This window comes from Pipistrellus kuhlii, unplaced genomic scaffold (assembly GCF_014108245.1).
Source record: "Pipistrellus kuhlii isolate mPipKuh1 unplaced genomic scaffold, mPipKuh1.p scaffold_m20_p_5, whole genome shotgun sequence".
Taxonomy (NCBI): domain Eukaryota; kingdom Metazoa; phylum Chordata; class Mammalia; order Chiroptera; family Vespertilionidae; genus Pipistrellus; species Pipistrellus kuhlii.
The window spans coordinates 53,867,526-54,925,140 of NW_023425551.1; the positions used below are offsets into that span (position 1 = coordinate 53,867,526).

A 1,057,615-nucleotide genomic window follows, 5' to 3' on the forward strand; every position below is an offset into this window, starting at 1 on the left:
TGGTATATGGTTACCTTTGGAGTGGAAAAACAACATTTTTATAAAAATTTTTAAAAAAATCACCATCTACATTGGAAAAAGAGGGATGTGATATGCAATGACAAAGGTGGCCCAGAGACCATGGCGGTGGGATGGGATGGGAGTAGTGTTAAGGTGGGTGTGGGAAGGGAACAGAACAAGCTCCTCCTTCTGGTTATTTTCTCCCAGTTCTCAGGAAATTCATCTTTATAACTAAAAAATAATATGAATGAAGCTACTTTGAAATGGAGTCAGAGCTGCCATCCCAAAGGAGCTGCCTTGCAAGTCTGATACCTCCCACCTCTGGAATGTTAAAACGGGGCAAACTAACCTACAGCGGCATGGTGTCTGCAAGGATCGCAATGAAGCAGCTATTGTGACTATCACACAGATGGCTACAGAACTGAAAATTAAAAACATTGTTCAGAATTAAACGTCACTAGGTTAGCTTCTCTGCACCAACAGAAGCGTCTTCCTACTAATAAGACGCTTCCCTTTCCCATACATACCCCTTGTCTTTGTCTCCTAACCCGAACACTGTCTGGGCTTCTCTGCCTGAATCAGTGCTTTCCGAGTAACTATTCCTTTCTAATCTCAAATAAATGCTGATGCCTCTAGCTTTGGCCTTTTATTTTTAGGTTATCAATACTGAAGGAAAGACTGGTGCTTCGCAAGTCTGAAGCACCTCATTTCCTCTGGAAAATGAAAAGAAGAATGGATCTAAAATGACACATTTATTCTGGAGAAAACAACACCTCCTCCAAAACCCTAACATCTCTCAAAGGGCGGGGGGGAGGGGGGAATAAAGATATACAGATGCAATCATTCTCCATTTTGTTGCACACGGAAGGCAGGTGAAGAAATCTATGCAGCCATCCATACTATGGCCTGCTGTTCAGCATCCCCCTCAATCCCGCAAAAAAGAAAGAAAAAAAATTGTTTCACAAAATAGTCAGAAGCAACATTGGATTATGACAATAAGACAATCACAGGTGACCTGGAAATGGGTTCCACGGAGCCCTTCAAAGGTTAAGCCACAGCCCACGCTGCAAAGAGAACAGAAGCAGGACACAGAAAACAAAAACGACTGGAGGGCGATGGAGGGAGGCCGGCGCGGCGCTCTCGCAGTGGCAGCCCCCGACGTTCCCGCAGAGGTCGCAGGAGGACAGCTTCGCTTCGGAGTTGTAGCTTCTCACCGCGCATCTCCCTGTTCAAAGAGGAGGACATCGGTTTACACGTCGCCTTTGTTTGGAAACGCTGGCTTTGCCAAAACTTAGAAGCATTTCAATACGCTTCCCTGAGTTTTCCATTCTCCCTATAATTCTATTTTTTCTTTACAAGAAACAACCAAAAGGCTCCAGAGAGGCCCACACGGCTAACCAGGTCCAAGTGGGAATCAGAGCTTTCGGTCCAATCCGTGCACCACCAGCAGTTGCCGGCGGGGACGGAGAGCATGGCTGCTGCTGCAGGACACGCGCCCTGGAGCTTGGTGGAAACTGAAAGACTTTCAGTTGAGGGTTGTTTCACCTCCTCCAGAGTTTCTTTTAGGGCGATATTGTCTGTGCACTGGAGTGAAGTTCTGATAGTGAGAACTACTGAAAAGAGATATATGTATGCTGTGTGTTAACTATAACTGAAAAATAAATTAATTTTTTTAAAAAACAGAAACAAGATATTTACCAAGGGCTTTATTTAAAATTACAAAAATATGAAGAAAACTCCACTTATGCAATGCCTTGTTTCAATGCTTTAAAAACGGTGATTTTCCAACTGGTGTGCTGCAAGAATTTTTAAAACATGCAATACCTCTCTATTGAGTCCGGGGCACTGACCTCCTTTCCTTACATTGCCAAATAAGAAAGGACAACAGGTAATACACCCATAGCTGTCCAATGTGAATGAATCAAAACTATACCTATTTTTTTTTTTGTCAGATCAGCAAAAAATTTTATTTTGGGTAGTGCTGCAGAATTTTAGTAATTAGTTTATGTGTGCCATGAGATGAAAAGAAATGAAAATTGCTGCTCTAAAACATTGAGAACATAATCTCTAAAAAGTACTCAGCTTTGATAAATTTTATAGGATAAGCTAGTATGAAACAAACTATATAAAGCACTTATAACACTCTAATGAACTCATTATGAAACAAATTAATTTTTATAATTTTCAAAAATATTCTATATTCAAATTTCTTCCTGACTATTTAATTTTTTAATGTTATAAATATGTTTTCTAACTTTAGGATTTTCAAAAATGAGATGGTAGGCTTTTAAAACTCTGATCCTTCCCAAATATTCCTTTAAAAATGTGCCCCTCAAATAAATTGTTTTCCACACACAAAAATAAATTTACATAGACTGAACCTCTTTTGTTTCTTAAAGGTTGAAAATGTTCTCCACACACCTAAGAAACATCAATTGGGAAATTTTGCAGGTTAAATAACAAAGTTGGATAACTAGGTACTATCCTTGAGTCTCCATGGCATATCCCATCCTTCTGGCAGAAAAAAATTGGTTCCCCAAAATGCCCCACAAGGACCTTGTAAATGATCAGTTGTCTTCATTTAAATGAAAAGCTTACCTCCTGCTCCCCTACCTCCTACACTTCCCCTAACAATACCCCCCACCACAAAACCAATTCAGTTCATGAGCACTTTGAATAACTGAATTAATGAGTGAGTGAATGAATGAAGGGATGGATAGGTGGGTATCTAGCTTAACTCCTAAAGTAACAGGAACTCAGAACTCACTTACTTGGTTCATAGTAATCCACTATGGACACAGAAGCATCTTTTATATTTGAAACTTTAAAGTTTCTCACAGTAGGGATAGCAACACAGAACTGGCTTTCATTTACCTTGAAAAACACAAAAGACTTTTAAGAAAATGGCAGGTTATGTGTTCATGAAAAAGTAAAAGATATTTCTTTTCCTTATCATTTTAGGAAACAGATACAGAAACTAACATTCAGGGAGCACTTCTTCAGGCCCTGTACTCTGGTAAGCACTTTATATAAATTATCTCTCATTTAATCATAAACTATCCTTACAGGAAAGGTATTGTTCTTACTTCCACTTTGCTGAGAGGGATAGATACTGAGTGGTCAAGCAGCAATCCCAAAGCCAAATGCTCTGAGGCCCTGGTGCCTCACCCAGCCTCCCTGCCTCAGGCAGTGCACCCACAGCAGTTCCTGCTCAGAGCTCACAGCAGCCCCTCATCTGGAGAAAGGCCCTCAGCTCACAGGAGCCATGTCTCCCCGTGAGTGAGGTAACCCTGGGGTGGGCGGGTACACCGGGTAGGCGGAGCACCCCACAGCCAATGACTGATAGGAAGTATAAAAGGCCAGCCTCCTTGCTTCTAAGAGGGACAGCTTATGCCAATTTGGCAAACAAAATTGGTTAAGGAATCCAAAATTGATAAATGCCTTCAAACATTCCATCATATACCAATTAGCAGTAAACAGAAATTCAAATAAATCTGTCAAAACATAATAGACACTCACATCAAGATAACTATTAACAAGAACATCTCAGGTATAGGACAAACTTCAAAATCAATTATGTTATTAAGTAAAAACCTTAAGTTTGTTCTTCAAGTTCTAAATCAGGCTGGTGGCTTTCAGGGAGTTATTTAGTATATGAAAATTCCTGAACAGCAACAGAATCCTAGAGATCCCGAATTCATTTTAACAGGTTTTTAACCAGAGTGATTTTTGAAGTCTCAAAACACTGAGAACATTCAAGAACTAGCTTTTTAAAAGTAGATATATTGCTAAAGCTATATATGTCTGATTCATATTTGGCAAAACTGGAATAAGAAACATACATATTCCCCCCATGTAACATGAAATCCTAAAAAACACTTAGAACTCAATTTCAATTCAGAAATTAGAAGGAAAGACCAGCGGTTTTGAGACATAAGTAGAGTCTTAAATTCTTCACTTACATTATTCTCACATATTTTATGCACCTTATTCTTGGACCCATAATTTTCATACAGCAATGGGAAGTATGTATGAAAATTATGTATATAAATAATATACATAAAAAAATAATATACATATAAAGACCAAACCTCTGAATATATTCTTTTATTATGTAAGCACCTGACATAAGTGCAGGAATATTAACCCATTTGGGATTTATTAAAAGCTTCATAAAAGCATTTTAAAACATGTAATTAAAGCTTTCATCATCAGCATTTAAACGAATACGTTTAGCAATTCCCTGAGGCAGGAGAGGAATTCTCAAAGTGAGATCTGGACTTAATTTTTAAAATTTTAATGTGGCAGTTTCTATCTATTTTACATCTGGCATGAAATAATGATTTGGTTATCAATACTTTCATGGGGGTCATCATTAACAGCAATACCTTTTAATTAAACTAATTCTACCATGATGTCTTTTTAATGAGAACAAATATAAGGTTGCTGTGTTAAAGTCACTCAGGGACACAAAACGCTGAAATAACAACTTAAAGAAAACATGCGTAAAGTAAGGGAGACTCTGAACACAAGAGGCGGAGGCTCTGTACATGGTCACCACTATGAAACAGGTTTCACTACTTACAGAATCCAAGTACAGGTTGAGTTTCCCCTGATCCCACTCCACTTTCTTCACCATCTCGCTCAGCGGAATTTTGTCTGAAGGCACCGTGAAACCGCTGAGCAGGTTCACTTCCATGAGGGCCATGCCACTTCTTTCTGGGCCCAAAAACCTACATCGAAAGGAGAGGAAGGAAGAAAAAACGAAAGCTGCTGGCACACTATATTCACAGAAAAGTTAAAACGGCCAAGTGTCATTTCAAACATTACTATTTCGTTCCAATAAAAATCACAGCTGGAAAATGGTAAAACAGGTAATCCTTTCCTTCCAGGTGTGAAATCCTTATCCCCTCTCAACCACAGGAGGCATAATGGTAGAAAGGGGTTCACCTCGCAGACAGTGTGAAATGCCTGCCATGGAACAGGCCTGGGTAGGGTGTGACAGGTACAACCTAGGTGCCCGTTCAGCAGGCGACTCTGTTTCCGAGTGGCGACTCCAAACTGAACCGCAGCGTTCATTGTCTCAGAAGCTGACAGCCCGAAGGGTTCTCGCAGGGAGCCAGGACTGACACAGCGTTCGGGCCACTTCGCAGCAGAGCCGGGCCAACTCTTTAGCAACCCTGCCTTTGTCCAGTTTTACATCCTTCCCTTTGTTCTCCCGCACACTTGGAGCACATTTTGTGTTTTCTTTGGCCACATGGAGACAGTGACAAGAAAGCTTTCTCACACGGCCTCGTTCCCTCACACTGCTGTGCACAATGTCAGCATCAAAGCACCTGGGCACCAACAACGTTTGTCTCCTTTAAAGTAAATATTTTTCTAACATGAAGAACTGGCGAGAGCTTTCTGTTTGGACCAGAAGGAGCCCAGCGTGGTTATGGGAAGGAGAGTGCCTCCAACATGAAAGGATCACAGCATCGTTAAGCGAGTTCCTGGTGTCCTTTCCCATAGCAAACCCCAGCGGGGCTGGCAGAAAATCTTGCTTTTTTAGAGCAACGAACTAATGACCGGTGGAAAAGCCATCCAGTACAACTCTGACTGCAGCTGGCTCAGCAATCCCAACTATTAAGTCTCTTGATTCAAGAACTTTCTGCCTGGCCGGTATTGCTCAGTGGTTGAGTAGTGGCCAATGAATCAGGAGGTTACTGGTTGGATTCCAGGTCAGGGCACATGCCCAGGGTTGTGGGCTTGATCCCCAGAAGGGGGCACACAGGAGGCAGCCAGTAGATGATTCTTTCTCATCATTGGTGTTTCTATCTCTCTCTCCCTCTCCCTTCCTCTCTGAAATCAATAAACAATGCTTTTTTAAATAAAATTTAAAAATAATTTAAAAAAGAACTTCCTAAAGGAGGTGCTCTCAAACTTGTATGTGCGTTAGAGTGAGCGGAAAGCTGAGGACCCCAGCTTCACAGACCCCGCCCCACTATACCTTTGAGTGGAGCTTTTTTCCTTATTATTAACAAGTTTCTCAGACACTTTGGATACAAATCAGTTTTACAAAAACCTTACACGTACTTCCAAAAGCTATAAGTGCCTAGTTATCCACAGTGAAGACCTTCTAAATTGGAATATTTTCACTATCTTCATTGAACTTGACTGCTCTTATAAAATTTTGAGTTAAAAGTATAACACTCACCCTGACTGGTTTGGTTCAGTGGACAGAGTGTCGGCCTTTGGATCAAAGGGTCTCAGGTTTGATTCCAGTCAAGAGCATGTACCTTGGTTGCGGGCTTCTCCCTGGCCTGGACCCTGGTCAGGCCTCATGCAGGAGGCAACCAATTGATATGTTTTCTCTCACATCCATGTTTCTCTCTGTCTTTCCCTCTCTCTTCCACGCTCTCTAAACATCAATGAAAAAATATCCTCAGGTGAGGATTAACAAAACTTTTTTTAAAATAACACTGAATACTACATATGAACCTGGAAAAATTGCTTAATATAAAAATTACTACCAACAAGAAATAACCAATTTGAGTGTATTAAACATGATTGGTTAATTTCCAGTTTCATCAATTAGACCTGAGTTTTAATAAATTTTTCCATGCAAAGTTCCTATAAGTACAAAGAAAACTTGTAAATAATGTTGAACTCGTTGAGAAATGCATAAATATTATTAGCAGTTCACACATGTCTAGTTTGAAATCTAAAATGTAATATATAACAAATCTTTGTTCAATGTACTCCTTCTGTATTGATATAGTTAGATATCCATAAATAATTAAATCTTCAAATCTTTTCTTTTTTAAAGAAGAAAGAGGAGAGTTAAACAGATACCAACCTTGTGCATACATCCAAATCCACATGATTGATATCATCTTTATTATTTTTTACATTAACATCTAAGTCAAAGGCTTGTTTAATTAGGAATGATGTTTGTCTTGTGGAGGACTCTGACTCTTCCACATTATAAAAAACATTTAGCTGTAAAAATAACAAATTAGCATTAACGACAAATTAGCAATAAATTACCATCATTATGTTTTCTAAATGTTAAGTAATGATTCTCAACTACATTCACAGTCTCCAACCTAGAAAAAAATTTAGTTTTACTAGCTAACAAAGTCTCATTAGTAACAAATACTGTTATGAAAGTTTATTAGCGGTGATTTTTAAAGCTGAGAAAAGTTTGCTAACATTCCAAAACAAGTGTCATAGACTATCATGAATGATAGTCATGGGTATTGTTTTTTTCAAAGAATGTAAAACATTCCCTATTGGGAGAAAGTGAAACTATTGCCAACTTTCTCTCTTTATTATTATTATTTTTAATCCTCATTCAAGGATATTTTTTTCCATTGAGTTTCAGAGAGTGAAAGGGATCGGGGGAGGAGAGAGAGAAACATCTATTGGCAACTTTCTTGAGAGTGTTCACAAATTTCTAAACTCTGCTACCCAACTGAAGTCATCTTTCACACAATGGTACCTTAGAAACTCTAAGATAAAGCAAAACTAAAATATCTAAGAGCCTTGGTGGGACAGAAACCTATTCAACTGCTCGGGAGCCTTGTTTTTAATCATATATTTTTCAGAGATGATAAAATAAATGACGGTTTTCAAGTTAACTGGGTCTTTTTCAGCATATACATACTCTGTGTCTGCTGTGTGGACACTGGGGAGTAAAACCAGTGTTTTATTCAAATGGATCCTAAGATCAGAAGCTTGGGAAAATTTTGTGAGGTGCTGTGTGGACACTGGGGAGTAAAACCAGTGTTTTATTCAAATGGATCCTAAGATCAGAAGCTTGGGGAAATTTTCTAGACCTGCCTCATGCCACATTGTACTAAAATCTAAAGTTTTTACCTCTTCCACATTTTTTTGATCCAAGGTTCATAGGCCTTACTTATTGCTATGTAAGTTGTACTTTTTTTCTGATTATACTTAAATCACACTCACACAGAGAATTAAATCTCTAGTACCCATTGTGGATGTATATACAATACTATTAAAAATCCTTTCTCTGAGCCTTTATCTTTTAAACCTAAGATTTCCAACTTTTCATTCTGCCACTCCTAGCTCAAACCCTTCATCCCCTTCATCATTCTTGTTTTCTCACCCTAGAAATTCTCCAACTCTTTAACTACAACTAAAATTATAGAGTATTTTTGAAGCAGTTGAAGGAATGGTTTCATAACTTTGGAGAAATGATCTCTATTACTTTCATCATCCCTCTTCCAGTGGCATGCAATTGTCCTTTAAGAACCAATATCATCAGGACACAAACAAGGACTATTAAATTTGACCTCTGGGACATAAGTAATGCCACCTATAACTAAGTATTAAGGTTTATGTTTGGCCCACAATAAAGTTCAACTGCTCACTCAGACAACTTCAAAAGATCTTGCAGCTTATTTCCAACAGCTTAGCCTTTTATTACTCAAAAGAAGTTAACATTTACTGTAAAATTGAGAGGGTTTTTTTTTGCCATTCTTTTTCCAGGGCCCTTAGAAAAATATCAACTAAAGGAAATCTCAACATTTATTTCAGTGTGACCTTCTTTTTGCAATGTTTTTCTCCATCATGAGCAGTGCCTATTGGTCCCTACCTTTTGTTTTCTGCTTGTTGATAAAGACATAGGACTGATGAATATTCTGACCAGTAGGTGCCATATTTACCGCTGTGCCCTTCAAACATCAAGTAAAAATCACTTGGCTTAAGGAATTTGTCTACATTTGGTTTATCAAGAATGAGTTCCAACCAAGTTGGAGACTTAAGTATACTTATGTAATTTTTCAATTGTATCTAAAATATCCTGTGTATTTACTTTCAGATTTAATGTTTGCATTGAAAGATAGTTTAGGAATGAGAATTTTCACCTGGTCTTTGTTAGTAAAGACCAATATAAACTCTTTACTCTTTTTTCTTTCAATTTTTTTTCATTTAATACCATTTCTTTTAACTGTGAACATTTTCCCTTGATTTTTAAAAAACATTCCCTTGTTCTGAGTATCAAAAAAGTTAATCTTAGAATTATTTGGAAGTTCCTAAATTATACCTGAGCTTCTGCCTTACTTAGCAAATATATTGCAAGCGTATCTGCTCTCTTGTCTAGAACAACTGTCCTGTTATTTTAAAAAGTCCATTTTCTCTATAATAGCCTTTTTTCTTTCTTTTTTTTTTTCTTTCTTTTTTTTTTTTAACTTTTTCAGTAAATTTTTCAGGGTTTGTTTGGTTTGTTTTTCTAATCAAGTACACTATCATATACTGTATTGGGTTTCTAATGAAATTATTTTTAGTTCCTATGATTTTTGTGTATTATTAGTATAATAATTATTTCATCCTATATTTCATCCTGTATTTTTCATGCTACTTTCATTTTATTCTAATCCCTATTGCATGATAAAAGGTAGATTTCTTTGGATTTTCTTCCTGTACCAGAGCATTAACCATTTCATGCTCTAGTACAGGACATATATCCTATCTTTGGGGCAATTACTTGTAATGCCATGTTGACCTTTATGTTGTTTGATGAATATTAAGTTGTAAGTAAAATGCATATTTATTTATCAAGTCATAGCATTAAAATTCTGAGCTCTATTTTCATAAAACAATGTGGGAGTTTCCAACAATTCACAGGAAGAGTGTTGGAGGATTTCCATCCTCACTTCAAGCTACATATAATAACCAAGAAATATTTATCCAATAGAGATTATCAATCCACAGAGTTGCTGTTACTCTCCAGTTAATAACATCTCTAATAGTGATTTATCTTGCCTAAATCATATAAATGAATCATTAAAGATTCTATACATAGTCTAAATTAAAGATTTAGCAGTGCCCCAAACCAAAGAATTGTTATAGCAAGTCATATTTAACCAAACAAAACCAAAGATTATCACATACCTGACACATAGCAAATCCGAAACCATTTGCGGAAATATTAACTTCGATAGGATCTGTCACAGCAAGCTGAATAAAGGTGGGGGGAGGAGGGAAGCAAGAGAATAAGGCTAATTTTCCATATGTAGGTCCTTTCAAGTAGCATAAGAGGTCAGTGTGATTCCTCATTAGGGATACAGAGTGAGCAATCTGTGGGAAGCTTAAGAACTTTACAGGGCCTCACACATCAAAAGCTATGGGTCAACCATGACAGAGGTGAATTAGAGAAAGCAGCACCCACTCTTCACACACCCTCACCTCTGCCCTTTAGAAAAGCACATTAGCACTAGGGGTAGCCTGCCCTTCTGTAAGGGGAAAGACAAGAGACAAGCCAGCTCTCTCCGCTGACCTCCCTTAGTCAGTGCTTAATCCCTTGGTCATGCTGGAACCCAGTGACACATCCTCATTGCCTATGACTAAGTTTACTCCTTCTTTTCCTTTGCCATAACCCCTCTTCCTCCATTTCCAGCCTTGAAAGTATTACCTTCATCCATTACCCTCAAGTTTCCACAAGGTTACTCAGGGGGATAAGGTTAGGGTCTAGCATAGGGCTTTTTTCCATTTCAAAGTAAGAATTCTATTACTGGTTTTATCAATTCTCTAATGAGGCCAGGTGGGACAGCTGAAAAGAACATGGTCTTTGAAACCATGAGTTCAAGTCGTAGCTCTATTATTGTTTTGGAGCAAGTTCTTAACCTCTCTCAGCCTCAGTTTTATCATGTGTACAAAAGGAGTGAAAGTACCGTATTTTCCAGCGTATAAGACGACCCCCTAATTTTACAGTTAAAACACAGGCTTAGGCCTATATTCGCTGTATAAGACTACCTCCCACTTCCGAGGCAACACCAATTCTTTTTTTAATAGACCGCCTCTCTGATTCTGGCCAATCTGAGCAGGCTTTTTACTAGAACACAGTGTCGTCTTATACACCAGAAAAATACAGTATCTGCTGGAGGGAACTTCTTCGTGTTGGTTTGAGAAATAAGTGCAGTTGCACATGTAAAGAAATTGAGCACGATTCCTTCAAAAAATGGTATCTCAATGGGTGTTCATTCTGGTCCCAATATGAAAGTGTCCATGTTTTCTCCTTTTCAAAGTTCTCATCCCCTCCTCCCTTCCCCAGCTCAGCAAATTCAACCCAAGGAGTATACTCCTTCCTCCCAGTCTCTACAGGGCTCTGGGAACAAGTCTTTGTTGAAGTCAATAGGACAGCGATAAAACCATTTTCTACCCTAAGGAGTCACCTCCACAGAATTTTAAATAACCACCCCTTGTCCACACCTCTGCCGTCTGGAGGAAAAATAGGTTCTGTGGGTCAACGTGAAACTTTACAGGTTTCCGTACACCAGACGCCAGTATGGTCACTTGCATATTTGTCCTTTCTGTGTTCATCAGGGCTGCAAATTCAGACAGGGCCTTCAAGGCCACAATGGTGTCCTGTTGAAAAAAGAAAACCATGTGTGCATATAAGTATATATCAAGGTCTTCCAGGAGTAAATACAGTAATGTTTAGGACCCCCACTCCTAAACTCTACAGACATCCACCTTCCTTGAGAGTGGAAGTCTCCTTTATTCATTTTTTAATCTCCTTGAGAGGCTCAGAAAATATTGGCTGGACAGAACTCACCGTCTACATTATCAGTTACCACAGATGGAAAAATGGCTAATATAGACGGGGAACTAATTTATTCCCTATAAATATCCAAGGTGATGCTTATATCCATGATGAGAAAAAAATAAAATGAGTAACTTAAACCTTCGGCTTAAATTACTTAACTTTTAAACTGTTAAGTAATTTCATGAAGTCATGAAAAAAAGCAATTGCATGCTTCCTAAAGCTATAGATGGATGGGCAGGCGGGCGGATGGATGGATGGATAGATGGATGGATGGATGGATGGATGATAAATTAAAAACTGTCATGACTCACCTGGGTAGATGCAAAACCTCCCAAGTTGTTTCTTTGCCTGCTCAGCCACCGCATAATCGGGATTCCCTCAGCAACCTGATGCTGCACAATGTGTGAAAGCAGCGCATAGGCTGAGACTTGGATATCCAGCGAGCTGGACTGCCAGGACTCAGAAAGTCCGGACACCGATGACACCCAGAATAGAGAGCCACCTGAGAAGACACATAGACATTCTTTAAGTTGTCAGCTGAGCCTGAGGCACTAGCAGAGTACCTTTGTCCAGGTGTCAGCAGAGGCGGGTCTAGATATGTAAATCCAGTAATGCTAGGACCTAGTTAAGAATGCAAATAAGCTCTTTCGACCCTATAAATACACCTGAGTGGCTTGGGGGGATCGCCTTTGCTGCCTCTCCATCAGAGAGGTGGCGCCCACCTAGTGCCCAGCTTGATGAATCTATTTCTGCCTTCTTGTCTCTTTCTTTCTCTAATTTCTTAATCCCCAGCTCCTCCACTCAGGAACCTGTCATTTTCCGTGATGGACACAGAAAACAGAGAAACAGCCCACCGCATTTTGTCTCCTGCAAGAGAAAAATAATGCCAGAATGACCAATGACAGAAAAACTGCATTTTATACCATTCAATATCCTTACACGGATCCAAGCTCAACTTGGCTAACATAAAATGATTTCTATTGCTTTATATGTGTATATGTATGCCAAACAAAACATGTGTATTTAAACACACACATGCATGCACAGATATAAACATGTACTTCTATGTCACTTTTTAAATGACTGACACATACATTTTCATTCTTTCCCTGTTGGTTATATGTGAGGATGCTTTGATGAAAGTATTTTTCCAAAGATATCCATATGTTGGGCTCTAGACTCAACAGCTACAAATAAAAGAAAAAAAACAACATACTATATCCCAGAAAATAATGTACATAACTTTTCTGACCAGGCCATCACAAAAATATTTTAGAATACATTGGAAAGAACTCTGCTCTGGGAATCAGCCATTAACCAACTCTGTTATTCTGGAAAACCTCTCCTTCTTCATTATCTGAAAGTTGGTGTTATAAGTTCAAAATCCAAGCCCTCAAGAAAAAATAAGGGACACTGTCCAACTAAATAATCTTCCTAGAGATATTTCTACTAGCCCCTGGAGGAGAATCCTATTTGGTGCCTTCTCCCTCAAATATTACTGTTTAGATGTTGATTACACTTGGGTGGAATATATAATAACTACCCCCTAGCCAAGCAGAGAAGAAATGTCAAGGACTGCTTCAGCCTCTGTGCAATAATCTTTATCCCCAGCACAACAAGGTGATAAGGATTCAATCTATTAATGCTAACCCTATCTAATAAAGAGGGAATATGCTAATTGACCCTCACACTATTGCAAAGATGACAGCACCCACAGCCAATAAGGAGGGAATATGCTAATTGACTGAAACGCTCTCAAAGATGGTGGTGTCCATAGCCACAAGATGGTGGTGGCCAGTCCCCTCAGCCACTCTGCATGCCTGCCTCCAGAGTCCCCAGTCCCCTTAGCCCTTTAGTCACCCAGGGCCAGCCCAAGGCACAGGCAAGCCTCAAATGGCAGTTGCCCAGTCTCTCAGGGTCTGACTGAGGCGCAGGCAAGCCTTGGATTGTGGCTGTCCAGCCACCCAGGGCCACCCGAGGCTCAAGTAACCAGGGCCAGCTGAGGCTTGTGCTGCCGTCAATGGCAGCAGCAGAGGTGTGATGGGGTGTTGCCTCTCACCCCTGAGGACTCCCAGCGTGTGATAGGGGGCAGGCCTGGCTGAGGGACTGTCCTCCAGGGCATGAATTGTCATGTACCAGGATTCTAGTAATAATAATAATACAATATTTTTTACAGTCTCAGAAGTCTCAAAATACTTTCTACAATTATCCCTTCTTAAATTAACAGAGCTTTGAAACAGCTCTGTTTCAGTCCACTCATCTCCATATCTATCTATACATTCACAAGCGTGCACGCACACACACACACACACACACACACATGCACACACACGCACGTGCGAGCACACCCTGAATCCCTGACTGTAGAGGCCATTTGGGAAGTGACAACATCTGTAGGTTTGTCCTGCCATAGCCCCTAAATAGTCCCCATTCAAAAATATATATATCCTATCCATAATTCACTAACAACATTTTCTTTTGGCATTTGTGTTTCTATTAATTACTATTGTGGTTCCCATTTTTAAATATGTACCATGCAGCAAGCATTGTGCATTACCTCATTTAATCTTCACAGCAACCCTTAAATTGATGTCACTCCAATTTCATAGTTCAGGAAACTGCAGCTCACAAAGGGGAGTGGCAGAGGCAGAATTTGAACCCAAATCTCTCATAAACCAAGGTCTTAAAAACCACTCAAGGCCATTAAACCAGCAGTGGTATCAGAGAACTACAAAGGTAACTGACATCTGGTAGGGTATATCTAAAAGAAGAAAATACCTATGCCCCAAAATTCTCTGGAGAACTCTTAGGGAGAGTAGAAGCAACATGGCCATGTCATAATCCTGTGATCTCTTCTGTGCTTCATGCTTCATCCCATTTAAAAGATGTAAATGTAATCAACTTCATATCTGGCTTACAAAACTCTCACATAATTTATACATTTCCTAGTGCCCAACAGTCTAATAACTTCCAATGGGACCTGCGCATTACCCCCTTTTAAAAATATATATTTTTATTGTTGATAGTATTGTAGATATCTCCCATCCTCCCTCTCCCTTTACTCCCAACCACCTAGTCCCTGCCTACCCCACCCAACCCCCTAGGTCTTCACTACCCCACTACCGTGTCCATAGCTATGCATATACCTTCTTGTTCTCCTCTCTGAGTCAGGATATTCAAAGCTTCCTTGGCTTTAGGACTCTCCAGAAGGGACAGCGCATACGTTGTAAGAGCCAGAGTATAATTGTCTGAGATTCCTCTGAGGAATTCAGACTCCAAAAAGTTGATAGATTTCTTCAGATCAAGATTAGGCTTGAAAGAAAAAAAAAATACATATTTTACCATTCAAAATAACCCCAAAAAGTATTTTCAAGCATTTATTCAAAAAATAATTTCAGCATCCACAAAGCACCTGACTTTTGTCCTAGGCAGTGGGAATCAATAATGATCGTTGACATTCATTAATTAGCCATATTTTTACTCTCTGAACCATAACACTACTTCTCCGTTTTTTGGAAGTCAATAGGCGCTGTGCCTTTGAGAAAATAAAAAGTAGAACGTTTGCCAGGGTTTCTCCCGTTGGATAGCATGAATTCAGATGCAAGCATACAATATAGTTTAAGAAAGGTATTTCTCATATGTGATCTCAGGGGTTGAAGCTCTAAATTCAAGGGGAAAGTTTCTCTTCTGCACGCCTAGACCTGGGCTAGGAAAATAGTAGGAGCTTTATAGAGGGTGGCTGGTTTTGATCATGTGAAATGCAGTCAGCATTAGGCAGTAAAGGCATCAATCACTGAGACACAGCTCTGGAGTGAAATTAAGCTCATTAGCATAACTTTCCACGTAGATTCATTCTCCACCAGACATCCATGTCCATTTAACACGCTTTTTAGAGTGTGGGTGTACTTTGTACTAAATGAGCAGACACTGTAATTGCTCCATAATATTTAAGAATTTTTTTAAAAAAAATCCTTCATAACCTAAATTTAATAAAATGCTCTCCCAACTTTTGAAGAATTGTCTGTCCCCTAAGAAATTAACCTTTCCAACAATAAAATAGGAATTGACTTACCTTACCAACAGCAAGTACAACAACATTTATCCTGGAAAGCATTTTTAGAATTCTCCTACTTACTCTGAGAAAGTGGGTCAATATTTTTATTTTCAGATTTTGGAATGTGGTCACAAATGCAAAGCAAAAGGATGCCCAAATTCATACTTCAAACGTGATATAAAATTACAAAACTCCCTGAGTTTCCAGACACATATTGGACCTGTCCAAACCTACCTCTCCTGTGATTCCCCATCCATCATTTATGAAGTCAAAGATGAAATACCTGATACTTTCTGTATCCCAGGAGAGAAGTCACAATATAGGCTGTAAGCGTTACTGGACTTTTATTGCCACCTTGAAGCTCCCTGTGGATCACTCTTCCTGGCTCCCAAAATTCACCATTGGATTTCTGATGTCCTTTGAGCCATTTATATGTTCTGTGTAACACATTCTTATCAATATCTATATAAGAATCAGCTTCAAGGAAACATCGTAAAACAAAGGCTGACAACCTTGGGGGAAAAGAGAGAAATGACGTGAAATATAATTAATAAAGTCCTCCAAATAATGCTAAGCAAGAAAGCACCAACAATAGCAACACTTTTTTCCCCATCAGAAGAGTCGACAAAGGGAGAATCACCGAAGAAGAAACAAAGGGAAGAACACAACAAAGAGGTCACACAAACAACTCCACTGAGCTGGGTAGACCTAGTTCCCACTTGAGTGTGATCAAGAAATTTCTGGTCAACTCACATCATCTCAGAATTAAAAAGGAATTTAGAAATCATCTAATACAGTCTCGCTACTTTATAGATTGACATTTTGACTGAGAATTTGATATCCCAAGAGAGTTAAATAAATGATCCAAGATTATTCATCTTTGGACTGTCCTACGTATATACCAAGGATGAACTTATTACATACTTCTCTCAGCCCTAAAGATATGACTAAAGTATATTTAGTTCACAAACTGCCATACTTTTAAGTAAAGAAAATGGATGTTTTCTTTCCCAGAGGACAGGAGGCGGCAAATTAAAGTCTAAGAGCTAAATCTGTTGGGCCAGGTCTGCTCTTTGTGCCAAATACAGCAGAGTCTGTTTTGGGGGTTGTTTTCTTTACCTCTCACCCTCTATCCTACATCTAAAAAGTTGTTTTAAATGGATAAAGAGAAAAAGAGAGGAAGGCGAGGAGAGGGAAGCATATGCTACAGAGACACCATGTGGTCTATAATGCCTAACTCACTTACTCTCTGAACCTTTACAGAAAAAGCTGGCTGATCCCTACTACAGAACACTAAGTATTGAGGTGAAAAGAACGTCAAGCAATAAAACACTGAAACCTTTCAATTTTTAGATCTATATCCTTACTCATGCCATAAGAAAACTTGAACCAGATCTGTTTCATCCTATAAAAAATGTAGTGTGGTAAATATTACTAATATTCAATAATATCCAGTTCCCTTTTACTTTCAGGGATTCACTTTCTTGCCTCCCTGAAGTGATACATGGCCATGTGACCAGCTTTGATAATGATAAAGTGAAAAGAAATGTTACACCCCGGCTGAAGCATCCAATTGCCAGGGCTGCATATTAACGCCTGAAGCTTCCCAGGTGAGGTGAGATGGTGGCAGCTGAAGCATAGACTGCAGTGCCCCCTGCTGGCCAATAATAGAAATGCAGCATGTGAAAGAAAGAAACCTCTGTTGTAAACAAGCTACTGAGATTTAAGGGGTGGTTAGCATAGCATGCCCTGTCCAACCGGACTGATACAGTCTTTTTCTGAGTGAAATATATAATTGAAGGTAGTAAGGCAAAAGCAAGGAGAGAGAGCAATCATCCAAAATCAGCCATGCAGAGATTCCATTCTGGAGGAAACTCTAGATATTCATTACTTAATCCCATACACATAAAAATAACATTAAACAAACTACACTGACTGCCTTAACACAAAATTCATGTTGATCATATAAATAAATAAATAAATAATGTCACAATCACTCGGTATTTCTAACTGAATTTTCTTGTCAGCCCTACCATCATCGTGTGGTATTTTTATTTTTGCTTTTTCCACCAAAAAGAAGACTTACGACCTACCTTTTCTAAACAAAAACACTTGCTTTGTTAGTGTTTGAAAATCATATTTAAAAAGGAGAATCTCTTTCAAAGCCAGGCTATGGGCAAAACAGCCTCAGAGCCTATATATACAACACATCTATCAATTTCATGGCCATTGTGACCTAGTGCGGGCCCATTCCATAACAAGGGTTTGTTCTGTTAGCAAGAACACTTACCAAGTGCTCCCGGAATGGTCATCATTCCCAAAAGCACTGAAAGAGCCATCATCCCTTTGAAAGAGAAGTTCTCTCTGGTAACCTGAAGACACCAAAATAGATCATCAATGTAATCAACTTGCAATGACTGCAAGTTTCTAATCATGCTTTCATACTGAGGAAACATGGGCAGAGAATAAGAAGACAAATTCAAATCAGCAACTAATATCAAATATTTTCCATGTTAAGTCCTGTAGAAAATGTAAAATACCAAAATGCAAAAAATAACAACTGTGATAAACCCAAATTAAAGTAAATTCAGAAGAATACTGAAACATAGACAATAATTCTAGCCACTCAAAAGCAAGCTAATTAAAGGCAGAGTTTTGTTTAACTCTGGAGTTTCCGGTCCAATGCTTTCAATACTTAGTCGCCTAAAATTGCTGGACAGGTAAGAAAAAAATCTAGAGTTTCAAATTAAAGTTTAAAGCTAAAACAGAAAGTAAAAATGCTTTTGCATTTTAGGCCAACAACGAAGGGATTTGGAGAAAGGGAGAATCGTAAAATAACTGAAGACAATGCCTCTAAAATTTTTGGCCATGGACAACTGAGGTAAATCAAAGACTGATTGGTCTGCTCAATTCTAATTTCTCACTTAAGAAAAAACAACTTGCCCTAACCAGTTTGGCTCAGTGGCCTGCGAACTGAAGGGTCCCAGGTTCGATTCCAATGAATGGCATGTACCTTGGTTGCAGGCACATCCTCAGTAGGGGTGTGCAGAAGGCAGCTGATCGATGTTTAAACTCTCTATCCCTCTCTCTTCCTCTCTGTAAAAAAAAAAAATCAATAAAATATATTTAATAATAATTTTTTAAAAACTTGATGGTGGTAATGAACTCATTATTGAAGTAAATTGGGGAGAGGGTTAAGGTTCATGTGTTTGCTTTAATAAATAAACAGTTATTTCATATTTGCAAATAAATGATTAAAAATAAGAGTCACATGTTTCGTAGCTGCAGAGTGATGCCTGTAGGTCTCAATGACTTAGAAATCATAGGCCCAAAACTAAAGACCACCAAACAACCCACAGCAGACATACTTGCTAAAAATGAAGTTAAAATAGCAATAACTTATCATTAAACATCAAGCATGAGCAATAGCCAAAAATATTTCCAACTCCAGGCATTATCAATGATTCTCTAATAACCAAGAATTCTTCCTGGAAATGACAGGGTTCCACCGCAGGCAGGTGAGGGCACACACTACATCCTTGCAGCACCCATGTAGAGCTGAGCAACCATGATCATTTGTAACATGTTCAACTTAATCCCTAGTGAAGTCTAGTAATAAACGTTTTTACTTAATCAATACCACATTTTAGAAGCTTCAATAATTATACAATAATTATTCATATCTGATTAACAAAACATAACCATTAAAATTTTAAATTACAGTTAACCTGATCTTTCCTTGCCCCAAACTTTTCTCCATGAGTCTTTCCACAAGAAACCCTAGATCTGAGTAGCTGACTTAGACTACAGGAAGACAAAACATTCAGAAAACAAGACTGTCTCATGGTGACCTTTAAGACCGATGGTAAAAGAAATATATCGATAGATACCATTTAAATGATGACAGAATTTTGCTTAATTTGAAGAAGGAGATACTGGGTTATAAGTTATATGTTTAAAACTAAAATATTATGGCACAGCAATTAAATAGCCAACCTTTATCCAACACTGACTCTGGGTCAGGAACTGCTCAAAGCCCTTTCAGGACCCAGGCAATCCTCAGGACAACCCTCTGATATAAATGCCACTAGTCTCCCTTTTCAAAGATGATAAAACTGGAACTTGGATACACTATGTGCCAGGTCACACTGCTGGTGGGTATTGAAGCTTGGCCTTAGCCAAGATCTCTTTGTCGGCAACTGCTGTTTCCTATTAATTCAGAGACCTCTTTCAATGACTTACGTATGAAAAGTCCTTAGCACAGCACCTTTCCCATGGCAAGCTCTCAATGAGCAACAGGTATCACTTCAACCCCCCAGTTATTTTTCAAAATTGGTCAATTTGACTACAAAACATTTTATTTTAAAATTTTCATGGCAAACACACTATTAGCAAAGTTACAATAAAAGATCGGTGATGAATTAGAAGAAAATATTTGCAGCACATAAGAGAAACAAATGCCTAATATCCCTAATAACAAAATTTATGTATATGTTTATATATAATTATAATATATTTATTCATATATAAAGAACATATTTAAATTTAAAGGAAAAATTTTTAGATCTCTTATAGTAAAAAAATAAATAAAAGACCAGAACAGACATTTTATAAAAAAACAAAGAAAGATGGACCTTAATATGTGAAAAGTATTCATCTTCATAATAGGCGAAATGCAAATTAAAGCTACATTGAGATACCATTTCTCACCCATCATATTAGCAAAGATTCAAAAGCTTGACCATTCATTCTGTCCGGGAAGCTATAAGGAGACCAGCCCTCATCATTGTTAGGGGGAATTCAAAATGGTATAGGAAAATGCCTATACCTTGTAACCCAATAATCCTACTTCTAAGAATCCATCCTAAAGATATACCTCCAACAATATAGGCATATTCATGCAAAAGTTTATTCATTGAAGCATCATTTGTAATTGCAAAAATATTGGAAATGACCTAAATGCCCCCAAATTAGACTCTGGTTGAACAAAATGTAGTGCATACTCACAATGCAGTATTATGCAGCTGTGAAAAAAGAACAGGTGCTATTTCTCTGAACTTAAGTGTACTAATTTGATGGCTATATTATTAAGTGAAAAAGGCAGTCTAAAATAGCATATATAGCATATAACCTTTTGCTTAAGAAAAAGAACCAAGAAAACAAAAAGAAACTAGAAACCAATGAAGTAAGTTACCTATAAGGATAGGGGGAAGGGATACAAGAGTTACAGATACCCTTTGCATATACCTTTCAGAACAGGTTTGACTTTTAGAAGAATTGTTCTACATATTCAAAAAATCAAATAAGAATGAAAAAAAGTTAAACTTTTGAAAAAAACAACACAGATTAGATCTCTTTTTCAGAGCTAGTCAGGGATCACAGAGGAGCAGAATAATGGTCTAATATTCACAAAAGAAATTAGCAAAAGAGTCCAAGACATTCTCCCTTGATTTCCAATTCAAGACTAAATCTACCATTCTGTGAACTCAGTCTGGCAGAGGAGACGGGAGGGGAGAGCAGGAGAGAAAGAAGAGGAAAGGAGAAAAAAGAGGAAAAGAGAGGAGGACAAAGAAAAGGAAAGATTCAGGGCCCTCCATCATTACAAGAGCTGCTCCAGTGAAAGGAAGGACCCACATGGAGAAGACGACCACGTGACTCCAAGCCCCAAATCACATCAACAACTGCAGTTCCAAGTATGAGTTATTGTAAAACCAGTCAGAGAGATGAGCTCATGGAGATGAGATCAGTGCTTATGGAAATTACCCCTCAGGTGGCTGACCTCCAGCAGTCCCCATTAATATCAACAACTAGCACCATTCTTCCACCAGGGGCAGCCAGCCCGGAGGAGGGGGAGGACTCGCGGACAATCTCCTGTTGGGGAGAGCATTTCTGGAGTTAGTTTAGATAAAACCGAAAAGCTAAGCCACCAGCCCTGCTCCGTGGTGAAATAAAGGAGAGAATCAGAGCCTGAAGAGAGGAGCGCACATGGCTCTCCTGGAAGGAGTCTCCTGTGACGTTCCCTTCCTCGTCCTAACCCACCTGTGCATCCTTAAAGAGCCCTCAGCTGCTAGTCCTCCAAATCACCCATCCCATAAGCAGAAATGGCACTGTTGGCTCAGCTGTAATGACTATCAATACAATTCCATGTAGTCACCCAAGCTGGAGGCATTTAATCATGATAGGTGAGAAAGGCAAAAGCGTGTTGTTCCCCAGAAGTTCATGAGGAAATAAGAGTATAACCTTTAAGTTCAGAGTTTTATGACTAGTTCTTGAGTTCGAAAGTAATAATACCGTATAACCAGAATTAACAGACACTCTGACAAAATACAGAAGAAGTCCAGAGGTCCACATGAACTGTCACTTAGAAAGGGCCAGAAAAGATGCATACTTACTGGGCCATGACTTTTCTTTTTGAAATAGCCACAAATGTAAAACATTTACAATTTATCATAATAAATATGAAAGCACTGTTCACAGAAACACACAGAAAAGTGACGTTCTAACGGTATTTTAATGTGGGTTACCTCAAATGTCAAAATTGCATACAAGCCAAAACTGATTTGGCTCAGTGGATAGAGTGTCAGCCTGTGGACTAAAAAGTCCCGGGTTCGATTCCGGTCAAGGGCATGTACCTTGGTTGAGGGCAAATCCACAGTCGGGGGTGTTTCTAAGTCTCTATCCCTCTCTCTTCCTCTCTGTAAAAAAAAATCAATAAAATATATATATTTTTAAAAATTGCATACAAAAAACAAAAGTTGTAAAATCAGCTCCCTGTGACTATATCAATCACTTTCTGTAAAAAAAAAAAAAAAAAAGCTGGTGAAAATATCCTCTGTACTAAAAGATAAGTAGTCATTATCAACTCCCTTCCTCTCTCTGACATGAAATGGAAGATGAGACCTTTCCCAGGTTTTTCAGTAACATCTTCCCATTCTCGTGATGGCCAAATGCAGCATCAGACTTCTGAAACCTACTTTTCCTCTGATTTTATTTCAATAGAGAAAATATAATGTGTTTTCAGCTAAGCCCAGTCTGAGTCTCATTTGAAAATCGAGCTGCAGGCGCTAGGATTTAAATATTTGAGGAAAACAAGTGTCTTCAATCTCTAATTAACAGATTCAGGCCTTATCAAAAACAGCTTTCATTTTACGGTTCTATTTTTCTTTTGACAGCAAAAGACACTTCATTCAATGATGTAGCTGTTGTTTTGGCTAAAACACAATGGGTCAGGTTACAGGGTTCTTGGGCCAAGCATGATTTAAGTAAAACAATGCGCTGTTCATAAATGACATTTAAATAATATAATCATGACTCATGCCAAAGCCACGTTAATTTCGTAAAAAATAAAAACAACAACGGTATATTTAAAGAACTTTGGCAAATGTGATGGCAAAAGAAAAAACAGTCTCTGAAAATGAGACGCTGATTTCATAATGAAAATCATTATAACAAGAAGTTTCTGTCCTTCGCTTTGAAATGTGATTCAGTTCAGCGTGTGAAATGGTGCCTTTGGGGGCGTTCCACTGTACAGACTTCCATCCGCCACTCCACCAGCTCCCAAGGCAAAACACTGAAAGCACTGGCCACGATTCCTAGCTGATAGGAACCTGCCTACCGTGTTGACAAATAACCACTGCATTGTGGGAGAACTTGAGAGATCTCCGAGACCCAATCTCCACATTAGGATGTGAACCTAAGGCCACAGAGGCCAATGTTGATAGTAATGTGTTCACCCATCCTGCATTTAGTGAAGCGCCAAGATAGGGACAATGGACAAGATATTAAACATGGTCCCCACTGTCAGGGAGCTTACCTTGTAGTGCAGGAGACAGCTAGATTATAAAAAGAATAAAAATAAAAAATAAAAAGGGGGGATGGAAGATATCTATAATACTATCAACAATAAAAATATATTAAAAATTTTTTAAAAATAAAAATAAAGCCAACCGATGTAGCTCAGTGGAACCAGGAACCAGGAGGTCACGGTTTGATTTAACAGTCAGGGTACAAGCCCGGTTTGCAGGCTCAGTCCCCAGTAGGGGGCATGCAGGAGTCAACCAAACGATGATTCTCATCAGTGATGTTTCTATTTCTCTCTCCCTCTTCCTTCTTCTCTGAAATCAATAAAAATGTGTTTAAAATATGTTTAAAAATAAAAAAACAAGATAATTTTAAATAATATTGTGTGGTGAATAAAAATGAAATGGGATAATATAAGTGAGAATTAATAAATGGTCAGGAAAGACCTCTCGGAAGAAAACACTACATGAGGGAAGAGAAGGAGCTGGTCACAGGAAGATCTGGGGGAAGAGCCTCCCAGGAGAAGGAGCACAAGTTTGAAGGCTCTGAAGCCCCAGGCGGGGAGCCAGCGGGGCAGCATCAGACAAGGTGGGGGGTGGATGCCAGGCTGTTCAATCGGGGCCTTGAAGGATAAGGCTGGGAACCCACTGGAGAATTTTAAGCAAGGCAGTGACATAATTTTGATAATTTCAAAAAATCCCTTTTATAATATGTGGAGACGGTGAGCACAGAAGCAGAGAGTCTATTAGCCCCTGGAGTGATCCAAGGCGGCATCGGAAGGGGAGAACCAGCCATGGGATAGACAGAGGGGAAGAAGCTCCCATTTGTTTTTAGAGGGAAATGGACCGGATTCACTTGCTGACTTTAGATCCTAACTCTGTAGGTAGATGCAACTGATGGCTGCTGCAAACTATCATGTCGTCTTCACAACAGTCTAGTTCCCACATACATTCCTCTCGAAACCAACAAATTAAATTTTGAATACAAGTGGGAATCTTGTCTTCTCAAGGTTAAATTATGACCCTTTCAAATACATTTTACTCATCTCCTTAAATACAACCATGGTGGCAATGTGCAAAGATCTCCTTTGAATTTAGCGTGACACACACTTCGATGCCACAGAGAGCACTCTGAGTTCAAATCCCAGCTCTGCCACTCACTTGCCCTAGGACCCTGGGCAAGTCAGTTAACTTTTCTGTGCCTCTGTTTCTTCATCTGTAAAAATAGATGGATACTACTAATTGTGAGCATTAAATGAGATATTAGATGTCAAGTGTTGAGAACACTGCCTGCCACATAGCACGCTTTCAACTAATGATCCCCGTTGGTATTAGCAAGTTGCAGACACAAAGTATCTGGTGTCTGCAAAACAGTAGGAGCCTCTCAAGGAGTCAGGGTAGAGTCACCACTGGTGTGCCCTTTTCTGAGAGGGGTCCAGCAGGGCCTCCCACACAAGCATCTCTCTCCTCACCCTCTGCTCGCTTTTTTACTTGCACTGAGAAGGTCCCCACATGGGACACCACCTGTGGGTCTGTCCAGGGGATTCCATGAGCGGAAAGGTCCTGACTTCCTCTGTGCCCGTGGCACTAGCAAGGGCTAAATGTTTAATGAGTAAGTGAACACTCATTCCTTTACATAGCTTTACATTTCATGTCCCTTATGAAAACACAAACCCCTCCCAAAACCAAACCCTTAACAAACACCTGAGCAGCAATCAGGAAAACAATGAGCTGAAGACTCACACTCCCAGCACATTTCAGCACCATGTGGTCCCACGGTCACATAGCAAAGACACAGCCTGCCTGTTTTGAAAAATGGTCTAGCATGAACTCTGCCTTTAAAAAAAATAATAAATAAAAGTATGTTTCTAGCCGAAACCAGTTTGGCTCAGTGGATAGAGCGTCGGCCTGCAGACTGAAAGGTCCCAGGTTCGATTCCAGTCAAGGGCAGGTACCTTGGCAGCATGCACATCCTCGGTGGGAGGTGTGCAGGAGGCAGCTGATCGATGTTTCTCTCCCATCGATGTTTCTAACTCTCGATCCCTCTCTTTCCCTCTCTGTAAAAACTCAATAAAATATATATATTTTTTTAAAGTATGTTTCTAAAATGCTTACCTTGAAAGGGGACATATGTAATACTGTCAACAATAAAGGTTTTTAAAATAAAATGAAATGCTTACCTTGTCTCATAAATGAAAGGGCTTTTTCTTTTAAACTCTCTGTCAGTTGTTTCTTTTTAGTTAGATAATCCAAAACATAAATATTTGGAGCAAAGCTTATCATGTTCTGTTCACCACAACCATAAGGCATCTGAATCAATGAGGTTAAGCCATGGATGGAAGGGCCAAGAATATCTCCTGAAAGCACAAAATGGTAACACATTCAGCAAATACCCCATACCTGGACCTGTTGGCAGCGAACAGACTTGCATAGAACAGAGTAGAAATTTTAATCAAGAGTTTAGGATGATTGCTCCAATATGTTGCTAATACAGTGATACTGAACTTGTAGATTACATGACAGATTAAGACACCTTTATCTCAGCTAAAGATACAGGCATACTTTAGACAACAAAATACATTTTAAAATAACTATTGAACAAAAATGTCAAGAATTAACCATAGCAAACCATCATTCTTATATAGGAAAGAAACAGTTTTTTAATTAATATTTTTTACATAAATAAAACTTCATTCTGATTTCTTTCTAACACACTACAAATACTAGAGAAATAATTTTTTAAAAGATAGAAATTGTAATATTTTTCAATATGCTTTATTTAGCAGCAACGAAGTGGAACTAACAAATAGAAACATTTCAATGACTTTCAGGGTCAAAAAGGTTAGAAATACTCTTCAAAGATAGTTACAGAAAATTAAACAAAATGTGATTAAAAGACTTCTCTCCCCACATTCTAACACCATGACTCAGGGAAATAAGTAAAAATTCAGAAATATAGAGGTTGAGTTCTAATTCTGCCCCCATTGAGGTTGAGCTATATGGAGAAGAATATTCTTCTGTGTAGTTTAGAAACATACTGTTTCAAGTTCAAAAACCTAATGAAAAATCTGATCCTTTTAAAAAAATGAATCCTAAAAGAGAGGAAGAACTCTTTCTTATGAGTAGGCTGCAGTCACACTACCGTGTGATGTCAAACTTTATATGTTAACATAAATATCTAAATAAAGGTTATATTATTACCACTGCAAGTTCTGTTTCTAATATTCAGAGTGAACATAAACATAGACTTTCAAAATTCAAAGAGCAAGCTGATATTCAAACATTCTGGGCTACCAAATAGTCTTTTTAAAATAAAAACCATATCGCCGAAGCCGGTTTGGCTCAGTGGTAGAGCGTCGGTCTGTGGACTGAAAGGTCCCGGGTTCGATTCCGGTCAAGGGCATGTACATTGATTGCGGGCACACCCCCAGTTGGGGGTGTGCAGGAGGCAGCTGGTCGATGTTTCTCTCTCATCGACGTTTCTAGCTCTCTGTCTCTCTCCCTTCCTCTTTGTAAAAAATCAATAAAATATAGTTTAAAAAAATAAATAAATAAAAATAAAAACCATATCAAAATAAAACTTGAGCCAAAACCAGTTTGGCTCAGCGGTAGAGCATTGGTCTGTGAACTGAAAGGTCCCAGGTTTGATTCCAGTCAAGGGCATGTACATTGGTTGCAGGCACATCCCTGGTAGGGGGTGTGCAAGAGGCAGCTGGTCAATGTTTCTCTCTCATCGACGTTTCTAGCTCTCTATCCCTCTCTCATCCTCTCTGTAAAAAATCAATAAAATATATTTAAAGAATAAATAAATAAATAAATAACTTGAAAGGCCATTCTCTACCTCAAGCTTAAAAGAGCACGTCAATGACCCTCGATAGGTTTGTTCCAATGTACAGGGTGATGGTTTGGCTGAAGTACAGGCTGATGCCCTAAATGGTGTGGCTCAGTGGATATAGAGTGTTGGCCTGGGGACAGAAGGGTCCTGAATTTGATTCCGGTCAAGGGCACATGCAGGAGGCAGCCAATCAATGATTCTCTCCCATTATTGATGCTCCTATCTCTCTCTCCCTCTCCCTTCCTCTCTGAAATCAATACAAATATATTTTAAAAACAGAAATAGATAAAAATGAACAAAATTCAAGGCTCTTCCCTTTGTGTGCATATGTGGACTGCATCCTCCCAACATTCCCCACACTGCAAGAGATGTCTATACAGAATTTATTCCCCTAAACAAAGAGTTTATTTAATTCCTTTTAAAGAGTTATATCTGCCCTAGCCAGTTTGGCTGAGTGGGTAGAGTGTCAGCATGGTGACTAAAGGGTCTCAGGTTCAATTCCAGTCAAGGGCATAAGCCCGGGTTGCAGGCTCATTCCCCAATAGGGGCGTGCAGGAGGCAGCTGATCCGTGATTCTCTCTCATCATTGATGTTTCTATCTCTCTCTCCCTCTCTCTTCCTCTCTGAAATCAATAAAAATATATTTTAAAATACCTTTTTAAAAAGTCATATCTAAGGTCCCAAAGAAAGTCGTCTACAGAGGAATTGGTTACTTGGGGTTATAATAAAAAGCATTACACTTGCAGATGACATGTAAAAGAACCTCTGAGAAAGTGCCTAAGGTCCTAACACCTTGAAAACCGAACCATTTCGATGTCACTAATCTAAACATTTCTTTAGTTTGTTAGAAAGCACAACTATATAAACAAAGTGTTTGTGTGGAAGATCTCTTTAATAGTCAATACAAAAGTACTTTTCAGGCATCAGCAGGAGAGCAGGAGAGGATGCCTACAGTCAGTGGGTAGCTTCCTACTGTAAAGGTGGCTTGTGTCCTGCACAGACAGCTCCCCTAAACAGCAGCCCTCAAACTCCAGTGCTCAGAATATACCTTCCCTAGCCTTAGCCAGTGAGATTCTGACTGAGGAGGTAGGGAGTAGAGCCCAGATATTTGTGTCTTTACGAAGTGCCATAGAAGATTCTTTTATTGTCGGAACTTGGGAGCCACAGAAGCCAGAAGTTCTGTCCATAGAAATAGCCTCCCCCTGCAGCCACATTATAATGGGGCCTTACTGCTCAAAAGTAGCCTGCACACCAGATGTATCAGCATCAGCTGGGAGCTTGTCAGAAATGCAGAATCCCAGCCCCAGCCCCAGCCCACTAAACCAGGATCTGCCTCTAAACAAGAACCCCCAGGTGATTCCTATGCACATTGAACACTAGAAGAACTGGTCTAGGAAACATATCTTGCTAGCCTTCCTATTGTGAACTTGCTAGCCTTTCTATTTGGTACCAACTGAAAACTTCTTGCAACCTCTTCTTGTTTTAACTGAATAAGAAAATGCGGTACATCTACAAAGAGATGAAAACATATATTATCATGTACAAATGAACCAGTAGTGATGGAGATAGACTCTATTCTTACCAACAACAGTGATCTGAACTCTTTCACTGCCTTCCACTGTATTGGGAGGAAAGGAGAAACTCAATGTTTTCTGTGTAGTTTGCAGCTTGTCATTCAATTCCAACAAGACAGATTGTGAATATATTTTTTCTATTCCTTCTCCCTGTTGAAACAAAAGCAATATAAGTAATGTGGTCCCTACTCATCAGTTTACCAGGAACTGTACACAAATCATAAGACAGACATTTGGCCTGTTGTGTCTACAAGTGTGTACAGTTAATGCCTACCATTTCTTGATTCTTGCTTCAAATCTGTTAATAAGTGTTTATTTTCTAGTTTAGGCAAAACATTTCATGGAATGGTAATGGAAATGACAAAGCAGAAAATGAAAAGGTAATAAGAAAAATCTCTCTGAGATAGGTTCTATTATTACCCAAGAGAGAAATTAAATACCTTTCCCAAAGTCACACTTGACAGAGCTGGGATCTGAGCACAGGGCTGCCTCACCTCAGAGTACCAGTGCTTACCCACTATGCTGAGTGGTCTTTTTGTGTATAATGTGTTCTCTAAAAAAAAAAAATCTACAAAATCTCTCCTACCTGTGCTGAGGAAATTCAAAATTCAAAATCTACATGTCCACTTAGCATGATTTAACAGGATCCCATTGTAACACAATTTGTAAATGTAATTGACTACAAAAGAGACTTGCTTTATAGTCATACTATAAATGTATCTTTTATTTATTTTAATCCTTACCCAAGGATATGTTTTTCAATGATTGTAGAGAGAGAGAGAGGGAGAGAGAAAAACATTGATGTGAGAAATGGATCAATGTGAGAGAGAAACGTCAATGTGAGGGAGAAACATTGATGTGTGAAAGAGAAGCATTGGTGTGAGGGAGAAATATGCTTGGACCAGGAATCAAAACCGAAGCCTTGGTATGTGCCCTGACCAGGAATTAAAAGCAAGACCCCTCTGACACTCTAACCAACAGAGCTACACTGGCCAGGGCATTCATATTATAAATTAAAGAGAGGCCCTAGCCAATTTGGCTCAATAGATAGAAAGTCAGCCTGTGGACTGAAGGGTGGCAGGTTTGATTCCTTCAAGAGCACAGGCCTCGGTTGCAGGCTTGATCCCAAGCCCTGGCGAGGGCAAGTGTAGTGGGAAACCAATTGATGTGTCTCTCTCACACTGATGTTTCTCTCTCTGTATCTCCCCCCCTCTCTTCCATGCTCACTAAAAATCAATGGAAAAAAACATCCTCTGTTGAGGATTAACGAGAAATAAAATAAAATATACAGTAATTAAATTAATTAAATAAATTTAAAGAGGAAATTGGCAAGTACTTCCAAAGTATAGTATATTTGTACATATAGATGGGGGGGGGGGGGGAATCATTAGGCATTACCAGAAGGATAGAGAAAGTGAGCTTGCATGTCTTGCCAACAAAGCTAAACAAGAAAAACTATCTTCTGTTTCCTTTCCAACTATGTATTTCCATTTCATTTATCTGAAACTCCAGCCACTTACCTTCACTAAAACGTTCTGGGTGACAGCATCAGAAGCAGCAGGTGAAGTAGCTATGACTGTGATAGGAATTTCCCCCAGATGTTTTGGATTGACTGGGAAGGTAACAGTCACCCCATCCTCACTGGGGACCACAATGGTCTGCTGATACCCTGTGACATTGACTTTATTTGAAGCAATTAGAATATCATATTTGTCACTTTCCTTAATGGTCACATTAACCTGAAAGAAAAATTATCAAAGATTTTGTATAATAAATACTCCTCTGTAAAGTGTTAACAGTATTACTATTTTAAGTTCTATTTATCTGTGAGGCCCAAGACTAGAGAAAGATGAGATAGATCCAGTCAAGGAGAGGATGAAAGGGTACCACGGAAAACTTCATTGCTTTCTTATGCTTTCCCATCTACTTCAAGATATGTGGGGAAAGGGTGCTCTTCAGAACATTAATTTCTCTTGTTATCTGAAGCCTCTGAGTGGTAAGAAGGTGCCCAGAAAGGTTATTTGTGTCATGGTTTGCCACCAGCCTGGTTTTACCATCATTCTGGGACACTGGTCTTCCTAGAAAAACCTGAGACCAAAGGATGAAATGCTGTGACATTCATTGAGAGTCTCTGCTAAAATTATCCCAAGGAAAGTCTGCCCCAGACATTAGCACTGAAGCATATACTGGTGGTCAACTTTGTAACATACGCCAAAGTTGCAGTCCCATCAAAATGAGCATTTCTCTAGGCCTTGCATGTTGTGACTTGTTTTCCCCATTTACTTTCTCAAAACATTTTCTGTAAAGATAATAATTATTATTCCCATTTCACAGATGAGGAAGACTACAACTAAGTTATTTGCTGGTAAATGGTAGAATGGAATGCTGAGTCCTGGCCTTGGACTCCAGAGCTTAGGAGTCCATGTTGACTAGACAAAAAACTAAAGTTTTAAAACAAAAATCGATTTGCCTAGCCAGCGTGGCTCAGTGGTTGAACACCAACCTAAGAACCAGAAAGTCACGGTTCGATTCCCAGTCAGTTGTGAACTCAATCCCCAGTGTGGGGCTTGCATGAGGCAGCCATCATTGATGTTTCTCATCATTGATGTTTCTCTCTCTCTCCCTCTTCCTTCTTCTCTGAAATCAATAAAAATATTTTTTAAATTAATAAAATAAACAATTTACTCTATGGACATAGTGCTTAAAGAGATGACAGCATTTTCGTGAAGTACAGCTAATAAGGTAAATTACATATTCCTACTTACTCTGGGGGGGGAAAATAACCAATCATTTAGTTATGGACACAACACAAACAGTGAGCCTAATCCTGCCTTCCAGGGAACTGACACACTAAGGAGACACAAGGCACATGGCTCAAAACACCAAGCCCTGGAAACAGACACCCTGAAAAATTTGTGAGGACAACACACGGAACAGAATGGTGAGGAAAGGCATCTTAGTTTCAAGCCAGGTCTTGAATGGAATAAATTCTTGCCAACCTCACTGGGCAAAGAGTGGCAATGACAAGCGGCAACACATTCTAGATGTGAGTCAGACTAGGAAAAACTGCAGACGGCAGGAAAGAGGAAGACCTGCCCCAGAGACAATAGGGAAGTTATGTGGCTAAACTGGGGGGAAATGTGCTGGAAAGGTCGGAGAAGGGATAGAGAATGCTTTATCATGTGAATAATATCCCTAGATGTTAATAAGCAGAAGAAATCACAGCCCAAGGATGTTTATGCTCATTCCTCCAGAATGGATAAAGGGCTTAGATACCCAGAGCCTGAACACTAACCAAACCAGTCCCTACACGTTTCTTCCTGTAGTATAAGTGGTTAACAAAATCTTTCATACATTACCTCAGTGGGATCTTTCAAATAATTGAATATGGTTACTTCCAAAGCAAATTCTTCCCCTCTGATCACAGAGTAGGGAAGATTCAAAAAAATGAAAAATGGCTGAAAGACTTGCAGCTGGAAAAAACACAATGAACACATATTTTATTCATATCGAAATGCTTCACATTTTATTGAATTAAAAGCAAATCTCACAAAACCTAGGAAGCTTAACTTCACATAGAAATGTCCACTTGCCTATCAACATACAGCAAATGGCAGCTTATCACAAATGAATACGGTAAATTGATTTGATTTATGTTACCTAACGCTAGACTTTATTAAGGGCCTACTAGGAACCAGGTACTTTACCCACATTAACTCATTTAATCATTACAACCTTAAGAGGCAGTGTTATCCTCATATTTTACAGAGGTTAAAGAGGAAGCTCAGAGACCCTGTAACTAGTATAAGATCATAGTGCCAGTAAGTGGATCCCAATGTGTGTGGTGTCAAAGTCAAGTTCCTCTGCTACTGTGTTATACTGACTCCACCATTCTGCTTTAGAAGCCACCAACCAAATCAAAGACTGTTTCAGACTCATGTGCAAAGTCTAAATGATGGGTCTGCCTACTTCTTATAACTTACATATGCAGACACCTGTACTTCCTCATTGGGGACTTAACTCCAATACTGTTGGCCAAGTCCTGCAGGAGAAACTGAACCTTCCCCTGCCTCTAAGGAGAAGCCTCAATTCCTTTGAGCCCGTCGTTCCCACTGGCAGCAGGATTTCCCTCTAGAGGTTGATTTGGGCATCTGTGGAAGTGTCTTAGGTTGCTACAACATTTGAAGGAGCAATTGGCACTTAGCAGGTGAAGGCCTGCAAGACTCAGGAGTCCCAGACAACTAAAAATGGTCCCATGTCTCTCATGAGTCTTGAATGTCTTTTCAGGCATCCATGTAGACAATGTGCCTGCTTATAAGAACCTGAACTTACAACATAATTCCAACATAATGTAAAGCCAAAACATTTTTCAATGCACACTGAATTTCTCATAAATACAACTGTTTTAGAAGTCAAAAGAAGACCATACTTGTTTTGTTTGTAACATTGCTAAAAGTTGTTCACAGTTTCAAAAATTTATATCACCACAGGCAGCTAAAACAATACAAGTATGTCAACTGCATCTCTGTGCATGATAGAAATATTTAAATATGTTATGTCTTCTAATGCAGCTATGCCTGCTCATTTATATCCTGAAATATGTATTATTTTATTATACATTACCATCCTTTTATTTCTCCTTAATATATCACTTAGTGTATCGTATTGATTTTCAATTGAATATGTAAATATAGTATATATTCTATGAATTTCATTTTTATTCGTAGAGGGACAAAACAAAATATCTGTTATAAAAAGGGGCTTCAGCTACGACCAAGGATAGTTATTATATTCCTCTTGCCAGTGACTGGTTTAGGAAGTGACCCGTGATGCAGTTTAACCCAGGAGATGTGAAGGAATGTCTGCCTGGGCACATCTTGAGAAGTTCTGTTTGTCCTTGAAAGAGGGACACACAGAAATATTCCCTGTCTTCTGACCTTTGGAAGTGTTTGGATTTGGTAAATAGTAAACTTTCTATCCAAATCTTAATATGGATCCAGCATATTTAGTAGCTTAATACAACTCACATTCTTAAAAAACCCCAAACACCTAGGGATTTCTAAACCGTGGTAAACATCAAAAGCAACCCTTTTTTTTAATCTATTGAGGAGTTGACACTTTCTTCACTTCATGACACTGTAACATTTATAAGCAGCATTTTAATACGCTACCTCCACTGGAGCAGGTGTTAGTCCAAAACCCAAGTCCTCAGAGACCACAAAACCAGTAGCTACCCAAGAAGTGATAGAATCAGGTACAGTAACTTCAAATTCTTGGTAAATCTTGGAACTGAAGTCAAGAAAAATATAAAAATCACAAAACCAAGAACTGATACATTTCAAATTAAGTAACATGAGCTAAACCATTTTTTGGAAGAATATTAATTCTTCAAAACACTTACATATCTAAAATTTTTTAAGATTTATACATAAAACAACAACAAATAGGTCATAATAAGACCATACTGATCCATATTAAAATAAAAGCTTTCTACAGTGTTTATATCTTAAAGATGAACGTTATTTTCATAAAATTTTGTATATATATAATAAGTATGTTTTTTCAAATAACTTTAATTTCATCTTTCAATTTGCATAAAAGATTCCGTAAATAGTAGACTATAAAACACGTATAGATTTCATGATTTACCTGTTCGGTCATCAGACAGGTAGCACAGGGTTTGTCACCTAAGTGAATTCCTTACTCCACTCACACCCATTTCCCTGTGGCTCAGGGCAATGTATAATATTAAGAGGAGTCACAAAGTAGAGAAGGTAACCAGGGGTGCTCTTCACCCCAAGGCAACAAATATACTCAGCAATTTTTCTATAATGAATCAAAAGACTTCAAATAAGTTTTTTAAAAAAATCACCCTTCATTAGCGATGACTGCCACAATTCACATGTGGCTTTACTAAATACTATACTTATTTGCAATCAAAATCACTTCGAAATAAAAACCTCTTGGTCTATTTAGTTCTTAATCACACTCTGTTTGTACTTAACAAAAAGATGGCAAAACTTCTTTAAAACTAACACTAGACAAAATATACATGGGCAAACAACTTTTTTACCCCATGTTGGTGTCTAGCCAAATCCAAGTCTCTGGAAAATCTTTTCTGACACGTGGATTGTCAATTGAATCAAAGTCATAGGAATCTCCCATATTTCCATCATTTCTCCCGTTGTACACCTCATCAAATATACCGTCATCTAAAAATAAACATTGGCAACTGTAAGGGGGGAAAAATCACTCTAAACAATGATTATAAACAATCCACAGAATCACAGCATCTCTCAGCTGAATGGGATGTTAGAGTTCATCTTGTCCAATCCTCTCATTTTACAGATGAGCAATATGAGAAATTTAATGACTTGCCCGAGACCACCTGGCCAGGTACAACCAAGGGAGAAATTAAAAAATAAAATTTAAAAAAGAAAAGACCTTTCCTGCCTCTATGGCCAATATCCCCAAAACTACTGACAGTTCAGTTGCTAAAAATTCAGTTAAATCACATTTTTAAAGCTACCTCCTTTTTTGCTATTCTCCTTTTTTTAGCTCTCTAATGCTGATCACCATTGCCTATGCTGGCCATAAGATGCCACTAACTTTATTCTTATTTTTAAAACCATATTGCCACACAGACTCTGGGTCACCTATCTCTATTCTTGCAACTCATCTATAAGTCTAAAATTATTTCAAAATAAAATGTAAAAAAAAAAGTATACTATAATAGGTATCAACGATGCAAAAATGAATGTAATGAGCTCCACTCTATGGAGGAGGGAGACAAATAGAAAACTGTAGCAAACTAGCAAACAAGAACAGTTAATTTTACACAGAATCTGGATCGTGAAAAAGAATATGGCTATGGGGGAAATTCCATTTTGCATTGTTGTGGCCATTCCATTTTCCTTCTGTCTCCAAATAAAGAGTATCCCATATGGTGAGGGGAAGTAAATTAAGTACAAAGGCATGTCCACAATATGACAATTAGTACTAGGCAAAAGTGGCATACAAGGAGGGGGGAAAAGAATGGCTGGGTCCACATTTTTAAATATACAAATATCATGCTGAAGGGTTTGGACATAATCCTTTAAGCAAAGATGACCTATAGAAGGTTTTCGATGAGTTTGAAACATGCTCTAACCCATGTTTTATAAGATAACCCTCCCCTCAGTGTGAACCACGGTTTAGAGCTGGGGGAAATGGAAGCGGGCAAAACTGTTAGTTGGGAAGCCACAGCACTAGCCAAGGAGGCACTGCTAGGAGCCTGAGACCAAAGAGAGGAGAGGGAGGATGATGTCAGTAATTCTGTTCTGTCTCCTGTACCGCATGACTGGATGAGCTCTGTGTGAGCCCAAGGCACCCTGCACTTCCCCCATCAGCACACTCTTCTCCCTATGTGTTGCTTTGCCCCACGAGACCAAGTTGGAAGCTCTGCTGCCTCGTACGTGATAAGCATGCAATTAATATCATCACTATCTTTTGAAGAATGAATGAACAAACTGGATTTGGGGGATAATATTATAGGTAATTGTAGACTTAGATGTGTCAAACAAGTGTTAAACATTTATATGCTTTTGAATTTAACCTCACAACAACCCTGTAATACAAGTAATATTATTAGTCTTATATTTCAGGGAGAAAACTGAGGCTTGGAGAACTTAATTTATTTTCTCGGTCATAAGGTCAGAATTCAAAGCCAGAAGTATTTGGTGGAAAATCCTTTTCTTAACCACTATGCTGGCCCACACCTGACAAGAAGAGAAGGTGAGTTCTGAGGTTTCTATTTGGACATCTGAGTCAATAACGATTTAATTAACAGAGATGTGAAATCATATCAGTTCAAGGAATCATATATCAATCAAAACATATTAAGGAAGAGTGAGGTTGTAAGAAGAGACAATATCATAAACTTGGTCTGTGATATATTGGATTTAAGGTAATTGTGGGGCATCAGAGGGATGCATAAACAGAGGGGTAAGATAAAGTTGAGTTGTTCCAAAGTTGAGTTTAAAAAACGATGTCATGGGAGGGTCTGAGGAAGTATTCTACCAAATTGAGTCAGCATATACTAGTAGTCCAGGCCAGAAATAGGAGGAAAACAGAGGCAAAGGAACCAATAACTCAGAATAACAAGAAGACCAAATAGGATATTTAATAGATTTTTAAGGGATTGAGAGAATATACAAGGCAGAAGGATAGGCATTTGAAATGTTAGGAGTGGAGCCGTGTTCAGGTGATAATATGACCTTGGGTGACTATTATTTCCTCAATGGTGATCACAGGACAGCACAGATTAGATGGATTGACCACATGGACATTCAAATCTCCCAGGATGACAACAGGAGTAAGACTTTGAATCTTTTGTGAGAGCATTGAGATAGAGAAAGGGAATGGAAAAGTTGTTGACCTGAATTTTGATTAAAGGAGTTATAATTAAAACTTTATGAGCTTCAAATAATAAGGAGCTCTTAACTGAAGATTGTTGAACAGTGGGCCTTAAAGTAACTAAGAAAAAATAGCCAAAAAAAATGCCCTATGTTACCTACTGATCCTGATCCAAAGGAGAGAAAGATAAATAAATGTTTATTTGAGAAGGTGTCTCAGGATACAATCACTAGTAAGAGTATCAGGTGTTTTTGTTGTTACTATAAAAATGTAGCAGAGAGTTCTCAGAAAAAGGTAAAGGATACAGGAAGTATTACTAACAATAGGATGAGTATTACAGTGGGCATCAAAAATTGAAAAGATGAACAAAGATGTGTTAAAGCTGAGACTGACAAAGAGTGAATAAAAAAAGACGAGATTGCTTGAAAGGCTGTCTAGGATAAGTAATTATATGAAGGAAGCTAAATGAACCATATGTCTTTAATGTCATAATGACTCCAAAAATCTTTGAGACTATAAAATTACCCTTTTACAATAGTTTCAGGAAAGAAGCTCAGGTATGTAGCAAGAATCAACCCAATGCCAAAGAGCTTGGTGTGGAGAAACTCAGAACATCTGACAGAAATAGGAATTTAGGGATAGAGACTGTGACCTTTCAAGATGATATGAGTGTAACTTGAAAAAAAACAGAACTTCTAGAATCATTTATTCTTATTTATGCATTTCCTCAGTCAAAATATTTCATAATTTCTTCCTAAAAGTACACTTATTATTAGCTGAGTGACCAACTGTATTTACCAATCTAGGGAACTAGATGTGACTCCACCAGGAAGAACTCAGATTGATGTGATGATGATGTGTGTCTGTGTGCACACATACTTGTGTGTGTGTGTGTGTGTGTGTGTGTGTGCACGTCAGTATACTTTACTAGAGGCCTGATGCACAAAATCCGTGCAAGAGTAGGCCTTCCTCCCCGAGGCTGCCCACACCAGCTTCCCTCGACTTCTGGGACTCAAGCTTCACTCTGGCCACCAGCAGGCACCAGGAACCCAGGCTTCCCTTGCAGCCCTGGCTTGGTCTAGAAGGATGTCTGGAAGGACATCTGGTCTAATTAGTATATTATGCTTTTATTATTATAGATGGTGAATATTCTAGGTGGAGATCAAAAAGCTAGAGAACAAAACTGTTTCAAAAACATATTGCTCCTTTTATCTAATTCCAAAATAACATCACAGTTTGCAATAAAAATTGGAAGCATAGGATTTTCCAATATGTCCAAAAATGTCATCATCTGAAAGAATGACAGAGAGCAAATGGAAAGCATTAATTTCAAAGAAGCCCAGTTAAAGATTCCATGTCATGCTCAGATGTACTCCTAAATACATTAAACTCCAAACATTTTAGGATACGAGAACAGAAAATAAATATCACAATATCCATGTTCCATATAAATAATGTTAAATAGCTGAGATGAAAGACTTAAAATATTTGAAAAGCATTTGGTCAGGTTTTACTTACAAACACCATCAATGGAATCCTTCCTAAGGCTGGCATCCGTCAATACCCAGAGGCCACATTCCTAGAAAGAATAATTAAAATTTTCTCTTAAAAGGTTAATACTATCTAAATTGCCACAGCACTCTCCCACACTCGCCCTCACTTTTGCTCATTTTTTATGGTAAAGTCATTTTTTTCACTCTTGCTCACTTTTGAGTGTTTAGATATGTACTTGTGTATACATTCTCATTCTCTCCCTCCTCTCTCTCCTCTTTCTCTTATATACAGACAGATGCACACACATACCCACATGCATAACAAGTCAATGAAAGTGATATAAAGGAAAAAAGTATTTGTTTAATGACAATTCCTTTAATTTCTATAATAGCGAGTTTTTCCATTTGCTTTTAAAACTGGAAGGATGATTCTTTCCACTTCAACTTACATTTACATAACACTCTGTACTTCAGCAATGCATTTAATAAAGGATTAATACTTTATAAATTTAAATCATCAATTCTAAAAGTGGTTGCAAGAGTAAAAATATTAATATAATTAATCATTTCAACTAAACATACCTGAAAGACTGCAAAAGAATTCATGAACATGCCTAAATAATATCCCCTGTTATAAAGTTCCAAATCCTGGACCACCTAAGGAGAAGATAAAATATATGGAATGGATAGATTCATACAAACCTGTTCTGTGCTGTGCAACATTTCTTATATGTAATTTAGATAAGACACGGCCAGCATACTTATCAAATTTGAAAATGACACAAATGGAAAAATAATTAATATGTAAATGTCTAGCTCATGATTCATTCAGTCAAAATCACATTTCTTATTTAAACTTGTTTTTACTCTGTTTACCAATCAAAAGTTCCTAAGAACTATGGACTTGAGTTTTTCCCAAGAGGATTTAAATGTCTACTGGCTGACAAGACCAACACACAGAGGTCAGCATTAAAATGACCAATATGTTTGGCAGAGATAAGCAAACTAAATTCAATGGTTAAACTAAGTTCTGCAAAATATCAGTTAAATTTTTTTTTTAAATAATACAAAGAGAAAATTCACAAATGATGAAATACAAATTACTAATAAGCAGAAAATATAGTCAACTTTGTTGATAAAGCAATACAAATTACAACACCCATGAAATGGTTTTGCAGAGATATTTGCATGTATCACATTAGCGATGTTAATTTTTAAGAGCAGTATTCATTACTAGCAAGAGTGAGTAAAATTGGCAGTTTCTAAAATAGTTAAACACAGAATTAGACTAGGCCTGGCAATTACACTCCTATGTATATATATATACTCAAAAGAACTGAAAACAGAGACTCAAAGAGATCTTTGTATGACAATGTTCATTGCAGCATTAGTTACAATAGCCAAAAGGTACAAACAACTTAAGCATTCATCAACAGAAGGATACATGAACAAGATGTGGTATATGCATACAACAGAGCATTATTCAACAAAAACAAACAAAACAAAACAAAACAAAACAAAACAGAAAAAACAGTTTTGATATAAGCTACAATATGGAGGAACCTTGAAGACATTATGTTACAGGAAATAAGGTAGACTGAAAAGGACAAATATTGAATGACTAGTGGCCCAGTGCACACTAGTCATTGTGCACAATGAAAGGATATTAATTTAAAAAAATATTTTACGGTAATATGGCTATTCACCCTTTCTCAATAACAGACCAAATTCATGATTGACAATGACAGATCAAAACACATGCATGCGGTCAAAGCCGGTTTGGCTCAGTGGTGGAGCTTCGGTCTGCAGACTGAAAGGTCCCAGGTTCGATTCCGGTCAAGGGCATGTACCTTGGTTGCGGGCACATCCCCGGTAGAGGGTGTGCAAGAGGCAGCTGGTCGATGTTTCTCTCTCATCGACGTTTCTAGCTCTCTATCTCTCTCCCTTCCTCTCTGTAAAAAATCAATAAAAAATATATTTTTTAAAAAACAAAAAACCCCCCTGATAGTTAGGGCCTGATATTCCCAAATATTTTTTTTAAAATAAAAATTAAAATAAATAAAAATTAAAAATTAAAACATGCATGCGATTGGCACCAGTGAGACCTTTATTGTATCACGTATGCACAAGTTAACTTAGCCTTTAATATTCATATATATATATATATATATATATATATATATATATATAATAAACTTGCTTAATTAGACTTGCTTTCTGATTTAGCTAAACTTTTTCCAGCCCAGTGAAGCACCCCAACTCCTATTCCAGGTAATTGTCAGCAACACAGCAGTAAATATCAAGATGAAGCACATTATTATGTAGATAACACAGGGAGAACAAAGGGTAAAATATTTAACTGTAACAGTGTTTGACTACATTCTGTGTAGTGAGAAAACCTGAAGTCATTTTCAAGGTCACTATTTCTTCCTTCTTTTCAGTTGCGTCAAATTTCTAAACTGTCTAAATCTCTGTTTTCTGGCTAATGAAAAGAAAATGGGATCCTCCCAGTCTCCTATCTACCTACTCTAGGATTTCTGTGAGAATCAAATGAGATGAGGCAGGGGAAAACACTTCACATTTTGTTACAGTGTAAAATGTTTCCACCTGGCTATAAAGCAAGTCGTGTTCCTGGGCTGAAGAAACTCCAAGAAGGCTGGTCGCTAGGGAGAGGAAGCTGGGTGTTTTTATGTGATGTTATTTACCCGGTGCCCATAACCACTGGTTCAGGATGGGCTGGGCTGTGGGGCACATTTTGCACCATGGGGTCTCAGCAGCTTAGGCTGCAATTTGGAGGGGTATTGTTCTGAAGTGGTGGTGGGGCCTATGTCCCACTTGGGAGAAGCCAAGTGTTGCTTTGTGGACACCAAGTCCGCAGTGTCATTTATTGTTAAATGGCCTGTCACTAGGGAAAGGAAGCCAGGTGTTGCTATATGATGTCATTACCCAGCGCCACATAAGCCTCTTTCTAACGTAAGGACTAAAAAGCAGATCCTAATTTATTTGGAAGCTTTCCTGGCTATTAACTTCACCTGAAGTGGAACTAATGAAATTTCTTTTAGATATCTGAAGTCATGCAATAGTTTCTCTTTCACGTGTATTCTTGTAATAAGACACAGCTAAACTCACATTTTCCATTATAATATCATTTGAGGCCTTCATCAGGTACACACTTTTGTCAACAGCTAAAATCCCCATTATCGACTGGGGCTCTGTCACAGAGATCCTCAGAGAGACTTTCTCAGATGGCGTAGCAACAGGTTTACTCCAAAATAGGTTTATCTAAGAAAGGGAGAAAACTGGATTGATTTCACTGGTTAAAGCATCACTTACCAATAATAGAGGTATGCTTCAAAATCTAGCAAAAATTTTACAGTTGCCATGACTCAGAGATCATTCTGAAATCATACATATGCCTTCTCAAGGAAAAGGAATTTTAAAAAGAAAACTTTATTCCCACAGTGTTTGCAAGTGATGGAACTTCTCACAAAGCCAGAAATCTAAATTACCCTTCACTTCTCTACCTTTCCTCTTCCCCTTCACCATCCCTCACAACTCAGCTCCCACCCAATGCTAGAGAGAAAACAGCAGTATTACATATGTAGTAACTAAATGTGAAGAGATTTAAGCACAGTTCTAGAAATGAATATAAGTTTCTCATCAGTTTTGTTTAATGCTACTTTTCTAAAGAAATATTGCATTTCTCAGACTTCACAAATATCAAGTTTTCTTATAAATATCATTACCTGAAACCTTACCTTATTTTTTAAATCAAGTTGAATAGGAATTTTTAGAACATCATTTATAATTTCCCCATCATCTTCAATATAATACACAATGATACAGGCTTTTGGAGCCCAAGAATTTTCTGGTATTAAAGAGAAGGTTGTTGAATTTTGCTTGCCCACAGCCATCAACTGTCCCTTGGCTATTACCTGAAATACATAGTAGTTGAGTTTCATTTTATGCTAAAGCTAGTGATAATTTCAACTGCAGCTACATGTATCATGATTTTAACTACACACACAAATTTATTTATTTATTTTAAATTTTGGTATGGGTGAGGTGTGTTTTTTTTTTTTAATATATATTTTATAGATTTTTTTTTTTTTTTACAGAGAGGAAGAGAGAGGGATAGAGAGCTAGAAACATCAATGAGAGAGAATCATCTATCAGCTGCCTCTTGCACACCCCCTACTGGGGATGTGCCCGCAACCAAGGTACCTGCCCTTGACCAGAATGGAACCTGAGACCTTTCAGTCCGCAGGCCGATGCTCTATCCACTGAGCCAAACTAATTTCTGCTACACACAAATTTTTTACTTAAACCAACTTCAAAGTCTATTTGAATGTCAGAAAGCCACCCTGACCAACACAGAGAGTATATGTAGGTTGGAAAATAGAAAAAGAATAGACAAAGCAACACTGGCTGAGCCAACAGTAGCAGTTTCACCAAGAGTCTATTTTTTGCATTATTTACAATAGCCAAGATCTGGAAGCAACCTACGTGCTCACTGGTAACAATGGATAAAGAGGATGTAGTGTATATATACTGGATATTAGCCACAAAAAAAAAGAAATCTTGCCATCTACGACAACATGAATGGTCTTAGAGGGCATTATGCTAACTGAAATAAGTCAGACAAAGAAACATACCACATGATTTCATGTATATGTGGAATCTAAAGAGCAAAACAAATAAACAAAATAAAAAGAAACAAACTCATAGATACAGAGAACAAACTGATGACTGCCAGATAGAAGGAGGATGGGGGATGGGCAAAAAGATGAAAGAGCATAAGAAGTACAAACTGCCAGGTATGAAAATAGTCATGGGGATATAAAGTACAACATAGAAAATATAGTCAATAATATTGTAATAACTATGCATGGTGTTAGATGAGTGCTAGGTTTGTCAGGGTGATCACTTCATAAGGCATATAAATGTCTAATCACTCTTTGTACACTTGAAACAAATATAATAGTATATGCCAACTATAATTTAAAATAAATAAATAATATTTTTAATTTTAAAAAGTCTATTTTTGAATGGAAGGAATACAGAGCATCTTTGGGAGACCTGGATTAGCAAAACTACAAGGCTGAGGATAACAATTTTACTTTCTTTTTTGTTTTTCTTATATTTTATAATTTTCTACAATGAAGATGAGGGACATATCTAATAGGGAAATTTAAATTTTAAAAGTTAAATTTAAAATGTAATGCAACATTTCATTACCCATTTTAAATTGGAAATGCAAATATAGGCAAGGAAAGAAGACGAGATATTGTGATTACAGTATAAAAAGGACAGGCTAAAAAGTGTGAGGCTGAATTTTAAAAATAAGTAAGTTTAGCCTGGCCATTGTAGATCAGTGGTTGAGCATCAACCTATGAACTAGAAGGTCAGAGTTTGATTCCCAGTCAGGACGCATGCCTGAGTTGTGGGGCGTGCAGGCGGCAGCTGATCAATGATTCTTTCTCAACATTGATGTTTCTATCTCTTGCTCCCCTTCTCCCTTCCTCTCTGAAATCAATAAAAATATATTTTTAATTAGTATGTTTAGTCTAGACATAAGGTAGACACGATTTAAGATGATTCCATAATAGATCACAAATTTAGATTCTATAACAGATTACCATGTAGCTGAACTCCTTCAATTGCTTGTTGCCTCTAACCACCAACTCAAAAGGTAATCCCACCTAGAAAAAAAACATCTCAATTAATATGTACATATTAATGTCATGAGTATAATTATATTGTACTTATCAAGTGATTGTAAGCATTACCTTTATATTTTCATCTCTTGTTTTTAGCTGGATGTATGTTTTACTAGGAGACTTAAATACACCGTTAACCAACAGGTAATTCTCACTATTTAAAAAAACGGCCTACAACAAAAGAAAAGGAAGCTATAAATTTTTATTTTTAGCAAAACCTTGAGAAAAAATGCACCCTGGTGAACAATTACTGAAAAGTAAATGTACTTTTACTTTTTTTTCATGCAGGAAAAATACATTCCCCAGACACTAGATATTTATCATTTCATAGCTTATACTATAAACAAAGTGATAGCTGTAAAACACAGAAGAGTATCTTCATCATCATGATCTAAGATAAATAAAAACATAGTCCTAACTTATTTCAGAAACAAAGATACATTATTGGAAAACACTGTGAGAAGGGAAAATGATATGAAAAAGGATTTCTTTCCTTCTCTCCACAAGACAGAGCTCATTTACAAGCAAGAAATCATATTTGGCTCCTGCCAAAACATAATTTCAAGTGATTGAGAATCAACCTAGACTGGGAGTTTGGGGATTCAACTTGCTATATTTTACTGTGCTTTTCAACATGAATGAATGAGGAAGCATTCAGTGTAACCTTGATTCACTGTCATTAAATTATTTTTACACTTTCTCCCATTTTTAGAAATAGTAACATACCCACTTCCTGTGCACTTTGACCTCCAGCAGATTGATTACAATTTTAATGATGTTACAGCGGTAACATAATGATGGAAAACAGATGGTACCTTTAATTGTAGCTTAGTGGAACTGGCCAGGATTGGGAATTCAATCTTAAAGATTCCATTCTCCGGGATGGAATAGTTTAGGATCTGGGAAACTTCTATTTCCTGATTTCTACTTTCCCATGTCCTCCCGTGCTCTGTAGAGTTTCTCTGTGTCACCATTATCGTTACATTATTCATTCTTTCTTCAAGACTCAGTTGCTTGTCATCAAAACGTGTTACCTTCACCTAATAATCAAAACAAAACAATTTAAAAAACAGGTTACAAGAGAAGTCAAGAAGCCTGGCTGGCATGGCTCAGTGGTTGAGCATCAACCTCTGAACCAGGTAATGGTTCTATTCCTGGTCAGGGTACATGCCCAGGTTACTGGCTCGGTCCCCGATAGGGGGCATGCAGGAGGCAGCTGGTCAATGATTCTCTCTCATCATTGATGTTTCTATCTCTCTCTCCCTCTCTCTTCCTCTCTGAAATCAATAAAAATGTATTTTAAAAAGAGAGAGAAAGAAGTCAAGGATTTAAGTTCAGTTGAACCCAGTTTCCATCAATACTATTCCTATAAGTTTAACTCTCAAAATTATTAGTGGCACCCTAACTTCCAGATTAAGTGGTCTCTCCCTCCGATGACCACTGATGACTCCCTTCTTAATATTATAGCTTCTCTTACCTTCAGCGTCTCCACACTATCTCCTTCACTTCATACCCCTCTTCCTCCATCCTCTCAGTGCCCTTCTTGGTGTCTTTTACTTCCCACTAAATATGGAGATTTGTCAAGACCAAATTATCAATGATCTGTTATTCTGTCTTCCTACTGCCATCCACACCTCACTCTAGAGCTCATGTTCAACACCTCTAATACCCTGCAGAATATTTCTACTTGTATATCCCTGTCATCTCAAATTCAACACATTTAAAACTGAGTAACCATCTCACCAGTCCTCTTTTTACTAACACCACAATTCTGCCAGACTTGTTTCTGAATTTTCCTTCCCTTCCCCCACCTCCCAAATCTAATATATACCAAGTCTTGTACTGTACTTCTCTCTTTCTCCTCTCCACTCCCATATCCACCACCACCATATCCACCACCAAAGGCTGCCATCCTCCTGTACAGGCCCTTGATCAGTCTCCCTGGAACACTGCTTCCATGCCAGGGTTCTTGTTCCAGCATTAAGAAGGGTTCAGCAATCTGGAGAAAGGCTGTGCATAGATTAAGTAAGAGTCCAGAGATAAAAGATAATTTTAAAAGGCATTGGGTTGGGGGGGGGGGAGGGGTCAGAGGAGCCTGGCTGAAGAAACCAGGTTCTCCTTGTCTCAGGACCCTTGCTTTTTATTAACACAATTTGTCCTAAGGCAAGGTAGAGATAATACACTTCAAAGGGTAGGGTTTCTGTACAGAAGCATTGTCAGATTGGGGAATAGCCTATAGCTGTTTAGGTGTTTGGCCAGTAGGAGGCAACAATATGTAGATTAAGATGCCCTGAGCTGTCTGGCAGCAAACAATCATCCTATTCAGATTTGGGAGAAATGCCTTTAGCCATTCCAACAGGTGATTACATATGTGACTCAGCCCTTGTTGAGTCCCCAAATTCCATCAACCTTTTGATGAAACTCTTGCAATTATGACATGCTAGAACTGACTTCCAGCACTTCTACTATACCTCTCCCACATTCATAGGCTCCTAGACTCTTCACTACCTGGAGCATGAAGTTCAAACACATATGTGAGCCATTTAGGATCCTCTACAATTCCTTAAGCTCTGCCTCCTGTTTTCTTCTTGACGATTCCCAGACACAAGTTCTCTGCTGCAACTGTGTAGTGAAGTTGTGTCTCAGCTCATCTTGCCCTCCAACTCCCAACCCCACACCCAAACATTGAAAATCCTTGTTTGATCTTTTAACAAACAGCTTAAAGTTTTCTCTTCCACAGAGCATCCCTTTAATGACCCTCCTCCATATCCCAAAGCCAACTCTTCCTCCCTGAGCTCTCATTGTTGAGATAGATAGATAGATAGATAGATAGATAGATAGATAGATAGATAGATATAATTTCAGAGAAGGGAGAGGGAGAGATAGAAACATCAACAATGAGAGATAATCATTAATTGGCTGCTTCCTGCATGCCCCCCACTGGAGATTGAGCTCGTAACCCAGGCATGTGCCCTAACCAGGAATCAAAACTGGAATCCTTCAGTCTGCATGCTGGACCCAACCCCGGCCAAAATCCCATGGACCCAGGCTCATACTGGTGGAGTTCAGAATGTAGAGAAAGGCATCCAGAGACTCAGAGACTGGGAGAATAGGGGAGCTGGGAGCCACAGCGGGCAGGGTCTACAGTTGTGTGCAAGTGAGTGCACGCAGAGAGGTCTGACCTCGGAGGTTACTGTGGTCTCTCCATAGCGGAAGGAGTCAGAAGCTCCAGACTACAGAGACTCAACTCAATTCCAGGTGAGCCCCTGGGGCACTCATGCTCTTGCACAGGGAATCTGGACGTTCAGGTGGAAACTCAGGGGAGCCGAGGAAGTCAGAAGTCAGTCAGAAACTCAGGCCAGCGCACATGGGTAGGGCTGACGGGAGGCCAAGGCTGTCAGCTCAGCCCTGAGACTCCACCCCATCCAAGCTGAGCATAGAGGCTTTTGCAATTTTGCAAGTCTGATCCTCTAAGACTAGGCGTGTCGAACTCAATCAGAGAAGGGGCCAAAATCTAAAATCCAGCCTAAATCGCGGGCCGAATGGTTTACTGAACAGTCATAAACTGTCATTGTGATGGAAACGCAGCGGAGTGCAGTGATGACAGCGCGGTGCGGGCCACATTGCAAGGCCTGGCGGGACGGATTTGGCCCACGGGCCTTGTGTTTGACACATGTGCTCTAAGACTGTCTCATACAGAAGGTATCCCAGAGTAGACACAGCTGATACTCACATCCAATTGGCCTGAAGGTTAATTCTTCCCAGGGATACCAACAACAATCAAGACTTAACTACAACAAGGCTGTACACGTAGTCCACAAAGGGGAGCACCAAGGGTATCTACCTCAGGTAAGTAGGGAGGCTGACCCACTGGGCCATATAGGACACCAAACACACAAAGAGATCCTACCAACTCTGGGAAGCAGTGAAAATGCCAAGACAATAAAATAGATCTCAAACAAAAGAGATGGAGAACAAAAGGCTGGATATAGAGTTCAAAACCATGGTTATAGGTTTTTCAAGAATCTACTAGAAAAGGCCGATAAATTTAATGATACCCAACTATAAATTAAACATAAACTGACTGAAATAAAAAATATTATACAGAGATCCAACAGCAGACTGGAGGAACACAAGAATCAAGTCAAAGATTTGGAATACAAAGAGCCAAAAGACACTCCTTTGGAGAAGCAAGAAGAAAAGAGAATCCAGAAAGTTGAAGATAGTGTAAGGAGCCTCTGGGACAACTTCAAGCATACCAACATCAGAATTATGGGAGTGCCAGAAGAGAGAGTGCAAGATACTGAAAACCTATTTGAAGAAATAATGTCAGAAAACTTCCCCTACCTGGTGAAAGAAATAGACTTACAAGTGCAGGAAGCACACAGAACCCCAAACAAGAGAAATCCAAAGAGGATCACATCAAGACAAATAATAATTAAAATGCCAAGGGCAAAAGACAAAAAGAGGATCTTGCCAAAACCAGTTTGGCTCAGTGGATAGAGCGTCAGCCTGAAGACTGAAAGGTCCCAGGTTTGATTCCAGTCAAGGGCGTGTATGTTGGTTGCAGGCACATCCCTGGCAGGGGGTGTGCAGGAGGCAACTGGTCGATGTTCCTCTCTCATCGATGTTTCTGGCTCTCTATCCCTCTTCCTTCCTCTCTGTGAAAATCAATAAAATATATTTTTTTAAAATTAAAAAGAAAAAAGAGGATCTTACAAGCAGAAAGAGAAAAGCAGTTGATTACTTATAAGGGAGCACCCATACGACTATCAGCTGATTTCTCAACAGAAACTATGCAGGCCAGAAGGGGGTGGCAAGAAATATTCAAAGTGATGAATAGTGAGAACCTACAACCAAGATTACTGTATTTAGCAAAGTTATTCAGAATTGAAGAGCAGATAAAGAGCTTCACAAATAAAGAAAAGCTAAAGGAGTTCATCACCACCAAACCAGTAATATATGAAATGCTGAAAGGTATTCTTGAAGAAGAGGAGAAGGAGGAGGAGGAGGAGGAGGAGGAGGAGGAGGAGGAGGAAGAGGAGGAGGAGGAGGAAGAAGAAGAAGAAGAAGAAGAAGAAGAAGAAGAAGAAGAAGAAGAAGAAGGAGAAGAAGAAGAAGAAGAAGAAGAGGAAGAAGAATTAGGAGGAGGAGGAGGAGGAGGAAGAAGGAGGAGAGGAGGAGGAGGAGGAGGAGGAGGAGGAGGAGGAGGAGAAAAAGAAGAAGAAGAAGAAGAAGAAGAAGAAGAAGAAGAAGAAGAAGAAGAAGAAGAAAGATAAAAATTATGATCAACAAATACATATATATCAACAAGTGAATCTAAAAATCAAGTGAATTAAAAATCTGAGGGACAGAATAAACTGAATATAATAGAATCAGGGGCAAAGAAAGGGAGTGGATTGATAACTAACAGGGGGGAAAAGGTGTGGGGGTGCAGGAAGAGACTGGATTAAAATTGTACACCTATGGATGAGGACAATGGTGGGGGGGAGGTAAGGGCAGAGGGTGGGGCAGAAACTGGGTGAAAGGGAGCTATGGGGGTGAGGGGAAGAGAAACAATTATAATAATCTGAGCAATAAAGGTTTATTTTAAAAAAATAAAATAAAAATAAATAAAAATCTAATTAAAATTGAATAACTTTGATCAGCATCTAATTTCCCCAATGACTTTATAAAGACTTCATTATAACAACCCAAATCTAACTTAAATTGGTTATTAAATAAATTTTGAAAAATTACCTTTGTTGGAAACTACCTTTTTAGAAAAATTAGACAAAGGTCATTTGGAAACAATTCTATATATTTCATGAGCTTAAGTTTTCTTGAAAAGCTCTGGAAAAAATATTATTTTGCATTTTGTTTCATTAAGTTGAACTTAATGCTTTCAGGTCACTGATAAAATATTCCAACTTACAGTGGCTGTGTAGTTGAGAGATGGCTTCAAGATAGTAGCATAACCAAAGAAATCAATGTTGTACTCATGCTGCTTGAAAAATACATGGGAGCTTGCATTTCTTGAGATACCTGTTTTGGAAATGGCATCATTTAGAAAGCAAATGTTATAGGTCACCAACAGCTTCTAGCCACCCAACTTCCCCATCTGAGCTAATTCTCCAAGGGGTTAAGATATCAGGGCACAGAAACCTCATTCCCACATCGGCTTCTGTGGCTATTCTGTCCTCTGTGGGTCCCATCTAAGCACCATTACTGCCACCTCTCCAGATTAAGGCCACTGACAGAGTAGTTTTTGCTCTTTTGGGGGATTGGTGAAAGCTGTTGAAATAGCAACAGAAAAATCCAAGTAATTAACCTTTATTTAATTACTAAGAGAAAACTCTCTGGGAGCACCTGTGATTTCAGACGATATTAAGTGATTTAAGAAAAAAAAAAGAAAAGAAAAGAAAAGATGGTCAGCTAAAAAGGTATGCCTTTCCATGTAGTTCTCACGCTGAAAATAAAGAACAGAAATGGAAACAATTACAACTATCTATTACATGTGGTTGAAGTACAGACTTTTATAGGAAATAAATTCCCCTTCATGGTGAAAACATTCTGCACACTGAACTAATGAACAGTTGTGACAATTTCAGCATTAAACAGCATCTTTAGAAAGGCAGTGATGTTCCCAAACAAGCATGCTAGTTATAAGATGACAGAGCAGCCATGGCCAGCATAGCTCTCTCACTTCTCTCTCTCTCTCTTTCTCGTCGCTCGCTCTCGAGCTCGGCTCTCTCTCTGCCTCTATCCCCTCTAGGCTCTCTCGAGACTTCTAGACCCCCTCTCTCAAGGTCCTCTGATTCTCTCCTCCCTTCGCTCGCCCCTCTCCTCCTCCTCCTCTCCTCTCCTCCTCTCGACCTCCCTCCTCTCCCGCTCCTCTCTCCTCTCCTCTCCTCTCCTCTCCTCTCCTCTCCTCTCCTCTCCTCTCCTCTCCTCTCCTCTCCTCTCTCTTTCCTCTCTCTCCTCTCTCTCCTCTCTCCCCCTCCCCCTTCCTTTCCACTCTCTAAAATCAATGAGAGAAATATCCTCCATCGAGAATTAACAAAACAAAACAAAAATTAAGAAAGATGACAGAGTAGCACCGCATAAATAACATTACCTTCATTTCAGAGTCTACAAACCTGTAAGTGATTCTGTCACCGTGGCTACAATTGATACCGGCCCAGGGGGTGGCAAAGATTTGTGTTCAGAAAGCCCATCTGAAAAATCCATTACCTTTTTAATCTCTTCATCATTAAAAGAGAAGTTTGCAGATCCACTTATCTGTTTTGTTAAAAATATATATTCAGTTTTATTGTTCACTTTAGCAATCCATATTTTAGAAATAAAACTCAAACTAAATCACATCAAACAATGTGATGGCTCTGATTTGACTCTAATCACTCTAAAGGGGTAAATTCTCACTTATCCTATGTCAGAAAGCTCTTTTTTCTTACACTCAATTATTTTGTTAATTCGGTGCAAATCTAATTTCTAGAAGAAAAAAAAAAGCTCATAGTTATCCCCATTACTAGTTATAAGACATCTGTAAAAGTTACCTCAAATGTTTTTGTAATGTTTTTCTTCGTGCCCCAAAAAGATAAAGGTGAAAATGTAAGTGTTAGGTTTCCTTTCACAGGCTTCCCATATGTATACCTGAAAAATAATAAATGGGTGGAGGGGTTTTACATTTCCAATTTGATATTATCAAACTAACAAGTAAAAATATTACTTTCAATAGCATATACTGGCAACCCAACTTAAAAGAATTATATTAAAATATACTCTTACGCCGGGACCGGTTTGGCTCAGTGGATAGAGCGTCGGCCTGAGGACTGAAAGGTCCCGGGTTCAATTCCGGTCAAGAGCATGTACCTTGGTTGCGGGCACATCCCCAGTAGGGGGTGTGCAAGAGGCAGCTGATCAATAATTCTCTATCATCGATGTTTCTAACTCTCTATCTCTCTCTCTTCCTCTCTGTGAAAAATCAATAAAATATATATTTAAAAAAATAAAATAAAATAAAATATACTCTTACTACAAATTTTCAAAACTAAGCATAGCTAAGAAGTGTCCTTAATAAATAGCGATCCTTGAAATTAAGTCTCCAACATAGGAAGACTTTTAACTACACCACCGCCCAGCAGTTCCCAGAACACACTTTACCCAGACTCTAATCAGCTCAATGATTAGAGATAATACATAAGTGGAAGTAACAATTTTCTGCTCAAAGATTTTTAAAAGATTATGAAACTTTTTCTTAATCAGAAATCTGGACTGACTGGCCCATTAACCAAATGCATGCCTAGGAGACATCGCGTACACCAAAAAAACAATTGGATTTCAAACCCCACTCTCTACCCTAATTCTGTGATAAGACCAAACTCATCACCCATACAACTCAATTTGGTTCATTCCAAATAGCAGGCTTTTGATTGGGTATAAAGCTCTCTGCTGTGCTACATAGAGCTTGGAACTGAAACTTTATGAACTCCATTGATTATGCACTTGATCTTTCAATAGTATTTATTAGATACCTACTCCAAGACTAGCACTGAACTGGGGCACCAACATCCCATGACTTTAATATGTTCGTTGAAACTGCAATCACCATGGTTCATCGCTGCATGCTTCAATATTAATCTGGAGGACTTATTAGACCAAACATGCTAGAGCACTGAATGGTCTCATGGCTCTCAAAGATTTTTTTCTTCAGGAAATTTTAAAATAAGAGTACAGTGGGGGTTTTTTAATGCAAAACTAACTTCTTGAATTAAACCTCATTTCTGCTGCTTGCATTCTATGTATTAACTTTATCCCCTCTCATGATGAGAAAGTCACTTGTGTGAAGAAAAGGCAATCTTTAGTAAACCATTTTATTGCCAGAGAACCTTTTTTAAATGTGTTTCCTGGGTTCCATCCATGTCTATGTGAAATGTTGAGCCAAACTTGGATGTCAATTTTGGTCTGCACTATATAAATCAAACAGCAGCTCCTGCTTCCTGAATCCATTAGTTAAACACAGAAACTGTCTAAATCAACTCAACTCAAACGTCAATGGTAAAATGTAGCAACTTCAAATTTAAGAATAAAATAAATCAGTCTTCAAATGATAACAGTAAAGTTAGTGGAAACCTTGGTTAGCAATTTCAGTATCAATTTCATTCATTCAAAAGAGAGTTCTCAAAACCTAATCTTGCTGTATTTTATTAAAGTTTAAATAAATGCATATCTATATTATGAGAACATTGTATTTTAAAAGAATTATACCACATAAGTAGTACAGGGAACTTTAAAATCCAGACATAATTTAAAGTATTCTCAGACACGAATATTTTTTTATTTTGATTTAAATGTGAAGCAGATTTAACTTTCCAATCTCCAAGCTAATTATAATAATTGTAAAACAAGGATACTGGCAGTTATTGTCCTAATAGAATCTGGAAGCATTTGGCATACATTAATTTTTCAGAAAGTAGTAGTTTGACAACATTTTAAAAAGCAAATCAAATATATTCTTTTTTTGGAAAATAGTCATAGCACAAAAGGTTTACAAAATGATACCTAAAAATTTGAAACTTTTAGTATAATCTGTGTTTATCCCCATCCTTTTTTTTATGTCATTTCTAGGATACAAATAAACAAATTCTTCAAAAAATAAATGCATTTTAATAAACCTTAGGTTAAATAATATTTTTTAATTTCTACTATCTGCAGGAGTTATGAAAGTAACTATTGATAGATGTATGCTATGTCATTTTCTTCATAATTCTCTGGAACCCACTGTGGTTAGTGTAAAAGAATCTATTATTTATTTTAATAAGGTGGGAATACTGAGCAAATGTTCAAGTTAAAAATTTCAAAACTAGCCCTAGCCAGTTTAGCTCAGTGGATGGAGCGTTGGCCTGGGAACCGAAGGGTCCCAGGTTCCATTCGGGTCAAGGGTATGTACCTTGGTTGTGGGCACATCCCAAGTGGGGGGGTGGGGGTGTAGGAAGCAGCTGATTGATGTTTCTCTCTCATCAATGTTTCTGAGTCTCTATCCCTTTCTCTCTATCTTTGTAAAAATCAATAATATATATATATATATATATATATATATATATATATATATACATACACATATAGTATTTCAAAACTAAAAAGAGATTGTTAACCTTCTTTGGGTAATGTGAAATGTTTTGCACATTAACTATGCCTAGATGAGACAGATGGCTACTAGCAAAAAAGCAACCTAAACCTGGCTAATATGGCTCAGTGGACTAAGTGTTGTCCCATAGACCAAGAGGTTCTGGATTCAATTCATGGTCAGGGAACATGCCCAGTTTTTGGACTTAATTCCCCAGTAGGAGACATGAAGGAGGCAGTTGATCGATGTGTCTCTCTCATTGATGTTTCTATCTCTCTCCATCTCCTTTCCTCTCTATCTAAAAATCAATAAAAACATTTTTAAAAGGTAACCTAAATTGTTTATCATTTACTCATAGAGACAAATATAACAACTATTATGAAACATTTTTAAATCATCTAATAATAACTATCCAAGTGGTAAGATAACAGAATTCATCTTTCACCAAAATACACCCAAAAAGCAACTGGATTTCAAACCCCACTCTTTACCCCCTAATTTTGTGATAAGACCAAACCCATCACCTATACAACTCATTTTGGTTCATTCCAAATAGCAGGCTTTTGATTGGGTATGAAGCTCTCTGCTGTGCTACACAGAGCTTGGAACTGGAACCTTATGGACTGCATTGTTTATGCACTTGTTCTTTCAATAGTATTTATTGTATTAGACAGCTACTCCATGATCAGCACTGTACTGGGCACCCACATGCCGTGATAAGCAAGAAACACACCCAACACCTTCAAAGAGGTGGACTAGCAAACAGCCGTACTGTGTGACTAGAGCTATGACAGGTATAAAGATAGAGGGTTAGGGGAAGTGGCCAAGCCTTGAAACAGCCTATGTAAAGGCCTACAAAATAAATAGAGAGGACAACAATGTCAGATCTACAAAGAGGGAAAAGGTAAAAGGAGTTTCAATAGCATGACTCAGGGCATTGAAAAGCAGATTGTAAGGGGCTGAAGAATGACTGGAATGTAAAGAAGTGACAAATGCAACTCTAAGTAGGCTGGGAAGAGAGGGTGGTTTTTGGGAAGGAGACAAGAGATTCAAGGGAAGGCTTGTTTCTTTTAATGATAGATATGTTTAAATACACAGTGAAGATGCTGCTAAAGAACAAAATAGAAGAAATCAAGACACGGGTAAAAGAGGAAGTGGGATTGGGAGCCTCTGATAGGGGGCAGCATCCAAGGCCTAAATGGAGGGACACAGAAAAGAATCTCCTCTGAAGGGAGAACAGATGTTGCTTTCATTATAACAGACACAAGATCATCATCTTCATCATCATTTCAATCTCTTCTAGGACACAGTATTTATAGAATAGGTCTATGCCAATTTTTTAAAAATATATTTTCATTGATTTCGGAGAGGAAGGGAGAGGAAGAGAGGGCAATGTCAATGATGAAAATCATTGATTGACTGCCTCCTACACCTCTCACAGGGTACCGAGCCCTAAATCCAGGCATGTGCCCTGACTGGGAATCGAACCATGACCTCCTGGTTCATAGGTTGATGCTCAACCACTGAGTCTATGCCAATTTCAATAGACTTAAAGAAGACACTACTGGTCAGAAGGTTGCATTAGCCTATTGCAAAGTTGTAAATTATATCCTGTCTGATTGAAAGCAAACCTTCCTGAAACTGCATTGGTAGGCCTGAAACTCATGGCAGCTGGAACAGGGGAGAAGTTTATTTCTATGAGAAAAGGGACCTGGGCCTTCGGATGAGGACACAGAAGATCACACTGCCCTGGGACAGAACTACCTTCCTTTGCCATAACCACAGACATCATCTCTAGGCAACTGAAGCTTGAAGAAAGGAGACTTGGAATGGGTTATTATCAGAACTAGCCAGATCTGAGGCCTTCCAATGGCAAAAAGAGGCTCACTATCTACGACAGACAAAGCAAACATACTGAAAAGGTCTTGATGTGTGAACTTCACTAGTCTAGAATGCCGAGTGGCATTCAAACATTAATCTACATGTTGAGATGAAGTTATTTTATACTTGTGATTAAATTCCATAACCGGCTGGCTTTAAGGAGATTATCCTAGATCATCTGATGTACCTGACTCAATCAGTTGGAAGGCCTTACAAGCAGACCTTAGACTTCCCTAAAGAGGAAGAAATTCTTCCTGTGGACAACTTTAGCCTATGCCTGAGATTTCCAGCCTATCCCTCCTGACAGCCTCCTCTACAGATTTTGAATGTGCCTAGCCAGCCCTCACATTCACATACGTAAGCTAATTCCTTGCAACAAATCTTACTATGTTTCCCCTACTCATTCTACGTCTATGATAGAACCTTGACTGCTAGACACAGTAAGGAAAATGATGAAAATACAATGTGGTGAATATTAAAGGAATGCCAGAGAACCATCACAATTACTATGTCACTCTCAGCCATTCGTATTTCAAAGAGGCTCAATAAATGAGAATCAGGATGAAATGACAAGGTTTCTTACTGGGCTAGGAGAAAGGAGGGTGTGGCTTCAGGAGTCTACATCCCCTAAAATTGTATATAAAATTTTCTGAAGTTACCAAAGTTAAGAGCCACTGTTTTAACTAATTGTATTAAATCCCTGGCAAAACACTGAAAAGCAAAAGCAAAGATTACATATACTCACCCTCAACTTAACCTATGCAAACACTGATGGGCTGTGTGAATTTGCACTTACTAGGTTTTATAAGCATTAGTCAAAGAACTCAAATTAAACCCAGACAGAGGCTTAACCTTCAGCCAAGATCAAGGGCAAGATAATAATGATGTAAAATGCAAGCACTAATATGTTTTCTAAGCCATAAAATCCATCCACAATACCCAAGTTCGCTTTGGAAGCCACTTCTTAGTTGAACATGGGCAGAAAACCAACTTGGTGTATAAATCGGAGACATGTTTTTGCCATTGTGTTGCATAAACTTCAGGTGATTTGGGCCAGATAGAATCTCCTTAGAAAGTTTTGGCCTGTGGACTGCTTCTGCCAAGAGACTCAGGGCCCCTCACTTGCCAGTGACACAAACCCTTACGAAGAGAGGAACATGGCACTAAGATAGCAGTGAGATGAGCTCCAGTTTTTATCAGCTACTGTAAATAAATTCTGAAACTAAATAAATTTCAAGGAAAAAAGCACAGATATTGATGAAACAAAAATAAAAGCTACATTATGTACACATATAACACCTTAATTTAAAAAATGGAAAAAAAATAAATAAAAGCTACAAGAGATCAGTCCTAGAGTTACTTGAGGGCAAACCCCGGCTACACTTTTGAGAACCACTAAACTGAGCCTATATTTTTTTTAATATTAAGTCTGGATATGTCAGGTTCTTTTTTTCTCTTTTTTTTCTTTTGTTAAATGTATTGAAATGACATTAGTTAATAAAATTATATAGGTTTCAAGTATACAATCTATAATACATCATCTGTATACATCATTGTGTGGTTACCATACAAAGTCAAATCTTTGTTGATTACCACTCAATTTTCTCTACCCTTCACTACCTCCCCTTTTCCTTTGGTAACCACCATACTGAGTCTTGAGTTTGAGTAATTCTAGTCTGGAACTTTGAGGATGCTTCTTGTCTCAGCAAAGCCAAATGCTTTGCTGTTCAATCCAATAAATCAAAATCACAGAAGTCTCTGTGTACCTATGCTGAAATGAATAATGAGTGTGAATTATTTATTCATATGCTAATTGCAATCAGACAACCAAATTCTTCCCCCAAGAGTCAACCTCCATCCTTAACAGAGAAAAAAATTAGGATTTAAGAAGAGGTAAATCGGCTCCATCCATGCCTTAAGAATGAGGAATAACGGTACTTAAAAAAAAAAAATCTTGCATAATCTATAATGTAAATCCCTTGATTAATCTTGGAAAAACACTAGTGTGTGGAAAATATTTCAGGACCAACTTGGACACAGAGAGATGCAAAGATCTGTACAGACGTGTTCTATGCTTAATTGTTTATTGTAGATATTTGTCTCCTGCCCTTTGAGATATCTTTTGTTTTTTGTTTTTAATATATATTTTTATTGATTTCAGAGAGGAAAGAGGAGAGGGAGAGAGATATATAAACATCAGTAATGACAGAGAATCATTGATTGGCTGCCTATTGCATGCCTTCCACTGGGGATCAAGCCTGCAACCTGGAACCAGAATCGAACCTGGAACCCTTTAGTCGCCCAGCTAATGCTCTATCCACTGAGCAAAACTGGCTAGGGCCCATTGAGGTATCTTAATAAGTAGAACATTGTGCTACTATTCTGTGGTATATGATGAGTTCTCTGTCATACAGTTTTATAAGTTTATAGTCATGAAAACGGATACTCACTTTGCTGTGACAGCACCATTTAAACTCTTAGAATTCACACGATAATATAATGGTGTCTGCAGAGCAACTTCCCACTTTGGTAATACTGGGGGAGGAAAGAGTAAATATTTTAAAGAATCTATTTTACTATCATTTACAGCTTGACAAAAATCACAAACAATTGCTCTAAAGGAGTTTATAATTGGTACTATTTGAAATTAGATTATGATCCAAATGAATGCACATTAAGGCTTAGATGAAAAGCACTTTACCCAAAGTCAGAAATCCAATGAAGCTAGTGACTAGACAGTGACAGTGGGGGCCAGTGGAAACTTCCGCTGGTGGAACCTAAACTGTATTTAAAACACTAAATGGGAATGCATCTGAGTGCTATAAGACCAGCTGTCACCCATTAGTGTGCCTATAAAACACTTCCATATTGTTTGGTAAACAGCTGCTTCTAGAGCAGCCCCTTTCCTCATATCTTTTAGCAATTTGGCTACTAAAAGCACATCCTGGGGCCCCAAGTCTCTCCTTCTTCTGGATGATTCCACATATGCAGTCATAGATGCCTTGTCTTTTGAGACAAAGGCAAATCTGGTGACAGTCTAATGTAACCAAAGACAAAGTTGTGTAGTAGAATTTCTAGTTAAAAGGTAAGATATGGCTACAAAATTTTTTTTTCTTGTCACAGGTACTGATAGGTAATTCCAAAATTAGAAACCTCTACTTTAGTCAGCTTTATATAATTAAGATATAATATGTTTTACCACTATTAATACTATCTGATATAAAGAAATCCCCCAGAATATACAATTTTTGTTTTCTTTCAGTTTACAGAAATATTTTTTTTCTCTAACTTCACTGACCAAAGAAGTAGATTAATCTCATAAAAAGATCCTTGGTGTGCCAACACACTCCTGGACTCAAGACCAATCTAGGATTGGAGAGTCAAAAAGCCATATTGTCACCTGTGACCTTCCTCCAAGGCTCTCCACCAACAAAGAAGTTAGGGGACACTCAGAGGTAGTTTCCTTAGAACAAGGAAATTCAAATATCTCCTCTTCAAATATCATAGGCAATTAATTCCCCACCTCCACTAGACCCCACTTAGCAACATACCACAACCCAGCACCACCTCTATATATGTGAAGTGAAAATAGCCTATAAAAACCCTGGCCACCCAGACTCATTCTTCTAGATCAAGGCTGTCAAAAAGAAATAAAATATGAGCCATACAGTGTAATTTTACATTTCTAGTAGCCACATTTAAAAAGGAAAAAAAAGTGAAATTAATTTTTGCAATTTTTTAACCCCACATATTCAAAATATAATCAGTATAAAAATGTATTATTCATGAATTATTTTTCTTTTTTCTTTGTGTACTGTCTTCAAAAATCTTGTGTTTTACACACCTGGAGCACATCTCCATTTGGACAGGTCACATTTCAAGTGTTCAACAGCCACACCTGGTGAGTGACCCCCAAATTGGACAACAGAATTCCAGGTCAGGGGTCAGTAAATAATGACCAGCAGAAAATAAGAATGTTTCTTACATTTTTAACTGTTTGTGGAAAAATCAAAAGCAGAATATTTCATGATGTAAAAATTACTAAAATTCATATTTCTATGTCCACAAACAAAATATTATTGGATCATAGTCACATCCGCCTTACATAGTTTTTGTGGCAGAGTTGAGTGGTTAGAACAGAGACATATGGCCCATAGAGCCTAAAATATTACTATCTGGCCCTTTATAAAAATTATTTGCTATTCCCAGTTCTAGTTGATCATGAGACTTATGTGGCATGAGCTACAATAAGGCTGAACCACAAAAGTATAAGCAAACTATCTCCAGAATTTCTAAAGCTGAATGAAACACAATCTCAAAAAAGTGACACAAATCATATAAAAAAGTTTGTGTATAATCTCAAAAAAGCTATTAAAATTAAAAATAATACTAGATCCTATGTGTTCACTCTCGTCTCTCCTTTCTCTTCCTCCACCAACAAAATGCTTGGCTCACACTATTTTTATCTATGTGTGTCTAAGTGCAACATTCACAAATTTTTAAATATGTATATTATGATCAAGACAAAGTAGAAAAAAATAATTGTGCATAAAAGAAATAGTCTAGCATAATGGAACTATAGGTGATCTTTTTCCTCCTTTATTTTTCATTATGACCTTTAATACCTTTCACTTTTACAAAGGAAAAAATGATTAGATCTACAAGAAACATCAGGATTTTACCTCCCCTGGGATTTTTAATTTAAATTACACATTTTTTGGAAATTTCCCTTATTTCTGTGGAAAGTAATAAATGTGTTTTCCTTCCAAATAAATTGAAAAACTCTTACCATATTCTGCAACTTGGAATAACAGATGATATGACTGCTTCTATTGGGAGGAAGAAAAAAAAGAAAATATATGAGTTCTTATTTGATTATTTTGCTTGCTTACCTCGTAAAAAGATTTTGGGAGAATTTAATGCATTTATAATTATTTAATGAAGAAAACAGTTTATTTTCATTTGCAGAAGTTTATTTTTAGTCATCTACATATGAAGTCTGTGAGATTTTATGAGTTTTTCTTGCCAATTCACTAACATAAAAAAATGACGTGACTCTATAATTCACTGTAGATCATTTAAACAAACTTCTTCATCTGACTTCCCTCATTTGTGAAATGAGGCAAGGACAATATGCCAAACTAACAGGAAAGGACTTCAAATTGGCTTTGGAAATCACTATCAAAAAATGGAGAAAAGTAAGTTATACATAATTCAAGTACTTATAAATAATCAAGGATACAAAATCATCATGGACCAACATCTTCTACTTTCCCAATTACTGGGATTATTTTCTAGTGTATCCCTTACATCAATACATTCTACCTTATTTTAATAGATATTGTTAATTATTTTCTTTTCTACAAAAGAAAAAATGTGGCCTTTTTTCTAACTCCTCCTATTTCTGTCTGTCCATTCTAAATCATATAACACATTAAATAGAACTACTTCAAAATAGTTAAGTAATTTCATGAATAAAATCAGTATTATAATTCTGATTCCCTAAGTTTATCAAATAAAATACACAGGTGCAGCTATAAAAAAAAATTAGCTTTTTCAAACATCATCCTTGGTTCATCTAAAACAACTGTACAAGTTTTTTAATCCTAAAAGAAGGATATAGTTCATTTCAAAGTATAAAACAAATGTAACATATGCTAACAAAATAGTTGTCTATAAACATTCAGTCTAAAAACATGTTCAAGACTTCTTCCTTGTTTTCTTAATGGTTCTCTCTTTCTGATCCTGAAATGCTGGCCCTTCCCATCCTAAGCCCAATGTTCTTCCCACTCTCCAGCTCCTTAATGAGCTCATCAACTGTTAAGGTTTTAACTGCCATCTCTATATGTCCCTACATAGCCATGGCTTGCCCAGTCCTCAAGCCAAAGATTCTCACTCAACTCTCCCTCCTAGACATCCCCACCTGAGCGGCCTACAGAATGTCCTGGACTTCTCTATCTGGATTTAGCCTCCACTGGGCACCCTTCCTTGATTGCCTCTTCCCATGTTGTTAGATGGACCTTCTCTCCCATAATATCATCTTACTTAACACAATATATTATCTTTATCGGCTCTGTGTCCATCTCCTATAATACAATACGAAGCCATTAAGAGCACAGCACCCAATTCAGCATGCCTTCGATGTCTGTTGGATTGAATGCATGTGTATATAAATGAACAAACTGGGTTCCTGTCCCCAAACTGGTTCTTAAAGCGTTCATCAGATTAGCCTCAGTTAGTATACAGTATCCCCGTGTGCAGTATTCCCTGCAAGAAATTAAAATAACCTTATCATGAGCAGAGTCAGACTACCCTGAAGAGGCACGGCCATCTGTCAAATGACCCACAGAATAACCTCAACTCTCTGCCCTGCATTTGGAAGGAATAAGGATGCCAAGGAGTGAGAGAAGCCAACCACATGGAAAACTGAAGAAAAGGCAGAAGGAACATGCTTCTTTTCAATGTCATTTTTAATTGTTCCAATAAATCCAAAAAAAATCATTTTGTAACTGAGTGCTGACAGTGTGCTTTGTCCCAGGCAAGGTTTTCCCAGGCTGTTTATAAGTGGTGAAATGCAATTCAAAAAATAAATTATTTGGCTGTCCAAGGGGCTTGAGAAGCAGAACTGGATTTTGTAATTTTCAACATATTGTCCATTAGGCAACCAGGCCATACCAATTTTCATGAGTTTAGTTACTTTTATTTTTTTAAAGAAATATTTTATTAATTTTTTACAGAGAGGAAGGGAGAGGAATAGAAAGTCATAAACATCGATGAGAGAGAAACATCGGTCAGCTGCCTCCTGCACACCCCCTACTCGGGATGTGCCCACAGCCGAGGTACATGCCCTTGACCAGAATCGAACCTGGGATCCTTGAGTCCACAGGCCGAAGCTCTATCCACTGAGCAAAACAGGTTTCGGTGAGTTTAGTTACTTTTATAAAATATTTTTACAAAACATATAATCAAGAATGGTAGAAAGTACTAAACTATTTAAATTAATAACAATTATAAATGTATGCCATTTATAACCACAAAAACCCTGATAGTGAGAACTTTCATTAGTCCAGAACAGGGATTTGCCAACTTTTTCTATAAAGGACCAGACAGTAAATATTTCAGGCTTTGCAAGTGAAGGGGTTCAGAACAGCCCTCCCAGAGGTGTGCCACTTTGGCATGAGAATTATTTTGAGCTAAAGGCAACCAAGACCCTGTGAGCTCGTGAGAAACTTTTTTTTTTTAATATATTTTATTTATTCTTTACAGAGAGGAAGGGAGAGAGATAGAGAGTTAGAAACATAGATGAGAGAGAGTCATCAATCAGCTGCCTCTTGTACACCCCCTACTGGGAATGTGCCCGCAACCAAGGTACATGCCCTTGACCGGAATCAAACCCAGGACCCCTCAGTCCACAGGCTGATGCTCTATCCACTGAGCCAAACCGGTTTCGGCTCGTGAGAAACTTTTACCTCTCCCTTAAAGAATTTAAATTTGGGGCCTTGCCCATAATAAGAGTTATTACATGAAATAAATTTCTATGATCTATCCATAGGGCAGGGTAAACTTCTAGTTACTGAACATTGGCTCTTCTTAGCATCCAGCAAATGACCTTCCTCCCCTCTGTTGCTCCAAAATGCTTTACCTCTTAGCTCAGAGGTCACAGACACCTCATTTTAACTTTCTGTGTCTGGAACTCTTACGTGTGTGGGGTTCCCATAGGTACATATGTAATTCAGTTTTATTATTTTTTCTTGTTAATCTTCCTCATATCAATTTGGTTATTAGACCAACTGGAAGAACTTAGAAGTGTAGAAGGAAGTTCTTCCTCCCCACATAAGCTATATGGTTGCTGTTGCTACTACTGTTCTCTGCCATTGGAGTGCAAAACCCAGAGACAATGGGTACACAAATGAGACTGTCTGTATTCCAATAAAAGTTTATTTACAAAAAAAAGGGGGGGGGCGAAACCAGTTTGGCTCAGTGGATAAAGCGTCAGCCTGTGGACTGAGAGGTCCCGGGTTTGATTCCAGTCAAGGGCATGTACCTTAGTTGCGGGCACATCCCCAGTGGGGGGTGTGCAAGAGGCAGCTGATTGATGATTCACTCTCATCGATGTTTCTAACTCTCTATCCCTCTCCTTCCTCTCTGTGAAAAATCAATAAAATATATTTTAAAAAGAAAAAGAAAAAAAAAAGGTACTAGGCTGAATTTGGCCTATAGCCAGGATCAGCAAACTCTGACCTAAAAAGTAAAATTTAGTCCAGACAGCAAGGCTCAGTGGTTGAGCATCAACCTATGAACCAAGAGGGCACATGCCCAGGTTGCGGGCTCAATCCCTGAGAGGATCGAGGGAAGGTGGTCGTGCAGGAGGCAGTCGATCAATGATTCTCTCTCCTCATTGATGTTTCTCTCTCTCCCCCTCCCTTCCTCTCTGAAATCAATTTAGAAAAATATATATTTTTTTAGAAAAGTAAAATTTGTCTCTAAATTGCTCTATGTCAATTCTAACTGAACTAAATTAAATTTGACTAACCGTGACTAAAAACATGCAGCAAAACCAACCCGAGGCCTTTAGAAGGAAGTGTGAGTTTCACTTACTGAACAATTTCCCTTCAGCTTTAAAGAAACAATCTGCTTCAAAATGAGTTTTATGTTTACTCTAGCTCATCAACTCCAGCTTGTGCTCATTCACTCTGCCAACAGCTGGAGAGAGAGGCTGACCTGAAGGCATAAATACTTGGGCAGCGTGTCTTTTAAGCAAACACCTTTCCAGGAGAGAGAATATGTAACTCATCAATGTCTTCTGAGTTCTTTCCCCAATATGGTCACTGCTCCATGGGGAAAGCTCTCCCTTAGAAAACCAGCTCTTGGAACAGACTGAGGGTTGCCAGATGGGAGGGGGTTTGGGAGCAGGGTGAAAAGGTAAAGGGACTGAAAAGTACAGACTTAGTTACAAAATAGTTATGGGGATATAAAGGACAGCATGGGGAATACAGACAATAATACTGTAATAACTATGTATGATGCCAGGTGGGTCCTAGAATTATCGGGCAGGGGAGGGAGGGGTCACTTTGTAAATTATATAAATGTCTATAACTATACTGTATACCTGAAATGAATATAAAATAATATTGAATGTCAACTATAATTAAAAAATAAAATTCTAAAAAAAAACACATTAGAAATAAATAATATATTAAAATCTTCAACAATAAGAGAAAAAAAAAAAACCTGCTCTTTGGCACATGTATTCACTTTCCATCTGTAGTAGATGTAAGCTATTTCAATTAGATTTCCTAAACAACTTCTAAAACAGGAATGGAAAAGAAGAACCAGGATGTATTCTCGGTAATCTCTGCAATTTCATTGTCTCTTTATCCCTAAGTGAATAGTGGATTGTGGGAGCGTATGTATGGAAACCAATCAGATGAAGGGGAAAGGAGGGGAAGAGAAAACTGTTTTTACCATCCTCCTAAGAAATACGCTCTGACTAGAGTGCAAATAGGAGATGTGAATTACATCCATTCCAGTTACAGAATTTCCCTTCTCTGACCATGAAGCCATCTAACTTGAGAGGGTTTCTATTTTTAACAAACTTAAAGAAATATGGCACACTTCATGACCATTAAAATAGATGTGTGTGTTTTTAAATTCTGAGAAGCTTCTCTCAACTCTTGCTGCTGGAATTAAAAAAAAACAAATGCCAGAAATAGAACTGAGGTGCAGGATGGATTATTTCTGTTTACACATTTAGAATCATTTCAATTTCCCAAAGTCTGCTTTAGCATTAATCTCCACTGTCTGGATTTAATTTTTATTTAAAGACAACTAAAAGGACTGATTTTTTTTTTCATCCACACATAACAGAATGTTAAAATAGAATAGCTCAGACTCAGTGTTGGCTTTGTCGCCCAAAACAACAGATGGCAAGGATATCCACATTCCAAAGACAGGAAAGACTAGCATGCAGGACTTGTAAAGGGGTTTTCAAACACTAGTTTTGCAACGCTCAGCCAAAAGCACCAAGATTAAAATAAATTAGAAAGGAATTTTAGGAGAAAGCTTCTGATGGGGTAGGAGTCACACACACCCCATCCCCAGGGATTGGGTGGACACTGCTCTTGCCCCTTCAATCATAGGACAGTCCGGAGAGCTGGATGCATGTCCCTTGAGCATCCTTAAGTTGTCAGTAGGCAGGCATTGATGTGCCTGAACAACCTAAAGAGCAAATACTGCTACTGACCAGCTGCAGGGACAGCTGAGCTAAGGGAGTGTGCTGAGTGGGGTAGTCTGCACATCCTGACTTTCAAAGAGAAAGAAAGTATGAGCATTTCTCCCCAACTAGACAGGAAAAAAGAAAGAGAGAGGGAGAGGGAGAGGGAGAGGGAGAGGGAGAGGGAGAGGGAGAGGGAGAGGGAGAGGGAGAGGGAGAGGGAGAGGGAGAGGGAGAGGGAGAGGGAGAGCCAGCGAGCCAACCAGTAGGGGGCTTCCTTCTCTCACGATCAAAACCAGTCTCTGGCAGGGTAAGGCAACCTCAGGAGATGGAAGCTGGAAGTGAAGTGTAGATGCCCAGAAGCTGAAGGTGGAGATATGAGCTGCCAGTTGGAAGAGACAGATTTAAAAAAACATCAACAATTCTTGGGGTGAGAGATACTCTCCCCCCTTCCCCCACCCCGCAGAAATGAAGGGGTGCTCTAAAGAACCCGCAATGGAGTCCTAAGAAGGAAAAGTGTTAGTTTTATAATAAATGCCTGCAGGCCTTGAGAGGTCTGATGCCAGATGACAGCAGAATCATACTGAACTATATTAATTTGCCATTTCCGTAGGACAAATATTGGCAAATTCATATGACTCATTCCTAGAGATCAAGTAAGAATTTTTACACCGCACCTGTCTTCCCTCCACCCAATTCAATCCTGGGCGGGTCCCAACTTACCTCAGTGAGTCGGGAACAAGCAGCCAGACTAAAGAAGAACCAAGCTGAGAGAAGAAGGCACTTAATTTGATCTACTGGACGTATTAGCCACTGAGTGTACACTGGTTTGTGTGTGGGCATGTAATAAAAAATGACAGGGTCATGTATTCCCAAAGAAGAACCAGGAAAAAAATGGTGGGATGTGCCCTACATTTCATTCAAGGATTAGAGTAGAATTGCTCCCCAATAACAGGACTAAACGGGAGAAGAATAATGTGGTATTTTATTGTACTTGTTGAGTAATATCCGTTCCACCTCACAGTCACACAGCGATAACGAGGTACACCCAACGGTATAGCCATTCATGTTAAGGCTAGGGATACAGAGACACCCTTGTTTAAAGAAAAACTGAAGCACATTAAAAATTTTACCAGTTTACTTCGGCAAAAAACAATTGGAATTAGGCATTGCCAAACTAGAAGTGGTTAGGAGCACTAACCCAGCAAGCTCACAGAGAGACTTCTATAGAGAAAATATGGAAGCAAAGTAAGGAAATTATTGATTGGCTAGAGCTTAAAGCCTAGCCAGCTGTCTGTAACTGGTTGTCTTCCACATTTTTATATCATTAGCTTGAGGCATTTATTTGCTTACTTCCGCCACCACAGCATTAGTGCCACATCCATCTAATGGCCTCCTTGTTCAATTAATTTAACACCTTTTACTCCTCTTCCTTCCTCTCCAATCACAATCCAGTCAGTCACTAATCCTAATGATTCTTCCTTTAAAGCGTCTCTTTCATTCATCCATTCCTCTTTGGATTTTGCTGCTCCCCTAAAGCAGTTTCCTATTGCCCTCAGACTGTACTATTATAACCCAACGTAAAAAGTAGTCATACATTTGTTAAACAAAAATACTCATCTCCGGGTTGTCTCCCTGACTTCAGTTCCTCTCCCTTTCATCACCCCACATGCTATAATCTTCCTAAATTCTTTCTTTAACCATGTCAAACTATTGCCTAAAACTCCCTACAAAAATCAATAAGACAACAAATATTGGTGATTTCTTTTATTTGGGTGTTTATCATAAGTGTGTCATTCTTCTCATTGAATAATGTTTGGGTGTTTTTACACTGAGCATGCTTCACTTTTATAATCAGAGGAAAAAAATAACAGTGTAGATTTTATAGCTTTTATAATTCAAGATGCTCATTCATGCACATTTTTGTTTTCTTCTAAAGTCTTATATGAAATTTAGAACATTGAAACTCAAAGCACAGTAAATGCTTTGGAGCCCCCTACTGTCTATAAAATGAAATCTAAAACTTTAGCCTGATATCCAATACCCTCCAGAGCTTGACTCAGCAACTCTAACAAGAAATCACAATGAAAACATTGTCAGTAGATGTGTATTGACCAACTTGGAGAAAGGGTAGATATGCAAAATGACTGAAAATGTTTGTGACTATTTACATTGTCCTTTCCTTTCCCCTTTAGAATCTAAACATCTGTCACTTTAACTGCAGCTGCAACATAGTTCTCTAAGAATTTCAACCCAAAGTGAACATCAGGATCAACTGTGGTAGGTGCAATAAGTGGAGAGGCCCAGTTCCCACCCCAGAGCTACTGAATCAGAATTAACAGGGATAAAACCCAAATATAACAAATGCATTCATTCATCCATCCCTGCAACAGGGAATTATTGCATCTACATGCCAGGCATTGTGCTAGGTGATGGAGTTACACCTTCCTGTCATGGAGCTTTTGATCTAGTGGAAAGGAAGATATTTATCAAATAACCACACACATAATTACATAAACATAAGTAAAATGATAATGAAATGAATTAAAGTGAATGAAACTCATTGGGGAATTATGAAATCTGAAGATGAGGCTGGAAAGTTAGACTCAGATGAATCAGGACCTTGTGTGGGTCCTGGTAAAACATCTGGATCTTTTCCCCAGGGCAATGGAAAACCTTTGGAGAGCTTTTTGGGTTTTGAGTTTATTTTGTTGTGGGTTTTTTTGTTTGTTTGTTTGGTTTTTTTGTTTGTTTGTTTTTAGAGAAAGAGGAAGGAGAGGGAGAGAGAAAGAGAAACATTGATGTGAGAGCAAAACATCGATTGGCTGCCTCCTGCATGCCCCTTACTGAGGATCAAGCCTGCAACCTGGGTATGTGCCCTGACTGGGAATCAAACCAGCAACCTTTTGGTGCAAAGGATGATGCCCAACCTACTGAGTCATACTGGCCAGGGTGGGCTTTTGGAGAGTTTTAAGCTGTGGGATAATGTGATCCAATTTTAATGTTTAAATTACTTTTGCTGCTGTGTAGAGAAATTACAAAGAGAAAGAGTAACTTAAGGAAGACCTATGAAGAGATATTGTAAACATCTAGGGACAATGTGGCTTAGACAACAATGTTAGAGTTGGCAAATTGCATGATATGGCTATCTTGCCACAATGTTTTTTTAAAAAGGAAAATAATTACACTGATCGATAACGGCTGCAGCAGAGGTGTGTGCCATGGCCCGTGGAAGAACAGAGAATGAAGTACTGACCTCTGCCAGCTGACACGCTAAGGAATAAAATTCTATAACCAATTCCTTCCTCCTTCCTCGCTGCACATGGAAGTAAGAACCTGAGGTATTTCTCAAGAAAGCAGTCTTTTAAGAGGAGGCTAACAAGTGTCCTGGAAGCCATGTCCACATTCCACTGCTTTCTGATCTATCACAGTTTGCTTCATGCTTTCTGTTGGGCTGTCATCACAAGCCAGGAGGGTGGACCAGATGCTACTTGTAGAGGGCTTCAAGGACAAGCGCTGTCCAAACAAAGATGTGCTCTTCTGCAAAGGACAACTGGCTCCAGACAAGCCTGACAGCAGAAGCAAACTGACCCAGGCAGCAGCCGGGCAGCAAGGCCGGGATGATAAGGAGCATTCTGAGCAGCTAAAAAAAGGATTGACTGCTGGCACCCCACCCCAACCTTTCCACAGCTAACTCAAGTGGACATAGCTGCCATAAACAAAGGAACCATCCCAATGAGACTACTTCTGAATTACATCATAGCCCCCTTGTGTAATGCAGGCTTCCAAAGAGGAATCCCAAGCCTAGGAGCTTTGGAGTTTTCTACCTTCTACTTCTTGTCCCCCTTCCCCAGCACTGGCTCCAGGGTGAGGTAAGGACTGAGAAACGACAGTCCGTTGCGGCTAGAAGAGACCACAAGATTATCTTTAGAGTTCAGTGGTTCCCAAGCTGACTCACCAGAGAAGCTGTTATAAAAATTCAGATTATCCCCCAAGAACTGATTAAGTCTAGGGCGTCAAGGGGCTTTATGTAGCTGCTCATCTGGAGAGGAAAAGTAGCTTAGAGTTTCACCGCTAGGGTGTCCAATGAGTAAATCAGGACCCTGGCCCCAGTTCTGTACCTTTTCCACTGCCCAGCACTGCCTCTCAGGGGAATGGAGGGAAATGAAGATGCCTGGCTGTGAGCACAGTCAGTACTCGTCAAAATGGGGTCCAGAAAGCAGAGGGCTGGTGTGGCCAGATCTCTCCTGGCTGCCAACAATATTAGCCTGTCTTTTAAAGAGCCTATAAAATTGCCTTCTAATAATCTGGGGTACACTTTTTAAAATCAGAGATGTAAGAACAGTTGTAACTAAATCTGGTATATACCTATAAGGGAATATTATTCAGTCTTGAAAAGGAATGTAGTTCTGACATGCTACAATATGAATGAATCTTGATGATAGTATGCAAAGTGAAATGAGTCGGTCACAAAAAGGCAAACACTGTTTGATTTCACCATATTAGATACTGAGAGCAGTCAAAATCATAGCGACAGAGAGTTGAATGGTAGTTGCCAGAGGCTGGGGGCAGGAGAAATGGGCAGTTATTATTTAATGGGAACAGAGTTTCAGTTTTGCAAGATGAAAAGAGTTCTGGAGATGGTTGCACAAGAATGTGTATGTATTTAATATCGCTGAACTGTACACTTAAAAATAGTTAAGAAAGTGAAACTTATGTGTATTTTACCATAATTTTAAAATTTGAGGGGACAAAAAACTATTTGGAAGAACCAAGGATACCAGTCAAGAAATAGATATCCCCCCTCCAAAGATAGATTGATGTGTCTATCTCTCCCTCACCCTTCCTCTCTCTGAAATCAATAAAAAACAAAACAAAACAAAAAAACAAAAAACAAAAAACTTTGTAAAGAAAGAGCTGGGAGAAGTAGAAGAAGAACAAGTACAATCCCAAAGCAGAAAGAATTATTCACATTCAATGCAGGTATGCAAATTATGTATATGCACAAGTAGCACCCCTAAAAAGTCAGTGTTCTCATTAAATTTTATTAATTTTAAGAGGGCTTAAAAATAATATCAAGAGTTGTTCTGCTGAAACCGGTTTGGCTCAGTGGATAGAACGTCGGTCTGTGGACTGGAAGGTCCCGGTTCAATTCGGTAAAGGGAATGTACATTGGTTGCGGGCACATCCCCGGTAGGGGATGTGCAAGAGGCAGCTGATCGATGATTCTCTCTCATCGATGTTTCTAGCTATCTAACCCTCTCCCTTCCTCTCTCTGAAAAATCAATAAAATATATATATTTTTAAAAGAGTTGTTCTGCAATTTAATTAAAGTAGCATTGTAAAAAAAAAATACATGTCTATGAAGATATAATATATAAAGAACTTACTATGCTCCACCATCAGAGACTATACATAATAAAGGAAATGCAAAAAATAAAAATAAATAAGAAGAAAAGCCTGAGCATTTTACTAGCTAAAATGATTATTCATCATTAAAAATCCTGAAGGTGAAAAGGAATACTTGAAGGTCAAAAGCAATTTAAGTAATCAGTAGATTAAATGGCTCACACATACTTACTGTATAAATGTTACATTGTAGAAGTGCCAATGAGCCCAAGTGCACTTTGCCTAAAGGATACTAGTGGAGTGACTTAAGAATGTCACTCTGATTATCTGCATAATCACTACAAATCAAAGCTCTGATAAGTCCTGTATTTTTTTTATAAATTGTCCTTTAGTAGTAATAGTAGGATCATTCCATATTTTGTCTGGAAACAAAATGTGATTTCCAAACACTCACCTGAAAATAAGTGTTTTCCCCTCCCTGGGATTAATACTAAGAATTGTCACTACCTTAGGAAAGAAAGAGAGAGAGAGAGAGAGAGAGAGAGAGAGAGAGAGAGAGAGAGAGAGAGAGAGAGAGAGAGAGAGAGAGGGGCGCGCTATAATGTTGTACTGTTTAAATAATAAAAATATTTCCACCATTATTAATGGCTAAAAGAAGTTCAATAATAAGCAATATACAGTGCATTAATGCTGTGCAGAAATCAAGAGAAGATAAAAACCAGAGACAAAGGCTAAGTTGGGTTTTGCTTCTCGTAACATTTCTTTGATTATACTGACCTCTAGTGGCTCTTAAAGAATTTTTTTTTCTCTTTTAATAAAGGGCTTATTCTTGGTTGTATGCACTAATATTACATCACCTGGGGGAGAAATCCTTTCATAATGTATATAAATCACATTGTGCATTTTAAATACCCTTCAGTTTTATTTTTTTATTATACCTCAAAACTTGGGGGAGGGATATTATATCACCAATAATAAGTACAATGATCTACATGCTGTCTTTAAAAGAATAAGGATGATTATAGAATGTGGAAAAGGGCAAATTATATTTAGTTCAAGACACATGAATACTCTAAAGCTTTAATATATTCATTTAATAAATATTGACTTCTTTGTGCAAAGCACTAGGTCCCAGGGGTACAGGGATAAACAAGTCCCCAAGACTATAATCTATAACGTGCCATCAATTCACAGTTACCTGAATGAACCAACACAAGCACAGAGTTATGGGAATGACTAGAGAGGTTCATTTATTTTATGATGACTGGAGGGCAAAATCAAGTTGCCGAAATAACAGTGAAAATCAGTCTTCCAGAGAATAGCACAGAAAGGGATAAGACAGATAAGGCTCTGGGGTAAGTCTGATAGACTTACGGGATATGTGTCTAATGCATGAAGTGCAAGGATAAAGGTAGCACTTAACTGAAGATGAGGGCTAAAGAGGTGGGCAAAGACCAAATTTTGCAAATGTTTTTAATTGTTTTAGTATCTAAAATTTTCTTTTCTTTTCCCCCTACCTAAGCCATATGATAGGTCAAGTACACAAACCAGAAATTCTATAAATCTTTCCACCTACAATCTTACATCTTATAGAACTCTTTTACCACTATTTTATCCTCTTCTTTCTCTCCTCTTATACTTATTCTGTTCACTATTCACTGAACAAATTAATCACTCAGATGCCACCATTACCTGAGACTTCCCGGCCTAGTCATTGCATTGGGTGGTTTCCAAATGGACAAGTGATGGACACCTGACCCAGGGAAGCCCATCTACTCATGAAGATGCTTGCTTATAAAGCTTTAAGGACAGTGTGATTTACCTGAGCCAATGTGACCATTCCAGATCTGGACCAGAGAACACCTTAAAGGTTGTCAGAAGTGTCTGAAGAAAATGGAGCAGACCACAAGAGACAGAGGGAATACCTGGCCCCAAAAGCATCGGTGCTCATCCTTACAATAAATCCTCTTTATCCCAAGGTGGTCTCAATGAAATGCCATCCTTGGAGGCACAGATGGACCTCGGTAACTCAGCACCTTACCATTCCACTGCCCTCTGTTTTTTCTGTCTCTGCTGTGTCATTTAACTTTTATCATATTATTCTTCTCACCATAGGAATGGTCTTTGAAGACAGAGATCACATGTTTAGCTTCCTTGTATTCAACATAGCACTATAAGCCCTCAACACATATTGGATGGATGGATGGATGGATGGATGGATGGATGGATGGATGGATGGATGGATGATGGATGGACAAACAAAAACAAATTCCTAAAGACTTTATAGTGAAATCAAAATGTGGGAACTGAGAATAAAACCTAACTCCTTAAACTCACAATCTGCTTACTAATCCTCAAACCCTATCATTCTCCATACACTCCAAACCTCTCCCAAATCCCAGACACAAGAGGCTCTCTGCCTCTATACAAATCCTCTCTCCTAAGTCTCACAAACATCTGCTCTTTCCTCCTTCTCTACAAGTTCAATTGTCTACTCCCCCAGCACCCATCACCCCTGCTCTACGTTTCTATAACGCCTTGTACATGCCTCTACACATTCTCATTTCCCATCTGTCTCCCTTTCCTGGCACAACTTCTCCACAAGCCCAGAGTGCCCTTCATCTTTATGCAGATGCTCAAAAAACAGGTGCTAACTAAGGTGACGAGTTCTGCTTTTAGGATGTGGTTCCAGAAAATGTTAGCCAAAGGAAAAAACTGTTTACTTTTTTATCAGTCACTTGGTACTTTTACCTTACCTCAGGTCTAATGCTAATGAATGCTTGTTCCTTCCAATACAATGGTTCTCAGTGGAGAAGGGGAGGGCATTTCCCCCCAGGAGACATTTGGTGAAGTCTGGAGACATTTTTGATTGTCACAACTTGGAGAGAGGGGAGACCACCACTGGCATCTAGCGGTTAGAGGCCAGAGTTACTGTTCAATGTCCTCCGATACAAAGGACAGCACCCATGACAAAGAATTTTCAGCCCAAATGTCAATCATGAGAAGCCCTGTTTCAATAGAATATCTTTGAAGCTCTTATTCACAAATTTATGTTAGTAAATTCAAAGGGAAGCATTCCATGGATCTTCAAACATCACATGGTGATGCACAGGAGAACACCTGAATCACAGATGGTGTTCTAATGCCCCTGCCTGGTTATATCCCAAAGCTACAGGAGTTAGCAGCAAATAAAGGAAGCAGGTGGAAGAGCTGGGGGGCGGGGGGGGGGGGGGGGGGGGGGGGGGGAGGGACCGGGGAACAAAAGATGGATGTGGCTGTTTAAATTCATTATGTTTTATGGAAGCATGGAACAGAGTGTGGAATCTCTGGGGGAAGGTGGGGGAGGGTAGGTGGGTGGGGAATAATCAACCAAAGGCCTTGTACGCATACATGCATAACCCATAGACACAGAGACTAGGGTGGAAAAGGTCTGGGGCAGAGGGCGGGGGGTGGGCTGAAGGTGGTCAATGGAGGGAAAGGGGCCATATGCAATACTTTCAACAAAAAAAGATTTAAAATAATAATAAAATTAAAAATAAAGTCACTGTGTTTTAAAACAAAAATAAAAATAGGAGTCATCATTCTGAGACATAAAATTTGTTAAATAATACCTATGTATTCATTACTTAGTTTTAAAATACTCAATATATGCAACAAATAAGTAAAATTAACATCATTTAATCAGTTTTATACTAAAAGGTGAAATGTTTTAATCTAGAAACATTACATCATAGAAAAAGACAACAATAATTGACATTCATATATTATAAGTTAACCCATTGAAAAACATAGTAAATTAAAAACAAACCACTTAAATTGTCGGGATGTTCAGATTAATGTTTTTCTGTTCATTGAGTAAATGACTTTGGATATATTTCCCCACCTGACCTACTTAAATCAGTTTAATGTTTTCCCTAAAAATATATTTATACTCACATTGACTTGAGCTCTAATGAACCATTCACCAAGCATTGGATGGGAAGATAATTGAAAAGTTTTTGAAATGACTCCAAGGTTACCTTTTTCTGACAACCACTGTTGGATCAAATTGTACTTGGGGTCCTACAATGAAAATCATACATGTTAATTATATAAAAGCTGCCTGTGTACATACATACACTATCTACTTATGAGCAATCCCATCAGCATTGATGTTTTGTTTGTCCCAAAATATGGCACAGAGATCATTTTTTTTACAAAGATGTCAGTTCTATACCACTAAATAAGACAAATCAAAGTTTCTTCTTTGCTCATATTCTCCTGAGAATATCTTGATTCTTCTCAACCTTTTAATTCCAAGCATCATGTTTCTTCTACATGAAACACTACAACATGCACATCAGCAAACCTGTCTTGTTGTTGTTTAAAAATATTCCACTATACAGATAATAGGTCTTAGACTAGGGGTGTCGAACTCAATCAGAGAAGGGGCCAAAATCTAAAATCCAACCTAAATTGCGGGCCGAATGGTTTACTGAACAGTCATAAACTGTCATTGTGATGGAAACGCAGCGGAGTGCAGTGATGACAGCGCGGTTCGGGCCACATTGCAAGGCCTGGCGGGACGGATTTGGCCCGCGGGCCTTGTGTTTGACACGTGTGTCTTAGACTATGTGTCAGACACTCTGCCTAATCATTACCATTCATATATCATTCAATCACTAAAATTCTCCTTCAGGCAGGATTAGCTAAAAGTATAGTTGGGAGAAAACTGATGCCTAGAGAGGTTAGGTAAGTACTCAACTATAAGCGATTAGCATGCTCCAATATTATAACACTATTAGAGGCCCGGTGCATGAAAATTCATGCACTGGAAAAGGGGTCCCTCAGCCCAGCCTGCCACCTCTCACAGTCTGGGAGCCCTCAGGGGCGGGAGGCGACCCAGCGATCAGGGAAAGGTGACACCCCCATCACACCTCTGCTGCTGCCACTGCTGGCAGTACAAGCCTCAGCTGGCTGTGGTTACCTGAGCCTCAGGCTGCCCTGGGTGGCTGGGGGGTGGGGGTGGGGGGTGGGGGTGGGGGTGGGGGGTTATGGGGTTGGGGAACTCCAGAGGCAGGCACAAGGCAGGGCCGGGTCTTCCTGGGGGTGGGCCCAGCCTTGCTGCACACCTGCCGCCCCAGTGGGACTGAGGGGACTGGGTGCAGCCATCTTGTAGCTGTGGGCACCACCATCTTTTAGGGCAGGCAGTCAATTAGCATATTCCCTCCTCATTGGCTGTGAATGCTGCCATATTTGTGACAGCGTAAGGGTCCATTAACATATTCCCCCTTTATTAGATAGGATTACATAGTAGAATTCATGATTCAAGCCCATTATCTTTTAATTCAATAATAGTGTAGCCCAGGGGATGTATGAAAAACACTTACTTATTCCTATACTCTCCCAGACAACAACCCCCTCTCACACCATTCATCTAGCCAAACCAGCAGTCATCCCTGATTCCTCTGACATTCCCAGCCCTGTCATCTCTGTGTCTTTACTGTCTCCCTAATTTGTCTGCTTTTCATCCTCCCATACAGCCACCAGGTCCTTGTTTTCTAACTACTGCAAATAATCTCTCTCCTCCATTACATCTTCCCCACTACTAGCAGTGTTATCCCTAAACACAAATCTGAGAGACTGAGGCTAAGTGGCAGAAATAGTCGGCACAATTCCTGGTATATAATCAGCAGTGAATAAACAGCGGCTATGATCATTCTCTTAGACCACTAGGTCACTAAACCTTTTGTGTTTACCTGCAGAATGAGTCCTACACTACTTCGCAGTTTACAAGGCTTAGTAAACCGACCCTTTTTATATTTCTAGGCTCATCTTCCTCCAAGCATACAGATTTGTTTGCATTTTATCCCAAAAGCTCATGCATCTAAGCCCCTACAATTGCTGGATGGAATACTTGCCCTTCCTTGTCCAACAGGTGAAATAAGCACATGTCTGGCCTCTAACAGGCAGAAACGACCGCCTCCTGAGAAGTCCCTAGGAATCTGGAGTTTATCTCTCTGGAGTTTATCTTACTCTTTGAAGTATTCACTAGCTACCTGGAGGGGTGAGGGCTGATATTTTGTTTGTTACCGACTAGATTGTGAACTCCTAAGAACAGGGGTTAAATACTTTCCCTTATTCTCTGTCCTTTAACTAGAATCACTGGGTTTAGTCGAGTTATTAAAAGCCAGAAGAAATCTCTCCCCCCAAGTGAAGGAGAAGGTGAAAGTCAGGAGCAAGCACAATGCTGAGAACTGAGCAGCCAGAAACTAATTGTTAAAAACCAAAGACCAAAAAGCCCATCAAGAATAAGCAGGTCACCGTCCTTGGCTAATTCCTGGAGTAGGCATTGTAACCAGCAGCTGGCTCTCCTCTGCCTGCCCCAGCTCGGTGCATGGGAGGATTACGGAGTTAAAGGCTCAAAAACAAAGGAAGAAACACAAATAGCTAATAAATATGTGCTGTCTAATAATTCTTTAAAAAATGCAACTGAAAACAATGCAATCCCATTTTTCTTTTGTCAGACTGACAAAGATAAAAAAGTAATAACGAGAACTCCCAGGGCTATTGAAAGCATAGGGGAAGGAGTGTTTATACTCTGCTGATGTGTTACTTTGGTGAGGCTGCACATTTCTCCCAGGTGGTGCCATGGCCCTACAAACCAAGGAAGTCTGAACTGAAGGCTTTGATGGCTTTGAATATGGAGGATCTGGAAGGTTGGCAGTGAATGAGATAATCCCTCTGATTTCTCAAGCCTGTGTTGAACCTACCCCTGTCACTAACAGGCAGACATAGAGAATGCAGAAACACCAGTAGTCTTTGCACAGCACATCGAGATTTCAACAGGCCATGCATGGTGGCATCACAGCAGAACCCATCATTTGCAAGGGATCCACACAGCCAGTGCCCCTGTCTCAGTTAGAACAGCTTCACAAGGAGAAGCTGGAAAAGCCACCCCCCGCCCCCGCCCTTTGAGTAACATCTAGATGGCTCTGGCTCTCCATCAGCTGCTTCCACAGCACAGCGCCAGCTGCCTGTGCCAGGCTATCTTGAGCAGTGCACTCCCTGGCAGAAAAATATGTCTGCAGGGAGTATTTCTGCCACTCCCTGGAGTCCTGGAAAATGCACACACTGACTGTCCAGCATGTAGAATTAGAGAAGCTGAATCACTTAAACAAGGTGCCCTCACCTGGCCAGGAAGGAGGTTCTGGTTTAACCACTGCTGCTCCAGGTCAGAATGCCACGGCACAGTGAGGACATGTCCCCATGCCAACATCTGTTCCCTCATAAGGTGATTCACCTGTGCCAAGAGTAACAACCTCTTTCAGGAACAGAGGCCAAGCTAGAATCCAACTGTGCCAGCTTCCATCACAGTGTCCAAGGCACTTACTGCAATAGTGTTAGGCCAGATTGGCTGGAAGAGACCAAAATTAGGGCAGAATTGGACAAGCAAGGCTCTAAAACCTCTTTCCTTCCTGAAAAGATCTGTTACTGGGTCAGAAAAAAATGAATAAGACCCAGTGGTTTAAAAAAACACAACACTGAATATTTGTGATATGCAATATAGCTACATCCTACGGTCAGTCATTCTTGGCTGAGCAAGATGGGCCCCAAAAAAGTCAGCCGGGAGAGAGAACCAAGATGGTGGCGTAGGCAAATGCTTGTACTCGCTGCCTCCCACAACCACACCAAAATGACAACTAAAATACAGAACAACCATCACCCAGAACCACTAGAAAGCTGGCTGAGTGGAAGTCCTACAACCAGAGAAGTAAATCAGAAAGGGCACTGAGACTGATAGGAAGTGCAGAGGCTCAGAACAGCTGGTCCAGCACCCTTGTGTGCTGCTTTTTTAATCAGGAGGGAGATCGCCTCTGCAGAGGCCACCAGGAGGAGCAAGGGGTCCCAGCCCCACACCAGACGCCCAGCCCAGGATCTCAGAGCTGGGGAAAAAAGTCACTACAGGCAGTAAGAACTACAGGCTGTAAAAACCAGTGCAGATTGGGGCTGAGTGATGGCTACTAGAGATGCAGCTGCTCCTCTTAAAAGGCTGGCACCATGAACTGAACTTACAAGCTCCAGCTTCCTCTGAGTTCCAGTGCCAGTTAAGGCTCTGAGGAACCCAGAAACATATGAGGAGAAATCGGACTGTCTGGCATCAGGGCAGGAACTCGGGGGAGGCTTTCTTCCAGATGGAGATGCTCGTAGTAGTCGTGTTCCCATGCTGGGACCACCCTGGTGCAAGGCTGAGTGGCAGCCATTTCTGTTTGCCCTGGTGGTTCCCTAAAACCCCACCTCACTCAGTTTACAACCCCAACCAAGCTATGAGCAATGGCTTTTGCATATGAATGGCCTGTCCTTTCTCAGGTTAAAGACCTATCAAACAAGTTGAAGCTGGGTCAGGGAGCCCCAAACCTATCAATAAAAGGCCCAAGACCAGGCACCAGCACCACCCTACCTTGCTTCTCGTCTGGGCACTTCCCAACCCCATACAAAGAGGAGGAATCTGCAGATCTCTCTGTAGCTCCTGCTGGGTGGCCCCAGGCAGTGGCTGACTTTTCACCTCCCTGGTGACCCAGAGCCAGTGTACCCAGTGGTCAGTGTGATTACAACTCTACACATCCATAAGCAACACACTCAAGGGGCAGACTCAGTGAGCACCAAAGCCCCACTGAAGCAAGTCCTGCTCCATAAGGGTGTCTTCTGCACAGCAGCTCTACCACTGTAGTCCCCTCAGCCAATTGGCCTGAAGGTCAATTCTTACCAGTGATACCAATAGCAATCAAGGCTCAACTACAGCAAGACTAAGCATACAGCCCACAAAGGGTGCACCTACAGTGTCCACCTCAGGAGACTGGGGAGGCTGAGCCTCTGGGCCCTATAGGACACCTACCACACAAGGCCACTCTATCAACTCAAGAAGACTTAGCAGCTCTACCCAATACATAGAAACAAACACAGGGAATCAGTCAAAATGCAAAGACAAAGAAACATGTCACAAATGAAAGAAATGGAAGAAAGCAAACTACTAAATATAGAGTTAAAAACCACAGTTATAAGGTTACTCGAGAATCTTCTAGAAACCTCCAAGGGACTTAGTAAGACTTTCAAGGACCTTAGTGAGAATGCCAAAAAATGGAAAAGGACCAGTCAGAAATTAAGCATACACTGACTGAGATAAAGAATAATATACAGGGGTTCAACAGTAGAATAGAGAATCCTAAGAATCAAATAGATGATTTGAAATATGAGGAAGCAAAAAACACCCAACCAGAAAAGCAAAAAGAAAAAATAATCCAAAAAGATAAAGATAGTGTAAGGAGCCTCTAGGACAACTTTAAGCATACCAACATCCAAATTATGGATGCCAGAAGGATAGAGAGACCAAGATATTGAAAACCTATTTGAAGAAAACTTCCCCTACTTGGTGAGAGAAATAGACTTGAAAGTTGAGGAAGCACAGAGAACCCCAAACAAGAGGAATCCCAAGAGGAACACACCAAGACACATCATAATTAAAATGCCAAGAGCAAAAGACAAAGAGAGAATCTTAGAAGCAGCAAGAGAAAATCAGTTAGTTACCTACAAGGGAATGTTCATACAACTGTCAGCTTATTTCTCAATGGAAACTATGCAGGCCAGAAGAAAGTGGCAAGAAATATTCAAAGTGATGAATAGCAAGAACCTACAACCAATCTTACTCTACCCAGCAAAGCTATCATTTAGAATTGAAAGTCAGATAAAGAGCTTCACAGACAAGAAAAACCTAAAGGAGTCCATCACCACCAAACCAGTATCATATGAAATGCTGAAGGGTATTCTTTAAGAAGAGGAAGAAGAAGAAAAGGGTAAAGGTAAAAAAAATAATAATAATAATAATAATAATAAATAAATAAATAACAACAAAGTGGCAACAAATACATATCTATCAACAACTGAATCTAAAAATCAAACGAATGAAAAATCTGATGAACAGAATATAATCGTGAATGGAATAGAATCAGTGGCATGGAAATAGAACAGACTGACAGTTCTCAGAGGGAAGGGGTGTGGGGGTGTGGGAAAAGATTAGATAAAGATCTTAAATGCATGTATGCATTACCTATGAACACAGACAATAGAGTGGTGAGGGCCTGTGGTGGGGTGGGGACCGGGTGAAGGGAAGCTGTGGGGGAAAAGAAAAGAAGGACCTCTGTAATAATCTCAACAATAAAGGTTAATTAAAACAAACAAACAAAACAAAAAGAAGTCAGCCAGTAGCCATCAGATGCACTTCTCTATTTAGCCTGTAGGTGGTGCTGTGTAAGGGGAATACAACTGTCCAAGTCAGGGGCTCTTGTTAAACCAAGTCCCACTTTTTTATGAGAAATTTTTCCAAGAAATCAACTCAACTATTCCTCATTGAATAATGTAGAAAGCATCACTGTCTGATGAAGTCCAGCCCAAATGATTGTTTTCAGATGGAGGAGTACAGGGTGTGGGCATCCGCATCAATGCTATGACCTGGCCTCTGCAAGTTACAAGGAAGGAGGCAGTAGACTTGTCTTATGTCTCAGCCTCACTACCTGGATGCAGAGAGCAGAGTATAGCCACTTCCCCTTCATTGTTCCCAAATACTTTGCGTTCCAGGTGGAATTTTAGTTTAAATTCCACTCCCCTGAGCCAAGAGTGCCACACATGGGCCACGCCAGTAGGATCTCTCAGGACCAGAGGCAGCAAGAGGAAGGTCTCTCTAACTGTTTCTGGGAAAGTTGAATGTGGCAGGTGAAAATTAGAGATAAGAGCAGAAAGAATCTGCAAATTAAAGGTTTCAAAGGCAGGTGCTAGAGCAAAATAGAGAGGCAAAACTATAAAAATGCACGGAGCAGCTGTTCAGAAGGAGCAGGGTTAGCTCTGGGTTAATGGCTCAAACAGGCACTTTATTCAGTGCTGACTTTAAGGTAGAAGAAAGAAAACTGGATGTGTAAGCAGCTAAAGACAAGCAGGCATTTACCTTTACCCATAGTTTCTGGCATAGACTAAGTTCTCAGTATATGTGGATAAATGATAAAAGATGGTGCGAATGGAATCCATAAAGCCCTGCTCAGAGAGTCATGTGAATTTAGAAATGCTATTCACTATGATAGCCTACTTTATAGATACTCCAATACACAGCAGGGGCAGAAATTCACAGAGCCGCCAGCTCTGAAGTAATCCTAGTTTAATCCACTAAGTATGCATGAAGCACCATGCCAACCAACGTGCTATTTACTACAAACACACCATGGCTTTAAGTCTTGTGTACACATGTTTCTTTGCTTGATTTTTGTCTGTTCAATTAATAACAAATAAACTAAGAATAGAAAGACACTGAACTAAAAGCCTGACTTTACCTCCTATTCTGTTATTCATCAGAGCATTGAGGGTAACCAATGTCCCAGATTCCTGGGACCAGGGACTTTCAGTTTTAAAATCAAGAGAGTCCCAGACAAACGGGGACTCGGAGTTGGTTGCCTTATTTCCATGTTACAATTTAATGTCTAGCATTCTCCTTAGCTTAAATATAGAAACCACATCCAGCTGGGTCTCAACTGTCTTCATCTTGGTTCTCACAGGAACACACTCAGTCTGCTAACCATGCTACCTCCAGATAATTGGAGTGTTCAAGCACGAAAGGACCAGTGACTCCCTGCCAAAGGAAGCTCCTACAATAATAATAGCTGACATTTAGTGAGCATGTACTACCCTGTTTTTCTGAAAATAAGACAGTGTCTTATATTAATTTTTTCTCCCAAAGTTGCTCTAGGTCTTATTTTCAGGGGATGTCTTATCTTTCCATGCACTAGGTCTTACTTTCGGAGGATGTCTTATTTTCGGGGAAACATGGTAGGTGCCAGGCACAGTTCTAAAGGCTTTACTTGAATTATCTCACTTAATCCTCACAAAAAGTTTCTCTGAGATATTATTATACACTAGTGGCCCAGTGCACAAGTTTTGTGCACTCGTGGAGGTGGGGGAGGACCCCCAGCCTGGCCTGTGCCCTGTCACCATGCAGGAGCCCCGTGATCCATCACCCCAAAGAGGTATGCCAGAGCCAGGGGAGGCCTGCGAACCCTCAGCCAGGCCCACAGCGGAGGGGCTTCTCCATGCACTTGCAGACTCTCGGGCTGGTGCAGGGGGCAGGGACACGAGCCACATGTCTTCAGGCTGGCACAGGGGGTGGGAATGCATGATAAGATAACATACAAAACTTATAAGAGAGTTTCAGTAAGATGGCTCGAACTCCTCCCTGCTGGCATCCCAACCAATTTGCATATGATGCTATTATTTGATAGATTTTACAGATAAGGAAACTGAGGGTCAGAGAGCTTAATTAATTTCCTTAAGATCCCACAACCAGAGCAGTTCCTTTTCAGATTTATGTCATATCACATTATGCTTCTACTCAGAATTCTCCAGTGAGTTCTCATTTCACTCAGAATAAAATGCAAAGTCCATGTAAATGGCCAACAAGACCCTGTAAGACCCCTCCTCCAACCCACTTACCTGTATCTCCTAAAACGGGTTCCCTCATTCCCTGGGCTCAGACACACTGTCAGCGTGTGGTTCCCCCAAAGCTCCTAACAAGCTCCCATCTCAGGGCCTATGCATGTGCTGTTCCCTCTGTTTGTATGAGCTCATTCTTTTATTTCCTTTAGGCCTCTGCTCAAATAGTATTTCCCTGACAACCCAATAGGAAATAGCAATCTCTCTCTTTCGCTCGCTCTCTCTCTCTCTCTCTCTCTCACACACACACACACACACACACACACACACACACACACACAACTACCTATCTGTGTGTGTGTGTGTGTGTGTGTGTGTGTGTGTGTTTCTATTGTCTATCTTCCAACTGAAATATAAGCTCGATGTCAACAGGGACCTAATCGGTTATGTTCACTGCCCTCTCCCAGCACCTGGAACAGAAATTCAATAAATGGTTAACAAATAAATAAATTCATGAAGAAGCCAGGACTGGAACCCCAGCTCCCCCTCCTAGAGAGAGCATTCCATGTTGGGAGGGAAGCTTGTCCATGGGGAATTCTAAGATAACGTGTATGAAACTTACAAGAGAGCTTCAGTAAAGTGGCTCGAACTCCCCCCTTCATTTCTGTCTGCCACTTACCATAATTTGAATGTTTACAGGGGTTTTGGAAGGTTTGAAATCTGAGAAGAGTGTAACAACACGAAACTTCACTTCTTGCTTTGGCTTGTACACGGTTTTGTCTGTTTGAATGAAGACCGTCATTCTCTTGCTGTCAAATGATAAGCGTGTACTATTAGAGAATAAAAGCTCATTCGGTGCATGTCCAGTTACATGGAGCTCATAGATATCATTTACACTGTCCATAGGTAACTAGGGGAAAAAAGAGATCAGACATATCAAGGTCTCATTATTTTACATCAAAAATGTTTTTAATTATAAGTAGAATTTTAAAAATGCAAATACAAATATTATCGAAAGTAACTGCAAGGTGTACCAGAAAAAGTAATTGCAAGGTTGAAACATTTCATCCTAGGCACCTAAGTTAAACAATTTGCTTTCCTTTAACATCCTGTACTTTGCTCTCCAGTTAAATCACAGGGTTCCTGGAATGTGAGACACATCCCACAGCTCACGCTCAGCTGCCATTTCCTATCCCTAGTGCAAACTTTCCCTCTCTGACAGACACTGTGGGTCAGAAAATCTATTATCCTTCAACATTCCTTTCCATGCCACCCACCCACCTCCAGGCCATCAGTCGGTGAAAGGCACATTTGCACAAGATTTGGGCTTTTGCTATCCTCTCACAAGCTCTGTTCTACACACTTCTCTTCCTACACCTTGTGCAGTATGTGTCACAGTCCTTTTACTATTCCTAGTAACAGAAACCCCACTTCCTGAATATAATTTCTAATAAAGCTTTCAATAAATATCACTATTGCTACATGCAATAGAAATAGCATTATATTAAAGACACATATAAAATGTCAGGCTTAGTATTTCATATAGTTAAGACTTAAAAGAATAATAGTAGCCAAATTTCCAGTTAATGAGAGCTCGGATGGGTGCAGTTTATACTAGCATTATTGGAACAAGTCCAAGTGCCCTTATCCTGTCTAAATGCCTTCTCTTCTCAGCCTTTCTGCACTTCCGGTGGATGCAATTGCAGATTTCTTTGAGAAAACCGGAAAGCTACTGTGCTTTAAGCTGTGATTCCTGAACTTAAACCCCACCCCTTTCTGCTAGGACAATTCTACACAAAATTTATTTCAGTCTTCTCACTGGAATACTCTTCCAATTGTGTGACATACACAGACACGGTGGCCAACATCTAATGTTTTAGGTTTCATTAACACAATCTAATGTTTTATTGTCACCAAGACTCTCCACTTTTGCCTGCTATGCCCCCTCCCTTACCTCCACTATATTTCTTCATAAGGAAAGCACAAGCATAAATAGCTAAGAAACATAATAGCTATGGAATATAAGTAACTTTTATAAGGTACTGTTTGGGAGGAATAAATCCTCAAGGAATCCTCCAAAATGAATGTGGTTTCTGAATGTGCTTGACAAGTAACCTTCAGGAGGTAATGGGGGAACCCAGCTCATCAGTAATGCTGACCCTCCCTAAGTATGGAATGTGTCAGGGTCAAAGTCATCAGTCATCTATTCTTAGAAGAGTAGACCAAAGCGCACCTCTTGTTGGATGCTGTGCTTTACTGCACATTAGTGTGAAGCTCCAAAACAAAGCACAGTGATAAAAGTACAAACTTCCAAATCAAAACTGTGGGAAGTAGGATTGGTTCACAAATAACATTTATTCATCAGATTCTATGACTCTCTCAACAAAATAACAACCCTTTGCATTTCTGTATCAAAGCTGACAGCTCTGTGACATCCAGTTTCCCCTCCAGGGGACCCGCACCATTATGAAACAGACACAGTGACTTATCCCCTTTTCCAGGGCCAGGTTCTAGGGTGAGGTGTGTGAAGCTCAGGTATAAAACTTAAGGGGGTACCAAAAAACTCGGTAGTAAAGATAAATAACATTATTTTAAATAGTTTAACATATCCAAAATAATACAAATAATTCTATTATGAACAAAAATGAAATTTTAAACTAAGACAGAAGGAGAAACAAGTAAACAAGGGCTGCAATAGAGGTGGGGCAGGGAGCACATCAAGGGATCAAGGGAAAGTTACTGATGTTTCCTTTTGCCTCAGATTCCAACAGGCTCAGCATGGCTCTCCCCTGTTCCAGGATGAGGAGACTAGGGATGGAGCGTGAATTACACACTCAAGACTGTAGGGCTCATTAAGGCAGAAGTAGGACCCAACCAGCCCAGGTTCCTTGCGCTATTAGTCTGGGCCAATTTCCTTCAGTGGAGTTCTCTATTTTACAAGAAGAAAGTCTTGCCGAAGCCGATTTGGCTCAGTGGTAGAGCGTCGGTCTGCGGACTGAAATGTCCCAGGTTCGATTCCGGTCAAGGGCATGTACCTTGGTTGCGGGCACATCCCCGGTAGGGGGTGTGCAAGAGACAGCTGGTCAATGTTTCTCATCGACATTTCTAGCTCTCTATCTCTCTCCCTTTCTCTCTATTAAAAATCAATAAAATATGTATTTAAAAAAAGAAAAAGAAAAAGAAGAAAGTCTCTGCTACGAGTTTGAAAGGCCTAATAACCAATCTCCCTGAAGGAAGATTATTCTAACATAGTCTGAAGGTGCAACTGAACTCAAGCCAATTTCACAAGGAATTTAACTGGATACAAAAACCAACAAAGAGTTAATGTAGTTACGTAGTTCAGCGATGAAATGCACATTTCTGAAAACAAAAACATTTCAATTGATACTTACGGATGGAAGAATAAGTCTGTTGAAAGAGCCTAAAAGGGAAGTGAAGGAGGGGGAAAAAGAGTCATAATTTGAATCTGAGGGTATAACACAGAACTTGCAAGACTCCCCTAAAATTCTTGATGTGGAAGGAATCATAAGTTTATTTGGTCAAACCAACACAACGTTGTTAATGCCCAGAGCACCTGAAAGATTATCACTTATCTTTGTGCCAAATAATTAAGGAAAACTGGGCCAGACTTAAATGGCTATTACTGGGTGAGCCTCTTAAAAAAAATTAGTAAGTTTTACATCACTTTTCCATTATCATTTCTGTTGGCATGGTTGCTGCAGCTCCTGGTGCTGTTTTAATATTATACACACTTGAGCAACGCTTCAGAGAATCTACAGAAGAAATCTGGGGTTTAGTTCTTATTTCTCATACCCTCCTGATAAAGCAAGAAAAGGAAGGCATTAGTTATGTCAGTGGTGAGCTGGGACTCATAACTGGCTCATTAGTATTAGAGTAATGCAGATTTCTTTTTTTCGTGTAACGTTTCTAAACATGGACTGTTAATTCAACTTGTGTCATCTTTTTTCATCAGATCCATTTATTTCAAGGGAAAAATTGTTTCATGTTAAAAATAAAAAATTACTTATCGAAAGTTCCCATTTAAGTGGCACAAATTTAGAAATGGTGACAGAACCTCAGTCCCTTCATTCACTTAAGAAATATTTATTAAGGAACCACAACAAACAAGACAAACACAGTCTCTCTCCTCCTGAAGGCCACATGTGTCTAGCCCATGGGAACAGAAAGTAATAGGACATTGGACTAAAAATGTTTTGAAAAGAAGGAGAAACAAGTAAACAAGGGCTGCAATAGAGGTGGGGCAGGGAGCACATCGAGGGATCAAGGGAAAGTGCCTAGAGAAACTGAGCCACAGGCGTGGGTTGTAGGAGGAGAAGCCAGCCAAGTGAGGAAGGAGACAAAGTGTTTCCAGGCAGAGCCACAGGAAAGGCAGGAGTAGAACATGAGTCTCGCAAAGGAAAGCTCTGGGTGAGAACCGGCAGGGAGAGGGGCGTAAGGGTGAGGACAGGATCATGAGAGGCCTTTTAGACACGGTGAACCCTCTCCAGGACTGTCCCAGGTTACACTGCTATCCTAGCACCCTAAGTTAGCATTTTTGCTGGACCTTTTTTTGGTTGGCCAAATATTGAAGCATTTTGAACTGGGAGGAGATAAGAGAAACGGTCAAGTGGTCAGTTCTAAGCTTCATATTTTGTTTTATTATATGACAATAAAATCTTGATATGTTCACTTCAAAAAAAGAAAAAGAAAAAAAAGAGATTGAGAAGCTCTATGATATTGTAGCAATTAAACTTGGTGAAACATTCAAAAGGACCACAAACAGAGGCAATTCACTTGACAAGTTTTGTCTTATAAAAATATTTGTCAAAAGAGTCATGGTACTCTACAGGCAAAATGACAGACCATATGAAATACTTGGGCTGAAACACTTAAACATTTCAATATGGAAATAAGACTTACTGTAAAGCTACAGTAATCAAGAGAGTGTTGTATTGGGAGGGGGAAGAGTAGAGACAAATAGATCAAAGGAGGAGAATAGAAAGCCCAGAAATAGACCACCTAAAATATAGTTAGTTGATCTTTAACAAGCAGCAAAGGTAATACAATGGAGTAAAGATAGTCTCTTCAACAAATGATACTGAAACAACTGGACATCACATGCAACAAAAATGATTCTAGACACAGCCCTTACAATCTTTACAAAACTTAACTCAAAATGGATCATAGACTTAAAGGTAAAATGCAATACTATAAATTCCTAGAGGAAAATGTAAGTTAAAAATCTAAATGGCCTTGGGTATGATGATGCCTTTTTAGATACAACAGGAAAGACCTAATGTATGAAATAATTGATAAGCTAGACTTCATTCCAATTAAAAACTTCTCTACAAAAAAACAATGTCAAGAGAATAAAAATTTTAAAAAGCCAGACTGGGAGAAAATATTTGAAAAAGACACATTGATAAAGGATTGCTATCCAAAATATACAAAATACTCTCAAAACTCAACAATTAAAAAAAACATATATTGATTAAAAAATAGATCAGCCTAGCTGGTGTGGCTCAGTGGTTGAGCATCAACCCATAAAGCTAGAGGTGACTGGTTCAGTTCCCAGTGAGGGCACATGCCTGGGATGCTGGCTGGATCCCCAGCAGCGGGCGTGCAGGAGGCAGAGATAATGTTTCTCTCTCATCGATGTTTCTATCTCTCCATCCTGCTTTCTTCCTCTGAGATCAATAAAGACATATTAAAAATATAAAACTAGACTTAAAAAAAATAGGTCAAAGACATGAACAGAAACTTCACTACAGAAGATAAACAGATGGCAAATAACATGAGATGTCCCACATCACAAGGAAATGGAAATTAAAACAACAAGATACCATTATATACCTATTAAAAGAGACAAAGTCCAAAATACAACACCAAATGCTGACCAGGATGTAGAGCAATAGGAACTCTCACTCATTGTTGGTGGAAATGCCAATGGTACAGCCACTTTGGAAGACAGTTTGGTAGTTTCTTACAAAATTAAACCTTCTCTGCCGGAACCAGTTTGACTCAGGGGATAGAGCATTGGCCTGTGGACTGAAGGTCCCAGGTTCGATTCCCGTCAAGGGCATGTACCTTGATTGCGGGCACATCCCCAGTAGGAGGTGTGCAAGAGGCAGCTGATTGATGATTCTCTCTCATCGATGTTTCTAACTCTCTATCCCTCTCTCTTCCTCTCTCTAAAAAAATCAATAAAAAATATTTTTTTAAAAAGACAAAAGTTAAACAACTGATCACACAAATACCTTTAAAAAAAAATTAAACTTACTCATACCATATACTCCAGCAATCATGTTCTTGGTAATTTACTCAAAGGAGTTGAAAACTTAAGTGCACATAAAAATATGCACACCGGTATTTATAGAAGATTTATTGATAATTACAAAAACTTATTTTTTTAATTGATCTCAGAGAGGAAGGGAAAGAGAGAAAGCAAGAGAAACATCAATGTGAGAGATCAGTTGCCTCCCGCACACACCCTGACTGGGGATTATATCCACAACCCATCTCTACACCACTCCTCTCCTCTCAGTGCTTCTGTCCTTTTATTGTCTTACGTTGACTATTGTAAAAGTTTCACAGCCTAGAGAGCCTGCTGGTGTATGTTGATGTCACCCTCTCTCAGAGGTTCAGAATCTGTCATCTCGGATTCCTTTTTCTCTTCAACTTTATGGCTGTTATCCTCAGAACCTGATCTTCTCCCATAATGTTTCTCTCTACCCTTAGTTATATTAAGCACTGCAGCAGTGAAACTAATTTTAAAATAACTCATGCTATACAACAATTTCTGAAAAGGATGTATGAAAAATAGAAAATTTCCCAACTCTCACATCAGTTCTTCACTGTTACGATACATTTGAAGTTAATGTCAAGATTTGAAAAATTCCTCTTCAAAGCAAAGTAAAACAATAACAACATCTAAGGCTGGGTTCCAACTCCAAGATGATGATTCAAGTGCAAGAGGTTTTGTAGGGAGGGGAGGGGAGGGGAGGGGAAGGGGAGGGGAGGGGGGAGGGGAGTTGAGGGGAGGGAGGAGGGAGGGGGGGGGGAGGGAAGGGAGGGAGGGAAGGGGAGGGGAGGGAGGGGAAGGGGAAGGAAGGGAAGGAAGGAAAGGAAGGAAGGAAGGGAAGGAATGAAGGAAGGGGAGGGAAGGGGAGGAAGGGAAGGGGAGGGAAGGGAAGGGGAGGGAAGGGGAGGGAACAGGACTAGGGAGAGGAAGGAGAGAGAGAGAGCTGCAGGCTCAAGAGACGTCCACAAGGGGCACTCAGAAGCAGCCATGGCCCTTGCGAGTTGTCCGGAGTGGGCTCGACCTTCACCAAAGGAGGGGTGCCTCCACCCAGGGAGGGGTGCCCCTCTGGCAAGGGGGCCTTGTTTAGCTGATGTAATCCCCAGAGGGCGCTGGCCCTGAGAGTCTGTGGCAACACTCCCAGAGCTTGAGGCAATGAGCCCTTCATCCCTGAAGGGCTGTATCTGGGTAGTACAGCAAGGCATCCATCACAAAGTCCCACAATGAAATAAAACTAAAAAAAAAAAAATTAAACTGCAGTGAGCTGCACGCCCCAGAAAACCGGCACCCTCAATTATTGAGAGTTATTTATTTTTCATTACTTTAGGACACATCATCGGGGTTGACTATTTTGTCAGCCTAGTGACCGGAGGAAACAATATGCTTCCTTTCTCTCAAGGCTGACACATGTCCTACCTCCCACCACTGGCAAATTACTAAGTAGGAGGCAAGGGGCGGGGCGGGGGGAGGGCAGTAATTTATGTTTATCTAAGTGACACCAGGCAAGGCAAAAATAAACAATAGCCGTGGGTCTACAAACCAAAAAAATAGTAGTTTGATCAATTGGAGGGCAAGCATTTTAGCAATCAAAATCAGCTCCCTAGATTTGGAGTGCAGGAGACACCATTTCATAGAACTTTTCTTTTTAATGCAACTCTTAATAGTTAAATCTTTGATGGATTTCATCACTAGTGAGAAAGTGGAACCACATGCCTGGGTCCCCCTGCTCTGCCACGTGACCATGTCCATTCACAGACCCAGGGAAGACAGAGGGAGACACAGAAGCTGCCCCCAAAAGCTAGCGTGTAGGGGCAGGGATGCCCACCCACCCCTGACTCTTGCTGGCTTCAGTGACTCAAGGATGAGGAGAGAGATCCCACTTAAGGCCCACGCACTGCTCTCATGTGTCCTTATTAAAAGGCCAACTTTGAGTACTTGACATTTTTTTTTTCGACTTGTTGCCTTCCCTCTAAATTTACAAACGCAGCTTGGAATCTCCTAGGCAATTATTAAGTCTTATTTGAAAGTCCCAACATCCTGGCAATAACGTACACCGTCAAAAACATAAAACTGGGGGTGGTGTAGACGAGGGATAGTAATCTCTTTCTCTGCTGTTGCTAGGTTGAGGATGAAATACACAGTATTTACAAATTGTTGTGAACTTTCCTCTCTCTTTTGGCAAGGATCCACTCAGACACGGGAAACAGTCACCACCCCACTAAACAGTGTGCATGGCACTCTTTGAAATCACCAAGAAAAGATACACTCTGCTACACGAAGTCTTTCTTACCCCGACTTTGTAAAACTCAGATCATTTTTGTGTATAACCAGGAAAAGTCCATCTAGACCCTTCAGACGCTGCCTCCTTCCCAGTGTCACCATGCCACTCAAAAGAAACCTTGTCTTAAGGTTTCACGCTTGGCACGGCCTGAGAGCTGGCCTTTTGACTTACAAATAGAGTCAATGCTATTTTTAAATTGTGTAATAAGCATACACAAAAACTAACCTTTCCTTAACTTTTTAAACACACTCTCTAACACCATATGCCGCCTCTTCTGACATCTGTGCTCACAAAATAGCTCTGCAGAGAATCGCTGGAAGGAAGGAGTAGTGTGTAATTGGAAATCCACTAGGTCCAGGAATATCCTCTATGGAAAGAAAAAAAAAAGATTTTCTACAATCTATATGCCTGACTCAGTATTTACTGTTTATTTCTTTTTAGCAGCTCTCTGCTATTCAGTAATGTACCGTATAGTGATATACTTAGGTATAATACTTTTAAGCTGGAAATTTTGACCTCTCTACCAAGTTATTAAACATTCTCTCATCATTCAGCAATTTCTTTGATTGCAATGGACAAAGTGGGGGGGAAATGGTGTTTCCACCAAAATCCATGGAGGATAAAACCTTAAAATATAATCTTTCTGCTTCACAATTTAATGTCACTTTAAGAGGTAGATAACTCATCAGTGAACACAAGCTATACAGAAAACACAAGTATTTCAAGCAAAATGAGCCAAAAATATCTCCTTTGGTCCCTTACATACTCTAATTTCTTTCTCTCCTGCCTCCCTTGTTTACAAATACCTCAATAAACATGAGTTGCATAAATGACCTTTTTGTCCCATTTAGACTGCTGAGTATAAATTGGGGCAAACAGAAGCCCACTAAAATTAAAATAAATAAAAGAATACAGTATAAACTAGATGTTCGGTTCAGTATAAAATGAAAAGAGTGAAGCAAGGCTATGGGCTGCTACATGCATAGGGTAGTTATTACGGCGGGGGTGGCAATCTACGGCCCCTGGGCCAAATCTGGCCATGACTGTTTTTTGTATAGTTCATGAACTAAAGATGATTTTGCATTTTTAATTAGCTGGAGGAAATAAAAAGAACAGTATTTTGTGGCACACGGAAGTTACGTGAACTCCGAAATCAAGTGCCACAGGTAAAGCTCCGCTGGTACTCCAGCACACTCGTTTGCTGTGTGCGCTCCACGGCTGCTTTCGCCACCAAGGGGAAGCTGACTAGCTGCCACAAAGACCATAAGGCCACCAAAACCGACAGCGCTTACCCTCTGGCCCTTTACACCCTTATAGTATGGTTCTCTTTTGAGGGAGACTTCTTCCTTCCACAAGGAACACAGAATAAGGTTGAAGGCCCACTCAAGTCAGAGTCAAACAGCCATCAAGAGACCTGACCCCATGCCCCAGGCTTGAGGGAGGCATCAGTACTAATATCTGACACTGGGAAACGTCAGATACAGCACATCTACACTCTCAGGTGTTCCCATGTGCCAGGCACTATGATAATGTTGAAAGGCAGTACACTAAAAAAGCAAAGAGAAATGGGTGAAATTATTTTTAATAACACATTTTACTTAACCCAATATATCTCAAATCTGATCACTGAATATGTAATCAACATAAAAATTACTGAGCTTTGGTGAATTTTTTGTACTAAGCATTCAAAATCCAGTATGTATTTCACACACACAGCCCATATCAATTTTTACGAGCCACATTTCAAGTGCTCAAAACTACATGTGGCTAATGGCTGCTATATTGGACAGTGCCATTTTTTGTGGTTATTGTTGTTTTCTTAAGTTTTTTATTGATTTTTAGAGAGAGGAAGGGGGAGAGAGAGAGAGAGAGAGAGAGAGAGAGAGAGAGAGAGAGAAATATCAATAAGATAGCAAAACATTGCCAAAACCGGTTTGGTTCAGTGGATAGAGCGTCAGCCTACAGACTGAAGGGCCCCAGGTTTGATTCCAGTCAAGGGCATGTACCTTGGTTGTGGGCACATCCCCAGTAGGGGGTGTGCAAGAGGCGGCTGATGGATGATTCTCTCTCATCGATGTTTCTAAGTCTCTATCCCTCTCTCTTCCTCTCTGTAAAAATTCAATAAAATATATATTTTTTAAAAAGATAGAAAAACATCATTCAGCTGCCTCTTGCACACGCCCTGCCATGCCTGGGCATGTACTCACAACCCTTTGGTACACGGGGATGAAGGCCAACCAACTGAGCCACACTGGTCATGGCTGCACACTTTTAAAGTCTCTCTAAGTCTCACAACAATGCTCTGAGGTAGGTACCATTATTATTTCCATTATAGAAAAAAATAAACTGAGACTAAGTGAGATGAAGTGACTTGCCCCAAGGCCTCGTAGGTAGTAGCTCGTAGTGCTAAGGGTTCAATTCCAATGTGCCTCCAGGGCCCCCATTTTAGTCCCCTGTGTTCCCCAAACTGTACACAACAGACCCAGCTAATTCTTCTGAAATATCGATATTAGTCCAAGCAAAACCTCATAATCTCTTCCTGTCCCTCCTCTGTAGCTTAGTGCAATCTGGTGTTAGTATTTGGATGCATCCACTCTTCCATCCTTTCTCTCTTATCCATGTTGTTACTACTTCTGTCCCCTATATAACCCTGTAGGCAATCATTTCTCCTCAACCCAATGGGCTCACTTGCAGCTTCATACCACAGTCCCCATTCTCATGTCCATGGAAGACACAGCTAATCTGTCTATTCCAATAAACCCAGACTTGATCTTAAAACTGTCATTAGCACAGCACTCCAAGCAACCTCTACCATCAACTCAAGTTGCCACATGAAATGAAACCTATCTTTCTTCCCTAAGAGGATAAGAACTTCATGTGATCACCAAACATTTATGCCACCCAATATTGTGCCAATATACAATCTGGGCCTAATAAATGTTTAGAATTCTCAAAATAGTAAATGCCCTGTCTTAACTAATTATATTCTTGAGGAGACTTAATACTTATTTCAGTGGAACTTAATTTATAATACAAAATCAATTCTGCCAATTACATTTTCTTAAATGTAAATTCTTAGCATTGCCTTACCAAAAGGAAGTTACTGAATGCTAAAATAATAATAATAATAATAACAATAATAATAAATAAATAAATAAATTTTTTAAAAAAAAACAATTCTTGCCCTGACTGGTTTGGCTCAGTGGAAAGAACATTGAACCTGCAGATTGAGGGTCCCGAGTTCAATTCTGGTTAAGGACATGTAGTTTGGTTCCGGGCACATCCCCAGTGGGGAGTGTGCAGGAGGCAGCTGATAGATGTTTCTCTCTCATCGATGTTTCTAGCTCTCTATCTCTTTCCCTTCCTCTCTGTAAGAAAATCAATTAAATATATTTTTTTTTAAAAAGTACATACAATCTTCCTCCTTGTTTATTTCCAAGCTCTTTACCACTCTGATTTTCAGATTTTAATTCTTTGAGAATTAAAGACCCACAGACCTTCCCACTACCTCCCTCCACCAAGTCTTCTTCGATCAATTTCACCCCCACCCTTGCAAGAAAAGCAAGTCAACTGATGGAATTTTCCTAAGGAAAGTAAAGAATAGACAAGACAGAGTAAGATCAGGACCCAGTATAATTATTTCCTTCTCAAGTTTTATCACTGCACCTTTGGTGTGATGGTCATCTTAGCCAAGACCAAGATGATGATGAGTTACAATTCCACTTCTTACTCATTCTGACAACAATGGAAGTAATAAAATACCTCCCCACCCCAATCCCTCAAGCTTCAAGTGAGGCAACCACTGAGGGGAAGCATAATTTGTCAACCAAAAATATGCCTTTTAGTATATTGATTATTTTAAGCTGGTTATTTTTAAGAAACAAAAGACTCAGATAGACACTTCAACCTTCCCCCTAACTGCCTAAAAGAACTTAGACAGAGGAGCTGCTCCATGAAGGAAACTAGCGTCCTGGGTAACTAGCTCACTTGAATATTAACTTGGTGTGACAAACAGAGAGGAAACTAGCAAGGCCCATTTGATCCCATTGTTAAAGATGGCTCTGCACACATTTATTTACCAATCATTCTCTATCTCTAGGTGAATGGCCCCTCTGCCCTCTGAAGTCCCCCCACACTTCTCCTTAGCTCAAGATGATATATAAGCCTTGACTGCTTGATCTATCTGTAGGTCTTGTATTCTTATGGGACCCCTCATATGTACATATGTAGTAAGTTTCGGATCTTCTCCTGTTAATCTGTCTCATGCCAATTTGATTACTAGTCCAGCCAGAAGAATTTAGAAAGGTAGGAAGGAAAGTTATTTTTCCACCCCCACACTGCCACCATAAACAGCCCTTTTCTCTTCTGTCCTCTGTGCTCCTTCCCCCACACCAATCCACGTATCAGCCTTTGCCTTCCCATATCCCACTTCCCATAGTCCAGCAGGGACCCAGGTTAGGGCACCACCAGGAAATAGCTCCAATCTGTGCTTCTCTCTCCAATGAGACACTACATTTCACGTTTATTCCTGCTTCCAATAAAGAGATGGCCAATCTGTACAATGTAGAGGCAGATAGATTAACTATGGCAAAGTTTTCCTAAAACCATTTTTCAACTTGATTCTTCATCTCAAGTTCATATCTCAAAATATTTCTTCCCTTTCTCATTCTCTTCTATTTCTTTTTTAATCAAAGAAAAAGTATATTTTTGAGGATAATCTATTCACCTGAGTTCCTAATCTTGATCTCACTACCTCTTACACATAAATTATCCACATCTCACTTTTGCATCAACAAGTTTAGCTCTCTAACTATGCCTTTTAACAGACCTCTCTCCTTTCAATTGTCAAACTTCTGCAAAGAGTGATCTACACTTCCTGATTATATTTTCTCACCACCTATTTATTATTTAAAACTCGGCTTTTCCAACACTTGACTTAAAACCAATGCCCTTTTCTTTGTCTTCCTCTTCTCTGGCCTCCTGGGACACTTGGCACGATTAAACCCTTGGTAACTTTTTCTTCCCTTGGTTTTTGAGATATCTTACCATCTTCAATCTATCCCTGTTCCTGGCTGCTCGCTGTCTATCCATTTCATTGAGTTCCTTTCCTCTTCCCAAGCTTCTGTCATCAGTCTTGTTCTTTCCATGAGCACTGTCACGCATTCCCACCGAGACTTCTAATATTGTCTACCTCTATGAAACAATGCCTTAAACTCTCTCCCTAGCTCCAATTTCAAAACTATCCATTGGACACTGCCTCCTGGATGTCTCCCCAAACTTACATCTAAAGCAGAACGTTAGTAACATCTTTTCAGAAAACACACTCACAAATCTCTATCTCCTTCTCACAACTTCACTCCCAGCCATCGGCTCTTTTTTCTGGCACACCCTGCCCTTCTCTGGGCTGGGAAATAACTGTTCCCACTAAAGGCCAAAGATGTCAGCAGAGGTGGGACATTTATGAATGGACATTTGTATAGCTCTCATGTAAAAACAGTACCAGGCACAGGGTTACACATAAGCAGCACTATTTACAAACCACATTGAATTTTTTGTACAAACAATAATAAAAACTCTCCAGCCTTCTGCATTTTAAATATTATATGTTAATCTTCTAAAACTTCTGAACTTCCTCAAATGCCTTCCTTCCTTTTATTCCCCACCCCTCTTTCATTCATGTTCCACATACAACATGTAATAAATATTATATTAATGGGGAGAAATGTCCTTGGGGAAACAAGTAGTTTCAGCATTGCAAAGTCCTCTTAACAACATAAAGCAGTGATTTTCAACCACAAGAACTTATAAAACATATAATACCTGACTATTTAGTCAGAGGCACTGACCTCTTTTCCCCTTAGGCTGTCAAAAAAAAATGACAACAGCCAATACAATAGCTGTCTGATATGAATGAATCAGTTATACTTTTTTTGGTCAGAGCAGCAAAAATATATATATTTTTGTGTGTGTGTGCTGCAGAATTTTGGTAATTAGTTTATGTGAGTCATGAGATTTTTTAACAAATAGGAAATCACTGACATAAAGAATCAAACAGTAACTCAGCCCAAATTCTTAGGATCTAATTTCTATTTCCACCAAAACCCTCAGTGAGTCACTGGGACAGTGACTCATTCTGTGTAAGAAGAGGAGCTGCACATGTTTAATTGGAGTTTGAAGAGTCAGTATGTTCACTTTCAACTCACTCAATCACTGATTCATAATTAAACCCAAGTTTCTCTACTGTTTAAAATTAACACCAATGTTTAAGATCGGGGGCTGCTTGAAAGACAAATTCGGGAGTCTGGGAGGGGCCTGCTCTCAGCTGCCCTGAATCATCATCCACTAGCAAAGGCACGCCTCACTCTCAGGCTTTCCCGTCAAGAACAGATACACAATGTTTATTGCCTGGGAGGACATCAGCCAGCTTTGTGTCAAACTAGCAATCTTATTCTAATGTTCCTTTTTGTTTTTCAAGTTGCCTATAAATAGTTCCTCTGAGTCTTTTTTCCTTTCTTACTTTTTTTTTTTCCTTTTATATCCCTTGATTTTACCACCTTCTCCCTACACGCTCAGGTTTCAGTCATGGTAGGATTCAGATTCTGTCTATGTTTGTTTGACTTAGACTTTTACTTCATTTATTCGGTTTTCCTCTGCAATGAAATTCCATCTTACAAACACATTCATGCAAGCCCCAAGCTATAATTCAAGGGGGGAGGGAGGGAACAAAAAAAACAAAACTTGTCTTCCTTTCAAAGTTTCTTTTTGAAACAATTTTATGTTCAACTTCATTAATTAATGAGTTGAATAAATTTTGCACATGTTTTTTAAAAAAAAAACTCTTTAGATACTGAAGGACAGCTGTTCTCATTTTAAGGTTTCTAAGAATCACTTGTGGTAAATGCATAAAATAAAGTTTAGGTGGCCAGACCTTATCCATGCCTTGAAGGGATGGGTGGCCACAAATCTATATTTTTAATAAGTACTTCTCCAACTCTGAGAAGCACAGCCACAGAATTTAATGTTAAAAGGCTCCCACCCCTGCTGCAGAGCCATTAGTCCATAAAGAGCAACTCCCCCTTGAACTGAATTTATGAACTTGCACAAAAAATGCAGGTAAGCATTTTAAAACTCCTTAGTTAGCCTTATTTCCTTCCATATAAAAAAAAAATCAACGTTTGCAAATACATCCTCAGTCTTACACACAGCTCCAGATGTTAGGAACATTTCCTAGAGTATAATGCAAATAGCACAAGACTGCCAATTTGGGGACCTGCGATAGGCTTCCACCCATGAGCGATTTCACCTTAGGCAAGTCACCCGACACCACACCTCAGCCTCCTCAGCCATAAATTAGGTTATTGCATTGCCTAATCTCTGAGGTCCCATCCAGTTTGAAAATTTAAGAGCAGAGCTAGCACTGTCTCTTGCGATTCTTTGGATTCAAATTATATTTCATTAGATCTAGGGCTAAAACTCCTACCAGCAAACATGAAAATGATTTCAGAGGAAGATGACTGATACAACACTGCATTGATATGGCAAAGTAAAGCAAACAGAAACTATTTCATGCTTTTCCAGGCAGTAGAAAAACCTTCAATTCAGAACCAACAGAACCAGCTTCTAATTCACGCTTTATTATTCACTGTATTAAGTCAGGAAAATTAATTGTTCTCTCTTAGCCTCAGTGTAGTGCCTTTTTCATAGGGTTATTGAAATGAAATATTGTGCAGAAAGTCCCTGGCACAATGGGGAACCCAAAAATTAACACATTAAACCCCTTCCCATTCTCTCCTAGTGATGTGCCTTTTGTAGAGTTCCCAGTCCAAGATCGTCGCAGTAGGCAATTAATAATTGCCTCGGAAATAATGGGTGCAATTCTCTTCTAATGACAACAGCTACCATTTTCTTAAATAATTCCTATGTGCTAAGGACTTTAAAGGTGTTAGCTCACTTCATCCTCACAATAACTGTCATTGCAAAAGGCAGGAACTCCCATTCTTCAGATAGTAAAACTGAAGCCTATTGAGATTACGACTCTCCAATGCCACATAATGAAAGGGCATTCATGTCACCTGGCTCCAGAACACAAGCCCATCATATGTACTCCTATTTATACATATCACACACAATAGCAAAGACATGTGAATGAAGAGCCCACACTCCTGAACAATAATCCTCATGTAACTACAAGTTTAGGCTGAGTTCTACTAGCAAAGCTGCCTGTGTGAACCTGTCCTGGGAGATCTGCCCACACACTGTACTCATTAATCTACTCTCATAAAAACCATGGGGCTGATGTTGATCTATGAGTTATGAAATGTATGATCAGGAGCTTTGTTTCCACCAGAAAGCCATCCAAACTGAATTCAATGATTTTATTTTTTAAGTTTTCAGCTAATATCTCAGTTTAGGAACTATTGATTTCCTACCATTACTGGATCAAGATGGAAAATAACATACCCGCAGAGACCGGTTTGGCTCAGTGGATAGAGCGTTAGTCTGCGGACTGGGGAGTCCCAGGTTCAATTCTGGTCAGGGGCATGTACATTGGTTCCAGGCACATCCCTGGTGGGGGGTGAGCAGGAGGCAGCTGGTCAATGTTTCTCTCTCATCGACGTTTCTAGCTCTCTGTCCCTCTCCCTTTCTCTCTGTGGAAAGTCAATAAAATATATTTTTTTTTTTAAAGAAAGAAAGGAAGGAAGGAAGGAAGGAAGGAAAGAAGGAAGGAAGGAAGGAAGGAAGGAAGGAAGGAAGGAAGGAAGGAAGGAAGGAAGGAAGGAAGGAAGAAAATAACATACCCCATAATCAATATGGAACAGATAGAAACAATAAAGGATGAAGAAGAATTTTTAATTCTTAAAAAATAGAAGGTAAACACCCCGTTAACTCTCCAAGATTTTAGGGCAAAAAGAAAAAGGAAGTTAGTAAAAGATTTAAAAGGCGAAAGATTTATACGATCTGAAGAGAAACCAGAGTATAAAAGTTAGTAAAAGATTTAAAGGATACAGACACACTCAGAGAATACACCTTACCCCAATCCATCAATGAGAAGTTGGAAGAAGTCTTGGCACCACAAATAAATGGTGCCTCCAGACCAGAAGGCACTGGCCAGGAGATGTCCTACTCTTTTATCCAATGGAACAGTAGATCACGAGCCTAGTTCTCTTCACTACAGAGATGATAATGATGAGATTGATAATGAAGGTGGCATGATGGTGGTGGTGCTGATAATGACAAGTACAGCTGAATGTATGAATATCACCACTTAAAGGCATTAATACATCTTTAGAGAACTGTTTTTCTAACGGGTTTGGTTGCTCAAAAAACACATCCATAGTTGATCTCCAATAAATGTAGAATGCATTAAAAATGAATCAATGAACTCAAAGTAATCCATGCTGTTGGTTCCAAGGATAAAAATGCAAACAAAAGTTTCCCCATGTCTATAAAAAAAAAAAAAAAAAAAAAAAAAAAAAAAAAAAAAAGAACTCTTCCTTGAGGATAAGCCATGCTTTTTTGCCCTTATTCTACAGTAGCTATTACTTTTTGTGGCACAAACTAAGCAAGAAATGCATTCTGGTTATGGTGAAACCCTGCTCTGCTCCAGGAATTTCTAAGAGTAGGACCGCTAGAAACAGCCACTCAGAAACAGTTCCCACCCTTACCCAGTTCTGCTAGAAGATGAATCTTTATTAAAATCAACCTTTTCTTGGAAGGCCTAAGAAAGAGATGAAATAATCAGACCTAAAATGTATTTATTTTTGTTTATGTAATTAAGAATAAAAATGAATCCTAGGAAGGTCCAGACCCCATTAGTTTAGAAGTCCTCTTTTATCTACATATAGTTACAACTGGAAAAGTCAGATAAAGCAAAGGATGTGAAAACAAGAAGGAAGAAATGTCTTGATCTGTAACTCCTCACATTCCAGGAAGCATCTGTTCTGAGAACAATGACTCACGGACCTCTGATAACAGAATAACATTCTCCTGTCAAAGAGGGACTAAGCTCCTAGCACTGTGTTTTCAATGAAAGTGTGTATTAACAGTCAAAAAACAACCCCTGGAAGAGCAAATTTTCTTTCTTTTTCAAAAACCCATTCTGCAACCAGGATAGTGTTTTCCCACCCAGTCTTGAGCACTTTAGCCTTCCCAGAGGCAAGTGACAGACTCTCCTCCCAGAAGGAAAATCTAAGAATAAAGTTAAAAACCAAGCCACAATAACATGCATCCCCAGAAAGGGGACTGATCATGGAAATTGCAAAAAAGATAATGCAGGAGAATAAAAGTATGCAAACGTCCAAGCAAACCCCAAATATTTGTCAAAATCATCCAAATCTGCAATACAGAAAAAAAACTGTCACACATGTAGAGCCAAAACAATAATTCTTAATAAATAATAATAATAATAATAAAATAAAATAAATAATAATAAATGTGGAATTACCTTAAATATTGTCTACTGTGACTTAGTATTTCAATATTTTTCTTTAGCCATTATCGTAAAACAAGGATTCATTCATTTTTAGAAATAATGGTTCAATAATGAAAATAGAGGTCTGTCTTCATGTAAAAATGAAATGATGCTTCCTGCAACTTCTTCTTCAGTATTATTAAAATTATATATTACTTATAATATAAACAGCTGTTGTTTACTGAGTGCCTAGCAGGTGCTAGATACTGATTTTAACTTGATAACTGCCCTGGGAATTAAATTTCATTATTCCCATGTTACAGATGAGGAAATTGAAGCTCATAACAGTTAAGTAATCTGCTCAAGATCACACAACTAGTGCTAAGACTCAAACTCAGAACTTAAGCTCTAACCAACATTTCCTTTTCCAGGAAAACAAAACTTCCCTTTTTCCTGACATTCTCCTAAAAAGACAAAATGGCCTCGCCCTTGCACACATTACATCTTCCGGACTCCCATCCCAAACATATACACCTAGTCAATCAACTTCCAGTGGAGAAAGAACCACAAACATAGGTCAACTCTGATTTTATCTCATTTCATGATGCTGTTAATTCCTCTATGCTGGTAGAGAATAGATATTTACACAATGAATTACGGTGGAATCCCATCCATCCTTCATTATGTGCCCTACAAAATTTTTTTAATATAACTCTTAACATTTATAGGAATTTGTGCCTCAATTTCTGGCCACTGACTAAATCTAAACATGCTTCTGGCTAACAGTGTTTATATTTAAGTGGTAGGATTATGGGTGATTTGGGTTTATTTCCTTTACTTCCAGTGTTTATTAGGTTGAAAGTACTGACCATATATTACTCTTTCAATTAGAAAAATATACAATAAATGTTATTTTGATTAAAAAATATTTAAGTATTTACCCCCTAAAAAAATTATTTTTCCTTTGAAAAATATTGAAAAAGAAGATATTCATTGACCCAATTTAAACCTGGGCCACGTAAGAACATAAACTTGAAACAAGAGATGTAGGTTCTTCTATAAATGGCTCCCACTTTTACATGATCATTTTTCTTACTTTAAAAATTAAGAAACATTTCATAAAACTGGATTTTAGCTCTGTGTCGCTCTTCTTTTCCTTCCCATAGGCCTATTTAGTAAAGTACTCTACACCCAATAAATATGGCTTAATGTCAGACCATTAGTTACATCCATTTCTTCTTTAGGGCACACGTTCGCCTACATTCCCCAACTCCTTTGTAAATGTGGCCATTGGAAGAGGAGCAGAAGTTATATGAGCCACTTCTGGATCTAGCCCATAAAAACCTCTCCACATGAGAAAGCCCATGCTCTTTCCCTGCAAACTTGGAAGCTACTTGTTTAATGATGATGGAGCCACAAGATGGAAGGAACCTGGATCTCTGAATTGCCGCTTGGAAGAACACCCAAAAAACACCATTTTGGAATTTATGGAAATAACAGTTAAAAATATATTACGTGAGCCATTCCAAATTTGAGGTTTCACATGGCTTTATTAACAGGTGGGGTCCCTCAGCCTGGCCAGTGATCGGGGCCAATTAGGGCCAGCTGGCCAGGGGAGTGGGGGGGCAGGGGGGAGAAGGGACCATGGAAGGTTGGCTGTGGGAGCACACTGACCACCAGGGGGAAGCTCCTGCATTGAGAATCTGCCCCCTGGTGATCAGGGCACCTCATAGCGACTGGTTGATCGGTCATTCGGTCTACTGGTTGCTTAGGCTTTTATATATATATAGATTCCAATTACCACAGAAGAAGGGTAAAACTCAATGCTTTTTATCTTACCTTTTTCAAAGACTCCTTCTGCTGCCAGAAGAGAGATGGTGCTGTTTGCTGCCATCTTGACCACCTCTGCCTTCACAGTGACCGGTGAGGGGCTGTGCTCCGTGAGATGCACCCCAACAGTAACATTTCCTCCAGGCCTGATGCTTCCAGGAACTGTCAACAGAAACGTGGGCCTAAAGAATTCCCAAGAAGAAAAAATCCAAAGTTTTTTATCCTACCATCACCATTCTTTTGTAATCCTCAAATTTTACAGACAGTGAGACAAGACCCCCTATATTGTGCCAAATGCCATTGTTTCAATTAATATTGCCCTGCTACTCCATCTAGCAGCTGCATTGAAATGCCATTGAGACAATCATTCCCATAAATTAATTTTAATGCAGTAATTCACGTACCACTAGAGTAGAGTAGAACCGGTGTTATTACTTCCAAACTACAAACAGCACAGGCTGAGCCTCCATGCAGATGGATTACACTGGGGCGTGCAGAAGTTATTAGCAATGTGCAAGCCTCTGAACTTCTATTTCACAGATGACCTCATCCCAGTGACTTTTTTTTCTTGGTTCAAACTCACACACACACACACACACACACACACACACACACACACACAGGCAAGTACATACACACAGATTTTTGCCTGTTTCTTATTCTAAACTTTATGTTTGGGCTTTTGCCCAAGAAAAGATCTAGATCTAGATCCAATACTGCTGATTGCAATATACCATCAGACATTGAACTATCAGTGGTAAAACTTCCAGGTGTAGCAGAGCTTAAAAGTTGCTAACAGCACTGTCTCTGCCGAAGCTAGGGGTTAGGGCTCAACTACAAAAACCTTGAGGCGTGGGGCACGCTCCAGTATTTGGGTGCCTCCGTGGCTACCTTTCTACAGTGCCTGCACCTTCACCCACACATCAACCACCCAAGACACACTTTGCCCAAGCCAACGGTGGAGAAAGAACAAGCACCATTTGTCTTTGGGTGAAGAAGGCAGGCGCATTATTTGGGAGCAAACAGCTGAGAAAAGTGTAGAGGCAACTTGGACGAAAAAAATGACTCTCTTTAGAAAGTAGTGATGGCCAGAGAAACGCTTATTAAACAACTTCTGATGAAGAAAATAACTATTTCATGGAAAACCAAGCTTTCCAGAGGAAAGATGGGAAAACCACCAGGCCAGTGCCTAGCTGAGGGCTGCCGCTGCTGCACACTCTTGCTGCTCCTCCCGCAGCCCAGCCCGGGCCCAGGACAGCCCCGCCCCGCGCCCCGCGCCCCGCGCCCCGCGCTCCTACCCGGGGGCCGCGGCCAGCGCGGCGGTCCACACGGTCCACGCGCAGAGCAGGCGGGCGGCGGTCAGGAGCTGTGGGCCCCGCATCTCCGCAGAGTCTGCCTGGACAGCCGTGGGCTCCTGGGGAAATCCGCGGGCACTGCGGGGTGTGGCTTCCACCTCCTCCCTGATTTTTTTTTTTTTTTTTTCCCCTCCCTGACTCGAGCAGAACCGTCTGAAATGGGCGCGCCTAGAAGCGGAGTGAGAGATCTAAATTGAGACCGGACTGGGTGGCTCCACCCCTCCCACCCGCACCACCATGGCGCTTCTCGCTGCTCCGGCAAACATCGCCACCACCGAGCCAGCCGGGTCAGAAAGCGGTCTCCAAACCTGGGCCCAGCATCCCTGCTCCCCGCCGAGGGAGCGCAGCGCAGGGGCGCCCACTGCCCAGCCCTCCCCGGGCTCCCCTGGCTGGGTGCACTAAGCGACCTACCAACGCCGCCGCCGGGAGGGAGTAAACAGGCCCATCCTTGGGAGGAAAACTCATAGCAGCTATGTGAAGTGGAAAGAAATTAATCACGGTCCTCAGACTGTGAGTCAGAATTTTAGAGAAATGGCGCGCACACACACACACACACACACACACACACACCCCAAACAGGGGTGTATTTACTGGGTAGTTGTTTCATGTACATGCATGTGCACCAGGGAAAACTTTATTACCTTAAAACAAAAATCGATATGTACATATATTTGCGTCGCCAGAAAAATGTGGTTTGTCAGCTTATAAAAGAAGAATCCTGGCACATGCAGGATTGAGGTGTTGCTACGTGGGACTCAGGGAAACAAGCGGGGAGATGCTTTACACCTTGGGCTGTGTCTAGACACCCTTGCCATTAGAACGGTAAAGCTTGCAGCAATCTGCATGAACTAGGACGCGGGTAGCTCTTCTGTTGGAAAGAAGACTAAATAGCTCCCGGTACCCAAGGTTACTGATCTCCAGTTCCTCACTGTCCTGGCTCGTCAGCAGCTCCTTCCCCAGCAATTTGGCACTGCCACCATCTTCAGATGACTCAGAGTTCACCATGACTACACCATAAAGGCAAGGATCTGCCAGAAACTGTTCAAAAACAGGCACGTTCAATCCCAGACAACTTAAAGTTTCTAAGTCGTGGAGAAAAGTTCTAGATAGTGACTTTTTCATACGGGGCAACATGCAAAAGGAAAAAGGGGCAACCAACGGATGCCTCGTGGCAAACTTGTGTGCTAAAAGCGGGAAAGTAGCACCTAGACAAACTGTGGTTTTTGAAACCCAGGAACTTACTTCCTCCCTTTCCTGTCCCACCCATTTTCACCCTTTTGGAGGTCCCTCATGTTCTTATGTCTCCTACAGGCAGCCTATCTTTAATGCCCAACTTCCTGTACCCGCAGGGCGTGGGTATGGGGCAAAGTATATAAGTGGATCCTTGGGTACAGATCCTGTTTCTGAAACAGCTGTTACTGCTGCTAATCTGGTTTCCTTATCTCTGTAGTTCAGAAAGGAGGACCAGGGACAAGTGTGAACCAAGTATCAAAGTTTAAATCAGTGCTTCTTGCACTCTTCTGTGTATGACAATCACATTAAACTGCAGGCGGATTCAGCAAGTCTGAGATGGGGATTGAGATTCTGCTTTACTTCACCTTTCGTGAGCCACAGATTATCTGCAGGTAGAGGTAATTTGGGGGCACTTTGATGAGAAGAGGAAGCTGGAGAAAATTCTTTTCAAGCTTCATTTTATAAGATGGATCAATAAATTCAGGTTTATTCTAGAGTCGGGCAAATGTAAGAGGGAATCAAAAAAATTCATTGGTAATGTTGCATTCTAAGAAGACTTCTAGAAAGGCTTAGAAGCACCTAGTTGTTTTGTAAAATTAAATACGTACAGATTTTAAATTGATGCAACACATTTATTGAAAAGTCTATGCAGAACTTTAGCCATGTGGATTTTCATAGAGATGAAGCTATTACATGCTTTGCACAGAATAGCTTCTCAATAAAAGTTAGTTAAAAGAATTATTGATTGCCCTAGCAGGTTTGGCTCAGTGGATAGAGCGTCAACATGCCTAGGTTGTGGGATCGATCTCCAGCAGGGGGCATGCAGGAGGCAGCTGATCAGTGATTTTCTCTCGTTGATGTTTCTATCTCTCTCTCCCTCTCCCTTCCTCTCTGAAATCAATAAAAAATAAATAAATAAAAGAATTAATGATCTTGCCCTAGCTGGTTTGGCTTAGTGGATTGAACATTGGCCTATGGATAGGAAAACAGTTAAAGGATGCCCTACTAGTGGTCGGCAAACTGCGGCTCTTGAGCCATGGTTTGCCACTCTATTGACTAATGAGTTTGCTGACCACTGCTAGGGAAAAACACTTAAAAGACATTTTAATAATGTACTAATGTTTTTAATCTAAGTCAAAACTTCTGGGTAAGGGTTATGCCTTACGCAGTGGTCAGCAAATTCATTAGTCAACAGAGCGGCAAACAGGTTTGCTGACCACTGCCCTAGCCAGTTTGGCTCAGTGAATAAAGCATCAGCCTGTGAACTGAGGGGTCCTGGGCTCGATTCCGGTCAAGGGCACATGCTCAGGTTGCAGGCTTGATCCCCAATGGGTGTGCATGAGATCAATGATTTTTCTCTCATTATTGATGTTTCTATCTCTCTCTCCTTCTCTCTTTCTCTCTGAAATAAATAAAAATATTTGTAAAAAAGAAGAAGAAAATAGATAAAGGAGTTCATCATAAGCAACCAGTATTACAAAAAAAAAATAATAATAATAATAATAATAATAATAATAATAAGAGGGACTTGAGAAGGAGAAGGAAAAGAAGAGGAAGAAGAAGAAACCAAAATATTATACCAAAATGGCAATAACTACATACCTATCTATCAATAATTACTTTAAATGTAAATTGATTAAATTCTCCAATTAAAACACATAGGGTGACTAAATGGATAAGAAAATAAGATCCATACATATGATACCTAGAAAAGAACCCCTCAGCCAAAACCGGTTTGGTTCAGTAGATAGAGCATTGGCCTGCAGACTGAAAGGTCTCAGGTTTGATTCTGGTCAAGGGCATCTACCTTGGCTGCAGGCACATCCCAATTAGGGGGTGTGCAAGAGGCAGCTGATCAATGGTTCTCTCTCATCGATGTTTCTAACTATCTCTCTCTCTTCCTCCCTGTAAAAAATCAATAAAAAATATATTTAAAAAAAAAGAAAAGATCCCCCCTCAGATCAAAAGGCATACACAGACTGAAAGTAAGTGGATGAAAAAAGATATTTCATGCAAATGGAAATGGGGAAAAATGCTGGGATAGCAATACATAAGACAAAATAGTTTTGTGGGTTTTTTGTGGTTTTTTGTTTGTTTGTTTGTTTGTTTTATTAAATTATTATCTGTGTACATATTTTACTATTGTCCCCCCCCCTCCCATACATACCCACCATCCCCAGAGTTTTGTGTCCATTGGTTGTACTTATATGCATGTATACAAGTCCTTCAGTTGATCTCTTGTCTCCCCCAGATCTCCCTCCCCTCCCCGCTGTAATTTGACAGTCTGCTTGTTGCTTTACTGTCTCTATATCTATCTTTTGGTTCATCAGTTTATAATGTTCTTTATTATCCATAAATGAGTGAGATCATGTGGTGTTTCTCTTTCATTGACTGGCTTATTTCACTCAGCATGATGTTCTCCAATTCCATCCAGGTTGCTGCAATGATGAGAATCCTTCTTTTTTATGGCAACATAGTATTCCATTGTGTAGATGTACCATTGTTTTTGGATCCAGTCATCTGCTGACAGGCACCTGGGCTGTTTCTAAATCCTAGCTATTGTAGATTGTGCTGCTATGAACATAGGGGTGCATATATCCTTTCTGATTGGTGTTTCTAGTTTCTTGGGATATAATCCTAGGAGTGGGATTACTGAGTCAAATGGGAGTTCCATTTTCAGTTTTTTTGAGGAAATTCCACACTGTTCTCCACAGTGGTTGCACCAGTCTGCATTCCCACCAGCTGTGCACGAGGGTTCCTTTTTCTCCACAACCTTGCCAACACTTGTCGTTTGTTGATTTGTTGATGTTGGCCATTCTGACAGGTGTGAGATGGTACAGCATTGTTGTTTTGATTTGCATCTCTCAGATAATTAGTGACTTTGAGCATGTTTTCATGTGCCTCTTGGCCTTCCTTCTGTCTTCTTTTGAATATTCTATGTAGGTCCATTGCCCATTTTTTAATTGGATCATTCATTCTCCTTTTATTGAGTTGTATAAGCTATCTGTAGATGTTGGAGATCAAACCTTTATCAGTGATAACATTTGCAAATATGTTCTCCCATACAGTGGGCTTTCTTGTTGTTTTATTGATGGTTTCTTTTGCTGTAAAAAAGCTTTTCATTTTGATGTAGTCCCATTTGTTTATTTTCTTTTTAGCTTCCATTGCCCTAGGGGCAGTATCAGTGAAGTTCTTTTGGCATATGTCTGAGATTTTGCTTCCTGTGGATGCCTCTAGTTTTTTTATGGTTTTCTGTCTTATGTTTAAGTCCTGTATCCATTTTGAGTTTATTTTGGTGTATGGTGTAAGTTGGTGATCCAGTTTCATTCTTTTGCATGTATCTGTCCAATTTTCTCAACACCATTTATTGAAGAGACTGTCTTGACTCCATTGTATATTACAGTCCAAGCCAACTGTAATCTCCTGTGCCTTTGTCAAATATTAATTGAGCATAGTGATTTGGGTTGATATCTGGGTTCTCAATTCGATTCCATTGATCTATATGTCTGTTCTTGTGCCAGTACCAGGCTATTTTGAGAACAGTGGCTTTGTAATACAGCTTGAAATCTGATATTGAGATCCCTCCTGCTTTGCTCTTCTTTCTCAGGATTGCTGTGGCTATTCGTGGTCTTTTATTGTTCCAAATGAACTTTTGGAGAGTTCTTTCTAGGTCAGTGAAATATGCCATTGGTATTTTAATGGGGAGTGCATTGAACCTATAGATTGCTTTGGGAAGTATGAACATTTTGATGAGTTGATTCTACCAATCCATGAACCTGGCATGTTCTTCCATCTGTTAGGAAGAGAGTGATGGCATAAAGGTAGGGTTGAGATAGAATAAAGCGTTGGAGAAGGAAAGATAAATTTGGACTGTAGAACAGTAATCCCGAAATAAAAATAAATAAATAAATAAAAATAAACAAAAGAAAAGATAAAAAGGGTAAAATAGAAGTAGTAATAATGTTGATTATGTATACATTAAAAAGGTAAAATCAAGTGAGGAAAAAGAAAAAAAATAGTTTCTTGAGTAAACGTTGCAAATAAAAAAAAAATTAAATTAAAAAAAATAAAATTTAAAAAATTTAAATAAAATTTGCAGTAATGAAAGTCATTCACTTCCTCTATTATTCTGTTTGGCACGCCTGTTTCCCAGTCTGGAAAGTATTGCAGTTCCCTGGGTTTCACTGCTCCTCTGTTGTAACCCTGTCCTGATTTTTAGCAGGTCTTGCTTTGATTTTATTATACTAGGGTCAATTTGTGATTTAGCCTCTGGGTGGCAGTGTTTCTAGGTTGACTTCCCAGGCTCTAAAGCCTCTCCAGTTTTTTTTTCCCCCCTCTGTGGCACTGATCTATGGAGGTGGGGAGGGGGCAAGTCCGAGCCAACTGTAATCTCCTGTAATTCTCCGATATCCCTCTGAGTCACATCCAAATGTGTTGCTCTTTAGATATCTCCCCTATTAGGAGCCCCATCCACTTTCATGGGTGACACCCGCCTGTTACGAAGCGAGTCCCCAAGAGATGGACCACCGGAGCCAATTTGATTAAGCATGCTAGAATTTATTACAGATTCGAATCTGGACTCAAACCATGGCTGACGCAGCAGCCAGTAAACACCCAGGTAAGAGCCCCGATGGAGGGGCAGTCCCTCTAGAGCGCTCACACAAAAAACACAGACAAACACACACCTACCGCGGCCAGTCAGGCTCTTCAGAATGGGGGTCCCTCATGGTCCTGGCTGGGGATTCCAGTCATGATCCCCAAGGACCACCAGGGAGCCGAGTCCGATGCAATAAACAAAAGAGCCATCTCTATGCTAGCATAGGCTATCCCACTCATGCCGGCAGCATGGCGGAAGAGAGCGAATTTCGCCCAAACCAGGAGTTTTATTCAGGTCGGTGATGTCACTGCCTCGGCTAACCCTGATTGGCCCCTCAGGACAAAGAATTGGCCAATCAGTTATCTGTTCCTAAATCCTAAAGACTAAATTCTAAAGACTGGGGACAGCCTGCAGGGTTGGTTCCCAGTCACACCCTGCTGAACATTGGAATATGGCCCTATCTTGCCCATAATACAAAAGCAGAACTAAAGGTTATCTACAGTTTCTACCCCTGAAGCTACTGAGTCAGTAGGAGTCAATCTCCTGCAACTACCCTATTGTTCAAGCAAGTAATCGAAGGTCGAAGTCAGATAGCAAGGTTAAAATTCAAACAGCAGTTTTTACCCAAGTATGAGTGCTACCATATTTCACCGCCCAACAGCCAGGGGCTTCTACTTGTAATCACCGCCCCTGTCCTCCAGTTTCTACGCGCCTGGCGCAGGCTTTTGTCTTCACTGCAAGCACTCACTCACCCTCTCCCCGAGAAGTCTGACCTTTTCACCGTGCGGTGGGGCACTCCTGTGAGTCCAAGTGTTCGCACCACCTGGGATCAGCGTTCTGGGGGTCAAAGCTGCTTGGTAGTTGCTGCAGCTGTGGATATTCAGGCCTTTGACACGATCCAATTTCTCTTCAAGATGGCGAGATTTCCCCGTCCAAGCTGGTAGGTAGCTCCGGAAAGGGACCCAGCCCTGCCGTGGATGCTTCCCTGTCGGGGGCACCCTAGTCAGCAGCCCCCCAGTTTTTTCTGGTGTTTGCTGTCTCTTGGCTTGCTGATAAACACTCACAGCAAACCCTCAGCTGCTCTCTCTTTCTGCTTCGGGACAAGGCTCAGAGTCCACCTATCTATCCTTCCACCATTTTGTATCACAGTTTTGTGTGTTTTTTAAATAAATCTTTATTGCTCAGATTATTACAATTGTTTCTCCTTTTTTCCCCCATAGCTCCCTTCCACCTGGTTCCTGCCCCCACCTCGACCCTTACCCTCCCCGCCTCCCGCCCCCCCCATTGTCCTCATCCATGGGTGTACGATTTTAATCCAGTCTCTTCCTGCATCCTCCACACCCCTTTCACCCTGATAATTATCAATCCACTCCCTTTCTTTGCCCCTGATTCTATTATACTCACCGGTTTATTCTGTCCCTCAGACTTTTAATTCACTTGATTTTTAGATTCACTTGTTGATATATATGTATTTGTTGATCATAATTTTTATCTTTTTTCTTCTTCTTCCTCTTCTTTCATCATTTTATATAATACTGGTTTCATGGTGATGAACTCCTTTAGCTTTTTCTTGTCCCTGAAGCTCTTTATCTGACCTTCAATTTTGAATAACTTTGCTGGATACAGTAATCTTGGTTGTAGGTTCACTTTGAATATTTCTTGCCACTCCCTTCTAGCCTGCATAGTTTCTGTTGAGAAATCAGCTGATAGTCCTATGGGTACTCCCTTACAGGTAACCAACTGCTTTTCTCTTGTTGCTTCTAAGATTCTCTCTTTGACTTTTGCCCTTGGCATTTTAATTATGACGTGTCTTGGTGTGGTCTTTTTTGGATTCCTCTTGTTTGGGGTTCTGTGTGCTTTCTGGACTTGTAAGTCTACTTCTTTCACTAGGTGGGGCAAGTTTTCTGACATTATTTCTTCAAATAGGTTTTCAGTATCTTGCACTCTCTCTTCTTCTGGCACTCCCATAATTCTGAATTTGGTATGCTTGAAGTTGTCCCAGAGGTTTCTTACACTATCTTCAACTTTCTGGATTCTCTTTTCTTCTTGCTTCTCCAGAGGAGTGTCCTTTAGCTCTTTGTATTCCAAATCTTTGACTTGATTCTTGTGTTCCTCCAGTCTGCTGTTGGATCTCTGTATAATATTTTTCATTTCAGTCAGTTTATGTTTAATTTCTAGTTGGGTCTACCTCCAGCTTTGGTGTCACAGAAACCTGCAGGAGAAATTACTATCTTTCACCCATTGCTGGGCCCAGAATTAAAAAAGCTCAAGGAGGAGATCCTCTGAGAACTAGAAGAGCTACAGCCCCCATTGCCACCCCACACCCGACAAATCAACTAGCAGATCAATAACAATATGGGCAAATGGCCAATCTGCCTCACACATTGCCCAACCTTCAGACAGTAAAAAATATAGCTCTGCTATACTGCTCCCTTGCAAATTCATATAAATATCTCTTGCAGACAATACCAATTCAGAACCATATAGAGAGAGGAATTCTGACAAATTTAGCTCCATCTTGGAAAAGTCAGCATAGTATAAAGCTACCAAAGCCTATGCCTCACCAACTTGGCATCTCTATATACCCCGTTAAGCCATACTTAACTTCAAAATAAGACAATGGGAAAATAATGCTTTCACTTAACCTCATATAACCAAAAACAACCTAACCCTCTCTCTGAGAGGATTTAAACTCCCTTTAACCACCTTTGGATGTTGTTCATGACTCTTCTAGCTTTTCTAGCTGAATTTTCTTTTCATATTCTGTAACTTCAGTACTGAGACATTAACTCATGTTAGAAGGTAGAGGAATGAGTGGGAGAAGGGAAAATATTGGTTAATATATAAATAAATATATTTATACCAAAATAAGAAGGAAATATTGTACAAATAACTATTACAGTCCTTATTTCTGCTAGTGGTGGCATGATAGTAGATGGTATTTATAATGACCTTCTCCCTCTACCAATTTTTGTGCTCTTAGTAAGACCTAAGCCAGTCTTCACACAGTGGGGTGATCGAAATCTTTATTCCTGAAGGGTCTGGGCCATTAGCAGTCCTCCTGGTATTGTTTTCTATTGATTTGAATCACAGGACCTGGGAAGAGTAAAGGTGTCACAGGATATCTTCTGCATTCCAGAAATACTCCTTACTTCCTTTGTATCGTGACAACTCCTTGACAATCAGGATCATTCAATCATCCAGCCAATAGAGAAACCCCTTCTTTGGCTGTTGATTCACTGGCATAAGGAGCCCCAAGTGGCCAGGTAGCAACTTCAACTTCCAGTTTAATTGAATCATCCCCAGTGGAAGCGTTCCTCTCTTGAGAGCTGAAACCTCTACACCAGTGGAACCCAATGTTGCAGGAAAGAGAAGCAAGATTTTGAGAAGTGGATCACTGTGGTTAATAAAGGAACCACTCTGCCTTATTCTCAGACCAGTGCAGCTGGCTCTGGGAGAAACACTGAGAGAAACATCTGTTACTGATTTAGAACATATACCACTTTTTAATTTTTAATTAAATTCAGATTTAGTAACATTTCAGAAATATTATGTATGAAATTAATGTCTACTTACATTCATCTCTATCATAGAACTATTTAAATAAAGTCCTGCCAAAAAGCACCACGATGTTCCCTGAGAATCTTTTTTACCTTACTCAAAGGCGGAAGAGGAAATCCCTGTCCACTGAAAGATAAGGAATGATGTTGAAATTAACAAGGAGTAATAATAATGAGGCTTACTATTAACTTTCCTTACAAGAGTCAAGATTTAAAATTGGAATTCTCTGTCCAACCAAACTGTCAAGTGAGTGAATATAGAATAAAAACACTTTCAGAAATGGAATGGCTCAAAAATTTTGTCTTCCACCAACTCTTTATAGGAAGTGATTTTAGAAGGACATAGTTAGCAAACCAATGAAATAAGAATAAAGGAATATAAGATTCAGGGAAATGAAGAGAGAAGTTCCAACAGTAAGAAGAATTCAAGGACTATGCCTCAAGGGGTAAAAAGAATCATAATAGAATAAGGACTGTAATAGTTATTTGTATTTCCTTCTTGTTTTGGTATAAATATATTTATTTATATTAACCAATATTTTCCCTTCTCCCACTCATTTCTCTACCTTCTAACATGAGTTAATAATAGTTAACCTTATGTTACAGGTTATGGATATGCAAGGAAAATTCAGCTATAAAAGCTAGAAGAGTCATGAACAACATCCAAAGGTGATTAAAGGGAGTTTAAATCTTCTTGGAGAGAGGGTTAGGTTGTTTTTGGTTGTATGAGGTTAAGTGAAAGCATTATTTTCCCATTGTCTTATTTTGAAGTTAAGTATGGCTTAAAGGGGTATATAGAGATGCCAAGTTGGTGAGGCATTTAAAAAATTTTTAAAAAAGGCAATATAAGTGTTGGAGAGGATGTGGAAAAAATGAAACTCTTGTGCATGCTGAAAGGAATATTAAATGGTGCAGCCACTATGGAAAACACTATGGCAGTTCCTCAAAAAATTAAACATAGAACTACCATATGATCCAGCAATTCCACTTCTGGGTATATACCAAAAAAAATTAAAAGCAGAGACTCAAACAGATATTTATACACTTATGTTCATAAAAAACATTATTCACAGTCCAAAAGGTCAAAGTAACCTGTGTCCCTTGATAAATGAATGGATAAACAAAGTGTGGCATATACTATACATACAATGGGATATTAATCAGTCTTAAAAAGGAAATAAATTTTTATACATGCTGCATGCAACATGTTTGAACCTTGAAGACATTATGCTAAAAAACATAAGCAAGTCACAAAAGGACAAATATTGTCTGATTCCATTTATATGAGGTGCCTAGTGTAGTCAAACTCAGAGAGGTAGAAAACACATTTTTTTTTTTAGTGGTTCCCAAGGCCTGTGGAGAAGCTTGAATAGAGTTAATGTTTAATGGGTAGGGAATTTCAGTTTGGGAAGATTAAAAAGTTATTGAGATGGATGATGGTCATGATTTTACAAGAATGAGAATATGTTTAATTCCACAGAATTGTACACTTAAAAATGGTTAAAATAGCCCCAGCTGTTTTGGTTCAGTGGATAGAGCATCAGCCTGCGGACAGAAGGGTCTTGGGTTCGACCCCAGTCAAAGGCACATAACCTTGGTTGCAGGTTTGCTCAAGTCAGGGCCAGAGATCAATGTGTCTCTCTCACATCAATGTTTCTATCTATGTCTTTCCCCTTCCCTTCCGTTCTCACTAGAAACCAATGGAAAAAATATCCTTGTGTGAGGATTAACAAAACATTTAAGAATGGTTAAAATAGTAAATTTTCTGTTATGTATCCTATACTATTAAAATAATAGCAATAATAGTAATAATAACAGAAGGACTCAAGTAGGTGGGGCAGAGGTGGAACAATATGGCTGTGAGTTGATGATTATTGAAGCTAGTGATGGGGGTATATGGAAATCTATTTACTTTTCTATTTCTGTGTACATTTGAAATGCTCCATAATAAAAATATTTTTGTACCAAAACAAATAAGCAAATTCCATTTAAAAGAAGAAAAAAAAAACTAAACCAGAAAAATGGCTATTAATACTCACCATAAAAATGTTATCACAGAGCAGAAACCAGTTTGGCTCAGTGGTAGAGCGTCGATCTGCGGACTGAATGGTCCCGGGTTCGATTCCGGCCAAGGACATATATCGATACATTGGTTGTGGGCACATCCCCGGTAGGGGGTGTGCAAGAGGCAGCTGGTCGATGTTTCTCTCTCATTGACGTTTCTGGCTCTATGTCTCTCTCCCTTCCTCTCTGTAAAATATCAATAAAATATATATATTTTTTAAATGTTATCACAGAGAGAAAATTATGACCAAAAATTTTGTCCCAAATTACCACAGCCTAAGTAAGATATCTAGTTGAAATCTCAATGAAGAGATAGAGAGCTGATGGAAAAATAAATTTTGAACCAGAAATGCCAAAGAAGAAACTTCTCAGTTTAAAAGGAAACGGATAATTGAAGGTTAAGGGAGCTGTTGGTTTTTATTATGGGTATCTAATAAGTCTTGTAGAATTAGTTGAGTTTTTAAACTATGTCTATATAGAATTTTTTAAACACTAAATTTTAATTTAATTTTTTAAATATATTTTATTGATTTTGTACAGAGAAGAAGAGAGAGAGATAGAGAGCTAGAAACATCGATGAGAGAGAGAGTCATCGACCAGCTGCCTCTTGCACACCCCCTACTGGGGATATGCCCGCAACCAAGGTACATGCCCTTGACCAGAATCGAACCCGGGACCTTTTAGTCCCCAAGCTGATGCTCTATCCATTGAGCCAAACCGGTCTCAGCTAAATTTTAATTTTAAATGTGTGCTTTTTAAAGGAGGCAGAGCCAAGACTGTGTCAAGATTTCAAAACCTGGCCAACGTTATGTAGACACCAAAAGTTAATTGTCACATGGACTTAATACTTTTGCTTTGCTCTGTTGCCCACATTTTAACTTCTTGTTTTCTCTTTGCTTTACACTCTCAGTGTTCACTTTTGGTTTGAGGTCACCTGTGGAGCCACCTACTTGCCTTAGAAATGAACACTATAGGTTGGCTACCAAAAAGCTATCTGCTGTATATATCCTGCTGCTATATATTCCTTTGTCAGAGAGGCTAGAAAGCTAAAATATGCCTTTGCAGGCTCATTCCATTAAGCTGTGGCAATGTGACATGATTTTGCACAATGAGACTGCAGAAAAAGCATTCTCTTCTTAAGTGAAAAGGCAACACCTCAAGAGAGAGGGTTCTTGCCTCTTTCACTTCCATTCTACCCAACACAGGCATCAGACCTTGCAACTCAGAGGATGAAAGCCACTGGAGGAGGCAGAGTTAGAAGGAAAGTTTGAGAGCACCCGGTCCCTGAGTGCATGTGTAAGCAGCTGGAGCAGCCCTGGAATGCTCCAGGTGCCCCCCCTTCCCCACTGATCCCACCTGCCTGAGCCAGTGCCATACTCTCAAGTCCTCCTAACCTGGGACTCTCCCCTGGTGGAAGCTTAGCAAGTCACTATTCCTCAAAGCTGTCCTCTGTCCCTTCCCCCTCACTGCCTGTTGAGAACACAAAGCTAATCTTTCAAGGATGTCTGCCTCCTCAAAATACAACAGACCCCTGAGGTCAGTGACTTCCACCAAGATTAAGACTTCTGGGCATAGAAATCAAGTTTCTCACCTTTCTTCAATATTTTTTTTTGGGGGGTACAGCATACTCTCCCACTGTCATATTTGAGTCATAAGTAATGTCCAGTCAAACTTCAGGAAGAAGAGTACATTTACCCACGGGTAGTAAAATGGGTTTGCTTGTTGAATTTCTATCAAGTTACAAATTTTTACAAATAGAAATTGTATAAGGAAAAAGGAATAAAAACAACCTATAATAACAGAAGCATAATATGCTAATTAGACCAGACATCCTTCCAGACATTATCCTTCCAGACAAAGCTGCAGCGGGCAGGGGCTGCAGCAGAGGCCCCGGGCTACAGTGGGCAGAGGCCGGGGCCAAAGCCCTTGCATGAATTTCGTGCTTCGGGCCTCTAATATAACACATAATTAAATAAGTCTGTATATATTGTTTTTATATATTATCCATACATATACAAACCTAACGTGCAAAGTGTCCCCTTAGGAGTTCAACCGACCAAGAGTTTGATCGCTCACTGTGACGTGCGCTGACCATGAGGAGGCGGCACGGAATGAAGAAAGGCCCTGGCCAGCATGGGCAGCCACGGAGGGCCCTACCCATGCACGAATTTCATGCACTGGGCCCCTCATATCTGTACAATATGTTTAGAATATAAGTCAAAAATAGTCAATGTGTAAAAATAAAAAGGACTTAAAAAAAAGTAGAAACGACTCATGAACACACCCAAATCCCTGGGTTTGTAGTCCCCAGTTTTACTTCCTTTGATCACCTGCCTCCAGACCTTAGACTTACTTCTGATATCTTGTCCAACCTGGTTTCATGTGCTTTTCCAGGCAGTCCCACCTCAAGATTCTCCCGGAGCCTGTGTTCATTCATTCACATTTAGCTCGTTTTGGCTTCTGCTCCCCTCCCAGGGTGAGCTCATCCCAGCCACACAGTTGCTTTTCTCAGCTCCTTGCTTTCACAGGAACCAGATAAACACTTTGGCTTCCAGACAGCCTGTCACCCCACCACCAACTACCAAACTAGTCTTCTGTGTGGCTTCTCAATGAGAGAAATGATATTTTTTTCATTTTAGATATGCTAAGAAATTAGATATTAATGAGGATTTCATTTCAGATGCATCTTTTAATTACTGAAATAATTTATTGCCGCATTCTACCTTTTTCTTTTTAAAAAAATATTTTTTATTGATTTTAGAGAGGAAGGGAGAGGGATAGAGAGATAGAAACATCAATGATGAGAGAGAATCATTGATTGGCTACCTCCTGCAAGCCCCCTAGGGATCTAGCCCGCAACCCAGACATGTGCCCCTCAGCCGGAATCAAACCTGGGACCCTTCAGTCCACAGGCCAATGCTCTATCCACTGACCCAAATCAGCTAGGGCTGGGTTTTGGTTTTTATTCCCCTTTTATTTTTTTAAATTACCTAAGTATGACCCATGGATTAAGAGTCATCAAAATTGTATCCAATGACCATCTTTATTAAGAATTCCTAGCATAGGGGGTAGAAGCAGGCAGGGAGCAGAAAGGAGAAATATGTAGTACTTTCAACAATAAAGACTTTAAATTTTTTTTAAAATTCAAAAAATTTTCATTCATCAATAGGGTGATGAAGGCCTGGGGTGGGAGATGGAGTGGAGGAGCTAAAAAGAGTCAATGAGGGGGAAAGGGGACATATCTAATGTTATCAACAATAAAGTTTGGGTTTTTGTTTTTTTAGGGTTTGTGTGTTTTTTTTAAATTAAAAACAGCCTGCCACCTAGTGGTCAGAGCAATTGATGCAATATGTTACTAGGATTCTCCACTGGATCTATTACACAGTCATGTGCCACTTAAGGAACATTCTGAGAAATGCCTGGTAAGGGGATTTCGGCCTTGTGTGAACATCATAAAGTGTACTTACACAAACCTAGATGGTATCGTGGTGGGCAGTTAGACAGACATGCGCAGAGCAATGGGCCAGGTACCAAAGGTCACCAGAGTGGGATCTCATCCCCAGGGTGACCTTTCCTCCTGTAGCATGTCGCTGGTCATATGGTTCAGACCCTCTGACTTTTTATCCCTAGCAATGACATCTAGGCCTCAGTTGTAGTTCATCTCCAGGCCAGAAAAGCAGCAAAACCAGACAAGTAAAACCATGACTGGCCTCAATACCTGCTGCATTGAAAAATGATGCCCTGCCCTGGCACTGATCAATAAATTAGTGGAGACCCTAAAGGACAAACCTAGAAAGCTGGTGGATATCCCACTGAAATCTTCAGCTGGCACTTCCCTAAAATCTCCACCCTATAACCCCTAGGACAGAGGCCTCAGCATGCCCTCCCTCCGGGGAGCATGCCCATGCCTGTCCTTTCCTCCTATTGGAATGACTAAACTCCAAAACACCCCAAATCTGGTGAGCTCCCAGGTGTTTGCCCAAATGAGTCGAAAACTTATGTCCACACAAAGACCTGTGCACAAATGTTCCTAACAGCTTTATTCCTAATTTAAGGTGACCAGATTTTAACATTGGTAAAGCAGGACACCATTGATTGGGGGGGGGGGGTGTGATTAAAAATTTGGCCTATATGTTAATAGCATGAAAAGACATAAGTCCTTCTGCTAATGCTAATTTCTTTTCTTTGTCCCCATAAGTTGTTTTCTGAAAAAAAAATCCTGCATTTTGGAGGAAGATGCAGCAGTATTTAAATATCTTTTATGTTTCTGTGTCTTCAAGTGCTTTAAAATATCATTCTTCCTGCCATGCCAAATGGAAAATTTACCATTACATTTCTCACATTTTATCATGTAATCACTTTTGGTTTTTTTGATAAAGGGAAATTCACTTCTTAGATCATCGTTGATTTTGCATCTTCTTTTCTTACTCATTATGTTAAAAATCTAAAAAAAATTAAAATTATATTATAAATTATTATATAGATATTGCTTAAAAACACAGTAGGTAGGTACATAATTATATGAACACATTTTATTTTTAGTTTATAAATTAATTTAATTTGATGGTTATAAAGTAACTATATTTTTAAAATTATTTTACATTTTAATCCTATATTTCTTTCTAAATAATAACAATACTAACTTGTATTATTTTTCCTCTGAATTTGCCATAACGTAAGTCGTAAGTGTCACTTTCAAGGCCGGCGCTAGACTTTTTGCTGCCACTATAAAATATAAATAATATGAGCACTGTCTGCTAAATTCAAGAAAATTTATGTATTTATGAAATAAATTACTTACCTAAATTATCTGAATAGCTGATTTGTAATTACATCACTTGTTTAACTAGCTTACTAGCATGCAGTACCATGTGTATCATCTAAGAGACAGTTACAAAATGTTTTCGTCGTTGCCAATCCCAAAAAATGCCAGTGTTCATTAAGTCCAAACAATGGTGGTCGAATTCTAACAACTGATCAACAATGTGAACCTTCATAAGCAGTTCTCAATAATCAGTTCTCAACAATTATTTGTTATTATTAAAGTTTAACATTATAAAATTAACAAAAATAATATAAAACTCATATCCTGGCTAAATAGCCACATGGCCGCCAAAAACCATATATTCCCTTCCCGTTCTCCCTCCTTTCCTTAGCTTGTCGTGCACTCTTTCCAAAAATCAGGACTTTTTTAAAACACCGCGGGACGTGAGACAAATTGTTCAAAATCGGGACTGTCCCACCAAAATTGGGACATCTGGTCACCTTATCCTAATTGCCAGAATTTGGAAGCAGCCAAGATGTCCTTCAGAAGATAAATGTATAAATAAATTATGGTACACCCATGCATTGGAATAATATTAAATCATTAAAAAAATAGTTATCAAGCCACAAAAAGACACAAATAAATTTAAATGCTCTTTTTAAAAAATTGGTTTATTGATTTTAGAAAGAAACAAAGGGAGGATAGAGAGAGAAAGAGAGAGAGGAACATTAATCAGTTGCCTCCCAGGAATCAAACCCTGGTATGTGCCCTGACTGGGAATTGAACTGGCAATCTTTTGAAATAGGAATTTTAGGGGTAAAATAGGACAGGCTTAGGAAATTTTAGAAATTAAGGGGACCATGGAAAGCACAGGGCAAAAGAGCAGCAGAAGGTACATTTTCATAGAACAGGGAGGCTAAAAGGCTACAACAGGTACATTTCCATAGAATGAGGGAGCTGGGAAGAGAAAAAGAAAAGGAAGACCTTCATCCAAAAGAAGAAGAAGAAAGCCCAAAGGAAATAGGAAAACAATAAGGAAACGGGGAGGGATCTCATGTGACCCATATGAGGTTTAACCTTTGAGCCCAGGAGTTACTACGGTAACCAGTTCAAGGGAATAGTGACCAATCAGAGGGGATATCAAGGCTCCAGGATCTGCAGCCTTCATAAGCCATAGGGAAAAGGAACCCAGTGGGATCCTTTTCCCCTCCCCACTCTGTGGAACTCTTTCCTCTCCCCACATGGGTTCTTCAATAAATCTCCACCTTTGCTAAACTACCCTCTGTCCTTGGATTCATTCTTTGACTCCAGCGGAAAAAGAATCCGGTTTCCAGTTCAAAATTTTCGTTTCAAATTGGTGCATTGGCCAGGAATTTCTCCATAAGTCAGTCAACCCTCTTTACATCAAATGGTGAGTAGTCACGGAGTCTGTCCCTCTGTCCCTTTTCTGTCTCTTGTATGATTTTGGAGGCTGACGGCCGCCCACCAGCCATTTAAACTTGGCTGCCATCTAAAAACCAGGCAGAGAGAGAGAGAGAGAGAGAGAGAGAGAGAGAGAGAGAGAGAGAGAGAGATTGAGAGAGAGAGAGACAGAACGCGAGCCAAAACCAAAGCGGGCATGGATCAATCAAGTAAAGGCCACTAGGGCGACTGCCGCTACAAAAAAAAAAAAAAAAAAAAAAGTCTCCCATGGAAAGATAAACTGGTGCCGGCTCAGGTTCGAGCAATAGGATTCGGGCAGTCGCAAGTCAAAGCTCGGCCATTGACTAAAGGAGTGCTTGGGTCCCTGCCCAGCTCCAAAGATGAAAGAGGCAAATTCCTCTCCCCCTGGTTGGAGAGTTTCAAATGTCCTTCCGTGAGTGCAGGACCTCAGGACCTCGCAGGGATGTCTGGGTTGTTGAACTCTAAAAGACGTGCAGGGGCCTCGCAGAAACAACACATGTAATTAAATTCTGACCTGTCCAGGGATGCAAGTAAGGTTGTCACCCAGCATTCCAGGTCCTCCCGGATGTCTTAGACAGCTAGGAGAGAAACTAAGACACGGTCCCCCCCGCGCCCCGCCCCCCAAAAAATCCAGCACATTTCTGACCCACTACATATGTCCACTCCCCTGGCCCCATTCCCAAGCAGGGTTTAATTGGAGAATCATCTGCCTTTTCTTCTGATTTCTATTCCAGTCAGGTCTAATAGTATCCAGCCAAGACCTCTGCCTCCACGTTCCAGCTCCCACCAAGCTTACCTCCTCAGTCTCCATTTGTGCAGGCCTTTATAGTAAGGGTCTTAAGGAGAAACTTCTAGGCAAGAGTTAAGAAAGGGAGGGCCAGCTAACTGTTTTCCACTACTTACATAGGAGCATGGCCTAAGTCTTCCCATCAGGCATAACAGGAGTGAATCACAGCCCTTCGCCACCACCACTGTAGAGGTTTTAGCCTTTCAGAGAATTCAGCGTTACAGGCAGACACAGCTGTTCAGTTAGCCCATTAATGACTAGGTAACTCGCCTCTAGTCTTCATTGTGATTCTGTAAAATGGTCACGTACTCTCGGGAGTGTTCTTAAAAGCCTCATTTTCACCATGTTTTCATTTCCCAGTCCGTCATTTGAAATTTGGGTAGATGAGACATTTCTCACAATTTAGGGACACGTCTGGGACTTCTGTACCCATGTGGAGGGAAAGTCTAGTTCAAAGGGAGGTGCCCGACCTGATTTTGGGGGGCCTCTTTGCCTGAGCCCCTTCTCTTCATAGATGCTATAGAATAGTTCCCAGATGGTCTTTCTTTAGAAAACGGTGAAAATGATGCAAGGGGAATATATACAAGACAAGCCACATGGCCAAAATAGGCCATTGAAAGAATGCTGAGGTTCCTGGGAGGGTCAGTCCCCCAGAGCTGGGACAAGAGACATCGCTTTTTTAATGGAGTGCTTTCTGGAGTGTCCGTGGATTGTGCACACTTATAAATACCATGAACAAGAGTGTTTCTATTGATGTTTCCTGTTGATGTTTGAATCAATCTGTTTAAAGATAGGGAACGTCCCACTTTGCTGGGGCCCAGCTGCTTGTGGACAGGGTAAACATGTGGCTGAACATGTGGCAGGGTTTGAATCTTGAGAGTCTTTTTTTTAAATATATTTTACTGATTTTTTTTTTATAGATAGGAAGAGAGAGGGACAGAGAGCTAGAAACATCAATGAGAGAGAAACATTGACCAGCTGCCTCCTGCACACCCCCCACTGGGGATGTGCCTGCAACCAAGGCACATGCCCCTGACCGGAATCGAATCCAGGACCCCTCAGTCTGCAGGCCGACGCTCTATCCACCGAGTCAAACCGGTTTTGGCTCTTGAGAGTCTTTTTGTCTGCAGTATGCCTTGGTTATTGCTTGTTTTGCCAGCTTATTTTGCTCTTCACTGTTTTTATGAACATAGAAAGCCCTCTGTCTCTGCTCTGTGTAGGCTTTGTGCCACTCAGAACCAAAGGTTATTTTACCGTGCTGGGTTAGGAATTTAAGATTCTAAGGCTAATTTGAAAGTGTAAAATTTGTGAAGGTTACAGATATGTTAGCCCAGACCACTAGCTAAAGTTGTAGCCTGCCTGTGGGTGATAAACCATTGTCTTCCCCACCTGGAGAAGTGAGAGAGGGAAGGGGGGGGGGGGGGGGGGGAGCAGTTTTATTCAGACAGTGGCTTTTGGTTCCAAAAACAGCGGAATAAGAGGCAGCACTGGCCAAACCTGTGCAGGTGCTTAGCAAAGAAGCAGGGTGGGGGAAATTTACAAAGCCCTGTCCAGCATCCCATCCATTAAGCATCCGGTAGGCAGCTTAGATATTAATAGGAACCAGGGACCAGGTGGACCTCGCCTGCCTCTGATATCAAAAACCCTAGCAGACTGGCCGAAGTGGAACTGAGGCTGGCTAAGGAGCTTGGGGGCACGGCAGCAAGGGTATGGGCAGACGGTAGACTTGTCTTCCCTGCGTTTTCCCTGTGACATTCAAAGTATATTGTATCTTTGACAAACCATCCAGAACTGAAATATCATTGCTGACATGTACATATAAGGAACTGTTTGACATTGAACTTAGGACTCAAAAGAACTGGTGGGCTCGCCTCTCGCTCCTCTCCCAGCCGCAGCCCGGGGGCAGAGCGGGACGACCACGTTCCGCCGCAAGCTGACAGCGCTCGACTACCACAACCCCGCTGGCTTCAACTGCAAAGATGAAACAGAACTTAGAAACTTCATTGTTTGGCTTGAAGACCAGAAAATCAGACACTACAAGATTGAAGACAGAGGTAATTTAAGAAACATCCACAGCAATGACTGGCCCAAGTTCTTTGAAAAGTATCTTACAGATGTTAGCTGTCCTTTCAAGATTCAAGATCGACAAGAAGCAATTGACTGGCTTCTTGGTTTAGCCATTAGACTTGAATATGGAGATAACGCTGAAAAATATAAGGACTCAGTATCTGATAATACAAAAAATGCTGACAATGCAGCAAAAAATGCAGAGCCATTGATCAATCTGGATGTTAATAATCCTGATTTTAAGGCTGGTATAATGGCTTTGGCTAACCTTCTTCAGATTCAACGGCATAATAATTACCTGGTAATGCTTAAGGCAATTCGCATTTTGGTCCAGGAACACCTGACACAGGATGCAGTTGCTAAAGCAAATCAAGCAAAAGAGGGATTGCCTGTTGCTTTAGGCAAGCATATTCTTGGTTTTGACACAGGAGATGCAGTTCTTAATGAAGCTGCTCAAATTCTACAATTGCTGCGAATAGAAGAGCTCAGGGAGCTACAGACATTATTGCTGATCCAAAGACAGACCACAGACTGGGGAAAGTTGGAAGATGAATCTTTTAGGATTTTAGCCTCTCACCTATTTAGTACAGTTGAGAACCATGCACACCGTGGTATGTGTTTCAGAATCACACATCACATTTTCAAGGGAAGAATCCCAGAAAATTGACTATGTTGTAGAGATTTCCATCATTGCTTTTTCTTTAATAAAGTTTGGGAAAGCGGGGTGTGTGTGTGTGTGTGTGTGTGTGTGTGTGAAGAACTGGTGGCCCAGAAAGAAGAAACTCACTACTGACTGATTCATTTGCCTCTCAGCATAACAATTATGGCTGGTCTCATTTTTGGTTCTTATAAGTGTATTTTTTTGTATCATATGATCTCACGAATCTAGGGGAAATAATGAACAACATAAACTGATGGACAAAAATAGACCCGGAGACAAGGAAGCATTGATCAGACTGTCAAAGCTCAGAGGGAAGGTAGAGGAGAGTGGGAGAAAGGAGAAGAGATCAACCAAAGGCCTTGTATGCATGCATATAAGCTTACAGACAACAAGGGGGTGGGGGTGTACATGGGAAGGGTTTTGGGTGGGAATGAGGGGATGAGGACAATTATGTGATACCATAATCAATTTTTAAAAAGTATATCGTATCTGTGATATTACTAAGATATTAAAAAAAATTTTCATTTTATTTTTTAATTTTTTTAATAAACCTTTATTGTTCATATTATTACAAAAGTTCCTCATTTTTTTCCCCCTCCACCAGGTTCCTACCCCACCCTCTGCCCTTTCCCCACCCTCACTTGTCCTCATCCATAGGTGCACAGTTTGTGTTCATTCTCTTCCCGAACCCCCCCACTCCTCTTTTCCCTGAGAATTATCAGTCCACTCCCCTTCCATACCTCTGATTCTATTATACTCAACAGTTAATATTGTTCATCAGGTTTTTTAATTCCCTTGTTTTTTGTTTGTTTGTTTTTGTTTTGTTTGTTTGTTTGTTTATTGGCTTCCAAAGGGGAGTTTAAGGTCAAAAGGAGTTTCGGGTGTACCCAGATCCTATTCATCAAAATCTGGGTAAGCTCCTTATTTTTTGGTACAAGATTTAGCATATCAAGACCTGGGTGAGTCCAGGTCCTATTTGTTCTTCATTCCAAGCACATGGATTAAGAAATCAGTACTGATAAGAGGATTCTGCCAGTACCCTCGGTCTCAGCTGATAAGAATTAAAAGAATGTCCATGTGCCTTCTCAGGCAGCTCTCTACATCTCACCCTTTTTTACTAATTAAAATAAAATTTAAACATCAATAATAGGGCTCTAAAATTAAAAACAATTGCAAACAATGCCAATGCAAAAACTAAAACACATACATGTAATTTTCTTTTTCTTTCTTTTTTTTTTTTTTTTTTTTTTTTTTTTGCAGTTTGAGTTTTTATTTTACAGATTCTTAGTCCAAAGATTTTAAATTAGAGAGAATTAGAAGCAAAAGGGGAGAAAGGACAAGTGTGTGCTGAAGAAGCCTTCTATGGTGTTCTGCAGACATTTCGCCTGGCCGCAGCCCCCTGCCACAAAGCTGCTCTTCGGCTGCGCTCCGTCTGTTCAGTTTCTACAATCAATGCAGTCAGAAGGACAGGCCAGTAGCTTCTCATCAACTCAGAAGGTCTTATTTTTGAACTTCACCCTCACAAAATCCACTTCTCATTATGCCCAGCCAACAGAAGAAAGTCATTTTTTGCATGGCGGGAGTATGAAGCTTCGTGTGTGCCCTTGGAGTTGTGGCAGCCCTGGGGACACCGCTGTGGATCAAAGCCACCTTCCTCTGCAAAGCAGGGGCTCTGCTAGTCAATGCCTCAGGCAGGAGCTGGGGGAGATGCAGTGCGGGCTCTTCCACGGAGAGGGCACGAGGCAGTGCGGACTAGGAACACGGCCCTTTCGGTTCTCACGTGAGTAGCAATTGCATTTCGTACATGTTATTTTCAAAACTTGAATGTCAAGAGCAAAACTCTGGCTATTAAATAATAACAATAATGCCAATGCAAAACAACAAAACGAGAAATCAGAATTATGGACATATTATTATTTTTAGCTACTAAATGAGTCTCTTTTGTTGCTGATGTAGATTTACTCAGAGTCCTTGGATTTGCTGCACAAGACTTTGCAGAAGACTGGAAGCTAACAGATGCTAGCATGAGCAGGAACATGATTAAAGAAGTAGCTTCCATTTCAGTCTTTAATTTCTTCAGATGACTCCATGGTGGCACCTCAGTCCCTTGCGTAGCCTTCAGTTTTCTTCTCCCACTTTGCTGTCGTCTGGGCAACTCTCAGTCCTTTGGGGTAAAGGGACACAGGAGCTTCTCTGAGTCCATTGTGATGACAGACCTAACATTTTGTACCTGAATTGGCTGCATTGCTCCTTTTTTCTTTTCATTTTGAACCCAGGGTTCGATGCCACAACACTCTGGGTCTGGCTGCTCTGGGCCTGGATGCTATTCCAGGCCTGGATGCTGCTCCGGGCCTGGATGCTCTGGGTCTGGCTGCTCCGAGCCTGGCTGCTCTGGGCCTGGCTGCTCCAGGCCTGGCTGCTGCTGCTCTGGGCCTGGCTGCTCTGGGTCTGGATGCTGCTCCGGGACTAGCTGCTCCGGGCCTGGCTGCTCCGGGCCTGGCTGCTGCTCCAGGCCTGGCTGCTCTGGGCCTGGCTGCTCCGGGTCCAGCTGCTGCTGCTCTGGGTCCAACCACTACTACTCCAGGCCTGGCTGCTCTGGGCCTGGCTTCTCCGGGCCTGGCTGCTGCTGGTCTGGGCCTGGCCGCTCCGGGTCTGGCTGCTACTGCTCCGGGGCTGGCTGCTCTTGCCCTGGCTGCTCTGGGCCTGGCTGCTGCTACTCCGGGCCTGGCTGCTCCGGGCCTGGATACTCTGGGCCTGGCTGCTGCTACTCTGGGCCTGGCTGCTCTGGGCCTGGCTGCTCTGCGCCTGGCTGCTGCTACTCCGGGCCTGGCTGCTATGTGCCTGGCTGCTGCTACTCCGGGCCTGGCTGCTCTGCGCCTGGCTGCTGCTACTTCGGGCCTGGCTGCTCCGGGCCTGGCTGCTCTGAGCCTGGCTGCTGCTGCTCTGGGCTTTGCTGCTCTGGGCCTGGCTGCTGCTGCTTCGGGCCTGGCTGCTCCGGGCCTGGCTGCTGCTGCTCTGGGCCTGGCCGCTCCGGGTCTGTCTGCTGCTGCTCCGGGACTGGCTGCTCTGGGCCTGGCTGCTGCTACTCCGGGCCTGGCTGCTCCGGGCCTGGATACTCTGGGCCTGGCTGCTGCTACTCCGGGCCTGGCTGCTCCGGGCCTGGCTGCTCTGCGCCTGGCTGCTGCTACTCCGGGGCTGGCTGCTCTTGCCCTGGCTGCTCTGGGCCTGGCTGCTGCTACTCCGGGCCTGGCTGCTCTGCGCCTGGCTGCTGCTACTCCGGGCCTGGCTGCTCCGGGCCTGGCTGCTCTGAGCCTGGCTGCTGCTGCTCTGGGCTTTGCTGCTCTGGGCCTGGCTGCTGCTGTTCCGGGCCTGGCTGCTCCGGGCCTGGCTGCTCCGGGCCTGGCTGCTGCTGCTCTGGGCCTGGCTGCTGCCGCTCTGGGCCCAGCTGCTGCTGCTCTGGGCCCGGCTGCTGCTTCTCCGGGCCTGGCTGCTCCGGGCCTGGATGCTCTGGGCCTGGCTGCTGCTGCTCCGGGCCTGGCCCCTCCAGGCCCGCCGTTCTTCCATTTCTCCAGCTGGTCACATTCCAAGAGTCCCATCGGTCCCTCACTGCTCCCACCATCACGTTAATTGCTGATTATCAACTACCCAGTATCTCCCTCCCGTGGTCCTGGATGATGGATGTCCCTCATATACTAGTTTCAATCTTCAAATTGTTGTGGGAGTGGCACACCAGCTGCTCACCCACTCCGCCATCTTGGTTTCTCCTCCAATCAGTACTCTTGTTTGTGATCTATTTTCTTGTCTCGGCATTTTTGCCTAAGATATAAAAATTTAATGGCAAAATTGAAAATAATTAATTCTGTAAAACACACACACAGATTCAAAGCCAAGTTCAAATAGAAAACTTCCAGTCAGGGCAAGCATGATAATTCTCTGTAACTGCCAGTGACATTCTGGAGGTTTTACATTTCTTTTATTAGGACTTATAAATTGTTTTTAATGTGTTTTTTTATATATATTTTATTGATTTTACACAGAGAGGAATTGAGAGGGACAGAGAGTTAGAAACGTCGATGAGAGAGAAACATCGACCAGCTGCCTCTTGCACACCTCCCACTGGGGATGTGCTCGCAACCAAGGTACATGCCCTTGACCGGAATTGAACCCGGGAACTTTCAGTCCGCAGGCCGATGCTCTATCCACTGAGCCAAACCGATCCCGGCTGTTTTTAATGTTTTAATTCACTGTCTGCAATAAGCCACATGCCACATGTTATATACACAAATTGTTGTACTAGAAGGTTGTTGTCTCAGAATATTATAAAGCAAAGATTTTATCAATTGCATTTTAAATAAATCTATAACCATGCCACTATTGAAATTTGTCATTGGACAGTCATTGCCTTACTTTGGTGCATTTAAGTCTTTAGAAAAAACCATGGGAAGGACTCTGACTTACTTTAAATTGCAGGCTTCTAAGCAGGTCTTATGTTTGAACTAAAAGGTGTTTATAAAACTGCAGGAAGTAATTAATTAGAAACAATAACTAAAATATATGTTGCCACAACCACTTTAGCTAGGGTTCAGGATCTGAAGAAGGTGCTGCGCACAAATGAAAACACTAGACAATAAATATGAATTTAGAAGGCATGGGGGGCCAGGCAGAAACTTTCCTCTAGTGGAGAAGCTCTCTGACCGCCCGGTCCCATCTGCTTTTATTCACTTGAATACACATTTGCCCTTTGGAATGCATACAGGCATATCAAAAGTAAAGTTTGTAAAAAGTAAAAGGATTATCAGGTTAGGGGACTGCCTTGACCCATTTGGTCACTAGCAGGGCAATGTTATGGTGATTTTCAGCCCTTCTGAATATCAAGGTCCATTGGCCTTCCAGTGGGACTTTTTTCACATCATAGTGAGCAGTTGAGTGGCCTTAGCATATTATTATTTGATTGATTTAATGGCTGACTGGTCAATCAGACACTTAGCACATTAGGCTTTTATAATGTAGGATAGTATGGTAGTGCTCAAAAATCACGATAGGGGCATATATAAGGGACACAGAAGTCAACTACAAGAGCTCCCCATCACCTAACTAGAACAAGTTGAGCAAGAAAATAAATAGTGTCATGTTGGATAATAACCAAAATATAGGATAAATAACCATGAGTCCATACCAATATTAATAAATGATTGAATAAATAAATAAATAAAGGCAAATAGACAAATCTCCCATACAAAAGAATTCTGCCCCTCAGAGAGGTAGATCATAACTCCCTACCCCTTAAGTAGAGGCAGCACATACTTCCTTCCAAAGAGAAAATTATGGAAAGGGAGGAGAAGAAAAGAGTAACTTCACAGGATGGAATACCTGGTAAACACTATCTCAGGCCTGTGATGAAGTTTAATGTCACCAGTGATAATCATCAGTGATAGCATATGGACTGCACATTCCCTGCAGTTATATAATGAGAATGACACCACCTCTGTAGTCTTCCTTCCCTCAAAACACATAACCCCAGTCTAATTATAATAATAAAAAATCAAACAAACCCAAATTGAGAAATTTTCTACAAAACCTACCAGTATGGTACAAAATTGTCAAGGTCAACAAAATAGGGAAGTCTGAGAAACTATCACAGAGGAGCCCGAGAAGACACAGGTGCTAAGTGTAATATAACATCCTGAATGGGATCCTAGAACAAAAAAAAAGTGAAAATTAAAAAAAATCTGACTAGCTGAAACCGGTTTGGCTCAATGGGTAGAGCGTCGGCTTGGGGACTGAAGGGTCCCGGGTTCGATTCCAATCAAGAGCATGTACCTTGGTTGCAGGTATATCCCCAATAGGAGGTGTGCAAGAGACAGCTGATCCATGACTCTCTCTCATCGATGTTTCTCTCTATCTCTCTCCCTTCCTCTCTGTACAAAATCAATAAAATATATTTTTTTAAAAATCTGACTACAGCATGAACTTCAGTTAATAATCTATCAACATATGCTAATTAGTTATGACCAAAATCAATGTAAGAGCATACCAGGTCAGACTAGGCAGAGTATGAGAATTCTCTATACTATTTCTGCAACATTTCTGTAAACCTAAAACTTTTAAATAAAAAGTGTATTTTTGAAAAAGGATCTTCCCTAGTTTGAAATGTTTATTCCCTGGTCCAAGTCCTATATAAACCTAACTATTCAAAGTGTGGTCACAGGTGAAATTGTCAGGATCTCAGCCCACCCCAGATGTACCAGTCAGGGTTTCCAATGAAACAGAACCAATTGGATGTGTAAAAGAATTATTATAAGAAATTGGCTCACACAATTATTAAAGCTGGCAAATCCAAGTCTACAATGCAGGCCACCAGCCTGGAGGTCCAGGAGATGTGTAATATACCCTGTTTCCCCGAAAATAAGACAGTGTCTTATATTAATTTTTTCTCCCAAAGTTGCACTAGGTCTTATTTTCAGGGGATGTCTTATCTTTCCATGCTCTAGGTCTTATTTTCGGAGGATGTCTTATTTTCGGGCAAACACAGTATATAACTTATCACTGATGATTATCACTGGTGACATTAAACTTCATCACATGCTTGCGATAGTGTTTGCCAGGTGTGCCCTGTAAAGTTCCTTTCTTCCCCTCCCTCTCCAAACTTTGCTCTTTGGAAGGAAGTATGAGCAAAGGTGGTCTGAAAGCAGTCTGCTAGGACAGTGGTCGGCAAACTCAGTCACAGAGCCAAATATCAACAGAACCATTCAAATTTGAGAGCCATTTTTTTTAAACTTAAACTTCTTCTAACACCACTTCTTCAAAATGGACTCGCTTTTGCTGTATTTTTGGAAGAGCCACACTCAAGGGGCCAATGATCCACATGTGGCTGGAGAGCCGCAGTTTGCCAACCATGGTGCTAGGACATGCCCCCTTGCTCAGAGTTGGCCTTCTTGCTCCACTCACCCCTTTAATTGCAGTCTACCCAAGTTAAAGAAAGCAATCTTCTTTTCCCAAAACTTGCTATTTTAAATCCAAAAACACCCTCCACGTTGACACACAAAATTTATTGTCCCACCAGACCTGATAAATCTGAATCTGCACTTTAAAAGGACCTGCCAGGTGATTTCATGCATATTCAAGTTGAGCAACATTGCTCTACAAGGCTCCTAAAAAGCTGGAACCTCTTCCCTCAGAGAGTTTTAGATCTATATGGTAGTAACTCAGAAACAAGGCCTGATTTGTTGTTTTAACCTGATAACTTTCCTAGCATTTATTGATCTGGAGGTTAGGGGTATAACCATGCATAAACCCCAGCCCTCCATGTTGGGGGCAAGGGTGGCCTTCCCATTTGTTCTCCACGTGGATCTCATCAAACCTGATCTAGTTCATTGAATCACTGGCTTGTCTTCCCTGGCCACCATGAACTCCCCAAGGTCATCTACTATATATATATATATATATATATATATATATATATATATATATATAGTGTATGTATATAGTGTATATATAGTGTATATATAGTGTATATATAGTGTATATATATAGTGTATATATAGTGTATATATATAGTGTATATATAGTGTATATATATAGTGTGTGTGTGTATATATATATATGTATATATATATATATATATATATATATATATATTTGTCATTTTCCTTACATATCTTTATTACCCACAATAACTGAGGGTCAGGACAGAGGCCCCAGGTCTGTCCCACCCTCACCCCCACCAGCCCCCCCAGACAAGCGGGTCCTCCTTCCTGGCTCCTCCTCCTGCGTCAGCAAATGCCAGGGGAGGCTGTTGGGAACCTCAGGCCTGTCGGGCACAACACCTATCGACCCGAGGATTCTATGGGCGGGATCCTAGGACACTGCCGAGATATTGGGTTGTTGTGACATACAAAAGCGGCCATTTCATGGGACTCAACAGGCTTCTAGGGGCTTTTTCCTTCTCAGAAGCTACTTTAGGGACAGTAAGCGGTCCCAGGTAGATAGACAGGAGCAGGGCTGCTAATATGCAAGGCCATTTACCGCCCCTACGTGAATGTCACATGTACACCATCCACTTCCCAAATCCGAGCCAAACCCTCTCCTTAACGGTGCGCGACTCAAGTGCCTTCCCCGCGGCCCCATAGGGGTGGCCGGCGCCCTCCTGGGGCGAGCGGAGCGCAGGCGCATTGTTCCTCCGAACCCTCCGGCTGCCAGCCCGCCCGCCCGCCCCCAGCCCCCACTCCCAGAATCCTCCACTCCCGGAATTCCGCGGCCACTGCCCGGCAGCCACAGCCAAGATGGCGGCGGGGGCGGAGCCAGCGCGGCCGCCTCGGGGCGGGACCGCGGCGACCGGCCGGGGCTGAGGGGCGTTGCCAGGCCGGGGGCTGCCCCCGGGGTTCGGCTGTCCGGCCCGATCGCTCCCCGGAGGAGCCGGCAGATCAGCTGCCCGCTCCCCGGAGACGCCATGAGGTCGCCGGTCCCCGGCCAGTCCCCGGATGGTGAGCTGGTCTCGGACAGTACACCCCTCCTGCAGGGCGCCCCGCAGGCGGAGGCCGGTGAGCCGCGGAGCGATCGGAGCGGGGGAGGCCCGAGTGCCCGCGCCCTCGGTGTGTGGGGCCAGAGCCGCTTCGGCCGAGGGGGTGGGGGGGGGGCGGGCGGGGTCCCGAGGGCTGGGGAGCCGGCTGGTGGGCGCCGGGGGCGGGCGTGGACCTTGAGGCCGGGTCCGGTCCACAGGAGTGGGACCTCGGCAAGTGCAGCCCCGCGGGGCCCGGGCGGGGACGTGCTGGCACCGCGGGCACTGGGCTGCTGGCGAGATTTTCGTAGTATCGATCGGGGGTGGGTGGGGTGGGAGACCCCCTGGGGGAATGAACTGGGGGAGAATCGATAAATCAATGCAATCGATAAGCCAAGGGGCGGGCGGAGCACCCCGTGTAAGAGCGATCCGGGGAGAGAAACCTGCAAATGGACCGGCCGGACGGAGCTGCTGGCGCTTCCTCCCTGTTGTCCCTCCAGGTCTCCACGTCTGCCAGCTTGTGGTCTGGTAGCTCCTTGGGCGAGGAAGGGAGACCAAAAGGGAAGCTTATATTTGTGAGGACGCGGATGGAAATGATTGCACAACCCAGCGAATATCTTGAAATTCTGCAGTAAGAGATTAAAAGATGCTGCGCGCTGTTATTTCCGTCTTGACATTTAAGTTAGGGAAACAAGTTGGGTTATCCTCAAGATATATCTGTAAAGTTCCAAGGTAACTTGCCAAAGGTCTTTGCAACAATTAGAGACGGGGGGATACTTCGCAGCGCATCCTCCCTGAATGGGGGTAGAGGGGGAACAGTAAGATAGTGTGCTGTTTGATATTTCTATAATGAAACTTCTTTAAAAGTAATTAAAACTAAAGAGCAAAACAGTTGGCGTGCCTTCGGTCGTTGCAAAGAAGTGTGCATAAGAAACAGTTGAATTAGAAATTTGACTTTTCCTGATCAAGAATAGTGTATATATAGTCCTGTAGTATCTTTTTTTTTTTAATATGTTTTATTGATTTTTTTTTTTATAACAGAGAGGAAGGGAGATGGATAGAGAGTTAGAAACATCGATGAGAGAGAAACACCGATCAGCTGCCTCCTGCACACTCCCTACTGGGGATGTGCCCTTGACGGGAATCGAACCTGGGACCCTTGAGTACAGGCCAACACTATCCACTTAGCCAAACCGGTTAGGGCTGTAGTATCTTTTTTATTTAACTTTACCAGATGGCAGCAGTAGAGGTGGCAGCGTTATAGTTCCATCTGGCAGCTGGGAGCTTGTTTTGATGGATGTTCATGTAAATACTGTAGCACAGTGATGTATTTCCTGGCAGTTGGACTTAGTTCCATAAATTGATTTCCACCCCTCCCTCCCTCATGGCATATAGTGTTAGATTTATATAGTTTTCCTCTGTAAAGTAATCTAGTATGGAAATACAGAAATAAATGTCATAATAAAAATATTCCCTAGAGACTATTAAAGTCTGTTGCAATTTGGGAGGAGATATTTCTCTCTGTGTGTGTGTATAAAAATTTAGCTCAAATATTAAACATCATTAGATGTCAAGAAAATGCAGATTAAAACCACCAGTCACTATATACCCACTAGAGTGGCTAAAATTTAAAATGCTGAAGATACCAAATGTGGATTAAGACACAGAGTAACTAGAACTCTCATTTTGCTGGTAAGAGTGTAAAATGTTACAACTACATTGGAAACTGTTTGGCAATTTATTTGAAAGTTAAACATATATTACCATAATATAGCAGCTTTATTTTTAATAAGAAAAAAAAAAACTGGCAACAACCTAGGTATCCATCAACAGGTGACCAGATAAACCAATTGTGGTATGTCCCTACAATGGAATACTACTCAGTAATAAAAAGAAACTACTGATAGCCAAAGCCGGTTTGGCTCAGTGGTAGAGCATCAGCCTGCGGACTGAAAGGTCCCAGGTTCGATTCCGGTCAAGGGCATGTACATTGGTTGCGGGCACATCCTGGTAGGAGGTGTGCAAGAGGCAGCTGGTCAATGTTTCTCTCTCATCGACGTTTCTAGCTCTCTATCTCTCTCTCTTGCTCTCTGTAAAAAATCAATAAAATATATTTTTATAAAAAATAAAAAAAAAAGAAAGAAACTACTGATAATACTTGTTAAACAATAACCTTCCAGGCCAAAAGTTTTTCTGAAAGAAAGGTTTTATTGAGCGATATGCTAACCAGGAAAAGAACCAGGTGCTGGGACATACCGTAAACCATCAGCAATAGAGCGAGGTGGGAAGGACAGAGATGCTGGTTGGCCTGGCATTGATAGGGCTCCTTTATGCAGTGGTTTTGGAGATGAAAAAATAAAGGTGCAGAGGTAGTAGTGGTCTGATTCATGGCTAGTTTGGGGATAGGTGTATTATCCAAAAGGAAGAAGTATTTATTGCTTTTGGATTGGTTGTGGACCACAGTCCAGAGAGTTTATGCATAAAGCAGCATGCCAAGTTATCTGGTGGTGGGCTGTCTTTTTAAATGAGATAAAATAGCCACCTAGGAGTTGATTCATAGCTTCAACATACATTTAGGAATATGAGCAGTCTTTCTATTAATTGATAAATCTTCCTCCTCCATCCTCGTGTACTAATTAAAATTAATCTGTAATAACAGAAAGTAGATCACTGGTTGCCTTCAGTTCTATTAACTGATTAACCTCCCTCCTCATCCTTGGGTATTTTAATTTTGGACATCTAGAATTGGCTTTAGGTCATTCCAAAAGGAATGCCTCAAGAATTTGTTTTCTCTTATGAATGAAAATGTTATACTGAAGGTACATGGGGAACTTTGTCAAATAAAGAAATAATAGCTATATTCTGTTTACATATCCAAATTATTAAAATAGGTGTAAAATCGCCAGGAGTCTATAAATTCTGATGTGCTTTCATTTATAACTATAATTGGTTATTTAGGGATATTGTGTTTTGCAGAAAGGACTAGATTCCATGTTAATTGCACTGTAATCAAATCCATAACCATGTCATTATTAAATTAATTGGGCAATATTAGTTAACAAATTATGTAAGTTCCAAGTGCACAATTCTACAATGCATCATCTGTATATCACATTGTATGTTTATCACCCAAAGTCAGATCTCCTTTGTCATCATATATTTGACCCCTTTTACCCTTTACACCCTCCACCCTCCTTTTCCTCTGGTAACCATCATAATATTGTCTCTGTGTCTGTGTCTGAGTTTTTGTTTGTTTATTTTGTTCTTCACATGTTGCTTTTAGTTTTGTATCCCATGTGAGTAAAATCATATGGTCCTTGACTTTTTCAATCTGACTTACTTTGCTTAGCATAATATTCCCAATATCCATCCATGTTGTCCTAAATAGCAATATCTCATCTTATGGCTTAGTATTCCACTGTATACATGTACCACATCTTTGTCCAGGCATCTATCAAGGACACTTCAGTTATTTCCATTTTTGGCCACCATGAATAAATGCTGCAATGAACTTAGGGGTACATATTATCTTTCTGTATAAATATTTTCAAGTTTGTCAGTCTTCATTCCTTAAAGATTTCTAGAATGTCTGTTTTTCTGCCAACACCATGTTATTTTGATTATTGTTGATTTGTAATATAATCTGAAGTTAGGGAGTGTGATACCTCTGACTTTTTTCTTAGGATTGCTTTGGTTATTTAGGATCTTTTGTGGTTCCATACAAATCTGATGATTTTGTTGTTGTTGTTGTTCTATATCTTTACAAAATGTCATTGGAATTTTGATAGAAATTGCATTGAATCTGTATTTAGCTTTGAATAACATGGCCATTATAACTACTGTGTTTCCCCGAAAATAAGACATACTCCAAAAATAAGACCAATTACAGGTTTCCTTCTGAGTGAAATATAAGGCATCCCCCCGAAAATAAGGCCCCCCTAGGCTAAACATGAGAGATTTGGCCCACTGATTCTGAAAGAAATGGAGTCACAAGAAATTCACCAGGAAATTCAGGAATTGGAATGTTATGATGATGTTCCAGAAGATGATGACATGATTGTCATTGAATAAATGAGTAAATTCTTGATACAGTAGGATTCAGTTTGTCTGGTTTGTGTTGACAACTACCGTCCTACCGTACTGTATACAGGTAATAAACTTCCTTTATTTTCATTTAACAATAAATGTGTACCGTATTCTTCTTCATGGAAAAAACAGACATCCCCTGAAAATAAGACCTAGCGCATCTTTGGGAGCAAAAATTAATATGAGACACTGTCTTATTTTCGGGGAAACAGGGTATGTTGTTTCTTCCATTCCATGAACATGTAGTATATCTTTCCATTTTTTTCTGTCTTCTGTATAAGTTCTTCACATCCTTTGTTAAGTTTATTGCAATTGATAAGTGAATTGTTTCCTTTTTTTCAAGTCTTTTTCTAAAACTTTAACAACGGATTTTTGTAAATTTTTTCATTAAATTATGTTCTATATATATTCACTTTGCACTTTCATGAAAATAAGAATGTTTAGAAAAAAAGTATCCCTTCCACATCAATACATACAGACCTAGGGAAAAGTCCCGACCTGAAAATCTACCTCCTTAAGTGCAGGGCAGAGTAAGATCAGAGAATGAGGCTGCCACTCCACTCTGATAATTAAGCATTTATTAAAGGAAACTTACATATGTGGCACGTTTGGCAAGATTAAATGGATCCCTGCACTGCTTGGCATGTGCTGGAGAACTATACAGAACAAGACAGGATAGTCACTAGTACTGGTAAGTGACCAGTCCCAGGTACAAGTGCTTTACATGCTTGACTGAGTGAGAACAATGGCCTCTTCCAGGAGCCAGCATGTAGCAGCAGTCAGGGGAGGGGTGGTGATTTACATCAGAACATCAAGTACCATCAGACTGTCTCTAAGAGGGGTTTGCCATGAGCAATCTCCATTCTGGCCCAGTCCAGCTAGAGGACCTGGCATTAGTCACATTATGGAACAGTGTAGACTCCTCCACAATTCAGAATTAGTTTTTTTAGGTGTGGTGCCTGAAGGAGTAAGTCTTTAAAGTCCTAAAAATTTCTCTTTCCATATGTTTGCCTACATTTACATATATATATATATATATATATATATATATATATATATATTATCAATTTCCTACAGAGAGGAAGAGAGAGGGATAGAGAGCTAGAAACATCGATGAGAGAGAAGCATCGATCAGCTGCCTCCTTCACACCCCCCACTAGGGATGTTCCTGCAACCAAGGTACATGCCCTCGACTGGAATTGAACCCAGGACCCTTTAGTCTAGGGGTGTCGAACTCAATCAGAGAAGGGGCCAAAATCTAAAATCCAGCCTAAATCGCGGGCCGAATGGTTTACTGAACAGTCATAAACTGTCATTGTGATGGAAACGCAGCGGAGTGCAGTGATGACAGCGCGGTGCGGGCCACATTGCAAGGCCTGGTGGGACGGATTTGGCCCGCGGGCCTTGTGTTTGACACATGTGCTTTAGTCCATAGGCCGACACTCTACCCACTGAACCAAACTGGTTTCGGCTGTTTGCCTACATTTTATTTATCTTTTATGTTTGTTTCTGGAACAAGCTGATAATAAAATTAGCTGTGCCTCATCTATGCCTAAGTGTATGGTTTTGTTTTTCAGAAGAGAAAAGCTGATAAAATGTTAGTTATAAAATTGTACAGCACTTAACAGACCTTAGAAACCAGCTACCACCTACTGGCACATCCTTTCATACATAAACTAGTGGCCTGGTGCATGGATTCGTGCACATGGAAAGGAAATTAATTAGAAGAAATATTTTAATATTGCTATTTGCTCTGTCTCTATAATAGAAGTGTCAACAAAATTCATGATCGACAATGATAGATAGAAACACATGCGTGTGATGGGCGCCAGCAAGAGCTTTATATGTATCGCACATGCATGAGTCAATGTTTATTTTTAAATTGCCAGCATGCATCATATGAACCAGCTGGTTGGTCAATTGGACGGATAGATGGACAGTCACTTAGCCTTTATATATATATATATATATATATATATATATATATATATATATATACCCGAGGGCCAAAAAAGTTAAGTTCCCAATGATTGCATGAAACTCTATTAATGACTAACTTGAATTCTGGATTTTAGTCCCATCCTCCTTCCTTGACACAACACTGCCACATTTGTGTTATCGATATATTTGAGAAATTCCTGTTTGCAAAATGCTTCCTTTTTACTTGATCCTTAACAAAATTAAAAGTTTTCCACTTCACTAGGAATAAGATGACATGGTTTTAAATTATGTATAGTGCTTCTTTATTGCTAAAATTAGGATATGATTCTTTGGTGTTAATAATTAATACCTCTCAGGTATTAATTAAATAACAAAATTCTCAGTAACCTTACTGTGGTTTGCTTCTCAACTATTTGCTTTAGTACTTAGGCCAGCTGATTTCAGAGATGTAGACCAAAATGATTTGGGAAGAGTGGCTCAATGCTGATAAACAACAGAAAACAGAGTTTTCTAGCTAATTTAGGTAGAAAGAAGAGAGAGAATTAGATAAGGAAGAGCAAAATGTCCCCTCCCATTCATAAAAATTCTTTATTCCTCATTTTCCATTAGTTGAACGTTTACTTTTATATGAATGAGATTTGTCTTATATACACTTAAGTGGATTTTCAAAATACTGTTACACCAAAAATGAGCTCATTCATGTTGAATAAATAAGCTTTAGGGCTTCTAAGACATCTGTTTGTGCTTAAAGGCAGAGCATAGATTTGGAGCCAGATCCCAGGTCCGATAATTAGTTGTGTGAGTTATCTAATCTCTCGTGTTTTCTTTATCCATAAGTCAGGGAAAATAATACACCTGATTCATAGGGTTATTGTGAGTATAAGCTAATAGAAAGTGCTTAGAATAGTGTTTGGCACATGGTATTTTACTATTAGTATCATCATAATTATCATGATAAGTAAAAAAGACCATTTGGATTTTATATTCCTCAGAGAAGCAGGAATCCACAAAATGAGTGTTTCCATTCTTCACTGTCATGCTCTGTAGGAACTTGTGATTTTCTAGCTTAAAATATAAGGTCTTATGTGCTGGCAAAGATCAACCATAACAGGAAATTGATTGGGGAGCTAGGAAGGCATAAGGATTTATCAGGAATTAATTACACATAAGTCAGGGTAAGACCAGTTGTATATTACCCTTTTTAAAAGCAAAGCTTATGATATCTATTTAGATAGGAAATATTTTTAAATGTAATTTCCTGGCCAAGGAGGCTCACTAGGTCCAGTGCCCACTCTCATTCGAGAAAGCCTTCATCTTTGCATGGGTCAGTGCCCCCTCGCCATGGGTTTTCCATCTCAGTCTCATCCTCTCCCTGTTAAGAATTTACATGCCCCTCACCCAGGCCCACACTTCCACACTGTCCAATCCTTCCACTGTGAATAAATGCTTGACATCCTCGGGTTTTCACCAGTCTTGCCTCACCACCTGTAGCTCTTCTCCTCAACTGGAACCTGGCTTCTGGGCATACCACTCTCACTTTCCACTGCTCTCTCAAGAAGTGGTAATTTTCAATTTTCTCTTGCCTTGTGGAAATTGACAAGATCGATGCCTCCTTATTCCACATTGATGCTTCTAGACAAGTATCCCCACACTCTGAATGTCTTTACCCTACATGGTTGTGTCTTGTATCCACTTCCTGGCACTTTGCTTCATTCATCAAAGATTTGCCATCTGACACCCCTCCATCTTCTACAGTATTTCTTGCCATTTTCTTGAATGACTTCTCATCCAACACCATCTCCCCTCAGTTCTCTGAACTTCTACATGTCTAATGACTTCCTTTCCTCCTGTCCTCATAGAGCTTTTATATTCTATTTTCTTGCCAGTACTTGAAATTCCCTGCCCTTCATGTTGTTACCACCTCCATCCCAGTGCCATGTCTTCTTTCCCAGCGACTACCTCTGAGCACAGGTTTGCAATTCTTTAAGGTCACGCACTAGGGCAGATTGCTCCTGCCGGTTTTGTATGGGTATCTACTCACTTGGCAATCTTGTATGTTTCACTGGGAGCTTTACGACTCTACTCTGTGCCCTGACCAGGAAATGAACCAGCAACCTTGTGGTACATGGGACAATGCTCAACCAACTGAGCCACACAAGGCTCAGTTAACCTTTATATAAGCAAACACACTTGGACTAGTGTAGTGCCAGGAACCTAGTAAGTACTCAATAAATATTAGTTATTTTTATTATTAAACTCAATACCCACTTCCCCCTCACAGTTACTACAGTGCCATATCCAGCCACGTCAAATTATTTGAAGTTTCCTGCTCTTCCTTTGCTTGACTTTCTCACTTCCTCACTTCTGTACATACTGCTGTTTTTGCTTACATTGTTCTACCTCCTCTAATCTGTCCCATGACTTTTTGCTCATTGGCGAAGACTCAGTGCAAATATACTTTCTCCAAGAGGACTTCCCTAATCCCCCCCCCCCCCCCCCCCCGCATCCCCAAATACACACCACACACAGATTAATGTCATTCTTTTGTCCCTTGTTACACACGTAAGTCTTATTGGTGTAACTTTCTCCAGGGTCAACAGGGAAGGAACTACTTTACTGCTCTACAGTAGTTTATTTAATCACACAAAACTCAGTGAGGTGGATGGTGGTCACCTCATTTTCAAGCTGAGAAACCTGAGAATGAAAACTTAACTTCTCCAAAGATACACAGCCAGTGAAAATCAGAACTGAGGTTCATTCCCACGCCTGCTTCATTCTAAATTAGCCTGTTTTCTTTTAGCTACACCCACTCCACATTTCCTAAGTTTAAATCATATTTGAGAATCTGATGTTTGCTTTGCTGGGTGCTCTGTTCGATATGCAAGCATGATTTTGCTTTGAACTTGATTTCAGTGTATCAGATGCTCAGTGGATATTATGTTCTTTTTGTCATGCAAGCATACTTTCATTGGATCAATTTCAAACATTATCCAAATTCACAAGTACATTTTGCTTTATCACCATACTTTTTTGAAATGAAATTTTTCTGATTTGTAATCACTTTAATCCGGAGGGACATCTAGAGTGTGGAGGTGCCATCCCCAGAGGAGAGAGAGAGGTCCTTGCCCCACACCAGGTCCTCAGTTTAGGGTTTCAAAGCTGGGAAGAGACATCCCCATAACTTCTAGCCGTAAAAACCAACAGAGATTGTTGCTGAGTCACATGGAGGTTGCTGGAGTTCCAGGCAGTTCTGAAACTGGACAACGAAGGGGTCTGGACTATCTGTCACTATTTGAGCCAGACAGAGACAGGATTGAATCATATATGCACATTTATTCCAATACTGCCAGCAGTATGGGAGAGCAGCAGTTCATCCATGAAAATCTGTTCTGCATTCCCCCATAAGCTAGATGCTTATGTTGGGTAGGACAAAACTTATATGGGGAAGTAGGCAAAAGAAATAAGAATGGGTATGCAGAATGAGTATCACAGGCATGGGGAAGTAGACAATGAAGACTGGGACAAGACTCCTTTGTTTAGTTAATAAGGTTTTTAATCTTTCTGTGATAATAAGCAGTTCTCCAATGACAGTGGACTGCATCCCAAGATTAATCCCTAGGTCGAAGGTTGACTCCTAGGTCCCTGAGGCATACAACTCCTAGCTAGGTGAGAATGTGCTTCATTTAATTAGAACAAAATAATCAAGGTTAACAGAACATGATTAAAATTTTTATAATTATAGTTAGTCTCCAATATTCTATTTCTGCCCCTAATAGTTCCTCTTAAAGGTCCCATGCATGGACTTATTCAGACTTACTCCCTCTGAGCTCTAGCACTTAGGCATTAGCTTGAAAAAATCCAGGGACATACAGGGAGGAAATAAATTGTCTGACATTAGCAAGAACTGGGAGACAGCTTTCTCCCAGACAAAAGTAGTGACAGAGGTCTTTGTTCCTCTGTTGAGACCTCCCATGCCACAGTGCTAAAAGGCAGTTGCGATATCGGAGTTTCCATCAACCTTGTTCATACTGTTCATCCCACCATGCTGATTCCCTGAGATCCTGCCCCATCCAACTTGCAGCCCACCTAAACTATTTGCAGTGGCTTTTCCTGGCTCAGGCTTTAGACTTTCCTAAAATCTCTCAAACAAGTAGAAGCTATACTCAATTTGCCCCATACCTCTTGACAAGTTGATGCCTGGCCTAGCACTAATAGCAGCTTGCCAAGGTTCACAGCTTGGCCTCTCCTGGGCACCTCCAAGCCCAACACAAATAGCAGCAATCTGCAGATGTTCTGTAGCTCATGTCAAGTGACCAAGTAGGCCACAGGCAATGGCTGACTTTGTACCTCCCAGGAGGCCCCAGAGTCAGTGCACCCAGTGGACAGCTTCAGACCACACCAGATTACAACTCTACCACATCCACCAGTGACACACTCAGGGGCAGACTTAATGAGCACCAAAGCCCCAATGAAGCAAGTCCTGCTCATAGGGGTGTCTCCTGCATAGCAGTTTTTCTGCTGTAGTCACAACTTGTCCTCACAGTCAGTTGGCCTGGATGTCAATTCTTCCCAATGATGCTAACAGCAATCAAGACTCAACTACAACAGGACAGTGCACACAGTCCACACAGGGGCGCACCTAAAATGCCCAGCTCAGTTGCCTGGGCAGACTGAGCCACTGGGCCTTACAGGACACATTACACAAAGCCACTCCACCAATTCCAGGAGAAATAGCAGCTCTACCTAATACATAGAAACAAATACAGGGAGGCAGTCAAAATGGGGAGACAGCCGAAACCAGTTTGGCTCAGCGGTAGAGCGTTGGTCTGCGGACTGAAAGGTCCCAGGTTCGATTCCAGTCAAGGGCATGTACCTTGGCTGCAGGCACATCCCCGGTGGGAGGTGTGCAAGAGGTGGCTGGTCGATGTTTCTCTCTCATCAATGTTTCTAGCTCTCTATCTCTCTCCCTTCCTCTCTGTAAGAAAAATCAATAAAATATATATATATTTTTAAATGGGGATACAAACATGTCACAAGTGAAAGAGCAGAAGAAATATCAAGAAAAAAAATAAATGAAAGCAAGCAAACTGCTAGATACAGAGTTCAAAACAATGATTATAAGGATGCTCAAGGAACTTAATGAAAGTTTTGAGGAATTTAGTGTGAATGACAAGGAACTTAGTGAGAATTTCAAGGAATTTAGTAAGAACATCATAGACATGAAAAAGGACCAGTCAAAAATGAAGGATAATTTACAGTAAAGTAGAGGATGCTGAGAATCAAATCAGTGATTTGGAATATGAGGAAGTAAAATACCCAATCAGAAGAGCAAAAAGAAAAAATAACCCAAAAATATGAAGATAGTGTAAGGAGCCTCTGGGACAACTTCAAGGATACTAACATGTGCATCATGGGTGTGCCAGAAGGAGAAGAAAGGGAATAAGAAATTGAAAACCTATTTGAAGAAATAATGACAGAAAACTTTCCCTACCTGATGAAAGAAATAGATGTACAAGTTCAGGAAGCAAAGAGAGTACCAAAAAAGAGGAACACAAAGAGGCTCATAGTTAAAATGCCAAAGTTTAAAGACAGAGAGAGAATCTGAAAGCAGTGAGAGAAAAGCAATTAGTTACCTACAAGGGAGCGCCCATTCAATGATCAGCTGATTTCTCAACAGAAACTGCAGGTCAGAAGGAACGGGCAAGAAATATTCAAAGTGATAAAAACCAAGGACATACTACTAAGATTACTTTACCAAGCTGTATCACTTAGATGGTCAGATAAAGAGCTTCATAGACAAGAAAAAGCTATAGGAGTTCATCACCACCAAACCAGTATTACATGAAATGTTGAAGGGTATTCTTTAAGAAGAGGAAGAAGAAGAAAAAGATTAAAAAAAAAACAAAAAAACATGAACAATAAAATGGTAATAAATACCCATCTATCAACAATAGAATATAAAAATCAAACAAGGAATTTAATGAACAAAATAAACTGATGAATAAAATAGAACCAGATTCATGGAAACCTGAAACAGACTGATGAATCTCAGAGGGACGGAGGGAAGAGATTAACTAAAAAACTTATATGTATACTAATAGCCCATCGGGCAATATCTCGCACAGTAGGCCGCCGGCCGCTTCTGCGGGAGCCGGCGGGAACCGCAGCACTGCTGGGAGCCGCACTGCTTCCACAGGAGGCTGCAGGCTGGTCCCCCTGTCTCTGTCCCTGTGTGCTCTGGCTGCGGGGGGCGGGGCTAGCCCTAGCTGGTATGGCAATGAAGCACACTGCCCGCTCTCAGCGGCCACCCCCTCAGGACTGGGGGACTCCAGTGGGGCTGAGAGGACTGGGCGCCATCTTGTGGCTATGGGCGCCACCATCTTTGTGACAGAGTGACAGTTAATTTGCATATTACCCTTTTATTAGGCTATGCATTACCTATGGACACAAACAATAGGGTGATGAAAGCCTAGGGAAGATTGGGATCAGGTGGAGGAGGGTAGTGTGTGTGTGTGTGTGTGTGTGTGTGTGGAGTGGGGGGGGGAGGGTTTGAGGGGGAATGGGGCAGCATCTGTAATTCAATAAAGATTTTAAAGATGAAGAAAGAGGAAATATGTGCATAAGCCTACAATTAGAGTTAAAAATAGGCCAGACTTCTCTCACATGATCCTTCTTTCACTGGCACCTCCAACTTACTCTGTCAGCTTTTTTTTTTTTTTTTTTTAATATTGCAGTACATTCACTTATTTTCCTTTTTGCTGTGGTCCCCGTAAGCATGATCAACTGATCAGTTACCATAGGGGTGTCGAACTCAATCAGAGAAGGGGCCAAAATCTAAAATCCAGCCTAAATCGCGGGCCGAATGGTTTACTGAACAGTCATAAACTGTCATTGTGATGGAAACGCAGCGGAGTGCAGTGATGACAGCGCGGTGCGGGCCACATTGCAAGGCCTGGCGGGACGGATTTGGCCCGCTGGCCTTGTGTTTGACACATGTGAGTTACCACATATGCTGCAATTTCCACGGATTCTGCAAGTTTTTCAAGTAAGAAATTTATCAAGGGGAGTTTCCTGCCTTAGCCTTGGCAGTAAACTTTTTTTTAAAATATATTTTATTGATTTTTTACAGAGAGGAAAAGAGAGGGACAGAGAGTTAGAAACATCGATGAGAGAGAATAATCGATCAGCTGCCTCCTGCACACCCCCTACTGGGAATGTGCCTGCAACCAAGGCACATGCCCTTGACCAAAATTGAATCTGGGACCTTTCATTCCATAGGCTGATGCTCTATCCACTGAGCCAAACCGGTTTCAGCAGCGGTAAACTTTTTGTGTTATACTACATTTACAATGAGATCGTTACTAGTCAGTAGTATACATGCTATGCCCTTGTGAGTATTCAAGAATTTATTGGCCATGTCTTAGATAGTTTTTTAGAAATAGTGATGCCATTAAAACCCCTCATCTGTTTTTCTCATATTTTTGCCAGCCGGTAAGAATTGGGTTCACTATTGACTCTGGAATGGAAATTTTTCTGAACCAAGTTGATAGAGCTATTACCTCCATGTTTTAAGAAATTTTTACAGGATATGCTTGCCTGTGTCGATTATTTATTAACTACAGATACAAGGAACAATTCTTTTTGACAAATGTTTTTAGATATGCTTAATCTGAGAATATTCTGAGAAAAATATTCAATATTTACCTCAGAAAAGGTAACTTTTTTAGTAATTTAGTCAATACCATCTATTATTCTTTTAATTAAAGTTTTTTCCCAATCTTTTATTTCAGCTCCAGTGTGCTGCTCTGCTCGTTACAACTTAGCAGTTTTGGCCTTTTTTGGTTTCTTCGTTCTCTATGCATTACGTGTGAATCTGAGTGTCGCATTAGTGGATATGGTTGATTCAAATACAACTTTAGCAAATAATAGAACTTCTAAGGAGTGTGCAGAGCATTCTGCTTCCAATAAAGTTTTTCGTAATCAAACAGTAAGTACTATTTCTTTTTTAAAGCAAGCAATTTTAATCTTAAAATATATCTAAGTAAAAATATTGCAAGGTCTTTCTTCATCCTACAAAAAATCAAAAACATTTCTTCATGTAAATTCTCAATCACTATCTTTTGTGTTTTCCCAGGAACTGGTTGGACAGTAACTTATAACTAACTTTTGCTATTGTGCTGTAATACTGGTAGCATGTATAATATACCTTGATCTGTTTGAAAAGTTGTCATTTCCTCTATAAACATATTACCCTTAAAGAAAATGCGTACAGGGGGTAGCCAATCAATGATTCCCTCTCATCATTGATGTTTCTCTCTCCCTCTATCTTCCTCTCTGAAGTCAATACAATTTTTTTAAAGATGGAAGTACAAAAATTACAGGAAAAACGAAAGTCTACTCAGACCCCCTTCCTAATTGCCTTCAGATATTTGCAGATACTGTTTTTTGTTTTTTGGTTTTTTTTTTAAATAAAGACAATGGGAGTACAATTGTCCTTCAGTTAAGAAGGAAAAAACTGGCAAAATCTTATTAAAATACAACTTAAATGTTTGTGTCCTAAGAACTCAGCTTGGTAACCATCAGGTTGGAAGCTCCAAAACATGGTCAAACGAATATGGGCTAAACTATTATAGGCAGAGTCCAACCAAACTGCTGCCAGTCCTTGAGAAAAGTGTAACCTAAAATTACAGTGGCAATTGTGCCTAATGTTCCAATTAGATTAGATCATTTGAAGGTGCACTTAAAAGCAAAGACTTCCAAATCAAATAGAATGAAATGCCTCTTTTTAAATATTGTAGCTGTAGCCAAAACCAGTTTGGCTCAGTGGATAGAGTGTCAGCCAGCGGACTGAAAGGTCCCAAGTTCGATTCCAGTCAAGGGCATGTACCTTGGTTGCGGGTACATCCTCAGTAGGGGGATGTGCAGGAGGCAGGTGATCGATGATTCTCTCTCATCGATGTTTCTAACTCTCTATCCTTCTCCCTTCCTCTCTGTAAAAAAATCAATAAAATATATTTTAAAGAATATTATAGCTGTGAAACAAAGAGAAAACAAACTAGTGTCACAGAACTCATCCCAGTAAGGTGAAAATCGTTAGGTGGTTATTAAAAAGAGGAGGGAGTAAATAAAATGGGCATTAATGGGGTTAAAACAAAGCTTTTACTATGGCACTACAAAAGGCTGGATGGACCAAAGTGGCCCCTTGTTAGTCCTCCAACATTAAAGGGCCTTAAACAAATCTGTTCTATTTACCCTAGTTTAGAAAACTTTAAAGTCAAAAGGCAGAGATTACAATGAGAAACCTGACCAGCAGTCATTTGGGGCAGCAGTCAGGCTGGTTATTCAAGTTAAAGATTGAAAACAGGGCCGAAACCGGTTTGGCTCAGTGGTAGAGCATTGGGCTGCGGACTGAAAGGTCCTCTGTCAAGCCCCGCCCACCAGGTGGGGGGCATAGCCTGAGGGCCCCCATCAAGCCCTGCCTGGTGGAGGGTGTGGCCTGGGGTCCCCTGTAAACCCCTACCGAGCAGGGAGCAGGGCGGCGCATCCTGAGGTCCCCAGTCAAGCCCCACTGGGCAGAGGGCGCAGCCTGAGGCCCCCTGCCCCACCCAGCACCATGCAACCTTAGGTCCCTGCTGATTGCTCCTTAAGGCTTGTTATGGGAATTTATCCTCCACTGTGGCTGCTGCCATGTTGTGTTATGGAAATCCCGCCTCTGCTGTGCGGCCACCAGCTTTGCGATGTGTGATGGTCAATTTGCATATTCCCTCTTTATTAGATAGGATAATTTTCCCTTTCTGTTTCTAAACCTTGTGTGTGTGAGGTCTCTGATTCCACATGTACCGGTATGTGGGTTCTCACACATAAGTAATTAAATTTGGTTATTTTCTCTTGTTACTTAACTGTCTTATGTAGATCTAATTATTAGAAACTGAAAGAACCTAGGAGGGTAGGTTCTTCTTCCCTCACACCAGAAAATTTGATTGTTTATGCGTTGCTAAGTAGTTTTTATGTGTCGATTATTTAATAACTCTTTTACTTATAAAGCTACTGTTGTAAGAGAACTTAGATCATCTAAACTACAGGATGAAAAATAAGATCAGATCAATTTCTTAGGACATTCTTTTCTAAAATTTATACATACCTACACTAAGTCATTTAAGTCACTTTGCCTGGCTTATATTATAGTGGAATTGATCATTGTATTTATAATTTGTTCAGAATTGAGTTTTAAACACTTTAAATACAGTCATGTGCCACTTAATGACAGGGATTCATTCTGAGAAATGTATCATTAGGTGATTTTGTCATTGTGTGAATGTTATAGAGTGCCCTTACACCAATCTGGATGGTATAGCCTACTACACACCTAAGCTATATGGTATATGGCCCAGTGGTTGGCAAACCGTGGCTCAAAAGCCACAATTGGCTCTTTGTCCCCTTGAGTGTGGCTCTTACACAAAATACCACATGCGGGCATGCACATACAGTGTGATTGAAACTTCATGACCCATGTGCAGAAGTCAGTTTTCGGCCTGGGCAAGTCTATTTTGAAAAAAGTGATTCAAATACCAAGTCACACTCAAGGGGACAAAGAGCCACATGTGGCTCGCAAGCTGCAGTTTGCCGACCACTGGTATAGCCTATTGCAGTGTAGGGTTCTTGGCTAGACATCCCTGTAATGAAATACAGATTAACAGGAGAAAAACAAACAAAAGTTTGATAGCATGTCCACTTCCTTTAAACATGAGAGAACTCAGGAAAACTGAGTAAACTGCCAAAATGGCTGAAGCCACTACCTTAAAGATCATCTTCAGCTAAAGACAAAGGAAGATGTTGGGGATCTAGGGAGTCACTTATTTCCATTCACTTCTAGAAATTGTGTCTGTATCATGGTGACTCACCGACCTTGTAGGAAGTTTGCTTGTTTGTCAGTCTAAAAGGAAAAGCAACTTTGTCAGTTCAAAAGGGTAAGTTTGTTATGGAGATTTAAGTCATGTACTTCTTCACTGAGATGAGGTCATCCCCACCTTCGAGGTATAGAGAGGAAAACACCCTTACAAATGGAGATATCTTAAAATCTAAATGTCCTTTATTTTATTTTTGTTGACACTATTACAGATGTTCTCCATCCTCCCCCCGCCCCTTTGCCCACCTCCACTCAGCACTCCCACTTCCCTGGCCTTCATCACACTGTTGTGTGCAAAGATGGGCTATGGATGTAAGTTTTTTGGCTAATCTCTTCACAGGGTAACTTCTACTTGGTTTTCAGAGCTTCTCCCATATATGTTATTTAAAATAAAGTTAACTAGCCTAACATAACCCTTATGCCAAATAGACATATTTGGGGGTTAACAAATTTTATTCTCCTTCAGTTCCTAGGCTATAAACCTATAGAGCATGTACTAAATGCTATAGGCAATTGTAACACAATGGGAAGTATTTGTATAATTTGTTGCACTACAGAGTCACTAGGCAATAGGAAATTTTCATCTCCGTTATAATGTTATGGTACCACTTTACTATATGTGGCCCCCTATTGACTGAAATGTCATTATGTGGCACGTGACTGTATTTTATTTTGCTTATCACACAGGGAAACAATACAGGGAGAAAAGCCTGGTGTCCTTTTTTATGAGTATATTTTCATCCATTTTCAGTGCTCACAAAGGAGCCAGATCACACTTGGGTGAGTCTCCTCTGCCATTTACAAATGAAAGCATTCAAGCAAGAAAGGTTTTCTTGCCCAAGGAAGCACATGTACAAAAAATCTTTACATTTGACTTAACTAATATTGCTAAATACATATTTGGGTACATACCACCCACTTTCACCCATGCCAACCTTTGACATATAACTGTATAACTAAAGTCCTAAAATTGTACAGATATGGTAATTAGGGATTTGTTTTGTATCTTTCCCTTTGGCAAGTGCTTTTGCTGATCTAGCTACTTATCTTCATCTGCCTTATAAAGAGAAATCATGGAATGGTTCTTGACACATTGGCTCAGTTATACAGCTATTAAAAATGTCAAATATTCAGATCACTTATTAAATCTTAATTATTACCTTACTGTGTGCTGCTACTAATAAAACAACCTTTTCTATTCACATGAAGTTTGTGGCTTGGTTTAATTCTTGTTCTTTTGTATTGTTCTATATGTTTATTCAAGTGCTTGGTCTGCATTGGGGAGATTTTAATGATCCATATTTATGTATACTAATATCCAACATTAAGTGAATGCTTAGTATGTGTCAGGCCTTATTTTATGTGCCTTTTTATTTCTTCTTCCAAGAATATAATTGAATCCATTAAGTAATAGAGCTAGCGTGGAACCCGGGCCTGGCTTCAAAGCTTGGCACGGTCATTATAGTAGCCTATTTAGTAGCTTTCTGGATTAAGCCTGTGCCTCTTTTTGAGCCTTCTTTGTCCTGATCATTACAAAACCTCTGCAACTCATTCTGTAATCTAGTTTCATAAAATAACAAGCCTTCTTAAAGTTTTTGTCTTTCATTATTTTCTGTTCACTTGTAGATAAGAAATTGCATGCCTGTGTCATGGTGACTCACCTACCTTTTAGAAAGTTTGTGTGTTCTTCAATCTAAAACCATGGTTCAGAATTACATTCTTTATGTATTCACATGCCAGTAAGATAAAGGAGCTGTTTAATGAAGGTCTTATAAGTTTGGTGTTTTTCCCCCCCCTCCTACTCTTTATAGGGTAAAAGATACAAATGGGATGCAGAAACTCAAGGATGGATACTTGGTTCTTTTTTTTATGGCTACATCATCACACAGATTCCCGGAGGATATGTTGCCAGCAAAGTGGGAGGGAAACTACTGCTAGGATTTGGGATCCTTGGCACTGCTGTCTTCACCCTATTTACGCCCATTGCTGCAGATATCGGAGTTGGAGCCCTCATTGTACTCAGAGCACTGGAAGGGCTAGGAGAGGTAATTTTTTTCTCTCTTCTGGTTTTATTCTTACTCTATATAGCTTTCTTGTCTTTTTAAAGATACCATTCTTAGATATAAATATGAACCAAAAATTAATATTGGAAAATAATAGGGATTTATTTTTTTACTGAGAAAGACGATTAACTAGAAAATAACCTGAGTAGATTTTCTTTATGGTCAATAAAGTCTCAAGTGAGAGCATCCTGATATTGAAAGTTTTACTGAAAGAGTAGAGAAGACATTTTCTAGGAGATTTTCCATAACTCTCTCTTTTACTTTAGGAGCTAATAAAATAAAACATTTAAGACAGACCTCTGTAACTTTTGTCATAGTTTATCTCTGCTGCACAGATCTAAAACACATTTTACACAATAGGTTATTGAATTACTACCTTTTTACTTTTAAATTTGTTACTATTCAAAGAATTTCCTCTTTATCATTTGTGGGGGGTTTTTCTGGTCCTCTAACCTAGAGAAATTATTTTATATAAGTTTCTTTGTTTCTGTGATTCTTCTGTTTTTCTGTTGCTTTTATTTTATTTTTAAATATATTTTATTGGTTTTTTAGAGAGAGGAAGAGAGAGAGAGAGAGAGTTAGAAACATCAATGAGAATCATCGATCAGCTGCCTCTTACACACCCCCTACTGGGGATGTGCCCGCAACCAAGGTACATGCATGCCCTTGACCGGAATCGAACCCGGAACCTTTCAGTCTGTAGGCTGACGCTCTATCCACTGAGCCAAACCAGTTTTGGCATGCTTTTAGAATTATTATTAATTTTTATGTCTTTCTACCTCCCCTCCTAAGACTTTTATCATTTAAAAAAATTTTAATTCCTTATCTGTTTTCCTTTTCACTTTTCCTTTGAATTTCATATTAGTACCTCCATCTTTAAATAAGGATTTTTTGTTTGTTTGTTTGTTTGTTTGTTTTAACTTTCTTTTAACTAAACCAAGGCATAGGTTAGTTTTCTCTCTCTTAACACTTCTCTAACCCAAGCAAAATAGTGGCCTCTAGATTTGGTGTAGAGCATGAAGGTTATTTCAGGTAGTAATGTATTATGTTATATTAGAAAACCATTAACTGGAGTCATAAAAACAGAGTTTGAATAATACCTTCACTGTGAAAATGTTAGGTAATGTCTAGACTTCAATTTCATAATTTTTTAAAATTGGGACTAAAATACCTGTCCCAGCCAAAGCCGGATTGGCTCAGTGGATAGAGCGTCGGCCTGTGGACTGAAGGGTCCTGGGTTCGATTCCAGTCAAGGGCATGTATTAAATACCTTGGTTGCGGGCACATCCCTAGTAGGGGGTGTGCAGGAGGCAGCTGATCGATGTCTATCTCTCATCGATGTTTCTAACTGTCTATCCCTCTCCCTTCCTCTCTGTGAAAAATCAATATATATATATATATATATATATATATATATATATATATATATATATATATATAAAATAAATAAATAAAATACCTGCTCCATATTCAGTCAAGCTCAAATTGGATAATGATTGCTAGAGTACTTTGAAAAATGCCAAGTACTAATTTAAGCTTTGATCACTCATCTGAATGTTTTGTCCTTATCAGATAGAGATGTACTAAATAAATCCCTCTTGACTAAAATAAAAATTATCCTTCTATTACCAGGTTCCTCTTCTCCTTACCTAAGTAGATTATACTTAATTGTAGTATATTTTCTCTGTCCAGGTATTGAGTCTCCTTGCTTCATGTATTCTCATATTTTAGCATATTGTCTTTTAATGCCATTAATTTAGCATTATAGTATATTGATTATATTACTACTGCTATCTCAAGTGACCATTTTATTTCTGAATAGAATTTAAGTTGTGTTTATTCTGAGGTTCTTTTGTCTTTCTTGTTCCTCCAATATGTATCACATGTACATTGCCTCGTCCATAAAATGAGGTCAGCATCTTTCATCCTTACCATCTGATTCACCATAAAATATACCTACATTGTTCCTAGGGTTTTATAATAAAGTTTTCCACAATAGAATCTCGGTTGACATTTCTGAATGTCTTAAGATTTATTATTTCTTTAATGACTCCTCCTTTGCTCCATGACACAGATTATTACCTATTTGGAATGCTGCCTAAGACATTTTTGCTTCTATAGTATTTCTTTTTTTTTCTTTTGGAAAGAATCAGCAGAAAGTACAAAGTAATAAAGCATATATTCTCTCCATTAATTATAGCACTAGTACCATTTACTTTTACAACAAACATGCAAGATAGGGAGTATTATCTCTGTTTTACATATAAAGAAACTGAAGTTCAAGGAGATTAATTGAGACTACACACACTGTAATTGAATTTATTCTCCTCCCCCCAGACCATTTTTTTTTTTATCAATTAAGATCAACTTGAATTTCTTCCAGTATCCCAAAGTATTAGCTCAGTATTTTTAAAGTTATATTGGTGCCCTAGCTGGTTTGGCTCAGTGGATAGAGCCTCGGCCTGCGGTCTGAAGGGTTCCAGGCTCAATTCCCAGTAGGGGGCATGCAGGAGGCAGCCAATCAATGATTATTGCTCTCGTTGATGTTTCTATCTCTTTCTCCCTCTCCCTTCCTTTTTGAAATCAATAAAAATATATTAATAAAATAAAATTTAAAAAGTTATGTGTTGCCGGGACCGGTTTAGCTCAATGGATAGAGCGTCGGCTTGGGGACTGAAGGGACCTGGGTTCGATTCCGGTCAAGGGCATGTACCTTGGTTGCGGGCATATCCCCAGTAGGGGGTGTGCAAGAGGCAACTGATCGATGACTCTCTCTCATCGATGTTTCTAACTCTCTATCTCTCTCCCTTCCTCTCTGTACAAAATCAATAAAATATATTAAAAAAATAAAATAAAATAAAAAAATAAAAAAGTTATGTGTTGGTAACCTCTTTATTTCATTCAGGCCTTTAATAAAGTGAATGAGTAAAATTAACCTTGAGAGGGATCTTAAATGTCATCATTCAGTCCATTCTTTTAGATTTATTGTAACCTTTACCTTAGTCCTCACATCAGTTGGTAGAATTCACAAATCTTTGTTCAGATTTTGAAAGAACTTCATATAAGGTATTGTCACTTAACGCTATAAAGGCATTTCACTTTATGGAACTGATTCTGGTTTGATACCCAGAAATTTCTCTTGCAATAAAATTCAACTGAATTTAAAACATTAGCACAGCTAACCTTATATTTCATCAGAAATATCCTTCTCCCCTCCTCAGGGTGTTACATTTCCAGCCATGCATGCCATGTGGTCTTCCTGGGCTCCCCCTCTTGAAAGAAGCAAGCTTCTTAGCATTTCATATGCAGGTGAGATAACTATTCTCTTTAAAAATTTTGCTATAATTGGTTATGTATATAACAACCTTGGAGAAAAGTACCTGCATGCCAGCATCATATAGTGTCAGATGCCTCCTTTGGGGGGAAATTAACTTTTGGGAGTATAACTTTTTCATTTTTTTCTTTGGCTCAACTATATAAAGCAATGTGACTTAACTAATGTTATTTTATAGTATATTGATTCTATTACTACTGCTATCGCAAATGACCATTTTATTTCTGAATAGAATTTAGTTTAACTAATGTTATCTTTTTCATCTACCATAATTTTTTTTTATTTTGACTTTTATTATATAGGATATCTGGTATGACTTTCCAGATATCCTATATAATAAAAGGCTAATATGCAAATCAACTGAAGAGCAGAACAACTGGTCACTATAACATGCACTGACCACCAGGGGGAAGATACTCAATGGAGTAGCTGCCCCCTGGTGATAAGTATGCTCCCACAGGGATACACCACTCAGCCAGAAGCCCTGAGCCAGGTTCAGAGCTGGTGAGCACAGCAGTGGTGGCGGGAGCCTCTCCCACCTCCATGGCAGCGCTAAGGATATCCAACTGCCGGCGTAGGCCTGCTAAGCCATCAGTTGGATATCCCCCCAAGAGCTCCCAGACTGCGAGAGGGCATGGGCCAGACTGAGGGACACCCCTTCCTTCCCCACCCCCGCTCCCTGTGCATGAATTTTGCGCACCAGGCCTCTAGTTGGTATTGAAAATACTATAGGTTTTTTTGTGGGGGTGTTTTATTGTTGTGACCCACAGGTTGAGAACTGCTAGCCTGAGACCATCAGAAAACACAGATATTTACATTACAATTCATAACTAGCAAAATTATAGTTATGAAGTAGCAATGAAAATAATTTTATGATTGGGGGTCACCACAACATGAGGAACTGTATTAAAGGGTCGGAGCATTAGAAAGGTGGAGAACCACTGTTCTGTTAACTGAATTAAAACTTTACCTGACTGCTTTTAAATACAGTAGTTGAGAAAGGCCTCTCTGTGGTGACTTACAAGCTAAAATCTAAAGGTTAATAATGAACTAGTCACGCAAAGAGAAAAAGAAGATCATTCTACCATCAGAACAACATGTACAAGGGCTCTCAGGCAGGAAATACATAAGGGTTCAAAGAAATGAAAAGTCACTATGGGCGGCTAGAACATAATGAATAAAAGGGATATTACATAAAAGTTTAGAGAAATAGACAAAAGCCAGATAATATCAGACTTTATAGGCTATAGGAAAGAATGAGGATTTTTATTTCCAAAATATAATGCGGAGACATCAGAGGGTTTTATTTTTTTGTGTGTGTTTTTTCAATCCTCATCCAAGGAAATGTTTTTATAAATTTTGAGAGAGAGAGAAAGGAAAACATCAATTGGTTGTCCCAGGGATCAGACTCACAATCTAGATGTGTGCCCTGACTAGGAATTGAACCCACCACCTTTTGAAGTATGGATGATGCTCCAACCAACTGAGGCACCCTGTCAGGGCATAGATATCAGAGGTTCTTTATCAAAAGAGAAACATGATCCAATTTATATTTTAAGAAGATGATTCTTACAGCTGTATAGAGATTAACATGAGAAATCTGATTATAAGTTCAGATACTATCTGTGATTCCTTTTCACCAGTTGAATATAGTCTAACCTCAAATTATTAGTCAACATTTTTTACACTCTTTACCACTTCATGTCTAAACCACATCCAGCACAGCCAGTGGTGAACTTGAGGAGGGGTGGCGAAGGATTAAAGAAAACAGCCCCAGTTGGGGCCAGATGGATCACTGTGCTTGGATGAGGAAACAGTGACACAGCCTGTAAGCCGAAGCTTTATTTTATAGTCAGATCACACAAGATAAAACAAGGACAAGATGTTTTCAATGTTCTTGCAAGTTTCAAATCGGCTTCTTTCATGTTTTTGTCATTCTCTGAACTCTTATCAAGCTTTGTTTTGGCAGCACCTGCTGCACCTCCTGCAGCCCACATCTCTTAGCTACCTAGGACTGCAGGATCGCACTATAAGGTCAAGCTTACAACCATAGCCTTTGGCTATAACCATGCTGGGAGGGCTTTGCCTTCCAAGCTGGGACTTGTATGTGACTTTGCCACAGATCAGTCCAAGGCTTGATCCTGTCTGAACTCTGTAGCCACTCTCCACACATGTCAACTAGCCTATGCCCAGGCACATAGTACTTGGAATGGAGAACATATTCAATAACTATTCAACTTGTTTTCCAGCCCATATCTTCTTTTCCTTCACCCAAAGTTCTCAAATCCACTCTGCTTTTCTACTTCCATGCCTTTACTCATCCTATTACAGCTCCCTCTGTATCTTCTTTCTTACCTTGTTTCTATGGGACCAAAGTTTACCCATCTTTTCAAGGCCCACTGCTGCTGCTTACCTTTTCATCTATCTTATATTTGAACTTTCATTTTGCTCTGTGACAACACTTTAACATCTATATATAAGCCTAAGCGACTGAACAACTGGTTGCTATGATGCATACTGATCACCAGGGGGCAGACATTCAATGCAGGAGCTGCCCCCTGGAGGTCAGTGCACTCCCACAGCCAACCTCCTCGGCCAGCCAACCTTCCGTGGCCCCTTCCCCAGGCCAGCTGGCCCCGATTGGGATTGGGTGAGACAGCCCTGATTGGCCCTGATCACTGGCCAGGCCAAGGGACCCCACTCATGCATGAATTCGTGCACAGGGCCTCTAGTATACTAATAAGACCACAACTTGAGCCAAGAAACAATATATGACTATTTTAGCTCCCATCGTATCCACTAAAGTGTCTTGTGTATGGCAGTTAAAATTAATTTTATTATTTATTTCTCTGAAACAATTGTTTGTAACATATTGTGGACAAATTAGATTATTATAAGTTTTCATTCTTATTTCATCAAGTATGCTGCTCTAGGTTATGTTTATCAGCTTTAGAGATCACCTTTGAACCTCAGATACCTGGATTCCTAACACATGTGACATTTACCCATTAATATTATAATAGGTCTTATATTGATAGATGCCTTCTAATGCAATAGCTACATAGTGGTAACTAATGGAACTATATATTAACGTATACGTTTTACATATTGTGGATTCTCTGGTAATTGATTGCTTAAGAAAACGGATTGTTTGTATTTACATGTGACTAATTCAGTTCTTGTAGGATCTGAATCATTCTTTCTCTTCTCCATTGTTACCCATCTTCTTTAAGCAAGAGATGGGTAACAAAGCCTTTGCTCATCTCTCCAAAGTTTACAAAGTCTTTTTGTTCTAGGAGCACAGCTTGGGACAGTAATATCTCTTCCTCTTTCTGGACTAATTTGCTTCTATATGAATTGGACTTATGTCTTCTATCTTTTTGGTAAGTTCGTTGAAAAATTTAACCTAAATTATAGTGTAACGAATCCAAAATGTAATAGTAGTCCCATAATTGGTTAAAAATATATATTCCGCCGAAACCGGTTTGGCTCAATGGATAGAGCGTTGGCTTGCGGACTGAAGTGTCCCAGGTTTGATTCTGGTCAAGGGCATGTACCTTGGTTGCGGGCACATTCCCAGTAGGGAATGTGCAAGAGGCAGCTGATCGATGATTCTCTCTCATCGATGTTTCTAACTCTCTATTCCTCTCTCTTCCTCTCTGTAAAAAATCAATAAAATATACTTAAAAAAAACAAACTATATATATATATTCCAACTCACTGAAGTAATCATCTCCAAAATCACAAAACTCTAAAACATTGATAACATATTTTTCAAGTTGATATGGTCAAAATGATCTAGCTGAGTTTTGACCTGATATTAGTTTGGGGATATTTCTCAATAGAAACTGCTGTTGAATCTAAGACTTAAATGCTATACTTATTATCAAAAATTACTATATTGAATATTATTGAAATGTATATTTTGAAAATTTTGTTCTCAAGCAAGGTAGGATGCTTTCACTTGTTAGTTTTAATTTCGTTCCAGGGCCTTTTATTTCTCAGTCTCATTATCATAATGATACATGTTTTCAACAAATTAGATTGCCACAAAGACATTTTATGCAGAACATCTATCTGCAGTCAAAAAAAAAGAAAACCAATATAAAACAATAATGGATACCTGTAGAAATAATAGCTTGTGGAAATTTATATTTTAAAAGGTTCACCAGCTTCCCCTCTCTCTCTCTCTCTCTCTCTCTCTCTGGAGCACACCCATGCCTTTTCCCTTCTCCTTCTCTCTGCCTTTTTTTTTTCCTAAGCTCAAGGGCCGTCTTTAGTTTCTGTTAGTTTTTGTTTGTTTTTTGTTGTTTATTTGGTTTTATTTGGGGGGGGGTGTTGTTGTTTTCTTTTTTTCTTTTTTTATAATTCTTTATTTTTGAAAGTATTGCCTATGTTCTTTCCCACACACACACACACACCATTGACCCCCTGCAGCCTACCCCTGCCCTCCACCCCAGGTCAAGGGCCCTTCTTTTGTCTCTAATTTGTTTCCTGAGCCCACAAAGCTCAGCTGGCTCACTGCTTCTACAGCTCACTTCTTCCACCTCTGACTTCCTAAATAAATTTTTGCAAATAAATAAATATAAGATTTGTCTGGTATACTCTGAAAGGCAGAGTTATATGGTCAAAAGTTGTTCTCTTCAAAATTTATAGGAAATTAATACAGATAGCAATTATCCCATTAAATAATTATGAGAGGAACTTGAAATAAAAACTAAACTGAAACCAATATACATTGATTTTATAATTACATATTTTTTTCAACACATGTAAGAATTACTGTTGGTGTGTTCTAATTTTATTTAACTATTATTTTTCTATTTTAAGGTATTGTTGGAATCATTTGGTTTGTTTTATGGATCTGGTTAGTTAGTAATACACCAGAAACTCACACGACAATCTCCCACCAGGAAAAGGAATACATTCTTTCATCGTTGAAAAATCAGGTATTGACTTTGGCATATTTTAAAAATAATTTCGAAACTTTTTTTCTTCAGAATTGAGATACCAAATTTTTTTAATCATGTTATGCAAATTAGATTATAAATTTTATTCTTATGAGTCTGAATCATTCAAGATCCCAATTTTTAACAGATATTTTTATTGTGCATGCTCTAGGAAAAATGGAACAGGCAAATTAAATAAATGTTTTGCCGGAGAAATTCTAATTCTCTCTAGCTTAAATCTATGAAACAATTTTTAAAGTTATTTTAAACCTTCTAGAGCAGCAGTTTTCAACCTTTTTCATCTTATGGCACACTAATTACCAAAATTCTGTAGCAGACAAAAAAAAAATATATATATATATATATATATATATATATATATATACACACACACACACACACACACACACACACATACAAAAATATATATACATATATACATATACATATATACACATGTGTGTGTGTATGTGTGTGTGTATATATATATATATATATATATATATATTGCTAATCTTACCAAAAAAAATAAGTATAATTTTGATTCACTTATACCAGATAGCTATTATTGTGTTGGCTCTTATCATTTTTTGATAAAATCTTATTGATTTTAGAGAGAGAAGAAGGGGGACGGAGAGAGAGAGCGCAATATCAAGTGGTTGCTTCCCGAGTACAAGGACCTAACCCACAACCTGGGCATGTGCCCTGAACAGGAGTTGAACCAACAACCTCTCTTTTGGTGCATGACACACCACTCAAACTGAGGCTCACTGGCCAGGGCAGCTGTTGACTTTTTTTTTTTTTTTTTTAATTTGACAGTCTGAGGGAAAAAAGGTTAGTACCCCTGACTAAATATTCAATATTGCATGTTTTAAAAATTATTCTGTCACACTGGTTGAAAATCGCTGTTCTAGAGTAATGATTATCAGGTAAATCTTAAATTTGTTTTCTTTTTAATTAGTAGAAAATAAAATGTGTTACTTATTAAAGGAATCTTATAGCTGCATTCTAAACGTTAGATTTTAGAAAACTAGTATGTTTTTATCTGTACTTTAAATGAGTGTGATTTAGTGATGATAGCATATTTAATAGACCTGTTTGCCCCTCTACAATAGATTATTTAAGAAAAATAAACATCTTATTAAAGCTAGATTTCTATCACTTAAACACAGTGGCAAGTCAGAAATAAAATCTGTCATAATTTAAGAAATATTCAAGCCATGAAAACAAAATATTTGGCCTTAGCTGGGTTGGCTCAGCGGACTAAAGGGTCCTGAGTTCAATTCAAGGGCATGTACCTTGGTTGCAGCTCTGCCTTGGTCAGGGTGCATACAGGAAGCAACTAATCAATGGATTTCTCTAACATCAATACTTTTCTGTCTTTCACTATCTCTAAAATTAATGGGAAAATATCCTCAGGTGAGGATTAAAAATATATATATATTTGCCTTTTGGGGAGAATAAAAGTTAATCTGAAATCATTAGGAAAAATTTAAATATATTCCTTTCTTAGCTTTATTAATGGTTTATTAGTTTACTTTATTAGTTTAAGAACATAAAATATTTCATTTGAAACTTTTGCCCAGTAAGTTAACACTTGATATTTTCAATGTTTATAGAAAGTATAGGCAGGTAGAATTTAAACATTTACACATTTACATTTCTTTTAAGTTTTTAAATTTTGCTACAAGTGTATCTACAAACTGCTGAACTTTAGAAAAATATGGCATATCTTGTTCTTTGCCAAAGGTCAGCAAAAAATTAGAAGAAATCAGTACTGTGATAAGGAAAGTTACTTTGAGATCTTAGTGTCCTTCATGATGTTAATTAAATGAAACACCCACTTTTTCCCTTGGAGAAACCAACAAAAAAAAATGTAATGCCATGTTAACAGGTCTTGCCACATAAAACTTTATATGTTTGTAACATTTTCTAGGCATTACTGGGCAACATTGAGCTTCTTCTATTATTATTTTCATGGACTTATGAAACTTTTTAGTTTTAGATTTTTTTCAAAGCTTTCTCTACTTGATGTGTGTCTAAATCTGTCCATTATCCAAACCTACGGTTAATTTGTCCTTTCATACGCTTCAGAAAGTAGAATATTCAGAAGCAAGATGAATTAGAAGGATTAAATTTCAAAGAATCCCAAACTGCATTCTTAAATCAGATGATGTCATAATTGAAATGTCATCAAATTTTTCATGAAACTTCACCTTTAAATCTTGGATCCAAGAGATCTAGATCTAGATCTGCTGTACTTTATTCATTCTTTAAACATTTTTTGACAATTTACAATGTCCTAGTTTCTTTGTCAGGTACTGGGAGCTTAAAAAATAAGAGAAAGAAAATGAACAAGACATGGTTCTTGTGGGATCTGTGATCTCCAGAGGGAGACAGACATGAATGAATGGAATTTCAATATAGTGTAGTCTGCATGATGCAGTGCTGTAAGACAGACACATAAGCTCTGGCTTGTGTAGCTCAGTTGGTTGGAGCATTATCCTGTACACCAAAAGATGGCAGGTTCAATTCCTGGTCAGGGCACATACCCAGGTTACAATTAGATCCCATACTCAGGAGGCAACTTGTGGATATTTCTCTCCCTCTCCCTCCCTTCCTCTCTTAAAGTCATTACATAAATTAAGTAATGTTTAAAAATAACATCAGGTGCTCAGGAAACCTTTGAAACAAAGAAGGCAGGGGGCCTCAGCCAGCCTGGGACATGTCATAAGTCCTCTGGTGCCAGTGCCCACCCCCTCTTCCCAGCAAAAGATCTTCAAGAACATACCTGTAGTTGAACAAAATTGGGTTTCTTGGTTTGTTTTAGTGAGGGAGAAGGCACATCATGATGAACCATATGCCATTTCAGTGAGAATTAGGAGCATGTTGTAATTTAGATTTGCATTCATTGACTTTGGGAAGGATTTAAAGAACTACTGTCTTGGTGTTAGTATCAATTCTATAAGTTTTTTTCTAGAAGGTGGGGCTAAAGCTGTTAGCCAGGAGAAGGATATGTTTGCTCCTTTTTTGTGATGTATAGTATTCTTATTTTGTTTGTGTTCAAACATAATTATAGAGTGGTCTTGTTTTTGTCTCATTCCACCATGTTTATAGAATGGCTTTGTTCAAGTTCCGTGGGCGAACACCAGGACCTAGCTCAGGTGACAATAGCCTGGAGATGCTTTTTTCTTTCTCACTAATAAAAGCTTTATATGATCAATCTAGAAAGGGAAATTGGAGTTAGCCCGACAAACTGGGGAAATGAGAGATGAGCAGGCATTCCAGGCCAAGTATATGGTGCAGCGAAGGCAGAGGAGACAGGGTAATATCTCAAGAAGTCAGCAGTTAGGTCTGGCTAAAAGTAAAAAGCAAAGAGCAGCAGAAGATACAGGGGGTAGGCAGAAGTCAAATCAGAGGGTCCCATGTCTCACTGAGGAGCTCAGATTTTATCTTGCAGGCACTGGGATGCCATGCATTGTTTGTAAACTTGGTGACAGAATGAGGCTTGCATTTTAGAGAATTTACACTGACAGCTGTGTGGAGAGAAGACCTGAGCCAGATGGGCAAGGTTCCAGTTAGAATGCTTTCTTACTTATTACGCTCAGAAAAAGTCAATACTTGTAGGCAGAAATGTGATTTCATTCTTACATTTGGTAGATCTTACATTTATGGCAAATATATAGTTCTAATTCTGATTTAGAAATTATTACAAAAAGAGCAATACAATTTTCAGGGCACTCTACAAGTATACTCCCAAAGCCAGCTCATAACTAGTGAGCTCTATCCTAGTGAATGCTTTAAGATCATCAACATCTCTGTTTTAAAGATCTCTTTTTAATAAATTATAAAAGGCCGAAGCCAGTTTGGCTCAGTGGTAGAGCATCGGTCTGCGGACTGAAGGGTCCCAGGTTCTATTCCGGTAAAGGGAATGTACATTGGTTGTGAGCACATCCCCGGTAGGGGGTGTGCAGGAGGCGGCTGGTTGATGTTTCTCTTTCATAGACATTTCTAGCTCTCTAGCTCTCTCCCTTCCTCTCTGTAAAAAATCAATAAAATATATTTTTTTAAAAATAAATAAATAAATTATAAAAGGACATTACCACTTCACCCATAGAGGTTTTCTTTCCTAGAGATCTCATTTTTTTTCTTTTCTTTACATAATTCTTGAGAACAGCATGTTTTTATAACTGTTTTTGTTTTCCTTTATACCTTTAAGAAAAAGTATACAATTTGGCAACACTATTAAGTAAATGGGGGCCTTGGTTTGAATAATTAGTTGCTATAAATTAAGAACATCTATTGCATGCAACTTTTTCTAAATCAATTTATTGTTACTTGCATTTGACAGGAAAATGTTTTTTGTGAAGTTGTACATAGAAGATACTCAAGTATTTGTTGATGGCCTTACCCTTCATGTATTCTAGAAAATTAACACACTTTACAACAAATAATTTTTTTGTAGTTATCAGAGTAATATGTGCCTTGTCTTCCGGTTACTGCTGGAGCTGGTTCACAACTGCCTTTAGGGTTTGTTGCCAGGACCGTGATTTGTATTTGTTTTACCCAATGCACAGGTGTGTGAGGCTCCTTGTAGGTCCCTTGGCAAATGGTGCTGGATCCCACAGCTCCCACAAAGGCACTTTGTCTATAGATGGATGCCAAATGAGTCTAGAACATCTTATTTGGCCATCTTGCTGATGTCACTCTCCACTTATAGCTGGTCTTGGTTAAGTAGTTCTCAAAAAAACATCAGATTATCAAAAATTCAGTTAATATTTATAGGCTGTGAAAATATACTAGCATGGCTAAATTTGCTTCATTTTTGCTTAATTTGTACAAACAAGATTATGCCTAAATACTCTTGGAATGCTATTATCAGGACCATATATTCTTCTAAAACAATACTGATAAGCCTGGCCAGTGTGGCTCAGTTGGTTGGTTGGAGCATCTTACTGTACACCAAAAGGTAGTGGTTTCCATTCCTGGTCAGATTGTGGGTTTGATCCCCAGTTAGGGAATGTATGGGAGGCATGTAATGGATGCTTCTCTTTCTCTCTCAAAAAAAAAAAAAATTGAAATAGCCCAGGAGGTCATGGGTTCAATTCCTGATCAGGGCACATGACGGTGCAGGCTCAATCCCCAATAGAGGGTGTGCAGGGGGGCAGCCAATCAATGATTCTCTCTCATCATTTTTTTAATTTTATTTTATTGATTTTGTACAGAGAGGAAGGGAGAGAGATAGAGAGTCAGAAACATCGATGAGAAAGAGTCATCAGCTGCCTCTTGCACACCCCCTACTGGGGATATGCCCACAACCGAGGTTCATGCCCTTGACCGAATCGAACCTGGGACCTTTCAGTCCCCAAGCCCCTCTATCCATTGAGCCAAACCAGTTTCAGCTCTTTCTCATCATTGATGTTTCTATCTTTCTCTTCCTCTCCCTGCCTCTCTGAAAACAACAAAAATATTTTTATTAATTAATTAATTAATTAATTAAAACATCACTGTCACTACATGCAAGTACATGCAGCAGGAATCTTAAAATTATTACATATTTCACACTAAAGTTTCTGTTTCTGGGAGGGGGGAGTACATTATTCAGAATTTACTTAGTTTCCAGAGATCAGATACATTTAAACATGTACTTTCAACACAGAAGTGTGATTTATTTCCTTTGTGGGTTTCAAAGCCATATAAAAATATCTATGTTCCAACTCCCTTTAAATTCTAAAATCTCTAGACTGATCTTGACCTTCCTCTTGTCTCTGAGCTTTTCAAGCAGTAGGGGTGGATGGGGAAGTTGCAGACCTCTTTTATCTCTATAACTGTAGATGACTTCTGCCATTCAAAGGGAATGATTGGGCTTGACATTATCACCCTAATTACATTTCAATTTTTCTTCTAATCTGAAAATGGACTCTATTCTATCTAATAAAAGAGAAACACACAAGTTGACTGTACCACCGCTACACCCACAAGCCATGCCCACACAAGCCAATCAGGAGCAAGTATGCAAATTAACCCAACCAAGATGGCTGCAGCCACAGAGCTAGAGCAAGCAGGGGGCTTGGGTTTTCCCCAGCGATGGAGGAAGCCAAACTTCCCATCCACCCTGGCCTACCCTGGCCTCCACTCAAGGCTACAAAGTTTCAATTATAGGAGATAAATAAATTCCAACAAAAATGGTGGCAGACACAGAGTTGGAGAGAACAGGAGGCTTGGGTTGCCCTGGCAATGGAGGAAGCCAAGTTTTCCACCCGCCCTTGCCTGCCCTAGCATTAGCTCAAGGCTACAAAGTTTCAATTATAGAAAATAAATAAATCCCAGATACCAGGGCATCTGCTTGGGTCACCAGGGGCTGTGGCCAGCCTGCAAACCACCACAGGCCCCTTGCCCAGGCCACCCTATGCCCCAAGGGACCCTCCACCCTGATCCGGGATACAACCAGCCAACCCCCACCTGTACACCTGGCCTCTATCCTATCTAATAAAAGTGTATGCAAATTGACCATCACTCCAACACACAAGATGGCTGCCCCCATGTGGACATAAGATGGCTGCCACAAGATGGCCAGCAGGGGAGGGCAGGCCTGCAAAGGAGGGCAGTTATGGGCAATCAGATGAGCAGGGGAGGGCAGTGGGAGGGACCAGGCCTGCAAGGGAGGGAAGTTGGGGGCAATCAAGCCTGCAGGGGAGGGCAGTTAGGGGTGACCAGGCTGGCAGAGGAGGGAAGTTGGGGGCGACCCAGCCTGCAGGGAAGGGTAATTGGGGGGGAGGGGGGGTACGACCCAGGCCTTCAGTGGAGAGCAATTGTGGGGAACCAGGCCTGCAGGGGAGGGCAGTTAGGGGTGACCAGGCTGGCAGGGGAGCAGTTAGGCATCAATCATACTTGCAGGGGAGTAGTTAGGGGGTGATCAAGCTGGCAGGCAGAAGCTATTAGGGGCAATCAAGAAGGCAGGCAGTACACATATAATACCTTAATTAAAAAAAATGAGGGGGGGGGGGAAAAGAAGGCAGGCAGGCGAGCAGTTGGGAACCAGCAGTCCTGGACTGTGAAAGGGATGTACAACTGCCCATTTAGACCCAATCCTACCGGGTTCACGCCTAAACGGGCAGTCGGACATCCCTCGAGGGGTTCCAGATTGGAGAGGGTAGAGGGTACAGGCTGGGCTGAGGGACACCCCCATCCCCATGCACGAGTTTCATGCACTGGGCCTCTATTTACTGTGTAATATTTTTAAGGAGTTGGTTTAAAAATCTGAAATTTACTAATCAATGCTGATAATGTGTTCTAGGTGGGATTTTGGCTAATAAGTACAGATATCAACATAGCTGTAGCTTATCCTAAATGCATCTGGTTGTTTGTTTTTCAGCTTTCTTCACAGAAGTCAGTGCCATGGATATCCATGCTAAAATCCTTGCCTCTTTGGGCCATTGTTGTCGCACACTTTTCTTATAACTGGACTTTTTATACCTTGTTGACATTATTGCCCACTTATATGAAGGAGATCTTAAGGTTCAATGTTCAAGAGGTAAGAAAATATAATCATATGCTTCCTATATAAAGTGCAGATTTTGAACTGCACACAGAATTTGTTTTTATCTATGAAAACTATTTTTATCTTAAATTTTACTCTAATATACTAAATTTTAAAGACTTGTCTTTTTTGCTTCACCATTGTTCTTTCTTTTTTCAGGGAGTGTAAACTCTTGATTTATGGTATCTTTTGGCTGGGACCCCAGTAACCATAAAGTTTTACTAATCCCTAGTTACATGCAAGATATCAGATCTATGTCCCAAATTCCTTTCAACTCTAAAACTTAAAGTGGCACCAACATTCACTTCTACAAAGAATCTCCCTGATGGTCTAGTGGTTAGGATTTGGCGCTCTCTCTCTCACTTCTATAAAGGATGGTAGCAGGACTGCTGGCAGCTGAGGAAGGAGTTGTAAAGTGCAAGGATCTTGTGCAGAGGCTGCTCTGCAGCATCATTTAGGATTGGAAAAGTTGTAGTTATAAAGCAGTATAAGAAGGACCTTCCTGTAACTGCCAGTTCCTTTGAACTCATCAGTTAAGGTAGTTCCTATTATCTCTATTTACAATGATGGTTTTTGCCTTTAAAGAGACTGAGGAAAAGCCTAAAGGGAAAGAGGCACAGTGTATAAGGAAAATTGGTGGTATTTTTGCTTTCAAAATTAAGGATAAATTAAAGACAATATAAGAGTTAAAATGATAAAACTCTTAGAAAGTATACATCTCTGTGACCTTGGACTGGGTAAGTTTTTTATATATAACACCAAAAGCACAAGTAATCAAAGTAAAAAAACTAGATAAGTTGTACTTCATCAGAATTAAAAACTTTTGTGCATCAAAGGACACTACCAAGAATTCAAACCCACTGGAGGGGAGAAAATATTTGCAAGTCACATATCTGATAGGGGTTTAGTAACCACATTATATAAAGAACCCTTACAACTCAATAATGAAAACACACCATTTTTTAAATGAGCAAATGATTTGAATGGACATTTTTCCAAAGATATACAAGTGGCCAATAAGCCCATGTAAAGCTGCTCAGCATCATAAATCATTTGGGAAATGTAAATGAAAACCATAACCATATGCCACTACTCATCTATTAGAATTAAAAACAAACAGAAAAAACAAGTGTTGAGGATATGAAACCTTCATACACTGCTGGTGGGAATGTAAAATGATGTAGCCACTGGGAAAAGAATTCATCAATTCCTCAAAAAAATGTAAACAAAGTTATCATATGACCCAGTAATTCCATTCCTAAGTTTACATGAAGAGGATTGAAAATATATGTCCCACAAATACATTTACACAAATGTTTGTAACAGCATTACTCATACTAACCAAAAAGTGGAAATAACCCTAATGTCCATCAGCTAGAGAAGAGACAAACAAAAGGTAGTATATTCATATAATGTAGTATCACTCAGCCACAAAGTGAAAGATAGCCCTCGTTGGGGCCCAAGGCAGGCCAACCCAAGATATCCACAATGGCATAGTGATTATTTCTAAGTGGCAAAATCACTTACAAAGCATATATTCTTTCTGATATTCATAGCAGCACAATTTATAATAGCTAAGTTTGAAAACAGCCCAAGTGACTATCAGTAGATGAATGGATAAACAAGCTGTGGTACATTTACACCATGGAATACTATGCAGCAGTAAAAAAGAAGGATCTCTTACAATTTTGAGATAACATGGAGGTATCTGGAGAGTATTATGCTAAGTGAAATAAACCAGTCAGAAAAAGATAAGCATCACATGGTCTCATTCATATGTGGAACATAATGAACAAAAACATAAAAAAAGCTGTTGAACAAAACAGATCCAAAGGCAGAGGAAGGGAACAGATGTGGGTGGGGATGGGTGGGAAGAGATCAACCAAAGAACGTGTATGCAGATCTAAATATTCCACTGAGGTTTCTTTTTGAGATTTTCCTTGGAGAACTATAGAAATAATGAAATATCAATAGCTGGCTAGTAATTACTGCTGTGCACTTAATTGCCTTTATTTTTTATGGAATTTTTAAAGTTCTATAATGAGAGAATTTAAAATAAGAATCTTTTACCTTGCATTTTCATATTTAAAAAGGCATTTCCTTTTTTGAATCAAATTTTTTAAAAATGTGAATAAAGTTTGACAATAATTCTCTACTTAAATAGATTTTTATTGAGATAACATTAATTAATATTATATACGTTTCATGCATACAATATTATGATTTGATATTTGTATATATTATAGTAAGTTCATCACCAAAAGTCTAGTTTTCATCTGTCATCATATATTTGACCCCCTAAAAGCCTCTTTTTTTACATGGATTTTTTTCTTGAGAAATCAATTTATTACATTCATGAAATGGCCTTTCCTTAGAATAAGGCTAGCTTTGTATTTAAAATTACAATCTCTCATTAATTAATAATTATAAAGTTTTTAATCTCTTGTTATAATCTTGCTTTTTCTTTTTTTCTTTTTTTTTCTTTTTTTTTAATATATTTTATTGTTTTTGTACAGAGAGGAAGGGAGAGAGATAGAGAGCTAGAAACATCGATGAGAGAGAATCATCGATCAGCTGCCTCTTGCACACCCCCCACTGGGGATATGCCCGCAACCAAGGTACATGCCCTTGACCGGAATCGAACCCGGGTCCCTTCAGTCCCCAAGCTGACGCTCTATCCATTGAGCCAAACCGGTTTAGGCATAATCTTGCTTTTTCGTGTAAGTTTAGTTTCATTAGTTATCCTACCATTTCTTTTTTTCCCCCCCGTTTTTTTTCAATTCTAGCGTTCGTATTTCTTACAACTCAGTGAGAGTCAGGGCAATATCTATTAACCTATTTTAGATATTAATATTTTGGGATCAATTTTTTAAATAAATGAATACAAGAAATTTTATCCTTGCACAGAAAGCTGAATAACAGTAGAAGGTACTCATGGAATGAATAAATGTTGAAGATTTTAGTAGTTTTAGGTTGATGGGAGTTTTTAACATTGGAGCATTATTTTTTTCATATGTTTTATTGAATTTTTTATAGAAAGAAAGGGAGAGGGAGAGAGAGTTTGAAACATTGATGAAAGAGAAACATTAATCAGCTGCCTCCTGCACACCCCCTACTGGGGATGTGCCCACAACCAAGGTACATGCCTTTGACTGGGACCCTTGAGTCCGCAGGTTGACGCTCTATCCACTGAGCCAAACTGGTTATGGCTAACAGTGGAGCTTTAAGGGGGGAAAAAATGGGAGCTTTAAGTGGAAAAATTCAGTAACTCTGTGAATTATCAGCCTTATCGCATTAGGGAACAAGACCAAGATCTGAAAATTCATTTCTCTACTTGTTACAGCTTATTCATCTGTAGGATTCTGCCCCAAGTAACAATAGATGTAATACCACTATGCAGAAGTCTAAATGTAATAACATTTAAAGAGGAAATTACACAGCATAATACTAGAAAGAAACAAAAATTTTCAGGTACAGCCCTAGCTCGTTTGGCTCAGTGGATAGAGCATTAGCCTGCAGACTGAAGGCACCCAGGTTCGATTTTGGTTCAAGGACACATGCCTGGGTTGCAGGCTTGATCCCTGATGGGGGACATGCAAGAGGCAGCCAATCAATGATTCTCTCTCATAATTGATGCTTCTCTCTCTCTCTCCTTCTCCCTCTCTGAAATCAATGAAGATATAAATCTATATATATTTTAATGTCCTCAATTATAGAAGAACTGAAAGCATACAGCATCTGAATACTGAAAACCACAAACTATGATGAAACATTTTCTTAAGCACAATTTAATATAAAATATTAAATTTTTCTGGTCTGCACCAATGGTGCTTAAATGGAATTATTGTAAGATTTAATTATTGCTGATAAAATATCTTTCTGCCTTTTTTGTGTTTGTAAACACTAGCAAGAGTATCCATCTCTCTTAGATTATAAAAGCATTTGTATTTGTGGGTGTTTTTTTGTTTTTGTTTTTTGTGTGTGTGTTTGTGTTGTTTTTGTTTTGTTTTTTCATTTAGTCTTGGCACTTCAGACTTATGCTGAGGAAAAATGAATACAGTAGAAGAAAAATTTCTCTTATTCTGAGAAATTAATTTACAGAATTTGTGATATCCTAAAAAGTTGTCAAGTAATTTCCTACAAAAATAACACATTTCCATAATTAATTCTGTTTCATATCCCCTGGTGTGTGATAACTTAAAGAGGGGAAAAATAGTGTTTCTCAATCATAGCCTTTGTCCTCTGCTCAAAGTATGTGCTAGTGCACCACCACCTGAACTAGATGGTGTTCACTTAAGAATAACTTGTTAAGATATATATTTGATTTACTATATACTTTCTGTATCTGTTTTATTTTATAATACAAATATTTTAAAAATAAATGACATTCAAGACAGAAACTTCTGTGGGGAAAATCCATACTCTAATAGAAAGACATCTTCTCTCAGTGAAGCTACTGCCCAAGTCCCAAAATAACATTCAAGATTGCCTTGAGCAGATTGGACTATAGTGAGCCCTGGTTCCCTTTGAGACAGGATCTGAGGGACTGCGTTGAACTGAATCCCAAAATTCTTCTATAGACCAAACTTATTTACTATCTATGGTAATACCTGTTAATATGCTAATTAGACCAGACGTCCTTCCTTACGACCTTCGGACAAAGCCAGGGCTGTGAGGGAAGCCCAGGTCCTGGGTGTCAGAGGGAAGCTGGGGGATGGAAAACCTACCTTTAGTACCTATATAAAATTAACAGTTTATTGCTATGGATTTCCTTTGTTTTTGAGTGTTGAATGTGCATATGTGCACATGCGCACATACGTGTGTGTGTGTGTGTGTGTGTGTGTGTGTGTGTGTGTGTGGTGTGTGTTGGTTCTTCCTCCCATCATAATTAATTCCGTATCTTCTTATTCTTCCCAGAATGGGATTTTATCTGCAGTGCCTTATTTTGGCTGTTGGTTATGTATGATCATGTCTGGTCAAGTTGCTGACTATTTAAGGGCAAAATGGAATTTTTCAACCGTATGTGTTCGAAAAGTTTTTAGCCTTATAGGTAAGTGATATGAATCAGGTTTTGTTTTGGCTCGCAATTATTTACTATGTTTACAGTGTAAACTGAGGTACAAATGATAATATTAGTCATTTATTTTGTTCACATAATAAAACATTTTAATGCATAATTCTGTAAACATTCTGGGCACTTACCACTGAACGTTGCTGTCCCGTTTCACTGCTTGCTTACTTCAACTCTCAAGAAGTTATTCCACATCTTTAAGTGAAATAGATCCCTTTAGATTATAAAAAGGGGGGGCTTTCTCTTTTTTGGCTTTCTGTGGACCTGCTCTCTTCAGTATGGTAGCCACTAGGCAGATATCTCTATTTAAATTCAGTTGAAACTTAAAAATAAGTTTCTCAGTTGCAGTTTCAGTATATACAAATACAACAATTCTATTCTCACAGAGATAGATTGCACTGCTGTAGACAGAAAAAAATGGCAGCCCACTCATAAGTCCTTTTCTGTTACTTGTATTCTATGCTTAACTGCCTGAATAAACTATGCATATTGTTTGCAGTTGTTAAGACCTAGATGGAATGTTTTTCTAACTTTATTAACAGCCTAACACTTAGTTTATTTTCTTTGAATTTTAAACTACACTCTGTATCAGCTATTGCCACTCTCTGGGATCATATTTTTCGTCTTCTCTTCTTGCTCTTTTCTATAACATTGTAGAACTTTAGCTGAGTCTTGGTCACATGTAGATTTAATGTCAATGCATAATGATATTTTACTTTTATATTGGTTGTATTATGCCTATATGTTTTCCACAAATTTTTTCATGAAACTATTAATTTAAATTTAGAGTCTTCTAGGAAATACAATGTTTCTACAGTAGGTGGCAGTAATGTCCAATCTCAGATTTATACTATATTAAGGTAGAGCAGGCAAATATTAATGCTGGGGCTTCTTTTCTTTTTGTAACCTTTTACTTCAGGAATGATTGGACCTGCAGTATTCCTGGTAGCCGCTGGATATATAGGTTGTGATTACTCTTTGGCTGTTGCATTCTTAACCATATCAACAACCCTGGGAGGCTTTTGCTCTTCTGGATTTAGCATCAACCACCTGGATATTGCTCCTTCGTGAGTACTAATAGAAAGATTCTCTGTGATTAAATTATTCTGTAATTGTGGTAAAATATACATAATATAATATTTATCATTTTTTAGTGTACAGTTCTGTGGCATTAAGGGCATTACCACTTTGTGCAACCATCACCACAAATCCATCTTCAGAACTTTGTCATCTTCCCAAACAGAAACTCCCTAACCATTAAACACCAACTTCCCATTCCCCCTCCCCCACAGTTCCTGGCAACCACCATTCCACTTTCTGTCTCTTTGAGTTTGACTACTCTAGGGATGATTTTAAATTCTTGAAGATGTTTTTAAATTTAAATTTCAAACTACCATCACCTTTGTACACACTGTTTCCATAAAAACATTACATAAAATACATTATAACTGCTGCTGGTCATACTGAGAAACTTGTTTAGTTATCTCTTCATTTCTATAACCATAACTTTTAATTAGAGAAGTTGATGGGTTAAAGAACTGAGTTTATATATCAGTTACATGTATATGTATTTAAATAGCTACAAAAAGTAACTGCATAATAGTGAATTCTACAGGATATTATTTAAGTTTATATTATTGATACAAATAAAATTGAAATTGAAATAGAAAATGTAATATATCCTGATATTAGAAAGGAAATAATAGATCTAGATTTACCACACTAATTTATACTTTATAATCTAATCACAGTCCTAAAATGGAAGGGTCCTCTCAAGATTCAAAATTCCAATGAAAGTTAAAGTGCCCAAGTCTAGAGAGCTTATTCTTTCGTGTGACTATGAAGCTGATAGTTGCTCATTTGATAGTGGTAACTATTTGTCTTAAGCAGTAATGTTTTTATTAGTAATTAGAAATTTGTAGGAATAATAATTGCTTATATATTGACTACAAAATAGCCACTCATTTTACAGAGAAAGTGATACCTTCGTGAGTCAATTATTTCCATAGTTTTCCATATAATTAAAATTGACTTAAACTTTTAAAATATATATTTTATTGATTTTTCACAGAGAGGAAGAGAGAGGGATAGAGAGTTAGGAACATCAATGAGAGAGAATCATCGATCAGCTACCTCTTGCACACCCCCTACTAGAGATGTGCCCGCAACCAACGTGCATGCCCTTTACCGGAATCGAACCCGGGACCTCCCAGTCTGCAGGCCGACGCTCTATCCACTGAGCCAAACCAGTTTCAGCTAACTTAAACTTTTAGAATAAGAAACTAACAGTTTCTTATCTGAATCCTTTTCTATAATTGAATTTAGATTTATACTGTCAGAATCTGTATTTCATATCCTTAATAAAGTCTCACTTGTGAATGAAGTACAATTTTTAAATTGAGCACCTGAGAGAGAAAAGCTAAAATAAAGGTTATATATAGAAAATGGGGAAATAACCAGAAAAGAAAACTTAAAAAGGAACCACCAGAGAGATAGAGGAAAATCAAGAATGTGGTATCAAAGAAACCAGGACTATCCAGTCTTCAATAATGAGATCTGGATGACAGATAAAGATTTAGGAGTCATCAACATATGAGTAGTAGATGAAGCCATGGGGTTGGATAAAATTACTCAGCAAACTGATGAGAACCTTGGGAATCCATTAAGTGAAACAAGAGCCTGATGCAAAGATAAGTGATAAGAAGCAACAAGAGAAGGAAAATAAGTAGAGGTTGGGATCCCCAGAGGGAGGGCTTGATCAGTAGTGTCAGGTGCAGCAGTAGGTTGAAAAATCTTAACTGTTAGTCTTTGATTTCTCTGTGATATAGGAGTCACTAAGAAGGGTGATAGGCAGAATAGACTTGAGAATGATAAAGGTTCAAAATAGCTACTAAAAAGAAGTTACTAAGAGCTCAAAGGGATTTTTGGCATTGGTGAGGATCTGCTGAATTGGAGATTAATTTTATACTCTCATTGTTGTACTAAATTGTTATTTCTTTCTAAGGCATTCAGCAGCCCATGTGTAGGATTGAAAATGTGCTGTTGGATTGATCTAGGCTTGAGATTTTAATGAGCTTTGGGTTGATTAACAGTCAAAAGGGGAATTGGGAATTGAGAGTTGGCCACAGAAGAGATATAGGCTGTTATCTCTTAGTTACTTTTAGTTAAAGTAATAGAAGTCTTAATTCAAGCTGGCTAAACAGCATACACTATTGATTCACTTTAGTGTAAAACCCAAAGACTTCAGGCAAGAGGTGCTCTCCAGCTGTCTGCTAACACTCTTTTCCACTCTCTACCTTGCCTTTCATGATAGTTTTATCCTAAGGCTGGATCTGCATGTAAATTCACACAAATGAAATGATTGCCAATAACAACTAGAATTACATTCACATTAAGCAAGAAAGAAAAAGGATTTGTTCCTTTCCCACCCATGGAAATAAGGGGTTGGGAGAGGGCTTCATTTTGATTGAACCAAACTGTGTCACATATTCACCCTAAACCAATCCCTGTGGTCAAGGAAATACCATTTTACTTTAGGACAGTGTTTCCCAAACTTTTTATTTTTTGTTTTTTGTTTTTGTTTTTGTTTTTGTTTTCCAAACTTTTGACATATGTGTACCCCTTCTATAATTTTCGTAATGCTGAGTACCCCTCGTACTCACGAGAACGTAGAATTAAGCGTAGCTAAGCTCGGTGCAGTGCATATCCCCACTAAACTCCGGTGCAATGCGTACCCCCACCAAACTCTTCCCATAACCCTGGGGGTACACATACCACACTTTGGGAAACACTACTTTAGGACAATCAACACCCAGCCCTAAAGTTAGAGGTGACGGAGTCAAAGCCCCTCAAACCTCATGGGAAAGGATTCTGAGGAGGCCATTAGTAACATATATAAAGGACTCACACTGAAGATGAAGCACCTCAGGCGCAGAGGAGTCAGACTTTTAAAGTCGCAGCTAGTAAATGGTGGAGCTAAGATTTGAATCAGATCTTCCACCTCCATAGTCCATGCATCTTTCTGCTACATTAAGTAGCCTTTCAGTTATTTATCTGGATGATCCTAAATATTGATCATTGTAGAGGAACTAGAAGTTATTTTGAGAACTCAGAATAAAGAATTCTTTCCAGGGAACAGACACATACTCTGGTTGCCTCAGTTACTGTGAGTTTGTTAAATGATGAAAGTGGATGCTGGAAAAACAAATGTGCATGGTACCTACCTTCTAATAGTGAGGATTAAATAGAGCACACAGACACTCACACGTAACACTTAGCTCATAATGTAATAAGTGCATTTGCACATGATTCAATAAACAACTATGATTTTATGTCAAATTTTGAGTCCAGGGTCACAAATCAATCCACATAAAATATTAAAAGGATGATTGATGAGCTCTTAGAAAAGAAAATATTGATCACTAAGGAGCCACCATTGAGTGTCAAAATAGTAAGCATAAGAGTCAAAATAACAAAATAGTCTAATATCTCAGTGTCATTTTTAGTTTCATATATAGAGGAAACAGTATATTTGGTATAGCAGGATTTCAACAAGGTCTCCCAATGTATCCTTTTGGTCAGGATGGGAAGAAATGCACAAGATGTACAGTTATGTAGATTTGCAATTATGAATTTTAATATCATTGCAAGTTGATTAATATATTTAGTCATTTAACTAACACTGTGCCAGGCACTGTACCAAATATTGAAGACACAAATATTAAAGTAACGGCCCCTGCTTGCATCTATAGGCATATACAGACTTGTAGGGCAATAAGGTCATGTCCTGAAGTGTGTACTGAACTACTTGCAGGTAGGGTCCTGAAACTGAGCTCCAAGCATTAGCTGAGTGGTTGAACTCCACATCTTTTTTCTTTTTTTTTTTTTAATTTTTATTGATTTCAAAGAGGAAGGAAGAGAGAGATAGAAACATCAATGAAGAGAGAAAATCATTGATTGGCTGCCTCCTGCATGCCCCACACTGGGATGGAGCCTGCAATTGGGCATATGCCCCCGACCAGAAATCTATCCATGACATCCTGGGTCATAGTCGATGCTCGACCACTGACCCACACTGATTAGGCCAACTCTACATCTTAAAGATCCTGGTCTAGCCCTAACATTTTGTGGGTTTTATAAGTTCAGAAAAGACATTTATCTTTATATCTGCAACACTAAACCATTTAGTGACAAGAATGGTGTCAGCAAATAGTCCTAGAAGTTAGAAGAATGGTAAGTGCCTGTAGACCTCAGGTAAGGAAGAAAGTTGTATGTGCTCTAAGCTGATGGAGGCACCAGATGTATGGCTGTGATCAACATATGTACATATGTGAACAACATATGTAACTTTTAAAATTATGCAGCTGTACAATTGTAAATTAATCTTATCAAAGGCAAAATTATTTCTCTCCCTTGCATTTTGATTCAACTCTTCAGATGAGCTTTTGGTTTTCCTACTAGAATTTCTTTGTTCAAAGCATACTAGCTGCTTCTAGTTCCCTGTGTCTTGGTTAACTGGGGCATTCCGTGTCTTATGACCATGTTGTTGCACAGTTGCTTTTTGTCTAGTGGATAGCACTGCAGACTGGAGCAACACTTGAGGACCACTGACCAATAAGCATTCAGCACTGAGGCTTGTGGTGAAAAATTAAGCATGGGAAAATGGGTCTTTCTTACAGATTGAACTCAGTAATGGCTACGTTTTTAACAAGGCAGCATTAGAAATTATAACGTTAAAATATTAAGTACTGATTTAGAATCAGACAAATTGGATGGCATTTTAGTAGTCTTTCTTCATAGAATGAAAATAATCCTCCTCATGGAATTGAGTTTGCTATTCAAATGAGGGTGTGTGTGTGTGTACACAAACAGATATAAATTTAGAACCATGCCTGACATAAGTTTTTTCAATAAACAGTGCCTATTGACATATAAATATATACATGGTATTTTCTAAGCCTTTTCTTCTATAGTCTGAAATAGGGATTTTTCTATGGATGGCTTTGTTGCCCAGATTCAAGGGAATTGGGTAAGTTTTTAACTATTAATGCCACAGAATTCTAGTACTCCAATAGCACAAAATCCAGACTGAGTCCCTGCACCACGTTTTTTCCAAGCAGTCATCAATCTTTCACGGCCCTGCCAGGCCGAGTGTAATATAAATACTTGAATGAGCTTCTTGGTGCTGACATTTAGAATTTCACAACGTTCATCTGCACTTAATATCTGTCACTGAAAAGATCTGGCAGCATTGCTGTCAGTTCCTCATACTGCCAAGGTGTTAATGGGTTTAAAAAAAAAAAAGGCCGAGACCGGTTTGGCTCAATGGATAGAGCGTCGGCTTGGGGACTGAAGGGTCCCAGGTTCGATTCCAGTCAAGGGCATGTACTACCTTGGTTGCGGGCATATCCCCAGTAGAGGGTGTGCAAGAGGCAGCTGATCGATGACTCTCTCTCATCGATGTTTCTAACTCTCTATCTCTCTCCCTTCCTCTCTGTACAAAATCAATAAAAAAATATATTAAAAAAAAAAAAAAAAAAAAAGACAGGTGCTGCCAAGCTTGCTTAATTTAAGATACACTCCCTAACAGGCATCAGCCAAAAAAGTCTGTGCTACATGGTTTTGTTATTGTATTCTGTATGCATGAGTTTTGAATATAAAAATTTATGATGTTCATAGATAACTGAATTAGATTCAGGATTTTTTTTTTTTTATTCAGGCACTGTATTAATCAGCTCAGGCAGCCATACAAAATAGACTAGGTAGCTTAAAAACATGAATTTATTTTTTCATACTTCTAGAAGCTGGAGTCTGAGATCATGGTCCATGTTCTGGTGAGGACTCTTCCTGACTTGCCAACAATCTCCTTCTCCCTGTCTTCACATGGTCTTTCCTCGATACTTCCTCAACACAGAGCAAGAGAGCATCTCTCTCTCTTCCTATTCTTATAAGACTCAGGGCACATCTTCCTCTTCATCTGCGGAAGTGTTGGATACAACTAATCAATGTGTCTCTCTCACATCGATTCTCTCTCTCTCTCTCTCTCTCTCTCTCTCTCTCTCTCTCTCTCTAAAAATCATTGGGCCTTAGTTGGTGTGGCTCAGTGGATAGAGCATCGGCCTGTGGACTGAAGGGTCCCAGGTTCGATTCTGATAAGGGGCACATGCCTGGGTTGCTGGCTTTATCTCCAGGAAGGAATGTGCAAGAGTCAGCCAATCAGTGATTCTCTATCATCATCGATTTTACTAACTCTTCCTCTCTAAAATCAATTAAAAACATTTTAAAAAATAAAAGTCAGTGGGGAAAATATCCTCAGGAGAGGATTAACCAAAAATTTCTAAATAAAAAGAGGAGAGGTATTTTAGATCAGTAGTCTACAGCTGATGTATTGAGGATCCTGAATCCTAATAGAGATAGTATTATGCCACTTTAAGGTTATATAGACTAGGCCTGGCTGGGAAGCTCAGTTGTCTAGAGCATCCTCCCAATATCAAGATTGTGGGTTCTATCTCTGGTCAGGGCATATATAAGAATCACCCAATGAATGCATCAATAAGGGGAACAATAACTTGATATGTCTTTCTCTCTCCCTTTTTCTCTCAAATCAATCAATTAATAAAATATATTTTAAAGATTATACATACTAATAATCATCAAGCTTCCTTAATTTGACTGGAATTATATTTTATAATAATCTTGAATATCATAAAAATTAAGAGCTCTAATTGGACTTTTCCTATATGTAGGTTATTTTTATGGCAAATAAATGCCATTTACTTGATTAATTTTTCTTTTTTTTAAAAAACCCTTTTTGAATTCAGAGAGGAAGGGAGAAGGAGAGAGAAAACACAGATATTTACATTATGATTCATAACGGTAGCAAAATTAAAATTACAGTTATGAAGTAGCAACGAAAATAATTTTATGGTTGGGGGTCACCACAACATGAGGAACTGTATTAAAGGGTCGCGGCATTAGAAAGGTTGAGAACCACTGATCTACAGGATAAAATCCTAATTCCTTCAGTTAGAGAGAGTACAATAAAAAAGGAATGAACTACTTATCCACACAACTTGGAATGATGCTCAAAAACCCTAGTATGTAGCTTAAAAGGTTGCATACAATATGATTCCATTTATAATAAACTTTTCAGGAATTGTCATCCTTTGGAGTTGATGCCCAAGGCTGCCCCCGCAGTCAGGGCAACCAGAACTCCCTGAGTGAAGGCCTGGGGAAGGGGCAGGAAGGGGGGTCAGTGGGTTAAAAATAAATAAATAAATACATAAATACATAAATAAATAAAGGGACATCTATAATACTTTCAACAATAAAGATAAATTTAAAAGATAAATACAATAAAAACCCTCCAGCCACAACTGCCCTCCCCTGCCAGCCATCTTGGCCACCCATATGTGGACACAAGATGGCCGGTAGGGGAGGGCAGTTATATATTTTTTTTAACTTTTATCAAGCTCTATATGATTTTTACACATTTCCATATGTATATTACAGTTAAAAAAAATTTTCATATACGTGGTGGCATGTGGGGGAGTTCAGGTGGGACCACCAGATATTTATACATATCTGTGAACCCATCAGTGACAAGGGAAGTGATTTGTCACTAACGTGTCCAAGGTCACATAGGTGGTTAACAGTGGAACTAGGTAGGAATTTTTAGGTTTCCTGATTATCAGCTCTATGATTTCTTTTAGAAAATGATATGCATTTCATTCTTTTTAGGATAGTAACCAAGATATTGGCTACGGTAGCCTTGTTTAGTCTATATGCAAACTTTATGTACTGGAGAAATCAACAGTTCATTAGCATTTCCCAAACACAGGCAGGAATTCTTTTAAGGATTTGCATGTAAAGATAGATAACATCCCGCTCCCCTGAGATTTACCTTTAAAATAAATCATAACTTTTTCTGAGCTTGTTAAAAATGCATTTTCTATCACACACACACACGATAGACCCAACTTGTCTACTTCTGGGACAGTATGAAAGGATTTCAGTATAAGTAGATATATAATAAGTGGAACAAGTAAGATGTAAAATAGATGTTCGGAATGATCTCATTTCTATAATAACATATTAGAAATATATAATAGAAAAAAATAATTAGGATATTTACCAAAATGTTCATGTTGATTATATATAGAAAGGATTATAGATAACTTTATTTTTTTCTTAATTTTTTTGTTTGTTTATTTTCAACAATGAAATAAATTGTGTGATCAGGAAATAACTTTTTTAACTTAAAAAATGTAAGACATATCAAGCTTCCTGTTTAGATAGGCTCATGATGAAAATGATCTCTCAGCACTTTTCTATATCACTATAAACAGGATTTATTTCAGTGGCCATGTTTAAATAATGTTAGAATGATAATTAACTATTGAAATGCAAGTTTTCACCAGCTAAACATTTCAGTAATGTCCTGTTCCAGTAAGACATTTAATTTAAAGTTGCATAAGAATACAGCCTGGGAGTGGTATAGGTATCTACTGAAAAAAGTTACTTAAGTGTGTGACACAATATAAACCTCTATGAAAATTTTCCTGCAGGTATGCTGGCATCCTTCTGGGCATCACAAATACATTTGCCACTATCCCAGGAATGGTTGGGCCTGTCATTGCTAAAAGTCTGACCCCTGAGGTAAGGAGATAATCCTATATAATAGATGTAATAGCAAATTGACCATCACTCCAACACACAAGATAGCCGCCCCCATGTGGACACAAGATGGGCAGCAGGGGAAGGCAGTTGGGGGCAACCAGCCCTGCAGGGGAGGGAAAGTTGGGAACAACCAGGCCTGCAGGGGAGGGCAGTTGGGGGTGACCAGGCCTGCAGGGCGGGCAGTTGGGAGAGACCAGGCCTGAAAGGGAGGGCAGTTGGGGATGATCAGGCCAGCAGGGGAGGGCAGTTAGGAGTGACCAGGTTGGCAGGGGAGGGCAGTTTCGGGGAAGCACGCCTGCAAGGGAAGGCAATTGGGGGGGGGGGGGGGGGGGGACCCAGGCCTGCAGGAGAGGGCTGTTGGGGGGGATCTATGTTGTAACTCATTTATTATCATTGCTGGATAGTATTCCATATGCCTATAGTATATAAATAATTAAAAGTCAAAGTGTGTCTGAGGTTCAGGTTTTGAGTTTGTTTTTTTTAATATGTTTTTTATTGATTTTTTTGAGAGAGATAGAAACATCGATAGATATTAATGGATTTTTGTCTCATGTACTATTTGTTGAATCAGTTGCCTCACTCCCTACTAGGGATCAAGCCTGCAACCCAAACATGTGCCCCGACTGGAATTCGAACTGGCAACCTCTTGCTTCCTGGGTCAACACTCAACTGCTGAGCCACACCGGCTTGACTAAGATTCATTTTTATTACAAACAAAACAGCATTTTCTAAAAACTGGTGAAATTGTTGTTAAAAAGCCAACTAGGAGCTATGTGAAATTTCTGGTACAATTGATTGCTTTTAAGCCGCTCATTTCCTCCAAATAACACTAAGGTGTTATTTTATCCCATTAATGACACAGAGAAGCTTTGTCTTAGGAATCCTAAGAAGTTATCGTAAATATTTCTTTCTGGCATACAATGTAATTATTAACTGACTCCTCCTCTAGGGTGTCAACACACTATTGGCATATCTAAATATCTAAAATTTATGATGGATTTCTAAGATTCTTTTTATCAAAACACATTCATCTCAGATAAGTGTAACTTAACCACACAGTGCTCCTTTCTTCAGGTTTTTCCTTTTTTCTTCAGTAAATGACCTCATGCTAACTTTCTACTGCCTTTTCTTTTTCTCATTGCCAATTCTACTGGAGTGTGTGTGTGTATGTGTGTTTAGTGTTGCAAATGTTGCAGTCTGGTAAGACTGAAATTATAAAAATCCAAAAAATGATTGTTAAAGTTAGTCACATGACCCATAAATTTAGATGACTGCCAGATGTTTTTATACCAGTGATTGTACATTGAACAATTGTATTCTTTTATCTCTTACTGACAAATCCAGTGCATGTCCTGTTTTATGTGCCATTCAAGAGCCATGTGGAATCTTTCAGGCCAGGCCTCAAACTTGAAGGCTATTAATTCATCTTTACTTGGTCTGCTTCTGACCTTTCCACCTAAGAACTTGGGAGATGATATGCAGATATAATACTTGCCTAGTAATGTATGACTCAAGTACATGCCACACATCTCTAGTGAACATTTTATTGAAGTATAGCACGTATTTTTAAAATGCACAACCCTAAGTATACAAGGTAGAGCGGTGTAACCAGCACCCAAACAGAGCATTGCCTCCTTGCAAAGCCCCCAGGCACCCCCGCCACCAAGAGCACCCACTTTCCTGACTTTAACATCAAAGATTAGTTTTATCTGACTTTGAGCTTTATATAAATGCTCCATATGTATCTTTTTGGATCTCGCCTTTTTTAAAAAATATAGTTGTATTGATTTCAGAGAGGAAGGAGGTGGGGGGGGGAGAGAAAAAGAGAGAGAGAGAGAGAGAGAGAAAGAAAGAAACATCAGTGATGAGAGAATCACTGATTGGCTGCCTCCTGCATACCTCTGACTGGAGATCCATCCTACAACCCGGGCATGTGCCCTGACAGGGAATGGAACTACAACTTCCTGGTTCATAGGTAGACGCTCAACCACTGAGCCACACCAATTGGGCGTGTCTGGCTTCTTGTGCTTAGCATTTTTTTTTTAAATATATTTTATTGATTTTTTTTACAGAGAGGGATAGAGAGTTAGAAACATCGATGAGAGAGAAACATCGATTAGCTGCCTCTTGCACACCCCCCACTGGGGATGTGCCCGCAACCAAGGTTCATGCCCTTGACCGGAATCGAACCCGGACCTTTCAGTCCGCAGGCCGATGCTCTATCCACTGAGCCAAACCGGTTTCGGCTTGTGCTTAGCATTTTATTTGTTAGATGTATCTGTGTTGTAGCTCATTTATTCTCATTGCTGGATAGTATTTCATTGAACAAATACATATATCACAATCTCACTGCTGATGGACATTAAGGTTGTTTCTTTTATGAATAATGTTACTATTGTGTTGGTCTTGTGACCCCATCTTTTTTATAAAGTGAACAAGAAATTTTCATGTGCATTTGTTCTTTCTTTCTCTACAGAACACTATTAGGGAATGGCAAACTGTTTTCTGGATCGCTGCTGCTATTGATGTATTTGGTGCCATTTTCTTCACCCTCTTCGGTAAAGGTGAAGTGCAGAACTGGGCCCTCGATGATCACCATGGACACAGACACTGAAGGAACCAATAAATAACTGTCTCTACTCATGTATTTTTGCTTATCATGTACCCTAAAAGTGCCTTTGATATTTTAATATGTAAGCATTCTATATATAAGAAAAAAATGTATGTGTATTAAATTTTTAAGGCTTGTAATCATGAAATGTCACTAGGGGCCAGATTAGTAAAATGAGCTATTTTTAATTATTAGCAACCTGTATGCTGGAATTCATACTTCAGGGTCACATACCTGGCTGCAAGTCAGCAATATAAAGTAGGGGAATTCTATTTATTTTAAGGGCCATACTTAGGAATGAGCTAAAGTGGACTCTTCTATGCCCTTGCTTAATTAAACTAGATAATAAATCTCAGGTCTTGGTAAATACCAATTTTTATCCACTTTCTTCATAAAAGTTATTTGTCATCAGCAATCCCTGACACTTAGGTTGCAAACTTTAGCATCTTCATGGAGCTGCCAGCCTTTCCATGATTCAGACCGGCAGCTGGGCTGAGGGAAGCATGCCCAGGCAGCTGCCAAGCAGTCCCTTCCTCGGGTCAGGGACAGTGCCCAGCGTTTACCAGAGGCGGCAGCCAAGCCCAGGCTCAGGGCCAAGTCCTTGGATGGTGTTCTTCCCCCGGGGCTGTTACCGTGTAGATAAAGCCCCGAGGAGGCAGAGCATTGAGATCTGAGAGGCCACAATGGCTCTGAAGAATCCTCCCAGGAATGTTGATTGGCATGCAACCTGTGAGAGTAAAGCCTGATGCCCAATTAACCACAAATGCCATCCTTGATTAAAACTGCCTTTGAGTAGATCAGACTATAAATCCCAAGTCCTATGTTCTATGAGCTGCACCAGCTATGGTCCAAATGGAAAATCCTTGTTGCAGTTTAAGGTTAAAGTGACTTTTAAAGACCATGTCTCCTGAGACCAGTGATAATGTAAAGGTGAAAATCATCTTTCTGCTGATTTCCTGAAATCATATTTTTCCAGTTTATCCTGGGCCATCTTCCAGTGGATTTTGAAGATACTTTGAGGGCTTTTATGTGATTTAGAACTTAGTTTATGCTATATGTTTATTCAACACTACCTGGAACATTTTAGTATATGTGCTGCCGAAGCGAGCACATACCTGGAACATTTTAATAAAACTGCTTAATGTGTAATATGATGTGAATAATTTCTATAAATTTATTTTTAAATTTGTAAATAGCTTTAATTTGCAGTGGTGATATTTCTTTTATAAATCATCAAAATAAACCTTTTTTCACTTGATTTTTGGATCTGACAGTTCTGATACTTTCTAGTGTCCACAGTGGCTATTTTACACCTTTTCTGCTATATTCCTAAAGCCCCCCAATCTACCTCTGCTTGCATCTCTGCCACACAGATAGAGGCCAATTAAAATAGCAATCAAGCCCTAGCTGGTTTGGCTCAGTGGGTAGTGCGTCGGCTTATGGACTAAAGGGTCCCAGGTTCCATTCAGGTCAAGGGCACATGCCTGGGTTGTGGATTCAAACCCCAGTAGGGGACTTGCAGGAGGCAGCCAATTAATAATCTCTTCTCATCATGATGTTTCTATCTCTCCCTCTCCCCTCCTCTCTGAAATCAATAAAAATATATTTAAAAGTAAAATAAAATAGAAATTACTATTGCCATTGGCCTGCCCTTCCTAGCCCACCACTGAATCTATCCTGTCTTCCCTTCTCTAAGACCTTGCTTCAGTAATTCCTTTTTAATTGCTTCTTTAATCTCTACCTCTTCTTGGTCTTTTCCTTCTGTCTCAAAGACAATCTTCTCTAGCCTTTAAAAAACAAAAATTCAAACTCTCCTAGGGATATGTACATGCAGAATATCTTGAGAATCATTCTCAAACAGAATCAGTGGCTACCTCTGGAGAGAGAAAATATGCAGTCAGCAGTAAAAGGAGAATAAATTTTCACTTGGCCAAAAGTGGCAGTGGTATAACCCAGTGTTTCCCAACCTTCTCTCATGATGAGAATCACCTGGTGGAGTTGTTAAACCACAGATTCCCGGATCCCAACTAAGAAGTGCTAAACTAGAATTTTTGGGAACATATAGTTAAAATTGTATACTTAACTAGTGCTCTAAGACAGATTTTATATACAGAGCACTAAGTTAGGTATGCAATTTTACCTATATGTTCTCAAAAATTCTAGTTTAGCACTTCTTAGTTGGGATCCGGGAATCTGTGTTTTAACAACTCCACCAGGTGATTCTCATCATGAGAGAAGGTTGGGAAACACTGGAACCTATTCAAATACATCTTTTTTTCTTTTTTCTTTTTTTTTTTTAATCTGTTGCTCAAACTCCTACATAATCACTATCAGGTTTTCAACTTCCTGCTGGACATCTCCAACTGGCAATCTTCTCTGTACCTAAGACTTGTTTAAATCCAACCTCACTCCCTCATCGCCATCCCCAATAAAAGAGGCTGTTCCTGCCACTCTTTCCTGTTAAAAGTTTCATTTCCGCAGTCACTTAGGCTTGGACCCGAAGTTATTTATTCTTCCTCCTTTCTAGACCCCCACCCCCAGTCCTGTGTCTAATTAACCACCTGTCTTTTCCATTCCAGTTTTTCAAGTCTCTGGAAGTTTTTAATCCCTCTGCCATCTCTCCTAAATAAGATTCTTGTAGCTTTTGTTTCCACCGGGAATGGAAAAGTTAAGTGGCCTCATCGCCTTTTTAGTCAAATCCTTCTCTGCCCAGCTTCCCACCAGTGCTGGTTAATGCTCCCAATACTCATCTCCCTGACCGGGACTTCCCCAGCCTGAACCCGCAGCCTCCCTTGGCCTACACAATAAACCCCTCTTCTGAGCAGCCTCCGCGCTCATGCCTGTGCTCAAGCTCCTTCACCCCCACCTCCCACCACACCTTGTGACAGCTGCATCTGGCTACTTGACACTGCCCCATGGCTCTCCATTTCCCCTCCCCTTCCAGACCTTTTACTGAGTGTATTCCTTGGGCCTGAAAGGCTGATCTTCATTCCCACCTCCTTCACGACCCCTGATTTCTTCCACCCACCCTGATTTAGACGTAGTTTCTTCCTTTGATCTGATGAAACACTATATTTTTTCTTTATTTTAAACTCAAGGACTCGGGCTCAATTATGAGAAAGAATTCTATTCATTCATGCATTCAGTCATTCATGCATTCATTCACTCAAATGTCTGTCTACTCTGCCAGGCAACAAGGGCACCCAGAGATGCATTTGACATAGTCCTTTCCGTCCTCAGAGGCCTCCCTGGCACTCAGTCAGGCTCCTTGGCCCCCTTTCTCCTCCATAGTTTCTCTTTATAATGCATGTGCAGAAGAGACTGGGCCTTTAGTTTATCTCCCAACTAAAAGCCCTGTGCACAAAATTTGTGCACTGGGGCCAGTGGGGGGGGGGGGGTCCCTTAGCCTGGCCTGCGCCTTCTCACAGTCCAGGAGCCCTTGGGGGATGTCCCAACTGCCAAAGAGGCGGGAGAGGCTCCCGCCATCCATGAGCCTGGCTTCTGGCTGAGTGGCGCTCCCCCTGGGGAACACACTGACCACCAAGGGGCAGCTCCTGCATTGAGTGTCTGCCTTCTGGTGGTCAGTGCGTGTCATAGCAACTGGTTATTCTGCTGTTTGGTCAATTTGCATATTAGCCTTTTATTGTATAGGACTAGAAGCCCGATGCACAAAGATTCATGCTAAAATGGGCTTTCCTTTCCCTGGCTGCCAGCACTGCCTTTCCATGCTGTCCCAGCTCCTTTCCACTCAGGCCCCACCTTCCCACACACCTCAGAGGCCCCGAGAGACAGGGGTGGGGCAGAATGCCTGCATTGTCACCATGGTGATGACACAAGCGTCCTGCCCCCCCCTCACTTGGCACCTGTGTATGCAAATTAACCACCATCTTTGTTGGATTAATTTGCATGTCATTCCTGATTGGTCGGTGGTGTAGCGGAGGTATTGTCAATTTACATGTTTGTCTATTATTAGGTAAGATTATATTCATCTTGAGCATCTTGAAGGCATGGTCCATTTGATTCATCTCAGCATGATATTCCTCATAACTAACTATATATGCTTTGTCTTATATTTCAGTGGTTTAATATTTAGAAAATAACCCTTTATTAAACAGACAAAAAATTGAATTTGAAATATATAAATACACCTATATGTATGTATATTCTTATATTCATGTTGTTTACTAAAAAAAAAAAAAAAAAAAAAAAAAAAAAAAAATGTGCCAACCCCTTTGAGTGAAGAAATGCTCACCTCAGAATGTTATGTGGCAGTTATTGGTAAGCGACTCTGAGAACAGCTTAGTTCCAACAGGCAGAATACTTCCCCTCCCCGTTATGCAGCTGGTACTTACTGAGCATTCCACATGGGCCAGGCTTGCTTCTTTGCACTTGGGACACAGCCATGAAAAAGCCACTCCCTTTGCTCATGGAGCTCACATTCTAAGTTATCCAGCCTTTGAAACCCTGCACGTCAACCGTCACTACCCGCAGAGCAGTCTGCTCCAGAGGGAATGGGCATGCCAAGTGGCCTGGTGAATCAGTTATGACAGAAATTGAGACACACGCTGAAGTCAGCAGTTTGTATTAACCATGTAATGTCTTTCTTACTTCAGCCTCTGTTTCATTTTTAAGAACCAGAAATCTATCTCCTCTCTAAGGGCAGCTTATCATTGCTGTTCAAAATTATATTCCCCCAATAGAAAAATACTGACAGTATTTAAACTGGAAGCTGGAAGAACACCACAGGACATGCCTGATTCCTCTCAGGAAAAGCACGGAACTGCCTGAGATGAATAGAGTGGGACAAAGTAAATGTCTCACTTCAGTTCAGGAATAAATTATCTTTCTCATGGAAATGGAAATTAAGGTGGACCACAGAGCCTTTTCAGGTGCCTATGCCAGTGAGAGCAACCATAAGCAACAAAGCAATGACCAGTTTGTGCTCTAAGAGGGCGCTATAGAGAAGACTTCCTAGGAACTGGGCTATGGAGCCCGGTGAGTCCTGGCAATGCCAAAAAGAAAGGGGATGGAACACAGTTTCTGGCCCCCCTTTCGCCCCCCCACCCCCTTTCATGTGCCTCGCGGAGGAAGAACACGGGTAATTTTCCAAGCGCCTGTTTACTTTCACTTTATCTTGGTGTTGGGGAGGAGGAAACTTAAAAGGTCCACGTCACCGCAGTCCTGTGAGAAGCCATTACTGCTCCACTGAGCAGGAAAGGCATTGCAATGCCCCTTTCCCCCACATGCCTTCCCGCCGTGGCAGGCTGCACGTGGGGCCAAGGGGAGCCTACTGTCCTAAACATTGCATTAAATCTATTCTGATTTTTGTGCTTTTTTTGACAGAAACAACAAATATGCTAGCATTTCCAGCAGCCTTGCTTCTCAGGATTGAAGTTGGTGCTCCTTGAGGCACCCAAATAGCCCAGGTTTTATGCATTTTACAACTTCAAGCTCACTGCACAGCCTGAAACAGGGGCACCCCACAGAGGCTTGGTGGAAATTGTGGGCAGCCTGAATGGGGTCTACAGCCTGCTCTCTCTAATGCTCAGGAACTGCTTTGTGTGAAGTACTAGCAGGCTGCTAGAAAAAATTCAAGCATATATAGTGTGTAACCTATACAATATCTATTATAATGCCCTTTTAAAATTTTTCATTGATCGAATGATTTTAGAGAGAAAGGAAGGAAGGGAGGAAAATATCAATTCGTTGTAATATTTATGCATTCATTGGGTGATTGTTGTACCCTATATGTACCCTGACCAGGGATCAAACCCGAAACCTTGGTGTATCGGGATGATGCTTTAACCAATGGAGCCACCTGGCCAGGACATAATGCCTGCCTCCTTTTCCTTTTAACGCCAAGGTTCAGAGGTGTGCAGTGCTTTAAGTTGTCTGTCATCAACAGCAGGAAGTTCATCCTGCGGTTCACCGTCGCCAGCTACAGAGAATCATACAATCAATATGATCGATCACAACATTGTGTCGCACTGTCACATAGTTACCTCACTCAGTACTAAAATACTCCTGACTATACAGGGAACAAGCCTAGTTAAAGCTGGGGTTGGAGACACATTCTCTGACTGCTAATGGAGGGTTTCTGGCCCTTACAGGGACCCATAACCTGGGCTCCCAACACCAACTTCAAGCGAACCAGCACACTGGCTCTACTATTATGTTAGACCAAAGAAAAATCCCTCAACAATTATGTCGCCAGCACAAAATCAAATGACTAAAGGACAAAGCTGCTTCTTATTAAGAAAACAAATTCTACAAGAAGCCTGTGCATCAGAGTGCACTGAAGATTTTTACCTTCTCCCGGAATAAGGTGTGAGTTAGCCCTGGGCCCCAAAGCAACTCCAGCTGAGAATTTGTTGTACTATTATCTTAGCTCCATGTATCATATTAGGGGAATATTTGATTATTCTATCTTTATTCTAGAGTACTATATTTAAAAAATGCTTTCTATAAACCTAGGCATGCCAAAAAACAATTTAGTTGCTTCTGTGGGAAAGGAAAAAGAAAAATGAACTTATTATTTCTACTAACCAGTTTTCTCTATGAAAAAATCAATAAAATATATTAAAAAACAGAAAACAAAAAAACACTTGAGCCCTAACTAACCAGTTTGGCTCAGTGGATAGAGCGTCGGCCTGCAGACTGAAAGGTCTCAGGTTCGGTTCCAGTCAAAGGCATGTACCCTGGTTGTGGGCGCATCCCCAGTATGTGCAGGAGGCAGGTGATCAATGTTTCTCTCTCATCAGTGTTTCTAACTCTCTATCCATCTCCCTTCCTCTCTGTAAAAAATCAATAAAATATTTTTAAAGTGTATTTCCCAGATACTTGCATAATTTAGAACATATAACAAATGCATTAGATAGTGACAATGCAGGAGAGAAGAGTGAGAGGAGAGAAGGAGGAAGGGGGAAATTAAAAATAAGACTGTGGGCTTGAACTAAACATAAGGTTCTATGAACAGAAGCGTAGGAGACAAAAATAATTTTCAAGTGGGCACTCTGCAGGTGTTGAAGGTGGCCAGGGGAAGAACACTTCTCTTTCTGATTTTAACTCTTCTGCATTCTTTATTTTCTTACAATGAATATGCATTACTTAGATAATTAAAAATAAAAATGTTGCAGAAGAGTAGGTATTGGGAATATTCGGGAAAGGTTCATAATATATTAGAGTGTGATTACATTTTTTTTTTTAAATAAAAGCTCTATGGAGATATAACTCACATACCATAAAATCACTTTCTTTAGAATGTACATTTCAGTAGTTTTTAGTATATTCACAGAGTTGTGCAACTATCACAGGTCTAATTCCAGAACATTTCATCACTCCCCAACCCCCTCCTGCACCCCCAGAGCCTGCCACCACTAAGCTGTTTTCTGTCTCTATAGATTTGCCTGTTCTGGACATTTCATGCAAATGAAATCATAAGGCATGTGGTCTGTGTGCCTGGCTTCTTCCTCTTAGTATAACGTTCTTTTTCTTTCTTTTTTAGCATAGCATTTTCAAAGTTCATCCATGTTTTAACATGTACCATACTTTGTTCCTGTTTATTGCCAGATAACATTCCCATGGATGAATGTACCACTTTTTGTTTACCCATTCATCAGCTGATGGCCATACTGGGATTGTTTTCTCTTTGGTAGTTATGAGCAACGCTGACATGAACATTCACGCGCAGGCGTTTTTGTGTGGGTATGTTTTCAATTATCCTGAGTATAGTGATTCCATTTTTGTTTCAATAAAATATGCATATGGGGGGAAAATGGAATATATGCATCAAAATGTGATCAGGAATTATTTCTGGATAGTGGGGCAATCAGCACATTTTTTTTCTCCTTTGTGCTTTCTTATTTAACTTTTCACAAATAAAAATTGGGTGTTCTTTTTGTTTTGTTTTGTTTTAAATCAGGGGGGACAATACATTCTTAAAAATAAAAATAAAAAAATCTCAGGGTGAGCCTCCAGCCCCGGAACTGGCACGGGCACTCCAGGCCGGGCGCCCTGCGCTCCTTCATCACTCCAGCCTCACACCTCGGCGCACAGGCTTCTGGCTACAAAGTGGCCCTTGTTGGTACTCGTGTCAGCGCCCGGCCTGGCCGGTGACCCACATTTGCCTGCCAGACTCAGACACCGCTGGAGGGGGCCACTCAGTTCCACTCTTCTCCACTTCCCTCTCCAGCATAACGTCCATCTCTTTCAATGTAAGGATTTCCTATTTTAAAAATATTTTTTAAAGAACCGATCACACACACACACACACACACACACACACACACACACACCACTGCGGTGTCACTGCCCTAAAAAGCACCGCCAGGCCGCGATCCTGTGCCCCGGACCCCGCAGAGAGCTCCGGATGGGCGCCGGGCGGCGGCCCTGCCCGGGGCGGAGCGAGGTCTGCCTCCGGGTCTGCCTCCGGACCTGCCTCCGGAAGCGGGTGTGACTCACGGCCGGCCGGCGGGTGAGTCAGAGCAGCGAGGCTGGCTCTTCCCGCGGAGGAGATGGTGCGAGAGCGGCCTTCCGAGCAGTCACCCCGAGAACACACGGACAGGAGACCCGCGGGGCCCCGCGACCTGCCGCGGCGGCGTCTGCACCTCCCGCCGCGTCTGCACCGCCGGCGGCCCGGGCGGCGGGGCTGCCCGCAGCTTGCAGCAGCGGGACACTAACAAGTGTGACTACTTTTTTATCCTCATTTTTCTTTTCACCTCAAATGCAGAACCAGCTATTAAGATTGCAATAAAAGGAGCCGCCGAAATAGCTCAGTTGGGAGAGCGTTAGACTGAAGATTGCAATAAAATAATGAGAGTTTTTGAAAAACCCACAGGTGCTGTGGGACCCAAAGCCGGGGCCTGGGCCTCGTGCCCAGAGCCAGGCCCCCGCGGCCGCCCCTGCACCCGCCCCGCCCGCGCCCGGGCAGCACCTGCCGCGGGTTTAAATCTCCCGGGAACCCCTGGGAAAGGCCCCGGCAAACCTGCTCCCGCCGGGAAGGGCTCGCTGGAGTCGGGGCGCCAGCCCGGCCGCACGGGGTGGGAGCCCCACGTTCAGGCAGAAGCAGGGGGGATGCTGTGGCCGGAGGCCTGGAGGCCAGGAGGTCGTGTTTGGGGAGGGCAGTGTCTCCGGCAGGATGTGCGGGCTCGGGGTGCCTGCCCGGCGGTTTCTCTGCAGGAAAACGGCAGCTGCAGCCAAAGGAGAAAATCAAGCGCGCGGTGAATACCCCGGTTTTGGTCCTGGCGTGTGTGCCGGTGCCCGGGGTGCAGCCGTCCTGGCCGGGGCAGGCCGGCCCCAGGGCCACCCTCAGCGGGCCCCCCCCCCCCAGCTGCCCCAGCGCTTCCAGGGGTCACCCCGGATGTTCTCTGTGAGGAAAGGGGGCACCGCCTGGGCGTCCAACCCGCGCTGCCAGGGAACCTCGCCGAGAGTCCGCCCCACAGGGCTCCCTGCCCAGGACAGCTTCCTGCCAGCCCCAAGGCCCAAAGGCCATCCAGACTCAAAAGGTGCCCCTCTCAGTCTCTCCCCACCTCCAAGAACACACTCCCCCTCCATACGCTGGCATCCCAAACCCCATGCACTCACACATGCCAGTCCCTCTCCTTTCCCCTTCGCTGAGTGGCCTTACCATCCAAATCAAGACGGTTAAGAGGGATGAATGCTGCTAGTAGTCACACCTGCCTGGGGCAAGCAGGATACTGGTGTGTCACGTTGGGGGATTTGAGCCATTTATCTAAATTGAAAAAACATTCTTCACTCCTCACTCTCTTCCAATGAAAGGAGGGAAGCAGCTGGGACCTGTTTGGCTCAGTGGATAGAGCATCAGCCTGCAGACTGGAAGGTCCCAGGTTCGATTCCGGTCAAGGGCATGTACCTTGGTTGTGGGCACATCCCCGGTAGGGGGTGTGCAAGAGGCAGCTGGTCGTTGTTTCTTTCTCATCCATGTTTCTAACTCTCTGTCCCTCTCAATTCCTCTCTGTGTAAAATCAATAAAATATATTTTAAAAATTAAAAAAAAAAAGGAAGAAAGAAAGGAGGGAAGCAGGTGGGTGTGTTTTTAAAAAGAAGATAAAGCCCAACTCAGCACTACGTTTTGGAAAATATCCTATCTCGTTAGGAACACTTAGACCTAGGTGGTGTGTTTTGCCCACTTCTGTTAAACACTTGGAGACTTATTTGTAAACACTGCGACAATTTCCGTGGACATCAGTAAAGCAGAGCTGCTGCTGGTACATCTTGCATGGGATGCGGCACTAGCCTCACCATGCCGACTGACCGGACAGCGGTATTTCTTCCCGAGGGCTTCTCTCTGTGCATTACCTTTATATGTGTTTCGTTATCACTTCCTTTGGTACAGCTTTTGAAAAAAATAAAGACTTTTTTTAAGCAGTAGCATCTTAGCTGCCCACCCATGTACAATACAATCAGTAATCGCCAAACAATTTTTAAAACAAAATAGCACGTGCTATGTGCATACACTATGCGTTCTAAACACTTTCCATACATACACTCATTTAACACTCCTAATGACCCTACAAAGTAGAGTGTCGTCATTCCCGTTTCACAGAAAGGGAAATGAAGGCAAAGGAAGGTTTAGAAGATTGCCCAAAATCTTCCTCTAACACTTGCACAGATGGGATTGCCACCCAGGATTAGAACCCAGCCAATCTTCTGCCAGAGCCCATGCACTAACCCTGTGGTCGGCAAACTGCGGCTCAAGAGTCACATGTGGCTCTTTGGCCCCTTGAGTGTGGCTCTTCCACAAAATACCCCGTGCGGGCGCACACATAAAGTGCAATTGAAACTTCGTGGCCCATGCACAGAAGTCAGTTTTCAGCTCTGAAAAGAAATTAAAAAAAAGAAAAAGAAAAGAAATTTCAATCGTTGCACTGTTGATATTTGGCTATGTTAACTAATGAGTTTGCTGACCATTGGTCTAGGACAGTGTTTCCCAACCTTCTCTCATGATGAGAATCACCTGGTGGAGTTGTTAAAACACAGATTCCCGGATCCCAACTAAGAAGTGCTAAACTAGAATTTTTGAGAACATATAGGTAAAATTGTATACTTAACTTAGTGCTCTGTATAGAAAATCTGTCTTAGAGCACTAGTTAGGTATACAATTTTACCTATATGTTCTCAAAAATTCTAGTTTAGCACTTCTTAGTTGGGATCCGGGAATCTGTGTTTTAACAACTCCACCAGGTGATTCTCATCATGAGAGGTTGGGAAACACTGGTCTAGGAGATGTGCGAACTGGCTTACTGAAGCTCATTTGCTAAGTGCTGAGGCATGTGTTTTACTGCTGCCCATTGCTCTTTAATAAATGTTTCCCTCACCAGTCCCCAATGAAGCTGCTACTAGGATTCCCCCAAGGGGCCCCATAGGCCTTTAGCAGTGTGTCCCAGTCTTATTTTCCTCTCACCCTCAGCTTCTGCTAAAGCAAAACTCCAGTTTACACTCTCCTGCCTCAGCATTTATCCTGTGCTTTTCCTGCCTGTGCTTTCCCCTCCACCTAGAATGCCTTCCAACCCAGTTCTTGACACTTGACTTCTTTTCTTGAAACCCCATCTCCCTTCAAGGCCCAGATCAAACTGGCATTCCACTGTCACACAGACAGAATCTCTCTCTCCAAAATCTTTATGAGCAGCACCGGGCACATGCCTCCATATCTTATCTCTCCTCCTCAGTCAGCAATTTTTCCCCACAGCTCATTTCCACAGAAACAGTTCTCAGGGAATGTATGGCCCCACATTGTTTGTACTTCATCCATCCTGTTGGTTAAATATCTGCAGAGAAAAATTATGTATTGATTATTTCAAAAGAGAAAAGATTCCTCTTTTCGAAAGAACCATGATTTTATTCAGGTATCTCTCTATCTCCCGTTCTGGAGGTAGACTGTTTGAGCCAGTGTGACCCAATGAAAATGTAAAGTGAGTTTAACTTTTTCAGGAGCCACATTAACAAAGTAAAAATAAGCAGGGGGAATTAATTTTTTTATTATTTTTTATAAATCTTTATTGTTCATATTATTACAAATGTTCCTCATTTTTTTTTCCTCTCAGGGGGAACTAATTTTAATAATAAATTTTATTTAATACAATATACCCAAAATGGTATCATTTCAACATGTAATCAATATAAAAAACATTAAGGAGATATTTTACTTGTCTATGTAAGAAGGACAGAGAAAGAGAGGGGGGCGGTTTGGAGTCTGGTGAGTATTTTATACTTAGAACATATCTTAATTCAGACTAGATACTTTCCAAGTGGCCAATGGCCACATGTGCTGGTAGTTGCTATATTGGACAAAGCAGTCTGAGTCCTTCAACAAGGCACTCCATGGCCACCAATCTTGGTCCCGGAGTGGAGGGCTGCAGACCTAAGATGGCTGCTCAGACGGAAGGAGGAGCTACAGGCCCGTCTGGGAGAGGTGTCTGCCTGGTGACGGGGAAGCCTGTGAGTCTGACTGACTGGCAGCCTTAGGAACCGTCTTGGAACCACGAGGGTTAACCATGGGTTTAGAGTGACACCAACATTGGGGGTTTGGGGACTGGGTGAAAAAGATGAAGGGATTAAACAAAATAAAAAATAAAAACAACACATAGACACAGACAACAGCATGGGGATTACTGGAGGGAAAGATGGGGAAGGTAGAAAAACAATGGGGGTTGGGGGGAGAAGAGATAAGTGCTGATGGAAGGACACTTGACTTGGGAAGTGAACACACAATACAATATACAGATGACGTATTCTAGAATGGTGGGCCTGAAACCTGTCAACTTTTATTAATGCATGTCACCCCAATAAATTCAATATAAAGGTTAAAAAGAAAAGAAAAAAAAAGAAAAAAAAATGACCCCAACATTGAGGATGGCAGGAATGTGAAGACAGAAAAGCCTTCTGTCCTTAGTGGCACCGAATTTCATTTCCCTTTTGTGTAAGCCAGACCGGGACAGAGTTTTCTGTAGCGGCCAAGAGCATCCCGACATCAGAGGCAGCCCTTGAATCCAGGTCTTCTCTAGGCCCAGACTTCTCCATCAGGTGTCTCTCACGATTGGCAGGCCATTCTTTTGGACCCCGCTTAGATTCTTTCAATCGCAGGTGGTTCCAACTGCCTGCGGGTTAGACATCAAGATCCCCAAAGATGCTGGTGCCCATGAGGCCTCACCCTCCAGGTGGGTTGGTGCAGGCACAGTCAGCATCTGGGGTACAGAAGTCCCCTCTCAAGGCAGCCGCGGCTGCACTGCATTCTCGAGTTAGCCAGTGCTTGCCCATCTGCCAGGGCAGGCATTTGTCACACCGTTTGTCACCTCCCCTGGCATCCACAGACCTTGGGGCTGGCCCAAAGCTGGACTAGCACAAGCCCTTTGCCAGCAGGCAGCTCAGGAAGCCACCCTTTCCACTGTGCTGTGGCAGCTTTTTCTGGCAGGTGCCAAAGATAGGATTAGGTATCCCAGGCCAACTGCTGGTGCCAGGAATTTGGCAGAAAGATTGGCAAGAGCACTGACAACTATGGGGCCGTAAACTGAAGAGAAGCAGCAGCAAGGAAAATGGACTGGAAGAAAATGCCACCATGGGAATGAGATCTAGTAAAATAGCTGATGAGCCCAGGGCATCACACTGTGCCCACAAACCCTGTATGAAGGAACACACTCTGAGTCACATGGATTTTACCGTTCACTTTCTTTTTTTAAAAATATATGTTATTGATTTTTTTACAGAGAGGAAGAGAGAGGGATAGAGAGTTAGAAACATCGATGAGAGAGAAATATCGACCAGCTGCCTCTTGCACACTCCCTACTGGGGATGTGCCCGCAACCAATGTACATGCCCTTGACCAGAATCGAACCTGGGACCTTTCAGTCCACAGACCACGAAACTGGTTTGGCTCTATCCACTGAGCCAAACCAGTTTTGGCTTACCGTTCACTTTCAATGCACAGGTCTTACAAAGAACCACGCCTCCCTCCCATCTGATTTGGAGAATATGCACCTTGCACCAGTTGGCGAAAATCTGACACGTGGGACCATGAGATGAATGGACTAGAGATCTGCTGCTTGGTACTAGCGCACTGGCGGGCAAGTCACAAGGTCTCTTTGAGGCTCAGCCCCTAAAACGAGGATTAGCACATCACTCTCACAGCTTTTCGAGGCCTGTGTTCTAAAATGTATGTGAAACCCCTTGTAAGCTCAGAGTACTATAATATAAATGTTCACTGTTATAAGAAAAAAATAACTCTGGCCGAAACCTGTTTGGCTCAGCGGTAGAGCATCGATTTGCGGACTGAAAGGTCCCGGGTTTGATTCCGGTCAAGGGCATGTACGTAGGTTGCGGGCACCTCCCCGGTGGGAGGTGTCCAGGAGGCAGCTGGTCGATGTTTCTCTCTTATCAGCGTTTCTAGCTCTCTATCTCTCTCCTTTCCTCTCTGTAAAAAATCAATAAAAAATATATTTAATAAAAAAAAAATACCTCTAATTGGTTTTTCATACTAAGAAGCTACTACCTCCTTAGTCTGGTGGTTCTGAAGAAGAAATGACAAAGATAATGTTTTTAATGAAAGTACATGTTCTTACAGCATTTATTCCTTTCACCTCTGGTTCCTGAATTACAAAGCCAAACCTCACACTCCTGTCCTGCACACAGCGGGGGACTGGAGTGATGGCTAGGTCAGGTTGCAGATCCAAAAGGTTTACTAAGACTTAGAGTTTACACATCAGGGGGTCACCCCCAAAACATTTATAGCATCTAATTGCAAAACCACCTCCAGGGTGTGGATCCAAGTCTTGTTCTCTGAAACATTTCAAATATTGGAAAGTACAGAAACATGCAGGACACCCACATTACCATCTGTTAAATCTGAATGACAGTCACATTGGTGTCATTTTATTTTCTATATGTTTTAATGTTTGAAATGTCCCATAAAACAACAAATTTTAAGTCAAATATCCACATCTTCTCTTGGATGCATTTTTTAATGTCCCAACCTTTCATACATTTATTTTTCAAAATGGAGTTAAGTGCTGTTCATTTGTATCTCTGTGATATTCTGAGGTGACTTGTGTTAAATTACTTACCACACTTCATTATAACTTCTCCTTATCCTAGGTTGTGAGGTCTTTGAGGGCAGGAATCAGGCCCATCATCTGTCTTCTCATCAAGCCTCACACCTGTCATATTGTAGGGCTTAATAAATGTCTCATAAAATCTAAATAAATTGCCCTGGCTGGTTTTGCTCAATGATTAGAGCATCAGCCCATGGACTGAAGGGTCACAGGTTCAATTCCTGGTCAAAACACATACTTCAGTTGCAGGATTGGCCTGGTTGGGCCTGTGCAGGAGGTAACCAATCGATGTGTGTGTGTCTGTGTGTGTCTCTCTCTTCCCCATCCTCCCTCCCTTCCACTCTCTCTGAAAAAATCAATGGAAAAAATATCCTCGGATAAGGCAAAATAAATAAATCTAAGTAAATTAATATGAATGAAAGACTCTGTTTCTCTCTAAGCCTTCACCAACACCAGAATCTTCTCTGCTCCCCAAGACTGCTTCTCCTCCCTTTTCTCTTGTGTTAGACATACATTGTTCTGAATGTGATAACTCTGCATGCCTAAGAAAAGTCAGATAGCCACATTTCAGAGAAGAACCGAGCTTTGATTTAAGTTGATTTACATATTGCTATAAACGAATATTTGTGTCCCCACTCCCCCAAATGCATATGTTAAAACCTAACCCCCAATGGGATGGTAATTGGAAGTGACTAGTTCATGAGAAAAATAGCCAATGAATAGTATTTTATTTATTTTATTTTTTTTGCTGATCAATTGGTTACTTTATTAAAAGAGGCCTCAGAGTCTCATCAGCTTTTACATCAGCCTGCCAAAATGTTGTCCAAACGATTCCAATGAATAGTATTAATGCCCTTACAGAAGACACCCAGAGAGCTCCTTTGCCACGAGAGGACACAGTGACATGACAGCTGTCTCTAAACCAGGAAGAGGGTGCTCACCAGACGCCAAATCTGCCCAGTGTCTTGATGTGGGACTTCCCAGCCTCCAGAACTGTGAGAAATAAATGCTTCTTTCAAGCCATCCGGGCTATGGTTTTCTATTAGAGCAGTTTGAACGTACTAAGACACGACACTGAAAATGCAAAAGAAAAGGCAAATTCAATTAGGACATCATTCTTCCTCTAGATCCGTGTTCTGCAAACTGCAGCTCGCGAGCCACAAGGGGCTCTTGTGGCCCCTTGAGTGCGGCTCTTCCACAAAATACCACAGCCTCGGCGAGTCTATTTTGAAGAAGCGGTGTTAGAAGTTTAAGTTTAAAAAATTTGGCTCTCAAAAGAAATTTCAATCGTTGTATTGTTGATATTTGGCTCTGTTGACTAATGAGTTTGGCGGCCACTGCTCTAGACATTCAAGTCTATAAACATAAATTTGGAAAATAGGGCAAATTTTTAACATTGATAATCCAACAAATTAGTCCCATAGCATGTCTCCACATTGCTTGAGAATGAACCCCCACCCCCTTTTTTTAAGAACACATTTTATTTACTTTTATTTTTTTTAATATTTTTTAAAAATATTTTTTAATTGATTTCAGAGAAAGGAAGGGAGAGGGAGAGAGAGAATAGAAACATCAATGATGAGAGAGAATCATTGATCTGCTGCCTCCTGCATGCCCCTCACTGGAAATCGAGCCCACAACCCAAGCATGTGCCCTGACCAGGAATCAAACTGTGGCCTCCTGGTTCGTGGGTCGACACTCAACCACTGAGCCACACTGGCTGAGTGAGAACAAACTCTTTTGATAAGATTCCTGTTTTCCGGTCAAGGGCATGTACCTTGGTTGCGGGCACATCTCCAGTAGGGGGTGTGCAGGAGGCAGCTTATTGATATTTCTAACTCTCTACCTCTCTCACTTTCTCTCTGTAAAAAATCAATAAAATAGCCGAAACCAGTTTGGCTCAGTGGATAGAGCATCGGCTTGCGGACTGAAGGGTCCCGGGTTCAATTCCGGTCAAGGGCATGTACCTTGGTTGCGGGCACATCCCCATTGTGGGGTGTGCAAGAGGCAGCTGGTTGATGTTTCTCTCTCATCGACATTTCTAGCTCTCTATCCCTCTCAATTCCTCTCTATGTAAAATCAATAAAATATATTAAAAATAAATAAATAAAAATCAATAAAATATACATTTTTTAAAAAGATTCCTGTCTTTTTCTTGTTATAGTCATGATATTCAACTAGTATGACTGAAATAAGGTAGTGAGTAATGTGTACCTACCATCATTCTGTGAGGTATCGAACTTTTTGATCACCTCCACTGCCCTTTCTCATACATATTTAACTGAATGCTAGTTTTCAGTTTCATTAGAAACAAGGGCAGTTGTCTTTAGGGTTAAAATTAATAGGCTGAAAACCACAATGTGTCATCACATACTTCTTGAAATTTCCCTACTTAATAGCTAGACAATTTGTTCAAATGATATCCAGGACCAGAGCTGGTAGTTCTGGTTACAGGTGCCATTGCTTTATTTGATGTCCTTTTTTATCTTTCCTGTCCCATCTGCTGCCTCTCCCTTGCCACACCCTGCATGGCAGCCCTGCTGAGTAAGTCATTCTCTTTCTGACCGCCTCACCTTTACATGTATTATTTCTTTGGCCTCATTAGAATGTCTCTCATCCTCCAAGTCTCAGGCCCATTGTTGCCTCCTTAGGGAACTCCTCGGAGAACTCCTGTCTCTATTTCAATACTCGCCTCTTGGCTGGAAGGATCCACTCCCGCGTCTTGACTCGGGAGGACCCTGACAGCCACTGCTGGCCTGAAACCTCAGTCTGCTCATCTTTGTCGTTCTAACACCAAGTACGGCTCCTGACACCGAATCCATCTTCAGTGAACGAATCGCTGAGACCGAACAGATAAACAAAATGAAGGAATGTGGCACAAAGCTGCGTGTAAAATCATTTGCTCACATGTTACGAGGGAAGTTACGGTGGAATGGTTAAGTACAATGCAAAGACACACAAAGAAAAAGGACTTAACCAAGGATCCACGTAGGTTAAACGGGGAGACGGTGGGTTATGTGTGCTGAGCTGGGCTGGGCCTCCTCGCTGGGGCCCGTGGCCTGCTCAGTGCCTGGCGCCCTGTGCCTGCAGAATGTGCAGAAAGCTCAGTGCAAAGGGAGTACTTTTTACTCTGAAAGCCTGCTTGCTCATTGTGCCTCGTCTGCCTCCTGCTACTCTGTTCCCAGATCGCTGTTTCCACACGTTTTCCTGGGATTGTAAACCAGTGTGTACATTAGGGCGAGCAGAGGGGAGAACAGCAACACCCAGGAAGCCAGGGGGGAGAGAGCAGATTACATAATGAGGAGGCATCCGCGAGATGAGCTACGGCTAGGATTGTGCTGGAGCCACAGAATTCATCCACCCGCGTTCCAAACCACAGTGCAAGTAGGAGAGCGGCCTCATGTCCCATTTACAAGTATGAATCCTTTCCAAGTAGCCCACACTCAGTGCAGCGGCATTGTTAGTTTATAGAGACCTTATGACATCTAAAAACATACTTACTTGTCTACTGTACTTGACAGGCACATAAACAGACTGGGATACTTACAGCCCTGTGAAATGACTGAGAAATAACCTCTTCGGAGAGGACTTGAAGACCGGCAGGAGCCGAAACCGGTTTGGCTCAGTGGATAGACTAGGGGTGTCGAACTCAATCAGAGAAGGGGCCAAAATCTAAAATCCAGCCTAAATCGCGGGCCGAATGGTTTACTGAACAGTCATAAACTGTCATTGTGATGGAAACGCAGCAAAGTGCAGTGATGACAGCGAGGTGCGGGCCACATTGCAAGGCCTGGCGGGACGGATTTGGCCCGCGGGCCTTGTGTTTGACACATGTGGGATAGAGCGTCGGTCTGCGGACTGAGGGGTCCCAGGTTCGATTCCGGTCAAGGGCATGTACATTGGTTTCGGTCACATCCCTACTAGGGGGTGTGCAGGAGGCAGCTGACCGATGTTTCTCTCTCATCGATGTTTCTAGTTCTCTATCTCTCTCCCTTCCTCTCTGTAAAAAAATCAATAAAATATATTTGAAAATAAATAAAAATAAAAATAAAATGAAGACTGGCAGGATTCAGGCCAGCCAGAGGCTTGGGCATGTGCAGAACTGGCCCTGCTCTGTCTTTAGCAAGCTGCTAGGTTTCTGAGTCTAATCTCTAAGACATGATTTGTTCACCGGTCACCATGTTCAGGCAATGGTTCTCCAAGTGTGGTCCAGGAACAGGAAGAATGTGCATCACATTGAATTCGTAAAATGCAAATTATCAAGCCCCACTCAAATCAACAGAATCAGAAACTCTGGGGCCCAGCAGTCTGTGTTTGCACCTGACCTCCAGGTGTTGAGTACGTATCCTGAGGTAGGAGAACAGCTGCCCTAAAGTGCTGGGGGCTCAGGCAGGAGCTGCAGAGTAAAACCCTGAGCCAGAGCCTGTTCATCCTGGCGTGCACAGGATTTGGAACCAGACATCCCCAGTTAGCCTGTTGTATGAACAGCCAGGGGAAGAATCCCCTTTCCACCTCAGCGCACAACCCTTGGCCATGCAAACTCTGCCAGTCCCACCCCCTTCTCTACCTCCGCTCTGCTCCCCCACATCACTCATGGTTCACGCATCTTCTAATCTACCCTCACGCCGCTGACCTCTAAGCAATCTCCAGATAAGACGTGTAACAGACCAAATGAATGCAAACGGAAGCATTACCTGTGCCCTTTGTACCCTGCTCTCTTACACAACTGCAAACGGCCACAAAACAGGCTGAGCGCAGGGAAATCAGACTCCACCCTGAAGGCGGAGAAGGGGCCGGGGACACCTCGGGAAGGCCTCTCTCGGTGATCGGGGAGGGCCTGCTGGGAGGATATGTCATCCTGGCTCCCTCCAGGTAATAGGAAATAAAACTATTCAAAGCCAATCACAGTTTATGGGTTAAAATAGCTTGTGGAAATATTGCTGTGTGCTACATTTATCTAGTACTTTAAAGTACTTTTTATGTTTTATTTTACTATTTTATCCTGAGGTTGATGTTATGGCATAGGTTTTTAAAAATCAGGCATTACCCCTAGCCCGTTTTGCTCAGTGGATAGAGCATCAGCCTGCGGACTCAAGGGGCCCAGGTTCGATTCCCGTCAAGGGCAGGTACCTTGGTTGCGGGCACATCCTCAGTGGAGGGGGTGCAGGAAGCAGCTGATTAATGTTGCTCTCTCATTGATGTTTCTAACTCTCTCTCCCTCTCCCTTCCTCTTTGTAAAAAATCAATAAAATATATGTTATAAATAAACAAATAACAGAAATTATCATTACTTTAAAAGTTTAAAAAAAGTTTTGGTGAGGTTCATGATGTCTGCAGCTCAGCTGTGAGGAGCTGCATTAGATCAGGTGGTTGGAGCAGAGGCCCTCTGGGAGGGTTGAAGCCGGTCCCTGCACTTGAAGGCTCCCTATCCTTTTCTTGGTGTAGTGAACTCCTAGGCATTCTTCAAAACCTTAACTTGCCGAGGAGGTATAATTATAATTATATTCCACAAAATATTATAATGGCTTCAAAATACTTCTGTAGGAGAGGGGGGTAGTAGGCGGGGATAAGGAGAAAGAAGACTGGTCATAGGTCAACAGTTGCATCTGATGGATCAGTGCATGGGAAGTTGAGAGTGGGGAAAGAATTAGATTATTTCCCCATTCTTTCAACTTTTGCATGTTTGAACTTTTCCATAATAAAAAGTTAGAAATATATGTATATAAATAAATATTTTAAAATAAAATATTTTAAAAAATAAATTATATATAATAATAACAATAATGGTAAACATTTTGGACCAGCACAAAGAATGGAGCAAATGCCAAAACCGGTCTGGCTCAGTGGATAGAGCATTGGCCTGCGGACTGAGAGGTCCCAGGTTTAATTCTGGTCAAGGGCATGTACCTTGGTTGCGGGTACATCCCCCATAAGGGGGTATGCAGGAGGCAGCTGGTCGATGTTTCTCTCTCATTGATGTCTATCCCTCTCCCTTCCTCTCTGTAAAAAATCAATAAAATATATTTTAAAAATAAATTTAAAAAAGAATGGAGCAAATGACTCTTACTGGAAATGCTGAGAAAGGTAAACATATGTATAGTATAATCTCTGTGCTGGCCCAAATGTTGTTGTTTTTTGTTTGTTTATTTTATATGTCTATCTTCCCTTTAGAGTCTAAAGAGTGGAAGAGAGGGAAAGACAGAGAGAAACATCGATGTGAGAGAAACACACAGATTGGTTTGCCTCCTGCATGCACCCCGACCAGGGCCCAGGCCAAGGAGGAGCCTGCAACCAAGGTGCGTGCTGGGACCGGAACTGCCTTTGGTCGGCTGGGCGACGCTCTATCCACTGAGCCAAACAGTCCAGGGCTAACTTCTTTTTTGTTTTGTTTGCTTTTTTTGTTTGTTTTTTTGTTGTTGTTGTTGCTAACTTTAGACTGACGACTTTTTTAATTCAGACCCTATTGCTCTGTATCATTTCTCTATATATCTTGTGGCTTAGCACACTCTCCACTAATTGAGCAAATGCAAAATTGTCCCTAAATATATAGTTTGTTAACCTCTAATGGGAGCATAGCCTCAAAGAACAGAAACATTTGATGTTTAATGGCATGCAATAAGAGTGATATTGTAAACTCCAGTGTGGTTTCACATTAGAGAGCCATAAACACTTTCTTGAACCTGACTAATGAATAAAGAGCAAATCAAAAGTGCTCAAATGGCACACTGCCGAGTATCTGTTGAAGGAGGACTGTAGGCGACACCATCTTGTTCACAAGAAAGCTAGCATTCGCAAAAAAGCTTTAGCAAAATATTCGCGCTACTTTCTCTCTCTCTCAAGCTTCTCTACAGCAGTGCTACGGGCCAGTTCCAAATAGGGTGGGTGCTTCTGCTGGCCAGCGAGCCCTCTCCCCGTCTGCAAGTCACAAATGCAGGCTGGAGACGGACCGTGGGATACTGGCTAATTTGATTATCCTCCTGTTAACAGCTTTCTTCAAAATGCCGTGGCAAAACTAATTGTAAGCAGTGCAGACTTGCATATGGCTTCCTATTCTCCCGGCAGATTTATATGCAGGAATCCCACAGGCCTGAGGCAGGAATGTGAGCTTAAATGGCAAACATTCTTTAAATGTCTGTGGACCCTGACCCTTCCCTCCTCTGTCTCCTAGTCTTCAAGCCACCCAATCTCCTAGTTGCTAGACTTGCCCTCCTCCAACCCTTCAGCCAAAGCAGCACCAAAGAGTAGCAATGCTTCTTATACTTGAATATCATACAAATCATTTGAGATGTGGCTGAAATAAAGCTCTAGATTCAGCAGGCCTGGGTGGGGCCTGAGATTGTGCCTTTCTAACAAATTCCCAGATAATACTCTGTTGCTCCTGATCTGTAGACCACACTTTGAGCAACAAAGCTCTACAATAGGCATCAGCAGACTTTCTGTAAAGAGACAAATAGCTCTAACTGGTTTGGCTCAGTGTATTGAGGTCTCAGGTTCGATTTCAGGCAAGGGCATATGCCTGGGTTGCGGGTTCAATCCCCAGTAGGGGGCATGCAAGAGGCAGCTGATCAATGATTCTATCTTATCACTGATGTTTCTATCTCCCTCTCCCTTCCTCTCTGTAAAAAATCAATAAAATATATTTTAAAAATAAAAAATAAATTTAAAAAAGAATGGAGCAAATGACTTACTGGAAATGCTGAGAAAGGTAAACATATGTATAGTATAATCTCTGTGCTGGCCCAAATGTTGTTGTTTTTTGTTTGTTTATTTTATGTGTCTATCTTCCCTTTAGACTGTCAACTTCTTATTTTGTTGGAAGAGGGAGAAGGAGAGGGAGAGGGAGAGGGAGAGGGAGAGGGAGAGGGAGAGGGAGAGGGAGAGGGAGAGAGAGAGGGAGAAGAAGAGGAAGAGGGAGAGGGATAGTAAAATTTAGGCTTGTGGGCAGTAGGTTTTCTGTTCACCCACATGATTCTGACATTATAGCATAAAATCAGGTGGATAGCCCTAGCCAGTTTGGCTCAGTGGATAGAGCGTCGGTCTGCGGACTGAAGGGTCCCAGGTTTGATTCTGGTCAAGGGCATGTACCTGGTTGCAGGCTGCTCCCCAGTCTGGGCCCTGGTCAGGGCTCTTGCAAGAGGCAACCAATTGATGTGTTTCCCTCACATTGATGTTTTTCTCTGTCTTTGCCTCTCTCTTCTACTCTCCCTAAAAAAAAATAATGGAAAAATATCCTCGGGTATTAACAACAACAAAAAAAGGATAAAATCAGCCGGGACCAGTTTGGCTCAGTGGATGGAGAGTCGGCCTGCGGACTGAAAGGTCCCGGGTTCGATTCCGGTCAAGGGCATGACCTTGGTTGCGGGCACCTCCCCAGTGGGGGGTGTGCAAGAGGCAGCTGGTCAGTGTTTCTCTCTCATTGACGTTTCTGACTCTCTGTCCCTCTCAATTCCTCTATGTGTAAAATCAATAAAATATATTAAAAAAAAAAAAAAGGATAAAATCAGATAGACAGCATGAAACTGAATGGGTGTGGCTGTGGCTGTTACCAAAAAAGGGGATCAGCCAGGAGTGGGTCTGCCTTGGGCCGGCAGGTACTGGGTGTGCTCTTGACATCAGGAGGGCAGATTTCACACAGACCAGTGATTTTGAGAGTACATTTATTAAAGCTGCGACAGTGAAATAGGAAGGGCTTAGGACAGAGGAAGCAGCAGAAGAGAGCCTAGATGGGACTGCTTTGGTTCTCTAAGAATGTGATAGGAAATTGTTACCATTGCAATTAGCTGTTGTTAATAATAGGAAACGAGCAAAGGAAAGGCCAGACATTGTGAGCATGGCCAGCTGGGCAGCGTCACCAGGAAGCTGCAATGTCACAGACCCCAGGGAAGCACCGGTCCATTCCCTGAGAGCACTGGGAGAAGGGGCCCAACCGAGGGGGGATGTACACAGGCACAGTGCAGTAGGGTGAATCCAGGCACATAAATGTCTGAGACATCCTCCAGTAAATGTCTACAAAAATTCCTTTTCTCATGACATCAAAAAAAAAGCCCACTTCTGCCGAAACCGGTTTGGCTTGTTGTTCCACTTATTTATGCATTCATTGGTTGATACTGGTATGTGCGCTGACCAAGAATCGAACACACAATCACGAAGGATCAGGACAATGCTCTGACCAACTGAACTACCTGTCCAGGGCTGAGGGTTTTTTGTTTTGGGGTGTGTGTTTTTTTTGTATGTGTTATTTTTTAATTTCAGAAAGAAAGGGAGAGGGAGAAATAGAAACATCAATGATGAGAGAGAATCACTGATCTTCTATCTGCTGCATGCCTCCTACTGGGGATTGAGCCCGTAAACCCAGGCATGTGCCCTAACCAGGAATCAAACCCTGAACTCCTGGTTCAGAAGTTGACGCTCAACCACTGAGCCACACCGGCTGGGCAGGGCTGAGGATTTTTAAAAGCTGGGAATTTAGGGGAGATCTTAGGGAAAGTATCTCAATAAAATTTTCATCCATTTTATGCAGATAAATCTGACTCTGCCCATTTCAACGACAAAAGTAGGATTAGGAAAGGGAGTTGCTCAATAATTTTTATTCCAACTGAAACTGGTTTGGCTCAGTGGATAGATCATCGGCCTGGGGACTGAAAGGTCCCCGGGTTCAATTCCAGTCAAGGGCATGTACCTTGGTTGCCGGCACATCCCCAGTAGGGGGTGTGCAAGAGGCAGCTGATTGATGATTCTCTCTCATCGATGTTTCTAACTCTCTATCCCTCTCTGTAAAAAATCAATAAAATATAACTAAATAAATAAATAAATGAAAATAATTTTTATCCCAGAAACTGGATTTGTGGGGGGACTTTGAAGAGTAGAAGTCAGATTCTTTTTAAATATATATATATATATATATATATATATATATATATATATTTTTTTTTTTTTTTTTAATTGATATTTACAAAGAGGAAGGGAGAGGGACAGAGTTAGAAACATCGATGAGAGAAAAACATCGATCAGCTGCCTCCTGTACACTCCCTACTGGGTATGTGCCCACAACCAAGGTACATGCCCTTGACCGGAATTGAACCTGGGACCCTTGAGTTGGCAGGCCGACGCTCTATCTACGGAGCCAAAATGGTTAGGAAAGAAGTCAGATTCTTTTGACTTTGGCTTTCTTTTTGTAAGTAACATTTCTGGTTTCTATTATGGTTATAAGCAGTGGTGATTAGTAATTCTTAAAGGAGAGAGGTAGAAAATTTTGGAAACTGTTCACTCTCTCATTTTGTGGAAGGCAGTTAGACAGACATGAGCACAGCAAGGATAGTGGGCCAAGTACAGAGGTTACCAGGGTGGAAAGCCCCAGGTGCCTAGCAACAGGACAAGCAATTGTAGGGTGGGACCTTGCCCCAGGCTGATTTTTCCTCCCCTAGCACTTCGCTGGTCTGGTGGCTTCTACCCCCTGACTTTCCTCCCTAGAGATAACATGTGTGCCTCAGTTGTAGTTCAACTCCAGGCACAGATAAGCTACAAAACCAGCCAAGGCTGATGTCCAAACCAGCTGCTTTGAATAATGACCCCTTGCCTGGTGCCAGACAGTTAATCAGTGGGGACCCAAACCTGAAAGGACACACCTAAAAAGCTGCTGAATATTCTATTGAGATCTCCGCCCGGAACTGTCCCTAAAAATCTCTGCCCTTAAAACAAAGCCCCCCCCCCCAAAAAAAAAACAACACACACAAACAAACAGAGCGCCCAGTGCCCTCTCCCTCTCTGCCTTTCCCCTTTTCCTCCACCGCCTCCAGGCTCAGTACCATTAGCTTCCTCATCCCCAAGGGCCCTTCCTTTACCTCTACCACTTCTTCCCTAAGCCTATTTCTTCTAGGAATTACTTTTTTTTTTACCCCTATGATTTACCAAATAATAAATGTCCTCTTACAGTTTGGGTCTTGGCTCTGAATTCTTTCCTAGCCAGAACCCACATACAAGAATCAACCTATAAAAGCATGAGTGGATGGAGCAGCAAGTTGATATTTTTCTCTTTCTCTTTCTCACTTCCTTCCTCTGTCTCTAAAATCAATTAAGTTATATTTACATTCAAAACTAAGCCAAAAGGGTTAGGTAACCATATTGAAAAGAACTTAGAAAAAGAGAGTAAATTTACAAAGCTGAATGTTGGGAACTTGCCTTTTAGTTCTCTAATCAGATAGCAACATTTTTTGAAGAGTCAAAGAACTTCTGCTGTTAGAACTAGTTAAAAACATTTAAATGAGCTGAAACCGGTTTGGCTCAGTGGATAGAGCGTCCTTCTGTGAACTGAAGGGTCCCAGGTTCGATTCTGGTCAAGGGCATGTACTTGGGTTGCGGGCACATCCCCAGTGGGGAGCGTGCAGGAGGCAGCTGATAGATGTTTCTCTCTCATTGACCTTTCCAACTCTCTATCCCTCCCTCTTCCTCTCTGTAAAATATCAACAGTAATAATAAATATATATTTAAATAAAAACATTTAAATGAGATTTTCACACGTCTAAGAAAAACCCAGACTAGAGATAGTTAAAATAATCCCCTTTTACCTGAAAATGAGCACCGCGTGTGGACCCAAACTTAATTTCCCTGTTAATGAGAAGGGTGCAGGCGAGGTCGCTGCGTGGTTTTCAATCCTTGGGTGTAATTACTCAAGAGCAGCTCAAGGGCGGCCGGCTGGCTCGGCGGGACTTTCTCCAGGGGCGGATTTAGCGTCTTCCTCTGTGCTCCGTAGGCAATTAGAGCAGGGCTTCAAGCACAGACTGAAATATTAGTCTCTAGGGTCACGCGGGGAATTATCAAGGCCACTTGGCTGGAGGGCCGAGTGCCTCGAGTGCCTGGGCCTGCCGTTTCTCTTCCCTTCGCAGGATGTGCTGCGCTGCCCATTGTCTGGGCTTTCTCCATTCATGCTTAGAGGACACCGGGCCGCGTGGCTGCAGAGGATGCAAATGACTCTCAGGATCCTTCCCCAACACACGTTAACATGCACGTGTTTTCCTGCTTCTGTTGATTACAGACTCTGGTCTCAGATAGTTTTTTCTTTCTTCTTGTGTGTAAATATAGCACATAATGAGGTTCCTTTTAATAACTAAGAGGTCTGGCTTCTTGATGAGTGGAAAGAAATTATTATCCAAGACCACTCTCTAAACTCGAGGGGATCTCTCCGGCTCTTCATTATTTGCTCCAGGGGAAACGGAGATTTAGAAAACTTGTGACCAGCTCAAAGATGCAGGCCTGGCTTTCTCCTTGCCCCATAGGGATGTTAAAAATAGCAGTGGAATTATAAAGAGGAATCTCAGCCCTCAGGAGAAAGAGGCCATACATAGCCAGTGTGGTCTGTTCTTACAAAGCAGGATCAGACAGTGGCTCTTTCATTCCAGCAATGCCCTTAGCTGCTTCCCTGACACAGGCTTCACAGTTGGTGGGACAAGATAGGATCAGCAAGGAAAAGAGAAAAACAGGGCAGAAGGGGGAAAGAAACCTAGAGAAACTGGTTTTACTTTGTGTGTGTGTGTGTGTGTGTGTGTGTGTGTGTTTACTATTCCCAAAAACTGTACCTAACAGTGAAGAAACAGAGATATAATGTCCAACACTACTCTCCCTCCTTTTAAAAATATATTTTATTGATTTTTTACAGAGAGAGAGAGAGGGATAGTTAGGAACATGGATGAGAGAGAATCACTGATCAGCTGCCTCTTGCACACCCCCTACTGGGGATGTGCCTGCAACCAAGGTACATGCTCTTGACCGGAATCGAACCCGGGACCTTTTAGTCTGCAGGCCTACGCTCTACCCACTGAACCAAACCGATTTCGGTGACTATCCCTCCTTTTAAGTGGTTTGGGGTGCTCCCCACCACAGATCTCTCCCTTCTCATACATATGGTTTTAAGTTTACTCACTGACTTAACATGGGCAAACCTGAAAATACAAAGTGTGTGTGTGTGTGTGCGTGCATGTGTGTGGTGGGGAAATCACCTATCCACATCCCGTTTCACTAAAGACAACCACTACTAACATTTTAGTATATCTCTTTCTAGCACTTTCTTTCTTTTTTTCTTTTTTTTAATATATTTTATTGATTTTGTACAGAGAGGAAGAGAGGGATAGAGAGTTAGAAACATCAATGAGAGAGAGTCATCGACCAGCTGCCTCTTGCACACCCCCCACTGGGGATATGGCCGCAACCAAGGTACATGCCCTTGACCGGAATCGAACCCGGGACCTTTTAGTCCCCAAGCCGACGCTCTGTCCATTGAGCCAAACCGGTTTCGGCACTTTCTAGCACTTTCATACTAGAGGGGGGAAAGGAAACAAAAGAGGAAGGAAAATGAAATGGGAGGGACCAGGAAAACATTTACGTCAACGACAGCATTATTAAGTGCTGAGAGCTTCCTGCTGTCTGTGCAGGAAGGTCAGGTACCTAACACAGCGGAGCCAACTAACACGATGGAAGGTGAAAAGAAGGGAACTGGGTGTTTTTGCGTTTAAAAGTGAGCTGTAAATTTCTAACCCGGGGACTGATATTATTTACATGTCTAATCTGGAAACGCTTGCTTCCCCTAACAACCCGAGTTCAAGGCTGCCCACAGAGCGACATCAAAGTGGAGTAATCGATGCTGAGAGCTCTTGGCAGCCGCTGGAGGAGAGCGTGTGGGCGTGAGCAAAGACCTGAACAACGATGCCGAGCGTTTTTTCATGCCTGAATGTATATAGAATTACTCGGGAAGCTGGTTAAACGGGCAGGTTTCCAGGCCCTTCCCCAGAGATTGTATCCAATTGATCTGAGGTTGGGCAGGGCCCCAAAATGTGCATTGTAAGCCTGTATCCTGGGCAATGCTCCTGCATATCCGTCAGGGACCACACTTCGAGAAACACTGCATAGCATTAAAATGAGCGATAACTTGAGTGTAAGGAAGAATTTCTTTTTTATATAGGTGAAGGTTTACTGAGAAAGTCACAAGGGTAGAAGAAGTGACCCTAGAAGGAACGGGTTCAGGACAAGTTAGGAAGGCAAAAAAAGGGGCCCTCAGAGCTTGGGAGAAGAATAGACAGGAAAGGTAAAGGTAACACGCCTGGGGGGGTGGGGGGGTGGTTACTGGTTGAGAGGGAGAGTGGGAAAGGTGTCAGCATTCTCCAGGTCCTGCTTCAACAGGGAGAGCACCAGGAAGAATTTTTTTCAAGTGAAATAGCGTTAGAATTGTGACCACAGGACTTTTCAGAGCCTTTACTAAATAATGTTCACTATTAATATTCCAGTGGGGATAGTATGTCAGATATCTCAGATTTCACCAAGAAAGCCTTTTTCTCCCCCTAGGAACATCTTTGCATCAATGTTTTGTGGAACATACTTGGCATTGCTGGTTTATTTCAAAATCATTTTCTTTTTGGATGCTCCAGTAATAACACATAAGGAGAATCAAGAATGTTCTCTTTGGTTTGTTCCTGTACATATGCCATTCAGCATGGTACTGATGTATGGAAATTCCAGTGTAATCATTGTAGGAAGAAAATATTTTAGATGAATGGGAAAGAAGTTTTACATATCTTGCTAAACCTTGCGGGGTGGTAGCAAAAGGCTTTGGAATCCATCAGATTTCCCTCCAGTGTGCTACTAGTTGCAGATATGTGAAAGTCTACTGTCTCAGAATCCGTTTCCTCCCAGCGGACGGGGGACAACAATGCCTATCACACTCACAGGCACTTTTGTGAAGATTAAATGAGTCAGCATTTGTAAAGCACCTGGGATACAATAACCCATGTTAAACTCCCGTTATCAAAGTTCACCTGTGTAAATAGTTTACTGAAAAAGTGATATGCCCATAAAGACTATTTTAGTGGTGAAACTTTCATTTCTTTTAGGATCAGATAGCAAAATAGAAGTCAGATGGGAAGGGATATTTCAATTTTACTAATATGACAGTTGAAGTTTTTGCTATAACATTATCCCTTTCCTTATTATTATAATGCCTCCGTTTAAAAATGTAAATATCAATAATGGGCCCTAACCAGTTTGGCTCAGTGGATAAAATGTCGACCTGCGGACTGAAAATGTCCCAGGTTCGATTCCTGTCAAGGGCATGTACCTTGGTTGCAGGCACATCCCCAGTAAGAGGTGTGCAGGAGGCAGCTGATCGATGTTTCTTTCTCACTGATGTTTCTAACTCTCTACCCTTCTCTCTTCCTCTGTAAAAAATCAATAAAATATTTTTAAATGTAAATAATGGAATTACTAACAGTCTATATTTTACAGATGAACTAGAAAAAGGTTTACTAACAATGTAAATAAAATTGAAACTAAAATCCATTCCTTTGTGAGAACAAACATTGATTATTGAGGTTTACATATAAGGTGGTTAACTTCTTGGGGTAACTACCCAATGTCTTTATTTCTAACAATAAAAGGCTGTTAGGACTTCATCGGCTTACAAAAAGCAATGTTGGGAAAGGTTTGCTTCCCACCTTCCCACCAAAGGAAGTGAGAAATAGATGCCTTTAAAAGATATTTTTTATTTGTACTTTGGAATAGTCTTCGATTTACAGAAAATTTGCAAAGAGAGTACAGAGAGTTCCCTTATAGTCACATTCAATAGAAGATTTGTTTTTAAAAATAACCTAAGCGCTTTGTTATACATGAACATTAATCACAACATTCTGGTAACATAATCTTGTCAACTTTGTTGTTTACTGGCCACCCTAGGCGGGGTTTTCTTTCTCCTTGTTCTCTCTGTACCAAAGTTATCTTTTCCTATTCCCACTATATCTTGTGACAAAGCTCTGTAGGGGATGACAATGCTCTTAGCGCCCTTCATTCTAACTCCTGAGGGTTTCAACATGTAACAATAGGTAGGTGACTAAATACCTTGGTGGAAGCATGACATTGACCCATAAATGACTATCATTGCTGACCACCAAGGGACTCAGTTAAAGGAGCTAACAACTAAAATTTAAGTGGGAGACATTCTGTTCCTTCCCATTCTTCCGTAAAGAACCCTTAGATGTCTTTTGTCATGTCTTCTGGTGACTAACTTAAATTATTTCTGCAGATGACTTAAGGATTTGCATCCTTAAATAAAATCTATGCTGCCCTGGCCGGGCAGCTCAGTTGGTTAGAATATCATCTGGATACACAAAGGTTGTGGGTTTGATAACCAGTCGGGGCACACAGAAGAAGCAACCAATGAATGCATAAATAAGTGGAACAACAAATTGATGTTTCTCTCTCTTCCCCTACCTCTCTCTCAAATCAATAAAACACACACACACACACACACACACACACACACAGAGTCTTATAGATCAGGTTGTCTAGTATGAACTTCTTACATCAGCATGGCTTATTGGCAATCCACATTATTCTCATTATATTGATTCTAGCAATCACCATTAGTACAGATCATTAAATCAGGAAGTAAATATGTTATTTTTCCCATGTTAACTCTTTATTCCCTTAATGGAGGGGCTTGGACTCAATAAAGTGAGTGGTAGATGGGGGAAAAGAATTGCTTTGGAGCCAAGCAGTCACTTGCCACTTGCCACTTTGAACAACTTAATTTCTCATTAGCCTCAGTTTCCTCACCTGTGAAATGGCTACACTATCTATCTCATTTGATAGTAAGTGACAGGATTTGGAACATGCCAATCCATCGTATGGCACTTTGGCATACTGAATATTTTAAACTGAAGAAATGTGAGACCTCTGCTTTCTTCCCTGAAGCAGGCAGGAAGACCCTCTTGTGAGAAGTGCCTTCTATATACTTGCAGAAAAAGAACATCTTTACATCCAAAGACAGAGGGATACTGGAAGAACCTGAATGAACAGGCCTGGCCAAGATTCCCCTGGTTCATTACCCTTGGTCTATACCATTTTGTCCTACTATGCGTGTGTTTTTCACAACTTTCCACTCTTCATCAAACCTAGTATAAAAACATTCAGATTCAACCATCCTTATCAAAGCTCTTGTGTCACAAAAAATTGTTTGATAAATCTATGCATAGTTCTTCTGTTAATCTGACTTTTGTCAGTCCAATTTATAGGACTACAGCCCAAGAACCTAGATGGGTATAGGAAAAATAATTTTTTCCTCCTCTATATTAGGACAAAAAAAAAATGCTATAACATATAATTCAGTGACTTGTAGCAAATGGGTGTGTCAATGAATTAATAAATTCATTATAGTTTCTTGTATATTCATCTTGTCTTCCCCACTGAAATGCAAGCTCCTTTAAGGTAGAATAATTCTTTTGTATGTCCACGGAACTAGCACAGTACTGTAATAAATTCCAATCGACTATATTACTGTGCTCCCATTCTCCAAGTTGCCAACCAGTTTGAATTTTAATAAAAGCTGCTCTTGAGGTGATATTGACTCACCACGCTCTCAAACAGTTGCAACATAAACCACACAAATTGAGTAAAGTTTCATCTCAAAAACAACAACAGCAACAATAAAAGCTCTAGCTATTTAATGAGGTTATTACAAAACTACTGTTCGTGTCCTGGAATAGTTCAACACTGATGAAGATAAAGTTAAAAAGTGATTAAGTGGAACAAACTTCGACTACACTTGGGGGTAAAGAGGATGAGATCATGCTTAATGTGTGACCAGAAGTGTGAGTGACTTCAGAAAGAGCTTTCGGAAAAGAATAATTAACAAGACTGTTAATTAAAGTGCCATCTGTAGTCTCAAAGAATAACATCTCATTAGCCTGAGGAAGAGGTTGGTGTTTGATCCGTCCTTTCACTATTCAAACATGAGTGGGACTAGACATTCTAAAAAAATGTAATGATAGTTCACAAATTGTGAAACTCAATGGGCCTCCATGAGATAGAAGGACCTCAGTGCAAACAAAAAATTAGTAAAGAGCAAGAGGTAGTGAAACTGCGATGGCCCACAGGCCAAATCCGGCTGTTTTTGTTGGGCCTGAGAGCTAAGAAGGATTTTAACATTTTTAAATAATTGAAAACAAATTTTTAAAAAGGTTAAAATTTTATGACATGAAAATTATATGAAATTCTAGTTTCAGTATTCTTAAATAAACTCATAATTGAGACACAGCCACGCCCAATCATTTACATATTGCCTATGACTGCCAGGGAACTACAGTGGCAAAATTGAGTATGTATTGCAATAGACATCACATGGCCAGCAAAGCTGAAACTTCACTAGAAATCAAGTTTGCTAGTCTCTGGTATAGGTTAAAGCGGAAGTTTAAATCGAGTTCAGTAAATGACTTGAAGTAAGATTTGTTATTCTTAATACATCGTTGATATTTTCTATTGGATTTTATTGAATGGAAAAGGATTCTGCTTATTTCTACATGGCCTTAAAGGGAGGGAAGCGCCTATGGCCCCTCCATCACCGCGCACTTGGAGGCGCAACAGGGCCTATGAGTCTCAAAAATATAAGGTTATCCTGCTGAAACCCGTTTGGCTCAGTGGATAGAGCGTCGGCCTGCGGACTGAAAGGTCCCAGGTTCGATTCTGGTCAAGGGCATGTACCTTGGTTGTGGGCACATCCCTGGTGGGGGGTGTGCAAGAGGCAGCTGGTCGATGTTACTCTCTCATCAATGTTTCTAGCTCTGTCCCTCTCCCTTGCTCTCTGTAAAAAAATCAATAAAATATATTAAAAAAAGAAAAGAAAGGTTATCCTGACAAATGTTTTCCATAAACTTATCATCGAGGATGGCTGTGAAAAAAGTCACTAGAAGCACAGCTGCATGTAATGCGCACATAGGTAGCTGCAGATGAATGCTCAAGTCTTTAGCTAAAGGTTAAAATAAAATTTATTTATTGCTTTACGTGTGGCATGCAACATTTTAGAAGAAAAGTGAAGAATTGGCCCAGAAGATATGAATAGAAGCAAATGATGAAAATTAATGTTATTTGACACTGGTCACCTCACAATAAATCATGTAGAAAAAAAAAGAGATTCTATACAACACATTGTTTTTATATTATTTGATGTCTGAGGACACACTCCCATTTTTCTTCATTCTCACACATTTCCTTTACTTCTGACACCAGATTTGTAGGTGTTCCTGACACTAGCTGAGTGTCCTACAATTCAATTCAGCTCTGACGCTATCTGCCTGGGGTTAGTGTCAAGTCCCACAAGACTACCCCTGGCTTCAGAGGCCTATGGCCAAGTCAGATGGTCACTTCTGACCGACCAGCCAGAAGAGTTCTTATGACCCCCTCCGTGGGGCTCACAGAACTTAGGAAAACACTTATGTTCACTGGCTTATTACAAAGGACCTAGTAAAGGACACAGATGGACAGCCAGGTAAAGAAATGCAAAGAGCTGGACACAAGGAACTTCCATGGCCTCTCTAGACACATCACCCTCCCAGCTTTTCCAAGCCTTTAGGAATCCAGAAGCTCTTCAAACCCCATACTTTTTGGATTTTTATGAAGGCTTCATCATGATGATCAGTGATCATTAACTCAATCTCTAGTCCCTCTGTCCTTCCCAGAGGGTGGAGGGTGGGGCCAAAGGTCTAAGTTTCCAATCATGGCTTAGTCTTTCAATCCACGAGCCCACCAAGAGTAGCCTCATGAGAACATAAGACACTCACCCTAGCTGGTTTGGCTCAGTGGAGAAAGCATCAGCCTGTGGACCAAAGGATCCTTGGTTCAATTCTGGTCAAGGGCACATACCTCGGTTGCAGGCTCCTCCCTGGCCCCAGCCCTGCTTGGGGCTTGTGCAGGAGGCAAACAGTCAATGTGTTTCTCTCTTAGATATTCCTGTCTTCCCCTCTCTAAAAAATCAATGGAAAATAGCCTCGGGTGAGGATTTAAAAAAAGAAGAAGAAGAAGGTAAGGCTCTCATCACCCAGGAAATTCCAAGGGGTTTAGGGAGCTTCGCCAGCAGAGACCAGCACATAGGTTTTCTACTATTTCACACTTGGTATCATACTCAACTGTCTACATGTTTATATGATTGACTTGCATGCAGGTTACAATGTAGTATGTATCTCATGCATATCTCATAGTCATATCTCCAGCACTTAGATCAGAATATGGTAAGATTAATCCCCAAAGATAGGTAAATGAAAATTCCTGAACAGCTATAAAACATAACTTTTAAGAATCTAATATTAAAAATTATCTTTCTGGTAGAAAAATAGAGGTTACCAGATCCTATTGGGGGGGGGGGGGCGGAGAATTGTCATTTAATAGGTATGGGATTTTGTTGGGGATGATAGAAAATTTTTAGGTAGCGATAATAGTGATTATTTCCCAACATTGTAGATATATTTAATGCTGCTGAATTGTACACTTATGGATAATTGAAGTATAAATATATTGTTTTGTATTTTTACCACAGTAAACCCTACACACACACTCCCCCCAAAATCTCTTTCTGGGTTTTTTCCAAAGCATGATTATTTTCCACAAGAAATAGGTTTCCTACCTGACCCTGTGCTTTGTGTTTAGCACAGAAGGGAGAAAAGAGGTCAAATAAAAAAAATAAACATTTTTATGGTTGTTTGATTATATCTTGAGGTAGTAATCAATTAGTCTTCAATTCTCAAACTCAAACTTCACAACTACAAACTATAAAACAAATTGACACCAGGACAAACAAACTACCCCACCCAACAAATCAATCAGGAACCTGGAGAAGTGCAGCAGCGATGAGAGAACTGTGACTATCTCCTTCCTCCTACCAGATTCTAAGAACTTTCTTTCCACCACTGTTTATTAGAAAGGGCTACTTCAGCTATCTGGGCCTGAAAACTGATAATGTGACTTCTAGCAACATAGTCATTACTTAAAAATCTCACCAAAACATGACTGGATACTGAATGGGTTAAATTAAGTATACATGGGCAGTGTGTATTTTGTGCACACTTTGTCAACGATAAACATAGCTGGACGCTAACTAAAGTGCTAAGGACAGGTTTTAATCAGTAATATATCATTATAAATAGGGAATAGTCCAGTGTAAACTGAACTTAACTTCGATTTATACAGAGGTGACTGGGCCTTTTAAGGGGAGAATGAAGGAATAGGTGGGATGAGGGCTCAGTAGAGTCAGGGAAATGAAAAACATGGGAAGGGTATTGGCCCCTGTGAAAACCACCTGGGTTTGTTAACTGGCACTTAGAGACGTTCACAAACTTCCTACCATGTCAAACCTCCACCCTCATGACCTAATCACCCCAAAAAGGCCCCCACCTCCCAATACCATCAGGCTGGAGGTTAGATTCCACCATGTGAATTTTAGGGGACACACTCATCCATAATAGTTACCACACAATTTAAGGTTTTCTTTTCCATCCATTTCTCTATCTACAAGATAAAATAAGTGTGAATCCTTATTATAATGTGTGGAAAGTCATCATTATTACTACAGACAGTGATACCTTACCCTGGCCTAATACCGGCCACATCATTCCTCTGCTCGAAATCGTTTCCTGGCTCTCTGCCTCATTTGGAGTAAATATCAGTCTTTATAATTAGCATCAAAACCTATGTGATCTCCTTTTCCTCTCCGTTCTTCCCCTGGCCACTTCTGCAGCACGCCGAGTACATTCGCACCTCAGGGGCTTCCGCTTTCTGTTCTCTGCCTGGGATGTTCCTGCTCTTCTCCACATGGCTTGCTCACAGGTCGTATTATTAGAGAAGCCTTCCCTGAACACCCTATATAGCACACTCTATCTCAACGTATGTTCCTGGACCACAGCGTCAGCCTCACGTGGGAACTTGTTAGAAATACAAATATACTGATGATTTAAAAACAGACAAACATACAAAAAACATAAAACCCACCTCTCCCCATCAGGCTAATAATCTTTCCAGCCTGATGTTTGTCAGAAACCATAGTAACAACCTCAAAAGAACTGAGGGGGGAAAAACACCTGGTCCAACCCCCTCATTCTCATTCTACAGGTGAGGAGAATTGAATGCAGAAAAACTGAGGGACCTGCCCCCAGCCAGTCCGTGGCCGGGAACCTGAGTCCTCAGAGGTTGTTATCCACCCCACCCCCGACACTTTCTCACTGCACTGCTCCTGATAACCTGCAATTTACCCAGACTCTCCTCAAATCCGTTCAGAGTTTCACATCTTGACCATGCTGCATTACCAGGATGTTAATAACTGATAATTTATAACCACTGCACAAAAGCTATGGCAAGCCAAATGGGCATCGATATAAACTCTGTTAACTACTTCAGTCTATAATAAGCATGCCTTTTCATTTCAAAATGGAAATAACTTATATTCCCATACTTATATGATAAAAAGTTGATTACTACATGCTTATATAAAAAACTTTTATTATCACCTAGACACTTAAAATGTTAAAAGTACATATTTCCAGACATTTTACATTAAAAAAGTAATACAGCCCAACTGGCATGGCTCAGTGATTGAGTGTCGACTTATGAATTAAAAAATCAAGGTTTGATTCCCAGTCGGGGTACATGCCTGGGTTGCAGGCTCAATCCCGGGGGGGGGGGAGTGGTGGAGGGCATGCAGGAGGCAGCCAATCAATGATTCTCTCTCATTATTGATGTTTCTATATCTCTCTCCCTTCCTCTCCAAATATATTTTTAAAAAACAAACCTGTATCACTAAGCTTCTGTATAGTTAGAAAAAAAAAAAAGTAATACATATAGGGGAAATAAATGGTGATGGGAAAAAAAATAAAGGGAAAAAATAATTAAAAGTAATATACATTCTTTCCCCCCAAATTCAAACCTGACAAATATGTATAAAGTACAAAATAAAAATACCCCTTCTTTACCTCTGCCCTTTCAGTGAGCAGAATTCTTAGATGCCCCCCAAGATCTCCTGTCTTGGTGTATAGGCCTACATAATCCCTGAGGCTGTGGCCATGATGGACTTTATTACATAGTACAATCACCCTTGACACAGGAAAACATCGGAGTGGCCTTGATCTAATCAAATGAGTCCTCTAAAATAAAAGTTTTGTTTTTTTTTCCTGGCTGGTGACAGAAGAGGAAGTGAGAGGTATGAAGTGTAAGATTAGGCACACTCGAAGATAGAAGGAAATTCCAAGAGTCTTAGTAACTCTGTGCCACACACTGGGAGAAATGTCAACTGTGTATTTCTTATTATCAATCACAGTATCACAGCAACCCGAATGGGTCAGACGTGGGCTCTTCCCCTTCGCCCTCCGAGGAGAATGCAGCCTGGCGATTCCAGCCTGTGTTCGCAGAGCGGAGTAACCATTCAGCCTGGGCCAGACTCCTCGCCGACAGAAACTGTGCCGTAATTGTGTTAGTTTTAAGTCGTTGAACTTGTGGTAATTTGTTACACAGCAATAGAACATGAATAAAAACCCAATCCGGCCAAAACCAGTTTGGCTCAGTGGTAGAGCGTCGGCATGCGGACTGAAAGGTCCAGGGTTCGATTCCGGTCAAGGGCATGTACCTTGGTTGCGGGCACATCCCCAAAGCGGGGTGTGCAAGAGGCAGCTGATCGATGATTCTCTCTCATCGATGTTTCTAACTCTCTATCCCTCTCTCTTCCTCTCTGTAAAAAAATCAATAAAATACATATTTAAAAAAAAAAAAAACAATCCTACTTCTGAAGAGGTAATTACTTTACACACTTTGAGGTTATTTGAAAATATCCCTTCCCAGATATTTTAATTCATATGTAAGTACATGTTTAAATGAGATCGTTGCTATCATTTGCTTCATGTTTTCTTCATTTTATATGCTGCTGGCATCTCTCCAGGTAGCCCTTGGGTATGTTTTTTTTAAGAGTATTCGTCTGTGGACTGAAAGGTCCCAGGTTTGATTCCAGTCAAGGGCATGTACCTTGGTTGCAGGCACATTCTCAGTAGGGGGTGTGCAGGAGGCAGCTGATTGATGTTTCTCTCTCATCGATGTTTCTAGCTCTCTATCCCTCTTTGAAAAAAAATCAATAAAATATATATTTTTAAAAAATAAAATAATGTTCCCTGCCCATGGGTATTTTTTTTATAGCCACAAGTTTAGTGTTGAGTAAAAACTTGCTGCTATAGACTGTTTTTACTTATTAAGCATTATCAAAAATCTAGGAATGTAGCTTAGTAGTGATCTTTATATATACTTAAATGCACATAAACTAGGGTACAGTTATTGAAATTTGGCCTATTGATTAAGCAAGTACTGTTTCTAGATATATTGTAAATATCTCTTTTGGAAGAATCTCAGATTTTTCCTGAGTTTTGTCAGAATAGCTTTTAAAATCAATTTGCATGAACTTTTTTAAACCTCAGAAGCCCAAAACTCTCTTAAAATCTCTACTATTTCTTACCTGAATTACTCAAAAGTCCAAAAGTATGGTCAGCCAAAACTCGTAAACAACCAAGAAGCCCTTCAGACATCTTGCTATAAGCATCTGTGTGCTGGAATTTGTGTGGACACGTTTTCAACTCTCCAAGGACTTTTTAGTTTCTATTTACCCATTCCTGAAATTTAATGAGATTGCATAGCCAGTCATCAAGTAGGATTAACCTGCCAATAAAGTGTAACTCAGAGAATAAGTATTACCTCACCTGCTCATCCCTCTGTGGAAATGGAAAATGGCTCTCAGTGGAAGGCCCTTTGAAAAATGACACATTCTAGAGAGAACTGAGCCTGCGCCTGCCCGCCTGGCCGAAGAGGAAAGTGCCTCCTCCTCCATTCTGGGTCTGGCGAAATGTCCTTCACCATTGCCCGAGCTTAGCATTTAACTGGCTTTTCAAGTCTTAAATTCATTCCACAAGCATTTGCTGGTACAAGTGTGTCCTAATCAGAGTTTGAGATTGTAAAGATGGACTTGGGGCTTTCCACAATAAAAACCTTACACTGTGTTTCCAACTTTGTTTATTCTAGAACAGGGTTTCTCAACCTCAGCACTGCTGACATGTTGAGCTAGAATTACACATAATTCTTTGTTGCATGAGGCTGTCCTGAGCACTGTAAGATACTTCACAAGTTAATGTTTCTTTCATCAATAAATTAAAACAAAGTAAATAATAATCATCTTATTAAAAAATATCTCCAAGTATTAATAATTATTTCCTGGGAGAGGTGGGTGAAATCACCCCTGGTTAAGAACCACTGTTCTGGAAAAACACAGGATTACTGAATTTTCATTAAACAAACCATGAATTTACATATATGGAATTACTGGTTTTCCACCTTGAATGACAGTACAAATCCTTTACACCTTTTAAGGCCCATATCCCCTGAGGGTTACCCAGGCACAGGGAATCCAGCAGTAAGCCATATATATGTATATACCTGCTTTCTCCAGGCCTGTGTGGCTGTGGGTAGGGAAGGATTATTAAATATTCACTATAATCCATGTATAAGTACAAACTAAAACAAGTATCCCAAAGAAAGACAATAAAGAAATGTGATCCTATAACCATTTATGCAAAGGAAATAGTTGTAGTTTGGGGGGATAAGGGAGCAGAATGTGAGGAGAAGGTGAGGGCATGCTGCTGAGGCAGGGATGGAGGGAGATCTGGAGGACCAGTCAGATTTAATAGAGGTGAGGGCCTCACCCAGGCCCTAGTGAGTGGATCCCCAGACACTGTTGCTCTGCAGGAATTGACAATCTAAGGGAGAGAAGGTCATGTCAAGAGTACTTTCCATGCGGCAAATGACAGGCAAGACATTGCAAAAGGGATGGAGAAGCACAGAGGAGAGTCCTTAGCCAGGTCTAGGGGTTCAGGAAAGAGCTCTAGAGAATGTCGCTCTCACGCCCCTGGTGTAGAAACCCAAGATCACAGAGCTCATGAGAAACAGACCCAAGCCTCCAGCCCCCATGCCACGTTCTTTCCCCTCTTCAGCTTCCTCCCTGCAGCACTTCGCTCATTTCTCCTCTTTAGCACAGCAACGCTTCCCATAATTCTGGGACAGTACATGCAATTTTGCTTAAGTACTATTCCATTCCGATTCCATGGGTCGAAGGTGATTTGGAAAACTATCGTGTTTAACTACATTATCTAGCTGATTAGAAAGAAGGTCAGCTCCTTGTCAAATACTACTGAGCAATAAATGCTTAAGAATAGTTATCAGCCAAAACCGGTTTGGCTCAGTGGATAGAGCGTCGCCTGCGGACTGAAGGGTCCCGGGTTCGATTCTGGTCAGGGGCATGGACGTTGGTTGCGGGCACATCCCCAGTGGGGGCTGTGCAAGAGGCAGCTGGTCGATGTTTCTCTCTCATCGATGTTTCTAACTCTCTATCCCTCTCAATTCCTCTCTGTGTAAAATCAATAAAATATATTTAAAAAAAAAAGAATAGTTATCAGTTTTCTCATTTATAAACTGTAAGGATTAAATTAATATGCATAGGCCATCAAGCACAGTGATGATCTAGGTATGAGCTCAGCAATAATTACTGAATGAGAGGATGACTGATGGGTGGGTGGGTGAAAGGATGGAGAAATAGGGCCTATGTTTGTTCTCAATGAGCTCTCACAGTCCTCACTACCCCCTACTTGTTTCTAAGTCAATCCCAGTGATAAGTGTGGTCCACTCCCCTTTCAGGCCACATTAAATGTCATTTTCTATTTGCTAAGCAGACATTAGGGCAACAATGTCCAGAATGTTCCCTGCCCCCACTAAGGCTTTGGTATAATTCTCATTCCTAGTCGAACCTAAACAAACAAACAAAATCAAATAAGAAAACATAGACCAAAATAGAAAGAGAGAGAAACCAGGGCCCATTAGGAGGGCAACTGGAAAACACATGAATTTTAGAATGATTTTTAATGCCAAAGGAAGATTTTTAGTTTATCCTTAAAGTGAAGACAACATTCATGTATCAGTAGAAAAAAATATACCAACAGTGAAATATATTGTATTCCCATATTCCCCTCTCCATTCATTTAACAAATGTTTATTGACCATCCCTCTGTGCCAGGCACCAGATTTCATGGCAAAAAAGAAAGTCTACAAGGTCTCTGCTGCCATGGAGTAGAGGAGACAAAGCTGAAACACTAGCCAAGCGAATAAGATAATTACACGTTGTGACAACTGGTAAAGAGGAAACAAAGAAGGGGCTGTAATGGAAAATAACAGGGAAGTTTCCCAGACAGACTGCTCTGAGAATACAGCAGATGGAATGGCACCTGAGGGAGCAGGTAGAACCAGCCGTGCTTGAGTCCTGTCCTTCGCTCAGCTTACCAACTCCTGGGCCATTTATGCTGTAAAACAAGTTATGTGAGCAAGATATTCCTGCTCGGATTGCTTCATCTCATGATGATAAAAATAAATTGCATTTCCCCCAATTTTCTTAATTTTAAAAAATATATTTTTTATTGGTTTCAGACAGGGAGAGGGAGAAGAGAAAGACAGAAATACCAATGATGAGAGAGAATGATTGATTGGCTGCCTCCTCCCCACCCCCACTGGGAATCGAGCCTGCAACCCAGGCATGTACTCTGATCGGTAATTGAACCAGTGACCTCTTTCTTGGTTCATGGGTTGATGCTCAACCATTGAGCATACCGGCTGGGCTATATATAGCTCAGTGCTCTTTACTGCTGAGCCGTTTTCTACTGTATGGGCATACCATCACCTGTTTATCAAGTCACCTGTTGATGGACATTTGGGTTGTTCTCAGGTTTGGGTGATTACAAATAAAGCTGCTATGAACATTGGGCCCCAAGTCTTTTGGACACGTGCTTTAATTTCTCTTAATCAAGTCATAGAAGTAGTAATATGGTAAATGTATGTTTAACCTACTTAGAAATTGCTAAACTGTTTTCTTAAGATACTGTAGCATTTTATATTCTCGCTAGCCATGTTATTTCCAACTGCTTGCCCAAAGTGGGTACTATCTTTTTAATTTTAGCCTTTTTAGAGTGTGCATAGTGATACCTCAGTGTGATTTTTATCACCTTAATTCATGAAGGATATTTTCACTAGATAAAGAATTCTGGGTTGTTCAGGTTTATTTTTTTTCTTTTAGCACGTCAAGATGTTGTTCATCTATCTCTTTGCTTCCTGCTTTCTGATGAGATCTCCAGTCATTTCAATCGTTGCTTCTTTATATGAGCTCCTCTATTTTCCTTTGAGAAGAAAACTGAGCACTTTCAGTTTTCTTCTCAACCTTTGTTTTTTAGCAGTGAGACTATGATGGATCTAAGAAAGGTCTTTCTTGGGTTTCACTAAGTAAATTGTCTCTGTCCTTCACCAATTTGGGAAATGTTCAGCCACTATTTCTCCATAATATATTAAACAATGTAGAAAAAAAAAAGTTCTACATACAGCTTTCACTTACCTTTTGCAACAGAAACTAATCTGTTGATGTCTGACAGTGAGGATCATCTTTCCACAAAAATACAGAAAAACTCTTTTTGAGTCGATCAGTTAAAGATAGCACAGAGACACACTAACTCATCTTTCATCTATTCACAGGTACTGTTTTAGGTGTTGAGGACAGAATAATGAACAAAACAATAATAGTTAATTCTTAGAGAATGTAAGGAAGATTTAAATATATATATGAGGATGGGCAGCCTTTATCTTTAACCATGTGAGTACTAGGCCAATTACTCATTCTGACAATTTTCCTTATCTATAAAATTAGTGGGATTCACTAGATGAAAACTAAACTCTCTTCCAGCATGGAGAGTTTATGATTGTAGACCTTGAGAGCAAAGGCAGGTACAGGTTAACTAGAATTAACAAAATCAAATATGGAAATAACATATATAATAATAAAAGTATAATATGCTAATTAGACTGGACATCCTTCCAGATGACCTTCCAGATGCAGCCAGGGCTGTGAGGGAAGCCGGTGCCAGCAGCCAGGGGAAGGAAGGCCTTCCCTTGCATGAATTTCATGCATCAGGCTTCTAGTAATACTATAGAAAACAGGACAGTAATTGCTATTCCAGAGCAGATCCATATATTATATATATACACACACACACAGACATATATATATATATACACATAAATTCATGGGAGCATGGGAGCTCATCAATAGTTTTTATGCATGTGATGGCTTTCAGATTTTTATTTTTGATTTTGAATATGTGTTAAAAAAAGAAAAGAAAAAGAAAGTGACCTAATAGCTTACATAGTGCTTCCCCACTTACTGAGACTTGGTTTTCCCTTTTCATTAATGACTATGTGACATGCTGTTTCCATAACAATCATATAAAAGAGTTGTGTGTTTAAAAAAAAAAAAAAAGAAATAAGGCTGCAAAGTTCTTTTTGCAGCAAAAGCAACTTGTCAGTAGATATACCGGAAGCAGATGGTACTAGAAAAACAGAAGAGATGACATAGCAACAATTCAAAATATACCAAATTAAAACATTTTTTAAGGATGGAAATTCAATCTTAAAAAATACAAGGATATGACAGGACTTTAGAATTAGGAGAGACTGTTTATGCCGCCTTTGATTTTAAAAAATCCTAGTTTAAAAATAACTTTTTAATACATATCTCACTTCATAATATTTAAAACACAATATCTTTAAGATCTAAAAATGGAGCTGATAAGGAAATTAATAAGTAACCCTAAAATGCAGAGATGTAAACACAGAGATCAAAGCAAGGTTGTTGTGGGCCCTGGCTGGGTAGCTCAGTTGGTTGATAAACTAAGATTGCAGGCTGATCTCAGGGCACAAAGAAGAATCAATAAATGAACGCATAAATAAGTAGAACAACAAATCAATCTCTCTCTTTCTTTCTCTCTCTCTCTCTCTCTTTTCCACCTCTCTCTATCTCTAAAGTCAATAAATAAAAAATAAAATAAAGCAAGGTTATTATGGTATTTTCTTAGTAAAGAAACTTCATTCTATGACAAGATTCTAGTTCACGAGGACTCTCAAATAACAAAAAAACAAAATAGCAAACAACAATTAAGATTTATTGGAGGATTATCAGGTGCTAGGCACTGTGTTAAGTATTTTACATTGATTGTCTTATCCTCACCACAACCCTAGGGAGTAGGTATTATATTATTATTGCACTTTATAGATATGAAAACCAAGTTCAATCACCCTTGAACTTGGTATTCTACTGTTAAAAAAAAAAAAGAGAGAGAGAGAGAGAGAACTAATAGTACCTATTTCACAGAACTCAGAGAGGTTCAATCACTTGCCAGAAATCCTATCGCTAGCTGTGGCAGAGCCAACAGGGATTTGAGTGAAGGCTTTCTGACTGCCTCACTGCCTCCCTCTGGAAGCACTCCTAGTTTACTATATACATAAGGGATAAAAACAAACAAAAAGGAAAAAACAGAAACTCCCTGCCAATTGTTCTAACTTGGTGCAAAAAAAACATGCTTAGCACTTTTCTTATCTAATTTTCATAGTAGTCTTAGGGAAAGGAATTGTCATCCTCTTTTTTATGGATGAGGGGGTTGGAGCTTAAAGAGGCCAAATAACTTGCCCAGAGCCATTCAGCCAGTAAGTGAGGGATCCAAGATTTGGATCCAGATCTGCCTCTCTCTGAAGCCCCAGTGGTTTCACATGCCCCTGGGAGGCTGGTGCGGGGAGGGGTGGGAATCACAGAGAACACCCCAGACCATTAGTCTGTTCTCTGTACCTGTCCTGGGAGGAGCAAAATCCCTCTCCCACTTTTCAAGGGCAATCACTCAAAACACTCATGCTCCAAGGTTTCTAATCCTAGCTTCGCTTAGTACTTCTTCCTTCCCCACTCCCCTCCTTCCCCACTCCCCTCCCCGCCGCCCCAGCCTGGGTCTCCAGGTTCCAGCATTCACACTCCCCTGGAATCATTTACTGTTAGTGTTCCCCCTCCCACCTCTCCAGGGCCCTGCTACACACCATCCAACAGTGATTGTGTTTTGTCTCCTCAATGTTTTGGGAACCCTTTCATATCCCGCCTGGTTCAGGGTTTGGGTTCTAGAAAAGGGCCACATGCAAATTAAAGAAAGTCTAGAAGAAATTTAATCAGGTGGGAGCCCATCTCTAGTGGGAGGACTGCCACTAGGCTCTGGCCTTGCTATCCCTTTTATTGAGGCTATGGGATACACCCATTTCCCTTAAGCAGTTTTGAGATACACCGATAGTCCTTAGGCAAGTAATAGGCAGATTATCAAATCAGTAAGGATTTACATGATTCCAAAATGGGGAAGTTGCCTCAATTACCATAGTCTCAATTAGATAGGGAGTAGTTGGCTCTGACCTTTCAAGAGTTTCAAGGTTAACCAGCCTTTTACATCTTTCTATTAGTGAGACAAGGATCGGTTTCCGGCAAATGTCTGGCTAAGTACCTGGCACACAGTAACTGCTCACTGAATACTGATGATGAATGAATCAAGACTGACTTCTGAAGTCCTGTACAATTACCGACTGAATGCCATCATAGGAAGTCCCTGCCAACTTAAATAGTACACACACACACACACACACACACACACACTGTCACATGTATTTGTGAATCTACAGTTTTATACTTAGTGAAATGGGCCAAATAGTACTCATTACTAGAACGAATAATGATAATTGGTAGAGTAAATGTCTATATTTTGAGCAGTTTTCTTTTTTTCATTTTTTTTTAAAGAGTTAATGATTATTTTCTAATTATAATATGTACTAACATTTGTAAAACTGGTCTGTATGTTCAGGTACATTTTCTGACTTCATCCTAGTGGTCAGTTCTGTGAAATAGGTACTATTAGTGCTCTCTCTCTCTCTCTCTCTTTTTTTTTTTTTTTAACAGTAGAATACCAAGTTCAAGGGTGATTTATTCCAAATCACACAGCTAATAAATAACATTGCTGGAAATAGACCGTAGCTCTTTAGTCCACTCTTCTTTCAATTATGTCACCTATGAAGACAGAAATACTGAAATGCTGTCTATAAAATGTATATTCATCAAAAATAGCAAGGAAAGGCTAACCTTTCCTTCATAACAAATGAAAGAGCATCTAACCTGATAGGCACTGGTTTAGAATCATGGGAAGAGTAATAGAAATACCTTTAGTTTCCTTTAACTTCCTGGCATATTCTTCAGACTCCTCTAAACCCCTAAAAGGAAAATAACACTTCACTATATAACCCCTCTGCAATTTTTTACTATGTACATATATAACCTGTTTCAAAACTTCCTATATAATAAAAGGCTAATATGAAAATTATTCCCTCGACCAGGAGTTTGACCTGGAGTACGACCAGGGTGGGGCATCTGGTGAACTGCCAGTGGCCCTGCCCCCAATTGGGGTGGGGGGTGGTTGGAGGCAGGACCTTCCCACCAACCGTCCCACGTCCCACGGCCTGCCCAGCCAACCTCACCATAAATTTGTGCACCAGGTCTCTAGTTTAGAAATGAAAAGATACCAATGAGTTTATTTTCTCTACTCTCAAGTTGTCACAAGGCAAATCAATTGAGAGCAGGTGTCCAAAAAAGCTTATGGAAACACAATTTTAACTAGATAATTGAGTGCCCCCACGTGATTTTATGTCATTGCATGACATTAGAATTGTGAAGTAGGTACTGAGGCTTAGTCATGAGCAGTCCTGTTACAGATGCACTGAGAAACCAAGAACTACTGGCTACCACAGCTCTGTAAGCAGAAGAACTGAATGCCTGGTTTCCTGACTTCAATGCTACTACTTAGACCAGCTAGAAAAAGTTAGGACTAGCTCTCTGGTCAGATCCCTGGGTTCTAAAGCTGCTCTGCTAGGGCCTCATGTACTCACAAGAAAAGCACTCCAAGAAGTATTAAGTGAAAAAAGCAAGGTAATATATTGTATTTTGCCATTTTGTGCAAAAAAAAAAAAAAAAAGTGAAACTTTAAAAAATAGTACTATGTCTGCGTTTGCTTATTATACATAAGCTATCCGTTGCCTTACAGGTCCCTCCATCTGCAAAATGAGAGTGGTGGGTCCATTAAATACTGCAAATGTTAGACAGGAGCCTGGCACACTGAATGAAGTTCCATTTTACTTGGATTCTCAAGCCAAATATTCCTTGGCTTAATCATATTCTAAAATAGCCTTTAAAAATCACTTTAGAAATATTTTTTTATTGATTTCAGAGAGGAAGGGAGAGGAAGAGATAGAAACATCAGTGAGAGAGAATCATTGATGGGTTGTTTCCCACACGCCCCACACTGGGGGATGGAGCCCGGAACCCAGGCTTGTGCCCTGACCGGGAAGCAAACCTTGACATCCTGGTTCATAGGTTGACCACTGAGTTACAAGGGCTGGGCTTAAAAAATAATTTTTAACTGGCACAGGCAAGATGAAAACGTGGCAAACCACAGCAAAATGTAATTACTTAAAGCTGCTTTAAATTAAGCCCAATAGGATGGGGTGGAAACCGGGTGGAGGGGAGCTATGGGGGGAAAAAGGAGAAACAATTGTAATAACCTGAACAATAAAGATTTATTAAAATAAAAATAAAATAAATTGCAGAAACCGGTTTGGCTCGGTGGTAGAGCGTCGGTGTGCGGACTGAAGGGTCCCAGGTTCGATTCCGGTCAAGGGCATGTACGTTGGTTGCAGGCGCATCCCCAATAGGGAGTGTGCAAGAGGCAGCTGGTTGATGTTTCTCTCTCATCGACGTTTCTAGCTATCTCTCTCCTTTCCTCTCTGTAAAAAATCAATAAAATATATTTAAAAAAAATAAAAAAATAAAATAAAATAAATTAGGTCCAATAGAGTAATTAGCCAATACTGAAAGATGCTTGGTGAATCACAATTACAGATATCAAAGAACTAGTAGGGTTTACCTTTTTACTAAGTAAATTAATAATTAAAATACTTAAAAAAAAAAAAAATAGGGTCTTGCATATGTTCCCCTACAATATATTTTAACAGTTTGCTATTCTAAATAGTATGAGCAACTTTAAGAAAAAAATCTTAAGCAAAATTCGACCTTAGGTTTTGACCCAAAAGGACATTTCACAAGTCTCAACAATATTACTGTTACCGTGTTAACATCTAGAAGGCATTACTGTTCTGCTCTAAAGTCGTAGGGGGAAAGGATTATGGATTACGATTATGTGCAAAACATAGGGTCAGGGGAAAAGAGCTTTAAAAAAACAAAAACAAACAAACAAACAAAACTGTATTTGCTCCAGTCTTTGAGTCCAAGCCACGCAAAGGAAAACCGCCCCGCACCCTGGGCCACGTGGGGCTCAGCCTCCTCCCGGCGCTTCCTTCCGCACTCGCAGCTCCACGGAAAGTGACCTCAAGGCGGGGGCGTGCTCGGGGGCGGGCCGGGGTGACGGGGCTCCTGGCCGATCGGAGCCGGCGGGGCTCCGGTGCCGGGCTCCACGGCGCAGGTCCTGGCCCGCCCACGCGTGTCCGAGCGCCCGGGAAGCGGGGACCGCGCGGTGGGGGGAGCGGTAGCGAGGGCAGGGCCGCCGCCTGCTCCGGGCCCGGAGCTGCCCGGGACCCCGTGCCCGTCCCGCCGCGGCCCCATGGAGCCCGGAAGTGTGAGCACCGCCCGGCGGCAGCGGCCGTGGCCGGCGTCTAACCCCGGCTCCCCATATGGCTCCGGTCCCCGCTCCCCACCCCCGGCCCCACCCTGGCCGGCACCGCGACGCGAACACGGGCGCCCACGCAGGGGTGCCCAGGTTACTAGGAAAAGGCAAGGAGGAAGAAAATTTGCGAGGGACGCTAGGGAATAAAATACAGAGGAAAGGTTTTTGTGGCTAGAAAAAGATGTGTGGATCTAGGGAAACGCTTACATGGCCTAGTGTCTCACATGAAAACTATCTCGAAGTTAAACAGAAGGCTAAAAACCTCTTGAGAAAGAGAAAGACCTGATTTTTATAATAGAAGTTTGTCTCTACAAAGAGGGGTAAAACAAGAAAACCTAAGGCAGGCTATTCCAAAGGATTTCTTTCCTTAAAAGGGGGGATGGGGAGGCATCTGATGGTGAGAAGTCGCAGAGAACAGACTGGAACTAGATCCTACAATAAAACAGAAAGGAAGCACACGTTTGCTTTCGGCTGCTTCCCCATTAGCTTTGCTCTTCCAACCTGATTGTGGATCCTCTCCAGCAAAGCGCTTCTTTTGCACATGCCACAGCACCGGACACGGCAGGTTCTCCAACATTTGTCAATGGACTGGCTGGAGGTGTTGCAAAGATGTCCTACACATACATGGACGGGGACATCTCGATCGAGTGATTAGCTGGTTTTAATAAAAAGTGCTTTCCTCCGAGGACTGTTTCTGAGTCTGCCCCCTTGGCGACCAAAAAGGCCCCATCCGGGCGGGTTTTGGGAAGCAGTGATTGCCCGCGGGGTGGGTCCCCCCGCTGATGCCGGCTCCACATGAGGTCATGTGGAAAGGCTGAATTGGAGCATTCCTTTTAGGTTGCTCACGCGTGCAACCCAGTGAGTGTACACTAACTGGGGGGAAATGTACCACGAGGATGACACACCATCGGGGTCCCTTTAGTGTATTAAAACTTAAGAGGTAGAAGGAGGGCAAACTGTTAAGATTCAAGTCGATTCTACACGGAAAAACGACTGTGGGGTGAACGTGCGACACGGGCTTTGACGGGAACAAGGCAAATGCCCCCCCCCCCCCCCCACCGTGAGCATATCCGCGGGGCCTGCGCCCATGGGGCCGGTCGCTGACGGTCCCCCGAGTGCGGCGCGCGGGGCTCCCGGCTGGGAGGGGCGCCGGGGGCGCCGACAGGGGAGGAGCCACCGCGTGGGGCTGTGCGACCCGCGGAGGAAGCAGCTCCCGCGGTGGCCCCGGCCCCGACCTGCGGGAGGACCCAGGTGAGCACGGCGGGCGTCTCCATCTCGAGACCACACGGTTGCAGTTGGCCCAGGAACGGCAGAGGGGCGATGCCGAGCGTCCCCGCCCCGCCCCGCCGTCCCATCCCCCAGCCGCTGCCGAGAGTAATTCATACAAAAAGGGGGGGACTCGCCTGGGCCGCGGCACGTCCCAGGGACCGTCGGCAAACTCCCACCAACCTAGGATCCGGGCACTGCGCGGCCCCGCCCCCTCGCCCCTCGCGCCGGCCGTCCCCGGGGCCGGGAGGAGCATGCGCGAGGCGACGTGTGCTCTGGAGTGGGCGCGCGCACCTCGCCCACGGTCCCCGGACGGCGGGCGGGGGGAAGGGGCGGCGCTGGCGCGGGGCGAGCTGGGAAAGGCTGTCGTGTGCTGGCCCCGCCCCGTTCCCCGAGGGTGGGGGCAGAGCCGTATATAAGTGCCGTAGTCCTGCCGGACGTTCTTTTTCGCAACGGGTTTGCCGCCAGAACACAGGTGAGTGCCGGGCGTGGCCTCCGCGGGCCGGGCCTCCCCGCCGGGAGCGGGCCGCGGCCTCGCGTGCCGGTCCCCCCCCCCGCCGTGCCACGGTGCCCCTGGGCGCGGTCCTGCGCCCCGGATTTCGGGCTGTAGGGGGTGTGGGGGGGCTCGAGGCCTGCGCTTGTTTCCCAGGGGCGCCCCGAGGCCTCGTGCTGGCGTTGGGGCCTGGCTGGCGCGCCGTGCCCCGCCGCGTGGGAGCCCCGCTCGGCCTCCCGGCTCGGCCTGGCCCGCTGCCCTAAAGCCGCGGCCATCTCAGTTCCCGGAGAAAGCGCCTCCCGTCGGGGTAGTTGAGCCGAGGCGGGTGGGGATCTCGCAGGTTTTTTTTTTTGGGGGGGGGGCGTCTGGTTCGCGGGGCCCGGCGGCGGGGCCCGCCCGGAGCACATGGCCGGCGGGCAGCGGCCCCCGAGGGCGGCGAGGAGGAGCCGTGGCGTGCGCCCGGCACCCACCCACCCCGCCCGCCCGCACCAGTTGCGTGCGCGGAAAGATGGCCGCTCCCGGCGCCGGGCAGGGACTCAAAATGGAGGACGCGGCCCGGGCGGCGGGCGGGTGGGTCACCGCACAAAGGAAAGGGCCCTCCCGCCGCGGCCGCCGCTGCTTGTGACCGCACCGGGCGCCGGCCCGGCACCTGGCCTTCCGCTCGTGGCCCGTGGCGCCGGGCCGGCGGGGGAGGGGCCGTGCGCCATGGAGTTTCCCCACTCGGTGGGTGGAGACCGGAGTTGGGCCAGCTTGGCGTTGGTTCTAATTCTCCTTGGAATTTGCCCTTTGGTTTTGGGTCTTGGCTTATTGGGAAGCCTGGGGTACCGGGGTTTAAAAGGGTTTTTTTCTTTTTCTTCCCTAATGTAGGTGTCGTGAAAACCACCATTAACTCAAACCCAAGATGGGAAAGGAAAAGACTCACATCAACATCGTCGTCATTGGACATGTAGATTCCGGCAAGTCTACCACTACCGGCCATCTCATCTACAAATGTGGTGGGATCGACAAAAGAACCATCGAGAAATTTGAGAAGGAGGCTGCTGAGGTAGGTACATTAACTTGGGTCATCTGAAGTTGCCCGCGGGTACATTAAGGGGCACATTTCCCCCCAAAATACTTCTGCATGGCATATATGAGTTTAGGTTTGGGCTAACATGCATCGAATCGCTTTGCTCTAACCATGTTCCGAGAATAAGGGAAAGCTGCCTGCGTTTTAACAGTTGTAAAGTGGAATTGAGCAATTATGCCAACTAGTGGAATAAGGAATTTCAAGTTGGAATTTGAGCATGTCTTAGTTACCAAGTAACCATTCTTAATCCTTAAACAGATGGGGAAGGGCTCCTTCAAGTATGCCTGGGTGTTGGATAAACTGAAAGCCGAACGGGAGCGAGGTATCACCATTGATATCTCCCTGTGGAAATTCGAGACCAGCAAGTATTATGTGACCATCATTGATGCCCCAGGACACAGAGACTTCATCAAAAACATGATTACGGGCACATCTCAGGTTTGTAGAATTAGTAATTCTTTAGGAAATAAACTCTGGGTCTGTTACACTGGGCTCATCTTTTTTTTTTTTTTTAAAGACCTTACATTTAGTATTAGTATATGGTCTTGTTTTCTTTCAAAGGCTGATTGTGCTGTCCTGATTGTTGCTGCTGGTGTCGGTGAATTTGAAGCAGGCATCTCCAAGAATGGACAGACCCGTGAGCATGCCCTTCTGGCCTACACTCTGGGTGTGAAACAGCTGATTGTTGGTGTTAACAAAATGGATTCCACTGAGCCACCCTACAGCCAGAAAAGATACGAGGAAATTGTTAAAGAAGTCAGCACCTACATTAAGAAAATTGGCTACAACCCTGACACAGTAGCATTTGTGCCAATTTCTGGTTGGAATGGTGACAACATGCTGGAGCCAAGTGCTAATGTGAGTTTTAAGACAGTTGGAAAAGGCATTTCAAAGAAGCTGGCCAGGTATGGAGACAGGTAATAGTAATTGATAATCTTGTGTTCTTCAGATGCCTTGGTTCAAGGGATGGAAGGTCACCCGTAAAGATGGCAATGCCAGTGGAACCACACTGCTTGAAGCTCTGGATTGCATCCTGCCACCAACTCGCCCAACTGACAAGCCCCTTCGCCTGCCCCTTCAGGATGTCTACAGAATTGTTGGTAAGTTGAACATTAATATCAGAATGTGACATATGCGGGAGGCAATAATTTCTTCACAAGTATTTACAACTATGCCTAAACATTTCAGGTATTGGTACTGTCCCTGTGGGCAGAGTGGAGACTGGTGTTCTCAAGCCCGGCATGGTGGTCACCTTTGCTCCAGTCAATGTTACAACTGAAGTAAAGTCTGTTGAAATGCACCATGAGGCTTTGAGTGAAGCTCTTCCTGGGGACAATATGGGCTTCAACGTCAAGAACGTGTCTGTCAAAGATGTTCGCTGTGGCAATGTGGCTGGTGACAGCAAAAATGATCCACCAATGGAAGCAGCTGGCTTCACAGCTCAGGTAAGGCTAAATGTCATGTTTTTCCTCCCAAAGCCTTAAATGTCTTGAGATTCAGGAAATAAATTCAAATCCTTTTTCCAAGGTGATTATTCTGAACCACCCAGGCCAGATCAGTGCTGGATATGCACCTGTGCTGGATTGTCACACAGCTCACATTGCTTGCAAATTTGCTGAGCTGAAGGAGAAGATTGACCGTCGTTCTGGGAAAAAGCTGGAAGATGGCCCCAAGTTCTTGAAATCTGGTGATGCTGCCATCGTTGATATGATTCCTGGCAAGCCCATGTGTGTTGAGAGCTTCTCTGACTACCCTCCTCTGGGTAAGATTGAGCATTTTACAGCAATTACACATTTTACTTGATATGATAAAAATTATTTGTTTTGTGTACTGTGTAATGATACTATGAAATTTGTTTTAATAGGCCGTTTTGCTGTTCGTGACATGAGATAGACAGTTGCTGTGGGTGTCATCAAAGAAGGGGACAAAAGGCAGCTGGAGCTGGCAAGGTCACCAAGTCTGCCCAGAAAGCTCAGAAGGCTAAGTGAATATTACTCCCAACAACTGCCACCCCAGTCAGTGAGTCTTAATCAGTGGTGGAAGAAAGATCTCAACTGTTTGTCTCAATTGGCCATTTAAGTTTAATAGTAAAAGACTGGTTAATGATTACAATGCATCATAAAACCTTCAGAAGGGAAGGAGAATGTTTTGTGGACCATTTGGTTCTTTGTGTGTGTGGCAGTTTTTAAGTTATTAGTTTTTAAAATCAGTACTTTTTAATGGAAACAACATGACCAAAAATCTGTCACAGAATTTTGAGACCCATTAAAATAACAGTTTAATGAGAAACCTGTGTGTTCTTTTTGGTCAACACTGTAATTTTCTGTTATACTTTTTAGGTAAAAGGCTTCAGAATTGCCCATGATCTATTTCCAGTGTTATATATCTTCTGATAAAACTTAATTGGGTAGTTCTGTTAATATTTTTCTTTCCTGGGTGGGAGGGAACTTTAGGGTTTTTTTGTGGGGATTTCCCCCTCCCCCCCACTGAATCACCCATCTCTTCATGATAAAAGCTATGGGAAATGGGGGGGTCTGTTGGTGTAACACTAAATAGGTTAGGACAGGTAAGCAAAGAGTAACTTTGTGTTTGTAAGCTAGTTTCTGAAGGCCAAATTCTGTAAAGGCCATGTGTTAACATGAAATTTTTTAGTTACATCAATATTGAGTAAATTTGTTGGTATGTTAAATTAGTTTTCCAGTTTTACTGGAATGTGAATTCACATTTACGAATGTTGAGGTAGTCTTAAAAACCTTAAGCGAGGTTTGAATAGTATTGAGCACTGTCTTGCTGCAGTTATTGTATCCAAATTCTAGGAAAAATAAATTGATGCTGGAAGTTGAGTGTGTTTTGTCACTTAAATGCTGTTTAAAGTCTACTTCCAATAGGAATTTTCTCAAGTTAGAGAAACAGTTTGAGGTATGGTGGCAGAGTGCTCTAATTTGAAACCAGAAAATTTTGCCCAGTGCCACTTTAAAAGATAACCTTACTGGAATAGTTTCTAAAATGACAGTTGGATAGAATGTAAGCACTTTTCAACTAGCTGGGGTAATATGCTTGCAGTGATTGCTTATAGTTAATAAGTTGATATATGCTTGAGTGGCAGCCATCTAGTTTTTTAAAAACTAATTTCAGAGAAAGGGGGGGAGAAACCTCAATGATGACAATCACTGATTTGTTGTCCTGTGTGGTACCTCATTGGGGATTGAACCCACAACTCGGGTATGTTACCTGTCTGGGAATCAAACCCATGACCTGGTTCACAGGTCAGTGCTCAACCACTGAACCACACTGGTCGGGTTTCTGATCAAAACACGTAGAAAAGTAATTCCATGAATCTAGAAACTTTAATTCTTTGTAATAGTATCCAGCTCAAAATGGCAAAATTAGACTTGTATGTTCTTAATTGTATCCTGTTAGGAATTTGTGAAGTTTTTAACCTTTGTTAAAATTTTATATTTCCTCCCCTTCCCCCATTGACCTCCCACTCAAGCCTTGCCCTAGCTGGTTTGTCTTCTGTCTACAGACAGAAAGGTCCCAGGTTTTGCCAGGTTGCTCACTTAATCCCCAGTAGGGAGGGGGCTGGGAGGAGGCAATGATTATCATTGATATTTCTCCCTCTCTGAAATAACATTTCTAAAAGTAGGTAGGCCTTGATAGTATTTGCTGAGACATTTGAAGCATGTGAAAAGGCTAAGATTCCTAGTTCTTGAGGGAAGTAGCCCTGTTATTTGTAACTTGTTTGTACAGGTGAGGAAAATTGTCCAGTTTAAGTGGTAGCCTATACAAGCAAATTTGACACAGCTGCAGGATCTAAAATAAGATTGTTCCAGCCTTCCTCGGCAATGTTTTAACTGCAGAGACTTTGAAAGGGTAGGAAGGAGGGTGACCAGAGTTGAGGAAAAGTTTAGTTGCTAGCTTCCTTTCCACAGAATCTATTGTGTAGGACCCACTGTAGGCTTGCCAAGACTATTGCCTGGTTTTGAGCACCACCTGCTGGCTGCTGGTCACTACAAACTAGTTTTACATTCATGAACAAAGTTATTTTTGCTCTGAGGTTCTACACTTACGGCATTTCCTTGTGTTTTCATCAATGTAAAGACCTCAAAATGTTGTTGAAATTTGATTCCGGGAATTCTGGTGTTTTTCAGGTGTTAAACATGCTGTCTTTAAAACTTAACATTTCTAAAATATTTTTATTGATTTCAGAGAGGAAGGAAATGGGAGAAACATCAATGATGAGAGAACCATTGGTTGCCTTCTGCATGGATCGAGCCCGAAACCCTCCCCCCCCAAGCCAAACATGCTAGAGCTTTTTTAACATCTTATGCCCAGTTATGTGAAATAACTGGGTTTTGATCGCTGTAAAATAATTTATGCCATAATCTTCCATAATTTACCTCCCAAATCTCGGGTGCATTAAGAACTCTATCATCTGGATCAAGGACCTAGCCTGGTAGTGACAATTTATTTTGACCTAACCTTCAACCCAGTCTCTATTTTTTTAGTCTGATTTCTTAAGAATGCATATGGTCTTTTTCAACATTACCCTGGGGTTTTATTTTATTTTTTAAATATATTTTATTGATTTTTTACAGAGAAAGGGAGAGAGATAGAGAGCTAGAAATGATGAGAGAGAAACATCGACCAGCTGCCTCTGCACACCCCTCACCGGGGATGTGCCCGCAACCAATATACCGTACATGCCCTTGACCGGAATCGAACCTGGGACCTTTCAGTCCGCAGACCAACGCTCTACCACTGAGCCAAACTGATTTCGGCTACCTTGGGGTTTTAGTGACAGCGTTTAGATCTTCCTGTGGTGGTTCTAGAAGACTTAGTTCAATGAGAGATTTTGATTTGTAAATATTCCTGGCTCTGATCAGATTATTTGCAGCTAGCAAAGTTACCCCATGACACTAATAGACAACTAAAATCACCTTAGTTTTTTAAATACTTGATATTTAAAAAAATTTTTAGTCCTCACCCATGGATATTTTTTCCATTGATTTTTTGAGGGAGTGAGGGGGGGTGAGGGAGAATATTGATTGGCTGTGCCCTGCACACCCCCCTACTGAGAATTGAGTCTGCAACCCTGGCATGTGCCCTTGACTGGAATTGAATCTGAGACCCTTCAATCCACAGGCCTATGTTCTTTCTATCCACTGACAAACTGACTAGGGCCAGAAGCAGTTTTCAACACAGCTGCTCATTTGAGTTTTGTTCTGCCCAGTAGACTATGCAGACCAGTGAAGAAATCTTGGTTTTCAGTAATTTTCAGTATGGGATGTAAAATTCCTGAAGCATATGGCTAGGACTATCGCTTTAATTTTTATTGAAGTTTATCTTGGTATAATTTCCTGTAAGTTGAGCACTGAGCTAATGCCAAAAGGATTTTTTTCTCTTGGCTGTAGTATTCACAATTCCTGAAATGGCAACTTGAGAAAAAAGGTGTCGATTTCATGTGTGTTAACATGTTTTAGGTTGATAGTCAAATGCTAGTTCATTTGTCATGAAGTGCTGCAGAAATAAATCCAGTCCAGAAAGTTGCATTCTGGAATGAGTTTTAGATTCTGGTGATTGAGAGAGCCATTTCAGATGAGAGAAGAGGGGAAATAATAATTTTTTTTTTTCTGTTTACTTTCCTAAAGTTTTCTCTGATCTGTGTTTGCTTTTCATAACTGCTCCCTCCCCCCCCAAGCCCTTAGTTTCTCCCAAATAGCATCAAAGTCACTGACCAACCTTCATTATTTGCAGATTTCTGGGAACTCATGACTGGTTAAAACAAGAAATGAAGCATAACTATTGTAAACTAGAGGTGCCGTGCAGTCTGGGAGCCCTTGGGGGAATGTCAGGCCCCCCCACTCCTGCTCCCGTGGACATCCCTATGGGAGAGCACTGATTGATCTTGTTGAGATAATTTTGAATCTCGAGCCTACTATCTAGAATGTTAAAATGTGGGCTTTGTCATTTACACATCTGATACTTAGAATTCTGTTTCTGTAGTTTTATTTAAATTATTGGTTACTACTAAACAAAATAGGTCCAAAAACAGACAAGCAGGTATTGCACTAGAGAAATGTTCTTTGATTATGGTACAGCCAATTGCAAATTCCCCTAATAAAATTGCATTACCAAAATTATCTAGGTCATATCTATATTATTATTACCAAGACTATAATCTAGGTCATTTCCCACCATTTTATCAAGGTAATCATGAGGAAATTTTTATCAAATGTTTGGTAAAAGCAAGGTGAAACAGGTGATAGCTTTAAAATTTAACTATATATATATATATATATATATATATATATATATATATATATATATATATAAAGTAAGAAAGTCTAAAGTCTTTTAAAATCCCCTCAAGTCAACTTTGAATATATTCATTGAAATTTAAGTTCAAGGTGGGAATAAAATCTCTACTAGGAATTTAAATTTTCTATGTTAAGCAATTATGGTTTCCCTAAAGAGTTCAAGTAGTTTGGGCTTTCTGTCAAACTTTATGCTTAGAATAGATCAAAGCAACAGCACATGCAGTTTGGATAATGCTTTTAACACAATCTCCTTTGAGACATTATCTAAAATGTAGGATATTGATTTGATAAAGCAGAATAGATTTTAAAATAGCCATAGTCCAAAAAGTAGGTAGTTTTGTTTATTCTGGTGAGAGTAACTGGCAGCAAAAGCTGACAGAGACAGGGTGATGTGATCCTGCAAGTGTGGTTTCCAGAAGTCAAAGGACAGATGGTCATTATAGAAAAATCATAAAATATTCCACTTGGTTAAAATTTCAGTAAAATCATGTGATTGAGAGAATATCCTAGTTGGTAAAATGTTTGGTAAAAGCAAGGTGGAGCATGATGGAATAGTTCTCACCCTCTGGTGACGCAGCTGCAACATTTTCTGCGGTCTGGGTTGTAGGCATTAAGTACAAGGACTGCAGCTATGTCATTGCAAAAAAAAAAAAAAAAAAAGAGTGGGGGGGCCTGACAGCCTCACCTTAGCTATTGTCATACTTTGTTGATTGACCCTTTGGACCTCTGTTGCACCTCCTACAGGATTCTGCATAGAGCTGACAACTCAGTTAAATGTCGTATGAGAAATAAGGTGGCTTTTATTACATTATGGTTAGATATAGAAACTTTCTCATAACCAAGTCTTATATGAAAGGGAATACATCTCTTGGAACTCAGTTTCTCATATATAGAACTGTTCATAAGTGTTTTTCTTCAATGTCTACCTGACTGAAGTTTATTAAACTGCCCCACCCTTGAGGTTGTTCTTTGTGAAACTGGAAATATAGAAAATCCAGTAAGTTTCCTTTCATTGTTTGAAATGTGTGTACACACACATACGGAGTCTGGTCTTGTAATACAGTATAGTCTAAAAATGCTTTCTTTAAAATTTAGGCAGTGTATTTTTTTTCTATATCTAATTGTACTGTTTTAAATTTGGATTGTCGCCGGGACCGGTTTGGCTCAGTGGATAGAGCGTCGGCCTGTGGACTGAAAGGTCCCGGGTTCAATTCCAGACAAGGGCTTGTACCTTGGTTGCAGGCACATCCTCAGTAGGGGGTGTGCAAGAGGCAGCTGATTTATGATTCTCTCTCATCGATGTTTCTAACTCTCTATCCCTCTCTCTTCCTCTCTGTGAAAAATCAATAAAAATATTAAAAATAAATAAATTTGGATTGTCCATATCTTAAAAGGCTATAGACCAACTATAAAAGAGAATTCAGAGAACTACCAACATAAATAAATATTAAAAATGAATTACAAGGCACGGGATTTAAAAAAAAGCTTTTTGCCCTAGGAACCTATTAAAATTTTTTTAAATTGATTTTGTTAGAGAGAGAGAGAGAGAGAGAGAGAGAGAGAGAGAGAGAGAGATTTGTTGTTCCACTTATTTGTGCATTCATTGGTTGCTTCTTGTAAGTTTCCTGACTGGGGATCAAACCTGCAACCTTGGCATATCGGGATGACACTCTAACCAACTGAGCTACCTGGCCAGGGTTACAAATATACCATTGTCTTCAGGTATACCAAGAGTATTTTAAGTTGGCAGAAGATGCTGTTCAAAGGGAAATTTATTCTAAGTCCCCATTCAGCCTCTAAGCTCTTGGTGAGCTATAATGGCTTGCTAAGCACAGCAATTCCACAAATACTTAGCATGAACTGAAGGTTAAATAAAGAGAAACAGACTTATAGATCATTTAGAAGGGATGGAGAAACTTATCTGGTGGAGGACCTCTGGTCCTTAGGAAAAACAAAAACAAAAAAACACCACTAAACATTGCAGAAAGATATTCTGAAGACCCATGCTCAACAGCTACTTGCAATTATACTTTAGTCATATTACTTAACAAGCTACAGCATAGGAAGATATAAACAAGACTTGGTTTTTAAAGCTTTAAAACATTACTTTGAGGAATACATTGATGTAAAAGAAACCTAATGTATTAGAATTTTTCCATCAGGATGTAGTGCTATTCAAATAGATTAGTCTTTTTTGAACACTTTTTACTAGGATCCACAGTAAGTAATATATATTTTCTATTACAATACAGTATAAGCACACCCTAGTTTATGGCCTCTAAGACATTTTCAATTGGAAGTCACAAATGCTGCCAATCATAATTGTGAGAATTAGGGAATGATTATAGAGCATATACCAATTTAGAGATGATAAAATACAGGAAAAAATATGCATTTTAAAATTGGTGAAGTATAATTTGTATATAAATCACTGAGACAAATTTCAGAGTATAGTACTTATACTTTAGCCTATACTCGTCCAGGCAGACATTAAAGTGACTTAAAGCTTGCATTAGAAAATAATTTGGTCTTGTCCACAAATCACTGCAGCCCACCTCTCATCGGAACAGAGTGACTTCATTCAACTTAAATTTCTGTAATAGAATGCAAGTTTAGTTTTCTGCACATACAGATTATTTGTATTCTAGGTTCCTGAGCCAGCACACACTGTAAAATTAATTGCAATTTAGTTTCTGCCAAAAGCAGCTGAGACAATGGCTATTTATTGAAGCATGCTAGTGGTTCTCACAGTTGGCTAGGCGTCAGAATAACCTATGGAGCTTGTTAAACACAGATGCCAAGACCTTTCCAGGCCAAATGAATTAGAATTGCTTGTAATAAGACTTGGCCATCTACTTTAATAAGCTTTATGGGAATTCTGATGTCCAATCAGATTTAGGAATCATTGATCACGGGCTTGCCAGTCATACATTCCTTTAGTTTTTGTTTTTACATAATGCTTATTGATTATATGTCATACTAGAAAATTAACCCTTGGAAAGTGTACAATTCAATAGTATTTAGTATCTTCACAGAATTGGACAACCATCACCACAATCTAATTTTAGAACATTTTCATCACCTTAAAAAGAGTTGTCTTTTTTTTTTTTTTAATATATATATTTTATTGATTTTTTACAGACAGGAAGAGAGAGGGATAGAGAGTTAGAAACATCGATGAGCGAGAAACATCGATCAGCTGCCTCCTGCACACCCCCCATTGGGGATGTACCCACAACCACAGTACATGCCCTTGACCAGAATCGAACCCGGGACCCTTCAGTCCACAGGCCAATGCTCTATCCACTGAGCCAAACCGGTTTTGGCAGAGGTGTCCTTTTTAATGGCAAAGAAGCCACCCAGAAGACTCCTTCCACAATTCAGTCAGTTTCACACCTCAGGCCTAGGCCAAATGCTAGGGGGATTGCAATGAACAAGATTGGCTTAAACTTTGAAGATTTACCTCCTGCACTTAAGAAGGGAGTAAACAAAACCACGGTTCTTTTGGCAAGGCAGAGGGCAGTGGACAGACATGGTTACTGGGAACTCAACTGGCAGTGTTTATCACAGGCAAGTTAGCTAATGTCTCCAAGTCTTGTTTCCCTTGTCTCTGGAACAGAACGGCTTTGTTATGGGGTTAAATGCAATAATGCATATCTGGCACACAGCAAGCATTAAGTAGTAGCTACCTTTATATAAAATCACTAATGAAAGCATTATTTTCCATAAATGGCTTTTATGGCTTTTAAATGTTTTTATTGATTTTAAAAAACATATTTTTATTGATTTCAGAGAGGGAGAGATGGAAACATCAGTGATGAGAGAGAATTATTGACTTGCTGCCTCCTGCTCACCCCCTACTGGAGATCAAGCCCCTCAACCCTGACATGTGCCCTTGACCACAATAAAACCTGGGACCCTTCAGTCCGCAGGCCGACGCTCTATCCACTAAGCTAAACTGGTTAGGGCAGGTACATAGTTGTTAATATTTGTGTCATAAATATTTTTATTCTCTTTATTCAGTTAAGTTTTACTTTTGCCATCTCTTACCTTCAGTAATATTCATTCATTCATCCATTCATTCAAAAAATGTCCCTGTCCTAGCTGATTTGGCTCAGTAAATTCTGCGGACTGAAAGGTCCAAGGTTCAATTCCAGTCAAGGGCACGTCTGGGTTGTGGATTCCATCCCCAGTAGGGGGCATCCAGGAAGCAGCGATTAATGATTCTCTCTCATCATTGATGTTTCTATCTCTCCCTCTCTCTTCCTCTCTAAAATCAATTAAAAAAATTATATTTTTTCAAAGCATGTCCCCTGTGTCTATAATATGCATTACCTGCACTCAAGAGGCTTTTATCTTGTTGAGATTAAGGTAAGACAGATCTTAAAAATAAGGCGGAATGAAGTCAGTGCAATACTACAAGTGCTGTGAAGAGGAAGCCTAAAAGGAACAATTATCTTCTCTGTGTGCCTTCCAGCAGAAGCGGCTCTGTCTGCTCTGAATGAGCCTCTAGTCACTTTTGGGGGCTTTCCGTATTTCTGACCACTTCCCTTGGACAGGGCATTTTCTCAAAGTTAGTATTTTTTTGAAGTGGAAAAGCCATGCTATTCCAATCTAGGTTGAAACTCAAAAATGGAAAAAATATTAAAACAATCAGTAATAAAATCCAAACTCTTGGCTATAAGGTAACTATAATTCAAGGCTATGATGGTTTAATTTAGCATAGGTCTCTATCTTTCTCCTCCCTTCTGCCCCCATAATTTTACAAATGTTTCCTGTCTCCTAGCTGTTTCCTCTTTTGATTTTGGTATCTGATGAACTTTAGTACCTATAACTATTATATTAGGCAATGTGGTCTGCAGTGGGTAGAGGAAATCACAAGTGTGACCAACTTCTGACTATTCTCATTTCTGGGAAGTTTCTATTAAATAGCTGGACTGAGTAAGGTTACATTGTTAGCTTATTTCTTCCTAGGGCATCCTAGTCTATAGCACTTCTGGCAAGCAGCACTAGAGAAAGGCTGTTTTGAAAATATTATTTCAGGTCAAGTAATTTTGTACAAGCTAATATATTTTAAATTGCAGATTTGAAGAAGTTTTACGTTCTAAACTAAATGGAAGAATGTATAACAAATATTTTTCATAGAACATTTTCAGTGAGAGTTACTATTGTAACAGAATTGCATTACAAAACTTAAATTTCTTTATATGTGTAGTGTCACTAGCCCAATTAAAGCTGTCAAGAAACTCTCAAAGCATTTAAGAACTTTCTATATCCTCAAAATAAATTTTTATTATATTTCATTTCATTCAATGAGCACTCCATTCACTGCTTTTACTCTTCTATTTAATCAGAAAAAAAATAAGTTTAAAAACAGTGGTTTCCTTTCTAGTGTTAAACAATTACCACAAAGTACCTTGAAAAAATATGTAGTATTGTTGTAAACATTGCCTCTGCAGTAAGAATTATGCCCAGAATAGCCATGATAACTAAAATTAACATTTTTTGAAATTGCTAAATCAAATATCAAGAATAATCAGTCATGCCCTAACCGTTTTGGCTCAGTGGATAGAGTAGGGGTGTCGAACTCAATCAGAGAAGGGGCCAAAATCTAAAATCCAGCCTAAATCGCGGGCCGAATGGTTTACTGAACAGTCATAAACTGTCATTGTGATGGAAACGCAGCGGAGTGCAGTGATGACAGCGCGGTGCGGGCCACATTGCAAGGCCTGGCGGGACGGATTTGGCCCGCGGGCCTTGTGTTTGACACATGTGGGATAGAGCATTGGCCTGTGGACTGAAAGGTCCCAGGTTCGATTCCAGTCAAGGGCATGTACCTTGGTTGCAGGCACATCTCCAGTAGGGGGTGTGCAGGAGGCAGCTGATCGATGTTCTCATCGAGGTTTCTAACTGTCTGTCCCTCCCCCTTCCTCTCTGTAAAAAAATCAATAAAATATATTTTAAAAAATAAAAGAATAATCAGTCATGTCCTAACCCAGTGGTTGGCAAACCATGGCTCTCGAGCCACACGCAGTTCTTTGGCCCCTTGAGTGTGGCTCTTCCACAAAATAATAATTTTTCTATTTTATAGGAATTAATCAACATTCATTAATGTACAAAGACAATTACTGATGAGGATTTCCTGTAGAAGTACAGAAATCTTATTAGTCAACTTTCACCCTCCATACTACATTCCAATATTGGAAACCAATTGAATGATTCTTGATAATTTTGTGTTTAAAATTTTTAGCCCTAAGAATTTGTGAGTTCTGAAATTGCCTCCTAATCTAGTATAACCAAATGGAAGACTGCTAATTTTCAGAACAAGTTGAAAAACAAGAGTTTTAATTTGGTACATTTTTATTTTATTTTATTTTATTGATTTTTTTACAGAGAGGAAGGGAGAGAGAGCTAGAAACATCGATGAGAGAAACATCGACCAGCTGCCTCTGGCACACCCCCTACTGGGGATGTGCCCGCAACCAACATACATGCATGCCCCTGACCGGAATCGAACCTGGGACCCTTCAGTCCGCAGACCATAGCTCTACCACTGAGCCAAACCAGTTTCGGCCTAATTTGGTACATTTAAGGGACAAAATCCTTATGAGTTGAGTAAGCAAATCTGCAAGCTAAGATTTTTTTTTTTTCAGCTTTAGTTTTAGGTCCACTTTCCTCTCAAAGAAGATGTTTTTTAAAAATATATTTTTATTCATTTCAGAGAGGAAGAGAGAAGGGAGAGATAGAAACACCAGTGATGAGAGAGTATCATTGATTGGCTGTCTCCTGCATGCCTCATACTGAGGACTGAGCCTGCAACCCAGGCACGTGCCCTTGACCAGAATCGAACCTGGGACCCTTCAGTGCACAGGCTGACGCTCTTTCCACTGAACCAAACCAGCTAGAGCTAAAGATGATTTTTAAAAATGGATATTTAGAGAGAGAAGAAGGGAGAGGAAGAGAGAGCAAAACATCGATGTGAGAGCAAAATACCAAGTGGCTGTGCAACCTGGGTGTGTGCTCAAACTGGGAATTGAATCATCAACCTTTCAGTACATGGGACATCATCCAACCAACTGAGCCACACCAGTCAGGACACTATATCTCTCTTTAATGGGCTCTGCACAAAGTTATATTAATAGGTATATTAATAGTTATATTAATACACCTGAGAGAAAGAGTATAAATTAAGAGTTTGTAACTAAGCACAATGATAATATCTGTCTTCTTCATTAATGACAAAGCCATAATAATTAATAAGGTTTTCTAATAGAAATACTTATCTCCTACCTATACTCTTACATTGATTATGTCTCTGATGAACAGAAAGCTATAACTGTCTCTTTTCAAGTCTGTCTGTATCACATTGACCAGTTTTGGGCAACTCATTCATAGCTGCCTGTCTTTGTTGAATGGTCTTCACAAATCTGAGCAGATTGACGAGGGCAGCAGGTGTCACTCCAGGTATCCGACTTGCAGCCCCAATCTATGAATTGAAACCACAAGAAAAACAAAGTGAGCTACGTCAAATAAAATTTTCCTTCCAGTGACAGTAACAATTTTAAAAAACAAATCTTTATTGTTCAGATTATTACAATTGTTCCCCCCCCCCCCAGCTCCCCTCCACCTGGTCCCCACTCCACCCTCTGTCCTTACCCCCCCCCCCATAGTTCTCATCCATAGGTATATGATTTTTGTCCAGTCTCTTCCCGTACTCCCCACACAAACACCCCTTTCCTCCTGAGAATTACCAATCCCCTCCCATTCTATGCCCCTGATTCTATTATATTCACCAGTTTATTCTGTTCCTCAGATTTTTAATTCACTTGACTTTTAGATTCACTGGTTGATAGATATGTATGTTGTTCATAATTTTTATCTTTACTTTTTTCTTCTTTTTCTTCTTCTTAAAGAATACCTTTTAGCATTTCATATAATACTGATTTGGTGGTGGTGTATTCCTTTAGCTTTCTCTGATCTGTGAATTTTTTTTTATTAAAATATATTTTATTGATTTTTTACAGAGAGAAAGGGAGATAGAGAGCCAGAAACATCGATGAGAGAGAAACATTGGCCAGCTTCCTCCTGCACACCCCCTACCAGGGATGTGCCCACAACCACTGTACATGCCCTTGACCGGAATCGAACCTGGGACCTTTCAGTCGGCAGACCGACGCTCTACCACTGAGCCAAACCGGTTTCGGCAAATCTGTGAAGCTTTTTTTTATCTGCCCTTCAATTCTGAATGATAACTTTGCTGGGTAGAGTAATCTTGGTTGTAAGTTCTCACTATTCATCACTTTGAATATTTCTTGCCACTCCCGTCTGGCCTTCATAGTTTCTGTTGAGAAATCAGCTGACAATCTTATGGGTGCTCCCTTGTAGGTAATTTTTTCTCTTGCTGCTTGTAAGATTCTCTGTCTTTTGCTCTTGGCATTTTAATTATGATGTGTCTTGGTGTGGGCCTCTTTGCATTCCTTTTGTTTGGGGTTCTGTGTGCTTCCTGGACTTGTAAGTCTACTTCTTTCACCAGGTGGGGGAAGTTTTCTGACATTATTTCTTCAAATAGGTTTTCAGTATCTTGCTCTCCCTTCTTCTGGCACTCCCATAATTCTGATGTTGGTACACTTAAAGTTGTCCCAGAGGCTTCTTACACTATCTTCAACTTTCTGGATTCTCTTCTCTTCTTGCTTCTCTGTAAGAGTGGCCTTTTCCTCTTGGTATTCCAAATCTTTGACTTGATTCTTGCGTTCTAGCCTGCTGTTGGGTGTCTATAATATTTTTTTATTTCAGTCAGTGTATGTTTAATTTCTAGTTGGTTTAATTTCTTTTTCATATTCTCGAGGGTCTCATTAAATTTATCAGCCTTTTCTAGGAAATTCTTGAAAAACCATATAACGGTGGTTTTGAACTCTATATCGTCTTTTGTTCTGCTCCATTTCTTTTGTTTGAGATCTCCTTCCTTTTCTCAGCATTTTCGCTGCTTATGCAAAAGCAGCTGTGTGGAGCCTGGGTGGGTTTGTAGAATGTGTGGGGCAGGATCTCAGGACATCACTAGGCTGGGGTATTGCAAACAACAATGGCTGCTGTCAGAAATCTCTGCTTTTCAGCGTTTCCAAGTCCCTGCATTCCTCTGCAGAAGTCACCCCTCACTTTCAGACCCGATGGCCGACAAACCAGCTTCTCCCCATAGGAGTCTGGGTCCCCGCATGACCCCAGATACTGGATTTCAAAGTGATCGGGAGCTTGTTTCCCTTCTGACTGAAAAAAATCCGCGTGCCCAGTTGCCCTCCACCAGCCCGATTCGAGTGCCTCCGTACCTAGGCTTTTTAGTGCTTGTGCTCCTTTCTTTTTCAACCAGCTTTCCTGTGGTTTTGGGTGATAGACATTTTGTCTTTTAGTTGTAGTTTTGAAATTGTTGTGCGAGGTGGCAGATTAGTTGCTCACCTACGCCACCATCTTGGTTTTTTCGACAGTAACAATTTATATATTACAATTTATAAAATACTTTCAAAACTATTACCTTAATGTTTTCAAAAATAACTATAAAATAGGTAATGTTATTATCTCCCTTTTTAAAAATATATATTTTATTGATTTTTTACAGAGAGGAAGGGAGAGGGTTAGAGAATTAGAAACATTGATGAGCAAGAAACATTGATCAGCTGCCTCCTGCACACTCTCTAGTGGGTATGTGCCTGCAACCAAGGTACATGCCCTTGACCGGAATCGAACCTGGGATCCTTGAATACGCAGGCCGACGCTCTATCCACTGAGCCAAACTGGTTAGAGGCCCCCCCCTTTTTTTTTAAATGGGAAAAATGAGGCTTAGCGAAAATAAAATGACTTGTCCAAGATCACATAAATAACAGATGTTGGGACACTTACTTTTTCTTTTCATTAAACTAATGTAACATCCCTAGCAGTGTGTTGGGCAGCACCCTATAATTAATCTCAACATTTCTGTGTTGTATTTTTATAATGAAATATATAAATATTAACTCTAAGTGATGTAATGACTAACCCCAGGCCAATTCAGGTCAGTTTTGCCACCAAATGAGTCTACAACAAACATTTATCAGAGCTTTTTGTATTTTAGAACTTGAGTAAAGGATTGTGAGCCTGATGACCAGTGCTATCGAACTGAATTTTCTGTGATAATGGAAATTTTCTATAACATTTGCACTCAAAAAATGTATGTCCAACATGATAGCCACTAGCCATATGTAACCACTGAGCACCTGAAATGTGGCTAATATGAGTGAATAGTTGAATTTTAATTCTTAAAAATTTTAATTAATGTAAATGGTCTATTTGACTAGTAGCCATAATACTAGGCAGTATAGCCTATGACTATCCATAAAAATATAACCCCCAAACGAATAGTATATATAGAGGTATAAAATTTAAGGCTTATTTCCATGGTTTCCATGCCTATTGCTAGGAACAACATGCCATATTTATGAAATCACTCCTTCCTTTAAAAATCATTAAATATTTTTGTTCTCTAGCCTGTCTGGCTCAGTGGATAGAGCGTCAGCCTACAGACTGAAAGGTCCATGTTCAATTCCAGCCAAGGGCATATACCTTGGTTGTGGTACATCCCCAGTGGAAGGTGTACAGGAGGCAGCTGATCTATGTTTCTCTCTCATCGATGTTTCTAACTCTCTATCCCTCCCCCTTCCTCTCAGTAAAGTCAATAAAATATATTAAAAAAAATTTTTTTTGTTAAATGCTCCTTTTTTGTTATGAACCACTACTAAAAACAACAAAAAACCCATTGTCATTAAACTATGAGACACCAACAATTTTGAAGGTACAACTTAGCTTTTCAGAGATGTTAAAATGTATGTCTTAGAATCAATAAATACAGCCTGTCAGTCTTTTTTTTAAAAAAAATATATCTTTATTGATTTCAGAGAGGAAGGGAGAAGAAAAGAAAGAGATAGAAACAAGATGAGAGAGAGAATTATTGATCGGCTGCCTCCTGCGCACCCCCCCACTGGGGATCGAGACTGCAACCGGGGCATGTGCCCTTGACCAGAATCGAACCTGGGACCCTTCTTCCACAGGCCGATGTTCTATCCACTGAGCCAAACCAGCCAGGGCCAACCTATTAGTCTTTAGCATTTTTATTAGAAGTTCAATACTATACACAACGAAGATTTTTATGGACATTTACAGATGTGTGTCTGTATGTGTACAAGCATGTAGCTGCACATACAGGTGCACACGCATGCACACACACCTACACACATACTTGGGCTAAAGCATGGGGCAGGAAACCTCTTCGGCTCCCCTTTCTCCTAGTTGCTCTCAAGGCCACACTACTGAGTCCCTAGACAGGGAACCGAGAAGTGATTTGAAAATCACCAAATTATAATCGAATTCTTGACTTGTGGTTATTTAGACTAAGATTTTTCCTCTTAAAAATATATTGACATCTGTCATAGAAAGAGATACTGAAAATAAGAAGTTACTTTTTTATGATGAACTAAACCTTAGTTATATGATGATGGTAACTCCAGGTTTAAAAAAGAAAGCACCGTGGAAACTAAAGAGAAAATAAACAAATGGGATTACATCAAAATAAAAACTGCACAGCAAAGGAAACCACCAATAAAACAAGAAAGCCCACTGCATGGGAGAACATATTCAACAATGATGTCAACAATAAGAGTTTAATCTCCAACATTTATAGGGATCTCATACAATTTAACAAAAAGAACATAAACAATCCAATAAAAAATAGACAACCGATCTAAATAGACACTTTTCAAAAGAAGACAGAAGGCCAAGAAACATATGAAAACTGCTTAAAGTCACTTATTATCACAGAGATGCAAATTAATATATATATTTTATTGATTTTTTTACAGAGGAAAGAAGAGATAGAGAGCTAGAAACGTTGATGAGAGAGAAACATCGACCAGCTGCCTCTTGCACACCCCCTACTGGGGATGTGCCCGCAACCAACGTACATGCCCTTGACTGGAATTGAACCTGGGACCTTTTAGTCCGCAGACTGATGCTCTATGGCTGAGCCAAACCGGTTTTGGCAGAGAGATGCAAATTAAAACAACAATGCGGTACTATCTTACACCTGTCAGAATGGCTATCATCAACAAATCAACAAACGACAAGTGCTGGTGAGGATGTGGAAAAAAGGAACCCTCGTGCATTGCTGGTGGGAATGCAGACTAGTGCAGCCACTATGAAGAACAGTATGGAGTTTCCTCAAAAAACTAAAAATGGAACTCCTATTTGACCCAGTGATCCCACTTCTAGGAATATATCCCAAGAAACTAGGAACACCAATCAGAAAGGATATATGCACCCCTATGTTCATAGCAGCACAATTCACCATAGCTAAGATCTGGAAACAGCCTAAGTGCCCATCAGCAGATGAGTGGATTAAAAAACTGTGGTACATCTACACAATGGAATACTAGGATGCGGCAAAGAAGAAGGAGTTCTTACCATTTGCAACAACATGGATAGAATTGGAGAGCATTATGCTAAGTGAAATTAGCCAGGCAGAGAAAGATAAATATCACATGATCTCACTCATTTGTGGAATATATGAACAATATAAACTGATGAACAAAAAATATATCCAGAGACAGAGGAACATCAATCAGACCGTCAAACCTCAGAGAAGGTGGGAGTAAGGGGGAGAGACCAACAGAGGGACTGTGTGCATGCATATGAGCCTAATCAATGGACACAGACAACGGGGGGGGGGGGGGGGGGCATGAGTAGGGGTGTAAGGACATATATGTAAAAAATAAAAATTAATAAATAAAAAAATTTATAAGAAAAAGAAAAAAGCAAGCACTGGCTCTAATTTTTAACCTATTCCTATCCACTGCCCGTTTTCTTACCGTCTGTGGGCGACTGAAATGTAGCTTCTCTCGAACTTCCTGGGACAAAGACACATCCCTGAGAGTCAAATAATCCAGGTCTTTCGGCAGTTGGAGGGCTTCATCTCGCTGAATGTCCTTTATTTCTTGTTGCTGATGGAACAATACTGTTTCATAAGTGGCTGGTGAACAAAATAAATTATGTCATGATAGATTACATTAACAAGTTACATTTTTATAACCTTTTATAATTTATAAAGAGCTTTTGCTGCATTATCTCATTCAACACCATGAGAGAGGTGGGGTTACCTGTTCCCTTTCGCAGTGCTGGTGAGAATGCAGACTAGTGCAACCACTGTGGAGAATAGTATGGAGTTTCCTCAAAAAACTAAAAATGGAACTCCCATTTGACCCAGTGATCCCACTTCTAGGAATATATCCCAAGAAACTAGGAACACCAATCAGAAAGGATATATGCACCTCTATGTTCATAGCAGCACAATTCACCATAGCTAAGATCTGGAAACAGCCTAAGTGCCCATCAGCAGATGAGTGGATTAAAAAACTGTGGTACATCTACACACTGGAATACTACACTATGGTAAAGAAGAAGGAGATTAAAGCTAAAATAGAGGGAATATCTAACATATTACTACAATATCTGTCTGGTAGTTTACTGACTGGCCTTTCACTTCAAAACTTTGGAAAATTAAAAGAGAAATTGTGTTTCTTCTCATGCAAATTTTGGTGGAACATCCCTCAAAAGGCTGTGGGTTTGAATTTTAAGTCCTAAAGGACAGATGTTTCTTCAAGAAAATGTTTCTGAATTATGAACATATAAAGCTGTATTTTTTTTACGTAAAGCTTCTCAAATAATTTAAATAAGGTTTTACTCAGACATAAAGTTAAAAAGGTAATTCAGCCATTATTTTATAATTAAAGCATTTTGTTCTTAGAAACATAAACTCAAAATGTATTTTAAAACCTAACCTGAGGTAGTCACTCTGTCCTGTTCAAGAAATGTTTTCTCTGAAGGTTTTGGTAGCACCTGCTTCCATCACTTGTCTGGTAGCCAGAAAATCTCAGCCTGGCTCTGCCAATGAATTGCCCTCTAACTATCGGCATGTCATAATCATTCTGGCCCTCCATTTGTTTATCTAGAAAATTTAAGGGCTAACTTAGATGACTTCTGATGGTCAAAGGGTGGTTGTGAAGTACACAGGCTTTAGACAAGCTAGATTCAATCCCAGCTCTGCCACTCACCAGTTGTGTGTTTTTTGGAAAATTACCACTTATCTGTAAAATTAAGGTAATAATGCTAATACCTATTCTTCATAGGACATCTACAAGTATCAAATGAAATAATGCACATAAAGGGCTTACTACAACATTGCAAAATAACAATATAGTACAACAAATTGTAATACAACTTTATGACTCATGAATAGACAAGGGATAATTGGATATAAATGAGAAAACATATATGTTAAAGTATATTTAATCTTTCAAATATGTATATAGCAAAAACATCAGAGATAATATAAAGAATCTGAAACCGATTTCTGCCTTTAAGAAACTTAAAAGATCCTCTAGTGGAAAAACTGTGAAGTAACTAGAAAACCACTGATATGTCTTATATTTTAACCTAGTGTGGTTTCTTTTAGGCCATGGATATTAATTAAGAGTCTTTATTTACAAACAAGTTAAATTATTCTGGATTATTCTAACCTGAACCTGGTGATTTACTGGACAAATTAAGTTGCAAATCAAGTTAAAAATGAAGAATTTAATCACCTTTTTTCAATGCTAGGATCCTAAACGTTCAATAAAGTAATTTTTACTTAATACAGAAATCATGATATCGAAATAAAAGGTATTACTTCTTATACATTAGTACACTACTAGTGTCTGATTATTTGAAAGAATGATTCTAGAGTTTAAATGGGTTTTCTTTTGTTGCTAGGCTTTTGTTAACTTGCATGGAGGGACGGCAGGCAGCATTTGGGTCATCCTATGAAAGCAGCCAAAGCGTAGCAAGTGATAGGCCTCTCTGGAACTGATAGAAGATGCCACTGCTAGCAAGAATGTAGCATTCTTACCACATTCGCTGGGCCAAGGAGCTTTAAAATCCTTTCCTGTTTGAACAGTGCATCATCATCACCCAATTTTTCCTACTATTCTCCCCATTTCATTCTGTTACTTGCCTTTTGACCCAGATAATTTCCACCCCAGGAAAACACTTCCTCTATCAAAATACAGAAGCTGATCTTATTCTCAGTATTTTTATGTTTGAAATTTTTCATAATGAAAAACTTTTTAAAAGTCTTCTGTAGCTTTGAGGGTCAATACACTGACTCAGAGTAGGACCCAAGAGTATGGATTTCTTTGCCTGATAAAATAAGTAGTTATTGGTAAAAATGTTCTAGTATACTGTCAAAGCCAAATATAGTAATATTTTTCTCATTATTAGAATATTATATGAGGAAACTGTAAAAAGGAAGTTCAAGAAAAAAAAAAAAAGAGTTGTTGCTTTTTTCTTTAAGGGATTTACAGTAGTAGTTCCTAAACTTGAAATGTGCACTGTAATCACATGGGGATCTTGTAAAATGCAGATGTTCACTCAGTGGGTCTGCAGTGGAGCCTGATAGTCTGCATTCTTAACAAGCTCCCACGTGTTGCAATGCTCCTAACCTGGGAACTCCACTTTGAGTAGCACAGAGCCTAACACTATGCTGGTCCTATGATAATAATGGCTCCTCTTAAAATAGAGCTCTGCTGTCCATTCATAATTTATACAAACAGCAAAGAGATAATATATATAGGCATCTTAAGTAAAAGAAGTATTTCTACCTTCTATTTTCAGTCTTTCAGCTAGCTCTCTACATTGAGTGTACTTCTTCAAGGGTCCTGGAACAGCCTTTGCCAATAACTCCAGGTCAACTTCCTCATACTTAAGAACATCTAGAGCTCTGCAAATACACAAAAAATTCATTAACAAAGGGGCCCATACAACACAAGACAGATTAAGAACAGGATTCCTTGGAAATAATAATCTCAGAATAAATAATATCAAGACAATTAATTTTTTCCATGGACAGTGAATAAATGCAGCAGCATCTGCAACACAGAACCTCAATAAGATGTGTGTGATTCTCCCCAACTCCCTTCCCTTATCATGAGAAATGAGATGTTGGTAAAGTTTGCATTGCTATAATCCATTTGTCCTTTCTTGTAAGGACAGAATATCTTTTGATAAGAAGGGTTTGACTGAATTCCGTAAGAATTTACATCTAAGCCATAGCCATGTAACCCATGTTCTGTAAGAGAGTCATCCTTTTGCATGCTCGGATCCAGCTGAAGGAAGTCTCCTGCTTGCTCCAAGACTGCAAAATATTCTATAGTTTCTCTCATTTTGTGTGGTTTTCACAATGCCCCAATCTGTACAATTTCCCTATATTTACTGACATAATTCATTTTATTTACTAACTTTGATCTTTCTTTCTTCTTGTTGGTTGTCTTTTTAATAAATGCTGCCCACCCAAAACCAATTAAAACAAGTCATTATCAAATTAACAGGAAGTCAGACCTGCCCATCTAGGGGTCCCAAGTACTCCCAGGCTTCCTACCAACCTTCTTTAAGTCCATTCTATTATCACAGTCATGCAGATGTCTGACTCATCTATCCCTCAGGAAGCCTGCTCTAGGAAAGTCCAGAAATTCTGTCTCCACAGGGACTGGACAACTAATTACAGAGGCCTCAGCAGATAAGCTACACTGAAGCTATAGAACCAGATGCTCCAAAAGGGTAATTGTTATCAATTTCAGAAATTACAGAACACTAGAGGCCCGGTGCACAAATTCATGTATGGGTGGGGTCCCTCGGCCTGGCTGGCAATCTTGGGGCTGTCTTGCCCAGTTGGGGCCCATTGTGGTTGGCCAGCCAGGGGGAAGAGACTGTGGGAGGTTGGCCGGCTGCAGGAGATTGGCTGTGGGAGCGCACTGTGTTGAGCGCCTGCCCCTTGGTGGTCAGTGCATGTCATAGCTATAGGCCAGTCAAAATGGTTGCTTAGGCTTTTATGTATATAGATAAAAATGGAATGCACTTCCTAATGACTAACCCCAAAAAAGAGTTACTTTGGAATCAAGTAGGGTTGTGACCCCGAAGAAGAACCCTTGACCGCTGAAAGCAGTTTAGCTCAGTGGATAGAGTGTCAGCCTAGGGACTAAAAGATCCTGGGTTCGATTCTGATCAAGGGCATATACCTTGGTTGTGGGCACATGCCCAGTAGGGGGTGTGCAAGAGGCAGCTGATCCGATGATTCTCTCTCATCGATGTTTCTAACACTCTATCCCTCTCTTTAAAAAAAATCAATAAAATAGATATTTTTTAAAAAATCTGCTTTGGATATGCTTATCTTTAAAAAACAAACAAACAAATAAAAAACCTTGACCATCTAACTTATTAAAAAAAAAAATAACCCTTTTTTTTACAAGGCTTGGTTCACAGGTCTAGACTTAAGGACATACTCTGAGTCAAGCCTAAGCCTCAAAGTACAGAGGTCTGGCACACTTCAACAGAAGATCAGAGAACTTCTGAGCCACCTAACTCATTAATAGGTTTTTGTGTAATCTTGACAAGAAATGAATGTGCACATGCATTTGTGTATCTCTCTGGTTAAAGTGCCTGCTCAACCCAGCTGGTGTGGCTCAGTGGTTGAGCATCAACCTATGAACCAGAAGGTTTGATTCCTGGTCAGAACACATGCCTGGTTTGCAGGCTCAATCCCCAGTGAGGAGTGTGCGGGAAGCAGTTGATCAATGATTTCTCTCATTTTTGATACTTCTCTCTCTCTCTCTCTCTCTCGCAGTTGATCAATGATTTCTCTCATTTTTGATACTTCTCCCTCTCTCTCTCTCTCTCTCTCTCTCTCTCTCTCTCTCTCTCTCTCTCTCTCTCTCTCTCTTCCTTTCTCTCTGAAATCAATTAAAAAAAAAAAGCCTGTTCAAAGTCTGGTTCAACTTGTCAGTGCTCAGCACAGAGCCTGGCATGTATGCAGTAAAAGCAATCAAAGTATTTTGACCAACTTTCTATCTTTTTAGTTTTATTTACTGAGGATTGATAAAGTGAGTTCATTTAGGATATTAAATGTCAACATAATCAAAATATAAATTTTTAATATAAAAAACAGTAAGTTAAAAAGAAGTAAATTCATTTAGAGATGCTGAATGCGAGGCTATCAATATTGTGCTGAAATCAAATACGGGGCACTGGGACCCTGTTTCCTCCTTAAGGGAAAGAACAAAATTGAAAAGGAAAGCATTTGACCAAATTACTTTTTTTTTTTTTAAATCACCTTAATCATAGGATTTGTTGGATAAAGGTAAAATTGTAGCCTCCTTTTACATCTTCTTATCATCAATTAGCATTTTAAACTGAGTTGAAAACAATCGCTCCCCTGCTTTCACTATGACCTCAAACATATTAGTCATATTTAATGCAACTTCTAATTATATAAATTTGAAATAGTGTGATATTTGATCAAAACAAAACATAATGTCATATATTCCTTGTGCAAAGTTTGAAATAATGTGTAACTTCCTAAATTTAAACAAACAGCCATAAAATTGAGTAAATACAATTATGAACTATGTTTATACTATCTGTCAGTGCCACTTAGCTGGTAAACAAATATATCCATCAACCTTATTTGTGAATCAAGCTGTCATTCCTGTGAATGTCTTTGATTTGGGTGACTACTATGCAGGTTATTTAATAATTACTGTTACTATAATTAAAAATCTGTTTAACAGCCAACCTCATACTCAATGGGCAAAATCTAAAAGCATTTCCTTAAGATGAGGAACAAGACAAGGGTGTCCACGTCCATCGCTCTCATTCAACATAGCACTAGAAGTCCTTGCCACAGCAATCAGACAAGAGAAATAAAAGGCATCCAAATTGGAAAGGAGAAAGTAATACTCATTATTCACAGATGACATGATACCACACACAGAAAACCTTAAAAACCTCTCCAAAAAACTGTCAGATCTACTAAACCAATTTGGCAGAGTAGCAGGATACAAAATTAACATCCATAAATCAATAGCATTTTTATACACCAATAATGAATCCTCAGAAAAAGTAACTAAAAAAAAAATCCCATTTACCATTGCAACAACAAAAAGATAGTATACTTGGGAATAAACTTAACCAAGGAGGTAAAAGACCTATACTCGGAAGAATTTAGGACAATGAAAAGGAAAGAGAGGAAGACCCAAAAAAGTGGAAGCATATACCGTGTTCATAGACTGGAAGAATTAACATAATTAAAATGTCCATATTACCCAGAGCAATCTACAGATTCAATGCAATCCCGATTAAAATGTCAATGGCATATTTCACAGATCTAGAACAAATATTCCAAATACTTATAATAATAATAATAATAATAATAATAATAAAAAGACCCTTAATAGCCACAGAAGTCTTGAGAAAGAACAAAGTTAGAGGGATCACAATACCAGATATCAAAATATACTACAAAGCCACTGTAATCAAAACAGCCTGGTGCTGTCACAGAATAGAAATCTTAGAAATTGACCCATGACCATATAGCCAATTAATATTTGACAAAGAAGGTAAAAGCATACAATGAAATAAAGATAATCTCTTCAATAAATGGTGTTGGGAAAATTGAACAGGTACATAAAAACCAAAACAAAACAAACTAGACCACCAACTTACACCATACACAAGAATAAATTCAGATTGGATAAAAGACATAAATGTAAAACATGAAACCATAAAAATCCTAGAAGAAAACATAGACAGTAAGATCTCATTTTTACCGATACATTGCCTAGAGCACATGTGTCAAACACAAGGCCCGAGGGCCAAATCCGTCCCGCCAGGCCTTGCAATGTGGCCCGCACCGCGCTGTCATCACTGCACTCCGCTGCATTTCCATCACAATGACAGTTTATGACTGTTCAGTAAACCATTCAGCCCGAGATTTAGGCTGGATTTTAGATTTTGGCCCCTTCTCTGATTGAGTTCGACACCCCTAGCCTAGAGCAAGGGAAACAAAAGAAAAAATTAACAAATGGGACTACAACAAACTAAAAAGCTTCTGTACAACAAAAGAAGCTATCAACAAGATGAAAAGGGAGCCCAATGTATGGGAAAACATACTCCCAATGATACATCTGATAAGGGTTTAATTTCCATAATATACTAAGAACCCATACACCTCAACACCAGGAAGACTAACAGCCCAATTAAAAAATGGACAAAGCACGTGAATAGACATTTCTCCAAAGAGGACATACAGATGACTAACAGGCACATGAAAAAATGCTCAAAGTCACTAATCATCAGGGAGAGGCAAATAAAAGTGACAATGAGCTATCACTTCATACCTGCCAGAATGGCTACTAATCAATAAATTAATAAACAACAAGTACTGGTGAGGATGTGGAGAAATGGGAATCCTAGTACACTGCTGGTATAAATGCAGACTGGTGCAGCTACTGTGGAAATCAGAATAGAGGTGTCTCAAAAAACTAAAAATGGATCTGCCATTTAATCCAGTGATCCCACTTCTGGGAATATATCCTAAGAATCCCAAAACACCATTCAGAAAGAATATATACACCCCTCTGTTCATGGAAGCATTATTTACAATAGCTAAGATCTAGAAAACATCCCAAGTGTCCATCAGTAGATGAGTGGATAAGAAAGCTGTGGTACATTTACACAATGGAATACTATGCATCTGTAAAGGATATCTTACCCTTTGAGACAACATGGAGGGACCTAGAAACTATTATGTTAAGTGAAATATTTCAGAGAAAGACAAATATCACATAATCTCACTTATAAGTGGATTCTCATGAACAAAATAAACTGAAAAACCAAACAGATCCAGAGACATGGAAACATGTAACAGACTGACAATTCTGAGGGAAGTGGGAGGGGGAAGGAAGAGATGAACCAAAGAACATATATGCATATGTACATAACCCATGTTGAAGGTCTGGGGAGGGGGCTAGAAGAGGGAGGGGGGACAAAAAGGGGACATATGTAATTCTTTTAACAATAAAGATAAATTTTAAAAAAATAAGTAGGGAGTTTTTAATGTCTCTCTGAAATGATCTCGTTTTTTTTGTTTTTTTAAAATATATATTTTATTGATTTTTTTACAGAGAGGAAGAGAGAAGGATAGAGAGTTAGAAACATCGATGAGAGAGAATCATCGATCAGCTGCCTCTTGCACACTCCCCACTGGGGATGTGCCCGCAACCAAGGTACATGCCCTTGACCGGAATTGAACCCGGGACCTTTCAGTCCGCAGGCTGACGCTCTATCCATTGAGCCAAACCGGTTTCGGCATGATCTCGTTTTTTTTTATAAATTCTGTAATTTGTAAGTTCTGTAACTGATATTAAAAATGCATACCTGATAGATACAACTTTACCCATACTTATAGAAGCCTCTGGGATTAACTTTTTCCATTTAGAACTTGAAAACTCAATGGATTTTAACATAGAAATGCCTTCTTCTAAAGAAGACTTCATCCAAGAAGCTCTTTCATATCTTTGTTGGGACACACAGCCAGCTTCCTTACACCCTAGAAGAAGGCAGGAGAGAACATGAGAGAGGTCTGAGAGAAGAGTAAACCTGGTTGGCAGACTCAGCGAAGAGTTACCTCGGAATGTGAGGCGGCTGTCAGCATTATCAGGGCGCAGTGACAAACGGAACTCTGCTCGGCTGGTAAACATTCGGTACGGTTCGTTGGTGCCATGTGTGGTGAGGTCATCAATCAGGACTCCTATGTAGCCTTCTGTCCGGCTAACAACAAAAGGAGGCTTGCGTCTGACCCGAAGACTTGCATTGATTCCAGCTATGACACCCTACAAGAGGACTGAAATGTTTAAAAGGCCATTATGAACTGATAAAAAGCTGTCCTGTTCAGAACACTACCTAGTAAAATAGCATGGGGCAGCAAGAAAGCAGGCACTGCCAGAATGGATAGACTAGAGGTAGAAAATCTGAACCTTACTTAGAAACAGAATATGGGTTATGTACCACTTTACAACACTATGATTCATTCAATACATGCCTAAAAACTTTTTTAGCCTTTTCCCATTTATAAAAAGAATAAAACTTCCCATTTAATAATAACACATGATCAATTTAGTAAAGTTATTTTAAAAGAATAAAGACACAAGTGTTTTTTTTTTTAAATCCTATTGCATACAATAACCATCTCCACATAACCTGAAACAGAAATGTCTTCTATTAGTTATGCATTGTATCTAAGATCTATATAATTATCGTAACACATTAAAAGGAGGAACACCAGTTAATTAGTCCCTTTCTGTTTACATTAACATTTGAACAAACCCTTACTTGGGCCGCAGCTTCCTCATAACCAGTAGTGCCATTTATCTGTCCAGCGAAGAAGAGCCGTTGCACCAAATGAGTCTCGAGAGAAGGAGTGATCTGACGGGGGTCTAAGTAATCATACTGAACACCATAGCCTGACCAAAGAATAATGGTACAAAGTAAGTAAAAACAGAGCTGGACTTGCCTCAAGGTAGAGGTGCAAATATTATCATTAAATGCTATTCAAAAATGGACACAGACACTGAGGGGGATGGGGGAGGGCATGTGCTGGAGGGTAGGGGAGGCCGGGTGGAAGTCAATGGGGAAAAAAGGAGACATAAAATATTACTATTTGTAATACTTTAAACAATAAAAGAAAAAAAAATGAAGACTATTTTAAATGCCAAGTTGTTGGGCTTTGTCTTCTGAGGCTCTAAGCAGCCCTGACTGCAGTTACAACCTCTTCTATCTGCTAAGATGATGCTGAGCTCCTACTGAAGGGCGGCTGTGATTCTCTTTACCTGGCTGGATCATTTTAGCTTTCTCCAAGCCTCTGATGCATGTGATCATTTTCTCTTGTAATTCAGCTGGCAGCGTCACAGATAACCCTTGGGGGTAGATGAGGTCAGAATCTATTCCTTCAGGTTCCAACCAAACCTGATGTAAACGGTTTGGAAAACGCAAAACCTTTGATTCAATGGAAGGACAGTATCTAGAAAAGGACATTGAAATTAAAAAATTTAATTGAACAAATGAAAGAGGCTGGCATCATTTCTTAAAGTAACTGAGCAGTCGCACTTTCTCCTTACCGGGGTCCTTTTGTAGTTTCCTTAATGTGACTATTAAGATGCAGGTTCTCAAGGATAATCTCATCCACTCTAGGGTTGGTGTGAGTCAAGTAACACGGCAGCTGATCTTCTGGCTAAAACACATGAATTAGTTATAACACTTTCGCCTCTCTACTAGTTTGCTTCTTATTCAAATAGACTGCACACATAATATTGGATGATGTTAAGAAATGATGTTTTTGCTGGATGTGATAATAGTACTATGGTTAATTCTTATATAACATTTTTATCTGTTAAAGACATATAATGAAGTATTTATAAGTGAAATGATGAGATATTTGAGATTGTTGATGAAAATCTGCAAGAAGAAAATATTAAGGGAAGATAAAAACAAGAATGCCAAAAAAAAGTTATTTGTTGAAGCTGGGTGATGGACACACAGATTCATTATACTATTTCTTCTATTCTCTATATAAACTTAAATTTTATAATAAAAGTTTTAAAATACATATTCCAAGAAAGTATTATCACAATTTATATTTTCCAAAAGCAAAAATATAAAAGTGAGTTTTCAAAAAAGAAAAAAACACACACAACAATATTTGAAGCCACTCATTAGGATAACGCTTACAAGAAACTAGAACCATTATTATTAGTCCTCAATTCTAAAAACACAATATACTTTTTTTTTTTTTTAATATTCAAAAGACAAGGCAAAAGTAACCTGTACTCTTAAAAAATGTCAGTATTGTACAAGACTGAAGAATTATTTCAGATGAAAGAGAGATGGCCCTAACCAGTTTGGCTCAGTGGATAGAGCATCAGCCTGCAGACTGAAGGGTCTCAGGTTCTATTCTGGCCAAGGGCAATGCCTGGGTTGTGGGCTTGATCTCCAGTGGGGGGCAGGCAGGGGGCAGCCAATCAATGATTCTCTCTCATCATTGATGTTTCTATCTCTCTCTCTCCCGTCTCCCTTCCTCTCTGAAATCATATATATATATATATATATATAGATATCTATATCTATATCTATATCTATATATATTTTAAACATCGTTTTAATATATTTTATTGATATTTTACAGAGAGGAAGAGAAAGAGATAGAGAGTTAGAAATATCGATGAGAGAGAATCGTTGATCAGCTGCCTCTTGCACACCCCCCTCTGGGGATGTGCCTGCAACCAAGGTACATGCTCTTGACCAAAATCGAACCCGGGACCCTTCAGTCCCCAGGTTCTATCCATTGAGCCAAACCGGTTTTGGCTGAAATCATAAATTTTTTTTTAAAGAGAAATGATGATTAAATATATGATCTTAGATTGGGGAAAAAAATGACTGCTATTAAAGGACAATACTGGGATAATCAGTAAAATCTGACTCTGAACATAATATCAGACTAGAGGCCCAGTACACAAATTTGTACACAGGTGGGGTCTGGCCAGCCTGCCCCAATCAGAGCGATCAGGCCAGCTGGCTGGCCAGGAAGAGGGGCCACAGGCAGTTGGCTGGCTGGCCCTTCCTCCTGGTCAAACTCCTAGTTGAACTCCTGGTCGAACTCCAGATCGAGGGGACAATTTGCATATTAGCCTTTTATTATATAGGATAATACTATTGAATCAATGTTAAATTCCCCAAATTTTATCACTGAATTGAGGTTCTATAAGAGGATGTTTTTGTGTTTAGTTGAGATACAGACTGAACTATTTAGGGGTAAAGGGTCATGATCTTTGCAATTTGCTCTCAAATGTATCAGACAAAAAAGAAGCGTCAGAATGAATGTGTACTGGTGAGATAGATACGTTTGTCAAAATCCACAGACTGTATGACAGCCACAGAGAGTGAATGCAGATGTAAACTTTGGACCCTCTGTGTGATCATGATGTATCGATGCAGATTCCTGGACTGTGACCAACACACAATTCTGATACAGGATGTCGATAGGATAGTGGAGCAATGGAAGGCTCTGAGTGTGCATGGTGCATGTGCCTGAGCGTGTGTTGGGGGAGGGAGAGCAGCAACAACAACAACAAAGTATGAGTGTGTAATCTACTGTTTTATACTATATATAAATCTATATATAGACATATAGGTATATATCTAGAGAGAAAGAAATATGATAAATTGCCGAAACCGGTTTGGCTCAATGGATAGAGCGTCGGCTTGGGGACTGAAGGGACCCGGGTTCGATTCCGGTCAAGGGCACGTACCTTGGTTGCGAGCATATCCCCAGTAGGGGGTGTGCAAGAGGCAGCTGATCGATGACACTCTCTCTCATCGATGTTTCTAACTCTCTATCTCTCTCCCTTCCTCTCTGTACAAAATCAATAAAATATATATTAAAAAAAAAGAAAGAAATATGATAAATTATTAACAGTGGATGAATTTCAATGGTTTGTAGGAGATTATTCTAGTTGCCTTGCAATTTTTCTATAGGTATAAGATTGTTTCAAAAAGTTTAAATAGGGCCAAAACTGGTTTGGCTCAGTGGATAGAGTGTCAGTCTGCGGACTGAAAGGTCCCAGGTTCGATTCCGGTCAAGGGCATGTATAATACATTGGTTGCGGGCACATCCCCAATGGGGAGTGTGCAGGAGGCAACTGGTCAATGTTTCTTTTTCATCGACGTTTCTAGCTCTCTAACCTTCTCCCTTCCTCTCTGTGGAAAATCAATAAAATATATTAAAAAATAAATAAATAAATAAAGAGCACCAGCTCCTCTCTCTCTCTCTCTCTCTCTATATATATATGTATGTTTAAATAGGCAAAGTTATTAAAGAAATAACTTAAGAACATATGGGAAAATGACCCAATCAGCCAAATTAACTAATCCTTTAAAAGATCCTTTTTTTTTTTTTTTTTTTTTGCATTAAGTAATAGTGATATAAAGTGCATTGCTACTAGGAGAGAGAGAGAGAGAGAGAGAGAGAGAGAGAGAGAGAGAGAGGGAGGAAGAGAGAGAGAGAGAGAGATATCACAAAAGAAAGAGAGAAAGGGAAGCAGAGAAGAAGGATGTGTTAGGCTATACAGACAGTCCTCAAGTTACGTCGGACTCGATGTATATCATTTGGTGCTACATCGCCATCTCCCATTTATTTATAAAAAAAAAAAAAAAAAAAAAAAGATGTTCCATCATTTTGACGTATGTTCATATATGCCTTCATGTTGTTATTTATTTATCACAAGTAAAGGTCAGGAATTGTTACCTTTTAAAATTTTTTAAAAATATATATTTTATTTCTTTTTTACAGAGAGGAAGGGAGAGGGATAGAGATTTAGAAACATCGATGAAAGAGAAATATCAATCAGCTGCCTCCTGCACACCTCCTACTGGGGATGTGCCTGCAACCAAGGTACACACCCTTGACCGGAATCGAACCTGGGACCCTCCAGTCCACAGGTTGATGCTCTATGCACTGAGCCAAATCAGCCAGGGCATCTTTTAAATTTTTTTAATGTTTCACTTCATTACTGCTGTGTATGTGCTCCATGTGAGTGATGTAGGTGCTTATGTGGGTGGGTTCCAACTTACGGCCAAAATTGCGTTACATCGCGCGGTAGGAACCATAGAAACCATAGGAACTAATCTCTGACGTAACCCGAGGACCTACTGTATCCTTCTGTGAATGACCAATATTTATCTGTAAAGCCAGATTTTCATAATTACTTACCTTAATCCACACTGTTTCATTAATAAAGCTGAATGGTATGGATGGATTATCTGGTGTTTGCTTGTTTAGAATGCTGAAATTAATGGAGTCTTTGGCAATTCGGGGTGGAGTCCCAGTCTTCAATCTTCCCACCACAAACCCCAACTTCTCCAGAGTCTGAGCCAACCCAATGGAAGGCTGGTCTCCTAAACGTCCTGCCGGATGCATCTCCAATCCAATTACAATCATGCCTCTCAGAAATGTCCCAGCAGTCAGAATCACGCTGTCTGCATATACTTTGCTTCCATCCACTAAAGGATAGGAAAGACAGTAAAAATCAAGTTCTAATTGTTACTATGGATCAAACTGAAATGTGACTACGTTAGAACTACAGAAAAACTTTCTCTTTAGAAATTTGAGAAATAATTTCAAATGAGTAAGAAGGCTACATGTTATCAATCTCTAGAATCCAAGAAAGTTGGGAGGGAGAACATAATGTACTATCATCTATTCACATGTTCCTAAAATTATACCAGCACTAAAAAAGATTAAATCAATTGATTTTAAAAATTAATTTAGGTAAGACTTCTGGTTAACAGTAAATCTTATAGACTACCTCATATAATTCCTTCTTCCTCCTGAAACTTCAAGAAAATGAAATAAAGGAGCAAAAGGGTATAAAACCACAAGGACAATGAGTGGGAGAGACTTGTCAAAAGATGAGACATTTCAAAATATTTTTAGAAGACAGAAAGTGGTTGGAAAAGTGATAAATGACCTCGCAAATGGGAGAAGACTGTAAATCAAGAATCTGAAGAGAATACACCAATGAGGATGAACTAATTAGCCCTATAAAGCCCAGGAAAAGGGAGAACTGAGGAATGTAGGAATGAAGCTTAGGGCTGAAATAAAGAGAAATATTGATAGATGGAATCTACACATAAAGGTTATATCCACACACAATTCCTTACAGAAAATTTAGGTTTATTCTTTGGGCAATGGGGAGTTACTGTTTAATAGAAATAGTTTCAATTTAGGATGATGAGAAAGTTCAGAAAGTTGAGGAAATAGATAGTAGTGAGTTCTATAATATTGTGGATGGACTTAGCAACACTCAATTGTACACTTAAAAATGGCTAAAATGCCCAGCTGGAGTAAATCAATTGGTTGAGCATTGTCTTGTGCATTGAAAGGTTCTTGGGTCAATACCCAGACAGGGCACATACCTAGGTTGTGGGTTCAATCCCTGGTTGGGGCACATATGGGAGGCAACCAATCAGTTTTCTCTCTCACACTGATGTCTTTCTCCATCTCCCTACCCCCACTTTCCTCTCTTTAAGCATGTTCTAAGGTAAGGATATTTTTTAAAAAAGGCAGACCCTGCCAGAGTGGCTCAGAGGTTGATTGTCAACCAGAAACCAAGAGGTGAATGAGCAAGAGGCAGACAATTAATGATGTTCCTCTCTCATCGATGTTTTTATCTCTCTATCCCACTCCCTTCCTCTCTCTTTAAAAATCATTAAATACACATATTTTTTTAAAAAGGCAAATTTTATGTTATGTTTACTTCCCCATTTTGCTGGACTATATCTTTTAGTAGCTTCCTAAGAAAAGATGCATGGGAAGTAGGTTTTGTGAGTCTTTGTATATCTATAAATTAATATTCTCCCCTTAAACTCAACTCTGAATTTGGCTGAGAATAGAATTCTAGTTTAAATCATATTTTTTCCCCTGAGAATTTTTACTGTCTTGCTCCATTTTCTAGTTTCCAGTTTTACTGTGAAGAAGATCAGTGCATATTTACTTAATTTTTTTTTTGTATATGACCCCCCCCTCCCCTTTCTAAAAGCTTCTAGGATCTTGTATGTGTCTCTGGTGTTCTGAAATTTTAAAATGTGTGGTCTTGGTTCATTCATTATATACTAGGTGTTCTCCTGAAACTAGAAATCTGTGTTGCAGATTAAAAAAAAAGTTCTATTATTAAGCCTATAAAGTAGACAGGTTAAAAAATAGCATTTAAAGATAGGAAATTAAGTAATAAAAACATAAATAAAGGTATAAGGTCTATACTAACAAAAATAATGTAATCATTAAATTTGCAGAGGATAGAAAACAGAATAGAGAAAAGGGAAATAAATTACTCATAGTGGAAAGTCAACAAACACTGACAGGAAGAAAGAAAAGATTAAGTATAGTATATAAAATTATAGTTATTAAAATAATCACCAGAACAAAAATACAAGCTTCTAAAAAAGAAACATAGTTCCCAGATGCAAAGCAAACACAGACTGTGTTTTTTAAAAAAGTACAGGTCAGTGTATATAATATGCTGTTATGTGAAACATACACACACACACACACACACACACACGAAGATACACGTATATTCACAGATAGAAAGACTATCCAAGACACTTAGCAATGCTCCTGAAGAACAACACTGATTGGTTGGGGGACAGATGAGAGAGAGACCATCTTTTCATGCTATGTTCTTTTGTCCTCTTTAAACTGTTTACTATGTATATATGTATTCCGCATTTTAAAAAATTAATAAATCTGAAATTTTATAATAGGGAAATTAAGTTAAGATCTTTATTTTAATTATATTTTTATGAATTTCAGAGAGGAAGGGAGAGGGAGAGATAGAAACATCAATGAAGAGAGAGAATCATTGATCAATGCCTCCTGCATGCCTCCTACTTGGAACCAAGCCCAAAACTGGGCATGTGCCCTGATCGGGTATTAGAATTGTGACCTCCTGGTTCATAGGCTAATAATGCTCAACCACTCAGCCATACCAGCCAGTCTCAAGATTTGTATTGTAAATGTTGAGATTCTCCAGCACAGTTCCTCTCATCATTTTTTTAAAATAATTTTTTAAATATATTTTATTGATTTTTTATAGAGAGGAAGGGAGAGAGATAGAGAGCTAGAAACATCGATGAGAGAGAGACATAGACCAACTGCCTCCTGCACATCCCCCACCGGGGATGTGCCTGCAAGCAGTGTACATGCCCTTGACCGGAATCGAACCCAGGACTCTTCAGTCCGCAGGCCGATGCTCTATCCACTGAGTCAAACCGGTTTCGGCATCTCTCATCATTTAAAAAAATATATTTTTTATTTATTTCAGAGAAGAAGGGAGAGGGAGAGAGAGAAACATTAATGATGAGAATCACTGATCATCTGCCTCCTGCACACACCCAACTAAGGATCCTGCCCGCAACCCAGACATGTGCCCTTAACTGGAATCGAACATGGGAACTTCAGTCTGCAGGCTGATGCTTTATCCACTGAGCCAAACCAGTTAGGGGCTATACACATTTTTAAATTCTACTTGATTTTTATAAAAGTTAGGTGCATGTGATATTTTGATTAAAAAATTAATACATAACCCTTTTAAAATATATTTTATTGATTGATTTTTTACAGATAGGAGGGGAGAGAGATAGAGAGCTAGAAATGTCGATGAGAGAAACATCGACCAGCTGCCTCTTGTACACCCTCTACCGGGGATGTGTCCACAACCAACGTACATGCCCCTAACCAGAATCGAACCTGGGACCTTTCAGTCCGCAGACCGACGCTCTACCACTGAGCTGAACCGGTTTTGGCAATACGTAACCCTTTTAAATATAAAACATATGCCAAAACCGGTTTGGCTCAGTGGATAGAGCGTCAGCTTGGGGACTGAAGGGTCCCTGGTTCGATTCCGGTCAAGGGCATGTACCTTGGTTGCGGCCACATCCCCAGTGGGAGGTGTGCAAGAGGCAGCTGATCGATGACTCTCTCATTGATGTTTCTAACTCTCTGTCCCTCTCTCTTCCTCTCTGTGAAAAATCAATAAAATATATTTTTTTAAAATATATAAATGAATAAATAAATAAATATAAAACATAATAATCTTATAAATATAAGCTTCAAAGATTTAAGATCAGAACTAGAAAAAATAAAAAGTACAACAGAAAAAAAAAAACAAGAGAAAAAAGACTCAATTATTCAGGCTAAAGTCCTACGGGTGGTACAGATGAGCCCATAATTTGACTAAGCTTCACAAATGCCAAAATGAAAGAATTCTGATCTTTTTATAGTTTTCCTCATTCATGAAGAGAAAACACAACAATCTCCTAGAAAAGTAAATATCCCCATATTCTGCTCTAAAATAAATTGCTTACAGGGAGTCTGATACTGTTATTATCATCTATAACTAGTACATACCCAAAACAACACCACTGACGCGGCATTTCCCAGTGTGCTCAGGTTCTGGTTCTGTAAGTATAAGATCTTCTACGGCTCCCTCCTGAACAGTAAGCAGTGGTGTATTTAGGATTTCTTTCTGTCAAAAGAGAGTGCAAGTTGAAACAACAGTTAAACGTTCACTACTATCTCTCCTGCTTTCGTGCCTTATTCTCACCTGCATGTTCTGTTTATAGAGTTTCCTATCAATTTGAGCTCTCAGACCCCAAACAGCTGGTCCCTTACGCCGGTTTAATACTTTGTAATGTATACCAGACTGGTCACAGATTCGGGAACACAGGCCATCCAAAGCATCCACTTCCCTCATTAAATGCCCCTTTCCGATACCACCAAAGGAAGGATTACAGGACATCTGACCTAAAGAAACAGACAAAATAAATTTATGAGCACTTCGCAATACGGTAGTGAGTGCAATAGAAAATTGTTTGTACAAGTGGCTAGAATCAGCTCATGTGATAAAAAATAAGAGAGTTGAAACAAACACTAAAAAGAAAATTCCAAAGTCCCAATAGGGCACAATTCAAGCAATCTGGAAGACAAACATTTGCCTGTAGTATCCTTTCAATCTTTTCTTTGATGCATATTTTATTTCATTAGTTTGCCTTTTCCTTTAAAATATGGTTTTTGAAATCTTTACCTCATGAAACCTTTCCAAATCAAGAATACTTTAAAGTAATCTTGGGAGTGGTCCACTGTTATTCAATTATGTCTTCTATAAATGCCATCTCTATTTTCTTTTTTGCAGAAATAATTAAATTATAAGTTTCCTTAAAGTAAAAACCATATTTTATATCTCTTCTTTAAAATTTCCTAGTCTTTTTTTTTTTTTTTAATATTTTATTGATTTTGTACAGAGAGGAAGGGAGAGAGATAGAGAGTTAGAAACATCGATGAGAGAGAGTCATCGATCAGCTGCCTCTTGCACACCCCCTACTGGGGATATGCCCGCAACCAAGGTACATGCCCTTGACCGGAATCGAACCCGGGACCTTTCAGTCCCCAAGCCGACGCTCTGTCCATTGAGCCAAACCAGTCTTGGCAAATTTCCTAGTCTTATTTGGAGGTCTGGATATTGCTACTCATCAAAATGACTTACCTTTATTTTTTTTAAATGATTTGAGAGAGAGAGGAAGGGAGTGAGAGAAAGAGAAACAGAGAGAGGAAGAGAGAGAGTGATAGATATCAATTTGTTGTTCCACTTATTTATGCATTGTGCCCTGTCTGGGAATCAAACACAACCTTAGTGTATCAGGGATGATGCTCTAACCTACTGAGCAACTGGGCCAGGGATAATGATGTAGCTTTTAATATCCATTATATATCAGTTAATTTTACAAAAATTTCTGAACCCCACTAATTTCTGACATTTTCTTAAACTTTGACCCCCGGAAATGAGTCTCCTCCTACACAGAAAAGGGAAAAAACAAAACACTTAAAACATCAAAAATTATTGAAATTCCACTACTTTCTTTTTAAAAAAAATATACGTTTATTGATTTCAGAGAAGAAGGAAGATGTAGAGACAGACTGAAACATCAATGATGAGAGAGAATCATTGATCGGCTGCCTCCTGCATGTCCCACAATGGGGATCAAGCTTGCAACCTGGGCATATGTCCTGATTGGGATGGAACCTTGACCTCCTGTTTCATAGGTTGATGTGCAACCACTGAGCCACAATGGCTTAGCTCCACTACTCTTCTATAGCCCTAAACTAGACAACTTCTAGGCCCTTTATTAAATGAGTGTAACTATATTACAAGCCTATTTATAAAATTTACATTTGTGAAGGTCAAATGCAAAGGAATCCTCATCTTTTTAAACTGCTGAAAACTTTTTCTCAAATATCAATACATGCCTACAAGGAGCTTTTCTCCTTATAGGCATAAAAGTTGAATAAGTCACTCACTCTCTTTTGCTTAGTCCTCAAAATTTTTCACAACAGAGAACTCCAGGAAGCCAGCATTCATTCCCAATCGTTTGGAGTTGGAATAAGATCTAGTGATCATCTGGGCTCTTAAATAGAGGCTACTAACATCCCAAGTGTGGCACCAGTACCTGAGGTGGACAGTGGTAGTAGAAATGTATAAATCAGTAAATTTTTCACTGTACTAAAAAATTTAAGTCAGCTATGTAGAAAAGCTGATGGTAAAACAACAGTTAACAACTGACCACTTAATATGGGCCAGCCATTATCCCAGGAGAGTTGCACGTACACTGAGTGGCCAGATTATTATGATTTCTGAACGTATAATAATCTGGCCACTCAGTGTATACCCTATAAAAGGCTAATATGCAAATTGTCCCCTCCACCAGGAGTTCGACTAGTAGGCAGGCTGGCTAACTGCCCATGTCCCCTTCTCCTGGCCAGGCTGGCTGGACCCCACCCATGCACGAATTCAAGCACCGGGAATTATATATTAAAGGCCCAGTGCATGAATTAGGACACACCTGAAGAGTCCCAGGATCGATTCTGGTCACTGGAACATGCCTGTTTGCAGGTGGATGTGCAGGAAGCAGGCAATCAATGATTCTCTCTCATCATTGATGTTTGTATCTCTCTTTCCCTCTCCCTTCCTCTCTGAAATCAATAAAGATATATATATATATATATATATATATATATATATATATATATATAGAGAGAGAGAGAGAGAGAGAGAGAGAGAGAGAGAGAGAGAGAGAGGGGGGGGGGGAGGGAGGGAGATTAGGCATAGCCGATTTAGCTCTGTGCATTAGAGAATTGGCCTGTGGACTCATGGGTTCTGGGTTCCATTCTGATCAAGAGCATGTACCTCAGTGGAAGGCTCTATCCCCCGCCCTGGTCAGGGCAGGCACGGGAGGGAACCAGTCACAAAACGAGGGAACAAACATCCAGCAGAAACATAGAATGCAACAAAAGGTAGCATCCTTCTTCAAAACAAAGTTTTGAGAAAAAAACACAGCGATCATTTGTAAACGATCACTAATAATGTTAATTCCCTCTTTAGCCAAAGCAACAAGCTAGTAAAGGCTAAAGGGCAATGAAATCAGAAGCTATCAGCTAAGTAGAATATTCTGTTTCCCCCTTTCCGAAGGCACCGCCCCCCACATCCTGCAAGCTACTGTTTCTGTCGGCGGCAGCACAACCCGCGGTCCCGGCAGAGCCTAAGCCAGAGTCCTGACCCGGCCCCGATTCCGCGAGACACGTCGGGCCCAAACCACTGACCCCAGGATTCCCACCAGCCTCGGGGGAGGGAACAGGGGGCCACAGCAGGCACTGGGAGGGGGAGAGGGGGACTGATTATTCGCAACCCGCGTCCCACGCCAAGCTCCACAGCGGCTGCCGCTCACCGATCGTGTCCACCCGGTGCGTGAGGAGCAGAGTCCGGGAGCCGCACCGCGCGGCCGCCGCGGCCGCCTCCGTGCCCGCGTGCCCGCCGCCCACCACCACCACGTCGTAGCGCGGGGTCCCGGGCGCAGCGCTAGCGCTGTCGCCGCTGAGCCGGGCCGGCGGCGGGACGTGCTGTTTGGCGAGGGAGGCGGCGACCCAGCGCCCGCAGCCTCGGAGAGAGAACATGGCTGGAGGCGGCAGAGCCCGCCTGACTCCACACCAGACTCGAGCAACGCGCAACGGTAAAGGGTAAAGGGCACCGGAGGGAATCTTCAGGGCGCAGCCGCCTTGCTCTGACGTCACGGCGCAGCGCGTCTCCGTCCAGCGTCGCCGCTGATTGGCGGTTGACGCGACTCGACTGGACCGGCTCCCAGACACTGGTGGTGCGTGGGCCGCGCACCTGGGTCGTGGGCCGGGCAGGTTGTTTGACGTCCCCGTGGCTCTACAGTCAGAGACTTTGATTTATTGTTGCGTTTCTTTAGGCTCTCATTGATACTTTCTTTCTTTTTAAAAATATATATATCTTATTGATTTTTTTACAGAGAGGAAGAGAGAGGGATAGAGGGTTAGAAACATCGATGAGAGAGAATCATGGATCAGCTGCCTCTTGCACACCTCCTCCTGGGGATGTGCCCGCAACCAAGGTACATGCCCTTGACTGGAATTGAACCTGGGACCTTTCAGTCCACAGACCAACGCTCTATCCACTGAGCCAAACCTGTTTCAGCTGATACTTTCTTTTTTTTTTTTATAAAATATATTTTATTGATTTTGTACAGAGAAGAAGGGAGAGAGATAGAGAGCTAGAAACATCGATGAGAGAGAGTCATCGATCAGTTGCCTCTTGCACACCCCCCACTGGGGACATGCCCGCAACCAAGGTACATGCCCTTGACCGGAATCGAACCCGGGTCCCCTCAGTCCCCAAGCCGACGCTCTATCCATTGAGCCAAACCGGTCCCGGCCAGCTGATACTTTCTTAAATGTGCCCTGACTAAGATGACCAGAATTTAACATTGGTTAAGCCAGACACCATTGACGGGTGTGGGGGGTGGTTGTGGGGGTCGGGGTTCTTAATTAAAAATTTGGTCTATATGGAGCAACAAAAATATTCATAGAACGCAAAAATATATTTTTAAATTTCAACGTAAGTACAATTTATAAATATAATAAATAAAAAACTATGTATAGTATTATTTTATCCTTTGGCATAGTTCTCATTTGAGTGATTTTTTTTTTTTAGTAGATTGTTGTCGTTGTTTAAAAGGTCATGAAATTTTTCACAAGAATTTGAAATATAATTAAATTATATTTCACACATAAAATGGCTTTCAAAGTCTCAACACTTAATTGTGATTTTTCTGATGTCCACACTTTATTTACCGTAGAAAAAATGCGTTCATTCGCAGCATTAGTTCCTGGTAAGGACAGCGTGTATTCCACAGTTCGAACAACTGATCAACAATGTGCACTTTCATAAGCAGTTCTCAATAATCAGTTCTCAACAATTATTTGTTATTATTGAAGTTTAACATTATAAAATTAACAAAAACAATATAAAACTCATATCCTAGCTAAATAGCCACATGACTGCCGAAAACCGTATATTCCTTCCCGTTCTCCTGCCGTTCCCTAGCTTGTCGTGCATTCTTTCCAAAAATCGGGACTTTTTTAAAACGCCGCTGAAAATCGGGACTGTCCCTCTAGTCACCTTAGCCCTGACTGAAGGTGGAACCTGCACCTAGGTGTATGGAGAGAATGCTCCAAGCAACTGAGTTACCCAGCCAGGGCCTTATTCCTCCCCCCCCTTCCCCTTTTCAATTCAGCTTATCATCTTCTAGTATATGTTTATTGGCTGTTTCTCCAAGCCAAAATATAAGCTTCAGGAGGGCAAGGATCTTTGTTTATTTATCAATATATTCCAAGAGCCTAGAATAGTAGACACTCATGTATTTCATTAGTGACTAAATGAATTACTGAGACAAACATGAAACATTAAAGGATAAGATGTAAATCAAGTAGGGCCCTAGCCGGTTTAGCCTGTGGACCTGAGGGTCCCAGGTTCCATTCCAGTGGAGGGCACTATCTCGGTTGCAGGTTCCTCCCCATCCCCAGATGCTGGTCAGGGCGAGTCTGGGAGGCAACTAATTTATGTGTTTCCCTCACAATGGTATTTCTCTCTCTTCCATTCTCTCTATAAATCAACAACAAAAAATGAATCTCTGGTATTATTTTTCCTCTAGATAAAGTCCAAGATTCATATCAAGACAACTGAAAAGTCATTCCCTCTATGATCTGGACACTGGTTGCTGCAACAAGATTGAGCAAGGAACAAGTTCTCCTTTGACAAGTCAGCAGTAGAGGTATTTAACTCTGGTCTGGTGGATTGTTGCTTGCATGTTTTTTGGTTAAGCAAACACCAGTGGACTCTTAAGAACTTAAGAAATGGTTGGAAATCAGCATTAAGCTATCTGCAGAGTTATTGACTGAGATCCATGACAAGCAACTGGAGTGCTTGGAGGAGAAAAATAGAACCATAGAGCAGATGTCCTGGGAATGGAGTAGGCAGACCCCTGGGCATCCTGGAAGACTGCCCAAATATACTTCCAGTTTTAAGGAAGTGGATTTCCAAATTTCAGCTTCTAGTTTATTCTTCCCTAAAATTGGTCAGCTTGCTAACAAGCCTATCCACCCAACAGTCCTTCCATTTTACAAAGGAAAAATAAATGGATAAAACTTATGAATAAACATCTTTCATATTACAATTCTAACTAGGGCTCACTGCCCTAGGGTGTAAGAAAACCACTTGTACTAAAGAGAAGGATATATCACAGTACTGGATTCAGGGAATCCTCTTAAAAATTTAATCCATTGGCAGATGAATGAATAAATAAAATGTAGTATATACATAGAATGGAATTATTCAGCCTTAAAAAGGAAGGCTGACATAAGCAACAGCATGGATAAACCCTGAGGACATTATCTTAATTGAAATAAACCAGCCATTAAACCATAAAGACAGTGTGATTCCACTTCCATGAGGTACCTAGAATAGTCAAATTTATAGAAAAAAGGTAGAAGGGTGTTTGCCAGGGCTGGTGAGAGGGGGTGATGGGGTGTTATTGTTTAATGGGTACAGAGTTTCAGTTTTCCAAGATGAACAGTTCTGGAGATGGATGGTAGCGGTATTTCATGTCACTGAACTGTACACTTGAAAATGGTTTTAAAGAAGTAATCAAGTCTTTTTATACCCAAGGGGTTCCTGTCTCATATGTATTTATATGAAGGGATTGGATTTAGAAATGTACTTTTGAGATACTACATTGAATGAGATACTCTGGAAGTTGAACAGCCAAAGCAGTATGGATTATTTAAAATATGCAGTTTTTTTTAATGGGTTGTTAAGAACCAACGGATAAAACTCATGAATAAGAACTTCACACAATTTCTTTAAGATTGTGTGTCCTTTTAAAGAGTCAGAAAGGCTCTCTGCTCCTCCTGTTCATCAGCCTCTCCTCCTGCGCAGTGCCAGCCGCAACCCAGAGACACAATGATGAAGGTCAGCGTGAATGGATTTGGCTGTATTTGGGGCCTGGTAGCCAGGGCTGCTTTTAACTCTGGCAAAGGGGATACTGCTGCCATCAATGACCCCTTCATTGACCTCAACTACATGGTCTACATGTTCCAGTATGATTCTACTCATCGTAAGTTCAAAGGCTGAGAACTGTAAGCTTGTTATCCATCTTCATTTTCTAGGAGTGAGATCCCTCCAAGATCCAAATGGTTGGTGCTGGTGCTGAATTTGTTGTGGTGTCTGCTAGTATGTTCACTACCTTAGAGAAGGCTGGGGCTCACTTCAACTGTGGAGTCAAGAGGGCCATCGTCTCAGTCCCTTCTGTGGGTGCTGCCGTGCTTGTGAAGGGGAAGGAACCATGACAAGTGTGACAATGGCCTCAAGATTGTCACAGTGCTTCCTGCCCCACCAACTGCCAAGGCCATCATGGCAACTTTGGCATCGTAGAGAGACTCATGACCACAGTCCATGCCATCACTGCCACCCAGAACACCAGGGATGGCCCCTCTGGGAAGCCGTGGTGTGATAGCCGAGGGGCTGCCCAGAACATCCTCCCTGCTTCTACTGGTGCTGCCAAGGCTGTGGGTAAGGGAATTCATGAACTGCGTGGTAAGCTCACTGTCATGGCCTTCTCTGCCCCCACCCCAATGTGTCGGTTGTGGATCTGACCTGCCACCTGGAGAAAGCTGCTAAATGTGATGACATCAAGCATAGAGTGAAACAGAGGGGCCCCTCAAGGGCATCCTGGTGATACTGAGGACCAGGTTGTCTCCTGGGACTTTAACAGTGACACCTACTCCTCCATCTTTGATGCTGGGGCTAGCATTGCTCTCAACGACCACTTTGTCAAGCTCGTTTCCTGGTATGACACTGAATTTGGCTTCAGCAACAAGTTGGCAGACCTAATGGCCCACGTGGCCTCCAACAAGGAGTTAGAGCCCCCCCGGACCACCGCCTCAACCAGAGGAAGAGAGACCCTCAGCTGCTGGGGAGTCCCTGCCCCAAAACAGATCCCCAACACGCTTAGAATCTCCTGACTTTCACAGTTTCCTTCTCAGACCCGTGAAGAAGGGGCGGGGCTTAGGGAGCCCTACTTTGTCATGCACCATCAAAAAGTTCACTGCAGCCAGCCAAAAAAGAATCAATTAAAAATAAATATTTATTACAATTACAGTAATCATAATCTCAGCCGTGTAAAAGACGAACATTTACTATTTCACATTAATTTTAAAAAGTACCCTTACTTAAACTTACGTTGAAAAAAATTTGTCAGCTTCAATGGGCGAGAAAGCTTGTAGTTTCCCACAATTCTTTTAGGTGGCTTGCCAGCAAAAGCGTGGGGCTGTCAGTACTGCTCAGGTTAGCACTGGAGCGGACGTGAGCATCTCTGCAGGACCGCGGGCCGCCCGGGGGCGGCGGGGCGTGGCTCCAGGGTGCCCTCCCGCGTGGGGTCATATTTCCTGCGCGTGCTCCCTGACCGCGGCGCTGCCTTCCCGCCAGACTTCAAGTTCTAAGTTTCATTTCCGTAACCAGCCGCGACTGCAGGTTCCTCTAACTGCGGCCTTTCCCGCGAAGCTCAGTCAACTTTCCAGCAGCAGCAGAGCGCCAGCCATGGATCCTCGGAGCGGAAAGGCGACGCGGATAGCTTCCAAGATTTCAGCGCAGAGCGCGAACGGCGCCCCGGCGAAGCCCACCCCGGCGAAGCCCACCCCGGCGAAGCCCACCCCGGCGAAGCGCACCCCGGCGAAGCGCATCCCGGCGAAGCCCATCGAGCGTCCCGTTGTACCCGAAGCTGCCCAGCCCAATGAGCAGGAATGCAGCTCCACCGGAGCGTCGGGAAACCAGCAGAAGAAGAGCGCCCCGGGCTCCCGGGAGAGACCACAGGGACGAGCGCGGGGTGCGCGCTCCGAGAAGGCCCCGCTGAGCAGTGAGGACACAGTCGACGGGCACACGGAGCCGGCCGCGGCTCCCGGGCCGCCCCTTCCCAGGGCTGGATCTCGCCCAAAAGGCGGTGCGTGCGCCAAGAAGGCGCCTCTGAGCGCCCAGGTTGCCTTGGATGGGCAGGCGGGCCTGGCCCAGGAGCTGGACTCGCCCCTTCCTAGAGCTGGATCTCGCCGAAAAGGGGGTGCATGCGCCAAGAAGGCCCCGCTGAGCAGTGAGGACACGGTCGACGGGCACACGGAACTGGCCGTGGCTCCCGAGCCGCCCCCTCCCAGGGCTGGATCTCGCCGAAAAGGGGGTGCATGCGCCAAGAAGGTTTTGCTGAGCAGTGAGGACACGGTCGACGGGCACATGGAGCTGGCCGCGGCTCTCGAGCCGCCCCCTCCCAGGGCTGGATCTCGCCGAAAAGGGGGTGCGCGCTCCCAGAAGGAGCCTCTGAGCGCCGAGGACATCTTGAACGGACAGGCCATTCTGGCCGAGGGGCCAGAGCCTCCCGCAGCCCCGGAGTCGCCCCTTCCCAGGGCTGGATCCGCGCGCTCCGCTGGCGAGCGGAGACCTCCGTCCAGACCAGCGGAGGACGCCGGCCAGGACCCGCCGGCTGCAGCCTCTAGTCGGGGCGGGCGGGAGGCCGTGCTTGGCGCCTACAAGCTCGGGGCGGTGGTGGAGAAGTTGAAGCTACGCCGCGCAGAAATCTCAGAAGCCGCGAGTGTTGTAAACCGGCTCGAGGACCACCTGCTACGAGGACTGAAGAGCGGCCAGTCGGAGTTTAAAGGTGTCGAGGTGCTACACACTGGGAGCTACTACGAGCAAGTGAAGGTGAGCTGCCCTAGGCGCGCGGCCCGCGTCCTCTCCCCTCCCCTAACCTCCCATAGTCCCCGTCTCCTAAGGTTCCTCACCTTCCTTCGGAGGAAACTCAGACCAGTTCTTAGGTTCTAGTTAAAACGACGAACCGAACCTCTATTGATTGCTAGCCACTGTGAAGACACCATTTTTGGGGGAATTCAAATGTAAAGCAGACCTGCATTGTGTTTCTCCAACAGTGCTATGCTTGGTAGTTTCTTTCTTTTTTATAAAGTTTTAAAATGTATTTTATTAATTTTTTACAGAGGGGAAGAGAGAGGGATAGAGAGTTAGAAACATCGATGAGAGAGAATCATGGATCAGTTGCCTCTTGCACACTGTCTACTGGGGATGTGCCCGCAACCAAGGTACATGCCCTTGACCAGAATTGAACCTGGGACCTTTCAGTCTGCAGGACGATGCTTTATCCACTGAGCCAAACCGGTTTCAGCTATACTTGATAGTTTCTGGTCAGGTTATGACTTGGATGATTAGGAGTGTGATCTGCGAAATGTCCACAAAACTTATGTATCTAAGAAACTTTTTTTTCTTTGAGGATGTCTGTACTGCAAAGGAAAAATATTTTCCGTCTCTCCTTCCAGCCCCTGCGGACCTACTCTTTCTCTCAACTTCTTATTCAGATGTTATGGGGAGCTCCCAGTGAATGATGTGAAAAATAAATTAAGAGAAAAGTCTCCTACAAATACTAAAAAACATTCTTCCTAAATACACATCAGATGTAACTTTTTAAAATATATATATTTTATTGATTTTTAACAGAGAGGAAGGGAGTTGGATAGAGAACTAGAAACATCGACCAGCTGCTTCCTGCACACCCCCTACTGGGGATATGCCTGCAACCAATGTACATGTCCTTGACTGGAATTGAACCAGGGACCTTTCAGTCCGCAGACCTACGCTCTATCCACTGAACCAAACCGGCTTCGGCCAGATGTAACTGTTTTTAAGGGTGTACTCCACAGCTCCATTTGTCTGTGGGTGGTCGTCATTAAAACCATCATTCCATTTTAGGAGCAGGTTTCTGACTAGGGTTTGTTTCCTGATCAGCGGCAGTGATGAAAGTGTCTTATTCTTGATCTTAAGGAAAATGTTTTTAGCTTTCCCCTGTTGAGTCTGATGTTAGCTGTGTGTTTGTCATATGTGGGCTTTTATTTAGTTGAGGTATGTTCCCTTTATTCTCAGTTTATTGAGTTTTATCATAAATGAATGCTGTATTTTGTCAAATGCATTTCTGCCTTTTTTTTTTTTTTTTTTTTTTTTTTTTTTTACTCTCACACATTTACTCTTCCAAATGAATTTTAGAGCCTGTAACATTCAAAAAAATATCCCAAATCACAGGAACAGCATGAACGAACAGGCTGGATGGAGAGAGCCAGAATTTATACGGGAAACTGGTGTCATTTGGGTCAACTTACAGAATGCTGCTAGTAGGCCTTCCACGGACACACTTAGATTTTATAGGTCGGCCCTCCTATCGTCTACAAAGGACAACTGCCACTTTCTCTTCTCCGTCGTCTGCCCGCTGCAGGCTCAGCTGGGCCAGGACTTCCCCAAGTAACGGGGAGCCCTCGGCTAGTTTCTGGCTTGAACCGGATTGCCTGGAGTCGGCCCCTTTAGGATGTCATAACCTGTTGGTTTCTCAGAGAGACCTTTACCCAGATGAACCCGTCTCTTTCTAATTTTAAAGAGTTTTAATAAGGGATAGATTGTAAATTCTGCCAAATGTCGTTTCAGCATCTATAGAGACTATCACCAAAGGTTCTCTATTGATGGAAGCTGAGAAGAAGGCTGGTGAGCAGCCGCAGTGCCCCACTCACATGTCCTTAGTCCCTGGGCCAGGACCCGAATTCTTCCGGAAACGCCCGGGGAGGCTGTGAGGCCGCCTTCGCTTGCCCAGGCACAGGGCATCCTGAAGATGTGCCAGGTCACACCTCCCCCATGGCTGGAAGGGGCTGGCGGGGACCGTGGTTTGCAGAGGACAGGAACCAGAGAGGAGTCTGCAGGGGGGAGGGCCCCACACCCTTGCTACCTTCCCCCAGATCACACGCAGACCAGGCACCCAGTCTGAGCTGGGGATTCTGCACCCGAAGTGTCCTGACCGCTGGCCACGTCGGCCTCCGGGGTGTCCTTCCGCCACGCTGCAGCCCCTCACCAGGGCGTGCAGGCCAGGGAGCACTCCGAGTGGAGCCCTCACAGGAAGTGGCGAGTCCTTCTGCTCCTCCACCTGCTGCCAGCTCCAGCTCCGGGCCCCCATTCCTTCCTCGCGGCACCCCTCTTCTCCTGCTCGTCACCCCGGGACACAGTCCTACACGAACACAGGGTCCCCTAGGATATGGCCATATAGTTTTTATCCTTCATTTTGCTTTTCACGTGGTGTATCATAATAATTGATTTGCAGATATTACACCAACCTTGCATCTCAGGACTAAATATCACTTGATTATTCTGTATGCTCTTTTTAATATATTGCTGAATTTGGTTGGCTAATATATATATTTAAATATATTTTTATTGATTTCAGAGAGGAAGGGAGAGGGAGAGAGAAACATCAATGATGAGAGAATCATTGATTGTCTGCCTCCTGCCCCCCCCCCCCCCCCTTACTGGGGATCTAGCCTACAATCCAGGCATTTGCCCTTGACCTGAATCGAACCTGGGACCCTTCAGTCCATAGGATGACTCTATTCACTGAGCCAAACTGACTAGGGCTGGTTTGCTAATATTTTGTTGAGGATTTTTACATCTATGCTCATCAGGGATATTGTGTGTGCGATGTTCTTGTCTGTTTTGGGAATGAAGGTAATGGTTACCTCATAAAATGAGCTTGGGAGCCTTCCTTCCTCTTGAATTTTTTTGAATAGTTTGATAGGATAGGTGTTAATTCTTCTTTCAATGTTTGGTAACATTCACCTGTGAAGCCATAGGTACGGGACTTTTATTTGTTGGCAGCTTTTTGAGTACTGGTTTGATTTTGTTGGTACTAATTGGTCTCTGCATATTTTCAATTTCTTGATTTAGTCTTGGAAGATTCTTTGTTTCTAGGTATTTATGCATTTCTTCAAAATGATCCAATTTGTTGGCATATACTTGTTTGTGGTATTTTCTTACAGTCCTTTTTTTTTATGATGTCAGTTTTCACTTCTCTTTTGTTTTTTGTTTTTATTTTATTCACATGGGTCCTTTTTTCCCCCCTTCTTTTAAAAAAGATACCTTTTTACTGACTTCAGAGAGGGGGGGGATAGGAACATCAATCTTGATTGGTTGCCTCCTGCATGCTCCCTACTAGGGATGGAGCCTATAACTGGGGCATATTTCCTAACCAGGAATCCAACCTCAACCTCCTGGTTCATGGGTTATAGCTCAACTACTGGGCTTACCAGCTGGGCTTACTTTTTTTCTTGATGAGTTTGGTTAAAGGTTTAGCCATCTTGTTTATCTTTTTAAAGAACCTGCTCTTGGTTTCAGTGATCCTTTATATTGTTTATTTTTTAGACTATACTTTGTTTATTGCCACTCTGATCTTTAGTATTTCCTTCCTTCAATTCACTTGGACTGTTTGTTGTTATTTTTCTAGTTTCTTTAGGTGTGTAAGGTTAGATTGTTTATTTGAGATTTTTTTTGTTTCTTGAGATAGGCCTATATTGCTATGAATTTCCCTCTTAGGACTGAATTTGCTGTATCCCATAGATTTTGGGTCATTTGGGTCATTGTGGTTTCTTCCTTGATCTCATTGTTTGTTTGTTTTTTAATTTATTTTTTTAATTAAGATATTATATGTGTACATACCTTACCACTTGATCTCATTGTTAACTATTCATTGTTCAGTAGCATGTTATTTAACCTCCATGTGTTTGTGTGTTTTTCAATTTTTTTCTTAATAGTTTGTATCTAGTTTCATACCTTTGTGGTTGGAGAAGATGCTTGATAGCATCTTTTTCAATCTTTTAAAATTTATTGTTACTGTTGCATGGCCTAATATGTGGTCTATCCTAGGAAATGTTCCAAATGCACATGAAAAAATGTATATTCTGCTGCTTTGGGGTGAAATGCTCTGAATATATCAATTAAATCCATCTGGTCTAATGTGTCAAGTAAGGCTGCTGTTTTCTTGTTTATTTCTGTCTGAAAGATTTAATTTATAGTCCCCAGTGTTCTCACTGTGTTCTTTGGTGTATGTAAACAGAGAAAATGCAATATTTTTCTCTTCCTCTTCTTACAAAGTCACTAATCCTGTAAGATTAGAACCACACCCTCATGATCACATTTAACCTTAATTACTTCCTGAAAGTCCTGTTTTCAAGTACAGACACATTGGGGATTAGGGCTTCAATATCTAAATTTTTGGGAGGACAGTTAAGTACACAGCACAATACATCTAAGTTTGGACTAGACACATTTCATGTGGTCAGTAGACATATGGCTGCTAAGTGCCATGTTGAACAGTGCAGTCCAATAGCTGTACCTGAAGCTTATCCTAAGTAGGGAAAGACTTGTGGCATTTTTAATATAGTAAAAACAAGCATTTATTATAATTGCTTTAGTTATTGTGAGATTGGAAAAGGTTCTTTGAAGTTTCTACAAATGCTTCTAAGACACTATTATTGTACGTGACTTGGAGCTCACACTCACTTGGGTGACCAGTAGATATGAGATAGCCCTTGTGCAAGTAGCCAGTAGGTGAATACACACATTTTTGACATCACACAATGATCTCAAAATTGTAACAGGAGGGTGGCTGCAGTGTCTCTTGTGATGTGAAAGGTAGATCCTTGCAGGTCTTTAATTTTATTAAGCTTTAAACTTAGAGTAAACCTGGTACAGATTTTAAAAGCTTACATGATATCTTTTTGTTGTTGTTAATGCTCGCTCACCAGTGGATATTTTTTCATTGAATTTTAGGGAGAGTAGAAGAAAGAGGGAAAGTCAGAGAGACATATCAAAGTGAGACAAACACATCAAGGTTGCCTCCTGTATGAAGCTTGACCAGAGCCCGGGCCTGGTGGGAGCCTGCAACTGTGGTATGTGCCCTTGACTGAAATCGAGCCTAGGACCCTTTGGTCCACAGGCTAATGCTCAGCCAATGAGTCAAACTGGCCAGGGCACATGATATCATTTAAATTTCTTTTAAGCCTGGCCAGCATGGCTCAGTGGTTGAGCATTGATCTATGAACCAGGAGGTCTCGGTTGGATTTCCAGTCAGGGCAAATGCCCAAGTTGTGGGTTCTATTCCCAGTGTGGGGTGGCAAGGAAGCAGCTGATGAATGATTCTATCTCATCACTGATGTTTCTCTCTCTTCTTCCCTCTCTGAAATCAATAAAATATATTGAAAAATAAAATAAAATTAATATAATAAGCTCTGGCCAGTGTGGCTTGGTTGAGTGTTGTCCCGTGCACCAAAAGGTTGCCAGTTCCATATTTCGTCCAGACATACTAGTATGCCCAAATTGTCGGCTTGAACCCTGGTAGGGGGTGTACTGGCTGCAGCCAATCATGCTTCATGCTCACATGAATATTTCTCTCTCCCTAAAAAGAAATCAATTAAATAATATTTTTTAAATTAATAAAAGTGTCTTAAAGTATAGAAATCCCATATACATATTATGGTTAAAAAATGAGTATAGAACCTACAAACTAAAGCCAACACTTTCCCAACTCCACTGGACCTATTAGGAGTCTTGTTTTTAAAAATAAGGTTTTAAGAGGAAATCTTAAGAAAAAAATTGCAATTGCTTGGAAAATATTCACAAGCAAACATTTCACTGCTGTTTTTACTTTTTCTTAGGTTTCTGCTCCTAATGAATTTGATATTATGTTTACACTGGATGTCCCCAGAATTCAGCTAGAAGAATATCGCGACAGTGGTGCTCATTACTTTATGAAGTTCAAAAGAAACCCCAAAGGAAATCCTCTGAATCAGTTTTTAGAAGGGGAAATATTATCAGCTTCTAAGATGCTGTCCAAGTTTAGGGAACTCATTAAAAAAGAAATTAAAAACATTGAAGGTAAGATTTTTGAGTGAGTTTTGATCCTTGAAGGTCTAATCATACCTACTAATTGCCTATGTATATTGCTCTCCTAATCTTTCTTGACCTCGCTATAGCACACTATTGACCACTACCTCCCAGAAACAACTCTTTGCACTTGATGTTATCCTACTTCATTTTCTTGGTATTCTTTTAAAATGTTGATTGGATCTATTTTTTGGTCTCCATTGAATATGCACTTGAATACGTTTTTATTGATTTTTTGAGAGAGAGGAAGGGAGAAAGGTAAAGAGATAGAAACATCCCTGGGAGAGAAACATCATCATTTGGCTGCCTCCTGCACATGTCATGATTGGGACTCAAACTGGTGACCCATACTGGCTGGGATAGGTTTGTATTTTTAAGTGTTTACTCTGGCTTCTTTGGAGAAGATATTATAAGGAAGCAAGTGAGAAGATTAGAAAGGAAAATATTTTAATAGTTCAAATGAAAAGGTGGGGGTGAAATGGGGTGCTAGGATGGAGAGAAGCAGACACATCCAAACTGCAGCAGTGCTTGCTTCTGGATTAAGTATGGGGATGAGAAAGAGGATGGAATTGAAGTAGGCTCCCAGGTTTCTGGATTAAGCACCTGTGTAGATTGTGCCATTTACTAAAATTGGAAGAACAAAAAGGAACGCTTTGGGGAATGAATGAGGAGTTTGGCTTTGGATATCTTAAGTTAGATATCCCTGTGATATGTTAAAGTGAATGTGTCAAGTAGTTGGATGTGTGTTTGGAGTTCAGAGGATACATTTGGGGTACATGTCAACATATATGTGGTTCCTTTGACAGAGTGTAGATGAACTTATTCATTAATTTAATCAATATTCGTTTATTATCTAATGTGACAGATGGTCTAGATATTTGGGATATGTTAAGGAACAAATAGATGAAGACTCTCACTCTTCTGTACCTTATAATTATGTAAGAGCAGATATGCAATTAATGACAAATGGAAAACACAATTATCATGTATACTAGAGAGTAGTAAGTTCTATGGGGAAAAGGCTAGCAAAATGAGAGGGATCTGGAGATTTAGGAATAGGAAGGGGGAAATTATAATGTTAAGTAGAGTGGTTAAGAAGAGGATCCCATTAGAAGTTGGGGAGAAGAGAAGGAATGAAAGGAGATTGAGTAGTTTTACAGGAGCAGTGGTCAGTGTTTAGAATGCTGCTGACGTCCAGAAAACCGTTGGATTTGGTCTGTGGTTTTGTGAGGATTATTGTTAACCAATTTAGTAGTTGACAGATTATGAACACACAAGAAAAAAAGGGGGCAGGGGTGCAGTAGAGACAGCATGTGTAGGTAACTCTAGAAAGTTTTGTCTGCAAAGGAAGTAGAAATACGGGTAAGGCCGAAACCGGTTTGGCTCAATGGATATGTGCATTGGTTGCAGGCACATCCCCAGTAGGGGTTGTGCAAGAGGCAGCTGATCAATGATTCCCTCTCATCAATGTTTCTAACTCTCTATCCCTTTCTCTTTCTCTTTGTAAAAAAATCAATAAAATATATATTTTTTAAAAAGAAATATGGGTAAGTAGGAGGAAGCAATATAGCACTAAAAGAGAGGTATGTTTTAGAATGAAGGACACTGGAACCCTTTGTATGTGGAGAGGAGTGATCAGGCAGGGAGGGTAGTCCACGGATGCAAGAGAGGGAACAACTGAAGGAGCGAGGTCTTGAGCAAGAGAGGATCCAGAGGCAGGTCCAGGGGTGGCCTTGGAAAAGTGAATGGATATTTCCTCAGTGGTACTAAGAGGAAGAAGGATAACCTGGGTAGGAGTGGGGGAGGTTTGCAGATTTGATGATAAGAAAATGAGAGTGTTCTTTAGGATTTTCTCCTTGGTGTTCTTTCTCACTGTGGGCCCTTCCAGAAGTCTTATCTGGGAGTAGTCTTTACTGTTTGTACCCCTCTAAATCCCAAAGCCAGTACTCTCACGTGGAAGTCTTTCCCAAATTTCTGACCACCATAGCTACTTTCCCAGTGGCCATCTTCACTTGGGTATCCTATAGGCACCTAGTGTTCAGCGTGTCTAAAATGAAGTTCATTTCAGCTCAACCCTTCTTCCTCCTGCTTACTCTGTATCAGCGGTCGCCAACCTTTCGGACCTCATAGAGACCACAGCGGTCAACTGGCGACGGCCAGTGTGGTGGTGGTAATGACAATCGTCATGCTGTACATTAGACGTCTGGACTCACTCTACCTAACTGCAACTTTGTTCCCTGTGACCAACATCTCCCATTTCCCCCACCTCTGGTAACCACCATTCTACTCTGTGGCTTCTGCTGTTTTATTTTATTTTATTTAAAAAAAAATTTTTATTGATTTTTTGCAGAGAGGAAGGAAGAGGGATAGAGAGCTAGAAACACTGATGACATTGAAACATGGACTAGCTGCCTCCTATATACCCCCTTTCAAGGATGTGCCCTCAACCAAGGTACATGCCCTTGACTGGAATTGAACCACAGACCGACGCTCTATCCACTGAGCCAAACCGGTTTTGATGGCTTCTGCTTTTTTAGATTTCACTTAGAAGTGAGGTCATGCAGCATTTGCCTTCCTGTATCTGGCTTATTTTCTCCAGGTTCACCCATGTTGTCACAAATGACAGGATTTCTTTCTTTGTTAAGATTAATATTTCACGCATATACAGATATACCTCATTTTATTTCACTTCAGTTCATTTCACTTCACAGATGATGCATTTTTTACAAATTGAAGGTTTGTGGCAGCCCTGTATTGAGCAAGTCTATTGGTGCTATTTTTTTCCAACATGCTCAGATGGTGCTTCAGCATTTTTTAGCAATAAAGTATTTTTTAATTAAGGTATGTACATTGTTTTCTTAGACATAATGCAAGTGCACATTTAATAGACTACAATACAACATAACTTTTGTATTCACTAGGATACCAAACAATTTGTGTGACCTGTTTTACTGCAATATTCACTTTTTAATTACAGTGGTCTGGGACTGAAGCCACAATATCTCCAAGATGTGCCTGTGCATACCACAATTTCTTTTTTAAATATATTTTTATTGATTCCAGAGAGGAAGGGAGAGGGAGAGAGAATCATTGATTGGCTGCCTCCTTCACAACCTGGGCATGTGCCCTTGACAGGAATTGAACCCAGGACCTTCAGTCCACAGGCTGACACTCTATCCACTGAGCCAAACCAGCTAGGGCCATATTACAATTTTTAAAAAAATATATATTTTATTGATTTTTTTTACAGAGAGGAAGGGAGAGGCACAGAGAGTTAGAAACATCGATGTGAGAGAGAGAGAGATATCGATAAGCTGCCTCCTGCACACCCCCTACTGGGATGTGCCCGCAAACAAGGTACATGCCCTTGACCAGAATTGAACCTGGGACCTTTCAGTCCAAAGGCCAATGTTCTATCCACTGAGCCAAACTGGTTTCGGCCATACCACAATTTTTTTTATCCACTCATCTGTCAATGGATTCTGAGGTTGTTTCCATATATTGGAAATTGGATATATGGATTGCTATTGCCCTCTTTTCCAGGCTTCCCTCCAAACTGCCATTCATCAACTTAAATGAAAATCTAACCAAAGCACTCCCAAACCCAATTTTCAGGGACTCCCCATCATCATGCTAGACAGATTTTGACAGTACCGTCCCACCATAATACATATCAATGAATATTGGCTAAATAAGTAAAAACATTTTGTGTTGTGGGGTCAGTTTCTGCTTTAGAACTTATTTCCAACTTAATACTCTATAGATATCCAACAATAGTTATGCTATTTTTTCCTATATTTTCAAGAAAATTAGATTGCTAAACACTTTTTTTCCTTTTACATGTTTAAACAGATATGGATATCATTATGGAGAAGAAGAAGAAGGGGTGTCCTGCTGTAACACTTCTTATTAAAACACCCAAAGAAATATCTGTGGATATAATCTTGGCTTTGAAAGTAAAAAGCAGCTGGCCACGTAGTACCCAGGACGGCATGCCCATTGAAAACTGGCTTGGAGGAAAAGTTAAGAAAAGTCTAAAACTACAGCCATTTTACCTGGTACCTAAGCCTGCAAAGGAAGGAAATGTTTTTCAAGGTATCTTAAATGTGAAGGTTAATTTAAGAACATACAAAAGAACTGTTAATGTTATATACAAGGGCAGTAAAAGATTGATGACTGCTGTTGGCATTTTAAGAGTCATCAGTTTGGTGAGTGATGGAATTGAAAATGGCATAATTGTAGAGGTAACATCAAATACTGAGCTTTAAAATGTCTAGTAGACCACATTAAAATGTTACCTCTTTTATTTAAAACACTAGAGTAGGGGTGTCGAACTCAATCAGAGAAGGGGCCAAAATCTAAAATCCAGCCTAAATTGCGGGCCGAATGGTTTACTGAACAGTCATAAACTGTCATTGTGATGGAAACGCAGCGGAGTGCAGTGATGACAGCGTGGTGCGGGCCACATTGCAAGGCCTGGCGGGACGGATTTGGCCCGCGGGCCTTGTGTTTGACACATGTGCACTAGAGGCCCAGTGCATGAAATTCGTGCACGGGTAGGGTCCCTAGACTTGGCCAGTGATCAGGGTTGATTGGGGCCTTCCTTCCCCCAGCTGCCAGCTACCAGCTGCTGGCCAGGGCCTTCTTTTGTTCCACGCCGCCCCCTGATGGTCAGCGCACATCATGTCATAGTGGGCGGTCAAACTCCCAGTAGGTCAAACTCCCGAGGGGACAATTTGCATGTTAGCCTTGTATTATACAGGACATTTTTATTGATTTCAGAGAGTGAAGGAGAGGGAGAGAGAGAGAGAAACATCAGTGATGAGAGAGAATCATTGATTAGCTGCCTCCTGCACATCCACTCCTGGGGAGCAAGCCTGCAATCTGGGCATGTGCCTCGACCAGGGATTGGACTGTGACCGCCTGGTTCGTAGGTTGATGCTCAATCCCTGAGCCACACTAGTCAGGCTTGTTTTTTAATAAAGAAAGCAGTACTGGCCTCAGAGTCAGACTGCTCTCTTGCTCTGGATCCTGAGGCTTCTTGTCTTAACTAACTGTGAGATCGTGGGCTAGTTACCAAACCTCTCGAAACAATACTTTATTCACATTTCCTTAGTTTTTACCCATGTCCTTTTCCTATTCCAGGATCTCATCTAGGACACCACAGTACATTTTGTCATCATGTCTCCTTAGGCTCCTCTTTTTTGTTGTTCTTAATCCTCACCCACAGATTTTGTTTCCCATTGATTTTTAGACAGAGTGAAGGGAGGGAAAGAGAAACATCAATGTGAGAGAGACACATCAATTGATTGCCTCCTGCATGCACCCCAGCCGGTGCCAGGGATTGAACCTTTAACCCAGGTACGTGCCCTTGACTGGGAACTGAACCCATGACTCCTTGGTAAGCAGGCCGACACTCTGACCACTGAGCCACACCCACCAGGGCTCCTCTTGACTTTAACTGTTTCTTAGCATTCCCTTGTTTTGGATGACTTTGACAGTTTTGAGGAATATTAGTTAATTATTTTGTAGGATGTCCCTCATCTGGCATGTGCCTGATGTTTTTCTTATGCCTAGACTGGAGTTCTGGGTTTTGTAGAGGGAGACCAGGGAGCTAAAGTGCCATTTTCATTGCATCATTTTAAGGATACATGCCATGAACATGACTTAGCACTGCTGATGTTGACCTTGATCACCTGGCTGAGGTAGTGCTTGTCAGTTTCTCCACTGTTACTCATTTCCCCCTGTTTATACTGTACTATTTGGAAGGACGTCTCTGTGCACAGCTCACACTTAAGGAGTGGGGAGAGTATTGGCAAGAGCAGAGTATTTACTCCAGCTTGGCAAAAGCAGAGTATTTACTCAGATTTTTTTGAATTCTGCATGGGAGATTTGGGCTGTAATCCAATAACACTTTATTAATGTTACTGTTTCATTTGTTCCAGCTTTGGCCTTTAGGAACACTTTGAGTTGGTTCTGTGCCCTGGGACATGTCCCATAATTGTGGGGGTGTTTTGTTTGTTTGTCTTCATCATTAACTCACTTTCTGGCTCTACAAGATGTTCAAGGCTCATCTGGTATATTTCATGTATTAGTCCTAGAATCTGCCATTTCTCCAAGAAGTTTTGGTTCCTTTTATTGGAGAATGTACTAGAAACCACAGTCCAGGTGCTATGTGTATGTGTGCTCTGATAGGAGGGTGTCAACCCTCTCAGTTAGAGAAACAAGGGAATATAGGTAAGTACATGTACTAATCCTGGTACATACACATATCTATAAACTAGAGGCCTGGTGCACAAATTCGTGCTGGGGTAGGGTCAGGCTGGCCTGCCCCACTCCCTGGGTGAACTCCCGGTCGAGGGAACAACTTGCATATTTGCCTTTTATTATATGAGATATTTTTATATGTAACTATTATACCTATTGTATATGTTGTTATTCATGAGTTTATACTGTCTCTAATTATGATCCATTATCACATGGATCATTCTTTCTCTCCTTGCTATCTGTAGCCTCTCATTCCAAAAGTGAAAAACCTGACTCCCACATCTGCCACCTATATGCTTAATTGTACAGTTCTAGTAAGAACATACTAGTATAGTTATTTCACAATTGCAAAGCACTCCTCCACAGGAAACAGTTACCAACTAGAGTACAGAGCTAATGTACAGCTCCTTTTGCCTTCCGTCTTACATACCCTATTTCCAAAGTAACTTAGGTCCACACCTTTTGCTCCCCCCTTTCAGAAAAGTTGTTTTATACATTTGTAATGCAGTTGGAGTCCCTTTTCACAGTCTGCATTATTTTTAGGATCCCTTGATCTCCTAAATGATTTTTTGAACAGTTTACATATATTAAGATTTACTCTTTGAGCTATAAAATTCTACTGGTTTTGACAAATGCATTGTATCATCCTTCTACCCTTCATAATAATTTCACTGCTCTAAAATGTCCCTTCTGCTTCACTTATTTAACCCTTCCCATTCCAAACTTCTGGCAACCACTGATCTCTATAGTTTATCATCTCTATTGTTTTGCCTTTTCCAGAGTGGCATAAGTGGCTGACATAAATGGATATATATAGCAATGAGCATACCAAGCTCAGTACCACCTTTTACACATATCCACTGTCCATATATTATATAGCTATTACTACACTCTTTATTCTGTTCCATTAAAATCTTTGTCTACCCTTGCACTATATATATTGTTATACATAATGTGTCTTTAAAAATATATTTTATTGATTTTGTAAAGAGAGGAAGGGAGAGAGATAGTTAGAAACATCGATGAGAGAGAGTCATCGATCAAGCTGCCTCTTGCACCCCTCCCCCCCACTGGGGATGTGCCCGCAACCAAGGTACATGCCCTTGACCGGAATTGAACCCGGGACCTTTCGGTCCCCAAGCCAACGCTCTATCCACTGAGCCACACTGATCTCGGCCATAATGTGTCTTTATAAGTCTTGGTATTTGGTAGGGCAAGTTATCCTACTTTATCTTTCTTCATGAGTATTTTAGATATTTTTGACCCCTTGTATTTTCATGAAAGTTTTCATATCATCTTGTCAAGTTCTACCAAAGCATTTTTTTTCAATATTGATTGAGAGTACATTGAATCCATAGATATATTTGATATATTTATAATAAGGAGTTTTCCAATTAATGGATAAGTGCATATCTCCTTTTATTTAGATTCTCTCTAATACTTGATATATTTATAATAAGGAGTTTTCCAATTAATGGATAATTGCATATCTCCTTTTATTTAGATTCTCTCTAATACTTCTTAGTGACATTTTAGTTTTCTCCACTGAAGTTTTATATATATTTTGTTACATTTATTCATAGGTAATTGTAAGTTTTTGGTCTGAAAAATTTTAAACCAAAAGTAGAATGAAGAATTTACTAAACTTATACATATCTGTCACCTAGCTTCTTTTGTATTTTCTTCCAACATAGTTGTATTATCTATCAATAATGATATCTTTGTTCCTCTATTTCCAGTGCCAGATACCTTATTATGCTTGCTAGGATAGCCAGTGCATGTTGAACAGAAATAGGGATAGCAGACATCTGCTTAACTCATTTCAAGGGAAAAACCTCAGCTTTTTACCTTATATTATCATGTTGCTGTGTCCTTTTTAAAATCTGTCTATCAGATCAAGTTGACAGCCAAATTTAAATTGCCAAGGCTTTAAAAAGAAAAAATGACGAATGAGCTGTGGCTGGTTTGGCTCAGTGGATAGAGTTTTGGCCTGCAGACTGAAGGGTCGCAGATTCAATTCTGGAAAAGGGCACATGCCTGGGTTGCAGACTCCATCCCCAGGAGGGGGCCTGAAGGAGGCAGCCAATCAGTGATTCTCTCTCATCATTGATGTTTCTATTTCCCTCTCCCTTCCTTTCTGAAATCAACAAAAATATATATTTTTAAAGTGATAAATTAATGTTAAATTTCGTTACCTACACATTCTCCATATTTTGAGATCATGTTTCTCCTCAATTCTGTTAATGTGACAGATATATTGATTGGTTGTTAAATTATAAACCAATTGTGCATTCCTGGTATAAAACCAACTATATAGAAAAAACCAAGATCGCAGCCTACGTGAGTGCCTAAACTACCCCCTTGCACAACAATTTCAAAACAACAACTAAAAGATAGAACAGACATCATCCAAAACCACAGGAAAGCTGCTGAGTGGGAAATCTACAACTAGAAAGGAGAGAGGCTCATGGATCAGGGGAGCCGGAAAGCTCTGAGGTAGGGAGATGTGCGCACAGAGAGGAAAGGCGGACTAGTGCCTGGCTGGCAGAAGGGGAAAAGGAGCCCCCAACTGCACTAAACCCCAACCACAGCCGAAAGTCGTGGACCCAGGCTCATACAGGTGGAGTCTGGACTGTAGAGAAAGGTACTTGGATATTCAGAGACTGGGAGACTTGGGGTAGCCGTGAGTCGCAGCGGGCAGGATCTAGAGTCGTGCACCAGTTAGTGTACGCAGAGAGGTCTGACTGCGGATTGCCACTGTTGCTCCATAGCGGAAGGATTCGGAAGCTCCTGACTGCACTGAGCACTGATACCCAGTTCAGAGCGAACCCCTGGAGCACTCACACTCTTACAAGGGGAATCTGGATTGGGAGGCTGAAACTCGGGATCCATGGAAGGCAGAGGTCTGAGGCACATCCACAAGGGCAGGGCTGATGGGAAACCAAGACTGTTGGCTCAGCCCTGAGACTCCGCCCCATCCAAGCTGAGCACAGAGGCTTTTGAAATTTTGCAAGTCTGATCCTATAAGACTGTCTCCAATATAGAAGGTATCCCAGTGTATACACAGCTGATACTCACATCCTGGAGGTCAATTCCTCCCAGTGATACCAACAACAAGCAAGACTTAACTATAGCTGAAACCGGTTTGGCTCAGTGGATAGAATGTTGGTCTGCTGTCTGAAAGGTCCCAGGTTTGATTCCGGTCAAGGGCATATACCTTGGTTGCGGGCACATCCCCAGATTCTCTCTCATTGATGTTTCTAACTCTCTATCCCTCTCTCTTCCTCTCTGTAAAAAAATCAATAAAATATATTTTTTTAAAAGAGACTTAACTACAACAGGGCTGTACATGCAGTACACAAAGGGGAGCATCAAGAGTGTCTATCTCAGGTAACTGGGGAGACTGACCCACCAGCTCATATAAGACACCAAACACACAAAACCACCCTACCAACTCAGGGAAGCCGTAAATATGGGGAGACAAGGAAACAGATCTCAAACAAAACAAACAAACAAACAAAAATGAAGGAGAACAAACGACTTGATATAGAGTTCAAAACCACGGTTATAAGGTTTTTCAAGAATTTCCTAGAAAAGGCCGATAAATTTAATGAGACCCTTGAGGATATGAAAAAGGACCAACTAGAAATTAACATACACTGACCGAAGTAAAAAATATTATACAGAGATCCAACAGCAGACTGAAGGAACACAAGAATCAAGTCAAAGATTTGGAATACAAAGAGGCAAAGGACACTCCTCTGGAGAAGCAAGAAGAGAAGAGAATCCAGAAAGTTGAAGATAGTGTAAGAAGCCTCTGGGACAACTTCAAGTGTACCAACATCAGAATTATGGGAATCCCAGAAGAAGAGAGTAAGACACCGAAAACATATTGGAAGAAATAGTGACAGAAAACTTCCCCCAGCTGGTGAAAGAAATAGACTTACAAGTCCTAGAAGCGCACAGAACTCCAAACAAAAGAAATTCAAAGAGAACCACACCAAGACACATCATAATTAAAATGCAAGGGCAAAAGACAAAGAGAGAATCTTACAAGCAGCAAGAGAAAAACAGTTAGTTACCTATAAGGGAGCACCCATATGATTGTCAGCTGATTTCTCAACAGAAACTATGCAGGCCAGATGGGAGTAGTAAAAAATATTCAAAGTGATGAATAGCAAGAACCTACAACCAAGATTACTCTACCCAGCAAAGTTATCATTCAGAATTGAAGGTCAGATAAAGAGCTTCACAGACACAAAAAAAAAGTTAAAGGAGTTTATCAACACCAAACCAGGATTACATGAAATGTTGAAGGATATTCTTTAAGAGGAAGAAGAAGAAAAAGGTAAAGGTAAAAAATTATGAACAACAAAAAGACATCAAATACATACCTACCAACACGTGAATCTAAAAATCAAGTGAATAAAAAATCTGAAGAATAAAATGGACTGGTGAATACAATAGAATCAGACACATAGAAAGCGATTGGACTAACAATTCTCAGGGGTAAGGGGGTCTGAGGGGTTCGGGAAGATATTGGACAAAAATCTTACACCTATAGATGAAGACAAGGTGGGGGTAAGGGCATGGGGTGGGGTTGGGAATCGGGTGGAGGGGAGCTATTGGGGGTTGGGGGAAGAGGAACACCTGTAATAATCTGAACAATAAAGACTTATTATATTTTTTTGAAAATCGTACATATGTGGATGAGGACAATGGGGGGGTAAGGACATAGGGTGGGGTGGGAACTGGGTGGAAGGGAGCTATGCAGGGGAAAAGGAGAAACAATTGTAATCTGAGCAATAAAGATTAAATTAAAAAAACCCACAACTATACAATAAGATAGCCCAAACTTAAAAGAGTTAGCCATGGTAAACTTGGAGGAAGGGGAGAAATCTATTCTTACATAAACTCTCGCAGGGAATAGAAATGTTCCCCAATTCATTTTACATGAATACCAAAACTTGTAAGGATGGTATAAATTTTTTGATCAATTCATTCAAATTATTGTTATTATTATTTAAAATATATATATATATATATATACACACACACAATATATATATATATATATATATATATATATATATATATATATATTTTTTTTTTTTTTTACAGAGAGGAAGGGAGAGAAATAGAAAGTTAGAAACAACGATGAGAGAGAAACATTGACCAGCTGCCTCCTGCACATCCCCCACCGGGGATGTGCCTGCAACCAAGGTACATGCCCTTGATCGGAATCGAACCCAGGATCCTTCAGTCTGCAGGCCGATGCTCTATCCACTGAGCCAAACTGGTTTTGGCTCAAATTATTACTGAAACAATATATTAATAAACTGAATTTAGCAATATGTACATCTTAAATAGATAACTATATTAAACAACCTTCCCCCCCCCCCCCCCTAGTTTTTTCCTATTTTGGTCCATTGTTTGCTTCAAATGACTTCTTTTAATATGTAATTACATTATTTCATTTCTTTGGGTCTATATCTCCCTAGAATTTTTTTCAGAATGATATTTTAATGAAGGAAATTGTTTCAATATTGTATTGTTTATATGTAGGCACTTTGGTTAAATTCTCTATTTTTTTTTTCTTTTGGAAATTAAGAAGAAACATGGCGGCTATCCTTCTCTCACATTGAAAAGGACATTTTGAAAAATCACGGAGACTCTAAAAAATGCTGTGAAAGTAAGGGAGTGAAATGTTGCAGGTAACTTTCTTATTTTGTTAATTAGTGGCTTTTCTTTGGAATCTTTTTAATTGACTCCATAGATCAGACCTATAGGTGGTCATTACTGAGTTGAGTCCTGGGGGCAGCACATGGCTGGACTGACCTGGAATATTATCTAGAGAGGGTGAGCATGAAACCAGGGAAGCCAGATCCAGGGGACCAAGGAATGAGTGCTGTCAGAAGGCAAGGCCAGGGACTATAGTCCTGAACCTGGATCAGATCGATGTGTAAAGTAGGACAGAACAAGAAGTAGGGCAGAAAGGACACTAGCCATGATTAGTCATTAGACACTGGTTGTGTCTTAGTATTCTGGTTGCTTCAAGGTAATGAATATTAATGTCACATAATGGGAAGGTGACAGAGGATCAATCTTTTTTATACCAGTTCTGCTTTGAGATGGGTTGGCTGCATTGAAGGCCATTTGAAACAACTAAAAGATGGGTAATTCTTTTTCTTGGCAGCATACACACCATAAAAAAGTGAGACCCTAGCTAGTTTGGCTCAGTGTATAGAACATCAACCTGCGGACTGAAGGGTCCCAGGTTTGATTCCAGTTGAGGGCATATGCCCAGGCTGCAGGCTTGATCCCCAGTAAGGGGGTGTGCAGGATGCAGTCGATCAGTGATTCTATCTCATCATTGATGTTTCTCTCTCTCCCTCTTCCTTTCTTTTTGAATTAAATAATACACACACACACACACACACACACACACACACACACATATATATTGAGATTGGAAAAGTATTGTTCATTTGAGTTTATAAAGTTGTCCAATATAAGGGTCACAAAAGTTAAAAGGTCAAAACAAGAATGTCCAACTTGCAGGCCCAGGAGGTTCTTTTTTTTTTTTTTTAAATATATTTTATTGATTTTTTACAGAGAAGAAGGGAGAGGGATAGAGAACTAGAAACATTGATGAGAGAGAAAAATCGCCCAACTGCCTCCTGCACATCCACTACCGGGAATGTGCCCGCAACCAGTGTACGTGCCCTTGACCGGAATCAAACCTGGGATCTTCACAGTCCGCAGACTGTTGCTCTATCCACTGAGCCAAACTGGTTTCGGCACCGGGAGGTTCTTTAAAGCTTCATGTACAGGTTTTGAAACCAGTGCTGAGAAAATTATATTGCTGGTAAAGCCAAGTATTTTTAAAAACATAAAATTTTGTCAACTATGAAATGATTGGATGAATAATGTAAATATTTATAATCTATCAAATAATTTGATGAATAATACAAGTATCTGCTAGTTTTATAGTTGAATTAATCCTGATAAAATATTTAAACTAGGAATGGCGAAGCAGGAAGAAAAAAATGTTTTTGAAACTTCAAAGAATGTATTGAAAAAATAGAGTGACTAGAATTATATTTATATATATCTTTGTCTTTCTATGTATTATAATATCTGTATTGTTTATTGTATCTTCCTGTAAGATGCCTAAAGCTCTTTGTGGAATGAAGCAGGTTGTAAATAAGTAAAGATAAATGGTTTTCTTTTTTATTCAACAGGAAACGCTGTTTACAACTAATGAAATATCTTTTAGAAAAGTTGAAAGAAAAGTTTGAAGACCGAAAGGAACTTGGTGAATTCTGTTCTTATCACGTGAAAACTGCCTTCTTTCACGTATGTGCCCAGAACCCACATGACATTCAGTGGCGAGACAACCTGGAGCTCTGCTTTAATAGATGTCTGGAATACTTTCTTCAGTGCCTCAAGACACAATGTCTTGAGAATTTTTTTATTCCTGCAGTCAATCTATTCTCTCAAGATAAAATTAACAGGATAAGTAAAGAATTTCTGTTAAAGGAAATTGAATATGAAAGAAACAATAGATTTCCAATTTTTGGTGAATTTTGAAAAAAAAATATAAATTATATATATTTAACTTATTGTTGTTGAGAGTATTACAGACGTCCCCCATTTTCCTCCCTTTTGTCCCCCTCCACCCAGCTACCATCCCGCCCCAGGCCTTCACCACACTGTTGTCTGTGTTCATGGGCTATGCTTATGTGCATATAGGACTAGTGGCCTGGTTAGTGGATTTATGCATATTGAAAGGAAATTAATTGGAAGAAAGATTTGTGTGGTAATTAAGTTACCACAAGAAATTACGTATCAAAATAGTATATATAATATCCTATCTAATAAAGAAGGAATATGCTAATTGACCCTCATGCCATCACAAAGATGGCAGCACCCACAGCCAATAAGGAGGGAATATGCTAATTGACAGTCCCACCCTCAAAGATGGCGGCGCCCACAGCCACAAGATGGTGGCACCCAGTCCCCTCAGCCCCCCAGTCCCCCAGGGCCAGCCTGAGGCACAGGCAAGCCTCAGATGGCAGCTGCCCAGCCACTCAGGGCTGCCTGAGGCTCAGGTAACCAGGGCCAGCTGAGGCTTGCGATGCTGAAAGTGGCAGCAGCTGAGGTGTGATGGGGTGTCATCATTCCCTGATCACCAGGTCACCTCTCACCCCTGAGGACTCTTGGACTATGATAGGGGGCAGGCCAGGCTGAGGGACCCCCCCTCTAGTGCATGAATTTTCATGAACCAGGCTTCTAGTCCTATATAATAAAGAGGTAATATGCAAATTACCATCACTGCAACACACAAGATGGCTGTCCCATGTGGTCAAACATGGCTGCCCCCAGGTGGACATAAGATAGCTGCCACAAGATGGCCATCAGGGGAGGAAAGTTGGGGGGGACCCAGACCTACAAGGGAGGGAAGTTGGAGGGGATCCAGGCCTGCAGGGGAGGACAGTTGGGGGGGACCCAGGCCTACAGGGGAGGGCAGTTGGGGGTGACCAGGTTGACAAGGAAGGGCAGTTAGAGGTGACCAGGCTGGCAGGGGAGGGAAGTTGGGGTGACCAGGCCTGCAGGGGAGGACAGTTAGGGCCACCAGGCTGGCAGGGGAGCAGTTAGGTGTTGATTAGGCTGGCAGGGGAGTGGTTAGGGGGTGATCAGGCTGGCAGGTAGAAGCGGTTAGGGGCAATCAGGCAGGCAGGCAGGCAAGTGGTTGGGATCCAGCAGTCCTGGATTGTGAGAGGGATGTCCCAGATTGGAGCAGATCGAGAGCATGCAGCCTGGGCTGAGGGACACCCCCTCCCCCTGAGTTTTGGGCACCAGGCCTTTAGAAGTATTATAAAATTAAAACACGTGTGCAATTGGCACCAGTGAGAGGTATATATGTATTATGCACATGCAAGTCAACATTTATTTTTAAATCGCCAGTGTGCATCATATGTACTGGCCAGTTGGACAAATGGACATTTGGTCACTTAGCCTTTTATATATATAGATAAGTTCTTTGATTAATCTCTTCCCAACACCCTCCACCTCCCACCTTCTTTGAGATATGGCAGTCTATTCCACGCTTCCATGTCTCTGGCCCTATTTGTTCATCAGTTTATCTTGTTCATTAGATTCCACATATAAGTGAGATAATTTATTTTTAAAAAGAGAAGAATTAGAGTGACTATAATAATTGAAATGTTTGGCCCTGGCTGATTTGGCTCAGTGGATAGAGCATTGGCCTGTGGACTGAAGGGTCCCAGGTTCAATTCTGGCCAAGGGCACCTGCCCAGGTTGTGAGCTCAATCCCCAATAGAGAGTGTGCAGGAGGCAGCCAATCAATAATTCTCTCTCATCATTGATGTTTCTATCTCTCTCTCCCTCTCCCTTCCTCTCTGAGATCAATAAAAGTATATATTTTTAAAATGTTTCAGATTTGTCACTGTAATGATTGACAAAAGTGAATAAATTATTATTCTGCTCTGTTTGTCTTAAACTAATTAATATTAAAGGATTGATTCCTTTGAAAAAGAAATTAGTCAACTAATAAAAAACAAAAGGAGTATGTAAAATCTGAAAGCTTTACCAGATTGGAATGATAAAGACAAAATACACAGTTACCCATCACCTTCATTCATTAAGCACTTACTGAACACCACTTTTCCCCAAGCACAAATGTGTGGACGGTTGCAAGAGACAATATTAGAAATGACCATTGCCTCCAAAAAACTGGTGGGCTTTGTTCAATATACAAATATATTTGGAAGCAGTGTCCTATCCCAAATATTAGGATAGATAAGAAGGAAATGAGCTAAAACCGGTTTGGCTCAATGGATAGAGCGTCAGCTTGGGGACTGAAGGGCCCCGGGTTCGATTCCGATCAAGGGCAGGTACCTTGGTTGTGGGCATCTCCCCAGTAGCGGGTGTGCAAGAGGCAGCTGATCGATGACTCTCTCTCACTGATGTTTCTAACTATCTATCTCTCTCCCTTCCTCTCTGTAACAAATCAATAAAATATATTTTAAAAAAATTTTTTCTTCCTCTCCTCTTTAAAAATCAATTAAAATATTTTAATAGTTTGCTGTTCCTGGCTGGTGTGGCTCAGTGGTTGAGTGTTGACCTGTGGACCAGGAGGTTATGGTTCTATTCCCAGTCAGGGCAGATGCCCAGGTTGCAGGCTTGATTCTAATATGGGATGTGCAGGCGGCACCCAATTGATGCCTCTCTGATTGATGTTTCTCTTTCTCTATCTTCTCCTTCCTCTTTCTCTAAAATCAATAAACACATTAAAAAATAGTTCGCTGTAGAACAGTACACTGTGTTTCATTTGCACTAACCTCATGTTTAGTGTCTTAATCTCTGTAAACTGACTTAACCTCATTTTATGAATTTAGTGTAGCCTAAGTGGATAATGTTTATGAAGTGTACAGTAGTGCCAGCCTTTATATTCACTCACCACTCACTGACTCACCCAGAGCAACTTTCAGGCCTGCAAGTTCCATTTAGGGTAAGTGCTATGTAGAGGTGTGCCATTTTTATCTTTTATACTATATTTTTATGTTTATATAACAAATTAGAGGCCCAGTGCATAAAATTTGTGTGGGAAGGGGGGGGGGGGGCGGTCTGTCAGCCAGCCTGAACCCTCTCCAATCTGGGACGTCCCTCTCACAATCCAGGACTGCTGGATCCCAACTGCTCGCCTGCCTGCCTTTCTGATTACCCCTAACTGCTTCTGCCTGCCAGTCTGATCACCCCCTAATCACTCCACTGCCAGCCTGATTGATGCCTAACTATTCCCCTGCCAGCCTGGCTGCCCCTAACTGCCCTCCCCTGAAGGCCGGTCACCCCCAACTGCCCCAACTGCCCTCGTACATCTATGGATGAGGACAGTGGGGAGGGTAAGGGCAGAGGAGCGGAGCTATGGGGGGAAAAAGGAGGAACAACTGTAATAATCTGAACAATAAAGATTTATTTAAAAAATAATAAAATAATAAAATAAATAACTCTTAAATACTGCTGATTGCAGTAAACATACTAACAAAGCGTAGTTAAGGAAAACAGGAATTTGAAAGACCATGTGTCATTCAAATTATACCTCCTATAAGAAGGCTGAAACTACTTTTCAACATAGACATTAATAATGAAACTTCTTGGGTTTTCCTTGGGGTCTTCCCAATTTTTTTTCCACTTCTTTTTTCAGTTTATTTGCCTTATACCTCTCAGCCATTGATACAAGCTCCTCTGGGATACTCTGAAACCATTAAATATGATTTTATTTTATAATTGAGAATATTCTTTTAGTATAACAGCTTTTCCATAATATACTGAAATGCCTCCAAACCATTTCAATCAGAGCATGTCCAGAACTGTTTACATGACATCTTTCAAATGTGTCTCTGCATATTAAACTCTGAATTTATCTTCAAGCTATAAAATCAGGATGATCTTAAAAACACCCATCATTGTAACTCTCCCATTTGTATAGTCCCCCAGTTGCTTCCCAAGTCCTTTAACTTGCCTTACCTGGTACCACTTTCTTTTTGTTCTTTCTCATCTCTAGGCCTGAATATGCTCCCCTGCTGGAATGCTTACTCCATTCTTCTACAACTCTCCTAACCCACTGGTTTCTTCCTCAGCAGGGCTTTCATCTCCATTTTATTAGTGGCCATAATTATATAATTTCATTGCTCCTCATCTTTGCTAGGCTACAGTTCTCAAAACGTTTTTATTTTTTTTTGAGAGAAAAAGGGAGAGATGGGGGAGATGGAGGGAGATGAGAGGGAGGGGTTGGGAGGGGGAGAGGGAGGGAGGGAGGGAGGGAGGGAAAGATTGATTCGTTGTTCCACTTATTTGTGCATTCGTCGGTTGCTTCTTGTATGTGCCCTGACTTGGGATTGAACCCACAACCTTGACGTATTGGAACAAAGCTCTAACCATATGAACTACCTGGCCAGGGCTCATAATATGTTTAATTACTTGTTTAATATCTGTCTTTTCTGGTAAGCAGTAAGTCCAAGTTAAGAGAACAAATGAAATTATTTGAACATATGTGATATGAGGTAGTGTTCTAATCAGTTTTATATTCTTACCTGATTTGCTCTTTCCAGAATGTTAATTAATTCATTGGCAACCCTCCAATCATTTCTAGTGATAAGGGTAATTGACACTCCAGTCCTCCTTTAAGTGGGAGAAAAACTCATGTAATTTTGATTTATAACTTATCTTCATTATTCGTTTAGTAAAATAAAGCAGCTGCAATAAAACCTCAACTCTTTTCACAAGCCCAAATATGAATTATACATCAGATTTTAGCATCATTTAAACAGCAATATGGAATCTAGACACTCTGCAGTTTGTAACGTGTTTAAACAGCACGTTACAAAGGGTCTGTGATAGTGGTGCTTTGGGGAGAAAAGGTCCTCTTACTTACGCCAACTTGGACAAGAGTAACCACTGGACATATGACACTATAGATAAAAAGCTAAGGGTGGAATTATAAAGTTACATGCAGCTAACCACAGAAGGGTCTATTGAGCCAGAACAGTTTAACAGAAATAAAGTAGCAAAGCAGGTTTTAGGGTGACTCAGACAATTTATAGGCAATAGAATAAAACCATTTATAGTCAAGAAAACAAAACAGTTTTCTAGGAAAAAATGTCTGTGAGGGGATGCCCAGCCGGCGTGGCTCAGGGTTGAGTATCAACCTATGAACCAGGAGGTCATGGTTCAATTCCTGGTTAGGGCATATGCCCAGGTTTAGGGCTTGATCCCCAGTACGGGGTGTGCAGGAGGCAGCAAATCAATGATTCTCTCTTATCATTAATGTTTCTATTTCTCCTTCTCTCTCTCTAAAATCAATTAAATATATTATTTGTAAAAGTCTGTGAGGGGAGTAATGAGGATCCAAAGTTGGCTTCCCATGGGTAGACTAAGCTTACTTACCCTGCTCTTCCGGTGCGCCCTACTCTGTGCACATACTCCTCAATGTTCCGGGGAAAATCATAATTATAGACATGTGTGACATCATGGACATCAAGACCTCGAGATGCTAAGTCAGTAGCAATCAGTATTCTCACTTTACCTAAAGCCAAAAGAATATATATACATTTTTGCATAAAGCAATCCAAGACACATCAGAAAACATATTTTCCCCTAATATTTAATCAGGTGAAGTATTATCATCTTTAATATTAAAACACTGAAGCATAACCCATGGACACAGACAGTAGGAGGTTGAGAGCATGTGCTGGGAGTGGGAACAGCTGGGGAGAGGTCAATGGGGGGAAAAGGAGACTAATGTAATACTTTAAACAATAAAGTACTTAAACTTTAAAAAAAAAAAAAAAAGGGGAAAACCCCCCAAACACTTAAGGTAGTGAAATTGGGAAAGGGATATTTATTTAGTCTTTCTTGTTAACTGCTGGCAAGTTACAACACAGTAGATACTATGGAGGAAATGGTCCCTGAGTCATCTGAGCCATGTCACAAAGATACATGCATCTCAGGTAAATTAATACCATGTTTCCCCGAAAAATAAGACATCCTCCGAAAATAAGACCCACTAGGGTAAACATGAGAGATTTGGTCCACTGATTCTGAAAGAAATGGAGTCACAAGAAATTCAGGAATTGGATTGTTATGATGATGTTCCAGAAGATGATGACATGGTTGTCATTGAATAAATGAATAAATTCTTGATAGATACTGCAGGATTCACAATTTGTCTGGTTTGTGTTGACAACTATTGTACTACCGTACCTTATACAGGTAATAAATTTCCTTTATTTTCATTTAACAATCAATGTGTACCGTATTCTTCTTCATGGAAAAATAAGATATCTCCTAAAAATAAGACCTAGCGCATCTTTGGGAGCAAAAATTAATATAAGACACTGTCTTATTTTCGGGGAAACAGGGTAGAAATATCCCCCATTGCAAATTGTTGCTTTGACATTCAGCTTTAAGCATTAAACCTGAATTTGGTCAGTCTTAGTCCGATTAGTATTTAGAACTCTAACAAGTATAGTTTTGACGTCTGTAAGCTGAGGACAGATCTTAGAAATGGGTTTTATGAAGAGGAGCTGTCAAGCAGCCAACCACATGCATTGTCTTCATTTAAAATGCAACAAATAGTAATTAAATAAATGTACCTGTTTTAAAGTTTTCTAATGCTTTCTCTCGATCACTCTGTTCTCTGTTGCCATGCAGAGACTCCACTGATATATGTCGGAGAATCAGGTCACTTGATAAGTGATCAGCACTGCAGCAAAAGATCAAGTCAGTGACTTTAAGTGCTTATTCTAATAGCACCATCAATTCACTATTTTACTTCTAGTAGCATATCCATTCTCATTTGAAAATAGGATACAAATAGAAATAATGCTAAATAAATCTATGATGACTAAGGATGTAAAAGAAAAAAAAATACCTACACAGCTTTTCTGCCGACAAACACTATGACTTTGTCTTTGGGAGACATGCTCTCTAAGAAGGTTTGGACATGAGATCGTTTCTCTTCTTCTGTGGTGACAATTATATTTTGTGTCACAGTACTTACAGCCTAAAAGATTCAAAGATCATAGTACATCAACATTGATAGGCAAATCCCATACCTCCCTGGCTCACAATAGATTTTATTTCACATCATTGGTTAATGCTTTAATAAATAAATTGCCAATAGGAAAGAGAGGAGGTCCTTGCAAAACTATTTCTATTCAAGGATTTGTAGAGAGGTTGGAAACTTTTTTTTTTTTAAATATATTTTATTGATTTTCCACAGAGAGGAAGGAAGAGGGATAGAGAGCTAGAAATGTCAATGAGAGAGAAACATCGACCAGCTGCCTCTTGCACACCCCCTACCGGGGATGTGCCCACAACCACAGTACATGCCCTTGACCGGAATTGAATCTGGGACCTTTCAGTCGCAGACCGACGCTCTTTTAAAAAATATTTTATTCCCCTTTTTATCAAATGTATTGAGATAATACTGGTTAACAAAATTATACAGTTTTCATGTGGACTGGATACTCTTGAATCTTGGCAGATAGTGCTGAAACTATTTGGTTACCATTGTAGGAAAAGAAATACTCATGGTGTGAGGCTAATCTTCAAAAACTAACATGAATGTAGCCCTTAAGGTAGCCCTTTTGAGTATAGCCCTTACAACAAAGAAAGAGTTTCCATTCTATGAATATTTTGACAATTTAATGCAAATTTTAAATATCATTGGTACCATTTTGACCCAGAGATAAAATAGATTTTAATGGTATTTAATAAAAGGAAAGAGCCAACCATTTATTCTGCCTTTCATAAAATCTAATAAAGTGAGCCTCGGCAAAGAGCCATTATTATTACTAGTGACTGAGTAAAAAGGGGAAAGTTTCATTAATGATTAAGTGAAAGGTCAATTATAATTACTAAGAGAAAGGCAGCCGAAACTGGTTTGGCTCAGTGGATAGAGCATCGGCCTGTGGACTGAAAGGTCCCAGGTTCGATTCCGGTCAAGGGCATGTACATTGGAGGCAGCTGGTCGATGTTTCTCTCTCATTGACATTTCTAGTTCTCTACCCCTCTTCCTTCCTTTCTGTAAAATCAATAAAAATATGTTTGTTTTTTTTAAAAGAGAGAGAAAGACAAAATAATGTTATAATGGAAGAGAAATATAATGGAGATCTTTAGTTATAAATTGTATAATTACTAACATCATCTGAAACCACTGATCTATCTTAACTTCACAAAAAGAGTACACCAGGTTTAAGTATATGCAAAGATATTGACCTTGTTCAGAACCTGATTCTAACAGGGTTAATAAAAATGAGACACCAGGAGCCAAAACAGGTTTGGCTCAGTGGATAGAGCGTCGGCCTACGGACTGAAAGGTCCCAGGTTCGATTCCGGTCAAGGGCATGTACCTTGGTGGCAGGTACATTCCCAGTGGGAAGTGTGCAGGAAGCAGATGATCGATGTTTCTTTCTCGTTGATGTTTCTAACTCTCTACTCCTCTCCCTCTCTGTAAAAAGTCAATAAAATATATTCTTTAAAAAAAAACGAGACACCAGGAAAATAGAAACACTGACTGGATATCCTATGGTATTAAAGGATTATTAAAATTTTAGATATACTATGGTATGCTAAATTAGTCTTTTAGACATATATGCTGAAATATTTATAAATAAAATCATATTTATCTAGTATTTGCTCTAAGATTAGGGAGTGGGCAGAGGAGACTTGCTAAAACACGAAGTATATTTTGGAAGATGGTTTTACTTTGGGTGGTAGACACACAATGCAATATACAGATCATGTATCACAGAAATGTACACTTGAAACTTATACGATCTTATTAACCAATATCACCCTCAAAAATTTAATAAAAAATAAATGTGATAACATTTTAAGCAATCAAATAAAGTTCTCCATTTGCATTGGAAAATTTTTTTAATAGTTTTTATTGATTTTTAGAGAGAAAGAGAGAGGTATAGAAAGATAGAAACATCAATTATAGAGAAACACCAGCAAATAGGTGGCCCCTGCACACTCCCTCAACTGAGGATCTATGCTGCAACTTGGGCATGTGCCCTGACTGGGAATCGAACTGGTGACCTCTTGATTCCTGGGTAGATGCTCAACCATTATGTCACATGAGCCGGGTTGAAATATTTATATAGGAAATATAGTAATAAAAAACCAACTTACAACTAGGTCCAAAGTACCAACATATACAATCATTGGCTCTTTCAAATAAGATTGTGAAAGCCGACGGACTGCACATGGCCATGTTGCACTGGAAATAAAATTAAAAAGGGGGGAAAAAAGATATACAAACATTAAAAATTTATTCTAAATCAAACATTACTAAGTTTCCTAAGAATGTACAAACCAAATTGCTCATGAAAGACAAATTTAGTACTTTTCAATAAGACAGATTTTACAGAAAATATATGCTTCACAAAGAATTATACAACTTTAGTGATACTACTAGAAGAAACCTTCAAATATTTTTTTGTTTGTTTTTGTTCATCTTCACCCAAGGATATTTTTCCAATGATTTTTATGGAGAGTAGAAGAGAGAGGGAAAGACAGAGAAACATTGATGTGAGAGAAACACAGCGATTGGTTGCCTCCTGCATGAGCCCTGACCAGGGCCGGGGCCAGGGAGGAGTCTGCAACTGAGGTATGTGTCCTTGACCGGAATCGAACCCAGGACCCTTTGTTCTACAGGTTGACGCCTTATCCACTGAGCCAAAAGGGCTAGGGCTCAAATATGGTTAATATACAGGTTTATAAACCAATGGTAAAGAAGGTTTATACCTTAAATTCTAATATTTGAAAAAAGTAAAATGAATTCAAGTGTTAGATTTCTCTTGGCCTTTATTTTTTAAAAAGTAAAAACCTTGTATTTTTTCATACAATGTCAGCAGGCAAAACTAAGTGCTATGCCAAAAAATCATTTTAAGTGTACTTATGAGAGGATATACAAATTCAAATGTTTCTTAACCATATGTATCTATATACTTTCACAGAAATTAGATGGGAGGATGAGTAAGAAAACAAAGTGAGGGCCCTGGCCAGTGTGACTTAATTGGCTGAATGTCATCTTGTGCACCAAAAGGTCACCAGTTTATTTATTTATTTATTTATTTATTTCCTAGAATTTTATTTTATTTTTTATTTTTATTTATTTTTTTAAAAATCAATCTTTATTGTTCATATTATTACAAAGGTTCCTCATTTCTTCCCCCCTCCACCAGGTTCCCACCCCACCCTCCACCCCCTCCCTATCCCCCATTGTCCTCATCCATAGGTGCACAGTTTATGTTTAGTCTCTTCCTCCCTCCCTTTCCCTGATAGTAAATCCCTTTTCAGATAGTAAATCAGTTACTTAGCATTTTCTCATATCAATAATACCTCCACATGCCCAATGATACACTTCACACAAAAGACATTTCCAAATAGGTCAACCAGATTCATCCAGGCCCCACCCAAGGCACTCACAGATCAACACCCCAGCGCTACACTAACTCAACACATCCAGATCTAAGCCTTCATCACTTGATTCAGCAGACCCCCAAGTTCCCGCAAAAGTTTCCAGCCATGTCTGAGAGGCAGCCGTGGGGCAGGGGCAGGCGAGGAGCGAGCTGTTCCGGGCCTGGCTGTTCCGGGCTTGGCCTCTGTTGCTCTGGTCCATTCCACAACCAGCTGCTCCGGGTCTGGTCACTGCCGCTCCCGACCTAGTTGCTCTGGACTTGGCTGCTGCTGCTCCAGGCCTGGCCGCACCAGACCCGGCTGCTCCGGGCCTGGCCGCTCCCAGCCTGGCAGCCGTTGCTCTGGGCCTGGCTGCACCAGACCTGGCTGCTCCGGGCCTGGCTGCTCCCAGCCTGGCAGCCGCTGCTCCGGGCCTGGCCACTCCCAGCCTGGCAGCCGCTGCTCCGGGCCTGGCCACACCAGATCTGGCTGCTCCGGGCCTGGCCGCTCCCAGCCTGGTAACCGCTGCTCCGGGCTTGGCCGTATCAGACTCGGCTGCTCCGGGCCTGGCTGCTCCCAGCCTGGCAGCTGCTGCTCCGGGCCTGGCTGCACCCGACCCAGCTGCTCTGGGCCTGGCCGCTCCCAGCCTGGCAGTGGCTGCTCTGGGCCTGGCTGCTCCCAGCCTGGCAGCTGCTGCTCCGGGCCTGGCTGCACCAGATCTGGCTGCTCCGGGCCTGGCCGCTCTCAGCCTGGCAGTTGCTGCTCTGGGCCTGGCTGCACCCGACCCGGCTGCTCTGGGCCCGGCTGCTCTGGGCCCGGCCGCTCCGGGCCTGGCCGCTCCCAGCCTGGCAGCCGCTGCTCCGGGCCTGGCCGCTCCCAGCCTGGCAGCTGCTGCTCCGGGCCTGGCCGCACCAGACCCGGCTGCTCCGGGCCTAAGGTCACCAGTTTAATTCCTGGTCAGAGTACATACCCAGATTGTAGGTTTGGTCCCATGGAAGGAAAATCTCAAATAAAAAAAATGTTTTTTAAGAAAATGAAGTGAAGAAATTTAGTATAGTTTATCAAGTATATAGCACTTTTTTATGCTAATAACACAAAGGAGAAAATGGTTTACAAATCACTTTGCATTAGTTTTTATTTCTTTTTTAAAAAATATTTTAAAAATTGATTTTAGCCAAAATCAGTTTGGCTCAGTGGATAGAGCGTCGGCCTGCGAACTGAAAGGTCCCGGGTTCAATTCCAGACAAGGGCATGTACCTTGGTTGCAGGCACATCCCCAGTAGGGGGTGTGCAAGAGGCAGCTGATCGATGTTTCTCTCTCATCAATGTTTCTAGCTCTCTGTCCTTCTCCCTTCCTCTCTGTAAAAAAATCAATAAAATATATATGTTTTTTAAAATTGATTTTAAACGAGAGGAAGGGAGAGAGAGAGAGAAATGTCAGTTGGTTGCCTCCTGCATGTCCTGACTGGGGATCAAGCCCAAAACCTGGACATGTGTCCTATGAGGAATAAGATCATCAACCTTTTGATGCCTAGGATGATGCCCAACCAACTGGACCACACTGGCCAGGGTGAGATCACTGTGCATTTAAGTAACAATCAGTGCTTCCTCAGTTTTACCTTGGGCAAAAAGTACTCAGTAATCCACTGTTTATCCCTAAGGACAGGAGGTCATTTATTCAAATGTGAGACCCCACTATGAAGCATGGCCTTCCTTTTAGGAGTCCCCTCTATGTTTTTATAGAAATCTCTATCTGTAATTTAGGAAACCAAATAGTCCTTGTTACACTGATACATTGAGTTGCTATACTAAGTGATGACATATCTTTCACCTAAGGATTTCAAAATACCTTCAAGAAATGCTCTAAAAATCCTGTGGGGAAATCAACCAAAGAATGGAATTATTCCACTGATTTATATGTTGTAGGCTAGCAATTAGTTATATACCTACCTTGTCATAATAGTCTGCCTGTCTGGGCGCACATCCAATAAAATCTTCATTATCTGTGGCTCAAATCCCATATCCAGCATCTTATCAGCTTCGTCTAATACCTGCATTAAAAATGTGGCTAGATTAGATATGAGAGGTAGGTAATGTGTATGCTCTTATGAATAGAAAACTAAGGTAATTTTTTCTCATTTCCCCTATTACCTAAACCACTATTTTAATTTCTCCAGAATATAAGCAGTTTGTGTTTACAACATAAATTGATTTATTTTTAAGTTGGCTAATAGTTTCTAAATCTATTTGATGAAAAAATTGTATCTAAATATCCATGTGGATTTTTATTTTCTTTTGTACTTATCTACATTTTCCAACATCTATAAAAAGCATTAAAATAAAATTATCTTAAAACCCTACTTTAACATATTAGAGGAAATGAGAAATGTTCCTATGATTTAAAATTATTATAGCCCTCGCTGATTTGGTTCAGTGGACAGAGCATCAGCCTGTGAACTGAAGGATCCTGGGTTCGATTCTGGTCAAGGGCACATGCCCTGGTTTTGGGCTCGATCCCTAGTTGGGGGTGTGTAGGAGATCCTATCAGTAATTCTCTCTCATCATTGATGTTTCTCTCTCTCTCTTCCTCTCTAAAATCAATAAAAATATATTTTAAAAATAAAATAAAACCATTATAAAATGGACAGTCACTTGAAAAGAGTATTTTAATAAGAGTTCAGCTCTTCCAGTATCCCAGACCCCTGCTCCATGATTACCAAGTAGGTTATGCTTTTCAGGTTGACAAAATTATTCATTTGCAGGTCATTCAATCTTCCAGGAGTTGCAATGATGATATCTACACCTTTTGTCAGGTCTTGTATTTGTCCATTTCTATCTCCACCACCATATATACAAACACTTAAAAAAAAAAAAAAAATAGAGGTTCATGTTCAGATGCCTTTGGAATTGCATGCCCCTTTCTGAGAACTATCAACACCCATCAACCCATAGTGGTGTGTCATAAAGAGCCATCTTTGCATCACTGTTATTGACACCACCGCCCTGGTTACAACTATATTGAGTCAGGGATAATACCTGACCCATGCTGAGGTAATCAGTTTCTTAAAATGTGTGAAAAATAATGGGAACATGTATAAAGCTACAAATGACAAAGATGCTGATACAGGCACAGATAAAGAAGTGACTTACTTTTTAAGGCCTTTATATGAATACTTAGAACATTCAGCTTGTACTTGAAGAGCTAATTCCCGAGTGGGTGTAAGGACTAACATGCCGGGGCCATTCCTTTTCTCTCTAGCTCTTTGGAGAGAAAGACAGACTATGAAAGTACCTGTCTCAGATACACGCACATTCATTCAGTGCTTTTGCAAAAAAACCCACGAGCCCAAATAGATGCCTTTTCATTGAATATGGCCAATGCTTTCCTATGTCAAACATTCTCTCACACAAGTGTACTGAACATGATAATTTAAATAAATTGTTCCCCATGTTTTATCATTAAGACTTTTGGTAGCTACTATCTGTTGCTTCTCCAATATGTTTTGTCAATTCATACTGTCACCAGCACAGTGAAAGTGTATTTCCCTGGGACTAGGCATTACCTCTTGACTGATGCAATATGTCAAAGAAACTTTAAGTGAATTCTTGGTATCCATGTCTATTAAACCCCTGGAGAACCCAGCTGTAGAAATTCTTACACTGGTTGAGAATCGAGGTGAATAAATCCAGGCATTAAGTAGGACAGTGTCTTCCCTGTTCCAGTTTGGGCTACTCCTATAAGATCTATTCCTTGTAGAACTATTGGCCATGCCTGCGACTGAAATAGAATGATAAATGGTAAAATAAAAAGTGTATTTCTTTGTGTCAAGTGTCCCTCCTATTGAAGACCCAAACTTCATTCAACAAGTATTTTCTGAGTGCTAGAAGTGGTAGTGCAGGAAGTGCTGGGGGAGTGCTCTTAAGAGACAGTTGCTCCCTGGTGATTTAACTTTTAACAGATATTGTTTGGGGGGAGGTGAGAGGGGGGAGGGGAGAATGGTCAGTGAGATATTAGAATTAAAGGATTACTCAGCATACCTGGATTGGTGTTGGTTTTTGAAAACCTGCCTTTTTGATGTTTTCCATAACTTCAGGGTAACATTGAAAGGCATCCTCGAATCTACAAGTAGGATTGGGGATAGGACGTTTCTCACCTTCTTTCAAGTCATCACACACTATATTGTAATTTTCTTTCCTTTAAGGGAAAAAAACAAACACAGAACAAATATTATTGGTTTTGGTCACTTTACTCCCCAGGCCAGAAAATTTTCCAGTATTAGTTCAGGTCATATCTAGAAATTCAATTGCAACTGATTAAAACCAAACTGTTAGTACAGTTACAGTAAATTGTAAAAACTAAGAAATATAAGTGAGCACATCTTTTTTTCTTATCAGAATCATTGCAGAAAGGAGGAGGAAAATTACATTGTCTATGTGAATGAGCCAATGGACGTTTCATGGAAAAGTTAAAAATATAGCCTGAGCCTGAGGCAAGGGGAGGGAGTGGGCTATAATGGATCAATGGTAGAAAAAAGGGGATTTGTTATGACTTGTTACATATGTCATTGAGGACCTTATTTGTGTGCAACAGACAAAAGTAAATGGTATTTTCAAGGAGACCATAAGGCATTGAATTTCAAAATTATTGAGCCAAGTATGCCATTATTTTAAAAGGAGTTCTACAAATCTTACTTTGAAATGCTAATTTACCTTTTCTGAGGTGAAATATTCTTCAGTTAAGGACTTGGTAATTTTAGCTGAGACTTTAAATATATTTTTGTTTCTAAAATTTAACTGGCAGAATTTAGTTTTCAGAAGTGCTCTCTGAATGTCAAAGTATATTCCTATTTTATACCTAAATGTTAACTTTTATTGTCAGAAGACTTCTTTTATACTTAGTAAACTGACAGAATTTTTGATAATATTGAAACATTACGTTTTATACTTGAAATAAACTTTTAAAAAAAAAAAGGAAAAAAAAGAGAAAAAAGAAAGAAAAAAGGGGACATATGTAAAACTTTCAACAATAAGGATTTTTATTTATTTATTTATTTTTTTTTTAAAGAATAGAGCCTGAAAATTATGCTTCATGGTTCAAAATCAGATTGTCAAACACTGGAGGGCCTACAATGTTCCATACACATTTCCTTTTTTAAAAAAATTCTTTAAACTTTTTTCTTAGAGAGGAAGGGAAAGGGAGAGCAAGATAAACTTCTGTGTGAGAGAGAAACATTGATTGGTTGCCTCCATTATGCATCCTGACTGGGATCCAAGCTGCAACTTTGGTATGTGCCCTGACCAGAATGGAACTGATGACCTTTTGGTGCATAGGGTGACGCTCAACCAACTAAGCCACACTGGCCAGGGCTTTATTTATTTATTTAAAGCTCAAAAAGCGAGAGAAAGCAAGATGACAGCATAAGGTAAACACCTGTATGTGCTGCCTCTCACAACCACACCAAAACTACAACTAAAAGACAAAACGACTATCACCCAGAACCATGAGAAAGCTGGTGGAGTAGAAGTTCTACAACTAGAAAAAAAGAAAGAAGCTCATTTAGACCGTGTAGGAGGTGCAGAGGCACAGAAAAGCAGAGGTATGTAGGCGCTCGAATCAGGCTGGTGACTGGTGTGTTGTTTTCCTCAAATGGAAGTGAGATACAAACTACCAACTGCTCTGAAGTCCAGTTTCTGGCAAGACTCTGGGGACCCGGAATCCTACAGAAAGAAACTGGACTGTCAGGCATCGGGTTAGAAAGTAAGGGTGACTTTCTTGCAGAGGTGCGCTCAGGAATCATTGTTTACTGTGCTGGGGCGCAGGACTCGGGGTTGTGGAAATGCGGAGATGCAGAGATGGCTGACTGGCAGCCAACGCTGTTTGCAATGTCCTAGAGATTCCCCGAGACCCTACACACCCAATTTAAAAACCTACCCAAGCTGTGCACAGTGGCTTTTGCATATGAAAGGCCTGCCCTTTCGCAGCTTAACCTAACAAATTGCAGCTGGGTCAGAGAGCTCCAAAACTTCCAAACCCCAAACAAAGAGGAGAAATCTGAAGATCTTGCTGTAGCTCCTGCTGGGTGGCCTCAGACAGTAGTTGACTTGCCCCTCCTTGGAGATCCAAGAGCCAGTGTACCTAGTGGTCAGTGTGAGACGACAACAGATTTCAACTCCTCACATACATAAGTGACATACTCAAGAGTACCAAAGCCCCACTGTCTCAAGTCCTGCTCCATAAGGGTGTCTCCTGCATAGCAGCTTTCCCATTATAGTCACAGTGGGTCCTCACAGCCGATTGGCCTGGAGGTCCATTCCTTCCAGTGATACCAACAACAATAAAGGCTTAACTACAACAAGACAGTGCACACAGCCCACAAAGCGTCCAACTCAGTGCACACAGCCCACAGCACCAAGAGCGTCCAACTCAGGTGATTGGGGAGGCTGAGCCACTGGGCCCTATAGGTCACCTACCACACAAAGCCACTCCATCAACACAGGGAAGCAGCCAAAATGTGGAGACAAAAAACATGTCACGAACGAAAGAAATGGAAGAAAGCAAACTACTGGATATATAGTTCATAACCACAGTTATAAGATTACTCAAGAATCTTCTAGAACCCTCTGAGAAACTTAGTGAGACCTTTAAGGATCTTAATGAGAATGCAAAAAAAAAAAAAAAAAAAAAAAAAAAAAAAAAAAAAAAAAAAAGGAAAAGGACCAGTCAAAAATTAAGCATACACTGTCTGAAATAAATAATAATATATAGAAATCCAACAGTAGAATAGAAGACCCCAAGAATCAAAGCAAAGATTTGAAATATGAGGAAGCAAAACACACCTAACAAGAAAAACAAAAAGAAAAAAGAATCCAAAAATATGAGACAGTGTAAGAAGCTTCTGAGACAACTTCAAGCATACCAACATCCAAATTATGGGGGTGCCAGAAGAAGAGAGCAAGATACTGAAAACCTATTAGAAGAAATAATGACAGAAAACTTTCCCTACCTGGTGAAAGAAGTATACTTACAAGTCCAGGAAGCACATAGAACCCCAAACAAAGGGAATCCAAAAATGACCACACCAAGACACATCATAATTAAAATGCCAAGAGCAAAATACAAAGAGAGAATATTAAAAGCAGCAAGAGAAAAGCAGGTAGTTACCACAAGGAAGTACCCATATGATTGTCAGCTGATTTCTCAACAGAAACTATGCAGGCCAGATGGGGAGTGGCAAGAAATATTCAAAGTGATGAATAACAAGAACCTACAGGGGGCGGAACGAAGATGACGGTGTAGGTAAACACACCTGAACGGCTGCCGTACACAACAATTAAAAAAAACAACTATAAAACAAACGTCTATCCCCCAAAAACCAAGGGAACACTGGCTGAGAGGAAGCCCTACAACTAGACTAAAAGAAAAAGAGGAGAATCCAGGGCACAAGTGCTGAGAAATTGAGGTATTGGGGGCGCGGATGCGATATGGGCTGGTGGCGGTGGATCCCGGCTGGCAGAGGGCGGTGCTTTCTTCAATCCTTAGAGAGACAAGCACCCGATCTCTCTGAAATCCAGTTTCTGGGGAGAGGCTAGACTGTCTGCCATCAGGTCAGAAAGTGGGGCTGGCTTGCTTGCAGCTGGGACACCATCGGCGCCATTGCTGTTGGCCACGCCCCAGCCTAGTGACCTGAGACTCCGCCCCTCACAACACATCCAAGCTCCAAGCAGCGGACTTTGCATATAAATGGCCCTCTCTGTTGCAGTTTAGCAAAATTGCAACCTGGGGCAAACAGATCCAAGGAGGACAGGACTGTAGTTCACGCTGTAGCTTCTGCAACAGTACTGGCCTCAGATAGTAGCTGAACTGCACCTCATTGAGACCCAGAAACCAGAGTTCTAGTGCTCAGTTTCAATCCCTTACACCCATAAGTGACACATTAGGGAGACCTTCATCAGTGAGCACCAAAGCCCCACTGAAACAAGGTGTGTCTCCAGCGCAGCAGTTCTTCCTTTATAGACACAGCGGATCCTCACAAACAACTGACCTGGAGGTCAGTTCCTCCCAGTGTACCAACAAAAATCAAGGCTTAATTACACCAAGACTGTGCACCAAGCCCACAAAGGGATATAGCAAAAGCGACCACCTCAGGTGATTGGGGAAGCTGAACTACTGACCCCTATAGGTCAACAACCACATAAAGCCATTCTGTCAACACAGGGAGGCAGCCAAAATGAGGAAACACAGAAGCATGACACGAATGAGAGAGATGGAGGAGAATAAACTAATGGATGACACACAGTTCAGAATCACATTTATGAGATTATTCAAGAATCTTCTAAAAACCTTTGAGAAACTTGATGAGACCTCCAAGAAGCTTGGTGAGACCTTCAAGGACCTTAAAGAGAATACCAAAAAAATGGAAAAGGACCAGTCAGAAATTAAGCATACAATCTCTGAAATAAAGAATATACAGAAACTCAACTATAGATCAACGTACCCCAAGAATCAAACCAAAGATCTGGAATATAAGGAAGAAAAAAATCACCTAACCAGAGAGGCAGAAAGAAAGAAGAATCCAAAAGTGTGAGGATAGTGTAAGGAGCCTCCGGGACGGCTTAAAGGATACCAACATCCGAATTTTGGGGGTGCCAAAGGAGAGTGAGGAGGATATTGAAGGCTTAATGGAAGAAATAATGACAGAAAACTTTCCCTACTTGGTAAAAGAAATAGACTTACAAGTTCAGGAAATATACAGAACCCCAAACATGAGGAATTCAAGGAGGGATACACCAAGAAACATCATAATTAAAATGCCAAGGGCAAAAGACAAGGAGAGAATCTTACAAGCAGCAAGAGAAAAACAGCTAGTTACCCTCAAGGGAGTACCCATACGACTGTCAGCTGATTTCTCAACAGAAACTATGCAGGCCAGGAGGGAGTGGCAAGAAATATTCAAAATGATGAACAACAAGAACCTACAACCAAGATTACTCTACCCAGCAAAGCTATCATTCAGAATTGAAGGTCAGATAAAGAGCTTCACAGACAAGAAAAAGTTAAAGGAGTTCATCAACACCAAACCAGAATTACATGAAATGCTGAAGGATATTCTTTAAGGAGAGGAAGAAGAAGAAAAAAGTAAAGGTAAAAATTATGAACAAAAAGACATAAAATACATACCTACCAACAAGTGAACCTAAAAATCAAGTGAATAAAAAATCTGAAGAATAAAATGGACTAGTGAATATAATGGAATCAGGGACATAGAAAGAGATTGGACTAACAATTCTCAGGGGTGAGGGAAGAGATTGGACAAGAATCTTACACCTATGGATGAAGACAGGGACAGGGGATAAGGGCATGGGGTGGAGTTGGGGATCAGGTGGAGGGGAGCTATGGGGGAAGAGGAGGGAAAGAGGAACACCTGTAATAATCTGAACAATAATTTATTAAAAAAAAAAGAATCATAGAAAGGGAGTAGATTGACAATTCTTGGGGGGGGAGGGGGCATGAGGGGTGCAGGAAGAGATTGGACAAAAATCTTACACCTATGGATGAGGACAGTGGCGGGGGCAGGGGGAAGGGTGGGAGGATGGGGGGAGGGGAAACAGGTGGAGGGGAGCTATGGGAGGAAAAGAGGAATATCTATAATAATTTGAATAAAGATTTATTTAAAACACACACACACACAAAAAAAAAAATTTTCAAAAATGTTAAGTGGGAATTATTCCCATTTGGCAGGTGAATATTAGTTACTTGTCCAAGGTCTGAACCCCACTCCAACATCTAGAGTAACTATTGTTTCTGTTTTATTATCTTATTTTTATAACAGACTTAGTAGAAAAAAACGCTGCCATTAGGACCTTTAATTCCAGATAATAAGGATTAAAGAGTAAAAAATTATTCTAATATTCAGATATCAGATCAATTTCTTTTGATTTTCAGTTGCAGAAATAATTCTCTATAACTGCTATTCAATACAGCAGGCATGCCCTAGCCAGTGTTGCTCAGTGGATAGAGTGTTGACCTACAGACTGAAGGGTCCCAAGTTTGATTTCTGGTCAGGGCACATGCCCAGAATGAAGACTCCAACCCCAGTAGGGGGCCTGCAGGAGGCAGCCAATCAATGATTCTCTCTCATCATTGATGTTTCTATTTCTCTCTCCCTCTCCCTTCCTCTCTGGAATCAATAAAAACATTATAAAAAAATACAGCAGGTATCAACAACATATACCTTCTTAAATTAAAAAATTTCAAGTAAGCCGAAACCGGTTTGGCTCAGTGGATAGAGCGTCGGCCTGTGGACTGAAGGGTCCCAGGTTCCATTCCGGTCAAGGGCATGTGCCTTGGTTGTGGGCACATCCCCAGTTGGGGAGTGTGCAAGAGGCAGCTGATTGATGATTCTCTCTCATCTATGTTTCTGACTCTCTTCCTCTCTGTAAAAATCAATAGAATATAAAAGAGGGGAAAAAATTTCAAGTAACCTCTGGCTGGTGTTTCTCAGTGGTTAGAACCCTAGCACTGAAGGTTTGATTCCTAGTCAAGGTCATTAACCTGAGTTGCAGAATTGATCCCCAGCCCTGGTAGGATTAGGTGTAGAAAGCCACCAATCTATGTGTCTCTCTTTCCCCCTCCCTCCTTCCTTTCCACTCTCTCTAAAAACCAATGAGAAAAAATATCCTTCGGTGAGGATTAACTAAAAAAGACAAAATAATAAAAATAAATAAGTAATTTAAAAATTCAGTTCCTCAATTATACTAGCCATATATATTTTTAAATATATTTTTATTGATTTCAGAGATGGAGGGAAAAAGAAATATTGATGATGAAAGAGAATCATCGATTGGCTGCCTCCTGCATCCTCAGCTTGGGGATAGAGACCGAAACCTGGGCATGTGCCCTAAATGGGAATCAAACCGTGACCTCCTGGTTCATAGGTCGATGCTCAACCACTGGGCCACGCCAGCCAGGCTGTAGCCCTAAATTAAGTGTTCAATAGCTATATATAAATAGTGACTATTCTAGCAGATACAAATATAGCCCATTTTCCATCTTTGCAGAAAGTTTTATTAGACAGAAATGCTCTAATATATATCAATAGGTTACAAGCAAGTTTTCATTTTAATATGAAAGGTGTAGACTTCAAATGCAATCATTTCAAATCTTTGCCTGAGTTAATTTAATAACATAACTATATAAAATACTCATTTGAAGAAGTAATAAAGCAACCCACCTCCAAACGTCTATTTGCCCTGGTGACATTGACCTTGTTGTTTCTGACTCCATGTAAAAGTTTTTCTTAATTGGAGGTAAATCTGGGACAAAGATGAAAATTCAAATTTTGATAAATAATGACTATTTACGTTTCATTGACACTTAAAGTAACAGAAATCAACCAAAATATCTATCAAGTTCATCCATACAGTTTTAGACAATTGTTCCACACTTTGTCCAAGGGTGTGCAGGAGGTAGCTGGTCGATGTTTCTAGCTCTCTATCCCTCTCCCTTCCTCTCTGTGAAAAATCAATAAAATATATATATATATATATATATATATATATATATATATATATTTTTTTTTTTTTTTTTTTTTTAAAGATGAGGTAACTTCTGAGGGTAGAATAAGAGAAATATAGTTTATTTCTAAATAGTAATAGGGTAAAAAAGATAAAATCAATTTACTATATTTGAGAGAAGCTTATACCACAATTTTGGTTTGTCCTTTAATTACATTTTTCACACAAGAAATATCTTTAATTATAAAATTAAGTATAAAAGAAGCCATGCTTTGCAAGACACAATGATCACAGTTGATTAATCTTCTCTCAAATATAGTAAATATATCACAGACAGGAAGGGATAGAGTTGGTAAGTTTAATATTTTAACTTCCTATTTATAGCATAAATCACAACATAGAAAGTATCATGCCCTCGGAAATAATTGCAGCATTGCAAATTTAACTATCATTTTTCATAATGATCTTATTACTAAAAATAACATATTTGCCGGGACTGGTTTGGCTCAGTAGATAGAGAGTCGGCCTGCGGACTGAAAGGTCCCAGGTTCGATTCCAGTCAAGGGCATGTACCTTGGTTGTGGGCATCTCCCCAGTAGGGGGTGTGCAAGAGGCAGCTGATAGATGATTCTCTCTCATTGATGTTTCTAACTCTCTATCCCTTTCTCTTCCTCTCTGTAAAAAATCTATAAAATATAAATAAATATTATAAATAAATAAAATCTGGAGGTTTTAAAATAAAAAAATAAATAAAATAAAAGTAACACATATTATAGAGGATAAAAACCTCAATTAAGAGAAACACCAACACCACATGTAAATGCTACAATACAACACTTGCCTGGCTCAGTGGTTGAGCATCCACCCATGAACCAGGAGGTCACAATTAAATTCCTGGTCAGGGCACATGCCTGGGTTGTAGGCTTGATCTCCAGTAGGGGGCATGCAGGAGGCAGGTGATTGATGATTCTTTTTCATCATTGGTGTTTCTGTCTCTCCTTCTCCCTCCTCTCTGACATCAATAAAAGCATATTAAAAAAAGAATACAGCACCAACCTGCCCACTTTTTTTCCTCCCATTTCAAAGCATCTTCTCGAATTTGATCCCAATCAAGTAGTGGCTGATCTTCTGTAATAACATTGTCATCTGTCCTTACATCTCTTCGACAAGAAGGTTGGAATGCAACAACATCTGTTAAAATATTTTTACCTAATATTAGTTTCAAAACAAATCCTACCAATACAAAATCCTCAAAACCATTTTACTATTTTGTGTTTTAATAACCTGACAATAATGTGTGGAATATAAACATTTAGAATTTTAATGCTACAGTACCATGACAATTCTGGTCATGGTTTTTGTCATCAGTTATCTACTTCAGATTTATGAAATGGAAAAGAAAATGTTACTTATTGGAGAAGTTAAATAGCCTGAGAGCCTAGTGTCTACTAATAAATCACACATATCCCTTAATTTTTACTGTAATCCTGTGAGCTGAGTATACTCCAGGTTAACAGGTGAAGAAATGGAGCTTTAGCCCTGGCCAGAGTGGCTCGGTTGGTTAAATGTTGTCCTGTGCACTGAAAGGTGGCTGTTTCAATTCCTGGTTACAGCACATGCCCATGTTGCTTTTTCTCTAGCCCAAGCAGATCTGAGATTTTTAAAATACCAAATTTATTAGGCAGTTTTCAAAGTCAGTCACGTTCCAGGGAAGAGACCATAGAGACAGGAGGTTAGGACTAATCTTGCCCTATCATTAAGAGAAGTATGTTTAAAAGGCTAGTTTGTTTTTTTCCAATCGTCTGTAGCTAAAAGTAAAACTGCTAGGCTTAACCAAGGAGGTTACGTGTTTTCACTTGAGGAAAATGTATCCTGGAATTCCACAGGAAAAAAGCTCTGTAACAGACTAGATTTAATTATGGCAACCTAAAGCTTTATTATCAGGAAAAGCATCAGCTATCACATGGCTTATAATGCTGAATGAAATTTAAAAATTTTTTTACAGGGCTTTAGTGGGCAAAAATTACTTACCAACTCTGGGTTGTGAATTGTAATTTTGTTGTTTTTTAACAAGATTATCTATCACTGCTTTTGCTTTTGCTTGCATTGTCTTGCTACCAAAAATTTTGATTTCTGCTTCAGGGCACCCTTTTATTACCTAGATTCAAGGGAAAAAATTGGTGTGATTGAAGTCCCCTTGCCACTTGCCCTCCAACAGTCACTCAAACAATATAAGAGTGTAAGTAAGTATAGTACTGCTATCAATCAGTGTCTGAGATATATTATGAAAGGCTTTCATGTGGAAAAGGTCATGAACACACGTAATTTGCATTTTAGAAAGATTGCTCTGGCCACGGTGGAGGATGGTTAGAGGACCACCACGGGAAGCAAGACGCTTCAGTTCGGGAAGAATGCCCCAAAGGATGGGATTTTCCTGGAGAAATACAGGCAGTGGAAAGGACTTAACGATGATGGGTGGGCTGTAGATTAATGAGAAGTTAGTAACCTGAGGTTCCTGGGCGGAACTTGGTGAGTGATGTGGCTGCTTACTGAGACTGGGAAACAAGGAACAGCTGGAGATTTGAGGAATGGGGGTCAGGAAGGGCATTCAGTTGGTCCCCAGGGATCTCATTTCTTCAGTCAAGCTTATCTCTAAAGATTTTTCTACCTCCACCCTGGCCAGGATGGCTCGATTAGGCGTCATCCCATGCACCAAAACCTTGCGGGTTTGATTCCTGGTCAGGGCACATGCCTGGGTTTCAGGCCCCATCCCTGGTAGAGGGTGTGCAGGAAGCAGCCAGTTGACTTTTCACTCACAACAATGTTCCACTCACATAGATTTTTCTCTCTGTCCCTCCCAACCCCCTGTCTAAAAGTTAATAAAGGATTTTATTTTATTTTTTAAAGATTTTTACCCCCATGAGTCAAAAAACTGAGACCTGGAATGGCCCATAGCTTAGGTGAGTTCTTGAAAAGAATGGTAGTATAAAGAGCTTTGGCAGCTTATCTCAGTTACCTTCGTATGTTAATAACTGAGCAAAAATGAGAGTTATGAATGAACTATGCATTTCGGGATCTAAGAACACAGATCACATACCTGTATTTTGGTGTTTGTTGTACTTTGGATGTCTTTTATTTTTGACCCACCACGACCTGTTTTTAAAAAATAAAGGAAAAAATTTTTTTTAGCCAAGTTGAAATCAGCAGAGGGATATACCTACTTTCCTCCAAGAACCTTCTTTAGTTCTTTCCCAGATCAAACAAAGGCTCCTGGGTGTCCAATAATCATTTTCAGTTTGGGAAAAGGAAAGCAAGCATTTTCTAATCCAAATTTTGGTGAGTGGAAGGAGGCTCATTTTCTAGATGTAGATCCTGAGGATTCATTAGCAGCTCCAGCAAACGAATTAGATCCAAGGATGTGGAGAAATTAGAACCCTTACACACAACAACTCAACAACAACAAAATCCAATTAAAAAAGGGTGAAAGGTCTTGCTTCAATAGACATCTCTCTAAAGAAGACATACAAATGTCCAATAGGCATATGTGATAAGATGCTGAAATCATTAGAGAAATGCAAATTGGAAATCACAATGAGAAATTACTTCATAAGTGTTACAAGGGCCATGATAAAAAAGATAAGTTAAAAAAAAAAAAAAAAAGATGAGATGAGTGTTCCGGAGGATGCTGTGAAAAGGGAACCCTTGTGCACTGTTGATGTGAATATAAATTGGTGATTGGAGGAGCCACAACAGAAAACAGTTCAGAGGTTCCTAAAAAATAAAAAATGGAATTATAGTATAATCCAGCAATCCTACTTCTGGGTATATATGCAAAAGAACTGAAGTCAGGATCTCAAAATGCTATCTGTACTCCCATGCTCATTTCAGCTTTATTCACAATGGCTAAGAGATGGAAACAATGTCAATGTCTGTCAACAGATGGCTGGATGAAGAAAACATGGCATGGACACACATTGGAAGTTTTCAGGAGAAAAAAGAAATCCTGGCATTTGTGACAACAGGGATGGACCTTGAGGACATTATGCTAAGTGAAATAAACCAATGATGAAAGAACAAATAGTGCACGACTCTACTTCTATGAGGGATCTAATGTAAGCAAAGTAAAATGGTGATTGCAAGGGATGCGGGATAGGGAAAATGGAGATTTGATGAGTAGGTTCAGCCATGCAAAATGAGAACATCTAGAGGTCTACTACATAAGATTGTTCTTACCATTATAATTTTGTGCTGTACACTGCACACTTAAAATTGTTATGTGTAAATTAAAGTTGTATATTTATTTTGAATAATTAGAGCCATAATCAACATCAATTGTTTTATAGTTAACAATTTTGAACTGTACACTTAAAATTGTTATGTGTGTTATAACCAGTGAGCTAAACAGAGGATGCCTTAATCAGTAAGCCAAATTTTGGAGTCTTTTATTACACCAGCGGGCGTAGAGGAATATTGTTTACAGAGTCTAAGCAAGCACATGGAAGCTTTTCCCTTTTATACTCTTCCCAGTCCTTTGTCTTCCAAATATGGAATACACTTCCAGACCTTTTGCAGGCCTTGCTTATAACCTGAGCTTGTAACTTGAGTATAGTACATTTCAGATAACTGGAGTATGGGAGTAACCAGGGATGGCAGTGGAGGTGCTTGTAAGGTCAGACAGCTGAACTCACCCTCCCTATTATTCAAGTAAGCAAGCGTGTTTTACAGAAGTCAAGAATAGCAGGGTTAAAATTTCAAACAGCAGCTAAAACCGGTTTGGCTCAGTGGATAGAGCATCAGCCTGAGGACTCAAGGGTCGCAGGTTTGATTCAGGTCAAGGGCATGTGCCTTGGTTGCAGGCACATCTCCAGTATGGAGTGTGCAGGAGGCAGCTGATTGATGTTTCTCTCTCATCGATGTTTCTAACTTTCTATCCCTCTCTCCGCCTCTCTGTAAAAAAAAAAATCAATAAAATACATTAAAAAAAATTTCAAATAGCAGTTTTTACAAAATAGAGGAAACATGAACAAGATGGCCTATGCTTCATGTGTAAATTCAAGTTGTATTTACTAATTTTTAAAAAATATATTTTATTGATTTTTTACAGAGAGGAAGAGAGAGGGACAGAGAGTTAGAAACATCAATGAGAGAGAATCATCCATCATCTGCCTCTTGCACACCCCCTACTGGGGATGTGCCCGCAACCAAAGTACATGATCTTGACCAGAATCGAACCTGGGACCTTTCAGTCCGCAGGCCGACGCTCTATCCACTGAGCCAAACCGGTTTTGGCTGTATTTACTAATTTTTTATTGTTTAAAGTATTACATGTCTTTTCCCCCAATTGAACTCTTCCCGTCACTCCCTCCCCCCAAAGTTGTATTCATTTTTTTAAAAACTGGATCTAGAACCAACATCAAGTTGGTGCTCTGGAGCACAGTGTTTGCATTTCACAGGTGCTCAGTAAGTGTTGAGAGAGCTTAAATGATGTTTATTGTTAACCTAGTAGTGGCTTTCATTTGTAGAGCATTCTTCTTCAGATCTTTGAGCCTGAGTCACCCTGAGAGGTCAATTAAACTCTGGCTGGTCAAGTGCTAGTCTTATATTGCTCTATTTAATAGCAGCCTACACAATCTGTCCTCCCCCCCCCCCCCCCCAAACAGGTTAAAAAGGGGGTAAAGCAAAATGTTGGCTCCCATACTTATTGGTCAATTGTTGGAACTCATCTTCAGACTTGATGGCAATAAATGGAGCAAATCTAAATTCCAATAATTTCTAAGTGCTTTTCAAAAAAGAATTTGTAAGACTCAAGGGATTCTAAGATGCCATTTTCAGCAGAAAAAGCATATTTAAGTTAAACTACGTACAAGATACGGCTAATGATCTGAGTTGCCCGACATCTCCCACCTCCTTATTTGTGGTTAATGGCTCCATCTGGTGCTCAGATTGATTTCAGCACTGCTGTGTTGTTCATTTTTGGGTAAGCCGTCAAAGGCCTGATCTTTCATTCCAAAGATTTCCGAAGTCTTCTAAAAGTTTGCACTCCCATAGGTCCTCAGACTGAAGGGTCCCAGGTTCGATTCTGGTCAAGGGCACATACCCGAGTGGCGGGCTTGATCCCCAGTAGGGGGCATGCAGGAGGCAGCTGGTCAATGACTCTCTTTCATTGTTGGTGCTTCTCCCTCTCCCTCTCCCTTCCTCTTTGAAACCAATAAATATATATTAAATAAATAAAAATGTTTTAAAATACAAAACTAAAAGTTTGCTCTCCCTACACAATGTCTTTTTAACCATCAAAAGGTGTGCCAAATGATTTATCATTCTAGTACCAAAAGATAATGGAAATATCACCAGAGATGCTCTTGCCCAGGCCCCGCCCCTGCACAGGCCCCGCCCCTGCCCAGGCCCCGCCCCTGGCCCCAACCATTCTCCTCTCCCGGCCCTGCCCCCGCACATCCATCCCCCTGCTCTCACCGATCACCACGCCTACGCAGTCGTTCTTCAGTCCAAAGCAGAGTGGTGGTTCCTGGGGGTCATCCGCCACGGGCTGCTGAGGGCTGGAGGGCTCCCTCCAGTCGCCACCTCTGCCGCCCCTGCGGCCTCCTCTACCTCTTCGATTCGGCTCCTCCGTGGGCCTCCATTCCTGAGTCTGGGGCACCGCCGAGCTCCGCTGAGAAGCATCGACCCAGGAGAAGGCGTTGGCGCCTGCTTCTTGCCTAGACATGGTGGCGGGAAGGAAACCCTGCGCCTCCGGCGTCGCTCGCGGCCGGCCCGCACCACCGGTCCGCGCCGTCGTGCGGCCGACCTGCCTGGGCGTCCACGCAGCGGCTACTTAGGGAGCCCGCGCGAGGCCCGCCCCGCCCCCGTGCCGGGCCTCGTGGCCTCACGCCCATTGGTGGACGAGCGGTGGTGGGCGGGACACTCACGGCTGGGCCAATCTGCTCTTTTGATCGTGTGAAAGAACCGTCGGTGCGAATCCCTGCGCCTACTCTGCTATTCCTTTCGAGGCGTGGGCGCACCCGAGGCCGGCTTGGCGCTTTCCCTACTGAACCCCGAGGCTGTTTTAAGCCAGGCTCTCAACTGGCCTCACTTTCACCACCTGGTCCTATGCGTGCATGCAACAGCGGAAACAAAATGTTGACGAAACAGCAATTACCATTGCAATGTGAGCAGCACTCTGATGTAATCAAGTCTATATTAGTTTTCAGAATGTTGGGGGTCATCTACACATTCAACGACCCACAATCTTAAAATCTCGGGCCTGAGAGATGTGGCTTCAACACATGACCTGAATGAACTACCTGGTGTAGTTTTAGGACTAATGAAATAAACTGAATAAATGCTCGAGGCACCCCAGTCATGGCAGCCTGGCTCTGCCGCTGGGCATATTATTCCAGGCAAGCAAGCCAGCTGGGACTGCTCCTGCTTTGATGAGGATCTTCAAATGGTCTGAACAAATCTCATGTCAATCACCTGTCAAACACGGTAGACATCGATTAGGATGCTAGGAACAGTGGTCTGTGTCCAGGATTGGAGGGGGGGGGGGGAGTACTACACCTTCAGATCAAGTGCTGAAGTCACATCTTTCAGGTTCATCCAGGATTAACTGACGTGAAATTAACTCTAACTCTTAATGTGATAGGACAAATAGGATTACAGTGCAATTGGAGCACCCAGGAAATAGAAAAAAGGATAAATGCGCTATGTATATAATCTCTTTTCTCTGACCTTTAATCTGAAATGGATAATATGAATGAACTTTACAAAGGAATTTTATTGATTCAATTTGCAAACATTTTAAGTATTTTGCATCTGTGTTCATAAGAAATAGTTTGTGATTTTCTTGCAATGACTTCATCTAGTTTGGTATTAGTTCAATGCTGGCCTCGTAGAATGAATTAGGAAGTTTTCCCTCTGCTTCTATTTTCTAGAAGATATAGAAAATCGGTATAAGTTTTTAGCCCTAGCTAGTTTGGCTCAGATGTTAGAGCGTTGGCCTGTGCATCAAAGGGTCCCAGGTTCAATTCTGGTCAAGGGCACATGCCCAGGTAGCTTTTGCAGGAGGCAGCCAATCAATGATTCTCTCTCATCATTGATGTTTCTATCTCTCCCTTTCTGAAATCAATAAAAATATATTTTAAAAAAGAAAACTGGTATGAGTTTTTAAATGTTTGAATTCACCAGTGAAACATTTATGTCTGGTACTTTCTTTTTGCAAAGTCATTAATTATTGACTCAATTTTTAAAATAAAAAAGGCACATTCAATATTATCTGTGCTTTAATATAGTAATTCATTTTGTTCTCTCTTCCTGTTTAATATGAACTCTATTTACTTTATGTCTAACATGTCTCATGAGATAATATCTATGCTTAGTTTCATTTATCTCCATTTGTTTCTTGTGTTCTCTACATAGCAGACTTTTTAAAAAATATATTTTATTGATTTTTCACAGAGAGGAAGAGAGAGGGATAGAGAACTAGAAACATCGATGAGAGAGAATCATCTATCAGCTGCCTCTTGCACACCCCCTACTGGGGATGTGCCCGCAACCAAGGTACATACCCTTGACCGGAATCGAACCCGGGACCTTTCAGTCTGCAGGCCGACGCTCTATCCACTGAGCCAAACCGGTCCCGGCCATAGCAGACTTATTAAAATAGCAAACACACATGGCAATCTACATCTTGAATATTAGTTCCTAATTTTCTTTCTATACCATGAGTCATTTTTTAGTAGTTCTGGGTTGAAGTGCTCCTTCCTGAATATTTGATTTGGAAAGATGATTCTTAGCATTTAGTCAGAATATCTCTTAATTGCACCCCCTTCACATTGCTAGCCATCACAGTGGCAGATTTCTTTGATGCAGTGGTGTCTCCAAGTACATTATGGGGCAAGATATCCCAGAGCTCACAGGACAGACCAAATCACACAGTTATTGAATCAATTTAAAACATTCAGTGAGAAGCAATGAAAAGAGAGATGGAATAAGTTAACACACATATTAGGCTACAGGCAGAATCAAAAGACGATACTACATGAATCCTGTCATGCAATGTTCATGTCTTTGCTGCATCAGCCTTTGGAGTTTGAGGGAGGGCTGAAGGAAACAGGTACTGTTTAAGTGGAGATACCCAAAAGCATGTATACCTAGCCACAGCTCTAACTTGCTAACATGCTGAGCAGCTGTGAATTTTATCTTATGTCTCTGGGCAGTGGAAACATCAGACCAAGATGGGTATTACCAAAGGTTTAAGGCATGAACATTTGGTGCCCTGTGAATGTTGGGTATTATTTGTTTTTCTACAGCAAAACTCAATCTTTTTGTGTAATACAAAAAACATACTTTATATTCCATTTACTTCAATAAGAGCAAATAATTCCCTTCTGGTCCCCAATCTAGGCAGAAGTAAACTTTGCTACTTTCAATTAAGTCAAGCCATGGTCCCAGTTCGATAGAAGATGTTAATTCAGCACAGAACTTTGTTGAGGCTCAGAGAAGGAACAGGTGATAAATCAGGGGCTAACATCAAGAGAAGGGATAGAAAAAGGAAAATGAAATAACAGGTCACTAGTGAGTTCATTACTAAAGTGAAACAAACAAACAAAAACAAAAAGACTAAAGTGAAAGACTAGGAAATTCTTTTCTAGAAAAAAAATGTAGTGGGAAAAGTGACTTAAAGAGGTCAAACTGAGCGAAAAGCAACAAGAAAATGGCGAAGTTACAGGTTAATACTCTGGAAGGGAAATAAAGGGACATGACCAATGCAAGTAAAAGTTTTATTCTGTAAGCATGGATTAAAAGCAAGTGACATGAGCCCAGCAGGTGTGGGTCGACCCATGAATCAGGAGGTCACAGTTTGATTCCGGGACAGGCACATGCTTGGGTTTCGTGCTCAGTCTCTAGCAGAGGGCTTGCAAGGACGCAGCAGTCAAGGATTCTGGTCACTGATGTTTCTATCCTTCTTTCCCTCTCTCTGAACTCAATTAAGAAAACACCACACAAACGTTTTTGTTTTTTTTTTAAATAAACCTAGTGACATTAAGTTCCAAACACAAATATTATATCAAAGGTTTCCTGGAAATCTAAGTTAATTAACCAAAAGTAATCTATGAGGAACTCCCCACCCCCCACCTAACACAGAATGTAAAGACTGTCAAATGAAATGGCTCAAATTAAAGGATGAAAGCAAAATCCTATCATATCTCCTTTGATATTCTCAAAATCCAAAATGGCTTCCCTCATCCTCCACCTGAAAAGATGAGAGAAGGGGCTAGGGTGCAGGTGAATGACCCACTAGGAGCCAATTTCCTCATCTGAAAAGGCAGTGAAGAGTCCATTCAGCTACACCACTGTTTTCCCAGGTCTGAAGGACCCTGAAACCCCCCTCTTCCAGCCAAATAAGAAAACACATGAGTCCTATTACATGCATGGTTAGGAAAAGAAGTAATTTTAAGATGGGGAGCTTTTATACTCATTCGTATTTCTTAGAGAGGGGCTATTATAAAGATTGAGGCCTATGTACAAGAAGAGAGAGAAATATAGTTGTTAAAGGAAATGCTCTAGCAGATAATTTTGTTAAAAAGCAACTTTAAGGTTATAATCCTATTGCAGCCTTCAAAAGATTAATAGATGGAGGGATTCAAAGAATACATTATAAAATATGAACATTTAGTCCCTAATTTTGAAAAGGAGGAATGGAAAAAAATTGGTTGTACCCTTTATTCAGTCTTTGACACTCACAGTATGGCCACTAGGTGGCTCCAGATGACTTTTAAGTAGATATTAGCTAACCGTATCCATAAAACCATCCATCATGGAACAGACAATTTTTTAAAAATATATATTTTAGGAGAAACAAAGATGGTGGCATAGGGTAGACACCCGAATGCAGCCTACCACAACAAATTTGAATTTAGAACTGAAAAACAGGGGAGGCATTGCCCTGAAGCGCTGGATGGCTAGCTGAGAGGAGGCTCTGCCATCTGGGAAGGAGAGAGAAGGCACGCTGAACCTCAGGAACTGTGAAGGCACAGAGAACTGTGTGCGCGAAAAAGCGCTGGCTTACTCCTGGCGCGGAGAGGGTGGGCGGGCTGAGTTTGCTACTGGCTTACTCTCGGCGCTCGGAGAGGGCGGACAGCTAACGCGAGGCTGGGTTTCTTGTTCAAGAGGAAAACAGAATCAGCCTATTGCTCTGATAGACGGCCCCAGACCGGGAGAGGCCAGACTGTCAGGCAGTGAGCAGAGATCTCTCGGAGGTGTGTGAAGCCAGAGGCCATCACTGCGGGACTTGGGAAGGAGCCAAAGGGAAAACAAAGTTTGTCTGCACCAACCTGAGACTCCGCCCCATCTGTGGCTGAGCTCTTTCTCAGAGGCTGGCTTTCTCTAAGGAGGGACTGGCCGGAATCCAAAGCTTGTCTGCGCCTTTACTAAAGAGGTGCGTGCGCCTGCAACCAATCTTCCAAAACTCTCTGCGAACAGGACTTTTCTAAGGCGAGACTGTCAGGGAACCAAAGATTGTCTGCGCCACCCCGAGACCCCGCAATATCCAAGCGGAGTACAGAAGCCCTCCTAGCTGAGACACTGCTGATTCTCACAGCCAATTGGCTTGGAGATCAAAGCTTCCCAGTGATACCAACAATAAGCAAGGCTTAACAACAAGACTGCACACACAGCCCACAAAGGGCTACACCAAGACTGTCCACCGCAGGTAACTGGGAAGGCTGTGCTACTCTGGCTCTACCAGAACACCTAGCACACAAAGCTATTCCATCAAATCAGGGAAACAACTAAAATGCAGACAAGAGGAAGGACACAAAGGAAGGAGATGGAGGAAAAGAAAAGATTGGACATTGAGTTCAAAACTACAGTTATAAGGTTATTCAACAATATCCTCAAAAAGGGACCTATGAGGATATGAAAAAGGATCAACTAGAAATGAAGAAAACATTGTCTGAAATAAAAAATATTACACAGAGTCCTAAAACCAGACTGGAAGATTGCAAGAATCAAGACAAAGATTTAGAACACAAAGAGCCAGAGGACACTCCTCTGCAGAAGCGAGAAGATAAGAGAATCCAGAAAGTTGAAGATAGTGTAAGAAACCTCTGGGACAATTTCAAGCGAACCAACATCAGAATTATGGGGATTCCAGAAGAAGAGAGAGAGCAAGACACCGAAAAAATACTGGAAGAAATAGTGACAGAAATATTCCCCCACCTGGGGAAAGAAATAGACTTACAAGTCCAGGAAGTTCGCAGAACCCCAAACAAAAGGAATCCAAGGAGGACCACACCAAGACACATCATAATTAAAATTCCAAGGGCAAAAGACAAAGAGAGAATATTAAAAGCAGCAAGAGCAAAGCAGGTGGTTACCTATAAAGGAGCACCCATATGATTGTCAGCTGATTTGTCAACAGAAACCATGCAGGCCAGACGGGAATGGCAAGAAATATTCAAGGTGATGAATAGCAAGAACCTACAGCCAAAAATACTCTACCCAGCAAAGCTAACACTCAGAATTGAAGACCAGATAAAGAGCTTCACTAATAAAAAAAAAGCTAAAAGAGTTCATCACTGCCAAACCAGAATTATATGAATTGCTGAAGGGGGTTATTTAGGAAAAGGAAGAAGATAAAGATAAAAATTATGAACAACAAATACGTAACTATCAACAAGTGAATCTAAAAACCAAGGGAATTAAAAAAAAATCTGATGAACAATATTAACTGGTGAATATAATAGAATCAGAGGTATGGAAGGGGAGTGGACTGACGATTCTCAGGGAAAAGGGGAGTGGGGGTGCGGGAAGAGACTGAACAAAAACTGTGCACCTATGGATGAGGACAATGGGGGATGGGGAAAGGACAGAGGGTGGGATGGGAACCTGGTGGAGGGGAGCAATTGAGGGGGGAAAGAGGATCACATTTGTAATAATCTGAACAATAAAGATTTATTAAAAAAATATATATATTTTATTGATTTTTAAGAAATATATATTTTATTGATTTTTAACAGAGAGAAAGGGAGAGAGATAGAGAGCTAGAAACGTCAATGAGAGAGAAACATCAACCAGCTGCCTCTTGCACACACCCTACTGGGGATGTGCCCACAATCAAAGTACATGCCCTTGACCGGAATAGAACCTGGGACCTTTCAGTCTGCAGACCGACACTCTACCACTGAGCCAAACCGGCTTCGGCTATTTTATTGATTTTTTACAGAGAGGAAGAGAGAGGGATAGAGAGTTAGAGACATCGATGAGAGAGAATCATCGATCAGCTGCCTCTTGCACACACCCCACTGGGGATGTGCCCGCAACCAAGGTACATGCCCCTGACTGGAATCGAACCAGGGACCCTTCAGTTTGCAGGCCAAGGCTCTATCCACTGAGCCAAACTGGTTTCAGCGGAACAGCAAATTTGTTATTATCTTAAGTCAGCATTGATGGGAAAACCTTATAAAGACAGCTGAGGTTATTTTCAGATTATGATCACCTGTCAACAACATAATCCTTAAAAAATTACAAAGATGGGACAAGACCTGAAACCAGAGCCTCAAGGACCTTTGACAGTGATTTGCTAAATATATTCTTACAACTTTACTTTCCTCATTTTAACCATTTTTTTCCTATCAGTGACATACATTTTGATGTTATTATTTGGTACAAAAATCGGTATTTTGTCTTCTTTATGCTTTGTAACATTTTTCATTGTATAGAGAGATTTCACCCTTAGAGTTGAAGGTTACAAGAAGTGGGAACAGCCGAAACTGGTTTGGCTCAGTGGATAGAGCGTCAGTCTGTGGACTGAAGGGTCCCAGGTTCGATTCCAGTCAAGGGCATGTACCTTGGTTGCAGGCACATCCCCGTTAGGGGGTGTGCAGGAGGCAGCTGATTGATGTTTCTCTCTCATCGGTGTTTCTAGCTATCTATCCCTCTCCCTTCCTCTCTGTGAGAAATCAATAAAATATATTAAAAAAAAAAAAAAGAAGTGGGAACAAAACTTTGCAATGAGAAATTACAAAACCAATTCACTCACGTACTTTTACTGCCTGAACCCAAAGCCCCTCAGACTGGTTCCTCCAGGGCTAGACAAAGAAAATGAAAGCAGCTCTAGCTGGTTTGGCTCAGTGGAGAGAGCATCGGCCTGCAGACTGAAGGGTCCCAGTCAAGGGCACATGTTCAGGTTGTGGGCTCAATCCCCAGTAGGGGACATGCAGGAGGCAGCTGACCCATGATTCTTTCTCATCAATGATGTTTCTATCTCTCTCTCCCTCTTCCTTCCTCTCTGAAATCAATAAAAACATATTTAAAAACAACGACACAAATGTATTTTTTTTTTTTAAAGAAAAGAAAACGAAAGCCTATGATCCACTGGAAGTCTTTTTGATAGAAGAGTTTTAATAACTTGCATTCAGTCACAGAGCTAGAAAATGTTGGAGCCAGAATCAAAACCATGCCCACCTCCCACTCATCAGAGCCAAATTAGGAAGCCTTGGAGATAACAGAGGGGCAAAACTGATTCATCTTGGCAGATTCTGCTAACTTCTAAAAACCTTTTCGTTTTGAAGCTGGCATGCGATCAGCAAGTAAAACTCAAGGCTTGCCAATTGTAGGAAACTTAATATGGGGTCTCTGCATAAGACTAGGACCCCAGATAACTATACTTCCAAGATGAAACTAAAACAGAATTAAATGTTGCCATTCAGATGAAAATGTCAAAGAATGTAGTCTTGACTTTGCCTTTTTCAATTATGTCTTGACCTAATAATTAATTACTACAAACCAGTCTTGTGACTAACTCATTCTACATGCAAGAGTCTGAAATTTTCCAAGCGATAATGTGAAGTGGCCTTGAATACATCTTTGAGAGAATGGCTCAAGCAAAAAATTATCATCTTATAAAAAGATGACATTATCTCCCTACCTAATGCCAATTTAAAAAAATTAACCCCAGGTGGTACAAGGGTTTAAATGTTAAAATAGAAACTTTAGCATTCTTAGTAGAAAGTATAGTGGATATTTTTATATCTCTAGGCAGGAAAGGATTTTTTGAAAATATATCTTATTGATTTTTTTACAGAGAGGAAGGGAGAAGGAGAGAGTTAGAAACATCGATGAGAAACATTCATCAGCTGCCTCCTTCACACCCCCTACTGGTGATGTGCCCTCAACCAAGGTACATGTCTTTGACTGGAATCAAACTTGGGACCCTTGAGTTCAAAGGCTGATGCTCTATCCACTGAGCCAAACCGGTTAGAGCAGGAAAGGATTTCTTTATTTTCTTTTTCTTTCTTTCTTTCTTTCTTTCTTTCTTTCTTTCTTTCTTTCTTTCTTTCTTTCTTTTCTTTCTTTCTTTCTTTCTTTCTTTCTTTCTTTCTTTCTTTCTTTCTTTCTTTCTTTCTTTTCTTTTTAACAATTTTATTAAGTCTGAATATGCCAGTGGTCTTTTTTAAAAAAATATATTTTATTGATTTTTTACAGAGAGGAAGGGAGAGGTGAGAGATAGAGAGCTAGAAACATTGATTAGAGAGAGACATCCACCAGCTGCCTTTTGCACACCCCACTCCAGGGATGTGCCCGCAACCAATATACATGCCCTTGACCAGAATTGAACCTGGGACCTTTCAGTCCGCAGACCGATGCTCTATCCACTGAGCCAAACCAGTTTTGGCAGGAAAGGATTTCTTAAGCAAGACACTTACTATAAAGATTGATGAATTTGCTGAAACCGGTCTGGCTCAGTGGATAGAGCGTCCACTTGCGGACTGAAGGGTCCTGGGTTCGATTCCGGTCAAGGGCATGTACCTTGGTTGTGGGCACATCCCCAGTAGGGGGTGTGCAGGAGGCAGCTGATGGATGTTTCTCTCTCGTTGATGTTTCTAACTCTCTATCCTTCTCTCTTCCTCTCTGTAAAAAAATCAATAAGACATATTTTTTAAAAAGATTGATGAATTTGACTACATTAAAATTAAAAATTTTATTCATCAAAAGACAAACTGAGAAGACAATTTAAACTAGAAGATATTGAGAATACACACAACTCTCAAAGGATTAGTAAGAGATTGAAGAATACATTAAAGAAAATACTTTCACATATTTATATCCTCAATACTTGTGTTTTTACAATGCGCATTCATTATTACGTGATTTTTATTTATTTATTTTTATCATTTTTCTAAATCTTCACACGAGAATACTTTTTCCATTGATTGATTGAGAGAGAGAGAGAGAGAGAGAGAGAGAGAGATCTTACTAGAGATTGAGCCTGACACCTGGCATGTGCTCTGACCTGGAATCCAACCAGTGATCTACCTCTTGGGACAACACTCAGCCAACTGCGCCACATTTGTGTTGATTTTTAAAATTAAATTGAAGAAGTAAAAACACCCACTAAAGTTAGATTCAACTCCTTCTCTTATACAAATTATCTATGGTTAACTGTTGATACCTAGATAATGTGGATGAGGGAATTTAGTATACTAATACTATCTCCCTTATACAAATGATCAAAAATTTCCATTAAAATGATTAAAAACAACAACAACAACAGCACAAAGCTAGTCGTAAGAACAAAACAGTGGGTACAGCAGCTGCTATCTATTCTAAAACAACTGCCAAATAATATTTCTAGAGATGCATTAGAAAAAGTATACAAACATGCATGAAATGGTATAGACCAGCTTCTGGCGAATGATATCCTGTGGAGAGAGAAAGGAAAGATATTCGAGTGATATCTATTTTAAAGAAGAGAGAAGTGAGGCAGTGTGGGAAAATGTTAACATATTGCAGGGGTGTTGTTCATGGGTGTTTGTTATATAACTTTTTGAATGTGTGAAATCTTTTATAATTTAAAGTTTTACCCAAAATTAAAAACATCGGTAAGAAATGTACATCCATATTAGCTGTTTTCGGATTTTGGAAATAAATGGGATTTGTCTATACTTGCTACGTATTCTATAAGGAACAGCTTTGACTTTTATATTTTAAAACGCGAAACACTTGCTTGAATGATTTAGAAGTAGTAACTAACCAATCAGAAGAGAGCAGGAAGCAGAAGAGAGAAAGAAGTAGATTCAATGAGCCTGCCCTCAGCCTGATTTACCTGCCAACCTCTGGAAGGTGGCTCAGAAACCTTAATCTGGGCACTGAAAGTGATTTCCAGTCAACGTAGTCTCCAATGCAAACCACACTGTTCGCCAACTCTGGCAGGAGCCGTGGAGGCCAGGTGATGCCTGACTTGTACAGATGCCCGCTGAGACCCAGCTGGAGCTAAACAAAGACTAATTCAAGGTCCCAAAGGAAGTCCTGGTGATTGACTCCAGGGCAGGAAGCGCCCTACAGAGCCTGCAGGGCCTGGGCCCAGTGCCAATTGGGCTGGGGATGGGATGGGGGTGGGGGGTAATGCCCGGAGGGGCGGGGCTGCACGGAGACCCTATAAGGGGCACAGGCTCCGCGTGTGATTGGTTCTGGGAGAGCCACTGGACCTGGCCCTGGAGCTGCAGGTCCCAGCATGGTGGACCAGCCAGGGGCCGTGGTCCAGGAGGACGCATGGATGTCCGCCCAGGACCTGGACCGGCTGCTGAAGATGCCGCTCCCACTACCACGGGTTCGCACGCGGCCCTGGTGGTTTCCTGAGCAGGATCTGAGAGACCCTTTGGTGTTTTACCTGGAGGCTTGTCTGGCCGAACCCATCTTCGGTGAGCGAGCCAGGTGTGCAGGTGGCCTCGTCCCCTCCAGCCTGGGAGAGGCCGGGCACCTCCCTACAGCCCTTCCCAAACTCCAGGGCCACCTTTATTTTTTTTTTAATATATATATTTTATTGATTTTTACAGAGAGGAAGGAAGAGGGATAGTTAGAAACAACCAACGAGAGAGAAACATCGATCAGCTGCCTCCTCCCTCCCTCCCCCTTCTTCTCCCCCCCCCCCCCTCCCCAGGGATGTGCCTGCAACCAAGGTACATACCCTTGACCGGAATAGAACCTGGGACCTTTCAGTCCTCAGGTCGACGCTCTATCCACTGAGCCAAACCGGTTTCGGCCAAATCTGCATCCTCTACCTTCAACCATGCCACCTCTCAATCTCTCTCTTCCTGTTTAGGCAAAAACGGAGCCATGATTCCGGAAATAGAGTGGATGAACCAGGTCCTGCTGATTGTGGATACCTTGAGCTCCGGGAGCGTAATGGAAATCACCGTTTTCGGGCAGCCCCGGGCGCAGAACAGGGTGAAAAGCGTGCTCCTGAGCCTGGCAGGACGACACCGGGAAAACCGCACCCGAGGTGAGGCTCTGAACCTGCCTGGGGAGGGGGCCCAGGTGAACCGCCTGGCCGCACCTGCCTCCTTCCAGCCTCTCCTACCTTCCCCATAAACTCCATCAGGCTGCAGGCAGCCCCTGGGCGTGCCTTTTTGCAAGTCCCAGTAGGACCTTGGGGCAGTAAGCTGAGATCTGGCACATTCAGGCCCATCACTGCCCGTGTCAGCCTCAGTGTGATTATACAACTATTTCCAGACCCAAGTTCAGAACCTCCCCCCAGAGAAATGGTGTTGCCAGCACCCCTCCCCCTACTCCCCTCCCCCCTGCCCGCAATGACGGAGTCATTTGAAACAGCGAGCATTTTTGTTTATCCAGATGAGAAGATGAAACAACTTGAGAAGTTCTTGAAGGCATATGGGTCACCCCCTCCGACTCCCAAGTCTCCCCCTCTGACTCCCCAGGCTCCCCGGTCTCCTGTGGCCTGATATTGGCAGGAGCATGATGAGACCCACCTGCTCCTGCTCCTGAAGTTCAGAAAGAAGCAAGTGTCCTTACATCTCAGCTTCTTTCTTCCTTTTGCTGGATGGATGGTGGTTTATTCTGATGTAGATGTGAGTGCTGTGTAATAAAATGATCTTCCTTGTTGTCCACTGGCATAACAATCTTTGCTCACTTAAAATTAAGCAAATTTACAAATGATTGGCAGTTCATGCATCTCTTTGTGTGTGTGTGTGTGTGTGTGTGTGTGTGTAGCAGAACCTCAAAGAATTGAGATAATGCTCCAGAGGAGGGAGGTTTCTCATCTATTTTTATGCATTGTAATCGAAGGAGGTGACTAGGTGAGTTACATGAAATCCATTGGTGATAGATGAGAGAGGAGGGAGAAAGCAAAGGGGAAACCTTTGGGATTGGATAAAAAGTAAAATGATAGACACTTAAGTGGGTGGAGGAATAATTAACATGATAACAATGAAGAAATTTGTGATATCTGTCCAGGAGCCCAGACGTGTTAGGTTGTGCCCAAAGGGGTCCGGAAAAAGGAGAGTTACAAGTTACTGGGACATTTCAAGGATATGTTAATTATAGATGCAAAAAGACAGATAGGCTCAGTTAAGGTAAAGGTTGACCTTGTCAGTGAAGATACCAGCCTAGGAGGTGACCACTGAGCATTACTGCTTTTAGTTAAAGTTTAATTTCAGACCATCCTTTGTGGTTACTTTAGGTCTCTGAGTTTTCAAGACAGCCCTGCAGGCCTCCCCTGAGCTTATCCAGCTATCGTGTGGCCCATTTTGTCCACACATTTCCCTTTTGGTCATAAATCAAACCAAAGAATTCATGCATGTTTTTTAAAAATATATATATTTTATTAATTTTTTACAGAAAGGAAGGGAGGAGAGTTAGAAACATCGATGAGAGAGAATCATCGATCAGCTGCCTCCTGCACACCCCCCACTGGGGATGTGCCCGAAACCAAGGTACATGCCCTTGACTGGAATCGAACCTGGGACCCTTCAGTCCTCACGCTGAGGCTCTATCCACTGAGCTAAACCGGTTAGGTCCATGCATGTCTTGATGTTCAGGATAGATATAAGGCCTGAAAAGTGGTTGTTTTTGTTTATTTGTGGGTGTTTTTTTTGGTCTGTTTATTCGTTTCTACCATTTTGAAACTACTATCTTATGATTTTTATGGTGTCAGTCAGGCCTTCATGCACAGGAAGTAGAGATGTAGGGACAATATGCTTTGGACTTTTGTTTTGCAGCATTTGTTCTCAAACTTGAACATGTGTGTAATCACCTTGAGAGCTTACTAAAAGTTTAATGCTCCTCAAGTGATTCTGATTCAGTCCATTGGGCCCATGAATTTGCATTTCTAACAAGCTCCTCAGTAATTCCAATGGGCAATTCTCCTTCAAGGCTCTTAGAAGCTGTTGTGCGTTTCCTTCTGGAGGGGTGCTTCCCTCTCCGCACACGGGCGGGTGTTCTAACAGGAAAGCTAAGGCCATCAGCGTTCATCCTGCTGGGATTCACCGGAGAACTGTGATCCCGGGCACTTTGTCTCACAGAAGGTGTTCTGTCCCCAAGCTGGCTGGCTCTGCACCCCTTCTCAACCCCGGCTTGCAAAGGTGTCCTGAACCAGGGGATTTTTCTATTACCAGTGAAATAGTTATGACTAAATTGTGCAAAACAGACTTAAAACTGTGCTGTCTCCACTTTCAGGAAGCAGACTTCTTTGGGGGGGAGGGAGGGAGTGGCCAAGAGCTCTGTGGCTTCAGACGCAAAGTTTGAGTTGATTTAACTCATGCACTTTCTTTACCCCTTAGGAGTAAACGATTTTAGCTGTTTGCAAGGGTTTTTAAACACACACGTGTATTTTAAAATATGTCTGTGATTACAAGTGATGACCATCATATTCCTAGTTTGCTTCTCAGTTTTGGTCCATTAGAACTAATATTTTCTACCCCTTCTCAATTTTTTTTTGCACGAGAGAAATTGTTATAGGTAGTTCAACCAATTATTTTCTGTGTGATTTCCCCTCATCCTTACTTAAAAATGTTTTGTTTTTAGAGGGAGAGGGGGAGAGAGAAACATCATTGATCAGCTGCCTCCTTCACGCCCCCTACTGGGTATCACGCCTGCAACCCAGACCTAGAATCCAGCTTGTGACTCTTGGTGCATAGGCCGATGCTTGGCCACTGAACCACACTATTGGGGGCCTCAGCCTAACTTTAAGCTTAGGAACTCCTGCTTTCTCTTATTCTGTAGAATTATTTATTTTAGGGAGAGAGGGGAGAGGGGCAGGGAGAAATCCACAACCTGGTATGTGCCCTGACCGATAATCCAACCTGCCACCTTCTGGGACCATGTGCCAACCAGCAGAGCCTCACCAGCCAGTGTATTCTGTAGAAATCTGATAAATATTCCTGCAGGTGTTCCTGTTGGGATTTCTCAAAACCCTCGAACATTTTGGACTGGTATTTGCAGGAAGAGGGTTATGCTTAAAATTTATTCCAATTTCCCCCAGATTAATAAAAATTAAATTATAAATGACCCTGTACTTCTTACCTCCCACTACCTCCAAATATGAGTGTATTTGGAGACAGGGCCTTTAAAGAGTTAGTAAAAGTAAAATAAGGGTATAGGGGAGGGCCTTTTCTCAATATGACAGGTGTCTTTGTAAGAGGAAGAATATGGACACAAGATAGGTTGAGCACAGAGGAAAGACCATGTGAAGACAGCAAGAGGGCAGCCATCTGAAGACTAAGAAGGGAGTCTTCAGAAGAAACCAAACCTGGAAATACCTTAATCTTGGATTTCTAGTCTCCAGAACTTTGAGAACAATGAATGTTGCTTAAGCCACCCAGTCTGTTTTTTTTTTTTTCCCCCCTCCCTTCCCCTTTCTCTAAAGTCAATAAAAACATATCCTCAGGTGAGGACTAAAACAAAAACCCCTGATTATACAGGTGCTTCAGAAGGAGTCGGGAATATTTTAAGCAAGGTTTTCCTAGGTGTCTAGAGAAAAATTCTGATGAAGGTAAATAGTGCAGATGTCTATTAACTAAATTGGAGGTATGAACGGAAGTACAGAGGCAGACATAAAAGCCAGCCTGTCTCACACTCCACAGTTAAATCCTCAAGGTTTTCCAGAGACTCCACAAACAACTGGAGTTGTACTGTCCACACTAAATTTTTCTGCCAACCAGTTTACCTAGTCCCCCCATGTGCACTATTCACTGTTCTCAGCTGTCTGCAGTTTTTGATTCTTATTTACAATTCTTTTGCTTTTTGGATGATTCTTCAGGATTAGGTCTAGGTTATGCATATTTTGGCAAAAAATACTAGATAAATCATATTGTGTTCTCAGCACATCCCATTAAGAGGCACGGGTTTTTTTGTGTTTTTTGGTCCCACTGTTAGTCATATTTTAAAGGGCCCTGTTTTGATTAAAAGTATGGAGTTGAGAAATTCTGGTGAGGGGGAAATCCAGAGTCAACCTGGCTTAAATGTTGTTTAAAGAATAAAAGGATCACTAAAGTGTACCTTAATGAAACAATATTTTTGGAGTTCCTCTATGCCTTTTTCCTCAACCATTTTTCTATTTTAATAAGTTGCTTCATCTGGGAGGAAAAATGAGCAAGAATGTTGGTGTAGGCTTGCCCTTCTATAAAGTGAACATGGTTAAAATATTGGGGTAGATAATGAAAAAAAAAACTTTTAATTGACACATGTAGACAAAATAGATTGGTGACACTGAGTTTGGTTAAGTATAGTGAAATAGCTTTCATACCATGTAGTGGGAAAATAAATTGGTATGGCCATGTTGTAGAGCAGTTTGGCAGTATAAAATTTTAAAGGTGCTCATTCTTATGAAGTGCTGGCAATTCCACTTCTTAGAAAGGCTCCCATAGACACAGTGTGTGGCAGAAGTAGGCCCTAGTGGAAAATAATAATGCAAGAATAAACGGTTTTAGGTGCTCACAATTCTAAACCTACTTTTGCCACACCCCAACATGGACACAAAGGAGAAATTCAACACAACAGTTTATGACTGAGAAATTTGGGGAACTAATCAACCAGCAGTAAGGGAAAGGTTCGAATGTATTCATACTGAGGAAAATCAAGTTACCAGAAGAAAAAAGTTATGTGCAATTATGTAAAAGTACAAATCAAACAGTTAAAAGTGATTTCTTATAAAGGCAGATAAGGAGGAGTATAAGATAGGGACTTTGGCCCTAACTGGTTTGGCTCAGTGGATAGAACTTGGGCCTGAGGACTGAAGGGTCCCAGGTCTGATACAGTTGGGGGAAGAGAGAGCATGTACCTTGGTTTCGGGCACATCCCCAGTAGGGGTTTGTAGGAGGAAGCTAATCAATGTTTCTCTCTCATTGACTTTTCTAACTCTCTATCCCTCTTCCCTTCCTCACTGTAAAAAAATAAATAAAATATTATAAAAAATAAAGATAGGGACTTTGATCAGTAATCTTATAAAGGAGAGAATCTGCAATTCTGGTCATGTGGGGACTACTTAAAGGGGGGGCGGGGATCAAAATTGAGTCTTGTTATACTCTGTAGCCTCAATTGAAACTTTGAGTCTACATTGAATTTGAGTTTTGAATAGAAGTACCTAGGATTGAGCTTTCGCAGCCACGTGTGCCTGCCCATCTCGCCCAGCTGGTTCTCGAGCTCGCCCCCTCCCCACCCGCAGACCTGTCCGAGCTCAAGAGCTGCGGTCCCGAGTACGCCTCCTTTCTCGCGGTTATGGGCTCCTTGGCCGCCGTGATCTTCAGCGCCTTGGGTGCTGCCTATGGTCCCACCAAGAGTGGCACCGGCATTACGGCCATGTCTGTCATGCGACCAGAGCTGACAATGAAGTCCATCATCCCAGCGGTCATGGCTGACAGCATTGCCCTCTATGGCCTGGTGGTGGCAGTCCTTATTGTCAACTCCCTGAATGAAGGCATAAGTCTCTACAGGAGTTCCCTCCAACTGGGAGCTGGACTGAGTGTGGGCCTCGGTGGGCTGGCAGCTGGCTTTGCCATTGGCATTGTGGGTGACGCCGGAGTGCAGAAACTGCCCAGCAGCCCTGACTATTCGTGGGCATGATCTTGATCCTCATTTTCGCAGAGGTGCTGGGTCTCTATGGTCTCATCGTCACCCTCATCCTCTCCACAGAGTAGCTCCTCTCTAAGCCCACAAGCCACAGGATATGATGTAAAGATCACCCCCTCCTCATTGGGGGTTACAGGTTTGAATGTTTTTACATTAACATCACTCCAATTTTAAATAGTTTATTTTATAATAAGAACAAAGATAAAATGTATTTACAATAGGTTATTAACTATTTTTAGAAGAGGCAAGAAAATCCTAGGTACTTTTTTTAAAAAAAATAAATCTTTATTGTTCAGATGATTACAAATGTGATCCTCTTCCCCCCCTCAATTGCTCCCCTTCACCAGGTTCCTACCCCACCCTCTGTCCTTTCCCCATCCCCCATTGTCCTCATCCATAGGTGCACAGTTTTTGTTCAGTCTCTTCCCCACCCCCACTCCCCTTTTCCCTGAGAATCGTCAGTCCACTCCCCTTCCATACCTCTGATTCTATTATATTCACCAGTTAATATTGCTCATCAGATTTTTAAATTCCCTTGGTTTTTAGATTCACTTCCTAGGTACTTTTTTTTCACATTTTATTGGACATGGCTCTGGGCCTGGTAGGCCCAGCTCATGGCCCCGCAGCTAGAGGACAGTGGTTCCATACAAAAAAAAAAATAAAAAAAAAAAAATCTCAGGGCACACAGTAACCCCTCAAAGCAACACTCTAAAGATTATTATAGTCGAAACCGGTTTGGCTCAGTGGATAGAGCATCGGCCTGTGGACTGAAGGGTCCCAGGTTCGATTCAGGTCAAGGGCATATACCTTGGTTGTGGGCACATCCCCAGTAGAGGGTGTCATTCCAGAATGAACAGCCTGATATACATGCACCAGGCAGCTGTCCTCCTTACTCCCACTGTAAATGCACAGTGTTTTAGTCTCCATCGTCTGTTGCCCCACCCGCCCTGTACCATGGACATCTGGGCCCACTCATCATCACCCATCCAGGTCCCCCACTCAGTGAGGATGGTGGCTTCTAGCCACCCCACCCATTTACCTGCCCTAGAGTGCTGTGTATAGGGATCAATTCGAGTTGTCATTTTCACTAGATGTTTATTTATAAAGATTTGACCTGTTTGTATGTCTGTGGAGCAGCCCTGCAGTCTCTGACCTATAATAATCTTTTTTTTTTTAATTAAATATATTTTATTGATTTTTTACAGAGAGGAAGAGAGAGGGATAGAAATTTAGAAACATCGATGAGAGAGAATCATTGATTAGATGCCTCTTGCACACCCCCTACTGGGGATGTGCCCGCAACCAAGGTACTGTACATGCCCTTGACCTGAATTGAACCTGGGACCCTCAGTCCACAGGCCGACGCTTTGTCCACTGAGCCAAACCGGTTTCGGCTATAATAATCTTTAGAGTGTTGCTTTGTGGGGTTACTGTGTGCCCTGAGATTTTTTATTTTTTTTGTATGGAACCACTGTCCTCTAGCTGGGGGCCATGAGCTGAGCCTACCAGAACCAGAGCCATGTCTGATAAAATGTGGGGGGAAAAAGTACCTAGGATTTTCTTGCCTCTTCTAAAAATAGTTAATAACCTATTGTAAATACATTTTATCTTTGTTCTTATTATAAAATAAACTATTTAAAATTGGAGTGATGTTAATGTAAAAACATTCAAACCTGTAAAGAACTTTTGTGTTTGAGCCAAACTGTCCACAATTGCAGGGAAGCAGTAACTCAATGGGTTGGGATAATGCTCCAGAGAATGGAGTTTTTTGTTTTTTTAAAAAAATCTATTTTTATACATCAAGGAAGGGACATAGGTGGGTTATGTGAAATCCAATGGTGATAGATTAGAGGTGGGAGAAAGAAAGCAGGGGGGGGAACCTCTGGGATTGCATAAAAAGTGAAATGATAGACACTCACTTAGGTGGATACAGGAATAATTAACATGATAATGAAGGAATTTATTGTATCTGCCCCAGGGCCCAGGGCCATTAGGTTGTACCTCTAGAGGTCTGGAAAAAGGAAAGTTACAAGTTACCCAGACATTTCAAGGATACTAGTATGTTATTATAGATGCAAAAAGATAAGTTCAGTTAAGGTAAAGGTTGATCTTGTCAGTGAAGATACTGGCCTAGGACCGTGGTTGGCAAACTGCGGCTCTCGAGCCACACTCGGCTCTTTGGCCTCTAGAGCGTGGCTCTGCCACAAAATACCACGGCCTGGGCGAGTCTATTTTAAGCTAGAAGAAGTTTAAACAATTTGGTTCTCAAAAGAAATTTCAATCGTTGTACTGTTGATATTTGACTCTGTTGACTAATCAGTTTGCTGACCACTGGCCTAGCACATTAACTACCCACCGTAAGTGCTTTTAAAGTTTAATTTCAGATCATCCTTTGTGAAGTTTGCAAGACAGCCGTGCAGGCCTTCCCTGAGCTTGTCAGGTTAGCGTGTGGCCCCTTTCATCCAGTGACCAATATTAGTGGTAACCAAAGGCCTGTGACAGGCATACCACTGCCCTGATCTTTAAAGTGAAGTTCTCTTTAAAATTTTTCTTTTTAATCCTCATCTGAGGATATTTTTCCATTGATTTTTGTTTTTAGAGAGTGTGGAAGGAGGGGGAGAAACAGAAAGAGAGAGACATATCAATTGGTTGCCTCCCACATGCACCCTGACCAAGGCCAGAAATCCTGAGTAAGTGGAATTGAACCCCGGACCTGTTAGTTCGAAGGCCTAAGCTCTATGCACTGAGCCAAACTGGGGCTCAAATTTTTAGGGCCTTAAATTTTTTTTTGTGTCTTAATTTTTAAGATGTTTTTACTTTAGAGAGGAAGGACACGGGAGAAAAACATCTATGATAGAGAAATATCAATTGGCTGTCTCCTGCATGCCCCCTACTGGAGCCCTGGAGCCCCAAACCCAGGCTTGTGCCCTGACGGAATCCAATGAAACTGACCTCAGTCGGTGCATGGGAGGATAATCAGTCCCCTGAGCACATCAGCGGGCCCCTTGATTTTTCAAAAATGAAAGCTTTCCTAACACTGAGATTGGTGTTTGTTCTTGTTTTTTAATCCCAGCATCCAGCTGTTAACAGTTTGCTTCCTTCTAGCAGGCACCTGGTGTTGGAGCTGCCTGGAACCAGAAGCCAAATCTGACAGTTGCTAATTACTGCTACAACGGCATTCATAGTGTTATCAAATTAACATGTTCAACACCTGAAGTTTACACTGTATTTCAAATATTCTTCAATTTTAAACAGTGACAAAGGGGGCTCCACCCAGGTTTGGAGAAGTCTCCAAGGGAGGGCAGACTCCTTGACCAGAGGGGCCGCTCAGCTGGCAAAGCCAGGTGTGTGCGACCTCTGTTCGCCAGAAACCCAACAGGCCTCACCTGCCTGTAAGATAGAAAACAGCCTAGAGCAGATATTGCCTCCTCGCCTTCTACCTGCCCATTAACAGACAGCAGGCAATTCAATTCTTTATTAAGGACATTGATTCTTTTGTTACAACTTTTTAGATTTGTGTTTGCAAACATTTAACATGGGGTGGGGGTGAGGAGGGGAAACCAAGAACAACCCACACCACCACCCTGTGCTCCCCCCAGCTTCTGCGGCAGAAGCAGGACCAAGCATAGGTCTCCAGAGGGGGTTTTTCTCTTGAACCTTGCTGGCTCGCACTCCGGGGCCCCGAAATGCCTTCATAACCTGGGAACGGGGACCTGGGTAGTGGTGGGGTAGCTCCGGGCCGCCGCCTCCTAGACTGTGTTGGGGAACAGCTGGGTCGCCACCTCGCGGACAGCATCGGGGGAGCGCTGTGTCGCCTTCTCCTGGACAACATCGGGGGACCGCTGAGTCGCCTTCTCCTGGACAGCATCGGGGGACCGCTGAGTCGCCTTCTCCTGGACAGCATCGGGGGACCGCTGAGTCGCCTTCTCCTGGACAGCATCGGGGGACCGCTGAGTCGCCTTCTCTTGCGCAGAATCGGGGGACCGCTGTGTGGCCTTCTCCTGGACATCGTCAGGGGATCGCTGGGTGGCTTTCTCTTGAACATCCTCGGGGGACCGCTGGGTCGCCTTCTCCTGGACATCGTCAGGGGATCGCTGGGTGGCTTTCTCTTGAACATCCTCGGGGGACCCCTGGGTTGCCTTCTCCTTGACATCGTCAGGGGATCGCTGGGTCGCCTCCTCTTGCACATCCTCGGGGGGCCGCTGGGTCGCCTCCTCTTGCACAGAATCGGGGGGCCGCTGGGTCGCCTCCTCTTGCACAGAATCGGGGGGCCGCTGGGTCGCCTCCTCTTGCACAGAATCGGGGGGCCGCTGGGTCGCCTCCTCTTGCACATCCTCGGGGGGCCGCTGGGTCGCCTCCTCTTGCACATCCTCGGGGGGCCGCTGGGTCGCCTCCTCTTGCACATTGTCGGGGGAGCGCTGGGTCTTGGCCATCAGGGTTCTGTCGGGGGAGACCTGGACCGCAGCCAGCCGGACTGCAGCGGATAAGTTCCGCGGCTCGGCCTGGTGCGCGGCGTTCCTGTACGAGCCTGCAAGATGACCAGGTGAGGAGGCACCTGTGCCCCCACTCTCCCCCCACAGGAGCCATCCGTAAGGGCTGCGGGGGGGCGGCATCTGAGAGCACGGGGTCAACTTGGCCTTCTAGACGCCTCGCAGAAAGGAAGCCCATTCCCGGGGGCGGACTAAGAGGAGGAGACCGCTGCCCGGGCACACCCAGGAAGCCTCAGGGTCCCTCCCCCAAGCAAGCCAAGGCCTGCCCAGGGTTCCCCCCCTCACTCCTCCCGCCCTCCCTACCTTGAGACCGGAGTTGGCGGTGATAGTGAGCCAAGTTCAGGATCATCTTGGACACATCCTTTTGGTAAGAAGGCCGGCCAAATATCAAGATCTCGGCCTCGCCTTCAGGGTCCCACTGGTGAACGCGAAGCAGGGTCTGCGACACACACTCGACGTGCGGGATGTGCTCTCCGCCAGCACCTGCGCCGGAGGGGAAAGGCGGTGAGGGGAGCGCTGGCAGGGGAGGTGCCCGGAGGAGCGGAGCATGGCCAGGGCCGCCGCGGAGGCTTGCCCCGAGGTGCGGGCAGCCTGGGCGACAGGAGCTGGGGAAGGGAGGCCTCTCACCGAAGATCGCTTCCACCAGCCACGCCTCCAGGCGGACCGCCTTGGGGCTCTTGAGGTACTCGCTGTGGAACCAGTAGGGCTGCTTGGCGCTGTCACCCAGCACCTGGAACGGCGCCCCGCTCCGCTGCTCCAGCGGCACGAGCGTGGGGAAGCGCTGGGCGGTGGCCATGCCGCGGCGGGGCACGCAGAGAGGCTGGTGCAGATGCAAGTGGGCCTGGCCTGGGCAGCTGCCCTGGGGCCCGGGCCTTGTTATAAGGACTGGGGCAAGCTCCTCCCCACTCGCGCCCTTCTCATTGGGTTCCAGGCCTAGCTTTCCGCAGCCGGCTTCCATCCGAGATGGCAACAGGTGCGCTCTATTGGCGTGTGTGTGTGTGTGTGTGTGTGTGTGTGTGTGTGTGTGTGTGTTTTCCCACCAGCCCAGTCCTCCCCTCCTCTCCTCCCATCCCCCCTCCCGGCTCTCTGGGCGGGAGAGGCGGAGATCTAGCACATGTGTCAAACACAAGGCCCGCGGGCCAAATCCCTCCCGCCAGGCCTTGCAATGAGGCCTTGCAATGTGGCCCGCACCGCGCTGTCATCACTGCACTCCGCTGCATTTCCATCACAATGACAGTTTATGACTGTTCAGTAAACCATTCGGCCCGCGATTTAGGCTGGATTTTAGATTTTGGCCCCTTCTCTGATTGAGTTCGACACCCCTAATCTAGAGTCATAGGGAAGACCCAACAGCTGCACAATATCTGTAGTGAATCAGACGGATATTTTCAGGGACCCCGGTCCTTTTCAGACAGTTCTAATGGGACCATTTTAGCATTCTTGAGGAGTTGGAATAACTTTTTAATGGAAAACTAATTAAACACACACATAAGCAAAAACTCAAAGAGTAAAATAGTATTCAAGGGCTAAAGTCTCCCACTTCCCCCCGAACCCCCTGACCCCCATGAGCTCCTTACCCAGAGGCAGCACATTTCCAGTTTCTTCCTTAATCTGCCAGAGACAGCTGACCACAGCCAGCAGCAGGTGGTCCATGAGGTTTGGACATCAGAGGAGAGTCCCTTGACATTGTTGATGTCTTCGTTCTCTGACACAATTACATTTCCACGTCTCAATTTTTCTGCCCGGCTTAAAGCATTACTTATTAACTGTTACTCAGCAAGATGAAGTTATTTAGCTCCCACATCAGTAGTTGGGTATCGTGCCCAGATCCAGAGGGCTCAGAGCCTCAGAATTCAGGTTTATCCTTCAATCCTCCATGGAGTTCTGTTGGCCAAAGAAGTGCATGGGAAGTTTGTAGGTGTTTGACATGGTTCACAGTCTTGAGACCTAAGCAGACTATGCATTAGGAGCCAAAGAAAGGCAGCACCAATTCAAAAGGCCGCAGGATTGCCTTGACTGGTCTGGCTGAGTGGATAGAGTGTCAGCCTGGGGACTGAAGGGTCTTGGGTTCAATTCTGGTCAAAGGCACATGCCTGGGTTGCAGGCTCAGTCCCGGTGGGTGGGGGTGTGTGTGCAGGAGGTAGCCAATTAATGATTTTCATCATTGACATTTCAATCTCTCCCTCTTCCTTCCTCTATGAAATCAATAAAAAAAATAAAAGAAAAGAAACATGATTTAAAAACAAAACAAAACAAAAGGTCACAGGATGAACTTATAACCCCCTGTGGGTAGGCAGAAGGATTAGAGGAATGTAAAACTGAAACTCAAGGATCTGGGCTCCATAACTGTTTCCCCTGGAGCTTATGGAGTCATTAACACAGCAACTATAAATTGAAATCTAAATATCAAATCCAGGAAGCATCTCCATGAAAATCTCTAGTCTGAAATCTACTTCTTCTACCAAAATGATATAGGATGATATTTCCTCTTAGTTGACATAAGGATACTTGCAGTTCTATGCATATTGTTGTCATTTCTGTGTGTGTGTGTGTGTGTATGTGTGTGTGTGCGTGCGCACGCGTGCAGATCTTTTACTTCCTTGAAGTTTCAGAATTGGGTATAAAAATATTTAAGATAATTAAAACCATAATATTAGTAATTATGTTTTAAAAATCTGCATTTAAATGAAGTTTCCACTGGATGTGTCTCTATGTCAAAATTGGCCAAATAGTACACATTTTAGTATAAGCAGTTTATTGTACTGTATTCTTCAGAGAGGTTAAAAAAGAAGGAATCCATATGCAAGGTATTTTATTTTCCTATAATATTTTAGATAATTTAACATATTAGAGAAATGGTTTTGTAATTCCAATTTAAAATATATAATTAATTGATTTAGATATGTGGGTTAAGATGAAATCTTGGTTTATATGTAGTATTGGATTCTTGAAGAGAAATTCAGGTTCAGCATATGAATAAGTTTTATTTATTTGACTTATAGGAATTATTTGGTAATTGGGAAGTTATTTGAGACTTAAAGTACCTTGCAATGCTCTTTACCAAGTATGGGGATATTTAGTTAATTAAGTTTGTTAGTGGAACCTTTGATATTTAGAGACCATTATCATTAAAGCTTTCTGCCTTGCCCTAGCTGGCTTGGCTCAGTGGCTAGAGTGTTGGCCTTCAGACTGAAGGGTTCAATTCCAGCCAAGGGCACATGCCCAGGTTGTGGGCTTGATCCCCAGTGTGGGGCATGCAGGAGCAGCCCATTGAAGATTCTATCTCATCATTGATGTTTCTATCTCTCTCTCCCTCTCTGAAATCAATAAAAATATACTTAAACACACACACACACACACACACACACACACACACACACAACTTTCTGCCTGGTCAGAATTGCTCAGTTGGTTGAAGATCATCCTGTGCAGGGAAAGGTTGCCAGGGCACATACATGAGTTTCGGGGTTCCATCCCTGGTTGGGGTTTGTATGAAAGACAACCAATTGATGCACATCAATGTTTCTCTCTCTCTTTTCCTCTCTCTAAGCATGTCCTCAGCTGGGGGTTAAAAATACATACACACAAAAACAACTTTCTATGCTTATGAATGGGATAATAGGGTTTGAAAGTGGAACTTGGAAGCCTAAGAAAGGACTAAAGGTTTGGTTTTTATAATTTTTAGGGTAGAAAAATGTGAATTTTTAAATAAGCCATGGTCATAATAGCCAGCTGAGGGATTACTAGATAGATGTTCCCAGGTGGCCTTGGGAAGATCCAGCTTTATCTCCATCCATGAAGCCCTAAAACATTGACATCATACCCTCATTGGGTGAATCCAGTGCATCGCTTCAAGCAATATATTTAATATATTTCTTTTTATTGATTTCAGAGAGGAAGGGAGAAGGGAGAGAGAGATAGAAACATCAGTGATGAGAATCACTGATCGGCTGTCTCTTGCACGCCCCCTACTGAGGATGGAGGCTGCAACCCAGGCATGTGCCCTTGGCTGGAATCGAACCTGGGACCCTTCAGTCTGCAGGCTGATGCTCTATTCACTGAGCCAAACCAGCTAGGGCAAGCAATATATTTTTTAAAATAAATAAACCAGTTTATTTAGAGCCAGAGGTCTGGACCATACGGTTTGGTTCTAGTGGCCAGGCAGAGCACAGATAAACTTTGAAATTGGAATAGATTCAAAAGTTCCAGACTCAGGGGCTTTGAGGAACTCGAACACTGGGAGTACTTTGGAATCCCTTTAAGATGATGAATTTTTAAATCTCATGTTCCTCTTTGTTAAATGACAGGAATTACTCCTGAGGTCCCAGAATTTACACCTGCGATGTGAAGACCCAGGATCCAACCCTCAAAGAAGGAAACGGACCCTCCTTTGGAATGTGGAAGGCTGAAAGGCTGAACCTCGATTTGGCAGGTGCCGCCCGCCCCCCCCCCCCCCCTCCCCGGCGGTCCTCGCACCCTTAAACCTGGATTTTCAGCCCTGACTGGTTTGGCTCAGTGGATAGAGGGTCAGCCTGGGGGCTGAAAGGTCCCAGGTTCCATTCCAGTCAAGGGCATGTATCTTGGTTCCAGGCACATCCCCAGTGGAGGGTGTGAAAGAGGCAGCTGATTGATGTTTCTCTCTCATCGATGTTTCTAACTCTATCCCTCTCCCTTCCTCTTTGTAAAAAATCAATAAAATATATTTAAAACAAAAACAAACAGACCTCCCCCACCCCCCTGAATTTCCACTTTCTTGGGGTTCAGGCCCAAACACTCGTTCCTGGGGCAAGAGTAGCTCCTTTGTCCCGTGAACTTCCAAGGCCCAGGGTTTTTGGTGCAGAAGAGTCAACGCAGGTGGGAACCCTTGTAAACTTGTAAGCTTGTGGACAGCTGGGCCCAGGATTGCTCGGGAGGCTGCAGGAGGTCAGCTGCTAGATCAGAGTGCAGGCAGGAGGAGGTGTCGTGGGCAGCAGGATTGGGCCTCCAGGTCGGAGGCGGGCCTTTCCGGGGCGGGGCCTGGCTGGAGGGCGGGGCCTGCATGGCTGGTGGGCGGGGTCTGGCTGGGGGCGGGGCCTGCCCAGGGCTCAACTTTGGCGCGGCCGCGGCGCGGGTTCCTTCTCTTAGGCCTACCATCACTCTGAGTGGGATTTTCCTTTCGAGGGATTCAAGATGGGGACGCTGCCGAAACGGAAAGATATCCCGCCGTGGGTGAAAGTTCCCGAGGACCTGAGAGGTCCTCAGGTGTTCCGGGTCCAGACGGCGCTGCTGGAAGCCATGTTTGGTAAGTGAGCCCGGTTCGGACCCCTAGGCACCTCCAACCGGGGCCGGCGTCTGGGCCTCCAGGGCGCGCAGCGCTCATCCTCTTCCCCAAACAGGCCCCGGGGGATCTCGAATCCCATACATCGAGCAAGTGAGCAGAACCATGCTCGAGCTGAAGGTTCTGGGATCCTCGAACCTCACCGAGGTCAAGGTGTACGGCAATTACTTGTACAAACTCCGAACCACGTGGATGCTGCAGTCCATGGCCGAGAGGCACCGCCTGAGGTGGGAGCGAGGTGAGAAGCCTTTACCGGGGTCTGGGAAAGTGGGGGCGGGGCTCAGCTTCGCTTCCCCTCCTACAGCCCCCCTCACCCCTGCCTTCCGGTCCCCTCCTGCAACCGCCCCACGGGCACCACCAGCCATTGGGGCCCCAGGTGATGGGCTGACCCTGGACTCTTGGGTAGGACCATGGGCTGGTCCTAGGGGCCTTGGAGGAAGACTTTGATGAGAGGTGGCCCCGGGTTGGTCTTACAGGGTAAAGTTTTCTGAGATCCCAACCCCTGACCTCTCCGAGCCCTCCCACCCAGTTTCTTGGAGGATGTTGGAATGGGCCCAGTGGTTCCATGTTCCGAGGTCCCTGAGAATCCCAGGCCCAGAACGTTGGGCCAGGACCTTGAAAGAGGCTGAGAACTGGCCAGGCTCTTGGCCTCCCTTTCCTCACCACACCTACCTTTGCTTTCTGCTACAGGGATGCTCAAACTTGAGGACGCCATGAATGCCCTCGAGCTAAATAAGCCTTTAGCTGAAGTGCAGCCAGTTTGCAACCAATGTAACCTGGGACCAGGATGTGGACAGTAGGCCGTGGCCAGATCTGGAGTAGGTCTGCTCCCCACCTAACAAGGGAAAACAGCTTGTTGTGGATTTTTGCATTTGCCTCATGAGTCCTGGTGTAACTCTTCCCCAGGGTTTCTAATTAAAGAATAAAATGTTAAAAAATTCCTCGACATGTGGTTGGAGATAATATCACAGTTAAGGTGGACCTTGTACTTAAGCCTTAAATGACCCCCCCCCCCCAAAAAAAAACAACAACAACAACAAACAAACAAAAACCAAAACTAATTGTAGAGGCCCAAGAACACTCTTGGCTAGGGTATATATAACAAGAAAAAGGCAGGTGTCTAGGAGCAAAACCGGTCAATATAGGGTTTGGAACGTACCCAGACTCAAAAATAATAGCTCTGCCCTGGCCTGTATTGCTCAGTAGATAGAGCTTTGGCCTGCAACTCAGTCTTGGTTTCAGTTCCCAGTCAAGAGCAGTTACCTGGCAGCAGGTTGATTCCCCAGCCCTGGTTGTCTGTGTGGGAGGCAACCAATCCATCCCTATATCTCACATCTGTTTCTCTCTCCCCCCTCCCTCTCTTTCTTGTACTCTAAAAAACAAATGGGAAAAATTTCCTCAGGTGAGATTAAAAAAATAATAGCCCTAAAATAGATTAACATATATACAATGAAAAGCAACTATTTTATAAAACAAATACAGAAGAATCAATCACTTCTTAGTATAGCAGTTTTATAGCATTGTAAATTCATTCGGTTCTCATCTTCAGTCTGCTGCAGAATGTTATTTAGGTAGAATTTGAAGAGAATTCAGCCTTAAAGATAGGTTCTCCTTTTCCACATACCTAACCGACCTCTTGAAAAGGGGCTTTGGGGTTCTCTGCCACATACAGAATTGCAGTACGGGGTCCCCAAAGAGTATGTGAAATTGCAGGTGGATAAAGGCATTATTCTAGGTGGGGATCACCCCTGGTTTGTTGAGTGTTATCAAAATGGGGACTATAGTTTTCCCTAGTAGCTTAATAGTTCCAAACCAAAATGACTCTCACTTGGGGAACTTTCTGGCCCTATGACCTTAGTCAAGTTGTTTTATTCTCTGTCTCCAAATTGAAGGTAACAGCATCTGACTCCACATGAAGTTTTGAGGTTTCACTGTTAATATAGGCAGGGAACTTAAATCAGGCATCACACTGTAGCAAGTGTTGACTATTCTTCAAAATTGACCAATGATGAAAGAGAAGACTAATGAGTGTCTTCTGAAGGCATGTCCATCAGAGAACTATAGGCTAAATTCCCAGAGAAAATGCTGGTGCAAAGGGAAAGATCATATATAATTTTGCTAGATGCTACTAACTTCCAAAGGGGTTGACATAATTTCACACCCACCAACAATATATATAAGATTGCCTCTTTCCCCACAACCTCACCAGAGACAATTAGCAAACTTTTTTCTTGTTGAGCTATTAGGTGAAGAGTCTTCCTGTCTTTAGTACTTCTTGATGGAGTCTGCTTTGTGGAACCCTCAAATTACCCTTCAACGAGTCAGTGGGCAATGAATGGTGTAGGACTTTAAACAAAAAATGAAATCCAATTTAGTGAAATCCTTTGGTTTATAAGTGGCTAGCAAGTAGCCAACACTGATGCTGGCAGAACTCAAACCATCTGGTGCATTAATTCAGTTCTCACAATATTACCATTTTACTGATTAGAAAATCAAGACCCATCGATTACATCCCCTCCTCAGGATTCATCTGAGTGAAGGGAAGGGGAAGGTTCCAAGCTGGTATAAATGCTCCTATGAGAGCCCAAACTGACCTCATTCCCTTCCTGAGCTCTAGGGGACTATGCCTGGACTCCGGGGACCAAGGATCTCTGCTGCTGTGGTCATGGTGGGCTGGAGTAAGTTTACCAACCTCTGATGACAGGAGGGCCTGGCCCTCCAGAACATTTCAACCTGGTTGGGGCATTATGTGGATCTAAGAAGCAGTGGCTTTATGACTGCATAGTTTTTGTTTTTGTTTTTGTTTTTTTGTTTTTTAGGAGCTTGAGGTTCTTTGGAAAACTGCAATGGGGATTTGACCTCAACAGAGAGATTAGGAAGGTTCTCGGAGGAAGTCACTCCTGGGTGAGAGCAGAGTGGCAGCAGTAACCCCCAGCCCGCTAGAGACCTGGGGGCAGGGCCAGAAGGGGAGAAGCAGATTGGCTCAGAGCCTTGTTGACCATGCAGAGGAAACCACCCATGGGTTTTCAGCAGGTAGTGAGTTTTCTAAAAACCTGGTCAAGTTTTCCCTATGCCACTTGTTGAAGAGACCGTCATTTCTCCATTATGTATTCTTGCCCCCTTATAGATGAACTGACTATTTAAAGTGAGGGTTTATTTCTGGGCTCTCTATTCTGTTTCTTAATCTATGTGTCTGTTCTATGTCAATACCACATCGTTTTTCTGTAAGATTTTAGGTGAGAAGGGAGTGGCAAGAAATATTCAGAGTGGTAAATAGCAAGGACCTACAACCAAGATTACCCAGTAAAGCTATTATTTAGAATTGAAAATCAGATAAAGAGCTTCCAGACAAGAAAAAGTTAAAGGAGCTCACACTAAATCGGTATTACATGAAATGCTGAAGGGTATTCTTTAAAAAAAGGAAGAAGCGCCCTAGTGTCATTGGCCTGTGCACCAAAGGATCCTGGGTTCCATTCCCACCAAGGGCACGTACCTTGGTTTCAGGCTCCTCCCCAGCCCACAGGCACGTTCAGGAGGCTACGAATCGATGTGTTTCTCTCACATCAATGTTTCTGTCTTTCACTCTCCCTAAAAATCAATGAAAGGATGTCCTCATGGAGGATTAACAACAGAAATTTTTTAAAAAGGAAGAAGAGATTAAAAATTTGTACAATAAAATGCCAATAAAGGGGGAAAAAAGGACAATTATGTGATACCATAATCAATAAAAAGAAAATAAAAAATGCCAATAAATATCTATGAACAATTTAATCTAAAAATCAAGATAAAAGAACAAGAAATTTAATGAATAAAATAAACCAATGAATAAAATAGAGTCAGAAGCATGAATACATAAAACGGATGAATTTCGGGGCGGGAAAAGATTAACCGAAGATTTTATATGCATGTATGGATTACCTATATGAACATAGACAATAGGGTGGTGAAGAGGACATCTATAATATTCAACAATAAACTTTTTTTTTAAAGGCAGAAAACAAAAAGATTTATGTGGAAAGGAACAATTCTGAGTTTAAAAAAACAAAAGAAAAACAAAATTTAACTGAGTAAAATTTGCATATACTAATTGGCTTTATTAAGCAATTCAAGAATTAGGTAATGTCCCATCTAGCAAACAAAAGGCTGCTCTGAGGGGTTGGCAAAATGGAAGATTTTTATAGAAAGAAGGTTGGGACAAGGGACCCAATGACAAAAGAAAGATTATTTTTGGGCAGGGTCATCTTTTATTTAGGGAAAGAATAGAGAAGAGGTTGTTTTTTTATTATGCAAATTGTTTCTCTTTTTCTATGGGAAGAGAGAGGGCCCATGTGACATTGCCAGCTAGAGCTGGTTGATTTCAAACTGGTTGATTAAGGTTATATTTCTGGGAGAGGTTGAAACTGCAATTAGATCAGGTATTAAATCTAGATTAAGTGGTTTGGTTTCTCAATCTGAAATAGGGGTTATAATTATAACATTTCATGAAGTGAAGAGGATTAAATGAGTTAACTTAAAGGCTTAGAAAAGTATCAGGCAGGTATTGAGCTCTATAAATATTAGCTATTCTTTTAAAATTTTTATATATTTATTGATGAGAGAGAAAGATCAATTTGTTGGTCTACTTATTTATGCATTCATTGGTTGTTTCCTGTACGTGTCCTGACCAGGGATCAAACCCACACCCTTGGTATTATCTGGATGATGCTCTACCCGGCTAGGGCAATATTCACTATTCTTATTGTTGTTGCTCTTATTGTTCCTTTTCTCAAACTGCTTCTTAACCAAACTTTTTTTTGTATCTAGTAGGATGTGTAACCAGTATTTTACTGAATTCCACTTGGTCCAGTGCAAGCAAGAAGTAACTTTTTTCTCACTCACTATTCACAAATTTGCTTAAATTGTTTTTCCACACACCCGGAATAAAATCTCAAGCAGATTCCATAGAATTCCTTTTTTTCTTCACTCTCAGATACTATTGTGTTCCATTGATAGCTAAATGAAAAGAAAAAAAGAAACAGTTAAGTTCCTATGGCATATTAAAGATCCAGCCGAAATCGGGTTTCGGGTTTGATTCTGGTCAAGGGCATGTACCTTGGTTGCGGGCCCATCCCTATAGGGGGTGTGCAAGAGGCAGCTGGTTGATGACTCTCCCTCATTGACTCTCTGTCCCTCTCTCTTCCTCTCTGTAAAAAATCAATAAAATATATTAAAAAAAAAAAAAAAGATCCAAACATTTCTGGCCCTGGCTGGGTTGCTCAGTTGGTTAGAGCAGCGTTTTTCTTTTTTTTTTTTTTTATTATTATTTTTTTTTTAATCAATCTTTATTGTTCATATTATTACACAGGTTCCTCATTTCTTCCCCCCTCCACCAGGTTCCCACCCCACCCTCTGGCCCCTCATCCTCATCCATTGGTGCACAGTTTATGTTCAGTCTCTTCCTCCCTCCCTTTCCCCGATAGTAAATCCCTTTTCAGATAGCAAATCTGTTACTTAGCATTTTCTCATATCAATAATACCTCCACATGCCCAATGATACACTTCACACAAAAGACATTTCCAAATAGGACAACCAGCCTCATCCAGGCCCCACCCAAGGCACTCACAGATCAACACCCCAGCACTATACTAACTCAGCACATCCAGATATAAGCCTTCATCACTTGATTCAGCAGACCCTCAAGTTCCCGCAAAAGTTTCCAGCCATGTCTGAGAGGCAGCCGTGGGGCAGGGGCAGGTGAGGAGCGAGCTGTTTTGGGCCAGGCTGCTCCGGGCCTGGCCTCTGTTGCTCTGGTTCGTTCCACAACCAGCTGCTCCGTGTCTGGTCACTGCCGCTCCTGACCCAGTTGCTCTGGACTTGGCTGTTGCTGCTACAGGCCTGGCCACACCCGACTCGGCTGCTCTGGGCCCAATTGCTCCGGGCCCGGCTGCTCCGGGCCTGGCAGCTCCCAGCCTGACAGCCACTGCTCCAGGCCTGGCCGCTCCCAGCCTGGCAGCCGCTAGAGCAGCGTTTTTCAACCGCTGTTCCGCGGCACACTAGTGTTGCCTGGTGTGCCGTAGGTGCAGACAAGACAAGAATTTTATAATTTTTCACTATTTTGTTTACTTAATATTTCATAATAAAGTAATTATAAAATACTTTCTTTGTGTTTATTTGATTCCTATTCTAGAGAATTACTTTATATATAGTAAATATAGGCACAGAGTTAAATTTTTTAACATTTTCTAATGGTGGTGTGCCTCCTGATTTTTTTCATGAAACAAGTGTGCCTTTGCCCAAAAAAGGTTGAAAAACACTGGGTTAGAGCATCTTCCTGATATGCCAGGGCTTTTGGGTTTGATCCCTGGTCAGGACACTTACAGGAAGCAACCAATGAATGCAGGAATGTGTGGAACAATAATTAATGCTTCTCTCTCTCTGTCTCTCATCAATAAATATAAATTAAAGATTAAGAAAAGAGGAAAAGACCCAAACATTTCTATTAAACACTGAAGTAAATGTAGATATGCATACTGGTACATTTAAGAAAGATTAAGATACTGATTTTCCAATCTATTTATTCCCAGGTCTCAGGTGGCAGAAACCCATCCTGGCAGCTCAGGCTGAAAGGCAGGATCTAATCCTAGACAGGGAGCCATTCCATTGCAGAGTGCACCCTCACACACCCACGATGGCTCTGGGCAGTTTAGATGTGCCAGTTCACTGACATTGCATATCTTTGGGATGCGGGAAGAAACTGGAGTACCTGAGGAAACCCATGCAGACATGCAGGAAATGTACAAACACCACAGTGGCCCTGGCTGGGAATTAATTTTTTTTAAATATAATTTATTGATTTTTTACAGAGAGGAAGGGAGAGAGATGTGAGTTAGAAACATCGATGAGAGAGAGTCATAGATCAGCTGCCTCTTGCACACCCCCCACTGGGGATATGCCCGCAACCAAGGTACATGCCCTTGACCGGAATCGAACCAGGGACCCTTCAGTCCCCAAGCTGACGCTCTATCCATTGAGCCAAACCGGTTTCGGCTGGGAATAAATTTTTTTTTACATCGACTTTATAATAAAACCAAGTTGATCAAAACAAGTTATCCAGGGTTGTGCTGTATTTCCTTTTTAGTTTAGAAAAGCCAAGCTCATGGCCCCACCAGTGTGTGTGGCTTAGTCATTGAGCATCGACCTATGAGCCAAGAGCTCACTGGCGGTCACTAGTTCCATTCCCAGTCAGGGCACATGCCTGGGTTGTGGGCTTAATCTCCAGTAGGGGACATGCAGGGGGCAGCCAACTGATGTCTTTCTCTCTCCATTCCTCTCTCTAAAATCAAAACATATATAAAAAAAATGAAAAGCCAACTTCATAGAAGTACTTGCCTAAGGTCACATAAACCATAGATGACCAAATCAGTACTTTAAGATCAACCCAGTACTATCCCTTATATATACTATCTCCCCAATTTGCTCCCACGTCCCTGTTCTCACCAGCTCTGGTGAATTGTGAAGCTTGATTGGGCACCTCTGGGAGACCTCCTCTGCACATGTGTCTGGAGCTATCCAAATTCAGAGTTGCAAGTAAGGGGCTGCAGTGTTCACCACTAACTGTAGGTCAGGCTCTTGGGCCACAACAGTAATGGTCATAGACAGTCCTCAAAATTACTGCAGGTAGCAAATAAGAGACAAGGTGAAGGCTCAAAGAAAGGATTGAAAAATCTGCCAGTGGCTGAAGGAGAGGTACTTTGTCTAAGTGAGGCCTTTTGCTTGGCAAGGCAGAGGGGAAAACGCAGCAATATTTATTTTTGTTTGCAAGTAAATAGGGAAAATAAATAATCTGCGATAAACAGAGTAGAACAGGTGTGAAAAAGGCAAGGTTCAGGAAATTATTACAGATCCTGCAAAGAATTCCAACACTTAACCTCCCTCACCGAAATGACGCCACTTATGTGCAAATTCTATCAATTGCACCACCACAACGCAAAATACTTCATGTAAGCGTTTAAACGCAGATCTGCGGTTTAAAGGCAGATGAGAAAGTTCATCCAAATCTGCAAGGCTGGTGCGCCAGCTGCAACCCAAAGCGCCAGGGATGGGATCACGCTTTCGGCCTGCCCACCAACCGTGCGTCAACCTTTTCGCACACCGACTCCATCCAGCTGTGCGTCCTCTGGTCTGACGGTTCCAGTGATTGCCAGGGGTCACCCAGCGCTGGTTCCAGTGATTGCCAGGGGTTACCCAGCAGCGCTGGTTCCAGTGATTGCCAGGGGTTACCCAGCGCTGGTTCCAGTGATTGCCAGGGGTTACCCAGCAGCGCTGGTTCCAGTGATTGCCAGGGGTTACCCAGCAGCACTGGTTCCAGTGATTGCCAGGGGTCACCCAGTGCTGGTTCCAGTGATTGCCAGGGGTCACCCAGTGCTGGTTCTAGTGATTGCCAGGGGTTACCCAGCGCTGGTTCCAGTGATTGCCAGGGGTCACCCAGTGCTGGTTCCAGTGATTGCCAGGGGTCACCCAGTGCTGGTTCTAGTGATTGCCAGGGGTTACCCAGCGCTGGTTCCAGTGATTGCCAGGGGTTACCCAGCGCTCGGAGCTGCCCTGGGGGTGCCCGGGGGGAGAGCGGCGCCCACGGTGGAACCTCTCCTGCCTTGCGGTCCCAGGGGACTGGCTTCCTCCAGCATCTGCTCTCGGCTCCCACCTTTCAGCGCGGACGTTCAAATCTGTAACACAGAATGCCTGGGTAGGGGAATCTGGTCTCTTAAGGATGGCGCGGGCGTTCGAGCCACAAAGCTTTGCATTCAATTGCAGGTTTTCCTCTCCACACCAGCTGTTTCACATCTCGGGAGCCTCCGTTTTCTTGCAGGTCACCATTAAGTTCCACAGCCAGGGCCCGCCCATGGTTGCAGGTCCCCACCCCCCCTCCCCGTCCCTCTCTACCCCTCAAGGCAGGTATGGTTTCCGCGGCTGCGGGAGAATGTGGAGCCCGAGACAAGGGCCTTCTACGTGGAGACTTTGGGGATCCTAGAATCCCGGGAGGCGACGCGGGTTCCTTTTAGCTGCCACCCGTCACCCCTCTTCCTTTACGGGTCCCTTGCGCTTGGCACCCAAGGAGCCCTTCTCTCGGCTGACCTGTGCCAGGGAACCTCGCAAACTTGGAGCCCCGAGGGCCTGGGATGTGTGCAGGGCAACCGAATGGCAGAGGCCGGGCCTGAGAGCGCGTGCTTTCCGAGGATGGAAGGAATGGGACGCCCAGGGTCCGCGGGCCGCTGGATGAGCGGCAGGTGCGGGCGCGGGGCGGCGCGGGGCGGGGCGCGGGGCGCAAAAGGGCCGCTCCGCCCGGGCTCCCCGCGCGGCTCCGGCGGCATGTCCCTCCCTGCGGGCCGCCAGCGCCGGCGGCCGCGCCGGGGCCGTGTCTCCAGGTTTCTTCGCGACCTAATCCTGACGTTTTTAGAAAACCACCCTTCCCCAGAGGCCCTTTACGTCGAATTGAGGATGGTGCCGATTATGCTGTTGGGTGAGTGCGCCCGGACCTCATGCGCTGGGGAAGGTCCTGCCAGTCGCACCCTCTCCCTTCCCGCAGCTCAGTGCCCGTTTGTTTCCCTTCTCAGGCCCCAGGGCCCGGAGGCTGGTCGAGTACGAGAGGTGCTCCGGCGTTTTGATCCTGATGGATATGGTCACCGGGAGCAGAGCCTTTTACTTCATCATCGGGGAGACCCGGCGCCGGGGCGTGGTGGCCTTCCTGATCAGGCGCCGGGCCCCGCAGCTCCGCCGACATCGAGGTGAGTGACGCCAGGGGTCCTGGTGGGGGCGCTTCATTTGCCCAGGGGTCCCGAAAGGGGCATACCTCTTCCCTGCGCCCTCCTGGCTCTCTCTAGTTGCCTAGTCTGAGGGCCTGGGCCAGTTCTGAGAACCCCTGGGTGTGGGTCCTGGCTCCAGAGTGCAAAGAGCGAGATGCGGCAGGCGATTCTCTGGCTAGAACCAAAGTGGGAGGTTTGGGGTATCTGCGCTCCAGGGTTGGCAGTCCCTGGGGAGTCTTCAGGGTAGCGTTTGAGGGGACTTGTCTTCCACCAAACCTCTTCTGTGGGCCCGCCCCCTCACTTACTTAAAACTCCGGAATTCAAAGCATAGTCCCCCCCTCCCCATTTCCCCTGCCCTCCAACAGAATCAGCCTTCCCTAGAAACGTGTTGAGAATGTAGACTCCAGGGCCCACCCCAGACCCATAGAATCAGAAACTCTGGGCACGAAATACTGTCACCTGGCATTTAACAAGCCCTCCAGGTGATGGTGATGCAGGGCAGCGTTTAAAAACCGCCGCCCTGGGGTATTCTCCAGAAAGCACACACCTGACCAGCTGCTTTCTTTTTAGCCAGAACTAGGGCCAGACGGCGCTCTGAGTAAGCCCGGGCCTGCTCGTGGCTGACCTCAGGAAAGGATGGCATTGCTTGTGGAAGGAAGGCTGGCCTGGATGGAGGTCAGGAGGCTAAGGGCTCCATCTAGTTCTGTGTGTGCCATGAAAATGGGGCCGAGGAAGGGCGCGGTGCAACGGTTCAATTTTAATTCTGTGCTGTTCAAATGATGGCAAACTCGGATCTTTTATGGGAAGTTTAAATGGTTTTTATAATAAATGATTTTTTACCGGTTTTGTGTGAATCCGTTTTCCTTCTAGGTTATAACAGGTTATTTTCACAAAGTAGTTTCAGCTCTTCAGTTTTTGGGAGCCTGTATAAAACCCCTCTGCTACTTGAAGAATCCAGCCCTCCGTTTTTGCCTTGGTTCCTGCCAGTAAGAGTGGGGAATTTCAAAGAGAAAGTTGTGGGAAGGCTGCCCAGCTGTCCAGTCAGTTGAGGGCAAAGAATTGTCCCTTAGCTGGTGTAATAGACTCTGCTCCCTGCTCAGGGTGAGTGCCACCTCTGAAGTGCTCTCCCTGCAAAACAGTGCTGAACACTACTTTTGCTTTTCTTTTGAAGAGTCACAAATCCTTTTCAAATTTCTTTTGGTTAGCAAAAACTTGTATTAGTATAGGTCTTTTATAAAAGTAAAGTGGCATAAAGTAAACTTTCAAAAAGTACATACTTGTATTGAATGAAATGTAAATTTCAATTAAACCACGGTTCTAATATAAATAGATCCTTTATTTATTTTTTAAAATATATTTTGATATTTATTTATTTGTTTATTTATTTATTTATTTTTACAGAGAGGAAGGAAGAAAGACAGAGATCTAGAAACATCCATGTGAGAGAAACATTGATCGGCTGCCTCCTGCACACTTCCCACTTGGGATATGCCCGCAACCACAGTATATGCCCTTGATTGGAATCAATCCTGGGACCCTTCAGTCTGCAAGCCAATGCTCTATCCACTGAGCCAAATCAGTCAGGGCTAAATAGATCCTTTTAAATGCTAAAAACTTTTAAAGTAGCTAGGACATTTTCAAAATATACAGAGCGTCCCTCCAAAATACATATACACACTTTAATAGCTGATAGCTCAATTGATGTTTCTTTTCAGATTTAACCCATTGGACTTAATAATTATTCAAAGTGTGTATACTTCTTTTCGGACACCCTGTATTTGCTATCATTTGAGACCTTAAACATCAGGTCCTGCTCTGCATTAGCTGTGTGATCTTAATATTCAAACCAACTATATGAAATTATTCCCTTGAATCTCAGATGCAAAGAAAGTAAGCCTATGGTCACACAGCTAGTGAGTGGCAGAATTGAAATGGAAACCTGCGTTCTTCGTAGGCCAGAAGACTGAAGGGTCATGGGTTTGATTCTGGTCTAGGGCACGTACCTTGGTTGCGGGCTTGATCCCCCACATGTAGGAGGCAACCAGTAGACGGTGTGTCTCTCACATGGATGTTTCTCTCTGTCTCTACCCCTCCCTTCCATTCTCTCTAAAATCAATGAAGAAAAATATCGTCAGGTGAAGATAAAAAAACAACAACCATATGCTCTCACTTTATTATTATAGTGAATGCAAAATAGATTATAACAGTTTTGTTAAAAACAGAGAAATGCTAATATCACAACTTAAAATTAGTTCCTTTATTATCTCTATTTTAATAACTGAGTGGGACATAATTTGTTATGTATAGTGTGCCTCCCAGATGTTTACACACACTTAGAATACTTTTAAAAGAAATGTTTATTAAAATACATTTCATTTTTAAAATTGAGCTGTCAGCTGTTGATGTATATTTAGACTTTTTGGGACACCCTGTATATTCCTAGAGATGCAATAATATTAGCAGGCTGTTTATATTTTATTTGGGATGTTTATATTTTATTTGGGTTTAAGTAATTTTTAAGACCCCCGAAAGAAAACCATCCCAGATTTAGATGTATTGTTGGCTGATAGATGCTGGAAGGAAAATAGACCTTGTTTTACAATCTAATTCTTTAAAATCTGAGCCAATCATTAAGTTGAATGCTTTTTATAGTAAAGTGTGGCAACCCACTCATTATTTTTCAACTTCACTAGATTTTACTTAAATTTTTAGTTCTATAAATATATAATATATGCACATGGTAGAAAATCCAGAAGGGTTTTTACAAAAAGGTATGTAGAGAAAGGTAAGCTTCTCTCCCATTCCTGTCCCTTAGTCATCCAGTCTGTCCACAGAGGCATTATGTCTATCTAGGCACATTTTATATTACATATATGGATGTGTTTTTATGTGTGGCAGAATATCTCATACATTGTTCTATACCTTCATTTTTTATTTATTTTTTAAAAATATATTTATTTTTTACAGAGAGGAAGGGAGAGGGATAGAGAGTTAGTAACATCGATGAAAAAGGAACATTGATCAGCTGCCTCCTGCACACAAGTAAGGTGTATACCCTTGACCGAAATTGAACCTGGGACCCTCCAGTCCGTAGGTCGACATTCTATCCACTGAGCCAAACCACTCAGGGCAGATTTTTTAAAACTAAGGAATCATTGGATTGCAACAGTTTTCCCACTAGTGTAGTTTTTCTGTTTGAGGATCCAGTTTAGAATTCCACGTCATATTTAGTTGTCATGTCTCTTTAGTTTCATCCTACTTTTGACAATTTCCCAATCTTTCCTTGTCTTTTATGCCTTGACACTTTGGAAGAATATCAGTCAACTATTTTGTAGAGTGTCTCTCAGTGTGGATTTGTCTGATTTTTATTTTTCATGATTAGATTGATGTTTTGCAGTAATGAAAAGTATGCCACAGAGATGATCTGATCATGTGCCTTTCTCATTATAGCTTGTCAGGGGATATATGATGTAATTATGTGCTCCTGGTGATGTTAACCTTGATCACTTGGCTAAGAGATCAGGCTCCTGGATTTACCATTATAAACTTACTGTTCCATCTCTAAATATTTGGGGGGAGATACCCTGAACCAATGTAAATAGCTTGTTTCTGCTTAAACCTTCAGTTTAAAATTTTAGAACCTGTTAATAAATTTTGTTTGAGGCAGTGGTTACTGTGGTGTTCTAGTGACAATTTTCTATTTCTCGCATTCCTTTTATATTTATTGAAATTTTTCTAAATGAAAAAGTTGATTTGCTCCTCTCTAATTATTTAATTATTTATATCAGTTATTTCTATTCAGTTATTTAAGTATGGACTGTGGATTTTTAAGAAATCCTTTTGAGTATAATGCAATACTATTATTATTTATGTTGCTCATTTCTTCCACGTTGAGAGTTCTTCCAGGTTTATTCCTATTGTGTGTCCTTTCAATATGTACTTGCCATTTTTTTTCTGAGAATTTTGTTTTTGGCATCACAAGATGCTAAAATAGTCAAGGAAATACTATGTTTTTATATGTATATTTTATATTTGCTCATATATATTTTAATATGTGGGAATATATTTCATTGATATCTATATTTTAAACCCAATTTTATTTAGGAAAGTATCCTATATCAGAAATAAACTATTTAAAAATGCTAATTAGTATTCCAATGTATAGATGTTGTATGATAAAATTAAAATAATATTTTACTGGTCTCGGTTGATGGGCTTTTAGGAAACTTAATCTTTAGCTATGATAAACAATGTATTTGTAGAGGACATTTGTAGCATGAATTCTTAGCAAAGTCTTTTTTTTCTGGAATACTTTGTCATTCCCAGAAATATTTTACATTTTTCTTATTGTGGAATATATACACAAGTAGGAAGGTGCACAAAACACAAATGAGTAGGTCAATGAATTATCACATGGTGACCATCCATGTGATAATCATATAAGTTAAAAAAATAGGCCATTGTCACTCTGGCTGGTGTGGCTCATCATCCCATACACTGAAAGGTCACAGGTTCGTTTCCTGGTGAAGGTACATATCTAGGTGGGGGTTCAATCCCAGTCAGGGTGCATGTGGGAGGCAACTGATTGATGTTTCTCTGTCTTCTTCCCTTCCTCTCTCTAAACATATCCTCTGGTGAGGAAAAGGTGATAGTCAAGCACCCTAGAGATCCCTCTTGTACTCTTCAGTTACTCCCCTCCGTAACACAAGTTCTTTTTTATACCTCCACCTGGATCAGGCTTTGGAATTGGATGCCTTGGAAAGGGAGCATGCCCTCAGTGAGGCAGTCCTTCTCAGAGAAGGCCAGGCCACAGTGCTCACAGCTGAGGGCTTTCTGCCTCAGGGTCTCCCTTCAGCTGAGGCTGATCTAGAAGGATGAGTAGGTTGACCCATTTCACAGCTTTCGGACTGTTTTAAAAAAAAAATATTGATTTTTTTTACAGAGAGGAAGGGAGAGAGATAGAGAGCTAGAAATATCTATGAGAGAGAAACATTGATCAGCTGCCTCCTGCACACACACCACCCCCCTCCCCCCCCACACTGGGGATGTGCCCTCAACCAAGGTACATGCCCTTGACTGGAATCAAACCTGGGACCCTTCAGTCTTCAGGCCGACGCTCTATCCACTGAACTAAACCGGTTTCGGCTCATCAGACTGTTTGATGTTTCCTCCTTCATCAGGAACAAAGACAGGCTTGATAAAATGTTACTGCCCTAGCTGGTGGGGCTTAGTTGGTTGACTATCGTCCAGGGCACCAAAAGATTGCTGGTTTGATTCCTAGTCAGGACACTTAACCTAGGTTTACCCAGGTTTTGGGTTCAATCCCCAGGGTGCATACAGGAGGCATTAGTAAGATTTTTCTTTCTCTCTCTCTCACTTTCTTTTCCTCTCTCTCTAAAAATCAATAAAAAAATATTACGAATAAATAAAATGTTACTAATAGGGCCTAGAAAAGCAAGATTTATGCACCACTCATGAGAGACTGGGTAAGTTTTAGTAAGCAGGAGGAGGGATGTGGGAAGGTGAAAGCATTATAGGGTTTTTAAAAATATTTATACTTTTCTCTTTTTCATGAGAAGTTCTGCATGCTCGTCTTTGTAATATTTCTTTAGAGAGTAGAAGAGGCATGGCTTTCAGTGGTTTAGTTGATAAATGAAAAGTTGATTTATGAGTGACACTGTCCATTATTTCAGGTGTAAATGAGGGAAGAATGTCTCTTTATCATAGTCTCTCCTTTTCTCTATAGTTCTGAATTTTGATATAGTTCAAGGAAAGAAATGCTCAAGAGTAGAGAGAAATAGGGAAGACAGGTTACAGAAGAAAATGGCCACATTTTGAAAACTGGAAGACAGATGGGCTGTGGTAATTGATTTAGGATTTGGCTTTCTGGAGTAGCTAAGCCAATACAATTTGTGTTCCAGAATTCTCAAAATGCTTAGGACCTGGAGCTTACGGGTGGCTGGGCGATGGTGATATTTAGGATAAGGAGGGTTGGGTAAAGGATGTTTGAGAGCTCTCAGCTCGGGATTTCTGCTCCCACTCTATTCCACTGAGCAACTGCTGGCAGGAAACTAAGTTTATTCTCTGGGAAGAATAAGATAAAGGGAGAATTAGAGCGGGATATTTTTCTATTTCATAAACAAAAGGGTTAAGTGACCAAATGCCCACTGATGGTTAAAAGTTGAGGTATTTAGCCTTCTTCCCCTAAATGGTCCCAGAACTTTTGAGCCATATCTTTACTATCCAGGCGGGAAACTTGAGGAGTCTTCCCAGGGAATCTGACCAGCTCGGAATACTGACCCCAGGGTTCCTGCACCAAGAGACCAGACTGCGGTAGAGCTCAAAGTTGCCAAGCTCTCACCATGGGCTAAACATTTCTAAACAGCTTTTTAGAGCTGAGAGGGACCAGAATCTGCCACAGCAAAACACACCACATTTGCATGCGGATTATTTTGAGCGGAAGATAAGTGGGGCCCAGGAGACTCAGAGTTTTTTACTTCTCCCTTACCTGCTTAAGAGAATTTTGATATGGGGCCTGTTAATCTGAGGTTGGGATGGGGAGAATTACCCGCCTCTGTCCTTCAGTTCTTATGACTGGACTAACAATATAATAATAAAATTAACACAAAACTCAATTAACAGAAAAACGACTTAACACGTGCACAGGGGATAATCATAACATGATGCTGTTTTGTTTTCATTTTGGGGAGGGAGCAAAATTTATACTCAGAGACTAATTCTGTCTTCGTCAATTTATTTAGCACAGGTTCACTGTGGGAATTATAGTAATTTCACAAGCCAATTGCATACAGGATAATATCTCTTAATCAACCAAAGAACAAACTCCAAACAAGTCACAGATTAATTATGCTATTGTTCCAGGCAAAGGAAGATGAGAGAAGGAAAGTCTGAATTTAATATGAGGTTTACCTTGTATGTGAGTAGGCACTCAGGAGAGTGCTTGCCCAACCAAAGAGTTCATTCCAGCCGCCAGCTGTTAGTAAACACAGCCTCAGGGAAAGGCTCTAGGACGAAAACCTGTGTCTGTAAGCCAAGGTCAGGGAAAGACCGAAAAGAGTCTAGCCACTCCAGTCTGATAATTAATAGAATTTAAGGGAGTCTTACATAGGAGGTATGATTTGGATGGCTGCAAGATATCCAAATGAATCCTTGTGCCAGTTAGCAAAGCATCATATATAGGCAAAAACGGGACAGTCACAGGTACTAGTAAGAGAATGCTACCAGGTACAGGAAATTATTTACAAATTTGGCCAGGTCAGGCAAAGGCCTATTGAAGCAACAGCTGGTAGGAGGCAGGGGATGGGTGCTGATTTATGTCAGAAAAACATCAATTACAATGTTGGAGGCAATCTCCTCCTCCTGGCGGAGGTCCAGCTCACAGTCTAGACTGTAGTCGTGTCATAAAACAGTTGCTATTCCACACCAGTGCAAAAGCAAATGACCCCTGTTGCTAGGACATGTTGCTAGGTAACAAAGACTCTTTCATAGAGCACTGCTCAGTTTCTCACCACTGTCTACAAGGAGTACCTCACCAAGACAGGAGCATATGTCCCAGGGTATTTGGAAAAATTTTAGGTTAGGGAAGAATGGCCTTGCCCAAACCCAAACTCTCAGATAGTCCTCACAGACTCTCAATATTTGTAGTCTAAATATCCCCTAACTATAGTTGCTTCTCCACATGTTGTTTTTTAAAATTTTTTATTGTTGAAACTATTACATATGTCTTCTTCCCCCCACCCCATTACCTCTCCCAGCCTGCGCCTGCCCCCCAGCTCAGACCCTCACTTCCTACTGTCTGTGTCAATGGGTTATGCTTATATGCATGCATACAAATTATCTGGTTGACCTCTCACACATACCTCCCCCCCTCCCCAATCCTCCCCTGCCTTTCCTCTGCAGTTTGATGGTCCATTCAATGCTTTTATGCCTCTGGATCTATTTTTATTCATCAGTTTATGTTGTTCATTATATTCTACAAATGAGTGATATCATGTGATACTTATCTTTCTCTGACTGGCTTATTTCACTTAGCATAATGCTCTTCAGGTCCATTCATGCTGTTGCAAATGGTAAGTTTTCTTTTTTACAGTAGCATAGTATTGCATTCCATATACCTTGTTGTTGTTATTGTTAATCCCCATCAGAGGAAAATTTTTAAAAATATATATTTTATTGATTTTTTTTTTTACAGAGAGGAAGGGAGAGAGATAGAGAGCTAGAAACGTCGATGAGAGAGAAACATTGACCAGCTGCCTCTTGCACACCCCCTACCGGGGATGTGCCCGCAACCAAGGTATATGCCCTTGACCAGAATCGGACCTGGGACCTTTCAGTCTGCAGACCGACGCTCTATCCACTGAGCCAAACCGGTTTCGGCCCCATGAGAGGAAATTTTTTGATTGACTTTTTAGAGTGGAAGGGAGAGGTGGGAGGAGAGAGGTGGAGAGAGAGAGAGATGGAGAGAGAGAGAGAATGGAGAGAGACATCTATGTGTGAGAGACACATCAATTGGTTGCCTCCCACATGTGCCCTGACCAGGGCCAGGGACTGAACACAGGTATGTACCCTTGGCCAAGAATTGAACCTGTGGCCCTTTGGTGCATGGGCTGATGCTTTAACCACTGAACCACACTGGCCAGGGCTCTACTCACTCTTATTGATAAGTCCCTAGCAGGGCTCCTCAGCAGCTGGGCTGCTGACTGCTTATTAAGGACAACAGATGTAGAACGGTGACATCTGGCACAGCTTTCTTCATCCTTATCTCAAAGCAATGTGGAATGACATCCCAACACAACTTCATACTGATGTCAAAGCAACTTTATCTCTTTGTCATCATCAAGTGGATTAAAACAACTTCACTTAAGTCATAAACAAATGGATTTAAAATTATTTTAAACCTATGGGAGGGGGGGCAATGTTAAAATATGTACACAGATAATTTAATAAAAAAATCAGATTAAAAAAATAATAAAATTATTTTAAACCAATATACATAGATGACCAGATCATAAAATGAGGTTCAAAGAAATAATTGAACTAGGCACATTTTTATATTTTTGTTTTTATTTTTGAATCATACATGAGTGTTTATTCCAACAGTGCCTGCAGTATGGGAAAGTAGCAAGTCATCCAGAAAATCTGCACATCCCCTCCCACCATAAGCCAGCTGCGTGTATATACACGGTGCACGAGGACAAAGATTGCCTGGGGAAGTGAGCAAAGGGAATAAGAATGGTTATAATGGTTACAGATTGATGGCAATGTGGCTGGAGGATTTGCAATGGGGGAGGGAGCATGAGGGATCTGGTACTAATTGTTCCTTTCCTCAACAGGATTGTTAATCTCTCCAGGACACAAGGCAGTTCCCAAATGTGGAGGATGGGCAGCATTTCCAGGTAAGCTCCCAGGTCCCACGTACAATTCCCACACAGGCTAGAATGTGCTTTCTCATGGTTCCAATCAGATATGATATTTCTGAAAACTATGGAGACCGTAAAAAGGATCAGTGAGTTGTGGAAGGATTGTGTGTGTGTGTGTGTGTGTGTGTGTGTGTGTGTGTGTGTCCCTTTTTATACTTCTTAGACAGAGAATACATTTGTAAGAACTTTTCAGGACAGCCCAGCCATTGTGGCTCAGAGGTCTGAGCATCCTCCCATGCACCAAGAGGTCACTGGTTCAATTCCCAGTCAGGGCACATGCCTGGGTTTCCAGCTCCATTCCCAGTAGGCAGTGTGAAGGAGGTCACAGATCAATGTTTCTTTCTCTCCCTTCCCCTTCCTCTCTTTAAAAGTAAATAAAAACATATTTTCAAAAATTGACAGGACAAAGAAAGTGCTCATTAGAAAGGAACCTAAGGAGGATGGGGGCAGGGTAGAGGGGCCTAATGGGGGGACAAGGGAGATATCTGTAATAAGTTCAACAATAAAGGTAAATTAAAAAAGAAAGGAATCTAAGCTAGGTGTGGGTATTAGTGAGGAATCTAAACAAAGTTTGGGCTTGGGCAGTAAATTAGTGAAGGCCTTCCAGGCTGGTTTATATAAGCTTTGAGTCTGGATTCTCTTAACCCTTGTGATGAGGTTGTCTCTCAGCCTTAGCAGCAGAGAGGGCACCTATTTGGAGATTTATCTCCTGCTTTCAGAGGAACACAGATGTCAGAATTTTCTTCTTGCAAAGGCAGTTTCTTAAGTGACTGTAATTCAAAATAGTCAATTAGCATAATTGAAAACTTGTCTTATTTGCATTTTATTTAAATTAGATATCTTGTGGGATATCTTGGGGCAGCCTGCCCTGGTCTCCAACACTGTTGTATGTCCCTTTAATTATCAGTTCAGCCAAAGTACCTGGAAGGAACATTATTCACCCCTACTCTCTCCCGTTCTTAATCATGACCTAAGTGATAAGTTAATGTACACATTTAAAAAAATATTATTTCTATTTTTAAAAAAATTTTTAATGCACACATATAAAGATTGTAATTTATAAAAAGAAACAAATAGATATGTTTAACTTTTAATTATTGGTAGGAGGGTAAACATCTGGGTATTATTCTATTAAGTACAGATATGAGTATAAAATATAAACAGGCACATTTCCTCTATATAAGTAGAGAAGGTTGGACTTAGTGAACTGTGACTAGGCCAAAAGAATGTAGAAAAAGTAGGAATTATAACCAAGGATAAGAAACAACGATATACACAAACAAAATGGAAAGAGGGACCCACGGTACCTCACAGTAATAATGGATTGGACACGTGTCCTAAGAAAACAGCTACTATGCAAATTGGATCCTTCATTTTCTGGGAGAGGAATCTTCAGTTGACAATTCTAATTTAAATAAAATGCAAATAAGACAAGTTTTCAATTATGCTAATAGAGCAGGTTAATCCATAGTATGATCATAACCACTTATTAAGCAAAGCTTATGTCATTAAGGAGAGAAACAAGCCTAAAGTCCCAATACTTTAACAAGTAAATAACAACTATAAAATGGGAGCCCAGGCAGCTCTAGCAGGAAGCTGATTCCTTCCCCAAACCCCAGGATACTCTCAGGATCAAGGCCAAGGTGGTGGAGGGGGGCTGGGGAGATGGATGGGGGTTTGAAGTGAGTCTGAGGGAGATGGGCTTGCAGTTGTAGATGGAAATGAAATACTGTGTTTTCTTGTGCCATTGGGGGCAGAACCCCGTGGTCCATCAATAAAGATGATGACAGAATAGAAAAAACACTGCCTGCCGTTTGGGGACAGTTTCTGAGACCCTAGGCCCCAAAGCATCTGAGAGCCAGCCTGGATTGAGATGATCTCAGATTAGAATTCCTAAAAGTCTACTGATCATGGCCGTGGTGAATGGCGTTATAGTAGTCTGCTCATTATTCATTTTTTAAACTGCTCACCGTCAACCATTGGCTTGAGTATATACTTTTTTGTTAATCTTTACCTGAGGATATTTTTCCCATTGATTTTTTGAGAGACTAGAAGGGAGGGAGGCAGAAAGAAAGAGAGAGAGAGAGAGAGAGAGAGAGAGAGAGAGAGAGAGAGAGAGAGAGAGAGAGGGAGAGAGAGAGAGAGAAAACATTGATATGAGGGAGACACATTGATTGGATGCCTCCTGCATGCCCCCGGACTAGGGCCCAGGATCAAATCTGCAACCCAGGCATGTGCCCTTCACCAGGAATCAAACGCACAGCCCATTGGTGCATGGGGGCGGCACTCTAACCACTTAGCAACACTGCCTGGAAGAGGCCTGAAAATATTAAATGGAAAGTTCCAGAAACAATGCATAAGTTTTAAATTGCATTCTATTCTTAGTGTGATAAAATCTCTTGCTGTTCAGCTCAGTCCTGGCCAGGACATGAATCAACCCTCTGGCACCTCCAGGAAATATGTACTCCTTGCCCTTGGCTACTTAGTAGCCAACTCGGTTATCAGATTGTAGCCACGTAACCCTTATTTTACTTAATGACGACCTCAAAGCCCAAGAGTAGGGATGCTGGCAATTTGGATATGCCAAAGAGAAGCCATAAAGTGCTTTCTTTAAGTGTAAAGGTATGCATGTATAGGAAAAACATAGTATGTATAGGGTTCAGTTCCATTCGTTCCGTTCACTGGGAGTCTTGGACTGTATCCCCCATGAATAAGGAGGGGGGGGGCTGTTGCATAGGGAAGCCCTCTACATTTAAGCCTGGGTGGCCCCCAAAGGCCTTAGCTTGCAGGTTGCAGCCCACTGTGAGGCCAAAGGGGAAGCCTAACCTTTCTCTCCCAGAGTTTTCCCATGTTACACGACCTAGAGCTCCCCTGAAGCCTCCTGTTTACCCATTCATTCTGTGCCTCTGTGCTGTGACTAAACCCAGCCGTGAACCTACTAGCAGTCTTTTTATTTATTTTTTCAAATATATTTTATTGATTTTGTACAGAGAAGAAGGGAGAAAGATAGTTAGAAACATCGATGAGAGTCATTGATCAGCTGCCTCCTGCACACCCCCCACTGGGGATATGCCCACAACCAAGGTACCTGCCCTTGACCGGAATCGAACCCAGGACCCTTCAGTCCCCAAGCCGAAGCTCTATCCATTGAGCCAAACCAGTTTTGGCTACCAGTCTTTTTAAAGCCCAGCAACAAGTTGTTTCTTCATTTCTTAGGCTGAAAAGAATCTGAGTTCCCATGTTATTGCTGAAGGAAATGGAGGGAAAAAATTTCAGTAAATTGTCCTGATTATTAATATGAAACCAAAGCAAGGACTTTTCTTAATACTGTACAGCATATATAGGGATTCATATATATGAAATGGCCATGAGGTAGATCTGTTTTTAAAAAATATATATTTTTATTGATTTCAGAGAGGAAGGGAGAGAGATAGAAACATCAATGATGAGAGTATCATTGATTGATCAGCTGCTTTCTGCACACCCCCTCCTGGGGATCAGGCCTGCAACCCGGGCATGTGCCCTTGACTGGAATCGAACCCGGTACCTTTCAGTTCACAGGCCAGTGCTCTATTCACTGAGCCAAACCAGCTCGGGCTAGATCTGTTTTATATTCATTGATACCATTATTTACATTAAGTAGGCTAACTGGTTGATAAATATGACAATCACTATTAATAATCAATAATCCAGTGTTTATCTATGAGCTTAGGACCTCAGGGGTAAAACTGAACCATCTTCCCTAATTCCAGAAAGTTTCTAGCCTAGTGTAACAGGCAGGACACACATTATTATGTTTCCATTTTGCCCTTTCCTCATTTGTAAAATAAGTATCACATCCATTTTCAAAGGATTATGATTTCATAGAATTATAAAGATCAAGTCAAATGTATGTAAAGTGTATGTGACAGAGCCTGCCACACACCAAATGTTCAGTAAATTGTATTTTAAAACTCAAAAAAGAGGCTGGGGCAATTTTGACCTATATAGGTCTTGGGAGCTGAAACAGAAGTAACTGACAGCCCAATTGAAGTTGCATATTCTATTGTAGTTTACTGAGATAGAGTCCTTTTATTTATAATAATATTCTGAAAAAGTAAATAAAATTATTTAACCCAGGAAAGCTATCCTATTCTACATAGATTATAGAAATAATGAAGAAACATACTGATCCCTATTAATCTTATAATAGATTTCATATTCAGTGAGGTTGTTTTGCCATTTAAGCTATTAATAAAGACAAAATAGTTATTTTTCATCAAAAGCTAAGGAGAACGGAATCAGTTTGTCATCAATGTTTTAACACTTAAGAATTTGAGTTATACAGCTTGTTTTACAACCAATGAAACATTTTCTTTCAATATTAGCATTAATGAAATAAACAGTAATGTTCTTCTTTATGCACAAAAGCTCCCAGGACATGAAAGATCCTCCCCACACCTACCCAGTACAAAACACTCTGAAAAGCAGAACTAATCTTTCATAATTATTAGCCTTTCCCCATTTTGAAACAAGCAATACTTTTCTTGATAACCAATACTAATCCGTGTGTGTGTGTGTGTGCGTATAATAAAATTTTTGCATTATGACTAATATTTGAATCTTTAGACAAGTGTCTGTGCAGGAAAAGGGTGGTAGATCATTAGCAATTGTTTCCCCTCAGTCACAGGAGCAAAAGCAGAATTTAGCCTGGGCCTTAAATGCCAAGGCTCCTGGCTCAGACCAAAGCCCCTACACCAAGGTCCTAATCACCACAATGGCCTTATTTTGGGAACAGATTCCTAGACAGTCTTGTGACCTATTTCTGGCAATTACATGGCTTCATCCAGTCTGTTCATCACTGTGGCAGAAGGTAAGTACTGGAACGAACATTCTTTCAAGATATTTCATGGTTTCCAGGCTTCATGAGCATCACTGTGCCTGGAAGGAAAGCATGAACTTGAGCATGTACTCTGCCCAGGAGAACATACAGACACAGAAGGAAAGTGACTCCACAGAAAACACTCCCCACTGGTCACCCCAGACCAGACCACCCAATGGGAAGAGAGTGAGTAAAAAGTGAGTAGTGTGCCAGTATTCTTAACTCCTGTGTGGGGAGAGGGAGGGGAGGAGATCCTGCTGGGCTATCTTCATTCTCGAAGAGCTCATTCTAAGTCTGAGAATCACTGAGTCTTCAAGGATCTCTGTGGCTGGAGTTTTACCTCAGAAAATGCGGGACAGGTAGGGTCCTCCCAATCTCTGAACAGGTGGATTCAGTGTGAAGGGGTTGGGTTAGGCCAGTGGCCGGCAAACTCATTATCAACAGAGCCAAATAACAACAGTACATCGATTGAAAGTTGAGAGCCCAATTTTTAAATATATTAAAATATTTTAATTTTTTTTACAGAGAGGAAGAGAGAGGGCTAGAGAGTCAGAAACATCAATGAGAGATGAAAATTATCAACCAGCCGCCCTTTGCACCGCCCCCCCCCCCCCCCCCTGGGATGTACCCGCCACCAAGATACATACCCTTGCGGAAACCGGTTTGGCTCAATGGATAGAGCATCGGCTTGGGGACTGAAGGGACCCGGGTTCGATTCCGGTCAAGGGCATGTACCTTGGTTGTGGGCATATCCCCAGTAGGGGGTGTGCAAGAGGCAGCTGGTCGATGACTCTCTCTCATCGATGTTTCTAGCTCTATATCTCTCTCCCTTCCTCTCTGTACAAAATCAATAAAATATATTTAAAAAAAAAAAGATACATACCCTTGACCGGAATCGAACCCGGGACCTTTCAGTCTGCAGGCCCACACTCTATCCACTGAGCCAAACCGGTTTTGGTGAGAGCCCAATTTTTTAAGCTTAAACTATATAGGTAGGTACATTGTTATTAACTTAATTAAGGTACTCCTAAGCTGGCCTTTGCTAAAAACTCAAGGGGCCAAAGAGACCCATGTGGCTCACGAGCCGCAGTTTGCCGACCACTGGTCTAGGCGTTCCTTAAACCTCTTCTTTCCCTGGGATTCCTGGCTGCCGTCCAGTGCCCTATTCGGGGCTTCCCTGCTCACTTTTGAAACCTAGGCATTCTAGGGCCTCAGGATGTCTTCTGAAGAAGTCCCCATCTGTGGGAGGGAATGGTGGAATTAAAGACCCCTTAGCACAGCCCGTTCTGCAGCACCCGCAACCTGGCCCATTCATTTAACCTCCGTACCGCTTCCTTCGGGATCTCCCGGTCAAGCTCTGAATCATCTTTTTGGCGCGCTTCGGGTTCCAGTGTCTCCCCACGATGCTGACTTCAACCTTGCCCTCGGGGTCCGGCTCTCCCGTCTGGAGCTGGACTTGGAACTCGCGCTGGAACGCCGGCAGGAGCGCTCTGTTGGGACCTGCGTGGAACAGGGGGCTCCCGAGGGATGAGGTGGGATGGGGAAGGGGGTGACTCAGGTCCCCGGGACTTGAGACCCGCCCTGGGTCTGCCGTGGGTGCCCGTGGGTGGGCCGCGTGGTCAAGATGCCAGCGCACTCACCGAGCATCTTCTCCAGCAGACACGCGTCCACGTGCAGCACGGACGGCTTCAGGGAGGACCTGGACCTGGACCTGGACGCAAACGGCGGGAAAGGAGCCGCTTCCTGGAATGGGAACCCTTCCCGTTGGTCCCTGGGCAGAGCGACCTGCGGAGGGTCCTCAGGCCAGGCGCCATCCCCGACACTCAGGGGAGGACCTAAAGGAAGAGAGAAGCCCATGGGGGCGGGGGGGGGGGGCGGGAGAGGCCGGGTGAGACTGCACACAGTCAGTCCACGGCTCCAGGTTTATCCCTTTCGTATGCCCCGCCTCCTCCAGGGGCGTTTGCTCATTGGCTCCCTCCTACGCTGGCTAGCCAATAGAGTCTCAGCAGCTTTCTAGCGCCAACCTCCAGTCAGCCCACTTGGTGCTTTTCGCTGTAAAGGATGAAGGAACCTGGGTTGGAACACAGGACTTCTTTGAGCTACATTGTTTTCCCAATAATAAAGCCACAGCATTGTGGGATGATGGGAAACACATTGCTCACCAACATTAGATACAGATCAGAGATTTCATGTCTCCCAGCCTGGATGCACTAGTATGAGGATTATTTCTGCACTACCAACCCAGTGATATAATACCGTGTTTCCCCGAAAATAAGACCTAGCGCTTGGAAAGAGAAGACATCCCCTGAAAATGAGACCTAGCGCAACTTTGGGAGAAAAAATTAATATAAGACACTGCCTTATTTTCGGGGAAACAGGGTAATACTTACCAACCCAGTGATATAATAATACTTATTGAGGTCAAAGTACTTCATAACAACAGTATGAGGAAGATACAATTATTGTTTTAATTTTTATAGATTAGTAAAATGGAAATTATGGGATTGGGACAAAAGTCTAGGCAGTAGACTGATGAGTTCCTGTTTGACGATGGTGCTAAAAGAATTCCATTATTTCTTATAATTGACACTTCTAATGTTATCAGAGCTTTGCTTGCCCACAAAATATCAGACAATAGGGCTGCTTCTTAGTATTAAAAAAAATCAGCTAAAAAAAAAAAAGGTTTTGCAGATTTATAGCGATCCTAAATCCTTTGCTGATACTATGAAACCCGCAAACCTAGCATCTACTTCAATGACCATGCTTTTACACAACACATTGATAAGAAGCCTCTTTTCTAAGGAAGCTTTTCCAGGAGTTTTAATGTTGCTACAGAGTCTATTATTTCACAGTCCTTTAGCACATGCTCTGATATAGAGAACTTTAAAGGGTAAGTGTCCCAGGAAGTCTCTAAGATCTTCCAGGGGCTTTATGAGGTCAAAACTATTTTCATAATGCTAACATCTTACTGGCCTTTTTTAGTCTTATTCTTTCGTAAGTGTAGAGTGAACTTTTGCAGAAGCTACATAACCTGTGATATCATAGCAGGTCATATGCAAAGCAGCTTTATGAAAATCCAGCAGTCTTCTATTAAACTGTATATTAAAGAGGTTTGCACTGGAGGACTAAGAAGGCTGAGTCTAATGAAGCAAGACTCTGCTGATACAATCCTTCTAAAAAAAAAAAAAAAAACACGGTTGGAGAGAGCAGCTTTTATTAGAGAATATCATAGGGCTGACTGTACTAACCAACATTCTAAAAAAAAAAAAAAAAAAAAAGGTTTGCAAAAAAATGCAAATGATACCACTTTCCACAATAAAATATTTTGTTTTGGAAAATACAGTTTTTTAAAAAGTTATGTATGTTAACGTTTAATATCTGTATTTTGTTATTTAAGGCAGTGTTTCCCAAAGGGTGGTATGCGTACCCCCAGGGGTACGGGAAGAGTTTGGTGGGGGTACGTGTTGCACCGGATTTTGGTGGGGATATGCACTGCACCGTGCTTAGCTGCACCTAATTCTACGTTCTCATGAGTACGAGGGGTACTCAGCGTTACGAAAATTATAGAAGGCGTACACATATGTCAAAAGTTTGGGAAACACTGCTTTAAGGGAATAAATGAATATTTTAAAATGTTTAACTTTTAATTTCTAATACAGTAAGTAGCAATGGGTAATATAACTGATATACAGAAAAGCTCTTGAGGGAGGTCTCCATAATTTTTAAGACCATAAAGGAGTTCTGAAATCAGAGTTTGACAACTCCTACTCTAAGAGAAAAAAAACATTAGCCCTAGCCTGTTTGTTTGGCTCAGTGGATAGAGTATTGGCCTGCAGACCAAAGAGTCCCCGGTTCGATTCTGGTCAAGGGCACATACCTTGGTTGCAGGCTCCTCCATAGCCTGGGCCCTGGTCTGATAGATGTTAGAGAAACGCTATTTATTTCTGTGGTCCCCTCTCTCTTCTGCTGTCTCTAAAAATCAATGGAAAAATATCCTTGGGTGAGGATTTAAAAAAAATTAAAAAAATATTAGACTTGGTGTCAGAAGACTTAGAGTCTAACTCTGACTTCACTTATTATTTGAGTGCTCTTAGGCAATTCATTTTCCTCTGTTAGCCTCAGCTTATTTACACATACATTTAGGAGATAATATTTGATTGCAAAGAAATGTCATACAGTTGAATGAATCAAAATAGGAAAGAATACAGATTATTGAGCATTAGATAAATATCAGGAATTAATTTTATTACATACAGTATTTGACCAAAAGCCTGGATTGGCAGTTGAAATTTATCTGTAACTGAAGAACCAAGATTATACTGTGCCACTGCCAAGAGTTTAGATATTTGGCTATCTAAAACCTTATCAGAAGTGAACATACACACACACACACACAAACAAACAAAAAACACACAAAGCTCACAGTTTATCCTTAGGAGATATATGCTGAAGTACTTAGGCATTATGTGTCATAATGTTGGCAACTTATTTCAAATGGTTTTAAAAACAATATTAATTTATAACTATATACATATATGTGTACAGTAAAAAAGGAAAACATAATAAAATGGTTGAGTCAAGCTATAGCTGGTTTGGCTCTGTGGATGGAGCGTCAGCTGGCAAACTGAAAGTCCTGAGTTTGATTCTGGTCAAGGGCATGTACTTCAGGTTGTAGGCTCATCCTTGGTCTTGGTCAGGGCATGTGCAGGAGGCAACAATCTATGTCTCTCTCTCACATCGATGTTCTCTCTTTGTCTCTCTCCCTCCCTTCCACACTCTCTAAAAATCAATGGAAGCCAGCTGGCGTGACTCAGTGGTTGAGCGTTGACCTATGAACAGTGGTAGTAGGTCATGGTTTGATTCCCAGTCAGGGCATATGCCCGAGTTTCGTGCTCAATTCCCTGGAGAGGGACCAGGGGTGGGGTGGGAGGGGGAGACTATTCAGAAGGCAGACAATAGATGACATGAGACAGAATAACAGGAGAAAAATAAAGTTTAATGACATAGACACCTCCTATATACATGGGAGAGACTCAGGCAAACTGCGTAACTAGCCCAAACAGCAGAAATCATCACTTTAAATATCACCTTCAGCTAGGAAAAGCACAGTAAACAATGGTGACATTGTTATGCTTACGTAAGTCTGTGCCTTCTGCATTGATAGTGAAGGCAGGCTTCTTTTTTTGTTGTTGTCAATTCTCTCCCGAGGATATTTTTCCATTTGTTTTAATTATATTTTATTTATTATTTTTTAAAATATGTATTTATTGATTTCAGAGAGGAAGGGAGAGGAAGAGATAGAAATATCAATGATGAGAAAGAATCACTGATTGGCTGCTTCCTGCACGCCCCATATTGGGGATAAAGCCTACAACCCTGGCATATGCCCTGGACTGGAATCCAACTAGGGACCCTTCATTTTCCTGGCCGACACTCTATCCACTGAGCCAAACCAACTAAGGCTCCATTGGGTTTTAGAGAGAATGGAAGGGAGGAAGGGAGACAGAGAGAGAGAAAAAGAAAAAAAAAAAAAAGAGAGAAAGAAACATCAATGTGAGAAACATTGATTGGTTTCCTCCTGCGCGCACCCAGATGGGGTCAGGGATCAAACCTCCAATCCAGGTACTTGCCCTTGACTGGCAGTTGAACCTGAGACCCTTTGGTGAAGAAGCTGATTCTCTAACCACTGAGCAATGCAGGCCAGGGAAGGCAGGCCTCTCACTGTGAGGGAAGACCTTTACAGATGAAGATTTCCCTTACAAATGCAAATGTGCTCTTACAAAGGGTAACCTCTCCTTGGTTTTCAGAGCTCTCCCCTATCTGTTGTTTTTTAAAAGTAACCAGCCTAAAATAATATCCCCAAAGAGGCATGTTTTGGGTGGCAAACTCAGCTCCCCTTCCATGACGATAGAAAAAGATATTATTTGAGGTGAACTTAAGTAAAGGAGCTATTAAAATAACTAGAGAAATGGTTCACGCTGAATTTGCTGAAATTAATCTATTAAGTGTAAGGCATACATTAGAAAACTTAAGTAGAACATCTGGAATAAAATAAAAATAACTTTTTTATTTAATAAAAAAAATAACTTTTTTTTTTTTGCAGGAATTGAAAAAGAATAAAAACATGTTTTTCCAAAGGTATGATGTTATGGCAATCAAATACATGCTTGATAGTGTTAATGATCCAATGCTTGGAAAGGCTAAGACTCAAAATGTCAGAATTTAGAGTAAGGAAAGATGTTTTATGAAAAGGTTGCCAACTGAGGAGATAGGAGACCTAATCCTTAAATCCATCTTCCCGAAGCACAGAGTTTAGGCTTTTACGTCAAGGGAAGGGCAAACGGAAGGACTGTTTTTATAGAATTTCTCAAGTGATTAGCATATCTATATGCAAGACTAAGCAGAAGCCTGAAGGCCATGGGAACAAGGCAGGCTTAGAGTCAGAGAGTCTGAGCTATTTACTCTGTTAAAATAGTGCCATGCAAGCTTGTACATATTGGGGCTTTATAAAAATGGCTTTTACATGGAAACCCAATTGTCAAGGAAGCTTAACTGAGTGGTTTAGAAAACTTAATTTTTGGTCTCTTGGTGATTGGATATGGTATTATGTTAAAGAGTTATTTTTCTATCTTATATTTGACATTTGAACTGAATCCTGAATATTTTAATTACATAGCATTTTATTTTTATTTACTTATTTTAATTGAGGAAATATGCTTAATTATTAAAATAAATATTTACTTTGAAATACAGTTAATTGAAATATGGTAGCAACCATACTTTGGTAAAAACTGCTGTTTGAATTTTAACCCCACTATTCTGACTTTGACCTCCGCTTACTTGCTTAAACAATAGGGTAGTTACAGGAGATTCCCACTGACTCAGTAGCTTCAGGGGTAGAAACTATAGATAACCTTTAGAGATTAACCTCTGAGTTCTGCTTCTGTATTATTGGCAAGATAGGGCCACATTCCAATGTTCCCAGCCTTTAGAATTTAGAACAAAGGAAAATTCCTGTGGTTTGAACCTTTAAAAAGACTTGCCTACACCTGGAACAGTGAGGTTGTGTGGAGCCCACCTGCGTGTGGTGCTCTCCTGGCCATCCCGGCCAGTTTTTAAATAAATTTTTGCCTGCTTTTTTTAATCAATCAGCCTCTGGTGGTCTTATTTTGAACCCAGGTTTGACCCCACAACATTAATTTAGTAGCCTTCTTCACATTTTCACCCTTTTAAAAGAGCTACCGACAGCGGATGAGCGTCATCTGAACCAGGAGGTCACATGCCCGGGTTGTAGGTTTGATCCCCAGAAGGGGGTGTGCAGGAGGCAGCTGACTGATGATTCTCACTCACCATGGATGTTTCTATCCTCTCTCCCTTTCCCTTCCTCTCTATGAAATCAATAATATATATATATATATATATATATATATATATATATATATATATATATATATATATATATATATATAAAGAGCCACAGAGATTTCCTTCTTTTTTTTCCAGCAGTTCAGTTGATAAAGATCCTGTCTCCATTTCACAGGAAATGGATTACATTCAATTACTCCTCACAACAGCCAACTGGAAGATTATCCCATTACTTCTGAAGGACTGGTTTGGCTGGCATCTGCAATGGTAGCCAAATAAATGAGGTTTCTATTTAAGTAACACATGTTGGTACTGGACACACACATTCACCAGGCCTTTGTTCTGGTGATACAGTTATCAGCTGGTCATGCGCCTCTCAGAGCCGCTGATTATCTCCTGATTGACATGCGCCTTGCTTCTCAGCCAGTCCAGTAGGAAGGCCTCGGACATTCCCGGAAGCCAGGTTGGAACCCCCCTGCAGCTAGAGCAGAGCCAACCAGCACCTCCAGACACACCACGGAGGCAGCACAGACCCACAGTTACATAGCACTTTCCCATGTCCTGGCTCATTGAATCCTTGCAACTTTATCAGGTTATTTTGTTTTGTGAAAAGATGGTAACTCAAATTGCTCAAAGTTCAATAAGTTAGAAAGTGGTCACTAAACTTACAATATCAGTATACACTGGTCATTAAACGTTGTTGTAAAAGAAAGTGTGTCAAAAGAAAAACACCCACAAAACATGAGTTTGTGGTTAGATTGTAAGTGATGTAGAATCACAGGGCGGACTGATACTTTCGTGAGCTTAGATTTGTACTGGGCAGCACTACTGAATAGGATTAATTAGTGTGTGAGTGATTTGAAATGAGTGGATTATTTTATATTGCGTTAATATGATTTCAAATCCATTTGTTTATGATTTAAGTGACGCTGTTTTAATTAGCTTGTTTGTGACAAAGAAAAAAGTTTCTTTGATCAAGTATGAAGTGAGTGGTGTCAGGAGGTGGAAATTCTGCATCTGTTGTTGATAAGTAGCCAGCGGCCCAGCTGCTACCCAGCGCTGTGGGGCTTGTGGGTAAGAAACGTGTGGAGAAGTAACTATGGTAAGGGGACATTTAACCTATAAATACTGGCAATTTATGAGTCCTATTTGAGAGTTTCTGTTTGGGTGATTCGAGCCTTGCCAACCTAAAAACTCTCTAAAGATCTGTAGGACATCAGCTCCCCTCTCGGCCAGGTACATCTAGACAGTGGTGAGGACCACACAGCTGCCATGAAAGAGATCAGCCCCCTAGCAACAGGCTGTAGCAACAGGGGACAGTCCCTTTGTACTGGCAGCTGGGAATCAGGTCCCGCCTCCTCATTCTTGTCCACCAACCAGACTCCGCCCTGGTGAAGGGGTGGAGATGCCTGGGTCCTGGTGGCATCAATGAGAGGCTCAGTTCTGAAATTTCCCCTTCCTCATTGGTGGACTCAGTTTGAGTTGTGGGTCAGCAGAAAGCATCTTATCTTATCTGGTGAGTCTTCATCTAAATCTTGAACATTTCTTATGTTCATCCCTAAGGATAGTTTATAGATAAGAAACTGAGCTCCACAAAAGTGAAGAAACAACGGAAATGTAAAATAATAGGCAATATAAAGAGAAAATTAACATAGCCCAACTTTCCCTCTATTGTCAATGATTCGGGACATTTAAAACCAAGACATAAACAGAAACATAGGTTTTGACATCTGGAAATGGGTCAAACACCTTTAAAATGTAAACCATTTCAACTTTGATAGGCCTGGCTGGATATATTTGAATTATACTGATGTCACTTAAAATAAGACATGAGGCGAAACTGGTTTGGCTCAATGGATAGAGCATCGGCTTGGGGACTGAAGGGACCCGGGTTCAATTCCGGTCAAGGGCAGGTACCTTGGTTGGGGGCATATCCCCAGTAGGGGGTGTGCAAGAGGCAGCTGATCGATGACTCTCTCTCATCGATGTTTCTAACTCTCTATCTCTCTCCCTTCCTCTCTGTACAAAATCAATAAAATATATTAAAAAAAAAAAAGAAGACATGAAATGTTGGTTGTTGTTGGATCAGCAGTTTCTTCAAGGGACAAATTCAGTTAAAAATGTAGTGTGAAAAAAATAATATTGTAATGGAAAGAAGGAAAAGAAGGAGCATATGAAAATGGCAGAAAGTGTTGCCTTTAAAAAAAAATCATCACTGGAGGATATTTTTCCATTACTTTTAGAGAGAGTGGGAGGGAGGGAGGAATAGCAAGAGAGAGGGAAACATGAATGTGAGAGAGACACATGGATTGGTTGCTTTCAGCACCAGCCCAACCAGGAACATGCTCTTGACTGGAATAAAATGATAGCCCTCCAGTCCACAGGCTGACACTCTATCCACTCAGCCAAAATGGCTGGGGCAAGAATTGACTTTTAACAAAGAATTAAGAATGTGCCAGGCACTGTTTTAAGCTCTAAAATGAATCTAATCCTCACCACAACTCTGTGAAGTGAGTGTACTCTGGTCACTCCTGGTTTACAAAGAACGTAAGCAAAGTCTGAGAGGTTAAGCAACTGGCTGAAGCTTACACAGTAAGGGTCTAACTAGGGGTGTCGAACTCAATCAGAGAAGGGGCCAAAATCTAAAATCCAGCCTAAATCGTGGGCCGAATGGTTTACTGAACAGTCATAAACTGTCATTGTGATGGAAACGCAGCGGAGTGCAGTGATGACAGCGCGGTGCGGGCCACATTGCAAGGCCTGGCGGGACGGATTTGGCCCTCGGGCCTTGTGTTTGACACATGTGGAAACGTTTGCTTGAACTTTAGCAATCTGCCCTCAGGGTCCGTGCTTCTCACCTCCATGCCATATTTCCCCTGAAAGAGATAGGAAGACTTGAGCCAATCAGGTGTGATGCTATGAATGGGAGTAAACAAGAGAAGTTTCAAGTGTCATCATTCCATTTCTATGCAGAGGATGAGAGCCTGGGCTAGGAGGTTGCATATGACAAAAATGCCATGAATACAGTTAAAAGGGAGATAAAATATAATATAGTAGACAAAATATAATATAGTATTTGGAATAGACAATGGAAGAATATTTGTAAGAAAAAGACAACCTTATAGAAAAATGGGCAAATGTATAAATAGGCAACGCACAAATGAGGAAGTAAGAATAAAAACCAAAAATGGCCAAATAAAAAGATGCTCAATTGCACTAGCCACTGCTGGCATGCAAAGCAAAAGTAAGAGAAATCCCATTTGCTCCTCTTTGGCCAAAACTGAAGATTGAAAATATCAATTTTGAGGGTACATGGATGGATATTTTTGGTAGGAATATAAATTAGTATAGCTACTTGGGACATTTGACTATCAATTCCAGTTCGATTCCGGTCAAGGGCATGTGCCTGGGTTGTGGGCTCCATCCCCAGTAGGAGCGTGCCAGGAGGCAGCTGATCAATGATTCTCATCATTGATGTTTCTATCTCTCTCTCCCTTCCTCTCTGAAATTAATGGAATATATATATATATATATATATATATATATATATATATCACCTCACATCAATTCCCAAGTGGGAGCTATTAAAAAAAAAAAAGCCAGCTTAAATAATTAATATCCAAAGAGGGATATTTTAGTGTGAGGCTGCTCCCCCTCACAGTAAACAAATATTGATTGCTTACAAGGTGCTAGTCAGAAACGTCCAAACCTGTAGAGAATTTTAATGAGTTTATTTGAGACAAACTGATGACTATTGTTGGGAAGCAAAATCTCAATGAATTGAGAAAATGCTCCAGAAAATGGCAGTTTTTTACCATTATCTTATACTTCAGCATCTAAGGGGAACACATAAGGGAGTTACATGAAATCAATCCACTGGTGATAGATAAGGGAGGTGTGAGAATGCCGAACTGGGGAATTTCTGGCATTGGATGAAAAGTAAAACCAAATAGGCACATAGTTCTCTCACTTTGGTGGATTCAGGATAGTTAACAATGAACGTGATAGCAATAACAATGAGGGACTCTGGGGTTTCCTTCTGGTGCAGGGATTATGTCCTGAAGGGTCTGGAAAGGGGAAATTACCCAGACATTCCAAAGGTACATTATCATAGATGCAAAAGGACAATAGTCTCAGTTAAGGTAAAAATGGGTCTTTTGTTAAGGAAAACACTGGCCTGGGACTTGACTACACTCAGTCTTTAGTTAGGAGGTTTTAGTTTCAGACCCTCCTGTGTGGCTACTTTAGTTTGTAAGGCCACCATGCAGACCTCCCCTGAGCTCATGAGGTTTAGTATGTGGCCCCCTTTCTGTTTACGCTGGCATTATTCTGATCATTGAGAACAGAAGGACAATTATCTTTGGGAACTAGAGGAAGATGTTAGGACGAGGCAACTTTCCATGTAAACAGCCCAGATGCTTCCCCTTAATTCACTCCTAGGTCTTTGATAGAAAGATTTCAAGCTGCTCTATAAATCACATTGACCCCTGTCTACTACTACAGAAACAAAAACTGTACTTGTTTACATAGTTCGGTATGCTGCAATCCAAAGGGTGAAAAGCACAAGAGAGAACTCTAAAACAGGGACGAGGAAAGCTCGGAAGGAGGGTTCCATGCCTATAATGACCATCAAGAAAAGCCAGAAGCAGATGACCCCACTGCCTGAATGACTTCACTGAAATGCAAAAATTGCCTCCTCCTCCACCCCTCCCCCTCCCCCTTCCTCTCCCCCTCCCCCTTCCTCTCCCCCTCCCCCATCTCCCCCTCCCTTTCCTCCCCCTCCTCCTCCTCCCCTCTTCCTTCCCCTCTTCCTCCTCCACCTCCCTTCCTCCTCCACCTCCCCCTCCTCCTCCTCCCCCTCCTCCTCCCCCTCTTCCTCCTCCACCTCCTCCACCTCCTCTCCTCTTCCTCCTCTCCCTCCCCTCCCCCTCCGCCTCCCCCTCTGCCTCCTCCTTATTCTTATTCTTTAAAGAAGTGACGTATTTATTTTAAAATATATATTTTTATTGATTTCAGAGAGAAAGAGAGGGAGAGAGAGATAGAAACATCAATGATTATAGAGAGAATCATTGCCTCCTGCACATCGCTACTGGTGACTGAGTCTACAACCCAGGCATGTGCCCTTGACCAAAATTGAACCCAGAACCCTTCAGTCCACAGGTCGACGCTCTAGCCACTGAGCCAAACGAGCTAGGGCAGGAACCATCTTCTTGAATATGCTCCCAAAGATCTGTGTGCTACTCCCGGAACAGCTTCAAACGAAGGCAGGAAATTGCCAGATAATTGGTTAAGGGTTAATTTCTTATTGTGTTTAATGTCTAGTTAGGGCAAAGACAGAGAGCTTGGCCCTGGCTTGCTCACATCACTTCTGGAGAATAGATTCCATTACAAGAGAGATTGATGTCTCAGCTATGGCCAAAAGCTTGGCAAGCTCTCAGACCACAGCGTGGCAGTTTAAAGTGTGGGAAAGAGGCCAAGAGAAGGAATAACATAAACAAGGAATTAATAAATCTAAAGGATGACTTTCCTGATGCCTCTAAATTAGGGGTGTCGAACTCAATCAGAGAAGGGGCCAAAATCTAAAATCCAGCCTAAATCGCGGGCCGAATGGTTTACTGAACAGTCATAAACTGTCATTGTGATGGAAACGCAGCGGAGTGCAGTGATGACAGCGTGGTGCGGGCCACATTGCAAGGCCTGGCGGGACGGATTTGGCCCGCGGGCCTTGTGTTTGACACATGTGCTCTAAATACTATGGGGCTGCTTCTAAGGCACTCCCTCTGATTGACCCTGAGCTCTGAAGATAAGCAGTTTTGCTCTAAAAGTTGGGGACCAGATCTGTTATCAAGGGGAAATAAAAAGAGCTCCAAAATCATTCTCTTTCCAAATAAGTTATAAACTTGGATATTTGTCTGCAGCGAGGCTTCCTAAGGCTAAAAAGAGGAAGGAGGGGACGTGCACTTGGGCTCTAACTCCGAGGTCTCAGAACCAGGTTCCTTGAGCAGCTCTGTGGGTGCCCAGAGCCAGGGCCAGGAACAGCTCAAAGCTTGGGACCGCCCTGGTGGTCCAATATCCAATAGCCCCACCAGCCAATCTCCACCTGGGGATCGGATCCAGTGCCTGTGTGAGCAGTCCACCTGTGTATGAGGGTGAGGCAGAGCCTGGCATTTAGACACATTAACATATGTGGCCCCATAAAAACTCCTGGGAATTAGGAATTATTAGTGCCATTTTGCAACTAAGGAAACTAAGACTCAGAGAGATAAGAACTTTTCTGAAGTCACTTTCTTCCTTATCTCTTGAATTCCCTGTGAGGAATTTTCTAAGCTCATGGAATGATTAAATGCATACTTTTCTCACCAACAGCATGGGCTGCTACGTAGAGATACAACATTTCATTCTCACGGGGCTAAATCTTATGTGACTTTTGGGATCAAAGTCTACTTTCTCTTATTATGAAGCTTGCATCTTGGAGGGTCCAAGAGTTTGGGTTTTACTTTTTAAAAATCGTGATAAAATGTATAACATAACTTTTGCCATTTTAACCATTTTCACTGTGAGCGATGCAGTGGCATTAATTATATTCACACTGTTGTGCAACTATCACCCCTGTTAGTTTCAAACAGAAAGTGTAATCATTAAACAAAACCCCTTATTCCCTCCTCCCTCGAGGCCCTGGTTACCTTTAATCTGCTTTCTGTGTCTATGAATTTGCTTACTCTAGCGGTTTCATATAAATGCAATCATACAGATTTGTTCAAGGGTCAAAGAAACTTAATTGACTACAAATATCGCACACCATAGCTGCTAATTAGCTATTCAAGAACAAATCATAATCAAGAACCAAAGACAAAAGATTTCAACCATGACCACAGTTAGCCTCAATTGCTTGCCCTTGTTAGAGAATCCGTGAACCAAATACCTGAGAAAGGCCATCCATGCCTTTCTGGTAAATATTAGACATAACATCTTTGCCTAACATTTAAGGATCAGCTGGTATTTTTAAAAAAATATATTTTATTGATTTTGTCCAGAGAAGAACGGAGAGAGATAGTTAGAAATATTGATGAGAGTCATCGATCATCTGCCTCTTGCACACCCCCTACTGGGGATATGCCCACAACCAAGGTTCATGCCCTTGACTGGAATCCAACCCGGGACCTTTCAGTCCCCAAGCCGAAGCTCTATCCATTGAGCCAAACCGGTTTTGGCCAGTTGGTATTTTTAATTACTCTAATAACTTAGGTGCACTTCTAGAGAAGTTGCTTAAAGTATTTTATTTTATAAACATTGAGCACATGCCTTAGCACCAGGAGAGTTGGGTTCCAATTCTAACTCTACCTTTGCTAATTACACACCTAGTGCTACTTGTCATATGGGATTTAATAGAAACTATACTTCTTTTGAGTGCATATTTAAAAAAACATATATTTTATTAATTTTTTACAGAGAGGAAGGGAGAGAAATAGAAACATCGATGAGAGAGAATCATCGATCAGCTGCCTCTTGCACGCCCCCTTCTGGGGATGTGCCCACAACCAAGGTACATGCCCTTGACTGGAATCGAACCTGGGACCATTCAGTCCACGGGCTGACGCTCTATCCACTGAGCCAAACCGGTTTTACCTTGAATGCATATTTATTAGCATCTCTCCTTGCTTTTTAAAAACTCTGCAATTAGAAAATTATTGACACTTTTGGTTTCAGATGTGGCTGCTGCTCTGAGTGCACATTCATCAGGATACAAGCAAACCCAAGAGCTAAGGATCCTGTCCTGTTGGTGTGCACACTCATAGGACTACAGTAAAGCAAGGTGATTACTCCATAGGTTATCCTTGCACCCCTGCCTTTTTTATTGCTCTAAATTATGAAGCAAGGAAGATTGTGCATTACTGGCTATTTGATAATCCACAGCACACTATTTCTGACTCTGGTCCCATTGTGTTACTTTGGAATTATGTTTATGTAAATTTGCATAAATTAATTGATTAGTGTTTTTCTTTCTTCCCCCTTCCCCCAAAGATAGTTTTTCTACTTTGAATCTGATTTTTAAAAATATATCTTATTGATTTCTTACAGAGAGGAAGGGAGAGGGATACAGAGTTAGAAACATCGAGGAGAGAGAAACATTGATCAGCTGCCTCCCACAAACCATCTACTAGAGATGTGCCCGCAACCAACGTACATGCCCTTGACCAGAATCAAACCTGGAACCCTTCAGTCTGCAAGCTGACACTCTACTGAGCCAAACATGTCAGGGCTGATTTTTTTTTTTTTTTTTTTTTTTTAGCTTTACCACAAAAGTTAAACCATTGCTTTATATCACCAAAGGGTTAATGTTAGAGAAAGTAAACATGTATACAAAGCTAACTACAAGGTCAACTTTCTCAAAGTAGAAATCCAAGTTTCCTGATAATACTGGTGTCACTAGCAAATGTTTGAAACTTTACTTTTTTTTCTTTCTCCCACTCTCTCTCCCGCCCAAGGGCACACCAGGGAACATCAAGAAAGTCATACACTATTTTGAAAGAAACCTTTAAAGTTTAAACAGTGGTGTGCAACACCAAATACCATCACAGCACAAATTGGAACAGGAAAATCAGATGGTTGACACTTAAAAGCAGTCTGTATCTTCAACATCCAGTGTACCAAGAAGAAAATCTCAGGATGATGCAAATAAATAGCAGAGCGTTCATCTGGAAGCCTTACATGGAGGATGGACCAGGACCTGGTGCCTGGGTCTTTACTGCTCTCTCTGCATAGAGGTTGAGAGAACACATTTCTCTCCCTCTGCTCTTGGACTCCCAGCATGCAACACAAAGGGGAGTGTGGGTGTGGGTGTATGGGAGGTTTTTTACAGGGCTCGTAGCTGGTCCCAACTGGTCATCCCAACCTACACACATCTCTTCAGGGCACTGAACTCCCTTTGTATCAGAGCACCCCTCTGATCTGCGCACCACCCTGGGGGACATGCAACAAGGTGGGGGTTGGAGGGGCAGTTATACATCGCAGGTGTTGACTGCTGCTGCTGCTACAGAAAAAATAGAAAGACACTAGGGGGCACTACTCAGTCTCAAATCTGAGCTTTAAAAACTTTTTTTTGAGTCACTTGTGGAAAATGTTGAAATCAGAAAATCCTGCTGGCTCTAGCTTCAAAATACATCCTAAATTCATAACTTTTCTATTGTTTCAACCATTAGCACTTTAAGACATACCTTCTTATTTTTTTCTAAAATTCAGGCCCCAAATCCAAAATAATCAAACCACTGAGATATTTTTTATTTTGGTTTTTGTGCTTTTAGTTTATATAGGAAAGAAAAATAGGGATATTCTATTTTGCATGAGAATCTCAAAATTTGGACTAAAATACATTATGAATATTTTTTGGTCATCAAATTAGAATATAAAAAAAAGGACAAAAGAAAAGTTAAGTTTTCCTAAGTTAATTATTTATAAAAAAATTATGAGTACTTTTAAAATTAAGACAAGAACCTTTTTACATTATATAGACTGATAAAATAATTGCAAACACATTGATTTTAAAAAAGACAATATTTTGTCCACTGGTGACATTAATGATACACTTTATGGGATAAATAAATGCCCTTGTTAACTCTCCTGGCAACTTTCCTTTTCTTACTTGGGGAAGGAGAGTTCATGTCACCAATACTGCATTAGGGTATTTTTAAAAAAATATATTTTATTGATTTTTTTACAGAGAGGAAGGGAGAGGGATAGAGAGCTAGAAACATTGATTAGAGAGAAACATCGACCAGCTGCCTCCTGCACATTCCCCACCTGGGATGTGCCTGCAACCAAGGTACATGCCCTTGACCAGAATCGAACCTGGGACCTTTGGTCCGCAGGTCGACGCTGTATCCACTGAGCCAAACAGGTTTTGGCAAAGTATGTTTTTTTGTTTGTTTGTTTGTTTGTTTATTTTGCCTGAAACTCCTTTGCTTAAGATTATTTACTTGTGGCTGCTTTGCCTATGGAGTAGTCTTTTTCTCTGTCCCACTCCGCTAATAAGCTTGCTTCTACTTTAAACTCTAAAAACAAACAAAACAAAAGATTATTTAATGCTGTTTGTTAATGGTCCATCATTAAAAATATAAACTACAATTTTCAAGTAGTCTATGTGATTACAGAGAAACTTGCCGTTAGAATATCACCTTCTCCCAGAAATTAAGGCAGCTCACATGGCTGTTCTCCCTCACTGGAGTTTGCCAGTTAACAAGAGATTAAAAAACTAAACATTTATGTAGGCATGTATAATAGTTGGATTGGCCTATTTCAGGAAGCTTTGAAAATAGTGAGTTTTTGAAATTATTATTGAATTTATTGGGATGACATTGGTTAAATTATATTGGTTTTAAGAATTTATAAAAATGTATTTGTAAAAAAAAATATTTGTATAGATTTCAGAGAAGAAGAGAGAGGGAGAGAGAGAGAGAAACATCAATGATGAGAGAGAAACATTGATTGGCTACCTCCTGCATGTCCCTTCATGGGGATGGTGCCCCTAATCAGACTCAAACCCGGGATCCTTCAGTCTGCAGACTATCCATTGAGCCAAACCAGTTATGGTTCGAGAGTTTTTTAAAGCATGATTTTTCTACTTATTGTGAACATGTTCCCATAGCAATCAATGGTTTTCTACAGCAATTTACATAACCATTTGTTAATGAATGTACCAACATGTATCACTCTCACTCTAATGCTGCTGCCCATAAACATTCTTACCCCTAAATCATTGCCAACATGTTTAAAACTTCTGATGCCTGTGTTACCACATTCTGGAGTTATGCCTTGACAGCAATGTTTGTGTCTGTTTCCCATACTCAGTATCATTTTTTTGAGTAATACTGCCTGGTTTATTTACTTAACCATTTCCAATGTTATGTAGTTCTTGCCTCATCCTAATATCCTAGCATTTGATGAATAAGTCTACAAGATCTTAGCTAGATCTTTCCTTTTTTTTTTTTAGAGCCAAATTTCTAATCTGTTTTCAAATAGCTGCCCTCCCTTCCCAAATATAAGTTTAGCTTCTTTTAATCTCTCTTGAGGCTTGGTGTACTAACTTTCTATTGCTACTATTACAAATTCCTACAAACTTTGTGGCTTCGTAAAACAAAAATATATGAACTCCTAGCTTTGTGAGTCAAAAGTTTGGTATGGGTCTCGCTGGGCCAAAATCAAGTTGTCAGCAGCCTGCGTTCCTTTCTGGAGGCCCCAGGGGGGAATCCATTCCCATGTGCATCGCTTTGATGTTTTCTTCTGCCTCTTCTTAAACTTTCTGTTTTCTTTTCTTTTCTTTTCTTTTCTTTTCTTTTCTTTTCTTTTCTTTTCTTTTCTTTTCTTTTCTTTTCTTTTCTTTTCATACATCTTATTGATTTTTTACAGAGAGGAAGAGAAAGGGATAGAGAGTTAGAAACATCGATGAGAGAGAATCATTGATCAGCTGCCTCTTGCACAACCTCTACTGGGGATGTGCCCGCAACCAAGGTACATGCCCTTGACCGGAATTGAACCTGGGACCTTTCAGTCCACAGGCCAACACTTTATCCACTGAGCCAAACCAGTTTCAGCTAAACTTTTTATTTTCTGTGGGGGGTAATTTCAAGCGGTGAAGAACAGGATGAAACATCAGTGGAGCTGGCTTTGACTGAAGCCAGGAAGCCCTCTCGATTCTGCGTTCCTCTCATAGTTCCATGTCCTTTCCAACCTCTTCACTTTATTACCAACTGATCAGAGTAGATTTGTTGTCATCTTTTAAAAAAAAAATATTTTTATTGATTTCAGAGTGGAAGGGGGAGGGAGAGAGAGAGAGAGAGATAGAAACATCAATGATGAGAGAGAATCATTGATCAAGTCTGCAACCCAGGCATATATGCCCCGAGCAGGAATTGAACTATGACCTCCTGGTTCATAGGTCGAAGTTCAACAACTGAGCCATGCTGGCTGGGCTTGTTGTCATTTTTTTACTTCTCCATCGACAGCAACAGATTTGTGTAACGATGTTCATTGATCAGAATCATCTTTGGTCGAGCTCCCCAGTGGAGAGATTGGGTAGTATTCTCAGGATCAACACCTGTGTGGCGTGAGACAAGCAGCAGCAGATAGAGAGATGCTAGATGTTACACTGAGGTATGGTTGCAGCGGAGGACCCAGCTAACCTGCAGGGTGCCTTTATTTATTTATTGTTTACTTCTTGTGCAAATCTCATAAAAAACGACAAGAAATTAAAGAACTCTTAGAAGCTTTGTTATTCCCGGGGGGGAGGGGGGGGAGGGGGGGGAGCCATAATAAAAAAAGTGGAGGCTCATTCAAAGTGTAATGGGCCAGGATCCAGAGGAAATACCTAAGCTTACAACTGCTAATGAAGTAGCATGGAGCAAAGCAACATCCCCCAGCGATGGCTTATAAATATGTGCTGGCTATTGTGTGCTTATTTTCAGGATGCAACGAGAATATCCCTGATGGATACAGCTAAGGTACTGATGATAAATTGCTTAATTGTTATTCTGGACCTAAGAAATCCCAGCTGATTTCACTGTGGTTGTTAGTGAAAAGCAGCTCCAGAACTGGCTAGTGTGGCTCACTGGTAGAGCATCAGCTCGTGCACTGAAGGATCATGGGTTTGATTCCTGGTCAAGGGTATGTACCAGGGTTGCAGGTACATTCCCCAGCCCCATTCAGGGCTCAGGAGGGAGGCAACCAATTGATGTTTATTTTCTCACATTGATGTTTCTCTCTCTCCTCCCACCTTCCCTTCTTCCCTCCCTCCCTTCCACTCTTTCTAAAAATTAATGGGAAAAATATCCTGGGGTGAGGATTAACAACAACAAACCACAACCCCCTCCCAAACCCCTCAAAACAGTTCCAAAATGTCCTTTATTAAAAAACAACCAAAACGTCACTGTTCCAAATTGATGTTGAGAAAAACCAGAAAGAAAAAAATGAATTATAAATCTAAATTTGAGAATAAATACTCTCCAAGACTCTTGAACATCCATAGTCTGAGAATTGCTATTAGCCTTGATGACAATGAGATCAACTCCTGGGATTTGCTCCTGCCATATTGTAAGCTTACAATTCTAAGTATTACAAAGGACTCATTTTATGCATCCAGCTTTATCATTAATAGGTATATGCAATATTTCCCAAATAGCCACCCAATCAGACTGCTTGATTGGGAACCGGAGATTTAGTCTTTTGAAAGAGACTTACACTGAAGATGTGTCCTCTAGCAGTGAATGATCTTTGGAAGAAGACTACGTAAAACACCAAGGCCTTCAGAGCAAGCCAACGGTGACATGAAATAGATAGCTTCCACTCAAGATAATAAAACAAGACAGATTTTTTGGATATCTTTCCCCTCCTTTTCATTTTGCTCCACTTATCCTTTTATTTTGGCGCCCCCTAGAGGCCAACCAACCAAAAAGTTTCTTGGTTCTTGTATCTACCTACACATTTTATCCTAATCCTCTGTAGCATTTCTCTGAATTTAAGAAAGTGAAAATTCTCGCCGAAACCGGTTTGGCTCAGCGGTAGAGCGTCGGTCTGCGGACTGAAAGGTCCCAGGTTCGATTCCGGTCAAGGGCACATCCCTGGTAGGGGATGTGCAAGAGGCAGCTGGTCGATGTTTCTCTCTCATTGACGTTTCTAGCTCTCTCTCTCCCTTCCTCTCTGTAAAAAAATCAATAAAATTAAATTTAAAAAAAGAAAGTGAAAATTCTCTTATGTGTTTTACTCAGGCTATAGCTATTGTTCTTAGTCTGAGTAATGATTTGTCATCCTCTACCTGATTTAACTAACAAAAAATTGATAACTGTTCCTTTCAAAACTTTTTTAAAAGGTAGATTTTTCTGCCTTGATCTGTGTTGCTCAGCAGTTAGAGCCTTGATCTGTGTTGCTCAGCAGTTAGAGCACGGGCCTGTGCACAGAAGGGTCCCAGTCAAGGTATGCACCTGGATTGCAGGGTGTGCAAGAGGCAACTAATCCATGGTTGTTACCCCACCCCCTTTCTCTCTCTCTCTCCCCGTCCCTCCCTCCCTTCTACTTTCATATATTAATAACCCATGGAAACAGACAAAAGTGCAGTGAAAGCCTGGGGAAGCAGGATGGAGGGAACCAATGGAGGGGGGGGGGGGAAAGGGAATATCAATAAAGATAAATTATAAACTGATGAACCAAAAGATAGATACAGAGACAGTAAAGCAACAAGCAGACTGTCAAATTACAGCGGGAAGGGTAGGGAGATATGGGGGAGATAAGAGATCAACCGAAGGACTTGTATAATGCATACAAGTATAACCAATGGACACAAAATTCTGGGGAGGGAGGGCATGTATGGGAGTGGAGGGGGGCAATGGTAAGATATGTACACATATAATAATTTAATAAAAAAATAAATTTAAAAAGTGAAAAAAAATAAAAAAGTAAAAAGATAAATTAAAAAGGCAACTACAAACAAACAAACAAAAAAAGATAAAAAACAAACAAGCAACTAAATAAGTAAATAAATAAAATGGAAAAAATATTCTCGATGAGGATTAACAAAACAAAACAAAAAAGGTAGACTTTCTATAGATCTATTCTGGAATTTGAATTTTCTCACAATATTAATCCTAACCTTCAGTTCTATCAAAATTGGACATTGACTTAAAAAAAAACACACACTATGCTTACATATGAAGTAAGCTTACAGGAATAGAAACAAATATTGAGGCTATCCTTCCATATTAATCTGCTATCTACAGTGACTCCCCAGCCTCTGCTCAAACCTATGCTAAGGGACTAATAATTGTCCCACTTTCATTGTGATTAATGATACTTATTTTCTAATTTTGTTTGTGCAACACTAAGGTACTACTCTTAATGCAGACACCAGGCTTCCTCCTGATTATTACAGAAACCTATCTTTTTAAAAGATTTTAAACATTGCCAAGGCAGTTGAGATGGGAGGGAAAGTTTTGCTCATCCATGGTTGAGAGAGATGTGAAGGGCATTGACTGAAGTTTGAATTTGTAGCCTAATCCTGTCTCAGGCCTTCTAGGCATATATTTGAGACATGTCTCCTAAATGTAAGAGAGTGTTCTTTGGACAAAAATAAGAGACTCAATGTGCAAGGTCTTTGATGTGCTGTCCTCTTCCCTTTGGATAACTCTCATGGCCCAGCAGGGGCTCTGGGCAGGCCCAGTGCTGACATCTGGGGAGCAGGGGTGTGCCCCCTGTGCAACTCCTGGAGACAGGCCGGAAAAAGACTATGAAACAGAAAAAGACAGCTTCTTCACCAACTACTTCTCTCAGACCCGGAGACTGGTCAGGCTGCTCTGAGTTGAAAACGGGGTCTTCTAGAAAAGAAGGGACCCACTTGGGATCCTCAGGAGCCCCCTATACCGTAAAACACAGGCAAGAGAGAGAAGAAAGGCATGGGGAGGGATGTGTCTAGATGGAGACAGAAAGTGGTCCGACCAACTGCCTGGGGAAGCAGGCAGCCTGGTGAACGTGGGTACCCAAGCATTGCCCCTGACGGACTGCCAGAAGTTTGGGGGTGGGACTGGGAAGGTTTCCCCCCCCCCCCACCCCCTGCCCGAGCAACGGATCCTGAGGTTCCCTCAAACCATGAACAAATTGATTAGTAAGACTTGCTAAATCTCCGTTCTAGAACTTCCCTGAATGCCAAATGTACATTTGGATCTCTTTACTCAAGCTACACGTGTCCCCACTTGAACTCTCCTCTCCAGCCTTCTCCGGCAGCCAGCATCTCACAATGAGCTATTATAGCCTTCCAGGTGCGAGAAGATGGTGACTTGGACTACAGTGCAGGGCTGTGGTGGAAGTGCTATGAAATGTTTGAATTTGAAATGTAGTCTTGAAGCCAGCAAAATGTGTTAATTTCATGGGTTTTGGCCAGTTATTAAACAAAAGTTAGATGAGTGCCCACTGCATGGCACAGTGTAAGCCCAAGATTATAGTGCCAGTGAGATGTCCCTGCTCTGAAATAGTTTCTTTTCTAAAATATATTTTATTGATTTTTTTACAGAGAAGAAGAGAGAAGAGGGATAGAGAGTTAGAAACATCGATGAGTGAGAATCATCGATCAGCTGCCTCTTGCACACCCCCTACTGGGGATGTGCCTGCAACCAAAGTACATGCCCTTGACCAGAATCGAACCCGGGACCTTTCAGTCCGCAGGCTGACTCTCTATCCACTGAGCCAAAACAGTTTCGGCTGCTCTGAAATAGTTTCAATTGTGGCACCTGACTTTGGGCCCAAGTGAAGACTTTCGAGGTGATGCTGGGGGGGGGGGGGGGGCGCGGATCTGGGCAGGGGCTGTGTGCCCGGGGAGCTGGCTGGCATTACTAGTTGAGAACATAGATGAGATTGCCTAGGGGAGAGCAAGAAGTGTCAGGGGGTGGGGGTGGGGGGAGAAGGGGAGAGGCTGATGATGGAATGTGTGGGAACACTGACAGTCAAATGATGAAAAAAAATTGAGGAGATTCAAAAAATGAATAAAGATGGTGGAGCCAGAAAGGTAGGAGGCAAACTGAGAAGCAGTTTTAAGAGTGGTTGTAGGCAGCGTACTCGGAGGTCCCCGATCTGTCTATTGCTTCAACTGTGTTTGGACGGAACGGACCCAGGGACGCCCGTTCTTCCAGCCTCCGGCCACTCTCCTGCGACTCATCCAGTCACCACCTCAGACCCACCTCCAGGACCGGCCAACACACCGTTTTTTTTTTTTTTTTTTTTTCTTTTTTCTACCTTAACTCCTCATTGCTGAACAACCATGAGCTCCCAAATTCGTCAGAATTATTCCACCGAGGTGGAGGCTGAACCGCCTGGCCAGCCTGCACCTGGGGCCCCACACCTACCTCTCTCCGGGCTTGTTTCCACCGCGACGATGTGGCTCTGGGGGGTGGGCCACTTTTTCCACGCGTTGGCGGAGAAGAAGCACGAGGGCGAGGAGCGTCTCTTAAAGTTGCAAAACCAGCGAGGCGGCTGAATTCTCTTCCAGGACGTGCAGAAACCTTCCCAGGGTGACTGGGCCAAAACTCAGGACGCCAAGGCAGCTGCCCTGGCCCCGGAGAGGAGCCTGAGCCAGGCCCTTCTGGAGCTGCAGGCCCTGGATTCCACCCGCTCAGGCCCTCAGCTCTGACTTCCGGGAGAACCACTTCCTGCGGGAGCAGGTGAAACTCACCAAGAAGATGGGCCACACCTGGCTCACCCCGCAGGCTGGCCCACCCCCCAGGCTGGGCTGGGCGAGTGACTCTTCGAAAGGCTCACCCTCAAGCACGACTAGGAGCCTTTGGAGCCCAGAAACTTTTCAGAATCCCCCCACCCCCCTCACATCCCCTTGGCGTCTCTGGCTTTTACCTGAGCCTCTTCCCAAAACTATTACTAGCCATTCTATTAACCACCCTGGAGCCCTCTCCCCTGCGTCGGACCAAATGAAACAATAAAGCTTTTTGCAGAAAAAAAGAAAAGAAAAAAAAAGAGTGGTTGTAGTGTCCACCATCTCAGAAAGGCCAGAAGGGATGCTGATGGCATGTGTTCACTGAATCAATTTCTAGAAGCTTGGGGTGAACTCGGGGCGGTTGTTCTGAGGTGTTGGAGAGGCCCGGGTCTGACTGCCACGTGCTGATTAGGGGGCGGGTGCTGTGGAAACGGAAAGCCCTTGTGTAATTTATCTCACACACAGTTTGGTTCTAATGGTGAGAGGAGAGTGGAACACAGAGGACAGTAAATTCTCAAGCATTGCTGGTAACACGGGAGAAGCTTACTCATGTTTGTGAGGAAAAAGAGTGAGAGCGAGATGCTGGAGATATGGGGAAGGAGAGGGTAATGGACAACCTTGGGGATCTAGAGCAGAACAGTCTTCCCTTTTTTTCTCCCTAAATATATCTTTTATTGATTTTAGAGAGGAAGGGAGAAGGAGAGAGAGAGATAGAAACATCAATTATGTTAAAGAATCATCCATCGGCTGCCTCCTGCATGCCCCCTACTGGAGACCAAGCCTGACACCCAGGTATGTGCCCTGACCAGGAATCGAACTTTGAGCTCCTGGTTCATAGGTTGATGCTCAACCACTGAGCCATGCAGAACAGCAGAACCGTCTTCCTTTAAAGGCAAGGAGTTCCCATCCCTTGTGGCAGAGGTCCTACCACCAAGCCCACGGTGGAATCTGTGGTAACGGGAGGCGGTGTTGCAGCATCACCCAGAGGGCTCAGCTGAGGGGCTTCGGAGATGCTCAAAAGCGTCTATAATCTGGAACGTGTGTGGTGTGATGTCATCATTACACTCATGATGGCAAATGGCACCCTGAGCTGTAGCCAATGGAAAGAAAAGGGTGTCTCCCTAGTTACCAGGGGTCATAGGCATGGTGGGGCTGACAATCCAGGAAATCAAAGGGGAAGGAAAGGAAGAAGCAGCAATGAATGAAGAGATGAGCATTACTAATGATAAGAAAAAAAGCGTATTGGTGAAAAGGTGAAAAGGGAGGTGTAGGTTGTGACAATGTATGGGAAGGTTGCTGAGACCTGCATGTCTATCCTAGAGCATGCTGATTGTAAACTGGTCAACAAAATTATGATAGAAACTAGAGGCCTGAGGCACAAAATTCGTGCAAGAGTAGGCCTTTTTTCCCCGGACACCCAGGCTTCCCTCTAACTGCCGGCAGGCACCCAGGACCTGGGCTTCCCTTGCAGCCCCAGCTTTGTCTGAAAGGAAGGAAGGATACCTGGAAGGACGTCTGGTCTACTTAGCATATTGTGCTTTTATGATTATAGATGAAGTGCCTCATGTGAATGGGCAAAGAGGAGTATATCATTCCACGTGCCTTTGGATTTTCCATTTATTTATTTGAATAAAAAAAAGTTCCATTCATCAGTTTTGTGGTGATTTCCAGGGTGGTGCATAAAACCTATGGTTTAAACATGATGTGTCTGATGAATTTCTGCTTTGAAATGTAGTAAAAACGTCAATAATTTGGAATTAGGTAGGCTTGAGGTGAATTGCTTATTGTAATTAGTCAAAATTAAAAAAATTTAAAGAAATGATTTATACTGTACTAGATTCTGGAGGCAGTTACAACCAGTCTAATAAAACTGGTCACTTCAAGGTCTGGGAGCCTGTATTTATCAATGGTTAGGGCAGAATGACTGTCCTAAGTATATCTTGCTTTTAAATGGTGGGGATGAGAAGTACTGCTACAGTAGTTCAAAGGCCTTTGGAAGCGGTTTACACTTTTTGCGTTGGTCAAGCAGCATGTCCCACGCCGTTTTATTTTCACTGGTTTCTCCGGGAGGCGGTAGAATAGGCACAGACCTTTCTGACCTCATTTAGAGTCACGATGGGAAGGCCCCTCCTGTTATCCTCATTCTTCTTCCTTCTGTCTAACACGCCTCTGTTAGGGCTTTTATTGCTATGCATTCCAGGGCTCTAACTTCCTGAGCCTCCGCTAAAATCATTTCCCTGGAATTAACCATGGACACGTAGTACAAAATCACTAGTGGAACAGAAAAAAAATGGGGATTTTTTTTTTTTTTTTTTTAAAGGAAAGAAGAGATTCCTTTTGGAGCAGAAGCCCTCCCCTGGTAAGGCAGAGCTGGGGAGGTGCTAAGAATGGTAATTGTGAGTAGCCAGGGGCTGGGGCACTGCATTTGGGCACTGCCTGGCCACCACTTCCTGTCACTTGCTGAACAAACCCTTTTATTATATTATAGTTAACGCGAAGCCCACATGCACTGGTATCTGAGTTTTGATATATCAAACAAACAAAAAAATAAATAAAATCAATGGCAAGTTATTTTTTTAATAAACCCCCCAAAATATTTTCAAGCCTCTTTCCCTCCCAAATTACCAATGATGTCTTCAGCCACATTTTAAAAATATAATTTTTGTATTTAAACCCCAAATTTGTGTATGGTCAGTTTGGTTGACTGGGACCAGTCAGGTCGGAACCCGCCAGTTAGTTCTAGAGAAAGACAATCACATTAGTTGTTTATAGACATCTTTTTAATGTTTTACTTTAAAACAAATAATCCCAGTAAAAGAGAGCAAAGGAAATTACATTTTAATGGTAGCTTGAAATGGATATGGTATTCCTGATTTATTTGTTTTCAGGAAAGAGACAATTGCATTGCCGTACATGACTTTAGAACTGCTCACGTAAATGCACGTACTTGTATTAAATTAAGTTTCTCTTACAAAAACACAACCAAGTCACTTTAAGGCAAAAAAAAAAAAAATCAGTTTCTGGGGAGATAAGGGACTATTTTGGTATTTTCGGAAGTGACCCATTAATTTAGTTGCTCGTGTGTCCATATTCTTTACAGATTGGCTCTGCAAATGGGCAAGAGAATTAGTCACTGTGCCTGGTATCCTCCTCTCTCTTAGACTTGTTTTACCTGCAGATCAAAACTTTCAGAATCACGGAGTCAACGCGAGGTGAGAAAGGCACACTTGAACAAAAGATAATGACTAAAAAACTCAATGAAGTGTCTTCCTTTAAACAAAACTTGCAATCTACATACATTAATTTAGTTGAACACAATGCAGACATTTAGATCAGACACAGAACATCTTTTAGTTAACCTCATATGAGGGATGTTTGCAATGAAGTATAAGCTTGATCAGCCCTGCATGTTGAAGAAGGCAGACAGACTGGAGCTGAGAAAACATGTGGTTACTCAGTGCTCAGTGGAACTGTGCTTCTAGACACCATTTGGGGTTGGCCAATGGAACTCTGCTAGGTATAAATGGGAGACCCCTCGGAACTCCCCAGAGAGACACACAACAGACAGACCCTACATTTTCCACACAACTATCTTTGAACATCCAAAAAAAATTTTTTTGTGCTAGAGTTAAGATAGACACAATATGGTCATAGCTTCAATGTATAAAAGTTTCTCACAACATGGTTCATTGCATTTTGCTAGGATTAAGACCTCAGTGATGTTTGTAGGTTTTATTTCTGAATCCTCTATCTTCAGCGATTGCTGGATGAACTGTGCTGTGTTTGAAGCCCAAAAAGAAGCCCAAGGAGGGGTCCCCAATACATTCAGAATTCCTGCTGCCAGTGGGGTTTGACTCAGGACAGAGTCTGTCCAGGAATCAGTGCTACCTGAAAGTTGCCTCCTCTCTCTTCCTCTGAGTGTATGGAGATGTCTGGCTTTAGGTCAGTGGAGGGGTGTGTGCGCATGTGCATGTGCGTGTGCGTGCGTGTATTTGTGTGTGTGCAACCTCCTCCAGAGGATGTATCACAACTTCAGGTTGAGTAGAGACATGGGTAGATGAACAATTGCATTGGATAATTGGCTAAGATGTTTCAAAAATGAAAATAATTCCTTTAAAAGTTTGGCAAAACCCTTTTAGCTGGAGTGTAAAATTAGACTCTACCTTCGGTGTGTCTCCGGGGGCCGAGAAGATTCTGAACGATACACTCCAGGAGAATGTGCTAGAACTTGGGCAGGCGAGAAGAGGAAGGTTTCAAAATGTCGGTGTCTACCAACAGGGACAAGGACTTTAGAAGGTTGGGGAGCACATTGTAGGGGGAGTGGAGATGTAGTTTCTTTGGGGTTGGAGGCTGGGTAAGGCCTAGTGAAATTTAGAAGCAAAACAGTGGCCGAGAATTGACAAGCAGTTAATGGAGAAGAAGAAAAGTAAGGAGAGAGTCAGGGGTGGAGAAAGCAGGTTGTGAGAGAGAACTGGGAAGTGCCGGGGGATTTCAGGACCTCCTCCTGCCTTTGGCTACCCAGTCCATATCCCTGCTCATTCTTCGAGCTGCAGGAGTTTTTCAGCAGGGGGTTTGGGGTGCGATGGGGTTGGGAGGGGAGACCTTTAAAAACATCCTTTGTGGCTGGAGTTGACGTGAATTGAGTGCTCTCTTGCTTCTCCTTGCCTTTCGAAGGCCATTCCCTTGGCTGAAGTTCTGTGGGTCTGAGCTCGGTAGACTGGTTTCTAACAAGCTGTCAGCATTGCTTGCTTTCCGGTAAATACATGTTTCATTTTATTTCTCTTGGGCTTTTTGTGGTCCTGTCATATGATGAAGTGTTTTGATTTGCAGACCCTGCCAGTACTACCTGGCTTTTCTAACTGTTAGTGCTTATACCAGGAAATGGAGCCAATCATTTCAGATTTGGGACAACATTCTTGGGGAGAATGGAAAATATTCACTATGGTATAAGAAGGAAAGGAGGTTTCGTTTCAGCCTTTCATATGTAAAATGTACTACATAATGGCAAAACACATTCAGGGCATATAAAAAATAAATACCTTGCAAAATTTCTCTGTTTATATATAAGATGTTTAGGTAGTTGAATTTCTTAGTAGTACTCATTTTCTAAAAAAAAAAAAAATTGAGTTCTTTTATTTTGGTTTGTTTCGCTCCCTCTCTCTGCCCTTGGAGGGGACGTCACTTTCTTGAACTTCCCTGACTTTCTGGTGTTGTCTCTGGGTTCTCAGGCCTTCCCCATCACAGTCTCCTGCCCATGTCTCAGTCCCTGGGACCCTGCCTGTGAACCAGCTTAGCGGGAGCGGCTTCTCACTCCTCCCCTTTCTGTGGGCAGCGTTGGCAAGGCTGGGCAGGCGCCATTGCAGAGAGCTCAGCCCAGCCTCACTGACCATCCTACTGATCAGCATTTCCGTTGTGTGGGTAGAAGATGACAAACTTATAAAGTTGATTCCCGCCATTAGAGGGATATGTTTCCATAACGTCAACTGTGTCAAACACTCAGTCTATTTGCCCCACTGGCCCTGAATTCCATGATTTGTACATTTTCCAATCGAAGAACATTCTCATCATAAAGACAACATGAAAATGATGTGCAAAATTGCTTGCCACAGCAGTCAATCACCAAAAGCACACATACTGACATTCAAATTACATGAATAATAATATGACTGAATAAGGAATGGGTTGGCAACTATATATCTTGAAAGAAGCAGCCATTTCTACTGTTCCCAAATTCTGCTTTACTTGGTACCTTGTTAGCAGCTGTGGACGAGTGCCATTGCGTTTAAATATACATTATGGCCCAATTTTGAAAATATAGTTTGCATTTAATCACTAAGCAGAAATGGCTGAAATTTGAAGGTGTTTCCTCCCAATAATTTCAAAACAGAGAGTCAGAATCTTCTAAATGACCTAATTTTCATACACCCCACAGCGCTAGCAGTGCTTGGTTTCTCAGGATTATTAACTCAAGGTACGTTACTAAACGAGCGGGTTAATGCTGATGTACCTCGGAGTTTCAGCCATCCCTAAACATGCATTTTCATGCAATTAGAAGATAATGGGCTTATCCACTGCCTTTCATGTACTTCCTGATCCTTGCAGACTCAACTTTAGGAGGGCTTTCGAAATAGTTCATGCAATGATATGTATGGCTAAAGGAACCGCTATGCCTAGAAAGGAGAAGACGGACTTATTTCAGTTTGACGTGAGGCAGGCTGAGGGCATCTGTACTCTCTCCGGCCTTACTAATGCTCTGAGATGATCGAGACCTTCCAGTCCTCAGTGAGTCTGACGCAAGAGCAGTTTCCCTGGCAGGCTGCTGCGACGTGGCGTCAAAAGTGTCTGTCTCCGTCTCTTCCGAACCTACCTCTTCATCAGTTATAAACAATTTGGATTCCCTCCATTTGGGGTAAAAATCTTGGCTGCCTCTGGAGCCACTTGACTCACTCCCTGAAAGCTGGATATTCAGCTCCTCCGTGGACCTGATCAGGTTTTGTACAGACAGAGATTTGCCCAGGTCCTTGGGCGCCACCGGGTGGACGGACAACAGAGTTTCTCCTCCCAGGTCAAAGCTCTTCCTCAGGGAACGGTCCTTGGTCAGAGTTGACGGTGCAACCTGAACGTTTTCCTTGGAGGCAACAAGGCAGGCGGTGACATCAGGGATGCTCTCCTGTAAGCCCGTGGGGTTCGGGTGCAGGGTCTCTGGCCTGGGCGGGTGCTTGATGGCCGGGAGGGGAGGCGGGATCTGTAAAGTGGTTGGGGCCGCCGGCTTCGCGGCCGCGGTTATTTGGTTTGCAATGTTGTTGGTGGCCACCACCGAGGAGCCGTCGCTTTGACTCAGCGGCACCTGTGTTGCTTGGCTGTGCATAGTGGGGCTGAGCGCGTAGAAAGTCTGAGCGCTGAACTCGTTGGGCGTCAGGATGAACTGCAGGCCTCGGGAGATGTTGGCGCTGGCCGACCTGGTGAGGCAGCCGCTGTTCTGGGCGGAGCTGGACAGGTCCTTGCTGTCCCCGGGGCTTTGATAGTCAGATGTCTGTTCACATTCAAACGGTGGGATCTGGAAGGAGGCCAGGGTGAGGGCTGAGGCGGAGCCTTTCCGGAGGACCTGCTGATAGATGTCCAGCAGGCAGTCCAGCTTGGACTCAATGGACTGTACCTGAAAACGGGGGGAATGGTTACAGATGAGTATAGCTGTTACTAAGAAAGGGCTCCACCTTTAGAATTTAAAAAAAACAACAACAAAACCCCAAAAAACAAAAAAACCATTGTGTGCCAATACAGTAAAATATAGTTTAAGGACAATGCAGACCTGATATTTATTGCTATTTAATTTAATTAAAAAAAATTTTTTTTGATTTAGTACCATTTTAGAACGTCATGTCTAGCAGTGCTGAGGCCAAGGGAAGACTTAGGTGGGGGATGCACTGGGCTCTTCGTAATCTTCGTCGGCACTCCTCTCCCTCAGTTCTTTAAAGTGGACAATTGATACTCCCCAACCCATATAGGCCCTGTACAAATGCAACTTCAAGATTGCCCAGCCCAGTCATGTTGCCTTTCCCAAGCCTCTTCTGTGAAAACATTCTGGAACTCTTCTGCAGTATAGTAAGGAACTTATTCTATAATAAAATTAAGGCCTTAAACAGCAATCTAGGTGATTCTGAATTGAAAAATAAAGACACCGAATGCTTCAGAATACCTGAAATATTTATAATTAAATTGGGGTAGCAATTTGATTTCTGGAAAATGGTCTTTATAGTGATAATTATAATTATTTTTTATTTTTATTATTATTATTTTTTTCTACAGAGTGGCCTAAACAAGAGACAATAAGAATAACCAAAACACAAATAAAAATTAGGTACTTTTAAAAATCTTAGTGTTGAAAATCTACAATTGCTTCCTGGGTGATGAGGTGAGATTTTTCTATTCCTTATATGGAAGTCCAAGGGTTTAGAGAATTCTGTCTATGCACAAGGAAATTTCACTTCATTTGCTCTTTCTTGATTTTATTTCTTGATTTACCTTTCAAAATATGTTAATCACTAAAATACATCCAATTGCCAAATCCAGTTTTGATTTAAAAAAATTCTGGCTAAGATTTTAACCAATATCATTCAGTTGTACCTGTTTTTCAACCTTGACCACCCGGCCGAGCATACTGAGGTCATCTGTGGTTTCATGTTCTGCCGGTATTTTCTCTCGGCTCTTCTTATCTGATGTGATTTGCCCTTTTCCAAGAATTTGATCAACACTAGCAGAGAAAGAGGACATCTGATTATGAGTACTGAAAATGGAGGTTGCCCTAGGCCAGAATGAAGTGTTTTGAGAAGAAAAATTCAATACAATTATCTTTCCTTTATGTAAGGCGAAATAAAAATGAACTTGTTCCAGTTGATGTGCTTTATTTTCTTAACATGAGAATTACACAAAAGATTAATTTTCTTATTACTCTGGTCCATAATGAAATCACTTAAGGGTGATCTTCTGGAGGCAAAATTGCCTTAAACTGCAAATCACAGAGCGATCTAAACGAGGTCACTTGTCTGTTTCCATCTTTGACCAAGTATTTCCAAAATTAACTACTTAAATGATAACAAAACCATAATTATGATTACTTCACATTAAGAAATTACTCAATGAACATTTATTATTCATATGATATGTGAAAGATAAGCAGATAAAAAAGCTATTGGAATTCTAGTTGAAAAATATACTCTACATGAGCTAGACACTCTACATTAGTTCTGAAAATTTGGTAGCCGTTCAATTTGATGAAAAAAATCACCCTTTAAGAGTCACAGATAGTTCTATTAAAGGACTAGGCAAAGATTGTCACATGACCACAGGATGAGTTAAAACCATTTCCCAGGAGACTTGATCAGCCTAACGGGGAACTGCAGTACTTCCTTACTTTGTATGTTTTAGAACTGAATTCCCAGGAGGACCGTCTCAACTTCCTGGTTTACTTTGTCTGCATAGAAATACAGGCAGCGCCTACCTTCTGTCATGACACCTAATCTATTAAACTCTAAGCTCAAAAGAATGGGGTCATTATTTTATTAATATCTGGATGCCTACGGCACGTGGCACACATTACACGGTCAAGAATTATCTGCTAAAAGAATGAATGAACAAGTTGTAAACTCCTTTTGTTTTTGGAACTGATCAACAGGTGTTTTACTAAGGGTCTAGTTTAAATCCCTTACCCTGGGCTAAGTGCACTGTGGACATATAAGCCAACGTTTCAGACTCAGTCCTTGTAGTTTAAGACTAATCACAAATGCTGGTAATTTGTGCCTAAGAGTGAAGCAAAATCCTTAAAAAACGGAATTGACTAAATATTTTGCCTTCCAGATAACACAATTAAACACATAGTTGGTATAACATGTTGAACTAATTTCTTTTAATCACTCAATAAGATGCTCACTGGAAAAACAGTGTGTATCTAGTATTTGCAGGACACGAAGAAAGGGAAGGGCCCAGTCTTAGTCACAAGAATAAACTTGCAACCAGGAAACAGTACAAAAGCCAGCCAGTCATTCTTCAGTCTGGATTCTGGCATAGTATACCGAGATCCCGAGTACTTTTATTCCCATAGTGGGCTTTATTTTTTTTTTGGTAATCCTCACCCAAGGATATTTTCCCCCCATTGATTTTTAGAGAGAGTGGAAAGGAGAGGAAGAGACAGAGAGAAACATTGACCTGAGAAAGACACATCGATTGGTTGTCTCCTGCACCCTGATCAGCGCTGGGGATTGAGCCTGCAACCAAGGTACATGCCCTTGACTGGAATCAAATCTGGGGTTTTTTACTAGTCCTTGAGCCAATGCTCTATCCACTGAGTCAAACTGTCTAGGGCAATCCTTATTATAAAAAAATATGTTTTTATTGATTTCTAAGAGAGGAAGAAAGAGGGAAAGACAGATAGAAATATTAATGAGAGAGAATAATTGATTGGCTGCCTCCCTCATGTCTCCTACTGGGGACCAAGCCTGAAACCCGGGCATGTGCTCTGACGGGGAAGTGGACGGGCGACCTCCTAGTGCATGGGTCGATGCCCAACCACTGAGGCACATTATTCCCATTTTTATAGATGAGAAAACTGAGACACTGTATCATTGAAGGCTTTTAATACCTGATTTACATCCTTAAATAAAAGCTATGCTCAAAGCAAGGCCCAGTTTCCCACTAAAAATGAATTAGAATTATGGAATTTAAGAGCTTTCTCTTCTACAGAGTTCCCCCCGGATAGTTTCTGTGCCTTTCCTTTACAGCAATAACATTTCCATTGCTCACCGTGTTTGAAGGCTCTTAATTCTACACAACATGTCCAGGTGACCAGCAGAATATTGTTCAATTACATCTTTCACATCGTATGGGCGCAATGTTTCTTTAAACTTCCGTTTTGCAACATGAAATTTCATTATTCTGTAAGAGCAACAAATCACACATTGTAAAGTAAGTTACAAAAATAGCATACAAGTAAAATGTAAGAAACTCTGGGGGGAAAAAGTCATGCACCAAATTATTTTAGACTTCTATGAAAATGCAATAGGAAAGCCTGAGATTACAGTGGATAATTTCAGAATGTCTCATATGGGGCAAACCACTTTTAGTAGAAAACACACACTAAAAAGAGATTGTTTCTGAAGTGTTGCACCTTTTTATTGTACCTTTTTAATGTTCATTGAAACCCTGATTTAAAATTAAGGTAAAAAATGCAATTCTCCCTTCTCTATGTGATTCCCAGAAGTCCAAGATACAGCACCTACTGATTGCATCCCTTATGAAATATAAAAATGGTTAAAATGTTCTTTTCATGTAATGATATTCATTTAAAAAGTATATTTTAATTCATTTCAGAGAGGAAGGGAAAGGGAGAGAGAGATAGAAACATCAGTATGAGAGAGGATCATTAATTAGCTACCTTCTGCTCGCCCCCTACTGGGGATGGAGCCCACAACCTGGCACGTGCCCCAACAGGGAATTGAATTTTTTGTGGCCTCTTGGTGTATCGGACAATGCTCAACCAACTGAACCACACTGGTCAGGGCATGAGATTTTTTTATTTAATTACTATGCCTCCCCCATATTTTAAAACAATATTTTATCAATGCATTCCAAGATGCCATAAATAGCTAAGCTGCCTAAGATAACCAGTGCTTGCATAACTTGGTATAATTCCTGAAGAAAGCAAAGAAACAATGGTTGAATGAGTCTGTGCAGCAGTAGTGCAGGTAAATGTTCGTGTTTTTTCATCTATTAAGTGGTTCATAGTCTCCCATTATCACATTCAGGCCAGGAATCAATCCACAAGGCTCTATGAACCAAAATTTATTCTCCCTTGGTGGAAAGACGGACGATTAGGAACAAATGAGTTTAAACAGAACATCCTCATTACCAATCCATCCTAATAGCCAACCACAAGGAATCTAAATTACTTTATTGGTTAAAAAGCTCCCAACTCTCTTGTAATTGTATCAACTTCAAATTAATTGTACCCTAATTAATCCTGAATCATTTATCTATTATACATATTGTTGTCTTAAATTCAGGTTTAAGTGACATACTATATTAGTTTCAGGTGTGTAACAGAATGATCTGACATTTAAGTACACTGTTTTACAAAATTATCACCACAGTGAGTCCCCTTACATAATATCCATAAGAATATGGACATCCAGGAATGTCCATTAATATTCTTTCTCTGCCTACCATATCTTCTCCACCAATCACTTCTTTAGTTAGGATAGGTTTTTGTTCACAAAGACATCATTTAAACAACGTGATCAGCAGAAAGTAAAGAAAATCTGTTTTTAATGTAACCTCTTAGTATTTAGCTTTTGTTCACAAATGTGTTTACCAGCATTTAGGTTTGATTGGGCCTCAGCTATGGTAGGAGTATTTATACTATGGAAATCAGCCAACACCACAAACCAGGCGTTGATTGAAGCATTTACCAGGGCATCACTGAGTGCATAAGCCATCTCACCTAGCAAGACTGGTGTTTTCTTTTTCTTTTTCTTTTTTTTTAAAAAAATATATTTTATTGATTTTTCACAGAGATGAAGAGAGAGGAATAGAAAGTTAGAAACATCGATGAGAGAGAATCATCGATCAGCTGCCTCTTGCACACCCCCTACTGGGGATGTGCCCGCAACCAAGATACATGCCCTTGCCCAGAATCGAACCCGGGACCTTTCAGTCCGCAGGCCGACGCTCTATCCACTGAGCCAAACCGGTCCCGGCAAGACTGGTGTTTTCTATAACGGAGATCAAATAGATTTTCTGGCTTTGTGTGGGTTGAAAAGAAAAACATTAAAGAGGTCTGAGGTGAGATATGAGAATTCTAAATTTATTTTATAAATGTGGAGGAAATGTTCAAAAGCATAAGTATATTTGAAATCAATAATTGATAGAAAGGATAATGACAGTCATTTTGCCTTTTCTGAGAGCAGACCAAGTATGTCCTAATAGCTCTCAAAGCTGTCCTCTCCTTTCCATCTGCACTACTGCCGGCTTAGAAAGAATAACCCTTTCAAATGCTAAGATGATCATATTATTCCCCCCCCCCCCCCCCCCCCGCCTTTATTGGTTTTCTGTGCCTATCTGGTAAACATCACATTCCTTAACACATCCTATAAGACTGTTTTTGGACACCTCTGTCTATCTTTTCGCCTCATCTACTCTCACTTCCTCCTTGGAACTTGAGGTTCCAGCAACAATAAGATATTTGTAGGTTCACGAAAACACCATTAATTCAAATAGATACATCAATTATTTGCATACGCTACTTCTTCTTTCTGAAATCCTCCGATATCTTTGACTCAGCTCTAACATCACTTTTTAATGGAAATTTCTATAATTTTCCCAAAGCAGTTAATCAGTTGCCTGTTAAACTCTATTTTAGTATGTAACACAACACATTATAATTACTTACTAGTATTTGTTTACTAGAAGCCCAGTGCATGGATTTGTGCACCAGTGGGGTTCCTTGGCCTGGCCTGCAGGGATGAGCTGAAACCAGCTCTCTGACATCCCCCAAGGGGTCCTGGATTGCGAGAGGGCACAAGCCAGGCCAAGGGACCCCACCAGTGCACAATCGGGGCCAGGGAAGGACCATGAGCGGGCTCCAGGTTGTGTCTGGCCCAGTCAGGATCATCCAGACCCCAGCAGCAAGCTAATCCATCAGTTGGAGCATCTGCCCCCTGGTGGTCAGTGTGCGTTCCCTAGCATATTAGGGTTTTCTTACATGGGATACATCAGCCTCCTCCACCAGATTCTATGAGGTCCTGGAATGCAGGGCTGTGTTTCCCCACTGTAAAACAGTACTTGTAAAACAAAACTGCAAAAACAGTTTAATGGGCAGGAGAAGTTTGTTTGCCTAGAAACTCTTTGACGAGGCTCAGTGGGCAACTCAAGAGGGAAGAGGGTAATGGATGGAGAGAGCTTCTGCCTTTTCTCTCCAGGTGCTCATCTCTAGTCATTCCTCTGCTCAAAGGTGCAGTCCAGCCCCCTGGGATTTCTTGTCACAAAGCACTCATTTCTCAGCATTCTGTCTTGGCGCTCTACCTAAAACGCTAACTGTTCCAGATTCAATTCAGGCATTGCCTTCTCCAGGCCGTCACCCCTGACGGCCCCACGGTGGATAGATGGTCTTGCTCTGTGCTCTCAAATGCGCTGTCAGTGCGGAGTCTGTGGCCTTGTATCTCACCCACTGGATGTACTGATATCAGAGGCTGGGTTTTTACCCTAGCACCTCACCAATCTCTGGCCAGTATTAGAGATGCAATACGTGCTTGCTGAAGAAATGATTGAGGATTAGCTGCCATCTAGCTGTTCAAAGCTGTTTGTGTTCTGTAGCGAGGCACACGCTTGTAGAGATCTTCTAAAAAGGTTGCCTCAGAATATATTTGAGGTCTTCAGGCACATTTCAGGAACAGTATAAGCCTTTGCCTCTATTTCATGAATACCAAAGTACTTCCTAAAGTAAAAGAAATGTTCGTCCATTCATCAATAGTCAGGACCCTGCCTGGTTTAGAAGAGAGTTATTTAAATAGAACTGCTTCTGAAAAATCATAAAAAATATAATGTTTTTTTCCATTAGATAGCTAATATAAAAGCATTTCACAAAGCCATTAAATCACAACAATAAACTGTCATTATGAGGAAGTAAGGAGAAATACAAAAACATAGAAAGTCAGGAAATAAATCATACTATAATTCAGTAAGTGCCAAATGTGGAGAGAGAGAATAGCAAATGAAACTGTCCAGGGTGAGGAGGAGGAATAGTTTGATAGGACACTAATATGTTGGCCGAATGAATTTTTAGTATCATAAGACCATCAAGAAACAGAGATGAGCCCTGGCTGGTTTTGCTTGGTGGTTAGATCATAGGCCTATGAACCTAAGGGTGTCGAGTTCAATTTTAGGTCAAGGGCCCATACCTCAGTTGCAGGTTCGATCTCTCCCTCTACCCCCACCCACCCCTGGTCCCAGGCAGTATACTTGGGAGGCAACCAGTTGATGTGTCTCTTTCACATCAATGTTTCTCTCTCTCTCTCTCTCTCTCTCTCTCTCTCTCTCTCTCTCTCTCTCTCTCTTCTCTCTCTCTCTCCTTCCCTTCCCTCTCTCCCTTCCTCACTCTCTCTCAAAATCAATGAAAAAAAATCCTTGGGTGAGGATAAAAAAACCCCCACACAAAACACAGATGAAAATATGCATTGGAAGTCTAAAAACAGTAAAAACTTAGTCCTTATTGTTCCTAAGAGACTACTTTAAGTGCTTCCAAAATTCATGTCACTCAAGAGGTAGTGAATGTGAAGCATATCCCTGGGATCCTTTAGCTATAGTGTGACGATCCTTTTTGAGTGAAGACTCCTTGTCATCACGGCCAGGTGATTTGAGATGTTCATATCATTCAATTCCCTCAGCCTCCCTCCCTCCAGCTAATTGCCCTCCCACCCTCAACCCCACTTCTCTTGAGACGACATGATTTTCATGGTTAAAATCAGAGCGGAAAATGTGAGGGACTAAGCTAAGCCCGAGAAAGCATTTCTGAATAAGTCTTGTTATGCTGGGTCCATGTAGCATTTCCTCATTTATCTGTTTGTCACTGGGATGTCTAAAACTGCTTCTGTCTCTAGCATGCAATGGACTTGACCTGAGCACCTAGTTCTCATATACTGGACACAATGCTGGGTAGCAGGGATATGAAGGTGAGCAAGACACAGATCTTGCCCACGTTGACGTAACATCCAGAGGTCTCTAATAGTGAGGCCCTTGCTGGATGGCTGGTGCTACACTTAAACCTCTAAGGGTTTCCAACCTTTGGTATTTGGGTCAAGTGAAAGCTCAAGAGGTTGAGTAAGCGGTTCAAGGTCACACAACTAATCAGAAGCAGGTTGTTGCTCATGCCATGGCCTGTGTCTTTACCACTCCACTGAGCTATCATCACAGGGTGGATCCTGACAGGCAACCTGGTAAAGGTTGAGGAAAATGTCTAGGCTTTCTACTGGTCTGACCTGCTGTTACCTGTTCTCTCTGACACACTCATGCAGGTAAGTCTGAGTCCATGTTACTCCATTCAACCCAACTCCATCTCCGTGTTCCCAAAGGGCAGTGGTTGGCAAACTCATTAGTCAACTGAGACAAATATCAACAGTATAACGATTGACATTTCTTTTGAGAGCAAAATTTTTTAAACTTAACCTTCTTCTAAAGCCACTTCTTCAAAATAGACTAGCCCAGGCCGTGGTATTTTGTGGAAGAGCCACACTCAAGGGGCCAAAGAGCCGTGTGTGGCTCTCGAGCCGCAGTTTGCCGACCATGGCCACATAGGATCTTGTGCTTGGCATGCACTCTGCCCTTCAAATTGGCCACCTTCATCTCTCAAAGGGTCCTCTCCAGGATCCAGACCATGGCTAACATGGGTTCCCCATGCCCCCAAATTGTAATGTTTTTCATTTTACCACAAATTCTAGGGGCCTTCTGCTTACTATACCCCAGATCTCAGATATAACCCTCAGTTTCATTGTGAAAGTCTGTTTTGCTTGACAGTATTTCCCAGCTTCTGGCTACAGGGGCACAATGAACCTTTACGAACAGAAGACGTGAGCAGCCCATTTTCTGGTTATTGGCAGGAAGAAACGAAGCCCCGCCTTCAATAGTGCTCAAACCCAGGAAAGATCTGAGGGTGTTGACAACTGAAGAAAAAGTCCAAAAATAGCTGTCAGACAATGAATTTGAAAGGCTTTTCAATTTTCTGAGTTCTTTTTCTCTCCAAGACCAAGCAGTTCAGATACTAAGGCTTTTTACTACAAAGTGAGGGGGGAGAAAGAAGAGCTGGGGGCTGGGGGTGTCCTAGGTTGACATCTCAGTTCTTGCATAGGATAGCCTGAGTGGTATGGATCTTGACTCTCTAAACACAGTTGGGCATAAAACCAGAGCAACTCATAGTCTAGACAAAGAGCCAGATAATAACCATGTTATACTTTATGGGTCATATGGTCTTAGTTGAAATCACTCAACTCTGCATTGTAACATGGGAGCAACCACAGAGCACACATACACAAGTGAGTGTAGATACATTCCAAGAAAACTTTATTTACAAAAACAAGCATTGGGTTGGCTTTGGCCCTCCTCTAGTTTGCTGACCCATGAGGAGGTGCCTTGAGACCGGGAATAAATGAACCATGGTGAACTAGCTTGGGAAAAGAGGCAGAAGGACTTGGTGGTCTCCACATGCTTATTAAGTTTAATGTAATCTGTGCATTGCTTCACAGAAAGGAAAGTTTGAGCAAATCATTCTAGAGTAAAATTAGGACTTTTAGAATACATTTGATGACAAAGAAAAAGCTAAAGGAGCTCATCACCACTAAACCAGTATTGCATAAAATGTTGAAGGGAAATCTTTAAGAAGAGGAAGAGAAAGAAGAAGAGAAAGAAGAAAAGAAGAAAAGGGAGGAGGAAGAGAAAAAGAAAGATAAAAATATGAAAAATAAGTGGCAATAGATACATATCTACTACCATTAGAATTTAAAAATAAAAATAAACAAACAAGAAATCTAATGAACAAAATAAACTGATGAATAAAATAGAACCAGAGGCATGGAAATGGAACAGACTGACGAATCTTAGAGGGAAGTGGGGCATGGGGGCAGGAAGAGATTAACCAAAGATCTTATATGCATATATGCATTACCTATGGACATATTGTCTATGTCCATAGGTAATGCATATATGCATATAAGATCTTACATGACAATATGGTAGTGAAGGCCTGGGATGGGGTGGAAACCAGGTGGAAGAGGGTAGTGGGGGATATAAGGGAAAAATTTATAATATTCTCCACAATAAAGATGAAAAAAAAGAGGGTGATGATGTCAGGTGGTACTTTATAGTATAACCCTATGAGAAGGGTACTATTGTCATCTCCATTTTGCAGATAACGAAACAGAAGCACAGAGAGGTTAAGTAACTTGCTTGGGGTTAAACATATTGCTCTACTATTATTTTAATATCAAGATCTTAATATTTTAACATAAAATAACAACAACAGAAAAGATACTTTGATATAAAACAGCTCTTTTTACTTATAAGTACCTAGTATATAATAGGTACTCAATAAAATTTTGCTAAATGGCCATTTCTTTTTTATTTTATTTTATATTTTATTGACTTTTTACAGAGAGGAAGAGAGAGGAATAGAGAGCTAGAAACATCGATGAGAGAGAATCATCGATCAGCTGCCTCTTGCACATCCCCTACTGGGGATGTGCCCGCAACCAAGGTATGTACCCTTGACCGGAATCAAACCTGGGACATTTCAGTCCTCAGACCGACTCTCTATCCACAGAGCCAAACCGGTTTTGGCAAAATGGCTAGTTCTTACAGACGTTGGAAGGTCCTTTGGAGGACCAACAGAAGGCTGAGGAGTGAGCTTCACTCTCATTAGCTTTTCTTCTTATAAGGGTAAATTGCACCACTGTAGCTGAGTCAGCAGCAAAGAGCAAAAGGCCCTAAAGCCAGTCTCCTCCGATGCTGTTGGGAACTAAGAGGGTAGAAATCTAAGAGAAGGAAACCTGTTGCACAAAGCTGATATGCCCCAATACTACCACTAGAGGGAGACAAAGATTCATCACAAATCTAAACGGGCACCTGCTCTTGAAACTGAAGGAAGTCTGCTCACACAGTTTTTGGAGCACGAAGAAATAACTAAAGCAAAGTTAAACTCTGGGTAGCTTCTATCTATCTATCTATCTATCTATCTATCTATCTATCTATCTATCTATCTATCTATCTTCTATCTATCATCTAAACAAACACACGTGCACTTTTAAGGAAATGTAGGTGCATTTGCTGTGCTGCCATGAGTTATAAAATATTGCAAAAATCTTGTTCCAGTTCTCTAAGTCTGGGTAAAAACATTGCATATGGATATGCAGAGATAAGAATGATTAGAAAACAGAAGCGGCAGTGACTGTTTCTGCCACCGAACAGATGGACGGGCCCAGATAGCAGCCAAACCATGTGCAGGGCAGAGAGAGCTAGCGGACCGTGAACTGAAGAGGCAGATTGATTGACTGTAAAGACAGCCGCCCTTCCCAAGCGTGGCTGCTCCCTAGCATCAGCCAGGGAGCGTTAACAATGCCACTGCCTGGGTCTCACATCCAGGAATTCTGTTTTAATTAACCCAGGGTGTGGTTCAGAGATGCTATAAGACTCTTCCTGTGATTCTAATGTGCAGTTCAGGTTAAGAACTACTGACATGGATGTGGGATTGGATGGAAGAGCAGAACCATCTGCATAATCCTTGCTTCCATGCAAAGAAGTGATGCGGGTTTTGCATAAGTCTTCTGAGTCACACAAATCACACCCCCGAGGCAGAGTGTCAGTGTGTCTTGGTGTCCTGCTTCCAATCATTAACCCAAGTGCTTCCTAACTTCCTCCCCTGGGTCAGGCCTGAAGTTTTCATGCAAGAAGTTCAATTAGTTTTTCAAGCAACTGCCTGCAGAGGGAAGGGGGTGCGGAGTGACCATTCACTCATTCATTCAACAAATAATCACTCGGCACCTTCTGTGGTATTGCTGGGTGCTGTCCTAGGCACTGAGGAGCCGTGACTCGGTGGAGTTGAAGAGGCCTCCAGCTTCTTCCCTCTGCAGCCCTGGTGGAAAGTAGCAGTCACTGCACAGGAGCCCTGATAGGAAGCTAGAGCCCGATCGATCCGTCAGAGTTAGGAGCTCTTTAGATGAGCTCAGGGCAGCTGCTTCCCAACATGACGCCAAAGATGTGTTTGCTGAGTGGGACCTAAGAATTTGTTCATTCACTCATCAGACATTGATTGAATGCCTACTATGGGCTGCGCTCTGGACTAGATGTCAGGGATACATCGATGAAGAAATGAGCCCTGCTGTTTGAGCACTTCCAGTCTAGCAGGCAGACAGACAAGCAGGCAGACAGAACTAAGCAGGCAGTCAGACAGACAAGCAGGCAGACTGACTCTCTGTGAGAAACAGCATCTATGGCATCTCTTAAAAGTAAGTCTCAGGGTTCAGTCTTGAGGTGGCTCAGAGCCTTTAGTCACCTAATCTTTCCCAAAAGAGCCCTCTCTTGCCTTCTAGAGATAGGTTCCGGGATGGTGTTGATCATGGGGAAACTCGGCAGGTAAACAGGAGTATGGAACTTGATCATTTGGATCAGTACTGAGGCATTTGTATGACTTATTTGGATGACTTATTAATGTTATTTTCCTCTTAATACATAAGCATGATTCAATAATATAGCTTTGCATGTGTGTATACAATTGACCCTTGAACTACAAGGGTTTGAATTGCACGGGTCCACTTATATGCAAAATTTTTTTCAATAAATACTGTACATACACTTCTCTTCCTTATAATTTTATTTTAAAATTATGTTTTTATTGATTTTAAAGAGGATGGAAGAGAGAGAGAGAAAAACATTGATTGACTGCCTCTTGCACACACCCTACTGGGAATCAAGCCCACAACCCAGGCATGTGCTCTGACCAGAATCGAACCAGTGAACTCTTGGTGCATGGGATGATGCTCCACCGACTGAGCCACACCAGCCAGGGCTCTTACGATTTTCTTAGTGACATTTTCTTTTCTCTAGCTTACTTTATTATAATACAGTATACAATACATACACAAAATATGTGTTAACTGACTGTATATATTATCAGTAAGACTTCTGGTCAGCAGTAGGCTATTAGTATAATAGTTAAAGTTTTTGGGAGTCAAAACCTATATGTGGGTTTTTGACTGTGGGGTGGTGGTGGTGGTGGTGGTGTCAGTGTCCCTAATGCCCTAGTTATTCAGGGTTACATGTATGGTGTTTAGACTCCGAAAACCCTATAGAATTATAAACTAGCTATGGAATTATAAATCCAGTATTGCTTAATCTCAGATTGGGCTCCTAGCCAGGAGTTCCTGGGTGTACTGACCTGTCTCATTTTCTTGCTTTCAGCTCGTGGCAGACAAGTCATTTAGTTCCATCCCTATATGGTCTAACAGATGTTCTTACTGCAGGGGCAAGTCAGTATCTTGCTTGGCTGACGCAGGGATCAGGAAAGTTCTCCTCTATTTGCGGAGTATTCTTGTGTCAGATGTGTGAAGTGAGATTGGAGAAAAATTCAGGGTTGAGAACACCTGTCAGGGTATGGCCAAGAACACCTGTCGGGGTATGCTGTCCATGCCTTTCCGAGTAGGGAGAACATGAGGGCAAGGAAACTGGGCAACTTCATCACTTCACCGAGGGATACAGTGAGGATGGATTTGCATAGCCCTCCTCCAACTCGCTGATGTGTCAGCAGCGGTTTCTCTTCGCCGATCAGATCTGAGCCACTTTAGAAGCGCTGACGAGGTTTGCTGGTTATGAAGAAATTCTTGACACCTCGTCTATGTTTCTGTTAGAGTGCAAGATTCTGGTGGATAATTTTAGAAATGACACTCTGGCTTTAAACCTTCCTGCCTGTATTGGATTTTTCTCCGGAGCCCCTGTGACCTCCTTGTGGTCACCTTGGAGGGACCGTGCCAGTCTTCATCTTCCTGACTTTCTGGCAGCAGTTACATGGCCAACTGGCCATGGCATGCCTCCTGCTCGGAGTGCGCCTCTTCCACATGCTCTCTTCATGCCCATCTGTCTGGCTGCTTCGAGTCTGGCTCCATCCATCGGAGGCTGCTTCCTTCTGCAGCTCCTTACATTCTTGTAAGCCTTAGATTCATGTCTACCATCTTCCCTCAGTACTCCCACACTCTCCCCGGGTGATTCTTCTGTAACTCACCTATTTCTGTGCTGACGTCTATCAAATTTGTCTCCTGGGCCTCAGATCCTGGAATCCACCTGCCTGCTGGGCCCCACTGAACGCCCCAAACTCAACACTGGCCACAATGCACTGTTTCTCCCCCCCCCCCCCCCCCCCCAGGCCTCTGTCTGGCCAGCCACCTAGAAGTATCACCCTTGATTCCTCCTGCTCTTTCCCTCTGTCCTCTCCAACCAGTAAATGCTCAAATCCTATTACTTTTTACAGCTGAGGAGCTCTGTAACCCATCCTTCACTGCTCTTCACCCTGTCTGCCTGGCTCAGGCCCCCGGCAGGTTCAATCTGTTCTTCACACCACAATCAGAGTCATCTTTCCAGGTGTAAGAATAAAGCACCAGTCTGATCAATTTATTTCTGTACTTAATAGCCCCCATGTCTTCCTGCTTGTCATGACGGTTCCTATTCCTCTTTTCAGTCTACCCTCTCCTTCCTACACCCTTCACCCTCCACCAGCTCACATGCTTTCTAATGCCACTCTCACCTCTGGTTTTTGACCACTGCAGTTCCCTCTGCTTGAATGCACACTCCTTCAATAACCTGCCTAGAGCCTATACATCTACCAGATCTCTGCTTGGATACTCCATCTTCCAGAAAGCCTTCCTGAATGCCACCTCCCATCCAAGTGCCCATATTATGTCTGTCCGAATATCCTGGACATCTATAATTTCAGTGAATTATTGTTTTGTGCCCTAATTGACTCTACTTTTCTAGCAGCCCCTCATGACACTAAACAGGGATCCGTCTTTCTTGTTAATGTTTACCCCTCTCCCTGGGGTAGAGTAGAAGCTCAACACATAGTTTTTGAGTGCATAAATTGAACCCCCGGGAGAAACTTTAACACATTGTAGGCAGGTTTCTGTGTGGGTAGGGAGGGGACAGGTAACTTCTACCTCTCACTGTCCTCTTACTTCTTGGGATGGTTCCTTCAGAAGCAGCAAGCTCACTCCGAGGAGAGATCTTGGAGCACTGCTCACAGTTGCGTGAAAAAGTTGCTCTTCTCACCTTGAGTGACCTTACTTTGAGTGATTCCTCAGTGCGGGTAGTGAGGCGGTAACTCCAAGGGCGACGAGCACTGCTTTGGGGGGAAGTGGGTGCAGGCCAGCTTAGCAGCAAATGGCTGGAAGTTGCGAAGAAGGAAAGAGATGCTCCTCTCATGTGATGCTCATGGACCTCAGAAAGGGGAGAGTCTGGCCCAAGTGGAGGAGGGGCAGTGAGGCACTAAGAAGCCTCGAGCCCTGGGTGTAATATGTAGCATTTACATAGTGCCTCCCATGTGCTCAGCACCGTCCTAAGTGCTCTGCAAATGCTAATTCATTTCATCCACACCACAACCCCACTGAGGTCCATACTGTCACCACCTTCACTTCATCAACAAGAAAGCAAAGCACATAGAAGTGACATGGGTCCCCCGGGCCTCACAGAGGCTGTTGTGTCCTTGGGGTACCTCTCCTGGGCAGCTCCGGTGCCAGGATAAAGTGGGGCTGTAGCTTTAACTACAGAATTCTTTGAGTTGTCACTCAAGGTCTTTTTTGTTCCCTTGATTCTCGAGAAGGCTGGTTTGGTCTGGGAAATGAAAGGTTGCATACAAGTGAAATGTAGCAGGCATGGTGATTACTGCACAGAGATAGCAGGAGAACATGATACAGTCAACAGCTTTCCGTGATTTCTCTTCGGAAGGATGAGTAATCTCCATCGGTTGCTTTGGTTATCTTCACAGGAAGAACAGGTTGTACATTATTCTGATTCACTTCTTGATGACTGGCAGACAACATGGTTGTACAAAACAAGTGGACAATTAACAAGGAACTTATATGCATGTATGCATAACCCATGGACATAGAAAATATTGCAGTTACCAAAACCGGTTTGGCTCAGTGGATAGAGCGTCGGCCTGTGGACTGAAAGGTCCCAGGTTCGATTCTAGTCAAGGGCATGTACCCTGGTTGCGGGCACAGTAGGGAGTGTGCAGGAGGCAGCTGATGGATGATTCTCTCTCATCGATGTTTCTAACTCTACCCTCTCTCTTCCTCTCTGTGAAAAATCAATAAAATATATTAAAAAAAAGAGAAAGAAAATATTGCAGTGAAGGCCTGGGGAGGGGGCAGAATAAAAGGAGTCATCTGCAATACTTTCAACAATAAAGATAAACAAATAAATAAAAAGAATATGGAAGGCAAAGGAGCAATAGTAACCCTGAAGCAACAGTCAGGAAATTGTCTGACTTTTACAACTTCCATTTATGTGACATTGTTTTTTAATGTCTGTAGACGTACATTGCCCCAAATTTTTAATAGTGTTTCAGGAAGAAATTGTAGGTAATCTCTGAGCATCCAGGTAGTCTGCCTATATGGTATCTCTTTACTTCCTTTTGTTTCTATCTTGGAAAAATGCCTCTTGCATTTTTAACCAGACTCTTCATTCATAAAATAAAAACATATTTCAAAACTCAAAAAAGCAAAATTAAACCATAATAACATTACACAACAGACTTGCTGGAATGATTAAAATGAAAATCTAATAATACCAAGTATTGACAAAGATGCAGAGATACTAGGTAACAGATACATTATTTCCCCCCAAAGATATAAAACCTGAAAAAGAAATCACACACACACACACACACACACACACAGCTATTGACCCATGAACCATGAGGTCATAGTTTGATTTCCAATCAGGGCACATGCTTGGTTTCAGGCTCAATCTGCAGTGGGTGTGTGTGTAGGAGGCAGCAGATCAATGAATCTCTCTCATCATTGATATTTCTATCTCTCTTCCTCTCTCTCTGAAATCAATAAAAAATATAAAAAACAATAGCAACACACACACACAATAAAACAAGAGGAAGAGAGAACAATTGTTCTTTTTTTTTTTTTTTTAAAGATATTTTTATTGACATCAGAGAGGAAGAGAGAGAGAGAAAGAAACATCAAAGATAGGAGAGAATCACTGATTGACTGCCTATTGCATGCCCCACACGGGGATCAATCCTGCAACCCAGGCATGTGACCTTGACTGGAATCGAACCTAGGACCTTTCAGTCCACAGGCTGATGCTCTATCTGCAGAGCCAAACCCACTAGGGCAGAACAATTGTTCTTGAAGTTCTTAAATGCAGTTTTGATCTGACATGTAGAATTCTATAAAAAAATACTGGTAAGAAGCAGATAAGCTTTGCATTGCAATGTTTTAACAGACAAAGCTCTTTCTCCAGTTGCCTAATCCTTGACACAGCGCTTGTATGTTGCCATGGTGTGCATATCTGAGAATTTAGCCAGACTGGTACAGGAAAACAAATACAAAAATTTCTTTTGCATTTAAAAAATATTATTCTGCCACCCTTTTACAAATATAGAATTGTATTGAACATGACTTAAAATTTATTCAAACAGATGTTAATTTTTGTGTGGAATTTTGCCAAAATTCACACTTATATAATACTAGAGGTCTGATGCATGAAGATTCGTGCAAGAATGGGCCTTCCTTCCCCTGGCTTCTGACACTGCCTTTGCTCCAGTTGGAGCTGCTGTTCCGCCTTCCCATGCTGCCCAGAGGCCCAGAGTGGCTGGGGTGGTGTGGAAGCCTATATCATCACCATGCTAATGATGCAAGCATCCCAAACCCAGCCGCTCAGCGACTGCATATCTTTGTTGGATTAATTTGCATACTCACTCTGATTGGCTGGTGGGCATCACAAAGGTATGATCAATTTGCATCTTACTCATATATTAGTGTAGATTTACACAATGCTAAGTGCACACTGGAAAGGTAAATCAGTCAGCCCATTCAGATATACCCAAATAGTCAGATGTTTAATACTGTGAAGGAACATACCCAGGTAATTAATGAGCTTATTTTTAACCTGAAAAGTTTGATATTGTGCCTGAGAAAATATTTTTCAATTATACAAAAACAGGCATCTTGCCATGAGTTATGGACTGAATTGGGTAGCCCCACTTCTCCCAAGTTTGTATGCTAAATCCCTGACCCTCAGTACCTTAGAATGTGACTATATTTGGAAATAGTAGCTTTAGAGAGAAGATTAAGTTAAAATGAAGTTGTTAGAGTTGGCCCTAGTCCAATCGGGCTGATATTATTATAGGAGGGGGGAAATTTGGGCACAGATAAGCGGGTGCATGAAGGGAAGACCATGTGAGGACACTGTGCAAAGACAGCCATCTGGATGCCAAAAAGAGAGGCCTCAGAAGAAAGTAACCCCGCTGACCCCCTGGATCTTGGATTTTGAGCCTCCAAAATTGTGGGAACATAAGCTCCTGCTGGTTAAGCCACACACTCTGTGGTATTTTGTTATGGCAACCCTAACAAATAAATATCCATGACAGTGCAAAGTGAGTGTGTAGAATGTTCAAGAGTTTATCAATTTGCTTGTCAATCTGTTTACTTCCCTGCTAATTTCATCTTTCTATTTATAAATTAATTTCTGAGTGGAAAAAAGACACTTAATATTGTTTGAATTAGACCATCAGCAAGATAGAAAACTTTTGTTAAAAATAAGTACAGTCTTCACTCCCAGCAATGAGTTTGAAAACACATTTCCAGTAACTTTGTGCACTTCCACTAACTAATATTTTGAGAATAATCTGTGGTAATCTTGGAGAAACTACATAAAACTCATATTCTTTTGTCTTTTAATACACATTTTGGAAATGTCTAAGAAAGCCATTGCTCAGTACTATAAAACATGATGTCATTTTTTGAAAAATGTCTTAAAATGCATTTGGGTAATAGAATCCAGACAAGTTGAGAGTGGTCTTAAATCATCTCATTAACTGAGAATCTTCGCTCTCAAAAATATGCTCTGGCTAGTGTGGCTCAGTTGGTTGGGTGTTGTCCATGCAACAAAAGGTTGCTGGTTCGATTCCCAGTTAGGGCACATGCCCGTGTTGTGGGTTCAATCCCTGGTAGGGGGCCTGCAGGAGGCAGCCTATCGATGGCTCACTCTCACATCGATGTTTTTCTTTACCTCTGCCCTCCTCTCTAACAACAACAAAAATCTTAAGAAAAATCCACTAGAAAATGGGAGATGCTTAATAAATACTTTTTTGAAATACACACACACACACACACACACACACACATATATATATATATATATATATATATATCCGTGTTTCCCCGAAAATAAGACATCCTCTGAAAATAAGACCTAGTGCAACTTTGGGAGAAAAAATTAATATAAGACACTGTCTTATTTTTGGGGATACAGGATATATATATATATATATATATATATATATATATATATATATATTTAAAAATATATTTTATTGATTTTTTTTTACAGAAGGGAAGAGAGAGGGATAGAGAGTTAGAAACACCGATGAGAGAAAATCATCGATCAGCTGCCTCTTGCACACCTCCTACTGGGGATGTGCCCACAACCAGGGTACATGCCCTTGACCAGAATTGAACCTGGGACCTTTCAGTCTGCAGGCCAATGCTCTATCCACTGAGCCAAACTGGTTTGGCTAAAATATATTTTTATTAATTTCAGAGAGGGAGGGAGAGGGAGACAGAGATAGAAACATCAGTGATGAGAATCATTGATTGGCTGTCTCCTGTACCTTGGAGCCCACAGCCTGGGCATGTGCCCTTGAGTGGAATTGAGCCTGGTCCTTCAGTCCACAGGCCAGCGCTCTTTCCACTGAGCCAAATCGGCTAGGGCTAATAAATATTTTTAAAGAATTCCTACTTTGTTCTTTGGGAAGGTAATGAGATTATTTTCCCTGCTGTCATCCTTGCAGTGGAATACATATTTTCTGTTACACATTTTAATTTTAATTTGACTTCAAGAAAAACTATTGTTATTGTAAAAGCTACTGGAAGACAAAGTCATGTTCAAGTAGTTACATTCAATAATCAAACAACCAAAAATAACAAGGAGAATGCCAAAACAAAGCCACTATTTTAGAGATGTATAATAGATAGTTCACACTTGTAATTGGTAGTATATAAATAAAATACTATTTCAAGTATGCTGCAAGAGGTGAGTATGTCCTGACAAAAAGCATTCTAGGCAGCTGATGTTCATTTTATTATTTATAAAATTAAACTCAGGAAAAGGATACTTTGAATATGGTTTAGGGATGTATATTTGCAAGATCCTTTTCAGAAATTCTAATTGTATTGGTAGGTTTTTAAAATTATGTAGTTTTAGAAATTAAGTACTATCATGAGTCAAAGATTATAAACTCTTGAGTGTAGCTATTATGTTTTTATATAGAACCCAACAATTTTATTTTACTTTTTATTTTTTAAAATACATTTTTATTGATTTCAGAAAGAAAGGGAGAGGGAGAGAGAGATAGAAATATCATGATCAGAAAGAATCATTAATTGACTGCCTCTTTCACTTCCCCTCTTGGGGATCAAGGCTGCAACCTGGCATGTGCCTTTGATCAAAATCGAACCTGGGACCCTTCAGTCCTCAGGCTGACACTCTATCCACTGAGCCAAACCAGCTAGGGCAGAACCCAACAATTTTAAATGGAACTTAGAAGTGAGAAAAACACCACATTATCTGCAATAGTGTCAACAATATAAAATAAAAAAAAGATGAGTTTGTCAAAGTGACTAATTCAGTTGTACTTAAATCAAATCAAATTGTAAAACAACCAATTTATAACTGTGGAAAAATAATGTATATTTCAAAACTGCTAAAATAAAATGTTTAATAAATGCATAATAAAACAAAACAAAAAAGCCCTAATCAGGATCAGAATATGGGGGAGAAAAACATTCCCCCTCAAGAGTCATGAAGCAGCAACCAGAAAGCTTCCAAAATCCACATGTAAGTGGTGAAGTTCTGTTAAAAATAAAAACCAAGAAAGAATTCTGAAAAGAAGAGAATTCTGCAGAGGACTTTACAAAAATCAGTCAGGTTTCTAGAGGAAGGTAAAAGGAATTAATCCTAAACTGCTTAGCTGGCAGAACAAACCTATTTCATTTTCTTTCTTGCTGCTCACGATTCTTTTTATAATTTGTGAGGCAAACGTAGAAAGTTTCTGCAGGTCTTGGGAAATGACACACACTGTATTAAGTTTGACTTTTAGGAAACGTAATCTGCTCCCATTAGATAAGATTTCACTATACTTGCTGGGAATAAGACTAATCTGTGGATGAATTGTCCCCCCTTTGCTTTAGGGCAGTGATTTTCAACCTTTTTCATCTCAAGGCACACAAACTAATTACTAGAATTCTGTGGCACACCAAAACACATGTTTTGCTGATCTGACAAAAAAGTATAATATTGATTGAATTACAAAAAAGTAATAATGATAACAATAATGATAATAATAATAGTAATTATTTACTCTTTTTGCTCCAAAGTGACTTTGTAAAAAAAAAAAAAAAAAAAAAAATCAGGTGCCCATACTTGCATATAAGGATTTCTGGTACCAAGAATTAACCAATCAGCTGCACCCTTATTGATATGACTAATAAGATGCAATTCTATTATATGACCTATGTATTTATGGTTCAAGACAGGGCATTCATACTGGATGGCTACTGTGTTGGCTGTTGTCATTTAAATATTTTTATTGATTTTAGAGAGGAAGGGAGAGGGGAGAGAGAGATAGAAACATCAATGATGAGACCGAATCATTGACTGACTGCCTCTGGCGTGCCCTTTACCGGAATCGAACCTGGGACCCTTCAGTCTGCAGGCTGACACTCTATCCATTGAGCCAAACCTGCTGGGGTGGCTGTTGTCATTTTTAAAAAATTTGACAATCTAAGGGAAAAAGAGATCAGTGTACCTGAATAATCAGGTATTGCATGTTTTAAAAATTCTTGTGGCACACTGGTTGAGAATTGCTGTTTTAGGGTCTTTGATAGATATGATGAATGAATGTAAAGAATTTCTTGGTTTCTTCTAGATCAGCAATGTCCAATGGAACTTTCTGCTATGCTGGAAATATACTATATCTTTTCTGCTCAATATAGTGTCCACTTGCCATCTAAATATAGGTACTGCTACCAATGAACTGAATTTTAACTTTTATTAGCAAAATACATTTTATTTAATTTTAAAAAAGGTATATTTTATTGATTTTTTATAGAGAGGAAGGGAGAGAGATAGAGAGCTAGAAACGTCAATGAGAGAGAAACATTGACCAGCTGCCTCTTGCACACCCCCTACTGGGGATGTGCCCGAAACCCAGGTACATGCCCTTGACCGGAATCAAACCTGGGTCCTTTCAGTCCTCAGACCGACGCTCTACCACTGAGCCAAACCGGTTTCGGCCATTTTATTTAATTTAAATTAATTTAAATAGCCTCCTGTGGCCTGTGGCTACCATATTGGGCAGTGCAGCTCTAGGTCCTTTTTATCCCTTTAACTAAAGGCCTCAGGCATCATTCTACTGCATACCCTTGGGTTTTCTGGGATTAACTATTATCCCAGGCTTCTATGTTCCCTGGGGATAGGGTGATCATATAATTGGCCAAACCTGGATACTTTACGGGAGACAGGGAGTGCTACTCCAATGATGGTGAGGCAAGAAGCATAATGTGCGTCATCCAGGGCACACAAGAGGGTTGTTCCCCCACTCCTAGGATTGCTGCTTCACTGGGAAGTCACTGGACTTCATTTCTTTTCAGACTGCTGTTCCAGGTCAGGTCTAAGCATCTTTTTTAGGGCACACATTTCATCATACCATGACTTTGTTTGCCCCCATAAATATTTACCAAAAATCTTTATAACTCATCTCTGCTCTCCCAATGTCTTCCAACCATGACATAAAGCAATGTCTAACGTGATGCTAAATGACCCACTCAAAAAAGAGGTAGATAATAAATCATACTGATTTGAGGTTAGACCAAGTATCTGAAGAACTAAATTGTTACATTTTCCTCTGGCTTTCGGGTAAGAAGCCAAAGAGAGCCAAAAAGATCAGTGGTATTTCTTTGCAGTATAGTCGCTCAGCATTTCCAGATGGACACCAATTCTCCCGAAGGGATTAAAGTGGGCAGGCTGAGCATGAGGCAGTTCATTTGGTCCAGATTCTGAATTTTCTGTCGGGAGTGGATCCCAGAAATAAGTTGCTCTGGGTCCTCGTTTACCTTTCTGCCATCGGTTGAGGAAGCATTTTAAGATCTGCTTTTAACCGTTACGTTTCATAGGATACGAGCAACTGCAGAATACTGCAGGGTTCCCATTTTTAGAACTCAACCTGTTTTTTTTTTTTTTTTTTAAATATATTTTATTGATTTTTTACAGAGAGGAAGAGAGAGGGATACAGAGTTAGAAACATCGATGAGAGAGAATCATCGATCAGCTGCCTCCTGCACACCCCCTACCGGGGATGTGCCCACATGCCCTTGACCGGAATCGAACCCGGGCCCTTTCAGTCCCCAAGCCGACGCTCTATCCATTGAGCCAAACCGGTCTCGGCAGAACTCAACCTGTTTTGAAATAACCTAGAGGTTTTTTTTTTTTTTCTTTGACACAAGGTGCAGAACATGGATTGGAACATCAAATCATAAAAATAATTTTAAAATTCCAATCCAACTGCATCTATACACTAAATGTCTTTCAAAAGCAACCAAGTCACAAGACAGGCCAATTCTCTTGTAATCTCACTGGCATGCCATGACTTTTCAAATCCTGCCCACCTTTTGTAGCATACTTTATGTTGAACACAGTAGAGTTTTGTGCTAAAAAAAAATGTTTCAGAATTCAATAGGCATGTGGATGAATAGGAAAAGAGCAGGCAATTATTCCAGGAGATTTACCTGCCGGGGAAAAGAATTTAGCAGCATAGTAATTCAAATAATAAAAGCAAAGTCTCGGAATCATTGTGTGAGAGGTTTTCCACCAACCTGATAGCTCGAATGACAGTTTTAAGTGGTGGGGTGAGGTCTTCTACAGATACATCACACTGGCATCCTTTTTCATCGTATACATCATCAGTTCCAAGGGCGGTGTCAGCTGCAAGAGAAAATTCCCAGTTAAATGCCACCAGCAGCAATTTAAAACACCGTGAGGAACTTGTCTCCCAGAGCAAAGGGGGGAAACTCACAGACTAACCAATCAAGTATAAGGTCAGCCACTTGTTTTTCTCAATGTTTTTTCTTCTCCTTTCTCTACAACCTTATCAATTTTATGTCATTTGACTTGAATACCTTCCTACGCTGATCTCCACAGAGAAGATGAAGATGTAGACATGCCGTCTTTCCTTCAGTGGTGATGGATTTGTGTTGACCCACCCCTGCTCTTTGCCCAGTTCTTTGGAACAGCCAGCATTTAGAACACAGTTGTTTGGCGTTAGGGAAACAATCTATGGATACTTAACCAATTGTTCTTTATCTATAGAACTTGAAACCCATGACAATGACCCTGTCAGCCCCGCACCCTCAACAGGTAAGTAAGCCCTCAGACCCCAAAACCCTGACTATTTATCTTTTCTTGGACACTGGCAGCCCAGGAGACAGCTTGCTTAAGATAACACCACCAATTCAAAGAGATTTTCAGGTTGGTAATAAAATCAGTTCCTCATAAACTGAGCCAATTAACTTTATTTTCTTTCTGAAACAAATTAACTTTTTGGGTTAATAGCAAGGGTTGTAAAAGGGGGTAGGGTTATAATAAACCAGATTAGTAAGGACTTATAAAATGAATAAGAAACTCCTATAATTGAAGCTTTATTTTCAGCAACAAAATATTAAAAAGAAATTACAATGCTTGGAATGGGAGGTGAGTGAAGTAAATATTGGTAGGTTTATATAATAGAATATTAGGAAGCTGTAAATATGATGTTGAATATGTGGAATCTAATTAACAAATAAACTGATGAATGGAGTGGATCCAGAGGCATGGAAACATGGAACAGAGTGGAATCTCAGAGGGAAGACAGGGGAGGCAGAATGGATGGGAGGTAGTCAACCAAAGACCTTAACTTGTGGACGCAGACATTGGGTAGTGAGGACCTGGGGTAGTGGGTGGGGGCAGACTGGAAGGGGTAATGTAATACTTTCAACAATTAAGATTTTAAAAAATTGCTAAAAAATAAATAGAAAATAAAAAAATGGTGTTGAAGACTAATGATTGGAGAAAATATCACAATATATTATTACTATTTAAAATGTTTAAAACAATTTTTTATTGATTTTAGAGAGGAAGGGAGAGGGAGAAAGAGATAGAAACATCAATGATGAGAGAGCATCATTGATTTGCTGCCTTTTGCATGGCCCCTACTGCGGATCAAGCCCACATAGTCTGGGCATGTGCCCCTGACTGGAATTGAACCTGGGACCCTTCAGTCCACAGGCTGACTCTTTATCCACTGAACCAAACCATTTAGGGCAAAATTATTTATTTATTAATTAAACTTATTGGGGTGAAATTGGTCAACTGGACATATAGGTTTTAGGTCACAATATATTATTAAAGAAAAAATCTATATATCTATTGGGATTAAGCAATTTTATTATTTTGCTTGGCTATATTTCTAAAATGCCTATAATAAACATATATTACTTTGGTAATAAAGTAATAAAAATCATGCATGAGAGATGAGTTATATAGCCTCCAAGTATATGACTAAGCCTCTTTAAATGCTGACATACACTAGAGCAGTGTTTCCCAACCTTCTCTCATGATGAGAATCACCTGGTGGAGTTGTTAAAACACAGATTCCTGAATCCCAACTAAGAAGTGCTAAACTAGAATTTTTGAGAACATATAGGTAAAATTGCATACCTAACTTAGTGCTCTGTATATAAAATCTGTCTTGGAGCACTAGTTAAGTATACAATTTTACCTATATGTTCTCAAAAATTCTAGTTTAGCACTTCTTAGCTGGGATCCGGGAATCTGTGGTTTAACAACTCCACCAGGTGATTCTCATCATGAGAGAAGGTTGGGAAACACTGCACTAGAGGACTAACACTACTCTCTGCTGCCTTTGCTCTGCCCAGTGGTCATGTGCTAAGTCTTGAAAGGTCCTTTGCCATGGGCTGTCCAGGTTGGGTTGAAAGTCCTGAGAGACTTTTGGAGGTCCATTCACTGAAACAGTGCTTAATGAAAGGTGGTTGATATGTCATTTAATTAAACTATGTACTGTGTTTACTCAGTTTATTGTGTGCTGAGAGTGGAGGTGGTGGTGGTGGTGGAAGAGATGGGTTTTCCCAGCTCTTCCTCATAGTTTCTATGGCCTGATAGTGATGATGATGATGATGATGATGATGATGATGGTGATGATGATAACAACAGCAACCACGCACTGAAAATTTATGGCAGGCACTTAGGTGAAGCTTCTGAAAGCATTCGTTTTCTTCCAGGAACTCTACAAGTTGTTGGTGATACTATGCCAGGTTTTTAGATGCCAAAACAGGCACAGAGAAGGTAAATACCTTACTTGAAGCCACAAAGGTGGTAAGAGTAATTAATGTTGCAGAGCATGTTATTAATTTTTAAAATTTGATTGATTTTAGAGAAAGAGGGAAGGTAGAGAGAGAGAGAAAGAGAGAGAGAGAGATGAAAATAGAGAGAGAGATAGAGAGAGAGATAGAGAGAGAGAGATTTGTTATTTCACTTATTTATGCATTCATTGGTTGATTCTTGTATGTGCCCTGACTGGAGATCAAACCCACAACTTGGTGTATCTGGATGATGCTCTAATCAACAGAGCCACCGGCCAGGGCTGCAGAGCATGTTATTAAATTCCTGTTTCTTGAGGACCCAAGATGGCTGCACAGGTAAACACCTAACCGCAGCTGCACACAACAATTTCAATAAAATACAAAATGGACATTACCCAGAACTACAGGAAAGTCAACTGACTGGAAATTCTACAACGAGAAGGAAAGAGAAAACCAGAAGGAAAATCAGAGGAGCTGTAAAAGCCTAAGGTACAGAGATACACTGCGTGTGCAGAGAGGACAGATCTGGAGAGGAGGGGGTGGCTGAGTGCCTGGCTGGCGTTCCCTTGCAGGAAGGAGATAAAACTTCCGGATTGTGCCTAACCTCAGACCCGACAGCGCTGAACCCCAGTTCTAGGCCAGACCCCGGGGACCCAGGCTCATACAGAGGGAGCTGGACTGTAAGGCGGAAACCCGGGGGAGCAGTGAAAGGAGGTCCCGGAGGAGCACGCAGAGAACTGATCGTTGGCTGTGCCGCGGGATTGCCCTGGCGTGAAGGAGACAGGGGCTCCAGACTGCTCTGAACCCCACTTCCAATCCCACTTCCAACTGAACTGAACCCTAGTTCCAGGCTCATTGGGATAGAACATAGACTGTTTGGTAGCAGGTGAAACTCGAGGGCACCTTTCTCTCAGAGGTGCTTGCAGCGAGTATCGAAGGACACTGAGGAACACTGAGACTCAGGAACCGCATAGGGCTTGGCTGATGGAAGCCAAGGCTGTAGGCTCCACCCTGAAACTCCGCCCCATCCAAGCTGAACACAGAGACATTTAAGGCTACCAACTCAGGAAAGCTGCCAAAATGCCGAGACAAGGAAATAGTTCACAAACGAAAGAAATGGAGGACAAAAAGCGACTGGATATAGAGTTCAAAACCATGCTTATAAGGTTTTTCAAAAATTTTCTAGAAAAGGTCAATAAGACCTATGAGGATATGAATAGGGATCAACAAGAAATAATAAGGGATCAACAAGAAATAATAAGGGATCAACAAGAAATAATAAGGGATCAACAAGAAATAAAGAATACATTGTCTGAAATAAAAAATATTATACAGAGTCCTAAAAACAGAATGGAATATCACAAGAATCAAGTCAAAGATTTGGAACATAAAGAGCCAGAAGACCCTCCTCTGCAGAGGCAAGAGAATCCAGAAAATTGAAGATAATGTAAGAAATCTCTGGGACAACTTCAAGTGAACCAACATCAGAATTATGGGGGTCCCAGAAGATGAGAGAGAGCAAGATATCGAAAACATACTGAAAGAAATAGTGACAGAAAACTTCCCCCATCTGGTGAAAGATTTAGACTTACAAGTCCAGGAAGCACACAGAACTCCAAACAAAAGGAATCCAAAGAGGACCACACCAAGACAAATCATAATTAAAATTCCAAGAGCAAAAGACAAAGAGAGAATATTAAAAGCAGCAAGAGCAAAGCAGGTAGTTACCTATAAAGGAGCACCTATACAATTGTCAGCTGATTTCTCAACAGAAACCATGCAGGCCAGATGGGAATGGCAAGAGATATTCAAGGTGATGAATAGCAAAAACATACAGCCAAAAATAATCTACCCAGTAAAGCTATCACTCAGAATCGAAGGCCAGATAAAGAGCTTCACCAATAAAAAAAAAATAAAAGAGTTCATCACCGCCAAACCAGAATTATATGAATTGCTGAAGGGGGTTCTTTCAGAAGAGAAAGTAAATAAAGATAAAAACTATGAACAACAAATACGTAACTATCAACAAGTGAATCTAAAAACCAAGGAAATTAAAAAAAAACCAAAACACAAAAACCCTGATGAACAATATTAACTGTTGAATATAATAGAATCAGAGGTATGGAAGGGGAGTGAACTGACGATTCTTGGGGAAAAGGGGAGAGGTGGATGTGAAAGAGACTGAACATAAACTGTGCACCTATGGATAAGGACAATGGGGGGGTGTGTGGGGAAAGAGCAGAGGGTGGGGTGGGAACCTGGTGGAGGGGAGCAATGGAGGGGGGGAAAAGAGGAATATTTGTAATAATATGAACAATAAAGATTTATTTAAAAAATTAAAAAAAATCCTGTTTCTTGAGGCTCCAAAGCCCTTACCCTTGCATTATGCAGTGTTAGATGCATTCAGGGTTTGACAGTGGCATGCATTGTGTCAGGAGAGGGCCGGGGGAAGAGCGCATCTGGCTGGGTACATTCCAGACAGGTTTGCCACCATCTAAACAAGAGTACACTGATTAACTCTGTCAGTAACTTCTGACTCAGTGATGATCTTGATGGAAGCTAGCCATTTTGCTTAATCAACCATGCACACAACATAACCCTTTTAGCTTATAAAACCATGCCCAAAGTTAGATGATGCTATTCCAGGGACTCTTCATGATTTCTTCCTCTTCGTTGGTAAAGTAGGTTGAGTAATATTGCCTCAAAGTTCATGTCTACTTGGAATATCAGAATATGACCTTATTTGGAACAGTGGTCTTTGCTAACATAATTAAGGTAAGACGTCAGATCCTAGATTAGAGTGAGCCTTAAGTCTAATGAAAGTGCCTGTGTAAGACAGAAAAGGAGAAGATACAGGAGCACAGAGAATATGGAAGAAGAGGAAGGACTGATGGGTCTCCAAGCCAAGAACACTGGGCCTGTCTGTCAACCACCAGAAGCTGAGGGAGGCACCTGATGGCTTCTCCCACAGAGATCCCAGGAGGAACGGACTGTGGAGGCACTATGCGTTTGGACACCCTGATTTCTTGAAGTGTGAGGGAATAAATTTCTGATGTTTCAAACCACCCAGTTTTTTGTTCCACTTATTTATGCATTCATTGGTTGATTCCTGTATGTGTCCTGACCTTCAACCTTGGTAGTATTGGGCTGATGCTCTAACTAACTGAGCTACTTGTCCAGGGCCAAATATAGGTTCTTTTATTATGAAACTTTAGTGCAAAACTTTTCCACCAGGTTTATACTGTCACAATAAGCACAAAAATAAAGGTGCACTGACCGTAAATAGAACTGGGAACACCCCCAATGATGATGAGTTTCCTCCCAGCTTAATGCTGCTCTCCCTCAATGCTGTCCTGTATCCCAACAAGGGCTTTGATCCACCATCTTGTTTAAATACAGGACTGGGTAGAAGATGGGAGTCAGTCACCAACTGCATCACATCCAAATGCATCTCATTATGGAATTTTAGTTTACTACCTAAACTTGATTGTTCACAGCACAAGAGAAACTCTCAGTCTTTAAAAAAATTTTCTTTGTAGGTTTAGTGAGAGTAAATGAATAAGAAATATATTTTTGCTGGCCTCTATTGATGCCAGGGCTTAGTTAGAATTTTTTTCTCCTTATTTTAAAGCCACAAAAATGCAGAAAATGCCATCTTTCTGCTTTGTAAGATGTCAATTTCCTTTCCAGTGAGGTTAACACCACATTAAATGTCTTTCTCATGATTCCTAGAGGCTTACAACCCTCTGTGAACTCTAAGGCACCTGGATGGGGCTAAGTTTTCAGCCAAGGCTGGCTCCCTGCTCCCGAACCACTTATCTGGCTCTCTGTCCTGGCATCTGGGGAGATGTGGGTTATGGGAACATAAGTTCATGGGAACACTGACCTGCATAAAACCGAGTCATGAATGGCAAAATCCCTGTGAGAAACCCTTCTAGGGATGGTGAGCCCAACCCAGTGCAAAATCCGTGCCTACAGAAAACCAAGTATAAAATGCAACCGTTTCTCTCTCCCAACACCCTTCTGTTTCCTATTAATTAGCAATGTTCAAGATTTGCTTTCAAAAACCTTGTTCCCCCACATTTTGGAAAATGTATCTCATGATGTTTGAAAAGGACCACTTGGACCTTAGATGATGAAGACAGAGGAGGTAATAAAACATTCTGGAAACTTCTGCTATGTCAGAAGACAATTTTCCTGTTCCCATTAGATGTAGGTTTTTATGAAAAAAGGATAGGTATTTTCTAGTTCTTTCTCTTGGTCACCTTGTCCTACATATTAGCTTTCTTTTTTACATTTCTTGATGAAATGGTTACAATAGTTTTCAACCTTGGCTACACATTGGAATCAAACGAGGACGGTTAAAAAACCCTCAATCCCCACAATGCCCTCAACAGCAATCACAATAGGACACTGAGGGTTGGAACCCAGGCCTGGGGAACCTACCTGTGCATGAATTTCATGTACTGGGCCTCTAGTATAGCTATAAAAAGGTAATTATGAATCGTATCTAATATGAAACTATTTTTAAATGTTCAATAAAATTAAGCTATGAAACTAAATATTCATGTTGATTATAATTATGTACAATGATATTTGAAAAGAAAACCAGTTAGAAGAGAATATGTAAAAGTGAAATTACCTGTACTCGTGTATGAGATTACAAATAAATTGTATTTCTCTTAAAATTCTCTAAGAAATTTAAAGATGTTTTTTCCATTACAAAAATAATATATGCTTTTCAAGATAGAATATTGGAAAACCATAAAAAAACTATTAGAATAAATAAAAAAGTCTTTCTAAGTTCTAGAACTGAAAGGCAACCATTATTATAATATGTTTCTTCTAGTAAAAGTGTGAGAACTAGAAGTTCACAAGAAAATTTTATATTAGGATTTTAATGAAGCATGTGATGATTCTATTTCATTATCCTATGGGGAGCACACATTAAAATGGCCACTATTTACAATGGTGACAACTAATTAATTACATCCTGTTGTGAATCACAATTTATTTCCCCAGGGTTCCTTCCTTCTGCTGCTGGTTGTGTTTCAATTACCTTTCCCCTACTATCATTTCTAAACACTTTAAAAACCATCCTAAATTTAGAGATTCCAGTGTATTCATGTGCTAGTCCAAAGGCAATTCCTTTAACCCAGCTAGAGTTTAGAACAACTGCTTGGGGCTTGATGTAGTAGCACAATTTCATTTTGCTATGCCCTTGGCTCAGGCCTTTTTAAAATTTCTGTTCTGTGCTAGATGCTGCAAACTCACCAAGAGACATTTTGGGCCCTCAAGACACTATTGAGTCCAGAAAAATACTCCAGATAATGTATCTTTTGTTCTAGAGTTTTCTCTTCCCAAATACTTCGTATTTTAACTTTGTTAAAATAACGTTGTTTTATTTTCTCTCATAATTGGGATAATTGTGATATTTGCTCTCTGCAAAAACGTTGAACATTTGAATTTCAAATGAAATAAACAAAGTTTGAGAAAAAATTCACATACTTCTAACACTCTGAGCCAAATCCTATTTAATTTTGGCATATTTCCTTCCAGTCTCTTCTCCAAATCAACTGATGTTTAATGTCAAAGTCAACACACACTGCAAGTTGAACATCCTTGGTGGCTATGTGAGGGAACTTTATTCTGATAGCTCAGAAGCCCCTATTCAGGCTCCTCTTACTTTTGCCTTTCCATCCATGCTCCAACTCCAGCTCCAGCGAAATACACTAGTTTCTTGAAGTGCTCTTTAAGCATGATTACCTTCAGAAACTCCCAAGGGTTACTGTCTATGCACCTCCATCCACTCTCTCCTTTCCTTTCCTTATTTTTGGCTGGCACTCTGGGTGCTGAATTTGCAGTGAACAGATTATAATATGCATACAGTCCAACAAAACCAAGGGGCACCAAAAACAAAACAACAAAACAAACAACCAAAAACCAAAAAACTTGAGACCAAACCAATTAAGTTTTAGCACCCATATTACTTTTGTGCCATTTTGAAAACAAGAATTTTATTTTGTAGTTTAGCAGTTACTTTTATTTTGAGTTATCCAAAGCAAAGGGAATGAGGGGTGGAGGGCAGTGTGACAGAGTTTAGAGCCTGTTTCAGCTCTGCAGTTACAAGCCCTTTAGGAACCCATCACCTCCATGAAAACCAACCTGATCCTCGAGAGGGACCCAGCTCTGTCTTCCTATACCACGGACACATATCTCTTATGGTCCTTATTATACAGTATTCTATTCGAGTGTTTACAAGTGCCCTTCCTTGCTAGCCAGAAAGCTGTGTGAGGGCAGGGGCCATGTCTTCTCATCCTTGGATCTATCTATCATCTTTCTTCTCATTCCTGCACCATCTGCCCCTAGAACACAGTGTGGTGCAAAGAAGACAATGCTCATTTGCTACATGAATAATAAAGCATTTCTCTCGGCACCAAGACAGCAGCTCCTGTGACTTCAGTAATGTCTGGACTTAGGATTTTAAAAACATACAAACTCTGCAGTTGGGTAGACGGTCCTTCACTGTGTCCTTGTTCTCTTGGTGAATCCTCTCCTGGAAGTCAAGGGACCAGTGTCTTCCCTGAAGAATTTGTCAGCCGAGAGGCCGTGATGGCCCCTGGTTCTCAGCTTTGTGTTTAGAGGAGCGTGATTTCAGGGTCTCTGCCTTGAGCACCTGTGGCTTGGAGGCATGGCCCCTTTTTATTAATGGCAGCTGTGATTTATTCAGTCCTTGCCTGGGAGCTGGTTCACAAATATGAACTGTAATTTAAAATATATCAATAATACTACCAGATTGGAGATGTTATGCTCATTTTACAGTCAAAGAAACTGCAGCTCAGGAAGGTGAAAGGGCCCGCCCAAGGCACAGGTTATTAAGGGCAGAGCAATCCTTTCAAAGTTGAGATCATGTCTCTGCTGACAAGTCTCCAATGGTGCCCCATGTCTTCCAGGGTAAAAGCCCAAGTCTTTACTAAGCCTACCGGCCCTGGATGTCTGACCCCTGCCCACCCCCTGTCTGCCCCGTTTCCCATCACTCTCCTGCTTGCTCTTTTCCTACAGGCTCCCCTCTCTGCCCCAAGCCTCGAAGGAACCAGGATCTCTCTCTGTAGTGCTCCCTTTGGGAATGTTCCTCTCCAGACAACATCCAGGCTCCTTAACCACTTTAGGTCTCTGTTCCTTGTCAGTTTTCTAGGAGAAGCACCTGGACCACCCTATGAAAGGTTACTACCCCTCCACCAATCTGAATCTCCATACCCTGTTCTCCTTTTTTTTTTTTTTTTTAAATAGCACTTGTCAGCTTCTAATATATAAAAAAATGTACTTGTTTGTGTTCATTCGTTATCTTCCCTATTAGAATGTTAGCTCCACAAAGTCCAGGATCTTATTCTCTGATGTTTCTCAAGCATCTAGGACAGCATCTAATATTTATTGAGGGGACCAGTCAGGGTGAGAGTGATCACTCTGTCTTATTGATGGCAAAGTATAACTCACTACTAAGCTGGATTTTGGCCTTATATAGTGTTCTCTTGTGGTGTGTGTGTGTGTGTGTGTGATTTTTCATGATTAGGTATATTTCAAGATCCTACAGTGAAAAATATTCCAATTTCCCTCATCGTGTGTAATTTTTATAGGATTTTAAGATAGAATCCCTACCCAGTGCCCCATGAAAATATTTTAAGAGGCAAAGTGAATGTCAAGAAAAAGAATGAATAACTTATACAATAGAACTCAGGAAATGTTGGTTGAATAAAATCATACTCTGGAATTTTATTTTAGTGGGCCAACCTGTAGATCTATTTTAAATTATTGGGTCTCTAAGTTTATAATCATCTACATTAATATAACAAAAGGCAACCTAGACATATTTTTTTCTTCAGAAGCATTGTAACACTAATGGAAATGGAACTATATTACAGTGAGATACAGTGAAGCTTCATATGTCACTTTTGAATATTTACACCCATGTGTTTTGCCAAATGTCACCTTTATCTCAGTACCTTATATGGCTAGTACTGCAGGGACAAATTGTGAAATTTCAGTTATGTGACCATTATATACTCAATTCTGAATCTTATGAAATTTAAAGTAATAATCTCATTGAATTCCCATATAAACAAAAGATTACATTATAAAAAAATTTCTGATGAAACTCTGAACATATTCCCATTACATTTTTTCTAGGCTGTAGAATTCAAATGATATAATATTTCAAAAAATTTGGTAAGCAAAATATTTTTTGTTGAAAAACAGTTTAAGTATTCATATCTATAACATATATTGATTCAACAATAATGTACCCTCTTGAGTTTTTAAACCAATATTCTAGTTAGACAGATAATATTAACATTTTGAAGAGGTAATGAACATAATATTTCCAATCTGATAGTATTATGGTTGTACATTTTTATCATAGTAGGGGCAATTTACATAGCAAATGTTAGCACAATTGAGGATTACAGATTGATAAAGATTGCATAATTTAGTTGTGCTTGCTGTTTATTTCACTTTTTGGTGTTATGATTTTTTAACATGGAATAGAAAATTTGGGAACCAGAATAAATAATCCTAGTATCCTGAATATAAATAAAGAGGCTTATTTGAATACACTATCAGAGGAAATGAAGCTTAACATTTTTTTTTTCCTAAAAAGAGTTATTAGGTCTAGAGTTTTCTGTGAATACCACATTCTGAAAAAAAGAAAAAAAAAGGTCCCATACAACTTTAAGACTCCCTCAGTTCCATGGAAGACTTTCAGAGTAAAGACAAGCTACCATTAGCCTTGTATGGATTTGACTGCTTTGTTGTAGGCATGGCCTAGTAGCAGTTTTCAAAATTTTAAATTTCCATTCACAATAAGAAATGCACTTAATATTGTGATCTAACTATCACACACACACACACACACACACACACACACACGAACAAAATTCTTTTCTGGGTTAAAATGGTAGATTGACCACACACATCTAATTTTGATCCCTCTGAAAACCCACTAAAACTATAGTAATAAGAAGCTTAAAAAAAAAAGACAAACCTAAAAAAGGATAGAATAGGAGAGGAGGCAGTTACAGCATAATTTTGGAAGTGGGAAAGCAGATGGACAAGTTAGGTAACTGACTAGCTGATAACAGAGAGAAAAACCCTATGCCAACACTGGGAAAAGCTAAGAAACAACAAAATTTACACTTCAGAAAGCTCAAAAGCCTCCGGAATTGGCAGCACTAGGGACCTTTGTGAATAACAAGGAAGGTCGTGTGCAATCTGCCCCACACCCTTGGGCATATGCGTCTCTCCATTGCCAGTAGGGGACTGACTGGAAGTCTTTGGAGGAAGGGTTGAGGATGGGTATTCCACCAGAAATTAGTGCATTAAGTGACCTTATACAGCATGAATGTGGAGAACCTACTGGCATCCCATCACCATGTAACAATGGCAGCAGGACCTTTACCCTCCAGTTAGGGGTTCGAATCAAAACTCTCAGTGGAATCTGAGCAGCCCTCCTTCTCCCTGGAAAAAGAGCTAAATACACTGACACCAGTTTTCTAAGAAACGGCTGACCCAGATCAGCCCTTGGTAAAGATCAAAGTTGATTGGCTCCAACCATATGCTCGGAAATTCCAGTCACCCTTGTCATCGTCCACACTTCATTATGAGGAGACATCCAAAGTTTTCTAAATATCTAAAGAAATCTTCCCATACAAAGACAGAGATAAAAACGAACTGTAAGGAAACACAAATGAAGGAAACAAAACTTCAAAATACTATCATATTAATATCTTCACAGAAATAAGGTAATATCTATGAAACAAAACCAGGAAGCTCAAGCAGAAGGACACTTAGCAAACAACAGCAACAATAAAGCATCTTAGAAATGAGAGCAGAAATAAAATTCTCAATTAGAGGTTTGGCTGATAAAGTTGGTCAAAACTCCTAGAAAGTAGAGCTAAAAGGTAGATACTTTCAATTTCGTAAACTGTAATCAGAAATTTAAATTTATAATTGTAGATTCACATGGAAAATAGGAGAGAAAAGATAAGAAAATCTAAGTCCCAGACCACAAGTCCTACCTCCAAATAATGGCTTTCTGTAAGAGACAACAGAGAAAAAGAAGGGAAGAGAGCATTAAAAAAAAAAAAAAAGGCAATAACATATTCTAGAACAGAAGGTCATGAACTGCCAATTTGAAGTGACCCCTTGAGTATCCACTGCGATAGAAAAAAATACACCCATACCAAGAAATATCATTATGAACATTCAGAACACTGGGGACAAAAAGTGAGTGCTACAACTTCCAAAGAGAAACAAACAAACAAACAAACACACACCCCTACTGCTCATATAGAAAAGTCAGAATGGCTTTGGATTTAACAACAACCCTGAAAACAAGCAGGCAGGGTGCCATGCTTCCATAGTTGTGAAGGGACATTATTTCCAGCCTAAATTCTATATCAAGCTGAACTATCAAGCAGCATGAGGATGGGAAAAAAAAAAAAAGTCATTTTCAGACATGTAAGGTCTCAATAAATTTTGCTTTCCTTGCACTTCTTGTCAGGAATGTACTGGATGATGTACCTCATCAAAATGGGAAAGTACACACACCAAGGCAGAGGAAGAGTAGGCTCGGAAATCACAGGATGATGGTGAAGGAAAAGCCCTGTGTGAGCACAGTGCTCCAGAAGACGGTAATTGGTCGGGGTGGGACCAGAGTGAATCGGGGGCCAGGCACACTGACAGCTGTCAGGGTCACACCTCTGTCATCACATCATCTTTTTGCCTGAAAAATATTGAAGTTGTATTTTCTGAAATAAGAATAAATAAAAAAAGACAAGAACACGAGACCCAATGAATTGGAAATTCAATACAGTGGAAAATAAAAAATTCAAAAGATAAGGGCTGTGCAGCAGGCTTGGAGGGCAGTCCGCTTAACCAAAAGGAGGTTGGAGGTTTTCAGGACTGATTCTCCAAGAACAACCACAATGAAACCATCGGTGACCTGATACAATTGACTTTGTGGAAAATTTTATGGAGATATTTTTGGAAGAAGTGGGAAGAATTATGAAAGTGACAACAACAGTAATAAGCAGGGCATTTATTTACTACAAGAAAAGCAAAAAAAAAAAAACAACACACACGTTTGGAGTACAATAGAACACACAATGTGGACACTGAATTTTGACTTATGGAAAAATTGTAAAATGTAGGTTAGAAAGACGGGAGGGCCTATAAAAGGGAGAGAGTGAAATAAGACCTAACTCTTCACTTAGTATAATTGGAATTAAACAGATAATGTTCAAAATTGATTAACCAGAAGTCAGATATACACACATACGGTACTATTGAGAGAGATACATCGATTGGTTGAGGGGATGGAGCCTACAATGGAGGTACATACTCTTGACCAGAATCAAAACCACAACCCTTCAGTCTGTGGGCTGATCTATCCACTGAGCAAAACTGGCTAGGGCAACACACAGTCTTTCCTGCCTGGTGCACTTTCTGAGTTTTTACTTCTCTTCAATATCTCTCCCCCTCCTCCTCCTCCTCCTCCTCCTCCTCCTCCTCCTCCTGCTCCTCTTCCCACCCCCCTCCAACTTCTTCATCAGTCCTATCTCATTATCAATTTTATCTCATATGTGTTTTTTTTTAAATCACCCATTGCTCTTTGACATGAAGGATAAAATATCTTTTTTTGTCCTAAAGTTTATTTAAAAAATATTTTTTATTGATTTCAGAGAGGAAGGGAGAGGGAGAGAGAGAGAGAAAAACATCAATGATGAGAATCATTGATTGGCTGCCTCCTGGACAACCCCTACTGGGACTGAGCCCACAACCTGGCCATGTACCCTGACCTAGAATCAAATTGTGACCTCCTGGTTCATAGGTCAACATTCAACCATTGACCCACACTGGCCAGGCTGTCCTGAGCTTTCTTATTGCTCTCTTTTCACAAGTTTCCCTACCAGATGGTACACAGAAATGCACATAGGTTGCAGTCTATTTAACTAAGAGTCTATTTAACTAAGAACAGTATTCCCTCCCCTCATCTGAGGGGATACATTCCAAGACTCCGGTGAATGTGTGAAACCTTCGGTAGTACCAAAACCTATATGTACTATGTTTTCCACATACATCTACACACACACTTTACCATTTCTCTTTGGCATATCCAAATTGCCAGCATCATTCCTCTTGAGCTTTGGAGGTCATTATTAAGTAAAATAAGAATTACTTGGGAGAATCCAAGATGGCTGCACAGGTAAACACCTAGCCGCAGCCGCACACAATTTCAATAAAATACAACTAAAATATAAAATGGACATTACCCAGAACTACAGAAAAGTCGACTGACTGGAAATTCTACAACGAGAAGCAAGGAGAAAACCAGAAGGAAGCGCGGAGGAGCTGTAAAAGCCCAAGGTACGGAAACACGTGGCGCGAGCGGAGAGGACGGAGCCGGAGAGGAGGGAGGCCGAGTGTCTGGCTGGCGTTCCCTAGTGGGAAGGAGATAAAAGCTCCGACTGTGCTGGGCCCCAGTTCCGACTGCTCTGAACCCCAGTTCTAGGCCAGACCCTGGGGACCCAGGCTCAAACAGAGGGAGCTGGGATGTAAGGCGGAACCCCGGGGGAGCAGCGAAAGGAGGTCCCGGAGGCACGTACATTGCGCACAGAGAAGGGACGGTTGGCTGTGCCACGGGATTGCCCTGGCGTGAAGGAGACAGGGGCTCCAGACTGCTCTGAACGCCACCTCCAACCCCACTTCCAACTGAACTGAACCCCAATACTGGGCTCATTGGGGGAGAGCCTAGACTATTTGGTAGCAGGCGAAAATTGAGGGCACCTTTCTCTCAGAGGCGCTTGCAGTGAGTACTGAAGGACCCTGAGACTCAGGAGCCGCATAGAGCGGGGCTGACGGAAGCCAAAGCTGTAGGCTCCACCCTGAAACCTCGCCCCATCAGGGAAGCTGCGAAAATGCCAAGTCGAAATAGATCACCAACGAAAGAAATGGAGGACAAAAAGCGACTGGATATAGAGTTCAAATCAATGCTTATAAGGTTTTTCAAGAATTTCCTAGAAAAGATTGATAAGACCTATGAGGATATGAAAAGGGATCAACTAGAATTAATAAGGAATCAACAAGAAATAAAGAATACATTGTCTGAAATAAAAAATATTATGCAGAGTCCTAAAAACAGAATGGAAGACTGCAAGAATCAAGTCAAAGATTTGGAACATAAAGAGCCAGAAGACCCTCCTCTGCAGAGGCAAGAGAATCCAGAAAATTGAAGATAATGTAAGAAATCTCTGGGACAACTTCAAGTGAACCAACATCAGAATTATGGGGGTCCCAGAAGATGAGAGAGAGCAAAATATCAAAAACATACTGAAAGAAATAGTGACAGAAAACTTCTCCCACCTGGTGAAAGAATTAGACTTACAAGTCCAGGAAGTGCACAGAACTCCAAACAAAAGGAATCCAAAGAGGACCACACCAAGACAAATCATAATTAAAATTCCAAGAGGAAAAGACAAAGAGAGAATATTAAAAGCAGCAAGAGCAAAGCAGGTAGTTACCTATAAAGGAGCACCTATACAATTGTCAGCTGATTTCTCAACAGAAACCATGCAGGCCAGATGGGAATGGCAAGAAATATTCAAGGTGATGAATAGTAAGAACCTACAGCCAAAGATAATCTATCCAGCAAAGCTATCACTCAGAATCGAAGGTCAGATAAAGAGCTTCACTAATTAAAAAAAAGCTAAAGGAGTTCATCACCACCAAACCAGAATTATATGAATTGCTGAAGGGGGTTCTTTCAGAAGAGAAAGTAAATAAAGATAAAAACTATGAACAACAAATACGTAACTATCAACAAGTGAATCTAAAAACCAAGGAAATTAAAAAAAAATCTGATGAACAATATTAACTGTTGAATATAATAGAATCAGAGGTATGGAAGGGGAGTGAACTGATGATTCTTGGGGAAAAGGGGAGAGGGGGATGTGGGAAGAGACTGAACATAAACTGTGCACCTATGGATGAGGACAATGGGGGGTGGGGAAAGGGCAGAGGGTGGGGTGGGAACCTGGTGGAGGAGAGCAATGGATGGGGAGAGGGGGAAAGGAACATTTGTAATAATATGAACAATAGAAATTTATTAAAAAAAAAAAAAGAATTACTTGAACACAAGTACTGTGATACCATGACAGTCTACCTGAAAACCTAGCTAGGTATGAAGTGACTAACAGGCCTGCCAACCACAGAAAAACCTGGTTACCACGGGATTCAGTCAAAATAGTAAGCTAACCATGTTTATCAAATGCACTAACCAGCACTCTTTTGATCTGGCAAACTTGATTTTTATTGTGTTTATTCTCAGGCTTGCTAATTAGAAATACTAATGCTCAAAATGAGGATCTTACTAATAACACACTTCTGCACTTTCTCTTTAAGGCCAAAGATCCCACTTACACTGATTGAGTAGGTAATTCATGCATTATCAGCATCTTAAATTATGTTAATTATAATACAAAGCTCTCTAAGGTTCTTTATTAAGGGTTTTCAAATAAACTTACTGGTTAGCAGAAATACTGGCAAAATTTCATGGAATATAGTTCATGACACTTAATTAAAAGGAGTCTTTCTGTTTTGAGTGATGATATGAAGCACTAGAGAGTTTAAAAAAATAATTAACATTGTCTATAGTACTAAAATTGCTGATTACATTTTAATAATAGCTTAGAACCTGCCCATAAGATAAAAAGGAAAAAGGATAAAACCTTTTTTATTTCTTCTTCATTTTCTTTTTAGAGAGGGGAAAGGGGAGAGATGGGGAGAGAGAGAGAGGGGGTGGGGGGACATCAATGTGAGAGAGAAACATAGATCAGTTGTCTCCCTCACACACCGTGACGGGGATGGAACCCAAAAATCTGGGTATGAACCCTGACTGGGAATTGAACCTGTGGTATATGGGATATGGGATGACACTCCAACCAACTGAGCAGCCCAGCCAGAGCTTTTCTTTCTTTTTTTAAAATTTCATGTTACTATATTATCTATCTTTATTCAAACCAGAACATTGAGGTATGTTTTCATGTGCTCTTTTAAAATTACTGCAATGCAGGAATTTCAGTTTCTTTTTTAAAAATCTCTCAGTTGGTTGAGCATAGTCCCATGCACCAAGAGGTCGTCGATTTGATTTCTGGTCAGAGCACATGCTGGGGTTGTGGGCCAATCCCAGTAGGAGGCTGATGTTTCTATCTCTCCACCTCTCCCTTCCTCTCTCTTTAAAAAAATCAATAAAAATGTCTTTAAAAAATCACTAAAAAATGCACTTTATTAAATAACTCAGCAATCTGTGATTAAGCAACACACTTGTAATAATATCAAACTTTATGCTTCAGTGATACATTTCATTTGTATGTGGGCTTTTCACAATCCTAAAGCAATTTTTATCACTAAGGTTTAATGAATTGACCTCTGAATAACTAAACAATAAATCATTTATTTATTTGTTCACTAGCTGTTTATTAATCAGTCACAATAAATATTTTCTCAGCAACTATCATGTTTTATGCATTGTGCTGTCAACTAGTGAACCAATGCCTCTCCTTCAGAACAAATGAACTATTTGTCATCTTTAATAAAGGCAATGATCCCTGATATCCTCATTCTTTTCATAATTATACACTGAGTCTCCAGATTATTATGATCTCTGAACACATAATAATTTGGCCACTCAGTGTATATCCTATATAATAAAAGGCTAATATGCAAATTGTCCCCTTGACCAGGAGTTCAATCAGCAGGCATGCTGGCCAACCGCCTATGTCCCTTCCCCCTGGCCAGGCTGGCTGGACCCCACCCATGTGTGAATTCATGCACTAGGCCTCTAATACACACACACACACACACACACACACACACACACACACACACTGAGTGGCCAGATTATTATGTGTTCAGAGATCATAATAATCTGGTCACTCAGTGCATAAATTACTCAACAAGAGGATTTCTAAAACACCGTCTAATGATTAAAGGGAATATGTTTGCATGAATATAACTATTATTTATTTATTTTAAATAAATCTTTATTGTTTAAAGTATTACATATGTCCCCTTTTCTCTCCCATTGACCTCTTGTTGCCCCCGTGCCCTAAGCCTACACCACCCTACTGTCTATGTCCATGAGTTATGCATATGTGCATATAAGTTCTTTGGTTGATCTCTTCCCACTCACCCACCCAACCCTTCTTTCCATCTGAGATTCCCATAGATAGGAGCTGGCATCAGCTACTAGAAGAAGGGAAGATGAAGACATACAAATTAATTAAGGTTAGCCCTTTAACTCATGAAAATTAAGGCAGAAATCAGCATTAATGAATTAATAAATAATAGCAATCCATTCAATTTATTGAGTATTCTCAATAATAGATATTATGCTGGGTATTGTACAAGGATTTTATTCATACTGTCTGTCATACTACTTTAACCATAGATAGATAGATAGATAGATAGATAGATAGATAGACAGAGAGAGAGAGAGAGAGAGAGAGAGAGAGTGAGCAGTGAGGACCAGTCACTTGCCTCATCTCACTCAACTAGTGGGGGAATGAGAATTTGAAACAAGTTCCATTTTATTTCAAGACATTTCTTCACCACTGTGTTGAATTAATTCAATTTTTGTAAAAATTCCTGAGACTCACCATATTCAAGGCACCAAGTCTTCCCAACAGGACAAAAAAAAAAAAAAAAAAAAAAAAAAAGACATAAAAATCCCAGCTTTGTAAAAACACAAAATGACTTTTGTAGACCTTTGTAGTTCCTCAGTAAATCATCTAACTGTTTGTAATCAACACAAGGTAAATTCATAGTCTAGTAGGACTGCTGTTATTAGAACAAATGTCCTGGTAATCCTAGCAAAGCCAAGCAGTTATAGCAAAGCAGAGGCCAACCACGTGTGGATAACTGATGCAGACATTGATCTGGGACTGACAGCAGCATGTCAGACATCCACCTTGCACAGCAAAATAACTGAGCTAGGTCAAATTAGAAGAGATCGATGGATTGCCCTTGCCATTCAAGACCAAGACAGACAGTACTTCACCCTAGGGAGAAATGTTCTGGATCAACGACAAAGAGATTTAAAAAAAGTATTTGATCTTATCTCCAAAAGGATAAGATCTGTCTTCTTTGAATCATATTGAGAGACATATGATCTCCATCAAAGCAGTCATGGTTTTCAATGTCTGACAAACTGAAGAATCACAAATCTGCATTATTTATCAATCAGATCTTTTGGAGAATTTGAAATAAACCTGAAATTTTAAAAATCAATTTTGAATTCTTGTTAGCTTATCAATAATACTGCCAGGAAATGCCAATGTGTAAACCATTTAGACTAGACTGGCCAGAGATGGCAATGTTTTGTTGCTTTCAAAGAGTAATGAGAATTGCTGGTGCATTACCTTAATGACACTTGAAGGGATAGGGAGAGAATATTTGTAGAGTAAATATAATAAGAGAGGCATGCATTGAGCAGATTTGCCATGTTAACTGAAAAAGAAGATAAATAATTTTGACTAATAATAGTAAACTTACAGCTGATTTAAACCAAGTTTCACTCATTCAATTACTAGTGATGAGACTTACCTGAAAGAAAACATGCTGAGGAGCATGGTCGAACATAAAGAACTTTGGAATTATATCTAAATGCAATTTCAAACTCCAACTCTGGCAGTTGGACTGAACTACATGAAAAATTTTTTACATTTTCTTCTGAGTCTCAATTTTCTTATCTGTAAAGGCGCTATGTGGACATCAAGTGAACCAATTGAAAATGCCTAGTCAGTGCCTGATGATATTAGGTGCTAACAATGTTATTTTCCTTCCCTTTCCTTCTTAGACTCTAAAAGTGAAGGAAACTACAGGGAGGAACAAAATGTTAATCAGACACCAACACATTGGCTCATAGAACCAACAGAATATTGCAAAGAGTAAAAGCAAATAAGCTACAAATGGCTGGGGTGGTGGGTTGCAATACTGGCCATAATACTTGCAGCTCCTCACCTTAGGAGGCGGAACCTCTCTCTCCACTCCTTGCATTTGGGCTCTCCTTGTTATTTGCTTTGACCAGCAGGATGCCATGGACATTACTCTGAGAGTTTAAGCCTAAGCCTCAATCAGGTGTTCCTTATTACTCTTAGGAAACCACCACTACTATGTGAACCAGTCAGATTTACTAGACTGAGAAACCACATGGAACAGAGAAGAGTCAGCCCAGCTGAGGCCTCCTTGAGTGCCCAGATAACCCAGTAGCTGATCACAAATGTATGAGTGAGTCCAGCCATGACCAGAAATACTGCCCAACAGAACTGCTATTTTAAACCACTAAATCTGGGGGGAAGAAATAGTTTTGCTGCAACAGGTAACTAATCCTATATAATGAAAGCCTAAAATGCTAAGTGCCTGGTCATCTGGTCGTCCATTCAACCAATCAAAGTGTAACAGGCTAATGACATGCTAAGGCCACTCAACCGCTTGCTATGATATGCACTGACCATCAGGGGGCAGACAGTCAATTGGTTGACCAGTTGCTATTACGTGCACTGATTACTAGGGTGAAGACACTCTGATTGGTAGGTTAGCTTGCTGCTGGGGTCCAGTTGATCAGGACTGAGCGAGATAGGCCAAACATGATCTAGAGCCCTCCCAAGGCCCCTCACTGGCTGGCCAATCTCCCACGTCCTTCCCTGGTCTTGATTGTGCACTGGTGGGGTCCCTTGGCCTGGCCTGAGCCCTCTTGCAATCTGGGCTGAGGGACCCTCTCCCATCCCCGAGTGCACAAATTTTGTGCATCGGGACTCTAGTCTATACTAATAATAAAGGAATATGCAAATTGTCTGGGACGCCATCACAGTAACAGTAAAGACTGAACAGCAGATTGTGTGGGGTGACCAGGCCAGCAAGGGGGGAAGTTTAGGTTGACCAGGCCAGGGGGGATTTGGGGGCAATCAGGCTGGCAGGGGGGAAGTTGGGGTGACCAGGCTGGCAGGGTGGGCAGTTGAGGGTGACCAGGCTGATAGGATGGGCAGTAAGGAGTGACCAGGTTGGCGGGGAGTGGACAGTTTGGGGAGACCAGGGCAGCAGGGGGAGCAGTTGGGGCATGCAGGCTGGCAGGAGGGGGGGAGTTAGAAGCGATCAGGCAGGCAGGCAGGTGAGCAGTTAGGAGATAGGGGTCCCAGACTGTGAGAAGGATGTCTGACTGGGATTGGACCTAATCTGGCTGTTAGACATTCCCTGAGGGGGCCCAGATTGGAGAGTGTGCAGGATGGGCTGAGGGGACCCCCCCACCCCCGCCTCAATGCATGAATTTGATGCACTGGGCTTCTAGTATAAATATAAGAAGACACGAGGTCATGACATTTTTCAACCACAATGAAGTCATGGGAACATAAGTTCAAAACAATTTTGGGAAAGATTAGTCACTGATGCCAACAGAATGAAAGATGTGGTATAGCAGTTGCTACTGCAGTAGATTAATGAAAGATGCAAATTTCTCACCACTGGGAATTAAGAATTTCATGTGCAAATGAATCTTTGTAACTAGAGATACAGAGATTAATTTTCCCCAGTTAATATTCTTCTGAGGTTTCCTATATTTTTGGAATCCAGGAACTGTTGTTATGCATTGCACATGGCAACAGAAGAAAAAATGGCAAGAGAGGAAATGCTGGTAAAAATTAGACATTGACAATGAAATAAAAAGGAATTTGGGACAATGTGAGTGAATTTCATGCTGTAAATAGCAGAAAGCAAAGCCTGGGTAACGTATTTTTCTATCCATTGCAGAAAATGGATCCTGGCCTTTCCCTAACCATTTTTTCTTCTTCTTTACCAAGTAGAGTACACCATGAAAGTGATTAAATATAATTTTAAAATTGTGTCATATTGGTTTCTCTTTGTGAAGCAGACAACTAAGTGTGCCTTTGAAGGAAATAACTTGAGAAGTACAAAAAAACACCATGCAGCTGCAAAGTACCTCTCAAATATGGGTTAAATTCTGTGATTTGTGCAGTTGGTAATTTTGTGCTAATTTTGTGCAAATTTCAGCGGTCACCCACAGGTTATTTCTGGAGTATGAAGTCTGAAGAGTGAAGTAGATGCTTTTTGATCTTCTCAGTTTCAATCAATATTGTAACTGGCGTGAGGCTGGGGAGTAAAACTTATAGACAGATGGCAAGTTCTTTGAAGTGGCAGTCATCACGTTGACTCACTTTATCTCCTTTAGTGTCCAGGAAAATGCTAGCCCTAAGAACAGCCCCAAACACGTGGTGACTTGACTTGAAACCTGTTAGCTGAAGACTTATCCAAATTCTGTGAATGCACCATTATGGAGCAGACACATAAACCTCCTAATAATAGGTGGGACACATGACACATTTCACAGGAAATTAAGGGCTGCAGCTGACAATGAGGGACTCCTGAGAGGTCGAAAGCAGTGGAAGCACTTTTCTGTGTCAAAGAGAGATGAGACCAGGGTCAGGACAGAAACCGTGTTTCTGGTATTTCCCAGCCAACCCTTCCCTCCCTCTTCCACATTTCAGTTTGGAATTCCCATGGAGGATAAGAGGTAACAATTAAGGAAGAGCCAGAAGAGTAGTTCCAGAAACTTGGGTTTGGAAGAAAATTTCTTAGGGTTGTCTGGCTTGATCTCTTTAAGGGCCTAGAAATTTCTGAACGTTGACCATCCAAGTTTGGTTTGAAAGCTTCCAATGGTGGACTCCATTCCATTGGCGTGGAGTGGAGTCTCTAGACTGTCATGATACTGAGCTAAAAATTGGTACTGCACCATTGGTTCTGTCACTGCCTTTTGAAGTGACCAAGAACATCTCTTTATCCTCCTGAAGCAGCTGAAGATGGGCCACATGTTCTAAAAAAATAGAGCACTGGAGTAGTGGCTGAAACACTGGTTTTGCTACTGACTAGCTGGTTTCCTCTCACTTTTTTTTCCCCTTAATTTTTGTCACACTAATCAGATGATCAATATATATATATATATTTTTTTAAAAATACCACTTTGGAAAGGCTGCACTAAGAATGGAATACATATAATTGTCTAGTTATAATGTAATCAAGGTTGAAGGTGTGAATTATATATATACTAGCAATACTGATAAAACTGGACATAATATGGTTAGACTAGAGATCACAAACCCAAATGCCTTCAGAGGCAGGCAGGTAAAGGAAAAGTTTGTAAAGGATGGGAGCTGGTGGTTGGGGTTTTGGCAAAGACCACCGGGAATGGTAAAATATTGCCACTTGAAAGATGAACCCAATTTAAAAGCATTTGTGGTGGTCAGCCACTAAGGTAGTCCCCAATGATACCTATATCTCCTGGTACTCACTCCTTTGTACAGTCTCCTCTACATTGTCCCAGAGCTGGTCTGTGTGCCCACCAGCACATGGAGGAAGTGATAGTATGTCACTTCTGAGGTTAGGCTACAAAAGGCTGCAGCGCTCTCTCTCTCTCTCTCTCTCTCTCTCTCTCTCTCTCTCTCTCTCTCTCTCTCTCTGTCAGTTGCATGTCATGATGATACTCAGATATGTATACAGTTGCTGATATAGTGAGGAGATGAGTCCTGCCAGCAAATGCTTGAGTGAGATTGGCAGTGAATCTTGCACTCCAGGTGAGCCTTGAGATGACTTTGTGCCCAGCGAGAGCTTGACTGCAACCCATGAAAGACTGAGCCAGAACCACCAGCCAAATTGCTGGATTCCTGACCACAGAAGTGGTAAGAAAATAATTGTCTATTATTTTAAATTGCCAAATTTTATGCAAATTTTTATGTAATATAAAAATATAACTAATATAACATTCTAACTTATTTTAAAGCACCAATATACACATGCACACGCACCCTTTCCTGTGCAGGTGAAATAGAATTCAGAATTCCTGTTTACACCCCTGGGCTTCTCAATAAATCCTGGGTCTGTGGAAATCAGAAAGGTATGGCTTAGGATTATACTCAGAGGTCATTTGGCAGCTTAGTTTCTTCTTAAAGGGAGGACATAGAATCCATTTATAGGAATTCCTATAAACAGGAATTCCTATAAACAGGAATTCTGAATTCTATTTCACCTGCACAGGAAAGGGTGCGTGTGCATGTGTATATTGGTGCTTTAAAATAAGTTAGAATGTTATATTAGTTATATTTTTATATTACATTTATAGCTCACATCTTAAATAGAAAGCTATTTTTCCCACCAATGGAAACAAAATATAATTTTTCTTATCACTGTAGGGTGACAAAAATTATTGGGGCAGAACCTAGAAAAATCTGGGCAGAAATACAAAGCACTTGGATCAGAATAGAAAGCCAGGGGAAACTCCAGTCCAATCAAAATAGAAACACATTTCTCCAGTAATTAAAAACTAGGAACGAACTTTTCACAAAAAAGTATTGAAAAAAACAAACCTTACCAGAAATACAATAAACACTTAGTCACTTAGAGTCCAAAAGCAGAGATCGACAGGTCTCTTCTCACCCCTCCAACCAATACCAATAATAGGAACCCAGGAACACAGAGCAGATCTTAGGGAGATAGGAACAGTATAGAGCATACAGGAGAGGTCTAGGGTGTGTCTTTGAATGAAGAAATGACTGACTGAATAAATGAGGAACCTGGATAACTAAAAGACAAAAAAAGCCTTTGGACCAAAATGTAGAAAATTCCTAAAGGTATTGGTTTTCACCAATTCCTTAGTAAAGAACTGGAAGTGTTTCAGAATCCTACTGAATAAACTCTGTAGGCTTTTGCATAGAATAATACTAACAATTAAGTGGTATAGAGCAAGCCGCAGAGTGTTTATTTACAGAGTTTAGAGTCCAGTCATTCTTAAGAAATTCTTTAATTCTACCATGAAAAAACTCCCTCAGGCTTTGTTATAGAGAGATTTCACAGGAGTGAGCATGCTCCTCAGTCAGGGATCCCCTGCCAAGGATGTGCAAAACAGGGTAAAATGAGTCCCTAATTGAATGCTGCTTTAAAAAGAATTATTTCTGTCATAGGGTTACCATATGACACAGCAATCCATCTCCTGGGTATCTACTGAACAATTTGGAAGCATTTATTTGCAAAGAAATATCTATCTATCTATCTATATCTATCTATCTATCTATCTATCTATCTATCTATCTATCTATCTATCTATATTTCTATGTTTATTGCAGCATCATTCATGGTGGCCAACACATGGAGCCAACCAAAGTGTCCTTAGATAGATGACTGGAGTAAGAAGATGTGTTACATATATACAACAGAATACTACTCAGCCATAAGAAAAGATGAAATACATCTACTTGTGACAACATGGATAGATCTTACGAATATCATTTTAAATGAAATAAGTCAGGTGGAAAAAGTCAAGAAACTTATATTTCACTCATGTGTGGGATAAAACACTGAAAGCAACAAACAAACAACAATTCATAGATACAGATGACAGTATGGTGGTTACCAGGAAGAATGAAAGGGTTGTGTGGGTAGGTAGTAAAGGGTAAAGGAGGTAACATATAGGGTGATGGGAGGAGATTTGACTTTGAGTGGTAAACACACAATGCAATATACAGATGATGTATTATAGAATTGCACATTTGAAACTTATGTAATTTTATTAACCAATGCCACCCAAATACATTTAATTTTTAACAAGTGGTGGATATGTTTAAAAAAAGTATTTATGTGAACTCAGTGCAAAATCAGGTAATTTCCAAAAGTGCCAGGAAGCATCATATATTGTGGAACACGATAACTGAAGTCTGGCTTAACCTGTGCCCTCTACATGGAAAACCAGGGAAAAGTGCAGTATAGTGCTTTGCATTCTGGGCAAACACCAAAACAAAGATGTCAAGTGGGGAGACTTAAAAACAGGAGGAAAGTAGAGGCCACTGGAAAATCAGTGTCACAGAGGCCAGGGATGAGATGAAAGTCCATGAGGGTAAAGTAGTAAAGTATAACATATTCTTAGCTTGTGATTATGTTGCTCGGAGGAAAATGTCCCATTGTTGGTTAAGGAGTCTGTTAGTTCAGGCTAATTGTCAAAACCACTACACTAACCCGCTTCCTTTTTGTTGCTCTTCCGGTAGATCTTAGACTGATAATCTCAAACAAGAGCTTTAGGAGACCGGTGGACCCAGAAGACAGAGGTTAAGGAGAGGAAAGGGATGGACTTCCTATCTTCCAGAAGAGTTAAGGTCTCCAGTAGCTTATGCTGTGCATTTCTACTCTTTTAAAAAGTTATTTTAATTGGGGGGGCAGGGGAGGAGAGAAAAAGAGAGAGAGAGAGAGAGAGAGAGGGAGAGGGAGAGAAAGAGAGAGAGAGAGAGAGAGAGAGAGAGAGAGAGAGAGAGAGAGAGAGAGAGAGAGAGAGAGAGAGATGGATTTGTTGTTCCACTTATTTATGCATTCACTGACTGTTTATTGCATGTGCCCTGAATGGGGGAACAACCGAAACCTTGGTGAATCAGGACGATGCTCTAACTAACTGAGCTACCCTGCCAGGGCCCCTTTTGTTATTTTCACGGGAGACCCAGTTAGTTATCATTAGACTGGAAGGGAAGAAGGAGTCCTCAAGGCAAGCAGCCTGAGGAATGAGGCATCTCAGGGCTGGTGAAGGCAGTGGCACCCGTTCCCCCTGGTGGGGGCGTATGCTGACTGTATGTCAGGAGGGATTATATTATCTAAATGAGAATTCATTTATCTTCCCCTGGATCTTCCTTTGCCCACTTTTTCCTTTTGAAATTCAAAGAGATAGGCCATTGTCTCATGAAAATTATGTGGCAAAAGAATACAGAAAAAAAGGAATTCTAAATCTGGCTTTATGTTTAAAAAAGCATAGCCACTTAGAAGAACAGAAAGGACATGTAGACAGAATACTTTGGAGAAAACATGTTGAAGGGCCTTCTTCCTCCTCACTGGCACCACAAAATAGAAAATATTTTTTGGCTGTATCAGACATTACTAGAGGTTGCTTTCCCAACATCCAATCTCTGAAGACAGATCCTCAACTCGACTCAGTTCCAGCCCCTACCTGGACTCACGCACTTTAAGGGAGTCTGGCCCCAGATTCAGGTGCCAGATCCTGACCGGTGATGGCCAATGCCCATTCTCTTCACCAGTGATCATTTTAGGCACGAGACCCAATTCTGCAAAAATAATAAGTGAATGGACAGTTTCCCTCACTTCAAGAAGAGATACCAACATAAGATGGTCCCCTTTCTGCCTTTCAACGTGTTGTGCCTGGAAAAGATGCATGAAGCTGCTGTGGCATGTTGCTCCCATCCCGAGGGAGTGGCAGACACAGAGACTGACAGAGACAAAGAAGACAAGAGGATCACAGGGAAGTGAAGCCGGACCCCGATGATCCTTGCTAGGAACTGTCCTGCCTCTGAAATTCGTTTTATGTTTCATTATTGTTTAAGGTACTTGCCTTTGCTTATTTTGTGCCCTGAAACCAAAGACATCCTAACTGGCTGAGGGCAGAAAGGAACATGGCAGACAGAAGAGATGGTAGCAGTGCCTGAATGAGGGAACCAGCCTCCAGGGACCTCCAAGATTAGAAGGTATTCCACATTTTCCACCCACTCGGCCTCTGATCAGATGAATACCACACATCTGTACCCAGGGTCCTGCTAGTCTTTCTCATTAACATGTGGTGAGGATGTACCTCCCACAGAACCAGTGTGAGCCCTGAGAATTGCCCAGCAAAACTGATATACTTCACTCACATGGAAACAATGTTAAACTTGTTAAAACACGAAGGTTATACATGTTTGCAGGACAGATGTTTAAAAAATATATGTGTAGGCAGCCAAAGAACATTATGCATCACCTTCTCTGAAAACCTGCAGCATGCTAATGGGACAGATTTTTTAAAGCACTGCAGTGTGGAGCTACCTCAAACTACCTCCTTATACTTCTCTATAAAGATGATTGTACTCACAGTGTAATTCTGAAAGGCATTTCCAGGTGTAGCAGGGTCCAGCCAGGATAGCCCTCCTTGGTAGCAAACTAGACCCGGCAAATCTGGACTCTCCCCTAGCTCTCCTTTAGTTTCAATCTTGTGGCTTTTGGATTCTTGGTTTTCCTTTTACTTGCAGTTTGCCACTTTCTATTTCCTCGCCTGTTGTTGACAGGTGTCCATCTCTTGGTACTACCTTTTGCATCTTGAAACAGGCCTCAGATGACCTCACCATTTGCCTCCTTCCCTGGGTAAACAGACACAGTCCAGCACGTTTGCTATTCTGAGTCTCTCCCAGATACTTGATTAAAAACAGAGAAGGGTCATCTAAAGGTCATCTCTCCAATTCGCCTTATCTTCTAGCTTTGACAGTCTTTGAAAGTGATGTAGGTCAGAGGTTTGGCAGAGAGTGGGAGAAAAATGGGATGGGAGAATGGCAAGATCAAATGGTTATAGGGGAAGAGGATCTGACCATCTGAAGATGGAAGAGTGAAAGCAGGCGGGAGGAGGTAGCAGGAAAAAAGAAGATATTAAAGATGCTTAAAGGGAAATTGATATGACATCTGGGAGAACATCTGAGACTGTGTCCTCCAGGAGGACCATGAAAATAGACTGCGTGGGTGTGTACTGCGACTCCCTTACTTCAATCTGTTAGACTTTGGGCAAGTGACTTAGCTTTAAGTCTCAGGTTCCTCAACCATAAAATGGGGATGATAATATTAAAAAAGAAAAAAAAATATATAGAGTGACCAGGTTATAATGATCTCTGAACACAGAGATCTTATATAATTATATCCTATATATTATAACCTATATAATAAAAGGCTAATATGCAAATTGTTCTCTCAACCAGGAGTTTGACCAGCAGGCTGGCTGGCCAGTCACCCACATCCCCTCTCCATAGCTAGGCTGGCTGGACCCCACCCATGCACGAATTCAAGCACTGAGTGGTCAGATTATTATGCATTCAGAGATCATTATAATCTGGCCACTCAATATGTGTGTGTGTGTGTATATGTGTGTATATATATATATATATATGCATATATATATGCATATATATATATATATATATACACACACACACTGTATAGAGGTATTGAAAGGATTAAATTAAGCAATAGGAATAAAGCATTTAGAACAATGCCCTCCACAGAGAAGGATCCAATAAATGTTACTTTTATCATTTAACCTACCTAATTTCTTTTATTTTAAAAATAAAATTGTATGTTTAAATTGTACAACATGATGAGTTTATATACATATATAGTGAAAGAAATTATGGTATAATCATACAATAAAATATTATTCATTCTTAAAAAGCAAAGACATCTGCCATTTGCAACAACATGAATGAAACTAGAGGATATCCCTATCTAATTAAAAATTGTATGAAGGGGCTTAACTACTATTAATTAACTAATGAAACATCTCTCTCTCATATTATTGGATTTATAAACTGAAAATACTATTCATATCATATCGTTAAAAATAAATTTGCTATGGCAATACCACACTAGTCCTTTATAGTTTACTCCTTAATTTTTGCCATTTGTGCTTTTATTTTTTAAATTGATTTTAGAGAGAGAGAGAGAGAAAGATAAATAGGTAGATAGATAGATAGAAAGAAAGAGATATGGATGTGAAAGAGAAACATCCATCCATTGCTTCCTGTACATGCCCAGACGGGGGGATCAAACCCACAACCTGGATATGTGCCCTGACCTGGAATCGAACCTGCAACTTTTCAGTGTACAAGGCGATGGCTCAGCCAACTGAGCCACACCAACCAGAACTCCTTTTTGCCATTTGTAAATTTCTGGCTTCAACATCTATTATTTTCCACTTCTCTGGTACATAAGAATGTGGAATATTAGGAGATAATTGTAGCCCTTTTAAGTATAATACATAAATTTCATAAAAATTTATAGCAAAGAAAAGCAGCATGGGATACTTAATAACCTTTTGTAAGAGCCATTACATTATAAAAATAATACCATCTGCAGTAATGAGTTTTATTTTTATTTTTTTAAAAATATATTTTTATTGATTTCAAAGAGGAAGGGAGAGGAAGAGAGAGAGAGATAGAAACAACAATGATGAAAGGAAATCATTGATTGGCTGCCTCCCGCATGCCCCCCTATTGGGGATTGAACCTACAACCTGGGCATGTGCCCTTGACCATAATCAAACTCAGTACTACTCAGTCTGCAGGGCAATGCTCTATCCACTGAGCCAAACAGGCCAGGGCTGCAGTAAAGGGTTTTAGATTTCACAGGAATTACCATATTTTTCAGACCATAAGACGCACTGGACCATAAGACGCACCAGTTTTTAGAGAAGGGAAATGAAGAAAAAAAGATTCTGAAACAAATAGTGTCCTAAAATATTTTATGTGCATTAAAACCCAACATCACAGTCATAAACACATGTAATCAACCCTGTAAAGTAAACAGCAGCATTTAGAACCATTTTAGAGCCAGGCAAGCACACAGAGACCACACAGAGCCGGGCAAGTAAAAAAACTTTTTTTTAAAAGTATATGTGTAGGCTATATTTGGACCATAAGACGCAGGGACTTTCCCCCCCCACTTCTGGGGGAAAAAAAGTGCTTCTTATGGTCCGAAAAATACGGTATTAACATTTACAGATTAACTCTAAATTTCTTTTTTTCCTATTATAGTATCTTTCCATTACAGGCCCATTATTTTCCAAATGTAACTTAGTTATTAACTTAAAGGTCAACCTGAATTTCCATAATTCTTTCTGCTATGCATCCACCCTGCCAGAGCTGTTAATGGGCAGTGAAATACCTAAAATATGTAAAGAAAGGAGGGAAGTGGAAGAAGAGAACCTATGAAGTGAGTGAGCAAACAGATTTGGAATCCAGGGTGGGGTAAAAAAAGGTTTACAGTTGTGAGTATGTAAAACAGAGTTTATTCTTGGATTATTATTTGTTAATTATTGTATTATTTTCTATCTGCACAACTGTCAACCTACTTTTCCTCCAACTTGTATTTGGGGGTTGGCTATAGTGTTATGTATTATTTTCTATGAGCAATAGGTGGATTTTAGAAAAACTTAAAACCTGGACAGGAACTATAAATAAAAATGCATAATTCAGGAGTAAAGTTCACTTCAATGAAAACTGCTTCATTTTTTAAAAAAAAAAATAAAAAATAAAAAGAGAACTTCTGTTTCCTCAAGACCTAACTTTGAGTTAAGGCACAGGTAAAGCTTCTGGACTGTTGGATGCAATGAGGCGTCAGGAGTCATGATCTCTTCCAGGTGGGCAGCCAACAAAGCTACTTGAACAGAACAACAATCAGGCCTCCCTGGTGTTCCTTCCACTTGGGGGGAAATCAATGTAAGGAGAGGGGTTTGGTGGAAATACAGGTTAACAAAATGAAGAAATAAAACATAACTATAATTGCACCACTTGGAGGTCATACATTGCCAATCTTTCCAGACTTTACTGTAAATACTTAAATTTACACACACAGCAAAATAGAATCATTTAGTTCTTGTGATAATCTTTCCATGTTAATAATTTTTAATTTATAGCATCACTTCTAATATCTGATATCATTTCATTGCATCAACCATATCCTAGAAGTGGAGTTGGTGGGTGGGGTGTGTCCCAGCGTAGGCGTATGTACAGGCTCTAGGTATACGTTGCCAAATTGCCTTCCAGAAACGAGACATTCATTTATATTCAGACAGCCTATTTTGAGAGCAACAGAAAGCCCTGTAACTGGTAACTCTTGACTCAGCTGTTCATGGGCTTTCAGCCAGATTCCGAGGGAGTTGAGTGTGGAAACCAGGGGACGCTGACAATCTGTGTTGTCAGGGCCTCAGCACATTTCCCGATGGAGGAGTGCCCAGGGCTGGTGGAGAGACATTTCCTACCTTAGCAAAGTGACAGGTGGCGGGAAGCCTGGTGGGATCAGCACCTTGCAGCTGGGATGGGAGCTGCAAGCCCCGCCAGGAGGGGCCACATCTGCTCAGCTGCTAGGCTTCTCCTGAGAGGGCGTGGCCTCCATGGGATTGTGGAGAAGGAAGTGGGAACAGGGGACTCACGTTGCTCTCTTAAGAGTGGGGACAGTCCCTGAGGATCTCTGAATGGGCTGGGCGGGACCCAGGGGCTGAGGTTGGAGGGATGTCACTGCCTGAGATCACGGAGATGATGACCCCTGGTTGTTAATTTTATCCCTCGGGCTTTCGGGGCCTGGGAAAACACAGGTTATGCTAGGCCTAGGGAATGAGGCCAGAAGGACTGATAGCCTTCGCAGTGTTCATGCATTAATGGAAGATGCCATTTGATTTTGGTTCCTTGCCCAGCGAAAGAGGTCCCAGGGGGGCACACTTCAAAGGAAAGCCAAGCTAATCTTAAGCGAAAAAGAAAATGTTTTATTTCATAAACACGACAATGATGTGGCACTCGATAAAATGTGTTGGCAAGTAGATGTCTGACACGTGGTCTGATAAATAAAATAGGTTAGTTCCTCTTGGGAGAAGGACTTGAATCCCACTTATCATCAGATAGGAACTTTCAACAGGACCTTTCTAAGGAAGATAAGCGGTGGCCTCTGATTTGTTGGCGAATAGAGCACAGCAGACGGGAGAACAGGGCCTTCACTGCTGTCCCAAAAGGGGCTTGTTACCCTTCTCTGTGGGTTTCAAGACCGTCACTGAGCGTGCTTCAGAGGTCGGGCCTCTGCCCCTCAGATATAACATACACATCAAAAGGACAGGCATGCTGATCTTGACACAGACCTGGTCTAATAAATGATAATGTGTTGTAGATGTGAGTGCAGGATTAACCACGTTTTGTTGGATTTCTCTGAAACTGAGATTCAGCTGCCAGAACTGCTTCCCAAAGTAAACGTAGGTTTCGTACCTTTGCCAGAGGAGGCAAGGAATACATTTCCAATGAGACAAACGAGCGATTCTTTCCCGAAGGTTGTTTCCTTCTATCTCCAGGGGGTACGGAGGAGAATGAATTACTTCATAACCTCACTCGCGGTGGCCTTATCAGGTTAAAAACGGTTATGGAAAAGCAGCGCTTACCGTCTACCACGGGTTTGGGCTGAGAGCTTTTGAGGCGCAGCGAGGGCCGGAAGCGGGTTCGGTCGTTGAAGCTCCAGCTCTTCTGCACTTTGGTGGGGCTGCCCTCGGCTGTGATGTCGGTGCTCGGGGACCGCCTGTCACCTATCGAGGCTTGTCTGCTCTTAATACTCTGGCCTCTTGGGCTAGCCATGCGCACCCGCTCCTTAAAACTTAGCTTCTGACTGTGGACAACAGAGGCACGATTATTCCATTTCAAGCAGTTTCTTCCATGCCACTTGGGTAAATAATTTGATGAAATGGTATATGGTCATATACACTTCAGTAAATAAAATGTTTTCAGCAAGTAGGAGCATAGACATATATTTTCCTCCTATTGAAAATTGGAGCTTTGTTCAATCTGTTTGCATTCATTTGATGATAATCTCATACTACAGGTATACACACCCTTTCTGGATTCATCAGAGAAAGAGCTGAGATCAAATGCAGTACTTTGCATACAATTACACTGGAAGTAACCAAGAACTAGTTTGGTCATCGCTTCCAAAACAGATTTTAGTTTTAACCTCAACTTTTGAGATTAATAAAAAAAAAAAAAGTTACTTTTTTTTATTTGGGAGCATCTCTTTTTGCAATTTCTAAACATTTCTACAGGAAAACAGGGAGATAGTTACATATAAATAGATAGCTACATTCTGCATGCATTTTATATTCCAGGCAAGATTACGATATCCATAAATTCATGCAATCTCATAGCAGTTGGTAGCACTGCATACGTAATATTAAACATACCAACACAACACCGCACTTCTTTTATGCTGACACTCATTCTTGTGAGATGAAACCACACAAGGTACAGTACAACAGCCCCAACATATAATGAATGTGATGACTGATGAACAGAATGAGACATCATGTTCACTAACACAATTGCCTGCTCTTAAACAGGTTTATTGATTTGCTGTGGCAGCTACGGGTAAATTACATTTGTTCAGGTATTCAGTTCTTAGATGCCAGCTAGGGTGGAACTGTTGTAGGTTGGTAAGGGAAACATTAACAACAACGATAAAATCCGAAGTACTGCCCGAATGACATGGCTCAGTGGTTGAGTGTTGACCTATGAACCACGAGGTCACGGTTCCATTCCTGGTCAGGGCATAGGCCCAGGGTTGCCAGTGGAGGGTGTGCAGAAGGCAGCCAATCAATGATTCATATCATTGATGTTTCTCTCTCTCTCTCTTCCTTTCCCTTCCTTTTTGAAATCAATAAAATTATTAAAAAAAAAAAAAAATCCAAGTGCATCTCCATGTTCTCCTGACCAGGAGATGTGGGGTGATGTGGTGGGAAGGGCAGATTGGGTTCTGGAGTCCTCATCTCTCACACGGAGACAACAGAAATAACCCACTAGGGGATTTTTGTGAGAGTCAAATGAACCGCAAGAAGCTTTGTGTAGCTATATTGTTTCATTTAGAAACTGCTGCTACTGCTGAGACCGGTTTGGCTCGATGGATAGAGCGTCAGCTTGGGGACTGAGGGGACCCGGGTTCGATTCTGGACAAGGGCATGTGCCTTGGTTGCGGACATATCCCCAGTGGCGGGGGTGCAGGAGGCAGCTGATCGATGACTCTCTCTCATCGATGTTTCTGGCTCTCTATCTCTCTCCCTTCCTCTCTGTACAAAATCAATAAAATATATTAAAAAAAAAAGAAACTGCTGCTATTTATTAGAAAATGTCCGTTATCAGGGAAGAGGTGCAGGACTTTCCAGGGCCTGCAGAAATGAGGGGCACTGGTCTGGAGGGCAGTCACTAAAGCAGCTACGCGGAGCTGCTGGGACCTGCAGCGTTTTTGGGGCGTGAAGCAGTGTTCTCATGGAAAGGGTTTATCTGAGACGAAGTGGAGGCCTGGTCTTTTCCACTTACCGCAACGTCCACTGTCCCCAACTGCAGCATGCCAACAGCAAATGTGTTTAGTGGATATGTGTTTTGCAGCTAACAAGAAACAGTAACATTTATTTTTCCATGCCTAGTTGCTTAACAAATGATATTCTAAAAGGACACCACGTTTTATGTGTGTTTACATGAAAACAAATCAAATAATGAACTATGGTGATCAGGGAGTCCTGGGAACAATAACAATTGACCATGCAACTGACAGCTCCCCTCGGAAACGCAGACGTAGCTAAATCCAGCACGACTAGCTGATGGCACATGCAAAGAACAGGCTGGGCAGTTTTGTGATGGAGTCAGTGGGTTCAAGAGTCCTTTAAAACAATCTCATCAGTCACTGGCTTTTTTTCTGGACTTGACAAGAGTGTGATTAAATGGTAGATTATATTAAATAACAGCAACAATAACATCATAAAACTGCATCTTTTTATTCTCAGGCTAGGTTCTACATGTCCTCTACAGCCTTCACATTATTTCAACAAACCCTTCAAGGGATAGTGTCCAAAATGTCTACTCTCCTCAAGCTTTTTTTGGTAAAAATCTCAAATCTTTTTTCAGTGTTAGCACATCTGTTCCATCATTGAAATTTATGATGATCTGGTTCAGGAACATATGCTTACCTCTGCACCTTGATTTAGATTAATGAGTGGCTTAAGTGGACATGGCTATCATTACAAGTGTTCTCACTATACTTGATCTAATCGATTACCTTTTCTGGAACAAACTGATCCTAATTGCTACAGAAGGTTGCGTTTTAGTTTATATAAAATTATTTTTTCAAATTTTCAGGATATATCTCTTTCCTAGGTCAGTCAAATGAACAGAAAACTAATAAATATATCACAAAAACATTTGATATAGAATCTAATTTTTCCTTAAAAAATATCTCAATTACTAAAAAAAGTAAAAGATACCCCAAATAAGTATCAAATCCACCGTGGCTCATTTACAATAGCAAAATATTTAAAAACAATTGTTTTCATGAAAATATTTTTAAAAATTGCTCCTTTGAAATATTTTGATATTATCTCTAAGAATAAATGAAAAGTGAAAATAATATTATCCTCTAAATCTTAATAGCATTTAAAGCACTTAAAGTTTATATGAATTCTAGGTACCATTTCTTCTTCTGTTCTTCTAAATTACATGAATATTTGTCAATGACTACTATTTAAAAATTCTCAAGAACTCTTTTAAAGTGAACTCAACATATTAGAAACATATTAAACATACCAAATTAGAAAAGAATGCAATATTTTCACTCTCTCTTTTGACATAATTGTATGAAAGTTACAAATAAGATCCTAATCCAGAACTTTTAAACCAGGCAACATTTGTTTTATTAGTTTTCTTACTTCATTTCCTCTTTGGAAATCAACAGAGCATCTTGATTAGATGGCTATTAAACTGATTAGGTAGCTATTATTAAAAACACACATTGATGAAAAAATATAGGTTCTTCACTGACCCATTGAAGTTTTCATTATTTCCCTGTTTTTTTTTTTTTTTTTTTTTTTTGTGTGTGTGTGTGTGTGTGTGTTGATCAATAAACATGATTTTATATAAAGGAAGATTTATGTAACCTTGTTGTTTGGAAGGATGCCAAGGATTATCCCCAGGACAACAAAGAGGTCTCTCTTTGGAGAAAGTAACCAGAGGGTCGCTGTGGCCATTGACTGCAGGATCTGAGTATACTGTCTCACATTCCCAGCCGAGGACTATGCCCAGGGGAGCCTGTACAACTGCTCTGCAAGGGAATTCTTCCTTCTCTGGGAAGCAGATGTATAAGTTACTCAAACGCCCTAGCCTGCAGTCTACTAGTGGATATTTCCTGCCAGAGGATGGTGTGGCATCACTGTAAACCCACAGTAATCCTCTTGGACTTAGAATGCTGTAGTTGTGGTTATATTTAATTAGGGTTTTAGCCCTTCATAAGATAAGCATTCTACAGATTTTCGCCTCAGGCACAATATGGCAAGTGAGCCATAACAATCCAGTGCGTGCAGCAGCTCAGCAGTTGTTCCACCACAAGGAGGCGCCAAGGGGATGACTGCCAGGACTGCGAGGGGGCCCTGCCAATAGGACAAATGTGTCCCAAGGGTAGAGAATATCCAAGCAGGCAACAGGCAAAAAGGAAAATGAGAAAGAGTGGGTCTCAGAACAGGGCTCCCGTAGGGTGACGCTGTAACCTGGTCATGCACCTGAGGTTAGCTGGCATTCTCAAGTCTCATGTCAATAGCTGGGATGCTGGGTACCTCTGCTTCCGTGTGGTGTGCATTCTGAAGAGCTTCTGCTTATTACTACAGAACTTACTAGGAGTGAGGGAAATAGAGTAGCACATTATTAAGCATTTGACCACCAGGAAAGTGCTGAGGGATGTTATTTTCCATTTTGAAAAAACAAAGTCATGTGTTCATATTGCTTTTTCAGATATAAGAATACAGCGTATTTAAGCAGTAAGTACTATGCAGGTTAATTGTGCTGCTCAAAATATATCTAGTGCTTTTAATGGTTAGGATCAAATAATTAGCTTTGATATAGGCATTAGAAAGGATGTGTTAGCATCTGATACATATAAAAATAAGAATATAAATATTTTAGAATACATCATGGTATAAATAATTGAGGAACAAAATACTTCAGAACTATAAAAATAAATATTTACAGGAAGTTGGTAACATTATTTGCTTTGAAATAATAAAAAAAAAAGTTCTGGATTTGTATGAAACACCTGCAGTTATAGTTAATACAGGTAACCAATTGTCAGGTAGAATACCTGTTCAAAATGACAGAAGAAAGGATTCTAGGTTGCTAGTTTGGTAGAAAAAAGTTTCTTATTTTAAGTCTCATGATGTGTTTTCTTTCCCTCTCTCTATAAATGTGAACAGAAGAAGAGACCATTTTGAAAAAAAAGAAAAGAAAAAAGAAACAATCTAAGATTTTGCCCATAAGGGCACAAGTTGACTATCTGGGGAAAAAAGCCTAGTCTTACTGCATTTAACAGCACATGCAGATCATCCATTGCAGACAGAAGAAAGGAGGTGTAAATATGGAAAATAAATGCAGAAGAAGTATAACATAGTCTTTGCATCAGTGTTCTAGAGTTCTCTCATAAGAGCCACACATCTCCTCAAAACCTAATAAAGCCAGCATGGAGGAGCCATTTGGACAAGGCACTCAGCGGATTGCAGCACAGTTTTGTAATGTGATGAAACAATATAATTTATGCTTTAACCTTTAAGACGATGCATCTTTATCACAGTCTCACAACTACCTGTTAAAGCAACTTCAGGTAGTCTACTAAGAAGTCTGTCAGAGATCTGCTAATTCCTTAGAAACTGTGAGCAAGGCGGCTGAACTTCGAAGCACATGTTCAACAATGATTGAGAAGGAGGCAGGGTAAACAGAGGCAGACAGCTTTATGGATGATCCCTGAATCTCCGATGGTATGATTTATTTTTGTAGCAATAAAAACTTAACAGGTGGGAAGAAGTAAAAGCCTGCTTGTACCAGCGTGATGGCTAATTCACCAACTACTTGGTGGCTAACTGACCTCCTTGTCAAGGAGGAGAGGAGGAGAACATAAAACCTCAAGGTGAGAATAATGACTTAATCTGGCCTGATGGGTTTACAGGCCAATTCTATTCTCTGAAAGTGATAATTTATACCCAAACTAAGAAAAACTGCCCAGTTTAAAAAGTGAGTTGGAAAAAGTACTTAATGGAATGATTAATCAGCATAAAATTAACAAGCACATTCACTACCACATATGAAATTAGTGGGAAGACAGAGGAAAACAAATAAATAATTAATTAATGTTAAGGAAATTGTATTTATGGTCTCAGTAGAGGAAGAACAGAGCAGGTTCAGTTGAAACTAACAGTAATTCATATTTGACCCTCTAACAAAGAGAGTCAAATAAATATTATTTTCACTGTTGTTCAGTTGAACTCTTCTTGAGAGTGATTGTATTTTTAAAGAAAATTTTGGATCTGTCACAAACAATGCTAAGCCATGTCAGAACTGGATATCTTTCTTAGTGGCCTAAGACACTGTAGATGAATTTTTTTGAACATACCCTGACCTCAGTGTGGAAAGACAAAATATCTTTAACAAGAATAGTCCAGAGCAGGGAATATAGTTCACTGACTATGATCTTTAATCCATTCTGCAAAGAGGAAAACCTCTCTGTGTATAGGACAGCCCTGTCTACAATGTGGCCTTCTTTTCCGGAGGGAGTGAGTGCCAGGCACCAGGAGAGGGTCACTGCCTGCTGTATTGAACTCATCTACACTCGGGTTACTCCCAGTTCTTAACACAATGAAACACCAGGAGGAAGGATTTAGGGGATCACAAGCTCTGAGATATCTGGCGAGCTGGCTAAAGGGTATCTATTTTGCTTATCTGAGTCACCATCAATAACCCAATAGCCCCAATCTGTCAAGTGCTCTGCATGTGGGTTGTATTTATCATTCCAATTAAAACTGGGCCAAGCATTAATCAACAATATTCTGGACCCAGATTGCTCTCTGCTCAGGGAGAATTCTCATTATAAATGCATTTTCCTTTGTGCATATTTTGGTTGGGTAAGGACCAATTTGTTATTTCCTAAGATGGTACTGTTGCCATTGTTATTACAATAGTCTTTCTACATTTATTATGCAATGTTATGAATTCCATTGCCAAGGTGAAAGCTCAGGTAATAGTAAAATGGGAGCTTCAGCTTATTTCCTTCAAATCATTGAAATGTTTTCCATTTTTTTTCTTTTTTTATGTTTCTCCTTTCCCCCATTTTTGTTGTTGTTTTCTCTTTTTGCATAAACTACTTGAGATCAGAGACATTTTATTACACTACCCAAGAATTATTGACTAAGCACATTCTCTGTCAGAGCTTTACACAGGATGATGTGGTATATATTTAGCAGATAGAATACCTAAGTGTTTGAAGCAGTAAGATATGCATACTAAATAGTTACACGCACATGGCATGTGTCAAGGTGGTTTTGCCAAACATCCAATGACCACAGAGGAGCAAGAACTCCCTGTGTGTGATTTTCTAAATCAATAAGTTTGCTCAGCTGTTCTGTATATATTCAAATCCTCAAGTGAGTTACCTTTGATAAGCTCAGTCACAAGTATGCAAAACATTTTAATGTTTCAGTGCATACGAGCATCATGAAATTGAAAAAGCTTGGTTGGTAGATTTTTGACAGCTGACTACAAGGTTCATTTTTTGTCTGAGGGGCTGAAGCTCAATCATTACTTAAAACACACATACAATTCTGAGCAATTTAGTGGAATAAGTGTGCTGGAATTTTCATATAAATGTGTTTCCCCAGGCTAGTGTGCCATCACAATGAGGATGTTCCCTAGTTACCTCTTAACCCTGTCTTTGCTTTCTGCCTTGCTAACATTTGGAACAAGAGCTCATATTATCGAGTGAGCACAAGGTGACCCCTCACTTAGGACTGCCACAGAGGTTGCAAATTCCCCCTTTAGGTTGCCAACAGCTCTGTTTTAAAGGATAAAACCAAGACAGGTGACCTTACTCTCGGGTGGCTATCAGGTTTGTGCCAAAGATAGTATCGGACCTTAGCATTTGAAGACAAATCACTCTTTGAGATAATTTGTAAATGGCTAACTCCCGAGACAAGGAAAGCTTTTAAAATCCAACCAGAGACACTAAACAGCTTACAATGGTTAAGACTTATTTTGTGTAACCTTTTCCAAGTAATGTTATCACAACAGAAGGATGGCGAAGTCTGCTCTAACTCTATTCCTACCAAATAAGAGAAGGAGGGTCTTTAGTGGCCTCCCCTGAGTAGGCGTACCTGCCCCATCTATTGCCATCATAAATGAGCCCATTTGTGGTTTGGTTTGTGACTCTTGTTGATGTAATGCAGAGATGGGTGACCCAGAGCCTCATCACCCCAAGTGAACTTTCAACACTAGTTTCAGCGCTGTTTAAGTACGTTATGATTAGTGTCGTTTGAGTAACAAAGCTAAAGGAACAATTCCTGGACCCACACCGACCCCCACCTTGGCACTAATCCTGGCCACGGGATGCCTTTGTGGCAATCATGGAAAAAAGAGACTTGTGTCCCTTCTTCCCTCCCAGGCACCTGGGATTCTCCTGCTGGTCCTGCCTCTGCTACTTTTCACACCGTCACCTGGCTCTGTCGTCCAGGGCTTTGCTTCCAGACCCCCAGGGTACTCACTGGTACTCACGGATACCGATTAAAATGGTGTCCTTCACATCCTATTCCCTCTGGGTCTAAATTTCTGCTGTTTGCTCTGATAAAGCACTTCCTTCGAAGGCATAAAAGAATGATCCTAAATTATTTGGTTAAGTTTCTGGGAGGGTTAGCTTCTTTTAAAGGATGGGAGTGGGGCGGCTCTTCTTTTGAATCAGGCCATCTAAGTAAACCTCAGCACTCGGTGTGCTGGAGATGCCACACAGAGACTGTTCCAACTCCTGCACACAGTGTTCTTTTTATACAAAACAAAACAAAACAAAGCAAAACCCCCACAAAACAACCAACTAAGCTCAATGTCTCACTTTAAAGAAGGACCCCGATGAAGGGAGTATATCTTACACTGCTTCTCGGGATTTAAATACTTGGGTGAGATTTCTGTCTGGGAAAATGGTAGCAAGGAATAACCAAAGACTATAACGATCATTTCTCCCAGAATGTTGCATGCTCTGCAGATTGTACAAAGCAGTGAGTGGGTGAGGGAAAGGCACTTCCACTCCCAAGGGGAGGGGGAAATCAATAACACAGCAACCTCTGCAGGCAATCCTGGGAAAGGCCACTTTTAATCATTTTGTATTTGTGGATCGATTTTACTCACATGAGACACATTTAAAACATCTGTTAGGCACAGATTTATAAACAAACATGTAGCAGAAAAGATCACAAACCTGCTTGATGTTTCCCCTTGCTCTTTCCTTCAGGTGCATGCAGACAGAAGAGAAATGATGATAAACTGGTGAATACATTTATAGCACTTGATAATGGCCCACTTGGGGTTGGGGACATTAGTACCTTGAGTAATTCTTTTCAAGCAAGATCCATGGAAGCCATTTTAAAAATAATAAATGTGCCTAGTTTTTTTTTTTTTTTTTTTTTTTTTAAACATATATTCTTTGTGGCCCAGATCAGGGATAGCATAGCATCTCCTTAGCCAAAACAATACTGCCTACATGTAATGAACAACAGCCAGAGTTATCCATGGCTAAGGAGAAGTGGTTCTGACCTGGTTAGCTCTAGGAGAAACTCTTAGAATGCTGCTGGTCACACTGTAGCTGTAGACCCTGAGCTGTTGACAGACTTTGGGTTCTTAGTCTGGACTCATGAATGTGTGACTGGTTCCTCAGTCACTTGTTAAGGCAGGTGCTGTTTTTCTATTGTAATTCATACTTTATATTCATACTTTATACAATAGGAAAACAGCACCTGCTAGGCACATAGGAAGTCGTTAGAACTCTTCCAGCCTCATGCTGGGTGGTGTTCTTCATTACCGATTTGAGCAGACCCAGGTCAGTACGACATGGTGCAAATGACCCGTTGTCCTTGGGTGGACACCCCACTTTCCTGTGGGTCTTGGTTTTCTTATGAATAAGTTGAAGGCATTGGATTAGATAATATCTAAATTCTGACGTCTTAAGATACCACTGAGCATCCGTGGCATTTAAGTCCCTATAGTTTCACAAAATATGCGACTCATTCCCTAAAATAACATGTTCACCTATGTTTCACCCTTTGTAGAGCCTCCATTTCCTTTGAGAACAAAATCAAGGAAAATATGTTCCTTTTATGAATCCTTTTGTTATTAAAACAAAGTTTTAAAGTAGCAATTGTGGAGATCTTAAAGGCAATGTAAGAGACAAGCCAGGCCAGAGAGGAGAGTAAAAAATTTCTGGCATATCCTTGGCAGGTCTGAGTGGGCGTGGCATGCCCCTCACCCCACCCCTCTCTCTGGACACCATTCTCACTCCTCTCTCCTATATCACTCCCTAGAAGAGGTGGTGGAGTCAAAGCATCCCATTGTATCTCTAAACCAGGCGTCTTCAAACTACGGCCCGCGGCCCGCCAGGTTTTTTGGGCAGTGAGCGCAGCCGAGGTGTTACAGTAGGAATTAGTAGTTCATATAGTCCGGCCCTCCAGCTCTCTGAGGGACCGTGATCTGGCCCCCACTTTAAAAAGTTTGAGGACCCCTGCGGGAACAAGAGCACGGTTGGTGCTTTTAAGTGATGATGATGAAGAAGAAGATGATGATAATGCTATTGGTAATATGATCACTTTGTTGACCACCTATTTAAAACTGTACCCCTAATGCTTCTTAAATTCCTTCCCTATTCTACTTTTTCTCTTTAGCACTCACCACCCTCTGGACCTATTAAATATTTTACTTATTTATTTTTATTGTCTCTTCCCAGCAACCCTTGAATATATACTCCTCAAGGTCCAAGATTGTAACCTGTTTGTTTTTCTCTATCACTGCTGCATTCCGAGTGCCCAGAACAGTACCTTGCACATAATAGGTACTCAATGAAGCCTTGTTGAATGAATGCATGCATGAATGAATAATCTCTCCCTTGGGAAGTTTCTAAGCCCTAAATGTTATGGGAAAATACACTATGTAAATAGAAAGAAGTTTTGGTCTATTTCTTACTACATAGCATTTTGTGCTCATAAGACACTTGGTTTTATAAATGTAAAAATACCCTCGAAGTCACTGTAAATTATTTACCTCACAAACCCACACACTTGATTAAAGCAGGTTTACTTTCTAAAACAGAGGTTCCGAACTTGGCTTCAGGGAGTTATGACTACATTAAAATTGTAGGCAAAGTTTTAATTTTTTATGCAGTAAACATGTTTCTTGGGAAAGAGTGCATAATTACCATCCCATTCTCAGCAGCTTAACAAAGAAAAACAACAACAAAATTAAGAACCACTGCAGTTTAGAACAAGGATGCATGGCTAGTGGGAGAGATGTTAGGACACCCAGGATCGCATGAACGTTGCTAGTGACTGAGGTGTCATGTTGGACAAATCTCTGTTTTCAGTAAGTGGGCTGAGTCTGCGGGGTGGGTGAGGGAACGCAGGGAAGGGGATTGAGAGATGGTTGACAGTCACAGTGGATCAGGATAATAAAGGTGTTTCCCTAAATTCTTCGCTTCCCTGTCCCCACTTAAAACAGGAAAAATATCAAAGGAGAAGAGAGAGAAATTATGTGAGTAAAATAAGTTTATGCATTGGAAGAGTCTGACTCTTTATTAAAGATTTTTCAGGCTTCAGAATGAGTTTTCTTCCAAAAACCATGGACGGAGTAAGCCAATCAATCACATGTGGTGCCAGACCACTCTCAGCCCCTAAAAACCGTCTTTTGGTTTCTCTGCTAGCCTTCCTATTATACAGGTGTGAAGAAAAGAAATACAATTTTTATGTAATTCCAATTTTTTGATGCACACTCCCAAGGAATAGATAGCACAAGCATTATATTCCTGTTTTCTTCCCTACTATAACTTTGAAAGAGTCCAGTACTCAATAAAGGGCACTTAACTACAATTTAAGGTCTAAATGAAGAGGATTCTCATCCACACATTCACTCAACAGCATCCATGCTTCTGTCTTTGCTAAAGTCCCATCCCCTTTAAAATCCTGACATTCTATGATTATCTCTGTCACAGGTGCTGACAGAGTTTTGATATCAACTTTTAGGAGACGTGCCCACAAGAGCTTAGAAATTATCTTGCCCAGCTCTTGCCCTTCACTTTGTGGATGGGAATAGTGAAGCCCATCTCAGGGCAGGGCAGGGCAAGGCAGGGAAGCCATATAGCAGATCCTGATAGATCTGCCCCCCTCTACAGGGAGTAGTCTGCTGCATCACAGAGGTCCTTTTGAGACTTCAATCCCCGGGAACACCTCATGAAGGCTTCCCCAGCCATTTCTCTCTCACATCAGGAAAAAAGAGTTTCTGAGATACAGTAGTTAGATGCCTGGAATCCTATGAAGTAACTTGGATGAAGGTTTTGTTGGATTATGAAGGGAAATGGCTGATGCTCTAAAATACTAGCTTAGATAAGCAGTTTGATAATGTTTGAACAACCTGAGGAACTGACTGCTGTAACCAAGCTGGGTGACTCACAGAAAGCCTTTCCCTGCACTGACTGACTTTGGTTGTTACGGTGAAGAGTTATTTAATTAGATGGTGACTATGATTTAATGTGCGCTCTGCCAGTGGAACTGGAGTCCAGGATTCCAGGACTAAAGATTGTTTTTGGAAATTAAACTTCACTGTGGTAACCATCAGGACTGTTCATAAGTTTTCAGGTTCTCCTCTCTTTCCAGGCGCGTGGTAGGACTGCACTTCCTGTCCTCCTAGAGTTTAGGCATGGCCAGGTGACTTGCTTTGGCCAATGAAATGTGAATGTAAGTAATACTATTTAAAAATTTTGAATGCTAATTCCAAATTTTAATTTGTTAGGTCCCATTGCTTCATTGTAAACTGTAATTATACTAGGATTCCAACTCTTCTCTTATTTTGCTATTAATGTTAGTTTGATCTGCAAGTGAAAGCTGGAGAGCCAAGGGGATCTAGATGAGAAATGACTTTGAGGAACTTCAATGTGAAAAGATATATTGTTTTCAAAGCACTCCCTGTTTGGGGTCAGATGATGGATGGAGTTTAAACAACCATTATTTTTCAAAACTAGTGGTGCTTACCTTTAGAATTCTGGTGGGTTTTATAGAATGAGACATTAGAAAATAATACCATGAAATAGTAGAAATAAATCTCTATGAAGTTTAAATTCTTTTAATCTTTAAAACACATCTATGGACAGTGAGGAATGATACTGGGTCAATTGAGTTTTGTGCCTGAGTTGTTACTAAAAAGGTTTGAAAGAGAAGCAGAGAATAAGACAGGCCCCAAATTGACACTGAGTGTGCGCGTGCATGTGTATGTATTTGCATGCACGTGTTTGTATGTATGTGTGTGTTTGTGTGTGTGTGTATGTGTGTGTATGGTTTGTTTTGCAAATTTGAAGAGACTCGACTACAGCACCAGCTATCATACTGATACCTACTTGGTGGGGCTGCAGGTGTGCAGGGCCTTCAAATGCGGCTTCCAGGTGGCAATGGAAACAGATTTTTCATCAGCTGCATAACTACGCCAAACACACTGCATGCAATGTACGTGGGAACATGAAAAAGAAAAAGAAAAGAGAGAAGAAGATAGAATGAAATAAAGGGCTATTATTAAGTTAATACACATGAAGGATCTTTAGCCCTGAATAATATCCAAAGGGGTGACGACTTGCTTGGCATTTTCAGCTGGCTGTTACACATATTCTGCCACGTCTATAGGATTGCTTTTCAAAACAACTCACACCAAAGAACAAGCATACTAAGAAGTCTTCCATGAAGTAACTTTTGAATTAGTTAGGGAAAACTATGACATTATCTGAGGTGGACTACCTGAGAGTGAACATGCATTGTAGGACCCAACCGCACATCTTTAGTCACTACTTGATAAGGTGGAGGCAAATGACTACTAGAAACTCACAATGCAACTAGTAAACTAGGTAGTAAATTAATGACCACCAGAGTACGCTAAAATGATTTAGTGAAATTTCATGAAGTTGAAATGTGCCAACACTAATAACGCTAAAAACGAAGACAGTGCTAAACAAGATAGAGGACAATGTATTTTCTAGGAATGTATTGAATACTTGGAAGGCACTTAAGGATTTAATGTCATGGTCTAAGAATACACTTGCAGCTCCTTGATATAACACAACTATGTCTACTTCACATAATTCAGGGGTGAGACCTTTTTTCTGCCAAGGGCCATTTGGGTATCTATAACATTGTTTGCAGGCCATACAAAATTATCAACTTAAAAATTAGCCTGCTATATTTGATCAAACATATAACTCACCCCTAATGCCTTGGCAGGGCCAGATCAAATGATTTTATGGCCTCAGATGGCCTGCAGGCTGGATGTTCCCAACCCTGAAATAATTATACCTGACATATATAATATGAAGTATTTCCATGTAAAATCCTTGCCGAGTATGAATTAAGACCCACTATTTTACGGTTGAGAAAATAAAGGCTCAGATAAAATAAGATGTTTACAAGGATTGGTAGGGTTGACATTATCTCCAGTGACTGGCTCTTGCTTTGAGAATCCCTCATGGTCCTTTGCTGATTGTTTGATGACTGTTGGCAAAGCTTCCCTCTGAAACTGTCCATTGCCTGAATGTACTATCCATATAGACTTTGGCAAATTTCTTTCTTTGTAATAAATCCAAAAACATGTCTAAAGACCAAGTGCTTCCTCAAAAATCCCAAGAGAAAACTTTTAATTATAATTCATAAATCAAAGCACTCTATTTTAAGTAGCAAATTTGTTTAAACAAGTCATATTCCTACTCTATAACCACCATTCATGATTGTAAAAACTACAATGAAGAAAACAGCTATTTAATAATGTTCCTTTTCCTGAGTATCATTAAAGCAATGTGTGCTGAATAAAAAGTTAAAAATTAACACAACTACTTTGGAAAGTTGTCTGGCTATTATCTAGCAAAGCTGAACACATACAGACCCTCTGACATAGCTACACACTTCTTTATATATACTCAACAAGTATGTTTATACCTGTTCATTAATATACGTGCTATCCCACTGAAAACATTACACTTCATAGACCTGCTCAAACACCTATTAATAGTAGAGTAAAGAGATACGCTGTGAATATTAACATAATGGAATAGTACACAGTTGGAGTACTCTAGCACTACATTCAAGAATATGGATGACCTTTACATGAATAATGGTGAGTGAGAGAAACAAGACACAAAAGAGTACATGCTGTGTGTTTCCATTTCCATAAAGTACAAAAACCAAACTCCTCAAGAAAACCAATTTTAAAAGGCAGCACAGTGGGTACCCTTGGGAACAGTGATTGAGAAAGGGTACAGAAAGGTCATATTCTGTTTCATTAACTGGGTGCTGCTTACACACACAGGAGTGCTCAGTTCTTTTAGGATATGTGCTCTTTTCTGTATGCACATTATACTACAGTAAAATGTTCAAGAAATGATATTAAAAACTAAAATATATGGGACCTGAGGGTTTTTTAATATTATTAAGGAAGGTTTAAGTAATTGAAGCAGAGTTCCTTGCCTAGAGTCTTGCTTCCATGGCTCATGTTGATTTATCCTAAAATCTGTAAAAACATATGCTAAGCATCATGACATCTTATAGAGAACAAAGCAATTATTGTTGTGACAATGTTAGTTTTTGCAATTATTGCACAAACACGATTTACACAGTGGTCTAAAGGAATCAATGAAAACCCATGGATTTATTATTACAGCTTCCTCTGTAGTGAAGCCCAGAGAACCTCCCATACCACGACGGCCTAGATGGCTGCTTTAATTAAACAATCTTCATATAAGGCACCATATATACATATGTACTTTGAAAGCAAGACTCATGTAAAACTAGAAGTACACAGTAGGTCTGTGCATGATCAAACACCAGTGAAAAAAACCCACAACTATACAACAAAAAAATGGGACCAAGACATCACCTGCCAATGTTATAAAGAACCAGGGACAAAAGAGGCCACTCTCAGAAAATTGAAAATTTTCCTAACAATGCAACCTGGCTTCTTGCCTTTTTCTATCAAATTGATCTAAATGGCTAAGCTCTTATTCCTTTCATTACTCTTTTCCTAACATGTCTTCTAAATGGGAGGCACAAAAGGAATAAGTGGTATCTATCTCAGGATTGATATTAGTGACGAAGTCTAAGTGGAAAGTGAAACTCTATTACTCTTATACTCTAATAACTTTGTTCTGTCCTTAGCTCTCTCTCTTCTAGTAGCACAACCATAAGATCAAGTAGCTGATGCTTCCAGATTTTAAGCCAAAACCACAAAGTGGTTGGCAAGAATAAAATTATGACCCAAAGGGATTTAACTTACATGGCATATATACCCAAAGGACAAATCAAGATGGAGCCAAATGAAAGCCAAGTTCACCATCTTTCAGGTGACTCTGGTGCTCTAGGCAGCCAAACAAATTCAAAATTTTGTCTACAATTATAATTACAATGTCAGTATAATTAAGCTTTTAGGGAGTATTCACTTTGTGTTGTCTGGAGTATTACAACTATGGCACATTTGACCCTTTCTAAAATTTTAATTTCAGCTGACCATCCAAAGGTATAATGTACATGGGACCAATTTTTTTTTCAGGGTACATAATTTAGGAAGTCAGAGATATAAAAGATTCAAGATGAAAAACAGTAATCCCTTTCTCTACCTTGCTTCTCACTAATTTTTGTTCCTTAGAGGTAACTGTCTTCAATTCTTATAGTTGTTGCTTCTATTTTTTTTTAAATATATTTTTATTGCTCTCAGAGAAGAGAGGGAGAGAGAGATAAAAACATCAGTGATTGTTGGGAGCCAGCAGAATTGAGGCAAGCAACTCAGTCTTAAGGAAATGGAATTAAGTTCTTTCTAGCAGAAGTTATGCGGTGCCCTGAGGGCTTGGCCAGAAGATAAGATTAACCTGCAGCTTAGCATCTTCCTGCTTAGCATCTTCCTGCTGCTTAGCAACTTCCCCTTCCCGATCCTCCCCCCTAGATAGCCCAGCCTTGGAATGTTGCACCTTGGAATGTTACGCAAAGACCCCTCTGCATAGGCAACCCTGCCCCCCTTTGTTTCTGCTGTATAAATACAGCCATTTCAAAGAATAAAGTTGAGGCTTGATCAGAACCTTGTCTTGCCTCCATTCTTCCGCGTTCCTTGTTTGTTTCATTCTCTTAGGTGGTTCCTGCGTGCCCCCGTTGTTGTCCCTTGGGTCGGAACAAGTGATAAAAATCATTGATCAGCTGCCTCTTGCATACCCCCTACTGGGAACTGAGCCAGCAACCCAGGCATATGCCCTGACCAGGAATCAAACATTGACTTCCTCATTCATAGGTCAATACTCAACCACTGAGCCACACCAGCCAGGCTTCTATATATATATTTAAAATATATTTTATTTATTTTTTACAGAGAGGAAGGGAGAGGGATAGAAAGCCAGAAACATCAATGAGAAAGAGACATCATCAAGCCACCTCCTGCACACCCCCTACTGGGGATGTGCTCGCAACCAATGTACATGCCCCTGACCGGAATCGAACCTGGGACCCTTTAGTCTACAGACTGACGCTCTTGCACTGAGCCAAACTGGTTTCAGCGAGGCTTCTACTTTTAAGAATCCTGATTTCTAAGGATTATTCTCATATGTATATTTCTTGATTTTTGAGTTTTTGGTGCTATCAATTCTTACCATGAGAAATAATGACATCACACCTACACACCCTCTTCCCTTCCTCTCATTCTAACAACAATTTTTAGTTGTTACTATTTAATTAACTTTATTATAACCTGGTGACTATTGTTCCTAGTTCAGCAATGTGACATAGCATGACTTTTTCTTTCATGTTGCTTTTATGTACCTATTATGAATACATTCATGAGTTCTCCAAAAAAATTCAAAAATTCCACTAGTTAAATATGTCATGAAAAGAACAAGAGAATTCTCAAGAAGAGCTAAATGAATGAAAGCAAGCAATTTATCAGATACAGAGGTCAGAGTAATGATTATAAGGATGCTCAACAGCATGAAAAAGGAAAGGAAATCACAAAAAAGAACTGGTCAGAAATGAGGAATGGAATATCTGAAATAAAGAATACACTGGGGAAGATGGCATAATGGGGTAGGGGGATCGTAATACTATCAACAATAAAAGATATATTAAAAAAAGAATACACCATAAGGAATAAACAGTAGGTTGGATGAAGCAAGGGACTGAATTAAAGATTTGGAAGACAAGTAGGAAAAAACACCTAATCATGCCTGGGCAGTGCGGCTCAGTGGTTGAGCGATGATTTATGAACCAGGAGGTCATGGTTCAATTTTCGGTCAGGGCATATACCCAGGTTGCAGGCTTGATCCCCAATGTGGGGCATGCAGGAAGTGGCCTATCAATGATTCTCTTTCATCACTGATGTTTCTCTCTCTCTCTCACTCCCTTTCCCTTCTTGGAAATCAATAAAAATATATTAAAAATAAAAAGACACCTAATCAGAGCAGCAACAACAAAAAAGAGGGATAGTTTAAGAAACCTCTGGGACAACATGAAGCATAACAACATCTGCCTCATAGGGGTACCAGAAAAAGAAGAGAGAGCAAGAGATTGAGAACTTATTTGAAGAACTTCCCTAACTCAGTGAAGGAAGAAGACACACAAGTTCAGGAAACACAAAGAGTCCCAAACAAGAGGCCCACATCAATACACAACATAATTAAAATGATGGTAAAGACAAAGAGAGAATCTTCAAAGCTGTAAGAGAAAGACAATTAATTACCTATATTCAGTGTAGCATTATTCACAAGTAGCCAATATAATATTTGGAAGGTAAAGTTTTGAGGTCTTGCGTGTCTAAAAATGTCTGTATCTTACTCATACATTCAATGAATAGTTTGGCTGAGTATAGAATTCTATGTTGGAAAGAATTGTCTCCATAATTTTAAAAGTATTATTCCACTGTCTTTTAATGTTAGCGGTATTCATGAGAAATCAAACACAATCCTGATTGTTGAACCTTTGTATAAATTATGAGCAGAAGGCACTTAGAATTCACTGTTTTTGCAAATCTTATTTCACTATGATGTCCTCAGTGTGAAGTTTTCTTATCACAGGCCTGGCACTTGGTGAGCCCTCTTATTGTGGTGACTCAGTTTCAGAGAATCCTATATAATAAAAGTTTAATATGCTTAGTGTCCGACCAATTGGTTGACTATTCAGTCGACCACTAGACCAGTTGCTATGACATGCACTGGCCACCAACGGGCAGGGCTCTGACTGGTAGGTTAGCTTGCTGCTGGGGTCTGATGGACCGAGACTGGGCGAGCGGGCCGGATAAGCCCTGGAGCGCTCTTGCAGTTCCTCCCCAGCTGGCTGTTCTTCATTGGCCCTGTTTGGGACTGGGCAAGATGGCTCCAATTGGTCCCGACCACAGGCCAGGCTGAGGGACCCCACCCATGCATGAGTTTATGTGCCAGGCATCTAGTAATAATATATTATAATATCATCCCCTTAGTTTTCCTATACTCTTTTTGAAATACTTATATTACTTGGATGTACCGCTGAAAGGGTCATCCAGTTTTTCTTTCTGTTTTATTTTCCCCTCTCTGTTTTTGTTCTCAGGAGATTTCTACAACTTTATCTCTTCTTGCTTTCTTTTATTCTTATGTCACATTTTTCATGACTATGAATTGTTTTTCTAAATCTGTTCTTATTTATGACTGAAGCACTAAAAAGATATATGAACTCTGTATAAGTGGTTTGAGTTTATTGGCCTCACTCTAAGGTAACTAGTTGCAAACTCAGTTATTTTACTAGTAAAATAAAGCCATAGTTTCTAGATGGATAGATAGATGAATTTTTCTTTCTTTTTCTTTTTGGGCTAGCTAGCTTCACCATAGAAGCATCTTCTAATCTCTTCCTTTCAAGAAAATAAGCCCATCTTTTAGTATCATTTCACAAACTTTCTTTTAATTTCTCCATTTCTGTTTCCACTAAAGCATCTTGGTTCCACCTGAACTGGCTCAGTCTCTCCAGAAGAACTTTGAAGTACCTTTTAATGCTAATCTCAAGACTTCCATAATCTCTCTATATAAAAGTCTAATATGCTAAATGTCCAACCATCTGCCATGACATGCACTGACCACCAGGGGGAAGACACTCAATGCAGGAGCTGCCGAGCTGCAGTGACTTGGTAGTGGTGGTTCTCGGGTGACATACCCTGAAACCAGAGAGGAGGGAGCCCGATTCCTCATGGGGCCACGGAATTCCACCTTCGGCCATGGGTTATGTTGTTGCTGGGGCACTGTCAGCCTCCAATCTGGCTTACTGCACACTTGTGTTTGTGTTCCATTCTCTGTATTACAGCAACTTTGCAGAGTGCCCTCTCCCATTCCAGGACCCCTTCAGGAATGTCTAAGAGCCAGTTTCAGCCCAATTCCTGCAGGCCAGGCCGAGGGACCCCACCTGCCAGAGGGACCTGCTCACTGTTCAGATGCTGGGGAGGGACCGCAGGAGGTTGGCTCCAGGGCATGTCCAGCCCATCTTGCCCAGTCCTGCCCCCCTCCCACCCCTCGCCAACCTTCTAATTAATTTTCTTTCAAATGTGCATGAATCCATGCACCAGATCACTAGTAAATATATATATATGGATGCAACTGCTGCTCTTTGAAAGGAGTAATGGATTTGAGTTCAGACACTAAGGATTTGAGTCCTTGCTCTTCCTAGGCTTGTCCTTATGATCAAGTGACTTAATATATAGAAACATTTTGCCAACTAAAAAGCGCTTCACAAGTCTTAGGTAATATTAAAAGTTGTGACATTTGGGCAGGTATTCAAAATGTTGGTGAGAGCTAATTTCTTTTCCCAGACTTCTCTATTTGAAATAAAAAGTTAATTTAAATGAATCATGCAAAGATATTGACACAGCTAAATTTGCTGCAAGCTGCTGGGATGGTTTTTAAACTTTTCCCTAAAACCCTGAAATGCTGGTTAATTTAGTTGCCTTGCCATCCAAATGACAAAGCAATTTGGGCATTTCAGTGCCCTTTTAGGAAAATAGTTGCTCTGGGTTAACATTAATGAGATTGCTCTTGATCTTGATGCCTTGTGTGTTCAGCAAACCAAGGCAGGTTTATTGGGCAAGAAAATAAATGGGTCAGCAAATGATGCTTGCTTTTCAATTTAGTGCATCCTTGAAACTAAATTTCTATAATATATAACCAAGGTTTAAAGCCCTGAATTCTGGCTAAGGGTCATCAAGAAAGAACAGTGAATATATTTAATTATATTATTATTCTTATGACTAATAAATTAATAGCATTTGGATGGGGAAACAATTGCTTTTTAAGTTAGTAGATTCTACTTTGATACTGAAACTATGAATAGATTCTAAAGGTGCTCTTGAGTGTTTCAAGTCTTTTTTTTTTCTTTCCCTTTTAATCCTCACCTGAAGATATTAATATGTTTCCATTGATTCTAGAAAGAGAGAAAGGGAGAGGGCAGAGGGGGACGAGGGAGAGATTGAGATTGGGGGCGGGGAGGAGAGATTAAGATTGAAGAAGGGGGAGAAAGAGAGAAAGAGAGAGAGAGAGTGATCAATATGAGAGAGAAACATTGATTCATTGTCTGCCACACATGCCTCCGATTGGGGATTGAACCTGCAACTCAGGTGTGTGTCCTGATGGGGAATCAAACCCTCGATCTTGTGGTGCATGCGACAATTTTTTAACCAACTGAATTACACTAATGAGGGCTCAAGCCTTTCATTTATCCTCACTCAAGGACACTTTTCCATTGGGTTTTGGAGAGAGTGGAAGGGAGAGAAAGGGAGAGAGAGAGAGAGAGAGAGAGAGAGAGAGAGAGAGAGAGAGAGAGAGAGAAAGATATATATAGAGAAAGATGTATATAGAGAAATATATATATATATATATATATATATATATATATATAGAGAGAGGGAGAGAGAGAGAGAGAGAGAGAGAGAGCGAGAGAGAGAGAGAGAGAAAAGCAACACATAGATTTGTTGGATAGAGCCTGCAACCAAGGTACATGCCCTTGACCAGAATTGAACCTGGGACCTTTCAGTCCATGGGGTAACACTCTATCCTCTGAGCCAAACTGGCTGGCTATAGAGTATTTTTTTTTGTTATTGTTCAGAACAACACATAAGCTAAAGTTTTAAGTAAAAGAAATATTAGTGGTTTCACACTATTGCTATCCAATATTTTTACAAGTTCAATTATTGATCACAGTAGTTACATATCAGAATTCCATAAAATTAACTTCTAGATCTCTAGGAAAAACTGTTCAGTCAGCCTCTCCTCCACTTAAGAGAAAGGCCTTGCTTTGCTATCGCTGTGGAGATATGTCTTTGGTTCAATGATTTGCTGCGGGAATGATAGTCTATTTTCAAGTTCAATTGGCAATTGTTTTTGCACAATTTAGTAGTTGATAATGATAAGTTAGATTAGGAAAGGCCCCCTTATTAGTCTTGATATCTGCCTTATGCAATATGATGGCCAATAGCCACATATGGCTATCGAACACTTGAAATGTGGCTAGTGTCTCTGAGGAATTGATTTTCTAAACTTAAACAGCCACATACAGCTAGTGGTCACTGTACTGGGCAGCACAACTCTATATCATCACAAGGAATACATGCATAGAAATTCCTCAGAGGGCTGACTTTCTAACAGAATAGTAAATATTCTAAGATTTTTTTTTTTTGACATCCAGAAGAATCAAAGACCTATACACAGAAATGGCTGATTGATAAAATATATAATACAAAGCTAATAAATAATAAGGGTTTTAAGTAAATTTGAACTGTATTCATAAGAAAGCAGTCTAGATATGTGTAAGATATATCATTAGTTCCATAGATAGCTAGGTCTTATTGCCTGGATGGATGCAAAGAGCCTATGGAATAACTTCTAAATTCACTGATTGGAATACATTGTTCTGAAATTAAAAATAAGAAATAGATGCAAGGGTAATTAAAAGATAAAAACAGTAAGGAGGCAAGTTCTTTTGAAGTATGGAAACACCTTCACAACCAGTGTAGAAGAATCAAATGATGGAAGGCTATCAATGCTGGGGGGCAGCTGTGTGCACATGAGAGTCTGTGACACCTCTTCCATCATTTGGCTTCAGATCTTAAACTCCTACCTCTTAGGGATCTTTTCCTTCAAGCATACAAAGCTTACTTTATCTTTAGTGCTCTTTTAAAACCTAGACATTTAAAAAAATTAGAGACTCTCAGTGGTTCATATCAGAAGTCATGCCCAATGGCCTATTTCCTTCCCGATAGTTGCAGAATAGCTTGATTTAAAAATTAATATCCTCATTTAATTATTAGATATAAAACAGATCTCTTTCATAACATAACCGAGCCTCACTCACCCACTTTTCCCTTTTGCTCCATTTCTGTTGGAGGTACTTCATATCATGACCACAGGCAAAGGCTAAGGGTAGGGTAGGGTAATGGTTCCCCAACCACACAACCCACCCACTTAAACCTACAATCTAAATGAAAACAATGTGCGTGTTACCCCGGCATGAAGACAGTCTCCTAGCACCTCAGGTCACCCACCCCAAACTCCTGCAGTTAGGAGTTCTGGATCTCCCACTGGCTGGCAAAGAGGGAGGAAACTAGATTGTATAATCATTGTGTCCATAATTCAATACCAAATCCATCTTGTGGATCTATAAAAAGCATATTTTGTAATTCTTAAACAACTTGGTTCTAGGACAGTGCTACACCCCAAAGATACGGATGGCAAAGGAGGAGGGTTTCTTTTAGTACTGAAGCAAATCCTGAGTTATACATAAGAAAAAAAAAAGTTAAACTATATATTGTTATGGGTTAGCCTTCAAATAATACGCTAATGATTTCACATTGTCGAACACTCATGTATTCCATAATTCCACCAGCTCTTAAAAATAAGATAACTGTTTCAAGTAATTGCTCTAGATGGCATTAAAAATGTTCCCACAGGTACTAAACCCTGATATTCTAAACAAATACGTTGTTCTGCAGATCAGTGGCATCCATTCAGCTGGAGAAAGTACTTGTAATGCAGGGAACAAGTCCATGTTCTGCTCCATCAGTTAATGATCAATTATATTTTGCCAAGTAATTCATAAGACATATTAGGTTATTCCAGGAGCAGCACAGCTGCTAACCTCTACATGGCCTTGCTGGCACGGCTAATCAACCCGAACAACACATGGACCATTTACTGAAAATATATATTATTTTTCTGTTTGGGATGGGGGGGAGGCACTTGCTCAAATCTAAGCCTGTACGTTAAATTCCAGCTTCATCACACACACACACACACACACACACACACACACACACACACCCCAAAACAGTAGCTTGAAGGCAATGGAGCACAGAGATTGGAAAATGACCCAGCAAGCACTTATGAAGACAGATGTTGCCATCTACCTATTACATTGACATTTACCTGAATGAGGTTGGCAGCTGGGTTCCTTCTTTTCTCAAAGTGTTTCTGGCGGTGCTGTTCTTGTACTTTTAACGCAAAACCCGAACCAAGGATGCCCTGGAACAAAACACACAAATAGTACTCAAGTTTTTTTCTCTCCCAAAGCACTGTTAAAAATCACAAAAATAAAAAAAAACTTCTAAAAAGACACAGTATGTATGCAGCCTGTCCAGAAATATTAAAACAAACTTAACAAAACAAACACTATTCACTTCTATTATAATACCAGTGGCCAATGGCGAGCTTTTGGGCAAAACTGACTAGATATATAATAACTTCTGTCCTTTAGTAAACCAACCAGGCACTGCCAGTTATTGTCTCTTATGATATGGTAGAGGCACCCTAATTACAAATAAAAATCACCATTTAAAAAATGTCTTTTGTGTGCCCTCTCTAACACTTCTTTCTGCCTAAGTTAAAAGGTCCTACCCAGTGGTGGAATATGGACAGAGGTGGATATAAAATTTTGAAGCATTAAAGTCTTGCTGCTGTGGACATGGGAATGCTTCTAGCACTTTGATGAAATAACTGAATTTTCTATTTTCTATTTGTGAAGTGGGGGAGAGGGGAAAGTGTTTAAAAACTGTCCCAGTTTGGTATAATGATATAATTATGCATAATTATAATTAATCATAATGCTATAATTCTGCATCTACCAAAATAAAGTGAGAGGGGAGGGGAGGACAGCTTTTCAGATGAGACAAATGAACGCTCAGTTTTCAAGATATGGAGAGTTTTCCGTTTTGCCTGTTTGTACAATAAAGTCAAGAGCATGGTTATTCTTGCAAAGCACATTCCTGTTTCTCCGAGTTTTAATCTCACCCTTTTGGCATTCTTACCTTTTTGGTTTTGGCTCACCTATTCAGATTTTGGGTTAGTAAGATTAGTATGTCCCTCTCATGTTTGTGTTAATTTTTTGGCCTGGCTTGCTTCCTTCTGTGTGTCATCTTGATCTGCCAAAGTTCCGGCTCTTTGAAATGCTCCCCTCTTCTCAGTTTGCTTTGGTCTAACACTGTGGACTCAAGATGCTGTGTGTCAGCCTCATGCTGGCTTCCCGAGCTTGCTAAATTCAGTCTCTGGGTTTTTTAAGTCTCCAATTTATTGCCATGGGACATGGAGCATCACTGCTTTCAAGTCTGTGCACTTTACTTGCTAGCTATAAATTATTAGCTTTTTATTAAACTTCAAGGAGTCTAACCCTTTGGTGAGAGATGGGTATCAGATAAACACTAAGTCAGTATTCACCACAGATAAGGAATGGTTGTTTTTCTTTTCTTTATTTCTTTAAAGAAGCTCAAAGATGGTATCGGCTGCTTGGGAGGTGGTGGGTTTCTCTTCTTTAGGAGGTGGCAAGTCTCAGTGGGATGAAACTTGGCTAAGATATGTTTGGACTCTAGATAACCTTGACCCTTCCTTCTTATCTTGAGAAGCCACAATTCTGAGTATATCTGTGACAATAACCAGATAATAAGAACCGTGATTATAGTGGTCCCCCCAGTTATTCATGGGGATATGTTCCAAGACCCCCAGTAGATACCTAAAACCACAGACAGTACCCAAGCCTATATGTACTATTTTTTTTCCTATTCACACATACCTACGATGAAGTTTAATTTATAAATTAGGCACAGTAAGAGATTAACAGCAACAGTGATAAAATAAGACAATTGTAACGATATATTGCAACCTAAGTTATGTGAGTGTGGTCTTTCACTCTCTGTCTGATAACTGATTTGATAACAGAGATGACTAAGTGACTAATGGGTGGGATAGGGTTTACAGCATGGATATGCTGGATGAAATCCCAGGCGGGACGAAGCACGAGGACAGGAGATTTCATTACACTGCTCAGAACGGCATGCAATTTAAAACTTATGACTTGTTTATTTCTGGAATTTTCCATTTAATGTTTTCCAATCAAGATTGACCACTGGTAACTGAAACCACAGAAAGTGAAACCTTAGATAAGGGGGGACTACTGCATGTTTAAAATAGAGTTACATAATACTATTAATGAGCAATGATCAACTCTATTATTAGCTAGGGTAAATGACTGTCATAAAATTAGAAATTACGTCATAGGTTCTGTTTTCCATTTCTTTCTCAGAGACTGTCTCTTGCTAAGATCTTCATCTCATACCGCTCTGGTTACACAAACTAAACTTGATAAAAACCGGGACTGTATAGTCTTAGTCTTGTTTTAAGATTTAAACATTCCTTTCTTTTAAAGGTTATAAAAATGGCCCTCCATTTTCAAATCCAGATAGACTACAGTTTTCCTAACTCTTAATTTTTTTTCTGCTATTTAAGATCATCTAGGAAAGATTTATTTTCCTTTTGATGTCAATTTTCATGAAGTACAAACATGAAAGAGAATAGGAAGCATTAGAATTTATAGCACATATTTATACTATGTATTATGTGTAAACCACTCATTTGCAGCCTAAGTCCGATTTTGTAGATATTTCATTAATAGCAATAGCTACTCTTTTGGAGCCCTTAGTTTGGGGGTATGAGGTTCAGAATTAAATCCCTCTTGAAAAATGAAGACAGGTCCTACAATTCACAGACTGAGCATCTGCCAAACAAACGAAAATGTGCTGGAAATCCTATTGGCATGGCTTAGAAACATTAATAGTAAACATTTTCCTCCCATCTCTTGAGCCAGACTGCACATTACTACTATTATTAAACCAGGTCTGCTGACCATCTCATGATGGCTCCATTCCAGTCTTCTTCTGCATCTCTGAGGATACAGCCTGGTGAACCTACTAACTGGAAGTGTGTTAAAATAAAGTCTATTATGTGGAGAGGCTGACCTGAACGCCTCTGTGATGTGCAGGAGTGTCCTTCAGCTTTGAGGGGAAGATGGGAAAAGGCTCTTCTCTTTATTTGTCCTCAGGTTTGAGAAACCTCAAACCGCGGTGGCCCATAATCCACCTCTAACTTTCCTAGCAAAATGCCAATGCGCTATCCTAAATCTCAGACAACACGCCGGCCAGTGGGTGCACAGACATAGTGGCAATTCCAGTCAGTCACCTTGGCTTTTTTAAGGTATATATGAAGAGTTTAGTCTTTCATTCAATATATAAGAGCCTGGCTGGTGTGGTTCAGTGGTTGAGAATTGACCAATGCACCAAGAGGTCACTGGTTGGAATTACTGGTTGGATTCCGGTCAGGGTACATGCCCGGGGTTTCAGGTTGATCCACAGAAAGGAGTGTGCAGGAGACAGCTGATCAGTGTTGCTGTTTCTCTCTCATCATTGATATATATATATATATATATATATATATATATATATATATATATATATATATCTCCCTTTCCCTTCTTTCCAGCTCCTGGAGATGTGGTGACCCTAACACTAAGTGGGGCCAGGTCTTCACACATTTGGAACACTTATGTCTGCTTGCTTCGTACAGATTTTCTATTCTTTCCCTTGTTAGTCTTTGACCATCTCTTCCTGTTGGTTCTATCAGCCTACTTTTAAATTTGCTGTTTATAATATTCAAGGAATTGTGAAACTATCAAGTTTTCCTCTAAGTTAAGAAAAGGTTATGCATAGTTCTTAAGAGTCTCACTGATGAGGACAGCACATATACTATTATTGATTCTGACAGCCCAGAAGTTGCCTTCTTCCCTGTTGGTAGGTTTTCACTGGATCAGAGTTGTTACACATGTGGCCTCAGGTTGAGTATAAACACAAAAGCAGCAGGTGTTTTGTGCCATTATTTTGGGGAAAAAGCCCAAGACTGCATTCTATTTACAGAATAAAATAGGAAATCTGATTATTGAGCAAATTGCTACTCTGTTCTAAACTGTTGAGGTAAACAGGTAAGTTGACTCTGGATAAGTCAGATGCTGTTTTTACTCTCCTTGATTTTTTTTTTTTCATTTCACAACAGGAAACATACATCTGGATTCATATAGAATTTTTTTTTTTATGACAACCACTGGACTGATATTATCACATAGGTCTTCATAAAATTTCTCAGGGTATAATAATTCTTTCTTCATTACATAGATGAATAAATGTACCCAGGGTTTCTGTTATGGGCTGAATGGCTTCCCTCTAAAATTCATTAAGTTGGAATCCTAATCCCTACTACTTCAGACGCTGACCCTATTTGGAGACAAGGTTTTTCCAGAGGTAATTAGATTATAATTAGGCCATTGGGGTGGTTCCTTATTCAATAAGACATTGAGTTCTGAAAAGACTGGGACCCAGATGTAGAGAGAAAGACAACGTGAAGACTCAGGGAGAAGATGGCCATCTCCAAACCTAGGAAAGAGGCCAGCATTCTTCTCTCCTGGCCCTCAAAAAGAACCAACGCTGCCATCTTCTCGATTCTGGACTTCTAGCCTCCAGAACTGTGAAACGATGCGTGTCTGCTGATTAAACCACCCAGTGTGTGATACTTTCTTCCAGCAGCCCTAGAGAACTATAACAGTCACATAGGTAGCTCGTGACAAAACTAGAATTCTACAATAAATGAAGTCTCCTGCTCAAGCTCCTGCATGGTCTTTCAGTCCCTTCTCTGTGATTCTGTGTGGTCTGTGCAGAACCAGCTGGTTGATCTGGAGTAGGCAATGGCCACGGGAAGGAGGAGCCCCCCTGCACTTGTTCACAGGCACAGAAGGAGCCCGTGAGCTCAAGGCCATGAAGCTGAAAATCCCCACTCGCCTGGCTTCCCTTGGAGGGGTGCCCTGGGCTCTGCTAGGCAGAGACTGAGGAGTCAGAGACCAGGGCTATTTATCCTTAAGCATAGCTGCTGCCACTCCTTTAAAAACTCCTTCTTGTGGGCTCTGCTCCCCCCATCAGGGATGGCATGAAAAAAGTGAGAGCGTGTGGGTGGAGGCAGATTGTAATAGCTTGACCAATTTCCTTTAAGGAAATAAGAGGAGACACAATGATCAGAAAGACAAGCTTCATCCATTAAGGAGAAAATAATCAGAAACTTGGGAGAAGATAAATGTGTTCTCCACTCTGATAAGATGCAGAAACTGCTCATTACGAAAAATCAATGATGATGACACAACGGATAAATCATCTGATATAATGAAAACCCTTTAAGGTCATGTGATTTTCAAGGGAGAAGTAAATACTCCACTTGTGCACATCCTCCTCCTCAGCTGCACACAGCACGAACCAAACTGGAACCATCGGTTTAAAAAGAAATCTTGTGGTCTTTACAAATATTCTAAATGTGTTAGTAGCATGTCGACTGAGAGGTGAGGCTATCTGAATTGTTATTTGGTCATAAAGAGCTAGCTGCTATAAAATTCCCAGGTTAAGCGTCTCCAAGAGAAGACTATATTTTATACATTGTCCACTTGGGTATAGGTGGAAAACTCAACATTATATCAGAAAAAAATATATTTGTATATGATATAGATATGTTCCTGGGCATATCAATTTGTGAAAGCTCATACTAATAAACCTCTAAGAAGTTAAACTGCTTTATTTTTGCGAAGATACTCACGGCAGGAAGTGCAAAGAAAGAAATGCCAAGGAGCGCAAAGCCTGCAGAAAGCAATCTTCCCAGCCAAGTTAGGGGAGTTTTGTCTCCATAGCCAATCGTTGTCAATGTAATCTAAAAACAAAATAAATAGAACGTGCAGCTTAAGTACGTGAGAGGAGAGTCAGGACCTATGAACAGGAGGCAAAGTGACGTTTCCACTAAATCAGTATTCAACAAGTTCTTGTTGGCTCATTTTATTACTGTACTTTAATTTTCCATGACGCATAACAGAACCTCTCTTTGTTTAAGACAGGGAATGATCTACATACTCGTTCCTGCTTTATGACACAGTTTTCCACCTTTTCTAAGCGCATTCAAAGGAAGGTTATTTAAGTGACTGGATGACCATCAGTGATTCAGAAATGAAAGCACCGTGGATTTAGGACTGCATCAGTACACAAAACAGTAATTTATGTTAATTATGGCTGTTCATTTATTACCTTGGCAGACACCTCCTAAAGTTCCGGTGTGTGCAAGGTGCATGTTAAGATTTGCAGTGGAACAAAAACAAGAGGTATATAGTTCTTGTCCTGAGATATTTATGGCATAAGAGGGGAGACATGTCACACACAAATCATTCAAACAAAAAAGCAAGGCAGGTATTATTATGGATGCACAGTTAATCTGCCATGAAAATTCAGAGAATAGATGATTACCAGCTTGGGTGGTTGAAGAGGCTTTACTGGGAGATGTTATTATACCTAGGCTTTGAGGAAGGATATATATATATATATATGTTATTATACCTAGGCTTTGAAGAAGGATATATATATATATATATATATATATATATATATATATATATATATATATTTGTGCATAAGGTGAGGTGGGGGAGGGATCCCTCAGCTCGGCCTGTACCCTCTCCAATTTGGGACACTTCTCTTACAATCTGGGACCACTGGCTCCTAACTGCTCACCTGCCTGCCTACCTGATTGCCCCTAACCACTCTGCCTGCCTGCCTGATCACCCCTATCTGCTTTCCTCTGCTGTCTGATCACCCCTAACTGCCTCTGCCTCAGCCCCCATCACTGTGGCTTTGTCTGGAAGAATGACTGGAAGATGTCCAGTTGACCCGGTTTAATTAGCATATTACCCTTTTATTAGTATAGATTAGTTAGCTTAGGCAGCCATAACAAAGTGTCATAAATTTGTGTGGCTTAAACAACAGAAATGTATTTTTCTCACAGTTCTGGAGGCTGGAATTTGGGGTCAGGGTACTAGCATATGTACCTCCTGGATCATAGATCGATGATCAACCACTGAGCCCCACCAGCCAGGCCCCGTTTTTATCAATACCTGGCACAGGAGGTACATTGACAAAATTTCACTCTTAGACAAAAGTCTGAAATTTCCCAAACTCCTTTGCAGCTAGTTTTCTGGATATGAATTCATTTTTGCCGATGGGATGCTCTTGCACAATATTTTGAAGGCAGAAGTGGGACAGAGGCATCTTTCCTCAGTTTGGGCTTTTTGCTGATGGTGACCATGTTTGCAGAGATGTGGAGGTTTTCTGCAGCAGAATCCAGGCTGTGGCGCAGGCAGCTGTGGCAGAGGCAGTGCCCAGTGACCTGTTTTGTGGGAGCTGGAGGGCACTTGTGGGGGCAGCAGTTTTCTGATCCCCAGGTCACAGCTGTGCCAGAACATCCCAGAATTCAGTTGTGACTGAGGGGGCAGCTCCTCCCGCTGGGCAGAGAGTCTTTCCTGGGGGCTCAGCCTAATACCCACTCCTCCAGCTTTCCAGTGATTTCCCAATCACTAATTCCCTGTGCTAAATTCTTTTCTGCCTAAAATAGCAAAGACCTAAAAACATTTGGGTGCTCTACTTTCACTGAAAACAGTGCTGCACAGGGTCAGGTCTGGGAAGTGGGTAAGCTGTTGCGGAAGGCTCCCTCTTTGAGTCTCAGCTTCTTCTTCTGTAGAACAGAGACTAAAGATTATTATCTGTTCCCTAGAGGCCCAATGCACAAAGATTCATGCAAGAATGGGCCTTCCTTCCCCTGGCTGCCGGCACCACCTTCACTTCAGCCTGGAGCCGCCTTTCTGCCTTCCCATACTACCCAGAGGCCTGAAGCAGCTGGGGTGGTGTGAAATGCCTGCATTGTCACCATGGCAACAACACAGTGTCCCACCCCACCCCCAGCCCTTCAAGCCTGTGTATATAAATTAACCCACCATCTTTGTTGGGTTAATTTGCATACCCACTCCAGATTGGTTGGTGGGTGTTGTGAAGGTACGGTCATTTTGCATCTTTCTCTTTTATTAGTGTAGATAGTTACTAAAGACTGTGGCAGCTATGTTTCCTGAAGATGGCCACAAGAGTTCCTATCCCTCCTGTGGCCTTAGGTTGTTATGGTCGTGACGGTATTATAGTCTCTGGCTATATATATATATATTCACATATAATATGTTTTAAAGAACTCTTGTATCTTTTCAATCTATTACTCCCCCAATTGTTCTCTCAGTCTTTGTTTTTGCCTCTCTCCAATTCCTCCTCCACACACCTGCAAGGGGTATCATTTTCTTGTTGTTTTCTAAAAGTCCTTCAATGGCAATTAATTGAATTCAGAATAAATTCTAAGATCCTAACTATGTCCTACACCACATGTGTCAAACACAAGGCCCGCGGGCCAAATCCGTCCCGCCAGGCCTTGCAATGTGGCCCGCACCGCGCTGTCATCACTGCACTCCGCTGCGTTTCCATCACAATGACAGTTTATGACTGTTCAGTAAACCATTCGGCCCGCGATTTAGGCTGGATTTTAGATTTTGGCCCCTTCTCTGATTGAGTTCGACACCCCTATCCTACACTATCAGGTCTCTGCCTACCTCCCCAAAACATCCTGACTTCACCCTTGCTCACTACCCTTTAATCACAGTGTCCTTTCAGATGCTCAAACAGGCCAGTGAATTTCTGCCTCAGGGCCTCTGCACATCCGTTCATCTCAGTTTCAGATCCCTGTTTCTTAATAGCACTTGTCATTAGTGGTAGTTCACTGTATTTTTCTTTGGTGGAAGGGCTCTTATTTCCTTTACTAGAAGGAGGAACCATGTCTTTACTCTTTGTTATCTCCCTAATACCTAACATAATGCTTGCCACAAAGTAGAAGGAGCTCAGTGAATATTTAGTAAATCAGTGAAGAATTCTTTCAAGAATATTGGTGACAAACAGAGGGAGGGCGAGCACTCCCTGAAATCCCTGACTTGAGGAGAGGCTTTCCAGGATGTAAGTGCACTTGTCTGCAGAGAGGATGAGACTGAAGGGGGAAGGGGTGATCACGGCTTTATGTTGGGGTAAGGTACCAAAGAGTTAGAGGAAGAAGAATCAAGGGTACTGTTGAAAGGGTTAGCCTAGGCAGTGTGAAAAGACACCAATTACACGCTGGGGAGGAAATGTGGATGGACACAGTGGGAGTGGAGGGCAGGACTGGGAAGGTTCTAGTCAGTTTCCTTCAATTCCAGTGAAGGAAACGACTGGATTACCTGTGGGAAGGAAAAGGCTTGTAACAGAGGAAAAGACTTGGGCTGTGAGAATGTGGGAGGGGTCAAGTACAAACCAACCAGAAGCAGAGGGACTTTGCCATCCAAGGCTGAAGAGAGGGGCTTTGTAGCAGAACCCAGTGACCAAGTTAATAAAATGCCACCCACAATATCTCTCAAAGGGGACTCTCAAAGGGATTCCTTGGGTTTGCAAAAATATATCTGGCTCAATTTTATTATAGGTTCTCAATCTTAAATCTATGGAAAAGATTTTAATCTACTGCACTTTTCCTACAAAATACCTTAATCCTATTACAGCTGTTTATTAATTGTAATAAACCGAAGGAAAAATTTCATAGTTGGTCACAGCCATAATGTCACATTTCACGGTTTGCTTTACATTCTCATAACACATGCGAATTGTTCCCCTGGGCCCTGTGCTGAGAGAGTGGGTTTTAAACTGCTGCCTCTAGTTCAGAAGAATGACACATGGCCAAGTGATGACATGCTCAGTGCTGCTTTCCCAGTAGAGAAAAGCCTGCTCTCTCATTCTCAGAGGGTTGCCCTTCAGTCTTCAAGGTGGTTTGTGGGGGAAAAGAGAGTTGTGAACTCTGAGAGCAGCACCCTGGAGTCCCTCTGGGGGCAGCAAAGACTCTGCCCGCCTTCTCTGCCTCTGGTTCAGATTTCTGGATGATCATGCCTCATCATGTGCAGGAGACTGGGATGACCAGCTGCATGGCCACAGCAACTTCCTCCACTCCGATTTCAAAGTCACTCTGATTTCAACGTCTCTCTGGTGTTGCTTGGTTGAAAACACAGGGCCTTTTGCTGCCAGGCTAGGTTTGAGAAGGATCTGCCAACGGACTGGCAGTATGTCCCTCTCTCTGAGCCAGGGAGGAGGCTGCTGGGGGTTTCCTGGGCGCATCATTTCATTTCTTGTGGCTAAAGGGGGGCTGCTGAGCTTTCTGATGTGAACAGAGAGATAGCAGCAGACATGAAATTAGGACATTTCTAAGATAAACGTAAAAAAAAAAAAAAAAAAAAAAGATGGGAGGCTTCTCAATAAATTCATGCTGGCCCGTTGGCTCCATCTACCGTAGCTGCTGCCTCTCTAAGGCAGTGGTTGGCAAACTGCGGCTCACGAGCCACATGCAGCTCTTTGGCCCCTTGAGTGTGGCTCTTCCACAAAATACCACGGCCTGGGTGAGTCTACGTTGAAGAAGTGGCATTTGAAAAAGTCTAAGTTTAAAAAAACTTGGCTCTCAAAAGAAATTTCAATCGTTGTACTGCTGACATTTGGCTCTGTTGACTAAGGAGTTTTCCGACCACTGCGAGTCTAAGGCAATGCCTGGCTGCATTCAGTAAAACCATCCTCAGATAAGGCTTGCATAGGTGTTCACTGATTTTCTGGACTTTCAGCCCAAGCTGTCCTTGAAGTGCAAGTGCGTCTCCTCGGGACAGTACAACTACATTATGTTTCTTGTCTTAGTACTTGGAAAGCTCTGCTAAGGGTTATCGGCGGGCCCTCAGCCCATGCCCTGGAAGCAGAAGCCCTTTTGGTGCTAATTCTCCTGCCCTGATGCTGAACAGTAGACCCAGGGCTGTCTCCCAGAGACCTTGGGAACCTGTCAGTGGCTGGGCCCGGCAATGATTCCTTTCCCGTGGATCTAAAGTCAGAGGAAGGTGGGCCTGCACAGGACCCGTAGGCACCAGCTCTTCAGGGAGCTCCTGGAGCAGCAGCTTGCTTCAAGGGAAGCTGGAGAGGCCGTGTACGTGAACTTCAGGGGACCGCAGAAAATCACACCTGGAGGGAATCCACTACATTGGGCATAATTCCATTTTTGATCTCCCAAAGTTTATAAGAATTATGCTAGCTAACATGTGCTGGGTAGATTCCATTTTAAGGATTTATTTCTGTATTTATGTATGCACTTATTATTGATTCCTACTCACTGACATTTTGTTTTCTTTGCCAGCCATTTATTTAGCATGGGTTTGCCACGGGAATTATAATAAATTCACTAGCCAATGCCACACAGGATAATGTTTCTTAATAAGCTAAACAAAGAAATAACACACTCCAAACAAATGGCAGATTAATCACATTATTGTTCCAGGCAAGGGGAGATGAGAGGAATAAATTCCAAATTTTAATAGTGGTATATCTTTTTATGCACTGCTCATTGACATTTGTTGTTGTTGCTAATCCCCACAGGAGGATATATTTTCCATTGATTTTTAGAGAGAATGGAAGAGAGAGGGAAGGAGGGGTAGAGAGAGAGAGACTGACTCATGGATTGGCTACCCCATTTAACCTAACCAGGGCTGGGGATTGGACCTGCAACCCAGGTACAGCCCTTGTTCTGGAATTGAACCTGCAACCTTTTGGTGGGCAGGCCGGCGCTCTAACCACTGAGCAGCCAGGGCTGCTCATTGACTTTTGACCATGGTGCTTACAATATCGTTAAAAATGGTCATGAGCCGAAACCGGTTTGGCTCAGTGGATAGAGCGTTGGCCTGCGGACTGAAGGGTCCCGGGTTTGATTACGGTCAAGGGCATGTACCTTGGCTGCAGCCACATCCCCATTGGGGGGCATATAGGAAGCAGCTGGTCGATGTTTATCTCTCATCAATGTTTCTAACTCTCTATTGCTTTCCCTTCCTCTCTGTAAAAAAAAAAAAAAAAATCAATAAAATATATTTTAAAAAATGGTCATGAAATTTTGAATTTACTTTTAAAAATTAAAAGATGCATTTAAAACATTTCCAGTATCTCCTTAGTGCAGTTTTAGTCAGAGTAATACTTTAAGTGAGAAGATGCCATTCACCAGCCACCCTCATGGCCTGAGGTGAGGCTGGCAGATGTGTCCTCAGGCTGTGCCTGACGGACAGCTGGGGGCCCGAGAGGAAGCGCACGTCAGCCCCTGCTCCCTCCCGTCGGCCTCAGAAGACTGGCAGGCCTGCTCCCCCAGGTGCACCATTTACGTGAAGGTGACTTGGCAGGTGGGACGAGCTCAGATAAATGTTTGCCCTCATATTCCATATGCTCAACTGCAGTCACGCGGGCAAGAAAGGATATTTTCTGAAAAATCTGTGGGTTGCAAGTATTGGCATAAAGGTGTATTTGCATTAGCAAAACCTGAGGTACAGTGGGAGTACTTAGTGTGTTTAGCAATCAAGAATTCTTCCTTAGGAACAACAATGCTAAATAAATGCAAATTCTGATTTTTAAAAGTGAGATGGCATGGGTGTGGTCAGATTATAATTTAGTCATCAGATAAGCTAGTTGTTTTTTTATTTTTACTTTTATTTAAAAAAATATATTTTATTGATTTTTTTACAGAGAGGAAGAGAGAGGGATATAGAGTTAGAAACATCGATCAGCTGCCTCTTGCACACCCTCACTTGGATGTGCCCGCAACCAAGGTACATGCCCTTGACTGGAATCGAACCTGGGACCTTTCAGTCCACAGGTCGACGCTCTATCCACTGAGCCAAACCGGTTTCGGCAGTTGTTTGTTTTTTTTTAATAGCAGAATTAATTCCAGACCAGGAGTTATAAATACTTTCTTCTTTCCTCCAAGCAATAAATCAACAAAAATTTATTGGTCTGACTTGAAAGATGCAATTAAGAATACTAACTTATAGCTAATTCATTCATGTGAGCAAGTGAAGGATATACTAGTAGTAGATTTCCATAGAATAATTTCTCCACAAGGGGGTCTTTAAGGGAGGATGATTATCATTGGCAGTTTGTCGTCAACTTTTCCCCTCTCCCCTCCCCTTCTCTTCCAGGACTGGTGCTGTCTCAGCCTCTAGACGAGTTACCTCTCTCACCCCTTCTCCACTTCCTTTGTCATCAACAGCCTTCAGTTGCCACTTCAGAACCCTACTTCTTGCCTCCCCTTTCCTCTCTTCTCTTCTCTTTTCTCTTCCCCTCTCCTCATTTCCTGGGGTCACATCCTGAGCACCTGAGGTTTCAGGAAGTGAGTACATAGAACCTGTGCAGTTAACTTTGAAATTTTGTCACCTTGAACTAGTAGATTAGAAAGGTTTTTAAACTTTAGACATCAGAAACTCCTGTGGCGGTGACATCATATAATTTGGGTCCTCCTGCGGCAGGTAGCTCAGGGCATTATCATTCCATACTTTCCTACCAGGCTTGTGGTCAGATATGTAATAACACGAGTGACTAACATTTGTCTAGTGCTCGAGAAAGCACATTTACATGCCCCAATCTTATTTAACACACACAGCAACTTCATGTTTGGGTAACATTATAATAGCCATTTTATGGAGATATTAAATGATTGCTTAGTATCACACCTTCACTAAATCATAATGATGGTGCTGGAACCCAGGTCTCCTGACTATTACTTTGTCATTTTCTATATAGCATCTGCTCAATAGTTATGGAATAATACGGAGCAAAAGTCCAGAGCCATGTGTGAGATGACATTCAAAAAGGAGCAGAGTTCTTAGGACAGAGTTCTCCAAAGAGGCTTCATACTAACGAACTTCATACATGCATGCCATTAGGTAGGCATGGGACTTGTCGATGCTCCTAACAGCCAGGGTGCTTTGGTGGGTAGTGGCTGGGGTATGTGTGTTTTATTTTTTATTTTATTTTAAAAATATATTTTATTGATTTTTTTTACAGAGAGAAAGGGAGAGAGATAGTTAGAAATATCAATGGAAGAGAGTCATCAATCAGCTGCCTCTTGCATGGCCCCTTCTGGGGAATGTGCCTGCAACCAAGGTACATGCCCTTGACTGGAATCAAACCTGGGACCCTTCAGTCCGCAGGCCGACGCTCTATCCATTGAGCCAAACTGGTTTCGGTGGATATGTGTGTTTTAGTATTTACTTGGTGGTTAGCAATATTCTTGAATAGTTTGAACTGGCATGTTGATTATCTCACAACCAAATAAGGCTTTGATACCACCAGGTAATGCATTGGTGGTAAGCAACTTTTGTTAACTTTTATTTAATGTACCAGCACTAAGTCAGAAAAAAACAGCTTATAAAAGTTGCAGAAAACAATTGTCCTGGGAAACCCAATGTAAGAGAGTTGATTCTCAGAATTATAACTGGTATTAACAAGGGCAAAGGTATTTTTGTTTATTTCACAAATCTGTACCATTTCTTATTCTTAGGTTTTGTAGGCAGTATGCCTTGTTGAGTACACAATATACTATTTCATACACAGAGCCTTCCATATTGTTTGCTTTGAGACAGATTGTTACGGTATTCAGCATGAATTCTAGGACTAAATCTGACTGATATTAAATTTTTCTACATGTCTAAAGTAATAATTTCAAGGTGGAGGTTACATTCAGATACTACTCAAGAGTATGTTTATACTATCTGCTACTGTACTTATTTTATTGAAAAAAAAAACACCCACAAAAAAACAACCCACCCCAAACACTATTTTCATCATAGAAATAGCAGCAAATAGAAAGAGGACCAGCTGGTTTTTACCAGGCTATTATGAGAAAACATTACTTTAGGAAAACCTGTGTCTTAAGTTATTTCAAAACAAATCTAAAGCAAATCAAGAGGAGAAAAATAATAACAGGAAAAAAGACAATAATAAAAAATAACTGCAATAAAAACTGTTATACATGTTTTTTTTTTCCAGAATAAATCTACAGTAGCTAAAGAGAAAGAAAATAACAGGAAATAACATTAAATGGAGCTCTGTCCAGCAATCAGAAGATCCTTCTTCCAGGAGCTGGCTCTGTCTCAGTCACTAGAGCTATCAAACTCACCCCTCCTCCACTTCTTTTGTCATCAACACCCTTTAGTTGCTACTTCAGAACCTAGAACATCTTTTCACCTTAACCCCCAATTCCCAAGCTTCTTTGCTTAAGCTCTGGGTCCACCATGAAGCATATATTGAATAGCTTTGTTTGTTCCTTTGGTTATACAGGGGCTAACATCCAGGACAGCAATGTCCACACCACCATTTTTGACTGGGCACTTGCTGTGCTGTTAGTACTGGGCTCTTTTTTCTTGGTTATCCCACTTACTAAAGGAGCTAACAAGTAGCATTATTCACTAGCACAGAATTGCTTCCAGAAAACAAACTTCTTTGAATTGCTCTTGGCTTTAAGCAGTGCTGATCACGCCACGGTATTCTTCCAAATGTGGCTCTTGGAAATAGCCCTCAGCATCTTCTTAATGAAAGAAGTTTAGTAGTTCATATTTAGAATTCACTGGGATACTGTTACCCTGGGCCACAAATTGCATTTTGATACTTAATGTTGATACTTTGGGCTTTTTTTAATAAAGGAAATTTTCTTTTTTTTCACCAAGCCTAGAAACCCTCCAGGATGCTTTAATTTCCCTATTTATTCTGGATTATTTCATAGGTAGCAAGGTGTCTGTTAAGTGCAACACAGACAATTTTAACTAAAAAGTATCCAGCCATATGTCTTGTCCTTAATGTCTTGATTAACACATAATGGAAAGTATAGTATTCTAAATTTATTTTTATCATATACTGAAGATGTACATATTCTTATAATGAATAGAAATAATAAGCCTACTGTTTGCTTACTACTTTAGGCTTTAGACAATTGCATTAATGGGTCAGTTAATGTCAACTAACTCACTGTGAACCAAAAAGGCCATTTTACTCCTAGAAACTTAAGTCTCAGAAGATTTTTATTCTTATATTCAAGACTAGATTCTTTTCTTGAAAGAGAGAGAGAGAGAGAGAGAGAGAGAGAGAGAGAGAGAGAGAGAGGGAGAGGGAGAGAGAGAGAGATAAATTCAAGAAGCCTGTTAAGTGCAGGTTAAACTTTGGTCAAAATTGCACTATTGAAATTGAAATTGATGAAAATAAGTTGCTCCCCTCACCCTTCCCAAAGTCACAGATATGATCTTTAAAATCTGCTGCTCAGATTATTCTGGCAAAAGAACCAAGTGGTTGGCTAAGTGAGATATAGTAAGAGTTTCCCACACACTATTTAACACAACAATTCCTATTTATATAATAAAAGCTTAAGCGACTGTTAGGGTGGAACAACTAGAATGACCAGTTACTATGATGTGCACTGACCACCAGGTGGCAGACATTCAATGCAAGAGCTGCCCCCTAATGGTCAGTGCGCTCCCACAGGGGTGCACTGCTCAGCCAGAAGCTGAGCTCATGGCTGGTGAGTGCAGCGGCAGTGGCAAGAGCCACTTCTGCTTCCATGGCATTAAGGAGCAGTGAGAAGGTAGGCAGTAAGGAGGGAGGTCCTAGACTGAGAGAGGGTGAGGCTGGGCCGAGGGACACCCCCTCCCAGGGCACGACTTTTGTGCACCAGGCCTCTAGTTAGTAATAAGGGGGAAAGGAAGACCAATGGAAAAAGGAGACAGAGCTGCAAGGCTGAACTCCCCAACAAGGGCATCCCAATGGAAGAGGAGCATCTGAGAGCCTTGGAGTTTAAATAGTCAGAATTATCAAAGAGAAGCAAACACTAAACTTGAATTCAAGTCATTGCTTTGAAGGCTGGGTGTATAAATTCTCTTCTCCTCATAAACTAGAAAAGTCTTTTGTTTTCTCAGTTTACACAATTTATCCCACCATGAGTCATAGATTTTCATTTGCTTTCTACATACAGGGGTGGGCACAAGTAGGTTTACAGTTGTGAGCATATGAAACAGAGCTTATTCTTATATTAATTATTCATTAATTATTGTATTATTTTTTGTACGAACACCTGTAAACCTATTTTTGCCCAACTCTGAATAAGAAGTGTTTGAAGAATGTCAGACGACTTCTCTCTTTTGGGGTTTCTATTTTCCTCCTTTCTAAATGACCATTATTGCTGGTGGGGGTGGGAGGAAGCTGTGATACAACAATGGAATGCTTTGTTATCAATGGTGTGATCTTGTAGTCATTTACTCTGATAATTTAAAAGAATCTTAATCTATAGGTGAATACATTTTTGATTCTTACTCATTTTATTGCTGCTATACAATTAACAAACATACCAAGAACTGCTTAATATAAGCCCTGACAAATTTCCTTGTCCTTGACAAAAGTTCTGGTTCCTGCTGATGTGGTTTTGGAGAACAATGCAACAACTGGTAACAAACCTATGCTCCACAAAGTTAAAACAAACAATTTGCCAATGTTTTAATCACAGTTTAAGAAAATGATTTGTTTTTATTTTGGCAACAATATAGCCAAAGCTATAAGAGAAATTAACCTTGTTGGATCAAAGAGATGGGGAGACTCTTTAAATAAACAATTATAAATGCTGTATATTTTCATATAACACTCTATTAGAATGTCTTAAGGAATAAAATAAAAAGGATATATTTTATAAATTGCATAAAGCACTTCTTTATCCTGTGACATTCTTATTTAATGGGACATGATTCATTAGCTATTATTTTATTTATTTATTTTTCCTTTTATTAAATGCATATCAATATCAACATATTTGCAAACATTGAATTTGATAATCTTTTTCTGACTCAGATCTAGTTAATGTCAATAGTTTCATAGAAGAAGGACTTTGGGAATTAATGTTGCCCTGGCCATTACTAGTTATAAAATATAAAGCAATAAGTTGCATTGGCCTTACATTCCTCAATTATGTGACCTCTAAGGCTTCTTCTAGTCAATGACTGTTTTTTAAATTCTTTACAATGCAAGGAAATTTTGCTTCAGTGGAAAACTATGCATTGTTTAGAGTCCCCCTTCCAGGTTATTGAGTTCTGATTTGATGGGGCTCTGGACCTTTGAGTTATTTTAAAGCACTGCAGATTGTAGATAATTGGTAGCAATGCAAAATAATTCTTGTCTATAGACATGGAAATACATTCTGTCTAGTGGTAGTTTAATTGACTTCCCTCTCACACTGTTTAAAGAAGCCAGTTTTCCCTTTATTTATACATTCATTTAAGGGGACACACAGATGGCCAATAGGCATAAGAAAAAAATGCTTAATGTCACTAATCATCAGACAGATGCAACTTAGAACCAAATGAGATATCACCTCACACCTGCCAGAATGGTTACTGTCAATAAATCAACGAGCAGCAAGTGCTGGCAAGGTTGTGGAGAAAAGAGCACTCTTGCACTGTTGGTGGGAATGCACAGTAGTGCAGCCACTGTGGGAAACAGTAGGGAGGTTCCTCAAAAAATTAAACATGGAACTGCCTTTTGATCCAGGAATCCCACTCTAGAGATCTATCCTAAGAATCCTGAAACACCAATCCTAAAGAACATACGCACCTCTATGTACACAGCAGCGCTATTTACAATGGCCAAGACCTACAAACAACCCAAGTGCCCATCAGCAGATGAATGAATAAAAAAAGCTGTGATACAGATGCAACTGTATACTATGCAGCTGTAAAAAAAGAAGGCACTCTTACCTTTTGTGACAGCATGTCACAGGCGAGGGACTGAAGATAAGAAGCTGAAGGGAGCAGCCAAAGCACATATATTCATAACCCATAGATGCAGACAACTGTGGTGATGGCCAGAGGGAAGGGATAGTGGGTGCCGGGTGGAAGTGGGTAAGGGGGAAAATGGGGACATCTGCAATAGTGTCAACAATAACAATAATTTTCAAAATTTAAAATTTGTATTTTAATTTTATTAGGCTAACATTGGTTAACAAAATTATATAGATTTTAGGTGTACAACACTGTAATATATCATCTGTATATTGTATTATGTGCTCACCACCCCCAGTTAAGAATCCTTCCATCACCATTTATCCCTCCTTTACCCTCTTCTACCTCCCTCCAACCCCTTTCCCTCTGGTAATCACCACACTGTTGTCTGTGTATAACTTTTGCTTTGTTTCATTTATCCCTCTGACAGGGTCAGAAACAGAATGTTGGGGAACCAGCTAGAATTGTAAGAAATATTAACCGTGCTCTGTTAAACCGAGATTGTTTTATTCTGATGAAAGAAGGCACATTCTAACCTGGTTGGCAGTGACACACCTGGGACATGGGAGCTCACCTAAAAATGTAGCCCGTCCTCCCCATTTGGAGCTGCCTATTATCCTGGGAAGATGAACAACTTTGCTGCAGAAACCAGAATCAGCAGCTCTTTGAAACCCTCTCCCCCCCCAGCCCTTGCATATCACTAAGCCCTTTGAAGACCCTTGCCCTCTTGCATCCCTTTGAAGATCCCCAGCTCTCTACTAATCTGTTAACCACCCATTTGGCATGCCCTTTGGTTACTTCCCTATGTAATCTTTTGTCCTTTTACCCAACATAACCAGCTGGCAGCAAGGACCCACTGATTGCCCTGTTACCCCTTCACGCTTTTCACCCAGTCCCCTAAATCCCTCCCCTCTGACAGCAATTAGTGTGTTTTCTGTATCTACAAGTCTGTTTCTATTTTGTTTGTTAGTTTATTTTTGTTCATTAGAATCCACCTATAATTGAAATCATATTGTACTTGTCTTTCTCTGACTGGCTTATTTCACTTAGCTTAATATTCTCCTGGTCCATCCATGCTGTCACAAAAGGTAAGATTTTCTTTATTATGGCTGCATAGTATTCCATTGTGTAAATGTACCACAGTTTTTTGCACCTTTCTTCCTGATCTTGATATGTTTCTGTTCTTTTAAAAAAAATATATTTTATTGATTTTTTTACAGAGAGGAAGGGAGAGGGACAGAGAGCTAGAAACATCGATGAGAGGGAAACATTGACCAGCTGCCTCCTGCACCCCCCCCACCGGAGATGTGCCCACAACCAAGGTACATGCCCTTGACTGGAATCGAACCTGAGACCTTTCAGTCCACAGGCCGATAGTCTATCCACTGAGCCAAACCAGTTAAGGCAGTTTCTGTTCTTTAGATAATCCTTTGAACTGCTTGTGACATCTTATTGGTGTCATCATTAATACTTACTTAAAAGGTTAGCAAAACTAGTTAAAATATTTAGCACATGTTTATTTTCTTTCTGTTGAAAGGTCATGATTACTTTGATTTGTTTGGAAAACTAGCCTTTAGTAAAAATATAAAGGGAAAGTAGGTTTTTGAATGGAAAGTTTTGAAATTAGGTGTTTATAATCTCTGATCTCACAGATGGTTACCAATCTTCTCTTTTTCACTTTTTGTGCCATAATTTCACTTTCTAACTTTTGTTCAGCTACCATTCGTTTATTTTTTACATAGATTTGATGAATGACAAGCCAATGTAGCACTTGGTAATTTAAATCTGTGCTCCATAAAGCTAAACCAAACAAATGAGCCTATCAATATCTTAATCATAGTTAAAAATGATATGCTTTTATTTTGGCAACAATCTAGCACTCAAGAATTATAACTAATGATTTATAAGAGAAGTTAACTTTGCTGAGCCAAAGAGGGGGAAACTCTTTAGACAATTATAAGTACAGTATATTTTCACATAACTCTCTTTTGGGAGTTAATATTTTATTGAACTTTTTTCATCAGAATCATCACACTACATATACTGTATTCAAAGGGGAAAAACTTTACATCTAATAAATAAAAACAGATTTTTATACTTACTGTGCCCCACCACAGAGCATCTGCGTATGTAGAGAACTCTTTGTTGGCATCCTTTTCCACCAGGTAGACAAGGAAAGACGAAAAAATAAGAACCAAAAATCCTATGTACCAAGCTGTGATTAATTCCTAGATAAAAAAGGAATGGAAGATTTTTAGAAATGAAAACAATCTTTGAAAAAGGAAAACAAATCTATCTATGCATGATTCCATTCGTTTGACTACTTCCTGGATACTTATGATGACTTTTAAATAATCCATTATATATTGTGTCTCTAAATTACTTTAGCCAAATTCTGAAATGACTAAGTGTGCTAATGACAGGCTTATCAAATATTTCAGCAACCAATGAAAGGGTTTAAAAAATCTTGTTCTATGAGCCAGAAAGCAAGCCTTACCTTGCTGTGGGCATAAACCACAGAACCTAGTAATTTCCAAGTGCCTCCCCTTCGGTCCATGCGCACCATACGGAGGATCTGTAGGAAACGGAGACTTCTGAGTGCGGACGTGGCAAAAATGTTACCCTGAGTTTTTGCAGAAACAACTGCTATTGAAGCGATAAGAACAATGGTATCTGAAAGAAACAAGTTGAAACAGCCATAAGAAGCACGGCAAGGCATTTTCAGTTCTCAAAGCAATATTTCACAAAGGTTCACTCGGACCTGTTTGAGGTACCAATAACCAGATCTCGAACCCCAGCACCGTGTAGTGCTACCTGGGCTCTGCGATGCCTGAACAGCGAGAAGGCAGAGAGTAGGACCCTTCCATCCCTATAGTTCTGAGCCAAGACCATCCCATGCTCTACCTATGCAGTTTTGAACAACTTACTATTCAACCCTCAAGAAATTGGCAACTGCTTTCAGAGAGCTTGGTGTTCCAGGGAGCCTTGAAGCTGTGGGCAGCCTTCCCCAGCTTCCCTGCTTTCCTCAGCATCCCTGCGTGGCCAGAAGGAGCTTGCTCCTCAGTCTTAATACCTTGGCTCCCTGGTTGATGCCACAGAGGCATCCTACTCTGTCCAGCCATGAAAGAGCCACCTGGGACAATCATGTCTCTTGTTTACTTTAAAAAAATATTTTTATTTACTTCAGAGAGGAAGGGAGAGGGAGAGAGAGATAGAAACATCACTGATGAGAGAGAATCATTGATCGGCTGCCTCCTGCTTGCCCCACACTGGGGATCCAGTCTGCAACCAGGGCATGTGCCCTGATGGAGAATCGAACTGTGATCTCCTGGTTCATTGGTTGATGCTCAACCACTGAGCTACACTGGCTGGGCTCTCTTGTTTACTTGACAAAGAAGCTTGTAGCTCCTTTAAGCAAAAAAACAAAACAAAACAAAACAAAACAAAACACAAAACTCCTTATGTTGTGGAGTCTGCAGCATTACATTTTATTTACCAAAGGCCTCAACTAAGCGGAATACTCTAAGCTCTCTGCATAAGCACTCTTGATATCTGGTCAGCCAATTATATACAAGTTTGGAACACAAATTAAATAACATTACATTTGTTACAATAGAGTATGCAATTATACACACTGTGAGTTGCATGGGAATGAATATTTAATTTTTGACATATTGACATCTGGTCTAAAAAAATCTTCCCTTTTGTAAGCTAAAAAGAGAGAAAAAAAAATCTAACTAATGAAAGCATGGAAAAGATAATAGAGGACTTAATCGCTCCAAGGGTAAATATCTAGATGATGGAAAGTAGGCTTTGAAGTGGAAGACGTGAAGTGTGGACGAATGGCCTCCTATGACAATTTAAAAATAAGTTAGCTTGATCTTAACATCCTCAAATAAACTTTCCTTCCTGCTTCAAGTGGACTGTGCATGACTGGGCATCCACACAACATTATTTTAATGTTGGAATTTTATAACAATGATTGTCTTTTGAAATAAAAAAGAAAACTTAAAAGAGTTAAATGTGAAAACACCTGTTTTCATCATTTTAAGGGATTTACTCCTGAGACAAGCAGTTTACAAAGATATAGTCTTTATATGGCCCTGCTGGATATATATTTGCCTTTATTTTTCATTGTAATCCTGCTTCATCCAAGAGTACAAAGGACCCTTTTCTTCAAATTGAAGTGTTTTCAAATGTTAGATTATTAAATATGCATAACAACCATGATTTATTTATTCTATAAATCCCATTGTACAGATGAACAGGTGAGGCATACATTGTATGAGTTTTTAAAAAATCAGCTATAGCGCTATTAGACTAAAGCACAGAACATATACTATGAAGTTAATTCATTAAAGAAAACCTAGATAAAGTGAAAGGAACACTGCTTGGCTTAAGACAATTATGCACACAGTGAATTACAGTCTAAATGTTTGAAGTAACAAAATATGCAAAGGTAACAAAAAATTTAATTTAATACCCTCATTGTAATTCAGATCAGAAGAGAATGTCAGAAATTAGTAAAATCTACACTAATAATAGAGGAATATGCAAATTGTCTGGGACATGATCACAGTAACAGTAACAATTGAATAGCAGGCTGTGTGGGGCGACCAATTAGCATAGGGGTTAGTGAGGGATGACCAAACGATTGAACAGCAGGCTGCGTGGTGTGACCAGGCCAGAAGTGGGGGCAGTTGGGGGCAATCAGGCTGACAGGAGGAGCAGTTGGGCATGACAAGGCTGGCAGGGGCCAGTTGGGAGCAATCAAGCTGGCTAGGGGGGCAGTTGGGGGTGACCAAGCTGGCAGGTGGGCAGTTGGGAGTGACCAGGCTGGTGGGGGGCATTTGGGTGTGACCAGGCTGGCAGGGAGAGGCAGTTGGGGATGATCAGGCCATTGCAGGGTGGGGGGTAGTTAGGGATGACCAGGTCGGCAGAGAGCGGCAACTGGAGATGACCAGAGGGTGGGGAGGGGCACTTGGGAGCGATAAGGCTGGCAGGGGGTAAAGTAAGGGGTGACCAGGCCAGTGTGTGTGGGGGGATTAGGGAAAACCAGGCTAGCTAAGGGGGGCAGTTGGAGGCAACCAGGCCAGCAGGGGTGGGGGCAGTAAGGGGCAACCAGGTTGGCAGAGGGGGGCAGTTAGGGATGACCAGACCAGCAGAGGGGGGCAGTTGGGAGAGACCAGGCCAGCGGGGGGGGGGGAGGCAATAAGGGGTGACCAGGCAGGTGGGGGAGGCAGTTAGGGTGATCAGGTAGGCAGATAAGTGAGCAGTTAGGAGCCAGTGGTCCTGAATTGTGAGAGGGATGTCTAACTGCTAGTTTAGGCCCGATCCCTGCAGTTAGACATCCCCGAAGTGTTCCGGGTTGGTGAGGGTGCAGGCTGGGCTGAGGGGACCCCCCTGCTGTGCATGAATTTCATGCACCAGGCCTCTAGTGAAATCATCAATGAGCAACCAAATGGCAAACAATGAATGCAGTCACAGAAATGTTTCTGGTTGGGTTGCAGTCATCTGCTGAAATTTTGTTCTCAGTACCACCTAGAATATTTCCTAGGCTAATATTTTAGAAGTTGAAAGTAATCTTTACTTTTATTTATGTAATTATTATTTTTATAGTACACTATTTTATAGAATGGAGATTCCACAAGGTTGTATACTTATATTCCAAGTGCCTGGAACAGTGCCTGAAATATGGTAGGTATTAAATAAGTATTTATAAATTGAACTTAGATTAATAAACATCTAAAGGTAGCTTGAGCCTATTCTCGTATCACATTAGTGGCTTAATAACTGGAAGTATCAATCTAAAATACTCTTAGATTAGTTGATGATCACTTCAATATCTAGCACTGAATTTAAATGCATTAAAGTTTATTAAAGGCAAATCTCACTAAGATTTACTTTTTTTTTTTGGTAAAATTGGGCAGGGTCAGTCTTTAAAGATTGCAACATAGGAGGCTCTTGAACTCTCCTCCCACAGGCACACTGAATGGACAGCCACACAGGGAATAATTCTCTTTGGGGGAAATCCTAAAACTAGCTGAGGGACTCCTACACATCAGCTGAATGAGAAAATACCCCCACTGAAATCAGTAGGAAAGGCTGGGACACATTCTTGTCATAAACCTCGTCCCCAGCCTAATGCCACACAATTGGGAGGGAACCACCCCCTCCCAGCTTCTCTCTGAGCATCTAAGGGTTTGGGTCCCACATCTAATACCCCAACTTTTAAAACTCCCACTTGAGAGACAGGCTCCCAAAACACCTATCTCTGAAAACCAATGGCACTCGCGTCCATGAGATCCATAAGACTATAGCAAACAAAGAAGCAGTTATTAATGGGTATGAGCACTAGCTGTGGCTGTCCCACAGGGCTCAGTACAGAGGAAGTAGGCAGAAATGCTCACCTCCCAGTCTTTCCCTGAAAGGATTCTATTTGCATACTCAATTCTGCCTGAGGTCAGGAATAAGATAAGCATGCTCACTCTCACTACTTTTATTCAACACTAGAGACCTGATGCATGAAATTCCTGCAAGTGGCTCGGCCCCCACCGGCAGGTCAGCTGTGGTGACCACCTCGGCCCCTGCCGGGACCCGCCCAGAAGGACATCTAATCTAATTAGCATATTTTATGTTTTTATTATTATAGATAATATAAAAATCTTAGCTAGAATAATTAGAAAAGAAAAATAAATAAAAGACATTCAAATCAGAAAGGAAAATATAAAATTGTTACCTTTTGCAGATGACATGATATTATACTAGTATATGGGAAACCCGAAAGACCATCAAAAGTATTTGGAGTTAAAAAATGAATTAATTAAAGTTGCAGGACACAAATAGCAATATATAGAAATCAGTTGCATTTCTATACACTAACAATAATGTCAGAAAGAAAAATTAAGAAAAAAACCCATGGATTTACAATAGCATAAAAAAAAATCCTTAGGAATAACTTAGACCAAGGAGGGAAAGGATCTGTTTGATGAAAACTATAAGACATTTGATGAAAGAAATTGAAAAACACACAAATAAATGAAAAGATATTTCATGTTCATGAATTGAAAAAATTAATATTGTTAATATGTCCATGTACTCTACCAATATTCAAATGGTATTTTTCACAGAAATAGAACAAACAATCCTAAATTTATATGGAACCACAAAAGACCTCAAATAGACAAAACAATATTGAGAAAACAAAACAAAACAAAATAAAATTAGAAGCATCACACTTTCTAGTTTCAAATTGTGTTACAAAGCTATAGTAATCAAAACAGTATTGACATAAAAGCTGACACATAGATTAATTGAATAGAATAGAGATGCCGAAATGAAATCATATATATATGGTTAATTAATTAATTATAAACAAATCAAAATGTAATAATGGGGAAAGAATAGTCTCTTCAATAAATGGCATTGGGAAAACTGGACAGCCATATACAAAATGAAAATGGGCCACACAAAAATCAACTCAAAATAGACTAAAAATTGTAATACCTGAAACCATAAAACTCTTAGAAGAAGACACAGGTGGTGAGTTCCTTTAATATGGGTCATGGCAATATTTTTTTTGGATTTGACAGCACAAAGGTTACAAAAGGAAAATTAGTGAGTGGGACTACATCTAACTGAAAAATTTCTCTTCAGCAAAGAATGCCAATAATGAAATAAAAAGGAAACCTATGAAATGTGAGAAAAATATTTGCAAATCACATATCTGATAAAGTGTTAGTAGCCAAAATGTATAAATAACTAATATAACTCAATTAAAAACCCAAAGAGTCTGATTAAAAATTGAGCAAAGAAACTGAGTAGACATCCCCCCCCCAATATTATTAATCATCAGGGAAATGCAAAGTAAATTCACAATAAAACATTACCTTTAACCTGTTAGAATGGCTATTATAAAAAAGATAAGAAATCACAATGCTGGTGAGGGTATGGAGAAAAGGAAACCTTGGTGCACTATTGGTGGTAATACATGTTGGTGCAGCCACTATAAAAAAGCATGGAGATTCTTAAAGAAATTAAAAACATAACTACCACATGATTTAATTATCCCACATATGGGTAGAGATACAAAAGTAATTAAAACAAGCCGAAACCGGTTTGGCTTAGTGGTAGAGTGTTGGTTTGCCGACTGAAAGGTCCCAGGTTCGATTCCGGTCAAGGGCATGTACATTGGTTGTGGGCACATCCCTGGTAGGGGGTGTACAAGAGGCAGCTGGTCGATGTTTCTCTCTGATAGACATTTCTAGCTCTCTAGCTCTCTCTCTCCCTTCCTCTCTGTAAAAAATCAATAAAATATATTTTTAAAAAAGTAATTAAAACAAGATCTTGAAGAGATATCTGCACATACAGTTTATTGCAGAATTATTCTCATTAGCTAAGATATGAAAACAACTTAAGTGCTCCTAAACTTAATGGATAAAGGAGATATATAATATATATAATATATATAATATATATAATATATATAATATATATTTAAGTTACATATATATTATATGTAATAGAATATTCAGCCACCAGAAAGGAAATCCTAATATTTACAGCAAGATGAATGGACCATAAAGCCATGCTAAATGAAATAAACCAGACAAAGAAAAGCAAATACTGTACATAACTTACATATGTGGAATCTAAAAAAGCTAAACTCATATAAACAGAGACTAGAATTATGGTTATCAGGGGGTGGGGGTAGAGAAAGGGGAAATGAGATGTTGGTCAAAGATTATAAACTTCTACAATAGTTATAAGATGAATGAGTTCTGGAAATTAAATATATAGTATGGTGATTGTCTATACATATAAAAAGCCAGCAACTGGAATGCTGTAATAACTAGAATGACCAGTCGCTATGATGCTCACTGCAGCCAGTAAACTGGCATGATGGGGGCTGGGGCCACCAGCCAACCTCCCTCGGCCCCTCCCCCAGCCATCCCCACCCCTGATCAACCTCTCCCACCTGATTGGAGGAGGTCGCAGCTGGCCAACCCCACTGCAGCCCCGCCCAGATGGCCCTGTCCCTGATGGGCCACTACCACCCCATCAGCCAGCAGCCCCTCCCCCATAAGCTCCACCCCCGATTGCCTCCCCCACCCCAATAGGGTGTAGGGCTGGTGGCCAACCTCCTGCAGCCCCTCCTCCTGCCTGGCCCCACCCCAGATAGGGCCCCCCCCCACTCCAATCAGGGGCAGGGCCATCAGCCAACTCCTGAGGCTCCTCCCTCAGCCAGCCCTACCTCAATAGGCCCCCACTACTCCAATCAACCAGTGGCCCCGATCCACCCCAATTGGGACTGGGCTGGCCAGACCCACCCATGCATGAATTCATGCATTGGGCCTCCAGCATTTAATAATATTATATTAATCATTTGAAAGTTTCTAAGAGGATATGTCTTAAATGATTTCAGCACAAAAAAGGACATGGTAATTATGTAATGTAATGGAGGTGTTAGTTAATAATCAATTTATAATAAATGTGTATCAGATCAATAAAATTTTAACTTACACAGTATTATGTCAATTATATCTCAATAAAGCTGGGGGGAAATTGGGTGGAACAGCTTAAACTGTTCAATTAATTAATTATCTAAAATGTCTTTCAAAACATAGGTGCTTTGTCTTAGGAGAAGATATCACATCCTATCTAATAAAGAGAGAATATGCAAATTGACCGTCACACTGCCACAAAGATGGTGGCACCCATAGCCACAAGATGGTGGTGCCAAGTCCCCTCAGCACCCCTGGAGCCCCACAGTCCTTTCATCCTAGCTGGGGTGGGGGGCAGCAGGTACATGGTATAGCCAGACCCACTCTCAGTCTCAAAGCTACCCAGAGCTGGCCCGAGGCACAGGCAAGCCTCAGTTGTCGGCTTCCCAGCCACCAAGCACTGGCCCAAGGTGCAGGCAAGCCTTGGATGTTGGCTGCCCAGCCACCCAGGGCAGGCCCGAGGTGCAGACAAGACTCAGATGGCAGCTGCCCAGCCACCCAGGGCTGCCCAAGGCTCAGGTAATCAGGGCCAGCTGAGGCTTGTGCTGCCGGCAGTGGCAGCAGCAGAGATATGATAGGGGCGACACCTTCCCCTGATTGCCAGGTTGCCTCCCATCCCTGAGCACTCCCATGCTATGAGACGGAGGAGGCTGGGCTGAGGAACCTCCCCTTCCAGTGCATAAATATTCATGCACTGGGCCTCTAGTTTTAGTATAAGAAAGCAACTATAGACACCCTTTAAGCTCTTTGGCTTCAGATACATTTATTTAAACATTCATAAGTAAAGCAGTTAATAAAGTATCAAGTATTATACTAGACACTTGCATTAGAAATGAATATTCATTCTACCATCTAACAATGAATCTATCAAAAATATTTGTTTAATCACTACTAAGTACCAGGCATTGTGCTAAATTCTTTATGTACAGAAATGATTCTCAAATGGGGACAATTTTGCTTCCCCAGGGACAACTGGCAATGTCTGGAGACAGGCTATTTGGTTGTCTTAACTGGGAAGGGGTTTGCTACTGGCAACTACTGGTAGAGGACATGGTTGCTGTGAAATATCCTACATTGCCCAGAACAACCCTTAGGAAAAAGAATTACCCAGTCCCAAATGCCAGTAATGCAAAAGTTGGGAAAGCTTGATGCACATTTTTAAATTTAGTCAAAACAACCCAATGAGACAGTAATTATTATCTCCTTCTTACAAATGAAGAGCTAAGGCTTGCAGTGATCTATTAGTCAAGGTCCAAATCCACGAGAGGCTGAGCTGGCCCCTAATTGACACCAAAGTTGTGCCCGTAAGTATGGTACACTATTCCTTGGATAAAAAAAATCCAGGGTGACATAGGTCAGGGTGGGATGGGGATGAGTGAAGGGAGAAAGGGATAGGCTGTGAGAGCAAGTGAATAATAAAGCAAGAATAAATTGTTACTGCATAATGCATTCGGGGAAAAGACAAGTGCAAGGAGGATAAAGCAGATATAAAATGGCACTAAAAACAGATGGTACTTTTATGGATGCATCAAGAGAAAATGGGGCTAGAGAAAGAAATAGAACTGCTAATAAACAAGGAGGAGCTCCAAATTGCATGGAGGGGGGCGGGGGAGCATGTGATCCTGAGCTCTTAAAATCTGCCTCTCCCAAAGGAAACAGACGTGAGCAAGTTGGGAAATAGTGAAGAAATAGTTATTGATTACAAGCAGCCCATTAGAAATGTGAAATATAGGCTTATAAGATATTAGGAAGTAGGTTCACATACTTACTGAATCACTTAGAGTGATTTATGGACGAATTCTTGAGATTTGAGGAGGCTGCAAAGATTTGAACAAAGTAAAAACTGTAATGATATTTAAGACACATAAGGACTATAAAAAAGCTTATTATGAGACTCCAGTGGAACTTGCTTCCCCTATTATTTACAAAATCAATATACATTGATCATTGTGGTCCCTGTTTGAGAGAGATCAGCCACTGAAATATTGAAAAGCCCTCATTACAGGGTGGATTCACATTCAAGGATATCCTATCATGCAGCCAAAGATTGGGTTAAAGCAAGGCCATTTGTATATCTGAATTCTGATAGACTGAATTATGTTGCTACAATTACATGGAACAATATACCTATTAGAAAGTATACAGTCATCCCTTGGTGTCTGTGGGGGATTGGTTCCAGGATCTCTCATGGATATGAAAGTTTGAGGATGCTCAAGTTCCTTATATAAAATGGTGTAGGTTCAGCAGGTGTGGCTCAATGTTGAGTAACCTAAAATCCATTTACCCATGAACCAAGAGGTCGCTTGTTTGATTCCTGGTCAATGGCACATGACCAGGTTGTGAGCTTGAGCTCTAGTAGGAGGCATGCAGAAGGCAGCTGATAGATGTTTCTCTCTCATCGATGTTTCTATCTCTCCCTCTCCCTTCCACTCACTCAAAAAAACAATCACTAAACACACACACACACACACACACACACACACACACATATATATATATATATTTTTTTTTCTCTTTTAATTATTTTTTCTTTTCTTTTTTTCATTTTTTTAAATTAAGGTATTATATGTGTACATATCTTGCCCTTGCTCCCCACCCCTACACTCCCATACATGCCCTCCCTCCCCAGAGTTTTTCGTCCATTGGTTTTGCTTATATGCTTGCATACAAGTCCTTTGGTTGATTTCTTATCTCCCCCATATCTCTCTATCCTCCACGCTGTAATTTGACAGTTTGTTTGTTGCTTTACTATCTCTGTATCTACCTTTTTGTTCATCAATTTATAATGTTCTTTATTATCCATAAATGAGTGAGATCATGTATTTTTCTTTCATTGACTGGCTTATTTCACTAAGCATAATATTCTCCAATTCCATCCAGGTTGCTGCAAATGATAAGAATTCCTACTTTTTTATGGCAGCATAGTATTCCATTGTGTAGATGTACCATAGTTTTTGGATCCAATCATCTGCTGATGGGCACCTAGGCTGTTTCCAAATCCTAGCTATTGTAAATTGGGCTGCTATGAACATAAGGGTGCATATTTCCTTTCTGATTGGTATTTCTAGTTTCTTAGGATATATTCCTAGGAGTGGGATTACTGGGTCAAATGGGAGTTCCATTTTCAGTTTTTTGAGGAAACTCCATACTGTTCTCCACAGTGGTTGCACCAGTCTGCATTCCCACCAGCAGTGCACGAGGGTTCCTTTTTCCCCCGCAACCTCACCAACACTTGTAGTTTATTGATTTGTTGATGTTAGCCATTCTGACAGGGGTAAGATGGTATGACATTGTGGTTTGATTTGCATCTCTCGGATAATTAGTGACTTTGAGCATGTTTTCATGTGCCTCTTGGCCTTCCTTCTGTCTTCATATATATTTTTTTAAAAAAATGTATTTGGCCGAAACCGGGTTGGCTCAGTCGATAGAGCATCGGCTTGCGGACTGAAGGGTCCCGGGTTCGATTCTGGTCAAGGGCATGTACCTTGGTTGCAGGCACATCCCCAGTAGGAGGTGTGCAAGAGGCAGCTGATTGATGTTTCTCTCTCATTGATGTTTCTAGCTCTCTGTCCCTCTCCCTTCATCTCTGTAAAAAATCAAATATATATATATATATATATATATATATATATATATATATATGTGTGTGTGTGTGTGTGTGTGTGTGTGTGTGTGTGTATTTGCATATGACCAACAGACACCCTCCCATATACTTGAAATTATCTCTGGTTTACTTATAATACCTTATACAATGTAAATGCTATATAAGTAGTTGTTTAATGTACAATATATATTGCTTAGGGTATAATGACAAGAAAATAAAAGCCTGTATATGTTCAATACGGACACAACCATCATAGGCCTAACTTTGTAGTACACATCAGCAACAATGTACATTTTCCCTCTGAATATTTATGATCTGAGGTTGGTTGGATATGGATATGGAGGGCCAACAGTAAGCTACATTTGACTTACTTTAAAATCATAGTGGGAAGAACTAAATAATATGGATTAAACAAAGCATGGTTGAGCACTTTTAATCTTATAACTGTAAGGATAGTTACATTTTCTAGAGGTAAACCACAAAGAGAGCACTTCTTGACTCCTAGAAAACTGTCTGAAGTCTCAGAAAAATGTTCCCTGATAGCTAACATGTATTTTCCTTTTGCACTTTAAACTCATTACATCTTGTTATCTCCGGGAAAAACATATTCCTGATGACTGTATCCTCCTCTCCCACCACCATTTTTGTTTCAATTCCTTGAGCTCTTTTTAGTGGCTAAACATTGAATAGATTTAACCAAATGGATGTTTGAACATTGTAAAAGTGATAACTGCCATAAACTATCAAAACATTGGACATTGTATGAGATAGGAAATAAATTTAATGAATTGATTTACTTAGTCAACAACTTGTTAATGACCTTTAGGTTACTTAATTTTCGCTATTAAAATGTAAGGACCTTGAGGCAGGAGCATGGAGAGTATGCTGGGAGCAGGGAGGTAAGGAGGTCAACTTAGCTTGAGTGGAGTGAGGATGGCAGACAGATCATGGTGTCTTTGGGAAGAGCCATAGATGTCCTGATGGGATTTGAGCAGAAGAATGCAAGGTCAGATTCCCATTTTAGAAGGTGGGTTTTGTTGCCTTTGAGAAACAGATTAGGAGGGGGCTGGATGGCAGGCATGGAAGTCAGAAGCCATTGCCATGCTTTGGACAAAGAGTGAGAGCGGCTTCAAAAGAACCAGGTTAAAGTGAGGAGCATCAGAGAAGGGGTTGAATTTGGGACATGTTGTGAAGTTGAAGATGTCAGGACTTGCTGAAAGGTTGATTGTGTGGTGTGACACAGAAGGGAAGCTAAGGGTAATATCTGGGTTTCTGGCTGAGCAATTGAGTGAATGCAGTGCTATTTACAAAGATGGGGAACTGCTGCAGTAGGGAGAGGGAGAGCAGAAAGGAGGGCTCTTTGAAGAGTAAAATTAACAGCTTGGTTTTAGCCACATTAGGATTCCCTCTAGACCTCTGGCAGACAGTGGGTGAGGCTGGAGGCCTGCATACTTAGGCAATAGATGTTTTGGTATGTTTTTTATACCACAGGACTGATGTCCTCCAACGTCAGTAACCTACTGAAACTATTGCTTCAGAAGGTGGGATCACAAATGTTTAATTTCAGATGTGGGTTACAGATTGGAGGATGTAGGAGGTTGTGTTTTAGTATTTATAATACAGAAAAGGAGCATTTGTCCTCTGAGAATCACTGTGAATGAGTAGGAGGAAAACCTATCCTATTTAAGGCACACTATAGCGTCTTGAGTAAATTACCTAGGTGTAATCCCGTAAATCCTCAATTAATCAAAAGGGTGAAAAGTCATGCATAGTTTTGGATGATTCAGGACTCATTTTAGGGCAATGACAGAGTGGCTACATATTATGTCCCTTTAGCTATACTAATAATAGCCTAGGGCCATCACGACCTAAACGACCAGATGCACAACCAGTCTCGAGGAATGCATAGAGCACCTCTCAGTCCCTCCCCTATGGCCCACAGGCTCCTATCACAGCAAGGCTGGTGGCAGGTGGGTGAGCAGGGTGGCTGGGGGTGAGCGGGGTGAGGCAGGTGTGGCAAGGTCGTTAGCTATGGTGGCTGTGGATCAGGCCCAGAGAGAGAGGCAGGGCCTGATCTGTAGCTTCCATGGTTACTGGTGAGGCCTTGAGAGAGAGAGAGAGAGAAAGAAAGAGAGAGAGAGAGAGAGAGAGAGAGAGCGCCTCATCAGCAGCCACTGAGGCTGCTGGCCAGGCTCAGAGAAAGAGAGTCTAGGCTGATTAGCAGCTGCCATAGAGGCTGCAGATCATGCCCTGAGAGAAAGGCAACTGTCAGCAGGCCATTCTGAATTTCCCAGAAGAGCCAATGGCTGCCTAGGAGGTGGAGCTTTTGATGCTGACTGGCATAGAAACCAACCAATCAGAACCTAATGTGAGTGAACTGTGAGGAGCCAATGGCTGCATAGGAAATGAAGCTTTTGATGCTGACTGGCATAGAAACCGACAAATCACCTAATCTGGGTAAACTTCCAAGGCAGAACCTAAGGTGGGGGTTGAGGAGGGGTTTTAAGGGCAACAGCTGTCTGGTGTGAAGTGTAAGAAAGCGGTTCAATTTTTTAATGACTGATTTGGCAGTATAGTGCATATGGCTGGCTATCAATCCAGATATAGGAATTATGTATTTTTGTCTATAAAAAGCATCTCCTCCTGCTGAAAAAGGTTCCCCCCCATTTAAACAATCCTATCCTATCCTATATAATCTATCTATATTAATAAAAGGATAATATGCTAATTAGATTGTGTCGACTGGCCATCTTCCGGATGTCTGACTTTCTTTTGGACAAAGCCAGGGTGGTGGGGGCTGAGACAGAGGCAGTTAGGGGTAATCAGGCCAGCAGGGGAGGGAAGTTGGGGGCGATAAGGAAGGCAGGGGAGCAATTAGGGGTGATGAGGCAAGCAGGAAGAGATGTTTAGGGGCAATCAGGAAGGTAGGTAGAGGGGTCAGGGGCAATCAGGCAGGCAGGCAGAGTGGTTAGAGGTGATCAGGCAGGCAGGCTGGTGAGCAATTAGGAGCCAGTGTTCCCAAATTGTGAGAGGGATGTTTGATTAGAGAGGGTTCATGGTGGGCTGAGGGAACCCCTACCCTGTACCAGGCCTCTAGTATAGAAAATAAAAAATGGCTTTTAGAAGCAGCCATTTTGCATGTTGATGTCTTTAGATGTTCTTTTCCTCCAGCCCTTATTTTCACAAGCACCAAATGAAAAGCCTCAGCCAGTTTCAGTTCAGCAGAGCCCCACACCTGTATTTGATTTCAGGTCTAAAAAAATTGGATTGCGACCAATGAATGATCAAAGTTGAGACTTCTTTTGGAAATCCCCTAGCATCCTAGGATAAAACCCAATGCTTAGATATCTTGTTCAGTGTCATAACCTGAGTGTTTATACATCTACAGTCAAACAATGTCATTACAGGTTTAAATTTACAGATTGAAAGCAAAATACCTAACTTTCAACACCCCTTTTTGCACTTATTCTAAGCAGTTGAATGATACGGACTCTTTGAATTTTGGCAGCTGGTTATGTTTAGTAATGCTGGGAACTGTAATTTTTCTTTGAGAAACTTGATACTTATTTTCAGACATCAAGTTACTGTTAATCATCATCTACTACTAAAAGTTTCTGAAAGGATATCTTTAGGAAGTGCTTTGAATAGACAGTGCTATTTGGATTTTGCAGATGAACATGCCACTTCAGCTAAAATGTCACTAAGCAAAGGGAACCTATGGATGAGGTTTCATTTTAAGTCTTTTGGAGTGAAATTACCTGGTACACCTGGCTTTCTTAATCTTTTTCAAAATGAAACTTATTTTTAGAAGTAAGAAATAGACACAGGTTAGGCTCCTGAATAATCCTCAGGGATAAACACTGGAGTGTGAAAAATGGACTTATTCTTCTATAAAGAATGAAAAGATAGTGCTTAAAAGGAGTAAATGGCACAAGCCACAAATAAATACCTGGCACTCATTACAATTTTGGAAATTCTACGTGTTGCCATGTGCAGATCTATCCTACCCTCTCTCTGTATTTTTAGAAGATTATTAACTAAACAAATTGTGCTTAATTACACTCTAAATTCCATCTTTAATTATGTAATTTTTGCCCAAATTTTCCCTCATTGGCACTAGCTATAGGGCCGTTTTTAGAACATTTTAATTTCATATTTGCTTTCATGTGCTACTGTTTATGAACCCTACAAAGTATATTTCTGTTCTTATCCATGTTTCAAAGGAAGGAAATGGTGTCCTGGGGAGACTTATAGAAGAGATAATACAGTACAGGATTATAATTTGTGGTCAACAACCCGGGAAGCTACAGCTCGGTCTGCCAACACACATACGGTCTCATAACACATTCTTAGCTATGAGGAAAAATCCTATTTTGGACTCACTTTCTTTTCATTATCAATTCCTTTCCTACCATTATGAGGTCTTTGAATGAGTCATGCTCTGTTTCAAGGAGAACAAAAACAAGGGTTATTGAAAACATGTGATGATTTGACCTAGGCATCCTTTATAATGAGGCTGGAGATGGCCTACCAGAGCTCAGTGCCATTCGGAGCAGGGTATTTTCCCACACACTAAATGTGGAGAAGCATCAAGAAAATTTAATTAAAAAATAGTTTCAGATGTGCACATTTTAACATTATGACCAGTAAATACTCCAGAAAACCACAGAAACTTGATAAGAAATGGATTCTTAAGGGCAAATGTCTTGAGGATTAGCTACAGTCATTTGATCTCCAAATTCCAAACACAGTTTTGGAGTCTGTGGTAGGAGCTCAAAGCAAATATAGTATTTAAAAGGCAATAGTAAGAACATTGAGAGAAAGGTAAATGGGGGTAGAGGAGCCTCCTGTAAAGAAGCCTATAATTAATTACAAGCATGCAAAGTAAGCACTTTATTTAAAAATATCATCACATTCATGTGATCAAACAAAAGTAGGGAACTGAAGCAACTAGACCAAAAAATGCAGGCAAAAATTATTCTTCTGAAAACTCTTGATAACTGAGGTAAAGGTGCTATTTCATATTATTATTTTTTGTCTTGCATTGCTTGAATAATTGTAACAATTTTCCCCCTTCATTTTCTCATATTTACATTGTGTATGTAGAAGGTACAATGGGAGGGGGTTAGGATTTTACATGTGAATGTCTACTAGCTTGAACTGCTTTGAACTTTTTATTCACTTGATACATATTTATTGTGGCCAGAAACTGCTAGGACCTGGGTATACAATAGTAAAGGCATGGATGGGACTTGGATGGGTGAACAAGACAGATGACACCCTGAACACATGGGGATGAGAGGACAATTGGCATAGAAGACACTGAATAGGGAAGTACAAGAAACACAGTGCAGGGTCAGCTAACCAGGGGCCAGGGAAACCAGGGGAAAATATGGGGTAAGCCATAATGGACAATCAAACCCCTCTTATTAACCCAACATCCTTTAGGTACCATAACACAATCATATCTGAAATGATCACATCTAAAGAGCTCTGGAATAAAATACAATAGTACCTGGAAAGTTTCCTCCCCATCCACTCCTCTTTGAAAATACAATATATTATTTAAGGTATAAGTCTCTCAAATTCTAGGAAATCAGCATTGACGGAGAAAAAGTAACCAACAAAAACATACAAAGAGGTCTTATAGAATTGATACTTTTTCTTCTGATTATATTTATTGATTCTGGGATTGATCAGAGATTAGACTGAACCCATTACTTTTTTGATTCAGTGTATTCCATTAACAGTTATAGTGTATTTATTACATGCCAGGCACTAAGCTAAAATTTTTACATGTATTATTTAATTTAATCTTCTTGGGCAATCTTTTGGGAAAGTACAACTAAAATTCCAAGTTTAATATTAAATAAATGTGTGGAGAGCAAATTAAGGCCAATCAAAGAAAACCTTTCCAGACAGGGCTCTGTTAAGGGAGTTAAAAATGCTGTTTTGTGTTACTTCAGCTTAGGGCTGAGAAACACTCAAGTGAAAATCCTATGGTAAGTTACCTCCAACATTATCTTTTGCAATGACAAAAATGCCTCCAGTGTGAGATTCTGCATAATGGTACATTATGGGAACCGATCAACCCATCCAATATCACTGGACAACAATTATAATAATAGTCAGCATTTATGTTGTGCTTACTATATGCAGGCAACATTATTTTTATTTAATAGTTTTTAAATAGTCAATATGTTTATAGTTTAAATATCAAAATGGTATAAGGAGAAATTAATGATTACTCTTGCTCTCAGCCCTATCCCCATTCACTTTGCCCCTTCTCATTATCAAGTGAACATTTTAATTTTTTATTTTAAAACCGGGACAATGTGTCTTTATACAAATAAAAAACAATACGATCATATATTGTTTCTCTTTTCTTACACAAAAATATAGCTTACTACATATGCAGTATTACATTTTTTTCCTTTTACTGATATATACTGAGATCTTTCTAAACTACATAACTATATAACTTCATTGCATTTTATTTATTGTATTCTTAGTTTATTCAGCTACACTGAATATTTATTATATATTAATGAAACTATTAGGAAGCATATTTTTGAGTTGAAGTGTAAATGTCATGTAATTTTATGAGACATCTACAGTTTTCCATAAGGGTGATACCATTTTGCATTCTATGGAATATAAATGCCAATTTTCTCATGGCCTCACTAAAAATGTGTAGTCAGATTTTGGATTTTGTTAATCTCAGGAAATACTATTAGAAATACAGGTGGTTTTCTGTGAACTGCCTGTTCATACTCATTTGACATCTTTTATTTTTTACTAGAATATTAAATTTTTTTCTGAATTTCTAGAGCTCTTTACATTTTAAACGATTAACTTTTTATCTTTGATAGGAATTTTTCCCCCCATATTTGTCTTTTGACTTTGCTTGTTTGTTTTATTTTATGTAGTATTATTTTATTTCATTTAGCCTAATTTTATACATTTTTAATTAAAAAATATATTTTATTGATTTTGTAGAGAGGAAGGGAGAGAGATAGAGAGTTAGAAACATCGATGAGAGAGAGTCATAGATCAGCTGCCTCTTGCACACCCCCTACTGGGGATATGCCCGAAACCAAGGTACATGCCCTTGACCAGAATTGAACCCGGGACCCTTCAGTCCCCAAGCTGACGATCTATCCATTGAGCCAAACCGGTTTCGGCAAATTTTTAATTTTTATGTTGTCTAAATTTATCAGTATTTTCTGCTATAGTTTCTATATTTTTAGTTGCAGTTAGAAAGGTCTTCTGGTTCCATGATTACAAAAGAATTTACCCATTTCTGCTATCCAGTATTTATAGTTTTATTTAAATCTTTGATTTATTGGAGTTTGTCTTGGAATATGGTAAGATATATATGGATCAAATTTATCTTTTTCAAAATGAGTAATTAGTTGTACCAACATCACTTATGACACAATAAGAATGAAGTTGAAATTAATAAATTTGAGCACATGGGATTGCTATTAACTTTTGAATAGGGGTGATCAGGTGAACATGACTTTTCTGTTGATGGTGATGAAGAATCATTGGGAGACATTAAAGAAAATGATGGAGGAAAAGCAGAGTCTGAGAGAATAGTTTTAAGAATAGGGGAATTTCGGGAAGGTGTGGAATTTGGGAGCACAAATGACCTCTTTTTTAGATCACATCAAAACCATGAATATTGGGGCTCACTTTGCTATGCAGCTCTATGGGGTCTTGGTGGGCATTTTAAACTTTTTATTCTGTTGGAGATGTGCTTTAAAGCTCTAACAAATGTGCTTATAGCTGGCCCTCCATGGGTTACCTACCCACAGATTTAACTGACTGGGATAAAAAATATTCCAAAGAGAAAAGTTATGTTGTTGTTGACATGCATTATGAAGTTAGGTCTAGGATGGTTGCAGACTTATTTTCTTTTCATTATTCCCTAACAATGCAGTACATGTATGTCACTTACATTATATTGGATGAATCTAGAGATGAATCAAAGTATATAGGATGGAAGGATGTGTGTAGGTCATATGCAAAGATTAAACCATCCTAATATATTATATAAAAAGCCAAGGGCTGTCACAACCAAAACAGCTGGACAGGCAACTGAACAGCAAACTGCATGGGGTGACCAGGCTAGCAGGGGGTGGCAGTTAGGGGCAACCAGGCTGGCAGGGGGGTCAGTAAGAGGCAATCAGGCTGGCAAGGGGGACAGTAAGGAGTGACCAGGCCAACAGGAGGGGGGCAGTTGGGGGCAACCAGGTTGGCAAGGGGGACAGTTAGGGGTGACCAGGCTGACAGGCAGGTGAGCAGTTAGGAGCCAGTGGTCCCAGATTGTGAGAGGGATGTCCAACTGCTGGTTTAGAACCCATCCTCAGGATCTGGTCTAAACCCGCAGTTGGACATCTCCCAAGGGGTCCTGGATTGAAGAGGGTGCAGGCTGGGCTGAGGGCACCTTCCTGTGCATGAATTTTGTGCACCAGGCCTCTAGTTTTATATAAGGGACTTGTGCTTTTGGGGATTTTGGTATCTGTGGAGGTCCTGGAACTAACCCCTGCAGAGACTGAGGAACAACTGTAGGTATATCTTTAGCAGGCAAGCATATTTACTATAGTATTGGTCTTATTAACATTTGCTTGAAAAGGAACTTTCTACAAATAAAGTTAGATTTAAGTAATGGTCTTTCAGGAATTTGTATAGTATTGACTTTTAACATTAATTTGTCTCTCAAACTTCATCTACATAAACATCAAAGTTACATTCATTTACCAGAACACAAAGAACTTCTCCTTAATGACTATATTTTAATTTGTTTTATTGATCCAAGTGGTTCAATATGAATTTCAGAAACTTCTGCTTCTGAAAATAATTTTCATATGAAAACAGATAAAGTAGGATCATTTAATTTCTATGAAAATAACAAATGTCACTTAAGTCAGCATAGCTGTAATTTATTGCCATGAAATATTCTAGGCATTTTTATATTTTGAAAGGAAAGATCACATTCGCAGTTTCTGATAAAGTTAAAGAAACACCATATGATCCAGTAATCTCACTCTTGGGTATTTACCCTAGAGAAATAAAAACTTAAGTTCATACAAAAACCTGTGCATGAATATTCATAGCATCCTTATTTGCGATAGCCAAAACTGAGAAACAATCCATTGACCGTTAAAAGGTTAATGGATGAACTATGGTACATCCATAATATGGAATACTATTCAGCAGTAAAAAGGAATGAAATACTTATACATGTAGTGACTTGGATGGATCTCAAGAGTATTATGCTGAGTTGAGGGAAAAAGCCAATTTCAAACGGTTACTACCATATGATTCCACTTACATAATATTCTAAAAATGACAAAATTACAGCAATGGAGAAGCCTATATAATAAAGAGGTAATATTCAGATTGACCCTCACACCCTCACAAGATGGCTGCCTAAGATTAGGTTGGCAGAGGGGTTAGTGAGAGATGACCCAACAACTGAACAAGCAGGCTGCATGGGGTGACCAGGTTGGCAGGGGGGGAGTAAGGGGTGACCATGCAGGCAGGCAGGTGAGTGATTAGGTGCCAGTGGTCTAGGATTATGAGAGGGATGTCTGACTGAAGGTTTAGGTCCTGCAGTCGGACATCCCCCAAGGGCTCTCAGATTGGAGAGGGTGAGGGTAACCCCCATGCACGAATTTCATGCACTGGGCCTCTAGTAGATTAATAATTCCCAGGGGTTAGGTTTAGGAAGGGGAGTGACTCTAAAGGGATAATGTAAGGGATAGCACTCCAAGATACTTTAGGGATGGAAAAGTTTTGTATCTTGGCTGTGATAATTAAATTAATCTATACATGTGATAAAATTTCAATGTGGTACATATAAAAAAATTGGGTGCATGCAAAAATTGGTGAATTCTAAATGTCTAAAATTTAGTTAGTAATATATATCCATATCAACTTCCTAGTTTTGATAATTTAACTATACTTATGTCAGATGTTATCGTTGGGGAAAGCTGGATGAAAGTACATGGGTACAAGGGAACTCTTTGTACTGTATTTGTAAGTTCTAAGTCTAAAGTTATCTCAAAATAAGAAGTCGGGGAAAAAAAGGCCTCACCTTAGGAAGATGGCTAATGGGAAAAAGAATTGTACATTTTATGATACTGATGTCTATTTTCTTTTAGACTTCTGCTAACATGTGGGGTGGAGAGGTTTGGGATGGGAATCAGACTTCAGCATATCGTTTATTCATTTGTTCCTATGCCACAGTGGGTAGTGGTGGAAGATGTGGTGTCATAGAAAGAGCTTGGAACTTGATGTGAGCAAATATTTCTCTGTTTTTTGTGTGTTCTGATTATTTTGCTTATATGCAGTGTGACCCTTGATAAGACCCTTAAACTAGCACTCCATTTTAAACTTATAAAATGAGTATCAAATAGGAGGAGACGGAAGAGGGCATGTGGGGAATAAGCAGTGATGGAAGGAGACTTGACTTAGAAGTAGTGATGTGTTGTAGAATTGTGCACTTGAAACCTGTATAATTTTGTTAATCAGTACCATCCCAAATTCAATATAAGGAAAACTACAATAAAATGGGTGTCATAATCTCTTCCAACTTTAATAAGATTTTCATAGGATTTATATGAGGTAGTCCATACAAATGATTTATAATTCAAACTATGAAATTTTATTCCTACTCATGTAATACCAGATAGCCCAACTCCCAACCTTCTGGTATTTTCAGCTTCAAAAGAAGATTTCTTATGCAAGTACATAACCACAGTGAATTAGTGGACAAGTAATCAAAAGTCAAAAATGAAACAAAGGCTCACTTATCTTTTGTTTCAAGGAAGGCTGTGAGTTGAGCATTTAGCTCAATTTGTTTTTTTTCTTTCAAACCAGAAGGTTTCAGAGGGAAAGTAATGCACTGTTTTCTTTCAAAATTAAAAAAAAAAATCAGTAAGTATTTCTAACAAAAAAAGATGGTTCTGCAGGATTTTCAGTTGGAACTTCTGCTTATGTTTATAAAGGAGGAAAATAAAAAAGTCCTTTGCCAATTGTGGCCAGTAGAATTAGCATCATCTTTTTCATGGCATCAGATACTGCATGAAAATCTGGATCCTGAAAAGAAAGTTGCTAATCTAACATGGTCTCCCACCAACTCTTTAATTAATTCATTTTGCCTGCGCCATCATTATTCTTCCAAATGTAGATTAACTGGATTATGCTGTAATTAAATTTCTTTAGAACAATAGGCTCTAGGGAGGCAGAATTCTATTACTAGCTTCACTGCTGACTTAGGGGCCAGGTATGAACTCCCCTTATTTCACAGTGCCTCAATTCTTCTGTCTATAGAGTGAGATAAACAATGCCTCAGAGGGACACAGTGCTGCTGCTTTACGAGCTCTACATTCTAATTGCACTCCAAATTCCTTGGTGGAAAAGTGCTCTTTGAAGAATTAAAAGATGTATTTATATTGTTGTTGTGATTCTTAACAGGAACGAAGCTTTAAAATCTAATTTTAAAAGCCTCCTACTGCACAGTACATTACCCACTTTCTTAAATACTGCAATCAGCTGTGCACTGAGTAGCTCTGTGGTATTTATTAAAAATAAAAAAATAAAATACTGCCAAGATGTACTGCAGAACGTTTTCAAAGCTATGTGCAGCGGTTTAACGGCAGGACTTCCATTGAAGTTAATGGGACTCATACTGGCAAATTCCAAGCACCACTTTGAAAATTTACCCCATAGGGATAGTTTAATGTTCCTTATTGATCATAAGTTTTTCAGATAACATTTCGAGGCAAAAAGGGAAAACTTATCAAAGGAAATAAATAATCTTTAATGAGATAACTTTGCATTGCCACTGTTCTAAGTAAGAGGATGCTCACAATCCTTTGGTAAAGTAGGCTCTTGGGATTGTTTATTGGCAACTGTTGCCAATGGGGTGAGAAGGGTTTTCATCATACTCTCCTAATTTCTGTGGCTTATAGAAAATAACACACTTTTCTTCTCAGTTTTGATATTTCATGTTTGCAGGGGTAGAGATATAGTTATGTGGGAAAGTAAGAGGAAATAGATTTGTATTCTTCTGAATGAGTAAAATTTGCATATTGCTGATACAAAGTTCAAACAGGAATAGATAGCTAAAACCCCCCGAGCTTTGTATATCCATACTTTTTGCTGCCTGATCAAAATATGTTTTTCTTAGTCCAAATATCATCTGTGCCACTGATCTATTGGACCTTTAACTAGCGTGGTAACCTGACATTGGAAGCTGGTTGTATCAGGTAACTATATGCCCTCAGATGGCCTACATGACCCTCATGTGACCTCTGCCTAACTGTCTATTTGAGCTCCAGCCAAAATGTCTCTTCCTTGGACAAGCCAAGCTCACTGGGTTTTAAGAATATTTGCAATTACAATTTTCTGGCCTGGAAAGATATCTGCCTAAATCTTCTCATGACTGGTCCCTTTTTAATATTCAGGTCAACTTGAGGGTCCATTCCTTTGAAGGACTTTCTCAGGCCTCCCAATCTAAAGAAGCCCCCACTATCTCTGTTTTATTTTCCTCTTTGCACATCACTTCAGTTGATATCTTACTTTTCAAAAACATGGTTGTGTATTTTTTTTTTCTGTCCATGGGATATTCGTTCTATGAGTAGGACCTTGCCCATTTGGTGCAACACAATCCCTCTAGCATCTTGAATCATGCTTGGACATGGTGCACATTGTATCAATGTTAGCTGGTTTATTATAAAAGATACAATTCCTGGGGTACCTTTGCTCCTGTGTCTCATACAATTTGTAATGATATTCTATATCTTCTTCCTACAAGTACTTCCACCTCCATCACCTTTACTTGGTATCACCATAATTAGACTTCCCCCTTCCAGTTTTGCCCTTCTTTAAGAGCACAGGAGACTGTATTCTTACAGGCAGGGACCATGTTCCATTCATCTTGGAGGTTTTTATACCTGAGACCATGTTTAGCATGTAATAAGTACTCTGTCTGTGAACAAATTTTCTTACATAACATTTGATAGTAGAGAATATTAGTACAATATATCACAGTGATCTACTGAAGTTTATAGAAAGGGTGGGAAATAATCATTTGCTTTTCATTTCCTTCTGAGGGTATTTTCTTTTCTTTTTTAAAAAAATATATATTTTATTGATTTTTTACAGAGAGGAAGAGAGAGGGATACAGAGTTAGAAACATCAATGAGAGAGAATCATCGATCAGCTGCCTCCTGCACACCCCCCACCGGGGATGTGCCCGCAACCCATGTACATGCCCTTGACTGGAATCGAACCTGGGACCCCTCAGTCCCCAAGCCAACGCTCTAGCCATTGAGCCAAACCGGTCTCGGCTGAGGGTATTTTCTATATGGTTAAGTTATATCAGCTAATCAAGCTACTTTGTAAGTTCAAATTTGTGCATCAGGTCAACAATTACCTAAACAGGTTTCAGAATAGTCTACTAATGTTAACAAACATTCAAAGGCTTTTCTGGGAGTAACATTACATATCCTGGAGATGTTTCCAATTGGGAAGTACATGGAGAACCTCATGATAATTCTGCTTAAGAGCATATGCATTCTGATACAAGGCAAGTAAAACTGCTTTAGAGCCCAATTTTCCCTTTAGGTTAGAGAACAGAAATAAGTGGCCTGATAATAAACCTGGTGAAATTAAGACTGATACTGCAACGAAAGTCATTTTGCAAAGTTCAACTTCTCATTCAAAAATCTTGGATTACTAAAGATGAACATAAAAGTATCAGGTTCTTTGTGAGTGGATGACAGTGAACAAGGTTCAATTACATTTAAACAAGGGTAATTTTGTCATAGTTGGGTAGTGTGGTACAATGGAAAACAGATAATTGCTTGGACTTTGTCCTGGGTTCCTGGCACACTGCTCCCCAAATTCTTGGGATCTCTGAAGTGATAAATGTCTTTTGCATGCTAATGAGATGACCATAGTTTTAAGATTGGGACCAGTTACCAGAAAGACCAAAGCACGGTTACAGAGTTGGAACTTTAAGCTTAGCCCTGGACCTCTGGAAAGGGAACAAGGTCTAAAGAGGAGTTGAATCACCAATGGCCAATGATTTAATCAATTGTGCCTAAGTAATAAGGAGAGCTCCATGAAAATATCTAAACCACGAGGTTCTGAGAGTTTCCAGGTCGGTGAACACATTGAGGTGCGGGAAGGGTGGCATGCCTGGAGAGGGCATGGAAGCTCCATGCTAGTCATTTCCCCATGCCAAGTAACTGTCCTATGCTTCTATTCCACTTTCCTGTGCTGGAATTGTATCTTTTATAATAAACCAAAGTAGTAAGTAAAGCGCTTTCCTCAGTTCTGTGAATCATTTTAGTGAATTCTCAATCCTGAGATAGGGGTGTGGGAACACTCATAGTTGTAGTTAGTTCAGTAGAAGTGTGTGTAGAGCATCTCATTATATTGATAGCTGGCAAGTCAAGGCTGAGAGTGGGGTGCAGGGGAGTCTTGTGGGACTCAGTTCTTAATCTGTGGAATCTGCACTAACTCTATGTAGCTAGTATCAGAATTGAATTGAGTTGGTAAATACCCAGTTGGTGTCTTGAGAGTTGGAGAATTGGCTGGTATGAGAAAGAAAAAAAAAAAGCAACACAAAAAAGAACACACTTCAGATTTGATATTGTGAGTAAAAATAGCACATTAGGTAAGTATATTTTTCTAGAGTCAAATAATAATCAGTAAACCTTGTTTCTTTCATCTACCACCTTTCTGTGGACAAGTCTCTTAAACTCTGTCTTACTTCCTCATACAAAATGGGATATAATATAGAGAGCAGTACCTAGCATAGAGCAGGTCTTAATAAATATCAGCTATCAATAACTAAAGGGATTGAAATGACTTTAATGGCTTTTTGTGATAAATCAATCCAACAGGGTTTAATTGTCCTCAGATGGTCCAATGAATCACATAGAATACATCTACATGTGAACTAGTTTGAAGACTTAGAAGTAAAGAGAAACAGAAGAAGATAGGAAGTAGGAGAGAATATAATTTCTACAAAGGAGAGAAAAGATTAGAAGGTATATAAAATGATGCAATTCAAAGGCTTAGAACAAAATTCAATGTTTCATAGAATTGAAGATGGAGAAGGCAGAGAAGCAAAAACAAAACAAAACAAAACAAAACATGCTGAATGTCTGTTGATAGTGATGAAGAATCATGTCTCAAATCTTCAGTTGAGAGGGCAGTGGCAGTTCTTGGAATCTCTGATTTAACTTTTGAACACATTAGCAGCTGAAGTTGCCTTTTAATGGGATGAACTCCCAGACATATTAGAGTGGTCTTGGCTGTGTGGTTGATTTTAATAAAGGCTTCTATTTTGTTTTAGCCAAGTAAGAAGCTGGTTATTTTTTTCTTATTAAAAAAATTCACTTGTTGGCATTTTCCTGAGAGACTGTTATCTCACGTCAAAGGCACATGTTCTCAATTCATGGGGGAAAGATCTGTGCTGTGGTTTGTTTCCTTTGTCTTCTTGTGGAATTATGACACTGAAGGAAAACTGTTAAAACTGCATTAAGATATCAACTTAAATTTAGCACCAAGTACAGATCCAAGATTAATAACAGACTGGTATTTTCTGCTTCTTTAAGATGCACTGCAAAACTGGAAAATATGGCCCTATTATATCTGTCTTTAAAATCACCAGGGAATCCAAACAAGCCACTGTTGGAAGTGATTTGTTGGCTTCCTGACACACCAGGCTCATTATCCTGATCTAAGTACCAGCCTTTGGTACTATTTGCAATTTTCAGGTAGGCCATTAATAAAAGCTTGAAATAATAATGACTACAAAATCATTCTTTGAAGTTATTTCACACATTCTCAATATTGAGGTCATTGAATGAGTGATTTGTGCTTGAATGTAGAAATATTGTTAAAGGCAACCTGGATTGTCACCCTAAAATATACTCGACCCTACAAATTGGTAAGGCAATGGTTATTGCCCATAGTTATAGAAATATTATTTCAATAGAGTCTTTGAGGAGAGATGTACAATAGATTAAATATATAGGCATAAGGAATAATTTTATAATAAAAAAAGAAATTTTACTAGTTTTCAAAGGAAACTCCCTAAACCAAGCAGAGATAATTACAGTAATGAAAGACAGCACATAATTAAAAAAAATTAATAGACCTTTCTCATTCCCTAGGTAATTAATTGTTTAAAATGTTTTTTCAAGACACAAGTATACAATGATTTTCTGATTTCTTAAATCAACAAGTGCTTTAAATGCTCTTGGTTCTGGTTAGAGGTTGGGCAGTTCAGGAAGAAGAAGTTCTAAAGACTTTGGGAATTAGCCATGGACCACTATCAAATTGTGTCCAAATACTATCATTTGGTCTATAGTGCTCAATACTATAGAAAGGTTACTAGATGGCCACTCAGGTAGCTTTCATCTCTTTCCAACCTAAAAGAATAATATTGGTGTGCTTACAGAAAGCATTTTTCACATTGAAGGTACAGCCAGCTTATCACAATCTTATCTATATCTTTTTCTTGAATGCTTAAGACGTCTAAAAACATTTGGGTGTGTATTTGGCATGTTCAGAGTAATCAAATCATACAAACACATGGAGACCTGAGAAATCTTAGCTACATTTCCAAACTCAGAGCAGTTGCCACAGACAGATGAGAGAGATATTATTCCTTGTTCCATTTCATCACAGTAAATTATGTTGAACATGGGAACTACAAGGTTCAGTTTACATTATACTTTATCATTTTATCAGTGACATCAATCATTTTTATGGACCTATTAAACAGGCCCAGAAGGGGTTTTGTCATCTGGCACAGCCTTCTGCCTCATACAGGTGACATTTGGTTCCTCTGTGTAAGTTAAAATTGTATTGACCTCATACTAAAGAGCCACACATTCAAATATTACCTCAATTCACCGGGGCCATGGGACAAACAGCTATATGCACTTTCAATAAGAGGCTGAAAAATGCATAGTTACCCTAAATGTAAGTATAAATATTGTCTTTATTCTAATAGGGATTCATTATATACTTATCCATGGAATTTTCTTCCAAAGTGATTAATTTACAAAAATACCCAAACTATGCCTAAGCCATGTGATACTAAATTTGTAAGGTCACTATTGACAGGGTCAAAGGTGTCTAAAATTACATATAACATAACATCATTTTTAGAACCACATGTCACATCCAAACCTCAAGGATCTGATACAGGGAGAGAAAGATTAAAGCACTAAGAGAGGCTGATGCATCCAGGGTTGAAAACAGCTATCAAAAGGCAGCAGGCATCTGGGAAAGAACTTTTCAGCTCTGGGGCCGGAAATACATTGGCATTGCCTCTGGAGCTGGAACAAAACCAATTTGTAATTGGTTTTAAAGCTTGGAGTGGAACATTCCTGCAGCCATCCATGAACCAATCTTATCCTGTAGAAGCTGAGTGAATCTTGGCCAACATTTGCCTTGTAAATTGTTTTGTTTGGGTCCCTTGTAGGACAGAAAGTACTCATGCAATGGTTTCACATCAAGTTACAGTCCTCTGTGATGTTGTCTGAACAGAGAATTCAGAAAGAAGAAAAAAAAAATCTCCAGGGAGAAAGATCAAAAGCCTTCACTAATATGCTTTGGGGCTGAACAGGCCTGCAAGGCTGGGAGTTCCTACCTGTTTTCCTCTCTACCTGAACAATGGTTTCCAAAAAGGAGAAAAGCCCATTCTTACAGAAGAGAGGAAGCTAGACAAATAAAATTCACTAGCAGAGGCCAAACAAGGCATTTAAAAACTGTGTTAATTTAGAATTTCACTATTATCACCCCGGTGCTTCAAACACTGCCAAATTTCTATAAAGTTTGACCGAATAAATGGTAACTCTTTTGAAGTGTGTATACCATGAAATTGCCTCGGTGTCAGAAAGTGTGGGGAGCTCACCCATTCTTCCACCCCCAGGTCAGTGCTCTTCCTTTGCAACAAGGGTGGAATGAAAGATGGTCCTGAACAGGGCCCGTGGATGGGGAGACACCTTCTCCAATGCTCCTTAAGTTCACTCTGCCCCTGCCTCAGGGAACAGGGGTAAAGGAGGAGACTAAGAGGATTGCTCAACAGCTCCTGGCTTCTAAAACAAAATGAAAACCCGTTGTGGATGAAGAAGATAGTCTAAGTCACTTTGTAGATTAAAAATCCACTTTCTTAGGGTGGAAAAGGTTGAAATAAGTAACCATAAGAACTTTCAGTATTTGGATTTGAATGGCTGCCAAAGAAGAGAGAAGGCAAGAAGAGCAAGAAAACCAGATTTAGCTGTTAAATAACAACAGCAACAACTACTATAACAATAATAGCTTGTATGTTTAGGGTTTTTCCCCTCAAAAGGAGGAACATTCTATTTTTTAAAAGGGGGGGGGGCTGAAGTTATGTTCTTCTAAAATGTCAATGTCATGAGGCAAAGAAGGTCTGAGGAATTGTTCTAGATTAAAGGAGACTAAAGATACATAGCAACTAAATGCGGCATGTGATCTTTGACTGGATTATGTACTGAGGAGGAAAAAATGCTGTAAAGGACATCACTGGGTCAGCTGACAAAACTGGAATACAACCAGGAGAACAGATAAAGTGTTGGATCAATGTTAAATTTACTGAAGGTTATGTAAAGGAATATCCGTATCCTTAGGAAATCTACATTGCAATATTTAGGGGAAAAGGACTTTGATGTAGGCAACTTACTCTTTTTAAAAATATTTTTTTGAGATACAATTTACTAGAGTTTAAAATTTTATGATATACTTTTAAACATTTTACTGGAGGATCCCAGATCTTAACACCAGAATGCTATATGACATCTTCATTAAGAAGTATAATTTGAAGTTGGTACCTAGGTGAATGGAATCTCTCTGAAAACCACAGCATCTAGGGAAGTGCAGAGATGTGATTCTTACTTATGGACTGCAGGGTGGATGTCTCATATTTCAGAGTATAAAACACTTAATCCTGTATGAAGTTACCAGTGCATAAAATAAAACAAACTTGAGGCACACTAATTGACAGGCATTACCAAGTCTAATACACTTCTATCCATTCTAGTTCATTAGAAGCATAAAGAGATATTGCTTCTATTGTGGGGGAGAAAACTTTTTTTTGGAAATATTTACTGAAATTAATGCTTCCCTAATTCAGGTCAACACTGAGAACCATATAGTTCAGTGCAACTTAATTGATACAAGTGGGTGTTCTAGAGCCAGACCTTCTGGCTCAAATCCCAGCTCCACCACTTACTACTTATATGACTTTTAGTAACTTATTTCACTTTTCTTTGCCTCAAATTCTTCATCTGTAAAATGGGGTAATAAAAATACCTACCACACAGTGCTGTGGTGAGGATTAAATGAGTCAACACCTTTAAAAACACAAGCGTGCCTGATGTGATACTCCACAAATATTAATTTTAATATAAATTAAATGTTGCAATACAGTAGACAGAAGAAAAGGATGCAGAAGTCCAGGTGTCCGGACTTTGGTATTTACCTATAACACAGAAGGGCTTTCGGGCAAACCTCAGTCTTCCTTGCCATCCTCTGTACCGACAACAGCAACCTGCAGACCAGATTCGAATGATGAACTCCAAACCAAAGACGACAATCATCACGAACTCCTAAAATATCAAATCAGACATGTTGGAGGTATTGTGGAGCAAACCAGAGCAAGAAGCTCAGAGCATATTTCTGAACATTTAGGCACTTCATCCAAAATGTCTATTTGTTACATTTAGACAATTTCAGAACACCTCTTCTCCAAAGCAAACTAAACCTGGAGAACATTGAGAACTCATATTGTCTGCATTTGCTATTATGGGATGCCATTCCTTTAAGTCTTGAACACTTTGCAGATTTAAGAGTCAGTTACAATACTAAATTTGCAGGCTGAATTGCCAATCTGTTTTGTATAGCTTACTTACCAGTGTAGCTGACTTCAGCTACCTGATGACATGTGAAGGATCTGAAAATGAAAGAGAGGACCCTGAAAATACAACTTGACAGTTTCAAAGAAAACAGACCATTTGGCTGCAAGAAGTAACTATCTCTAAGCCCTTAAGAGTTGTTCTTAGAGAAAAAGGAACTGAATATTTAAAACTTTGCAGAGTTCTTTTATTATGGTGTTTAAATCTCATTATAAAACCGAAGTTTCAAAAACATTACTGTGCATGTGGCATATGTATGCTTTGTCAGAAATGAGACCCTAAAGTCTTAGAATCTGAAGGTTGTTAATTATACTGGCCTTTTGTGAGAGCTACTTGAAAAATAACACCTGCTCCAGCAAAAGGACTTTGAAATTATTTAGGAAGAGTTTTGAGTGAACCTTGGGGAAAGGCCAACTAAATTGGCTCATTAAGCAGTGGATCATAGAATGAGAAACCAAATGGAATTTTAAAGAAGAAAGCATTTTTTGGAGCAAGCTAATCATACCACCTTGTTTCCCTTATAGGGACAAGCACTGAGTTTATCAAAATTGGTTTATTTTTATTTTTATTTATTTATTTATTTATTTATTTATTTATATATATATTTTAAAATACATTTTATTGATTTTGTACAGAGAGGAAGGGAGAGAGACAGAGAGTTAGAAACATCGATGAGAGAGAGTCATTGGTCAGCTGCCTCTTGCATACCCACTACTGGGGATATGCCCGCAACCAAGGTACATGCCCTTGACTGGAATCGAACCCGGGACCTTTCAGTCCCCAAGCTGACGATCTATCCATTGAGCCAAACTGGTTTCGGCAAAATTGGTTTCTTTTTAAAAACAATTCCCTGTCTTGTTTTGAAACAAGGATTGGTTCATCATTAATGATGTAGAACAGCTATCTTCAACCTTTTTCATCTCATGGAATACATAACCAATTACCAAAACTCTGTGGCACACCAAAAAAATATACTTTTTTGCTGATTTCACAAAAAATAGGTATAATTGTTGGCAGCTATTGTTGTATTGACTGTTGTCATCTTTAAAAAGTTGGCAATCTAAGGGAAATGAGGTCAGTGCCCCTGACTTAATAGTCAGGTATTACATGTTTTAAAAATTCTTGTGGCACCCATTGAAAATTGCTGATGTAGAACTGTATATATATAAAATTTTTATTGAACTTATTTTTTTATGAATTGATTTTTATTATAGTTGCTTAAATGTGATACATGGTCCTTATGAAAACCTTAAACATTACAGAAATATAGAGCATAGAAAGTAAAGGTTCTAATTCACTTCCCATTCTCCTACCCCATTCACCAAGATAAAAACTGCTATGAAATTTAGAAAAATGGCATTTGTGTTGCAAGTTTTAGGCAAATGTCTATTTCTTCATTTAGAGTATGTGATGATGTGTTGCACTTTTGAAATGTCTAGTAGAGATACATCATTTTATCCGTCTGTTATTTTGCACTAAGTAATGCACAAACATTTCTCACAATGGGAAATAAGTCTCCAACATCATTGCTGCTTACTTATAGCGATTTAAAACTATTTATTGGTTAAATCTCTGAAGATGACTTTACACACAGATGACCAAAACTATGCAACATTAATGACATGAGGGTTTTTGATTTTGTTAATCCTCACCTGAGGATATTATTCTCAGGGATATTTTAGAGGAAATGGACCGAGGGCGGTGTGTGTGTGTGTCAGAGAGAGACAGAGAAACTGTCCATTCCGGTTGATTAAAATGTGAGAAAGACACTTCAATTGGTTGCCTCTGGCATATGCCCTGACAGGGGCCAGGGACAGAGTCTGCAACTGAGGTACATGCCCTTGACCAGAATTGAACCCAACACTTTAACCACTGAGCAAAACTGGCTAGAGCTGAGGGCTTTGTTTTGTTTTATTATGTATCTAGGTGGTTGGGTCTAGTCATTTATTACGATGGCTGCAGTACCAGATCACTTGTGTTTCATCCAGTTAATTTTCCCTCACACAGAAATCATGCCAAGTCCTATGATGCCCATGGAGCTGTGCCCCATCCAGGTGTAATGGCAGGTCCGCTTTTCTACCCCAGCCTCTAACTCCCACTTGTGCCAGAAAGGTTGGCACTCCACTTGTGACAGGTCATATTATAAGGATTACCCAAGAATATCCCAAATATGTTCGAGGGCCCAGGCGCTACCATATAATGATGTTTCTTTTCGTGGTAATAGATACTTAACCATTGTTATTTTGCCCCATTTTTAGGTTGCACTGAGGTAGGATAAATTAAGTCTACAAATTTGTGACTCAGGACCCCTTGTTCGGGAATATTGCTTACAGTTTTTTAAGGGGTTAGGAAAAAAAAATCTTTCATTTCCAAATAAAGCTAGAAGAAGTTGTAATTGGATTTCACCACAGGAACATAACTTCTGCCTTGAGGGAAGTAATAATAGAATTAGAGTTCTCTTGTTCTTCCTTGCTAGAGACCATTACTTAGCATTCCCTATGAGGGCTTGGTTTCAGACTGTGTGAAAAGTAACCCTGAAAATCTCCTGTCACTGAGTGAGCAGTGGGGAGAGGTGAGAGCTTGGCAGGTGTGGAGAGCATCCTTAGGCCCAGAGCGCAGCTGTGGGGAAGTTCTCTCTCCAAGACTTGGACTTATGTGATGGGGGCAAAAGTGTGAAATCCATTTTGAACAGACTCTATCTCCTGGTTCCTGCAAGTTGCATCTTATTTCAGTAAAAAGGAATACATTTTATTGAGCTAGAGAAGGGCAATCACCTCTCATCTGACAGGTGTAACATGAGTGGGGACTGGAAGTGTGAAAAGACCACTTCCCCCCTCTTTTTTCCTTTCCCCAGCTTTGTTGAGGTATAATCGACAAATAAAAATTGTATATATTTAAGATATACAACTTGATGTTTTAATATACATATATATTATAAAATGATTATCATAATCAAGCTAATTATATATTTATCACCTCACAGTTAACATTTTGTGTGTGTGTGGTGAGAACCCTTAAAATCAACTTAGCACATTTTCAGTATACAATACAATATTATTAACTACTAGAAGCATGGTGCATGAAAGTCATATATGGAGGGGGGGGTGGCCCTGAGCTCAGGCTGCACCCGTTTGCAATCTAGGATCCCTTGGGTAAGGTCCCTAGGCCTGGTCGGTGATCAGGGCCTATGTGGGCTTTCCTTCCCCTGGCTGCCAGCAGCTGGTCCTGCCCACAACCCCACTGCTGCCACTGCTTGCCATTTGTGTGCTGCTGTCCCCCCTCCTGACCACTGGTTGCCTCCCTCTGCGGGCGACAGGTGTGGGGTGTGATCGCTTAGCTGACCTGAGTCTCCCTCTGTAGGGTGATTGGTGGCCAGCCCACACACCCACCACAGTGTCACTGGCCAGTGGCCTGGGCTTCCCTCTGTGGGGCGATCGATTGTGGGCCTTTGGGATCGATCACCCAACAGAGGGAAGACGCACCACCTGGCTGAGGCTTTGTGATCGATTGCCATGCAGAGGGTGGCCTGGCCTTCCTCTGTTGGGCGATTGCAGAGACCACTCCCTCCCCACCCCGCCATGAGATGGGTCGCTCCACCAGCTGGTGGCCTGGGTCTCCCTCTGTGGGGCAATCATGGGGGAATGGCAGCCCCCCCAACCAATCACATCACACCTGCCTTGGCTGGTCTGGCACCAGTGCGTGTCATAGCATGGTTGTCCGAAAGTCGTCTGGACGGTCTTTCTGCTGTTTGGTTGTTCAGTTGATTTGCATATTACACTTTTATTATTATAGATAGTCACCAAGTCCTACATCAGATATCCAGAATGGGTTCATCATGAATAACTGAAATTTGCATAGCTGAAACAGTAACAACTTTCCATTTTCCCCGACATCTAGACCCTGGTAACCACCACTCTACCCTGCCCTTATGAGTTCAACTTTTTTAGATTTGATATAATTGAGATCATGAAGTATTGTAGTTGTTTTTCTCTGTCTGGCTTATTTCATGTGGAATAATGTCCTTCATGTTCATCCATGTTATTGCAAATAGCAGGATTTCCTTCTCTTAGAAGGCTATACAACTGTACATATATACCACATTTTTAATCCATTTGTCCTTTGATGGACACAGAGGTTGTTTTCATATCTTTGGTATTGTGAATAATGTTGTAATGAATATAAAAATGCAAATATCTCTTCATAATCTTGGCTTCATTTTCTTTGGATATATTCCCAGAGTGGTATTGCTGGGTCATATGGTAGTTCTGTTTTAATTTTTTGAGAAACCTCCATACTGTTTCCCATAGTGGTTGCACCAATTTACATTCCAACCAAAATGCACAAAGGTTCCCTTTTCTCCATAGCCTCACCAGAACTTATCTTTTGTCTTTGAAAATAGACATTTTAACAAGTGTGAGATGATATCATTGTGGTTTTGATTTTCATTTCCCTCATGATTCTTTTCATATACCTGTTGGCCATTTGTATGTCTTCTTTTGAGACACATCTTCCAGGTCCTTTGCTCATTTTAAAAATAGGTTATTTTTGAATTTTTGCTATTGAGTTATAGAAGTTTCGTATCTATCTATCTATCTATCTATCTATCTATCTATCTATCTATCTATATCCTTAAATGTTTTCTCCCATTCTGAAGGTTGTCTTTTCATTCTGTTGATTATTTTCTTTGCTTGTGGAAGTTTTTCAGTTTGATGCAATCCCATTTTCTAGTTTTGCTTTTGATGCCTATGCTTTGGATCTTATTTAAAAAAAATCATTGTCCAGAATAATGTCAAGCTTTTCCCCTAGAGTTTTAGGCTTTCCATTTAAATCTTTAACACATTGTGAGTTGATTTTTTTTTACATGGTATTAGATAAGTGTCCAGTTTTATTCTTTTGCACACAGATATCCAGTTTTTCCATTTATTATAAAAATCTCAGCAAATTAGAAAAAGAGATTTATTATCTCAATTTATTAAATAACATGTATAAAACCCAATGAAACATTTAGCTATGCTCTTAGAAAAAAAACATAATATGCATGCTAAAATTACAAAATGTTGATAAAAGAAATAAGAGAAGGCCTAAATAAATGGAAACACCATGTTCATGAATTGGATGACTCAACACAATAAAGTGGCACCTTTTCCCAAATTGATCTGCAAGTTTAATGAAATTCCTATAAAAATCTCAAAAAGCATTTTTTATTTTTTTTGAAATAAACAAACTTACTCTAAAATTAATAAGGAAAAACCCAGGTCCTAGAATAGGTAAAACAATGCCAACAAAGGGTAAAGTTAAAGGAATCACTCAATATGATAGTAAGACCTACTATATAGCTCTAATATTTAAGACTGTGTGGTATTCTCAGAGGGACAGACACACAGAGAACAATAAAGAGAGCAGAATAGAAAATTTGAAAACAGACAAATATGCTCAATTTATTTAAAAATATTTTTATTGATTTTAGAGAGTAAGGGAGAGGGAGAGAGAGATAAACATCAATGATGAAAGAGAATCATTGATTGGCTGTCTCCTACATGCCCCACACTGGGGATCAAGCCCACAATCTTGGCATATCAATCAGTGACCTCTTCGTTCATAGGTCAATGTTCAATCACTGAGCCATAATGGCTAGGCTGAGTTTTCTTATAAAAGTGAAAAAGAAATTTAGTGAAGGAAGAAATAGTTATTTAACAAATGATGTTGGGGCAATCTGGCATTAATAGGCTCCCCCAAACGTGTATCTAAATTTATACCCTCACACCTTATACAGAAATCAATTCAAATGTAAAATGGACTTAAATGTTAAACTATAAAACTGTTAGTAAAAAATAGGAGTAAGTTTTGGGAATTTGAGTTAAAGAAAAGTTGTTAGACTTGACATGAAAGCACAAGGAATAAAAGGAAAAATTAATGACTTAGACTTCATCAAAAGTAGAGAGAATGAAAAGACACACTATAGTCTAGGGGAAAACATTTACAAACCACATATATGACAAAGGACTAGTGTCTAGAATATGTAAAAACTCTTAAGATTCAGGAGTTAAAAACAACAACACACAAATCCATCTAGGAAATGGCCAAAAGTCATGAGTGACATTTCACTGAAGAGGATATATGGATAGCTAATCAGCACATGGAAAGATATTCAACATCATTAGCCATACAGAAAATATAAATTTAAATCACAATGAAATAACAGTACACATGTGTCAGAATGGCTAAAATAAAAAATAGTGGCAACATAAAATGCTGGGGATAATGCAGGGAAACTGGATCATTTACTCACTACCAGTGTGAATGTAAATGGTACCACTCATATGAAAAACAGTTTTATTCATTCTTATAAAAATGCAGTCACTATATGTTTTATTCTTGGGATACTCTCATTCAGAGAAATGAAAACATTGTTTATACAAAAACCTGTACACAACCGTTCATAGTGGGTTTACTCATAATGACCCCAAACTGAAAACAGTCCAAATGTCCTCACCACGTGAATGAGTTAAACAAGGGGTACTGTACATATGCCATGCGTTACTACTCAACAATAAAAAATGAATAAACTGTTGATACACAAGACAACTTGGATGGATCTCTAGAGAATTATGATGAGTGAAAAAAGCCCATCTCAAAAGGTTACCTATCATATTATTCTATTTATATGACATTTTTACAAACCATCTTAGCCAAAAGGCTGAGAAATGATTATATGACATTTTTAAAATGAAAAAAAATATTAGAAATGCAGAACAACTAATGGTTGACAGAAATCAAGGATTGTCGGGGGAGTCATGGGTAGATGGGAAGGAGGGGGTGGGTGTGGGTATTAAAAGGCAATCTGAGAGACCCTCGTGGTGATGGAACTGCATGGTATCTTGATTTTTGTTACAGATACATGAGCCTCTAATACAGATACACGGGACTACAACTACACATACTAATGTGTATAACCAAAAACTGGAGAAATTAAAAAAGAAAGATCTGTGGATTGTAGCAATAATAGTATTCTGGTTGTGATATTATACTATAGATTTGCAAAATTTTATTGTTTGAAGAAACAGGCTAAAGTGTAACCAGGATACCTTATATTATTTCTTACAATGGCATGTGAATCTGCAATTATCTCAAAAAATTTTCAATAAAAAAGCATTGCCCATCATCCAACCAATGGGGAGACTCATAAGAGGAAATGTTTTCCTCTTTAAGTTTAGATGCTAGATCTGATTTCATAGTGTTTTGGGTTAGTGGTGCTCTACAAATGATCCTTTGGAGGGGTTTCATTTTATTTTCAAATGAGTTAGAAATACAAAAATCTTTTACATTCAGTTGAAAATGTTTTATGGGTAGTTTTTTTTTTGACTCTTGTTAGGCCAGCAGGTACAGGTGCCTTTGCTGCTGTACCTTAGGATAAACCCATTCATTTTCTCTTGCTTGTTTTTAATTGAAATAGGATGCCCACTATTTTCTTAAGTGGTTGCTAAAGAGATAAGTGAATAACAATCAGAGTACTTGACCTACTTGGAGGAAAGCTGTAATGCAAAGCTGGTATTACTAACAATGGTCTGTCCTTCCTAATGGAAACCCTTAGATGCTTGGCTTTGGCAGCCCTCTACAACTAGAAGCAATGTTATTTTTACCATCTGTCCTAAAGGAGTTTTAGTATTTCCCCATTTGTCCTCAGAGAAATTTGGTAAACAACAAGCATTTTCCTACTCTCCTAAAGACTAAAGGAATGCATATAGAAATCTAGAAATCCAAGACTCAGGGGTAGAGCCAGTCTATCTTGAATATCTATTGAGAATACTAACGTAGCATTAACCCTCTTTTCTGGAGATTAAGAAAGAATCTTTATATGTCACACCAGAGGACTGTGATGCTATTTTATTGATATTTATGACTGCTGTGTAATTTGAGATCGAAATTCTATTCTTGCAGTTATTTTGTTCTTGAGTTACTCAAAGTGGTTTAAAGCAAGATTGATTTTGGGGGGCACAAATTCACAATGCCTAACAGCTCATGTTTCACTTGTTTTCTCATTAATTAACAATCACTGTTCATTAAACCACAGTGACCTTTGTCTAATCTACAAGCTGTCTGCTGTGACCATTATTTTTCCCCCCTGGTTTTATGCCATCAAATAGGATTTCTATGAAGATGAAATGCCGACATTATAAATCCTGTAACATTTGCACCAATTTTTGAAGAGCTGTGGTTAATTAGACATATAAAATTGGAACTATTGCCTTTTGTCAGAATATCAACATAATCAATTTCCAGCTATTTTTGCATTTTTTTGTGTGTGTATACTTATAGTAACATAGGGCAGCAGTCTAGCGTGCCTCCTCGGATAATCCCTGTAGAGTAAGGTGTGTGATGTAAACTTAGTCATAAATTGCCAAGAAAGGCATCAGTCAGAAGGGTTGCAGTTATAATTCTTTCCAATTTAGAAAGTTTTGCTAGTAAATAGATATTAAGGAAATAAAATTAAGATATAGTGATGGCTCCACACTTAAATCAGAAAATGGGGATAAATACACAAAAGGAAATCATCTTTTGTTTTTTGTCTCTTTAAAGCTCAGAAATATCCTAAACACTCACCATCATTAATTTAGATTACTTTCACATTTTTTTTTTTACTTTTTAGGAAGATATATTAACTATTAGCACATTGGAAGGGAATTTGAAGGAAAACGTGTTTCTATCAAATGGACTGATTTGACCTGGAATTGACATGTCAATACCTTCAGAATCATGTCTGCAGGGGGGCTGGTGGTGAGTGTATGATGGAAATTTACTAAGTTACTTAGTAGACACTAAGTTGGGGTTGTATAGAGAAGAGAGATGTAGAAGTAAGGAGTGGAGTGAGGTTGGGGAGACCAGAGCATCAGAAAAAGGGGAAAGAGTGATTGAGATAGTTTAGAAAACCAGCGTATCTGGGGTAGCCTTTGTGAGCTGCAAGGCTTAGGAAGACACTGAAAAAGGAATTCACTTCGGGAGCTCCAGGAGAATCAAGTGGCTCCTGAGGTCCTCCTGACTTTTGTTGGGCGATTCCAGAAATTTCTCTAGGAACAATTTATCCCTTTGAGTTTTCACACTTGATAAAATCTAAATCTCTGTCTGAGAAGTAATTTATTTAACCACACTTGTATGACAGTGGCCATTTATCTCAAAGGTTCCTCAGAGAGGCAATAGGGAAGGGAATAGATTGAAAATGACCCATTTCAAATGACTGATTTACAGTTGGTTACCAAAGGAAGATCAGGGACAGGTCTTTCTCAGGTGTTGGGACCATAGGTTGAGAGCAAATGGGCCAGGGGCAGGAGGCAGATGCCCCTTGCTGGGGAGAAGAGCAGTACTACAAAGGCTTGGAACAGAGGACATCCTAGGTTTCCCGCGCTGTTCAATCTAGCAGGGGTCTTATGCATCCTCGTTGTCAGGTGGGATTCCATGATGAGGACTTTTGCCCTCTTGTATTGATTTTTAGTCTCTTAGGCTTGGGCTGGCTGCTATAAAGGGCCAAAATGTCCATCCAATATGGGGGAGACACTCAAAAGATACTTTCTGTGTTCATGTTCTGTGTTCTTAAAGTCATATCCTACAGCAGGATAAAACATGGCTCCATCTGCCAGGGGGCATCTCTCTGTGGGACAGAGCCACAGAGGTGTTCTCTGCTGAGGTGCCCAAGTTGGCAGTGCACACAGGAGACTTCCCTCACATTCTCCTCTTCCCTCCGTTAGGAACAGAAATCAGGTTCACTGATTTTTGTCATGGTTGTCTACCTTCCCCCACTCTAAGCCAAAATGTATCTGGCTATATATGGTTGTCCCTGCAAGCAACAACCTGTGTATATAGCAGGGATTAGAACTAAACCTCTGAATCATGAACTCCAAGCTGGAAAAATTGAAAACAGTTTGCTGCACCTTGAATTGAACCTAGATATTTATTCTGCTACAATTTTGCCAAATAATCACAAATGAGCCAGTTAAACTTAGAATTGATGTTGAAAGCTCTGAATCAGATAAAAACAGAAATACCAAGAAAGCCTCCAAAAGGTTCTCAAAAAATTTAAAAATGGAACTGCCTAATGACCCAGCAATTCCACTTCTGGATATCTATCCGAAGAAACCCAAAACACTAATTTGAATGTATATATTCACCCTTATGTTCATTGCAGCTTTGTTTACTATAGTCAAGATATGAAAGAACCCAAGTGCCCATCAATAAAGTGTGTAAAAAAAGCTGTGATACATATATACAATGGAAAAAAAGAATGAAATCTTACCATTTGTGACAACATGGATGGACCTGGAAGGTATTATGTTAAGTTAAATATGTCAGAGAAAGACAGATACCATATGATTTCCCTTATATGTGGAATCCAAAGAACAAAATAAATGAACAAACAAAACAGAAATAGACTCGTAGATCCAGAGGGAAGGGAAATTGGGGCACTGGGTGAACAAGGTAAAGGGATAAGAAGTACAAATTGATACTTATAAAAAGTCAATGGGATGTAAAGAACATCATAGGAAATATAGTAAACATTCTATATAATAAAAGCATAATATATAAATTGTCCTCTTGACCAGGAGTTTGACAGGGAGTTCAATCAAGAGTTCACCCAGGAGTTCAATCAACCACCCACAGCCCGTCCCCCTGGTCGGCCTGGCCCAATTGGCCAGACACCACCCATGCATGAATTCATGCACCAGGCCTCTAGTCTATATTAATAAAAGGATAATATGCTAATTAGACCAAGTAGATTGGATGTCTTCCAGACGTCATTCTGGATGTCCTTCTTGACAAAGCCAGGGCATTGCCAGCCTGCAAACCACCCATGGCCCCTCACCCAGGCTGGTCCTGCCCCCAGCAGAGACCCCCACCCTGATTGGGGGCAGAGCTGGCCTGCAAACCCCATGGTCCCTTGCCCTGGTTGGCCTTCCCCCTCTCCCCACCACCCCCTGTAGTGGCGACCTCCCACCCCAATCCGGGGCCCCTTTCAAGACAGACCAGCTGGCCCCTACCTGTGCACCAGGCCTCTATCTTATATAATAAAAGAGTAATTTTATTATATTGACCCTGATGGCAGAACAACCAGAATGAAAGCTGGACCAGTCACTAGTAGAATGAAGTGGACTGATCACCTCTTGGTCCCTTCTCCCGGCCGTCAGGCACCCATCATCTGATGGAGAACAGGGAACCTGGGGTGGGTAGTGGCGGGCAGTGGGGGCGGTGGGGCTGGCTGTAGGCAGCTGGGGAAAATGGGCCTGATAGCAGGCCAGGCCTAGGGACTGTATCCGCACATGAATTTCATGTGCTGGGCTCTCGTATTATTAACTGTAGTGCGTAAATATGTAGGGAAGCCGTGTGGGTATGCTAGGAATATAGGGAGTAAAAAGAAGTCATACGATTATCTGAAGACTCCGGCAATGATACGAAAACAATTATAAAATTGATTAAATGTAAATTGAATAAAACATGACAATAAACTGAACATATATTATACTAAAATCTACCAATAATAAAAACAAAAAATAAAATTAACATTGATACCAGAAATAAAATTAGACCATTCTATTAGTTTTATAGTAAGAGAATATAAAAGGGCAATGTTTTTTTTTATTATGAAATTTTAAATAAAATTCCTTAAAACAAAACAAATAATTATTTTAATCAAGAGACATCCCTGGCCTTAAGAAATTGGTACACATCAACCAAATTGACTATAAAGCAACTTTTCTCTTAAATTGGGGCTATTTCTCTTGTGGGTGGATGTGGACACCTATGACAAGATGAGAGTTATTATGATATAATGAACTGCATATTTGCTTTTATCCAAAATCCCTATGTTGAAACTCTGACCCCAATGTGATAGTGTTTGGAGATGGGCCTTTAAGAGGTAATCAGATGAAGTCATGAGGGTGGGGTTCTATAATGAAGTTAGTGCCCTTATAAGAAAAGGAAGAGAACCCACAGCATGCACACACACTCTGTCTCTACCATGTGGGCACACAGTGGGAATGCAGTCATCTTCAAGCCAGGAAGAGTGCCCGCACTGGGAAATCAATCCGTAGGCACTTTATCAGAAATGAACATGTATGGTTTTAGCCACCCAGTCTGCAGTAATTTGTTATAACAGCCCGAGCTGACTAAGACAGATGGCTTCTGTGCTACTGAGGGGCTGAGTCAGGTCAGGGCTAGGTGTGCTAGAGAACTTTCAGAACTTTCTACTTTTCTCATGAGTGCATTATGTCTCTGCCCTTATGCCTGCCCTTGCTGGGACCCAAGAAATTGCTCTTATATTGAGAGATCCCTTGGCTTCAAAACAATCTGTCTCTTCCCTGTTCCTTTAGGGCAGTTGCATTAGTCATCTGGGCTTACCAGAAGAAAAGGAGAGACAAAACTCTAAGATTGAAAACCTACAGGAGATCCTATCAACAGAGCATATTACCCCAAATCTCTGATAAACATAAGATGCTAACTATCCCCAAAGTATATATAACAATGACATTATAACAATATTCCATTAATAACACTGTCCAAATTGAAGGGAAATTTAAAGATTTTAAATCACAAAGAAAAATCAAATATAACGAGTTATTTTAATAATTTCAATTTTATTAACCATGTGAATTTTCAGATTGGATCCTTTATGAAATCTTTCAAGTTTATAGGTATTTATTTATGTCTCTAGTTATTTGTTTCTAGTTGTCCATCAAAATCATTTAAGACTAGCTGTGCTGTAAATCAAGTGTACTCTTAAGTTAGATAAGACAAAGGGCCTGTTTATAGGTAACCTTGAACTAATTTAATAAGCTTCTCTGCCAGTTGTTCATTTGAACCATTAAACAATAGATTAAGAAGGACTATATCTTCTATAGCCATTGGCTTAAGAAAAACCGAGATGAGAATAAAAACAAGAAAACTTTGGGACATTTCCAGGTGTTTTAGAGCTCTGATTTTTTTTATGACCCGGAAGCATAAAATATAGCATGTGGCAAATATCTATGAATTTGATTGAATAGTGAATTATCCTGACAGCTAAGTCCAAGGAGTACTTGGGATAGCCCTTGTATCTTCCATTTCTCTGCTGGGTTATTCACCAAACCATGTTCTCATCCTGAAGTCTTTTGGAGAGAAAATGCCTTCTCTTGGTACATCTAGCCTTGAATTCAGGTAGAGATGGCTCCTATTGTACATAAGCCATGATTTCTACTTGCCTATAATAGTATTGAACGTTAATTCTGCCAAACACCTGTGTTCATACCATCAGAATATCTTTAGTAATACACCACTGCCTGCTTGCCACCCATCATGCACACTTGCCAAACAGCCTCTGATCGGTGATGGACTGATTTGGAAAATCACTTAGTGTTGGAGGGAACTGATCTGCCACAGCAACTAGAAACCCTGCTCTGCTCTCCCACTCTTCTATTTGGCTGTGGATTTATTCCTATCTGGCAACACGACACTTGACTTGGAGACCATAGTAGTGATATAATGACATATGAGAGGACTGATTCGCATGTTAGCTCATGAAGCATCTTGTGCACAATCAATGCCAAAGCCATGGTAATATAGACTCATACAGCTTTATAGGACATTAACACCAAGTAGGCTCTGAGCAAAAATAACTGTCTATTTAGAAGCAAGGCTCTGCCCCCAGAAAAGAGTGCGTTGGAGAAAGTACACCCCTTACCATTTCTGAAGACACAGGGAATGCCTGGGTAGGTGCAAAGTGAGATAGCGAGGTCAAGTTGACCTTTTGTAGAATCTAGACAAAAGGAGTCCTGGAGCAGAATTACCCTTTTGCCTTGTTTCCAGCTCTCAGTCAGATGGACCAGAGAGACTTCTGGAAGTGACATCATTATGGCTGCCCAAGGAGAACCCCAAGTTCAACTAAACTTATATTTGTTGGTGATGGTGGGACTGGGTAAACTACATCCATGGCACTACCAACTGACTGGGGAATTTGAGAAGAATGTAGCCATCCAGGGTGTGGAGGTCCATCCCCTCATGTTCCACACCAACAGAGGGCCTATTATGTTCAACGTGAGGGCCAGAGAAGTTCGGGGACTTGTAATGGCAAGCCCAGGGTGCCATTTTAATGTTTGATGTAACTTCTGAGAGTGACTCACAGGAATGTGCCTAACTGGCACAGAGATCTGGTATGGTGCATGTGAAAACATCCCCACTGTGTTGTGTGGCAACAAAATGAGTACCAAGGACAGGAATGTTAAGGCAAATCAATTATCTTCTACCATAAGAAGAATCTTCAGTACTATTGCAGCCAAAAGTAACTACTGTGTTTCCCCGAAAATAAGACATGCTCCGAAAATAAGACCTACTTACGGTTTCCTTCTGAGTGAAATATAAGGAATCCCCCCCTAAAATAAGCCCCCCCCCCAGGCTAAACATGAGAAATTTGGTCCACTGATTCTGAAAGAAATGGAGTCACAAGAAATTCACCAGAAAATTCAGGAATTGGATTGTTATGATGATGTTCCAGAAGATGATGACATGATTGTCATTGAATAAATGAGTAAATTTTTGATACTGTAGGATTCACAGTTTGTCTGGTTTGTGTTGACAACTACCGTACTACCATACCGTATACAGGTAATAAATTTCCTTTATTTTCATTTAACAATAAATGTGCACAGTATTCTTCTTCATGGAAAAAGAAGACATTCCCTGAAAATAAGACCTAGCGCATCTTTGGGAGCAAAAATTAATATAAGACACTGTCTTATTTTCGGGGAAACAGGGTACCACTTTGAAAAGCCTTTCCTGCTGGCAGGCTGGAATACTCACTGGAGACCCTAAGTGGGAGTTTGCTGCCATGCCTGCTCTTGACCCACCGGAGGTTGTCCTGGACCCAGCTTTGGCAGCACAGGATGAGCCTGATCTAGAGGTTGTTCAGACCCTTGCTCTCCTGGATGATGACAGCCTGTGAGAAAGGGAAGCTGGAAACCCGCGTCAGAAGTCCAGTTTTACAGGCGACTGTCCTGTGGAGTGAGTGGTGCAGTGTGCTCGCCACTTTATTGTGGAGCTCAGCGGAGCTTGTGCCTGATCTCTGGGACGGTGAAGGAGATGAATGGGCTTCGGAGTGAATGTGGCAGTTATAAAACACCTTCATTTTTTGGGACCTGCATGTTTAGCTGTTTTGGAATGCAGTTGCTTCTTTACTGAGTTTCAAATATAAGACTGCTGCAGTCACATCACAATACTCAGTGGCGAATCCTTGTTTATTACTGTCATTCCCATTCCTTTTCGTTTAGAATCAGAATAAAGTAGCATTTCAAATACCTAAAGAAACAGAAAAAAAGAAAGAAGAAGTCCCAGAGCAAGGTGTGCTGCTGCTAAATGTCCTCAGCCTGAAGTGGAGGCGGGAGTTGTTAGGCTGGAGGGGAGAGGAGCAAGGAACCCACAGGGGTGGATTCTCCTGGTGAAGCAAGCAGGGCCCTGGAAAATGCGCTCCCCTTTTTGTCCTTGGTTATCTTCCAGGTCATGACGCTTCCAAGGAAGAGATGCTTTAGGCTCACCTCAAGGTAGCCTGGCTGCGCAGCCAGCCGCGTCCATCACAGCCTCTTGTCAGGCCTGGTTGTGGGGGAGACGTCCCTGCTGCTCTCCCACCTCCCAGCCCCATATCCTGACAGGCAGGGAAGAGAACTGTATTAAAGCAAGCATTGCACAGCCCCTGGCCTCCCCTCCCCCATAATAAAGAGAATCTAAGAGTCATTGAAGGAGTAGTTTTCAACGACTAGCTTTATGTATTCAAAATTGATATCTTATCAGAGAGTATATCCTGTTTGCACTGTTGAAAGTTCCTATTCTTACACCTTCTTTCATTATGTTCACTTTGCTTGTTTGCACAGTAAATGCAGGTTCAGTGGATTCTTAATGTCTTCAAGAGCACAAATACAACTCATTACTTCTATTCCGACACCTTGAATTCAGGATTTGTGATAATTCTGCTAGAGTTTAGGTAGCACTGATTTGGTACCATTCATTAAAAGAGGATTTAGGAGGCAAATTAAGAACAGAAATGAGAGGACACGGGAAAAGGTTTAACATATTTAAGACGTGAGAATTTTCAAGGTCTTTCATAGCACTTATTTGCATTTAAACAATTAATGGAATAATTACAACTAAGCCGTCTCATTAATTCAAGAAAATCCAGCAGGATCTTTATTTGGCAACAGTTTGTGAGCAGAAATTCCCTAAGTATTGACTCAATGGAAAATTGGTAAGAAATAAGCCTCCTCCCAAATTCTAATTACCCCCTTTCAATCATCCTAAATGTCTTCCAAACATTGAAATAATCATTCCAGAAAGCTATAGCTAGCTGCATAAAGCAGTATGTAAATATGTATCAGTCTGTCCCACAGGTAACTCTGGGCCCCTGTGATGGTTGGAAGCAGCCCCCTGCTGGGTAGAAGCATGTTAAGGTGGACCCACAGGAAGGTCTCTAGCTCATCCAATGGGCCTGAGACCCACCAGTCTCTCGCTCTAGATTTGCATGTTCTGTTCTGATCCTTTTTGTACCTCTTTTACAACTGGCCCCAGTAGATAGGCCCCCTTGCCCCCCTCTCTCCCTGAAACCAGCCCTGGAGACCTAAAAAACTGCAAGTTCCTCTTCTAGGAAGCAGAGGGCCAGCACAGTGATTTGATTAGGTCCATATCAAATGCTGGGGCCATTAATTTGGTCATAGTAGCCCGCTTAAGACAAAGTGTTGAAAAATGGAGACTCCGCCATGTTTCATTCATTCATTTGGTGGAGAACAGGTTAGGAGCATGGAGGGGTTCTGCCACTTACTAGTTGTGTGGCTTTGGGCAATTTAACTTAACCTCACTGCACCTCAGTTTTCTTGTCTACAAAATGGGGGTAACAACTCCTTCTTTATAGGGTTCTTATCATGGTTTAACTGACTTAATATTTAGACATTGCTAAGAACAGTGCTTACATATAAAATCACATTTCTAACTGCTATAAAGTAAATCCACTCATTTGATAGTTATTGAGTGCTTACTATTATATGTGCCAGGCACTGTTAGATGCTGGAGATACATAGGCGAGCAAAGAGTCATACATTTCTGTCCTCTTGATCCTGCCAGTGAGGGAGGCATATAGTAAATATAATGAATAAATGCATTTTATACAAGATAAGTGCTATGGAGATAAAGAAGGGTGAAGGTGCTAGAGAGAACAGGCAGCCTTAAACAGAGTCAGCCTAGGCATTTCTGAGAAGACAAGACAGTGTTAAGAGAGTGAGCCAAGCAGATTTCGGATGAAAGAGGCAGAAGGATCTGTTGGAGCAAAAGCCTTGAGGTATGAAGAGGAACACAGAAATGGGTGGCTGAGGTAGGTCAGGTAAGGTTAGAGGGGTAGGAGGTAAAGACAGAGGGGAAAGAGGGCCAGACTATAGGGTCCTTTGGGTCATTGTAAGAACTTTGTTTTTATTTTATTTATTTATTTATTTATTTATTTATTTATTTATTTATTTATTTATTTATTTTTGCCCCCTTCCTTCCCTCCAATACATACCCTCCCTCCCAGAGTTTTATGTCCATTGGTTGTACTTATATGCATGTATACAAGTCCTTCGGTTGATCTATTATCTCCCCCAGATCTCCCTCCCCTCCCCACTGTAATTTGACAGTCTGCTTGTTGCTTTACTGTCTCTATATCTATCTTTTGATTCATCAGTTTATAATGTTCTTTATTATCCATAAATGAGTGAGGTCATGTGGTGTTTCTCTTTTATTGATTGGCTTATTTCACTAAGCATGATGCTCTCCAATTCCATCCAGGTTGCTGCAAATGATGAGAATTTCTTCTTTTTTATGGCAGCATAGTATTCCATTGTGTAAATGTACCATAGTTTTTTGATCCAATCTTCTGCTGACGGGCACCTAGGTTGTTTCCAAATTCTGGCTATTATAGATTGTGCTGCTATGAACATAGGGGTATAAATATCCTTTCTGACTGGTGTTTCTAGTTTCTTGGGACATATTCCTAGGAGTGGGATTACTGGGTCAAATGGGAGTTCCATTTTCAGTTTTTTGAGGAAACTCCACACTGTTCTCCCCAGTGGTTGCACCAGTCTGCATTCCCACCAGCAGTGCACGAGGGTTCCTTTTTCTCCTCAAACTCGCCAACGCTTGTCGTTTGTTGATTTGTTGATGTTGGCCATTCTGACAGGTGTGAGATGGTACCGCATTGTTGTTTTGATTTGCATCTCTTGGATAATTAGTGACTTTGAGTATGTTTTCATGTGCCTTTTGGCCTTCCTTCTGTCTTCTTTTGAAAATATTCTATTTAGGTCCATTGCCCATTTCTTAATTGGATCATTCATCTTCCTTTTATTTAGTTGTATAAGCTGTCTGTAGATGTTGGAGATTAAACCTTTATCAGTGATATTATTTGCAAATATGTTCTCCCACACCGTGGGCTTTCTTGTTGTTTTGTTGATGGTTTCTTTTGCTGTAAAAAAGCTTTTTATTTTGATGTAGTCCCATTTGTTTGTTTTCTCTTTAGCTTCCATTGCCCTAGGGGCAGTATCAGTGAAGAAGTTCTTTTGGCATACGTCTGAGATTTTGCTGCCTGTGGATGCTTCTAGTATTTTTATGGTTTCCCGTCTGATGTTTAAGTCCTGTATCCATTTTGAGTTTATTTTTGTGTATGGTGTAAGTTGGTGATCTAGTTTCATTCTTTTGCATGTGTCTGTCCAATTTTCCCAACACCATTTATTGAAGAGACTGTCTTGACTCTATTGTATATTCGTGCCTCCTTTGTCAAATATTAATTGAGCATAGTGATTTGGGTTGATATCTGGAGAACTTTAGTTTTTATGCTGAGAAAAAAGGGGAGTGTTTCAGGAGAAGGGCCTTGGGAAGACCTAGCTTTCAGTCTCTGTCTTCTCACCAGTCACTCGGTAAAGGTGGGGATTCTCTCTCGGAGAGCAACTGGGCACCCACAGATGATCCAAGAAGCAGGGCATGGGCGCTGGGTCATAACTCACATGCATATCTATTCCAGGCAAGAGAATAGGAATGAGAAATCAAGCTAAGAACAAGACTTTTCCCTGACATGTGCTAAAAGTAGAAGCTTGGAGATATAAATATAACATATCCTTGTTTGATGACTTCCTATAAGTATTAGAACTTTCAAGTGGATTTTGTTCTCCTCATTGCCAAGTGACAACCCAAAGTTCCTCACTCCTAGTCTTCAATGTGGCCCTGAATGCACAAGTTTCCAAGAGTGGCTCCAAGGAGCTAAGAGACAGTGTTAGATTTGTTATCATTTGTTACCAGAAAAGGGAGGGAAAAAAACCACAGCAGATACACGAAGAATCATCGTATATTTGATTTTTATATACTTTCAAGATAAATTTAAGTGGAAATTCAGAACTCTTAGAGTGTTTTTATTTATAAGTTTGTGGAACATAAAACTTGACAATACTTGCTTATCCTGTTTTTTTGCTTACATTCTTCTTGCTGGGGTTCTAGAGCATCAATTATGTTTTATCAGTTTTGGCAAATGGCTGCATTTTTCTTCAAATTTGACAAGTATCTGGGTCAGAAATCTTTGAAGTAGTGTGACGAGAGTGAGGATCAGATTACTCTTCACTTTCTGACAGCTAAGCCAAAGCTGGAGAGAAGAAACTTCAAATGTCTCTTATTTTCTGACTTTATAGTTACACTAGAGGCCCAGTGCACAAAATTAATGCCCAGAGGGGGGGCATGGCAGTCCCTCAGCCCAGCCTATGCCCTCTTGTGGTCCAGGACCCCTAGGGGGATGTCTGCCTGTTGGCTTAGGCCCACTCCTCATGGGCATCGGACCTAAACTGGCAGGCGGACATCCCTCTCGCAGTTCGGGAACCCTCGTTCCTTACCACCACCTGCTTGCTGCTCCTTACCACTTGACTTGCTGCTCCTAATACTTCTGTGGAAGTGGGAGAGACTCCCAGCAATGCCACTGTGCTCACCAGCCATGAGCTCAGCTTCTGGTTGAGCAGTGCTCCCCCTGTGGGAGTACTCTGACCACCAGGGGGCAGCTCCTAGGTTGAGCATCTGCCCCCTGGTGGTCAGTGCGCATCATAGTGACCAGTAGTTCTGGTGATTCCTCTGTAAAGGTTGCTTAGGCTTTTTATTATGTAGATGTAAAAGAGTGACCATAAAATGAGAATATTTTGAAGAGATCAGGGAAAAAACAATACTGTCTTCTTCAGTCTCTTTAGCAAATGTTGAATGTTCAAAATATTTTATTTTAGGTGAAAAACAGGAAAAGACAGAATATTCCAAATAAGATTAAGAAGGAGGCTAGAGCATACTGCCTAGAACAGAGTAGGTACTAAAGAAATGCTTACTTAATGTAAGGTTTAAAGCAAAAGCAAATATAAATAATATATTGCATAAAATCTGAGGAGGGAGTGATAACTATGTCTTAGTTTGATTAAGTTCCGTTGATCTAAAATGCTGTCATAGGAAGCTGTTTAGAGACATTGGTCTTTGTTTCTTTTGCCTCTAGAGGTCATTAGTGAATGACTTAGTCATTACTAAATGAGTTTTTAATTAAAATATGTTATGTTAGTGTTGAATCACTGGCTAGGTCATTACAGTAATTCTCTCTCGTTACACGATCTTATTAATTTTTAATGTTGGCTACTGACTCATATTATATTATACTATTATTCTTTAATGTTAATGATCAGCCTGTTTTGATATTAGGTAAGAGTATTTGTTTTAGTAACCTAAATCTCTTGATTATCCCAGATTCAGAAGAGTACATGAAAATCAGCAGAAAATGAGGATGAGTGAAAAAAAGGCAAAAATTAGCAAATTATCATTTTAGATTTTTGAACCTTGTATTCTGCAATACTTATACTTGTCTTTATATGTATTCCATCTGAGTAAGAAATAGGTTTTGGAATTTCATACTGCTAAACTTAAAATATAAATTAAAATCAGAGTATTTTAATGTCTCTCTAGAGCAGTGGTTCTCAACCTTTCTAAAGCCGTGACCCTTTAATACAATTCCTCATGCTGTGGTGACCCCCAACCATAAAATTATTTTTGTTGCTACTTCATAACTGTAATTTTGCTACTGTAATGAATCATAATGTAAATATCTGTGTTTTCTGATGGTCTTAGGTGACTCTGCTAGCTGTTCTCAACCTGTGGGTCCCTGTAGAGTCTAAGACCATCAGAAAACACAGATATTTACATTATGATTCATAACAGTAGCAAAATTACAGTTATGAAGTAGCAACAAAAATAATTTCATGGTTGGGGATCACCACAGCATGAGGAACTGTATTAAAGGGTCGCGGCATTAGAAAGGTTCAAAACCACTGCTCTAGAGGCACTTATTTCATATAGTAACTTATTAAAAGGCTTGCTATAAGTCGAGGAGAACAAAATCTGGATTTCCTTATTCATATCACACCCTTGATAGTTTACCTTGTTCCTTTTTTTTTGTTGTTCTAGGCATTGTGCACATGTTTTGTTTAGGCATGGGGTGAAAGTAAACACAATAACAAAAGTCCACTTGTATTCTGGTGACAGAAACTAGCAATGAAAAAAGAGTCCCAAATAAGCAAGAAAATACCAAATAGTGATAGACACTATAGAGACAACCAAAGAAGCATACATGTGGAGAATTATTACTGGTGTCTTTAGACTGGATGCCACGCCACTTTGTTTTCACATATTTAGTAAGCATCTCCTACATGCTAGGCACTGTGGTACATGCATACTAGGAAATAAAAAGACTACTGATAGACAATCCCTAGTCTTCTGTAGTTTTCAGTCCAACAGAAATGAAATACAGTATATGTTCGGAAACCAACAATCTTATTGCAGTGGGAATGCTGCTATCAGCATTTCTTCTGAGCTGTGCTGGACCTCAGAGAACAGACAAAGGGAATATCACAGCTCCTGGGGAGTCAGGAAGAACACCCAGGAAGAGGGGAGATGAGCTGAGACTTAAAAGATGAAAAGGAATAATCAAGATGGTGAAAAGAAGTGGTAGACCTGGGCTTTTAAAATAGAAGAAATAAAATTAATAAAGGCACAGAGGCAGTGTGTATAAAAGTATGAATGGCTTAATATTACTGAAGTGTAGAGTGTGACTGTAAGAGAGAGAGTGTGTATGTGTGCATGCATGTGCATGTACATGTACACACATGCATACAGGTATACATACTATGTGTACCAGTTAATAATGTTTATTTTTTCAATAGATGAAGTTACACATACTAGAATGTTGATATGTATGCAATTTGATATGTATGCTATTTTGTTGTATTGACAACAAGCTTCAAAACCTCATATGTCAAATTTGCTGAAGGTGTTAACATCATAGATATTTCATGCCAATAAAAGAGCATTTGTGGGAAGTTTTAATTCATTACTTTATTTTGAAGAAAAGTGCTGCTGAAAGTTATCATATGCTTCCAGAGGCTTATGGTAAACAAGGTACTTGTGAACACTGGTTTAAACGCTTTAAAAGTGATGATTTTGATGTGAAAGACAAAGAACGTCCAGGGCAACCGAAAAAGTTCGAAGACCAACAATTACAAGCATTATTGGATGAAGATGCATGTAAAACTAAAGAACAACTTGCAGAAAGATTAAACATTGCCCAGCAAACAATTTCCAAGTGATAGAAAAGATTTTAAAGGAAGGAAAATGGGTGCCACATCAACTGAACAAAAGACAAATGGAAAACCGAAAAGTAATCAGTAAAATGTTGCTTCAATGGCACGAAAGAAAGTCTTTTTTGCATTGAATAGTGACTGGCAATGAAAAGTGGATTTATTTTGAGAATGCCAAATGCACAAAATCATGGGTTTATCCAGGTCAACCATCAACATCAACTGCAAGGCCAAATAGCTTTGGAAAGAAGACAATGTCTGCATTTGGTGGGATCAGGAAGGTATCATGTATTATGAGCTTCTAAAACCAGGTGAAACCATTAATACTGGTCACTACTGACAACAAATAATCAATTTGAACCACGTTTTGATTGTGAAATAACCAGAATGTGCTAGAAGACATGGCAAAGTAATTTTGCTTCATGATGATGCACCATCACACACTTCAAAACCAGTCAAAGACAGGTTAAAAGATCTTGCCTGGGAAGTATTAACCCATCCACTGTATTCATCAGACCTTGCTCCTTCAAATTACTACTTGTTCTGATAGATGGCACATGCACTGTCTGAGAAGCATTTCAAAACGTACGAAGAAGTGGAAAATTGGGTCTCTGAATGGTTTGCCTCAAAACAAGAAAAGTTCTTTTGGGACGGTATCCACAAATTGCCTGAAAGATGGGGGAAATGTGTAGCTAGAGGTGGACATTACTTTGAATAAAGCACTTTTGATGTTTCTCTGAAAATTATCGTGCTTTCTTTGATTACAAAATCTGCCACTATTAACCGATACACCTAGTACATGTGAAGATGCTGTGTGGATAACTTTAAGAAAAACTGGTGTTGAATAAGCCTTAAAATTTAAGGAAAATATTGGAGATATGTGAGAAGCCTGTGTGTGGCAAGGTAAGGAATTAGATATTATATGCAAAAATATTTTTGAAATTTTACCTCAAGTTAAAAACAGGACAAGATAGAATGATCCAAATGCTACAGGTTTTTTTTTAATATATTGAGGAAATATCAAAAAACTTAGAGTTGCTGAGTCAGTGTTGCTCAGTGATTGAGCTTTGACTCATGAACCAGGAGGCCATGGTTCGATTCCTGGTGAGGGCACATGCTCAGGTTGCGTGCTTGATCCATAGAAGGGGCCATGTAGGAGGAGGCAGATCAATGATAGTCTCTCATCATTGATGTTTCTATCTTCCTCTCCCTTCCTCTCTGAAATCAATAACAATATATTAATAAAGACTTAAAGTTAAGTAAGGTGAAAATTTTTATGATAATTAAATCAAATTATATATTTAAAAATAAAACATTCTCAATTTGCTGGAATGCAACAGTGTTAAACTTTGATTCTATCTATAGCATTATATAACATTATTTTTTCTATCTGAACTGCATGAAAGTTTCTTTTATTAAAATTTAGGCTGAATTTTAAAATTTGAACTTTTGATAAATAGGTCTGTAAAGCTTGAAGGTTTCTTTAACATCACTTGATAAAGGGAAGAGTAGAAAGTTTGAATAAAGATGATTAAACCACCATCTGATATATAGCTTTTTAGCCTTTTGATTTATTTGACCTAAGGATAACACCACCTCCCCCCATCTCCACCCCAAAACCCAACTTAGTGACACTGATGCCTTTCACCTGAAAAGACCATATTATCAAGCCCAATACTGGTGCACTTTTGAATAGAAAGAATAAAACTTGTTTCACTTACATACTGGCTTTCCAGCCACAGTGCAATAAATTCATTTCTACTTTAACGCAAAGCCAGGTTTTAGGGCAAGACTGCTCACTAAAAAGAACAGGGCTTGTGATGAAAATAGAGCTAGAGCAAACCACTGTAAACCTATGGAAGCAAAGATCTTACAGAAACAATAATCCTAATGAGATTTTAGTAGAGTTAAAAAGATATGTCAACATCAGAGATTCAGAGAACAAACTGAAGATTGCTGGATGGAAGGAATTAAGAATTGCAAATTGGTAGTCATAAACAGACACAGGGATATAAAAATACAGCCTAGGAAATATGGGTTAGTAATATTCTCATAACTATGTATGGTGTCACATAGATACCAGACTGATTGGGGTGATCACCTTGTAAGTTATATAAATATCTAATTACTATCTACATGAAACTAATATAAAATAATATTAAATGTCAACTATAATTAAAAAATAAAAAATAAAAAGATATGGCAACAAAATAAAGGCTATATTTAAATAATCTAAGAAAAAAAGCGATGTCAAATTCTAATGAGAAAGTGCTGCAGTACCCCTGGCTTTCACAACATTGATGTGAAGGTAGCCTGATGGAAGGGATGTCAGGGAGGTGCAGGTGCTGCATTATGGAGACACAGGCCCCACATCACATGTCACCAGCAGAGAGAGTTGCAGACTTTGCACAAAATGTAGTGAAGCTAAAGATGGATCTCTTCAGTTTACCACCTTACGTTTGTGTCTTTTCCACAAAGACTGGGAGAACTGCCTAAAAGCACTTCCACTATGTCAGAGTAAGTGTTCAAAATAAAGAAGGTGGACAGGGGCAGTTTGCACAGCAGGCTTGCTGTGTTATCTGGAAAAAATCACTGACAACTTCCATGTTACACTGACATCACTATTCTATTTACAACAGCCTGTGAGGTAAATTGCATTATGGAAATATAAGAGAAGGGACTGCATATGCATAAAACTAAAAAATCTCCACCAGATTTAGTTAGGGGGGTAAAAAAAGCAAAGAACCATCACAGTCAGGGATGGGGACCATATGAGTCCAGCTGGTGTGTAATGTGTGCAGTGCCTCTGGCTCACAGCCTTCCTGGTAGGTGCTTAGTGAACATATGATGGGTGAAAAAAATAAAATCCTTCAGTCTGCAGAGGTGACTCAAGGAAAAGCGTGTCCTCACAGTGTTGGACTTCTGAACGACCCTGCTGGGTGCTTTCCCATTTTTGACCTCCAGCCTAAAGCTCTGCGTTGCTCTTTCCTGGACTCTACAAACAGAGGAGCTTCCCAAGCCGGTCACACAGCTCACTTGCCTCAGCTAGTTGAATGCCTATCCCTGCCTGGCCACAGTGACCCCGACTGTGCAATTTCCCACTGCTGTGGGCCGGGGGGTCCAAACCAGAAAATGACCCCAGAAGGAGTTTTTCTGGAGAGAAGCAAGTGGGTTGGCTAACTGGGCAGAAAATCCTCCAGCTTTGTAGACATGCAACTCCCAAGTTCTCCAGTCTTTATGATCATGACATCAAAGAGGGAGGGATGTTACCATCCCCCTTCCCCTCTGGGTAACACTCTCCCATTGTGTTAGGGTTTCTCTTTCTCACGAAATTGCATTTTACATAGATTTGTACTTGATTTCACCTGGTTAAGAAAATGGCCAGTAGAGTCAGGGAATGGGGAGTGAGAAACACTGAATTCTCCCTCTTGCCCTCATCAAAGGGGTGGTGGTTCCCCACTCCCTGCCTCCACCTTACCCAAGGGTGGCTGAGGTCTGGGGTTGGCATTTCCTTGTTAAGGCTGCTCTGCAGAAAGGCTTTCCAGGTTTCCCATGATGCTGAGTTCTTGCAGCACCGAATCCCCCTCAATTAGTCTTCAGCGAGCAGGGCTGGAGGGCCTGTCACACGCGCAATCTCTTTCCTGTTCTCCATTTTCCAGTAATGTTCTGTGGATTCATTGTGATTTATAGTCCCGAGGGAGCCAGGTCTGCAGCATTTTCATTGGATCCAGCCTGTAATGTTGTTTGTCAAGCTGCCATTTACAGCTTGGAGATTTTTTCTCTAACCTATTATGCAGAAGCATGATATGGCTTATCATTTTAATTGTGACCCATGATGGATGGCTGTATGGGGGCTGGGGGACCCACCCACTGTTTCCAGTTTTTGGCCTTGTGCAGTACCAACCAATATCCAATATCCAGGCATGATTAGAAGTAATCTGTATTGAAGATAGTTTTTGATGATCTTATTTGTTATTTTCATGAGAAATAGATCACTTGAGATAGGTCTATTCTCTCAAATGCACATGTCTTAAAGTGGGAATTAAAAAATAACAAATTAACCATTTATTTTTCATCTCCTAATTTCACCATTTATACTCTATAAATCCATGATTTTGAGGCTTTAATTTTTCTAGAGTTGGTCAGAGGTTGTAGACAAGCATGTGTTTTAGATAGGCTTCCAGGGCAGGGCATGTTACTCATATTTAAGACTCCAGCCCCCAGCACAGAGGCTGGAATGCAGGAAGCACTTACTATAGATTTGAGTTAAAACTGCAGTGAGGTAAGAGATGGGGCCTGGAGAGATTAGAAGGGGGCCGAGGCAGGATCCAGGGAATTATCTGACAATCGATGGAAATCCACAGGAGCAGAGACCAGCCGAGAAATCCTGACTGGGATACACAGGTCAGGGCAAGCTGCAGATCTAAACCACAGAGGCTAGTGAGAAGAGAGGGGCTGAATGAGAACCACAGATGGCACAAAGAGCATCTGAAATGAGGCAGCAGGCAGCACTTTACAGCCGTGTAGTATGCACTGGGCAGACCATCTCAGTGCTGAGAAGAAAAGCCCTCCTAGACCTTCTGTGAGGCACCAAACAATTCTACAGGATTAGCAGCTCTGACCTAACCTCTGAGCTACTCTTATTGCTTCAGGGCATCCCCTCCCTCCGCTCACAACTCCTGTTTTGTCTAGGCTTCCATTGTGTTTTACATGAATGACTTCAGTTGCTTCCTAAATGGCTTCAATCCTATGACTCCCTGCTCCAGTCCATGCATCTTGTTTTAATCTTGGTGTCATATTCATGATACTGTGACAACTTCAATATGAATGTTGTATATTTAAATAATCGGTCGTCTTCTCTCACCAAATATTTATTGATAATTTGCCACCAGATACCACTATATTAGTGCTATACCTGAATTAGCTTTGGATCCTGTTCTCAAGAAACTTACAGTCCAACTGGTGCCTCATTTTTTCCCATTCTGCCCCTGGCTTATTCTCCATCAACTTGTTCTGGTCTCGTTGGCCTTCCTTCATTCAGCAGGTGTGCTCCTGCCCAGGGCTTTTGTCCTTGAAGCTCCATCTGCCTGGAATGTTACTTCCCCAAATCAAATCTCTACACAGCTTGTTACCTCACTCCACTGACATCTCTGCAATAAAGCTTCCCTTTCTTTTTTCAAAAAATATGTTTTTATAGTTTTAGAGAGAGAGGAAGGGAAAGAAAGAAACATTGATGAAATATCATCCATCGGCTGCCTCCTGCATGCCCCTTACTGGGGATTGAGGCCACAACTTGGGCATGTTCCCTGATTGGGAATTGAACTGGTGACCTCTAGGTACCTGGGGTGATGCTCAACCCTTAGCCACAATGTCTGGGCTGAGCCTCCTCTTTCCAGTGGCCTTCTCTAAATACGCTATCAAAACACCACTCAGTATCTATTCCTTTTTCTTGCTTTTCTTTTATTTGTAACATTTAACATATTGGTTTGTAGATTTGTTTACTATATGTTTTCCCCACAAAAATGTGACTTCCATGAGGATAGAGATTTGCCTGTTTTGCTCGTTGCTATATCCTTTGGTCTGCATAAATATTCTTGAAAAAATGAATAAGGGAGGACAAGTAGCCAATGCTAAGGGAAGGCAGAGGGAAGAGATCATTTACTCTGGGAAGGTGGAAGGGTTTGACCCAGGTTTCAAATGAAGGATATTATTTAAACCTGGAAAGATCCTAAGAGAAGGGTGTTCCTCCTTTATTGCCCACCATCTTGGACTCTGTTATTCTCTGATAACCCTCAGATATTTATCATAACATCTTGTTTCTCTTTCAGTCTAATGTATCTTTGTGGAGCTCAAAAGGACATAGTGGGTCAGTGCAGACATGCTTGACTTTGGCTCCCTGAGAGCTGCAAGGATGTCTGCTGGGCTGCATGTCAAGTCTCAAAACAAAATTGTACAGAGCCAGTCTGATACAGACTGGCCCAGTTGGTTAGACACCATGCTTGCAGTAGAAGTGTGGAAAGTTCTTTCTAATTATAGATAGAAATATGTTCTTTTTCAGACACTATTTCATTACCTTTAACGTGAACAACTCTTTGCTCTAATATCTGAAATACTTTTCATAAGGCAACGTACTGTATTATTATCCCTCAGTTAAGAGTTAGTGTAGGTGTTATACTACTTCTGCTTTTTCCTTTCAGGCCTCACCAGATTGATGAGGGCTGTTAGTCCCCATAAATCATTTTAAAGTTTATTTGCATTTTCCTTGATGAAAGACAAGGAAAGGAAAATAATTACAGTTTTTCAGTGCTCACTGGGATATTCTGAGAGCTTTCTGTGGTAAATTACAGGGGTGTGATAAACAACAAGAAGCATCACTCATTCCTCATATCTGATTATTTAATATCTTATACTCTGTCACTTCCATTGCAAACATAAGATTTAATATTCTCAAATGGATTCCTATACTCTCTTATACCTTCTTACAATGTTTAGCTAGAGCTTTGAAATTGAACACTTTGTGAAATCTTATTTTCACACAAAATCCATACAATTTTATGTGCAAATCTTTCTATTTTGCAAGGACAGGACAGGAAAATGTGTTTGGAACTGATTTCCCTCCTCTATTAATATTGATTGATAGCCAATGGCAACAATCTCTCTAATTCTTCAATACTGCATTATATCATGGACAGTTATCTAACAATTTAAAACCCCTACAGGCACTCACATTAGAAGAAGAAAACAAACATGAAACAGATTAATTATGTAGCTGTTATTAGCTTTTCAAGAGGACTCTTCACTCTACAAAAGGATTCACTACAGATTTCCTTTAAATAGTAAGCTCCACTAGTGCATTTAAGATATAATTAGATCTGCCTAAATTGGATTTGTACACATTTCAGGAACTGATTCATTGTGTAAAGAAATAGCAAAGCCATGTTTGCTTTGCTACATGAAGCAAAAACAGCAAATATGCATATGCTCCTTCTAGAAGGTGCCAAACACCCAGCTGTTTGGACAGACCTGAATGTTTGACCATGTGTTTGAGTACTTGTCCAGATGCTCAGTACAATCCATTTGTGGTTTGGAGTCTTTTTGACATAGTAGGAGGATAGAGGCACAAATTCGCTGAAACATTCTCTATCTTGCTAAAAATTGATAATGCTGTTCCTTTTATTGCTTTGTGGCTGGACACTTTTAGAAATAACCATCCAGTGAAAATTTTACAAATGATAATAATCACTTTCATTAAGTGGAGAGATAGCCCATTTTCAATGTGTTGAACAATCTATATGAAGGGCCTAAAATGAATACATTAAAATTAATCTGCAAGTTAATCAATCAATAGGAACTGTACTCTAAACATCATTGTTCTTAAGAAAGTAGGCTATGAAATGCTAAAACATACAACTTAAAGGTAACAGAATCAAAACAAGACAAAACAAAACTTTCCATTGTATCTTAACCTGGAAACAGGAGCTTTCTCTTCAATAGCATAAAGCTCATCCATACAAAGTGAGCTGGGACTAGAAGACACAGCTTTCTTTATACTTGACTATTTATCCTCACAGGTCAGGCTATTGACTGTTGACAAAATAGTATTAGATTTCGTGATACAAAGGCCTTGTAGTGGCCTGATTTGATATACCCATTTGTGATAACTTTGTAAGTGAATCCTTTATGAAAAAAGATGCTGACATCCCTAGTACCAGGGTGTAGGCATCACTTGGCATATTTGGAACAAAAAAAGAAGCCTTAGACCTCAGTGCTTCATTGACTGATGGGAAGGGAAGGGCACTTCAGAAGACATGTCAGTCTTGATTAAGAAGCAAGAGAATGTGGTTGCTGAATGATTTGAAGACAGTCCAGGTTTTCAGTCAGCCAGGCCATGAAATCCTGGCACTCTCTTAGGCTGGGTGCATAATCTGCAACTTAGTTAGCCATTCAGTAAAATGGGATTAATTTATGTGGCAAGTTTTTTTTCTTTTAATAAGAAATCAATGAGCCATAAACAAAAGCTACTTAAAAATATGCTAGATTCATTTCAGTTTTAAAGAATTTACAAATCATAGGAAATTGATTTCAGCTTTTAATTGTCCTTGGTATTATCCTTGCCCAGTGCCCCATTAAGAAGAGCTAACAGAGAGCCATGGCATTGTCATCAGATACATCTGTCAAAAAATTACAACAATAAAAATCTGTTTCATTAGTCATCAAAAAATACTATTGGTTATTGTGAGCACACGTTGGACTCTGAACATGTGTACCACTGACTCAGTTTTAGTTAAATGAACGTGTGTGAAGAAAGTTGCCCTAATTCACAGTATTTGTGGTGAGAAAACTCTTGCAAAAATGCTTGTTTTCTTTTAGAAAAGTAAAATATTTTCTCTAATATAGCATTTTCAAGTAGCCCACAGTTCACCTGTACTTGTGTTGCTATTGAATAGATGGGAGAGCCAGTGATTATAATATTTGTAAGCTTTCTCTGTGCTGGGTCAAGTTATGAGCATTGGAATTTAACTAATCCTCACAATAACTTTATGAAGTAGGCTATATTATTTTCCACTTTTAACTGATGAGAAAACAGGAAGTGATTTCCCAAAGTTACACTGATATAAAATGGCATAAGTGAACTTGAACTCAATGGTGTCAATAACATTCTTCAGTATATGCTCTGCTGCTTCTGTGGAGAGAAAGGGAATCTCAGATATAGTTCATACAATTGAAAAGAATAAAAGAGAAAATAAACATGGGTTTTTATTTGACTTGTAACTGAGGCAAGTAAGTTACAAGTTTGCAAGTAGCATTGGGGTGCAGTTCTGGATGAGAATGATGAGAGCCTCCCCTTAGGGTTGGGGATGGAGAACTGAAGACTCTATGGAAACCCAGGAGGTGAGCAAGATCAAGTCCAAAGTAATGGGCTCTACTCATTATGCTGGTGCCCTCAAGGACACAGGTGTAAAGTGTGAGTGTAAAAGAGCGTCCTGGGCAGTCTGTCCAGAAGCCAGTTTGACTGGAGTGTGCTCCCTGACAGAAGTGTGGGTGCCTTTTATTTGCACAGAAATAGAATCTGAGTTAGAACATAGGAACATCTTTTAATATGTTTAAAACAACCCAAATGGGACAGATTTATGAAAAATATATAATTGTCATATATGATTATTTATCTATCATCTATCTATCTATCTATCTATCTATCTATCTATCTATCTATCTAATCTATATCTTTTTTTCCCCCTGCAGTAATTCAGTTTCTGGTTTTCTTTTTAAAAAAATTATCTTTATTGCTGAAAGTATTATAGATATCCCCTTTTTTTCTCCACACTGATCCCCTTCCCTAGACCTCATCTATTTCAATGGGTTATGCATATATGCATATAATTTCTTCGGTTAATCTCCCCCAACCTACCAACACATCCACGCCTTCCCTTGAGATTCAACAGTCTGTTCCATGCTTCAATTTCTCTGGATCTATTTTGTTCATCAGATTCCACACATGAGAGAGATGATGTGATACTTGTCTTTCTCTGACTGGTTTATTTCGCTTAGCATAATACTCTTTAATTCTCCCAAATATACTCCTCTGTTGTACTTGTGACCAAAAGTACACAAAAGTGACTTCATTGTAAATTTCTGCAAACATCTTTAAAGCCATTCTTATTACTATTTGGGTGGTAATTCTTTAGATATGCTCCATCTTGGGAACTAATCAGAACTGTGTTCTCTGAGTCAGGTTTGATTAATGTTCAGAGTATAGACATACTTTGAAATCAGATGAACTATCTCAGATGTGCAAATTAAAAGAATAAATGAGATTCCTTAAATGATTAAGATTTATCTTGTCTCCCCCCAATATTCTACAACTGATCAAACTTAAATCATATACTATGTTATCTAATTTATTAATTACTAAAGAATAAAAAGGCTAGACTTGATTTTTTGTTTGTTTGAATAAGACATTATTTTGGGAGAAAATGTTAATGAAGAAGGATAATATCAGTATGATCTTAGACCTATATTACAGTCTGCATATTTCTAGGGAGGTTTTAAGAATATACTTTGGGTTAAAACGCACCTGACAATTTATCACCACAATAGTGTGAAAATAGAAGGGTAAGAATCCTCTCTCTCTAAGAAAAGCCATGCAGCAACACCTTTCTATCTGCAGCACTTACCACCTGCTCAAAATAAAGTCCTCCTTTGCATAAAGGGACTAAAGCCAAAGGTATTCAATACCGAAAGAAGATATACAATGGCAAACAATACAAGAAAAGGTGCTCAACAGTACTAATCATCAAGAAAATGAACATCAAAACCACAATGAGATATCACATCACCCCTGTTAGAATGGCTATTAAAGAAGACAAGAGATAACAAATGCTGGCCAGATGTGGAGAAAAGGGAAACCTTTTGCATTGCTGGTGGAAATTTACATGGGCAAAGCACTATATTAAACAGCATGGAGGTTCCTCAAGAAATTAAAAATAGAACTGCCATATGATCCAGCAATCCCACTTCTGGATATATACCTGAAAGAAATGCTGTCACAATTGCAAAGAGCTGTCAGCACTCCCATCTACATTGTAGCATTATTCACAAAAGCCAAGACATTCACCAATGAATGAATGCTTAAAGAAACCATGGTATGTATACAATGAAATATTCAGCTATGAAAGGAAATTTATCTTGCCATCTGTGATAACATGGATGGACCTTAAGGGCATTACTCTAAGTGAAATAAATCAGCCAGAGAAAAACAAATGTTGTATGATCTCATTTCTATGTGAAATCTAAAAACAGCAATAAAACAACAACAAACCGAATTCATAGAAACAGAGGGGGGTGGGAATGGTGAAAGTGGTCAAAGGGTACAAGCTTCCAGATATAATACAAATAATTCTGAGGCTCTGATGTACAGCATGGCATTTGTAGCTGACAGTGCTGTATTGTATACTTGAAAGTGGCTAAGAGAGTACATATTAAAAGTTTTCACTGCACACACAAATGGCAACTACGTGAGATGATGACATGTTAATTAACTTTATTGTGGTAATCATTTTGCAACATCTACCATATATAAAATCATCATATTCTACATCTTAAATTTACACAATGTTTTATGTAAATTATATCTCAATAAGGCTGGCAAAACCCCCCCAAAACTGAGGTATGTGTGATATCTACTTTTTTATCTTCTGAAATGCACTTTAGTTACTAAACCCTGATAAATTGTTCAGAAGTTTTAAAATCAAGACACTAATCAGCTTTGGGCTTTTTACTAACATGGGTTCCTTTAGGACTGTTTACAAACTCATTAGCAATGACTGAGTTTATATTTCAGAAGTTTAGAGAAGGTAAACCTAACATTTTGGATTCTTGACGTGGTTATGAGAGACACCTTTTTGTGGCATGCCTATGTTTGATTTATGTATACTCTTTCTCATTGGTCATGCATGAATCTAGTTTTTTTCATGTTTCCAAGTTTAACAATCAGATTTATATTTTGACTCGAAAATTCCTAGCTGTAGTTCTGTATATAAACATAAAAGCCAGCTGTGCCTTAGATCTTGTGTACAGATCATTCGTTGTTATCAAAGGGGTGTATGAGGCTAAAAGGCCACTTGTGACCCAAATGGAAATCTTGCAAATGGAACAGATCTCCAGTGTGCTCTTTGGTCTGTCTATCTGCTCTCTATGTTGAGTTGCAAAAGAGTAAGCAATATACAGCTGAGCATAATTTGTATGAAACAAACTGGAATAGATTTGTTCCAGGCTCAAAAATGATTTCTCCCTGATGTAGACAGACTTGATGAGGTCTTGGTAATATCAGCAAAAACTAGCCATCTGAAACATAGGTAAGAAGAGTAGCTGCCCTCTGCTCATATTATACTAGTTGACATCTTTCAGTTTCCACCTTCAAGGCAAGAATAATTTTCTTGTATTAAATGCTTATTGTTGCACATAACCAATCTCTGTCCATTAGGGCACACAGCCATTTTACCTCATCCTCTCTTTCTCTTCCTTGATAGTTCATCAGGTTTTAGAGTGGAAGTGAGTTCCAGTTTACAGTTCATTCAGATAGTTCTGAGACTATCAATCTGATATTTTTGAATTAAGCAAGAGAGGTCAAAATGGTTGTAAATGAACCAAACTTTCAGTTAGGTGTGATTTGAGAATTCAGTGCAATAGTTTAGTTGCAATAGAAAATTTAAGAGCTCAAAAATTTCAGAATAATTCAGAATAAAATATCTTGGGTCTTTTTCCATTTTAAAATAAACTAAGCAATTCTGTGTGGCTGAGGATTGACAGCAAAATGTAGAATTTCTCACCAGGTAACTGCATTAGCAGCAAAACTCATAATGCATTCCATTTGTTGAAAATATCATGAAGGAGCCCTAGCTGGTTCGGCTCAGTGGTTGAGCATTGACCTATGAAACAGGAGTACACGGTTCGATTTTTGGTTGGGGCATATGACCAGGTTGCAGGCTCAGTCCCTAGTAGGGGACATGCAGGAGTCAGCCCATCAGTGATTCCCATCTTTGATGTTTCTATCTCTTTCCCTTTCCCTTCCTCTCTGAAATCATTAAAGATATATTAACCTGGTTTGATTCCAAGTCAGAGCATATGCCCAGGCTGTGAGCTCCATACCTAGTGTGTGTGTATGTGTATGTGTATGTGGGGGAGGGGGGAGAAGGATGTGTGTGTGCAGGAGGCAGCCAATCAATGATGTTTCTCTCTTATCCATGTTTCCATCTCTCTCTCCCTTCCTCTTTCCAAATAATCAATAAAAATATATAAAAAAAATGGAAAAGAGCATGAACCAGGTGCTATAATCTTATAGTTCTTGGCCAATTATACTTAATTGTGGTTATTTGAAAAGTGCTTTCTATATTGTAACTTTTAGCAATGTAATGAGAAACCTCATGGACATTGACTCTTATAATTTGTAACCATAGATAAACATCACTAAAACTGCTTCCAAGTATTTACTTGCGTTAGTGATGTAGCTATCACAGAAGATATTCCTCTGTAATAGAAATCTTGAACATTGACTAAAGGTTAAAATGGTAGGCAAACGTTTGAGTGATCTTTGAAACTTTTATACTTCACAGCAACTCTCTTTTTTTTCTAGATAGAACTTCTTATGTGCATTGCATAAATATTATCAATAGTTTTTATATTACATAAACTTTATGTACATTTTAGTTTATAGGTTTCACTTACCAGAATCAAGAGGCAACTTGAGGCCAATTTCGTGTGCTCAGGAATGGTGGAAAACACTGACAAAATCAAGCAACCAAAGACAAGGAGAAAGCTGTAAAATGACAACAAAAAAGAGAAATCTGATGAGAACCTTGCCTTATCACGACAGACTTAATATCTTCTTTCTAACAAGTAAAGCACCAGATCCATGTGACTTAGCACATGTGATTGATTAAATCATACACGCCCTGGAAGGGACAGGCTATTTTTAATAGCAAAATGCAATATGATGTAGGGTGCAAATGGGAGTCCTTTGTAACTGTATTGGTGAAGCGAAGGTTGTGTGTGCTGCATGCTGTATTTAAATGTCCACACTCTAGAATCTGGGAATTTCCTATAAACATCTTCCCAAACAAGGGTTCTGAGAAAGGCCCAGACAGTGTGCTCTTGAACTCCTTATCCCGGGAGCAAGTGCCACAGCTGCTCTCTCTTCAGAGAAGCCAAATCTGCCTCATGTTTACTCTTCTGGTGACATGTCAACTGTTCTAAACAGTTGTTACTAAGCCCCTGGCTCATTTTCAGAGTCTGATATTGCTCATGGATTTTAATTTGTTATATTATTATTTTTTCAATCCTCAACTGAGGATATTTTTTTTCCCATTGATTTTTAGAAAGAGTGGAAAGGAGGGAGGAGAGAGAGACAGACAAGAGAGAGAGAGAGAGAGAGAGAGAGAGAGAGAGAGAGAGAGAGAGAGAGAGAGAGAGAGAGGAGAGAGAGAGAGGAGAGAGAGAGAGACATAAACATGAGAGAGACACATTTATTGGTTGCCTCTGGCAGCCCCCCTTCTCCTGACTGGGTCTGAGGATCAAACCTGCAACCGAGGTGTGTGCCCCTGACTGGGAATCGAATCCACGGCCACTTGGTGTGCAGGCCAACTCTTCTAACCATTGACTCAAACCGGCCAGGGCTATTTCTTTATAATAATAATAACAATAATAACAATGATGATGGAAGGGAATAATTTCCTCTGACACCCACATGCTGTCTGCTTCTTTATTGTCAAACTACTAGAGAAAGGAGTCCTCAGCTCTGTCTGTTCAGATACAGTGATAGGCAGCAGAAACCAGGAGCAGGCTTTTCTACAAGCAATCTGCAGGGAGTTTTTATTCTGAGAAATATTCAGCTTCTGAGGGCTAAAGGGTTAACAACAATTTCCCAAGAAAATGTCTAAGGAAAAGGGAAGATTCTGTTGCAAAGTTGAAGTTATTTATCCTGAAATGCAAGGTTAAAATAAAACAAATCTAACAATACCTGAGCTACTTGTTCTAGGCCATATTCTTCAACTTTACACATCCCTGGGAAGTGCATATAATAACATCCCTGAAGATATCAGTCTCCATGTTCTTTAGTATGGTGGTGGAGTGGGTTCCCACCTCTTCTGGCTCACCTTGGCAAGTCTTATAAGTCTTTCTACTGCACTTGACTGGGAGCACAAGTGATTCGTGAATTATGGTCTTGGAGACATCTGAACTCTAATGCCTATTTTTATAAGTAAAGTTTTATTGGCACACAGACATACCCATTCATTTTTGCATTGTCTATGGCTACTGTCATGCTACAACTGCAAAACTGAGAAGTGTGACAGAGAAGTATGGTGCACAAGAGTAAAATATTTACTCTCTGGCCCTTCAGAGAAAAAGTTTCCTGACTCCTAACAAATGCCATGTATTCCTTATCTCTTTATATCTATCCCAACACAGAACTAGAGTGCAAGTTCAAACTGCTTATATTCTATGTGCTTAAAACAATTACCAACATCCACAGAGTCTTTTCTACAAGCTGGACATGGGTCTAAGCCCCTTTCACATGCATCACCCACATTATCCTCACATTATTATGGAATAGAAATATCATTATGCCCATTTACAGATATGGAATCTGAGAATTAAGAGCATTTTGTAACTCATCCAAGATTGTGTAGCAGAAAGAGGGTTCTGTCTGTCCTGTCTGTCTGTCATGCCATTGTTACAGAATGAGTATGCATAGATGAGAATGGCTACAACACTATTGGCTCAGCGACACTTTTGGGGGTATTTGTCTGTCTCTTCACACTGAGAGGGAGGTAGCTATTGTTCCAAACAGAAGCCTGTAAGGGAAAGGAGTTCACTAGTGAAAAACACCTAGCACACAATGTTAATCACTATTCATCAGACTTTTCACTCATGCATATAATGATTCAAGATACTTTAGATCATTAAATTGGTCCTGATGGACTGGAAATTATAAACCAGGAATCAAATTCCATTGCCCCTATCTGATTCACAAATTCCTAATGAGAAGATGAAAATCAGGAAATAGTAAGATAGTTTGGAGGATGATGTGGCAGCAAATAAAAGACAGTGACACTTGTTTCTCGGCTGGTGAGTGACTATTACCGACACATGCCCATGAGTCCAGTCTTTCCAGAAAACATTAGGGAAAGCAAGCAGGGGGATTGCTTACTCACTAAGATACCCCCTTCTTCCAAAAGCATCCCAATACTAGCCTATCTTTGTACTTAAAACACATTTATACAATGATTCATTTGCTAGTTCCTTCTTTATTAAGTTTTTTGTTTAATATTTTTGCTTCATGTCATTACTTTGCCCATTTTCTTCCTTGAATTGTTGATCTTACCCTTTCTAACGAGTAGCTTCTGCACTAGAATTATGTTATTGCTATAGGGCCCATCTGAGGACTGCAAGCCAAATGCCTCCAATATTCCAGCTGTCCAAAGGGCTATGGATAGTCAAATACATTCATTAATTTATTAATTCCTTCCCTTTTTCCTTCCCTCAGCCACTCAGCTGCTTATCCAAGTAGCAAATATTAATTATGTATATAATACTATGCTCAGTCTTGGGTATATAACAATAAATAGGGTTCTTTCCCCACCTTCAGAACTTAGGATCTGTTGAGGCACACAGAATAGTAAACAGATGTAAACAGAAAAGTAAAATTCTGAGTGATGATTGCAAAGATAGGAAAAGTACAAGAGGTGACAGAAGTATACAGAACAGAGAGGTTAGGCACAACTAACTATAGTTAGTTTGTGGAGTCAAGTGCAAAGTGAAAATGCAGGGACCTTTATTAGAAAATTACTAAAAATGTCAAGATGATGAGAGCAGAACATGACACCAAGTGTTGGGTCCTTCTAAATGTTGGGTTCTTGGGACTACATACCCATGAAGCCGGACTTGCAGTTAGGAAAGACGCTCTGAAAAAAGCACTGACCAAACTCAGTCCTTAAGCTCCAGCGGGAGTTGCACAATGGTTGGAATGACTAGTTCATGAGACTATGGGCTAAGGACAGGTGCAACCACAGTGTCACTAAAATCCACTAGTTAATCAATAAATTACAATTAGTGAACCCCTGCCAGCTAGCTTATTCTTTGGTGGCACATGGAAAGTGTAAGGTAGGTCATTCCTGCAATTCACTTTCTGTATAGGGATCATTTCAGCTCAACTGAAAACATGCACTGAGTACTCATTGTAAGAGACTGCCACACACTACCGAGGTACAGGATGAATGAAAGCAAGCCCTACCCTGAAAATATAGTGCCGTGGATGAGGTGAACATATGGATCTTAATGAAGGATTGAGGCCGATAAGTTACAAGAAAAATGCTACAGAGGCTGTAGTGGGGAGGGCTGTATTCCACCAAATTGGGAATGGTGGAAGCACACCAAAAAAGTCTCCAAAAATGGGTGGTGCTTGCGATGGTCTTTGGAGGAAGGGTAGGGCTTCAACCAGAGAAGCTTCTGGGGAAACAAATTCCAGAAGGGGGGGGTGAGGTGGGTGGGTACAATATGAGAAAGGCGACAAGCCAGAAAATAAAGGAGGTAAAATAGTTGCTCTCTGTTTTATGGGACAAAAAGTTATTGAGTTAGACTACAGCACTGGGTCAGTCTGGTAGCTGAACTGGGAGTCTGTGGACAAGATCAGGGGAAAAGCTTGTATGGCAGGATCTGTTTTTAGTTCAGTGGCATTGCCCTCTGGTAAAATCAAGTTGGCAGAAGTGTATGCTAGGATGTATTTGAATAGTTGAGTAGCACAGGCAAGGGTAGTGGTAATCTATCTAGGTTAGTGGTGATCTAGGTTAGGTTGTAAATGAGAATAGAATAAATATAGGAGCTCCTTGCCTTTGCAAGTTATTGGGTTTGGGAGTAAAGTTTGGGAAGGAGGTGTGGTGGTTGGAAAGTCTGAAGCTTCCAGATCTCATTTTTGGTGATGCTCCTAACAAGTCAGGAGGAGAAAAGTCAGGAGGAAAAACTGATTTTTGGAGAAGAGGATAAATCCTATGAAGGCATCCATAGAGAGTGTGGATCTAAATCTTGGGCACAAAGTCTGGTTGGAAACATGAAAGTACTTCTTTCCTAGAGGAAGTTAGTGTGTGGAAGATGTTATCCTCAGGAAAGTTGTAGACCAAGCATGTAAGGTTTAGCTAAATAAACAAAAAAGATATTTGGGAAACATTTCCTGACGTTGGAGAATGACATTATGGAGAACAAGGAACATGCTTTTCTATACCAGAGAAAGACTCTCTGGCTGGGGAAGCACTGAACCAACATGGAATGGCCCTGGGAAAGTGACAGTGTTTAGATGTCAGACTCATTGGCAGTGACATGGTGCCCTGCTGGGTTTTGAGTGTGACTGCTGACATTATTGCTTCTGAGGGTTCCATGTACGCTGACCACTGACCAGTACCCTATTCCACTTCTTTACTGGTTGGATAAAACTGGGAGCAGAGGCAAGAGTCATAGGATGCAGGGTGTCTTAATCTAGGGTCCATGGGCCCCCAAAGGGCTTTTGAATAGGACTTAGGGGGGTTGTGAATATAGATGGGAAAATTGCATTTGTATTTGTCATTAATATTGGCAACAAACCACGATGGTTTTAGAAGTATTTATGACTTCCCCATTCATAGAAAGCATAGATATTCTCATATCCCATTTTACAATTGTAGATGAAACCATAATTGTTTCATCTTAAATATTGATTTTGCTCATCACTATGTCAGGATTATTATAGTTATTAGCCTCAGTGCTGGGGGTTGTTTTTTAATGTATTAATAAAGAAATACGTGTGCTACTATATCAGAAACTTATTTAATACTTTAGTAGTAGCATTTCAACATCATTTTTCCTTTTGTAATCAAATGTGTTTTATGCATTTATTATAAAAACGTTGTTCTTAGGGATGGTTCATAGGTTGATGGTTATCAGACTGCTGAAGGGTCCATGGTACATACAGATGCCTGTGGCGGGGATCAGGAAGAAGGGGCTGAGATTTGGAAAATGGGTAATTTTGGTGTATGTCACCAACTTACTCAGAAAAGTTTTTTTTAAGAGTATTTTTATTTTTATTTTTTTATTTATTATTTTTTTAATTTAATTTTTTTATTTAAATATATTTTATTGATATTTTTACAGAGAGGAAGGGAGAGAGATAGAGAGCCAGAAACGTCAATGAGAGAGAAACATCGACCAGCCGCCTCCTGCACACCCCCTACTGGGGATGTGCCCGCAACCAATGTACATGCCCTTGACCGGAATCGAACCTGGGACCTTTCAGTCCGCAGACCGACGCTCTACCACTGAGCCAAACTGGTTTTGGCATTACTCAGAAAAGTTTTAAGATAAGTTAGAAAAAATAGGGATATTTCTTCTTTTATACATTAATCCCAAAATACTGTAAAATTCATATTCCTTCAAAATTATTCTGTAACAGCCATTAGTCTTTATTTTGCCGAAGCAATAATTTCTATTTTCTTTCTGAAGAAATTCTCTTGACCCAAATCTTTTGACCAAAATTCTTCTTCAGAAAGCATTGATTATGATAAGAGGAGAAGAAGAGCATCCTATTTAATAAAGAGGGAATATGCCAATTGACTGCCCTGCCCTCAAAGATGGCAGTGCCCACAGCCAATAAGGAGGGAATATGCTAATTGATTGTCCCACCCTCAAAGATAGTGGCACCCACAGCCACAAAATAGTGGTGCCCAGTCCCCTCAGCTCCACAGGGGTGCAGACTCTTGGCCTTGCTGCGCGCCTGCCTCTGGAGTCCCCAAGTCCCCTCAGCCTCCCAGTCACTCATCCCAAGGTGCAGGCAAGCCTCAGATGGAGGCTGTCCAGCTGATGCCCAAGGTGCAGGCAAGTCTCAAATATCAGCTGCCCAGCCGCCCAGGGCTGGCCCTAGGTGCAGGCAAGCCTCAGGTAACCAGGGTTGAATGAGGCTTGCTCTGCCAGCAGTGACAGCAGCAGAGGTGTGATGGGGAGTCGCCTTCCCCTGATGGCTGGGTCGCTTCCTGTCCCTGAGGGCTCCCAGACTGTGAGAGGGGGCAGGCCGGGCTGAGGGATCCCTCTCCAGTGCATGAATTTTCATGCACTGGGCCTCTAGTTTATGATAAAAATATTATCAGTTCAATGGCCTATAAGTGTATTCAATAAAACAACCACCACAATTTTCTTGTGGGTTAATTAAGAATAAATTTGTCAGACTTAATTTGATAAAAAAGCTTTACTTGGAAATATCATGGTGCTTGTGAGATAATGTCCAGTTTTCAAAGCTTGTGCTTCAAGCATGCATTCTTTTAGCAAGAATTAAAATGATACAAAAACAAAGCATTAGGAAAAGCTCAACTGATGTTTCATCAAATGAACCATGGCAAGTTACATAATGTCATGCACCCAAGCACAACCTCAGCCACTCACAAGCAATTATGAATAACACAATGAAGAAAGGAGAAGTAGAGCTGGTGTTTAGAGTAGACATCTCAATGAATTTAGCTCAGTGGAGCAGGTACATTTACAGAATGAATTTTGTAGACCGAAACAACCACACATTTCCACCTAGAAGCTGCTCTCTGCAAGTTTTTGGATGGACTTACAACTTTTCATGGCACAATGGCCCATGTAAGTGAAACATTAAAAAAACTTTGGGAGGGTCTTAAAAGTCTTAAAGGGAATGGAATCTTGGAATTAAGATAAAAAATTTTATTAAGAAGTAGTTATAGAGTTTTTTTTAAGGAAATAAGTCTTCAGCAAAAACTTCCAAAGGAAATTTATTTTATTTTATTTTTTATTGATTATGTCTCACCTAATTGTCCTATTCCCCCATTCCCATCCCAAACCCCTCCCTAGATTTGACCCTGCCTCTGATTTTGATATGTTTTTAAGTATTGCTTTGATAAAGTGTGTACTTCAGCACATTTGATGGAAGTGCTCACAAGTGCATCATGAATTATAATGGCTGAAATACACATGCTAGCCTTAGTGACTGTAGATGACTCGCTGGCTGGCATGACATCTTCTAGAAATAATGCTGCCTAATGAAATTAAAGCCTTACCATCAGATGAATGGCTGAAACTCATTTTTTTTTTTTTAATTCCCAGTGTCTCAAGTTTACCCTTCTTTCTAAACTGGGAACTTTGCAAAAATCCTTCTGCATAATTTTTCCATACAAGAAAGGCATTTTGCATGAAATCTATCCACAGCATGCTCAGCTTCCATTGCATAACAATAAAAATGAAATATGTTATTTTTGGTGTCTGTAAAGGTGATTCAGAATATTTACTTATAAACACAGCACAGCCTGGCTGGTGTGGCTCAGGGGTTGAGCATTGACCTAAGAACCATAAGGTCATGGTTCGATTCCTGGTCAGGGCACATGCCTAGGTTGTGGGCTCCATCCCAGTAGGGTGCATACAGGAGGCAACAAATCGATATTTCTTAATGATGTTTCTATTTCTCTCTCCCTTCCTTTCTCTGAAGTCAATAAAAACATTTAAAAAATAAAAACACAGCACAATTCTGTTTTTCAAATGCATTAAATCCTACATATTAGCAAATACCCTTATGCATAAATACTGTCTTTGTGAAGTTGTATCATCAGCTAACAGTTTTAAAAAATGAAATGTATTTTACATGTGTGTGGTGTGAAGAAGAAATGGGAAAGAATGGTCTCTGCTCACACAATGTGTTTCTGTAGAGGACTATGGCCGATGTAAATGAGCTAGAACAAGGCAAGGGGATGCACAATAGTTCACAATTCTCCCCTCAGAGCAGTCCCTGAACTCTACACACAGATAGAGAACACAGTCAGCCTGATTTTCACTCAGGATTGGATAATTCCTGTGGCTAGTAGAATTTCTGACTGGGCTCCTTTTAAGACAGGGATTAGTTTTAACCCATCACTAATAGACTGCTGTGCAGATGGTTCCCCTTGAACCCTTCCAGCAGCCAGAATCCACCCAGGACTTAAGGCAGCACAATGCTGTTACAGATGGCTCCACTGCTGGAATTCTTTTTTCCCATCTGAGTCAGGTCTCCGTATCCAGGCCCATGACTCACTGGTCTTCATTCGGGCCCTGCTACGGAGGACATGTGCTCCCTCCTCCATATGTTAGTTTTTCAGATACTTGGTTTTATCATGACTTCCCCGTCAGTCTTCAGATGAAATCTACCAAGCCAAGTTCTTTGTCTATTTTGCATATGGAACATTGTCCAGATTTGTCATTCTTCTTGTCACTGCTATGTAGATATATCCAGTGTGTTCCTGCATCCCTCAAAGTTTGACTCAGTCTGAGCAACAGGCTTAGCATTGAGTCATGAACATGAAAGAGCTGCACTGATGATTCTTGCCAGGGAATCCAAGTTCAAACTTTCCACTGCCTAGCTGCTAGCAAAAGTTTGGTTTCAAAGAGAACTGTCTTGGAGATATTCATTTGCTTATTTTCCTGTATTTTTCTTACCACACCACAGGATCTGGAGCGAACCTGGGCATTGACAACCTGAGGACTTGGACCTCATTCCCTTGACCACTCATGGGATACTTTTATTAAAAACTCTGATTTTTTTGCTATTTCCTTGAGGAATAAAAAGCATTCAATCAATTACTATATTTTAAGTTTTTTTTTTCCCCCCATACTTCACATTATATTTATCTAGTGAGGTAGCATGTTGATGGGTCTAAAATTATAAGGCATCAAGTAATGGTGGATAAAACTGAAGAACTGTTATTAATAAACTTAATAAATCTTGAAAAATATAACAGGTGCCAAAGGACCAGAGAGAGGAAAATATTCTGTCAGAAAAAGAGTAAAGTAGAGACTCTAGACTTGTATATTGATAATCTCAATTACAGCTTTTAGGAATATTCCAGATATAAGAGAAAGCAAATTATTTATAGTAAATTCAAAAGAACAACCTATGATTTCTAGAGAGAAATAAAAGTTAACCACCATAAAGAAACACAAAATTATGCTTGTGTTCTGCTTTGATAGGCTTCCCACCTTGTTATAATAGGGGAATAAAATAGATAAAATGTCTTGATTGCAGCAAAGCACTGAAAAGTATTTTATAATATTCTTGAGGAAAAAGAGAAGAAATTTAAGCAGGATAACATGACTCTTGGAAAAAGTCTCCAGAGATGAGCCACCATTATTTTGTAAGAAGCCTCTGAAGACAAGTGTCTTGAAGCAATTGAAATTCCTTGATCCATCGAACAAAAACATCATGTTACTTCAAGAAAAAAACGACAGGGTGTTGCTTTATGGAGACAGTAATTTTATTTTATTTTGTATTTTTTAAAATATATTTTATTGATTTTCTACAGAGAGGAAGGGAGAGGGACAGTAAACCAGAAACATAGATGAGAGAAAAACATCCATCAGCTGCCTCTTGCACACCCCCCACCGGGGATGTGCTTGCAGCCAATGCACATGCCCTTGACCGGATTCGAACTTGGGACCCCCCAGTCCGCAGACTGACGCTCCATCCACTGAGCCAAACCCGTCTTGGCAAGATAGTGATTTTAAAATGTATGTTTTTATTGGCTTGAGAGAGGGGTGGGGGGAAGAAGAGAGAGAGAGAGAGAGAGCGAGAGAGAGAGAGAGACACACACACATTAACTATTGATCATCTGCCTCCTGCACTCCCCCTCTGGGGAATGAGCCTACAACTAGGGAATCAAACTGGTGACCTCTTGGTGCATGGGTTGACTCTCAAACACTGAGCAACACCAGTCTGGCTCCTAGGAAGCTTAGAGGTGAATTTGCGATCCACGTTAATAATGGTGCAGATCCTACTACTATACATGTTTATGGATTACCTTCACCACCAATTTCTTTATATCACCCTATCATTACCTTGCCTTCACTATATTATTTCAGTCACAAATTTTTACAGACACTGGGAACTTAGGCATGGTTTGTGCCTAACACGGCTCTCAGTTTGGTGGGAAGACAGACCTTTGCTTTTTTTTTTTTATCCACATATTAGCAGCCTAAAGTTCTTTCTGGATGACACAGAGTATTTTGGATATATTGATTAAATAGGAAAATGATAAAGATGTGGTTTTGGTTATCACTGCTATTTACTTCTTGGAACAGGAGTATTAATGCAGCTTAAAGGTGCATTTTTCAAAAAGAAGCAAGTGACACTATTGACTCAAATATTGCTTAATATAAACTAAACACAATAGATTTCTCTCACTTGGATTTTTGAAAAGTTTTTTTTTAATATTTATTATTTTTTAAACTTTGTATTATGTTAATATTGATTCATTTATACCTAACATGAGCTCCCAGCTCCCTGCTCCAAGAATCTTCAAATGTCTTACTTTTGTCTTCAGAGATTTCTTACAAACCCCATAGCTCATCTCTGGAGACTTCTCACAGGTACAAATTCTCCCAAGAGTCTTATCATCCTGCTTGAATTTCTCCCCAGTTTCTTCAAGGTTATTATAAAATACTTTCCAGTACTTTGCTGAAATTAGGACTTTTTTTTTCTACTCTATTCCTTTGATATAGCAAACTGGCAAACCTATTCAAATAGGAAATAAGTATAGTTTAATGTTTCTTGTGAATCTGTGCTGCTTTCTAGGAACCATAGTCATTCTTTTGAATTGATTAGAAGTCATTTGATTACTATGCTATCTGGAATATTTCTAGTTGTTATTGAGTGTGTCAATATACAAAGTCCAGAGTTCCTTTCATTACTCTTTTTGACACTCAGAATAGTTTTTTCTCTCTGGTCATTTGTCACCAATTGCATTTTCAGGGTTTATTAAATTTTATTAAAAGTTTTTCAGTTTCATCCACAAATCCCTTGATGCCTTATAACATAATAAATTTGGCCCAAGTGCCACTCACTCATTAGAAGTGGCCAATAACTTGCCCATTATATAATTCATTTTCTCTGAACCACATTTAAAAAATTGTTTTTAGTTTGAAAATCATGCTTTTTGATGTAAAACAACAACACACACAAAGAAGTTAGAATTTGGATAGCTCTTCTTTCTCTGTGTAATTGTAACAACACTGGTCCCCAACAGTAGGACTATACATGCCTTCCATTGTCCCTATGGTTAAAAATGAATAGTAAATGTCTGAGTTCTTTGGAGAATTTCTGGGTGAGATGTCTGAATAGACAAGGTTGGTTTCTTTCAATATTCCTTCTTTCTAGCTCTCCTAATAGGTTTCTGTCTTTTGTTTTTACTCTTTGAAAAAAAATATATTTTATTAATTTTTTACAGAGAGGAAGGGAGAGGGATAGTTAGAAACATCAATGAGAGAGAAACATCAATCAGCTGCCTCTTGCACCCCCCCCCCCCCCTGAGGATGTGCACACAACCAAGGTACATATCCTTGACCAGAATAGAACTCTGGACCCTTGAGTCCCCAAGCCGACGCTCTATCCACTGAGCCAAACCAGTTTTGGCTTGTTCTTACTCTTATTAAAATTGTTTTCCTGAAGCAAAATCATAGATAGAGAACATTTTGATAGTTTCAGGATGGGTAAAAAGGGGAACGAATTAAAATGTACAAATCTTTCATTACAACAACAGTCACAGGGATGTAAAGTACAGCATAGAAAATATACTAGTAGTTTATAATATTATAATAACTACGTCTGGTGTCAAATGGGCACTAGACTCATTGGGGTGATCACTTCCTAAGAGATATAATGTCTAATCACTATATTGTCACCTGAAACTAACAGGTGACAATAACAACAAACAAGTGACTTAAAAACAAACATAAGTAAAAATAAATTGTTTTCTTGACTTCTATGTTCTGTCTGTTTCCATCTGTGTTAAAAAAAAAAAAGGGCCGGGACCGGTTTGGCTCAATGGATAGAGCGTCGGCTTGGGGACTGAAGGGTCCCGGGTTCGATTCCGGTCAAGGGCATGTACCTTGGTTGCGGGCATATCCCCAGTAGGGGGTGTGCAAGAGGCAGCTGATCGATGACTCTCTCTCATCGATGTTTCTAACTCTCTATCTCTCTCCCTTCCTCTCTGTACAAAATCAATAAAATATATTAAAAAAAAAAAAAAGGATTCTATCTCCTTGGGAAGCAGTCTTGAGATGGGAAAGTTTAGACTTTTCAATTGTTGCCCCATCTTCAGGTACTGATCATAATTCTGAATTCTGTGGAGCTACTCTCTTGGTCTAAAGTCAATTGAATGAATCACAGCCTATCAAAATTAAATTAAAAATATCTTTTTTTGATAGCAGTCAAAAAGCATATTTTTCATCCTGGTAGATGAGGAAAGCACGTTTTACATCCTGGTAGACTGAGCAGGCAGTCATCACTGAATGGAGTGACTGGGAATGAATGGTCTTGCTGAAGAACAAGGCCCTTATTTCTTAAAGGGCCTTAGGTCTGCAAGTTAGAAACCCATCAGTCAGGTTCTTGCCTCGGTAAGCTGTTTCTGTGTCCTTTCCAGAAAACATAATTGAGATTGAAAACTGGTATATACTATTTAGTGACAATGCATTTAAAAAACCCCCACAAAATTGGTTTTTCCTTCTGTCATATATTCAATGCATGCAATAGGAGAGCATTCTATTTTTGATATATATTTTATATTCTTGTTACCCTGTTATATTTTCCTCTGAGCAAACAGCACCATTTGAAATTCTTATATGTTTTGGGCTCCTCTGCTAGAATGTTTCTTGAGGGCAGAAAATTATCTCCCTATTTGCCACTGTATTACTAAAACTCAGAACCAGGCCTGGTACAACTACTAAAAAATTCATTTATTTATGCCACTTATAGTAGCACCCCGGGCCTGCTATGCACAATACAGTGTTTCATATGCTGTAGGTATGGAAGTGAATAAAATAGACTAAAATCTCCGCACTGACAGATTTTACATTCTAGTAGAAGACTGGGTCATACTAGCAGACAATGTAGATACTAAAATGTATGCAGTGTTAGAGAGTGATAACTGCTAAGGCAGGTAGGGGGAGGGGGAGGGAGGAGGTGGTGGTGGAGGAGACTCCACATACAGCAGAGAAGAACAGGATGCAGACTTGGGGGATTTGCAAGTTTGGACAGAGTGCCCGGGGAGGCCTTTCTAAAAAGGTGCCATTTATTGAATTGCAGAAGTGAAATTTCACGCTCCATAGCTCCACCGCTCCGTTGAGCCAAAGCAATAGTGCATTAGAAATTCAGCCGGCACAGACCTTCCCGCCCCGCTCCCTGAAGAACGGCTTTCATCACGCCAATTCCTCGCTTTGAAACGTATGGTTCCTCTCTCCTGCCGTCATTTCCAAACCTATTTAGTTTCTAAGCTCCCCACCAGAACATTAATTCCTCCGTTCTTCCAGAGAGGCCCTCTGGGCAGGCCTGTCTCCTTTCTATTTTCTGCACAATGTCATGCTGTAATATAATAATGTGATATAATAACCCAACGTCACCCTTCTGTGCGCTGCTTCTCCTGCCTGCAGCCACAGTCAGCGAGTCACACGTCCGTGGTCTGTCTCCAGGCTTCGGCTTTCCGTCCCACTTAGCCTCACAAACCTCATGGCCTCTCCCCTGCAGCTGTTTTAACAATGAATGAGAGCATCAAGCTCAAAAATTTGTGTCCTAACATAACCATTAAATACAGAAATATACAAATGAGCTTAAAAATGCTCACTGACTATCATGTGGGCACCTAATTGATACTACTTGACTCCAACAACTTTTGAGTCACACGGATCATATTTATGACCAAGAATTAAAGTGACTTATCATCTAAGATCTTTGCTTATCAAGCACGATATTTGAAAATGTAAAACATGAAACTGTGCTCAGCAGAGTCTGAGAGGCTGACATAATCCAACTGTGAGCCTAAGCAAATCCTTGGGATGACAAGGTCCTAGTTGGGTTCGAACCTGTGCGATGGTGTTCTCAGGGTGGACCTGTCACGGGGTCTTCCTGACACATCGCAGCTTTGGTGAGCTGAACCTCAGGGTGCTGTTTCTCCTTAGCCTAATTCCTGGGAAGCGACGTGAGGCTGCCCTGAAGTAGGACACCGTGAAGCTGCCGGACTGCCGTCAGCTCGTGGGCATGAGTCATTGTCTAGGCAGAGACTCATCATTCAAATGACCACGAATGACTGCCCACCCAGGCTGTCATGGTAATGAACGGCAGTCTGCTCCACCTGACTGAGAAAGGGGCCACATCAGGAGAAGGCGCTAATTATAGCCATGAATGAAATAAAAGTGATCTGTAAAGGGAGAGGGAGAGACAATATTTGTAAAATCTATGGAAATGTTCCTTTTAAAGTCATCTTTTCAAGGGATAATTTTGGTGCGACACTGTGGAAAGTAACCCAGTCTAATAGTTTTGATACTATGAACCCATGTGGATTAAATTTTCCATGCTTCATTTCAAAGGGTCTGTTTATGCAAGAAAGTGAATTATGACAAAGGTTGAAAACATATGTTGAAAGATGTTTTGACGATAGTTGTCTGGCCTAAATCGTTTTGCCATAAAAAAGGTTGTAAATTTATTAGACAAATATTGACTTAATCATTGCCACTTGTTGTGAATATATGATAACAACTATTACATTATCTGAAAACAAAAAATAGAAATTCCGAAGGACATTTATTTAAATATTATTATCGGGAACAAAAGTAAAAGGGGCTAAAAATAGTCTTAAAGTTATTCTTCCCTGCAAACAAAAAGCTATTTTTAAAGTACTATATTTGATAATAAAAATTCTATTATGAATTTGGTTCCTTTCAACTGATTAAACCCACATGACCCAATTGCTTTAAAAATAGGCTTTCCCTGAAAGATTTTCTGAGAGCATTCATACTTCATGGGGAATCTCTGTGCAACTCTTTGTCGCACATACACACAAGAGGACCCAGCATGCAATGGGAGTTTTAAAGCTCTCAAAGAATAAAAAACTTGTAACCAAATGAAACCAGGTTATGCTATGAGGGCCATGGTGGTGAAGTGGGAATTGCTACCGATGTTCTCTACTCTATTTGGCTTACAGAAATAAAGTAGAAAAGTAACTAGAACAGCAGAAAACAAAATCTTCCTGACTAGTTAATGGACTTTTGGCAGCGGACTTTATGAAGTGGTACAACATTAGGAAAAAATAAACTCAGCAGACAGATGTCTCCAGAGAATAATAACCATAAACCCTGAAACTATTACACCTGTAGGTACCTGCCCAGGGGATATGGAAGATACATGTTTCTCTCGGGACTGGCCCACAATGGCACTTGTTGCTTTTGCTGACCCCAGTGGAAAGAAAGCTCAAAGCCAGCATCACACTGTAGATTCACTGAATTATTTTATGGACCAGAAAAGCTGGCAAGCCATAGACAGACACTAGACAGCACATATCTACTTTTGGCCTCCGAAAATATATTTGCAGTCAGCTTAAAAAAACTGTACACACACTTGCAGGACTAGGTAAGAAAGCAAAAGCGTCTGCTTTCTCTTGCTGCTGCTATATTGATAGACATACATTTGTGTGTATGTGTGTGTGTTCAAAACATTGAAGGTGGTGACTTCATGTAGATATAAACACAGCCTAAACAGAAGTGGGGGAGACAAAATGTAGCTGTGCTTAACATAATATTATGCCCTTCAGTGAAGGGTTTAGAGCTGTTTACTTAAACTTCATTGTATTGTTTCAGGTGCAGAGTTAAAACTAAATCATGTGAAGTGCTGACAGATGATGTAAAAGTTGCAGGTGATAATTGTATGGATGTTTGGCCCTGAATCCTCAGTTTTTGTGGGTACTGATCCTACTCTCTTAAAATGGAAGCCTATCTCAGTTTTCTTATCAGTAAACTGGCAGAAATGCACTAAATGAACCCTAACATCCCTGTCAGTCAACAATTCAGTGGTTTCTGGATACTGTGATGTTTTGAGAGCAGTGGCAGGAAGGCCATGCTACCGAAGTGTCAGAAATGAGTTCTTCAATGCATGAGGCTAGCAGGGACCCAGAAGCATCACCTGCACAATAAACCCTCCCCCAAACTGCCCAGCAAGTGTGGCTCAGTGGTTGAGTGTTGACCTGTGAACCAGGAGGTCACAGTTCGATTTTAAGGCACACGCCTGGGTTGCAGGCTTGATCCTCAGTGTGGGGTGAGCAGGAGGCAGCTGATCAATGATTCTTACCATTTATGTGTCTCTCTTTCTCCCTCTCCCTCTCCTTTCCTCACTAAAATCAATACAAATAGAAACAAACAAACAAAACCCCAAACCAAAACATTATTTTCTATTTCTTGCCATAAGACATTCTCGGCTGTCTTTGCCCACTAATTATTGCCATCTGCAGGAAAGGAAGGGAAAGGAGAAAGATTTACAGCAGGGACTGTCAAACTTTTCTGTAAAAGACTAGATAGCAAATATTTTGAGCCATACCGTCTCTCTTGTAGCTACTTACCACTGCAGTTGTAGCTGCAGCCTCAGCCAATATGTAAATGATGGGTGTGGCTGTGTTCTAATAAAACTTTATTTACAAGAACAGGTGGTGAACCAGATTTGATATACCAGTTGTAGATTGCTAACCCTATATTTAGAGCTGAGCGGGCCACGAAGTGATTTTCATTCTCAGCTGGCAAAACAATTGCAATCCTCCCGATCTGTAGTTTATCCCCAAGAAAGGTTTTCAGTGTATCTCCTCCCACTCAAGTCCTTGTGAAAAAGCCCATCATGAGTGTACTTTTACTCCAGAATTTATTCATACTTAAAGGTTCTCATTCAAAATAATTTTAAAATGCGAGAAAAAATTTGTCTATAGAACTGAATGCTTTTTGTCTCTTTAAATATAAAAATAGCCCTGACCGGTTTGGCTCAGTGGATAGAGCATTGAGCTGTGGACTGAAAGGTCCCGGGTTCGATTCCTGTTGAGGGCATGTACTTTGGTTGCAGGCTTGATCCCCAGTGGGGGGCTTGCAGGAAGCAGCTGATTGATGTTTCTCTTTCATTAATGTTTCTAACTCTCAATTCCTCTCCCTTCCTTTCTGTAAAAAGTCAATACAAATATTTAAAAAACATAAAAACAACCAAAGGACAAATAAATGCAAGGAAGGTGATGTCACACATTTGAAAGTTTTTTTGTTGTTTTTTTTTTTGCAGAACTAAATTTAATACTACTTTTTGATTGACAGGACTAAGAGAAAACCAATTTCCTTTCTTTATTTCCATTTTGTCATTTGATTTAGATAAAATAAGCACCAGCTGATCAGAAGAGTATTTGATCTTTGTCTTCTCTATTTAATGTCGCAAAGTGGAAAACATTAATTGAGAGAAGAGCAATAGTAAATCAAAGAGATATTATTATCTGCAATGGGTGTCAGGCAACTTTTCTATCATCATAAAATTTTAAGCATTTGAAAAGTTTTCCATAGCATCTCTCTTTGCCATGAAGCTTTGGGAAACATAAATTATTTTAATCCTCTCAAATTTCAAAATGATTTTTCATAATAATTCAGTGTTGTAAAGGATTTCTATAAAACCCTTACCTCCAATAAAAAAGCAAATGCTAGAATGTGCCTATGTACATACATACTTTTAAAATGCATCTGAGAATAACTCTTTAACATTAAATGCTTGGAAAAAATCCATAGCATCTCTAAAATGTATTGTAAACCCCAGAATTTTAACATTTTTCTTTCCATGGAGTAAAATGAAAAATTTTTAGACATGGATTTTCTTTTTACTAATGAAAAAATTTATAATCCTATCAATTGATTTGACTGTGATAATCAGGAAGGTAAAGCAAGTAAATTATTACCTAAGGGCCACATGCTGTTGAAAATGGTTTTTTTTTTTTTCTTTTTTTTTTTTCCCCTCCTTTGGGGCATTGGTGAGTAAATGAATGGATACTGTTTTCTTCTGTTTGCCAAGATATTTTCTTTTTAGTTTTATTTAGTGAGTCTGGAAGGTTAGGTGGAACCCATGTTGGATTAGGTATTAGAAGGCCTGGATTTTAATTTTGCTTCACTACTTCCTACCTTGGAACCTGTGATGGTTAATTTTATGTGTCCACTTGATTGGCTGTGGGGTGCCCAGATTAAACATTATATCTGAGTGTGTCTGTGAGGTGTTGCCAGATGAGATTGGCCTTTGAATTGGTGCACTCAGCAAGGTAGATTGCCCTTCCCAATGTGGGTGGGCATTGTCCCATCTCTTGAGGACCTAAGTAGGACAGAAAGTATAAAAAGGTGGAACTCACCCCCCTTTTCCTGCTTCACTGCATAAACTAGTACATATCCTCTCATCTACTCCTGCCTCTAATCTGAGAGATTTATCCCATCAGCTCCCCTGGTTCTCATGCCTTAGGACTGAATTACATCACCAGCTTTCCTGGGTCTCTAGCTTGCTGATGGCAGATTGTGAAACTTTTCAGCCTCTATAATTACAGGGGCTGAATCCTTATAATAAATATAACACACACACACACACACACACACACACACACACACACACACACACAATCTCCTGTTTGTTCTGTTTCTCTGGAGAACTTGACTAACACAGAATGCTTGGCCAAATCTCTTATCTCCTCTGAGCTTTGGTTTCCTCATTTGAAATGAGAAGTTTAATACGTGTCACAGGTAGCTAAGATTTGATTATGCATGTGATGAAATAAAAGTATTATACAAACTCATGGTACTCTTGTGAGAGGATTATAAAGTCCTTGAGAACAGGCCTTTGCCTTAATTCTTTAACTTTAATTTAAGAAAAATTTATTAAACACCTACTAGGCCCCAGTATTACCCACCAAGGCTTTATACAATGAAGCAGCTCAATAATTATTCATTAACTTATATTATTTAAATGCCACGTTTAATATTCAACTATTCACTAATAAATAGACAACTGGTTCTTTTGAGATGTTGCCTGTTTCTACATTAGATTTCTGAAAAGAAGAATTTGAAAACCTTTCTGGCATGGCAGCTTGCATTTGGATTGATAATAGTTTGCAGAGGTAGAGACTGTGACAAATGCTGTTATGGTTAGAGAATTTCTTTACCAGTAGTTTAGAAAGGCAGTGTAATCTTTGATGCCATGCAAAAGCCATAACATACAATTGTTCCTATTTCTACCAACAGATATCTGTCATAATACTCATTGGGTCATATTAAGCACCTCCTATAAAGTCTAACTCTCCTCACCCAGGTAATTAGGTTTGGTATTACTGAAACTCCACATGGGAAAAACTCACTGCAATTTATATTGTATACATGTGCATATTGTATACATGTGCACACTAATATGTAATACACACATGGGGGTAATCAAACTATTAAACAATCACATCAGGTTTACTTACTTAATCCATGGAAGCTAGTAGTTATCTTGATCTGTAATCATAGTGGGGAGCAGTGGAGAATGAAAGATAGGGGACAAATAAACATAAGCATGCTGGAGTTTGGGGGGAATATTGCTTTTTAAAAGTAATTATTGCCTTAGTTGGCTTGGCTCAGTGCATAAAGCATAGGTCTGCAGACTAAAGGCTCCCAGGTTTGATTCTAGTGGAGGGCACATGCCCAGGTTTTAGGCTTTATTCACAGTGGGGGGTATGCAGGAGGCAGCTAATCAATGATTCTCATCATTGATGTTTCTATATTTCTCTCCCTCTTCCTTTCTTTCTGAAATCAATAAAAGTATATAGTAAAATAGAGAGAGAGAGAGAGAGAGAGAGAGAGAGAGAGAGAGAGAGAGAGAGAGAGAGAGAGAGAAACATTGATGGGAAAGAGACACATTGATTGGTTGCCTCTCAAACTCAACACACTCCCACTGTGCCAAATTGGCCAGGGAAGTATATGTCTTTTTGAATTGGAGGAAATATTTCTTGACAGCATTTGTCCAAGAGCCAGTCTTCAATCAGGCCTTTCTACCAAGCAATTCACAGTGACATCAGGCAATCAGAGGTTGACATCCAACAAAATCTCCTTATGTAGTTGAATTTCTAGGGTCCTTTATAAGCTTTTAGATAGAATGGAGAGTAATAAAAATAGGGATAGGTAATAGAGAAAGAGCAACATTAGTGGACTAATTCTGGGTCCATGACACTGAACTCAATATGAAAACTTTCTAAGGTCTGATAATCTGCCAACCAAGAAATGAATCATCATATGAGAACTACTATAGGTAACCAGCCTGTTCAGTAATCTTTAGTAGATAACAAGAGTCAGAGTAAAATGACATAGAAGTAGAGAAAGCCAGAAAAGAGGAATTCTGACCCAAATTGGGGATGTGATACATACCACCCCCAAAAATTGGCAAATGTCTACTGTAGTGAGGACAGACCACTGAGTGAGGTAAACTCTTAAAGTTGAACCTTATGAAATTGCCTTTATTGTATTTCAGAAACAATACTATTTTGCAATTACATGGTCCAATCATACATGTTACACCTGTATACTTTGCCAAATATATGTGTATACATTTTTTTACACTCAACCACAATGTTCATATAATATGTCTTTTTCCCAAATCAAAAAAATTTCCTTAAAATAGTATCTAAAGGATATGAAGGAAACAATGGCTTTCTGAGCTTACAATAATATTTACAAAATATTTCCTTTTTCTAGGAGGGTTTTCAGCTCATTTACTTTCAAACTTGGATACATTTTCAGATTAAAAACTTGTGTTTTAGCCCTGACCAGTTTGGCTCAGTGGGTTGAGCACCTGCGGACTCAAGGGTCCTGGGTTCGATGCTGGTCAGGGGCATGTGCCTTGGTTGTGGGCACGTCCCCAGTAGAGGGTGTGTGGGAGGCTGGTCAGTGTTTCTCTCTCATCTATGTTTCTAGCTCTCTGTCCATCTCCCTTCCTCTCTGTAAAGAATCAATAAACTATATTTAAAAAAACTTGTGTTTTAGGTACAAGTAGCTTATTGAGTATCAAGGAATACCTGAATTTGTCATTTTAAAAATAAAATGTACCTTAAAAATGGAATACAGTGAAATTGAGGAGCAACCAAAAGGTTCCTTTTTATGGAAGCAGAACTATAGTTAGGAACTGCAAGTTGGCTATTTTTCAGCTTACTCCTCAGCTCATCAGTTTCAGGTATAAATTTATCACATACTGATTGGTTGACTTGCCAAAAAAGAAACTTAGTAAGGGACCACATCTTTAAATCTCATCCCTGAAATCAGCCATACTTGAAAGATGAATAAACAACAGGTGCTGTCCAAGTTTAAAATACAGGTTGACATTGGTGCTTCAACTTGTTTTTGACCAAGACATTGTATTTATACACATGTTTGTGAATATTTCATGAAAACACACACATATTTTATATACATATGAATTGTGGAAGTAAATATCTATATACATCTAAGTTAATCTGAAAGGTAAACCTTAGTAAATTTTAGAAAAATATAATCTGATTATAAAAACAAGCCATTGTATTACAGGATATGTATTGATAAAACAAGCATGAAAATAATGTAAAAACATAGTCAAAGTGCCTAGTACTCATTGTTACACCTTTGCTGCATCTTCTCCTCCTAAATAATCAACATGAACACTTGGGAGATATAACTTGAATTTCTCTTCCTCATCTCAGGGTTCTGCTTTTACCTCCACTACACTGTATTTCTTTTAGAGTCCAACCCTTCTTAGATTCTATTCTTTACCAGCTATGTTATAATGCATTTATCTTTCTCTTCTCTGTATTTTCACTGCATTGAGTTTGCACTCAAATGTTAATATAAAATGCTCTGTGTGGCTCTCTAATTCAGATTTTCCCAACTGTTTTTTTTTTTTTTAATAGAACACCAGAATCCCAAGAAATTTTCATCAGTCTGACTCAACAAAACAATTTTTCTGTTAAATACACTTAGGGAAGGCTAGAATAACAGTTACTGGGTTTATCTTCTAGGACACCTGTAAGACTTACTGTGAATGGCAAAGTTTTAAGGAAGATTTTAGTATAGCATATTTCTAAAAGTTGAATCAAGGAACACCCACTTTTTGATATCCTAAATGACACTTCTATTTATTAGAACCTGGTATGGCAAACATTACATTCTTGAAAGCTGGAAACATGTTCTTTATTCCTATTGAGAGCCCTGTAGTGCATAGTATAGTTCTGAAAACATCAAAGTATCTAATAAATATCTTGATTGCTTCATATGGCTGAAGGAAAATAAGAAGAAATGAATAAAAAATACACTGAAAAATCAATATATGCCAAAGGCTTTCACCATACATGTTCTCATCAACTCATTTATCTTTAATTAAAAGAGAGGAATGCCTTTTGTTTTAGATTTATCTTAAAATTACACAATGCCATTATATTGCCCTATGCTGATCACAAGTAATTTCAGAGGAAGGGTACAGGAACTAGTTACCAAATCATGAAGAGGAACTGGAAAAATTTATTGAGGAACTGGCTAAAATTTTTACAGTGCAAGAAATGTGTTTCTATCCTAAAAAGGGTAATAAAAAGGAAATAAAATACTAAAATTAATGCCATTAAGTTCATAGCAGTTCATTTCTGATGTGAGAATGGAGTCTAATGGAAAATGCCTTAACTTTGGACCATGTATGCCTTGTCACTGCTGAAGGGAGCTCGTGCTGACATTTTATTCTATTGTATATAGTGTATTGTATGGTAGAATAAAATATTCTGCTGTAAATATCTCTGTACCCTATGCACTATAAGGGTATAAAGCCTCCTCTGACTGCTACAAGATACCAAACAAATAACTTTTTTATTCCTTAATTTCTCTAACTCCTGCCCCCCCAAAAAACAAGTCTTCAAGGCACTGTTTTATTGAAATCAGCTGTTGGTAGACCCTGCCAAGCACCTGTGCCAGTTATTGAGTCACCAAGGAAGGGCTGGATCCCCAAATATAGTCTGTATGGAGCAAATTTTTCTCAAAGTGTTTCCTTTGCAATGCTACCTTGCCCCACAGAGCCTTTCACTTTGCTCTGCACAAGATCCAGTCATGGGTTTCAAACTAAACACTGTTGAACTTCTAATGACAGTTCAGCTTTAAAACTAACATTTTAATGTCATCACAGATTAATAGAAAGGTCTCTTTCAAAATATTGTTTTCCCTTTTAAAATGAAAAGATAAAATACAGTGTCTGATTCCAAGTTAATTGGAAATATTTGACTTCTATTCATAAATGTTCTTAAACTAATAAGGAAGAAAAGTAATAACAATAAATCCTCTCGGGCTTGGGATGAGATCTCAGAATTGTAAAAATGGATTCTCTCACCCTCACTGATGGAGCATCTTCCTGTGCATAAAAAAGGTTGTGGGCTCGATCCCCAATTAGGGCTTGTGCTGGAGGTGGCTGATAGATGCTTCACTCTCACATCGAGGTTTCTCTTTTTCTCTCTCCCTCTCCCTTCCTCTCTCTAAAATCAATAAAATCATGACCTCATGTGAGGGTTAAAAATAACGTATACTCTCTTGTTAAGGACGTCAGGGGAAGGATGATGTGATGGAGGAAGCATGCTCATAGGACTGGAAGGCAGCATCTCCCCAGCTCAGCCCTACCATCTGGACTTGGGCAGCACCCTTACCCCTGTGCCTGGCATTTCCCTTCTATAAAACCAAGAGGTTGATCTGTATAAACTTAGATATCTCTTTAAGCTACCCGCTAATTCATGACCTTATTATTCCACATAAAAGCATTTTCTAGAGATACAAATGAGTTACTCTCATACAAAATAGGTTACTCTCTGCTTACATAATGCACTTTGTTAGGGGTTACTAACACTAAAGCCATAGGAGTTTATTCTACTCATCCCAGTGATGAGCCTTTCCTAAACATTTTAAGCAGAAATTCCTAAGTTAAACTCTAGTAGCAGCCTGATTATTGAAGTTTAAGAATACATGATCATACAATAGTTAACTACTGTGGTGGCTACTGGGCTACCTTTCTCCTTCAGTGCTTCCCAAACTTTTGACATATGTGTACCCCTTCTATAATTTTCGTAACACTGAGTACCCCTCCTACTCATGAGAACATAGAATTAGGCGCAGCTAAGCATGGTGCAGTGCATATCCCCACAAAACTCCGGTGCAATGTGTACCCTCACCAAACTCTTCCCATACCCCTGGGGGTACGCGTACCACACTTTGGGAAACACTAGGTTAAGGGACAGTGCCAACAAAAATGGGTATGAGATCATCTGCCCAAATGGTGTTTTTCACATTCACCACCAGCTTGTGATGGTTCATAGTAAAATGTTGGGAGAATGGCTTCTAGGAAAGAGCAAACAGAAGGCAATCGATGTTTGTTATTTGCTATAGTTAAATGTTCTATTAAGCGGTAGGGAACACTGAAGTAGGGAACACTGACCCAGTGCTCTTAGGGAAAACACCAAGTTGGGCTCCCGTGAGTCTCTGGTCACAACAGTTTTTTCTCTTCTTCTTCTTCTTTATTTTTTTTAATATATATATATATTTTATTGATTTTATATAGAGAGGAAGGGAGAGGGATAGAGAGTTAAAAACATTGATGAGAGAGAATCATTAATCAGCTGCCTCTTGCACACCCCCTACTGGAGATGTGCCCGCAACCAATGTACATGCCCATGACCGGAATCGAACCCAGGACCTTTCAGTCCACAGACCAACGCTCTATCCACTGAGCCAAACTGGTTTCGGCACAACAGTTTTTTCAACCAGTCAATACATAACCTTGTTTCACGTGTGCTTCTATTTAAAGACATCTTATTTAACATATATGGCTGATTTATTAACATTGATCTCATGGCCAGTAGCCTGAAAGAAGCTTATCTGACATATTTTCTTCATAGGGCACAAGGCAGCTTTCTCATGTTTGGGAACACTAAGCAGCACTTCCACACTATTATTGGGGACCATGCTAGGTAGTGAGGTCATCAACAAAAAGCACAAAAAATGTGAAAAATGTGGCAGTAAATAGGCAGTGAAAAGGACACTTGTTTACAGTGTGGGAACCAAAACAAGAAAGCAGAGTGAAACCTTGCCCAACCTTAACTGGAAACATGTGCATCAGGAGACTGAAATTTTTCTTGCTTTGCCAATGACCACAAAGTGCCACAAATATTGATTTTCATCTCACAAGTACATTTTAGTGAGTTGGCAAATTTATAAGTATGGAATTCATGAATAATGAGGATTGACTAGATATAAACTGCATATAAATTTCTAAGAATGTAAATACCTAAATATAACTTCCTTTATGTAGCAAGAACAGTACTACTATGATCAGTTTATATAAAATATGAGCTTAAATATATTTTCTTATGAATATGGTGTTTACAAAATCAATAAAATATTTATAGTTCACACAAAAATAAAAATAATACATATTTTCACTGTGGGTGAAGGTTATAGAATCAACAAATGCACAGGAATTACAACATGAGGAACTATGGCAGCTTGATCCTACAATTGATTAACACAAATTATTTGGCCATGTCCTCACAGTAATTCAGATATAATACTGTAAGGGCCACAGAGAGAAGTAAAACTAGCCACTTAGATGATGCTATCATTCTTAATGTTTCACAGATTACACTTTAATATCTATCAGGGCATAATTACAATTACTGAGTCTATTGATTGAATAAGTAAAAAGCTGCCAAGCCACTCAATCTATGACTTGAGAATTAATGTTGTAAAACTGGCTGAGACCACATTAATCTATTTCAGTAGCTACCCATTCTTTTTAATTTCCCCAAGCAATGGATAATTGTGGGGACTCAAACGACTCACTAAAACCCATCATGACTGACTTGACAAGAAATATAAACTTGCCATCTTAAAAATAAGAGCTGCGATGAGTAGGTAGAGCAATCTAATTGAAGGTTTCAAAGTCAGCCTTTAACATGAATGCTTCCCACTCTCACTTAAGCAATGTATATTTGTTCACCAATACTCCTTGTGGATCTTAGGTATTTTCATGCTCGTAGAAATGCAGATGTCAACTGGTTTTCTATGGCTTTAAGTACAAAAAATAATTATGTATTAAAATAAAAAATAAATTGAATTCCCAGTAAGGCTAAGGTTTGTTCTGTGAAAAATTAGAGTTAAAAATATATTAGTTAAATTATATTGTCTTCCAGCTTTAAATAGATCACTCACAAATATGAATTCCACATATGCAATGCCACGTATTGCACCGTGGTCAAAGAAAAAGGTTTGTTTTTCTATCTCCATTGTAACTTTATACTTTTTAATTAACAAAGGTGAGGAGCCCTACTAAAATATTTTACTTGAGATCTGCAGTTTAAACCAATATCACTGCCTCCAAAGGAAACTGATTCCAAAGTGTCTAACATTACCTCATCACTTAAACTCAACCAGCTACAGAATGTTTTTTTATTATGTAAATATGTTAATCTTTGTTGAGTAATATTTATTTATTTATTATTATTTTTTAAAAATATATTTTATTGATTTTGTACAGAGGAAGGGAGAGAGATAGAGAGTTAGAAACATCGATGAGAGAGAGTCATAGATCAGCTGCCTCTTGCACACCCTCTACTGGGGATATGCCCGCAACCAAGGTACATGCCCTTGACCAGAATCAAACCCAGGTCCCTTCAGTCCCCAAGCCAACGCTCTATCCATTGAACCAAACCAGTTTTGGCTGTTGAGTAATATTTATAATGTTTGAGCTTGTAAACGTTAGAATTTGGATGAATCTCTAAAATTTTCTCAGAAAAGTATAAGATAGAAATTATAATATCTTTAAAATGAATCTAAATCCCCAGGTAACAAAATTTGTAAACTCAAGATAGCTGTTGATAGTACTCAGATATTACAGAATAACAAGCTTAAAGTCTTTTGCAGAGGGGACTGTGTGGCCCCAACAAGCAACCAAACTGGCTCTGTTCAGTCCAGACTCCAAAGGCCTCACAACTAGATGCTTCCATTGGCTTTTTAGTATTCTCTCTGGCTCCTCTGTTTTTTTCTGCTGCCATATATTCTACAAAGTGCTCCTAAACCCTCCTTTCATCAGTTCACGTTCCCCTTCCAACAACCTTAGTCGTTCCCTATGGCCTCTTGAACTGAGCAAAGTTTTGCCCACTAGTCAAGGACATCACACATGACCAGACCCTGTCTTTCTGTTCTCCTCCGTCAACCACAATTCTTCATACCTCAGATGTTCTGGAGGGTAGTGGTGGTGATGATGGAGGAATCCCCCCCTTTTCATGCTTATTTGGCATCTTACTCAAGTTCACACCTGAAAAACTTTATCCTGTCAGCTCAACCCATGCAAAATTCCACCAACCCCACCTTCTTCAGGCCACTCCCCCCTCCACTTTCCCCAGATATTACCTCCTGTCATGGCTAGAGTCTTGCGCAATTTGACACATGATCACACACTATTGTATGTTGTTATTTAGCTTTTTATTTATGTCAGTCTTGGCCACAGGTAGATAAGGGTCAGCATCATATTTTATACCCTGTTCAGCTTAGTTAATTGCATCAGTTTTAAAAGTGAATTCAGTTATTAAGTTATTAATTTAATCAATCAATGAGAATAGTCACTTTTTTCTTTTATATGATAATTCTAACAATAACTCATCTGAAATGAAATATTGAGGGAATTATTTAAATATTTATTTAGTATTTAATAAAAGGTAAGAAAATAGAAATATCTGATAAATAATTTTGACCTTAGGGATAGTTTAAAGGTTGTCTTGATGGCTACTATTAGATCTTGATCATTTGTGCTATTGACACTATAGTCCAATGTCTGTAGGATCATTTGGGTACCCCTCCGTCAAGTTCTCAGTCTTATATTGGTAATTCTTATTATGTGATAGCTCTGTATTGTCATGCCTCTTTCATTGCAATCCCAGTCCACCTCAGATGAGATCTCAGCACACACAGAATATTATGCATCAAAGTATTCCTTTTCTTGTGGTCCACAGTTGAGCAGGTTTTCAAAAATTCTTTGCAGTGCAAAAATCACTCGATATTATATGCATTTGTTTTATAGTGTTAGATCAAAAGAGCTATTGCTGCAAGTTTCATTAAAAAATTAAACACACTCTAGATATTCCCCATACTTTTGTGCTCTGAAGTACCATTTCTATAATTAAATTTGAATTGTATTGTGAATTTCCTAGGTCCTCGAGTTTATAAATATACTTTTATTCACAAATAAAATAATTTTAGTCTGGGTTTCTTGAAAACAATTAGAAAATGGTAAGACAGTCATTTTGTATTATAAGCTCTGCATGAGAAAATGTAATTTATTTACACCCCAACCCCAATCTGTGGCCATAAATTCTTGTTTTCTTTCACATTTTTGAGTCTCAGGAATGCTTAGCATATTATATAATCAAAATAATATTGTGTGCTACCTTTTAGATTCAGATATGCTGTTCTAAACCTTGTCTCCTAAAATATTTTCATGGCATCCTTAATTGGTAGTACAATTCTGGAGTAAGAGTCTGTGTTGACTGTCTTTTAAATAATCCATATATATGCATGCTTCCAAAACATATGGAAACCTGTACTTTAATTGGGAGCTATGTTCCTTGGAGAGTTCCTTAACTTCAGCAACTTGTAAGCATCTTCCTTTTCTTGCCCAAATAAGAAAGCTAGTGTTAATTTGATGCGTATAAATGAAATAGCAAATATGAAACAGCAAAAATGAGAGCCAAAAATGCTCTGGGCAAGATTCCCAGTGAGGGCATCTAGAATTCTATGTCTGATTTGCAGGATCATTACTGTCCAGTCCTAGCCTGGAAGCTAAATGCATTTTATTCTGCTTATTGATGCAGACTCTGCCTCATAACAACACCAGAGATTACTAAACTCATTTTCTTCTGCAAAAAATCTGATTTAAAGTTCACATTTTCAAAAGGAAAAAGCAAAAAGCACTGGCTGGTTGGTAACATCCTGAGTATTAAAATATAACTCAGGAGAAAAGAGAAGGATTAATACCTTCCAAAACCTCCTTTTCAACTTTACTGAAGTAAACAGGTAGTCCATATATAGGCTTGCATGAAGTTTTGTATTCATTGTTATTAGTAAAATGGGTCCTAGTCATGATAGAAATATTAACATCTCTACGTTATGTGGTACTAATAGATGGTACCATATGTTTTCCTGTTTTCAGATAATGTATGGCACTTTGAAAATGTAAGAAGTCATGTTCCTATAGTGCCAATTAGGGCAATTCTCTCACTAATGACAATGGATTTATAACCTGGTTCTTGACCTTAGTCTTAGGCCTGTTCAACATCAACTGAACATATATTTATGTGTATCTCATGTGTCAGATTGCAAATGTTTTTCATATTTCATGTACCTTAATATATCAGCACAAAAATCTAAATTTCCTATCATATTGTTCAATATAGAGAATTTTTGACTTCAATAGCTTATAGACAGACACTTAAAGTAAGAACCCAGCTAAAAAATAAAATAAACAAAAATAAAGTAAGAACCTAGCAAGTGGACATGCTTTAAATTTTTTTTTAAATATATTCTGTTGATTTTTTACAGAGAGGAAAGGAGAGGGATAGTTAGAAACATCAATCATCTGCCTCCTGCACACCCCCTATTGCCCACAACCAAGGTACATGCCCTTGACCAGAATCGAACCTGGGTCTCTTCAGTCCACAGTCCGACGCTCTATCCACTGAGCCAAACCATGGGGCTGCACATCCTTTTGATAGAGGAAAGTGCTTTGTTTGTGCCCATGGATATGTTAGGAGGGCATGCAGAATGAATTTTGGGGGCTAGATTGACAGAATATTATATTTCACATACAAAATGCCTGTGAAACAGTGTTCATAAATTGAACATACCCTCAGTTTTGTGCTTCTACTAAATATATGTTATGGATAAGTTATTTGAGATAATCTTTATCTTTGTTACTGTATTCCATAAAATCAACCAGTTGTCTTTCCAAGTGGTAAATGTGGGATGGGGCTGAGGAGGCTATAACATTGAGCACCTCAACTGCCTATTTGTTTTATAGTAAATTGAAATTGTTCTACTGTAATGGGTAATTTGAAGCCTTGTGAGGGAACTGTATTTGTATAACATTATTCTGCTTTCAAAAATCCATTGGCTAAATTGGACGCCTTTCATTTACTAAGAAGAAAAAAAGGAGCACCTATTATGTGCCAGTAATTTACTGTCCTAGAGGCTGGGTCCACGTCAGTTCCTAAGGCACAGAAGGCCCTAAGGAATCCAGTAGAATAATGTAGTCATTTCCAAAGAGGGATCAGCATTTTTCTTTTTCACAATTTGTGAGGCTTAGCATTCAAGAATGATTGAGAGAAAACACTGTAATGGTCTGGAAAAGGAAAATGAGATCAAGAGTAGAATCTTTTCCTGGGCAGCCCTTACAGCCTTTCTCTCAGGTTTCCTGTGGACAATTGTGCGATTAAATCCAATCCATACACAACATGGTCACCGGGGAGTGAAATTTATAAAACGAACCTCTCTTAAGCTCGTGATGCCATGGAGCAGAACGGCTGAGACATTTAAGAATGTCCTCATCAGGATTTCAATGATAAGACAATGATCAGTTAGAAATGGATAGACTCAGGGAGATTATCTTGACCCGTGCTTCTCCATTCTGACTACACATTAGAATTATCTGGGGAGCATTTAAAAAATATTCATGTTCAGGTTTCATCCAAAGATGAGAGCAAATTGGAAGCCCTGGGGGTGGGACTTGGGGGTTGAAATTTTAAAAAGATTTTAATATATGTACTGCCAGGGTTGAGAACGACAGCTCTAGGTCACCCCTCACTCATCTCAACCTTTAGAAAATGGAGATCCATAAGTGATGCACTCAAGATCATACTGTAAAGCAGGAGCAGAGCTGAGCCTGCAAAGTAATTTCTATGCAATATACTGGTCTGAATACTAAGTGCTCCAAACACCTGCTTTTATCCATGCTGACTTAGGCGGACTCTCTCAGTAGTCTACCAACAGTAACTAAACATTCAGAACCTCACAGAGTTTTGAGATGGCAAAAGCTCATCTTGATGGAGAGGGGGTAAAGCCAGAGTTTTCGGAGTTCAACCTGCCCTGCCTCTCCCCTCCTGCTATCAGACAGTGTCAGTTTTTATCTGTTTAATACATAGGTTTTCACTGTAAGTTTTCATGTAAAAAAAAGCACTTAAAAAAGTAATTAAAGTCTTCACCCCACCCTCAAGGAATACAATGATGAGAGTTCTTATTTAGATATTGTTTAATTTATACCTCCTGTTCTAGAAAAAAAATATTTCTGCATGAAAGAGGGTTAGACATTAAAGGAAATATAATTATGAGGTTGCTAAATAACTTGGTCCTGGTTTGGGTCCCTTCTCTGACTTGCTGTGTGGCTTTGAGCAATCTCTAAGATTTGGTGGTTTTTTTTTCTTTCATATACAGAATAAAGATATTGACACTGGGTATTATATGAAATGATGAATGTGTGTGTTTGAAATTCATTAGTTTCATTCCTTTCTCTTTTAGTTGACAGCAAAGAAAAAGTTTCTATTAAATGGTGACAGAATTATAGGCTAAAGAACTTAGCACTTAAGATTTTCAAGATTTGCCTTATTTTGAGAACAATTGGTTTTGCATAATAGCTTTAAAAATGAAGACCCATTATTATTATTTTTAAAATCCTTATTCGAGGACATGTCTTCACTGATTCATAGAGAGGGGGAGGGAGGGAGGGATAGAGGAAGGGAGGATTGGAGGGGAGGAGAGGAAGAGAGAGAGAGAGAGAGAGAGAGAGAGAGAGAGAGAGAGAGAGAGAGAGAGAGAGAGAAGCAACATTTTGGTATATGGAGCATCTTCCAACCAACTGGGCCACTGGGCCATGCCAGAAGACCCATTTTTATGGTACAGACTTTAGTACATCACAGTGCTTCCAAAGTACAAAATGCAAGGTAATTTAGTATAAAGATTATTAATAACTGAGACACTATTCAGGTCCTAATTCTTTCTATATCAACCTGCACCATTCCCCAACTAACCCAACCAACATAAGGTAGATTATATCACCTACAATAAACAACTTCTTTTTATTAGAGGCACAAAGTTCTTGTAGTTATAATAGATTAAGTGAGCATGCATTTTGGCAACACTCAAAGCAATTAAAAATGATTTAAAGGGCAAAAAGACAAAATTACCAGAGATGCAATATGTCAAAATAATCTAGTTGTCCCACTTTTATTTAATCAAAGGCCTCAATTCTAGTTTTTGTATTAACTTTAAAGAAGTGTAAACCGAACAATTCAGAAGACCTTTGGATGATTTATTCATGCTCTGCCATAATGTTTATCCAATTTAAATTTAAATTTCATGATTACTTAGGCTACACAATGATAAGAATGGTCAAACAGGTTCACTTTAGGAATGATGGTTGGTAGTGATTATGTTAAGTGTTTTTTTTTTAAAAAAGAGGGGATGACAAATTGTGGAACAATCGCCTGTGAAAATAACCTAAACTAATGTTTAGATTTGCTCTAGTCCTCAACTCACTGCCAAATTTCCATGATGCTACTGACTTAACTGCCTTTGAAGAAATCTGCCAAGAGACTTCTCCTATCTGAAGGAAGAAAACAAAGGGAGATCTTTTCCATGAGCTAAGAACAAATTTCGAGTTAACAGGAACCAGATAAAAGGTAGTAACAGCTGACAAGATTGGGAAACTGTGAGATTATAAATTTGCACACATAAACACAGCGTCATGGCCCCCTGAGTCCTTCAAGTCCAATGCCAAGGTTTGCCCTTCCTTTTAAGTATCATGTGTTCATTAACCAGATGTCAGACAGTTTACCCACACAAACTTACTGTGCTAAGTTTGTCTGGGGAAGGGCTACATATCTAGGAAAGCATTATTGTCACCGTACCATGGTTTCAACTTAAATTCCTGCTACCCTTCCTGTAGATTGACATTTTCTATAACTGATGAGAGATTAACAAGAAAAAGCTTATTCTAAATTTACTGGAAGTGAGAGTTTTATCAACACACACACACACACACACACACACACACACAAACACACACATGGAAACCTTGAAAAATCTTCAGAGAATACAATTATACTCTACATTAATTCCTTGTTCACCTAAGTATCACTGTTTTAATAACCCTTGCTTAAGAGGATGCACTGGAATGCTACATTCATTATCTCAGATTGTTTCCCTGAAGCACTATTTTGTATTTATTTGTATTCATTCTTCACCATCTACCTCCACCCTGTCAAACCTCCTGCTGCCTTTCTGCCCTCCTCCATCCCACTTTGTTCTTTGACACAGCACCGAAGACAGATAGATCTAGCTGTGAAACACTTCATTTGTCAGGTGAGCCTCTCTAACAAAGACCTATAGTTGGAAGAAGAAGACTGGCATGGTCTTAGTGAACCTTGTACTGTGTCACCGATAAGGAAGCTACATACAGAATCTGAAGATGAACCAAGAGACAAAATACTCTTACTTGGTTGTGAGGAATTAGATGGGACCAGCCAATTTAGGGTAAGGGCCACAGGGAGGGAAGATGGTAGGTAAAGAGGAGATGAGCCAGATAGTTAGGATGTGAGCAAGATACGGGGAATGTACCAGACAACTGTAGAGCTGCCCTTCCCCCTGAACCCAAGAGTGGGAACCAAAAGTGGGGAGATGATGGCAAAGGAGATTGGCCAGTGTTTTTTTTAAAAGAGCCAATAAAAGGCAAGTGCAGGAAATTTAAACCCCTAGACTAGTGAGCTTCTGTGGCAGTCCTTTTTGGGACCCCTCTCACATGCTCAGAGCTTTGTTACTTTTGCCCTAATAAACTTTGCTTCCCTTAGATTCCCTTTCCCTTGTCCATGAATTCATTCATTGACTTTTGAAGACAATGAATCCAACAGCTCAGATTCACATCTCAGTTGTACTGAGATTTGCCAACTGTGCCTCTCCCCCACGCCCCCCAAAAAAAAGAAAAAGAAAAAAACAAAATACAACAACACACACCCTTGAATGATTGCCAAAGAATTTGAACTTTATGGCCAGAGCTTTCTGTTGACTCAGTTTTGCTACTGTTCTTTGTTGATGGATAATCATTATAATTGAGGTCTCATAAATTTACTCCAGGGAAGCATTTTGGGCCCAGAATGATGAGATAAAAAATGAGGATGATGGTAAAATATTGGCTGTGCTGTCTTCTCCAGTTGGTTGCATTTTCTCACCAAACTGCTTTTCTTTACTTTCCCTACATTTTTTCTTTTAAATTTCTGTTTGCATTTGAATAGATAACACTTTCTCATGCCTGAAATGTCACAAGTCTGTAATGTGTATACATTGAGGAAGTCTCATCCCACTCCTGGCTCAGTCTACCCTGCTCCTGCCTCCATAGGTAACTGCAAACACCAGAGTCCTTTCTTCTTTAACTTTTTGCTCAACTTTTGTATAATTAAAAATCATCCCTGAGAGGATAGCTTGCCAAGTCATATATAACTTCTCCTGTGGTTTTTTCCTGTGGAGAGGAGCATTATAAGACTAGACTCCAGGTGTTAAGGTTGCTGAATCAGGTAATGGGGTGGAGGGGGGGTGTAGAAAGGAGGAGGAGAAAGCCATAAAGTACTGATCTCTTGATACCACAAGCAGGAAGCTCATTTCTTTTTTGTTTCCTACTTCACTCTCCAACATTATAAGGTATGGAAAAGAAAAGATCTCCAAACAGGAAAACATTAATTACCAAACGTGTCACTTATGAAATTGGTTCCCACCAAGACTCCCTCTCTGCATGCAAAATATTCAGGATTCTGTGAAGCTGGTAAAAGATGTGTCAGAAAACTGCTGAAATAAAGCTCTAAACTATTGCCAAAACAGCATGGGGGGGGGAGAAGAGTTGGATCTATTAGCAGCTGAATCGGAGGAAAATAGACAAGGATGGTGATGGGTGAAAACTTCCACAAAGAAAGGTTTGAATGGCAAATGTTTAAGGAAGGCTCTTGGAAAAACTAACAAAGTCCTCAGGTATTTTTCCAAAAATTTTCCATTTTTTATATTAAAAAAATGTGAAATAAAGGATGTCATATCATGGTATTGTACAATGTTGACAGAAAAAAATAGTCCAGACATTAACTCTTTTTTTTTTTTTTTTTGCAACTTAAGAGTATAATGTCATTTCTTAAAAGTCTACTGGTTGATTGAGTTGAGTTGGGTGCCTTTTACTTGGGGCCTTTTGCAGCTAATAGCCAGATGGTGACTGAGGCAGCAGTCCTCTGAAGGCTGGACAGGGCAGGGCACCAATATGCTGCAATCACCAGGTTCATCTGTAGCATGGGCTCAGCTGGAGAGGTCGTCCAGATTTCCTATACATGACCTCTTGTTATGGCTGGGATTTTTTATAACATGGCAACTGTGCTCTGAGAGAAACCCTCCTATGAATGAGCTTTTCCATAAGGCAAAAAAGTAACTATTGATATCTTATTTTTTTTAAAAAGAATTAGTATCTGATGAAATTGCATTCATTTTGATAAAGGCAAACTAAAAATTTTAAAAATGTATCTTTATTGTTGAGAGTATTACAGATGTCCCTTTCTCCCCTCATTTCCCCCCCAACCCTGCCCCCCATTGCCCGCTCCATCCAGTTCCCATTCCATCCCAGGCCTTCACCACCCTATTGTCTATGTCTACAGGTAATGCATATATGCATATAAGATTTTTGGTTTATCTCTTGACACTCCTTCCCCCCACCCCTGCCCCAACTTCCCTCTGAGATTTGTCAATCTGTTCCATGTTTCCAAGCCTCTGATTCTATTGTATTCATCAGTTTATTTTGTTCATTAGAATTCTTGTTTATTTTATTTTTATTCAATTGTTGATACATATGTATTTATTGACATTTTATTGTTCATATTTTTAAAATCTTTTTCTTCTTCTTCCTCTTCTTAAAGAATATCCTTCAACATTTCATGTAATATGGTTTGGTGGTGATGAACTTTAGTTTTTTCTTTGTCTGTGAAGTTCTTTATCTGACCTTTAATTCTAAATGATAGCTTTGCTGGGTAGAGTAATCTAGGTTGTAGGTCCTTACTATTCATCACTTTGAATATTTCTTTTTTTAAAATAAATATTTTAACATGAAACTTATTCAGAGATATTATAAGCATTTTATTTCATAATTATTTTACTATTTTAGTAGTATTCCACTTCGAGTGGAAAATAAGCTCTTTTATTATTATTTAGAGTAAATATTGTGCAATATCATGGTGTGAAGAAATTGCTTTTCTGTGGTACACTTATATAAATTATAAAAACGTACCCTTTTCCAATACAGAAAATTGTATGGCTCTGACAAATTAAATATCCTGTTACATTATCTCACAATACTCTTTAGTAAAATAAAATAAACTAATAAAGGAAAACTTACAGAAAAGTAAAATAAATACCTATTATTTTAAGCTTTTGAGCACACAGTACAAACAAAATAATCTTCTTCAGTTCACTATTAAAGATCTCAAATACTAAAGTCACAACTTTGAATATTTCTCGCCACTCTCTTCTGGCCTGCAAAGTTTCTGTTGAGAAATCATCTGACAATTGTATGGGTACTCCCTTGTAGGTAACTAACTGCTTTTCTCTTGCTGCTTTTAAGATTTTCTCTTTTTTTAAAAAAGAAATTTTAATTTGACTTCTCAGGGTAAAACATTACACTTCCCCCCCCCCCCTTTCTTTCCCCAGAGTTTACTATGAAATTTTGGTTTCTCAATCTAACAAGCTTCTCTTTTAATGGACTTTTACCAAAACTAGTTGTCCTTGGATAAAAAGATCCTCTTGTTTCTGGTGGTGTTGGCAGCAATGTTGGACCTTGGTTCTTAAGTTCGGCAGAGAAAGATTTCAGAGCCAAGAACTCAAATTATAAGAGAAAATTTATTTAGCAAGTTACAGAGGTCGTAGAAGTGAGCCAGCTGGGCTGCATAGGCTCAGGAACAAGTTACAGAAGCAAAGAAAGGACTTCAAAGTTTAGGAGCAGGAGAGGCAAAGGGAATAGGGGTTAAGAAAAGGGGCTGGAAAAGGCTTGGGTGTGCTCCCCAGAGGAGCCCCTTTTTGAAGCAGGCTCAGACAGACCAAGATTTCTTAGTGACAAATAAGGGATGGCCACAAAAGGACCTTACAGGGGTGAAGAAAACCAGAATATGTCACTCTAAAATGTGCCATTTTGGCATAAGGATTATTTTGAGCTGATTATTTTGAGAAACAGCAGACACAGGAGAAGCTCTGGAAAAAGAGATGTTACCCTTTCCTAAAGGACATTTTTACTTATAAAGGAAATTTCCATTTGTCAGGGTGTGCCTCCCTCTACACCAGAAGAGAAGGATGACCCTAAATCACAAGAGAATCTTTTCAATGGAGAAGATTTGTACGCACTTAAATTTGTATGACAAATATTACTCTTGTTTACAATACTTTTTTCTGGTTAGCTTCCGGTAACTGGTCTCCCTCACACCCACCATTCTTCCTTGTAGCTAAAGATGCTGTTCCAGTCCAAATTCTAAGTCATATATTTGAGTTTACTCATCCCTGAGTTTCTCGTGTGTGTGTGTGTGTGTGTGTGTGTGTGTGTGTGTTAGATATAAATATTAATAAACTTGTTTTCTTTTTTCTCTTGTTAGTCTTTTCTTTGTTACAAACATCCAGCTGAAAACTTAGAAGAGTAGAAAGAAAAATAAAATTTTTCTCCCCTAAAAGGGGCAACAGGCTAGAGCAGAGGAGTGAAGGAGCTGTCCTAAGAGAAAAGCTCTTACTCTGTGGGGAGGAAGGAAGACAGAAGTGATAGGACAATATGATTCATTGGATTTGAAAGTATATTTAAGTGCAATTGTTGTTTCAGTAATATTAAACATTTTACAATTTGTTGATGTCATTTTCTATTTTCTTTAATATGAGGAATATACTGTGCAACAAAAACACACAGTAGTCTGTTAAGCAGAAACACCAACTCTAAAATGGAGTCACTTGTGCTACCCCCCCAACCCCTACCCAGCACTTAATACCTAGCTTGACTGCAGTTTCAGTTTCTCCCAAGAATAAAAATATAAATTAATCAGCCTTGAATTTGCTGGTCAGCACTAGTGAGGTAACATTGCCTGAAATAATCCTCTGCTCTTTTAAGTTCTTTGTTCTATTGTCTTTCCACCTGTAAAAACCTTTCATTTTTACAACTCCTTGGAACATCGTTCCATTTGCTACACAGAATACTGCCTGATTCATGAATCACTCCATACAGCCGAGTAGATATTTACACTTACTCTTTGAATTTTAATTCTTTAAGAAAGTTCAATACCAGTGGCCTTGGTAAAATTTAGTTAGTAAACTCCTCTTCCAGAACTAAAGAATTAGTTAGCAGCTCTTATTCTGAGGGCTAGTAAGGTTTTGTTTATACCGTTGTAATTAATTAGTTATTAATAACAAGAAAGGAGCAAATGGGGAAGCCCATCAGTATAGGCCTATCAGTTGGACAGCTTCACCAGGAAGTTACAACTTTACACTCCCCAGTGGTCCAACAAAGGGAAGATAAATTAATGCCCAGTAGAGTTGGGGGGATGTAGGAAAGGCACTTTTGTCAGTCATACCTGGAAATGGTGATCATTGGATAGAATGGGTGTGGTCACTGAAATCGTGGTTAGATTTTGGATATTTAATCCCCTGAGCAATGGAACTTGCTCTCTTGTAATTTGGGGATCCTTGGCTCTTGTTGCTTAGGCAATGTTCTGTTGCATTCTCTTTCATGGCTCATGGCCATACGGACCCCCATACACAATGGACTAATGGGCTGCAACTAGCCTGATGCTATATTGGACCCAGCTCCTACACAGAAAGGAAACTTTGGACACTGGCTCTGGTTTTAGTTCGACTAAAACCCCAGCTATACTTCTTCTATGATTGGACTAAAGGAAATGCTACTTTAAAAACACAAATATTTAATGCCATGCAAATAAAAATCACTCATTCTTCCATATTTATGGGGAAAATAAGACTTTTTTTTTTGGTGGTGGGGGGGCTAGAAATCTGAATTTGTACCAGTAACTTAATGTATAATCTTAATAACCTATAATTAAGTCACTGCCCCTTTCCCAGAGTCAGGTCTTGCAAGACCTGAGGCCATAAACCATGAACAGCACACAGCCCCTGAAGGGGAGGTTATCAGTGTTGGCACCAGGTCAGACCCTTAGGTATGGTCTCAAGACCCCCAACACCTGGGGCTTTTTGCAAAGCCTGTGAAAGGTCTGGAAGTATAATCCATATTTGCGGATAAAAGAGGAGCTTCCACCATATTGATTTGCTTAGAATTTGAGAGGCAACTTCCTCTGAGTCTGCCAGCATAATAAAGCTGTGTAACTCCATTTCTCTAGGCATTGCTTGGTTTTTCTCCGGTCTACTATAACAATATGAGTCTCAGAAAATTCTTGTTCTCAAGATATCATAAGACCTCTATCTACCCCCAGCACCCAGTTGGGAAAAGGACCCCCCCCCCCCCCTCCCACACACACACACTTCATCCAATAACATTGTGATTCACAATTTGCCAATTAAAGTTATTGTTCATAACAAGAAATTCTTGATTTATAGCCAGTTGGCTGCAAGTTAGGTTGAAATCTAGTTGGAAAAATGTTAATTAATCAAAGTTTTGGTACAAATATATTGAATAAAATGTGTCAAAAGAAGTTCTCATTTTGTAAGCTTCATTATTGGCCTGTAAGATCAGAGGCCTGGGACCAAGTCTGTTTTACTGACTATATCCAGAGCCTAGTACCAGGCCTGGCATACACTAGGTACTCAACAAATAATCTCTGAATGGATGAATAATAGAATCATATGGAACCAGACTGCTGGAAAGCTTCCTCCAATTTTCTTTTTCATTAGCAAGTATTTTCTACATTCGAGAGTGCATTATTGGGTTCTCAGATGAAACAGAAAAAGTATGAAAGAGAACAGATGCCTGTTTCTGGAATTTACAGTCTAGATGTAGCATAAAAGTTTATGGCTTTTGACTTAAAATAACAAAAATAGACTATTTAAAGAAAAAAGTCAATCTTCAGTTAAGGAACAAACTTGGCAGGATTATAAAATACAGAACCAGAACGGATGGTACAGAATATTCCTGAGAACATCCTTCAAGAGCTCTGCTAATTAGAGAATTTCTGAGGAAGGAAGGTGTTACTATCAAAGTGAAAAAAGGACTTTCAAAGAAGGTGAAATCTGATAATTTGGCTTTGAGATTCACAATGTCTAAACTCAGTTCAAGCTGAAAAATAATTTATAAAATGGACTTAGGCTTAAAGTTCACCATTGGTGTAGGAGGCTGAAGAGTGGCAGAATTTGTAGCCCTAAAATATACGTGTTTGGAATAAGGATTATTTTAGGTTAATTCTTTTTTTTTCTCTCTTTATTTATTTATTTATTTTTAAAAATATATGTTATTGATTTTTTTTGCCCCCCTCCCTCCCTCACACACATCCCCTCCCTCCCCAGAGTTTTGTGTCCATTGGTTGTACTTATATGCATGTATAAAAGTCCTTCGGTTGATCTATTATCTCCCCCAGATCTTCCTCCTCTCCCCGCTGTAATTTGACAGTCTACTTGTTGATATACTGTCTCTATATCTATCTTATGGTTCATCAGTTTTAATGCTCTTTATTACCCACAAATGAGTGAGGTCATGTGGTGTTTCTCTTTCATTGATTGGCTTATTTCACTCAGCATGATGTTCTCCAATTCCATCCAGGTTGCTGCAAATGATGAGAATTCCTTCTTTTTTATGGCAGCATAGTATTCCATTGTGTAGATGTACCATAGTTTTTGGATCCAATCATCTGCTGACAGACACTTAGGCTGTTTCCAAATTCTGGCTATTGTAGATTGTGCTGCTATGAACATAGGGGTGCATATATCCTTTCTGATTGGTGTTTCTAGTTTCTTGGGATATATTCCTAGAAGTGGGATTACTGGGTCAAATGGGAGTTCCATTTTCAGTTTTTTGAGGAAACTCCACACTGTTCTCCCCAGTGGTTGCACCAGTCTGCATTCCCACCAGCAGTGCATGAGGGTTCCTTTTTCTTCGCAACCTCGCCAACACTTGTCGTTTGTTGATTTGTTGATGTTGTAGGCTAATTCTTTTTAAGGAAATCAGACATAGGAATATGTAGCTCTGAAAACCAAGTAGAAGTTACTTATTTATGAGACATTTACATTTATAAGGAAAATCTCCATTTGTCTCTCTCATTGTACCAGGAAGAGAATTACTAAATTTCTAGAAACTCTCATCAATGGAGAAAATAAGAAATTAAATTTGCATAACAAACATGCCCTTGTTTATCATGCTCTTCCTGGTAGTCTCCCATAACTGACCTCCCTTCCACCTCCAACATCTTTTGTCTTTACTTGAAAATAATATTTAAGGTGATGGTTGGGGCCATTTAAGGGATTTATTCAATTTTCCTGGGTACCTTCCAGGTACACATTGTATTAAACTTCCATTTTATTTTTCTCCTGTTTATCTGTCTTTTATTACAGGGGGTATCTTAGTTAAAAACCAAGAAGGGTAGAGTGAAAATAAATTTCCTCCTCTAGAAAATGAAAATATTTTTGTCATGTTTCCAATTCTGAGGTGCTTTCACACCACTATAAAAATATTTTTTCTTCCTAAAATTGTGGGTTGCTTAATTGAAACAGTTGCAAGAACAGATTCTAGAATACAGTGGGTTAGAAGTAGTGGGTATTTGTGTTTGTTTTGTGTATCTATGAACATGTGTGCTTTCTTGGAATGTTTTCTTTGAAGTTGAACTTTGACGTTGCCTTCTTTATGTGACACAGCAACTCTCCTCATTTGACAATACTTTACTAATCTCAACGAATCTTTCCTTTTAGCTTCCATTTCACCACCCACCCTTCTAATTTACTTCAATTTGGCAAACTTACAATGGCCATTTTTTTTCTCCCACAGGGACAAATTGTTCTTAAGTAATGACCTCAGCTGTCAGGCACAAATACTATCCTTTTATATCTAACCACAGTTACACAAGCCAAACTACTTAATTTCAGAGACATGACAACCATTTTATTTGGTGAAATGTTAACTACTATTTCATCAAGTTCCTTTATTTATCTTTTAATTTAATCTATTTAGATAGAATGTGAAATTCAAAGTACATTTCTTCTATGCTCTTCAGGAATGAAACAATCTTTGTTGTGTATTAGGAACTTTATTTTGCCTTTTGTCCTAGGTATATAATCTTCATCTCTATTTGTTCCCTGGGGTATTCTATGGGAAATGTGGATTAGGAAAAAAATTAAAATACTACTACCAAATAAGAAGTGAGCAAAATTATATATGGTATTTTCATGATTACTGCCAGGTTATATATGTTAGAGGAGGGCATGGGTTTCTGTACTAGAAAACTAAGGGATAAATTAAGCCAGGATAATTTCTGGGAAAAGGGGTACTGAGACAAAGGAGATATTTGAAGATTTAAATTATAGAGAGAATATACTCAACATACCCACTTTTACTTCATGTTCAAACTTTTACTTCATGCTCCCTCAGCATGTGAAAATACTCAAATTTTCAACATTTTTTTTTTTCTTTCTGGATTTGGGAAGCAGCAGAGGGAACTGGGAATCAGGCTCAAAGTTTTCAGAGAAACATTTTCAGATCTAAGAAACAGCAATAGGAAAAACTAGATAAGAATTCTTTTAAGGTCTTGGAACCAGATATCTAATCTAATCATTAATAGGAGCTGCATTTCACATGATCTTTTGTATAGCACAGAAAGTTACATTTGGATGATTAATCCTTATGACATCCTCACAGGCAAAAAGAGTTAATATTTGGATTTCCCCTCCCCTGGTGTGGCCGTCTTCTAAGTTATGAAAGCTTATCCTTTGTTTTCAAGATGAACCATGCCAGACTGGGATAGTTCTGCTATTCCAGCCCTTGGCATTCAACTCCTCTAAAACATACTCAGCTGTGACCCAACTGCCCACATCCGTGGGGCCATCACTGAGGTCATCACTGCAGCTGGCAGGCGAGTCTTAGTCATGCGGCGACCAGGTGAATACAGGGCACAGCAGTGGGCACACCCACCTGAACGAGGCAGTGAGACAGCTGAGAGAGGCTCGGTGGTTCCTGTGACTCATGAGTGGGGACCGTACAGTTAGAGTATTACCGACCAGTTGGGCTTTTCTTTTGTGCTTCACACAGGTTGGCAATAGTCAGTGAGGATTTTCTGCTTGAGTTTTAGACAATTTTAGTTTTCTTTCTTGTGAAGTGTAGCTTTATCAACTTCATTCGGTGACACTAAACTGTGTCCTGACTCCAAGCAAGTGAATCAGTATAAAGGATGATAAAATTCTGGGTGACAGATAACTAAACAAACAAACAAACTAACAAACAAACAAACATATTTTTATTAATTTCATAGAGGAAAGGAGAGGGAGCGAGAGATAGAAACATCAATGGTGAGAGAGAATAATTGATTGGCTGTCTCCTGCATGCCCCCTACTAGGGATCCAGCCTGAAATCTGGGCATGTGCTCTGGCTGGGAATGGAACCATGACCTCCTGGTTCAGGTTGGTGCTCAAATATTAGCCACCTGGGCCTGGTGACAGATAATCTTTTAATCAGTTTGTTTACCAAATTGGCCACTGGTAGTATGCCATAAAAAAGTGATAGTGGGTACTCTACCAGTTCTTAATACAAACAATTCTCAGGACAGGTTTTTTATAACACACAATAAGAGATCCAAATTTCTAGTGGCCTTTGAGAGCACATTTTTAGAATTTATTTATTTATTTATTTATTTATTATTTTTTTTTAGCTATTCTTGATTTTTAGTGATTTGGCTTATCTGGATAGTTGTTGAAAAAATATTCAAAAGATATTTTTGTGATTTTTTATACTAATTCTGTTTCTGAAAGAACAAAAGCATTTTTTAAATGTTTCCTCTGGGAATTTAACAAAGGTAGAAAGTTTTGAATAAAAAGATTATTCAAGACAGTTTTGAATAAAAAAAAACACTTGAGAGAGTAGATAATTTTGAACAAAAAGAAGTAAATCTGTTCTTCTCTCATGATTAAATATGGGGTTAATAATCATTTTTCAAAAAGAACTTAGTTTAGTAGGAGAGGGTGGAGCAAATCTTACTCTTACTTTCCAGTGTAACTTCAGTGAGAGGAACAGCTAGACTTACTCCTATTATAAGTTTTGAAAAAGATTGACTTATTAATCATTGCAGAAATGTCCAATTCACATTCCATTCAGCACAGATGCCAAAATTAAATATGATAAAATATTAACTTGAAATATATGCAAAAAATGAGTATAATATAAATAATTTTAAAGTTAAACCAATGTAATTAAAATTTTTCTGTGTAGTTTGTAATATTGACATTATACTAGGCATACAGCATATAAACTCAGAAAAATCTCACTGACTCATGTTAATGTTTCATAATCAATTCTAAAGACACAGGAGATATAAAAGTACAGAGTATTTACAGCTGTCCTTGTCCATCACTTCACCCAGGAGGCTCTGTTCCAACATGGTGTATCCAAGTGTCCTGCTTCACTTTACATGGCTGGCAACGCTATTTGCCACATGTAATTCTATCCTGCACCCCTGGATTCCAGGCCATAAAAGATAAGTGACACAATAGCTTCAAAAGAGGAAACCATACTTTCACTATTCATATTGACTATGAGATAGATAGTACAGGCAGATGATTTGTATCATATTGTAGAGATTTAATATTAAATGCAAGTCAGGGCTCAACTTCCAACCATTTGAGATGGCCAATAACTTGTGTCTGTGTTTTACTTTAATTTAATTACTTTTTTGAATATACATATATATATTGATTTCAGAGAGGAAGGGAGAGGGGGAGAGAGAGAGAGACAGAGAGAGAGAGAGAGAGAGAGAGAGAGAGAGAGAGAGAGAGAGAGAGAGAGAGAGAGAGAGAGAGAAATATCAATGATGAGAGAGAATCATTGATTGGCTGCATCCTGCACACTCCACACAGGGGACTGAGCCCGAAACCCAGGCATGTGCCCTTACTGGGAATCAAATCATAACCTTCCAGTTCATAGGTCAATGCTTAACCACTGAGCATACCAGCTGGGCTACTTTTAATGAGTTAATGATAAAAGTGTTCCTTTCTCCTTTTCCTGAATCAATGTAAGTAAATATAAATACTGCCAATCAAGGAGCAATTTTGATCTAATAACAATGCTAACCAGAAGAGAGTGAAAAAATAGTTTAAAAAAAAAAAAAAAAAAACCTAGTAAGGGAAGTAGAGATTTTAATGAGATTTTAAAAATGTGTTTGTTTGCTATTTAAACTTCATTTCGGCCGAAACCGGTTTGGCTCAGTGGTAGAGTGTCGGTCTGCGGACTGAAAGGTCCCGGGTTCGATTCCAGTTAGGGGCAGGTACGTGGGTTGCGTCCCTGGTAGGGGGTGTGCAAGAGGCAGCTGGTCGGTGTTTCTCTCTCATCGACGTTTCTAGCTCTCTATCTCTCTCCTTTCCTCTCTGTAAAAAAATCAATAAAATATATTAAAAAACAACAACAAAAAAAACTTCATTTGGTTCGAGGATCTATAATCCTCTCCCATGGATTTCAAGAAGATAATGTTGTTAATATTAAGTTATTAAAATAATCTCATAAAATCTTTATGATCTCTTGATAAAACTCAAGTACTTTCAGGCCTTCCTTTATGAATCTATTTAAAGAAAACCAAAATAAACTGTAGGTATGCGTTAATCTAGTAGTATGACAAGTAACCTAAATATTAAAATACAGACAATAACTAAAGGGAATATTTTTACAAATATAGAAACATGCATTGCTTTTCTTTGGGGCAGTTTAACTTTAAGATAACTGGCAACCTTAGTGATTGTTAAAGGGAAAAGATAGTCAATCTCCACTTTCTCTTTTCTCAGAACACATACCTGGAGAGGATAAATGGGTAATGAGCATAAATCCATGAAAAAGAAAAAAAAAAAAAAAAAAGAATTACCCTTCCATGGGAGAAAGGAAGCCAAAACCTAATAAAACACTGTGTACATGTCACAGAAGATACTTGCCCAGGCTGTATATGGAGCCAGCCAGAAGATTCAGAACTTCTCATCATTCTTAACTGTGAAGTGTGGTTACAATAGGTCAGCTGAATTGATAGACTGGCTGAGTTAGAAAGGTCTTGGCCATTTGTGAAGCCAATATTTTCTTTTTATCTTGTAAGAATGACCTGAAGGCATGTTAACAAATGTGCTTCAAAATGTGGTATTGTTCATCAAGTTCAGTCTAGCAATTATTTTAAAATTAAGTATTTGACTACCATGAAATTTGATCCTGTGATGGGTAAATATGATAATTGCTTTTTAAACTGATGGGGTGCTACATTAATTGATTTTTTGGTATTCAGGGAAAACCCAAGCATGTTGGTTCCTCTTAATAACATTGTACAATTGGACTCCAAGGACTTCTCTGAAATTTTAAAAAAAATGTTTACTGTATCTAAATTGTGTGGAACTCAAGGTTCTAATTAAAGCATTAAATTGTAAAACAAATTTAACTATAAGCTATCTCCAAGTAACATCTGTATAACTTCCCGGGGAGATCTGTCCTCTGTGTTGGAAATAATACATCTCATTATTTAATAGTTGACAGAATAAATGTATATATAGATCAATAGATATATAGATCAATAGACTAATAGTGACATGTGCTATGGGGTCTCTTTAATGATAAACCACACTTTTTGTTTTTTGAAGTTTAGAATGGTAAGTGGGTAATGCTTCTGGAGATGTGGTGCAATTATAACTATTAAATTGTATACTAAGCATGAGGAACCTTTAATGCTTCCATTGGTGTTTCATTGGAGATACTCCATTGGCCTTTGGGTAACCCAGACCAGTACAAAACAGGCTCATGATCTACTATTAAGTATGCAAGAAGTTTCGTATCTCAGTTATATTGTATTTACCAGTCCAAACCTTGCTCTTCCTCTGTAATACATATTATTTTCTGATGATAACGACATTCGACGGTTTAAGCTTTCCTTCCTGTCTTAGGGTCACAAGGGTAATTAAAAATCAGCTGACCTCAAATTTGCAGCGTGAAACAAAGCTCATTTCATATGTAAAGCTCAGGAGAAACAGCATGTCAAGTGGAGTATATATAAATTTCAGTTTCTATGTTAGAACAAAATTTTACTTTTTTTTTCTCTGAACATCATCATCAGTAATTACTAGAGGCCCGATGCATGAAATCTGTGCAAGGGTCACCCCTGACGGCCAGGCTATCTTATGGCCCCGTGACCCCACCCACTGGTTGTTCCACCATCTGGCCTAATTAGCATATAGCTCTTTATTATATAGGGTGATCCAGGAGAGCCTATGTACAGGCCCTGGCAGTTCACTAATACAGTTGCAGTTAATATTGAACCTCAAAAGCTATTGTGGATATTAGTCACCTCGGAATAGAGTTAAAATAATCATTGATGGAAAACTAAAAGTGCATAACCTACGACTCTGAGGAGCTGTGAAGCTCTGACCAGTTGGAGAGCCAGGCTCCCCCTCTCCCAGTCTGGGGACTGGGCAGGCTGTGCAGCTCAGCCTGCTCTCCGGGCCCATCGCCTGCCACGCTTCATTTTCCAGCGGAGAAAATGAGCGAAAGAAATCTTCCGTTCCATGTTGTAAGCGAGACAAATATAGTTTTAATACTTTGAGGTTCCTGTATGCAAGTTGTTCTGAAGTTAAAATATAATTAACAGCAAGATCAAGCACCTTTTCAATCAGCAAGTTTGTATTTATTTCCTTTTCTCTTTCTCAGTTAGATTTAATAGATGTTTAGGTGAGGAAGAAACAAATGTGCTTGATTTCTTAGAAGGAACAGTTAAAATCAAAGTCATACAAAATATCTGTAGGCTTTTTTAAAAAAAATCGTCACCTTAGGGTTTTTTGTTTTTTTTTAATTGAGAAGAATGGGGAGACAGAGACAGAGACAGAGAGAGATATTGATTTGAGAGAGAAAACATTGATTAGTTATCTCCGATACATGTCCTGACCAGGGTTCAAAATCTAGGTATGTGCCCTGACCAGAATTGAACTCCTAACCTTTTGGTATACAGGACGATGCTCCAACTGAGACCTTACCCCTGCCTCTTCACCACCCACACCCCTGACCAGGACTATCTGTAGGCTTTTTATTTGATTCCACTCTACAAATGGGTACAAAGATTTTCCAAATCACTACATAGCATTTCTGTTATAGCTAAAATGGCTCATGACCTATTCTGTTTCCTTGAAAATAAGACTTTTTCCCCCCCAAAGTTGTGCTAGGTCTTATTTTCAGGGGATGTCTTATCTTTCCATGTGCTAGGCCTTATTTTCGGCGGATGTCTTATTTTCGGGGAAATACGGTATTAAATAAGTAATGTCTTGCTTTCCTTATATCTCAGTTTAAGTTTTCCAGTCCAAAACTCGATCTAGGCGTTACAGTGTGTAATATTATTTGGTGATAATAACGACTTTTAAAGGTATATAATAAAAAGAATGGAAAAGGTGTTAATTACATCTATGCCAATGACATAAGTTTTATTCCTTTTAAAGGATCATCAAGTAGTTTGTTAAAAATGCAGCACCTGAAAAATGTAATTGATTTATAATTATTGAGGATGGCTATCAATTCAATAATTTTTGATAAATTATATGAAAGCATATAATACTAATATTAATGTGATATATATATAACAATAGAGTCTATAAAAGACATTTCAGAACTGCTTTTTCTTTGAACTGCAGTGGTTTCATAATTATCTGCATGATCTCTGTCCAAGAAATATACTCTGCTGCCATGGACAACACCATCCTCCACAGCTGCTATCGTCCTGGCTCTGCTTCCTCAGGGAACTTGGAGCAGATACATGACTTTCTTGAATTTCTATTTTCACGTGGTTAAATGCACTTACTTCCATAGTTGTTGTGATAATTAAGTGAGATTATGCATGTTACATTTGTGGGTGGCCAATTTATGTAAGTTTCCTTTCTCCCCATTTCTTAAGAATAGATCACCCAAACAGCAGAATACAAGAAACACTCATGCTCTCTTAAATTTTTAGGAGATTACATTTTTTATGAGCTCAGTAATTTCCCCTCAAATAAGAAAATGATGGGAAAAATGTCTTGAGTAATAATGTTACAATAATGAGTTGTTTTTTCTTGTATATCAAAGGACATAATCTGATATGAAAAGCCTTCACTAATATAATTAATCACTTTGCATGATACTGATGGTAGCAGAATATGAAAAAATTAAAAAGAAATACCTGTAGGAGAAAACCACCTAAGGGAATAAAATAAATGGTCAAAGTCTGCCCTCAGGAATTTAAAATCCTCAGCTTCTATTTTGGAACTCGGATGGCTTTCTCCATGCAGCGACGAGGAGAATGGGCTTGGAGACACCCACTCGTGTGCCAGCGGAGAAAAACATGGCCAGCACATTCCTTCCCCATGGGCTGCATTAATGGATGCAGACCTCAGAGAGCCTGAAATGCCTTTTCTTAAGTGTGTGGGGGAAAGCTGGTGACACAGAGGCCTGTGGCCTGTGTAACGCATCATCCTGCTAATGTCCCAAGTGTAACAATGGATGATTTCATTTTAGTTGTTGCACTGTTTCCCAGGATTAAAGGCTCAAGCTGGAATTGAGTCAACAGGCACAATGATTTATTAGGAGGAAAGCTCTGTGACATCCAGAACCTGGTCTCTCTGGTTCTCAGTTGAATGTCCTATAATAGTTCCTGGAATAATGCCAGGCAGTTAGTAGGTACCTTATTCTACAAGTAAGTATTTGTAGGGGAAAAAAAAAAAAAAGAATGAATGATTTTTAAAAATTGACCTTGTTCACACTCTGGTGTGCAAAATTATGGAAACCAACAATGTGATGGCTTTAATGTATGTTAATCCAAAGATAGCCTTATCAAATCCCACAAAACATAGCTAAATATGGTGTAAAAAAAGAAAATTTTAGTGAAATGTTATTCATTGCAATAAAAGAGACACCATATAACAAAATATGGTTTATTACATTTATGAACCAGTAACAATAATTACTGCTCATTGAATATTACTAGGACCACACAATGGTCTAAGTGCTTTATGTATACAATCTCATTTAATAGCCCCATGTTGACTTGTGCATTGGACACTATTAGATATCAACTGAGGAGAAACTTTGGGGCTAGACACCATGAGTCTAAATTTAGAATTTGGCAGCTAGCTGCTTCTGTGCAAGTTGTTTTACTTCTCAGTTTCCTTATCTGTGAAGAGGAGAAAATAGTGTCTGCCTCATATGGTTGTATGAAGACTAAATGTATAATTGATTTGAGAATAATATCAGTCATGTAACATTTATTCTCTCTCTTTCTCTCCCCTTCCCTTTCCCCCTCTCTCTCCCTCTCTCCCTCTCTCCCACATTCTCTCTTAGAATAGTTCCTGCCTGGTACATAGTTGAGGGCTATATAAATGTTAGTAATCATTGTGTATTATTATTGTTCCCACTTCACAGATGAGAAAAGTGAGGCACAAAGAAATAACCTGCTCAAGATCACACAGCTAGTCGGTATTGAAAATAAGTTTGGAATCTAGGAAGTCTAGTTCTAGAGCTTATGCTTTTAACATCTACCAGGCGTCTTCAAACTACGGCCCGCGGGCCACATGCGGCCCGCAGAGGAGTCTGATCCGGCCCGCCAGGTTTTTTGGGCAGTGAGCACAGCCGAGGTGTTACAGTAGGAATTAGTAGTTCATATAGTCCGGCCCTCCAGCTCTCTGAGGGACCGTGATCTGGCCCCCACTTTAAAAAGTTTGAGGACCCCTGAATCTCTCCCCAAACAAATGTACTGAAAATGTAGTTCTTAGTAAATAAACTGCTCCCAGAGTTTATTCAATACAATAATAATTTAACACTTCTTGCCTAGAACATCATTTTGAAGATTTCTTATGAACAAGTACAGGTGTTTTTGTAGATGATTACCAAAATGTGCTATTATTAACCCAGTTGCCTGATTAATTTAAAGAGCAAATACACTAGAAAATGATGGTTATTTTCTGTAATTTAGTCTTTAAAAATTGTTAGTAATTAAAAATAAACCTCATCTCAGTGCATTTAACACGAACAAATTCCTAATGCTTGATTCCCCTCTGAGGTGAAGGTTCGTCGATAGTTGTAGTGCAGGATGTAGCTATGCAGATTGCATGCTGCATAAGGAAGGGTGAGGTTATCCTTCAGCATAAGAGATCAGTATTTTTGAACAACAGTTGAGCCACATCTTTAATTAAAAAAAAAAATGCGGGACAACAACTATGCTGACTATACATAATAGTAAATGAGAAGAAACTGGTTTATTTAAATGTTGAATTGCATCTTTAGTTGCATTGATGGCTTGACCACTAAATGAATAAAAAAAAATTATCTAATTTCCACATCTCCCCTCAGAGTAGTTTAACTGTAAATTGAAAAGGCGTGTGAAAACTGGCTAAGTATGGAAAGTACACTATTTGTAAAGTGAGAGACTGAAACTTCAAACAGGTTATTTCCCATTAAAGATTACAATCATGTTCCTTCTTGAAATGAGCCAAATAGGTTGAGACACATAGATACAGGCCAAGGCTGAAGTGATTAACCTTTTGGCTAATTTAACCGGTTATTTTAGCTCCAGTCACTGCCTCTTCTGCAGTCTTTCCATGTCACCCTAGAGTCCCCACAGCACCACAGTAAACATTCAAGGTAAAACTGATTTAACAAAACCTGTATTTCTTTCTACTGGAAAAATTCAGTTATACTTTTGAAACTTCAATTCTATATTCAAATTTTTCTCAAATATTCTGAAAAGTTAGAAAGCAATTAGTATAGTGAAAGTAGAATCTCTGCAACTGGGTTAGTTCTTTAATGCTTTTATCTGTCAATCTCTTTAATTTTTATGGGTAAAAATTACTTTTGAGCTTATTCTGGATGCCTACATGACAGCTACAGAGCTGAGGTGTCAAGAATGACTCTAATCAATTTTTATAGCATAATCATAAAATCCTCTATGGGTATTTGGCTATGTATTGGGGTAATTGTCAATAATTATATTAAAACAAACATATGTAGAACAAGGAACATAGGTTTAATTTTAATATATATGCATATGACTGAAATATAAAATAAGTCTTACATACTTATAAAAATAATTGAAATGTAATCTTTGTCACAGTTGAAATCAGTTGTAAGAGGTTGGAAAAATGATAAACCTATCAGTTCAATCTTTGCATGTGACTCATTTCAATACAATATCTAATTTTATGCCATTTTCCCTCCTTTAGAAAAAACTATCATGTAATTAAGGTTAAAGTTGAAATGTCAAATTTTTAATTAATTCATTAATTTTATAATAAATATTTACTGACTGTCAGCTATGAATCAGGCTTGTTCTGTGCTGTGGGACTAAAGTCAGAATAAGTCTGATAAGCTCTCTACCCTCATGGAGCTCACATTTTAGTGGGGAGGCAAATCATGCTCAAGAACATCAGTGAGTGAGAATTTCTGATAGTCAAATCTACAATGAAGAAAATAAAAAAAAGGACAATAGGATAGAGTGGCCAGACAGGCTACTTTACATAAGATGGTCAGGGAGATCTTTTACAGCATTTGAGTTGATACCTGGAGAAGACAGTTCTAAGAAAAGCAAGACATACAGGTGTATTCCATGCTGAGTGATCAGCAAGTATGAATACCATCAGGCAGAAACAAACTTAATGTATTTAAGAAATAGAAAGACCAAATGGCTGGAAATGAGTGAGGGAGAAAAAACTTTGTAGAGAAACGTGAAGAAAAAGTCAGGACCAGATCATACATTTTCTTGCATCCCACGATAACGAGTTGGGATTTTCTTTTAAGGGCAACAGAAAGTCAAGAGGATTTTAAGCAAAACAGAGTCAGAATCTGATTTATACTTTTATAGGTTATTTTGGCTGCTGTTTTTATATTGAGTTATAGGGGAAACAGTGGAAGCAGGGGAATAGTTAGTAAGCTATTGCAGTAACTCCCCCCCCCCCCAAAAAAAAGGGAGCTTGTGATAGTGTCAGGGGGAAGGGACAAGAGGGATAAGTAACACAATAAGAAAAATGGAAATATTTTAGAAGTAGGATGGACAGGATTTGCTGATGGACTAGAAGAGGAGCAAGGTACAGGAATAAAATGAAGAATGCTTATAGTCAATATGAACAACTGAGTGGAGAGTGCCAATTACTAAGACAAATCAGCAGAAATGCCAAGGATTCTTCTAGTTGTGTGAGACTGGAGTTCAGGGCAGCATATAAAAGAGGAGCACAAAAATGAGATTTGAAGACCTGTCATTAAGGGGAAATCTGAAAATAAAGAATGTCCAGTGCTGGTCCCGGGACAATCCCAAGTATAGAAGTAGGTTAGGAAAGAGAAGTCATTAAAGAGGTGGAGAATGGATCTTCCAGGAGAGAGGGGAAAACCAGAAGAATGTGGAGTATCAGAATGAAGAGAAAAATTTCTAGATGGGGGCTGGTCATGTGCATGGAATGTTGCAGTGAGGCAGAGTGAGGGGAGGACAGAGACGATGCCATTAAATTGGGCAAAGCAGAGATGGAAGCTCAACGGGAATTAGAGTGAATGGGAGGCTAACAAAGTGGACATGCCAAGTACAAACCACTCCTTTGAGAAGTCTTTTTTTTTTTTTTTTTTTTTTAAATATATTTTATTGTTTTTTTACAGAGAAGAAGGGAGATAGAGAGTTAGAAACATCGATGAGAGAGAGTCATCGATCAGCTGCCTCTTTCACACCCCCTACTGGGGATATGCCCACAACCAAGGTACATGCCCTTGACCGGAATTGAACCAAGGACCCTTCAATCCCCAAGCCGACACTCTATCCATTGAGCCAAACCGGTTTTGGCTCCTTTGAGAAGTCTTGCTGTAAAGAGGAACAGAAAAGTCAGCAAAAGTTGGATGGGGATTTGAGATCTATGGTGTTTTTTTTGTTTGTTTTTTAGCAGAAAACATTAATCATGTCAAATGCCAATAAGAATGATGCAGAGAGACTTGACTTTGGGTGATCAACACACAGTATATTATTATATATTATATAATATATAATATATTATATACAGATGATGTATTATAGAATTGTACACATATAACCTACATATTTTATTAACCAACTAGAGGCCTGGTGCATGAAATTCATACATGGGGGTGGGGGCCCTCAGCCCACCTGTACCCTCTTGCAATCTGGGACCGCTTGGGGGATGTCCACAGTGGGATTAGGCCTAAATCGGCAGTCAGACATCCCTCTCACAATCTGGGACTACTTACTGCTTACCTGCCTTCCTGATTGGCCCTAACCACTTGCCTGCCTGCCTGACTGCCCCTAACTACTTGCCTGCCTGCCTGCCTGATCACCTCTAACCACTCTGCCTGCCTGCCTGATGCTCCTAACTGCTCACCTGCTTGCCTGATCATCCTTAACTGCCTCTGCCTCAGCCCCTGCTGTGGTGGCTTCATCTGGAAGACATCTGGAATAATGTCCAGAAGGTTGTTTGGCTGTCTGGTTTAATTAGCACATTATGCTTTTATTATTATAAACTTGGGGCCCAGTGCATGAATTTGTGCACCTTAAAAGGAACTGTGGATTGGGAGGCTGTGGTCGGCCCATCCTCTGCACCACTTTCTGGCCCCTCCCATTGTGGACCCCCAGTCCCTTGTCTGATAGCAGCTCCACTTCTGCCACCCCACTCACACACACCCGCTGACGGCTGGAGAGATTGGGGCTGGTGTCAACACAGGTATGGGCAGTGACTGCTGCCCCGATTGCCCCTCAGGAGCAGGGGGAGGTAGAGAAGCTCTCAGGGGCTATTGGGGCCAGCAGCCACTGTTCACACCTGCTAACAGTGCTGGAGCTGCAGCTTGCACTTGCTGCTGTTGATGGCAGCAGGTGTGAGCACTGGGACCATGGTGTGCAGGAGCAAAGAATTTTCAGAGGCTATTCCTAATGATAGCAACTGGCCTTGGTGTGGCACCCCAGCTCACCTGCTCCACCATCTGGCTATGGCCAATGCCTGCCATGTTCTGCTTGTGCCCCCTAGTGGTCAGCACACGTCATAGCAACCAGTTGTTTGGTTGTTCTGTTGTTTGGTCTATTTGCATATTAGCCTTTTATTATATAGGATATTATGCTAATAAATTCAATAAAAATAAAATTACTCATGCAAAGGAGAGAAGGCTTAATGCAGCTGTCCCTGAGTGTTGGGAAATACACTTAGCAGGGTTATGAAGACCATTTGAGAGATTGTTTATGGCTTCAAAGGGACCAGTGAGCATGGCTTATGATTTTCTAAAGTGCCATTTAGTTTCTCTGCAGAGGACATTAGAGGGCCAATAATTGAGTTTAGTCAAGGTTGGGGTTTTGTTGAGAGAGGGGTTTGAAAGGGAGTATTATAGTGAAAAATACATGGAATTTACACTAGTCAAAAGAAGGAAGTGAGCACATGAGGTGGTAATAGATGGGAGGTTCTAGTGGGCTGAAGATTTAGTGGCTTTGGGAGATACCTAATTAAGTTCTGCACAAGTATAAAGTGAGATGCTTAAAACATTTTCAGAGTTGGTGAAATTGTTGGTTGTGGAGTGAAATACAATAGTATAGCTACTATGCAGGTGATGAGACCCAGACAAATGAAGAGCAGCCTGTTACCAAGCTGGCGACAGGGCTCTTCAGCACAGGATAAGTTCCTGTAGTTCAGGAAGTACTTAAGGAGTCTTGAAGTTAGGGGATTCCAGTGAAGATATGCCAGTTCTTTAAGAGAACCTTTAATATGACAGCAAAAAGTGGACATTAAAGTCACCTTTTAAATCTCATTGTCACTAAGTACTTTGATTTGGAGGCCAAATATTATAATTTACAATTGTGTGAACATGGGCATTGTATTTAGTTTTTGAGTTTCATCTGTAAAAGAACTGTATTACCACACCCATTATCACCACTATCACCATATCATCATCATCATCATCATAATTACCATCATCATCATTCTCACCATATCATTCATATCATTGTTGTCTTTGTCATCATCATCATCATCACCACCATCACTGCTATATACAGGGTGGGGCAAAAATAGGTTTACAGTCGTTTGTAATGGAAAATAATACAGTAATTGATAAACAATGACTGTCAAGTACTCATGACTGTAAACCTGCTTTTGCCCCTCCCTGCATAGGTTGCTATAATTTAGTAGGGCCTTTCTACCAGCTCTATAGGAATACTCTGTCCCCAGATCTTTGCTCAGTGGTTATTCAATCTTCATTTCAAACATTACCTCCCCAGAGGAGCCCAGGCACTTAACATTTAAGGAGGACCCCTTGTTTTCTGGCATCCTTTATTCCTAAAGCACCCTGTTTTATACTTTACTGCATATATGGCTACCTGGGATTATCCTTTTAATGGGAGACGTTATATATTTACTTATTTAATTACATTTATATATTCACTTATTTATTGTTTGTATTATTTCTTTCAAGAAAAAATCCTATGAGATCAAGGACCTTGTCTGAAAATTAGAACAATGACTTGCTTATAGTAATGGATGAAAAATAAACTGAAAATCCTCTACAGTTACTGTTATTGTTAGAAGAAGATGCATGACCTCAATACAATCAGCTTAAAGAAAGGAAGCAATAGTTTGTAATTTGAAGAGAAGACAATTGATTTTTACATTGTAATATTTGATGCCTAATTGTTATATATATTAAAATTATTTTTTAAAAAATATATTTTTATTGATTTCAGAGAGGGAGAGGGAAAGAGAGATATAACATCAATGATGAGAGAATCATTGATCGGCTGCCTCCTGCATGCCCCATACTTTGATGGAGCACTCAACCCGAGCATGTGTCCTTGGCGGGAATTGAACCCAGGACTCTTCAGTCTACAGGTTGACACTCTATCCACTGAGCCAAACAGGCTAGGGCTATATTTAAAAAATTTTAAGACATAGGTTTATGGAGTGAAAAACAACTGGTCAATTCATTAGGCCTAATTTGAAATAATCAAGTACAATTAATTACCTATGACAGATGACAGAGATCATTAACTGGTACTTATAGCAGAGACTGAGCTAACATAATGCAATCATAGGCAAATCTCCCTGGATAAGGATGGAATTGCTAGCCACCCACTTTACCCCCAGGCCTTAGAAATCATGGACTAGAAGCAAGGCTATTATCCTCTAACAGATGGTAGAAACCAACCTGATGTAGAGATGGAACAGGGACGGTTAATTTCATAGCTCCCTTTGATGCTCATTTACAGTTTTCATAATACCTCTCAAGGTAAATCCTAATCTAATTAAGACTTGTAACTTAAATTCTTAAAATTATTAACAGCATATATTCTGTTCAGAATTCTATCTAATCTAAGCATCTGAAGGCAGTTTTCATTTACATACTCCAAAATAATTGGTTTCTAAAAATGCAGATATTTTCCCTTGCTGCTTTTCTGAAGACTGTTACTTAAGAATGGCACTGCATTTATGTTTTTCATGCTCAAACCTATTTTAAGGCAATATAAGTAATTTGCATTTCATATAAATCATAGTCAATTGACAGACTTATATTCTTAGTTAAGAAAAATGTTATACATTAATTCATAAGAGTTTTCAAGAAACATTTTCTAGGCACTTTAAAAAGCAGCTTTAATATAAAATAAAGTACAGAAAAGCTGATGCTAACAAATAAATCATCAGGAAAATGAATTCCTTGAAGCAATAATACTTTGAAAAGCAAAATTATAAAAATCCTCTTAAATTTTATACCACATATAATTTATATTCAGTGCAGGACATAGATGCATTTTTAAGTTATTTGGTGTGATTTAAGATGGGGCATCCAAAAATAATAATTCCTAGAGCTATGTAGGTCTTAAGATGACAGACCGGCATGAGGATATACATGAAAATAGGTTATAAAGGATAAATGCTGGGAAATTGGTAAAGAAATAATAGTAGCTTTCTCTTAGACTCACTAAAGTTTTCTCTCTCTCTCTCTCTCTCTCTCTCTCTCTCTCTCTCTCTCTCTCTCTCTCTTTAAAGAGAAATATGTAAGCATTTATTGTAACAAATTTAGGGTTTTTTAAAATCAAAGTGATTCAAGTATACAATTGAGAGTCACAAACTTTCCTGTTTTCAAGCTAACTACTTTCAAGTCTAACTGATTTTTTAAAAAGTAAAAAACCTCTGGCCCTTACCATGTATTTTGTGCTTTTACTCCCAGCTATCTGGTAATTTTGTGTTAGTTTTTCAAATATTCAGATCTCATTTGAGCCACATGAAATAAATTTCTGCCACTGATCTGGTTGGCTGAAGACCTATCTTAACTGAAGACCTAAGGCTCACGTTTAAGGAATCTTTGTTTCATTTAGAAAAATGTCTAATAAGCTAGTGAGCCCCATGGAAGTAGTTACTGAGAATGGTCATTCTCTGTTTACAATTAGATCCCAATTAAAAAAATAATCAAAATAAGATGCCTCTTTGCTGCTTCTTGGTTATTCAGGTGTTACCTATTGACTTGTCTTAGGAGGATAAGGATGTAGCCCCCATCTCTTCATTTTCCTGCCACCCTCCACACACACACACACAGACACACACAGACACAGACACACACACACACAGACACGCAGACACACACATACACACACACACATACACACACATACACACACACACAGACACACAGACACACACACACACACACACACACACACACACACACACACTTTCTGTGCCCCAGCTTTCCAGTTCTCACTCTTCTAATAGAGTTGGGTCATACTTTTGGTAGAATTTATGTTCAATGTTTCTATTTCACTCCCTGGTATATATCTGAAGCAACCCAGAACACTAATTCAAAAGAACATATGAACCCCTATGTTCATTGCAGTGTATTTACAATAGCCAATATATAGAAGCAACCCTATTCCCATCAATAGACAAGTGAATAAAAAAAACTATGGTACATATATACAATGGAATACTACCCAGTCATAAAAAAAATGGAATCCTACCATTTGCTACAGCATGGTTGGAGGGAGACACTATGCTAAGTGAAATAAGTCAGTCAGAGAAAGACAAATAAAATACCACACAATTTCACTTACATGTGAAATCTAAAGAACAAAGTAAATGAACAAACAAAACAGAAATAGACTCATAGATGCAGAGGACAGACTAAGGGTTGCCAGATGGGAGGTCAGTTGGGAAACTGGATAAAAAAGATGAAGAGATTAAAAAGTACAAATTCGTAACTACAAAATAGTTACGGGAATGTAAAGTATAGCATGTGGCATATAATAAACTATATTGTAATAACTATGTATGGTGCCAGGTGGGTAATAGAAAGACAGGGTGAATACTCTACCCAGTGTTCACTGTACACTGGAAATTAATACAAAATAATATTGAATGTAAACTGTAATTGCAAAAAAAAATTAAAAAAAAATACAATCCATATTCTCAGCTGAGATTCTCAGTGAGGAGCCTAAAACCTGCCCAGGAGCTGGGAGCTGGGTGGGGTTTAGCTTCGGGGGATCTGAAGGAACCTTTTCAAGGGGATGGTCTCCACTGTCCCCTTTTCTGTGGAGTCAAATCTTTGTTTTTAGGCTATGAAAATTCCCTGAGAAGGCTCTTCTAGTGGCTGGAAAGTAGTGGCTGGGAGTTCAATCCTTTCTGTCAGTGTTTTGGGAGTCAGGGTGGAGACAGCATACTTATATGTTAACTTCCATTTTACCTGCCTGTGTTCAGCCCAATGTTCCTTTCTCAACTATGTGGGTGGACCACAGTCTGGAAGCTCTCGCTTGCAGTCTCTCCCCTTTTTGCCAGGGTATGGGAGGGTCGATTATGTGGTTGTGTGGAGTTGGTGGCGGGGAAGGTCTGGGTTGTAACTGACTCTTTCACAAGCTTCCAAGGAGCCTTTTGTCTTGGCCACTTTCATGTCCACTTCCAGAGGTGGCCAGTGGCACAGTGCTGAGCCTTTTAGTGCCTATATAAATCAGGAGGCTTTTTGGCTTTTCCAGTAGCTGACTTAGGATTTAACTTACTAGGTTCTGCTAAGTCAGTTACCACTTGTCCATATATTTTCCAGGTTTGCTGTTGCATTCTCTCTTTTATTTCCTGTCTCCTCGTGAGTTACAATTAAAACATACACACACACACACACACACACCCAACTCTTTATACTAATTTTATTGGGATTTCAGAAAGGGATCAGAAACAAATGCATACATTCAATCCACAATCTTTAACCAGACACCCTGAAATTTGATTCTTAATAAAAGTGTTTTAAATAGTATTTAAGAAAAATATGTTTTAATATGTGATGTTTTAGTAGTAATGCATTTCCACACTATATTGGCCAACATAGCAGATGTAGGGCAACAAACTGATGTAACAAAAAAAGTAAATTTAAAAAATAAGAGTTCTCTTAAGAACATGTCATCTATATATACAAAAGGCTAATGTGTGAAGTGTCCCTTCAGGAGTTCCACTGGGAGACCAGGAGTTTGATTGCTCACTATGATGTGTGCTGACCACTAGGGGGCGGTGTGGAACATGGCGGACAACCAACAGCAGTGGTGGGGCTTTGAGGGAGGAGGAAAGGAAGAGGCAGGAAGGCAGGGAACCTGATTGGCCCTGATTCCAGGCTAGGCCTAGGGACCCTACCCATGCACAAATTTTGTGGACTGAGCCTCTAGTTTGTCTATATGAACCATCTCTCTAAATGTAAATTTTAGTATCCAGTTAAAAGTAGACTCAGACCTGTGTATTTCTATATAAAGACCAGGTATATGTCTGACTGTTTAAAAGCCCAGATCAGTTCTGTCACAATAAAAGTAAATCAGTCAGTGATGACTCAATTAACTACAGACAGCAGAAGATAGAAACAAATGCAAAGGTTTACAACTTTATTACTGAACAAAGTATGACTAAACAGTGATTAAAATTGGAATTACATGATCATCACCTCCCAAGTGTCTTCTCTAATGTATTAAGAGTCAAGACAGCTTGAGATAGCAGATTTAATTTAAACAAGTAAACCAATGGTTTATTCATTTATTTTCTTCAATCACTTCCACAGCTGGTGTGAACATTTGTTAAGTTTCAAATAAACCAAAGCCAACGTGTGTTGTAGTAATTAACTTATGAAAGCAATTAATGTAAGCAACATATGCATGAACATCATCACGTAGTAGTGCATATGCTTAATTAAAGTTTAACATAAATTAGATCTATTTAACCTTTTTTCAAGGACTGTTGGCACAGGTTTTTTCATAAAATGCCCATATGTCTTAGCTAAGGCGATGAACTGCATTATAGTCATGACCTCAAATAATTAGCCAAAGCCTTGCAGTTTATTACTTAGTTAGCAGCAAATGTGGCTCAACTGCTCTGTGTGTTTTTTAGATGATTTAGAAAACCAAGACTGGCTACCACACACAAAGCCAAATAAAGGGCCAATCTTTCTGGAAATAACTATATATGAAAAGAAAAATATCCCTTTGCAAAAATTAAGTTTATAAAACATACCATAATTGCTTCTCTCAGGTGGACTTTAATTGCTTTTAATAAATTATTAGATATCTTTTTTCTCTTTATTTACATTTTAATGAAAGACTCCACCAATAAATGAATACTTAATGTGGCAAATGTGTGCTAAGCTGTTACTCTACATAAGGAACTCAGTTCAACTTCATGATACAAAGGTATATATATTTTTTATTATATACCATCTCCTCGCAATGATTTAAGAAAGCTATAAAAATGATCATTCATCTAACAAGGTCAACTTAGAATAAGAAAATCAAATGATATGAACAGGAGGAGAGCACAAATAATTACTATTTACTATGACTAGATATCAAATTTTACGCTGAACACCCTGACATTCATGATAAAGAATGTAAGTTAAATTACATAAGTGAAAAATGAATAAAATATAGTCAGTGTTCTTGGAATTTCCTGTCACAGAGTTGTGTTTAATATTAACATCTACCAACTGGTTTTCTTGATATTCTTTTTACAATGTCATCAACAATGATATTTAAGAAACTGTACACAGTTTAAATGATCTTGGATAAGATGAATGGTTTTAATGTTTTGGACTTTGCATATTCTTACCCTGTGTCTGTCCATTTGGTCTATTCCTCTGAACTTTTTTCTCTTTCTTGTGGTTAACCATCATGAGCTTTCATCTCTCCACCTCTCATCCACATTAATGAAACTTTTGATTAATGGTCACTCTCGGCTCACTCTCAAAATACAGACATTTCAGCACTGCATTTTACAATCCAAACTTCTCAATTCATTAGAGAGTTAAGGGATTTGTTCATGGCTTTTGAACTGGATAAGTAACCTCAGTTATGAGGCAGCATTTCTGAGGCTAGAGTTTTAAAATAACACATACTAATTAATCACATAATCAAAATTATCCTCCTAAACTCATATACAGGTGATTCTCCTATTGTCAGTCCTATCTACATGATTCAGGATTGGGAACCAGCCTTTAAATGCTTTGTTAGTCTTTGACCAAGTCTTATTTATCTCTATGTTTACAACACTTAGAGAAGTGCCTGACAGAATATTTAATAAATGTTGGTTGATTGAGTGAAGAAATTCACAAATGAAAAATCAAAAGTTTACTGGCACCTGCAGAGTAGGAAACTATGCTGAAAGTAATGTCTAATTAGCAATTCATCTAATGTCTAATGTCTATAGCAATCAGACTAATGATTATTTTTTCCCATACAGTAAATATACATATAGACATACATCAGAGCATATTCTATATCAATATTATCTATCTAGAGATTTCTTTTTTTTCTAAATCAAGGCTTATTTAAAATAAAATGAGGATTTCTCATGCCACCACACATCTGAAAAATATGGACCTCTGTTTATCTTCTCTCATATTAAATCTAATTTAAGTGAATTTTTAAAAAAATGAAGTGGTTGAAGGCTAATAGAAAATTACTAAGCTTCTTCCTAAGGGAGAGGGAGAGAGATAGAAAGATCTACGATAAGAATTATTGATCTGCTTACTCCTGCAAACACCACACTTGAGATTGAGCTGGAATGGAACCGTGACCTCCTGGTTCATAGGTCAGTGCTCAACCACTGAACCATGCTGGCTGAGCTAGAAAGGATATTAATATAAATGCTATCTACTGTGCAATTATGAAACACACTGTGGAATCTGCAAGATTTCTCAGATTTTTTTCAGAATGGGTTTTTCAATTGCATATGCAGTAGTTCTCTGATGTTGGGGCATATTTTAGAACATCCTCTTCCCTAAATTCAATTAAGCATCTAATAAAATATTTGCCCCGTATAACTGGCTAAAAGCAAAGTTGTATTTCTGATTTAGCCAGTTAAATCAGAACTCCACAAACCAAAAACTTTGCAATCTGTAGTTTATCTGAGGACTGACACATGTTAAAGAAATTAACACAAAGGCTTTGCTTTCTTCTCAAGGTAACCTTATCTGTCTGCATTTAATAGAAGCAACAATTTTGTTGCTTAAAGAGCTCTAAGCACTACACATTTTTTTAAAACATGTAATTTTTCTATTCTTCTTCCTTTTCATGTATTTATTTCCTGGACTGTTTTTAAAGGGTCATATTTTTTTCTTCCTCCAATGCTTTGAAGGTCTCAAGTACAGGAATGGGAACCAATGTTTGTTGAATGTCTGCTGTGACCAGAATTGCCTAGAAATCTGAGTCAGAGTTACCATTTGCAAAAATGAGTGGGGAAAAAACACTGGCATTGGTCACCTATATATTAATATCAATATACTTAATTAAAACAATACTAATAGATAAACACAATGCAATCTTTGTTGGAAAACTGAAAACAATTAAGTATTTAATATTAAAGAAAAGTACAGAGGACAGTTGAGTTGGCACGCATGCTATTTAAATTACAACCTTTAAGTATTTTCTTTCTGATAGGAAGAAATTAGCCAGATTCTCCTCCTTCCTTCCCCATCCATTTTCTCATTTCCATCGACTGAAGTGATTGTTTTAAGACACTGAATTTTCCGAAGCCGGTTTGGCTCAGTGGATAGAGCGTCGGTCTGTGGACTGAAGGGTCCCAGGTTTGATTCCAGTTAAGGGCATGTACATTGGTTCTGGGCACATCCCCAGTAGGAGGTGTACAGGAGGCAGCTGGTGGATGTTTCTCTCTCATCGATGTTTCTAGCTCTCTATTCCCTCTCCCTTCCTCTCTGTGGAAAATCAATAAAAAAAGACACTGAATTTCTTTAAAACTAGAGGTTCCTAGGCCTAGCCTGGCCTTTGTCGCATGGCCTCTGCCACCCTGCAATGCTATGTGAAGCTCCCTGCCCCAGGACACTCCGTAATGCTCATGGAACCTCCCCCCTCGACTGCTCTGTGAAGCTTGATGCCACCCCAAGAAGCTCGCCCTGGAAGCTCCGTGAAACTCCCCCTGCCCCGCCACTGCTCTGCAAGGCTCCCCACCCTGCAACTGCTCAGCGGAACTCCCCAACTCCGTGACTGCTTTGTGAAACTCGCTGCCACCTGGGTGACTGCTCTGCTAAGCTCACAGCCCGCTACCACTGTTCAACAGTCCCCAGTCCTGCCCCACCGCCAGCCCCCCTCATGGTGAGGGGCTCGGAGGCTCGGGGAGACGGGGCCTGAGAAGTGCTCCATGCACTTCATGGTGACTGGTCACCCGTTAGGTCGTGATGCCACCTAGCTCTTTATATACATATGAGGATTCTTGTGTTAGCTCTAGCTGGTTTGGCTCAGTGGATAGAGTGTCAACCTGTGGACTGTAAGGGGCACATGCCTTGGTTGTAGGATCGATCCCCAGTAGGGTATGTGCAGGAGGCAGCCAATCAATGATTCTCATCACTGATGTTTCTATCTCTCTTCCCCTCTTCCCTCCTCTCTGAAATCAATAAAGATATATATATTTATATATATATATATATAAAATGAAATTCTTGTGTTGGTCTCATTGTCACCTACACAGACTAAGAACCTTTGTAGAAAAAGCCTTTGCTTGACTTTAGGATCCTCAGTCAAAGAAGAACATTTAAAAAAAAACACCCAAAAAACAAGCCATCATAAAATAAGAGGTGGTACACATCCCTGTTTTGTAGTATAAACAAATTAAGCAGTTTTCCACAATGAGATATGAACAAGTCATATATCCTGAAGAAAAAAAAAAAAAGCTTGTAATAGTTGAAATATTTGAGAAGCTCAGTGGAACATAATCCAGGGATATTTGCCACATATTAAAACTACAGAATTCTGGGTTGTAAAAGTTTTAGCAGTTCCACATGGCTAATAAAGAACCACTAAATACTATTGAAGCTACTATAAAGTTTCCCACTGTAGAACAGACCAAAGTTAGCCAGTTTTGTAGAATTTAATTCCTTATGTCAATGTTTTGTAAAGCTTTGATTTTTTATTTTTTAAATGAAGCCTCTGAGTCTTTACCAAAACATTTACCAAGTAGTAAAAATGATTTATTGAATTTAAGAGACAAGGAGTTGCTATGGTAATGAGAAACTTGTTGGAGCACATCATTTGTTCCCACATATTTTTAATAAAAATACAAGTCTTATATCTTTCTTAAAAATGTTAGAGAAAAGCTCTAGTTGGTTTGGCTCAGTGGATAGAGTGTCGGCCTGGGGATTGAGGGGTCCCAGGTTTGATTCCGGTCAAGGGCATGAGCCTGGGTGGTGGGCTCAATCCCCTGTAGGGGGGCGTGCAGGAGGCTGCTGATCAATGATTCTCATAACTATCTTTCTCTCCCTCTCAATACCTCTTTGAAATAAAAAAAATATTTTAAAAATGTTATAGAAAAGAGATTTGGAATTTTCACAATTAGAGGTCCGCCCTCTCCTTCCCAAAGATTTAAATGGAAAGTTCTAAGGAACAGTAGAATTGTTGACAACCCTTAGATATTGCTCATTGTCTTTTAGTATAATTTGAGGCTTAGGGAGTCATTCGGTATTGCTGTACATAACCAACTATGTGATTACAAGTAGTAAGTATAGTTAAAATATACTGACTTCCAGAAGCCAGAATATAATACCAGAGAGGAAAGAGAGAAGTGGAAAGGAATGATGCCTCAGCAGATACAGTGGACAGATGTTTTCCATGAACAAAATAAGCACGTTAGTTTTAATACAGTGCAGCTTTCATGAGCTGATAATTTCTTGTAGCAGTAATATTAATTAATCTTTTTCTACTAAGTTCTGCGTCCCAAACCAATAAAATTCTGTGGGGCAGAGCAATTTATCATCTTCCTGGCAGTTAATGGGATGAATGAAGGTTGGATCCCTGAAGGCAAAATAGCGCAAGCAAGCAGACACTGTTCTCAGTCTCCACCTCCAGCCTCCAGAGGAGTCCTGGGTTCACCATACAGTCCAGAGGCAGCTGCTTTTGGTTCCCTGCTATTTCTCTGGTGTTTCCATGTCTGTTTTCAACTTGGTATGTGGGGGTAATCTTTGTACAACATCAATTGGACCATGCATCTAAACATCTAAGTGTAGAATGCTTTGATGGCTTCTTATGGCATTTCATAAAAACAATTCAAAGCCTTGCCCTAACCAGTTTGGCCCTGCAGACTTGAAGGGTTTTGGGTTCCATTCCTTGTCAGGGCACATGCCCAGGTCTCATCATTGATGTTTCTATCTCTATCTCCCTCTTCCTTCCTCTCTGAAATCATATGCAAAGCCTTTGCCTCAGCTTACAGGGTTTTGTGCAATCAATGACTGCCACCCCAGCAGGATCTCCCCTTTGCCTGAAAGTCTCCAGTTGCAGCACAGCCCTCAGGTTCCTGGAACCACTGAACAAGCTCCTCCCTCACATAAACTGTTCTCTCCACTCAGAATCCCCCTTCATGCCTACTTGGATGATGCCAACCTTCAGATGTGAACACAGCCACCTTTCCTCCTTGCTGTTGTACCCATTTATTTTCCTCCAGAGCCCATATTGTGAGTTTGAATTATATATCTACTAGAGGCCTGATGCACAAAATTTGTGCAAGAGGAGGCCTTCACAGCCCCAGCTACCTCGACCCTTGCAGCTTTAGCGGCTGCCTTGGCTTCATCCGTAAGGTCATCCGGATGGTTGTCCCACTGTTCAGATATTCAGTCAATTTGCATATTATGCTTTTCTTATTATAGATTGGATTACTTTAAAAAATGTCCTCAGTGCATGATAAACTCTGCAAAGCCGAGAACTGAGACTATTTTGCCCAGAACATGGTAAATGCTCAATTAAAAATGGTTGGTGCTTAAATGAATAATAATTTTCAGACCTTTTCTGATGATCTTGGTCTCTTAGAGTTATAATTACAAGATAAAAAATAACTAGCTATGTTATTAAACATTTAATTAATTGATTCAGATGCTAGACAACATATTATGTATATTTCTAAAATATGTTAAAAATAATTCCCTTTATTAAGAGTTGTTAAAGTTTTACTGAAAGAGAATTTTCAGTGGCAGGCTCTATTTCTGCTCCATCAACAACATTTTCATAGTTTATAAAATGCATTCAGATCAGCCCTAAAATGATAAATTATGGAAAAAAAACTGAACAGTAAAACTCTCTTTTTCACATACTTTAGGGAACAAAAATAATTTAAATTTTCACAGCTCTGGGAAGAGAAGGGAGGGACCTGCCAGCTGAGGGGAAGCTTTGGGTTGAAGAGCAGATTTTGAAATAACAGATGGAGCTCAAGACAGTGCTGGCCCTGTGCCATGGATGACAACCAGACGTGGATTCTGCAAGGACAGACTAGTGCCCATAACCAAGGTGGGCACGGGGACTGATGGGGCTCAGAACATGCTATCCCAAAAGATGGCACCTAGGCACACTGAATATTTTAAGCTGAAGGAATCTGAGGAAATGACAGAGGAAAGAAGGTCATTCTGACTGCCCCCACACCCTGCTCTCTGCCTCCTCTCTGAAGCAAGTCTTAAAAACCTGATGTGAAAGCTATCCTCCTTATTCCAGGAGGAAAAGAAAATCCTTATTTCTGAAGACAAAGGAATGCCAGGAAGAATTCTAACAGGCCACACAATGTGTTCTTCAGTTTACTACATTTCCTTCATATCCTTAACCTCTCATACTTCTCCACAATTTTCCACTCTTCATCAAACTAGTATGAAAGTACACAGGTCTAACTGTTTCTTTGGTCTTCATTTCTTTATGTCATGTAAAAGTTCTAAATTAATTTGTATGCTTTTCTTCAATGAATCTGTGTTTGTCACTTTAGTTCTTGGGCCCAGCCAGGGCCCCTAAAAGGGGTGAGGAACACTTTTTCTTCCCGTGCAGGACCACCCAAGCAGACACTTGTACTTTATGCTGAGGATCTCTAAGTGGGATTTTAGTGACTCCTAGTTTTGATTTTTATTTAAAATTACTGAGTGGAGAGTCCCAACACTCATTTTCTCTACAGAAAAAAAATTGCTATTTCTACTTTATGGTTTCAAAAAAATCTGTTATGAGTTCTTATTTTAGCTACACTGCAAGTTATTTTGAAATAACTGGTAACTTGTAGGTGAGCATGTTATGGCATGTAATGACTAGAAGATGAAGTATAAGAAAACTCTTTCACATTAAATTTTTTTTTAGGAAAAGAAACTAAGAAGAAAAATAGTATATCTCCCAAGTTGAATGCTACTGATATTACCCATCAAATATTAGCAAACGTTCTAATTTAGTACACTGTGATTGAATTATTTTAGTACCTTTTTACAAACTCTTCTTGACCTAAAAAGAAAACCACTGTGTACAAAACCATCCCCAAAGGTAAAAGCTGTGTTTCTAGTTCTCTTTTATTTAAAGACTAGAGGCCTGGAGCATGAAATTCATGCATGGGTAGGGTCCCTAAGTCTGGCTGGTGATCAGCCCTGCCTCCCTCCCTCCTCTTTCCCTTGCTCCCTCAGTGCTCCACCATGTTCAGTGCTGGCCACCCACCATGTTCAGTGCTGCCCCCTGATGGTCAGTGCACATCATAGCAAGCGAGAGAACGCCCAGTCTTAGGTCGAACTCCTGAGGGGACAATTTGCATATTAGCCTTTTATTATATAGTATCAAATAAAGAAGAAGAGTAGCATATTTTAGACACTAAAGTACAAGTAAAAACATGTTATATTCTTCTATTAAATAACTTACTGGAATTGACTGAGCATCTGCTCTATGTTTAGATTCATTAGAAAGTTTACATAAAGTATGACCACAAATATGAAGTCAGTCTTAATACAGAACTGGGACTGGTACCTCTGATTACTTGTGAGTGAATTACCATTGCTACTAAACTGTAAGATGGATTTTTTCTGGCATTGCTCTCTGCAAACTTCCCTCCCCCTTTTAGAGAAACATCCTTTGACATTATCAAAAGTTTCAAGTGGAGGGAGCCACATGTCCACATGTCTTAACTTTTTCTTTACATCCTTAGCTGATTAAGTTACTATATTAGGATCACAAAGCCAATCTAGATTTTTAGATTTAGTGATTTAGTGAATTATACACTGTTTTGATTTGGTCCACTGGGAAATTTACTGTCAAAATGTTCAAACCAAGGCTCTCTAGGATAAAAGATTAGCTAACAAAATCTGAGTACTTATGAATAATTAATTATTATTAAGAATTTAACATGGCTTTTAGCTCATGTAATTCATACTACAATGTAATGAAATAGATCCTCATATTTTTCCCATTTTAGAAAGAAATAGAAGCATGAAGAGATCTTCATGTGAAAGCAAGGTTGTAGTCAGCAGCAGAGCCAGCACTCAAATCCTGATATTCCTGGTTCCACTGTCTTGCTCTTTGCCTCTCATTACACACTTGGTTTGTCAGAAATGCCCAGTCAATTATTTTTGGCTCATCTCTCACTCTTCTCCCGCATTTTACATGCTGTGGAGCACAATCAACCTTCACACCATCTCTAAACTTGCCATGTATATGCCTATTTCCATGTCTTTGCTCATATATTTGGCCACTGGTTAAAAAAGGATGGCTGATCTATCCAAATTTTACTGTGTAGCAAAACCACTAAAGATGCATAAAAAGGAATTGGCTAAGATTTAGTAAGAAAAGTTTTTCTAAAAGAGCCTAGAATTGGGTAAGGAGTTGGAACCAGTTAACAGTATTCTGAGCAAAAATGTAAAGCAGAGAAAAAGAAAAGAACAGCAGGCCTTTTCTTCACGGCAATAAATGTCAGGAAAATGTTAACGGTTACAGTTTCCTGATTCTGAAATAACACCTGAGTGGCAGAAGTCTTCAGGAAGTAGCTCTAATGGCACCCTATTAATAAGAGAGCCAGTGAGGGAGAATAGAAGTGATCTGCATCAGGTCACAGATGGCCTTAGGTGTGGATTCCCACACTCAGGTTCAGAATGCTCCATTATATTCCAAGGGATTGTTTGATTAACCAATGAGAAAGAGATATATAGATCGTGACACAGGCAGACTGGAGGGTGAAAAGGGATGCAGTATCCCCTCTCTTGAAGAAATGGAGATGGAGACCGTGCTGCTGTAAGACAGCTTCAGGGAGCTTCTGGGACTCAGGGGAGATTGAGCTGGACAGTCCCTGGGCTCTGGCTCTTGGGCTCCATGCAATAGGCACACTCCAAGGGCTGAACATTACTAGTGAGCTCACCTAGAACACATCCATCATGGGCATGACACAGCTACATGACTGTTCTATAACCACAGGTAGGTTTCCTTTAATATCGCCTGATGCTTTTTCTGAAATACTAGCCCACCCAGGATAGTTTGTTGAAAATCTACGCATCTAACTGCCTAAAGCTATATTTTTACTTTATGATTTTTCCCCCCCCAGAGAGGGATTTCAGTAGAATAACTAAGTCAGATGCCTAGGTTTGACTGAGTCAGATGCCTAGGTTTGAATCCATCATTTGTCAGGTGCTGGGTGTAGGGAATTTAACTTTTCTGCTTTTCTGTTTCTTCACCTGTAAAAATGGGGAAAAATAATTATATCTATTTCATAGATTAGCTATGAGCATAAAATAAATGAATGGCCAAAAAGCATTCAGAAAAGCACCTGACGTACATACAGGTTGATTCAACCACTCAACAAATGTTAGTTATTATTATTATGGTTTGTGTAAGGACAATTGTAAGTGGCACATGGCAGTGGGTTGTAACAGCTATGCTTTGGGGTTTTGGTCTTAGTCATAGCCTCTTTCTCTAAGAGCTGCCTTGGCCCTTCCAGCCTACTGAATGAGCAGGTCTGGACTACCCTATAAATTTTTTGTGCCTGTCCATTCTTCCTATGTCTTTGTATTGCTACACCAGAGGCAAACACTTGATTCAGGGCCGACTAAGTAGTTCATTGGATGCTACAGATACTCAAGTCATTTGGGAAAAGGTCATATAAACTCAGGGCCCAAATCAGGCCCAGATCAGAACAAAAATTGTTTCAATTCTCATGTAAAGTTATGAGAATTGAAACAATGAGGAGGCAGAAGCCTGTCCATGGAGTGGAGGATGAAGCAGTCATTCTGAGAAAAGAAGGGATGAGAAATTATGAGAGAGTGAGAGAATGGAGAGAAGGGAAGGGAAGGGAAGACAAAAGAAGGGAAAGGAAGAGAACTGAAGGGAGACAAAGGGAAGGGAAGGAAGGGGAGGGGAAGGGAAGGGAAGTAAAAGAAAGGGAAAGGAGGAGAAGGTTAAGGGGAGGGAAGGGATGGGGAAGAAAAGGAAAGGGAGGGGGAGAGAAGGTAAGATGAGACTAGAGAAGAACAGAAGGCACTTCAGTCCTTGAAGTTAGCCTGGTTCCTAGCTCTAGACTCTATGAATCATTTTTGAACTTCATGCAACTTTTCAATACTTACTACTTGTTTACTTGAGGTTGTTTACATTAATTTTTGTTCTTTTACCATAATATATTATAATACTGTAGAAGTGTATATGGCATAGGAACCCCAATTTATAGATAGGAGCCCAAAGTTTTACTTGGCAGCTATTTAGACTAGGTATTGCCACATATGTCTCTCATTATATTAAGCATTCAATCTCTTTGAAGTCCTGATCAGGAACTTAACTGAGGGGCAGCTTCATCTTGCTGTCTATTGCTCTGACTCTCCCTCAAATTCTCAAGATTTTGGGAAGAATAAATTTTGCCTCTCCTCTCAAAAGACCTCTTTCTTGTGACCTTAAAATATATTCACAAAAATGATTACCTCTTTGTTTGGAGATTTTTGATCACAGAAACCATTAAAATAATAACATAAAGTGTTCACTATACTAGGCTATCAGTCAAAGCCTATTCAAAATGTGTTTCAAGGACAAAGAGCCTCACAGAATATTGATGGATGTTAATGAAAAACAGGGGTTCCATGCTTAAATAAATTGGGCTTTGGTTTAAACAAAGTCAAGCAGGGCTTCTGAGAGATTTTACTATGCTAATGTGTAGTGGGGATCTCTGAGAAAGGGAGAGAGCATGCACCAGTTCCCCAGGTGTCACTTTTTCATGGAGCATAGTGACACTGAGAACCCAGTTTGGAAATTTAAACTAGCCTAGGGGTTCTCAATCGAAGACAGTTTTATCCACCCCCCACCTCCATTCACCTTCCCTGAGAACATCTCACAATGTCTGGAAACATTTGTCACAACATGGGAGAGTAGGGGATTGCTATTGCACCTGGTGACAAAAGCCAAGGGTGCTGCTAAATATCCTATAATGCACAGCACATCCATCTATAACAAAGAATTATCTGGCCCCGGATGTCAATAATACTGAGGTTGATCTAGTAATATTCATAGTAGCTTTCAAGGGGTTGAGGAAGAAGATGGTGGACAGCAGGGTACAGCATTCGTTCTATGGTCAAACACCTTATAATAAGCCCTTAAATATTTCAGAATTTATACTAGAATAAGTCATCTGCAGGTTGCTCATTCCCAGTTCAACAAACTGGCTCTTAGTCTTATTATATTCATTCTTTTAAAACTATTTCAAATTTACAAAATAAAGCAAAATTTACAAAGAAAAGCAATGTTGGATTAAATATTGGTATGTTTCCCCCTCTAACCTCAGGCTTTCTAAAGATTTATTCAGTCTAATTTAATTCTCCCACAAGCTGTGGGAGAGGAGCAGCAACAGAGGTGTCCCTGGTTACCACTGCAAGGCAATTTTGAGTTCTTCCCCTTCCTCCCTTCTTTCTGCATCACCTCTTCCTTCAGTGTCCAGGACTCCTCTGGACTTGCCCTGCTGTCTTCCTAGGTGGAGAACTTATTGCTGTGAATGTACAAGAACAAGAGCATCTTATTCCTCCATGGCTAGGAAATGAGCTCCCAGTGCAGAAAGAGGACAAAGAAGTGATCATTCACATGAAAGTGTTAGGTATCTGCATTTTAGTGCAGGGGCTGCCTGGCACCTTTCAAATCTGTCCTGTAGGTGACCGATTTCTCACAGCCTAAGGCTGAAATGGTTGAGGAAGCATAGGATTTGGATTCTTTCTCAACTCAGCTAAGCCATATTAGGATTCTTTCTCAAATCTGCTGCCCCTCCTCTAGCTGACGAGTCTTCCCATCCTCCGTGGAGGTTCCTGGTTTGTCTTGAACTGCTGACATTCTGAGATGTCTGGGAAAGGCATCCTCACTAGGGTGCAGTGAGTGACTCATGCCCAAAATAATATAATATGTACCACTAGATGCCCGGTGCACAAAATTCATACATGGAGGGGGTTCCCTCAGCCCAGCCTGCATCCTATCTAATTGGGGAATGTTCCCTCAGCCCAGCCTGCACCTTCTCCCCTTGGGGGATGTTCAACTGCCGGCATCCCTCTCGCAATCTGGGACTGCTGGCTCCTAACTGTTCACCTGCCTGCCTGTCTGATCACTCCTAACTACCATTGCCTGCCAGCCTGATCTCCCTTAACTGCCCTCCCCTCCTGCTGTCCTGGTTTACCTTAACTGCCTCTGTCTGCCTGCCTGATTGGCCCTAACTGCCCTCCCCTGCTGTCCTAGTTTACCATAACTGCCTCTGTCTGCTTGCCTGATTGCCCCTAACTAACCTTCCCTGCTGGCCTGGTTGCCCCCAACTACCCTTCCCTTCAGGCCAATTTGGTTCTGATTGGTCAGTTTCTATTCCAATCAGTGTCAAAAGTTCTGCCTCCTAGGTAGCCATTGGCTCCTCACAGAACCCAGGTACTGGCCTCTTATTGCAGCACTTTACTCTCTCCTTATCATCAGAGCAGTCCGTAGTTTTCTATTCCCCTCTGGCTCACTTTGATTTTTCTCCTGGTCTAGGCCCCTGGATGACCTAAGAGAGCATGGGCCAACATCAGTTTCATCTGAAATATTTCGAGGCAGGCACACTATCTGGAAGTTATTGGGTTATGGTCAAATAAAGCTGAGGGTGAAACCTGAATTATTCTAGCTTTGTATTAGGAATTAATACCCATTACTAATCCTGTATAAATACTGAAGTGGCTGGGGAGACGACACGACATGAGGAATTGCTGCCATAGAAACTGCCAATGATTCTGCTCTGTTACTGTGACTTTGGGGGTTGTATTAAAGAGCTTAGTTTTAATAATTTAACAATAAAAATGAATCACTTTTCTTCAAAAGACTGATTTTATAGCTTTGTCTCAATTCCCTAAGATTATCTATCAGGGATAAAGCCAAAGCCACTTTATATACACAGTCTTGGGAGGGATTCAATTAGCAAATCCATGTGTGAGGCTCTGTTCGCACTGGAATTTCTGTGCAAATTGTGGTTTAGGTGAGGATGTTGGTACCGACTATGAGTTTTAGTAGCCAGATTCATTTGTATGTGTTAATATTCAAACAGGACCTTACATTAATAACTACACAAAGTTAGACATGAAAAGAGAAGTATAATGAGTAAGTCATTTTTCTAATGGCTGAGATTTTTGACAGCACTTAAAATTTAGTCAGTGTGCCTGTGTGTGATCATAAGATTATGTCTATGTGTTTGTGTGATGATGAGTGGTGTGTGTGTGTATATGTGTGTATGATGGTGTTTGTGTATGATGGTGAGTGTGCCTGTGTGTGACTGTGTGTGTGTGATGGTGAGTGTGGCATGGTGAGTATGTGTTGTGGTGTTGAAGGTGTATTTGTGTGTATGTGTGTATGATGGTATGTATGTGTGATGGTGAGTATGTGTGTGTGAGTGAGTGATGCTGAGTGTGTATGTTTGTGTACATGTGCACAGGTGAGGCACATCACAGAAAAGGATCCGTTACCCTTTAAATCTTCAAGCCTTAGCAAAGACACATACATTTATATTTTATAGAAATGTTTTCTAAAATTTAAATACTTAAGATAAAATCTGCCATTTTCAAGGAGATTTATGGAATGCTTATTTTGGGAAAATTCAGGAAAATTGATTAATATGGAAGCCATTTGATCAAATTTTCTGACTTAAGTGGTCATTATTTTCAGACAAAAGGAAAAATGTGGACCTTTTTATTTGGGAAGCAAAGGACAAATAGTCATTTAAAAATTTAAAATAAGAATCAATAGTTACTTAATCTTTAAAAAATAGAAAAAAAATTGTTATTTAATCTTTTAAAAATAAGAAACCAGACTATCTCAGAAGCAACTAAGCTATATATACACCTCTTTTAATTAGACAAGACATCCTGGAAGTTGAGAAGTTTGTCCTCATGTCTAACCTAATCATATCTTGCTGACACCTCTGACTTCTTATTTTGCCTCAGTGCTAAAAGAAAATAGATCTGCATTTTCGCTGTAACACATTTTTTACTAAAAGCCATTATTAACTTGTTCCTTTGGCATCCCTTATCGTGACTAAATAACCCCAACTCCTTTACCTTTTTAAATGAATAGGTTCTATTTTCCGGTTGTTGTATTATTTTTGTAACTTCTCTCCCCACATCTTTTTTGTAGAAATGTTGAACCACAAAAAAGGCACATTCTCTGTTGAGTGGGGAGAGCAAGCCAGCTTCAGACAAGAGTGTTTATTTGGTCTGGGCTTTGCATGTTTCCTTTGACCAGCAGACCTGCTGAGCTTACATGCTTCCAAAGGGTTCCCCCTTCCTCCCGCCCTTTGTAGGTACACAAACACATAACTGCCCAGGTCCTGGCTTGAGGCCCGAGTGTAGGGACTCAGCCAATAGCTCTCCCAAGGCCACCACTGTCTGGAATGCCCCTTCCCCCTCCTCCTCTCTTCACCTCCCTGTACAATCTATTCTCATAGAAACCAACATTTATCCTTTAGCTCTTCCGGGCCTGGAAGCTTTTTCTTTATTCCCTTTTAATCCTAGCAATGGGCGTTCTATTTTACTTACTGCGCTTTATATTTATATTTTCACACTTCAGATGGGGAAGAGAGAGCCCTGTGGCATGGCAGATGTGTCAGTGGGAAGCCGGGGCTTCAAAACATGGGACCAGCTCTCTCCCTCCACCTTCCACTCCTGTCAGCACTGAAGAGGTTGAGTTCACAAGGGCAACCTGGTTCTGAAAGAGCCCCCTGTTGAGCCTTGATCACCCCATCCTTGAAACACCTACTTCTCATAATAAAACAAATTATTTCATTTTCAGGCTAAAAATGATCTCATTGCCCCTTTTCTTACCAATAAAACAAGCCCATCCATCCTCCCTAGCTTTTCTCTATATCATTATTAGTCTGTTTCATGAAGTTTCTCATTATGTTCTTCCCCAGACTGGACTGAGTTAGTGACCTCTCCCAATGCCTCCTGGACATACCACAGTTTTCTGGGTTCCAAGTTTTTGTATTCCAAGTCCTTGACATTCAAGTACATGAGCCCCCTTTAAAATGTCCATAGATTCTTCTACATGAGCTGTACTTTATGCAACTGTTAGCTGAGAAAGCACTTAACAAAATACTACTCAAATTTAGTACTTCTTTGAATAGTTTTTTCTAATCATAATAGCATTTGTACACCTTTGAAAAACCATTGTACGTATGTGGGATACCTAATTCTGGTTTTTTACAGACAACACGTAGGGGACCCATGAACTCACACATCTCTGGCTGTGACTCAGTGTCCCAGTGGTCCCCAGGATACACAATGGGAACAGCTGTTCCAAGGAACAGTTAGTTCTACATGATATATTTTATTACTCTAAACTCTCACAATGATGTCGTGGCCTTGAAGGTCAATTTTAGGTCTGAGTTTCTATAAATTTGCTGTTGGAGATCACCTGAGCATTATCCAAGTTTGTTTGGCATCAAAAATACTACTGATTAAAATCCAACTGAAATCTATTGGTGGTGAGAATAAAAGAGGGAAAAACATACGTGGAATGTCAGATTGTAGCTAATATCACAAATATTTCATTAGGATTTTAATCTAAATGACATTAAGCTTACTCTATATATCATGAATGAAGAATGCAAAAATATGTGTCAGGCTCAGACTAGTTGGACATCTTGCGCATGATTGCCAAGCTGAAGTGTCCACTTGAATTTGAACCCAAATCACTATGATGACAAAGCCCGAGCACTTCGCATTACACAAGGCTACAAACTTCTCTGATAAATTCAGCATAAAGGAAAATAGTTGTTCCTGATTCTGGGAAATCACAAACAGCTCTGAAGCTAAGTAAGAGGTACCTTGGATTAACAAAGAGGTGGGATGCTCTATTCTTTAGCGGAAGTATCTTATAAATGTAGTAAACCATTCATGTTCATTATGAAAATGTTATAGATTAATAAGCCCAATAAGTCTATTTCATTTGCCTTTCATGTGCATAGCCCTGTGTGACAGCAACACATAATTCTGCCAAGCAATTAACTATTTTCAGTGGTGGTGAGTATTTTGGATCCTATCCAAGCTTGATCTGTCAACATTTGGGATGATAATGACATCAATTAATAGAAATACTCCGCAATAACTCACCAGGTGTGGATCTGCTTACTCTCTCCTATTTGCTCTCCAATCTCTTCCTCTCTTAGATGTTAATAATTAGACAACATATATATGTTTGAACCTTGCTGTGAAAAATGGAGGAAGAAATGTGCACTGCCAAATGGGAAGAAGAAAATGTATGGGCGAGCCTTCCAAAGCACAGAAGCCATCAGCAAAACTGCCAGCTCAGAAGTAATGCAACTTCAGTGGCAAAAGAATGCAACATCTTTAAGGAAAGGAAACTGCTAAAAGGGACAGGCTCTCTTGTCAAACAAAATATAAACCTTTCTTTATCTCTGAAAACATAGGATTCTCTTCATTTTGCAGTCTTGTATTGGACACTTAATCCTGATGCTCACTTGATGGCAAGCTACCATGGTGGCCTGGTAAACACTCCTCATGCCTGGATTTCTGCAACAACTGGTCCCTCTGCTACCATGCACACTCAGCAACCACTTGCTAATCACCTCTTATTTTCCAGGCACTATTCTAGGCATCTGTCTTCCTCTCCACTCTTTCTCCATTCTTCACATTAAAGCCAGAATGGTTTTTCTAAAACGTAAATTTTCTCATGTAATTTTTCCTGCTATAAACTCTTCCTGGGCTTTCCATTGCTTTTCCAGAGCTCCTTAGTTAGAATAGCTTGCAAAGCTTTCCACAATCTGACCTTGGCCCCAACCGTAGTCATGAGCCCAGGCCCTGTGTCTGAGCTCCCCTCCTCAGGCCCCTCTCACCCACTCCCCTTTGAAAATGTCTAAGACAACATGTCTTTCATCCATGACTTCTTGAGGGCATCAGTTGTTGCGAAGTTGATGTACCTGCTTCAGTGTGCTCATACAATGAGAATTAAGTCACATCCATGTTCGCCACTTTAAATACATATTGTTACTCATGTTAATTTTAACCTCTTCCAGCTTCTCTTTTAGAAAATTGTCCAGAAACTCAGAGCAATCAAATTTAAAGTTCAAGGATGTTTGAGTAAGAGGAGTAGGAGGTCCAGGCAAGAGATGTAGTATGTATAGGAGAACACTACACAGGGGACCATAATTTATCTGCCCCAAGCATACAAAAATTCCTTTTCATTCTATAAGAGTCATTATAAATGAAAGGGTCAAACTTATGAATGCTTACACAAAAATCAGCTAATCAGATGAAGAATGACATATGAGAGCAATAAAAGCATAATTCTTATAATATTCAATGTAAGCATTAAGTGCACTGGCAGGTGGCTCCTTTTCTATCTCTGTCACTAACTATAACATTGAGCAGATTTACCTTTCCAGTTTTATTTCCTCAAGTGTAGGATGAGAAGTTTAAAAGAAATGAACTTTAATGTCATGTCTAGCTCCAGATTTAATACTTTGATTAGCAGAAATGTGTAATGTATACAAACATAATTAATCCTAGATCTTAATGCCATAAACAATGATCACATTAGCTGTATGGGTATTATAAATACTATTTCTGCAATTTAGGTATATCACCATCAGGTGGCAGTAATATGCTTGTATTATGCAATTCAAGTAAAAATGATTTGTGCTTGATAAAGGGATTTATATATTCTTTTATTATTGAATATATAACTATGCATTAAAGAAATTTGGTAACATTTAACTGTAAGGAAACAATTAGGGAATGTTCTCACTGATGATCATCTTTTACTTTTACTGCTAGATATGATCTCAGTGTCTGAAATCCTTTTGATGGGATGTCCTAAGTCTTTGATCTCACCAAATATAAAATTGCCTATGATTATCAGTTTGGAACATTTAGTTTTTTGCATTAGCCATAGTCTATTTAGAAGCTCCCAGATATTTCTTTCAGTGTCTCTGCTTTAAATGGCCTATTGTCTATATTGAGGGAGCTAAGAAACCTCCAAATAGGGTCACGATGACCTCCAGATATTGAAGCATTGGCCCTCATCATAGTTCTTAAAGCCCTAGCCCTGGTTTAGAGTCACAATACAGGGGGGTTGTTTCCCACCTGAGTTGCTACAACTGTAACCTTTCCTCAGCTTCCATCCATGGGAACAATGTGCTGTTGGCCAAAGATTATCCTTCCCACTCCACAAAAATTGACTCTTAGTGCTTTAGTGTTCCATCAGATTGATTAAGGGAAAAGATTTGAGATTCCTTATATTCTATCTTCTCTTTCGTTCTTTTTTTTTTAAAATTATTTTATTGATATTTTACAGAGAGGAGGAAGGGAGAGAGATAGAGAGCTAGAAACGTCGATGAGAGAGAAACATCGACCAGCTGCTTCTTGCACACCCCCTATCCGGGATGTGCCCGCAACCAATGTACATGCCCTTGACCGGAATCAAACCTGGGACCTTTCAGTCCGCAGACCTACGTTCTACCACTGAGCCAAACCGGTTTCGGCCTCTTTCTTTTTAAAGATATATTTTATTAATTTCAGAGACGAAGGGAGAAGGAGAGAGAGAGAAAGAAATGTCACTGATGAGAGAGATTCGTTGATTGGCTGCCTCCTGCACACCCCACACTGGGGATCAGACCCACAATCCGTCATGTACCCTGACTAGGAATCAAACCATGATCTCCTGGTTCTTAGGTTAAGCATCATCAGGCTAATCTCTTTAATTCTTGAGCTTTCTCTGCTATGACTGTTTCAGTTTTCTTTATTTTTAATACTTCACTTAGTATCACACCTCATTTCTCTTCTGTCTACCCAAAAGCTATTTTCTCTAGAGAACACTATCAATTTTTGTCTGATATTTCTCACAGCCATTAAATCTTATTACCTGTGATTTTCCTCCTTACACTTGTGTTTTCTTTCAAGTGATTTAAGATCTGACTATGCTTCTATTGCTTTACTTTTTGTTTGAAAACTTCCCATTGTAGTATTATTTCAATTTTAAAATGTCTGAGATTTGAAAACACTACAAGGATTCTCACTTAGTAAAGTCTGTTAGTACTTTTCTATTTCATGTATTCAATTTCATAAAAATATTAAGTTATATTTATACACTTTTAGTAGCAGAGAAGGAGAAATATTTTCAAACTAAATGCATTTTTTCTCAATTTGTATAAAGAATCATCTGTTGAACATTGCAGTTAAAACACAAGTGGTAGATTCAAATTAGCAGGTATCTCCAATTTAAAAAAGAGAATAGATTTATAAGAATTTTTTCAATTAATTAGATTCTTTAAAAAAATATTTTTATTGGTTTTAGAGAGGGAGGGAGAGGTAGACAGAGAACCACAAATGATGATAGGGAATGATTGATAGGTTGCCTCTGCAGGCCTCCTACTGGGGATGGAGTTGGCAACCTGGGCATGTGCCCTGTTTGGGAATCAAACCTTGACCTCCAACCTCCTGTTCATAGGTCAATGCTCTACTGCTGAACCATGCAAGTTGGGCTAATTTGATTCTTTTTTCATGCCACCAAGTTAAATGATCCTGAATATCACCACATATTAATTTACAGAGCTTTGGTTCTACAGCACAAAATTGTTTCCTTCACTCCTTGGGTCTCCTGTTTTGAATAATTCACTACGGCTTGTTGCATCAAGCATTATTCAAAAGTCTCCTCAAATTCCAAAAAGGTTTTCTTAATTTTAGAAAGTCCATATGCTAAGCTTCTGTTGATAAATGCTTTCTGGAGTCATAAATGGATATAGAAAATCTGCTTATGAATAAAAAATATATTTTTCATATATTTTTAAATGCCTAGGGGAAAATAAAGTTCAAAATTCCAAATTCTCGATGATAGAAATGTTGAACAAATGTACATAGTAGGTAAAGGAACTGTGGAGGAAAATGCTTTTGCCTGTCAACACATTTCTTTTAATATTACCTGTTCATATATGGTACTTTTGTTTTCCAATAAGCAAGAAAATAGTAGTTTATCTGGGCTGGGGATAAACTACTATTATTCTGTATCAATGAAACAACAAAACAACAGCATGGAAAGATATGAAGTCATAAGGGAGGGTTGAGAGAGTAATAAAATAGTATCCAGGAGACTAGACGCAAGCCTTGGCTTAGCCACTAGTAGCTTTGTACACTGAGCTTGTTTCCTGCTCGGATTCGTCATGTGCAGAAGGAGGGTGAGCAGAGGACCTCTTTCTCCAGGTAAAATGCAGTGCTAGCGCTCAGGCAGGTTGAGAACTGACTCGAAGGCTAAGAGTTTCAAATGTATGTTATTGAGAAGGCTAAGTAGAAAGCAATTCAGCAGATTAGGTTAGTAATAACACTGTGGCAATATTCGCATACATTAAAATTTCAAGGGTCATGATAATTGCTTGTCATGGTTCACTGTATGTGCTAATCACTTAGGAAAAGAAAGCCTCCATCCCCATTGGTGTCACAGCATGAAAGGTGGTTAGATAAATTAACAGAGAAAGGCACCACGAGGCCTTTATTCTCTTCATGATGTGGCTTGGAACATTACATCTTTTAAGTGGTCTCCTTCTCTTAAAATAAAAAGTACCTAAAACTCACTTTTTATGGAAAGTACTTGACTGCTTAGAATCCAGAACTAACCCATTTTGCACTTGAAGAATATCTACTTTGCAACTAAAATAATTTATCGTGATCTGTCATAAACTGTTTTAAAGTTTATGTTTAAAATCAAAATATAATAATTAAGATGGTATGCAACATCATAAGGATAGACATATCAAAGATGTAAAGAGATTGCCTAGGATGCAATATACACAAAGTTCATTTTACCTCTAATGAAAGAAATGTCACAGTTAGTGGAGAAGGATTAATATATTGTTAAAAAACAAGTGGCTAGCTACTTATGAAAAAACACAATTAAGTCTTTGTCTCATACTCATTCACCAACAAGAAATGTTATATAAATTGGGGCTAATGGTAAATAATGAATGTCAAACATTCTAAATAAAAATGTAAATGATAAGTTATAGAAAACCACGTACAAGGTAACACATTAAAAAGTAAAATTTTTAAAATTTTATGTAATCCAAAAGAACATAAAAGAAAGATCAGACTGTGAGAAAAAATACAGTATAGTCAACAATATGATGACAGCCATAGACTACAAAACTGTTCCAAATCTTTAATAAAACATTATGATCCCACTTGGTAAAACAGCAGTAACATAAATAAAAAACTTGCAAAGAGGGAAAAATTATGAGTAAATAGGTTAGACTTTGCTGGTAATCAAAGTGATTTAAATTAGGAAAATTAAATAGAATAGGTTATTATCAAAATAATAAAATATGAGAAACAATAAAATATGAGAATATATTTAAAGAGTACAAGTATATTTTCAAAGTATTTAGTACATCAAATATAATTATACTGCTTGATCCAGTAATTTTAAAAAAAGTAATTAACTTATTTTCTTTTATTTTCCCCCATCCACATGTATCCCCCTTATATCCTCTTCCACCTCCACCTCCACAATCACCACACTGTTGTCCTTGTTCATGAGTTCTCTCTCTCTCTCTCTCTCTCTCTCTCTCTCTCTCTCTCTCTCTCTCTATTTTTTTCTCAATCCCTCCACACAACTGGAATCTGTATTTTAAACAGGCTCCTCAGCTGCTTATTAGTTGAGATTTGAGAACCACTGCTCTAAAAGGTTTTGTTTTTTTAAAAAATATTTAAGAATTTCTCTGTGATTCTTTTAAAATGATTTTCCTCTAGTCCATAATGAAGATCATCATCAATACATTTTATGAGTAATCTATAAAATCTACATAGGATGTCTTTAGGGTAAAGTATACAGATAAAGTTAAATTTGATTTCTACCTGCCATTTCTAAGAATGCACTTAAATCCACTATAGGGTATTCAATTTAAATACTTGATTTAAATACTATAATTATATAAGTATTGTTTTCTACTATCTTTTCAGGACAATTATATGACATTTTGGTTATAATGTGGCTTCCTTTACAAACTTTCATTGGGTACTTTATTGTAACCTATACATAACTCTTTTTATAACTTAATAGGCTTGCTAAAAAAATCTTTTGGAACTCAAGTCATAATTGAGCCTATTAAGTTCTGTGACTCACGCACATTTTTAAAATAAAAGATTTTCTATAATGTCCAACTCGCTAGAGCTTGGAATTTGTACAATTCATCTTGTAAAGATCTCATTGAAACCTCCAGCAAATAAGTAGATTTTCTGGAGTAGATCAAAAAGTTTTCTGAGTTGTAACCCATTATAAATCCTTTGACAATTAACTTTTAGATGTAAGAAAATAGCCTTTTCTAAAGTCCCTTTTCCATTCTTTAAAAATACTACCAATTTGAATATATATATATATATATATATATATATATATATATATATATAGTTATAAAATAAATGCATTATGCCTATTGCAGCTAGATTATAAATATATCAGCAGTGGTTGAATAACATGCAAATTGAGCACTTTAAAGTGTACATGGTAATGAATAATTCAAAGTATTAGTTAATGTTCTTTCTAATGCTTGCTACACCTTGGTTTTATGGGCTTTTGAAAGAATCATTAATAACTGCATGCTATCTTTTTCCTCTTCATAAAGGTCCTGCTCTCCACCCCACCTTCACCCCCAAAACTCCATATTCTCAAGGGCCTGCTCCTGAATTTTTCATCAGATGTATGGCTAGCGTTCTTGTCATTTCATAGCCCAGCTGACGTTAAAGTAGCATATTTGCTGTTACTGAACCGGGAATAAGCAACTGCATCACCTTGGAGCTTTTCAAAAATACAGACTTGCAGCCCCACAGCGTCAGAATTTATGGAGCTGACGCCTAAAGGTGTGTGTTCTCATGGTCACCCCCAGGTGACAGCTGATGCACACTTTTCATTAAGAAAGAAACCACCGAGGGCCAGAGTGAAGGGCTGATTGCTTTAGAATTGGAGCTTTAGTTTTCAGAAGATCTAATTCCAATCCCTGTCTGACCACCTGACAGTTGTGGGACCATGTTATTTAATCTCTCTGAGATTAATTGCTCCTCTGAAGTTATCATATTGAATTCAAAACGTTGTTTTTTGATAATCAAAATAATGTGCATGAATTTCCTTCCACACAAAACAAATTTCCTCCTTTTGCCTTAAAAAAGGAATAATTTTATATGAATAATATTCTTTATACAATCTCCTTATGCTAGTTTTCACTTAATCAGACAGATCTGACAGTCTCAATGAGAAATCATAAAAATAATCAACCTTACCCCAGAAGAGTTGTCAACTAAGACAAAGCTGGAGAGAAACTCATTTCACCATCTCGTTAAGTAACTTTTTTTGGAGGCCTTTCTCATTTTTAGAATAAAAGCTTGAGGCATAATCTCTTGGGAAAATTTGCATATCATTTCTAACAAAGATGTTATGACCATCTATCAAAGCTCCATGCCACTCAAATTGCTGGACAAGAACTAAATTACTATAGAAGTAACAGTGGCAGCACAAAGAAACAGGGAGACATCAAGGTATTCATGGCTGTTTTTTTAAATCACTCCCTTTTTAACTGCAATATATTGACGCACGTGGGCGGGATAAGAATGGGCATAACAGGTTTCCTAGGAAGCATCAAAGGTAACGTTTCGTGTCAAGAATAATTTTGACACATTGGAGCTGATAGCGATGCGGGGGACACTGTCATCAAGCCCTAGGCACCATTTCCTTTCCCCTGTGTATGTGTGACCTAAGCTCTAAGCCACTAGCCATTGGCGGAAGCACACGCAGAGGCCAACTGCCTTTTCCTAGGATTCATGATTTCTTCTTAATTGTGGCCATTGAAGAGCTCCCTTACTTTCCTACCAGTTCAGCTACGCATGTTTTTAGGTGGTGTTTTAATAGAGCTTTCCGGGTACCCATTCTATCATACTGTTAGAAAGGTAAGCCCTGTTTTTAGTATTTTTTTTTGGGGGGGGGTATATTTTTTATTGTTGATAGTATTACTGATGCCTCCTGTTTAGCGCCACTTCATTCACCTCCTCCAAGTCCCAACTCATCTACCCTCAAGTCTTCACCACCTTATTGCCCATATCCATGGGGTTATGCATTCAGGTATATAAGTTCTTCGGTTTATCTCCTCTTGTTCACCCACCTCCACATCAAGTCTATTCTATGCCTCCATGTTTGGGGTCTTAATGTATTGGTCAATTCATTTTGTGCATTAAATTCCACAAGTCAGCGAAATAATGTGATATTTATCTGTCTCAGATTGGCTTACTTCACTGAGCATAATATTCTTTAGGTCTATCGATGCTGTCCCTAAGGGTAAGATAACCCTCTTTTTTTACAACTGCATAGTATTCCACTGTGTAAATGTCCCACAGTTTTTTTTTATCCATTCATTTACTAATGGGAACTTAGGTTGTTTCCAAATCTTAGCTATTGTAAATAACACTGCTATGAACATAGGAGTGAATATATTCTTTCTGATTGGTGTTTCGGGATCAGTATTCTGAATTACTCATTTGATAGCATTTAGTACATTCTTTTATAAGTTTCAATGACATTTTATATCTTTCCCAGTTGATTGTGTTTATTCTAGGGCAGAAACTATCCTACGAGGTCCTAATTTATTAAGTAAAGAAATATTACCTAGTTTCTATTATTTACTAGGTACTGATACACTGAGTTAGTTGTACATACATAGGTGGTCTGAATGGAAAAGCTCTCTGAACTTAAATAGATGACACTTTAAAAATAATAGAAGCTATCTTTTGATGAGTCATTTCTAGTTCAAGAAGTGGTCAGTTGTTCTGATGAATGCTTTACATGTATTATCACATTATTCACAATTACTCTATCAGTTTGTCAATTTGACTTCATTTTAAAGATGACATTGAGAGAAGTGAATTTTAGTTATTCTGGTAAACTAGCCATGTCTTAATTTAAAAAATAGATAACCTTTTACTGTTGAATTCTCTTAATGGTTGCCCGCTGCTGGAGACTCAATGCTATACATAGATTTAGCAATTTACTTGGACATATGTAAAGGGAAATGGGAGAGCGTCCAGGAGAATGGACTCTGTCATAGACTCTAGGTTATATCCAGGATCAAAGAGTGAATATCTTCATGAAAGAACACCATTCTCATCATAGCAAGAAACATCCTGCTATAGAATTCTAACTCCCATTACTTTACACGTAAAAAATTCTCAATGAGTCCTACCTATCTTCAAACACTTACGTGATGTGGCAGAGTTTTATCTCATCTTATAAATTCTGAGAAAATGAAGACATATTGTATATGTCCTTAATGGAATGGATTCTTAATATGGATCAAACTATGATAAGAGTTCTTACTATGTACTATACAGATACATTTAATTTTACTAATGACATCCTGTCAGCAGCAACTTGTACTTTATTCAGCCCCACTTGGGCTTGACATTTTCAGTCCCCCCCCCACTCCTCTTAATCTGCCTTATTTTAGATTCTAGCCTCTTGCATGCTTTGTTCTCTCCATGTCCTTATCTTTTCTGGCAGCCGAGGTGGCTGTCTGGTCTCTCATTCACACTCATTGCCTGCAGTGTGATGAGTTGCAGCATGAGATTCTCCTGCAGGTAGCAATGGAACTTTTCTGTTCAGCTCCGAACCCTGGCCTCTATACATATACAATGCTGGCTTTCTGATAACTTTGTTCTTTCCAAGTCAGCTCCATTCCAAGCATATTTGTTTCATATTGGACTTGTCCCTCTTTTTTCTTTCTTTCTTTCTTTTTTCTTTTCCTTTTTCTTTCTCTTGCTAAAGCCTTTCAAAAGTTCGGCTCTGAATTCTTAAGATAAGTTTATACACTCTAAGTCTGGATGCTTCAGGATTTTTTGTAGAGCATGAGTCTAGTAGGAAAGGTAGTCTTATTAGAATTTTTCACTCTATAATTTCTTACATTGTTTTACAAACACAGTATACCAGAAAAACACACTGTTAAGCAGAACTGTTCTAGGAAAAAAATGATGGAATAAGTAAGTAGATGAAAACAGCATAAGGGGGAAATCATTTTGTTTAACATTTTAGAAGTGTGGACAGCATAGGTGTTCTAGTTTTCAGCAGCTCTCATCAGACAGGGATTGCCTGGTACATGAAGATTGGTGAGTCTAAGGCTCACAACTGCTGGAAATTTCACGGAAGAGTGGGTTTTTGATAGACCTTGGGCCTGTGATTAATTACAGACCAACAACTGCATGAGTCATAGCTTGTTATTCACATTAAAACTCTCCTCTGAATCAAGTTGAAAAATAAAATGGGATATGTCTATTTTTCCCACGTGAAAAGATAGAAAAGACTTTCAACATTAAAGGCCATAAAGCCCCTACAATGATGTAGGCACTGTTGTCAAACAGGAAATCATCTCACAATCAACACAAACCAAACAGAAGGCGGAGAAATGAGTTAAAACATACCTAGAATGTGTGTGATGTGTGCTGATGAGAAGAATGAAATAATAATAACCCTCATATGCATAATTACTCCAAAACTTTCAATAGTAAATTTAAAAAGCCTTTTTTTTTTTTTTAGAAAAATGAATACCTAAAAGTTAAAAACAAGTCAAGTAAAAGTATCAATGCTTCTGAGCATTTAAACTGATTCAACAACTTCATACAACATTGGTGCCTTGTGCTTTTCCTGAGGACATTAATTACTTGATGGATTCTTTCATTTTTCTTTGTTTTTATGACATCTTACGTATTAAGAAGTTCACCCAAGATTTGTTTGTGCAAATTCAGGTCTTTTAAAAGGAGTATTTCCCAGATGATGCCTGTACCCTGTTATGCATTACTAACAATTATGCAAATGAATCCCTGAACCACCCACGTCCACTTGTAACATGAAGCTCTTTCTGTACATTAGAACTAAATTTTATAGATTAAATATGTACATCTATAATAGTGCTGGATTTTTAAATTTTAAAATGGAACATTTTGTCTTTTGAAGTGGCAATACTATATTTTATACAGTATACCAGTGAAATGGTGGTATACTGTCTTTTTTATCTCCCCCATTCTGTTCATTTAAAAAAATCAAGTGCATGGACAAGCCCTCATAGTAATTCATCAATCTCTCTCCTTTACCTTTTTATCAGCAAGCACACAATCAGAAAGCTGAAAAGTAAAGATTGAATTACAGAATCACCAGCTGGAAAAAGTCTCAAAAGATAATCTAATCTATTCCCTGGCTTTCATCCCAAGTAGCATTTTGCTGTTACTTATTATACTTTTATTCTGCCAGTGATTACAGTTGGTCACATCCTCAATAGTCCGCTTCAGAAATCTCTTTGAGGAGATTGTGTTTTTATCTATTTTTGAATGTCTCCTGCTTAGCACATAATAGGTGCTCAATCATTGTTTGTTAAGTGGAATCTAAGAAACCTGGCATTTTATTCTGTTTCAAAAACCTCCAGAGAAAATAATCAGACATACTTGAGTAAGAAATAAAAATGAGCTTAAAATGATTTGTTCTGGAATTATCCAGTACTTCTATTCTGTCCTTCATAGAACTAAACAAATTAGCTGGTGGTTTAATGTGGAGAGTTCTAAGAGAGATAGCTGAATTTTACATCTTTTATCTATCAATCCCTAGCTGTATGATAATGAGTAAGTTACCAAACTTACTAGGATTAATTTTCTCATCCCTAAAATGGTGAAAATAATATTTATCTTTCTCATATGGTTTTTCTAATGATTAAATATGATATAGGTATAAAATATATAGCAGTTTCTGATATGTAGTAACACTCAGTTATTACATATTTATCTTTATCATCATCATCATCATCATCATCATCACCATCATCTGGATTGTTACTATCAATAGTTTCAAATATAATCTTTAATTTCTTAATTCCTTTCTGCTCCATCAACTTTGAATCAATCCAACTACCTATTTATTTTTATTGTGCACTTGCCATTTGCCTTTTGAATGCTTTTAATCCTACCATTTAACATTGCACTGGAGTAGAACCTGAAATTGAGTTTAAAAAGGTAGAGAAAGAAGTTGACATGATTTACAGATTTGATACCACATATAGAAAATCCATGATAATATAAAACCACTTATTAAAACTAAATAGTCAATTCAGCAAGGTGGTGGGATATCTGACCAATCTATAAAAACCAGTAGCATTTCCATACAGCAGCTATAGCCAAATAGAAAATGAAATAGGAAAAAGACACTATTGACATTGGCAACAAAATGTTTAAGATTCCCAGTCATAAATATAACAAAGATATGCATGAAGACCAGAATACCAGAATGAATGGCAAACTAGGACAAATTCATAATAGGAAGACACAATGTTATTGAGATATATTTTTCCCCAAAATTTTCTATAAATTCTGACAATTTTCAAACAACTTTTAAGTGTTTTTTTTTGGGGGGGGGGAGAGGGCATACTAACAAAGTGATTTACCTATCATATGGAAGAGTAAAGATCCAAAATTAGATAACTAGAAAAATGAAAACAAAAGGGGGAAAGTTGCCCTACCGGATGTTTTAAATATACAGTAATCAAGAATATTGGTGGACACAGGGATAGACAAAAAAATATATCTTTATAAAAAGACAGAGAGCCCAGAAGCCTATTCAAGAATACATGCATGGGTCTTGGTATGTCATGAGGAAGCATTACAAAACCGCTGTAAAACAGGAAAATGGATCATTGAATTGTCTTTGGAAATGAAACAAAATAAATTAGACTTGCATTTTCATACCATACATAAAAATAAACTCCAAATGATTTAGAGATCTAAATGCAAAACAAACAAAAATAATTTGAAAAATGTGGAAAAGGTAGGAGAATAAGCCTATTAGACCAAAAAAAACTTATATGAGTTCTTTCAATTTTCAACACAAGATGATGGAAATTGATAAATTCGCTAAGGCAAAATGTAAAAATTCTCTATAATAAAAATCACCACATGCTAAAAGTAAAATACCTGAAAAAATGTTAACATATAAAATGATATACATTTAAAATACATAACATCATTTAGAAAAAGACATAAAAGAAATATAAGCAAGGATGTGAATAGGACATTTATTATATAGGAACCCTGAATGGCAAATAAATGTATGAAAAAAAAATATATATATGCCAAATGACCAGAATGCTAGAATGCTAGAACAACCAGAACATCCAGAACAACCGAATGACCGGTCGCTATGATGCACACTGTGGTTGGTGAACAGGCCTGATCGAGGGCCATCCAGCCAATTGCTGATGGCCCCTCCCCCTGGCTGGTCCCTCTTAGATTGGGCCCCACACCCTGATCGGGGGCAGGGCCAGCAGGCCAACCTCCCATGTCCCCTTCCCTCTGCTTGCCTGGCCTGATTGGCCCCCATCAGGGCAGGCCGGCCAGATCCCAAACATGCATGAATTCGTGCACTGGGCTTCTAGTCTCTTATAATAAGGGCAGTGTAAAGCAAAAGAATGCAGAGGAGATATTTCATGTTATCAGAAGTGGCAAAAAATTAAAATGTCTGACAATATCAGGTTTTGGTGAGAATAAGGAGAAACTGGAAGGCTTTTGTGCTCCTGGGGTTAGTGAAAATTGTCAGCCCAATTTCAATTGCAGTTTATCAATATTTAGGAGAGTTAAAAGTGACCTATGACCTAATAATTACACTTATAGATACAAGATCCCAGAAAAACTTTAGCACCTGATAACAGAGATATATTTAAAGACATTTGTTTTCAGCATTATCTTTAGTAGCCAAAAAGCTAGAAACACTTTAAATCTCATGAATAAATAATAGTACAGTCATATGAAAGACATAAATACAGATCTTTAAAAACATAATATCCATCCAAAAATGAATGGTAAAATAATTTACATAAAGAGAAGACTCAGTTACTACTTAGGTGGATACAGGATTTAAGCAAATCACATCTCATTTTACTAAGGTTAGACATTCTCATAATTTAATAAAAAACCTGACATTATTACATGGCATATTTGGACTGGTGAAAGAATGATAGTCTAAATGAGAAAAAATGAGATAAAATATTTCACATGAGAACAAAATTTTTAACAGATTTTACTAAAATGGAATTTAAATGTAAAATAAAATTCATAAAGTTCACACAGAAACTTCAAAAACTGCCTCTTTGCTCTGTTATGAAGTGTCCTGGGAAAATGTCACCGTGTCTATGTCCAGCACTTGTGATTTACAATCTGACATGCAACCCTGGTGCCCAAATTTTGGCCTTTATATACTGTAAAAGAAGCCAGGATTCCTTGACATGTAGTTAATTGCCTGTCATGGAGTAGGGGAAATAAAGTTATACTTGAAATGCTTTGTTGTTACCAGAAAGTGAGCCACTTTCAAAATGACTGGGGGCAGTACTACAGGGGAAAATGCCTCCAAGGGTTGTGACAATCAGAGCACCAAAAAAGAAAATAAGTCTGTCACAGGCCATGAGCCTATAATATTAGTCAAATTAGGTCAATCCTCTGAGTATATAGAAGCAAAGGCACCTATGGATTTCCAATAATGTCTATAGAAACACATATTTCAACTGAAACTGTGAAGTATGTTGCAGTTTATTTTCATCAGTTCCATTAGGAAAAATCAGATAATAAAAAGTTGTCTATGAGATGAGAACAAGACAATAGGTAAGGGTGACAGTTAAGGAAGGGCTGTCCAGGAGACAGGCTGGGAGAAACCATTTTTCAATAGTAGACCAATGGCCTGGAGCAGCTGATGGTATTGCACAGGACTCCAGCCCAATAATCACTGGCTCAGTGGGACCATATACGAAAGCACACCCAGGTTCTTGTGTCTCACCTCTCTGGCTAATAGTCTAAGTCTATAAACATATCAAGGTCTTAATTCTATAATCTCTAAACTTAATTTCTAACCAAAACAGCCAGTTTGAGATGGTCATTTTGTTTCCATGGCAAATGATTTTGACATGGGATGGTGTGAAAAATGATAGAGTTGATAAAGAGACAAGTCAAATTCTGAGTATTAGTAACTTTCGCATTAAGTTAAAGTGTAATTTGACTTAATTTGTAATTACTTGGTTGACTTGTATTTGTGCTATCTGCTTTTTAAAGAGAGACTTAGAAAGGATTCTGATATAAGGAACTTGAGATTTTTAATTAAATACTCAGAGATTTAACATTCTGACCAATGTTTAGATGCTTAAGACAATCTGATTTCTTACAACCATCTATTTAAATTTATTGTATGAATGTATATATGTATAATGTATATAATGAATACATTATTTAATGTATAAGCAGTGTTTTGAGTGTCTCACTTTGTTTTTGTTTTTGTATGTGGGTATTTTAAAGCCTGCCTTTCTAGTTGTTCAAAGTGCTAGAAAAAAATCAGAGATATAAAATTTGTGGTTTTATTTAAAAATGTTTAAGACAGTTTGCTTACAATTTCTTTAAATATTTTTAAATGTGTAGGGATTTTTATCCACCAAATGCATAAGTAAATAGAATATTAGTTCAAGGACAAATACGAGTTAGTGTTTAATTTATCTACAAATTTGACATTTAAAAAAAATAAGATTTATAAATTTGCTTTGAAGTCTTATGAAAGCTGGACTTTAAAATTAAAACTCTAGTAAACAGGATATTAATTTTAACACAAATAACTAATTATAGATATTATTTTTTTGTGTACAAAAGAAAGCCATTTCCCCCATGACATCAAAAAGGCAATTGAATAGGTTACATGAAAAAAAAAAAGCAGAAAATTATAGAAAATAATAATGAAAATAATATAAAAAATTATACAAATAACTCCACATACTATTGATATATATGAACTAGAGGCCCAGTGCATGAATTTGTGCACCAGTGGGATCCCTCAGCCTGGCCTGTGGGATTGGGCTGAAACTGCCTCTCTAATGTCCCTCGAGGGGTCCTGGATTGTGAGAGGGCACCGGCCAGGCCTAGGGACTCCACCAGTACACAATCAGGGTGGGGATGGTAGTGGGAGGTTGGCTAGCTGGGGAGGAACAGTAGAAGGGCTCCAGGGCATGTCTGGCCAGTCTAGTGCTCAGTCCCGATCAGCTGCACCCTAGCAACAAGCTAACCTACCAGTCAGAGCATTTGCCCCCTGGTGGTCAGTGCATGCTATAGCGTGCAGTTGAGCAACCTTAGCATATCATTAGCATATTATGCTTTGATTGTTGAATGGATGACTGGACGACTGGACACTTAGCATATTGGGCTTTTATTATATAGGATTACCATATAGATAGTAACAAAGATATTTAAGTATGAACTGAGGGGAAAATATAAGTAGACATGAATTTTAACTAAAATATTTATGAAAAAATTGAAAATAATAACAAAAATGTTAATTTTTTTGAGTGGCAAGTATATTGGCTATTATTACATTATCCATTGTATTTTTATTTTTCTCAGTTAAGATATCCATGTAATATAAATATTCAAATAATAGTGCAAGAAGAACTAAGAGACCAATAAAAATAATAAATTGAACATAGGCCTGGGATATTAAAATAAATTATGAGAATAATGGCTAAATAATTAAAATTATATAAAAATATTTTAATTTAAAATAAAACAATGTAAGACTACAAAAAAAAATAAAGTTGAGAAAACAAAAGGAGAGAAATTTCTGCCAAGATGTCTCACACATTATAAGTGACAAAAAAACACAGTGACAAGTTAAGATCTGTTGTGTTTTTTTGCATGTAAGGGGACAAAATAATGTGTTTTTGAGGAAATTAGTAACTGGTGATGAAATATGTTCCTTCCAGCAAAAGTCAGAAATGAATCATAATAGTCTGTCATGGAAAACAGCAACACAGAGAAAAGTTTACCTGCCAAAATCTAAGTGAGATGAATGATGATTTATTTCTATAATATCAATGACATTATTCATGGAAAATTCATATTACTAGGTAAAATACTTGAATTTATTGTGATGGAGAAATCATGATGCCTCTGAGAACTTCCTTATAAAACAAAGCTAAGGAATTGAGGGCCATGGCTGACTTCATTGTGAGGATGATGCCACAAAGATGCTGCTGTACACATTTTTGAATAGATATATTAATTGCCTTTATCACTCCCTTTATGCATAAAACAAGGTTCCAAATGCTTTCAGGCTGCTTCGATATGAAACCCATCTCTAGTGGACTAAGATTTTCTATCAGTGAAGATAGTCAAAGAAAATGTGCTGCAGGATTTACAGACAATTTTATTTTATTTATTTATTTTTTAAAATTTCTTTATTGATTAAGGTATCACATATTTGTCCTCAACTCCCCATTCCAACCAGACTTGGAAGAATTGCATATAGCTTTATTTAAAGAAAATAATATTTTACTATAAGCTTTGCTGTCCCTTTTTGAGAAATTTGTCTATTTTGCAAAATATATGATTTTGTGTTTTCTATAAAATTTTAAAGACAAATATTTCAGAGGAGTGTAGGACATAATGAAGCACAATGGCTCACATGGGCTGTGGATTCAGCTGGAGATGAAAATTCCTGTTCATCCCTCTAAGTAATGTATGAGTCTCAGTTTCTTTATCTGTAAAATGGGGATGAGAAGACTTCAGTGGGCTGTGAGGCATGGCAATGAGTCAAGTAAATAGAACTGCCTGGTTTGTGGCAGATAATAAGAGGTAGCTATCATAAGTAGGGATCTTAGTTTGTTTATGATATTATGTATTTGACAAAAGGTCTGTCAACTTTTCTCCTTCTCATTATATTACTTCCATTAGACTTGAGAAATAATAGGTTTTTCTGTTATTGGTTTTATTGCCACAGTGATTGAAGTGAAAATAAATTTCCCTAGAAATCTCATAGTATGATTGTTAAATCATTTGCAACGAAGAATTATATCAATATAGACCACTCAGGCCCCAGAATTATATTGCCCACCATTTCTGCAACTTTTTCTAAGATATTCAGTTTGATGATAGTATTTTCCAGTAAATGAATGTATTACTTTCAAATTTTCCTAAAACAACGACCAAACCTTTATTTAACTTATCTGACCACTTTGGTAAAATTATCAGTAGTATATTTTCCAGAAAACTATGATATTTCTTTGCTCTCAATACAACAAAGATGAATTATGTTTCATACCATTAAAATGTTTGCTCTTCCAGTTTGGGAGAGGCTTTCTCATTTGGGTTAAGTCACTATGACTTTTAATGCTTAAATGATACCAAAATTAAGACATTAAATATAATATCAGCTGGATTTAGGTTTACTCACTTGTAAAATGAGGAGCCTTAAACCAAAGGCATATTTTCAGAGTTTATATTTTACTGAGTGTCATATATTCTACAGTCTTTTATCAACTCATACTATATATATATACTTGCTGATTGTCATTAAAGTTTTATAAAAATTATATATAGTATATGTATATATATTTTAGGAAACACTTCAAATATATATGTATGTACCTGTTAAAATGACTATCTTAGACTTTTCCTAGCCAGTGGATCTTAGCTCATCTAATTATCAAGTGAGCAAAATGGAGTTTTTCTAGATTGTTTTTAATGCACTACAAACACGACTTCTATTGAGATACTCCAGAAATATAACAAAACACAAAAACCATTACTAATATGATTAAGGAGAAAGTAGAGTAACCCAGTTAAAAACCATTGTGTCGGCTGCCTTAATAATAAATCACAGCCGATATCTGGAAGCAGAAATACCACATAAGCATTTCTGTTCTTTTGCTGTCCATGGAAGTTTGGAGGGTTGTATTAGAATAAGATTTCTGACAGGATCAAATGAAATATCATCCAGATTGTGCAGGTACCAGCAGAGCCATTTTATTTAGTGGAGTTTGAGGCTGGTTTGCAAGATCGATAGTGTTCTTCAGGAAGGGTATATCATATTTATGGTAGATATGACACAGACCCATAAACTACAATAATTTAGATTACCTGAGCTGCAGAGCATAACTGACAAACACACACATTACATTTGAATATCACTTTCAATTGGTTCATTTTATCTTAGTATTAATAATATTAATGCCAGAGAGAGAAGGTGAATAGGAAGTCTATGTGAATATAAGAAAATGATAATATGCTCATTGGTTGAAAAGCAATTGAAAGCTGTATTAATACTTTAGCTTAAATGATAAGAAAAGGAGATTCCCTTTAAGTGTGTAAGGGTATCTACGAAAAATGTGAGCCTCTCATTCTGGAGACTTTTAGAGTAGAAATATTATGCATATCTTTCTCATTTTATTTTTGTATAAGAGCTATTTATTAAGTCAACAAGGATTATAAAGGTTCACCAATACATGTGTAAATGAATGACTGATTCTATAATACATAAAAATAACTTAATGTATAATATAAACACCAATTTCATTCCCCCCCAGGTTTGTTCACAGAATACATCATTTGAATATCCCCAGAGATGGCAGTAATGAAGAGTATTTCATTAAGGTAGCTTTGAATGCAGATCCTTCTATTTTTGTACAAATTGGAAAATGAAAAATGTCCCTTTTTGTAGAGCAGCAAAACACAGGCTCTGGGGCAAGATGGCTGGGGTTAATATCCTGGCCCTACCAATGACTAATTGTGTAACCTTACTGGTCCAGCTAGTTAACCACACCAGGATATAAAAGAGGGGTAACAATATCTGCCTAAGATAGTTCTTGAGAGTATTAAGTGAAATAATACAAGTGGAGCTTTTACAGAAATATCTACATGTAGACGTTGTTCAATAAGTGTCAGCTTTCATTGCTATTTCAAAGCAGTGGCCTGTGAAATTTGTTTTTTGCTGACTCACACGACAATGTCCACAGGTGAAACCTGCTATGTTGGTCCATTTTGCACAGAGCAGCATTCCATCCTCATTCATGACACGCGCATTGGAGTGCAAATAAGCAAGAGTGACATTATCACAGAGAGAACTCCAATTCTGTTTTAACTTAAAATGAGAAATAATTTAAAAACCTCAGCACTTAATTTTAGGCGCAGGTTCATACCAAAACATGTCACAGTAGATTATGACACAGTCATGCTGACAACACTTCTTTTAGGAAGTAAAGCAAAGGGAGAGAAGTACATGATTTGGGATAGTCTATGAAATTAAAATCAGTTCCTTTTCCATCCATTCATCTGTCCATCCATTATCCACCCAGCCATCCTTCTGTTTATCAAATATTTATTGAAAACCTATAGGGGGTTGAAAAGACTGAGGAAACCCTGCCATGATAGTTTGCATGCTTGCATGGAGTTCCAGGTTCCTTTGTTTTGTTGTAGTTCTTTGTTTTGTTTTTGTTTCTTACTCCTTGGGGAACTTCCTATCTTAGCAGGAGGGAGGAAAGAGTAAAATTTCTCCTATGCTCTTAAAATAAGCCTTCATCTCTTCAATGGTATGTTTGAGGAAAAAATCCGAGGTTACAGATAAATGTTTTCCCAATTTCAGGTTCTGCTAGATGGATAGTATCCTAGTCAAAAGAGTGGGAGAACAAGGGAGAGGCATGTTATGTGCAAAATCAGAGCATGTACATGGGTCAGTTTCTTTGATTTTTCTCTGGCTTTTATTATTTGATATTTGGTGAACTAACAAAGTGGCCTTTAGTTTACATTTAAATTAAATGTTGTCCTTTTTGGATTAATATGGCAAGTGTCATTTAGAATATTTTTGTTTAACGATGCTTTTTACTACTAGAAGGGAGTTATCATATTCAAAATAAAATAAATCTTTAACTTTAGTAAGTAGCTACTTCTATAATGACTGATTTCAACATACATTTGTTTATTTCACAGATTAAATGATGGAGTTGACAGTCATATCATCACAACATCTACTACATAAATATGCAAATACATCACAGAGAGGGAGATATGATAGAAAAAAGAAAAAGCTAGCAATTTACTTTTATTTCCCAGAATTTCCTGCTAGGTTTTGCATAATCAGAACAGTATGTTACGTGGTCAAATAAAAAACTAGAAGCAAAACTATAGAAATTATAGGTATTTAAGTTATCTCTTGTTCCAAATTAAAAAAACAATTTAATGAAGAATTTCTTCTTGAGTGAAAAAGATGAAGGGATTAAGTAGTACAGATTAGTAATTACAGAACAGTCACATCTGTAGATTACAACAGAGGGAATATAATCAATAATTTCATGGTCACTATGTATGGGGCCAGGCGAGCACCTGAAACATAAGGAGGACCACTCTGCAAAGTACATGCTTTTCTAATCACTTTCTGTACATCTGAAACTAATCAGAATTATATTGTCTATAAACTGTAATTGAAAAAAAAAGTTCTCCCCATGATGCTGCAGGCTTCTGTTAAATGGGGGTGCTAGTTCTTTCCTTGAAAACATGAGGTGACCATTAGGAGGATAGTTGGTGGAGCAATGAGGACTCTGCACTCAGGACAGTAGATACTCACTGAGTGACTCAAACAATATGTGAAACATCAGTCAGGCCAAACCTGAGCCACTGTGTACCAACTCTCAGGGTAGTTACTTAAAAGCTAGAAAACCTGTTCTTTTCAAGAATATTGCTCTCAAATGGCTAAAACATAAAAGGAAAAATTAACACAAGAGAAAACTGAAGCAGGAGGGAAATAGCCATCATCTTCTATTGAGTATTTGATTTTTAAAAATCTATGCATTATGTGTGTAAGTTTAGTCATCATAACAATATACATAAGAAACCTGTCATGGATAAACAAAAGTGCAGGGAGTGCCTAGGGAGAGGATGGGAGCAGGGTGGAGGGGGTCAGTGTGGGGAGAAAAGGGGACATCTGTAATACTTTCAACAATAAAGATAAATTTAAAAAACAAATAGAAATCTGCACTACTCAGTTATGTATTATATATATTTTTCCCTGGGTATAAAATTTCCAGTGGTTATATGTTAGATAAAATTACATTAAAAATATACTATTTTCAGGACAATGGAATTATCATAAATTGGTCTAAAAATGAGTGATGGCTTTAAATATTTAGATGCATTTTAATAAAGATGAATAAGTATTTATTTATTTATTTTGCCAAACTCTTAGGGCATGTCAGCATGGAAATAATGAAAGTCATAAAATAAGTCAGTGGGTAGCAAGATCCTCCTGATGTCATTGTGGTCACAGCAGAAATCCAGTTCTCGGATAACTCAATGTAATAATTATATCATGATTCCAAATTTTAATGTTTTTTATAAATATTTAAAATTATAATCAAATGCCAGCAAATCAGAAATAGTTGTATTTTACAGAAAGAGCATGTGCAGATAAAATTGATATGGCCAATTTGATGCTGTGGAGTTTTCAATGCAGCCATATTAGAGAGGGGACATTTTGATATTCCCTAAAGAGCAGACCTTTAGATTAAATTCTCAACTTCTTAAAATGTCAAGTTCTTTACACAAGAGCCATCTGCATTCTCTTCCTGACACTCACCAAACCCCTGGAGCCCGAACTGTCTGGAAGCTGCATTGAACCCATGTTCACCCTAACCTGACATTGGGCCTCTCTCATCCAGTGGGGAACATTGTGGAGGATGGCACAGAGGGCAGTGCCTCTCCTGCTCATTACTTAAAAATACCACACTCCTCATTATATTTTTTTCAAATTTTACATCTTGAAGTGACTAAATGTCAAAAAGGCTGTGCCAAAATGCTGTCTTTACAAGCACTATGCTTATAAAAGGAAACCTATGGAAAAGAAGACATTCACACATTAATCTAAAGTACATATAAAAATGGAAAATCTCAGTGCCAAAAGTTCATATATTAATACAGAATCAGAGTATTTAAGGGTTGGAAATACTGACAAGACCCTGCAGTTTGAACACTGACTTAATAAATAAATTATCCCCCTGCTTCTTGCTTCCCTGCTCTCATAGGCTGCTCTGTCTTCAGGTAAGAGCCACTTGACCATCAGTCTGCCCCCAGCTCAGTTCCCTAGGTGGTGAGGATAAAAGGAATTCTGGTTCCACACCCATGAAGACTTGGCCTGACCTCTTCCAAAGTCCTGTCCACAAGTAAACACTAAATCTAACATGTTTTACTGATAGTGAAGACTAAGCGTGGGCCAGAAACTGGCTCTTGACATTGTTTCTCATTGAATCTCTATTTTCATTATGTATCTTCCCTGGGAAATGAGGTTGCCTCACTCTACTTAGTTTCTACAAAATACCATATTATAATGTTTTTTAATTTTAAATTTATTTTTATACGTATTTACTTTTTTAGTTAACGCATACTTCACCTTACACAGTTATATTTTTGTTGTTGTGATGGTGAGGCTATTTAGGGTTTACTCTTTCAGCAACTTTCAGGTATATTACACAGTATCATTATAGTCATAATAATGTACATTAGATCCCAAAATTTATACTTCTCACAACTGAAAGTTTGTACCATTTGACCAAAACTGCTCCAATTTCCCCACCACCTAGTCCAGATTGATTTCACCAAAGTGGAGTGGATTGAGTTCTAATTTCTGTTGTTCTACAACATTCTGTGCTTCTTTTTAAATTAACCTATGATTTCATAGAGTTGGAACAGGCTGGCAAGAGAGATTCAGAGCTTTAAATAGCAAGTATTCTAAGTTAAATAATTACCAAACAGAGCAAAACCAAAGTTACATTTTCTTAAGATCATCTTTTAAAAATAAGTATAAAAAGTTGTGAGCTACTCTGATAAAGCAAAAGTCAAGCCAATTTTACCTGATAAATTTAACTATATTAACATTTAGAAATTTATTTTCCTCCATAAAGCAGATGCTGATTTATATACATATTTTAATACTATTTTCATTCAAGTCTATGTACACACATATATTTATCATTCAATTATATGCAATTTGTGCCTTGTATCAGTTGTAGTAGTGTCAGAGCTTAATGAGTTAGATTAATTTCATAAAGGCTAGACAGAAACAAATTTAAATATATTTTGGGGGCAAATAATTTGAGAATCATGCAAAGGAAAGATGGTAAGAACAAAGAGGTTTAAGGGGTTTTCCATATCAAGGAAGGATTTTCTAATATGCTTTGAGTGGTATTGAGAATGTTGATGATACAGATCATGAAGTTCAAGGTCCTTGGGCACTATAGTTATATAATGGCACAGTCTGAGTTTGCCACTGTTTCCATGTTTTTAAATTAATTGGCTGATGATTTGGATGCATGGCAAGGTTTAAATTGAATTAAAGGACCTGACTAAGGTATGGTTTAGAGTCAGAACTATGTGTCTAACTATTAACACACATTGGTATCATCATTGTGTGTGTGTGTGTGTGTGTGTGTGTGTGTGTGTGTGTGTGTGTGTGTGTGTTTAGTAGATCTTCATACAGGAGGACCAAGAGAGAAGTGGCTGAAATAAAGAGGGGGGAGGGAATAGAATCAGCATGATGATTATGGGGTGGCATAATTAAGTTGTAAACATGGAGACTCTGGAGTCAGACAGATACAGTTTCAGTCCTGATTGTCATTTCACAGAGACATTTGGCAAAGTTATCTGAATGTTAGTATTTTTTGTTTATAAAATGGGGTTAATAATAGCTATTTTGAAGCATGGTTGGAACAATTCATCTCCCAGTTTAATAAAGTGCCCAGCACATAGCACATGTTCAACACATTGTTATTATCATACAACAGTAAAGCTGACATAACAATATGTACCAGGAAGTGACTGAAAGACTGAATCACTAGGTTTATATGTTCAATTTGCCATTTTTTATTTGGTTCAAAGGCTGGTGAGGAACACCAGCCTTTATCTCTTCACTTTAAATGGATGTGCTCTGTAGTTTTCATCAACACACACAGAGAAGCCATGAACAATAGCCCTTCTCTGGAGAAAAACAATATTTTTTCTCACAATTGCCGCACATAAAAAATTCTGGGGATTTAAGAGTCAGACAGTTAAATGACTACTATATACTGATACGATAACTTGAAATCTTCTGGATGAGGGCACACATGTGTAGAAGACATTATTAGTAATCTCCAGTTGTCAGTGGGAAAGTATGTAGCCAGCAACTAAGTAAATGATATGCTCTAATTTCAAAACACTGTTGGCTTTGGAATTGGGGCCAAGTGTTCATGACATGGCTCCAGCTGGCATCCCAGTAGTGCTGGTTTTCTAGATGGCAAAACATCCTGTTTGGGATCCCTTATGATCAAAAGAACTCAGCATGGAGATTAGTCTTTCAAAGATATAATGCACTTAATCTTACAGAGAGTAGGATTGTGACAAGACCATTGTATAGCCCTGAGAAAGGTCTAATATTTTGTATTGAATCCATTAATTCCACTTAATTCCTTTAATTATGGTGGATAAGGGAGATTGAATATATGCGATAGTTTGCCTATTAATTTTCTGTATTTTGGCCAAGTCTATCTTTCAGTATACATTTTCATGATGACATATATATATATATATATATATATATATATATATATATACACACACACACACACACACACACACACACACACACACACAATTGAATGACAGTGGAGTCTATACATAGAATGCCACAAAGGAGCGTGACAACACAAAGGCAGGAAAAGAACCTAAGGTTCAGATCCAGAGGATTTGGGAGTCAGGTCCAGGTTTTCACTTCCATTAGTATCATGGTGAAGTCACTCCACTGCTTTAAACTCCAGGTTTCTTATCTATAAAGCAAGAATTGTGATATCCACCTTCAAAGATGCTGTAAGGCTTAAATGAAGAAACATAAGCAATGTACTGTAGACCCTAAAGGTAAAAGGGAGCCAACAAATGTTTCCTGGGTCAAAGACACAAAATATTTCTCATGGGGGTGGTTCTCCAAAGCAGCAGGAACTTTACTAATAGAAACAATGTTCAAATGTGGACTCAGATGGAAAAAGCTCTGTGTAAATGTTAGGACTCCAGTTTTTCCATTTCCATGGAATGCCTATCAAAATTCCATGGAATTTACAAAAATAAATGAAAAAATATATATATAATTAAACATGCAAATGATGTAAGTTTGTAGTATGGTAGCATTTATATTTCTAAGTTAGACCTAAAACCTAGCTAAGACTTTTGGGGTGTGTGTGTGTGTGTGTGTGTGTGTGTGTGTGTGTGCAACAAAATTATGTAATTACTGATAGAAACTATTGAATAGCATTTTCAAATAATTCTGCATGGCTTCATAAAGTCAAATTGATTCAAGCTCTGGCTGCGGCTAACATTTTAATGTTTAATAAGTGTTACCTTGTGAGAATATCAGGTTATTTTGCAACAAACTGGGCCAATACTACAGGAAAGTACCTGAGATAAGGAAAAGACAAGCAGCTTACCTAAGGTTGGGTACTGACCCAGATTGTCTCAGTGAACAAACATTGCTTCTGAGGAAAAGTTTGGTGGTTCGGAATTGGTGTGTAGTAAGGCTACTGGGATAGTACTTAGTCATTTATTTTATATTTGTATGAAGTAGCTTTGTGTCCTGTCTAATGCTGATGACACATTAATATTTTATCAACATTCAAAAGAAAAGGAGCAACACAGAGAGCCAGGTAGCACTAGAAGTGCTTTCACACGATAAAGATGGAGCCAGCATGCCGGCTGTGTAAAGGACATAGGAACAAGGAAAGAGTAAAGCATATAGAGAATGTTATGTTGACATGCAAGAATTCAGAGCATGGGAAGCAGGGTCCAGACATAGTTTAGTATTTGGGCGTTGAGCAACCCCTCTGCATTGCCAATAAAAAGGAGATGAATATGAACTGAGACAAACTCCAAAGTAGGAGTAAGAGGTGGTTGAAAGAAAGCTTATACTTTTACTATCTTATATGATAAAAGCCTAATATGCTAAGTGTGTCTGGTAATCCAGTTGTCCATTCAACCAACCAAAGCATAATATGCTAATGATAGGCTAAAATCGCTCAACCTCTCACTATGATGCGCACTTACCACCAGAGGGTAGACACTCTGACTGGTAGGTTAGCTTGCTGTTGCACCTGGCCAATCAGGACTGAACGAGGTGTCCCTCCCAGCTGGCCAACCTCTTGCGTCCCTTCCTGGCCATGATCATGTACCAGTAGGGTCCCTTAGCCTAGCCTGCACCATCTAGCAATCTGGGACCCCCTCAGGGGATGTTGGAGGGTCAGTTTTGGCTTGATCCCTCAGGCTAGGCCAACGGACCCTACTGGTACACAAATTTGTTTACTTATAATACACAAAAACTTATAATTATTTGTATACTATAATTTGAAATATTTGATATATTCACTTTTAATTTTTTGTTACCCATATTCACTAATAGTTTTAAAAATTTATTTTTTTGAATTAAAAAATACCCTAATAAAATAAAAATGAAATAATACTTTAAGGAAGTGTTTGTTACAGAAATACCTATATAGAGAAGAAACAATGCCCTACTTTGTTGTCCAGGTAGATATTGGCCAGTCTTCTTTGGGTCTACATATTATAATATTTGCCCTTTCTTACTATTGAGCTGTTTAAGTTGTTTTAAATTATTATTTCTCAGAATGGTTATCTAGCTGGCTCTCTCATCAGCTAAATTTGCCTCTCCCTAAGTCTTTTAAAATCTTTTCAATAAAATGCATGGGATAAATGAGATATATATTTTGCAATGTATGCAAACATTTTGCATAAAAATTATGTAAGTTTTAGGTATGCATTATTGATAAAATCAATTGGATCAAAGAAATACAATACCTGTCTCAAAAGGTATGACTTATGGTGCTAGGATAACACATCTTGCCTACCGAGAACAGAATTTTTTGACCTTGTTTGTATTGATTTGCGCATAAGGATTAACATATAAGGAAGGGTCTGGAAAAATGTGGTCTCTCTGTGGCTACACAGCATGTGTAGAAACAAGGCTGATTGTTCTAGAAGTCTCGATAATGCCTTTCCTACATTCCTATCTAACATATTTTAGACACACCTTCTTGCTAAGAAATACATTCTCTGTACTCTATAGGGTGTGTTTATTCACACAAAATCAATCAAGTCTAATTGACTGCCACAACAGTTTTTAGTTTATGTTCTCCAGAAAACAATGCCATTTCTCTTATTTGGATATATTTCTATTAATACCAGTGCAAAAGTATTTAGCTTAGAGAAAAACAAACATACATTATTGTTTTTAGATATAAAAAAGATTAGTGGTTAGGTTCCACCCCCCCAAGCCTAACAGGGTGACTGGATGGGTGCTATAGAGCTAGAATTGAACTTATGCAATATTCTATAATTAGCAAAAATGATTTTTGAAAGCTAGAAAGTGTTTTGCTGAGAAATTTGAAAATCATCCTACCTAATAAAAGAGTAATATGCAAATTAACCATCACTCTACTACACCCACCAGCAACATCCACCAGCCAATTAGAGAGAGTATGCAAATTAATCCCAACCAAGATGGTCACAGCCACAGAGAGGTTTGGGTTTCTCTGGCAATGGAAGAAGCCAAGCTTTCTGCTGCCATAGCTGGCCTAAGCCTCCACTCAAGGCTACAAAGTTTCAATTGTAGAAGGTAAACAAATCCAAATAGAAATGGTGGCAGCCACGGAGCAAGCAGAAGGCTTGGCTCTGCTCCAGGCTACAAAGTTACAACTGTAGAAGGTAAATAAATTCCAGATACTAGGGCCTCCACTTGGGTCGCTGGGGTCATGGCTGGCCTGCAAACCACCACAGGCCCCTTGCCCAAGCCACCCCACACCCCAAGGGAACCCCCATCCTGATCCAGGACACTCTTCAGGGAAACTAGCTGGCCCCCACCCATGCACCAGGCCTCTATCCTATCTAATAAAAGAGTAATATGCAGATTGACCATCACTCCAACACACAAGATCAAGATAGCTGCCCCTATATGGTCAAAGATCCTGCCACTATGTGGACACAAGATGGCCACCACAAGATGTCAGCAGGGGAGGGCAATTGGGAGGGACAAGGCCTGCAAAGGAGGGTAGTTGGGACGATCAACCCTGCAGGGGAGGGCAGTTAGGGGTGCTTAGGCCAGCAGAGGAGGGAAGTTGGGGGCAAACAGGCTTGCAGGGAAGCAGTTAGGGGGTGATCAGGCTAGCAGGCAGAGCAGTTAGGGGCAATCAGGAAGGTAGGCAGGTGAGCAATTGGGAGCCAGCAGTCCTGGATTATGAGAGGGATGTCTGACCGCCCATTTAAATAGACGGTCGGACATCCCTTGAGGGTGGGATCAGGCCTAAAGGGGCAATCGGACATCCCTCGAGGGATCCCAGATTGGAGAGGGTGTAGGCTGGACTGAGGGACACCTCCCCCCCCCACTCGCACAAATTTCATGCACCTGGCCTCTAGTTAGAAATATAAAAATCCAGGAAAACATGTTTCTGAGCACTATGTGAATCACAGTGAAAAAAAACAAACACACACACACACACACACACAAAAACCACAACCAAGCCATTTGTTCAGTTATTGGTATATCTTAAGTAGACTCAAAACACTGAGTCAACTTCCTGCTTAAATACAGTAGATGTAACATTCATGCCAACCCACTCACATTCCTCACTCTCCTTAGATGATCTGTCTTTCCACACCCAAGAAATCATTCTTTTAGCCCCAGTTAGCCTAGTCAGAGCTGATGGGATGGAGGTAACAACTGCCCTGAGCTGGACTATCAGATCCCTCTCTGAAGAATTTAGAACTGGAGCAAAGGGACAGGAGTCAGTTACTTGCCTGTGGGGTTTTGGTTTAAAGTTCCTGTAGAATTGGAGCCAAACTTAGCACCACTGCTAGCCAAACGACAGGCAAGCCCAGAGATCTAGTAAGGCCAGAGACCTACATGCAGGCAGGAAAACTATTTTGCAGAAGATGGGAAAATGGAATGAATATAGCGAGAGGAGTAGAAATAGGAAAGACCCCATGAAAGATGGGTTACTTGAGTTCATTTACATGCATTTCTATCCTTGACAATTGGGGGTGGATACATGCTTTGTGAGGCCTAAAACATATACCATTTAGGGAGCATTCTTCCTGAAGAATTAACAATTACTATAGAAAATTTGGTACAAGGGCCATGAAGCTTAAGTGAGGGGCCTTGAAGGTTAAGCTCAATGACTTTACATCCACCTGTGTTTTTACAGAATCAAGTGATTTCTGACAAAGACATTCAAAGGAGATCTTCTGCAGTAGGTCAGAAGAAATGGGGTCTGATTTTTAAGGGAATCTTTTTAGAGACCCCTAATAAGGGATATTCTGGTGAATCCTTTGTTGGGCCGTTCTGTCTTTGAAAGGCTTACATGCTTCTGAGATTCTAGAGGCAACACTCCTGAATTAATTTTCTGACTCTCCACACACCTCACTGGTCCCCCTACTATAATATTTCAATTTTGCTGCTGGCTCTTTTGGAATTTACTTGTGCTTTAAATTATCCTCTAAAGGGATCTCTGATATTTATTTGGAGTTTTGCTGGTTGGCTGCATAGTTAAAACCATCTGCTTTCTTTTTGAGTCATTATCAATAAAAAAGAAAATTCATGATGTATATGGTGATTCCTGCTTGGCTGGGCTTCTCCATTCTGGTCACATCCTACAAGGATTTGAAATGGCTTCATGGTCACTCTCCTAATCATATGAGCTGGGGAACACTTTAGGACAACGATTTCAACCTTTTTCATCTCCTGGCACATGTAAACTAATTACTAAAATTCTGTGACACACAAAAAATTACTTTTCTCCCCCCAATATGACAATAAAAGATATAATTTTGATTCATTCACACCAGAAGGCTATTATTGTGTTGACTGTTTTTTTATTTGACAATTTAAGGTAATAGTCGAGTATTGCATGTTTTAAAAATTCTTGAGGCACTCAGGTTAAAAATCACTGCTTTAGGAGACTAAGTAACAATACTTAAGTTATAATCTGAAAATGTGAGCTCTCAAACCCAATATGCACAGGACACTTGAGATAAAGCTTCTAATATGGTGTACAACACCACTAATCTCCATGAAATGGACAAAAAAATACTAAGGGAAAACTATTGAGAGTGAGGGGTGATCTCCCTTCTCTCCGTCTATTCTGCCAACACAAGCACACTTACACACACACACACACACACACAGATTAGATAACCATAAAGGGCAGCAGTGAGCCAGAAATATATGAACTCCAAGACAAAAAGAAATAAAGATCATAGGAATTAAATTATTGTTCCCAATGTATGAAATACAATAGTATTTTTGAAGGAGGATTTATACTTGGAATGAAAGGATTCTTACAGGGAAAGTGGAAACTGCTTGATTAACACTGAATAAATAAAATGATTCTATAAAAGTCACTGATACTGAAAATTAAAAAAGAAGAAAAAGATAATATACATAAGAATGTGCTGACTAATTTTTGGTATTGTACTGAGTGCTTTCCAAAAATTATGCTTTCCACATAATTCTCAGAACAGCTCTGTATTATTATTCCCATTATATTACAGATGAGTAAATTGAAGTTTAGAAAAAGCTAACTAAGCCAAATTCACACACTGAGTCCAGGTGAAGCCAGGACTTCAATTCCTAAATGCCAGGGCTTTTAAAAAAGTTTTTTCTTCAAGAAAGACTGAGCACTTTGTAAAGGTCTTATTGAAATAACTATAGTGGACAAAAGTATAAACAGGATTGGGCTCAGATACTTGTTGTATTGTTACCTTGCCAGTGGAACTTCAGAGGAAGACAAAATGAGTTATAGTAAAAATGGGGGAAGGGCTGGGGAGGTGTTCATGCCTGTCCACTTAGCATTATGAGGCTCATCTCATTTGTATTTGAAATACTTGTATTTCCTTTCTCTTCACTGGGCTTAGTTTTTCAGAAAATGGTACTGTTTTCCCTTGGGTGTCCTGTCCAGTATCTACACAGAGAAGATGGCTAAGAATTATTTACTGAAGGGACAGCAAAAGGGAAAATATTTTATCAATAAGATTACAAATGATAAAGAAATAAAAAATAGGTGTTTAAAAATCAGGAATAAGTATGGGAAGTAGGCACAAAGATACAAGAAAAAGTATAGAGCTTAAATATTTTAGGAGAAACTAAGATAAAATCTGTGGAGAGTGGCTACAGCATTTGGACAGGCCCAAGCCTTGGACTGAGAGGGCACGGTCCTCTCATGACAAAGCCACATGCAGGTCCCAGCTTGGAGGGCTAAGCTCTCCCAGCACAATTATAGCCAAAGGCTATGGTTGTAAGCTTGACCTTATGGTTCGAACCTGTGATCCCAAGTAGCTGAGTGATGTAGGCTGCAGGAGGTGCAGCAAGTGCTGTCAAAACAAAGATTGATAGATTTCTTAGGTGCATGTAATTAAGTAGATTAGAAACTCTTGATAACATTGTAAACATCTTGATCATGCCCTTTCTTTGTCTCATAGAATCTGACTATAAAATAAAGACTCAGCTTACAGGCTGGGTCACTGTCTCTCCATTTGAGAACAGTGTTCAACCTGGCCCCAGCTGTATTCTTGTGTGTGTGTGTGTGTGTGTGTGTGTGTGTGTGTGTGTCCCTCTCTCTCTCTCTCTTCCTCCCTCCCTTCCTCTCTCTCTCTCTTTTTTAATCCTTCACTGCCCCTCCTCAGGTTCACCACTAGCCGTGCTGAGCACAGTTCAAAAATCATATTGGAAGAACAAATGTGTGATACAGTCAAATTTGAAAAAAAAAACAAAACCTGAAAAAGTTGGGAAAAATTATAAATTATTTGTCAGCCATAATTACCTATATACTTTGGAGTAAAATTAATTAAATAATTTTAAAACAGTATTATATTTATTAATAGGTTGTTACAATGCTGTTGGTGGGAAATTTTTTCTTACAGCATTATGTTGCAGGAAAGCAATGTAGTTAAAAGGAGAACTTTATTATTATTATAAGACTCTATTATAATAAAACTTTACTATCTTAGGAGAGAGCCTTGAAATTTTTTAATGAGAAAGTTTAAATTTATTGGCCTAAACATGCTCAATATGAAGAAAGGTGAGAATAAGAGAACCTTTTAAAAATTTTTTTGAAGTATACAAAAGTGTATTGAGAAGTCTTGTATACCCTTTAATAGGCATCTTCCTTCAACTGTAACATAATTACAGTTGACCATTGATCAGTGTTGGGGTCATGGATGACAAACCCCTGCCCTGTTGAAAATTGAGTACGTACAACTTTTGACTCCCTCCAAATGTTACTACTAGTAATAGCCTGCTATAAGCCTTACCAAAAATATAAACTATCAAATTAATACATATTTTGTATGTTATACTGTATTATAATAAAGTAAGCTAGAGAAAAGATTATTGCAAAAGTTATAAAAGAGCAAATGCAAATGCATTTACAGCATTCATTGATTAAAAAATTAATATAAAAGTAGATCTGCACAGTTCAAACCTGAACTGTTCAAGGGTCAACTGTATTCTGAAAGCAAGAAATTGGTATTGGCACAAGACAATTAACTACAGATCTTACCCAGACTTCACCAGTTGTTGTGCTCTATTGAATATGTGTATATAAAATGATGACATTTTATTACATGTATAGATTTGTGCTCCCAACCACAGTCAAGTTAAAGTATTTTAACATGAAGGGTCAGATAATAGAGAGATAACATATATAAGAAAGCTAGTATAGAAAGGCAAATGTGTCATAAAGCCAGAAGAGTTTTAAAAAATGGAAAAATTAAATATAAAGAAAAAAACTATAATAAACTAAAAATATAAATGTAAAGGCTGAGGAACAACAATGTAAAATTCATATTATGGAAGTTACTAACTTCAGAAGACTTGGGAAATATAAATACATACATGAGGAGATGTTCAAACCCAATAAAAATGTGCAACTGTCAGAAAATAGCCTTTCTTCTTGAAGAAAGGGTATGAAGTGACAGAAGCATAGAAATAGCTGATCTCATTATGAAATGCAAACTAATTTTTGAAATAAATTTTTATGGACATAGAGATACAGATATTACGAAAAATGTTACAAATAATATCATTACTCAAATTAAAACAAATGGGCGATACAGACTATATAGGTCTAGTAGGGATTTTAAAAAAAGCATGCTAGAGAAATTCCAGGAAATAAATTCTTTATGAATTAGAAACAAAGAGTGAGAAAGAGACTAAGAAAGACGATAAAGAGATAGGAATCTCCCCCCCCCGTCCTTTCTTGCTGTTGATGTTCTGTGAGGACAAGATCCTTGGCTCTGATGCAGCCATCTTATAAACAGAGAGTCACAGAGAAACTGAACCACAGTTCTGTCCACTGATTTAATATTGGGTATACCTTGTCACTTTACTTCTTGATGTGTGATCAAATGAAACCGTACTGCTTTAGTCAAATATGATCAGACTCTGTGATTTGAAACCAGTTAAGAATCATGCAGGACTGTAACAGTCACTTACTAAATACCTACCATGTGGAAATCACTACACGATTCCCTTTAGTTCAATATCTCCTCCAACAAATTATCTATGAATACATGGGATAGAAATGACCAAAAACTAAGAATGGGCAAAGAATGACAGTTTTATTTTAGAAATAGAAAAGAATCCCTAAGGAAGTTTTTTTTGTGTCTCCCCCCCCCCCACCGACCCCCCGCAAGGATTTTATGATTTTGGGGGTGTTGGTGTTGAAGGCAAGTATGAAACTGGAGTAATAAAAATAAAAATGTAAATGTGCATTTAAATACTACTCTGTAAATATATTTAATAGCTAAATATATCGATATTTCTCAACTTCAGAATCTGGAAATCTTAGAGATTAGCTTTTTTTTTTGACAAGAGAAAGGCCATTTTCTGGCTTGATGATCATGAATAATTCAATCCATATGACATATACATATTTGGATAAACAAGAGTAGTTCTTTCCAGGAATCCATTCTCTCAATTGTACCAAAAGTTTGCATTCATTTGAAGAGACAAGTTGAGTGTTCATATTGAGAAAGAATGGTTTAAGGCCATAAACTGAGACTTTGCCTTTTGAGGGGGAATAATTTAGCTAATGAAAATTACTTTGGTCAATGTCTGCCACCCAGTTAATAAGTAGAGAATTTTAGGATGGCTGCCTCCCTTGCAATGCTGCTATGTGGATATTTTAGTAGAAATACAGAAATAATTTTAAAGCATAGATTAGTGTCTGAAAATCTTTTTCCCCCCCCCTGTATTTATAAATGCATTTTTTAAAGCAAAAGAGTATTTAAACATCAAATGCCATGGGAAAATTTACAATAATTTTATTCTATGGATACTCCAAATATAGTTCTACTAGCTGCGATTTAGCTCAAATTCTATGTTCTCCAATAACTTCCCGTAACCTCTTAAGCCCTTACTATTTGTCTCCTTTTTTGATCCACATCATTTTTCATGTAGCTCTACATTTTTTTTTATTGCTGTGGAATGCAAGTTCTATGAGGCAGCATTCTTTGTATATTTTGTCCTTTTTTGTATCCCAAGTGTTTGCCTGATGCCTGGCAAATATTAAGTATCTAAATATTTATTGAATAAATTAATATGTTTTTATTCTCTAATTAAATTGCAAACTTCTTGAAAGTGGGACCCATGGCGTGTACTTCTGTGTTTTCTCCTATATACATAGTGGACTCTTAGTAAATAATTGCTAATTAACAGGTTACATGATGTAATGTATCCTGAGAGAATTCCCATTACTTGAGCTCACAAATCAGTGTTCTGGGTCAACAAAACCACCATTGTTTTTTCCCCCCTGGACTTGTAAATATGCCATACCCACAAATTATTTCACTGGGAATATGTTCTTTCACACTCTAAAGTCATTTACTTATATGCTTAACCCAAAAGGCAGAATATCAAGATCCATGTTGAGACAATCTCAAATGCTTTATCTTGTAAACTATTTGGTACTTAAAACTGTTCCTCCCAGATAATGCCAACACTGGAAGTATATAGGCAGTCTTTGCTTGGCACCATCGTAATCAATGGGAATATTGACCCAAGATCTTTAAAACTTTTTGTGAAAACATTCAAAATCTCTCATTGTCAGTTATAAAGGTGAGGGGAAATGAAAAAGGGGTAAAACAAATATAGCTTAAGTATATTATGACTTAAAACCTTAGAAATATTGGGAATCCAAGTGTTTTACTTCTTTGTAAAAACACATTAATAGTTTGAGTAGTGCTTTCTCCTTCGTCTTGCCATGTAAGTTTCTGTTGGGAAAGGCAGTTACACACAGCTTCTTGCCCCGTGCACAGCACAAGAGTGGCCTTGGCAATTAGAACATCTATCACCGCACAGAGTCTACACAGACACTTTTATTATTATTATTTTGGTGAGAATTTGGTTTAAGATTCATTTAATAAAGTTGAAAATGATCTACAATAATAAAAGTATAATATGCTAATTAGACCGGACGTCCCTTCAGAGAACCTTCTGGGTGAAGCTGGGTCTGCGAGGGAAGCCTAGGTCCTGGGTGCCTGCCAGTGGCCAGAGGGAAGCTGATGCCAGCAGCTGGGAAAGGAAGGCCTACTCTTGCACGAATTTTGTGCATCGGGACTCTAGTGTTTAATAAAAACAATGGCCTTGGGCCCCAAACATTTTCTTACTGGGAAATAAAAAGCCCTCAAGGCAATCCTAAGGGTATCAGCTGGAGTATCTTTCCCTGATTTGGGCCTGATGTAGACTCCTTGGTTCTGCTTAAGCATGTGCATCCACAACCTTCAAGCACCTCCCCCATTTCTGTATTTCAGAGCCCACTGGGAGGGGTTAGGTGTGTGTGCTGTTACACTGCCCCAGTGAGCTGTGAAGTAGATCTGCTGGCCGTGCCGGACTGATGCATTGCATGGAGCTAGGTCTTGTGCACCTTCCCTCCTCTTGTGGTACCACTTGTGCCTGATGTGTGTGCTGTAATTTCTCCGTATTTTTGAATCACACACTGGTCTATTCTCTGGGTGGCATTTATCTGCCTTCTAACCTTGGCTGCACAACCTGGCCACTCTGTGAAGGGTGAAAACAGCTACAATATGGGAAGAGTATGTTTCTTTTAAAAAATATTTTTATTGATTTCCTAGAGGAAGGGAGAGGGCGAGAGATAGAAACATCAATGATGAGAAAGAATCATTGATCAGCTGCCTCCAGCATGATCAGGAATGGAGCCCACAACGTGGGCATATGCCCTGATCGGGAATTGAACCATGACCTCCTGGTTCATAAGTTGATCCTCAACCACTGAGCCACCATAGATGGCAAAAGTGTGTTTCTAATGTCTTGGAAAACTGTCATAGTCCTTTCTAGGTTTGGATTAGCTTTGAATGTTATTTTGTCCTTTACACTTCATGAAGTATTTCTGAGAAGTCCTTTCATGTGAATTTTTTATTTTGCTGGCATCCCTCTCTCTGGGATATCATTCTTTTCATCACCACCACTCCTCATGTCTATCAGCAGGTTCACCTTCCGAAAGATCCTCTGACTGCACATTTAGAGCGAGTTGAATGGGGTGGTGTCGGCATCCCCCTACTCAGCTATTTCTTTCATAACTCCACTTATGTTTGACTTAAACTTCACTTCCAGAATTATTACTTTCTGTTTCTTTGCTGCATTTTCATCTTTGTTGGCATTTCCATTTTTCATTGTTCATAGATACACATGCACACACGCACGCGCACACATTACTATCATTGATTTTGTTAGTTTATAATTGGCCTACTTTTACTTTTAAGTTCTTCTTAAATCCTACATTTTCCAACTAAAATTCACATTGGGAAACTTTAAACCATTTAAAGGAAGAGGTTCCTGCAACTGATGTCACTGTCAGCCACAAACATTATTGCAATAAAAAATTCAGCAAGTAATACATGTCAGGCAGGCTCTGATCTCATCCAAAGTTTCATGAACGTTGACTTCTCAGGCCTCTTTTTTAAAATTCTTGGAGAAGTTAAGAAAAAAGGCAATGATGGAAATGATAGAATCTTTAACAGATCAGAGCCAAATTTTGTATGCAGCTGTGTCTACTAAACATTTTAAAATGCTCACTCAATGTGAGGGAAAGTAAGGGAGGATGGGGGTAAGGGGAAGAGATCAACCAAAGGACTTGTGTGCATACATATGGGCCTAGCCAGTAGCCATGGACAACGGGGGCTGAGGGGGGGTATCATATTTAGGGAAGGGTTTGGGATGGGAATGGGGGAATAAGGACAATTATGTGACACCATAATCAATAATAAAAACATATTTAAACATTAAGAGGGTATACTTTCTTCAATTTTTAAAGAACAACCCCCCACCCCCATTTTAGATGTATGGATATCAGTTACAATGATTTTATACAAGATCCCCTATTCTACTTCTTAGTTTATTAAATCTCAAGAAAAACTCAGATTTACAAATTCAAAGCAACATTTTTAGTTAAAGTTTTCAGAAGATAGGCCTACTCCTAAAATTTAATTAAAAATCTCATCTATATCAGAGGGTGAAATCTGCGTGGTGAATTTTATATCTCAGCTGGTAGCACTCATTATTTCTCCAGCTTAATATACTTCTGACTCATAAACCACTTACTCCCAAGCCCTTGTTTTCCATAATAGTGCTTTCCCCAACCCCTTGTCTAAAATTAGCCAAAATTTCACCCGAGTGCCTTTCCAAAGTATATTAAGCCATATGAATATAATTTCCTTGGTGTCTTGTCAGAATAACTGAAAATACTTAGATTAAATGAAATATTTGTATTCTAATCTTATCTACCAATATAATGGGTGATGGTATACAAAATTAAGAAATAAATTCTTTTGCTTAAATGATTTTGTGTGTGTATATGTGCATACTTACAGAGTAAAAAACAAAGATTACCTTTACTCATTTAAATTGGTGTTTGTGTTATTGTATTGTGTCTTTAACATCTCAAGTCATGTCTCTTTCCATCACCATTTATTTCCTCTTTACCCTCTCCCGTTTCAATAATTCACTTAAAAAACCCCAGTATTTTAGTAAAATAATGGCTTGAATATAACTAAGACTTAAGCATTATTCTATTTTCTAGTTAATTTTTTTATCAGCGATTTTGTGTTAAAAATAAACTTTTAAATTTTACATAGTTTTAATTTATCTTGTTTAAAATGCCACTTTCTGATAAAAAATATTTTGGTCTACCATGGCATAATTTCTTCTTATCAAAAGCATGAACTTAATCTGAATGTTTAATACGGATGAGGCATAGTGAGAACATAATAATTTGCACTGAGTGAGGCTTGGTGCTCTTTCTTTTCTAATTCCTGGTAATTGCTGATAAAACAATGGCCACTGATGAGTGAGTGCTTATGTAGCACTTCTTGTTCCTCTGAATGGAATAAGAGTATCATTAGCCATGGTACAAAATGTCAATATCAAGAGCCATTTGCTCAATGAGGCCAGGGACACTGAAAATGATAATTATGGCCCTTCTTCCACAAGGCCATGTGATTACAATAGGAACATTGAGAATTCATAAATTAAATTTCTCCTCTGGCATAATAATATTAATGTACTTGATATGATCGCCCACATAACATGGTTTAATGTGGGGCAAAAAGTAGGTTTGCAGATGTTTAGATGGAAAGTAATACAATAACAAATAATAATACAAGAATAAACTATATTTACATAAAACACAACTTACAACTTCCCAGCAAGTAATTTAGATATAACTGCTTTTTGCTTTGACACTATAAAGAAGTTGAATAGAAAATCAATCCTTCAAAGGACTAAAATATGAAAAAAAAATCCTTTGACTTATATTTAATGATTATTCTCTTTTAAAAATTAATAATTGTAATCTTTTTTTGGATTAGTTAAATGATGACAGAATTTTAGAGTAATATTAAATGTCTTTTACATAACATAGATTACTGGTAAAAAAATACATTTCAATCAATTAAAGCTAGTTAATTTTCTAATAGTTTTACCACATGGATAATATTCTGATTATCTCATATTTAGTGTTGTCTCAGTAAAGTGTTATTACAAGTATTATATATGTGACATTATGAGTTGTTTAACCTGAAATTTCAATACAATCAGATTATAAAGAGATAATTCATTGACATTCACACACCCTTTCCTTCTCTTTTTATTTTTTTAACTTTACTAGTTGGGACAAGCATGTGTTTCTATCACCTTATAAAGATCTGTATTATATGTTAGGAGGGGAACCCATTTAATAATCCAATTTAAATTTTAAATGGAATTCTGTCTGTATATATTAAAAAAACACACAAAGCTTTCTCTTTGCGTTTCCATTTATTAGGTAACTGTAATCTCACCACACAGACACTTCACTACTAAGTAGGCATTGGCTTACTCTGGTCTGTTGTGTTCCCTGTTGGAAGAGGTTTACACAAACTGATTTCACCCAGAAAGTGTACAGTAAGTTGTAAATATAGTTTTAATTTAAGATTTCAGTGTACTTACCAATAATGCAATTCCACCTTTCTCTAAACATTTACAACATGCTACAAAACAAACATGAATGAAAACAGAATTATGAGGGGTTGGGTTGTTGTTGGATAAATTACTATACTGAGCTATGTGTAGACGGAGAACTCCCCCTTTTCAGTGAATGTTAACGTAGCTTCATTCCTATACTGGACACAAGAGCAAGCTGATCAACCTGACTGCACATCAGCCAGGGCTGGCCTGGTGAGGGGTGCAAATTCATTTGCCAACCGACTCAACTTGTCAGTGTTGTCTAAGATCCCACCTGACTTTCAAGTATAGGAAGAGGTCTTAGAATAATAGAATAACAAAATCTCAAAACATTCTTTATAGATTGAAACATATAATATTGTCCTTTCCTCATTTTCACTAAAGTCTATCATAAAAAGAAGGATAAATTAATATAAAGAATCAATGAAATTATATTATATATTAACTCAATAATTTGGTTAGGATAAATAAGTGGTGTGATAGTAAATGTAACCACCAACTCTCCAAGGGGACAAGGGCAATCTAATCGGTAGGATTTGCTGATTTTTTTTTTTTTTTTAAGAAAATGACATTTGCAGTAAGTTGCAAGCGATGGTAATAATGGTGTAGGTATTAAAAAGACAAATGGGAACAAAGTTCTACCCAGAAAAGTATGACATGAATTGAAGGACCAAAAGCCAGACTTGTTATGATCACAGGGCCTTTGTTGAGTTAGTCCCAGTTTAACAGCTGGAAATGAACTCAGCCCCTGACTTCTGAGTGCAGATTTATGCTGCTAACTGTTGACACACATTACAAGGAACACACAGTTGTATTTTTCAAAAAGTGTGATTAAACTAATAATTTTAGATGTATGCTGACAACTTTAAATAGCAGAGTTACTGGCAACTTACAAAATAAATTTACAAGATGTTCAGCAAATCTATTAACCTGCATATGGCTGAAACCGGTTTGGCTCAGTGGATAGAGCGTCGGCCTGCGGACTGAAGGGTCCCTTGTTTGATTCCGGTCAAAGGCATGTGACTTGGTTGCGGGCATGTCCCCAGGAGGCAGCTGATTGATGTTTCTCTCTCATCGATGTTTCTCTCTATCACTCTCTCTTCCTCTCTGTAAAAAAATCAATAAAATATATTTATAAAAAACAAAAAACAAAAAAAACCTGCATATGAAATGCACTTTAATGTTTAAACTAGTTGAAAAAGTGATAACAATATATTTAATCTCATATATACCATTTTAATGTAACAATTTCTTAAATTGTTTGGGAATTATATAGGACTAATTATTATTAACTTCAACTAAAGGTAAACCAACTTCTAAGCAACCAATTACTTTTGGGTTTGAACATCTTTTGCAAGAATCTTTCTATACATAAGGGATGTTTGTTCCTCAAGATACAGTTTTTTAAAAGTTCAATGAATCACAAAGATTTGAGGCACTAAAAAAAATGAAAAAGATTAGGAAACATTTAGTCTACGTAAAAATAATTTGATCATCCTAAGCTAATTTCTATTGAGTCATGATTCATGAACTCATATTAATAAAAGGCACATCAACTATCTCAGAATAACATAGCTCTAGGCAGGTAGTATCCAACCAGAAAAACCTGGCTTGTCAGAGAAGTTCTTACTCTGTGGCCTGAAGGACAGCATTCTTCCATGTTTACATGACACGTTCATCTGAGGGTTTCACGTACATCACAAACATTCATTTGTCAATTTTCACAGCATCTCCAGGAACCAAATCATGTGAAAGATTATTGTTCTTGTAGGAGAGTTAGGTGCAAGAGTCACACAGAAGATGTGTTTGCCGTTGGTTAATAAAACTATATAGATTGCAGCTGTACAATTCTATAACGCTTTCTTCCTTGAGAAAGAAAACCTGATGTTGCTACTAAAAGTCTTTTACTCTTTCACATGTAGTAGATCATTGTTGACAACCTTTCTATCATCACCATCATCATTAGAAGAGTCAATTGGAGGGCAAGTAATTTTTCACAGGGACCTAAATCTGATAACATTCTGGCAAGGAAAATCAGTAGCTATCCTCCTTAATCTCTACTGCATCCCTTATTTTCTAGGACAGCAAACACAGAGCAAGGCAGGAGGTTCACACTTGGATTTTAAAAGAATGAGTCTGATTTGAGGTCTTATGAATATAATTTCCAAATGAATAAGATCCTCATCAGAGTTTCCCAACTTAGTCTAGTGTAAAAATATCTATGATGTTAACATCTTCAGCAAATTTGACATATGAAGTTTTGAAGCTTTCTGTCAATACAACAAAATAGTATACATATCAAATTACATATATATCAACATATGTGTGACTCCATCTATTGAAAAAAATTTGCATTATTAACTGGTACACCAGGACAAGTTGTATACATTTGTAGCTCATAAATTGGCTCTAAAATCAGTTCCCACGGATAGTTTCACAACTGTTTTGAGACTTGGTGCCATTAGTATAAGATGAGAGTGTCTCAAGGGACCTATTCTGAAAATATATACATATGAAACCAAATTATGTATTTATTTGAAAACAAGCCTCATTATTCTACCATCACATTCTATTGCAGTTTATGTCTTCTTCTGAGCTGTAGTATAATTCATTTACTCATTTGCTCACTTTAGAATTGGCCCATTGACATAGTTTTGATGTTGAGAGAAGAACTCTGAGTCAGAGTGGCTGGATTAAATCCAACCTGGACACTGTGTACTCTGCCCCCCCTGAGGAGATATCCCTAACCTCTCTGACTCTCTCTTAGTCTCCTCATCTGAGTAGAATGGGTATAATATCAGTGTGGTGGGGGATTCAGTGAGTGACTCTATGCACTGCCTGATGCCCACAGTAAGTATTTCACATGTCAGCTGTCATGAAAGTTTTATTGACAGCCAGTTTTGTTTTAGTCTTGCCACCAAAATTCTTGGTTTGGGATTAAGGTGAATCACAACAAAAATTAATAAAATAAATTCAAATAAAATAATAAAATAAAAACATCACTTTCATATGATTATTTAAAATTACAAGGATATAAAATCATCTAAAAATACCCGGGGAAGATTCATTTAGGTTATTGTACCAGTGACCGAATCATGACTTGTTATGACAATAGTAGCTAGATGACAGTTATTTTAAATTCTTATAAATTCTAATGGCCCTGAAAATTTCTCATTAAAAGCAACTGTTGTTTTAATCTGAAAGGTCTTAGCATTTAAACTATAAAAAGCATATTGCTTTTATATAATAATATTTGAAGTAGGAGCTATATAGATATATTCTGCATAAAACTCCATTACTATTTTTTGTAAATGTTGCATATTTATGAAGATTAAGTAGGTTTTGGATCAAGTTATGCATGAGATTCTATTAAGACTTCTTCCAGTGATTTTGACAGATGAACTTCCACAGCCAGAATCTGCATCTGACCATGGAAACGTGATGCTCTGCTTCAGAGTTCAGTAAGATAAGACTGGACACTTCCTTTTCTAGTCACAAAAGACTGATATTTGCAGTCATTCTTTCACCTGTGTGTGTTTACACATTTACTGTATATACTCCCTGTGCATAAATAATGCACCAGAATTTCTCATGAAGTGCGCAGTATTAGAAGAACCCTTTGGTTTCAGAGGATGTTGAAGAAGAATAAAGCCTTTCCAAAAGGTTTCCCAAACAATAGTTTTAGGTTAAAGTTGATCCCAGTTATTTTGGCAGTTGCAATTATAGTTTCTTGGGCTTAAATGCTTAATTAGGAGCCTTTGGAAAGTTTCGTGTCAAGCTAAAAATATTTCTAATGTACACTCCCTGCTTACTCAAAGCTGCGTGGAGCTGTAATTTACAAAGGAACCTTGTTCCTTTAATTGTTTTGTCAGTCAGTAAAAGCCCGGGGAGCAGGCACAGAATAATCTGTTTATATTTAGCTGTGCCAGTGGCCATGAAATGTCACAACCTTCATATAATTTAAGGAGAGGTTAGGGATGTTATTTCTATAGAACCGATTGCTTTACAATTTGTTTTACTTTCTAAAATTATGCACTTTGCAGGATTTTTGTGTAGAACTTTTACTTCCATCATCATAATTTTGCTTTCATACAATACTTGAAAGTGAAGACTTGAGTGAGGTTCATTAGTTGATTCCTTTGTTTTTGTATTACAGTTAGTCATTACAGAAAGCTAGATTGATAGGGAATATAGACTAATAAGTAGAATTTGAATTAAGAAGCTTATTTGATCTGAATTCTACTATTTTTATATTATCTTCAGTTTTGAAGAGCATGTTTCATTATGGAATCAATTTAGAGATAATAAACTAAAAAGAAGCACACATTTTTCAGGATGACTCATCTATTTACCAAGTGTGATGAGAGAAAGGAGAAAAACAAAGAGCAAACAAGAAGGAACAATGCCTTGCATCTGTATAGCACTCTTTAAAGCATTTTTACATCTATGTCTGCAGCCTTTTCAGAGTTTACAAGGTATGTTCTTATTAGCTGAGCTCATCTCCCAAAAGTGTAGGGCCCTGTGTCATGTAGTGGTTACAAGTTCAAGCTTGAGAGTTAAATAGATGTGGGTTATGATCCCCATTCTGCCACTGCCATCAGTGTGACCTTGGATTAGTTCTGTGACATCTTTGAGTGTCATGTGTCTCCTCTGAAAAAATGGGGATTACAACAACTGCTTTACAGGTTATTTGGCCACACAAATGGCATGGTATACGCACACAGTAACCACTCACTGGGTCATAGTCGTTAATTCTTGTTATCATTACTATTGCTATCTAGCCCTATAGCTAGATACCAGCTATTGTATAAAGACCAGGCCAAAGCAAAATGGACATTGAAGACTTTACAATGGGCTTAGAGAAAAAGATGTTTCACTTTCTTGATGGAAATTACTTCAACAGATGATGTCAACATTTTGGCATGCTCATTTCCACATTTCATTAACTTGCAAAAGTTATTTCTTAGAGCTGACCCTCTCCTAACTGGAAAAGTTTCTGGCCCAATCTCTAATGCACCTTTACTTTATGATGTGTGGAAATTGCCAGTTAATGGAATCATTTGATAGTTCTCATTTATTCTACTCCTGAATTAGTTTTGCTTAAAATTATTTTTGTACTTCATGTACATTAATCAAGAGGCAATATGAGAGCAATTAGGGACTCCTTGACTACCAAGGTCCAAAAACAATCTTCTAAATTATTTAACTTTATAAACTTATTGGTACATCTGTTTTATGCTATATTTAATTTTGAATGCCAGCAATGCTGGAATGTCTCATAATATTATAGAAATGTTTATTAATAATTGTAGTAATTTATAGAGTTAATTTATTATTGACACAAGTAGACATATGAGTTCTACATCTTTTAAGAAATACTAAGCACTGGGATTCAGTGTTTACTTAGCATTATGTATCTAAAAGGAAATAAGAGGCATTTTCATGCATATATGGTTTTTAAGGAATAATCCTACCTAATAAAAGAATAATATGCAAATTAACCATCACTCCACTACACCACAAGCCATGCCCACCAGCCAATCAGAGAGAGTATGCAAGTAAAACCAACCAAGATGGCTACTGCCACAGAGAGCAGGAGGGAGCCTTGGGTTTCCCAGGCAATGCCTGGCCTTGCTGGTCTAGGCCTCCACTAAAATTTCAATTATAGAAGGTAAACAAATCCAAACAAAAATGGCAGCAGCCACAGAGCAAGCAGAAGGCTTGGCTCCACTCCAGGCTACAAAGTTTCAATTGTAGAAGGTAAATAAATTCTAGATAACAGGGCTTCTCCTTGGGTTGGCAGGGGATATGGCTGACCTGCAAACCACCACACACCCCTCATCTAGGCTGCCCCATGCCCCAATGGAACCATCACTCTGACCCGGGACACCCTTTAGGGCAAACCAGCTGGCCCCCACCTGTGCACCAGGCCTCCATCCTATCTAATAAAAGAGTAATATGCAGATTGACCATTACTCTAACACACAAGATGGCTGCCCTCATGTGGTCAAAGATCTGGCCCTATGTGGACACCAGATGGCCACCACAAGATGGCCAGCAGGGGAGGGCAGTTGGGGAGAATCAGGCCTACAAAGGAGGGCAGTTGTGACAGACGATTCCTGCAAGGGAGGGCAATTGGGGGCGATCAACTCTGCCGGAGAGGGCAGTTAGGAGTGACCAGGCCAGCAGAGGAGGGAAGTTGGGGGCAAACATGCTGGCAGGGGTGCAGTTAGGCATCAATCAGGCTGGCATGGGAGTTGTTAGGGGTGATCAGGCTGTCAAGCAGAAGGGATTAGGGACAATCAGTAAGGCAGGCAGGTGAGCAGTTGGGAGCCAGCAGTCCTGGATTGTGAGAGGGATGTCCAACTGCCCTTGAGGGGTCCCAGATTGGAGAACATGCAGGCTGGGCTGAGGGACATCCGCCCTCTGTGCATGAATTTCATGCATGGGGCCTCTAATTAGGTATAATATTGGCAGAGAAAGAACTAGGGGTTTATGGTGAGTGAAAACAGCATGTAAGAAATATGGCATTACAGTCTTTAACTATCACAATTCATGCTGGAATAAAAGTAATTAAGAATGTAGAAACCTACACTTCTTTCAATATCTTAAGCATTTTACAAATTTCTGTTTGAAGTGTGACTTGGTATTTTATAGTAGAACAAGAGGTCCGGTCCAAGAATTCATGCACTGGTGGGATTCCTTGGCCTGGCCAGCTGTGGGGGAGGAACTGTAGGATATTGACCATCCCTAGGAGGTTGGCTGTAGGAATGCATTGACCAACAGGGGGTAGCTCCTTTGTTGAGTGTCTGCCCCATGGTGGTCAGTGTGCATCTTAGCTACTGGCTAGTCAACATGTCCTCCAGTTGTAATGGTTGCTTAGGCTTATCCTATCTAATAAAGATGGAATATGCAAATTGACCAAAACTCGACGACAAAGACGGTTGTGCCCACAGCTAATAAGGAGGGGATATGAAAATTGACGTGACAAGGCAAGAGGAAGAAGGTGGCTCTGGCTGGAGCAAAGGCGGAAAGGTGACGCTGGGCTGGAGGAGTGAAGGTGGTGCGGCAGCCAGGGGAAGGAAGGCCTATTCTTGCATGAATCTTCGTGTATTGGGCCTCTATATATAGATAAGGATAGAAGCATTTCATATCACAGTAGTAAAAAGTTGGAAGAACAGAACAGATACATTCCGTTTAAGAAGGTGTTTTCAAGCTAGATAGAAATTCTGGCTCAATTTAATTATAATAAGTACTTGGCTGGTCTTCATCATCAGAAGTTCACGATCAAAATCATGTTTTTACAAAACTATTGAGAATTATAATAGTTTTATTAAAAGTAATCAATGAGCAATGTGCAGTGTCATTGAAAAGAGAGAATGTGAAGAGGAGTGGACTCCAGCTTGCAAATTGTGGCAGTGACAAAGGCAGTGGGCTAGATTTAAGTTCCATTTTAATTGCAATCCCACATGAAGGGTTGCATGGATTACTCCAAAAGGGATGGAAACATTCTCTGTAGTTACTTAAGAGCAAGACTGATTCTCAACAGTCTGGGTGTTGTAGGCGAGTGTTTCAGAGAAGGCGAGAATCAGGAATAAAAGTAAAACATTTCCTTAGATTTTGTTTTAAACAGTCACCCAAAGGTTTAATAGTTTGACTGTATAAGAATAACTCCATGTGGTTGCGACAGTATACATACACTATCCGGGCTGCTGCACAGAGCAGGTGGTAAACTGCCTAACCTTCAAGGAAGCTGTGCGAATCAATTTATATGTTATCACAATGTGTTTCTGGCAAACAGCAGAAAAATGTTTTGTTCCATAAAATCAACAGACAAGTTTCCACTTCTGGTGTGGAAGAATAAATTCCTAACTGAATCGCTTGCAAATAACTATAAATTCTGAGTAAAGTATATATAAAAAAACATACCCACAAACTATTTGAAGACTCTGGAGAGTGAACAAAAGTAGGAAGGGGAGTAAAAACTTGGAGGAACAACTAGCACAAATTGAATTTCTGGTTTTTGCAGTTTTACCATGAGGATAGCTGGGGCAACCAGAGAAAGAAGCCACTGGAAAGTGAGGGGGCCATTTCAGAAAGGAAAGTGTCTGAGTAGGGGACTTCCAAGGTCTGTGTATAAATTCTGCTCAGGGTCCTACTAACCTCTGAAGCACGAATGGGTAGGACACATTCAAAACAATCTTAACTGTAATTTGAGCAGCTAAATGCTGGAGGTGAGAGGGTTGGAAGTTGGAGTCTAATCAGGGCAATTGCCCACTGAAACAAAAACATCAAGTACTATCATAGAATCACAAACTAACATTCACAATAGTCAGGATATAATTTAAAATTATTTTACCAAAAAAAAGAAAGAAAAGAAAAACATGACCCATTTTCAAAGGAAAACAACCAATCGATGTCAAACCAAGATGACCCAAATGTTAAAATTATAAGATAAGGATTTTAAGGCTATTATAATATGCTCAAAGTCACAAAACAAAATATATTTATAAGGAGGAAAATGATGTAAAATGTTAGTAGAAAAAAATTAAAAAATAAACCAATGTATCACAACAATTTCTAAACAAATAGAGAAAAGGGTTTCTTTACTGATTTGCACAAAGCATTATGTGTACTATCAGTCAAATACATATTCCTAGAAAATAGTTAAAGTTTATTAGACTTGAAAGGTCATAAAATAGTTCGATTTAACCAAGGAAAAACTACTTTTAAGAACTTGGGATTCGTCCCATATGACAAGTGAACTAAACATAATTTAGCAATGCCAGGACAAAACTAAAGTGTGTAAATCTCCGCTAAGTTCCATTATCTAACAGGCTTCCAAGAAATATTATATAATAAAGAGGTAATATGCAAATTAGCCCTCACAAGATGGCTGCCTGTGACGAGGCCAGGAGGGAGGTTAGTGAGGGACAACCAAATGACTGAACAGCAGGCTATGTGGGGCGATCAGGCTAGGGGGTTGGGGGGGCTGGGGAGGGGGAGCAGTTGCGGGTGATCTGGCTGGTAGTGGGGGGGTAGTTAGGGGCAATCAGACCAGCATGCAGAGGCAGTGTGGGGCAATCAGGCTGGCAAAGGGGAATAATTAGGGGCGACCATGAAGGTAGACAGGTGAATAATTAGGACCAGGCAGGCAGCAGTCCAGGATTGTGAGGGGTCCCAGATTGGAGAGGGTGCAGGATGGGCTGAGAGGACCCCCCCTACTCTCAGTGTGCATGGATTTCATGCACCAGGCCTCTAGTACGATATATAGAGTGGGGCAAAAGTAGGTTTACAGTTGTATGTGAAACAGTTTATTCCTATATTATTATTTATTAATTATTGTATTATTTTCCATATGAACAACTATAAACCTACTTTTGCCCCACACTATTAATAACCTTTATAAAGAAAATACTATTTAAAGTGATATGTAAAGTTAATTTCTCACAAATTTTTGGCCTGTAAGTCTTTTTTTTTTTTTTTTTTTTAAATGCTGGTGGTTCTTTTAGGTTGTATAATATAAAATATATAAAAAATGAGGATGTAATTTGTGAGAAACTTATGTTATTATGTTATGGGTTTATATACATTAGTCACAGCAAAGATAGGAGAGAGTATTTGTGAATGATTACTAAATTTTATTTACCGACTTCCATTTGCCAAGTACTATTTTGCTCATTTTCTTCAGAGACTACAATGGTTTATTTTGTGAAGTACTTTAATGAGAAACTTCTAGCATACTACTAAACACAAGAAGAATAAGAAGCAAAGGAATTATTCAGTTAACAGTGTTATGTATAGAAAAAGAGTTATTGAGGTATTAGATAGTGATATCTTCTCTCTTCAGAGAGTTGGTATCTGAATAAACTGTGCAAGAGGTATCAAAGAACTTGGTGTCCATGTTATATATTATCAGGTTTTTATTTAGCCACATTAATTCAACCTATAGTGTATTCTCTGAACATTATGGGTAGCAACACATGTATATGATGACTTCCCAATTTAACTGTCAGGATTGATAATATGAATGTTTTACTTATTTTTATTTTTTTAAGATATATTTTTATTGATTTCAGAGAGGAAGGAAGAGGGAGAGAGATAGAAACATATACGATGAGAGAAAAATCATGGATTGGCTGCCTCCTGCAAGTCTCCCACAGGGGATCAAGCCCACAACCTGGGCATGTGCCCTTGACCAGAATTGAACTGGAACCCCTCAGTTCACAGGCCAACGCTCTATCCACTGAGCCAAACCAGCCAGGGTGATAATATAATGTTTTAGATTTGCAAATGGGAACTGTACAGTAAAGAAAACTCAGTATTACATAATGAGAAGCAATTTCTTTATTTCTGTCTTTTCAAATTTTGTGTGTTTGTTTTTGGTGACTCAATGGATATATGTATAGTAATCTTTTTTAAAAAATAATATATTTTATTGATATTTTACAGAGAGGAAGAGGGAGGGATAGAGAGTTAGAAACATCGATGAGAGAGAATCATCGATCAGCTGCCTCTTGAACACCCCTACATGCAACCAAGATACATGCCCTTGACCTGAATTGAACCCGGGACCTTTCAGCCCACAGGCTGACGCTCTATCCATTGAGCCAAACAGGTTTCGGCTATAGTAATCTTTTTTAAATGTTATCATTCCAAAGTATCTTTACTCCAATGACATTGAGAATCGTTCAATGTTCATAACTATGTTACATGTTTGTCACTAGCGCAGGTGTTAAACATAGAAGCTTGGAAATAAGAAATACTTATCTGGGATTAGAGTTAGACAAGTAACTTGAACTCTCCAAACAATAGTTTCCTCATCTTTTAAAACAGGAATAATAATAGTTACCTTATAAAGTTGTTGCATGTTTTGCACAAGATAGGCAAGTAAAGTGTATATATTAGAACCTGGAATGTAGAAAGTACTAAAAAAGTAGCTATTAGGCTTAAATTTTATTGTAGTTGGAAAAATTCATTGAATAAATGAATAAATAAATAATGACATAATTTTATTAACTTGACGATTTTATTCATATTGATCCCCAAGAGCTGCTAAATTATTCCTTTGAGTGCTCATATAAAAAGTGAATGCAAGGACTTGTGTGCACGCATATGAGCATAACCAATGGACACAGAATGGAGGAGAGGAGGGAGGACATGTGCTGGGGGGTGGGGGTGGGCAGGGAGAGGTCAATGGGGGAAAAAGGAGATTTATGTAATACTTTAAACAATAAAGATTTTAATTAAAAAAAAAAGTGAATGCAAACACTATTTGGCAAAACTAGGTGAGAACAGAAATGTTCACTTAGTTCCATAATCTAGAACACTTTCAGAAGTACAATATATAACATTTGTGAAGAGAATACTTGCTATGAATCTTATGAACATAGCAATAATTCTACAATTATTTATCAGCACCTAGAAACGACAATACATTGTGCAAAGACAAAGGTTAGAATGAAGAATAGAAATCTATCTATAATTCTATAATAATAATAGCATAATATGCTAATTAGACCAAAGGACCTTCCTGACGACCTTCCGGTCTAAGCTATGGTGCTGCAGGGGCAGAGGTAGCTACCACTGTGGTGGGGGGCCAAGCTCCTTGCACGAATTTTGTGCACCAGGCCTCTAGTACATATAAAAAGACTAATATGCAAAGTGTGCCCACAGAAGTTTGACCAGGAGACTGGGAGTTCTATCACTTGCTATGATGAGCACTGACCACCAGGGGTGGGGCGGAATAAAGGAAGGCCCCAGCCAGCAGCCTGCAGATGAGGAAGAGAGGCCCTGGCCGGCAGGTGGAAGGCCCCAGCCTCAAGTATAAAGATAAAAAGGCCCTGTTTTAAAAAACCCACAACTTTCACTTAGAAATTGAAACAATAGATTATCTGATATGAACAGTGGTCCTAGACACTGCAGCTTTTATTATAAAAGAAATAATCATGTTTATATAAAACATAGGTTCCCTCTTCTTCCACTGCAGTCATTACTCCAATATTTCCCTTCTGAATTTCTCTCTGCTGCCCCGACCCAAATCCACTTTTCATCTGAAGCATAGGGAACAGAGTCCAATATTAAAAGCTTACATTTTTAAGCAGGTAAGGTTGGTACTTAAACATATAAATGGAAAACTACAGTCCTTAAGATAACAAAGGCTAGAAATGGAGTAGGCAGGGACAGGGCAAGACATATTATATCTAGCAATCTATGTAGGGACTGAAAATTCTGCAATGATGACATTCAGTGAAGATATGAATCAACTAAAGTAATTGACAGGGACAATTCTTCCATCTTTGAAAATATCTATATCAAGTTTATTTAAATAGATTTTAATCTGCATAATATAACATTCTGACAAGACCACGGCCACCAATGTGGTCAGTGTTGTGCTGGTAAATGTTTAACAACTGGCTCTCAGTCAAAGAAAACAGACCCTGATTTATAGTATTGGCCAATTTCTATAGCACAAATTCTCCATCCATGGCTGATTTCGGTTGCTAATGTGATGCCACTAAATACAGAGCTGAGGAGAAAAGTGCAGTAAAACACTATTATATTCCACCAGAAAGACCCAAAAGATATAAATAATGTCAAGAGTCAGAACAGTAAAGTGTAGTAAATAATTGAGGAGTATGTATTACCTTTGGTTTTAATGTGATTTATCCACTTTTAAGATTATATAATTTAATTTATAATAATGACCATGTTTAACAACCAGCTTGCAATATTCCTGAAAATTTGTGAGCCAGTCAGAGCAGGCTCCAGCACAATGCTGAGTGGAGAATAATGGTTAAAGGGCATGGCTCATGGATTTGAAACGAGACTCAGCCACTTTTAGGTTTCACTGGTCAAGTAACCTGATCTCTCTGTACCTCAGTGTTCTCATCTGTGTAATTATAGGACCTACTGTGTACAGTTGTTGCAAAGATAAAATGAAATCTGTGCATGACACACCACAGTACCTGAAACAGTAATCCACTCAATTTGTTATAAACTGTTACTATCTCAATACGTTGTTAACAAAATTATTCTACTCATGCTGAAGAATAAATTTTATTGATGAGAAAAATATCTTATTTTGTGATCTACATGGAGATAATCAACTTTGCTTCCTAGGCAGTAGATGGTAATCTACTACTAGAAACTGCAAGGGGAAAAATGACTCAGTGTAATTGAGGCAATGTATTATTAGCTGGATCATAAAGCAGAGAGGATGCCAGGCATTCTGGGATACATCTGCAGTATAAGGCTTCACCTCAGGTATTAATTCTGATCAACTAAACGTCAGACTTAAGATGAATGGTGAGAGGATTCTGAGGCTGCTTCTAGACTTAGCAGAAACAGCATTTTAATACATAAGCAACAGTTACTATGTATGGTTAATGATGGCGAGAAAAAACACTCCCTGATTTACATACAAAATCCTTGATTTAGGTGTAAGCCTACAATGTTTGGAGAAAATTTATGCTGTACACTGCTTGCAAAATAAATAATAATAATAATAATAATAATAATAATAATGATGATAATAAAATAAAATAAGAAAAGAAAAAGAAAAAAAATTTCCCAAGTTTGGGGGATATCACACATTTCAAATGGAGGTTGATTAAATAAGGTGATGACTTTATAAAAAAATTCACCTAAGTTACGGTCGGAGTGAAAGAAAGAAAACAAAACTGACCAGTTCAGCAGTTCTTTGGGGGGAAGGGCAGCTGGAAAAGAATATAAAGCAAATGGGACTTGGAATCAAAAGGAAAATCAACCTTCCTGGCTATTTTTCTACATTCCATTTGAGAGCCATACAACAAAAATAGCAATGCTGGAATATTATTTGGTATATGTGTTAATGGAAGTTACACATGCCTTTTTATGAAAAGATTATAGGCCCTGCTTTGGCTTTCTAAGCAGTGTAATAATCCCATTTCCACACAAAAGCAGCAAGGCCAGCAAGTCTTGCAGCAGATGGCCAATTCTAAAGTTTCCTTAAGTGAAGAGGGTAGAATTAAATTGTGTCTTGGTCTTTTTACAAAAAAGGAGCTTATGTTCTGTGGGATGATTTTTTGTAAAACCTTTGACAAGTATCATACTTTCTAGAATCAGGTTTTTCCAAGTTATAGATTCTCCAAGCATCGTCAGGGTATTCTCTTTAGAGTCTCCACTCAAAAACCAAAATCATTTATACTTTTTAGGTAAACATTTCATTTATCCTGTTTAGTTACATGTTTCAGAGTCGAATGAATACCCTAATATTCAATGCCAAACCTTACAGAAATGGAAATAGGTATTACTCCTTATGAGCAGTACAGGTTTTAACAAATTATCCTAATTTAAGGGTAGTTACTATGCAGTCAATTAAATTCTGTTTTTCTACACTCAAGCCCCCTTTAATAAAATACTATTTTCTTTCTCTTTTTAAAGTTTAAAAGTACAGAAAAGTAAAGAGAATAATTTCACAAACATTCATATATTTAACCCCTGAATTCATAAATGTTCACATTTTTGTCATTTTGCTTCTTTCATATTAATTTGGTTTTATAAAAGAACTGCAAAACTGCTTGATGCAGCATGGATGTACCTTGGGGATGTTGTGCTGGGGGAGATGGGTCAGTCACAGGACAGGTGTTGTGTGATTCCACTTGTATGAGGTATCTGGGGCAAACTCAGAAAGAATTGTGATTACTGGGGGATTTGGGGGAGGATGAAACGGGGAGTTGTTTGAGACATACAGAGTTTCAGTTTTGATCTGTTGCACAACAAAGTGTGTGTACTTAACACTACTAATCTGCATACTTAAAAATGGTTAAGATGAGCCTGACTGGTGTGGCTCAGTGATGGAGCATTGATTCATTAACCAAGAGGTCACCAGTTCAATTCTCAGTCAAGGCACATGCCTTAGGATGTACAGAAGGTGACTAATGGATAATTTTCTTTCATTGATGTTTCCATCTCTCTCTCTCCCTTCCTCTCTCTCTAAAATGAAATAAAAAATATTTTAAAAAATTATTAAGATGACAACTTTTGGATTATGTGCTATTTTTTACAACTAAAAATTTAAAAAATATATATTTATCTTTGTAATAAAAAAATAAAAAGAGATAAGAATAATATATATATATTTACAGCTCATCATTTGTTTCTTTCTTCTAAAGGTCATGAACTCTCCAAAATGCTTCTTCATTTGTTCACCAGACAATTATGCAACACCACTATATTTGCCTGATAGAGTGAGGGGCATTATGGATAAAGAGATGAATAGGTGTGGTCATTGTTCATAAAGAGCTATAAGTCAAGTTGGGAGAAATAAACAAGCATCCTATATAATAAAGAGGTAATATGCAAATTGACCCTCACACCCTCACAAGATGGCTGCCTATGACCAGGTTGCAAGGAGGTTAATGAGGGACAACCAAACAACTGAACAAGCAGGCTGCGTGGGGCGACCAGGCCGGCAGGGGGGTTAGTGAGGGATGACCAAATGACTGAACAGCAGTCTGTGTGGGGTGACCAGGCTGGTGGGGGTGTGCAGATGGGACAACCAGACTTTTTTACAGAGAGGAAGGGAGAGGGACAGAGAGTTAGAAACATCGATCAGCTAACCCCTGCACCCTCCCCCACCCCCCCGGGGATGTGCCCACAACCAAGGTACATGCCCTTGACCAGAATTGAACCTGGGATCCTTCAGTCCATAGGCCAATGCTCTATCCACTGAGCCAAACTGGTTAGGGCTCTATTTTTTATTTTTATTTATCTTTATTCTTGGAAGAGATGAGAGCATTTGGGAGACAATGTTTGTTTGACTAAACAAGATGTTGAAGGGATTTTCTTTTGGCAAACACAGAGCAGGGGCTCTCAACCTCGGTGCTATTAACATATTGCACCAGGTAACTCTTTGTTGTGGGGACTGTCCTGTGCATGGCTTCCCTGGGCTCTACCAGTGGATGCTAGTAGCACAGCATTCTCCCTCGACTCCATCCCAGTTGAGAACTGCTGATGCAGAAAGTCACCTAAAACAGGGAGAATGGTAAAAGCTAGGGCTGGTCACTAAAGTTTGGGTAAAAATAAGATCCTATTATTAGTTATTCTCTTTGTTCTCATTCTTTCAAATATCTTAGCCATTGCCAATCTCATCAGCTCTCATCTCTATGAGAGTGACTTCCAAATAGGAACCTTCAGCATACGCTCTCTCAAATCCCAATCCCCTCTTTCCTGCAGTCTGCTGGATATTTTTCTATGAACAACCAATTATCCCTGTAGGAAGCTGAGAATGTCCTCTCCTGATTTTCCAGTTTCCCACCAGACCTTTGGGATCAGCACCTTGGTTACCTTAGACATCTCTCTTTCTGCTAGCACATATTCCTTCTTCGTAACTGCTTAGGCTTTACCTGCCTTTAATGACTCCCCTAAATAAAGGCCACATCACCTCACTAAACCCATACCAATCTTCTCCATACCTGAACTTAACCCTATTAAAGAAATCTTCTAATCATGTCACTCCTTAGAAACATTCTTTAAATTTTGTTGTTGTTGTTGCAAGTATTACATATGTCCTCCCTTTCCCCTCATTGACCTCTTTTAGCCTGCTCCCAGGCCTTCACCACCCTATTGTCTGTGCCCATTGGTTATGCATATATGCATACAAGTTCTTTGGTTGATCTCTTCCCACCCCCCCCTTCCCCACTCACCCTCTCCTGACATCCCTCTGAGGACTACAGTCTGTTCCATGCTTCTATGATTGTTCATTAAAATTCCACATGTGAGTGAGATCATGTGATACTTATCTTCCTCTGACTGAGTATTAGCATAATACTCTCCAGGTCCACCCATACTGTTGCAAAAGGTAAGAGTTCCTTGACTATCAGTACACCAATCTAAAGTCCCTCAGTCCACATCTGGTGGACAAGCCGTCCACCACAAATCTTTTTAGTCCCATTTTCCCCCCATCACTTTCTAAGAGAAACCTTATGTTTCATATAAACTTGAAAACTTGCCTTGTCTCAAACATCTATTCACTCTCCCACTTATATGCTTTTTATCAGATCTTCTCTTACCCTGGAATTCCTATGCCTTCTCCTCTACTTACAAAATGTTAACTTATATTTAACAGCTTCATGGCTAGTTCAGTTGCCACCTCTGTTCTGAATGTCCCCCTGATTCTTTGGGCCAGAGCATCCTTTTTCTGGAAACCCTATGGCACCTGCAGAATCCTCTAAACGATTCATGTGGCAAATTCATACTGTAGATTTTGGGTTATGCGTCTTGTGAGTTAAAAGCTTCTCTCACAGTTCCCAGCACTGTACTTAGATGTGTTAAATAAATTCATAAAAAGTTAAGAGGGAGACTTTTAGTATTATTGCAAAAGTCACTTGTAAGCAGAACCAAGAAGACTCCTTTACATGGTATGTACTACAAAAATGCCTTGGGCCAAAAATATCTCTAATCTATGTAATTACTGCATAAAATTCCCTTATTTATTTATTTATTTATTTATTTATTTATTTATTTATTTTTTGGTAGGAGCAGGCTAGAAGAGGTCAGTGGGCAAAAAGGGCACATATGTATTACTTTCAACAATAAAGATTTAAAAAAATAATAAATAAATGTCTTTGTTGTCTTGGGGCTTCTTGGATTTTAAAAATATACTGAAACAAACAGTAACTAGTTAATAAGGGCTTCTCATTAAGAGGTTCTGAGAGGGGAGTGTATGAGAATATCTGGAGAACCATGGTACACAGTCAAACTGACTTACAGTGAATATCAAATATATGTGTGCATGCACATATATATGTAGATAAATATATATATATATATATATATATATATATATATATATATGTGTGTGTGTGTGTGTGTGTGTGTGTGTGTGTATCTGTGTGTCTATCATCTATCTTTTTTGTAGGTTTTATTAAAATCAGGAGTACTTTTAAAAAAATTAAGATCATAGGGCACTTATGAGGTAATATTAAACATAAATCTCTCTATATATAAAAGGCTAAGTGACCAACCATCCATCCATCCAACCATCCGACTGACCAACCAGCCAGTACATATGAAGTGCACTGGCAATTTAAAAATAAACATTGACTAACGCATGCACGATACATATAAAGCTCTTGCTCACGCCAATCTCACGTGTGTGTTTTGATCTGTCATTGTTGATCGTGAATTTGGTTGTTTTTGTTGCATTTCTATTATAGAGAAAGGGAAAATATAGATATAATAATATTTCTTCTAATTAATGTCTTATCAATGTGCACAAATCCGTGCTCTGGGCCTCTAGTATGCTTATATTTAAGCAGCTAGGCATCCAAGGAAGCTAAAATAAAAAACCTTTTTTTTTTTTTTTCAACTAGAAGCATGACATATTTCTGGCAATTCATTATTTCTTATAATGTTCTTGCAGCTTCTGAAGTGAAAAGACTGATAAGAGACACTGACTTTCACTATTTCTAATCTAAAAAAAAAATGACTGTTGCTTCTAAATTTAGCTCATTGTAATTACCTGGTTTTCCCAAGGCATTAACAAGGTTAATCAGGGGGTCTAATGACTAATCTAGGAAGAAGAATGACTGATGACTAAAGTATTCTTAAATTCATATGTGAATAAATGTATCTTTTGATGATTAGAGCAGATTAAATTGGTATCTTTACCTTGCAAGCTTGTAGTTTTAATTTAAACCCATGTGTAAATGACAGTTTGAGATGTTGAAGCCTGGCCTTAGATCTGTAAAGCGAAGTGGTGGGGAAAGGGCCCCAGAATCAGTGCCTCTTCACCCAGGGAAGCACATTGCTTGCTGGCACCACACCTAAGGTTGACCCCAGAAAGGCAGATGCAACTGGAAAAATGAATCCCCCCCAACCCCCAGATCCCAAGTATTCCTCCTATATTTGCCAACTTTTGCTTGATTTAGGCTTTCTCTCTACAACTAAGAGTAAAGCATTTCATAACATTGGTTTACATTTATATACAAATGACGGGTTTCATTTATTTATTTTCATTCATTCATTCACTCAAAAAACGTAATGCCTCCCAAGTACCAGTGTGGGTAGACAAAGAGGAATGATGCTAATAACTACATCCAGGTTGCCCAGGAATGACACACCTGGACTGAGGTACTCACCTCCTCTAAGCAGAAGGGCCTGCACCTAAACTCAGCTAATCCTGGGTCCTCAAGGTTCCACATATTCGACAGTGGGCGCCCCATAAATTTCTGTAAAGGGCTGAAACCTAAGGCCAGACTGTTTGTTCTCTAACCCAAGCTTTATTTGTCTTCTTTATAAGATTATTGCCACCCTCGCCCCTAAAAAGGAGAGAACGCCCATGGCTGATGGTTGATACCCTGAGTCCTAGTGATGCGTGCTAGCATTTGATCAGGTCCTTTGCCAGCAGTATCCCAGTAGCTGGGGAGATCCATACAAAACAGACAAAAATTCTTACCCTCAAGGATCTTGCATTCCAGAGGGGAAGCTGGACAACAAATACACGGTGTGAACAAGTATGTACGTAGTATATCCGAGAGCAGTAAGTGTGATGGAAAAACGAAGCAGGAAAGGGGTACAGAGGGTGTTGGGAGTGGGGGCGGGTGTCGTACGCTCTTTTCAGAGTAGATCTGGAGGGGTGATGTGGAAAAGGCAGCCTGGTGGCATGGAACATTTGAAGGTGGTGGTGAACATTATACCAGGGGAAAAGGGCATCGGAGACCTCTGAGTCAGCAGCCCCACAGGGGTTTTCTTTTTGTTTTCCCCCAGGCTGCTCTTAGAGCAAAGATCAGCTGGCAATCACAGATGAAGACATTGCCCCAATTCCCTCAAAGACCAAGAAGGTTGAAGAGGTCTCTTCATGTGTCAAAATGGGAATAGTACTGTCTTTTTCTGTTCACCTTTCAGGGTCGTTGGACCAAAGGAGAGAATGGCTAAAGATGCTTTAAAAACAAAGAAAACTTTCCACAATGGCAAGGCATTATCATTTCTCAACTGTGTTAGAAACAAATGAGGTGACTACTCCTGTAGGCAAACATTATTGAGTGTAGTATAAAGATAGATAAGTAGAGAGATTGAATTCAGATGTGGCTCACAAATGTGTATCAAGCTGTTAGCTGACTGTTCAGGTGAAGGGACTTCCTTTCTCACCAGCTAGTCACTGTTGTCAGCCGTCACAGCTTTGTTCTGAGGTAATCTTGCCCTTTACCCTCAGACTGAAAAGCACATGCCCAATTCTAGGGTAGAAATATTGACTTGACCCTAATAAGTAAATGTGTAAATTGAAAGGCAGGCTGATTAGTCAGGTAATAGAAAATAACAATAATTGGCAAGTGGAAAAGGAGAAACACTGATGAGAAAAATGTGTGTTTTTAAGAACACGTAACAAATGTCAATATTAATGAATATTTTGATATGAGAAATAAAACAATCTCCTAAGTTAGTTAGCACCTTTGTTTTCTTTTAAAAACATCAATTTTGTTTTTTGATTATTTCAGAGACTGCCCCTCTAAATTTAGTAGAGATTAAGAAGACCATTACTACTGCTCAATTACTTCTAAAATAGTAGGTAGGGAACTTTCAATGAGTTGGTGATAATAATCTTTAAATATCAGTAGTTGTTTAAAGGGAAACATTTTCTGAAACAATATGAGAACCAGGCCTCGAAAGGTTTAATTTTTGTCTCATTGGCATACAGTGCTCCTGCTTCAGATAAGAATTACAGGAAAGAAACACTCTAATGCTACTTATTATTAGAAATAATTTGGAAAAATTAAAATGGCTCTAACAAAAACACACAAAATTATTCTACAGATTGTGTAAAATGGAGGAAATTGAATCAGAGACCAATGTGATGGATGACATAGATCAAACTAATTGATTTACAGTTGGCCTGACTTCCTCATAGGAAATGTATTTGAATGTGTTGTCTTGACAATCCACAATCTCCCCATGTGTGCTTGCTTTCCAAAGTTAATTAAAATTTTCTTCATTCCAATGTTCTCTATTTTTGAGTTCTGGAGCTGGCATATGGTTTGGCCCACAGAGTGCAACCTTAGTCGTATGGCAGAAGCAGGACGTGCAGGGAATTGTGAAGCATCTGGCAGACTCTGAAGGCTTGGGTCAGGGACCGGAAGAGCCCTGGTGCCTGCCAACAGCATGCCAGGCCCCTCTCTGCAGCTGTCATTGGCTCACGGGGTGTTACAGGGAAAAGTGTTTGTGTCCAAATACAAACGCTGGATAAAACCATAGGCAGAGCGAGAAAGTGTCGCTGGGAGAATTTCTCAGAAATCTGACATATTCTTACATTTAAAAATTCTAGGAGATTCCTATAAGTAGTTGTATAGAATAGACTCCAGCATTATTTTTATGACTTGCTTATTTTCCAAGAATATGTTTTAATTGGTTGAAGAGAGAGAGAGGAAGAGAGAGGGAGAGACAAACATTGATGAGAGAGAAATATTGATCGGCTGCCTCCTGCAGGCCCCCACTGGGAATCGAGCCCACAACCTGGGAATGTGCCCTGACTGGGAATCGAACTGGTGACCTATTGGCATACGGGCCAATGCTCCACCTCTGAGCCATACCAGCCAGGCTGTTCTTGTTCACTTTTAGTGCTACAGACTATGAATATGTATATATTGTATGTAGGTATGAATAATAATTTGATGTGTAGCCACCATGGTGGATTAGGAATATATGATAAATATTCTTCCATAATAAAAGCAGAACATAATGCTCTATTGATCATGAAACACCTGCTTGCTGGGTTCTCAAAAAACAATTTTCCTTTTTGATTTGAATTTTAATATTTATTTTCAATTTAGTATGTCAAAAGATTATACACAGGTTCACATATAATTTTGAGACTTTCTTAGTGTGTTCCTTTTATTTATTTTTTGATCCTCACCCAAGGATATTTTTTCCATTGAGTTTTTTATTTTAGAGAGATTGAAAGAGAGGAAGAGAGAGAGAAACTTCAATATGAGAGATACCTATTGGTTGCTTCCTGCACGTACCACAAGGCTAGGGATCAAATCTGCCACCAGGTATGTGCCCTTCACTGGGAGGGAATCAAACCCCAACTCCTTCAATTTGCAGGCCAACGCTCTAATCACTGAGCAAACTGGCCAGGGCCCCAGGCTAATATCGACAACTAAGTAGAATGAGGCAGGCAAAATAATGTGCCCTCAAAGATATCCATGCCCTAATCTGTGAATATGCTAACTTTCCTGCAAATAGACTTTGGGGACGTAAGTAAGTTAAGGATCTTCAGATAGGAGATTATCCTAAAATGTCAGAGTGGACCCACTGTGATCACAAGGGTCCTTATAAGAGGGAGGCAGGAGAGTCAGAACAGAAGTGATAGTGGCAGCAGAGATCTGAGTGAGATGGGGTCCTGAGACAAGGAATGCAGTTGGCCCCCGGGATCTGGAAAAGAAAAGAAATGGCTTCTCTCCTAGAGCCTCTGAAAGAGAAGGCAACTCTGCCAACCTTGATTTTAGCCCAGACCCATTTTGGACTTCTGACACCCAGAACTGTAAAGTGACACACTTGTATTGTTTCAAGCCACTAACTTCATGGAAATTTGCTTCTGAGGCAATAGGCAATGAATGCATAGAGTTTATAAATCCATTCATCTTCCTATTCCCCAATAAATGCTAGAGGCTTAGTACAAATAGGAAATAAAACTTATTTAAGAAAAATCCCCTGAAGAAATAGAAGTACCTGCAAGTTCCAAGATGCACATCTTAAGAAGTGCACTTTACGGAAACATCTGTGATGTCTCTCCTATTGGCATGCTTTGTGATTTAGCCCCTGGTTACCATGGTGCAGACCGTCCTATGAGCAAAGCTCAGCAGACACTGCACAGAGAGAGGTGAATGGACAAAGTTCTAAGGAAAATGTGGCACATCATGTGGTAAATCCTTATGTGTTTATTTCAAACATCCTTTGGGGCTAGTAGTTTGCAGCAATGACCACACACCCAAGCAGAATCTGACTGGGTATATGGACTGCATGTTTGTGTCCCTTAAAATTTATATATTGAGCCTCTAACCCCCAATATGATGGTATTTGAAGATGAGGCCTGTGGGAGGTAATTAGGTTTAGATGAAATCAGGAAGGTGAGGCCCCCAAATTGGATTAGTGTCCTCAAAAGAGAGGAAAAGGACCAGCACTTCCTCTCTCTCTGTACTTTGTGAACACTTTGTAAAGTATATAATTACCTAACGCCTATGATGTACATCTGAAGCTAACAGAAAATAATGTTTAATGCAAGCTGTAATTGAAAAAAAGAAAAAAAGAAAGAAAGAAAAGACAAAGACAATGAAAAGGCGGCAGTTTGCAAGCCAGGAGGAGAGATCTCGCCAGGAATTGAATCTGCCAGGATCTTGATCTTGAACTTTCTAGCCTTCTGAACTGTGAGAAATAAATGGCTGTTTAAGCCACCCAGTCTATGCTGTTTTGTTAAAACAGCCTGAGCCTACTGAGACACTGGGCAAAAATGTTTCCTATGAGGAAAGTTCAAATTGGGTTTCAGGAAAGGGAGGGCTGGGAGGCTGCACCCTTAGTCAGTCACTTTAGGAATTTGATAGTTTCCGCAGGTTGGTCAGGAAAGGGTGGATGCAGAAGAAAGACTTTCCAAGATTCCTTGAGGGAAAAAGGAGGGTAGTGTGGAGCATGCTATGAGCCTGGGTCCTTGGGGTAAGACTGACCAGGATCTTAATAAGCAGACAGGAGGCACGTGGGATGCAGTGCAGTAGGTCAGGGGTGTGATGAGAGCCTGAATGCAGAGACTGAAGTCCATGGTTCGGGTTTATTAGACAATAAGAACTATTGCAAGAAGTTTGGAGAGAAAAACAAGAAATCATTAAATAGAGTTCTGTGAGGGCAGTTTTGGCAGCAACACTAAGGCACTTCAATAAGATGTTACCCCAAGAAACACAATAAAATAAAAGTGTAATAGTCCAGGTAAAAAATAACTGTTCTTTAATAAAAGCAGAAGCAAAGATGATGGAGAGGTAGATGATCTGAAATAAAGTAATGTCAGAAATTACCAAGTGACTGGAGATATAAAGAAAACTGACACACACACACACACATATATACATACACACACACACACACACACACACACACACACACCGTATTTTTCGGACCATAAGACGCCCTTTTTTCCCCCAGAAGTGGGGGGGGGAAGTCCCTGCGTCTTATGGTCCAAATATAGCCTACACATATACTTTAAAAAAAAAGTTTTTTTACTTGCCCGGCTCTGTGTGGTCTCTGTGTGCTTGCCCGGCTCTAAAATGGTTCTAAATGCTGCTGTTTACTTTACAGGGTTGATTACATGTGTTTATGACTGTGATGTTGGGTTTTAATGCACATAAAATATTTTAGGACACTATTTGTTTCAGAATCTTTTTTTTTTTTTTTTCCTTCTCTAAAAACTGGTGCGTCTTATGGTCCGGAGCGTCTTATGGTCCGAAAAATACTGTGTGTGTGTGTGTGTGTGTGTGTGTGTATATATATATATATATATATATATATATATATATATATTAGTAGCCCTGTGCATGAATCTGTGTGCTGGTCACTTGCTGCTGCCCTCCTGTAGCTCTCCACCTGCTGCCCCACCCTCCTGTAGCTCCCTCCACTCCCTGTCCCCACCTCATAGCTTGCTGCCCCACCCTCCTGCTGATCTGTGATCCAGTCATTACACTTCATGGCATAATGACCATTTGCATATTACATCTTTATTATATAGGATATTAATGCCTTGCAACCTTATGAGTGGTCACTCTACAATATATAGTGACCACTTATAAGGTTGCAAGGCATTAATATCCTATATAATAAAGATGTAATATGCAAATGGTCATTATGCCATGAAGTGTAATATATATATATATATTTGGAAGAAGAGATAAATGGCTGTGGCATTTCAGTTGTGATGGAATATTTAGCTCCAAATATCTTCCACAATGGCAGGACATAATATATGAAATTCAATGAAAGGCAATTTGGAAGGAAGACAAGTAAATTTGTCTCTTATGTATATGCATGTGCAACTGAGCTCAAGGAAAAGGATAATGTCTGCAAGTGCCCAAGTTAGAGAGAAGAGAATTAGAATCCAGGACTGATCTCCAGTGTTCCTTTCTTAAAGTGATTATTTATTGGGGGTGACAAGGCTGGAAGGTATGGGGAATAGGAATTTTAGTAGTAGAGAGAATCTTTTGTGGACATATTTCGAATGGATTAGAACACTAATATCAGGTAACTATGTAATATTTCATTACCATTTATAAAGTACAGTTGCAACCATGCCACTTGTCTAACATCTGACCTACACAGTTATTAGAACTCTTATCAGTCTATCTCAACATCCCCAGATTATCTTCAGTTACATTTGTGTTTAAAGCCACATGATTCTTGGAGGTATCAGTCCCTTTTCTTTCTTTGTCCTTCCACTCCTCTCTAAACATGCATATTCACTGTATATCACCTTCTCTTTCCAGAAGATCAACTACAAGCCCAGTGGGATAAATTTATGCAGCTCCTCCACATTTATAGATGTACCCATAAAATATCTTAGCAATCACAAAATAAATGCATAAAAAACTCTTTGTAAAATGATAATTCTAATAATACTTGCTAAAACCCTAAGTTCATCTATGTATAGTTCTAAGGCTCCTCTGGCGCTCAGAGGCAGAACCCCATTTCCAAGGAAAATGATGCATTTCATTGATATTTCCTGGATTGCCTATGTCTTTTTGTGAGCTTATCTTTGATTTCATACCAGAGAGCCGAAAAACTGCCACTTTTCCCCCCGAATTCCTGCCCCCATGCCTATTTATTCTCCCTTCTAGAGAAAAATGAGATATTTAAATATGCTCCTTATGAAAGAACATACCAACTTTTTGGAATTTTTATATTAACTCACAACCTACTACAGGCCTGCTGGTAACTTGTAATGGGTTAGTAGATTTGTTAGAAGTCTCCTCAATATTCCACCTATCTCACCTACCCTCATGTTGTCAAGGTAGACACACTTGGGCATTCTGACTCTTTGGGTTGGATTCCCAGAGGTATTTCTCATCAGCTGGGTGGACTGTCCAAGTTCTTTATACCTCAGTTCTCTCTTTTATTCAGTTAACAACAATAGCCTTTTGGCCCTCAAATGGAAACCAAGAGGTCCTCTATTTGGTCAACCTGAACTTCCACACACTATGATAAGAAGAGTTAATAGGTGTTCCCCCCCAAAAATATAGACTGAAACACAATTACTGTGGCAGAGAGTGGACGTATCTGAGCCTCACGACTATAAGGAAGATGGGCTCCGAGGCCCTAGACATGGAGAGTGCAATGCCTACCTGAAAGGCACTGGAGAGAGGAAGACGTTGGAATAGAGGAGACCAGAGAGGAAGCAGAGAAAGAGTTCAAATGTGGCTCTCAAGTCAGCAGGCTGCCCAGGAAGTGAAAATCAGGTACTATTGCAATAGGCAGACAAACAGGAAACTTAGGTTACCTTAGGAGAAGCTCAAGAGGCACTGGCTAAAGATGAGCTGGTGAAATGTGATAGATGAGAAGTGACTCAACTAAGCGAGACAAGCCAAACAGGCATGATGGCTTATCCCAGCTGATTAACCATGAAGTCCCAGGGCATTGGACTAGAAAGTGGATGATTTGGGAGGGAGAACAGTCTTTCCTGGAATAAGGGGGGACCAATCTATAGGACCCTAGAAATCTTAGATATTCCTCATGTGGGTTACTTTTGGAATTTTAGAGAATTATATATATATTAGTGATTTTGTGAAAAAAAATCTTTATATTATGAAGAAATATAAAATCAGTTACATAATATTATAATTCACTAGAGGCCTGATGCATGAAATTTGTGCAAGAGTAGACTTTCCTCCCTCCCGGCTGCCAGTACCAGCTTCTCTTTGGCACCCATGATCTGGGCTTCCCTCGCAGCCCTGGGTTTGTCTGGAAGGTTGTCTCGTCTAATTAGCATATTATACTTTTATTATCATGATATTAAATTCTGTGGGTTTTTAAAAAATATATTTTATTGATTTTTTTTTTTTTTTTTACAGAGAGGAAGGGAGAGAGATAGAGAGTTAGAAACATCGATGAGAGAAACATCGACCAGCTGCCTCCTGCACACCCTCCACCAGGGATGTGCCCACAACCAAGGTAGGTACATGCCCTTGACTGAAATCGAACCTGGGACCTTTCAGTCCACAGACCAGTGCTCTATCCACTTAGCCAAACTGGTTTCAGCAATTCTGTGTGTTTTTAATCACATATTAAGTAACTTTATTGTTGGGTAAATATTAATTGCTTATATTGATATCTACTGTACACATTACTACTCAAGTTTTTAACTCATGAAATAATGGACATCAATGGTTGAAGAGTTTTTTACTCCATGATAAATGAACATGTAGATATTAACTTTTTCCAGACTATGTGTCCTGTCTAACAAAGCATATGCCTGTATCCACCTAAGTATTACTGTAAAACAGAAAACTATGCAAGTCAACTAATTCTGATATTAAAAATTCAAAAATATCTCTAAAATAATTCATACAACTTTTTATATAAGGGTCAAGAGAATCACCCATATGGTATAACATTTATACTTCTGTAAAATACAAGTCAAATATAATCACTTTTTCAACAACAAAGAGCTTATGTATTTATTAAAGGCCCAGTGCACAAATTTGTGCACGGGTGGGATCTCTCTGGGTGACCCGTGGGGATTGGGCCAAAACCCATAGTCCAACACCACCTGCAGCTCCTACCTGCTATTTCCACTCATGCTGACCCCATTGTGCCTGTTGCGGGCTCATGCCCAATCAGTGCCAATTGGGAGAGGCTCACATCGCCACAGCAGCGCTTGTCAGCTGCGAGCCCTGCATCTGGTGTCCTCCCGAGGGGAGTGGCTGCAGGATCGGCCGAAACCAGCTCTCCAACATCCAGGGTCCTGGATTGCAAGATGGCACAGGCCAGGCTAAGGGACCCTGCCAGTGTACAACCAGGGCTGAGGAGGGACCACAGGAGGGCTCCAGGGAATGTCCAGCCCATCTTGCTCAGCCCTGATCGGCCAGACCCCAGCAGCAAGCTAATTTACCGGTCAGAGCAACTGCTTCCTGGTGGTCAGTGCATGTCATAGCAAGTAGTTGAGCGGCTTTAGCATATCATTAGCATATTATGCTTTGATTGGTTGAACAGTTGATGTGTCGCCTGATGATCAGACACTTAACATATTAGACTTTTATTATATAAGAATTGTACTGAAGCAAAATAGTATGACATATTTCTATAAAGTTACCATATAATAAAAGTTTCAACTCATCGTGAAGATATAAGTCCAAACTTGTATAACACATCCATTTAAAGTAATGCATAGATTTCAGTTAAATATTAATGGCAGTGTTTATGTAAAATTCAAATTAGTTGATTTTAGCTTTTATAACATCAATAATTAAAACATGTGCAGTATAAACACAAATAAACACAATCAGAAAAATACTACCTCTCTCTGTTTTCTCATGCAATATGCTTACTTTGTCTGATAAATTAAAACATTTTTAAAAATTATACAACAATGCAGTCTGTATTAACTAGTGCGAATAAAATATTAAATTCAGAGTTTTATGGTTTTAATAAAATGAAAAAACAAGTTGATTTTAAAAACCATGTTGAAATTAACATGACTTCTCAATGGAAGTTTTTTTTTTTTTATTAATCAGCATTTCTTCAAACTCATACAAGTTTAACTAAATATATGGGATGCCTATTCACAAATTTTTCTTACTCATGTGATGTAAAAGAGCAAGTTATATTGCTTATAATTTAAGCCATTTTCAAACTGAGCTTAGATATTTGAAAAAAAATAACTAATGTACTAATATAAAAGATGCCACAGTTTAATGTGCCCTACTGATTTATTAAAGGGACTTTGCTTGATTTACCTGTAAATATTAACTTAATGGGGTTTGTGAACACTTTGTCCCTCATTTTACTCTATTCTAAAACCAGGAGGATGTTAGAGGAGCCTCCAAGTCCTACCAGCTTTAATTCTGGTCCATGATTATGATGAATGGTTCTTTCTCTTAATTTGGTACTCAATTTTAATGCATTTCTCTGAAATATTATCCCCACTTTTATAGTGTATTTTTAGCTGCCTTTGTATTTGCGCTGTAGCAACACCTTTGTGCTGTAGCAACACATTTTTAGGATCTAATTTTGAGTGATGTACACTCAGATAAGTATATGAATTCTTTTGCTTTAGACATTTAAGATGAACATACTGTGATTATTTTTCTCATATAATTGAATCTTGTTAAACTAGGATAAATTTCACCTTATTCCCACTATTTTTCAATTAGATATATTATAGCAAGTGGGATGTTTTCACTAATTCTATTATGCTGATAATAATAATAATCATCATCACATTAATTATATCATTTAAATGTGATTTCATTTTTAAGATGGAGTCATCTATATATTTTTTCTTAGTTGGCAAGTAGGCAAATCTTCAAAATATCTTCCCCAATAGTTTACTCTGAAGCAATTCCTACTCAGCATTGGAAATAAGTGCATTTTAGCTACCTTTGGGCAATACCATCTATATATATAAAAGTCTAACGATAGGATGACCTGCCAGTAGCTATGACACACACTGACCACCAGGGGGAAGAAATTCAATGCAGGAGCTGCCCCCTGGTGGTCTGTGCACTCCCACAGCAGGTGCGCCACTCAGCTGACAGATGGGCACCAGATGCCGGGCTCACTGCTAACAAGTGCAGCTGCATTGGTGGGAGCCTCTCCCAAACACTCCCCCTGTGTACCCAAGCAGCGGTGACAGCAGGTGGAGCAGGGCCAGGATGAATGGGAGTGGCTTGGCGCCCAGCCCAGGCTCAGGCTCCTCCCAAGCTGCCTGTTGCTTCATGCACTACTTCAACCTATCCAGGATCAATGCAGACAGGAGGCTGGAGCCTGGCGAGCTGGTGGATAAGGCCAGGCTGCAGCAGCGGTGGGGAGGTCTAGTGATCCACACATGCCAGGCCGAGGGACTCCACCGGTGCACGAATCCATGTATTGGGCCTCTAGTATAGTGTATTTCTGCATTTCTTAGGTCAAGGAAATATACTTTTAAAATATATTTTATTGATTTTTTACAGCTATGAAGAGAGAGGGACAGAGAGTTAGAAACATCAATGAAAGAGAAACATCGATCAGCTGCCTCCTGCACACTCCCCACTGGGGATGTGCCTGCAACCAAGGTACATGCCTTTGACCAGAATCGAACCTGGGACCCTTGAGTCCATAGGCCGACGCTCTATCCACTGAGCCAAACTGATTAGGGCAAGGAAATATTTGTACTGACTTCTGTCTTTCATATACGAGACTGGTTTTAGGAGAATTTTCTTCCTGTTTCTGAATGCATTGCTTAGTTTGGTTTCCTTTTCCATCTTGAGAAACTCTCTTGTGAAGAGATTCCTCTTTTATTTCTCTGTTATTACTAAGACAGTGGTGGTGGAAGGACAGTGGTAATCGAGAGATAAAATACTCACTACTCTTTTGCTCCCACAGAAGGTAACCAATTTCCTCTAAGTCACCAAATTCAGCATCTCTTCTCAGGTTCCATATTTATTTGTAACAGTAAAATTCTTGTCTGCCCTTTTATTTCTGACACTTTCTCCCTCTATGACTTCTTCAACACTCCAAGGTATTCACTTCATTTTTGTGCTGTTCCTTCTTTGAGTGTCCTTGCTCTGTACATGAGGGTATCCCTTAAGGTTCTGTCCTCCGTCTTCTGTCCTTAGGCCTTTCTCACTTGGTCATTAATTCCAAGAATTTGATCATCTTCTGCACTGAATGATCCCTCCACTGAAAACCACTCTCAGGGGTTCTGGTGTTGAATGTCCTGCCAGCACTTTGACCTTTAATATGACCCTGGTAAAATTCGTCATCTCCCATGTCAAGCCAGCTCTTCCTTTTGGGCTGCCTGGTTCTGCTAATGATACCATTGTTTGTCCTAAGAGGCTCAGAATGAGTCAGATCAATTTTAGCTTCTAAGTGCCTCTTGCACTGGTCTCATCCTTTCTATGCTCACTGCCAGACGGTTCAGCTCTCCTCCCCACTGTATCATCACTGGAAATTTACTAATGTATTTTGATGATTCATCCTCCTGAAGCTCAACTCTGACTATGCTTTAATGTCTTCAATGGGTCTCACGGCTTGTAGAATCAAGTCCAAGTTTCTGGTTCTAACTTTCAAGGTCTGGAGCCAATCTATTTTTCAACCTCATTTCTCACCACTACCCTTCAGGCAAACAATTATTCCTGTTTCCTAAATCTTCTAACCTCACTGCCTTTGCTCATATCCTCTCTGCCCACTAAGCCATATATTCTGCACATTACTGAAGACTTGACTGGAATATTTGCCCATTCATGTCTTTCCCTCATCTCTCTATAGAATTTTACATCACTCTTAGGGCATTTATAAAAATTTGTTTTTAATCTTTTGCTGTATTTTATCACTTTTCTGTGTTCTAGGGGTAAAAAGTGAGCAATTCATAATTCTTATCTGCGAGGTATATGTTAGATTCTGGGATGTAAAGTTCCCATGCACATGTAGTATGCTACCTACCTGACTCTATAAGCACCTTGTGAGTAAAATACATGTCTGATTCTTTTTCTGTGTCTTTTAAACTTCAAGCACTGGAACTCCATACACACATAATTTAAAATGAATGGTCAAAAACTGAGTCCCAAACTTCATCACCAAGGTCCTCCCCTTAAACCTCTTTCCATGCACTCTTATGCTTGATACTTGCTCTTTGTTTGCTAAATTTAGCTGACAAAATTCTATGTAAAAATTCGTGCAAAGTTATACCAAATTGTTTCTTGCTTAAAACTCTAAACAATGGTTCTATTTCCATTGAAAAGAAATGTATACAAAAACAGAAAAGCAGGAGTTACTCTGTATTGTCACTGTGACCTGGATTGGTAGTATCCCCAGGATCTTTTTCAAGGAACAAGATGAAAAAAGGAAAGACTGGGACTATACTGTATATTTCCAAGCTGAGGTGTTCCACATGGGTAAACCTCTGAATTTAAATTTTAAAATTTTCTTACTGCAAAGGGTTTGATAAGGAAACAAAGACTCTTGCAAATACTATTGGTGGAAGAAAGCCATACAGAAATTAGAGTTCAACTAGCATAAATCTTGGAGTTGCAGCAGACAGTATAACGGAAAAATACCTAATGCCCGGTGCCCGCCGTTGCTCTTTACAGGAGCAAGCCAGACTATTTTACATTAGGTAGTAACCTAGGAGATTGGTAATGATCTTATAACCTCTGTGTTACAGGTGAAGGAACAGGAGCCAGGGCATCTCACTAAGGGGGCATCATTAGTAAGTAGCAGAGCAAGGCAGCCTGCATGAAGGCTGAGAGGTGAACTGCTGCATGACTCTGCAGCCGAAGGGTACAATGTAGCACAGCTAATTCACCCTACCCACAGAGGGCCCACGTTCCCCATCGGTACACTCTTTCTAGGTGGCGTGATGGCTCTCCCACCCTCCACTGGGCACTTGGCCCTTTTCTGTCCTTTTGTTGTACATGTGTCATCTTTCACCTCCGTATGCACCTTCCATTCTGTTCCTACCCCTGAAGTGTTGTGTCTCATGGCCTTGAGGCTGGCACTGTGTTCTGCCGTGCTCTTGTTCTGGCAGCCACCTGGCCTGCTCTCTCCTGCCTGGCCCCTTAGGCTCTGGGCAATGGTGCCATGAATCAGGGCTCAATACAGTCAGCAAGCCCTAGTGACTGCTGAACGCCTGGTCCAAGAGGTACAATAAGGTCATTTAAATGAAAGCCTTTACTTTAAGTGGTGGTACATGAGGTGGGTGTGAGGTAAGGTAATGCCTGCTAATTATGGGAAGCAGAGGAAGAGACTTATTTAGATAGAGTTGTTTCTCTATGATTGTGTGTGTCTTATGCTAATGAGCCACAGAATAATCTTATAAACTCATATTATTGCTACCCAGCAATAAGCTGGACCAAAGTAGGCTTCAAAAATAACTTTCCCCAGTTGGCTCACATATTCTCAGGGTGAGACCTTCATGCTGGGAGAATCCTGGAAACAAGCCCCTAAAAAGAAGGCTATTTAAAAAGTTTTGTTTGGTTTAAATATACTTCTCAGACTGTTCACTTTAGTCATAGGTAGCTATTAAAAACCAAATACAATGAACTGCAAAAATCAAGTAGAAGAAACACCACAGTCCCTCACTGGTGAATAAGCAGCATCTCTAAGCAAGAAATAAAAATCCCAAAATGAAACAATGCTTATTTCACCTGGAAAAGCAATTACATTTAGAATGTATCCAAAACAGTGAACACTATATTGTAACACTATGTTATAAATAAATTCTCCATTCTATATAATAAAAGCCTGATATACATTTTGACCCTTCGATCAGGAGTTTGACAGTGAGTTTGACTGCTCACTGTGATGTCTGCTGACCACCAGGGAGTGGCGCAGAACATGGTGCGTGTCGGCAATGAGGCACTGGCAGCGGATGGCAGTGGAGGCACTATAGGCCCTAATGGGCTTCAGAGACCACAGGGGCTGGTTGGGCTCACCATGGGTTTGTGCAGGAGTTGGTCTGCTGAGGCCAGCTGGGAGAGAGTGTGCTGCCCGCCCACTTCTGTGTAGCGTCACTGGGAGACCCAGAGGCCCATGCTGCACCCCAGCCCATGGTATCTAGTTGTGCTTACCACATCTCAGCATGGGGACTCGAGCACGGTAACTCAGGAAGAGGGGGGCAAGTGGGGGTCCAGAGGACCAGGTGCTGCCCAGGGCCCAGAGGTCAGCTGGGACTTGCCCTTCCATGCCAGGACCTGTGCTTCAATCGCCAGACAGGTCTAGGGACCGTACCCGTGCACGAATTTCATGCACCAGGTCTCTAGTGGGTTATAAATCCCATCAGGAAGTGTGCATTGTGGTCCATTTAAATTAAAAAAATTTTTTTTCCAATTAAAAATACCCTTCCTTTGACTCAGTAATTCTCATGACAGTAGGTACTGGGGTAAACTGGCTTACTGCTTATTTTTATAGATTTCTCTCACTTGTTCCTACAACCTTTGCAATGTCCCCTTACAGTAAGAAATGAAGCTTAGGCACATTAATGTGCTGCTCACTGTGCCTTCTCAACAGATCACACTGTTGATGCCAGTCCAATCAGCTCAGCTCCATTCCATGCAACGCTAATGAGCCTCCCCACCTCCATTCCTGTCCAGCAGCGATATTCTTTATACAAAGTGGCCCTTTAGCTCATTCACACCAATTTTTAGCATGATAGTTCCAAGTTACTCTGTCTATGCAATTTTAGCAGCCAGTCCACAACAGAGAACACAGGGGTATTGCTGTTACATGGATGCCGACACCCCATGTGTTTCAGCACAGCTTACGTGCTGTTCTCTGTGGAATTCCTGTTCTATAGGACTTCACTCAATAATGAGATTTTAGTAGCCATGATGGGTAAAGTGCTGGCCTATACATTGTAGGAGGAGTGGGCCTCCAAGTCCTAGGAGTGGGTTCCAAGGATGAGTGGGCCTGGGGACTTAGCACCCACAGGCTTATAGTCAGAGGGGCTGAAAGAATCGCCCTGGAATAACTCTAATACATGCCGCCCGTGAAATATGCTGTTACCACCACGGTGCCTTGGGAGCACAGCAGATTAATTCTGAGAGGAACCTGTCTTAAGCAATATGCGGGTGGGATAGAATGCTCTTTTTTTTAGTGGGCAAGAGATGCTTGCATATATTATTCATAGTATATTTATCCACAAACATTGGATAAATAAATTATGGTCTTTTCCTAAGAGAGGATGCATAGAACCTGACTAGCTGATGATATTGAAATGAGACTTCATGCCATTCTCTAGAATTTGGAATTTATTAGACTTCCTCAATTTCAGGGAGCATGCCTAAGTAAAAGATTCTTCTGCGAAGAGGAGAAAAGAAAGAAAGTCTCCCTCCACGATTTTTCCTTTCTATCAAAAGCATGTTTTACAGAACTGTCAACAGAATTTTCCTTTGCTTCAAGCTTAGCATGGGGAATTATTATGCAAGTTCAGTGACAATGGTGGTCTCTTATTTTGCACACAAACTCTGACCCTAGCAACTCCCAGGCCCCCCTGGCGAGGTCTATGCTTGAGCAATGCCACGTGCGATGATGCGATGCCCGAGTGTTAGGCAAGCAGACATTTTCCTGCCCCTGTGTAAACACATAGAAACGAACCTCATCAGTTTAGAAAAGTGAATACTCTGTACCAAGAGGACCTAGGTACAAGGTATTATTAGCACCTGCAGGTTGGCCAGCATAAAAATGTTACCATGTTGTTTTAGAAAATAGATGAAAAGATACAGACTCTTCATGGTTGTTATCTATAGAAAATAATCTTAACTCTGTATGTCAGAATGAAAAACACATGTTTATGTTTCAGATATTTTCCCCCCTGTCTTCATTCTTAGCCCCAAAGCAATGACTAGGTGTGCCCAAAGAGGCACTTTATTTTTATAGCCATGCTTACAGAAAGCCAAAATGGCACCTGAATGACTTTCCCCCTCTAATTGCCTGCAGTCATAATTTTTTAGCACTCACATTATAGTAGCCTGGACTGTTTTCAATAGCAAGCATTTCCTTTTTTCAATTTCAAACACTGGAAGAAATAGGAAGGTTCCCTGCACATCTGGAGGATGGGAACGTTTGATATGTTCACTACTCCTATGATGGGAAAGTAAAATAGATTTCTACTCTGGTGAGATCACAGAAATCCTGATTCTCCAATCCCCAGAGGGAAGCTACACCCAGCATACAAGAATACCATGGTACATCCATGCTGTGCAATGAAATGTCATATCAATGCCAGTGTTCGGATCCATGCACTCTGTGTTTTTAACCTCCTACTTCTTTGAAAAGTATTCCATTATTCAACAGGTCAAAGAATATTACTGCAAACACGAAGAATCTCCTACAGTGAGTGGCAGACTTTATCGAAGAATTCAGAAAGCTAACTAAAATACTTCCCGAGGAAGCACGAATAAATCATACGGCCTCATTGTTAAGGGGCATTTAGCTGTAGCAACCCAAAAGAAATGATTCGCTATTTCAGACATAGGGAAATGGCAAACGTGTTCACGGGAATAACAGTTATGCTCTGAGAACTTATTTAACTGGAACACGTTTAATGGCATGTTAGCTTGAGCCTAAAGTGCAGTAAACATTTACTGCCCAGAGTATATAATGAAGCAGTGGAGTAATGCCTTTTATCAGAGGCTGTTTCTTAATCATTCAGGGCCCATTAACAGTCACAACAGAGGCAAACAGAAACTGTGACATGTGCCTCTAAAAATACTGCTTATTGGCAACTGCTCTCTGGAAGAGGTATTTTGTGTTCATTGGAACCATTAGTGTGTGAGTGAAATTTTCCAGCAGTTCACAAAAATACCCGACCACATCAAGGGCACATCTGTGAAGTCAGAAAAAAGTGGAAGTAAGAGGCAGCATTAGAAAGCAGCATACCTTTGTTATCCAGGCAGATTAACTATCGTTAAACCTTCCTTTGTCTTGACAGTCTTAAGAAAAAATAACAAGGAAGTGTTTTCTGTGAAAGTTTCCGACCAACACGGCAAGCATCCAGCCTACACGGATTATTATTTTTACATGTGTGCTTCTGTGTGTCAAGTTTTGTCTAGTCAACCCGGATGTGACTCAAAAAATGTGGTGTCACTTTTACAGTCATTTTCATTCACCACCTGACTTGGGAAAGGCACAAGACATAAAAACTTGGGTCAGTCCCAAGGCACAAGACATAAAAACAAAACAAAATAAAACAAAACAAAACAAATAAAAATGGCCTTTTGTTTTTCCAGCTTGACTAGCATAAGAAGTAGAAGTAGAATTATAGTTAATCAGAAGGTAACATGGCTTTAGTGATGGTTACACCTCAGGCAATGAAAAGAGACCTAATAGAGATTTTTTTTTTTAATTTGGTTGAGAATTAACTAAATATTCCAGACCAAACAAAAAAGAATCAACTCAACTGTGGCTTCTTCATGTTGCACTCTCCACTTTTCCCACTCCTCTGGTAGATGCTCTTCCTGTTTCCTGTCTTAACTGTGCATTCAGTCATTTGAAGTAGAAAATTCAAAATCATACTCAACAACTTCTTTCTTAGTTCTTCCTAAGAATATCTTAAATGAGCCCACTTCTCGCCATTTCCTTTTCCACTAGCCCGGATAAGGCCACCATTGGTTCTCTATTCCAATTTCTGTTTCCAGTCAACTCTTCATAGTGCTTCCAGGAGAGGGATCTTTGTAAAACAAGAATTTCATCACAAATGGGTCCTGCTTACTCTTTTTTGATAACTTATTAGTCTCAGAATAAAAATCTAGTAAATAGTAAGTAGTTATTAACACTACTTACTTCCTACTTTCAATTCTACTTCCCTTTCTACACAACAGCCATAGTGAACTTCTTCCAGTTACCCTCAAAGATCACATGGTCTTGTTCTGTAGACCTTTGTACCTGCAGCATCCTCTGCCCGGAATACCTTCCCACATCCTGTCTCAGCCTCCTAGAAAGATCAACTCCTCATGCGTCACATCTTATCTCAGCTGCCACTTCTAGGAGGTTGATTTGGGTGAGGCCCAAAGAACAGGTATGTTGAACATATACTTTACTACAGGAGTGTTAAGCAATTATGCTTACATTAGTGGTGTGTAAGCTCTATTGAGTTTCCCGATTACCTGAGCCCCACTATTCAATAGATTTGGGGTGTATCCTGGACATATATTCGACAAGTTCCTTCAGGTGGCTGAAGTATACTCCGAACTTCTAGTACCAGTACTTCAACTCAAAATTAATCCAGTTAGCACATAACAAGTAGAGAAGAAATTTCAAGTACAAAAGATGCTTATTTTAGATAATAATTTAATTTCTAATTTAATAAATTTCACTCCCCCCTTGAGAGAAAAGATGACTACTGAATAAATCAATCATACCTTTGAAACATCTATTCTATCACTGTGCACATAGTAAATAACTAAATAAACATGATGAAGTAAAAATAAACTTTGTTGAATTTTTGCTATGAACCAAGTCCTATGACATGAGTATTATATGTATAAGCAAGAGGTAGCTGGTACTTGAACCCAGATATTCTTTTTTTTAATATATATTTTATTGATTTTTTACAGAGAGGAAGGGAGAGAGATAGAGAGCTAGAAACATCGATGAGAGAGAAACATCGACCAGCCGCCTCTTGCACACCCCCTACCGGGGATGTGTCCACAACCAATGTACATGCCCCCGACCGGATTTGAACCTGGGACCCTTCAGTCCGCAGACCGACGCTCTACCACTGAACCAAACCGGTTTCAGCAAACCCAGATATTCTTAAATCAAAACCTGTACTGTTTTAACATTACTCTTGACTGACTTAAATAACCCACCTGTAGGATATCCTGACATAAAAAATAAACACACATGGCAAGGTTATGGAGAAAAGGGCACTTCTCTTCATGCACTATTGGTGGGATTGCAGATGATGCAGCCAATAAGGAAAGAACTATGGAGGGTCCTCAAAAAATTTAAAAATAAAACTGTCTGGATATATTGGGTCGGCAACTAAGTACTTGCGGATTTTTTAAAGAAAATCAAAGACAATTTTTTCATGGAACTAAATAACTTTATTCTGTAATGTATTGCCCATTTTGATCAATGACCTTTTACCATCTTTCAGGCAGCATCATAATCCCACGTTCAAAAAACTTCTGGTTTTTATTAGCAAAAAACTGAATCAGGTACGATTTGACATCATCATCATTATTGAAATTTTTACCATTCAAGGAGTTTTGTAAAGATCGAAACAAAAAGTAATCAGATGGTGCAAGGTCAGGACTATATGGTGGATGTGGCAAAACATCCCAACCAAGCTCCATTAATTTTTGCCGAGTGACCAAAGATGTGTGTGGCCTTGCATTGTCATGATGGAATACAACACCTTTTCGATTTGTCAATTCGGGCCGCTTTTCTTCAACTGCATTGTTTAATTTCGTTAGTTGTTCAATGTAGACATCAGAATTGATCGTTCGGTTGGGTGGTAAGAGTTCAAAGTAGACAATTCCTTTGTAATCCCACCAAACTGATAACAAAACCTTCTTTTGATGAATATCAGCTTTTGATGTTGTTTGAGTTGGTTCACCTGGCCTGCTCCACGATCTTTTCCGCTTGATATTGTTGTAAACAACCCATTTTTCATCGCCAGTTATCAGTCGTTTTAAAAATGGATCATTTTCATTACGTTTCTTTAGCAAATCGCAGCTGCTAATGCGTTGCGTTAACTGTGATTCTTTCAGTTCGTGAGGAACCCATGTATCGAGTTTTTGAACATAGCCAAGTTGTTTTAAGTGATTTTCAATGCATGTATGTGATACATGAAGCTTCTCTGCAATCTCACGTGTTGTACTGTGACAGTCCGAATTGATTATTGCTTTGATTAGGGCGTCATCAACTTCAACTGGACGACCAGAGCGTTTTTCATCTTTGAGTGAAAAATCACCAGAACGAAATTTGGCAAACCAATTTTGACACTGCCGTTCTTTTAAGGCTTCGTCACCATAAACAGCACATAACTTTTTATGAGCTTGCAATGCGTTTTTCCCTTGTGGAAATAAAAAAGCAAAATATGATGAAAATGTTCCTTTTGATTTTCCATTTTTCAACGAACGCCAAACGAAAACTACAAAACAGATCAAAAAACTTTTTTCACTGATTAACAGCTGAATAGCCAACTACCAAATAACAAAATGTGTTTTACATTTGTACTACGTCTGCAAACCTAAAAATTCAACTGAAGCCATATGTGTGTGAAACCCGCAATTACTTAGCTGCCGACCCAATATATCCAAAGAAAGCCAAAACACCAATTTGAAGAATATGTGCAATCCTATATTCACTGCAGCAATATTTTAAAATAGCCTAGATATGAAAGCAATCTAAGTGCCCATCAATAGGTGAATTGCACATATGTACCAATAAAGAATTGTTGGTACATATATGCAATAGAATATTACTCAGCCATAAAAAAGAATGAAATCTTACCATTTGTGACAGCATTGATGGACCGAGAGAGTATTATGCTAAATGAAATGTCAGTCAGAGAAAGGCAAATACCATATGATTTCAGTTATATGTTGAATCTAAAGAATAAAATAAATGTCCAAACACAATAAAAATAGACTCATAGAAATAGGCCATACTGATGGTTGCCAGAGGGGAAAAGGGTTGAGATATTGGGAGAAAAAGGAGAAGGGATTAAGAATTACAAATTGGTAGTTACAAAATAGTCACAGGGATATAAAGCACAGCATGGAAAATATGGTCAATTATATTATACTAACTTATTACTCTCAGAATAAAAATCTAGTAAATAGTAAGTAGTTATTAATATTCCTTACTTCCTACTTCCCTTCTTCCCTTGTATGTATGGTGCCAGGTTGCTACTTAAAATATTGGTGGGAGCACTTTGTGAAGTGGATGACTGTCTGACCACTGTTCTGTATACCTGAAACTAATATAAAATAATATTGAATATAAGCTGTAATTAAAAAGAAACACTGAAATAAATAAATAATTGTAATATAGCATTTTACCACACAGACTGAGAAAATTCTTAATGACAGATCTTCATGACAAATGAGATATACCTATAATAAATAATGAGAGATACAGATTTTATTCCCATACAATAGAAAAATAAAAATTAACAAATAAAATTTAAAAGAAGAAAATGATTAATCCTCAAAAAGATAAGGTAAGGAGTTTGAATAAGTTCAGCAATAGATCTAAGGACCAAAACTGGGAAAAAAAAAAAAAAGAAAGAAAGAAAGAAAGAAAGAAAGAAAGAAAGAAAAAAGAAAATAGCAATAGATAAAGTAAGGCAATAACACAGACTAATAGTGCTTAGGCAACTTCAAGAGATACCCTTGAGGTGGACTGTATGAAAAATAATGATTTTTCTAGAAATTCTGACTCCCAGATGTTTAGTCAATATATCTATAATTAGAAATTAAGTGTCCTACTGGGACATAAATCCCATAATGTTGGGAAATAAATATTTGTTGGTTTGTTACTTGATTAATGAATGAATTAATGACCAACTTGGGAGAAATAAGTTCCATACTGTTGATTTGGCCTGTAAATTTATCACTGGGTACCCACTTTTATTTCCTTAAGCCAGTCCCAGTTTTGCACTATAAACCAATAGACTGGAGCTCCTAAGTCTTCCTCCAAGTCCCTTTGAAAAAGTCAAGGTGCAAGGGAATCATGCAAAAAACAACTGAGCAGATATGGATGAACATAAAAGGTGAAAAAAAAAGACACATACTTTGTCCTGCTTTTTAAGACTCTTAAAAAAGCCATACAACCATTAAGAGGAAATAAAAAACAACATGCAGGATAAAAGAGAGCTATTTTTTCATTAGTCTGTACTGAATTCCTTTAGATTCTGAGTGCTTGGATCTGTGAATATAATGATGTAATTCACTGATGATAATTAGTGGTACCTGGCAATTAAGTGCTTCATTTATGTCACTTGGAAAGGGCACACCAAATAAGTTTTACATTATCAGAGAGCTCTTATGTAAATTCTTTTTCAAAATTCACATTTACGTTAGTACTTGAAAACCTACCCCTCATCTGCTGTAAAGACAGATTTGGTAATTAAAACTTTGGTAAAAGGAGTGGCAAAAGTATCTTACCTAATAATAGACAAATATGTAAATTGACCATACCTCTGCTACACCACCAGCCAATCAGGAGTGGTATGCAAATTAACCCAATAAAGATGGTGGTTAATTTGCATACACAGGTGCTGAGTAATGGCAGTGGGACATAGGAGTTCTGACCCACTCCCAGTCTCTTAGGGCCTCTGGGCAGCGTGGGAAGGCAGGGCTGGAGTGAAAAGAGGCGACTTCAAGGGGCTGGGCCAGAGTGGAAATGTGGTGCTGGCAGCCAGGAAAAGGAAAACCCATTCTAGCACAAATCTTCATGCATCGGGCTTCTAGTAAATTATAAATTGCTATAACCCTTTGGTTGTAGGTGTGAATCAGTAATTCCTAGAAATCTATCCCAGGGAAATAATCACACACATATATACACACACACACACACACACACACACAAACACACATAATGGTTTTAGTACAGAGATGCTCACCATTGTATGGTACACTTCATAATAGTGAAGAATTGGAAATAAGCAAATGTTAATCAATAAGAAAATCGCACATGATGGATTATTTCCAAATCATTAAAATATTTTTTTGTGAAGAGTTTAAAAAAAAAATAGATGAATATGCTACAAAGTTAAGTGAATATAAATAGAATATATATTATAACCCAAATTGGTTAAAATGCATACATTCTAAGAAGTTCAGAGGAACTACAGCAACACATTAAAAATAGTGGCACTCAAATAGTGGGATTATTAGAAAACTGCTCTTTTTATTTCTCTTAGTTTTCTAATTTTACCCAATAAATGTATATTACTTGTACTAGTTCTATCAATATTGTTGGGAATAATGCCTCAATCCCTTTTAGTGGTTATTAATATAGCTGAAGAATTAGCACTATTTGGCAAGGAACCCAATCAATGTCAAATAAAAGAGAAAATACTCTTGCAAGATTCAGTTTCTGTCTAGGCAATGGAACTTGTTTAACATCATGAAAGTAAAAAACTGAGAATTTTAGCAGACCAAAAAAGAAAGAGAAGTAAAAGTTCAGGTATTTCTGGGGACCACTTCCATCTTGCCTCTTGTCTCTATTGCCAGTTGCTTCTCAGTAGATTTTGGGCATAAGGAAGAAGTAACCTATGAGATGAAGCATCTCAAAAATCCAGAACAGTGAAATGAATGCTCGCATAAATGTGACTTAGAAATGATTCTGCTTATATTCAAGAGTCTAAGCTTCTAAAAGGCACCTATTTATAGCTATTAAAGTTATCAAGGGAAGATTATTGGGCTTATGTTTCTCTAAGAATAAAGAAGAGTATTCTGAAGCGATTCTGGAAAAACCCACTTTGGTAAAATAAAAACAATGAGAAAGATTGTGGAATTAACCATCTAGTCAAATAATCCATTAAGTAAAGAGTACCTGATGACAACAAGTAGGATCAAAACATCCCGGTGACTATAATCTGTGAACATATTAAGAATATGCTTTCTGGGGGAACCAAATGGCAGCATAAGTAAACAACTGTACTTGCTGCCTCTCACAACCACATCAAAATTACAACTAAAAGACAGAACAAATATCATCCAGAACCATGGGAAAGCTGGCTGAGTGAAAGTTCTACAACTAGAGGTAAAGAAGAAAGTGCATTGAGACTATAAAGGAGGTGCTAAGCTAAAGCATGAAACGAGCTGGAACCCGGGTAGTCTGCTTTTTTAAATGGGAGGAAGATACAAGCTCCCCCTTGCTCTGAACAACTTCAGTTCTGAACAAGGCTCTAGGCTCTGGGGGATCCAGACACATATGGGAAGAAACTGGACTGTCTGGCATTGGACAGGAATAGGAAGGCAGCTTTCATTCAGATGGAGGAGCTTGCAGTGGTTATTTTTCCTGTGCTGGGACCTCTCTGGTGCAGGGCTCACTGGCAGCCATTGCTGTTTGCTCTGCCCAGGAGATTTCCTGAGACCCTGCCCCACCCAATTTACAATCCCACCCAAACTGTGTGCAGCGACTTTTGCATATGAATGCCTATCATTTCTCAACATAAAACCCATCAAACATACAGCAGCAACAGCAGCCTGCTTTGCTACACTGCTGGGCCTAGTCTGGGCACTTCCAAACCTGATACAAAGAGGAGGAATCTGTAGATCTCTCTGTAACTCCTGCTGGGTGACCCCAAGCAGTGGCTGACTTTGCACCTCCTTGGAGATATAATAGCCAGTGTATCCAGTGGTCAGTGTGAGACCATCGAGATTACAACTCTTCACATCCATAAGTGACAAACTCAAGGGGCAGACTCAGTGAGCACCAAAGCTCCACTGAAACAAGCCCTGCCCCATAAGGGTGTCTCCTGCACAGCAGCTCTTCCATTGTAGACACAGCTGGTCCAGGAGGTCAATTCTTCCCACCTACACCAACAGCAGTCATGTCTTAACTACAACAAGAGTGTGCACACAGCTCACAAAAGGATGCACCAAGAGTGTCCACCTCAAGTGACAGGGGATGCTGAACCACTGGGCCCTATAGTACACCTACCACACAAGGTTACTTGACCAATTTAAGGAGACTTAGCAGCTACCCAATACATAGAAACAAACACAGAGAGGCAGCTAAAATGTGGAGACAAAGAAACTTGTTACAGATGAAAGAAATGGATGAAAGCAAAATATTGGATATAGTTATAATTCTAGATACATCTGAAGAACTTAGTGAGACCTTCAAGGATCTTAGTGAGAATGCAAAAAAAAAAAAAAAAAAAAAAAAAAAAAAAAAAAAAAAGGAAAAGGACCAGTCAGAAATTAAGCATACACTGATTGAAATAAAGAAAAATGTACAGAGATTCAACAGTAGACTAGATGATCCCAAAAATCAAGTCAAAGATTTGAAGTATAAGGAAGCAAAAAATACTCAACTGTAAGAGCAAAAAGAATCCAAAAATATGAAGATAGTATAAGGAGCCTCTCTGGGACAACTTCAAGTGTACCAACATCTGAATTATGGGGGTTCCAGGATAAGAAAGAGAGCAAGATATTGAAAACCTATTTGAAGAAATAATGACAGAAAACTTCCCCTACCCGGTGAAAGAAATAGACTTAAAAGTCCAGGAAGTGCAGAGAACCCCAAACAAGAGGAATCTAAAGAGGACCACACTGAGACACATCATAATTAAAATTCTAAGGGCAAAATACAAAGAAAGAATCTTAAAAGCAGCAAGAAAAAAAACAGTTTGTTACCTACAAGGGAATACCCATATGACTGTCAGCTGATTTCTCAACAGAAACTATGCAGGCCAGAGGGAGTGGCAAGAAATATTCCTAGTGATGAATAGCAAGGACATACAACCAAGATTACTCTAACCAGCAAAGCTATCATTTAGAATTGAAGGTCAGATAAAGAGCTTCACAGACAAGAAAAAGCTAAAGTAGTTTATCACCACCAAATCAGTATTATATGAAATGCTGAATGGTATTTTTTTTTTTTTTAAGAAAAGGAAGAAGAAAAAGGTAAAGATAAAAAATTATGAATAACAAAATGATAACAAATATATATCTATCAACAAGTGACTCTAAAAATCAAATCAATAAAAAATCTGATGAACATAATAAACTGGTGAATGTAATAGAATCAGGGGCTTGGAAAGGGAGTGGACTGACAATTCTCAGGAGGAAGTGAGTGTAGGGAATGTGGGAAGATATTGGATAAAGAGCTTATACCTATGGACGAGGAAAGTGCGGGGTGGGAAAACTGGGTGGAGGGGAGCTGTGGGATGGGGGGAGGAGAGGAACATCTGTAATAATCTGAACAATTAAGATTTTTTTTTAAAAAAAGAATGTTTTCTTTTTTGGCAAGCATATAGGCAAGCATATGTATTAAAGCATTAACACAATGTAGCAAAAGCTACAGAATTTTGAGGGGAAATCACATATAAGACTAATTTATAGGACATGTCCATCCCTGTGGAGCTACCCAGGTGTGGACCCACTGGGCAGACCCAGTATAGCTAGCAAGCTCTATATTTGGAAATTGAAACTATTAAGCATAAACTATTTGGAAAGCCTATGAGAGTTAAGATCCTTGATTCTTGGATAAATGTTTATGTGTGGCAATTCCCATAGCAAACTTAGGGAAACGTGGCTTTAGGATTCAGCAAGTAGGCAGTGAGATGACTTTTCCCCCATTAAGTATCTGTTCCTGGCCCAGATTTTATCTTAAGCCCATTACATGGATTTGTATTTGCAAAAATCAAAATATTGAGCATGAACCAATACATTCCACATCCCCACCTTCACCACTCCCAAAGTTGAGTTTCTTTTGAAATGAGGATCAATGAAAATAAAACAATAGGAACAAATATTATGTCCAAGAAAAAATACTGACCATTGCTAGCTTGAGACTGGACTCTGAGGTTGTCTCAAAAATAAGGTCAGGTATACTATTAGACACCAGAAATAATGTCCTGGTGCAATTTCTTAAAACAGGTTCTTATTATCTCTGGAAACTTTAATGCTGGTGCTGCCCAGGGATTGGCAGTGCTGTGGCAGAATCATAAGGACAAAGATCATTCATTAGTGTATAGAGGTCATGATCTAATTTCTTATGTTCAATGCAGAGAGGCATATTTATGTGAAGAACGAGTTTACAAGGAGAAATGAGTTTTATGAGACTGAGTTCTAATAAGACCAGAATGCAGTGTTATTGACTGGGCACAGTTGGAGTAAGGGGCCTGTTTGATTTCTGGCTTTTGCTCTAATTTTTAAATAGCTGTAGGACATGAGTTCTTGGACCTACAAGAGGATTACTTCATATGGACACCAAATCTCTTTCAAAACCAAGTGCTTTGATTAAAAAAAAAAAGATTTAGAAATAAGCCTTATATTGATTTCTGTTTCTGAAATGAGACTATAGGTAACACAAATAGAATTTTTTATATTCTTTAAAACAATTATATGAAGTCAAGCTCTGCTTTGCCTGCATGAGGGAACAGAACTAAGTCAGCGGTTAATTTCATGAGCAAATTAAGTATGAAAATAATTGTTTGTTTTGTTGTATAAAATGCTTGAGCAATTTAAAATTACTGTCACTGTTTTGCTGCATAAAGGACAAGAAGTTAAATAAGACTTTATTAGAAAGTATGTGGTTTAGTCCCTGAAACTCAAACCATAACTTGGAGAGTATGTCATGGCCATGGGGGTGGAAATAAAAGTAGGCTTTCTCCTAAGTATTAGTCTGGTTATTTAGATTATGTAATCTAAAGTGCTCCATGATAAGGTACTAATAATCAAAGTGAACTGTTTCCCCCTGTGAAGATATTTTGTAGATGTGTTTTACCTTTATACTCAGTTGACTTGAAGTAAAGGAGATTACCTTGATAATGTGGGTGGACCTCATCTAAACAGTTGAAAGGCCAAAGAGAAAAAATGAGGTTTCCCTTGCAAAGAAGAAATTCTGCCTTAAGACTGTTTCCAGCTCCAGTCTGTTTCCAGCCTGCTGGTCTGTCCTACAGATTTTAGATTTCCCAGGATCCACAACTGAGTGAACCAGTTCCTTGAAACAAATATCTCTCTCTCTTTCTAAATATAATATCCTATGAGTTTTGTTTCTCTGGAGAAATCTAATATGCCATGTTTGTCCATTTATGTAAATAACAATTTGTAAATAAAATTAAAAAAATCCCACATAATACCGTGTTTCCCTGAAAATAAGACATTCTCTGAAAATAAGACCTACTTACAGGTTTCCTTTTGAGTGAAATATAAGGCATCCCCAAAAAATAAGGCCCCCCCTAGGCTAAACATGAGAGATTTGGTCCACTGACTCTGAAAGAAATGGAGTCACAAGAAATTCACCAGGAAATTCAGGAATTAGATTGTTATGATGATGTTCCAGAAGATGATGACATGATTGTCATTGAATAAATGAGTAAATTCTTGATACTGCAGGATTCAGAGTTTGTCTGGTTTGTGTTGACAACTACTGTACTACCATACCATATACAGGTAATAAATTTCCTTTATTTTCATTTAACAATAAATGTGTACCGTATTCTTCTTCATGTTAAAATAAGACATCCCCTGAAAATAAGACCTAGCGCATCTTTGGGAGCAAAAATTAATATAAGGCACTGTCTTATTTATGGGGAAACAGGGTATATATTGAAAATAGGAGAGAAATTGGACAGATACAATTATAAACTTTAATCCTACCTAATAAAAGATAACTATGCAAATTAACCATCACTCCACTACACCCATCAGCCAATCAGAACGAGTATGCAAATTAACCCCAATCAAGATGGCTAGAGCAGGAGGGAGGCTTGGGTTTCCCAGGCAATGGAAGAAGCCAAGCTTTCTGCCTGCCCTTGCAGGCCTAGGCCTCTACTCAAGGCCACAAAGTTTAAGTTAAAGAAGGTAAACAAATCCAAACAGAAATGGCTGCTGGCCACAGAGTGAGCACGAAGGTTGGCTTCACTACAGGTTACAAAGTTTCAATTCTAGAAGGTAAATAAATTCCAGATACCAGGGCCTCTGCTTGGGTTGCCAGGGGGCATGGCTGGCCTGCAAACCACCACAGGCCCCTTGCTCAGACTGCCCCACACCCCAAGAGAACCCCCACCCTGATCTGGGACACCTTTCAGGGCAAACCAGCTGGTCCCCACCCGTGCACCGGGCCTCTATCCTATCTAATAAAAGAGTAATATGCAGATTGACCATCACTCCAACACACAAGATGGCTGTTTCCAATGTGGTCAAACATGGCTGCCCCCATGTGGACACAAGATGGCCACCACAAGATGGCCAGCAGGGAAGGGCAGTTGGGAGGTACCAGGCCTGCAAAGCAGGGCAGTTAGGGGTGACCAGGTTGGCAGAGGAGGAAAGTTGGGGGCAAATGGGCTGGCAGGGGAGCAGTTAGACATCAATCAGGCTGGCATTGGAGTGGTTAGGGGGTGATCAGGCTGGCAGGCAGAAGTGGTTAGGGCACATGTGTCAAACACAAGGCCCGCGGGCCAAATCCGTCCCACCAGGCCTTGCAATGTGGCCCACACCGTGCTGTCATCACTGCACTCCGCTGCGTTTCCATCACAATGACAGTTTATGACTGTTCAGTAAACCATTCGGCCTGCGATTTAGGCTGGATTTTAGATTTTGGCCCCTTCTCTGATTGAGTTCGACACCCCTAGGTTAGGGCAATCAGGAAGACAGGCAGGCAAGCAGTTGGGAACCAGCAGTCCTGGATTGTGAGAGGGATATCCGACTGCCCGTTTAGGCCCAAAACTGGCCTAAACGAGGGTCCCAGATTGGAGAGGGTACAAGCTAGGCTGAGAGACACCCACTCTCCTCCACCTCTCCCCGCCCCCCCCCCCCCCCCACCGCTGTGCATTAATTTCGTGCAACCAGCCTCTAATATTATATAAAAAGAAAGGCTGTTTTTGGACTAATAATGTCAGTGTATCATGAACTCAAAGGCTTGCTCAAATCCCATTCTGTGGCTCCACCTAAGAATATTCATATTTATAAATCACATTATGTACGATAGTGTCAATGAAACTCTTGCCTAAAACTAAAATACCAGCTTAAAAGATTTTTTTTAAATGCAGACAGATTAAATCTAAAAAATATATTAGGATGTATCTGAACATACATGTGAACTTTTAATATATTTCACTAATATGAATTATGTTTATCTCTCAAGACCTCACCCAGTTTCTATAATAGTCTTGTTCTGTTTTTGAATTATTAGAGCATTAACTCTCCAAAGCACACATTGGGTAATACAGAATGTTTTCTACTGTTGATAGTTTTTTAAAAGTATTTTATGCCTTGCATCCCATCTAGGCTGTAAATTCCTTAAAAAGACCTATGATTTTTATATTTATTTGTTTCCCCATAGTGACTGGTTTAATGTCTAGCACATGATGATATTCTTATTTTAGTTACTCAATAATTGAATAATGGCAACCAATAATGAAGGCAGAAGTTATAATTCTAATAAAAAATAATGAAGTTTTAAAAACTGTAAATAGGATCCTAATAACTTAATATGTTGATTTTCTTCTGCTAACAATACTAGCCAGAACTTGATTTTTATTTATTATTTATTCACACCATATGTCTGTTGTAGCTAAGCCCCTATTCTATAAAAATCTAATAAAATGTATCCTATTCACACAAAATCTCATTTGAACTACATAACATCACTATAATAACCTATTAAATATGTCATTATTTTAACTGGCTGAGCTCTGATAGCATATTGGGGTTCTTGCCAATGTAACTATAACAAACAGTATTTATGCTTAAGATTTTAATTTAAAAATTGACTTGTCAAAGTCACTGTGAGTTTTTATTTGATATGCTGTTCTGACTAACAGAATAGTTCATTGGCACAGGTAAATTTAGGATTAAATACAAATTTAGGTACTTCCATGAAGTTTTGTTGAGATTCTAGGATAAATGTCTCTATTTTCCCCAAAGAAATCAGGATAAAGGAATATTAACAAAACACAAAATGGTAATGAGTGCATAGAAGTTGCAATATTACACATCTGCTGTGTATAGCTCATTTTATTTTGTTTTGTTTAAGCTGTGGACTCATCTGCCTGAGAATAATCTCATTATGTTCAATGAACAGATTCACCATTAGCTCTTCTTGTCCTTTAATCCCATTACAGTCTCTATTTGTATTCTAATTTTTGACCTTTGGAAATTTTTAAATCAGTGTTTCCTGCAAAATGTAATATTACAGTCTTTAATATGACAAAGACATCTAATTATGTTGAAATCTTAAGTAAACTCTCATGGCTCAGCAAAAATCAGTTTGATACCATCCCCATTGTTTTTTTAATTCTCATTTATGATGTTAATGCCTCTGGAATAAAGAGTCTGGCTACCAGCACAAGACAGCATGCTCTGCAGATGCGCTTATAGGGCTGGGGATGTTCTGCCTTACTCTATCCACAAACCTCAAGTCAAATCCAGGTGTTGTAGTCACTCCCATCGATCGAGTACCTGACCTTGGCCTCCTTATCACCAGCTCTAAGGACTTAAGATAAGCAATTGCACACACAAACGAGTGCCTTTGGCTTAGTGTGGTCCTGACCTGTTTTGAAAAGATACCTGTTTCACATCATTGTCAAGATGGGGAGAATTTGTCCATTTGGATTTTGTTTTGCACTTATTTTAAAGGTGTATGCTATCAGAAGTGAACACATACACATTTTTGAAATAATTAATTTCTGTTAGTAGAGGGGGCTTATCTGAAATAATTAGGAAAAATAGTGATCAGAGAAACCAAAACATGAAGAGTTTTTAAAAATCAGAATTACTTTTCAATGTATATCTCAGACCGAATAATAAGTTACTACAATAATAAAAACGTTAGAAATGATAACACAGCTGGGAAGGTGAAAAGATGGGATTTAAAAAAAATTTATGTAAACTTTTGTTATAACCCCTGCATTCCACACTGAATGCTTTAAATAAAGTTCTGATTCATATTTTATATTACTTTTCTCAAGTATTTTACACTGCTCTAAGATAACCAGCTCTTGCAATTAGCAAGACTCAATTTTAAGATGAGCAAATTTTCAAAAATTATTTAAATTGATGGTTTCCAACTACATAATTTACAAAGTCTCTTTCAGTTCTAAAATTCTGTCATTTCCTAAGTATGCATTCTTACATCTCAAGAGGAAGATGAATACAATTAGAATTTATGCAGCTGTAATATATGTAAAACAGATTTTCTTAATATCTGGCTGCTCATCCTGGGTTGGACCACCAGCATTTGGAGGATATAGAATCACATCTCATCCAATCTCGGTGCATTTGGCTTGGGTTCTGATGGAGCTAAAACCCCTCCCTCATGAAGGCACACGATTTTGGTCAGGCCAATCAGCATCATCCATCCATCTCTCAGCCCTCAGTATTTGCTTCATGGACATGTGACCTTAATTGATAAAGTAAAACACTTATTTATTCATATTTTTGGAAAAGAAGCTTTTCACTCTGCTTGGATAAGGATAATTGAAGCCTGGCGCTTCTATCAACCATCCTATCAACAGAGTCTACTCTACACTAAAGTTAATCCAGAGGAAGCACAGAAGAGTTAAGATATGGAAAAAGAGAGACAGACATCAATCTAGTAACAAAGCTTGAGTCCTAGGAAGCAAGTCATGCCCTAGGACTTGCAATTAAGTGAGCTAACACGTTCTCATTTTTGCTTTAAACAGTTTTATTGGTGTTTCTATAATTTGTGACAGAGGAAACCCAGGAAAGAGTGGTTTAAAATGGTTGATTCTAGTTATCTTCAAATTTATAGCAGTGGCTGCAATATGCCACTTTTTCAGTATAGGGACACCCTCTTTCCTGAAGCCGGCCCCTCCTATGTTGTCTGTATTCCTTTTTAAGGCGTATTTTGGTCTGTAAGCAGCAAGATGCAAGGATACCTGTCCTCATTAAACACCCCCACAGCCTTTCCTGGGCATTTAAAAAAGAAAGCAATCTGCCACTTATTCAAAATTTTAATATGTTTACATTGACTTCTCTGAAATATTATATAGTAAAATTATCTCCAATGCTTAAGAATGACTAGACTATCTCTGTATCACCAAGGTCCCCTTTGTTCAGTTTTTTAAAACTTCAATCAACCAATGAAGAAGGATTAGTACTGAATTCTGGTGACTTTTTTTTTTTCATACCATACTTTAAAAAATATATATTTTATTGATTTTTTTTTACAGAGAGGAAGAGAAAGGGATAGAGAGTTAGAAACATCAATCAGCTGCCTCCTGCACACCCTCTACTGGGGATGTGCCCGAAATCAAGGTACATGCCTTGAATGGAATCAAACCTGGGACCTTTCAGTCTGCAGGCCAATTCTTTATCCATGGAGCCAAACGGGTTTCGGCCATACCATACTTTTTAAAAATAATTTTGTGTCGGATTCATGACGGTGACATGTCTTAGTCTTTGGTTTTCTTTTTGGCTCATTTTAGAAATTAAAATTTTTTTTGTACTTTCTAAATGCCTGAGATTTGGCTTAGTGGAGATACTACTTTAGATACAACTTCATAGCTAAAAGTAGATATAAACATATGTGTAGCATTTCAGAGTTCATTTATCACGTATGGATGTGTCCCGGAAGCTATAAATAGGGAGCACTGGCTCCCCGATGTTCACTGATGTTCATGTGCATATAAATGAGTGTGCCTCTACTATGACTTTTTTTTCTTCAAATATCATGACAATACTTCTTTGTGAAAATTTCATTAGCCACCCTAAATCCGGCTCTGAGACTGTCACTTATTTAATAGGACTTTAAAATAAGCTTAACATTCCAGCAATGTCAAGAATATTCATCTACTCTTCTCCCCTCAATCTCTGCTCGCCAAATGTCAAGCAGACAGCTCCGAATGTGGTACTCTGGGCCAGAGTCAAAGCACACATAGCATTTCTCTGCGCTTAACAGACATATGGGATCATGCATTAGAAGGCTGGGCACAGAGCCTGACACACAGTAGGAGCTGGAATCAAGACCGATTCTTCATGCCCCTTTCCTGCCTTTTCTTTTTCTTTTCTTTTTTTTTTTTTTTTGCACTAAAATGCACATGTGCACATGGACAGCATCCCCTTTCCTCTTGGAAGAGTGATGTATTTTAGAAGAATGGCCCTTAGCCTTAGCTCGCCTAGTTCTCCTTTAAAAATATAATTATGTTATAATGCCCCTTTAATATCCTGCCATGAAATTCATGAATAAAGTAATTTGCCTAAACACACAATTCTTCAAAGACCTGAAATATAAAGGAAATATAAGGGAAGTAATTCATCATAAAAAAAAATGTACTTCAATATGTAAATGTTTGGGCATGATACATTTGATTAGAAGATATAATTAAATTGTTGGATGATAGCACCTAAACATAGAATCCTTGAGATTGCTACTGCTGGAAATTTATATAATACAGGCATGTTTTATTGGCAGCTCAAATACCGCATGCTGGGCTTGCCATCAATGGCATTTTTTTTTTTTTTTGGTCTAATGGTGAACAACTCTTTGTAAAATTCCAAATAAAACTACAGTTTCTCAAATTACACAGTAGGTTGCATTCCCAGAAAATTCAGCAAGTATTAAAATCTCTGTGTTTATTTGAAAAATGGTGTTAGGCTTAAGTTCAGACAGGCTTTTTACCTACATAAATGTCCAGGAGGATTAGAAAGTATAACAGCACTGCAGACAGACATTTAGCATTTCTGACCTCTGCCAAGGCATTATAACAATCTGAAAATATCTCATCCATTTTAAAAACTCTCCCTGGAGAAAGTGGGGTCGATTCTATCCCCAAAGAGACTTCTTAGAGTTACAGGTTTGATGTCACACCACACCTTTAGTTATAATGCAATATTTACAGCACACAATAAGTATTCCATATTATCCCCCAAATTCCTCTGGCACTGCTGTTCACTGTAACGAAGACATCACCAGTGTTCCTACGCATTCCTAAATAGGCATGAGTAGTTTCTGGGTTTTGAATTTGCTGAAATGGCCTTGAAATAGAGACATTAATTACATGCTTAGTTGCAACCAATGTAATAAGTTTTCTCTGCCAGTATAATTGGAACCCTGCAGCTATGGTCTCCTAGTTATATGGTAGCAACAAGTTTTAAGGCATATAAAACATGAGAGGTAGGTTGAGTGGTAATAGTAGCTCAAAGTCAATTGAAAAAAATTAAATTAAGATTAAAAAAAAAAACAGGACCCATCATTGAAATGCTCTGATTTATGACTCTGTGATGGCCAGGAGCTAGCCATTTTACAGTGATTTTAAGAGCTGTGTTTACTTAAAGATCTGTTCCATTCAAGAACTAATTTATTTGCAAGTCACCTAAAAAAATAACATTGATTCTAAAATACTCGTGCAAGAGGATATCTACAATATCTTATTGTGCTCCAAAAGTCAAAGGAAAGACATGGCAAGATCTTCCCCTATCAAAGCAGAAACAACATCAAGAAGCTTGAATTTCAAACAAGATTTTGAAAAAGTTTTATGATCAGTGATTTTGAGAAATACATAGATGTGGTAAAAGGGAAAGGTTATCAGATAAGACATAGAATTAAAAAAACAAACAAAAACCAAACCCTAAATATTTAAACATTTCCTATATAATAAAAGGCTAATATGCAATTTTCCCCACAATCGGGAGTTTGACTGACTGGCAGTTAGAAGTGTGCTGACCACCAGCAGGTGGCTGGGAATATGGCGAACATTGCCGACACAGCACTAGTAGTGGGTGGTAGTGCAGGCGCTGCAGGTCCTAATGGGCCCTGACAAGAGCGAGACCATGGCGGGATAGTAGAGCAGGTGAGTGGGCAGCACCAAGCCAAAGCAGGGGCAAGTGGGGGCCCAGATCACCCCACCATTTGGCCACAGATTGGCTCTGATTGTTGGCCAGGCCTAGGGATCCTACCTGTGCATGAATTTCTTGTACTGGGCCTCTAGTTTAGAATAGAAAACACCAATTTTCTCCATAAAGTTAAAAATGTATTCAATAGTTTGACTTGCTAGCATGACTCAGAAATGAAGGTCAAAATAGGGTTTTATATTTATGGCATCCAAATAATTTTATTTTCTTGGAGTCTCAATTTATATTTTTATTATGTTTTTATTGATTTTATAGAGAGAGGAAAGAAGAGGGATAGAGCAATAGGAACATTGATAAGAGAGAAACATCGATCAACTGTCTCCTGCATGATCCCAACTGGGGATTGAGCCCTGACCAGGAATCAAATTGTGGGCCTCTTGGTTCATGGGTCAATACTCAACCACTGAGCCACACTGGCTGGGCACAGGAATTCTCAATTTAGACAAAGTATTATGTTAGTTTTCTTTCTATAAAAATATAGGAGCCTTATTTGCTAATGGATTCCAGGTAGCTGAATTTATAAAAACCACCCATGAACCAAGCATAGGCAAATGTCAATTGCTATAACATTTTGAACTAAGATCAAGCTGCACCTTTTGGAAGTTGTTATTTAAATCTCTCCTAAGTTATATGTTTGAGATAGGGGAAGATATGGGGGTGTGAGAAAGAGTTAGGATACCTCAAAACATGACATGAAGGGAATTTTTTTTCATTTTAATTCTCCATCCTAATTTCTGGATACTTATCTAGCTGATGTTGCACTTTGTCATCATTTAGCATGTACGTGCATGCATGTGTATACAATACACACACACACACACACACACACACACACACACATACACACACACACAACTATGTACTCTGGCCTCCTTTTTATTCCCTTCCTATGAAAAGCTGCTATTTCAGCCATTTACATAAACTGAGTCCTCTGCCTCACATGTTCTTCCCCTAACTCAGTCTGTGCTGCCTCTTAGCCTTCATATCTTCATTGTAAATGTCACCTCTTCGAAGAAACCTTCCCCATTCTCTATAGAAGGTGCCATTCTCACCCACTATCAAATATAAGATTCTATTTTTTAGGGAGGAAAAGAAAGAAAAAACTGTGTCCTATGATTTAGGTTTTATTTCCTTACTTTGCCATTCACTAGCTATGTGACCTAATGCAAATCTGTTGACCTCTTTGTGTATCAATTTCCTCATGTTATATGTGGAAATCATAATATTCACCTCACAAAAAAGACCTAAGGATGAAAGAGTCACCATATCTAATACACCTAAAATCTGCTAACTTGAGTTAATACTTTAAGTAATTGAAAATTAACACTTTAATCCTTCCTGATATTCTCTTTATATCCATACATTTAAAGCAATTTAAGCATTATTCCATATAGCAAAGTTCTTGTATGCATCAAGAAAACTGCACATCCTAAGTAGCTTGGAAGATTGGTTTGGAGGTGGAAAAACTGGGTTTCCGTTCCAGTTCAGCTAAGGGGCACTGGACAAGTTGTTTAACCTCTGGGCTTCATTCCCCCACATATGTTAAACACAGAGGGTGGGACAGATTAGTGGCTGACAACTTTGGCTGCACGCTGATATCTGGGAGATTGAAAACAGATGATTCCCTCTGGCTCCAGCCTCAGAGATTCTGATCTGGAGTGGGGCGGGCATTGGAATTTTATCTCCTCAGGTGATTATTACTTGAAGCCTGGGTCAGAAGCTTTTAATTTTTTATAATGTGTGACTATTCTGGGTCCAACAAATAGGAAGATACAGTACTTTTAAGGACAGACATGTTTTCCCCTAAGTATAGAAAATATAAGACATGAGTTTTAAATGAAGTAATTTCCCATCTCAAAACTAAAGAAGCCTTTGCAAAATGTTGTTATGTAAGAAGGACAGAGCTTACAAAGTGAATAGGTTTATATGATGCTTATAAGAAAAATCTATTATTAGAGCCATGGTGCTGAACTAGAAGGTCAACTATAAAGTGTTGTGATCTAAAACTATTTGAAAAACTTTTATTATAAAATACATGTTCCAACAATAAATAATTTTTTTTTACCAAGTCATCTATAATAATATTGCTATCAGCTGCATAATTTAATAAATGAGACTGCAAGCTATTTATAACTATAAACAATTCAGGTGAAAAAAAGATGCCTCAGCCTTGCAGAAGGCAGGAGAAAACTTTCCATTAAGACATTCTTATGGGTCAGGCATATATGAGGGACTACTGCATTTGATCAGTCATCCTCACACAATTCTGTGAAGTAAGTTTTACCCTCCCTGTCTTACTGATACTCACAGAAAAGACCTAATGATGAAAGAGTCACCATATCTAATACATAAAATCCAAAATCTTTGTCTCAAAGATGTGAATTGATCTTCTCATGGTGCTTTCCAAAGCAAGTAGCAGTGCCAGGATTTGAATCTAATTTGAATCTGATTGTAAACCCACTCTACCCACAACCCATAGTTTGCATAATTCCTATGTATTTTTTTTCTAATTTTTCCTTCTATTCGGACATTTCATTCATTCTCTCATGCATTCAACTACCAATGAACCAATCCACCAAGCACCAAAGTGACATGTCAGGTTGGAGACTCACAGATACCCAAGAAAAGCAACAACTGAATGTAAACTGTCTAAGGCACAAGCATTGAGGGAACTGAAAACATATTTTTTTGGGGGGGGGGAGGGATCAGATTGGTCTTGAGAATGCTATAAAAGCAGCACACACAGTGATTCAGAAGAGACATAAAATCATGTGAGGCAGAATGGCCCCCAGGCTGATACGGAGGATTAACTGGTGAATGCACAGGAAGAATGTGTCAATCAGCAGGAGCTGGTTAAGTGTGGAAGTGGAGGAGCGCCACAGTCACCGAGGTGAAGCGGTGAATGCTGGCAGGTTCTGAGAAGCCCCGAGTTAGAAGAATGTGCCTTGGCATGCTGACTTAAGTGGCCTGAATGCTGATGGACCTGGATTGACTGAAGATGGATACTCAAGTTGCTTTCCTGACCTGAGTCCAAGTTCTCCACACACCCTTCTGGTTATTTTGGCTTCTTACATAGATTGGCTATTGTATTAGAATGAAAAAAAGATTTCTTTAATATAGATGACAAACTGAGGAAGGTAGAGAAGACAGAACCCCAGTTCTTAATGACACTGTCAGACTTATTCCAGAAATCTTGTATGAAAAAAATAAATGTTGAGCTTGTTAAGCCACTATTAGTGCAATTTTCTATTACCTGCAGTGAATATAATCTTAACTAATATAGTAACTATTATTTATGACAATGTCACAGTTAAAGTCTTTTCCCCCTTCCTGGAAATCTCTCAGTGACCGTACCCCTCTTCCATCCCCTGTCCAGTTGTCTAGGTTCCTCTGTTCTCTCCCTTCTCCCCTCCCTATTGGTCTTGCTCATCAGATTCAGAACTTTCAGGAAAGGGTGCACAAAGGAGAAACACAGAGCCATGAACAGCATGGGTGGTCTACAACCACAGTGGCCAGTAACACACTCCCTCCCATTGACATCTTGGTCATGCTCTCTCCAAGCTAAGTGGTTTCATCAGAGCACTTTGATGAATGAGTGCTCAGGGTCTTGGCCATAAAGAGCCAGGATTGGAGGGAGGGTGAAATCGCCAGCAGAGACATAGAGGCAGGTCAGGTGGGGGTGGCAGCTCCCCATGTTGTGAAGTTCATCTCATTTCCACATTTGGTGAGCCTTGGGGCACAATAGGACATTGTTCAGATGATTATGGGCGACACAGGCTTTTGTGTTTTGTGGTAAATCCACACAAGCCTTGCCATCCCAGCAATGTCATCAAGCTTGTTAGAAAAGTATTCCTCTCCACAGATAAGGAAAAAAGAAGCCTCCAATCCAAAAACAGCCAAGTCAACAAAGGAAAATTGAAAAGATGCCCAGACAACAGCACAGAGACATATTAACTCAGAAAAGGAAAATGTCTTTTCCCCCTAGAGCTATTTATTCAGAACTTTTTAATGTAACTAGGTGACATCAGGTAATGTTGATATAGCTACAGTTCTCCACTTTTCTTTCAGCACAGTGATATACTGTGCTATCTTTCTACAATTTCTTCATCTGGAAATACATACCTAGGATATTTTTGGGTGAAATAAGCCTCTCTTGTTTCCTATATAAAGCCATGTGGGATCGGATGTAGAAAGAACACATCCTAGAGCCAGGTAATGTTATTTGAATATTTGCTGGAATGTGTTTTGCATATTTTAATTTAGTTATTTTATTTCAAAGTCTAAATTGTTTTCCCCCTAACAATGTTATTGCACTGCCCACAACTGCTATATTATAATGCTCTTCTCCATGGAGTATATAAACAAACAAAGAATTTCACAATGCATATTTTTGTTGTATAGGCCCTAGAAATGGTATTTGAGAATTCAGCAATTTCCTTTCCTGAGAGTCTGATTTACTTGTCACATTTTATAGGCAAGCTTCAGAAATGTTCAGCTTCCATACCCCTTATCTCCCACCTCTCCATACACCTGCCCAAATGACATAACTATAGGATTTGTCCTTTCATCCCTGACCCATCACTGCTTTGTGTTCGGGTCTGGATGCCTCCCTCCTTTGTCTCTGCAGATAGTTGATAGCCCTTTTCTAAAATTACCCAGTATTTCCCCCCAGGTCTCCAATAAAGTTCTTGCTTCTACACCTCTGCAAAAGAACCTGTCTTCAAATATATTTAGCTTCTATCACAGCTTCTTTCTCTTAATCCTCACTCCTTGTGGTTCCTGGGATATATACTTTGCATGGTTGGCTCATTCATTGAACAAATATTTGAGATTAATGAAAGAATTTATATGCATATATGCATGACCAATGGACACAGACAATAGTGGGGTGAAGGCCTGGGGTGGGGCTGGAGCTGAGGGGAGGTGGATAAAGGGGAGGGAGAAATCTGTAATAGTGTCAACAATTAAAAAAAAAGCCATTTGATTGGCAATAGGCACACCTCTAGGCTCTGTAGGTTATGCAGTGAGCTAGGTAAGTAAGAATCTGCTACTCTAGACAGACAGAAAATAAATCAATGAGTAAATTAATAAATAATGAAACTCAACTAAGTGTTACAATAAAATAAAATGAAGATCATGTGACAAAGAGGGTTGAGGGAATTCTATGCAAGGAGATAAAATCTAAATGTCTAGAACCTCTGCATTACTGACACTAAGGCCTGCATCCTGCCTCCTAATATAATCAATTAAACAAAGCAGCAACCATAAAAACATTGCAGAAGTGAATTTGAAGAGCAAAGTGGTACTGGCTTTGTGTGTTTCTGGAGAATGGGGTGGTAGTCATTTACCTCCTTAAGCACACACTACTTACAATAGTCCTGCTCACTGGAAAGCATAAAATGAATTACATAGTCTAGGATCAGGGTAGCAAATGTGGAGAAGATGCTCTGAGTACCAAGTCTCCCTGTTTACCATCTGCACTTCAAGCTCTTGTGAGAGTGTGTGTGTGTGTGTGTACGTGTGCATCAGGGGTCTCTGTGACTGATGAGACTGAGTAGGCAGTCCCAGAAAATCTCAAATATATTGATGTCCATCTTCTCTTTTGGAAAAAAAAAATAAATGGTAAATAAAACCAACCCTGCAGCATTTGTGAAGTCATGTCAACAAGAAAATAGTTTGCAGAGAAAAGAATAAATAATATACGGTTAAAGTTAAATGAATGCCACTGTGTTGGTAGGAACTAAAAGGATTATAATTCCTCTTGTTACATAGCAGTTACACGTCAATTCTATCTGGCTAGCTCTAAAATCCAACAATTCTATATTGTGAAAACCCAGGGTTTCAAATAAGATGTGACTCCTTTTAAGTATGATCGCTTATGTTGTTTATCATGTGCTTTGCAAACAAATCCTGCTATTCTGGTCTTGAATAAGAGCAGGCTCTGTCAACTCCTGGGTCAATGCAAAAGTCAGGCCGAAAGCAGGCGTGTACTATTTTTATACCGTTTTCAAGCCTAGAGGTAGATGTTCTGGTCATAAAGTAAGTCTTAACTTCATATTACTGCCAGGCCAGGGTAAAAGAGACTCTGTTTTTGGAACCTGAAATATTTAATATGTGGGTAACAATATGAAGGTGAAAGCAAGATTTGCTCCAGGGAATCCAAAAGAGGTTAGTCTATTGGGCAAATGTCAGTGAAATGCAATAAAGATGGCAGCCTCATGAGGTCATCAATCATGAATGAGGTTTCCTTCAAAAACTATGCACTTATTTGTATGCAATTATAAATATATGAGAATATAACCATGTGTAGAAATTTAAACTCGAGAAAAGAAAGGTGTATTAGTTTCCTCGGGCTGATATAACAAATTATCACAAACATTTTAGCTTAAAACAACAGAAATTTAATCTCTCACAGTTTGGAAGTTAGAAGTCTGCAATTAAGGTGTCAGCAGGGCTATGCTCATTCTGAAGGGTCTGGGACAAATTCTTCCTTGCTTCTTTCTAGCTTCTGCTAGATCCTTGCAGTCCTTGGCATTTCCTGGCCTAGATATGCATCATTCTATCTGTCCCCATTTTCACATTCTTTCCCTGTGTGTCCTCTCCTCTTCTTACAAGGATATCAGTCATTGTATTAGGACCCAATCTAATTGAGTATGACCTTATCTTAAAAAACTAATTACACCTAAAGACCCTGTTTTCAAATAAAATCTCATTCAGAGATTCTGGTTTGATGTGAATTTGGGGGGAACACTATTCAAACCCCTACAAGTGTTATGAGATCTATGTTTAGGTATAAAAGCAAAACTGAAAAACACACACGTATACACAAAAACCCATGTCAAGAGCATCGGGCTCAGATCTAGGAACCTGGGAGTGATTCTTTCTTCTTTAGCTCCATGGCTATTGCTTTAGGTCTGGTCCTCTCAGAACCTTTATCTGAGGCCATTGCAATAGGCTCCCAACCAAAATTCCTGCCTTAGCCAATCTGCTATGTTTAAATTCTGCCTCTGCCCCTTTTTGGCTTTGAGATCTTGGGCAAGTTACCTAAAGTACCAATGTCTTAGCTTTCTCATCTGTGAAATGGGAATAATTACACTTCCTTCATAGGGGGTTCTATGATGATCAAATCATTGAACTGGTGTAAATCACTTACATAGTGCCTGAACCAGAGAAAGTGATAGCTTATAATTTTAATAATTATTACTTTCCTTGTTGTATAGTCCATCCTGCTTGTTATTGGCAGGGCCATGCTTCTAAAACTCAAATCTGACGTCATTCTCTTCTTTAAAACCTTACATATTACCGGATAAAGTAAGTTCTCAATAGATACAATGTCCTTAATATCTGGTTCCATATTTAGTCTAACTCTTACGTCCCTCACCCAACAGTCACTCTATGTCCCAGGTGCATTGAGCAAAAATGTCATGCCTTCACATGCTTCTTTGCTTTTGCACATACAGTTCCTGAGTCTGGAATGTTTGTGACTCCTTGTTCACCTGGTGACTACTGACTCAGATCTGCTAAGGGCTCAAGTGTCAGCTCCCTAAGAAGACTTCCTTAGAAGCTCAGTCAAAGATGGCAAGAAAAAAACTTCCTTAAAGCTCATTCAAAGGGATGGGTGCCTCTTCTTTGTTCTCTGTACCTACTCACCCCTCGCATTTGCTTGTGATTATTTATTGACATGTCTTCTTTTGTGGATTAGAAATTCCCTCAGGCTAGGCAAAATGTCTTATTAATTCTTAAAGCTCTAAAACATTGAAAGGAAATATAGCCTATTGGCTAACAACATCTACTTTGATGTTGGACAGATTGTGCCCTGCCTTTTCATCAGTTGTGCAACCTTGGAGAAGTGACTTAACTTACAAATTGGGGTAATGCACATACCTACTGGAATTGAGCTAATGTTTGCAATGCATAATGCCAAGAATATAGTAAGGGCTCCTTAATAAATGCCATGAAAACATTCTGTTAGTTGAACACAACTGAAAAAACCATACAAACTTGCAGATTGCTGCTGTCAAACATTAAGTCTCCCACTCTTAGCAGCTTCAGTTTAATCTTATTTTTTAAGTAATCCCCTTGCCTACACTCCTTTGTCTTCATCCAAACCCTCACTGCTTTAAGACTATACTTAACTTCCTCATTCTCAGTAGAGATAAATCTACTTCCTAGTAGAAAAAAATATAAATATAAATAAATAAATACCACTCAAAACCTTTTTTCACATTTGAAATGTTTGTTTTATTGTTAAATCTCTTAGATAGGCCCCCCCACCCTTTGCCTCCCAACAGTCAGAATCTTTAAGCATGATATTTATCTCCCTACTGCCCCTCCATTTCTCTTGTAGCGACACACACACACACACACACACACACACACGCACGCATTTCTCTGTGTCTTTCATCCTGTCCTCACCTGCCTCCTCTAAAACTCTGCCTCATCATGCCTCTCTCATCAACACCTGTCTTGGTAGTTGGCATCTGTCCTTGTAGACTATGACTATACTAAACTTTTCATTCCAAATAAAACAGAGAACAACAAGAGTTTCCCTTGGCTCTGTCTCTAGATATTTTCTTGCCATCTCCTCTCAACCTTATCCAAACTATTAAAGAATAGTCTAGAAAAACAATCTCCACTTCCTTATCACCTACAGGCCTCATCAACTCACCTCACTGCAATTAAGGACAATTGCTCCAGTGTACTCTCACAAAAGTCACCTATGACCTCCTCGTTGCCAAATTAATGAGTGTTTTGAGATACTGTTTTTAGTGGTTCTTCTATATGCTATGCCATGGAGCAGACTCTCCTGAAAATGATCTAAATTTCTATGCTCTGGGATACAAATCTCTTCCAGTTTTCCTAGTTGACTTCCATTCATAGAACTTTTAATTGAACACTTTTCTTCTATTCAAAATGTATATGATTTTATGACTTGCATCTTTGGCCTGCTATTCTTTCTACAGCTATTTTTATATTTTTATTTTTTTATTAGAGAGAGTGGAAGGGGTAGACACAATGAGAAAAACATCAGTGTAAGAGAAAGATATTGACTGTATTGCCTTCTACATGCACCCCCCATCCAGGGTTAGGGATCGAGTTTGCAACCAAGGTACATATCATTGACTGGGAATTGAACCCATGACCTTGCAGGCTGCAGGCTAACACTCTATCTACTATGCAGAACTGGCCAGGGCATGTACTGCTCTTCTTTTATCCCAGAGAAATAGCAATCACTTATATGAGTTTTTATTACCACAACCTATGACTCTTAAATTGGTCAGTCTCCCTAGGGTTTCAGAGTTGATTATCCCACTGCCCAAATGTTTCTAACTGAATATCCTACAGGCATTTTAAATTTAGCTTGCTTAAAGCCAAACTCAATATCTTTCCTCCTAATCCCTCTCCCATATTCTCTCTTATTGGCAGTAAAATCTTCCAGTCACCATAGCCTAACATGGGGTGTATCAGGGCAGGGATAAAAGGTGTAAAATATAAAGCAAGCTTTCTGTAGCTTACAAATGAAGAGAAAAGGCTTAGAAGCAGATCCTCTTGACTCTGCAAATAATCACTACATCCATTCTCTCTCTCTCTCTCTCTCTCTCTCTCTCTCTCTCTCTCTCTCTCTCTGTTGTTGTTAATATTAATCTGAGGATATTTTTTCCATTGATTTTTAGAGAGAGAAGGGGAGAGGGAGAAAGAGAGAGGGGGGAGAGGAAGAGAGAGAGAGAGAGAGAGAGAGAGAGAGAGAGAGAGAGAGAGAGAAACACATCAATTAGTTGCCTCGAGCACATGCCCAATGGGGACCAGGTATGGATCCTTGACAGAGAATCAAACCTGAAACCCTTTCGTGCATGAGCTGATGCTCCAACCACTGAATAACACAGGCCAGAACTCCAAGATCTCTCTTGATTATGTGAACACAGGGCAAGAAGTTACCTTTTATCATTTGTTTTTATCCAAAAACAAAAGAAATTTGTTCTGTTGTTTGTTGTTGTTGTTGTTGTTGTTTATTTTCTTTTGAATTCTTATCTCAAAATACTTCACTTGCTGGTATGCAGAGCTACTTTCTGGTGTGGAGGTAGCCAAATGGGTAAATGGAATCCAGGGCTTATGTGTGCTTCTTGAGATCTGAAGTTCTGAAGATCTGCAGTACGAACACGGGGCCCAGCTTAAGACTCCTTGACCAGTGTAGAGGGCCGCCTGGGAAGGCACATGGGCATTTTCCTTTAAATTGTTAGCTGAGTTCAAGACAACTGGCAGAGCCGAGGTTCGGATACACATTTCCCCAAGATGGCGGAAAATGTAATCAGTTTGGCCTTCATATCAAGCCCAGGTGTCGGCAGGGGCGGTTCTAGATATGTAAATCCAGACAAGCAACAGGAATTCTAGGGCCTACTTAAGAATGCAAATAAGCTCCTTTGATACTAAGTTTTGGTGTTACTTCCTGGTATTGGGGCAGCCTCTCCATCAGAGAAGGATGGCATCTCACCCAGCTCCAGTTTTAAATCTATCTCTGTGTTTTCTCTCTTTATTTCTATTATTTCTCAATCCCTGGCCATCTCCACTTTGAACGGGTTCATTCATCTCTCTTTCCGCACTGGACACAGAAAAGGGAGATCCCCACCATGTTTGGCCCCTGCCACATCAGGCCCCCACAGACCAGCACCTTCATCTACTCACTCCCCCCCCCCCCCCATCCCACTATCACCAGTCATTTTTCTCAAATATTTACACCTCCTTCTCTCCATATTTACCACCATCTTCCTAAACCAACACTTTACCGTGTTGAGGACTATAGTAATCTCTTTGACAGAGTTCCTAGTAGTTGGTCTTGTCCTTCTCAGATCTATCCTCCACAAAGTCATCTGAGTAACCGAGCTAAAATTCAGAACCTTTCAATGACTTTACATTTCTTACAGGATAGAGATACAGCTCATGAAAATGGCACAAAATCCTTTCCATATTCTAGCATTTTCAGTTTAACTATCCCTACTTGCACTACTGTACTGTAACAGCAGACTGTCTAGTTTCCTGTACCATACATTATTTCACCTCGCTTCTGTAATTGGCTCATATATCAACTTTGCTTGGAATATCTATTCCCAGTCTCCTCAACTGCATAAATTCTGCCCATCCTACAAAGGCTCAAGGGATACCTAGCTGTGCTAGGTGTTCTGCTCCTTCATTTCATGGCACCTCGTACTCATGTCTACTGGCTCTCTTACACATGCACTAGATCATCCATTCATTTGCCTGCCTCTCTCCACCCTTGCCTTCTTCTCCTCAAGGACAAAGTCTTCCTCATTTTTTAAAAAATATTTTTTATTGACTTTTAGAGAGAGAAAAATGGAGAGGGAGAGAGAGAGAAAGAAACATCAATGTGAGAGCAGAACATTGATTGGCTGCCTCCTATATCTGACCCTTACCAGGGATTGAGCCCCCAACCTGGGCATGTGCCCTGAATGGGAATCAAACCAGCAACCTTTAGTGACACCCAAGCAATTAAGCAACACTGGCCAGAGCAAGTCTTACTCATTTTTATATCTCCAGCACCTGTCATAGTGCTTGAAACATAATACTCAGAAAGTGCTTGTTCAAATAAACAAATGAATTCCAGCTCTCCCACCAATTTATTATGATTCTTGGCAAGTTCCAAATTCTCTGGAACTCAGTTATTTCATATAAAGTTAAGGAACTGAACTAATCTTTTAAATGCCCCTTTCAGTTCCAACATTCTATGATGCTTCTATTATATTTGTTGAAAGAGTGTAATGGAGTGAAAATTAATTTTTAATGGTCTGTAATTACTAACAAAAACATTCCCTATTTCACCACTCAGCTGTTCTGTGTAGAGTTTCATATATAAAGAGTTTAACTTAAAATACCTCTTAGTAAGCTAGCGTGCATAAAGCTCCCACCTTAATGTGTCGAAGTAAACAAAGCAATTCACAGCCACAAAGTTTAATCACTGTAGAGAAAGCAAAGAATAATTACTGCATTATAACTAGCTCTTGGGTTATGAAACTAGTCTTTGTTTCCTACTCTTGTATTTTCTTATTGTGAATACCTTGATTCCGTAAGTCTTGTTTCCTGGTTTAAGCTTATTATATGTGGTGTGTGTTTTTTTTAAATAAACTTTTTATTTTGGAATAATTTTAGATTTATAGAAAAGTTGTAAAAATAGTACAGAGAGTTCCAGTACTTTCTGCACCAAACTTCCCCTATTGTTAACATCTTACATTAGTAGAATATATAGTATATATATTTACCATACTTTACTCAGATTTCCTTAGTTTTTACTAGTAACTTTTCTTTCTTTCTTTTTTGTTCCAGGATCCCATCCAAGATACTATATTACATTTAGATGTTATTATATCTTTAATATTCCCTTGATTCTTTGTTAGGCTTTCCTTGCTTTGGGTGACTGTTTTGAGGAGTGCATGGTAAGCTATTTTGTGAAATGTCCCTCCATTTGGGTTTGTCTAATTTTTTGTTATGATTAGAGTTAAGGGTTTTGGAGGAAGATCGTAAGGTAAAATATCATTCTTATCACATCATATGAAGAGTACATATTATCAATATGACTTATAGATGATGCTGTTGACTTTGGTCACCTGGCTGAAGCAGTATAAAGTTAATCTCTCCTTTGCCTACTGTACTCTTTGGAAGGAAGCTGCTATGTTCAGCCTACCCTTAAGGGGAGGCTATAGTCTATCTCCTTGAGGGCAGAGTATCTACATAAATTATTTGAATTCGTCTGGATGGGAGATTTGTCTCTCCTCTCCCATTTATTAACTTATTCAATAATTTATTTAAATCAGTACGGCATATGGCTTATGGGTTATTTTTGGAACATCAAGTTTACAAATTTAGAAGTAAAAGAAGAATAAAATTTAAATGAAGCAGATAAGGGGACAGGGAACCAAGGAGCATTACCTTCATTGACTCCAATGTTAATCTAATTTTTTTCAATGAATTAAGCCCCCAATACAGTAAATTACAGTAGAATACAATGTATATGGAACAGTATACTTAAATGTACATCCCAGTTAATTTTCACAAACTGAACGAGCCTAGGAAACCCATACCTAGTTCAAGAAATGAAATATTACTGCCCCCCTCCCCACAGGAAACCTTCCACATGCTTTCTTCCTTCCATTTATTATGTCCTTCCACCTCAGTGTAACCATGATCCTAAATTCTAACAGCATTGGTAAGTTTTGTTTGTTTTTAGACTTCATACAAATAAAACCACATTATATGCATTTGCTTGCATCTGGCTCCTTTCACTCAATATGTTTTGGAGGGTGAATCTGGGGAGATTCTCCAAAAATATTGAGTGAAAGGAGCCAGATGCAAATATACATATAATGCATATTGCATGTAGTTGTAGATTATTCTTATTGTTATTTGTGTGAATATATATTATGTGAATATACCACACTGTATTTCCTTGTGTGCAGTTGCAGATCATTCTCAATGTTGTATAGTATTTATAGTGTGAGTATACCACAGGTTATTTATGTTCCTCTGTTGATGTGGATTGTGACTATTATGGATCGTGCCTCTATGGATATTTAGGTACATGTCTTTTAGTGAACATATGGACATGCTTGTGTTGATTTTATACCCAAAATGGAATTGTTGGGTTATAGGATATACCTATAACCACCATAAGTAGCCATTACAGTTTTCCACAGGCATTATATCTACATTTTCATTGGCAGAATATGAGAATTCCATTTGTTCTACATCCCGGTGATACTTAGAATTGTCCTCTCTCCTCCCTTTTTCATTTGTGTATATATAGTAGTATGTTACTGAAGCTTTATTTCCATGATAACTAATGAGGCTGAGAAACTTTCTTACATTTATTGGCTAATTGCATATTATCTATTGTGTAGTTTGTTTTATAGAATTTTCAATCAAGAATTTCTTTTCATTTTTTTTCTATTGGGTTGTCTTTATTTAAAAAACATCTATTTGTAAGGTGTGTGTGTGTGCGTGGGCACATGCAAGCACATGTATATTCTGGATATGAATCCAGAAGGTTCCAGGGGGAGCAGTAATATTCTGTTTCTTCCTATGTTTGTTCAGTTTCTGAAAATTAATTGAGATGCGTATAGGTATTTTGAATATTTTCATCTACTTTCTGGGTTACCTTTTCACAATCTCAACAGTGTTTTTGATGAATAGATTGAAATATTTTAATGTAGTCTAATTTATCAAATGTTTAAATTTTTTGGTTAACACTTTTTGTATTCAATTTTAAAAAATCCTTGCACACTCCAAGGTCAGAAAGATGTTCTAGAACAGGATTGGAAAACTTTGGCCTAAAGGCCAAATCCAGCCTGCCATCTGTTTTTGTAAATAAAGTTTTATTGGAGCATAGACAGGCTCATTTACATATATGTCATCTATGATTGCTTTTGCTACAATGGCAGAGAATTGAATAGTTGTAACAGGAGACTGTATGGTCTGCAAAGCTTAAAATATTTATTGTGTCTTTAAGAAAAGTTTGCCAACTCTCTTTTTCCCCTTAACCTTTACACTTAGATTTGCAATTCATCTAGAATTGATTTTTGTGTGCATTGTGAAAAGGGGTCAAGATTCCTCCCCGCCCCCAATGCTATCCAATTGACTTTGCAGCTCTTGCCAAGAAAAAAAATCTCTTTTCCCCACAACAGTGTAGCCTTTGTTATAATTCAGGGAATCTGTATGTGTGTGGACACTATTCTGTTCCATTGATTTATTGCTGTTCTTCCTCAAACCAATACTTCACCATATTAAATGCTAATGTTCTATAATAGGACTTGTATTTTATAATGCAAATCTATCAGAAGACCTAAGCTGTTCTTGTTTTTTTGTATTTCCATATGCATTTTTACCAAGTTTGGTATTGATTTTTACCAACTATTACTAGAGAAGTAGAAAAAAGTTTTTTTTTTTAAACCCACAATTTTTGAAATATAAAAATATTAAGACTAGTGAATCGTTTCTATACATTACTTTTGCTTACTGATATATTCAATATTGTGTATATTTTAAAGTGCACATTGACAAGCTACAATCTAGGTTACCTGTGAAACTGACATAAAAGATGTCCTTGGCAATTTAGTTCAATTTTTAACCTTTCTGTTTGATACCCTTAAAATAACCATCACAATGCAGGTGTGATGGGTGGGTGTGCAAATCCTATCTTTTCATTAATAACAACATTTTTGGTAGCTTCAGAGTTCTTAGGAAAACACTCTTCCACAAATTCCTCAGTGTTTTTACTCAGGGAGCAGCGCGAGGAGATGCACTGTTATTTTTTTTCTAAATGCTGCAGTTCAAGGAAGTCTGTTTTAGAAGAAATAATGCCTTTTTATCCAATAAGCAACAATTAATAGGTTATAAATTTTCATTTCTATGAAGTCTATCTTACTAAAATAAAAAAGGAATTTTACTAGTTAGTATATAAAATCACTTAATAATTTACAACGAACTATGCACAAATGTTATTAACTATTGTCCAGTTTCTAAAATTTGTAAAACATTATCCTTTTTAAAAATGAGCCTTGCCCTAGCCAGTTTGGCTCAGTGGATAGAGCATCAGCCTGTGGACTGAAAGGTCCTGGGTTCAATTCTGGTCAAGGGCACATGCCTTGGGTTGCAGGCTCAATCCCCAGTAGAGGGTGTGCAGGAGGCAGCCGATCAATGATTCTCTCTCATCATTAATGGTTCTGTCTCTCTCTCCCTCTCCCTTCTTCTCTGAAATCAATAAAAATGTATTTTTTTTAAATTAGCCTTCAGGCTTTCCTCATTGCACTTTGTAACAGGTAAACTACTGCAATGGTTGGTTACAAATTCCAGCCTACAATGTGATTTTGTGTGTAATCTTTTATAACAGCATATTTTCTGTGGTGACTACTCTAAAATGTATACAGGATTTTAAAAAATGTAAGTGTATCAGAGATAAAATATCTCAAGAACTAAATTAGGGTCAAATTTCATAGTGGAAGATTTTTCACAAATTCACAATATAAGGGTACTGAATTAGATAAGTGTACCTTAAGATAGGTAAAATAAGTTTGGAACCTAAGGCAAAATATTTTAATGTTTTTAGAGTTATAAATCATTTGAGAATTTGTTGAAACTATAGGCTACCTCCCCAGAACACACACACACACACACATACACACACACACACACACACACTCACACTCACACATGTTTTGCATACAGTAGTTCAGGGATTCTCAAAGTCTTTGTTCCCTATCTCTAAATTCCCCGTACACAGATCTCACCCTTTATTCCCTTGTAACTATCTGCCCAGCTTCACAGCTCTCAGGAGCTATTAAATAATTCTGTTATCAAAATCACAGAAGTCCCATTTTAATGAAGTCTGAAAAGATAGTATTAATTTCATTACCATCAGCAGCCATTCTTAAATTACTAAAAAATAATTTGGTTTCCTATCAATCTTTTGAGTTAAAAAAGTAAGTTTAATTCAATTGAAAGTATATAATGGTATTTTCTTGGTTAGAGTAAATGAATACATGCCCATCTTACTTGAGCCTTGAATGCCTGCTCACCTTTTGAGATCAGCTCTTGTCATTATCTTCCCTCCCCTCATGTCCAACCTCCCGCACCCCCTTACCTCTCCTTCCTGGCCACACATAAAGCAGCATGCATTACAGCAAAGCTTTTCTCTTTCATCTCCTGCTCACCTTTCCAGGAAGGCTGCCCATCCTTTATCTGCTCTTCCTCTAGGTATGTAAGAACCTCTTTCAGCACATCTGATGCATTGCTTTCTTTGGTTATAACACCCCTACATCCTCCTACTTCTAGACTGAGGGTTTGGTGAAGGCCAACAAGATTTCATATATATATATATATATATATATATATATATATATATATATATATATATATATATATATATATATGAATTCCTGATACAATGTTCACCACATTAGTAAACAAAAATTTGTGGATAAGTAAATGAATGAAGAAATATTTTCAGTAGTTGTACATTTATTTTAGATATTTTTTAGTGTAGTAAGAACATTTTAACATAAAATCTATTTTCTCAAATTCTTATATCAAAATATAATATTGATAAACATAAGAACAAAACTTCTTTAAGAGTGAATATTATTATGACTGTATACACAAAGAGTCCTAAAGTATTTATTTTCATTTGTTCAGTTTTTTCTATGATATTCACGTTAGTACTAAATGAATCTCAGTAACAGACAAGAATTGTAATATCTAAATCCATATGCAATAGGTAAGATAAAAGTGTGGAAAATGAAATTGACCCACATTTATGAATAATGGTTCCTTTCTTCTTGAAATAATTATTGATTTCATACTGAATGTTCTTAAATTTAAAATAGTTCAGGTCATCTCACAGTCTTTAAAACAAAACTGATTGTTCTGCAGATCATATTTTGTGTTTATATTATATTTCTTTTAGAGATTCTAATATTTAGTTTCATCATATTTCATTTCTTTCAAACCCCTGTCTGAAGTAAATCTATTTGTCATTCTTTTTCCTTGGACATCAAGTCATCACAAAAAATTCTCACAATCATCTACTGATGCTGAGTCTAGGGTCTTTAATGCAAAAGCAAAAGAGTAGGTCAGTCTCCCAATGCCTTTGGAAGTAATAACTACCAGTCACTTGGAGAACTAGCCCTATCTGCCCTTCACCTATTTTTTTCTCTATTTTTGGACCATCGATGATAGAATGATTTCACCTCATAAAGCTAACAACATTTTCTTAAGATTATTTATTATAAAAAGAAATTTAAGTCAATTGAGGCATTAAAATCCATTTTTAAACCACTATCTCCAACTTAATCTTTCTCAACCTGTTGCTTAAGATGTTATCGAGAAGGCCTCTATGTTGTTGCTGCTGCTTATAGATGTATAGGATTTCTTTTCTTTTACTGAATGTGGTTTTAAAAATCATATTTACCCCAGAAGGGTGTGATAGAAGGTTCACCTGTCAGCACAGTGCCTAAAAATAGTTCTTAAACAAATTGGCTGACTTCCCACTTCAAGTGAATTAGCAACTGTTGAGTCCTTTGCATTTCCTAAGTCTGTTGAACTTTTAGTTCTATTTTCCCATCTAGAAACAAAGAAAAAGTCAATCAAATCAATGAAATTGGACATTTTTGATGGTGTAGGATTGAATTTTAGGTTTGCTTTTCTTCCATATTTCAGTAGTAAGCAGATTGCAATGACCAGTTCATGGGATAGCACGGTGCATTTCTACAAGAAATCTTCAATAATCAGCCCAAGGTTCTCAACTCTGATTGCACATGGAATCATCTAGAGAACTTTTAAAAAAACATAGCCCTCCAAACAACAACAACAACAACAACAACAACAACAACAATGCTTTAATCCCCATCCAGAGATTCTGATTTAACTGATCTGAGGTGAAATTTGGGCACTAGTATTTTCTTTCAAAAGCTCCCCAGATGATTCTAAGGATTATAAAATACAGACAGATTTTACAGTTTGTGCTGTATCTATGATTGCTGCATTTGATTACACTTTGATTTATTTAGTACTTTCAAATTCTATCAAACAACTCAGAACACAACTGCTATACAAAAGGCTGCATTTTTATTATGTGCATAACATTGAACTTTGTACCATTGATTTTATCTAACTTTCAAAAATCCAAAATTAGTTTTGAAGAGATGTTTGAAACAAATATAGGCATTTGTTCTCTACCCACGAGGTGCATGCCATAATATTTCTGTTGTACTTTTAAATGTTGTTACTCTGTTCTGCTCTTTTACTGGTAGCTCATCTTTTTCTGAACACTGCATGAGTAGAAACAGGAAAAGTATTCGGGGGAGAGGAGTGTTTGGGGAGTTCCTGGCTAGGGCCAGGGCTAGGGAGACTGGCTATTTGGGGAGTGATTCTCTTCCAGATGATGAAACGCTTTCCTCTCCTTCTCCACTGCAAGAATTGTTGGCTAAAAGCCCAATACAAAGCTCCAACAGTGAAGTGGACAGTGAAACTTGTATAAATGTAAGCCATGTAGCATAGTCCTACATTGGAACATAACGAAAGGGAACCAAAAGTTGGGTTTTACAACTGATATTTCACACACACACACACACACACACACACACACACACACACACACGTACGTTTTTATAAGTAAGGCAGCTATAAAGAAGCACACAAACCTCATGAACTGGATTGATATAACTAAAGTCACTCATGTGTACCCATTCTATCTGTCTCCCTTCCAATGTTGTTGCATAAAGGGTCCCAGCTCCTATTCAAGGTTTATCCCTTTTCCAAGTAGACTATAGATTCCATCTTCTCCCAAAGGCTTTGTTTTGGTAATTATCTCCCTCTTACAGCATCAATTTCTCCTTCTGTAGTAGGACAATCATATCAATGAACAAGGATGCTCTAAATCTAAAATGAAAGGAAAATAAAGATCGACCAACCAAACAACAAAAATAAGAAGAAACATGAAAGTCACCCTACCTTAACCCAGTTCCTGTCCTATCTCTTTACTCACTTTCTAAGCCAAATTTCTTATAAGAAACTATAAGAAGTTATCTTCCTTTCTCACTTCCATTTCTCTTCTCTATCCACTCTGGTTGACCACGCCCTCTTTCTAGAAACATGCTCTTCTCAGATCCTGTGGAAATGTGTTTCCCTAATTTCTCTTCAGGCCTACCGCCCACTGCTTTGCTGATCGCCTTCTCTTTTTTTTTATTTTTTATTTTTTGTAACAGAAGATATAATTTAAATACCATATATTTACTCATTTCAAGTGTATTGTTGAGTGGTTTTTAATATGTTCAGAGTTGTCTAACCATCACTACAATCAATTTTAAAGCTTTTTATCACCTCAAAAACCCTACATATTTTTTAGGAGTCATTGCCCATTTCTTTTTAACAGTTACTTTCCCACCAGCTCTAGGTAATAACTAATCTACTTTCATGGAAGGATGTTGGATCTTTTCAAATGCCTTTTCTGCATTCTTTAATACAATCTTGTGACTTTTCTCCTTTTGCCTTTTTGATATGAAGGATTACATTAGCTGGTTTTTAAATGTTGAAGCAGACTTGCATACCTGGGATAAATCCCACTAGGTTGTGGTATAATTCTTTTTACTCATTACATGATTCAATTTGATACTATTATGTTGAGAAAGTTTGCCTCTATACTCATGAGAGATATTGATCTGTAGTTCTCATTTTTTGTAACACTTTTGTCTGGTTTGGGGATTAGGGTAATGTTAGCCTCATAAATTAGGAAGTATTCCTTCTATTCTGTGAGAGAAGTTGTAGATAATTGGTATAATTTTTTTTCTGAAATGTTTGGAATTCACCAATGAATCCATCTGTGTTTGGTGCTTTCTATTTGGAATGTTATAAATTATTAATTCAATTTCTTTAATCGATATGGGTCTATTCAAATTGTCTATTTCTTCTTGGGTGAGTTATGGCAGATTGTGACTTTCAAGGAATTGAGTAACTTCTCGTTTATCAAAGTTGTGGGCATAGAATTATTTGTAATAATTCTTTATTCTCTTAAAATATACACAGTCTCTATTTCATTTCTAATATTGTTGGTTTACCCTGACCAGCCTATCTAAAATAATTTGACCACACATTGGTCCTCTTGATTGTCTACATATTCCATTAAATATAAGCTACATAAGGGCAATTTCTGTGCTTTTGACCCTTGCTGCATGCCCAATGCCTAGAACAGGGTTTGGCACATAATAGACCATCAACAAATATTGTTGAATAAATGAATGAATAAATAAATGTCTTTATTACTAATATCTTAGTTTAAGCCACTATGGTCTCTTGTTTAACAATTCAATCATCTCCTAATGAGACTTCCAGATTCCACTTTTACCACTTATAGTCTAATCTCCATAGAGTAGATAATATTATGTTTTATATATGCTAATCAGATCAAGTTATTCTCTGCTTAAATTTCTCAGTGGTAACTCATCATATAACCAAATCCAACACAACACAATACATACAATGCAATCCAAACCCCTTATTTGTGGTATAGGAAAGGCAGATATACCACCTTGATCAGTACACTCTAGTCAAACTCACCACCAAGCACCTCTGGCTCACTCCCATTTTAGGGCTTTTTTTTTTTTTTTTTTTATATTTACTGGTCCTTCTTCATGGAACACTCATATCCCAGTTTTTACAGGGTTGGTTTATTTTTGGTCACTGAGACTTCAGCTTAAGTATCATCTCATCATTAAAAAAAAATAAACCAAAAACACTTTTCCTGATCACTTAGTGTAAAGTGGACACAAATCATTCTGACTCATTGCTATGTCTTATTTCTCTGCATAGCCCTTATCTTGACCTGATATTCTTCTTATTTGTCGCTGATTGATTGTCTGCCTTTCCCTCCCCTTCTCAACTAAAATATAAACGCTAAGAGATGAGGAATTGTGGTTGCTTTGCTTAACACAGTATCCTTAGCACCTAGTATAGTAGCTGGCACATACTAGATGCTTAATATTTATTTGTTGCATTGAATTTATATTTTTTTCCATCTTATCTGATTCTAAACACCATTTTCTAATTAGAGGAATATATCCTGTAAAATTTCATATGCTTCTTTTGTTTTTATTTTTATCATTTCAAATGAGTGCAATTTTTAATTTGGAAAATTTTTCTAATTAACCTAGCAGAGTGTTTTCTCATGATTAGAAGTCACATATTCACAATATTTGCTTAGTGTTCTGAGTATGACCTTGGCAAATACAGCTTTTCTAGTGATTTGGCTTACTTAGATTTTTCTTTTCCTTTCCTAGGTAACTAACATCAAAATAACGATCATAAGATCTTTTAGTTGTACAGTAACTTAGAGTTTACAGAATCATTTTACAAAAGCAAGCTCTTGATCTGCACTCTTGTATTTATTAGCATTATATAATAAGATGGACACTAAAGTGCAAAGAGATGAATGACTTTTCCATGGATACAAGACAAGGTGATAGTAGAGCCAGAACTCAGGTCAGGATTCTTTTTTTTCTTCCCAAATGTTTTGTTCTTTTCACAACAGCCCATGATTACCCCTCAAGGGACTAGTTGGAAACATAAAACATTGAAAATGTTCCTCTCTACAGCTTCCTTCTCTCTAGGCTTTCTCTCTCCTTACTTTGCCAAACCTTAACTATGGAACTGAGAAAATACACTAGCTGGAGAATGCCTTTTTGTTAGAAATTATAATAGAAGTCTTAGAATTGAAATGAACACCTTGCCTTTGATAACATACTTTGTTCTGCTACTAAAATATTAGAATTATAAGAATTTATAGTTTAAGCATGAAGTCAAGATAAGAAGAATCTTGTCACAAGATAATAAACTGCACCAAGCATGACTTGTAAGTGGCACTTTACACATTTATTTAAAGGAAGGACTTTATTTGAAAACTTCTGGGAAAGAATATGACAGGGGATGAGGATGTGTGGGAGAAAGACGAAAAATAGGTTCTCGGACCTGTAATTTAAACTCCCACACTGTTTCTTTCAAATGTCTACATGGATAGTATTTATAATAAATAACTCATCCCCTTGAGGCTAACACATCCTGCTTGTGGGGCTATTAAGCCTGTTTAAAAAATAATTAATGTAAGGTTTTTAAGTATTCTTCAATGTACTGTGGAAGTGACACATCTAGGGCCTAGGGCACTAACACTTTTTTCAGAAAAATAAATCAGAAGATCTATCTTTATTTAAAGGAGACTTATTTTGTTTGTAATAAATAAGTAATATATTACATTGCTCACTGGTAACTAAAGTCTACCATCTATGAAACTAGTTTATTATCTATATATATAAAAGGCTAAGATACTGGCCTGTAGCTCTGATGCACACTGATCACAAGGGGGGCAGATGCTCAATGCAGGAGTTGTGGAGCGACACAACTTTGCAGAGTGCCATCTCGTACAACGGGACCCCTCAGGGGATGTTGGACTGCTGGTTTTGGCCCAATCCCATCAGGCCTGGGCCAAGGGATCCCACCTGCTGGAGGGACCCCACTCACACTGCAAACACGTTTCAAGCTCTGGTGTCACCCCAGGTACCATCTTCTAATTAATTTCCTTTCAATGTGTAATGATCTGTTCACCAGACCACCAGTTATTATAGGAAAACAGATGTGATTCTGGGTAATATCTTATTAATATAACTAGAGGCCTAGTGCACGAGATTCATGCACTGGAGGGTGAGGGGTCCCTCAGCCATGCCTGCACCCTTTCGCAGTCCATGATCCCTCGGGAGATGTCCACCTTCCAGCTTAGGCCCCCAGGGATCAGGCCTAAGCCAGCAGTCAGACATTCTTCTCACAGTCCAGGGCCCTCACAGTCTTGGAACCCTCGTTCCTTAATGCCCGCCTGTAGTGGAGGTGGGAGAGGCTTCTGCCACTTCCACTGGGCTTGCCAGCTGTGAACCTCACTTCTGGCTGAGCAGTGCTCCACCTGTGAGAGCGCACTGACCACCAGAGGGAAGTTACTGCATTGAGCATCTGCCCCCCTTGGTGGTTGGTCAGTGCGTGATATAGCAACCAGTCATTCCACTGCTCAGTCAATTTGCATATTAGGGTTTTATTATATAGGATTGTGTAGGATTGTGTGTGTGTGTGTGTGTGTGTGTGTGTGTGTTTAGTATAAGTATTATACTAACACTTTTATTAAACAACACACATATTCTAATTAGAGGAATATATTCTGTAAAGTTTCATATGCTTCTTTTATGGTTCAGTACTATTCAATTAACTTTAAACTAATAAATATATTTTATTTTTTAGGCTTTTATTATATAGGATTGTGCAGGAGTATGTGTGTGTGTGTGTGTGTGTGTGTGTGTGTATGTGTGTGTGTTTAGTATAAGCATTATACTAACACTTTTATGGTTCAGTGAAATGGTTCAGTACTATTCAATTAGCTTTATACCTTGGGAAGATGAGATTAAATGTTTAAATTGGATTCAAATGACAATAATAGCAGAAAGCATAAAAAGAAAATTTAACTAAATGGATGAACATAATATACTTAAGTGATTCTTGAGCCATAGCAGTTAATCTAACTTAATCAAATGGTGGCAGACAACTCATAGGATTAGTTACTCATTTAATCACAATACAGTGAGATCCTCTTCTTATTTGAATCAGTTGTGTTTATTCTAGAGCCTGGGGAAAACTTCCTAAATTTGGACCTCAATCTATATTAGCTTTTTAAGTATCATATTTTTGGCCATATTATACTGCCTTTTGTTCCTGATGTTTTCTAAATCCTGCAATGTCAAGCTTTGCTTGACTCCTTGTGAAAGCTAATGCCTGATTAAAATGATAATTGATCAGTACAGGGTGGGGCAAAAATAAATTTATAGTTGTTTGTATGAAAAATAATACAATTAATAAACAATAATACCAGAATAAACTCTGTTTCTTGTACTCACAAATGTAAACCCACCTTTGTTCCACCCTATATCATATCGTTCAATGTGTTGACTTCAGTCAAAAGATGTGGAGGGTCCAAATTAAAGACATTAAAAAAAAAAAATATTCCTCAGGTCACCCAGCAGGTTAGTGGCCTGTGCTTTTTACATTGTATTTCTCCTTCTCACTTTCCTATGCTTTCTTACAAAATTAAAATCATGCATTAATACTTTTAAATTTGCCAAGATACAAAAACAAAACAACACAAACACCTCTGCATTTTTTCCAGATTGTGATACTCTAGCCTTCATTTCTCCCTGCCTCAAACATTTACTATGACTATGAATTCATCATATATAGAATGACACCAGGTAGTTTTGATTGACTAGGACTCTCTAAAAGGGTTCTCTTTAATAGTGAGTATATCCTGTAAGCAAGGCTGGGAAGAAGGAAATGGTTCCTGGACATGCCAAGCTCTCTGATGAAGAGGGGTGTGTGTGGGACCCACACATTCCTCTGCGTGGGCCTCTCGGCATTGTGACAGCGAAGAAAGCCAGACCTCCTCAGTGGCCTTGAACACCTCCAGATAGGATCTAGGAATCTGGGTGACTTCTGATGATCAAAGACTTGTTTCCAATTGCTACTACTGCTATTGGAGATAAAAATATCCTAAAATGTAACTTCATCCTGTATTTGGGGATAGTGAGCTGAAATATTTTCAGTTATTGCATCTCCTCCCCAATCCTTATCTAAGGATATAAATACTAAACATATAAATACTAAACAAGAAAATATACACATTGCAGTAACTGCAAAGACATCTTTTAGAATTATAGGTCAACGGGAAGTGAAATGACATGTGAAGAATATGTGTATTGTTTAATAAAACTGGAAGAATTATAAAAAATTATGACTTTATAACTTTTATGTTCATATTTGTGATAGATTAAATCTGATAAATATGGACATGTTTTAGTAGGCTATTAAGAATCATATGTATATATTAATTAGTATTCATAATGTGGCTTTGAAAAATATATATTAGCAAAGAGACTCAAGAAAAAATGAATAAAATCAAAGAAGCTATAGAATTTTAAAAATAAGACTATCAATTACTAATAAATTATCTACTTTTATCTTTTGAGACTTATGTGGAAAATACCTTTATAATTTTACTGTATCCTTGCTTTATGAAATTTTTAAAAAATGTTTAAGTTTCCCTTATCCTGGAATCTTTAAAATGTCAGTTTACAGCTATTTTGTCCAAAGTTCTTTTCCCAAAGTTGTTATAATCCCAGGAGAAAAAAGACCAATAAATTGATTTTTGTTTGCTCTTAATATTTTTTTGATATTTATACCTTCCATCTAAAAGTGAAGAAAATGAGGCTAGCAAGGGCTAACTTCACAAATTCAGTCAAGGCCTACCTTATGTCCTTTAATTTTTAGTTCCTCAGAATTGACAAACACACTAAAAAAGCCCCCCCCCCCCCACATCTGCCCTTCAAATGAAAAAAAAAAAAATGCATCACAGATAAAAACATAATAAAATGTAGCCATGACCATGACTCAAAGTAGGAATTAGAAACTAGTTACAGAAACTAAAAGCATGAGCATAGTAGGTGAAGCAAGGTGGCCCAGGTTTCTTTCTTCCTTTCTTTCTTTCTTTCTTTCTTTTTTTTTTCCTGTTAAGCTTTCCTTGTGAAAAATGTTCTTAAGTACAGTCATTGCTGTACTCTTTTCCCCTTTAGATAAGGACTGCAGATACGCAGGTGCCTTCAGGGTTTTGTTCATCCCTTTTGACAATAGAAACAGTCCCTCATCACGAAGAAGAATGATGTGCTAATGGGCAACAGTTATTCAACCAATAGCTGGTGAAAAAATAATACCCACCCCTTCTAGCCCAGAGGGTTTCCATGGAAATCCTGTCTATATTAGCTTTGGCTGAGACCATGTAGCTATTTTTAGAGAATCTGAAAGCAACTAAGAATGCCTTTCACTTTTATTCCAAAACTGATCTGGTACGTTTGATTACAAACCCTCTCACCCCATGCATGTACCCCATCCCTCCCTGTTCCCTCCTCCCCACCACACGCACACACTTCTGAGAAAAACAATTGCATTGAGCTTTAACTTGGGTGCAGCTCAAAATCAAAAGCCAAGTCACTGCCTCTCTTTTCCCACTTGTTCAGGTGCTGACAAGCCTGTCTTTTTTAATTAGCTCTAATTGCACTTAAAACTTTACCCAAGAGACCTTGCTGCATTGTTTATTACCGTAGACCCAAATCTGGAGTTGAATGCTGCTCTTCCAACAAGAGCACTTCTGGACTTGGACTTGGTGGATTAATAACAGTTACCAAGTACAGACACAGTTCCATAGGAGCACACCCTCCTTGTGAAGAGAAAGTCTGTCATCTGGGAAAAGGTTCCTTTCTCCCTCTTATGAAGTTATTTGCTCGGAAGAATTCTGTGTCATTCTGGGACAGGAATGCTGAGCATTTTAGTCTGCTCTGGTCAGTGATAGCAGTGCTTCTCCTTGTCCTCTCACCCTTAGTAAGAGCTGTCTCTTTTGCATGTCTTATCATTTTCCTTCCCTTTATTTCTTACCAGAATTATCAGTTTCACAGGCACTTCAAGTTGCTTATTTATTTATTTGTTTGTTTTTAATCCTCATCCAAGGATATTTTTCCATTAATTTTTAGAGAGAGTGGAAGGGAGAGGGAGAGACAGAGAGAGACAGAAACATAGATGTGTGAGAAACAAATCGATTGGTTGCCTCCCACATACATACCCTGACCTGGGGCCTGGAATGGAGCCTGCAACCCAGGTATGTGCCCTTAGAATCAAATCCTGGACCCTTCAGTCCAAGGGCTGACGAGCTATCCACCAAGACAAACTCGCTGGGGCCAGGCACTTCAATTTGAAGAAAGACAAATGGGTGTAAATCATTATCCCTTTACTTATATTGTGCTTCTTTTTACTTTAGTTCTTTTAATGTGACTATAAAATATATGGCACTTACTTTTAAACGGTATTTAATATTATCAATGGGTATATTTAGTTAGCAGTTTCTTCTCTAGGGAGGAGCTGTCTTGAGAGGAGTGGCTCATTAATAGGATGACCTGTGGTTTTATGTTTACATCCAAACCATATTTTGAGAATGAAAGGGGCATGAACTGGGACTATACCCAGTTAAGCTGGGAGGCATGGTTACCTATTCTTAAGGAAACAGGCCTCCATTCATGTACAGGTAAGACCTAGACGATGACTCTACTAGAAATAATTGTTCTAAAATTTTCAGCTGCATGATCATTATTTTATTCTATTCTATTCCATAAATATGGAGACAGATTATTATACTAGAGGCCCAGTGCACAAGATTCATGCATGGGGACTGGTCTTTCAGCCTGGCCTGTACCCTCTTCAATCCAGGACCCCTTGGGGGATATCTGACTCCCAGTTTAGGCCCCATCCCCAAAATAGGGCCTAAACTGGCAGTTGGACATCTCTCTCACAATCCTGGACTGCTGGCTACTAATCGCTCACCTGTCTGCCTGTTTGGTCACCTCCAACTGCCCTCCCCCCAAGCCTGATTGCCCCTTACTTCCTCTGCGGGCCAGCTTGGTCACAACTAACTGCCCCCCCCCCCCCCCCCCCCCCCCCCCACCCCCGCCCCGGCCAGGTCACTACCAACTGCTCCTCCTGCCCTGGTTGCTCCTAAGTGCTCCCACCTCCCACTGGCCTTAAATGCACACTGATCAGGTGGTGTGGTGTGAACAGTATTCTCCTGGGTGCCTTGCTTGGCAACCTGCTTCATCACTTACGGCTTTTATGGTTCAATCTGATTCGCATTTTTTAAGAGCTAACATGTGTATTACATGAAAAAAAACTCAATGTCTTTTAATATTAATCCACATATATGGTTCTATTTTCTCACATCACTTCATCTCTGCATAAATGAAAGTGACATTATGTTATGGGCATTAATATTCCTTCTACTCCATACTTCTAGAAGGCAGCTTTAATATGCAGAGGCTGTCCTTAATTCCCACTTAATAATATATTGATATATTGTATTTATCTTAAGGGGACCCTGAAATTTACTTTTACATGCAGTTTAGATTAAAAAAAAAATCAAAAGTAGCTATTGTTTTATAATGAATTTATTTTACTTTTAGCAAGTATGTGTATGTAAATTATCTGAATTCATATGAACAGGGAATGATAAATATGTTCCAGTGATCAGCTGGCTATTAATCTTAGTTATAAAATTCACAGGAATTAAAACAAGTAAGAAGTATAAATAGGAATTTGAGCAGAACAATGGTTAATCCGATTGAATATCATCACCTCCAAACACCTCCCAACCTTGACCATGGAACTTGCAGTACTTTCACAATTACTGCCTTTGTAAAATAATTTAATGCCTTTGTAGAAACAGACTCTTTGGGGTCATGATAAATAAATCTCTAAAATCCAAAACTCCACAAGGAATTAGTAGGTGACACATTCTTCTGAGTAATTAACAATTACTGGTAATATAAGATATTATATAGAACAAAGTAGGCTCCATTCTAGAAAAACATGCACAATGGAGTTCTGAAATGATCTGAAACATTTAAGATCCAAAGCTGGCTAGCACTTGTCATTGTTTGAGTGGTGAAAGGGGAGGTTCACTCGGACGGAGAAGCAGAGGATGTAGAAAACCACAAGAGCATGTTGCTCCCTCTGTCAGAGAATAGAAGCTGCAGATGCACACATGTACAACTTTCCTTGAGCCCATCAGAGAGCTGAGGTGCAAAGCAACCAAGTAAACTAAATTCCAAAGAGTGACAAGCCCCTCCAAGAGTATTTTATCTTTGACCAAGTGTGGAGAAAAGGAGGACTCCTTACAAAGGGGTAAGAGGAAATTAGCTAAAAGTCTAATGAACTCTTACAAGTCAGCATGGACTAATAGGTTGGTTTGAAATAGCTAGGAATTCCAGACACACTTGCTCAGAAACTCTTGTCCATGGATCTATAGCAGGTGCACATGAGAATGTTTGAGAGCGGGGACACTAGAGAGAGAGAGAAGTCCTTGCTGTGGCAGAGACATGCAGGAGCTGACCAGCTGCCTCAGGGAACAGGCATGAAGTCAACAAAACTACGGTACAAGAAAAGGTCAAGGAAGTTCTTCAGAAAGAATGCATATGATACCAGATGGAAATGTGGAGCTATTTGAGAAATAAACAGGGCTTGGAGGGGTAAAAATAGAGGTACAAGTAAAATATTTTTTTTCTCACTTTTAATCACTTTTAAGGATAACTAACCGTGTAAAGCAAAAATAGTAATAATGTATTATAAGGTTTATGACATATATAGAAGTAAAATGGATGATATCATAACACAAAGGATGGTAAAAAAAAAAAAGTAAGTGGAATATGTGTTGTAAGGTTCTTATTCTATAGGTGAAAAGGTATAAAATTACTTGAAGGTAGATTGTGACAAGTTAAAGATGTATGTTGTAAATTCTAGAAAAATTACTAAAATTTTTAAAGATGAACACTAGAGATAAAATAGAATCATAAAAATAATTAACCCAAAGTTAAGGAAAGAAGAAAAAATAATAAAGCATCCATGCAACGAATAGAAAATAACTACTAGCCGAAACCAGTTTGGCTCAGTGGATAGAGCGTCGGCCTGTGGACTGAAAGGTCCCAGGTTTGATTCCGGTCATGGTCATGTACCTTGGTTGCGGGCACATCGTAGGGGGTGTGCAAGAGGCAGCTGATCGATGATTCTCTCTCATCGATGTTTCTAATTCTCTATCCCTCTATCTTCCTCTCTGTAAAAAATCAATAAAATATATTTAAAAAAAAACTACTATTGTGGTAGGCTTAAATCCAGTATCTCAACAATCACATCCTATATAATTGCCGAGAACCAATTCCTGCATGTAATAATTACAAGAGTTTTACCAAAAAGTTGGTGAAGATTGGGGTGCTCAAAAGGGTTGAGTCACCTGTTGGAAATGGCTACAAAGCATTTCCCCAAACCTGAATAGGATGATTGTTAACTGCCAGACAGCTCAGGGCATTTTATTGCCTCCTGTTGGCCAAACATCTGAACAGCTGTAGGCTGTTCCCCAAACTGACAATCTCTGTAAACCCTTTGATATCTTACTCTTTGAAGTGTGTATTTCCACCTTGCCTTGGGACAAATCGTGTTTAATAAAACTACAGGTCCTTGTTCAAGGAGGAGAGTCTTCTAGCTCCTTCAGCTGGAAGCTGCTATGACCCCTAATGCCTATCAAAAATATCTTTCATCCACAGACTCTTCTTAATCATTTACATGCAGCCTTTTCTCCAGAATGCTGAACCCTTTGTAAGGCTGGAAGAAAAAACACCCTGGCAATTAACACCCGAATAAGGGGCTCCAACATATAATAAAAGCCTAATATGCTAAGTGTCTGCTCATCCAGTAGGCTGTTCAACCAACTGAAGTATAATATGCTAATGATATGCTAAGGCTGCTCAGCCATTTGCTATGATATGCACTAACCACCAGGGGGCAGATGCTCCGGCTGGGAGGTTAGCTTGCTGCTGGGGTCCGGCTGATAGGATTGAGTGGATGGGCCAGACAAGCCCTGGACCCCCCTTAGGTCCCTCTTGGCTCCTATCATGTACCCTCTCAAAATCCAAGACCCCTCAGGGGATGTCAAATCTGCAGGCCAGGCCAGAGAAATCCCACTGGTGCACAAATTCATGCACCAGGCCTCTAATTATATATAAATGCTTTACACACCTTAATTAAGAGATAAAAATTGTCAATTTGAATCATTCCAACTACATGTTGTATACAAAAATGCACTATAAATATAGAGACATATATAGGTTAAACTTATAGGAGAAAAATATACCACATAAATGCAGATCAAAGAAAAGTTGGAGTTTGAAAATATAAAATAAGTAGACTCTAGAGCAAAAAATATTGCTGGGAATAAGAGGTACATTATCCTATATAATAAAAGGCTAATATGCAAATAATTGAATGGTGGAACAACCAAACAACCAGTCACTATGACATGCACTGATCACCGGGGGCGTGCGTGAAATATGGTGGGCATTGGCTGTGGTGGGATGGTGAGCAGGGGTGCCAAAACAAGGTGAAGTGCTGGTTGTGGTCTTCAGGGTAACCACCTCCCAGTTGGTGGTTACTGAAAATTCTTTACTCCCATAAGCCATAGTCCCCCTGGTGCTCACAACTGCTGCTGGCACCGGCCCGATCACTCAGCGCCATCAGCGATGTGAGCAGCAGATGCAGGCCCAATTGCCTCTCAGGGCTTCTCTACCTCTCCCTGCTCCTGAGGAGTGATCAGGGCTGCCAGCCACCTCTCACACCTGCTGCCAGCACCGAAGCTGCTGCTCACACCCACTGCTGGTGCCAGTCCTGCTTGCACCAGCAACCAGTGTCAGAGCTGCCACTCATACCCTCACCTGGAGCCACGCTCTCATCCACTGCCAGCTCCCATCGCCAGTCTTTATCGCTCAGCACTATCAGCGGGTGAGAGCAGTGGCTGCTGGTCCTGAATGCCTCTGAATGCTTCTCGACCTCTGCCTGCTCCTAAGGGGCAACTGGGGCAGCAACTGCTGCTCACACCCACTGATGGAGCCAGCCCCACTTGCACCTGTTGCTGGCACTGGCCCCAATCACTCTGCACTGTCAGCAGGTGTGAGCAGGGCCAGTGCCATCAGCACATGGGAGTGGTGGCAGCAGAAGGGGCTGCAAGGAGACAGGGGACCAGAGACCATGGCAGGAGTGTGGAGGATGGGCTGAGACCTGCCCCTGTGCCTACCTGAGCTTCCTGGGCCACAGTTCCTATCGAGGTGCATGAATTCATGCACTGGGCCACTAGTATAATGACAAAAAGGCCAATTCTTCAAGGACTCATAAAAACCTGAATGTACCTAACATTATAGCTCCATAATATGTGAAGTAAAAACTAATAGAACTGAAAGAAGTGACATATTTATGATTATAGATGGAGATTGCAATACTCTTTTCTCAGTAATCTATAAAGCAAGTAGATGAAAAATTCAATAAGAATATAGAAGATTCAAATAGCACTATCTATCTACTAAGTTGACCTATTTGACATTTATACAACATTCTCCCATACATCAAGAGAATGCACTTTTGTTTTTCATGTGTATCTTAACCAAGATAGTCATATTCTGGGTGGTCAAAAAACAAATGTGAACAAATTTAAATGATTCAAACAGGTAAAGCAGAATTTCTTAAACTTGGAACTAACATTCAGGCCCAATAATTCTTTTTTTTCTTTATTAAGTATATTTTTTCTTGATTTTTTTTTAACAGAGGAAGGGAAAGAGATAGAGAGCTAGAAACATCGATGAGAGAGAAACATCGAACAGCTGCCTCCTGCACATCCCCTACCAGGGATGTGCCCGCAACCAATGTACATGCCCTTGACCAGAATCGAACCTTTCAGTCCACAGACCGATGCTCTACCACTGAGCCAAACCAGATTCGATGGGCCCAATAATTCCTGTTGTATGAAGCTGTCCCATGAAATTTAAGATGTTTAGCAGCATCCCCAGCTTCTACCCACTGGAAGCCAACTGCAAATCTTTCTCCCTCCTTCCAGTTGTAGCAACCAAACAAGTCTGCAGATATTGCCAAATGTCTGCTAAAGAACAAAATTGTCCTCAGTTAAGGACCATGGTTCTAAAACATTCTTAAACTACAATACAAAAGTAAAACAAATTAGCAAATCAAATCCAGTAGTATAGAAAAAAAAAAAGATATTATGACCAAGTAAATTTATTTCAGATATGCAAGGTTCATTCATTATTCAGCAGATTAAAAGAGCTGCACTAATGAAAATATAATATACTTTATAGATAGGAAACATCATTTGACAAAATTCAGGATCTATTCATAATAAGGCCCTCAGTAAATGAACAGAAAGGAACTGCCTCAACCTTATAAAGGGCACCTCCAACTATCATACCTAATGGAGAAAGACTGCATGCTTTTCCCTAATATCAGGAGAATGTGGCAAGACTGTCTGCTCTCATTGCTCTTATTTAGTTTTGTAGTAGAGGTCCTACATGCAATCATGTATAATCCTATAAAATAAAAGCCTAATATGCTAAGTGTTTGGTCAACTGGTTGGCTGTTCAACCAATCAGAACGTAATATGCTGCAGGGGTCTTCAAACTACGGCCCGCGGGCCACATGCGGCCCGCAGAGGAGTCTGATCCGGCCTGCCAGGTTTTTTGGGCAGTGAGCGCAGCCAAGGTGTTACAGTAGGAATTAGTAGTTCATATAGTCCGGCCCTCCAGCTCTCTGAGGGACCGTGATCTGGCCCCCACTTTAAAAAGTTTGAGGACGCCTGTGTTAGAGCCCCTCAACTGCTGGCTATGATGTGCACTGACCACCAGAAGGCAGACAACTGACCGGTCAACCAGTTGCTATGATGTGCACTGACAATCAGGGGGCAGACTCTCCAACCAGTAGGTTATCTTGCTGCTGGGGTCCAGCTGATAGAGACTGAGCTGATAGGATCAGTGCATGTCATAGCAACTGGTCAGATGATGGGAGGGATGCTTAGCATATAAGCCTTTTATATATATAGATTAGATAAATACAAATTAAAACTACCATATGAAACTATTATGCACCAATTAGAAAGGTTAGAATTTAAGCACTGACACTACTAACTGCTGCTTTACATGCTGAACTACCAAAATTCTCATATATTGTTGATGAGAATGAAAAAATACAGCCACTTGGGAAAAAAAAGTTGGCAATTTTTTATGAAGTGAAACATACACTTACCATACAACCAGAATTCCCTTTCCTGCATATTTACCCAAATAAAATACCCACACAAGGACAAATATGAGAATGTTTCTAGTAGTTTTTTTTTTTTTAAATATTTTATTGATTTTTTTACAGAGAGGAAGGGAGAGAGCTAGAGAGCTAGAAACATCGATGAGAGAGAAACACTGACCAGTTGCCTCTTGCACACCCCCTACCGGGGATGTGCCCACAATCAAGGTACATGCCCTTGACCGGAATCGAACCCGGGACCTTTCAGTCTGCAGACCGACGCTCTACCACTGAGCCAAACCAGTTTCGGCTGTTTCTAGCAGTTTTATTTATAGTCACTAAGACATAGAAATAACCCAAATAATTATCAATTGGTGAAAGAATAAACAAATTGTGGTATATCCATACAATAAAATATCATTCAAAAATAGAAAGGAATCGACTCTGATACATGCAACTAAATGCATTCAACTCAAAAACATTATCAAGTGAAAAAAGTTTATGTGATATTATGGAAAAGGCAAAGCTAAAGGGCCAGAAATCAGATCAGTGATTTCCAGGAACTAAGAATGAGAGAATAGAAACAGAGGAACTAGCTTGATTGTGGTGTTTGTTACATGACTGCATAGGTTTCTCAAAACTCACCAAATTATACAAAAAGTCGAACTGCATATAAATTGGACCTTAATAAACCTGACTTAAAATAAAAATGATATTCTAAAAAAACAAAACCATATTTAGAAACATCATAGTATCTTAATGGGTGTTTTGTGGAACATTCAGAAAGAAAAGACCCATAAAAAAAGTCTGAAGAGAAGTTAAAATATGAATTATGCTCTATTCAAACTGTTCCTCATTATTAGGTGCCAGAAAAAGAATTGAAAAATAACAAAAATAAGCTCTGTTCCTCCAAATCTCAAAAGTGTTTCTCCTGTTACCTTATCTATTTTAATTAATATTTGAGATTCTTGCTTATAATAAGAAATTAAAATGTTTCTTACATGAAAGCAATTTTCCTATATTCCTAAAAAGCAAGAAACTGCATTATGGTTTAATTATTAATTTATAGATAACATCCAATCATTCATAATAGATACACAGTTTTCTTGTCTCTTCAGAAAGTATTCTTCTAGAATTTAGAAGAATCTGGATCAATTCATTTTCACTTTCTGCCCTTTGTCACAGCACATATTCTCTATACCCAGGTTTACATAAAACCTCCTTTACAATCGAGTGGTATCAGTGCCATTATAAAACCCAGAAACACAATATTATAAATTATTAGAACAGACATAGTGCTTCAAATAACCTAATTTAATTCCCTATTTACATGTACTGGCTGTTCCAGTTGGTCAGTTGACACTGTGTGCATATTTGGATGGATGTATGAAATTCAGGGAGATGTGGGGATTTTATTCTTTTTAAAAAATGTATCTTTATTGATTTTTAGGGAGAGAAAATAAGGGAGAGAGCGAAACATCAATTGGCTGTCTCCTGCATATCCCCCATCGGGGATCAAGCCTGCAATGCAGGCATGTGGCCCAACAGGGAATAGAACCTGCTCATCTCGGCACATGGGAGTACACTCAACAAACTGTGCCACACAGGCCAGAGTGGACTTTATTCTTGTAATGGCTATGGTAGCGATACAATCTGGAGGCTCAGAAAAAAAATTGGTGCTGAAGATGACTGTCCATGTCAATGTGGGGGGCAAAGACAGAATGAAACTAGTTTCAACACCCTGGCTTTCCTGCCAACCTTTTTTCCTTGAGACATCATTATTATTTAAAGAAAACAAAAATCTTTACCTATGTTATTTTCTTTGTCTAAATTCCTTTTATCTCCGTGACCGGCTAACTCCTACTCATTTTCAGATCTTAACTTATGTGCTATTGTTCCCACATGTAAGGATCAAATTCCTCCTTTTACCTACTCTCCTGTACTTTGTCTTGAAGCATCTAGCTTGATTTTAGTGAAGCCAACAGTTGTGATTAGTGTTTTTAAAATCTGTCTCCCAATTTAAATATATGATCTATATAAAAAAATGGACAATATAATTCTTGGTGACCACTGTTCACCTAATGCCTGATTCTGTGTCTTATGCAGAATAGGTGCTCAATATGTGTTTGATTTTCCACTAGGGCAGTGGTTGGCAAACTCATTAGTCAACAGCCAAATATCAATAGTACAACAATTGAAATTTCTTTTGAGAGCCAAATTTTTTAAACTTAAACTTCTTCTAACACCACTTCTTCAAAATAGACTCACTCAGGCCGCGGTATTTTGTGGAAGAGCCACACTCAAGGGGCCAAAGAGCCACATGTGGCTCTCGAGCCGCAGTTTGCCGACCACGGCACTAGGGGATTGCTGGCCATGCTGCAGAAATAGCTTAACCTCAATGTGCAGCAAAAACCCAAACCCAAACCCCAAACTAAAAGTAAAAGATGTCCATTTGAATCCTAACACTATCATTTACTTGCTAATGATTTGGGGAAATTTACATAAACATTCTAACCATTATTTATCCTTTAAGTGCAACTAGTTATAACTATTGAATAGAGGTATGTAATGTGCCTGAAAGTGTGTATTTAGAATGAGTGTAGTAGGCAGTCAAAAAAATTACTGAGTTGCCGAAGCCAGTTTGGCTCAGTGGATAGAGCATCAGCCTGTGGACTGAAAGGTCCTGGGTTTGATTATAGTCAAGGGCATGTACCTTGGTTGTGGGCACATCCCCAGTGGGGGGTGTGCAAGAGGCAACTGATTGATGATTCTCTCTCACTAATGTTTCTAACTCTCTATCCCTCTCTCTTCCTCTCTGTAAAAAATCAATAAAATATATTTTAAAAAATTACTGAGTTGATCCATTGTTTTTTGCACTGAACCACAGTGCTGCCCTTCTCACTCTTAATTACATTACATTTTTAAAAATGTTTTTATATAAAACAAGTCAAAGGTAAAATATACATTTATGGTTCAAAAATGAATTTATTAGGTTATGTAAAGAAAAAATGGTGATTTTTGACTATGGCTAGCATTCAAAATCGGCAGTTTCAAGTGGTTCAAACTACTTGGTGATTTTGAATTTGAAGTATGTATATTTTCTTTACATTTGTCCTTTTGTGACCGATGTGAAAGCAATTTGATGACAGAAAAACTCACCAAACACTGTTTCTTGGTTCCCCATTACGTAAAGGATAGTCTTAACTCCATAGCATGTTGATCAAGCCTCTCAAATCTGGCTTTAGTCTCCACTTTCATCCATACTTTCTGATCCCCTTTTCCACCCTGAGCTCAAATTATACCAGATGATTCATTACCTAAGTACACCTTGTACTTTTGTGAGTCCATGCCTTGGCTCACACTGTACCCTCCCTCTCTCTGGAATTACCTTTCAGCATTTCTATCAACACGTTGCCTATCTGTTGAGATCCGGTTCAAATGCTATTTCTTAGTTTCTCTCTGTGCCTCTTCCTCCCCAACCACTACTTCGGATAACCCTTCTTATGTTATCAAAAAGCTAATTTTAGACAGGGTTTTCTATTGAGCCAAATTGTTGTCTTCAGAATGGTAGGCCCCATATTTTTGTGCATCCCACTACCAGCTCTATCTAAGAAAACATCAAAAACAATATCCTTGGTCATACTCTGAAGATGTATATTTTTGAGTAACATAAATCAATAAAAGTCACTAAATATATATTGAAGGGATGAAAGTGAAGGCTTGAAAAGTAAAACTTCTTTTTTAGGATACTATAATGAGGTAAACGGATTTACCTTGGGAAAGTTCCACTCTTTTAGTATACCGTAGCTTTGCTTATCAGATATAAAATCAGTATGAGTGTGACCAATGGACCAGGCATTTTTGTTATATATCTATTTAAATTAAAGCATTTTAACTTCAAATTCAGATATTTTAATGACTCAAATAGAACCATATTAAATCATATAGCGTAGCTTCACATTCTGAAGTGATAGTGTTGTGACTTTTTAATTATTTATTTTTTATTTTAAAAATATTTTTATTAAATTTTAGTGAGAGAGGAAGGAAGAAGAAGAGAAAAAGAGAAACATTCATGCAAGAGGGAAACATCAATCTCCTATACGCCATTGGGACTGAGCCCTCAACCTGGGCATGTACCCTAACCAGGAATCAACCTGGCAATCTTTCTGTGCACAGGATAATGCCAACTAACTGAGCCACTCTGACAGGGCAGTGTTGTGACTTTTTAAATCAAATGGACATATGACCAGGTGTGAGGGATCTTATTAGTTCTTTCTTCCTTTCTTCTTTTCTTCCTTCCTTCCTTCCTTCCTTCCTTCCTTCCTTCCTTCCTTTCTCTTCCTTCCTCCCTCCCTCCCTCCCTCCCTCCCTCTCTCTCTCTCTCTCTCTCTTTCTCTTCCTTTCTTTCTTTCTTTCTTTCTTTCTTTCTTTCTTTCTTTCTTTCTTTCTTTCTTTCTTTCTTTCTTTCTTTCATCTTATTTGTTTCTTATTTGAGTGATGGAAATGTTCTAAAACTGCATGGTGATGATGATGAGCATCTTGCTTAATTTACTAAAAATTATTGACTTATATACAAGATAGGTGAATTTTCTGCTTAGTAAATTATATCTCAAGAAACTATTTAAAATATAAAACATATCTGAAAAATTTAAAAAGCTTATTACTTTCTATAGGTCCATCTATGACCACAATTTAATATCATCTTGGTTTTATTATTAATAACATTAATAAATCCCAACACACATTGGTAAATTATTGAAGGTTAACTAACCCAAGTAAACTTTAAGTAGAGCTGTTTCCAAACCTACTGTGTTGAATATTTTCTTTTCTAAAAATAAATCTCAAAATGACATCGAGGTTTCCAATAAATTTTTATTACTAAATAATCAATACTTAATCATAGCAGACTTTCTAGATTATTTATTTCCAGAACGTTCTTTCACTCTGGATGGAGGCAGTGTATTTAAACTCATGAAAACTAATTTAAGAAATACATTTGGGAGTTCCTTTTTAAGGTTAGTGAATGACTCAACACTGTGGCCAGGTTATTTATTTACTTCTTTGTTGCTTACTAATACATATTCCAAATTATAAAAAGTACGTAAAATTTGCCTTCTGCTATTTTATATAATATTTTGAGAGCAAGATATATAGGCCAAGTTTTATGAAATGTAAATTATATGTTATTTGCATTTTGACTAAAAAATTATGAACAATGAAGTAATTATGTGTTTTAAAGAAGGTTTTCTTTTTTGAATAATATTGTCATTGTAATTTGACCAGTGAATGTGAGTACTTCCTTGACAGGCAACATTAATTTATATGTTTACTTTTTAATTCAATAATCCTTTCTGAACAAATAATAAAAATTAATCTTAAAAAAATTCAGCCTTAATGGTATGTCAAAATCAGCCCTAAGCTGATTACATAAATGGAAATAAAAACATTAAAAAAATATTGTCAGTGACCATTCAAGTCAGGATTATTCCTTATGTGGGCTATTTGTGCCTTGTATTTTTCCATCCACCTACCTATGTTTGGACCATTTCCCAGCCCATTTCAGTGGAATGGAAAGCAGAGCATGGCAGGAGAAATAAAATGTAATGAAGTTCAAATCCTTACTTTTGGCTACTTGGGAGCAATTGGAGGAAGTGGTTCCAAGTGAATTTTAACAGCAGGTACTGGAGTTTGTTGAATATGAATGGTTTTAACTTGCCCACATTGTTCCATAAACAGGAGTAGCGGAGGATGAAGTGACTGACCAATGTCATTTAAAGCACATATCTGAGTGAGAATAATTCCTACCTCAAGTACAAAACAAGCAAAAAGTACAAACACCTGATGACCAGGTGGCTTTAAACTGTAAACCAAAACCACTCTTTCTAATTGGCTGGATAAACTGGTATTCTGTTGAACTTTTAACAGAACCACAATCTAAATATCAGAGTAAGGACTTGCTTTCAAATGAAAATGCTTTGGAGTGTTGAGAATTTCTTTTGCAGTTAATTCAAACTTCTCTGAATTGTACAGTTCTGTCATAGCAATGGGCGGTAAAGAGAAATATGAGGGGGAGAAAATAAATATGTAATTTAAAATTTGTCCAAGATCCAAGAGTTAACTCCCTTTATTCAAGAAAGTTGAGTCATGGGCAAACCACAGGTGGTCAGGGAGTGGGTGAACCATGACACATCTGTTTCTCGTAAAGCCAGACTGTGCCATTCTAGAACCTTTACTTTTTCTGAATGAAATACATTCATGTGCGAACATGTCAGAGCTGGTACAGGAAAAACATTAGTTTTCGCTGGCACACGATGCACTTAGGATTTGCCTAATGCAATACTTGGGCCTTCTTGCTCCCTCTAAACGTTTACCATATACATTCACTAAGCATTCCTGACAAGGCTGTGATGTCAACAGGGGCCGGTTTTTCTACTATACTGTGCTCTCCATTATGAAAACTTGTTTATAATCTCTTTAGGAACATTTGCCAGATTTAATGAAGTTCCCCTCTCCCCCAATTATGCATTTTTATTAGTATGGGCCTCATAGCTATTGATGATGGCACAAACAATAGCAAAAATTCAAACTATCAAAGACCAAAATGTAGGAATTTAGTCATCTCTCAGTTATGATAGCTGAACTTAAGTCAGCAGTGCTTCTCAAACTTTAATGTGCATTTAGATTACGTGAGGATCTTGTTAAAATTCAAATTCTGATTCAGTAGGTCTGGGGTGAGGCTCAAGATTCTCTTTTGTAAGAGGCTGCCAAATAATATTCTAATGAAACACCTTTTAAATAATAATAATAATAATAAAATCCTAGTTCCTTACTAGGGCGATTACAACTATTAATAACCAGAACATAGTGAAGCCAGGTTGGTTTATTTCAGCTCAAACCATCTCTTTTCTTAGCTTTTGTGAGTACTTGCATTCAGGATAAAAAATAAAATGATTGCACATCAACTGTATCAAGTTCATGGACAGTAACTGCTTTCCCAATCCCAACATCCGTCTTCCTCTTTTGAGGTCCTCCAATCTGTTTCATTTCTAACAAGCCATCTTAAAACTTAAGAAATATATGAATTGGATACTGCAAAACACTGGGGATTTTCTAATGTAGGAGTTTTTTGTTTTGTTTTGTTTTGTTTTAACGGAAACAGTGATGTGAGGTGAAAAGTCCTACTGAACTACAATTTGAGGAGCTGACAATTTTCTTACTTCATCTCATTTATTCTCTGCTTAAGGGAAAGCCACTTCTTTATTTAGAAACTGGAATGATCTTGCTCTACCAATTTAAGAACACAGTTGATGATGTCCAATGAGTTTTCATGCAGGACAGCATTTGGAAAACATATAAAAGACATTATACAAATTAAGTCATTATTTTAAGATGTATGAACAATGGCAATTCGTATGTTATGTAACCAACTAGACTATAATGTAATTGAGGACTGGAATTATCCGTTACACTTCTATTTTTCTGACCCGGCATCTTCAGTCATCTAGTCCAATGCTAGATATCATAGTATTCCAAAAATAATAATTCAGAGGATGAATAAATTGGTTGACAGAAAAAGAGATAAAGTGGTAGTATGTGATGCCAACATTTGAGCCTACTGCTAACCTGTCGTTGTGAAATAGAAGGAACTAAAACTAACAAGGAAGTTCTTTTCTTTAATTGATCAAGATTTATTATTTATTTATTTTTAATCTTCACCTGAGGATATTTTTCTGTGATTTTTACAGAGAGTGGAAGAAAGAGGGAAAGACAGAGAGAAACACCGATGTGAGGGAAACACATCAAATGTCTCCTGCATACACTCTGACCAAGGCCTGAGCTGGGGAGGAGGAGCCTGCAACCCAGGTACATGCCCTTGACCAGAATCGAACCAGGGACCTTTTGGTCCACAGGCCGACGGTCTATCCACTGAACCAAACTGGTTAGGGCACAAGGAGACTGTTAATCTCTTTTGTGTCATAGACCACTCTGACAGTCCTAAGAAGCTGTAGAACCATTTTATTAAATGCATAAAATAAACACGTTACAATAAAAACAAATACATATAAATTATTATAAAATATTAAGAGGATTCTTTATTAGTGCGTTAAATACCAAGGTCTAGAAGCAGGTCCATTAGCTAACATAATTTTGAAGTGGTGATGAGTATAAATTACATTTTATGTAACTGTGTTGTGATTTTTAAATGATTTATGATTTTTGTTAGTGCCAATACTAAGTGTGGTTTGTAGCTTACAGTCATAATTGATGGCGGTATCAAATATTAAAGTTGGTGCAAATAAAGATTCTTTCCAAGTTCTGGACCTTAGGTTATAAACCCCTGAACTAGAGACAGGTAAATATTAGAGTTATAAAATAATATAATCCTTAAGAGACCTCAAAATCCCTATCCTTGTCTCCTTCTAGGCAAGGTTTACACTACAACATATTGACTTCTGTTACTATAATTGTAAAGGTTTGCAGTTCTGCTGGGTAGAATCAAGTAGTTTCATTACTACGTGAAATGTATGACATTCAGTAGTTTAACATAGTCATGCAGTATAAAAGGGTGCTATTGCACCTCAATTTATTATCTGGCACTGGTAGGTCTCAATTTATAATCCTAAATGGAATTTGCTTACTTTTTCTATTATTACAGTACTCAAATTATATTAATGTTGCTTTGAAAGAAAAGGTGGTGCTCCCAGATTTTTCTTAGATTAAAAGAAAAAGCACTTAACTAAAAGTATCCAATGTAGTTATTAAAGAGTTAGAGGGAAAAATAATTCTAAATATCTTTATTAAGAGCAGCTTCAACCTTATTTTCTTTTACGTTTGCATCAGCTTCAGTTTAATGACAGCTACCATTAGTATCTGTCAGCAGATCTCTGACAGAGGTGGGAAATAGTGAGTCACCCTTGATCACTGCATGTCTTCTCTGGTTCATCTGAACTGCCTTCCAATGCTTTCAGAAAAGAGTAGAAGTTTGACAAGTCCCACTGAGAAAATCATGAGAAAGAGAAGAGCTGACATTAAGGAACCAGGCCTTAGGTCAAGTAAACAATGATGTAGAAATTTTAAAGAAAGTGGCAATCAGAACCAAGGGAAAATTATTATCTGGCAATCAGAATTGTGATGAAATTAATAGCTGTCATGTGTTTTTAGGCTGGGACAGAAGGTATTCCACAGGATCTTGCCAGAAAATTACAGAAAATTTTTAATAGTGCCACTGTTGTGCATTGAATTGTACCCCCAAAAGATAGGTGAGGTCTCAACCTCTGGTACCTTTGACTATAACCTAATTTGGAAATAGAGACTTTGCAGATGTAACATAGTTAAGATGTAAATAGTTAAGATGAAGTCACACTGCATTAAGGTAAGCCCTAAATCCAATGACCAGTGTCCTTATAAGGATAGAAAAATTTGCACATATACACAGGGAGACAGAAGAAAAACAACCATGTGATGACAGAGGCAGAGATTGGAGTGATGAAGCTACAAGCCAAGGAATGCCAAGAGATTCTGGGAACTACTAGTATGAGAAGCTAGGAGAATGCAAGGAAGAATTCTTCCCTGGAGCCTGCAGAGAAAATATGACCTTCTGACACCTTGATTTCAGAATTCTGGCCTCTGGAACTTTGAAAGAATAAATCTGTTATTTTCAGCCACCTGGTTTGTGGTAATTTGTTACAGCAGCCCTAAAAAAATAGAACACAACCACCTCCTTTAAGAAAAGTTGAAAATTCATTATGACCACCAACCAGGTAGCACTTTAATTTCTGTTTCAAAAAGTTGCTTTCGTTTCAACCCAAAATATAGCTCAATTTAAAGAGAGCATGGCTGCAACATTCCTGTAAATATAGGCTAAAATTTAGGAAAAGACAATGTTGAATGTTTTGGGGTGGCTCCTAGAAATTGCAAGAAGTGTGAAAGACATAGACACTCACTTACTTTAAAGATACAACTCTTTATTGATCTAATACTATAATGAATTAAGTCTGGAGAGCACAATTCAAGCAATTAAGTGATTAGAGGTGACAAAAGAAGTATGATGGGACCAATGATTTCCTAATTGACCTTTTCAGTTTTAAGGAACAATTGTACACATAGAAATGGATATAGTTTCCAAAATTCCTTTCATTGCTGGATTTTTAAATGGCAAAGCAAAAAGACAAAGAACAAAAGAAATAGAGACACAGAAAAGCTGAGTCATTAGATTAAAAGGTCCTGATATTTTAGCAAAACAACATAAATGTACTCATTAAGAATAGCGCAGACATCAGAATTTCTGAGTTGGAATTTTTCTTCTTTGCATATTAGTTCATCTTTTCCTCTTCACAAATCCACATCCTTCCTATTTTTCAATTTTCAGTTCTTAACTTGTGTTTCCAACGAAACCATCTCCAATCTAGCTGTATGGGTCCTCAGAAAGCCTGGTGTCCTTCTGCCTTTCTTCCTATTTTCATATATATACATATACATACATACATACATACATACATACATATATGTATATATACACTATATATAAACTGTTCCTAATAACAGTGCATGTGCCTTGATTTTTATTTATTTCATATCATAACATCTCTACTTCTCAAATCTTGGCTGCACACTTCCACAGTTCATAGCAGAAAATTACATAAGGATGTTCCCTACTACTGTAAGGCAAATAGAGAACACCTACTACTGTATTTTGCCCTACAGGGTGGGAGCAAAAATAGGTATGGAAAATAATACAATAACTAATGAATAATAATACAAGAATAAAGTGTTCTAACAACTGTAAATCTACTTTTGCCCCACCCTGCATAATTCCATCACTAAGTTCATATTAGGATACATAAATTACAGCTTTACATTTAAATAGCTGAGATTCTGTTAGCCCTCCTCACATATATGCCTGTTCCCCTCTGCATCTGGTATCAGAACTTCCACACTCACCAAGAGGTTTGCTGTAGCCAGATGAGTTGCTTTGGCAAATGAAATGTGAGCATATGAGCCAATTTGGTATGCTATTTCTGGGAGAAAGTTTTAAGTGCCAGAGCCTAAGTTGCCAGCATCCTTCCTCTCACCTGGTGATTGTGGAAGCACAAGTTAGCATGGAGCATCAATCTTATAGGATCTCATGGGGATTACAATGAGGCCAGCTCCCATAGTTACTAAGCAAGAGAGAAAAATAAACTTTTTCAAGTCTCTGAGATTGGGGCTTTGTTGTGTGTTTTTATTGTTGTTTGGTGTTGTTATCACAGCAAAACCTAGCTTATCCTGAGAAATACAATAACAAAAACTCACACTGCATTCAATATTTTATTCTTCTCCATAAAACAGGCAGGGTTCAGATGTTAATGACCAACTCACCAAAGAGAAAGCTAAGGTTTAGTGTTACAGACCTGGTAAGAATACAAATCCAGAAAGTTGAATCTAGGTCCGTCATTCTTTTCTTTTTAAGTTGCTTAAAATAGCATATAAATATAGCCCTAACAGCAAAGATGGGATCTGGATTTTAAAAGGACATATGTTTACTGCAGCATAATATGGTGTGGGCACTACTAGGGAAGCTAATAAATTGAATTTGTGAAATTGCCATTATGTTCTGTTTTCATCTATTACATTGCATAATGGAAAATGACAATGAATGGGTTTTATTTACTACAAACTTATTTTAAAATTCAAATTATAAAGCTGCATGGCAATGTTAGGTTAAATTTCATTAAAATTCTATTAACATAATTAAATTACAATTTAATGACTAAAATGAAAAACACTTAATAAAATGAATTATTTATATTATGAAAGATTTCATTAATTAGACTTAATATTTAAACTAATTCATTACCAGTAGAGAAAAACTATAGCTTACTTATTTATCAATGCTTTTCTGTATATAGTTACACTTCTATTTCTATTTCATATTTTTATCTTTAAATCTTAGTATTTCATGACTGCTGCTATATTACCTGAAGTCAAAAGTGCATTTTAGATCAAGATGCATCTAAACTGATCAAAGGTCTTTGAAGAATTTTGTGCAGAAGCTAGAGAGAATAGCCTTTAACATGGACAATTTCAAGATAAAAATGCTATTGGACAGTTTCACCCTTAAAGAGAATTTTTCATTTTTGTTGACTGATTTTTTTTTTTAATGAAGCGAGAATATTTAAGATTTCTTTTGGTTACAGTGTAAGAGGCATAAAAATAAGCAGAAGCCCACACGCCCCAAGTCTAAAAGGTATCTGGGCAGACCTGTGGTAAATCAGATAGCTGTACTCTATTGGGTACCTTATGTTCATTTGTGCATCTGGACTTCCCCGAAGGCTCTCACAGAAATTCCAGCTAAAGGGCATGGCCTCAAAAGTCTACCAGGTCTGCTTGTTTATGTCCCTGTACTGTCCAAACTCGCTTTACCTGCTCATTAAGAATAGTAGAGTTTAAAAAAACCCCACTGAGGTCAGGTATAAGGTTATTGCATGTTTATATAAAATAATTTATATTAGTAACAAAAGCATGTCGCTGCCAAATCATGAATACAAATAACCAGATATCAGTCCATGAACTACCTGTAAATCTTAAGCAGATCATACTTAGGGAGCTGTGGTTATTTATATCAGATACTATGAAGAAAGCTGATCTCCTGTAGGACAGCTGATATAAATAGCAGTAGAAAGAGGAGCAGGGGAAGTCACATTTGTATATATGAGCAGATCAAGTAGAAGAGAAGTTTTGCAACCCTTATGAACTTTGAAAACTCTAAGATTGCGATAACAGCATCTATTATACACAGGAAGTTTTATTGCATTACCTTTTAAGAGAAATGTAAATTGTTTGAAGATCTTTGAATTGCATTGCATTAAATATTTAAATGACCTATTACAATAAAGGATACTGAAGCTACAAGTTATGAAGCTATGTTCTAAACAACCTTCCTCCAATGGGAGATTTCATACACCACCTCAACCCCATCATCATCATCACCAAATCACTCTACAATATGGATTCCAAGTCTAAAATTAATCTTCAAATGAGGAAACTTCAGTTGTTTTCCCTGTTGTATAAAAGCAGTTGAGCTAGTGGCATGTATGGGATGAAAGGCATAGCATAAAGGGGGATCTGGGTAGAATGGGGTTGGTGTGTGGTAGAGCTCTTTAACCAGCTGATATTAAATGGTCCCAAAAGCTTAAACAGAAGGTCATATCCTTCAGAGTTAGGGAATAATGGAGCTAGGTTTTTCTGATTCTCTAGAAACTTTCAGATTTCCCATTCCCTCTTGACATGTCCTTTAGCAATTCGCTTCAGTAAATATATAGGTTTGAGTTTTGTTTTTTCCTTGAGATCTCTAAGTCTTCTTGAAGAGCTTTGTAATTTGCGTGGGATAAGCCAAGTTTCCTCTTATTTCGCTGCTTTATAGTGTATGAAGACCATGCTCACATTTCCTAAGGTATGCTTTCCCTAGTCTGATGCTTCAAAATTTGCTACTTAAAGTGAGTCTGTGAATCAGAAGAATTAGTATCACTTTGGAACTTGTTATAAATGCAAATTCTCACCAGTCCCACCTATCTAGCCTACTACATCAGAATCTGCATTTTAATAAAATTCCCAGGAGATTCATGTGATCATATAAGTTTGATAAACAATGCACCAAGAGACATTTGGATTCTTTCTTTCCTAGTCATTCACCCTTTGGAACTCTTTTTCTCACAAGAAGGTAACTCTTTGCCTCATAAGAAGATAAGAAGTTGAGGGGCACCATCAGTCTTCCTGGTTATCTATTACTGTTAGCAAGGCCACTGAACAAGAACAATTGTATGACCTCAGGGAACACTTGAGATCTTAATCATTTACTGGGCAAATTTATATCCAAGCTCTAGCCAGCTAAGTTTCAACTCTTTGCCAACCAATTTTTCTGAGCATTCTGACTTCTATTTCCCACTCTCAGAGAAAAGACAAGCACATCAGTGACTTCACCCAACCTCCCATTAGAGACTCTCTTGCCTAATTTACAGGTACCTAATGTCATCCTCACATTTTTAAGCCCTTCCTGTAAAGAGAGCCCTCTAGTGGTGTTATTTCAGCTACAAAGTTCATTAACACTGCAAGACATAGAACAGGACCTCCAAAACAATCAAAATTCCTAGAACCATTTCTAGGCCTCACTCCCAAAGATGCTCAATTCCAGCATTAACAAAGTCATACTTGGAGGAAAAGGGAATGGATTAGACATGGGTACAACACCTGACAGAACTTTGCAGCAAATACCTAGGGTTCTACCTAGAGTTCAAGGTATAAGATGGTACCAACAGCTCCTTAAAGCCTTCAGCAGACAAGTCTACTGCTTAGAATCTTTCCTTTCATTTGCATAACCATACTCAGAATTTCATCTTTCTCATGTGCTGGGTGAACATGGCTCTATCTTCTCACTACATAGTCATAAAACTACTTATTGGACTTGTTTTGTCACTGAGCAGCTCATTTTAGCTGTTGTAACAGTACTCAACTCAGATGACAGCTGCAGACTGCTTCATAGTATCCCAATACAACAGCTCCCCTTTGCAAATCTATTATTTAGAGAGAATTTCTAGTTACTGAAGGACAAATGAATCCTGGCAGCTACTCCAAATTTCTTTCTGCCTCTCAGAATGATTCAGGATTGGCCTCCCTTAAGAACCTTCCCCAACTTGCTTTACCACTAGCTCATGTAATTCTTGCGATCAGGTCCTCTCACCCATCTCGTGTTTCCAGTGTCTTGACCTGACAAATAAGAGGTACTCAACAAATATTTTTGAACTGAAGATAATTGGAATGGAAAAACTAGGCTCTCCAAAGATGCTACTGTATCCAAGGAAGACATCAAAACTGATTTGAGAAGGCTAAGGGATTACTGTACTCAAAATTTGGAAATCCTATTTCTCTGGTAGATATGTCTTTTTTGTTGTTGTTGTTGTTGTTTTTGTTTGTTTTTGTTTTTGGTGGATGACACTTTTATTTCAATCTGGTGAGTTCCTAAGCAGAGAACCCAGGTAAGCCTGACAAGACACCTGACCCACAGAAACTGTGAGACAATAAACTTACTTGGTTTTGAGAGGCTAGATCTGTGGCAATGTATTACATTGCAATAGATAACTAATAGATTAGTTATTGCCTAAGCTTACAATGCTGTAAATATTCTTAAAAACAAGAGCTAAACTTTATTTTCTCATTTTACAGATTTATAGTGTATGAAGCAGACACTAAATGACATCAATTCCTGGGACCATAAAATAGCAGAAGAGCTGCTGTGAGAATTAACAGCTTCTGAGCCCTAAGCTCTCGGCTCACTGAACTTACCATCTGTAGCTCTGTTGCCTTCTCTGATAGAGAAACAAATTACTTAGGGGACTATGATTTTCTTTAACTGTTGTATTTTAAAAGTGGTGCCTATTTATCACTTCTAAGAAAGAACAGGGTTCTAAATGAAATGTAGTGAAGTGGCAAAAGCTCAGAGTTCCTCTCATGAAATGAAAGACGTTCAGAAGCAATAAAGACTAAGCAGAGAAAAACCAAAATGAGAAGTTAGTGAAAAGGTCATCGGTAGAACAGAATGTGGTAAAATTAAATTTTTCCCCCTTATATCTTATTTATTGGTCCCATATAATGCATTACAAATGTGGTTTTAGTCCTTCAGATATAACACTGTTACTGGGCTTTTTTGGCAGGTACACTATGAAATTACTCAACGGAGAACTGATTTCTATATTTTCCTACAGCTATATTCTTTTCATAACTTTTATATTAATACCTATTTCTTAAAAAATTTAAATATACTTTATTCTTTAGGACAGTTTTAGGTCAACAGTAAAACTGAACAGAAAGCAGAGATATCCCATGTAGGCTTGTGCACCCATTTATGCCTAACCTCCCACATTATTAACATTTCCCACCAGAGTATAACATTTATTGAAACCGATAAATCTACATTGATACCTGATCATCACCCAAAGCTCATAGTTTATTTTAGAGTTCATTCTGGTGGTGTCAATTCTATGAGATTCAACATATGTATGATGTCATGTATCCATTATTAAAGTATCACACAAAATAGTTTCATGCCCTAAAAATCCTCTGTGCTCTGCCCATTCATCTCTCCCAGCTCCCAACCCCTGGCAACCTTTTATCTTTTTACTGTCTCCATAGTTTTTCCTTTTCCAAAATGTCATATAGTTGGAGTCATTCAGTATGTAGTCTTTTCAGATGCAGGCTTCTTTCACTTAATACTATTCATTTATGTTTCCTCCATATCTTTTTATGACTTGATAGCACATTTCTTTTTAGTGCAGAATAATATTTCATTGTTTAGATGTACTACAGTCTATGTATTTATTCTCTACTTGGTTTAAATTCCTCTTTAAAATATTTTCATTCTACCCTCCAAAGTCTTATAATTTACTATGAAAAGTAATATAATAAATTCAATGCAACAACAGACAGAAAAAAATCAAGAAAATTTATTTTTATAGTTTTGAATATATTGAAAAATATTAAATGTAATGTAGTATTTTTTATATACTTATAATAATTTTAAGAGTAAAAGTTTATACATCAGAATATCTGGATTCTATACTGAAGTTTCTAATAATTGAAAGCAGCCCCAGAACTACTCCTACATGTGAATGAGGCCTCAGGGCCTGAGGCTATTTTAAATTTGAAGGACTTGGAGGGTCAATGTCTTCAGTCCTCCTTTATCAACAGATTACTTTTGCCCTCTAAGTAATTGTAAGTAATACATTTTACACTCAAATTGTAAGTAATACATTTTGTATTCTCCATCTCTCCTTCCTCCATGCTTCTATGCCTATTTTGTTCATTAGTTTATTTTTTTTGTTAGATTCCACATATGAGTGAAATCATGTGTTTCATCAATTTTTTAAAATGAATTATGTTTAGGGTAAAGTAGGGAAAATTTTAAGAAAAAAATACATCTATTTTAGTTTATAAACCAATTTTCAACATATTCTTTAAGACAGTTTAGTAATTGCATCATAGGTGAACTAATATATTATTAGAGATATATCAAGTTGTTTAAATCCCTTTTCTAATGCAACCTTGTTAAAAAAGTAGAACATAATTTGTATTTCTGCTCTGAAGCCTATGGTAAGTTAAGCAATATATTTTCTACTTGACTTCAAATGCCTCTTGTTAACTGAGAGAAACCACACTCAGAGAGTACACAGACAGACATTTTTCACAAGCATGAACCATTGCTTATTTATTTAAAAGTAAAACCACATGTCACGAAGTCTATGGTAGTACAGACTTTATTCAGCATTGCCTCTCACTTCTCAGCCATGGCACGCATACATGGTGACTAAGGAGAAACATGGGGGCATAAATCTCTCAACAGAGCAACCTTTCTCTACTTTATCAAATGACTTCACCATTTCTCATTTTAAATCCACTTGTGGGGTTTGTGTGTGTGTCTAAGTGTGTGAGACCAGAGTCAGAAGGTCTCCACAAAGTAGAATAGATAATTCTCCAAGGCGCTGGGCTACTGAGCAGTTTCTAGGGAAAACCTACAATCACAGGGATTGTCCTTGATAATCTAGCAAAAATACACAAAGAACAACTGTCTCACAGGTCATAGGGAAAACTCCCAGGTGCCTTTTAGGTAAATTTAATTCCCTAAATTATCTACCAAAGTAAATCTTTCATTGAATAAAAGTGGCTTAAGGAAAAAGTACAGGAAACAATCTTTTCTTGCTTTAAAAATAATAAATGACAAAGGCCAAGTTCTGAGGAATCTATTTGGTAAATTAAATATACTTATTATTTTTTCTTTATAGAAATTAGTTTCATTTTCCCTACTTGCTTCTAACAACAAAAGTAGTCATTACTACCAATTTTTCCTACTATTTTTATATCACATTTCCTTGGTGATTTGAAGCTATTTCATATAGCTTAAATAAAGATGAGTTATTCCAAGTCTCTCTAAAATAATTAGAAGGCAAAAAGGGAGAATACCAGTTTAACTATATAAAATATATGAAAATGTATACAGAAAAAATATTTGCAAATAAGCCTGAGTTTCTAAAGAAGAAATCATCTCAAAAGGAACTCAATTCCTTAAAAATCATATTATAACATTAGCAGACAAAGGAAGTGCAGAATATGTAATAGACATTAATTTTAGCATAGTAGCTCATGAACTCTCATTTGAAAAATAAATTCATATTAGCTGGGATAGGAGAGCTCTCATCTGTACTAAAATAGCATGAAGGATTGTAAAGGGAAGGTAATGATGAATGGCAATGTATTGAATCACAGATTTTTAGTTTTGCAAAAATGTCCCAAAATATAACGTGTTCAAAGTATTTAAAGTAACAAACTATTCATACACTCATCTGAGGTAAATGAAAAAGAGGAAGAAAGGAAGGAAGGGACAAAGGAAGAACAAGAGGAAAGGGTAAGAGAGATAGGGAGACAGGCTTTAGGAGTTTCCTACACGCTCTTGTAGCTTGAGCATTGCTCCAACAGCAAGCCCTAAAAGCCCGTGAGACTTATATTCTATAACACACGTGACAGCAAAGCATGACATTAAGTATTAGATAGATATTCAATTTTCTTCCTCCTGTTTCTCTTGTTATTGCCATATATAAAGTACAGGAATATCACTGGTAAGGCCCCTCAGCCTGGCCTGTGGGGATTGGGCCAAAACCTGCTCTCCAACATCCCCCGATGGGTCCTGAATTTCGAGAGGGTACAGGCCAAGCTGAGGGACCCCCCTGGTGCACGAATCTGTGCACTGGGCCTCTAGTATGCATATAAGTTATTTGGTTAATCTCTTCCCGTCCTCCCCCCTCCTCCATTCCCTCTGAGATTCATCAGTCTGTTCCATGTTTCCATGTCGGTGGTTTCTGCTCTTGCATTAAACATCTGCCCCATGATGGTCAGTGCACTTCATAGTTACCGGTTAAATGGTTGAACAATCATCTGGTTGGCCAGTCACTTAGGCTTTTTATATATAGACTAGAGTCCTAGTGCATGAAATTCATGCAAAGAACAGGGGGGGGGGGTGTCCTCTCACCCTTTTTCAGTCTGGGAGCCCTTGGGGGATATTCCACAGATGGCCTAGTCTTTTGAACTTCTAAGCTAGGGGTGTCGAACTCAATCAGAGAAGGGGCCAAAATCTAAAATCCAGCCTAAATCGCAGGCCGAATGGTTTACTGAACAGTCATAAACTGTCATTGTGATGGAATCGCAGCGGAGTGCAGTGATGACAGCGCGGTGCGGGCCACATTGCAAGGCCTGGCGGGACGGATTTGGCCCGCGGGCCTTGTGTTTGACACATGTGTTCTAAGCCATTGATCAGACATCCTTAGCGCTGTTGTGGAGGCAGGAGAGTGTCCTGCCACTGCTGTTGCGCTCGGCATCCATGAGCCTGGCTTCTGGCTGAGCAGTGCTTCCCCCTGTGGGAGTGCACATATCACCAGGGGGCAGCTCCTGCGTTGAGTGTCTGACCCCTGATGGTCAGTGCATGTCACAATGATCGGTCATTCCGCTGTTCAGGCAATTTGCATATTAACCTTTATTATATAGGATAGAATAAGAACAAGTAAAGAAAAAATTAAATACCGATTACCATTAACAAAAGTTAACGTAGTGAAATCTTACTATGTTTTCAGTGCTATGTGAAATTTTAAATTTATCATCTGAATCCTGAAAAAAAAATTAAGGGGTAAATACCATTATTATTCCCATTTTACAGATGAAGAAACTCAATTTATTTTTATACAGTCAGTAAATTTTCAAGGTAGAACTGAAACAAAGTCTCCCAAAAACCCATGCTCCTTTCATTGTATCATTTATTATTATTATTATTATTATTATTATTATTATTACTGCTATTGTTATTACTATTACCATGCTTACTTTTGTGAAGTTGACAAATAGAGAAACAAAAACACAAACACATTAAAAAATAAGCATTGTTGAATAGTTCTTTCAGACAATATTCAGAGATATACTGGATATTTCAGATGAATGCCAACACATGTAGAGTCTTTACTCTGATTCAGCCATCAGGTTAATTTACTTTTATGTAAAGCATCTCTAGATTTCACAATCCTTGATACCAATGAAAATGCTGAGACTTCTCTAAGGGAGAAGTAGAATCAGGATTTAGACCCAGGCATTCTGATTTGAGAGATTTTCACAAACTACTCCTGGATGGTGATTTCCATAATTGGGTGCACAGCAAATTACACAAATCCTGATTGCCTTAGAGCTTCAGGGAAGGAAAACTCACTTTTGGCTAGGATGATCAAGGAAGGCTTTTATACAAATAGGATAAAGGATTTATTCAGAGCTTTAAAAAATGACCCGGATTAACAGAAGGAGAGTAAAGGGAGAGTGTGCCTGGAAAGTGAACACAGCTCAGAGATGAGAGAGCACAAAGAGTAGCTCAAAGAAAAGTGTAGGACCCAGAAAGAGAGGAGACAAGGGTCTGAAGAGTTGATTACTTGAAGAAAATAAAGCTGTTAGTTTTCCATTGCTTCTGTAACAAATCACCACAGACTTATTGACTTAAAACACCAAAAATTTAGCATCTTATAGTTCTGGAGGTCAGAAGTCCAAAATCAATCTAACTGGGATAAGTCAAAGTGTCAGCAGGGCTGGTTCCTTCTGGGGCCTGTGAGCGGAGAATTGTCTCCTTCCCTTTTTCAGTTAATAGAGGTTGGGTGTTTATTTGGCTTAGGACTGCTTCCTGCCATCACTCCAACCTCTTGCTTCATTCAGTCTTCACATATTAACTCTGATGCTCCTGTCTCTTTCAATTATATAGACACCCAGATAACAGGCAGGAATAATCTCCCCATCACAAGATCCTTCATTTAAGCTCATCTGCGAAGTCCCTTTGCCATCTAAGGTACCCTATTCTTAGATTCTGAGCACTAAGAATCTGTGGGGGATATTTTTATTTTAATTTTATTTTTTACCATATTATAAGACTAGACAAGTGGATTCACACAATCTGATAGTAAGGATCCTTCTTGCCAAACTGGAGATTCGTGAGAACTACTGAAGGTTATTTAAATAAGGTAATAGCTTGAGTACAGTTTAGGTCCAGAATCTGGTGTTTCAGATGATTCACCTACAGCAGTGATTCTAAAAAAAAAAAAAATTAGACTGTGTGAAAATCACATTTTGAGTTTATTAAAAAAATAGAGATTCCTAGGCCTCTTCATTGCTAAAGATTCTTATTCATTGGGTCTGTGATGGAGTTCAGAAAGGGATTGAATAACTTGTCCAATTTTGCATAATGAGAAAATGACAGAACTAGCATTTGGTCATTGTCTGACTTCGAAATTCATATCTCCCTACTTTTTTATTTTGTCCTCAGCATGATGCTAACCCACTGGAGATTAACTACTACTCTACTCATACACTTAAATAGAAAAACTACAACCACTTAACTGGTATACCTGGTTCTTTTTAGGAGAAGAAATGAAGAGTGAGAGAAGAAGAAGCTCTAAACTAAGAAAAGAAGTTGGAATTTTATACTGGTTCTGGATCCACTATCTCTGGGACCTTGAACAAATTCCTTAATCTCCATCATCTCAATTGCCCCAATTTGAAAATAAGAAGACCAGACAAAACATTCTATAATATCCCATACTGTGTTACATTTCTGGGAGTTTTATCATTATGAATCACATCTAATATCACATATCACTCCACACTGATTTGATCATGATTTCCTCCAAGAAGGATTTCTATGTATTAACAGAAACATATTTGGCTGGAAAAAATAAAGGCTAAATAAGAAGGAAACCTGTATGAACAAAGAGAAAAGAAAATATCCTTTACTATTCACTTATTCCAAAGAGGTGGCATCACAAATAACATGATAGAGCTGAGAGCCATGAGGCAGGCAAAACTGAAAACTCAATAATTAATTTGGAAGATTCAGAAACTTAAGCAAATGCAAAGGAGTCCTTTTCTGGGAGTCTTGTCATCTCTCATTTTAGATACAATGTGAAAAAGCATCTATTACATGGCAGATTAAAAACAGCAAAGCTACCAGAAGGTTAAGTGAGCTGTGCACTTGCAGCAGTAAAAAAGCAATGGAGAAGATAATAAAACTATTACAAGCTGACATAATAGCACAAAAGCAAATGTCTAAAGCTCCTCTGTATGGGGCAAAGGACACTCCAGAGGCCACATGGTAAAGTGATGATAAGCACTATCTTGGGTGCCAGACAGATATGGTTTTGGGTCATGTCTCTGATGTTTATTCAACATTTACTGAGTTGCCACCAGAGTTTAGTTTACATATCAGCCATAAGAAGGTTGGGAATGAAGGATATGATTTTCTTGCCAGATCCCTCAGCAGTCTGGATCAACAGTGAAAGACTGACTCTATGGTATCATGCCAGGAGGGCCTGAATCAGGGGTGTCCCAATAAAGTGCCTTGCCAGAGGTCTACAGAACTGCTGTTACCACTAGAAGGTTTTGGAGATGATGCTGAGAGAGTAACACTGTACTTCCTAATTTCTGAGGAGTTGTTTGAAAAAGCAAGGGAGTTACATACAGAAAAGAGAGAAAACTATGAGTGCCACCCATAAAGGATCCACTAGACCACCAGTGCCCAGAGAAGATGCCATCTTCATGGAAAAAGACCTCTGAGCAGGATTCTACAAAGTTATGACTTTAAAAATGCATATGGCCCTGGCTGCCTGGCACAATCAGTTGGAACGTCATCTCATACACCAAGAAAGTTGTTGGTTCACTTCCCAGTCAGGACACATACCTACTTTGTGGTTTCGATCCCTGGTCAGGGTGTGTATGTAATCAACAGATCAATGTTTCTCTCTCTTAAAAAAAATACATATGGCTTTTGAGTCACATAGACCTGGCTTTGAACCTATCTTGGCTTAGATGTTCAGTATCCAGTTGTTGTTTTTTTTTCACAGACAAAATTATCTGCCACATTTCATCAGTATAAGAATTGAATGAAATGTTGCTGGTATTTGGCTAAACCTCAGTTATTTAATTTTTTTTATTGGTTTTACCATTACTTAAGAAATGTGGCATGTACTCAAAAGAGGACTCTATGAAAGGAGGGACTTCTGAGTGGAGTTTTTTTTGGGGGGGGGCGGGGGGGAGCAACAGGTAGAATGGATCAGTGAAGGACACCTAATGCTTGGAGAAATCTCTGCCTCTGTCTTCCATCTCAATATGCTTCATCTCTGGGGAAGGGAGACTATATTAATCTTTCACAATACTTCCCAGAGCCAAGAAAAAAAATAACGCTTTCTCTATCAGAAAACCTAGCTTAGTAGGGGCCTAAGGATCTGAGTGGGAGTATAGACTCTGCTGTTTCAGTAGAAAGTTATGATTTTTTCCAACTAGACTGTATGTTTTAAGGGAATACAGTTATAGTATTTTATTTTTGTTTGTTTTGAAGTATATACTTATTGATTTCAGAGAGCAAGGGAGAGGGGGAGAGAGATAGAAACATCAATGATGAGAGAGAATTATTGACCAGCTGCCTCCTGCATGCCCTCCACTGGGAATCTAGCCTGCAACTCTGGGCAGGTGCCTGACTGCGAATCGAACAGAACTGTGACTTCCTAGTTCATAGGTTGATGCTCAACCATTTAGCCATGCTGGTTGGGCTATAGTTATGTTTTGTTCATCTTTGTATGCTCCACCTATCCTAACAAACAATAGAAGCTCAATAGTTAGTGAATGAATGAATGAATACATATATACATATATACATACATACTGACTGACTGACTGAACAAATACACCCTCTCCTCTGATCCTAGTAGGATTTTTTTTTTATCATTGATTATATTTTATATCCATGTTTGAATTATTTCTTAGGAGCTATTTTTAGAAAATGAAGCTAAAATATTTTAACATTTCAATACAAAAAGAACAACTGATAAAATATAAGCACACACAAAAGTAGGCATAAAACAGATCTTATATTGAAGAATAGGGAGAAAATGTCATTTTTATAAAAATCTTTCCTTGTCTGGGTATCCCAAATATGTAAAAGGATTTTAAATTATACCATAAGAAGGAGCAGAAGGGAAGAGTCTCAAGACCTGGCTTAGATCCCACATCTCCAAGTGAAAAGCAAGATAAAGATAAGACAGCTGCTGCTTAATGCCACCAACTGTTGATGGAAAACTGGCAAGCAAAGAAGGCAGATCAGCAAAAGATGAGGCCTAATTTGAAACATAATTAACTACTCCAACCTTCTTAAAGATAAGTTCAGAGGGGCTCTTTTATAAGATTATATATACCTAAAGAAAAAGTAAATGCTGGCTGCTTGGGCAACCTCAGTTTCTATGAAAAGCCAGCCACACAAGGGAAAAGTTTTTAGGAATTCAAGTCAAGGAAGAGAGATCTCTCCACAGATCTTTGCCAAAACCAATTTATAAAATATTATGGGTGCCCCATGTGTGAGGTTCACGTGTATACTTTGGGGTGGCTGTGGAGGGTGGAAGGGATGCTTGTCTGAGACAAAACCTTTGGCCTCCAGAGACTTAGAGATAAGGATTAGCAGTGTGATGTCTGGGAGAAAGCGAGGCGTGTGAGGTCATGCAAGGGAAGACTCTGAGGCAGGATTCCAGCTGCTATGAGTAGAACCGTACTGTCACAGCAGAGTGGATGTCTACAAAACAAATGGCCTTTAAAAAATAAAGGAATTTTTCTAACGCCTTCGTAGTGCTAAGAATATTTTTCATGCTTTTAGGGAAACTCATTCATGAATACATAAACAAAAGCATTCACCCAGTTTTTGTTTCTGGCTTAGATAGATGGCTTGTTAGAGGCAGCCTCCTGGAGAGGGTTCTAAATGAATGACGTGGGTGATGCTGTGCCTATCACCCTTTAATTATGTGGCCAATGCTAAGATAAAGAGCCAAAATGTCTGCAGCCTTTATTAGAGATTGTACTAAAAATTAGTGTTCCTCTACTGACACTACACATGTGCTATTTCCTGAAAGTATGTGTCATCCAAGAACATTTTCCCATAACACATTATTTTGTAACTCCTGGGAAATTCAAGGTGGTCAACCATTCCTCTTAAGCAGGCCATTTACAGCATTGGAGAAAGAACACTAGGTGTTGTTAGATATCTGACGGTCTAGATTTGCTCACACTGTACAACTGCTACTCCCTTCTGTGGTACACTTTATGAATCTCATCAAATTATGCCAGTGTGACCCTATTGCACTGGCATCACTTACATTTTGTCAACAACCAGAAACAGTGTTCCCAAATAAGTTATAACATCTTTGAAAATCATCATTCTCCCCACGAGAATGCAAACTACTTGGGAATTCTGTTTTGTTTGCAGCTATTATCCCAGTCCCTAGAATGCTCTTTGGCAGGTAGTAGGTGTTTAATAAACTTTGTGTCGATTCAATGCATGAATGAATTTAAATTGTTACTTTGAGGTGGCACTGGGAAATAGTGGATAACGTGAAATAAGTTATATGTCACTTTATGAATTAGGATCCCTAAAATCCCTTCTCTAAAAAATTGCTTTTGTAAAAAACACAATTTTCACTCTTGTCTCATCTAAGTTGGACACTTCTCTGAAATATTGGAAAACCTAAACAATGACAAGGTATGTAACTGACATCCAGCATCCACACCACCGACAATAAGTGAATACCTACTCTGTCCTTAGTACTGTGGCAGTCATACACCAGCGAACCAAACAGACCTGGCCTTATTCATGGCATAGAAACATGAAGAAAAACAACAACAAAACTTGTGGCTGTATACACGGCTTTACAAAATGCGGTGCCCAGGATTAACTTGTAGAAAGTAGCTGTGGAGATGAACAATTAGGGACCCTGGAGAAGCCTTTACAGCTGGCTTTTACCTACTGCTGTTGGTATTGCCAAAGTCAAATAAATATTCACCTAAGCAAAACACTTTAAAACAAAAAGAGAAAAAATTTAAATGCTCCCTTGAAGTTAAGAATACCAGTTTTTCATGCTATTATGTTAGTACATTCATTAACTTAAAAACATAGGTAAAAACCCATGACTGCACATAGTATATTTTCTACATCTAAATAATTACTTTCCTTTAAAAACATTTTTGTAAGGTTATATCTTTATTATCATGAACAAGCCAGTTAAATATTTCAAAATCAGTTTTAATTTCCTTCAGAACTGTGTCCTATTCTTTTATGTAAACCCAAAGGATGAATTTTATTTTGGCAGGCTGTAAAAGATCACTTGGAGCCCCTCAGGATAAGCAATAAAGGTGACAATTACAACTAGAGAATTAAGAACAAGATGTAACCATAGCATATTAGAACCTTTGAATGTATTCATAACTTGGTTATTACAAAGGCAAACCTAAGAGAAGAGCTCTAAAATAATTTTGAACAAAAGCAATATCATTACAGTAAATGGAAAGTTTATTATGGTGCCTCCCATTGTCTTATTTACATGTGTGTTATTGAATAGCAGTATGTTTTATACTTAACCTCTAAAGATGCATTCCTAAAAGAATTACTTTATTTCATCGTTTTACTATTATGGCTACTTTTATTTTTCCCTAAAGAAATCACACATAGGACATTGCAAACCTTTCACATTTATATATTTAGAGGTAAAACAGCTTTATTAACTTTTATTATTGATTTTAGAGAGAGAGAGAAAGGGAAAGAGATAGAGTAACATTGATGAGAGAGAAATATCAATTGACTGCCTCCAGCATGCCCTTACTGGGGATTAAATCTACAACCTGGACATGTGCAATGAACATCTTGGTTTGTGCAGAAGTGAAATAATTTTAATAAAAGAGCTAAAATAATCCACAGATAGAATGTATTAAAATGTCAGATGTAATGGGAACAATGTTCTCTAGAGGGACTATGGAAAAGGAAGATTTGACCTGTATTTGACCTGATCTGTTTCTTTAAACTCAATTTAGAATTTTTTTTCACCACGGCCAACTCTTTATATTGATACCATTTTAATTAAGTTTTAGGTCTTTCTTCCAAAAAGACATATGTAGTTTGTTGTCTATTTTTTTAATTTAAAATCCCAGATACTAAGACTTTTTGATGTTTTAATGTCACTCAGAAGTTCTTCAGAATAGATGTTTCATTTATTAGGTAACATTCATAAAATTATTGTTTTAAGTTATAAATATGGTAATATATTTTCTTTAAATATGAGTACACGTGTTATAAAATGTTTACATTAAATAAAAGATCAGAAGAAATATGAAAAGTTTAAGAGCATAAAAGTTTTAAGTTTGATAATTAATGTTGAGGGAATTAAAATGATTTTACCAGCTATCTTTTAATCTATTATAAATTATATGAATTAATAGTGCTCTATTTGAAAATATTTTTCAAAACTGAAAAAAATCAACTACATTATTTTGTCTATGATATAAATAATATTATATTTCTGGATTTGGACTGTAATATTATGAGGCAATATTCTTTCATTGCATTTTATCCTTAACAAATCAACTATACAATAATTCTCATGGCCTTAAAATAGAGCTCATTACAATCTCAATTATATTTTTATTATTTAGCATGTAACAATAAGAAAGTGATTATACCAAAAACATTAATCACAAACTCTTAAGTTTTGATACATGCTATGAATAAAACTTATTTTTTAGATATAAGATTTTTCAACATAACTGAATGTTCACTAACAGAGTGGATCTCTGGTACTCTCATCCCACACAACACAAAGCTAACTATGTGAGGAGATCAATATGTGACTTGCCTTCACTTTAGTTATCATTTCACTATGTATATGGATATCAAAGCATCATGTTATACAACTTAAGTATATATATTGTAATTTGCAAAAGCACAATAAAGTGAATTACATGTTATTAAATTGGTGCAAGGATTCACCCAACAAGGATCTGTCCTCTTTACATCTTAGTATTAGGGAGGGACCAAGGAGGCTCACTGTTATGTGAAGGCAAGAGCCAATTTCAGCAAAATTTAGAATTGGCTTCTTCTGCTCCTTCCCCTTTTCATCCATGTTTCAGAATCTTGTCTGAACCTCTACACCAGTGATTTTCAACCTTTTTCATCTCATGGCACACATAAACTAATTGATAAAATTCTGCAGCACACCAAAAAGTAAATATTTTTGGCTGATCTGACAAAAAATAGGTATTTTGATTCATTCACACTAGATGGCTATGGTGTTGACTGCTGTTATTTTTTCATTTGACAATCTAAGGTAAAAGAGGTCAGTGGCCCTGACTAAATAGCTAGGTATTGCATGTTTTAAAAGTTCTTGTGGCATACCAGTTGAAAATTACTGCTTAAAGGGCAAATATTTATTGAAAGCCTACAAATCTATCCAAGACTGTAGCTGTGATTAATAGACAATCTTTGCAGGAGAAAGCCAGAGTCCCTGAGGGAGTTGGCCTGGGAATTTGGAACAAGTTTGGTTGTACTGTGAACACCCAGGGACTGGTCATTCTGTATGCTACCAACTTTGGCAGATTCTTCAATGATCTCGCCAGTATGTACAGGGGCAAAGTTAATCCTCCACACCCACCCTGCAATGACCTGTCTGAAATGTGCCACTCTGGGTATGAATCACACTGTGGCTTACCTTGGTCCTATTAAAGAAATATTCACTAGTAAATAATTTGGCAAGTCCATCTTTGTCATAAAATATATTTAAGTGTCAATTTTGGCCCCAATAGAAAGACAACTATTTAATGATAGGAACAAATAGTATGTTATTTAGCTGAATTGTATAATTTTAAAACTCCTGACTATATTGAAAAAGTTCCATCTATTTTACAAAAACAATTAATCTGCTCACTGAGACATTCTTTTTTCCTCTTTGTAACATTTATTTTTGTTTGCCCATTTCCTTTATTATCTCCTGATAGAAAATTGTTTCCAGCATTAATTTGTTTATACTAAATATGATGGCAAAAATCTATCAGATTACCCAGACTCTCTGGTGCCCATGAATATGATCCTCAGGATATTAATGGGAAATCAAGGTTTTGCTAATTTTGAACTGCCTCGACATTAGCAGAAACTGATGGAAATTAGCCCGTATATGAAGGAGTACTCACATATATCAGTTGACAATTAAGCTCTGAATCCGATAGTCATTAGAGAAAGCACAGTAGCTATCAAACAACACCCAAGGCTACCTTATCCATATTTACCATAAAAGAAAATTTTAAATCCTTTGGCATGAAGTACAGAAGTAACTGTTCCTGAGCTACATCAAGAAAAGTATTTAGCCATGTTACATAGGATACTCTATGAAGGTTCTGTTTCAATTTAGTGGAGAATCCATTTCCAGTTTGAACTCTGAACACAGTGAGAGGTTTCCTACAAAACGAGCTGTCAAACCTCCTCCAATGCTACAGTTCAGAGACAAAGAACTTCAGCAAAAGAACAGAGAATGTTGTCTTGTACAATTGTGGCTAGCACTTTACAGAGCATTTTGGAGAGAATCTAGGAACTCCTTAGAAAGACAGCATTTAATATAAACTTAAAATCTCAAGTAGGTAATTAGGTAGAAATTAAGACTTAGTAAAAAGAGGACTGAAACAAAAATATGGATTCATCAGGAGCATGTCATTAGGTGGTCAGAATCTACTACTCTGCACACATAAGGGCCTTCACAGAGGGATACATGAAGTCCGTGAGCAAATAGAAAAGTCTTAAGACTGCCTGGGATAGTGGTGAGCTGACATTTGAGTTGGGCTTCTAAGAATGAATGGGATTTGATCACATGTGTAAAGGGAGAGAGGAATTCATTTTTGTCAGGGGAATGAGATTCAATAAATGGCATCCCCTGGGGTGCAAGTGCATACCCCTTCTGGAAACAACACAGGAGATATGTAGGATGTTTATGTTTAGCGTCTTGGAAATGGTCTGGAATGAAACTAAAAAGGCAAGAGAATTTGGAAATATCATTTTAATGGATTAAGTTTTATTCTACTTAAAATGTGCGGAGGTCTGCACATTTTTTAGAAGCGCAGTGAGCATTTTGAGTCTCTATGTCCTTCAGTAAGCATTTTGAGTCTCTATGTCCTTCAGTAAGACAAAGATCCCCACATAGGCTTGGACTACTCCTAGAGCCTAAAATGGATACATAAACGGAATTTAACTAATGTTTATTTGTTGATTAATTAATATTTACATCAATTTTCTTATTTTAATAGGTCTCAGCTGACAATATAGAATATTGTCTGGACAAGAAAGGGACTAGAGGCACCAGAAGGTCATAGGAGGCAAGTATGACTGTCAGGAAAAGACGTATCCCATGAACCAGAATTGAGGCCAAGTGGTTTGGAAGGTGGTTATAAAAGACATTTCAGAGGTAAAGTTAATGACATTTGGTGATTGGTTGGATACCTTAAGGCAAGAGAGGAGTTTTATAACTCGAATTAGTAGGTAGATGGTGAGGAGGAAGTGGTGTGAGGGTTGGGTGAAGGTCAGGAGGGAAAAAAGAATGCTGTTTGGGATACCTCAAAGTCAAAGTGCCTGGTGGATTTTCTTTAGAAAACATCCAATGTGGGGCTAGAGTTTAGGAGAAGTCAAGTAGAAATGTTAAAAAGCCATGGTTTCCTGGATTTTGAATGTGTAACTTGATATCAAAAATTGCAAACTCAACCAACACTTTTGTATCCACTTTCTGCCATCAGGCTTTAAGCATCTATTCATTTGTTTGTTCTGCAATATTACTAAGCATCAACAGTATGACAGGCATATTTTGAGAGCGGCAATGTTCTTCTCATGCAGATTACTTTTCAACAGAAGAGTGACCAAGACCAAATAAAGTAATAAACACATAATAAAAGTTCAAGTAGCATAAATGTGTTGAAGAAAAATAAAGCAGGGAGGGAGAGGGAGAAGTATTCCTTAAACTAAATATTTACAGTCTACAGTTGAGATGTAAATCAATGACTAATTAATGACTTTTCTCCTTATTCTTTGCATTACAGATAATAACCCATAAAAGTCAAGTGAATTATTTATCTCAGCAAAGAAGCCATCAGAGGAGCTGGAGAGGCAGAATTTTCTGATGACTATCCTTGATCTCTAGGTTGAGAGCTGTGATCCTAATTTAGCTATAAGAAAGCCATGCTCATGAGCCAAGAGTGGTCCCCAGAGGGTCCCATTGCTCTGATGCAATGGAGAGAATATGTATGAGAATAACTATAATTAGACAAATTATCCTCACAACCTTAGAAATTAATTACAATCTGCACCAAAATATCATTTTTTCCCTTTTAAAGTCAATCTATTTTTTTTTCTTTTTTAGAAGTTATGCAGCTGGCAAAATAAAATTAGTTTTTACTCCTCAACCAAATCTTAATTATGATTCATCATGTGGTTATGCATGAAACTAATAAAATCTGTTTCATGCAGAGTATAGGGAAGTGCAGAATGAAATAAAAAAAGGGAGTGGGGAGGAAGGCAGGCAAAAAGTGGTTGAGCTATCAAACAGAGACTACACTTGAACTTGTCAAGAAAATCTACTGGTGTTTTATGACTTGAATACATTTTTTGCAACTGTCATGATCATAATTTAATGCAAAGAATGATAACGTAATTATATATATGCCCAAGCTAGAAATGTGTCAATGATGTGCTTTCAAAGGTGGTTCCAGAGACTATTACCTGAGGTAAATGTTACACGTAAGAAATCAAATCATCTTTGATTCCAAGATTGACAACGGTGATAAATAAATTCAAGTATCTTAAAGAGTGTCTGTTAGGATTTAGAAGTGTTCTAAATGTGCTAGGCTTGCTACTGCTTGCCACTCACTCTGGAGGATGTTCTTGAAACACCCTCTTCCCTTGACTTCCCAAACCTCAGACTATATTTATATTTGTCTTCCTCTCTTTGGCTCTATATGTTCATTTTAAGGTTCATTATAGATCTGTTTCTCTTTTCATGTTAAACTCTTGCCCTGGGTAATCTAGTCATTTGTTTATTCATTCACTCGTTCATTCAACAAATGTGATTAAGTGCCTCTCATATGGCAGCAGTATTCCATGCACCTAGGATGTATCCATGTACAAAACAAGTACAGCAGCAGGTTTTTATTACCATATATACTCTGTGACATCCATGTTCATATCTCCAGCTTCCATCTATTCCCTGAACTTCAGATTCATCTATTACCAATTGGCCACTTGAATACTTTAGAAGCACCTCAAATTAAAGATACCAGTCCTAGTGGGTTAGAACCCTACCCTTCTGATCTCTTTTAACCTTAGTTTCTTCATTAAAGTCCCTCTCTCCAAACACAGTAACATGGGTTTTAAAATTTCAACATATAAATTTGGGGGACACAATTCAGACCCCCAAAGAAGCCTCCCCTAATTCCTCAGTAGATTGGATTCTCCATTATCTATTATTTTAATACCTTATATTTGTTACAAAGGCCTTCCCACATTTTGTAATAACCAAAGCTGTTTGTATAAGATCTGGCCCCTTCTTTTCTCTCTGATCTCATCTCCTACCCTGAATCACTCCAGTCCCCTTGCTGATCCAGGTACTTACTTCCTACCTGGAATTCTCATCTCATGGCTCATTTCCACTCTTCATTCAGGTCTCTATGCAAATATCCCACCCATTACCATTGTGTCTCTAAACATATTCATCTAACCCTCAAAAGTTCCTATGCTCTTTGTAACTTAATTTCTTTCATAGCATCACCAACCATGACAATATCTGTTTACTATTTTTTTTAAAAAACATTTTTATAGATTTTAGAGAGGAAGGGAGAGAGAGAGATAGAAATATTGATGAGAGAGAAGCATCAACATCAATTGGCTGCCTCCTTTATGACCCCTACTGGAGATCAAGCCCACAACCTAGGCACGTGCACTTACCGGAAATTGAATTGGTAACCTCTTGGTGCATGGGTCAACACTCAACCACTGAGCCATACTGGCCAAGCTATTTACTTTTTTCACTTTATTTGTTTACTGTCTTATTTGCCTGCCAGAATGTAAGCTTCCAAGGTTTTAGCACTATATTCCCCAAGTCTAAAATAGGTCTGGAACACAGGGCCCCTCAACACATATTTTTCTTAGTGAATAAATGAGTGCATTTATTTGAATAGCTATTTGATTCTTATCTGTTTGCCCCATTAGACTATAATGTCTGTCATACAGGAAAAATGTCTGTCATGCTCACCCGTAACTGGTGTGTAAGACTAGTGGCTAGTACATTGTATGTTCTTAGTAAATATTTGTTGAATGAAAGAATAAATTTTTTTAAAAAGTGAAAGTGGTGAAAGTTTATAGAAAACATCTTGAAACAATTTGCAGAACAGGAAGAAAAGTTGTAGCATTTCTAGCTATTTCACAATTCATTTTAATTTAGCAGGGGTACACCCCAGTTTAAACATGCTTTTTTTCTGGGCCAAATCTCTGTTAGGGGCCATAAAACTGGCCTCAGAGTGCTATGAAAATTACAGGAGAAAGAGAACAACAGTATTTTTATTTCTAGCAATATTTCCTTTCCAAAGACCAAGTGTAATCCAAAATTATTATTTATTTGGATGGTCTTTTAGTTCACCAATGAATGGGATTCCAGGACCAAATTATCTGAATGTTTTTATGGATTGAAATAAATATCTTAAAAACAAGGCAATAAAAACACACATTTAGAATGACGCCTACTCCAAACCAAGTAATTTTGAAAAAGTAAATATGTTCTCTCTGTTTTATTTTTTAGAGAATCTTAAAAGGAAGAAACACTGGTCAAAATTTAGGTAATATATTGTTTCGGAATTTGTTTTTAAAATAACTATAATTTAATAAAATTATATATATATATATATATATATATATATATATATATATATATATATATATATAATGTAAAAGGCTAATATGCTAAGTGTCCCACTATTCGACTGGTTGCTATGATGCGCACCGATCAGCAGGGGGCAGATACTTAATACAAGAGCTGTGAAGCTGCAGTGACTTGGCAGCAATGGTTCTTAGGTGACACACCCAATTCCTCACCAAGCTTCGCAATTCCACCTTTAGCCATGGGTTATGTTGTTTCTGGGGAACTGTCCAACCCAAATACAATTTACTGCACACTAGTGTTTGTGTTCCACACCTTACTGTTCCATATGACAGCAACTTTTTAAAAAAATATATTTTATTGATTTTTCACAGAAAGGAAGGAAGAGGGATAGAGAGCTAGAAACGTCTATGAGAGAGAGACATCGACCAGCTGCCTACCACACAACCCCTGCCAGGGATGTGCCCGCAACCAATGTACATGTCCTTGACCAGAATCGAACCTGGGACCTTTCAGTCCGCAGGCCGACACTCTATCTACTGAGCCAAACTGGTTTCAGCAAGACAGCAACTTTTCAGAGTGCCCTCTTGCACTTTGGGACCCTGGGGGATGTCGGAGAGCCGGTTTGGGCTAGATCCCCGTGAGTCCTGTCTAGGGACCCCACTTGTTGGAGGGACCTTGATCACTCTGCAGATGCTGGGAAGGACTGTAGGAGGTTGGCTCCAGAGCATGTCTGGCCCATTTTGCTCAGTCCCACCATGCCAGCCACCTTCTAATTAATTTCCTTTCAATGTGCACAAATTCATGCACTGGGTCACTAGTAGAGGTAATAATTGTGTTCTTTCTCTCCCAAAATATCATAGTAGGAACCTGATTATTTGTCAAAAAGCACCTGAGCCAAAAGAACTATACTTTTTGCCATTTTGATTTGTCTCTCAAAAGTTTGAAAAAAAGTATTTTTTTAATAAGCTTAAATATAACTTTCTCTCTCTTTGCAATAGGATCAAGTTCCAAATAACTTCACTCCATTTTTCTACCCTCCCTTTTTTCAATTTAGTACCTTTATATAAAATGTGTTAATGTGTGCAACAATTAAAAATGTTATGCATACTTTTTCACTTAGTTATAATGAAAATTTAAATATAAAAAATACATTGACAGAAAAAAAACACAAACCCTTATTGTAGAAGGTAATATGAATAAAAAAAGGTAAAACCTGCTGAATAGCACAAGTCATGGAGTAAATTTAGGAAGAAGAAAGCTGTTATCAAAGGATTAAGGTGATCCTGTTTTAATAAATACAACACAGACTCAGTTTATCTTTGATTCTATTGTGTGACAGTCCTATGAAGGCTTAAAGATCTACGTTTTCAAATTTCTTCTGGTTATCTCCAAGTATAATCTCTCATCTTCATAAGTTGTGGGAGAAAAGGAGGGAATTGCATGTAATTGTGTCCCTTGGCTGAATCCCTAGAGGGTCTTTCTTTTGAGGAAGTATATAAGATCCTTGGTTATTTATAGTTAACTATAACATCCATTAATGACATTTCTTAACATTGGCACTGTTGACATTTGGGGTTGGAGATAATTCTTTCTTGTGGTGCTGTCCTGTGCCCTGTAGAATGTATAATAGCATCTTTGGTTTCTATAGATAACAAAATATGGCCTTCCAACAACAACAACAAAAATGTTTTCAAGCATTGTCTAATATTTCCTGGTGTGTGTGTGTGTGTGGGGGGGGGGATGGGCAAAATTACCTCTGTACACTGTTGACTTAAAGTTTTCATAATGACTTCTGTAGTCTACTCAATAAATGAGAATTTACTGAGTATCTAATAGGTCTCTTTGTTTTCTGCATGGGGATCAAGAGAAGAATGAGATTTGGCTCTTTATCTTAAAAAGCTGTTACAGAGACAATATCACATGACATGTGATACAGAGACAATATCACATGTTACACATTAGAAAGACAATATAACAGTACAACACAAGACACATGTCACTGAGTTCTAGGTGTCCTGCATTGCTAATAAATATGTATCTCAGTGACTTAAAAAAGTGACCAGAGTAGTAGAGAGTCCTGGGAGAAATTCTTGAAAGGCGAGAATTCATAGGGTCTCTGAAGACTGGATGGGATTTGGAAAAGTAAAATTAAGAGCAAAGTACATTTCCTGTGTCCTAAAGAACATACAGCATTTGCAAAGGCCCAGAGTCAAACTGAGTAAAGTGTGAGAGAGCAATGGAATAAAGGTGAAGGGAATTCCTTCCCAGTTTAGAGAAGGAGGTTATTTGAAAATAAGATAAGGTCTCAGTAAAGGGAAAATAAAAGGTGTGGCTAAGCAGGAGACAGGTTTCTTAAAAACTATCACTGGAATCGTAAGAAATAATGTGATTTCTTCAAAAGTGGTCTAAAGCCCTGGATGAGCAGTTTAACAGCAGATGATGGGCATGATTAAGAAAACAGGGGACTACAGTTTGAGGACTGATGCAAGATAAATGGTTGTAAAGATCTGACCTTAAACAGGGAAGTACCATAGTTTTGGAGCTAATTTGGGATAAAAGGTCAGGTCAGAGTCAGACTCTTGACTTCTGGCTGATGAAGTAAATGCTTGCATGCCAGCTGCAGACTAAACACCTGTCCATTTGCTCTGAGTAGCGACTGGAGAATGGGAGTGGGGGAAGGAATCTTTTAGAGTCAGATTTTATTAAGAAGTTCTGTGGCTGCTGAATGATTAACATGTATATTTTAAAATTATAATTGGTATCTAGCTTCTCTTCTGTACTAAATGAACTATTATCAGATTAATATGTAATTAAAATTCCAGGAGATTCAAGGATCATGGAATAAATTGAACATTCTTAAGCAATTTATCTTAGCTATAATTTATCTCAAGGGCTATTTTTAGATGTTTTTAAATATTAATCAACAATTTACAAATATAAACTTTATTTTATTTCCTACTAAAGACAGATATACAGTATGTCATTAAAATTATTTTTGAATAAACACATACACATATACACACATGCATAATCAAAAGCTGAATAATGCCTGCAGGTGAATTAAGAATGCTCACATATAGGACACTTTGAATACCAAAATTGATACTGGTATGTTAATTTACTTACGGCTTTCTGCTTTGATATTTAAAAGTGAATCAACGCTGATTCTCTAGGCAACATTTGTGACATTCAAAATTTCACATTCAGTAATGGAGATGGTCAATACTTCAAAAATTGCATAACTTTATTGGATACCCAGATTGTTACTCATGTCTAGACATCTCTGTCCCTGATATGAAAACCAAAAAACAATTAAGTTAATGAATTGTCCCTAGAAATATCTTAATACAGGTAGAATGATTACATTGGAGTGTGTGGTCATGATTATGAATATGAATAAGCATAGACCATTATTACATGTGGTTCTAAGGATTAGTCTTTGACAGGAAGGGAACAGATAAAGATGACACTTTATAATCATTAATTATGTGGCTTATTATAGGAAAAGCTAGTCTGTACTTTTCTTTTTATGAACATTTGCAGTTACATTCTCCTTTTTTGGTTAAATTGTGCCTTGGCTTTAATTTAGATATTTTAGGAAGGCACCTTGAAGCTTTCAAGGCCGTTATGACACCAATTGAGTGTGCCGCATTAGAAATAGACAGAAATGATCTATTGCTTAACTGTTGATGTGCTTTCTCATTAATTTACTCTAATATCATGACATGATGTGGCATTAGAAGAATATGAAACAAATAGATTAAAAACATGTGCCCTAGCTGGTTTGGCTCAGTGGATAGAGCGTTGGCCTGAGAACTGAAGGGTCCCAGGTTTGATTCGGTCAAGGGCACATGCCTGGGTTGCAGGCTTGGTCCCATTAGGGGACGTGCAGGAGGCAGCCCATCAATGATTCTCCCTCATCATTGATATTTATATCTTTCTTCCCCTCTTCCTTCCTCTCTGAAATCAATAAAGATATATTTAAAAAATAAAAATAAAAAAACAAAAACATGAATATATGCACACATTTACATATGTTCTCAGATTTTTTTCAGTTAAAATGATATGAATATATTATAGTATACAGAATAAATACTTTAGAACCCAATACAGGCCATGGGAAAATTAAGATTACTATTCTGTTTACACTCCCTGTATTGCAAATCTCTGAGGAATGGTAGTTATAATTCATCTCTCTATCCTGAGTGCCTATCATTGTTTGGTAAAGAGAAAGCAGTAGTAAATGTCTAATGGATGAATGAATATATTCACATTAACATTTGTAAATATATCCTTAACTTGAAACAGACATCTTCTAAATTTCAATTATAACAAGATATTATTTAAAATATTAAATTTACCAGAATCTCTCAACTTATACAGAAAATATCCTTTCCATTTCACTTTTGTTCTCTTTTTTTTTTTTTTTAAATATATTTTATTGATTTTGTACAGAGAGGAAGGGAGAGAGATAGCGAGTTAGAAACATCGATGAGAGAGAGTCATCGATCAGCTGCCTCTTGCACACCCCCTACCGGGGATGTGCCCACAACCAAGGTACATGCCCTTGACCGGAATCGAACCCGGGACCTTTCAGTCCCTAAGCCGACGCTCTATCCACTGAGCCAAACCGGTTTCGGCTGTTCTCTTTTTTTAATTGCTCAATAATTCATTCTCAAAAGAAAAAATACAATTACTCTTTGAGTGGTATTTTAAACAAATTTAATTTTATGTTTAGTATTTCTGATTTCTGCTATTTTACTTAACCAAAATTCCAATGTAAATTAACTAATCTTTTTATGCAGTAAACACTAGTCAAATATTTATTGCAAAATAATTTATTAAAATGTAATATCTCATTTTATTAGGTTGCTATTCTTTTTGTTTGTTTGTTTAACTTTCACACTCAACACACTCAAATTTTTAAAAGTAAGTCAGCAGTATCAATAATAAATACATATTTTAAATCTTAGACCATATTTCTCATTTTGATGATTTATTTCAGGGAATTTGAGCTTGTCAGCATTGTAACAATGTAAAAATTTTACTCTCAAATTGAAGTAATTAAGGCATAAAATATGACAGCTCTTTTTGTGTTAAAATTAGGTCTGATAATTACTTTTTGAAAATTTCCCTCTTCCCCAGATTAATTTTTAAAAAAAGTATTTTATTGATTTTTTTACAGAGAGGAAGGGAGAGAGATAGAGAGCTAGAAACATTGATGAGAGAGAAACACCGACCAGCTGCCTCCTGAAAACACCCCCCCCCCCCCCCCGGGGATGTGCCCACATCTGGAATTGAACCTAGGACCCTTCAGTCTGCAAACTGACACTCTATCCACTGATTCAAACCAGTTTCAGCCCCAGATTACTTTTAAAAGGGCCCACACAATCATACAGATAGAGAAATTAAATTTAATAACTTATTTTACCTTATTGGCTGTGCTTTCTCTAAGAAATAATGACAGTAAGACCAAACAAAACAATAAATAAATACAGAGAACAACTTGCTGGTTGTCAGATAGGAGCAAGGGTAGGGGGATGAGTGAAAAAGGTGAAAGGATTAAAAAAATACAAATTGCCAGTTATAAAAACAGTCATGGGGTTGTAAAGTACAATACAACACAAGGAATATAGTCAACAATATTATAGTAACTATGTATGCTATCAGATGGGCACTAGACTTACTGGAGTGATCAATTCATAAGTTATATAAATGTCTAATCACTATGTTGTACACATGAAACCATTATAATATTGTATGTCAGCTGCAATTGAAAAATAAAAATAAAGATTAAAAAAGAGAATGAGAAACTGTCTAGGCATATCTTTAAGAATAGTTACACAAGTAACTGAGCTGGTGTGGCTTAGCGATTGAGTGATGATCCATGAACCAAGAGGTCACAGTTTGATTCTTGATCAGAGCACATGTCTGGGTTGTGGCGCAATCCCCAGTATCAGGCATGCAGGAAGCAGCTGATGGATGATTCTCTCTCATCATTGATGTTTCTATTTCTCTCTCCCTCTTCTTCTTCTCTCTGAAATCAATAAAAATATATATATTTTTAAAAAGAACAGTTACACAATTAAAACCACTTCCACCTGTAATCTATGTAAACATTTTTTCTTCTAAGAAAAATACAGTATTCACAGAGAAGCAACTGGATATTTCTTTCATTCTACTGAGGCAATTCTACTATCTATGTCTTGGCAAAATGTCTGTCTTATTTATTCATACTTACTAAACACTGACGAAAGTAGTAGTACATGCATTCAATATGAAGACATATTTTAGCTTTAGCTTCTGCTATTTAACTTTAGTGATGATTGACAGACAATGCAGTAAATTTTAATGATCCAGGATGCCCCTCCTCACATTTAGCCATCTAAATTGAAGTGAATGAGTAGTTATTTAGGGCATCCCAGATGCAAGTATCAAGAAAGTCACCACTTATCTGGTTAAGGGAACTGATGTGGGTGGGATTTGAACTCAAATACAGAGGAAAGCATATCAGGCGCAAGAAATAGATTGAACAAAGACAAAGAGGCAGAAAGGAACAGAAATCATTGGGGAAACACTGACTAATTCAGATTATTTGAAGTGAAGACTGAGAAAGAGTCAAGTAGGAAAAATGTAAAGACAGGTTATGCTATTGTGTCAGGCCTCACTGCTTCTGAACTGAGGGGTCATAATAAAATCTAACTCTGTAACATCTCTAAAAATAACTTTTCTATTTAATGTAATAGCATTGAAATCATCTTTTAAATCTAATAAACGTAATAGAATAGAGGAAGGAAAAGGGAAAGAAATAGCATGTTTTATATAGTATCACCAAATCAAGAGATTTGTAATAGAATTGAGTAGGAAGTCAGATAATAGTATTCCATGTTTAAAAGGCGTCTATTTACAGAAATGGTAATTCTAAGCAAAGAGAAATCTTTACATTTAATGTGAATCTAAATAACTTTTCATCACTTACAACAATTTCCCCCTGCTTAGAAATCCTTTTTCAAAAGCAAGAACAAGATATATGAAAAATTTGAACTCATATTTATATTCCTTTTTTTATTAAGAAGGAATCCCTCACATCATAAAGTTGCTATTGGTATATATCCTATATAATAAAGAGGTAATATGCAAATTTACCATCATACCCTTGCACAAGATGGCTGTCCCCATGTGGTCACAAGATGGCCACCACAGATGGCTGGCAGGAGAGTGTAGTGGGAGGCAATCAAGCTGGCAAGGGAGGGCAGTGGGGGTTGACCAGATCAGCAGGGGAGAGAAGTTAGGGGTGACCTGGCCAGCAGGGGAGGGCAGTTGGGGGAGACCAGGAAGGGAGGGAAGGGTAGTTAGGGGTGATTGGAATGGCAGGGGAAGGCAGCTGGGGGGGACTGGGTCCACAGAGGAGGGCAGTTGGGGGCAACCAGGATGGCAGGGGAGGGCAGTTGGAGGTGGTCAGACCAGCAGGGGAGCAGTTAGGCATCGGTCAAACTGGCAGGGGAGTGGTTAGGGGTGATCAGGCTGGCAGGCAGGAGCAGTTGGGGGAAATCAGATAAACAGGCAGGTGAGTGGTTGGGAGGCAGCAGTCCCAGATTGTAAGAGGGATATCTGACTGCCAGTTTAGGCCCAATTCGTGTGGGATCAGGCCTAAACTGGCAGTTGGACTTCCCTGAAGGGTCCCAGATTGGAGAGGGTGCAGGCTGCACTGACAGACACCCCCTCTCCCGCAGTGCATGAATTTCATGCACCGGGCCTCTAGTCTATATATATAAAACCACAATATGCAAATAGACTGAATGGCAAACTGAACAACTAGTTGCTATGACATGTGTTGACCACCAGGGGGCACACGCAGAACATGGTGGGCATCCACAGTAGGTGGTAGAGCATGGAACTTGGAGGGCATTGGCGGTGGCTGGATGGTGGAGCAGGTGAGTGGGGGCACCTGACCAAGAGGATGCTGTCATCAGGGTGAGCCTCTGGTGGTTACTGAAAATTCTTTGCTCCTATACACTGCAGTCCCACTCAGTGCTCAAATCTGCTGCCAGCACCAGCTTGCACCCGCTGCCAGCATCCGGCACCGGCACTGATCACTTGGCACCATCAACAGGTGCGAGCGGCGGCTACCAGCCCATTCACCCCTCAGGGCTTCTCTACCTTTCCCTGCTCCTGAAGGGTGATCAGGGCAGCAGCTGCCATTCACACCCACAGCCAATGCCAGAGCCACCACTCAGACCCACTGCTGGAGCCCAGCACCAGTCCCGATTGCTCATTGCTGTCAGCAGGTGTGTCAGCTTCTGTCTCTGATCACCCTTATGGGCTTTTATACCTTCCCCTGCTCCTGAGAAGCGATCAGGGCAACAACTGCTGCTCACACCTACTGAGAGTGCCAGCTTCACTCACACCCACTACTGGCATGGGCCCCAGTTGCTCCACGCTGTCAGTGGATGTGAGTGGGGCCAGCACCATCAGCACATGGGAGTGGTGGCGGGGATGGGACTGCCAGCAGACAAAGGACTGGGGGCTGTGGTGGGAGGGGTCGAGCAAGGGTGCAGAGGAGAGGCCAAGACCCATCACTGTGCCCACCGTAGCCTCGTGGCCTACAGTTCCTAGTCCTATCTAATAAATAGGGAATATGCAAATTAACCATCACATTGTCACAAAGATGGTGGTGCCCATAGCCACAAGATGGCAGCACCCAGTCCCCTCAGACCCGCAGAGTCCCACAGTCCTTTCAGCCCAGCTGGAGGTGGGCGGCAGGTGCATGGTGCAGCTGGACTCACCCTCAGCTCCCCAGCTGTTCAGGGCCACTCGAGGCTCAGGTAACCAGGGCTGGCTGAGGCTTGTGCTGCCAGCAGTGGCAGCGGCAGAGGTGTGATGGGGCATCACTTCCCCTGATCGCCAGGTCACCTCCCACACCTGATGGCTCCCAGCAGGCAAAGGGACCCCCCTCCAGTGCATGAATTTTCATGCACTGGGCCTCTAGTAATTCTATAAAAATGCTAAACATTTCATTCTAAGCAAAGAAATTCTGTATGGCAATTGCCTAAAAGAACTTACTGAGCATCTCTTACAGACATCTCATGGTTCTCACTAAGTAATCTCTGAGAAAAGAGAAACAGGGCAATTCATAAAGGCATAAAGGGAACATGTATGTTGTGGCTGCATTATTAAAAGCTTAAATAATGAATTTGTAAATATTTCAAGATGATCTTTATTAGAAAGTAGTTTTTTTTTTAAATAAATCTAATATGATTTCAATATCATTCCATAAATGCAGGAAGAAATATTTTTCCAAAAGATTTATGTTGCATACATAAAAATGGAAAAACATAGGAAATTATCTTCCCAAATACCTAATTATGATAATGAAAACATATCTAAAACTATGAAGCTCAACCCTAGAATAGAAACTATTGGTAACATTTAAAAAAACATAATTAACACCTTATGTTATGTGCAGTTATCAGTACTCAGAGAGATTTCAGGTAGGATTCACTTAGAACATTTATTGAAAAGTACGGCTTTGCCATATTCTTTAATGAACACAAAAATGTGGTACAAAATATTGGTTTTTCAAAGCAGCCACAAGTAAACCATTTATTGAATTTTCCCTATTTTAAAACCTTATTTTAAAAGAAAAATCTCTCAGAATAAGTAGTTTTACAAGTTTCACAGGAACAGCAACTATATCAGATGTCCTCATCCTGGGTAATTACTTCCTTTGCAAGGCCATGTACATTCCTGCAATTTAGCTGAAAATTAAAGCACACATTTCAAACAGAACTGGATAAATGAAAAAAAAAAAAAAAGCTTTATAAAAAAAGTCAGACCAAGTAAAGGATTACTTAAAAAATGCTGACATACATCTAAAACACCTGAACTTGTTAGTTATAGACTGAGCTGGCTTCTTTGCAAATGCTTCTTTGCAAGAATTTTAAATCTGTGTACCCTGGTTCTGGCCAAATAAAATATTTTTAAGAAATGGTTTAACTAGATATTCTCAGACCTTCTGGTTTTGTTGCATTGGTGTGACATTATTCTTATCCCCCAAAAAGTTAATATACTGGGGAGACAGACACAATAAATAATTATGAAACAGCACAGGGACTTGGGCCCGGGAATAGAAAATAGGGATGGCCAGGAAGCCAAATTAAGACCAGATGGTTAGAAAGAACTTGGGCACAATGTCACCCACCCACAACTCCCTAATCCAAAACGTGGAGGTAGCTGATTTAATCTCCCTTTTAACTTCTCATGGTTGACACTAGTGACTTGCAAGCACAGTGGATCAAGGTGTTTGACTGCTGTACAACCTTTCTGGGGTGGCGGTAATGAGCAGTCCCCCATCTTAATCCTCACAGCTCAGGCATGAAGATAGTTGCTAAGCAACCTCACAGAAGGAGAAAATAGCTCCCCCTGACCACCCACAAGCCCACCTTTCAGGCAAGCCCACTTTGTCGTCGCCTTAGAAAAGCAGACAAGGTGTTCAGCCTTCTAGCCAGTTCAGAGGACCTTCCATTCCCTTGTGCTGCTTCTCTTGTGCTCTACCATAAGCTTAATAAAACCTGTCTGGAAATTTCTCTGGGGTTTCCTCCTGATTTCTATCCTGGGGAATCCAAGAACCACAAAGCCAGTAACAACGTGGAAGTGTACTGATGTAGATGTGCCCGGGATAGGGGGACATGGGATCAAGAAGGAGGGCCACTCAATCTTCATCTGGATGAAGTGACTTAAGGGCAGAGTCTAAAAGGAAAAATTAGAGTAAAAGAAAGCAAAGAAAACTGAGGGCCAGCATGGGCATAAACAGAGGATGGGAAGGGAAGGGAACTACAAGCAGTTTAGAGTTGTAGTGTAGTCATGAATCATAGGGGAGAGGAGACAGAGAAGGCAGCTCCTGTGCACGGGTAGTGAGGTCTGCCTTGATTGAAGCTTGTCCTCTGTCTACGGGGCCCTGGCAGTGGAGGGGGTGGGCAGTGATGCCAACAAATCTGCACCTAAACAGATCACTGTGGCTGTGCAGAGGATGGCAAGAAGAGGAACAAGCCAGTTAGGTGACTCTTTAAATGGGAAAGAGTTGAATAGAGTCCGAGGCAGGTCAAGGGTGACAGGGATGGAGAGGAGGAGAAAGATGAAATATTTCTAGTACAATATTTTTTAAAAGGAATCAAGACTAATTCTAAGGAGATGATAACTATGAGTACTTTTTTCTTCTTCTTAATTTGGATCTGCCAAAAGCACAGCTTTATGAAGTAAAATCTTACTGTAAAATCACTATTTATTTTTTTCAATTGCGAGGAAGTCTAGAGTATTGTATGCTCTTTGACAATGAGAATCTACCTTGTCTGTCAGTGTTCTGAGTGAATGGGTCACATGCTGAGCATGTGGGAGAGCCGCGGCTGAACTTATCTGATGCTGCACACAGTCCTGGGGCTGAGCCTCAGTGTCTTTCCACGGAGAGTGGAATAAAACAAAAGGGGTTTTTGTTCCTTGAATTTTGAAAACACTTCTTTCTCTACTTGAACCATCACTATTTATTGCAACATTCCAAGAACTTAATACTTTTTATCACTTGCAAGAAAATTACCTGTTTCCTAAACCATTTCATATATTCCTTTAAAAAATACGTACTTCCTTCATCTTGGCCAATAACTTAGGAATGCCCGCCTTTACTTCTCTTGAGCCACACTCTGACCTTCATACTGTAGCTTCACTGAGAAGGCACTATTTTGTGAATGTTGGCTTTCCTCTGAAAGAGTGTTCTAGGACATTATGTCCAGATTCAGAAGAGCAGCCTCCCACCCCCAAAAAAGCCTTTTCCATATTGTGTTTGTTTTGAATTATTCTATAATCCTAATGTTCCAAATTATTTTGTAATTTCTAAAGTTCAACTTGGTTGAACATTCTCATAATAGTGATGTGTAGGGATGTTATACATTTATTAACCACATCAAAAACCATCCACAATACTCTTTTATTTTCCCCATATCCATAAAACACAAAATAACTCTCAACTGTAGAATTTATAATACTGTCTATTTATAAAATTGCAAAATTGATCATTGAGATTATTTTATTTGCAAACTTTATCACAATATTTGGCACTTGCCTTTTGGAAGTAGAACAAATGGTCTGAAACCATTTTTGACTATTTCTAGGGAGTCTGAGTCAGGGTAAAAAGCTTTAAACATTATATTAGTTTTGGCTAACTTTTGTTCACCTACATAGATATAAAAAAAAGTTGGCTGATTCTCTGTATTGCTTGTTAAATTTTCATGAATACAAAGTTTTATTTAAACATCCCTTTACTTTGAGCTGGTACGATTAACCTACAAGGTGCACAAAGATGCATTTTTCCATCTTCTCAGAGTCCTTTTAGAAAGTCAGATAATTACAAAAATTTCCCCAATGCTTTGGTATTAAAGTCCCACCTATAATTTGTTGTTGCTCTAGCCAGGCGTCCTCAAACTTTTTAAAGTGGGGGCCAGATCACGGTCCCTCAGAGAGCTGGAGGGCCAGACTATATGAACTACTAATTCCTACTGTAACACCTCGGCTGCGCTCACTGCCCAAAAAACCTGGCGGGCCGGATCAGACTCCTCTGCGGGCTGCATGTGGCCCGCGGGCCGTAGTTTGAAGACGCCTGCCTAGGCTTTCTTAAATGAGTTGAAATATAAACTTAGTAAGCAGCAATGTAGACAGGTGATAGAAGAGTGGCCAGATCTTACAGGGTATCTGATATCACTTAATACTTTTTCTTTCCCAGGTCAATTAAGTTAGGAGGAAAACCTTTGTAAAGATTTAGGTGAAGGGTGGGTTCGATGAACCATTCTCTATCTTTCAACCCAGTAATCTGGATGGATGCTACAGAAGACCCTCCTCTGGACGTGTGCAGGTCATAGGTAATGCAGATCATAGAAGATTCCGGAGGACCGTTTGTGACTCTCCCTTTGCTTTTCCTATGCACCTGGCATAATTTATGTTTAAAAATTAATGTGTAAACTTTAGTTCTTTATTGTGCTATTCTACTGTTATGAGTAAAATTACCTTTGACACATCTAACAATTGGCACTGTGGTTAATAATCTCAGAATTGGATAGTGTTCTAAATGTAGAAACTCTTTCTAATCTGATAAATCTTCATTAAAAAACAAAAACAAAAACTAAATGGGAAAGAGATGAAAGGGCCTGAGCAGAGCTAGAATAGTGATGTTAGCATTGGGGTTATTCATGGGAAGTTTCGTTTGAAGAATTTGGACTATTTTAAACTAAAAAAAAAAAAATGTAATAGCTATTTAGCTCTTTGAATATAGCTAAAGGACTGAACTTTGAAACTACAGAACTGGGTTTGCATCTCAGCTTTGCCAGATGTGTGAGCTGCTTGTAACTGGAATAATAATAAATAGTGCCTATCTCACTTGTCTGCTTTGATTATCAAAATATCTGATTTTGGCCCGGCCAGCATGGCTCAGTGGTTGAGCATTGACCAATGAACCAGGTGGCCAAAGTTTGATTCCAGGTCAGGGCACATGTCTGGGTGTGCGGGCTTGATCCCCATTTTGGGCGTGTAGGAGGCAGTTGAACAGTGATTCCTCTCTCTTTCCTTCCCCGCTTTTTTCTCTCCCCCCCTTTCTTTCTGAAATCAATAACAATATATTTAAAGAAACAAAATATCTGATTTTAATATCTCCCATTTATTGAGTGCTTAATTTGCTGTTCTAAGTGTTTTATACAAACTAATTTAATTTAATTCTCAAAAAAAACCTTTGAGATGTTTCTAGTTGTTATATCCATTTTGCAGATGAAGAAACAGAAATAAATAATAATTAACTATGAATGAAAAGTAAGGTGTGGTTCATGGGAAGTCTGATACCAGAAACACATTTAATAAATGTTTAGTATTTTGTTCACAGAAGTTTAATTCAGCAATCTAAGTAACAAAGGGCACACCAATTTAAGACTACTTTCCCCCCCAAATATGTGTGTGTGTGTGTGTGTGTGTGTTTTAATTAATTTTACAAAGAGAAGAAGGGAGAGGGAAAGAGAAAGAGAGAAACATTAATCTCACCCAGTCTGGGGACCAAATCCACAATCTAGGCATGCGCTGTGACCGGGAATCGAAGTGGTGACCGTGCAATGTACAACCGATGCCCAACCAACTGAGCCACACACACCAGGGCCAATATAAGACTACTTAAGCATAATCTATAGTATGCTAAATTTTCAAATTGACCGAAGTTCAATTAATCATTTCATCTCAGCATAAACCAAACTAAGTAGCTAAGAATAAAAATTATGTAGCTAAAGGTTCTTAGTATTAAATAAAACTTCAACTCATCAAATTATAAATTCTTGAGATTGAAAGATCCATTGTTTATTTTTCAAATTACAATATGTATGTAGCTCACAATAAAGTCAGATGTTTGGCAGTTTTCTAACTCACTTAATATAAGCAGTCAAGTAATAATTAAACTCTCATAGTAAAAAGAAAATTTGACCTAAATCATTAATTTTAGATGTCAAGAGTTAAGCTAATCAAGGTCCTATTCAACTGGCATAAAATTATTGTTTAAATTATGACTATTGGAGCAATTTGGAAATCTCTGATCGTAGTTTGTCAGCATTTAGCCACTAATCTCATTTTCAGTCATCTTTACTTTGAATCTGACAGTCACCAGATAAATAATATTTCATACCACAAGGTAGAACTAGAGCAAAACTTTCTTGCTTCTTAATTTCTTCTAAATTTTCCAATTCTGAAATTCATCTCAGGTTCTAGTTCATTTTGCTGCCCTTACCTGCTTTCTTTGCATATCGTTTAGAGAAAAATGTTCCAGGCATGAACATAGAATTTGTATTCCAAATTTCAGCAGAAGAAGCCACTGAAATAAACACAGCTGTGAGTTACTCAATTTTATAACCATTCTACATGGCCTTTCCTTCCTCCCCCTGCATCCCACATGCTCTCTCCTCATTTCAAATGCTGCCCAGAAATACATAATTGGTAGGATCTAGGGTATAAGTGAACACTTGGAATGGCCAGTAAAAGCAACCATCCTAATACATCTGCAGAATCAATACTCACTGAAATACCATTTCACAGGAAAAGGTCACTTGATGATTATTCAGTAGAATAAAAACACAAAGCTAAACCTGTCTTTAATGACCACCTCATTTATAACATAGTAGTTTTACAGAATGAGGTAAAAGACTATTTCATCACCATCACTGTGATGAACATGACAAGATACAGAAATGAATGATGCTATGACTGATTAAAAGTGTGAGGCTCTGGAAGCGTACACAGAAGTATCCTTACTGGCAGCAGAATTTATCACTCTAGTTATGAATATGTGGTATTGAAGTGCCAATCACTGTTTAGTGCTAAAACCACTATCTTTCAAACTATGGGTGTACCTTTCCTTTTCATGCAACAGACGTATTTCTGAACATTGAAGCAATAAATTTAGTATACGAATAATATTTAAGGCACTGTGAGTGACCCTATGCAAAGGTGTTTATAATTATAAATCTTAGATTCTGTTTTACAAAACCTCAAATTTACCATATATTTTAAGTTCTTCTTTTAATATGCCAGATTTTCTTAAAGCAAAGAGCCTGCATAACACCAACTTGGCTTGTGAGCTACTAAGAGAGAGGATAGAGAATTGCCAGTTGGAATTGCATAAAAACATTGTATTCAAATGGCAAAGCAGATTTTGCTTCATTATCCTACACCTCTTTTTGGAGATGTACTATTTTTCTCCTATAGTTATCTTATGCAAGCCCAATATACTAGTTTACAACACAAATAGTTTATATATGATATTGAGTGGGGCATAAGAGAATATACCTTACTTTATAAAGTGTCTAATATCTTAAAATATTTTATACCTAGATTTCATCAAATAATGATTGCATTTATGTTTTCAATAGTTATTTTTTCTAAGATTAGCATAATTTGGTTTATTGAAATGCTATTTTAACTGCTATACAGTTTTTCACTACTTGCATATTTCACTAATTAAAGATCCTTCCATGTTCATTATTATAAATCACAGTTATGAAAAACTTTGCATCTTTTTGCACATGTGGAGAGTTTTTTAAAATTTTACATAGAAGTGAAATTTATGAATCATAAGATATACATTCTCTCAAATTCACTCCATATTTTCAATTGCTCTACTAAATACCTGTACAGATATACTCTCTTACCAGCAGTTTAAGAACTCACTTCTCTTTTCAAGTTAAAATGTACAACATGGTAAATCTCCCAGACCATTAGTTTTGAATGAAACAATTTAAGTGCAAGTTTAAATCCTTCAAAATAACAGTGTATGTATATATGTGCATACAAATTCCATATATATACAAATTTCATTACATATATAATGTATATATATTCAGTTTATGGAAAAATTAACGTGTAGTAAAACATGCATGAAACTGATAGAAATCAACTTAAAGACAATGATAATATTCAGAGAGGGAAAGAGGTGACAGGGATGGGAAGGCGAGGTTTCAGCAATATTCATAAAGTTCATCTGTTTGTAAGAAAATCTGAAGGAAATGAGAAAGGTACACGAATATCTATGACTTTCTGTACATTTTTTTTGCAAGCTCAAAAAATTCATAATGAAGGATTAGAAATGAAAACATGGTTGAGTTTAGGTAAAACTTAATGTTCTTTTAAAGTGGCACCAAATCATGAAACACACATTTTACAATGATCACTTATGTGTACACATATCTAGATACTGCTTGTCCTATAACAAAAAAAGATGTAGTTTCAAGAAGACAACAATCCACTTCTTCAGGTTGTTGGTCCAGTTGTCCTCTCCTGAGATGGTCATAGCTATTCTGCCAGGTCAGATCTATTGCCTTTATCTTATAAATAAGGAAATTAAGACTCAGCAAACTTTATTGACTTGCCCATAGTTACAGAGTGAATATGAGTCCAAGTCAGAACTAGAGTCCAAGACTCCTTTCTTTCTCAACCAGTGCATTTTCTCCTAATTCTGTCCCCCCCCCACTCAATCCGTGAGAAGAAAGTATAGACACAAAGAAAGGGTGTATCTGTTACCATATCAAACATTCAGACCAAATTAACAGAAATCCTCAGGCATACAGATAGTTTATCTGCAAACCAAGTCCTCTTTCCAGTGACAGGGCCACAGCCATGCATGGTCTCTTTAAGCCACAGTACAGGCATCCCATCTAAGGGGCACAGATGCTGCATATTTCCTGTGTACTATTGCTCATGGAAATGATGTCTTGTACAGTACTGATGACAGCAATTACTAGAAAAAAATAATTGTCCAAATTTTGCACAATCAAAAATGTATAATTTCTCACTACACCTTCAGTGACTTTGCTACTTAAAACAAGGTGAGCTGGAATAAACTTCCTAGTTATTGTTGGGAAGAAGGCAGCTGGCATTCACATGTAAGAGCACAAATGAAGAAATTAAATCTAAAAGTTTAAGCTAACCAGTTTTTGTTTTTTTAAAAAAGCAACAACTGGTTAGCTTAAACTTTTAGATTTAATTTCTTCATTTTTTTTCAATTTAAAAAAAAACACCAACAGTGAAAAGAATAAAAGAAATATGGAATTCTGAGACCTTCAAAAAATAAAACATTTGAAGTTATATATTTTTTTCTTTACTAACGCACTTCTTTCAGAAGCAGGAACCAATTGCCAAATAACTATGGTTTTGAAAATGGTTGAAAGAAAAGCCTTAGAAACAGCTAATATAAATGTCTCTCTCCAAATTAAATCAGTAGGGTGCTAGCTTTAATACCTCTTCTTATTAGCTCATAATTTGGACTCAATAGAAGCAATTAAAATATTCATCTCTCTGAAATAGTTTAAGTGGAATCTTGGCCTACGGTGGTACAATTTAAAAACCAGTTATAGTCAGTCCTATAATTCTGTGATTAAGGCTTCCTTTACTGCCATAAGATTAATTTCATTTTCCTGTAATCCTTTTTTGCCCTCTAAAGAAAAACTTTTCCTCCATTAGCTTCTCTCTTCTGCCACCAGAAAATCCTTTACCTCATTACTAACAGTTTTTTTCCTTTAACAAACAAGACTTTATTAACAAAACCCAAATAGCACTATGGTTCAAATAAACTTTTGCTTGCCAAATCCACAGGTTCTTTCTCTAATTTTCATACTACTTGACAATTTGGCAGCATTTGGCACCCCTTACCAACTCTCGTAGTATCTTAAAATGGTCTTCTTGATGGATTCCTAAAAACACTTTCCTAGTTCTCTTCTTTCTAATCATTTGCTTACAGTCTTGTTTGCTCATTCTTCCTCTTTTTTCTCCCCAGATACTTCTAAAGATTCCTTCCTCCTTTCCTGATTTTACCTGCTTTCTCTGGATCCTCTTATCCATTTGGACCCCTTTCTAATCTCAATTATTTTTGTTCCTTATCATAAACTTTTCACCACACTATAGCAGAGCCTCATACATTTTCCTTCCTTTCTATGTGTCTTTGTTACCTTTACCATGTTTCCAGAATCAAGAGCATAAGGCCAAATGGAGCATAGGAGGTTCTTAGTAGGGTAAACAGAATCATTTTGTAGTTGGGACTGTCTTGGGAAGTAGAGGCTATTCTAAGCCGTGCCTATAGAACTCTTTCCCCTCTTCATCAGCTCATCTTAGAAAATGTCAAAACCATTCATGCTCACACAGAATATATTCACAGAGTCCTAGGTAGAGAAACCCATATTCTAGAATCCCCAGTCTGGGAGAAAGAATCTTCCCTAGTTATCTTCTTTAACAAATTAGATTCAGGAACAGAGGAAGAAACCTGCAAAGAAACAGGCAGACCTGTTGGATGAACCTTGATAATCAAGGAAGTGACCCCGCTACAGGCAGATGTTTGTCACACACATTCTCAAGCTAAATATGACTCAATCAGTGAAAACAGTTCTTTCTCTGTTTCTGTAACATCTAGTTATGCCTTGATTATAGCACAAAGTATATTAATCTGCAATTACTTGATTTTATGTCCATGTTTCCAATCAGTCTATGGTAGAGCAGATGCCAATAAAGGAGTAGTGAACTCATCATTCAAAAACAGCAATGCTGAGGTTACAATGAAAGAGACATCTCTTCAGGATTTTGGCAATCACAGCAATGGCTATATTAAAATAGCACAATTGGTCAAATAAATTATGAATTCTGCTAAAACACACTGTGTGGACTATGAAGTCCCTCCAACTAAACCAACAAGCTCACGAAACAATCGAATGCTCAACTTCTGTTATAGATAACTGTCTGAAACAAAATTTTCAAAGAGTAAAGCAATCATGCTGGTACAAGCTATTTGTGCTTGAAGATACAAGATAAAAAAGTTGACAAATATTTCTCTGTGCAATCCATCAGAATTTCACTTGCAGTTTTTTTTAAATCCACTAAGAACTAATGACATACATTTGTATTACAAAAGAAAGTCAGATGTTAATATTCTAGCAGTGATGCATGAAAATGCAGTGTTCAGATTAGAATTTTGGTCCAAAATGCAAGACAATTACCAAGAAAGTGCTGATAAGTAATTCTCTTTCTGATTTTCATATCTCTAATATTCCTGTTTCTTTTCCTTCCCTGATATTTCACACTTATATTATTTCTTTCTCTGCAATTTAGCTCTTTATTTAGCTCACAAAGTAGGCATTATACTAAGGAGGTATTCATCTTTTGGCGTCAGTATAGTTGCCCTTAGCAACCACCACTTGAAGGGAAACCTTATTTTCATATGGTAACTCAAAATAGGACTAAAGGGTCAACTGCAGAGCAATTGTAAAAGGCAGGTCTCAAACTGGCAAATTGCTCATGACAGGACCCCTTTCATTTGGATCATTCCAAAGACATTGGAAGTTTTGTTCACAAATATTTCATAAGTCACAGGGTTTCTAAATTGGTTGCTCTATAATACTTTTGAAAATAGAATTGTGTATTACCACTTGAAATATCTTTATTATTAAGGCTATGAAGAGGAACCATATAATAGGCACAAGTCTAATGAAAACAGACTTGTTGGGCAGAAGACAAGTGGTAGGTGAAAGGAATAAATATTCAGTTTAAATGTACGGTATTATGTCAAGTACTCTAAAACTATAACTACTTTTGAATTTACTGATCTTTTTAAAATATATATATATATATTTTATTGATTTTTCAGAGAGGAAGAGAGAGATAGAAAGTTAGAAACATCGATCAGCTGCCTCTTACACACCCCTACTGGGGATGTGCCCGCAACCAAGGTACATGTCCTTGACTGGAATCGAACCTGGGACCTTTCAGTCCGCAGGCTGATGCTCTATCCACTGAGCCAAACTGGTTTCGGTGAATTTACTGATCTTTAATTTGAGTTCAAGCTTTTAAGAACCTATGCTAAGAAGCAAAGTCAATTTGCTATCCATTAGTTTAGGTTAAAAATGTAATTATTAAATAGCCAATGATTCTGAATATTTTTGAATCATCTGAGGCATAACAATTGTCACTCTATTATTAAATAATATTAAGGAATAAATGTAACTTTCACTCTTTTTATGCTATTTGAAGTCCATTTTTATATCACTTATCATCTTTATTATAAGTCAAAGAATTAAAAGAACTGCAAAAATATACACTGGCACTATTGTAGCTTAAGGAATCTAAACAATAGGGCTGTTAGGATTTTCTTGGCAACAGATTCTAGAAGTCATGTGTCTCTTTGGAGTTCTGTGGGTGCTTGGGAAATAGACATTGTCATCATCTTGGGCACCCATGACATTTATGTTGACCCCGAAAGGCTTTGCCTCTTGCACTGTAAGTCTTCTATAGAAAGATGCCTCCTCATTGCTAACATCAATGTTTCATGTTGTTTAAGTCAATTCAATTCAACAATGTATGGCAAGATATTTTATTAATGCTTTTTTTCACAACCCTGAATAGGACACAAGCCTTGCTTTCATTAAACACAATTTATTGAGGGAGATAAGGCAAGGAGAATAGGGGGAACTGAAGCACAAAGAAGTGGAAACAGGTAAAAAAATTTAGGATGAGTAACTTGCGATGATGATGATGATGATGATGATGATGATGATGATGATGTAATTATATAAGTAAGCATGGGAGTGCCTATTTCATGCTTTTGCAAGCTACTCTAGCTAAATTTTAAAATTCACATGTTACAAATTTAATATTGTATTTTGTAATTCTTAAATAACATTTAAATACATCAGTTACTAAAGCAGATACTGGAGTTTTGTTCATTTTTCCTTCAAAATTGAGATTGCATCAAAATTGTTTTTAACTGAAAAAGTATCATTAAATGATTTTAAAACTTCATGTAATGTCACTGAATAGTGACATTATGTAAACTTGAGCTCAACAGTAAAGACAGAACACTTAATATGACGATCACAGATACACTATAGTTTATGTGTGTATACAAAATCTCATATACTTAAGACTTTGTAAGCATGAATATCTACAGTCTTTGAATTTTTATTTGAGCACAACTTCTCAGCTACTATAAAAGTGAACAGCCTCTGAAATTTATCTTTCCAAGTGGACTGAAATCTTCCGGTGTGGACCTATCACAAAAGTGTTTTACTCTGTAAGCAAGGATGCTGCTCCAAACCCTCCATTTACCGAAGTTCCTAGTCCTTATGAGCTGACACTGAGTGCTCTCTCACCTAGTGTTCCTGTAACAAATGGTTACCTTTGTGAGCAGCCCGGATGAGTTTGAGATGGTGCTTGAGACCACAGCACAATTTTTTTTGTTGTTAGAGATTTTCTGTTCTGTTTTTCCAGTGTGAAAGCCAATTCCATCCACAGGGGAATTAGCCTTCTGGCGTGAGGTGCACTTGTTACTGCCTCCTTGTCACAGCCCTCACTCATTCCGTTCCAACGGCTGCTGCTGTTAGATAGCTCCACACGTTTGGAGAAGGAAGAGAGGTACAGGAGTAGCAGCCCAGGGTTTGTGGTCTAACCATAGGGCTCCAGTTTACTTTAAACCTCGACATTAATTATAGAAATGCCGTCAGTAAATTAAGTTCCCAACTATGAGAACAAAATGAGTAAAAATGTTTAATGACTTAATGTGACATTTTTAATGATAAAAACTCCAATTATTTTTATAGCCATAATGCTTCTTTCACTCTAAAAAATTGTTTTTAATTTAAATGTGCTCTAATTTGACATGAAATATTTCTGGAGGCGATAAATATTTACTGAACTTGTATTTTTTGGCAACTTGGGTACAGTGAGACAACAACATGCCAAAAGACTGAGATTTTTTTAAAAACTCACTTTTTGGCAATCATAGAGATTTCATATTATAAAGTGAATATTTTCTATATATAAATAGGACACAATTTTAATAAAGGACAAAAAGAATCATATTAAAGGATGATAAGAATGATGTTTCTGAAAAAACAAAACAAACCTTTTACATTTTATTTTATATGTACGACCATATCTATGTGTTTCTTTGTGCAGGTGTTTTTGGCCTGATATATAAACTAACAGGGTAGAGGTGAGACAATGTTGTATGACAAGAAATGCAGCCCTAAGGAAAGTGTTTTCAAGCATCACACGGAGGAGGAATAGAGCAGGGCCTAGGTGGTTGAGGCAGGTCTGCCCCAAAAAACATTGATGAAAGCTTATTGGAAGCTTTTATTGTCTGTCAGAGTGGAGCGTTTTTTCAGGCAAAACAGTTAAGTATTATCTTGGGAAGAAGCCCAAGTACTTTGTTAGTCTAGGCTCTTACCCTACTATGTGGATGTGCCCTAATGTGGGCAAGTGGCCAGGGTCCTGTTTTTCAGAACCACTGGGTGTTAGGCAGTGTGGGATGCAGTCTCTGCTGCAAAACAAGAGCCCTTAGACCTGATAAGAATCAAACTCAACTGAATCAAGTGGGATTACAGTCATCCAGAAGGGGGGCTGGGAGAACCACAATGGACCTATTCTATCTATCTATCTATCTATCTATCTATCTATCTATCATCTATCTATCATCTATATCTATCATGTATCTATCTATCTATCTATCTATCTATCTATCTATCTAATCTATCATCATCTATCTTTCCATTGCTTTATTGAGACCAGGTAATCATACCCTGTGCATAATAGATGATGAAAATATACACAATACATAGCCAAGAATTTGTGGAGACATTGGATGTCCAGGTACTGAAGGGAAAGGAAGTAAAGTGGGATAGAAGGAAGCAAGAAAGGTTAGGCCTTGGGTCAAAGGAAAAATAATCTAAGTCCTGTTGTATAAACTGGAAATGATCAGAGAAACAGAACAGAGTAGAGCTAGAAGTTCAGAAGGTTACCTCTTCCAGAGGCTCCAGAAACAAATGTTTTTGGGGATCAGAAAGAGAATATCAATCAGGAAAGTGGAATGAATGTAAGTGCATCATTCTTAAAGACAATGCAATTGATAATAATAATAATACTGTACTGGCTGAAAGAACTTGACTATATTTTAATGCTTAGCAATAAGATTGCTAAGCATTAAAATATAATAAAAGTCTAATATGCAAATTGTCCTCTTGACCAGGAGTTCAACCAGGAATTCTGAGAGTTTGACCAGAGGTGGAGCTGGCCAGCCAACTGCCCGCAGTCCCACCCCTGGCTGGCACCACCCCTGATCTCCCCTTCTCCCTGATCAGGGTTGGGCTGGCCAGCCAACTGCCCGCAGTCTCACCCCTGGCTGGCACCACCCCTGATCTCCCCTTCTCCCTGATCAGGGTTGGGCTGGCCAGCCAACTGCCCGAGGCTCTTCCCCTCGGCCGGCCTGGCCTGATCAGCCCTGATTGGGGCAGGCCAGCCAGACCCCACACGAATTCATGCACTGGGCCTCTAGTTAAAATATATAAAGAAATATTTTATGATGTGAAAATTTCTACACAGAAACAGCTCAATCAGGCTCTTTTCTCCAAGGACTTGCAAGTTGGGTCAGATTTGAAGATCTCACAAGAAGTAAATTAACTCTGACACTTTAGGAAATCCTCAAATCCTAAAGAACTCCCGGAGTTTCCCAGTTCCTCTCTGGGGAGCTCCTTTCATCCTCCAAGGCAACTCAGGAGGGAATCCAGCGTACATCTAAAGATACCTCAAAGGAAAATTAAAATATTTTAAGATGATTTGAGATTCTGTAAGTCAAAAACAGGCATTGACAGTATTGAAAGGGGATGGTGCACAGTTAATTTCTTTAACACTCTATCAGACCTTGTCCTGAATAGCCTATGATCACAGCACAGGGGCTGTACAGCAGCAAGCCATCAGGATAAGTTTATAGGGAGGTGCAAGATCCAGAACAAAACCAGGAGAAACCGGTTTATTTTGGGCATAGATGCATTGTCTACATTTTTTTGGGCTGAATAAACCATGTTATCAACAATATTATGAGTATGTGATATCCATAGGTTTGATGTCAAACATGAAACACCCATCCTTGTCTACTTTAAAGAGAGGGACTTTGGAGTTGGTCAAGCTTGTGCTTGAATTCTAGCTCCGTTACTCATTAGCTCCATGACAGGGGAAGAACCATTTCACTCTTTAGGGTCCTAGAGTCTTTTATCACTAAAATGGTGATAGATAATAAAGTCGGATAAAAAAAAAAATGTGGCACATGTATACAATGGGATACTACTCAGCCATTAGAAAAGATGAAATACTACTAATTGCAATTACATAGATGGATATTGAGTTGTCACAATGAGATAAGTCAGGCAGAAAAAGTTAAGAACCATATGATTTTATTCATATGTGGGATATAATACTGAAAGCAGCAAATGAACAAACAAAAAACTCATAGACACAGACAACATTGCGGTGGTTGCCAGAGGAAGGGGTGGGATTAGTAAAGTGTGAAGGTAGTAAAATATATGGTGATGGAAGAGAATTTGACTTTACTTGGTGGGCATACAAAGTGATGTCTAAGGTGATATATCATAGAATTGTACACTTGAAACCTATATAATCTTGTTGACTAATGTTACCCCACTAAATTTAATTTAAAAAATGGCGATAATAAAACTGATCTTGGAAGTTTGTGAAGAGGTAAAATACAGAGGTAACGTGCTCAGCAGACAATAAGTATTTAATAAATAGCAGCTGCTGCTATTAATTCTTATCATCCTTGGTGTTATTATCATTATAGTAGTTGCAGACAAAGTCCATCACACAGTAAGTCCTCATGCCAGCTTCTCACTCTCTCATACTGTGATTTCCCCAGACACACAAGACCTATGTGTTCCCTTGGAAAATGATGGCGACTGCACAGGTCATGGTGCATTGTGATTATACAAGCAAGTACAGACCATGATGAGCAATGCTTCAGCATCAGTCCAAGCTTTTTCACTCAAGCTCTTGGGTCCATAATTAGTAAGTGGTATTTCTAGCAGCTTGTGATTGGCAATAAGTAATTGCAATCTAGCGCTCTTCCTTCTATTGCCACTTACTAAACACCCACTTAAAGTATCAGACTATAAAAGTCACTATAAATTGAAATTTACATTTCCTTGCAAATTTTCTGGAAATAATTCAACAAAGACAATGAGGAAAACATAATGCTCGTTTTTACTCTTGGTTTTATAACACTATTTTTAGACTTCATTTGGTGCAAAACAATTAAAAGAGATATGTCCTCTTATATTTTTGTTGATGTATATCCCCTCCCCCCCAATGAATATATACTACCAAATGTCAGGCAAAGCAAAGAAAAGCATTCATAACTTGCTCAGGTATTTTAGTGGGGGGTGGGAGGAAGGGGATTCTCATGGTTCTCTTTTGCCTAAACAAATGGAAGTCCGAGTTTTTATTTTTAAAGGTATCTTTATAGACTGTGATTTTGTTGATATGAGAAAGAAGGCAAGAGTGTTCATTATTATCTGGAAACTAGCATGGCTTGTATTCATGCTTCTGTTCTTCCAATTTTTATTGTATGTAAGTAGTATATGACCCAAACATCTATCAAATGATTAACATATAAATAAAATGTGGTCTATCCACACAGTGGAATATTATTTGGCCACAAAAAGGAATGAGGTACTGGTAACATACTATACCATCAATGGACCTTAAAACAGTATGTCATGAAAAATAGCCAGGAACAAAAGGTCATATACTATATAATGCGATTTAAATTAAAGGTCCAGAATAGACAAACTCATGGATACAGAAAGTGGATGGGAAGTGCCTAGGGCTACGGGGCAGCAGTAGTGGTGGGGAGCAACTGTTACTATGTATGGAATTCCTTGTTGGAATGATAAAAATGTTTTGGAATGACATAGTGATGACTGTACAAGTCTGTGAATATACTAGAAACCACTGAGTTTTATACTTTAAAAGGGTGAACTGGATGGTATGTGAGTTGCCTGTCAAAATTCTATGTAAAAAAATCTTGTCCGCCATCGTCATCACATTCCAAAACAAACACCCACTGGAGGCTCACCTTGCAGGGTTGAGGGGATTACTGAGTGACACTGCATTAGTGAAACAAGTTTGAAAATTCTTGTATGTGAATCTCAAGTTGGTTTCCATAGTTTTATAAACAAAATTTCCTGCCAATTTTAAATTTTGAAAAGAATTGCCTTGGGTCATTCTTTCCTTTTATTAGCTTTTCTCATAGGTAAAATAAGTGTTTCACATTTTTTTAAAACTCATTTTTGTTTTTGGAAAGAAGCAGAGTCAAAATGGAATTAAGTAAAAATTATATTGTGTGGCTTCTTGAAAGCAGCAGAAGATCAAATGTGGAGCATATTCCAAGTGCGAAAAAAACAATTACTTAATTGAGCACATTAATAAAAAAGACCTCGCAAATTAAATGTTGTTTCAAAGAGATCTTAAACACTTACTAGAGCATCACACACTTGGGAAAATGCCAAGTTTTATATTTTGGTCTTCTAGCAACTTAATGCAATGAAAATTCCCAGAAAAACAAAAAGAATAATGCATTTTTTAAAATTTTTAAATGTATGCGCACACACATAACATCAATGTTACTATTTTCTTTACATTTAATGTAATGCATTTGGAAGAACCATTAATGCAAGGTTTTATCTAATAACTAGAGGCCCAATGCTCAAAATTTGTGCAAGAGTAGGGCTTCCCTCCAGCACCCGGGACCCAGGCTTTGTCCCGAAGGTCGTCCAAAAGGACTTCCCGTCTAATTAGCATATTACGCTCTTATTATTATAGATTTATAGCAATGTGGTAGCTAAGAGCACAAACTCTGGTGTCAGGTTGATGTGAATCCTGATTCCCCTATTTATGCCCTTGAGAATGTTCCCTAATCTCTCTAGGCCTCAATATCTTCATGTTTAAAATGAGGATAATCACATAGGGTTGTGAGAATTCAACATGTTAATACATTTAAAGTGCTTAACGTGATGCTGGGCACAGAGTGAGCTGACAGTATTGTTACTACCATCATCATCATCTTTCTTTTTTAGCAATGCTAATGCCCTTTTATAGAATCATTTCTTATCCCAGTAACACTGAGAGAATCCACGGATTTCAGCTAGAGAAACAACGGCAGAAACCAATTTCGCCCTACAGCGAGACACTTTCCTCTGTTTCTCTCAAAAATTCAAATGAGAATTCCAAGAAACCACTCATCCTTTTTGCTAACAGGCATCTAACCACAGTTTCATAAAATATCTTTTTTTCCCATAAACAAAGCCAAACAGAATATCTTGTTCATCTGATTCTAAGCGGAATAGCTGCTATCTGAGCCCTGCCATATCAGACAATAATGGCAGTAATTACTAACTACCCAGGGAAAAAAGTCACCTAAGAAAGACATGTGGCATCCATCAATGTAATGAAAAATGGTAGGAAGCAAACAAGGCTGCTCATTCAACTCTGTGTTGAGTTCAGCAGTGTTACATTTGTCTATAAGGAATTCTTAGTTGGTCGCTAGGTTTTGAACATGGTAGGTGGCCAGAATACATTTCTCATTCAGTTGACTCTCCTAGTACTGTGCTAGGGATCGGAGATACAAACTAAGGTTAAAACACACTCTCTAGCCTAAACATTAAAACCTTGTTCTGAAACACAATATATCCAGCACAAAAAATAGTCAAGTTCTTCAATGACAAGAAAAGGTTTAATAAGGAAAGGCAAAGCACCAGTCAAATGTCTGTGCCAGATACATTTATCCTGTGTGACAATTAGACACGGATCCCATTTCAAGATAAATTTAAGTAGTTTTTTTTTTTTTTAAAGAAGTTCATAGTACAGCAAACACTGATGGTAATCTTTACCGCAAGATTCCCCTCTTTCTAAAAATGTTATTTTCTGTCCTCCCCATTTAAACATTCCCATCCCTGAATTCCCAGATTGTCTGGGAACTCTCCAACCTGCAGCATTCTTGGAGAGATCCTTAACCTAAAGGCGAATGCTGACATTTCTGTGGGCAGCTCACCAGTTAAGGATGCATCTGCTGTGACTAATCCAGGCTGGCTTGTCCCAGGCTGAGAGGCAGGGCACTGGAGGTTTCTGAGACTAGTGTAGCATGGTGTGTGCATTTGATCCTGTGAATCAGGTTGGGGCTGACCCATCATTAGGAAAACAAAACAAACAAGAATCGGGAAAAAAAATTAGGATATCAAAGACTTCACAAAGATTTTAAATAGAATGTCAAACTTATGGGAAGATGCAAAAATAACATACTAAGAAAAAGGTAAGTAATAGCATTTTTTAAACAGTCTTGCCAGTCAATTAATGCCACATTTTCATTACAAAGAAATAAATAGTACAATTTCTTTCTAATTGCCAAAGTCTTGCTTTTCTATCATCTCCAACAGAATTCTTTCTGTTCTTTTTTAAATCTAGAAACGTTTACTCTAGAAATTCATTTTGAAAACTAAGGACATGGATATCAACCTGCTTCTTCTGAGACTTAATATATAATAGAAATATGCTGTGCCCCCTACATCATTTCTGAGCATGCTCTGACTCAGCATAATTGAATTTAGAATTGAGTGAAATACCTTACAATGGAACTTTTATTCTATTACTGCATGAAAGAGTAAAACAATACACAATCCAGCAAAATAAGAAGAGGGAGACATTTCTCTACCCTTTTTGGATGTATTGCATTTCCACACACTTCTATTCCTAGAACACACCTAGGAGGTGCTTTTATGTTTAAGAAAAGAATAGAGATACTTGGGCCTTTAAACAAAGTGCTAAGTGGGAAGAACAGTAGAACACGCAGGTTAGTCAGCTCCCATTAAGTAATCTCAGGAGTAAGAAGGTCTTTGTAAGAGTTAATGAAATCAGATCCCATAATAGCAACTGCGAAGAAAAGATGCACTGAATTTATTTAAACAGTTACAAGAGGAGCAATACACAGTTTCAAAATCAATAAGAGGCTCAGACTGGAAATATTTTAAAAACAAAGGAAAGACTGTCCTAGTAAACTAGGTTAAAATGTCCAGCGATTTATTTCTCAGTTCTGAAATGGATCGATTCTTCTAAGCCACTGCTTTCATCACATGAAATCACCACTCTAAAAATTAATAGCATAAGGCTACCAGAATATAAAATCTGAAAGCTTACTTTAAAAGAATCTATCACCGATTCTGTGTCCTATGTTTTTATTTCAGGTAAAATAATTGGATGACAATAAAATTCTCAGTTCTGGTAGGAAAAAAAAAAAGGCCTATAATGAAGTTGTACATAGTGTTCTAGTTTCTTGATTGAGCCAGGGGAGGGGGGCATCTTTATATACTGTAGGATATCAACTAAATGTTACTGTATATTCCCAAAGCTAGACAAATATGCCTATGACTAAGTTTTGGCTAGGAGACTGATTATCTGGTGCATTTTTTTCCGAGAATCCTGTAATTCAATCTGACTGGTGTCCTTGTAAGAGGAGGACACACAAAGAGACACCAGGGTTGCATGTGCATGAAGAAGGGACCATGTGGGCATAGAGTGGGAGGGTGGCCATGTGTGGGCCCAGGAGAGAGTCCTCAGGAAAAGCCTGCTGATACCCTGATCTTGGATTTCCAACTTCCAGAACTGTGAGAAAATAATTTTTTTGTGGTTTAAGGCATCCCCCTCAACCCCCCCAAAAGAAAATCTAAAGTGAAATAAGGAAGAGAAGTTCCATTAAGGAGGGAAAATTGTGACATGCTTTCAGAAGCATGCCAGGAAACTTCACAGGTATTATGTCGCTGGCAGTTCTCGCTATTGTCCAGTCACTCAGACTTAGCCACGAAGGTTAATCTCAGAGGGCTGTTGTTTGTGTGGGAAGCAACACTACAAGACCAAATGGGAGCAGACACTAGAGTCCGAATCAAACATTGAAATTAGAGGCCCACAGACAGAGACTGGCTTTCCACAGCAGAATTCAAAAACACAATGTTTAAATATTACTTCAATCACAAGACAAATTATTAATAGAATTTAGACCCCGTTCTCTAGTTCTCCCTGGGAATTAAACTTTAAAACTATTATTTGCAACAGATGACAATTTTATAATTGTTTTTTTTGGGAAAGTGCTTGGATAGAAACTATAACTAATTTGGTAATTTAACCAATAAGTTCATGACTAAGCCCTCTACGTCCTTAAGAGTATTTTGGATATTCAATTTAAAAAAATCAAGCTATTCCACAGGTACCAATATATAAAGTCTTCTGGGAAGTAGAAACAGAGAAAAAAGGTTTGTTTGTTTTGTTTTTGTCTCAGAAAGACCTGAGCAAAGCAAAAAAGCACTACTGGATGTTTTAAAGCCCGAACTACAGTACCTTATATAATAAAAAGTGTAAAGTGCAACTTAGCAAAAAACTTTCTACAAAGCAGTCTTTATGTAAGAATTATATTTCTTAAAGTAATAGATCTAGTAGCAATTATACTCACACATACATTAACTACCTGAACAATAAAACACAAAGAGTTATTCTATGAAACAGAGACTTAGAGTTAATTCAAAGCCTTATTTAGATTGTCAAAAGACAATTTGCCATATCTACTCCCAAACCTTTTTAAGGACATCGACATCTAGGACCTCTTGAATCCATCCTCCAACCCATCTAGTTAAGAAATTTAGCTCTAATAATTATCAAGGATTTGAGAAAGTGAAAAATAATTTCTCCTATAAAAACAAAACACCAGAGGGAGATGATAGATGGATGGATAGATGATAGATAGATGATAGATAGATAGATAGATAGATTGATTGATTGATTGATTTTCCTTCTCTTGTTTTCAAAAAGGATCTGGGGTGATAGTTATTATTCTTTGCATAGTTTCAATCTTTAAATCTTCAAAGTTAACTTATGATGTTTTATTAGAATAAAATAATTAGTTAACGCTTGTAGTGTAATAGTGCACTAAGTGTGGTTGAAATACTAGAAATAAAAAGCCGATTCATGCTAAACTCTTTGTACAGTTCAATGAAGAGCTCTGGTCAGCGGACACGTGGTTTGATTTCATCTGGACTAAACTTCTGTCACTGCCACCGTAGTCTGGACAATCCCCCATGTCCACTCTGGTGGCCCTCTCATATCAGTGAACCAAAAGAAAGGGGTCAGAGAGTTGAAAATCTAAACAGAATAGTTAACCAGCTAGCCAACTTTCAAAAGCAGACAATACAGGATATAACAATGTTGATTTCCACAGTCTAAATGGACAGTGTCCTTTACTAAATCTAGTATATCTTTAATCCACCTCTCCTCTTCCCTGGATAACCTTCACCGTATGCATCCCTCCCCCTCATTCTCCTTTTCTTCCTTCCTTCTCTTTCTCTTCTACCACAAGTTTCTTTTAATATTTACCATACTCATTAAATAAATGTCATTCTGATATTTTAAAATAAAATTTGAACATTTTAGTTTTCAAGGAAAGAAAAGCACTTGGTGTCTTGTGTATTTAGTGTGTGGCTTTCTGTCTTTTGTTTATTTTTTTTCTTTAGGTGATCAATCATTGCCAGGAAAATAAGAAGTCCCCTTCCCAACTATCACAGCACCCTAGATTTATATGGAAGCATAGAGCACAGAGCTCACAAGGGGTCTGACTCCCTCACTCCAAGGCAAGGATGGAGGTCAATGGTCCCCAGCCAATGGGACTGCTGCCACAAAATGGGATTCCACAGCCTCCCCAGAAGCCAATTCTACTTTGCAGTGGCTTTCACTATTGCCAAGTTATTTTGTTTAATTAGCCTAAATAACTCATGCTGAACTTTCCCATTCTGCTCATCTTTATTAAATCTCTGGAATAGTTGTCATGGGCTTGAAGGCAATTATTGGATTATCTATTGGCCTTCTCTTCCTCATATATCATACCTATGAATCATTTAAGCTTTTAAGAACACAAGTATTTCTTTTTCTATTACTTTTAATGATATTTAATAATGATATCTCTAGGCTTACTATCACCTTTAATTATGAAACATGAAAGCAAAAAATATGAGAATAATAATCACTATCATAATAATGAAATAATGAATTAAGTAATGCAATACTTATAAAGCCCATTGGGGCATGATGTCTTCTGATACTCACAAGTCTGAAAAGTAGGTCTGGCAGGGAATATGGCTCTTTTATTTCTCAGATGAAGAAACTGAAGCCAAGGAGGTTGTCACTTCCCTGAGAATGTACAGCCTGTAGTGTGCCAAGGACTGAACTAGAACTTGGGACTTCTGACGCCAAAATATATTTATAGTTTTAATTTTTTTAAAATACTAGGCTGCCTATTCATGCTAAAGTCTATGATACATACACCTTACTGGGTCTTTTTGTCCTTTTTCTTTTCTGTTATAAAAATTGTTTATACAATATATATACTAGAGGTCGGGTGCACGGAATTTGTGCACGTGGTGTGGGGTGTCCCTCAGCCCAGCCTGCACCCTCTCCAATCTGGGACCCCTTGGGGGTTGTCTGACTGCCTCTCACAATTCATGACCATTGGCTCCTAATTACTTGCATGCCTGCCTGCCTGCCTGATTGCCCCTAACCCCTCTGTCTGCCTGCCTGATCACCCCTAACCACTTCTGCCTACCTGCCTGATCACCTCTAACTGCTCCCCTGCTGGCCTGATGCCCCTAACCACCTCTGCCTTGCCCCACACCTGGGTCCCAGAGTTCTTTCCTCTGGCTGGTCGCAGGCACCCAGGAATTGGGCCAGCTTCACTTGGGCTGGTGCAGCCACAGGGGACTGTGGGTGGGTGGCTTCACCTAGGCCCCAGCCCCAGCCACTGGTGCCCGGGACTGTGGGGCGTGCAGCTTGACCCTCTCCCAGGCACAATTTTAAAGTGATAAATAAAAATGAACTCCCTGTCATTGTCTTGTCTTTCTAGAAAACAAATCAAAGAACTAATATGTATGTGGTTTGGAGGTAAAGTTCAAGACAACCAGAGTAAACTATGAGAAACATTTCTAGCTAATCTGACAATAAACAAATGTAAGCCCTCAACACAGCCCTGTGAGCCCTTATTTTGGGGCTCTGTGAGCCCTTACTTTTAGCCCTTTGAAACTTAACAGTTCCCTTCTTTTTTCTCTCTCAGATTGTACACTATTATAGACTTAATGTGGTACCCCTAAAATTCATATGTTGTAGCCCCAACCTTTAATGTGACTGTATTTGGAGATAGGGTCTTTATGGAGGGAATTAAAATTAAGACAGATTTGGGGTCTCAGAAGTGAAGTGTTTATGTGACAAATACCTAAAAATATGGAAGTGATTTTGGAACTGGGTGATGGGTAGAGGCTAGAAGAGTTTTGAGGTGCATGCTAAAGAAAGTCAAGATTGAAATGAATGGACTGTTAGTACAACTATGGAAGTTAAAGACAATTCTGGTGAGAGCTCAGGGGGAAGAAAGGGAGATCTTGAAAGAAAGCTTCCATTTTCTTAGAGAATACATAAATTGTCATAAACATAATGGTAGAAATATGGATGTTAAACACCACTTGGGTGAGGTCTCAGACAGAACATGAAGAAAAATCATTTCTTGTTATACAATGGCAAAGATCATGGCTGAATTGTGGCCTAGGGTTTTGTGAAAGGTTGGATTCATAATCAATGAAACTTATCCAGTAAAGCAATTTCACAGCAAAGTATTGAAGGTGTGGCTTGCTGCTTATCACACAATGTGAGATGAGAGAGATGAACTGAACTGAGGCAGGAGTTTTTAAGCAAAAAGGAAACAAAAATTAGAGATTTGGAAAATTATCTGCCTATCCATATTGGAGAGAGGGGAAGAGAGATAGAGATAGAAATAGAGATAGAGATAGAGATAGAGATAGAGATAGAGATAGAGATAGAGAAGAGAGAGAGCGAGAGAGAGAGAGAGAGAGAGAGAGAGAGAGAGAGCGAGCTTGTGATTAAGAGAATACTGAAGGTATGGCTGTTGTAAAGGCAAGTAAAAATAGATATAAGGCAAGAGAGAGGAGGGGAGACAATAAGCAGTTGCCATATTTCTTATTAGAAATTGTTTCTTAGATCTTCTTTGGGGGGAAAACAGTATTTCATTAATTTCTTAATGAATAGCATCAATCTTTTAAAATTTTTATTAACTGATTTATTGAGTGATGGATCTTGGCCAATATTTTAGAAATATTTATTGTGATATATCTGTAAACAATGGAACATATATAATTGTGAAAGATGGAAACAATAACATGCAAATTAGTTAGAATCCCAGCAGTTAGTCTAGCATTATTTTATGGCTCCACCTGATAATTTTCTTACTGGAGTTTCTGCCTCCCTTTAATGTAATTTTTATAATAATGCAGTTACAAGTTTTTAAGTATAAATGTTCATGATAAAATAATTGTGAGCAAGTTGTAGTTAATAGAATATGTCTCAGTTTTGAATCTTTTCATATACGTATGTATAAATTCAATATTTTAAGTTATTAAAAAATTAAATAATTTTTGAAGGTACAAATAAAATTCAAAGTTAGATATAAATCAGTCCAAAATAAGAGTAAATGACTTATTAACTTATTAAATTTGATGAAATATTTTAAATCGTCCTTCATTTTTAAATGGTTCTGTTTTATGAGATTAATACTGATGATTTGATAATGGCAAGAAGTTAGAATAAAGCTTGGCTTCCCCACAAATCAAAATGTAAATTTATTTCATTTATTATATTCTTTTTATAGAATGCTAAAATAAACACAACTTTAGAGTTACAATTTTTAAATAATTATATTAAATGCTTTTATAATGTCATGATATATGGCTCCATTTTTTTTCTTTATTGTTAAACTTTTAAAAAATAAGTGATATTTAATTTTTTTTTAACTGGGGAAATAACTTCATCAAAGCCTTGAGATTCAGGTCTTCAACACTCATGAATAAGGTATGATCATATGGAGAAGCCATAAAACTGTTTTTACTGTACTCTTATGGTGGAACCTACTTATGGAACTCCTAGTTTGGAATTCTTTCTTTTTTGATTATGAAGACAAAGATAGATTCATTAGAAGCCATGAGTAGTGGAGATGGTAGGTGACAGGCTTGAGATTTCAATCGTGATAAGAAGCCAAATAGAAACTGAAATTCTTATCTGATTCATTAAGTGACTGAAGACAATTCCAACATATCCCACTACACACCTATAAAAAAAGAAGGAACTCTTACCTTTTGTGACAGCATGGAGGGACCTGGAGGGTATTATGCGAAGCTAAATAAGCAAGTCAGAGAAAGACAAATACTATATGATCTCACTAATGTGTGGAATCTAATGAACAAAATAAACTGATGAACAAAATAGAATCAGGGGCATGGATACAGGGAACAGACTAACAAATGTCAGAGGTGAGGGGGTGGGAGGGACTGAATAAAGGAAGGTGAAGGGATGAGCTAAAGAAAGTATATGTATAGCCCTTGGACACAGATAATAGTGTGATGAGGGCCAAGGGAGGGGGAAGGAGGTTGGGGTGGATGTGAGCAAAAGGGGGGACATAGGGAATATCTACAATAGTATCAAAAGTATAATTTTTAAAAATAAAAAGAAAGAAATAGCTCCCTCCACTCTGCACACTAGAATATATGCAAGTGGTAGGTACGGCCTCTAAGGATATTTTCTCAAAGACAACAGGGTATAGGATTCATTACCTCTGGCACTGTAACCACCTTCCCTCAGACAACTCTTGATCATTTGCACCAGTGAGGATAAACAGTGGAAATCTGAAAGGGTGAACTATCCATGAAAAATACAGTTATGGAAATAAAGTAGCTTGATTTCTTAGAGAAGAGCTACCATCCTTCGGAGTCCTGATTTTCAAAGCCGTTTGTTATGTAATGGCCCATCTACAGTGTGAATAATCTGCACTGGGCTAATTAAAGCCTTACAAGAATGTTACTGATTCTCTTTCCAGAAATTCACAGAAATTTTGGGGTGGATATAAATGATGCCAACAGAACTTTTAGACTCTGGAAATTTTTAAACATCATATTATACAAATGGATTTTGTCCTCAAATTAGTGTTAGGATTGAAATTTTTAAATGTTACAAAGGGTAATACATAAATTTCACACTATCATGTGAAAAGGAAAACATTTTTTATTTATAAGCAATACTTAATTGTATATTTTTAAAAGCTTTGTTTTAGTCTCAAAGACAATGCTTTTATCATAAAATATATTTGCACATAGTAAACCACAGTCTGTCTACCTATCAGACTATCTATGTAGCAAAGCACTTCCTGTTTTTGCAGTTTAAGGGAGATTTAAGACTACTGACAAATTTAATAGCAACAAGGACAGTAAGAGTTTTAAATAATAAGCATTATTTATTTATTTATTTAATTAATTCTAATAAAGTTCCTGGACTTAAATCAAGCATTTGGATATATTCTCAGCCTGCCTAATGTTATTTCATGAGTTTAGTTCATTCTCCTTGCCTCTCATATAGACTTCCAAATATATACTAAAATTATATTTTATTAATATAAACTATTTTTATATAATACATTTTGGATTTCCCCCTTTAAAATATGAAAAAGATATGCCTCTGAAAGAAAGTTGTATTTTAGAATTGAGATCTGCATTTTCAAAACACCACAGTTTATTGGGAAAATCCTAGACTTGGGTCACTCCTCAAACCCTTCCTTTCTCATTTGGGAATTTATTATTTGAGATCATTTTGACCTGGTATGCTAATTTCAGACGTACTCCTGGTTTACATCCTTATAACTCAAGTCTAAACATTCCTTTAAGAAAATTCCATTTAATTTTAGAGAAGTCTGACATTCTAAGAACTTAAATGCTGCACAGCATCTATGAGAAGAGGGGGTGTACTCACTCCTAAGGGCCCTGGTTAGTCTTAGCCAACATCATAGGTGGCCAAGAATACTGGAGCAGGGAGTAGGAGAGCTCAATCTACTAGGAAGTAAGCCCTGAAGAAACACTGGTCTAGATAATCCCAGGCTTCATCAAATCTCAGTACAATAATTAGGACTATTAGACATAAAAATACGCTGTTCAGAAAATCATAGAGCTTATTTCTTAGAGTTCCTTCAGATTAGACTAGGATTACATTGAAACTAGGTAGAATTTGTCACAGAACCATAGGTAGATCTCTCTTTGAGAAAAAAATAAAAGCAATGTTACAAATATAAAATTAGAAAATTAAAATCAGAGCCTTGGAAGGAACTGTACAAATCAGGCTTTGGGGGCCTCAGGCTTAAACAGGTGGTCAGACATCCCTCAAGGAGTCGCAGATTGGAGGGGGTGCAGGCTGAGTTGAGGAACATCTATCCCCCTGTGCACAAATTTCATGCACCAGGCCTCTAGTCACTAATAGTTTTATAAAATACAGTAATATTAACTTCCCAATTAAACTAAAAATTTTCTTTACCTACAATTGCATACCTCTTAGTACCTGCTGATTCCCATAAAGAACAGAATCTGTTAATGCAATTTCCTTAGAACAGCACTCACCACTTATAGTTACTTAATGAACACAGATTTTAAAAATATAGTAATGGTGAAAAATTAAAAGACATTGGTAGCAGAATTTCAATAAGGACTAAAGTGCAAAATAAACATTAAAATCTAGCCATGGGCCAAAACCGGTTTGGCTAAGTGGTAGAGCATCACTCTGCGGACTGAAAGGTCCCAGGTTTGATTCCGGTCAAGGGCATGTACGTTGGTTGCGGGCACATCCCCAGTAGGGGGTGTGCAAGAGGCAGCTGGTCGATGTTTCTCTCATTGACGTTTCTAACTCTCTATCTCTCTCCCTTCCTCTCTGTAAAAAAATCAAATATATATATATATATATATATATATATATATATATATATATATATATATATATATATATATATTTTTTTTTTTTTTTTTTAAACCTAGCCATGAAAGCTCCAGCCAGACTAAAACACTACTGAGGCCCTGAGTGTCAAGAGAAATATTTGGTGGTTACTCAGTGTACTGCTAACTACTTCATACATGAGCAGGATACTAAAAAACTTCAACACAAAGTTACCTTTAAATATATTACATCTTACTGTTGGCTCTTTTCATTGATTAAAAAATGGATGATCAGATAGTCCATGTTTATAACCATATATTTACCATGCTAAGAGGTTTAACAGTTATAAAGAAAGGGGAGAAAACTGAGTTTAGCCTTTTAGTGGCTATGCTCTGGAATCTGGATGCTTAAATTTAAAGCATAGCTCTGCTATCTCACTATCTGAGTGATGTTCAGAAAGTTGTTAAATTTTGCTTTAAATCAGTTTTCTCATGTGAAAGCTAACAAAAATAAAAAAAAGACTGTAATGAGGATAGGCATGTATGCTTTTAGCATATGCTCTGCTCCAGTGTGAGCGATCAACACAAATTAACTTGCTATTAATAAATTTCATAACATTTCAATATCAGTAGGAGGTTTTTCAACAGAGGAAATACATGGTCTAACTTAAATTTTAAAAGGTTCATTTATGCTTCAGGGTTGAGAATAGACTGGAGAGGGTAAGAACAGAATGAGAAAAATGATATAAGTGGCCAATGTAGTGTCAGCCAACTTGAGAGGGGAGGAAATGGAGAGAAGGGGTAAGGTTATAGAGATATCACAAAGAGATTACATTATTAATAGGGTTAGATGAGAGGGCATGGAGATGGTTATGCAGATGTAGGTTTGGGATGAGGATATGAGAATAGCCAGGAATTTGGTTTTGTACATGTTCAGGTAGAGATGCCTATAAGACATCCATATGGAAATGTTAGGGAAGTACTTTGATAAACAAGAGGAAGATCTGGGGAAGATTTAAAAGTGGAGTTGCCACTGATTAAACTATACTGTATAGGATGAGACTCAAATTTGATATGGTAAATTGAAAGTAGGTATTCCCAAGCAGACATTGAGTCACAGGTAAACTAAATCTTCCTTGACAGAGATATTTTTTAAAACCCTTAAATTATCTGAATAATTGCTGAGCTGCATGCATAATAAGTTTTGTTTGGCACTGTCTGGATATTGTCAAATATGCAGGAAATCTCACAGTCTTTAAAGCAACTGATCATTGTGAAAATAAAAATTCATGATTCTAAGAAACATCTATCACGAAATGTACATATTTGAATAAGAACACAGGAAGTTGCCAATTCTCAGGAAGGAGAGAAGTTTAGGCAACATAATTAAACTGTTGATCCAAGGTACACTCATCATTGGTTACAAGATTCAGACATTAAAATAACTCACCACAATTCAAATTGAAAGCTGGCAATAATCTTTAATAACTTAGCATAATTCAGCCAGCAGTCACTGGGAATAAAAATGAAGAGGCCAGTCCAGCAGGCGTGGCTCAGTGGTTGAGCCTTGACCTATGAACCAAGAGGTCAGGGCACATGACTGAGTTGTGGGCTCAGTCCCTAGTGTGGGGTGTGCAAGATGCACCTGATCAATGATTCTTTCTCATAATTGATGTTTCTCTCCCTCTCCTCTCCCACTGTGCCTAAAAATCACTAGAAACATTTTTTTTAAGCTGTGGTACATTGACACAATGGAATATTTCACAGCTGTAAACATAAAGGAACTCTTACCTTCTTTGACAGCCTGGATGGATTTGGAAATTATTATGCTAAGTGAAATAAACCAGACAGAGAAAGACAAATACTATATGATCTCACTTATATGTGGAATCTAATGAACAAAATAAACTGACAAAATAGAACCAGAGGCATGGATACATGGAACAGACTGGCAGATGTCAGAGGGGAGGAGGATTGAGAAGGAGCTGGATGAAAGAAGATAAGAAAGAGATTAGCCAAAGAACATATATGCATAGCTCATGGACACAGAGAACAGTGTGGAGATGGCTGGAGGGAGGGAAGGTGGAAACTGGGTGGAGGTGGGTAAAGGGGAGAGAAATGAGGGATATCCATAAAATCATCAAGAATAAAATAAAGTTGATACTAATCAACATCACTTGCATATAAGCTATGAATTTCTATTTACAAAAGCCTTTATTTGCAGGAGAGTGTGTTTTTTAAAATATATTTTTATTGATTTCAGAGAGGAAAGGAGGAGAAATAGAAACATCAATGATGAGAGAAAAATCACTGATTGTCTGCCTTCTGCATCCCCCTCCCCTGCCCCCCCCAACACACACACACACACACACACACACACACACACTAGGAATCAAGCCTGCAATCCAGGCAACCCAGCCCTGACTAGGAATCAAACCATGACCTAGTTCATAGGTCCATCCCAATGTTCAACCACTCACCCACTTATTAAGCACCTCTGGGATCCATTGTGAGTGAACAAGACCCTGTTTCTTCCTTAGCTCTTAACTGTACATGAGGCAAACTCCAAAGCTTCAAAAGTAAAAGAAATAATTTCTTTTGTTCTGAGAAAGCACATTATAATACCTAAATCTATTTCGGTGACAAAGGCCCCAGTTATCAATTGGGTGAGTTTAAGATATATCTTAAAAGTAAGTGCTAAAAAAATTGTGTTACTTTTAAATATTGAAAATTATTCCACATTTTTAAGACCTCTCTCAAATAAAAAATCTGACTTGATTAGTCATATTTGAATGAAGGGTTAAAAAAATTATGAAATGGATTTTTTCAAGATGGGTTTCTTCCCCACCCCATCCTCATAATTTTATTAGGTTCTTTGGGCTTTAATATATATATATATATATATATATATATATATATATATATATATATATATATATATATACACACACACACACACACACACACACACACACACACACACACACATATATTATTCATATTCCACAGAGAGGAAGGGAGAGGGATAGAGAGCTAGGAACATTGATGAGAAAGAAACATCAATCAGCTGCCTCCTGCACATCCCTTACCGGGAATGTGCCTGCAACCAATGTACATGCCTTGACCAGAATCGAACTTGGGACCCCTCAGTCCACAGACTGACGCTCTATCCACTGAGCCAAACCGGTCTTGGCAGTTCTTTGGGCTCTAAATGATACTTTAATTCATAGGATTTTGGTTAAAAGTAATTTGTTTTATGATGTTGTATAATAATGTCCTAAAGCACCCAGTGACAGCTAAATGTCTCCCAGATGCACTGGTCAATGGGAGTGATTACATCCAAACTGAAGTGTTAGAGGCAGAGATAAGGTTCTCACAGTGGACATTCACATGCATGCTGGGAAAACTCTCAAATAGCATAAATACCAGGAAATTGAATGTATGATGTTTATTTAATTCATTAAAATGAAGAAAATTAAATTTACTTTTCATTAGGTGAAAGGGAGACAAAAGCAAGGCCACAAATGATGGACTAACTGTTGATTCTTGTTTCAGTTATTTGTGTTAGAAGTTTTATTATAATTAAATGTATTTTAATATTGCCAACATGTAATAGATGAATAAATAATTTGATATCACTAACTGAAATGTTCTTTACTGAGAGATTATTCTTTTGGCCGGGTGGGAAACTGAGATTTATGAAAAATAAATAAAGCATTAATCTTCAAGCATACCAATTGCTTCTCATGGAATATCAAGAAGAGGGCATTTGAGGACTGAACCTACAGGGCAATCATGCAATGTCCAAATTATGGTGGGTGATAAAAGCAGTTGTCTTTCTAAAGCAATTAAAAAACATATCTAAAAATACTGGGCAACCACTTCATAACTCCATGTCAGGTCATATGGTCCTGAATCCCCAGGGAGATTTGGCTGTGTGAGCATCCAGGACTAGCAGACAAGAAGCAGCAACTGACTTTACCTACATATGCACTTTGATGGCCCTGAGAAAGTGAGAAGATCCCATTAATACAGAACAAAAGCAGTGAGATTGGCCTGCACCAAACCAGAGCATAGTTCAGACTGTGCCACATATCTGAGACAAAGTGGAAAATTACAACTATCCAGACATGTACTCTATGGAATTCCACACAAAATGTTTCCACATATTTGCATTTCAGAAGACCAACATATAAAGTCTTTCCTTCTCATTCTATACTGGTTCAAATGTTCATTAACTGCTGGGCTACAACAACAGGTTCTCAGTTTTCCCAACTTCCATCCATCTTCCTGGCAGAACATACTCTGCACTGCTGTCATATCAGTCTTCTAAATGACTACTCCAGTAGTATCATTCCCCTACTCAAAATCCATCAATAGCTCTTCATTGCCTACTGGATCAACCAGAATTGCCTCACTCAAGCACTCCTAGTATGCCGCACACACCACCCTCTCTGTCCTGATTTTCTACTATTCCCCCACGTTTGAGTCCTTTGCATTTAGCCAACAGGACAGTCATTGCCTGTCTCTACATCTTCGTTCCTGTTCCCACCGACAGGAACATGGCATCACTCTCCATTCCTGCTTCTCATTTCTAGTTCTATCTCCCCATGAACCTTTTCTTGATTTCTCTTAACCAGATGGTCTTTTTCTCAGAATCTTCACAGTTCTTTGGAAATGTCCAAAGTGGTCAACACTCTCTCTTTTGTGTCTTGATTATTTATATATTCTGTTACTTGTCTCCTTACACTTAAAGATAGAGAGATTGCGGTTTGAAGAAGTTCAAAAATGGGCAGTCAGTACATATTTGTTGACTTGAATTAAATTTAGCAATACATGAGCTCTCCTTCACTGAGTAACTCTGTAGGTGGATCACAGTTGATCCTGAGTCCCATTCCCTATCATTTTTCCTTTTGTTTTTAAATAGCCACTAAGACAAAACATGTATAATTTTTTTAAATATCTTTGCTATCAAACATAAAATAAGTAAGCGGTATTTATAAGAAACATGTCTAGTGTGTCGTACATTATGCATACAATTGCATAACTAAACATTTGCAAACATGTGAGCATGCTTAATCTGAATTTATGCAAAAGCGCATCCTTCACTGTTCATTAAACAACTGCTTGAATACATTTACTTCTATGAAATTGTTTCTATGAAAACAATGGTTTCATATTAGAATAAGTAGATGTGTGCAATAATTTTCATTTGTAAATATGGTAAATATAAGCTAGTCATATTTTATTTTTATCTTCATTTCCTATCACTGTATCTTATAAGAATGATCCTAAACTCTAAAAAACACATTCAATGCCTACAAATGTGATTTTTATGAATATCCATAGTTTTTGAAACTCTCTTCTCTCCTACTGCAGCTCTTGCTTGATACGTCTTCAGCCTCTTATGTTGGTTCCTTGGAGATTTATTCCTTCTTCTCTCCTCTACTATTTGAAATTATTAACTAACTCTTTATGCCTAGCATGGTGTTCATCATGCCTAAATTTTTCCTTAGAAAACTGACTCATAAATTTACATATTTCCATCATAGGTTTGTCACCTAAGTACCATATCAAATACGGGGTTGGCCCACAATAGATATCTCTTGAAAAAAATAGTTAATAACATAAACATTCTAGTTCAATCTGTGAGGTGGCTATAGTATATTTTCACTGCAATGCCCTTCTGTCACTTTAAATTCAATGTATCCCAAACACAACTCAATATTTTCCATTCTCCTTCAAACCTCCAAATACTCTCAATTCCCTGGTCCTGTATCCCAATCTACTTTCCTTCTATTCTTATATCACATGATCTCAAAATATAGAAGTCATTTATTTTCTTTCTGTCTTCCCCTATCTAAAATGTTGATTATTTCTATTATTATATCCCTAAGGTCTTATTCTGGGCTATGTTTATGGCACAAACTCAATCATAACAGTTAGCATTTACCAAGTGCTTACCCTATGCCAGGCACTGGGTTCTGTATGTATTAATTTTCAAAGTAACTCAATGAGAAGGCGCTACTATTATTTCTATTTTACAGATGAGAAAGACAAAGTATTTCAAATACTTATTGAGTACAAGAATATGTAAATTGTATAAAGGAGTTTGTATACATTTCTATCACCTAGTCTAATACATAATATCTATCATTTATTTTTTCCTATAACATTTTCTCTTATAAACCCTTGCAAATAGCTGTCTTAAAAATATTAAGATAATGTCACTTTATTTTGATAAATAATTATCTTCATGAAGAGAATGAACTGTTTTTATATCCACTTAGCAACAGGTACATTTTGAACCAACAAAGTATATTATTCAGAGCTTGACATTAAAGCAGTTATTTCAAATAACAATTTTAATAAGTAGTATTATGACCACAACTATAAAATAATGCAACTGATGAAAATCACCTAAATACAATAAAAATGCAAAAGGCATTTTTTTTTTGTTAGGTTTCACTTTTGAGCACTATTCATTATCTTATCTCTAAATACCACTGAAAGAAAATTAACATCTATGCAACAAATTTCACAATTAGAGAAGTAGATAAAGTTACATAGATTGATAAAACATGTACCCAAACCAACGGGGATCCTTACAGCAATACTGGAGGACTAGGGGGAGAGAGACTCATTCAGTGTATCTGAGTTACACAGTGAATGGCTCGCTCCACTGATTCTGACAACTCGCCGGCTGTAACCAACACAAAGGCTTCAAGACATGGGAGTCAGAAACCGTGGCAGCTGAAACATACAGTAATGAATCTAAGGGAGATGACCCTCTCTTAAAATAAACTGAAACCTATTCTTGTGGAATAAATACCCTATGGAAAGTCCTAGAATCTGCAAGCGCATGTGATTTTGGGGTACATGGTTTCCACCACATTGGAGAACACACCCAGGATGCTGTGAGCCGTAGTACAGAGGGAAGGAGCGATGAACTAGGCACCAGCTGGGTGCCTGGCTTTTTACTTACATCATTTCACATAATCCTCATGATCCCTCTGTGAGGCAGATTGGACCGTTCTCATTTTACAGATGAGGAAATTGAGACTGGGAGGTCTCCTTGTTTAAGACCATACTCAGAAGAACTTGTGAAGCTGAGTTGACCTGTGTCTTCTGATGAGCAGGGAGTGTTCCTTGTTCACTAGTACAGAACCTCTTCTCAGGATTAAAATAGAATACAGCAATTTTAATATTAATAAGTGTGCCTTCCACCTTTCCAAAGGCCCCTGAGCAATTCCTGTGACGAGGGTCGGGGGAGAGGTTGGCTGTGATATGGATCAGAAAAAGCCTAAAGGAGCCCAGGATATTCAAGTCCTCTTCACATCTCTGACCGCGCTTGGCACAGGTAGGGAATAGAAGGAAGTGAGAATTATTCCCAGTTCCATTCTAGAGAATCACCACCAAGCTCTTTGGGCTTTTTGCAGGAAGGAAAGGAGGGAGGAAAATGAGGAGAAAGAGAAGAGAGGAGAAGGAAACATGGGGGGAGAAAGAAAAGTGAGTGGGACTCTAAGTTGGAGAGAATGATTCATAGGCACTGATATCCCACTCCACAAAGGAAGCAATAATTAAAACTTCTTCCTCTGAAAAAAGTCAAGACTAGAAAGCCTCTCTCTCTCTCTCTCTCTCTCTCTCTCTCTCTCTCTCTCTCTCTCTCTCTCTCTCTCTCTCGGTTCTGTCTCAAGCACTTTTAAAGTTGCCTGCACATTACAGAATGCTTTAGGTTTTATTTATTTTTAATGTCTTAGTGACTACTCGGAGTATTTTTAAGTTTATGTATAGTACTGGTTGTTTACATATAGGTCCCATGGAAAAGGAAAAGGAAGAGATGTGAATATTCAGGTGTAAGTGTGTGCATAGGGAAGCAAGGAAGAGGTAATTAAAGGAGATGGAAGAAGCTTAGGAAACCATGTTTCTTACCCTATTCACCCCATCAAAAACAACAAAACAAAACAAATGGTAATTCATGAATAAAATTTAGGGTGAGTTTTACATCAGCATTATAAGGATTCTTATGAGTATAAGTTTTTAAAATGTTATTGTGTTATAAAATTTAATGAAAGTTTTTTTCTTTCCCTTAAAATTAAACCCAAATACCATAGAAATTTCCCAAAAATTCCAGCTTTCTGCTTGCTCTCCTTGTGTCTCCAGAGCTATTTTATTTTTTTCTCCATGGGGAGTTAAAAGGTGTGCTTTGTGACATGTAACACAATTTTAAAGAGTTTAACAGAATTAAGTTTTTATGTTTTTGCTTTTTTTTTTTTTTTTTTTGCCAATATGTTAAGCTGTTTATTTTCAAAAAATTGGGCTACATCTTGCACAGTGTTTTAATTGGAAAGCTTTCATTACTAGGTAGAAACTGTCATCTCAATGAAAGAATATACTTCCAAATCAAAGAAGAATTTAGTCCAACAACTTGACAAGTTTACTGGTGTATGCATGAGTGTGAAATTTTGGAAGGACCAGGCATAGGGGGAAATAATTTCTAATTTTAATGAAGTCCAAGACTATTTCTAATAAAAATATTTTTACATACTCCCACACCCAATGTATTGCATTTTTTTCTTCCTATGTAGTTTATTCCACTAAAGCAGTGTTTCCCAAACTTTTGACATATAATTTTCATAACGCTAAGTACCCCTCGTACTTATGAGAACGTAGAATTAGGTGCAGCTAAGCATGGTGCAGTGCGTATCCCCACCAAACTCGGGTGCAACGCGTACCCCCACCAAACTCTTCCTGTACCCCTGGAGGTACGCATACCATGCTTTGGGAAACACTGCACTAAAGCAATCATAGCCGAAGTACATTTCTTTATAAATACAGAGCATCCATCCATCCATCCATCTATCCATTCATCCACTGACCTATCCTTTCATTCATTCAATTCCACCAAAAGAGCATTCATTTCGTACACACCTGGTGCCTGGTCCAATGGGAGGCACTAGGGAACAGAGACAAATGAAATACTGGTCTTATCTTTGAGAACTTTATAGAGCAGACTAAATGATTATCAGGTTATTATAATCCATCGAGGAGGAAGTTACATTAAATACATGGACAAAAAGGCTTGAGAACAAGCTCTAAGAAGGCAGAAACATTTCCTCTTGTCTCACCTCCACACAAAAGGTAAAATCTACAGTTCCCAAGAAACAGGAGTTCACACATCATTCTCTCCTGCATTTGGCCTCTGTTCCTAATCCTTCCCAACTGTCACCTCAAACAAGCTGACCGTTGGCTTCCTTCATCCACCAAATGTAAGCATCATCTCCCTATCTTCTCCTCCGTGCCCCACAGAATCAGTTGCTGCTTAATGCATTCTCATGGCACACACAGCTTCCTCGGGTTTCTCCTTAAAACTATAACTACTTAAAGACAGGAGCCATTTCTTCCATCTTTCTTCATATCACCAGTGCTCATCTCACCAATGTGTGATGAACAAAAAAAGGAAGAAAATAATTACAAACAAACAAGACCCTACACAAATACATCGAACTGTACCCTCCCATACACATATATCCTCTCTCTTCCCACTACCAAGAACTACTCGTGTTTTTCCTTCTGGAAAGGTAAAAATTCAAAATATTTTCTCTTTTAAATAGATTCTCCCCCCCCCCCCGCCCCCCGAGGATAAACCATTCATTACTCTCCTGGCAGAGAAAAATAGCAAAGTGTCAAAATGCCTAAGCCAGTTTGAAAATATTCTGGAATTTCTCTGTGTGTGTTTTTTTGCCTTGCTTTTCACAGAGCTATATAAATGTGGACCTGTTCTGAAAGTCAGCTTGCAACACACATGTCAAGGTCCTTGCAGTACTTTTTCTTTTTACATTTCATTTGGCTGGACAGTTGTTTAAAATGTGGCATAACCAGACTGCACCTATTTATATTGGTTATTTCAAGATAGATGCTTGTGAGTTGCTGCCTTTATATACTTCAGCTAGTCAACCCGTTCAGAGAGAAAAAAAATGGTGGTTACGGTAAATTATAACAATAATTACTAGATGAATGGTCTAATACAGATTAAATTATAAGAAAGGAGAAAAAGAAATTTAGTTTATGTCTCACAGAAGTGCATTTTAATTGTCTGATCAAAGCAATAATGATATATTTCAGAAGAATTGAAAAATGGAGTTTAATATTACAAAAGAACTACTATGTATTTATATCATGAATAGAAATGTGCAACAGTCAGGAAAGAAACACAACACTAGCAAAGAGAGACTATCTGTATTAAATATATTTGGATATGTCAGTCACTGCAATATTTATTCAAGAAACCAAGCTTCTGGGACTTCATTTCTATTTACCACCTGGTGAATAAAAATGTGTTAAGTTCGTGTTGCCTTGACCTTTTAACAAATTTTCATTCCTGAGTCATATTCTACATTGGTGGTCGGAGGGGTTTGCCAAGATTTTGCCTGTCATCTGAATTTCCTTTCACTTGCAATACCTCAGCTGGATTACACCATCCCAGATGCCTGCACACGAGGTGACAGTGCGAGATGAAACATTTTCTGTGCCCAGTGGCTTCACTGTTAAAAGAACCACTCAATAACCCTTAGAAAACCAGGAGGGCAAGGGCAGGTTCTGAAGAGTTTGGTCTTTGGTACTCCATGACCAGGACATCTAAATCAACGCACCTACGGCAACTCATTGAGTGACACAAACTTTTTTTTAAAAATATATTTTATTGATTTTGTACAGAGAGGAAGGGAGAGAGATAGAGAGTTAGAAACATCTATGAGAGTCATCGATCAGCTGCCTCTTGCACACCCACTACTGGGGATGTGCCGGCAACCAAGGTACATGCTCTTGACCGGAATCGAACCCGGGGCCTTTCAGTCCCCAAGCCGACGCTCTATCCATTGAGCCAAACCGGTTTTGGCTGACACAAACTCTTTACGAAGTCTGCAACTCCACACCCAGAATCCTGTGTGTGGTCACAGAAACTGCACCATTAGTTGTCTTCCCATGGGAATTTGACCACATTTATCTGAGGCAGTGTGTCTATCCATTGGGTCAGTAAGCCAGGCTCTCAGGTCCTGAGGTCTATGAAATTCAGGAAATATGCGCAATCATGTGTGTATGTACATGCACATGCACATAGCTGTTTAAGGAGACAGTTCATAGTTTTCTCATATTCTGAAAGGAGTTGTGACCCCAAAATGTTTGGAACCTTACTTTTGCAGCAGAAGTATTGGCTAAGGATTCCTGACATATTTGCCCCTCCATTACAACCTCTCTGCTGCTGCCCATATATGTACAGCTGCACACCTGTGGGGCAGGACACAGCTTGTGCTCAAACCATCTCCAGGCTTCATTTATTACTTTGACCACATGAAGTAGTGCCTTTGACTATCACAGAATGACTTTCACTTGACTGACTAATACGATTAAGCACACAATAATACCGAGGAGCTCAGAGTGAAAACTGGATTCTAATCCACATCATCTGGCTGCAGAGATTAACTGAGTGTAACCATCCACACTTCCTTTCTTTGGAATGTCTCCATACACACACACACTCACACACACACACACACACACACACACACACACTCACACACACACTTAGGTTGCTCTCTTTTTTCCTCGTCTGAGATATTTCAAACAGGAAAGTCTACGAATAGTAAAATGAGTGTCCAGGTACCCATCACCCATTTTTGCTATTTTTCTTTCAGGGTTAGGCCTTTAAAACAAAAGATTTAAATATTCAGAAACAGCTAAAGCCTGCTTCCTCATTCCTACTTCCCTCCTCTTTCCCCAGCTTTAAAAGCTATCGTATCTATCAATTCTAAACATTAAATAATATTTATACCACATATGTATGCTAGAGTAAGCAATATAGAAGACTATGTTCTAAAATATGAGAATGTTTTTTGCACCTTATTTTTGGCTCACCATTAGGTCTGAGATTTATCACTATGGATTCATGTAGCTCTCATTCCTTTCAACTACTTACTGGGTGGTATTTTATCATATGATGACACTGCCAGTTATCTACTCGTTATTCTCTTCACGGATATATCACTTTTCTATTCCCAATGATGCTGCAGAGGGCAATCAGATTACATCTCAAACGCCCATCTGCCTGCCACCTTTGGCTGGCTCCCCTGGTCGGGAAGCAATCTCCCTTCTCCTTGTGCACAGCACTACTGATCTTCCAAGGTCAAAGTCTCAGCCTCATCCATGTCAGTATCCATGGTGCCTGGCATTATGCTTCAGTACATAATGAGTCTTCTATAAATATTTACTAAATTTAATTACCACTGGTTTCTCTGTATGGTAGTTTCACCTGGCCCAACTTTCTTGGAAGATTGCTTATGTTCCCTGTGGGTGAGTCTTGTAACGTACATGTTCTTATCCACCAAGCTGTCATGCACACTTCTTTATACTGAGGTCTCAGTATAAAGGGGAAATGTTAATTTCATTAAGTATGAGATGTCTTAACTGGAGTTGACATTACATTTAAGTTTTCTACCAATGTGGCCCTTTTCCACTACATCAAATGACTTTTCTGCCCAAGCTAGTTTATTGGTGCTTATTGGCAACTGAGATCCTAAGGGAAATCGTTCCCATAGGAACTTAAAAATAAGGGAATGAAACTTGTCCCATAATACATAATGCATAGTCTCTTTCAGTCCTTTTCTTTTAATTGCAAAAAGAAGAGCTTCTTGCGTTATACAAACAAAGGAGGCTGATGTACGTACACCTGTGATTGGTCAGCTCTCAGAAACCCTTAGAGCTTGAGGAACAAGCTAACATTGGGCAATCTGGTCTTTCTCTCTCATCTTATACAATAACATCTCACTTTTCTCTGGCTCTGATCCACTGTCCTCTGTCCCCTGATTTGGTTCCTCTGCTTAACTCATGTTTCTGCTTCCTCCTATCTCTGTCTTATACTCTCCCTCACTAGCTAGGACCTGAACTCCAACTAATGGCACCCTTTCAATTTCACCTCTAGCACAATTGACTTACCATGTTTGTGTTTCATCCCATGTCTCCAACAGGGCAATACCACATGATAGAGAACAGATTATTCTGAATGGGCATGATAGTAAACATTTTCTCAGCCAGATAGTAAACATTTTCAGCTTTGTGGGCCATAAGGTCACTGTTGTGACTACTTAATTTTGCTGTTATAGCATGGAAACAGTCATGGATAATACATAAATGAATGTGTAGGGTGTCATTCCAATAAACCTTTATTTATAAAAATAGGGAGCAGACTGGTGTGCTCTGGAGCCTAGGCAATGGCAGTCTCAGCAAGGGCTGTGAATGGGAGGCATCTACAGACTGTCCTGATACAGAGTTAGGATAGGAATAAGCAATGGACCTACATCTATAAGTCTTAATCAGAATCTGACTGTTCTATGCTTATGTTCACTAACATAAGTGAATATGGTTTGGTTTTGCTCATGGCTCTGCCTACAAGAAGAGAAATAGTTATGTGCATCTGAAGATTTTAATTATTAAAGAGGTTTATAGAACTAGTAAGTAAGAAGAGCCCCTTCAAATGTGACTAAAATACACAAAGTAATGGTGACTCAGACACGCTAGAAGGTATTATATATATAAACTAGTGGCCTGGTGCACAAATTCATGAACATTGAAAGGAAAAAAATTACAATAAATAAAAGTGTCAACCAAATTCACTATCTACAATGACAAATGGAAGCCCATGCATGCAATTGGTTCCAGCGAGAGCTTTATCTTGCACATGCCCAAGTCAATTTAGTCTTTTATAAATATAGAATAAACTTGCTTAATTAGACCTGCTTTCTGATTTAGCTAAACTTTTTCCAGCCCAGTGAAGTACCCCAACTTCTCTTTCAGGTAATTGTTAGCAACATAGCAGTAAATATCAACACAAAGCAGATTATTATTGCGATCATGCAGGGAGAACAAAGGGTAAAATATTTAACTGCAGCAGTGTTTGACTGTATTCTGTGCAGTGAGAAAACCTGCAGTCATTTTCAAGGTCCACCATTTCTTACTTTTCAGTCAGGTCAAGTTTCTAAGCTTTCTAAATCTCTGTTTTCCAGCTAATGACAAGAAAATAGGATCCCACTGAGTTTCCTATCTACCTACTCCAGGATTTCTGTGAGGATTAGATGTGATGAGGCACTGGAAAATGCTTCACCAACATTTGGTTACAGTGTACAGTGTTTCCACCTGGGTATAAAGCAAGTCTTGTTCCTGAAGAAAGTACAATGAGGCTAGTCACTAGGGAGAGGAAGCCAGGTGTTGCTACATGATATCATTACCTGGACAATCAGACACTTAGCATATTAGGCTTTTATACATATAGATGGGGCAATGCATTAGGCTGTGCCCTTGCCGGTGTGCAGAAGTCCCTCCTTACAATGTGCACTCTGGACTATGTGACATTAGACCAACTGGAGAATTTGATCCCAGGTAGTTACCAGCCAAAAGCCATCCTCAGTAACTCAAGAAAGCCTTGACCAGTGCAGCACACTCACTACACACAGGTTCTGATCCAACAGGTCCCTTTACTTGACTGAAGGTTCCTGTGTACAGATACAGCTGTAAAGTGTAGAGAGAAATAGATATCCATGTGCTTCTTTCTAAACCTTGTGGTATTGCAGACATAGGATCAGTAATAACTACAGTCTGTTCCACTGTGGGTAACTGTCATATTTGGTAAGAAAAATAAATGTTGAGAAATATTTCTATTTTTATTTTTAGAGGTCCATACATTTATAAAGTTTATTCTTAAAATAAACTCACCATTTGTTGCTAAAGTTATTTTTTACAAGTCTGCATTTTTCCCCAATGAAGGGGTGTTTTCACACATTTTGAGGATATATATATATATATATATATATATATATATATGCATTTAAACATATTGAATAAAAGTATTCTAAATGTTTAAGAAGAGATACAGTGATGGGTGGCAGAAACCCAATTATACAGAAATTTTAATTATTTTAGATTATAAACTAACAATGGGTATAGGGTGACATGGGAAACTAATGAATCCCAGCTATAATTAGATATGAACATGCCTTATACATCTTTTTCTTTGCTCATTGTCGGCTTAGTGACAGTACACCACAGGAAGTACCTGGGGGGAGTGGAAATCTCTAGAGTAATTAGGAAGAAAGCCTTCACAGGGAGGTTACTTTCTATTCAGGCTTTTCATGGGTCATAAAAGAAAAGAACATCATGGCATATGCAAGGAAGGAAACATTGGACAAACTAAAGCTTTCCCTCTTTTCTAAAGTTACAAATTATGAATGGCAAGATTTCAAAATAAGCAAAGAAACCAAGCCTATGAGCTGAGGACAAGCCAGAAATGAATGCTTTTGAGTTCTGGGTGACCTGGGGAGGGTGGGACTCAAGAACTCTGCCTGAGTCCAGCATGAAGCCAGTGGGGACCGAACCCAGGGACTTGCTACCTCTTCTGCCCCCAGGAGGAAGGTGGGGAGAAGACCAGACCCTTGGATTCTCCCCAAAGGAATTTCCACACAAATATCACCCATCTATTTGGTAACTGTCATAATAGCATTAATATTATTTGTTGTTTCCTACTTATTAAGCTTCCATTCTACAGTCTATGATAAGAACTTGAGCAAGAGTATTTGGCAGACTGAACATGCCCTGAAGCCTAGGCCTCCCCAGGAAGCTGGGAGACAGGGTAATATTCTACAACACACATTACTCAGAGAACTCATGTTCTGAGTGTCATCCTTAGCATTTGTAAAACACTCTCCATCTGCAAAACAAGACTGACCAACTTTACAAGACCCTGGGTCAGTGGGTGTTCAATATGATAAATTTGGCTTGAATGAAATCTTGCCCTTAGAGCTCCTCAGAAAATGCACATGGCTTGCTGAGAGAATGGAGATAGATGATGGGGGTGGTAGAACAGGAGGAGAGAGAACAGAGGAGAAGGTATATGTCACGTCCTCAGTACAAAAAGTCACATGGGATAGAGAGAGTTACAATAAAATGTGCACCTTATCTCACTCCTGCCCTACAGTTCTATTATCCCAAGGTCACTTCCATCAAGCCATTTCTTTTAGTCCTTTCAGAAACTTTACATTTGCATATATGCGGGGTGTATATTTGCAAATTTGCTTAGTTCTAAAATGTGTTTGTAACCTTGAAATCAATGCTTGCTGGGCATCTACAGACATGCAAAGGGCCACCAAACATCCGAGTCTTCTGATGCTCACTCTCCCAGCTGACACTGAACGTAGTTATTCTCTCTGCCTTCTTGTTTCAGCTCCCATATTGCAAACAAGGGTCCTTTCCAAGGTCTGCTTAATGCCAGGCCGTTTGCATTTTTTGGCCTTTTGGAGGGTTATTTTGCTGTTTAAATGACCCCCATTATAGCGCTGATATTCTCAAGTTCAAGAAGGATAGAATGTGCCTTCTAGAAAACTCATATCTGAATGAAGCTTATGTTAAGATTATGTAATTGTTAATTATTAATTAACATTAATAAATCAATTACATATTAAATAGCACATCTTTAAACAAAAACACATATAAAACTGGGTTATGTATTGATTGGTTGATAAAAATATGACCAAAAGACTCCATGAAGTCCAAACCAATCTTTCTTTCTTTCTTTCTTTCTTTCTTTCTTTCTTTCTTTCTTTCTTTCTTTCTTTCTTTTTTCTAATATTTTTATTGATTTCATAAAGGAATTGAGAGGGAAAGAGAGATATAAACATTAATGATGAGAGAGAATCATTGATGGCTGCCTCCTGCATGCCCAGGATGTGGAGATCGAGCCCACAACCTGGGCCTGTGTCCTGACCAGGAATCCAACCTTGAACTCCTGGTTCATAGGTTAATGCTCAATCACTGAGCCATGCCCAGGCAGGCTCCAACCCTGTATTTCTACTAGGAGCAATAATTTGGTATTCACAAATTCTTGGTTTGCAGTGACTTTATAAACCATTAAGTACCATGAATAAGGAGTATCTATTGAGTGTATTTTTTTTAATTTACAAAAGTGGATTCTTGTGTATCCTACATACAGTTTTACACCTATTGATCTTTTTCACCCAATAATTCCTTTAGAAACCATGCTATACAATGTCATACATTTTTACCTTTTTCTTTTCAAAGAATTCCATTCTCCCTTGGACAATGTTGCCATCATTGATTTATTTAACCAGTTGCTAATGATAGAGTTTTATGTTGTTTTTGTATTTTTTTTAAGTGCCAAAATAATGCTTTAGGGAACATTCTTATGCTTACATGTTTGCAAACAACACAGAACTCTGAATGAAAGAAAACTCTGGCCTCTGTAATGAACACTTAACAGCCTATGTTGTCTTTAGAAGCCATAAAAAAATTAACAGATTGACATTAATACTTAGGATGGGGATTTACCCTGAGTTTGATGTGGCTGAGAACAGGCTACTGCATTGAGGATGTTTAACAAATGCCACATAACCAGACTTCGTTGGACACTTCAGTGTCCATTTTTTTTTTGTGGGCCTATGTAAGTACGCTGCATTTGTGTATAAATCTATTCCATGACAAAGGATGACCTTTGTAAAGTGCTGTTTATCTTGTGGCACTAAACCAACCATCTTCTCTAAGGAAAAAAGCAACAGCCACGTGGCCAAAGAGAAGCAGGCGTCTCCTTTACCTGCGCTCTACCCCACACACACCTGCTGGCTGTGTTTGTAGTGAATGAAGCAGCACTGAATTAGGACCACCAGTGAGGAGAGGGGAGGGGGGTATGAGGAGCAAGGAAGAGTACTGTCAATATTTGAAACTCATGAAAATAACTGATGACACAATGAATTATTCATAAGAGTAAATAGAGTCCTTTGTTTTCTCCAAGTCACTTCTTGGCCTCAAAATTTTCCTAGCAAAAAAAGAAGCACATAAAGTACACACCAATCTCTCAATATATGCATGTGACTCATGCAAAAAAATAAAATGGCCATGAATAAGGTCAATAATTTTAAACAAATGCCAACATTCCTTTCTCCTCCTAATTCATTCTTGAAACCACTAATTTTCTAATGGCAATATTAACCATGAAGAGCTTATGAGATAAACAAAGAAATATCAGGAGGTGAAAAACAAGTTTAAGAAAATTTTAACCATTCACATTAGAAAAAAAAAAAGATATTGGGCTTGCAAAACTGGGAATATGCCTAGCCTCTCATGAAATAGGGCAAAGATTTTCAGAAGGTAAAACCAGCTCATCCTGCTGCTCATGCCTCTGCTCCTGACTCTCTTGGACATATAAGCTAGACCTGTTTCACATTTCTGTGCAAATGAATTTTTGGCTAGACATATTTACTTTCCCCTAATGAATTTGTCAAGTATGATGAGGGAGACAGAAAGATAGAGACAGCAGAGAGAGACAGAAAGAGATACAGAGAGAGAGAGAGAAAAAAAATGCCTTTGGAATTCTCATATAACATTTATATATGTTCTTTCCCACTCCCACTTCCATTTGCTCAGATTCTGGAGATATTTCTCACAAAATTTTCATATCTGGAAAGAAACCACAGTGCTGCAACTGAAGATATAAATATTAATCTGTTTCTTACTTGAACTACCCATTTATTGGAGACTGTAAAGGGGAAGTCAATATATTTTTAACCCTCAAAGACAGTCTTTCTTTAGGATTTGACTTCTTTAGAAGGAAGAAAAGTCATGGACATTAATACTTTTGCTGGTTTTTAGAAATTGTAAAAGAGAAATATTTCCTCTGTCCATACACAAAGTGAAAAGGTACTAAAATTCCTTTTAATGCAATATTCTTCATATAATAGCTGCACCAACAATAGCATTTGAAATAAATGTCACTATTCATCTTTTTTTAAACCCTAGAGATTCTTCACAAGAGGGAAGCTAGGATAGATCACAAGGCTCAACACTGAAGTCATTTCTGTGAGGGGAGTGGGAAGTCTGGGCCACCAGCACTGCCGCTGACAGCGAGTGTCTGATCCTGGCCGAGAGAGTTCACATCTCCCCAGTCTCAGTCTTCCCATTTGTAAAAGGACAGTGTGAGAGGAGGTGACCAAAGGTCCTCCCAGCTCTGCAGTCCTTTTGCTTAAATGTGGCAAAGCAGCAGCCTCTGGCAATTTTTCTCCCATGTAAGCTTTTCCCATGTATTTTAAAAATAAAAGGTATTCTAACATGTCTCTGGATTCCTGAGAAAAATCTTTTTGTTCAAACTCAGGGAGCGGTCACCAACCTTTTAGACCTCGGACCACTGGTTGGCGACCACTGGCGGGGAGAGACTCTGACCTTATATGTAATCTTGCCACTAAATACAATGCTGCTGATAAAATAAACAATGTACCATCTTAACTCCTTTATTCACTCATTTATTCATTAAGCACATATTTTTACATGGGCCTATTATTGCAGTATTTTCTACTCTGAAGAGGTAAAAGACCATATTTGGTTAGGGAGTAGAAACACTAACTGTGTGTGTGTGTGTGTGTGTGTGTGTGTGTGTGTGTGTGTGTGAGAGCACAACTCCATACTTCACACTTGCACATTTCCACATGGATCAGGCAGTAGATGCTGAGAGATATTAGAGATTTGTCCAGGGTCCCACGTGTTCAGTGTCTGGGGCTGCTAGAGCATTTCTCATTTGCTTTACCTTGGCACACGGTAGCCAGCTCTGGGTTGTGTGTGGTCCCATCTGCTTTTGAAATATCCTCCACACACCACTGTCAGAGAGAGTCTCAGAACCACACACATTGAGTCCCCCACAGGGTCTCATAAATTCCACCAGGGCCTTGGCGGCTGTCATTAACCATGTTATCCACCTCCTGCTGTCTGATCACACCCCCATAAGCCATCCCAACCTTGTTGGTAACAAAAACCCCTCTCCCTCTTCTTCTAGGATCTAGGATCTTCTCCCAATTACTTTAATCTTTCTTCTTGGGGGAGGGAGGGACTTTTCCTAAGCTTTTATATTTGTATGGACCTCCAGTTACTTAGAAAAATAAATATATATTTAGTTTGATTCTGTTGCTTCCTAATCAGCTATTCTCCCCCACGCTTCAACCACTGGATTGTCAGTCACACAGCCTAATCTGTCTCCTCCTTTTCCCCTCCTAGCACTGTGTGGTGTCTTAACTCAAACTTTTAGAACTGCTTTGCACTTATCAACGTCTCTCTTAGAGGCTGCGAGATTACTTTCAAACCAGATTTCCCTGCTTTCACAGGAGGCTCTCTGAACACCTCTCCCCTGGAGTCCTCATTCCAGTTAGACATTCCAGGATGCCCCTCACCCTCTAGGATGCTGATTTCTATGCCAGCATACTACCCGATAGGTGGGTTATTTTGGCCTTTTTCCGGCATGATTTTCCCCCCTGTGATACTGGATGTCCTAACACAGGGTGCTGCCCTGCTGGAGCTGTCCTCTCCTAACCATCGGGTTTTCTTCTAGGCTCTGGTCCCTCCTCCCATATCCCAGCTTTCTACATTATTGCTCCTTTTTATGTTTACATCTTCATTTCTCTTCTTTATAATCCTCTCATCCCCTTGCAATCCCTTCATTGACACTTGGTCCTCCTATTGATAAAATCCTAGAGCAGTTTTGTTTTGCCCCATCAAATGGGAAAGACAGAGAAGTTGAATGGCAATACAATTGGGAGAACTCATTTATAATCTTCAAAATCAGATCTTGAACCCAAGGGGCATCTGTTTTTATTTCTGGCATATTGCCCTAGTCTTCTTTCTCTCTCACAAACTCCTTTCTCTCTCCTCATCTCCAAATGTTGGTATTCCCTACACCATTCTCTCTACATTCTTCTCCCAACACCTTTATAATTTCTTTATCCATCACCTCCTTGGTAACTAATGGCCCTCTGTCTTTCTTTCCCAAAGCCTAAATAGGTTGCATGTCTACTTACTTGTACATCTGGCCTCTTCCTGAAACAAAATTAAGCAACTTTTGCTTGGTTACAGTCACATTTCCTTGAAAGATTGGAAATGTTGATTCATTTCTTTTGCCTACCAGGCTCTAATCAAAGACTAAGAAGTCCTGTTTTCCCTTTGAAATATCTCCTATTCTCTCTTCCTTCCTGTTCCCAGAACTCAGACTCCGGGCCAAGGCAATTGTCATGCTGTGTTGCTGCACCCCACTTCCTCCCAGACACTTATTCTGAGGTAACCACTAGCTTCACATATGGCTACTGAAGCAAGTCTTTAAAAAAGCATACAACAGATGCATTGTGAATAGATCATTTACATGTATTATCATGTGCTTAGGAAATCTATATTAAGATTGCTATGTGGAAAGTGACTTTGGACCAACAACAAACCAAAACAAAACAGTGGGTTCAAGTAATTGCCACTAAGCTTTTTTGGTAGGAAAAATGGGTGATCTCTCACTGATAACAGTTGTGAATTATGGTATCTACCCTTGGATTAGAGGGATATTCTGTTTTCTTCAGCACCATGTGACAATTTCTTGACTCTTCTTATTTAAGGTTGTCTAGGCGACCTCACTTTAGTACCATCTATGAACTTATTTTTATTATTCACTTCCTGCCCTGAAGCCTGGAATAAAACTCCATACCCACCAGCCCTGGAAAACGGCTCTCAGTGGCATGACCCAACTAGTTTGGGAATAGTAATTTGTAAAGGAACACACTGAGTCCAACACTGGAAGCAAAACTTCTGGAACCATGTAAGGGAATCTTTCGTGCTAAAGGTGACTTCGACTTGCAGTGGAATGCCTTCTATTCCCTTCTACTGACAGAAGGGAATAACGGGCCACAGAAGTATGGTCAAACCAAACCGGTGATCTGAATGACTGTCTAGAAGTCAAGATGATCGACACAAATGTGATGACTGAATACTTTTTTCTTTCTTTGTGTGTCTCCTGTCCCACATTGGGAAGGTCTGCAAGACCATCTCAGTGCAATATTTTTTGGCTAGGGAGGCTGCCTGGTTCCTTCGGGCTAATTCTAAACCATCTCATTGTGTTTTTCCCCTTGGTGGGTCTGAATTTAAAGAAACTTACCTTATTTTTTTTTTCTAAGAAAATATTTTGGATGCCAATTTGAATGATCGAGCTTGATAAAAATGTTGTCCTTAAATAAAGTGACTGTATTTCTTCCAGTTGTCAAGGACACCATGAATAAGAACAGATGCCCCTTGGGTTCAAGATCCTATCTGGGAGGTTATAAATAGGTTCACCCAAGGTCTTTTGTATTGCCATTCAACTTCTCTGTCTTTTCCATTTGATGGAACAAAACAGAACTGCTACGGGATTATATCTGGCATACTAAATTTAAGACTAACTTAATGTCACCTTGTAATTCCTTAACCAGACTGCCTATCAACCTCAGAAATACTTCTGAAAGGGTTGGGTTGTAATCTTAAGAAGCTGGATCAAGAGTACTTTAGGGAACAGAAGGAACAACCATTCTTAAACCTGCTGGCCTTAACCTTTACTCTGAAGTGCTACTCTCTAGTTGAAGAAAAGAGTCGTGTTCACAAGCCTGACGAGAGTTAATCAAAATCAAATGGGAAGGAGTATTTCTACAATGTTCCAAGAACACGGTTTGTGGAGGGCACTCAAATACTGAATAAAGAAAGAAAGAATACATAAGTGAATGAGTGAATTCTAGGCCCCATGAAAGGCTGGGGATAATATTTTCCTTCCATGTACTAAAATAAAAAAGTTAACAATATTAGAAACTTAGAGTATATACTGAAAATAAACAGGCATTTCATTTGATTAAGAAACAACAGTAACACACCTTTAGATTATATTATTGTTCATAAGACATTTTAGGGAGGAAAAAAATAACATCCCCTCAAATAAGCATCAGTTCCTTTTCTATTTTTGAAAATACTTTGGAGCAAAATAAACATACTCAGAATGTTTTATTAACTAGAACATTTAGTTTAACTAGTTTAATTACTGCTCTTTGAAAATTACTATGATCAGTAGGAACTCCTGTGTTTGGTCTCTGTGTGGGAATGCCCTGAGCAGAATGCCCGCCCACCTGCACCGGCAGCTGGACACCCAACTCCAGACTTTCTCAAGGGTTCTTGAGAACTGGCATTCATCATTTCTCCATATGGTGATCCTGGAGTTTACCTTGTAAATCCCTTCAATAGGAGCAATAGCTAAATGCTGCTGAAAAGCGCCAATCTTTGCTTTTATCCGAAGTCAGCTAAAAGAGATGTTTTTTTGTAGCTCAGTAGATGATAAATTAACATCCTTCTTGAGAGAGCAGGCTGCATTTTCTTTCCAGTCAGCCCTATAGTTGCTACTCAGGGCCATACACATAGCATGAGGTCAGATACTGAACAAACATTGAAGAGTTATGTCTTAATTTTGCAAATCAGAAATCTAAGAAATGCATCCAGTCACTCAAAACACAGCAAGAAGGATCTAAATTTTCATTGCCACCCAGTCCTAGATTCAATCAGGTGTGAGAAACAGGTTTAGAGAAATGCATTCCCTAAACTTGGTTACCATTCTATAAATGGTTAAAGGAATAGCATTCAAAAAGTCTATACTTTGGAAAAATACAGATAATTTCCTATCCCATATATAGTCTTAAGACAACTGCATTTTGAGCCCATGCTTTAACCTCCCAATTAAATAGGAAAACTGCAGCTCTTTGCAGCCAAATTATAGCTCTATTTTTTGCCTCAGTAAGTGAGAAAACTCATAATGACTATTAATAGTCTATGAAAGAAAAAAATTAAAAATATATTTTTATTGATTTTAGAGAGACAAAGGGAGAGAGATAGAGCAAGATAGATTCATGGATGAGAGAGAAACATCAATAGGTGATTTCCTACACCCTCCTTCCTGGGGATAAAGCCCAAAAACCTGGCATGTACCCTGACCTAGAATCGAACGGGTACTTCCTGGTTCATGAGCCAACAATCAACCACTGAGTAACATTGGCAGGGCTATAAGAGAAATATTTTTAAGTTAACTACTTTTAACTAGATTACAAATATATTTACACTTCTTTAATGTGCCTTTTTCTACAATAATTCCATCTAGAATAAAAATAATTTCTAATGTATTTACCAACTGTATACAGCAGTCAACTTCTAAAATGGAAGGTATGATCTATTCACTGAATATCTGAGTATCCCCAGATTTCAAAAATAATAGATATTTAAAAACCTGAGAGCAATTTTAAGCCCTCACTTTATTTTCTAAGAAATTTGAACCTAACTAAAACTCCAAGAAAAGTTCTCTCTTCACCGTCTTTCTAGTGGCCTCTGTTAATTGCTGCGGTGTGATGTTTAAATTAGGTGGCCCAGTCTACTTATGCAGTGCAGTCTTGGAACTTACAAGCAATTATAGGGTCAATGCATCTCTTGATTAAAAGCAGACAGCTTTAAGAGGAAGAGAAATCAAATTATATAACATGGTTAAAAGAAATGAAGAAAAACGCCATTTCATAAAGGTAGATGCAAAGAGAAGAAGGAACAAATAACTAACAGTGATTTAATTGGGGGGTGGGAGTACAACAGGACATGTGGGAGAAAGAAAGGGAGAAATATCCAGGAAAAAAATGTTTATGTGGGAGGAGAGACAAAGAAGAAATATATTTATATTAGTGTGATAAAACACACACACACACACACACACACACACACACACACGTATTTTATTTATTCATTTAAAGAAATAAAATCCTGTAAAATCAATTTGAAGCAATGTTGCTATTGATATATTCAGCCATTATGAAACTTAAATGAAGCAATTGCTGGTCTTTTAAAAAGTGAATCGTAGGTATTCTGCAATGAAAGTATAAGTTAGGAATTTAAAATTCTCAGGAAATGGTATTAAGAAGCTATTATTAGCAGTCAGGAACCTCAGAACAAGTTCCTCTATAATTTAAATGGGGAGAATTTAAGGAAATTCTTGTTTGGGAAAAAAAAAGTTGTAGCTATAAGCTTTGTGAATTCTGATGAAAAACAAGGAATAAAAACTGCTTGATGACAGAAGATATAATACAAGAAAAGAGAGCATTTTGATTTCTTTAGGTGTAATTTTTTATAAAGAATTAGATAAATGATTCAATTAAAAGACAATGCAAAAATGTAATTAAAAGCTAAAATACATGGTCCAAATAATAAACACTATGGGAGGCAAATAAAGCAAAGGAAATAAGCCAGAGCTACCAGGAAAAACTTTATGGAAAAATTAGAACATGAACTCATTAGGACTTGAAGACAGAAACAAACAGTCATAATACTACAAAGTTATATATAATTCTTTGGTACTAGGTTATAAGGGATTTTAACTATCAATCTTTTTTTTTTTTCCAACAAATATTTACCATGCATATACAGTAGATACTTGAACAACATTGTCATTTATTATCATCTATTTATATAAAAGCCTAAGTGATCATTACAATGGAATGACTGGAATGACCAGAATGACCAGAATGACTAGAATGACCAGTCACTATGATTTGCACTGATCACCTGGGGGCAGACGTTTATTGCAGGAGCTGTCCACAGGCCTTGATCGCCAATGGGGCTTGTCTACGAAACTCCCAGTCCCTCCCTCTTGCCAGCAGGCCCCTGGGCTGGGACAGGGAACTAGGGGTGGGTGGTAGTGGATGCAATCCCCTTCCGAGGGGGACCAAGGGCCAGCTCCTTCCTCAGGGACAGTGGCCAATCTCCAGGGTTCCTCCTCAGGTCTCTTCCCTAGCCAGAGGCCCCAATTGACCCACCACAGTGGTGGTTGGCCCCTCTCCTTGGCCAGCAGGCCCCAATTGCCTGGCCTGTCAGCCAATTTCTTGGTCCTTCCCTCTGGCCCTGGCCAGCAGTCCCAATCGCATAATCGGGGCTAGAGCCCGGGCAAGGATGGGGAACCGGGGTTGGGTGGTGGCAGATGTGGGTGGCTAGGAAAGGAGGTGAGGAATCATGCAGTGGTGGAGCGCAGGTGGTGAGGGGAGGAGGAGGCTGGGAGGTGAGGAGGCAGGGAACCTGATGGGCTCTGATCACTGGCCAGGCCTAGGGACCCCACCCATGCATGAATTTCATGCACAGGGCCTCTAGTTTCAGTATAATGTTGATGAAAAATAAGAATCCCAACCAGAGCCACTGTCTGTGCAGTTTGCACTTTCCCCTCATGTCCCTGTGGTTTTCTCCAGGTACTCTGTTTTCCTCCCAACCTCCAAAGACATGCATAGGAAGTAACTTGGTGTGTCTGCATTGTCCTAGTCTGAGTGTGTCATTATGTGTGAGTGTTGTGTGTGTGTGTGCACACACCAGGGTGAGTTCCCATCTTGTGCCTTGAGTTGCTAGGATAGGGTCTAGCCACCCAAAAACCTGGACTGGAATAAGTGGTTTGGAAAATAATTATCTTACTTGTTTTTATTAATCTATCTTAATATATGTATAACCCACTTTTTTCAATATTTAATATTAGAAATGTTTGAGTCTTTATTTAGAAGTGTTGTTTTTGTGACCAGAAATATGCCTTAGGCGCTTAATTCTTATTTTAATTATATTATAACTTTTATTTATTTCAATTAGGTTACTTATTTCAATTAGGTTTCATTATACATTGTCTTCCTTAAAGTTGAAGTTTTCAAGAATCTATCAGCAATGTCAAGTGAGGACTTACTGAACTTACTATAATGCTAAGAGCTATACTATACCCAAAAGCAGTTTTTGTAATTATGTTATACATATGATAGGAGGAGGCCTGGCCCTACAGATACCATCCACAAGAAAAATATAATGGCTCAACCTGCCTTAGTTCAAAGCCCTATTCTTCCATCAACTCAGTTGTCAGCGTTGGACAGATTATTGAATTTTGCGTTACCTCAGTATTCTGGTCTGTTGAAGGGAGATGATGATACTAATAGTACCTCCTGGGGCTATTCTTAGAATTAAAAGAGTTAATGTGTGTAAAGCATTTAGAACAATATCCAGCAAAAAAATTCAAAATTAAAATGACTAATGTTAGTGACAAACAATCTTCTTTCCCACTGTCTATATTTCATAGTTGACTATGTTTTCAAACTCTCTTAATATCCTTGGTTCCATGACCACCTGTCCATCTTTTTGTCTGGTGATCCTGTGCATCTTGCTATCTATTCCATTTCATTCCCTTTCTCCTCTGCTTACACTGTGCATGTTGGTAATCCCTAGATTTCTATCCATGAGCTATTGCCCTCTCTCTTTACATAGACTTATCTATTGTCTCTACTTTTAAAAAAATATAAATATATTTTATTGATTTTTTTACAGAGAGGGAGAGAGATAGAAACATCGATGAGAGGGAGTCATCGATCAGTTGCCTCTTGCATACCCCCTACTGGGGATGTGCCTGCAACCAAGGTACATGCCCTTGATCGGAATCCAACCCAGGACCCTTCAGTCTGCAGGCTGATGCTCTATCCACTGAGCCAAACTGGTTTCGGCTGTCTCTACGTTTTAACATGTTTTAAATCTTCATCTACAGCTGCTAGACATAAAAAGTTGGAAGTTCCACAGTCACGGAAAGCTCAGCATCTCCAAAGCTAAACTCATTTTATTATTCCCAACATTTCCCTCAACCTGTTGTTCCACCTGTATTCTTGATCTCGGTTAATGGCTCCATTATCTAGCCAACTACCCAAAGCAGGAATAGGGAAATAACAAATCTTTCCCTCTTCCTCAACTTCCACATTCATTTATTCATTAATGTTCTATTGCCATATCGTAGTTTTCTTCTTCATCCATTCTACCATTGTCCCAGTCTAAGTCCTAATTATACCTTTTCTAAGTTCAAACAACAGACTCAAAATGGATCTCCTACCTCCAGTTTGTTCCCTTCATGCCATTATTCATAGCATAGCTGGCAGAGTATCAATCTAAAATGGAAATTCAATGGCATTATTACCTGCTTAAACCCCACCTACCTTAAAAACTGTCTATCAGGATAAAATTCTGGAACTCTAACATAGCAATATAGCCCTCTACCATAATACCTGTATTTTTCTTTCAATTTTTAATAACAGCTACCATGTTATGTGTAATTTTATACATATGCATTAAAATATTGTGATACCTTGATGTTATACTATTATTCCTATTTTATAGATTAAGTGGATAGTATTGGAAGCAACTTGCTCATACTCATCAAATGGATACTAAAGGTAAAGTTGATCATTGAATTCAAGTCTAATCATCTTCCCCAGTGGAATTTCTTTGAAGTCAAGGTCTACATCACTCCCTTTTTTGAACCACCAGCCTCTAGCCCATTAACTGGTACACATATGGCTGTTAATTAAATATTAAACTCAAATGACTATTTAAAAGAGAAAAATTATAACATGATCATTATAAAAGGTTATCCTGACTGGAGAAGAAATAGAGAGTCTGGAATTACCTCACAGGTACTATAAATGGAAATAAACACTTTGGCTAAGTTTGTAAAAAGTTTATCTCTTCATATATACTTAAATTTAAATATCTTTCAGATTAAAATATAATCTCTACATTATCAGGAATAACTTTCTGATTCTTTTTATTTTTAAACTAGAGGCCCAGTGTACAAATTCATGCACATTGAAAGAAAATTCATTAGAAGAAATATCTTAACATTGCTATTTGCCCTTTCTCTATAATAGCAGTGTCTAATTTACAATTGACAATGACAGATTGAAATACACATGTGTGATTGGTACCAATGAGAGTTTTATATGTATGGCACATGCGTGAGTCAACTTATGTAGACATAGAATAAACTTGCTTAATTAGAGCTGCTTTCTGATTTAGCTAAACTTTTTTTCCAGGCCAGTGAAGCACCCCCACTTCTCTTTCAGCTAATTGTTAAGCCACACAGTAAATATCAACATGAAGCAGATTATTATTGTAGCTCATATAGGGAGACAAAAGGATAAGGTATTTAACTGTAGCAGTGTTTCACTATATCCTGCGCAGTGAGAAAACCTGGAGTCATTTTCAAGGTCCACCATTTCTCACTTCTTTTCAGTCAGGTCAAGTTTCTAAACTGTCTAAATCTCTGTTTTCTGGATAATGACAAGAAAATAGGATTCCATCGAGTCTCCTATCTACCTTCTCCAGGACTTCTATGAGGATCAAATGAGATGAGGCATGGGAAAACAGTTCTCAGACATTTAGTTAAAGTGTAAAATGTTTGCACCTGGCTGTTAAGCAAATAGTGTTCCTGGGTTGAAAAAACTGCTAGGAGGCTAGTTGCTAGGGAGTGGAAGCCAGACATTGCTACGTGACATCACTACATCATTACTAGGTGTCCATAGTGACTATTTCTGGGCTGGGCTGAATTGTGGGCCATATTTTGTGTCATGGGGTCGTGGCACCATTGCCTGCAATTTGATGGGCTGTTGCTCCAGGGGGTGGCGGGGCTTATGTGTTGCTTTATCAGTGCCAGGTCCACGGTACCATCTTTGTAAATGGTCAGTGTACGTCAAGGCAGCTCCTTTGTTTAGCATCTTCCCCTGGTGGTCAGTGTATGTCACAGCGGCTGGTCAGATGGTCAGAGGGACACTTAGCATATTAGCCTTTTGCATTTTATTCAAATATCTTATTTACTTTTGGAGGAGCAAGAATAAGATAAATGTAAATATTTGTAGTGCACATATATATTATATAAATATATGTTATATATAATGGAAAAAAGTTTAAACTATTTTTAAGTGTAGAAATAGATGACTTTGGTAACATTTAGGAAACTCATTCTGACAAACTGGTAAGAAAGGATCAAAGGATCATCTGAAACTCTGAGACACATCAAGAAACTTCAATAATTATTTAAAAATGCAGTTGTGTGGCAATCTATCTCCCAGGTTGCAACTAAATACCATTTCAAACAGAATACTTACAAATGATTGAAGAAAAAGGAAATTAAAGTGTAAACATCTATAAATCATTAAACATAACTATGAATTATGGCTATTCAACAATTGGACTTTAAGTAGTTTCTCACCACTGAGTTGGGATAAAACATGCTCTCCTGGTATATTCATCTGCCAAAATAGCCATTTGCGATTAAAAATTAAAACTGGCACCATTTCTTCAGAAGCCATAATCAATAGGTTGCTGGCTGTCTTCCTTGATTATAGTGTTTCTTGTATTAAGACTTCATTCCATTTTGAAATAGTATTTTCTTACGTTTTATTTCTTTTAGGTAATCCTATTCCCAATACTAATATTTTTAACACTTTCCAACAATTATAATTATATGTTCCTCCAATACTATAGCATTGTTTAAATTTCTGGAAACAAATTTCAAGGGTACATGGAGCATTTTGCTAACAGGGTATAAAGCAAAATAATTTATATAAAGCCTCTCTACATTATAAGAAATCTGTGATTTTTAAGGAATGTGAAAGCAAAAATGAAATGTGAGCAATTTCTATAGACTGAATTCAGAATAGAATGTATATGTATACAGCAAAGCTTTTCATTGGGTCTAATTGAGCCTGGACACAGAGTGGTCAACCAAGCAAAATTTCACCTTCTACCAGGAAAGCTGTAGTATATTTTGAAGATTTGGAGTATCAGTAAGTGAAACAAGCTGTATGCATGGGGGAATCTTCTTTGTGGCAGACATCGTTCCGGGTGCTGATGATATTGCAGAGAACAAGATAAAGAGTGCCCTGGACTTCGAGGAACTGGGTAGAGTTAGGCAATAACGGCTTCCTCCTCCAAGCGGATGAGTGATGTGTTTTGTTGAACTCTCTTTTAGAAAGATCACTTTGGCTACTACGTGGCATAGATCTCCCCAGGAGTTGGAAGTAAAGTTAAAAGGACCAATTAGGGGGTAACTCTGAAGTTCAGAGATTAAGGAAGAGAAATGATAAAAAATAAAAAATAAAAATTAAAAAAGGGCAAAGGCCAATAGACATGTGAAAAGATGCAAATTAAAATGACAATGAGATGTCATCTTACACCTGCCTGAATGGCTAACATTAATAAAACAACAAACAGGTGCTTGCAGGAATGCAGAGAAAAGGGAACCCTAGTACATTGGTAGTGGAAACTCAGACTGGTGCAGCCACTGTTGCAAACAGTGTATAGTTTTCTCAAAAAAATTTAAAATGGAACTGCCATTGATCCCTCTTCTAGGAATATATCCTAAGAATCCTTATACACCAATCAGAAAGAATATTTGCACCCCTATGTCACAACAGCATTATTTACAGTAGCTAAGATCTCGAAATAGTCCAAGTGCCCATCAGTAGATAAGTGGATAAAAATTCCTGTGGTACATTTATACAGTGGAACACTATGCAATTATATAAAGAAGGATCTCTTACCTTTTGAGACAGCATGGATGGGCCTGGATATTATTATGCTAAGTGAAATGGGCAAGTCAGAGAAAGACAATTATTCACATGATCTCACTTATATATGTAGAACTAAATAAACCGATGAACAAAATTGGTCCAGAGATATGAAGGCATGGAACAGACTGACAGATTTCAGATTGAAGGGAGAAGGGATGGGAAGAGATTAACCAAGGGACTAGTGTGCATATGTGTATAGCCCATAGATATAGACAACAGAATGGTGAAGGCCTGGGGTAGGGTAGGGGCTGGATAGAGGTGGAGAAAGAGAGGGAAAATAGAGAACATCTGTAAGACTATCCACAAGTTAAAAAAGAAATAAAAATAAAAATCAGCAATAACCTTACCATCCAAAGAAAATCACCAATACTCTGTTAGTATATGTTCCAGGCTTAAAAAAAAAATCAGATATCTTCATATTACAAATACTGTAGGTAATCTACAATATCCTCTATCATCTTGGCTGGATCATAGACACTATTGTCCTCATTTCACAGATAAAGATTTAGAGACTCAAAAGGGTGAAATGACTTATTCCAAATCACAAAGCTAATTAGTGGGAAAGTTGGGTGCAAAGAAATTGCTCTTCTTTTGGCCCCATACTTCTTCGAACTTAATTCTATCAGTATATTCCAAGAAAAATAAAAATGCATTGGTAGTTCCTTCAGCTTTTGTTCATTCAGAAATTCCTCTATGGAACACTTCCAGAGAACATTATTTACTTACTCATTAAGCAAGCATTCACTGAAACTACACAAGATAAAATACAACATGCTAGGTCCTTGGGACTCAGACATAAGTATATTTTCTGTATGGGGAGCTCACCTTCCTGTGGGAGAGACAGACCAACTAGCACACAATGACAATACAGTGGAGCAAGCACCATCATAATGACATTCCTAGAGTAATGGAACCTGAGACAGGGGTAACTAAATCATTCTGGCAGACAGAAAGCAATGCTCAAGAGCAAACTGAGGCTCATGAGCCACATGCATCTCTTCGGCCCCATTGAGTGTGGCTCTTCCACAAAATACCATATGTGGGTGTGCACGTACAGTATGATTGAAACTTCATGGCCCATGTGCAGAAATCGGATTTCAGCTCTCAAAAGAAATTTTAATCGTTGTACTGTTGATATTTGGCTCTGTTGCCTAATTAGTTTGCTGACCATTGCCCAAGAATAAGTGATCTTCAATGGTGTTTTGAAGAAATAGTAGGAACTGGACAGCCAGAGTGCAAGAAGAGGAAAGAGTTAAGATAACAGCATGAGCAAAGACATGGCAGAGAAGCATAGGAGAGTAAGTCTGAGGCTCAGGGTAAAAATTACAGAAGAGATTAGAAAGATGGGCAGAGGCCATGTCATGAAAGGTCTTGTGAGCTATTCCAAGAAATTTGGAGTTAACTTACACTACTATTTCACTTTCCTAAATCTTAAGATTCTCAATCCACTGATATCACATTTATGACCTTCAGTATTCCATTGAAGTTTCTGTAGCAAAGGCCATCAGTTACCTCCTTCATGACCAAGCCAATGACATCTTACTCGCCACTTCTAGTCCTTTCTACAACACTGGAAAGTGAAGACTACAAACTCCTTCCTCTGCTTTTGTGAAAATGAGGTCTCCTGACTTTTTCTTTGGCCTTTTGGTTGCTGTCATATTTTTCTGTGGACTCTTAGTCTTCCACTCACTGCTTCATGTTGGTATTCTCGACTCTTTCCTCTGCCATGTCTAGATCTTACTCTGCATCTCTGAGCTAGCTCACTCATTCTACCCATTGCCTTAATTACCACAGAACTGCTAGAGGTTTCCAAACATGAATATCTAATCTAGACATCTAGATTAAGATCTATATTTATAAATGCATGCATTAATTCAAAAATATTTTATTTAGTTCTCCCTACTCATCAAAAATAGTTCTTGTAAGAGACCAAATGTACCTGGTTCACAGTTGTGCTTTTACTACTTAAAATCTCCACCTAAATGTTTTACAAACATCTGAAACTCATCAAGTCCAAATCTAAATTCACTATATTGTCTTGAAAATGTGCCCCTCACCCTTTGTCCCATATAGTACTGGTTTGGGGTACCTTCATTCTACACATCACCCAAATCAGAATCATCTTTCTCACATTACACCTCAGGCTGGTGAAAACAATCTGCCAATTCTACCTAATTAACATTTCTCTAATTAAACTCCTCCTTCTTGTCCTCACAGTTACTGCCCAAGTTCTTTAGGTAATCATCTCTCACCTTTCTTGAACAGTTCATGACACATAGATAGTCAACAGATATTTGTAGAATGAATTTATAGGTTAAATAATACAAGAATGAATGGAAAACTTGGACAACCACTATCATCTTTTCCCAAGACATACTGACTCCATTTTTGTTGTTGTTTATCCTCACCCATGAATATTTTTTCCATTGACTTTTAGAGAGTGGGTAGAAGGGGAGGGAGGGAGGGAGGGAGGGAGGGAGGGAGGGAGAGAGAGAGAGAGAGAGAGAGAGATGTTGAGAGAGAGAGAGGTGAGAAAATTGGTTGCCTCCTGCATTTGCCCCACCTGGACCAGGGATTGAACCTGCAACCCAGGTAAGTGCCCTTGGCCAGGAATCAAACCAGAAATTACTAACTACTTAGCAGCACCAGTCAGGGCCATACTGACTTCATTTTGCACCCTTTGATCCATTTACTGAACAAATGAAAGACAGATCTTTCCAAAATTTGTATCTGATTACATCATTCCTTTGATTATCACCATTCAATGACCACTAGTGCCTACAGGATAAAGACCAGATTCCATGGCTAGCATCTAAGGCCATCTAAGTTCAAGTTCTCTACTCTCTTTTCTTGTCACTGGGTTTATCCTGAAAATACTAAACAATATCTAGAATTACTGTGTTGATTCACAATTCCGTTTTTATGCCCAAGCTGTTTTCTCTACCAGGATTTCTTATTTTCCCTCGCTTTTACCACTTAAAAATTAACTACTCATTTGTCAAAAACAGTTCACTCCTCACTTCCTCTTTGAAGCATGTGCTTACTTTTCTGCCTTCATTTCTACTTCCCTCTCTTTTCTCTTGAGACTTTGTACTTACTTTTATAATAACTCAGATAATGTTGTTTCATACTTGTTCACAAATTTCTAGTCATTTCATTGTGTAGTCATTTTCACTCCTTGAGAATGGAGGTTTTTTGCTTTATTAATTGGGGATTAGTACATAGTAGACACTCACATGATTACAGATGGGTAAATGAATGAATGAATGAGTACATGGTGAAGTGTCATAAAAATATTTTAATCAAGGGAATGATATGATGAGATTTTCATTTTAGGGAGAACATTGTGGTGTTAAAATAGAGCCCAAAGGCTGAGAACAAAAGCTAGATGATTAAGTAGGAGAATATCCAATAATCGAATGGAGAAACATTGAGAAACAACAAGAGCTAGTGGCAGTCATTAAGGAGGAAAGGGAACAGATTTGAAAAATATTTGGAAAGTGAACACATAGAATTAAGTGATCATTTGAATGGCCATTAGGAGCAAGTATGAGAAAAATGAAGGCATCAAGGATAACTTTCAGGTTCCTAGCTTGGGTGACTAGACTATTTTTCTAGTTTAAAATATCTTTAAATTCTAATTCATGATGTTACACCAGACAAAGATACACTGTACAAAGTGATGAATTACATGTATCTGCCATAGTTTCCCATGCTAATTCTGAAAGCACATTTGATGCATAAGTGCAAATCATGTATTCCTCTACTACCACCATTATTGTAAACTTTTCCTAAAAAGAGGAGGGATTAAAAATAGACAACATTTAAAGAACTATGTCACCTCATAGTTGTATAGCTTGTCTATTAAATAAAGAACAGCTGAAGACAGGAAACACCAGGAAACATAGTTGACTGGTAAATCTTAAAGAACAGTAAGGGAATGGACTTCCTAATCTCCACTAATTTATAAAGATTGGAAGCAAGTATCTGAAGTAAACCTCTCTTGTTCTTGCCAGCATTCTCATCAGGAGGCTAGGATATATATATACTTTACACCACATATTATACCATTAAAGATACCATTATAATAATGATTTTTGCATAATTAATAACACGTCCTTTTACCTGAAACAGAACTTTAAACACACTTTTCTTACTTCTTGGCAGTGAAAACTTGGGTCTACCAACTGAATCCATCCCTGAAGTACCTCATTAATCACAGCACACTTGTTCTTGGCAAGAACCTTAATGTGCTACAAAAACTGTTATTAAAGTAAGATTTGGGGATTCCCAGGCTGGCAGGGAAATAGTTACGCCCCCTCTAGAAATAATTTTCTTATAATTTCCTTTATTATGAATAGTCTTGTTAGACTCACAGCTCAAACTAACTTTCCTTTATTAATTTAAAATCCAACTATTCTAAAGCTCATTTAAATCATACGCAGCAATTGCCAAAGATGGCCTGTACCCCACAGTTGGCTATAGTCGCACCATCTCCCAGGAAATGATACTCACTATTCGTTGCATTAATGTGGACCTAACACCTCTATCTAAATGCTCAATCAAAAGTTACAATTTCACACTCCGGAAATGTAAAGTACAACGTTTCACATTAGCATATTGTACTGAAAACTACATCATTTATTTCATATCTGCCACTAAAGACATTGATAGACTGGTTAAACCTAAGGAACAGAGAATCATCTAAACTTGAACCTCTTACTTAAAAAATCATTAGTCAAAATTTAGAAATTCTGTAAGGCCGTAGAAACCTGCTAAACATGAACACACTGGGGGGGAAGGGGGAGAAGGGGAGGAGGAAGAACGTTGTACCCATTTCAGATTCAAGAGCAACACATAGGTCATACAAAGTGTGAGCACCAACAAAGTTTGTCTCTAACCCTCTGTGAATATACAATGCATAATTTACCTCCAAATTAAAGGCCACGAAAGGCATCATAATGTAAATTTCAAAGCTATAAATATTTTGAGCATACTCCTTTTATAAAGAGTCATTATCCATACAGTATATATTTTGCTGCCAAAATGAGTGCAGATCATTATTGCTGAATGTTTTAGTAGATCCTGACAGCTCAAAATTATTTATCAGGCTCATTAGGTAATAGGATTCATTATATATCAACTTGGAGGAGTTGGACTAAAAAACATCAGTAGTGTTTCTCTCTGTCTATCATTTATTAAAGTAACCACATCTAAATCGATGTGAATCTTAAACGAGTGAATAATAAATGTTATGCCTTTTGATATAATAATAATACAACACAAGGTTCTCCTTGTGTATGTTGTAAGATGGAAAGTTGGCTGGAATGTTCTACCTAATGCTACACGTTCACATCAATCTGGGACTGTAAAAATTTCCAGACACCAGAGCCCCACGGATTGTAGACTCCACCAATTTCCTGACTCTTTTCATGGTCAAATTCCAGGTTCACCTATTTACAAAACCAGCCCCTTCTTCCACGTGACTTCAAAAGAAATTTCTGTAGGGGCCAATCCTCTGTCCCAGGTGAAAGCTATGTTTGCATGGCAGGCCTCATTTCTAAAAGAAACCTAGCTCACACTTTCGAAAAAACAGATTTACTTGGAAACAAGAAAGTACCAGTGGCTGCTACTTTCTCTACTGGTCTCCTAAGGCTGATGTCTCTGTATTTTATTTTCACATAAAAAGACAAGAAGAAGGGGGGAAAAAAAGAACTAAAAAGAGAGGAGAATAAGAAAAAGAAGGGAAAAAGAATTAAAAGAGCGTCAACTGCCTTCACAGGTCCAGATAAACCTAACTCTCACAGAAGACTTGAATGAATGGACGTTGTGGGAAAAACAGTAGTAAACTTTAAAGCCACTGAAAGGTTTTAAATGCCTGAGGGGAAAATAAACATTTGCTTCCAATCATTTTCTCATTAAGCATTCCCTGCTAGATGGCGAAGGCTTACTTAACACACATACACACACACACACACTTTGACTCAGCGCCACAAATGTCCACTTAACCCACTGCCTGAGCCCTGTCCTGGGCGGCCCCCGGGCGCGCCTGCTGTTTGCACTTGGGCCGGGGCTCCCGCGTGCCAGCTTCCCCCGTGGCCTCCGCCCCTTTGGTGGGAGCATCACCTGGCCCGGCCCTGCTCTCCTCCTTTAGACCTGAGCCACCTCTGCGGCAGGAAGGGCTGTGGGCACAGAGGGGCACAGACACATTTCCGTTGGTGGCGGCAAAGGTGGTGGCAGCAGGGGTGGTGGCGGCAGGGGTGGTGGCGAGGCGTGTTTCCGGGCGCACTTAAACCCGGGTTCCCCCCCAGCCGCAGCTTCCCCAGCTCCGCCCCTGGGACTCTCTGCACCCGACGTGCCGCCGCCGCCTCCTAACCCCGCCGTTACACTCTCACAAGCCTCCCTCGGGCGGGCACACGTCCTCCCCGGGCATCTCCCAGCTCCCCGGCGCCCCGCTCCGTCGGAGTTTATCCGACGGAGTGGACTGTCTCTCGGGACCTAATCGCTCCCAATTAACCGCGCGGCTCCAGTCGGTCCCACGTCCGCCTGGCTCCCGCCTTGGGTGCCTCGAGCTGCCCGCCAGCTCAGTGGGTGCGCGGAGACGGGGTCCCGTTTGGAGAGGGGTGAACGAGCGGAGGGGCTGCGGGGGGTGGAAGACCATCAACACGTGCAAAGAAATAAAAGCCATCACGTGTGCGCGCGCGAGTGTAGGTGTGCGTGTATGTGCGTGTATGTATGTGTGTGTGTGTGCGCGTGTATGTGCGTGTGTGAGTGTCCGCACGCGCGCGCACCGGGCCGGGGCGGGGGCGCGGAGCGCGTCCCGGGGGAGCGGCCCCCCGCGGCGGGCGTGGCAGGGGCGGGGGTGGGGGCGCGGGGCGCGGGTACTCACACGAACGCGTGGTAGACGAACGCCCAGCCGCGGGGTCGCTCCAGCACGTTGTACAGGTAGTTCTGCAGCCGCCGGTACTTGGCGTTGCGCCGGCAGCTCTGGCCGCTGCTGTAGGAGAGCGGCTTCCCCAGCAGGCTCATCCGGGCCCCCTGCTTGCCCCGGCGGCTCTCCCTCAGGCCGCCGCCGCCGCCGCCGCCGAGCGCGGCCGCGCGGGTGCCCAGCAGCAGCAGCCCGTCGCCCCTGGCGGCCGCCGAGTTCAGCAGCACCCTGCCCCGGCCCGACTCCACATCCTTCATGCCGCCGCCCGGGCGCCCCCCGCCCGCCGCCGCCGCCGCGCCGCTCTGCACCCGGAGCCCGGCGGCGCCGCCCTCCTCTCCTCCCGCGTGGTGGCGGGGCATGGCATCACCACGGGCACCGCGAGGGGGGCGCCCGCGCTGGCGGCGGGGGCAGCGGCCTCATGCGCGCGGGCGGGCGGGCTTCCAGGAGGAAGCCGCGGCGGGCGGACCGGGGCCCCGGGCCCTCGACTTCGGGGGTGGGGTGGAGTGGGGGGGGGGGGAGCCAAAAGCTTCCAAACCGCCAGGGGTTTCGGGTCTGGGGTGCAGGGGGTGTACGGAGGAGGGAGAGGAGTTCCAATTCTTAGCAGCCTCGAGCTTCGAATTCGCAATCCGGACCTGCTTGGGGCATCCCTCGGAGGGTTTCTCTCGCTGCCCGCGGCCACCGCTCCCTCCGTCCGAAGTGTCCCCGGGGCCGCACGGGCGGTGCGGGGCGCTCCGAGGCGCGCTCCCACGCGCGCACACCCAGCCCCAGGCTCCCCCTTTCCTCTCCCCCTCGGCTTTCCACGCCCAGGATGCGGCCGCCCCCTCCCCCGGAGGGGACGGGGGGGGGGCTGCAAAGCTCTCTCCTCCGAGGCGCAAGTTTGGTTTGGTCCCCTCCCCCCGGGGCTTCGGAGCTGTCCGGGAGGTTAAGTCTGCCTCGTGCCCAGAGGAGAAGCTGCAGATGCGGGTCGCCGCTCTCCCCTCCCGGCGCTAAGCCGCTGTGCCAGGTCCTGCCATCCCTCTGGAAGGGGTGTGTGCAGGGCTGTGTGCGCCGGAGCGGCCCGGCCCTGCCCTCCAGGTACCAGTCCGTCCCCGAGCGGGCGCGCCGGGCCGCGCTCTGGGCAGCGGCCGTCGAGTCCCGCACGGCTCCCCGGATCCTGGGCAGTTTCGTGCGGAGCCCCGCGGGGCATTGCTGCCCGGAGAAGGCGAGGCGGGCACCGAGCACCTCCCCGCGGCTCACTCCATCGCAGGATCAGACAGCAAGCCCGCGAGTAAAACTCTGAATCCTCCCCAGCCCTGGGGTGCAGGATCGGGAGGGGGAAAGACTCCAAAGTGGCCCCTCCGAGGGTGAACACCTCGCCTGGGGGCTCTGCCTGACAGTGCCGCGTAGCCCAGGAGGAAACAAACAAACAAACAAACAAACAAACAAACAAAACGCCCGGTTCCCTCCTTCAATAAATTTCCATTTAAGTCCGGGAAAGTGTTAAAACTGCGAAGTCTTGAAGAGGCGGCGAGGGCCCTAGGGTCTGGGAGAAAATCCTGGAGGGTGGGGAGCCCAGGACACCAGTATTTTGGGGTCCCCACCCAGCTGTAGTGTTGCTGTCACTTACACGGCGAGGGGCGCGCAGGGAGCTGGGACTGGCTAACTCACCCCCCCCCACCACCACCACCACCTGGGACACTCGGGTAGCCCAGAGCGAGCGCCCTCGGCCTGGAGAGAGGCCACGGTGCCACAGGCTGCCTCTGGCCTCTGGCTGCCAGCAGTTCTGTGTTATAATAAAGTCGAAGCAGTGACACATCCCAGTCAGCGTGGGGACATTGAAAGGACCCCGGCTTGGGAACTCCTAAGAGAGCAGACCTCCCCTCCACACCCCCAGCCCTAAAGAAAAGGATCCCTAAGTTAAACGGAAGAAAAGAAAGGAAGCCTCCACCACAGAACCATAGCACAGGGTCGCCAAGTAGTGATTCCATTGCGCCTTCTTCCTCCCACCAGACAAAAACCCCAGGCAGGCAATGCTAGAGCAAAAGTCTTATTTCTGCTGTCTCCTCCCCTCGGAGAGACTCTCCCAGTTCTCAGGTACCTCCACGCCCCCGGGATGGCTCCTTTCTGCCTCTGGCAGTAGTTCCCTTTAACTGTTTTACTTTTGCTTTTTTTATTGTTACTGCTATTATTTTCCTGAAGCCCTGGTGCCTGCCGGCTCCGGCCGCTGGCAGGACTCTGCTTTCCTTCCCCCCTCTTCCCCAAGCCTGTCCGTGGCAGCCACTCGCTCCAGGCAGCTGGCACAGATGCCACTTGGCTGTGTGTGCGCCAAGCACCAATATACCCAGAGTCACTCTCGCTTTCCCTTATTACCCTTCACACCCACGCGATGTAGAGGTGCAAGAGCGATTGCTCCATGCTCTGCTATTCCAGGCAGATGCAGAGAGCGCCCTGGAGCAAGTTTTCCAATCCTATGGCTGCTCGAGGGCCCGGGCTTCTGGCTGGGGGGGGGGGGAGTTCGCTGCTGCTATATTTAGACTGACTCCCGGCGGAGTTTCTGTTACAGGGACGTTCAGGGTGAAAGATCTAGAGACTTAAAATGACTCGCATGCACTCTTTCAACGTGAAAATCTGGACTTTTCCTCTTCCAGGAAACGGTTTCCTCTTCACCAAGAGGCTTTTATTCTTGCAAACTTTGACCCGCCACCGCTGCCCAAGTCAGACCACTTCCATCTCCTTGGTGTGGTGGTTGGTTGGAGGGGCCTGGCGTGCAGACAGGAAGTCTCTGGAAGGCAGGACATGGATGTTTCCCCGGAAGGGAGCCAGCTGCTTAATTATCCGGCGATGCCTGCCTGGTGGTGCAGCAATAATATCAGTGAAACCGTGATGTTGATGAAACAGATGCAATTAAACTTAAAAAAAAATCAGATCAGTAGTGAGAAGGAGCTTGGGGGTCATCTCTTCTAGAGCAACCTCTGGTTAGAGCGAAAGCCCAGAGGAGAAGGGACCCGCATTCACAGGTAGTTAGTAGGGAGGTTAGTAGGAACCCAGCTATCACCCTCCCAGTTCTGTATGCCTTCCACCCATTGGTGGGCAGGTGGGCATCTCCATCAGAATATGGTATGAGGGTGGGTGGGCAGAGATGAATCAAAGAACTGGTATGCATATGTGAATAACCCATAGACACAGACAATAGTGTAGTGAAGGCCTGCGACTGGGGAGGTATGGGAGGGGGGAGAGGATACACCTGTATTACTTTCAATAATAAAGATAAATTTACCCCCCCCCCCCCCACACACAAAGAAGATGGCTTTATTTAAGTGAGGCTGTGTAGCCTATCCTATCAGGTTCTCTGTAAGTATCTCACTTCCTTTACTACCTGCTAACTTTCCTCCAGAGGCAGGAGTTAACTGTGGGGGAAACAAAGTATTGCGATTAAGCTTTTTCTGTCGTGCCTTTGAATACAGATGTTGCTAGGAAACCAGCCGCCTTTCATTCCTTTTTGCTGAAATATTAAAACCCAGATATCAGAAGAGAGGATGGGCATATCGGGCAAAGAGTTAAACAATAGAGTGCATAGTCTGTGCATAAATAATTACATCAGAGCCCTGTAAAGAGGCACAAACGGTAGGGGAAGGTGGGGGTGAGGAGGAGAGATCAACCAAAGGACTTGTATGCATGCATATAAGCCTAACCAAAGGACACAGACAACAGGGGGGTGAGGGCATGAGTGGGGGTGATAGGGCGGGGAGTAATGGGGGAATAAGGACACATATATAACACGTTAATCAATAAAGAAATTTAAGAAAAGAGAGACATACACGTTAAAAGACGACCACCTTTTTCAAAGACAAAAGTTTATTGGGGGTTTGGAGCATGTGAGTTGTTTGGCCCTCCCCATCCTTTGGAGATGGGTTTGATTTCAACCTCTCATTCTCTACACATTGTAAGATGCCTGCCTGAAATTTGATCATGGAAACTGCTATTCTCTGAAGTCTACACGGAGGTGGTTTCAGTTGGAAATAGTTACCGTACTGGAAATATTTTATTTCAGTGTGTTTCTATCCCACTATACTTTTCTTCTCAAGGTACTCTACAATAGTAATACTGAAATTCTATACAAGAGGTAGAGATACCCACGAGAGACTTGAATAACTGGATCTGAGCTGACTCTCCCCCTCTCATTTTTTCCTGTGCTTCCCCATCTTCCCATTAGCCTCAGCCCTCCCACTTCACATAGCCTTCCATCAAGTCATGTTCAGATTCTGATCAACCAGTGAGTAATACAATGCCTTCTCCCCACCCCCCAATGTGGGTGTACTTTGAACCACTGTGGAGTTCCTGGGCCAACCAGAGTGGTAATAATGGATTCCTCAAAACTTAGAGCAAAAGGAAATTTACTGAGGAAGAAGTGGAAATCCATTGTTGGCTGCTGTTCAATGACTTGCCTGAGGCTCCTGTGAGCCTTGTAGGCCTAGAGGCAGAACTGAAGTCTCCTTGCTCCTGAATAGAAAGCCCTTTAAGCTATGTCACCCTTTTCCTCAGCTTTTTCTCCCTCTATCAAGTTCTAACCAAACCAATAAGCATGGCAAATTTAATTGCATGTTTTAGGTATCTTAGTATAACCATTGGTTCAGTAAACATATTTACCTTCTCTTTAGTATTTAAAACATATCAGCATTGTGTATCCTAGTACCGTTTTTCATCAATCAAGAATTCTTAGCAGTAAGAGATATGATGCTATTTCTCAAGATGTTTCTCCAACAAACAGAAAATAATCAGAGATTATATATAACCCAGAGCAATAGCAGAGGTCATTTGAGCCTGGTCAGACTACTTGCAGGTTCTTACACAGTGAGGATCCTAGCCCAGCCCCATATAGGGGCTGAGGCATGGCCCTTTCAGAACAGCCTTTGCCCAGGAATACAGGAAGAGCATAGGTGTGAGTATATGTAGATGTGAAGAGACGCTGAGAAATGAGCAAACAAATAGTGAGAGAAATGGCCCAAAAGGTTTTACCATTTTCATTACAGCAACTTGATTTTCCTAAGGGTTAATAATGTGCTGATCACCATTGTCAAAGCAAAAAATAATAGCACATTTTAGCATATGTTACTGTGCCTTAGGCACTATGACTTACAAAAATTATTTCACTTGATTCTGACAATTAGCCTTATAAAGTAGACACTGCATTGCTATCCAGTTTACAGAAAAAGAAACAGCTGTGGACAAGTTAATCATCTCTCAAAATTAATAAGTATTTGAGCCACGACCCAAACTTATGATATTTACTGGCAAAGGGCAGCAGGGAAAGAGAATGGAGATACACGTAATAGTGTCAACAATAAAAACTAAAACAAAGCTCACAGAAACAAACAAAAAAATATTTTAACTACTAAATTATGTCAATGTTTGAAATAAAAAGCTTACTGATTATTGGGTGTCAATAATCTTGACAGTTTCTCTTTCCAAAAGAAAACATTTCTATTGTGGTTTTAAAGCAGGCTTTGGGGTTTTATTCTAAATACAGAAATGGCCTCAATATTTCTCTTCACTTTTCCTGCAGAAATAAGGGCTTCCCTGCATAGATACTATTTTTTTTTGTATTGGAAATTATAAAACAGTCACAAATCTTGCAGTATCAGTTTATTGAAATTGCACTTTGATCTTTTTCCTAACACTACATTCAGTTATATTCATAAAACCTTGTTTATTGTACTTGGCTGTACCTGATTTCATTTTTTCTGACAGCACTGCTCTCTTTATTTCAGCCAATTAAACACTTCTTCATGGAAGTATTCTGAATACAGTTGTTTGATATTTTTAAGAGTCATATATTTAGAAATTCTGTGAAGAGGTTGATCCACACAGAAAACATCTCCTCTGAGCTGGTGTAGTGGAAAATTCTGTTATAATTATGTGCCCTCTAGTGGTACTGACATTTTACCTTTTTATTTTTTTCCAAAGAGGAATTAAGAACGCGTCCCTTGTGAATCTTCCTAAACCTTTTCATCTCTTCAACATGCAGTCATTAATCATCAGGTGCTGTACTATCCGGAGTGGGTGCAGACATGGAAAACAGCCTGATTCTTAGCAGGTTCATGGGCCAGTGGGGGAGACCCGTAAAGGGGCAAGTAATTGTAACGAGGTGCTGAGTTCACAGGGATTTGCAGAGGATGTTATGGGAAGTTATAGAAGGTTTTTTGAAGAGTGCACTCAATAGCTGGGCTAAGCCTTGGAAATAACTGGACTTTAGTGAAAACAGGAGAGAGGGTATTCAAAAAGAACACATCTGAGAAAATATGAAGTCTTGAGAGGTGATCATTCCTTGAGGATGACAAGTAGTTGGATTCTACTGGAGCTCAGGGTACTTTTGAAGGTGGGACTATATGAAGGAGAGAGAAGTAAGGTAGGGGCTCGGGGCTAAGAGTCTCTGCAAGGACTTTGGATGTTGTCATGAATTGAATAGGGAGCCACTGAAGAATACTAAGGAAGAAATTCCATGTTCCTACCTACTTCCACTTTCAGAAAAGCAGTTGATATTAGTCCAGTTTAATGGGGGTGGGGGGGGGAGTGGTTTGAGCACCTATGTGTGGAACACATTACTCCAAGCTGGGGATTCAAAAACCAAGTGCCTATTCTGGACTTGAGTGATCGCTACCAATCCACAAACACATGTTAAGCCCAACCCTTAGTTTTCAGACATAAGTATCTGGGTGGATTGTGGTATCATTCACTGGACTAGGAAAGACCAAATAGGGAGGCCACCTGGGGAAGGGGAAGATGCTAAATTCTATTTGATATTGAGTCCGACATGCCTGTTGAGAGAGCCCAGTGGAAATGTCCGTTGGATATATGGATTTTTTACTCCAGGAGGAGCTAGGAATCAAAATTGAAGAAATAGATATGTGATGAAAGTGATAGGTTGGGATCAGATTGCTAAGGAAATCATGTAGATTGACTTTCAAAGGAAGAGGCCCGAGGACCCAACTCAGATACCCAGGCACATTTAGTATATGGAAGAAGGAAAAAGAAGGGCAGAGACTGACAGAGAAAGCTGTAGCCAGTGAGGATCTTTGCCACCACAGCCAAAAAAGAAGCTCCAACAGGAAAATGCTGGAAAGAGATCAAATGAGGTCAGGATTTTTGATCTGACAACAAAGAGATTATTTGAGGAAGTTGTCCTGTTTTTTGTTTTCCTGCAGAATTATAGGAATAGAAATCAGGTGTGGGAGTGGAGGGATGATTCTGAAGGGTAGAAGACAGGCAGCAGCAAGCAGAGTATTTGGGTTTGAGGAAGGTTCTAAACAAAATGCAATGTTGTCTCAAGAGGCCACTACAGCTGCTCTCACAGGTCCTGTAGCTGAGCAGGAACTTGGACACCTGAGCTGCAATCGCATCGGACAATATTTCAGTCTCCACTGAAACAACTCGGACAACTTCTACTGATTTTGGACAGCATTTTAAGTAAAAACTATCATTTTTATATCTAATATTTCCAGAAGAGGCCAATTTAATAAATATATATTTCTCATGTTTAGTTTGACCTGGAAGAAAGAAGCATGTTGTATTAATAATGCATTTTTGTTTGATTTAATTTATTATGAAGGCTGAGGAACTTACTGTACTGTCCAGGGGAAAAAAAGAGTTAATTTGTGTGTGAGAGAAGTATCCTGAAAAGCAGGACTGCAACCATGTTGTTTCTTTTTTCTTTCTTTTTTTTTTTCTTTTCTTTTTTTTTTTTTCTTTTTGCTACTACGGTGTAAAATTTTGATAAGGTCAATGAAAGAAAAGAAGCATTACTTGGCATGTTTTCAAGGATTCTGGTTTTGTTTTTGCTAGTTATTTTCTATGCAAGACTACAGCACATCGAGGAAAAGACGAACAAAATTGAAGTTGTTTTAAGGAAGAAGATATTTCATTATATGAACAGGAAGATAAAAATGAGGAAGAAACCTAGAGCCACCAGACCTAGTATGGCTTTCGTGGCTAGAATTGAAAGTGGAGCAATAAATACCAATAAATTGCTTTTAATGTGCTCAGGATTTGAAGTGAGATAAAACATATGAGCTGTGGGATCCAGGTTCCTGGCTGAGTTACTGAATTTCCCTAAGTCTTCATTTCTTTCATGTTTAAGTGGGGATGAAAATATCCTTATCATAAAGCTTTTGTGAGGATTAAATGGAATAGTTCAAGCAAAGGCCTTAGCATCACTCCTACATGGAGTGCTCACAGCTGACAGTCATGCATATCAAGATTTACCTTAGGTTCCCTTTGTAATTTAGCTTGCAATTTGAAAAAAAAAAAGAAAAAGAAAAGTCTGCTTAATTTTCTGAAACATCTACTTCTGTACTTGTTAACATTGAACTGAAATTTAGTAGGCACATAAAATTTATAGAAATATGAACTTATAAATATATGTGTTTTTTTGTGGATAAATCTTGAGATAAACTAGAATTGAAACTTTAAATTTTGCAGATGATAGCTTTCAGGTGAACTGTTTGTGAAGGTTAAAAGCAAATGAAAGCAATCATATCTGAATATATTAGGCTATGTATTCATGTATTGATTAATAATACTTTATTAAAGGCTACTAGATATAATTAAAAAGGCAAGCCTAAAGATATACAGTATTAAATATCATTTACTTCTAACAGCAATATTTAAATGGTAATGGGTGTTTAATTCTTTCCTTCTAAAATGTGTATGATATTTTAGAGGACTGGTGATCTATTGAAGTCATCACCCTAGAATATCTTTGAATTGATGATTCAGAAGTTTTTCTGGATGACAGAGGTTTGAGAACTTTGTGAAAGCCTTAGAAAATGTCTGAAAAACATACCTAAATTTTTTTTTTTACAACAGCTAGGGTTCACGGATACTCTGAAGCAATTCATAAAATCTGGAGTTTATGGGTCCCAGATGGTGAGCCCTTGGCCTGTACACTTAAAGGAACGGATTTTACAAGGAGCCCTTGGGGGCTCTCTCCAGGATGCCTTGCAGTGGACTCTGGGAATACTCATAGTAGAAGGAACTTCCCTGACCTCCCTGGAATAGCCCATGCTATTTCTCAGGCAGCCGTTTATATAATGCATCATCAGGGTATCCCCAGGACAGCAAGGTCTGTGGTCACCACAGAGCCCTTGAATGGACAGAACCGAGGTTTTAGATCTCTGAGATGGCTTTTTCTGTCAGTGTATCTTCATGAATTATTGAATTCTCATTACTTTCTTTATATGGTATACTCTAGGAGCACATTTACTTAGAATAACATTTTTTTGTTCCCAATTAATTTTTAAGAATTTGAATATTTTTATCTATAAAAGTATGACTGTGCGTGCATGTGTATAGCTTAGTGCATGCATACATAAACTCATATAAATATGCATTAATATAATTGCAATCCAATGCTTTAAAATCTGACCCACCAACATACACAACCAAGAATCATCTACTCAAACTCAATACAGGAGCTGCGGAATAATTTTCCAAGTCTGAGCAAAGTAACATGCAGGGAGCTTCTCCTTTATAGTTTTCTAGTGTCTTTGTCCCCCAAATGTGGATTATGCTTCTGGTCCTTTCATGGGCTTTTCAAAAAAGGCCCCAGGTGTTGGTGGTCTTGAGATGATATCTAATGGTCTGGCCTGGTGCCAGCGCTAATAACACCCCCTCTGGGGCTGTGCACTGTTCATAGTTTATAGTCTCTTTATTTAGGTAGCAGGTCTTGCAAGACCAGTTTCTGGGAAAGAGGCAGTGACTTAATTACAGATTATCAAGAATGTACACTGGGCTTGCTGGCACAGATTCAGATTGTTGGCCTCCTCTCCTCACACCCCCGCCTCAGATATCAGGATTACATTGGAATTAGCCCTCTAGCCTTCTCAGGGGCATTGTTATTGGTGTCTAGGAGAAAGAGACCAGAGTTACTGCTAAACATCCTAGAATGCACAGGACAGCTCCCACAATAAAGATTTATCCATGGTGCTGAGGTTGAGAATGCCTGCTTTCAAAAAACTCTTTAGGGCAGCTTTTGAAGCTACTGAGGTGGGGAGTTAGCTTGCTGTTATTTAGTAATGTGTGTGGGTCTATATATCACTTGTTTCTATATTTAGAATTTTAGTTCATCAGAGCATGATGCTAGATATTTCTATAAAAAAATAGCCATTTAAAATAAAATCTTTCCAAGTATACAATACCAGAGAAGGTCAACAGGTTCATAAAACCTGCCTATCTCAGCACTATTCTAGAAGGTTAAGGCATGATCAATATTACTTATACATAAACATAAACATTTCTTTTTGTCCTTATCATAGGATGGAAATGAAAGAGGCAGCAAGAGTCAGAGAATACATGAATAGCCAGTCGGTTCAGAGTTTTGAGGGCTCTTTGAGACATTCTTTCTTGATTGCATTAGAATAGAGATCCTTTAAGTGTCACTATAGGTTTATTCAAGCTGTATCTAATTTCTTTTAAATTTATACAAGAGCTCTTTCGGTTAGGATGGTAATAAAATGCCAATCAGCAAAGTAAATTAAATATGGTTTTTAGCTGTCTGCTAACCACTTCACTGCAGGTATTTTATTGAGAGATTCAAGCATGAACATTTGGTCTGAGTGTCATTTTAATGTATATCCATCGTGAGATACTGCATCTTTTTTTTTTTGAGAAATTTAATAAAAACACACATTTCTTCTTATCATAACCTTAGGAAAGCTATATCAACTGACAATATTTTTTACTTTAATTAATAATCCATGAATGTACTATAGTGACTAATAATTTTATTGTATAACAATGGTCTCTGGGTTAGAAGGCACTTTGTGAGAGTGAAAAATATCAAAAGGAATTAAGTGATAATACATTTTTTGATGTCATGTTATCCATGAATAAATTTACCTTTTTTTTAAAATGGCAAAGCTTGTTTTTAAGTTTTTTTTTCTTTCTTAATCAAAGACATGTTCTCTATAGGTAATATTTATTTTTTTACATATACACAATTTAGACACAGATACATGGGTACATATAGCCTCTAAAACATTAACTTTATTTCTTTTTTACTTTTTTATTATTTTTATTTACCTTAGTATTTATTGTTTTAAATAATTCTTTATTGTTGAAAGTATTACATATGTGTCCCCTTTCTCCCCATTGATCCCCTCTAGCCCACCCCAGCCACTCCCCCGCCCCAGGCCCCCACTGTCCCATTGGTCATGGGCCATGTATATATGCATAAAAGTTCTTGGATGATTACCTCCCACTCCCCTCTCCCCTGCTTTCCCTCAAAGATTCCACGCACTGTTCTATGCTTCCATGTCTCTGGATCCACTCCATTCATCAATTTATTTTATTACTTAGATTCCATATTTGAGTGAAATCATGTGATACTTGTCTTTCTCTGACTGACTTATTTCACTTAACATGATACTCTCCAGGTCCCTCCATGCTGCCTCAAAGGAGAAGAGATTCTTCTCTCACTGCATTTGCTTTATTTCTGCTTTTACTAATCTATTAAACTCCTTAAGCTTCCTTGTTCTGGAAACTAAAAGTAAAACTGCTCCTCAAATTTGAATTATGAAAGAACTCCTATTAACATTCCTTGAATGATGTTCTAATTTTTGGCTTAAATAAAAATAATTAAACTTTTGCTAGATTTTTTTTTCTGTTATAAATTATACTAGAAAAATCAGAGACTTTGCCTGGTTTAGTTTAAACCACAGTATCTCTATTTAACTTATGAGTAAACTTGCATATATTATTTAGATTTATTTGTCCCTCAAGTTTCTCATTTTCAAAATAGGGGACTATAGCCAAAACCAGTTTGGCTCAGTGGATAGAGTGTTGGCCTGCAGACCTAAAGGTTCCAGGTTCGATTCCAGTCAAGGGCATGTACATTAGTTGTGGGCACATCCCTGGTAGAGGGTGTGCAGGATGTAGCTGGTCGATGTATCTCTCTCATCGATGTTTCTAGCTCTCAATGTCTCTCCCTTCCTCTGTGAAAAATCAATAAAATATATTTTAAAAAATAAATAAATAAAATAGGGGACTATAAAGGGTTACTAGGAGATGAATTAAATCATGTAATACATGCAAAATGCCTTGCACCTGGTAGATGCTCTGTAAACGTTAAATAACAATTATAGATTCCTTCTCATTTTGTCATGGGAAAATAAGAAAAGGAGAAAATATTAAGAGTCACAACATATTGAAACACTCATCCATTTATTTAACATTATTTTCTTGTAAAGGAAGACAGTTAATTGGCTAATTCAACATTGCTCAGTCATACAGATTTAAGATGTTTTTAGTTGTTCTAAAACTAAAGTAAGTATATGGAAACACTCATGTACAAGAGCCTAAATAGCCAAAACTGGTTTGGCTTAGTGGATAGAGCATCAGCCTGCAAACTGAAAGATCCCAGGTTTGATTCCAGTCAAGGGCATATACCTTGGTTGCAGGCACATCCCCCACTGGGGGGTGTGCAAGAGGCAGCTAATAGATGTTTCTAACTCTCTATCCCTCTCTCTTCCTCTCTGTAAAAAATCAATAATAAATTGATTTTATTTTTAAAGAGCCTAAGTAGACTTACTCTTTCTCACTCTCCTATTCTGTTCTTCTTTTACTTTTTATTCTAAGTCCCTGGGCTTTGTCTCCATTGCCAGAAAGAGCTACCAGTCCAAGATGACAGATGTTCAGACTCCTTTTATTACTTTTCCTAGAGCAGAAATTATAGGCTTATAGTGACATCCAAATACAAATTTCTTACCTCATTTAGGACACTGGGATCCCTGTTTGTCTCTTTTATTTTATAGAAACACAAATTGCAAGCAAATGTAATTTCCAAGATAAGCAAACTAAGAAAACAAATAAAAAGAAAGACTTAACAGGGAATCTGATGACATTATATATTCTCTGCATTTTGGGAGAGGTCACAAGAAAAATGGGTGTTATTTTATTTCCTTTTCTGGAGAAAGAAAAACCACATCATGTTGCTGTCAGGGTCACAGACTCTATGTGGAAGGTTTTTTTGTTTTGTTTTGTTTTTTTTAGGGGCTCCTGTGAATTCAAATGCAACTAAAATGGAAACAATGCAAACTGAAAATGATAGGTGATCAGGAATTTTAGCTAAATAAACCAAATAACCTAATGTTGTTCTCAGACATCATAGGCATTACATGGAATTCAACTAATCCCTAAATTTTTAATGAACAGTAGAGAGCAGATATTTTACACACATATGTACTAACTGAGGTAATAAGGAAACATACTATTGGTCTGTTTCTGGCATTGTGGAAAAAGATACAATTTGATCCAACCTCCCTCAGAAGTAAAAAACTAATGAAAATGAGAGTTCTGACAGGTAAGTGGAGCTACCAGTCTAAGATATTTGCCAAATTAAAGTGAACTTGAAATTCAGTTTTACAGGGTGCTAAGGTCCAGGGCAGAGAGTGTCAGGAAGCTAAGCTACTCAAGATAAAGGGTCTAATGATTGCTTGTCCTGACATAGAATCTCAATGGGCTAAATCCTCAGTTTAAGGACTAATTGGAAAGAGACTGAAGGGAAAATTATCTGTCTTAAAACTTGGCATTAGCTTTATGGGAAAAGAGGCTTTCTCAGTAATTTTTTTTTTTTTTTAGTTTAAATTCTTTGTTTAAAGTGTTATATAAGTCTCCTTTTTTCCCCATTGACCTCTTCCCGGCTGCCTCCATTCTTCAGCACATGCCCTCAAACTCCCTACCCCCCCCCCCCCCCCCCCCCCCCCCCGAGTCCCGTCTTGTGTCCATTGGTTATGCTTATATGCATGTATACAAGTCCTTTGGTTGCTCTCTTATCCCTCACCCCCTGCCTTCCCTCATAGGTTGGACAACCTATTCAATGCTTTTATGACTTTGGTTCTGTTTTTGTTCATGAGTTTATGTTGTTCGTTATATTCCACAAATGAGTGAGGTCATATGATTTTTATCTTTCTCTGACTGGCTTATTTCGCTTAGCATAATGATCTCCAGTTCCATACATGCTGTTGCAGATTTAAAGGTTTAAGAAGTTCCTTGTTTTAAAGATGTGAAAATTGTAATTTCAGATTTTGATAGGTTCTGTAGGCACTCTGAGCATGTTAAGGTAACCAATAAAAGAATAGATAAAGAAAGTGTAACTTTCAAATCTGTAGAGAAAAAAAAACATCTACCGTATTTTCCGGCGTATAAGACGACACTGTGTTCTAGTAAAAAGCCTGCTCAGATTGGCCAGAGTCAGAGAGGCGGTCTATTAAAAAAAGAACTGGTATTGCCTTGGAAGTGGGGGGTAGTCGTATATAGCGAATATAGGCCTAAACCTATGTTTTAACTGTAAAATTAGGGGGTTGTCTTATACGCCAGAAAATATGGTAATCAACATTGTAAAAAGGCAAAAGAAGCAAAGAAGAAAGATAGGACAAAAAATTTAGAATAAAATTAGGTAGGGTGAATACAAATAAAATCTATAGGACAGTAGAAATAATTCAAGATAGAACTCTCACTTCTTAGTTCTAAGTACCTAGGTATTAGCATTATTGACTTGCATATGTTTTATCAAAATTTTTATATCCAAAATAAAAGCCAACTGTGATAAATCCACATATGTACCAGCAAAAAGTAACATTCTGTGCATGTTCACAAAGAGGTTTTTGCAGAAGTACTCAGGTATTTTCCTGATAATGTCATATCTCTTGCTAATGTTATTTTCTGGAGGATTTAGCTTTTGTATTTGCTTCTGACAGTTATATTTGGGCACTAACACTTAGATTCACTATAAATAGAATCCTCATCATATTTAACATATAACTTCTTTGTTTAGTTATATAACAGTACATATTTATTAAGTATAGAAGGTAAAGATAATTTGCATTCAATATTCCATAGATTAAATACTCACTAGACACAACATACTCAACAACATCTATTTAGCACTAATTAATTTGGTAAATTGGGTCTAAAATATTCTATGTAACATATAGAAATCTTCTGTGCTTTCTTATATGAGTTTTAGAGTGTTTTAATGATGTTTGGGGAAATTAATCTCAGTTTTTGTGTTATTATTATTGTCCCTCAATTGTATTTGCAGGAACATAAAAGTATTAAAATATAATTAAAGATTTGGTTAGAAGACAAGATATTTAGTCTTAATTAAAAATAGAAGACTCTTCTAAAACCTCAGGATATAGTTTGAAAATGGAATAGTGAAGCAAAGATCTATTGCACAGTCAAAAGAAGAACTTAATAACTATATAATTATCAGAAAAAATATAGTTTAAGACAAAGCATTAGTAGAGATAGAGCAATTGCAGAGTGGAGAATAGTTTCAATCTACTAGCAAGATTCTAGAATTTTAATTTAATGCATCTACATAATAATGAAATCTTCATATACATATCTATACTAATAAAATGGTACTATGCTAATTAGACCAGGTTGACTAAACATCTTCCAGACATCCGACATCCTTCCAGACAAAGCCATGGTGGCAGGGGCTGAGGCAGAGGTGGTTAGGGGTGATCAGGCCAGCAGGGAAGCAAGCAGTTAGGGGTGATCAGGCTGGCAGGGGAGCAAGCAGTTAGGGGTGAGATCAAGCTAGCAGAGAAGAGCAGTTGGGGGAGATCAGGCAGGCAGAGGAGGGCTGTTGGGGGTGATCAGGACAGCAGGGGAGCTATTAGGGGTGATCAGGCCAGCAGGCAGAGGCAGTTAGGGATAATCAGGCAGGCAGGCAAGAGGTTAAGAGTTGAACTGGCAGTTGGACATCCCCCAAGGGGACCCAGATCAGAGAGGGCGCGGGCTGGGCTGAGGGATTCCCTCTCCCCACAACCCTCAGGTGCACAGATTTTTATGCACCAAGCCTCTAATATATTTAATATGAAAAGACATTCACTACCAGGGTGAGAAATTTAACACACTTATTTAGAAACTTCAAGATCAGGCACATAAAATCAATGAGAATATAGAAGATCTGAATCACACAATTAACCAGCTTATCCTAATGGATCAATTGCAAAATGTTTACTTGTTTAAGGGCATTTAGAACTTTTACAAAATTAACCACATATCCTATATAATAAAAGCCTAATATGCAAATTGTCCGCTTAACTGGAGTTCAACCAGGGGGATGGGGTCAGCTGTGGTGGTGGCAGGTGGCTAGGGGGAAGGATGGCGTCTGGGCCAGCAGCCAGCAACCACTAAGGACACTGCCTGTGCATGAATTTCCTGCACTGGGCTTCTAGTTATGCCATAAAGTAAGGCTTCAAATGAATGATGTCATGTAGAAAGTTCTCTCACCACAATGAAATGAAATCAAATAATTAATAAAAAGATAAGACAAAACTCATACTTTTGGAAATTAAACATTTCTAAAAACACACATGTCAAAGAAGAATCATAATGGCAATTAGAAAGTACTGGGAATTGAAGGATAATGAACATGCTGCATATCAAACTTATGTGATGAAGCCAACATGGTTCTTAGAAAAAAATATAGGGCTTTTAGTCATTATGTTAGGGGAAAAAAGCCTCTGAGTGAATGAGTTTAAGAAATTAAACAAACACCTGAATTTACCTTGCAAAATAGAGAATAGAGGGCAGGAATATTAGAGAACCAATGGAAATGGAGAAAAAACAGACATGCAACAGAGAGAATGAACAAAGTAAAAAATTGATTATTTGAATGAATAGCAAAATTGACAAACCCTGCCTTAGCTGGTTTGGCTCAGTGATTGGAGCATCGGTCACGGATTGAAGAGTCCTGGGTTCAAGTTTAGTCAAGGGCATATACTTGGGTTACAGGAGTGGGCCGTACATGAAAATATCCGTTAGCTGTCTCCTGTACACCCCCTACTGGGGATGTGCCCGCAGCCAAAGTACATGCCCTTGACCGGAATCAAACCTGGGACCTTTAAGCCCGCAGGCCAATGCTCTATCCACTGAGCTAAACTGGTTTGGCAAATTACAGATTCTTTTTATGTAAAAACATCTTTCTGGTTTTCAGTCAACATTATGAGCTACCAATACTTGTGTTTTTTTTGTTTTGTTTTGTTTGTTTGTTTGTTTGTTTGTTTTACAGGATATTCAATAGAAGCATCGTTGTCAAGCATATACTCTTGAGGTTTTCTTCCCCTCAGTTTCATGTGAGTTCTTATGTCTTTCCTTATTAATGTTATCTTAATTGTTCCCCTCTTTGCAGAGGGCATAATTGCTGTTCAAGGAGCCACGTTGAAGAGGCACTTAGCTACTGCCTTTTGAAGTTGTTGCAGAGATGTCTTCAATTAATTGTAAATCAAGGGCCAAGTTTACTCTCTTATCTTCCTAGACTCCATTGAGTGATTTTTTCCAGAGCTCAGCAGGCTACTGAAGACAAATTGAATGTAACAGTAACAGTTATCATCTTTGACTTCTGCTAATTTGAAGGCACAGTTTTTAAAAATAGAAAAGATAATTGATATATTATTTTAAATTCAACTGCCTTAGAAACTTTCAGTAGTAAATGAACTAATGTGATTAATATGGAAAATAAGTCTGTGGCCCCTTCACCCCCAAATGCTCCATTCTGTGTTTTAGTTGTATTTGTGCCAACAAATTTTGGCAATCGTACATCTTTAAAAAAAACCAACAACTCAAAAGTAAATAATAAAACACAGACTCCATGGTTGTGTGGTTAACTTTATAAAGTATTATGGCATAGCTAGCTGTGATAAAATCCTCCCAAATTTTCCTATCCCATAAGTGTATCTGTGAAATCCTCCCATAGTGTGTGTGTGTGTGTGTGTGTGTGTGTGTGTGTAATTTATAAATTGTTATTACATTTACATGATTCAAACTTTCAAAAACAATTAAAATTAGTTACTGGTTCCTCAGCATCCTGAATAAAATATTTTAAATTTTTCTTCAAGTATAGATGAACTAACAAGATAATGAAGAATTACCTTAGCCAAAATCTAAGATAAGCTGAAATTTCAGAGGGTTAGGCTCAAAACTACTTTTGTCCCAGAGGTATTCATTTATTGAAAAAAAAGCTGTGTTATTGAACTCTTTTGGCAGCCTCCTAGGGCAAAAAGAGACTACAAAATCAATTCCTACCTAACTACTGGGTATGAAAAGAGCTAAACCCTGTGAGGAAGGGCGAACCAGAAGGAAAGAAACCTTAATTGAACCCATGGCCTGGGTAGATGACACTTTTGTAGCACCCTGGCAAAAGCAAATGGAAATTTTCTTTTAAGGCCTCACATTATTTCTGCAATTAATTTTTTCAATACAAAGATCAGACACACAAGAAAATAGAATGAGTATAGAAAAGTAGACAGAATAAAATCATAAAGAATACAAATATTTAAATTAATAGACAAGGCCACTTATGCTTATAAGCTAAAAATATAAAACATAACAGGCTTCAGAAACAGAAATTACTTAAAAAATACATGGATTTAAGAATTAAGTCAGTCTTCTCATTCTAAAACTATAAAATTAAGAACTCAGTGAAATATTTAACAGCTAACTAGAAACAGCTGAAAATAAACTTAATGAGCTAAAAGATCGTGTTACAGAAGACAGGAGAAAAACCAAGCAAGGCTTAGAGAAATGGAGTTACACTTTATTATGCTCAGGCCCAGAGTGTGTGTGTGTGGGGGGGGGGGATCTTTCAAATTCTGAGCAGCAACATGGAGGAAGGTTTCCTTTTAAATCCTTTTCAGTCCTTTATCTCCCAAATATGGGGTTTTCTAGTCCCCTTTGCAAGTTCTTAAAGAGCCCTATGTGCTGGGGCTTTAAGATTTCAACCAAAGGCCTGGACTGGTGCCAGCACTGATAACTTCATCTGGGGAAGGATTATGGCCTCTTAAAATGGGAGTAAACAGGTTTGAAAGGACCAGACAATTAAAAGGGCAGTGACTAGATTCAGATTGCTAGCCTTCCAAAATGTTTCTTTCCCCCCATCAATAGGTTAGAACACATTTTCTAGAATACAGCATAAAAATATAAAAAGATGAAAAATGCAAGTGACGTACTAAGGAACATAGAACACTTACTGAAAAGATCTAAAATAACGTGGGTAGGAAGTGAGTTTTGTAATTTGTCCCTCTGAGCCACCAGTGGGGAACCTTTTTCTGCCAAGGGCCATGTTTATAGCATCATTCTCAGGCCAAACAAACTTATCAACTTAAACATTAGCCTGCGATAGTTAGTCAAACGTTTAATTAACTCACTTTTAATGCCTTGGCAGGGCCAGGCCAAATGATTTCAAGGGCCTTCTAAGGCCCGTGGGCTGGAAGTATACCACACCTGCTAGCCTAAGAAGGCTGCAAGAAGGAAATGGGCGTGCTAATAAAAGGCAACAGGAAGTATCCTCAGGGTTACTATTCTTTATCTTGACTGGCTAAGGGACACACGAACCTACATATGTGATAAAATTCTATGAAACTAAACACATACCAACAAGTACTGTAGGTCCTCGGCTTACATCAGAGATCCATTCCTATGGCTTGAAGTAACATGATTTTTGCCATAAGTCAAAACCCAACTATATAAGCACCTACATCACTCACGTGGAGCACATACACAGCAGTGATGAAGTGAAACAGTAAAAAAAAGTTTAAAAGATAACAATTCCTGACCTTTACTTGTGGTAAATGAATAATAAAAATCATAAACCACATATGTATATACATTAAAATGGTGGAACTTTTTTTTTTAAAATAAATAAACGGGAGATGGTGACATAAACATGAAACGACGTACATCGAGTCAGACGTAACCAGAGGCCTGTCTGGTATAAGTAAAACTGGGGCGATCTTAATAAGATCAGAGGATTGTATACATGCTAATTCCCGATTACATGCTGATTGTGATATATTACTATAGTTTTACAAAATTTTAACATTGGGGAGAAGTAGGAAAAGCATATATGAGCTTTCTCTGTATTATCTCTCCTTTAAGTGTAACTATAATTATCTCAATAAAATCTGAATTAAATAGAAACATGCATCTTGACATAATGAAAGTGCACACCTCTTAAGGCAAAGAGAAGATATTACACACAACAGGAGTGAAGAAAGGTAGAATAAATACCTCTAAAGTGGCAGCAATTCACAGCTTACTCCTTAACAGCAGCCAAGACAGTAAAATCGTACCTGCAGTGCTTTCCGTGGGTAGCCAGGGACGTTATCCTCAAGTGAAGCTAAAATCTTCACATAAACAAAAAAAAAAAAAAAAAATGGGAGTGCTCAACAGCCACAAAACTGACTTAAAAATAAACTCTAAATGATGCACTGAATAAAAATAAAAACTATCTCTGGTGAAAGGTTTGGGAGACATAAGTGAGTAGAAAGCAAACAAAGTGGTAAATATGTTAGTCTATGATTCAAGACTTAGTAACATTAAGAGAGCAGAATAATTAAAACCACCCAATGAGATAAAAGAGACACCCTAGAAACAGAGTCATGCATGTATGAACATTATATCAAGTAGTAGAGAGCAGTGGAAAAATGCTGTCTTTTAGACAATTCAGTAATAGTTACCGTATTTTTCGGACCATAAGACGCACCGGACCATAAGACGCACCAGTTTTTAGAGAAGGGAAATGAAGAAAAAAAGATTCTGAAACAAATAGTGTCCTAAAATATTTTATGTGCATTAAAACCCAACATCACAGTCATAAACACATGTAATCAACCCTGTAAAGTAAACAGCAGCATTTAGAACCATTTTAGAGCCGGGCAAGCACACAGAGACCACACAGAGCCGGGCAAGTAAAAAAACTTTTTTTTTAAAGTATATGTGTAGGCTATATTTGGACCATAAGACGCAGGGACTTTTCTCCCCCACTTCTGGGGGGAAAAAGTGCGTCTTATGGTCCGAAAAATACGGTAAGTATATATGTGGAAAAATAAATATGGACTCCTAAGTTATATCATTCACAGGTGGAAAACAAGCCACCAGATGATAAAACTATTAGAAATGTGTGCATAATATATTCTTTATATCTAGGAAGGGAAATATTTCTCAAACAAGAAACAGAAAGCACAAACCATAAATGAAAAAATAAATAAAAATGACTATGCTAGAATTACAAATTTGATTAATCAAAAAGTACTATGAAATAATTACCAAGACACAGAGTGAGAGAAGGTATTTGCTAAACAGATAGTCATATTCATAACATACAATGAGTTAATATCTACATATATAAAAGGCTAATATTCAAAGTGTCCCCGCGGAAGTTCATCCAGGAGATCGGGAATTCTGTCATTTGCTATGACATACACTGACCACCAGAGGGCAGCTCAGAACTAAGGAAGGCTCAGGCCAGCAGCTGGAAGGCCCTGATCAGCCTTGATCATTGGCCAGGCCTAGAGACCCTACCTGTGTACAAATTTTGTGCACCAGGCCTCTAGTAAGTCAATAAAAAGTGAGAAAACCGCCGAAACCGGTTTGGCTCAATGGATAGAGCGTTGGCTTGGGGACTGAAAGGTCCCGAGTTCGATTCCAGTCAAGGGCATGTACCTTGGTTGTGGGCATATCCCCAGTAGGGGGTGTACAAGAGACAGCTGATCGATGACTCTCTCTCATCGATGTTTCTAATTCTCTACCTCTCTCCCTTCCTCTCTGTACAAAATCAATAAAATATATTTTTTTTAAAAAAAGTGAGAAAACCAAAAGAAAGAAATGGGCAAAATATATGAATAAGCATTTCCCAAAAAAAATAGTTCAAAAGGCTAATAAATCCAAAAGTGCTTGACTTAATTTATAATCAGAGAAATGCCAGTTAAAATCATAAGGTAACAATATTACTGCCTCCCCCACCAGAGTGGCAAAATTTGAATTTTCAAAACACAATAATAAGAAAAACAAGTCAATGCCTTAGCCAGTTTGGCTTAGTGGATAAAGTGTAGAACCGTGGACTGAAGGGTCTCAGGTTCAATTCCAGTCAAAGGCAGGTACCTTCATTGCAAGTTTGAAACCCGGCCCTGGTCCAGTCTAGTGTGGGAGGCAACCAATTGCTGTATCTCACACTGATGTTTCTCCCTCTCCCTTCCACTCTCTCTCAAAGTCAATAAAAAATATCCTCAAGTGAGGATTAACAAAAAAAAAGAAAAAGAAAAACAAATCAATTTTAAAATTGGCAGAATCTTTCAACAGACACATTATCAAAGATATATCCAAATGGAAAATAAACACATGAAAAGGTTCTCAGCATCACTGGTCATTAGATAAATACAAATTAAATTCTCAACCAAAAACAACCACACCATTCAAATGCCTACCATTAAAAACACTGATCATACTAAGTGTTGGTGAGGATATAGAACTAGAACTCCCAGGCACTACAGATAATGTAAAACACAAAAAACAAACAAACAAACAAAACACACCCAAATATATATAATTTTTTTTTTTTTGCAGCCTTACATATATTTTGTGTCTGGAATATAGCTTTCTCCTAGTTTCACTAAAAATATAGATTTCAGATTTTTGTGGCTTTTCTATGTTTTCCAGGATGAGAGGTGGGGAAATGCTGACTTTCATAGTCATTTTCATCTGGAAGCTTTCTTATATTTTTAGGCACTTTAATTAATAATTTTAAAAGGCTGGTTATAGGTGCCTTTTTAATACTAAACTTTAAGTAGTTATAGGGGACTCTATAGTGCTATTATGTAACAAAGCAGAAAGAATATTTTCCTATACAATACTACTTCTTTTTAAAATATATATATTTATTGATTTCAGAGAGGAAAAGAGAGGAGAGATAGAAACATCAATGATAGGAGATAATCATTGATCAGCTGCCTCCTGCATACCCTCTACTGGAGACTGAGCCCACAGACCTGGGTATATGCCTGGACTGGGAATTGAACTGTGACCTCCTGGTTCTTAGATGGATGCGCAACCATTGAGCCACACTTGCTGGGCACTATACATATTACTTCTTATGAAAAATAATCTGATCCAATTTATTCAGCAAAATAGAGTGGATATTGCAATCAGAAAAATGAAGGATGAAGAAAATCAAAGCAGCGATTTGTAATATTACTTAAAAGTAATATTTAATGCAATAAATAGGTGAAGAAAATATGCAGACATTCTCATCCAAGGCATGTGAGTTTTTTAAATTCATTCAGTGGGCAGAGAATGTTTACCTTGCTGCAAACTCACAAGGAAATGAAATTACTTACCTGTCTCCTGTTAGCTAGTCTCATTCCTATAAATACTCAGGGGCATTTGCTTGTTAGGGGATGGAATTGCAGGTTAATTGTTAGGTTTAGAACAAAGATGAATCCAAGAAGGCCTCAGGGGTGCCTTTTCAAATTTCTCCTGCTAGATTTGGACATTCCATGCTTGATAAAACACCAAAATGGCTCTCAGAAGCAATTTGTTTCTGTATTCTAGTGAGTTGGTTTTCAATAGACTTTTCGGTTTGTCCTCATTACCTAGAAATGCCCAACTCCCTTCTCCCATCACAGCAAATCCCAAATTCCTTTTCTGTATCATCACCCCAACCAGTTCCTGCAAATGTTATCTTATAGTCACCACTTATTTTACTGAATTTATTTTGAGACCTTTCCTGTCTTCTTGGAAATGTTTTAAGAAGTTCCTTTTCTGAAAGGTAAAAAAGAAATACGAGAGAAGAATTGGTATGTGTGTATGTGAGGGGGGCGGGGAGGGGGGGGATGTGGGTCAGTCCAAAAAGGATGGTGTATAGAGAAGCAAGAAAGACTGAACTAAGTGTTAAAATGGGACCTACACAGGGATAACAGAAAATATTTTAAAATAATGATTTACACTGGATGTTAAATATGTCAGAAGAGAAAGCAGGTGCCTGAGTTAAGGGATGGTTTTAAAGAACTAAATCAATCTGAAGGTGGAAAAAATCATCTGAATACTAGTTTTTAGATTTTTAACCAAGTGTGAACAAAGTAGGCTAAGATCACTAGCAGAACCTGTATGTGTTTGGCCTGACCCTGATTTTTATGCAGCTCTCTTGGTATTTGTAGGTGTAGTTTTCTGAAAATGGACTATGTCTTGGAGCCAAATGGACTTGGCTTAAAACAGCAGTTTCACTACTCCTTTTTTTTTTTTTTTTTTTTTTTTTTTAGTAGTTATGGGTTAAATAATGTCAAGTAAAAATATTGAATGAACCCAGCTGTCGTGGCTCATTGGTTGAGTGTGGATCTGTGAACCAGGAGGTCACAGTTCAATCCCCAGTCAGGGCACGTGCCCCGGTTGCCAGCTCAATCCCTGGTGTGGAGTTTGCAAGAGGCAGCCTGTCAATGATTCTCTCCCATCATTGATGTTTCTATCTTTCTCTCCCTCTCCCTTCCTCTCTGAAATCAATAAAAACATTTTTTTAAATAAAAGATTGAATGATTGGTGGATGCAGCACACATTTTCCAACCGTAATCAACATGCAGGCCTTGTCCAACAAAGCTATGGTGAGGTTGACTGTGTACACCCAGGTATTTTGAAGTGTTATTCTGCTCATATGGTTGTTTCTTACAATGTAAAATATCCCCTGAAAGGAAATTCATCAAAGTGCTATAGTGTAGAGAGAACAGGTTTATCATCAGACTGGAGGCCCGGTGCACAAAATTCATGCATGCAGGTGGGGGTGTCCTTTAGCCCAACCTGCACTGTCTCAAATCTGGGACCCCTTGAGGGATGCAACAAAGCAGAAAGAATATTTTCCTACACTATACTACTTCTTTTTAAAAAAATATATAAATATTTAAAAAATATATTTAAAATATATAAACTTTTATATATTTTAAATGTATATATTTAAAAATATATAAATATATATTTTAAAATATATTTTAAAAATATATATATATTTAAAAATATATAAACTATCCATTTAGGGCAGTTGGACATCCCTCTCACAATCCAGGACTGCTGGCTCCCAACTGCTCACCTGCCTGCCTTCCTGGTTGCCCCTAACTGCTTCTGCCTGCCAGTCTGATCACCCCCTAACCACTCCCATGCCAGCCTTATTGATATCTAACTGCTCCCCTGCCAACCTGCTTGCCTCCAACTTCCCTCCTCTGCCAGCCTGGTCACCCCTAACTGCCGTCCCCTGCAGGGTTGATCTCCTTCAACTGCCCTTCTTTGCAGGTCTGGTCCCTCAACTGCCATCCCTTGCAGGTCTGGTGCCTCCCAACTGCCCTCCCCTACTTGCCTGATCACCCACAACTGCCCCCCCCTCCGCCATCTTGTGTCCACTTAGGGGTAAGATCTTTAACCGCATGGGGGCATCCATATTGTGTGTTGGTGTGATGGTCAATCTGCATATTACTCTTTTATTAGATAGATAGAGGCCTGGTACATGGGTGGGGGCCAGCTGGTTTTCCTTGAAGGGTGTCCTGGATCAGGGTGAGGGTTCTCTTGGGGTGTGGGGCAGCCTGAGAGAGGGGCCTGTGGTGGTTTGCAGGCTGGCCATGCCACCCAGCAACCCAAGGGAGACCCTGATATCTGGGATATATTTATTTTTTACAATTGAAACTTTGTAGCCTGGAGTGGAGCCAAGCCTTCTTCTTGCTCCGTGGCAGCAGCCATTTCTGTTCAGATTTGTTTACCTTCTATAACTGAAACTTCGTAGCCTTGAGTGGAGGCTTAGGTTGGCAAGGCCAGGCGAAAAGCTTGGCTTCCTCCATTGCCAGGGAAATGCCTCCCTCCTGCTCTCTGTGGCTGTAGTCATCTTGGTTGGGTTTATTTGCATACTCTCTCTGATTGGCTTGTGGGCATGGCTTGTGGAGCAGAGTGATGGTTAATCTGCATATTACTCTTTTATTAGGTAGGATTACTTGAATCTAACAGTCATCAGGAGCACATAAATACATGGATACTGGCTGCAACATGGCAAAAGGATATCTGGGACAAAAACTGTACAATGGCTGTTTCCTGGTTTTATTTGCCAGTCCTAAAAAAAAGATCTTAGAAAGAAATGGGCATTTAGGAAAAGAAGTGTTCTTATTCTAATCAGTGTAGGGTATAAGTGACAAGAATTTGTAGGAGTACACATGAGCTTACATTAAACAAGGTGAAATTATGTCTCTGTTGTACACAAAATAACACTTATTCTGAGTAATTAAAGGAGAAAATCTAAATATTAGTTTATTTTCATAGTATTTAGGGAAGATTTTTATCAACTCTAGTCAAAGGCTTTTAGAATAATCGCTGACATTTTCTTCCAAGAGTCCTAACAATCTCAGTATATTTGTTATTACAATAGCTTGTAGGGCCTTTGATCATTTGTCCTTGCAACCTTCTACTCTAATGCTTCTAATTTCTTTATCACGTTGTAACTTTGATTTGTTTTATAAATAATTAAACATCTTTTGCATTATCACACCATCTAATTCATTTCCCATATTGAGGAAATAGTTTGTGTACTTTTAGGAGGCTATGATCTTAAAATACTACAGGGAATAAAATTCCTGAATTAATTATCTGCCAGAAAAGGCATGGTCTGTAGACAAGGTGGAAGAAAGATATAAGTCTCTGTACAAAAAGGAAAACTAGCACAAAGGATTAGTATAGTACTAGAGGCCTGGTGCACAAATTGATGCACAGGTGGGACCCAGCCTACCCACCCTGATTGGGGCCGATAGGGGTTGGGCCCCCTGCGGGGAGGGGATGTAGAAGGTTGGCCACTGGCCCTGACCTGATCGAGGTTGTGGAGCGGGCGATCAGGGCCGCAATGCACATCAAAGCAACCTGTTGTTCTGGTTGTTCTAGTCGTTCCAATGTTCCAGTCACTTGGCTTTTATATAGAGAGATAACTGTTACTAATAAATACTTAAGAGATAAAGACAGTGACAGTCCTCTTTGGGCATTTTATACCCATATATTTAGGTAATAAACTTGACTGTTATGAATTAAATTTTGTAGTTATCTCTACAGAGCATGTTTCATTATCCTTGCTACTGCAAGTGTGAAAATCTATTTGAAATTTGGTACTTAGCCCTTTGCAAGTGATCTGAAGAATGACCTACCAGGTGAGCTGAAAATTGGAAGAGCACCCATCAAATTGTAGGCAGAATACTACTTGCTTGAACTTTAAGGACACTCTTGACCTTCAGAATTAGATAAAGGGGACAAACTGGAACTAGGATAGACACAAGAACTTGATCTTAACTGGTAGCCACCCTAACACACACCAAATCTTACAGTAATTAAATTTACATAAGAAAAAGATAACCTAAGTAAAGAAATATAGTATCAAAAGATACAGATCATGTTTCTTTTTTTTAAAAAAAAAAAACTTTGTTGACATACTTAAAAAATATATATTTTATTGGTTTTTTACAGAGAGAAAGAGAGAGGGATAGAGAGTTAAAAACATCAATGAAAGAGAATCATCGATTAGCTGCCTCTTGCACACCCCATGCTGGGGATGTGCCCGCAACCAAGGTACATGCCCTTGACTGGAATCGAACCTGGGACCTTTCAGTCCGCAGGCCGACGCTCTATCCACTGAGCCAAACTGGTTTTGGCTACAGATCATGTTTCCAAATAATGTTGCTGGTTAAGGAGTCAGAGGATTAAATACTTGGATGAACGTCAACATGTTTTATGCCACAAAATTATATAATCACAAGCAGATATTTTTCTCCACTTAGATAGTAGTTTAACTACGAACATGTATGTTTGGAAATACTCTTCGGAATAATGGGATTATCTAATTTTTAATGACTTTCTATATTTTTAGCTCAAAAACACACCCATTAGTTAAAAATATGAATGTCCCCCAATAAACTTTATTATTGATGTCATCAAATTATTTTTGCTGTTTCCAAATACAATAAATGTGTTAATTTTCTAAGGAGCAAGCAGAAAGATAACAATAGCTTCACTTTAGAAGAGCTGAAGCCAATGCTACTGATAAGTATCAGAGGGAATTACTACACACAGATTTTTAAATAGAATAGAGCACATTAAAGAAATATTTTTTGAGTAAGAATCACAAAGCTAATTATTATTATTCACCTTTTCTAGATAGTTTCAAAAGCATTTTCTATGTGAAAATGCTATTATAGTGTGTTTTCTTTCTACACTTGGATTACAAATAAAAAAAATATGATGCCAGCTCTTTCTAGGTTCATAAACTCAAATTAACTAGAGTAGTTCCCTTTACAGTAGCCGGAAGCATGCAGCAGATGGCACTAAGAACATTCAGCAAAGCAGCCAGGAAGAGGTCTTCCTTAATTGCTTCTTTGGGGTCAGAAAATTGTCTGAAAAATGGGATGTAGTAACTAACTGAATCCAACCTTCTCAAGACAAGTTACACAATAGAAATTGCAAGTTCCATACACTGCCTTCTTCATTTAGAAGAACATATTCAAAAGAAATGCACAGATGATACCATGTTGAGCCTCTTCAGGAGTTAGAATTTTGTGCTATTTTCTGAAATATGAGCCTTCACAACCATTACTTTAAAATTCTCAGATGAAGCACGTTAATTTGTTTTAACAATGGAAACTTAATACAATGTGTGTAATTTTTATATTCCAGGAAAAAAATATGATTTCTACAATCAATGGCAAAGCAAATACCTGAGTGTTTCCGCAGTATGCGGCCCATGCTTTGGCTTTGGGCCTGCCCTCTCTGCATTCCCACTGGAGCAGCGTTGGAGATGGTTTTTGTTGCAGCTCTGCTCTTACTCTCTACTGTGTGCTTTTCTTTAGCAAACTGGTATTTTATGCAGGATTGGATTGTTAAGTTACAATATCTTTAGATATCCAACAATATGTGACTAAACCATTTATAAAAACTGCACAAGGCTAATGCTATTATGGAAAAATAAAATTCAAGCAAATTTTTGAGTTGGCATTTTGCTTTTCTAAAATAACATCTATGATAGATTACTTTCTTTTGTATCCACAGTGCAAATTACATCATTTTTTGGGTCTACTAGTAACTTTCATATAAAAAATTTTTTATCAATTGCATATATTTATGTCAGCATCATAAGGTGCAATGAGTCTTGAAGTACATTTACTATACAACTGGAAAATATCGATAGTTGTTTAGTACTCTTTCAGTAATTGAACCTTTATTTAAAGAAAATAAATTGATTAAGTGATATGGATAGAATATTTTAGTGAACCGCATCACACAATGATATTATCTCCATGAATGATTTGTGGTCACAATACTCTGTTATTCTACAATACTTGGCCTCTGCCATCCATACATTTTTAAACTAATAGTATAAAACCTTTTTTGTGATTTTGTGTGTGCTGTTACTTCATTGAGTTACCTAATTAAATCAATTGTACATACAATGCAGATGAAAATAAATAGGATGACACCTGCTGCAGATATATGAATAGAGACATTGAACATCATTCCTATCTCATTTCTTTATGAGGGAAATATTCCCTCCAGATATAGAGGGGAGAGGGAAATCATGGTTGATGAGGTTAGAGATCCTGAGAGCCCCATATATCAAATTGTAACACAAATAGAGTACTGACTTAGCATTCAATATTTGTCATTTCTTGAAGGTTTCCCATCTTCAAGAACAGTTATAACAACTTCTGCCAGCCCTAACATGCTAGCATGCACATGTACATCAGGAGACCCAGGGCTTTGGAAGGAATACAATATGTCCTCTTCCCAGCAGTATCTCTTAAAAGTAGAAATGACATTATGGCTTAGCAAACTTTCGTTAACATCCTGCCAATGCGTGCCAGGATGAAAGAATACAGTGCTTTTTTACTTAGGACCTCACAATAGAATATTCCTCCTTTATTCTGAAGGGCTTTAATCACCTCGTGCAGAATTTTCCAAATCCTGTTCTATCAAATATTATTTTTTTTAGAGATGTTAAAAAGTGTTTTATAAGGAAAGTTAACAATTTTCTAGATATATTTTTATCTATCTTTATTGTTGAGAGTATTATAGATGTCCTCCTTATTTCTCCACCGTTACCCCCATCCTTTCAGTTCCTGCCGCGCCCCAGGCCTTCAGGGCACTATTGTCTTTGTCCATGGCCTATTCCTATAATTCATATGCATTCTTTGGTTAATTTCTTCCCTCTCCTTCCTCTCATCATCCCGAGATTCCTCAGTCTGTTCCAGGTATCCATGCCTCTGGTTCTATTTTATTCATCAGTTTATTTTGTTCATTAGATTCCTATATAAGTGTGATCGAGTGATGTTTGTCTTTCTCTGACTGGCTTATTTTGCTTAGCATAATGCTGTCCAGGTAGATGTATTTTTAAATGCAAGAAAAAGTTTAAGATATTTATATGTTTGTTCTTATTATTACGCTAGAATCTGACTTTTAAGAAATTCCCAGGAGTATTAGGAAGTGAAAAAAGGAAGTCCCTGACACATGCTGTTTGATGAGTGTGTTAAAGGAGAGCGGTGTTCAGCGGTACTTGGGTGCTAGGAGGCTGACGCGGACCATCTGCTCGTGGTGCATCTTCTCATTTTGTAACTTTAGCACACAGTGGTGACATTTCCAATGTTTAAGGTACATGAAACATTCATGGATCAATGAGTTCCTGTTGTGGTTCTGGCAATATATCACAAATTAAAAATTATTTTTGGATCAAGTAAGTTGGAGGTATGTCACTCTAAAGAGCAGTTCTGCAGTTGTCAGTAGTCCATGAATAATAACAATGTCTGCTGGAAGAGGAACTAAAAAAAAAGTCCCATCTTTATATGACAAGTAGTTTTAAGAACTGGTCTACACAGAATAAATGTAATTGTTACTTGGAGATTTTTAAATGAATAAAATATTTTCTAGACTAGTTTTAGGGTGTAGCAAAATGAGCAGAACGTACAGGGAGTTCCCACTATAGCTTCTGCCCCCATCCACCGAACCTTCCTCACTGTTGACATCCTGAACCTCAGTGGTATACTTGTTACAATCAATAACCTGCATCAGGCGTTGGTGGTATAGTGGTGAGCATAGCTGCCTTCCAATTGCCTGCATTAACCTCATGATTTACCGGAAGTCCATAGTATAGGTTAGGTTCACATTTTGTATTGTTCTTCCTATGGGTTTTGACAAATGTATAATGGCATATATCTGCCATTGTAGTATTAAACAGAATAATGTCACTGCCCTAAACTTTGTCTGGGCTCTATCTATTTATTCCTCCCTTCCCCTGCAACTCCTGGAAATCATTAATCTCTTTAGTCTCTCCACAGTTTTCCTTTTCCAGAATGTGATATACAATAGTTGGAAGCATATGGTATCTAGCCTTTCAGGTTGACTTCTTTCTCTTAGTAATATGCACTTAAGATTCCTCCATGTCTTTTCATGGTTTGATGACTCATTTCTTCTGAGTGCTAGATAATATTCCATTGTTTGGATGTACTATAGTTTATTTATCCAGTTTATTTACCTACTGAAGGCAGTCTTGGTTTTTATTTGGCTTGAATTTTAATGAAGTTCAACTTATTAGATCTTTCTTCCCTGGATTGTGCTGTGGTGTTTTGTCTAAATAGTCACCACCATTCTCAATGTCACTTAGATTTTTTCCTATGTTCTCTCCTAGGAATTGTATTGTTTTGCATTTTTACATTTAGATCTAGATTCATTTTGAGTTAATTTTTGTGAAAGATGTAGGTCTGTGTCCAAATCATTTTTTTTTAATTCTTTATTGTTAAAAGTTTTACATATGTCTCCTTTACCCTGATTGACCTCTCCTTGCCTGGTTCCTCCCCTCCCGCAGCACACGCCCCACCTTCTATTTTCTGTGTCCATTGTTGCTCATGCTCATATACATGGATACAAATCCTTTGGTTGATCTCTTACCCTCCCTTTTCCTCCCCTGCCTTCTCTCTGAAGTTTGACAGTTTTGCATATGGATGTCTAGTTGTTCCAGTAGGCTGTTTGTTGAAAAGATTATCTTTGCTTAATTGTATTGCCTTTAATCCTTTGTCAAAGATCAATAGACTATATTTATGGGGTTCTATTTCTGAGCTCTATATTTGGTTCCATTGCTCTATTTCTCATTTTTATTTTTTACCAATATCAGACTGTCCTGATTATTGTAGCTTTATAATAAATCTTCAAGTTGGGTAATGTCAATTCTCTGACTTGATTCTCATTCAATATTGAATTGGCTATGTGTGTCTTTTGCCTCCCCATATAAACTTTAGAAGCAGTATTTTTAATATCCACAAAATAACTTGCTGGGATTTTGACTGGGATTGTGGTTAATCTACAGATCAAGTTGGGAAGTTATGACATCTTGACACTATTCCTTTGAATCCACAAACATGAACTTTCTCTCCATTTATTTAGTTCTTTCTTGATATCTTTCACCCAAACCTTTTAGTTTGTATCATATAGATCTTGTACATATTTTATTAAAAATATACCTAGTTTTTTTAAAGTGTTAATGCAAATGGTAATGTGTGTGGTGTTTTCTTGATGCTATAACATTTATTAAAATAATGCTATGGGAAAATAGCAATAGCAAAGAACCAAAGTATTACAATGCAAGCTATATAAATTCCCAACTAAAAACCCCAAAGTATCCAATGTATTCATTCATTAGCTAACTAAAAAGTCCAAGAAATACAAAACACCCAATATACTAAAATACCACAAAACAACTGGCAATTTTTAATGATCAAACTTGTGGATTTGCATTTTGTATCATTTTCTCAATCAAGAAAAAAGTTATTTTTAAATCTTATATAATATTGATATAAATTTATAACAATAACAGTAAAGACATTATCTTACATGTTTCTCATAGGCAATAAATTGAAATTACTAAGATGATAAAGACAAAAATACATGTCAACTATATGGTAACATACAAGCAACACTCCCACTACCCATGCTAAAAAATTACCTAACACTGTCAAAAAAAAGTCTTAAAATTACCTATTTTAATAAACAAATTCAATCAAGATAACCAAGAACCAAGGCATTCAGAGATTTCAAAAATCATGCTTATTTTCAGTTGATCTAAAATTTGTGTCAAGTTTTCAAATTTGTTCAGAGCCAACATTACTCAAAAGCATCACACATTTATTTCTTACATTTACTTTCTTCACCATAAAAGAACTTTGATAAACATTGAAAATGAATGGTGGTATGTTTTTAATTTCAAATTCCATTTGTTCATTGCTGGTACATAGGGAAGTGTTTCCCTTTTTATATTAACTTTGTATCCTGCAACCTTCCTATAATTGCTTATTAGGTTTAGGACTTTTGATGTTGTTGATTCAGGTTTTGCATAATCATGTCATCTGCAAACAAAAACAGTTTTATTTATTCTTTCCCAATCTGTATACTTTAATGCTTTTTTCTTGTCTTACTATACTAGATAGGCCTTCTGGTATGAGGTTGGAAAGCAGTGATGAGGGAGGACATCCTTGCCTTTGTTTCTGATCTTGGTGGAAAAGCTTCAAGTTTCTTAACATTAAGTATGATGTTAGCTGTAGAGACTTTGTAGATACTCTTTATCAAATTAAAGAAGTTCCTCTCTATTCCAAATTAGCCAAGAGGTTTGTTTTTTTTAATCATAAGTGGGTATTGAATATTGTCAGTTTTCTTCCTGCATCTTTTAATATATAATATTTCTTCTTTAGCCTGTTGATGATAAGTTACATTAATTGATTTTGAAATGTTGAATGAGCCTTGCATATTTGGGTTAAATCTTACTTGGCTGTGGTGCATCATTCTTTTTATATACTGTTGGATTTGATTTTCTATTGTTTAATTGAAGATTTTTACATCTGTGGTCATGAGAGAGATTGGTCTGTAGTTTTTCTTTTTTTGTAATTCCTTGCCTGGTTTTGGCATTAGAGTAATGCTGGCCTTATGGAATGAATTAAGAAGTATCCCCTCTACCTAACTCTTTTGGAAGAGGTTATAGAAAATTGGCATAATTTCTTCCTGAAATGTTTGGTAGAATTTACCAATGGCATTCAATCTAGTGCTTTCTGTTTTGGAAGGTTATTATTGATTTAATTTCTTTAACAGAGGTAGCCATTTTCATATTGTCTATTCATTTCTTATAAGACTATATTATTTAAGGAATTTTTCCACTAACTTCTACTTTCTCAACTATTAACCTGTTATATTTAGTCTGATTATTTTTTATGCATTAATAAGTAGCTGAATTTGAGAGTAGAATGGTATTTTTCCTTCTAAATCTGAGATGAGACACACATTTTTGTGACAGTTATTTGATTTGTTATATTAAATGTTATTTTCTCAATATTCCTTAAAAAAATGCCATTTATCTAAATAAAATCTGTATTTAATTAAGTGGCAAGATCACCAATAATTTTTAAATAACAAGTTTTACCAAAGATAAAGTTCATGGTACTTTGACATACTCAGCCAGTGTGAATTATTACTCAAATTGCTATCAGTAATGGTATTAACCTCACAAGACTATGATTATAATGAATTATTAAATTTTTATCTTTCTTATATTTTAGAAATATAAGCTACATTTTGAATGAACATATCTGTAACTTGAGAATTTTAGAAGTGGAACAAAACCACATTATCATTATTGTTGAAGTCTTGAGTAGTTAATATCTTTAACTATTAAATATATATTCTCTTATTTTTAGGAGAAAACAGAAAAAGGCAAAGAATTAAAAGTTCATTTACTGATATTTCATGTTCTGTTGTGCATAGTCTGAATATCAAGAGTGGATATGGATCTTAAAACAGCACTCAAAAGCTTCTGCTTCAAAATGTGACACTCTAGGGGACTCTCAAATGTCTAGTCACTTTTCACTGTGGCATTTACTATAGAAAATCGAACAGAATGTCTGGTTGTACTTTCCCATCCCTAGTGGTTCTCCAAATGCCAAATGACATTGCTGGTTGCAATGATTCTTAGTATTTCTTTTTGCTAAGCATGTATTTTAAAGCTGTTTTCACACTATTAAGTTCAATAGGGTCAAGTAAGTCATAGTCTCTGCTCTCAAGGAGCTTACATGCTATCATGGGAAAAAGATACACAGAAACGAACCCAAAAGACTATGCTCTTTGTAGGAACTAAGGGGAGGAAGATAGTAATTCTTCTGAAAGGGTTAGACTTTACAGGTGAGGGGGGATTTAGAGCTTGCCCTTGACCAGTGAATTTATTCCCCAGGAAAAAAAAATGTCTGAGGGAAATGAGGAGAAGTGAAAAAAGCATACTCAGATAAATTTTTGAACATGTAAGATCGTATAATTGCTTATTAAAAATAAGCTTTAATATGATTATTAGAAAATTAAGAAAGATGCTCAGAACTGTAAGAAATGGAGCTATAATTTAGGACATTAAGGAAGGATTCCTTTCTTCCTTCCCAACTTGATCACTTTCTAATGAATATAAAAATTAAAGGATATAAAAATGTTTGCACTCTAGCTGCCATTTGAGTATTTATTATAGACAAGGTGTGGTGCTAACTTCTTTGCACAGGATTAATAACTCTCACAGGTATTTTTATTTCCATTTTATATCTGGAAAAATACAAAGTTTAGGAAAGGTTAAATAAACTTCCTGAGGTCACTTGGCTAGTAGGTGGTACAAGAAGGATTCAAATCCATTCCAACTCCAAAGTTCTTTCATGACCTTAGCCACTACATTGCACTATCTCATTGCAAGAGATGTGCTGGAAAGCATGTCAAGAAACCCAGACAGATCGGGGCCTAACTTCTAGAAGGAAGCACTCAGGGTGAGGCCTTATCTGGAAGGAACCTGCAAAGACTGAGTTCAGAGCACTTACTCATGTCAGGTTTTTTTTTTTGTTTTTTTTTTTTTTTTTAAGATGACTTTAGCAATCCTACTGTTTGATTTCATAATTTAGGAGCATATCCCTCCTTGTGTCTTATGGTTAGAACAGAGTTTTGTCTGTTGACATTCTACGTCCTTGGTATATGACTGCAAAATCCTAACTTATATACATGGAAAATCCTGTTCTCTACCCTTAAAATTCCATTGATTTAGGGTTTTGCTTGTTTTTTAGTTCTTTTTATAATTCTAGGATTCAATATCAAAGTAGGAATTCTCCACTGCTAACAAATTCAGATTGCACTGCTTGGGAAATGTGAGATGGAGGATGGACATGGGAGACTGTTAATTTTGGCTGAGTATTCCTAGATAGATAACCAAAAAGGGAAGTTGTGCTGGCAGCGTTTCTGTCTCAATTTGCATTTCTCTGTCCCACAGGCTGCAGGGGAAAAAGTGTCTGGCAGACTGCCTAGTAGTTGATATAAATGTATGTGGGTCATCGAGGCCAGGTGCGTGTTGGTCAAATGACTGACTTCTGAAATTGAGCAAAGATAGCCCATAACAGGCAATCCTTCCTAAAGTTCCTACTCAGAAATACATTAACTGGGTACATTTCTCATCAAGGTTTTTGTTTTACAGATGAGATAGTGCTTTTACAAAGTGAAATCCAACCTTAATTCACCTATTTCATGCCTAGTTGAATACCATGAACATTCCTGATGGTGAGCTACCCATGAAAACTCATTCTCTTCATTAATGATCTACTTTAAATTTTGTATTGAAAAAAGCAGTAGATTCCAGCTCTTGATTCAAATTTTATATCACAAATTAGACTAAAAATCATCTTAACTAAACTTTTCAGTTTAGAGATATGCTTGAAATGGGAATTGTAAAATTTAAATATCTTGGAGAATTTTTGTGTTCATAGGCAAGTTTCAGCAAATCTTATTTGGATCACAGTGAAAATGATGTGTACTTTTTTTTTCTTCAATATATTAAATGCATCATGCAGAAAGGGAGAATAACTTGAATGCTTTTGTATCCACTATGCTGAGTATGCATATTACTTGTAAGCAAATGGATATTATTACAGAAATTGATTTAAAGATTTAATACTTTAGAGATAATTTTACTATGACAAAGTTAGTATATTCGGTAATGGAATTACTACATTTGCGAACCTCCTAATTGCAACTTTGTCTTTATATAAATCACAAAGCAATTGTAAATGAAATAGTGTACCCCCCAGATGATTATCTTTTATGAGCTTGCAATTCATATAAATTTGGACTTCAATTATTGAAACGTGCTTAATTTTTATCTTTATTACTCATTTGTAACTCTAATAAAATAAAGAATGGGATGCTATAATATTTTTCTGTTCTGATATGTTAGAGATAGAAATTTAAGGTGGACACTGTAATAGTAGATGCTATAAATTATAACTTTATTAAAGAAAATAACTTATCTGTTATTGTCACTAATATTGCCAGTATCATGATTGTTAATAATGCTATAAAGTCTTAAAATAACTAATAATAAAATGCTTTTTTCTCAGATTATTATTAATTTATGGGGTAAAATTACTAAATATTTATAGAAAAACAAATAAATATAATTAACAATTCATCTGTATTGAGGGCACCATATTTGAAAAAATGTGGTCTCAGAAATGAGGGGGGAAAGCAGGAAAATACATCAACTATATATAATTAAATAACTGGGAAAATGATATTGCTTTACTTAAATATTTGAAGTGAAACAGAGCTTGAAAACCTCAATATCTTAGTTCCAGTTATAGAAAGAGTGGTACAAAGAGTCAAAATAAAGAAATTGAGAAGTGGCAAATCAACTCTGAGTATGAGTAATTTCTCCTTTGGCTTAAGACCAGGTAGAATAAGTGTATATAGGAGAACTGGAAATAGGTAAAGGGACCTAACAAAATGCACTTCTCCTAATTTCTGTTTCCTTAACATTGTATTAAAATAATGTTCTTAGTCAGCTTTCCTCGCCATCATTCATACACTTCCCACAGAGGCTAAAGGGGTGGTTGTGGAAGCCATGATGGTTATTTCATTCTCAGGAGCTGAGCAGTAAGTGACTACCCTGCAACTACATAATGCGTAAAACAACAGGCCCTGAATAAAAAAAGACTCCAGGCTCCAGGGCCATAACTCCCCCAAGGTCTGCCATCAAGCCGGTGGAGACATTTGGAATGTGCAACTAAATGTGTGGACCTTAAGTCCAGGAGAGAGATTGGGTTGGAGGCAGAGAGAGAGTTTGGTTTTCTTACCGGGTAGTAAACAATCTAGGAATGGGTGATAGAATGGCAGGAATTCAAATATGCTCACTGAGAAACATAGAATGAAGATGGAACTTATGGAAATAAACACGTTATAGGGATGAGCCACAGAAGGAAACCCACGGGACAGTTAGATAGATAATCTATTTTACAAAATGGGACGAGGCGCAGTTTCACATATGATGTGCCAAGCGTAGTGTCAAATGACACAGGAAGATAGTGCTTAAAGGACTGTGCATTTGTCCCAGAGAAGTTAATTGGGAGTGTTAGCATGGGTAGCCTGAGTGGGATGGTGAGCATGGGAGCTCGATGGCTGCTTTCTGAGGTGCATTAGAAGTGAGGAGCAGTGGAAAGCCAGTTTGTCTACGCTGGCATTGATTTATGCTATCATTTCTACCACAGAAATGCTGGAGGAAACAGAATAGCGTAGTGCCATAGGCCACAAACAACAGTCACCTTGAGGAGAGTTTATTTAATTTTTGTTTTTTTGTACTAATGTCTGGGCCTCACTCCAAACCAATTGTATCTGAATCTCGGAGGTTGGGAGCCTAATAGTGCCATTTTAAAGTAGCAATCCAGGTAGTTCTAATGTTCTGCCAGAATTGAGGATCACTGGATTAATTAGTAAAGAACATAGGTTCCAGAATCATCCGCTTCACAGCTTTAGTCTAAATGTCAGCCTCACCATCTGCTGGCTGCATGACTTCCCAGCCTTGGTTTCTTTATCAAAGAAGTGGGGATAATATCAATAATAGTATTTTCCTCATTGGAAGAAAGATTAAATGGAATAAAGTATATCAAACACTTGGCATGGTACTATTTATTATTGGTTGTTGTTCTTGGAGAGAGAGAGAGAGAGAGAGAGAGAGAGAGAGAGAGAGAGAGAGAGAGAGAGAGAGAGAGAGAGAGAGATCCTACTATGCCATAATAATAGCCTGTCAAGTTTCTTGCTTTATTCTTATTGTACATAGTGTTGAACTTGATCATCTCTTTCCTTGCTATATCTTTCTCTTCTTTGGTTTAGATAGACACTATTGCATATATGATGTTGTTTTAAGGCAACTCATTTTTTCTGGCTGTTTCTTCAACATTTCTTTTAAGATGATATAAAACTGCCTGAGTGGAGATGGACCAGTCAGAGTAGAGAATGATCACCTTACTTCATCTGTACAGTTTACTTCTATCATTACAGAGATCAATTTCATTTATAGCAACTTTTCTTTTCACATATACTTTCTTACTATATTTTTAAAAAAAACTTAAGTGTCAGACTTTACATATGCATGCGCCTTGTAATTCTATTTTGTTGGATCTGATCCACTATTCTAACTTGTGAAGGCCATTGGGACATTGGTTTTAGCCTACATTTTATTAGCTAATTTTCTCATTTTCAAATAATCTGCCACACAGAAAAAGGTTACTTTTACTTTACCACCTGAGGCTAAGAAGAGCCCTGTTGCCCGCCACTCACCAATGAGTCAGCACTTTCAGGGCATGGTCATTCTACAAGTTATACATTTACCTCATGGGGCCCAATCTCCATTTATCTATCTCTATATCCCAAGGTACTCAAATGTGCTGGTAAAGCTCCTTTTCCACTAATCTTTATTATTTTCTGATTGGTCTCATGAACTTAGCTTTTAACAATCAAAATTTTAAAAAGAAATTATAGTAGAACCTTGAACCCTCTAGTGACATTTACAGACATTTGTTGAAACTAAAATGTGGGTTACTTTAGTAATTAAGAAAACCATTCAGTTTTGAAACCCATCCTAGCTTATCTGCAAAATGTATAGTTTCTCTGGGAAACATTGGCTAGGATTGTTTTTAGGAAAAAAAAGTAAAATTGTCATTCTTACATTCATGAGCAACCAAGAAACAGAAGCCCCAGGTATCCTTTGCTTCTCTGGCAGAGTGATGTCTTCTCTGCTTTCAGCTCAATTAGAAAAATATCTCAAAGTGTAAGTCTCCTTTAATCCCCACATAATTAGTCTTCACACATTAATTTTCATTTCTGAATTGGCAGTCTGTGGCTTTGGAGGCACAATAACATTTTTTAGGTGATTTGTTTAAATTTTTATTATATCATATTTTACTAGTATACATATAAAGACATGTAATGAATAAGGTATGATGGCTAGTAATAAAATAAATATTCATCCCCCAATTAAAGAAGTAGAAAAAAAATAGAATTAGATCATCACCAAACCATTGTGCTTTGCTGTATTGAATTTCACTGCTTTCCTACTGGGAATTTTTAAGAAATTCACTGAATTTATTTTGAATTTTGATTTAACATCTTTTTCTTTTAAAAATATTATAACATAAACAATATAGTTAGTTATGTTTGCTTGCATGTTTTGTTTTTTAAATATGAGGTAAACACCAATATGTTTATAGCCATAAGGACCAAAGTGGAGTTTGCATGGTAAATTTTTATTAGCAAGCTGATTGGCTGCACACTTGACAATCTGCTGCTGTTTGGATCCTCCTTTAAACAGGGAGATGCTTTCAAAAACGCTATTATAGACTGTGTATCCTCTACTGCTCACTTGCCAAAGTCCTCCTTTACTTTTACTTTTTTAAAAATATATATTTTATTGATTTTTTACGGAGAGGAAGAAGAAGGGATAGAGAGTTAGAAACATCGATGAGAGAGAATCATCAATCAGCTGCCTCTTACACACCCCTACTGGGGATGTGCCGCAACCAAGGTACATGCCCTTGACCGGAATCGAACCTGGGACCTTTCAGTCTGCAGGTCGACACTCTATCTACTGAGCCAAACCGGTTTCGGCTACTTTTACTTTTTAAAAAGTTACAGGCAGTGCATGCAATAATTTGCTGATGTTAATAGAAATTAAAAAATAAAACATTTAACTCAAATTTTGATATAACAATAACTGCAGGAATAGTCAAGTACACTAACAACTGAACCGTGTTTGAGCAATTTAATTTATATAATGGCTAAGTTGGCAGTATATATAAGTACTAAACTTCATATACCCAAGAGAGTGATTAGTCAAGGGTCTTTCGTCTAGATCTTGTGAAATCCCCTGGTCCTTTTTCTTAAGAATATAGTTTTATTTATTTCAATGAGGAAGAGCGAGGGAGAGAAAGATAACATCCATGATGAGAGAGAATCCTTGATGCACTGCCCCTGCACTCTCCATTCAGAGGACTGAGCCTGTAGTCTGGGCATATGCCCTGACTGGGAATCAAATGGTGATCTCCTAGTTCATGGTTCGAAGCTCAATCACTGAGCCATGTCAGCTGGGCTCCTCTGGTCCTTTTTATAGCATCTTTACTCTCCTTGCCTGGCTGTCTAGCTTCTCATGTATTTGTTGATTCATTTTTATTCTACTGAATTTTGCTTCTCTCAACATCTGACTTTTCTTAACCCCCTATTGGTTGGCATCTGCCTTCATGTCATGTCTGTCTCTACAAGTCTCTCATTTTTGCTTCATCCAGGATGCAGAATGAATTTAAATTCTGATTTAAGATTCCAGATTGAAACCTGAGGAGATTCTGGCCAGATCTAAAATAAGTTGTGTGATCGCAAGGAGAAATGCAAAAACTTTAAGGATAGGGTAACAGAATCACAGGTACACAAGGAGGAAGTGAGACAGGTGAGGATAAACTTTAGTAGAAGATGAAAACTAAAAAGACAGCTAATTTTAAAGTTAAAGGAAATCTACACAAAGCACTTTTGAAAAACTGAGATTTTTAACTACTTGATCTGTTTGCAATTTGCATTGAATACTTCTGGTTCTGGATGATTGAGATGTAAGTATAGTATTCTTATTTTATCATGAATTGCTGGGACTTGATTATATATAAGGTAACCAGGTTCTGTTTTAATAGATCTTCCATTCAATCTGTAATATAAATAACTGGTATTTTAGCCCTCGCTGGTTTTTCTCAGTGGTTAGAGCATGGGTCATGGGACTGAAGGCTCACAGGTTGGATTCTGTTAAGGGCACGTACCTAGGTTACAGTCTTAATCCCTGGCCCCGGTTGGGCATGTGTAGGAGGCAACCAATCGATATGTCTCTCTCACATTGATGTTTCTCTCTCTTTGCCTCTTCTCTTCCCTTCAATGGAAAAATATCCCATGGTAAAGATTAGCAAAAATAAAAATAAGAATTGGTGATTTTGTTTTCAACTTTTTGTTATGATTGTATTGTCCTTTTATAATTTAAACACCCTTGGCATCCCTTCGAGTAGACAATAAACCTCTATTTGTCAGAATAAGACTCTGGCACTAGACAATAAAAATCAGTTTCTTGAATATTAAGTAAATATTCAGGGAAAGGTGATTGCTGAGACATCCAGGAATAAAGGAAAGGCATGGTAGGCAGAGTGGTGTTTCTCTATTACAAATTTGTCAAACTTTCACTGTTAGCTGTCATGATTTCCACGATCTTACATTGAACCGAATTCTATGTGGTTTTTCAGTCCCAGCTTTGAGTGCTTTTATGCAGCCAAGCACACCGAAGCCAAGGAGGAACTGAGCAATGTGACAGGTCTCACGCCCAGGTGAATCTTTTGTGACACAGACTTCATTGGGAATTCGAGAGAACTAGGGCTCTCAGAAAAACATACAATTTTTACAACTTACAATTCTGCGAAGAAGAGACATTTTCAAGTGTGGCTACTACAGCTGTCACCTGTGCGCTCTAACCAGGGAAATCTCTAGGCAGCTGCGAGTCCTCTGGTCCTGAAAGACTCTCCTGGATATTCTAAACGTGAGGAGAAGTGATGGCTGTAGGAAGTCCCCTAAGTTGATGTTTCTCCAACTTTAATGTGCTTACAACTCCGCGGAGGATGTTAATAAAATGCAGATTCCACAGATACTGACATAGTGTGTCTGGGGTAGGGCCTGAGAAGCTGCCTTTCTGGGAAACTCCCAGGTGCTTCTGCATTGCTATTTTAAGGAGCACACTTTGACAAGAACTGCCCTCAGCAGTCACCTCCCTGTGATTACTTGCATCAGGAATTTGGGAAGGTCTCTGTGAATATACACAACCCAAGAACTGGCCGCTGGAGGGCTGCCCACAGACAGGAGTGGGAGGAGAGCATTCAGGCCAAGCCAGTCATGTCAGCAGAATCAACCCTGGAAGTCAGTGTGGTGATACAAGACACCGTTCCCAGCCAAGAACCACTACCCTGAGTGAAGAGATGAGCCTTGGTTGTGACCCATAACTGTGACCCTCCTCCACAGAGCCCAGGTGCAACCAACACTAATGGACAAAGCCCACATTGGCTGCAGCCTACAGTGATGAAGTGACTATTTGTCTGGGCAGGCAGGCAACCCTGTAACATAGAGTAGTGATCAAGACCCAGGCTTTTGGGTGGAACAGTCCGCTGTAGAAGACCTGCACAGCCACTCAGCTGTGTTCTTTGGAAAGTTGCTTAACCTTTCAGGGCCTCATTTTTTCCATTTATTGAGATATTTAAAATACATTCATCCCAGGGTTGTTATAAGACATACAGAAGCACTTACCACCATGCTTGATACTTCAGAAGTGCTCAATAAAGATGAGTGACTATGCTTCCAGCAAAGTAAATTTTGCCTTTGATGTTATCTAGTGACAGCATTAGAATAAATACTTTTAAAATATATTTTAATGTGACAAATGCAAAGTATTTGCATAGGGGCTGGAAATTTTTGTAAGTTAATTGGATCTTAGTATATAAATTATCTTTTTTTAAGATTAGTTCTGTTACTGTTTTTGTGATAATAACTATGCCTGGCTAAAGGGTTCCTGGGCCATTTCCTCTAAATTTGAATTCTACCTTGGGGAAAATTTTATCTCACATTTTAGCAAATTCTAATAAAGAATGTCAGTTATTTCTTATATCATGACAACTGGATGTTTTTCTGGTATACTTTCTTAATTCTGAGTTCTCATGGAATATGTATTGTGTTTATTTATTATTCATTAATTTTTTTCCCACTCTTTATTGCATGTGATCTATTTCTGTTGCCATGGGAAAAGCTATTTACTTTCTTTACATCATCTCTACAGTTACCGTTGTGTAAAATTGATTCTAGCTTTGTTGTTGATGAAAAGGAAAACAGAAAATTATTTAATATAATAAAGTGATTTTTTCCACTTCATTTGCTTCTGCATCTTTTTATCTGTGACTTATACTTAGCAAGTGAAACATTTGTTCCAAGGGATCTTTTGAAATACATTGTTGGCTGTCACATGCATGATTGATTTTAAACGTATGCTTGAATCCTTCCTACTAGAATAAGCCCCTGGGACAGCAAAAAACACTGTAAAAATGGCTCTTCTGTCACTGTCAGGTACACCTGTCATCTTTGACATAACCCTTGTAAACAATCTCTGTGTCTCTATTTCTCACAAGTCTAGTCAGAAAGGGTAACTCTCTGACATTGCCCCATTCATCCTCTCTTGGTCCTTGACTCTAGTTGTCCGTCTTCTTGCATGCCATATTCACTTTCCTGTATCCATTTGAAAGCAGTCTGCACTTCTCTGGTTACTGTGGCTCAGCAATGAGTCATGGAAACTCCTCAAGACTTGTCTCTCTCAATTTATCCTACCCACCATATCCTGTTGTTTGTCTGCCTTTCAGCTGCCCTTGTAACAGATGCTTTCTCACTTGCGTTCTTCAGTGCTATTTCTCATTTAAATTCTTCGACTTTGAATTGCCAGCCCTATCTTCATTTTTTATTTTAAATATTTCTATTAATGTAGTGATTTGGCTAAATGACAGTGTCTCTCCATAATATGAACTAAGTAATAGTATAATGTGCTAAATTTAATTAGTTCTAATTAGTGTTTCAAACTCACGTGGTCATTTGATTATTCTCATCTCCCTTCAATAGCAGAGGGACACACTTTTTCAGAGTATATGTTCAAAAGCTTAATTTTTGTTTCCCTTAAAATCTTGCTACGTTTTTACAGTTGTTTTTTTTTTCAGAGTACAGCTGTATCCAATTGTTATGATTTTTGAAATTCTAGCTATATTCAATTGGATCAATTTCCCAATACGCTAAATTTAGTGTCACTGGAATATTGGCTGTTAGTTTAATTTTTTAAAAAGAAATTTCTATTAGTTATTCTGTACAAGTTTCCACTGTACATTAGATGTGCTACTCCTGCTTACACAGTAAATAAGTATACACCAGGCCTTTGGTTCAGGTCCACAGGTCTTCCCTGGAAAATGGTGTCCAGGCAGTTACACTCAGGGTACCTTTGTCACTCATGAAGCTGGCCTCCTCCTGGAGCACTGGAAAGTTCCAAGCCTTGAGGGGTACAAGCCAGGCCAACTATGTGGGTGCAAAGAAATCCATGCACAGAGCTCCTTGCCTGGTGCTGAGCAGCTTTACTCCCTGGGGCAGCAGTGAAGTATGCCCCACTTCTTAGGGCAAAATCATGCCCCTGAGAAAGAATCATCAAGCTGAGGCAGGATGTCTCAAAACCCTCAGGCTCCAGCTCCTAGGGCAGGCCTGAAAACTGATGGCCAAAGGAGTACCAGCTCAATTGTAACATGACTTGGAAAACTGCAGCCTCTGGGTCAAATCTGGCCTGAGACCTATTTTTGTTAACAGTTTTGTTACAGTTTTATTGGGATAAACCCACACTCATTTATGTAATATCTGTGGTTTACACTACAAAGGAAAAATTGTGACAGAGATTGTGTGGTCTGCAAAGCCTAAAATATCTGCTATCTGACCCTTTAAGGAAACATTTGCACACTTGTGAGCTACCCAATACGCCCTGTCTGGCAAATTTTCCTGGTCAGGACTTGAGGCAAATTTTATAAGATACTCACTCATTGAATACTCTTTCCCTCACATTTGTGAAAATCACATATTCACTCATAGGAAAGGTCAGATTATCTTCAGAGATAGCTCAAAGGTATTTGCATGAAAATAGGACTGCTAGGTACAATATACAAAATATAGTTAAATTTCAGAAAAATTACAAAGGTTTTTTTTGGTATAAGTATGTTCCATATATTTCACGGACATACTTATACCAAAAATCAATTTGTTATTTATCTGAAATTCAAATTTAATTGGACACATTGTGCTTTTATTTATTAAATCTGGCAGCCCTTCTGTAGAAAGAGATGAAAAGAAGAAAAAAGGAAGAGATGTTGAACCAACATCGATGGGGCACTGTGTGAAGATTTTAGTTTGTTAGCTTCTGGTATACTGTCTGGTAACATTCCAGAGTTCTCCAATTTATATTCATGTGTTGAATCAATAACAAGAGGCTTTATTCTTTATACCCAGGCGTTTGGCACACAAATGGTCAGCTTTCCAACCCAGGAATCCATGCTGTTTATTAGCAGTTGGAAAATTTCAATTGTACATCAGATTGCAGGAAAAGAGCACTTCCAATACAAAATAAAGGGGAATTATGCAGTAGGACTCCATAGGTTTGATTTAGTCACCAGAGGAAAGCAAAAAAATGGAAAGTGTATAAAACAAGTGATTAAGGAAATGGAAAGAGTCCACTTGTTCTAATACCGCTCTATCTGTGAGGAAGAGTGTTAGGAATTTAATTGTAGCTAGGAAGCACTGGGCAACAAAGGCTATTAACTGAGAGAAAGTAAGGTTTTGTTAAATAGAAAAATAATATATTTTAGAAATTCTTATTAGAGGCACGCTTTTGCTTTGTCACACTTAGTATATTAAATGAACTCCTGTGATGGCATTCTTCCTTACACCATTTTATTTTTCTGATCTGACTGCATATTTAAAAAAATTACATCCTACATAATAAAGAGGAAATATGCAAATTGACCCTCATACCCTCACACAAAATGGCCACCCTGATATGGTCAAAGATGGCTATGACCAGATGGCCTGCAGGGGAGGGTAGTTGTAGGTGATCAGGCCAGCAGGAGAAGGCAGTTTGTGGGGACCAGGCCTGCAGAGGAGGGCAGTTGGGGGGGGGGGGGCGACCAGGCTGGCAGGGGAGGGCAATTGGGGGCAACCAGGCATGCAGGAGGGAGAGTTAGGGGTGACATGACTGAAAGGGGAGGAGGGCAGTTGGGGGCAACCTGGCCAGCCAGTAGTTATTTTTAAGTTCTGTGTTCTGGCCCTACAGTGATGGCCTTGGGATTTTATTGTTAGAATGTTGTCTTTAAGTCTCCCTCATCAGCCACATTCCCTATTACTCTCCACAGAAAACAAAGCCTGGTAAGAAGGAGCGGTTAGCTGAAACTGGTTTGGCTCAGTGGATAGAGTGTCAGCCTGCAGACTGAAAGGTTCCGGGTTCAATTCCAGTCAAGGGCATGTACCTTGGTTGTGGGCACATCCCCAGTAGAAGGTGTGCAGAAGGCATCTGATCGATGATTCTCCCTCATTGATGTTTCTAACTCTCTATCCCTCTCTCTTCTTTTTTGTAAAAAATCAATAAAATACATTAGGAAAAAAAAAAGGATGAGTGGTTAGAAGGAGTGAAGCAAAGGGTTTGGGCTAAACACAGGTTAACAATGCATTAAGAATTCCTTATTTTCAAAGCTGTAGGACAAGTGCAAAACCAACAAAAATATACAATGAAAACATATCCATCTGTAATTTCAGAGTCCATTGGAAAATACCTTTTGCAAATGTGTAACCTCTTTATAACTGTGTCTTCATTAACATTCATTTCTGGGTAGTTCAATTGCCATTTAAGTCAAGGTCTTTAAAATAGGTTTGAATAATATTCCACCATAAAAATAACATTCATATGCTACCACTGACATTTGTTTTATTGTGCTTCACAAATATGGCACATTTTACAAATTCAACTTTTGTGACAACCCTGTGTCATGTAAGTCAATCAGGACCATTTTCTCAACATCATTTGCTCACTTTATGTCTCCTTGTCACTGTTTGGTAATTATTGCAATATTTCAAATGCTTTCATTATGGTATTTGTTATGATGCTCTGTGACCAGTGAGCTTTGATGTCACTTGTGTAACTGTAATGGGGTGCCAAGAACTGTGCCCATGTAAGACGATGAATTCAGTAAGTGTTGTGTGTGTTCTGACTGCTCCATTGACCAGTAAAGCCTGATGACAGCGTATCTGTTTATGACATGGTTTACCAATATTTTAAACCCATAGTTAAGACTTCCTGATCAAAAAAGATTCCTTTCAAAATATTACTGCCCATTGACAATGTATCTGGTTAGTCAAAAGCTATGATGGAGATGTACAATCAGGTTAATGTTTTCATTTCTGCTAATAGAACATCCACTCTACTCCACATTAATCAAGGAATAATTTTGATTTTCAAGTCTTACTATTTAATAAATATATTTTATAAGGCTGTGGCTGCCATAGATAGTGATTCCTCTCATGGATCGGGGAAATGTCAATTGAAAACCTTCTGAGAGGATTAACTATTCTAGGTGCCATAAGAACATTCATAATGTTCTCAAAAAGTCAACATTAATAGGAATTTAGAAGAAGCTGATTTCAACCCCCATGAATGACTTTGAGGGGTTAAAGATCTTTTAATATGGAAAAGGACAATATCTACAACAAATTATTTTGTGAAAACTGGATATCCACATTCAAAAAAATGAAGTTGGATCCCCACCTCACATAACATAAAAATTAACTCAAAGTAATTAAAAATATAAGTGTAATATTGCAAACTATAAAACTTTTAGAATAAGAAATAGAAGTAAATAATGATCTTTGATTTGGCAATGAATGCTTAGATATGACAACAAGAGCATGAATAACAACAGAATTGGATAAACTGGACTTCATAAAAATTAAAAACTTTTGTGCATCAAAGGACACTATCAAAAGAGTGAAAAGTCAACTCATAGTGAGTGAGAAAATATTTTCAAATCATCTATCTGGTATCTAATACATACAAAAGGACAAACAACCCAATTTAAAATGGCCAAGGCCTCAAATAGACATCCCTCCAAAGAGGATGTACAATGGCCAACAAGCCCATGAAAAGATGTTCAACATTATTTTTATTAGGGAAATGTATCCAAACCATAGTGAGACTCAGATCTGCTGAGTTGGGTATAATTAAAAAATGCAAATAAAAAGTGCTGATGAACATATAGATTACTTAAAATCCTTGTGCATTGTTGGCGGGGATGTACCATGGTGAAAATGCTGTGGAAAAAGTTTGGCAGTTCCTTGATACCTTAAACATAGAATTCCCACATGACCTGGAAATTCCAAAAAGAATTTAAAACATGTAAAATGAATAGTTGTGAAAGTACGCTGATAGCAGCACTTTTCACAGAACCCAAATCTCCATCAACGAATGAATTGATGAAAAATATAATATATCCATAAAATGGTATGTTAGTGAGTCATAAAAGGAATTAAATGCTGATGTATTTTACAACTTGGGTGAAGTTTAAAAATATTATGCTGAATGAAAGAAGCCAAACCCAAAAGCTTACATATTGTGTACATGTAATTTTATCAAGTTAGATACTAAAAATGTAAAATATATAAAGATAAAAAACTTATTAGTAAGGGGCCGAGGGGAGGGGAGAATGGGAAATGACTGTGCAGTGGGGACCAGGTTTACTTTTGAGGTGATAAAAATATCTGCAACTATATTGTGCTAACAGTTGTACATTTTGAACGTACTAAATGCCATTGGATTGTATTTCTAAAGTGGCCAAAGTGATTAATTTTATGTTATTTATATTTGCCACCAAAAAGTATAAGGTATAATTTAGGAAAAGCACACATACCTATGTTTATCAATTACAAATTTCTATAATTCAACCTATGATTCTATTTCCACTTTAGTGATGTCTTAAACATCATGGTTTTGGGTGTCATTAAACCTTTGTTTTATTGCCAAAACCGGTTTGGCTCAGTGGAGAGCATCGGCCTGTGGACTGAAAGGTCCCAGATTCGATTCCAGTCAAGAGCATGTACCTTGATTGGGGGCACATTCCCAGTGGGGGGTGTGCAGGAGGCAGCAGACCTATGTTTCTCTCTCATCAATGTTTCCGAGTCTCTATCCATCTCTCTTCTTCTCTGTAAAAAAATCAATAAAATATATTAAAAAAACAAAAACAAAAACAAAAAACACAAAAAAACTTTGGTTCATGGCTTTCAACATTAAGGAACATTATAAACATGTAAGTGAGCTTAGAATTAAAATGTCTAACAACATTAATCTATATCAACTAGAATGTTCCCATTCCAGGGCTGTGTAAGATAACTCACTTTTCGATGGTATATGAGGATCATAGTCTTAAAGAGATTACAGAGAAAAGGCACTGACATTGTTAAAGGATTTTAAAAAAAATTACATCTGTGAGAAGAAACAAAAAGAATAGGGATTAACTCGCCTAGTGGAGAATAAACTCAAGTCTGATTTAATAGCTGGCATCAAGTACTACAGTGAACAACTCAGGGGAATGAAAGAATGCTGTGGTATTTAAAGGCTAGAGAAAATGTTGGACTTTTGATTATCTTTCTCAGAGACATGTTGATAAGCTTACTTGAAAAATGGAGAAGGCCATGTGGAGCAGGTGTGGTGGATTTGCCATAGTAACCTCTGTAAGAGTTGAAAATAGCAAAAAAAAGATGTGCCTTGTCTTGTAAGGTTACAATGATTTTGATTGTTTAATGGTCAAAGATAGAAAAGGGAATTAATCTCACTTTTTCCTGAATATTTACAAGTACCTTTTGCATTTCTCTTCAGGTACATCTTAGGAAGACTTTGGAAACTAAGAGGTAATAGACAAGGGTAGGGCAGATGGGATTGAGGCCATGATTGCAGAAGAAAGAAGCTTGTCTATAGTCAGAGATAATAAATATTACAGCAATATTTTTAAAGTAGGGTTTCCTTGGAAAACTTTTAAAAAATTACATCCTACTCTATAAAAATTCTATTTTATTATCACTTTGCTTGAGAGGAATGAATGGATTCTATGACCACTCAAATTTCATTTACGTGAAGTAGCAGAATCATGTTTTTCTGATAATAACTCTAAATTCATAGAAACTAGAGTGCTCTTGAGATATAATTTAATCCTTTAATAATCTTACTTAATTTTATCCATTTTTGTAGGTAGGTAGTATTACTAGCACAGTACCAATGAGGTCAGTAGCATGATTATAGGTACCAAACAAATTATATCACTCTGGACAGAAATATACAACCCAGCATTAGCCTGGGAAACTATGGGAATGTATTACTATTAGTGCAAAACTTCTGCTATATGCAGTGTGCAAACCTGAAGAGAAAAAAAAGTCTCCAAAGGAATCTTCCTGCTGAGCAGAATAAACTGTTCTCACACAACATTGTCAACATTTGGGTTAAATACAAAAGTAAGGATGATGTCATCATCATGGAGTTGTTCCCTTTGTCTCTGCCCTTTAAGTTATAACCATTAGGACATCTGTAGCCCAATAAAATACCCTCTGCAGAGCACACCAGGATGCTCAAGAGATCCACACATCTCTGTGCATCTGAAGGTGGGTATACTGGACCCCGTGGATGAGTGGGATGGAGGAACAGCACAGCCAATGACCTGAGACTCAAGGAACCATTTTGATTCCTGAGATGGAAGGACACAGGAACTGAAGCAGAGCCTGAAACTCAGCCCTCCCCACTCCTTTCTCTAGTACTGGTGGGGGCATCTTCAACCTAAGGCTCCAGAACCTGCGGCAGCAACCAAGACCAAAGGCTCCAGGACCTGGCACTGAAACCATGGCTGCTCTGAGGACCTTTATTTTTCATTTCATATGTTTTACTTCATTTATTTATTTTATTTCTTATTGTTATGTGGGTGACATTGGTTAATAATATTATGTAAGTTTCAGGTTTACAATTCTATAATACATTAATTACCTAAAGATAACCCCCACATATGGTACTGGTGGTAGGAGAGGAGTGAATTCAGGAAATAATGTGTTCTGCCCATATTTAATAATTGGATAAGAGATCCTATTACAGAGATAAAACCCTTGAAGTGCAGCACCCATGCTTAAAGAGTGAACTACACAAAGAAACTTGCTTCCCACAGATTTGGCTCAGGATGGCAAGGGGAAAACATTTCTCATGTGGGTTTGAAGCCAGATTTTTCACTACCTAGTTCTTCTCCCCCCAAAAACATTTAATTTGAAGTGATCTTAAATTGGAGGTTCCTTTTCCATGGCTAACAAAAATAAATAACTCCAAAACTGAAACAAAAGTAATGATGCTTTTCAGGAAAGAAGAACATTGAATGCTTAACCTGAAAGCATAAAAAAATACCAACAAATATCAACCCATGATCTGAAAAAATTTACAAGAACAAAAATAAGAGAAAGAAGATATAATGGACCTGTAAAATACTCAAAAATTAGAATGATTAGATACAAAATATAAAATAAATTTGTTTAATATGTCTGAGGAAATAAAAAAAGAAAAAGTTTCCTTAAGAGATTATAAAAAATGCACAGGCAGAAGCGCTGATTCTGATAATGATGGATTAACTTGATTTGAGCTGACCTTACTGCCAGATACTGAGGGAGCACAAATAGATGACTAACCAAGCCAGGATGAGAATGTGATGCTACTCAGGAATGAAGTTTGACTGAGGAATGTACTGGTGTTGGGGGCAGCATGACAATTTGAGGTGTATTTTATTGTGTGACCAGATCTTAGTATTTAGTTCATTATCAAAGTATATTTTTGCATAACTTTCTTCACACACACATGCATTTTTTTTCAAATAAAAAGTTTGTATTCATTTATTTGTTCATTTAATACTTATTGAGAGTTTCTTAAGTGCTAAGAACCATGCTAACACACTAGTGATTCTGCAGTGAAAAGGCACTTGAGATTTTCATGGGACATTGTCCACAGGGGCCTAAAACTGAGGTCATACAAATAAATGAAGCCAGTAGAATGTACTGCAGTAGGGAATAGTGAAGGCTTATTAAACCTGACAAAACTTGCTGTCTATTGCCATTAAAATCCAGATGATTAAGCAACACTAAGTCACTCACAAGATGCCAGTTGGAGACTTCTGCAAGTTGCTCCGCAGTTAAAACACAGAAGGGGATGTGCTGTAATACAGCTTCTGGAGGACATTTGAGTCATAAGCACACCGGAGTGGAGGGAAGACAGACATGGGATCTGGGGATTAAACAGATATGAGCCAGCACTTCAGTGGAAGAAAGCATTCACTATACCATCTATTTCTCACGCCTTTCTGCATATTAGCTAATGTACATTTTTTCTATATCTCTGACTGAGGTTTTCAATATAAGAAATAGATACATAAGAAAAACATAAAGAACAATTGGTATTAAGATGTAGATGCACTGCATAAAGAAATCATAAGGTAATGGAAAATAATCTACAGGTAGAAGAAAAAGGAGAACCAGCCATTTCCAATTTTAAGGGTGATGTTGAAGGTGGGTTCCTCCTAGCTCCTGTGAATGGAGAGGAAGCTAGGTCTGAGGGGAAGAATGATGTGTGCATCTCTCAATAGGCTGAATTCACTTGGGAGCACTATCAAAGAGAAGCAGCTGCTCAATGAGGCAGACCCAGGGCCAGGCTCAACCCCAGGGCTGTGCCCTGACAGTAGGACACAAACAAGCTGACAATTTCAGGAGGAAGATAGCTTGGCAGTTATGGAGCCAGGTGTCAGCACTGTGACAGGTGGAGATGGGTGAGCCACAGGAGAGTGCCAGAGCCCTGGGTTAGGGGCACAGGATGACTTCTCCAGAGCCACCCATCTTGGCCACTGTGTGAATCAGACTGTGCTGCTAGAGGAGAAAGAACTTCGGAGCAGATGTGGGAGTCTTTCTACTTGAAGATCTTGGCCAGGAAAGCTAGTAGGGCCAATAGCAAGGTGGGGTACTATCGGGAGCCACCATGGGACTCTACAAGAGAAAGAAGGGTGTATGACAATCTGTGCTGTTGGTGTGCCTGTGTAGGGGCAGTACTCTGAAATATTGCTTACACGTGCTGTCCTCTACAAGATCCATATAAAAAAGACAACATAAGTCGAGTGAACACTTTTCTCCACTTTTGGAGAGTTTTCTGGAAACTTTTCTATCCCTGATGTCAGTGTTATCCAGCCTGAGCATATATTCCCACTCCATCTGGTGGTGATACACTTCCAACCACCTCCTGCTTGTGAAGAAGAAAGAGCCAATAGAGGTTCTAAAGAGTAATTGGTTTAATAGAGCATCTTGAAATCTAGCCACACATTCTATTAGAATAATTACAATACATTTGCACAAGAGCAACATTTTGGGCAAATACATAAAGCTTAAAAGCAACTGAATAATCACTCTATACAGTGTTGGCAAAGGATGCTTTTATTTTTTCTAAAAATATCTAGGCATAGCCGAAACCGGTTTGGCTCAGTGGTAGAGCGTTGGTCTGTGGACTGAAGGGTCCCGGGTTTGATTCCGGCCAAGGGAGTGTACATTGGTTGCGGGCACATCCCTGGTGGGGGGTGTGCAGGAGGCAGCTGGTCGATGTTTCTCTCTCATTTCTAGCTCTCTATCTCTCTCCCTTCCTCTCTGTAAAAAAATCAAATAAAATATATTTAAAAAATAAAATAAAAATAAAAATATCTAGGCATAAAATGAAACTTTATATAGTAATGCTTTGGGGAGACGGGTTTGTTGCTGGTGTGAGTTTGTTTGTATTTGAAGTCAAAACTCTTGGGTAGCTTTATAGTCCAAATTCAGACTTTCAAAGGAGGCACATTCTTCCTGCCAGTTATAATATCAGCACTCTGTTCAGTAATGTTGAAACTAAGTAAACACACGTCTACTTGTCCTTCCCCCAAAGCCTAAACGTCTCTTTCATTTGCTTCCATATCTCATTCATCCTCTTCTAATGCACTTATGGTTCTTCCATTTCCTTACAGTGTGATCACAGTGTACAGAATATTTGGAGATTAGCATCAAAATTAATCAGAAAGCATTTTTCATAAGATATGAGAACATCATCCTTTCCTTATGTCCTTGTTGCAAATTCTTAAGTATTGAATGGAACAATTTATACCAATGATTTATTCCATGATTGAACAGGGTAACTGTAAACTGACTTGGGAACATCTTTATACATTTTCAATTTCTATTATTGGTGCTAACTTAGTCTGTTATACTGTACTTCTTCTCTTGGCAGATCCCTCAGATTTAACACTTACAAGCTGAGTAAATATGCGGCCTATATATTGATAGATCAACAGTCTCAAGCAGGCAGTGAACAAACTTGCTGCATATGTTCATCTCACCACAGATGCTTCCCCCTTCACTCTGTTTTTTAAGTGCATCAAATATTAATAAATGCACTTGTGAATGTTCTTACATATGTCTCTAAGATAATCTGATTTTGTACTAAAATCCATCTTTACCAGGCTTTCGAAAATCTTTATATAAGCAAATCTTCTGTAATAAAGGAATTCCTGAGGGTGGCATAGTACTGCAAACACAGATGCTAAAGGCGGAGACCAAAAAGATTGATCAGTGTGGTTTAGACTCAACCAACTCTATTGAAAGGCATATAGCCAGAGTTGCTATTTAGGAAATTCACAATTGGGCTCAAGACTGCTTGTATGGGATACTGATGGAAATGATGCTGTGACTGCATGTCTGGTAAATAATCAGCCAAATCCACTGTGATCAACAGTAAGGCCAATATTAATAGAGTAAATTTAGGGCCTGCTACAAACCCATGGGCAACATAAAAATCCAAAGCCTCTCTTTCATTTGGAGAAGGACATTGATTTACAACCAATAATGTTCTACAGATATGCTGACTTCCTCTGAGAAACGTGATGAACCCATTTCACAGAGCAGGGTCAACCCACTGTATGCACAACCATAAAAATAAAGTGCACCTTTAAACAAATAATTTATGGCAACAATTAAGAATAATAAGAAGTAGAAGTTCCAAGCTTGGAAGCCCGAGACCTGACTTTGGGTCCCAGTTTCATAATTAGCAGCTCAGTGATGTGAACAAACACCAGTCTTTCCTGAACTTGTGCTCAGAAATAGTATTACCAGCCCAGTCTGATGCTCAGGTTACTGTGAAGGTCAGCTATGAAGTCACATTATTAGAGATTTAAGGTTCTCTTTCTATGTGGTTGGAGAAATGATGGCTTGGAAACATGTATATTAGAACCACTTAACTAGTTCATGCTGGTTCTTGATAAGTGGTGCTTTTCACTTACTAGTTCTTCATTGATGCTTGATTTTTTTTTTTTTTATCTTCTGTCTTTTGCCTATGTGGTTCAAGGTTACATGTAATGGAGAGAGCATGGGATGAGGAAAATTTAAGGTTTAGAGTCAGACAGTTTAGCCTAAACTTTTACTCTATGATCCAGAGTAAGTTATTTAATTAAACTATGAAGAAGACAAAGAAGAAGAAGAAGAAGAAGAAGAAGAAGAAGAAGAAGAAGAAGAAGAAGAAGAAGAAGAAAAGAAGAAGAAAAAAAAAGAAGAAGAAAGAGGAAGAGGAGGAGGAGGAAGAGGAGGAGGAGGAGGAGGAGGAAGGAGAGAGAGAGAGAGGAGAGAGAGAGAGAGAGAGAGAGAGAGAGAGGAGAGAGAGAGAGACGAGAGAGAGAGAGAGAAAGAAAGAAAGAAAGAGGAGGAGGAGGAGAGGGAAAAGAAACCTTTCTGAAGTGCTTGCACATGCTCAGGACTAAGTCTCCCAGATCTTGGCATTACATCAGCCTTATTATCATCCTCATTTTGTGAATCTGGGAAAGAAAAACTAAAGGCATTTATATGACTTGCCACATTAACCAGCATTGCAAACAGTTAATAATTTTAACCCACCCAATCTGATTCTATAATCCCTGCTGTTTCCTGGCATCCTCCCACAAAGTGGGGCTAACAACCAACTTGCAGTGACCATGAAAGTGAAAGTCATCATTATCACTAAAACACAGTCAGTGGTTAGTTTGAGATATACTGAGCTCCCACAGACTAAATTTTTTGAGAGATAAAAGTTGTAAAAAATTCTTCTCCATCTTCCTCTGGAATCCCTACTGACTTTGAGCAAGAGAAAAAGATAGTTCACGACATCCGGAGAAGAGCTCATTATGCATAAATCAAGGACTTTATGCATTAGGATAGTGGGAGCTATTCTTTCCCACACTGGGAGGTTAGGACAGCCACAGAGAAACGTTTCTGAAAGAAAGGGTTGTTCTCATCTCAATCAGTGACCAGGACATTATTTTAACTGGAATTGACACACTGTGGATGCTCTTGGTTGTGAAATTCCTTTTTTTAGTTTCCATTAAAAAAGAAAAAAAAACAAAACTACTCATCTCTCTAAATTTAACTGTGGTTTAAAGCCATAGAGATAAAAGTTTAAACAGACTTTTCAAAACCCCCTTTAAATCATTCTGAAACTGTGATTTGTACATTTTAACTTTGTATGTATATTTAAACAAACCACTTGATGCAAACCTTTGAAAATAAGTCCTTTTATTGGTAAGCTTGCTAGGATCTCCAGAGATAAGAGACTAATAAAGTTTTGACTGAAATGTCTTTTAAACAATCCAAAAATGTGCATTTATGTTTCCATACATATGAACTGGTTTAATTTCAATTAAATTGGGTGGGTGATAAAAAGTATCATGAAACACTCAAGATCTGGTAAATAGTTTTTTGGGAACAGATGCTGTTTTGACAGTTGTAAAATTTTGATTACATTTTAATGTGAAGATGGGATGCAGCTTCAGAGGTGGTGCTGGAGAGCTTTCATAATAAAAACTGACATTCCAGGCCTGGTAGCTGCAATGAACGCCTTGGTGATGTTGGTATTATGACTATTGTTTTTGTGGATAACTGCCTTTTGAAATCTTCCTGACATTTTGTTCTCATTTAGAATGATTTAAATATATAGAAAACTGAACTTTGAAGCAAAAGCTCTTTATTAGCCAGGCAGATTTTAAAATAAAACCATCCATTTAATTCTAACTAGGTAACGTTACCAGGGCTGGTCATTAACACATAAAATAAAAACAAAAGTAGTGATCAATTCTGCTTTGGAGGAGCCCCTACACAGATGACAGTAATGGTTTAGGCTGGTTTGCCTGTCAGTAGAGGAATACAGTTGCTTCCTTGACATGAATGTCAAGAACTCACAATACATACAATACATACTCCTTTGGCTCAAGGCATTGTCAGCTTTTATTAAAATGCAAATATCAATTGCTGTCTTGATAATTTAATTATTATCAGTATTAACATCTTAACTCAAATGTATATATAAGATTAACTTAGTGATGTACCCATCTTTATTTTTAAAGAATAACTTATTAATTTTTAAAGAGAGAGAGGAAGGGAAAAGAGAGAAACTTTGATGCACAACATCAGCCAGCTCCCTTCTATATACATGCCCCCAATGGGGGATGGAGCCCATAACCCAGGCATTTGCCCTGACCTGGAATTCAGCCAACAACCTATCAGTGCATGGGACAATGCCCAATCAATTGAGCCACACTGGCTAGGGTTGTAATATATTCATCTTTTAAGAGAACTTTCAACATGGGATGCATGTTCTCATTTTGGATGAGGGGACAATAAAGAAAAATCTGGGGTATGAGAGAGTTCCTGGTGTTGGAGGGTTTAGGCTAGATACCGTGGCAGTCAGATGAGGACACTGACTCATTTTCTGGGGCATGAGATACATACTAGGAGTGATACAATAAAGAGAGGCAATGTAATGAGACTAAACCTTGTCTTCTTTCCCTGAGATAAACTTTAAGTATGAACATGTCATATACCATTGCCTCCACCCAGGAAATTGCCTTCACATTATTTATAGCCATTCCTATAGTAAGCCAATATCTTTCTTCCTAAAACTTGGAGTTATTGATTCTAACTTTGCCTCTTAGATCACACAAAATACGGTTTAAGGTCAAACATTAGCAGTTGCTTTTTGTAGAGTACAGGGCAGCTGGGATGATATATGTACAGGATATACTATGCAAAACACCCTAAAACAAAAAAAGAATCCCCATATGTATTCATTCTGCTGCTCATAATTAATAATAATCTCAGTTGTATCCTCTGCTATGTTTGACTTTGAGTACCTGGGAGAAGTGATTATGTGTCTGGAAAAGCTTGATGGTTTTAATAGACTTTCCTATTTCTTCCAATGTTTAAAGGAAACAATAGAGAGGGGTGATTATTTCTGAAGGTCGGCTGGAATAGTTGGGCCAGAGTGGTTATTCCCAAAAGAGAATGGGAAAGGTTATTAGATTTGATGTCCATCTGGGAATATTTCTATTGAGGCTATAACAAAAGACTCTATTTCATTCTGTTCTATTCAACAGTTTAAATGAATGGAAAAATATATGGTGATATTTTAATAAAATTCAGAGATTAAAAGAATAATTAATATGTTGAATAAAGAAGAAGTAGGAACCAAATATAAAAGGCCATAATGTTCAGGTAAATATAATAAAGACATGTAAGAGGTCTAAGTGCAAAGTTGAAGGGGAAAAATGAGACATTTGGGGGCTAGCTATCTGAATCTGTGCCATTAACCTGCCTTCTGACATACATTCTTGCTTGCTGATAAACTCCCTTCTTCTCTGAGATGCCTGTCTTGCCTTGCAGAACCTGTTTCCCAGAACACTCCCATTTTACAGAGACCATAAACTATGAACCACATACAACCCCCAGAGGAGGTGGCACCAGTGCTGGCAGGCCTCCAGATGTGGTCTCACTTCCCCCATCCCAACTCATGTGGGAGGGGAGGAGACAAAGGAACTAAAGGGCATAAAGGGAAAGCTTCATCCATATTTATCACTCAGGATTTGGAGACTGACTCTCCTGAGTCACAGCACTAGTGCAATCTGCAATAAAGGCAAGTTTTCTGAATGTTCTCTGAGTGCCTGGCTGGTGAATTCTCCCATTCTAGGATAGAGGATATTTGATTTAGCAAGCTGTAATTCTATGACTAAGGAGCAGATGTGCTTCCTGAAAAGCTCCCGTGGATTAGGCTGGGTTTATGGAAAATGTCTAAATGGTCACTCTGGATTGTGTACTGATTAGACCTCACCAGAAATCGTCTGTTCAAGAATAAAGACATTCCTGAAGGGTATCCAGAGGGTGGTGTTTAGAATACCTAGTGCTCTAGAAACTGCATCCCATAGTTGTAGGAGAATGGGAAGTTTAATTTATAGGAATGAACACTTGAGAGGGGGGACATAATGAGTGGTCTTTTACACAGAAGGTGGATTAGATTTCTTTTGTGCGGTATACGAAGGCAGAGCTAAAACCAGTGGGTCCAAGGGATAGAAATATTGGCTTGCTACAAGGAGTGATTATAGATGATGAGAAAGCAGCTTCCTGGGTGGGGACAGTACTTATCTGATATAAGTGCTTCTACTTTAAGGCACTGAGTTTCTCCAGGAAAACCAGAAATTCAAGGAAAAGGTAGTCTTTGGAAATGGTGATTTCCATTGCTAGTGGTTGTTAGGAATAGGCCCAAAAATCTTTTTTTTTCCAGGGCCCTGGTTATATTGAAAGGGGTTTTTCAGGGTAAAATAGGCAGGTTTAGGGAGTTTTAGAAATAAAGAGGGTCCATGGGGGGAGAATTACAGAGGTGAGACCTATGGGGCTGCCAAAAGGCATATATTCACAGAGAACACGAGGTACCACTGGATGAGGGGAGAGGAAGACACCCATTTGCAGAAGATGGGGGGAAATGCCACAGGGGATAGAGAAATGCTGACAAAAGGGAGAAAGAGGAAACAGATTTTCACAGGTGATAGAGAATTCTACCATTGAAGCGGAGAGAAAGAGGGGACCTCATATAGGGTTTGAGCTTTGAAGCTGCTATACTAATCAATAAGAAGGGAGCATCAAGAGACAAAGAACTACAGCCTTTATAAACCTTAGGAAAAAGGAGCTTAGTGGGCTTCCCCCTTGGGGATCCCCCTCCCTATGTGAGAGTCAGTAGTTGTTTACAATAAATGTCCACGTTTTCATATACCACCTTTTGTCCGTGGCTTCATTCTTCGAATCCACCTGGACAAGAACCCGGGAAAGAAACCACCCTTGAATCCTGCTCAGAGAGAAACCAAGCGCTTCAATTTGGTTACACTTTTCAATATCCAGGGGTCCTTTCAGCCCTCGCATCCTGAATTTCTGTGAGATCCTTCAAGGGAAGAATCTGAGAAAAATAAATGCTAAACTTCTTTAAAGGAGAAAGTATAAATGTCCTTATCATATCATTTGTTCATGTGATTGTTCTAATTTTCATCTAGTTAGTGACCATGATTTTTCAGTGTAAATAAACTTCCTTTGACATTTGCAATGCACACTTACATTTCTCTAAACACTTATAACATTTGAAAAACTCCTTCAGTTTCTTGTGCCAAACTATATATTTTGTAACAATGGCTTAAGTTCTGTCAACAGCTTTCATTAGAGGGTGCAAAGACCTTACCACCTGGCACAATGAAATAATTTTAGAACTCTACTCTCACAGAAACACACACACACACAAAAACAAACTGTGGGAGTGATGTTTCTTTCTGACAAGAGAAGAAAACCCAAAGGAGGAAGAAAAAATCAAATGCTTCTTAGGAATGAACAGAACTGAATAAGTGAGAACTACTCAGTGAGGCACAAAATGAAATAATAGGAAATCATTCCGGGAGCTGAGAAGCACTTAAGCCAGGGGATAAAGCTTTCTCACATATAGTCTTTCACGGCTCCCTTCCAAGAGGGATGTTTCTTGAGTCCAACGTTTGCCTGGTTTTTGTGCAGTATGACTGCTTAGGGGAATGAAGTGATTATAAGACCCTATAAATAAATTTATATATAAAAATAAAGTGGAAGAGAAGCTTTGGATTTAGAAATCTTATCTGAAGTGTACTGAACTTAAAGGCTATTAGCAATCAATTCTCCTGAGAAATCATACTTCAGAATGTTCTCTCATATATCCTGGTCACTAATAGCTTCTTCTTCATACTGACTTTATAACTTTTTTCAAGAAGCTAGAGAAAGTGCAAGGCAAAGTAGGTGGGAACTTGAGACTCTTCTTCTAAGAAGAGTATTTTCTAGCTGCTATTAATGGTGGTCACATCTTTCTAAATAAGTAGCACCTCATTCAGTTCTCAGCATGAGCCAACACTTACAAAATGCATTTGTTGACCAACTCCTAGGAAGATAAAAGCCAATTGCAGGAACCACTTGTTCACATTAAAAGTTTTGCCTCAAATAAAATCTTTGATTCAATTTACTGGGAGGAAAATGTGTGTAACAAAAATTCTAGCCAAAGATAAAAGTAACATATTACCTGCCATAGACTAAATATAGATTTTATTTTTCACTGTAAGGAGAACTGGAGTCTGCCACCCCCAAATATGCCATTGTGGATATTGATTTTAAGTTGGTTATTAAGAAACAAAAGACACAGAAAGAACATTTGACTCTTCACTTTAAGCAGGAATCCATCCCTCTCAAAGAAAGGGAGCTATTCACCTTAGCATATAAGCATTAAGTATGGCAGGCCAGGTGAAATCTAACAGCCCTGTTTATTGGGCTCCCTTCTGTGTCCCACTGTTTCTGGAGGCCCAGCAAGAATATGTTTACCACCTGTTTGCTCTTTCCCATCTATCTGTGAATTTCCTTGCTTCCCTGTTGCAACCCCAGGCCCCTGCTTCCCTTTCCTTAGCCCAGAAGCATATAACCTTCAACTTGAGCATTTAAAAACTTATGTTTACACAAAAACTTGGTAACAAATGTTTATAGCAGCTTTATTTCTAATAGTAAAAAACTTAAGACAACTCATGTTTCCTAACAAATGTTAAAATATAGCTGTGTCAGCTCCATATCGTGGAATACTATTCAGCAATAAAAAGGAACAAACTATTGATCTACATAATGACTCGGATGTATCTCAAGGGAATTATGCTGAATATGTAAAGCCAATCTTAAAAGGTTACATACTATGTGATTCAACTTATACAACATACTTGAAATAATAAAAGTATAGAGACAGAGTGCAGATTATTTGCTTGTCAGAGGTTAAGTGTGACTATTGAACAGAGCAGGTGAAGTTAGAACAGGTTAGTACAATAGAATGTGATGGTGAAACAGTCTGTATGTTTACTGCAGTGATTACATAGATCTACATATATGATAAAATTTCATAGAACTACATACACCAACACAAATACATGCACACAAACTTAGTGTAAACTGAATAAACAGTGGATTGTACTAATATCAATTTCCTGGATTGTGTATTGTATTATAGTTATGCAACATATTATCACTGCGGGGAATCCAGTTGGCAGATACACAAGCCCACCAAAGTTAGATCATAGAATCTCTGCTTCTGATTTGAAATGGTAGGCTACATATTATTTTTTTCAAAATATCTAATATTAATAGGTGGTAGTTATCAAACACTATATGTCAGATACTCTGTTATTATCTGTAGATGCAGCTTCTTATATAATCTCCCAATTTTTGAGATAGGTAATATTTTAATTCATTTTTTCAAATGACAAAATAGAAGCTTAGAGAGGTTAAATTAATTTTCCATATTTTTAAAATTAATATAGCACCATATTCCACAGAGCAAGACAGAACCTAAATGCTTTCAGATGTAGTGGGAAAGCCTGTCTGTCTTGTCTCTATTATGTCTTCCTATGTCAGGAGAAAGACCTTTCAATTTCTGGTTACAAATATGTCTGATCCCAGGAGTGAAGGAAAAGAGACACAATATGAGGAGAAAATGTTGAAGACATAGATGTGGGACATATTATATACCCTTCATGATTTAGCTCAAGGAAAGTGTTAGTTTCTCCTGAATGTTCAGAATTTCCTGGAGACAAACTTTGCACACTGGAAGATTTCTTCTAAGATTGCCCTTGATCTTGATACTTGAAATTGAAATGCAGCAAATTTGATCAAAATCAGCCAACCCATTTGAAAGTTAGTAGGAAACAAAGAGATGTAAAACACTAAAAGATCCAACTGATTTCAGTATGTTCAATCAATTTTATTTTCATTTCCAATTCAGCAGGTAGCCTTCTTTTAAACATCCATGTAAGCCAAGAATGGCTGAAAAAGTGTTTGATTCTACCACATACTGTTAACTGAAAATTAACCACGGGGAAGCAGGAGACAAAATATTCAATAACCAATCTATTTCTCTCTTCCATGTGAAAAAAGGGGCTCTTCGTGTAGATCATGTAAAAATTCTCTGTAATTTATATATTAAGAGCTTAAATACATTTTGTTTGCTTTTTTGTGTGTCCTCTATTTCAATGAATGATTCCCCTCGTAGGTTAGAGAGATTTTGTGATAGACTTTAAAACAATAGTAGAGCTGGAATCATTAATTTAATATACTTTGCTGACTTAAATGATAACAGTATAGCTTCTGATTTTAAAATACTAAATATTTGATCTTATCATATAACAATGAAGGTTTTATTGTTTTACTCCTAAACTGTGCAGATAAATCTCAAACCCAGATGTCAAAAATAATTTCTCCCCATTCAATATTGGAAAATCTATTCATCATTTTAACAAAACATTATCTATCATTAATTAAATGTTAGGTATTATGGTAAGTGCTGGGATATATCAATATAACATTGTTGAAATTGAGTGAAATTACATGAAGTTGAAATTACATGAAGTTGCTAATATATGATCTAGGGAATTTTATCCTGTTCAATCTAATAAAAATGAAAAATGCAGTTTCTTCTAATACTCCACAATTTAACACAAGAAACCTGCACAACCAGTGTGGCTCAGTGGTTGAACATTGACCCACGAACTAGGAGGTCACAGTTGGATTCCCTGTCAGGGCACATGTCCAGGTTGCATGCTCCATCCCCAGTAGGGGGCATGTAGGAGGCAGCTGATCAATAATTCTCCTTATTGATATTTCTATTCTCTCCCTCTCCTTTCTTCTCTGAAATCAACAAAAACATATATATATTTTAAAAAGAAACATACAAATAGAAATGATAAGTTGAGGGATTTAGGATACTTCCCTGAAGAAGTGCTCAGGCTAATTTTAAAAGGTTTAATAAGAGGATGCAGGTGAAGAAGTCATGTGGGAAAAAAGTCAATTTCTGAGAAAAGAGAAGTGTTTATAGAGAGCTCTAGAATCTAGGAGACAATGGGAAATATCATGAGTTTTTACTGGAGAGAAAGAATCAAACAAACAAACAAAAAAACACCCTTTATGCCAAAACCGGTTTGGCTCAGTGGATAGAGCATCGTCCTGTGGACTGAAAGGTCCCAGGTTCAAATCCGGTCAAGGGCATGTACTTTGGTTGTGGGCACATCCCCAGTGGGGAATGTGCAGGAGGCAGCTGGTCAATGTTTCTCTCTCCTCAATGTTTCTAGCTTTCTATCCCTCTCCCTTCCTCTCTGTAAAAAATCAATAAAATATATTTTAAACACACACACACACACACACACACACACACACAAACCCTCTTATGTGATAAGATTTTAACTGGCAATAATTGGGAAACCTTTAATAGTTATGAGCAAAAGAATGAAAAGGAAGTTTTGCATTGTAGGAAGATCAGTCTAGCAACAGTGTGTGTGTTGTAAGGGAAGGTATAGAAGGCGTTGGATAGGACTGGGGGCTGGAACATCACAGAAGTTATTGCATCACTGTAGGGGACATTTTAGTCATGGAAGAATATATACAAGACCAATAGTAGCAGAAATGGTGAGCAGGGGGTAACCCAAGGGAAATAAGGAGTCCTAACCTAACCTCCTGTAGAATGAATCAGAAAGAAATCAAGATAGTGATTTCTGGCTTGTGAAAATGGTATATAAAAACTGAGATAGAAAATACATGAGAACTGGGTTTGCATGGAGTCAAGGAGGAAGATGATAAGCCCGGTCTTACACACCCAAGTGGACATGTTTGGTTGGCAGCTTGGCATTAGGGTTTTGAGACTCCAAGAGAAATCTAAACTGGAAATACAGATGGCAGAGTCAACAGCATGGAGACAGTAGTTGAACTCATGGAACTATATAGGGTTGTCCTGTTGCAGAAGACCAAAGAAAAACCAAGCAACGCTTTTAGAGAAAAGGAGTTACACTGTTTATTTACACTGGCAGACCCACAGGAATAACCTCCCAAATCTCAGTAAAGTAACATGCAGGGGGCTTCTCTTTTCTATCTTTCTGGGGTCTTTGTCCTGCAAATATGGATTATGCTTCTGGCCATTTTCACAGGCTTTGCAAGAAGGCCCCCAGGTGTTGGGGATCTCCAGGCCATAACAAATGGTCTGGCCTGGTGCCAGTGTTAATAACCCTCCCTCAGGGTAGTGCACTGTTCACAGTTTTATGGCCTCTGTAACAGGTTCCACAAGACCAGTTTCTGGGAAAGAGGTAGTGAATTAATTATAGGTTATCAAGAATGCACACTGGGCTTGATGGCATGGATTCAGATTACTAGTGCCCACTGGCCCCCCAAATAGCCTCCTCAGTCCCAGCAAAGAATGGGGAGAACAACCAAAAGCCAAAGGCAGGTTGCTGGCAACACTAACACTGAAGGGGTAGGACAGAGGAGGAAGGCCCAGAAAGGAGACAGGACAGGACACTGAGCAGTAGGATGGGTGCTAGGAGCAAATATGTGGAGTTCAGAAAAGTCAAAGGAAGTGAGAATTCAAAGAGGAGAGTGGTTAATAATGTTAAAAAACATAAAAAGATTGAATAATAATGACAAAAGCATCCACAGACTTTCATTATGAGGGAACCATTTGTTATCTTGGTGAAGAGCAATCTTTTTGAAGACTTGGGAATAGAAGCTAGATGACAGAGGGTTTAGGAGTGAGTGAAAAAAAAGAGGAAGGAGAGACAGCCTGTTGGTTTCCTTTAAAAAAAAAATAACAACACCATCCAAATATTTCTTCATACTTTTATCATAAAAATAATGATATTAATTTTTTGGAAGGGTGAGGTGAATTTTAGATGTTAAAAAAGCACCTCTAACTCCAAAGAAAAACACTATGAAAAATCATTTCTCAAACTTAAAAAAATACAACACTAGGAGTGAACCTTCCTGCAAACTATGGACTTTAGTTAATAATAGTGATAATGTTGGTTCACCAGTTATAACAAGTGTATCACACTAATACAAGATGTAAATAATAAGGAAAATTGAGGAGAGAAAGAAAAGAAGGTGTATGGGACCTCTGTATTTTCAGCTCAATGTTTTTGTAAACCTACAATTGCCTTTTAACAATTTTAGAATAAAATTATTTTAAATTAAAAAAATTCACTTGTCATATATAATTATTCATAGGGGTAGGCAAAAGTAGGTTTACATTCGTGAATACAAAAAGTTTATTCTTATATTATTTATGAATTGTTGTATTATTTTACATAAGAACAACTATAAACTTACCTTTGCCTAACCCTATATGTAAATATTTGTATTTTCATATACACACAGGGTGTCCAAAAAATGTATATACATTTTAACAGCTGATAGCTCAATTTTGCCTTTATAATTATTCAAAGAATGTATATACACTTTGGGGGACACCCTATCTACGGCATATATATGTAAACATTATTGGCAAATTGCCGTCTAGTAATCTGTTTTTATTACTTAATATATAATGAACATGCCAACAAGTAGTCTTGTGTGACATTTATTTGATCAGGCTCTATGGATGGACCATAATTATTTAACTACTCCACATGGTTGGACATTTTCATTATTTCCTTCATAGCTATGTGCTTATCCTCCATCCTGCTCCTATTTGTATAATACTTGTGCTTTTCTCAACCTGAGCACAGCTGGTACCTTGAGACTTCCCGTCACCGCCAGTTTGGGAAGATAATTGTTCTGATTCCTCACATGTCTGAAAAGTATTTTTAAAAATTCTATTGACTCATTTGATAATGGCTCGAGGTTGAAAACAATTCTCTCCCAGAACTCCCATGACATTGCCTCATTATCTTCCAGTATCTACTGTGGATAAAAACAAAGAATAAAAAAAAACTCATGCTTGTGATTCTCTCCCTGTGTACATGTCTGACTTTTCCTCTCCAAAAGGTTTCAAAACTTTGCCCACATATTTGATGCTCCAAAACTTCAAAATTGCAGAATCCAATTGTGGTATATTTTGATTCATTGTTCTAGTTATTCTGTGACCTCTTTCAATTTGGAGACTTTGAATCTTTTCACACTGGAGATTTATCTTCAACTGTTTATTTGATTATTTCCCTCTTCTATTCTTATCTGCTCTATCTTTAGAGATTCTGTCCTATTAATCAGATGTTTGAACCTTCTGAAATGTTCCCCATGCTTCTATTTTCTCACATTTTCAGTCTTCCTTTTTTTTTTTTTCTTTTTGTTCGTTTTTCTCTTGCTATATACTACTTTTCAGGAAAAATCCTTCATCTTTACCTTTACATACACGTTAGAGCTTATATGCAAGAGCTCTTTTTGATTCTCTGGTTATTCCTTTTGTAGCTTCTTAGTCTTGTTTTGTGGATACAATTTCTGCACAAGTCTCTGAAGACAACGCTTAGAAGTATGTTCTTATTGTTTTCTTATTTTTTAAATTTGGTTTTTATGTTTGTTTATTTTGGTCATTCATATTGAAAGATTTCTTCGGGCTTCTGGTGTATCTTGGGTCTTTTTAAAAAACATATTAATTGGTAAAAAAAAAAAAAAAAAAAAAAAAAAAAAAAAAAAAGCTGATTGGTAGTTTTATATATGTGGACCCCACTAATTGATAGATAAGCACTCTTTAGTAATGGCAGTGGGGGCAAGAGGCTGAGGGAACCACACATTTAAGTTTCCTATGCTGGTGACACCTTAAGTAAGTTATTTTCTTTAGGACTGCTCAACTTCTTTAGAGAAATACTCTGCTACCTGGTAAATAAAAAGCTGATTGGTAGCTTTATATATATGGGCCCCACTAATAGGTAGATAAGCACTCTCTAGGGTAATGGCAGTGGGAGCAAAGGGCTGAGAGAACTCCTGGTAAATACTACCGTGTTTCCCCGAAAATAAGACATCCTCCGAAAATAAGACCTAGCGCAACTTTGGGAGAAAAAATTAATATAAGACACTGTCTTATTTTTGGGGAATCAGGGTAGTAGAAGCCTGCTTTTGAACATGCTTCATTTAGGGATTGGGAAAATATATTTGTGTGGGGTAGTCAACTGTTCCATATACACACATTATATTATTGCTCCTGCTCTTGGTCTCCTGCCTGACTTTGCCCTCAATTGAATATAGCATTTTCCAGGCCCAAGATATGCCTAGATTCTGTAGTGGAGGTGTGTATTCTAGGTTGGACATTTCCTCTGACCCAATTTACCTGTTACCACTTCTCCAGCTCTTTTATGTATTCCATACATTTTCCTAAGATCTCTCATCTGTTTATAACTCCTCTTCTTTTCCTAATTAGTAAGTTCTGAAAATTTCAATGGGAGTGCTTGGTTGGAGATGAGACAAGTGACTCTTTAACCAAATGCTCCCTTAAGTACAGGTTAATTCTGAATGTTGCTTTAGTTAATAAACTGTGAAGGTAGGGGTTATGAATGTTTTCATTGCTGTAATCCTATAACTTCTTATAACATCTGATGTCTCAAAATATAGTTGCTGAAAGAGCAAATAGAACTTGTGAAAACATCATAAAAGAATGTGTAAATATAAAAATAAAACCAGTATAACTATATATACATATTTAAATAATTTTTATTTATTTCAGAGAGGAGAAGAAAGGGAGAGAGAGAGCTAGATACATCAATGATGAGAAAGAATCATTGATCGGCTGCCTCCTGTATGTCCCCTACTAGGGATCGAGCCCACAACTGGGGCATGTGTCCTAACCAGGAATCAAACTGTGTCCTCTTGATTCATGGGTTGATGCTCAACCTCTGAGCCATACTGGCTGGGCAAAAGCAATGTATTTTAATCCAGTTGGATCAAATTTTCAAATGTTAAGAAGGGATAGAATCTGTTTTACATAAAATTAGCATAAAATTATCTTTATTCATTAAGAATCTCCACATTAGCTACTTGCTTTGAACATTGATAAAGGTGATGCCTCACCTGGTTTGGCTCAGTGTCAGCCCTTGGGCTAAAGGGTCCCAAGGTCCCGTACCTCAGTTTCAAGCTCGACCCCTGGCTCCAGTCGGAGGCACATGCAGGTTGTGTCTTTTTCATATTCATGTTTTTTTTCCATCTGTCTCTTCCCTTCCCGTCCACTCTCTCTAAAAATCAGTAGCAAAAATTCTTCAGGTGAGGATTAACAAAAAACAAAAAACAAACAAAAAAAGTCATTCTGGAGCAAACACCTGTGACAAAGAATTTGGCTGGTTCTGGGACTAGCTGTCCTTTAGAGTTAATTATATCTACCCTGTTTCCCCGAAAATAAGACAGTGTCTTATATTAATTTTTTCTCCCAAAGTTGTGCTAGGTCTTATTTTCAGGGGATGGCTTATCTTTCCATGTGCTAGGTCTTATTTTTGGAGGATGTCTTATTTTCAGAGAAACACGGTACGTGTATACGCTCCTGAGCAAGCATGCATAGTATGCTTGCTTATTATTTTTATTATTTATTTATTTATTTATTTTATTATTTTATTATTTTCCTCAGAATCCCCTTTATTCACTAGGCTTTTAACTTGTCAGTTATAATTTTGCAACTTGAGTGTTGAAATGAAGCAATGCTTGTAGTTGGTGAGGAGTACCGTAGCTGTATTTTTAAAAATATATTTTATTGATTTTGTACAGAGAGGAAGGGAGAGAGATAGAGAATTAGAAACATCAATGAGAGAAAGTCATCAATCTGCTGCCTCTTGCACACCCCCTACTGGGGATATGCCTGCAACCAAGGTACATGCCCTTGACCGGAATTGAACTCGGGACCCTTCAGTCCCCAAGCCGATGCTCTATTCATTGAGCCAAACTGGTTTCGGCAGGAGTAGCTGTATTGAAGACCCTCAGATATCACTGCTGTAGTCTGCCTGGCTCCTAAGTATTCATACCCTGTAGACTAACAACTCAGTTAATTAAATAATGGCTTCTTGAGTGTTGGACACCTACTTCCTATTGCTCATTCTCATTAGTTCATTCATCTATTCATCAAATAACTATGAAATACTATTTAAAAAGCAAAACAGTTAGGTTGTGTGTGTATTCAACTAGGTTAACAGTATATATATCTCTGTATCTATATATCCATATATCTATATATATGGATGTATATATTGATAGATATATACATATATGGATAGATAAATAGATGTGTAGATGTATAGATGTATATATATAGATAGATAGATAGATAGATATGCAGATATGTAGATATATAGATATATGGATAGATAGTTATATAGGTTTATAGATTGTAGATATATATATATAGATATAGATAGATATATAGATATATATATATAGATAGATAGATAGATATGTAGATATGTAGATATGTAGATAGATAGATAGATAGATATAAAGATAGATATACTGGGTACACTGGGACACAAATAATTTTGTAGCAGAGAACACAATCTCCATTGGCACTTGGCAGTGCTGGTGTAATAGTGATAAGACATCAGGAAAGAAGTGCCCTGTAGCTACATGATCACTTAAGCATCAGTTCAGCGGACCAGGATTTAGACACAGAGTAGCAATACAGACATCCAAGAAAAGTGGCAGGTCTGGACAGAGCAAATCAGTTGCACACACCAATACAGAAGGATCCCAATACACCTTCTAACTAAGCCGGAAATTAATTTTGAACTTGGCTTTTCTGGAAGTGATAGTATTAATGGATCAAACTGCAAAGAAATGGGGAAAGGAAAATGAGGAAAATAATGCAGAAGCTGGCAGAGAAGGCTGCAAAATGTCTTGAATAACAAAACTGGCCCTTCTGGTCCATGTTCTGAATAAAAAGGTTGTTTAAGCCTATTTTTTATTATTTCTGATACCTGGAACTCTCACTCAGTAATGCTGGATCTCTGGTGAAATGAACTGAAGACAAGTTCAAGCATGGCTTGAGGATTGCTAGGGTTATTAACTGTGAAGTTTCAGCTGCGATGACATTATAACAGCTCATGTTCAGGCTGAAGGGCTCAATTTGGACAAAGACAACTTCTGTAAGTGTCTGTAAATGTTCCTCCTCATTATGGGGCCTTGACTAGGATGCCAAATGGGAAGCCGGGGTGCAAAATGTAAAAGTGTGCTCACTCCCAAAGTCATGCAAATGCTACCCCACCTTTGCAAGACCCTGAGGGTGAGTGCCTTCTTACATTTTCTGTCTCTGGCCTTTCATTTGCCTTAGACTAGCTCTGGCTCTGCCACATTAACGTATATTTTATGGCACCAACACATTATAGGCTACATTCCCCAACCAGAGCAACCTATAGCTCTTAAGCAGTGAAGGGATTTTCAAGAGAAATGGGACACACGTGCCTGGACATGAGACCTTCACTCCCAGTCTAAAGATATTTGTTTTTAGATGTTTCGATTGGTGACTTTTACCTTTTTTAAAAAAAAACTCTTGAAATCTTGTAACAAAACAGCACATGCCTATTAGCCTTTTTTTTTTTTTTTTTTGGTGACTTATGTGAAGATAGAGAACACACTTAAGCAAGTTACATTTGACATGAAGTTGGCAGGGACACTGAAGATATTGCATGCCAGAATCAAGATGCTAAAAGATCTTGACAGGTTGAAATGATGGGCCAAATATAATAAGATGAAATTTAACAGGGGTAAAAGTCTGTATTTATTTTTCTCCCTCTTCAAATTCAGTTACTCCTTCATCGAGGGAAGTAAATAGCTCTTTTGTTTAGGAAAACATATTAGTGGTCTCCTTGGGTGGAGAAAGTGTGATACAAGAGAAGCTAAAGTTTCTGGGACATAAAGTAATGGGAATTTTCTGGGAGAAAGATCTCTGTGGATGGAAGTAGGTTCTAACAATACAGTGGCAGATTGGTGATTAAGGAGATAAAAGGCCAATGACAGCTTTCTTGTTTGGGAAAAGACTGCTATTTAATAGTAATAGATTGCCTTTTGTTTTGAAGGCAATCCCTAAGTCTTCATTATAAGTCAGTTACATACAATAGGTTTGTATTTGCTGGAATAAAGGAGGGACTTTTTTTTGTGGGGGATAATAGGCAACACCCATAGGAAGTAAGACTGAGCATGAGGACATCAAGAATGGGGGCTTGGGGAATGGATTTGGAAAAAGAGGTGACCATTGGCCTCTGAAACTAATCAATCTCCATTCCCTGATAAATTCTTAGCAATACCAACAAGGAAGCTTGATTTCAGTTGGATGGGTTCTTGAGTTATTTTATATGATTAAATTACAGGATGACTCTGGATGTTCAGAGAACTTGGGAAAATTAGATTTCATTTGCATGCTTGGGGAATTTCCTGGTGCATTGTGAGTTTTGCTATTGGACTGTGTTTTTCTTTTCTATATATTTTTATTTCTTTCAGAAAAGAAGGGAGAGGGAGAGAGAGAGAAACATCAGTAATGAGAGAGAATCATTGATCAGCTTCCTCCTGCACAGTCCTTACTGGGGATCGAGCCCGCAACCCAGGCATGTTCTCTGACTGGGAATCTAACTGTGACCTCCTGGTTTATAGGTTGATGCTCAACTACTGAGCCATGCCAGCTGGGTTGGACTGTGGTTTTCTATTTTGGATCCATCTCCCAGTGCTGAGGGTATAGAAATAATAAATATCTAGTAAGTGAATTAGTGATATTACTGCCTTTGATATGCCAAGGGTAATGTCACATAAATAGAGATTATTAAGATAGAGTCTGTTCTCAAGAAGCCTATATAGTCTTATGGGAGAGTGATTTATTCAACTAATTGATTACTGAAGTGTTTTTCTGGGCATTAAAATTTGTAAAGAAAAAACCCCCCCAGATAATCTGTGTTTTCATGGAATTTACCTTCTGGCTAGGGGCACAAGATAAAAAATTAATTAATTAATAATTAAGAAAAATAGTCAGCAGTGATGAGTGCCATGCAGAAAACTGAAACAGTATAAGGCAGCAGAGATAAGCAAAGCTAGAGAAGGGTTTGAAGCTTGATTGTGGTTGTGAGAGTGCAGGCAGAAAACCGTAATACAATATAACAAATGTCCTCATAGAAATAAGAGAGAATCACAGGATCCTGAGGGGGAAACTAGCTGCTGAGGGGCTGTCAGGAAGGCTCCTTGGGAGACATAGTGCCTGTGGATCATGCCCAACAGTTAATTAGATGAAGAAGAGAAAGGAAATGGGGCCTGAAGTGTGTTCCAGTTTGGAAGTTGGATGAAATATGACTTCGTCATAGAACTATAAGGAGCATGATTCTAATGAGAGTGAGAAAAGATGGAGCTGGAGAGGTGAGTGGTGACTGATGGAAAAGGATCACATACGTCTTACTAAGGAGTTTGCATTTGTGTCCAAAGGCGATGGAAAGGCAACATGGAATTTCCATCAGAGGATTTTTATAGCCAGATTTGTGCTTTTGCATGTATGCCCTGGCATCATCATGAAAACAGATCGGAGAGGGGCCAAATTCTGTAGAGGACACAAACTATGAGGCCATAATCCAAAGAAGAGCGAACTGTGGTCTTGACTAAAACAGTAGAAGGGGGGAGTAAGAAATGTATGAATTTGATATATAATAAGGAAGTTAAATAATATCTTGTTGGCTGATTTGCCACTACATATTATTGATATGATTCACTAAGGGGGGATTAAAAAAGAAGCACCAAGCCCACTGGAGGGGATTTAAGGGAGAATGGGGTACCATGATGGATTTAGTTTGCACTTACTGATTTTGAGATACTTAAGGGATAGAAATTTTGAAGTATTTAGTAGGCAATGGATTATTAAGATCCATGCTTTGGAGTAATATCAGGCTACAATAGAGATTTAAACCCATCAGCAAGCACATGGGTGGCGATCAAGACTTTGAAGAAATGGCTAAGGAAGAGTGTACGTTAAGGGATGAGATGAGACATTAGAATACTGCCTGGAGGAGCATCAGTAATTTAGGGATCATGAGAGGGAAAAGAGTCTATCACTGCCACCATGAAGGAATTCATGAGGAGACAGGAGGAGTGTAAGGGACCTTGTCACAGAGTCAAGTGACTTGAGAGTTTCAAGGGGAAAGAGCCAACAGTATCAAATGCTTTAGAGACTGCAAGAAAGAATAGGTGAGTTTCTCAGAGTCTAATAATGGCAAAGAGAATTGTTGATAACAGTTGTTATAACAGTTTCATTGAGCCCTAACCTCTTTGGCTCAGTGGATAGAGCGTCAGCCTGCAGACTGAAGGGCCCCAGGTTCAATTCCTGTCAAGGGCAAGTACCTTGGTTGTGGGCACATCCCCAGAGGGAGGTGTGCAAGAGGTAGCTGATCTATGTTTCTCTCTCATCAATGTTTCTAACTCTCTGTCCCTCTCCCTTCCTCTCTGGAAAAAAAAATCAATAAAATATATTTAAAAACAAACAAATAAACAAACAAACAATAGTTTCATTGAAGTGTCAAGAAGGTATTACCATATTGGGAAAGTATAAAAAAAAAAAAGTGTGTGGGGGGGATATCCCAGGAGGAAATGTGAGGTTGTCCTCCCTATGACTAAGTGTATCCAAGTATCATAAGGTTTTACATAATGAAAATCTAAACCCAAGAATCTCTATATATAAAAGCCAAGTGACTGGAATGACCAATTTAAGATTTTAAAAATCATAATTAGTAATTTGTAAGATGAAGAGTATAGTAATTACTGCCTTTTCACACCCAAATACCAAAATAATAGTTAAGCAAATATAGCAAGAGAGCTGCATTCTTAAGAAAACAAGTGATATTTCAGATTAACAATACAATAAAATGCTTCTATACACATAAACAATTTTAGACATAGAGAATGGTTGTAAGAACCGAACAAAAAAATACTTTACTCTGAACTGAAGAGTAAGTTGCTGACATACTGCTTCATCACCTCCAAGAACTTCAATGAATATTTCTTATAAATGAAGCCTTTAGCTTTTATTACTACAAATCACCAGCACCAGGGAATTTACATAAACATATTGCTCCTATATAATCTCAGACACCATTTACATTTAATTAGTTATTAAAATAATGCATTTTATGGCAGAAGGATCCAGTTCAGAATCACAAGATGCATTTAATTGCCATATATATATGATATTCGTGCACTGGACTGGGGGTCCCTCAGCCTGGCCTGTACCTTCTCACAGGCTGGGACCCCTTGGGGGATGTCTGCCTGCCAGCTTAGGAACTCCACAGTGAACAAATGTCAGGGAGCTGGCCTAAGCTGGCAGGCAGACATCCTCCAAGGGGTCTTTAGCGCTGCCATGGAGGAGGGAGAGGCTCCCGCCACTGCAGTTGTGCTCACCAGGTGTAAGCCAGCTCTGGTTGCTCCTTAGCACTGCCTCGGAGGTGGGAGAAGCCCCTGCCACCACTGCTGCACTCACCAGCCATGAACCTGGCTTTTGGCTGAGTGGCGCTCCCACTCTGGGAGAACACTGACCACCAGGGGGCAGCTCCTGCGTTGAGCATCTGCCCCGTGATGGTTAGTGTACATTGTAGAAACAGGTTGTTCCATCATTCAGTCAATTTGCATATTAGCGTTTTACTATAGAAGAGATAGTCTTATCAAACTTTCAGTTAATTAATGAGAGTATGGGCTCATGGATTCTTATTTTACTTGCTGTGATTTCTTGCTATTATTACTAATTTTTATGCTAAATCGCCTGACTTTGGCCAATGGGAGCCTTTTCAATTGTTTTCTGCATCCTTTGACATGTCCTCATCATTCTTTGGGCACTCTTTTATGGCACAAAATGTTCTAGGAGCATCTTATACTTTTCCTATATGGTCTTGAATTTAGCCTTTTCTCCAAGGAACCCTTTTAAAGGAGAACAGTATTTAGTAACCAAGACCTGGGCACTAGGTATGTTTTAAAACACATACACACAAACATGCAAATTGTGATGATTAATTTTGGGTCACTTTGATTGGGGTGACTGGACATTTTGTTAACCATTTTTCTGGGTGTGTCTGTGAGGGTGTTGGGTGTTTCTGAATGAGATTAACATTTGAAACAGTAGACTGAGTAATGGTTCACCCTCATGTTGGTGAGATAATAGGACTGATCTTTCCACAAGTAAGGGGAAACACCTCCTGCCTTTGATCTGGAACATTAATTTTTTTTTCTGCCTTTCAACTTGACCTAAACATTGGTTCTTTCTGGGTCTTGAATCTACTGGCCTTTGGACTAGAACTTTATCATCAGCTTTCCTGGGTCTTTAGCTTATCAGTCTCCATAATTATATAAACCATACACACATCCTACTGATTTTATTTCTCTGAAGAACTTAACACACACATTTTTGCCTCTACATTTAATTCTCTGTTATCTAAATACATTGCAAAACATTAATTCATACTGGTATCTCTAATTGGATATAATACCACAGCATTCATCCTAGTTTTCTCCCTTTTTATAATCTGTACCTCCTTTCTCTGACCATGAGAAACCTGCCTCCCATCGTCCTTAATATATTTTCTTCTTTGATCAGATCCCCTCTTATGTAACCAGTTATCTGTGGTTGTGGCTACTCCTTGTCTTGATGCGCTGATGCCCGCCTAACTCTGGGCTCTGACACTATGGTCCTCTGAACAACCCCTTACATATTCCACTGCAGCTGCAACACACCATGCCACCTTTAGGAAGCGGTTATAGGGTTAAGCCTCAGATAGACCTGCTGACAAAGTTGCAAACAAGTCCCAGCTTGGAGGGCACAGTCCTCTAAGCATAATTAAGCTTGATCTTGTGACTGCTCCCTAGATCTTTCCTGGGGAGCTAGTGGGTTGTGGGAGGGGCAGCAAGTGCTGCCAAAACAAGTGAAATTTACAGCAACATTGTAGATTAACTTGTTTGTCCCTGACTATAAATAAAGCATCAGCTTTGCAGTCTGGATCTGTTATGTGGCCTCAGCCAGGCACTGAAGATTCACCTAGACCCAGCTTTTTCTCTTTTGTTTATCATTTCTCCATCCTTCGTCACCCTCGCTCAGGCTCACTGAGCCCTTGGCTGTGCTGGCGCAGCTCAGTCACCATCATTTCAGATGTGCTCCTCACCCCTCTCAGGTATTGTCACTGCATACATCAGCTGCCTCTGCAGATTCCTGCCTTTCTCCCCCTTCCTGTGGTTGCCCTGCTCACCTGCTTGTTCCCCCACATCCTGTCCTCCCTTGTGAAAAAACATCATCACCAGTTTTATTTTCCAATCCACCAGAAATTACGGAAATTTTTCAATGCACAGACTTAATGTTTTCTGGTGTCAACAATTTTTCATTCATCAAATACATTTAGAGAAAAATATGGATATCACATAGCTTCCATCCACAGTATACCAATCTTGTGCCTTCAATGTTAGTACCACCACCAAGTGCAGTAAGGAAACTCATGTTCATGAAACCTATCTAGAGAATTGTAAATTATACCTGAGAAATGGCATTCCATATCCCACTAATAAAAGGTATGCATTCAAGTTTAGGATTCATGGCAACTGTGCTTACTATACTTAGGGATAGAAATTTAATTTTGACAAATTTCACAACACTGCTTAAATCTTGTTTTGAAATACAAATTATTAAAACATTTATATGTATGCTTTTCAAAGTCTTAATTTAAAATAGTCACAGCTTCAGTAATGAAGGCATATATATTGCATAATAAACAATCCCACTTCTGGTATAGTTTTCTGGAATAGATGTTTTTTAGAAAAGGAGAATATTCCTATAGTAAAATACTGGCAATACCTCTTTATCTTTCTGAATTTTTTTTTACTATTTAAAGTATTACATATGTCTTCTTTTCCCCTGGTTTTTAGCTCTTTCATTTAGAAAAACAATGAACACTCCTTTATTGGGCACTGGAATCCTGACATCTGAAGAACCATATTTATTACTTTTCACAAGGCAACATAAAAGGCCGATGTGTTATCCTTGAGATTAAAGAAGAAGCATTGTGAATTTTCTTGCCAAACACCATGGTGATAGGAGAAGTTATATGTGATGAATTCACAGTAATAGAATTGTGTAGAAAACGGAAAAAGAAAGACATAATATTTTATAATGATTCTCCACTTACATGTTGAATTGATTCCTTTCACTAGCTTTATTTCAAGAACACTATCCCATAATAGTATTTTATACTAAAATATTTTATTAAAGAAAGAAATTTGGATCGATGTTTAGATTCAGCACAGTAGGCTGAAAATGGGAACTGGCCAATCCAGTGACTGTAACTCCTGCTCAGGTCGCTCAGCTTGCTGCCAATGATTCCAGTGTGTATGAAATGAAACATGTACAAACATTCTCATAAGCTCTTTGTTGTCATTAAAAAATAGTGGTTGCATTGGCAGTAAGGATTATGTATTTAGAAAATTGATGACTTTTGAGTAACTCTAAAAATGAAATTGCTTATTTACATTTTGTTTATTTACAAAAATTGAGTGAATGAAAATTTGAATAAACCAAATAGGGTAAAAATACTAAAATAGTATTTTCTAAAATAAGTCATACTAAATTTAGTGGTTTATAGGTGACAATTTCAAAATAAAATAGTTATAGAAAAAAAATCACATGTAGTAAAGGTAAATACTGATTTTGTAAACATTTTTCTGTTATTGTTGGGTGGTGGGAGATTTGTGAAATAAAATGTATTTTGACTGTTGATTGTGTAAAAATACTTGAAAGTCATTCTGTAGGAGGAGTACCTTAAGTTTTTCATTTACTTATTCTCTCACTCAAGCTTCAATTTGTTTCCTTAGTGTGAGTGTGTGTGTGTGTGTGTGTGTGTGTGTGTGTGCATTTTCCCTAAACTTGCTAAAATACTTAGCATATACTTAGTAGTTAATCACCTTTAAAGTATTATTAAAATCATCAGTACTAGTTTAACAAATGTTCATTCATCACTGATTATATTTCATGTCCCATGGTAGATCCTATCAAAAAAGGTAACCTGTGTTTTGGAAGGCTGAGTTGAGTAGGAGAGAGTGAGACATGGACAAAGATTGGGGTAAGCTGTGACCTGAGTGTCCTGATAAATGGATGGACAAAATAGAATGGCAGGGTCACATGTAGGCCTGACATTGAAAATCCTGTGCAGAGAACTATTATTAGAACTGAATCTTGAAGGGGAAGAGTAATAGTAGAGGAAGGCAGAAAGAAGAGCAAATACATAGACGTGAAGATGTGTAAAACTACAGAACAAGAAATAGTTGTGGCTAGTGTCTGCTGGGGGGTGAGTTGTTAGGATATAGCTAAAGGATAAAAGAGCCCATTCCTTCTGGTTCTACTTGCTATGCTACTGAGATGCTGGCGTGTTGTCCTTAACAGCAATGAGGAACTAACTTCAACCTTGAGATTTTCAGGCATAGAAGTTAGTGATTGGATCATCTTTGTAATAGATGGAATAAATGGCTTGGATTGAAAGGATTGTCACAGGGGGCCCCAGTTGGATGAAGGGAAGCTCAGTGTGAGCTCATTATAGGAGAGTTTACAAGGCCCTGAGAGTGAAGGAATGCAGAAAAAGCTGTGAATTAGGAAGAGGTCTAAGAGGAAGAGTTGTAGATTACAAGTGCAGGAAGATAGGGGCAGGTACTGAGTATAGCTAATCAAGTGGGCTCTGTTAGCATTCACTAGAACAGTGAATACAAGCCTATGATTAATTTAATTTCACATGTGGATTAGAGTTGTTGGAGGATCATCCCATGGAGATACGTAATAGGGGCTGGGATAGAATATGCTCTCAAAAATTTGTTAACTGAATAAATATATGTGCAGTTGGACATGAAGATTGAGACCTCAAGAGCAGCATCAGTGATTTGGGAATCTCTGGTTTGGAATAAGAGAAAATTATCTACAGTGAGATTCTGGGGTACCCCATTATGGTAGGAGGCAGGGAGGAAAAATAGAGGTAAAATGAAATGTTTTCAAAGCATGTAATCATGCTAACATCAATTTGGTCTAAATGTGAATTTTTAGTCTCAGGACAGTGCATTTGTTTAAGGAAAATATCCAATTAGTGTTATGTCAGGTTTCCTAATCCTTATTGACTTCTAAAGGGCTCCAGATCATGTTAGTGTATGGATTTAAGACATGGATATCTATAGACCATGATATGACTCAGAAAATTTCCAGACACACAGGAAACCTTAAGTGTCTTGTCTTTTTTACATTTCCAAGGTGTTAATTCAGCCAGAAGCAAGGAGCCTTGACTTAATGAGGTTGGAAATTCAGATGACTGTCGAAAAACATTTGCACTGATCAGAAAGCTATAGGGTGTGGGCCTCATTGTTCCTGTGGGTATTTTCATATCACGAACGACTAACAGAATGTGGCTTATTAATACTTAATATGATATTAAATATGATAGTATCTTTATGCTCTACTTGGAGTGTTTGTAGTTCACAGTGTTTGTAATGAATTCTTGCTCTTCCTATTTTTTTTGTGTGTGTTTGGGGGGAGGGTGGTTTCATTAAATAAATTAAATGTAGTATCAAATGATGCTTTCCTGACAGGGAGGGAAGAGTTTATTGACTTTGTTTAAATCTATGCAATTCTAAAGCATCAATATTATCCTTTGCCTCAAATCGACTAAAATAAAAATTTTAATTCTGCATTCTGGATTAAAATTGCAAGTATTTCTGCATGTTAATATAAAGAACCCACTTAAGGAATAGATAATATTGAGTTATATATAGTTAATAATGTTATTTAAAATTTAAATATTGCGTTAGATAATATATGTTGTTATGCCTATACAATTATACTTCTATTTATGAATTAAAAACATCCTTAACACACACACACACACACACACGCACGCAAATATTAGATCAGCTGTGTCTGAAGAGCTGATGTCAAAGGCTTCCTGAAGGGTGAAACAGTGAACTTTCTAGTTTGTGTCTCCAGAATCCATTCCCCTTTTGGCAAAAGGCTTTATTTTAGCTTCTCTTCCTCATTCTCTTTTAGCTTCTCTTCCCCATTCTCTTTTGTTTAGTCCAATTTTAGCTTCTCTTCCCCATTATCTTTCCGTTAGTCCAGATGAGCCTCTATCCTCAGCTCTAGGAGTGGAAAAAGTGACAAAGGCCCAAATCTAACAGTGCGTTATTTCTTGTATTCTCCTAGTCACCATAATTTATTGAGAAATGTGCATGGGACTCAATCAGAGTCAATGAGACATAATAAAGCTTTCAATTGGGACTACTGAGACAGAGGAATTGTGCAAAATATTATATAATATTACATAACATGATTTAATCCATATGCAATAAGAGCTATAATTTTTGCTATTTTATAGATTTATAGTTTAAGATATTGATAGGTTAAGCAATTTAATTTGAGCAAGTTGATGGTATATATATTTTTAAGTATAAGCCAAGTTTAAACATGTAAAAAGATGCAACCTTTTGCTTTGGGGGAAAAAATGAATTTAATCTAGTAGATGAAAGGCTATAAAGTTACCACTAGGTGGGTGTCTGGTAGCCAAAGGGGTCTTCTTGAAGCAATGTGGGAGTGGAAGGAGGGAAAAATAAGTTTCAGTGTCCTCTCAAAATAGGAAATTATTACTATTCAGGAACTGTCTAACCCCATGGTTAGCAAACTGCGGCTTGCCAGCCACATGCGGCTCTTTGGACTCTTGAGTGTAGCTCTTCCACAAAATACCACGGCCTGGGCAAATCTATTTAGAAGTGGCGTTAGAGGAAGATTAAGTTTAAAAAATTTGGCTCTCAAAAGAAATTTCAATCGTTATACTGTGGATACTTGGCTCTGTTGACTAAAGAGTTTGCCGACCACGGGCCTAACCTAAAGGAAATTGTATCTTTCTGAGTAGATGAACTCCTCTGGTGTGATTACTACTAAGATTCAGGTCCAGCCTTTTATAAAGAGCCTGACTTTGTGGATGTCCCTGTTTATTAGCAGATAAGGCTCGACAGACACTCTCCAAACACTACCACAGAGGCAACCCTCATGCTCCAAACAGGGAGCATCAAACATGAGCTCTCTCCTTAGCCAGGTCTCTGCATGGCAACATTTTGCTTCCATTTGGGAAGACAAAAGTTTCCCCTGTAGGGCAAAAGCAAGGATCTCAACTGTGTTAAAAGAGTAACAGATTTAAGTGTTTTCTAATGGCTGTTCAGCTGTATGTCTGCTACGGTATCTACATTTCCACATCTGTAAACACAGCAGATACAAAGGACAAACTGTCCTACACATAATCTCTTGTGCGTCAACTCACACCAAAGAACTGCTCAGTTCAGCGAGGCTGCCAGGACCGACTGCAGGAGCTAGTTCTAATCTTACCTTTCCCTGGTGCCAAGACACTGTTTACACGAACTCTCTCAAGTGTGCTATTTATTGGATAACATGTAGGAAAAAATAACAAGAGTAGAGACTTTATGGGTCATCTAATTATGAAAAAAATAATTTTAAGTTTATCATGTCCCTTAGTATATTACCTTTTTATTTTTTTTTTATTTTTTTTTACTTTGACTCTCTCAAGCATCACTAGGGGAGAAGAAGTAACCCCAGGAAAAACTTTAGATGCTGACTGCTTTAGAAATTTTAAAAATCTGTTTTAGTGATCAACATATGTTTAATTCAGTCAAGCTCTCATCTCACATTTTTCCAGAGTATAAATATTTAGACATCAATATTTTCATTATTAGCAGTAATGAAAATACTGTCATTTATATTTTGTTTATATATGAAAACACTGTCAGGAGCCAGTTTAGTGATTTTCCATAACAGTTCTCTGAGGGGCTTTAGCAAGAGAAATCCTTATGTTTGGTCTTATCCATGTGAGGGATCACTCTTGAGATATATATATATATATATATATATATATATATATGTGTGTGTGTGTGTGTGTGTGTGTATATATATATATATATATATATATATATATGGCAATCAATTATAAAACTGAATTGCGAAGAGGGGTGTCATTTATTTGATGCTATTTTAAAAAGATCAGTCTCTTCCATTCAAGGAAATTTTGCTCAAATGGAGAAAAAATAAATGCACCCGCATATATATTCAAGGTTGCTAGTAATTATTCTCTTGTCTGGAAGAAATTGTGGCTTTTGAGACAAAACTGAATTGTAGAATGAAAATAAAATGAACCTTAACTTTTCAAAACCTGGACAATAAATAAGATACTCACTACTATTTAATTTTTGCTTTATATTTTTTTCTGATTCATATTTAATCAACTTGCTTTTCGATCCTCTTCATATTAAATATTTAGTGATTTATAAATAATGTTACAAAGATACAACTACAAGGGACTCTCTGTTCTTTTCGTAGTGTGAGAAATCTTGTAGAATTATGGTGTTGTCTAATTTATCTGTTTACAAATAAAATGTCCAAGTACAAATGTGACAATTCTGTTTAATAATTTAAAATGCTATTTCAGAGATCTAGAAGCACATCTCTATGGAAATTTTTTTAATATCCTTCCATCCTTCTGGTGGTGTGGATTTTTATAAAATACTACAGGCCTGTTGCACAGATTCGTGCACTGGTGGGGTCCCTCGGCCTGGCCTGAGGGGACCAGGCTGAAACCAGCAGTTCAACATCCCTGGGGTCCCAGATTGTGAGAAGGCAGTTCTTGGGTGACACTTTTCAGAATCAGGCTCACTCTTCTCTGGTTCTGGGTGCATCACCCGAGAACAGCAGCTGCCAAGTCACCACAGCTTGGCAGCTCCTGTGTTAAGCATCTGCCCCCTGGTGGTCAGTGCCCATCATAGCTACCAGCCCACTGGTCGGTCACTCAGGCTTTTATATATATAGATATCTAGAAATCTCTCTCTCTCTCTCTCTCTCTCTCTCTCTCTCTCTCTCTAAATATATATATATTGTGTATATATATATATATATATACACAATATATATATATAATAAACATCATACTTCTCACATATATATATATATATATATATATATATATATATATATATATATATGTATATAAATGTGAGAAGTATGGATGTTTATTATACAGTTGTTCCCAAACTCCTTTAATATAAAAAAATTCTTTGCACTTCTATGACAATAGCTGAAATCTATGCATTCATTAATTAGGAGTATAAAAATTCTATCTAGGATTAAACTATGATACATTTGTCCTTTACTCACCACAGTATTATTTAGATACATTTAAATAGCCAGTGCCCATAGGTGTGTGAGATGCACTGTACCCTTTATTTAGCTCACTGACAGTGTTGTTGTACACAGGGAGTCACTGTTCACTTGGAATAGCTCCCAGTGCCCACTCAGATCCGTGGTGCAGGTTGGAAATTAACTACTGAAGAGGGAAACTCAGGCAATTCTTTATGAGAACCATTTGGAATGACTTCCAAGAGATTTCATAATGGGAAAAAGTATAAACTCATAAAATAAAGGTGGCCTCTGTATTGTTCTTTTTATTTCTAAGAACATATTCCTCAAAATGTCAATTACCTTGAGAATTCTGAGCTATTTCCCCACTGCACTGTGACTTTCATGGAGTTTCATCAAGAATATGAAGAGAGATATTCTAAAACTAGAAGCCCAGTGCATGAAATTTATGCACTTGCAGCAGAGGGGGTTGTGTCTCTCAGGCTGGCCTGCACCCTCTTGCAGTCCAGGAGCCCTAGGGGGATGTTCAACTGATGGCTTAGGCCTGCTAAGTCAGACATCCTTAGCACTGCTGCAGAGGCGGGAGAGGCTCCCACCACCACCACTGTGCTCAGTAGCCATGAGCCCTGTTTCTGACTGAGCAGCACTCCCCCTCTGGGAGCACACTGACCACCAGGGGGCAGCTCCTGCATTGAGCGCCTGCTCCCTGGTGATCAGTGCGCATCAGAGTGACTGGTCATTCCGCAGTTTAGTTGTTTTGCATATTAGTCTTTTATTATATAGGATTGACAATGACTGAACTGGAATGGATGGAAATGGTGGGGGTGGAATATGGAGGAGGAATGATGAGGTGTGGGTAAAAAGGATAGGTGAGGCAAATTAATATATTGTAGATTCTTTATTTGTTGTTCCCAGTTTGTAAACTTGCATTCATTGATATATAATTTACAGAAAGCTGGTCATCTTCAGGGGACTGAAATAACATAAATATCTAATAATTAACAGAAAAGAAACAAGATCTGCCCATCTTTCTAAATTATTTCCCTAGGAACAGAATGGTCTCCTGTATTCTTCATTTATCCATGCCAATCCTGACTTCCTTACAGTTTTACTAACTGATAATTTCTCCTTATTTCAGAAGCTCAACTCAGAGTAATGCTTTCCTTGCTGTTTTAAAAGGCTTTCCCGAAATCTCTATTAAAGCCATTTAAGAATAACTATTCTTTTATTATTTTTAACAGCCAGGAAGCCAGATTTTATAATTTAATAGAATTATGACTTATTTCACATTCCAAAGTGTTAAATATTTGTAATAGATTCATTGTTTTTAAAATACGATCCATTATACTATAATAGCTTATAAGACCTGAAATGTGCATACCCTAAGATCCAGCATTGCCTCTCCCATGTACAAATATATTAAAGAAATTGTTGCATGTATGTACCAGGAAAGATATAAATGGATGTTCATAGTTTGTACAGCAAAACCAAAACAAAACAAAAAGCAAAAGTAACCTACAGATTCATTACTAGCAGAATGGATAAATAAATTGTGGTATATTTAACACCATCAAATACTATTAATCAGTGACAAAAAACAACAACAGTTACACACCGTACATAGCTGAATCTTAAAGAAATAATGGATTTTTTTTTAAACAAGCAAATAATGGGGAATTAAAACAATAAGCCATAGAAGAATGCATATGCATATAGTATAATTGTTCCATTTATATTAAGTGGAAAATCAGTTTAAAATAAGCATTACATTGTCGATGTATACACAAGTGGCAGAATTATAAAGAAAAGCAAGGGGGGATTATCAACACAAAATTTAGGTTAGAAGTTGTCTCAGGAGGATGGTTGGGCAATGAACCCTGGGAGAGGCACATGGAAATTCTAAGGTGCCCTAACTATTCTGGTTCTTAGGATGGATAACATGTGCATAGTGCACTCATGTGTACAATACTATTTGTATAAAATACAATTTTATAAGATGAACATACAAGAGGAAACATGCAAAAGCACAATTTGTGGTTTCTACTGCCAACCAACAACCTTGATGATTAGCATTGATGGAGACTTTCCTCTTTAACCACATTTTTATACAGTATATGAGAGAAAAAAAAAAACCCTCTATGGGCTTACTACAGGTTCAGTTCTTTTTAATCTGTTTTTTAAGAAGTAATAATTTTCAAGGTCCTTTTTCTAGAAATCATGATCTGCTTTTATACTAGTTTCTAAATGTGCCCAGAAGGACAATTTTTATAGAATGAGGCAGAAATTCTATCAGTGCTTATTTTGCAGGCAATGTAAGGCAGTGGCACTTCCCAAATCAAAACTTGAGATGGGGCTCAAGATTTTAGGCCAAGTCTCTTTTTTAAAATTTAGAAGTTTCCCCTCCCCCCTCTCTCTTTCTTTCTTTCTTTCTTTTCTCTCTTCCCTTCTTTCTTTTTTAGTTAAAAATAAATCCAGCTGGAAAATGTCTGAAAAGCTTGATTCTTGTACATTTGAGAATTTCCTCAGGCATGGAGACTCATAGTATATTGAAAAAAGGAAGAAATCCTTAAAATGTCTACATTCCACCTCCTACTTTTACAGAGGAGACCATCAAGGCCAAGAGAAGTTAGGCATAAAAGTTGCTCAGTGAGTTAGCAGTATGCCAGCATAGAACCCAGATCTCCTTTTAATCTAGCTCCAGGCATTATAGCATCAAGCTTGGGTCTTTGAGTCAGGGAGAGCTGGTTTCAGATTCCACCTCCTCTACTTGCTAACTATCTACCTTGGGTAAATTCATTTACTTAACTTATCGAAATCTTAGCATGCTATGACTTGGTGATAATTATAGTCCTTATTGCACAGTGTTTGTATAAGGAGTAAATGAAGTTACTCACATACAGTATTCTGTACAATGTGTGGCTCTAACTAAGTGCTTGGCAGCTATTAATTACTGAGTTGAAAAACCCTGATATGCCATCAATCTTGAAGCTGATATTGGTTCTTAAATATTCTATAAAGCAAATAACAAACTGTTTATACTTTCCCAATTACAAAAAAAAATGAGCTTTTAACATTTCCTTCTAAAATCTTATATGCTACATACAATGCAGTCAGTCACACCTAGAGTTTAGTTGTGGCTCTACCATTTGATAGCCTGTTATCTTTTCTGAGTTTCAGTTTCATTATGTAATAATATGTATAGAAATATTGTGTGGAAATTACATGAGATGATTGATAAGAGAATGCCTAGGAGATTACACATGCACATATATTTCTTCTTTTCATATATTACTTCATAAATCATTCTTCCATCATAGTCAAAAGAGGGGGGAAAATTAAATTCTGGTTCCAGAGATGAGAAAACTCTCAGAGCACAGTTGCAATATTAACAATAGAGAGTGGAACTTAAAAACTAAAAAGCACAATAAAAACATTTACAATATTATCATTTCTAGTCTGATGTGTGGCCATTTTTACCTCTTATATGCAGAAAGTATTCTTGTCAATTTGCCAAGTGATATTTTTCTTGGAGCCAAATTCTTTATATTAAAATTGAGAAAATTAAAAAAGGAGATTTTTAATCAATATTGTTTTACTACAGTGTACACAATAATTACTTTTATGCATTCCAACAGTATTTTTAATTTCACACCAAAAATGAAAGCTAGAGCACAATAGAGTATTTGATGTACCTGTAACTATATATCTTTATATTTGGCAATGCATCTTAATTATAATATCTAAGAAAAACAAATAAGAATTCTTTAGGGTACAAGCTGACAGAGTGTGTATGCTATATATTTTAAGGTGAAATATCAATATCAGACCATTTCTGCAAATACAAGGAATACTGTAGTCCTACAATTGTAACACAACTAAATTGATTTTGATGAACAATCTTTTATTTTAAAAATTCATTGATTTCTATATGTCAGGGATGAGAGAAATCTTAAAAGTCATCTGACCAAAACCCTGATCTTTTTTCTCAATTTCTTTGATTTTATTTTCAATTGAATTTATTGGGGTGACATTGGTTTGCAAAACCATACAGGTTTCAAGAGCACTGCACAATAAAACATTGTCTGTGCACTGCGTTGTGTACCTACCTTTCAAGTGAGGAGGTTGAAATCCCCCCAAAAGAAAAATTACTTCTGTAAGTTGCTCAATAAGCTGGTTGAAGAGTCCAGACTGTACCTCAAACCTGACACTCAGCCCCTGTTGTTTCCAATAGCCTCTAAGGCCAGGGGCAGCACCTATGCCTGGATAACCTCTCCAGAGGTTTCTCTCTGCACCAGAGCATTTCTTATCTTTTGGAATTATGAGCAAGGGATGGATGAAAAGAAGAATAGGATAGTTATCAAACATCAAATAGGTGGTAATTCATGAACTAGCCCTAGATATCTGATTTTTGTCCCTTAATTTAATCCCAATAAATTAATATGGTAGTGAATTTGGGAGAATTATCATCTTGGGCCACAATTTCAATCATGACTCCAAACATCTGTGGTTTGAGAAGATAGGGGAAAATGAATTAAATGAATCAATTGCTGGGTGATAGAGCTTTGAGATAAGAAAGATGCATTCAACTACAAGAAGATGCTGTAAAGTTAACCATATCTATTGTATTAACAAGCACTTACTGAGTATCTGCTACATGCAAACCAGGTACTACACTCAGTACTTATAATAGAAAAATCAATAAGAAAAATACGCCAAAACCAGTTTGGCTCAGTGGATAGAGTGTCAGCCTGCAGACTGAAAGGTCCCGGGTTTGATTCCGGTCAAGGGCATGTACCTTGGTTGTAGGCACATCCCCAGTAGGCGTGTACAAGAGGCAGCTGATCGATGATTCTCTCTCATAGATGTTTCTAACTCTCTATCCCTCTCTCTTCCTCTCTGTAAAAAATCAATAAAATATATTTTTTTTAAAGAAAGAAAAATAGTGCATTTCACTATTATAATACTGTATTTAAATAAAGGAAATGAATAGTAATGTGATGTGAAAAAAGAGGGGGAGCTGGCTTTAGGCATTAATCTCTTTCTCTGGGGACTTAGAAGATACTTTTAGGTACTTTCTTTTTTTGCCTCCCCCTCTTATCTTAGGTTCTCTTGGTAAGCTCACCTCATTATCTCAGGATTTTCTGTACACAGGAACCATCTGAGTCACATGCTTGTAACATCTGACCCAAGAGGAAAAGAAAGACTTCTCACCAGACTTATATATGAAAATCCCAGCAAAGTGTTCTGATTAGCTCTGATTGGGTCACATGGCCAGGTGATGGCAGAAGGCAATGATGAATATATCTTGCCTTAATCAACACTGTTTAACAGGCAAATCCATAGAGACAGAAGATAAACCTATGGCCAAGGGAAATGGCTGATAATGGGCGTAGGCTTTCTTTTGGGGTGTTGAAAATGTTCTGGAATTATTGTACATAGTAGCGGTAATTGCACAACTTTGTGATTATACTGAAGATCTGATCTATATTTTTAAAAGATGCGTTTTTTGGCATGTGAATTATATTTCAATAAAAAGTAATTAAAAATAACTGTCCAGCTTCAGTGGAATTTTCGAAGGTTAAGGAAGAGTTCAGAAAGGGAGTACAAGAAAGGTAAGCATACATGAGCTTTGATAGGCTTAGCAACTTATGCCAGAGAGTTTGGATTTTACCCTTTTGACTGGGCCCAGGATTAGGGTGGTGCAAAATAAATTTAGAGGGGCAATAGAAGTGTTTTTTAAACCTTAAACTTAATGTAAAATTCCATGCTAAGAAAATATTGAAATTTGAAATGACAACAGGATCACTGGCAATGGCGAATCAAGGCTTTTGGCAGAGCCATGACTAACCATATTAAGGCTTTGGAAAGAAAACGTTTGGTGGCTGGGTTTAGAGGAAAAGGCTGAGGCAGAGTCATCCTTACCAGGCTATTAGACCGTCTGCATAAGAAATCAAGAGGTCCTTTACTAGCATGGCTCTGTGAAGAGAGAAAGAATTGATTGAGATGCTCTGAGCATCTCTGGGTCCTCTGTCTCCTGTCCTGCCTGAGAACGGGCCTCCAAGTCATCCCTGCTATCACTTATCATGGCCCGCTTGTCCTTTTACTGCAGCATTTGTGATCATCTTGAAAAGGCATCATGTTTCTACATTTCTTATTCCTTTGCCAGGGCATTTTGTACTCACTCATTAAAAATTTGTTGAATAAATGAATAATGAATGGATGGATGGATGAAAAATTGATGACCAGTTAACTGTGTGTGGGAGGGTGGGGGTGGATAGTTGTTTGCTGTGAGGATTGACCAGCTGAACATGACAACCTGGTGCATAGCTAGATAAAATAGATGGTTAGCAGTACCATGTGACGTTACAAGAGAGGAAATTTAGGTTGGCACCTGATGAATTTGCTGCCATAGTAAATGGTTGAAAACAATGGAAAAGATTGTGTCCCAAGAATTTGTAAATAATAAAGTCATCACTGGTGCTTGTATGTGTCTGAACAATATATTCAGATATGCTAGGGGCCAGAAAGAGGGCAAGTGGTCTCTCCTCAACCAAAAAAAAGAAAAACTAATTTCAAAATGTACTCGAACCAACCAAGACCTGATACCAATTGTAAGCTCAACAGTGGGAAATTCTCATCATAGGCCATGTAAATAAGCTAGGGACATTCCTCCCCACCACCTCAAACCTATAAAAACAGAAAAGTGAGAGAGAAAATAATATGTTAAAAACCAAAGATAAATGTCAAAGATAATTTATAAAGGTAAGCATAGTAGTAGTAAAAATAAAAATATTCTGTGCTTGAAATAATTATATATATAAGGACCAAAATTCAAGATGCATGAAGGAGAAATAAAGATATTTTAAACATATTTGTTTCAAGTACTCAGAAGATACATAATTTTTGTGTCTAGTAATTCAAAAAAAGAGAATGTTATGACATGTGAATTATATTTCAATAAAAAATTATAAAGAAATAATTGTTCAGCTTCCATGGAACTTTCAAAGGTTAAGGAAGAGTCACAAAAGGGAATAAAAGAAAGGTGAACTTGCATAAGCTACTTTTAAAAAGTGCAAGGTTAAATATCATCAAAATGAAAAATAAAATATATAGCTTTCAAGATTGAAGGATAAACCTAAAGCTTAGTAAATTTCAAAACAGAATAAATACAGGTTGCATTTTTAGCAAGCTGAAATAAAAATAATTTTGTTTTAAGATTTAATTATGACAAAAGCAATGTGATTTTAAAAACAGCTTAAATGAAAAAAGTGACCATTCTCATTTATAAGGATAGTTATAGATATCCATCATTTGAAAAGCCAGTCATATCAGGACAGACTTACTATTCAGAGCAGGCACAGTGCCTAGGGCCCACCCTGCTTTTAAGAGTCCATGAAAATGTTTTCATTCCTTTTAAAATCAGAAGGAAAAATGGACTTTTAAATCAAATAAAATGCTTCAATATATAATATTTAACATATTCATCTTTATACTAAGTTATAAAATCTAATTTATATATATGAAAATATATTTTTTCTTTATTGGAGAAGGGGAAGTGGCTATGGACCATGAATATCATCATGAGCCATGCCCACTTAAATAATGGCTCAACAACAGTGGCAGCAATATTTAGGCTTAGCAGAACTAGGAAAAAGAAATGTCTGTAATTTATTAGTGTGAGAATAAGAGTGCCTGTTTTGGGATTAATTTCCTCATTCACAAACTTACTATTTTCCCTATATATTTCACCCTGTCTTTCTGAAGACTGACAATTAATTATTCTTTGGGAGAAAACCCCCACAAAGGTTTTAATCTGAAGCACAATGTGCTCTGCTTGGTTCCATAGCAAAGCCTGCAGCATGAGGTGGGGACACAGGTGGACACCCCCTGAGCCAGTATCCAATCAGAGCCTGTGAGCCAAGCAAGGCCTCGGGAGCTGTGCCCTCAACTCTGCCTGGCAACACAGCAGGAGGCACGTCACTGCCTCTCGTTCATCCCACTCTCTCTCCACTGTCTTTCGTCAAGATGTCTGTTTCACTTAGAAAATTATAGAACTAAGTCTGCAAGGCATCTAGGGAAGCACTTGCTCTCACAATTCTAAAACAAATAAAAAATGTGATGGAAGAGATACATGTTTTTTTTTCACGGACAGTATGTTGCCCTTTAACAAACAGCATCATTAACATCTTTCAGTCCCAGACCCATAATTCTAAACTTAGTTTTGATCTCTTTCCCCCAAATCACTGTTCTTATGTCATATATGTAAAACCAGAGTTCCTTTCTCCCACTCTCCCCAAAAGTCCTGAGGTGTCTTTTATGTTGTTTACCTGTGATTCTGTCTAAACTCCCACAGAAGGTAAGAATTGCCACCGAGGAAGCTAAAAGGGTCTTAAGTATGCAGGTTCAAGTGAGGCTGAAGCCAGTTTTTTTTTGTTTTGTTTTTAAATATATTTTACTGATTTTTTTACAGAGAGGGAGAGTTAGAAACATCGAAGAGAGAGAATCATTGATCAGCTGCCTCTTGCATACCCCCTTCTGGGGATGTGCCCACAACCAAGGTACATGCCCTTGACCGGAATCGAACCTGGGACCTTTCAGTCCACAGGCCAACGCTCTATCCACTGAGCCAAATCGGTTTCGGCTGAAGTCAGTTTTTAAAGATGGAGAAGACATCAGTATTGAGACCTTTAGCTACAATACAGCAGCTAAAGAAACTGTGTGTGTATAACAGATAGAAACTAAGTTTCTAGAAAATGTGTCCCATATTCAGAGTAAATAACAGCAATACCTAACTTCTCAGGTTTTATAAAGATTAGAGGAAGTGTTCTATGATCCTAAGTCCTATTATATAGCAGGTGCCCATAAAGAAATAAAAATTATTGCCATCATAGAAGTCTATCAAACCAAAATTACTCGCATGTTGTTGCTCCTCAGTGTACGAATTGATCTAAGTTAATATCTTGTTCATATTAATCTTATTTCCTCAAACTCTATGGAAGAGGCCAGTATTCCTAACCCTGCTTTTAAAGCCAAGAAAACTAAGATTTGGTAAATTTAAGTGACTTGTGCAAAATCATACTAGCCCTTTCAGTCCAAATACAGTATGTGTTGTTGTTGTTGTTGTTGTCTTTTTATTTTATTTTATTTTGTATTAATTTCAAGTGTAGAGCTTAGTGGTTAGACAATCATATACTTTACATAGTGTTCCTAGAACTCCAATTGACACCTTACACACAATATTTTTCCAAGTATAAGACGCTATTTTTTTTCTTTCTAAAATTGTTAGACTGAAAATCAAGGGTTGTCCTATACACTGGAGCTGCAAGGGTGCATAGCTGCCCATACCTTCAAACAAGCTTCCTCCAATCACAAGCCTTATTGTTACTGACATCAGCTGATGCCATAATTGGAGGTGGAAGTGGAGAGTGCGAAGATGCAACAAGGATTGGAGCAATCTGAGCCCATAAAGATGTCAAAAAACAAAAATATAAATACTGGTGATTGTACTCTGTAAAATTCGAACTGAATGTAATCAGCTATGCAAAAGAGCGTGGAAATAGAACTGCAGAGAGACAATTTGGACCTCCTCCCGCTGAGTGTATGGTCAGACAGTGGAGAAAACAGGAAGAACAACTCCTTGAGATGCCAAGAAAGAAGAAGGCCTTAAGAGGAAAATCAGCAAAATGGGCAAACTTGGAGCAGAGGCTTAAGACTTAGATTATGGAGCAGCACCAGAGTGCCTTATGTGTGTCAACCAAGCTTATTCAATGTCAGGCAATAATGTTTGCAAGCGAAGTGAACATTGCTGATTTTACAGGAAAGGCAAAATGGTGCTTCAATTTCATGTCATGTGAACACAAACAAAGTTAGCTCAGAAAATGCCACCAGTTTATGAGGATGATCTCGCATATATAGACAGTGACTCAGAAGACAGCAGTGATACAATAGAAGATGAAGAAATTGATATGTCTGGAACTAATACTGATGAAGAAGAGGGCATTGATGCAACAGAAGCTGAATAAAGTGATATGCTGCAAAATACCATAGTACTGGTATGTAAACATTACCTGTGATTTTTCTTAATTTGTTTTGGAAAAGTGGGGGACATCTTATACATGGGGCATCTTATACATGGAAAAATAAGGTAATTATCACCATATAATTGACTATATTCCCTATATCTTACTTACATATCATTGACTATTTCATAACTATCAATTTGTATTTCTTAACCTTTACCTCTTTCACCCAGTCCTCCAACCCCCTCCTCTCTGGCGCCCACTGGTTTACTCTCTTTGTCTATGAGCCTGTTTCAATTTCGTTGGTTTGTTTATTCTGTTCTTTAGATTCCAAGTGAAATCAAGCTTTTGCTTATAACAAGTTGGCTGTCATCATTTTAAAAACCTGCATAACATACATTATATATTGTTTCTATATTTGTTAGGACAATTACCCACTGGCATTGTCTGCCACTTTCAGTTGATTAGTTTAAGACATTTGGTAATGATTCTTTGAATATCTTGTATTTCCTTTATCCAGAAAGAAGCAATTTAATTCTCAGTCATCAACACAGTACTGATCATTTTGTTAACATGGTAGATTTTAGATAATTCTGGAGTTTATAATGGAATAGAATGAAGGGCAGTTTTTCAAGTCTCTATATGTTGTGTTTCTAAAATAAAATTGATACACTCTCTAACACTCTCTACTTTTACATTTGGTATAATGATCCTAATAGATACAGCATCTTCCTGTTTATTCACAGAACTTATTCTTCTGCAAGTGTTAGGTACAAATGGTGCTCTCAGGACTTTCCATTGATTGCCACCCTCTAGCACTTACTTCATCCCCCATCATTACTTTCTTTCTCATCTTCATTGCATTTTAGATAGCGATTGCCAATTTTCAAACATTGCTAAAAACTTTACAGGTTCACACAATAAAATTCTGACTTTAAGCAAAGGCCCTAACTAGGCATGGGTAAGAGATGAAGACTTGGAGGGACTACACTTGGAGAAAAGTTAACCCACAGCAAAAGACCAATTGCCAAATGATGGTCTGATGCTTGTTTAATTACTGGAAACAGCCACAAGTACGAGAGCCAGGCCTCAGAATAATGGCAGAAGCAGCCCAGGGAAAGTGTAGATGTGAAAATCAGATCTATCAGATTAAACCTGCCCAGTTAGAAATAATTTACTGTTTTAGCAAAAGAAAAGGACTCCCCCCCCCCCCAATACTTGGGAGCTGCATGCAAGGACGGATGATAGGGGGGAAAGGCTGAGAGAAATTTGGAGCAGCTGCTCAAATTCAATGAACTCAAGAAATAAATGAGGGCAATCAAATCAAAACCAGAGCTAAGGTAGCGACACAGCCTATGGCTATGCCAAGGAAGCAATAACGCGATGCTGGCCCCAAAGCCACCGTTGTGACAGCAGCCTGTTCCGATTCTCCAGTGCCAGCTTTGCGGCACCGAGGAGGCGTTGCTTAGACATCTGGGGGCTGAGTCCCGATGCTCAGAACCGGTCTTTGACTTAAAAGGAGAAGATGAATCCTAATGACGTGTATGAGGATCTGCTCAAAATGGTACATCCCCGGGGCTCTGGAAGCCCAAGCGAGACTCTGCGTCAATGCAAGAGGCCTGGGCAGGGCTCCCTGTGAGCTCTGGGTCTCTTTGCACAGCAGTAGCCGTTTGACTTGCTCCTTTGACTTGTACTGTGATGCCGGTAAATACCACAAGCTGCCATGGACGCCTGAAACCATTTAGACTGGCTCTGCTTTCTCCATCTGAAGGGAGCAGAGGATAAAAACAAACACCTCGCAGGGCTGCTTCTCCCTCCTCTTCTGCTTTATGTTGGCGGGAGGCTGCAAATGGAGCTGTGCTTGTTAATTGATCACTGACGAATGGAGCCACCTCGGTCAGACAATAGAGCAATGTCTGATACATGCCTTGAACAGGGCACTGGAAACGCTCGTTTGTATGTGTTGGAAGGGATTTAAAGTACCAGGTTCGAGGGTTGAATTTGGAAACACCTCGTGGCTGTGCCAGGTGCACTCTGGAGGGAGAGTGAACGCCTCAGAACTGGTTATAAGTAGACTTTTCAAGTCAGAGTGTTAGCCACGCCCTCTCGTGTTTTCACATATGTATCTCATTCTTCTTTTTCTTTGACTTTTTCCTATTCTGGTTCATTTAAGGTAGGTTTTTCCTCCTCCTCCTCCTCCTCCTCCTCTTCCTCCTTCTTCTCTCTCCAAAGAACTGTTCTTTTTATTTTCTGAGGTGGTTCTTTAGCTAACGTGCATTTAGCCGTTGCTGGACTCACTATAAATAGTTCGGTTTTGCAGGCCTGCCAGGAAGAAATGCAAACAGGCACATGCTCTGTAGCTCACTTTATTTTCTCAAGCCTAGCAGGGATTTAAAGCCTACACTATGTCCTTTCATGTGTTATTTTATTGGCCTGCCCACATTTTTCCTCGGAGCTTAAAATCACCCGAGTGAGCACGCTGACATGACTGTCACACAAACCAGAACCGGGTGAAAAAACTTTTGCTCTCTTGTTAGATAGCTATGACTTCTTTGAAAAACAAAACAAAACAAAAACTCCTTGGCTTAAAAAAAAAATGACTTCTAAGTCCTTGTTCTAGGAATGCTATCAACCAGAGTTCGGCTAATGTTTTCTGCAAAGGGACAGATAGTAAATATTTTTGCCTTTGTGGGTCATAGGGTCTCTGTTCCAGCCACTCAACTCTACCACTGTGGCTTAAAAGCAGACACATAAATGAATGGGCATGATTCTGTTCGAATAATACTTCACTGATGGGCAATGAAATTTGAATCTCATAGTATTTTTACGTGCCATGCAATATTATTATTCTTTTGACTGTTTTTTTAAAAATATATTTTTATTGATTTTTTTACAAAGAGGAAGGGAGAAAGATAGAGATCTAGAAACGTCGATGAGAGAGAAACATCAACCAGCTGCCTTTTGCACACCCCCTACCAGGGATGTACCCATAACCAATGTACATGCCCTTGACAGGAATCGAACCTGGGACCTTTCAGTCCACAGACCGACGCTCTACCACTGAGCCAAACAGGCTTCGGCTTGATTGTTTTTTTACCAACCACTTTAAAAAACATAAAATCTATTTTTATCTTGTAAACTTTATATAAACAGGCAGTGACAAAATTTGATCCATGGACTATAGTTTTCTGACCTCTGTGACATATTTTTTTCAATTAGACAAAAACTGTTCTATTCAAAGGCAGCTGTGACACAACATTGCAGCTATATATGATTTTACTTATATGTGGAACCTAAGAAACAAAATAGCCCTAGCCAGTTTGCTCAGTGGATAGAGTATTGGCCCATGGACTGAAAGGTCCCAGGTTTGATTCCAGTCAAAGGCATGTACCTTTGTTGCAAGCTCATTTCCTGGCCCTGCTCAGGGCATTTGTGGGAGGCAACCAATTGATGTATCTCTCTCACATCAATGTTTCTCTGTCTCTCCCCTCCTTTCTACTCTCTCTAAAAATCAGTGGGAAAATATCCTCGGGTGAGGAGTAATTAAAAATAAAATAAAAAAATAAACAAACAAACAAAACAGAAACAGACTCTTGGAAACAGAGAACAAATTGGTGACTGCCAAATGGGAGGGTACTGGAGTAGGGAGTGGGGAGGGGTAAGAGTAAAAGGTGAAGGGATTAGAAAGTACAAATTCCCAATTATAAAAACAGTCATGGGGATACAAAGTACAGCATAGTCAATAATACTGGAAAAACGATGTCTGGTGCTAGATGGGTTCTAGACTTATTAGACTTTGTAAATTACATAAATATCTAATCACTATGTTGTCCACTTGAAACATAATACTGTATGTCTGTAACTGAAGATACACACACACACACACACACACACACACACACATTCATTTCCTGTGAAAAGGCTATAAGAACACGAGTAAAACCTTGAGGACTAACAGCAAAATATCAAGAGACTACATTTAATACACTCAATCTCTTGTGTTATATGAATTCGTAGTGTACATTGCTTGAATTAATCATTAGGCAACATTTATGATTATAATCAGTGACTATTATGGTGAAGAGGTTTTAGAATGAAACTTTCTGAAATTATGTAGAGCCCTTATAATTTTTTAAGACAGTAAAACTCTCCCTACAATGAGCTACTCTACCTTCCTGTGTGCCCCTCTCAGTGGTTCTGATTTTAGGTGAAGGGAGTCTTTATTTTACTGACAGTACTTTCCCTCTGAAACTATTTGGAAGTGCAAGTAGCTCAAAATAAGATTGATAGCTTGATTGCAGCATGACTAGTCTAATTGTTCCTGAGTCTAATAATATGCAGTTCACCTATAATTTTTTTCAGCTGGTCTCATAGTTCATAGCCAGCAGGCATTTTTCTAGATTCCAAGATATAACAATTTTGAAAATATTTCCAGACTGCCACAATGTGCTTCAAGATAATAATATTAAAAGACAAGTCCATATTAAACCATACAAGCGCAATTTATGATTATCAGTATTATATAAGCCATAAGACCATTGGGAGAGCAGAGTCCTTAAAGCAAGGTAGTTTGACTTTTGGGTGGGTTTATCTTTGCTTTTCTGCTAAGAAGCAAATAAATTGATATTTGATCTTGAGCTAAGCAGGGACAAGTACACATTTTCTATTAATAGTCATTATTGTTGGGTACCATGTGGCAATCCCAGTAGGCTGTGTGTCTTTGGCATATACCACTTGTTTTTAATATTGAAATAAATGGTTATAAATTTATCCTTTTCCATTGTCTCTACTTTAAGTTTAGCAATTATATTTTAAGCTCATAGGTTTTATATTTTTCTTAAAACTCAGATCACATCATATTATCCTTCTGCTTAAAAAAAAAATCAATATCCAATCGTTTAAGTGAGAATAAAGTTCAAACATTTTAGCCAGTTGTCAAGTGTCTCAATAATTTAATTATCCCAATTAGCCACCTTTAATTTTCACAATACTTCTTCCTCCTCATCATCACACACTTCATTTTATCCATGCCTTTGTCTGCATAGTTACCTCAGAGCTACCTGCAATGCCCTTTCCCTTCATAACTGTTAATGCACCATTTATTTTTCAATGCCAAGTCAAAACTTGACTTTTCTAAGAATTCTTAAAAACTCAAAGATATGCTCTTCTTTCCTAGATAATCATAGCTGTTCACATTTTACCTTAAAATTGAATTCTCTATTCTCTATTCTCTCTCTCTCTCTCTCTCTCTCTCTCTCTCTCTCTCTCTCTCTCTCTCTCTCTCTCTCCCTCCCTCCCTCCCTCCCTCCCTCCCTCCCTCCCTCCCTCCCTCCCTCTCTCCCTCTCTCCCTCCCTCCCTCTCTCCCTCTCTCCCTCTCTCCCATCTATCTTTCAGCTATCTTCTTTTTTTTCCAGGCTATAAATCTATGGAGAATATATTTCTTTGAATGTTCCAAAGCATCTTTGTGTGATGTTTTTTTGCAAACATAAGGGCCACGACTTCTATAGTAGGCCATTGGAAGGATCTATCGCATGAGAATCATTGAAGAATTTAGGTATTCATTTATGACCATGTGTTATCAGAGACTGCTGAGAAATATATCAGACCTTATAAGTAGGTTTAACTAAATGAAGAATCTTATTGGGAGTGGGTACAAAATGAAAAAAAAAAAACAAAAACAAACAGAAACCCCAAACCATGTCATGTCAAAACTTCAGTTAATATATATTTTTTATGTATAAGAGCTAGACAACTGAAAAGCTTTTGTTATTTTAAATGAAATAGTACAATTAAAAATTTTGTTGTGAAGGGGGTTGTGTTGCTTTGGTTTTTTTTAGGCATAAGTATGAGAAAGTCTACAGCTGAAATGGAGAATGCAGTGATTTTATGACTCTGAGAAGAAAAACATTTTCTTTAGAGGGAAAAAGATGGCATCAGGGAGAAACTTCTTGAGGAAGCTAAGTCTGAGCTGATGGGAAAGACAGACAGTGGTAGAGAACATCATTCTCCATACTCTTCACAGGACCCAGGTTACTATGGCAACTCAAAGACTGGCAGCTTTGGGAACTTGGAGAGATGCGACCTTGACATTGATATTTATAATGGTGTTCTCACAATGGGCACAGTCAACAATGTCTTTGGGTTTCTATGAATATTATTGGTCAAAGATAATGGATTAGGAGCTAGAAATAAAGAACAAGATAGGGAAACAGTTTGTAAAGTGTATTGAATGTAAACTGTAATTGAAAAATAAAACTTAATAAAAAAAATAAGATGGAAGACATTGAACATGGGCTGCAGCTGATAGACTAGTTTTGGTTTCATGCCCAACCTCCTTCATGAGACTCTAACAATTAATTGTTGGACCCTCTGAAGCTGATATTACATAATCCTGAAAGCGAACTTTTGATATTAAAAACCGATGTGACTAATTTTTTAGACGTAGGCTAGAATGCAGCTATTTAACAAATTTTATTTAATAAAAGTTTGTCAATTTAAATTTAAATTCTGGGTGATCGGAGTTGTCGTTCTGGTATAACTGCCTCTTATAAGAAACTCTCCAACCACTGTCCTAATATAGACTATTGAGACATCCACTAACTCGTGTTTTTTAGCCAAACAGAAATACGCAGGCCCATTCAAGAACAGAAACCTTGGCAATTTTGACATTTTTAAAGTAAATATCATACCCTACTTAATCTCTTAATCTTCAAGTTCACACAGAGTGTTCTTCATGCTAGAAAGAGAAGTTCTGTAGTGACTACTTAGGGTTTGTGAAGTAATACTGTGTCCTCAGACCAACCACCAGCATAACTGAGTTGTGTGTGCTTGAGCCTGTGAGTGAGTGTGTGTTTGGACATGAGCTGCCTCTCTCTATCTGTGACCTCAAGGCCAGACCTGCAGTTCTGAGGAACAAAGCATTCATTTACTTCATGGCTTAGGCTACACTGGGTGGGCAGCACGGTACACTGTTCCGCCTCTGAAACACCCCAGAGTTGCCAAGGAGGTGGTGCCAAAAGCCTAGTTCCCCACCTTCAACACCATATTGGTCTTTTGGTATTTTGATCACATTAGATACATTAGAATGTTAATCCAATTTTAATTATTTTAAAATTCTACATATATATACTAGACAATTATGTTATTAATGCCGTACTTTGTTTTATATGAGAAGAGACAATTAAGAAACTTAGATAATTCCCAAGGCTCTGAAATGCCTTTGTTTCCATTTCCCTGCCACGAGGCATCTGATGATCAGAAAAGGAAATCTCTCGGCTAGACCCATCAGTCTATTCCAAAATGCTTTCATTTCCATTTTAATTAGAGTCAGTGTATATATTTTTCCTCAAAATTTTCTTTCAGTGTTTATTTTAACCATACTTCGTAGGGAAAATTATGTATATTTCCTTTGGACAGAATATTCTCACACTCTAAGTATTCTCTTCACATTTTAAGAGCACATTTTTAATCCAGTGAGATTGGTGTATTCTTGTTGGCCATAAAAAGTCTGCTTTTGGAGAATGGCAGGAAAGAAGCATAAGAACTATGCTGATTTGTATGACTTTTCAGGCCTTTTTCTATATGTTAAAAATAGCATTTTGCTCCAAGGTATCTTTTCCCTAATGGGCTGCTTAACAAGTACTTTCTTCCAGCAAAGGAAAAGGCAGCTTTAGGGCTGCAGTGGTGGAGCAGCGTCTAGGTTACCTTCTGCCTAAGGCCTCTGCCGTGGCAGCCCGCTCTGGGGGTTGCCTCCCCGAACAGCACACAGCATATTGCTAATATTAGAGCATCCGCATTTCTCTGCATGAGATCATTAAGTAAACAGAATTCACTGACTTGGTGTTTGGTCCAACCACTTTCCAAACACTAATTGAGATGACAGGCTATGATGAGCACAGTGGCATTTTCAGTGTGGGCCACTTCTGTCCCCTAAGTCCCAGCTGCCTTTTAAAATGTTGTGCTTCCATGGAGTGCTGACACCTGAGGATGGAGAGAAATGCCAGTGAATCCTTTGACTGCCTCCCTCAGGAGCATGAGTCATGGTGGATCAAAGGAGGAAGGACTTCACAGTCTGCATTGTCCCTGTCTTCTTGGGGCCCCCTGCGGTGACTGTGGCCTTGGCCAGCAGCTTCCAGAAACCCAGGCTGAAGAGCTCCTCAGCCATTCTTGGCTTGGCTCCCTCAAGTGCCTTTGAACACAAAGTTAAGAATGATGCTAGAACTAGCAAATATGATGAGGAAGTAAGCACGATTTTCCTTGATTCTAGTTATGTGTCAGTACGTGTGCTTATAAGCAGAGCCATGCATTCACAGAGGGTTTGATCTATGATGCTAATTTGTGCTCAGACATAGAGATAAACAGAAAAAATGTGTTAGAAGGGATAGTTTTCTGTATAAAAGATGGGAGAAAGACATATTGATTTTAAGGTCAAAGTGGAAGAGGAGAAATTGCAAGACTGGAGAAAAATCACCTTGTTAACAGCGAGACAGAGTAATTCACTTGGTTGGGAGGATAGAGGAATGCTCTTCGGAGATGCAAGAAAGTGTAAATTAAACTCTGAAAGTTGTAATTGGTAGGGAAAGAGAAGATCTTCTCTATACTTACCCAAATATTTTATTCAGAGTGACTATACCAGAGAGAGAAACAAATAAACAAACAAACAAAAAAACAGAGTGACTATACCAAGAGATAAAAGATTGCCGATGAGTGACATTAAGGACCAGTGTTAACTACTGCTTTGGACATTGGTTCAGACAGTGTTAGTAGCTGTTTGGGAGATTTGGGTTTCATGTTCTTTTATAAATCCACAGGGCTATTTGCTGTGTTGTGAAAGTCCCACAGACTAATAACTAGCTCCCTAAGTGATTTCCATGCTTCTGATGGAATCCAGATTTTCCATTTCATCATGTTGCTACAGATTCATGTTTGATAATAAAAGATGTTATCAACAAGCCTCGTAAGGACATGTTGTCTGAACAGTGTTATTATTTTCATGGGAAAACTTCTGAAGCTTGAAAAGCTGTTCTAGGATAAAAGGGAGAGGCAAAATAATATGTATAGTTTAGACAAACTCTACTCCAAGTGGAAACAAAATCCTTATATCTTATTTGTGAAGAAGGATTGTGTGATAGATATTGATTTCATGGTGTTCAACATAGGAAAATAAACATGCACATTCATTAGGATAATCATCTGGTGATACTGGTAATGATGTTTATTTAGTAGATGAAAATCGAGCTTCAGATCTGCAAATGTCAGAGTTAAAATTCTAGAACATTAGAAGGAAAAGAGAACTTGTGGACAATTTAACCACACTGAAACCCAGGGAAGTCAACTGGACATCAAGGTCACACAGCAAGTAAGGAAGTGGCTCAGACTCATTGAAGATATGACTAAAGCTAACTGTTCAAAGATAAGGTATACAGATTATGAATTAGCAAGATGGTTTCATCTTCTTTTTCACTCATTTCATCTAACTTAAATGGAGCAATCAGGAAACATTCAGACCAATTCTGTGCACATTGCTAGATCTAATAGTGTCACCCATATTTGGTTTGATGTGAACAGAATGGGAATTAGTATTAAAAATGAAATCTTTAATTTTCCATTCACTGGCAAAAAGAAAAACACACCAAGTAGTTGATGATATAACTTGTGGAAATCATATTTTCCAAAGATGGCAGTAACACTATCTCTCATTCCACATGTTCTTGCCACTCTCCTCATTCAAAGGTGAGTTGATTTTCCCACCTGCTCTACTTCTCACCCTCAATTCTCTTTTCCCCTTCCCCTTACACCTGGGTGTTCCTTTGTGACTGTTTAGTGGAATGATGCTGGGTAACTTCAGAGGCTAGGTCATGCTGCCATATTGATGTTTGGATAATTGCTTTGGTATCAAGGCATCATGCTGTGGGGAAAGCCCCAGCTACCTAGAAATAGCATTTATAGGTGTTCTGGTTGGAAGTCCCAGCTAAGATTCCAATCAACAGCCATGTGTGTGAGGGAGCCTTTAAGATGAAACCAGGTGGCATGGCCATCTGATTGCAACTTTGTAAGTGCCCTTGAACAAGGATTGCCCAGCTGAGACCAGTATCCCTGTCAAACAAAGAGAAATAAAAACAAGTAGTCCCTGTTATTTTATAAACCAGAGGCCCAGTGCATGAAATTTGTGTGGGGTGGGGCAGGGGGAGTGTCCCTCAGCCCAACCTGCACCCTCTCCAAACTGGGATCCCTCTCACAATTCAGGATTGCTGGTTCCAACTGCTTGCCTGCCTGCATGCCTGATTGCCCCTAACCACTTCTGCCTGCCAGCCTGATCACCCTCTAACCACTCCCCTGCCAGCCTAATTGATGTCTAACTGCTCCCCTGCCAGCCTAATTGCTCTCTGAAGGCCTGGTCACCCACAACTGCCCTCCTCTGCCAGCCATCTTTTGGTGGCCATCTTGTATCCACATGGAGTTGGCCATCTTGTGTGTTGAGTATTGGTCAATTTGCATATTACCTCTTTATTATATAGGATAATTAAGATTTTTTGAGGTGGCTTGTTTCAATAGATAAGAATGCTATTTCTAAAAAGGGGTGAGGATTAAAAGAAAATTATTATTATCCTTTAAAAGGGAAATTAATTTGTAGTCAGACTTACATTTTACTACAAAGTACAAATTAATCTCAAGAAAAATGTGAACTAATGGTAAAGCTTATATGATCCTAGCAAAACTCATAGTTTAAAAAGTACATAATGGGAAGAGGGTCAACTTTTTACTAAGCTTAAAATGCTAAGTTATACAAACTTAACATTATTATGCACACATCTTTGTATTTGCTAAAAAAAAAAAAAAAAAAAAAAAAAGAAAGAAAGAAAGAAAGAAAGAAAGAAAGAAAGAAAAAAAGAAAGAAAAGAAAAGAAAACAGGCAAGGTGACCTTACATATCTTTTTCACTTCTAACTTCTGTCATTCTATCTTCACCCTGTGAGTGTCAGTTTGCTGAAAAAGCCATATTTTAGAATGGCTTTCTTTCAGAAAATATGTTTTTAAAGTTAAGGGGAAAAGCTTGCCACATTGTAGAAGCAGCAGCTACAAAAATAGATACAAAAATAAATTGAAAATTCAAACAATTGTGCTGCAAACTGAACTGAATTACAAAGTAAAAACAAAGTGGGATTTTGATTAAAGAATCAGCCAAGCTACTTATAATATGATGATATGTTGGACGTAGTTAGAGACAGTGCCAAGTAAATGGAGAAAACACTCTGTACAGTGCTAGGATTGAGCTAGCATAAAAAGAGAATTTTAGAAAGTATGATCTTACAGGATAAGGCTGGGGTCAGGGAGCTGGGTTAATTCCCAGCTCCAACAGAAAAAGAACACCCAAAATTGTGCTTACTAAATGCAGAGAAATGGAAACCATGAAGTTTCCAAAGAAGTTTTGTGCTGGCAGAAAGATATTAAAGGAAGAAAAACCAAGAGGTTTGGACCAGGTTGCATAAAATAAAAGTACAGTGCTTTCCTCTCCTCGCATCCCATGCTCACTGTCCTCTGACACATATCAACACCATCTGCTTCTAAAAAGTGAAAGCAACTCCATGTTATTCACTTACATCTGCACAGATGGCAGCAACACCTCCTCAGTTTCCTAACAATTCACCACCCCTTTCAGAGAAAAGGTAGGAGACCTCACTGGATTGAAGTTCCAATAAGGTTAAGAGTTTCATTGAAGGCCCTCTATTAGCAAGTAAGTTTTAATCACTTAGCACCTACTCAGCATGATGTTGAGCACTTTGGAAGGATACAGAGATCTAAAACCTATGAGCAGCTACCTGTTACCTAAAGGAGGAGAAAGAATTACATTGAAAAAGAATAATAAGTCCTAGCCAGTTTGGCTCAGTGAATAAAGCCTCAGCCCACAGACTGAAGGGTTGTGGGTTCCATTCCAGTCAAGCACACACGCCTTAGTTGTAGGCTAGATCTCTGACCCTGGTCAGGGCATGTGTGGGAGGCAACCAATCCAAGTGTCTCACATCGATGTTTCTCTCTGTGTGTGTCTCTTGCCATCCCTTTCACTTTCTCTGAAAAGCAATGAAAAAAATCCTCAGGTGAGGATTAACATAAAAATAAAAATAATACTGAATTCTGAAAGAGTCCAAGCAGCATTAATGAGAAGAACAAAATAAGTAGGTTCTGAAATATGGATGAGAAATGAAGAGAGAAGGGTAGTCGTTTCTGATAAGTGTCTTGCTCTATATCTGGTGCCTAGTAGGTGCTCACAAAATATTTGCTGAGAAAAAACGAACAAAGGGATTAAGATGCACAAATTGCCAGTTATAAAAAAAAAAATAGTCACAGGGATGTAAAGTACAGCATAAGAGATTTAGTCAATAATATCGTAATAATTGTACCTGGTGTCAGATGGGCACTAGACTTATTGGGGTGATCACTTTGTAAGTTACATAAATGTCTAATTACTATGTTGTATACCTGAGACTAATATAATATTCTATGTCAACTGTAAGTTAAAAATAATCAAGCAAGGCAAGACATCTGAAAAGGGGGCCTAAAACTATTAGGCAATTCTCTCTGGATTATAAATGTGAGGTCAAGATCGAATGTCAGAGCATAACAGGATCAGGGAGGCCTGGGAAGGAAGGTGATATATTCATTTTCTGCGGTAGGAAAATGGAAATCAATCAGGCTGCCTAATACGCAAGAGACATTACTCTGACAGCAGAATGTGAGAGGAAACAGAAAGACAAACTCCAGTGAGGTAGCATCGATTTCAATTCTTCCCTTCCCTTGGCAGGTTTGTTTCTACTGTGGCTCAGCTGAAGCCAAACAGCATCAAGCGAGAGTTGTGCTGTCGGGAGGGGAAGGTGCTGCAAGAATATTATGAAACAGGACAGCAACTAGTTTTGTGGAGATCTGAAGGAAGTGGATGGGGAAAGCTAGGACATGGGCAAGTCGCTTTGAATCAAGACTTTCAGAAAAAGGACGTTTATGAGAAATGATGAGAAACTAAGTCTTAGCACTCAAAGGATGGTCCACATATTGGAGTTATTATTAAACAATTGTAAGAAGTATACTGTATGTTTTGATGTTTACAAAGAACCAGGTTTTCTTGTCTGAAAAGTCATCATATACCTGATTTAAATTTCTAAAAATATATGTTTTATTGATTTCAGACAGAAAGGGAGAGGAAGATAGAATCATCAATGATGAGAGAGCATCATTGATTGGCTGTCTCCTGCTCACCACCTAATGGGAATGTCTGCAACCCGGGCATGTGCCATGACCAGGCATCACCCCATAACTCCTGGTTCATAGGTTCATGATCAACAACTGAGACACGCTGGCTGGGATTTTAGCTAACACTTTATTCAAAACAGGCAAACTTTACAAGTTTCAGATGCACTGAATGAAAACTTATACAATATTTGTCATTTCACTGGGAAAGCAGCGGGATTCTGTGACTTTAAGCAATTTGTTTAACCTCTCTGGGCCTCCATTTTCATCTGAAAATCAGGACAGAATTAGAAGTTTTTATATAGGGCTAAGATGAGTATTAAACATTATTAGCTACATGTGAAGTGCTTGAAATAGTACTTGGCTCCTAGGTAGTAATGAATAAATACCAGCTACTGTTGTCTGCAGCTGACCAAAGAAGAAACAAATTATTACTACCCATTTTTTCTGTGGTAAAAATGCCAGAGAGAGACAACTAGGTGGCTTATCGGATGTCATACCATGAATTATTTGATGGCATTCAGCAAGTACTCTCTTCTCAAATCCTTCTGGTAAAAAAGAACCATGCTTTTTATTTTTTTATTTTTCTGGAACAAAGCTAAAAAAAAAAAAATACACTTACTGAGTGGAACAAAAAAGAATCATAAATAAATTAGTTGCGTTTTGCCTTTCCTCTTTGAGAAGAGCTGAAAAATTATTTTCCTTTTTATCGGAAAGGACATCTAAAAGGAACCAGACCACACAATGACACTGAGATGTCTGTACCTGAAGGGAAAACGAATCGCAGTGGAGAAGGATAATGTCTGACTGGAGGCTCTGAATATTGTTTTCATTATCCAGTTATTTTCTGTGTAAAAGCCACTTGTGTCTTGGAGTGGACCTGGTCGTCTGAAAAGCACTCATCTTGCATTGCCAACGATTTAAATGGAAATTGTTGCTGTTGGGAAACAGCCATCAGCAGAGACTTGGCTGCACTTAAAAGCCTCCATCTATTTGCCTCCTCTTACCAGGAAGTCCACCCACCCCACCCCCACCCAATGTTACAGGTTCTGCTTTCTCCAGACGCTACTAATCTAATAATCATAGAAAACATCAAATCTCTAAAGCACTGTGACACACAACAGGTGTGCACATTGTGTAGTCACACATAGGACTCCTCACATGTAGCTCTTAACAGCTACCTTGCAATGTTTGCATGACTTTTCCAACTTCACAGATGAGAAAACTGAGGCTACAAGGGTTAAAGTTCATTGCTCAAGGTCACAGAGGGAAGAGTAGGAATAGTCATTTCCACCCAGATTCTTTGTTTTCACCTCTTGAATATTACCACCATTCTCAGTGGTTATTGTTCAGGCTCTTTCATTCAAAATGATAAGAAGAAGAAAAAATAGAGCCACAGCCTTTGGAGTTTCCTACCTGAACTCAGACAATTTAAAACAAGATTCAAAAGGTTTGTTCTATCACTGCGCTCCGTGCTATCTGGACATCAATCAGTGTCATGTGAACTGGCCTCATTTATGAACTCATTAGAAATTCAGTGTTTGGGGAGTGGGTGCCTCATTATCTTGGCTTTTCTTTGATCTGACACCCCCCACTGTTTTGATGCTGCTGTATTCTATGTATGTTGTTAATATAAATGTGATTACTTTTCCTAGAAAATATTCTTTAGAATGTTCAGTGTAACAGGTGACTCTAAATACAACAGTGTTAAGTTCAAAAGGAATTCCCAGTTTTTAAAAAGTAGTAAATCAAATACTACCCTCTGAAATTTATTTCTAAGAGACAGTATTGAATTTATAGTAATTCATTATAAATTAGTGAGCCTGTGTTACTAACAGCAAACTTTTCTTTCCCAGAAGCATTATACTTATTTACTGACATTTGAAATTCTAAAAATATGCTTTTTCTTGGCATATGGGAAAATTGGACATAACCACACTGCTATGGGACTCTCAGCTGAGCAAAGTTGGAAAACCCATATGCAGACCAACTGGCTCTTTCTCTTCTATCTCACAAACTGCTGCTTAAAAACACCTCTAGGAACATATAAAGCATAGAAAGAACAAAAGAGATTTCTAATCATTTTCAAGTAACTTGATTTTTTGCTTTGATAGCACTACATAGCATCAGGATATATTATTGTTTTCATTTTTACAATTTATATAACTAACTACAAAATTCAGTCTTTTCAAACACAAACTAATATTTAGAAAAATTGCCTAAAGATTGGTCATATGCCTTAGCTGGTTTGGTTCAATAGACAGAGCATTGACCTGCGGACTGAAGGTTCTCGGGTTCGATTCTAGTAAAGGGCACATGTCTGGGTTGCAGGCTCAATTCCCAGTGGTGGGTATATAGGAGATAGCTGATCAATATCACTGATGTACTGATGTTTCTCTCTCTCTCTCTCTCCTTTCCTTTCTGAAATCAATTAAAAAAAAAAAAAAGATTGGCCATAAAGCATGGCTGAACACATTTAAAGGACTGAAACATTACAGACTTTGTTTACTGATCATGAGGTAATTATGTTAAAAAATAGAAAACAATCACAAAACTAGGAAAATTCATGCTTGAAAATTTAACAAATAATTATGTAAATAACATATGGATCAAAGAAGAAATCATAATAAATTAGATAATATTTCACATTAAATAATAATTAAAATATAATATTTCATAATTTGTGGGATGTTGCTAAATCATTACCTAGAGGATATTTTTATTATAGAGTACATTTATCAGAAAAGAAAAAAATATTAATAATAGGTGAATTAAGCAACCATCTCAAAAAGTTATAGAAAGAAGAGGAAATTAAGCCAAGAAAATAAAATAAATAAATAAATAAATAACCAGACTTCTTGAAATAGAAAGAAACCATAAAATAGAATCAAAAGAACCAAAAGTTGGTCCTGTTAAAAGATAATTAAATTGATATAACTTGTCAACACTGACACAAGAAGCCAAAAACAAACAAACAAAAAACCCTAAATAATTTATCTACAACTATTAAAGAAATAAGAATAAAAAATTTTACAAAAAAACCCTCTAAGATTCTAACATTGTCTAAACTCTTTCAACAAGATAGACTCCCCAAGTCATTTAATTAGGATAACATTACATGGACACTAAAACCAGTGAAGCAAAATTATATAAGCTAATCTCACCAATAAACATGGGTACAATAACCTTTTGAAAATTAATAAACAAATACAGCTATTTATAAAAGTAGTAATATGACGAACTTAAGTTAATCCCAGAAAATCAAAATTGCTTTGACATTCAAAAATAAATCAATGTAATTTTCCATATTTGGATATTGGAGGAGGAAAATTATAGTATCATTTCCATACTTTCAGAAAAAGCATTTCAACAAGTCTTTATGATTGTAAACTTTAAACATAGGGGAAAAAAGAGTAGTTTCACAAGTTGGAAAGTACTTAAAACATCTAGAGGAAGCACTGTACTTGCTAGTATATTTTGAAATAGAGATGAAGGATGCAATCACCACTTTCATTCATCTGGTTACTGAAGGTATTGGAACTGTAATAGGCAAAAAAAATAATAATACAGCTCTCAGAATCAATAAGAAAATAATTGACACTAATAAAAGAGAAACATGCAAATTAACCATCACTTCACTATACCCACAAGTCATTCCCACCAGTCAATCAGGAGCAAGTATGCAGATTAACCCAAGCAAGATGGCGGCTGGCTACTGAGCGAGCAGGAGGCTTGGGTTTCCCCTGTGATGGAGGAAGCCAAGCTTTGAGCCCACTCTGGTTGGCCCTGGCCTCTGTTCAAGACTACAAAGTTTCAATTATAGAAGATAAATAAATCCCAACAGAAATGGCTGTGGCCACAGAGCGAGTAGGAGGCTTGGATTTCCCCAGTGATAGAGGAAGCCAAACTTCCTGGCCTGCCTTGGCCTCCTCTCAAGGCTACAAAGTTTCAATTGTAGAAGGTAAATAAATTCCAGATCCCAGGGCCTCAGCTTGGGTTTCAGGCCTGCAAATCACCACAGGCCCTTCACCTAGGCCACCCTACACACCAAGGAAACCCCCACCCTGATCCTAGATACCTTTCAAGAGAAACCAGTCAGACCCCACCTGTGCACCAGGCCTCTATCCTATCTAATAAAAGAGTAACAAGCAAATTGACCATCACTCCAACCCACAAGATGGTTTCCCCTATGTGGTCAAAGATCCTGCCCCCATGTGGACACAAAATGGCCACCACAAGATGGCCAGCAGGGGAGAGCAGTTGGGAGGGACAAGGCCTGCAAGGAAGGGCAGCTGTGGGCAATCAGGCCAGGAGAAGAGGGCAGTTGGAGGCAATTAAGCCTGCAAGGGAGGTCAGTTAGAGGTGACCAAGCCGGCAGAGGAGGAAAGTTGGGGTTGACCAGGTCTGCAGGGGAGAGCAGTTGGAGCCAGGCCTACAGGGGAGGGCAATTAGTGGTAACCAGGCCTGCAAGGGAGGGCAGTTAGGGGCAATCAGAACTGCAGGGGAGGGTAGTTAGGGGCAAACAGGCTGGCAGGAGAGCAGTTAGGCATCAATCAGGATGGCAGGGGAGTGGTTAGGGATGATCAGGCTGGCAGGCAGAAGTGGTTAAGGGCAATCAGGAAGGCAGGCAGGCGAGCAGTTGGGAGCCAGCAGTCCTGGATTGTGAGAGGGATTTCCAACTGCTGGATTGGGCCTAAACAAGCAGTTGGACATCTCTCGAGGGGTTCCAGATTGGAGAGGGTGCAGGCTGGGCTAAGGAACACCTCCCATGCCAAATTTTGTGCACTGGGCCTCTACTATTTTTATAAGTTATATAATTTTGAAAGGAAAAAAATGATATAAATTCACAGAAAAAATTTTAATTTTAAGAGAATTTAGCAGTTACTAAATACACATCACTGCATCCTATCTAATAAAAGAGTAATATGCAAATTGACCATACCTCAGCTATACACACCAGCCATGTGTCCACCAGCCATGGCCACCACGCAATAAGAGCAAATATGGAAATTAACCCCAACCAGGATGGCTGAGGCCACAGAGAGCAGGAGAGAGGCTTTGGTTTCTCTGGCAATGGAAGAAGCCAAGCTTTCTGCCTGCCCTGGCCATCCTAAGCCTCCACTCAATGCTACAAAGTTTCAATTATAGAAGGTAAACAAATCCAAACAGAAATGGCAGCAGCCATGAAGCACACAGAAGGCTTGGGTCCGCTCTAGGCTAAAAAGTTTCAATTGTAAAAGATAAATAAATTCCAGATACCAGGGCCTCCGCTTGGGTCATCAGGGGGTGTTGCCAACCTGCAAACCACCACAGGCCCCTTGTTCAGGCTACCCAATGCCCCAAGGGAACTCCTATCCTGATCCTGGACACCCTTCAAGGCAAACCAGCTGGCCCCAACCCATGTACCAGGCCTCTATCCTATCTAATAAAAGAGTAATATGCACATTGACCATCACTCCAACACACAAGCTGGATGCCCCCATGTGTTCAAAGATCCTGCCCCCATGTGGACACAAGATGGCCACCACAAGATGGCCAGTGGGGGAGGGCAGTTGGGAGGCACCAGGCCTGTAAGGGAGGGTAGTTGGGTGTAATTAACCTTGCAGGGGAGGGCAGTTAGGGGTGACCAGGCTGGCAGAGGAGAGAAGTTGGGGGCAAACAGGCTGTCAGGGGAGCAGTTAGACATCAATCAGGATGGCATGGGAGTGGTTAGCAGGTGATCAGGCTGGCAGGCAGAAGCAGTTAGGGGCTATCAGGAAGGCAGGCAGGTGAGCAGTTGGGAGCCAGCAGTCCTGGATTGTGAGAGGAATGTCCCAGATCAGAGAGGGTGCAGGCTGGGCTGAGGTACACCGCCCCTCCACCCCCCTGCATGAATTTTGTGCACTGGGCCTCTAGAATCTCTATAACAGCCATAAATATTAGAATATTAAACATATAGTCAGAGGCAGATTGACTATGGAACTTGCACTGTCCCTTTTGAGGACCCTTTGAGATGCCCTAACACTGTGTTCATATAATTGTACATTTTAGTAAAATGTGTTGAATACAACAGTTTCATCCTAGCAAGTTAAGACTGTGATGTCTTTCCTCTGTGAATCCGTATATCTCTGTTGACTGGTTTTGGAATGGCTGTGGGCATTTGTGGGATTTAAATAAGGAAATTTGACTTGGGGATATATTTAATATTAGTTTTAATATTCGCTTATTGTGACATTTATGTAGCTCTAAGTCACTTTGATATTTAGTAAGTTTATTGCTAGCCTTCAATTCTAAGAATGGCTTCCAGGAATATGCCTAAACTCTAGGGGCTCACTCTTTGAGCTGTGACCTGAAGATGTGAGGCCAGAGGCTACAACAATGCATGAGTTTGTCTTACGACACCTGGAGCCAGAAGTGTGTGGGTGGTGGAGGAGAAAACAGATGTGATAAGTCATGCCAGAAGCTACTCTGTGGAAAAGTTTTTTAATCTGCAGACCTGTAACATATTAAGTGGATAATTCATTTCTCATCAATGCTGAAGTCATAATGGATGGTCTCTTACTTCAGAAATGTAGGAGAAGAAATATAATTTCTTTTCTCCCTTTTCAAATCATCATGAGACAGATGAACAGGAGAAAATAACCAAATGTATTACATCTGTACAGACAGGGGTGCCCTGAGAATTTGGGACCCTAGGACACATTGGTCAGCTGAGGCTTACAGGCCATTTTGGACTGAGGAGAAGGAAGCAGGGGTCTGGGACATCAAAGGGAAAGCAGGGAGTTCACAGGTAAATAAGAAAAGAGCAAACATTTGGAAAACAAATTCTTGCCGGCCCACCTAGAACCATGGGACACAAATGGAAGCCCAGCAAACAAAGTTGCTTGGTTTCACTGTGTCTGTTGCATGTAGTTTGCAGTATGATACTGAGGTGAGAGCTCTCTTTCTTTAAACAGCCTTTCTACCTGAATTTATTTAGACAGGTAAGGGGGAGAGTCAAGGGCTATTTCTGAGTCTTTTGTCTCTTTAAAAAAAATAACTGATTTTAAAATATCAACAAGCTAAAAGGCATATTTTTGGGGTGGCAAACTTTCTCCTCAGATAAATACTTGACAACACAGGGTATACAACCATAATTTCACCATGCATGTTTTTATGAAAACCAAACAAAGTAGAAATTATGAGAATTTCTCCATTTGTAGGGCACAAACTTTTAGCAGTATATAAATAGTGAGTATATCTATAGCCGAGATATAAAAATGTTTGCTGGTTGCTTTTCTAAATTTGATAAAAATTATAAAATATTTACATCTTTAAACAATGAGGAGATGAAAATCTGAACAAAACTTTCCTAGCTCACAAAAGAGAGATGCAAATTTTGATTAGCTGTGCCAGAGGAAAGACTGATTTTTGTTTCATTTCTAATAGAAAATGGAATTACAAAATCATCGTTGTATGAAAAGGCAATCAAAGAATATTTAGACAAAAATATAGAGGAAAAAACTAAGCAGTATATTAAGTAATTAATAAAGTATGCTATTTTTCTGAATTTTATAATGTTTATGTTTGTTGTGGTTCATTTACTTTTGTATCCATTTTTAGATTCATCAAATTTTCTTTTCTTATAGAAGAGCACAAAATTGTGTAAGTTCCAGGCTCCTTAATATAATGCCCTGGCATCTACCAATCAGTAAATATTCTATTGAGATCCTCCCCTAGGATCGCCCTCAAAATCTCCCTCCCTCAAAGGCCTTACGACAGACTACCTGGTGCTCTCCCTCTTGGGACCCTGCCCTCGCCTTTCTTTTTTTCCCCTCTTCTCCCCTCTCCCCTCAACCCCAAATGTTTTCCTTACCTCTCTCTGTCTCCTAAGCTTCAAGGGCCCTTCTTTTTCCTCTGTAACTTGTTTCCTGCGCCTATTTCTTCTACAGCTCACTTCTTCTACCTCTGAGACTTGCTAAATAAAGTTTCTTTTTCAGTTTTCTTTTTTATTCTTATCTTTGAATGCTTTGCTAGCCAGAACTGAAGTATCAAGGTTGCTCAACCAAGATCTGGTCTGACCCCACCAGCCTAACACCTGGTGCCACTGCCAACATTTAGAGAATAACTTATTAAATATGTATGGACGAAAGAACATCCAGCCTAAGAAAAAAGTTTTATTTGAACCAAACTGACAACCATCGCCAGGAGTTTATTTGAACCAAACTGACAACCATCGCCAGGAAGAAAGTCTCTGGAGAATGGCAGTTTTGCGGTTTATTTTATACATTTTGATCAAAGTGGAGACATAAGGAGGGTTACATGGAATTCATTGGTGGCAGGTGAGAGAGGTGGGAAAAAGCAAAGTGGGAAAAATCTCTGAAACTGGATAAAGAGTAAAATGAACAGATAGATACTTCTTTCACATTGGTGGGTAGAGGATAGATAATGAACATTTGTGACACTCAAAGATGGCATCTGAGCAACTGGGAGGGCTTTCTGGTCTCCTGCTTGGATGGGAGATAGATTGTGCCGTGAGGGGTCTGGGAAAAAAGGGATTACTCTGACATTCCAAAAGTATGTTATAATAGACGGGCTCAGTTAGAGTAAAGAATGACCTTTGTCAAGGAAGATACAAGCCCAGGACATAACTCGCTTTTAGTTAAGAAGTTTTAATTTCAGAGCATCCTCTGTAGTTATGATACCGGCAAGGGAACCTGGTCCTGAAGGTCTGCCCAGGGCCAGCCAGGACTGTGTGGATTCTTGACTTCGTGCAGGAAATGTTTCATATCCGGAGTCCGGGTGAATTTTAGAGGCTGTGTATTAAAGCTGGGGACGTGAAACCAAGGAAAGGCTGGGGAAATTAGCCTAGGCTGGTCTGCTTTGGCTCACTAAGAAATCAGAGAAAAGAGGGCAGGTTCAGAGGTTTGCCTGGAATGAACTGCCACTGTCATTGCTGCCCAGGTTGCAAGCCACTTGGACCCTTAGATAGGAGATGCATGCCTGTGTGGGAAGGGGAGGGGGCAGCTCAGGCCTGTTCCTGGGGGCGGGGGAGGAGGGAAGGGGGGGAAAGAGCATGAGCACTAGATCATTGTGTTGAGGGGTTTTAAAGGCTGGACATGTAGGGGAGGTCTTAGGGGAGGATTTCAATATAATATTAATCAGCTTTATGCTGATAGATCCGAATGAGGTTTATTTCCTTCACTTCACCCATCTTTGGGTGTGATACTAGTTGGATTTTTCTGCTATTTATCTCCCTGACTAGGGTGATTTAAGCTATTTACCCTCTGGTTTGGGAGGAGAAATGCAAACCATTTACTTCTAAGTGTCCCTGGTTTAGGGAAGGGATTTAATAAATCCTGTCATTTATTAGATGTCTGCAAATTGATTGGTGTCTAGATTTCCTAGATGGTTGCAAACTGCTTTATCGCTATCTCTCTCAGTTCCCCTATTCTGCTTGTCTTAGATACTGGCCTGTCTCAGTTACTTTCAGTTTCTGAGTTTGTAAGGTCTGCCATGCAGGCCTCTGCTGAGCTTGTCGGATTAGTATGTGGCCTCTTTTCTGCCAACAATAAGATAAAAACAACAACAAAAAAAACAACAACAAACAAACAAAACAAAAAAACCCACTATCCCTAAAAATTAGATAAATATGCCTCTTTGGCACAAGCATTTTAGGCTGGTTACTTTTTAAGAAACTGCAGGCACAGGAGAAACTCTGAAAAACCAAGTGAAAGTTATCATTTTTAAAGAGACATTTAGATTATAAGGGAAATTTTCATTTGGAAGTGTGTCTGTCTCTTTGTATCAGAAAGAGAAAGATGATTCTAAATCTCCAGCAATGGTTACCAATGGAAAAGACAAAGATTTAAATCTGTATAACAACCTTGCCCTTGTTTGCCATGATTTTCCTGGTAATGCCCCATAACTGGCTCCTCAATCCCAACATTGTTTGTCTTTAGTTGGAGATATCATTTAGCATATTGGATTGGGCCATTTGGAAGAGGTACTAATTTTTTTCTAGGCATCCTCTATGAATACTGGAGGTATACATGTTATTAAATTTCTGTTTGTTTTTTTCCTGTTAATCTGTCTTTTATCATCTCAGCCAAGAACCTAGAAGGATAGAGGAAAAATTATTTTTTCTACCTTACAACTTTATTAAAATTAAGAGTGTCTTTTTATTAAAAGACTCCAATGAAGGGCAATCTAGAGAGGTGGAATTTATATGCAACACATGCAATTTTCTACAGGTGCACACCTAGAATATATTGACCCCCAAATCAATTAAAAAATGAACAAAAAAAATGTAAAATGGGAAATATTCATTAAAAAAAAGAAATTCTAATATTCAACGAACATATAAAAAGGGGATCAACCTCTGTAGACATAAAAAATGTACAAACCTGTAGAGATTTTTGAGTTTATTGAGTCAAACAAGATACATCTGGAAGGAAGAGCTCAACTGACAGAAAAAATTTTCTAAGAAATGACAGTTTGCAGCTTCTTTTATGCATTTTGAATTAAGGGGAAGTGTAAAGATTACTTGAGAGAAAGGGAGTCAGATTACAGGATAGTTAATGAGATCACTATCTTCTTGAGGTTGGTCATTCTTTAGAAGGAGGGGTCTGAAAAGAGGTATTTCAAAGAGAAATTAACCTGGAACAATGGATAGAGTTTGCTTAGGGCCAGGCAAACTGCGCTCAAGAGCCACAGAGTCTCTTCAGCACAGTGAGTGTGGCTCTTCCAAAAATTACCACAGCCTGGCTGAGTCTATTTTGAAGAAGTGGAGTTAGAAGAAGTTTAAGTTTAAAAAATTTGGCTCTCAAAAAAAATTTCAATTGTTGTACTATTGGTATTTGGCTCTGTTGACTAATGAGTTTGCCAATCACTAGCTTAAGGCAAAGAGAAGAATTTTATAAAGAAATTACATGTGTGATCGTGGCCACCCACCATGACCTGCCCATTTAGGAAATAACGATCAAATCATCCTGTGCGGTTACTTTACATTGAATCCTTTTTTTCACCCATGCTCATTAGCCACCAGGGAAATGCAAATAAAAGCCACAATGAGATGTCACTACACACATAGTATAATGGCAAATTAAAGAAATCTTTAATCCTGTAGTGCAAATGAGAATAGTTTTCCACTGCTGATAGAAGTATGAATTGGTAGAATTTTGGGAAATGTTTAAGGGCATCTACTAAAACTTCTTATATTAATGCTCTATGATCAGCAATTTTACTACCAGATAAACACCCTACAGAAAAGCATGCATATGTAAACTATGACTCCTGTTCAAGAATATCCATTGCATGTCCTACCCGGTTTGGCTCAGTAGATAGAGCATTGGCCCATGGACTAAGTTTTGATTCTGGTCAAGGGCACATACCTAGGTTGCAGGCTTGATCCCTGGCCTTGGTCAGGGCATGTGTGGGAGGCAACCAATCCATGTGTCTCTCTCACATCGATGTTTTCTCTCTCTCTCTCTCTCTCTCTCTCTCTCTCTCTCTCTGTCTTCCCCCTCTCTTCTACTCTCTCTAAAAATCAATGGGGAAAAAACAACAACAACAAAAATATCCATTGTATCAAGTTTGATTAGAGTCTGGAAAATTCAAATATTCATGAACAGTAGAATGCTGTATATTTTCCATTGTATAAATTACAGATTCAATTGTGGATTTAATTATGTATAAATTACTGATTCAATTATGTATTCAATAATATTTATAAATCTTAAAGGCATAACATTAAGCAATGATCATAAAAGAATACATACTGCATCATTCCATCTGCAAATATTTAAAAACAGGCAAATTAAACTACATTGTTTAGAGATATGCAATTTGGTAGTAAAACTTTAATGAAAAAAAACAACAAAGCAGTTATAATAAATATAGTTTTGGTTCCCAGTGGGAAGTAAAGGATAAAGAAGGTACAGAGAAGAATTTCTGGGAGATGCTAGTGATATTATACACACACACACACACACACACACACACACACACACACACACATATATATATATATATATATATATATATATATATATATTTTTTTTTTTTTTTTAACCTGAGTGGCATTTACAATTTTTTTCTTTATTTTTCAATAAAGTGCTAATTTATGTTTTATGAACTCTTAGGTATGTTTATACTGTTTCATGATGTTGACCTATAACAAATAGCCATCCAAAAAGTATTCCAGCAAAATGGATTTATTCAGGAACAAGAAAGAATTGCAATTTTAGACAGCTGGTCTAATAGTGAATCATGTGAAAGTCCAAGGAACAAAGTCGAGGAATCATTCTTTCATAGAGGAAAGGGGGTGTTCAGAGGGGCTGTTCAAGATGTTCAGTCCAAAGGAAGCAATGAAACTCCCAATTGATAGATCCTCCCTTCCCCCAACTGATGGATGGAGTATAATGTAAACTGCAAACAGCCTAGACATTCCTGAGCACCTAACCAGGCACCTTATATGGACTATACAATCAGCACCTGCCAAATACCCTAAGTCCCTATTCCTAAGTACCTAAGTGCCTAATCATGTGCCTTATATGAAACCACCAATCATCGAGTGCCAAGTACCCTAAGCCCCTTCCCTTCCCTTTCCTTCCTTCAAAAGGCGTGTTCACCTCAGTAAGTGTGCTACTCCTCCTTGTGGGACAGCCTGGCAGGGGTCTTCTTTTCTAATGAAGCCTATAGTTCCTCTGTCTCATCTTTCACCAATGTGAAGTGGCTTTCCATTGCTGAGCTACAAGGATCTTTTATTGGATGAGTGGTTGCCAGGTGAGAAGGCCCTCTTTCTCACAGCGGGAGTAATAGAGTAGGAAAACATCTTCCTGTTGAAGAGGGAAAGAATGTCTCTTTCTGTTTGGCGTGATTAACAATAGTGTCCTGAGAGCTCCCCTTACAGGCCTTCCCAAGTCCAAACTAAAAGAGGTTTCTGTTTATTAATCTTTACGACTAGAAATTATTTTTTAAAAAATATAATGCCTGGTGAATAAAATTAAACTTGATCCCAAATAAATATTAAGGAAAGTATGCTCTTATACCTGTCAACATGAGAATCAGAGGTTCTATCTGGCTAATTTTTAATAGAACTTTGCATTTTACAAAAACAAAAACAAAAATGATGAGTACTCACAACCCAGCTTTGCTGAATGTCTCCTTTTTGCTGGTGGACTGTCAATCTCTGCAGAGCACCTGAATGAAATAAAAATGTTTGATTTCAATAAACTTATATTTTGGTATTAGGATTAAGATCTATCAATTGGTGACAACACATACTTAGGAAAAATGTAACTAAAAGTAAAGAATTATCAAACAATTAAGAAAACAGATCCAGAGACAGAGAAGCATAGATCAGACCTCAGAGGGAAGGTAGGGGAGGGTGGGGGAAAGGGGGAGAGTTCAACTAAAGGACTTGAATGCATGCATATAAGCATAACCAATGGACACAGACACTAGGGGGGTGAGGGCATTAGTGGGGGGTGGGGGGGCAATGGGGGAGATAAGGACACATATGTAATACCTTAATCAATAAAGAAAAAAAATATTTTTCATATATAATAAAAATAATTTTTAAGTGTTTAATGGCATTTATTTCATAACTCAGAGTGCAATGAAATCTGAGCCCCTTCAGCTAGCATTCTAATTCTTCCTAGGCATAAAATAAAGCAAACAAGAGACAATTTGTGAGTGAAATTTGCCAAAATTTATTTGTTTACTCAAAAAATATTTATCGAGTAATTTCTGTGTACCCTGTACTGTTCTAAGTGCTCCAGTTACAGTAACTGAGAAAAAAAAAAAGAAGACGGTAAAACATCCAGGCTCTCCTAGCTTTGCATTCTCACTTGGAAAACAAATAGTTAAAATCAGGTTGGTTGTAAGTACTGTGAAAACAGAGAAGGCAGGGCAGTGGGCAGAGCATGCGAATGAGACTCAGGTGGCTGGGTGTGGGGTGAAGCCTTCCATGTGCTGGGAGTGCCTTTAGGGGTATCTTCAGGTGAGGAAAAGCTACAAGATCTGCCTATGGGGAAATGTCTATGAGATTCTCAGGCAAAGCTCAGAAATTATTCTGAGTTGTCTAAATTAAAATTTCAGCGGCTAGAGAGGGAGAGGGAGACAAAGCAGCCTGTTAATAGCTGTGGACATGCTTTGACAAAAGACTGTTCACATTTCTGCATATCTGCTGGAATTTAGAATTAATTTCCAGGTGGCTGTTTCCGCAATTATCCAAAAGAGAGAGCAGCCAGGCACCGTAGCGCCCCAGGAGCCTCTGGTTCTTATTTACACATGGATTTTCCAGTCTGCTGCCCACAGCTAACCCACGGGAGCAGGCACTTTTCCTTAAGGATTCTGTGTGCCTATCTCAGGGCTTGCGCTGCTTACCTTCTCCCATCCCCTTTGTCTATAGCTAAGGAATTCCTTCCAGAATGGCTCACATCTTTCTCTCCATAACTGACATATAAAAAAGCTTGTGAAGTTCTAGGATCATGAGCATGCTCTCTTTCCTACCTAGCCATGCTGCTGGTGGTTTAGACCCCATGCCCCAAGCACAGTTCCTTTCCCTTCCCTCTCCTCCCCTCCCTTCTCCCCTCCCTTCCCTCTCTTCTCAACACCTCTCCTCTCTTCTCCTCTCTTCCCCTTCTCTCCCTTCTTCTCCTCCCTTTCTCTCCCCTCCTCTCCTCCCTCCTCTCCTCTCCTTTCCTCCCTCCCTCCTTTCATCCCTCCCTTCTTTCCTTCCTTCCTTCCTTCCTTCCTTCCTTCCTTCCTTCCTTCCTTCCTTCCTTCCTTCCTTCCTTCCTTCCAGCAATAGATTAATAAATCATTTTTTTTCTAAAAAGGCTTTCAGCCATTCAAGTTAAAATTTTTCTTTAACATAATCTATTAGTTCATCTGCCTTTTTCAATTCAGGTTTTCTATAACCTAGTTTCAAACCTCAGGTTGTGGACCTCATTTCTATGTTCACATCACATCATGAGATTTTCATTTTCTAAGGAAAGTAACTTGGGAGTAATAACTCAGCAGTCAGCTAAAACTTTTATTTTTTCTCTTACTATAGAGATTTGTTCTAAATTGTGCACTTTTCTTACGTTCCTGCTTGAAAAAGAATGGATGGCTAAGTGGAAACATTTGAATGGTGTGTGAGTGTTTGAGACCCTCACCTGCTGTCACACCATTTTCAACCCCTCTCAATCATCTCTGTCTTTTGATGAGATAGGGAAATGAACTGAATATGTGTCAGTCCCCAGACCTCCGGAAAGTGTCAGTGTGATCTGTTTGATATTGTGTCCCTTTCTCTTAAGACTGGAATACAGCAAATATAAATAGATTTATAGCTGATAGCTAGATAGTGTTTTTGAGATCTGATTATCTCTTAACTTGAGTTCAGCCATTTATGTGTGATCTGGAGGTAATGCACGTAAACTGTAAAGACTGTTTAGAGCTCATTTGCTTCCTAAGGAAGGCTTAGACTAATGTCTCTACATCTTTCTTGCAGACATTTTCACAGCTTCCTTGGAAATCTAATCTAAATTAAATTCCACTAGATGAAACGAAAATCCATTTCTAATTCTTTAGTACAAAATAAATAAGACTTATTTTAGACAACTGTTTAAAAAATAATACCAGTAACTGAATTCATTCTTGAGTTTATTTAAACTGACTCATCTTTCTTTCTTAATTGTTTCACGGAAATCACCATCACATTTTGATTGTTTTTAATGTTCTCCTTGTCTTCTGAGTTCATACTGGACACAAAAAGTGGTAGTTCAAAAAGAGGTGGTAACTGCTTTTCGTCAATAGTAGCTGTTGTGTTTTAAAAGACATCAGTCCCTGGCCGCTGTGCCTCCATTGGTTGGGCATCATGCTGTGCACCAAAGGGTTCCTGGTTGGATGCCCAGTCAGGGCACATGCCCAGGTTGTGGGTTCCAACCTGGTGGGGGGCATGCAGGAGGCAGTTGATGCATGATGCACTCTTACATTGATGTTTCTCTTCTTTCCTCTCTCTCGAAAAATCGATAATCTATTATTATTTTTTTTAAGATGGGGTTTTCCTTAGAAACAGATTCCTGAACATTTATTAGCGTCTGGACTGATCAAAGCTACAAGTGGGGACCAAAAGGCGTTCCGGACCAGATTATGGGAAGCACTCCATAAGGCAGCAGTAACAGTTGTACATGGCACATCTTTAGGGCACCATCCCCCTCGTATGTGGCCGCTTTGACTTGAGGAAACACTGTAATCTTGGGCCCAGAAAGAAGACCTTTGAGTGAGAAAAGAACCAGGTACAGTAGTTGGAGTTCTCAGCACGAGCACATGCACAGTTCTGCTGCAGTCTAGAAGATGGGAAACTGTGCGTACTTGGGGAACCTACAGGATCTGCATATGCAAAGCAGTTCCCTTAGGGCACAGGTGAGCAGGTGATTCTTGCACAATCAACTACAGTCTCCAAACAGTTTGTCCACTTTGTTCTCCTACAGAGGCCTCTCTGGCACCATTCTCCCCTACTCTACTCTTTCAAAAACAGTTCCTTAATCCTCGGCCAGAGATGCCTACTGGGGAGAAATATCTTTGCACTTGGCTTCTACCAATTGAAGTGAGTGGATTCATTTGTAACCAAGAACCTGAAAATGTATCAGCATGGAACTGGAGATTGTACTGTGAACTGAATGTAAGTCTTGCATTCTGCGCACACCTACAAATTAAAGCTCTCCAAGCAAGGCATTTGAGGATAATAGAGAACAAAATCCATTTGGAATGAAATAGATGCTTTCCTAGCTACAACATTTGGCATATTATAATATTTGGGCAATGTATTTGGCTCCAAACTCTCTTATAGCCAGGAAATGCCTGGGAGTTTTTGTTGATAGAAAACAAAAATTGATCTGTAGCAAATAAAAAATAATAATAATAAATTTTTAAAAATCCTGATTGAAATGGCAGCAAAAACCTTTCACATGTACCAGGGTATAGCAGCATCATAGGTCTTAAAGGAATCTAAAAACATCTCATTCTACCTATGTAAAAACCGGTGCTTAGAGAAATTGGTTGATAACGAGTCACAATTTTAGCACATATTCTTGGTTAGCTCTCTGCGGGGAAAATGCTAAAGATGTTTGTAATAAACTATAGAAATGATCCCAGAAAGTAGAACTGTACACTTCAAACCAATATAATTTCATCAATCAAAGTCACACCAATAACTGTAATGTAAAAAATAAAATAAAATTACAAAACCAATATTACTACCAATAATAAAACTTCTAAACAAAGTTAAAAAAATAAAGATGTTTGTAACATGGAAAAACTGCTGTTTTATTAACAAAGTTACTAAAATTTAGAAATTCAAAGGGGCATTATGAACTGCAGAGTCAGTTGCGACCCACAGGTTGAGAACAGCTGCTGTAGAGCCTAAGACCATTGGAAAACACATATATTTACATTACAATTAATTAACAGTAGCAAAATTACAGTTATGAAGTAGCAATGAAAATAATTTTATGGTTGGGGGTCACCAAAACATGAGGAACTATATTAAAGGGTCTCGGCATTAGACAGGTTGAGAACCACTGGTTTAGAGCATTAAACTTTTTCAAATGGCAGCAAGATCTTACTTCAGTACTATTGTACTTGACCATCCTGTGCCTTCCCCTTATGAATGTCCCTTCCTCACGTCACACTCCCAGCCTCTGCTTAAGTCGGAGCCCAGGGAACTCTTTCTAGCAATGGGGGGATCTCTCTTTAATGCACAAGAGCTCGTAGTATAGTATTTCCCTTGATTGAAAGCATCTGAGGACTCATCTCCAAATTGATCCCCAAAGTCAAAATTCCTCAGCTAGAGCCTTTATGGAGTGGCTCCTGCTTACCTGCCATTACACCCCACACCTGTGACACCTCCATATTCCAGTGGAATCAGTGACTCAGGGATCTCGGGCCCGACCAGGCTCCCACATCACTGTCTCTGCAATTTCGTAGGTAGGCCTGTTGCTGGGCTCCTCTCTAGTCAGTTCAGGTGTGACCTGCTCTAAGATGCTTGCCTGCTCCCTCCCCTCCCACTCTGGGGCTCATTCTATTAGAGTTGGCTTTTTTCTCCTTCTTGCATCCAGAGACCTTGCTCCCTCCCAAATCCCAGTCCTACCACTGCACCTCAGGGCAGAGAATCTACGGCTCAAATTCTGAGAGCTGCAGCTTCCCCACAATAAACATTCAATAAATGTTTCGAGTTAATGGACAGCTGGGTTTTTAATATAAAGAGCTGGACATTCGTTTAGTGATCGGGGGACAGGAGAGAAGTGGGGGTGCCTGTTACTCACTACGGGAGCATCCACTCTCCTGTTTGGTAATATCACTAAAAGCAATAACCTAAAACCACCAACAAAAAAGTCTCACTCTGGAAGTCTTTGCCTTTAGTCGATTCCCTTCAACCATGTTTTGTGGAAAACACTGTATTTCATTTTCAGTATTTGTAGGTGTCACAAGTACTGAAAACTGTGGTGTCTGTACCTTCTGCTTCCCATTAAGAAAGGAAGACAGGCTGACATTCTGATTGAGCGGAAAGCAATAGCCGTTTATTCGGCGCCACCTATAGGGACAGTTTTCCGGGCAGGCAGGCTTTACTGCAGCTCTGAAGGTAAACAGGCCAAGAGAAAGACTATTGATCAGAGCGGTCTTGGTCAGAGTTCTAGGAAGGCAGAGGCAAAAGACAGATACAAAGCCGACCAGTGTTTTACAAGCACCTGGGATGCCTGTGGAAAATGCCGTTGACCAGGCCCCATCTCAGTCCTACTAAATCAGAGTCTCAGGGAGAGAAGCCCATGAATCTGAATTATAACAAGTGTTCTGGTATTTATCTGGCCATTAATGAGAACACTAATTTAGACAAGACTCTTTCCAGAGCTGTCAGGGCAGAGGGGAGGCTCCTGATTTGAAAATAGAGATAGCAGGCTAAGTCAACCCAGATGCCCTTGACACTGGCAATCATGTTTATGTCCCTTGTTTTGAAGTCCATGCTCACTAAGCATTTTCCTGCAACTGCTTCCATACAGCTAACCTACTCAGGGAGACTGCAGGTGCAGACAATGTGGATGTCAGTTCTTTTCACCACGGTGTTTCTCATTGCAAATCACCAAATAGCCCTGGTTGTTCTATTTAATAATCTCTTGGGAGCTCTGTTTCTGTAAATGGAAACCCTCAGTCTGATCAATTCTTTAATCATTCTTTAAAGTATATTAGCACGTGGTTCTCTAAGGACCCTGGGTTGCCATTGTGTGTGCATTCTTTCTTAGAGAACATCTATGGCCCCCTCCCCACAATCCTCCTCCCCCACCTCAACTGTTTTATCTTTCTCAAATATGTATAATGAGCTTGTAGAGGTTTTACCTGAATAGATTAAGTACTTATATAACATCTAGCCAGCTTCTTCTGTTTTAACCAAGCAGAGTTCAAAGGATGCCTCTTAAGAAACTCAAAGAGAGAACCTAGCTTCTATTTTTTTTCCCCTGTAGGCCATACTCTGAAATTGTTGTTTTCAGCCAAAGATGAATTTGTCCACCAGGAGACGTTTGACATGCCTAGTGGCATTTTTGTTTGTCATAATCGGGGACGCTACTGGCATCTGGAGCACAGGGGCCAGCGGATGCTGCTAAACATTTTACAATGCACTCGGTAAAAAAGAATGATGGCAGGCAAGGGGTATATAGGACTGTCTGTACTTTCTACTCAATTTTAGCTGTGAACCTAAAAATGCTCCAAAAAATAAAGTCTATTTTTTAAAAAATGAAAATTATCTGGCCCCAAATGTCAATAATATCAAGTCTGAGAAACCTAGCCCTGAAGGAAGCCAGGAAGTTCTTTCTTACTTGTGAATGGAAACCCAACTCTGTGACAAGGCAGCTCAGATATACATCTCTCTCTCTCTCTCTTCTTCTGTTTGAACCAGAAGATGTTATCATTGAGCAACACATGCTCCACAATGTCGCCCTTAACACAAAGCCATTCAGCTTTGCCACAAATATAAACCATGCTGAGGCGAGAATTGAATTCACTTTTAAAAGACACACTTATGTCAACAGAGGTGAGCTAAGTTAGAAGTATGAGATGTTAATGGGGAGGAAAGTTGGTCTTGAAGGATGACCTACTTTGTCAGGGTGCTTCGTTTTTTATTTCTAGAATCTGTGTGTTTCCCTTCTGTACCCACACATCTTGTGGGCCATATGGTGCTCTTCTGTGCTGACTCTCATTTAATTTTCTTCCTCCTTTAGAACTATTTCTTTTATTTTCAGTCTGTCAGGAAGTGGTGAGGTCCTTGAGGAAGGGTCTTTTGCCCAAATGTTTTTCTTGCTAATATTGACCTGTGATAATTTCATGAGGACTCTTACAGAGTAGTGTATCTTCTGGAAAAAACAAAACAAAAACACAGAAGTGTAACTCTGTTGGTGAAGTTTAGAGAAGCATTTATAGATAACTTATTTGGATGTATCGAAATAAAAGAATGTACTCTGGGGTTAGGACATCAATAATATTTTTAGCTGAAAAATTCAGTTTTGTTTTGGTGGAGAAAATGGATGAGAAGAGTTAGGGTTGAGGGACTCTGTTACTCTTTGAGAATTTACTGCACTACATGAAGTTATGACCTCAGGGCCATGAAAGAAGGACCTTCAACAATGACAACTGTGACTTGAATGGTTCATTAGTGAAAATGAGAGAAAATTGTTAACTACTTTTTACAAGGGCAAAGCCTAATGAACGGTGGAAATGAACTATCTGTTAGTTTTAAAAGATGCTAACAGGACAGCAGGAGAGAAGCAGATGAATTAAACAGAGTTAAGGAGCAGAACTCACTGTACAAAAACAGAACCTGTGACTTCCCAGAAAGCCTGTACCTCCCCCTGTTTTCCATCCATCAGTTTCCTGCTTCAGATGTAGTTGTTCAGCGTCAGTGTAACACTCAATTATGGGCAAAAGCATTTGCTCTGTTTCCCCCTATTAGGATAACTCTACCTCTGTCTCATCTGTTACATTTGCTTAGGACATTTCCACTGTTGCAACTGCCTCAGAAATCCACACTTGGTGAAACTCCTAGTTGGAAAATTGCTTCTCAGCATCTCTCTTCAGTAATCTCATTAGCCATAAAGGCTGCTGGGAAATTTCTCTTCTCAATCCCACAACACTGTCTCCAAACTTAATTCACCTTAGGCTGAGTGCCCCCAGCTTTTTTTTTTGTTCTCTTAAACTGTCCACTAAATGCTCTTCTTTTTAATAATCTAGATTAATCTAGACTTTCAAAGTGTCTTTTAATTCTATTTTTCTATCCATTACACAGGGCAATGAGACCGAATGCCAAGCACCTGCCCAACACCGAGGACATGCTACTGTGAAAGTGATCTGAATGGCAAAAGCTTAATAAACCGATGGTTTGCCTTTAGAAAGACAAATACATGCACACAATAACAAAGCATTCTGTTCTTGAAAGAAAAATGGCTATCAATTCTTATGTCAAATTATTAAAAGTATGTCCATACAGGATAAGTATGTTGGTGGCCCAGGCCAGGGAAATGCATTTTAGCAAATTCCATAGAAAAACCATTCCATCCTATTTACTCTCTAAGCAAGGTCTTAAGAAATTCTGATTGGTGCTGACTGTTAAAGCATAGACTTTTCTCTTTCTTACTGTCTTCATTGTTTAATACTCAGGCAGACTGAGTGGTCTGTCTTCAGGTTCCTCTCAAAGAGGATCCTTTTCCTAGTGTTCAGTGAGTTAACCTTGCGATTGGCTGGCTCCTGGGAAAGTGGTGGAGGTGATCTTCAATCAAGTCTTTGGAGGCACTCAGACTGCAGGTTCTTTTCACCTTTCAGGAGAGTCCTAAACTGGTCAGGGTTCTGAGGATAATGGGAGCACCTAGGGGTGCTGATGTAAGAGACTTTGTCTCTCCAATTAGCAAGAACAGAAGGCCTCATTACTCTGTGTACAGTGTGTGTGTTTTTAAAAAATGTATATATTTTTATTGATTATAGAGAGGAAGGGAAAGGGAGAGAAAGATATAAATATGAGAGAGAATCGTTGATCAACTTCCTCCTGCATACCCCCTACTGGGGATCAAGCTGGAAACCTGGGTATGTGCCCTGATCGGGAATGGAACCATGACCTCCTGGTTCGTAGGTCTATGATCAACGACTGAGTCACAACAGCTGGGCTGTGTGTGTATTTTTTAAGGGCACATGTAGATTTGTCAACACTTTACCTTTAAAATCACAACAATTATTAAGTATTAAATTAAGCAATACATTCAGTACTGTAGGAGTTCAGGCATCTGGGAGGTGAAAGCAAATTAGTCCCAGAGGTAGAAGGAGGAAGGAGAGATGAGCTGGGCCATGAGGAAGAGTCAGGGGAGGACTAAATGCCTAATCATGAGCTCTTTTTCACATGTTTTTCAATCTGAAGAAAACCCAATTTAAATTTTTTTTCACTTTTCTGCATTTTCCTCAATTTTCTACCTATCAATTAGAAATATTTTTCTATACATTATTCATCTCTTATTCCTACTATTTATTTTAGTAGCATTTATTGCTTTATTCTGATTAAAAATAAATACTGATTGAACATGTAGTATTAGAAGTTGTCAACGATCAAAGAAGTAAAGGAATGGCTTCTGGAACTGCTTACAGAAGCTAAAGAAAAGAAGAACCACAAGCCCACCGCTTAGAGATAATTTCTGTTAACATTTTGGTGTTGTTTTGTTTTATTTTGTGTTTTGTTTTTTTTTTGAAAACTGACTCAATGTGTTGGTAATTAGAGTTCATTTAATATTTTGAGCATTTTATTATAAAGCATAACTATGCATAATATAAGCATTAGTTAATTATTCTCTGCCTGAAACATATGCCAGAAAAGCTTTTTTTGAGTACTCAGTGTGGCCCTTAATAGCCTGGCACTTTTCTCCTTTCTGCAGCCCCAGATGCATCTCCCAAAGTCTTCAAAGAGACTACCAAGTAGAATGGTGACTGGCCGAAGCAAAAAGCCACCAGTTCTTATAAATAGTTTCTGAAAGTCATTGTATTACTTTTTAAAAAACAACTTTTCCCAGATCACTTGGAAATACACAATATTCTTAGGCGGAAACCCTTCCGGAGTTTTAAGGATATCTTTCAATTGCTGACATGAAATGTTGACAAAAAATTGGACAGATTCCTTCTCTGTCCACAGAAAGGCTGACTTCCTATTTTAGTACCAAATAGGTCTGTTTTCTCACAAGATAGTAAGCTTTCTTTTAGCCTCATATTTAAATTTAAGTTCTTGTTTTATTTACTTATTTGATTTTTCACGTGTTGAACATACCTTAAAAAATGAAGCACCTGCGTTATAAAAACCAGCATATTAGAAAGTATTGTATAATATTTGCTCCTAAATAATTAAACACATTTTGAATACAATATGCTATTTTCCATTGCTTCTTTGGAAGCCTTGTTTTCCTTCACTTTTCCAAAATTTAAAGAATTATCTCTGGACTCATATGCAGCTCTACTACCCTCTGGTTATAAACAGTGTGATTTTGTGATGTTCTTCATGTCACTGATACACACGTTTCAAGGATTTTAATATCTGGCTCAGTCATCACCTTCTCTCCAACTCCTGCCATAACCTTGGAAAAATTCCTTTCCATTGAGTACCTATTTGTAGGTGTAACACACAGGTAGCTCAAAAGGTCTAGGATGCTACCGGCCACCTCCCCTTTAAATCTTCTCTTTCTTCTCCATTTCCTATATTGATGACCAGTAATGCTATTATTCCATCTTCCAAGGTAGAAGAGCCATTTAAATTTAGTATTTTTATTCCCTATATTAAATTATTGACCAAATTTGTATATTTTTCTAACAAATACATGTACAATGCATTCTATAGTTTTTGCTTTGGAACTGTCCCAGCTGAGAATAGAACAATTGCTTTCTAACCCTCTTTGGTAGATGGTTACTCAGTTCACAGCAAGTGACCAACGGCTCCAATAGATGGGACTCTGTGACCATCTCTCTATTAGTTGACTCCACCTCCTGATCATGAATGATTGATCCAAGTTGGGCTAATTAGATTCGTTCCTCTAGAAATTTGAATTATCTTTTCTTGAATAGAGGGACAGAGTGACTAAGAGTTGGTGGAACTGACACACATTAACAACATCCCCTTAGGTAGACTGCCCGTGACTCCTGTAGCTCCCCTGGCTCTATATATAGTCTTAGTTGTTTAATAATTTCTTCAACGAAGTGAGATAACTCAACACTGCAATATTTTTGTTTGTTAATTTTGACCTATTTGTGCATGTTGCTTGAAACCAAAGCATCATTAGACTGTTCCCTGGAGTTTCTTACCCTGTCATTGGAGTCCTCTTTCTGAAACACAAAGTTGGTCTTATTTCTCTTTTTAAATTACTTCAGAGATACTCAATTGCCTCACATATAAAACTCAAATTTCATAGTTAAACACAAAAGAACCTTCAAAATCTGGATTATTCTTCCTCATGTTACCTTCTTATACTTCTCTGTGTATATTGTTCCCTTTTGTTTATTTATTTTTATTTTTTATTTTTTTTAAAATATATTTTATTGATTTTTTACAGAAAGGAGGAGAGAGGGATAGAGAGTTAGAAACATCAATGAGAAAAGATTGAGAAAAGAATCATCAATCAGCTGCCTCTTGCACACCCCCAACTGGGGATGTGCCGGCAACTAAGGTACATGCCCTTGACCAGAATCAAACCTGGGACCCTTCAGTCCACAGGCTGATGCTCTATCCACTGAGCCAAACCAGTTTTGGCATGTTTGTTTGTTTGTTTATTTATTTATTTATTTATTTATTTATTTATTTATTTATTTTTAATATATTTTATTGATTTTTTACAGAGAGGAAGAGAGAGAGAGATAGAGAGCTAGAAACGTCGATGAGAGAGAAACATCGACCACTGCCTCTTGCACACCTCCTACCGGGATGTGCATGCAACCAATGTACATGCCCTTGACCGGAATCGAACCTGGGACCTTTCAGTCCACAGGCCGACGCTCTACCACTGAGCCAAACCGGCTTCGGCTTGGCTTGTTTATTTTTAAATAGGTATTTATTTCATTGATTGGGGTGACATTAGTCAACAAGAACATATAGGTTTCAGGTGTGGGTTTCTAAGCTACAAGGTCTGTATTCCCTGTAAATAGAAGGAATTCCAGTCCTGTAATCCTGAGATCTTCTGTGTTCTGTAGGCTGATGGGTCCTGCCCTCGCTGCCCTCCTTGCTTAGTGGTGTGTGCCTCCTTACCCCTGTGAAGCATCTCCTCCCTCTTCTCCCATTGGGTGTGATCAGTACCTTCTTCCCCACTCCCATAGCATACCGCACTGCCTTCTGTTAGCGCTTTCACTGCTGCAGTGTAAGCATCAGTTCACACACCTATGATCCTATTAGACTAGAAGCTCCCTGATGGCTGAAACATCTGGTCTGGAAGCCCACGTGTCTCTGGAGGCACCATCTTGGGAGGGTGGATGACAGAACATCAGAAACCCTCAGGGTGGAGAAGGCAAAAATGCAAGAGCAAGTGCCATAAACCAGGGGATGCGAGAAGGACTGGGTGATGTTTAGGGACATATGACAGACATACTAGTGATAGCTACTAAATAAAAATCGGAGGACTCTGGGCAAGTGGGCCCAATAATTTAGCTTCTAAACACCAGATCTTTATTGTTCTTGGTCCCATGTCATTGCTGCCTTACTTGTAAACATTGCGGAGGTGACTAAAGCAAAGATCCAACTATCCCACAAATGATATCTAAAAACAACTAAAACAACTGTTTGGATTGGGAGCTGCTGTCGTTTAGGAGTGGCGAGAGATTGTTCGAGGATATTGAACAGAGGAGGTGAGTCAGTCATTCTGAGCACAGCTGAGTGAGAATGTGTGACTAAGAAGCTGAAGGATAAAACATGTTGAACAGAGGTTAATTAAAAACAAATTTGGCAAGCACTGAAATCTTGGGCAGCCTGAAAACTTTTAAAATGTTGCCACTTTATTATGCCCTTAGGTTTTTACTTATTTCTTTAATTACCATCTGTTAAGTGAACAGGGATGGTGAAGTAAAATAAAGTTTTTCCAAAGCTGTTGGTATTAAACCTGTTTTATAAACTCAATCATCTGTGGAAATTTATTTTATTTTTATGGTTATTGCCTGTTCTGTCCAGGCCAAACACCCTTTGGTTTTGACATAAACCAATAACCTTGGCTTTATTATGGTCACTACAACCACTGTTTCAATGTTCCCTGTGAAGTTGCAAATGAAAACCCAAGTTGCTATTATTTTGTGAAAATAGTGTGCTAGATTTGATGATGAAAAGGAAAAGTGCTTTTAAGAGCCCAGTATGGATGCACTCCTGTATTTCAGCATTTTAATATCTAGCAACTGTGAATTTGGTTTGGGCAAAACATGGGGCCACCTTTAGGGATAACTTCAGCAGTGGCTGGTGGTTCCATGATTTGACATTTTTTTGGATGTTATATTTATTAAAAGTAGAGGAAATAATGAACAACGTAAACTGATGAACAAAAACAGACCCAAAGAAAGAGAAGCAACGATCAGACTCTCAAACCTCAGAGGAGAAATAGGGGAGGAGTAAGGGGAAGAGATCAACCAAAGGACTTGTGTGCATGCATATGGGCCTAGCCAGTGGCCATGGACAACAGGGAGGTGGGGGTATATGTGGGGAGGGGTTTGGGATGGGAATGGGGGATGAGGACAATTATGTGATACCATAATCAATAAAATTTAAAAAAAAGTAAATAAATTAAAATGAAATAATAAGTCCTAGCAGGTTTTGCTCAGTGGATAGAGCATTGGCCTGTGGACTGAAGGGTCTCAGGTTCAATTCTGGTCAAGGGCACGTACCTTGGTTGCATGCTCAATCCCTGGCCCTGGTCAGGGCATGTGAGGGAGGCAACCAATCGACATGTCTCTCTCACATTAATGTTTCTTTCTCTCTGTCTCTCTCCCTCCCTTCCACTCTTTCAAAAAATATCTTCCAGTGAGGATTAACAACAACAACAACAAACAGTCATAATGTTTACCACCACTGTGATACATAAAAGATAAAAGGAGAATTTTGATTATTGTTTTTCCTTAATCTGGGCAGGTAACAGTAATATGGGTTCATTTTGAAAAGAGAAATTTGCCAGAGTGGACTTCCAGTTTGTCCTTTACCTGCACCTGGCAGAAGTGAAAATAACTCGCATCTGATATAATAAGATTGTATTAAGTGCATAAGAAAAAGCAATACTTCAGGGTGTCAATATAAAGTGAAAGGATCAGCCAACTGATGAGGAAATGAGATATTGAACCCATAAAGACACGAAACTATTGTTTAGAACATTGTCTGTCCTAAGGACTAGATTTGGATCAATTAACTTGTTCTTAGTGCCTTCCATCAACCCTGCTGGCTTCATTTGCCCTGGGGAACTCTGTTTTTGCCCCAACCCCAGTCCTCTGTGGGTCCTGAAAATCCAAACACGACCTGCTCCTGAGAGTCCAATTCAATTCTATCCCAACATGATGGCCTCAAGTCACAATGCCTTCTCTCCCATCAGAATTAGTTCCTTAATGGGTGAATTGTGTGCAAATATCATTTAAGTATACACAGGGCAATATTGTTCAGCATTGTGGCTTGTGTCCACATCTTTATTCCTTATGCAGATTGTAAACTTTTAGAGGAAAGCACCAGGTTTCATACTTTGGCAGTGACCACTCCGAGACAACCCTGAGCATATGTCCCCACATACTTATTACTTGGGCTACTGTTTCCCACAGGCCTGCTAAAGAGAAGGGAAGAACATGGTAAGGAGATAACCTGGTTTAACTAAAGGAAATGTCCCTGCACAATGGGCTGTGACCTACTCATGCAGTTCACCCATCCACTGACACTTTAATTTGTAGCAATTCTTAGGGAATGGAGAAGCAAAGTGGGAGTGGTGGTGGTGGTGGTTGGCATATCAACAGGAAATAGATCTGTATAGACCCCATTCATTCTGATTACTTTTCCGTATGAAAGTTCTCTCTGTCATACTCACTGCTATAAGAAAGCACAGTTTCTGCTGACAGCTGACTACCAGTCCATTACAGTTGCAGTTTATCTCCATTTTTCCTTTTTTTCTCCCCAGCCAAAGCAAATAGTTGTTACTGTCTCCATTTCCTATAACAGCTATTACTACAATTAATTGCTCCAATAAAATTTCCAGATGTATTAAATCTACCCCCAGTACCAGATAAGGCAGATACTCCAAGAAAGAGAGATATTTAAATTTAAAAGGACACTATTTTAAGCTAGGTTGGTTGCCTTTTTTTAAAACTTGGTGGGCAGGAATAGATTAATCAAAGGACTTGTATGCATATATGCGTAACCCATGGACATAGACAACAGTGTGGTGAAGGCATGGGCTGGGGTGTGGGTATGGGCTAGAAAGGGTCAATGGGGGAGAAAAAGTGTGTGTGGGGGGGTGGGAGGGGATCTGTAATACTTGCAACAATAAAGATTTTTTAAAAATTGTACCTCAATTTATTTGACCACTCATGACTCCATTTACACACTTTTATACATTAATTTAAGAAATAATCAGTTATTTGCTCCATAAGATAAGTGAATAAAATTTAGAATTTTCCATTTAATCTAGCATTTTGGTTTCAAAAGATAAGGGCTGCCAAAATTTGAAAGGAACCAATATACATCCAATAGGTAATGGATAAATAACCTGATACATTTATAAATGAAATATTATTCAGCAATGAAAGAGAGAGAGAAAGAGAGAGCAATAAAGCCACACAAAGACATGGAGGGATCTTAAATGAATATTGCTAAGTAAAAAAAAAGCCAGTCTGAAAAGGCTACATACTATGTGGTTCCAATTACATGACATTCTGGAAAAATAGAAACTGTGGAGGCAGTGAAAAGTCATTGATTGCCAGGGGTTCACAGGAAAAAGTGCAGTAAGGGTGAATAGATGCAACACGGGGCTGGATCATACTGTGATGGTGGAGACATAAAATTATTCATTTGTTGAAACTCATAAATCACAAAAAGTGAACCCAAATGTAAACTATGGGATTTATTTAAAAATAAGGTATGGGCATTGCCTCACCAATTGTAATGATCATAACAGGCAAGGTGTTATGGGTGTTACTAATAGATGAGACTGACGGGCTGTGGCATATGAGAACTCTTTGTACTTTCTGCTTAATTTTTCTGTATACATAAAACTCTAAAAAAAAATGTCTACTTAAAATATGGGATTATTTTTTAAAATATGCAATGGGTTACTCTTGAGTGAAAGCTTTTTTTAAATCTCTAAGATAACTGAACATTATAAGAGATAAAGTCATTAGTGTCTTGTTCAGAAATTTTAAAATTTAAATATGAAAATAAATGTTATAATGAACATGTTCAAAGGTCATGTTGTCAAAATATATAAAACAGTTGGCACAGGATGGTTGATAAATATTATTTGAGAATATGCTATAGCACGCCCAGGATCTGCAAGCTGTCGTGTGGGTGCACCAACTCTTGTCTGCCATCCTTAATCTAGTCTCTCCTCCTCCAGCTTGTCTAAACAGTTAATGGACTTTGAGGGGAAATAATGTCTATTGTTTGATCTGAGGGTGATCAATCACATTTTTAAAAGTGGGGCCTCTCATAACATTTGAGAGATTGGTGAATATATGGGAAGGATTTAAAAAATGAATGAATTAATAATTAGGATGATTCTAGGCTATAGAAATTAATTTTATAGAAATTTATAAAAATAAATTTTTATAAATTTTATAAAATTTTATAATTTTATAAAATTTATAGAAATAAATTTTAATTAATTTAACATTTATTAAGCACTTGGTCTCTGGCATACATTAACAAAATGCTTTTATAAGCATTCATACAACATTTAATTAACAAATATCTATGGGTGTCCATCATATACCAGGCATATCTTATTTATTTCTCATTAAATTTCATAAGATAAGAAGAGCTCTTATTATCTATATTTTCTTCTGAGGAAACTGAGATTTTCCAGCTTAATGAAATTTCCCAGGGTCAGATAAATGGAAAGTGGCAGAGCCAGAATCCTGCTGTCAGAGCCAAAGTGCTCAAATCAGATGCCACATTGCCACATATAATGCATCAAAAATGGAATTATGAAACTACATCGTAATGCATGGAACAAGCAAGGAGCTATGTCAAGTGAGAACTAAGGAAGGAGAAATGAGAATCAAGTCATTTCACTTTTTTTTTTTTTTTTGCCACATTTTGGTAAAATCTTCTAATTTTTACTTACTTACTCTTCCTTCTCCCAGTTCTAACCTTAACTGGCAGTGTGGGAGGGAATGTCAATAGTTGGCTATCTGATATAAAAAGCCCTAATTTATAGTGTTTGCCAATTTGTGTGGTGTAAATACTTCCACATGGCAGATTTCAAGCTACCAAGGCTCACTGAGTTGAGAAGAGATATGCACCATTGGTTCTTGTAATATAGCTCCCATTGTTTTTTTTGTTGTTTTTTTAAAATATATTTTATTGATTTTTAACAGAGAGAAAGGGAGAGAGATAGAGAGATAGAAACGTCGATGAGAGAGAAACCAGGACTCAGTCACATTTAGAGAGTTCAATGGTATTTCTGGCATTGCTGTTTTATGGGTTAATTTGGACCCAAGTGGATGCAATCTTACATAATAAAGAGGTAATATGCAAATTGACTGTCACATCCTCGCACAAGATGGCTTCCCCCATGTGGTCATAAGATGGTTGGCAGGAAAGGGCAGTTGGGGAGGACCAGGCTGGCAGGAGAGGGTAGTTAGGGGTGACGAGGTTGGCAGGGGAGGGCAGCTGGGGGGGGGGACTGGGTCAGCAGGAGAGGGCAGTTGAGAGCAATAAGGCCAGCAAGGGAGGGCTGTTGGGGGCAACCTGGCCTGTAAGGAAGGGTAGTTGGGGGCAATTGGGCCAGCATGAGAGCAGTTAGGCGTTGATCAGGCTGGCAGGGGAGTAGTTAGGGGGTGATTAGGCTGGCAGGCAGAAACTGTTAGGGGCAATCAGGCAGGCAGGCAGGAAAGCAGTTGGTAGCCATCAGTATCAGATTGTGAGAGAGATGTCAGAGGGGTCTCAGATTGGAGAGAGTGCAGATTGGGCTGAGGGACACCTCCCTGACTCCCCCTCCCCCCACACACACACTAGTGCACGAATTTTGTGCACCGGACTTCTAGTGCCATATATAATAATTTAACTGCATTTCTGTCTCCCTTTCTGGATCCTTTTACTAAGCTAAGATGAGCCAGTTTGGTTGAAAGCCAGACAACCAGGGCGTGTTGAGTACCTTCCGACTGTACTGTCTGTAACTGCAGCCTCTCTGGAATTGTCTGTGGGAAATCAGCAAGAATCTCAAGCAGGGCTATAGCCTTAACAACTAGATAAACTGTGGAAACAAAGCTTGTCATCAAGTGAGTGAAATGAATGAATATTTGGGCTGTAATATTTCTATTTCAAGTTCTGTCAACTGAACAGCAGGAAATCTAACCAGAGGGCCCTCTTCCGTCTCCTCTGCACATTCACTGGGGATTACCACAGGCAGACGCCAGGACCGGCCTGGGAAGACAGGCTCTCTTCAACAGGCTCACTCCTTTCCTTAAAACCCTCTGACTACGTGGATGCTTAGCAGTAACCACCAACACCAATTATAAGTCCGTTCCCCCTAACCCCCCACCCAGTGTTCTGTGAACCTCCGAACTCCTCACTAGCAGAGCAGGATCTGGGAGCCAGCGCCCCCCACTGGTCAGCACTGCAGGAGACGCTGTCTCTCCGCCATGGCTGAAGGGTACCCGGACAGATCTGGGCAGGATCAGGGTGCAGGAGAGAGCTCAAGGTTTTGGCGGTTTTATTGTTAATTGCAGGTCAAAACCTGCCCTTTTGTGACTTGCCCAGAGACTTTTCAGGACATCCTGGGCCTCGAATAATGAAGAATTCATGGAAACTTATCTGGAGGCTCAAATGGGGGTGGAGGGGTTGGAGGGCTTGCCTTTGGTGCGGGCAATGGAGTGGGTTATAAAAAGTGGAGGGTTAAAATGTACATTTCTTTAAAAGTGGAGAATTCCTTTTCTGACATCTGTTTGTGGAGAAAAACATGTCCTTAAATCACTCTTGTGTAAATAGGTTACCTTTTTGCAGTGTTAGAAAAACAAAAACAAAAAGAAGCGCTTGGGAGCTGAACAAACCCAACTGCATAAACACGGTGGAGTGGAAGCCCGCAGCTCTGGAACCTGGCTGCCCAGAGGCTCCCGGAGGCCTCCCGCAGGGAGCAGGTAAGGTGTGGTCTGTGGAAGTTGCAGTGGGCCCAGTTGAAGGGCACATTGACGGTGGCATCCCCGGCACAGTGGCCTTAGGACAGTCTGAACAACACTAGTGATGGGGAACTGTGGACCGGCCGTACACACTTGTGAAGTGCTAGGGACCAAGACAGCTCCTCTGAAGAAGAGGGGGAGCCTGAGTAAGCAAACGCTACAAGTGGGCATTGGGAGGGGCTGACTGCGGATTGACAGCTGATGGTGGTGGAGGAACCAGCAGGATGTGCGTGGGGTTGTCACATTCCTGGCGGGAGACTTCTCCAGGCCACTCCATCTTCTGCCTACAGGAGAGGTGCGGTCTGGATGTGGCAAGGGATTTTTTTATAGAAATAGAAAAGCCACCCAAAAGTAGGCACATCCTTTTAAAACGCTGACATTTTCATGAGGTTTGTGGAAAGAAGACATGTTTTTCTCCTCTTCTGGCCCCTGACAAGCTAGTGGGGGCAGTGGAAAGGTGAAATGACCCAAAGGTTTTCCAACTTGCACTGAACGTGTTTTTGTGAATGTTTGGTGGGGAACGGGAAATAGGAACCTCTGGGTGGTACTTGGTAGTTTCCAAAGCAGCACCACAAGTCACGCTCCTCGCTTACTGCATCCTTCCACAAACGTGGGGAATATGTCGAACGGCTTCTGCAGATTCCACAATGATCTGTGGGCAGGCTGTGGTGAGGATGCCAACTGACCAGATGAAGTCGTTTCCTGCCCCATGGGGAGCCCCTTTTTGGGTTTAAAAAACAACAACAAAGCTTTTAAAATAGAAAGAGTTGTTTTGAAATAATACTGGAGTGATGCTTTAATCTGAGTAGCTCCTTAAGCCTTTTATTAAGAACCCACCTTTCATGATAAAAAACAATATGAAAAATTATTATGACGCATTGATGAGAAAGATGATGATAATCCGCTGGCTCTCAGTGTGTGTTGGCAATTGCACCAAGCACAGGCTGATGTCGTTCTCACAGCATCCCTTTCAGGAAAGTCCTGCTGTTTGCCCCAATTTGGAGACAGGGATTGGAAGCACAGCGTGCTGCTGTTACTCGCAGAAGCCGACAAAGCTGGTGTCTGTTGCAGTTTGGATTCGACCCCCACTGTGCCTTGTCTGCAACGGTGCTGGCATTGTTAAGCACACATCCCCTTGATCCCAGCGGATGCCACCCAGCTTGCTATCTTACCTCCCCTCTCACCAAGGATGGTCCACCACCGCCAGAGGTCTGTGCCCTGCACTCTGGAGAATGCCACGGGAGCGGCTCCCATCCGTGATCCATTGCAAGGCCCCGGATAGTCTGGGGTAACGGCTAAGAACATTTCATCAGAGACCTGGGAACAAACTCTGGCTCAGCAATAGTTACGCACGTAACCTTTCTGAGGTTCAGTTTTCTTTTCTGTAAGTGCAGGCAACCCCACTACCTTCAAGCCTAGTGGGACGATGGACATTAAGTATAATAACTATATACAATGCAGGTGATGACTAAGTCCTCAATATAATGATGATGATGTCGTCTCTGTTACACTGAAGTTTTCTGAAAAAACTCATCATTGTTTGGCTGTGTCTACTTTCCCTTCCCTCGGCCTTCACTACGGGAGGGTAACGCATTCAAATGATTATTGGTGCCACGCTATGTCAGGCCCTGTGCCAGGCACTTGGAATGGACAAATGAACATCATCCTTGATCTCAAAGAAATTACTCCACTGGTCAGAGGAGCAGACCCAGAGTAATTAGCATGTGATCATGAAGGCCTAGCTGTTGTACTCGGGCACACAGAGGAACAGCTGGTTCTATCTGGGGGCTGTCAAGAGGTGCTCCCAGATGTGCTATGAGCTAGATAACTACACGGCAGGTTCGAATCCCGGGTCCTCTCCAAGAGGAGAAGATGGCAAGAGCACAGTTCCCTGTGCTCCTGAAGGAGCTCTGTGCCAGGACAAGGCGAAGGAGTCACCAGTGGCTGTCCTTGTCGCTGCAGGCCCAGGTTGGCCTGCAAAAGGAACTCTAAGACAGCGGCTCTCCATAGAGCAGGCCAGTCCAGACGTAAGGTTTCCACTTCCTGTCTGTTGCCCTGAGAAGGCTACTTCCCTCCTCGTTAGGAGTTTCCACCCGCATGAGCTCTGCTGGAGGAGAGGATGGGCAGGTGCCCTTTCATTGGCCCTCATTTGCGTTCACCCTGGCCCCTCAAAAGCCATGTCTTCCATGTAAAATCTGCTCTCAGCTCCACAGGTCAGGCAAAAACCTGGACCACCCCAATCTTTTCCTGAAGCGGTTTCACTGGCAACCAGGACCTGGCCGGAGACCTCACCAAGCCCCGTGGACCCAGTGGAACCCCGAAGGAGTGTCTGCGCACCCTCTGCTTTTATTTATTTTTTAATTTTTGTTAGTTCTCACCCAAGGATATTTTTCCCTCTGCTTTTCAGATAGAGTGGAAAGAAGGGAGGGAGGGGAAGGAAACATGTCGATGTGAGAGAGACACATTGATTGGTTGTCACACCCTGACCAGAGCCAGGGATCAAACCTGAAACCCAGGTGCATGCCCTTGACCAGGAACCGAACTGGTGAACCGTCTGTTCGAGGGCCAATACTCTAACCGCTAAGCAACACTAGCCAGGACCATCCTCTGCTTGTACTAGTAAAAAATAAGAGCCCATACCAGGAGACTCTCTCCTGCACACAGGCAGACCTGGAAGCCATTGCTTTGCATCTGTAGAGCACCTTTCATCTGGACATCCAGAGCAGGGATGACTCCACAGCATGGGGCTTACCTACTGAGATGAACGTCCTCATTCTTCACATTGTTTCCGCAAGGAATCAGGAGTGAGAAAACCAAAGGATTCTCCAGTGGACTCCTTTGTTCTCCTTATTTTTTGATAAATTTTTTAAGCAATGTCCTTGGTATTCCTTTATAGATACTTCTTCAGTTATCGGTGAAAATGCTACACTGCAATGTTGGAGTGAGGATCACGAAATATTGTTTGGTTCTCCAGTCAGGACAGCCTGGCTGATCTTCCGCAGCAATCGAAGCTGAACCCAACTGATGCCCACATGGTTCGTAATTTGGCCGGGGATTGTCCGCGAAAAGGGTCCACATTAGGGTAAGAGTGACTTCTCTCCTCTCCTCCTGCCGACCACCTGGGCTGTTCCTGAGGAGATCCTAATAATGAGGGAAAAAAATATTGAGGTTCCTCATTTCACTGTGTGAAATGTATCAGACAGGGATCACTTAGGCAGTGGTCAGCAAACTCATTAGTCAACAGAGTCAAATATCCACAGCACAACCATCGACATTTCTTTTGAGAGCCAAATTTTTTAAACTTAAACTTCTTCTAACACCACTTCTTCAAAATAGACTCACCTGGGCCGTGGTATTTTGTGGAAGAGCCACACTCAAGGGGAGGCCGCATGTGGCTCATGAGCCACAGTTTGCCGACCACGGACTTAGGGCAAGGCTTCTCAAACTCTGTAGGAATCACCCGGCAAGCCTGTTCAACAGCTGGTTCTATCAGTCTGGGCCAGAACCGGAAGGTCTGCCTTCCTGAGCATTCCCCAGCTGTTGCCAATTCTGTTGGCCCGAGGATTGGATTATAATAGGCACAGTTCAGGCCCTACGTCCGTGCTCATGGGAGCACACCTGTATTTGTGCATGTGGTGTAAGTGGGAGAGAAAGAAAAGCACACCTTTTAGGCTTGTGAGGTTTTCCACATTTCAAAGATTTTTCACATACATTCCTCTTAGGCAAGCAGGGCAGTGAGTATATTGCCCCAATTTTTCTACTAATAATTGGCATTTGTAATGCAAAGAAAACTGCTGCACCAGCACCACCAAGGGTCAACCTGAGTGGGGGCGGTGAAGGATTGAGGAAAGACAGACAAGAGAATAAAAGCTGGGTGCTGCTGGGACACTGCTTCTCTGATGGAGAGAAAGTGACACAGACTACAAGCCGTGTCTTTATTTTTTAGCCAGTTTCCACGAGGCAAAGTAAGGGCGTGGTCAAGATGTTCACAACATTTCTCGTGGATTTCGATCCTGCTCAATTACGTGCACCTGAAGTTTATCAAGCCCCCGTCACTCAGGCACGTGGTCCGACCATAGGATCGAGCTTAGAACTCTAGCTGTCGGCTATGACTGTACTGGGAGGGCTCTGCCCTCCAAGCTGGGACTTGTAAGTGGCAATGAGTGGACTGTGCCCTCTCATTAGACCAAGGCTTGAACCTGTCCAAACACTGTAGCCGCTCTCCATAGAAAACATGATAATTTCAAGAGAAACACCAAGAGTGCTTTATTCAAAGTAATGTCCATCGCTAGCTACTCATTTCCCCCATCTTTCAGGTAATTTGTGGATACCGTCCCAGTAGAATTTCTTCTTTTGAGGCAAACCATTCGAGACCCAATTTTCCACTTCTTCGTACGTTTCCCAGGAGGGTTCACAGAGCCATCTCTGGGAAGGTTTATTTATTTATTTATTTATTTATTTATTTAAACGAAGATGCATCTCCAGAAACTCCCACACCCATAGGCCAGTGAACTTTCCTGCTTTGGCCCGTATCTCCTGGCTGCTCTCCAGATGGACTCAAAGCCCATAATCCTGGTGAGAAGAGAATAATTAGAGTGATGCCGGGGAATGCGCTGCTCCCCAGCTGAGTGGATTGAATGATGACCCCCACCCCAAGAGATAAGTCCACCTGGGACCTCAGAGTGTGACCTGGTCTGGAAGACGGGTCTTCATAGCTTTAATGAAGGTCAGGCTCTAGAGATGAGATCAATCCTGATTGAGGGATGTGCCCTAAATCCAGTGAGTGTTCTTGTGAGCCACAGAAAAAGAGAAGACAGAGAGAAGGCAGGATGGGGGCAGAGGGTAGAGCGACACTGCTAGAAGCCAAGGGATGACAGAAGCTGGAAAAGACAAGGAAGGATTCTCCCAGTTGGTTGTCTGAGAGAGTGTGTCCCCGCTGACACTGTGGTTTCAGATCTCTGGCCTCTAGAACTATAAAACTATACAAGTTTACTTTTTTTTAAGCCATCAAGTCTGCAGCAATTTGCTGTGGCAGCTCTAGGAAGCCAATACACAACTCCTGACAAAACTTTCATGGTTAAAAATGGTCCGGCCTGGGAGGTTTCTGTCAGTGCTGCGGACACGGGGCCCCAGGGTCCCAGATACAGGCGTTTACGTGGCAGATGTATGTGGTGCCCCTGGGTGAGAGTGGTGGCATCAGCCCTGAGGACAGGTTACCTACTATTAGATAAGTGGAAACAATAGAGATTCTCTGGCAGACACATTTGTAGACTGACAGTGAACTTGCTGTGTACCCTCAAGGTAGGTGAGTCAGAATGCAGAATTCACTCAATAACGAAAGACCTCTTGACTCATTCTCGATGGAGGTAAGAATGGAAAAATTGTGTGTGTCTGTAATTGCAAAATGTGTATACTCTGGCATGCTTTTATGCTTTGGAAAAAGCTCTCTCCCTACAAGTTTTAGCCTTAACCTTGAGATTTAGTCAGTTCTAATCTAAATCTCCTTCACTTCAGACTTCACAGCGGTATTGCCCTCAGGAGGGCCTTCTGCCTTTGGTGGTTTGCAGACATGCACGGAGCTCTGCTGCCATCGTGTGGTAATCATGCGCCACTACACCCATTTTTATTTATTTTATTATTATTTTTTCTTTTTTACGAAATTCCTGTTTTTACCAACATTGAGGCTGCACCAGGAAACCCTTGTTTATAATTCTGAGTTTTTGGCTTTGAGCTAGTATGGCAGGATAAGGTTTGAAACGGAATATTTATATTGAGAAGAACCATATAACACAACCTGTTTGCGTGTTATTAATACGGTGGAAATGCATAGACATTGCACAGCCTCCCTTGAGGTGAAGACAGACTATTTTGAATTTCTGATTCTTTTTTTTTTTTTTTTTTTTAATTCTCACCCAGTCTATGCGGCAGGGTTTTCATGGCCTACTTTTCTAGGAAACAATTTACATAGCTCAGAGTCATATTTGGTGTGTGGCTGCTATTAAATTAAGAGAATCATGCTTTCTTTTTCTCCATCTATCTCAGGACATTGGAACTTTCCCGACTGCCCTGTGCTGGACACCCCCCACCACCACTACCACCACCCAGTTCCTCTTCCCCAGCCCTGCATCACATCGCCAAGCAAGTTACAGCTCAGAGCTCTGGCAGGAGTTTTCAAAGTTCTGGAACCTTCTACCTTTTCTACCAATATCTAGAGACAAGACTGCTCTGCAGTTTTCTGGAGCATTATTTGAAAATGTGTCTTCAAGAGAAACAAGTTTTTAAAGGGTAAGAAAGGAATTCTTAGAACATTGCTCCAGGGGGTTCAATTTACAATCGTAACCAAATAGATCAGAGATCTAAGTGGCTGAAAGCCATGACCAGTTTCACCTGGACACTGCTCTCTAGGCCTGGGCCCTCCCACCTTTCTACTGAAAGTCAGATCCACCAACCCGGGCATCACCTGAGAGCAGGACTAGTTTCATATGAGTTATACTTGCAATTTTTAAATATATTTTGTTGTTTTTTTACAGAGAGGAAGGGAGAAGGATAAAGAGTTAGAAACATCAATAAGAGAGAAACATCAATCAGCTGCCTCCTGCACACCTCCTACTGGAGATTTGCCTACAACCAAGGTACATGCCCTTGATCAGAATAGAACCTGGGACCCTTCAGTCTGTAGGCTGACACTCTATCCACTGAGCCAAACCGGTTAGGGCATATATTTGCAATTTTAATGAGCTATTTTCTCAGTACAGAAATCTCCATATTGGTATGCATAGGTTGAGAAATCAAAACACCATTTTTTAAAATATGATAATACATTTAAATAAAGTAAAAACAAAAGCAGAACAAACCATAGTATTGTTTTTGGATGGAGAATTGCATTCAAGACAAATCTTGGCTACAGGCAACCAAAACATATAGAATTTTAACTGTGTCTCTTACTGAAGAAGAGATATAGACCCCTGGAGCATGAGAGCCATAGCCATATGGAGGTAGGAGATGACATTTTTATGTTTATCCAAAGAAGATCAAGTTCTAATAGACTGAGAAACAGTGATCTAGGAGAATGTAGAGTTAACTCTTAATCTTTCTGCCACTCATTTGGTTTGCCATCTTGTTTTTTTGTACACCTTCTATGTGCCAGGCACTGAAGTGATAGTTCATGTCACTGATTTTTCTCTGAGTCATTTCAAAAGGATTTATAAATAATCTAATTCATCCATTGTATTATAACACGATTGGGAAAAAAAAAAAGGCATAAAAAGAGAGAAAAAAATGTCTTAGCCATGAGCTCCACCAGGGTTGATATTGTATTATAATGTAATTGTTGAGCAGTACTCTAAAAAGCCAGGGTATATTGAGAGACCATATACTTCCTATGGTGGTCCCAGGAAGAAATTTAGGAGGTCCATGAACTTGGACCTTTACTTTTTTCTTACCTCTAATCGAAAATTTGGCATTTCTCCCCACTATCACTGTAGGCAAAAAACCACAATAGCATAACAGTACCTGTGACATCATTCCCTACAAGTTTTAGCTTAAGCCTTGAGGTTTAGTCAGTTCTAGACTAAATCTCCTTCATTTCAGACTTCACAGCAGTATTGCCCCCTCAGAAGGGCCTTTTGCTTTGGTGGTTTGCAGTGCCGCCTGCATGAAGCTCTACTGCCATCGTGTACCTGTGACATATAAAATTACAGATGTTTTTATAACACATTAGAGTTGCTGCAGATAACTTGAATATCATTTTTGCTCATCATTACTTCAAAAATATAGTAGTGATTGGGTCTTTCACTGTTTTTATTTAGTTCTACAGTAAAGAAGTCATATATATGTATTAATCCATTACAAAATTTTTAAAATGTTTTAGATATTTCTAATATAGTTGTTTTTTTTCAACCCTATATACTTTTTAAATGAGTTTAATTATTCTGAGAAGGAGCCTAAAGGCTTTACCAGGCACAATAAGGGTCCAAAGTGGATAAAAGGCTAAGAACCCAGTACTGGAAGAAGGTTCAAGTCTATAAAAAAATAACAAAAACTTTTCAGGCACTAAGTGATCAATTGTTGAGCACACAAACAAAAGCATCAAGTACATCTATTTGAAAAAAGAAAGATGCTGAGTGACATATTGGAAAATATCTGACAAAAATATATGACTAATGTAAGAAGAATTTACACACATATATTTATGTATATATATTATATATATACATTATATACAATATATATATATATATATATATATATATATATATATATATAAATTTTTTTCAGAGAGGAAGGGAGAGGGAGAGAGAAAAGCATCAATGATGAGAGAGAGTCATTGATCAGCTGCCTCCTGCATGCCCCACACTGGAGATCAAGCCAGCACCCAGGCATGTGCCCTGACTGGGAATCAAACTATGACTTTCTGGTTGTCAACATTCAACCACTGAGTGACACCAGCTGGGCAAGAAAATTTTTAATTAACATTCAATAAAAACCAAAGGCAAACATTACAGAAAATGTGGTGATTTTACATGGAGTGAGCATGATGGCAGGGATAAGTCAGTGTGACTGGGTGTGTACTCTCTGGTGATTTTACTTTATGTGTTGATAGAACTTGAAAAATCTAGAGGAATTAAGAGATAACAAAACACATACTAGTCCAAAAACCATGACAGGTTTTGTGTGTGTGTGCGTGTGTGTAACTAAGACACAATAATTTTCTATATTTCCCCTTTTCAGATTTTGTCTTGTCCATTAACTTATCATTGTAGAATGTGTAATAGTACACATATAAAAGATAAAAGGCAGAGACTTCATTTATGGCCATTCTGAGTACTGTTTAGTTTTGGTATATTTATATTTATATTTATATTTATATTTATATTTACACACTGTGCCTCCTTTTTTCTTAGATGGAGGTCCTTTATAACATGACTGTGGTAGAGCAACTGCCATTCACGCACACACATTGGCCAGATCCCACTGGAGGGCTGGGACAAACCCCAATGGTATGTAACCAAAGCGAGCCAAGTAGAATTGTGACAAATGTGTACAAGGAGGGGTAAGGCAATGGAATCTCTTTTTGAAGCAGACACCTGAGAGGTGTATGCTCTGACTCTGGGAAAGCTGAGAAACTCCATGGGGCTGAGAGTCAAGGCGTATCAGTTCAGTTCCAAGATGCAAGTTTTTTTTTGTGACTGATGCAGAACTGAGGAGCGCTACTGAACTGGGACTGGGGGCAAGAAGTAGGGTACGGGTACTCAGATGATCATTTTTCCTGGGAACCAAAGGCTAAGTCTGGGCGTGGCTAAAGATCACTTTGTTCTGTGTCTTTTATTCACACTCTTCCTGAAACCTGCATAGGATGCACTCAAGAGATTGAATGGTGCCAAGAGTGACTGCAGCAGAGGAGGACACACAGAGAGTGTCAGTGGAGAAGAACCTGAGACATTTTAGTGGATGGAAAGGAGTTCACCTGTATCCCTATTCCAGCCCCTCCCCCCATAATAGCACAGGTATTTGAGAAACCATTCAGGCCAAGGCCTGCTTCAGGAGGAGGATGGCTGGATTAGAGGGCTTTCCAATCTGGTGGACTCTCTGTTCTTGAAGATCTAGCTCATCTGTCAGCACTTACTGGAAGATGCAGAGTGTTTGTGGGACAGGCTCAGGGTCCTCCAGACCTCAGTTCAAATCCCAGCTCCATCCCCACCTGCACTGTGACCTTTGGCCTCTTGCTTAGCTCTCCAAGCTGCAGATAGATCCTTTATGAGAAATAGGGGTCATGAGAGTACTTAATGCATAGGGCTATTATGAGAATTAAACACAATTTTGAAGCCTTTTGTACACTAATAAAATGTATGTAATTGCATTTTTTAAAAATGCAATGATCTCTCTTAAAAGAGTGTTCTTTTAAGACAGGCTAAGGTTTTTTTTTTGTTTGTTTTTTTCTCTTTTCATTTTTATATCCCAAGTGCTTAATATCTAGTACATAACCAAGCCCTTAATGCTGTTAGTTAAGTAAAATCAGATAATATATCTCAGGCTGGGATTTCCAGAAAGTAGGTGGTCAGGTTCAGCAAGATACCAGGAAGACTTAGCAAAATTGCTTCTCCTCCAGTTACTTCTCATCATCGCAGGCCCAGAACTCAGAATGCTGTGCAGGTGTGTCTGACTTGAAGGGAGACTTCTGCTTTTCTGCCTAGAAAACAGGAGCTACATTCAGTTGCCTATTTTAAAGGCGGACTTTCCCTCCCCCTCCCCCCACTCCTTATGTGCTCTCCCACTGCGTGTGCACTAAACA

At 39.4% G+C, this 1,057,615-nt stretch overlaps 12 protein-coding genes, 2 long non-coding RNA genes, 1 other non-coding gene and 2 pseudogenes across 23 annotated transcripts; 10 read left to right on the forward strand and 7 right to left on the reverse strand.

The window, feature by feature from the left end:
• Window positions 1-737: 737 nt before the first annotated feature.
• On the reverse strand, window positions 738-106,895 carry CD109 (CD109 molecule). Its single transcript, XM_036414099.2, has 33 exons — window positions 106,537-106,895; window positions 105,248-105,420; window positions 87,811-87,839; window positions 85,098-85,328; window positions 75,908-76,033; window positions 61,199-61,238; window positions 58,860-58,944; window positions 51,959-52,055; window positions 51,542-51,683; window positions 50,338-50,447; window positions 45,239-45,463; window positions 44,493-44,594; window positions 44,343-44,405; window positions 42,462-42,638; window positions 41,833-41,985; window positions 39,286-39,360; window positions 38,729-38,789; window positions 34,890-35,028; window positions 33,988-34,105; window positions 32,176-32,289; window positions 30,337-30,555; window positions 28,825-28,966; window positions 25,588-25,764; window positions 17,899-17,980; window positions 15,892-16,120; window positions 14,701-14,866; window positions 11,866-12,056; window positions 11,218-11,373; window positions 9,901-9,966; window positions 6,839-6,981; window positions 4,586-4,733; window positions 2,772-2,874; window positions 738-1,225 (listed from the first exon to the last, which is right to left on the reverse strand). The coding sequence occupies exons 1-33, from the start codon at window positions 106,617-106,619 to the stop codon at window positions 1,041-1,043; spliced, it is 4,350 nt and encodes a 1,449-aa protein (XP_036269992.1). The 5' UTR covers window positions 106,620-106,895; the 3' UTR covers window positions 738-1,040.
• Window positions 106,896-124,779: 17,884 nt separating this feature from the next.
• On the forward strand, window positions 124,780-127,832 carry LOC118705991 (RNA transcription, translation and transport factor protein-like). Its single transcript, XM_045573157.1, is given in 3 exon segments — window positions 124,780-124,785; window positions 126,889-127,609; window positions 127,612-127,832. Coding segments are annotated over 3 exon segments (777 nt in total). The 3' UTR covers window positions 127,662-127,832.
• An 8,099-nt stretch (window positions 127,833-135,931) lies between these two features.
• On the forward strand, window positions 135,932-189,591 carry SLC17A5 (solute carrier family 17 member 5). Of its 3 annotated transcripts, none has more exons than XM_045572672.1 (11): window positions 135,932-136,361; window positions 150,085-150,281; window positions 155,012-155,245; window positions 158,485-158,572; window positions 161,894-161,980; window positions 163,428-163,546; window positions 170,922-171,080; window positions 176,004-176,136; window positions 177,077-177,224; window positions 185,724-185,814; window positions 188,312-189,591. In XM_045572672.1, exons 1-11 carry the CDS (start codon window positions 136,220-136,222, stop codon window positions 188,447-188,449), a joined length of 1,536 nt encoding a protein of 511 aa, XP_045428628.1. In that variant the 5' UTR covers window positions 135,932-136,219; the 3' UTR covers window positions 188,450-189,591. The 3 variants fall into 3 exon arrangements, with proteins under 3 accessions (XP_045428628.1, XP_045428629.1, XP_036270127.1); XM_036414234.2 differs by having other exon boundaries at window positions 136,097-136,310; XM_045572673.1 differs by lacking the exon at window positions 185,724-185,814.
• On the reverse strand, window positions 189,427-189,752 carry LOC118705459. Its single transcript, XR_004983688.2, has 2 exons — window positions 189,562-189,752; window positions 189,427-189,519 (listed from the first exon to the last, which is right to left on the reverse strand). It is a non-coding gene; the product is annotated as an uncharacterized LOC118705459 (long non-coding RNA).
• Window positions 189,753-239,539: 49,787 nt separating this feature from the next.
• On the forward strand, window positions 239,540-242,786 carry EEF1A1 (eukaryotic translation elongation factor 1 alpha 1). The gene is made up of 8 exons (XM_036414443.2): window positions 239,540-239,691; window positions 240,577-240,754; window positions 241,037-241,216; window positions 241,340-241,636; window positions 241,728-241,878; window positions 241,967-242,223; window positions 242,306-242,540; window positions 242,643-242,786. Exons 2-8 carry the CDS (start codon window positions 240,611-240,613, stop codon window positions 242,669-242,671), a joined length of 1,293 nt encoding a protein of 430 aa, XP_036270336.1. The 5' UTR covers window positions 239,540-239,691; window positions 240,577-240,610; the 3' UTR covers window positions 242,672-242,786.
• Window positions 242,787-245,824: 3,038 nt separating this feature from the next.
• LOC123651374 lies at window positions 245,825-248,188 on the forward strand. The gene is made up of 2 exons (XR_006740039.1): window positions 245,825-247,031; window positions 247,635-248,188. It is a non-coding gene; the product is annotated as an uncharacterized LOC123651374 (long non-coding RNA).
• A 6,006-nt stretch (window positions 248,189-254,194) lies between these two features.
• On the reverse strand, window positions 254,195-281,701 carry MTO1 (mitochondrial tRNA translation optimization 1). 2 transcript variants are annotated; one of them, XM_036413498.2, is made up of 12 exons: window positions 281,374-281,698; window positions 278,199-278,398; window positions 278,003-278,120; window positions 273,806-274,095; window positions 270,159-270,271; window positions 269,871-270,061; window positions 269,374-269,504; window positions 268,670-268,874; window positions 268,420-268,591; window positions 262,812-262,930; window positions 259,983-260,143; window positions 254,195-254,584 (listed from the first exon to the last, which is right to left on the reverse strand). In XM_036413498.2, exons 1-12 carry the CDS (start codon window positions 281,597-281,599, stop codon window positions 254,429-254,431), a joined length of 2,082 nt encoding a protein of 693 aa, XP_036269391.1. In that variant the 5' UTR covers window positions 281,600-281,698; the 3' UTR covers window positions 254,195-254,428. The 2 variants fall into 2 exon arrangements, with proteins under 2 accessions (XP_036269391.1, XP_036269389.1); XM_036413496.2 differs by having other exon boundaries at window positions 268,420-268,874; window positions 281,374-281,701.
• A 1,827-nt stretch (window positions 281,702-283,528) lies between these two features.
• On the forward strand, window positions 283,529-286,147 carry LOC118705149 (annotated as a pseudogene).
• Window positions 286,148-286,376: 229 nt separating this feature from the next.
• On the forward strand, window positions 286,377-307,684 carry CGAS (cyclic GMP-AMP synthase). Of its 5 annotated transcripts, none has more exons than XM_036415132.2 (6): window positions 286,387-287,243; window positions 287,358-287,744; window positions 293,573-293,792; window positions 297,654-297,896; window positions 305,680-305,782; window positions 307,313-307,684. In XM_036415132.2, the coding sequence occupies exons 1-6, from the start codon at window positions 286,599-286,601 to the stop codon at window positions 307,659-307,661; spliced, it is 1,947 nt and encodes a 648-aa protein (XP_036271025.1). In that variant the 5' UTR covers window positions 286,387-286,598; the 3' UTR covers window positions 307,662-307,684. The 5 variants fall into 5 exon arrangements, with proteins under 5 accessions (XP_045428573.1, XP_045428571.1, XP_036271025.1 ...); XM_045572616.1 differs by having other exon boundaries at window positions 286,387-287,129; XM_045572618.1 differs by having other exon boundaries at window positions 286,388-287,069; window positions 287,430-287,744.
• Window positions 307,685-311,041: 3,357 nt separating this feature from the next.
• DDX43 (DEAD-box helicase 43) lies at window positions 311,042-336,363 on the reverse strand. Its single transcript, XM_036413500.2, has 16 exons — window positions 336,048-336,363; window positions 332,674-332,729; window positions 331,608-331,734; window positions 330,633-330,767; window positions 329,294-329,375; window positions 322,101-322,257; window positions 321,722-321,840; window positions 321,213-321,323; window positions 320,780-320,921; window positions 320,013-320,113; window positions 316,794-316,881; window positions 314,531-314,658; window positions 314,249-314,358; window positions 313,041-313,179; window positions 312,188-312,275; window positions 311,042-311,349 (listed from the first exon to the last, which is right to left on the reverse strand). The coding sequence occupies exons 1-16, from the start codon at window positions 336,295-336,297 to the stop codon at window positions 311,233-311,235; spliced, it is 1,950 nt and encodes a 649-aa protein (XP_036269393.1). The 5' UTR covers window positions 336,298-336,363; the 3' UTR covers window positions 311,042-311,232.
• A 10,667-nt stretch (window positions 336,364-347,030) lies between these two features.
• Window positions 347,031-348,365, forward strand: LOC118705150 (oocyte expressed protein). Its single transcript, XM_036413503.2, has 3 exons — window positions 347,031-347,275; window positions 347,677-347,856; window positions 348,207-348,365. The coding sequence occupies exons 1-3, from the start codon at window positions 347,089-347,091 to the stop codon at window positions 348,314-348,316; spliced, it is 477 nt and encodes a 158-aa protein (XP_036269396.1). The 5' UTR covers window positions 347,031-347,088; the 3' UTR covers window positions 348,317-348,365.
• A 4,642-nt stretch (window positions 348,366-353,007) lies between these two features.
• LOC118705151 (V-type proton ATPase 16 kDa proteolipid subunit-like) lies at window positions 353,008-354,304 on the forward strand. Its single transcript, XM_036413504.2, is given in 3 exon segments — window positions 353,008-353,387; window positions 353,390-353,558; window positions 354,278-354,304. Coding segments are annotated over 2 exon segments (417 nt in total). The 5' UTR covers window positions 353,008-353,087; the 3' UTR covers window positions 353,507-353,558; window positions 354,278-354,304.
• Window positions 354,305-356,901: 2,597 nt separating this feature from the next.
• Window positions 356,902-358,801, reverse strand: KHDC3L (KH domain containing 3 like, subcortical maternal complex member). Its single transcript, XM_045573126.1, has 3 exons — window positions 358,556-358,801; window positions 358,232-358,411; window positions 356,902-357,966 (listed from the first exon to the last, which is right to left on the reverse strand). The coding sequence occupies exons 1-3, from the start codon at window positions 358,722-358,724 to the stop codon at window positions 357,188-357,190; spliced, it is 1,128 nt and encodes a 375-aa protein (XP_045429082.1). The 5' UTR covers window positions 358,725-358,801; the 3' UTR covers window positions 356,902-357,187.
• Window positions 358,802-363,053: 4,252 nt separating this feature from the next.
• DPPA5 (developmental pluripotency associated 5) lies at window positions 363,054-364,175 on the forward strand. Its single transcript, XM_036413505.2, has 3 exons — window positions 363,054-363,209; window positions 363,304-363,483; window positions 363,936-364,175. Exons 1-3 carry the CDS (start codon window positions 363,098-363,100, stop codon window positions 364,043-364,045), a joined length of 402 nt encoding a protein of 133 aa, XP_036269398.1. The 5' UTR covers window positions 363,054-363,097; the 3' UTR covers window positions 364,046-364,175.
• A 26,267-nt stretch (window positions 364,176-390,442) lies between these two features.
• LOC118706235 lies at window positions 390,443-390,582 on the forward strand. Its single transcript, XR_004983956.1, has one exon. It is a non-coding gene; the product is annotated as a small Cajal body-specific RNA 4 (non-coding RNA).
• A 4,219-nt stretch (window positions 390,583-394,801) lies between these two features.
• On the reverse strand, window positions 394,802-395,141 carry LOC118705845 (annotated as a pseudogene).
• Window positions 395,142-414,688: 19,547 nt separating this feature from the next.
• On the reverse strand, window positions 414,689-907,582 carry KCNQ5 (potassium voltage-gated channel subfamily Q member 5). 2 transcript variants are annotated; one of them, XM_036414201.2, is made up of 14 exons: window positions 906,517-907,582; window positions 588,263-588,353; window positions 551,942-552,068; window positions 521,789-521,964; window positions 521,394-521,519; window positions 506,364-506,474; window positions 500,841-500,936; window positions 489,798-489,892; window positions 485,625-485,651; window positions 476,758-476,978; window positions 443,121-443,229; window positions 422,227-422,358; window positions 420,055-420,181; window positions 414,689-419,086 (listed from the first exon to the last, which is right to left on the reverse strand). In XM_036414201.2, the coding sequence occupies exons 1-14, from the start codon at window positions 906,912-906,914 to the stop codon at window positions 418,121-418,123; spliced, it is 2,802 nt and encodes a 933-aa protein (XP_036270094.1). In that variant the 5' UTR covers window positions 906,915-907,582; the 3' UTR covers window positions 414,689-418,120. The 2 variants fall into 2 exon arrangements, with proteins under 2 accessions (XP_036270094.1, XP_036270095.1); XM_036414202.2 differs by lacking the exon at window positions 485,625-485,651.
• Window positions 907,583-1,057,615: the final 150,033 nt, after the last annotated feature.

What these genes read in the sequence shown, in the direction of transcription:
- DDX43 (XM_036413500.2), bottom strand. Translation starts at nt 336,297, where the DNA reads ATGTCTAGGCAAGAAGCAGGCGCCAACGCCTTCTCCTGGGTCGATGCT. An exon ending in GGGCAAATAGACGTTTGGAG is followed by an intron (nt 322,258 to 329,293) that starts GTGGGTTGCTTT and finishes TTTCCCTTAAAG; the next exon opens with GAAAGAAAATTACAATATAG. An exon ending in AAAAACCAACACCAATCCAG is followed by an intron (nt 321,841 to 322,100) that starts GTATGCTGAGTA and finishes ATTCTATTTCAG; the next exon opens with TCGCAGGCATGGCCAATAGT.
- SLC17A5 (XM_045572672.1), top strand. Translation starts at nt 136,220, where the DNA reads ATGAGGTCGCCGGTCCCCGGCCAGTCCCCGGATGGTGAGCTGGTCTCG. An exon ending in CACTGGAAGGGCTAGGAGAG is followed by an intron (nt 155,246 to 158,484) that starts GTAATTTTTTTC and finishes TCCCCTCCTCAG; the next exon opens with GGTGTTACATTTCCAGCCAT. An exon ending in TTATGTCTTCTATCTTTTTG is followed by an intron (nt 161,981 to 163,427) that starts GTAAGTTCGTTG and finishes TTCTATTTTAAG; the next exon opens with GTATTGTTGGAATCATTTGG.
- DPPA5 (XM_036413505.2), top strand. Translation starts at nt 363,098, where the DNA reads ATGGGGACGCTGCCGAAACGGAAAGATATCCCGCCGTGGGTGAAAGTT. An exon ending in GCTGCTGGAAGCCATGTTTG is followed by an intron (nt 363,210 to 363,303) that starts GTAAGTGAGCCC and finishes TTCCCCAAACAG; the next exon opens with GCCCCGGGGGATCTCGAATC. An exon ending in CCGCCTGAGGTGGGAGCGAG is followed by an intron (nt 363,484 to 363,935) that starts GTGAGAAGCCTT and finishes TTTCTGCTACAG; the next exon opens with GGATGCTCAAACTTGAGGAC.
- EEF1A1 (XM_036414443.2), top strand. Translation starts at nt 240,611, where the DNA reads ATGGGAAAGGAAAAGACTCACATCAACATCGTCGTCATTGGACATGTA. An exon ending in TGATTACGGGCACATCTCAG is followed by an intron (nt 241,217 to 241,339) that starts GTTTGTAGAATT and finishes TTTCTTTCAAAG; the next exon opens with GCTGATTGTGCTGTCCTGAT. An exon ending in CTCTGACTACCCTCCTCTGG is followed by an intron (nt 242,541 to 242,642) that starts GTAAGATTGAGC and finishes TTGTTTTAATAG; the next exon opens with GCCGTTTTGCTGTTCGTGAC.
- KHDC3L (XM_045573126.1), bottom strand. Translation starts at nt 358,724, where the DNA reads ATGGCCACCGCCCAGCGCTTCCCCACGCTCGTGCCGCTGGAGCAGCGG. An exon ending in GCTGGTGGAAGCGATCTTCG is followed by an intron (nt 358,412 to 358,555) that starts GTGAGAGGCCTC and finishes CCTCCGGCGCAG; the next exon opens with GTGCTGGCGGAGAGCACATC. An exon ending in CCGCCAACTCCGGTCTCAAG is followed by an intron (nt 357,967 to 358,231) that starts GTAGGGAGGGCG and finishes GTCATCTTGCAG; the next exon opens with GCTCGTACAGGAACGCCGCG.
- KCNQ5 (XM_036414201.2), bottom strand. Translation starts at nt 906,914, where the DNA reads ATGCCCCGCCACCACGCGGGAGGAGAGGAGGGCGGCGCCGCCGGGCTC. An exon ending in CAGCTGCCAACCTCATTCAG is followed by an intron (nt 489,893 to 500,840) that starts GTAAATGTCAAT and finishes CATTGCATGCAG; the next exon opens with TGTGTTTGGCGTAGTTATGC. An exon ending in TGGTCAAGGTTGAAAAACAG is followed by an intron (nt 419,087 to 420,054) that starts GTACAACTGAAT and finishes CCCCGTTTTCAG; the next exon opens with GTACAGTCCATTGAGTCCAA.
- LOC118705150 (XM_036413503.2), top strand. Translation starts at nt 347,089, where the DNA reads ATGGTGGACCAGCCAGGGGCCGTGGTCCAGGAGGACGCATGGATGTCC. An exon ending in TCTGGCCGAACCCATCTTCG is followed by an intron (nt 347,276 to 347,676) that starts GTGAGCGAGCCA and finishes CTTCCTGTTTAG; the next exon opens with GCAAAAACGGAGCCATGATT. An exon ending in CCGGGAAAACCGCACCCGAG is followed by an intron (nt 347,857 to 348,206) that starts GTGAGGCTCTGA and finishes TTGTTTATCCAG; the next exon opens with ATGAGAAGATGAAACAACTT.
- CD109 (XM_036414099.2), bottom strand. Translation starts at nt 106,619, where the DNA reads ATGCGGGGCCCACAGCTCCTGACCGCCGCCCGCCTGCTCTGCGCGTGG. An exon ending in AGAAGGAGTCTTTGAAAAAG is followed by an intron (nt 87,840 to 105,247) that starts GTAAGATAAAAA and finishes CTTCCCTTTTAG; the next exon opens with GCTCTTTCAACAGACTTATT. An exon ending in ATTCTTTTGCAGTCTTTCAG is followed by an intron (nt 38,790 to 39,285) that starts GTATGTTTAGTT and finishes TATTCTTTCTAG; the next exon opens with GAATGTGGCCTCTGGGTATT.
- MTO1 (XM_036413496.2), bottom strand. Translation starts at nt 281,599, where the DNA reads ATGTTCTCTCTCCGAGGCTGCGGGCGCTGGGTCGCCGCCTCCCTCGCC. An exon ending in GAAACTACAAAAGGACCCCG is followed by an intron (nt 270,062 to 270,158) that starts GTAAGGAGAAAG and finishes GTCCTTTTCTAG; the next exon opens with ATACTGTCCTTCCATTGAAT. An exon ending in GGTAAAGTTGTATCTATCAG is followed by an intron (nt 262,931 to 268,419) that starts GTATGCATTTTT and finishes GTGTATTTGCAG; the next exon opens with AGCTCTAGATGTTCTTAAGT.
- CGAS (XM_045572615.1), top strand. Translation starts at nt 286,599, where the DNA reads ATGGATCCTCGGAGCGGAAAGGCGACGCGGATAGCTTCCAAGATTTCA. An exon ending in GCTACTACGAGCAAGTGAAG is followed by an intron (nt 287,745 to 293,572) that starts GTGAGCTGCCCT and finishes ACTTTTTCTTAG; the next exon opens with GTTTCTGCTCCTAATGAATT. An exon ending in AGAAATTAAAAACATTGAAG is followed by an intron (nt 293,793 to 297,653) that starts GTAAGATTTTTG and finishes ATGTTTAAACAG; the next exon opens with ATATGGATATCATTATGGAG.